At 40.9% G+C, this 1,152,180-nt stretch overlaps 4 protein-coding genes and 2 long non-coding RNA genes across 14 annotated transcripts; 3 read left to right on the top strand and 3 right to left on the bottom strand.

The window, feature by feature from the left end:
- Positions 1–70,890: 70,890 nt before the first annotated feature.
- Positions 70,891–85,251, bottom strand: LOC149321395 (uncharacterized). The gene is made up of 3 exons (XR_016277907.1): positions 85,059–85,251; positions 75,494–75,686; positions 70,891–71,954 (listed from the first exon to the last, which is right to left on the bottom strand). It is a non-coding gene; the product is annotated as an uncharacterized LOC149321395 (long non-coding RNA).
- A 152,678-nt stretch (positions 85,252–237,929) lies between these two features.
- On the bottom strand, positions 237,930–295,188 carry LOC149321394 (uncharacterized). 3 transcript variants are annotated; one of them, XR_016277906.1, is made up of 3 exons: positions 295,128–295,188; positions 259,202–259,343; positions 237,930–238,009 (listed from the first exon to the last, which is right to left on the bottom strand). It is a non-coding gene; the product is annotated as an uncharacterized LOC149321394 (long non-coding RNA). The 3 variants fall into 3 exon arrangements; XR_016277904.1 differs by lacking the exon at positions 295,128–295,188 and adding an exon at positions 272,160–272,200; XR_016277905.1 differs by lacking the exons at positions 237,930–238,009; positions 295,128–295,188 and adding exons at positions 258,777–258,992; positions 272,160–272,200.
- Positions 295,189–336,379: 41,191 nt separating this feature from the next.
- On the top strand, positions 336,380–390,320 carry SLC6A6 (solute carrier family 6 member 6). The gene is made up of 15 exons (XM_089520978.1): positions 336,380–336,415; positions 341,336–341,401; positions 356,861–357,100; positions 357,471–357,605; positions 361,441–361,675; positions 365,205–365,337; positions 369,211–369,345; positions 370,709–370,812; positions 370,924–371,048; positions 377,677–377,789; positions 382,911–383,048; positions 384,380–384,482; positions 385,690–385,790; positions 387,723–387,893; positions 389,597–390,320. The coding sequence occupies exons 2-15, from the start codon at positions 341,347–341,349 to the stop codon at positions 389,735–389,737; spliced, it is 1,929 nt and encodes a 642-aa protein (XP_089377104.1). The 5' UTR covers positions 336,380–336,415; positions 341,336–341,346; the 3' UTR covers positions 389,738–390,320.
- Positions 390,321–406,588: 16,268 nt separating this feature from the next.
- GRIP2 (glutamate receptor interacting protein 2) lies at positions 406,589–984,530 on the bottom strand. Of its 5 annotated transcripts, none has more exons than XM_089520933.1 (24): positions 984,198–984,530; positions 524,920–525,000; positions 515,789–515,924; positions 513,244–513,389; positions 510,130–510,216; positions 509,770–509,845; positions 508,319–508,464; positions 483,043–483,190; positions 480,846–481,015; positions 479,608–479,733; positions 477,935–478,087; positions 476,222–476,408; positions 459,621–459,766; positions 456,608–456,688; positions 447,585–447,648; positions 445,314–445,459; positions 444,922–445,066; positions 436,600–436,739; positions 430,475–430,651; positions 425,280–425,436; positions 421,007–421,127; positions 418,494–418,733; positions 411,285–411,431; positions 406,589–408,902 (listed from the first exon to the last, which is right to left on the bottom strand). In XM_089520933.1, the coding sequence occupies exons 1-24, from the start codon at positions 984,253–984,255 to the stop codon at positions 408,705–408,707; spliced, it is 3,276 nt and encodes a 1,091-aa protein (XP_089377059.1). In that variant the 5' UTR covers positions 984,256–984,530; the 3' UTR covers positions 406,589–408,704. The 5 variants fall into 5 exon arrangements, with proteins under 5 accessions (XP_089377059.1, XP_089377049.1, XP_089377069.1 ...); XM_089520923.1 differs by lacking the exon at positions 984,198–984,530 and adding an exon at positions 709,766–709,919; XM_089520943.1 differs by lacking the exon at positions 984,198–984,530 and adding an exon at positions 589,172–589,269.
- Positions 984,531–1,033,262: 48,732 nt separating this feature from the next.
- CCDC174 (coiled-coil domain containing 174) lies at positions 1,033,263–1,049,232 on the top strand. 3 transcript variants are annotated; one of them, XM_089520901.1, is made up of 11 exons: positions 1,033,263–1,033,404; positions 1,035,927–1,036,031; positions 1,036,430–1,036,530; positions 1,037,487–1,037,545; positions 1,040,901–1,041,081; positions 1,042,785–1,042,880; positions 1,044,993–1,045,129; positions 1,046,248–1,046,342; positions 1,047,581–1,047,704; positions 1,048,216–1,048,365; positions 1,048,699–1,049,232. In XM_089520901.1, the coding sequence occupies exons 1-11, from the start codon at positions 1,033,363–1,033,365 to the stop codon at positions 1,049,025–1,049,027; spliced, it is 1,419 nt and encodes a 472-aa protein (XP_089377027.1). In that variant the 5' UTR covers positions 1,033,263–1,033,362; the 3' UTR covers positions 1,049,028–1,049,232. The 3 variants fall into 3 exon arrangements, with proteins under 3 accessions (XP_089377027.1, XP_089377019.1, XP_089377036.1); XM_089520893.1 differs by having other exon boundaries at positions 1,048,213–1,048,365; XM_089520910.1 differs by lacking the exon at positions 1,033,263–1,033,404 and adding an exon at positions 1,034,699–1,034,758 and having other exon boundaries at positions 1,048,213–1,048,365.
- A 9,117-nt stretch (positions 1,049,233–1,058,349) lies between these two features.
- Positions 1,058,350–1,145,193, top strand: FAM149C (family with sequence similarity 149 member C). The gene is made up of 15 exons (XM_089497260.1): positions 1,058,350–1,058,890; positions 1,060,099–1,060,209; positions 1,070,810–1,070,938; positions 1,071,979–1,072,093; positions 1,075,023–1,075,214; positions 1,081,409–1,081,561; positions 1,083,800–1,083,920; positions 1,085,129–1,085,251; positions 1,088,970–1,089,093; positions 1,091,297–1,091,513; positions 1,093,615–1,093,927; positions 1,098,084–1,098,191; positions 1,116,586–1,116,728; positions 1,138,224–1,138,268; positions 1,144,983–1,145,193. Exons 1-15 carry the CDS (start codon positions 1,058,350–1,058,352, stop codon positions 1,145,113–1,145,115), a joined length of 2,568 nt encoding a protein of 855 aa, XP_089353386.1. The 3' UTR covers positions 1,145,116–1,145,193.
- The last annotated feature ends 6,987 nt before the right edge of the window (positions 1,145,194–1,152,180 follow it).

Below are 1,152,180 nucleotides of genomic sequence, written 5' to 3'. Positions count from 1 at the left end.
TTTTGTAGCACCTTCAAGATTACGAGGAAAAAGTTTGTAGTACAAGGTTTTGCAGACTCTGTCTACTTCTTCAGATGTCTGCTTTACTCTCATTTACTGTAGCTCATTTGTGATTTCTGACTTTTTTTTAAAGAGTATAAAATCACTGTTAATGAGATGATCTTTATCCAGTCTGTTTTAGGTAAAAACCTAGAAGTTCCCAAGTTATGACTAGTGAATCTCTGCTGGGCCAGTGAGCTCTCTGGCATCGGTTGCACAACTAATTAAAGTTTGGTGTTTATTGTTATTTTCCACCAGCGTACCTCTTAAAACCATCTCCTCGCTTTTATTCATCCAATGTTCCAATAAATCACGTGATACCTGATCTAAAATGTAAATAATTCTCTTTTCAAATTGTAATATAGGTGTGTTTGATAATCTGTGAACAATTTAGAGGTCTGGATCTGAAGAAATGACGAGTGCCTAGCTTACAAAAACAGGATGCACCAGATGTATGGCAAAAAAATAAATCAGTTTTATTCTTACAGGTTAAAGATTCACAAATTAATGGCCCTGAATCAATCAGCTTTCATACAAGTCTTGTATATTTTGATGATGATCTCATGGGATGTGGGCTACAAATATGAATGTGAATCTTCCTGTCTGAAAACAACTCAGTTCACCAAGGATGAGGTTAAACAATATAAAGCTTCTTAAAGCCCTTACCAAATTCAACATACTCTGGAGTGTTACTCTAGTGGAAAGGTTTTAGTGCCATGCAAGATTTTACCCGCAAGATGGCAGTGTTACATAAAGTTGGCAAACAACAGACAATGCTCCTAGTTTGAGACTTGATTGGCTACACACTTGGATGGAATTGAAATGCATGATGAGGTCTGGCAAGTTGCAACTGATGTCTAATCTTCAAATATAGCTTTGGGATTTGCTTTGGACTGGGTCAGATGCGAGGGAAAGCTATGACGTGAAAAATGTGAAAGGAATCCAATTTCCACTCTATTGTGAAATCCTCTGTGGCAACTTGTGGCACACTTTCGCGTAATGGCATGGCTAATGTTCCATGGCCTTCCACGCATAAACACAACAAAATGGGATTGACATTTGCGCTCAGCAGTTCCAACCTGCTATCAAGGGAAATGGTAAAACATATTTTCAAGGAGGATGGTGGAAGGGGAAGGCAGTACATATCAACACATTTTCAAATAGCTTCCATGATATGCCATCATTAGGCTTAACGTTTTGGGGATGGGGTAGAGCAGGGTGGGAAGAAGGTTGTGGTTGTGGCATAGCTTTAACGTGGCACCAAACTACAGACCTCAGAACTCAACAGGATGCAGCCATGGCAGTTAAAGGGAATCACAGCACTATAACTGTGTCGTATGAAAGATCCCAGGTCATTCTGTGCTGTGATGTTGCTCATGTTTATTGATTTTATTGCTTTTTTTTTTAAAACTATTTTTTTATTTAAAAAAACCCATAGACTCCACAGGAGTGTTTGCCAACCTGCCTCTCCTTTTCCAGACTGTAAAACTAAGTTCATTGTTCAGAGGAACATGTTGACAATTTCCAGGCTACTCAAAGGTGCCATGGCGACAGCTATCCGGAGCATCTCCATCTTTCCTTGCTTCATTGCCCCATTGACATCTCACTTCCATTTTTGTCTGCTCTCCTTTTGTGACTGGCCTGTCAAAGGCCACAATGTTTCCTTTGGCTGCTTACCAACCCCAACCCCAGCATTCTCATCCCACTTTTTTTTAAAGTGATTTTTAAAATTTTTTTTAAAAAACCTCTTTAAACAAATATTTATATCCCATGCTTTATAATAAATTCCAGCAGGAATAAAACACACCAGCAACTAAACATCATAATCAGAAAAATGGATATGAAGTTAAAAAAAAAAGATGAACCAACAAATCGCTATTTTTTTAAAAAAAAAAAGTCTTGGGGTGGGAGAGGTGGATAACATAAAGTCATTCTTATCCTGGGAAGCGCTGTGCTTGTCTGTTGTTGTTGTTTGTATCTCTCAAGCACCAACTAGATACTACATTAAAGATGTCACATATAGGAATTTTTCTTCCTTTTTTGCTTGCAAGAAAATGTTCAGAGGCTTGAGGAGGTCTACCACATGTGATTTGAGAAGATGTATATGTTTTCCCTAGCAATCTCTTGCCAACACCTAAAATAAATTCATTGGCACCTGGGAAAATTTTTCATAGCCCCAAGCACAGTTTTATGGCTACCATGGACTGCCAAACAGACAAAAAGATCTGAGGACAAATCAAGCCACAATGATGAAACTGAGACTTTGGAAATATCATGAAATAACATGACTCCTATCTTGAGAGGACATAGCCCTTCACAATTTGGAATTACACTCCTGGGCTGAAAAAACATTATCCAAACCTGGGGTACAGGATTGCAGCTTCACAGAGAAGGAAGAGACAACTTACCTACATCACCTTGTTGATTTGCAAGGCTGCAAAGAACTGCTTGTCTTAACTGCAATTTATCTATATTTGAGGACCATGGAAAGCAAAGCTTCTGCACTTGTAGTTTGTGCAATGCATACACAGCATTCATGCTTTAAGGCAAGGGTAGGTAAATGTGGTTTTCTTAATTTTGCTAGACTCATTTTGGTGGTCTATGCTGGCAAGGTTTGCTGGGATTTGGTGCCCAACCTCAAGGGCTGTATTTCACTCACCCCTGCTTTAATAGGCAGGTTTTCCCAAGATTACTGAGGTCAAGTTCCACCTTATTTATACTGTTTTTCTCCCTTGGTTCCCTCCTTGTGCTCTGTTGGCAATATGTTCTTGTAGTAGAATAACTGACAAATTGACCCTGGAGTTGGCATCTTCGCCTGAATGGATCGTAAGTTGATTTCCTCATTCTTTGCAAAGAAGAGATGTTGCTAATTAATGGGATTTGCAAGACTGGGCCAAGGACAAAAAGTCCTTAGTGCAGTCCTACTGCTGTGCCCCATATACATGGATAGACTCTCTGTGTATTAAGGCCTGCTTTCTTTCAACTGTTACTTTCCATTTTGGTTTCTCATTCAAAAACTTTGTATGGGATGAACTCCAGATCTGGATAAAGTCCACAGCCTCTTGTAGGGTCTAAACTTCATGTGCCTCTGTCAACTAATTTAAATACACACTAAATTTAAATTCTTTCATAGCTGCCCTTTCGGGTTTCTCATCTTTTTCTGATTTCATTACTGCATTCTCCATTATGATAATATTACATTTCACATATGAAAATTGGGACACATGTGGCCAAGCAACACTAGAGTGTAGTCAAGATGGTGAGCCTACTGGGAACAGCAAGACTCCACCCCCCTCCTCACCCTTTTTTCTTGCTGAGTTAATTGAGGGGAAACTACTTTTGCACTTTGAATTCAGTTTGCAGCAATTAAGCTGAGGACAAAGGAAGAAAGTGGGAGGACAAGAGAGAAACTGGGTCATTTTAAAAGCAGCTGTAAAACTGAGACAGCAGGGGATGAATAGCAGCTGTCCCTGCTAAACTGGGACATTTGAAGGTTATGTGATCTTTGATATAGGAGACCCCAAAGAATCATATCCCAAAAAGGGCCTTTGGGGAGATCAGTCCTTAAGGGTAGGGATGGAGGGTATTGTTCATGTTAATGCAAGTATCAGATGGACTTTTACAATCTGTCTACATGTTCAGAAAGCTTGCATCACATAGCCATCCTAGAATTGTCCCGTTGCAGCATAATAGGAAAATGCACCTTTGACTACATTCTGTATAAAACAATCACAGCCACAAACCACCACCACCACCACCCCTTTCATGAAGAATGCCAGCATGTCAGGTGAAAGCAAGACTAGAGTCCTTCTACTGGATATGCTAGCTTGCCAAGGGCAAAGATACTTCAATGAATAAAAAACTGGAGAGCAATCAATATACACATTTTCCCTGCCTGCATTCTGAAGTAGTGCCATCCTAGGAGAGGATATTATTTGCAATATTATCTCCATCCAATGTAGACTAATGCTTAAACAATTCTTCTCCTCCTGTAACATTGGCTCCCTTTACAGGTTTTTTCTACTAAGGATTTTTTGGATGCAAGCTTATAATCAAGGATAAAACACTTTTTTTATTACTTCTGTTGTACAATAATCTATAAAGAGAGCTCTCAAGAATGCATGGAAGAGTGCCCTCTGACTCACTGAAAGCACCATTTTATGGATCTCATGGTTGTGGGTCAATTGAGAATGGACACCATGTTTCCGGTGGCTTGGGTTGTTTCTCATTTCCAGAAGCCTGCATGGTTTTCCCTGGTTCAAAGCAGGAAGGCCAGCCAACCAAAGGTAGTCTGGTTGGCCACCAGGGGTGGACTCCTGGCCCTGGTAAGCAGCTCCTCAGCACCATACAAAGAATCAATATGTTTCTATAGTTGTTCCTACCCATCTTGCCTCATTTTTTTTTTTTGGTACAATAGGCCCTTCCCATCAGCAGAGGTTTGGTTCCCCCCATCCCCTGTAGATGGGAAAAAGCATGGGAGCTCAAATCCATATCCATCAATGGGTGGTGACATGCATGTGCTGCATCCAGGCACATTCCACCATTGGCTAATATAGGGTGGGGTGATGTCCAGGAGCTCCAATCTGCAGGTGGCTAGCTCACCAATACAACGGGATGATTGTTTAATGATTGTTTCATTAATGCTATCTATACCACTAATATCAAATATCACAACTTTGGGTAGTTCTGACATGGATGGAGGTTACAGCCAGTTTGGGGTAGACATCCCATGCTCCCATCATGTACAGGGTGAGGGACGCCTTTAAGGAACCTTGTGGGTGTAGGCAACTAGGTCACACCCAACTCAGTGGCAAATCACTCTTAAGTAGCAAGAGAAGCACATAGCGGCTTCGGACTAAGTGGATTCCGGCATCTGTCATTCCAGAGCTAGCCAGCAGGTAAACTGAGTGAATGGGTTTTCACTGGCTAGCAGGTGGGTCAGCCAATGCCTGAATCCAAGCCAGTTCACCTGTAACCTATGAAGGTGTAGCCTTTTCCATTCTTACAAAATGTTGTTTGTGCTCATTCGTGCTAATTATGAAGCCCCACACTAGTCACTGGGTTCACAAAGACTATTATGAACATTACAGATTGGTAATAATCCCAAATGAAATACAATTTTAAAAAACAAATTTTATGTTTAGAGACTTTTTTTCGACTGTGGTTTTATAGAACATCTCTTCCCAGTAAATTGAGGGGAAGAAAATCCTGAGCCCATGAACTTATGAAAGCAGGAGAGAGAGAAGTGCTCCAGGTTCAGAAATTCCAGCTCCATCTCTAATTATTGTCACTCCTGATCTACATGGCTAGATAAGCACAATTGTTGAACACTATGGTAAAATTATCTCAGTTCCAAAAAAAGGAGCTCCTTCCTTCTGCCAAATCCTGCAGGCTTAATATCTTTGTTCCTAAGTTCAGACTTGATTGCCAATTCCTAACGGCTCAGAAAAGAATGTCCTACTTAGTTCCCATTTAAAAACTGTTCTTCAGCACTAGCCTGAACTTTGAATGCACCTGTAAAGGCGCCACTTGCCTGTGTTGCTGCTGGAAACGGCACAAATTGAGCCAAGGAGAGAGAAACAAGATTCCAAATTAAAGGCTTCATTTCAGCAAATGAAGGACAACCAGTTTCTTTATTCCAGCATGAAAGGAGGCACTTGTAGGGGTTTTGTTGGTGCATTATCAGTCCAAATTCTATTACCAGAAATTCCAAAGTCTGTTATTTGTTTTCTGTAATTCAGGTTGCAAGTTTTCAGCTTGTAACTTCTTAAGGAACTAAGTGGGCATTCTGTTTTTAAGAGGATAGTTTAGGGATGAGCAACATCCTCTAAGTCTTGGACTGCACCTCAGATTAGCCTTTTCCACAACAGCCAATGGTAAGGGATAATAGTAGTCCAATAATACCCAGAAAGCCACATGCTTACTACAGCTGTAATAAATGGTGGTAGAAGAAGGGAACCACATGAGCTGTTATATTAATCAAATAAAAATGGAAGAGACTGAAGTTCTATAAGTGAGAGAGGTGGCAAAAAACAGAGGAGCACCACTGATATTTTTGCATTCGTTGGCCACGCATCACTTCTAGAATGTTGTTACAGTGCGCCCTTCCCTTATGTGGGGGATCCATTCCGGACCCACCCACCCCCTGCATAAGAGAAAAAATGCGTATGTCCAAGTCCCATTAGAAGTAATGGGGCTTGTGCACGCAGCACAGTGTGGAGTGCGCACCATGGGTGCCCCCCCATTACTTCTTCCTGGTGCTTCGAGGCTTCTTCTGGTGCGTAAGCCACACCGCATATAATGCGGGCACACTTCAAGACAACTTTAGCTTATGGCAACCCTATGAATGACACATCTCCATGTCATCCTGTTATCAACAGCTCTGTTCAGATCTTACCAGTTCAGGGCTGTGGCTTCCATGATTGAGTCTATCCACCGGTAATGATGTCTTCCTCTTTTCCTGCTGCCTTTAGCCTTACCAAGCATTATTATCTTTTCTCATGAGCACTGTCTTATGATATGGCCAAAGTATGACAGTCTCAGTTTAGTCATCTTGGCTTCTAGAAAGATTTCAGGCTTGATTTGTGGACCATCTATTTGTCTTTCTAGCAGTCCATGGCAACTGCAGAAATTTTCTTCAGCGCCACATTTCAAACAAATTTTCTTCCTAACAGCTTTCTTCACTGTTCAGCTTTGACAACCATACATAGAAATAATACAATGGCATGGGCAATCCTAACTTTAATAGTCAATTATATATCTTTACGCTTCAGGAACTTGTCTAGTTCTTTTATAGCTGCCCTTCCAGCTCCTAGACTTCTTCTGATTTCTTAACTACAGTCTCCCTTTTGATTAGTGAGTGAGTCAAGCTAGGGAAAATCTTGAACTATTTCAGTGTCTTCTTCATCTACTTCAAAGTTATGAAAATCATTGGTGGCCATTAACTTTGTTTTCTTGATGTTCAACTGTAAACGTGCCTTTGCATTTTGTTCCTTGACTTTCTTCAATAGTTATTCCAATTCCTTGCTATTTTCTTTTAGTGTCATTAGCAACATCGAGTTTGAGTTTGAATGTGTGTGTGTGTGTGTGTGTGTGTGTGTGTGTGTACCTTCAAGTTGCCTGTTAACAAACAAACAAACTGGGGGCTGTGAGGAAATTTTTAACTTTAATCCCTCTTCATTTGGGGAATTTCCCTTGTTACCAGATATGAAAACCATTTCATACAAAAGCAGTGCTGGCCCTAATGTTGGGTATAATGAGCTGTCCACCTTAAGACACTGATTGTTAGTTTTTAATTTAGTATTAATAATTTCTGCCAGGAAGCTACAGAAGCAATTTTGAGATTTCTTGCTGAGAAAATAGCCAAAAGAATGTACTATGTAGCTGTGGGAGCTGAAGGCAGGTGTCTTTTGCTGCATTGCCTCAGGCAGTCAATTACTTTGGCCAGACATGTGTTATGGACTCTGATCTCTTCAGCCCACTCTTAGGCATATAGTTGCCCCCCCGTAACAAAAAAATGTTGCGGCTCTTTCTACAGAATGTGAGACAACAGGAATACTGTTGCTGGGTCCTCTTTGATGGTCTATGGGTTTATAGTCTTTAATTGTTGGCTTCAGCTAGATGAGATCAAGGTTATTGACATATCTGTTCTTTGATCTCTACACTGAGCTTTCTCCTGGTCTTGTTGACCTATAAAGGTATCTTCAGGTCATGTTTACATTGTTATCTCAAAAATACCCAGCTGAACCATGGTAACCCTTCCACATGCCTTGCTGTAATTGCTAGCAAATCCTGGAAACCAACAAGGCCTAAATAGAAATAACAACATGCTAGATTTCTAAGAAACAACTCCATGTTTTGATTACAGCTTTACCTTCTTCTCTCTCCCCATTTTAGTAAATATGCACATTTCATCCATGATATCTTTAATAATTACCCTATTAAACAGACTTATCTCTTTTTCTGTTTTCCCCCTCCCCAACCCCACCCCTCACCTCCCAAAACTCTCAGTCTCCTTCTGGCTCCATATGAACTATGTGAAGAGGTCAGGAGCTAACCTTGGAAAATGTTGCTCTTTTCTCTCTCTAATTGCATTTTCATCGAGAAGATCATTTGTAGATGCACTACGGCCTTGTTCTGCCAGTGCTAGGGTTGCCAGATCTCCAGGCCTAAGCTTGAGTTTCCAGTTTTTGTGGTTCATCTCCAGGCAGGGGATGAGAAGAGTGCAAACCCTCCAGGTTTGGTGGTCTTAGCTCCTGGCAAGAGGAAATACAACTAGCAACACCATGCTACAATTTGTGAGGCTTAATCGACTTGTTGCTGCAACTTGGAAAGACTCTTCAGTGTGTGTGAGAAAGAGAGTTTGTGTGTTCTTGGATGACCAGCTGTGAGCAATTGCGGTTGGTACTTAATGTGTAACACTTGGTATGCATTAAGTACCAAACACAATTGTTCACAGCTGGTCATTCAAGAACACGCACTCTCTCTCACTTTGTCTCACACACACTGTGTGTGAGGGCTGTCCCTAGGTCTCAGGTCTTGGTCCAGAAACCTCAAGGCCTGGAATGATCCCAAACTGGCATCTCTAGTCAGCGCCATACGCTTTGGTACATTTTCCTCCCTCCTCTCCCTGAAATAATTTCCTTTCTCTTCACTGCACTTAAGGGCACCAATTAGCAACAGTCTTGGCAACAATTGACAATAACTAGGGTTCCCATTTAACTCAGATATGAAAGTAAGGGGCTGGACAGATTGGGAGAAAGGCAAGCCCATAGCTAGGCCTTTAGGAGCCCTGGGGCAGAAAGTACATTCGGGGGTAGGGTTGCCATAACCCGGTTGCAACCGGGTATTCCCGGTTTTGGCTGCGCCTGCCCGGTCATGGCACGGGTGCAGCCAAAAACCGGGAAAAGCCCGTTTGCAGCGGGGTTGCTGAGCAACCCTGGGGCCTCGCTGCCCTCCTCCTCCTCCCCCGCGCATGGTCGCGCGGAGGAAAAGGAGGGCAGCGAGGCCTGAGGCGGAGGAGGCTGCAGGGAGGCGGCGCCTCTTGGGCGCAGCCGCGCCAACCTCCCCGCCTCCCTGCAGCCTCCTCCCTCCTTCCTGGCCTCCGTAGGGGCCAAGAAGGAGGCGAAGCCCCGGCCATCGCCGCCGGCCTCCTCCCCTCCTTCCTGGTCCCTGCGGGGGCCAGGAACGAGGCAAGGCCGGGGCGATCGCCGCCGGCCTCCTCCCCTCCTTCCTGGTCCCTGCGGGGGCCTAGAAGGAGGCGAGGCCGGGGCGATCGCCGCCGGCCTCCTCCCCTCCTTCCTGGTCCCTGCGGGGGCCAAGAAGGAGGCGAGGCCGGGGCGATCGCCGCCGGCCTCCTCCCCTCCTTCCTGGTCTCTGCGGGGGCCAAGAAGGAGGCGAGGCCGGGGCGATCGCCGCTGGCCTCCTCCCCTCCTTCCTGGTCCCTGAGGGGGCCAAGAAGGAGGCAAGGCCCCGATCCTGGCCTCCGATCGCGGCGGGGCCCAGGCGGGGAGGGAAAGCCTCCTTAAGTGGAGGCTTTCCCTTGCCGCTTGGCCTCCGCTCCCCGCCGCGATCGCAGTAAAATGTAGGACAGAATTTTCAAATGTAGGACACACTTTTGTGTGTCCTACATTTGAAATTTTTGTCCTACATTTTTCCCGGTTTCGAGGTCCGGCACTATGGCAACCCTATTCGGGGGCCCTATATTTTTTCATACACTCCCGAATCCTCCTGTGCACTGCCATCTTGGTGCACTGCCGTTTACATGGGGCATGTGTTAATGATGTGGCTCGTGCACCATGTCCAAATGACACGTTGCACAAAGGACGCCACAGCACCACTTCAGGGTGTTTATGGTTCCCCTGTTGCAGCGGACAAAGGAGCCATATTTCTTTGGGGGGCCCTTTGGGTGGGGGCCCCAGGGCAGTGCCCCGGTTGCCCCAGCCTAGCTACAGACCTGGAGTAAGGGGCAGCAAGACACTTCTCTTTTCTGCTCCAGATGGAGACTGAGGCAACCAAATGAGGACTAAAAAGAACCCACTCCCCAACGGGTTCTTTTTAGGCAACGCACAGGGTGCCACTGGCACGCTCCTGTGCCATGATCACATCTGTGCGGCGCAGTGCTATTTGGGCACTGTGCCGTGCGGATGTCATCATGGCATGGCCCGTATGGACTGGTGCGCCCCATAATGGCGGCCAGCGTGCACGGTAGGGTTGCTGAGCATGTAAACGCTCAGCCCCTGTGCACTCCTAGTTTGGGCTCAGACCGGCACAAAGCACCCATCTGTACAGGCCCTCAGTCCAGCCCAAAACAGTATGTTGTTTGAGGTAAAGCAACTCATCTTAACCCCTTTACAGGAAAAGAGATTCCACCACAACATTAGGAAGAACTTCATGATGGTAAGAGTTGTTCAACAGTGGAATACTTTGCCTTGGAGAGTGGTGGAATCTCCTTCTTTGGAGGTTTTTAAACAAAGGGAGGATGTCCATCTGCCAGAGGTGCTTTGATTGTGTGTTCCTGAATGGCAGGAGGTTGGATTGGATGGCCCTCGTGGTCTCTTCTAACTCTAGGGATTTTATCACAGGGGTTTAAACTGTCATTATCCCATGAAAGTCACATGATCTGTAGATTTTCATTCAATATCACAATTAAAGGTCTTATCCCGGCAATAACCAGGTAATAACCAGCAACAAATAATTCACGGGGAAATCCCATGAATGATTTGTTGCTGGTTATTACCTGGCTATTCCTGGAATAAGTCCTCTTTAATCGTGATGTGTGTGAAAATCTTCCCGCAATCATGCAGCTTTCCCAGGCTAATGACAGTTCAAACCCCCAATTTCCCCCCTGATTTCCCCCTGTGTGATAAACTCCTATGATTCTGTGATTTTGCACTCATGTCAAGGTGTATAGCACCCAAAGTCAGATAAATTATTTTGGCACATGAGGTGGAGAAATCTCACAATAGTATGCTATTCAAGAACAAATACTGTAATGCCTTTTCATGATATTCTAGATCTGTTGCCTGAGCTGGCTTTCTCACTTTGCACAATAGCTTCACCGATCTTACTGAAATGGCATTTTAATGTTCAGATCTTGATTAAACAGGAATACCTTTTTAGCATGAAGTGCTACTAAAGTCAGTCTTTCTCTTAATGATGGAGAGGGCTAGCTCAAGAGAACTGAGGTACACATACCCTTCACCCTGCTGCTATTAAAGAGTATGATACCAGGACTAGTAAAATTATCTTGGTACTGGAAGCAAACAATCTTCCAAGCACTTCTCTCCCTTCCATATATTAAAAATTCAATAATTTTAAAATAATCCCAAATTCATTTTATTTTCTTAATACCTCAAGACAGCTACCTGAGGCAGCTACCTCACAGTCTCATGTTAGAGCTAGCCCTGATGAAGGTTAAGATAAGGGATGACACTCATTCTCATCATAGGAATGGCATATGTTCCAGATCATTTGACTACAGCTAAGAGCATTCTTTATGTCAAACCTTCTCCTTTGTGTCTTTTTTGAAAAAACACTAGAAGCATGCCTATGCTGTTGGAATTCATCCAGTATATACAATGCTGAAAAATAATGGACAGTATCTATAATAATGTGGGTTTTGGTGATAAGGTATCAGTTCGTGGGAAGGGGATTAAGAAATGATTCTTGCAATGCGTGGTTGGGTTGATAGTTCTGCTATCTATGGCCCAGGCCTTCTAAATGGCAAAACAGGACGGTGCCATTTAGCCTCTTTGGCTGATATTCAGTTTGTCAATAAACAAAGTCCAACACCAATCCTTTTATCTAGTTTTAGATTAGACTTCTCTTTGACATTGCCCCAAAATAGTTGTGACTTGTTTCCCTCTCTTGCATTGGCAATAAAAGATTATTGATAACCACTCAAACAGTGTGATAATGAAATACACAGAAATCACAAGATCTTGAATGGATCAGCATTTAATACATAATGGCATCATTTAAGACTATCTTTCCCTTGCTCAGTTCAGGGAATTATCAAGCCAAAGGCATTAGGATGCACTGAGTCCTGTGTGGGTACAACTGTAGGTATCAACAGAAGCCCTGATTGTACCAGGCTAGTCCTGGCATAGAGAGCTTATATGCCCAGGCTTTCTTTCCTCTCAAGATGAGGACCTTGGGTGTGTGCGCACGTGTGTGTAGACAAGATCAAGCAATGTAGTTCTACTGATGACTCCTCTTGTTATAACCAATAGAGAATTACTATAGACTCAGATCATAGAGAAGCAAGTCTCAATCCACATACAGCTGTATTGTTATGTATTATGTATATGTATTATGCTATTATTTCATAGATTATACACCATGGGCAGGTTTACTTTATTTTATTGCCATGTAAATCTACAGTGCTAGATAAATAAAGCATAATAATAATAATAATAGCCAAAAATGTATTAGGTACAAGTATGGATCAAGATATTTTACTGCCCGAGACAATGCCTCCCATTCCACGTACAAAGGTTGAGTGGGCAGGCAGTTTAACTGACAACTCTGAGGACTGGACAGCATCCTGTACTGTCCATTGAGACTGCAGGCCCGCTTTTGGGATGGGGTGGGGTGGGATGCAGGTCAGGCTACATGACACATAGATCTAGCCTCTAATATCTTGTTGCTGCCTCCCAGCATTTGTTACCCCTTATTTTCCTGGACTGGAAGGACATCCCTGACTGAATGGTACATATAGCTGCATATACACAGGACAAACTACATTAAACTGTCTTTGGCATGGCAATGTGAGGATAAAATGGGAGCAGCTCACGTGCACAGCCCTGAGCTCCTTGAGAGCTGATCAGGATACAGATGTGATGAGTCAGTCATGATTCATACATATTATGTGGGTTGTGGGGGGGGGGGGGGCATTGGAACTGCATCAGCATTCTGTTATTATGGAAAATGTGAAGCAGTACTAGTTGTTGCTGTGATTGCTGTTGTTATTAGTGTGTGATTATTTAATATTTCTAGAGTACCTATATAAATGAGAGACAGTGTGGAGTAGTGGTTTGACTACTAGACTAGAAAGGGGGAAACCAGGGTTCAAATCCCTGTTTGGCTATGAAAACCCACCGGGTGACCTTGGGCAAGCCCCTAAACTGATGCAAAGGCAAACTCCCTCTGAAGAAATCTTGCCAATAAATCCCAGTGGTAGCATCAGTTTAGGGTCACATAAATCAGAAATTACTAGAAGGCACACAACAACAACAACAACCTATATTAACAGTACATAAAATAAAGCCCTTGCCCACTGGGTTATAACATAAGTAACATAAAAGATATAGTAAAATGAGAAATGAAAGCATTCTCTCTCTCTCTCTCTCTTTAATGCACAGTAGTGAATAGGAGTTTAGGAAAATTTGGATATATCCTGCCACTGCTGACCTAGGTATATTTATCTGCAACTCCATGGGCAGGGAGGACTATGATACAGCAGTCCGTAGATATTTGATGTTGCTTCCATTTTTTAAAGGCTTCCATTATGCCTCTTCCCTACCAGCCCCCTTTGTTCATTTAATGGAGGTTAAGGAAACAAACATCTACTGGATGTTTGTCTGTTCAGTTGAGTAATGTCTGCTCTGACTGGGGGTATCTCTCCAGCATCTCAGACACAGTTTTTTCAATCACCTCCTATCTGACCCATTTAACTGATGCCAGGGCATGAACTGGGGAGTGTTTGCAAGCCAGGTAAGTGCTGCACTTTTTAATCCTTTGTACTGTGCAACATGATGTTGGCCACAGCATTCTGCAACCATGTATCTACTCAGTCCTCTTCTATACAGCTTCTGTTCTGGGATGACATCAAACAAGAATGTTTCTTGGGGACCCAACACAGGCTTCAAGGATGAAACAGGGAGGCTAACTGTTATTTTTAAAAATGACAGTTCAAATGCTGTATTAAAAGCCAGTTTTATCCCATTGTGAAATCCTAAAATGGCAAGTAAAGAGAATGATCTTCAACTTCATAACAGCAACACAGATTGGAATTAGTAGCTGTTAGATCAAATTGCTCAGATTTTCTGGCTGAAAAGCTCAATTTCAACACAGCATGTCACACATGTTCCTTTTTAGCAATACATTTATTCCCTACCACAAGCCCAGGAGTTCCAGATTTAGATATGGTGGGGGGTGGGATTGGTGTATTTTGTAGCTCACATATTATTAAAACCCCTGGAATTGTTTTACATTTCTCCCCCTCACTTTTCCCACTCCTCCTCGAAGAAGTGAGCCTATGTATGGCATTTTAAGACCTTCTTGGAATCCATGGTTACAAACAACTTATTTCAGAAGAGTGAGTCATTCCAGCATAACGTGATATATCCAAGTCCTACCCCACAGCATCATCTGCTGACATGTGAAACAGATGCCAGCGTTGTTCTACACTCACTAAGGTTTTATGAGGTCCAAGTAGTTTACAAAACACTCTCAATGGGAAGCATCCAGGCCTTAACTGGATTCTCCTCCTTCTCACTTAAGCCCATTTTCTTGCCCTCTTCCTCTAGTTCCAAACCACACTACTGACCAAGAAGGGAATGCAAGTGGAGAGCATATGGAAGATATTACTCCTGTTGTCTTCCTTGTCATGGTTTGTATGCTCAAAGTGGGCTGGTAGGTTGAGACACAAGGGGCCCTTTCACATTATAGAACAATTATAGAACTGCTATGTCTGTATCCTGTAGAATCCTGGGATTTGTAGTTTGGGGAAGCACTAGAGTTCTGGCTGAGAATTCTAAATTCTAAACTATATATCTCAAGTATGAAGATGAAGGCTTTCATGGCCGACATCCATAGTTTTTTGTGGGTTTTTCGGGCTATGTGGCCATGTTCTAGCAAAGTTTCTTCCTGATGTTTCTCCAGCAACTGTGGTTGGCATGCCAGCCACAGTTGCTGGCAAAACGTCAGGAAGAAACTCTGCTAGAACATGGCCACATAACCCGAAAAACCCACAAAAAACTATATATATCTCAAGATTTGATAGATTGTTGCCAAGCCTGTTAAAGTGGAATCGTAGTGCTATAACTGCATAGTGTAAAAGGTTCTCTTGGGATTGGGTCCAAGACGGGCAGAGGGAACCCTGCTGGCATTCTGGGCTTGCAAAATATACAATTATTTTGGCTCCTAGAGGGTAGACCAGCGATGGATGCTGGGGACTGCAATTGGTATTGTGTGTTGATGAAAAAATAAAGGGAAATGTTATCCTTATATAACCTTGTGTCTTCCAGGTAATATTGGATTATAACTCCAACCATCCTTGCACAGTCTGGATTCCAGCAAAAGCTTGGTGTCAAATGTTGCCAACCTTGGTTTAGGGCCTGGTATTTAGGCATCTCCACAGGCAGTTTTAGGCACCCCAACAATAGGTCCTGTGAGCAAACATTTCTCAAGTGAAAGCAACATTACAGGGTAATGATGTTTCAAGATTTTTTTAAAAAAAATATTGGGGCAGGTATTTTATAATAATATATAGGTTTGTTTGTTAGTTTGTTTTTTTAAAGAAAGATTTGTATTTAAGCTAGAGGGGTAATCATGATACAAAATGCAGTCTCTAAACAGGCAGTTTGTACAGCTGTTCATTTGTGTGGTATTTACTCCTATATTAAATTACTTTTACCCAAAGGGGATTGCCATCTGTCCCCATGTTATGCTGAGCTAACCTAGAGCTACTGCCTTATAGATTCTTCTCCATCTCTAGTGTCTGTCTTCTTAGAGGCATATATGCACTATCTGAATTGTATTTGTTTTAAAGACATTTCTACCCCGTCTTTCATTATAATGGTGCCTTACAACATTTTATAAACAATTGTTTCAATCTTGTTGCTGTGGTGTGCCTTCAAGTCATTTCTCATTTATGGCAACCGTTATGGGTTTTTCTTGGCAAGATTTGTTCAGAGGAACTTTGCCATTGCCTTCCCTTGAGACTGAGAGAGTGTGACTTGTCCAGGGTCACCCAGCAGGTTTCCATGACCAACCAAGGATTTGAATCCTGGTCTCCAGAGTCATAGACCATTGCTCAAATTATTACACCACACTGGCTATTATTTAGACATTACAAGAACATTTAAAAATGACATTGGCACCATAATACACATGTAAAACAGCAGTCAAACTAACAGGGCCATTTACAACCCTATAGTTAGATTGTGCAACATCTAGCAGTTAAATATGGCAAGAAATCAAGGATTGCTCCCTCCTACTACTTTTTAATGTTAATCACTTACTTAGTACAGCTGAGCAACAATAGTGGGGTGAGTGCATGGGAGTTCTTGTTCATCTGGTTCAAGCCCAAGATCTGTGCAAAATCTTCTGACAACTTGCATGGATTATCTTGATCCCCACTTTATAGCAGCAGTGGTCAAAGTGTGGTCCATGGACTGCATGCAACCCTTGGGTCCCCTAAATATATCCCCTGATACCCTCTGATACCTCCCCAAAGCAATTTCATGCCAGTTTTTAGATATTGTATATACTCATGTATAAGTCTAGAGATTTTAGCCAAAAATTGACCCAAAAACCCAGAGTTGATTTATCTATAGGTCAATGTAAGTACTGCTGTTTAACTCTTATTTAAAGTTCCTTTAGGTTATGTGTGTAAGTTTAAATGAAACATAAATGAATTTCATGTTTAGATTTGGGTCCCATCCACAAGATATCTCATTATGTATACAGAAAGATTTCAGAATTATTATTATTAATAATAATAATAATAATAATAATAGGATTTATTTATATGCCGCCCAATCACTGGGAATTCGGGCGGCTTACAACAGAGGGGATAATAGACGGTTCCCTGCCCTCAGGCTTACAATCTAAAAAGACATGACACAAAAGGAGAAGGGAATGGTTAGGGGAGGAGGGATCAGGTCCAGCATTCTTCTCTCTGTCTGAGGCCTGGACCAAGGCAGATGGACTGGAGGGAGGACTCTTCTTCTTAATCAAATTAAAAAAAACAAAACTAGCCCCAAACATTTCAGATAAGGGAGACTCAACCTGTATTTGCTGTTACATACAGAACTGTAGGTGCAAACATCCCATTAGGTTTGCTCCTTCCATGTGGGTACAAAATAGCCGTGACAGGCAGAGAAAGGAAAATAAATTTAAGCAGACCATTTGAATAATCAGTGTTATGGTGGGATCTCTGAGTTCTTTCAATTCCATGAAAGCACTTTTGCACACACACACACACCATGATGCTATTACTGTAAAAAAAAAAAAAAATCCTCTGTGCCCTGAAAAATGTAGCCAGTAGTGTTTATTAGGTCCTATGTCAGTTAAGCAGTGAATTTACCCAAGGACTTAGTGCAAATTTTAAAGGCCCAATCCAAGGTTGTGAACCCTATCTCCAAAACAGGTTCATAACCTTTTAAATTTTAATTAGAAACAGGAATGGATTCACTATGCCATTGACATGGGAGGCCATCAGCCACCAATGAATGTAGCAGTGCTGCATTCTGAATCCTGGATGCTCAACATGAAGTGACTTGAGATACTCCCTCTTTAATGCTCTGTTGCTTCTCCCATTAACATTCATTCCCAGAGGATGTTTGTCAAATAGCATAAGTTCTCATTAACTAATATGTGCATCTGCATAATTTCATCTTGGAGGTTTCCTCATTTGTACTCTGCTCAGTAGGTGATCAGTGCCATTTCCTTAGTAGCTGCCCGTATCATTGTTCAAATGTGCACAGAGGTGGCTGAGTAGTCACACATACATCTAGAAGACCCAGAATGTGGTTTCCAGGGCTTAACAACTGCCCATAGGCTATTGGCTGCTGATATACGTGGAAGGGAGAAGGAACTGCTTTCCCTACGCCCCCAAATCCTGCCCAAGTAGAGATTCTGTGGGTGTCCTTTATCTGGATTTCATCAAAGCATTTGATAAGGTCCCCTATGGTATTTTGATTAGCAAACTGACTAAATATAGAATAGATGGAAGCAATATCAGATGGATCCATAATTGGTTGGGAAAACATGCTCAAAGAGTTATCATCCATGGCTGTGATTCAACTGGAAGAAAGTCTCAAGTGGAATTCTGCACTTGGGACTGATGCTCTTTGATATTTTTTACCTATGATTTAGATGATGGGGTGGAGAGAATCCTTATCAGATTTGTAGAGAATACAAAACTAGAGGGATATCTAACACATTGAAAGATAAGGAGAGAATTCAAAAGAACCTTGAAAAATTAGAAAACTGGGGTGAAGTTAATAACATGAAATTCAACAGAGACAAATGCAAAATTCTGCATTTAGCCACAAAACCCAAGAACAAATATGAGGGATACTTGCTTCAGCAGTACCGCATGTGAAAAGGACCTTGGGACTATTGTTGATCATAAGTTGACCTTATTGGCTAAGCTAACATAAGAAGTGATACATGGGCTTGGTTATAAATACAGGAGGCAGTGGAAGGAGTGGGCAAACTAGATGTGGAGATGGCAGGCTAGAGATCAGGAGAACTAAGGGCTCAAAGAATATATCACTTTAAAATGACTCAAAGCCTGTTGCCTGAAGGAAGGCACATCAAGAGCATCATTGGACCAGAGCTGGCTATTTAGGCTATTTCTGCATCGCCTCCCAGTCTACAAGCGCTTCTGAGCTAATGAACAAATAGAAGCGTTAAAAGTCTCAGAGACATGTCATTTTAGAGACAATGCCCAATTCTGAACAATTATTTTCAAAAATGTTTAACCACATTTCTAACCTTCTTAATGATATTATGTGGACCATATTAAAAAAAATTGCTAGAATGTAGTTGACAGTGCTTTCCCCAAGTAAGGGAATCCATGTCTGTCTACCCTGACAAGAGGGACAGTATCTCTCCTCTGTGGTTAGTTATTGTAAGGGTAGGTTTAGTCTTGTCAATCAGACTTTATAGAAAAGCAAGGCCTCAGTTATCTTATTATAATTATTATTATAATTATTATTAACCTTTATTTATAAAGCGCTGTAAATTTACACAGCGCTGTACATACAATCTTTTTAATTGGACGGTTCCCTGCCCTCAGGCTTACAATCTAAAAAGACACGACACAAAGGGAGTGGTGGCGAGGAAGGGGCCTTTCTAGTAGGGTAATACATATAAAATACATAGCAATACAGGAAATGATTCAATAAAACAGACAACAAAAGAACATCAAATAGCAAGTGACAGTTATGCAATGCCTGGGAATGCTGCCCTGAAAAGGATGGTCTTCAACTCCGTTTTGAAGATGGTTAAAGAAGTGATGGCCCTTGCTCGTGGGGGAAGAAGGTTCCAGGAGTGAGGGGCAGCAAGTGAAAAGGGACGAATCCGAGATGGGGCAGAGGAAATCCTGGGCTGGGACAGCAGACCTTGACTACCAGAACAGAGGGCCCTGGTGGGAAGGTGAGGAGAAAGAAGGTCTGATAAGTAAGGAGGGGCCAGCCCATGGAGGGCTTTAAACGTCGACAGTAGGAGCTTATACTGAATGCGGAAAGGGAGGGGGAGCCAGTGAAGGGATGCCAACACGGGAGAGATATGGTCAGAGCGGTGGGCGGATGTGATAATGCGTGCAGCTGAATGCTGGATAGAGATTAAAGGACGGAGGTGAGAAAGAGGAAGCCCAGCCAGGAGGACGTTACAGTAATCCAGTTGTGAGACCACTAGGGCATGGACCAGGATCTTGGCAGTAGAGGCGGAAAGATACGGTCGGATTTTGGCAATATTGTACAAAAAGAATCTACAAGCCTTGGCTGTGGTCTGGATCTGAGGGATACACGACAGAGAAGAATCAAAGATAAAACCAAGACTGCAGGCTTGCTGAACTGGTTGAATAGAAATGTTGTCCACAGAGACAGAAAAGGAGTGTTGAAGGGTGGGCTTAGGAGGAAAGACAAGAAGCTCCATCTTGGACATGTTGTGCTTCAAACGCTGATGGCGCATCCACTGCGAGACAGCTGTGAGGCAAGACGAGACTTGCTGTTCAAGCCTTGGAGAAAGGTCGGGGGTGGAAAGATACAACTGGGTGTCATCGGCATACAGATGGTAGGAAAAGCCAAAAGAGCTAATGAGTTTACCTAAGGACAGTGTGTAGAGAGAAAGCAGAAGGGGACCCAGAACAGAGCCCTGGGGAACGCCAACAGATAAAGGGATAGGAGATGAAGTCTGACCACTTCATCTGAAGATTCTCCAGTGTGAGTTTATGGTCAACTTCCAGTCACCTTCACCATAGAGCCATGTAGAGTCTGTAGGAGAACCTACAGATGCCTACAGAGACCTTTTCCCCCCATATGCGAGCAAATTATACTGCAGTTACTGGACATAAGGATATGGAGGTCCAGCTGTACAGATAAAAACAGCAAGTTATAACCAAACACACATGTCACACACACACAACATCTGGTTTTCCCCTTATGGGACAGGACCTCAACTCTTATCTCAAGGCCCTAGTGCTAGCTAGTGAAAAAGGGATTGTAATGGGCAAGTGAGACCAAGGTAACCAGCAATGCACTTCTGGCCCCACATATGCAGTGTTGGTTGCATCATGTACCCACAGTGGGGGGCATGCTTTTAGACTGGCAAGCACTTTCATCTTCCATAGTGTGACCTTGAAGGACTGATCTAGTCTTTAGCAATAATACTTTGCAGGCATTTTGATCGCAAGGAGAGAGCAATTATCAATGGAATTGAATTAAAGTGTTATTGATTTGTCCATTGCCTACAGTTCATTGAAAATCTGCCCTCAGCACAGCATGATCTTGCTTGGCTCAGCGCTTACACTTGGCTCTGTGCTTATTGTATTCTCATGGAGCCTGCAATACAGTCTTGTTCATGCTAGTCGCGTCATCTTCCTTTGTTCATGCTTTGCTTTGTGTTTCCCCAAATGGGATCAGAGTGGTAGGGTAGACATCCAACTGTCCATCACTTCAAACCTCAGCCCTTATTTTCATAATGTGATTACACTATATTTCATGCAAACATTTCCAACTTGAAATGAAACACAGGGCTGACAAAGAGAAGATGACATTAATAAATAAATAAAGAGTCAAGTGCCAATTGTGCTTGATTTTGCCTAGCGTCCTGCGTGACAGCTAATTTGCAGCTTTTTGTTTTTATTTATTTGTTTGTTTCTTTAGGCTGTTAGGAAAGGTTGTCAGGAAAAATGTCGGGGTCCAAGTATTTGAATGTTTAAACTTGTAACAAGAACAATTTCAGGAAAAGATATGTGGGACAGGGATCAGAGCTTGGTCAAGTTTCTTTTGAGCACCACAGCTTCCAGAATTTCTTTGTCTGTGCAGACACTGCCCATTCTGATGGGGGATTCTGGGAGTTGTTATCCCAAAAGGTAACTTTTCAAGGCTATGGGAAAAACACAGGTGTGCCATCAACCATAGTAAACTCACGTCTCGATATTTCCCACCCAACGATGTAATGTCTGGTAAAACATATCCAATCTACTGATGTCATTTGGTCAAGGGTAGGCAAGATGGCGTGTTCCACTTGTTTTGACTTCAGCAGCATGTGATAAACTGGTATGTTGGCCCTTGTGACACTATGAGATTGCACAAGCTTCAAGAGAACATTTCTCAGAAGTAGTACCATTATCTCTTGTGTCAAGTATACACAACTCCAGATTTATGCACTTGTGGAGAAAGACAGACCCCTTTTCAAAACTTTTTAAAACTCCTTTAAAAACAAGCCGTGCGTTTCTCCCAAATGATACTTTGTATCATTAGTATTAGTAGTACATAGATGATGATGATGATGATGATGATGATGATGATGATGATGATGAATTGTGCTGTTTCTAAGCTGCTTTGTAATGTTTTAATGACATATTTTAAATTGTTTTAGGGTTGCTAATAGTTTGACACTATTGTAATGTAATCTTTTGTATTTTTAACTATGGGTGCATCTACACTGTAGAAATACTGCAGTTTGAAACCACTTTAAGTGCTATCGCCACATCCTATGGAATTCTGGGATTGGTAGTTTTACAAGGTCTTTTGCCTTTTCTGCCAAAGAGTTCTAGTGCCTCACAAAACTACAAATCCTAGGATTCTGTGGGCTGGAGCCACAGCAGTTAAAGTAGTGTTAAACTGCATTATTTCTACAATGTAGATGCACACTATGTTGTATTAATTTGTTGTATGTTTTAATTTGTAAGCCGTTTTGAGAAAAAGTTTCTGGTATGATGACAATGATCTCCACCACCACCACCATCATCATTATCATCAGTACCAGGAAAGATTCTAGAGGAGGTCATTAAACAAAGAGTCTGTAACCATTTAGAAAGAAATACCATAATTGAGAAAAGTCAACATGGGTTTCTCAAAAACAAGTCATACCAAACTAAACTTATCTCATTTTTTAATTAAAATTACCAGTTTCATAGTTTGGCTCAAGTGGTTAAGACACTGACTCTGTTGACTGCAAGACTGGCAGGCTGGCTGTTCGAGGCCTGGGTGCTGCATGATGGAGTGAGCGCCTGTCATTAGTCCCAGCTTCTGCCAACCTAGCAATTCAAAAGCATGAAAATGCAAGTAGATACGTAAATAGGTACCACGTCTCAGTGGGAAGGTAACAGTGTTCAGTGAAGTCATGGTGGCCACATGACCACCAGACAAGTCCTCAGACAACACTGGCTCTTCAGCTTAGAAACGAAGATGAGCACCCCCCCTACTGCTGATTATGACTAGACATTCATGTCAAAGGACAACCTTTACCTTTCCATGAAGGGAATGTTGTGGATGTAGCATATCTGGATTTCGGTAAGGACTTCAATAAAGTCCTCCATGATAATCTGGCAAGCAAGCTAGTAAAATGTGAGCTAAACAAAGCAAATATTAGGTGGATTAGTAATTGGCTGAACGGCCAAACCCAAAGGGTGCTCAGCACTGGCTCCTCTTCATCCTAAAGAAAAGTGACCAGTGGGGTGCCATAGGGCCCACTGGTCTTGGGCCCAGTGTTATTCAATATCTTTAGCAATGACTTGGATGAAGGAACAGAGGGCATGCTTATCAAATTTGCAGATGAGACCAAATTAGGAGGAGTAGCTATTACCCCAGAGGACAGGATCAAAATTCAAGATGACCATAATAGATTAGAAAGCTGTTCCCAACCCAACAAAATGAATTTCAACATGGAGAAATGTAAGCTACTACACATTGGCGGGTTACATACCTCCAAGAAGCGGCACTCTCCCGCCGCCGCCGCTTGCAGCGTCCGGGAGCTGCAGCTGCCACACCACGCGTCTCCCGGACGCTCCGAGGAAGGAGCGCTGAAATCGTGCTCCTTCCAGGGCTGGAGAAAAGGCGCACTATGCGCCGTGGCATGGCCTCAATACGTCACAACCGCGCTGCCTCATGTGGAGGTGGCGCGGTCGTGATGTAATCATGGTGGCAGCCGTGTGGAACGGCCGCTGCCATTTTGTGCACGCAGAGCACATACTAGGGTTAGGAGGGTGCGGAAGCACCGCCCCTTCCTAACCCTAGTACGCGCTCGTTGCGTACTTTCTGGCGGTCTGTAACCCGCCATAGAGAGGGAGAAAAAATGAAATGCACAGATATATGAAATGGCCCAGTTCCATCAGGGGCTAGCCTGAAGAAAGAGGCTCCTCCCTCCCTGTCATCTTTCGGCCTCTGAGGGAGAGAGTAGGCTGGCCCAGTTCCATCAGGGGCTGGCCTGAAGAAAGAGGCTCCTCCCTCCCTAACTGTCATCTTTCGGCCTCTGAGGGAGAGAGAAGGCTGGCCCAGTTCCATCAGGGGCTGGCCTGAAGAAAGAGGCTCCTCCCTCCCTAACTGACATCTTTCGGCCTCTGAGGGAGAGAGTAGGCTGGCCCAGTTCCATCAGGGGCTAGCCTGAAGAAAGAGGCTCCTCCCTGCCTAACTGTCATCTTTCAGCCTGTAGGGGAGAGAGTAGGCTGGCCCAGTTCCATCGGGGCTAGCCTGAAGATAGAGGCTCCTCCCTCCTTAACTGTCATCTTTCGGCCTGTAAGGGAGAAAATAGGCTGGCCCAGTTCCATCGGGGCTAGCCTGAAGATAGAGGCCCATCCCTCCATAACTGTCATCTTTTGGCCTCTGAGGGAGAGAGTAGGCTGGCCCAGCGTCATCAGGGGCTAGCCTGAAGAAAGAGGCCCCTCTCTCCATAATTGTCATCCTTCAGCCTGTGAGGGAGAGAATAGGCTGGCCCAGCTCCATCAGGGCTAGCCTGAAGAAGAAGAGCCCTCCCTCCGGTCCATCTGCTTTGGTCCAGGCCTCAGAGGGAGAGAAGAATACTGGACCTGATTCCCTCCCCGCCTCACCATTCCCTTCTCCTATTGTGTTGTGTCTTTTAGATTGTAAGCCTGAGGGCAGGGAACCGTCTATTATCCCCTCTGTTGTAAACTGCTCGGATTCCCAGTGATTGGGCGGTATATAAATAAAACTTATTATTATTATTATTATTATTATTATTATTATTATTATAATATAGGATGGGGGACACCTGGCTTAACAAGATGACATGTGAAAGGGATCTAGGAGTCCTAGTAGACCACAAGTTGAACATGAGTCAACAGTGTGATGCTGCAGCTAAAAAAAGGCAATTCTAGGCTGCATCAATAGAATCATAGTATCTAGATTGAGGGAAGTAATAGTGCCACTGCATTTTGCTTTGGTCAGGCCTCATCTGGAATACTGTGTCCATTTCTGGGCATCACAATTCAGAAAGGATGTCGAGAAGCTGGAGCATGTCCAGAGGAGGATAAACAAAATAGTGAAGGGTCTAGAAACCATGCCCTGTGAGGAGAGACTTAATGAGCTGTATATGTTTAGCCCTAGAGAAGAGAAGATTAAAAGGTGATATGATCACAATGTTTAAGTATTTGAAGGGGTGTCATTTTGTGGAATTTATTTATTTATTTATTTATTTATTTATTTGATTTCTATCCCGCTTTTCTCCCCAAAACAGACCCAAGGAGGCTCACAAATAAAAATGGATGGATCAAGCTTCTGATACTCCAGAGACTAGGACACAGAGCAATGAGTGCCAACTACAGGAAGATATTCCACCTCAACATTAGGAGGAACTTCCTGAAAATAAGAAGCTGTTTCACAGTGGAACACACTCCTTTGGAGAGTTGTGGAGTCTTCTTCTCTGGAGACTTTTAAACAGAGGTTGGATGGCCATCTGTTGGGGATGCTTTGATTGTGAGTTCCTGCAGGCAGGGGGTTGGACCTGATGACCCTTGTGGTCTCTTCCAACTCTGTTCTATGATTCTATGATCATAATCTTTATTTATATCGCCACTTTTATTATTATTCATAAGAAAACTCTGCAAAACAATTATCTGAGATTCCCTTGACATCTAGAGGGTCCTGTCTGCAATTAGTACAGTCAGCCCTCCACATCCACAGATTTTTTATCCATTAATTCAAGCATGACTTGAAAATATTTTTAATATATATAAATTTCAAAAATCAAACCTTGATTTTGATATTTTATATAAGGGACGCCATTTTACTATGGCATTGTGCTTAATTGAACATTCATGGATTTTGGTATCCACAAAGGGTCCTGGAACCAAACCCCAGAGAATACCAAGGTACTGTACTTTACCCACTGTACTTTACTTTTAGACAAAGATGGGATTCATTTGATATTTGGGGCTCTATGTTGCATTTCTTTTATTAGGTAAATCATTTTCAACACCAACTCTTCATATGATTCCATATTCTCCAGCATTGCAGATATGGCTGGGGAAGTCCTGATTAAACCTGTGTTATTCCACTTTTTCAGATGCTTTTAATCGAGATAATCTGAATTGGGAGAGGGGGATAATGCCATCACCTTTGCTAATCAAAGTTCTAAATGCTTCAGTTTTTGCAGCCCTGGCCCCACTACAACACTATTCACCTCCTTGTCATAAAGGTTTCCAGCTTTCATTATTTCAGATGTGATAGGCTGAGGAATAGATTATCCTGTTTCCCATCATATTTTACAGACCCTGTACAAGGGAGTAACCACACATATATTTCATAATCAGGAATGGATGGAAAGGAGACACCTGGGTGTCACTGATATTTCAAATGACACTGTATACCCCATGCCCCAATGGGAACCTGTCCAGTAGCACTGAGTGTACTGAACATGAGCTCAAACCGAACAGAATCCTGCGGGATGCAGGCAGGAAAGATATTGAGAGGTCCCAAACCAACATCCTCTGGAATGCTCCTGCCACAAATGAGAGGAGCCAAGTCAAGCAGTCTGGAGAAACTTTGTTATGTCTCTTCCACACATCATCTCAATATCAGCGTGGGAGTGCATCTCTGAAGAATTGGGGGGAAGGATATAATTTCTCCCACTTATTGATAAAAGTCCTTTCAGACTACATAATTCCACTTAATGATCACGGAAACATCCTATGGAACCCAGGTGTTTGTACTTTGATAATCACTAGAGTTCTTTGACAAGAATTCTAAACACTCCTCTTGAAACTACCAATCCCAGGATTCTAGGATATTTCCCTGGCAATTGAAATGGGACCTTAATATTATAACTGTGTGATCTGAAAGGGTCCTAAGCAAATTTCACCCTTCCACTAGACGTGTTTGGTGTAGCTCCACATTAGAGTCCAAGATAAAATATCCATTAGTAGAGCCCCAAATATCAAATGAATCCCATCTTTGTCTAAAAGTAAAGTACAGTGGGTAAAGTACAGTACCTTGGTATTCTCTGGGGTTTGGTTCCAGGACCCTTTGTGGATACCAAAATCCATGAATGTTCAATTAAGCACAATGCCATAGTAAAATGGCGTCCCTTATATAAAATATCAAAATCAAGGTTTGATTTTTGAAATTTATATATATTAAAAATATTTTCAAGTCATGCTTGAATCGATGGATAAAAAATCTGTGGATGTGGAGGGCTGACTGTACTAATTGCAGAACAGGACCCTCTAGATGTCAAGGGAATCTCAGATAATTGTTTTGCAGAGTTTTCTTATGAATAATAATAAAAGTGGGGATATAAATAAAGATTATGATCATAGAATCGTAGAACAGAGTTGGAAGAGACCACAAGGGTCATCAGGTAGGATTAATCATTAGTAGGATTTCAGTGGAGCAATGTCTCTCAGGTAAAGCAATTGTGAGAACAAAGAATAGTGAGACTATGGGGTCAGAGAAACAGAAAGCCATCCATTGTAGATCCTTCCCTTGGTAGTTCAGATATATTTTCAAAAATGAGATTGGTTAATATAGAAATCTATCGTGCAGGACTGTAACCATTAAAAACATTCCTGTCCCAATTCTGTCAATGTCCACTTTTGCATTTTTGAGAAATATTTTTCTCCTACAGGGGAGAGAAGCACCCAGCAGAGGGAGGCATAGCAATATTTGTTTGAACCAGCAATATTTTGCCTGATTAATGAGTTACCTTTTAACAAAGGAATGAAATATTTGGGTATGCTGATCCTACTACGACAGGATGTGGTTCTCCAGTATTCAGTTGGTAAAACTGTTAAAAATTGGTTTCTAGTGACATGCAGACAGCAAGCAGTTCCCAGGAGTTATTGGTATGGTTGACTACAAATGCAGTGCATGACCACAGACATTGTTTGTGTGAAATCCTATGATGCAATTCCAGTGCTGATTCTAAGCAAGCCTTCCTAGGTCTAATCTGCACTGCAGAAATAATGCAGTTTGACACTGCCTTAACTGCCATGGCCCCATGGTGTGGAATTTTGAGATTCATAGTTTTGAAAGATATTTAGCCTTCTCTGTCAGAAAGCTCTGGTGCCACAACAAACTACAGATCCCAGAACTCCATAGCATGCAGCCATGACAGTTAAAGTGGTGTCAAATTGCATTATTTCTGTTGTGCAGACCAGGCCCTAGGTAGATCGCCTGGGAACCATCTCTAGGCCACTCTGAACTCTCTGCATGACTAGTGCAGTAAACAAAGAAATAAAGGCAACTCCAGTCCTGATAAAGGATTTTTTTGGTCTTTAGTCATATGGCTTCTGTGACCTACCTAGAAGCCACATGAAGCTCATGATACTCTTGGTGTTAAATGTTAGAAGATGCAGTTGAGAAAGCTGTCATAGTGAGTTGTTCCGATTTTAGCACTATTATTTCTCTTCAACTGCAATGGGAATATCCTATGGCAGTGATGGTGAACCTCTGGCATGCGTGCCAGAGGTGGCACTCAGAGCCCTCTCTGCGGGCACATATTCTGTCACCCTAGCACAGAGTTTGCCAGAGTTTCTTACTAGAAAGCCAGAGGGATGTGGCACTTTGCAATAAATAAGTGGGGTCTAGGTTGCACTTTGGGCACTCGGTCTGTAAAAGGTTCACCATCACTGTCCTATGGAATGCTACGATTTACAGTTTGAGTGTTGGACTACAACTCTGGACACCAGGTTTGAATCCTTGCTCAGCCATGAAAACCCACTGTGTGAAATTGAGCAAGTCCCACTCTCTCAGCCTCAGAGGTAGGCAAAGACAAACTCCTTTTGAACAAATCTTGCCAAGAAAACCCTATGACAGGGTTGCCTTAGGGTTGCCATATATTGGAAATGACTTGAAGGCAAGCAATAACAACAAAATTTAAAATTCTCAGCCAGAGAGCTCTAGTACTTAAGCAAACTACAAACCCCCGGATTTCATAGAATGAAGCCATGACAGTTAAGGTGGAATCACTGCCTTATAATTGTGTAAGTGGAAAGGGCACAAAATGTAAAGAGACACAACTCTTCAAATGCGCAATAGGAACTCGCCGGGAAGCTATGTCCAAATATGGTTCTACAAGGTGAGTCTCATTGTTTTTGGAGACTTCCATTTCTCTTTTGCATGTAATTTGTTAACCACCACAACAATAAAGGAGTGTGAATCAGACACCTCTGGACAGTGTGAAGTAATCCCGAGTGTATCAAACTAGTAGGAGAAGGAGAAGGAGAAGCAGCAGCAAAAGTATTTGGAATCCTAAAACAAAAGGCCCTTAGTCTTGGAGCTGTGCATACTTTCTGTCCCAGGCAATAGGATTTAGGGCCAGAGACTACAAGCTAGTGGTCCCTGAAATGCAGCAGGACCAGCTTAGCTTGTTATGAAGAAATCAAAGTCATGCACATTTACCAGCTAAAGATATAGTGTTGTGCTGCCCACATCTCTATTTGTTCCATCCAAAGGATTTTGGGAGGTGTCCCAGAACGGCACTGATAACTGCTTTGCTCCCACATGTTTCACTTACAATGATGCAGGACTTGTTGTGATACAAGTCTCTGCTTACATGGGAACAGCTACAACAAGGAGAGGACAAGATGCAGCGAGGGCAGATTTGAGCAGCTCCAAACTAGCTCTCCTCGGCCTCTTCCCAAAGCCACCACCAGTTCTGAGTGCCCATGGTGCACACACACACGGCTCTTTCACATGACATTTTGATCTCTGTCTCTGCGCCATTGATTTCTCTGCCCCTTTTCATTCTTTTCCTTTACAAATCAGACAATTTGATCTGCTTGAGGGAACCTTTTGACAAAGCCCCCCCCCCCCCCCTGTAACAAGCTCCCACAGGGAGCAGCTGGGTAGGTACATGAAGCATGGAAAGACATGCCTCATTCCTTTCAAACAAAGCCATGAAACTGAAGGTAACTGGCTTGGTACAAGAAGTTCAGAAAGCACTTGGCACTGGTCTGCACATTCTGTCTCTCCTCCTTAGTTCTCCTCCTCCTCCAACCCATTCTGTCCTCCTTCCTGGTCAAATACGTTATCCATTCCTCTCTGCAAGGGGAGGTGTGATGAAGGAGGTTAACTCTCTGAAAAGCTCATGCAGTGGGGGTGTTGACTGCTTTGGGTGAGTTGTGCCAAGCCCAAGACAAATAGTCCGGATATCTAAAGCTCTGGGAAAGGTGTCCAATGAAGGGGTTTAGACACAGTGAAGCTGCCCTGTCTGGCTGAACTATGTCTATAATTGAGTGTCTGTGCCAAAGAAGAGGTCTACAAGTAACCTGCTGGGAGGAAAGTAGGAAGACTCCCATCTGTTCTCATGTTTTTAACCATGTATGGATATTCCTTACAGGGCCTAAATACCCTAAAGACACCAGATTGTATCTGATCTTGGAAGTAAAGTAGGGTCAGCCTTGCTTAGTACTTGGATAGGAGACTAATACCAGGTGTTGTGGGCTATATTTCAGGGGCAGGAACTGGCAAAGCACCTCTGAGCATTTCTTGCCTAGGAAAATCTTATGAAATTCATTAGGTCACCATGAGTTGATAGGCAACTTGAAGGCGAATGCGCGCACACACACACATGCTTATTCCTTACAAATTCTGCTTATTTCTGTATATTATGAAGCATTACAAAATAATATGCACAACTTATACTATGAACTTATACAGCCTTTGTGTAGTTCAGCAAGACTAAGGACCTTGGAGAAGGCCTTTGACTCTTGCTACACAATGTGTCTTCTGTCTAAGGAGTATATCACATGGGGCTTTGTGGGGATTTTTGGAACTCAGATTTGGGGTGACTGCGGGTCCATAATGAGAATTCACATTATAACATGAATGTGTTATCAGATGAGATTCCTTTCTATGGGTGCTCCTTCCGTTGAACTTCCGCAGTGATTCCAAAGTGACCCCTTATTTTGATAAAATCGGAAAAAAAGTGAATTTCACTTCAAATTGGTCTGGTGTGAAAGATCACTCTGATGTTGCCCCCCTTGGCCCCCTGCTCCTGCTCCTCGATCCGCTCCTCCTCCTTCATGCCATCTCCTCCTCTCTGCCACCTGTGACCTATCCCATCATCCCCTGCCTTCTCCTGCATCTGAACCCTGGCCCCAGTGACCCCCCTGTGACCTATCCCATCATCCCCTGCCTTTTCCTGCATCCGAATCCTGGCCCCAGTAACCCCCTGCAACCTATCCCATCATCCCTTGCCTTCTCCTGCCTCCAAATCCTGGCTCCAGTGACCCCCTGTGACCTATCCCATCACCCCCTGGCTTCTCCTGCATCTGAATCCTGGCCCCAGTGACCCCCTGTGACTTATCCCATCATCCCCTGACTGCTCCTTCAGTCCAATGAAGGATAACAGCTAAGGAGGGGGCAGGGAAGGAGGACAGCGTCCAGACCCCCACTGAGCATGCGCAAGGGTCCCAATTTGAATAGTTGAATGTGCATGGTATGCAACGGTGTGGTAATACAATATGCACTCACTCCGCTTTGCATGAATCTGCATCACGTGACTTGCCTTGGATTCGATTCCACCTCGATTCGGAAGGGCAACAGAAGGGCAACCAGGTGTGATAAAACATTCACATTACAACATGAATTTGCATAGCTGAAGCTCAGATCCGGGGTGACTTCAAAATATATTCCCATGACAACTACCCAATGGTAAGTCTATGGAAATATACTCCCATGACAACTACCCATTGGTACGCCTATGGAAATGTAGGGCCCTTTCACACTACACAATTATAGCACTATAATTCCACTTTAATGGCCAAAGCAACATCCTATGGAGAAGTATTCACAGTTCTCAGCCAGAGAACTCTGGGGCTTCACCAAATTACAAGATCCAGGACTCCATAGGATGAAGCCATGGTGTTTAAAGTGTTTTACTTGTTTGGTGCCCAGTGGCCCCTAAAATGGCACCCTGAAGTGAAACAAAGAGAGAGAGAGAGAGAGAGAGAGATGTTTCCCCCCTTAACAATCATAGGGAGCCAGGAAGAAGGTACTGCTTTTAAGGTGGTAGTTTCATAATAATAATAAAAAAATGAAAAGAAAAGAAAAGAAAAGGAAAAAGCAAAAGGACATATATATCCCCAAAGAGGTCAGAAGAAAGTTAAATCTGCACATGCTGTCAAAACTGTAAATACAAATTACTGCTATGATTTAAACAGAAATTCTGTGCAGTACCTGCCACAATAATTCGGTAATGGTGTGACTATAGTCCATGGTCAGACTATATCTGTGCCTGCTTTGTCTGGGGCCTGGGTGGTCTCTACTGTTGATAGGCCACTTCAGGTTTTTATGCTGTCCCTTCCTATGGTTTCTTATATTTAAATGGCACTTGGTCTTAACAGCACTCTCAGCTAAGGACACTTTGAACTATTGGACTATCCTCTGGATCATAGACACATGGCTGCCCCAATTGCACTTTTCTTGAAGTATAGAACCAATTTGGTATTTTGGTTTGAATGTTGGACTAGGACACTGAGAGAACAAGGTTCGAATTCTGGCTCAGCCATGTAAACCCGCTAGGTGACCTTGGGCAAGTCACACTCTCTCAGCCTCAGAAGATGGCAATAGCAACCTCCCTCTGAAGAAACTGGCCAAGGAAACCCCTTGATAGGTTTGCCGTAAGTCAGAAACGACTTGAAGGCACACAACAGCGACAATAATAATAACAACCTCACAAAATGTCATTTTTCAGCTCTCAGAAAAACTCAGTTTGCAGCAACTGAAGTAAGCCAAGGACAAAGGGAGAAAGTGGGAAGTAGAGGGAAAAACTGGAACATTTTAAAATCAGATGGTGAAGCAGGATGGCAGAAGATTAATCAAAATTGTCCCTGACAAATTGGGACAGTTGGATGGTATGGTATCAGTGGGCCTGACCCTGCTCCCCACACATGTATCCACCAAATGGTTGGTGGAGGCATTTTGTGAACATCCCCAGTGAACAAGCAAAAAAGATGCTTTTTATTGGTTACTAAGAACAAAAGTACTAAGTTGTTTATCACATGGAGGTTTTTGCAGCTTTTTGTAGCTCTGATCCGAAGCCACTGCGGGTCCACTGATGCAAATTCATGCGATAACATGCTGTATTATCACATGTGATTGCTTTCTATGGGGGCTCATTCTGTGGTGCTTCCGCAGTGATTCCAATCTGACTCCTCATTTTGATGAATTTGGTAACAAGAGAATTCACAGAAATTGCTTCCAAGCTCACTTCGATTTCATTCCGAATTGGTCTAGTATGGAATGCAACTTTGCTTCCGTACACCCCCCCAAACTTCCAAAGAGGCAAATTTCCCATGATGCTGCACTGCAATTTTGCCCCAATTGGTTCCATTGCTCGGAAGGGTAGCTGACAGGCATGGAGGGAATGAAACTGGAGGCTGGGGGAGAGATGGGAGCAATTTAGGGGGCCATCAGAGGCTGGGGGGAGCAACAAACTCTAGTTCCCAGAATTCCATAGACTCGAGCCAACAACAAACTCTAACTCCCACAATTCCATAGAACTGAGCCAGGACAGTTAAAGTGGAGTTAAACCATTTTATCTCCCCAGTGCGGATGCAACCTAAGAGAAGGCTACTGTTACAAAGGGAAGGAGAGCATGGAGAATAATTATAATAATTATAATAAAAATTATTTTTAACATTAATAATAATAATAATAAGTGATTAGTTTGGTGAGGCACCAGAGCTCTCTAACAGAGAAGGCTCAATGTCTCACAACACTACAGTTCCCAGAATTCCATAGCACTGAGCCAGGACAGTTAAAGTGGAGTTAAACTGGATTATCTCCCAAGTGTGGATGCAACCTAAGAGAAGGCAACTGTTACAAAGAGAAGGAGAGTGGATTGGATTCAGGGAGGTGGTATTTTAGGGAGCAGGGAGAATAAGGGAAACCGGATCATTTCTGCATTCCTCCAAAATGGGTCTCCTTCAGATCCAAAGGATTTACTTCCAAGTAAATCTGCAGCTTCTACACTGATTATTTTGCAGTGAAAGAAAATTTTTATTAATTATTATTATTTTTATAATTCAATAATAATAATAATAATAATAATAATAATAATAAATGGATGGGGGCTCTGAAATGGAGGATAGATATAGATGTAGCTGAAATAGATGAGGAGAATGACAGGAGAATAGATGTAGATGAGGCTGAAATGGATGGGGGCTCTGATACGGAGGACCCGTTTGAATTTGGCTGCCAGGGATAGGAAAATAGAAGGGGGGAAGAAACATGAAGCAGTCATTCACATGAGGCTGTCATTCACGTGAAAGTGGAATTAAGCTCCCTTCTTAACCCTGGAAGTGCAAAGGTTCAGGATGCATTCAGACCCCCACTGAGCATGCACAAGGATCCCAATTCGAATCGTTGAATCCGCTTGGTATGCACCGGTGTGGTAATACAATTTGCAGTAACTCTGCTTTGCGTGAATCCACATCATGTGAATTGCCTTGGATTTCATCCCCCCTCGATTCGGAAGGGCAACGGAAGGGCAGCCAGGTGTCATAAGACATGTGCATTATAACGTGAATTTGCATAGCTGAACCAGGAGTCACCCCAGATCAGAGCTTCAAAAACCTCCATGTGATAAACACCCAACCCAAGTCCCTCATAAATGTATAAACTGCTCTATGCTTGACTCAGCATTTAGCACAGCTGGTTTGGTGTGATGTTCAGATGAAAGCCAAGCTGGCAGCGGCTTTCTTTGCAGTTCCCACGAGCCCAAATGGGCAAGAGGGTCTCCGAAATAAGCACAGCCATGCCTTGCTGTCCAGATATTGCTCCATCCTAGAGAAAGGATTTGCAAGTTAAACTTCAGATTAGAAATCAGTCAAAGGCAGAACCCATCCATCCCTTTTGTGCCAGCTGCCGAGTGTGCTACAGCTGCCCACACAACAGATGGCCCCCTGGGAGACTAGAGTGACAGTTGGTGAAGCACGTACACTGTGCCTTTAAGGGGACCAGGATGAAACTTTATGTAACTGCGTGGGTTGATTAGAGCTCTTCCGCTGCCCATGCCAGCCAGTAATGAGAGAGAGAATGATGAGAATATCTGTAAGACACCAATCTGTTGCTGTTTAGGAGATAAATGCTCACATGCATTAGCTCAGATCTAGCAAAATATTATGGAAGGGTAGTGGTTACCTGGGCAACAAAATTTTTCAGGAAAACCATGGCAAGCTTGTTCTGCTGTCAGCACATGGCACACAGAGGCACACATAGGAGCTGTTGAGGAATAGCAGGCCCAGAGAGACCTAGATGCTTAGCCTGCAAAATGGCTATGCAAAGTATCAGGTAAGAGGATGCCAACTATGAAGGAAGATCAAGGAGGAAAGTGAAAAGGCAGGCTTATTGCTGAACATAAATAAAACAAAAATAATGACCATAGAGGATCTACACAAATTCAGCCCAGGGAATGAGGAAATAGAAATAATAAAAGAGGTCTCATATCTTGGATCAAACATTGATCAGAACAGGGACTGCAGTCAAGAAATCAAAAGACTAGGAATGAGGAGGGCAGCAATGAAAGAACTAGAAAAGATCCTAAAGAGTAAAGATAGAAAGTTAGAATCGTATAAGCCATTGTATTCCCTACTAACATGTATGGATGTGAGAACTGAGCAGTTAAGAAAGCGGATAGGAAGGGAATCAATTCATTTGAGATGTGGTGCTGGAGAAGAGTGCTGAGGATACCATGGACAGCCAAAAAGACAAACAAGTGGGTCCTAGAACAAATCACGCCTGAACTCTCCCTGGAAGCCAAGAGGATTAAACTGAGACTATTGTACTTTGGCCACATCATGAGAAGGCACAACTCATGAATCCCATTGTGGAGGGTGACTAAAATGGTGAAGGGTCTGGAAACCATGTCCCATGAGGAACGACTTAGGGAGCTGGGGATGTTTAGCCTGGAGAAAATAAGTTTAAGAGGTGATATGATAGCCCTGTTTAAATATTTGAAGGGATGTCATATTGAGGAGGGAGCAAGCTTGTTTTCTGATGCTCCAGAGAACAGGACCCGGAGCAATGGATGCAAGCTCTAGGAAAAAAGATTCCACCTCAACATTAGGTCTGGAAACCATGTCCCATGAGGAACGACTTAGGGAGCTGGGGATGTTTAGCCTGGAGAAAATAAGTTTAAGAGGTGATATGATAGCCCTGTTTAAATATTTGAAGGGATGTCATATTGAGGAGGGAGCAAGCTTGTTTTCTGATGCTCCAGAGAACAGGACCCGGAGCAATGGATGCAAGCTCTAGGAAAAAAGATTCCACCTCAACATTAGGAGGAACTTCCTGAAAGTAAGGGCTGTTCCACAGTGGAACACACTCCCTTGGAGTGTGGTGGAGTTTCCTTCTTTGGAGGTCTTTAAGCAGAGGTTGGATGGCCATATGTTAGGGATGCTTTGATTGAAATTTCCTGCATGGCAGGGGGTCGGGCTGGATGGCCCTTGTGGTCTCTTCCAACTCTACGATTCTATGAAGGGAGGGAAATAATCCTGGAAATAAATAAAATAAACTTGTTGAAAAAGACAATAATATTGGGAAAGGTGGAGGAAAGTAGAAAGGGAGGAAGACTACATACTAGCTGGATGGAATCTATTACGAAGGTCACAGGTGTCAATTTACATGCAGAGCACTGGAGGGTTGCGAGTCTTTTGGAGATGTCTCATCCAAGGATTGCCATGAGTCGAGATCAACTCAAAAGCAGTTAACAACAAAGAAGATGCCTCCTGTTGGGCTGCCTCTTTTTTGGCTAAAGAATATGTCAACATGAGTTTCCTTTTGGGTGAACTACTTTCTGCCAAGCCCCACTAAACAGCACCATTTTTTAACTATGTTGCATTTCTTTTATTAGGTAAATCATTTTCAACACCAACTCCTCATATGATTCCATATTCTCCAGCATTGCAGATATGGCTGGGGAAGTCCTGATTAAACCTGTGTTATTCCACTTTTTCAGATGCTTTTAATCGAGATAATCTGAATTGGGAGAGGGGGATAATGCCATCACCTTTGCTAATCAAAGTTCTAAATGCTTCAGTTTTTGCAGCCCTGGCCCCACTACAACACTATTCACCTCCTTGTCATAAAGGTTTCCAGCTTTCATTATGTCAGATGTGATAGGCTGAGGAATAGATTATCCTGTTTCCCATCATATTTTACAGACCCTGTACAAGGGAGTAACCACACATATATTTCATAATCAGGAATGGATGGAAAGGAGACACCTGGGTGTCACTGATATTTCAAATGACACTGTATACCCCATGCCCCAATGGGAACCTGTCCAGTAGCACTGAGTGTACTGAACATGAGCTCAAACCGAACAGAATCCTGCGGGATGCAGGCAGGAAAGATATTGAGAGGTCCCAAACCAACATCCTCTGGAATGCTCCTGCCACAAATGAGAGGAGCCAAGTCAAGCAGTCTGGAGAAACTTTGTTATGTCTCTTCCACACATCATCTCAATATCAGCGTGGGAGTGCATCTCTGAAGAATTGGGGGGAAGGATATAATTTCTCCCACTTATTGATAAAAGTCATTTCAGACTACATAATTCCACTTAATGATCACGGAAACATCCTATGGAACCCAGGTGTTTGTACTTTGATAATCACTAGAGTTCTTTGACAAGAATTCTAAGCACTCCTCTTGAAACTACCAATCCCAGGATTCTAGGATATTTCCCTGGCAATTGAAATGGGACCTTAATATTATAACTGTGTGATCTGAAAGAGTCCTAAGCAAATGTTACCCTTCCACTAGACGTGTTTGGTGTAGCTCCACATTAGAGTCCAAGATAAAATATCCATTAGTAGAGCCCCAAATATCAAATGAATCCCATCTTTGTCTAAAAGTAAAGTACAGTGGGTAAAGTACAGTACCTTGGTATTCTCTGGGGTTTGGTTCCAGGACCCTTTGTGGATACCAAAATCCATGAATGTTCAATTAAGCACAATGCCATAGTAAAATGGCGTCCCTTATATAAAATATCAAAATCAAGGTTTGATTTTTGAAATTTATATATATAAAAAATATTTTCAAGTCATGCTTGAATTAATGGATAAAAAAATCTGTGGATGTGGAGGGCTGACTGTACTAATTGCAGAACAAACCTTCCTCAGCAAGGACCAGTTGGAAAGCTGGAATTCAATACTGACTGATTGGAGTCCATTCTCCCTCCTTTAAAACTAGTTCTTTTCGCTAGCTGTCATGGGCTTTCTGCCACTAACATCAGCTGAAACATCAGCTGAAAATGAACTGAATTGAGAGGAAAAGATGTGTCCTTTACTATATAAAAGTGTACCCACTACCTGTTGTCAAACCAAAAATGAGAAAAACTGTATGATCTGAAATAAATACCAAACACACTACAGGTTGAATCTCCCTTATCCAGAATTCTAATATCCAAAACATTCCAAAATCTAAAATTGTCCACATTGGTGGCTGAGATAGTGACACCTTTGCTTACTGGTGCTTCAATATATACAAACTTTGTTTCATGCACAAAATTATAAAAAATACTGTGTATAAAATTACCTTCAGGCTATGTGTATAAGGTGTATATACAATAAATTTTCTGTTTAGATTTGGGTCCCATTTCAAAGATATCTCATTTTATGTATATGCAAATATTCCAAAATCTGAAAAATTCTGAAATCCAAAATACATCTGATCCTAAGCATTTTGGATAAGGGAAACTCAGCCTGTATTCCACAGGAGGCAGGTCCATTATCATCCAACAGATAATGGAGATTCATCAGGTTGCTTTTCAGGTCAAATTGCACCATCATTGTGCCATAGTTGTTTGGTGCAATGGGTCAGGATCTACCTTCTGTGGGTTGGAAGGCTCTGTTCATAGAAGGAACCTCCTGTATATTTTTCCTCTACACCAGAGCTCAACCCATTAGGTAAGTTACCTTGATCACCAGCATCTTCAGGAGACTGGAGGAGCTGTCATAGAAAAGAACTGAATGGGTACCAAGGATGTAGCTATGGGGTGGTGGGGATGGTGATGGCATTGACTCTCCCAAATAAGAATTCCACCCCCCAAATGAATTTTTTTCTTCAGTCTCCAAATTTCTGGCATTACAGAGAGTGAGATACTGAAAATGATTCACACCTAGAATATTTGCTGCATTTGCATTCCTTTGGTAACTTTGCCTGTTCATTTTCATTGGATACTTACACTGTGTTTCTAACCACTCAACTGAAGTTTTAAGTTACTGCAATGCTAGAAATTTGAGGACCTAAGGAAAATTCCAAGGGGGGGGGGGGAGGGCATAATTCTTATTTGGGAAAGCCAATCCCCTCATTTTGCACCCCAATAGCAACACCACTATTGGATACTCTTCTTCTGCCAGTCTAATGGCACATGCTTTTGAATTCAGTCCAGTTTTTGTTCCATTGCCACTGCTGGGATTTAAAAACAAAACAAAATTCCATATGCAATAATCAGCTGTGTGGAAGGAGGATAATATTTTGCTGCCACACAAGCCATGGGATAAAACATAAAACAGAAACTTTGTCTCGCTTCAGGTATTTACATGCTTTATTTACTTAAAATGCTCTGTTAAAACATTCATGGTCCTAATGCATTCAGTAAGTGCTTGAGCTACACTGTGCATATTTTTCAATTGGGACCATGTGTGTGCGTGCGTGTGTGCGCGCAGATTTCAGATCTTCCAAGGTCCTGTGGATGTTGCTGAAATCTAATAGGACACGAAGAGATCTTAGGAAAATTATGGTACATGGTTACCTTCTCTAAAGGGTAGTGAGGGTCTCATTTTCTTAAACTCCTCCTGGAATCAACACCTATTTGCTGATGATAATCAGGAAGGATACTTGAGTTACCAACCAGCTGCCTTCAGTAGATCTGTTTTGATCTATTGACGTTCCTTTCCATGGACACCCCCTCCATGGTCGTGCCCTCTCACAGGCTGCTATTTTGCAAAACTGCTGGATATTTCAAGCACCTTGGAAATGCAATCTACCTCACTTTGGATCTGCTGATTGCCAGCCACGTGATGATTATGCTGCCATTTGCTGTAATGTTATATTACCAAGCAGTTGCTTAATGAAGGGTGAGAGGGAGGGAGAATGTAGGACTGACTCAGGGCCGACAGCTGCTTTGCAGTTTGTAAATCTGGAATGTAATCTGAGGATTGGAGGGAATCAGGAGCTGCAGCCCAGCACCAGAAAATTTGTAGCAGATGGCCTCATTCACATGTGCATGCATATGAACATACTACTCAGCATTTGCTTACTCAGCATTTGCCACTGAATGTATGAACTGCCTTTGATGAAAAATATTGTAACTGAAGAGATGTACAAGTAGGGTGCAGACTTTTTAAAAATGGAAACAGCACACACCAGATAAATCCATGCTCTTCTTTACTCCAGGGTGTCTACCTCACTAAATAATTAGAACATTTTGAGCCCACTTTAATTGCCATGGAGATATTCTGAGGAATCTTGAGATTTGTAATTTGGTAAGGCAATTTGGTTTCTCTCAAAACTACAAATCCTTGGCTTTCACAGGATAGCATCATGGTAGCTGAAGTGATGATAAAGTGGTATAAAAATGTTGTAATGGGGTAAGTGTGAAAGAAACCTAAATAGTTTCAAGCAATCAAGTTGTTAAAAAACTGCATTTGTACTGGGAGCAAATAATATATAGGGACAATAGGCTGGCTATATGTCCCTAATTTCTAGAGAAGAATTTTCTGTTGAAATTTCCAGGTCCAGTTTAAATCTAAAGAACCTAAAGAGAGCAGCCATCTCGAAGTTGTTCATGAATGTGTAGCATTAGGACAACAGGACTCCAGGTTATGTGCAATTTTCAATCACTATCCATATATCAGGACTTTATTTGAGACATTTTGGCTCAGTACAGACCGCCAGGACGTGACGTCCTGTTGGTGATAGCAGTGCTTGGCAGCACGTGTGTGTGTATGATGTGTGGATGCACAGGAAGCGACGTCAAAGTGATGCAGCCCTTACGACATCCCAAAAAGGAGCCGCAGCATTGCCGTAAAGTTTGGTTGCTATGGCAAAACTGCAGGCCAAAAACGGGCACCTACAAACTGCCCTTTCAGGGTGGTCTGTACTGCACCTGAGTTTGTGCAAAAATGAACATTTCTTTGTACAGAAATTGTTTTCTCTGCAAAAGCAGTATTTGCAAATTCTTGCATAAAAAATTACTTGCTAAGTTGTGTTTTCTGCACTCACCCCATGTTTTCTGCACATAAAATAGAGTATTTGTACAATTAATGTAAATTTATGCAGTGTTTTAAGGGGCACAAATTCATGTTTCCTGTGTAGAAAGCAGTATTTAGCACAGGAGTCAGTATGTTTTTGTACAAAATATACCTCCTGTTCGACGATTTAGGTTTTTCTGCCCCAAATTTGTTTTCTGTGCAGAAAAACTATGCATTATTTGTACAAATTAATTTTCCCAGATGAAGTCCTGAAATACAAAGTGGCCTCAAAGCTATTCTCCACTTCTTTAGTGAAATGTCTTGCATGTTGGTATACTCCCTTTTTGGTCAAGAATGTAAATATGGAGAAGTATTCTTCACATACCTCAGGAGAGCTGGAGAATATGTCCTGTCAGTCTAATCTGACTGAACTGCATTGCCCATCAACCTTGCTGGTCTGGGCCATGGTGAGATAAGAAGGGACTAATGGGAGTAATAGCCCATTAACTTCTTGGCAGCTAAAGGTTCTCCATCCCTGATCTAGGAGACAGAGGACCTGTTGCACATTACATTGCATGCCCTTCCCTACCCAGATGAATACTGTGACACGGAGAAGGGAACTGTGGTCCCAGAGAATGTGCAACTTGCAAGGAGTTTGCTCCTTCTATCACCTTGCCCAATCAGTGGTGCGGTGAACATTTGCCCTAACGTCATTTATGCTGGAACTGCAAAAATGAAGGGAAAATGCTAGCCTGGTGGCTCTCTATCTTTGGTCCTCCAGATGGTTTGAATTTCAACTCCCAGAAGACCCAGACAGCATGGCCAACCATCAGGGATTGGGGAAGTTGAAGCTCAAAACAGCTGTAGGACTAAAGGTGGAGAACAAGTGCTCTAGTCTCTGCCACCAGCTAGAGGCACAAAGGCTATTGTGTTGCACCACTTCTTTTATTTTTTATTTTTTAATTTTTATTGATAAAAAACACATAAAATTCAACACATACACATACACATGATTACATATATTACATATTCACATACACTTAATTATCTACCTACAATTATACATCCATACATACAAAAAGAAAAAAAATTATGTAATGTTCTATTTATTCCTTAAATTGAAGTTCTCATATTGCTCTGTCTTACATAAACAGCTACTAACCTTTCTCTATCTTATCTTTTCTTGTCTTTTCTTTCCTATATCTTCTCTTCTTAAATTTCTTTTCTTTCTCTACTTTCTCTATTTACCTATCTTCTTCTTCATCTTGCTAACTCTAACTCTATTTTCCTGTTACACATGCATAACCATTCTTGGCACTCATTCAAATTGTCTAGAGTTTGACTTCCTATTTTTCCCTCCGATACATCAATAAATATTGGATACTTGTACTTTCTTATAATAGTAGAAGGATCCCATAAGAGTTGTCTCTAAATATAATATATAGATTATTTATCTTTGAGAATCGCAATCCTTCCCCAGTAAGTGTTGAAAAAATTTATTAGTTTTCCCCAATCTTCTAAGAAACTGTCTTCTAAATTATTTCTTAGCAATTGAGTAAGTTTATCCATTTCCATCCCTTCATAAAGTTTTATTAACCAATCGTCTTTTGTTGGAATATTGTCACTTTTCCATGTTTAAGCAAGACAAATGCGAGCCACTGTAACCATATAGAATAGTACTTTGCCATATTTTCTTTCTAGTGTCTCATCAAACATTCCTAGTAGGTAAAATTCTGGTTTAAGTTGGATTCTTTCCTCTAAAATACCACCAATTGTGTCATTAATCATCTTCCAATATTCTTTGACCAGATTGCAGGACCACCAACAATGATAAAAAGAACGATATTCCCTTTTACATTTCCAGCATGTTGGATTACTGTTTTTAAACATTTTGGAAATCTTGTCTGGCGATAGATAAAATAATTTGTAAAAATTTTCCCTTAAACCTTGAGAGACCGTATATTTGTAGCCCTTCGACCAGACCTTTTCCCATTGATCAAGTTGTATAGGATGGCCAATATTCCTTGCCCAAGATAGCATTTGGTCTTTTATATAGTTATCTTCCGTGTCTAGTTCAAGTAGGATTTTGTAAATTTTACCAATTAATTTGTTTTCTTCTTTCATAAGTATTTTCCCCAGGTCACATTTATCTTCTTTCAAATCGAAACCGTATATTCTTAGATCCATTTTATATCTTTCAGTTATTTGCCTGTAGGTAAAGCATCCTATATCCCATCCCAATTCAGTAAGATGTTCTTTAGTTTTCAGTTCTATCTTGCCATTTTTAACCTCCAGTATATGATCATATGTGTACCATGATTTGGGCTTGGCCATTTCCTTCCTATAAAAGGCCTCCAATGGTGAGACCCAACCTCTCATTTTTGATAAGCTTCTTTTTTTGTATTTGTCCCATACTTTAATCAGTGGTTTTCTAATAGCATGATTATAGAAATTTCTCTTTTGTTTATCCTTTTCGTAAGCCAGATATGCGTGCCATCCTAGATTTATCCCATCTCCTTCTAATTCTAAAAGTTCTTCGTTTTTTAAGGAAACCCAATCCTTCATCCACCAAAAACAACATGCTTCGAAGTAGAGTTTTAGATTTGGGAGCCCTAATCCTCCTCTGTTCCGAGTATCATGCAGTGTTTTTAATTTCACCCTTGCTTTTCTACTTCTCCAAATAAAACAGGCTATACAGTGGGTCCTCGCCTTACGCGGGGATCCGTTCTGGATCCCGCCGCGTAAGGCGAATTCCGCCTATGCTCAAGCCCCATTGTAAACAATGGGGCTCGTGCATGGCGGAGCGGCGGCGTGCGGGGTGCAACGGGCGCGCGCGCCCATTCAATTGAATGGGACGCGCCGCCCCTTCCGCCCTGTGTGCGCCCCGCGGCTTGAGGACGTATGCTCAAGCCGCATAAGGCGCGCCCGCGTATGATGCAGGCGCGCTGTATCTCTATGCCATTCCTTGAAATCTTTATCCGAATGAATAATTGGGATCATCTGAAAAAGAAAAAGTAAGCATGGGAGAATATTCATTTTGATCAGGAAAATTCTACCTAGTATGGACAAATTTAATTTATTCCACTTCATTAGGTCGTCCCTGATCCCACTCCAAGCTTTTTTGTAGTTATTCTCATATAGTTCTGTAGATTTCTTGGTTAGAAAAATTCCTAAATACTTTACTTTCTTGCTTATTTTCATACCTGATTTTCCTTCTAATTCTATGTCTTCGGTAACTCTTAAATTTTTTGTTAGGATGGACGATTTACTTTTATTAATTTTACACCCTGTTGCCTTGCCAAATATTTCCAAGTGTTCTAATACTTTCTCAATATTTTCTTTAGGGTTTTCCATCATAATGACAACGTCATCAGCAAACTCTCTGATTTCAAAATTATGTTTCTTTACCCTAATTCCCTTAATTTCATCATCCATTTTTATTTTCTTTATTAGGAGATCCATTATTAATAAAAATAATAGAGGAGAGAGCGGGCATCCTTGACGGGTTCCTCTCTGGATTTTTACACAATTTGTCATCTCAAAGTTGATTCTTATTTTTGCACTTTGTTTGTTATAAATTTTTGTCATCCAATTATAGAAATTTGTACCAACATCAATTTTTAAAAATATATCTAATAAAGTGTCCCAATTCACCGAATCAAAGGCTTTTTCGAAGTCCAAAAATAATAGCCCTAGCTTTTTATCATGGTGTCTTTCAAAATATTCTAAGATATCAATTATTAGTCTCGAATTATCTTTCATGTGTCTATTGGGCAAAAAGCCTCTTTGATCTTTATCAATCCAATTAATCAGACATTTTTTCAATCGGTTAGCCAATATGTTGGTGAATAATTTATAATCAACATTCAGAAGAGAAATTGGTCTATAATTAGAGGGGTCTTGAGTATCTTTACCTTCTTTTGGAATTAATATTATCTCCACCTCTTTCCAAGAGGGAGGTAAATCACCCGTCAATATATCATTCATTGTCTGATGTAATGGGTTGATTAAATCTTCCACAAAGGTTTTGTAGAATGTTGCTGTCAGGCCATCGTTACCCGGAGCTTTCCCAACTTGACGTTGTTTGATCGCCTATCTAATCTCTGATTGGGATATTTGTTGGTTCAAAATTGATCGTTGTTCATCTGAGAACTGCCCCATTTGAGTTTTCTCCAAGAGATTCTTTCCATTGTCTTCTTGAATTGTCTGTTTTGAGTATAAGTTTCCAAAGAATTTTTGGAATTCTTCTTTAATGTCTTTTTGGCTAGTAAGTATTGTATCCCCTTTTTTATTTTGTTAATTGTTCTCCTCTCCTTCTCCTTCCTCACCTTGTAGGATAGCCATTTCCGTACTTTATTTGCATGTTCGAATTGTTTTTGCTTTATTAACTTTAATTTGTTGCTAATTTCTGTCAATGCCTCCAATTCTAATTGTTTTTTTAACAATTTTATTTCATTTTGTATTTCTTTATTCTTCAAATTTTTAGATAAATTTTCTTCTTTCTCTTTGAGTAACTTATTAAGATAAGTCATTTTTTCTTTTTTCCTCTTTTGTAAAATTATATTTTGTTGGGTGATATAGCCTGGCTGGTTTCCTTATTTGAGTTTTCTTTAAAATACAATTGGATAGTCTCCTTTGCTTTTTTAACTACCTCTTTATCTTTGAATAGTTCTTCATTCAAATGCCAACTATATGATTTTTTTGGTTCTTTTAACGTTATTGTCATCGGGTTATGGTCTGAAATCTCTCTAGTCAAGATCTCCATATTTTCCATATATTTGGTTAGGTTTTTTGATATCAAAATTAGGTCTATTCTTGACAACGACTCATGTCTGTCTGAGTAAAACGTGTAACCTTTTTTGTCATTATAACAATATCTCCAAGTGTCTATCAAAGAGAAATTATCTTTTAAATCGAAGAAGGCTTTCGGTAGTTTGCCCTGATTGGATTTGATTTTCTTCTCTGATTTTCTATCTTTTTTGGGGTCTATGACACCATTGAAGTCTCCTAATGCAATTATGTTGTCATAATCGTATTCAAATAGTTTTCCCTGTAGTTTTTTGAAAAATTTTCCTTTCTTGTCTTGGGGACCATAGATTCCTATTATTAATATTTTCTCGGGAATTACAATCAACAGCAAAAATGCTGAATTACATTCAGTGACCAGTTTGGGCCATTCTTGCTTAACACTGGTTCATGATTTGAGTGGGTGCACTGGCTGGGAGAGTATAACAACAACATATTAATAATATGTTGCACCACTTCTAAGCAAGAATACCAGCCAGGGAAGATCAGCTTGTCCTAGCTGGATAGAATTGCCTCAACACATTCTTCTGCCATTGTCAAGCTGATCCTCTTTACTCTACCTATTCCCTCCACTTCCATTCCCTTCTGAGCCCCATCTTTTGTGTTTGTTAAGTCTGCAGACTATGGTCTCATTGTTTGGATAGATGAAAATTGCTTTGGGAGGCAATAATTATCTGGAAAATGGTACAGAAACATAAACAACACTCATCCACCCCCTTACTCTCCTGCCCAGACCTGCTCAGGTCTTGGTGGATGCCCAAATGAAGTCAGAAATGGAGTTTAATAATGTGCAATCACCTTGCCACCCTTAGTTGTGTGTTCCATTTCACCAGAGAGACTAGTGGAACAAGCCTTTTTATTTCTGGAATCAGCAAGACAGATAGTGCTGTTTTCACTCTGCACTAGATTATCTGTCTGCCTCTCTGTCTCACTGCTTCCATGCCAAATCATGCATGTCTGCATAAATTTATTTTGATTGCATAATGGATTTGCTTGTCAAATGTTGGGATAAGGAAAATGGGGAGATGTGTGACTATTGTGTGTGAGGTGGGGTGGGGAGGACAATGATTGCATGGTGCACAAGATTTCCTCACTCTCCCTGAGCACTGGAATGCTTGGTGTGCACTAATGCTGAAAGCAACTGGAACATACAAAAGTCTCCCTCTTTTTAAATGCAAGACAACAATCTTTGGATGCCAACTGCTGCTCCAAATGACAGAGCAGGATAACTAACCAGAAAATGAATTGTGAGCATCCAGCATGCATAGATGATCACAGAGACTGAGAGAGAGAGAGAGATAAAGAGAGACATCACGTGAACTGCAAATGAAAGGTCACTCCTGTCATCTAGGTGGAAAAAATTAAGCACAAAAAGGCTGTTTAGCTGTTCTCCAGAGAAATCTCTAAATGCAGCAGGTTTCATCTTCCATTTATGTCCTTTCTGCAAACTGTTGCATCTTTTCTATTCCCTTTCAAGTGCCTTTCTGTTAGGATAGAAGCAGCACATATATTATTAGTTTTCTTCTTGTCAGGCATTGACTATAGTTTACAGAATAACCCAAAGGGTGCCTTTCTACAGTTCTGTCTGGAGGAATCCTGGGACCTGTAGTCCAAAACTGGTAACTTTCCTAAGATCTGATATACCTGATATTCTAATATTATGCACTCTTCCCTCCACATTTGTGGCATTGACTATTGAAGATTTGATTTTATTAATATGTTGTCTCTAGGAATATCTAGGTCCTCCAACACAACTCTATAGTCCACTTTAACCAAAAGTCACATTGAAGGTCTTAGAGATTCCTAGAGAGAACACTCCACTAGGCATTTGTAGCTCCTCCAGGGCAATTCTATGGTCAATGTCTAGCAGATATTGACCACAGAGTTGCACTGGAGAACCTGGAGATTCCTAGAGGGGTGTTCTCTCAGGTAAAAACATAGTGTTTTTGTTATTTGTGGTTTTTCCACATTCATGAGGGTCCTGTGCCCCCAACCCCAGAGAATGTGGAGGGATGTGTGTACTTGCTCTGCCTCAGGAAGTGGATTATAATCCATAGATCCTTATGCTGAAATAAATCTGTTAAAAGTATAAAACACATTCTTGTTTTATTAGGTTGAACTATATTTACTGACAAAAAAGCTAGACCAGATGAACCTCTGCTACAGATGAATGTTCATCTTACAGAGACACAGCGAGATGCTCCATTGACTTTTTTGCCCTCAGCAACTGCACCTGCAAACATCCTGTGAACCACTCTGCTGTGGTTTCAATTGAATAGAGATTTCCCTCAAAGCAAAATGTCAATTGAACAACATCACAGCATGCATTTTCAGCAATCGATTGTGCCAAAATGACCAACTGCCACCTTTTTGTCTTTGTTAGAGGGAGAGGTAATAAATTAGGCATGTTGCTCACTTTGGAAAAATCAAAGGCACAGGAAATCTGGTACAATAAAGGTATACACTGTTACAGCCAAAGGTGAGCCTCTTATCCCTTGTGCAAATATAGAGCTTATTTACTTTCATTTCCCAGTCTGAGCCAAACTTGAAGCACTAGTGATTTAGGTGGATATTTGTTTGGTTTTGCTTTGCTTTTCTGTCTGAAGCTGAAGCAGGAACTTGTTTCACAACGGGCTTTGTAAACATTTTGAGATTCACAAGCATGATTAAGTTATACATTTCAGCTTACATAATTCTGTATAAATGATTTTCTCATAGTCTACTATAATTGCCACCCCAACACTCACAGAGGGAGACACACAATCCTCCAAGTCTTCTTCTATGAGTGCATCTACACAGTAGAAATAATGCAGTTTGACATTGTTTTAAGTGCTGTAGTTCCATCCTATGGATTAGTAGTTATACAAGGTCTTTAGTTTTCTCTGCCTAAGAGTGCTGCTGCCTCACAAACTACAAATCCCAGGGTTCTGTAGGATTTTGCCATGACAGTTAAAGTGGTATCAAACTATATTATTTCTCCAGTGCAGAGACACTCTTTGAGTTTCAGGAAAACGTGGAGCAGTCCAGATGGAATACTGGGAACTGAATTTATTGACAAAGAACTCTGAAAGCAGGCCCAGACCTAAGGATTAGGTCAGGGGTGGTCACAGATATTTAATTCTCTGAAGCAAGGACAAGATGGCACCTATTGCCCAGTCTACATACAGAAGCAGACAGGACTGGCAATATTTTTTTCTTGAACAATGCTGGTGCATTGGGTTCTCAACTAAACCTGAGGGAATGGACTAGTTGGAGGGGCATCTTATGGGGAAGAGAACCAGCAGATGAATAGTCTGAGAGTTTAGGAGAAACAATGGAAGACTTCAGGTAGAAGAGCTGGAACTCTGCCCATCCTACCCTAACCAATGGTTGCTGCCTAAGGTGATGCCTTCACTTGGGGTGGCATACTGTTGGTGTCTTACACATGCATATGTTCTCTTACACAAACAGGTAGACGTTTTTGCTGCTGCCTAATGACCATATTCAGTTGAAGGTTACAAAAACAGTATTATGCATGTGATGCCATTTTGCATAGTTGTTCATTAAATGTTGCATATTGTGCATTGATTGCATGATTGTGCATACTTTTGCACAATGTGTATTGGATGCGCAATGTCACAATGCTGTAACAAGGTGGTGTACTACAATGCAGGGATAACGTCATGAGTGTAAAGTAATGCTACATTTCCTTGATGTAGGATCTCAGCCATACTCGTAGGGCTAGCTTTGGGGACTGTCAGTAGAAATGTAGCTGGAATTACATTCAACAGCAAAAATGCTGAATTACATTCAGTGACCAGTTTGGGCCATTCTTGCTTAACACTGGTTCATGATTCGAGTGGGTGCACTGGCTGGGAGAGTATAACAACAACAACAACAACAACACTTATTTATTTATATCCTGCTCTTCAGCCAAGGCTATCAAAGTGGCTTACAGTGCCACAAAGTAATTTATCCAAGCTCTGAACCCTAACTGCATATGCTCAAAAAATTCCTTGCTCTGTCATTAGAGAAGGAAGTGACAATAATAACTACCAATATTGTTTTGTTCTTATACAAATATATGATTATAGAATATTCGTACAGTTCTGATAACTGTAGCTAGAAAAGGATACTGAAGGATACTTGTTCAAGGACCGTGACCTGTAAATCCCTTTTTGTATGTCCAGGAAGGTTGACATGTTCTGAAACTAGTTTTTACATATTGCCATTTCTACCCTCAGATTTGTGTCCATTAATCCTTTTATGCAGAGGGAGGCATTCCTGGCATAGGATAGCATATATCACATTGGAGCAAGTGCAATTAAATGCATCTCCCATGCTGTGGTGTGGTGTTATTGTTCCCAGAGTAAATATGAGGACAAGGTTGGCGTTACTAGGGTTGGTTTCACTCCAGTGTGCTCACTCACATTATCACCTCAAGGCAGGCAGCCACTCTAGGGGAGACAACATGCGGAGGGAGCAGGAGGAGAGGGGGCAGTGGAAGGAGAAGCAGCAGCAGGCAGGGCTGAACACTCACCATCTACCTCCTGACTGCCTAGCCACCATCTGCATCCCACCCAAGCACATACCCAGCCACCCCCATCTGCCCATAGCCACCTCTGCCATCTGCCTGCTGCAGTTACTTACAGGGATGGGTGCTACTGTCACATAGCAGCCCCTTCCACCTCCACTACCCCACCCTCAATTGGACCCAGCTCACTACCACTACCATCTCCTGTTTGAGCTTCTTTGGTGCCTTGGACTCTCTTGTCTGAGATCAAGACAGTCCAAGCCAGTGGAGAAGTGTGAATAGGATACAGTGGTGGCAGCTGGCCAAGTGGGAAAGGGAGGTGAATGCAGGGACGTAGCCCCACCGTTCTTGGGGTCCGGACCCCCCCTTCCATTAGAAAAATGAATGGTGCATGCTGCTGCGCTGCTGCACCCAAGCCCCAATATGATGGTGGCACTTAGTCTGGACCCCCCCCCCTTCCTAAAATCCTGGCTACGTCCCTGGTGAATGTAGCAGGAAGGAGAGGAATCAGTGGCATCACTGCTGCCACAACTGGCACTCCCTTTTCCCACTCAGCCAGCAGCCCTGCCAGACCCGGAACGGGTTGCTGGGTGGTGGCAGCAGCCCACTCCCACCAGCAGCCACCAGCAGGCAAATGGCCCAACCAGGCATCACTCCACCTCTGAGGTGTCACCCAGTGTGATCTGCACCCCCATAATGATGCCCCTGTTGTAAGTGAGCAGTTGTTGAAGATTTGGAGGCTGTCTGTTGACCAATAAAGGCCTGTCTCCCAGAGCTTGTGTTAATATGAACCTGTGTTCATTTGTTTTGAAAGGCTGGATCCAAACGTTGAGCTCACTGCAGTTACTGAGTTGTATCAGTGTATAAAAATGTTAGACATTTTAAATTGTCCCAAACAACCCCAAAACTAGACCAAGTTATCCACTAGATTCCACCAATTTCAATGTACTCATGTAGTGTCTGCTGTAGGGAACTTTCAGGGTTGTTGTCAGAATAATTCCACTAGCTGTTTAACTCCAAACCTTGAAATGGATGACTTCTCAATAATGTATCTGGCTTCTCTCCTTACTTGCTGTTATTTCATGTGAGTAACCAAAATAGGATCCAGCTCATACAATCCCCTTGGCATCAGCATCCTCATTTTATTACCTCCACTTACATTATATAATTCCTTATATAGCTAAATTGCACAACCCAATGACAAATAACTTGAGTTCATAGTTCTACAAAGTTGTAGAATGAAAAAACCTAGATAGTCAGTGGATAATATCCCAGTTCAAGAATGTCAACTGTTATTTGAACAAAGAAAAGTATGGAGGCATCTGAATGCCACTTGCTGGGCTCACATCAATCTCCTGGACTTCTCAGAGGCACCTGGCTGGCCACCTTGGAACAGAATGGTAGCTTATTCGGCCTTTATTTTCTTCCAGCATGATTATTCTTATATTCTTTAGCCTTTTCTAATAGACAGCCAATCTACTTTTGCAGCTGATTTCCACATCTTAGCCACTTCTATCTAAGGCGTGGGACAAAAAGGGTGGACTCACGGTGCCTGTTTTTCCGCCGGAGAGAAGCCACAGCTGCCAAACTGCATGGCTTACCGCTGGCAGAAAAAGAACCTGCAAAAAGCGGATTCTTGTACAGCCATGGTCGCAGTGTAACAAGTGCGCCACTGGCACACTGGTTATGTAAGCACCACGTGGCGCTGTGCGGATGCCATACACCGCTTATGTAACAATGGCAGCGCCCATGTATACAAGGTGTGGCCATTGTTACGCACTTGTCATGTGCTAGGGTTGCGGGGTGTGGGGTTGCTCTGCCCCCAGGCAACCCAAGCACGTGACGAGGGCATCGCAAAGGACCTGTATGTACCACGCCTCAGTGTGCACTAACATTCTGAAGCTGTTATCATTTCCAAGAAAGGGAGATGATAATAATAATAATAATAATAATAATAATAATAATAATATTTATATCCCACCTCTTCCGATTGAGGATCGAGGCGGGTAACAACAAAGAAAATACAATCTACAACAATAAAAACAACAAGCCCCACAAAATCCCAGCCCAACCCTCCCTCCCAACTATAAAATTAAACAATAAAAATGATTAAAAAGTACAATACATCAAAGTTAAAAACAAATCACAAATAAGAAAAATAATAAAAGGGAGATTCAATTGGTCCTGGGCATTATTAATCTGGGAAGGCCTGCCGAAAGAGAAAGGTTTTTGTTGCCTTTTTGAAAGCCTTGGGTGAGGATAATTGGCAAATCTCTTCCGGCAGGTCATTCCAAGTTTTTGGAGCAGTGACACAGAAGGACCTCTGGGAGGTCACCGCCAGTCTGGTCTTTATAGATTGTAAGAGGTTTTTCCTGGAGGATCAGAGTGTATCGGAAGGACTGTATGGGAAGAGGCGTTCCTTCAAGTAGACTGAACCCAGGCCATGTAGGGCTTTATAGGTGATTACCAACACCTTGTACTGTGCCTGGAAGCTAATAGGCAGCCAATATAATGATTTTAAAATTGGTGTAATATGGTCGAAGTTGGATTTTCCGGCAACCATGGCTGCCATGTTTTGTATCAATTGGAGCTTCCGGATGTGGCACAAAGGTTGCTCCATGCAGAGTGCATTGCAGAAATCAAGACGAGAGGTTACTAGAGCATGTACGACCGTTTCTAGGTCCCGCTGCTCCAGGTAGGGGCGCAACTGGCGTATCAGCCGAAGCTGATAGCAGGCAGTCCTGGCTGTCGCATCGATCTGAGAAGACAGTTGAAGCGACAAATACAGGAGCACCCCTAAGCTGCAGACGCAGTCTTTCAGGGGAAGTGTAACCCCATCTTGAACTGGTGAATTTATCTCCCTACCCGGATTGAGGTTACCTATCACGAGTACCTCTGTTTTATTTGGATTCAGCTTAAGTCTTTTTTCCCTCATCCAATCCATTACCAATTTCAGGCAGTCATTTAGGGGGGAAATGCCCTCCTTGGTCACTGAAATAGTCCGAGACATAGAGAAATATTTGAGGGAGATGCTGTGGATGAATGAATATATGAATATACGGCATCCCAATCTGACAAAGAATATTCTAGTTACTCTACATTTGATTTGACTGATTGGATTTATACCCCACATTATTTAGCAGTGCCTCAAAACAAGCTACAGAAACAAGTCTTTATACAAGCTATTATATAAATGCTTGTTTTTAACTTGAAATCTAAGACATTCTCAGAATTTGCATGTCTGAAGACCCCTTTTTAGTGGGAGTGATATTTTTGGCTAGTAATATTAATTCCTTTTAAAAACAAAATAGGGAAAAAAAGAATTCTCTATTGAACATTGGAATGCATGAATATTTTTTCAAATGACAAATATTACGGCAGCATCCCTTCTGAAAACTGAGTTTTAATGTTATTTGACAAAGGAAATTCTTGCTACTTGAAATTCCATCATTTTTGTTGCTTTACATTTGGGGCAGGGGAGGAGCCTAGGCTTATTCAACATGCTGTTGCATTAGAACTCCCACCGGCCCTAACCAGCAAAGTCAGTAGTGAGGGATGATGAGAGTTACAAGCCCCAAATATTTGGAGGCCCAAATGTTGCCCATCTCTGCTTTATAGGGACTTACTTAGGGTAAAACATCTTCCGGTAGGACACTAGTGTGCCACTTAGCTGCTTCTTATTTATCCCCTGGCAAAGTTACTACATTACTCAGTGGTGGTGGCACTTATAGGCACTTGTGTGTGAAAGATGGCATTTACATTTGCCTCAAATCCCACAGTTTAGAATTTCTGTAGATCAATATCATCGGAATCATATTGGTGACATGTCTTTTTATGGTTGTTGTGCAAGGAGCAGACTGGTGTGATGCTGTGTGTCACACATTGTGACAGCGTCACAGTGCTCCTCTGGTACTGTGTCTAAATGACGCAGCACCAAAGGAGCACCAAAAAGCCATAGTGCCGGTGGCTATGGTGCCCTTTCTGTGACGCAGAAAAGAGCCACTTTTTGTGGCTCCTTTTTGTGCCACGGAAAGGTGAGATCTGGTTGCCACGGCCCCAATCTGGTGCTAAAAGGGACAGCTGCAGTCCACCCCTTAGGAGCGGTCTGTGCAGCCCCAAAGTTAACAAGCACTGCCTGATCCACCATGAACCAGAAGAGCAGGGGTTTTTGTCTTTACCTTGTAAATATGGGTTTTCAGTATTCACTTCATGATGAATATGGAAGTCTAATAAAGGTAAGAGTGAAGGTAAAATAAGAAGTTGTAATTCAAGATGCTTCCATTTCCTTAACTATATAAGAGCCCAGTCCAGGGCCTGAATGTAGCATTTTTTTGGGCAGCTGCCAGGGACTGGCACCCCAAGAAAGCTCTCAGCTCAGCTCTGAGTCTTAATTTAAGAAAAATTAGTCCAGAACAAATTCTGAGAACTGCCATTTTAATTTCTCACTGGTTCAACTCATGGATTCCACACACAAGACTGTTTGGTGGCTGGAAACTGGCCGCTTCCAACTTCTGCTCTTCTTAACTAAAGCTTATGTTTACTGAAGCATGATGATGAGCAATGAACAACTGTATGATCTTTGTCCAAGGCTGATACAAGATGTTTGCTTTAATCTGAAGGAATCCAAACACAGGATAGCTCTGGGGCCTAGAAACACAAAGTTTTGCCTATCCTGGCATGGAAAATGAAGAGCAAAGAATTCAAACAGTGCCTTTGTACAAGGGCAGCCAAAACCTTTCTGTTGCTCTGAAACCAGCTTCAGCTGTGAGCTGCCTGGAAGTTCATTCAGGACTTTGGGTATCCAGAAACTAATGTTGTTACCAAATTATCATGTTCTTTCCCTCACCCTCAACCCGTTTTTGAAGAAACAATTATTTTCTGTATGGAAGCAACAAGCACTGCTGTTTCAGGGCAAAACCTACCCTGTTTTTTCAGAAGCTTTCCATCAGGACAACCAAGAAACGTGATGCGGCAGGTTTAACTATTCTGCTAGTTAAGTTATCACAACATTTGTAGCCAGATTTAAGGCCCTTGCTTATATTGTCAGGGATGATGGGAGTTGTAGCTCTTCACCTCCGGCTCTAACTCACCACCTTGTTATGCAGCAGAGCTGACCAGCTTTGGTCAGTGGTTAATGCTTTTCTTCAAAGCAGCAGAGTTTCAGAGAATAGGCTGAAGACCCTGACAAACTCTCCAAGCCTTCTCACTCTTCTTCCTCAGATGTCTCTAAACTTCTCCAGGATTCTGCTGGCTCTTGTATCTTCACTCAAGACACCAGACAACTCAGTAGTCTTATATAAAAGATCTACTTTATTCTACTACATACAAATACTATATGCCCTACAAATCACAATCTCTACAATCTCCAATACTCCACAATATCTCCAAACTACTCCAACTACCCAACCAAAAACATTGGCAAACATTGCAATTATTATAGCCATTGTTAATCACCACCCCACTAGTCAGTTTCCACCCAGTGGGTGTGTACACTCATTTTGATTGGTTCACATAGTTCAACCCACACTTAAGACCGACCCAAGTATTTCATCATTTTACCTTGTACACTTAATGAATCTCAGGTGTTTCCAACTGTACATTCTATAATTCTGTCCTTGACTTTCAAGACTTCTAAATTACATTAGCTTTTTCACTTGTGTAGCTTCTTAATTGCTCTTGCTTAGTCATTGTGACTTTCACGTACATATTTTATTTCTATTACTGTATGTCCCATGTTGCATTTTCCTTAACATATATATGTCAGGATTAGAGTCCCTCAGAATTCCTGTCATGCTTGCTATGTGCCTGCTTTGCTTTGTTTCACTGGATGATGGGTTATGTCATACCTTTGGTGTTGCAGGGTGGAAAGGATGGTATTTGAAGTTGATTGACAAGCAGATGTGAAGGGGAGGTAACAGGCATTGGAAGTTGCCAAGGTCAGTCCTGTGGGAATGCTAGTACAGTTGCCTCTCCTTTCTTATGGACTTGATCATTAATGGAGGGGCAAACTCTGTTATCCTCAATGGGGCATGCCCCTGTGGTGTGCACTCCCCTGTGTGCTCATTGGGAGCATCCCATTCAAACCTATGGGGCTTGAATATGTGCGTGACTCCATTTTTGCAAGGGGGGACGGCAGAACAGATCCCCTGCAAAAACAACTGTTCAAAGAGAGAACAGAGTGGGGGATGATCTTGGGGTAAGGATATTTTGGCATGGAAGCATATGGGATTTGAATGCACAAAAAGGTTTAAATTATTCCATGCTTTGATATACTGTGTAACAAAAAATTGCTTTGGTTCTAACATCATCATCATCATAACTGTGAACTACTTTATTTTCTGAATAATGTTTTCCTAATTTTTCGCACTGAGGCTTGCATTTGTGAAATAAAGACAGCATGATAGTATAGCTCTACTAACTGTGGATGCCACGTAACCTATACATGTCCCAAACTTAGAGCTAAAGATTAAGGTAAAGGTTTCTCCTTTGACAAGATTGTCTAGTCATATCTGACTGCAGGGGGCAGTATTCATCTCCGCTACTAAGCCAAAGAGCCAATGGCGGGTTACACACCGCCATATAGTACGTATTGTATACGTACTAGGGTTAGGAAGGGGCAGTGCTTCCGCACCCCCCTAACCCTAGTACGTATACAATACGTACAAGATGGCGGCGCCCCTTCCACATGGGCGCCGCCATCTTTACGTACTGGATGCATAGCGTCCAGACGTGTCGCGGCGCCTATGACGTCGCGAATGCGCCAACGGCACCTCGCGACATCATAGAGGCGCCGCAAAAAGAAGCTCCGAAATGGAGCTTCTTTTTTGCTCCGCGCGGGAGCCGCGCGGTTTAGCTGCTACGGCTCCCTCGCGGAGCAAATGGCGCTGGCGGGGGAACGCTGCAAAGCGGCGGTTTGTATCCCGCCAGTGTTTCCAAATATGACTCTGTGATCATGTGGCCAGCATAGCTGCACAGAATGCTGTTACCTTCCCACCAAAGTGGTACCTATTTATTTACTTGCACTATTACATGCATTGAAACTGCTAGGATGGCAGAAGTTTGGACTAGTGAAAGGAGCTCACTCCATCATGAGGCACTTGGGTCTCAAACCCAAGTCAGCTTCTTAACTGCTAATCTACCACATCCCTACTCTCAGAGCTACTCGTGGTAAGTCTTAATATTCACAAATGAGATAAAGGCCCAAAAACAGATTGGCCAAATTACATGGTTTCCCACTGCAGTTGGGGAGTTGGGGCATAGCGTTTAGATGTTGCACTCTCCGAATGCAGCCAGTAACTGCACTGACACTGTGCCATCACTGAAGAACCAGGCCTATTTGATGTTCTTTTGTTGTCTGTTTTATTTGAATCATTTCCTATATTGCTATGCATTTTATATGTATTATCCTACTAGAGAGGCAGGCTAGCTCCAACAGGCCTCCCTGGAAGAAGTTAACCCATCCATTAAGAAGCCAAGCCTTCCTTCCAGTCCATCTCCCCTGATCCAGGCCTCGGAGGTAGAGAAGAACTGCTGGCCCTCATCCCCTTCCCCACCACCACTTCTCCTTTTGTGTCGTGTCTTTTTAGATTGTAAGCCTGAGGGCAGGAAACCATCGAATTAAAAAGACTGTATGTACAGTGCTGTGTAAATTTACAGCGCTTTATAAATAAAGGTTAATAATAATAATAATAATAATAATAATAATAATAGGAGTGGGAAGAATCTTTTCCTTCCCATGGCGTGGTTCAGGACTGCAGTGCCAGCCCAAATTGGGGTCAGGAGTGTGTGGTTGCCCCGATGCAAATGGCCCATCTATTTTGGGCCAAAGCTAACCAAACTTCACCCTGACATCAGATTCAGGTTTGATAGCACAATCCTCTCTTCTCTTCCTTTCTTTGTAGCTAAGTATCTAGTAACATACAAGAGACAGGATTAAAACTGATTTAAACTTCCATGAATGGTCCTCTGAGAAAAATGCCTTTCCATTTGATCCATCTTCTGTGTAATACAGACACATAAAAGCCCAATGCAAGAAACATCAAACAGGATTATGATGCTAAATGGATTTTTCATTCTGCCAACTTTTTTGTATTTGTTTTCTTCTGAAAAGTTGGGGAAAATAGATTATGAAATATTTTATTTTAGAATGATGAGCAAAACATTTAATCCACAGTGTAGATATCTCTGTGCCTGGCATTTACATTTCCAGAATAATTTATAGGCACACTCTGGATATAAGTTTGGAAATGAACTTTAAAATATTTCAGAATACAGCATATCTTCAGGTATTAAAACCAAGAAGGCAGCCTGGGACCTTGCCAAGCACAGTCCCTTTCCAGCATGAAGGCATCACAGCGCCTCAGAGTGTTCTTGCTTTTTGCGTGCTTCAAATTCCTGCATCTTCTGCAGCATATGAAATAATCTGGTCTATGTCTGGAAGTACACCAAGTCATGACTGACATATAAAGCAGTGGATAAGCTTGTCAAACTGTCACTTCATATGTCCTGATAGCAATACTCCAAGAAATAGGACTGATTAAACAAAGCTTCATGAAGGAAAATTAGTCCTCAGTGAATCTAAATTCCCTCCTTTCCCCTCATCTCCCCCCCCACCCACCCAAAATGGTTGGTTTCTGCTTGTCTTTGACACTCTAGAGGGGACTAAGGCTCCATCTGCACTGCTGAAATAATCTGGTTTGACACTGTTTTAACTGCTGTGGCTCCATGCTATGGAGTTCAGGGAACTGTAGTTTATTGTGACACTGTAGTTTGTTGTGGTTCACCTCACAATGACCATCTCTTAAAGCATTTTAAAGAGATACAGGCAAATGCCACAATGTTTCTGTCAAAATACAGGTGTCACCTGGTATGGTTTACACACCCTGCACCCCCTAGTGATGCCACTGCTACTAGCTAGAGCTTTAGAGAAGAAGACGGGAGGCTCAAACTATTCTTTTGTAAATGGGCAGTGGGGGAACCCATAAAAGAAACAAACCAGAAATTCTTCTAGTGTCATTTGACCACAAGTCCAGACATGTAGGTAAATGATTGGACAATTAATGTGTATATTATTATTATTATTATTATTATTATTATTATTATTATTTTCTTACAGCAACAGGTTAAAATGCTACACACTATCAGTTAAAAACACATAACATCAGTTAACATCAGTTAAAATACAAAAAAAACCCCAACAGTTAAAACACATAACATCAGTTTAAAATACATATTAAAATAATCAGTCCATATACCAAAGACATGACAAGAATGCCTTTTTCTTCAATGCATAAAGATGAAGCAAGTTTAAACAACTCTTGTAATAATGTGCATGACTGGATAATCTCCGCATATACTTTCAAATACATTTATTTGTTGTTTATTTATTGATGACATGTATATGCCACCTCTGAACAGAAAGCCTTCAGAGTGGCTTCTAGTCAATTTAAAAATAAATAGTGGCCAATAATCCCCTCTCCTTTCCAAATTCAGCCAACATGACTTATTAAAGTGTTTATATTATTTATATGGGACTCGTTGCTCAGAGGTATAAGGGCTTCTGTGTGCCAGCCTGACAAGATGAATAGAGAAGAATGCTATCTTCTTGCTGCATGCATTCAGGATATCACTGACAACTTGCCGAAACTCATCAAGAGCACAGATCAGTATTATTTTCTTCTTATTCATGTGAGAACCACTGACATGGCCAAGAAGATATCTGAGCAGATCACCTCTGACTATGAAGCTTGGGCAGGAGGCTGAAGGAGTTTGAGGCAAAGGTGGTATTCTTGTCAATTGTGCTGGTGAGGGATAAAGGACTACATAGGGATTGGAAGGCACTAAAAGAGTAATTAATGCAATTTTAGGCTGCATCAATAAAAGTATAGTGTCTCAATCAAGAGAAACATCATTGAAGCATGCTGTGATCATTGGCAGAATGGTCCTCCTAAGTAGGTTGAGGAGTCAGTTATGACTGTGGGAATATTGTCAAAATTGTGACTAAGCAGTGGTCATGAATACAAAACAGTTGCCTAACTATACCTATTTTGGATTCACAATCACTATGTAGTCACGATTTTGACAATATTGCCACAATCATAACTCACCCCTCAACCAGGCATTAGCTGCACGAGGAAAAGGAGGCCTATTCTGATCAGAGCTGAATGATGTTTCCCTCAGCTTTGGGGGAGTGGGATCGAGGCCTTAGTTAAGTACTGTATACACTGATACAGGACCCTGGCCCATGCTTCAACTTGGTACTAGAATGACAGTAACATAGAAGCCAATCGAGTTTCTAAGCCTAGAGTCTAAGGAGAAAGTATCCCATAACATAGATACATAAGCATGTAAATAAGTAGGTACATGAGCATTTGTGGCCCTGTACATGATAGTACATGATAGATATCATGCACATGATATCTTTGTGAATGAAAGATTAGTAATTATAGCTCATAACATTTGATGAATTTGTCTAATAATTTTTAAAAGCCATTTAATCCTAAAGACTATTGCTATATCACATGGAAATGGAATCTATAAGAGAAGAAACATAAACACTGGGAAGAACTGTAGCAGGCTTCAAGGTCAGACAGTCCATGAGGACAAGTTTGTAGGGGAAGGAGTTTAATGGAGCAGCAGCATTATCATTTCAAGTCTATAAAAGCTAGAGATAGAGAGAAGGAAGACTCACCTCCTCCAATGTTTCTCACCATGTTTCTCAGTCTCCACGTGATCAGGAGGTATAGTCATGGGATTTGAACAATACATCTGGAATAGAACGGAATTAATTTCAGAATCAGAGAGCAGCTACAGCTGAGAGCTATATCAACAGCCAGTATGCTCCATTATGTATGTTTCATAATACTGGATTCTTAACAGGATGAATTTGGTTAGGAATCTTGAAATATTCTACCCTTTTTTTTTTTTTTATCAGTGAGTGAACAAGCAAGAAAACCAGCCTATTTATAGCACAGTGCATACTGTAAATCAGTTCAGGCTTTGTAGTTGACAGGAACTCTATAAAATGTCAGTCTTTTTATTTACTATCTGCCACTGCCAGCTGGGCACAGAAATCTATGTCAAGGCAAGAATCCTCCTCCCGTGGTAGGATCAAAGGGAGATGCTCTGCTATAAATATGATGGCACATTTTCACATTTGTCATGACAAATACAGAATGGTTGTCAAGATGTTGGAATGTTTGCTTGGGTTCCTTCCCAATGACATAACCAAGACATATTACTGTTTCACTGTAGAGTTGCTAATTTGATTCTTTTGTATGTATGTGCATGTATGTATGTATGTATGTATGTATGTATGTATTCTTTTACTGGGCTTTAGTGGATTTTATTGGGGGTCTTTTGAATTAATAATGGCTTTTAGTCAAATATAATAAACAATTGACTGACAGAGGAGGGATCATGAGTCATGATGGGCAAAAGTTGCTAACACAGTCAGTCTACATGGGTGAGATTTTGGGGGATCTGTACGGAAATCGGATGGGTGTCAACAGCTTGGGTTGCTACTGTCCCCCCCCCCCCCCCCAACACCATCTCTAGTGTCCCAAATACATACTTTCTCTGAAGACGCCAGCTCGAAAGGGGTCAGGAAGAAAATCTTCTAGAACATGGCTCAATTAAGTGGGCATGGCATTTTTCCTCCTCACAAAAGTAATGATGATGCTATTACAGAATTTCTGATCATAGTTTTTAAAATATCAATGAAGAGCAACCTATCCTAAAGGTATTACTGAGAATGACCTGAAACAACTTCCTTGGGTTATAAGAACTTTTAAATGATGATGATGGTGATGATGAAGATAAGATTAGTTTGGCATGATTTACTTTTGTGAAACTCATGCTGTAATGACAACATTTCTTTTTAAGTTTGTGCAGACTGACTGTTTAATGATCTGTTCTAGAAACTTTCCTGATATCAATGCCAAGCTGACTGGTAGGTCATTGCTTGGGTCTCCCCCCCCCCACCCCCCCATATAGAGCTAGTAGGGATGTCATGCAGATGGAGTCAGCTTGTTTTCTGCTGCTCCAGAGACTAGAATGAGAATAAATATATTCGAATTACAAGAAAAAAAATTCTACCTACACATTGAGAAGAATGTCTTAACTGTAATAACTGTGCAATAGTGGAATGGACTGCCTTGGTAGGTGGGGGACTCTCCTTTGGAGTTCTTTAAAAAGAGGTTGGATGGGCATCTCTCAGGAGGGCTTTAGTTGTGTATGCCTACATAGTAGGGAGTTGGGCCTAGGTGGCTTTGGCAGTCCCTTCTAACTCCTTCTGAGGCCCAGTACATACCTGTGAAAAAGGGTGGGCTGATGGCGAGTTGATTCCCTCCGGAAGGACACCGCAGCCACCAAAACATGTGGCGTCCCTCTGGAGTAAAAAGAACCCGGTTCTTCCGGGTTCTTTTTGTTGCATTGTGTACATCACGAGCTGCACAGCATCCATGTGGCAGCAGCCATATGGAGAGGACACCGGCATGATGATGATGCCTGTATGTACTACGGTTAGGGAGCGTGTGGTTGCTGTGCGCTCCCTAACCCTAGTACCAGCGGCAGCACGCCGCTTTAGGCCAATGTGTACCGGGCCTATGATTCCATGAACTTGGTTGTGCTCTTATTTGCTGGTGAACTCTGTACATGAAAGAAACCCACTCCCTTGAACACAATACAAACTGGTCTGAATTCATCCTCAGAAGCAGCCCATCAATCTTGATGGGAAACAGGCCACACCTTCGTGTAGAATTTAGATGCTGAGAGGATGTATGGCATCTGAAGTGAAGAAAACTGTTCTGTCCCTGTTGCCCAGAGGCGGAAAACAAATTGTCCGGTCACGGCCTGGAGACGGTTCCAGTGTCTTTAGCATTCTGTTCCTGAGGAGACAGAAATGGGATTTGTTCTCAGTTGCAATCTGATTGGAGCACTTTAGAAAGCTAAATATAAATTGCACCTGTCAATGTCATTGGCAGATATTGCTGTTTCACTTGAATGCCTTCTTTGATCGCCTTATTTTGCAAAGAGTCCCAACCCCACCTCTGGCTGCCCATAGCCTGACTGTGTGCGTGCCAAGGTGCTAGACATTTAACCCTCAGCCCTAGTGGGGTGTGTGAAATTGACCAGTACACAGAGGCCAATGAAAAGTACAGGGAGACTTAATGGAGTTACAGATCCACAAGAAAATGGGATTAAATTATTAGGAGTGACAGCTAAGAAAAATCGTGCCTGTCTCTGTTTAATCTTCCATGTAGGATAATGTAACTAAGATAAGGGCACAGAATAGTTGGGGAGTGCAGGTAAAAGAAGCAGACTGTTCTCATTTTACTTTGGACAATGTGTGAGCAACAACCTAAAAAAACTGTGTGTGAAATTTAGCACTATGATCTGTGAGATAAGCTCATTTTCAGCTTCAGCATTACTCGTTCAATATTGAACATACCCATATCTTGCAAATATATGATTTTATATAGCTGCTGTTTAGACATGGGGTCTCTTTTAAAAGGATTCTATTTAATGACCTTCTGACTTAATGGAATATTTCTCATTTTCAGCTTTTTCTAAAAACTGTAATATCCATCCTTTCCTATTCATATGCTAGAAGATTATTGCTTTTTACATTACTTTCCCCCCTATTGTTTCTTCTGCTATTGTATTTCTGCTGAGTTTGTTGCTTTTTACAGTTATTATTGTTTTTGCAATAGTATATAGGAGTCTACATGTTGTAGTCTACAATCCCTTTTCATTGGCTATCAGTTGTGGCTGTTACATAATTAGGATTTTACTTTAACTTGCATGGTTTGTAGGAAGTCTGGGGCTTGTAGTTTGGGGAATTCTCTGGCTAAGAATTCTAAATGCCCTGGGCTAAACTGCAATTCCCAGGATTCTATACAATGGAGCCATGACAGTTGAAGTGGAATCATAGTGCTATAATTGTGTGGTGTGAAAGGTTCTCTGGAGAACCCAACATCCTGCTGCTTGTTATTATATTAAATTCTAAGCCATTTTAAAATTGATCTCACATTATTTTAAAATCAATTATATAAATAATCCAGCAAAGCATGTCTAAACTAGAAAGAATTTGTTTTGTTTTGTTTTAAAAAACTTACTTGCAAATGTTGTGGCTATGAGAGTTATCTTTGCATTGGTAAGTGATATGTTGCCTTTGCCTTTGCCATTGGTAAGTGATATACATGATCTGGTTAGTTCTCATATCATTCACATAACTACATTCTAGAGATAGTTCACTTAATTGCAAATACCACACTGGTAGAAGAAAAACCACATTTTCCTAATACTAGAATACTAAAACACTGCTGCTTGAGTGATTAGAAGAAGTGATGTGGTGGAAGAAGGTTCTTCTGACACCCTGCTCACTAAATAAAAAATAAGTTCTATAAACCAATGGCTGTACCTGAAGACCTATGTTATCTACAGCGCCCCTGTTATGCCTGCATTGTAAAGGCTTGAGAAGTGTAGCCTCTGAAATCAACAAGGGAGACTTTTATATTCTAGTTTTTGGGTTACAGCCCAGCAAAAAGAAAAAAAGAAAAGAAAAAGAAAAGAAAAAGTTTCACTGAAAGGAATGGATTGTGTTTGTCTCATTTAAAGCTTCTTCTAATTCCTTCCATTCATGACTTCATAGTGGGGGAAGGAATGGGATGAGTTGGGCTTGGTATCAGAAACTCTATCTATGGAAAGAGACCTGTGACCAGTGACCATGGTGTGTATGCACTAACTGCTGCACATCACACACATGTAAAATACACATGCCGAGATTGTCTGCCTCCGGTGTCTGCACTCTGTAAGGTGAAGGATGCCTCTACACTGTAGAAATAAATAGAAATAGTTTTACAAGATCTTTAGCCTTCTCTACCAAAGAGTGCTGATGCCTCACAAAACCACAAATTCCAGGATTCTGTAGGATGGAGTTGTGGCAGTGAAGGTGGTGTCAAACTGGATTATTTCTACAGTGTAGATATACCCTAAGTTGCATTTGGGTGCAATATGAATAGGCACGCAGGGATTATGTCTCCTGAGTGAATAAACATGTCATTTCTTCAGATGGTTTGAGCATAAACCTTGTCTACCATTCTCAAATCATCATAGCTGCTGTCCATGGTTAGACCTCTTGAGGTCTCCCTTGAAGTCTTGAATGCCAGAGTGGGCCAAAAGTGGATCTATTAAATTAGGGTACTAAAATGGGGGGGTAAGAAGTAGATTTTCTAATGGAAGGACATATGAATCAGTATTGATCACAAATTCTTGCATTGAGAATATGATCAGATGCAACCTGTTTCTTAGGTTTTAATGAATGTTTCTTTCCTTGTAACTATTATGCACCTGGCTCCTGTTGGTAGAGTTCAGATTTATCCTTCTTTGTGGTTTTTTAATTATCCTACAAACCTGACGTTTCCACACCCATCCCTTAAAGAGGCCAGAAAGGTTATTTTGAGGCAAAGTAGATCCCTATGTGGAGAGGTCCATAGTTAAATGAGATATGTCTGTATAGCCATACAAGATAAATCAATATCTCCTTTGAGAGAAACTGGTTTGATAGTCCTAATGTCCATTATAAATCATTTCATTGTCTAACAAGTTATTTCACTTCCTTAATGTTCACATCTTTCAAATACTTAAGGATGTTTTCCAAATCACTTCATAATCCCTTTTATGGGTTCAGCAACATACCCTGGATTCAACACACTAGAGAGATTATAAGATTTAGCACACATACAATATGTTCTCTGTTTGTTTTTTGTGGGTTTATCAGGCTATGTGGCCATGTTCTGGAAGACTTTATTCCTGACATTTCGCCAGCATCTGTGGCTGGCATCTAACCAGTGCCACCAATCTGCCCTGTACATTCATTTGGACAAATGCTAGAAAGCTAATTGTTTCTGTGAACAAATGTTATGTGTTAGTTGTTTGATTAGTTTTATTTGATTAATCAAAGGTCAGATCTGCAATCTTGGAAGTTCCCATTTCTTAAAAACTATGGACTCGGGATTCCTGTTAGAACTGCAAGTTGATACAGAAATGTATGGCTTAAGAAATAAGCAAATACGCAATAAAGACCAATGTGGATCTTAGCATATTCAGAAAGTATTTCTGCCCAAAGTTGGCCAGCTGCATGCAATTGCCACGAACGCTAAGAATAATGGTGCTGTGTCCAGCTTAGGTTTGACCAGTAGCATATCTTTTATAAAACAATTTAATTGATTAACCATTGCCAGTAGATGGCACTTGTCTCTTAACAGAAGCAGGGAACAGAGCTAGTTTTGCATATATGAGACACAGACCAATGAGCTTTCCATTCACATTCTTATACGCTTCTCTTTGCACTAGTCCAAATGGGTTCACCACCTCTTGCATTTTCTATTTTTATTGTGACCTGTCCATAACATACCCTTTGAATCCAACTAGCCTCCCCAAGTGATCTGCCTTCTTCTACTGTAAGACAGATATCAGCTCTTAATACTTCTGTGACTAGCCTGCTTCCTTCTTGATGTTAAAAAAAGGATTCTGAGAGATCAGCTAATACTCTATCCAATTTAACAAGAGGATTTAATGACCCAGTTTTATTACTTACCGGCTGGCCTGACTACTGGATCTGAAAACTGTGTCAAAACCCATGACTAACTCAGATGGAAATAGATTGAAACAAGACACTCATGCTTTTAAAGCACTTCTCTCTGTGTGTATAAATCCCTTGTCCCACTTAATTATATTCATATGTGGCATCTTCCTTCCTTCCTTAAAGTTATTCATTATGCTTAGTTCTTAGGATTGTTGTTGTTGTGTACCTTCACTTCATTTCTGACCTATGGTGACCCTAACGTGAACCTATCATAGGGTTTTCTTGGCAAATTTCTTCAGAGGGGGTTTGCCACTGCCTCCCTCTGAGGCCGAGAGAGTGTGACTTGCCCAAGGTCACCCAGTGGGTTTACATGGCTAAGCCGGGATTCAAATCTTGATCGCTAGAGTCATAATCCAATGCTCAAACTGCTACACCATTCATTTAAAGGACCTAGTATCCACACATAAATTCAAATAATGTCTACTCTAATGGTTTGATTACTTCTGTCCTCTACTTTCAAAATTTTAAAACTCTGAAATTTTAATAGTGTATTTTCCCCTCTATGACCATTTTGAACTCCTGTGGCATAGGACTAATTGACTTTAGCAGTGCATTGCAGTCTTTCTCAGCCTGGCATGATCTACAGATGCTGGACTATAAATCCCATTATTCCCAGGTTTTGTGCTTATCCTTTCTGCAGATGATGGTAGTTGTAATCCAACATATTTGAAAGCCAATGGGAGACTCCTCCCTGTGGCTTTTACATACCAGTTTTCTGCATGCAGGAAGTTATTTTATGTAGGAGAATGTTAAGTAACACAATCTAGAGATGAAAAGACTATTTGGAAATATTCAAAAAAATGGTTGAAAAATGAGTGTCGGGAAACTGTCATAAATCAGAATAGTGCAATAGTGCAATAGTGTCATCATGAATCCTAATTGGTGAGAATTGTGTAGAACTGTGAAGAAACCCATTTTTCAACATATTCTGGACAAAAATTGCAGGTAATTTTCTATAGAAAGTTTGTTTTATGTAGAGAAATGATGATTTCTGTGCAGGAAACTTATCCTCTGGGCAAAAGGTGCATTTTTGTGTACAAAATAAGTCCCAAACTGTGAATAGTATTACATGACTTTCTCATAGCAAGGAGAGAAAAAAAGTGAAGTTATTGCTTTCTGCCTGCAAATGCAAAACTTATGAAGATTTACATCCCTAATAAAATTCCTTTCTTGCACTCTGGAGTGGCTGCATTGGGTCCCATACCCAAGCACAGATGACAGACAGACAGATAGAATGGTGGTAGGCATAAAATTACTTTTCTGAACATAGCAGTTGTGGCAATTGTGGCAGACATTGCACTTTGCATGATTAAGTCTGCAGAATCTCTCTTGAGAATGCTTGTCTAGTAATTCTCTAGAACTGTCATCTTATTCTTTATTAGACAATGCGGTAAATATGATTTACAGAATCTGAAAGATTGTTCACAGAATTCTAATTTCTGAATTCCTGCCCCTACCACAAAAATGCAGTCATAAACCAATTACAAGTGAAACTTCATTAATTTTCCTCTTTCCAATTTCACGCAGCAAGTTTTCCATCTCTCGTTATTATTTTAGAAGAAAGACACATTTGCAAATCTGTAAGTGAAAAACACAAAACATTAATTAATTTGGCAATTTTACTGATGCATCGAGCAACTTAAAAATAGATAATTGCTAGAATTTTCCCCTAGAACAAAACATTAATAGAGGTTGAGATCATATATCTATCAAAGTTATACTCTTCTTATTCCAAAGAACTCCAAAGAATTTACATTTATGTGGTGGTCTCATTTGTCACATTTCAACCATTTTGAGTAATTTGTCCAAGGCTACCCCACTGAGTTTCATAGCTAAGCCTGGATTTCAAAACAGATATAAGAGCCAGTATGGCATAGTGGTTTGAGTGTTGGACTACAACTCTGGTGACCAGGGTTCAAATCTGTGTTGAGCCATGAAAAGCCCCTGGGTGACCTTGGGCAAGTCACACTCTCTCAGTCTCAGAGGACTGCCTCACTTGGACTTGCTCTCACACCTGGCCAGGCAAGAGAGCAAGGCAGCAGAAAGGATGGGAGTGGGTAGTTCAGCTACTGCCGCCACTGCTCAGTAGCCTTTTCCAGGTCTGGCTTAGTGGGATGCTGGCGGGTAGGAGGGCAAGACAGTAGGAAGGAAGGGAGAATGGGGCAGTCCACTGTTACTGCTGTCCAACAGCCTTTTCTGGGTCTGGTTGGGCAGGTGGCTGGCTGGGTGGGAGGGTGAGGCAGGGTGAGGGCAGGGCAGTCCGTTGCCACTACCACCCAGCACCCCTTTCCGTTAATTACCACACTGGGGACACCAACCCTAGTGATGCCATTGACATTACATTATAGTGGACAACTCTATTTAGTTCCGATTTAACTTGTAGGTTGGGGACAATACCACACTACACTGTTCACAGAATCATAGAGGTGGAACAGACCACAAGGGCCATCCAGTCCAACCCTCTGCCATGCAGGAACTCACAATCAAAGCACCCCTGACAGATGGCCACCTAGTCTCTGTTTAAAAATCTCCAAAGAAGGAGACTTCACCACTCTCTGAGGGAGTGTGTTGCACCGTCGAACAGCTCTTACAGTTAGGAGGTTCTTCCTAATGTTGAGATGGAATCTGTTACTGCACTATTATTCCACTTTTACAGTTTTTTGTATGTTTTTCAGGCTATGTGGCCCAACCCCCCCCAAAAAATACCCATTGGTGCTGGCCGTGAAAGCCCTCCACTTCACATATTTCACTTTTATTGCTATGGTTGGCTCCTGTGGAATCCTGGGATTTTGCAGTTTAGGAAGGGACATTTACCATTCTCAGCTGGAGAGCTCTTAGGCATCTCAAAACTACAAACCCCAGAATGCCACAGGAGGCAGCCATAGCAGTAAAAGTAGAAAAATAGTGCTATGAGCATAAACTTCTTGCTAAACTCCTCTACACATCGCATGGGGAAATCTGAAAGAGCTGCTGTCACTGTTTTCATAGTGACCCGTAAATAAGTTGACCTGTGATTTAGGGGTCAATTTTTGGGCATAAATGCAACATGGGACATGCAGTTATAGAAATAAAATAAAATATGTATGTGAGAATCAGAATGACTAAGCATGAACAATTAAGAAATCACACAGGTGTAAAGGATGATATAATTTAGAAGTCTTGGGAGCCAAGGACAAAATTAAGGAATGTACATTGGTAACACCTGAGACTTGTTACATGTACAAGGTGATCAGATGATGTTCATGGGTTGGACTTGAGTATGGGATGAACAAAAGTCAACCAATCATTGTGAATGTACACACGCACTGGGTGGTAATTGTCTAGTGGGTGGTAACAAACATTTGCTATAATAATTGCCAGTTTTGCTAATGTAACTTGTGGGTAGTTGTGGAGTATTGGTAGAGTGTAGAGATATTGTGGATTGTTGGGCATATAGAGATAGTAACTGTATATAGTAGAATAAAGTAGATCTTTTATCTAAGACTAATGAGTTGTGTTGGTGTCTTGAGTGAAGATACAAGAACCAGCAGAATCCTGATGGTGTTTGGAGACATCTGAAGAAGAAGAGTGAGAAGGCTTGGAGAAGATTGTCAGGGTCTTCAGCCTATTCTCAGAAAACTCTGCTGCTTTGGGAGAAAGCATTAATCACTGGCCAAAGCTGGTCAGCTCAGCTTCATTAACAAGGTGGTGAGTTACAGCCTGAGGTGTAGAGCAACAACTCCCATCATCCCTGACATATATGTTATGTTAAAGTTAAAGATGTTAAGGTTCAAGTTATGTTAATGTTAAACAGTTAAAGAAGTTCAAGTTAAAAAGTAATGTTCCTGGAAATTATTTCTTTAACAGAAAATTTGGTACCAGAGACAGTAAGAGGAAGTATAGGGAGAGGTTTCCACACATAGAGACACACACACACAAACACACCAGTAAAGTTCAACATGTTTCATCAAAGTTTTAATTCAAAACCAAAAATATGCATGTGTGAAGTGAAACAACCAGGTCAGGTAAGCCTTGCATAAGTAAATTAAAATATTCTGACCCTCCTAGAGAACCACTTGAACATTTCTACCAAAATGAGTTGTTGTGCGCCTTTACGTCATTTCCAACTTAAATAATAATAATAAAAACTTTTATTTATATCCTGCCTCTCTGTCCATGATAATCGAGACAGTTTACAGATTAAAAGTACATACAAACCCCATATCCCAACAGTTCTCACCTTTCCTTAAAACATCAAATTAAGCAATTAACTATTAAAACCATACACTTATGGTGATCCTAGGTGAAGACCCTATCATGGGGTTTTCCATGATAGAGGAAAGCAAAGGCAAACTCCCTCTGAACAAATCTTGCCAAGAAAACTTCCATGATAGGTCTGCCTTAGGATCACCCTTAATTCAGAAATGACTTGAAGGCACAGAACAAAACAAACACACATGCATGTAATGCATTTAACGTGATTTCTGACCCCTGTCTGACTCTGAAGGAAGCTCACTGACTTGGCCATCTGCCCCACATGTTCTGTTGCTCACAGCATGGAGGCCCAGCAACAACTTTCCCACAATCTACGGGTGATCCTTGATGGGCCATTTGGGAATAATATCCCTTTGCATTAGTCTTTGCATCTTCTGTAAATTAACCTTGTGAAATTATGACCATAATGTTATGAACAAACAGATCACCAGTTCTTGGAAAGAGCTATTCCAGAATACTATATTTAAACTCCTCTCTGGGTTATTTTTGACACACCAAGGGGAAAAAAAAATCCAGGCCCACTTCCAAGGTACTTTCTTTTCCAGACCAGATGTTTCCTCACTTCATATATTCATTATGCATTTGGAGAGCAGAACTTGGAAAGCTACTTCTAAAAAGTAATGTATTAATAGCTATATTTCCAGGTCCAGGTACTAATTAGTCAACAAATAAAAAGAGATCCAGATGGGGCTGCAGGTTGATCAATGGCCTGTAGCTCTCAGGAGAGTGCGGTTCAAGGCTATGTTCTCCTGTGATGTCCTAGAGTGTTTTCAGCTTTCACCTGGATTTTTCTAAAACAGAAATAAACAGGCAAACAGGTTAATTGAGGAATAGTCCAATCCATTTCTTGCAGTGTAGATTTCCCATCTGTGCACCAACATTTCACAGATAAAAAATAGAACATGTGGCCAAGCAACTTGAGAGTGTGGTCAAGATGGCAAAAGTTATTAGTGATGAAAAACACAGAAACTAGAAAAGGCTACAATAGTTTGATTTTGCCTGAGCCTAAGGGGAAGAACAAGATTCTGCACCTTTCTCTCCTCTTCCCACTCACTCACGCAAAGTGCTTTTGCATACTGAACTCAGTTTGCAGCAACTAACGTAGGAGAAAGGGGAAAAGGAGGAAGAGAAGAAGGAGAGAGAAACTGAAACATGGGATGACAGAGGCTCAATTGGGACTATCTCTGCCAGTTGGAGGGCTTGGTGCTATCTTTTGTTGCAGTACACTTCAATCTTCCTGGGTGTTCTCTCTCTGACCTCAGCACCAGTAGCGTCACTTGGGGAGTGCAGGGGGTGCGGATCACACCGAGTGACACCACTGAAGGGGGGTGACACCCTGTTAGTGCCCCCACCTCACTGCTGCACGCCATGGTGCATGACGGGGGAAACAGGGCCCAGCACCCCTGTCCCTGCCCTGCAAAGCTTTACTTTAGAGTAAAGCCATGGGGGACAAGGGAGAGGGTCTGGAAACCCCCGTCCCTGCCCCACGCCACTTTACTCTGAAGCAAAGCCATGTTGCATTACTGATGGTATTTTACCTGGTTGTAATCCCACCTCAATCTGCAGGGAGAGGTGGGAAATATAAAATAATAATAATAATAATAATAATAATAATAATAATAATGTGGGGCAGGGAGTTGGGAGCAAGCCCTTTTTGCTCTGTCCCAAAGCCCTGGTGTGGGACACCACTGCTCAGCACAGCAGTCCTTGAACAAAAAAACAAAAAACAAAAAAAAAAAACAAAAAAAAAAAAACTACAAGGGAAGATAGGAAAGAGAAATACCTGAATTAGGATATATTCATAAACCCCAATCCATCAACCATGGGTTGGACAAAGACAATGGTTCTTCATGGGCATACTTTCACTACATGCATCTGAGGAAGTAGACCAAGTCTACAAAAGATCATGCTACAGCATCTTTTGCACAGTTAGTCTCAAAGGTGCTACAAAATCCCTTTGTATACTGATATTCTAGACTACATGGCTATGTCTCTGACATGCTCTTAAAAGTAATTAAAATGGTTGTCCCTCACTGTTTTTCCCCCATACTCATCAGAATGCTGGTCAGTGGTACAAAACACACACTATTCCTATCCATCTGTTGTTATCTTACCACCCACACCAGACCATGAGGCACATCATGAGCCACTTCTTCCTTCAAGTCACCTTTTAGTTAGACTGCAACCTTGGAATTGTAAAAGTAATTAAAAGTTACATTTACACCACAGAAGAGTGAAATTATCTCTCATTAAGCTATTATTAACATGTGATAGTTTATCACATGGAGGGTGTGAAGACACACCCAACTAAAGGTGGTGGCAGGTTTGGATGTGCAACGCTGGTACCCTGGTGGAATCAAACTCTTTTATCCAAAAAGGCTCAGAAGCTGAATGTAAAGTTCAAAAAGGGGGAAGTTTAATTTAAAGAACAAAAATAAAGAGTTTTCTCCTCCCCAGCTCTAGATAAAAGATACTTTACAAACTTTCAGCAATCTTCAGGGTGTCATCTCTCTGGGTCTGATCTTGGTTTGATCTCCTCTCTCAATGGAGCTGGTGCAGGGTCTTTCAGCTCCTGATCTCTTTGTCTTCTTTGATGCTGGTAACTAAAATGGCTAACATGTAAGAAATGCCCTTTCCGGCTGCCTGGGCCTGTTTGCCACCAAAAGACAGCTCCCTGCCTGCTCACAGCAAAGACTGCTCCAAACGAGAAAGCCTTTAGCAAAAAACAGAGCATGCTGGGAAAGGGCAAACCAAACCTGGAAAAATGCAGGGGATCCTACAGCTCCTCCCAGAACTAATACGATGAATTTTCCTACACTAAAATATTCTATGGCCTGAACCAACACGAAAGAAAATACAGGGGGAGATTGAAATAGTCCTGGCAGGACATCACAGAGGGCGAATTTGTAAAATCCTGTGCAGAAACGGGATTTTAAAATCTGGGTGTTGTTTGTCAGATGCATTGGCATGAAAGATAAATAATGCAAAAATAATCCAAAGGGAAAACTCCTTTGTACTTTTGGAATTTAGCAAAAGTAAAAAGGAGCTGGTTTTGACGACTTTGCGTTTGAGTTATTTTTGCGTTGTTTCTCTTTCATGTAAATGTCGTCTGAAAAACATCCAGCAAATGCGGGGGTTTTCAATTTTATGTTTGGGTTAAACCTGAATGTCTGAAAAACAACCCGCAAATGTGCATTGTTTTCAGTTTAAATTTAGTTTCTGTGTGATAAACTCCAGTTATTCTTTTTTTAAAAAAAATTAGGGAAAGGGATTGGTTATGGATTACTAGTTATTTGTAACTGGTTACCTCCAAGCATTAGTGGAGCTAATAACTATTATGCCCAAATTTACAGTGATCATGACTGGAGTAGATTCTTTGAATCAGTGAGTTTACCTAGAGTCAGATCTTGCACCTTTTCAGAGTTCAGCAGTCCAGTCTTCTGTGCTCTTCAGACATTTATTATTCAGTAACAAATGAAGTTTATGGCTACACTTCTGCAAAGGAGAACTGTCCTCATCTACAGTCTCCATCCTGTTGTAACCCATATCCCACCCTCTAGTTTCACAAGCTTTCCACTTTCCAGTTTATAACATACCCACCTAGGACCCATTTTGGGCCCATCCATCCAGGCCTACTTTACTAACTTTCATTCTGCAAAAAGTTGGCTTAAGAAAAATACTCTAACACACATCTGTGCATATTTGATCCAGGCAGTATCTCCAGCTAGAGCCATCAACATTCATTTTGATCAGTGACTATAGTTCTCATTAGTTTTCATGTAATGTTATATATGTATATCAAACTATGATATATATTGATGTGCATACATTGAGCATAACTCAAACTCAAATATCTATTTATTACATAGACAACACAGAGATACGTTTACAAAGTTAAGACAGATTCTACTGGATTCTAACACTTGGGCTACACCCACACTGCAGAAATAATCCAATTTGACATTACTTTAACTGCAATAGCTCAGTGTATTGGAATTCTGGGAAGTGGAGCTCTGGTACCACAATAAACTACACTTCCCGCAATTCCATTGCATTGAGCCTTGGCAGCTAAAATGGTGCCAAACTATATTATGTCTGCAGTGCAGATGCAGCCTAAATGTTGATTCCCCTGTAACAGTTGACTCAGTGGGTCTATTCCAGTTGAGAATAACCAATAGGATTTTAGCTAATGTGTGTTAATGGTTAAATAAGCAAAGGATCCCAAGGAATTCATTGTAGTGCATTGTGGCTCATGCATTAATACATTTTGTGTGATGATCCACCCTCACAGCTGGGTATAAAACTGGGAAGCTTTCTGAATCTTTCTCACCTGAATTTTCCTGCTATCTCACACCATCAGTTTGCCCAGCTTAATGCCAAGAAACAGGACAGGCCAAAGATACATTTCTGCTTGAAGGAAAGCTCCTCCTTTCCCCCCAAATCCAGGTGTTCAGTACTCCAAGGCCAAGCAAGCAATTTGAGCATCTGAAGCAGAAAATCTCACCAGTGCTTCCCTCTCCTTCCTGGGCAGTAAAAAGGAAACCATCATAAATTAAATGACTTCATAATTTGTTGCTTTTTCATGACATCTGTTGCCTGAGGTAGAATTGTCATTCTGCCTAATTATAAGAATGTCCCTGCTAATTAAAAACAAATGAACACCCAAACCCAAACCCAAGGCAACCTTGCAATTTCTCTGTCAGGCTGAACTGGCATGGGAAAAAACACTGAGATCATTCCAGGCCCCTGGGATTTCTTCTAGTGATGTTGATCCGCTAGAGGGGGAAGATTAAGGTATAAATTGGTCAGTACCAGATCCTGTCTGATCTTGGAAGCTAAGCAGGATCAGCCCTAGTTGGCACTTGGATGGAGGCCACCAACAAATAACAGGTGCTATAGGCTATGGAGATTATCACACTGCCCTTTCCCATTCTTCCCTCCCTACCTAGGAATGGGATAAAAATGTTTAAGTATGGATTTTATTGCACACTTCCGTGCCTAGGCCAGAGACATCCTGTACCCAATCATGGCATCCCATGCCTGATCTGGATGTCTCCTGCACTTTTTGAAAGAACTGGATCTTCCTGTTCTTTTCAAAGTATGGGAGAAGTCTGGATCAGGTATGGGATGCCATGTTCGGATACGGGATACCTTTCGCCTAGGCACAGAGGCGTGCAATAAAATCTGTGCTTAAAAGTTTTCATCCTATGCCTAGGTTGGGAGGGAAGGGCAGAAAAGGGCAGTGTGATAATCTCCTAAATTTCCAAGGAAGGAATGTGCCATATGTTGACAGGTGACTTGAAGGCACATACACACACACATACATTCTTCTTTATTAGGGACGAAACACTGGACATCAGAAGGCCTCTCACAAACCAGCTGTTTGTTGTTGCAGACCCCTCAGTCTTGGAAACAACTGTGGCTAGAAACACACTTACTAAAAAAAAAATCCCGAAAGTACCTATTTTTTAAAAAAGGAAAAAAAAATTAAAGAACTTCTAAAACAAAGTTCACAGCTCCCTTACTGCCTGTGCTGTACTTTCCCTTGACTGTGAAAATTGGCATGTGCCTCTGGAAGCAGTTATATTGAGGTAGACTCTTTGCTCCAGTCCCTAATGACTCACAGCAACAAACACACTCTCCCAAGAGTTTTTTTTTTTAAATTCAAACACTCACCCACTCAAAATGGCTACCCAGGAACTGCTCTCCTTCTCCTCCCTGCTAGCAGAGCAGGATCTACAGTTTGCAAAATTGAGTTGATTTGTTGTTGCAACTTACGAAGATTCTACAGGGACTGTGCATATTTAGTTAGCTTCCTCCTTCCCTCCCAGTTTTTGTGGTGCCAGGGGGATCACCTTCTGCTCTGCTCTGCAGCCACCTTATAGCTAGAAGTAAATAGGCTAGATTATATGTTCCTTAGTAGGTGAGAAGCAATAATCACTTTATTTCACTTTTATCTAGGAACATCATCTTTAGTTAAGACTTTTGTCTTGACTTTCAAACAGGAAAACACATCTCTCTCTCTCTCTCTCTCTCTGTGTGTGTGTGTGTGTGTGTGTGTGAAAGACAAGCTGTGAGCAACAATGGCTGTTATTTAATCCATAATGCTTCGTGGCATCACCAGGGGCCTAGGTCCCTAGGTCTCAGGTTTGGGCTTGGAAACCTTACGCCAGAAACAATCCTGAACTGGCAATTCTGTCCTCTACTAACATGAGACAGCCAACAGCTTATCTTCTTCCTGGCTTCAAATTCTTTCCCATCTATTGGATAACCCAGAATCTGCCACCAGTTCCCAGCCTAACCTACCTCACAGGCTTTTTGTGAGAATAAAATGGAATCACTCCCTTCGTATGCTCTGTAAAGGATACAATTGTAATCAGAGAATGAACAAATAACACTACATTGTCATAGTCAGGTAATTACCTCTCCTATTTTTAAAACAATGTCATCTGTATTGACATTTCAGACCATCCCAACTCTAAACTGCTAATCCGAGCCTCTTCTCTTCCCCTTATCCTCACACAACCACCATCAGCATTACAGACAGTCGAATATGACAGTGGAAACTGTGTGATTAATTTGTACCTCCACCCAGAGGGTGGTGAGGAGTCAAGGAAGCAGCTATCCCTAGTTTGGGCTTTTGTTTTGGACATCCTTTCTAGAACAGACACAATGCAGCTTCCTTTGCATTCTGCCAAACTTGGAAGTTAGAGCAGAAGGTGAATTAGCCAAGTGACACCAAGTTCATGAATTGTTTTCTTCAACATCCATTTTGGCTTCATATCAATTTATGAGCATATCTGGGTCTTTAAAGAGGGCAGGAGTAGTTGCCTGATCTTCAAGGAATAGAGCAGACTCTACAAACTTATTCAGATCAGGAAGGGAACAGGAATATTCTTTTTCAACATGGCCATTTTACACAGTCATTTTTAACTGGGGAAAACACTGGTTTATTCTACTGTTACTTTGCAACAGTACAACCAGCCTTTCAAACAGTCTGCAAACTGAGTTCAAAGTGCAAAACTAGTTTTTTATTTTATTTTATTCCTATTATACCCACTTTTCTCCCAGCATGGGACCCATGCACTCAGTTCACTCAGCAGGGGGGAGAGGGCCCCCCAGAATCTTACTCTTACCAGCAGACTCAGGCAAAAGCAAATTGCTGCCGCCTTTCCTTCCTTGTCTGTTCTTCCTGTTTAATAACTTTTGCCATCTTGACCACACTCTGCTATTGTATGGCCATACATGTCCCAGTTTTCTTTCCTGTGAAATGTTGGAGGGTATGGAATCCTGATGTGTCTCAACATATACTGAAGCTTTTTAAAAACTGGACTGAAGTAGGACCTACTGAATGACAATCTGGATAGTGTAGCTGAATGATAATTTTAACACAGAAATTCACATCAAGTCATACACTATCAGCACACATTGTTGTGTGCCTTCAAGTTGTTTCTGACTTATGGCAACTCGAAGGCGAACCTTTCATTGACTTTCCTTGACAGGATTTGTTCAGCAGAAGTTTGCCATTGCTTTCCTCTGAGGCTGAGAGAATGTCACTTGCCCAAGGTCACCCAGAAGGTTTCATGGCTAAGCTGGGAATTGAACCCTGGTCTGCAGAATCAAAATCCAGCATTCAGCACTCTGCCATACTGGCTCTTCACATTAGTACTAGTTAATAATAAATGATACATAACCTTACAATTTCATTACTTTAGTGGGTTGGGCTGGAGAGATGCTGGAAAACAGACAATGCACTTTGAGGCCTGTGGTAAAATATGCCATGCATTAAATAAAGGAGAGGGAGGAATGAGACATCCCATTTAAATTCTCTGAATATATTTATGCAGACAGGAGCCTAAATATCCCGAAGGCACCAGATCTTGCCTGATCTTGGAAGCTAAGCAGGGTCAGTCCTGGTTATACTCAGACGAGAGACTGTCAATGAATACCAGGTATTTTAGGGTATATTTCAGAAGAAGAGTGCTTCTGAATGCATTCTGAGGCCAGGTATTTGTCATTAGCACCAAAACCTGAGTAGAAGGTTAGCAACAGCAGTACTTTTACATAGAATCATAGAGTTGGAGGAAATCTCAAAGGCCATCAAGACCAATCCAACATGGAAGCTTACTTTCATTTTTTGTCATTTCAGCAGCCTAATTTTGTTCAAAAAGATCGTTTTGTTGTTGCCTGTTAAACAATCAAGAATCAGAAGCCCTGCTGCTCTACTGCAAAACAGCTAGAAATCTATCAGTAGATCAGCATATGCCTTCTGCTCTAAGAGTGGAAGTAACTAGTTGAAATAATTAGTTAATGGAGTCTCTTTCACATTGCCATTGTAGCACTTCAGTGGCTATAGCTTGGGCAATTTACATTTTCTTAGCCTCAAGGGATGGCAATGGCAAAACCCCTCTGAAGAAACTTGCCAAGAAAACCCAATGATAGGTTCACCTTAGAGTCACTGGCCCTTATCACATGTGAAATTTGAACTAAAATCCAGAGCCAATCCGAAGTGAAGGGGAAGCAGAGTCAATTCGAATCCAAGGCAATTCACGTGATGAATCATCACATGTAAAGAATGAAATTGTGGTCATTCTTGAGCCAAAGCAGAGTGAGTGCACATTAAATTACCACACCATGTAGATTCACCAATGCAGATTGGGACCCTTGCACATACTCAGTGGGGGTCTGAATGCATCGTGAACCTTTGCACTTCTGGGGTGAAGAAGGGGGCCACTTCCTAGTTCTACTTTCACGTGAATGCTAGCGTCACTTGAATGATGGCTTCACATTTCTTCTTCCCTTCTATTTTCCCATCCCTGGCAGCCAAATCCAAACGGGTCCTCCATGTCAGAGCCCACATCCATTTCAGCCACATCTACAACTATCCTCCTGTCTTTCTCCTCATCCATTTCAGCCACATCTACATCTATCCTCCGTGTCAGAGCCCACATCCATTTATTATTATTATTAATTTTTTTTCACTGCAAAATAATCAGTGTAAAAGCTGCAGCTTTACTTGAAAGTAAATCCTTTGGGTCTGAAGGAGACCCATTTTGGAGGAGTGCAGAAATGATCCAGTTTCCCTTATTCTCCATGCTCCATGCTCCCTAAAGTACCACCTCCCTCCACTCTCCTTCCCTTTGTAATAGTTGCCTTCTCTTAGGTTGCATCCGCACTGGGGAAATAATCCGGTTTGACTCCACTGTAATTGTCCTGGCTCAGTACTATGGAATTCTGGGAACTGTAGTGTTGTGAGACATTGGCGGGGTACAAACCGCCGCCGCCGGTAGATCCGTGGGGGAGCCGGAGCCTTCAGACGGCGCGGCTCCCGCGCGGACCGAAAAAGAAGCTCCAAAATGGAGCTTCTTTTTCAGTCGCGTTTGTGACGTAGCGAGGCGCCAGGGGCGCACTCGCTACGTCATAAAGGCTGCGACACGTACGGACGCTCAGCGTCTGATACGTAAAGATGGCGGCGCCCATGTGGAAGGGGTGCCGCCATCTTGTACGTATAGGATACGTACTAGGGTTAGGGGGGTGCGGAAGCACCGCCCCTTCCTAACCCTAGTACGTATCCTATACGTACTATATGGCGGTATGTATCCCGCCATTGAGACTTCTCTGCCAGAGAGCTCTGGTGCCTCAGCAAACTAATAAATTATTATTATTATTATTATTATTATTATTATTATTATTATTATGCAGTGCCTTGTTCTCCTTTGGATACCCTGCCTTAGTCTTGAGGAGAGGCAGGAAATAAATTATTATTATTATTAAAGAAATATTATGCAGCCTCTGTTTTTGAAGGATTACCGGAAGCAAATGGAGCAAAACTGCAGTGCTGCATCATGAGAAATTTGCCACCTTGGAGGTTTGGGGTGTGTGTGTATGTACCAGGACAGAAGCAAAGTTGCATTCCACACCAGACCAATTCGGATTGAAATCGAAGTGGGCTTGGAAACAATTTTTTTGAATTCACTTGTTACCGAATTCAGGAGTCACTTTGGATTGACTGTGGATCTGGCTCAGAAGTACTCCCCATAGAAAGCAATCATGTCTGATAATACATCATGTTTTAACGTGAATTCACATGGTTGGACCAGGAGTGACTCCGGATTGGAGCTGCAAAACCTGTCATCTGATAAGGGCCACTGTAAATTGGAAACAACTTGAAGACACACAACAACAACAACAACGGTGACAATAACAACTCACTTCTACTACCATGGCTGGAATTTGTAGTTTGGTGAGACACTAGAGCAGAGAATTCTAATACTTCACTAAATATCTCATAGAGTTTGGCTTGCCAAATGGTGGGGGAGAACATGATGGTATAAGTGCTTGTTTGTGCTGAGCCTGTTGAATAAAAAAGCTGGATTTTAAAGTAACTAAGGCCCAGTACACACAGGCGCTTTGTGGCATGGCGGTGGTGATTTTAGGGTTCAGGAGCATGCAGCAACCGCACGCTCCCAAAGCCTAATACGTACGGATGCTGGCATCATGGCGGCCTCCTATCCATAATGGGGGTCGCCATGATACCGCTGCCACCATACAGCGGCCAGGCATCTCTGGCAGGAAGTGGTGTCATGGCGGCACCCCTTCCTGCTTCCAGCATCACAAAAAAGTAGCTGCTTTAGGTGGCTCTTTTTTTGTGGTGTGTCTGTGCTGCAGCATGGGGATGCTGGAGCACAGACATGGGCAAAAATGGGCGGCACGGAGCCGTCCATCTGTACTGCCTCAAAAATAACTAAACAGTAACTTTTGAGAACTGGGAAAGCAAAGAGTTACTTTTGAGCTGAAACTGTATGAGTGCTTGACATTATAACTGTAACTAATTACCCTTTAAAATGAACTTTCCAAGCTCTGATGCTTTTCATCAATGACTTAATCCAGTGTTCCATCCTCACCCTTAAATACTAATGAAAGCATTATGTTCCTCATTTGATCCTGTATCGAGATGATGGAGATGATGCCGACATCCTATTTGGAACTTTAGGGAATGAAAAAGATTTTTAATTAAGGAAGAGGGGAATCTTCCACACTGGGTGAATGACACCAAAGAAAATGGTCTAACCTGATTGTAGCCCTATTCTTCAACTTCCTTTGCATCATGTGGGAGCTTCTATCATACTCTATGTGCTTACAGGAATACATGCCAGGAGGACTGCACTTAACTTCCATGATTGGAAAATGAAGTGTGTTCAAGCTGTGCAGCAGCAATCCAGTTTAATAATCTCAAAAGTGGAGCATTACTGTTCATTTCTTTTTCTCTCTCTCTCTCTGCAGTAATGAGTAGAGGATTCAGGCAGAAGCCCACTCCACGCAAAGCTGACAGCCGCCTCAAGCTTCACCCAGAGATCATCCAAGGTTATTGTCAACATGGCTCTCATCATCACCATCTGCTTTGCCTTCCCAAGCAATCAGTAACTGTAATGAGAACTAAACAAGCTCCCTGATTCAGAGGGGATATCAGGCCAAAGGTAGAGGGAGTTTCTACTTTCACAGGTAAGATCATGAGGAAATAGAGCAGTGATGCTATGAGAACATATGGATGGCCATGCACCCTATTCCTTTGAAGGGCTGCTTCATCCAAGAGCATTTTAAAGAAAATTAAAGGAGATCAGACTGTCAGAAGGGAGAGCAGGAGCCATGAAGTCTGGGAGTGCTTCTTGACCCGTCACTTCAGATGAGGAATCAGGTGAATGTGATGGTCAAGAGCGCCTGTCATCAGCTTCGGCTGATACGCCAGCTGCGCCCTTTCCTGGAACAGGGTGACCTTGAAACTGTAGTACATGCGCTGGTAACCTCAAGACTTGATTTTTGCAATGCGCTCTACATGGGGCTACCCTTGTGCCTAGTCTGGAAACTCCAGTTGGTACAGAATATGGCAGCCAGGTTGGTCACAGGAACAGCAAGGAGTGACCATATAACACCAATACTGAAGTCACTCCACTGGCTACCTATCAGTTTCTGGGCACAATACAAGGTGTTGGTTATCACTTTTAAAGCCCTACATGGCTTGGGCCCAACCTATCTAAGGGATCGCCTGCTTCCATACAATCTGCCCTGTACCCTCAGGTCCTCTGGGAGGAATTTACTACAACCCTTAAAGACCAGGCTGATGGCGACCTCCCAGAGGACATTTTCTGCAACCGCTCCCAATTTATGGAATGGTCTGCCGGATGAGATCCGTCACGTTAACAATCTAGAGAACTTAAAAAAATCCATTAAGACGGATCTCTTCCAGCAGGCCTTCCCGGAATAAAACACTCGGCCACAGACAAGACTTCCCATCTAGTGACTCTACCCATGAAGATTTTTTGGTTTTTTGTTTGGATTAGTTGGTTTTTAATTTTATACTGTTTAATCTTGTTTTAAGGTGGGGTACTGTGTATATATAGTTGTATTTTAACTTGCTGTACGCCGCTTTGATTGCTTGGCAAAAAGCGGGATAGAAACAAAAATCTTATTATTTTATTATAAAAATTATATTTATTTATTTATTTATTTATTTATTATTACTACTCATCAACAGGGAGCACTTGTACAGCAGACAGCATTTATGTCACCTTTCATAGACATTCCCACTTTGGTGTGATGTATTGCATTTCTTGAGCTCCTTGCCCTGATAAAACCAGGTTTACACAGGCTTCTTCACTGCTCACTCACTATATCTAAGCAGAAACAGTAGACTTGACCTCCGTTGCTAGTTATACAAGTATTTGTTGATGATGTTGTGTGTTTTCAAGTTGTTTCTGACTTATGGTGACCCTAAGGCTAAAGCTATGGTGACCATATCATGGGATTTTCTTGACAAGATTTGCTTTTGACTTCCTCTGAGGCTGAGAAAGTGTGACTTGCCCAAGGTCACCCAATGGGTTTCCATGGCTGGGTGGGATTTGAACCTTGGGTTCTAAAGTTGTAGTCCAATGCTCAAACTACTACACTGTGCTAGATCTTAAGCTGAAAAACTTCCTGTACATGCCAATGTATTGAGTTTATTCCCTCAGTTTGTTATCTCTCTCTCTGTTTCTCCTTCACTTCTTTGTTATTCACACCACGGAACTGCATATTTCTGGCAACCTCATCACTTACACGTACAGGCACCCTTCCCTTGTCCCTGCACCCATCAGCACCTTTCAGCCAGGCAGAGACTTCTCCTCCCACCACTGGGGGGGGGGAGTTGGCATCCCTGTTCCTCTCCCCCTTTTCTTCTCTCTTTCCTCTTTTGTCCCCAGTGGTGGCTGTTCAGCTGGGGGAGAGGTGGCACCTTCTCGACCGTGTGGGCTGTTGATGATATGAATGCATTCAAAACCCATTAAAGGCATGGAGAGTTTTGTCCCAAGTCTATTTGGGTCTATTTGCATTGTTATTCACACAGCTGACGATGCAAATCTTTTACAAAAACACGGGGAAAAGCCTGATATTAATTATCCTGGGGTAAGTAGGGTTTTTGGCAGCCCCGCCCCCCAAACTTAATCAAGTGCATTTGGGATGTGTGTAAACAACAAAGATTGATCCTAAATTCATCCTGGATTATTTTCATCGTGTGACTAACTCCTTAGCTATTAAACCAGGGACAAATCTTTTCCCAGTCAGGAAATAATCCAGAATGAAAATATATTTCATTATCCATTCCATACCTTCAGAACTGGGCAAGCTTCAAACTCAAACAAGTGAAATAAACAGAAATGGAAGCTGGGGAGGACCCTCTGTTAATGTCAAAATACTGAGGCTTGGCCCTGATTTTTTTTTTTTTTTTTTGGGGGGGGAGAGTCAGGATAATGTGATGATACCAAAAGTGAACTTTTTTACTTTGACATCAGCCCCAGATTTCACATGAACAGAAGAGGGTTTCTGTTTTGCCTGACTAAAGTCAGGTTAGATGGTAAACTTACTGTCCATTCCCCTGTGTTCTCAAAGCTCTTGTTTCTTCAGATCTGGACTCTGACTTGGATGCACTTGATATGTTTAGCACAACTCCTGTTGCTTAGAAATCCGTGGGTAAAATGAGAGAGGCAAACAGCCGTGAGCTAATATCCAGATGATGGACAGCACCTTCGTTTCAGAGTCACAGCTCATTAAGGGACTATTAAAACTGCTGAGAAAGAGGAAACATTAGAATGCAATGTGGACCAGCCCACTTTTTGCCTGACAGTGCTGGAAGACATGCCCCTGCAACCTTATCTGCCTCAAATGTTGTTTGGCAACACTGTTTTGGAGACTATTAGAGGACCATTCTTGTCCATGTGCTTCTAGCAAACCCCAGCTGCAGTGGAGGCCTTGATGGCTGAATGCTTTCCAAATTGTCCATTTCACTCCTAGCAAAGATAGCTTTCCATGAAAACCATATGCTTGTTTGTGTACTGAGATCCCTGGAAGTAAGAACAACATGTAAATCAGAAGATACGCAAGCTCCTTGACTCATTCTCCTAGACCTGGCTAACTAGGGGAATTGCAAAATACCCTTGGCAATGAAGTAGAACATTGCCAAGGCTGAGGAGGAACAGGTGTTATCAGCAGGAAATAAGAGTCCTGATATGAGGGGGAAAGAGGCATGGAGAGACAGAGCTGTCCCAGTACTTTTTGCTGCCTGGAGAAAAACATAAGCAGGCACCCTTCTCTAGTTCATGTACAAAAGCTGATTGGACTACCAGTTGAATTTTGTCTTAATGCTAGGAATGATATAAGGTGCTCCACCACACCTGGGTACAGCACAATAGTTTAAAGAATTCAAGACAAGCCATGAGATATTACCCAAAAGAAGGGAGGATCCCCACCAACTGCTTTTTAAAATGATGGGGAATTGTTTAGCTCAAGGAAGCTTAGGAGAGGTTGGATAACTTGAGGATAGCTCCCACCAGTACTAACTGAGGAGGAGTCCAGATTTTGGTGAATAATAAGATTTTTATTTAGAAATATGCAAGAGTGTAATCAAATACACAACAGTAATTCAAACCAATACACCATTTCAGTAACCAAACCAGAGTTATGGAGATTGGATAGTCTAGTTATAGGCATGTAGAAAGGGTAATACAAGCACGTCCACGCCATATGCAGGCTCGCCATATGCGGACTTGACATCACGTGGATGGTGAGCCTTCGTTAAGTGAATGGTGAGCGCATCCACAGCACCGCCATTGAAAATAACGGGACTTGAGGTCCCACAGTATTTTTTTATGCATGGGGAGGGGGGGTCCGGAATGGATCCCCCACATAAATCAAGGGTCCACTGTATTCACCTGTCCTGGAAAGGTGACCATGGAAAGAGGGTTGTGGCTCAGATGGGGTCTGAGGGAGACACAGTGAGTAGAAGGCTCTCTCTGCCCACACTGTACTTGAGCATAAGTTCGGGACTGATATTTATATCTAAGATTCTAGCCTCTAGGAATATGCTGTCTTGTTCTGCAACAAAGGCATGATGGTCTTTCTAGGAATCAACAATGTAATTCCAGAATGGTTCATGGTTTTAACTTCAAAGTAATATAAACAGCAATTGGATTTGTGACAATCCAGGGATAGCTGGATAGGGAAGTTGGTGGGAAACATGGCAGGGAGTAGGTAGGAAATGTTGTCTTGCTGCATCTGCACCTAAACTGCAGAAACAATGCAGTTTGATTCACTTTAATGACCACAGCTCAGTGCTATTAAATTCTGGGAACTGTCGTTTGTTGTGACACCCGAGCCTTCTGACAGTGAAGGCTACATGTCTCACAAAACTACAATTCCTAGAATTCCATAGCATTGAGCCATGACAGTTAAAGTGATGTCAAACTGGATTATTTCTGCAGTGTGGATGCAGCCTGCCTTCACCTTTTGTTTTAAGGCTATGCGGAGAGCCTGTGAGGAGGACAAATCCATTCAGCTTCTCTTGGTATCACCTGGGTCTTCACATGTCTTTGTTTTCAGTTCCCCTGATGTTAGTCACTGGGACCTCTTAAGAACATTCTTGGCTTCAGATATGAAAATAAGGAGATCCCAAATATAATGTGGGGTATGTCAGGTTTGCTAGCAATGATGCACACACCTTTGTCCTCCAAGGGAAAGGAATAATAATAATAATAATAATAATAATAATAATAATAATAATATATTTATGTTTCCCCGCCTCTCCCGATGGATCGAAGTGGGGTTACAGACTATTAAAACAATTACATAAAAACTCTATAAAAAGATTACAACAATATAACATCTATTAATATGACAGTCACATGACATGCATAACCGGGGTAAGGCAGAGAGTCGTTGGCAACAAACGCATGTATCTTCTCTGGAAACTCCCTGTGTATGTCCAGGGAACTCAGGAGGAGCAGCTGGAGTAGCACCACTGCTGTTCCTTGGCATCTACCATCTGAGGTAGTTGCCTCACTCTGCCCAGTGACATGGTTTCCAACTTCTTCTGACATAAGAGGTTTAATTTAACTGCCCAGAGAGAACATAGGCACAAACGGGATGACTTTGTCCAGAACATGAAGCCAAATGGGTTAGTATAGCCAAACAGTTCCTGCTGTTCAAAGTGATGCAGCAGTGGGAAAATTACATTTTAAATACATTTCTCAGAATCTTCCAGCCAGTTCAATCACTGGACATCCTGGCTGAGGGATTCTGGGGGTTGTAGTTCAAAAATGAGACATTTCAAGGTTCTGCAGAATAGTACTACTTTCACACTGTAGCCCTAACTTACCTCTGTCTCTAAGAATTAAGACCAATTAATAATTAACTTTCTTATTACTTTAATTCCATTTTAGCTAAAAAAAACCAAACCCTCCCAAAGTGATGTACAAAATCTGGCATGTTTAAAACCACTAAGAAAATCATCAAAACAAATTAGTTAAAAAAATTTAATGTAGTGGTGACTTTCCAGCTCTTAATGTCTCCAAATGCTTTCTCCTACCTCTGCCTCTCTCCGCCTTTCTTTTAGCTGATAATTGGTATATCAGCTAGCATCCACAGATCATTCTGCAGTGACATGATGGAGATCCCTAGGCAAACAGATGATGTAGATTGCCTCACACATGCCATAGGATCATTAAAAAGGTAAAGGCTTCCCCTTGACATGCATGTCTAGTAACCAACTGTAGGAGGCAGTACTCACCACCGGTACAAACCAGAGAGCCATAATTGCCAAAGACTATTCTGTGGGTCATGTGGAAAGCATGACTGCACAGAATACTGTTACCTTCCCACCAAAGTAGTATCTATTTATGTACTTGCACTTTTACATGCTTTTGAACTGCTAGGTTGGCAGAAGCTGGGACCAGTGATAAGAACTCATCATGCAGTACTTGGGCCTCGAACTGCCAACCTTCCAATAATTAGAATTGGCATCTTAACCAGTAAGCATTCCTATAGGATCATTACAGTGCTCAAATATTATTGGGATTTTGAAGTACAATCGAAGCAACAGGGGATTCAAGGGATCTGCTGACAGATACATACGTCTTAGAGAATCATTGTGTAGTATCGTGGCCGCAGTGTTGAACTCAGGAGATTCCATTCAAATCTCCACCTGACCATAAAACTTAATGGGTGATGCTGGTCAGTCACTCATTTTAGCCTAACACTCCTTACAGGATTGTTTAGAAGAGCAATTCTCAAATTTTGTTGCTCCAGTGGTTTTGAACTTCATCTCCGAGAATCCCCCCCCCCCCCATCATTAGCCATGCTAGAAGCAGGGATGCAAAATCAAAGGTTGAAAAATATTGATTTAGAAGGTAAAATAGGAAAGTTATGTGCAGTCCTCTAAACAACTAGCAAAGAAGATTGGGATAAAAATAAAATACAATTCAGCAATCACAAACAACTTTGGTATTAGTTCAAGACTATGAAACTCATGTAAGGAAATAGACAACTTGCTTTAGCTAAGATGGACAATTGTAAACTTTAGAATCCAGCCTGGCTGTAGAAATCTTGTCAGGGCTCTACAGCAAATTCTGTCGTGTGTTATGCAATCACAGCTATCCAGTTTCCCTCTCATTAGTCCCAAAATATTTCTGCCCTTTTCTTGTTGTTCTGCCCCCCGCTCTCATCTCATACACCCCTAGCTTGTGCTTAGCAAGCGGTTCTTACAATGTTCTATTTGTTATCCAAAATAAACACCGCGTGCTGCTGCTTTATTGCCAACAGAGGTTGATGGGTTTGGTCCAGCACTCAAAAGTGACCCTGGAATAACCACTAATTGTGCAGCATTTATGGGCATGATGATTCAAGGAGAATAGTCAGAATAGACAAGCTGGCTTGAATGCTTTCTTTCATTCTTTCTCTTTCTTAATTCATGGCTTGCCCAGCAATAGGCAGTGAGAGGACCAAGTAAACATCCTTGGTCTGTGCGGTAGGAGATGAAAACAGGAGAGGTTATGCATTGACAGTCGGCCTCCCCCCAGCATGTTAGAACAAAGTGCTTATAAACTGGAGGAGGGTGGGTTGGGGGAGGAAATCAAGCAGAACAAAATGGTCAGCTGGCTAACCCTTTGATATTACAGAGATGCCCGGTTCCAAGTAATTACGGGCACCATGGTGATGCTCTTTGTGGGAAGGAACGACAAACTTTCAAGTTGAGCAGGAATCATTATCAGTGCCAAAAAATCCAGCTTGCAAAGCCCAGTGAGTGGGTGTACCTACCAGCCCTTGTTGTTCCCATATTTAAAATAGGTGGTTTCTGTCTACTCAGTGGAGCAGGGGGTGGGTGGAGATCAGTTAGGTGGAGACCTTGCTGCTGCAATTCTGTATGGAAAGAAATATGGCTAGAAGCAGGGAAGGGTGGGCATCAGCTCTCTTGGCAAGGGAAAGCTATGTTTCTCAGTGCACCTGTTAATGTGGATATGGAAAGGGACTTGACTCTGACATCAAGGAAAAGGGATTGACCTTCCCAGCTGTTGGCTCTGGGGGCTGCATCAATCACTTGCCACCTTTCATCTATTCTGAACATGCTAACAATACTATACATGCAGATACTGACTCAGGTTTAGGCGGATGCCAATATACCCAGTTGTGGGTGCTGCAGACACAGCAAGGGATAACCGGAGGAGGATAGGCACAAAAACAAAATTGCAATCCTATTTGTATGCTGACAGCTTGCATTTGACACCTGTGCTTGTCTGATTCCTTTTAATTTCAAAACAGAAACCTCTGGATCTGCCAAGGGTTTCTGAACAATTTACACCCTAGTAACAAAAGCTATTGTTCAGAGAACTGCTGGATCACCTTGTTCTGTTTTATTTTTGGAGGCTGTTGTACATCCATGCGTTTCTACACTAGCTCCTTGCCCCTAGAAATGCCATCCTTAGCAAATTGTTGTTTTTAGACAATTCAGATGAGACTTTCACACTGTGGCTTTCCACCATATGTTTGCTGTCCTTTAATTCATTCTTTCTTGTTTCTCAGAGTTAAGTTGTCACTAGGGTAGAGGGGATACAATGCATTTTCAGTATCAGCTTGGCAAGTGCTGTTGAAGCTTTTCAGGACAAATATACTATTAATTAAAAACTTCCTGTTTATAGGTCCTGCCCATTTTCTCGTTTCCTACTGATTATGGCTAAGGAATTGGTAATGATGATCAGCCTCTTAATTGTCCCTTGTAATTGCCCTAACACTACAAAAGTAGTGTTGGTTGTGATTTACTTACAAATACACATAGCCTCTGTTCTTGGTCTTGAGGAAAGGCTATTGTTGGATTATAGACCCTCCTATATTATTCTGTCTGGAACCCCCCTCCCTTTTAAAAAATTTTTACTTCTCTTTCATTGCAGAAAACCAGTGCTGTGCTGTGGAGACAACCCATGAAATAATTTTTCACCAATAAGTGATTATTAAGCACCAGGCCTTGAGAAAACTACTTTTTCTATGTACTGCAGCTTCCAAAATCATTAAAATAAGGTTTTTCGTGGTTTTTTTGGGCTTCACATTAAAATAAGGATTCTGGGAATTTTAGTGCAGCAGTATAGCTTTCCAAAGATCTGAACTAAACCCATCTTATTAAAATCCTTACTAAACTTTCACAGGAGTAGGTGGCAGGATTCCTGTGAATGTAGAAAAATCACAAATATAGGCCTACTTTTAATTATTTTTTTAATTGTTTACCTGAGAGAACACTTCTCTAGGTATTTGTAGATCCTCCATCACAATTCTAGGGAATTGTGCTGGTGGACTTACATTGAATCACACTGGAAGACCCACAAATTCTTATTTGCATATAGGGCAGGAGTGGAGGCAGGGGCAAATACATTAATCCATGAATAACCAGGTTCCATGAATTCTTAACTGGTAAATGTGGAGGGACAACTGTAGTTTAATCATCTCAGGACTGTGCTACAGAGTTGGCATCACAGTCTTCATGTTTAAGCCTGCTCAGGAGGAGAGGCTTCACACACACACACAACTTAAATAGTTATAGAAATTATCAATGCTTTGCTCAAGATGAGGCTTTACATTTGGTATGAATTCTGTTGCTACTGTGGAAATTCATGTACATTTTTTCACCTCTACAATTTTCTTTCTACACTAATTTCTTGGCTACTTAATATGGCATGGAAAAGATCAACATTGCACAACACAGTGAACACTCACAACCCAGCACTGGTTCTTCACTACCAATGCTGTGTAGGCTTGAATCTTGAACTTTTGTAGATTTATCTTTTGTGTAGTTATATTACCGTCACAGTAAGACCATTTATTAAAAGGTGTTGATAACCGTGGCAGAATGTCTTGTTGAAAATTTATCCTTAAAACCTATGGCATGTTTGAATACAAGAAATTTTTGAATTTCAGCTTTTCTATTTTACTTGTATCTAAGAGCTTAATTTGTTATTTGATTATGAAATAAAAAAACTTTGCTTAACATAGTGGAAAAAAGGAAGATTCAGATGTGGATAGATCCGCCCAATACTCCACATGGTTTTAAGTCAGTTTAATCCCTTTGATTACAGTGGAGCTAAACAAGCTTAAATCTGAGTTCCTCAGCTTAACTGGATTGTTGGTTAACCAGGAAAGAAACAGATGTGTTGGCAAAAGCATCTTGTCAACATATTCTTTCTAAGCGAAGAGAAAAATTATCTAATACAGATTCCACAGAAGCGTGACATGAATTTGAATTTAAGTACTTTTTGTGGTTTGAGTTTTGTTATATGTTTGCCAACACAATTGTAAGAATTTTTATTTGTTCAGGAAGTATAGAAACATGTTAAAGTGTATGATGTAACTGAGTAAATATATGGTTAATTCGATAGTGCAGGGATAGGAATTGTGCAGCCCTACAACTGTGCAGAGATTGTGTTGGACTACAACTCCCACCAGCTCTAGGCAGTCAAAAATAAGGAACTTTGGGTATTGCAGTTCAGTGCACCTGAGGGCTTGCATGATCCCCACCCTGTCTTTGGTGTATGGAGGTGTTTCTGTCAATTAACATTGAACTTGATCTCGTGGAAGGTCTTCGGATCTCCATAAGCATCAGCATTTCTATAGCTTGAGGGCACTGAAGAAAATTTAAATGTGAACAAATGTCCTAGTTCAAGCTGTTGCAGCAGGATTGGGGTGGGGAAGCATTTTACAGGGGGGAGAGAGGATGACCCTGGCCATGGAACAAACACATCTACTAAAATTCACCACCACCCTGTCTTCCAAAATCTGACTTGTGTCTTTAGGTCTGATTCATATTTTAGTCTCAACTGGTGTAACCCAATGAAATCAATGATTGAATGGAAGGTCAGCACTTATGTTAATCCCTTTCATTTTATGAGTGTACACTAATTGGGACTACTAATAGGATTATTTTTTTAAGGAATGTATCTAACATCAATTTGTTGTTAGGATTTGCTCTCTCCAATGTATGGTGACTCTATCATAACATTTATTCCGATGAGATTTGTTATCCTCTTAGACTGAGAGTGTGTGAACTGACTGTGGTCAAGGATGTTACTAAGGGTTTGAAGGGAGTACAGTCCACACCAGGTGACAGCCAAGGGGGGTGTCTGACACCACTGCTCCCCAAACATCTGCCTTTTGGCAGGGATGAACTGTGGTATTTGCTTGCACCCCTTTAAAATGCTGAAGCTCAGCAGAAGAGATGGTATGAGTGGGTTAGCCTCAGTGGGAGAAGGAAGGAGAAATCTCAGGGTTTTTTTTTTTAAAAAATGTAAAATTTAATTTTTTTAAAAAAATTAGCATTTTTAAATTTTATTTTTAAAAATCTTTTAAAATTTTCTTTTAAAACATCACATTTTATCAGATTTTCACTTTAACCATATGAAACTATGTACATGTAAAGACATTTAAGCTGTGCACATGATATTGTAATTTAAAGGTTTAATTTTAATTTTGCTAGTTGTTTATGTCTCTACTATTGCCCTTATATTCAGTGATACACAGGAATCACAAGTAACATTTATGGTAACATTAGTTCAAAAAATATTACTAGGGATTCTGTATGGTGTGTTATGGTGTGTGTGTGTGTCAATGATTAGGGGAGTGACACCAGGAGTTACTGCACCGGGTGATGCCAACCCTAGTGATGCCACTGCCCATGGTCACCCAGTGAATTTCCATGGCTGAGCTGGGATTCAAACCCTGGCCTCCTGAGTGTTGGACTTAAACACTCAAACCACTACACCACGCTTGCTCTCTCTAACATTGAGATCTGGAAGATTATTTCTGCAGTGGTGGCTATTGGCTCCCATGGCAGTGGAGTAGTGATTCCATTCCAGATTTTAGTCCAAACTTTAAAGGAGCTGTACAAAATTGTAGATCTATTTTTGGAAAAGGGTTCAGTACTTTGGACCACTTCTTTAAAGTATGAACAAAAAATTGGAGCAGAATTACCACTATATTGATAAAGATACTACCCTGTTTGATTTGTGAATGATTTTCCAGTTGTCAATCCCACTGATGCAGCATTCCCATAAATCCCCTGAGAAAGTATAGTTCCTTTCCTTTTGAATTATTAGCTCATTATAAAGAATCAGAAATAATATTTTTTTTAAAAAAAAATCTTAGTTTTGGTTGCCTGCAAGCACAGGCTGGAAGGAGTCCAGTCATTTCCATGTGTCTCCTACAGAGTGTACCATTGCTACAATGCAACGTCTTTGGGGAATAATAACACTTGATTAATGGTGTTCGGTGTGGTGGAAGGAAAAATAATTAGAAAATGTTTTGTAAGCACCCCATGAATATAATCCGTGGGCAGAAAAATTCAAACAACCTGTCGGCATCAGCAATATCACAAGATGACTCACGAGCTGATGAGATAAAGGGAAGGGAAGATTGTGCCAGGGTTGGATAATGCTGCCAGAATTAAATGATCGTTGCACTTTGTTAATAAACATCATTTTCACAGCTGAATTGCTTGAGCTTTGGACTCATCAGAAAAGAAGAGTTAAGGGGATCATTCTATGGCCTTTCTAAGCAAGGGGAGGAGCATGGTTTAATGGAACTGCACATGATTTATGTGCAAAAGCTCACAGGTTCAGTTCCCAGCGTCTGCTTGAAAGTGACCAGCTGCTGGTTTGTGTAGACATCCCTTTCAACTGTCCCAGTTTGGCAAGGATAGTCCTCTGGCATCCAATTTTTTTAGGTGCCCAGTTTCTTTCTCCTCTTCCCACCTACCTCTTTGTGCTCAGCTTACTTCAATTGCTGCATACTGAATTCAAAGCTTAAAAGTAGTTTGCACACAGTTAACTCAGTTGGGGGAGAAGAGGGGAAGGAATGGAACGGAATGGAATCTTGCTCTTCCCTCTGGGCTCTGGCAAAAGCAAACTGCTGCAATCTCTCCTAGCTTGTGTGTTCTTCCTCATTAATAATTGATCACACAGTTATGTTGCTTGGTCACGTGTTATTGTTTTCATCCCTGAAATACTGGAGTGTGTGTGCACAGCAGTCTCTAATTACAGCTCTCATTTTCAATGACCATGGTGGCATTGGATCAGGGGAGCTATACTCCAGCAATTTTGGGGACTGCTGCATTGGGGATTAAGGATGAGTTAGATAGATAGATGACTGTTCTGATCCAATATAAGGTGGCTAACCATTGTATCGTACAGTTCGTACATAGAATCCAAATAAAGATTGGAAGAGTTGCTCTTTGAGGGATAAGGCTTTCTTTGTAGTCCTTTTGGCATTTAACTTTGTCCTGATCACTGCAGACATGGTCCATGTTTCAGATGTAATCTGTGGATGGTCCCTGGGATGCTATATGATTTTGGGAACAATCCTGCACCTTGCAAAAAGTTACATTTTAGGCAACAGATAGCAAACTCTCCCAGTTAGCAAAATGCTGTCCAAAATAAAAAGGAAAAGGAAAGGTTAATGGGGAAATGGAATACTTTCATTCTCCTCCACACAGAGTATCCATACATTTATTAGACTGTGGAGGAAAAAAACCAACACTAAGATATTGTATTTGATATTGCAATTTTTACCTGTATACCGCTATGATCAACACGGAATAGCGGTTTATAAATAAAACTTTAAAAAAAAGATAGTGAACTTTAAGGACAGATCTTTTAATGTAGGAGGAAGTGGTGGTGGGGGCTTCCTTCTGAGAAGGGTGGTAAACCTGTTCTTTTTTAAGCCCAAAATGCAAAAGACCTGTTGAGTATGGAGATTACAATCTTGAATAGCTCCTTTGAAGATTATATTAAAACTCGGAATGAATTTATCACCCCATTGACATGGAAGCCACCGGTTGGTTGGCAGAAAAATGATTAACCAGCAGAATCTGTACATCAATGCTGTGAGCACTTCTTGGTTGTGATACCACTGTTGACAAACAGCAGACTTTTAAAGTGCAGGCTGATGCCAATTTGAGATTATTTTTCAAAACTCTGCTTTCTACCTGGTAGACAGGCTGACCCTCCCCTCCCTCTCCTCTCTTGCAGTGGTAAAAGCACGTTTCCACACAGAAAGCTGTCAGAATCCCTTATCTCATGAACTGCTTCTGTGGTTCTGGGCTGTGCTCTATATCCATCAATCTATGCACACTTAGTCAGTTTATAGATTATAACCCCCCCCCCCCACACACACACACATGCTACATCTAGACACATGCATGCACATGCACCTATCAACCTACCCTGGGTGAAGCTATCCTCCTGCATTGTACTGGATGAAAAAAAGGATATTGTGTCACATGTTTGGGTATCTGCTAGTGATATTTTTTCAGTAAGAAAAAAAATCTGGCACTTCTTTGAAAGAGTGTCTACAATGATTGTCATTTGCAGCTAGAAAAGCTGTTAGAAACATTAAAACTGTGCTACAATAAATGGTTGTGTCTCCTACCTTGCAGAGAAGCTCTAAGATGAGGGCAGAGCTTCAAAATAATGATACTGTAGTTATTTTTGATTTAATTCCTGCCCCTCATAACAAAGGCATACTTGTATTACTTTATGGTCATAAAGTAATGAGGTCTAATTTCATTCAGTCTGTAGTGTGATTTGTAAGCTTTCTTACTTTTACAGTTAAGTTTGGCCTAAATTGGTGGTGGTGGTGGGGAATTCCATGTACGAACTGTGCAATTTATGTTGCAAATGCTGGCTCATGCCACACATCCTGTGGTGAGGAGGTGAATGGAATGACAGCTTGTTGCATTTACATTTAAAAAACCACCAATTTAGTTAATTTAATAAAAAATAAAGTAAAGAATTACTTTCTTTTTTTTTTTTTAAGTAACACTAGCTGTAAATAACCATGGAAGTGAGAGCTTGGAACTACAATGGTGACTAATTGATTTTCAAAAAAGTAATTTCCAAACTCTGGGTAAGGATCAGCAACTAGGGGCATTTGGACCAAATCTCCCCCTTCTGCCCTGTAGTTGGGGGGAAGCTGTGGCAATGTAGTTTTGTCATAATCCAGCCTATGTATTGAGAGGGCCTTTGCCTGCCACCATCCATCCCTTGGCTTTAAGTAATTTTCCCAAAGGATTATGACATAGCCTTCAACTGTCTAAAGTTGCCAGGAACGGTTCCAACTAATCCTCTTATCGTTTCACTTTGTCAACTGCTTTAAAAATGGTCCCAATTTCTTTCTTCACCCCCCACCTTTGTCCTTACTTCAATTGCTGCAAACCAAATCAAAGTGCAAAACTAGCTTGTTCTCAATTAACTCAGCTGAAAGGAAAGGAGGGGCAGAATTTTGCCCTTCCCTTTAGATTTTGGCAAAAGCAAACTGCTGCACCTCTCTTAATTATGAGCTCTTCCTAATTAATAACTTTTGTCATCTTGAATGCACTGTTTCTGCTAGGCCACACGTGTCCCAGTTTTCATCTGTGAAATGTTGGAGAGTATGCTAAGAACTGTATGAGGGGCCACACAGCTAAGAGTTTGGACTTTTGTTGAGCTTACCATAGCTCATCTATGCCATGAGCCACAGCGAGTGGTATTTTTCCACTCACTCTCCCTCCACCTACCCCTCCCTGGTCACAGTAACAATATGGCTTACTTTAATCTCACCCCAGAGCTTTCTGAATCAGCTCTCCCTGAGCCTTCACTGATAGGCCGTTCTTTTTATACTTGTTCTCTGGAGCTTAGCATTGCAATGAAGCAGAGCACTGGTGTTAGTTTTCTCACTGGGAGGAACTCCGTGAGTGGGCACACCAGTCGGTCCAGGGAGCAGGCTGACATCATACCATTTAGCAGGCTGCCAAAGCATTCTCAGGCACGGTAACTTTCCTTTCGTCAACAACGTTGGTTGCCAGAGCAAGAAAACAAACTGCCTGAGCTGAAAGATGCAAAGGGATGGGAGCGGGGAACAATTGTGTAACCAGCCAAGGTCTTGGCAAGCGAGATTAGTTAAGCTCTATCAACAAGAGGGCCTTCTGCTCAGGGAGGCAAAGAAACACTTAGCTAAAGGGAGGTAAAAAAGGATCTCACTCTCTAGCCCTTTTGGCACTTGAATTTTCTCCTAATTGCTGTATACATGCTCCATATTCCTGATGAAATCTGTGCCTGAGGTCACTGGAGTCACTGCTATGTGATTTGTGGTGACCTACTCAGAGCTTAGAAAAGTAACTTGTTTGGCAACATGGCAACTGGCTAGTTACTGTATGCATGATCCATATTTCAAATTTCATGTAATAAATGTACACCTGGGCCCCTTGGTATAACTACTTTGGGTTTGTGGGAACCAACACAGAGCTCAGAAAAGTTACTTTTTGGACAATTCCCAGAATCCCCAGCCAGCATGAACTCAGGACTAACCACTCTTGTAAGTAGCTCCTCATTCTAGAGGGACTGCAGTATGAAAAAAAAGGTGTGGAGCAGAGAAGACAAATTGATTATAGACCTGAAATTTTGGTGCCACCTTAAATCTTTAGCATTTATTCTATTTATATTCCATAGGCATAACACAAGTTCCAAGGGTTTCTTGGAGGAAGGTTTTATGTCAGGAGTAGAAAACATTTGACTCTTCAGAGGTTTTGGACATTAGCCTCCAGCATCAACAATGGTGTGGGATGATACTGTAGTTCAATGGTCCCAAAATTTTGATTCTCCAGATGTTTTGGACTTCAGCTCCCAGAATTCCTGGCTGTTGACCAAACTTGCTAGGACTTTTGGGAGTTAAGTCAAGAACAGCTGGTGGACCAAGGTTGGTGGACCAAAGTTTGGGAATCACCGCTGTAGTCCAGAACATGTGGAGGGTCAAAACCCTGTCCCATCCCTGTTTCTTCCAGCAGGCCTACCCAATCAATTTCTTATGGCATGCCTACCCAGTCCATTTTGAATCATGACTTTTAATTGTTATATTTTAAAGAATTATTATATGAGTGTATTTTAATGGTTTCATAGTACAGTCGTTCCTTCCGATTCATGGGGGATCCATTCCGGACTGCCCTGAAAATCTGAAAACTCACGAATATTGATGTCCCATGTATTTCAATATCTGTGCATGCCTTGGGTGCACACGCCATTTTGTTCCCTCCCTGCTCGTCATCCGTGAAGAGCGAGGTCATGGATCCCAAGGCCGCAAAAAGGAGGGACAACTGTATTATATTTTAACTCTTGGTTTTATGTGTTTTCATTTTTAATTTTGTATTTTATATTTTAATTTTGTGTTTTATATTTTAACCTGTTGTACCCCCCACCTCGAAACTTGAGGAGAGACAGAAAAGAAATACTGCAAAATTTATTTATTTATTTATTTATTTATTTATTTATTTATTTCTGTTTGGGTGGGTGGGTGGGTGGGTGGAAGTGGTGGGAAATGGGTTTTCAATGTGATGCACCAGCTAGCAAGACTTCCAGCCATAAAATACTGGAACAAGACACATGGTTCCCACTGACCACAGTACTAAGTTATACTCTGCCTTACACAAGTCCCATTGATTTCACTGTGGTTGAAATACACTTGACTTGGTCTGGAATAACCCATAGTGTTGCATTGTTAAAAAACAAAGTTAGATCCAGCCCTTTAAATCTCTCTCTCCCCCACTCAGTCTCTGAGTGAGTGCGTCAGGCCTGCCTAAAATTGCCAGTTGTCAATTTATGAGGCATGAATTACTTTCTGGGCCATCTCCCTCAGTATTTCTGTGCATTCCATGTTCACCCATTAAATGGGGTACCATTCTACATGCCCTGATGTTGTAGGGAGAACCAAAGACATTAAGTCCCTGGCCCAGGATATCTCTCTCTCTCTCTCTCTCTCTGTGTGTGTGTGTGTGTGTGTGTATGTGTGTGTCATAATGAGGGGATTGCCCCCCGGCTAAAAGAATGTTCTGTTCCCAATGAAATTTCCCTTCACTCCACAAATTTCTAGCATTGCAGAAAGTGAGACAAGGGAGGAAAAAAAATTCATACCTAGCACTCTTATATTTGTTGTGTTCATATTCCCTTAGTAACTGGCCTGGCCCGTCTCTTTGGATACCTAAAGTCCATTTCTAAATGTGGCAGAATTCAAAGCCATGGCTGTGTTAGTTTGGATCAGTATGCAATGAGATATTGTAGCACCTTTGAGACCTTAAGTGAGAGAAAGAAAGTTCTAGCTTAAGCTTTCGTAGACACATAGACTGTAGATAAAGTATTTCATCTGATGAAGGAGACTTAAGCTTATGCTACAACCTTCCTTCTCTCAGTTTGTCTCAAAGGTACTACAATATCCCTCTATTTCTAAATGCCCAGCTGAAATTTACATTATCACAATACCAGAAATTTGGGGAATGAAGGAAAGTTTCAGTTGCCAGGGCAGAATTCTTTTTGTGGGTCACAATGCCTTTGTTTTGCCTCATTCCCTAGCTATACCTCTGAGTCCTCCCTCCCCTTTTTTTCCTGGACATTTTTAAAAAGCTGCTTTCACAATTAGCTTTGCTCATTATTCAGGTTGGGAGCAAGTTCTCTTGTTTTTTGTGGGAGTTTTTGGGCAATGTGGCCATGTTCTGGAAGAGTTTATTCCTGACGTTTCACCAGTATCTGTGGGATCTTCAGAGAATGATAGCATGAAAGTGAGTGGGGTATATATACTGTGTGATCCTTGGTTGAGAGGAAGTGATTTACATGTTAATCTGTGTGTTGGCCTGTTGTTGAATGGCAAGGCCTCAAAGTGTCTATTTAATTAATGATCCATTGTCAACTGGGAAATCTCCCCGACCCTGGGTGGTTGTCATTTGCCCTTGCTGGGTCTTGATTTTGGTGTTTTTCAGGACTGGTAGCCAAACTTTGTTTATTTGAAGGGTTTCTTCTTTCCTGTTAAAGTTGTCCAGGTGTTTGTGGCGTTCAGTGGCTTCCCTTTGCATTCTGACCTGATAGCTGTTGGCACGGTCCAGAATTTCAGTGTTTTCAAATAGCATTTTTTGTCCAGGATGGTTTATAATGTGTTCTGCTACTGCTAATTTTCATGGCTGACCCAGTCTGCAGTGTCTCTCATGTTCCTTGATTCGTGTTTGAACACCTAGACAACTTCAACAGGAAAGAAGAAACAATGGATCATTAATTAAATAGACACCTTGAGGCCTTGCCATTCAACAACAGGCCAACACATGGAATAAACTCTTCCAGAATATGGCCACATAGCCCAAAAAACCCACAAAAAACTATAAATGCTGTGCATGAAAACCTTTGACTTCACAGTCTCTCAGTTAGTTTGCTGATCTTTTATTTGATTTCACTTATTTTTTCTTCCATATATTTGGATACCATGCCTCTTTTGAAAGATCTGTAGGTTTAGAACCAATGAAAGGGTTGTCAGCTAAGCATTAGCAGTCACTTTCTAATGGTTGGTGATGGTCCCTCCAAATAGGATGCATTCTGCTTTGTATGTGGGAGGGGGGAGGATATTTAAACAGGAGACTATGAACTACAACCTATGTAATCCTTTTCCAACTAACAACCCACCATGCAGGGGCTTCCTCAGACCTTCTTATTGCAGTGGCTAATTGTGCAATTTGAGCTTGACACCATTGAGTGATGTGTCATACATCTTGATAGCCAAAAATCCCTAAGGTTCTGAAACATTCATTGTTTAAACATGGACAGAGGTACAGGAAATGTCTTTCGAAGGTTTCTACTTGATGAAATCTTGCCAGATCTTAGTACAGAATGTAGGAGCCCAGAGTCCTAGACACAAGACTCTCCAGCGTCGTGGACACAGCCTTGCTTCCGAGGCCACAGAAACAAAACACACCAAAACAAACAACACAAAAGTGTAATGATTTGATATCACCATTTTTGGAACCAGTAGTCATGTCTCACTGTTTCTTAACTTCTGCCCTATTTAGGATTCTGAAGCATTTGTATTTTATAAAAACAGGGAATACTTGACTATATTTATATCACTTCCTGAAAAGCTTGAACAGAACTCAGCTTCCTCAAATTGGTTTTATATGTTCCTTCCTTTCTTCTTTTCTTTTTAAAGATATCTGTCTTGATAACGTACGCTGGAGAATCAAAAACAGGAAGAGAGTTTTGCATGAGAACTCTAGGGAAGAATAATAAAGCATTTAAAAAATCTATGCTCATATTCTACATCAGCTACTTATTACTTATGCATGCAAACCTAAGTAATATGTCCTGGCCCGATACCCCCACTCAGCCCACCTGAACATCCAGCATCGGCACTGGGCAAAAGATGTCACTTTGGCTGGTGACTGGAGCACAAGAAGGAGGCTGTTTCCAGCCCCATCCCACCTGTGAGCAACCTTCTGAGAAGAAATTGTGGAAAGGGTCCTGCTTATGATTACTTCAGCCTTTTACTATTTTGATTTATTCACTGTCTAGGTAGAATTTATGTATTTCTTCCATGGTCATTATTTTTGTTTTCTTCATGTTCAGCATTAAGCCTCTCTTTGCACTTTCATCTTTGACCTTCCTTAGTAATTGTTCTGAGTAATTGTTCCAAGAGGACACTATTTTACACAAAATATGAATGTGTTAATTTATATGGGTAGAGGCAAATTTACACAAGTAAATTAGATACATTACATATCATATTCTCAGTGTAGTGGAAAAAACTTGACTTGCACACCTGCTCAGTCCCCATTTCAGGTGCTGTTGATGGGCAACAATAAGGCATTCCAAATGCATCAGGACTGGATGGCTATTTAAAAAGAAGATTCTTCCAAACTGGCCAATCCTTCAAACAGAATACTAACTTATCTCAAGTATGACACATGGCCTCTGTTAATTACAGAGCAATACAATAAAACACAATGATTTCTTGATGGGCCTTGATGTAACTCAATTCTTCTGCAGGTCAAACCAGATGATAGTTTTAAGGTGCTCCCTCAAGTGGTAAAAGATGACTGTATGTCATAGCACATATTTTCCCTCACCTTTGTATTGTGCATTTTGTATTTTGTATTTTGACTTGCCATTGGAGGGTAACAATTAGTGTAAACTGCCAATCAAATTGATAAGCCATTGTAGAAGGGGAAACAGTTTAAACACTATGCATCCCCCTTCATGCCAAATTTAAAGCTGGGAGGGTGGTTAAAGATTACTTTATTCACATAAAGAGTTGCCAAAGGTAATTCAGTGTCTTGGATGGTTTTCAGCATGCCATGGAGGGCAATGTGAACACAACTGCCCTTTTCCCCATTCACATTCTCTTACAATCGGTGCTGTTAACAGGACAGCTAAAAATGAAGAAATCATCAAACTTACAGACTTCTCTGATTGCCAGTGCAAGGTTTGTTCCATCACAGGCCCATATTGGATTGCTCACACTGAAATGTATAACTCATTTTTCTAAATGTACACATTTCAAATGTATGCATTTTTCTCCCATTGACTAATGCATGTTTGTGTACATTTTTGGAATGTACATTATTAATGTGCATTTTCCAAACACATTTATTAAATATTTCAAATTTCTGGTGTAAGATCTGGATCATTGTTGTTGCTGTGTGCCTTCAAGTTGTTTCTGACTTATGGCAACCCTAAAGCAAACCTACCACAGGGTTTTCTTGGCAAGATTTGTTCAGGAGAGTTTGCCATTGCCTTCCCCTGAGGGTGAAAGTATGTGACTTGTCCCAGGTCACCCAGTGGATTTCATAACTGAGCAGGAAATCAAATCCTGGTCTCCAGAGAAGTCCAACACTCAAAATATTATTCCATGCTGACTCTTAAAATTTGGATCACAAGTTCCTAAATTTGTGGATTTCCAATTGCAAACTACATGCCAGGTTATATTCAGTTCTGATTGTATATTAGGTCAGACTGTATAATGTTCGTTGAAGGCAACAAAATTCTCTGCTATTCCTTGGATAGCACAGCCCAGTTACAGAACATGTACACAAAATAGTTTACACATAAATCAGAACTAGAGAGTCAATTACTTGATAAAAATCTAAGGCATGCAGGAATTTCCAAATGTAGGCTGTAATATGCACATGTCAACCCCACATGAATATATGGGGACAGTGGGAATAATGTACTGTTCCACAGAGTGGGAAAGACTAGTAACATCCAAACTGGAATAGTGTCACAGAGACAGGTAATAGGGAAAGCTAGAGGAAATCATAGGCACAGAGAAAAAGGAATTGCTGGCTGTTTTTCTACATCCATTCATTGTTTATTTCTGCTTACCTTATCTCTCCTTTAGCAACTAGTTCACCCCTTCTCCAACCTTGGCCACAATGAAGCCTCTGAAGGAGATAAAAGATGAGTGAAAGGGCAGGCAAGAGTGACTTCTGCTCCAGTTGGAACTACTGAGTGAAGGCTTCACAAATACCTGTTGAAAGAGTAGCTAAAATCCCCTTAATCAGAGGTGGGAATCATGCAGTCTTCCAACATTCTTCACCACTGGCTATGCTGGCAGGGCATACAGTATTTGCAGTTCAACCACTATCTGGAGTGCTACATGATTTCCATCCCCATCCTAGATGGAGCAGATAAGAAGGGTATACTTGCTATCATAGATTGATTTTCCTAAACAACAGGGGCACATAGTTTAAAAAATCTAAGGCCTAGATCCACAGGACACAAATCTGCATATACTAATGCATATATATATTATAGATGTAGGAATAAATGCCCGACCAAAGGATATAGATCTGGGGCCATGACCTGTATACACACAGGCAGAGGCAATAATATTTGAAAGGGACACCTCCGGAGCTCAAAGAATGTCACTCAGGATGTCTTGATGCTGAAACTAAGCATGACAAGCCTCCACAAGGCCTGAGAAAAATGAACAAGACTATTGTTACCACATTTAGTTTGGCTGTGTGATGTTGAGTCAGTCAGTAGCATGCTGGGCAATTTGAACCATCCAGAATTGTCTTGATTCTGTCAGGAGAGAGTGGCTGGCAACATATTTTCTGTGCTAACAAACTTACTGAACCACAAGAGGTCCGTCAACTTGTTCCAGTGACCTGAACCCAGCTTCCACCCTTTGTTGTTGTTTGCATGTGGTTTCTTTAGCATTCAGGCTTGTTGAAAGCCTTATTGTTTGTTCATTGGCTTGGCTCCAATGTTCCTGTCAGTGAAAATCCATGCAATTTTCCTTTTGGAGGAAAAAAGGGGGGAAGACAACCTTTATGCATTTTACCTCCTCCCTTCCACCCTCCATGGTCTCATGAATAACTGCTCTAGAGAACTGGGTTGGCTCAGCCCTAGCGTCTTGGAGAGTAAGGCAACTATACTGGGCAGCAGTGCTGGGAGGCAATGATGACACTTGTTTACCTGTTCCTTTTTATTCTCTCCCCAAACCCCTGTCTTGAAGAACTGGATTACATGGACTTCCACCAGCCCTTCCCCAAGCTAGCTATAAGGTGCTGCTCTTTTGCCAGTGTCACAAATTGGCTTCTGTGGGCCAGATCTCTTCCAGAAATATGATCCATTTGGTTTGAGGAAGAGAGCTTCTGGATCCAAATCATAGTACTGAAATATCGTTTTCTTGGATCTTAGAAAATTAAACAAAAGAAAATAAATGTTCAATTACTCTAGCAGTTAGAGTCCATTAGGCTTTGCAGTTTCACTAGAATGCCAGAAAAGTGTGCCATCCTCAATAGGTAGTTATTAAGTCTGGTGTCTACAAACAGCCTCAAGCTATTTCTTCTCTCTTTTTTTCCCGAGGAAATATTTACTTTTTGGCAGTTCCTATAAATAGATCTGGTGCATGGCCATGGGCAGTAATATAAAAGGGCTGATCCAATTTCACAGAAAGTAGCAAAAGAGCAAGGGGTGAAATTTAATATATTCTGCAAGGATAGGCTATATATAGAGCACACCTTTCTGCATGAAAATTATCATTTGCATTTAATATGTTGAAATCTAAGCATATTTCAAACCAGGAATCAAATTCCAGTAGCACTGTGCAATGTACTCCAATCACTGGGCACCTGGCTCTCTGGCCCATTCTTTTCATTTGGGTAATGGAAAACCATTGAATGAACATAGTGTTTTCCCCTGGATCTTATAAATTAAGTACTTTTGATTGTATTTAATATCCCATCCTTGCTCCAAAGAAAGCACACACCTTTTCATCTTTACCACATCTTCACAACAATCCTGTGAAGTAGAGTGAGTTGAGAAAGTGTGACCCAGGCTTACACAGTGAACTCAATATCTCAGGGGGAGTCAAATCTGGATGTCCCAAGTCCCAGTTCAATACTATAACCCCTACATATGTCACATAGAATCTCTGCTTCCTTGTAGAAATCTTAGACGAGTAATAAAAAGGCAGAAGGGCCAGAATATTGAAAAAACATACAATCTATGTGACAGGGCTGAAGTCTTTCCCTAAAATGAAAATCCCAGGATTCTACAAGATAGAACCATGGTAGTTAAAGTGGAATCATAGTTCTATAATTGTGTAATGTGGCTCCTTACTTCAGTACTGCTGATGGGATAGTGTTACCATTATACCTGAGGGAAGCAAAGCATGGTCATCTGGCACCAACAGCTCTTATCATTTAGTACCTACTGCCTTAGGTCCAAAACTTACTGCAGAAATAATCCAGTTTGAGACTGCTTTAACTGCCTTGGCTCATTGCTAAGGAATTCTGGGAACTGTATTTTATTGTGGCACCAGAGCTCTCTGAAAGAGAAGGCCAAATGTTTTACAAAACTACAGTTACCAGAATTCCCCACCACTGAGTCAGGGCAGTTAAAGCGGCCTCAAACTGGATTATTTCTGTGGTGTGTCTTGGACTTTGGGCAGCTATCTAATTCTGCCTAATGGTTGGACCTGTTCAACAATTAGAGGCAATGGCTATAGCTTTCCGTTCCTTTTTCTATATTATATTTTAGTGATATTTTACTATGGTATCTATGGGATTGAAACTGTTTTTCTTTTTTGCCAGTGTAGACAAGCCCTCTGTCTGTACCAATGTTGTTGTTATGGTAAGCCCACAGAAGGCTTTGACAGGTATTAGGCCCTATCATACTACTTGCCCTGGAATCTAAGTGGCTTCTGCATTGATCTGTTGATCAACCTGTAATTTTTCATGATTCCAAGGCTTGATAGAAATATGCAAGAAAAAATTGTCTAACTTCCCATCCCTAAACTTGTTTCTGGATGGAGGAAACTGATCAGCTAAGGCTGTCAGACTGAAAACTAGAGACAACCCATTTCAATGGTTGTGTAGAAGAGGAAATTTGAGCAGAAGTAGTATCATGCAACTAGGTAACAAGCAACACCTACTGAAATACTCTCTTCTACACAACTGTTAGAGTCATCTCCAGTTTTCAATCTAGCAATGCTATTAGCTACCAATGGGAGACTCATGCTGTTACAACACCTACAACATCTAGACTTCTTGAACTGGGATGGGCTTGAATCCAACTTGAATCATAAAGTTAAGTTCACTGGGGGAATTCCACTGACGTGATACTGTAATGTGTTTTGCCCCTGGGCAAGTGAACTTACATTTCACCTAGAAAGTCTTCCCACATGATTGAGTGACAGCCAAAACCAATAAAAAAGAGATTAACATTAATTGCCTAGGTGTCATTACTTGTTTTCTCTCTGTGCTAACTATCTTCAAGTTGTCTTCAATGTATGGCTACCCTATGAATAAGGTATCTCCAAGACACCTTGTCTTTGGCCCAGTACACACGGGCCAAAAGTGGTGTGGCGCCACCGATACTAGGGTTCGGAAGTGCGTAGCAACCGCATGCTTCCAAACCCTAGTATGTATGGATTCCAGCATCATGGCGGCCTCCCATCCATATGGGGGCCACCATGATGCCACCGCCGTACAGTGACCAGATGTTGCTAGCAGGAAGTGGCATCGTGGTGGTGGCTCTTTCTGCTTCCGGCATCGCAAAAAAAGAAGCCACTCTACGCAGCTCTTTTTTTGTGGTGCATCTGTGCTGGGGGATGCATGGGGATGCTGCAGCACAGACATGGGGCAAAGATGGGAGGCACAGAGCCATCCATCTGTACTGCCCCTTAATTAGCCCTGTTGTGGGTCTGCAGACTCAGGGCTGTGGCTTCTTTAACTGGGTTTATCCACCTGTAATGCAGTCTCTGTTATTCTTTGTTTCCATGCATGATCTCTCTCTCTCTCCCTCTTTTTTACACACACACACCCACACACCCACACACACAGAGCTTAGACTGAATATTTTGTTTGGGTTATATATAAAGGATTGCCTGCATATTTTGCATGTGGATGGTAGCATAGTTAGAGTGTGTGTGTGTTTTTTTTTTCAAAATGAAAGATCCAATATTACTACATTCCCACTTTCACAAAGCCAATACCATCACCTCCCTTGATGACAGTCCCATTTGTGATCTAAAGACATCTCTTCCTCAAGAGCTAATTTGTTGACTCCATGACTGAAAGGTGAAGTCTCCCCACCCCCTTTCCTTTTCCTTCCCTAGCCTGACTTTTATAATATCTTGCCTGATAAAGAACTCTAAAGAGCTTTAAGCCCTACAAGCATCTGTGACCTTTTTGGCTGTCCTCAGAAAGGTATTTTTACAATATGGCTTTTGGCATTTTTCTTATAGTCAACATGGCCACCTCTGCTATCAGTTGAAACAAAAATGAATAACAAAGAACCATCTGCCTTGTGTTATGTTGGATTACTAACCCATTTGACCAGCTTTCTCTCCATTCTGATCTGCACTTGCTCTCCAGGATCTCAGATGGAGATCTTCTCTAGAACTTCCATTGCTATCTTTAATAGGACATAATGCTCAATAAACCTGGGGCTTTGCTCCTATTAAATGGTGTTGGATAAATCTTTCTGTTTAACTTTCTTCCACAGTCATTAAAAAAATGTAATCTCAATTTATTTTGTTTGAATTTATGAAGAAATTTGCAAAATTTGGTACCTTTTTGTAAAAAAGGAAGGGAATAGTAATAAATGTTGGGATATTTTACCATTTGTGTTGGACCTGTAAAAACCACTTCTGGTTAAAAATTAGTGCAATGACACTGAAGATTCTCAAAAGAGAAATTATATTTAGACCTGAACTGTTTCTCTGAAGTATAATAGATTTGGAAAATAAGATCGAGAGAGAATGTAGAGTTTTAATATATTATATGAAAACAGCAGTAAGTTGGAGATATGCGAAATACTGGGAAAATAATAAGGCTTCAAATACTGTAGAATGGATGGAAAAAATAATGAATTTGGCTGAGATAAATAAGTTGACAGACTTATTAAAAGAAGACTCTATAAAAACTTATTTAAAAAACTGGCAACCTTTTACAGACTATCTAAATAAGAAGAGGGACATTGTAATTATAGCATTCAATATACAGAAAGAAAATGTTCTCTGTATTATAAATAAAGATAGTAAAAAGATGTAGTTTAGAAAGGAGGAGAATTATGTTTAAGTTAATTTACTGTAGCCAGGGAAGAGTGGGAAATCAATTTGAATTGATGTGGAGATATAAACAAGGTATTGTTTATTGTCTTTCTTTGTTTCTTTTCTTGTGTGGTTGCTGTTTTTTGTAATTTAAGTATCAAGTAGAATATGATGCCTCAGAGTGTGGTAGACACTCCTTCTTTGGAAGTGTTCAAACAGAGGCTGGATGGCCGTCTGCCAGGAGTGCTTTGATTGTATTTTTCATGCATGGCAGCATGGGGTTGGACTGGATGTCCCTTGTAGTCTCTTTCAGTTTCAGAATTCTATGATGGTGGACACGGTGGACAGCTTTGTGGCACTCCGGCGGCATGATGTTTATACGCCGCATGCTGCAGGTGCACTGCAAAGCTGCTGTAGCTGTGGAAAAATGGCTTTTTGCCAGCTCAAAAAGGATGCTTCTTTTTGTGCCAGCAAACAGCCAGATCAGGACTGCAGCGTGTGGATGCCATGGCCCCAATCTGGTGATCAAAAGGGCAGTGTCAAGCCAACCCTTCAGGGGCATCTGTTTCGGCCCTATGTAACTTTTCCCATGTATGGCTCAACTCCCCAGACCTAATGGAAATGTCATTTACCTGTCCTGCAGTCATCAGCAGAATGGACCTCCTTCTCCTCATGCAGCTGAAGCCCATTTAAGTGTTGAGTATGGCAACTCTTGCATGCTGAGACTCTGAAGCACTTTAAGTGCATGTTTGTAGTAACTTCCTGGTTTTTGTTTCTCATGCTTTGCTGAAAATTATGCTTCTGAAATTTACCAATAACCTAACATAAAGTAGGTTCAGGTTGAGGAGTTAAAACTGTGGCAATAGTGTCACAATGATGACTAAATAGCAATCATGAATATGAAACCATTACCTAGATTTACTGATCCATGACTGTTTCGTATTCGTGATCACTACTAAGTCATGATTTTGGCTATTGTCATGATTGTAACTCCCCACCCTACCCCCTGTTTACCAGGCATCAACTACATGGGGACAAGGAGGTCTATTCCACTAGTGGTTGGAGTTCCTCCATCAGGTTTGGAGAAGATTGAGCCAGGAAAGGTTACTTAGGTAAATAGCTGATACAAGATTCCAACCAAGGAGTCTCTCAGAGGGGAAGAAAAGAGGCCATAGGGGTCAAATCCTCACTCAGTGATAGAAACACAACTTGGGCTAGTCATGCTTTCTCATCCTCAGAGGAAAGCAATGGCAAACCCCCTCTGAACAAATCTTGCCAAGAGAATCCCATGATGGGTTTGCCTTAGTCTTACTCTAAGTTGCCTCAGGGTTACCATAAGTTTGAAATGACTTGCAGGCACACAGCAACAACAAGCCTTAATTCAGTACCACAAACATGAGGACTCACAGCCAGACATTTCAGAGCGAAGCTACATGTACTTCTGTCTGGATATACAAATCTACTCACTCCTCTTTCTCTTACATTCCAATCTGTTAGTATCATTTGCTCTCAGATCTGGCTTTTTAAAGTCTCAAGCTCTAATTCCATCACATTTATGAAGACAACTGTAAATTTTTGATAATTTGGTCTTTTTTTAAAACAACAACAACACAAAACCCCAAATAAACAAATTTTTCACTCATCCACAGTTGTGAAGTAGAATAAACAGCAAATGATATGACTGAGGGGGAGTCTACACTGGCTGAAAGGCCAGAGCCAGTCTGGAGCCTTATGTTCCTGATTGGCCCCAGGTGGTGGCCACATGCATTGGCCAAATCAAGTGCAAAGCACAGTGGTGTCCACACAGGCCAGCTGGGCTGACATTAGCTCCTCTGCGGGTTGTTCCCACTTAAGATTTGAAACGATTTAAAATACAACGTTTTTAATAAAATCGATTCAAAATAACACTGTTCTTATCCCGCTATCCGAATCGCTTTGTTCATCGTTCCCATCTGTTTGTTTAAATCGAAGTTTTTACCTGCAAGCATTCCTACTTGGCATGAAATCGGTGTTTAAATAAAGCGATTCTTCTCCTCCATACCTTATTTGGAGCTGTCAATCAATAGTACGTCAGAATGACGTAACGTTAATCTGGAATATTTGGAAGCGATTTATCTTTTGGCATCGTTTCCATTTCATTGACAGCCAGGGAGAATCCCTTCAGAGAGCACAGAGATCAATGAAGGAGGCTTCTGGCAAAAAGCGAAGCTCTTTCCAGAGGAACTATGGGATAGGTTTTGGAGGGCAGCATCCTGTCTCCCAAGACAGCCAGGGAGAATCCCTTCAGAGAGCACAGAGATCAATGAAGGAGGCTGCTGGCAAAAAGCGAAGCTCTTTCCAGAGGAACTATGGGATAGGTTTTGGAGGGCAGCATCCTGTCTCCCAAGACAGCCAGGGAGAATCCCTTCAGAGAGCACAGAGATCAATGAAGGAGGCTGCTGGAAAAGCAGGGAGGGAGCACTCTTCCCAAAGATTCTCTTTCCAGGGTTGGAGGAGAAGGCAGATTCCATTTGAGAAATGGAGGGAGAAAGGCTCTATCCCCCCCCCCCCCAATTGATCAGAGCCCTTCCTTGCCTGGGCGAGATCAGATGCCTCCTCGCGAGGAGCTTTCCCTTCCCTGTCTGGGTGAGATCAGATGCCTCCTCGCGAGGAGCCTTCCCTTCCCTGTCTGGGCGAGATCAGTGCCCAAGCGGGCAGGGAATGCCTCTTTGAGAGGAGCCTTCCCTTCCTGCCTCTCCTCCGTTAGAAATGGGCTCTCCCCACACAGAGGGGAGGTTGCAATCCACCGGGGGAAGCCTTGTACTCCTTTGGCAGATGCAGACGCTTGAGCAGCCGGGACTTCAGGCGCTTAAAGCGCTGAAGAGATTAAGCGCCTGTAAACCATTAAAATAAAAAATAAAAATAATCCTTATCTCTTATTGAAAGACCACAGCGGACAAAGGGGTGAGGGAAGCAAAAATGGCGACAGCCAGATGGATGGGGACAGAAAGGGCAACTCCCCCAAGGACAGCCCCATCGCACTCCGCTCCTCCCATTCATCTAACGCAATTTCAAAGGCTGTCGTTCCTATTTAAATGCTCCGGTTCCTAAATCGAATCAATGGAAAAACGTAGGTCAGACCCTAGTGTTTTTTTAACACGCGTTAACTGAGGAAAACTCGAATCAAAATTTTATTCCGCTCTACAATTCGATTTGTAGTGGAGACGATTGCGGGTTGCTCTAGAACCGTTCTAGGTTTAAATCGGATCCTAATAGGAACGCCACTCCTTGGATTCGATTCAGAACGCGGGGTTTCACCTAGTGAGAATAACCCCTTAGTCTGCACTGCTCAGCACAGGGAAAGGGGATGGTATGGTTATTGTTGTGTGGACAACTGGCTTGATCCCAATTGGGCCCAATCCAGCTGTCCACATGCCCCAAATGCTCACCCCAGAGTTTCGGGGAAGCACCAGAATTTCCCCTGACTTTGCTTACTCTGAAGGAAAGTTGGATTAACAGGGGAAACCCACAGTATTTCCCTGGAAAGAGCCATGTGTTCTGGGGGCAGACTGCAGCAGCTTTGCAGTGAGTTCGGGTTCTTTTTTTTACCAGTGTAGACAAGCCCTGAGCTCCCAGTTACAGAGACTCATAATGAGAGTATTAGAAATAGCAACCTTACCATGTCTATACTCAGTACAGTAGTTGTTAGTTTGTATGTCTCCCTAAAAGTTTAGACATAGCATGTATCTATATCATTTCCTGTTTGTCAGTTTAGCCACATTCTCTTTCTGCATCAGTCAGTCTGCAGTTAGTCTAAGTTTTGCTTCCATTTTTTAGTCTGTAAATTGTCTCCTCCGCCCATGTCTGAAGAATTTATGTTATAGAGCTTCTCACCATGCAACGTTATTAAACCTTTAGTATTTCTAGGTAAGCCTACTTCATTTGTTTTACCAAAAAATGCTAAAGCCTGCTTTCTTTCTCTGCTAGACTCTGTGTGTGTCTGTCTCTCTGTGTGTGTGTAAAATGGTGGTGTGGGATTGGTTGTTGCTCACCTTCTACTAATTACTTTGCTTGTCAGATACTACCCTACAATATCTCACATTCCCTGACAGTGGGATGCTAATAGTTAAACAGTAAAATATTCCAGTTATATTATAATAGTTTCAATGGTAGACATTCTGAAGCAATGTTGGCTGGAGACCAGTAATGTGCATATGTTAAAAAGAGAACACAGTGTTTTAGTCTGTAGGAATGGCAGCTTGTTCCTTCCTTCTTTCTTACTGTTTTCTTAGAGCAGAAGATTCAGGAGACGACAAATGCAACAATGGTACAGACCACGGAAAAGGTGCGGTCCACAGCCGCCCCTTTTTTTGCCGGGTTGGAGGCAGGGCAACCTCACCGGCAGCCCCTGCAGCCCCAACTCTGCACTTTTCCAGGCCATGGAGAAGCAGCAAAATGCCACTTCTCTGTGGCTTGGAAAGAAGTGTCCATGGGGCTTCATACCCCCAGACACCCCGACAGGCGTGGCAAAAAGGAGAAAGGGACTGCTTGGTCCCTTTGTCCTTTGCATCGCTGGCGCAGCCATGTAAATCCCCACCACCAAACTACTTTACCAGCTAGCAGCCACACCAAGGCATAGAACTCCATTCAGCAGGTGATTAGGAGGCAGAGGGTAAGGTTTCCAGCCCCCTCCCACAAGCATATAGGTAACATCAGCCTCAACAGATGGGCACTAAACACCGGCCTGGGGGCAGAGTGGGGCATGGTGACCGCATGCTAGCTGCCCCGACTCCACCCCCACAAAACCCACTTGACCAGATGGCAGGTGGTGTCACACATTTTCAGCATAATGTGTACATGCACTGTGGCAAAGAAGCAGCAAAAAACTGCAGTGGCTAGGGTGGTGCAAAAAGGACCCACTTTTTGCAGCTGCTTTTTGCACCATGGAAAGGCCAGATCGGGACTACAGCTTGTGTTTGCTGCAGTTCTGATCCGGCGAAGAAAGGGGTGGCTGCAGGCTGCTCCAGTGGGGTGGTCTGTTGAGCCCCTATGTGCACAATGTAGTATGTAGGTCATTGTTTTAAAGGACAATCTGATTGCCTGGAAGCACCCAAGAACACAAGTCTCCTGTTCAGAAAACAAACAAACAAACAAACAAACAATATCATGGGCATCTTTAAGGATCCATTAGACAGGATGACTAAACTGAACAGGTTTTATCTCTGTGTTTTGATTTCATAAATTAAATATTATAGAATATTTCCTTCTACAACACACAGCCCACAGCTCATAAGTCACATGCAGGTCCCTGCATTGTTTCTGTGGCATTGTTAGAACTGTCCATGATACTGATCTTTTTTTCCTGAACAGAAGACTTATGTTTTTGGGAGCTTCCAGGCTATGCAATTGTCCTTTAAAACAATGGCTCACATGTGTATGGCCCATATATGCCTCACATTGGAGCCCTGGTGCCGCAGTGGCTGAATGCCAGGACTGCAGCCACAGCGTTGTGAGTTCAAAGCTGCGGGACTCAAGGCTGACTCAGCCTCCCAGCCTTTTGTAGGTTGGTAAAATGAGTACCCAGCTTGTTGGGGGCAATTGGCTAACACATTGTAAACTGCTTAGAGAACGCTTAGTTCACTATGACGCAGTATAGAAATGTAAAGTGCTATTGCTATTGCTGTTGCTATTGCATTAATCAAAAATTGGTTTGCTTGTTTGTTTGTTTTAAAAAATCTGAAGTGGATTTTTTTTTCCACTTTCAATTTGGCTAAAGAGGGTGATGCAGCCCCTGGACCTACCAGACTTGCCTAGACCTGTTGCACAGCCTTTGCAAATCTTGGTTCCCTAGATACTATTGGACTACAATTCTCATTACTCCCAGCCAGTATGGCTGATGGTAAAGGATGCCAAATGTTCCAGTCCAAGATCAGTAAACTCAAGGGCAGAAAAGGCTGATTTGTTATCAGAGGTGGCATATTTGCATCATAGGTTTGCAAAGCAAGATTGCAACATGAGCCCCTGAAAACTGCATAGTATTCTTATGTGTGATCTCAGATGCTAGCCAGTAAACATTCTTGGGCTGTTCCTTCTTGCCCTGTAAATCTTAGAAGGTTATAGCAAGGGGGCAAAAACGTCCCCCGATGTGTTCTAACGAGCACGAGCGCGGGTGTGCACGGACCGTGATGGGAACCAGAATGCTAGTTTACCGCACGGTGGAACACTGCCGCTGCCGCTGGGCGTTCCCATCGGGTTCCCGATGTGTTCCAGGAGGCGCCATTTCTGGGAACAGTTTCAAAAGCGTTCCCAGAAATGGCGCCTCCTGGAACACATCGGGAACCCGATGGGAATGCCCGGCGGCAGCGGCAGCGTTCCACCGTGCGGTAAACTAGCGTTCTGGTTCCCATCACGGTCCGTGCGCGCCCGCGCTCGTGCTCGTTAGAACATATCGGGGGACGTTTTTGCCCCCTTGCGATAACTTTCTAAGAGTGCACACTTTAGAATATGTCTAGCACCACTCACAAGGCTTTATATTATAGAGTAATATAGGTGGGACTTGTTCAGAAACATAAAACTTTTCACCAGTTTTCCATCAGGTAATTCCTAGACTGCATCTAGTGCCTGTACAGACTGGAGCGTGGACTGGACTGAAGCGTGGCTTCCGGACTCTTAGGATGCATGCATTATTTAAACAGCATACCTCCAAAGTGGCCCAAAGCAGCTTTATTTTGGTCTGTCTGTATGGGGGCCTCTACACTGCAGAATTGATACAGTTTGACACCACTTCATCCGCCATGGCTCAATGCTATGGAATTCTGGGATTTGTAGTTTTGTAAGATATTTAGCCTCCTCTATCAGAGTGTTCTGGTACCACAACAAACTACAAATCCCAGGATTCCACAGGATGGAGCCATGGCACTTTTTGTGTGAAAAGAAGGTGGAGGAATATGTTGATAATGCACATTGTTGAGTTTTCTTAGGATTCAACTGGAAACCCCCCCGCCCAATAATGTTGACCTCCCTTCTTTTGTATGGTTTATAGTAAGGGATGGATAAAATTAAATGATAAAAGAAAACTTCTGATTTGTTTTAAAAGATGCATTTATTTGCTTACAGAATATATATGAGTATTGTCATTTTTATGTCATTCAAATGGTATTAAGCCAATTATGTAATCAGTATACATTAGAGCCTAAAGTAAATTACGGGCAGCTACTAGGCCAATAAAGTAGCCATTTAACCACACTCTTAACTCAAGGAGGCTCCCTTGCTGGATTTCCTATGAGAGGCAGTCCCTGACCATGCTTTTGCTGCCTGACAGGAGCTGGCTTGGTTAATATTTTATATCTGTATCTGGGATGATAATATATATCAGCTTTGAAAAGCAGACCAACATGATTATCTCTTTATTACAGATGGGTACATGAAGTAAGAGTGAGAGATAGAGGCTTGCTGAAGTCCATCTAATGAGTTTGTGGCTGGAATAAAGTGGGAACTGCCAACACTCTCTAAGCCACCACAAGTCAACAGCACTCATATCTGATATTTCCAGAGCAAAGCTGGCTTTCTGTTATCTCTTCCTGTTACTGTGAAAAATATTACTTTTATGTATCCCAAAATCTTAGGCAGAACTACTTTTAGGCCAATTTGTTTGATCAGATGTCTTGGACTATCTATACAAGAACTGGGTTCACTCCTTCATCTTAACTTACACAAACACACACACACACACAATTTCCCCTTCAGTCCTTTTGTGTTCATCTTAACCTTGGGGCAGTCTTTTATTGGTACATTTCAACCTGAGACTTTTATTTGGCTCAGTCAGAACAGGACTGGGGCTGGCCAAGACATTTTGCCACCTGGGGTGATGAATCAAATGATGCCCCTGCCCAGAGCTTGGAAATGTTGTTTATTGGACATTTAACTCCTAGAATCCTCAGAGTGGACAAGACACATAACCTCTATCCAGTATCTTGGTTCCTCACCTTGCAATATCTCTGCTGCCTAGAGGTGGTCACATCACCCTAACATTAGGGTAAAAAATGAAGAGGACTTACGTAAGATATCATACATCCTTTGAATAGCGTCTCGTTAGCAAAGCATTTTCTTACATTTAGCATAAGTCCTCTAAAGATCCTCTCTAAGCTTATTCAATTGCTCAAGTCTTATTTGTATCTGAGCGCAAAAGAATTGCTTGGTGCTCCATCTTAGATCAAACCCTGGAATTTGTCCTATGCTGGGGTAGTCTACATACTTACTTTGTCACTGGAATCTAAATCAAAGGCTGAGAGAAAACAGAAAGTGTCAGAGAAATCTGTTATCACAGTTACATACACTGTGCCCTTGAGCAACCTGACTGATTTGCTTCCTTTCTCCCATATATTCCACCTTCTGCCTGTGACTCAGCAGGTCTCTATGAAAACAGCCTAAGCCTCCAGAATGACTTTTCTGCAAAATGACCCCAGACGTATCATTGTATTGTCTGGAAAGAGCAAATGTGATCCTTTCAGTCAGGATCCCAACATAGCTTACAAATAGTTTTAAACTAAGGAATATCCCAAGCTTCAGTCCCTATTCCCCACCCTTATTGTTATTGTTGTGTGCTTTCAAGTTGTTTCTGATATCTGGTCATCCTATCATGGGGTTTTCTTGGCAGGATTTGTTCAGAGGAGGTTTGTCATTGCCTTCCCTGAGTTGAGAGCATGTGACTTGCCCAAGGTCACCCAGTGGATTTCATGGCCGAGTGTGGAATCGAACTCTGGTCCCCAGAGTCATACTTCAACACTCAAACCACTACAATTTGTATCTATCGGATAGAAGCATCTCATGGTCTTGATATGGCATTGCTTCTTGGTTTATACTGAGAAGCCATTTTAAAATTCCCGCCAAGAGCTAGCCAAAACAAAAACAAAAACAACAAAACAAAGCAAAGCAAAGTAAAGCAAAACAAAACAAAACAAAAAATCAGCTGTGTGGTACAATATATTACTATAGCTATAACTGAGCATTGTAAAATTATGTATAGGTTGAATCTCTCTTATCTGGAATTCTGAAATCCAAAATGCTCCAAAGTCCAAAACTATTTTGGATAGTTGGGTAGTTGAGATAGTGCCACTTTCGCTTTTTGGTGGTTCAGTATTTTGTTGTTGTTGTGTCTTCAAGTTTTTTCCAACTTGGCAAGATTTGTCAGAGGAGGTTTGCAATTGTCTTCCTCTGAGGGTGAGAGAGTGTGACTTGCCCAAGGTCACCCAGTGGGTTTTATGCCCAAGTTTGGAATTGAACCCAGGATCTCCATAGTCATAGTCGAACTCTCAAACCACTGTGCCACACTGGCTCTCATGGTTCAGTATACACAGTGAAAATAGTCTCCAAACCCCCTAGAGGGCCTCTGAGGACAGACGATATTGACTTGTTCACCCCTGGGGACTACCAAAAAGCCCTGGGTGCTGCACTTTGCCCACCCCTGTTTCAACTGGTTGCAGTATAAAGTAGTGCTATGATGTGCTGTTTATAATGTGTAGCAAGTGCTTTTTGCATTTTGAATTGTTTTAAAGTAAATTTGTAACTGGCTCGATTGTTTAATGTTTTTAAACATTTGCACCTAATATTGTTTTTGGCTATTTTGTTTTAACCTATATTGTAAGCTTGGGTTGCCAGCATGAAAATGGAGATCCTTTCTGACCCTTTAATAGCTGTGCAGAAGAGAGAATTTCAGCAGGTCTTTCTCATCACACAGCCAGCTAACAAGCAATGATTGCTGAAATTTTCTCTTCTCCACAACCATGAAAGGAACAGGAAGAATCTCTGGCTTTCAGGCTGACAACCCTAAGCTGCTTAGAGTTCCATTTTGAGAGAGAGAGGTGGGATAAAAAAATCAAACAAACAAATAATTAGAAATAAATGTGTGATGTGTTAAAGAATAGTCAGGCAGCCTGCATCAGAGTTCAGAAGAAACTTTTCCCCCTTTGCTTTTACCACTCCCTTTCAGCGTGTTGTATAAAAATAAAATAAAAGAATAATCAAATATGAACTATATTGCAATCATTAACCAGCATTATGTGACCTTTGATATGATCCTGTTTAGATATCATTCTTGTTGGTTCCAGGCAATAGGTGTGCTCATATCTACCCCCCTCTCCCCAACTCTTCTGTTATCTTTGCCTGAAGAGTTTTGTGAGGCTTAAAAATCCTGGATTCTTTGCAAGCTGACTAACAAACTCTGGGTACAATCCAGCAAAGATTACTCATAAATTTGTTCTATCCTTGTGAGAGTACTTCATGGACTTAGGGGAGACCGACTAAAATCAACATGTTAGTCACAACTAATGTATGTGCTATTGTGAGAGGCATAAGAAAAGGCTAGAAATCCAATATTAATCTGTTGTAGCAAACACAACAGTCTAGTAGAACCTTTTAAACTTTGTTGTTGTTAACTACCACCAACTTAAGTCAACTTCAACCTATAGTGACCTATGAATGAGAGACCTCCAAGTCCCCTGCACCATCAACCTCCTTGCTCAGGTCTTGCAGATTTGGGGCTGTTGCTTTCTTGATTGACTCTATCCACCTGCAATGCAATCTCCCTCTTTTCCTGTCTGGGCATTGACAGGGGAAGCGTGACCTTGTTGGTGCTTTTGGACATCTCAGAGGCTTTCAATACCATTGACCATGGTATCCTTCTGGAACGCCTGAGGGAGTTGGTATCGGGGACACTACGCTCCAGTGGTTCCATTCCTACCTCTCGGGCAGATTCCAGATGGTGCAGTTGGGGGACACTTGCTCCTCTAAGAGGGAACTAACATCTGGGGTCCCTCAGGGAGCTATTTTGTCCCCCACTTTGTTCAACATTTACATGAAACCACTGGAGAGATCATCCGGAGACACGGGGCGCGGTGTTATCAGTACGCCGATGACACCCAAATATGCTTCTCTGTGCCTCTGACTGCTGCAGTGTCTAAGGATGGCATCTCTTCTCTGAATGCCTGCCTGGAGTCGGTAATGGGCTGGATGAGGGAAAACAAATTCAGCCTGAATCCAGAGAAAATGGAAGTACTGGTGATAGGTTCCCCAGGCCCGGGGAAGGAAATTTATCCACCTGTCCTGAATGGGGTCGCACTTCCCCTGAAAGACGAAGCTCACAGCTTAGGAGTACTTCTGGACTCATCCCTGCTGTTGACATCTCAAGTAGATGCGACGGTCAGAAGTGCTTGCTATCAGCTTTGATTGATACGCCAACTATGACCCTATCTCAGCCAAAGGGACCTTGAAACCGTGGTACATGCTCTGGTAACCTCTCGCTTAGATTTCTGTAATGCGCTCTACATGGGGCTACCCTTATACCAAGCCCAGAAGCTTCAACAAAACATGGCAGCCAGACTGGTCACTGGCACATCCAGGTTTGACCACATAACACCTATTCTGAAAAATCTTCACTGGCTGCCCATTCGCTTCTGAGCGCAATACAAGGTGTTGGTTATTACTTATAAAGCCCTACATGGCTTGGGCCTGAGTTACTTGAGGGATTGCATCTCCCCATACAATCCACCCCGCACACTCAGAACATCCGGGAAGAATCTGTTGGAGATTCCATCTTCCAAATATGTCTCCACATCCCAGATGGCCTTTTCAGTGGCGGCCCCACAGATTTGGAACAGTCTCCCCGAGGAGCTTCATCTCATGATCCCCCTAGAAACATTTAAAAAGAGGCTTAAAACCTTTCTTTTTTTGCCAAGCCTTCCCCCCCCCCCCCGAGGAATGAAGTTGAGCGCTCTTGATGCCATCGATTCTCTGCCTTACCCTATGAATGATTGTGTTTTATATAACTGTATTACTTGTTTTTATCTATTTTTATGAGATGTTTGCAATAGTTTTATAGTCTGTAAACCGTTTTGATCTATGGAAAAATGGTATACAAATAAAATTATTATTATTATTATTATTATTATTATTATTACTGCCTTCAGCAGCATTAGTGTCTTTTCTAGTGAGTCATGTCTTTCATGATATGGTCAAAGTAGAACAGCCTCAGTTTAGTCATCTTCTGGACTTCTAGGATTAGTTCAGGCATGATTTGCTCTGGGACCCACTTATTTATCTCTTTAGCACTATGGTATGTGCAGAACTCTTCTCCAGCACCACATCTTAAAATGAGTTGATGCTGTTCCTTCCACTTTCATCACTGTCCAGCTTTCACAGCCATACATAAAAACTGGAAATATGATGAGCTGGACAGTCCTGACTTTAAGATTCAATTATATATCTTAACACTTCAGGATTGTGTCTAATTCCTTCCTAGCTACTCTTCCAAATCTCACGATCTTCTTTTGATTTCTTGACTGCAATTTCCATTCTGATTAATTGAATTTATTTATGACTGAGCCAAGGTATGGAAAATCTTGAATTATTTCAATGCCTTCATCATCTGTTTTAATGTTATGTAAGTCATCTGTGGTCATTTTTGTTTTCTTAATGTTCAACTGTAAACCTGTCTTTGCACACCTTTAATATTTTCTGTAATCCTTCCAGGTATTTGTTATTTTCTGCTAGTGGTATGCTGTCATTTTTGTATCTTAAATTGTTGATGTTCCTTCCTCTAATTTTCACGCCTCCTTCCTTTGAGTCTGATCCTGCTCCGTACATAATATTTTTGGTATACAAGTTAAACAGATAGACCCCCTTGCCAACTGGAGACCATTCCATTTATCTGTATTCTATCCTCATAGTAGCCTCTTGTCTTGAATACAGGTTATGATTCAGGACAATCAGATGTTGTGGCACCGCCATGACTTTAAGAGTGAACCATAGTTTTTCATGATCTGTACAGTCAAAGGCTTTGCTATAATCTAAAGCACAGGCTGATTTTCTTTTGAAATTCTTTGGTGCACTCCTTTTGTGAAATCTGGCATTTTTTGCTCCATCTATGATAAAAATCCTTGTTGTAGAATTTTGAGCATCACTTTGCTCACATGGGAAATTAATGCAATGGTCCTTGTGACGGAGTCACTGGGCAGACTTGGTTTCCTGACAGCCAATCAAGGTTTGGGCTGACTGTGAGGGAGGGGCCTCAGGGGAAGGAATAGATACAAAAGGCAGGAGTGAGTGACTGTGAGTTCAGTTGAGGGGCAGTTTAAGAGAACTGAAAAGAGTTGAAGAAAATTGAATTGAGGGAAGGTTTGAGTTCAGGGGAGGTTCTTGAGTAAGGGGCGAAACAGATGGCCAGGAAAAAAGCGGCTTGAAGCTGTCTTTTCTGAAGCTGCATTGAAACCCTACCAACCACACCACCTGCTCCTAAGGTGGCTGGAGTGTGCATGTCATGATGCATGGTGTGGCTTCAAACTGTGCCACTGGGTACTTTTTTTTACTGTTCCCCCACCATCCCTGTGAATTGCCAGCGACTGCCATCCCATCGCATAGCTGTCCCTGTTCATCTGCATACAGTTGTTGTGCAGTGCTTCACCAAGACAGGGCATCAGAGCAGAGGTGTGCCCATGCAGATGCTGGCAAGCTACAATCATGCCCCCCTTCACCCCATGCCCCCTCTTTGGCTGCCTGTTTTGTGTATGTTGTACTTGACTCCATGAGAGGATGTCACAGTTTCTCTTTTGGGCACTGCCACCCTCACCACTTGGGCATGGCAGCTCTGTCCCTTTTAAATGTGCTCCTGCGATGGGGCATTTACATGTACAATTAGAGTTAGTATTTGGAAAGGGCACCACTTAGAGCTGCCCTGGTGTAAGTGCATTTATACGTACATGTAAAGGTGTGCACTTTTCAGGAAGAAGTGGAAAAAGTTTTAGGGAGAGGGTCAGATAGGGAATCTGACTGGGCCTAGAGAAAGTCAGAGAGGTATTCTGACAAGGCAGCAGAGAAACTGGAGAAAGAGGCAAAGGGTCTCAATACAGTCATCAAAGAATACTGACTGGGAGGGAAAGTGTATTGGTGATTGTAAAGAGGAAACTGGGAAATGCCTGCAACTGTTATATTAACAATACCATGTTTTAACTATTCTACCTGAGGTACATTCTTGCTAAATGTTATTCAATAAAGTTAAAGTGTATTTGTTATAACAGAAGCCTCTGCCTGAGTGAAGTCTAAACCATATAGGCACAAACAAGCATGATACCTAAGATGTTAACCTTAAAAGAGGGGGACACTTGGGACCCTAGCCCTTATACATTTAGGGAAAATGTATGAAGGGTGTATGCTGGGCAGGTGTCATTGATGAGGGGCCTTCTATAAGAGAGAGGTAAAACGTAACCTCAAGGCATAGAAAGGAGATCATGCCACAGTCCTGTAGCCTTTTGGGGGGACTGGAATGTATATTGAGCATCTATCATCCATTGTCCCCCCCCTCCATATTTGTTGACAAATATTAATAAGAACTAAAATAAATTCTCTTTCTGTAGATTGAAGCAGCTCTATTGGTATGCCATCTGTTCTTCATGATTTTTTTCCCTCCTAAGTGCACTGAGTTCACCTTCCATTTCCTTTTTTAAACTGGAGGTTTTTCTATGTATCATTCTTATTTGAATTAATCTGTCATCTTTTCATTTCTTTTATATAGTTTTTCCATGTATTGTTTCCATCTTCCTTTTATTTCTAGTTGGTCATACAATGTGCTCCCTTACTGGTTTAAATTTCCCTTTGATTTCTTGGATCTTGTAGAACAGGTATCCTTTTCTTTGTTTTTTGTTGTCATCTTCTCTTTCTCTGCATTGATTATTCTAGTAGTTTTCTTTGGCCCTACACACAAGTCACTGAACAGTTGATTCAGTATTCATCCTCTGTCACATTTTGCTTATCATTTGTCCTTAACTATTTGAAGAGTATTGACTTCCATCCATTGAGATTTCTCCTCCTTTTTGGCTATTGATGGCCTTTTCCCCTGACAAAGTTGATCTGATTTTTGGTCAATTAAGCTTAATAGTTCAAATATATTTTTCACATTACCTTTAAATTCTGTGTTGATGTTCTTTAGGTTGTGTATTGGCAAGATGGTTCATTTAAAAATTAACACTTTTATTTGGATTTTCCTGGATTGCAACTTACTTTATCAGTTAACCTGGAGTGTTGCCTCATTAGTCAGATATTTGCATACATGACTGGGCAGGAAGAAGATATAGGGAAACTGAAATATTACAGGTGGAAATGCATCCTTATCTTAATGGTGGTCCTTAACATACAGTAGTTGTTGTGGGAGGTAGCACAGACATCTAAATACAGATGTGCCAATGAAGACATGGATGCATGTTCTGAAACACCTTTGTCTAATTCAAATTACAAGTTGCAGAGTTTAATCTCTTGATGAATTCTTGTGGGTAATCAGTGTGATTGTAATCAGTGAGGCCAGAGGAAACAAAAATGTGAAATTTTACAATGATTTTGATGGATCCCTTCAAAAAATGGCTAAGAATGGGTTTACCCTAGTAGAATTTGCTTGTTGGTTAGCATAGCTAAACTGATGTGTTGTGTGTCTAGTTGAACAGAAATGGCATGTGTGTGCATCATGACCAACAGTGCATTCTTATGCATATATTCACAGAAATAAACCCTATTGCATTAAAAAAAATGGTATACTCCCAGAAAAGTGTGTGTAGCTTTGCAGCTTTTACTGCAGGGACATAGTCAGGATTTTGGGAAGGGGGGGAGGGGTCCAGACTAAGTGCCTCTGTTATAATGGGGCTTGGGTGTGGCGGCGTGGTGGCACACACCATTCATAGTATCTAACAGAAGGGAGGTTTGGACTCCACGGACCCCTCCTCTTTGGCTATGTTCCTGTTTGCTGCATTTGTCGCTTCCAGTGAAACTCCTGACAAGTGACTTCTGTTGAATTGCACCCATTGTCCTCATTGCTCTGTTTGCACTGTTTCGTTTTTAATTAGTATACAGGCATACATATTTGTATGTCAGACTGCAGTCTTTGTGTCTCCGTCTTGTTTTTGGTTGCTAACCTTTATTTACTGATTGAAAAGGAGATAAGTGTTTTGGCAAATGGTAAGAAAGAAGCCTGTTGTCAGGGCCAGGAGCCAGCCACTTAATCAATCAACTTTTTAAATAAGTTTCTTTTTTAAAAAAGAAACCCACAAGAATGTTTTCCCCCTGGAGCTGGGTGGGGTGGTGCAAAAGTATAATTAAATCTCATGTTAGTTTGATATAGTCATTAACTAGCTCCCAGTGACCCTGGATGCTCTGTGGCTTAGAAATCCTTTTCTGCATGTTCCCTTACCTCTCTCCCCAATCCCTGCATGTTTTCCTTTTTTGGTCATAAAATTCCAACCATTGTCAGAATTACTGTGTGTCCATTTCAGGGCTTACATTATGATATAGCAAAGGAGATAGTCTGTCCGTTCTGATAAACTGTTATAGGAAGATGATGTGTGCAGTAACAGCTCTGGGTTATCAGCACAATATCAAGAGTAGTTGGCATTCAGGGACAAATCTTTGGCCTCATGCAGCACTGTGCCCATATCATACAGGACATGTCTACATGGTCCAATTAAACTAGTTTCCCCCTGCCCTCATCATGACTTCTTTACATGTTGTTGTTGTTGTTGTTGTTGTTAGCTGCCTTTGAGTCTGTCTCAACTCATGGTGACCCTGTGAATGAGACCTCTTCAAACCCTCCTATTATCTACCTTTCTGTTCAAATCCCGTAGGCTCAGGCCCGTGGTCTCCCTTACTGAGTCTATCCTGGCATGCTTTGATTGTGAGTTCATGCATGGCAGGGGATTGGACTGGATGGCCCTTTTGGTCTCTTCCAACTCTGTGATTCTATGATTGTATGAACACCAACCAGGAGAGTGCTGCAGTTATAATTCCCAAATACCCCAATCTGCAGCTCCTCGGAAACCCATATGCACCCTTCAATGACCATAAATAGGAATCCCCAAAGATGCAAAGTTCCACTTATAAGCTCATAAAAATTAAGCAGGATGCTAATCTGTTTCTTCATAATTTCTGTTATTTCACAGTACATATAAGACAGTACATATAAGAGCAATCCTGCTGGATCAGACCAGAGGCCTATTTTCTCTATCATTCTGTTGCCACGGTGCCCATGTGAAATGCACGAGGGCAACCGTGTTTTCCCATTCATGTTTCCTAGCAACAGGTATTGAGAGGCATATTGCCTCTGATTCTGGAGGTGACATATAATCAGCCTGACATATAACAACTGATAGTCTTATCCTCCCTGATTTTTTTTCTAATCCCTTTCCAAACTGAGGGCATTATGTATGTTGCAGGTACATAAAATATTTTTGTAGTAATTTTAGGCATCCAGCCCCCATCAAGTGTAATCTGTAATGGTTCTAATCCTCGCATAATGTCAGAAGATCCTGGTACATATATTTTAAACCCTGGAACGATGGTACACAGAAATGCCAACATGCCAGTTAGCGTTCGTTCATGGTGGACATAAATATTTGGATCTCAAGACTAAAGCTTCCATTTTGGCCCTTTGTTAATGCCTCCAAAAATCTGAGGAACATGCTGTCTGTGTGTGTGGTGTGTGTGCTTATGTACACACTGGTACACTGGAAAAGAATATCTTTATTTAAAACTTGAAATATAATGACAGCTGGCAGCCTGTTTAGTGAGTACATTTCTGGAAGGTGGAGAATGGGGTATTTTGTCTTTGCTGCTCATCATAAAAGGTTTATTCAAGCTTTCACTGTTTTTGCATATCTTGTTGTTGTTGTTTTTATTGTTTGCCTTCAAGTCATTTCTGACTTATGGCGATCCTAAGGCAACCCTATCAGTGTTTTTTTTTTGTTTGTTTGTTTTTTGGTCAACATTAGTTCAGAGGAAGTTTGACATTGCCTTTCCCTTTCCAAAGAATGGACAAAGACAACAGTTCACATAACCACTGTGCACACATCATCCCTCCTGGGAAATAGTCCCTCACGTTCCTACACTCATAAAGTATCCCTGCTGCCCCTTACCCTCATTGGAAAGAACCAGAGACTTCCACCATCTCCCAAAAGGGATGGTTCCCATATGTTTTACTTGGCATAAACTTTTCTGGACTTCAGCCCACTCACATATGATAAATTCAGCCCACTCACATCTGATAAATCTGATAAATTCAGAAGATTTACAGCAAATAAAACTCACCCTTCTTTGATGTGTCACAATGCACAGTTCCCTTAGAAGTGAAAAGCCACAGAAATATGGGAGGGGTCCCATAAATTCTCACAGTTGGCCATGCTGACTAAGGGTAAGGGGAATTGCAGACCATCAACATCTGAAAACATATGAAAAGCCATATCTGGGCTAGCTCACATTGACATCACTGTATATCAAATCTCCCCAAAACAAACAGGGGCAAAATATAGACAAGGATTTCCATGTGCAGTGTCTACAGAAATGGTTGGTCAGTAAAGATTATTAAAGCAAATGAATTTTGTTGCTGGCCCAAAATAATGACCCATAAGGATGGCTTTATATGACATTAACATAAACAGTGGCAGATCCTTCCTCTAATTATTTTATGGCTTGTCAACATCCTTCCAGCCAGCATCAGTGTGCAAAGTTTCAGTTTAAGACATTTCCTATATGAATCTAACACAGGATGCATTTCAGCTATACTGCTGCAGAAGTGTTTAATGCAGATCCTGCTGTAATAAATTCTGCATTGCCTAATCCTTTTTATGTGAGTGCACTGTTCCTGGTTCAGTATTTTCAATTTACTACTAATGGATTTTTATTAATGATCAGGAGATCAATAAAAAAGGTGGGTGAACTAAGTACATTGTCTTAGTGCTAACACATTGGAAAGTGGAGGGCATATAACCAGTGCTCAAGAAGCACTGATACAAATGGATGTGGGAGTTGGGCATATAAATGAAGACCTGTTGAAAAGATGCAAGCTAAGATGTCTGACAAGAAATAAAGCAGTATAACATAAAGCACTGTTCAGAGACAGCTTAAAATGTTGATGTTAGAGGATAGAGTAATTCCAGAGACAAAAGACCCACTAGTAATCATGCAGGCCTAAATGTAATTGTTAGTCCCAACTAGGGTAATCCCACTGAATCAAAGGACTGTACATAAATGGTGACATACCAGGTTTCCATTGCATACCCTCCAACTTCCAAGATTTAGTAGGGACAGTCCCAATTAATCCTCTTCCATAGGGCTGTACAGATGGACAGTATGCAGCTGCCTCTTTACTGGGTGGATCAGGACCATGGTAACTTCATGGCGCGGCCCTGATCTGGCCTGTGGAGAGCGCAAAAAGGCTTCTTTTTGTGCTCTCCAAGAGGCATCATAACCGCAGTGGCTTTATGAAGCCCCTTCTTTATCACCTTCAGCGCTGCATCATGGAATTATTTGATAGTGCCCAGTCCCTCTCCAATTAGGCCTTTGCTTTTTCATCCTAAACATTTCCCAGTTTGGAGTGGGGGAAAATAAAGGGCTCTATGCATTATAAGATTCCCCCCCCCCCAGGGTAAATCCAAATCAGCAAATGAGCCACATAAGACCTTAGCACACATTTAGCCCACATAGCTTCAGCTACAGCAAATTACCTCCCTTATAGCAAACATAGGACCCGAACAGACAGGCCAAAATAAAGCTGCTTCAGGTCACTTTGAAGATATGCCATTTAAATGGCACGCACATCTTACGAGTACAGAAGCTGCACCAAAGTTGCGCTCCAGTCCTTAAGACTGGAGCGTGGCTTTGACATGGCTTCTGGCCTCTTGGGATGCAGGCATCATTTAAACAGCATACCTCCAAAGTGACCTGAAGCAGCTTTATTTTGGCCTGTCTATTCGGGCCCTTGGTTAGGGAAGGAGAGACTTTACGCCCTCTTACAATGTTTGAAAGTTATTGCAAGGCCTCCACCCAGGTCCCTAAAGGTATTGTGGGAAGACTCTACAATTGCCTTATAGAGGAAACTTATGGTAATGGGCTGGCATATAAAATATGATGGGAATTAGATCTGAAAATATCAATTGGAAGAAGATTTGGAGTCTCCCCCATTTAAATCAAGATCTACCCAGCTTAGAGAGTGTTCCCTGAAATTATTGTATAAATGGTACCTCACCCCTGTGCAACTGGCTAGATTTTCTAAACAATCGACTGCAAAATGTTGGACAGGCTGTAATTGCAAAGAAACATATATTCATATGTGGTAACATTGTGAGAAAGTTACACAGTTTTGGTCAAATGTTTTATCTATTATTTCTGAGATCACTCTTCAAGAGATAGCTCCCTGCCCGTGTCTTTTATTACTCTGTCTATTTCTGGGAGAGAACAAAGACTTGAAAAATAAATCATAGAATCATAGAAAAAAATCATTGATTTGTTTTCTCCTGGCCATCACAAGAATTGAAATAGCCAAGAACTGGAAGATGGGCAGTTTAACAATGGGCAACTGGTGGCTTAGACTATGGCACAGTTTACTCTCAAGCCTTGGTAAAGAAGGCGGCAGTGGCCAGTGTGCATTGCCTTGCCCTTCCACTACTCCAGACAGTTTGCTGCAGCTGTTTGAGGCTTTGGAAGGGAGATGTGTGTGCACACTAGTCCCCCCCCCCCAATTATTTGCAAATTTTCATATTCATGAGGGTCCTCCGCCCCTAAGCCCCGCAAAACTGGAGGGATGACTGTACTTCTAAAGGGATCTGTGCCTAGTACTTCCAAAAGGATCCCCAGGGACCTGGCTGCTGCATGTCCAGATTGACCATTCTGACCCAGATGGACAAATGGCAGTGTGGCCTTGTCTAATAAGCTTCCTTTCATGAGAGGCAGAGGGGAGAAAAGCTGCAGCTGCTGAACTTCTCCCTCCTGCAGAACCCTGTCCTCATTTGTCTCTAGTCACCCTTTGTATAGCAGACTAGTGACTAAGCTAATCTGTTTAAAGACATCAAATTGCTGGGTCCCTGATAATATGATAGATTTAAAGTGGAAACAAAGTCTACTTTGGCTACATGGATTATAAACAAATGGTTTTATTATGCCTTGTCTGCTGGTTTGCTGATAGTGTTCTTCATAACAATCTTGATTAAATAAGTTACTTTTAAAAGCTACCAGAATTAGTGCTATGTGCAAATGGCTTCTTGTATTGCCATCGCTATTTGTGGTCAGAAGAATTGTGGGGGAGAGGAAGTTCTCTAACTAGTAGTTCAGCCGTGGCCTACTAGCAGTTCTGCTTTCTTCCTCCTCTGCTAGTTGTGGTTGTTATTGCTGTGCTTCTTTTTCTGCAGAAGAGTCAGCACCATCAGTCCAGCTTGACAACCATTTTGCTTTCACTTCAGTTTCCTGGATGTGTTGCAGGGTATTGGAGAGAGAGACAATCGAAGTCAAGTCCCACCCTGCTGCCAAAAGCAGAAAATATTCAGAGCAAATTCTGTGAAGTGGCCTTTGGGTAGTGACAGAAATCCCAGGAATTTCCTCCTCAAATTTGCTTCTGAGAAATTTGGGTTCTGCTCCAATAGAAAGAAAAGAAAAAAAGGAACAAAAGTAAACACCTTTAATTCATGGCAGAGGTGCAATGAGAAAAGAGTTCTAGCTTCTTTGTCACTGTTTCTTTCTGTCACATACAGAGGAAGAAGAAAGCTTCCATACTACCAAAATCAGCCAGCTGAATGCAGCCGGGGATGTGTGATGGTTGGCTGGTGGCATTGGCAGCCTTTTCCTGTGCAATAAAATCCATTTTCCCACCTTCTGGCCCGATCCCGTCCCGTGCCTGGATCGGCAGAAAAGTCAGTGCTAAGAAAGCCCTATGATAAGGTCACCATAAGTAAAAAATGATTTGGAGGCACACAACAACAAAATATCAGCTGACTGTTATGGGTTCTACAAAATAATGTGTGGAATTGTCGCTGATGGATGGTGCTAAGAAATCCTTAGTTTCCTCTTCTATAGGGCTGGCCCAAGACCTTTCACTACCCAAGGAAAAGGACAAGATGGCTTTGATTCCATATACAAAAGCTGACTGGGTTGGTAGTTTCATCTTTTGCCATCCCTGGAAACGGGATGGTGTTCTCTCTGCGTGAAGGCAGCAGGCTAGTTCAGTGGATGTGCAGCAGGCTCTGATATACTTCCCTCTCATCTGACATCTTGTTGCTCCTTCCTGGCACTTGCAACCTGAGGCTATTGCCTCACTCTGCCAAATGGCAGGGCCAGCCCTGGTTTTCTCCCTGCCATATTATAATTCCCAGATCTCCCTTGAGAGAGAGAATGAACATTAAATATTTTAAGTCTGTAATACAGATAGGCCTTCTTAGGGGGCTGCTCCTAGACTCAGTAACTCTCAGCTGAGCATGGTTAGGTTGGCCCCCCTCTCATTTTCTGTCTGTCACTGTTTAGATATTTTTGTATTCTGGCAAATGGTATACAAATTGACCTGTTGTTAAAGGGGAGGGGGTTAACAGCCTGTATTGGCTGTATCTTTTAACGCATGTTTAAATATATTTTCATTGTTTTGGCTTGTAAATTATAGTTTAATTTAGGTTTTCTTAATCCTCCATGTAAGAGCAAGTAGCTTCCTTGAGTGCCTATTTATGATGGAAATATGGCTTTTAATTTTATCAATAAAACTTGGGGACAAAAATTAAACTAGGAGCACAATCTCTCAGTGTGTAGAATCTCATTTTTACAGGGAAATTACACTTGACAGCTCATAAAGTTGAGCATGATGAGCATTATATAGTAGTTGTTATCACTGGCAACATCAGTGCAAATTACCAATTGACTGTGCAAGCCAACACATGTCTGCTCAGCTGTTAGGCCCACTACGTTCAGTGAAACCCATTCCCAGGTAAGTGTAAGTGAGAACATAAATAGAGCCCTGACAGATCAGGCCAGAGAACTATCTAATCTAGAAATCTGTTTCCCACAGTAGTCTGTGGGAAGCCTTCAAAGGATAAGAGGGTAGGAGGGCAATGTTGTTATTCATCACTAACTGACATTTAGAGGTACAAGGCCTCTCATCCTGGAAATAGGATTCTGCTTGTGTGTAACTATGTGGATCAAAAAAAATTGTGTCACTTCTACTGGTTTACATAGAAATCTCACTTAGCTTAACATAATAGTTTCCAGAAACAGTTTTCTGAGATGTAGAGAGATCTTGTAGCACCTTTGAGACTAACTGAAAGAAAGAAGTTGACAGCATGGGCTTTCATAGTCTTCTTCCTTAGAGTTTTCTACAGACCAATCTGGCTATGTCTTTGAGTTTTCTGAGACGTAAAGTGAATGGCCCATACATGAAACACGGTTGTAGGGCTGTTGGTTTTGTCATTTACTTTTGAAAAAATAAAATGACTGTGGTGTAAATTCTGCCACCATTGTTTGACATGTGCGTATTGCTCTCTCATATCAAGGAAACAGGCCTGAAATAATCCTTTGATGCTTGGATTCTATCCTGAGTTGGGATTTCTTCAGCCATCCATGTCTGAGAGAAGAAAGGCATGGGAAGTGTTGAAATCTGCATAGATACATAACAGAAGCCAACAAAATCCAGAAAGTCTGGAAAGAATCCTTCAGGATAGATGGCTGGATGAACAGATGGCTATGCTGCTTAAAGACAAGCTCTTCTTCTGCATCCTAATCCAGGATTGTACTAAGGGTTTCAGTTTCAAATAGCTGTCTTTAGATTTCTATGTTTTGATATACTGGCTTTCATTTATTTCCCTGGTTCCTCTTCTTTATGAGCAATTCAAAGACAAGCCTGACAGCAGCTCACACCTCAGATATTGAGATGTTCTTCAAAGATGTAAGGGGCAAAAAAGGATATCAATCCTTCACTGTGCTGGAGGCCACTAGGTGTGTGAAGTGGACATTGCACAAAGTGAGGATGGTATTCCCGGACTGAGGTGAGCATCTCACATACTTATTCCCTCAAAAGCTCAGAACCTGCTGAAAGGTTTTGGATATGTTCTGGAAATACTCCAAGAGAAGTAGATTTCAGTTGTTTATATCCAGAATGAGTAGTAAAACCATGCCTTCTAACTATCTGGATTTAGCAGGAACAGTCCCAATTAATTTTCTATCCTTGCTTTGAAGCAGCATCCTTCAAAGACTTGCACAAAGCTTGGGAAATCTGGAGTGTATGGAGAAGCTCATCCCCTTGGCTGTGTTGGCTCTATCTCCAAGGTATACCCAGACCTGGCAGGAAATCTGAAGGAAAAGACCTTAGGCAGGAGCAAGGAGGAAGGGGAGGCCAGGCTGACAGTTCTAGTGGTAGTCCCAGCAGCTGAGAGAAGGAGATAGCAAGGAAGAAGGAATTAGCAAAGAAGAGTCACAAGTGCAAGAGGCCGCAGAGAGCATTCTGGAGGTATAAGGAGTCTAGCAGCCCTTCAACATCTGATGAATATCCATTCTCCAAGTATGAGCTGAGTGGTGAAGAGGGAGACTATTAGAGATTGGCACAGCTTGTCCCAGCAATGCTAGCTTGGGTATTCAAAAGAAGGGGTGTGTGTGTTATGCCCAGATTTTAGGGGCAACCTGTTCAACCTGAGAGCGTGTAGTGGAAATCTCCTTCCCAGTAAACTTATCAACAGCAGGGCTGACACAGACAAAGAGACACCAAATTTGGTTTTAGACACTATACATGTAACATTTATTGAAATACACAGACATAGACAAATACAAGTACCAAGAGAGCTCTCACACACACCATTCACACAATACTCACACACACAGAAGGCACTTCACTGAAGCCGTTGATCAGTCGTCTTCATGAAGGCGTGGGAGCTCTGTTGCCGCGGGTCCAGAGCACACCTTTGATCTAGAAAACTCTCTCTTTTAAGGCTTTACCACGTCCTCCATCCTGCTGTCTTTACGTGAGGACCTCTTCCTTTGACGCTGGCCAACACTTCAAATCGAACAGTTCTTTGCAGTCTCTTCCTTATCAGTCTTTGTTCCTATCCAGGCTGTTCGTACAGTCCTGGATATCTTCTTCTTTATGGATAAGCAGCTACATCCAAGGTTTTGGACACGCCATCTATCGTCACATCAGCAGTTCTCAAAAAATCCTCACCTCATTTGCCAGGCAGCTTTCCCCATCATGCACTGCACCTTCTCCATTTCGTTTGCTCCAGTAGTGCCTTTCATACACATTCATACATTTCCTTACGGGGCGTGTGACTGAAAGACCAAAAGACTCTTGTGGCAGCACACGACCTGGAAAAAACGGATTTTATCGCACAGCAAATTATCCTCAAAATGGCTCCTTTCTGTTCCATGGCACCAAGCCATCCCCATTCGGTGCTGAGGGGCGCCATTTTGCTTGGTCAGAAAACTTCCGACCTGAACATTAAATGCTCCTCAACACTGAATGGGGACAGCTTGGCACCGCAGAATGGAACAGGGCCATTTTGAGGACAATTTGCTGTGCGATAAAATCAGTTTTTCCTGGTCGTGCACGGCCCCGAGAGTTTCCTTCCCAATCCCATAATGGGGAAAATAATGTGTGCGATAAGCTTCTCATACTCTAGAGGACTAACATGGCTGTATCTTAACTCACTTTAAGCTGCCTTGGTTGCCATCTCAGGAGAAAGGTGGGGTGTAATCAAATAAATAAACAAATAAAATATTGAGGATTCTCCCAGAGATATATATGACCCATAAAATAAGGGAGCACAATGTAGTTGGATATTATGTGGATGTGTTTGGCCTACTAACACCTGAGATGCAGGAAGGATGTAAGGAGCACCTTTTCAAAAGAGACACGAAGGAACAGAAGCCCAAGGCCAGCCACTCATTTGGTTAAAATTATACACTATCTCTATGGAGTAGTCTGAGCTGCATGCTCCAAAAGAAGCTGGCACTTCATGAACCAATTAATGTGGCCAAAGTAGTAGCAGGGGAAACAGTGAGCATTGAGGATGATGAAATCTTCTATAGAAGAACCTCACAGTGAAAAAGCCAGGTGGGACCTTCTCAATGACACTCTATGGTCATTGTGGACCTGTCTGTCTGTCTGTCCTAAAATCGCTGCTCTAATCTGGCAAAGGAGACTTTAGGAAAGGTATTGCAAGGTAGGTTTTCTGACAATACAATCATGGTAAGTCCCAGAATTTATGTATATACTTACATTGCAAGTTTAAACATAACTGAAACAGTTTTCCGTCAGGCTTCTGCATTCCATTTATCATCCCACAGGATTCTATGGATTTGGACAATCTTACATCCTGGCACAATAGATGGGAAGGGGATCAGGTTTTTTGATCACATTATGATTACATGAATGAGACACAGTAAAATGTGATACTAATTTCTCATAGCTGTTCTCTGGCATGCTGCCCATTCTGGCCCACCAAACATCTTGGTTATGCAACTTGACAAGAATCACCTGTCATCCTGCAATGAACTGGATTTGATTGAGGCTGCCAAAAGAGACCCGGGTACATTACAGGCATGCTTACTGGAAATGACTATATTACAGTGAGATCTTCTGCAACATTGATCTTGGGCAATCAATCTAGTGGGTAATGTAGCCATATGGAAGGTCACCACATCTGAGTTTGTGCAATTGGTGAAGAGTGATTCAGCAATTGGATATTTCCTTTTGTTTGATCAGACATGTAGTGCAGTCACTAGACTGGGGCAGAATTCATGGTTGTATGCCATCAGATATGAACCTGGGTTGTGATTGCAGTTGTATTAGGTTTGGCAGAAAGAGGTTGCCATCCTCCTCCTCTTCTGCCAGTGTGGCATGGGGTCAGATCTGGTTTGGGGCTGGATCTGGCTGGCAAGGACTGTGTGTTCCCATCCTCCCTCTTTTAAAACTATTTAATAAATTATCTTATTAGTTTAGAACTAATTTAAAAATGTTTAAAAAAATACAGATAAAAGAACATACGTATACACATCTAGTATAAAACCCCCAAAACAAACAATGTTAATTTATATGTAACACTTCTTTGAGGGAGATCACAGCATGGATGGCATTTTCAGGCTACCTTCCAATCTTATTGGTCCTATATCTGCTTAACATCAGGAAAAAGATGAGAAGGAAATAGAGCAGCAGACATATTTGGATGATGCACCTTCACCCTCTATCATCACAGAGAGACTTTTTCCACATTATGAAACCACATTGTACACCAGCAGTAGAAACCATGCAGCTCTCCATATGCTGTAGAACTGTAACTCCCAGAAACCTCAGCCAGTATAACTAATCATGAGGGATGCTGGGACTTGCCATCCACCAGCACCTAGTAGGCTTCATGATTCCTACCCCCACTTTACATTGTGAAGTGCTTCCCTGAGTAGGAGTAGAGCAGTGCCATAAGATGTAATTTCCCTCTGTATGATCTCAGGACACATCTGATGCCTTTGCAGTATCAGTTTTATTTACATATAAAGAGGCACAGCAGTTGGTCTCAAATAGATTCCAGTTACTAATCCTGTTTCAGATTTCCAGAGAACAACTACCTTCCAAACTCTGGTCCAGATCAACACTTTTAAGCTTTGTGACCATCATAAAATACCAGGTACTTTAGGGTATATTTCAGAGAAAGGAACTGGCAAAACCATCTCTTGAGGATTCCTTACCTAAGAAAACGCCATGAAATTTATGGCATTTCCATAAGCCAACAGGGGACTTGAATGCACATACATCTGTCACACTTACACATACCCTGCCCAAAGTAAAATTGCAACAATAATGTTTCTTGACTTCTCCTTCTCCCTGAAGGATGTCACCTTCCAAAGGCAGAGGGTAGATTTTAGCCATCAAGGGCCCCATTCTCAATTGGGAATTGGCCCTGAGGCTGGGTGGAACCAGGTCGAATTCGGTAAGCTGGTACTGAATCTCCCCAGAAAGACGTTCCCACTACTCTTTACCTTGATCAATGCAATTTGCCCCACTGAAGCTCACATTTGGAGTAGCGCTTTAAAATGGAGCCTCCTTTGTTGTCAATCAAATTCACTTCTGCTTTTGTCAAAGATGATGTGTCCTACAACCACTGGCCAATGCAATGGGTGCTTTCTCCCCACCTTAAAAAAAAACTGGTGGGAACATTCGCAAATTCTGTCAACTTGTCAAGGTGTATGTGCATGTGTTATGTGTCTTTGGGTCATTTCAGATTCCCTCCTCTTTGCATCCTCTTGCTTTCCCTCCTTTCCCATCCCAGAATTCCATCTCTCCTTCTCTCTTCCTTTGCATCCTCTTGCTTTCCCTCCTTTTCTCATCCCAGAATGCCATCTCTCCTTCTCTTTTCCTTTGCATCCTCTTGCTTTCCCTCCTTTTCCCATCCCAGAATACCATCTCTTTCTCTCTTCCTTTGCATCCTCTTGCTTTCCCTCTTTTTCCCATCCTTGAATGCCATCTCTCCTCCTCTTTTCCTTTGCATTCTCTTGCTTTCCCTCCTTTTCCCATCCCAGAATGCCACCTCTCATTCTCTTTTCCTTTGCATCCTCTTGCTTTCCCTCCTTTTCTCATCCCAGAATGCCACCTCTCATTCTCTTTTCCTTTGCATCCTCTTGCTCTCCCTCCTTTCCCCACACATATGTAGCACAAGCATTCACACACTGTATCAATTTGCCAAATTTGAAAGAGAAACATATGTAGCACAAGCATCTGCATATTCTGTCACACAAACACACACACAATTTTTTTTTAAATGCCACTTGCAAAATGACCAGTGTGAGAGGGGAGGCATGTTCTGCCCACTCTCCACCCACTAACCTTTATCCCTCCCCCTGAACTTGACCCGATCATGACCGGGGCCAAATTCACATTTGACGGCACCCTGGAAGAAGCGGGTTTTCTCAAAAGAAACAGGGGAAAAAAACGCTTTCAGAATACCCACTAGAGGGGGATTTGCCCCAGATCAGGTGTGCAAAACCCCAATCCTGGTGTGTAAAAACCGGCGCCAGTGGTAACTTCCCACTTTTAATCTGGTTTGGAATTCAAGCTAAAAGGTAGTCTGAATGGCCCCAAGGACAACTAACAACACTGTTTGGGTGACGAGCCATGTTTTTATAGAATGCAAATAGCTGGAGATGGAGGCCTCATTCACACTGGTGGCATTGCTCTGGAACGAACTGGTCAAATTCGGGGGGCTCCCTCCCGAATCTCTCCAGAAGCAAGTGCTGACTACCAATCAGGGGCATTTTAACACGAATGCCCTCTTGGAGAATTCGGGTTTAAGGTGAAGGTGCCTGGCTGTCAATCAAAGTTAGTTCCGCGATGGTCATAGGTGACGTTTCCAGCACTGATAGGGGCATCAGAAATGTGCTTTCTACCCCTCCCTTTTTTTAAAGGACCAGGCACCACTTGTCAAATTTAAAAACCTCTGGGGTGTGTGTGTGTTGTGGGCATTTGGGTCAGTGTTGTAGATTATGATCTGCCCTTGGCCCCATTTTCAACCCCAAAATGAAAGCTAGTGCCATCTCTGTAGCCTATATCCTACTCCCTTGGCACCCCAGAATGCCTCATACACAAGTAACAACAACAACAACAACAACAACATTAATTCCTCACCTCGGAATGCCAGAAAAGGATGCATTTTTTTTTTTTTTTTGGCTTTCCCTAGGCTACCCCTGAATTCCTTAGAGACAGTAGCAAAAGCTGTATCAATTTGCCAATTTGCCTAATTGGAAAGAGAAGCATTACATTCGATTTCTAACATTCATTCGCTTTGCAGCAGTCATTCCAAAGGAAAAAATAGGCTACCCCTGAAGACAGTAGCAACAGCTGTATCAATTTGCCAAGTTGCAACATTACATTCGAATTCTAAGGGGCCATTCATTCTCATTGCCATTCATTCTCATTGCAGCAGTCATTCCAAATATGCCCATTTTTTGCCAAAAATAATTAAAAAAAAAAAAAATCCAAAGGAAAAAGGTCTCTGCTGGATAGCAGAGGCTTCCCTTGCTGTAGTGCCCTGACTTGCCCTGAATTGACCCTTGCTCCTGCTCACGATCTATCTATATATCTATATATCTCTATGGCCTGTTACAGACAGCCAAAATAAAGCTGCTTCGAGTCACAGTGGAGGTATGGTATTTCAATGATGCATGCGTCCTGAATCCAGAAGTCGCACCAAAGTCACGCTCCAGCCTGGAGCGTGGCTTTGGTGCGGCTTCTGGACTCTTAGGACACATGCATCATTGAAATACCATACCTCCACTGTGACTCGAAGCAGCTTTATTTTGGCTGTCTGTAACAGGCCTATATATCTTTACCTACAAACATGCACATTTTTTGCCAAAAATAATTTCAAAAAATAAAAATCAAAGGGAAATGGTCCCTGATGGATAGCAGAAGCTTGGCCTCTTCTGCCCCCCCCCCCCGACCTGCCCTGAATTGACCTCATCAGTCACCCTCTTTTTGCCTCCTGTCACCCTTTGCCTCCAGATTCCCCTTTTTTCTTCAGCTCTTTCCTCCTCCTCCTTCTCCCCCTCCCCTCTGATGAGGGGAGGGAATGCTCTGATCTCTGCCCTCCCTCAGACCTTAATCCCTCCCAGAATTTGCCCCGATCATGATTGAGGGCAAGTTCATATTTCGTGGAACCCGGGTCTTTTGAGAAAAGACGGATTTTAGCCCAATTCTGGTAAGGGGCATTTCCTTGTGCAAACCTCGACATGGATTGTGACAGACTCGGGCCCAATATGAACTTCACGTGGAAGAATCTATTTCAAAACCAGTGTAAAAGGTAATGTGAATGGCCCCGGAGTCACAGCTGAAAGCTCTGTCTCTTGCTGCAAACATACTAATTTGCATGTCTGCAAAGGCCAATGCATGGATTCTAACTCAATTCTTCATTCTCTGGATGCAGTCCTTCTCAGTCCTGGGTGAATTCAGTGTATACATGGTTGGTTATCTGAACAGTGCAAATGTTCTGGGTTTTTGAAATCATTTACTTCCTAATAGTTGTCCAGTGGTAACCCATTCACAGCAATCAAAGCAGCTGAACTCCATTATTTGTTTCTCTCTTCTGTAAACTTCACTAGCTCTTTCTTTCTTTCTTTCTTTCTTTCTTTCTTTCTTTCTTTCTTTCTCTCTCTCTCTCTCTTCTACAGTACAAGATATCTTACAGATATTTTGTGGTCTTAAAAAAAAAAAAAGAAAACCTCTATGAGGAGCAGGCCTTCTCTGTCCTGAATTTTAGAGATCTAAATAATTGTATTAGAGACTCCAGGTCTCCTTATTTTTTCCAATACAATATACAGGGGATCAGACTGAGTGACTCCAAAAAGGTCAAAGACCCAGCTGGAAAGAATTCCTTCAAAAAGCTAGGCCCAATGATTTTTATTTTGTTTTGTTTTCACAATTTTCTGTGGGATTTGTTTCATAGAAAGAATTCACTTCAGGGCAGATAAGAGGATTTATAGTAGAACACTCTAGTATAGAGTAAGTCTAGGATCTTGGAAGCTCTCAGTTCAAATATTGCCTTAGGCATTAATTCACTAGTTGACTTTACGAAGACATTATCTTGGCTTCAGCCTCATGAACACCCACCTACAATAACAGTGACCTACTTTCTTACAGAATAGGAATAAGATCTGCTGAGCTCATGCTCCAAAGTGAAGCACTTCTGAAGATTCAGAAATGCTGAATATTATGGGGATGGACTGCTTCTGACTTCCCAATGGATTTCCATAGATGAGGGATACATGCTGTGCAGCAGTCCGACAACTATTTTGGGAATCTGGATTGTAATCCAGATCTTGTGCTTGCATTATTTCAGAGGAAGAGAACAGGTTTTCCCCACCCCCTTCAAACATATGCCTGTTCAAGTCTAACACCAGGATGCCTACTTCTCATTTAGAGAGTGGGGAAGTAATGCATTACAGTTGTTCTTTGTAACTTGTAACCAGAGATAAGAATTAGCCAGGTAAAATCAGTTGTTACCTATTAAATTGGAAATTTTCTAATGAAAATGGCCAACTTAATTAAATTTATTTTTAAATTTTGCCTAAGGTGGAATTTCAGGACTAACTTAATTCCAGAAGCAAGTTATTAATTAGTTAAATCAGACATAGTGCTAAAGTCTGTCCTCTTACAGTGGAATGACCTGCTGAGAGCATTTAAAACACATCTCTTCTGGCAGACCTACCCTGTCCATTTTAAATCATTACTTTTTAATTAGTATATTTTAAAGAATGCATTATATGAGTGTATTTTAATGATTTTATAGTATTATATTTTAACTGTTAGGTTTAGGAGTTTGCTTTTTTAATTGTGTTTTGTATTTTAACATTCTGTACCCTGCCTTGAGGACAGGCAGGAAAGAAATACATTTATTATTATTATTATTATTATTATTATTATTATTACAATTGCAGATGTTTCTTTATCCAGTGTCTAGTTCTTTTCGACTTTTATAAAATTTCTTGTTTTTTGTTAGTCCCTCATGGTTGGGGACTTAAAACATTTAGGTTGCAAGATCCAGACCATTTATTATAGTTCATGATTAGAGTACAATAGTGAATTGCAGGGTTAAAAGATTTTAAACCAACAGGTAATAAGGGCTACTTGGGAAAAGGTTGCCTTCTTTACATCCAGATGTTCCCCCAGTGGTTTATATCAGAAGCCCCTTATCTGTAATGCTGCCATTAGGGACAATGAGTCCTGTTGTCCCAAATGGCAGTGTGGCCACATGCACACACTGCCACTGGGGGCAACAGAGGCTGTCCCTAATGGCGGCATGGCCATGTGCACGTGCTGCCAGTAAAATCCTGAATAATGGAGTGGCCATGTGCCACCATCATGGAAAACAGATCTCAAGCATCCGCAAATTTTGGTATCTGCAAGGGGTTCCAGAACAGAACTCCTGTGGATACTGAGGGCTAACTAATGTAATAGTTAATTTCCGCCTTCTAAATATAATTGATTTAGATTTGTCTTAGCATGTTAACTGATCACATTAGTCACTCTCTAGTCATTTGCCCCTCTCTGCTTGTTACTTCTCTCTCTCTCTCTCTCTCTCGCACACACACACACACACACACACACACACACACACACACACACTTATTTCTCATTACACTTATTTCAAAGGTAATTACACTAATTATGTGTGTGCAACAAGTAGCATTGTTGCCTCACAGGTTACTTTTGGGTGAAATACTTTGAAAGGATTTTTCTGGGCAAGTTGAATAGCAATTTTCAAGTTTTGTAATAATCTCTTATCAATATTAGATGCTGAAATCTTTGGAAGAGCCCCTGCATTCATTTGCAGCCCCTCAGAGCCACATTTGCTGAAAACGCAAGAGAAGACCTTCTCAATGAATGGTTCCAGGCTATGGAATTCCTTTGAAAGGGACACTGAACCTGTCCCTTCCCTGTTGTTTTATTTCAGCTGAAAGGTTTATTATTATTATTATTATTATTATTATTATTATTCAAGCAGGTCTTTGGGATCTGGAAAGGGACATTTGAACTAGACAGTGTTATACTAAAAAAAAACCTGCTGTGCTTTTAAACAGCTCTTAATCCAAATGTTTGGTTTTTTTAATATTACAATTCATTTAATTTTGTTTTCAGTGCTAGCAAGCCACCTTGAGAACCAGTTTGAGGAGAAAGGCAGGATACAAATAAAATAAAATAAAAGTAAAGTAAAGTAAAGTTAGCCCTGCATAAAAGTAAAATATATTAAAAGATATAGCCGTATTAGTCTGGAAAATCAGTATGCAAAGGGATCTTGTAGCACCTTTCAGTCTAGCTGAAAGAGAAGTTGGTAGCATGAGCTTTCATAGATTTGAGTCTAAAATAAAATAAAATAAAATAAAATAATAAATTTTATTTGTATACCGCTTTTCCATAGATCAACTTCCTCAGGTGCATGAAGGTGCACTAATTAAGTGAAAGCATTAATAAGATTAAAATATCCCAATTGTATTTCTCTTCTCTTGCAACATGAGCTTGAAATGTACTATATACAATATATTTTTCACAGAATCATAGAATCATAAAGTTGGAAGAGACCACACGGGCCATCCAGTCTAACCCCCTGCCATGCCATGTATTTTTGTCTACATATGGTTGAATGGAAAGTGAAGTTGGGAGAAAAAGGTCTTATTTGAGTGGACTCTTCTAGCACTGCCCCTTTCCCATCCACTGGTAAACAACTAAGAAATTACATTCCAGAGGCCAACAGTAAACACTAAACTGACTAATGTCCAATTCCAGCGTCTCTAAGCAACATCATAATATAAAGTTACAAACCACTTGCCCACAAGTGTTCCATCTCAGCTATTTCCTCTGATACTACTGTTGACATTTTCCACCATGCCTTTCATGTTTCAAGCCAGCCTCTCGCCCTGCATTATGTTTACAATCCCTGCAGAAGAGATCATGAAAGATGAACAAGACAAAGCTGTTCTTCAAACATCTGCAGTTTTGTTTGCCATTTTGTTACCTGAGGCAAATGGCAAGATGGTACATACCCAGATTTTGATTCTATACAAGGGAGTCTTGATTTACATCAGGTTTGCACTCCTGGACTTTCAGTGTCAGTTGAGACTGACATAAATGGGGGAGCTAGTTCCATTAGGAATGCATACCGATGGACATGAGAAGCCACAAAGTTGCACTCAACCTACCAGCAACTTTAAAACATCAGCACTTACATTTCGCAGGCTAAATATAAACCTTCTTTCCAAATGATAGGACTTCATTTGTTCACTTCCCCTAACCTCTTCCATCCATACGGAAAATTCCAGTGTCTTCTTCTCCCTCATCCCCCCTTCCAAACACGCAAAGGAAACCCCTTCCTCCAGCAATGGCAAGATTTCAGTTTCTTCTTCTACCTCATTCCTCCCCTTCCTTCAAACAACAGCGATATTCAAGTGTCTCTCCCCCTTCCCCTAAGCAGGCAAAAGAAATCCTTTCCTTCCAGGAACATCAAGATTGTAGTTGCTTTCTTCCATTTGCGTTGTGGGTGAGATTTTCATTATAGTCGGCCCTCTGTATCCATGGATTCTTTATCCATGGGTTCAACCATCCATGGTTTGGAAATATTAAAGAAAACATACATAAATTCCAAAAAGTAAGCCTTGATCTTGCCATTTTATATAATGGACAAAATTTTACTATGCCATTGTATTTAATGGGACTTGGGCATCCATGCATTTGGGTATCCACAAGGTGTCCTGGAACCAAACTAAAGGCCCACTGTATTTTGTTTCTTTCTGGAGAAACACTGTGAATTTGAAATGTTGTAAGCTGAGGAAATGCTGATTGAGACTCACCTGTATACAGCAGTGAACTAGATTGCCATGTGAAGTAGAATCTTACTTTGACATTAAACTCTAATATAGGGAAAGCAGCAAGCTAATTCAAGGAAAGCAAAACAGATTATGCTGCACATATAACTGTCCTACCGAATGTGGAGTAGAAGGGGTTTATGGTTGGTCTGCCCGTCACCATCAGCTACCAGAGGTAGTTGGTTCACTTTGGTTAATGACAGGGCCAGTCATGGAATTAAATACAGTGTGTTTTCTCCAGAGCTTTTGAAAAGAAACTGGGGAACATAAGGCAACCAATGTTGTTACCTGCAAAAGCTTTCTTCCCCATATGTGTTCTGAGGCAGAAAGCAAAAGTACCAGGATTCAGACCACAGCTGAAGTGCTACAAAGTGTTCTGAAAGTAGTCTCTATCTTTTACTCTTAGGCTGCACTTTCACTGCAGAATTAATATAGCTTGACACTGCTTTAACTGCCATGGCTCAATGCTGTAGAATTCTAGGATTTGTAATTTTGTAAGATAGTTAGCCTGCTCTATCAGAGAGTTCTGGTGCCACAACAAACTACAAATCCCAGGATTCCATAGGATGGAAACATTATAATTAAAGTGGTATCAAACTGCATTCATTCTTCTGGGTGGCAGCAGACTTAATTGTGCTTGTTCATTGGTGCAGGAAAGGTGTGCTCTACATACTCAGAGTTTCATTATGACAAAATCTTGCCTCAAATCTGTTTCTTTTAATGAAGCTGCTGACTGTCTTAAATTAGAGCAGATCTGGTACTGACAGCTAGATTTTGGTCAAATCCAAGGCCTCTTAGTCCCTTTAAATTCTTCTGGTTGTGTGATTATCCAAATCAGTTGGGGGATGAGTGGGATATAATTGTAATGTAAAGCCTACTGGAGCATTTACAGTGAACTAGATTTGCTTATTTTATAAATTCCTAGTTCTGTCCACTCCACTTTCTCTGCAGAGTCTTCAGTGGATTCTGTCATACCCAGGTTCAGCAACTGGCTTGAGAGAGGTCTGATCAAGGTATGCACTGATGGTCTACCAAGCTTACCTAGGACAGAATCCAATGGATAATAATAATAATAATAATAATAATAATAATAATGTGAAGTAGAAATTTTATTGTTAAAAGCTAAAAGCCATCACAATATAAAATATATCCAACCAATAAATACAAAAACAGAGTTTAAAAAAAGCATAAAAATCACCAAAAACAACATGGTAAAGTTAATAAAAGAGATCCATCAACAAAAGGCCAATAATACATCATAGATGATAAAATAATATAACCATAAAACTAGACTGGAACTAGCCATCATTCCCATCAAGAAAGCTAATTCTAATCTTGCTAGCAGCTAAACCAAATTTTGCTACCATAGAAGTAACAAATGCATTGTTGCCAGCCAAAAGGACACAAGTCTGCTGAAAGCAAGATCTACCGGAAAGGGATTTCAAAATACAATCAAGAAACCTTTGTCTCTAGGAGATATATACAGAGGGCAATGTAGACGGTAATGTTCTATATTCTCCACTTCCCCAGTTTTGCAGATACATAGTCTTAAATGTACAGGAGTATTGTTATATCTGCCCGTCAAATAGGCAGAAGGCATACATTGGAATCTTAGAGCAGTAAATGCTTTTCTAACAGGGGCCAAAGTAAGATTAATAAAGTAATACTCTAACCCAAATGAAGTCTTGTACAATAGGTACCAAAGAGAAAAAGAAGAACTTGAAAGTGAAAGAAGATCGGCCCATTTTTTATTTCTATTTCCCACCTCTCCCTATGGATCGAGGCAGGATCACATCAATATCGAGAATACAAATTGCAAAGTGCACAACAGATTAAAACAGATTTAGACCCTACTAAAGTACACTTACTGAATCACAGTAATTTACCAATGGATATTATTAGATGGGGAAAAGGACGTCCTTGTCCTGTCCTTATGGCACGATCATGAAAAGATTTTCATACAACATTGTGCTTATCCTGTCAGTGTCCCATCATTGAACTGCAATTGACCCCAATTGTGCAAAAGATTTTCATAAGATGTTGCATTTATTCTGTCATTGTCCTGTTATTGAAGTGGAATTATCCTGTCATTTTGTATTAACAGGAGTTCAAGTTAATATAATTCCACTTCCATGACAGGATAACCGCGAAATCTATGAAGTGCTTTCACGTGATTGCAATACGGATGGGATAAGAATGGCACAGTGATCCCAACCCTGTGCTGTTCCTTCCCTGTCTGATAATCTCCATTGTGTTGTCTCAGCATTCAGCAGGTAATTCAGTGGGTGTTATTTAGTTGGGCACTACCAACAGGATTCAGGACCTTCTCTCTCCTCCTCCCCCTCACCACATCTCCCTGTGTCTGTATGTTCAGGAGATAGGCATTGGTAAGGAGTGCCAGGGAGGGGATGGGGTGGCAGCACTGAAAGAAACACAGCTACAGCTGCCTGGTACTTCATTAGCCTAATATAGTGAAGAAGGAAATGCCAGGCAAAAATGATGGTGTTATTATCTTCTTTATCATCAGTACTTCTGAGTCCCAGCTGCTGTGCTGAGAGAGGCAGGATCCAGAAATGCTAGAGATAATGAAAAATGGAGAATGTTCAGCTGCTTCACCCAATTCCTCTTTTTATAGCATTAGGCCATTAAAAAAAGACATGAATTTGAAGAGGGACCAGGATCATCTGTGGTTAGGGTTGCCATAATTGTCCACTTTTACCAGGGACAAAATGTGGAACAAATTCAAGACCAAACTGTAGGACAACTGCAGGACAAAACTCAGCCCAAAATGTAGGACATTGAAGAAAAATGGTGGACCTTAAATGTCCTACATTTTGAGCTGAGTTTTGTCCTGCAGTTGCCCTACAGTTTGGTCTTGAATTTGTCCTACATTTTGTCCCTGGTAAAAGTGGACAATTATGGCAGCCCTATCTGTGGTGGACATTACAGAACTTGTGAGCACTCCCTGCCACTGGGTATTAACACCAAGCCTGCCAGAGCATACCCTCAACTGTCCTAATTTGACAGGGAAAGTCTCAGTTAATCCTCTGTCAGATCACTTTTCCAGCTGTATTTACATAACGTGTCCCATATTTCTCTTTCCTCTTTGGTCCTCAGCTTACCTCAGTTGCTGCAAATTGAGTTAAATGTGTAAAAGTTGTTTGCACTCAATTAAGTCAGCAGGGGAGATAGGAGAGGAGAGGATCTTGCTCTTCCCAGTAGGCTCAGACAAAAGCAAGTGGCTGCAGCCTCTCCTAGGTCAAGTGTTCTTCCACATTAATATTTCTTTCCAGTCTGTATCACACTCAGTTTACTTGGCCACACAGTTTTCATCTGTGAAATGTTGAAGGATATACCTATGGTGAATTGTACCTTAAACCCATATATATATATATATATATATATATGGAGGAAGGGAAGGGAATGCAGCATGGGACCAAGAAATTTGGGATATATATATATATATGGTAGCTGTACATAAACAAGCAGGTAATTGATGCTATATTATGGAAATGTGCCTGTATACATTATTCTCGTTTTCAGGTTTTACAGATTATATTTCCCAACAGACATTAAAGAACAGTGAAGCATGTTATTGGCTGTGAGGAATTTTACAGGAACTCAACACTGGGGAAGACTCATATCTTAGTTCCCACACAGTCTTCAATTCTCCATAGTAACCAAGGGGTCCTCCCCCCCCCCTCCCGCTGGCCTTATTCCAGGAACTCACTTAGCTGTATGGTTAATCTTGCAGACTGAATACATATGCCTTAAGATTTTGGAGAGGGGAATAAAAGAATTCTGCTTAAGTAATCATTGTGCCGAGCCCTGCTACCTACACGTTAACTGCTTCAGAGTTCTGATTTGTGAAGCAAAGGAGACTGAAAAGTACAAAATCTAGTTTTGGCAAAAGGTGTCTGCCCAGGAACACATGATAAAGTGGAGAAACAAGCCTATCTGTGAGGCCTTCCTTCTTTTTTATCATATAGGATTTCCTTGACCTTGGCATGTTAGCTGTGCCAAAGAAACATTTCTGCTCCTAATTAAGTGAAAGCATTAATTTTAATTTTAATTAGGGCAACAGGGTTATAGAAAAAAAATACCCCTGGGCCTCTTCAGTGCTTTCCATAAACACTTCGGTCTAAACATTGCAACTAACTGACCAACTGTACTTGTTGAAGAGATGTGATGGAAGGAGGTTGGTTGGTGAAGTTCTGATTTTTCCTGAATGGCAGGACTTTTGACATATTTATTGCTCATAAGCATGCTAGCTCCCAAGTGTGGGATTAATCCATTGAGAGAGTACCGTACATGAAATTCAAAATGAGAGTATCTGAGCCTTGCCTGGAAAGAGGACTGGGTTGTTGTTTTTTACATTGTTCTCCCACCAATCATTTTTTGAAGCTAGAATTTTGTGAGAAGAGAAAATCAAGTTTATGTGTTCATTTATCATTTGGTTCTGCCTTCCCTTTCCCCCCCAGGGTTAAGATGCAAGGTGAATTCCAACATAATTTAAAATATTCCAATAAATTATACACATCAAAATACAATTTAATGCATTTATATCATCAAAACACCAATTAAACAATTTAAAAAACACAGTGATGATTAAGAAGCAGTGAAATACAGTGTAACTCATCAATTTTAAAGATCCAGACAATAACAGGCAAGTAGCTCCTGAAGACTTGCCTGAATAGAAAAGCTTTTGCCTCCTGGCAATAGAACAAGGAGTGGGATTGCCTAACCATTTTTGGAAGGGAGTTCCATAATTTGGGAGTAAACATCAATGAAGGACTCAGTGAAAGAAGCCATGTCAAGACCTATTTGCAGGACCTGAGCAGGGCAGTTGATGAGGCCTCTCATTCATAGGGCCACCCCAAATAGAAGTTTAGAAGTTGACTTGATGGTAATTAAAAACAAAACAACATCTGCGCCTTCTTTGTTTTACAGTTGGTCCTCTGTATCCACAGATTCTTTGTCTACAAATTCAACCCTCCACAGTTTGAAAATATTTTTTTTAATTCCAAAAAGCAAATCTTGATTTTGCCGCTTGATATAAGAGATACCATTTTTAATAACCCATTGCATATAATGGGATTTGAGCATGCATGGAGGGGAACCTGGAACCAAACCAAAGTGAATACCAAGGGCCCACTCTATTATATTGCTGATTCTTTGATGGTTTTATTATTTTAGTTCAGGGGTGGGGATACTGTGCTAGAAATTGTGTGACTGAAGGAATATTTTATTTGTCATGGGAGCCTTAATTTTGCCTCCCCGTAACTACACCCCTGATCAGCCCTAACCAGTGTAGGATGGTTGAGGGGTTGCCAAAAGTTAATTTCCAGCAACACATGAAGAGCTGCAAGCTGCCTATCCTTGGTTTAGAATCAAGCCTGTTCCAATCACATTTAAAGTAAATTATGTGTATGTGTGTATGTGATTCTTTGATCAACTACTAGACTGTGCATGGAGAATATGCTAAACAGCAAAAGAGGCTCACCTTCCTACAGTCTGTTCTCTCAGAAATCTTTTCCTTCACTTTTTGAAATGTGAGAGGTACTCATGTTATATAGTCATAGCAGTCTGATACTGTTTTAAATGCTATGGCCTCCTCCTATGTCATCTTTCCAGGTACTTATACTTTAATGATGTACAGTACTTCGTGGAATTCTCTGTAGAGAACTCCTTACCCTCCAAGTGTCCAGATTTAGCAGGGACAGTCCAGTCTCTGTCATCCCACCTTTTCATCTGTTTTTAAAGATGTCCCACTTCTCTCCTCTGCTCCTAATTCATCCTTTGCTCTGAGCTTATTTCAGTTGCTCCAAACTGATATCAAAATGCACTCAGATAACTCACTAGGGAGAAGAGACAAGGAGAGGTCCGAGTCTTGCCCTTCCCAGTAGGTTCAAAGAAAAGAGACTGCTACTTTTAGTTCATGTGTTCCTTCTCAATAATTTTTGTCACCTTACCTCTTCTAGTTGATGTGCTCTTCTTCATCCATAACATTTGCTATCTTGACCAAACTCATGCTGCATGGCCACATGTGGCTCAGTTTTCATCTGTGAAATGTTAGAGGTTATAGAGCTCTAATACTGTGATTCAGGGAGCAGGGGCATCACTAGTGGGTGTGTGGGGGGGTGTAGAGCACACCAGGTGACATACTAACGGGGGGGGGGGTAACACCATTGCTTCCCAAACATCTGCCTTTAGGCAGAAACAGGTTGAGGTGTTCATCTGCATCCCTTTAAAATGTTGAAGACATGGCATGAATGGGGCAAGGCTCAGTGGGAAGAGAAATAAGAGGGCCTCTTTTTTAAAAATTAAATTGTAACTTTTTAAAATAAAGTTTACTATAGTTAAAAAAACAGTAGCACACGTCACACATTTTTTAAAAAAATAACATACCTACCTACTTACATACAAATAATCTATTTATCTATTTCATAATGGTAGCTAAATTTATTTGGGGGCACTGCTCATTGAATGGAGAGAAATTTACTTCTGAATAGGCAAGCAAAATGTGCTCTATGCTCCATAGCACAGCTTTCTATCAAGCTCCAATAGAGCTATTTCATTGAATTTAGCAAGCAACCCATGAACAGCCAATGATTTCAAGCTAATCTTTCAGATTAGCTGTGTTTGCATGTACAAAAACTGAATGAATAGCTGGCACTATAGGGCTCCAGGCCAATGCCCTGACACATGTAGAAATATGGTGTAAGGGTAGGACAGTTCTGCTCTATTTGCCCTTGAAACAAAATGCCTCTCTAAAAATCAGGCCTCTCTGAGCTGCATCACAAGCATGCTGGTCCAGTTACAGTTTCAAGGGATATTCAAGCATCACTACTTTTCCTAGAATATGAGTGGATGGGGTTTGTGTGTGTGTCTGTGTCAAAATTGGAGCCTGGGGAAAAATACATTTTGGACTACAACTCTTATAATTTCTAGAGTATCATGACCACTTGGGGATTCTGGAACTTCTGATTCATTTTTTCCCCTTTTTCTCAGAACAAAACAGATTGAAAAACAGTAACTTTAATGGTTAATTACTGTTACCAGCCTAAATTTGGGGCATTCTTGTTCTGTGCATCACTTTTCCTTTAATGAAATGCTCATCTAAAAATCTATTTGTCTGGCTATACCCCTTCTGAGTCCCATTTCACACAAAATCCTGCAGCTTCATTCCTTGAAAGATTTGCTTATTTTTTTTATGTGGAACTAAATAAAGAGAAGCATAATTTTTCAGGAGCAGCATGTCCCTGCCTCACCTGGCAGGCTGCAGTCTACCTCGCCAAGGCATTGCTGGACACATGGATATGGTAGGAGGCGTCCTCCGCAGCTCTCTAAAGTCAAGCCTCTGCAATCTGCAAGGGGCACTTGGTGTACGGGTGTGATAGTCATCAAGTTGAATTAAAAAGACTGCAGTGTAAATTTGGCATACTTCAGATTGCCCTGTCCTTGAGTTTAAAAATAGCCTCAGTCCAACTCACTCCATCAAAACCCTCCTCTACAGGCAGCTGACTCTGAAGTGAAATTGTAGGTGATTTTGAAGGAGAAAACATGGGGACACAACAACCTTCAGCAAATGCACTGGTATCTTGACGGAGGTCCACAAAGAGACCTTGTAGCACCTTTGAGACTAGCTGAAAGAAAGAAATTGGCAGCATGGCCTTTCGTACACTTCAGTCTACTTCCTAAAGTTACTTTTTTGGAACCCAACTTCCAGAATTCCCCAAGGGTCAAGGAGCTGGGACAGTCTGACAGTTGAGACCAAAAACATAATTTTTTCAAGCTGTGCTTGTATATCAGTCTGTCTGGATTTTAACTGTCATGGGAAATTATCATATGCCAAATCTGCACCAGGATAGACACAGATTGTAACAGTCACCGACAGATCTTATCACACTGCCTTGTGTCCAGGCAGTAGGCAGCCTGAATCTAATCTGGGCTTCTTCCTGCAACTTTTCATGAACAAGATTTTCCTGTTCATGAAAAGCTTCAGGAGAATCGTGGGTTGGATATGAGCTGCCTGCTGCCCAGGCATGGGGCAGTGCAATACGATCCATCAGTGATGGTTACAACCTGCATTTATCCTGGCACGGATTTGGCATGCGGATTTGGCAATGGTGACTCTCTGCAAAGGATTCTGAAACAATCTCTAATTCCGTAAGAGATCACTTTTGAATAGAAACTGAAAGAATGTTCACAGTTATTCATTCCCAGGTTTTTTTAAAAATGGACTTTCAGATAGATGGCAAGCCAGTGACAGTTTTGTGCCATTTTCAATGAGTATTTGAATGTCCTGAAGTATTGCAGAGAAATAATTATGTGGAGAAAAACATGTCGGGGTTTTGTGCAAAAACCCCCCAACACACCCCACACCTTACTTTCTGTGCAGAAAATGGCTTCCTGTGCAGAAAACAAAGCATAAAAAAACTACCATAATTATCCTTCTTTCCCTGCAGTGGTGAAATAGTCAAGGATTTATATCCTTGCTCTCATAAAAGTTTAGTTTCCAGAACAAGGGAATAAATAAATCTCAAAACTGTTTAAGACAATGGTGCAAACATGCCCATTGTTTGTCCTGCCTTGAGTAAGCAATTTTCTTCTCTGCTGTACTTTTGCTACTTGAAAATCCATATTTATAATCATATCAGAATTCTCATAATACTAAACATATTATGGGTGGTATCCAGCTGATGGCACACTGAGGCATAAGTTAACTCTATGCCTGCATATTTCTATTTTTTACTCACTGCAAAAACTGGTAGAGTCAGCTCTCCGCATCCACGGATTCTGCATCAACCATAGCTTGAACCATCCACAGCTTGAAAATATTCACACACACACACACACACACACACACACAGAGAGAGAGAGAGAGAGAGAGAGAGAGAGAGAGTTCCAAAAAGCAAACCTTGTTTTTGCCATTTTATATAAGGGACACCATTTTACTGTACCATTGCATATAAATGGCTTGAGCCTCAACAGATTTTTGTATTTACAGAGATATGTGTATTCGGTCCTGGAAGCAAACCACAGCGGATACCAAGGGCTCACTGTATTCCCTTCCTCCCTCTACAGTGACCAAAGCCCTTTCCCCAGACCTACCATACAGTCACTGAGTCCCCCCATCCATTTGTACTTAGAGGAGAATGGGAACAGATTGCAGGTGCACTTGGTTATGTCTCCATAGTCAGATGCAAAGCTGTTACATCAGCTACTGAGACCTCTGGAGGGCCCCAGTGGACCTCAGCAGATTATGCTGTCATTTTGCATCTGGCTACAGGAACATAACTAGATACTTCTGCAACACCTTTGCTCTCCTCCCGGTGTAAATGGCCATAGGTCAGGGTCTACAATGGCTCTACAGTAGATCTAGAAGGTATTAAGTGGCTCAGTGTAGTTAGTTCCACATATAAAACTCTGGGATGCTGAGCCTTGCAGGATTGCAGCCTATGTTTGGTAGTGCTTTAGGTAGCATTTTTAATTTACTGCATTTACTTTTCCATTCATTTCACCCATTCCTATGGGTATTATATTCTTGTTTAGAGGTGGCTAGAAAGGAACTTGTTAAAGCTCACATCATAGTCCCTCTCCCAGACAGTGGAATCCCAATGCTGTCAGTTAAATACTATTTTCCTTTTTATCCTTAATAGATTTTATCTGGGAAGAAAAAAGAAGGAAGATGCTAATGTTAAGTTGAAGCTTTCACTGTGCAGTTGCTCTGCTTTGTTCACAGAATTTTACAGGAACTCCGGACATCACCTGTGAATTGTCCTCATGTCTTGTTGGTGGGCTTCCCATAGCCATATGGTTGGCCACTTTGGGAACAGAATGTTGAGCTAGATAAAATCTTAGTCTGAGCCAGCAGGAGTCTTTTGAAGCTCCTGTTCATAGTCTATTAATTGGTATCCCTCCCGTGTTTCTCCACTGCAGCTGCTTTTTTTTTATTACTGGAAGAATATCTCTTAAGAAACAAAGAAGGCATAGCTTCATAGTGCCTTTCCATTGGTAAGGCTCCACTATCTGGGAGTACCTGGAAGAAGAGGTGGGAAAGCACAGAAGTTACAAGTGGAATATTCCATAAATGAGGCAGAATTATTATACCTTACATGTCCAATCTAAAAGCATTGCATGAATCTCAGAGCTTGGGATATTAGGTTTGAAAATGTATTTGATAATGGTTAAATCTTAGAAACTGGGAAAATAGTTCACTAGTATAAATGTGCTAGTCAGAAGCCAAGGAAATAATCAATGAAGGATGCAGAAAGATGTTATCAGTGGCCAAAAAGAAAGAGAAGAAACAATGGATAAGTGATGAAATGCCTCAAGCAGTTAAGGAAAGAGGAGAAGCAAAAGAAAAGGGAGACAGGAACAAAACCAGAACCATGATGGTAACTGTTCAATGACTAGTGTGTAAGGATAAAGAGGACTGCTATAACAATCAATGCAGAGAAACAGAAGACAAAAACAAAAAAGGAAGGATGAGAGACCTCTTCCACAAAATAAGTTCAAAACAGGGATGCTCTATGATCAGATGAGGCACATATTACAAGATCAAGAAGAAATAAAAAGACATTGGATACAATAAACAGAAGAGCTATATAAAAGAGATGAATGACACATGGAATGAAGAACCATATGAAGATGAACCCCAAATTCTAGAAAGCAAGGTGGAAGTTGATATGAGATATTAGGAAGAATAAATCACCAGGAACAGATGCTATTCCAATTGAACTGATACAGTCCACACAGATAGAATCAATTCTAGTGTTCAGGAATGCTCATGTTTATTATCTGTCAAATGTAATTTCCCCATAAAAATGAGATTCTATGCACATACAGAACATGTTCCTAGTTTAAGTCTAATTTTTATCCACAAAGTTTTATTGGTTAAATTAAAAGTCATATTTTTATCATAAAAAGGCACTCAAGGAAGCTACTTGCTCTTAAATGGAAAATTAAAAATGCCTAAATTAAGCTAAATTAAGAATTGCTACAATCCACACAGACAAATAATTAAAATATGCCAGGAAATATAGAAAACAAAATTATGGCCAGCAGACTGGCCATGATCAAGATACATTCCCATCCACAAAAAAAGGGGCACAGAAGTCTGCAGCAACAATGCTGTGGACAGTATCTGGGATATTGGGTTGATTGGACTATGAAACAAGAATACTAAAACCCAGTGTAATGCAGAATGTCATTATATATAAGAAAAGGTATAAGAATGAGTGGACTGAAGCCCTGTCTGCTTGGACCAAATGCAACAGCCTACCCCTGTTCCCTCAGCATGGAGATAGGACAATGCATGGCCCAAGGCCCAGTTCTGATATGAACAGACTGGATGATGGCTTGCCTACTCAGCACCAGAAAGAGGTTTTAGCCTTTTTACCAAGGGTTTTTTAAAGCCTCTGTTTGCTCCAGATCTTCCCGGAAGATCTAGAGCCTCCCTTCTGAAGCCAGACAGCTGACTGCATGTGTATACTGTATGTTTGCTGATGCCAGTCATTTGCTCCTTGGTCAAGATGAGGCACCTGATCATGTGGCCATTGCTGGATGCATCATTCTGACCTCAGAGTGAAGCAACCCATGGTGAGAGCAGACGTGAACATGCCAGGCAGTTCAACATGATCCACATGCATACAGTCAGCTGCCCAGCTTCAGAATGCAATGGAGGATGGTTGAAGCAGCTTCCCAGACAGATACTCTGGGCTGCACAGTGCTTGTGCAGACAGGGCCACAGTCTAAAAAAAAAATTAATAACATGTTTATCTTAGTATTGCATCCACCAGCGGGGGGAAAACTTCTAGTTTCAGATATGTCTGCCAATATCCAACATCTGGAAGACACATATATCTGAAATTAGAAACTGAATCTGCAAGTAAGATACCCAGAGGCCACTAAGCTATCTGTGTATTTGAATCCCAGCTCTTATTTTCCTTGCAACAACCTTGTCAGATAGGCTAGGCTGGTACAAGGTCACCTAGTGAGATTCATGGTGAAGCAGAGTCTTAATCTCAAGTCTTCTGGCTTGTGTCCAGCAATAGGTCAGTTTATTGTATCAGCTCTCCTGTTTGATCAGCCTGTCTCCCATTTATTCATCAACTCTTCTTTTTAACCACAGTAGCCATTCCATTATGATGTGTTATATCAGTTCATTCTGCTTTGCATGAACATACTCTTCTTTTCTGTCTGTTAAACTTCTCCAGATCACAGTGGATGATCATTACTTTTATTTTATTTATTTCTTTTTTGTGGAGAGGATGACTAATTTTCCCCATTATACACCCCCACACCTGTTAAGTTATGCCCAGTCTTGTAAACAAGCCTCTAGAGTACTCAAGGGAACAAGATACTTCATAATGCACTGACATTTCTGTTGCATTCAGCCTGTGATCGCATGAGACTACTGGATTCCTGGAATTAATGGCCAGAATCCTGTGTGGGAGATACATAAGCATAAGCATCATAGTTACAGTAACTATGCAGTGAATCCTGGCCTGACTCCCCAAATTCCTGTTTACCAGGAAACAACTGAAGGGTTAGGAGCATCATCTAGCTGCTTTGTGATTGACAGAAGATCAGGCCCCTGTTGCTCACAGCAGTTGCTGCCCTGTAAGTGAGGACTGGGAGACTTTCACAGTTTCTATGTAGCCTCTAAAAAGGGGGTTATGTAGGGATCATAAAAATGTAACAGTCATGAGTGCATAACTCGAAGCTACATATTCATAATTGACATAGAGAACTGGGGAAAAGGTGGGTTATAAATAAATAAATATAATATATACAGTGGGCCCTCCAGGATAGGCTATGGATACCAAAATCCATGGATGCTCAAGTCCCATTATATACAGTGGGGTTGTGAAATAGTGTCTCTTATATAAAATTGCAAAATCAAGGTTTTTTTGTATTTTTAAAAAATATTTTCAATCTGTGGATGGTTGAATCTATGGATGCAGAATCCATTGATATGGAGGGCTGTCCGTATATATAAGTATATAGAGGAGTTCAGCCAACTATACTACCTAGATTTGTTATGTAATGGGATTTTTAGATGATGATGATGACGACGACGATTGAGGAATAGAGGACCTGCTTCTGCATCTCTTTTTCATGCCAGTACAGTTTGAACTGCATCAGTTCATAAATGTGTTGGAGCATATGTGTATATTTTTTCAGCATATATTCACATATATTCCCACAAATATAGTTACATCTCTCATTCTACAGACTAAAAAGAAATTCATGCATGAAACTGGAATCCTTATGTAACCAGAATGGCTCCACCTATATGCAAGGAGGTAAATATAGAAGATAGAGCGCCCTCCCTCCATAACTGTCATCTTTCGGCCGGTGAGGGACAGAATAGGCTGGCCCAGTTCCACCAGAGCTAGCCTGAAGAAGAAGAGCCCTCCCTCCGGTCCATCTGCCTTGGTCCAGGCCTCAGACAAAGAGAAGAATGCTGGACCTGATCCCCTCCCCTCCTCACCATTCCCTTCTCCTTTTGTGTCGTGTATTTTAGATTGTAAGCCTGAGGGCAGGGAACCGTCTATTATCCCCTCTGTTGTAAACCGCTCGGATTCCCAGTGATTGGGCGGTATATAAAAAAACCCTATTATTATTATTATTATTATTATTAAATATTAGCAAACTTAGAGGGTGTCAAAAGTTTGCTGAACTGTTTTTTGGTTGTTGTTTTTAAATCCCCTTTAAGAAATGTACAAAAAGTCCAACTGGGACTGAGCATGCTGCTAGGAGATAGGGAAATAGCAAAATAGAATGGATAATGGCAAGGAAGGTGGCATAGTTCACCAGAACCATGAACAGAAACACTCCATGCAGTGTTTTGTTGCAGTTTCCATTAACTGTTCATAATGTTTATTAATTCCCAGAGAAAGGCAGCACACACTATCCTATTTGACCATTGTCTCCAGTCTTCAGATTGCAAGAGAAAAGGCAGCTTGCCTCTTCTCTGATAGCAGTGCACAAGGTCTTATGACAATCCTCTAAAGCAGGGGTAGGCAACCTTTTTGAGCTGGGGGCCGGGTTGGTGTCCCCAAAACAACAGGGGGGGGGGAGCAAAAAAAATTATAAATAATTAAATAATTAAATAATATAGGACAACATTTTCAAATGTAGGACACATTTTTAAAAAATGGAGGACATGCAAAAAAAATTGATGATTTTTAAAAAATGTTAATATAAATGCATGTTTCTTAGGCATGATCAAAATGGAGGACATTTGGGCATTATTCCTAGAGAGATGGCAGAAATGGACTTCCCTTTCTGGCCAACCCCCCCTCCCCCCATTCCAAACAGCACATTTCAGCACTGAACATGGCTTTACTTAACATGGCAATCTCTTGCATATTTCAGAGGCTTATTGCATAACCAAACTCTTTGGGTTTCACACTGAACATGGGTTCACATGGCTATGCATATTTAACATGTCAAGGTGGTCTCACAAGAAGTGATTTGCCCTCAGGTTCAAATGTACTTCTCAGAAGTGTGTACTTGGTCAAGGGACTGTGGTTTTTCTTCACTGTGCATGAGTTTGTAAAAATCACAGCAACTTACATTGGCCGCGCCTCTGAAGCTGGCTCATATCAATATCACCATCACCATCCTCCTCCTGCTCCTGGTCTTCTTCTTCCTCCTCCTCCTCTTCCTCCGCCTTCCTCCCTCCTCCTCCTCCTCTTTCCTTCTTCATTCTCCCCGCGCGCCTGCGCGAGAGGCCCAAGGCCCCACGCGCCTGCACACAGGGCCTTTGCCCCCCCCTTGCCCACCACCAAAGGCCCCGCGCACTTCTGCGAGAGGCCAAAGGCCCCATGGGGCCTTTGGCGGCGGCAATCGGCAGCAGCACCAAGCAGGGGCTGGTCCCAATGCCTCGGCGGTCTGCATGCGGTCCGCGGGCCATAGGTTGCTGACCCCTGCTCTAAAGGTAGCATAATTTATTACAAATTATTAGACTGTTCCAATAGGAATTCTCACTTTATTAGAAGTTGACTCTTTCCAAACCACTAAACTAAAATTTGAGATTCACAGAAGCTCTTTAGTTGCTTTTAAAAGGTGTTTGAGGAAGAGGGAGAATGAGATTCAGAAAACTTTGCCCTTTACAGCATGTGAATAAAAGGGCCATCATAATTCCTGCACCCCATTCAGTCCTCAAACCCTGGGGGAAACAGTTTTGAGTGCATTATAAATACTTCCATGATTTCAAGAAACACATTTATTAAGGAAACCAAGTCCCACCATACCCTAGGACTATCATTCTTGTTGACTCATTGAGAAAGCCAGGAATATAAATCTAGTTTTAGTTTCTCCACACATACCATGAACAAATGTGATCTACAATCCTGTCTTTATTTTTTCCTCAAGGATATCGTCTTCATGAAACTCCAGTTGAAACATTGGTGATAATTTTAAGGCACTTTATACAAAAAGTGTCTGGGGGCTTCCAGGTAAGACATTAATAAATGTGTTTCTTGAAATCATGGAAGTATTTGTAATGCACTCAAAACTGTTTGCCCCAGGGTTTGAGGACTGAATGGGGGTGCAGGAATTATGATGGCCCTTTTATTCACATGCTGTGAAGGGGAAAGTTTTCTGAATGTTTTGCTTGGTATATGTAAAACACACAGTGCAAGTGTATGAGAACAGTTTGTCTGGGGGCTTCCAGGTAAGACATTAAAAACTGAATCATCCTGCCTTCTTCACAGAATCTTATGAGGATCCAAATGACAATCACCTTTTTGTAATCCTTGTGTTTTCCCCCCACCTCTTCTTACATGTTTTAGTCCTCTCCATGGAAAATAACAATAACAATAATAATAATAATAATAATAATAGGATTTATTTATATATCGCCCAATCACTGGGAATCCGAGCAGTTTACAACAGAGGGGATAATAGACGGTTCCCTGCCCTCAGGCTTACAATCTAAAAGACACGACACAAAAGGAAAAAGGAATGGTGAGGGGAGGGGATCAGGTCCAGCATTCTTCTCTCCCTCTGAGGCCTGGACCAAGGCAGATGGACCGGAGGGAAGGCTCTGCTTCTTCCAAGCAGGCCATGTGGAGCTAGCCTGCCTCTCTCTCCCTCAAGATGGAGGCTGAAGGGAGGGCTTGTCTTCTTCCAGGCAGCACATCTGATAGTCCTGATAAGATTCTGATAGATTGTTAACATTTCATCCATTAAGGATTTAACTGGAAGTACTTGCAAGACCTCTGTCATGTGCTAAGGTGCCCTAATTAGTTCTGGGTACATCTTGTAATGTCCCCACCTAACATGAGGCTCTTATGGCTATGGAACTACATAGGTCATGCCATCTAATGTCTGCAAAAAGATAATGGGAGTCACCCTGCCAAAGAGAAGTAACAAGGATGTATCAGAACTGTCTGATGGACAAACATGAATGTAACAAATAATCTGGGATGCCTCATGGACGTAAGCAGGGCCTGGTTGGGCCTGGCTGCCCTGTCCCACCTGGAGGTCTTCCACAATGGAAGAAAACTTTGCTCCCATCACCATTGCTGATATAAGATTCAGTTGCCAGTCTGGTCAGCTTCTGTAAGCAGAATGAAGGAAATAGAAGTGTGAACCCAGCCTTAAATTGCTATTTCAGCATCATGGCCAGCATCCTGTTAATGATGTATGCATGCATTAAGTGCAGCTTACACAAATATAAGTCTTGATCTGCTCTTTCTTTTTTTTTTTTTTTTGGTCATTTGTTTGTCTTTTTGACCATCCATGGAACCCTCAGCACTCTTCTCTAGTACCACATCTCAAATGAATTGATTATCTTCCTATCTTGCTTCTTAACTGCCCAGCTCTCACATCCAGACATGGTAACAGGAAATACCATGGCTTGTATGATTCTAACTTTTGTGCTCAGTTATATATCTTTGCATTTTAGGATCTTTTCAGTTCTTTCATAGCTGCACTCCCCATTCTTAATCTTTTTCTGATTTCCTGGCTGCAGTCCCTGTTCCTGTCAATGTTTGATCCCAGGTATGAGAATTCTTTTACTATTTCTATTTCATCATTGTCTGGGTTGAATTTGTGTAGATTCTTTGTGGTCATTATTTTGTTTTCTTTGTAACAGTAAGCCTGTCTTTGCACTTTCTTCCTTGAGCTTTCTCAGTAGTAATTCCAGGTCTATGAGGTTTTCTGCTAGTATTATGGTGTCATCTGTGTATCTTAGATTGTTAACATTTCATCCTCCTATTTTCACTCCTCCTTCATCTGTGTCCAAGCCTGCCTTTCTTGCAATATGTTCTGTATATAAGTTCAACAGGTAGGGTGATAAGATGTAGTCTCATCTGACCCCTTTGCCAATTGGGAACCATTCTGTTTCTCCATATTCTGTTCTGACAATAGCCTCTTGTCCTGAGTACAGATTCCTTATCAGGACTATCAGATGTGTTGGCACTCTCATGTCTTTAAGGGTGTTCCATAGCCTTTCATGCTCTATGCAGTCAAAGGCCTTACTATAGTCTATAAAGTAAATGCTGATTTTCTTCTGGAATTCCTTGGTGCACTTCATTAGCCATCATATGTTTGCAATGTGCCTCTTCCTTTCCTGAACCCTGTTTGGACCTCTGCAATTTCTCTCTCCATGTATGGTTGGAGTCTATGTTACAGAATTTTGAGCACAATTGTTATTGTGTGGGAGTTTAGTGCTGTGGTCCTATGGTTGTGCAGTCTCTTGTGTCTCCTTTTTTTGTGGATAGGGATGTATATTGATTGTTTCCAATCGGTTGGCCATCATTTGGTAGTACATTGATCTCTAATTGTTTACTTTTGGAAATGCATCATTATTAGAAAATCTGTATTAGTCCAACCATGTTTTCAAACTACAAACAATGGTTGCAGAGAAGAAGAATCTGTTTTGCAATTAATTTACTAGATAGAAAGATGATAGACAGACAGATACAGGCAGATTTATTTGTGTCTAAATATATTTACCTAAATCCTGTTGTTACTCTCAACTAAAGCAGTACCTTTGAAACAGTTGGATTTACCTATATGTTGACTCACCATTCAGCAGTTGATTCTGTGGTTCTGTGCCAGCTGGAACTAACCAACAGGATTCCAGACTTTGTCCAGAGGCTCAAAGAACTAAAAAAAAAACAAAGAGCAGTGTAACATTTCATATATGTGAAATTCCTTTAGTGGGCAGTTGACAATATTTCTAGCTTAATTCAATGAGAAAACATTAAAATGGCAATTTTTGTACAGACCTAGTATTATAATGCCTTTTGCTGATCTTTATGACCCATACTGATTTGTGAAATAGTGCTTAAATGAAAGAGTATTATAACAGCATCATTTTTAAAAATTTTTAGACACCCCCCCCCCCATTTGTGTCTGTTGGTTTTCTTATTTCCTTTCAGCAACAATTTTATTTTATTTTCTGATTTTATCTCCCTTATGACCAATATTTTTAAAACAGGGTGGCATCCTGTTAGTGAATTAGAACAGTGTCATTTGGACTTCTATCACAGTTCACTTTTTTTGATTATTGCACCATATCACTGTAAAATTCCACCCACCCACACAACATCCGCTTTGTAAGCAGTGCGGCCCCACCAGCACAATCATTTCTGTATTGTTGGAGAGCAATGGCATGAGCAGGGATGGGCTCAGCTATTTTCATCTGTCTGGATGTGCTGCAAGGATGTTATCTGCAGGGATGTCCTGAGGACACCTGGAAGTCCCTGCAAATGTAGGTTGTAACTTCTCAATAAATAACTTCTCCAAACAAATTAAATAATTGAATTATAAATGAACAAGTCAGGCATGACTGTTTAGCAACTTTCCTGCCCACATAGTAGTATTATACTCTCTAGAGTTGATGGAACATACTGGAAAACACACAAAGAAAAGCCCAAGGGCACCAGTTGTGTGCAAAGTCCATTGAAATTCCTCCTAACATTTATGGAGAAAGAACAAAGACCAAGGCACAGTGGGAGTTGTCCATCCAGAAGTGACCAACTAAATCTGAGATCTAGCTTCTTGGACTGTTTCTTGCTTGCTTTTACTTTCCTTAATTACCTCCATGGCTTACTAATATTGCCTTATTCCTTCAGAAAGGATTAGTCAGTGGTGTTAAGTGTGGATCTAATGAAGATCTTCAAAGACAAAAAAAAAGTCTGAAGAACAACTGTGTCTTTGTGGTAGAATGCAAGCTGTGTGTGCTAATGTGTCATTGGTGTAGCTATGAGGGACTGAAAAAATGAGGACATTGCCCCCAAATAATAGCCCTGGCTTCCAAATGAAATTATCATTTATTCTCCAAATTTCTATGATCACATCAAGACAGACATTGAAAATGTGTTCATATTCCCTTAGCCACGTAGCCTTTTTCTTTTCTTAGGGTCCCTACACGGTATTTCTAAGTGCTCGACTGATATTTTAAGTTACAGTCGGCCCTCCACATTTGTGGGTTTAACATCTGTGGATTCAATTATTTGCATGTTTGTTCAGAGAGACATGGATATAAAAGATAAGAAGGGGGGGGGGGTTCTTTCCTTCTATTACATCCAGCATCTCCACATGCTTATCAGCCACAGGAGAAAGAGTCAGGGAGGGTGAGTGGGCTGGCGGGGGGGAAAGACAGGGAAGGCAAGCAGATGGAGAAAGAGGCTGGTAAAATGTGGGCTGGTGGGTAGAGAAAGAAGCAGGGAAGGCTAGTAAACACTCCAAGGGACCATGGCAGTGGTAGTGGTGGTGCCCCATCTCCCCTCCCCAGCCTCCCACCAACCCCAAGGGTCCTGCCAAGCAAGAAGGATGCCACAGAGATTCAAGTTTTTTCTACTTTCACAGGGGTTCTGTCCTCCCCCCCCCCCCCGGCCCCATGAATGTGGAGGGTCGCCTGCACTGTAAAGCTAGAAATGTGGGGACTTATGGGGGGGGGGGAATCATTGATGGAGAAGAGGCTTATTTGAGGGGACAAGACCTTCATTTCTCTTTCCCCTGTAACTATATTCCTGTACCCAACAGCCCTTTGCTTTGTGGCTGATACCCTGAAAGTGATATCATCTGGCAAGGTATAAGTGATTAATAAAGAAGATAATGATTTCTACAATATTGGGTTTCCTAAACACTATTCCCACTCTTCTCCCCTCCCACCCCTCCTCCTCCTCCTACACCATTTCACTGAATATGGGGGTGAGGGACCCACACACACTTCAAATTACAAGGGATTGCTCTGGTTGTTTGATTTCTCCATTGGCTGCCATTTTCCTCTGAAACTCTGACTTTGATGTGCTTTGCTGGGAATAAATTCATGCACGCCTGTCGCAGGGAGCACTGATCTAATAGAAAAAGTGGCACCAGAGGATCCTTTTAAGCTCGGCAGCTTCTCAGGTTTCTCACCCAATTGCAAAGGAGGCGTCACTTTCTTATCTGTTAAAGAAAAATCTTAACAACAGCAACTGCACATATAAATAATGGTGTCAACAACTGCCAGCTAAATGTGTCAGTGACATTCCCCTTCTGAGAACTGTTCAGTCTTTATTTCCCCATGATGCAGTTTACTGTTGGCTTCTCCTGTCTCAGAAAAATGAAGGTAGTTATGAGACAGAAAATATTCCCTCAACCATAACATAACAACTGTGTTATAAAAATATAACAAGCTCTCACAAAAACTGAGAAGGGCCTTCAGATTTCAGCTGGGTTGTTGTCAGCTGCCCTCAAGTAAATTCTGACTCATGGTGACCCTGTGGATCAGACATATCAAAGTTTCCCTATCTTCTACTGCTCTGCTCGGGTCCTGCAGGTCCATGCCTGTAACCCCCCTCACTGAGTCCATCCATCTGGTCTGTGGTCTTCCCCTCCATCTTCTACCCTTTACCTTTCCTAGCATTATTGTTTTTTCTAGTGATCCATGCTTTCTCATTATGTGACCAAAGCCTCAACTTGATCATCTTGACTTTGAAGGAGAGCTCTGGTCTGATCTGTTCAAGAACCCATTTGTTTGTTTTCTTGGCTGTCCACGGTATCCTAAGTACTCTTCTCCAGCACCAAATCTTGAATGAGTTGATTTTCTTTCTGTCTGCTTCCTTCACTGTCTAGCTCTAATATCTCAGCTGAGTTAAATTAGGGTACATTATTACCACCCCTCTCAAGCTTAGTCTCCCCTTGCCTGCCCAAGTCTAATTTTCTTCCTTAAGAAGCTATAAATGTAATGAATGCTCTTCAAGAAGTATTACATACTAGTTTGTTATGGCAAAGGGAAGGCAGTCAACTCATTTGAAATATAGTGCTGGAGGAGAGAGTGCAACAGTGAGCAGTAAATGGGTCCTACAGGATTTGATTCTCAACAACAAATCATGCCAAGAAAACCCCATTATAGATTTACGTTAGGCTTGCCTTATGTTGGAAATGACTTGAAGGCACACAACGGCAACAACAACACAAAACAGCAAAACAAGACCAAATTCTCATTAGAAGAAAAGATGACTAAACTGAGGATGCTGTACTTTGGCAACATCATGACTGAATTTGCAGGATGTGAGCAGGGCTGTTGATGACAGGGTGTCATGGAGGTCTCTCATTCAGAGGGTCACTCTAGGTCAAAACCAACTTGATGGTAATTAGAACAACACAAAACTACAAAGAGATGTATGGTGCATGGATCATTATAGCATGACTTTTTATAGTCACACAGCCTACTTCCTCCATGCATTTGGGGAAGTTGGCTATGTGTCCATAAAGGCACATGCTGTAATAAGTCACTTAGCCTTAAAGTTGCCATCTGATTAATAGGAGTCTCTATTATGAGTTCCATAAGTGAGACAAATAGGAAGTCCTGCCACTGAAATGTCCCTTCAGTTGCTATCTGTCTCATTTCAGATGCCAGGGCACTTAAAGGACAATCTAACTTTTTTACTTCAGTGCATGGGTGTGTGTTTGTATGTGTTGATGTGTGAACAGACATTTCTTGAGATACTTGAGCCTCAAGCCATGTAGAATTTTGAAGGTCAACGTCAACACATTTAAATTTTTTTTAAAAAAAATAGATATATAATAAACTATCCCTCCTAATCCTCCTCCCCCCCCCCCTTCATCAGCATTCATTTGCAGTCTGCCTTTTTTCCAGAACTGGGACTCAAGATAGCTTCCAGAAATCAAAACTAATACATATAAAAACATGTACAAAGATGTAAGTAAAACATAGGCAACATTGTTCAAATACAATGAAACTATCCATAGAATTGAAACCATTTAAAATAAATTTGCCATAAGAACAAATGATACAGGTCAGAATAAACTATTAAATGCCCTTGCAGTCAGTTTCTAAAAGCCTGTTGGAACAGTCAGTTTTTCATTTGCCATACTAGCCTCCTTAGGGCTACAGTTCCATAACCCAGAAGACCCGCTCTCCTGTTCCTACCAGATGTTCCTGTGAAGGTGATGGGACTGAGTGAAGGGCTTCCCCCAAGGAGCCACATAAGGAGATACAGCCCTCAAGATAGTTTGGACTTAGGCTGTAGAGGGCATTTCTAATTGCTGTGAAAATCACTGATACCGCCTCTTCAGATGATTTATGCATAGAAAATGAACCCACATGAGATGGCATTATTGTACTTTCTGTAGGAGAGGGAACCCACCAATAACCATGGTGCAGGCTGTTTCTAGACTGCTGCCTCCCAGCCCCTTTAATTGTTTCACCTGCAAAAATCTCTGAAGGGGGTCAGTGTCCTGTCCACTGTTGCTCAAGAGCATTAACAAAATAAAATATGAGACAGAAGGCCTGCTCAAGTCTTTGCCTGCCAATGGAAGGACAGCAAGAAAGGGGCCATTTTGGCTTCTCTAGGAAGAGCCTAGAAATGAGGAGGTCCTCATCCCGACCAGCAATGTCTGTGTTGGAACTGAGAGTGCTCTCCTGAATATTTCAGGGCATAGACAGGGTCATATGGGAAATGTGATCTGTCAGATAGCCTGGGCCTAAACTGTATAGGCCTTTATAGCTCACAACTTTATAGTTTTATAGCTGTAGCTTTGTAGCTTACTTTGAATTGTGCCCAGAAAAAGAATGGAGTCATTGGCGCTGTTGTAGCAGGGGAACTGTATGGTCTCTGTACCTTGAACCAGTTAACACCCTGGATGCAGCTGAAGTTTCCAAACACTCATCAGACCCATATCTAGACTGTTATTGTAATGGGATTTATCTAAGATTTGTGCCAGCATGACCAGATCAGGCATCTTAAGGAAAAGATACAGTTGGTACATTCGAATATGAAAAAGGACTACTGGACACTGTAGAAGCCTGGGCCTCCAGGCTCAAGGCTGAGACCAGGAGAATAGCCAGACTACAAATCTACACCTTCACGTGGAATGTAACCCAGTTCAAAACAGACTGAATCACCATACCTTGATCTACCTTTTAAATGACCAGGAGCACCTTTGTCTTGTCTGGATTAAGGTTTGATTTGTTCACTCTCATCCAATCCATTACTGATGCCACACATTTGTTTATGGCCAAAACAGCTTTCTTGGAGAAAGGTAGAAAGAAGAAATAGTTCAACCTGTGTGTCATCAGCATACTGGTTGTACCCTAACTGGATAACCTCACCCAGCTGTTTCATGTAGATGTTGAGTAGCATGGGGGACAGAACAGAGCCCTGAGGGACCCCACAGGTAAATGGCTAAGGAGCCAAATAAGAATTTCAAAGCAGTTCCTTCTGGTTTTACCCACTCAAGAAGAAATGGAACCATTGCCATATTCCAGTCCCTCATATCTGGGTATCTAATTTGCATATCAGGCAAATTATAATTGTGCATATCATTAATTTGCATTTTGCTTATGCATTAATCATTGCACTTTTTCTACCATTATGTATCAACCTCAGTACTAGTACCAAGCTAAGAGCTCTTTTTCTTCTTCTTTTCTCCCCTAGCTGGCATGAAGAAAGGAAGGCTTCCAAGCATCACCACACAACACAAGGCCATCTCTGCTTGCCTCCTTTCCTTTCCTGCATTCTGGGCCTGTTGGGTGAATGGGGAGGGAATGGAAAAATAGGTGGCAATGCTATTCCTGTGCAATAGCAACTGGAGCCTGCGGGACATGATGCAGCTCCCACTAGTGCCAGTCTTATTGCATGGTTTCCTGCTTCATCACCACTGCCATATATTTAAAACTGCCCATTGACAATTGAGAAATCCAGGATTTATTCCTTCAATTGACCTATCTCGCCAGGACATTTTTAAATCCCTTCAGTGCAGTTTTTCCAGGTTTTCCGGAACAAATGGCAGCCCTAAGTCATATCCCACTGAGGTGACGCAGGACTTTATCACACCAGGCTCATAAGGTGCCACAATAATGCTAGTCTAGGAAACCCAATCACACTGGGTTGGAGACAGTTATTATCGCACAGCTCCTCAAAATTGCTATGGTGCTGCTCCTGTTCCAGCCTCTGCCTTCTGTCCACTGGCCTCTATCATCCAGCCACCCTTTCCCTTAACCCCTTCCTAGCATGCCTTTGAGTCTATTTTTTATTTTTATATGTAATTGCATGATTGTGGCGATCTGTTAAGTAAAAAATAAAGAAAAGAAAAGAAATTGGAGAAAATAAGAAAAACAGCCTGCTTGGGAATAGTGGTGGGAAGAGGAAGAAAGGAGTAGAATCACACCAACTTAGACCACTTGGGATCTGGGAGTCCAAGTAGACCACAAGCTGAACATGAGTGAACAGTGTGATGCGACAGCTAAAAAGGCCAATGCAATTTTAGGCTGCATCAGTAAAAGTATCGTATCTAGATCAAGGGAAGTAATAGTGCCACTCTATTCTGCTTTGGTCAGGCCCCACCTGGAATATTGTGTCCAGTTCTGGGCGCCACAATTCAAAAAGGATGTTGAAAAACTGGAACGTGTCCAAAGGAGGGCAAATAAAATGGTGAAAAGTCTAGAAACCATGTCCTATGAGGAACAACTTAAGGAGCTGGGGATGTTTAGCCTGGAGAAGAGAAGGTTAAGAGGTGATATGATAGCCCTGTTTAAATACTTGAAGGGTTGCCATACGGAGGAGGGAGCTGACTTGTTTTCACTTGCTCCAGAGACTAGGACCTGGAACAATGGATGCAAGCTATAAGAAAAGAGATTCCACCTCAACATTAGGAGGAACTTCCTGACAGTAAGGGCTGTCCGACAGTGGAACACACTCCCTTGGAGTGTAGTGGAATCTCCTTCTTTGGAGGTCTTTAAACAGAGGCTAGATGGCCATCTGTCAGGGATGATTTGATTTGGATTTCCTGCATGGCAGGGGGTTGGACTAGATGGCCCTTGCGGTCTCTTCCAATTCTATGATTCTATGATTCTATGACCATGTGACTGCCCCCATATTGAAACTGCTTCAGCAGGGACTTACTGCATGTGCATCAACAGTGGAAAAGCAACACGATTGGGAGAAATTGATGGGTTTTGACCATCAATAAGAAGAAGCATTCCAGCAACTGATAGATCATGGTGATCTGGACTTCTTTTCAAGCCTAGTGTTATAAAGTCCTCAGTTCTTCTACTGTGGCTGATAGTATGGAAAATATTGAAAGTACTGAAAGCTGTCAAGAGGTGCAGAAGAACCAACAGGGACCAGTGTAGGTAATCTACCAAGGCAACCTAAGCTGACTCTGTCCCATAGCCAGACATGAAACCAGATGGAAATGGGTCAAAATAATCCCTTTCACCCAGGAACCCCTGGAGCTGGTGATGGCGTGGAATAATGTTTCTTTCCTGATAATGCTTTTTTCCAGATTAGATGTAGTTAAAATGTCTAGTTGATCAGTTTTGTTGGACTGCTGCAGTTTAATTGACTGCATTTGGAAAGAAGCATTATACCTTTACACAATTACAGCTAGACACAAATCTATATACATTTTTTCTCCTCTCCATGGTCTTCAGGGCAAATGTAATTTCATAGGCATGATTCAATAGCAAAGCTACTGGTGGTAGGAAGATTTTCACTGTGCTCAGTGTCCTTGGTTTCACATTTCTGTCCTTAGATAAGCAGCAGCCATTAGCTATCCTGTATGCTGCAAATAAAGTGTGATGTAAGAAATAAGCTTATTATTTGACTGGCAGCAGTGCCCTCCCTTTTAGTTTAAAAGAGTGCATTTAAACAAAATAAGATCTTAATCTCCATTTACCCATAAAACACTTTGTATTGAAAAAGATTTTTTAAATGTCCTGTCAGGCGGTGTATTGTTTATATTATGTAATCCCTGTCAACACTTTAATCGATTGATCAATCAATCAGTCAATCAGTAGCAAGGTTGGAAGCCTGATAATGTATCTTGCTCCTGCATTATCTGTGCAAGAAATATTGGCTCTCTTGCAAGATGAGGATTAGGATTGCAAATGGAGTTGTTCTCACACTGACATGATTATAAACCTGAACGGGACCTTTTCTCCTGCATAATCAGATTGCTGGATTAATTTGTGGTGCAATTCTATGTGTTTTTATTTAAAAATAAATTTCATTGATTTCAGTGAAGCTTACTTTAAAATGAATGGGTGCACAATTGCAGCTTTACAGAATAGTCCTGTAAATGCTTGCTCAGAATCAAGCCTGCTGCCATGCTGCAGAATTAAAGCAGTTTGACACTGCTTTAATTGCTATGGCTCAATGGTGTGGAATTCTGGGATTTGTAGCTTTTGTAGCACCAGAGCTTTCTGACAGCGAAGGCTAAATATCTCACAAAACTACAAATCCGAGAATTCCATAGCTTTGAGCCCTGGCACTTAAAGTGGAGTTAAACTGCTTTAATTCTGCAGTGTGGATGCAGTTCAAGTCTCATGGATTCAGTAAGCTTTACTCCTAGATAAGTGTTTGCAGGATTCAACCATGTGGGAGCTACAGAAAGGGTCTTGGGGTGCATCTACACTGTAGAAATAATGCTGTCTGACACCATTTTAACAGTCATGTCTCCACCTTACAAAATCCTGGGAGCTGTAGTTTTGTGAAGCACCAGCACTCTTTGGAAGAAAAGGCTGGCAAATAATGCAATTTAACTGCTGTAGCGTCATCCTATCGAATCCTGGGACTTGTAGTTTTACAAGGTCTACAGTGATAAAAAAAGCCAATGGAAAACAATACATGGAAGAACTATCTTAAAGAGATTAAAGGATGACAGATATATTCAAAGAAGAACTTTGTGAAGATGAACCCACAATTTTAGAAAGTGAAGCTGCACTCAAGGGAATTGGGAAAAATAAATCACCAGGAACTGATGGCATAGCAATATAGCTATTTAAACCTACAGAGATAAATTCCACTCAAATTCTAACTAAAATCTGCCAACAAACATGGAAAACAAACTAGTGGCCCACAGGCTGGAAATGCTCAATATGCATTCCAGTTTCCCAAAAAGGGGACACCAGGGATTACAGTAATCACAAAGGCATTATATTAATCTCCAGTGCAAGCAAAACGATACTCAAAATTCTACAACAAAGACTTTTACCATCTATGGAATGAGAAATGCCAGATATTCAAGCTGCGTTCAGAAAAGAAAGGGGCATAAGGGACCATATTGCAAACATATATTAGATAATAGAGTGCACCAAAGAATTTTTTTTAAAAAAAAAAATCAAACTGCCTTATAGATTGTAGCAAAGCTTTTGATTCTGTATGTCATGAAAAACTATGGATCACTCTTAAAGAATGAGAGTACCACAACAATCTTTATTGTCCTGGTGTGTAGCTTATACACAGGACAAGAGGCCACTGTCAAGTCAGAATACAGAGAATATTTTGTCATTGGCAAGGGGGCCAGGCAAGGCTGCATTTTATCACCCTATTTGATTTATCCACTAAACGTTCCATACAAAAAGATGGATTAGACTTGGAAGGAAGAGAAGTAAAAACTGGAGGAAGAAACACCAAGAGATTTAGATGACATCATTCTACTCGCAGAACAATAGCAAAGACTTGGAATGAAAGAAAGGCAGGGAAGCAATTACAAAGGTAGGGTTACGGTTTATTTATTTTTTACTGGCACAATTGTATTTACAAAGTTCAATAAAACTGAATTTTTCACTGTGTTTCTTTTCTGGCAATTATTATTCATTTCATCTCATGATCATTATGGAAAATAATTTTGTTGTAGGGAGGAGTGGAGTGTTAAAAAATGATCTGCATCAATTTTCATCTCGTACTAGGTATGCCACTGTTCAGCCTTTCAAAAAGGAACCAGATCTCCTCATACAAGCTTGATGAGCAAATCAAGCTCTTCAGGGGAAGTCTTTCTCCTGGTCCTATGACAGGAGTATGTCAAGCGGAAGTATAGAAGAAACACCTTTCTCAGTGGCCATTGCCACCCTCTAGAACTCCCTAACAAAGGATGCTGGGCTTGCTTCATCCATCTTGTCTTTCTGCAATTACCTTTTCAACCTGGAAGGACCTTGACAACTGATCTTACTTGTTGCAGAAGGGAATTTTATGGATGGATGCCGTATTCTCCTTCTCCTTCTTCTTTGTCTTCATCTTCTTTGTCTTGTTGTTAAAAAACTTATTGCTGTGTTTTAAATTGTTTTGAAAGGTTTTGTTTTGTTTTTGTTTCATTTATTCACTTTATATAAAATCAACTCATTTGAGCTATGGTGCTGGAGAACAGTGCTGAGGATACCGTGGACAGCTAAAAAGACAAACAAATGGATCCTAGAACAGATCAGACCAAACATCTCCCTGGAAGCAAAGATAGGCGGGATACAAACTGCCATATAGTACGTATTGTATACGTACTAGGGTTAGGAAGGGGCGGTGCTTCCGCACCCCCCTAACCCTAGTACGTATACAATACGTACAAGATGGCGGCGCCCCTTCCACATGGGTGCCGCCATCTTTACGTACTGGACGCATAGCGTCCAGACGTGTCGCGGCACCTATGACGTCGCGAATGCGCCAGTGGCGCCTTGCGACGTCATAGAGGCGCCACAAAAAGAAGCTCCGAAATGGTGCCAGCGGGGGAACGCCGCAAAGCGGCGGTTTGTATCCCGCCATAATGTCTGTTGTACTTTGACCACATCATGAGAAGGTGTGACTCACTCATTAGAAAAGACAATAATGCTAAGAAAGGTTGAAGACAGTAGAAAGAAAGGAAGACTGCATATCAGATAGCTGGACACAATCAAGGAGGTCATGGGCCTGAATTGACAAGACTTAAACAGAGCAGTGGATGATTGGGGGCTGGGAGATGTCTCACCCACAGGGTCACCATGAATTGGAGCCTGCTCAAGGGCAGTTAACAACAAATTTGTACTAATTCAAGAGAAGTCAAAGGCTTTCATGGCCAGCATCCATAGTTTTTGTGGGTTTTTCGGGCTATGTGGCCATATTGTAGAAGAGTTTATTCTTGACGTTTTGCCAGCATCTGTGACTGGCATCTTTAGAAGATGCCAGCCACAGATGCTGGTGAAATGTCAGGAATAAACTCTTCTACATCATGGCCACATAGCCCGAAAAACCCACAAAAAACTAATTCAAGAGACTTTATCAAACCAGGGTCTTAAGGTGCTACAATCTCATTAGTCTAGCAAATGCAAAATTACTGGACTGGGGACAATTACTATCACACAGCTCTTCAAAAGTGTGATGCTGCTGCTTCTGTTCCAGCCTCTGCCTTCCTCACACTCCTTGCGTCCCTGCCCTAATCCCTTCCCAGCAGGCTTTTTGCACTGTGTTTATTTTCATTTTCATTTATTTTTAGTGCAATTGCACGATCACAGCAATCTATAAGGTAAAAAAGAAAATGAAAAGATATTGGAAAAAAAAGAAAAGAACAATAACAGACGGGGAGAGGGAGGGAGCAGAATCGTGCCCACTCAGCCCATGTGACTGCCAGTGTATCAGAACTGCTTTAAAGGAACTTATCACACTCACTCAGCAGTGAAAAAGCAGTGTGATTGCGGGGCATTGATGAGTTTTGCCTATCCATAAAAAGTCCAGCAGCAGATGAACACCAGACCAGCTACTGAAAAGACATAGCATTGTGTGACAGATACTGCTATCCTGTTCTTTTTCCACCTTTTAAGCCCGGTGTGATAAAGTCCATTGTAAATTGTGGCACCCCTTCTTGTGGATGATTCCTGTTTGTGACAGAAAAATACAATATAAATCGAAACTCAATAAAGTATAGCACAGCTCTCTTAAACACTTGGTGTTCTAGTTCCAACCTTTTCATTATACAGCTCCCAATTAGATATGCCTCTTGTTGCTTTCCTTTAGTGTCTCCTCCCACTTTCCTTTCAAACTCCAGATTTGTTTTGTGTTGCCCTGCAAGGTTTTGCCCTTTGGTCTGCAATGCTGCCTTGAGAGGCTGCCTGCTTCACCCAGGAACATAGTCTAATCTCTCTTTTTTGGCAGCTGCCACAGTCAGATGCCTGACCCTCACATGGAGGCTGAGTCCTTGTAATATGGGATTATACCCAGCCAGCTCACGTGCTCCCAGGAGCTGGAGACACATTGGCAGAAGAAACACAGACAGTTGCTGGGAGGCAAGTGCTGAGGGCAGAACAGCACTAACCTTTTACCCCTTGCAAATAGCCTCTCTTGTGTTAGATTTTAAAAGCTGATCTCCCCCCCCCCCGACTGTTTTCAACCATGCATTATCTCTATTAATATGCCTTATGCTGCTTTGTGCCCACTGAGATAAATGAAATAGTTGCTGTAGTTCATAAAGAATAACACACACAAAGAATAACACACACACACACACACACACACACACACACACACACACACCAGCCCAGCTTATCCATCATATAATTTTCCTTGCCTGTATCACTCAGGGCTTCCAGTAATCAGGGCCTGGCACTCAGTTTCAGGATCTGAACTATCTCGCCCAGCCCTCAATGGAAGGGGGAAGAATCTCAAGGTGGGGGCACTTCCTTGAAAATTATGTATTTGTACACACATTTATACATACTTGTTAGAGTTGTTTTGTTTGTTTGTTTGTTTGTTTGTTTGTAAAAAATGAATGATACACTTTCAGCAACTGTCGTTGATATGTAATGTATCATGCTCAATGACATCACTAGGCCCCCATCCCATGTAATGTCACCAGGGACCATTCTTTGGTCACAGGTTTTGGCCATGAAATCTCAAGGCTGGAGATGGAACTAAATGTGGCAACTCTAGACTACTGTTCCCATTCTCATGTATATAATAAGGAAAAAGCTGTAATGGTTCCAGGTTCCAGGATATATATTCTGGATGATGGCTACCCTCTAGTTGTTAGAACTGTCACTAGTGCAACAGCATCCCATTCATTGTGATTTCAGGACCAAGACTGTAAACTCGGGATGAAACCTTGTAATGTCACAGCTGTGGGTACCACGTGTGAATGGGTAGATTTGGGTGCCAAGGCTTTGAAATAATCTCACATAGAAAAAGTCTAATCTTCCCCTCCAGTAGTGCCACTCTCCTTGAGATATTCCTAATTGGCTAGGGAAGCAGGGTAGCTCCTGAATTCAGACAGTACTCTAAAACTGGAAATCTTTCCAGTGAGTACACATTATGCTTCCCTTCTTCCACACACAAATTTATATATTTATGCAGTGCTTGGTGCTGTTTACCTAAGACTGAGAGACTTGTTTTCTAGATGGGTGAGCAAGTATGCAGCTGTGTGCTTCATTGCTGAACTGTGGTGAGTGTTTCACTCGGTGCCTCTCTTTTCACTGGTTGGACTTTAATAATTTTATGAGAGAAATAGAGATGTTTGTTCAAGAAGGGGAAATTGGTATGCATGTGGGGGAAACACCAGTGAAGAAATCCTACTGAGAAACACAAGTAGCATAATGCATCCTGGGATTTTGAGAGAAAGCCATTAGCTGAACATGTTTAAGGGAAAGGAGATCATAGTACAGTGGACTCTTTGTATACATGGGGGATCCATTTTGGACCCCCCCTCCCCATGGCAAAAAATGCAGGATCTTAAGTCCTGGCCATTTCAATTGCTGCACACTCCTTCGTGCGGCACAGCACAAGTACCATTGTAACACCCAGGGCTTGCCATCTGCATGAGCTTACAGCTGCGGAAGCCAAGCTTGCATATGGGGCAGATATGCTGTATCCAGTGATACTGTGTGTGGAGATGTTTGTCACACATTTGAAAAGCACAAGCAGGGCCATAATGGCAGCTTGGGACTTTTGTACCACTTCTACTATGAAAGCACATTTATTCCTCTATGACATATGGAATTTGCACAAATGGGGTTAACCAATTCACCTTTTCGTGCTGATGAAGTAGACAGTGGGGTTTATATAGGCTTCTGGAGAAGGCATCAAAGATAGGTCTGTAGTTATGATTTCCACAAATATCACAAACAATTGGTTGGTTTCCTTGGGGTGAGGCTGGGAGTCTGGAAACACTGTAGGCCCATTCAAATAGTTTGTGGCTGCCTGGAAACAGCAGTCTGAAAATAGAACATTGTGGAATGGGGAACAGAATGTTGTGGGATTGTAAAACCAAAGAGTTCTGTTGACTTAAAGGGTTATTTTTTGGTTGTTTTTTTATCGTTGCCAACATTTCTGGTGTGGCAAGACTTTAAAAAAGACTTTCTCCAGAATTAAGTAAAGTACCAACACCACTGATGATGACATTAGTGTTGGTTAATGTTATCGCTAGATATTTGTACTGTAGTTATATCAGCAGAAAATAATCTGCTTCAGATTCTTTTCTACATTTTCTCTAAAGTAGCTACCTGTGCCAAGAAAGGGGGGAAACATGCAGAAGGTATCCAATTATCTGAAGATGTGATGAGTGGCCTTACCACCGTGATAAGAAAAGTAGGGCAGGGGAGCTTGCAGCAACTGTTTTTCTTCTTCATAACAGAAAAAAAAAATGAAAGGGGAAACAAAAAGCCTACTACAGCATTTTGACTTGCAAGGTTTGAATTCCCACTCAGTCATGGAAACCCACTGGATGTCCTTGGCCAAGTCACACACTCTCAACTTCAGATGAAAGCAATTACAACCCCCCTCAAAAGAAATCTTCCCAAGATACCTCTGTGATATTCTCACCTTAGAGTTGCCATAACCCTAAGAGAAAACTTGAACATATAACAATAACAAAACCCTATGACATATGGTTTGTGTAGCACAACCAATGTGTAACTCTATATGTGGACATTTATGCTGCCCTTGGTAGCCAAATGGAACTGATTTGTTCACATTGGACCAAGAGAACTATTTGCTTATTTAGGACTATTAGAGACAATATCTAGAGAAGGTATGGTGACCAGATAGCAAGTGAAGGCAGTAGTCCTCGCCACCAAATCAATTGTAGAAAGACACGGAAGACGTGATGATGAAGTTGTATCTGGCAATGAGCCACAGTCTGCAACATTCATGGGGGGGGGGGGTAAATGCACACTCAAAACCACAAATACCAGTCAAATGGGCTATTAAAGAAATATGTACAGTTGGTGGGAAACAGAAGTTTAATTGGAAAGCTTATGAACCAAGTATGGTTGCATCTACACTGCAGAATTAATGCTGTTTGATACTACTTAAACTGCCATGGCTAAATGCTATGGAATTCTGGGATTTGTAATTTTGTGAGATATTTAGCTTTCTCTGTCAGAGAGCTCTGGTGCCATGATGAACTACAAACTCCAGGATTTCATAGGATGGAGTCATGTCAGTTAAAACAGTGTTAAACTGCATTAATTCAGTGTGACAGCAGCCCTAGGGTCTCTTTCACAATGCACAATTATAGCACTTTTTTAAAAGCCCTTCAGCTGCTAAGACTGCATCCAGTGCAATCCTGGGATTTGTAGCTGCTCCATGCCCATCTGTGCTTTCAGGCCTATGTGATGCTGCAGGGATGCAGGCAAAGTTGTTTGTTGTTGGCTTGTGCTGTAACGTCAGCCCAAGCCTTATAGGGCTTTAGAGGTAACAACCAACACTTTGTACCTTGCAGAGAAACTAATCAGCAGCTATTATTGTATGTTGTCAAAAGCATAGGTCAGTAAACAGTTGGCATCCCTAAGTAATTTATTATTTTTTAACATTCAGAAAATGTGAAGGAAACAAAGAGAGAAGGAGAAAAGCCATGGCCGGCAAAAAGAAGGAGGTAGGAGATTAAATCTCAAGACAGTCCAGGTATACCTCAATTTATGAAATAGATTGTTTCTGGGCATGACTTCTGTAACAGGGAACATGGTACCAGAGGCAGAAATAACAAGAATATGGATAGATTGCTGCACCATAAAAAACAGAAGAGCAGTTCATTTTGTTTCAGCAAACTTTTTATTCAAAACTGACAACAATGAAAGACTGACTGTGACTCTGGAGACCAGTGTTTGAATCACTACTCAGCCATAGAAACCCACTGGTTGGCCTTGGGCAAGTCACACTCTTTCAGTCTCAGAGGAAGAGAAAAGCAAACCCTCTCTGAACCAATCTTGCAAGTGAGATTATAACCTATGGCTATTGTAACCTATGGCCATAGGTTACAATGGCTCATACAATTTACAAAAATCCCAGAATTCCATAATATTGAGCCATGAATTCTACAGTGTTGATATAGCCCTAGAGAGTTTTCCAGCTATCAGGAGACTATGACAGAGATCCTATATTGGCACTGTGTAGTGGAGTACATATTGACTCAGTGCACAACTGAATGCATATAACTCATACTTGTATGTGTTTCTCATGTGCTTCTGCATACACAAGGGCACTGCATACAAAATTCCACTTCTGTGGCATTAAATTGAAGATGGACATTCAATATATGTCCTTCCACATCTATAGGAGAACCTGTCTGTGTGCAAGCCTTCTAGTCACCTGTCAACCTATGGCAATCCCATGAATTTCATAGGGTTTTCTTAGGCAAGGGATATCCACAGTGGTTTGCCATTGCCTTCCTCTGAAATACATTATTTGGCAGTCCCCCTTGCAAGTACAAACAAGGTCTATTCTTGCTTCTTATTGTTGCTGTTGTCCTTTCCATAGAATCATAGAGCTGGAAGAGACCACAAGGGCCATCCAGTCCAACCCCCTGCCATGCAGAAACTCAATCAAAACATCCTCGACAGATGGCCATCCAGCCTCTGTTTAAAGACGTTAAAGAAAGAGACTCCATCACTCTCTGAGGGTGCCATTTTGCTCAGTCGGAAGACTTCCAACCTGGACATTTAACGCTCCTCAGCACTGAATGGGGACAGCTTGGTACTGTGGAATGGAATGGGGCCATTTTGAGGATGATTTGCTGTGCAATAAAATCCACTTTTTCCCAGTTGCGCGTGGCCCCGAGAGTCCCCATCCAGTTCCCATAATGGGGAAAATAATGTGTGTGATAAGGTTCAATGTCTCATTCAGCCAGGTGTTGCCCATCCTATATCTATGCATTTCATTTTTATCTTTCTTTTACACTAAGTGCAGTACCTGACATTTCTCCGTGTTAAATTTCATTTTGTTAGCTTTGGCTCAGCTTCCTAGTCTATTCAGGTCATTTTGAATTTTGATCCTGTCCTCTGGAGTATTAGCTGTTCCTCCTAATTTGGTGTCATCTGCAAATTTGATAAGTATGGCCCCAATTTTGTCCTCCAAGTCATTGATAAAGATGTTGAACAGTACTGGGCCCAGGACAGAGCCCTGTGGGATCCCACTGGTCACTTCTCTCCAGGATGAAAGGGAACCATTGTTGAGCACTCTTTACAAAAATGTCCAAATTATGGTGACCTTAAAGAGACTCTTTCATGGGGTTTTCTTGGCAAATTTTTCTCAGAGCAGGTTTGTTTTTGCCTTTATCTGAAGCTGAGAGAGTGTGACCTGCCCAAGGTCACCCAGTGAGTTTCTGTGTTTAGATGCATGTAAAAACAGGAATCCAGCCTGGAATCAAGAATGGCAAAGTGATTTGAGTGGACTAGGACACTGGGGAACCAGGGTTCGGATCCTAGCTCAACCTTGTAAGCCCACTGGGTGACCTTGGACAAGTTACACTCTCTCAGCCTCAGAGGATGGCAATGAAAAACCTTTCTCATGAAATTTGCCAAGAAAACCGCATCATAGGTTTGCCTTAAGGTTGCTTTAAGTCAGAAATGACTTGAAGGCACACAACAAGAGCAAACTGGTGAATTCAGCCAGTTGTCCAAGAGCAGTTGTAAGAGGTCTGCTACTTCTTCTTTATCATAAACAATGAATTTCTCCCAAATTGCAGTGCCATGAATTTTTTTCCCTTCTTCTAGCTTTTCTAGACAAAACAGAGCAGTTGCTCTCAAGTGGACAGACACAATAGCATTCTTAAATCCATATTATTGATATAGTAATTTATGGGCTATAACAATGTCAGTCAGAGAACACATTTGAGTTAGATTGGACCAGAGCTGATAGATGACTGAGAACAGAAAGTGGCAGAGTAACACCAATGCAATCTACTAACAGAGTGCTGTGGAAGTGTCATTGTGCTGGAATGAAGTGAGCGTCAATGTGGAAATCAGACCAAATGAATCCCACAAAATATAATGGCTCACAGACAAGAGCCTAGAAATGTTTTCAGTTCTGCGATAGCTGTTGGGAGGAAACACATTATTATGTGCTTCCTCCCCCTGCATTTCTGTGATTTGCAAAAATTCAGGGGCAGTGCTGGAGATTTTCATTTTCTTTGAATTAGAGAGCCCTGGCAAGAGCATTCTTGTCATATTTCTGCTTTGTACCAACAGGGACAGAATATTAAAAGGAAATAGGTCCTCTTTTGGCAAGCAACAAATCTGCTGATGTGGCATTAGATATGTTATATTTATTCATATATTTATTTATTTCATTTGAATGCCGCCTTTCTCCCAGAAGGGACCCATAGAGTCAAAAACCGTAAACTGCAGAGTCAAAAATAATAGTTGTAGTCCATAGAATCATAGGGTGGACCATTCTAAGAATTTATAGTCTCCTTTGCATCTTTCTGACTTCCTCAACTACCTTGAAGTGAAAATTACAAGCCTAATGCTATGAAAAGGCTTTTTTTTTTTTTGGCCACAAAGATAATGAATAAGACAGAAATAAGTTGTTATTGTGTGCCTTCAAGTCATTTCTGACTTATGACTTATTTGCAACTCAATTAGGTAATAACTTTCATAGGATCATAGAGTTGTAAAAGACCACTAAGACCATGCAGTCCAACATCTTCTTCTTCTTCTTCTGTGCCTTCAAGTCGTTTCCGACTTTTGGCATCCCTAAGACAAACCTATCCTGGGTTTTTTTGGCAAGATTTGTTCAGAGGAGGTTTGCCATTGCCTTCACCTGAGGTTGAGAGCCTGTGACTTGGTCAAGATCACCCAGTGGGTTTTTCTTGAGAGTATTCCTTTGCACTGCTGCAACAGGTGGTTATCCTCACTACTTAAGTTGTATATTTATACAGTTCCTTGGTGAAAGCTGCTATACTGTTCCAAACAGTTTGAGCATGCTGCTATGTTGGCATAGGCATCTTATTTATAAGTCTATGACCTTCAGTATGATTTATTTTGAGAGCCAGTTAACTCAGCTGTGGGGAGAAGGGAGGAAGGGGCAAGATCTTCCCTTGCCCATAGGGTCAGGCAAAAGCAAACTGCTACTGTCTCTCCTAGATTGTCCATTCTTCCTTATGAGTAACTTTTGCGACTCTGGAGACCTGGATTCAAAATCCAAGCACTCCTGAGTCAAGATGGCAAAAGTTACTCATAAGGAAGAACGGACAAGCTAGGAGAAACTGTAGCAGTTTGCTTTTGCCTGACCCTATGGGCAAGGGAAGATCTTGCCCCTTCCTCCCTTCTCTCCACAGCAGAGTTAACTGAGTGCAATCTACAATAAAACTGAAGGCTTTCATGGCCAGCATCCATAGTTTTTTTGTGGGTTTTTTGGGCTATGCAGCCTAGAAGTGTTCTAGAAGAGTTTATTCCTGATGTTTCACCAGCATCTGTGGCTGGCATCCTCTCTGAAGATGCCAGCCACAGATGCTGGTGAAGCGTCAGGAATGAACTCTTCTAGTACTCTTCTAGGCCTCATAGCCTGAAAAACCCACAAAAAACTGAATGCAATCTACTTTTGCATTTTGACCTCAATTTGTAGCGATTGAAGTAAGCCGAGGACCATGGGAAAGGAGGAGAGTGAAACTGGGGCATTTTAGACGGGACATTTTAAAATAATGGATAACAGAGGATTAATTGGGACTTCCCCTGTCAGTTCAGGACATCTGGAAGGTATGTGATTCCAGTATGGCAACTAATCTCCAATACCCTTTTTCTAGAGACGCTGCAATGTTGTAGCAGGCTGCTTCTAGAATTATGTATTATCATTCTTCTTCTTCTTGGCTTTACTTTGCGAACGAAGATTCAGGAAGGACTCATCCGTTCTTTCTACAAGCGCGATGATGACGTTGGATGTATCCTTTGAGCCTATGCAATGGATTTTTCTGGTGGAGCGCAGTGTGCACAGAACTGGCCTCACCCTTTAAACCAGAGGTTCGACTGCTGAGGCCTTGGCAAGCATGGATGGTGGCAGCAAGGTCCTTGGGTCGTAGGTTTGATTAGAGTTTCCTTCTCTTAGATGGTTGACCTTACAGGGTTAGACGAGCACCATCTGCCCAGGTTTGGGATTAGAGTTTTCCTTCTCCTAGGATGGTTGCCATAAGGCTAGAGAGCCCATCCTGCCCTTTGGCGCTCTTGGTCAGACCCTTCGGTTGTGACCTGTCTGGCATGGGAGGCCCTGCCGGTGGCTATTATATCACCACCAGCATAGCTCACAATTTCATTAGGGTACACAAGCCTCTCCCCCACACAGTCAGAGCATAGCTGGAGGGGAATAGGAATGTATATCAGCAAACGTTCTTTTTTGCCATTACCTATGCATTCCAATTATGGCAAATAGCTCATATGGTAAGCCAGAAGGCTTTGCTAGTTGTTTTGGAAATAATTAAGCCTGATGTATAAATCTTCTTTTCCCCTTTTTTGTTTGGAACCAAATTTTATCAATGAAATACTTAAGAGTGTATCTATTCTGTCGAACTAATCCAGCCTGACACTATTTTAACTGCCATCGCTCTCTCCTACCTAATCATGGGGATTGGTAATTTTGTGAAGCACCATCACTTTTGGGCAGAGAGGGTTAAAGAGCTTGTAAAACTACAAATCCCAGGAGTCCACTGGATGGAGCGACAGCTCTTAAAGTGGTGTCAAACTGCGCTGTTTCCACAGTGTCGATGCATCCTTAGCCACGCAAATGTGAGCAGCCAGGCTTGGGTAGGATAATGAAATCTCAAGAGTTGGAAGGGAAAGATAGGTTTTATCAGTCCAACAGCTTTCTGAGGTAAGAGTGAATTCTGTGAAGGTTCCTTTTTTACCGGTTTAACAAAATGAGGGGTCACTTCAGAAACACTGCTGAAGCACCTCACAAGGAGCTCCCATAGAAATCAATGGCATCTGATAACACATTCATTTTACGACATAAAACTGTATCATTGGAAGTGCACTCATGTCGGAAATGAGCTGGAACTGGGCCAGAAAACCACCCAAAAGCTCTGTGTGATATACTCCATAGACATCCTTGGAGTGAGCAACATCCACTTCCAATTATTCCTGTAATTTTTATTTGAACTCTGTATATGCTCTGATTCTAGTTTCTCTATACTTCAGGCCTTTGGGTCACTAATCCTCATATCTAGGTCACAGTATTACAGAGCTGGAAGGGATCCCAAGGGCCATCTAATCCAACATCTGCCAGGGCAGGAATCCAATGTAAAGCATTTCTGAGAATTGGCCATCCAACCCCCGCACTTTCCATTGAGGGAGTGACTACCACTCTCCAAGGCAGTCCTCCAAGTGATTTAAGTGTGCATAATATAGGCAGAAGAAGAATGTATTGTACATTAATTTGTTATGCGTAAGCCTTTAGTTCCTGAAAAATATCAAACATCCTTTTTGCTTCTGTAATTATAGTGATTGCCTGATCAATTATCAGAGAAAAAGTTTTTCACTGGGACAGTTCTCAGCCAAAGTATGACAGAAGCAAAAGGAAAATGTTCAAATGATATAGAGGCTTCATATTAACAAGGAACACAAATCTAGAAGTCCCTTTTTCCTTTTTTTGAATTCTTTGTGTATTTTCTTTCATTTTTACTTAGAATATGTGGGACTTCTCCCAGAAAGAGGGAAATACACTACATCTTTTACTATTTGTTAACTAGACAAGGGAAGAGGTCTGCACTTTCCCCAAACCTTTGCTTCTTCATCAGCTACGTAGTTATGGGAGAGGTGTGATTCTATCTTTCATCTTTCTGTCATATCTCCCTCTACTTACCTTTTCCCCCAGTGCTAAACATTGTACGCTGTCTTCATAAGTGAGCTGCTCCAGACTTTTGGTTAACCTTGTCTGCACGTTTTCAATCTCTGGAACATCCTTTTAAGGTACAGTACTCAGGGGCTCATTCACATGACACGGTTAAAGCACAATATTTCTACTTCAGTTGTCATGGCTGCATCCTGGGATCTGTAGTTTGGTCAGGCACTAAATGCCCCTTCCTCAACTGCCAATCCCAGAATTCCATAGGATGAGACCATGGCAATTAAAGTGGAATAATACTGCTATAATTGTGCTGGGTGAATGGGCCCCAGAATACTACCGAGTATTTCAGTCATGGTTCCCTCTTGGATGTGTATAATAGCAGTATGCATTGGTGTTTGTTTTTTAAAACCCTTTTCTAATTATGCCCATCTTCGATGCTGCAGAAAATGTGGCCACCTCAGTATCTCCCCCCCCCCCCAAAAAAAAAAAAAACCCTCTAGGTTTGGTATGAGGCATATCTATACTTCACAGGAGATATTCATGTTTTGCATTTTCTTTTGAGAGTGGATGTGATCCTGTATCTTCTAGCATATCTCCACAACTTTTGCTTTTAATGTAAATAGAGTGTCGAACCATTGTGATGTGGTAGTTTGAGTGCTGGACTATGGCCTCTAGAGACCAAGGTTTGAATCCCAATTCAGCCATGAAACCCACCGGTCAAGTCGCATGTTGTCAACCTCAGCGGAAGGCAGTGGCAAACCACCTCTGAACAAATCTGAACAAACCCACAATAGGTTCACCTTAGAGTTGCCATACGTTGCAAGTGATTTGAAGACACACAACAGTAGCAGCAACAGACGTAGTTATATTTGGAAGTGTTATGGATAATTTTCTACTCACGCGTAGGATTTTACATATTGTTTCCTTTGCTTGACATATTAATTGTATTTATTCATTTTTGGAAAAATTTACTCAAGTCTGTGTATTTTATTTGTTATTTTGCCATTTCTTTCAAAATGGCAAAACTGCCTCAAATGACAGTTGTTATTTTAAAATATTTTATTTTGTGCTTTCATTGTTTTGTAAAAAGGTACTTGCAAGTACCGGTAGGTGAAATTACTAACTTGCCTCCCATTGTTAAGCCCTTGGTGGTGTTGGTGTTTGCTGCCCTTGAATTGACCCTGACTCATGGTAACCCTGTGGGGGAGACATCTCCAAGCCCCCCCCCCTCTCTTCAAGGTCTCTGCTCAGGTCCTGCCGGTTTATGGCTGCAGATGTGTTACACAAAAGCTTGTTGTGACGGTGACAAAGTGGCACCGCCCCAAACCTCTTTATTTCTTTTTAAAACCCTTTTACTCCTTTGCCACCTTTTGTCACAGCTGCCACCCATCTGTGACGAAGTCCTATTTCCCCCCAAAACTACTCTAGGCCGCTTAATACCAAAATATTTTCCTCAAAGTTGGTAGCGTGTAACTGTATCTTTGAAAGCACTCCAAACAGTCATTTACTGAAACAACGTTATAAGTTTATTTGCAGGTTAACTTAAATACAGTATCACTTGTTGTGTGGGATGTTGTTCACATTTGATACGCTGTTAGTCTACTTTATTTGTTACACTGTGTTAAGTTTGTGGTTTCTTGTCCTCATACTTGTTTGTTACAGTAACCCAAAAACATTCAAAAATCTTTATTATGATCTTGTTTCTTACACCTTTATTAACTGTTTGTGCTTCATTTTTCACTGTCTACTTTTCTCCTCAGAGACTGACACTTCACTTCCCCAGGACACTTAATGGAGTTTATCACACTATCGAGACCCCATGAGATAACAGGAGTTAAACATGATTTAAAGCAAAGAAAACCTGGAAATCCCTGAAGTTTATCACACAACATCGCAGTTAACGTGAAATAATGTGAAGTTAAACTGCAGTTAAAGTGGAGAAAAAGGGCAGCTTTTTACCTTCGGAACATCCTGAAAGTAAAATGCTGCTGCTTTTCTCCACTTTAACTGCGCCTTAAGTTCGCGTTATTTCATTTTAGAAGCGATTTGGTGTGATAAACTCCCCTAATTTGCAAGTTTTGTTTAAATTTGAATGTACTTTAAATCACATTTAACTCCCATTTTCCCGAGGGATCTCACTAGTTGGGTGTTTTTAAAAACTCCTCAGGTTGTACTAAAACTGCAACTTTTTGTCCCTAACCAACAACAACAACTACCACTATATCCTCTCTCCTACTCTATTTATACATAATCCTAACTCCACTGTCATTGGCTGACACTTGACTCATCCTGATTGGATGTTGCCAGGGCTTCTCTCTGCCTGCACAAATCTGCCTTATCTCCATACTTATGCTACAAGAAGCTTGCTAGTTTTTAAGGTTCTAAGCCAGTCCTAAAGTGGGACTCAAGTAAAAACAGTAAACTTACAATGTTTACAATAAAATTTAAAAACAATTAAAATCACCCCATAAAACATTAAAAAACAGCCAATACAAAATAAAACATTTCCAATAAAGAAGCTCTCCTACTTATACATGTAAAGCCTGCTTAAACCAAAATGTCTTTATTTTTTGGTGGGTTTTTGGGCTATGTGGCCATGTTCTAGAAGAGTTAGGCATAAACTCTTCTAGAACATGGCAACATAGCCTGAAAGACTCACAAAAAAACCTATGGATGCTGGCCATGAAAGCCTTTGACTTCACGTTAAAAATGTCTTTGCCTGTTGGTGAAAAGAAAGGAAGCCAGAGGGTGGGGGCAGCCACTGAGAAGGGTCAGTCTCATGTCCTTGCCAAGCACTTCTGAAAATCTTGCCATTTCTTGCAGATTCGTATGGGGAGATACATGAAAACTTTCAGATAGTCTGGACTTAAGCTGAATAGAGCTTTATAGGTCAAGCCCAAAACTTTGAATTGTTCCAAAAACAAACCGGTAGCCAGTGCCACTGGATTTTGTGCAACAGTCATATTTGAGAAACCATGAAAGAGCATCAAATCATTACTTATTAAGCTTCTTGTTATTACATTTTAAATGCCAGGGATGAGGAGAAATGTTTATGGGATTTTCTGCGTCCAGGACCAAGTTAACTTAGCTGGTTTTTGACATTATACCCTTAGGACTGCTTGGGTGTGTATATGAGGTGTGTAGTGCCTTTCATTGTAAAAACTTTTGGTCTGGCCTTGTTAAGAAATTATGGGACTCCTTGCTGTTTTTATTATATAAGGACGGATAGGGAAGAAACAGCCAGAAGAGTGCAGCTACAGAAAGCATGCAGACTATTCAGACCAACATTTAGCACCTTAAACATGAAGCTAAGGAAGCTTAGACTAGACAAAGGTTTGAGCAATAGAGTTAAAAGTTGCCAGAAGTGAGAATTATTTTTTATTTCCTTTCCAAGGTCCACATGACAGCTCATTGCAAGTAGAGAAAAACAGAGGTGATGTCCTGCTTTGTAGAAACAGAATGGAATGATGTCAGATTCCAAGGTCCAATTTGCTTTAGGACACCTGTGTCATAAACAGCCTTAAAACCAACAGTGAAAGGTGAGTTCAGTTTGCAGTTTGTTTTATATCCCTGGTGTGGTTGGTCTCAGTGTGCTGATTTGCCCTAGACCTGCATACCATCTCTTCCCTGCTAACAGAGGTCAAGTACATTGTGCTATGTGACAACAGCTTCAAAGTGTTCTCACTTTTCATCTAAAATCTTTCAGGGTAAGATGATATGAGCTTAACAGTGACTGGTTGTTCTGCTTCAGACAGTAGGGCCTGAATCTGTGGACTCCAATTACAAGAAAGAAGACTCTGCCAAAACAGCAGGAAGAAGAAGGATTTCCTGAGGATAAGAGATGTTCAACAGTCGAATAGACTATCTTGAAGATGGTGAACTTTCATTCATTGGAGACTTGTATAACAGTATATCCCACCTGTCAGGGATGCTTAAGCTGTGGATTCCTGCAGTGACAGAGGGTCGGACTGGATGATCTTTGTGTAGGAATGTAAAAACACTTCGTAATGTCTTATCCTCAGTTAGAAAGGTTGTCTCCAGACATGGAGTATTAGACAGTATGTGTAGGTGTGCCTTCACGTCACCTGTCAACTTATGGCAACCTCTTGAATTTCAAAGGGTTTTCTCAGGCAAGGAATAATCAGATATAGTTTTGCCCATTCCGTCCTCTGAAATATCTCTTATATCACCTGGTTTTCATTAGTGGTCTCCCATCCAAGTATTAATCAAGCTAATCCTGCTTAGGTTCCATGATCAGACAGGATTTGGTGCCCTTAAGGTATTTAGTCTTTGATAGATGTGTGTGTAATTCAAGCCTTCATAAAATGTTCTTTGTTTGAAACCCAACTTGGTTTTTTTTTTACAGAAAACAGCATTTTTTGTCCAAACATACTTTTTTCTGTGCAAAGTTTTTTTTAAAAATAAAATAAACGAATGTGTCTCAAAAAGGGGTCTTTAAGTTCAAAATGCAGAAGAAGTCTCATAATCTTCTGACAGGGAGAAAACTTCTGAAATCATTCCTTTTTGCATCCAAAACTGAATTAGATGAAGGTTTATATTCTACTCTCAAGGTCTCTCTCAGTTCTCTTATTCTATAAGAAATATTCCCAGAGATAGACATATAGAAAACCAATTGAGCGGTAAACGTGGAAGACAATTCTCTAAATGATTTTTTTAAAAAAAAATCATTAAATCTCATCTTGTATTTGTACTTTTCTTTCCTTCAGGTGTAAATTGCTACTCTAGCTAAAACACAACCCAGAAAGAAATAATTATGCTACTGATATGAACATTTCAAAAATATAACTATGGCATATAATTCTGCCACAAATCACAATTTTTTTGTTATTATTGTGTATCTTCAAGTTGTTTCTGAGTTACGTTAACCCTAAAGTGAACCTATCACAGGGTTTACTTGGCAAGATTCAGTCAGTTGTGGTTTGACTTTGCCTTCCTCTGAGACTGAGAGTATGACTTGCCCAAAGTCATTCAGCAAATTTCCATGATCCAACTCTTAAGACACTTGATAGGCAAGATATTACCACTCACCCTTCTTCTGATAAATCATCAGAGATAACAATGAGAATTGCCCCAGATGTTGATGTTCTTCTGAGCTGGAAGAGTGAGCAGTGTGGCCAGAGAATCTGTGACCAGAGTTAACCTCAGAAATGCCAAAATCCATTTTACAAATGAGGAGGCTCCACTGTGCTTTGCCCACCCTTCATCCTCACCACTTGGGGTGGAGGTATGGGGCAGACAAAGCCATCTTCATTGAAACACTAGTTGAAGGAGAAATCTTCCCGCTATTACCACACTAGAGATTTGGTATCATTGCGACTTTCCACAGCTAGAAAAAAATTATGTGCAACAAAATCAGCTCTCTGTCTGAAATATTGTCTGTCTGGGGAAAGATGGAGGAGCATTCCTCCTTCTGGCTGTTCAGTCAGTTAGAGTAGGAGTGGATAGCCACAAAGGCCCTCACTGGCAACACATGCACATATTTGTTGTTGTTGTTGAAAGCCCTCTAGTATTGAAAAAGGGGGGCTATTTAAACCCCTAATCATGAGATGACTCATTAGAAAAGACAATTGTACTTGGCAAAGTGGGAGGCAGAAGGAGAAAAGAAAGACCATATTACAAGTGGATATGCAATCAAGGAAGCCACAGCCCTGTGTTTGCAAGATCTTAACAGGGCTGTTAAGAAAATAATGTCTTGGGGGTCTCTTATTCATAGAATTCCCATAAGTCAAAGTCAAATTGTTGACAAGTAACAACAACAAGCAATTGCCTTAAAATGGAGGCTAATGCTTCCTGCATGCTTCTGATGCACAGTTCTATATTTTGGGTCTGAAACATTTTTCAGGAATTGGGGGAATGGGTCTGGGGGCCAGTTGGGGCCTTGACAGGCTGCACAATTCCCCAATCAGCTCTAAAAAGAGATTTTTTCACATATCTCTGAAGTGCTGTTTTCGTAGATCAACTGACTACACTTGAGTACTGTGCGGAAGTGAAGTTAGAAAAGACAAAGTTTCAACTCCTGTGGAGTGCAGAGAGAAGAGTGAGTTCTAAACACTTCCTATCACTGTGGATAGGAGTAATGTTGTCATAGTTCTGAACAGTAAATCTCAGGGATATAACAGCATGTGTCTCAAGAACATACAGTACATAACTCAGTTAATCTGTGTGAATATTTCTTTTTTTTTTTTTCCTTTCTTTTTTTAAAGGAAAGCAAGGAATCTTGTGGCACTTTTAAGACTAATTAATTTTAGTATGAGCATTTGTGGAATGATCTTGGAAAGTTCATCTTAAGATGAAAGTAAAACCCAAAGTGGATTCATTTTCTTTACATGGGGGTGGGGAAAGATAAAACTAGATGGGGAGAAGGTTCAAACATCTCCCCACATTTATTTGCACTGGTCATGGATGGGGCCCTCTAGTATAAATAAACAAAATAGGGGATATGACAGTGTGTGATATAGGTTTAGCATATTATGTTGCTTGATCCTGAGGCTGTACCACTAACAACATGTTATCAGCTGGCCTATAATATGTTCCATGTAGGATAAAATTGTCAGGTCCTCTTCTGGTAACAGAGCTAACAGCTGGAACTCAAGTGTCATCAGCTCAAACTGTTGTAGCACCAGCAATATCTCTTCTGCTTCTATTAATCCAAGAGTCTTCTAGTCCAGTGCTTCTCTGGCTATTTGACATGGGCAGACAGCAAACCCCCCCCCCCCCCCAACGTACTAGGGGCTGGCACCATTTTTGGGCCCATTGATTACAACTCTTCTCCTGGAAACTCACCAGGGACTAGCAGCCAATGGCTCAGGGACTAGCACCAGTCCCGGGACCACCACTGACAAGCACTGGAATGGTCTACTCTCCCCCAAGTCAATTCTAGAAGCTGTAGCCCAAAAACGTAGCTTTCCCAGCTTTGAAAAAAATTACCATGGACCAATCTGCACATTCTACTCCTCTACCCCACTTAGAAAGTTACGTTAGTGTAGGAGATAATCACAGTTCTGCTTACCATGGGGATGGCATAGGGTATGACCCTACGACATAAAAATCATATTGCATTTGCTATTGCTGGCTGACTCAGGAAGAGCAGGGCCTCATTCATAACAGGTGGCACACAGTAATCACAACCACGTCTGATTAATATGTTACAGCAGATGGCAGAAGAAGTACACATTGCCTCAAAGACATGGAGTTCCCAACCCTGTGTTCTTCTCCTATCCCAAGAACATTTAAAGGTTTGGTGGGACACTTTGCAAAGATGAATTGATAGGTAATGAAGGGGTGGTTAAATATTTCCTCACCTATTAATCTCTTCTACAGATCTGAAATTGAAATTCCTCCCTTGGGGGAGAGGGACAGCCTAGAGATGCTCTACTCCTTCCTTCCTACAAATTCTGCTCATGCATCACTCCAGGGTCCTTGGACACATGTTGTTGGGCTTCATTGTAAGATAGCATTTGCCATGCCACCTATGACTCATAGGAGTTGCATCAGCACACCATCTTTGCCTTGGTATGGCAACATAGGTAGGCAGTTATGGGTGCACAAAATATGGCCTGTGGACCACTTGTGGCCTAGCAAAGGATTTCAAGCAGCCTACAAGGATGTGGAATTACCTAAAGGCTCCTTCGCCACACGGCTTTCTCCCAAGGAGAGAGTGGAGGAGTAGGAAGGGCAAACATTCACTCTTCAAGGCTTCTCTGCTGCCTGGCTTTCTCCCAAGGAGAGGACCCAGCAATGGCAGAGGAAGAAAGGCAAATGTTTGCCTCTCAAGGCTCCTCTGCCATATGGCTTTCTCTTAAGGAGAGGACCAGATGGCAGAGGAGGCGGAAGGGTGAACATTTGCCCCTCAAGGCTCCTTCACCACCAGATTTCTCCTGAGGAGATGGCCAGGATGCAGAGGAGGAGGGAGGGTGAACATTCACCTCTCGAAATTCCTCCTCTGCCTGACTTTCTCCCAAGAGAGAAAGTCCAGGTGGCGGAGGAGAAGGAAGGGCAAATGTTTGCCCCTTAAGGCTCTTTCACCACCTGGCTTTCTTCTGGGAAAGAGAAAGGCAGTGTAGGCAAAGGAAGGATGAATGCTCACCCCTGAAGGCTCCTCTTGAAGAGAGGGCTGGGTGGTGGAGCCTCCTCCACTACTCACCCCTCAAGAAAGGAACAAAGTAAATAAAGAAAGAAGAGGAGAGGAGAGGAGAGGAGAGGAAAGCAATGAACATTTGGAAGATATTTTGAAACCATTGATTTCGAATGTGATTATGAAGTACAATAAACTGATTACTGACGAGAAGTGTAATGCGTCCCATTAACCAAATGTTGTAAACAGTAAGAAAATCTTAAAACCTTAATAGTGTATTAAAACTTGTACTGCTTAGCAAAGTAATTTTTAACATTAATGTGATTTTGTGATAAATAAGAATCTTAAGTAATAAGTGGAATTAATTGATGTTAATTTAAATTTCTCTTTTTTATAATATAGTTTGTTTACAAAATATGGTAATGCTTAATTATATCTTTACTTGGAAAGTGAGTCACTAAAAATCTATCTACAGCCCAAAGAATTTAGCCTATTTTAATTTTGGCCCCTCCCCAAAGCCAGGTTGTGCAGATCTAGTCTATATGACCCAATTTTTTAGGTTCCCCAACCCCCACAGACCACATCCAGCCATTTTTCTGAAACCAAAATGGGCTGGGTGGTAATTTCAATTTTTGGAAAATTGTGATTTCCAGCCATTTTCATGTGTGATAACAAGAAACAATTAAAAGGAAAGTCATGCTCCCTAGAGACTTCTGGAGGCATTTCTGACTGCATTCCTTTTATGTGATGGGAAGTCAGCCAGGGAGCTCTGGAAGTCCTATCAAATCCTTAGGCTGTATGGCCCTTATCACACATGAACCTGGAACTCCAACCCGGAGCCTTTCTGAAGTGAGAGGGAAGCAGAGTCACTTCGAATCCAAGTCAATTCACATGATTAATTATCACATGTGAGGGACAAAATTGTGCTCATTACTGAGGCAAAGTGGAGCGAGTGCAAAATAAATTACCACACTAGACAGATTCAATGATTCGAACTGGCATCTTTGTGCATGCTCAGTGGGGCTCTGGACACTGTCATCCTTCCCTGCTTCCTCTGTTTGTCCCCTCCTTAGTACCAGGATGCAGGAGGCCAGTAGGAGCAGGATCGGGGTGATGGAGGAGGATACAGGAGCAGGATGCAGGGGGTCACTGGGGGCGAGATCAGGGTGAATGAAGAGGAGGAAGATGCAGGAGCAGGACACAGGGGGTCACTGGGGGTGAGATCAGGGTGAACGAAGAGGAGGAAGATGCAGGAGCAGGACACAGGGGGTCACTGGGGGCGAGACTGGGGAAATGGAGGAGGAGGAGGATGCAGGAGCAGAACGCAAGGGGCCACTGGGGGCAAGATCAGGGTGATGGAGGAGGATAACAATGCAGGAGCAGGACGAAAGGGGCCAGGGGGGTGGATTGGGGTGAATGAGGAGGAGGAGGATGAAGGTGCAGGACGCAGGGGGCCAAGGGGGTGACGAGATCGGGGTGATCTTCCACACCAGAGCAATTCAGATTGAAATTGAAGTGAGCTTGGAAACACTTTTTGTGAATTCGCTTGTTACCGAATTCACCATCAGGAGTCACTTTGGATTGACTTTGGATCTGACTCAAAACTGCTTCCCATAGAAAGGAATCACGTGTGATAATACATCACGTTTTAACATGAATTCGCATGGTTGGACCAGGAGTGACTCTGGATTGGAGCTGCAAAACCTGTCGTCTGATAAGGGCCTATGTGTTGTGAGTCACCCAGTTTCCACCATTCACTGCAACATGCCATGACATCTTTGCAACACAATGCATCTATTAAAGTGTGAGCAGCTGTAAAACAATTTTATAAGGACTACTCCTTTTGACCCTTGTGTAGCTCATCTTTGCATCTTCAAGTGAGCTGTTGTTGTCCTGGAAGAACTGAGAGTTGCTGCACCTACAGTCTCATACTTTTCATTTTCCCATCTGCTGTGGGTCAAACAGAACATAAGCTTTCAATACACCTTTTTGAAACAAGCTCTCCTCATTTGGTTTGCAATGTTCTGAACATGCAACTGCTACTATACATAATCAGAGTACATGATCCCCATTACAAGTATGGTGTTTTCCCTATAAGTATCAAAATAACAGCAGTAATATACTGCAGAGAGCATGGAGCAGAAGAACTCGACACTTTACTGCCATGATTATGCTAACAGTACAAACATATATATGCTTACTCAAAAGTAATTCTCCCTGTGTTTAGTGAATCTTACTTCCAGGAAAGCATACTTAGGTTGAGCATACTTACTAGGCAATGCAGTCCGTTGAATTCAGTGGAGTTTGCTTCTGAGCAGATATGTATGGAATTGTTCTGTGAATCTCACAAGGCCCTAAGCATCATCCCATGTCACTTAGGGAAAACTGAGGGCAAAATACGTTGGGTGCAGTCTCTGACAACAAAGCTCAAACTAGGTTTCAGGCTTATGTGGAAAACATGGAACAATTATTCATAAGTACACAGCTGCACCTATTTGAATTAAAGCAAATAATACTATTGTGCCCAGGGACCAACTTCTGTCACACCTACTCCTGTTACAGTCTTTGTAGATGCATTGTCTTGGGCACCAGACAATGTGTAAAAACTCTAGCAATCTGGATCTCAATGATGAATAATGCATTCATCATTGTTTGGGTATTATATTTTTGCTGCTGCTTCTTCTTTCTGTTCCTCTTCCTCTTCTCTGCCTCAACCTCTCCTTTTCTCCCTGCCTCTTCCTTCTTTGGTCTCTTGATCCAGGAATAAAAGTAGCCACGGCTTTTATTGCTATTATTGTTATGTGTCTTATGGTGACCCTAAAGCAAATCTATCATGGGGTTTTCTTAGCAAGATATGTTCAGAGGAAGTTGCCATTGCCTTCCCCTGAGGCTGAGAGCATGTGACTAGCCAAAGTCATGGTTTCATGGCTGAGCAGGTAAAACCCCGGTCTCCAGAGTTGCAATCAAAGACTCAAACCACCATACCACTCTGGCTCTTCATCCATGATAGCTCTTCAAATTTCAGAGGAGGTGTCACTCTGAGTATCAGCTGGAGTGTAAGTGTGTTGCAAAAGAGCAGGAATCAGTGTTGCCTTGTCAGAAGCATTTAAAGGGGATGGGAGCCCCCGCCAAATGTTGAAATTCAACCCTCAACTTTCCTGACAATTGGATATACTGACTAAGGATGCTGGGATTTGCAATTCAAACAGTAGCAATCTACTGTGATGGACTGCACTGTTTGCACTCCTGCTTCAGAGCATGAGCTCTAGTTTACAGTCTGAGAAGCAGCTGCACCGAAGCAAGTTCTGCTTTTCAGCCTAGAAAGCTGTTTTGTGGAACTGAGCTCTGCTTTGCAGTCTGTGAAGCTGTTGCATTGGACTTATCTATTCCATAACAGATATGTACAGAACTGAGCTGGGCTTTGTATACTTAAATGCTGCTTTACAGAAGCATACACCTAAGCAGATGTGTGTAGAATTGAGCTGTGCTTTGTATCCTTGGGGCTCATTCCCATTTAAATTTAAATCAGTTTGCGATTCACCTTCGCTCCGTGCCATTGAATTGGTTCCAAAAGGTCTGTAGTTCCCACTATGAAAGCAGATTTTTTTCATTACTCCCTTGTAATTGCTTCCTTTTTTTGGCATGACTGTCATTCCCACTAGTTTGTGGGAAGAAGGGAAGGTTGGAAGAACCAGGCACCCCCCACCCCAAAATGGAAGACCGTCCAAAAAATGTATATAAAGAAGACATCCCCAAATCAAAAACCCAAAACACTGCTAGCAATGTCAATGCATGCCTCTTGGTCATGCTCAAAATGGAGGACCTTCCAGAGGGATATATGGAGGATGGTCCCAAATCATAGCCCAAAACACTGCTAGGAATGTCAATGCATGCCTCTTGATCCTGCTAAAAATGGAGGACCTTCCAATAAATATATGGAGGACGTCCCCAAATTAAAAAAAAACCAAATCACTCCTAGGAATGTCAAACTTCTCTAAGTGATGCTCAGAATGCAGGACATTCAGGGGAGGACCTAATACATGGGAGGGACAGGTGGTGTCCTCCCAGTCTCACAGGACTTAAAGGGCATGAGTGTTTGAGGTGATGCCCTCTCAGCCTTGAAGGATTTGGAGGACATGGGGGGCTTGAAGTGGTGCCCCCATATAGAACTCTCCCCTGGGATGCATGGATGCATGGGTATCATGGAGGACACTCCCATCGTCATCATCTGAGGCTGAGAGAGTGTGACTAGCCCAAGGTCATCCACATTATATAGTTCATCTGGGATTCAAACACTAGTCTTCAGAGTCCCAGTCCAACATTCAAATTGGTGCACCATACTGCCTTGGAAGGATCACGCCCTCTTTTTCAACCCAGCAGCCTGGGCTCTAATTGAAAGTAAAGGCTGGGAAGCTGTGAAGGAGGAGGAGGGAGGGAAAGAATCGCTCCCTCTTTCCCCCCACCCCAGCAGCCCCACAATAGCCCTGAGTGAGTCAAGCACACCATTTCCCCTTTGAGCAGCCCAGCTTGGGAACTCACTCTCTCTCTCTCTCTCTCTCTCTCTCTCTATATATATATATATATAAAATGACAGAATATGCGATCCCTTGGTTTTGCAAGGTACTTACCTCGCTGAGCTGCAGTCGGCCTGATCTCTTGGCATTACTTGGCCTAGTAATTGTATGTAGGTGCAAATACAATGGATCACATATTCTGTCTTTTTTTTATAACAAGAAAATATATGATCATGCGCCCGTATGTCACACCAGAAGCACAAAGGCAGCACTGAGGGGGGTGGGGGGAGAATGGCTGATTTCCCAAAAACTGAGGAGGGATGGTAAACACCCGTCTACTAGCCCCTCTGTCATAGTCCCTCCCCTCCAGAATGATGCGATTCAGATCCCTTGTTCCCACTTGTTGAACACGCTTTGGAACTGATTCTTTTCAAAAGAATCGGCAAGGAATTAGTGGCAGGAAAGAGCAGTTTTTTTGCGTTTGCCTCACTTCATCATGATTGAAGCTGATCTCAGTAGGATCGAAACCGATTTCAAGTGGGAATGAGGCACATATAACCCGATCTGCAATTCGCTTTAAATCATAGTGGAAATGAGCCATTGCTGGGAAAATGTCTAAACTGATAAGACATACATCTGGCCCTGCCTACTTTATTTGTGACCTTAGCCGCATCTGATCCTCTGCTTCTGGAATGCACAGCAATATAAATCTGATAATCTGTCTGTACTTCAGTCCTCATTTCAGTGCTTTCATGAGGAATGAAACCTGTAGGGAAAAGTAAACCATAGTTAAAAAATGAGGGGAAGATGAGGGAAATAAACAAAAGTTCTTTGTGTCTATGGGCAGTCATAAAATCAGTTCCTGGAAGCAGGCAGTGAATGCATTTTATGAAACCCTTGCGGAATGCGAGTGTGGTTTTGAGGCAATGGACAATTCAAAACACTACATCCGGCAACAGGGCTTCTCTTAAAAAGCAGTGACCTTTAGGCCACACTCCTCAATCAGTACTGCTAGAGATATATCCCCATGGACTAACCCCCTAAAGCATGTGGTTTGAGGATTGCATTCTCAGCCTCATTATGTAGGTAAAGAACTGCGCATGGGAATGTGACATCTCAACTGGTTACCAAGGAGACCATCTGAGCCAAATATCTGTGGGCTCTCCAGCTTGGCAAGGTTCTTAATTTCTGAGTCAGCCTTGAACAAAACATTTCCACATTTGTAAGGCATTAAAGATGCACAAATAATAGCTGTCAACTCTTTCACTGATGCAGAAAGGATCTTTCAGTTACCTTTGCAGGGAAGTTTTGTATCAGGATCCTCCCTGCTCCCAGTAGTTATGATGTTTTATATGATCCAAGGGACTGACTTTAGTCCCATGTAGATCTAGTGGAGAAACAGCTTGATCTATGGAAGAGCAGAGCATTTCAGACATTGTTTGCTACATCTTTTTAACTTCTTTGTTATTATCTTTATCCCTACCACCACAAGCTGGTGGTTCTCAAATCTTCCACAGGGAAAACAGTGGTCAGCCAGGAATACATCTTGAGGAATTAGCAGAGCAGAAATCCAAAGAACTGTGGCTGCCAGATGTGTTGCAACCAATATGATAGTAGGTTTCAAAAGAAAGGAATGGATTAGGAAAAGTCAGGGTTAAGTGAATCACTGCATCAGCAATTCACCAGCCAGGGATAGCCCTAACATTAGGTTGTGTGAGACAATAGATGCTGGTGGCAATCTCTCTCTCTCTCTCTCTCTCTCTCTCTCTCTCTCTCTCTCTGTGTGTGTGTGTGTGTGTGTGTGTGTGAGCAAGATTTTGGAGGAGAAAACTTTGTGCCATAAGGCCTGTCTGGAGCCAGGCATGTTCTTAAGAGGTCATTATGACCTTTCGAACACTAGGTGAATTTCCCATGGAAAAAGTACCTTGACCCAAAAACATGTGAAGGACCCAGATAATACCAAGACAAAAACCAAATGGGTTTGCTGATTGCTCCGTTCTCCTCAGCAGACTTTCCACATATCCGCTTGCACTGGAGACAAAGGAAGTCCCATTGCACTAAAGCAAGTAAGACCATTTCTTCTACCTGCCATCTGCTGTTTTCTCAGCCAACTTCCCTATCAACCTATCTTGGGGTTGTCCGACATCCAATCACTGTTTTGTTAGTCTGAAGTTAAGACTATCAGCCAAGATTGCTCTTTTTGTCAATTCAATGAGAAAGCACTCAAATTCTTTGTACTTCATGTGGGAACATTAAGTCTCCCTTGCAGCTAGGATATCAAGTAAAAATATCAGCTCCAGTTTTAGCCTCATGTGTGCACAAAGAGCTTCTTCCATTTACTGTGTTGCCCACTGATACCATGTGATCCACTCCCCACTTTCCAGGGATTCCTCTTCTGGGCTGGTAAATATTACCCCCTTTATAACTCTAAGCCTCCACTGTCCAATTTCTATACCTCTATTTTGGCTAGCTCGGCTTGTTTCTGTTTTAATTGCTATTGTGCACTTGGTTGCACTCTTGCATATTTCTGAACAAAAACCTTCTTTATTCGCCAAACCTGTAGTCCTGCCGCAGTTAGTACTGGTATACATAGGTGAAAATGAAACTTAAGTCACCCAGCCTCTCGCAAGCCTCCTTGAGCTAAGCAATTCCCCCAGCATTTAAGGAGATGATGACACAATTGGTGGGGACCCCCAGTCCCCCCATCCTTTTGGATAACAAGCAATCTGCTTTCAGATGCAGTGGATGATTCTCTCGTCTTTATTACTGGTTCCTTCAAGTGAATTCCAGCTTATGTCAACCCTATCATAAGGTTTTCTTTCCAAAGGGAATGTTTGCCATTGCCTTTCTCTAAAGCTGAGTGAGTGTGACTATTCCAAAGTCAGCTAGTGTGTTTCCATAGCTAAGGGGTCCCCTTGAGTCCTAGCCCAACCCTCAGACCACTACACCTGTCTCATTACCAGTAGAAAAATTCAGCTGCACTGGTACATGGAATGAGTGGGAGTGAAATCTTGTTCTAGGCCTCAGGCAGCAAAAGATGCCATGGGTTTCTCTTTAAATCAGGCAGGACATCATTAGACCACTTGCCTGTCCAGCTCTATATATTTTCAGCTCAGTAGTCTATTCTGCCAAGACTTGGAAGTGAAAATGATGAAGAAAAAGTTACATATATTGGTTGCTGATTCTTTCTTTTCAGTGCACAGCTGACAGACTGTTTCAATGTTTTAGTGCAGGGGTGGGAACCATGCAGCCTTCTAGAAATTCATGAACTGCAACTCTCAGCACTTCTTGTCAGCATAGGCAAAGGTGAGGAATGCTGGGAGTGCAGTTCACAAGCATCTGGAAGACTCCATAACTCCTACCACTGTTTTAATGCTTCCCCACAAAAACAGTCAGCCCACAACAAAACTAAACTGATGAACAGACTGTTCTAGCGTAGCCTTTCTCCTGGCATCCTAGTTCTTCGGAGTTTATCAAAATTAATTTTTTGACTCCAAGTCCCAGAATTCCAGAATTTATTGAAATCCAACTGTAGGCATTTTGAAATTTGTTATCCCCCAAAAGGAATGTTTCCAAACTCTGAACTTTATATGTTTTTGAATATCTTTCAGCCTTGGAACCATTCTATAGTAGAAGCTTTTGCTGAATGAAAATGATGGTTAAGTGCAGAATGTATAGTGTTGCTAGATTTTCAAATTAATAATAGAGAACAGTCAAAATTCATTTTTTAAAAGTTATTTTCATACCAGAAACAACATTAAATCACAATAACAACCAAAACAGGCAAATAAAAGACTTTACATACATATATTGCATATAACATAACCTAATAACTTCCTTCTATCAAAAATGAGTCATTTGTTTACTGTTACAGTCCTTCTGTACATCTCTATAAAAATTGTTTATGTACTATCCCTGGAATTTATACTCCTGTCCTTTCTATTCTGTTCCATTTATTAAACTAATCATCAGCAGTATAATGCTTCATTTTTATTGGTATATCTTATTTTTTTCCTGCCTGTTTCTCAACCATAATAATTGTGAATTGTTGAATCTATTCTTTAAAACTTGACATTACAAGATTCCCCCATTTTCTTTCCCATAGGGATATTACACATTTCTAGTCATCTTCATAATGTTTCAAAGTCTTATCACTAAGGAGGGTCATTAGCTTGTTCATTTCCAACATATCAAATAATTTTAAAAGTCACTTTTCTATCATTGGTACTTCATTATTTTTCCAGTTCCTAGCATAAATTGTTCTAGCAACTGTAGTCATGTATAATAAAATTTCTCCATACTTCTCTATTTCTCTACTCTATCTAGCATATTTAGTAAACAGAATTCTGGCCTCAATGGGGCGCCCATTGATGTCCATTGAAAATTCATGACATGCAGGGTTGACAATCAGGAAGTAGCTATTAACAAGTGTGTGTTCTTCTACCTAAAGAACAAATGAAAGTGGTTTCAGTTAACTTAGCCATGTGTTTCTCTGTAAAATGAACACATTGTTCACATTAACACATTACATAATGCACACATTTCTGTCTTTATAAAAGGCCCACACTCTAGAATACAGGCTGCTGCTGCTGGCATCTTGTTCTGGAGATGATGATGATGATGATGATGATGATGATGATGATGATGATGATGATGTTTATTCATATTTCTTGCCTCTCCCAAGGATTGAGGCTGGATTACATCAATAAAATAATGCAATTATACAAATACAATTGATAAAATGTTAATACTGAATTTACCACATTCCTATTCTCTAAAAAAACAGTTAATCAGTAGCAATAATCATAATCGAGAGTGGAACATCATCATAAGCTTTTATATGGAGTCAGATGGATAAACCCGCCGGAAGAGATCTATTTTGAATGCCTTCTTAAAGGCCTCTAAGGTATTGATGAGATGGATCTCTTCCGGCGGGTTTATCCATCTGACTCCATTTGGAACTGCAGCTGTAAACACCCTATGGGAAGTTGTCATTAACCTAGTATTATGATGTTCCAATAAGTGCTTCCCTGATGTTCTGAGAGTGAAGGGCAGATTGTGTAGGGAGAGGCATTCCTGCAAGTAACTCAGGCCCAAGCCATGTAGGGCTTTAAAAGTAATAACCAACACCTTGTATTGTGCCTGGAAGCTAATTGGCAGCTAGTGAAGAGATTTTAGCACTGGTGTTATATGGTGGTGACCAATCAGGCTGCCACATTTTGGACCAATTGAAGCTTCCAAACTTGGTACAAGGGTAGCCCCAAGTAGAGCGCATTGCAGAAATCTAAACGAGAGATTACCAGTGCAAGTACTGCTGCATCAAGGTCCTTTTGGTCCAGGTATGGATGCAGTTGGCGTATCAACCAAAGCTGATACCAAGCACTCCTGGCCATCTATATAAAAGAGAAAAAACTTTCCAAATTTCCAATGAGAGCCATCCCTTATAATAAGAATCATAGAATCATAGAATCGTAGAGTTGGAAGAGACCACAAGGGCCATCCAGTCCAACACCCTGCCATGCAAGAACGCACAATCAAAGCATACCCGACAGATGGCCATCCAGCCTCTGCTTAAATACCTCCAAGAAAGGAGACTCCACCACTCTCTGAGGGAGTATGTTTCACTGTTGAACAGCTCTTAGTGTTAGGAGATTTTTCCTAATGTTCAGGTGGAATCTCTTTTCCTGTAGTTTGAATCCACTGTTCCATGTCCTATTCTCTGGAGCAGCAGAAAACAAGCTTGCTCTATCTTCAAAATGACACCCCTTGAAATACCTAAACAGGGCCATCATATCACCTTTTAACTGTCTAGTCTCCAGGCTAAACATAGCAAGCTCCCTAAGTCTCCCTTCATAAGATTTGCACATCCTTCACCCTTTTGGTCACCCTGCTCTGGACACATTCCAGCTTCTCAACATCCTTTTTGAATTGTGGTGCCCAGAACTAGACACAGGATTATTCCAGGTGAGGCCTGACCAAAGCAGAATAGAGTGGCACTATTACTTCCTTTGCTCTAGACATTGTACTTTTATTGAATCAGCCTAAAATTGCATTGGCCTTTTTATCTGCTGCATCGCACTGTTGACTCATGTTCAACTTGTGGTCTACTTGGACTCCTAGATCCCTTTCACATGTATTCTTGTCCAGCCAGGTGTCCCCCATCCTATATCTATGCATTTTGTTTTTCCGCCCTAAGTGCAGTACCTTACATTTCTCTATATTGAATTTCATTTCATTAGCTTTGGCCCAGCTTTGTAGTCTATTCAGGTCATTTTGAATTTTGATCCTGTCCTCTGGAGTACAGTGCGCCCACATTATACACGGTCATGCTTTACTCGGTCTTGAGCGTATGTGCTCAAGCTGCGGGGTGTGCGCGGGGCGCAAGGGGCAGTGCATCCCATTGAAATGAATGGGCGCCCACACCCATGGTGCCCCGTGCGCTGCTGCGCCTCCGTGCACGAGCCCTATTGTTTTTAATGGGGCTTGAGCATAGGCGGAATTCGCCTTACACGGTGGGGGAGGTCCAGAACGGATCCCCCGTGTAAGGCAAGGGCCAACTGTATTAGCTCCTCCCCCTAATTTGGTGTCATCTGCAAATCTGATAAGTATACCTCCAATTCTGTCATCCAAGTCATTGATAAAGATGTTGAATAGCACTGGGCCCAGGATAGAGCCCTGTGGGACCCCACTGGTCACTTCTCTCTAGGATGAAAAGGAGCCATCGCTGAGCACCCTTTGGGTTTGGCCAGTCAACCAATTACAAATCCATGTAACAGTTGCCTTGTCTAGCCCACATTTTACAAGCTTGTTTGCAAGAATGTCATGGGGAACCTTGTCAAAGACCTTACTGAAATCAAGATATACTATATCCACAGCATTCCCTTCATCTATGAAGCTGGTAATTTTATCAAAAAAAAGAGATCAGATTAGTCTGGCATTACTTGCTGATAATGGACAATCTTTCTGATCCTCAAGTATGGAACACCCCTTTTAATAAAAGGCTTCTGCCTGTTTGATAAGGGACAGACTTCCTGCTACTGTAGGAAACCACTGTATCACAATAAGTATTTAACGATAATTCTCCCTGTAGTGGAGGATGACACCCCTCAAGTGGGGCATATGAAAGCCAACAGGGAAATATCTCCTCTCTCTCTCTCTCTGTGTGTGTGTGTGTGTGTGTGTGTTTGGGTGCATTGTAGGCCAGCCACAATGTAAAAAAATAAATAAATGAAAAAGAGCACTGGTAGGAAAATGAACTGGCAGCTTTTCCTCATATGCTAACCAGTGGCAGCTATTCCACCAGTTTTTCTTGTGAGTGGTCCTTATAACTGTAACCTTAAGAACAAGCACTAGAGTTTGCTTATTTCCCCTCCCTTCCAATCACCTATACTTTTTTGTGTAATGTATTTTATATTATAACCTTCAAAGCAGAAACTACTACTGCTGCTGCTACTACTACTACTTCAACAGCAAGCTGCTTTAGGAATCTTTCTGGTTTAAAAACGGAATAGAAATGCAGTCAGTCAATCCACTCAGTCAGTCAAACAAAGGTATTTTCTTTTCCCTCTTTTTTTTTAAAAAAATTAATCTTCCATTCTTTTATCGCTTATTCTTTTATAGCCAGCTTCATTTTAGTCATTAGTCTCATTTATCCCTGTGCCATTTAATGGTATACTTACGGTGCATGCTTTCTTTTATTATTATTTTTAAAATTCTCATTGTTAGTTGCTGGGGAGAGGTGGAAATGCTTTGTGGAGATTCTTTTTGTTTTCTGAAAAGCAGGAAATAAATGGCTCCTGCATCTGTAGATAACGCGACATCTCTGTAGCAACATCTCTTAATAGTAAATGCCTCCCACAAAAAAAAACAAACCACCCTATCTTTTCAGCAGTGCACTATGATCATTGCGGAATAGCGGTCTATAAATAAAACTTATTATTATTATCATTATCATTATCATTATCATTATCATTATCATTATCATTCCCAGCAGCCATTTCTGTGTTGCTGGAGAAAAAGGGGGATGCAGAGATGCACCCAACTCTTTTTCTGTAGCTGGACACTCTGTGACAAGCACCTGCATATCCCTGTCTTGCAGGATAGTAGGCAGATGGGTGGGGATGTGTCCAACTATAGGAAGAGAGATAGAGACATCGCTGTTCTTCTGTCTGCTTTCTGAAAACACCAAAATTGCTGTTTTGTTTTGTTTTAGGGGGAAGGGGCTGCATTACAGAATTTTTTTCGGGGGGGGACTTTAAGTGAATTGTGATGTTGAAAGGAAGATTTACAACATCATAATTACTGAACAGGAAGCCACCAAATACTTTGAATTATATAGTGATCAAATGCAGAATTAGAATTACACAAGTTTAACAAATAAAATAATGAACAGAGATTTGAACCTATAGATTTTTTTCTCTCTCTCAAAATCTAGCCCTCCATTCACAACATGGTTTTCTAGCAATACATCTTCCATAGTCCTTTGCATGAATAATCGTTTGCTTACTTTGGAATTTGATGCTGAAAAATTCATCACATTAGAGCTGAGCAGAATGGGCCTTTGCCAACCAAACAGTGTCTAAGCATCTTTGACTGTTCCACAGGTAATGGACGAGGTGACCTTGTTTCTTCAGTTTCTATCCATTCTTTTCCACTGACCGGAAGGCCACTTCAATTTTGATGACACATTTCTACCAGGTCACATGATGGGAATGAAAGATGGGCTTTATGGAGACAAGTAACATGGAAACTATTCTATCCAGTGTACTTCCACGTGCATTTTTATTAATAGAATGCTACAAGGGCAAAGAGAAAGTCAGTTGCCGACCTCTGTCAATCCAGCTGAAACATCAACTTTCTTCAACTTCTTTCCAGCATCAGAATCTCAGAGTAGGTTTATTGACCATCACAGTAGTTTAAATGTAATGCATTAAAGTTATAGGCAATGCAGCAAAGAATAACTGGAGTCAGGCACCAAAGATTCTCACAGATGTACAACTATAAGTGACTACACTTGTAAGGTATCTGACTAGGACAAAGGAAGTAAAATGTTTCAGTTGCTAAAAGGAAGCAACAAGCAGGGGCTCAAGAGCAACTCTAAAAGCCCATTTTAGCTGCTCCATTTTTTTCAGCATCACATTTCAAAGTAAGCAAAAAACTCCCCTGCAAAGGGCTATGGAAGATGTATTGCTAGAAAGCCAGGATGTGAGCGGAGGGCTGGATTTTGAGAGGAAAAATCTGTAGGTTCAAATCTCTGCTTGTTCATTATGATATTTGTTAAGTTTGTATCCTACCAAAAATATAAAAGTGTCAAAAAAGTAGTTAACAGTAAAATACAAAATGAAAACAAAACCTTGATTAAAACATGATACAACCCCCCCCCAACAACTGAAAAAGCAGAAAAGCAAAAGACATACTCTGCACCCATCCAGTTAAATTCCCATCAACAGAATATCAGTTTATATGCTAGAGGCCTGCCCTAATAAAAGGCTTCTGCCTGTCAATGAAAGGACAACAGAGGGACAGAGAAGAAGCCCTTTCCTGTGTCCATATCAGAAATGATTATGAAATTCATGGGGCCAAGAGGAGGGCCTCCCCCCGCAAAAGCCTAAAGCCTGGCAGGCTTAGATGTTAGCATACCCTCCTTAAGCTCAACAACGTCCTGCACCAGGAGGTCACCCAGTGTGGGTAGGGATGCCATATCCCGCCTGCAGGCGGGGCAATCCCGCTTTTGGGGGTCCTGGCGTGGTCCCAATCCGGTTTAATTCCAAAAGCGGGGTTTGCCCCGCCCGCGGCCACCCTCCTCCTCCTCCTCCGCGTGCCCTCCTAATGGCCGCGGCTGCTCATGCAGCCGGCGGTCACCCACTTCCCCCTCCTCCTCCTCTGTCTCCTCCTCCTCCTCCGCCCTCGCGCGCTGCTTCAGAATGGCCGTGCGCGGCCACTCATGCAGCCAGTGGGCCCTCTGCCTCCTCCTCCTCTTCCACCCCCGCCCCCGTGCGCTCCTTTTGCATGGCTGTGCGCGGCTGCTCATGGGGCCTGGCTGGCCACCCACCTCCTCCTCTGCCTCCTCCTCTGCCTCCTCCTCCTCCACGTCCGGCCGGTGGAAGTGCGCAATTGGCTCGCTTGCGTGGCTGGGCCCTGGCCGCGCGCCAGCCTCCAAAGGGAGCTGGTCCCCTTAAGGAGGCGGAGGCTCAGCAGAGGAGGAGGAGGAGGAGGCAGAGCAGACTCTGGGCCAGAGGGAGGGGAAAGGGCTCTGGCGCCAAATACAAAGAGAAAAAGGAGCAGGAGCAGCAGGAGAAGGGGAGGTGAGTGGCCATTTCAGGTCTCCCTTTTTTATTTATTTATTCAGGGCAAGCCTGTTTAAGAGAGTCGGTGTGGTGCAGTAGTTTGAATGTATTTTTTAATTATTTTTGGTTAATTTTTATTGTTATTAATATCCAAGTTTCCCTTGTTTTTTATTTTATTTTTTGCTATTTTTATTGTTATTAATATCCAAGTTTCCCTTTTTTATTTTATTTTTTGCTATTTTTATTATTATTATTTGGCCAGAAAGGGAAGTACGTTTCTGCCATCTGTCTAGGAAAAATGCCAAAATGTCCTCCATTTTGATCATGCCTAAGAAACATGTGTTTATATTAACATTTTTTAAAAATCATCAATTTTTTTGCATGTCCTCCATTTTTTAAAAACACTTCCTACATTTGAAAATGTTGTCCTACATTTGTTTACATTTGTCCTACATTTGTCCTGGTTGGGAGGTCCTGACTTATGGCAACCCTAAGTGTGGAGGGCAGGACTTTGGGGCAGAGCCAAAAGGGCCCACTCCCAACTCCCTGCCCCGTGTGGAAAAATTAAGGAAAAAACATTTTTGTCTGCGTTTTTTTGGAATCATGCTAAATAAAATATTCCATAACTGATTTTCTTCCTTTTTTAAAATTTTTCTTGTTTTTTTCTGCAAGATGGAAAAAAGCAGGGGAAAAACAAGAGAAAATTGTTTTAGTATGACTCAGGAAAAACATGGATAATTTTTTTTTCTAATTTTTTCTCAGGCCTTCACAGCTCTCTACTTCAGAGTAAAGCCACGTGGGACAGAGACTGTTCCGTGGTATGTGGCAGGGAGGTGGGGGCACTCCACTGGATGTCACCCCCCTTCTGTGGTGTCTCCTCCCATTAGTGGCATCACTTGGTGTGGCCTGAACCCCCCCACACTGCCTAAGATAACCTGATTAAAGTGCAATTTCTCGAACAGCTTGGCTTTGAGTCACCTGGGGGTTTATTGTTCATAATCAGCACTTTGAATTTTGTCCAGAAACTGGCTGGTAGCCAGTGAAGCTGTTATATCTACAGAGGTCACATATCTAGACTCAGCATCCAACTGTTGTTTCTGAATAGTTTTGAAAGGCAACCCAATGTAGAATCAATATGGCCAGGTCAGACTCCAGGGATGGTACTGTTGGTGCACTAACATCAGGTGGACAAACACATCTCTGTCCACCACCTACATCTGGACATACAGGTTTAGGACGAACAGCAACAGTATATCCAGTTTGTGAACCTAAATCTTCAAGAGGAGTATGACCCAATCCACTTCAGTCTGAATTCCTGTTCACCGATTTGCCTTATGACTCACCAGGAGAACCTCTGTCTTGTCTGAATGAAGCTTCAGTTTGCTTGTCATCACCCTGTCTATTATGTATTTTATTTACTTCATTTATATACTACATTTCTCTGATATTGGGACCTAAGGTAGCTTCCAGAAATAAATGTAAAATATTTATAAACATAATAAACATGATGGTGTTATAAATGTAAATTTAATTTTTTTAAAAATCCTCACGTTAAACAGTATAAAACCATTTAAAAGCCATACAAAAGTTAAAACAAAACACACATCTAAATAAAAACCTTCTCTGCTTAACCATTAAAAGCCTGCTTAAACAAAAATGTTTTTGCCTGCTGGTGAAAGAAAAGCAAAGAAGAGGCCAGCGTTGTGGACAAAAATTCCAGAGAGTGCAAGCAGCCATTAAGACTCTCTCGGGTATCCTCACCAAGAAAGCCTGTGATGGTGGTGGGCCAAGAGAAAGCCTTTCCTTGAAGATCTTAGCATTCTGGCAGGTTCTTCTGAGGAAATGCTGTCTTTCAGATAGTCTGGACCTAACCCAGGATGAACTGGTAGCCAGCAAAGCTGTTTTAACAAGGGAGTTGTATGCTCCCTATAACTTGGCACTGATTTACAATTAGAAAAGCTTCCTTGGTACTGAAATGGAAAAGAGAGAGAAAGAAGTGGCTGTCATCTGTATACTTGTGATACTGAACCCCACAATTAAATTCACAGTTATGTTCAGCAAGTCATTCCTTCTCCTTCTTACAGGGCTGTTGTTAGGATAAAATAAGACAGCCCTGTGTGTTCAGTCCTGGGGAGAAAGGTAGGGTACACATATGACAAAATATAGAAGGACGTGGATGCTAAGTTGGTCTTCCAATTATTTAACAGTGAGGGGGAAAGAAGCCCAATATGACCATGATCTTAGCCATAACCCCAATGTGGCATATACTGCTGGCCAGGCTTCCCTGAATATGCATGTTCAGTATAATTGTGTATATGAGATCTGCACCATGAAGTGTAGTGCCTCTACATGTATGTCACTGTGTTCGGCGGTGCCCTTTTGCAAACAATGTTGAACACACAATCAGTTAAGGCAGAGGGACCAGCAGGCACAACCACCTAGGTCTAATTGGGAAAGGATATCAATTTTGTCTGGAATAATCTGTCTTTGAGAAACTTACCCTTTGAATATATATGCCACATACAGTCATCCCTATCCTAATATTTGGGAAAGGCAATTTTTACCTCCAGCTCTCAAAATCCCTTAGTGACCATACTGACTGGAGGATTCTGAGAAGTTGTAACCCTGCAGACTAATTTGCCTCAGTTCTGTACCCATCCTTCCCTTGTGCTTTTGTGTTTATTTGCTTACTGCTACAGGTCTGCAGTTATTTCCCTTCCTTGACTTGTTTAATGTTCTCTAGTCTTCAGGCACCTCCCACCAAGTGCTTACAGACTGTCTCAAATACCCACACCCACACAATGTAGAAGTACTGGGAATGTTCTTTGTTCATTGGTTGCTTGTTTTTTATTTGTCTGCACTTGGAGTGTTATCTAGAGAAGCTTAATTACACATCCCCCAAAACTGCTTTTTTTCTCCTTCTTTATACTTCTAAGAATCAACCTACAAATGCATGCTCTTTGAGATCACTGTGTAGACAGGTTATTTTCTCCAGTTGCTCTTTTAATTTGTTTTCATTCCCTTGCTCATTCTTGGAATATAGGTATCTTAGGATGTGATTAAAAGGTGCAACTCAGCCAGTCTTTGTAAAATGCTATATAATTTCTGCACTGAACCCTGCTTTCTGACTATACTTAGGGCGCGTTCCCACTGTGAATGACAGATCTGAATCGCAGCATTCTGGAGGGGAGGGACTAATGGCAGAGGGGTGTTTACCATCCTTCCTCAGTGTTTGGTAGATCCACCATTTTCTGCCCCTCTCAGCGCTGCCTTTGTGCTTGTGGTGTGACCTATGGGTGCATGGTTTTGTTTTTGTTTTTAAATAAAATTGATAGAAGATTTGACTCATTGATTTTGCAACTACTTGCAATCAGTGAGGCAAGTAGTTGCAAAACCAATGAATCAAATCTTCTATCAATTTATTTTAAATATATGTAGAGAGAGTTCCCAAGCCGGGCTGCTCGAGCTGCCGCTTACGTCACTGATGGCGCACAGATGATTGACATGCATTTTGAAGTGGCACAAACTAGTGGGGATGACAATCATGCCAAAAAAGAAGCAATTACAAGGGGATAATGAAAAGATCTACTTTCATAGTGGGAACGATGGACCTTTTCGAATCGATTTACCAACATGGAGCAAAGGTGAATCCCAAACCAGTTTAAATGTAAGTGGGAATGAGCCCTTAGTATTGTTAGCATGACAGAGTAATACAAAACCTCAGTCCCTATCTTGTTCCGAGAAGGAAGCTGATATGTTATTGGGTGACAGAACAATGTAACAGTCTGGTAAAGATATTTTTTACAGAGCCACTGTGCTGGATCAGATGTGTTTGCTCACACACATGTCTGTCAATGCTGAGTCCATGTAGGAGAGGGCTGCTCAGCCAGTGTCCTCTTGGTGGGGTGGAAAAAGACCCACGTAATTGTCTCCATCAATATGGTTTTGACATTCAGTGTAGGAAAGGGACTGCCATTATTTTGCAAATGTATTGTAGTTCCAACTTATGGCAACTTTAAGACAACCCTATCATGGGGTTTTCTTGGCAAAATTTCAGAGGAGGTTTGCCATTGCCTTCCTCTGAGGCTGAGAGCACATGACTTGCCCAAGGTCACCCAGTGGGTTTTATGGCCAAGCTGGGAATCGAACCCTGGTCTCCAGATTTGTAGTCCAGCACTCAAGCCACTACATCACACTACAATCTCACTGAATTCCAATGTATTCAGTGAAATTTTTACTTCTAAGTAAACAGGTATTGGATTGGACTGAAAGAGCACAGATCATTGGTTCTGCAGTGTTGATCTGTTCACTCCATCTCTCTTACAGTCAATGTAGCCATTCCCACATTTATTACAGGCCCCTTTCGATATATTAATGTATATATATGTATATATAATACATATAATAATTGTAGTATTATATGATTCCACTTCAACTGCCATGGCAGCATCCTTTGGAAACCAAGGAGTTGTAATTTAGGGAGGGGCATTTAGAACTCTCAGCCAGAATGTTCTAGTACCACACGAAACTATAGACCTGAGGATTCAATATGCAGCCACGGCTGTTACATTGAAATCATAGTGTTATAACTATGCATTGTGAAAGTACCCCAAGACATAAAATTACTTGGATCCCCATTCCTGGAGCGTTGAATTAGTGGAACTTGATGGCACAAGGTGTTTGACAGTGGGACAGACTGCTTTGGAAAACAGTGGATTCATGCAGATTAGAGGCTTCTAAGGAAAGTTTGGATACCCATCTATAGACAGTTTCCTGCCTCATTTGGCAGCTCAACCAAATTATCTTTATGATAATTTCTAACTCTATGATTCTGTTATAAAATAAAATTAGAGGGATATGTTCCTTATAATGGGTTTAGGGTGGGCATATACCTGAGTTGTCTTTTACGTATTATTATAGTTTAATCACAAACCATGATGCAGCCAATCCTTAATGGGGTCTTTTAATCAGATGTTTTTGAGATTATTAGTACAGTTTATGCCTATATTTCAATGCAGATAATCAGTCACTAATATAGAGGAAATCCACAAACACTTGGACAACTTCAGCAGGAAAGAAGAAACTCTTAAAGTAAACAAAGTTTGGCTACCAGTCCTGCAAAATAGCAAAATCAGCACTCAGCAAATGCAAATGAGAAACCATCCAGGGCCAGGAGCTTTCCCAGCAGACAATGATCACCAATTAGCAGGCACTAATTCTCTTTTGCATATCCTCCCACTCTGAGGCCAACAACAGAACAATACACAGATTAACATGGGAATCACTCCTCCTTACACAGGGTAACACAGTATATATATATATATATATATATATATATATATATATATATACCGACTCTCTTCCAGGTCAGCACACTCTGAAGATACCAGCCACAGATGCTCGTGAGACATCAGGAATAAACTCTTCTAGAACATGGCCACATAGCCCAAAAAACCACAAAAAAGTACATTTACCCTATACCATCAGAGGGATGTTACAAAAGGCTTCAGTTTAGTGTCTCTTAGAAAGGAGTTCTAGAGCCTGGGAGCAGCCACCAAAAAGGCCCTCTTGCATATTCTTACTGAATGGCAAAGTAAAGTCCAAGGATGAAACTCTTGAATCACAGAATCATAGAGTTGGAAGAGACCACAAAGGCCATCCAGTCCAACTCCCTGCCATGCAGGAACACATAATCAAAGCACCCTCAACAGATGGCCATCCCTCTGTTTACAAACCTCCAAAAAAAGTGACTCAATCACACTCCAAAGGAGCTCTAACTGTCAGGAAGTTCCCCCTAATGTTTAGGTGGAATTTCTTTTCCTGGAGCTTGCTTCCATTCTTCTGTCTCCTGGAGCAGCAGAAAACAAGCTTGCTCCATCCTCAATGTCATACCCCTTCAAAAGAAAACATTGGCAATGGAATAAGGTAAGTGTGGCTTGGGGGTGTTGAATCATCTTTGAGAGATCTCAATCAAGGTTCAACAAACATGTGTCAACTACACTTTAGGGAGGCAGGGATCTGCTGCTGCCCAGATATTGATCTACATTTCTTTTCATCCATCCTCCCTGATGGCTGGATATGCTGGCTGACAAGAGTCTGAATTCAATAACATCTGGAAGGTGACCTGTTTCCGACTTTTGCGTTAGAGACAGGGAAGCCTGTCCTAGAACTGGTGTGAGTTGCATGTGTTCACAGTCATGACTTCTCCAGTTCTGTACTTCTGTATGTTAGATGGAATAGTGCATTTCAGCCATAACAGTGACACCAACTCCAGTTCTATAAACTCATTCTTATCAATGCTTGTGTCTTTTAGCCTTCTGTGGGAAATTCTTACCAGTAGAGCAATTGTGTGTCTACATTTCTAATTAAAGCTAGCTTATAACAGCTTAATGCTTAAAGATCCTAACAGAAGAGCATATGGTATTGTGGTTCTATGAGGTAGATAGCAACAAACATGCCAGTATTTTCAAAAAACTAACATTGTCACCACTTTGGAGGAAGCCATGATTTGGTAGACTACAAAGTGCTTGGAATGTAGATGATTCCTGAAAACTATGACCCATTCTCCTTGCCATTAAACTGAGGTTGAATAAAAGGAATGCATATAGTTCTAAATTTATATGTCAACAACAAAGTACTCAAGAGCTCAGTTTCTTCATAAAAGGCACATATGAATTTGGTTAAAAGGATCTGAGCACAACATTTGAGTTCAAAATTAATATATTTCTTTGTGTCTTAGTTGTTGCAGAGAGAAAAAAACCACATTATTTACTGGTATATGGTCTCCTGGGCAAAGCTAGCAAGAGGGCAGGGGGTGGGTGGGTGGTTGGTTAGAGAAATAGTGCCACTTGTAAATACCAGGTCTATCACCCACCATCACTCCTGTCAGTGAAGACATTATGCTTCTTCCATGCTGAGCCTCCTGGATCTCCCTATATGGTCACAGATCTCCTTATATGGTATGACTAATTTCCCACACTAAGGGCGCCATCTTGGCTACATGCCTTAAACATTCCTTTTCATATTAACTTAATATCAGAAATGAGGGGGGTGGAGGGAGGCTAGACCTTGGGGTAGCATGTTGTTGTTGTTGTTGCTATTTGCATTGCCATGTAATGACGTGACAATGTCATTACCATTCGGTGTGCATCACTGCACAACTCACATCAGTGTGTGATGTACATCATTCTACATATCTATGCACAATGTGCACCAATGTATACTGAACACTGAAGCACACCACAGTCCAATGCACATCTCTATGCAATACACATCACTGCACAATGCACATCAATGTGCAGTTCACACTGGTGCACATTCTGCATTGATATGCTCACTGATGCACATTACATGCCAATATGCACTGGGCACTGATGTTCATTGAACACCAATGTGTGTTATGCACCAATGAGCATTGGGGACTTTGTTAGTTTTGCTATGAAATAACGTAACACCAGCCCTCTGCTGGTTATGGACATTATGCAACTGCGTAATTCGATCACTGAAGCTGTAAGTCTACTTATAAAGATGTAAGGCCCTAATAGGATTATGGTGATGATTTGCATTTTTAAATTCACATGAAATTTCAACATTTGAATTTGGGATGTTCATTTGTGTGTTTCAGACTGTGTAAAATTTCACAGATTTTTCTGAGAAACAACCAGTTACCAAAGCCCAAGATTGATATTTACATCAGTCTGTTATCAAGGACCCAGTCTATCAGATTGTTCTGTTCAAGCCCATACAAAATGGCTCAGAAACCTACAAACAAGCATAGCTTATCTCTGTTACTTGACTCAGTAGGCTGGGTTTGCATTGACGTTAATAGAATAATGCACGAGAACAGAACATGCCCCAAGGTTCTTGGAGGCGTGCATCCATAAGAGTTTATTTCGGTCTTTTATAGCCAAAACCAAGATACTTCCACATGGGAGGAGAAAATGTTATTTTTCTGGGGGTAGCAAGACAACTGTAAATAGATTCACTTCCAGATGCAGTTTCAGATGCATTTGAGGTTGCGGTTGTTGTTTAGTCATTCTTACACAAATTGACAGCTGTGAGCAGTTCAAACCCCGCAGGCCAATTCACATATTAAACAATCACTGAATGAGCATTACACTGCCGGAGGCATCTGACTCTTTGGTTTAGCCACCAAGGGTTTTAACTAATAAGATCCAGTGATTACAAGCCTGTAGTTCACAGGCAATGAGGTCAAACACTTTAACATTACAACTACCTATAATAACAGAACAGAGAACATATCTGGGGGAGCTGTGTGGGTCATACAGCAAAATACAATAACATTCAAATCCACAAAACAGCAATGCATATGTTGGGCCAGCCAAAAATTTACAAAATATATCATGTAAGTGTTTGAAGTTTTGCTGGCTTGTTCATCAGGCAGAGCTGTTAAAAATAATTTGTGTGTGTATGTGTTCAAGTTATCTGTTGACTTATGGCAACCCTATGAATTTCACAGGACTTTCTTAGGCAAGAAACACTCACAGCTGGTTGTGCCAGTTCCTTCCTCTGAAATACACCCTATAGCACTAGTATTCATTGGCAGTCTCCCATCCAAGTACTAACCAGGACCGACCCTGCTTAGTTTCCAATATCAGACAGGATCTGGTGCCTTTGGAGTATTTATATGGGGAGAAGCATGTTAGAGTCACAGTCCTACATTCTGTTATCAGTTAAGACATTCTGGAGGCATATCAATACAGGTGGAGGCTACTCCTCTCTAGTCTTTGGCCACGTGGGCTCTGGGAGACAAAGAGTTGTAAAAAACAGGCAATAAAATTTCAGCTCCTTTAGTTACAGGAACAGTCCTATGAGGAGCAGGCTAGGGAGCTGGCTATGACTAGTCAGGAGACGAGACGTTTAAAGGGTGACATGATAATCATGTTTAAATATTTGAAAAGGTGTCATATGTAAGATGGAACAAGCTTGTTTTTTTGCTGCTCCAGAGTCTAGGACACTGAGCAATAATAATAATAATAATAATAATAATACTTTTATTTCTATCCCACTTATTTGTAAGAACAATCAAAGCAGCTTCCAACAATTAAAATAGTACAAATATAATACAGATAATAATAATAATAATAATAATAATAATAATAATAATACAAATATATATAGACCCCTCCCCCTTAAAAAAGAAATAAATCCTCCTAAGATTAAAATTCCAAACATTAAAATTAACCCAATTATATTACAATAATAGAATAGTGCAATGGCAGTGGCAGTGGGCAGAATCATCACGGCCTGGATTACACAGATACACAAATGCACCAAGTACGGGGAATCTATGTGTGGCTGGGGGCTATTCTGGGAAGGTCTGCTGGAAGAGATCCATCTTGACCACGTTTTTAAAGCTATCTAGGTTGGTTATTTGATGGATCTCAGTATTATTATTATTATTATTATTATTATTATTATTATTATTTATGGTATTTATACCCCGCCCTTCAGCCCTAATGGCTATCAGAGCGGCTTACAATTATTATTTTTGATTGGATGGTTCCCTGCCCTCAGGCTTACAATCTAAAAATCTCATCCGGCAGGCTGTTCCATAGAGTGGGAGCAACAGCGGTGAAAGTCCTCTGGGAGGTCGCCATCAGTTTAGTTCTCACAGGTTGCAATAGATTCCTCCCAGGGGATCTGAGTGTATGGGGTGGATTATATGGAAGCAGGCAATTCCTTAGATAGGTTCGGCCCAAGCCATGTAGGGCTTTAAAGGTGATAACCAACACCTTGTACTGTGGCCGGAAACTAATAGGCAGCCAGTGGAGTGACTTCAATATTGGTGTAATATGGTCACTCCTAGTTGTTCCTGTAATCAACCTGGCTGCCATATTCTGTGCCAGTTGAATTTTGCAGACTAGGCACAAGGGTAGCCCGATGTAGAGTGCATTGCAAAAATCAAGGCTTGAGGTTACCAGTGCGTGTATTACAGTTTCAAGGTCACCTGGTTCCAGGAAAAGACACAGCTGGCATATCAGCCGAAGCTGATAACAGGAGCTCTTGACTGTTGCATTCACTTGATTTCTCATATGAAGCGAGGGATCAAGAAGCACCCCCAGACTGTGAACACAGTTCTTCAGGGGGAGCGTGAACCTCTCTAGGACTGGAGGTTGCAACCCAATACCTGGTTTGGGGGCCCCTACCATAAGTACCTTCGTTTCTTCTAGATTCAACTTGAGCTTGTTTTCCCTCACTCAGTCCATTACTGCCTCAAGGCATGATTGAGGGGAGAAATACCATCTGTCGTCATCACTGATAACCGAGACATGGGGAAATATATTTGGGTGTCATTAGCGTACTGATAACATCCCGCCCCATGTCTACGTATGATTTCTCCCAGCAGCTTCATATAAATGTTAAATAGCATTGGGGACAGGATGGCGCCCTGAGGGACGCCACAATTGAGCTTCATTTTTGAAGAGTGACTGTCCCCGAGCATCACCCTCTGGAATCTGCCCGAGAGGAAGGAACAGAATCACTGCAATGCAGCACTTCCAATTCCTAACTCTATCAGGCATTCCAAGAGGAGGTCATGGTCTATTGTATCAAATGCTGCTGAGAGGTCTAATAGCACCAACAGGGTCATGCTTCCTCTGTCGATGCCTAGATGAAGGTCATCAGTTAAGGCGACCATGTCAGTCTCCACCTCATATAAAGAGATTCCACCTCAACATTAGGAGGAACTTCCTGACAGTAAGAGCTGTTCGACAGTGGAATACACTCCCTCGGAGTGTGGTGGAGTCTCCTTCTTTCGAAGTCTTTAAACAGAGGCTGGATAGCCATTTGTTAGGAATACTTTGATTGTGAGTTCCTGCATGGCATGGGGTTGGACTTGATGGCCCTTGTGGTCTCTTCCCATTTGAGGATTCTATGCTTAGATTTCATAATTCTTCTGTCTCCCAGAGCCCCCACAGCCAAAGAGAAGAGTGGCCTCTGCCTTGATATCCCTCCAGACCATCTTAACTGACAACAACAAAACCAACATCTTGATAAATTGCAGGCCTCTAACTCTAACATCATCATTTCTCCTTCTTCTCCTTTATGATTTTATAACACCTCTGTCTGATGAAGAAGACAGTGCAGCTTCAACAGCTTGTGTGATGTATTTTTTACATTTTTTGGTTGGTCCAATATAGGTTTGCTATTTTATAGATTTTAGAAGTTACATATGTTTGTAGTGTTTCATTTTGGATTATCTCACTTAGGGCTTTCATGAACAAAGATATTCAAAGGGGCTTTGCTGTGCCTCCTGCACAGCACTAACAAGTGTTAGCCATGGTGCCACTGTCATTGTGTCTGAGAGATCTTCCGCCAGTGTCACACACACCCCTCACTACCATTGCTACCCAGTAGCTATTTGGCACATCTAGTCTGGCTCCTCAGCAAAAGCCATTGTGACATAGGAGACACTACTAGCAGCACTACTACCATCAGAATAGCCTCTCGCCTCACAGGAGGACACAATTCTAGCACCACAAAAGGTAGTGCCATTGCTGGGACATGATATTATGAGCTATCAAAAAAGTTTGTTTTCATTCTGAAATTACTGTTAAAAGTGTTATGCTTCTGAAAAAATATTGATCTTTGCTACTTCTGGTAAATAGTGGCCCAGTACATACTGCCAATAAGTGGCGTACCAGGGCCGGTTCTAGAGTTAGGGACAGCGCAGCAACCAGACGGTCCCTAACCCTAGAATGTAATGGCGGCGCCCCGTGTACATGGGCACAGCCATTGTTATGTAAGCGCCACGCGGCGTACGCATTTTGCCACGCAGCGCTTACATAATGAGTGTGACAGTGGTGCACTTGTTACGCCACCCCTGCAGCTTTAAAAGAACCCGCTTTTCATGGGTTCTTTTTTTGCCGGAGGGAAGATGCACGGTTTGGCGGCTGCAGCTTCCCTCTGGAAGAAAAACAGGCGCCGGCAGGCCGCCCTTTTCAGGTAGTCTGTACTGTACCAGTAACACCCTTTTTGGAACTCTTAACAAGTTTGTTAAGGACTCTGTAATGTTTTGTTCATTAATCACAGGAGTAGTCTACAATTGTTTTATTTATTTATTGTTCTTCTGAAAGTGGCAGAAAACATTAGGTAAATTCTTTTTAAAACTTTGTGGGGCAACATTGCAAAATAATTAATCACACTCAGTATACAATGTGGCTGAGGACTTTCTGGGAACTGTAGTCCAAAAAATGTGACATTTCCAAGTGTAGGCAAGTGCTGTGCATGGTGACTGACTTCATTTATCATTCAGTGGCAGTATGATACAAAATACCAGTTGATGGGATCATTCATACTTCACAATTATTGTGTTATGTTTCCCTTGGACTACCAGAGCAATATCCGATGGAATCCTGGGATTTACAGTTTACAGAAGGGTTTTTAGAATTCCCAGTGCTTCACCAAACTATATGACCTAGGATTCCACTGGATGCAATAATGGCTATAGTGGAATCATAGCTTGTGGTGTGAATGTGCCCAGTATGACAAGACTGATGTTGGAGATGAAATGAACAACTTCTCTTTCAATGTATTCTGGGAACACACCAAGATGAATGATGACAACCTGTGAGAATTTAAGACAGGGGTTCCCAACCTTGACCTACCAGATGTTGTTTGTTTCCAAAATCCCACCTGACCACAGGTGGGTCAGGTGGGACTCCTGTGAAGTCTATTAACATCTGGGACCCAGTTTTGGAATCCACTGGTCTAAATTCATGTGATACATTCTAGTTTTGGGATGCAGGGTGGCAGCAGAGAGTGGCTTTAGATTTGGAATATTAAAATTCACTAAATTGGATTGATAAATGTAACAAACACACGAGTGTTGCATTGTGCTGGGCTGTATTCTGTTATAACAGATTTATTATGGTTCAAGATTTCATGGAATAGAGTTCACTTTAGGAGATCTATAATCTGTTATCCCCAATGAGAAGCTTAAATGTATACAGTGGGCCTTGGTATCTGCAGAGGTTTGGTTCCAGGACCCCCATAGATACCAAAATCCCTTATATAAACATATAAATAGTGCTCCTGATATCAATGTTTCCTTTTTGAAATTTTTATTTGAATACTTTCAAGCCATGGATGGTTGAATCTGTAGATGCAGAATCCATGGATATAGAGGGTCAATTGTACAAGATAAAACACTGTAGCTATTCACAACACCAGGTGAGATAAAACAACCATCCTAGTATTGCTTTTGGTAATTAAACATCTGTATCTGAAGATAAACACGTATTTCCATTCAAGCCCGTAGAAACAGAAACAATTCTCTGAATTCTAGAGACTGATATCTTCCTTTGGATTTAACAGTGACTTTCTGGGCACTGGCACAGCAGTGTGTTCTGGGAGGCAGAAATACTTCTCCCACTGGGTTTAAAATGTTGACATTTTTTGATGTCAGTTGGATGTCAGTTAGACCAACAAGAATTTTGTGAAGCATGACTGTTGGGAAACAATGCCTTTCCATTCAGCACGGAGAAAATAAAGGACTGATTATAGGACAGAACCCAGGGGGTGTGTCCTCAGAATATGTGATTCTGACTCAGCCATATGAAGAATGAGCCAAACAGGCCTTATGAAATGGGCAATCCTCTGGAAAAATCTGCAGCATTTCCTGAACAGCAGCTGCGATAGACTCCTGCAGCTTTATCACAGCACAAACAATAATGAAGATTCTAGTGGCATCTTAAAAACTAACAAGTTTTCATTTAGCATACACTTTCATGGACTCTAGAACATTGCCTTAGGTGGCAGCTAATTCACATGCATGCTTGAGTGGGTGAGTAAATCAAAATGCACAATGAAGAGGAGTAACAGTGGCTGTTAACAAGCAGTGGTGTACAGTGGCATAGTATATTTAACATCACGCTGGTTCTGAAGGACTAACTACACATACAACGCTGCATCTGCACTCACTTCTCTGATCTGAATAGAGACCACTGCCTATAGATAGGGGAGGTTTAAACCTTTTCCCCATAGCTACTTTACCCCCTGGATTTCTCCCCTGTACATGCATGGGTTAAAACAACAACAAAACCCAAAACACTTATGTTGTTGCTAAGTGATGGGTTGGGGAATGAATTTGGGATGGGCACAGCATTTGTGGAGGAAAGTTTTATATGGTGGTGTTGTATAGATTCAAGTCATTTCTGACTTATGGTGACCCTAAGGCAAACCGATCACAGGGTTTCCTTGACAAGATTTGTTGAGAAGAGGTTTGTATTTGCCTTCCTCTGAGGGTAAGAGACTGTGACTTGCCCAAAGTCATTCAGTGGATTTCCATAGCTGAGTTGAGATTCAAACCCTGGTCTCCAGAGTCATAGTCCAATACTCAAATTACTACACACTGCTGACTTTCAGAAATTTACATATCTTCCAACATTTTACAAATAAAAGCCAGGACACATGGGGCCAAGCAACATCAGAGTGTGATCTGCATGGCAAAAGTTATAAAAGAGGAACAGCACACAAAAACTAGGTGAGGCTGCTGTAGTTTGCCTTTGCCTGTGTCTACAGGAAATGGCAAAATTTCACCCACCCTACCCCACCCTTCTTAGTTTTTGAGTGTAAATTTCTTTTTCATTTTGGCCTCAGTTTGCAGCAACTGAAGAAACTGGGACATTTTAAAAGCAGCTGGAAAAGTGAGAGTATGAAGGATTGATTGGGACTGTCCCTGCTAAACCAGGACAGTTGCAGAGAATGGATTTAAACTTCCCTTTCATCATGTGCAATACTCCCAACCTGGATAAGAGGCCTGTGCACGTCCTTCTAAGTAATAAAGAAAGAGAATCACAGTTACACACTATATATCTTACAATGTGTGTTGTTTTGGTCTGAGGAAAAACTTTGTTTCTGATCAAACAGGTTCTACAAAAGCCTGTGCAGTAATAAATGTATTAGTCTTTAAGATGCCATGACTTTTTATTGTCTCCACCTGTTAGCACCCTATGGATTTCTACTAAATGATGTCACATTTTAGAACTAATGCTGTTTAACCTTTCAAAGGTAAAGGGGAAGTGGAAGAAAGCGCCTCCATTCCTCATAAAGTTATTCCCAGTCCACTTAAGATGAGCTTTAAATGAGGCCATAAAGCGAAAGCTAGAATGTAAAAGGAGAATTTCTTGAATGGACAATCTGGATAAGACCCTTAAGTCAGTTAGTTAGTAAGGCCTGTTTGCACCTTCACTCAGTGCAGGACCCAGTCATAATATGAGGGTTGCTTGGTACTTCTACAAGGGATATGCCAGATGCTGTGATGCAGTGTCTCATCTCTGTGCATCTGGGGAGGATAGAGGGGTCATAACTATGATCCCCAGGTGCCGAGAACAATCTGTTTATTCAACTTTCTTAGAAAGCTTCATGTTTTCAGATTGGCAGGACATTTTGTTTTTCCATCTCAAGGAATAAAGCAAAAACAATGTCACATGTTGGGCTTCCTCCTCTTTCAGCTTCTCTGCTGTGAAGCACAGAAAGGGAGAAAGTCATATACTGTAAAAAGAGCCATTGCATTTGCTTGCTTTGTTATGCTTTGTTACGCTGGATATCAGTGGCTGGGGAGTACAAGTGGGAGAGTGCTGTTACATTTATGTCTGCTGGTGATTTTCAGCAGGCAAGAGTGCAACTGGATAGACACCGTATGAACAGGGGTTCACCACAATTCAAATAGGATGTGGAGAAACTGGAGCATGTCCAAAGGAGGGCAACTAAAATGGTGAAGGTTCTGGAAGCCATGTCCTACGAAGAACGCCTTAGGGAGCTGGGTATGTTTAGCCTGGAGAAGAGAAGGTTAAGAGGTGATCTGATAGCCCTGTTTAAATATTTGAAGGGATGTCATATTGAGAAGGGAACAAGCTTATTTTCTGCTGCCCCAGAGAATAGGACCTGGATTCAAACTACAGGGTTGGACTGGATGGCCCTCATGGTCTCTTCCAACTCTATGATTCTATGATTATCCAGTAGCACTTCTTTTATATTTATATTCTACAGTGAAGCCCTAAGGTTTTTTTCCAGATTAGGAGTTTGCACTCCTGATCCATATGTGAAAACTAAGGCAGAGGATATTAGGTAATACACAAAAAGGTAGAATTCTAGATTCTAATACTTATGTGCTTTCTAACATACCAATTCTAGAAAGAGCTTGGTGTGAATATACTACGTGATTTATTACATTTCCACTGAAGAAGCTCAAAGCGGGGGGAAACATGGTTGCCCATTTTAGCACTACAACCTATCTGTGAAGTAGGCCAGGCTGTAAGATGACTAGCCCGTGTTCATCAAATGGGCTTCATAGGTTAGGGAAAAGGCCTTCTCTAGCCAATTCTGTCCTATGCCCAGTATATCATCCTGTTCAGGACTGGCCCCAAACACTTTACTGCTTGAAGTAAAGGACATGATCACACACTTGATACAAGCAAGAAGTCAACTGGAATGCCCATTAATCTTTATCAATTGGCAACGGGACAATATCTTTCACCACCCTTGAGTACAATGGGATAGTTAAGGGCTGCAGAGCAGACCTCTGCCTGATCCCCATCCCTCAGCATCTGCAACCAAAAATAGCTGCCTTGCTCTGCTCAATGACAGGGCCAATCCTGCATCTTCCTCAATAATACACTTGCAATACCCTATCACCACATACTGTTGGTTTCAAACCAGGGGAATTAGTTTTCTCCAGGTAGTAGCTGGCCTGAAATTCTCTGATGCTACAAATACTAGTAGCCAAAAGACATTTTGTACAAGAGACATTCCTATATGATAAAAATATGAATGGCTATTAAGTGGTAGCTGCATTTGTCTTTTTATGTGGATCTTAAATTGCAGGATGAGAACAGAGGATACTAGGGAGTGGTGTAGAGTATTATCCTTACTCTAGGCCTTGTACTGTTCAACATTTTAATAAATAACATGGCTCTGCAAATGACACAAAATTGGGAGGGATGGTTTTTGTTAAATAGGAAAGTGTCAAGTTTCAAAATTATCTTGACAGGATGAAACACAAAGCCAAAAGTCCATGAGATGAAATTTACCTGAGACCAATGTAAGGAGCTGCATTTAGGCATCACAAAATCAAAATGCAATGGTATTGGATGAGGGGCATTTGGATTAGCAGCAGGGCCTGAGAACAGGATTTAGGTATAGCGCTGGATCACAAGTAGACAGTGTGATACTGTTGGTAGAAATGTGTATTAGAAGCAATATCCAGATTACATTCTGTTTTGCACTGATCTGACTGCGTATAGAGTAGGAAGGGCCATACCAGCCAACCAATTTGGGGAAGACAATTTTTTTTAACACACACAGACACACACACTCAAATGGCCAGTAGTGCCTTCCAAAACTTCTGGATTCTAGAGTCTCAAGACTGTATCTAGTGCTGAACTGTACAGTTTAAGCATGATTTTAACTATTGGGAGCATGTGGAGATGAGGGTGACTAGAGTGGTGGTGGAGATGGAAACCAACCTATGAGAACAGATTGGAAAAGCTAGTTATGATCAACCTAGAGAAGAGAAGGACCAAAACCAATGAGTGGAAAGTGCAGGGAAGCAGACTCCAGCTAATTAAACATTAGGAAACACTATCTAACAGTAATGAGCTGTTGGCTGGAAAGGAATGAAAGCATGTGGCAGCCAGTGGGGGAAGACACTGTGAAACTTTTCATTTTCTGTCCCCACAACAAGCACATTGGCAAACTCAACAATTTCCACCAACTGCTTCAGTGCAATCTGGTGTGAACTGGTTGAATGACACTCCGGGTTCTCATTGTGCAAAAAGGCAATAAATGCCTCTCTTTCAATGACTAAGTACATATACTGGCATAATGGGAGGTTGCCACAACATGCTTACACTTCTGCTATGCCATAGATCACCCTGTCTAAACTTTATACCCCAATGGGGGAAATAATCCAATAGAAAATCTGGACTCTGGAATGTCAATAATATTTGCTAAACAGTGTTTAGTCTGAAACATGGGAGCAAGTGTATACCAAGAGTGCTGGTTCATTGTTTTATTTGTTATTGAGCTAGGAAAAGAAAGAGAAAACTGCTGTTGCTTGACAATAAACATTGCTTTCTGTGTACCTATCTGCCTCTTGCTCTTGTCCAGTTTGCATATCTTTAAATGAGGATTTAAATGAAATAAACCCATAAGTTGCCATCAAGAGCCAACGTGATCTAATGGTTTGAGCATTGGCCTACTACTGGGGAACAGGGTTGGAAACTCTGCTTGGGCATGGAAACCAATAGTGCAACCTTGGGCAAGTTGCATTCCCTCAAGCTCAGCAGAAGGTGAAAGGCAAATCCCCTCTGATCTAAAATGGCCAAGAAAACCTCATGATAAATTTACCTTAAGTCAGAAATTAAGGCACACAACAACAGCAACAACAAACACACTGGTGAACATAAATGCACAGAAAATATTCAACTTTTACACAAGTCTCTATACTCCTGTGACTACTTTTTCAGTGATGAATTTCCTCATAGTTGGCAATATGTGAGTAGTCACCCTATGCAGAAGTGCTGGTATCTGTTCAGGCAGTAGGCTAAACCTGGCAATGAGATCTTTGGGAATAAAATGATATCAGTTCTGCTGCTGATATTTCTGGGTTTGGTTCTGACATGTCTTTGCCATGAATTGGAAACAAATTGAAGGTACACAACAACAACAACAACAACAAAGTTGATATACACTTGTTGTAGATAGTAAAGCAATAGGGCAATAGAGCAATTAGGATTCACAGATCTCAAGGCCTTCTTCTCCAGTCATCAGGTCAAAAGGGAGGAATCTAAAGGAGAGAGTACTGCCCTGAAAAAAGCTTGTGTGTCTGTAAATGTTCTCCATTGTTAGAGACTTATTTGAGTCATATATTCTGAGTAGCTGTGGTTGCAGTTTAATGTATATTCAGGTCTATCCCTTGTAACATCACAAGTGGCTGCCTCCTGTGACATCACCAGGAATGATCCCCTGATCTGAGAATTTGGCCCTAATATCTCATGGCCTGGGATGGAATTAGCATGGCAACCCTAGCCCTACTGCTTTTTGCAAGTCAAAATGAAGGAAAATAGTAAATACCCACCCAGGTCACATTATTAGGCACAAAGCTGGTTTACAGAGATAATTTTTTTAAATGCTTCTGCAGTTTGAAGTCAAGTTTTCCTACATGGCCAAACACTGGGTTTATTCCATAAGGCATTCCTGGCTTACGTAGCATCTACAAAATGTTCAAGCAAATGCCAAGTTCTTCTGCCCTGCTTACTAGATGTTTATCTTTCACTGAAGTTGGGAGGGTATCATGATCTGTTAGCAGTAACAACAGCAGTTGACCAATCCTACTTCCAATAAAAGAACTGTAACACTGTTTACAAATCTGGGTAGGTTTCAGAATCATATGTTGCATAAACCATTTCCTGATGATATGAGACCCATTTTTCATTCTCTCTGTTGTTTCGAGACAGCCTGGCAGATTTCTGTGCTTCTCGTCCTTCTAATAAGATGGCTCCTTTCATAAAACAAGGGAAGGCTGGTTCAAATACTTGTATGGAAACTGATTATGCGCCACACATATGTACCCTCCAACATTTCACAAATGAAAAGCAGAATACATGTGGATAAGCAAGCGTATGGTCAAAATGGAAGACGTTATTAATGAGAAAGAGCACACAAGCTAGGAGAGGCTGCAGCAGTTTGCTGTTCTCTGAGCCTCCTGGGAAGGGCAAGATTCTCTCACTTTCCTCTCCTCTCCCTCCTGCAGAGTTAACAGAGTGTAACATGAAAACTGTGGATTAAATATTATTCTGTAATTACTATAATATAAAAATGGCAAATTTGTGCCCATGTTATAGCCAAACATTTCCCCCTATCTAATTGCCTTTCCCTTCATTTAGTAGTTTGGTGAAGTATTTCTTATGTGACATTGAGCATACAGCCAGTATATCGTGTGCAAGTTTATTTCATTTCATGTGAGTTCTGGCTTGTGTTTACACTTTGCACATGATGAACCCGCCTGCAGAAATGGCTTAAGGGCACAGTGGAACACAGTGGCCAAGGGTGTGTCTAGACATTATGATTGATGTATTTCTGAGATCTCAAGATAACTTTTACTATTCTTTAGGCAGATGCATAAGGTTGTAGCAATTTCTGCTACACAGTAAAAAAAAATCAAACCCAAGAAAGCTGTTATTGTCTCTCTGTCCCACAAAGACAAGGCAACACCACAGCTTGATACTGAACAAACAGTGTTACTTAATGAATAAAACTCTAGCATGGATTCCAGCAATCTAGACAGTTTGGCTGCACTGTCTAACCAGGCATTATTTGTGGTTGTGCATGATTTCCTCTTGGCTCAATCTTTCACTTTATGCGAGCCTTTGGAACACTAGAACGCTGTGTGTGTGTGTGTGTGTGTGTGTGTGTGTGTGTGTGTGTGACAGAGAGAGAGAGAGAGAGAGAGAGACTCTGTATCAGCCCAACAAATTTTGCTTCCTTAAGTCAAATAACAAATGGTTCTCTCTTCACCCCTAGGTAAACATGTAGACTGCCCTCAGCTGCTTTGGTCCCTGAAGCAGCGGATTCTACAAACTTCTCTCCTTAGCTCTCAAAGAACACATGAAGCAATTAACTATCTGATGCTCTTTTATGAATCTGATACTTTATTTATTTATTTATTTATTTATTTATTTATTTATTTATGATCCCATCTTTCTCCTGGTACAGTATCCAAGGTGGCTGTATATCTGATCCCTTTTGATTTTGGGAGCTAAGAAGATTTGGGCATGGTTAATGCTTAGAGAATACTAGGGAACTCCACACAAGGCTAAGAAACAATATGCATGTGGAACTACATTACACTGACTCATATTCCACTCCCTGAATTATTGAAAACCTCTGAGTCTGCCTTCTGTGGCCATTCTCTGCTTCAAGGTTAGCCTGTAGGACCTGGCTAACCCCCAAAACTTGAGGCACAATGATGACATCAGTGCCAAAATCCATGGAGGTCCTCCATGAATCTCAGTGCTTCTGTAACCACTGTGCATCTGGTTGGACAACTGGGTGGGGAGTTACCAGATGATTCTCCTATCTTGCCTGCTCACCTTGAAGCATGGACTGCCCATGTGAAGTGGCTTCAGGACTTTACAGTAAGTCAGGAGAAAGGCTTTGGGCACTGCATGGAGAGGAAAGGGATAACAACTTCCACAGTGTGCCAAAAAGTACATCCACATGCAAAAGGGATCCCTACCTGAATTCCAGCCATTGGTTGCTGCTATTAACAAGTAGTGAGTACAACCAAATGAGACTATTGTAAAACCATCCTGAATCATTTCTAGAATTTTAAGGACGAGTTTCCTTATAATATCATCTTCTATAGGTGGCACTATCAAATATCCCCCAAGCAATTTTCCTGTCTTTTTTTCTATCTCTCTTCCCATCTCCAACCCCAAAAAACTGTTAAGGAGAGGGAAACAGTATAGCTGCACATAGCTGTATTTAAATGGTTAGTTCTAGGAAGCCTTCCTCTGGAAGTATCCCATAGTTATAGATTATTAGCAAATCAGCCAGAGACCCTCCTGATCAGTTTTCAGTTGCCATTGGATAGGCCTATGCAGTTTGGCTCATAATATCCCAAGGAAGTCCCTAAACTGAAAAGGGTTTCCGCTGTTTCCTGTCTGGTAACTCTGCAGCCTTCACAATGACGTCGTCCCAACTTTCACAGTATATCCAACAGCGATTCTTCCATGGCATAAAGAAAAATAGCATTTTGAGCCAGATCTTCTCATGCTCCAACTCTCTTTATCTGTGACAGACAGACAATTTTAGATGGCCTGGTGTAGTTCACCTCGGAGCCTGCCTCACAACATTGGTGTTTATAATAGAAAGTGAGCTTTAGTTATGGCTATGGAGAGATTAGCACCATTCCCTGATGAAATACTGCACCTTAAAAAACAAAACAAAAACCCACCAAGCCAAGAGAATTCCACATCCTGCTCCTGGGCCACACAGTAAGCCAAGCTGAAAGTTCCCAAGAGCAACATGTGCAGCTGTCATTGGGCCACAGGGATTCCCTACCAATCTCTTTTTTACGAAATGGCCTCTTCCTCTGCCAAGGGAGTGTGTATGCAATAAAACATTTTTGTATGGTGATGCTATAAAGATCCCTTTGGGCTCCATGTGACAATGACAAATTGTACTTAATGTGTCTGTCTGCTGAGGCTCTCTTTAACACACCTGCTTGCAGATATATTTGATTTCAGGACCCCCAACCTCTTGCCTCAGTGTAGAGTAACAAGGGCTGCCAGATACCAAATCAGGAACTTGGGTTGCTGGATGTTGCTTAAGAACATTGTGCCTGGGGCAAAAAACTAGGGAAGGGATTGCTTATGATGAAAGCTCATTCATGCTTGGTGTGGCCCCTTGAAGTTGCTGTAGAGGTTGTGGTGAGTGAAAAACACCTCCATTGTGAAGAAGAAGCACATATCTCCACTTGGGGCCACCAAGGATGCATGCCCCAGAGAGACACCCAGCAAGGGGGCACATTAGAGTCCTTAATGTAATGTTCATTATGACTCTTTAAAACTGTATTTGTTATTTATTTTAAATGTATGTTTCATACATTTAAAATAAATAATAAATAATTTGCAGTGGCTAAGGTAAGTTAGACTGCATCTCCATTGCTCAATGCTATGGAATTCTGGGGTTTGTAGTTTTGTGAGATATTTAGCTTTCTAAATAATTCTGGTGCCACAACAAATTACAAATCATAGGCCTAGGACAGATTGCCAAGAAATGGTGGCCTGCCGGCAGCCTAGTTTCCTTCGCAGGGAGGGTGCAGCCCCCCAATTGGTGCACCGTCACTGCGGAAGAAAAAGAACCTGGAAAAACCGGGTTCTTTTTCCAGTGCTGCAATGATGTCACGAGACACCGTGCAGACACTGCACGGTGCTTACATAACAATGGTGGCACCCATGTACACAGGGCACAATCATTGGTATGCTGCCGCACCATGCTAGGGTTAGCCTAGAATTGGCACCGGTACGGCACAAAAGGCCAATGTGTGCCGCAGCATACGTAGGATGGACAGAGAATTGTAGTATCAAACTGCACTATTTCTGCAGTGCAGATGCAGCCGAGTACATATATGGAAACTATATAACAAGTCAAACTAGGTAAATACTGACACATACACATGCCCCAAATGCCTAAAACCCAAAATAAAAATCTAGGGACACTATAAACCAACAGGAATTATAGGAGTAAACACATACAGGCCTAAATTCTGTTGTTAGTCCTAACCAAAGTAAATCCACCAAACCAATGAGATTTGCTTACATGTTGACTCACCATTCCACAAGTGGTTGAATGAGTTTGCTCGGAACTAAGAGGATGCCAAACACAGATTCCAGAGGCATCTTTGTCTGAGTCTCTTGCAGTGAAAACTGTAAGTCCTGTGACATCTTGAAGACAAATAAACTGTATGTCATAAGTTTTCATGGAGGTAGTCCACTTCATCAGATACATGAAATCTTATCCCTAGTTGACAGATTTATATATAGGCAATTGGAGGGAGTAGGATTGTAAACAGAGAGGTCATAGGGAAGTTAAAAGCAGAAAGTACATACAAGAGATAGTTATCTTAACACTGACAGCTCTTTTGTGATGGCATAGTCATCTTTTCACTGATGAGGTGATTTATGCATACATTGTGCTTAATAAAACTTTAATTTTGTTAAACTAAAGCAACTGTTCCCTACACACAGGCAGGTAGTCAGAGAGAGAGAGAGAGAGAGAGAGTCAAAGCCACAAAGACATGTCAGAACCAAAACGAGAAAAATCATCAGCAGAACTGATATCATTTTATTCTCAAATACCTCATCACCAGATTTAGCCTACTGCCTGAACAGATGAATGACACATGAGTAGGGTGGCTACTCACACTTTGCCAACTATGAGGAAATTCATCCCTGAAAGAGTGGTCATGGGAGCATAGAGACCTGCAAAAAAATTCAATATTTTCTGTGCATTTAAGTTTACCTATGTGTTTGCTGGTGTTGTTGTGTGCCTTCACATCATTTCTGACTTATGGGAATCAGAAGATGAACTTATTATGGGATTTTCATGGCCACGTTTCTTCAGAGGGGGTTTGTCTTTGCCATTCTCTGAGGCTGAAAGAGTGTGACTTTCCATGGCTGAGCTGGGATTCAAATCCTGGTATCCCAAAGTGTCAGTTTAACATTCACACCACTACATTGGCTCTTTAAGTTATATGTATATGTTTAGAAATCTTAATAAATAGATCCATTAGCATATCTAATAAAGAAGGTCACCCAGTTACTCACTTGTTTTCATGAAAAAACTTCAGGGATTATTTTCCCAGTTTATAAATCTTATCTTCAAAGTTGTGGTTTGACTGGGGCACCTTTGGAATAGAAGACCATTTTCTGTGAAGCAAAGCATGCATGGTCACCATATGTCAGAGTCTGAACCTCTTTAGTGATGTATTGCATCATGTGTGGACCCTTCTGAAGCTGAACTGAATGAACAGGGAAGAACAACATCAGGACCACTTTTGTAAGTGATTTCTATAAGCATGTTTTCTTTCATAAGTATTTCCTTTTATTGCATGCAAAACTGAGCCCACAGCTCAGTGGAAACTTTCCATTAGATGCCCTAGCCACTAAAAGTTGAGAGATTGAGGCATGCCCCTCCACTAAAAGAAGACTGATACCTAACAGATCTAGCTTTTACACTTTTCCCAAAAAGGGCTAACACCCTGGGAAACTCTTATTTCCTACATTTTGGGGCTACTGTTGCCCAGACTCAATTTTTTGAGCATGCTTCCTCTAATGACCACTTGGCTGCTGGAGTGTCTTTTCTGCCTGCCTAAACAATAGGAGATTGAGAGGCAATGGCCCCAACTAACCCTAATCCATCACATTTAGGTCTTTTCTAGTTTTCTGACCTCCTCTTCCTCCTCTTGATGACTTTACTTTTTATATAAAGTATAAAAAGGGGGCTGAGGTGGCTGACAAAGAGTGAAACATGAAGTCATACCAAATGCATCTGAGGAAGTAGATTGAAGTCTATGAAAGGTTATGCTGCCAATTTCTTTCTTTCAGTCAATCTCAAAGGTGCTACAAGATCTCTCTATATACTGATTCTACATTCGAGAATAATACATTTAATAGTATTAAAACATAAGACAGGAGTGGTCTCTGAGTATCTTCAGCCAATGCATTTATTAAAGCATTCCCACCACCCTCTTTAGAATTATTTTCCTAAGGAATGTTTTGCCCTTCTGCAAAATTTGGTGTTTCTTGTAAACCTGCTGAAATCTTATTTTATTCAAGGGTGGTCGATAGTTCACGAAGAGCGATGAGAGGCTCAGCCTGAAATGGTGGAACCTCCCTCTGCTCTGTCTGCAAGTTGCCATTTTGATTTGCGTGTGGATGGTACCATTTTAGCTAAATGGGTTAGCACTTGGTGAATAAGCTTGGTATCAGCATATGTCACAAGAGATGGCTTGGAAGAAAGACAAAACATTTAGCTTTTCAAAAACATATTCAGTCAGCCCTCCACATTTGCGGCTTTGACTTTTACCATTTTGATTATTTGTTGATTTGATTAACATGTTCTCTCTAAGAACCCCTCCAGAGAATTTCTGTTTGAATTTGACCATAGAGTTGCACTGGACAATCTAGAGATTATTAGAGAAAACACCTCTCTAGGCATGTATAGATCCTTCAGCATGATTCTAGCAACAGCAATAGCATTTACATTTCTATAATGTTTAATAGTGAACTCTCTCAGTGGTTTACAATGTGTAAGCCAATTGCCCCCAACAGGCTGGGTACGTGTTTTACCAACCTACAAAGGGATGGAAGGCTGTGTCAAGCTTGGAGCCCTGGGATCGAACTCACAACCTTGTGGCTGCAGTACCAGCATTTAACCATTTAACCAGGGCTCCTGCAGTGAATTCTATGATTCTGTGGTTACTTTTTGGCAAATGTTGGCCACAGAGTTTCACTGGAGAACCTAGAGATTCCTAGAGAGGTGGTCTCTCAGATATTTGTGGTTTTTCCACTTTCACGGGGGCCCTGTGACCCTAACTCCAATGACTGTAGGGGGCCTACAGTACACACCTTTTAGAAAAAGGCCCCCTTTTTGCATTAAAAATTAAGCAAATAGCCAGACCTCCTTCTTTCAACTGTATCTTTATATCTGCATGTATAAGAACAGAATTATATTCATTTTAAATTTATCCACCACTCTGTGGTTTATGTTTTAATCTTACCAAAGATAATTTAGTCACAGGATACCTCTCTCAGTATCTCTTTCATCTCAGCATGGAAAGTACTCTTACAATGGATTCCTTAGCTAGGAGATTTTTAAAGTGAAGGTGACTGAAATGTATTTTCTAGAAACAATTTTGGATAAAATCCAGTGTGAACTGGCTTCTAATCCATAGTGGACAATTTAGGCAATCAACATTTATAGGCTTCTTTCCTTTCTTGTCATTAAGCCTACTAGGGGCCTTGTTCTTCTGGAGCAACAGGAAATAAGACCTAAGAAAGCTAGACTGACTTAGGGTAACAGTTGAGAAGCTGAAGCAGTGGTAGGCAATAAAGTCATAGTGACCATTTGTGTGGAAGTGGACTGAATTGGAAGTGGCATCCTGGCCCAAGGAAGTTGGTCTGACATCAGTGTAACTGGGGGATTGAAGGAGCTTGCTTCATGTGAAATATCTGGCAGAAGTCTTGCAACTATTCCCAGAAGGAATGAGTCCAAGTTGGACTCAGTGAAGACTCTTAGTCATCATGAGCTCAGTAAGAAGATCAGTCATCATGAAACTGGTGAGGAGGGGAATTTCTCAGTTACCTCATCCTCAAAACACATTCCACACATAGCACTTCATTCGAAGACTGTCTATCCCCATGCTCTAACACCAGTTGGAGGTTGGAGAACAATTTGAAGTGATATTAGGGTAGGTACTGAGTCTTAAAAAGCTCCTACCCAGTGTATGTTGAATAAGATTGGCAAAGAACTAAGACAACAATGTCCATGCAGTGTAGGCCCAGGGACACCTGAATTTGAAGCTGTGTCAGAAGGGATGTGACAACACTTTGGTTGAAGGGACATGATAACACCTTTTTTTGTTTATATTTTCTGTTACTGCATTCTTTCGCTGTTTCCTTGTTTATATTTTCTGTTACTGCATCCTTTATATCTGTATGCACAAGAACAGAATTATATTCATTTTAAATTTATCTATCACTGAGTGGTTTTTGCTTTAATCTTACCAAAGGTTATTTAGTCACATGATACCTATCTCAGTATCTCTTTCATCTCAGCACAGAAGGTACTCTTACAACCTGATTCTTTAGCTAGATGATTTCTAAAATGAAGGTAACTGAAATGTATTTTCTAGAAACAATTGTGGATCACATCTACCTGTGACCATTAAAGTTATGATCTGTACTTTCACTGACCACAGTGTATCCCTTGAGCCTAAGCTCAGTAGGACTTACATTGATTAGGCCCTCCAGATCACTGGACTACTACCAAGGTGTTAATGGACACCAGATGAGTCAGAGCCTCAGAAGCTGTGTGTTGTTGATGGGTCTCAAATCAGCGGGATTTTGAATCAGATAGGTTATGTCAAGGTGGAATCGCTATCCCAGTGAGCCCTGAAAGACTAGGCTTTTTATCTTTATCTTTTATCTTTTTAGACTACTTTTTCTTCTTTGGTGGTGGTGACCTGAAGCTGACATCTTAATCTTTTCCTTATGAATGGATAGTTAATAGGAGGAGATTAAGATGAAGGTGAGCATTTTCTATGAATCTGCTGGACCTGACCTCTGCCATATATGTGCTCCAAGGTACAGTAACTGTTGCTCCTGAACCTGTTGGTACTCATGTGGATGGTACTAAGGAGGTGAGTATGGAAATAAGTACTGATGTTTTATGTGACTGATGATCTCAATACTTTGGAGAAAGATGGGGTTTTACATACAGAGACAAAAAGGCCAGTTCTTTGCTATCTTGTCAGCAATCGGGAAAGAAGCATACAAACCATAATGCAAAGGTCCTGTATCATAACATTCTTGCCAATAACATAAGACTATGTTTGTTGGACCCCTGTTGAAGTTTTACAAACATGTACATTCCCTTATTCATGCAATTGTCCTTTTTCTGGCCATTGCATAACTTTTGTATTCAGTTCACATTCATATTTTTGAAATTTTTCAGCATTTTATTTCTCCTCCCTCTATTTCTGTTAGAACAGTTGGGATTTAGATAGTAAAGGATTTCCTGCATGTTAAATTCTTCTGTTTTTCTTACCTACATCTACTCATTTGCTCTTTTTATCCACTGAAATGAATGGACATAAAATACTTTTTGTATATCCAAGTAACTAGACCATGTGACCTGGGAAAGATCATCATATAAAGACTCCCTTCTTCTCAGTCTCATTACTCTTTCAATTTCCGATTTCTTCCTCTCCTCACCTTCAGATATGCTTTGCTTCTTCATCAACAAGATAGTGAGTTAAAGACTGAAGCTCTACTTTTTTTACCTAATCATTTCATTAGCTAGTTAGGATATAGACTCCCCATGTATAGGTAAATGTAAAAAGCTATTAGTAATCCTTTTCTGAATCTGAAACTGCCTGCCTTGTTTATTTTGAGTCAGTTTCAGTTAAGGAGAAGTAATGAAAGACTGAGGCCTGCTCCTCTGCTGCTCTGCTAAAAGAAGGCTCCTTTTCATCCTGGAGAGAAGTGACCAGTGGGGTCCCACAGGGCTCTGTCCTGGGCCCAGTGTTATTCAACATCTTTATCAATGACTTGGAGGACAAAATTAGGGGCATAATTATCAAATCTGCAGATGACACCAAATTAGGAGGAGTAGCGAATACCCCAGAGGACAGGATCAAGATTCAAAATGACCTGAACAGACTAGAAAACTGGGCCAAAGCTAACAAAATGAATTTCAACACGGAGAAATGTAAGGTACTGCACTTAGGGCAGAAAAATGAAATGGACAGATATAGGATGAGGGACACCTGGCTGAACAAGACTACATGTGAAAGGGATCTAGGAGGCCAAGTAGACTATAAGTTGAACATGAGTCAACAGTGCGATGCGGCAGCTAATAAGGCCAATGCGATTTTAGGCTGCATCAATAGAAGTATAGTGTCTAGATCAAGGGAAGTAATAGTGCCACTCTATTCTGCCTTGGTCAGGCCCCACCTGGAATACTGGGTCCAGTTCTGGGCACCACAATTTAAAAAGGACATTGAGAAACTAGAGCATGTCCAAAGGAGGGCGACTAAACTGGTTAAGGGTCTGGAAACCATGTCCTATGAGGAACGACTCAGAGAGCTGGGGATGTTTAGCCTGGAGAAAAGAAGGTTAAGAGGTGATATGATAGCCCTATTTAAATATTTGAAGGGATGTCATATTGAGGAGGGAGCAAGCTTGTTTTCTGCTGCTCCAGAGAACAGGACCCGCAACAATGGATGCAAGCTGCAGGAAAAGGGATTCCGCCTCAACATTAGGAGGAACTTCCTGACAGTAAGGGCTATTCGACAGTGGAACAAACTCCCCGGAGTGTAGTGGACTCTCCTTCCTTGGAGGTCTTTAAGCAGAGGCTGGATGGCCATCTGTCGGGGATGCTTTGATTTGGATTTCCTGCATGGCAGGGGGTTGGACTGGATGGCCCTTGCGGTCTCTTCCAACTCTACGATTCTATGATTCTATGATTCTATAAGGCTGATTTCTAACAGTTTTAGCTTTTAGACTTTTCCCCCAAACAGCTGATACCTTGGGAAACTCTTAAATTCCAGCATACATAAGTAGAGGTCTGCAAGTGTAACCACTGCATATGTACCCATGCATTCTTGGAAAATGCATAACTACACACAAGTGCCTTTCCTGTACCCTTTGATTCAACGAGCCTGAGGAGGCAACTACTTCAAATTCCTCATTGCACAATGGGGCAAGAAGCAAGTACATTAGAAGATATGCCATCAGATGTATAATGTTTGTATTTGGTGGAAGGATAGTAGTCCAACCACTGCCTAATTACATGTGTGTAACTTTATGCTATGCAAGCATGATGTAGGATCTTGGCTGATGGGTCCTTCAATGTGGTGAAGCAAACATTCGGAGTGCCCATGAAACTAGCTTGCCTCTATGATGGAAATAAGAATAAATAAATATCCTTGCTTTAGCCCATTTCCATTACCTTTGAAGCTAAGAGGGTCACATAAAGCTAATCGAATGCTTCAGATGTCCTTTGATTCTCACATGCCTATCTTCAGGGTATTTGTGTTAACATATACTGTAGATCAGAAAAGAAACTTCTGATGAGAAACAAACAATTTCCGTTATTATTTGAAATGCTGATTACATTCCTTGTTTGAAGAAACTAAATCACAGATGTAAGCAGCACTAAGGTTCCTGTCAATTAGACACCGTATCCATTAAACCTGCTTTCCCCTCTAATAAACAAATCAGTCAGTACCTGGGACAATCTAGAAATGTTGTTATATGGCAGGGACAAGAAGGGGTGCTTTGAACTAGTAGGATGTTCTTTGCTCTAGACTGTTTGATCTGCAATTGTTTATGAAAAAAGGCGGACTCTGAAATTCCCTGGTTGTCTCACTTTCAATCTCTCTCCCGAAGTGAGTACCTTCTTTCTGCAGAAGTAAACTGGTTTTCCCCTTGTTCTCCTTGCTTCTGCTAATCTTGGATCCTTTGCTGGGCAGTGAATCATTTTCACATGACAACTTCCACAATCATCATCATCATCAATAACACATATTTCTCTCAATAATGAAGCTGAAGGCTGCTAACAGCATGTTTAAAATAATATAGATTAAAACTATGACAAAATTCAATAAAAGTGCAAGTATAAAAGTTATTACTATTTATAAAATATTAAACAATAAAAACATTACAATTAATTGAAACACTATGCACAGACATTAAAAACAGTTTTAAAAAGCCTGATGGCATAAAGATGATTTATGTGAAGTCCAAGGCTTTCACAGCTGGCATCCATATTTTTTGTGGGTTTTTCAGGCTATGGGGCGGTGTTCTGGACAAGTTTATTTCTGACATTTCACCAGCATCTGTGGCTAGCATCTTCACAGAAAGGCCACATAGCCTGAAAAACCCACAAAAAACTAAAGATGTTTTAACTTGCTGACAGAAGGCGAACAAGGATGGGCCCATGCTGGTCTCCATAGGGAGGGAGTTCCAAAGTCTGGGAGCAGCCACCAAGAAGGCCCTCTCCCAGATGAGCTTGAGAAGGTGGTGGGACAGAGAGAAGGGCCTCCCCAGATGATTTTAGGGCTCTGAAGGGCTCATAAAGGGAAAAACAATCTTTCAAATTGTCTGGATGTAAGCTCCATTTAAAAAATCACACCTGTTTTTCTTTTAACACCAGGAACTTTCCACTGTCTCTTCTAATAATTATTAGAATACTGGTAGCATAGAGTCAAGTGGATTGAGACTCTCTTGGGTCTAAGCCAAGGGTTTGAATAATTCAAGACAAAACAGATATCCCTGGGGGGAAAGTGTGGGTGTGGGAGATTTATTTGGGTAAAACAGAAGACAGCATAAAACCAGGCATAAAAACATATACACAAAGATAGTAAAAAACATGCCATCTCAGAAGAAGGCAACAATTATAATCATGACAAAATAGTAACCAGGTTAATAGTTCCATGGTAATTCATGCTTGGCAAGTTTGTCTTAGAGTGATCTCCACTCTCTTGCATCCCCCATTTCATGCCATTGCCAAGTAAATAGGGAAAATTACAGAAAAGCTTTACATGTCACTACCTGATTTAGTTTTGTTTTGCCAAATAATAGTGGGGAGGTTATTCCACATAGTCATCAGGACAAGTATGCAAGATGCTGAGAAAGTTTGTAAAATTCCATTGCTGTACTTTGCTTTTCTCCCCGCCTCTTGTAATTTGGCAGAATCATCCAGCGTTCATCTAAATCACGGTCGGATCAGTTTTCATTACCCAAGGGCATGATCCAGCCTAAATTATACATTTTAAATTCTTTGATTTTGATGAAAGTTAAGCATATCCTTATTTTCTTGACTGTAATCAAGGTGATTTGTAATCCAAATTTATTTTTTTTACTTTGGCTTGATTATGTAGTAAAACATTTTCATTCCCATGGACATTATACATATGTGGCAGTTTCTTTGAGTGAAAGTTCTGGAGGTTGCTCTCAGTCTTGTTTGCCCACAGCTCCCCCAAAAATATGAGAACCAAATGTTGTTAAACTACATCTCTCATCATCCCTTGCATTAACCATGCTGGCTGAAGCAGATGGGAATTAGAGTCAAAGAACATCTTGAGGGCCACAGATTTTGCAGCTTGGCTCCAGGAATTGATGTGGTTATGAGATACATGTTAGGTGAATTTTAAAAGTTCCTAGGTCTGAGATACAAGGGAATAAACAAAGCCATTAAAATCCATTTCTGAAATATAATTGGCTTTCTACTTGGACAAGGGGTAAGAGATAGGAACAGAAGCTAAAATCAACAGATTAGACTTTGCCAGGTAGATAATAATGGCGTGTGGTCTCCTATAATCAACAAGAGGCATACATATGAGGAAGATGAAAAGGTTCACAAGGGGTTACTTATAGAATGTAACTTTTGATATTGTTCTCCCAAACCACATTTGTTTCTGTCATTCTGTATGACTGTGTCTTTAAGTCATCTGATCATGAATCATAGTCAAAAAGGATAAGAGGAACATTATGTTCCTGCTTTTTTGTCAGGAAATGTTTATACCTTAACTATGAAAATAAAATATAGAACTGCATGGTAAGATTGATCACTGGCTGAATGTGTAATTGTATTTTTTAGGATGGCAAGTGATGGAATGAAGGTTCCATGTCAGGGATCCCTGGCTTAGTGAAGCCTCAGAAAACTGGCTTCTCATAGACTACTCATAAACCTAACATTTATGACATCATAATGAATAGCTGTATGTATCTTCATGTTGCATGTTGACTTATGTTGACCCAATGAAGGAAGAAGTAGTTAGCCTTTGTTTACCTTTGAACTTAGCCAATAGCACCTGGTATTCCCTAGAGGTTTCCATTCAGAGCACTAAACAGGCCTGACCTTGCTTATCTGAGATCAGATAGGATCAGGGGGATTTTCACACTACACAACTATGATTACACTTCAGTTGCCATGGCAACATCCTATGGAATCTTGGGATTTGTAGTTTGTAGTCTGGCTGAGATTCTAAATGCCACTTCCTTAACTGCAAAACCCAGGATTCCATAAGATGCAACCATGGCAGTTAAAGTGTGATGATGGCACTATAACTGTGTAGTGTGAAAAGCCCCGTGGTGTCTTCTCTTCTGTTCTCTTTTCTTTACTGAAAATGAATGATTTTGACAAGCTGTAATGTTTAGACAAGTGTGAGCACATTGGTAAAAGGTCTGGAAACCAAACCCTGTGATGAATGGCCTAGGGAGCTGGGTATATTTACCTTGCAGAAGAGAACACTGAGAGGTGATATGGCAGCCATCTGAAAGGATATCATGTACAAGATGGAGAAAGCTTGTTTTCTGCTGTTCCAGAGACTAAGGTTTAATTTGCACTGCAGAAATAATGCAGTTTGACACTGCTTTAACTGTCATGGCTCAGTACTATGGAATACTGGGATTTATAGTTTGCTGTGGCACCAGAGATCCCTGACAGCGAAGGCTAAACAACTCAGAAAGCTACAGATCCCAGAATTTCATAGCATTGAGCCATGGCAGTTAAAGAGGTGTCAAACTGCATTATTTCTGCAGTGCAGATTAGACCTTGATTGTGAACCAATGGGTTCAAATTAGAAGAAGAAAAATTCCATCTAAAATTAGGAAGAACCTCCTGGCAATAAGAGCTATCTAACACTGGAGTGCCTTGGAGAGCAGTGAACTCTCCTTCTCTGGAGGTCTTTAAGCAGAGATTGAATGGCTATTTTTCAGGAGTGCATCAGTTGTATATTCCTAAATGAACGGGGCTGGATTAGATAGCCCCTGTGGTTCCTTAGAACGCCAAGATTATCTGATCCTGTGTTTTTTTGTGAAAGCAAAATGCTTCATCTGAAGATTCATGGGGAGGAAACAGCAAACAGACAGAGAACTGGGATGTTGATTAAAAGAAAATATTTCCATGCAGTTTTGTTTTTGAATTCAGTAAATATTGCATTAAATTCTTTGCAACCACTTTCCTTAATTATAGACTGGGAGCCCAGTTTCCTTCTTCAAGACCATGAAAACCTTTGTGATACACCTTCATACATCCTGCAGGAGACCACTGTACAGTAGATAATCTGCAGAAGAATAACTATTAAATGGCTAACTTATCCCACACTGGATATGTGTCACTGGTGCCAAAAATTCAGGAGAGAGTAAGGACTCTGCTGAAGAACCAACTACTCCATTGCTTAACAGATCTCCCAAACACGTTAGCTAATCTGAATTTTGTATGTTTTATGTGGGAGAGTGGGTGGGGATCTTACAGGATCATTTTCAGTGAAATCACCATACATGCTGAGACAAGTTCTTTAGGGAAGAGTTATGGTTGTTGGCATGAGTCATGGATCTATGTGACTCCACACATGGACCTGACACTGTGCACACTGACCTGGAAAGATGTAGCTTGGCAATTCAAAGCAAGGAGAAGCCATCATTAGATAAATACCTTTTGGGGGCCCTAGATTTTGGCCTTTTTGTTCCCCTGTTTTGTAGCAAATGAGTGAGTTTTGTCTTCCTCCACATGCATGTAGAGCCCATTGGACTGCAGAAATCTCTCAATTTTCTGGCTCTGACTGATGAAATAAGAGGTTAATCTGGGCTACAAACTCAAGCATTATCTCTCTTATCTTGCCATTCCATTAGTACAGGCATCTTGATTTTTAAAAGGCCAAGCGGTTATAGCGTGGTGTAGTGGTCTGAGTGCTGGATTACAACTCTGGAGACCAAGTTTTGATTCCCTGCTCAGCTATGAAACTCAGTGGGTGACCTTCGGTGAGTCCCAAACTCTCAGCCTCAGCAATGTCAAACTTTCTCTGAAGCAATCTTGCCAAGAAAACTCCATGATAGATAGGTTCATCTTACGGTCGCCATTCGTTGGAAATGACTTGAAGGTACACAACAACAAGACGGTATGAAGGAAAGGAGGACAACACTTTTCCCCTTCCGCATCCTGTTTTCTTCTTCAGAGCCCAAGGTGGCTTACGTATGGTTCTAAGGTGCCCCCCCCAACCAGGCAATTTACAGGACCAAACCTGCTTAGCCTAAATTATAAGAGTCTGTGCTGGGAAGTGATGAGTGCATCAGTGGCAAGCACAGTCTTGTGACTCACCCTGGATTTCTTGCGCTGCACGCAAGTGCTAAGAATGGAATGTGCCAACACTGATCCTTTTGTGACAGTAGCACACAACATGCTGTTACACCACTACCAGGTGTCAGTTTTTTGTTACACACACACACACACACACACACACACACGCGTATATAATTTATTCTTCCCAGCTACAAAATGTATAGCTTTCAGTCCTACGAGGTACCTACATGCAGGCAAGCATCAATGTACAAAATAATAAGTACTTGCACAGCACCTCTGAATATCCACCAAGCATTCCTTTGGGAATGAAAAATGGATTCTGTTTAAAATGATGCAAGTATAGGACATGATGCCTCTGAGATGTGCAGAATTGCCTTTCTGGTGGGAAGCAGTTAAAACAACAGCAACACCCTGACATGCACAAAATGCATCATTTAAAGAATAAGGCTATAACAGCTAACCTCCAGTGTCACCTTCCTTTCCATGTTGACTTTCAATTGTTCTTTTCTGGCACTGAGTTACAAAAGAAGAAATTCTACCTAGGTTATTGACTCGGCTAGATTGGCTAGCAATGGTATACACACAAACACATGTATCCATAAGAATAATTATGCCATCACCACCCTCGAATTATGGCATACGGAGTAGGAAACGATTATATAAATTGCATTCATTTTATATTTGTAGTTGCCTGGAAGAGCTGCCCTTTTGAATGATGCCTTAGTTTCCATAGCAACCAATGTTCTTGAAGAGAGAAGATGGAGGGGGAGGGCTAGGAAAGCGCCGAGATGCGAGGAAGGGGACATATATGTGGCCAAAAAGGAAAAGAAAAAAAGACACATAGCACCTTATGTTGTCACATTCAAATTGTGACAACATAATTTGATCCTGTGAACATTGTACTGCAAATGCCTGTGTTTCCCTTAACCCCCCTGGATCTCAAGGATGAGGCTATTTTGTTTCCAAATTCAGCTAATAATGATCTAGGAGGTGTTACACAAAATCTGGGAGAAAGAAAAGAATATATATTAAAATGTGAATGCACTCCTCATTTTTGAATTCTAGTCTTCTTTCAAAGAGCTCAACCAAGCATATATGGGGAAAGTTCATTCCTCTCCCTGCTTTCCCCCATTTTCTAGCTTCAGACTCCTTCCCAAAGGAGATTTTTTTGCAGCAGTGTAGTGGGTTAGACAGGGAGTGAATGAGGCTGCTTTGTCTAAATTATCCAATAGATTTTGCGCCTTACTCAGAACTTGAATTTAGATCCTTCCTATTCCTCTCCTCAATTTATGGGAAATTGAGGTTGTTTTCTGAAGAGAGTTTGGAAGGCACAGTTGACAAAAATGGTTAATTCCTTTCCCAAATGAGCTGTAATTGGGTTACATTATGATTATAGCAAGGAATATCTGCACTCTGTTTGTAGTATTGTCACTGCTAGGTAAGTTTATAATTAGAGGGTGTGAGTAAATAAACCATGTCATAATCCACAGATCAGTCAATTTTAATTTACCTGTCCAACTGAGGAATTGGCAAATTGTTCAATGCCCAGAGAATGCTGGTTATTGGCTTATTGGTTACTGAATGTTGGTCATCTGATGATGATGATGATGATGATGATGATGATGATGATGAGTAGTAAAATGGTGTCCCTTATATAAAATGGCAAACTCATGGTTTGCTTCTTGGAATTTATATATTTTAAAAATATTTTTAATTCGTGAATGCTTGAATCCATGGATAACAAATCTGAGGATACAGAGGGCTGATTATACCGAACACCTGATCAAAACAGACATCAATTTAAAAGGACAAATATGACACATACATATTAAAACAACTCACACTGAAAATGCAACATTTAAAATTAACAATTTAAAAATCACCTGGATAGGCCTAACGGAAGAGACTTCTAAAATGAGTAAACAAATAAACAGGTTTGCCTGATTAAAATGCTACAGTCCCTCTTATGAATGGGTAAACCAGAAAGGTCACAAAGGCACACATGGAAAGATGCCCAAGAGGAAGGGGACCTCTGACACATTGAGAGTGCTAGCCAATGACTGACATGAAAAGAAAGTCATATTTCAGATTGATTTATAATGAACAAGAATGAAAGAGATTTTAGCTGAATAATAAAAGTCATTTAGCAATGTTTGTTGTTGTTGTTGTGGTGGTGGTGGTGGTGTGCCTTCAAGTTATTTCTGAGTTATGCTGACCCTAAAGTGAACTTATCACAGGGTTTTCTGAGACTGAGAGAGTGTGATTCACCCAATGTCACCTAGTTGGTTTCCATGGCTGAGTGAGAAACTGAACCCTGATCTCCAGAGTCGTAGTCCAATGCTCAATCCACTATACCACATTGTCTCTCAGCTGTTTTATCAATTACTTTAAAGTGTAGTAGGTTTTCCTTCAGTAGTGGTCTTCAAGTGGAAGCTTCATAGACAGAGCTTGGGTGATCTTTAGATTTCCTGTACTGAACGTTGGGGGGCAGGTGTAGACTTCCACAATATGGTCTACAGGGAGCCTTTCCAACTTCATGAGTCCATGAAGAAGGCACAGTTGAATGCTGTTAGTGAAGAACCATAGGTAATGAGTTAACATAAGGAAGTTCATGGGAGGAACATTTCCCGTTGTCTCTTCCCTTAACAATCCCAGTTTCTCAATTCAGAAAGTTGCCTCCAACTTCCTGGGAGGCTTTCAGGGACCCAAATGGCTACAAGAGGAGGAGGGGAGAGGATGGCAATTAAAGTGGTGTCAAACTGCATTAATTCTACAGTGTAGCAGCAGCCACAGAGTTCAAGGTGACTTACTTGAAGTAAGTGTGTATAGGACTGCTTCTTATTTTAGAAGCCAACCCTCTTTTTCTGGTTCATGCCATCTTCTGCCTTATGGAAAGTGAACAGATTCAGTACATAGGCATTCTGATAACAAACAGGACTAAGGAAAGAAAGTAAAGGTTTGTTGTAAGAGCACTAGAAAGGAAAGGAAAACTCTCTAAGGGGGCCAAATTAACTCTGGACTAAGCTAGTTTCAGTTTTGGGAGAAGTGGAAGACTAAGCAGGTGAGAAAAGAAGAGGAGGAAGGATGCCTCAGATGATCAGTTTACTCCTCAGATTCTTTAAAATAGGTGGATAAGAGATTAGGAGACTTTGGGTCACTGAAAACTACTTAACCCTATCACTTAACCCTCCCAAAGATGGCTTTAATGTTCTAAGTGGTGAGCATTTTTGCATTTCTAGCACTGGCCATGTAAGCCTTCAATACAGTGGAGTGTTTGGGCAGGATCCAGCATTGTACTTCCATTGATGGAACTACTTCTGATTGCAGAACTGGAAGGTGGTTGATTCACCCCTTTTCTCTGCACCCCTCTCCATGCCCATAGTTAGTCCTGCTTTATAGGGAAAGGAGACCTTCTGGCATAGGGTTCTGAAGAACCACAGAGGACTGCAAGAGGAAAGGAAAATACATTCAGTCATACTAACAAACATATGTTAGTGTGATGTTGGATATAGGACCTTCATTTGCTGCTGTGCACATTTACTTATCAACATTGCACAAAAGTGTCATTCTCTACGTGTGTTTGTTTGGTTCAGGATGAGTCATGTTCTAGCCTGAGTAGAGAAACTAATACCTCTATGAGATATTCAAACACATGACTAGGAAGCTGGAAACCCCCCACAGTGTGACTATTTGAGCTAGAAGCTGAAAACAAACTTTCCTAATAGAAACAGTTGAGCTCATTAGGTGGTTATCTCCAGAAGAAGTACTCCCTAGGGCTCCAGTAAATCAATGTTTAATGAATTCTTGCTGGAATGATAGATGCCTATTACATGCCTGGATATTTTGCAATGTGAATTATCTGCAATGTGGTGACATTATTTTTAGGTAGGGCCATGGGATTTGAATTTATACAGCACACGGTCTGTGATGGATGCTAGATGGAACACAGAGCCTGGCTTCAGTGACAAAGCTTGGACACACTTGAAAAGAGAGAATTGAATGTGCTACAAATTTGATTATGGGGGAACTCTGGCACATAAATATTGAGCTGAGGCCAAAATGAAAAATGTTAACATAGCAACATGTATGTTCTATGAGAAAATATTGCACAAAAGTTTTTCTATGTGTCTGGAGTTGTATGTGTCTGCTTTCTTCATATACTAGCCAAGGCCAAGGTCTTATGCAATGATGAGTTTCTGGTTGCCATTGTAGTAACTGTTTCAGGTGATGTTTTGGTGTCCATTTCTGGTCAGGGAACAGATCTGTACCCACCTCCAGCCAGCCTTTAAGCTGTTCTATTGCACTGTTGGAAATTGGGGGTTCTGATTTAACATGGGGCTATTGGATACCTCCTCACAAAAGTGTGTAAAAAATACAAGTGCGGGCACAATATCAAATGCTCCATCCCAAAGTGTCATCTGATTATGGAGCATATGGCACTGCTTTTGCAAACCAAAGAGAGGCAAACAGGTAGAAGGGCTGTACAGCAGGCCCTTAGTACCCACTGGGGTTAGGTTCCAGGGCCCCCTCATGGATACCAAAATCCATGGATGCTCAAGTCTCATTATATACAATGGCATAGTAAAATGTTGTCCCTTATATAAAAGGCAAAATTGTTTTTGGTATTAATTTTTCCCCCCAAGCCTTGGATGGCTGAATTCATGGATGCAGAATCTGGGGATATGGAGGTAATAGCTACAACATAGGATATTCCTATATTCACACAACTTGTATAATAATAAATAATTCCTCCTTATGCTGACTTGGTATTAGTGCCCTTGTAAAAATTGATGTTGGTATTCTTGTAAAAATTATTTAAACATTTCCATTCATACAAAAGTACAAGTACACCCCACCACAAATTAAATAAATCATGCCAAACAACATTTATAATCTTATAGATGTATACCAGTATTGTTTATGTATATATTTACATAGAAAGTCTTATTATCAATTTGTAATCAGTGGGTCCTTTTTTAAAAACCAGCAACACTGTGCCCAAATTCTGGTATAGTCCAATGATTTTAATCAAACTTGGAAGGGTGAGATAGGAACATCTTCTGAAGTTTACACTGGAATTATCATTTTTTGGTAGAATCCTAAAAAATATGATGTACGAAGTTTGTTTATTGGATTTATACCCCATTTTTCTTCTAGGATGGGATCCTGGGTGGCTCCTAGTCCTTGTAGATCATAGAGTCATAGGGCTTTATCCTTACAGGCTGCTAAAACCGCTCAATTGCATTGGTGTATGGAACACAAACATACTGGTTTTTGCGATAGCCATTTCCACATAGCTCTTCAAAAGTGCCATGGTGCTGCTATAGTCCTGGGTCCTGTCCTCTGTATGCCAGTCTTCATAACCCTGCCATATGCCTTTCCCAGCATTCTGTTTGGTCTGCCCCCCCCCCCCCCCCCGATTAAGTAAAAGAAAAGAAATTGAAAAAAATAAAAGAAAAACAACTTGGGAATAGTGAGGAGGGGGGGCCAGAATCATACCCACCCACACCATGTGACTGCCTACATATCAGAAGTGCAGCAGGAAAAACTTATCACAGGTGTATCAACACCATAAAAGCAACGGGATTGGGAAGTATCAATGAGTGCTCCAGGAACAAATTGAAGATGAAGCAGCTACATGACAGACACAGAATCTTGTGATAAGGTACTTTCACAGACAGTACAATCCTGCTGTAAATTTGCTTTGGCAGCCTTATGTGATAAAATTCATAGACTCAGACAGTTCAAAGGGATTGCAAGGGCTATTCAGTCCAACCCCTTACCATACAAGTAATCCCTGCCATGCAGGGATATTCTTGAAAAAGAGTTGGCTACCCAACTTCTGTCTGAAGACCTCCAGAAAAGCAGAGTCTACCATCCTCTGAGGCTATCAACTCCACTCTCAAACAGTTCTTACAGACCTAATATTTAAGTAGAATCTCTTTTCTTGTAATTTGAACCCACTGCTTCATGTTCCAGTCTCTGGAACCAAAGGGAAAAAATCCCATTCCTTTTTCTACATGGTATCTCTTTAGGAATTTTAAAATGGCTATCATACCACCCTCTCCTCTTGTCTTTTTCCAGCTAAGCATACCCAACTCCCTGAGTCTTTCCTCTTATGGCTTGGTTTCCTGACTTTTTATCATCTTGGTCCTCTGGACACCTTTCAATTTGTCAGTATCCTTCTGAACTTTGGTCAGACCTGCCAGGGGAGGTCTGACCAAAGTGGAATAGAGTGGTAATATTACTTCCATCAGTCTGGACACTATACCACTGTTGATGCAGCCTAGAATCTCACTGACCTTTTTGGCCATTGCAACATGGAGGAGGCAGGGCTCTATGGAAAGGCACATGCACAGAGTCTTCAGTTTGACATCTGGCATCTCTAATGTTGAAAAGTTTAAGTGGTGGTTGATATAAAATACCTGAGAACCTGAAGATCCACTATCAGTTGGAACAGACACAGTTCCAGACCAGATGGACAAATAGTCTGGATTGATAGAAGTGGCTATCCTATATACTGAGGCTTGACATAAGCAAGTGGCATCATCATAAGCCAGCTACCAGGGTCCATCTGCCCTGAGACTATTTTTAAAAAACATTTTGTTGGCAGTTGGCACTTTGATCAGCTCCATGAATCAAGCAGTGTAATTTTAAAATCTCACTAAAACCCAGAGTGATCTATATTAAAAGAACTGTGGGAAATTAATTGTCATGCCATGTCTCTTGTTGCTTCTGTCATGACTCACCATGATAGGAAAAAAGTGTGAAAAAAGATCCCAGAGGATGTCTTGCTGGAAGCTGGCTTTGTATCTACTTCTTCCTTAATGTCTGACTTCTAGCACAAGGATGAGGGTTGGAGGTCTCCAGATGTTGATGACCTGATATTCCACATCATGGATGCTTCATCGGTGTCTAAAACTTAACATGGCTAAGATAGAACTACTCATCTTTCTTCCAAAACCTAATTTATAATATACATTTTATATTAATAATGTTCCCATTCATCCTGTGAACGAAGCACATAGCCTTGGCTTTATTTTTGCTTCTTTGTCCTTCAGCCCTCAGATACAGACTGTAGCCATATAATATTGTTAAAATTAGACTTTTTCTATCAGATTCTTCTGCTCATGCCCTAGTTTTCTCCCACCTTGACTACTGCAATCTTCTTTTGATGGGGCTCCCATTGTCCCAACTTAGTCCTCTGATTTCCTTTCAGCATTCTGCTGCTAAGCTTATCTTTTTAGCTTGTCACTTGGTTCATTTCACCCCACTTCTGGCATCTCTTCACTGGCTACCCATTCCTTTTAGGATTCAGTACAAGCTGCTTCTCTTAATGTTTAAAGTTTTACACAACATAGCTCCCTCTTATCTGTCAGTCCTTATGTCATCTCACCATCCTATTCAAGATTTGCGGTCCAGGAGTTCAGGGTTTCTTACCCAGCCAAGAGTTTCTTCTTCCTTGCCTTGGTTTTGTCCTTTTTCACTTGCTGCACCGTTCTCCTGGAACTGCCTCTCTGAACATCTGCAGACTATCTTTTCCCTTGCTAGTTTTAAATCCGAATTAAATACTTCCTTGTTCTCTAAAGCATTTGGACCTGTATTTTAATATTGTTTAATATTTGTATATTTGTTAATATGTATTAGCTGTTTTTCAGTTTGTATTTTAACTGCATAACTTGCTTAATATTGTATAGTTTATATTTTAATGTCTTTTAGATTGTATGCTATTGGTAGGTTATATGCTGGTTTGATGATGCCGATAAAGTGCTATGCAAATTTATGGTGCTATATAAATAAATATCATCATCATCATCATCATCATCATCATCATCATCATCATCATCATCATCATCTGCCAGTGTGAAGAAGGTGAGAAACTGGGGAAATTTGATAGCCACAAACCAGCTATCTTATGGTGCTATATTCAGAGAGCTTTATCACATGGAGCAGTTTGCAGCTTTTTACAGCTCTGATCCGAAGCCACTGCGGGTCCAACGATGCGAATTCATGTGATAATGTGATGTATTATCACATGCGATTGCTTTCTATCGGGGGGGTCGTTCCGAGGTGCATCAACAATGAATCCGAAGTGACTCATCATTTTGGTGAATTCGGTAACAAGCGGATTCACAAAAATTGCTTCTAAGCTCACTTCGATTTCACTCTGAATTGGTCTGGTGTGGAATACAACTTTGCTTCCGTCCCAGTACACCCCCCAAACCCCCAAGGTCCCACATTTCCCATGATGCTGCCCTGCAATTTTGCCCCATTTGCTTCTGGTGCTCGGAAGGGTAGATTTAGATGTAGATGACCGGGATGGAGGGAATGAAACAGGAGGCTGGAGGGAGAGATGGGCACAAGGGAGGGGGCCTTCGGAGGTTGAGTGGAGCAACAAACTCCAATTCCCAGAATTCCATAGTACTGAGCCAGGACAGTGAATGTGGAGTCAAACTGGATTATTTCCCCAGTGTGGATGCAACCTAAGAGAAGGCAACTGTTACAAAGGGAAGGAGAATGGATTAGATTCAGGGAGGTGGTATTTTAGGGAGCATGGAGAATAAAAGAAAACGGATCATTTCTGCATTATTCCAAAATGGGTCTCCTTCAGATCCAAAGGATTTACTTCCAAGTAAACCTGCAGCTTCTATACTGATTATTTTGCAGTGAAAGAAATTTTTAATAATAATAATAATAATAATAATAATAATAATAATAATACCTTAATAATCATCATCATAAATGGATGGGGGCTCTGACACGGAGGATAGATGTAGATGTGGCTGAAATAGATGAGGAGAATGACAGGAGGATAGATGTAGCTGAAATGGATGAGGAGAATGACAGGAGGATAGATGTAGATGTAGCTGAAATGGATGAGGAAAATGACAGGAGGATAGATGTAGATGTAGCGGAAATGGATGAGGAGAATGACAGGAGGATAGATGTACATGTAGCTGAAATGGATGAGGAGAATGACAGGAGGATAGATGTACATGTAGCTGAACTGGATGAGGAGAATGACAGGAGGATAGATGTAGATGGAGCTGAAATACATGAGGAGAATGACAGGAGGATAGACGTACATGTGGCTGAAATGATTGGGGGCTCTGACATGGAGGACCCATTTGAATTTGGCTGCCCGGGATGGGAAAATAGAAGGGAGGAAGAGACGTGAAGCCATCATTTATGTGAGGCTAGCATTCACGTGAAAGTGGAACCAGGAAGTGGCCCCCTTCTTCACCCTGGAAGTGCAAAGGTTCACGATGCGTTCAGAGCCCCACTGAGCATGCACAAGGGCTCCAATTCGAATCATTGAATCCTCATGGTATGTACTGGTGTGGTAAGTCAATGTGCACTCACTCCACTTTGACTCAGGAATCACCACAATTTCATTCTTCACGTGTGATAATTCATCAAGTGAATTGCCTTGGATTCGAAGTGACTCTACTTCCCCTTCAATGCGAATGGTGTCTGGATTTGAGTTCCTGTCTCATGTGTGATAAGTGCCATGGTTATCAGGAGGAAACAAATTCTAAGGTGGCTTGGTGCTTGCAACCTCTTCCCACAGGGCCCTGGTATTGTCTGGAGTACGTATAAGAAACTTTGAGAAGAGGAAGTGTGGGAAAGAGATGGCCAGAGAGCTTCCTTTGGACAGTCTATAGCAAACATTCCAAGGCAGCCTGCAGAAGGGAGGGCCAACAGCACACAATTATCTTTTTTCTTTCTTTCCAAGAAAGCACCCTTGCCTGGAGATTTCTCCCCTCATCCTTGAGGCTTGGCCTTGGAAGCTGAGAATCCTACTCCCAGGGACCCTGGAACTGCTTTTGAGATGGGATGGGGGCTCAGCATTGGCAGGCAAGTTATTCCTAATGTTGCCTACTTGCAAGTACTTGCAGGAGGAGGGCAAATTGATTTTCTTGTCAAATCCTCTTAAATATGAAGACTCTTACAAGCACAGTGTGTACTTAGAAGTACCATCTATGTGTTCAGTGTAGTTTACTCCCACGTAAATGTGCCTAGGATAGATTGCAGATGGGCTTTATTATTCCTGGGAGGGCACAGGTATGATACCATATAGACTCGACTATAAGTTGACTTCATGTATAAATCAAGGGCAGGTTTTGGGACCAAAATTAGGGATTTTGATATGACCCATGGATGAATCAAGGGGTAAACTTAGGGTCTCAGCATCCTTCCTCCTCCTCCGCAGCCCAGCTGCCGCCTCAGGAGACTGTAGAACAGGGAAAGAGGCTTCAGGGGCAAGAACTTGCTCTGTCTCCTCCTCCACAGCCCACCTAACCCTTTGGGAGACAGTGGACTGGGGAATTTACCATATTGATGCTTGAATAAGTTGACCCAGGTTTTTTTTTGGGGGGGGTCAATATTTTTTGCAATTTTATTCTGATTTATACATGAGTATATATCGTATTTGTGTTAATATTTCTTAATGCTTGACAATTTAGTACACTCCTGGCTGACAATTCCTGAAGAAGCTCAGCTGCACAGTACTCTTGTGTTGTTTTGTCAGACCATCCTCCACTTGCCTTCCTGTTCAAGGGTCCATGTTACCTATCTTTGGCCAGGCTAGGTGGGGGTAATGAAAGTGGAATCGAAAGACCACACATTCCTCAGTTCTGATCTAAGATTTGATTTCAGTGTGCTTAAGACAAGGAATTGCCTTCATTCAATGGATCCCTCCTTTCATATTTGTTTTTGGCATCACTCGAGATTAGAGAGACCATTCTTGAACAGGGTCTTGGGAAGAAATGCCATAGGTAGCCTGAGTGCAAGTGCTAGGCCACTCAGCCAAGACAAACTGGCAAAGCCCCTTTATAGTTTAAGAGAATCACCTGCTGATTTACTGTCCAGCTGACAAAGTTTACTGCCCTTTGCTCTGCTTTGAACATTTTCATGAATGCTACTTATTTAGCCCTTATTCCCACCAAACTCTTACTAACCTCATGTCACCATTTGCGTCACTCTGCACAATTTGTTCATATGATTTCCACTTCAGAGTTCCCTAAGAGGATTGCTTGACTAAAGAGGCAACCAGTCTGTATTTGATACACAAATAGCCATGTTCATTAGCAAATAACACACTGTGAGGCAAATTGTGGTGGTGAATGGGGGGTGGGGGAACCAACAGTGAGGAAAGCCAATAGATTTGCAACTAAATCGGATAGACTTGGACATTTTCCTTGGTATGAAAGTCGTTCTGTAAAGCTCAGGGAAGCTGTCTAGCAGCCTGAGCTCCTGTAATTCCAGGATTCCAATCCCAGCTCTGACATTAACGCCACGTAATCCTCTGGCTCTGACATTAAGGGCAAACCTTCAGCTGGCACAGGTTGGCACAGCTCCACTGACATCAATGGAGCTATGCTGAGACTCCAGCTCAGCTAAACAACACACTCAGCTTAAATGTGTTCATTCAGTAAGTCCTGCTGGACACAGTGTCCCACAAAGCTCCACTGGAGACAGTAGGACTTACTCTTCTGAGAAGAGGATTGCATAGGACTACAAGGTAAAAGAAAATGAACATAAAAATATCAAAGTCAAAATTCCTCCTTTTTCTAGGCCTCTACTTGGAACAACACTGCAGCAATTCTCTGAACTACTTTGGGGAATTATTATTATGCACCAATTCAAGAAGAAACCAGGCAGGTTATTTTAGCAAATGAAGCTGAAATCCCACCAGTACTTATCCCCTTTCCAATCAATATATAAATATTGATATTGACTATTATAAATTATATATTTTATATTATATATATTATTTTATATTATATAGAACTATATATTTAACAATTTTGCACCCTTTCATTACATCCAAAATTTGTTGTCTGAGCTAGCTGTCTCACTTTGCTTAGTGCATACTATACAACTGTCCCAATTTGGCAGGGACTGTCCTGATTAATCACCTGTCATCCCATTAAAGGCACCAGATCCTGTCTGATCTTGGAAGCTAGGCAGGGTCAGCCCTGTTTAATACTCGGATGGGAGACTGCTAATGAATATCAAGTGCTGTAGGCTATATTTCAAAGACAGGAACTGGCAAAATCACCTCTGAGTATTATTTGTCTAAGAAAACCTTATGAAATTCATGGGGCCACCATACATTGACAGGCGACTGGGAAGAGCACATGCACTCACACTCTCTGTCATACAAACATCCCCCCCTTTTCAGCTACTTTTTAAAGGTTCCAGTTTATTTTTCCTTCCTCTATCCCCTTTGTTCTCAGTTTATTTCAATTGCTGCAAACTGAGGGGCTGTGCAGATAGCCCCAAAGGGTCGGCCTCCAACTACCTCTTTTACAGCCAGATCAAGGTCATGGCAACCGCATGCCATCGCCCTGATCTGGCCTTTCTAGGGTGCAAAAAAGGCTGCAAAAAGTGGCTCCTTTTTGCACCCTAGGAAGGATGTGATGGCTGCGCCGCTGCAACTTTACGGGGCTCCTTCGGTACTGCATCGTGCAGACAGAGGAGCACCATGATGTCGCATGCTGTGTAGTGCGGCGTGGCACACGGCATCACGCCACCATGGGGACGGAGCTGGGGCATGTGTCATATGGATGCTACACCCTAACTCTGCCCCCAACTTGGCCTTTGAGGCCAGCCTGCACAGGGCCACAGTCACAAGTATAAAAGTAGTTTGCACTCAATTCAGCCAGGAAAGGGAGAGGATAAATCTTTCCCTTCCCAGTAGGCTCAGGCAAAAGTAAACTGCTGCAGTGTCTCCCAGTTTGTGAGTTCTTTCTCATTAGTAACTTCCATCTTGATGACACTTGGATGTTGTTTGGCCACATGTGGCTTGTTTTTACATCTGTGAAATGTTGGGGGGTATAAAATAGTCATGTCATCTGTTGAAAGTCTTAGGGAAAGGTGAGGTTAGCCCGGTGAGATGTTGGAGGGTATGCTGGTGGCAGGGCTTGCTCTGCTCATAATGTCTCAACAGGTCTGCTGTTGTGAATCTTCTATTCACATTATGCCTCTACCTTGACACAGACTGGTGACTGTGTAGGTGTAGGTAAGTTTTCCATCCTAAACAGACTGTCCCTAGTCTGAGATATTGTGATAATAATTGTTGCATATGTAATTGTTGTTTATTGTTTTGATCTGATAATTGTAGTTCAAAATGTTTGTTTGTACAGGGTTGAGTACCCCTTATCCAGAAATCTGAAATACAAAACCCTTCAAAACCTGAAAGGTTTTGCCACCAGCTGCCCACTTCTGCCTTCAAGGTAGCAGCTGAAGCATTGCTGCTCATTCATATCTCTGATCCTGAGTCCCTTTCCAGCCTCACATCTCAAACACAACACATGTAGTGAACAAACAAAATGTAAGATTGGAAAGAGGCTGAGGAATTTTGAAATGGCAGGAAGTGTGGATTTATGCCTAGCACTACGCTTGGATTCACACCATTTCACAGATCTCCAGTCTCTCTCCAGCCTGGCATTTCTCTCCAGCCTCGCAAATACAGTACATATTACAATACTTGGGTTGTGTATTGTGTCTCATGCATATGCAAATACAAGTATTCTAAAATCAGGGGGGGAAATCCAAAATACTAAACACTCCTGCTTTCAGGCATTTTGGATAAGGGATAATTGATCTTTAATTGTTGTTTTTGGAATAGAAGGGTAGAATATAAATATGACATGACCTTGTAGAGTTGTAAAAAATACTGAAATAAGCAAAGCATTTTGAAATCTTTGTAACAGTTATATAGGTTCTAAGTATCACTGGCCTTTACTGATAAGTGTCAGTATTGTTAGCTGATTTTTGTAAGCTGTATTTTTAAAGCTGTGTTTTGTTTTAGCTCATCTCGTCAGCCACTGTAGGTCCTGTGCTGGTAATTAATTAATTAATTAATTAATTATGTCTCCTCTTTTTATGAGACCTTTGGTAGTCCTACTGATGGGAAGATAAACTAGCATTTTGTGGCTGAATCTGTTTGAAAGAATTGTGGGTAGAGTGTCTGAAATATCAACAGCAATTTTAAAAAATCAATACAAAGCTATTTCTCCTCACACACACACCCATCCTCTTTCCCCCTTGCCAAACTGTTGATTTGGCAAGGAATTAAAACAGCTGAATATCTATGGCAGGACATCAAGAGAGAAATTTTAACAGACGTCTAAGTACGTTGCATAATGCTCCAAACCTTAACTTACTGACTGTGTGGTACTAAACAACAATCAGATGGGATCTCTTTAACTTCAGAAAATAAGAACCAGCTGGGGAAAAGGAAAAGGAGGGAGGAGAAGGAAGCTGCAGCCACAAGCATTTTAATTTCCATATGGATTGTATATCTCCATTGTGCTGTATTTCCTGCTATATTGACATAATTCAGAGCCTTATGCTCCTTTCATATTTTTGTTATCTCACTTCATAGGACATGTTCCTCTTTTGTGTTACTTCCACAGAACTTTAATCTGTCAAGGTTAGTGAAACATTTTCAGTAGTGCAAAACAGAGGCCCATCTGGACACTTGCACACATGGAATTGATGATCTCCTATTCTCTAAAAAGAGTCAAGCTGGATCAGCACAAAGGCCTATCTATTCCAGTGTTCTGTTTGCACAGAGGTTACCCAGTTGCCTAGGGAAGGCTCACCAGATGAACTGTGTTAGATTCAAGCCAGAATCCTGTTAGTGATGTAAGTACACATGATTTTAGGTTATGGGTCCCAATGTCCTTTTTGGATATTGTGGGAGAAGAAGAATATTTGTTGTCATTCATTTCCTGGCTAAATAACACATTAGTGTGACTTTGCACAGTTTTCTACCAGTATTCATATATCCCAAAGTGTTCCAGCATTTATTCTGTGCAGAAATCTACACATGGATATTTCTATGCAAAAAGCGGGGGGTGGGGGTTGCATTGAAAACACTGCTGAAGACATGTTTTCTGCACAAAATTTTACATTTTTTGCAAGTGTATTTTTGTGTAGAATAACTCTAACACTTTGGGATATGTGAATACAGAGGAACCCTGCACAGAAATATTTTTTCCTTCCTGTTAGTAGAAAACTATGGAAATTATTCATTCTTTTATGTAAGGATGAAATAGTTGAAGATTTATATCCCTTTGTGTGTACGTGTGCATGTGCCTTCAAATAGCCTGTCAACTTACGGTGACCCCATGAATTTCATAGGGTTTTCTTAGGCCGAAGTGGTTTTGTCAGTTCCTTCCTTTGAAATATAGCTGACCTGCTTAGCTTCTAAGATCATAAAGGAGCGGGTGCTTTAGGGTATTCAGGCCTACTACTTGCATAATGTCCACATGCAGCAGCAACAATTTTCAAGCACTTGGAGCATGCCACCATAGCCACTTCATTTGTGCCCGAGGTTACTGAAATGCATAGTGGTTGGTGGGATGTTGGGGAGTTTATGTATATTTATAACTTTATGTTTTATTGTCTGTGTCTTTGACTGTACATGTTTGATGTTCCAACATAGTTCGGAAGATTTACTTCTTTGGATAGTGTGTCTTAGAATAACTCACCCAGCATGGACAGAAGCTGGCTGTGGAATACTAGGCTCTACAGTACAAAAATTAAAAACTCTAAACTGAGGGCAGAATACTTTCTGCAGTAGAATGCATAGGGAAACTCCAGTTATTCATTTCCATCTGTTCTTCTTCACTAAATTGTCCTTCATGAAGGAGTTGTGCAAGGTTTCAAATCTAGCCAGAGATCACACTTCCACTCCCTTTCTAGTCTGCACTTTAATTAAGCCTTCATCTTTTTGCTGTGATCAGGTTTCTTTACAGGTCCCCGCTTTTATGCATAAGACTAGCATTCATTCTAAGGATTAATGCCTTCTTCAGCCCTTGTCAAGGTCACGGCAATGCTGTTTATAGGATGATGAAAACTGTAACCTCATACACTGGAATAAGGATAGGGTTGCCAGCTTGGGGGAGATGTTTTGCACTGAGAGGACCTAAGTCAACAGAAAGGAGGAAATTTAAAGGCTTAGTTATTGGCTGGGTTACCCTACTCCCATCCCTGCCATCCCATCCCAAACCATACAGTCTTTATGTTTAGTCTTTAAAGGGTTAATGGTTAATTTTTAAAAAATTCTAAATGTTCAAGTCAGTTATGTTACATAGCTCAGCATATTTAAGTCAGCAGCTTTTTATATCTACTTACCCTCCAACTGTCCCTGTTTGGTAGCAACAGTCCTGATTAATCCTCTGTTCTCCCACTTTTCCAGTTGATTTTAAAATGTCCCTGTTTCTTTCTTCATCCTCAGTTTCCTTCTTCCTCCACAGATTACTTCAGTTGCTGCAAACTGAGGTGAAAACACAAAAAGTAGATTTCACTTAGCTCTGTGGGGAAGATGAGAGAGATAGTAGAATCTTGCCCTTCCCAATAGGCTCAAGCAAAAGCAAACTGCTGCAGCCTCTCGTAGCTTGGGCATGCCTCCTCATTAATAACCTTTCCATCTTGAGCACAAACTGATGTTGTTTGGCCACAGGTGTCCTAGGTTTCATTTATGAATTATTGGAGGGTATGTATCTAACTCTTTCCCAGTAACCATGGGCAATGCTCACACACAATCAGAAGCTTGATTGAGTTCAGTGGGACCAAATAACAGGTAAATGTATATAAGATTGTAGCAGACCAGGTGAGGGCAAACTGTATGGGATATGGGAGCAAATTTTCACTATTCCCGCACCCCCCAGACCACACTGGTCAGTCAGAGGCCCACCTGAAGTGATGCTCACCTTGAATCCCATTGTGAAAGAAAGGTGGGATATGAATCCTTGACATAAATAATCTATGCTTCCTCTTTCAGTTAGTTTACAGCTGATTTTAAAAGTTGGGGATTTACAGAAGTGGGAAAGGAGGCACAAGCAGCTATAGTAGAACTGGTTAAAGCAGAATCCCATTTCCCCAACTAAAGCTTAATTCCATTGTTTACTGCAGACAGAGTGCTGCAACCCCACACCAAAAATTAGTGTTTTTCCTGCCCTCCTTCACCATCCTCCCCCCTCCCCCAAAAAAAGTTCAGCTAAAAAGAGGCCAAGGAGAAAAGGAGAGGGGCAGGTGTAAAAAGACACTTGTAAAAGCAACTTCTTTGCTAGAGGCTTTGGCAGGATACAGACCGCCCCTTTCCCCTACAGATCAGGGCCTGAGCTGCCACAGTGGCAGCCCCGGAGGCCCTGAGCAGCTTTCCCGTGGCCTGGAAAAGGGTGTCCTTGGGGCTTCATGCCCCAAGGACACCCCGACAGCGGAGGGGAAAGAGAGGAAGGGGCCGCTTGGCCCCTTTCTCTTTTGTGTCGCTGGCGCAGCCATATAAAGGCTGTGCCAGTGACACAAGCGGTGGAAGGAGCTCCATTTTGGAGCTCCTTCCGGTGCTGCTGAAAGGGCGCCACAAGCACCCTGCAGTGGCACCAAGACATAAGAGCCATGCCGCACTGTTTGGACGTGACACAGCCGTTACGTCAAAATGGCAGCGCCCATGTAGACAGGGCACCGCCATATTGATGTCCTGGTGACGTAGTAGGGTTGCGGGGCGTATATAAGCAATGTCCCGAGGCAACCCTAGTACGTCGCCAGGACGTACTTAAAGGCCCGTCTACACAGGGCCAGTGTTAACTGTGGAGTGCCTATAATCTCCTACTATTTTCAGTTAAGGTGTAAGTCTCCTGTCAACTGGCAAAGATATGAAAATAATAACAGTCGTCCTCTTGATATGATTTTATAGCAAGGCAGAGAATAAGAATCATTCCCCTTTAAATGTCCATACTCTCCGGTACCTGCAGAAGCAAACACAAACATAAAAATCTAAGTGTACTGTACCTTTCAGAGACAGTAGTACTCAAAGGCATCTGGGACATTTGTTGGGAACTTAAAAGCACCTTCATTAAACAGTGAAACTAAAGAACTGAAAGTAGTAATAGTTTTGTGGACAAGGGTGCACTGTACTCTCTAGTAACAGCTTAATGGAAAAGCTGTTTTCAAACCCTAGGGCCCATTCACACAATGTAGTTATAGTTTTATGATTCCCCTTTAACTACTATGATACAGTCTTGTGGAATGCTGAGATTTGCAGTTTTAGAGAGGAGCATTCAGCACTCTCAGCCATAGTGCTCTACTGCCTTGTCAAATGACAAACCCCAGGATTCCATAGGATGAAGCCATCTGTTGTTAAACTGGTATAAAAGCACTATAACAGCATAGTGTGATTGGGCCCTAGGATGTTGTGTAATGAATAGTAGACACCAATAGCCTCAAGGCCTTCCAGTATGCAAAGCGTGCTGGAAGAGGTTTGATAGCATGGCAACTATTCTTCTGACCCCTCCAACTATAGGTCCCAGGGTAAATTCTGAACATTGGAAGCATCATCTACAAATCTCTTTCCAGCCTCATTTGTTAAGTCATTAAAAAAGCAGCTGTTTTGTACAATAAAAGTGTATATCATAAAGCACATGCACCTACTTAATACACAAGGAGTTGGGCATGGTTAAGAACTGACACAAAGAGATTGGCATGCCTAAGAACTATTTCCTTGGGCATGCATTCAGCTTAATGGCCTCTTTGGCTGAAACAAAATTGTTCAACTGGCTTTACACTATTCATGGGAAAATAAATTTTTGGATTGCAGCCTTCACAATCCACATGTCAATCACCATGCTAGTGGGGGATTCTGGGAGTTAAAATCTCCTCTCCAAATGTCCAGGCTGTATAGAATGTTATGGATATTCATAGAATCATAGAGTTGGAAGAGACCGCACGGGCCATCCAGTCCAACCCTCTGCCATGCAGGAAATCCAATCAAAGCATCCCCAATAGATGGCCATCCAGCCTCTGCTTAAAGACCTCTAAGGAAGGAGACTCCACTACACTCCGAGGGAGTGTGTTCCACTGTCGAACAGCCCTTACTGTCAGGAAGTTCCTCCTAATGTTGAGGTGGAATCTCTTTTCCAGTAGCTTGCATCCATTGTTCCGGGTCCTGTTCTCTGGAGCAGCAGAAAACAAGCTTGCTCCCTCCTCAATATGACATCCTTTCAAATATTTAAACAGGGCTATCATATCACCTCTTAACCTTCTCTTCACCAGGTTAAACATCGCCAGCTCCCTGAGTCGTTCCTCATAGGGCAAGGTTTCCAGACCTTTCACCATTTTAGTCGCCCTCCTTTGGACACGCTCCAGTTTCTCAATGTCCTTTTTGAATTGTGGTGCCCAGAACTGGACACAATATTCCAGGTGGGGATAAATCTACTTTCTAAATGAGTAATGGGGAAACTGGGGGATCTAGAAGGCAGAGCAATTGGGAATGTGCAGCAGGAGAGTCTTGAGACATGAAGTTTTTGGGAGGTGCTTACCCCTCACTGAAGTTTATATCCAGACTTTATCCCATATGTGATCCAAGGTGGCGTATAGCAAAAGAAAACAAAATACAACTAAAATCTATTTGATAGAAAGTTTGGGGTTGCTTTTTTTCAGTTTAAATAAGCAATTCTGTTAAAACCACTAAATTAAAACAGTTTTAAAAACACATTAAAACATAGTACAGTATCATCCAAAATCCACGAGGCCAGAAAGATAAAGGGCTCACCCACATGAATACACTTGTATAACACCTGAACTGAGGACCACAACTACAACATCTTGACCAAAGGCAGGGCTATAACTAACATCAACATTTTCTCTCTCTCCTGTATCATTTTTAACACTTTTACCTGATGAAAATGCCAGCAGAGCTTCAAAAGATTGCAACATGGGTAGAATGTGTTCTTTGGTTGGTCCAATAAAGGTATCACTGTCTTGTGGATTTTGGATAATACTGTACTTTGCTTATATAGCCAACATGGCTTACATTTGGATATATTAAAGCATAGTAAAAGGGATAAAAGCATGGCAGACCCCATTAAACATACCATCTGCCAAGGTATGTTAAGAGCCAAAGGCCTATCTAAACACCAAGACCTTTGCCTGGTGGCAGAAACAGAGCATAAAGAGCCAACTGAACCTCATGTGAAAAGGGGTTTCACAACTTGGGAGCAGTCACCAAGAAGGATCTCTCCCATGTCCTCCATAAACAGACTCTCGATTCGGGAAAGGCAGCAAGAAAGCTTTCCCTAGAAGTGCTTAAAACTCAGGCAGGCTCACAGAGAGTTTGTTGGCTAGAAGTAGGCACATGTAAGCACACTTAGATCTTGAATAAGAGGCCTTACAGCTAATCTCAAGTCTGAAAGTTCTCTACATTACTGAAATTCAACTCTTCAGAACAAATTCTACCCTCGGATTGGTAGGTGTATTGACTCCAGCATCCATCAAAGTGACAAGTAAATGTTCCCTGTGAACTCTGGAGAACCAAACAATAAGTCATGTGGGAGAAGCAGATTGTCATGTTTCTCCGTTCTTGCTTTGGCAATGGTTATATTCATGCTTATGACTAGGAGATTCAATTACTGTAATTCTGTATTGGCTGGCATCCCTAATAAGACGGCAGAAACTCCAGATGGTACAAAATGTTGCTGGTGGTAGGCTTTCAGAGAGGAAAGAATACTGCCACTCATCATGTGTGCATGAGGGCAAAAATGGTGGGCAGGAACATTTTCCCTGACAATGTTAGATTGCATACAAATTTCAGAAGCGCTCATCTAATGTATTTCACAAAATTAACATTTTCAAGCATTGCAATACTGCTTGAATATTAACTTCATTCCTAAATTAATTCTGTTCATTTTAAAGAGGCCAAGGTAAAAGAAAATCGGCAAAATCAATCAGATAACTGGAACATCATTAATGAAGTAATGTTTTAAAATATGCTAAAAATTTGCATACATAACACAGAGGTAAGGCTGGCCCAAGATACTGAATTCCAAGTTACTGAACACCTACACTGTAGAAATAATGCAATTTGACACCACTTTAACTGCCATGGCTCCATCCTACAGAATCCTTAGATTTGTAGTTTGGGGACGCGTGAGCACTTTTGAGCAGAGAAGGCTAAAGACCTTGTAAAACTACAAAATCCCAGGATTCCATAGGTTGGAGCTACGGCACTTAAAGTGGTGTGAAACTGCATTATCTCTACAGTGTATATGCACCTCTGGAGGACATTCCTTCTACAAAATCTAACAGGACCAAATGTTCTTTTCCCCAAGAAACAGGTGATGGAATGGGATTCTCCATTCTTCTGGGAGACTGCAGGCTGTCTCAGTGAGTGCAAGTGAAGCTCAGTCCATCAACATCTTGTTTCTTTCTTCAGTCACCCAGAGGACCTTTTCCATCGCAGCTCCGAAGCTATGGAATGACCTGCCGAAGGAGATCCGTGACATTTCTACTCTTACAGCCTTTAAGAAGGCTCTTAAAACGGATCTCTTCCAGCAGGCCTTCCCTACCTAGTTCTACTCCCCATTTACTGTGACTTATGTCACTCTGTCCACCAATTCTTCTCTTAAATTTAATGAGAAGAATTAAATTAAAATTAATTAAAATAAAATCCTTGCCTCAAGAAGAAGAGCCCTCCCTCCATGACATCATCATCAGACCTGGGAGGGAGTGAAAAAGAGAGGCCCAACTTCCATCAGGCCTAACTGTGAATGTACTCACTTCGCTCTCTGTAATTTTATTGTATTTTATTTATTTATTGTATTTTATTTTATTATCTTTATTTTTACTGTTGTAACCCGCCTGGATTCCTTGTGATTGGGCGGGCTATAAATAAATCATCATTATTATTATTATTATTATTATTATTATTATTATTATTCTCCCAGCATCTGCCACTAGAGGCAACCATCTGCCTAACAGTACAAGCAGCCTGCAACACAATTCACTTGTTGCTCAACAGTATACAGGTGTGTTCAAATAATACTTGTAGAATGGATGCCCATATTGGAGACCCAGTGTGGTGCAATGGTTTGAACCTTGCATTATGACTCTAGGGACCAAATTTCAAATCCTGGCTTGGCCATGAAAACCTACTGGGTAACCTTGGGCAAGTCACATTTTCTCAGCCTCAGAGGTTGGAAATGGCAAATCCACCCAGAAGATACTTGCCACAACCCCCCCCCCCCCCGCCCCCCATGATATATATAGTGGCCTTAGCGTCACTATAAGTCATGAACGACCTGAAGGCACACAACAACAACATTGCAGAATTTGAAACATGCTAGTTTGGGTACTGAAAAAAAGAGTTAGACAAATGTTTGAACAAGTTTCCAAGTTTTGATTTTATCCCAGGAACATGGCCAGGCCACTGAGAGGAAGCAAGCTCTTGCTTAACATGGGTTCTCTTTCTTCTTTTCTTTCTTTTAGAAAAACAAGTAAGCAAAAAAAAAGCAAATCCTTGGCCACCTTGGTATTTAAAGCTATTATTTCAAATTCTTGGAATATGTCCTTGAAACTTATGAAAATTGCTGGGCTGAACATTTAATATTCTGGGAAGGAATTATGTATCCCAAAATAGTGATATGCATATTTCCTGTGAAGTATTCAGAATTGGCCCAAATGACCATTTGGTAAAATGAGCCTTCACTAATGAGTCCCATTCTTTGGACTAGGAACGTCCTGAGTTTTTTTTATTCTTCTTGGGAAGGACTTCAGCATGTATTTCTCTCTCTCTCTCTCTCTCTTTATTTCTCTCTTCCACATCTCCCTTCCCCTTTCTGTTTCTTGCAGCATTGGCTTTCCTCCTCCCACAAAGCAACTGTAAAAATCACATTCAAATGCTGGGTTCCTCGGTCCCTACCCCCACCCTCCTTTGTCACAATCTACTGTGACCTGTGAGCACGTGTGCTTCCCAAAAGAGAATGAGGAGAGAAAAAAATTGTCAATGTTAGTTATAGCCCTGCCTTTGGTCAAGATGTTGTACTTGTTACACTTGGCAGAAACATTGCAAGATGTGAAAAATGTGCTTGTTATTCTAAAACAGACCGGTCCATAGCTGATAGAGATTCCATGAGGGAAGGATTCAGTGTAATACACTTCTTGTGTCATACCGAGGTGGGAATTGGGCAATCTTCCAGATGTTGTTGGACTACAACCCCCAGTCTTCTCCCTCACTGGAGGCCATGCAGGGTAGGGCTGCTGGGAGTTTCAGCTAAACATCTGGAGGGCCACATGATTCCCACTCCTTGGGTGATAAATGCCTTGTGTATCTTGTGCATCATAAGGCCAAACGTTTTGCTAGAGTATGGAACCAACCCAACATATTTAGATGCCTGAGCAAAGAATAAAAATCTCCTACAGTAGCTATTCCATATATAATATCAGATGGTTGACACTGGTGATAGTTTACATAATGGGAGTGTAATGAAGTTGTTGTTGTTGTTGTTGTTGTTGTTGTATGCCTACAAGTTATTTCCAACTTATGGCAACCCTAAGGCAAACCTATCACACGGTTTTCTTGGAAAGTTTTTTCAAAGGGGATTTGGCATTCCCATCCTATTAGGCTGAGGGGTTGTTCCCACTTAAGATTTGAAACGATTTAAAATACAACGTTTTTAATAAAATCGATTCAAAATAACACTGTTCTTATCCCGCTATCCAAATCGCTTTGTTCATCGTTCCCATCTGGTTATTTAAATCGAAGTTTTTACCTGCAAGCGTTCCTACTTGGCATGAAATCGGTGTTTAAATAAAGCGATTCTTCTCCTCCATACCTTATTTGGAGCTGTCAATCAATAGTACGTCAGAATGACGTAACGTTAATCCGGAATATTTGGAAGCGATTTATCTTTTGGCATCGTTTCCATTTCATTGACTGTTTGTGAATTTAGCGAATTTAGGAAAGCGAATTTAGGAAACCCAAGCTCTTTCCAGAGGAACTATGGGATAGGTTTTGCATGACAGCATCCCCTCTTCATGTCTCCCAAAAGACAGCCAGGGAGAATCCCTTCAGAGAGCACAGAGATCAATGGGGGAGGCTTCTGGCAAAGCGAAGCTCTTTCCAGAGGAACTATGGGAGAATCCCTTCAGAGAGCCCAGAGATCAATGAAGGAGGCTGCTGGAAAAGCAGGGAGGGAGCACTCTTCCCAAAGATTCTCTTTCCAGGGTTGGAGGAGAAGGCAGATTCCATTTGAGAAAGGGAGAGAGAAAGGCTCTATCCACCCCCCACCCCCCACCCCCATTGATTAGAGCCCTTCCCTGCCTGGGCGAGATCAGATGTCTCCTCGCGAGGAGCCATCCCTTCCCTGCCTCTCCTCCGTTAGAAATGGGCTCTCCCCACACAGAGGGGAGGTTGCAATCCACCGGGGAAAGCCTTGAGCAGCCGGGACTTCAGGTGTTTAAAGCGCTGAAGAGATTAAGCGCCTGTAAACCATTAAAATAAAAAATAAAAATAATCCTTATCTCTTATTGAAAGACCACAGCGGACAAAGGGGTGAGGGAAGCAAAAATGCCGACAGCCAGACGGATGGGGACAGAAAGGGCAACTCCCCCAAGGACAGCCCCATCGCACTCCGCTCCTCCCATTCATCTAACGCAATTTCAAAGGCTGTCGTTCCTATTTAAATGCTCCGGTTCCTAAATCAAATCAGTGGAAAAACGTAGGTCGGACCCTAGTGTTTTTTTAACACGCGTTAAATGAGGAAAACTCGATTCAAAATTTTATTCCGCTCTACAATTCGATTTGTAGTGGGGACGATTGCGGGTTGCTCTAGAACCGTTCTAGGTTTAAATCGGATCCTAATAGGAACGCCACTCCTTGGATTCGATTCAGAACGCGGGGTTTCACCTAGTGAGAACAACCCCTGAGAGAGGGTGACTTACCCAAGTTCACCCAGTAGGTTTCGGACCCTGGTCTCCAGGGTTCTAGTCTAATGCTCAAACCATGAGGGCTCTGGGGTAAATTATTGCTCTGCCCATAAAGCTAATCCAAAACATTTGCAACCTGGAAGCCTGCTGCTGCAGTGGTTAGTCAACTATAGTGGGGATTGGGGGAAAAACTGGTTCAATTCCTTATTCAGCCATGAAATCACTGTATGGCCTTGCTCCAGTCAATCTCTCTTATATGGACCTACCTTACAGGGTGGTTGTGAGGAGAATGAAGGAACTGAGAAGAAAAGGGCACCTCAGTACAGGAGGCAGAAAAGCACTCAGGCACCTCAGCTCATTGCTATGAGTAAAGACAGAATAAAATACATATTAAATAGCTATCTGCTGTCAGTCCATACTCTGCTGCCTCTCCTTTTCTAGGGACAGAGACATCCCTGCCTGTTAAGTCCTCAGATGGAGGCCACAGTGACTTTTGCCTGACTAAGGAGACAAAAGACCTGAATGTGAATATTTTTCTTCAAATCTATTGGCCTCCATGCCCATTGAGAGCATCCTGTGGGTGGGCACATAGTGTAACAATGAAAGGACATTGTGTGCTGTGGCTGTACTTAAAGAAAAATAGAAGATCAGCATGAGATACCTCAGTGTTTAGAAATCTGGCCCAAACTCTCCAAATGAATAACAATAATAGTTCCTTGTAATTAGCTTCCATTTATAGCATCAGACTGTAAGAAAGAATTAAATTCCAAGCTCTCTGGTCAGGATCCCCAGTGGAGGTAAACTGGCAGAGCTCCATCTGCTTTGTGGAAATTATGTTGATTTACACCATTGGAGGCTCCAGCTCCCACTTCTCTCTCTGTGTGTGTGTGTGTGTGTGTGTACATGTGTGTATATCCAATCACACCAAGAAAAGGCAGAGCTTCTTAGGTAGGGTGGGGGAAGCTGTAGCTATTTAATGAGAATAGTACCAGTACCCCACAGAGTATGAGAGCAATCTGACTAATTGAAACGACAGGGAAGTGTAAGTAGGACATTACACTTCATAATTACCTGTGTTGGAAATCAGCTGAGAGACCATTGTCGTGGTGGTTGTGTGCCATCAAGAATTCTCTTGGAGACCTCAAAGGCATCCATCTTTCCCTATGTATTGATCCTCACCATTTATTCAGAAACATGTGTTAAATAGATAGCCTGGTTTATTTTTTAACTGATTTAACCTGATATCACATGCTAGTTCAAGTATTGTAAAGTACAGTAAATCTCATGTACTGAAATCTTACTTTGAAATCTCACTTCAGTCATACATTGGCCCCTTGAATACATGGGCTTTGACTTTGTGAATTTAATTGTTCATTGATTGTCATACTCCGTATTATTCAATGGCAGTGATGTAGACTAGCATGCTTCCATGTTCATTTAATAATGTGGGGCATGATTATCTGCATTTTTTCGCATTCATGGAGTGGTTGCTGAAATGAACCCTCACGGATCCAAAGGGCCAATTGTACTTACATATTATTACTTATTTAGCACTGACTTCTTCAGAAACAAGCTTAGAGTCATTTGCTACAGTCTGAAGTAAACCTTTGGGTTCAAATGATTTATCTAGTTTGTACATGCCCAGGCTTTTAACTGTTCTAACTTGATTTAATGTGTTGGCTAGCTTAATATGGTTTAGAATGTAACTGTTTTTAATGCTTGGTATTTTAAATTTCATAAAATTGTTTAAATTGATTTGTATGTTTCTGAGAGAATGAGAGACAGAGAGACAAAGAGAGAGAGATATTGTTAAGATTTCAAGCCATCTTGGTATGGGTATTGGTATGCATGCCAAAGCTTAGCAAAGTTACTTTTTAGAGAGCAAATTTGCTAGTCAGCATGGTCAATGACCATAATGGCTGGGAGATTCTGGGCATTGTAGTCTAGAAAAATATAGAAGTTTTATACTGGTCAAAGACCGAATAAATTTTTATTACATTAAATATAGAAGTTTATGTGTGTGCATATGTATGTGTATGTGCATGGTTTAACTAATTGCTGCCTGGAACAGAAGCTTTCATTTTAAGTAGATTAGTAGGTAAAAATGAAGACAATTCACAGAGATAAGTAGGAATAAAACTGTGTCATTTAAAGTTCTGTGTAAATCAATGATGCATTCATGAGAAAATCAACCATCACAGACCAGCTTCCCTGAAAAACAGACTTCCTAGCACCACTACAGTGAACAGTCACAGAGATATGCATTGTGTACTCTAATGGATAAGAACACAAGAAGAACTTGCATGGATGAGACCAGTGGTCTTCCTAGTTTAATGTTGTTAAACAGGAGTTGCAATGACATCTCCTCTCCTGAGAAGCTGCTATAGAGGGGCATACTAACTCTGCACCTATAGCCATTGTTGCGAATTGCCTTGATAGCCATACCTTCCATTGCACTTTTAGTTCATGCTGTGATTTTGGAGTCCAGGCCCTTGCACACATCCTTGAAATACTCTATGCCAGACCTATGACTCCTCATGCCATTGTGGAAATGGCAGAATGAAAAGTACAAAGTATGCAAACCACAGCTTTATGAAGAGATCTCCTACACTAAGGGCTCTTGTGAACCACCATTTGTGCACCTCCATTGTACCTCTCTGAAAACACACCCAGTCTCAATGGCTGGCTTCCCATTGAGAAGGTTCTCTGCTGGAAAAAATCAACTGGATGCCACCAAAACAGGATATCTTCTTTGCTTTCCCTGTCACACTGAACATCAACAGGCAAATGACCCAAAACAGTGATGGAAAAAATACAGCACTGTGGTTGCAACAAAGATGAAGCAGAAGCCAAGCGTCAGCATTTAAGAAACCAAGCAACTGCACTGTTCTGTTTCCATGTATTGTTTCACTTCTTTGTATTCAGCCCTGTTCTGTTTTACAAAACAGACCAACTGAGAAGTGTTTGAACTATGTACCAAGAATAATATTCATTGTATGTTGAACTCCCTGCTTCAAAATGTCTAGATTGGAAATGATTTGTAGAGTAGCTAAATATCATTCAGTTGTAGTTACTGGTCACAAGAACTTGATGAGAGATAAAGGATGAAAATAATTCTTCTTACATAACATTATTTCACTATGGGCTAGTGTGGCTAACCATTGACTTAGGTAATTGTAGGACTGTGCACCTGAACTCAAGGATGTCAGAAGTGCTCTCAGTATGAGACAAGCCAAATCGTTAGAGACTGTCCTCTGATTTCTGGAGATCCTTTTCTTAGTGTCCATGGGGCACAACTCCACAATGGTAGGCATTCTCAAATTCAGACAATATATATGCTCATCTTCTTCTACTGTCAAAATCTTTCAATGCAGACAGTATCTTGAAAAATATAAAGACTTATGCCACAGATACCAAGGTTACACCACAAAATGCCCTTGTTACAAGGGGGAAATAATTAATGTTATTCTCACCATCGCACTGCCTTTCTGCTGATGGTAGTGGTTGGTTGGGCCTCCCATGTCAGAGAGGGTGAGGAACTAGACTAAACGTGTCATACAGCTACTGGGCAGCAGCAGCTACTGGGGACACTGGCAGAGGATCTCTCAGAGATATCAGTAATGACACCATAGCTAACATTTGTTAGCACTGTGCAGAAGGAAGCACAGGAAAACCCTTTTGAATGTCTTTTACACTGGAAAATGTATGATGAGACAGTCCAAAATGAAATAAGAGAGAATGCCAGAAGATGATACTTCCAGGTCAGAAGGCACTCAACAAGCTATTGGGAAACATCAGAGGACAATATTAGTAGTGGTGTGGCTAATGGCACAGCTGATCTCAAGCCAAAAGGACGTTCAGCTGTTGATGTGCTCAGAGGTGAAAGGAAAGTCCGATGCTGTACAACACATACTATAGGAACACGGAATGTTAGAAGCATGAATCAGGGAAAGCTAGACATAGTAAAACAAGAAACGGTATATATATGAAGATGAACAACGGCCTGAGAGGCAGGAGACTCCGCCCTCCGTAACTGCCATCCGCCGGCCTGAGAGGAAGGGGACTCCGCCCTCCATAACTGCCATCCGCCGGCCTGAGAGGAAGGGGACTCCGCCCTCCATAACTGCCATCCGCCGGCCGGAGAGGCAGGAGACTCCGCCCTCCATAACTGCCATCCGCCGGCCTGAGAGACAGGAGACTCTGCCCTCCATAACTGCCATCCGCCGGCCTGAGAGGCAGGAGACTCTGTCCTCCATAACTGCTATCCGCCGGCCTGAGAAGCAGGAGACTCCGCCCTCCATAACTGCCATCCGCCGGCCTGAGAGACAGGAAACTCCGCCCTCCATAACTGCCATCCACCAACCTGAGTGGAAGGAGACTCCGCCCTCCATACCTGCCATCCGCCGGCCTAAGAGGAAGGGGACTCTGCCCTCCATGCCTGCTATCCACCGACCTGAGAGGCAGGAGACTCTGCCCTCCATAACTGCCATCTGCTGGCCTGAGAGGCAGGAGACTCCGCCCTTCGTAACTGCCATCCGCCGGCCTGAGAGGCAGGAGATTCCGCCCTCCATAATTGCCATCCACTGGCCTGAGAGGCAGGAGACTCCGCCCTCCATAACTGCCATCCGCTGGCCTGAGAGGCAGGAGACTCCGCCCTCCGTAACTGCCATCCGCCGGCCTGAGAGGAAGGAGACTCCGCCCTCCATAACTGCCATCCGCCGGCCTGAGAGGAAGGGGACTCCGCCCTCCATAACTGCCATCTGCCGGCCTGAGAGGAAGGGGACTCTGCCCTCCATAACTGCCATCCACCAACCTGAGTGGAAGGAGACTCCGCCCTCCATACCTGCCATCCGCCGGCCTAAGAGGAAGGGGACTCTGCCCTCCATGCCTGCTATCCACCGACCTGAGAGGCAGGAGACTCTGCCCTCCATAACTGCCATCTGCTGGCCTGAGAGGCAGGAGACTCCGCCCTTCGTAACTGCCATCCGCCGGCCTGAGAGGCAGGAGATTCCGCCCTCCATAATTGCCATCCACTGGCCTGAGAGGCAGGAGACTCCGCCCTCCATAACTGCCATCCGCTGGCCTGAGAGGCAGGAGACTCCGCCCTCCGTAACTGCCATCCGCCGGCCTGAGAGGAAGGAGACTCCGCCCTCCATAACTGCCATCCGCCGGCCTGAGAGGAAGGGGACTCCGCCCTCCATAACTGCCATCCGCCGGCCTGAGAGGAAGGAAACTCCGCCCTCCATAACTGCCATCCGCCGGCCTGAGAGGAAGGAGACTCCGCCCTCCATAACTGCCATCCGCCGGCCTGAGAGGAAGGAGACTCCGCCCTCCATAACTGCCATCCGCCGGCCTGAGAGGAAGGGGACTCCGCCCTCCATAACTGCCATCTGCCGGCCTGAGAGGAAGGGGACTCTGCCCTCCATAACTGCCATCCACCAACCTGAGTGGAAGGAGACTCCGCCCTCCATACCTGCCATCCGCCGGCCTAAGAGGAAGGGGACTCTGCCCTCCATGCCTGCTATCCACCGACCTGAGAGGCAGGAGACTCTGCCCTCCATAACTGCCATCTGCTGGCCTGAGAGGCAGGAGACTCCGCCCTTCGTAACTGCCATCCGCCGGCCTGAGAGGCAGGAGATTCCGCCCTCCATAATTGCCATCCACTGGCCTGAGAGGCAGGAGACTCCGCCCTCCATAACTGCCATCCGCTGGCCTGAGAGGCAGGAGACTCCGCCCTCCGTAACTGCCATCCGCCGGCCTGAGAGGAAAGAGACTCCGCCCTCCATAACTGCCATCCGCCGGCCTGAGAGGAAGGGGACTCCGCCCTCCATAACTGCCATCCGCCGGCCTGAGAGGAAGGAAACTCCGCCCTCCATAACTGCCATCCGCCGGCCTGAGAGGAAGGAGACTCCGCCCTCCATAACTGCCATCCGCCGGCCTGAGAGGAAGGAGACTCCGCCCTCCATAACTGCCATCCGCCGGCCTGAGAGGAAGGGGACTCCGCCCTCCATAACTGCCATCTGCCGGCCTGAGAGGAAGGGGACTCTGCCCTCCATAACTGCCATCCGCCAACCTGAGTGGAAGGAGACTCCGCCCTCCATAACTGCCATCCGCCGGCCTGAGAGGAAGGGGACTCTGCCCTCCATAACTGCCATCCACCGACCTGAGAGGCAGGAGACTCTGCCCTCCATAACTGCCATCCACCGACCTGAGTGGAAGGAGACTCCGCCCTCTGTAACTGCCATCCGCCGGCCTGAGTGGAAGGAGACTCCGCCCTCCATAACTGCCATCCACTGGCCTGAGAGGAAGGGGACTCCGCCCTCCATAACTGCCATCCACTGGCCTGAGAGGCAGGAGACTCCGCCTTCCACAACTGCCATCCACTGGCCTGAGTGGAAGGAGACTCTGCCCTCCATAACTGCCATCCACTGGCCTGAGAGGAAGGGGACTCCGCCCTCCATAACTGCCATCCACTGGCCTGAGAGGCAGGAGACTCCGCCCTCCACAACTGCCATCCGCCGGCCTGAGTGGAAGGAGACTCCACCCTCCATAACTGCCATCCACTGGCCTGAGAGGCAGGAGACTCCGCCCTCCACAACTGCCATCCGCCGGCCTGAGAGGAAGGAGACTCCGCCCTCCATAACTGCCAGCCACCGGCCTGAGTGGAAGGAGACTCCGCCCTCCATAACTGCCATCCGCCGGCCTGAGTGGAAGGAGACTCCGCCCTCCATAACTGCCATCCACTGGCCTGAGAGGCAGGAGACTCCGCCCTCCACAACTGCCATCCGCCGGCCTGAGAGGAAGGAGACTCCGCCCTCCATAACTGCCATCCTCCGGCCTGAGAGGGAGTTCACCAGGCAGGTCCAGCTCCATCAGGGCTAGCCTGGAAGAAGGAAGAGCCCTCCCTCCAATCCATCTGCCTTGGTCCAGGCCTCAGAGGGAGAGAAGAACCACTGGACCTCATCCCCTTTCCCTCCACCATTTCCTTCTCCTTTTGTTTCGTGTCTTTTAGATTGTAAGCCTGAGGGCAGGGAACTGTCTGATTAAAAATAATAATTGTAAGCCACCCTGAGAGCCATTAGGGATGAAGGGCAGGGTATAAATACCTAAATAAATAAATAAATAAATAATGAACTAATGTGTACAGGAATGGGATATTTTGAGTCAGATAATTACACACGGTTAATCAAAGGCTATAACACAAAGTCTGGCTGAATAATATCAGTAAGTCCTCAGGGAAAGCCCATCAATATAACCTTAATCCAAGTTTATGCTTCAACTACAGAGGCAGAAGAAGAAGAAATTGAAAGATTCTACATGGAAGAGAAATTGTTCACAAACCAAAATAGAATTTCTTGTCAATCATAGGCAATTGGAATGCAAAAGTGGGAAACTGAGCGGAATCAAAGACTGTAGGGGAGTTTGGCATTAAGATCAGGAAATGAAGCAGGAGACTGACTGGCTTCTTAAACCTGGGAGTCTTTGCCCCTAATAGTGGGAAGTGGTTGTTAGATAACAAGAGCAGCTTAACCACAGCGACAAACTAGACAACTGCCCAAAGTGCCAAGATTCCAGGGATTCTGGCCTCAGCTATGCAAAAGTCTTGGCAAAAAAAGTAATTGACTGCGTGTACTAAATTAGGCACAGAGAAGCAGCTTAATAGTTTGTCAATATAGGACAATATCCCAGCATTCCAGAGTGCTGAGAGTCTTCACTAGAAGCCCTTGGGCCCATTTATATTAACAGTTATAGCACAATGGCCCCATTCCCACTGGCCTATGACATGGATCAGGATGCGAATCATGGGTGCATCATTTCCATTTGAGTGTGCATTCGACCTGCATTGCTCCGATATAGTTCCCATTGGGATTCGAACCTGAATTGAATTATCCTGAAAAATCCTAATTTTAGGTCGATAAACCAGTTTAAAAAAATAGTGGCTTTTTAGCGAATTTTCCTGTGTCTCCGGAGTCTGATTCGGAGCAAATGAATGGGAACGAAAGGGTGTCTGATTTGGGAACCTGGAGATGGGAGGAGCAGCGCTCAAGGGGCTGGCCTGGGGGTGTCACCCTCTTTGTGCTCTTTCTGCATCGCTGGCGCCATTTTCTTCCGTTCGCATAGCCTTTCCGCCAGTGGATTGGGAAGCCAGGTAAGGAGATCGCACTACATTGAGCTCCAAATGCAGTAAACACATTACTCCCCCTAAAACCTCCCCTCTGCTCCACATTCATAGACCAACGTGTGAGGAGACCCATTGAACACCATTTTTAACTATTATTATTTTTTCTTTTTTGCCCCTGCCTGAGCACCTGAGCAACAGATGGGCTTTGCAGTACATGCCTGCATGATCACCCCCAAGACAGCCCAGGGAGCAATGGGGAAGGCAAAGGGATTTGGGGGGATTAGAGGCTCCTTCTCTCTTTCCCAGAGGAACTATGGGAAGACACAGAAGAGCCTGGACACCAAGGGATTTGAGGGGAATAGAGGCTCCTCTTCTCTCTTTCCTAGAGGGAGTCTGGGGAGACACAGAAGAGCCTCAGATGGAAGGGGTTTAGGACGAATAGAGGTTCCTTCTCTCTTTCCTACAGGGAGTCTGGGGAGACACAGAAGAGGCTGGACACCAAAGGATTGAGGGCAAAGAGAGGCTTCTTCTCTCTTTCCTAGAGGGAGGCTGGGGAGACACAGAAGAGGCTGGACGCCAGGGGATTGGGGGCAAAGAGAGGCTCCTCTTCTCTCTTTCCCAGAGGAACTATGGGAAGACACAGAAGAGCCTGGGACCCAAAGGGATTTGGGGTGAATAGAGGCTCCCTTTTCCCTTTCCCGGAGGGGAAAAGCGCCTAAGCAGCTGATTGGCTGTGACGTCAAGCGCTTAAGGGCTTGATTGACAGCTGCTTTTTTAAAAAAGGGAACAGGGAGCAAAATAACCCACTTCAAATTACCACAGGGAAAATACCAATGGGAACGAAAAAGGGGTAAAAAAAACCCAGGTCTGTTTGCACCCGTTTTTAATGGGAACAATGCGTCAGATTTGAGTCAGAATCTGAGTCAGAATCGCAGCGAAATAAGCCGCTTTTTTTGCCCCGTGGGAATGGGGCCTTTGATTCCACTTTATCTACCACTGCTCCAGCATATGGAATCTTGGGGTTTGTAGTTTAGGGAGGTGTACTTAACATTCTCATCCACAGCACTCTAATGGCACAACAGGCTATAAGCCTCAGGATTCCATAGGATGTAACTATGGCCATTAAAACAGAATAATAGCACACAGAGAATAATAGTATGAATAGGTGTTACCCTCAATGCAGACATGTCTGGAGAGGACATCAATCTTCTGCTTGATTAAGGGGAATATTTAGATTTAATTCACATAAAGAAAGATACAGAATGCTTCCCCCGAGCAGGAATAAACTCTTCTAGAACATGGCCGCATAGCCCAAAAAACCCACAAAAAATTATGGGTGCAGGCCGTGAAAGCCTTCGACCTCACAGATACAGAATAACCGAGGTAACTCAGTCTTGAGGAATCTATCCCAGCTTTCCTGGGTCTCAAAGTACACAGAACTCCAGAATCAGGTTTTCAAATGAAAATTAGAGGTGTTACAAACCACCGCTTTGCGGCTGTCTGCCGACGCTGCTCTTTGCTCTGCGAGGGAGTCGCAGCATACAAACCGTGCGACTCCCTCGCGGAGCAAAAAAGAAGCTCCAAAATGGAGCTTCTTCCTGCGGCGCCATTATGACGTTGCGAGGCGCCCATGGTGCACCCACGCCGTCATAACCGCCCCGACCCGTCTGGACGCTATGCGTCCAAGACGTAAACATGGCGGTGGCCGTGTGGAACGGCCGCTGCCATTTGTCACGGACTGAGTGCGTGATAGGGAAAGGGGCGTCTAGAAGAGACACCCCTTTTTTAAAATGGGATGTCCTGAGGACGTCCGAAATGGCGGTCTATAACCCGCCTTAGTTTTATTTAAAAGGGGAAATAAACACATTCACTTCAGCAGACAAACATGCACACGCACACACACGCACACACAAGGACTAGAGAAATCAAAGGTAGGAGGTTGGAATAGATGTAAGGTATCACTAAGGTGATAATTATCTATGTGGATCTTAAGTCCAATCAAAATGAACTAGAGGACTCAGTCACTCCCGTGACAAGTGGGAATGCCGAGTGATCAAGGTGCTAGTCAAGCAAACCAATGGAGTTTCTGCCTACTACTGGACTGAGCTGAAAAGTCCCAATATTTATACCAAAAATACGTCTTGTGGGAAAATTCCAAAGTGTTGAAAAGACCAATTGGTCTTTAAGTTACTTTGAAATGGGTTTGAAGTTCTTTGAAATGGGTTTGAAGTCACTTTGAAATGGTTTTCCAGGGTGGCAACATTGAAGTGTGAATGAATGGCAATAGACACACACTTCCAGGCAGGGAGGATTAGCACACAGGATCATTGGTGCATTGTTTATCTTACATCAGCCCATTGTGCTGTGATCCTGAGGTCTCCTCACCTTTTCAAGAATCTTTGGCATCACTCAGTCAAACTGGGCCCCCTATGCAACTCTGCTAGCCTATGTGCGAAAGCTATTCTCTAGTCATAGTGTCCACATTTTTTTGGTTGTGGAAGGGTCACCCAGTCTATGTTTTATCGCATTTCTGATATCAAAAGAGGAGGGATATGTGGAGGCACTCATGGCCCCTAATATGGGCCCCTGGTTAGAAATGCCTACTGGTCTCAAATGTGGGTGGAAACTGAACTAATAATTGCTGTGGTTTTCAGTTATTCCTACATTATTTGGGAAAGTGTTGTCCAGCATGCTTAACTCTAGCACCAAAATAGGTTCAGCCCTTTAGATAGTTCAGACTGCAATCCAGAGCAGATTCCTATGTGGCAAGAACTGGGGATACATTGCCTTTGTGGTTCTTTCCAACTCCTGACTGCAATTCACTGTCTCATTCACATGAAATCCACCAGCCAACCCTGGAAACTTTCCCAAGTTCTTCTGAACATCATCATTTTAAATCTGTATGTTGCCAACTGGCTACATCCCTGATGCTAGTGGGAATGTTGTCATTATTTGCCATCAAATTGACCTTGACTTCTGGTGACCTTTCAAAAGCTCTGGTCATCTGATCATTGTAGATGAGAATAACCCTTGTAAATCCAAGATGAAAATTGGCTATGAGAGGGAGATGGGAGCATCAAATAATGAACCTACATTTTTTAAAATCAGTATATAATTCAGATAACTTCTCACATTGAGAAATGAATGTAACATCCTGACTATCTATTCCCATTCTAATGATTTATAATGCTAGTGCAGAAGGGCAAAGAAATCAGCTTCTAATTTGCTACATGGATTGGGAGATATTTGGAGTAAAAAGCTATCTGTAATCACATGCCATTGCTCATCCCCTCACTGTCATATCACCACATGATTTGTGTTAGTGGTCACAGGATGAAGAGACAGCGGTGGTGGCTTACATGTTGACTTTGAAACTACACGGCAGGTGTCACAACATAGATGGGTTGAAAGAATACTTTTGAGAACCATGCAACTTGTTTACTGACATCAGTACAACTATACAAGTGAAAAAAAGCATGTTTCAATCAATGGTTGGCATCCTGTTGATTAGTCCAAAGTAGAGTAGAACCATTCAATCAATTGTTGATTAGAATGTCAACATGTAGGTAAGTCCCACTGAACAAATGGGTCTACTTTAGTCAGGTATAACAACAAGATTTAGGCCAGAGCATGGCAAATGTTATGTTTTGGAGAAGAACTCACAGGATCCCTCAGCCATGCTGATTGATGGATTTTTAGAACAGTAGTCAAAAGAAGTATGAAGTTCCTGTTTAATGCACAATGTGATCCAAGATTTCCTTTCACTCTAGTCTAGAGGTTTTAGGGTAGGGTCTATGAGGTCTTCTCAAGTCACTTCCAGTTTTGAAAATGGTGGAGGGAAAGGGGATGAGGTCCAGTGGTTCTTCTCTCCCTCTGAGGCCTGGACCAAGGCAGATGGACTGGAGGGAGGGCTCTCTTTCTTCAGGCTAGCCCTGGTGGAGCTGGGCCTTCCTGTTCACTCCCTCACAAAGTTGTCTTTCGTATCTTAGAAAGTGAAATACACAACACTCTGATCTCAAACAATCCAATTATGTCAAATCTTCCATGTGGATTCCTGCATTCACATCTCTGCTGTATTGCCCATGACTTATCCTTTTCATGTTGAAAAGCAATCAAGTTGTGTTGAAAAGCAAATCCACTGTAACAGCACTCAGCACCAAGGGGGATTTCCTCCATCAGCAGAAAAAGTTGAAAAGGCAGCAGTTTGTACTATCCACTTACGGGTTGTTCCCACTTAAGATTTGAAACGATTTAAAATACAACGTTTTTAATAAAATCGATTCAAAATAACACTGTTCTTATCCCGCCATCCGAATCGCTTTGTTCATCGTTCCCATCTGTTTGTTTAAATCGAAGTTTTTACCTGCAAGCGTTCCTACTTGGCATGAAATCGGTGTTTAAATAAAGCGATTCTTCTCCTCCATACCTTATTTGGAGCTGTCAATCAATAGTACGTCAGAATGACGTAACGTTAATCCGGAATATTTGGAAGCGATTTATCTTTTGGCATCGTTTCCATTTCATTGACAGCCAGGGAGAATCCCTTCAGAGAGCACAGAGATCAATGAAGGAGGCTGCTGGCAAAAAGCGAAGCTCTTTCCAGAGGAACTATGGGATAGGTTTTGGAGGGCAGCATCCCCTCTTCATGTCTCCCAAGACAGCCAGGGAGAATCCCTTCAGAGAGCACAGAGATCAATGAAGGAGGCTGCTGGAAAAGCAGGGAGGGAGCACTCTTCCCAAAGATTCTCTTTCCAGGGTTGGAGGAGAAGGCAGATTCCATTTGAAAAATGGAGGGAGAAAGGCTCTATCCCCCCCCCCCCCCCATTGATCAGAGCCCTTCCTTGCCTGGGCGAGATCAGAGCCCAAGCGGGCAGGGAATACCTCTTTGAGAGGAGCCTTCCCTTCCTGCCTCTCCTCCGTTAGAAATGGGCTCTCCCCACACAGAGGGGAGGTTGCAATCCACTGGCAGATGCAGGCGCTTGAGCAGCCGGGACTTCAGGCCGTTTCTCCTTCCCTCCCCGCCTTCCCAAACCGAAGGCATCGCTGCCTTGGGTCTGAGATGGCAAGGAGGGAAGGAGAAGTTGGCACGGGCTGTTTCTCCTTCCCTCCCCGCCTTCCCAAACCGAAGGCATCGCTGCCTTGGGTCTGAGATGGCAAGGAGGGAAGGAGAAGTTGGCACGGGCCAATTCTCTTTCCCTCCCCGCCTTCCCAAACCGAAGGCATCGCTGCCTTGGGTCTGAGATGGCAAGGAGGGAAGGAGAAGTTGGCTCGGGCCATTTCTCTTTCCCTCCTTGCCTTCCCAAACTGAAGGCATCGCTGCCTTGGGTCTGAGATGGCAAGGAGGGAAGGAGAAGTTGGCTCGGGCCATTTCTCTTTCCCTCCTTGCCTTCCCAAACCGAAGGCATCGCTGCCTTGGGTCTGAGATGGCAAGGAGGGAAGGAGAAGAGTCATAATCCAGCACTCAAACCCCTTTCAACACGCTGGCGATTACTATGCTATGAGAAAGAGAGAGAGAGAGAGAGAGACATGCAGACAGACTAATTAGATAGGTACATTGGCTAGACAGAGAGATAGACTGGATAATTAGATAGATAGATAGATAGATAGATAGATAGATAGATAGATGTATATGGGTAGATAAATACATACATGGTTGGACAAACAGAGAGACAGACAGGATACATAGAGATGGATGGATAAATAGAGAGATTTAAACACTGGCTAAATAGACTGAAATAGAATAGAATGGACTGTCTTGGGAGCCATGAAGCAGGGATTTCCTGCGAAAACCATCCCATAGTTCCTCTGGAAAGAGCTTCGGTTCCCTAAATTCGCTTTGTACTCCCCATGGGGAGAGACAGCCCGCTTGGGCTCTGATCTCACCCAGGCAGGGAAGGGAAGGCTCCTCGCTTAAAGCGCTGAAGAGATTAAGCGCCTGTAAACCATTAAAATAAAAAATAAAAATAATCCTTATCTCTTATTGAAAGACTACAGCGGACAAAGGGGTGAGGGAAGCAAAAATGGCGACAGCCAGACGGATGGGGACAGAAAGGGTAACTCCCCCAAGGACAGCCCCATCGCACTCCGCTCCTCCCATTCATCTAACGCAATTTCAAAGGCTGTCGTTCCTATTTAAATGCTCCGGTTCCTAAATCGAATCAATGGAAAAACGTAGGTCAGACCCTAGTGTTTTTTTAACACGTGTTAAATGAGGAAAACTCGAATCAAAATTTTATTCCGCTCTACAATTCGATTTGTAGTGGAGACGATTGCGGGTTGCTCTAGAACCGTTCTAGGTTTAAATCGGATCCTAATAGGAACGCCACTCCTTGGATTCGATTCAGAACGCGGGGTTTCACCTAGTGAGAACAACCCCTTAGAATGATCTTTCCCATCCTTGCACTTTCTGATATTTCAGACTGCAGTTCCTATCATCCCTAGGCAGCCTAATCAATAGACAGAAATGATGATGGGATTTTTAGTTTTAAACAGTTTGGATTGCAACCTTCATCCACTCCAGCTAGTCAGCCTAACTGATGGGCAGGAATGCTGGTTAATTATAGTTTAAGAATATTGGGAGGAGAGCAGCAGGATCAGGAAGGTTAATTAGAGTGTAGGTGCATACACTACAAATGTGTAACAGGGTTACACCAGTTTAATTCCCTTAAAAGAGGAATTAAAAGAGACATAAAAATTATAGTTTGGTGAGAGTACCACATCCACAAAAAACGAGACACAAAATACTGCGGCAACTATGGCAAAGATGAGATTGCTGCCAAAGTCTGGAGAGACTGGAGAAAAGCTAACAAGATGTTTGTTACTCTCGTTCTTAAATAAAGCCAACATTGAGTGAACACTGTGTGCTCATGATCTGAAATCACTATGCTTAATTATGATCGCTTCAAAAAAAGAGAGAGAGATGAAAATGGTTAGCAATGTGCCCCCAAGCTATTGTTGCAATACTGGTTTAAAAAAACCTGAGATTCTATTATTTCAGTTTGTTCTTGGCTTACTGTAATACAGGGTTGCACAAGATGCGGCCCAGGGGCTGAATGTGGCCCGCCAAAGGATTTCTGGAGGCCCAGGGCTTCACTGTCAGGGGGAGGCGGATGTCCTGGCTCCCAGAGTCCTTGCCCAATCGCATGGGGCTTTGGAGGATGGGAGCAATGGACTCTTCCCCCCGAATTTGCCTCTGCTTCCCAGGGGAGCTTTTGCTGGGGGCAGGCTTACAGCTCCTCTCACCCCATTGGCCAGGCAGGCCCAGAGGGAGGAGCTTTTTGCAGGCAAGCAGCGGAGACAGCCGGGAGGGCAGAGAGAGAGAGCGAGAGAGCAGACAGCAAGAAAGCTAGTGATCACGAGAGAGCCTTGGGCCCTTCTTCTGGTGAGTGAGGAGGAAGACGGGAGAAAGAGAGGAGGACGCCCGACCACCGTGTTGTCCTCTTCCTCCTCTGCTGAGTTGTTCGCTTTTGAGTGGCCTAGGGGTTTTGCCTTCGAGTGGCAAGGCTGCCCGCCTGGCAAAACCCCAAGGCCACTCAAAAGTGAACGACTCGGCAGAGGAGGAGGAGGACAACATGGTGGTTGGGCATCCTCCTCTCTTTCTCCCGTCCTCCCCCCCTCCTCCACACAAGGCTTCCTGCCCAGCAATGGGGGAAAGAGACAAAAGAGAATGGGGGAAAGAGACAAGGATGTCTGCCTACCGCGTTGCTTTCCTCCTCCTCTGCTGAGTCATTCACCTTCAAGCAGCAAGGCTGCCCACCTGGCAAAACCCCCAGGCCACTCAAAGGTGAACGACTTGGCAGAGGAGGAGGAGGACAACAAGGTGGGTGGGTATCCTTGTCTCTTTCTCCCATCCTCCTCCTCTTCTTCTGGAAGGAAGGAAGGAAGGAAGGAAGGAAGGAAGGAAGGAAGGAAGGAAGAATCAAGGTAGTGAAGAAATGGAGAAGAAAAGAAAGAAAGGAGGGAGGGTAGGAAGAAGAAAAGAAATAAAAAAGAAAGAAGGGAGGGAGGGAAAGAAAGAAAGAAATGAGGGAGGGCCTGAGGAAGGGGATGCCTTGCCCCTTGGTAGGGTGACTAGACTTTCCCTCCTTTTCCCAGACATGTCCCCCATCTTAGCCTTCCTGTCCAGGAGGATGAATTCCATAATGTTTGCTATTTTGAGCATGACTAAGATGTATGGATTTGGATTTTGCTTCCAGCTTTTAGTTGGTCATACCCTCCCCATTTTTTAAATGTCCTACATTTCACCTAAAATTGTTGGTGGCTCAAACAACCTTAGCCAATCTTAATTTCGGCCCCTACCTCCTTCCAAGTTGGGCACCCCTGCTGTAATATATTGAATGAATTTATGAAAGTCTCATAGGTTACCCTAGAGTTTTTCGAGCATAACAGAGACAGAGGCTGTTTTCATGTTTTCACAAGGGTTCGCAAGTTGTGGTGAACTCACAACTTCCTTTCTTGCCCTGACATTTGGCTGCCAATGTGTCAGCATGATTTGTTTACACTGACACTCAAGTACTATTTTGAGAGCTGCTCTGAAAACATCCAAGAGGATAGGTTTGGGTCCAAAGGCATGTCCTTGGCTTCAGATTTGAAAACTTGCCAAAAAATGGAAAAATTGAAAAAGGAAGACCTGCATGCATGAACACACACAGAGAGAGACAGGATTCAAAGATATAGCTGTGTTAGTCTGTAGAATCAGTACATAGAAAGATCTTATAGCACGTTTGAGACTAAGGGGCTAAACAGACTGCCTCGATAGAGTGGCTTGCTGCGGCCTCTTTCACCACCAGATTGAGGCTGTGGCAACCACATGCCATGGCCCCAATCTGGTGCTTTATTGGCCCAAAAAAGGCTGGCAAAATGCTGCTCCTTTTTAGAGCAGCAAAAAGCCACCCTTTCCGCAGTTTCTTTGGTGCAGCGCATCTAAACGCTGCCTGGTTGGGCAGGTGTTGTGATGCCGCCATCAGGATGGAGTTGGGGTATGTGGCATGCATTTGCTATGCCCCCACTCCATCCCAATGCCAGCGTTTATTGCTGGTCTATTTAGCCCCTAACTGAAAGGAAGAAATTGACAGCATGAGACAACACAGACAGAGGTAACAGTTTTATATCACTAGCAGCAAAATGCTGCATCACAGGGTTAGTTTACATTCATCATCTAAATCAGGTGCCTTCAGTAACTGCATTCTAGGGAGTACTGGGTTTCCCCAGAAGCTTTTCAGGCATTTCACAATTAGAAGAGCAGTAATCGCAGATAAACTTCCCTGAATGTAATTTTGGAGATTACCAATAAGCTCCTGTAGTAAGTCAAGAACTCTCTCAGAATGCTCAAAAATTCACTTTCAGTTCAAACTAAGCCATGGGGAGACTTACAAAGGAAAAGAAAAAACACCTTCAAGAGTAAAATGATCTCTCCAGAGACGGGGTAAGCAATGTGTAATCTGTGGGCTGCATGTGGCCCTCACAGTGTCCATACAGCCATGCACTTTTTTCATTTACTCTGTAAAGTCTTGGGGGGGGGGGGTGATTGGTAATTTTTGCTGCTTTTTCTCCCTTCCCTTGGACTGTCCTAGGACCATGTTAAGGAGGAGTTTTCAAAACTGGAAGTGTCTTGGGAATCAATTCTGACACCCTCCTGAATTCTGCATGACTTCTGTGCTGTTGCCAAGTTGTGCTTGTAAAGCTGATAGTGTGTGTGTGTGTGTGTGTGTGTATATGTGTGTGTGTGTGTGTGTGTGTGTGTATATATATATATATATATATATATATATATATATATAGACAGACACACACACACATTCAAAAGGGATCTCAGTTGTGTACAATCATTTTCCAGCACAACAAAACCTGTTATACACAGAGACAGAATCAAATTTCGTTCTAACCTGAATCTGCCAACAAATATGGAAAACAATGCAGTGGCCAACAGATTGGAAGCAATCAATATATTGGAAGCAATCAATATTTTAATAAAAGCCCCCCTCATGGGCCTAAAAAAGGCCACGAGCCCTGAAAATGTTATAAAGTGCCTAGTTGTCCACTGAGAAGGTACAATTGGCCCTTGAGGAGCAAAAAATCAGTGATGCAGACAGTGGGTCGAAGTGAAAGAACAAATGTTGTCCTCTGATGTTCCAATGATAAGTGAAGCCCAGAGATGTGGAAGTTGTCCACCCTTACTTGGGATTTTATCACCCAGGGCTCCATCTACACTGTAGAATTAATGAAGTGTGATGCTGCTTTAACTGCCACAGCTTAATGCTATAGAATTCTGGGATTTGTAGTTTTGTGAGACATTTAACCTTCTCTGTCAGAGAGCTCTGGTGCCATAACAAACTACAAATCCCAGGATTCCATAGAATGGAGCCATGACAAGCTGCATTCCTATAAAGTTGTATTTCCAGTAGATTGAGCTCACTTCCACAGACTGGTGAAAAGGCCAAGTCATCAGGGGCCTTAACATTGGTGTTTACCAGAGAATTTTTTGAGGAGGAGGCCCACAGTCCTGTTTCAGTCATTACCAAAGACCTTGCAGTATGGAAGCCGAGGGATCTGCTGCAGTCACCTGCAACTCTTGTGGGATGTTTGTCTTCTTGCCTACAGATGTGGAGAACTTCACATGCACCAAGTGCAAGTTGGTAGCACTCTTGGAGGAGAAAGTGAAGCAGCTAGAGTCCAGATTAGCTACACTTCAGCATATTAGGGAACAAGAGGATTTCCTGGACACAACAAAACTAACGATCTTGGATGAGTACCATGCAGAGGAAGATGCTAGGGCGGAGGAGGTCACTTGCCATACACAGGAGGCAGACAGCTGGAGGAATGTCACCAGAGAAGTAGGCCAAGAAAGGATTGTTCAGGGAGCTTGCAGCTAGAGAATCGATTCGAAGCTCTTTCCCTTATCAAGGAGGATGAAGAAGAGCAGCATGGACAGACTTCAGGGACAGAGCATGGGAGCCTGAGAGTTCCACCCGAGGGAACAGTTGCTGCTAAGCCTCAGAGGAGGCATGTGGTCATAGTGGGGGACTCCTTGCTGAGGGGTACAGAAGCAGTGATTTGTAGGCCTGACAAGATGTCTCAAGAGGTGTGTTGTCTCCCCGGGACAAAGATCCATGATGTGACAGAGAGGCTGACAAGACTGGTCAAGCCTACTGACCAATACCCCTTCCTTTTGGTCCACATGGGAACCAATGATACTGCAAGACACAGCCTTCAGAACATCAAAAGGGATTATGAGGCGCTTGGTAGGAAGCTGAAAGGAATGGATGTACAGGTTGTCATCTCGTCTCTTCTGCCAGTTGAAAGGCACGGTCCAGGAAGGGAGAGGAAAATAGCGGATATGAACAACTGGCTTCGCAGATGGTGCCTCCGAGAACGATTTGGATTCTTTGATCATGGGCTGCGGTTCCATGAAGAGGGACTTCTTGCAATGGACGGGTTGCATCTCACGCCAGTTGGAAGAAATATTTTTGCCAACAGTCTCAAGAACTTGATCAGGAGGGCTTTAAACTGAGTTCCGAGGGGAAGGGAGACAATATTAAGGAAGGCGAAAAGGATGGCGAAAATAGTCAAACTGACACAGAGGAAACAAGACAAATAGTGCAAGGACCCAACAGTGGGAGGCAAAAAAACTTGCACAGGCAGCAAGTAAAAGGGACCCATGGTCTCCGATGTCTCTACACTAATGCACAGAGCATGGGAAATAAGCAAGATGAACTTGAACTCCTAGTACAACAAAGCAAATATGATATAATAGGCATCACCGAAACCTGGTGGAATGAGTCTCATAATTGGAATGTGGAAATAGAGGGGTATAACCTTTTTAAGAGAAATAGGCCAAACAGGAAAGGAGGAGGAATAGCACTATATGTCAGAGATATTTACACCAGTGAAGAGATCCAGGACATCAGTCATGGAAGCCAGGTGGAGAACATTTGGATACAAATTAAAGGGGAGGGAAACAACAAGTATGTTATGGTGGGAGTCTACTACAGACCTCCAAGTCAGACTGAGGAATTGGATGATGCCTTTCTAGAACAGATGACCACACACTCAGAAAGGAGAGATGTAGTAGTGATGGGCGACTTCAACTACCCTGATATTTGCTGGAAGTCAAACTCAGCAAAATCCTCAAGGTCTAGCAAATTCCTCACTTGCCTGGAAGACAATTTCATGGTCCAAAAGGTGGAAGAGGCAACAAGGGGGTCAGCTATTTTAGATCTGATCCTAACCAACAAGGATGACTTGGTTAATGGGGTGCAAGTGGTGGGATCATTAGGTGGAAGTGACCATGTTCTCCTGGAGTTTATAATACAGTGGAAAGGAGAAGTCAGGCAGAGTCAGACACACATTCTAGACTTTAGGAGAGTGAATTTCAGTAAACTTAGAGAAGTATTGAGGGCGATCCCGTGGTCAGAAATATTAAAAGATAAAGGAGTTCAGGACGGATGGGACTTTCTCAAAAGGGAGATACTGAAGGCACAATTTCAAACAGTTCCAGTGAGAAAGAAAAATGGGAGGTGTCTCAAGAAACCAGGATGGATGACTAAGGAACTTTCAACTGAGCTAAGTTTGAAACGGAAGATGTATAAGAAATGGAAAAAGGGGGAAATCACGAAAAAGGAATTCAAAGAAATAGCAGGCATTTGTAGGGGTAAAGTCAGAAAAGCTAAAGCACAGAATGAACTCAGACTTGCTAGAGAGGTTAAGAACAACAAAAAGGGCTTTTTTGGATATGTCCGCAGCAAAAGTAAGAAGAAGGAAATGGTAGGGCCACTGCGTCGAGAGGATGGCAAAATGTTAACAGGGGACAGAGAAAAGGCAGAATTACTCAACACCTGCTTTCCCTCAGTCTTCTCAGAAAAGGAAAAGGGTGCTCAACCTGAGGATAATGGAGCAGAGGACAGAATAGGAGAATTTCAGCACAGAATAAGCAAAGAGATAGTAGAGGAATACCTTGTGAATATAAATGAATTTAAGTCTCCAGGACCAGATGAACTACATCCAAGGGTATTAAAAGAACTGGCAAATGTAATATCGGAGCCATTGGCAATAATCTGTGAAAACTCCTGGAAAACAGGAGAAATCCCAGCAGACTGGAGGAGGACAAACGTTGTCTCCATCTTCAAAAAGGGGAAAAAAGAGGAACAATTACCGTCCAGTTAGTCTGACATCTATACCAGGAAAGATTCTAGAGCAGATAATTAAACAAAAAGTCTGCGAACATCTAGATGGCAATTCCATAATCACAAAAAGTCAACATGGGTTTCAGAGAAACAAGTCATGCCAGACAAATCTAATCTCTTTCTTTGATAAAATTACCAGTTTGGTAGATGAAGGGAATGCTGTGGATATAGTATATCTTGATTTCAGTAAGGCCTTTGACAAGGTTTCCCATGACATTCTTGCAAACAAGCTTGTAAAATGTGGACTAGACAAGGTAACTGTTACAAGGATTTGTAAATGGTTGACCGGCCGAACCCAAAGGGCAGGATCAAGATTCAATATGACCTGAATAGACTAGAAAGCTGGGCCAAAGCTAACAAAATGAAATTCAACACAGAGAAATGTAAGGTATTTCACTTAGGGCGGAAAAATAAAATGCACAGATATAGGATGGGTGACACCTGGCTGAATGAAACTACGTGTGAAAGGGATCTAGGAGTCCAAGTAGACCACAAGTTGAACATGACTGAACAATGTGATGCGGCAGCTAAAAAGGCCAATGCAATTTTAGGCTGCATCAATAAAAGTATAGTATCTAGATCAAGAGAAGTAGTAGTGCCACTGTATTCTGCTCTGGTCAGGCCCCACCTGGAATATTGTGTCCAGTTCTGGGCACCACAATTCAGAAAGGAAATTGAGAAACTGGAGTGTGTCCAAAGGAGGGCGACTAAAATGGTGAAGGGTCTGGAAACCATGTCTATGAGGAACGACTTAGGGAGCTGGGGATGTTTAGCTTGGAAAAAAGAAGGTTAAGAGGTGATATGATAGCCCTGTTTAAATATTTGAAGGGATGTCATGTTGAGGAGGGAGCAAGCTTATTTTCTGCTGCTCCAGAGAACAGAACACGGAACAATGGATGCAAGCCCCAGGAAAAGAGATTCCACCTCAACATTAGGAGGAACTTCCTGACAGTAAGGGCTGTTTGACAGTGGAACGCATTCCCTCGGAGGGTGATAGAGTCTCCTTCCTTGGAGGTCTTTAAACAGAGGCTGGATGGCCATCTGTCGGGGATGCTTTGATTTGGATTTCCTGCATGGCAGGGGGTTGGACTGGATGGCCCTTGTGGTCTCTTCCAACTCTACGATTCTATGATTCTATGATTAATTTTGCAGTGTGGCAGCAACCTAAGAGACCATTTCCTTTAACTACAAAGTACATGGCAGGAGCCAGTTTATGGCACACATTTTTTTCTTTGTTATGGGAACTGGAAACGCACTCTCGGGGCCCCACGTGACCGGGGAAAATGGATTTTATTGCACAGCAAACCATCTTCAAAACAGCCCCATTTTGTCCCTCAGCACCAAAGCCATCTCCATTCAGTGCTGAGGAGCATTAAATGTTCTGGTCGGAAGTCTTCCAACTGAGGAAAATAGCGCCTCTCAGCACTGAATGGGGACAGCTTGGCACTGGGGGATGGATGGGGTCCTTTTGAGGATGATTTGCTGTGCAATAAAATCCTTTTTTCCCCAGTCTCACGCAGCCCTGAGCGTCGCCTTCCAGTTCCCATAATGGGGGGGGGGGGAGGTGTGTGATAAACTTCAGTGCCAATCCAGCTGAAATATCACAAAGGGAGCTGCAGAAGTGTGTGTGTGGGGGGGAGATAAAAACTCCTGTAAGATCCCCAAAACAGCCTGATGAGGACTGAGCATGCTTAGCAGCTAGAATAATAGCATCTTAAAGTTGAAAGGGTCTGCAAAGGCCACCTAGTCCATTACATTGGCTTTGGGGCTGCTGCATTATACTATTGGTTCACATTACAGAGCTACAGAGCATGGAATTTGTTGGAAAAGACACTGAGAAAATGGAGGAAGTTGAAGCTGGAAGTGGAGGGAGTGGGAGAAAGAGGAAGAGAATAAAATCAGTTGGAAGCGGTTGGTAAAACAGGGGGCATGACCACAGCAGGGCACAAAGTAGCTTCAAGACACCACTGATCAGTAACCAAATGAGAAGAGAGACTAGCTGAGGCAGAACACAAAGAAGCCCAGTGGGCATAAGGAAGAAAATGAAAGGTGGATGGGAGAGCTTTGAAAGTTACTTTTAAAAAATAAGTTACAGTTGCACTGTCAAGGATCCCAAAGGTAAGTAGTTAGTGTTACATTTATAGATTTCAAAATTTCTCAAGTACCACTAAAATAGTTACTTTCAAATCATTTTTCAAACCGATAATATAAAAGTCAGAACTATAATACAAAAACAGATGGTAAAAGAATTTGGATGTGTGCAATACACTTGAGAACAATAATTTAGAATGCAAGTGCCCAAATATTGACTTTTATTAACCTCTTGGTGTTCAGAGGTAACCTAGAATGGAACAGAATATCCAAGCCAGTGCCAACTTCTGAGCAAGCCAAAGCAATCAAATTTACCATCAAACAGACTAAATGGAAGAAATTACAAACTTCACCAGAAACCACATTTTGATATCTGTTGTGCATAAAAATTCCATACCTCTTCACAGAGGAATCTTTTCACAAAGGAAAAATGGGACAAATATGGCCAAGTAACATCAGCATTTGGTCAAGAAAGAAAAAGTTATTAATAAGGAAAGACACACACAATAGAAGAGACTGCAGAGGTTTGCTTTTGTCTGAATCTTCTGGGAAGGACAAGGTTCTTCTACCTTGTCTCTTCTCCTGGTGAGTTAACTTTTGCTCTTTGAACTCAGTTTTCAGCAACTGAAGCAAGCTGAGGACAGAGGGGGAAGTGAAAGGAAAGAGGCTACAACATTTTAAAAGCAGCTGAAAAGGGGGCTCGAAAAGGATTGTCTCTGCCAAATTGGGACAGTTGGAAGGTATAAAATTACATATAGCAGAAAACCACTTAAACCGAAACTGAAACTCAAATTTCTCAGGAGAAGCATTGCACCTTCAGAGCTTTATGTAATAAACTAATATAGAGCATTTAGGGTCAGTTCCTGGGTGGGAAGAAACTCTGATACCACCCCCACCCCCCAAATTCTGCATGACTTCTGTACTGTTGCCAAGTTGTGCTTGTAAAGTTGATAGTATTTTTTAATATTTAAAAAAAAATATTTACATTCAAAAGGGATCTCAGTTGATTACAATCATTTTCCAGTACAACAAAAGCTGTTATACACAGAGACAGAATCAAGTTTAATTCTAACTTGAATCTGCTAGCAAATATGGTAAACAATGCAGCGGCCTACAGACTGGAAGCAATCAGTATATATTCCCATCCTCACAAAGGAGACATAAAAGACTGCAGTAATTACAGGACCATTGCATTAATTTCCCACGCAAGCAAAATTATGTTCAAAATTCTGAAGCATAGATTCCACTCATATATGGAGAGAGAACTGCCAGATGTCTGAGGGGGGGGGGGGGGGGTCATGAAAGGAAGAGGCACTAGAGATCACATCGCAAACACACGATGGATAATGGAATGAGCCAAAGAATTCCAGAAGAAAATCTGCATGTGCTTTATTGATTACAGCAAAACCGTTGACTACATAGATCATGAAAAGCTATGGCTTGCTTTTAGAGGAACGGGAGTGCCACTACATTTGATTGTCCTGGTGCATAACCTGTACTCTTGACAGGAAGTAAGAGGAAGACATATCCTAGTTCCACCTGTATGAAACTTTGTGTCCCTCTTACCCCTATTCCACCTTTTCAGCTCTTGCATTGCTTCCCACATGGACACACTGCCATTTACTGGTTGGTAGAGAGGGAAGCAGTGAAACAACCTGCTATATTCTATTAGCTGAACACAAAGCAACAGACAACAGAGAGTGTCATTGTTCTACATCCATCTATGGGAATGGTGTGCATTGCCACCCACTCCCATTTTCCACCAGCCAGTAAAGGATCATGTTGGTGTTGCTGTAGCAACTTCAGAGCAGGCTTGGGGAGGGAGAGTTGGTTCTTGCATGGTTGCTAGGTAATTCTGACCTCTGCAAAAACCAAGAAAATGATTTAGCCAGGCATAAACTGGACTTAGACCTTTGTAAGTCACTAACAGAATGCTAGCTATAGACCTTCACTGTGGGATTTTATCTAAGAAAAAATGACATAAATTCATACAATGAGTATGAAGCATATTTTTAAAATGACTCATTTTTTGCATGAAGTTCATTTTTTGTGAATTAGTAGCCAAACAACCTGTAGAAATTGGGGATGGGAAGGAAGAATACTGCCTTTTTTTCTTTGTTTTGCTTTAACTCTGTGCAAACAGTATAGTCAACAAACATAAAGTCACCAAACTCATTTTTAGATTCCCTTCATCTTGAGGCCTAAGGTATCACCCCTAGGCTGCCTCTGAGTACACTTTTATGTATGACAGACCCTTCTGCCATTTATACTGAACCACAATGATCCAGTGCATGCAGAGATAGAAATGGATCTGGTAAATCAAGATTTGCCTTCTTGATCAATTATGGACTCAACAGATCATCTTGGGCAACTCACTGTTTCTTGGCCTCAGTTTCCTATCTGTAAAATGGGCATGCTAAGGATATATAACAGAGCACTAAAGTCAGAATCATCCAGGCAATAATATTCCCCATCACCATGTACAGATGCAAGAGCTGGACACTGAAGAAAGCATACAGAATGAAAGTAAATACATTTGAGATGTGGTGCTGGAGAAGAGTGCTAAGGATACTATGGACAGCCAAAAAGTCAGACAAATGGGTTCTTGAACAGATCAAACCAGAATTCTCCTTGGAAGCCAAGATGATCAAACTGAGGCTGTCATACTTTGGCCACAAAATGAGAAGGCATGAATCACTAGAAAAAGAAATGCTAGGTGGAAGAAGGCAGGGAAGACCTCAGGCAAGATGGATGGACTCAGTCAGGGGGGTCACGGGCATGCGTTTGCAGGGACTGAACAGAACAGTGGAGGATAGGGAGTCTTGGAGGTACCTCATCCACAGGATCCCCGTGAGTCAGGGTTGACTTGAGGGCAGCTAATAACAACAAAAAGATATACCTTGTAAAGTTGTTCAGTGAAGGTCACTAAAATCAGGATTGTAAATCACCTTGCTGCTAAGTGTGCTACATATATCCCTAATGCAAAGAGATATTGTACACGGAGTGGGAACATAGAGATCGGTACTCTTGAAAAGAAGTAATTGAGAGATTTGACCTATGTTTTAATAATACATGAAACAGCCTGATGTTATTACTAATGCTATGTGTATTGCTACTGTGCAATCAGCATTAAATATATTTGTCTGCTTTTTCATATATCCTTTTTAATGGGCCAAAGACTTTCCAGTGCTTTCTTTCAAAGAGTGGGCATTCTGGCAAGATTAGATTGTAAGGCTTTACTCTGGGAAATGTAAAGCTCCATAAAGTGAAAGTGAACAAAGTAAAATGTTTATCTTCCATACAGCACTTATGAAATAATGAAGCAATAACAACTGTATTCATCATATGACTAATAGGTTGGGTGTTATTTTGCAGCATTATCAGGATGAATGTTGAAATATTAAAGGAAGGAAAGAGTGCAAAAAGAAAGAGAAAGAAAGAAAGAAAGAAAGAAAGAGAAAAGGCCAGCAGTACTTTCAGAATACAGTTATATTTGAGCGCACGCGCACGTGTTTTCTGTGCCTTCAAGTTGTTTCTGACTTATGGTGACCCTAAGGTGAACTTATCATGGGGTTTTCTGGCAAGGTTTTTCAGAGAAGGTTTGCCATTGCCTTCCTCACAGGCTGGGAGAGTGTGACTATCCCAGTGTTGCTCAGTGGGTTTTGTGGCCAAACAGGGAATCAAACCCTGGTCTCCAACCTGGAAAATCCTGTGTTAGGAAGCCATGGATCCTGCCTCACCCCGGCTTGCCAAGGATGAAACACAATATAATATGTTTCAGGTGATGGATCAGTTGTCCATTAGTTCCCATTGGTCTCTACTCCCGTACAAACAAACACCGACAAAAATCCATTCTCCACTTTGTATAAGAGTATGGACAACATGTATTGACTCACAGATATTCATAAGCCACAATCAGGGAAGCAAGCTGCAAGCTGAATTTTATTCATACACTGATTCATCTTACCGTCTGTAGCAGAAAAACAGCCCCATCTGTGAACTGTTGATGATTATGAAGAGAAATAGAATGTTTGCTGTAGGATTCTGCATGGGAGAGGGAAGGAACTCTAATGTTTCCTGTCCCTGTGTATCAACATGGGTGTTTTCAGTCACAAGGCTCTTTGCAATACTGTATTAGCCTACTGTTTTCAGCAGGAGAGGAAGCAGGCTAAGGAGGGAACCAGTGGCTCTTCAGATACCATGGGCCTAGAATTACATTGGCTCCAGATAGAGTGGCCAGTGGAGATGATGAGGGTTGTGGTCCCATGACATCTTGAGGGCCACAGGTTCCTGATTCCTAGTTTATAGCATCAGGGGCAGGGGTGACTTACCATGCAGAAAGAGCTTGTGGAACTTTGGTCAGGAGCTTGAAGACTGATGGCAAAATGGGGACGTATGTGTCCAAGCAGCATTAGAGTGTGGTCAAGTTGGCAAAAGTGATTAATGAGGCTGCAACAATTTGCTTTCGCCTGACCCTACTGGGGAAGGCAAGACTCGGTTACTTGAGTGCAAACAACATTTGCTCTTTGAATTTACTTTGCTGTGATTATAGTGACTTGAGAACAAAGGAGGAAAGTGGGAAGAGGAGGAGAAAAAATTGGGTCCTTTTGAAAGCAGCTGAAAAAGTGGGATGACAAAGGATTAATCAGGACTGTCTCTGCCACTTTGGGTCCCTTCTGGGAGAAAGGCGGCATACAAATGAAGCAAATAAATAAATACCAAATCAGAACAGCTGGAACGGAAATGATGGGCTGAGTTGTTATACAATATAGTCCATACTCCTGACTACCTCTCCAGCAACCTTTTCCCCAAGCCATTTTGCTCACTGTGGTGACATCCAAGATGACATTCTTTTTCTTTCTATGCCCAAAAGCCAAAGACATTTGGCAGATGAAACTTTCTTGAACCCTGGTGGCAGAATTATTTGTACTTAAATAAAATAAAATTAAAAATTAGTCTTTTAAAATTTTCTTTAAAAACATCACAGTTTACCAACTTTCTATTTTAACTGCATGAAACTATGAACACATAAATACATTTAGGTTGTGGATATAATACTGTAATTTAAAGGTATAATTTTAATTTTGATAGTTGTTTATGTCACAACTATTACCATTGCATTCAGTGAAATATGAAAAATTTGCTTTAGGAATAACAATAGTACAAAAAACATAACTAAGGATTCTGGATGGTGTGGTATGGGAGGAGGTTAGGGAGGTGAAGCTATGAGTTACCGCACTGGTGACACCAATCCTAGTGATGCCACTGAGCATACTCACTCTTCCCTGAGCTATTTTGAGAAGTTGTATGCTTTAGCCCCCGCCCCAATATTTCCATAAACTTTTATGTTCCTGTGCTCACCCTTCCCTCAGCTGAGTCTGCTGATACCTCCCTGTTGGGTATGATTAGTTTAATGCTGGTTATATAAACTAATGTGCTTGGAAAACTGGATGAAATGTAGAGTAAATGATTATGGTTCTATGTCTATCTGTCTGTTTACTTACCCATCTGCAGACCTAGCAGAAGGAGAGAAAGCTGGATGGTAGCAGAAGTGGCGGTGGTGATAAAACTGCTATAAACAAGATTACAATAGGACAATTTCAAAAAGTGGCACTACCTGAAACATGCCATGTTATCTAACACTACCTCACTGATTCCTAGCTTTTTGAATAGACACTAAATGACAGTTACTCCAAAACTCCAGTCAAAAACACCTGATAGACTGTGAAATCACAATGATCAACAGCATCACCATCAGCATCTTTTTAATTGTAAGACACAAGGATTCTAGCTATGAGATTATACAAAAGATAAAAACAGTAAATGCCATATATAGTGTAAAACAATAGCTCCACACAAGAACAAATCATAGGCATAATCACTGGATCAATATTTAAAAATCAACCAATTACATTTCATCCAGTAGTTGGGAGAGCAAAAATAGGCCAATCTGGGGCTAAAAAGTTGGCACTGTAGTGGCCAGAAAGGCATCACTGGGGAGAATATTCCATAGATGTGGGGCCACAGCTGCAGAAGCTTTCTTACTTGCCATCACCCTATGATCATCTTTCAGAGGAAGTATTTGGAGGATCACCTAAAATGTCAATTCATAAATCTGACAGACAGATTTGTGTAAAGTTTCGCAAGGCTTATTGGTCATGTTAGCCTCGAGAAACAAGTCCACTGTTGGACTCAGCTTAACTGTCTATAGTGTCTTACCCCACTGTGGCATAAGCTATGTTGAAGAACTTTCCAAAACACATTTTAAATTGCCTGAAGATAAATCTATCCTACAGAAGTAATAGGTTTACTGAAATCAAATTATGGTGCCCATCTGGGGGAGAAAACACAAGTCATCCAAATAATAAACAATTATTCAGTTGCTTGTGTCAACATGTAATCATTGTATGCCCTCTGTCCTCTTCTCTGTTCCAGGAAACCTTCATAAAGCTGAATAATTGAGCTGATTTAGTAGCGCAAAGAAACAGGTATGCACTTGCCTTCTTGGGCAATAAACTATCCAGGACAAAAACACCTTAATCTGCCATTGAAACAAGCATATGGAACATTGTTTACAGAAGCCAACAGAGTGCAAGGTTATGATAAGTGGATAAACATGGTTGGCACTCAGAAGAGAAGCACTGAGAGATTGTGCAAACTATAAAACCTGGTGAAATAATCCGGTATACAGTACAGAGGGGGAAAGGAGCAAGCTGTCTCAGTCGATGCACCAGACCAGACCAGGTGATACAAACACTGTTGTCCAGAGATCCAGTGCTGAGTTCAAAAAAGTTACTTTCTTGGACCATACCCCCTAGAAACCACTAGTCCACATGGCTGGTTGTGGGTTTATGGGAGTTGTAATCCAAAAAAATAACTTTTCCAAACTTGGATACTGAGAGGTCTAAAAGCAAGAGTAGATCCCTTGGCTCTTTATTGCTGATGGCTTTGTATCAAATCAGGGGAAGGGTGGCCTTGCCAGTTACTAAGGAAGGTATGAGCTCCAGCAACCCTACTGCTCCACAGCCCTTACACACATACAGAACATACCTGTTTCCCTTGTGTGAATAAGCACATTATGAGTTTACGACTGGCAGGTTAGGCCTTTCCCAGGCCCTAAGATTTGGGGACCAGGCTTGAGTCCCTTGTGATGTCATATGAGGAGGACACTATTGATTCATTCAGTATCATAGCTGAGGCATCAACCACAATTGCACAGAATATGCTATCCAATTTTATTTTATTTTTTACAGATTGCATAGTACGTGGGACTGGCTGCAAGATTCAAGACGCTATGGAGAAACTGTCCTTTAATAGGTCCCTGTTTCTATTTGTAAAGCTTTGTCACTTCACCTGGTTAGAGTAGCAGCCTTTTGAATTATGCTTAGTGACTGAGTCAGTCTGATGTTATAGTGTCCCACATGGCCCAAAGCAATATTAGGTTGGGACAGTGGGAGAAATCAGACCCAGCCCCCTGGATTTGCTCAGTGTGCTGTCCAGGGAAAAAATGTATGGAGTGGAATTCTTACTGCAAGAGTGGACCCTTTCCTGTGTGTGCAAGCCTCGGTGGGCTTACCTGGTGACATTACTAGTTACAGACAAAAGCAATGCTGTGATCAGGAGTTGGCAGCTGCCATTTTAATTTCACATAATATCTCTGATATAATGTTGCAGTGGATGGCACTGTGACAGATTCTAATGAGTGCCTGTTGTCTGTACCTATTGAGAGATTCAAAACTTTATTTATTTTTTACAAGGGGGAGAGAGGTAAGTATCTATGGTGGGCTTGGTCGGGTTGTTGAGGTCTTGGTAGCTACCTAAGATGCCACATGCTAATGCTTACTGGGCCTGTAATCACATTTTGGTTTCTCAATGCACTTATTGGTTTCAGGGGTCCTTTCACATGGTGAAAGGTGCCACTTTGGTGATTATAGTGCCACTTTAACTACCATGGAAAGGATCTGCAGTTTAGGGACAGGCATTCAAACTTCTCAGCCAGAGAACTGTAGTGCCTCACCAGACAACCAGGATTCCATAAGATGTTGGGATGGCAGTTAAAGTGGAATATATAGAAGCTATAATTGTGTGGTGTGAAAGGGCCCACATCAAATTAGTTACAGTGATTTGGAGGATTTGGATCCACCACAGAAAAATATATACCAGTAGTCCCTTATATGTTCAATAATCAGAGCTGATCCTTCCATTAAGCAGAGTGAGGCAGCTGACTCAAGTGACAGATACCAGGACACAGTAGAGTGCTGGAAGACAGAGCTGTATGAAAGAAACAGGGCCTGCCCTACATACCCTAAGCTAGTCTGCTCCCCCAGGATGCAGTTAGTCCTGTTGCCAAGCAATTTTCAACTACCAGTTTAGTTGGCTTCCATACTAGGTGGGTATGGCACCATTTTGTCTTTTGTGTCTGGCCATCTTTGACAATGAGAGTAATAGTAACATGTTCCAAAATGTCAAGGGCTTGCAGATGAAAATTATAAGGCACTGTGTATATTAAAAACTGCTACCAAAGTTTTACAGTAATAAGGCTCAGGTTTTCCTGGAACAACCCTTCTTGGCCCTCCATCTTGGTCCTTGAACACAGAGTATGAGGCCACAGAAATCACTCATTAGTGACCAGGTATTAAAAGACTCTTGTTCCATTTGCTTTCATGATAAGCCATATAAGAAGCCCCTTCCTTAATCACTGTTTGAAGCAGCTATATATACATTTCTTTCCTTTGAACACCCTTTTGAATCAATATATCCCAGCTACCTGAAGCGTTCATGTTGTTTGGTCTGTCAACATTGACCTGCTTTCAGCAAGGACCAGGTGCTTCTCTCAGCAACACAACACTTTTGTCAATACAGTCTCGCCAGCGGCTCAGGCAACTATCTCCCTAGAGCCTTACATAACTTGAATCTTCCAAACAGTCTACCCAAAGTTGCCTGGTAGAGCTTAACACCTATCTTGTCTCCTGGGATCAATCTTTCTAGGAACACTGACAGGAGGATCAAAATCCTGCTAAAAGTAGCAGACATGGGCAACAGACCTTATAAAGTCTGGACATGTTTTCTGGACAAAGCTGAGATGGAAGTTTCCACATGAGAAATTTTGATTTGTGCTGATCACTTTGTAGGTGCAATAGAGCAAGAAAAGCAGGTTTACTTTCTAGAAGTAGAAAATTGTGCTCTTTTTTTTTTGGGGGGGGGGGGAAAGTGAAATATGATTGAAAGGAAAGAACATACAGGTAAAAAATAAGACAGGGGCCACAATCTACTGGAAACTTATCCTGTCCAAAGAAAAACACAGCACTCATTCATTTCAGTAGGATTTCTGCTGGTGTTTTTTTTTTAATGCTTTCCAAGGGTGCTAGAAGTGTGAGTGACTGGGCACATTTTGCATTTGTCCCTGAGCTAATGAGAAAATTTTATCTATTCCCAAACATGACAGTAGCTAATGGCTGTGAAGCATTTTCAGAACTTTCCTATGGATTTTTCCATTCTGTGTTCCATTTATGAATTAGTCTTTTTAACCAACAGAGCATTTTCAAGCTTTGAGTCTTTTACTTTGTGCTTGCATGTTATCTAATGCAATACTAGAAAGTGATGGTCCGAAAAGTACTATGGTCCTTCTCATTGATTATAGTCTGTGTTTTCATTCATCCACATGGCATATATACCAAGACAGTTTCGCTACTAGAAAAGAAAATGGGTTGATGACCAAGTCTGGGGCCAACACAGTATATCAGTATATTGTCAAAGTAACTGATATTGCCTAAAAATTGGGGTGGGGGACTTATGCACAATGCAAATACAGATATATATTTGCTTAGGCATAGGCCCTGGTGAACACATTGTGACCTTTGAATAAACATGCTTAGGCTGCACTTCCACTGCAGAAATAATGCTTTTTGACACAATTTTAACTGTGATGGCTCAATGCTATAGAATTCTGAGATTTGTAGTTCTGTGAGATATTTAGCCGTCTCTGTCAGAGAAGGCTGGTGTCAGAATGATCTACAAATCTCAGAGTCCCCTAGCATTGAGCCATGACAGTAAGAGTGCTGTCAAACTGCATTATTTCTGCAGTGCAGATGCAGCCTTAGAACTGAGCTGTAAGAATCAAAGTGCAGGGAACTGCTTTATATCTAGTCAAACTATTTGTCTATCTATAGCCAGGAACAAGAAAAGAAGAGGCACTAGGGACCACATTGCAAACATACAATGGCTAATGGAGCATACAAAGGAATTCCAGAAAAAATCAGCATGTACTTTATAGACTATAGCAAAGCATTTGTCAGCATAGATCATGAAAAGCTATGTAATGCTGTTATGGTCATGAGTGTGCCATGATAATCCTGAAGAGAAATCTGTATTTAGGACAAGAGGCTACTTTTAGAACAGAATATGGAGGAACAGAATGGCTCCCAGTTGGCAAGAGGGTTGGGCAAGGCTGCATTCTGTCACCCTATTTGTTCCATGTATATACTGAAAATACCGTAAGAGCAGGTTTAGACAAAGAAGGAGTGAAGATAGGAGGAAGGAACATCAAAAATGTAAGAAATGTGGCTAACATCATACTACTAGCAGAAAACATCACATATTTGGAAAAATTACTAAGAAAGGTCAAAGAAGAAAGTGCAAAGGATATGGACCATAAAGAAAAGAAAAATAATGACTATGGAGGAACTACATAAATTCAACCTGGACAATAAAAAAAAAATCAAAACAGTTAAAGAGTTCCCACACCTTGATCAAGCATTGATCAGAATGGAGACTGCAGTCAAGAAATCAGAAGAAGACTAGTAATACGAAGGGCAGCTATGAAAGAACTAGACAAGATCTTAAGGAGTAAAGATACACAAGAGCTCAAGCAGATGGGGCAGCAGGAGTGGCCAGAGGCTGCTCCTGCCCCAATTGCCCCGGGACCGCTGTGATCCTGAAGGTGCCTGTTGTCGCAGTAAGAAACTGCTCCAGTAAGAAACTCATCCAAGCCACAGTATTCCCCATCACCATGAGAGTTGGATGGTGAAAAAAGTGAATAAGAAGAAAATCAAATCATTTGAGATCTAGTGCTGGAGAAGGCAATGGCAAACCTCCTCTAAACATCTCTTGCCAAGAAAACCCCAGATAGGTTTATCCCACATAGGTCACTGTAAGTTGGAAATGACTTGAAGGCATACATCAATATCAGCAACAGCTGAAGAGAGTGCTGAAAATACCATGAACAGCCAAAAGGATAAACACAATGGGTCCTTGAACAAATCAAACCTAAAATCATCCTGGAAGCCAAATGGATTAAATTGAGAGTCTTGTATTTTGCCCACATTATGACACGGCATGACACATTAGAAAAGATGATAATGCTAGGAAAGGTAGAGGGCCGTAGAAAGGTAGGAAGGCTGCATGCCAGTGGATAGACTCAATTGGAGAGATCACAGGCCTGAATGTACAGGACCTAAGCAGAGTATTGGAGGACAGGAGGTCTTGGCGAGGTCTCATCTACAGGGTTACCATTGGTTGGAATTGACTTGACGGCAGTTAATGAAAACAAGAACTCAGTTTTGGCTGGCAGAAGTTTTTCCACATCCTCTCTGAATGTATCTCTTTTATCTGAGGATGTCAGGATTTGAACCTGGGACCAAAAGCATCTGAGGAAGTAGAGTGAAGCCTACGAAAGGTCATGCTGCCAAATTCTTTCTTTCAGTTAGTCTCAAAGGTGCTACAAGATCTCTCTACATTCTGATTCTGCAGACTAACATGGCTATATCTTTGAATTTGCATTCACAGCGTGTGCTCTGCCCCATGATTCTGATGTTTCTGTGCTTTTCTATCACCTGACCCTCTTGAGCAAAGATGGTTAATCTCTAGTTTTTTTTTCCAGTTTCATGACATTCAAATAAAAATTGTTCTTCAAACTAATAATAATAATAATAATCTTTATTTATATACCGCTCTTCCGGAATGATCAAAGCGGTTCACAGGATCATTAAAAAACATACATCATAAAAACACATATCACAACATATCTATACAGTCAAATATCAGTAAAAGCCAAACAGCATATAAAAACAGACACATACATGGAATCTATTGATCGTAGTTAGCCATGTCTGTCAGAGGAAACTTTCTCTATAAAGAGTCTGGAGGATATGCTAACCGGAAGAGGTGGGTCTTTAAAGCCTTTTTAAAGGCATCCAATGTGGAATTCATCCGAAGCTCTTCTGGAAGTTTGTTCCAGTATATTGGTGCAGCCGATGTAAATGCTCTCTGGTGAGTTGCTGCCAATCTCACCTTAGGATGTACTAGTAAATTTTCCCCTGATGTTCTGAGAGTGCGGGACGGACTATATGGAGAGAGGCGTTCCCTCAAGTAACTCAGGCCCAAGCCATATAGGGCTTTATAGGTCATAACCAACACTTTGTATTGAGCCTGTAAGCTAATAGGCAGCCAGTGTAAAGATCTTAGTACCGGTGTTATATGATCTGACCTGGAGGTTCCAGTGACCAATCTGGCTGCCGCGTTTTGAACTAGCTGAAGCTTCCGAACCTGGTACAAAGGTAACCCCAAGTAGAGCGCATTACAGAAGTCCAAACGAGAGGTTACCAGTGCATGTACTACAGTTTCAAGGTCCTTTCGGTCCAGACAGGGACGCAGTTGGCGTATCAGCCGAAGCTGGTACCAAGCACTCCTGGCCATCGCATCCACTTGAGATGATAACTGCAGAGATGAATCCAGGAGTATTCCCAAACTGCGTACTTTGTCCTTTAGGGGAAGTGTGACCCCGTCCAGGACTGGATGGCAAATTTCCCTGTCTGGGCTTGGGGTACCTATCATGAGTACCTCTGTTTTCTCTGGATTCAGCTTGAGTTTGTTTTCCCTCATCCAGCCTATTACTGACTCCAAGCAGGTGTCCAGAGGAAAGGTGCCATCCTTAGTCTATTATTCTTTTTGTACCCAAGTGTAAAACTAAATAGTGAATCAGCTGCAAGGAGGCAAAGATTTGTACCTCTTCAGTAAATAAGTAAAGGCAACCACTTCTTCTGTAGCTTCTTTTGTTGTGCAGATGCAGTTATTTATGAAATAACATAACAATACCCAAACACATTCACATGGAATCAGAACAGCCATCTCATTCTTTTCTCCTTTTCATGCTTTAAAGGGGAAAAAAAGATAGAGAATTAATTTATGCCCAAGTGCAAGCATGTGTTTATGAGAATAAAAATATGTGCTAAGTGGCTTTTGAATTAAAAATGGAATTTTCATTGGTTACATGATACAATTCATAATAAAAATATTTTTTTTCCTTTCGCTTTTTTAAACCAGAAGGCTAATTGATGTTTCAGCATACTATTAGGCAGCCATATCAATTTTTTTTAAAGAGTTACAAGGGGATGGGTGACATTCATCCAGGGAAACTGGCTTCTGTCTGTAATGCTGAACTAGATGTGTGGGTGGGTGAAACAGCAAGTAAGAATATCACAAACAAATGCAACAATTATATGTCATTCTCCTGGACTGGGTTGGTCACTAGTCTGGTGTTAAGGACTAGCAGGAATCACCATTGGTATGGTGGATTTGTGGTTGTTAGGCAGAAGAATCCATACAATAATGAAAGAAAAAGCCAAAAGTAAGCCTTCTACTTTGCTGAGGTGGCTAGGCAGCTCATGCCCATAGTGTTGAATAAGAATGTCAGGCAAAGATACAGCAGTTTGAAAACTTAAAGGAACAGATAGTGAAACATGTAAGAAAATCCATTTTATTCTCCCACCCCTCTACCTCCAGCAATGTTTTTTTTTAAAAAAGCTAAGGCCCGTTACAAATAGACATAAAGTACAGACTGGGTCCGTATTAGGATTGGAAAGGGGCATCACTTCCGGACGCCCCTAACCCTAATACGGACCGAGTCTGTACAAAATGACGGCGCCCGTTCCACACGGGGGCTGCTATGTTTACATAGCGGACGCACTGCGCCTGCACGTCACGCAGCACATATGATGCTGCGAGTGCACCATTGGCGCCTAGCGGCATCATATCCACGCCGCAAAGAGAAGCACCATTTTGGCACTTCTTATTTGCAGCACGGAGGAGCCCCGCAGTTTGGACGCTGGGGCTCCTCCGCGCTGCAAATGAAGGTGGTGGCAGGCCGCCCCTTCTGGGTGGTCTGTAACGCGCCTAAGTTATAGAACTACAGAAAATTACTCACATGGACAGTGTGGTTATATGTGCCTTCACGTCACCTGTCAATGGCAATACCATAAATTTCATAGGGGTTTCATGGACTACAACCCTCCCAAAACGCCAGGGATTTTAGTCCAAAAAGTGACTTTCTGGCCTACTAAATTCTGAGGGATAGTATCCCTCCTAAACAAAATGCAAACTGTAGTATCCTTATGTGGTAGCCACAAGTTTGTTGAGAATATGTAGTGAGGTGCAGAGAGCAGAGGGAGGGCCAGTATGGGGACCAATCTTAAAGTTGCTTGATTTTCGTGACAGTCTAGCATTTCAAACATATACTTTGGGAAAGCTTGCATAATATGAAAAAAGATATCCAGTGCATATCTGGTTTCATATGCTAGTAGTACTATGATGGATACAACTTATAAGTTAAGGTCTTATAAGATGTGAACAAGGTTTATCTCATATTGACAAAAGGCCTAGTAAACATGACAGGCACACCCAGCCATTAAGTTATTTGAGCCTTGGATGTACATGGCTCTCTGGATCCAATCCATGCGCTGAGCTTCTGTAACTTAAGATCTGGGCTTTCCAGATTCTCATACTACTTAAAAGCACAGTGAGAAAGCCAAAACAAGCACACAGGTATGACCTCAGAGCACTCTGAGCCATGTTCTGTGGGTTTTACTTGACTAATAGCTTTATAACCTATGCACATCATTCTGACATCCAGGTCTTCCTTTTCATCATTCTCTCATTTGCCATTATTGTTTATATATTAAACATGAATTTGTTCAGTATTTTGTGTGCACATCATCAGCATAACACTGAGGATTTAAGAATGATTGTATTAAAAAAACCTGTTTGCAATATATGGGCGAAAATAATGTGAATAACAAAAAATACATTTAAACTCTGCAGTTTTATTGTTCTGTGCCTTCAGTCAACTGGAATTCATGACCATATCCTAGGCCTTGTTCCCACTATGTTTTAAACCGGATCGTGATTCCAAATGATTCAGTTTAAACCACCATGGTTCTCAATTCGAATTGCTGAAGCGATTCAGAAAGGGGGGCCATGTTTTTTGCCCATTTAACCTGTGTCAAAAAGACACTGGTAAAATGGGGTGTGTTTTGGGCTGAATCGATTTATTTCCAAATAAATCGACTCAGCCCAAGTGGGAACTAGGCAGATTTGAATCTGCCTCCCGGTGCAAGTGGGAATCAGGGAGGCGGATTCAATTCTGCTCCTTGTGATGAGGGGCAGCTGCAATGGCTCTAGCCAACTGGCCTCTAAAAGTGTCCCTTGCCCCTCCGTACCTGCTGGCCAGTCTGCTTCCTCAGCCTCCTTCCTGTGCGATCTCCTTCCCAGAGTCCCTGGCTTCTGTGTGACTCTCCTTCTTTACGAGCCTTTCTGCTGCAATGGAACCCTGTGCAAACAGAGTGGGAACCATGTCGGGACCAAAACTGAATGAAGAATTCAGACCTGGAACCGGACTATAAGGTAAGTGGGAATTTTTCCTGGCAAGATTTATTCAGAGAAGGTTTGCCATTGCCTTCCTCTAAGGCTGAGGAAGTCTGGCTCTGGTTGACAAAAGGCCTAGTAAACATGACAGCATGGTGTAGTGGTTAGAGCACTGGACCATGACTCTGGAGACCAGATTTTGAATCACTACTTGGCTATGAAAACCCACTGGGTGATCTTGGGTAAGTCTCACTCTCTCAGCTTCAGAAGAAGGCAAAAGCAAAACCCAAATGAACAAATCTTACCAATAAAACCCCCTAAGAACCTGTGGCTGAGGAATCACTATAAGCTGGAAATGACTTGAAGGCACACAACAAAAACAAGGCTGAGAGAGTATGACTTACCCAAGATCAACCAGTAGATTTAGAATCATAGAGTTGGAAGAGACCCCAAGGGCCATCCAGTCTAACCCCCTGCCATGCAGGAATACCCAATTAAAGCACTCGGCAGATGGCCATCCCAGCCTCTCTTTAAAAACCTCCAAAGAAGGAAACTCACCACACTCCAAAGCAGTGTATTCCACTGTTGAACACATTTTACTATCAGGAAGGTGAAATCTCTTTTCCTGTAGCTTGAATCCTGTAGTTTACATTGCTGGGTGGGGATTTGCATCCTGGTTTCTCAGAGTTTTAATCTACCGCTCTAACTACTACATCATGCTGGCTCAGCAATTTTACTGAAATAAAATTGATGAGTTCATGAGCTCACATAGCTGCAGATTGTAGGAAGAGTGAAAGATGGATAGGGAAAAGATGAATAAGGAAGAAAATCACAGAGGTTTATAAAGTGCATAAGGAGCAGAAAATGGATAGATACTCTTCCCCCGCTTTCCCCCATAATAGCAGAGACCTTTGATACTTGGGAATCAGTATATTTTCATATGTCATCTTATCAAATATAAAGCTTTTAATACTTCCTTCAGAGGTCATGATCTCCTGATCAAACAGCTGGCTGTGTAGAATTCTGACCACAGAGCAGAGTCAACCAATCTAGTTCTCTCCCTCTCTGTTATGAAATCCTCCCTCCTCATACACAATGCTGACTTCCGCTTCAGAGTCCTGTGATTAGTTTCATAACCCAGAGGGTAGAGATGACTGCTGTGACCTTGAATTCATGGGAAATGCAGGGAAATTAGGAAAAAGGAGGATGGAGAGCTGTGAAAGGAATTAATGAAAACCTAGCATCATGCTTCCAAAAAGTAATTTCTCACCAGATATTTCTCTGAACCGCAGGTGTTTGCAGACATAGCAAAAATGCTCCCAGACCCTTTTGTAAAGCTACTCTGCCTGTGCCTAAAGTTTTTTTTTAAATGGGGAAAGATGGAGGATTCATTTCAAACACACACACCCAATAAATTCTAACTCAGCAACAACCATTTATCTAGTTTTTATAGAAGCACATATCCTTGAAAAGGTATCTCAAGATGCATTAGCATTGCCACTTCAATGCTGGTACACTCCCATATTCATTAGGATACAGTGTGGCTATTTCTAATTGGCAGTTGTATTTTTCAAGGGCAGTATCCTGCATTCTCGCTCATTTAATGCACAGCAACAGGATATTTATCCTACCTTTCTTTTAAGCATGGTGCAGAAAGAACAGCAGTACTGTAATTCAACCCACAATGAAGCAGGAGCTGCAACAGTCTTCTACAGTAAAGTTGACATATTCCAGTATCTGAACATAATTCTAATTAAGCCAAATATTCTAATTTGCTTTCCAATTATGCAAATGTAGGCACATTGCTTTTTGCATTCTCCCACTATATTTCAAATTTCAAGCCATTTTTAACAGTTACAACTGGTCTGAGAGAACCAGCATAGAGTAATGCTTAAAATGCTGGATTTGGAACAGGAAGACCCAGGTTTAGATCTCTGCTTGGTCAGGGAATTAACCATGTGACAATGGGTCTCCTCTACCTCTCAACCAACTTTATAAGATTGCTATGGGGATTAACAGGGATAGGGAAACTATGTAAAATGGACATGCACATTCCTAGTGCAGTGTAGATAAAAGAACAATGAATTATTAATATTTTCTCACGAACAGACACTTCCACAGCTATTCTCATCATATTTATTTATTTATTATTTGCTATCATTTTTTTTTACTGGTGATAGAAAGGTACACATTGATGAAAATATCACAGGAGGCCACTGTGATCTGATTCACAGGACAGTTTGCAAAAGAAAGGAAGGACAAGCAGCGAGGATACAAGGGAGGCACAGTTTGATTTTATTCACAGCTATATCATATATATTTTATCCCAAACAGTTTGTTTTAACTATCTTTCACCTACTGGATTTCTCCTCAAAATGTACATGCTAAGCAGCTTATTTATGCTATCCTTCCACCCAATTGTTGTTTGTTAATGCTAGTTAAGGTAATAATAAATGTTTGTACTTTTTACATTTCCATTCTCTCTCACCTCACTACTTCCTATTTTTATATATTTCATTTATATGCTACCCTTCTCCCAGAATGAGACCCAAGGTGGTTTCCAAAAATAGTAAATTAAAAAAGTTTCCACTAAAATTTAATGTTACATTAAAATAAAATTTTAATTGTTCTAAAATAAAATTTAAAAACAATTAAAATCACCTCATAATTACATCTCCCCACTTCAAACACGGACAGTCAGCCCTCTGTGTCCACAGAGCTGCAGCCACTGATTCAACTAACTAACTAAATAAAGCTTAATAATGTTTAAGTGTAGATATACTTGGGTAGACAAGGGTAGATACTAGCATGCAAAAGGATTCTGTAGTACCTTTGAGACTAACTCTGAGAAAGAAGTTGTAGCCTCTTTGCCTCTTTGGATGAACTCTCTACACTTCTGAACTCTTCCAAACCTGCAACCTGTCCTCTTGATCCAATTCCTACTGGTCTTCTAATCTCTATAGCTCCCTCCTTTCTGCCCTCGCTTCTCCATATCTTCAATCTCTCTCTCTCTACAGGCTCCTTCCCGTCGGACTTCAAACATGCTCTCATTTCCCCAATTCTGAAAAAACCTTCTCTTGACCCCTCCTCTTTGTCTAGCTATCGTCCGATTTCTCTTCTTCCCTTTCTTTCTAAGGTTTTGGAACGGGTTGTTTATTCGCGCTGTCTTGAGTTTCTTGAAACCAACTCCATCCTTGATCCCTTTCAGTCTGGTTTCCACCCAAGGCATTCCACAGAGACAGCTCTCACTAAGATCTCGAATGACCTTTTACAGGCCAAGGCTAATGGCCTTTACTCTGTTCTCATTCTTCTCGATTTGTCTGCAGCCTTCGACACTGTTGATCACTGTCTCCTAATTGACATACTCTCTGACTTTGGGTTCTCAGACTCTGTTCTCGACTGGTTTAGATCTTACTTGTCTGGCAGATCTTTTGCAGTAGTTGCAGGGGGTCAGACTTCTTCTCCTGTTCCCTTATCTGTTGGAGTTCCCCAGGGCTCTGTTCTGGGTCCCCTTCTGTTTTCTCTCTACACACTGTCCTTAGGAAAACTCATCAGCTCTTTTGGTTTTTCCTACCATCTGTATGCCGATGACACCCAGCTGTATCTTTCTGCCCCTGACCTTTCTCCAAGGCTTGAACAGCAAGTCTCGTCTTGCCTCACAGCTGTCTCGCAGTGGATGCGCCATCGGCGTTTGAAGCTCAACATGTCCAAGACGGAGCTTCTTGTCTTTCCTCCTAAGCCCACCCTTCAACACTCCTTTTCTGTCTCTGTGGACAACATTTCTATTCAAGCAGTCCAGCAAGCCCGCAGTCTTGGTTTTATCTTTGACTCTTCTCTGTCGTGTATCCCTCAGATCCAGACCACAGCCAAGGCTTGTAGATTCTTTTTGTACAATATTGCCAAAATCCAACCATATCTCTCCGCCTCTACTGCCAAGATCCTGGTCCATGCCCTAGTGATCTCACAACTGGATTACTGTAACGTCCTCCTGGCTGGGCTTCCTCTTTCTCACCTCCATCCTTTAATCTCTGTCCAGCATTCAGCTGCATGCATTATCACTTCCACCCATCGCTCTGACCACATCTCTCCTGTGTTGGCATCCCTTCACTGGCTCCCTCTCCCTTTCCGCATTCAGTATAAGCTCCTGCTGTCGACATTCAAAGCCCTCCATGGACTGGCCCCTCCTTACTTATCAGACCTTCTTTCTCCTCACCTTCCCACCAGGGCCCTCTGTTCTGGTAGTCAAGGGTTCCTGTCTCAGCCCAGGATTTCCTCTGCCCCATCCTGGATTCGCCCCTTTTCACTTGCTGCCCCTCACTCCTGGAACCTTCTTCCCCCACAAGCAAGAGCCATCACTTCTTTAACCAGCTTCAAAACGGAGTTGAAAACCATCCTGTTCAGAGAAGCCTTCCCAGGCATTGCATAATTGTCGCTTACTATCTGATGTTCTTTTGTTGCCTGTTTTTTGATCCATTTCCTGTATTGCTATGTATTGTATATGTATTATCCTACTTGAGAGTATGTATTTTCCCTGGAAAATGATTAACCTTCCATTTTGAAGCCAAGCCCTCCCTCCAGTCTATCTGCCTTGGTCCAGGCCTCGGAGGTAGAGAGGAACTGCTGGACCTCTTACCCTTTCCCTCCACCACTCCCTTCTCCTTCTGTGTCATGTCTTTTTAGATTGTAAGCCCGTGGGCAGGGAACCGTCTAACTAAAAAGATTGCATGTACAGCGCTGTGTAAATTTACAGCGCTTCATAAATAAAGGTTAATAATAATAATAATAATAGCATAAGCTTTCACAGACTAGGTCTCCTTCCTCAGATGTAGAAGACTAGGGTCTCAAGCAGATGGCCCAATAAAGCAGGTCATGGCTGTTACTGCACCATTTGCATCATGGTTGTGGTGATGGCATGCACCCAGTCCCGGTGTCTTCAATCCAGCCGGCAAAAGGAGCAGGCCTTTTCCGCTCCTTTTGTGGGTAGGTTTAGGCCACCTTGGGCGGCCCCGGCATAACTTCCACGTGGTTTGGGGACATGTGTCATCTAAACCCTACGCTCCCAATTCAGCCCAACATCATACATTTAAGCCATCTGTTTCAGGTCTAAGTCTACAAATTGCTATAACTTTTTTCATACAGGGCCAGTATAGACAGGCCAAAATAAAGCTGCTTTGGAAGTGTGCTGTTTAAATGATGCATGCCTCCTTTGCCCCTCGCCCCTCATCATGCCAGCCTCTTGTTTCTTTCACTATGCCACTGCCCTTCTCCTTACTTCCCTCATTTGCTTTTCTATTCCTTTTCTCCTACTATCTCCCTTGCCTCATCTGGCACTCCCCTCCAGTAGACACCTCCCTTGTTTCTTGCATTCTGCTGCCCCCACTGCTTGTTCTCCTGTCTCTCTTGTTCACTCCCTTGCCCCACACCTGTATGGTAAGCCATTCCATTGTTTCCTGCATTTCGCTGCTCACACTGCTTACTCTTCCATCTCTCCTACTCACCCTCTTGCCCCCTCATAGTGCACACCTCCTTGCTTCTTGCACTCTGGTGGCATACTTAGAATCCAGGAAAAAACCAGCTATCCAAGAAGTATGGCAACCCTGCTGTACAGAATCACGGAAAGGGAAATGCTTTGCCTGACTGTCTGGAAGCCATAGCCAGTGTTCTCTAGATGACACCCATTCCTTTGGAAATAGCTCCTTATGATTTCAGATGCATTTAGGGTGGCAATCCATGGGTACAAAAATACTTTGCAAAGAAGATTCTATGGATCATCTATCCAAGCAGGTGTGAGAGCATTGTTGTCTCCATTTAAAAGAGAAGAGTACAACAGGCTTCTTCTTCTTCTTCTTCTTCTTCTTATTATTATTATTATTATTATTATTATTATTATATCAATCTTTCTTTACAGTACTTTAACAAATATTCTCCATATCCTTTCAACAACAAAAAAGCTATAATTTCAGTTTCTTCATATCTTGAGTAAATAATACTTTGAGCAAATTCCCATTATTCAATATATAATTAATTTTTATAGCTATAACATTTCTATAATTATCTTTACAAGACCTTACTAGGAAAAAAGCAACTCTACTTCCCTCTTGTTCATCATTAAATTCTTTATACAAAATTTGTTATCTCCACGTCACTCCATTATTTTCTTATCTGGATGTGTCAATAACCCATGTACATTCTACCTCTGAATTATTAAGCTCCAATTCAGTATATGTGAATACATTTAAAGGCCACATCAGCAATTTAAACAAAACATTCTAAGTATTTATAAAGTCATTAGCCTCATATTGGTAATCTTGTAAGCCCATGTTTGGTAACAACAGTAGCCTAAAATATGAGATCTTTCACCTTCTCTTTCCAGTATTTTACTATTGGGAGACATAATAGGCTCTTTTTGATGGCTGTATCTGCAATCTGTACCTATGGACATTCATCAGGAATTTGAAACCTAGAAAATTGTTTTATAGACGTTCAGATCTATCTTGCTCCATTTAGGTCAGTGTTCCCTCTGTTGATCAGAGGTAACAATAGGTCAAACCTAGTTGGAAAGACCAGGGTTGAGACTGAGACCTTTCTTGTGAAAGGCAGGTTATGTTCCATAAAACTACAGACCTTATCCTACTAAATGAATCACACATGGGGAAAGAGGGAAGGAAGGAAAGAAAGAAAGAGGAATGAATGGTCTGTGTTGATATCCTGCTTTCAGCAGGTTTGCCAATGAATTTATGTATATGATTTCCCTTCTTCCCTATTTTGTCCTCACAACAACCCTGTGTGGTAGATTAGGCTGACATAAAGTGACTGGTTCAAAAGCCACTAGTAAAATTAATGGCTCATTGGGAACTTGATCCTGGATCTCTCCAACACTCCAACTACAGTACCACAGTGACATTAGAAATGTTGGTCTGTAACTTTGTGACACCTTAAATACTAATTTGTTAGAGGGTAACAAATTATCCTGCCTAGTAGCTAAGACTAAACTGAGGCTGTTGTACTTGGGACATAGCATGAAAAGACAGGACTCATTAGAGGAGACAATAATGCTTGATTCAGTAACAGGCAGTAGGAAAGGTGGAAGACTGCATTACAGGCAGCCCCAGCCCAGAGTCTGGAAGTCCTGAGCAGGGCTGTTGATGGCAGGAAGACTTGGAGGTATCTCATTTATAGGATTGCCATAAACTGACGTTGACTAGATTGCAATTAAACAACGCAAAAGCTGTTGTGGGCCAGAGCCCACTTTGTCAGATCCATGAAGTATTATCCTTAATTTGAAGATGTAGATGTGTGGTTATAGACAGAAGTAGCCCTGGCTGGCAGGGAGGGAAGAGTGGGAGGAAGAGAGAAGGGAATGAAATGGAATGGAAAAAAGGGAGTGGAAGGGAGCGACAGAATTACAAACAGAAGACAAAAGGCACAGCTATGTGTGAAATTACTATGCAGAACATCATCTTTATCAAGTTGAATTCAATATGTACCTTTGATTACCACAACGTATTGCCTCCAGCTAACATCTCTGTTCTTACAATCTAAAATAATTAACACACTAGGCAAGCTTCCAAACCAGCCTACATCTTTATGATGACCTATAAACAACTGCAGTTTGGAGTAAACAATGAAATCGACAGCTTCAAATAGTGCTTTTGGGGGGGGGGGTCAGTCTGCATTCATCCATGAAAACATTGCCTCCCTCAAATCAATTAACTGGAAATTCCTAAGTGTAAGAGCCCCCTCCTTTGCCTGGACCTAGGATTTCAGAATGATTAGTGACCCACTCTCCACATCTAGTTGCCCTAAAATGGCCTTGTGAAGAACATTCCTGTGGTGCAAAAACTTTAATCCAGTTGAAAGTCTTTTCATACAGACCACTTCCTTTGTGGTAACAGGGTAGGTCAACACCTCAACTGACTCCCTAGCAATGTAACCCCTGCCATAAAGTGCTCTTTTGTTTAGGGTTACCAGATCTTTCCTAGATAAGAGCTCACCACATTCCACACATACCCTTCTTCTTAGAGAAAATCCAAGAAGTGGCCCCCTGCCCAGAGTTAATCTTCTACCTTATTTATTTATAACCCACCTTTTGACCCCACTCCCAATTCTCATGGTGGTTTATGTCAGCAGTGCACAGACTTCTAGGCTTTGTTGTTGTTGTTAACTGCCTTCACGGCAACCTCAACTCATGGCTACACTGTGAATGAGACACCTCCAAGGCACCCTATCCTCAACAGCTCTGCTCAGCCCCTGCATAGTCAGGGCATGCCTGTTATACCCAGCTTGAAGGATGACTCGGAGGACTCAGAGGATGAGCCAGAGCCTCTGAGCCTGAGCATGCAATTGGGGAGCCTGAGGCCGGCCCTAATTCTGCTGTAGCAGTCTGTGGCCTCTCCAGAAGTTCAACAGCCAAGTCTGCCTGGGGCCGAGGCTGTGGACACAGAGGAGGATCAAGAGACTGTGTCTACCTTCAGGGAGCGTCCAGCCGAAAGAGAAGGCCTTTACATGTAGGGTTGCCATAGCTGAGGACCTCCAAACCGGGACAAATGTAGGACAAGGTTCAAAAATGTAGGACCTTTTTTTTTTAATTCCCTGGCCAGGAAATTAAAAAAAAAAAAAGGTCCTACATTTTTGAACCTTGTCCTCCTCCTCCTTCCCGGCTTGGGAGGAAGCCTTGGGCTGCTCCCAGGCCGGGAAGGAGTGTGGGGGCCGCCTGTCATCACAGCCATCGCTGCGGTGGCAAGTGGCCTCCTCCTCGGCCTCGCAGAGGCCTTGGAGGACCCCACAGCCGGAGCTCCGACCGCGGAGCCTCTTCCAAGGCCTCCAAAGGGGCCTGGGGAGAGCTTCTCCCAAGCCCCAGCCTCCAGGCCCTCGCTGGGAGGGGGGTGTCCCGGGGGCGGGGCCAAACCGGGGCAGGACCGTGTGGACCCGCCCCAAACCGGGAAAGTCCCGCCCCCAGGCGGGATATGGCAAGCCTATTTACATGTAACTGAGGCTTTATCAGAAATGACTTGGCAATCACACACACCTGAATGCCTGCTGTCTGCCTATTTAGGCAAATGGAGCATGTATGTCTGGCTGCTAGTGATTATCTGACCTTTTTGGAGGAAAGACTGTGTCTCTGGCTCCCTTGACTTTTTAGATCAAAACCTTGCTTCTTAGACTGCTGACCTATCTTGATTATCTGGAACCCTTGCCTTTGGACTGCCTTATCAACCTGCCTATCTGATACCTCGAATCTTGGACTGTTTGACAACTCTTTTGATAATGCCTCTTCTGATACAGCCTTTAAACTCAAAGAATGTATTGCTTGCATTGACTCTGCTACCTGAGAGTTTGTTTGTTTGTTTGGGAACTAGGCTGGCCTTATCAGCCATTTGGCTGCTTTCCTGGACAATGCCCTCTGTGATTACATCTATCCATCTAGTATGTGGTCTTCCATTCTTCCTGCTGCCTTCTTCCTTTCATAGCCTTATCATATTTTCTAGCAAGTCATGCCTTCTCATGCAGTCTTCTTCTCTGAAGGCTTTTCAAGAGAGGCTGGATGGCTATCTTTTGGGGTGCTTTGTGTCTTCCTGCATGGTAGAATGGGGTTGGACTGGATTAACCTTTAGATCTCTTCCAACTCTATGATTCTATGAAATGTTTCATGATTTGCGCTTCCCCCTGCCCTTGGCATGGAGTTATATCACAGTGAAGCACCTTCTATGCCATTCTGTGTATGAGTATCTATGCAAAAGGAACTTCTGAGCATCTTACACTGTGGACTCTTATCACATGGAAGGCAAGCGTCATGAAAATGTGATTAAAATGTGGTAATAGCATGATTGGGGGAAGATTATCACACCCCCGCACTCTTCTCCCGTTCATGTCCCGTGCACAAACTGTAATGGACACGTCATTGTATAATAACAAACTCTTGTTATTATCCAAAGATGCATCCATCACAGTTTACGCATGGGACACGAATAGAAGCGTGCAGGGGTGTGATAATCTTCCCCCCAATCACGCTATTACCATGTTTTAATCACATTTTCATCACATTTGCCCCCTCCGTGTGATAGCATCCACAGAGTAGCTAGTTGTTACCCAGGCTGAGACCTGGTTAACTGTAACCATCTAACATTATTATAAGGTTCCTTTTCTTTCTGTCCTTCATCTGGAGTTTTCTGATTTATGTTTTAAAAATAGTTGCCATATTTGTTTATGATAAATTGTTCCTGTGTTAAGTCAAGAGGCTTTCCTGGCTTACAGGGTTAACATTTTAGTTTATGGTTGGTTGATTTCCAATGCAATTAAAAATGGATTCTAACCTGATTGTGATGTAAATTTACAGAGATCTATTATGATTTTAATTAACTGAAGAAAATGACACACACAATATTCTGCAGATCAGAATCTATACCCCTCCCCCCTTTTAGGTGCATTCATTTGGCAAATGCTAGTACAATACTTACATTTAGCATGTATAAGATAGGTTTTTAAAGTATGCGTAACCTCTCTGGGATGAGAATAATTACTTCTAACTTATCCTAGTGGGATTTAAAGCTTCAAATGTGAACTAGGTAACAATGGTTCAAAGCACATTTTACTGTACTCTCCCTCATTTGAAACAGTGTGTTCATGAACATTAACTTTTAGAATTCAGAGACATTAATTTTTAGGATTAAGGCTTAACAATGTACCTTGAAGCTCGTATTATCATCTCGGAAGGACTCTTCTGAAGACTTTTGTTTAATAAAACAAAGACTACTAGTATCCACTTTTGTGTCATACAAGGATGATGATGATTATTTTAGTCCGTTCCAAGCAGTGTTTATATATTCCTGATTCCAAAACATCTGTGTTTCCTATTACGCATTTGGTGCCTAAAGTTGTCTGATTTTCTTTTACTACTTATGGTGGATTCAACAAAAGAAGAAAAGACCTGAACAAAAACAGTAATAGTCAATGTTTTGCATGAAGAGAGCAGGACACACATAAGGGTCATTTCTGCTCTATTTGCCTCAGGATAAAGAGATTTTCATGCTACAGTTCCTGGGAGCAACATTTCACTAGTATGGGAAGCATGGTGGCCTTGTCAAAATGTCAAAAGTTAAAATGCAAGTCAAAGGATCAGAGAAAATTGTGTCCCTTTCCATTACTAGAAAAAGTCCCTCTAAGATAGCTTTGCAATATACTTCTAGACTCTTCCATTACATTGGATGTGGATATCTCCAGGCCAACACATATGAAGAAGGACCATGGTGGTGGTATCAGGGACAACAAATCTGCGGTGATCATGAAGACAGGAATCATAAGCCATGGCACAAAACTCAACACAGAATTGAAAAGCAAATGAAGGGAAAACCATAACGGAAGAATAAAAGAAAAACAAAAGATATAGGAACACACCAGTTTAGGAAAATCAGGTTGCTCATGCAAAATCCATCTGGAACAGGAAGCCTTCTTATATGCTCTCCTCTCCAAAATGCAGTGGCTAGCCAGGGCAAACAATGCTATACCTGGGTTTCACAGAATCACAGAGCTGGAACCCTCTGTTTAATGCACAATCTCCAGGCAGTGATTCTCAAACTCTGGCCTTCCAAGTGTTTGGGACTTCAACTCCCAGAATCTGGCTTCTGGGAGCTGAAGTCCAAAACATCTGGAGGACTGAAGTTTGGGAGTCACTGAGCTAGAGCATCCCCAGCAGAATTTATGGTACTTCCCTGAGATCACAGCAGCCACTCACAGAATTGGCCTCTGCTCCCACCTCCTTCAACATGAGCACTGGGCTCATCCCTCAAGGTGTTTTAAAAAGTATTTTCATTCTTCTGTCTATTTGAAGAAGTGAGAACCAGCATGGTGCAGTTGTTGGAGTGATGCACTAGGATTTTGGGAGACTAGGATTTGAATCCCTGCTCAGCCAAGGAAGTCCACTGGGTGACCTTGGGCAAGTCACACTTTCTCAGCCTTATGGCAAACCTCCTCTGAAGAAATCTTGCTGCCACCATCACCCAGACCCCATATGATAGGGTTGCCATAAGTTAGACCTGAAGACCCCAAACAACAAAGCTATTTCCACTTTTATTTTGCTGCTGGTTTTTATTTGTTTTTATATTGATTTTATGTTTTACTACTGGCTTGATCTTATGCTTATATTACACTGTCAATGGGTACAGTTTTATTGTTGTATGCCATTTGTTCAATGCAGGGGTGAGCAATTTCAGTGGGTCAAGGGACCAACTGCTAAAATGCCATTCTTTTGATGTTAAACAGTGCAACAAGGCCCTATAAACTTGAACCACTACTCCTGGAGCCCTTCCTTCAATTCACCCTTCTTTGCTAAAAAGTGCACTGTGGAGAAATTATCAGGAGCAGAAAAAATAGCTGTGAGGGGCCACATGTGGTATTGCATTAGTTGAATCTCTTGTATACTGCCAAGGGAACTCTGGTTATGGTGCAATCTAAAAATTTAGAATAGTGGTTCTCAATGTGGTTTGCTAGCAAAGGGAGAACTAGTGGTTCTCAAACTATGGGGTGGGACCCCTTGAGAGTGTGTGTGTGTGTGCAAGACTTGCTCAAGTGAGAACCTGAAGGCCCTGCTTCCTCCTCTTCGATAACTTTTTATGTGTAAAATTTACATGTGTTGAGTTGTATTATTGAATTTACTTAAACAACACTTCTAAAATGAACAATATTATTTACTTATAAAATTTTAAAATATGAATATACATGACTGTTCAAATAAAAGTACACTAAACAAAATCTTTTTATTCATGTAGTATGTGAAAGGGGGGGGGGCGATGTCTGTGTGTAGATGTAAAGGGAGGTTCCAAGGGTAAAAAGTTTGAGTACCACTGCACTAAACCAGCACTTAAACTGTGGGCGCATCCTGACTGGTTAAAAAGACCCAGGTTTTGCTCCTGTTCTGTCAGCTTTTTGCAAATCCAGACAATTTTTTTTATCCTAGAATATTTTCTGTCAGCTCTTAGTGTGATCTGAGACTTTTTATAACAAATCTTCAGGTTGGTTTATTTTAATCCAATGTAAAATTGGAAAGAGTGAGAACAACATCTGACACGTTTCAGTCATTCTTGATGCATCGTAATAGTACCACAGTCCCATCCTGCAGCTTGCGAAGTACAGTAACAGTTGTACCTGCCATGAAGCCCAATTGAACAAGCATGGTGCAGAGAGCCAGTGTGGTGTAGTGCTAGGACTATGTCTCTGGCAACCATGGTTTGAATCCATGCTTGGCCATGAAAGTCCACTGAATCACCTTGGACAAGTCGTACTTTCTCAGCTTCAGAGGAAAACAAGAGCAACGTTACTCTGAACAAACCTTACCAAGGAAACCCTGTGTTAAGAGTCGCAACAACAAAAATGCTAATTATTTTCAGGAACTCTTGTCTGCAACAGTTTTTCAAGGAAAGGACTGAATGAGATTTAAGCACAACTGCTGAGGAAAGCATCGGTACCTCAGCATTTTCAGAGATTCAGCGGATGTTGTCAAGTTCAACTTTCTCTGCCAAGTTCCTTGCAGGGAAACCACAAACATGGTTTTGTGTTTTTTCCTCTTACAGAAAGTTGCTTCATCAGTTCTGTGTTGCAAAGTTTTATCACAGAGGAATTGCATCTCTCTGCCTTTTCTAAGACATCACATTCACCTGCAGATGTGATTTATGCTCTTCAAATCATTCTAACACCCCATTGTTGTGTGCTTTCAAGTCATTTCTGACTGGAAGCAACCCTAAGGCAAACTTGCCACAGGGTTTTCTTGGCAGAATTTGTTGTTTTCTAGTTTTCCCCTGAGGCTGAGAGTGTGTGACTTGCCCTTGGTAACACAGAAGATTTCCATGGCTAAAATCCTGGTCTCCCAGTGTCTTTGTCTAGCCTTTTGCATATGCTCCCATCCCACACTTCTTTGAAACATCTGTGAGTTTACTTATCCTCCAGTATTCTTCCTCCAGTCAGAGCAGTGCTTCAACCTCATAACAATCCTGTGAGATAGGATGAGAGATGTTACCTTTGCCTAAAACAAAGCAAATATAATGGCTGACCAGGAATCTGAAGTTGAGTGTCCCTCAACCACATCCAAGTCTAGTACTCCTTTTAATTTCACAAGATTGGTGAAATGGCAGGCCACACATCACCAATATTAAGGGAAGCACCTTAAGATGTGTTAAGCCCACACTAAAGAAAAACTAAAAGTGAAAGGAGCAAATGTTTGTTTGCAAATGTCATGTGCATCCCACAGTTAAGATGCATCAGGGGCCCTTATTGCCTGCTGCTCCTGCTTCACTGCACCAGATGGCAAACCTGAGGGGAGTATCCACAACACAATTTAATACCAGTAACTGCCATGGCTTATAACCCAAATTCCAAATTCAGAAGGATTTGGAATTCTCTGCAAAAAGTGATAGTCTACCCCCTGCAACTATAACCACTACAGAATTAGGTTTTAGTCCTCAGTCCCCCTCTTTTCAGAGTGCCTTCCCAATAGTTCACCAAACTACAAATCCCAGGGTTCCATAGGGTAGAGCCATTGCAGTTCAAGTAGTCTCAGAGCTGGTAAGATTGTGCAGTAATATTTGTGACGTGTGACACCATTTCCTCTCCCCCGAGATCCGTATATCCAGGAGTAGCCATCTTGGTAGCTATGTTGGCAATGTAGCAAAGTACAAGAACATCCTATTTTGTGGATACGAAGCAGTGATACCTTTACTGGACCATTCAAAGTGCACAAAATCCATGCTGCAAGCCTTTGAAATTCCACTGGCTTTTCATCAGGCAAAGGTGTTAAAAATCATGCAACAGCAGAAAAAATTAGGGTGATGTTAGGTCACAGGCCTGCATTTTGTCAAGATGTTGCAGCTGTCCTCCCTTCAGGTAGTATGGCTGTAACTAACATTCAGACAGGCAGCCCTCCCCCCTCCTCATGTGGCTACTACTCCAGGAAGTAAAATTTAAGTTCCATTAGCAACTCAAAAAGATACTTCTCTACAGAGCCAAGCTGTCTCCCTCCTTTGTGAAGCTCCTTTGTTATGCAGAGAGCACTGAATGTCAAAAGAAGCCCTCCATGCTTTTGTATGAGGAAACATATTTTAGGGGCTGCTTTGGTAAAACTTCCAGGTCCTTGTTGGCTTCTACTAGTACTGTGTTGTCTGGCTATCTTATTAGTTTGCTAAGGTTCTTTCCCCAGATCCTCACTCCTTCTTCCTCTAAGCCTCCAGTGGGAACAATATGTTCTGTATACAGGTGGACTAAAGACAATGATGCTGGGGTTGGTATGGGCAGTAGAAAGAGGAAGACCAGACTTGATCAGGAAGGGCACTGACCTCAGCCTAGAGGGCCTGAGCAGCGCAGTGGAGGACAGGCAATCTTGGAGAGGTCTCACCCACAGGGTCGCCATGAGCTGAAGTCACAGCTAATAACAACAACACGTCTGGTAAAACATGGATGGGTGTGACAGAAAGGAAGAACTAATGGGAAGGGAAGCTTTAATAAGAGAAGCCCTGAGCAAAGGAGAGAGCCAGTGTGGCCTAGTGGTTTCCTTGGAAAGGAAGAGGAGAACTTCTGGCTATCCTGAATCCTGCTCAGAAAGGGAGGAGAGTTTGGGGTCCCTCATAGGACCTCCATAGAAATGGAGGGCAGGCCCTGGAAAAGGAGGAGGAGCAGGCCCAGCTCTGGCGCCCCTGAGTCCTGCACAAAATGGAGGAGGACATTGTGGAGCCCCTCCTGGGCAGAAGGCTTGAAATGTGTGTGTAGGTCCTGGAAAAGCAGGAGAGCCTCCTCTGGGCATCCTGAGTGCCAGTCAGAATGGAGGAGAGCTTGGGCTCCCTCATAGGCAGGAGGCTCGGAATGGGGGACAGGTCTTGGAGAGGGAGGAGGCCAAGGAAGGGGTCCTCTTTCCCCTCCTGCTCCTGGCCGACGACGCCGGGGAGGTCTGGCTGCCTCTCCTCTCCTCTGCTCTGCTCTCCTCTCCAGAGGCGGGGGCTTTAGGCTGGAAGCGGGATGCCGTCCAGGCAGCTGTTCCTTCCCAGCCCTCCTGCCTGCCGCTGCTGCTGCTGCTGCTTCTGGTGTGGTGCCTGGCAGTGGCAGCAGAGCCCCCTTTGGGCCGCCGGCCAGCCCAGCCCAGCCCATCCCTCTGGCCCTCCATCCATCCATCCATCCCTGCCTCCTCCTCCTCCTCCTCCTCCTCCGTGCGCCCCTCCTCCTCCTCCGGGCTCCCTCCTCCCTCCCTCCCTCCCTCCCTGGGGCTCCGAGGCCGAGCTGGTGTTTTTCCACTCAGCAGGATGGGCGATGCTGAGCGCTCCCTCCTCAGACGAGAGACACGAGAGGTCAGGAAGAAAGCGCTTATAAATTACCCTTTCCTCCTCCCCGCTACTCTCCTGCGCAGCCAGCCCCGCCAGCCACCCAGACCCAGACCCAGACCCAGCAGCAGCAGCAGCCGCAGGAGCCACCAGCGCCAGCCCGGGCCCTGATTCCTCCTCAGCCCCTGGCCAGCACGCGCCTCCAGACCCCCGACGACCACGACCAGCAGCACAGGCAGCAGCAGCAGCAGCAGCAGCAGCAGCTGGAGGGGACCCTGCCACAGGTACCGCCCGCCGCCCTCTCGGCGCAAGGCAGGCTGGCCGGACACCGGCAGAGCAGAGCAGAGCAGAGCAGCCCCTGGGCCCTGGTCCCCTGGACGGAGGGACGAGGAGGGCAGCCAGAAGGGGCTCCGCGCCCTTGGCCACCCCAGCAAGGAGCCTGCCTGCCTGCCTGCCTTTCTCTTGCCTTCGGCCCTTGCCTTCTCCTTCCTCCCTTACTTCCATCTTTCCTTCCTTTCCATTTCTTTGCTTCCTCCCGCGCTTTCCCCCATTCTTTTCTCTTTCCTTTCTTCTTCCTTCCTTCCTTCTCTTTCTCTTTCTCTGTTTTCTCCCTCCCTTTTCTCCTTCCTTCTTTCTGCCTTTCTTTTCTCCCTTCCTCCTTCTTTCCTCCCTCCCATTTTCTTTCCTTCTTTTTCTCCCTTCCTTTTCTCCTTCCTTCCTTCTGTCTTTTCCCTCTCTTCCTCCATTTCTCTTTCTTTACTTCCTCTCTCCCTCCCTTTTCCCCTTCCTTCCTTCTGTCTTTCCTTTCTTCCTTCTTTCCTTCCTTTTCTCCCTTTCTCTTTCTTTCTTTCCTCCCTCTCTTTTCTTCCTTCCTTGACCCGAGGTGGCGGTCCTCCTCCTCCTCCTCCTCTTCCTCCCGGACCTGTCCTCCATTTCCCCCTTCTCTCTCCCGGAGGAATGCCAGAGTTCTCTTCGGAGCGAGGCTTTAAGAAGCATGGATGTGCATTTCTAGCCGTGTTGGGGGGAGTTTCCATCTGTAGCTTTTCTCTCCGGGGGGGATTCCAAAATGTCCTCCATTCGGAGGAGGCTGAGAAGCCAGCACTTCCATTTCTAGGAGTCTGTCTCGCATTGCTTTGGGGATGTCTTTAACGTTGGCTCAAGGCTGCTATGGAATTCTGGGAGGTGGAGTATGTTGTGGGGTCCAGAGCGGAGCCCTCCGCTCTGGACCCCACTACATACTCCAGCTCCCAGAATTCCATAGCAGCCTTGAGCCAGACAAAGAGTTAAAGCGGTGCCATACCGGGTTATTTCTCCAGTGTGGATGCAGCCCCGGTTTTTCCTCAGCCAGAGCTCCTTCCCCCCTCCTTTTCCTTTCTCTTTCATTTCCCCCATCTTTTGTTGCTCTCTTGTGTGGAGAGAGAGAGAGAGAGCATGGCGGTTGTCCTTTTGTCTTGGGAGGAAAGGTGGCCCTTGGGGGTGGCTTGGGGGGTCCCCAGAAGAGGCCCTCTTTCCCTTGGGGTGAAGGACTACTGTCTAAATGACCTTGACAAGAAACAGGGAGGTGGGGTTCGCCCACATTGTAACCTCGGCTTCTATTGTGTGCCTTTGTATTCTGTGGGAGCATGTGCTGGCCTTGCTCCCCCCACCTCTTTCTTCCCTCCTCCCTGCAATGTGAGGCTAAACACACACACACACACACACACACGCACAAAGACACGTGTCAGCACGTGACTCTCTGTCCCCCAAACCAGCCAGATAAGACGAACGCCAACCCCGGGCTCCATCCCTGGCGTGGCTCTTCTTAACCAGATTGCCTCGCTTTCTGGACTCTTTGGCTATTTGTTTGTTTGTTTATTTATTTATTTTTCGTGATAGAATCGTAGAGTTGGAAGAGACCGCAAGGGCCAGCCAGACCAACCCCATTCTGCCATGCAGGAACTCCCAATCAAAGCATCCCCAGCCTCTGTTTGAACACCTCCAAAGAAGGAGGCTCCACCATTTTGTCAGGGAAAGGACCCTGTGTGGAGGGTGCGCTTGGACACTTTCGCTGATCTACAGCGCTATATAAATAAAGCATCATCATCATAATAATAATCTCCTGGGCCCTTCAATGACCCCCACTTTGTTTCTTCTCGCTTCTCTTTGCTATGATTTTCGGAGCCAGCCATGAACATTCATCTGCGTGTCATCGTTTAACAAAAGGGAAGCGTGCAGACTTCTTCTTTTTTCTTTTTTGAGGCTGGCACTCTCTGAATGGCCATATAAGACCATGCGGAGGAAGCCGCTTTGCACGCCTCTTAAAGATCAGCAGATGGCCAGCTGGGGGATCTAATCTTCTCTTTGTGCCATTGCATGGACTGGAGAATAACGGGAACCTTACCTGGGAGACCTAGCTAGCCTGATTTTTAACTAAAGCTTAATACAGACCTGCACTACGTGACAGTAAGAAGGGGCCAAAATTTAAAATAAGTTAACTTTTTCAGGCCACAGATAGGTTTTAATTAAATATTAATTAATTGATTAATTATTAATATCGATTCAGTCCTCCTCCTCTGCCTGGCCCTTCCTTCAAGAGAAAGCCGAGCAGCAGAGGAGCATTGCTAGTGTTCACCCATCCTCATCCTCCACCTGGCCTTCTCCTCCGGTGAAAGCCAAGCAGCAGAGGAGCCTTGTATGGCAAGTATTTGCCAGTCCTTTGTCTCCTCCCTCCACTGTCTGGTCTCCTCAGGAGAAAGCTGGATGGTGGAGGAGCCTTATTTGGCAAGCATTTGCCCATCTTCCTTTGCTGCCTGGTCTTCTGAGTGGCAGAGGAGCCTTGAAGTCTTTCTGCATCCTTGTAGGCCACCCAAAGTGCTTTGGTGGGCTGCATGCGACCCCCGGGCCGTAGGTTGTGCAGGCCTGGCTTAATACAAACTCAACTGAGATTTATTTGTTTATTTATTTATTTCTGGGACCTCTCATTTTTGTTCCAGCCTAATGCCACACCGCCCTGTCTTTCAAACCGAAATTAGTTCCAGGCCATTATTCTTCTGAGTGCTGTTTTAAGTGCTCTGGAAATAATTGGAGGGCATAAAAAGCCCAGGTGTATCTGTAAGTCACTTGAAATGGCGAATCTTCCTGTTGCTCTTGCCATGGTAGAGAAAGAGCTTCTCCCCCCACCCCCCAGCCTCCCACGCCTCCTTTTTTCTCTTTACTGAGTAATGTTTTTTTTATTTATCCCTATCAGGAAAGGTATTAAGAAACTGTGCCAAGAAAAGCCAGTTGTGCTTTCATGTGCTATTTTGGTTCCCTGTACTTTTTGTCTCAGTGCGTCAAACTGTCTCAAGTGTTAGTCTGGCAGTATTAAACAGCTTTGTTCCAAGAGCTATGCAATGGGCTGTCTGATTCTGGAGTTGCTGCTGGCTAAGATTTTGTAGTTCTGGTTTTTCTCCTAGGTTTTTTTTAATTACATAAGAGTTGTTTGTTTGTTTTTAAATGTGGGGTCATTCATGCCTCATAGTTGAGGGAGAACCCCCCCTCCCCGAAATACTACGAAAGAGCCTAGGCCAAGCCTCTGTGTCCTTGGCAAATGCAAGTGCGTATTTGCAGTTGGGTGAATATAAATCATTTCTCTGGCAGGATTTTGGATTCAGAGAAGTCTGATGGAAACATTTTCCTGAAAGACTTGGCTTGTAAGTCAGTGTCTTAGAATAGAATATGGAAACGGATATTTCCCATCCATTTGGTGTAAGCTGGTCATCTGCTGTAATAACGGTGACAGTAGCTGAAGTCTCATGCTAAAAGTGAATGAATGGTGTACAGAAAAGGAAATGAATATTAGCAGCAAAAGTCTCACCCTGCTTGTTTTGCATTTTAGTATTTTCTTTCACCTAGTCAGTCCCTACTTTCTTTTTAAGAAATCCATGGCTCTGTTTTGCTTTGCAAGCCCCCCCCCCTCCAATCACCTTAAATTCTTTCTCACAAGAGCTTCTGCCTTTCATTTTCCTTTCCCACTTTCTTTGGCAGTAATCTTCTTACAGCACTGCCACCCCAGCCATGAATGACATAACTTTTATCCACCATTGAAAGCAGGTCTGATCTATAGCATCCTATCCTGCAGGGGGCAGTATGTGAGATAGGACAAAGAATATATGGAGAGAAGATAGAATAATACAGTGTTGCTTTAGTCATGAGCCATACAGAAATGTAGATATAACTAGTAAGTGGACCCTAGTTATACGCTGGGCTTTGGTTCCAAGATCCCCCGTGGGTAACAAAATCCGTGGATGCTCAAGTCCCATTAAATATAATGACATAGCAAAATGGTGTCCCTTATAAAAAATGAAAAATCAAGGTTGGATATTTGAAATTTATACTTTTTTTGAACATTTTCAAACAGTGGATGTTTGAATCCGTGTATAAAAAATCCGTGTATAAAAAATCCGTGTATAAGAAGGGCCAACTGTATAAGAAGACATTTGCATTGGGCAGAACTTGTCCTGTTGTTTTAAAGTACTGTGTAAAGAATATTAACAGTATAGATTGCTAGCAATACTGTATTATGAAATGAACTAAAGCCAGGAAATGTTATTCCATAAAATAAGCAGTTTTGATTGTAAACTGCTTTACCAGAGACAAATTTAGGTGTAAAAGTGGAACAACCCAACTAAGGCTAATTTACAGTGGGGTGATATCACCTAGATATTAATGTTTCTTTGGAATACTTAAGATATGTAGGCTTATTTTTTTCTTCCTCTTTTCTTATGGGAGAAGGGGTGTGGTCTGGGATAGAAGAGCGCAACAACTGAAGACAGACAGAACTGACTGGAATATTGAAAATGAGATATTCGTATATGAGAATCTTGTTTCAGTGAGGCCCGGATGAGATTTAATTCTTGATATGGTTGTTATTACGGTGATGTTTTGCCAGAATACCAGTGGCATCTCAGAAACAGGCCACTAAAAGTTAAGGGGCAAACTTTGTATTACAGGGGAGATTACAGAGATTGGATCTCCTGGTATTTTCATTTTTAATGAAATGCAGCCATGTAGGATTGATAGTCTGACAAATGGAGCAGTTGCAGATGTCTGTCTATTCAGCCACAGTGACAACAGCAGTCTTCAGTCAAAAATCACGTATTGCTTGCTTTTGTTTAGCATGTAGGGGATGAAATGTTGGCTACTGGAACAGGTAGTAATAGGCTTCTTATTTTGCCTCCCAAGATTTTCCTCCTTCTGTATGAAGCTTTGAAAACTATTCCCACAACCAAGTAGAGCCTCCAAACCAGAGTGCCACGATAGCCTTTGTTTCATGTTTATATGTGGGCAGCCAGGTTGTGGTATGGGTGCCACAAGTAGCACTAGCCATGGTTGTTCTTTGCTGGATGGAAGCCAGAAGGTTGTTCTGTTTGTGAAATGGAGCCATAGTGTACTTTTACAGGTTGGGTTTCCCTTATCTGAAATGCCTGGGACCAGAAGTGTTTGGATTTTGGAACGTTTGCATATACATAATGTGGTGGAGTAGTGGTTCGAGTGTTGGACCACGGTTCTAGTTCCTGCTTAGCCCCAAAACTCACTGGGTTACCTTGATACGTTGCATGCTTGGCAATGGCAAACCTCCTCTGAACAAATCTTGCGAAGAAAAATCCCATAAGTTTGCCTTAGGGTTGCCATAAATCGGAAATGAAACAACAATGAGATACCTTGGAGATGAGACCCCAGTCTAAATATGAAATTTATTTTTGTTTTGTATACAACTTATGCACATAGCCTGAAGGTATTTCTAAACTAGTTTTCTATATGGAATGGTTGGACTGATTGGTCATCCTTCATATTCAGGACCATATTATTCCATTATCTGAAAATCCTGAAAATCAAATAGGACATTTTAAAATGTGTTTTCCCCACTCTAATAGTGTAAATAACTATAACTGGTATAAAGTAACTGATCTACAGGAAAATAAAGATGAGGTATATATTGGGATTATTTTTATAGAAAACAAGAGGTTATGAGGTCTGTGTTGAATTTATTAAAGCATAAAATTAGAGCATCTCAGTAAAGAAAGATATTTTTCCATTACACTGTGCTGAAAAGTGGCTAGAGTTGTTTTGGGAAATGCCTCTAAATGAATATGAAAGTGATACGTTATTCTGTGGAAGTGATCCAAAATGCTGCCACTGTTTGATAAATGGCAATTCAACTGTGGCTCACATAGCTCAGTTATGAAGTTGTGTGATAAAGATCCTTTGGCTGTCTCACTAGCTTGGCATGTACAGCATTACTGTGGGTCAGCTTTGGAGGATTTAGAAATTTCATGTATTCAGTGCATGCCAGATAGTGCAGAATCTTGTTGCATGTATACAGGGTTGGTTGCATAGGAGACATTTTTTGAAAATGATGAAGATGACTGAGATAGTTTTATTAACTTGCAATATAAACCCAACAAATCTATAATAGTATCGATACTCTCCACTGTCACACAGCCCCATTTTTAACCCACACCCAGGAACTGCAGAAAAAGGACTAGCAGTAGAAGAAACAGATAAAAAAGGAGAGAAAGCTGGGAATGAAAGTGAGGCAGGTTTCAGGAGATATGGAGGATAGATAAAGACAAATGCCATTAAAATCAGTGCTAGTGTCATGCCTCATAAATCCTATTAGAACCTCCACTGCTAGTTCCAAATGTTAATCTGCACCCTGTTTTCACTACACATACATTTCCCCATTATATGCTTGCTTGTATCAAGGAGAAAGGGGCTACTAAAGGAAATCTAGTCAATAAACTCCAGTAACAATTCCTTACTTCACAAGGATCACCAGATCAAGGTAGTGTAAAGTTGTCATACTGATAACTGTATCGATATTAACTTTGTAATTAGACAAATGACCGTAAAGACACTAATTCTCCCCACCATGCCATCCCATGCACTGCTTCACTAGAGCCAACAGGAAAGGTTTCCATCACAAAAATTGGATGCGGATGGTAGGTCAGTGGGTAAGATATTGGGTAACCTGTAAAGAAGACCTCATGCCAGATGGATAGAGTCAGTTGGGGAGGACACATGCTTGAGCCTACAGGACCTAAGCAGAGAAGCAGAGGATAAGGGGATTGAAGATGTCACATTCACAGGGTTGCCATGAGTTGAGGTCAACTCGAAGGCAGCTAACAACAACAACAACCTGTAAAGAAAGAGAAAGATTACTTCCCTCCCTCCATGCTTAAATGAAGCTCACCCTCCCCCCCCCCAAAAAAAAAAAAGATAATGTTCCATAGGACATAGCTCTATCCTTCTGAACTGTTTACTGTCAGAAAAAAAAAAGAGAGACTGGATTTGGGAAATCTCTGACAGTCTGGGTGTGCAAAGCAAATTATCCCTTCCCCTAGTATCAGTGCAGAACAACACTTGGGGCTCCTGCTTCAGGCAAAGAACAGTGCTTTTGTGACATCAGCATTAGTACACCAACCCATGCCCTCAAATCAGGTTAACATTCTCTGCACACTTAGGAATGGAGTGAAGAAGTCTGAGATAACAATGGCTGCTGATGTCACTAAGGCGTTCCCTTCCATCCTGCACCCAGTAATTCAACAGGGATGAGCCACAGTGAAGAAAGGGAAAGAGGCAGGTACATGAGGTAAGGATAAAGATAAGGCAGGGGACAGAGGTTAAAGGCCTTGATGCCAATGGACAGAGAGAGAGAGAGAGAGAGGAAGGAACAGGAAACTGGCTGTGAGAGGAGAGGACTCACTCACCCACGTTAATCATCTCATATTTATATAGCCACCTTTGGAGATAACAGGCTCAGCATTTAGACTAATGCTTAAATGAAACAGGAACTAGGGGAAGAGAACATTCTTTTGCACAGGTGGTGATCATAAATGTAAGGCCTCAATAGTTAGAAATATTCAGAGTGCTACTCTGCTCTTGGAGGGTGGAAGTGGAGAAGATTCCTTCTACCCTTGAATTTTCTTACCCCCCTGCCCCACTGGAAAGCTAATCAGGATTGTAATAGCCTTTTTGCTCACTGTCCCAGGTTTATTTATGAAAGCTGTGAACATTCGCTGCAGGCAGGATGCCTTTTGCCATGCATTAGGTTGTGGGGATTTAACCATTTGGAGTTTGGAGGTGAGAAATCACCCCTCCAATTAATGAGAGGTAGGGGCTTTGGAGGGCTCCAGGAGCTGCAAATTTGGGTCTGCACTTTCCTTGCCTCACATTAGATCATGGGCTGCACTTTGCTTGCCTCACATTAAATCATAGATGATACTTGATATCATAAGAGTCAAATATTAAACACTTTCAAAACTTTTCCTTCATATATATATATGTGTGTGTGTGTGTATGTATGCATACATGTTAAACATTTTCAAATAACTACAGCAAACGAGACAGCTAGTGTTACTTCTTTAAAACTCATGATCTAATTTCTATATAAGAGAGCAGTACATTTAGGCACATTTAGGCAGCCTGCACCCGCCCCTTTGAGCGCTGGATTGGGGCCAGGGCAGCCTCACCGCCAGCCCTGCAGTCCCAATCCACCGTTTTCCCACACATTTTGCCGCTTCTCTTTGGCCTGGAAAAGGGGTGTCCTTGTGCCTTAGACGACAATGGCACCCCGGCCCCTTTCTTCTCTGCATCGCTGGCGCGGCCATTTGGTTGCCACGCCAATGATGCAGGAGCACAAAAAGAGCTCCATTTCGGGGCTCCTTTCTGTGCCACTGGCAGGCTGCCGTAAGCTGCTTGGAGCGGCACAGACACATCATGTGCATGCCACGCCATTTGGATGCGGCACATATGTGATGCCATCATTACGTGTGCCATGTGGAGGGCGCCATGTAACGATGGCGCCTCCACATGTACTAGGGTTAGGGAGTGTGTGGTTGGTGGGCGCTCCCTAACCTAGTGTCACCGGGAACATGCTGCTTTATGGCAGTGTGTACCGGCCCTTACCCTTTTATTTACCCTCTCAACCACCTTCACTGGTTAATCCAGTGCTACTCAAAGTGGTTGGCCCTGCATTGGTGCTGGGCCCTGTGCCATTGGCTGCTGAGCTCTGATGAGTTTCCCGAAAAGAAAGAACATATTGTAGCTAGTTGGTACAAACGTGGTGTTGGACACTGGCACTTCAGGACATGGGGATACTAGTTACCCACACCAGATAGCCTGAGAAACACTATCTCAGACTAAGAGTTTTAATTTGGCCAAGGCACCTCAGCATCATGTGAGCTGTGATCTGAACCACTTTCATATTTCTGTACCCAAGACTCAATTCACTGACCCAGATGACTAGTGGAAATGAAAACTTATCATGAAATGGAGGGGCTTACTAATTCTACCAGGACCCTCTGGCTACATATAAGTTGCCTTAGTGCAGCAGCATAGCTCTCACATATGTTAGCCAGTTATTGGTTAAATGGGCCCTAGGTGACAGAAGCAAATATCTTTGCCTTCCCACAGTAGATTATGCAACACAGTAGTAATACTCATAATATAGCCCCCCCCCCCCCCCAGGTTTCTGGTGCATTTATGTTTGGGTCAACCTCATTCTTCTCCTATTGTGTTCTAGCTCTGGATTCAAGCTCAAGTATGCTTACATGATTTCTTATAACGGAATGAAAATTTTGCCTTGTGGCAGGTTTAGGCTTGTTCACATATAGTCTAATGCAGTCTTTTGTGTCTTCTCTCCCCCCACCCCCCTTCAGTCCACTGTGCTTTTGCATTCAAGCAAAGTTAGCTTGTCTCACTCTAGGAATTGTTTGTTTAAATCTAGCTGGCTTTGTAGACACATTTTGCCTAAGCCTGAAACTACTGCTTGCTTTGTAGAAGTGCCGTGTCTGTGTGTTCTGTCTGTGCTGTAAACAAGACTGTAAGCAATGTTTTCTCTAATTTTGAGAATAGGATATTGTAACATGGTAGATGAACTACATTTCTGGTGTTTTGCCTTGCTTTGCAATGCGTTTTCATATGCACAAATGGGATACAAATATAATAAATGCAATAAAATATGGATTCGAATGTGAGTTTCTACATCACATTCTACATTATTACTATTGTATAATGTATGAAACAGTTCTACTGTTCACTGGATACAATGCACATGTGTTCATTTCCTTTTGTGGCGTAAGATTATTGATGGTAGGTTCTTTACCCACTCAGGTGGAGCGTGAAGTATCTAAGTGCTCTGAGGTTTTGTTTATTTGAACCAGGGTTGGGCAGTTGCAACAGCTCTGGAGGCTATTTTTCTATCCTGGGACACTGAGGGCTGCACACAAATGTCCCCCTCTCAATGAAAACAAGACAAAATTGGAAGTCTACTTTTGGTTTTGAAAGATGGAGATTAAACAATGCAGGGAGGCCATGGATCCTGTTTAAAAGGTGAGTTGCAACCCCTGAAGTCTTCTAAGAAGGGACAATTCACCCTTTGGTACCAGACAAAAAAGGTGCTCTGTGGAATAAAAAAGGAGCCTCGGGAGCTGCATGCACTTTGCCCACTCCTGGTATATTACTGTCGATTAGCATACCATTCTTAAGGATCACATAAACATTTCTATGTAATATTTGAAGAAATGAAGTATTTGAAAAACAATACTAACAATATTAAAAATATCTCAAATTAACGTACTATTCTTAAGTATCAAATAAACATTTCTATGTAATATTTGAAGAAATGAAGTACTTCAGCTTTAAAGACAGGAGATAAACATTAACTTACTTTTTTTGCTTATGGAAAGAGGTTGACTTGTTTAATTCCATGGAAGTTACTGCTTCATGTCCACTACTGGTCAGCTAAAGTGTACCATGATTGACTCTCTCTGTCTCTGCTTTCTTAGATGTTTTCTAGGGGGTTCTTCTTTGGTATAGGTTTCACAGAATTTATAGATTAATAATTCCACAAAGGTGAGATAGCTTAGTGAACAAGATAAAAGTTATATTGGATCTTTGTAATCCTAATTTGATTATTTTTTTTTAAAAAAATCACTTTTATTGTTATTTTAGTTTTATCATCATCACCACACCACTACCATTTTTATGTTATGATAATTACAGTTGCTTCAGTAGTTGAATTAAATATTTCAAAAGTTGTTCTGAGAACTTAAAGACCTTACAATATTTTTTACTCAAAGGTCATAGGCCCTTTGGAATGATAAGAATAATACCAACCATTTTTGCCGCATAGTTTTTATAAATACCTACAGAATGAGAAGCCAAACTTAGCTGCCTCCTTTATGACAGAAAAATGCATCAAAACTATTCCAGCTCTTTTAGTTTTAGGTATTCCTCCAAGTTTTATAGAATGTTTCTAGCTGTAAACCGATGAAGTGAATTTAGAATTGCTCTACAGTTTCAGAAAAAATATATATCTTTCTGTATACAGGCAAAAAGGAAGTGTATTTTGGTTTCATGCAGCTACTAGCAATCAGAAGTTTCACCCTGGGTTATACAGCAAATTGCATACTTTTTAACTGGATGCCCTCTCTGGAAGATTCAAATCCAGTGAAAACTTGCTTTATAGCAAATTAACTGTAGCAAGAATTTGGATCAACTCAGTTTACTGACTTATATCCTCCCCTAGTAAACATGAAAGAGCTATTTAACTTTCTGAATAAAATACCCAAAAGCTTAACTCTTAATTTTTGGTCCCAAAGATTAGGTCCAATTGAATGGAACTTTAAAAAGTGCCAGTTTACTGGGATACCATTGATTCACTGGATCTATATTGCTTAGGAGTAACAATTGGATTTAAACTGACAAAAACTTGTTTTCATCTTGACATCTAGGACAGAAAATACCAGTTTTAATTATCTCCCTTTTCCCTCATCATTTGCACTACAACACAAGTTCCCAGTTTCACAGACAGAAATCAGTTCTGCTTGCTATGCCACCTGTTGTAATATTGTGATGGTAGCAGCAATTCCAGATCGGATCCAGGATGAGATACCTGTAACCTTAATCCTTGACAGTTTTTGGAGCAGAATGAAGTACTACAGTACCGTAAAGCATGTAACAATCCCCCAGATTCCAAATCCCAACTTTCAGCTGCAGCCATACCCTACTAACATGGCCTCAGTGATGGAGGGAAGGAAAAGGATATGGAGAGGCCCTATCTTGGATCCACATTGGCAATCCAAGCTAGTTGAGGAAAAAATCCTCATGCATAATACTCTGGGCTGTGTGATCAACATAGGAGTGGATTAGGGATGGGTTATTGATAATTTAAATTGCTTATGGATCAGACCAGAAGCTAGTGATTGGATTTTGGAACAACCAAGGATATTGTAATAGAATTCTGTTAGAACTGCAGAATTACTTTGAAGAGGCTTTTTGAAAGAAGTTTATCACATGATACAGTAGGCTTCAGTCTCTGATCCTGATCTGTAACCCTTTCAGACTTGAGCCATCTTCCTGTCTTCTTCCTTTAGAATTTGCAATAGAGGAGGCATAGATGCAGGAGGACATTTGCCCTCTAGGGACTAACTGGGAAGTCAAGAACCACTGCAGATGTTTCTTATTTAACCAAACTGGGTTCCTGGCAAGAACAGTTTGTACAACCCTATTTTTGCCTCCCTATTTAGTAGCTTATATCTAATTTAAGGGAGGATCAAAGCATGGGGCAAAAGCCAGCATTATAGCTTAGTGTCAGAGTACATACTTTATATCCAGAAACTGGCTTCAAGTCTGGTCCTTGGCACCTCTAGTTTAAAAAAAACTAAGCACAAGGTGACACAAAAGATAAGGCCTCAGTCTGAAACCCTGAGGAGCCACTGCCACTCAGATAATACTGGGTTAAATGGACAAACTGACCTGGTATAAGGCAGCTTCCCTGGCATAAGACAGTTCTTAAGCTGATTTCCAGCTTTTCTTTATCAAGCTTGAATATTCAGAGTCCCTGCTATAGGCCACGATGGACCTTTCAGTTCTAGAAAAGGGCAGGTAAACAACAGGAATCCTACAAAGATCCATAACCAAAGTGATGGAAAGGGATTAAAAGTGTTTGTACATCTGGTTAGAATGGTGTTGAAACTTTTATTTTTATCTTATGTGTTACTTTGTAATCTGCTGACTTCTGAGGCAGTCCGCCAAATTTAGTGCTGGCACAGTTCGTTAAATGTTCAAGTGGAAAATAAGAGAAAAACTGTTGCCTGATAAAAAGAGCCTATGCTATCTCAAGTTTCTTTTCTTTCTTTTTTTAAAAAATGGCCTACTTATAATCAACAGGATTGTGTTCATTTTTTTTTCTCCATGAGTATCTTATTTTTTTCCATTTTTGTTTTGTTTTATTTTATTTTATTTTTTTCTTTTTCTGAAACAGGAAGAGAAAATCCATTCTGGAGAGACTCTTCTTCATGTAAGTGTTATTTATGCTCATTAATGAAAATAGCAAAATATTAGAAGTGCAGTCTGAATCTACAGAATACAACTGCTCAGTAGCTGCTCATAGAAAGAGGCTAGCAGAAAATACAGTAATGATAAACACTCAGTATCTGGTTATCGCTTGGTTTTTATTATATTATTATTACTGTTATTATTAGTAGTAATACCATAATGATTATGGTGTGGATATCCACTTCCTCTTGCAACAGCCTCACCTTGCTGATAAAGAGAGGATGATCTGTGATCAGCTAAGTGTGCATAGCAACTCCATGCTGGTTCAGTGCTTTGCTTTGCATAAGGTCTAAACAACTTTGTGAAGCAGGGTTCTTGTTATTTCCATTTTACTGAATTAGGTGTGAGAAAGAGTAGCTTGCCCAGTTTAGTCATGACTGCATAATAATATTAATGATAAGGAAGGAAGCAACTGATTACCAAGTTTCATACAAGCAAGCAGGTAAGTGCTGTTGTTTCTATTTTAGAAATAGGCAACGAAGAATGCAGTTCTGTGCCCATTTATCTCAGAGTATCCTTTGCTGAATCCTTGGGGAATTATTCCTGAGTAGTCTAGGACTGTGCTGTAAGGCTGAAATCCTAAATACACTTACTAGACAGTAAGTCCTATTGAACTCGGTGGGACTTATTTTCTGAGTAAACAGTTTTAGGATTGTGCTATAAGCCAGTAGTTCAAGGTTATAGAATATAGCAAGAGCTAATAATAGATTTCTCTGCCGGTAGTTCTGTGCTAAGATATGCTTTGTTTTTCTTGGATTCTAATATATAATCCAAGTTACTACAGTAGTTCTAAAGTATGTATTTGTTTGTGGGAGAGAGAGAGGTTTGGAGAGAGAATAGCCTCAGACAGACATTTTAGGCTCTTTCCATGATTCCTTGCATTGGTTGTTAATGGCTTCCCAGCCACTCATAAACCCCATCAATAGATCAGTTTGCTGATCTGTGCATCCCAGTAGAGCTTGAGGTCTGGCAAGCTATTGATGTACATGGTAGGGGATTGGCTCTCTAGTGTTTAACCACAAGACTGTGCTAGAGAGCCAGTTCCAGTACCTATGAAGTGATTCATGCTGTATTTGCATTTGTTTAGAACAAATGTAGCACCAGGGCACATTTATTTATTTATTTTCTAAAGTTATATCCCCTCACTCTTAAGCTGAAAAAGGTCCTAGGCAGGTTTACAGATCATAGTAAAATCAAGGCAGTTGGGCTTATGGTCCAGTCCAACAGACACAACTAGAAGAGAGAGAAGTGAGTGGGGAAAGTCATGATTTACACCTTGTTCATAGATCTGGCTGATTGAAAAGAGCTCCTTTAGATAAACTGATAGGTTGAATGAGCCAACCTGACGTACACACACTTTGATGGGCAAGTATAACAGTGACATATTACAAAGTGCTTTTGGCATTCCTTTCATTTTTATAACAATTTTGCTACTCAGCTTGGAGGACTACTGTTTGGTAAACAAGACCAGAGACCCACTGGGTACAGGGATTTTGTGACCCAGTTCTTAAAATCTTAGCCTCTGTTCTTGAAAACTCATTACATGTGAGGGTTCGGCAAAGCCAGTACTCCATTTAGGTTTAAAAGTATTATTTTGATAAACAGCAGAGATTAAAGTCTGACATTATTTTTTGTATAAAGTCCATTTCATGATACATTTTTTGCTTGCCTAACTTAATGTCAAGCCCAGGAATATTATCATTGAACAAATATTAAAATTTTAAAAACCTTTTAAGAAACCATAATTATTGAATTGGTTGATATGTATTGAACAAATGTGGTAATAAATATCTTCTTGATCTTGTGGAGCTGATATATTAGCTGAGCTTTTAGAATAATAGATGCTTCACTTTATAATAATTTATATAGAGCTATTTGTACAGATGAATTTCTTTGTACACTTACCTTTCCTTTGAACCATGTCCTTATTTTGAATTTTAAACTACCAGGATATTCAGCTTCAGATTTCAACATAATATACAAAGCAACCCAACTCATGAGCATTATTGCCATCACTTAAGTCAGCCTGGTAAATCTTTATCTTCTCAAAACGCTAAAAGTGATAGCAATGATTGCAGTGACAACTCTTTGGTGGATAAAGATGTTTTCTCCTCACCCCATACTTGACCACCCAAGCCACATCCATGCTAAAATGAAAGTGGAAAGGCATACACAGACTAGGCAGGCATGCATTCATTCTAGAGCAGTGGTTCCCAAATTTTTTTTTCCTCCAGGTGTTTTGGACTTAAACTCCCAGAAGCCCCAGCCAATTTGACCAACAATCAGGAATTCTTCGACTTGATGTCCAAAACAACTGGAGGACCAAAGTTTGGGAACCATTGTTCTAGAGCAATAGTGTGTACAACATTTTGTGAGAAGGAAGAGGGAGGCTCTCACACAAGTCCCTGATCATTATCAGACTAGCTGCTACCACTGAACAGTGGAGGAATGAGAGTGCACACTCTCCTTAAGTCCAGCTCCAATGGAGGAATGAGAGTGAATGCTCTCCTTAAGTCCAGCTGTTTTGTCAGCAGATGCTGTGTGATGGTCTGCAAAGCAGATGAGTACCTAGAGAAAGGCTTTCTGTCCCTCAATTCTAGCTCCCTGTTGAGAACCAGTGGTCTACAGCACCTGTCATGGATCCCACATGGAAAATCAGTGGGACCCGATGAATTCCATATATAGCACCACATAGTCTATCTGTATATTGAAATATTGATATCCATTCATCCATCTGTCCATTTCTTTATTTGAATCCTGCCTTTCTCCGAGATTAGGACTCAGGGCAGTTTACAAAAAGGCAGAAAATATAATAAAAGCACATATACTTTAGACACACAAAATTAAGATTAAAACATAAACATAATTAAAACCATTTAAAATCTTACTTTAAAACAAAGAATACGGCATCATAAAAAGCCTTTTTGTTAAAAACCAATTCCAATGGCTTGCTGGAAAGAAGGGTCTTTATAAAAACTATTTACATTAAAAAGGATCTCAGTTACATGCAATAATGTCAGTATAAAAAAAGCAGGAAAATAAAACTGCAGAAGGAGGAAAAATAACAACATTAGTCATATGTTTCTATAAAAGCTAACCAAATGTCCAAATATAAGGCCATTTGTCAATTTCATCTATACAGCCAGACTTCCCCAACTGTAGGTATGCCATCCGAGAATTTGAGCATCCGCAGATGGCCCCATCCCATTCACCTCAGTGGTGAGATGGCCATGCCACCATTAAAAACAACGGGACTTGAGGTCCTGCCATTTTTGGCATCTGGCGGGGTCGGGTCTGTAATGGAACCCCTTTGGATATGAAAGGCCAACTGTACATCATTCTTCCTAAAGTTGCAAGCATTGTTAGGTCTTCTATCCATTGGATGACAGGTGACGAAAAATCATCTTTCAAGTAATGAAGTATTAATCTTTTAGCAGCCAGAAGGGCATGAATAAGCCACTTTTGTTGGCCATTTATTAATTTTCAAGAAACAGGTAAATAATTCAAAGGAACATGAATGCCTCTGAATATAAAAGAACTTTGCAAAACTGAATTGGAAAAGTTTACCACATAGAGGAGGACAACATAGAAGGAGCCCTCCTAACTTTCCTTAAGAGAGTGTTCCAAGGTGTGGGGTTAGCCACAGAGAAGACCTTCTTCTCCATTTCCACCAATAACCTGTGAAGGCGGTAGGACAGAGAGAAGTGTCTCCCCTGCAGATCTTAAACCTTGGGCAGGCTCATATGGGAAGATAAAGTCTTTCAATTTATGCATATACATTGGAGAGGTGGAATAGTTACTGCAGTCAAGAGACAGGTTTTGTAAACAATTTGTATGTGAAATATGGAAAGATCTTGTAAACAACTTGCATAAGAAATATATGAAAAATCTAATCAAATTAATTCTGTTCGCATTTTAATGCAAACCAGTCAGAACTGTACATAGGAAATATATAAAATCAAAATTAAATTAGTTTGCTTGCAATTTTTTTGCCAATTGGCCAGATTCAAACTTCGCTAAGTAATACATAAAACAGAACACAATTATCTTTTTATTTTCACACTTCTCTGAATTTTACAACGTTGATTCTCAGATCAAAATGTGCACATATATATATGTTAGTGGAAATACCTACAAAATTGCGTACATTAGGAGAAATGTGTACATTTATGAAACAAGACATAAAAAGATGCCATCTCTTCATGCCTGCTTCCCATGGATGTACAAACTGGGAAAAATGCAGGGCAAACATTATACCCATCAACTGCCTTTTGTGAAATGCAGGAATAAAACTGGAAGTGATGATACTCCTTGTATAAAAGTTCATCTTTGATGTACACATTTCTTTCTCTTCTCTTTAATATATGTGACTCGTCACTTTGGTACCTTTTGACTTCTGCAGCATGAATTTTTTTAATGGTCTTAAATGAGCTCCAGAGAGTTGAACAGCTATATTGCTACATACCAGGCCTGTTAAAATGACTGTTTTGTACAGTTAGTTGGGGTTCTGAATTCTTACTCAGTTCCTAGTTGTTGTTGTTGTTCTTTTTAAAGATAAACTAAAAACCTGTTTGACAATATTAATTTTGAGGAAGCAGTGTGCAGCCCTCCTAAAGGACTTTTTGAAAGAGCATGGATCTGGGTGCTTTAGATGAAATTGAATGGTAATGGGATTGGCTTTATCAGGGTTGTATCTCTGGATACAGCAAAGCATGCACATTATTTTGAAGTTGGTTATTGCATAGAATGGAACCCTTTGCAGGGGGGAGTGGATCGCTTACTGCCACCATCAGTCTCATTTGTAATTATAATGCTAAGAAGGAGCCATCTTACTGTGATCATTTTGCGACAAATACTACCATCATTCATTACTTTCTATCAGCGCCTCACCCTATGGAGGAACCAGCACTGCCCATCCACATTGAGGAGGGGACAGACGTTCCAACTGGTGAGTGCAGCTAAGGTGGGATGCTTGCGAAATTGGTGGAGGGCGGGAAGGCATGTTGGTACATGGAGCTTTGTGCTGCATTTGTGTTTATTCATACATCTTACAAATGATATCCAGAAACATTTAAAATATTTTTTTCTTCCTAATATGTGGTATGTTGGCAATGCCATCTCTCTTGAGTGGTAGAAAAGTTGTACCATCAGCAGACATCCATTATGGTGCAGCTACACACTAAGCTGCCCAATGTATACAGAGAAAAGCTTGAAAAAGTCTGGGAGCAGATGGATTAAAGCTATCAGATTATCCCAGCTAGCATGACTTTACCTGCTGTATGAGTCTGGGACTCGAGAGCCCAAAACAATGACTTTTCCAAGCTCTGATCCAGAGTTGCTTGCTCTCATAATTTTATTGCCAGTCTAATGACTGTAGACATTTTTCCAGTTATTCAGGGTTAAAAAGAATGGGCACAGTGCAGAAAAATATAGACATCTTGGCCCATGGATGTGAATGAGATTGAGGAGTACCGAATTTTGTCTGGATGACACACATTATTTTGAAAACATTCTTATAGAGTTGTTGTTTCCTTTAAGTATAAGGAAACCACAATCTACTCTTCTTTGTTTTCTGACTATTGAAATCTCACACAGGTGTAGCAAAAGTTAATGAGAAAAGGTTGTTCACCTATCGCAGGAATTTGGTTCAGAAGACCCCATTCCACGCACTCATGAATGTTTGTAGATTGCTTCAATGCTGCAGGGTGCACCTGAGTTAATAATCAATCAATTAATTAATTATTTCCAGAGTTTGTATATTGCCTTTCTCCTCAATGAGATTCAAGATGGGTTACAATATTTTAAAAAGATAAAGCTAAAACATTGATTACAAAGTTAAAAATTAATTAAATAATACCAACAAGAGTTTACCTTACCCTCTGTGAGGTATTTTTTGTATATACCTTAATATGCCCAGAGAGTCCCTTCTCTTTCACACAAAATGCGCAGATGGGAAGTGGCACATCTACCCACTGCATGAAGTTACAGAGGCCCAAAGGAAATGGGCCAAATAAAATGGCTGCTGGCTGCTCCGGGAGTGTGTAAATGATGCATGCCCCCGGAGTGGCTGGAAGCCATCTGAGGCCACCTTAGTGATCCTTGGGCCACTGGAAAGAGGAGTGGACAAAGTCTGCTCTTTGCCAGTGGTCTGTTTAGGACTGTGGCGGCAGCAAACTCTGAGAGCAGTCTTTGCAGTCTCAGGCTACTCAGGGCTAGATTGGGACTGGAGCAGCCAGAGGCCTCTCCAAGCCGCCGATCTGTTTGACTTCATAGATAAAAGGTACCCCATAGATACAAGGTACATGATGAAATGAGAAGGCTTAAAATAAAAGGAGCCTCTGAAGTGGACAGTTGTCATTTGGAATTCACTGCTGTTTATCCTCGAAGTTGATTTCCTAATGTTTTTCTTCTTCTTTGTGATTTACTCAACATAAGCAGTAGCCACAGTTCTGATGACATGTGCTGCTAACCAATTAGAAGCTACTTCCCTATGGCAAGATTTTCTGTGATTTAGATATACTATATTGTGAAGATTAGGAGCCTGTACTCGCCATGCCTGATCCATATTTATATGATGATAGCTGGAATCCTGTAGGTTAGTCCCAAGTAAGGTAGACTTTTTAATTTGTTGCTGAATGGGGAGTCAACATATAGGTAAATCTTCAATGGCTCTATATTAGTCAGGACTTACAATATGATTTGGACTCTTGTTCACCCTCCTCAGACAGGATTGTGTAGCTGTTCTTTACACTAGAACAGCTTGTCCAGTTTAGGGTTGCTCCATATTAAATATTAATGCATTTCCACATTAAACAGGTTACTTGGGTGACCCACTACTTTGTTCACCCAGATCTTCTATTTTTGTTGTTGTTTACTTGTTTGTTTTGATGCTCAGAAGACAGTTTAGACAGATTCTTCACAGATTTGCATCTACAGTGTTGTTTCTGCTGGAGCATTTTATAGGGCCATAGCACTACATATAATAACATAGTTAACACTGTAGTGATCCAGCCACTGTTTGAATGGGGTTAAGGTTTGCAAATTAAGAGAGAAAACAGGGGTAGAGATTCTAAATTTCTGGAAATTCTGAAATTTGGGGGGAAATGTTTATGTTTAAAGAAAATTCCAAAATTCATTTTTTCCTATTTTCAGTTTTTCCCAATTTTTCTACGAAGAAGCTCCCCCCCAAAAAAAACCCAACCACTGAATCTTTCTAGTTTTTACCCAGTTTCACATTTCTAAACAGATGGGATGGGGTTCTAAAAGCTTGTATGTGCCTTATTGTAATGGTAACACTCACATCCCAATTCTTCAGTTGCTCTCACCCAACCCATAAATGCAGAAAAGGAGCCATACGGGCAGAAAAAAGTTCATAAAAATTGATCTTACTTAACCCATCAGTGCAGAAAAAGAGCAGGAAAATAATTGGGTCTTGCTGCAGAATTACCTTGACCCAGTAAATTCCACTGGTAGGATATGCAAAGCAGCAGCATTCAACCTTTTCAAAATCAAATACAATGGTTGAGTATTATGTACTTTAACCTACAACTAGTGTATTGTACAACATTCACTTGAGAACAACAAAAAGGATTAAAAAACCTTGACATTTGCTTGATTACTTTGTACTGAGAGTAGTGGTGCATCAAGAGGTGAGAATGCCTTTAGTCAGTCAGTCAATCAGTTCCTCTTTGCTTATTTCTCGGAAATTTTTTGCTTGTGTAGTTATTTGACAAGCAGAAAGTGAGTGCAGAGACTAATGTGCAGGACAAATACTAAATATCATTAGACATGTGATAAAAAAATGAGAGCAGCAAAATGTACAAATGAGATGAATTTCTTTGAAAGTAACCTTAGAACATAACATTAGATTCAAATGGGTGTCATATGATGCATAGTCAGCTTAATAATAGCATGAGGGGTTTTCATTCTTGTTTCCCATAATAATTATAGCATTCAATTTATAAATCATTTTATAAGTATTTTTCATTTGATTAATTGTACAACTTCAAAAATCTTCCAAGTCTTTTTTAATGCACAATAAAGAGTGTACCCTTCTATTTCCTCAAATTTCTTAAATGTTCTTCTCCCTGGTCACTAATTTATATCACTTACTCTGATGTTTTTTATCTGAAACTATCTGTAATTTAGTTCTTTTGTAAAGACTATAGAATAATATCTTGTTAATACATTCAGGATGAAACTCTATTGTTTAATTCTAAATTTTCATTAACAGTATCCTTGACTTTCTTAAAAGCAACAACCAAATTCACCAAAACTGATCTTCTGCCTCATCCTCTGGTCCCTATTGTTTTACCTTCATTTCTTACACTACAAATGATCTGTAAAGAAATACACATTTAACATCATACAGTCAGCCCTTCTTATACACGGATTTTTTATACATGGATTCAAGCATACACGGTTTGAAAATGTTCCAAAAAAGTATAAATTTACCTTGATTTTCCATTTTTTATAAGGGACACCATTTTGCTATGTCATTATATTTAATGGGACTTGAGCATACACGGATTTTGTTATACATGGGAGATCTTGGAACCAAACCCCAGCGTATAACAAGGGTCCACTGTAGTTACAGATTTTAATCTTAATTCTAGTGATTTATAAAAGATCTTGCCATGGCAAATGCCCATATCCCTATAGCTCCCCCCCTCTTTTTTTTTTTTTTTTTTTTTGGAGCTATGAACATGCAAATATTTTCCACTTGATTTAATTTTATTTTCCTGCAGAAGCAAAAGAACAGAAATCCATAATGCAAATTGTACTATATATACTAAACATTGAGTGAGCACAATTGTTGATGTCTCCGAATTAATTGTATGGTTCTGCATGCTTCTGGAGTGTGAAATGCCTGCATGCAATTAACACAAACTAATGATAAACCACAGTATATGAATTATTATCTGAAATTACTTGGCATTTGTAGAAAATATAAGAAATTGAAGCAATCTACTTCCCTTCCCTTCCCTTCAAGATAAATTTTACTGGCAAGTATATCTCAAGTTGAAAGTGTATGATAGGTCTTGTGTTGTTGCAAGTGCTGAGCATGGTAAGAAGAAACTGGTTGTATATTTGCTTGTTTTGAGAGAAGTATTTTATTTTTCTACGTCAGCAGAGATATTAAGGCATTTTTAAAATCTATGAAATGTAGTTTTCCCTCTGTCTGAATGTCAAAGGTTTGTTGGAGATAGCATACAGAAAATCATTTTTCTGATTTAAAACTAATCTAAAATCACACAGTCTTCAGGAAAGACAATAAGAATTATACACAGGGAGAATTTCCTTTTCATAGCTGAATCAAGGTGATCTAAAGTCACTGCTACTGAATGACTGGTATTTGGTGACTGATGTGTCTTAAACTTCTGAATCAGTGGTGCCTACAAGGTGGTTCAGATGTTGGAATTGTCCAGTAGATCAGTAGGCCTATCAAAATGTGTTATTATTACTGATATATTTTTAACTGTAAAGAGAAGAACTGTTTTCCAGCCTCGTGCATACAGTGATACATACATATAAATATAAACTTACATACAAGGCATTGCCCTTTCCCCCTCCAATCTCCTATTGCAGCTGTCCTTCCTTTCCAGTGGCACTGTCTACTCCTGCTCTCTTCCTCACTCTTGCATGTAGCTCCCCTGCTACTCATCTTCTGTCTCCTTTGGTGTTAAATAGTACTTTCCACCCTTGGCCAGGCTTTCTCTTTGTCTACAATAAAACTATTAAGGTATGTTTTTAGGAGCTCTTTTGATTGGGGAGAAGAACCTGTGATGGAGTGCAGTGACCATGTCAGGAAGGAGGACATACTTAACAAGAAGTTTCTTTTTTGGTTTACACTTCCAGAATATTCCAGCCATGGGCATACTGGCTTGTGGATTGTGGAAATTGTAGTCTACAAGAGTAACATTTCTATTTGTGAAAGAGTTCATCTGCTCACTTGGGATAATTGTTAAATATATCCTATATACTTGAGTGGTTAATTATACCAGTGACTTAGAACTTTACTCGGAGCACATCTGTGGCACAGAAATGGATAATTAGTTAGGTATAATTTTTTCTCTGTTACAATTTGATAAATACTGAATGTTTGGAGAAAAAGAGGAAAATAATAATAATAATAATACGTTTTATTTATAAACCGCTATTCCAATTAGATCATAGCGGTCTACAAAAAAAGATCAATACACAGAGCAACACAAGGGGAAAAAAAAGAAAAACGACACAGAGTCCTCTCATAGGAATGCATAACTGGAGATTTATTTGGAAAAGGTTTAACTTTTAACACCATGTGAAAACCATCTAAATGAGTGAGCATAGATAGATACACTCTCTTTATCTCAGCAGTATTTCCACACACCAGTTCAGTAACTAAGAGTTATAAAACTCTTCGCTAATTTAAGTTGGTTATCATGATGCTGTTGCTGGTAGGGATGGGAGGCAGTTGATGAGATGAGGAAATAAGAGGGGAAATGGCCTCAAGCAAAGTGATTTTAGGTCACATGCCATCCCAAAGGTCAACTTGTGAATGCTACTGATTTAAAACTACAGTGCAACTGCAGCCACTTTATCTGCTCCCAGACTTAGTATGGAAACATGAAACTGTGGATAACAGTGACCTGATTGAAATGAATGGCTTCCTGAGGAAGTTGCCTATACATTCGTGCAGGAGGACCTAGAAATTCCTAGTGAGAACACTTCTTTAGGCATTTCTAGGTCCTCTAGCATGACTCTGGTCAACATCATCTGGAAGCATTCCATAGAATTGCACTAGAACATGTTTTTTTCAGACATGGGTAAGTGAAACCATAGGTATTGGTCCCATAAATATAGGGGTTGTGCTATATTCAGAACTGGGACAGGAATGTAGCTGGTTAAACTACAAAGAAAAATTCAGACATTTGGATCATGGGTTTTAGAGGGCAAAGAGCTGCCTGTCATTTGGGACTTTTCTATCTATGTTTTGACAGGCAGCCTTCAATGAGTGGGAAAGAAAGAATACAAAGGCTGGACGAGTCACTGAATCAAACTGTTCAGTACCTATTCTGAAGTACATAAACAAAAAACTTATATTTGTTATATTTTAACACAAGCACTACAAATTTTATACCATTCTGTGTGCTGTTTTGTAATTTTTTTGATAATGGATTGCCTCTTTCTGGGTGGTGTTTACATGGCCATTCCAGCTGTATTTTGGTGTATTGGATCTTTGATGCAGTGGAATCTCTTTCCCACCATATTATATTCTGATGTTCCTTAGAGGAATTAGTGTTATCCGTAAAGCCCACTGTATAGTTGTTAGCAATGCCTGAATTGCCCTTCTGCATCAACTCACTGTGAAGGCAGAGCAATATCAGCACAGAGTAGCATTTGTTCACACTGTTCCTCCTATTTGTTGTATGAATTACACTTTTTCACTTGCATTTCTGTTGCACAGTAGAATAACACTTTTGGATCTGGAGTGATGATGTAGTCAAAGGAGCAGTACACCAAGGGAAAAACTGCAGGAAGATGGTGATCCTTTCTGGATTATTGTCAATCGTTAGGCTTTTAGTTAGCTCACCCACCAAGGGTGTTAATTGAGAGCAGAAGATGGTTTGTTATGAACAAAAACATCCTTTTACTGGACCATTTCTCAATTACCAATACATACAGCAATATATAACAGTGACTACTCTTGTCATCTGTAGACATTTGGCATCATTGTTTTGCTAGCCATTATTTAGCTTATGGAAGTAATGCAAGTCTTGTGTCTCAAAAAGTGTTGTTGTGGCTCTATACAGCAGTAAAAAGAAAGCCAAAGATTAAGAAATGGTCTGGATATTGATATTATTGCAACATCTGACAGCAGGTGTCTTCCAAGCACTCATGCTTCATAAAATCCATCAAGGCGGAAAACACAGAAGGTTACAGAATGCAAAAGTGATTTATGTAGTGAATTTGATTCCAATTAATACAATTACCATTTCTCATGAATACTTCATATGGATCTTATAGTGGCTTGTAAAGGTGTGGCTACACTTGTGGAGAGCACAATTTTATATGAGATATACCCATATTTGGACATACAATAATATATTGGACAATCATATCTTGGCTTAATATATCAAGATACTCCATGCATAAGTTGTTGACTTGTACATGGTGTGCCTTCACTTTTCTCTTTGTGAGAGCTAGAATTGAACTAGAAAGTTTCTAATTAAATGTGGTTGTTTTTGTTGTCCCAAAAGGGAAAGTGCTTATTCTGGAACAAGCCAGGGTTTATACTATAGTTTGAGATCCTCAGTTCTTTTTGAAGCCTTGCCCTTCTTACCTTAATAATTTTAAATAAAGAAGAGACCCTCTATCAGTATGTGCAGCTTGTCTCTTTTTTTTTTTTTTAAAAAAACCAAAAACAAATCTTAAAGGTCTTTATGGAATATGTGAGGCCAAAAGAGATGCTAAATTCTCATCAATCCAATCAGAAGAGGCTTCTCTTCTTTCTGACAGATCTGTCACCTTGACTTCAGTCCCTCCTTATGTAGCATAAAAAGAAAATGTATACTTCCTTTGTTTAACTGATTTTACATGTAGCGTAAATTCTGTTATTTCACTGCTTTGAATTTTTTGTATATAAACAGTCTAATAATAATTGAAAATAAATATGAAAAACATAAGATGCAGAATTTTACATTTTATTATAGCAAATATGCCTATGGCCCTAGTTTCTATGCGGGTTCCCTTGCAGTGTAATAATGTATAGCAGAGGTGGCTAGAGTGCTTCCCAGCCCCTTTTTGTGACTCCCAGGTGTTTCTCCAACAGCAAACAAAAGTTTTAATTTTTAAAATCATTTCCAGTTGTTAAAAAAGGGTGTCTCTTGGTTCTAAATTGGCCAGAAGAAATAAGAAAACTTGGAGAAAATGTTTCCACACCTCATTGAGGACATTTTGGGGCAAAAAATATTTGGGTGGGTGGGTTCCCTCCAAAGTCTCCTGGAGGGCTAATGTGACGTGCCTGCCTAGTCTTTGGCGATTGCCCACTCCTGATTTGTACCAAGAATACTATAGATAAATACAGAAGAAGTGAACGATTACAGTTTTGCTATTCCTTCATGTAAAGCTGGGGTTTGTATGCATACAAAGACCTGGGAAACTGTAGTGAGCAACTTTTCTTCTCTAGGAGTGGCAAAACTCAGCTTCACTTTGCAGTGTGAGCCACTTCAGAGCAGCCCATGGTGAAAAATAAAACTGAAGACAAAATAAAGCAGAAGTCAATATAAAATGGAATGTGGCAGTCTGGTAAGAAAGTGCTTTGAGAAAAGCAAGATAAGAAAAACAGGGAGACATTTTCAAAACACAAGATTTATCTGTTTATTATATACCAGGAAAGAATACATCCTTCAAAAATGTGTTAACTTGCACAGACTTTTAACACATTTTAAGTTTTTAAGATTAAAGCTGTGGCTCCCAAAAGGAGGAGCAGTAAATTACTGGCAGAGTTCTTCAACCATGCCCATCCTGATTCTTATGCATGTTTTAAGCCAGTACTACTTAAAGTAAGGGACCCTGTGCTGTTGTTCGGCCACAGGCTGTCACCTACTGTTGCAAGTCAAACCCCCAGGTAAGAAACAGTTGTAGCCAATGGGGACAAGTTTGATACTGGTCCCTGGCACATTAGGAAAAAAGGAACTGCTAGTCTCTCCACCCCCACCCCCGCCCCAGCAGATAACCTGAACATGTTGTTGTTTAATTTCACTACTCCACAATATTGTCATCAGAATACTGATCACATATGGAAATAATCCTTAATTATTTGAACAAGTCTCAGACTCATTCATCCATTGTAGCCATTTTGAAAGAAGCCTGCTTATCTAAACTATTGCTTACTGGAGCAAATCAATGTTAAATTGGTTTATGATGTTGGATTATTTTAAAAGATAGTTAAACACAGTTTAGGGTTTAGGCATAACATTTAAGTTCTAGTTAATTGAAAATGGAAAGGAATGTTTCGATGCTCATGAGAATGACCTCTGCAGATAGTGTAGAGTTATATCCAAACAGCAACAAGACTTTGGTTGTCTCTATCTTCAGCTACATTGATGACTGATAGCATGAGTCTTCCAGATGAAAGTCTCAACCTTCAAGCTTTTGGATCATGCAGACTGCACCAACAATTCTCCAAAAGTTCTTAATTCATTACTATATTCATTTCAGTACCAATCCAAACATCCTGAGGATTTAATATAGTCATGGATAACCAACACTGGGCAAAATCAAGATTGTGTGTTTGTTATAGCAAGCCAGCTGGATACTGAAATTCTTTATGAAATGGAAGACTACTGAATGATAATGGGAAATTATTGAGTAGAAGGAATCTGTGACATTTCACGTGGACATGGTTTTTCCTTATATAGGACTTGCCTTGTGTCAGCAAATTAGCTCAGTAGCAGACCAGAACTCAATTTGAATTATTGTCAGCACAATTTCCCATTTAACCAAACATTTTATGGAAATGAATAGAGGCTGGAAGTAAAGGCAATGTCTTATAACTAATCATTTGTGTTTGGAGAGACTAGCACCCTGTTTGTCCGGGCTTGAATATGCTGGAGACAGCCCACAGTCCTAGACCCAGAGCAGCACTAACCCCCCATATTATCATTCTGATGCTGGGTAGCTGTTCACATATGTACCCTGTTTTGCTGCTTGGTTTGGCCATCACCACTGCCTGGTGTCACTCACTCGGAGGTCAGAATGAGACTCTCTGTGACTACAGACCAAGCGACACACAGCAGTGTGGATGTAGCAGGCAGCAGAATGGGACATGATTTAATGCCATGCATTGGAATGAAGGACTCCAGATCTTCTGGGAAGATCTGGAGCGAACAAGGACTTATTTTAGTTTATTTTAAGAGGTTTATACTCTGGGTTTGGCACTGAACAGCCTGCTATCATTCAAACTGTTTGCATCAAACTCAGGAATTGAGTGTCATTCACACTTCCTGCCAAGAGGACCCTGGGAGGCTGGTTTATTTGGGCCATGCAGATAGTGCCAAAGAGGGCCAAAGTCATAGTGGATTCTGCAATAATTCCTCTGTGTATTATCAGTGAAAATCCCAAACAGCTGCTCTAGCACTTACTTTGACTCCCACTAGTGTGTGTGTGAGCAGGTGCATGCATATGTAAAAGAAAGCAAGCTCACAATAGAATTTGGCCTTCACCCCCCTCTCCCTCTTTTTTTGGGAAGGCTGCACTCGCTTTGGCTTTTTGCTATAAATGGTAGCTTTGGCTCATTGTTAAGAACTATTTTAAATGTTTGGGACCAAGCCATTTTTTCCTTCATAAAAAGAAAGCAGACATGTGTCTCCTAGAATCTGGCATGCTCTTGAGAAGTAGGACTACCGAGTCATTTCATTCTCTGAGAATTTGTTATTTTTGACAATAGAATTTCTGTCTTTGGGATACTTTGTTCCCTGTTAACTGATATTAAAATAGCTCTAGCTCTAACATGTAGAACACCTTCCAAATATATATTGGGTTGTTGATTGTTATCTCTTTAAAGACTGTATAGTTTCACTCAGGAATAATAGAACAGGAAATTAAGCACAAATACTGTTAATCCTCATGACAATGCCTTTCATTAGACAAACACTGTTTTCTTGGAATTTCCCTCAATACTATAGTGCTTTGGACTACGTCCTTTTCATCTTCTCTGGCATTTCCTGTAATTGGTAACAACTATGGGTGGGTGATAAAGTATGAGATCTGAGGGCAATACAATGCAGTATTTTAAGTATCTTTTAATGCCATAAGCTAGAATTATTATACTGTTCATTGTGAATGTTACACAAGTGATTTACAGTAGAAGCTACAAAAACACTTATACGAACAGCAAGGTTCTCAGAACTCGGCACATGAAAGCAGAAATTGCTCTAAGTCTTCAGAGCAGTGATATCAAAAAAACCACACAACTAGCTCAAGTTAATTTCTCTTGTTATAAGCCCTGCCAAGTTGCAATTTTGGAATCTCTTTCAAACGTTTGCTGCTTGATGAAAGGCGCTCACATTGTTCACCTTGAGCCAAACAGATACCCGTATTTTCCGGCGTATAAGACGACTGGGCGTATAAGACGACCCCCAGCTTTTCCAGTTAAAATATAGAGTTTGGGATATACTCGCCATATAAGACTACCCCTCTTCCAACACACACCAAATAAAAATCTAAAAAATCAGATTTGATTTCAATATGGCAGTTCGAATTCAGATGCTTATGACATGCAGGTGCTTAGCAGGAAAACTTGCTGTATGCAAAGCCTGCTTGGATTGGTCAGCTCTGCCTGCCCAGCCCTGCCTGTCTCCAAGATTTTATTATACTGTACTTTGTACAGCGCCTCCCTTCCTGCTTTCATATGGTCACCACATACGGAGGGGATGCGGCCGTGGCCATTTTGAGCTCCCCCCACCATATGCGGTGACCGCAGATTCTCCAGTCCAGCTCAGAGGTTTCAGCACCCGCCCTATAAGACGACACCCGGCGTATAAGATGACCCCCGACTTTTGAGAAGATTTTCCTGGGTTAAAAAGTAGTCTTATATATCAGAAAATACAGTAACTTCTTCTCTGTTATTCAAAAAGAAAACCACTGAGATGATATGAAATTACTTCTACTTTTAATCAAGGTCCAGCTAACCTTGTTAACATTAATTTTTTAATGTGGCACTCACTATGAGGTTGCTTTTTAAAAAAGCAACAACACAGACTTAGCTCAGTAAATTTCTGGTAAATTTCTGACATGGTTTAGTAACCAGCCATTATATGTGCTTGCTTATTATACATACTTAAGGAAAAATGTATTTTCTTCATTGTCTGTCCCTAAGTCATTGCCTGTCTCAAAAGACAGGAAAAAGGTAGAGAATATATCTCACTTATATATTTATAGTACTTTGGAGAAGGGAGAAGAGATCTTATTTAAATATCGTGCTCAGCAGGGAACAACCTGCGGTCCAAAACACACTGCAGAAATAATCCACTTAGAGACTACTTTAACTGCACTGGCTCAGTGCTTAGGAATCCTGGGAATTGTAGTTTATTGTGGCACCATAGCTCTCTGACAGAGAAGGCTAAATGTCTCGCAAAGACTACAGTTCTCAGAATTCTCTAGCATCGAGCCTGGGCAGTCTCAAACTGAATTATTTCTGCAGTATAATTTGGACTTGTGTGACTTAGCACATGGCTCTATGTATAAAAAACACTTAGTCCCCTATTGCTATACATGCAGTATTGGCAGATCAGCACAGTGCTCACCTAGTCTACACAGTTATGGCATGTTAATACTGAACATGCAGGCATCATATCTTGGGATTATTCCCTTATGTAACCAAAAGCATGATCTATCACATACTATGGCATTTCAGCTTTCTTTAATTAAAAAAAAGAAAAGAAAATGAAAACAACAGTGCCCATATTTGAAAGCAGCCTTTCTTGAGGAGTTACACGTTTGCTATTTTCCAACCCCACTGCCGCTGTAGCTATAATTAACAGTATGTAAACATGTGTTGGATAAAATTCATTGTCTATTATGCCATCCTGCCAGTTCTATTTGTAGGATATTAAACCCACCTCGGCTAAACTTCTTGGTGTTTCTGGATACTTACTTTTAAGATATCTTTTAGCAGTGTTTACCATAACTTTTCAGTTTCTCTGACGAAGACACTGAAATGCTAAGGGAAGTCCACAATTAATTTGTCCCAGATCTGGCTCGACTAACCTGTATGGTTTATGGAAAGGTTTTAATCTGTGTGGGTACATTGATGCATATCTCTCTTATAATCATGTTCCACTTGCACATTTCCTGCTGCTCTAATGTCAACCCTAGTTTCAGGTCATTGCTGTACAAGCTAAATCTGTTTAGAGATCAGAAAGCAGCAAATGGATTCCAGTGCAATAATAACAAGCACATTTTTTAAGCAAAACAAACACAAACCAAATAGAAAATGTTGAAGAATGTGATAAAAGTCTTGCTGTGCCTAAGTGAAAAAACAGAAATATTTTATTAACAAAACACACTATAATGAAAGATTGTGCGTTTTTGTTTGTTTTAAGGAAGGTATTAATTTCTTTTGTCCTCACTTAGGCTTAAGTGTTTACCAGCTGAGCCACTTTTTATCTATGTTCTGTTATAAATATTCTCAATTTTAAATTATTGCCCCCACCCAGGCTTCTGCCATATATGATGAGACTATTTGTGTGTGCCAATCCCATCATGGAATCATTGTGTAAATTGAAAAATAATGGCACATCCAAGCAACTTTGATCCCCATTTTATGAGAAAGGAAATATAAAGCCAGTTCAGTCATTTGTATATAACCTTCCATGTGCACAACCTCATGCAAAATCTCTTGGTGTTTGGAGAAAATTATAGTGTCCAACGTAAAAAGGGAGAGGAAAGAACTGGCAAAACCACCTCTGATAATTCCTTGCCTTAAAAAGCCCTATGAAGTCTATGGAATCATTATAAGTCAACAAGTGACTTGAAGAGATAATATGGAACAGCACAACTCTGCAACAATGAGCATAAGCTCTGTGTATCTTCCCTCAGCAATGTATAGGCATACCTCCACCACAATACAAATGGTATACCTCCCACTGCTACATTTTATAGATCTGAGCATACTGGGACATGAAAAGATCTCAGGATAAAATCTTGCACATGTTGATCTTGCCTTCCCCTTTTATTTAGCATTTCCAATATACATAAAAGAACGTTTTTTCCATACAAAGTCAATCTGTACTTTATTTGTTTTATACATAGCATGTTTGATTGAGGGTAGTGTTTATAAGCTAAGGTGACTTGTGGGCTGGCTTTTGATTTGTGCAAAGCAAGTTCTGTCACCAGCTATTTCCTTAACTAATAAGTTATTGCTATGTCAAAGAATGTGACTTTATTATGCATCAGAGTGACTCAGACAAATTTATTTTGGAATTGAAGTGAAATACTGAAGTGGCAATTAAATATGCCACTTGAAATGGTTGAGGTGGGGGTGTATGTCCAGATGCAACTGAACAGAATTTTTTAAAAATAAAATACAATTACTGAAGGAGAAAAACAAACCCTGCTATTTAAGGCCTTATTGCTCATTGGGATAAAGCATTATGTTGGAGAAAATCAATTTTAATAGAAGCTTCTTGATAATTCTCTTGGTAAAGCTTACAAAGAATGAAAAAGTTCTGGGCAAAAGGCAGGGTTAAAATGGACATTGGGACAGGAATATGATGAATTAATAAAGAACCAGTTTTCAACAGTAGCCACCTCCCATTTACAAGGTATATTGTGATGATGTAAAATTCTGGTCACAAAGTCCTAAAAGTATCTGCTAGATATCTATAAACAGAAGTTGATCCCAGTTGATAATCTGTTTGAAAGCATAGAATTTATACACTAGAATGTTAAAGGGATACACAGCATAGAGATGTATTCTAGGCATTTCCTACCTTTGCTGGCACCGTTTCTTCACAACACACACTGCTTTCTTCCTGCCTCCTTTAAAACTCCTTACAGCTTTTGTGCCCCTCATTCCTGATACACTACTCCAGCTCTCTCAACTCTGTCAACCCATCTGCTCCTGTCACCTAATCCTTACCTATCCTGCACCTGCATCCTCCAAGACAGTGAAGATACCTAATGGGAGATTGAGCCCAAGACCCTTTTTGTTCTACAGATTATGTGACAGGTAGATTAGAGAGTGAGAAAGACCAAAGGATAGAATCCACAGTAGATCAAGTGCTTAACTTTCACATCTCTTCCATCCAGGAAAGAGGACCCACTAGGCCTCTCCTCTGTTGTAGTTCCTGGTGCCCTGAAAAGAAAGTGTCACAATACATAGCAATGTTATATTCCACTTGTTTTTAACCCTCCCCAAGCACTACTGATGTTTAGCATCTTAGGTGAGAATCATGTGGCCTTCCAGGTGTTAATGGATTGTAGCATCCATAGTCCAAAATTGCCTATGTCAAGGAAAGCTTGGTGTTGTGGTCCAGGCGTATATGAAACACTGCATGATTCTCATCCTAACAATGGAATAATGAATAAGAACATACTGACTCACTTTTCAGTATGTTGAGGAACTTGGAATGCTAAACATAAATTTTGAAAATGCCCCTGTAAGTGTTAAAGAGAAAGAGGTATTGGTATATTTTTACCCATCTATGAATAAAAAATGACTAACCTTATTAGCTTCATCTTTCCTGTGCATGTTTATTTCCATGCTGCCTTGAAAAAGCAAATCATTTTGAAAGATAGTTTGGTTATCATTTTTGCATACTTGCTTGTTAAGGTGGTTCCTAAGCAGCGTTACCCGTTGAGGAAGACTTATCGAACATCCTTTTTATAAAACCTATATTGTAATTACATTTCTTTGTAGAAAACAAAAACATGGCAACAAAGGAGAAACTCCAGTGTTTGAAAGATTTCCACAAGGACATTCTTAAACCTTCCCCTGGCAAGAGCCCTGGGACACGGCCTGAGGATGAGGCAGAAGGGAAGCCTCCACAACGTGAAAAGTGGGCCAGCAAGATTGACTTTCTCTTGTCTGTGGCTGGAGGATTTATTGGATTAGGCAACGTCTGGCGATTTCCGTATCTCTGCTATAAAAATGGCGGAGGTGAGTATTTTTGCAGCAATTTTGTGTAAGGGGGGATGTTAGAGAGAATTTTAGGGAAGATATATGGAAAGGTAGTACTTTTCTGAATATGAGTAGGATCAAGATTTTAAAACGATTTGCCTTGTAATTCTACAGACTCTTATCTGAGAATAAGACCCATAGAACTCTATGGGAAATGATTATGCATAGATGAATATATAGAATTGTACTGTTAAAAAGCAGTGAAGTAATAGATAAAGTACAATTCGGTGACTTGCTTTTTTTTTTTTAAAAAAAGGGAATGATGTTAGTTTGTTTTGTATCAGTGACAAGTAAGTTTGTTGTGTCATGCAGTCTTTCTCATTTCCCTTGTGTCTGTGTTCTCTTACAGGTGCATTTCTCATACCTTATTTCATTTTTCTGTTTGGGGGAGGTCTTCCTGTGTTTTTCCTGGAGGTGGCACTTGGACAATACACCTCTGAAGGCGGAATTACATGCTGGGAAAAGATCTGCCCTATTTTCACCGGTTGGTTATTTACTTGCTACTTTCTTTATACAGTTAGGACCAAATTATCTCTCAGATTCTGGGGACTATAAAAAGGAGGGGCTGAGGCAGTGCAGTTAGAGTACACTTGGTTCTCAGTGACTGGGTCACTGGGGCAGGAAAACCATTCTATCCTCAATTCCATTGGTGTCCCTGGTGTACATGCCTTGAGTATCACCCATTTAAGTGAAGGGTTAACCTACACTTTTGCGGTGGGAAAAAAGGAAAAGCTGGGGGAACCTGTTTATTATTTCTGATAGGTACAGTCACCCCTCCTAACGTGCGGATCTGGGATCCACGCCCTTGAATACTCATGGAGGGGCGACCTCCGTTGTTTCCAACACGCCCTGTACGCGCTCACGGGCACGGGCCCCTTTCAAGTCTGTGGGGCTTGGATATGCGCGAGCCTCCATTTTCATGGGGAGGTGTGTATCCAGAATGGATGCCCCGCGATAATGGAGGGCCAACTGTATTTTATAGTGGAGTGCATGGGTCAATGAGCTACCTTGATTCTGAATGGATTTTGGAATCAATTTTCTTTTCTATGCATGATTAGACCAGTAATACAACAAAATTCTGGAGAGTTCCTTGGTTTCATCAACTTCACTGCCCCGTTTTATTCTTTTATGCCTCTGTTTAGTGAAATGTTTATTGGTGTGAAGTCACATCTCTGAATTACTGTTTTTAATATAAACCAAATATTCTCAACAACATACTAAACATGCTTTGTCAGTTCAGTCCTACACAGTCTTCCTTTGCAGTCCAACAAGGAGAGGCAGGCCTTATTTAAAATGGATTCCTGCATGTAGAGAGTCATTGTACTCTGTAGTTTACAGATTGATGAAAAGCCTCTACTACTTTGACACATGTAAGAGGAGGGAAATGGTAAGAAAAAGGATGTCTTAGTATTTAAAGTTAGGGTTCAGAATAGTTCAGAACAAGAAGCCAAAACAATGATTTGTTCATCTCAGTTACTCCTCCTTGATATGGTGAGAGTCAGGCTCTGGTAAGTGAGATGAGTCCAAATATGGAATACAAGAATACAAGAAAATGTGAACTACCTGTGACTCTACCTGCTTCCTTCATCTCAGAGATGGAGAGAGGAAGTAGAGGCATGGAGGGCTTCTCTTTCTGCTTGAAGGTGCTTGAAGCTGGGAGTGCCCTTTGGTGCAAAGGCAGCGTGAACTAACCCATGTGTCCCTCCATTCAAGTCTTGTCCCTATCTCTAAGGTAAAGTCTGAGCTTGGACTTCCCTATTCAAGCACCTGTTGGGCAGAGGAACTCTGAAGTGTTGGAGGACAGAGGATCATTTTTTGTCTTTTTCCCTGGCACCAAGCTTTTAGAGTCCGATCTCATCGTACATTTGACACACAGCACAAAATCAGAAACAATGATGCCCAGTAAGGGGGGGAGGGGTCATGGAAAGGATCCTGATGACAATTTAGGATTGTGTAGCCAGTAAAGCCAAACAAAGTGTGTCAAATTCTATTGTGTATGCTGGTATGCCAAGTCTGTGCGTGTGTGCATGTACACTGGATGTATAGTACATATTTACATACTATGAATATATATTTACATAGCAACAGAGAAAGAGAAAGAAGGAGTCTCAGTAGTGAAAAATAGAAGATCCTGATAGAATTTAAGCTTGTGCTACTCTTTTGTCCAGCCACCCTCCTAAACAGAAGGAGCTCTCTGGATTATCTTCTCTTAAATTTGCTGTTTTTGATGAATATGAATAGTTCCTGACACATCCTTGCTGGGAAGTATTTCACACCAGGAAAATATGGCAGGACTGCCATGATCCAAGACAGCTCAGTGGTTGTTTAGACGCTGGTACATTCACAGGTCATTAAATTGCTCCAGGACAGTTTAGTGTTTTGTAAGCGGATTGCCAGATTAGACCAGTTTTTTGTCTCCCAAAATACTTACTTGGAAGCAAGTTTCCTTCAGACCAATAGGACTTTGTGCCAAGTGAATGAGGCCAGGATTGGGATGATAACTAAAACTCTGTGCCAGTGTGCACTTTGTTAGTGATTTTGAGCAATGCCCGTATCAGCCTGTGACCCTGTGTTTGAAAACCCAGCAGAGCAGTATTTTTTTTTTAATCATCAAGCACTGATAACCGAGTTAAACATTGATCTTATTTTACAAATAGCAGGCATGGGACCTTTGAAAAACAAGAGAGAATAAGAGGGAGAGATGCGTGCACAATTACAGTTTTCTCTTTGTTGACTTTCTCCAGTAAACGTTTGACCTTCATGCCATCCTCAACACAAACACTTGGCATTTTCACTGAGCATGTTCTTGTTAATGTCGCTGTCGCAACCACTACTGTTTGTGGAGCAAAGGCTGTAGTCCTAGAAAGATTTAACAGTCTGCAGCCCTACAGACACTTCAGTGGGAATAAATCTCACTAAATTCTATATTCTTACATCTGACTTTAAGTGAACAGAATATATGTAAATAGTATGCAATTATAAGGCTGCAGTTGGATACACACTTACTTGGGTGTGAGGCCTTTTGGATTCAGTGAGACTTTTTTCTAAAGGGCAGTCACAGAGATGAGAGGGAACAGGTTTGGGGCAGGATCAAGTCTAATGGTTTTAAGTTATAGGATGATAGATTTTGATTGGGTATTAGAAGGAACCTCTTGATAGCAGTTTGACAGTGGAACCAATTACCTATAGAGGTGGTGGGGCCTCCTTCTCTGGACCCCTTCAGAATGAAGCTAGACAGCTGCCTTCTTGGGATGCTCTAGCTGGATTTCTGGCATAGAATGGGGTGGGTGGGTTGGACTCAATGGCCTATGAAGCCACTTCCAACTCTGATTCTATAATTCTATGTTTCTATGAGTAATCACATGTAGAATTGTGCTAAGGCTGCAGATCTACCATGCTATCTTGAGGTTAAGCCCCACTGAATTCATTGACATGTACACCTAGGTAAACGTGCACAGGATTGTACTCTCAGAGGCATAGGTGGCATAATCTGATTATTAATTACATTTCAGTCAAATCTGTACGTTTTGTTGACTTCCATTCACTGTATAATTGTCATGCTATATTAGGCCAAAGGTCTATAGTCCATTATCTGCCTCTGACAGTAAAAATGTCTCACAGGAGCCCATCTGCAGGGCTTGATTAAGATAACTACCTCTTGTGATTGAACTTCCACACTGCTATAAGCAGAAAGGGGAGGGAAAAAACCTTTCCTCTGTTTTGTAGCCCAAGAGAGTGGATATGTTCAACATACAAAAGCAGGAAGCAAAGAGCTACTTTGATTGCACACTTTAATTGGTGGTCTCTTCCTGTGGTGAGATTTTTAAAAAAAATTTTTTTCCTCTGGACAGTAGAATTACCCCTTTTTCAAGAATCACATCTCAAATGGCTTTCCATGGACCTCTGATTGCAAAAGCAATCAGAGGTGACACAAAGGGAATAGTCATTTCAGAAGGATATTCAGAGACACTGCATTGCATGAAGATGGGAATCCTGTCCTCTTTTGCAACCCCCGCATATTTGAACAAAGCTTTAAAACTGATGTGCAACACCTGAAGAATGCTTTAGAAGAGAATATAGAACCTCTGGTCCCACCAGCTATTTTGGACACCGGCTTCTATTGGCCCCAGTTTGGGTAGATATCCCAGATTTTATGGGAGCTGTAATCCATCAACATTTGGACAGCCAGAGATTCCCTACTCGTGCTGCAGATATATATGTTCCTAAACTAGCAAGTTTACATGTTCATCTATAATATATGGATAGTCTTATTTATGTCTATTGTTTCTTACGTTCTGTCTTTCTCCCCTTTCCAATAGGAATAGGTTATGCTTCCATAGTGATTGTGTCACTTCTGAATGTGTATTACATCGTCATCCTGGCTTGGGGACTGTACTATCTGTTCCATTCTTTTACAAGTGTCCTGCCTTGGGCTTACTGTCATCAAAAGTGGAACACAGAAAACTGTGTGGAAGACATTGTCCGGAAGAACAAAACAGTCTTGATGTCACTGAATACCACTAATTTCACATCTCCTGTCACAGAGTTTTGGGAGTAAGCAAGTTTAACTATATTTGTTCTGTTATTATATTTGATCCCTTTCCCCCCTTAATGTTCTGTAAAAAAAAAATGCATAAAAAGCACGACTATCTGAAATTATGAAGGGAAGTATGACACACTGCTCAGTCCCATAGGGCCTCAGAACTGACAAATAGCAGAGAAAATGTGCCTAATCCCTCTCAAGACAGACAGTTGATATTTAGCTGCATTGATGGTGTGATAGAAGCAATGAGAACTGACTGTTTAGCCTCACTCTTGTTGTTTTTATGGTTATCTTAACTGGCATTGGTGATAGGGCTAATTGTGTAGACCTGTTGGGTTTTCACTAGCTATTTGTCCTATTCACAGGAGCAATGAGTGAATACTGCTACTATGATTGCACTTTAGCCTTATTCAGATGAAATCCTCATGTACAGAATCAATCCATAGGGCGGCATACCTCATTTTAAGAAGCCTATAGACAAGTTAGAACAAGTTCAGAGATGGGCAATGAGGATGATAAGAGCTATGGAGAAAAAAAGTATGAGGAAAGATTGAAGGAGCTGAGCATGTTCAGTTTGGTGAAAAGATGACTGAGGGGTGACATAGGTGTGGGACAGACATGCAGGGAAACTCATGCATATGCCTACCATGAACCCATTATGTATGTTCAAAGGCACCCTCTAGTCAATACTGTCCAAGTCATGAGCCTCAGGTACAAAGTCAGTTGATACGTCTGTGAAACAGGGCACATCTACATGCAGGCAACACTCAAAAAATAGGAAGGCTCCCTATAGGGAGGGGAATAGGTACTCACCAGACCATCCCAAACACACTCATTTCTGCTACTGCCCCAGCATGGCTCTACATTGCCTATGATGGAGGCAGTCCAGATTCCCTCATTGAGAGGAACATAGTGACTGCAGCAATGGCTTTCCCCTTAAACTCATTGAGCTCTGAGATTTTTCTGTTTATTTTGTTGGGCAGATTGGATTTAAAGCCCCTTCACATCTTTCCCTTTTCCTTTTTTACCACTATATGCCCCTAAGTTTTCCCCTCAGCTTACATGCTGGCCATACCAAGATCCATAAGTTTGGCTCCAAAACCTGTCTTCAATCTATACATGAGGTTGACTTATATGCAAGTATATACTTGTATGTTTGGAAAATGAATCCTGGGAGCTGTGCTGAAATTTGTAACCCAAGAGCCAAAGTTGGATCATTAGAGCAGATGTACTTTGAATTATACATATAGCACACACTCTCACCCCCAGAAAACCCTGTCATAGGGTTGCCTTCGGGACACCATAAGGCAAAAACAACTTGAAGGCACACAACAACAACATAATCCATCTAGCATGAGCTAGATGAGAAGGTGAAGCCTGTACTACAATACTGTTAAATATGCTATTAGCTATACAGATACTGTACTCAGTTTTCAGGCAGAAAAAATGTAGACGGCATGATCATTTGGAATGCCTGACACATATAGGAACAGTGTGTGTGTGTGTGTGGGGGGGGGGGGAGATTGGTTAATTTATGCTGGAAGGGCAACAAAAGATTTTGCATTTCACATTAATAGAAAACTTTCAGTAACTGTGTAACTATACTATGTGTATTAACAAATCAAAGTAAACTGCATAGTACTGAAAGCTAGCTAATAAGTTGCACCATTCGTTCATCCTATTTGATTTAACCAAGCTACCTTGCAAATAGGTAAACTTCTTTTGTCGTGTTTTAACTGAGTTTGGTGCAATGGAGACAGCTGCTTCATTTCATGAATGAAACAATCAATATGTTCTTCTGTTAGTGTTTGAGTTGTGAAACCCAGGTGGGATGTATCCATTTAGCCTTATCAATAGTGACTGATAACTAAAGGAAAGGTGGCTTTATTGAAACATGCTTAAGTGACAGCCTTTTCATTAACAATACAACTGATTATACATTAGAGGCTGTCATTATTGCTCATTTGAGTTAATGGCCTGGGTAATTCTCATGCTTGTTTGAGAAGCAGTCATAGGGGATAAGCATATCTGGCTTTATTTCCACAGACTTAGCTCTTGGGATTACATCACATGCTTGCTTCAGTTTCTTAGTTGTAAAGATTTGATTTCATAGTATATGGCTGCAAATGTAATACTGAAAGTGTAAGAAGCAGAGGACAGTTACCAATAAACAAGAGCTTTTATTGTTCTCTGCCACCTAAAGCTTACAAGTGCTTAGGAATCAGCAGACATAATTCGTTCAAAATCCAGGGAAGCTCATCACATGTTTCAGATATGTAACACAGAATAAAACTTTCTTTTAAAAAACCTACTTCAGGCTCATGTGGCCTTAAAGGCTACCATCAATTGAGCAAAATAACTTCACATTTTCTCTTCTTGAGTGAGATCCTTGGGCAAAGTGAGCTTATTGTTTATTGCCACTCAGCTGTTCATCTTAAGATGGAATACTGTTCAGAAGTTGCACAATGCCTCTAATTCTGTGTTACTAAAATTGAAGATTGCACATCATGTTGCTTAGATAGAAACACTTCAGTCCCTCTATTAATTACATAAATTACAGTAGTGAAATTAATTTTTACATAGCTGTATAAAAAACTATGTAAGGTTTCAACTGGAATGGACTTGGACTGGAGTAGTCTTGAGTAGTATAAGAGTCATTGGGACTCTCACCACTAGACTGCAATTCCAGTGGGTAATACACTTTGTATAATAGATTCTAAAATAAAACAACAATCATATCTATTTTAGGCCACTTAGAATATGTTGTCCATGCCACATGTTAATCTATGGCAAGCAGTGAGACCTGAGTCTTAAAGGAATCCTATTTTGGAAGAAAGGCAGGATATTAACCCCCTAAATAAATGAAAGGAGAAGTTTGTTTCATAATAATGATATTACCCTACAGAAACCAGTTAGGACTGTAGTAAGACACTATGAGCATTTGAACCTTCTTTGCATTTTAAAGCACTGGCAGTGGATTTCAACCTTCCATCCAGATAAGAACAGCAGTGACAGCCATGTGAAGACAAAAGTTCAGGAATTGCCCATTTCAGGTAGTGTGGCCCTGAGAACTTCATTTCAAAACCTCTGGAGTTAGGCCTTGCAGGAATGGAAGAAAGCATCAATTCAAGACTCCCAGAGTAAAGAGAAGGATTTTAACAAATCAAGAGTTAACATTCTCAGCTTTTGGGCAGACTCTCAGTTTAAAGTCACATTATTCAATGTATATTTATTTTAAAAAAAACCTTTTCAGTGTTTTAATTTTTACTATAACACCAGATTTACATGTATAAATATAAGAATAATATATAACAAAGTTGCATTTAGTCCATTCATTGATTAGGCAATGCTATATAAACTTTAAAAAGAACTGAATGACATAATTTACCATTGTTGTTCTTTGGAAGAGTACTTCTTGAGGAACAACTGATTAAACTCTGAAGATGCCAGCCACAGATGCTGGTGAAACCCACAAAAAACAACTGATTAAACTGTTTCATTGTTATCTTTGTCTCTTGTATTTCTTTTTGCTCTTTTCAGGCACAATGTATTGAGCTTGTCTTCAGGAATTGATGAGCCTGGTGTGGTAAAATGGGACCTGGCTCTTTGCCTCCTCCTCATTTGGGTTATATGTTTCTTTTGCATTTGGAAAGGTGTGAAGTCCACAGGGAAAGTAAGTGTTCATTGTTTCTTTTATAGTGATTAAGTTTGTCTTAAATATCATATCTAACCAGATTAAAGACCATTATTTTCAATCTATCAATAATTTTGCAAATTATAAAATAAACAATTTAATAGCTATTTAAAATAAACAATTCATCCAGCATTTTGACAGGATGCATCAACTGCCAAATGGTGGCAGAGTTGTACTATAGAGCTAAAATGGTGTTCAGTTATCTCTAGTTCTTTTAAAACAGAAAGTTCAGAAACTAATTAACTAAAATTACAGAATAATATTCTTAGCAAGCCCCAAAACAATTTTAAACTTTTCAACTTACTTCTTGTTTATTTAAGTATTAGATATTTACTACTTGGTTTCTTATATGAATTCTCGAGCTCATCCCATTGCAAACCTGAGAAAAAAATTCACAGAGAGATGAAGAAAAATCTGGCTTCTGTGTTTTACTTGCTTTTCCAACTTCACAGTTATCGAAATGTGGGTCAACTGTGCTGAACTGTGGATTCCATATCCTGCTTTTTTAAAATGTATTACTGAGAAGAATTATTTGATTGGTTGTCAGCAGGATCAATATACTTCTGCAAGATCAAACTTTATCCAGTGGTAATATTTAGATATTACCAAATGTTTCTTAATTTTAAACATATATATAAGAACAAAGTACAACAATTCCATGTCCCTTGCTCATTAATTTGATGTGTGGTAATCAAGGTTATTCTAAATATACAAAGGTGCTTTGAGTCTCTGGCCATCATTTCATTCTATGTTATAAAACGACCCTCTTCCCCCCCCCCCCAAAAAAAAAAAAAACAGGCAGGGGATTTGCTTTATTTATAAGCCACCTTTGCAGAGTTTTGGAGGGAAAAGTTTAGACTACTTACTAAACAACTCTGACAGTCCTCATACAAAAGAGCTGTGGGACTCATAGCCCCAAAATGGTCCCCCCTCCCCCCCAGAATTTCATGATATGTAACTTAAAGAAGCAGGTTTCATATTGCAGTGTTAGTGCTGGTTTTGCATATTTCTTATACATTAATGTCTATCAACATAATATGCTGGATACAATTGAAATACAGTGTGCCCGCGTTATACATGGCTTTGAGCATACATGCTCAAGCTGCATGGGGCGCAAGCGGCGGCGCGTCCCATTCAGATGAATGGGGTGCATGCCCGTGGCATGCGCACACCACCACGCCACTACGCTGCCACGCGCACAACAAGCATAGGCGGAATTCGCCTTACGTGGGGGGAGGGTCCAGAATGGATCCCTCGCGTAAGGCAAGGGTCCACTGTAATTTCTCAGTAACAATTGGGAGTCAAAATCTGATTATGTTTTGAAGTGAAATATGGTAACAGATAAGGCTACAGTCCTATATAGGTTTACCTGGGAGTAGTATTCACTGAACATTTTGGGGCTTACTTCTGAGTAGACATACATAAAGCTGTACTATAAGAACAGGATAGAAGCCAGTTATGTGTTCCAGTATTCAACTCTGCCATAAGTGGGATTTTCCTCTTTTCCGTCTCCCATGCAGTCAAAAACTTTCACACAGTTTGCTGGAACATGTATTTATTGCTCATGGAAATTGCAAGAGGGAGGGAAGACAAATTCTGGACAAAGCTGTGGGATTCAAGAGATAAAACGCACTGTTCCTAGTTGTGGTGTTTACCATGAGCTTCTGCTTAGTAGCAATTACAAATTAATAGCATGTCAACATATTTTATATGTTGTACTTGTATGTCTTTATTTTCATGTTGAAAAATAATAAATCCAGGAGTTAAATAAAAAAAAAAACAGGATGGAAGATCTGGGAGGTTGGGGTTGGGGTGGGGATTCAAGAGAAATTTCTAGACTATCTTTTATGTTAACAGTCTGAAAATGAGAACACCTGTCTGATTTTCCTAAAGAAGGGCAGGAAATTACACAAAAAGGCTGGTGTGGTTACATATTCTGCCTTTAGAGAGCTGAGTGGCTACAGGAGTTGTTATGGTACAGCAAGCTTTGATATCTGCCTGTTAATCTCCCGAGGTTTGCTTGAAAGGCAAGAAGATGTATCTCAAGAGCTTTTATCTAGCTAAACAAATTTCATGGAAACAAAACTGTATTAAACAAAGAAGCAGAACTGTAATTACCAGGTGGCATCATCTGAACCTATTAGGAGAAGAAAGGAAATAAATAAATAAATAAAGCCCAAGCAGAATTTGGCAAGCTACCGCAGATTCCCAAAAGGCATGCACATGCTCAGCTTGTTGGAACATACATCCAGAAAAAGATAATGGATACAGTCCTGCTTGATTAATCTTGTATGATTTCTGCTTGTACAAACTGATTTATATTTGGCCTTCTCCTTTTTATTTCAAGGCGTTCATGCGCAGTTTCTCTCCTTCCATTTTTTGTTTGTTTGTTTGTTCTGGAGACAACATGATACATTCTAAAGAAACAGACCTTATTCAACAGATTACTGATGTCTGAATGGAGTACACTACCAGACATCAGTTCTAGTCTGCAGTGAATTTTTGTTTACTCACCTCTGTGCCACAATAGCTGTTTTGGGTGTTATGCCTGATGAGGAAATGCAACATGTGCTAGAGACAAGGGACCATGAAAAATGCCCCACCTCCACCTCCAATCCCAACCATCCTGCAATGAGCAGGACATTCAGAAAAGGGTGTTTACATATGTTGCTTTAACAGAAGTAGAAGCATTCACACAGTCTGACATCCTGGTTTATCAGGGCTCTTGATCACATGGAGACTTTTAATTGGATTCTAGCGAATACATATGGAACCCTCTCTTCCCTTCAGACTTCCCCACTGAACATGAGAAGATAGGAGAGCCAGCTTCTACAAGATTGTTGGATGTAGCTAAAGCAGACTGCTGCACCTGTGATACATTTTATCTTCAGGTTATGTCTGAACAGGGCTTCGGTGAAGTTGTTGTGTGAATTTACACCCCTTCACTACATTAAATTAAGAATGTTCGGAGTAGAAACACTAATTGCAGTAAACTAGCCTTTGACTGAATTCTCTACCTGCCCTGTGATGCTGAAATGGAGGGCAGCCAATACCATTGTCAGTTCCCAGTGGGAGTAAGTGACAATCAAGCAGTTTCTCAGCAAAAGGATTCAAAAGAAATGCCATGTGGATTCTTAACTAGATTTTAGTTAAACACTTTTATCTCTAAATGTAACTGGGAAGCTTACAATCGGGGCCAAATTAATGTCTTCCACACCTTGGTAGAAGCAGGGATAGGAAACACTCAATTCCTTTACAGCTTTATTATTCCAGTTTCCACTGGTGTTTTCACACATGACACTTTAACTAATTTATAACTGTGTATTGTTTGGGCTCATGCTGTGGAAATTGTTAGTAAAGAACAGAAATCAAACCGGAATGCCCTGTCTGCCTGCATGCCTTTAGCCCTCCTCCATTATATTGGAGGTCTTTATGGTATCTTTCATGTTGATGTCTGGCATATTAGGCTTTGGTACATCCTAGTTTTATCTTCTTCATGTGGATATTAATTTTCACACAACTGACAAGATCTCCATTGAGAAAGTGTGCAAGGAAGAATGACCCTTTATACAAACAAATGGTTTGCAACAATGAGAAAAATATGGAGGAATGTGAGGATTGTAAAGGGACATATGCTCAAAACTATACTGAGCAGAAAATAATTCATTGAAAGAAGAGATAACCTACTACCTCAAGCATGATGGTGCCAGTGCACTGGATATTTAACACGAAAAGCAAATAGGGTTAGGAGAATTAAATAGGGGTGTAACCTCAAAGTCCAGGTTTATACAAATTAAAGCCTGGCTTTTTATTACCAAAAGCAGTAATCTCCTCCTTTTGTTGTATTATTAGGTTGTGTACATAACAGCAACTTTTCCATTCGTCATGCTTATTGTACTATTAATTCGTGGTGTCACTTTACCTGGAGCTGCAGAAGGCATCAAATTTTATCTTTACCCTGACATCACTCGTCTGTCAGATCCACAGGTAGGTTACTAGATACTGGAAGTGCTTCCTGTATTTTAGAACAAAATGTGAGGTGGATATTAGGATGATTGTACAATAGATTTTCTCATAATTTTAAGCAATCACAACATAATTGAAGATGAAATTTCCCCCTTCTGTATCTTGTGAAAAAGGTTATTGCTGTTAATGTGTTAATGCATTTTCCATGTATGTATATCTTTTTATATCAGAAGGATTCTGTGGCTTGTAGACTCTGTCCAAATATAGCATCTCAGCTTTTTTGTTGGTAATAGGATGTGGACAAGGTAAGGGAGATAATTTTTGCATCAGTCTTTAGTTCTTAAAGGCAACAAAGTTATGGAGCAGCAAGGAGAACGGTAAGAAGCATCTGTGAGTATTTGTAACTGTCCATGTTATGTGGACACCCTTGGGGAGGGCAGTTAAGGACTGTAAAATGAAATAGGGGGGAAATGATCTTTGTTGAAACTTCATTTCATACAAATGCTTGAAATTTGGAAAATGTGCAATGTCCAGCAAAAAAACAGTGAATGTACTGTGTAAGATACAAGAGCATAAAATGATTGTGGTATAAGCAAAAAAAGTAAGACAGTATATATTATAAGGCAGATGGAAATGTTGTTGTGTAAAATCCAGCATGAATGGAGTGCAGCACTGAGCCTAAGGGTGTTCTAAAAAGCTACTGCTTTTCTCCCGTTCACAATCTTCAATATTTTTTTTTCCTATCGATCTAAGGGATTGGCAGCTGTGGCTATTTGCATGTTGCTAGATGGCAACTTCCAGCAGCCCTAGCCAGTATAGCCAATGGCAAAAGATTATGGACACTGCAGTCTAACAAAATCTGACGTGCCACAGTTGTATACCCTTGGTCTATGCAGATGTACATACCCTTGATCTAAGCAGATGTGGTTATACGTATGGTTATATAGCCGTAGCACAGTACAAGACTGACTGGGAGGAGACTAGTGTAACCTACTGTTCTCCCTCTCTCCCTTCTTCCTTTTTTAAATGAAATCTTGGATCCTTAAGCTGCTAAACTGAATCTAACATTATCTTGCATATATATGACTATGCTGGTGTCTACAAATTGGTTATGTATCAAACTGTGACTTTTCATATGCAATTCTCTGTTGTTTATGTTGACCATGTTTTTCACAATGTTGTAATCTGACACTGATGCAGGGTAAAGCAGCAGGGTGGTGTTTTAGTAATTGCTAAAAGTGTTCTAATATTATTTTGAAAATATTTTGATGTTATGTCAGGTGAGGTGGGGAAATGCTTGTGGGGTTATATCAGCAGTAGAAGATAGCCAGAGCTGGTGCTGGATGTCATGTTCTAACCATGCCTTCTTTCATGTTATCTTTAGGTCTGGATAGATGCTGGCACACAGATCTTCTTTTCCTATGCAATCTGCTTAGGTGCAATGACTTCCTTGGGGAGCTACAATAAATACAAATACAACTGCTATAGGCAAGTGTCCTACCAAAGGGGTTTAGTGTGTTAGCTTATTGATGTGTAGGGAACCGTGGGGGTCAATTTTTTTCTTCAATTAACTTCCTCCATGACATATGTGTGACTTAGGGACTGTTTGCTGCTGGGATGCCTGAACAGTGGTACCAGTTTTGTGTCTGGCTTCGCAATTTTTTCCGTCCTGGGCTTCATGGCACAAGAGCAAGGGGTGGACATTGCTGATGTGGCAGAGTCAGGTACGATGGTGTTGGTGGCAGTGATGGTGGGCACTGCCACCCAGTGTGTGAGCAAAGTACTACAAACTAAATCAGTCCAAAAAAAGAGAGAGATTTTGACAATTTTAAAAATTGCTCAGTACTACAGGAAACAAAAGTCTAATTTATTCAGTGAGCATTGATAGTTTGACTTACAAATTTTCAAAGTGTTCTGAAATATAAAATGGACTTGAATTTGAAAGTAACAGTCAAAACCTGAATCAAAAATATGTAAAATGTGAACAGATATCACCCCTTGTGGTTACTCTCCTCTTGCTTCAGTCAAAATCCTTGTAGATATGGTTTCTGGAACCTTTGTAGACCCACCATGTGACATAATAGCTGTGCTAGAAAATGCCTGCTTCCCCCCTCCCTTTTTTGCAGCAATCTGTAATAAGGCTGTTTAGAAACTGGGGTGGGGTGCTGGAGAGAGAGAGAAAGAGAGAGATCGGATTCCCAGTCATACCCTTGAAAACCCTGTTCATGTGGGAGAGTCTTCAAACCAGCTGGCCCGTCATTCTACACTGAACTGTATGCATGTGCCTGACGCCATGTGCCACACATTTATATTTTTAGGCAACAGAGTGACAGATACAGGCATTTTTTTTTCTTTTATTACCCTTAAATATTTAAATAGTTCTGAGCTTCATGTGGGCTGAAAGGATAGTGGCCGAGATCTTACATTGCTGACATAGGGGCTATAAAATGAGCAGCATGTAGCTGCCAGCTTTTGCCCCAGATCGGTGCCACAGCAACCACACATAGCAGCACCAATCTGCTCCCTGGAGGGAGAAAAAAGCCGCCCGAAGCAGCTCTCTGGAAGGGGTGTCATAAGCGCTGCACCGCAGTATGCTGCCCCTTCCGTGCTGTGCCATTCAGGTGCTGTGCCACAGTGGTGTCATCATGGCGTGCGCCATCTAAATGGGCGCACGCCAAAATGGCACCATGGTCAAGCGTGCGGACGCTACCCCATGGCTCCAACCACAGGATGCTACGCCGTGACTCCAACCACAGGCCCATAGTTATGGATGCATACCTAAGTATTATCTCCTCACCTGACCCCCAAACCTGGAGTACGGCAGGATGACATTCCCAGACCCCCTCCAGCCAGTGATCTGCAGTGTGACAAGGAGGTGCTTCTGCCTGTTGTACTGGAGAATAATGGTGAGAGGGGGCTGGAAATGTCTTCCAGCTGTACCCAGATTGTTGTTAGAACAGTATTTAGGGGGCATTTACCATTATGGTAATAGTGTGACAATCTTGAAAATATCTTGAAAATATAATATAACTTTATAGGGAGCAGTTACAGATCCCTGACTCTAGATTATGGATATGAAACTGCAATATGGGATGCCAACCAATATAATAATTATTTAATTATTTATATCCTGCCTCTCCCTTCCGGGATCTAGGTGGGTAGCAACAATCCAATAAAAACAGATATACAGACAATAATAAAAATTTCCCTAATTCCCTTAACCCTTCCTCTTCCTGCTAAAATACATAATCCTTCTGCTAAAAATACACAATCTCCTAGCCCTATTACTTTTGAACAAACCATACAAGCCATTTAGTAGGTCTTCTTTATATCACTTGAGCAAACTCCAAGTTGTCATTTTTGCCTTTGTAGGACAGATGTGCTAGATATACTAGCAGCTCAGTTTATTGCAGTTTATGTGGATGTATTGAAATCTAAGACTGGCTGTCAGCAATTTTGGGAAGTAATTGAAACAAATGATAGCATTTGTTGGAAGATTAATGGAAGATTAATGCTGGGCAAAACTGTAATGCTCCAAGATACACGTTATTTCCTTGCAGACTTGAGAAAGTCTTAAGGGCATATCCACATACTACACAAATATAGGCCACTTAATATCACTGACTGACATGGTGGCTTCCTATGGAGTCATGGGATTTGTAGTTTTATGAGGTGCTTTGAATTTCAGGGAAGTGAACTTGAGAATTCTACAAATCCTAGAATTACATAGGAGCGAAACATAGCCATTAAATTGGTATAAAACCACTTCATAATTATGTAGTATGAATATACCCTAGGACAGCTTGCAAAGAATTATAAAGCAGCATTGAGCATGAAATCATGAAAATGCTGTGGCCTAGTTTTAATGTACACCTAAAGTTGTAAATTAAGGGCATTCAGGTGAGTGTTCTGCAGGGAAAGTGAGCACTGTAGTTTTCATTGGAGTTTAGGAATGGCCACAGAAATGGCCCTTTTCACTACAAATCTCAGAACCCCTAGCCAACAAAAAGTAATGCTTCCAAGTTCAAATTCCATTCTATAAAGCTATATTCCCCATATTCAGTAGGTTGTCTTTTCTTCCTACAGTGCCATTTTAATAATGTTAAGCAATGTCAGTGAAGATTTTGTATTTTTGCTCCAATTCCATCTTTGTTCTCCCTCTCTTTTAATATAAATTTATAGGTTAGGGCACAGTTTTGGGGACAGGAAGAAAAATGGGAGAGCTGGGAGTAGCTGCTAACATAATTTAATATCTTGGTGTATAAATTTGCACATTTAGAATCCAAATTATTATGGATACAAGCCAATACAGAGTAAAGTTTCACTTAACCTCTTTATTCCAATATGCTTATGCATGTTTAAGACTATAATCAAATGCACTCTTCCCCAAGAGTAAGCCACAGAAAACATACTAAGATATACTTCTGTGCATGATTGCATTGTACCTAATCCTGGTGTAGAAAGGCAGAACTGAATCTGTGTTTTGCTTGCCTTATCCAGTCATCCAATTGAGGGCAGGGTTTTGTTTTGTTTTTTAAAAGGTTACAAAGCCCAATCATAACTATGGCCCGGTACACACTGCCAGGAAGCAGTGTCCTGGCAGTGATAGTACGGCTCAGGACTGCACACCAACTGCACGGTCCTGAGCCCTACTATGTGCAGGTGGCGCCAAAATTGTGCAGCACTGCCCACACTGCGGCGTGAGAGGAAGCGCCATCATAGGGCTGTGTTGCAGCCCTTATGACAGCGCAAAAAAGGAGCCACGCTAGGCAGTTCCTTTTTTGCTGCGCAGTGGTACTGCGCCGTTTGGTTGCTGCGGTAATGCAGCCACCCATCTGTCTCAGCCCTATATTAAGTCAGATGTCACTCGTTAGAGTAGCAGCAAATATATTGGTTTAAGTAGTGTCATAAATAAATAAATAATGAGATAGTTGGCCTGATTGAATCCATCAGCTCTTGGGGAGAGAATGATAGACAGTGGACCATTTGAGACACAAATCCAAGACATCAGTATTTTATTTTGGCTCTGACTCTGTATTGTATGCATAAAATAGTTATAGCTTTAAGAAGGATGTTGTGTTTTTGTTTGTTTTTTTGTTTTTTTGAAAGCTACTCTTTTCATGAACTTGTTTGGGATTGAAAAAGAAACAATGGGACTAAATTCAGTTCTCTCTTTCCCTTTCTGAAGAACTGATTAGTGAGATTTTCACTTTTTAAAAGAGTTCTGCCCATGCCACCCCAGAAAAGGGAGTAATGTGCATAAGACTCATTTTCACAGGTGGTCAGTTTTGTCATTGACATAATTTTAAATAGGCATAACATTAGCTGGGGCGTGCCAACGTAAAGTTGTATCTCATTTCCATTGAATTTACTAGAACATGATGGTTCTGAATCATGTAATTCCTGTTAATTTTAATGAGGTTATCAGTGATAAAGCTTTTTTTTGGGCCAAAGCACATGTATTTAGGAGTGGGGTGTTAGATGCTTGTACAGTTTTTTGTACCTCTCTAGTTTTTAAAATGGAATCATAGAGTTGGAAGAGACCACAAGGGCCATCCAGTCCAACCCCCTGCCATGCAGGAAATCCAAATCAAAGCATCCCCGACAGATGGCCATCCAGCCTCTGTTTGAAGACCTCTAAGGAAGGACACTCCACCATTCTCAGAGGGAGTGTGTTCCACTGTCGAACAGCCCTTACTGTCAGGAAGTTCCTCCTAATGTTGAGGTGGAATCTCTTTTCCTGTAGCTTGCTTCCATTGCTCCGGGTCCTAGTCTCTGGAGCAGCAGAAAACAAGCTTGCTCCCTCCTCAATATGACATCCCTTCAAATATTTGAACAGGGCTATCATATCACCTCTTAACCTTCTCTTCTCCAGGCTAAACATTCCCAGCTCCCTAAGTTGCTCCTCATAGGGCATGGTTTCCAGACCTTTCACCATTTTAGTCACTCTCCTTTGGACACATTCCAGTTTCTCAATGTCCTTTTTGAATTGTGGTGCCCAGAACTGGACACAGTATTCCAGGTGGGGCCTGACCAAAGCAGAATAGAGTGGCACTATTACTTCCCTTGATCTAGACACTATACTTCTATTGATGCGGCCTAAAATCGCATTGGCCTTATTAGCTGCCGCATTGCACTGTAGACTCATGTTCAACTTATCGTCTACTTGGACTCCTAGATTCCTTTCACATGTAGTCTTGTTCAGCCAGGTGTCCCCATCCTATATCTGTGCATTTCATTTTTCCGCTCTAAGTGCAGTACCTTACATTTCTCCCTGTTGAATTTCATTTTGTTAGCTTTGGCCCAGTTTTCTAGTCTGTTCAGGTCATTTTGAATCTTGATCCTGTCCTCTGGGGTATTAGCTACTCCTCTTAATTTGGTGTCATCTGCAAATTTGATAAGTATGCCCCCAATTTTGTCCTCCAAGTCACTGATAAAGATGTTGAATAGCACTGGGCCCAGGACAGAGCCCTGTGGGACCCCACTGGTCACTTCTCTCCAGGATGAAAAGGAGCCATTGTTGAGCACCCTTTGGGTTCAGCCAGTCAACCAATTACAAATCCATGTAACAGTTACCTTGTCTAGCCCACATTTTACAAGCTTGTTTGCAAGAATATCATGGGGAACTTTGTCAAAGGCCTTACTGAAATCAAGATATACTATATCCACAGCATTCCCTTCATTTATTCAGCATTCCCTTCATTTATTCCCTTCATTACTTCAAGCTAGTAATTTTATCAAAAAAAGAGATCAGGTTTGTCTGGCATGACTTCTTTCTTTGAAACCTGTGTTGACTTTTTGTGATTATGGCATTGCTTTCTTCACAAAAAGTCAACACGGGTTTCAGAGAAAGAAGTCATGCAGACAAACCTGATCTCTTTTTTGTGGAATGGTAAATGAAAGGTAGCAGAAGCAATGAGTGATCAAGTGCTAATATGCAGAGAATATTCTTCTGCTGTACTGAGACAGAAAAAAATCCCCAGCAACCAAAAGGGTGTTCTAATCTGGCACTGGAACTTTCTAACACTTGAAACTATTTTATACAAGCAAAGGCTTGCATGGGCAGTGTTGATGCAACATTTCCCCTTTACATTCAAAAATTGCAGAGGTGGCACTGATATAAAAAAGAATTATCTCCTTGCAATGTATTAATGTTTTGCACTGTAGAAATGAACTTGGTTTTGATGTTTAGTTGGGCATCCTCAAGATAATCTGTCAGTGACTTTGTCATTAATCTGAACTAGGAGATGTTAGCCTTGTTTCAGTCAACATGTTTTCAGAATTAATGGACAAGGGGCTGTTATTTTGTACTGCAAATGCATGTTCTTTAGTGACGATGTTAAACAACTGCAAATGAATGTATTACAGCCATTAACTGGGGTAAGCCATTAACTTGATGCAGTCACAATCCTAACAGGAAAGGGCCAGTGACTGACCATTCATACAATCATTTTGTTTTAGTGGAAATTTCTTTTTTTGCAGTCTGCAAATATTATTTTGTTGGCACTACTAGAACTACAGAGGTTTACAGCAGCACAAAATGTAGCCTGCTGAGTGCAAATCCAACCCCTAGAATGGATGGGCTTGTTCTGGAGCCCAGCAGCCTACACCACTGAATTTTGGGTCTCATCTCTCTGGCTGTTTGGGGGGGGGGGGTTAGTGTTTGTTTTGGGGCTTGGGAACAACCCCAAAACAACATCAGATAAGCCCACAAATTGGTTTTTCACATTGAAAATGTGTTATATTTTTCAGCCCCAAATCCGGGTGCTGTAAAAACTTGGGGTTCTGTGTGTCAGGGCCTTTGAACAGTTTGTGGAAGTACTGAGGGCAGTCTCCATACAGCCCTTGGTCCACCCCCTTTCCCACTTCTGCCCTAGAACTAACTTGTGGTTTTTGCTTGTCCATGTGTTGTTTGCTAAGTCTTTTAAAATCTAAGAGGAAATTAGAGCATGATTTCCTCTCTGTTCTTAAAGGCAACAGGAAATAGTCATTCTGTAATTCCATCTCAATTACTCCGAAAGCCACTGTTGTATCATATTCTCTTTCTGAACCATGTCTGTAGAGTTGGACCCATTCTTGGCATGCTTGTTGCAGATGGTGAGGGTGTCAATGGATAACCAATGGCTTTTGGGTTTGATAATTGAAGTTCCTGTTTTAATCATGCATGCTTCTTTGTCAGATAAAGGATCCGAATGAATTCCATTCTGGAATCTTCAGTTGGGTTTGGGTTTATCTGAATGGAACCAAGCATCCATATCGGGAGGAGAGGGGTCTTGTGTTGAAGAATGAATGGCTTATTTACTGCATCTTCTCCCTTTGCCCCTTTCCTTTTTTCTCTTTTTATTCCTCTAGGTCCGGGCTTGGCCTTTATTGCCTATCCAAAAGCTGTGTCTATGATGCCACTCCCAACTTTTTGGGCTATCCTTTTTTTTATTATGCTTCTGTTGCTTGGCCTGGACAGCCAGGTGAGTAACCATAGCACAAACATAGAAGCGTGTAATAAAGACCTGTACTTAAACTGGTAGTTATTTCTGCTCCAGGGAAAATATATCATAAAGGTTCCAGACAAACAATCCAAAAAGGTTGCTTCTCTTTCTAGCCTGGCAGGAATGTTCTTTGTTGTCTACTTTCTGCCATAGAGATCCATGGAATTTTATAGGCAGTTTAAATATCTCCTGTTGATCAGGAGGATACAGTATGTTTGGTAACTTATGTGCACATTTGCTTAAAAAAGCAAGAGAAGCAAAATGTAACAATCCTTGTTTACACGGGGTGTACCACAATGATGTCCCTCATGTGCTGCGCCCAAACAGCTCTGCGTACAAGGGACGTCATAATGCTGCACCACGGTGGTTATGGTGTCCCTTCTATGGCACAAAAAGAAATCCAAGATGGGGAAGAATCTGTAGGGGGAAATGTCAAAAGCCCAAGTGGAGCCTGCTAAGCTGATGTTGCTCGCTCTTCTTCTTAATCAGCCCTTTGCAATTCAATTATTGTTTTATTTAACCAGTGTATTTTGAGATACGCTAATCAGTGTCACCATATGCACTGTTTTACAGTATATGAAGGAGCTAATTAAGTTATTCAGCAACTTTGTGTCTAATTAAAAGAGATACAAGGCCACCCTTTGGAGTTTGTTTTTTGAGGGGCTAAACACTCTTGCATGTGTCGCCTTTCAATTTTCTAAGTTCTTTCAGAGTTCAACATAATTGAAAACTAGGCCATACCTCCCAAATCCAGTGGAAAATTTGATTTCAGCATAGCTGGACTAATTGTGCAGTGCATATTGTTGTAATTCCCTCCAGAACTGAGACGATGCTTCCACTCCACCAAGACCTCTTTACATGACACAAACATATCTGTTAATAATTTCTAGACAAATGCTAAATTGCATAGTTTTGCTGTGGTTTGGTGGGTTTTTTTAGATGGCTTTAGATTTTATACTAACAAGCCCCTGTTTATTCTTCAGGAAAGTGGCTTTAATGTTAAATAAATCTACTTGACAGGGGCAGAAAGTTTACTGAATTCAAAACCTCTCACGAGTTGAGATTAGTGGAGTTTTCCCTCTGGTTGTTACTCACTTGATCTCTTAAATTGGCAAAGCATTCCATTTGTTCTAAATGGCTCTTTAGTGCTTAATCTTTGAACTCCAGTGAGCGACTTTTAATCACTTCCAAATTGAATGTTAAAACATGCTCAGAGCTGTGGTTCTGCAACCAAGTACTTATGTAAATTGAAGGTTGCCTGGTAATTTTAAGTCATTTCTCACTGTGTAGAATAATTAAAACTAATTGGAGTTCTTAATGTTTTGTTTGCTTTTGGATAGCTGTCAAGCAGGATTTTGGAATGCTAGAGCAGTTTAGGAGCAAACTGGACTACATATTACATTGTAACAGAAAGAAGAAAAACAGAATACTTTTATATAAGTGTTAAGGAAGTAAGGATTTTAATCAAGTACCTTAAAGGTTAGCCATACAGAGCTAGGTACTTGTATGGTTCTTAATAATTAAACATCAAACAAATATTACAGTCAGCCATCTGTATCCACAATTTTTTTTATCCATGGATTCAAGCATTCATGGCTTGAAAATAGTGTATGTACATACATACATACATATATATATATATATATATATATATATTAAAAAGCAAGCCTTGATTTTGCCATTTTAAATAAGGGCCACCATTTTACTATGCCATTGCATTTAATGGCATTTCAGCATCCACAGATTTTGCTATCCATGGGTGGGGTGGGAGGGAGGTTCCTGGAACCAAACCCCAGAAGATACCAAGGGCCCATTGTATGTGTCTTAAAGTCCATGTTCAGTAAACTAAGAGGATAATGTATAAGGATGGAATACTGCTAATATATAGAAGCATTTCACATATATTTAGATGTCACACTTGATGATTTACAACAGAATGTGTTCATCAATGGCCTGGGGAAAAACTGCTTCTCAGGAGATTCAAAACTGGTTTCCTCAAGTGATGGGTAGTTTGTGATGGCTTTTTCAAATACACAGGTCATTACTTGACCTAGTAGTCTGCATGTCCTAAAGTGATGTATGAATATGGATAGATAAATAATGCCAGGTACCATCGATTAACTAGTAAAAATGGTTGACATGTGAACCTTTAATGGATGAAAGTTATATCTTACTATTATGAACTATCCATGAATCTTAGAAAAATAGCAACACTAGGTCTTGTGGCTTTATTGCAATACTTTGCATTGCTGTATCATAGTTTTGTGGAATTTTAGGTTTTCAGGCTGTAACCCAAATATAATTATAGTGCCCTTCAATATGTATTAATAAAATAAATAAAATTTATATATTTATTATATTTATATATTTATTATATTTATAACCTATCCCATTACTGAATTTAGAAGGTGTCTCAACAATGAGAATAAAAGCATATTTAAAACTGATCAATAAAAAAGCATACAGAGTTCACGATCCTGTATGATCTAGTGTAGCACACTATTTCCACATGCGGAACATTACAGTCTTACCATTCCTGAACTTCTAGATCTGCCATAGAGTCACTGCAGCACTCTCCCGATCATTTCATGCCTGACGAGAGCTGTGGTGATTGTAGAAGCATCTGGCTATGTTCCTGTAGCCTGAAGTAAAATACCTACATCATTGCTGAGTTTCACTGAAAGTGCTCAGCAGATGATGTAATCAATTTATGAAGTTTATTGCACCGGGGATAAAACATTCCCCGATGCGTTACAATATGCACGCGTGGGGGCGCACACGGAGTGTGATGGGAACCCGATGGGACCCAGAACGCTAGTTTACTGCACGGCAGAACGCTGCCGCTGCCGCCGAGCATTCCCATCGGGTTCCAGGGGATGCCATTTCTGGGGACGGTTTCAAAGCGTGCCCAGAAATGGTGTCCCCTGGAATCCAATGGGAACCCGATGGGAACGCTCGGTGGCAGTAGGGGCATTCTGCCGTGCAGTAAACTAGCGTTCTGGGCCCCATCTGATTCCCATCACACTCCATGCGCGCTCCCGCACGTGCATGTTGTAACGCATCGGGGAACGTTTTATCCTCGGTGCGATAAACTTCTATATCTGGTTGATGGGGTATAGCCAAACACTTGATCTCTCAGTGCTTTCACCAGGCAAGAAATGGCTGGAAAGTGGGGGAGGGACTGCAACTACTCTATGATAGATCTAGAGTGGCTTTGGTTGGTGTGGAGATAAAAAGGGAATACAAATCTAAGGATTGACCAAAAAAACACACACACAAGTATAAGATTGACTTACAGTTACGTATACCATTTACAGAATACCAAGCAGAAATAGGAAAGACGATAAAACAAATTGGAACAGATAGGAAAGTTTTCACTTGGTGAAATGACATAGGTAGGTGTCAGGAGACCCTTTCTAAGAAAAGCATGCCATAAACTAAATACCAGAGTATAAAAACTCTTTCCTAAGATTTATTTATTTAAAGTATTTTGGTATTGCCTCCCAGACCACAAGGACTTCCAAGGCAATGAACAAATAAAAACCAATTAAAACAGAACAAAGATAAAAACATTTTAAAACACATTAAATACTCCTTAAAAACTCCTAAAAGCAGTCTAAAAACAATCCTAAAATCCAGATTTGAAACAGTTAAAATAGCAATTGCAAACACTCAGTGTCTTGAAGAACAGCACTGTTTTGGCTGACCAAGAAAGGGCACAACTGGCTGTCAGCTGAAGCTGGGAAAAGGCACTCATGGCCACCGCAGTAACTTGGTTTTCCAGGTTAGGTCCAAGAGCACTTCAAGCTACAAATCTGATCTTACAGTGGGAGAGCAACCTCATCCAGAAAAGACTGTGATCTCATTCCCAGGGTGGTTTTCCTACTGACCAGCAGTACTTCTGTCTTATCTGGATTGAGCCTGAGTCTATTCACATGCAACAGCCCTTTACTGTATCCAAACAGTGATTTAACACTTTATGTGATGGAGGCTTTATAGAATGAGTAAAGCTAAGAAAACCCTCAGAATAAAATACATCTGGAGATAGGAGTCCTTCAACTACCCTGCTTTCAAACCTTGCAGGTAAATAAAAGTCAGTATCAGCCCTTAAAAGCTGGTACAGGATCACAGGCCACAATTAAGCCAATTACTTTGTAACCAGTCCAGTTAAGAGTCCTGAAGCTGTATTCTGAACTGAGGTTTCTGGGCCTTCTTCAGAAGCTTCCCCTCCTATAATGCTGCAATATTTCATCAGCAATCATAATTAAAATACTAAAAATAAAATAAAAAATATAAAAGCATAAAAAAAAAAACACAGGTAGCTTTTCCCTTGGCTTCTTTTTACGTAGTTTGTGCAAATAAATTGCCTTAAAAATTAAGTTATATCCTCAGTGATTATTCTCCTTGGTGTTTATAGAAAAATGCAGGAATGGGATGATTAATGTGCATCAGGTTTTTTTAAGCCCTTTTGATAGTTTACAGTGAGATGAATCAATTTTACAAAAGGATGCGTATCTGCAGTCCTGAGATTTCCCTGATCTTAACATCTTACCTTGGTTCACAGTACTTGATCCATGGGTGTTTATTTGATCTACATCACAGCTCAAAGGTTGAATATATATAGAATGTATATACAATGTGTTTCCAGTCCTTTACCAGTCCAGTAAAATCTCTCAATCCCACTTACTAGGTAGCAACTGCTGCAGTTGATGGAGGTCTGTTCTCTTGTCAATTGGAAAACAGTTGACTGATGATGCCATCTCTGTTGCAAGGGGGAATTGTGACATGGTCACTGATTCTGCCTGTCACACCAGATATTGCTCATGGGTGGGGGTGTAAACAGCAGCCAGCTATTTCCTGAGCAATAAGGCAACAGATTCTTGTAGAAGGAGGAAATCAGCCAGCTTCCTGAGAGCATGGTCCAAACTGAACGTCACCTACATGCTGTAACTTTGACTGGCTGAAATGTTAAGCAAGTTAGTGAATTTGATTTCACTAAAAGTGCCAACATGGTTGTCAAGGGGTACTTTTTATAAAAGAATGAAACACATACAGTATGTGGCACTTGTTCAAGGTGGATTTCTTTTTGTTCTTCTCCAGTTTGTTGAAGTTGAAGGACAGATCACATCTTTAGTTGATCTGTACCCATCCTTCCTAAGGAAGGGTTACCGACGGGAAATCTTCATCGCTATAATATGTTTCCTCAGCTATCTTCTGGGACTATCTATGGTGACTGAAGTAAGTGAATCCATCTGGTGCCTTCTCTCTCTCTCTCTCTCTCTCTCTCTCCCTCCCCCCCATCCATTTGACTTCATAGAATGGATTTATGTCAACATGTTTGTGTTGTAGTGCTGACATTACTCCTTTCTATGAAATCAAATGGTACAATATGAGAGGAAAGGGACTGTAGCTCGGTGGCAGAAGGTCCCAGATTCTCAGTTCTTCACATCCCTGGGACTGCATACTCAGTACAGAAATAATCTATGTTGATATCACTTTAACTAATGTGGCTCAATGCTGTGGAATTCTAGGAACTGTAGTTCGTTGTGGCACCAGAACTCTGACAGAGAAGGCCAAATGTCTCACAAAACTACAAATCAGAAAATACCATAGCATTGTGCTATGGCAGGTAAAGTTGTGTCAACATGGATTATTTCTGCAATGCAGATGCGGCCTAGGTGACTTTAAAATCTTGTTTTCCTTGAGACTTTTGAGAGTCACTGCAGCCAGACAGAAAGGACAGTAATAGGCTAGATAGGCAGATATTCTGACAGTCTAAATGGCAGGTCCTAAGAGAACTGCTCAGTGCTAGTTTATATAAAAATAACAGAGAGCCCCTTTGTAGAGGCATATTTTTGTACCTACAGGGTGCCAAAGTGGTCCATGTCAATTTAAGCTCTGTATTATTGACCTTTTAATGCAGCACTGCATTTCCCTAAGGCTGTTTTAACACCAGAGGTACCTGTGACACAGAATTTTTGTAGCAGAGATTGTTTTCTGTCAAGTTGTAGATCTAGTGGAAAGAGTTGGAAGTAAAGCAAGTGGGAAGTAATATTTTGGTAATGGAATCTTCTAAAAGATGGTAGAAAACTGGGGTAAAATGTTTGCAGGAAAGAAAGGAAAAGATGTGTACCCATCGATTAGGAAGCTCCTTGGTGAGCCATACTTACAGTTTTAATTTCATTGTTGCAATTTCTGTTGAAGACCAGTTGTTTTCTTCTTCTATAAATGCCCATCCTAAAATACTATATTTTGGGAAGCAAGTACATCCTAAAAGTATTTAGCACTGGACTTGATTAAGCTGGGTAGCTTAATTTTGGTCAATCACCATCTCTTTCAAAATGCCCTTTCTGTTAGAAATAAGTGCAGATTCAGGAGGGGACCTGGTGCCCTTAGAACTTCCAGGTGCTGATTGGCAGCAGTATTTGTGGATGGGTAATCTTCTGCAAAGTGATTCATAGATGTGAAGGATAGTAATCAAAGTCAACTTGCTTTTCACACTTGTTATGTTTGTCAGTCATATATTAATAATACTCCTGTTTTTCCCCACTTATGTCCTTCTTTTCTAGGGTGGCATGTATGTGTTTCAACTCTTTGACTACTATGCAGCTAGTGGTGTATGCCTTTTGTGGGTCGCATTCTTTGAATGCATTGCTGTAGCCTGGGTTTATGGTGAGTAAGACCCCCCCGCCAAGTTATGACCTCTTCCCTTCTCTACAAGTACAATAAAACAACAACAACTGCAGAGCCTTGGAAAATGAGAACCCTGCAGACTAGGCTAGACACAAGGCTGTTTTTAGAAGCAATGGCGAAAAACGCACACAAAAGAGAGAGAAATCTAATGTTTTTAAGTAGTGAAGAGTGATTTTTTCTTCATTAGAGGTAGAGTTAGGTGCCATCCTGAGAATATGGAGTAATAATTGTCCATTTCACATCCAGGGTGGAGAATGGAGTGCAACTGGATGGGTAGTGAATTTCAAGGGGGCAATGGTAACAGTTGAAAGATACCCTCTCTTTCTGCAATTTTTCTGATAACATTGAATAGTTGTGAAAAATTTCACATCTATATGTTCATTTGAGTATAGAAGGATATTTTTTTGGCCTGTGTTAACATAGAGCTGGATCAAAGTTTCACACAAAGGGAGGTGGTGCTATGTTTGCCTTCACTGGCTGTCAGTGCAGCCAGATCTGATTAGCTGTGTGATATCACACTGAGTGTTTATTGTTTTCACGTCTGATTTCCTGCATTTCACAGTGAAGGACAAAGAAGAAGACCTTTTTAAAGGTTAAAAAAATCCCACTGGTGGAAAAGGTTAAAGGAACCATGCAAAAAGCCCAGTACAAAAAAAATGAAACATAGGGATTTTGTAAGATGCCTTACACCCTCCTCAGAGAAACACTTTTCATCTCAAAAATTGGTTATAAAACTAGTTGTAAGGTTAGATCTGAAGCAGGGATTACATCCAAACTAATAGTTTGTTTATGGGCTGCGGTGGCTCATATGGGATGTGGTGGTTCAAGTGGTTAAGACACTGACTCTGTTAATTGCAAGATAGGCAGGCTGGCAGTTTGAGCCCTGGGTGCCACATGATGGGGTGAGCTCCCATCACTAGTCCCAGCTTCTGCCAACCTAGCAGTTTGAAAGCATTCAAGTGCAAATAGATAAATAGATACCACTCTGGTGGGACGGTAAACAGTGTTCTGTGCAATCATGCTGGCCACATGATCACAGAGTAGTCTCTGACAACACCGGCTCTTCGGCTTAGTAATGTAGATGAGCATTGCCCTCTGTGGTCAGACACGATTTGACAACCTTGTCAGCGGGGAATACCTTTACCTTACCTTAATAGTTTGTTCTCCTCTTGTGCTTGAACTTCAGGCGCTGACAAATTTTATGATGCCATTGAAGATATGATTGGTTACAGGCCTGGTCCCTGGATGAAATGGAGCTGGATTGTAATTACACCAATTCTCTGTGTGGTGAGTATTGAAACTTTGGACCTGAAGAGACAGGCCAAAATAAAGCTGCTTTGTGATCTCTTTGGAGGTATGCTGTTTAAATGACACATGCATCTTAAGAGGCCAGAAGCTGCTCCAAAGCTGTGTTCCAGTCCTTAGGACAGGAGCGTGGCTTTGGCGTGGCTTCAGGCCTCTTAGGACGCTTGCATCATTTAAATAGCATACCTCCAAAGAGACTTGAAACAGCTTTATTTTGGCCTATCTGTTCAGGCCCATATTGGCTAAAATGTGGTTAAGCATCTTTCCATACATTGCAGCAAAAGGCAGGATACATATTTCTGAAAAAAATCTTTTTCACTTTCTTTGTTTTGTCATTGGAGATCTGTAAGCAGTTAAAATCCATAGGATGCTATTACAGTACCAGCATTTTAAGGTGAACTACAAATGTGCATACTTACTGAGAGACAAACCACACTAAACACAATAGTTCTGAGTAAGCATGCATTAGAGTAAATGGCCTGTTACACAACACAGCACTGCGTTTTGGGTAGGTGAAAACAAATCAGCAGTGTTATGAATATATAAAGGCTAAACTCTTCTGAATATCCTAAGTGTTTACACTGGCTACAAAAATAACACCTTTTTAAAAACTTGGATGGAAAAATGATCTGGAGAATAAAATTGGAAAAAGTTATGTACTGTTTACAACAGAATTCTTTAGAGAGCTCTAGGCTCACACAGTAAAGAAATGATGCTGCACTGTATGGATATGTACATGCTCATCTGTGGCAGTATAGCTCCAGGGACACAGAAATTGGTAAGAGGCAGATGCTTACAGAAACAGAAAGAATGTAATGGTTGTAGTCTGTTCAGTCATAGGCCTCCAACAAAGATGGCAGTTTGCTCAGTTGTAAAACTTCTGCATAAGGAGGTGCAGAAAACAGTGACTCAGACTTTTAAAAAGGAGGGGGGAGTTGGCATCCTGTTAGGCAGTTGCATCTTTGTAAATTAACTTACAGTCATAGAAAGTTAAATAGTTTCATTACACAGCATTTGTATTTTCAGGAGGGGAACAGAAATATAGCTGTATACTTGTGACCATTCTGCAAGCAGAGCTACCGTAGTGTCATTGGGGACATATTGTGCATATTGGAGCATCTTGCACAATGCCTTGTCATGAAGCGGGGCCTCTCTGTGTGCAATGGGACACTATGCAGGATGCCCTGATACAAACTGTCACAGTTTACTAAAAGGGTTGTATATAATGACTGAGACATAGATACATCATTATAAAGTTACTTAGCCTCTTATGCCAGTTCCTAAGCATATATTTTTCAACATAGGGATAAGGAGGCAAAAATTTGTCAGAAGCTGAAATGCTGGTTAAATTAGCTGCTGCTAAGTGTGTACTTGGTAACATATGCTACCATGTATGTATTACTGCAAAAGAGGTGCCTCCTTGTACAACAGCTCTTGCCATGGATTGACAACAACAGCCAAAGGACCTATGGGTGTAGCTCACACTCCTTCCACTTATCCACTGAGAAAGAGCAGTTGGGTGCATCCTGGCTCCTCTTGCACGCTGGGAGAAGTGGCAGCGTTACAATGGGGACAGAGGCTCTTCTTTCTTCCCCCGATGTACAAGGGCAACCAGACCATGCCCAGGTGCACCCCCTTAGTGAATCTGGCTGGGACCATGGAGCTGCATCAGCAATGTCTTTGGCTCTTGGTTCACCCACCGGGAAGAAATAGGGAAGAAGGAACCATTGCTGCCACCAATCCAGACACTGAGGCAACTATGCTAGTGGAGGCTTAACGCCCTGCCATCATGCTTATTAGATTTTGGCCACTATCATCTTCAGTTTCTTTTTGCCTCTGTAAATCTATGCAGAAATTCACAACTCTTACAACATGTCTTGAATCTACCTCTTCTTGTTTTCTTTATTGGCACAGGGGTGCTTTATCTTTTCTTTGGCCAAGTATACACCACTGACCTACAACAAAGTGTACATCTATCCTGATTGGGCAATCGGCCTGGGCTGGATTCTTGCCCTTTCTTCTATGATCTGCATCCCACTTGTTATGGTTGTCCGCATTATACAGTCAGATGGCTCTCTCATTGAGGTAAATACTATGAAGTATGGAAACCAGTAAAATCAAACATTGCCCTGCACAGGTGACTTTCACTGCAGCTGTCTTCCTGGTCTCCTTTTCACTGCTTTGCTATATACCTAGAGGTTCTTCTAGTATACACCACCAGAAATCTTGTACTTGTAACAGTGATTTCATAGTCATTCATTTCATCATAGGTGGCCATTGCATAAGCACTTATATGTTTCCCATAATGTTCCTCAGTGCCTAAAACTGGGTGTAGTTGAGTTTCTTTGTTTAAAAAAACCAAGTTCAGTGTAGTTAATCAAAATGTTTGTCATTTAGTAATATTTAAATTTTAGAGAAGAGTGCTAGTGCATATTAAGTCTACTAGTTGGAAAGCTACTATAAGTTAGAGATCCTTGTGAGCAAACACAAGTTGGTTTCAGATCAGCAGATTTTTTAGCAAACATTGCAAACTACATGGGTATAAAACCATCTACCCCCAAGTGCGTCTTTGCAGATCTGTACCTCCTTGGAACTAAATATCCAGGGAGATATCTCTTAATTTTCCTCCATATATTTGAATGCTTGTTGAGCAGCTGTAGCAAGTCAGTTTAGGTGATGCTTAGAGGTTGAAAATGTTAGTTTGTGACTACAGTTCCCAGTTGTAAATTAACTTACAGTCATAGACCCCCCCCCGGCCCTTGGTACGTGTACCAACATCTGTGGATATTCAAATCCTATTAAGCACAATGACATAGTAAAATGATGCCCTTTGTATAAAATGGAAAAATCAAGGTTTGCCTTTGGGAATGTATATATTTTTAAAAATATTTTCAAGCTGTGGATGTTTGAATCAGTAGATAAAGAATCTGTGGATACGGAGAGCTGATTAGCTGGAATTTAGCAGCTACCTCTGATCCTGGAATTAGTCTATATCCCATCATGACTGGTAACCAGTGAAAACTTTATCCTCCACAAATTTTTATAATCTCCATTTAAAGCTTCCCCAGACTAATGGGCATTGCCACAACTTGAGATAGTGAATTCTTTGGTGTAATTATGCTATTTATAAAGTGCTATTCATTCATTTATTTATTCATTCATTCATTCAGTTTTTATACCTTGCTCTTCCAAGAGTAGCTTACAAATTGTTAATTACGCAGTTCCCTACCCTCAGGCTTACAATCTAAAAAATACATGACACAAAAGGAGAAGGGAATGGCATTGGGGAAGGGGTTCAAATCCAGTGGTTCTTCTATGGTGGAGCTTTGCCAGTCCCTTTTTCTCCCTTTGTGGCCAGGATGATGGCAGTTGGAATGGAGGGAGGGTCCTTCTTCTGTTTCTGGGGTAGGCATGATAGAGCTTTGCCTAGCCTTACTTCATTTTATCTGTCATTATTCTCCTGTATTTCAGCTTCACTGGGTGGCCAAAGTCCTAATTTACTTGTACCACAGATTACTATAGAAGTGTTCCAGAATTGATAAGATTTACGTAGAAACATTCCAATATATGTGATCCCTTTTTGGACAGTTCCTCACATGGAATCTGCTTCTATCACAACTGTGACACAAGAATTTTTCATGTTTGCTGTGACCATGAGATCTTTCTCTTGACTAGTTACTACTTAGTCTAAATATGATTTAAATTAGGATTATTTTCCCCAATATGATGTACAAGTTCAAAACTATTGTGTGTTTTGTTCTAATTTTCATGTATCCTTTTCTCCTTAGAGGGTGAAGGCTGTGGCTGCCCCTCGTGAGATAAGTGAGTGGGGCAGAGAAACAGAGATTGTTACTCCATTCTGCCCTTCTAGTGTGGCCAACGGTGATCTCATCAAGCCAACTCATATCATCGTGGAGACAATGATGTGAGCTCTCTCTCTCTATGAGAGGAACCGCCTGCTTTAAAACTGCCGTTTACTAACCATAGAAATCTCTCATAGGACCAGGTTTACAGAGCTTTATATTTGCACTAGGATTTATTTTTATTTCTCACAGAGAACGTTATTTTTTGTGTGTGTTTTGGTTTTTATTTTTTAATACTTTGTAAAGTAAATCACAGCAGATGCCTCTCACTCTAATTAAGAGGCAGAGCTATCATATCAAATTAGGCACACTGCAGGAATTTATATTTTTCCCCACACAACATATCTAACTAACTCCTACTCATAACACCACCTTACCACTTGAGTTGATTTTTCTCACCAGCAGTATAATACAGGCCACAGTCCTATATGTACACTTACTTGAGAATCTGCCCCTGAACCCAATGGGACTTACTTCTGAGTAAAAAGGTGTAGGATTCCACAGACACATGCATATATGAATATATGCATGTACAAGTTTCAGATTTCTTTAGGTGCTGGTGTGGTTGGGAACAGGGTAAAATAAAAACTTTAAAAAGCAACTCTCTCATTGGAGAAATTTGCTTTTTTAAAAAAAAGAAAAAGAAAAATGTATATATTATTAGAAGAAACTGGTTTTCAAAGGTATAGCACTATTTTCCTCTGGTTGAAATGAGGAGAATTTAAACAGGAAAGGGTACATGCTTTTTTGTTTGCTATGATCTGTGTATGGATCTATTTGTGTGTATAATTGGAAAAGCTGCAATATGGGTTAGGGATTGGGAGCAGTTAGGAACCAAGGGAACAATGCAAGCAACAGCCATCTCTAGAGAACAGTTCTTACACAAACAACATGTAAAAATGTGGCAGAATCGTTCTGGCTTGTGAGATATGTAGCCAGGTAAGATCTGCTCAAGGGAGGCTCTGCTTCTTCTAACATCAAAGGACTTCTCTCCTTAGTCATTCAACTAGATTTTGTATCTGATACCACAACACTGGCATCTTGTTAGTAATATGCACAAGCATAAGTCTATTTTATGCTTGTGTATGTTTTTTTTCCTGGTCAATGTAGAAGTTAGTATTCTCTTTCTCCACAACATCCAAAGCCCCACCAGGACTCACAGCAGAGCTATGATAGCCCCATCCCCATGGTCGTTCTGTTATCGCTGTAGAACAGAGGGAATCAGAGAAGTGTCTGGCTATGGGAACATAGCCAGAAGCAGACCAATTACATGACCCACTGAAGATCTCAGTGGAAGGTATGCTCCGTCTGCATCTGATTATGGCAACAAAGGCAGATGGTTCTCTGATCCCCTTCTGCTTTTCACCAGCAATGGGGATTATCACAGTGCAATTGTGAATCCTGGGCAGAATTCTCACACTACATGTAGGATCTTTGCTGACAAGTGTATATGTAGACGTCTGAAAAAGCCCTGAGTACAGCTGGCTTACTCACAGAAGGGTTTCTCTGCGAAATCAGCATATCCCTGAACCCTTCTTACCGTATGCAGAGACATGAGAGTGACTTGAGTCAAGAACATAATGTGGGAATTGGCTTATTTGTAAAAGGCTGTATTTGAGAAATTAACTGGTTTTCACTTGATTTTCTTTGAATTTTAGGCTGGGGTCAAAGAGTAGGTAGATACTGCAAAAGTGATGTATAATTCAAAGTTCTGTTTTAAATCACAAATTTGCCAAAATTTATCATTTATCAGGACACAAAAAGGAGTGTTGGGCCTGTACCGTAAAAGTCAGTTAAGTCAGATATTGATCAAAACCGACACAGAAAAAGAAGCTGTTAAAGACAAAGTGCTGAAGGACAACACGTGAGAGACAAGGAGTATAGAAACATAGATTGCAGTCTTCACAGGCATAAGCAGAGCCATCATTTCCTGATTAATACTGAGATGAGGAAGTGCAAGGAGTTGAAGTAAGCTACAAAGGCATTTTGGTTTGGATGAGGCACGAAACACCTGGACAAGATTTTCATCAATAGTCTAAATTTTAAAAGCTTTCCCACTTCTAAATAATAATTTTCTTCTGGAAAATTTAAATTTGGACAACCTGTGTTTTCTTTTTTATTATCCTCAATTTTCTATGTTGGATAAAGGCTTTAGCCTTTCATATGGGCATTGATCTTGGGATATGCTTCCCCCCATTTAAGTGAGTATTGGCACCAAATGAACATGGTCAGGATTATAAACCAGAAGTGGAAGCAAAGCCTTTATCTGTGCTATTACTCCCTGGTTAACCTGTCAGTGACAGATACTGTAGTTTAAACTGGAACCAAACCAGTATTTGAAAACATTCCTAAATGTATTTTAAGAAACCAACAATTACTTTAATAAATAACATGTCTTCTATGCTTTCAGTGGCCACTGCATGTTAGTTACATACAAGCTTGCTAAATTATGTTAGTTTTTACATAGCATGGAAATAATGTTAAATAAAAAGGACCAAAGCACAGCTATTTGCAAGTGTCTTGTATACAGATACATACATTTATATAGTGAGTGGAGTCTGTGATATATTTTATGTGAAGGAATTAAACTTTCAATATACACCAGTGGCAGAGATCAGGGTGCTTTCTTTTTCCACTAACCAACCAACTGTGAGCTCAAAATCAAACACTTCCAAGATGATGATTATCATCAAATCCCAGCCCAGTAGCAAATCTTGCTGAATTATGGCTAATGAAAAGGTTAACTCTGGATAAGTAAGGAACTCAAGGAAAGCTACTGTTTTCCATTAATTTTGTGAGGTGTGGAGGGCATCTGTAATCCAAACTCTTAATGCATTCTGAAGCAGGGCTCCAGTTTAAGTTAATGAAGCATAGCCAAATCAGACTTGGCAATCATTCATACGACTGAGATGCAACAAAGTCAGTTCAGAAGCTGATATTAACTGTTAATTTCCCTAACTTCCTCAGTGCATTTTGCACTAAAGATGCTGCAATATTTTGTTGAATGAAGAAAGGAATTAAAGAATCTAAGAACAGCTGCTAAGCCAAATGCAAATGTCAATCCAGCTTTTCCCAGTCTTGTCCATCCTGGCTGTGAATGATGAGAGCTGTATTCTACCAAATCTAGAATGTACCAGGGTAGGAAAGGCTGCTCCAAGTAAACAGTATGGGAAGATAAACAAACCAGAGACTCAGTCCTGTACCTTTAGAGCTCCAGCTAAGAAAGCAGTGCCCAAGTAGGACCAGCCCTATTGTTAGGCAGAGTGAGGCAGCCAAATCAGGTGACAGATACCAGGGGCAGTAACAACAAACACACAACCATTACACTTTGTAGGAGGACAGAGCTGTACATGCTGCAGAGCCTGTCCTGCGCCCCCTAAATTAGTCTGCTGTCTTCTGCTGCAAAGGAGGATGATAACCCATCTTCATAGATGAAATATAATCCAGCTGCCAATCCATTTCACTTCTGTAAGTAAAATGAGATGGGTGCCATGTTGCCTCAGACAGCTCATTTTAAAGTTAAGTTGTGCCATTAGAATCTGTTGCTTCCATGCTGAAGTGAAAGGGTGTTGTGGTCATGTACATAGTGATCTTGAGAAGTATTCTGGCTAGTTAGCTTAATGTGTGTGGGGTGGGGGCGGGGGTGTAAAGCCTGGATCCCCTTGTCATTTAACATGAGCCCCTGTCAGTCATCCCTAGGTTTTTCTTGTTTGTTTTAACAAGCACACATTCACATCACAAAATATCTGAAAAATAGAATGTGGTAACTCTTGAATGTCTACAGAAGATTCTGCCAAATTAAAGGGCAATGGGTGGGGGTGGGTTTGTGGGGGGTAGGTTGGGGTGGGATGGGAAAACTGTAAACAACTGTTTGTATTTTCTACTTATTTATGATTGCAAAGAGACTGATTTTTTTTCTAATTTACTTTGTAGAAATTTGTGGCCTATTTTATCTGTCATTTGTAACTAAGAAGTTAAATATTCAGTATTGTGACTAACTGTTGGTGAAATGGTTTGGGTATGGGGAGATGTTGTTTGGGGGGATATGAGAGAGTTGTAGTAACCTAAATGTTTATTCAAAGAAATAATTGCATGTCCAAAAAGAGTGGGGTGATGGGGAGAGAATGTGAACATAATTTTAATGGTTTGTGGTTTCAGAAAAGTGGCATGTTCCCTAAACTGTGTTCTGCATTTGGTTGAAATCAAATAATGTTAAGAAAGCAACTGGGAACAAATGCTGATGTCCATTGAAAATCATTTGGGCATACATATATCCTTAGCCAGCATTTTCAGATCTAGCTCTGACAGAAGCAGTTTACATTGTTTTACAGAAATTTATATCCTTCTCTTAATCAAATTTCAAAAAATGTCAACATTCATTCATTCTTAGCCGTGGTCTCACTGCATCATCAATTACAAGTATATATATTATTTAGAATTATATATATTATTTCTTGTCACAAGAAATCTTTGTTCTTGAATCTAGTCCAAACAAATCCACAAGTCAGAATACAAACTGAGAGAACGGTTTCCTATTTGAACCGGAACAGCTAAGCTGCTTTCAGTGCAGACCTGCAGAAATGGATAAAGAATAGATAGCTCCCAGACAGGTAGTCTGTCAACACTGATGGAAGAAAATTGGGAGCATGATTTGCTTATAGAGTAATATTTTTAGTTTTGGTTTACATGGGGAAGCTAGTCATGTTTGCCTCGAACATGAACATTACATTCAGCATTGGCCTGCATAGCATAGTATTTGTACTCCCAAAATTTAATCAAGAAAAAAATTTAAAGCAGCAAGAGAAATGCTTTGTCTTGCATTGCCTTTCCATTTGCTAGTCAAAAGGATACTGAACAGGTATCCAGTTCTCTTGCTTTACTTGGGAAAACATTAATTCATAGGTTTGAATTAAGACCCATTTTCCTTCTACCTAATTTAAGCATGCGGCTGCTACTGGCTATAGATTATAAACCACAGCGGATTTCCATGTGGCTGATGAAACTGTATTTAGCAGAAGATCACACATTTCAAAGACAATCACATTCTAACTAAAGAATAATAGTGATCAACCCAGGATCAAAAGTAGGTTTTCTTCTCTATGAGAGAAAGTAGAAGAAAAAATCTTTTGAAACTATGGAAACTCAATTACCTTGCATTACTTGATTTTCCCAGGAATCATATACTGTAGTCCCATAAAATAAAGACTGGGCTAATCATCCCTTATGAGATACCAAATCCAGACACCACCACCCCCATCAGTTGGCCAAATATGCAGTTCAGACAGTGTCTAAATCTTCTTAAATTTGTCCAGAGTACAGCCTTGGGCAGAATTCAGAGCATAGTATGTAGGATTAAGGATCACTGACCACCTGTGGACAACAAGGGTTTGAATGCCACTAGGACATGACCTCAGTAGTCGTATATTGATCTGTTGCATCTGGAGTACTAATCCTTTGGCAGGAGGCAAGAAATTGTACAACCACATATCTGGTTTACACTTATTTTTTGTGTTTTCCACCTGCCTCTGTTGAACTCCCCTATTCCCCTTTAAAAACAACTACTGATAGCTTAGTCTGCAATTCAGTTAAGCCAAAGTATTGTGACTTCAGCTACTTCTGCCTCACTAAGTCCAGTGGCACTAAATCTGCACAAATCCAGACCTTGTAGCACAATAGAGATGCAAAGCAGACCTTTGTACTTTATGGAACAGGAGGAGTAAAAAAAGCATACCCATGTGACATGCATATTTTCTTTGTAAGAAAATAAAACATGACCATTCACTGTAAATGGCTCCACTTTAAAAATGGAAATTCTGCAGACACAATGCTATCTATCTATTTACAGCTAGATCTGAAAATAAACAAGTTTTATTTTAAAAATCAGAACAAACATGTAGCATCTTTCTAGAACAGAATGTGGCAAAGCAAAACCCATTCTCTCCCTTTTCCTAAAAGCATATATGTTTACATTTCCCATTTCCAAAATATACAGACCTCTATCTCCTTAGTAGAGGCTTGATTCAAAGATGCTGCCCATCACACAGACCTGCTCTGAAACATACATACTTGCAAGTAAGACACACCAAGTTAAGTGGGGTGTGCTTTCTAGTATATATGTTTAGGATTGCAGCCTGAATCTTGTTTATCTGGGGATGGAGACTAAGGAACCAAATGAAAGTCTGAGATAGTTCATCAATCTCTCTCTCCCCCATCCACCCCCAGGCAAGGCAGTACAATGCTCTGATAGCTTCACTGTTGTAATAAAACACTGTTGTGTTGCTGTATTGTGCTGTTGCAGTTGTGAAAGGAATGCAATTCCAGGAGCTTTGTGGTTGTAAAATAAGACAGAGAACCTCTTTATTCTACTGAAAACATTGTTGAGCAGTTTTGAATTTTTATTTAAATTCATACTTGTGACTACTGACTGTAACAGGTAGCCACATGGGTTTTAGAAGATTTTAAAAGGATTTGTCCTTTTAAAATTAATTTTTAAAATAATTTTTTAAAAAAATACATTTTAAACCGGTTTATCATCCTTACTGTTCCAAAATGGAATATTTGTATAGGAATAAGAATTTGGAGTGAACTTAAGCCCTGAAAATTAGGTTTTTTGTGTGTATACAGTAATTGTTTGTACTTTGCAGTTTTATCTGTTTTGCTTTTTAGATAAAGAAAATGTATATTTTAAGTCATCTTTTTGCTTTTTTAGATGAGTTTGTAATCATCGCAAACAAAAAAATAAAAAAATGTTTCCTTTATAAAGTCAACAAATCTTTGTCATGTCTTACCTGTTGTACCTTCATTTAAACATCATATACATGACTAAAGAAAAGCTTTGGCTCCCTTCCATAGTGTCACTGATGAATTTCCATAATTTACAGATTAGATGTTTGCCTCACTTCTTCTCTTTAACAAGATAAGTCCCCTTGCTCCCAACTTGCTCACCTGTTATAATGTGGCCCTGTTTTTAAAACCAAGGCCCAGAAATCTTGGATGGAAGCATAACCCCAAGTTACAGATCTGTAAGTGATCTGTGTTCGTAAACAGTATGTAGTCATTGTCATGGCACTATTGCCACTTTATCAGGTTGGGGGGAGGGGATCAAGCCAAGTTACACAAATGTAGTATCATCACCATGGTCCTAACTATAGTCTGTAGAGTTCAGCAAAACATTCATCCAAGTATGTGTGCGCATGATAGGAATATAGGAAGAATCTTGTTAGTATCATAGAGTTGGAAGAGACCATCGGGCCATCCAGTCCAACTCCCTGTCCTGCAGAAACACTAATCAAAGAACCCCCAACAAATGGTCATCTGGCCTCTGTTTAAAGACCTCCAAAGAAGGAGATTCCATCAGACTCTAAGGCAGCATATTTCAACAGCTCTGACTGTTGGGAAGTTCCTCCTGAGATTTAGATGGAATCTCTTTTCCTGTACTTTGAATCCATTGCTCCTTGATCTAGTCTCTGGAACCATGGAAAACAAGCTTCTTCCCTCTTCAGTATGACATCCCTTCAAAAACATGACCGACATGCCCCCTCTTAACTTTCTTTTGATCAGGGTCCCTAAGCTCCCCCATGGCTCCCAGATCTTTCACCATTTTGGTTGACCTCTAGACATGCTCCATCTTATCAACATCCTTGAATTGAGATGGACACAGTATTCCAGTTGAGGCATCATCAAAGCAGAATAGAGTGGTACTATCACTTCCCTCAATCTAGACACTATATTTTTATTGCTGCAAGCTAGAATTGCATTTACTTTCTTGGCTGCTGCATCACACTGCTAACTTATTTCCTGTTCATTCTTGTGGTTTTCTAGGACTCCTAGATCCCTTTCACATGAACTGTTGTCCAGCCAGGTATCTCCCATTTGATATGGCTGCATTTCATTTTTTTCTGCCTAGGTGTAGGACCTTACATTTCTCTCTCTTGAAATTCATCTTTTTAGCTTTAACCCAGCCCTCTAATCTGTTAAGGTCATTTTGAATTTTAAACATGTCTTCTGGGTAATTAGCAACCCCTCCCAGTTTGGTATCGTATGCAAATTTAATCAGTCTGTTAGACTAAACATCTAATCTAATGCAGAATATTTTGCACAGTTAGCAACCAGATACTGTACCTGTTGGGTAACTCACAAGTAAGGTGGGAGGCCATAGTGTTTACCTGTTTAGTGTTCATCAGAAGGTTTTTGAGATCAGGGCCTAGGCCTTCCTGAAGTTGGGGAACTTCAGACCTTGGCCTTCTCTCCACTGGCCAGAGTATCCTGACCCCACAACTACTTTGACCTGCCCCGATTACCTAAGCCTCTGTTTCTGTACCACAGCATCTATTTGCACTGACATCCCACTAGACTGCCCAGTGTGTCTGCTGCCACCATGGGCTGCTTGCTTCTAATATCAGAACAAGGTACCCAATGATGAAGCCTCACCCTGGCTTTAGAACAAGTGACACACAGCTGCAGAGGACACACCGTGGCCCAACAGGATGTCCGTGAAGAGAGCTACTGTACTGCAGAAACATGGAAGATCTAGAAAAACGAGCAAATTATTTTAATTAATTTTGACCTTGTTATGCCTCAGTTCTGATGTAAGTTGTGCCAGGTGTCATTTGGACTGCCTACACCAGAACTGGGGTTTGAAGCCATGCATTGTCTGGACAGGATAATGCCAGAATTGGAGGGATGGTGTTTTTGGCCCATGCAGACAAGGCCATTATTGGGGAAATAGAATATTTGCATCCATTTCAGTCTAGTTTGAGACCAAGCCGTGTAAGTCATAACCAGCACTTTGAATTGTGCCCAGAAACGAACCGGTAGCCAGTGAAGCAGTTTCAATAAGGGAGTTATATGGTCCCTATAACTGGCCAGAGTCAGCATTCTGGCAGTGGCGTTTTGTACACGCTAATGCAAAATTCAGCAGTTAAGACTTCTGACCATACAGAACAATGGTCTTAAAGGATTAACATTGGCTGCCAATATGCTTCTGATCTAAATTGAGATGGTGATGACAATACTTCATGTCCTAAATGGCTTGGGACCTCAACACCTGAAGAGCACCTCTACCTGTATACACCTGCCTGAGACAAGTGTGTTGGAGGATCCATCCTCTGTATCACACCAGAAAGAAAGGTGGTGAGGTACATTGTGGGAGGACATGGAAGAGGGCCTTATCTGCTGCAGCACCCCACTAATAATAATAATAATAATAATAATAATAATAATATTTTATTTCTATCCTGCTTTTCCATGGTGATCAAAGCGGCGTACAGTATGCAATTAAAATACAGACATGTCAATAAAACGATTTAAAATATCATATTAAAAAAAACTTAATAAATAAATAAATAAAACCCTAAAAACTAATTACACAGCCAGCTGAGTTGAAAGTCCGAGAAAATAGCCAAGGTCATAACAAATGGGGGGAGGGTGTATAATATCACATCTCATGGGGGGAAAGCTTGGTGAAAAAAATAGGTCTTAGGGTTCTTTTGAAGAGATCCAGGGAAGTGGTGGAACGGAGCTTATCAGGAAGGTTATTCCACATTTTTGGGGCCGAGATGGAAAAGGCCCTTTGCGAGGTCGCCGCATAATGCGCAGTTGGGACCTTCAGCAATTTCTTCCCGACAGATCTGAGTGTGCAGGGCGGATTATATGGGGAGAGGCGGTCCTCCAAGTACCCTGGGCCCAAGCCATTTAGGGCTTTGTAGGTAATTACCAACACCTTGTATTGCGCCCGGAAGCTAATAGGCAGCCAATGAAGATCTTTCAAAATTGGTGTTATATGGTCAGCCCTGGAGCATCCAGCGACCAGCCTCGCTGCCATGTTCTGCACTAATTGAAGCTTCCAATTTTGGTACAAGGGTTGCCCCATGTAGAGTGCATTACAGAAATCCAATCGAGAGGTTACCAGAGCGTGTACTACAGTTTCAAGGTCCCTTCGGTCCAGGTAGGGTCGCAGCTGGCGTATCAGCCAAAGCTGGTAACAAGCGCTTCTGACCATCGCACCCACCTGAGATGTCAGTTGGAGCGATGAGTCCAGAAGCACTCCCAGACTGCGAACAAAGTCCTTCAGGGGAAGCGTGACCCCGTTCAGGACAGGTGGAGAAATTACAGTACCCAGGCCTGGGGAGCCTATCACTAGTACTTCCGTTTTCTCTGGATTCAAGCTGAGTCTGTTTTTCCTCATCCAGCCCATTACCAACTCCAAGCAGGCATTTAGAGAGAAGCCATCCCTATTCACTGCATCAGTCGGAGACACAGAGAAGCAGATCTGGGTGTCATCAGCATACTGATAACACTGCGCCCCGTGTCTCCGGATGATCTCGCCCAGCGGTTTCATATAAATGTTAAATAGCATGGGGGACAGAATAGCTCCTTGAGGGACACCAGATGTCAGTTCCCTCTTATCGGAGCAGACGTCCCCCAGCTGCACCATATGGAATCTACCTGAGAGGTAGGAACGGAACCACTGGAGCGCAGTGTTCCCGATACCTAACTCCCTCAGGCGTTCCAGAAGGATACCATGGTTGATGGTATCGAAAGCCGCTGAGATGTCCAAAAGCACTAACAGGGACATGCTTCCCCTGTCCATGCCCAGACGGAGATCATCGACCATGGCAGTCTCAACTCCATAGCCCGCCCGGAAGCCAGTTTGAAATGGGTCTAGAAAATCCGTTTCATCCAAGATCGCTTGAAGCTGGAAGGCAACTGCTCTCTCGATCACCTTTCCCAAAAAAGGCAGCAGCGACACAGGCCGATAGTTGTTATGTATCAGGGGGTCTAAGGAGGGCTTTTTTAGCAGAGGTTTAACAACTGCTACTTTCAGGCTAGATGGAAGCCGCCCCTCGCTAAGAGATGTATTTATTATGCGGTGCAACATAGATGCTACCTCAGTTCCCCCCTGAGCTGCCAGCCATGAGGGGCAGGGATCGAGAGAGCATGTTGTCTTCCTAACACTTCGAAGAATCTTGTCCACTTCCTCGGTACTCACAGACTCAAAACGATCCAGTTTAACAGAGTCCACGGAAGCTCTGGACACCTCTCTTATAGGTTCTGAAGACGTACTGGCCCTTATCCGAGAGATTTTATCCGCGAAGAAGTTGTTAAATTCGTCACAGCAGGCTTTAGATGGCTGTAAAATAGGGTTCAGGGCGGGGGCAGTTGAGTCAGCTCCCTCACTACCCTGAACAGCTCTGCCGGACACGACTCCGCGGACACAATACGTGCAGCATAAAACGAATGTTTAGCTGCACTTATTGCCACTCCGTAAGCATTCAAATGAGACTCAAGGAGTGCCTTGTCGGCTAAGTGCTGGTGTCTTCGCCAGTTGCGCTCTAGTCATTGCACAGCCCGCTTCCTTTCCCTGAGATCTTCCGTATACCAGGGTTGCTTGTTAGAAGCAGGCCGGAAAGGATGCTTGGGAGCGATACTGAGTATAGCCCTGGAGAGATCTTTATCCCAGATGTTAGTCAGGGCGTCAACAGAATCGCCATCAGTTCCAACCATATACCCCTCTAGAGCTTCTTGGAACCTTTTGGGTTCCATCAGTCTTTGAGGGTGGACCATCCTAATAGGTCCTCCACTCCTGGGAGGGATTTGGGTAGATGCCTTGAGTCTAGCCTCGACCAGGAAATGGTCCGTCCATGATGTTAGCTATTTCTGCCCACGGAGTGTCCATGTCCGTACTAAAGACATCGATAGTATTACCAGCACAATGCGTGGGCCCTGAGACCAATTGGGACAGGCCCATGGCAGTCTCCCCTTAGAGGCCCAATTGGCACCAGTGCTAATGCCATTCTTGTGCCAAATCAAAAGGCTTTTTGCTAGAGCCTTTCAGGCTCATTGAGGTAATCTAAATTTGCAAGTGTCATTGGTTTTACATTCTTTTAAATTGTTTAAACTGATTTTAAGCTTTGTTTTAACTTGTCAGATTTTTTAGTACTTGTGTGTGAGAGAAAGTGTATTTGCCTTCAAGTCACCAGGCAACTTAAGGTGACCTCATGAATGTGAAGTTGAAGGCTTTCATGGCTGGCATCCATAGTTTTTTGTGGGTTTTTCAGGCCATGTGGCCATGTTCTAGAAGAGTTTCTTCCTGACATTTTGGCAGCATCTCTTCTAGAACATGGCCACATAGCCTGAAAAACCCACAAAAAGACCTCATGAATGTCATAGGGCAGTGATGGCAAACCTATGGCACGAGTGCCAGAGGTGGCACTCAGAGCCCTCTCTGTGGGCACATGTTGCATTGGCCCAGCACAGAGTTTGCAAGAGTTTGCTACTAAAAAGCCAGAGGGATATGGCACTTTGCAATACATAAGTGGGTTTTGGGTTGCAGTTTGGGCACTCGGCCCATAAAAGGTTCACCATCACTGTCATAGGGTTTTCTTAGGCAAGAAATCCTCAGAACCTGAAATATGGCTTACAGCACCTGGGATTCATTGGCAATCCCCCATCCAAGTATTAACCAGGACTGACCCTGCTTAGCTTACAAGATTTGATGGGATCTGGTGCCTTTGGGGTATTTAGGACATTTGCTCTACTTTACTTATTCTTTATGGTTTCAAATTGGTGTAAGCTCTTCATAATTCTTTATTGCATGCTTAAATGCAAGATCCTAAAATACAGGGTAAGATACAAATATTTAAACAGGCCCACACTTCTTGCACATGGAGTTGAAGAGAATTTAAAAAGCATTTTTTAAGGTTTGGGGAGTAATAAATACCTTTAAAATCAAGTGGATGCCTGTCTCTGGAGTCTTGCCCAAGAATCTTGCAGAGTAGTGGATAATATAGGCACAAGCAATTTAAATCCTTCCATTAAAATGTGGAATTCCATCCTGGCCTGTGGCAAAATTACAGCCAAGGTCATGAAAATGCCTTTCCTATCTCCGGTATCACAATAGTCTTCCTGCTGACATAGCAGGTCCCTGAGTGGTACTGCCTCTATTTGTGTGTGTGTGGGGGGGGGGGGATAAATAACTTCTGCAAACATTCTATAACACAATATGCTTTTACCATTGGGCACACATCTCAATCTTGATCTTTTATGGACAGTGCCCACCAATGCTTGCCAATTCACCTTGCCAAGCGCTGAAACTGCTTGCCATACGTTAGCTTTGACAAGGACTTACACAATTGTTTCAACAGACAAAGAGAGGCCATGTCAAACTTCTAAAGTTCTTTGCCCTGTTAAAAATTCCTGCAGAAAAAAAGGACCAAAGATCACAGATAAAAGTGTTGTTTGCTGGAAAGAAAAATCTTCCCTGTTGAACATTAACCAGGAGAAGGGAGGCAGTGGGGAGAGAAGAGGAAATGTGCGCTTTCAGCTGCATCACTATTTTTCAGCTACATTGGTACCATTTTATGGAAAACAAAAAAGTCTTGTGGCATTTTTGGAGTTTAACAGGTTTTGTTTGGCCTAAGCTTTCATGGCATGTTGCCCACTCCGGCAAATTCATGGCTAATAAAACAGGCTCAAGTTCACAAAAGCTTCTGCTCAGTGAAACATGATAGTCTTAAAGGTGCCATGAAATTCTTTCTTGGTTTTATTGCAACTGATTAATATGGCTGCCTGCCCCTCTGGAAATCATTTCACCAGATTCCTCCACAGTGTGGAGCATTTCTCCAACTGTTTATCAGAGTGGTGGCAGAATTTGTTTTTACAGAGTTTTAAAATGCTACTTTTTGGACTGCAATTTCCAGAATCCCCTACTCATCATGGTCAGGGGGTTTATTTGCTGGGAAATTAGAACTATAGTTTCTCCTCCATGAAAAGTAACATGTCTACCTGCTTTTCTTTTATTAACTGCAGCAGCACTCTGTTGGTACCATGACCACCATTTTCATCTGAAACAGTGCCCTGGATTTAGTGTCATTGTGAGATGTGCAGGCTGCTACAAAGTAGACAATATTCAGATATTCAGTATTGAACTGCACTTCACAAAAAGTAGCCAGCTCCTTAAGACACTTTATCACAGTTATTTGTTGTTTGCCTTCAAGTCGTTCCTGACTTATGGTGACCCTAAGGTGAACCTATCATGGTTTTGTTTTTGTTTTTTGCAAGATTTGTTCAGAGGGTTTTACCATTGCCATCCTCTGAGGCTGAGAGAGTGTGACTTACCCAAGGTCACCTAGTGGGTTTCATGGCCAAGCCAGGATTCAAACCCTGGTCTCCCAGTGTCCTCAAGCCATCACACCATGGTGGCCCTCCATCACACTTAAAGTATGATGTGTTTTTCCTGGTCTTGTTGATATAATTCAGTCAAACTTTATATTATGTCCCTTAATTGCTTTGGCTACGTCTCCCTTCAATTATTAATGCTGTCCAATTTCTTCTTAGATTTTCATCTCCTGAGTAAAACACTGTATTTGTCTGACTCAAAATGTCCTATTCCTGCCTGCTTTAGTTAGTTCACCCTAATGTATTGTTTATGTTTCATTTCTTATTTTGCAACGTGTAGTCTCCCTTGATTTATGCTTATCGCATCCCATGTTCCTATAATAAGTGTTGTGTAGCTTCAGACTTTGCTTTCACCTCTGAGCATGTCAACAGTCCTTTTGGATTGGGTCCAGTTGCATCATTAGCCACAGTTCTACTCATACTTGTCCTCGGCTGTTCCCTAGAAATTCATTGAGTCCCTTCTGACCTGGTAGTCTCATCTTCTGGCAATCTCGTTTCATTTTAAAATGTCTCATCATAGGGTTTTCAAGGTAGAAGACTTCAGGATGGTTTCCCATTGCCTTCTTCTGTGTAGCACTAACAAATGTTAGCTATGGTGTCACTGCCATCGTCTCTGAGAGGTCTTACACCAGTGTCACCCTCCATTAACTGCTGCTGCCCAGTAGCTGTTTGGCACATTTAGTCTGGCTCCTCAGCAAAAGCCTGTCTGACATGCAAGACCCTATCAGCAGCACTGCTATTGGCAGCATAGCCTCTTGCTTCACAGGAATATGCAGTCCCGCCACTACAGAAAGGTAGAAATCCCCCTCCCCTCCTCTCAAGGCTTGAAGTAGGATACAGCATATTAAAATACAAAACACAACATAGAAAACTGTTTTATAGTTCAACAATTCATCTAACTGACTCAGTCTTGTCTACACTCTACTAGTTCTCTGTACTTTAAGAAATGAGTATTTCCCACTCTTACTCAGAAGTGTGAAGAAATGAACCTGGGAGTTTTTCCATCCAAGGTATGCACCCTACCACTGAGCTATGGCCCAATATGTTTGAGGCCAGCCTGCTTACAGAACTGTGATCAGCTTCCTCTTCTTAGATCTGCATCCAATGCAGGTGAGCCACAGCCCGCTTGCTAGAATGCTATCAGTGAGCACTATTACTAAAATGTAATACTGTGAGCCCATTCCCCCAAATTGTGTGAGCAATAGATAGCTGTTCGACAGTGGAACACACTTCCTAGGAATGTAGTGGAGTTGCCCTCCTTGGAGGTCTTCAAACGGAGGCTGGATGGCCATCTGTCGGGGATGCTTTGATCTGGATTTCCTGCATGGCAGGGGGTTGGACTGGATGGCCCTTGTGTTCTCTTCCAACTCTATGATTCTGTGATTCTATGGTTGTGTTTTTACACTTTCATCATGTTGCAACCCAAATAATGAACTGACTACTTTGTCTTCACTACCCTTGTTTCTGAGTGACTGGCCCTTTTTATTCTTCCTGCATGCTCAGCTAATGTCTCCTAAGCCTGGATTCCTTGGGTTGATTAGTTTTGATTCTAAAGTAGAGGTGGGTAATTGTGGTTCTCCAGAGGTTTTTAGCCTACAAGTCCCATCAACCCTAAACAGCACAGTCCAAGGTAAAGGATTATGAAAACTGCAGCCCAAAAACTGGAGAACCACAGAACCAACTGTCTACAGCACTGCTCTAACACAGTTGGTGATGCCCATAGAAGAATAGATCATAAAAGAGACAGAAGTGTCACTAAATGAACAGCCCATGATGTACCCTTGCTGCATAGACCAAGAGGGCATGTGTCACTCGTTCACATTATCAGATGCATTGGCTTTGTGGAGTCAAAACAGAATTGAGGATGTATTCTTCACTAAGGTTCTTCTTGAAGGAAGTAACAACTAATGTTAGCAATGTTCTTCTCAGTGTGAGAAAAATCTTCAAAAACAGTTACAGGTTTTGAAGCCTATTCACAATTCCAGACTAATTCTGGCCAAACTCTGCACAGTAAATGGCGTTTTCTGTGCAGGAACAGCATTTTCCATGGAGAAAATTATATTCCTTTGGAAATACTATTTTCTGAGCATGAATGCTATTCCTCATGTAGAAAATGTTATTTCCTGGGCAGAAAGTGTTGCACAAAACAATCATGTGTGATATTTGCTCAGAGTAAGTCCTGAACTGTGAAGATTCTTGGCAGTCCAAGATTCCTCTTGTCAAGGCTTATCAACACTCAACAATTTCCTAATTATTTTTGAATATTCTTTCCACCCCTAGTCAGAATGAACAGAATAAGCTAGCCAACTGGGAGAAAGAGGAGGACTCCAGGAGCAGCATCAGATCAAAGCAATATACTTCTAATTAAATTTCAGTGGCCAAGTTCAGCATGTGTTTAAGGCTCAAATTCTAAACACACTTACTTGGAAGTAAGACATATTAAATTCAGTAAGCGTTTTTTCCAAGTAAACATGCAAAGGTTTGTCTATAAATTTTATACTACTCAAATCAATGCAGTTTTCAAAAGCGCTATCATCTGGAGATCATTTCTTGGCACTGGGCAAACACAACTTTACTCTCAGCTAGCACAAATCCAAGTGCTAGAGACATACTATCATTCTGACTCCAACTTCTTGAAGAAAACAAAAGCCTTGTTCATTTTGTTTTTATTTAATTTTTAAAAAATTCTAAGTAATCGCAATACCATTTAAATACATAGATTTACAAATATGTCCAAAACAGGACTAAAATATTCTTTGAATATTGTGCTTTCATAGATACATAAGAAAATTAGCATAGAAAAATACTTTACAAGGAATACACTCTAATATATGGATAAAAATACACATTTAAGTAATGCATTTCATTTTCATATCATTCAAAATGCATAGGAAGGGATACAAGGACCATTTTTAAAGCCTTATTAAAAGTTTTCATTAAAAACCTATTTGAAGCCATGTTGAGCTTCTGCCATTTTGAGAATATTGCATATAAAACCCCCTTTTTCTGCTCAACTGTCAATGCTCTGCAGCTTCTTTTATGGCACGTTATCTAGGTTATGGCAGCAATGGTATGGAATATTGCATACTTTGAGAAGAGAGAATGGCTACAGCTAGAGACAGCCCAATGGGACTCCATGCACATCTTAAGGAAATCACTGATACTTTGATAAGGCCCAGGAAGGGAAACAGCAAAAGAAAAAGAAAGAAAGAAAGAAAGAAAGAAAGAAAAGATGCAATCATAGCTTGGCTTGAACTCAGACTTGGCAATCAGCCCTGAATCAACACTGATCTAATGGAGGAGGTTCCCAATTGTACCAAAACGTGGCATCTTAATAATGTATCAAATAAAATATTTAAAAAATACAACACAAGAGAAGAGCCAGTGTCCCAGATCAGGGACTTATTAAAGTTCCCAGGGAAGGGTCAATCAAATAATCATCACAATAAAGTGCTATTTCAGAAGCCCCAGCACAAGCAATTGGACTGGCCAGAGACATTTGCAAGTCCTGACATTTTTACCAGGTGAAAGAAGGAGATTACAGCCTAGGTTGCAATCCAACTCATTTGCTGTAGGCAGATGATTGCACAAATGTGTGTGTATCACACCCATGATCACTACAAGGGGCTTTGGTCAGGGAGGCAAATGTAGGGCTGAGGGGTCACAAAGACATTGTGCTCACAAGCCATGGACGAGAAGGTAACTACTGAAAACAGAGGGCTACTACTATGGCTGTTTACAAAAGGCTGCCAAACAGTATCATCATCAGTGATTAAGAAAATGTACACATTTGTACTTGCACTAAAACGGCCCACAGAGGGTGCACTTGGAGACACAACATCAATCTAGCTGAGGATGTCTCATGCTAAACAGTGACAAAGGGATACAAGGTTTCCCCCCTTCCCATGTTCCACAAAAAATTAGGGACAGGGCAAAGAGCTGGATGCAGCCCACACATGAGAAGCAACCAGGGAGAGAGTGAGCTTTCTGGTGCCCTATATCAGCGCACAGATTGACTGGTTTCTCAGGATAGCTCATGTCCTGTAAGTTGTGCTCTATAATAAGTGTTTTCTAAAACACAGTTGATGAAGACAAATTCAGTGTTGAATTCAAACAGTGGTGAAAGTGTTGCTGCTGTATTCCTCAAATGTGGCTCAAGGTGTGACAAAAAGAGAAAAGAGCTACATGTCTGAGTGCCATCTTCTGTGAGGATGTACTCAGTTTTTTGTAATAAAGAAAAATCGGTGAGTGAAATCTGCTCACATTGTTAAGGGAGTTTGGCATGGCACAGTGATCTGCAAGACACTGGGAGAACTGTGGATGGGGAGAGTCAAGGTTCTTGCAGTGGTTTAAGAAAAGGGTGTGGGATAGTGCAGGGGAGGTTTTCACAGAAACAAGGGACTCTTTTTAAAGATTTCACTGTACATGATTTAACAAAGCAAACAACAAAAATAGCACCATGTATCCAAGCCCTTCAGACTGGGGCAAAGAGGTGGCCTGTGGCCTATCACCCCATGTGCCAGAGAAGCTCATAGCATGAGCAAAGGATGTTCTCTCACAGGTGGGATGCCCTGGGTTCAACTTTCTTGCTGTCAGACCGCCAGTCCACCTTTTGTGTTAAACCCAAGGCAAAGCTGTTCCATCAGACTCAGCTTGGACCATCAAGGCCAAAATTGCCAGGCTTCAAGAGATTACTAACTAGAAACCCATTTCTTCATGGCAAGTTACGTCACATAGAGTACGCACAAATATCAGTGCAAAAGAAAACAGGGGAGGGAAAACACAACAGACACCCAATAATCCCGTTTGCCCCTCCCAGGCCCTCAAAGACAGCTGACACCAAATCCACCCATCATCAGAGTGTCTGTGTATTGGCCTTCACCTCCACACCCAGGGACTGCTGTCCTGGCAAATCTCTGTGGTCATCTAACCGGGCATTGGCCATGAAGGCCAGGGGATTCCGGCTGATCACCAGGTCCAGTTTGTCTCCTGCTTCAGATATCAAAGGAACAGCCAAGCAACAATCCAAGTCTCTTGTTCGGATGCGGTTTACCTAAAGGATGGGAGAAGATTCAAGATAGGTTCAAGAAAAAACAGAGAAACAGTGGTCCTGCTCAAGCATGAATTAAACCTCATTTGAATCCATGCTTATGCAGGGAAGTGCTTAGCTTTGATACCCCCATATTGCCACTTTCCTTACACTGAAAAGTAACCTGTCTGATGACAAGATCCTGTATAAATAGAGTGTCTCCCCATGAACACAGACACTGGAAAAATGACAGTTTTGCTTGCTTGGGAGACTCTCCATGTGATCACCGATTTCTCCTGAAACGTACTACTTTAAACAAGAAGAAAGTTATGTTGGAGGAGGAGAGGGTGCCTAGTGCTCTCCTTTTTTGTGTGTTGATGCAAACTGAGTAAGGTCTGGACAGGACTAAAGAGGAGAGGGCAAGTGCGAAACTGGAAAAACAATTCTTTCATTGCTTTATTGGCTTGTAAAGTAATCTTATGTCAAGGTCAAACATTTAACAGATTGCACTACAAGACTTCTTCTACACCATATAAAACCCAATCAAACTGAATTGCACTGTGCTATTGTGGAATGATATAGAATGCATTCCTAGAACCATTACGTTCCTGCCCCACTTGTGCAATTGCAAGAAACATCATACTGAATGATATCCTTTTTCTGGGACACTTCTGATGGGAATCTAACATTAAGTCAGTAAGAGTGAACTTTTGAAATCTCAGCTGGCAAATGAGATCTAACTGAAGTTTGCAGAAAGCACAGATGAAATGATTAGGGCTACAGCATCTAGACACCACAAGGGGTTATTTTATATTCTAAATGCCTAAGTGGGAGAGGCAGGTTTTTGTCTTTGCTTTTGGAAAGACAATGGACAGATCCCAGAAGACCAGATGCCCCAGGGATCAAGCCAGATACCTTGCATATCTAAGAGCTTACCTGTTAGATTGCTTCAAACTTTACTTATCCAGAAGAGTCACCCTTATTCCAAGATACTAGTTTTTTTGACACCAGGATCTGGACTAGGACTTTCTAAGTCCAAGTAATCCATTATTTTCCCTGTTATTTAAAAAGACCCTTCCAATCACCCTTGACTCATACACATACTCCTCTAAATAGCAAAACTGACAGGCACTGAATCAGGCCACTGGGTCATCTAGTTCTCGGGGGTCTGCACTGACTGGCAACGACCCTCAGGAGTCTTTCTCACCTCTAGCCAGACACTCATATTTGGATGTATTTGACTGCAACTCCGAACATCGTCAATGTTCAGTAAGGGTAATGGGAGCAGAAGTCCAACACATCAGGACGGCCCTAGATTGGAGAAGGCTCCCTTAGATCACCAGAGTAGTTGACAGTCCACAGAAAACACTTTTGTGCGCGTGCTGGAGGCAACATTCCCAGCATTCAGCAGAAACAGGGCTGCCAGCCAAACTAATTCTTTTGTTTTCTCTCTTTCCCTCCCTCCCTATCATTTTTTTTTAAAAAAAATCTTTTTGCTGCTCTTTCTCTGGAGACCAAAGTCCCATATGAAAAGTAATGTAATGTAACAATGTATATGCTTGAGAACAATGGTAACTTATTGATGTCACAAGTAATATTAACTGTATATACTCATGTACAAGTCGACCTCATGTATAAGTTATAAGTTCAGGGAAGCTTTTAGAGCCAAAATCATGGGTTTTGATATGACCCGTGGACCTCTGGTATAACCTGTGGGTCTGTGGACCTCTCCTGACCACCTAACACCACTTACCTAGTGCTAGTGGAGGTTTTAACATCAGATTGGCTTGGAAAGGGAATGGGTGTTTGTTTGATGGGGAGAGGAGGAGGAGGTGGAGGAGGAGGAGGAGGAAAGGCAACATCAGATTGAGAAGGGAATCACCTTATTCCCCTCCCCCCCTCCACTCCTGCCTGGCAGCTCTTTCAAAAATCACTGGCAAGGCACATGGAGTGGTGCTTCTTCCATGACCTTTCTAAGTATTACTGCATTGACCTGTATATAAACTCTCATAGGATTTTAGGGACAATTTTTGGGCATAAATTTCTTGATTTAGAGTCGAGTATATACAGTAGGTACTTGTGCAAGTTACTTTTAAGGAACATTCAGAGGCACTTTAGAGGCATTTCAGTTTTTCCTGTTTTAAAAAACAAAACAGTGGCTTCCCAAGCTCTGCCCTAGTCTGACATATCAGGTGAGCTGCAGGTTGGTATTCGTCCATCTCCTCTGTTCTTACATCTGATCCACTTGTCTCTCTCATTGCAGACAGGCTAGATTCCCTCCCCCCCCCCCCCCACACACACACAGTTGGTTACAAAAATGTATAAGTGGAAGATTCTCCACAGAATGAACAAGTTTACTACAATCCCTTGCATTCTCTTTTTACTAGAATCTGTTGTTTTTATTACCTGAAGGACTCTGTCATAGGGCTTGAGTCCACAATGATCAGCTGGTCCATCTGGACGGATCATATTCACGTAGACGCCCTTTTCCAGCAAGCCATCTGAGACACTAAATCCAAAGTCTTCAGTCTCTGGATCCTTGTAAAGGGTCATCTATAGGAAAAGATATGTCTAAGGAATGGTACGGAAAGACTTCGTGGGGCAGGCTGCATGCACAGAATAAGGATCTACCAAGGATCTCATAGTAAATTTTCAATAACTTGAGCAAATGAAGTTTGAAGGATGCCCACTGTGTTCCACTGTCATACTTGTCAAACTAATTCCTGAAGAGACAGGGATTCAAATCTTTGTTCAACTATGATATTGAAGGAGCACACTAGCTCTCAGCCTGCCCTCATTTCAAGCCTACTGCTAATACAAAACAGGGGACAAGGACACAACACAAGCCATTTTGAGCTACAAGGAAGAAAAGGCAGGATTCAAAAGCAACAAGCAAATGAAAAACAGTTTAGGAAGTATTGCAGTAGGAATTTATTTTTCATTGTTTGTATCAGTCATATATACAGTATATTTCCCACAATTAGCAAGTGATCAAGCAACCTTTGGTCCTGTGCAAGGAGAAAAGGGAGATGCAAATCAAATCAAATCAAATCAAAAGGTTAGCAACTAAAAGGTTCTACTCATCATCACTGTGAATAATATTATGAATACATGAAAGACTATTTATAGTACTCAGATGAGATGATGGGTACAGCATGATCTGTGTTTTGTAAGTCTTTTTGAAGCTATGTGACAACTTGATCAGGCTCATGAGGCCCAAGGGCTAACTTTTCCTCTGGAAGACAAACTCAACTGCTGCTGAATTTGCTTCTGTGATAACAAAAATGACCCTCCTTTTTAAAATCTGAAGACAAGACACCTAAAATTGTGTGCACCTTAGCTAATAGCATTCTGGACACTTCCTGGAAGTACTGTTTTCATCAGAAGCAAGGCACACAGGGTGCACATGCCTTATTTACAAGGCTAATAGCACTGTGGGATGACTTTCCAGAGTCACCAGGGAAACAAGGCACACACAAGACCAGTGGTTACTAACCTTTTCTATGCCTCACAGCCTTAGACAATGTTTGATTAATGTACACACCCCCTACAAAAATAATACCACATTTGAAGATGGAGAAGTCCAATTTCTAATTTTTGAACCACAAATAGAACCACATACAATACGGTGGGTGAGCAAATTGAACTTTAAAAAAAGCTTTTAATACAGTGCAAAAAATGTAAATCTAAATTGAGCAATTGGATTCTTTTATTCAGAAAAAACGAGTGATGATTCATCACTGAACGACACAAGCTACTCTTTTTTGCACCCCCTGAAATCCCATCTCACACCCGCTGGGGTATGTGGACAGCCCAGGCTGGGAACACCTGCACAACATGTATATGTGTGATGGGAAAAAAGAAGTAAAAAAAAGGAAGGCCTTGGGGTGGGTCAAGGGGGTGGCTACAAAAGCGAATGGAGGCTGGAAGTGACCCACATGCGGCCAATTTCTGAACTGAACAGCTCAAGCTTGAGTACTGAATTGAAGAATCATTAAGCGCCAAAGCTGTTCCAGCAGGGCCATTTCACAGAAAATGTGTACAACCCCTGAGAGCTTGCTAAATACCGTATGCATTTACCTACCTAGCTCCAGCTGATTATTATGACTATTTCAAAAGAGCACCATTTATTAGCCAGAGAAAACTGAAAAGACCTCTGGCTCTGTGACCAGCTTTTTCTCATTAGCATGCAATGGGATAATCTTGGGCCTTTCAGCTTCCTTTCTCTCAATGGTTTGCAAAAAGGAGGTTTCTAGTGTCAAAACCTGGCATCTTTAGATGTGCCAAAACAAAGCCTTGGGGAGGCTCTGAACAGCTTCAGTTTAACCATATGTTGATCAGAACCATCTTTTCATCCCTCCTGTGTTACTGGCTGTCTAGTAGGTCTCTCAGTTTGAACCCAGTCCATGTGCTAAATCCAGTCCTCATCTACAAACAAACAGAAATAAAAAAAGTCTCCAGTGACACATGGGTGTGTGTGTTATCCATTAGCTAGAATATGCCATGGAAGCCTAAAGAGGCAAAAAACAAAGAGTCAAGCAGCCAGAAATTTAAGATATTGCTATATGCAATTTATTACAAAAATAGGCAGAATTGACAGTACTGAGATTGAACCTCAAAACCTCCAAACCCAGTATAGATGGAACACCGTGACAAAACAATAGGGATAAGGTGAAACTATTCTGTTGAGCAAGGAAAAACTCTTTTAGAAATAGAGATGAATAACTTTTCAGAGCAAGCAGACAGACTTTAATTTTTTTTAAAAAAAATCTTGGTTTGGGTAGGTCCCCCCCTGTCTCCCTAACACACACACACAATGGCATGTAGAAGATGGAACAAACTTGTTCCCCACTGCTAAGACATGAAACATTGGGGTCAAATTACAAAGAAAGAGATTCCACCTAAACATTAGGAAGCACATTTTTTTACTGTTTGATAGTGGCATAGACTCCCTCAGAGAGTGGTGGACTCTCCTTCTTTGGAGGTTTTTAAGAAAAAGATGGAGTGCTATATAGTCTGTCCTCGCCTTACGCGGGGGATCCGTTCCGGATCCCACCGCGTAAGGCAAATTCTGCCTATGTTTGAGCCCCATTGGAAACAATGGGGCTCATGCGCGGCGGTGCGGGAGCGCGTGGGGCGCAACAGGCACGCGCGCCCATTCAATTGAATGGGACGTGCCACCCCTTCTGCCCCGCAGCTTGAGCGCGTATGCTCAAGGCCGCGTATGGCGTGCCCGCATATGGCGCGGGCGCGCTGTAGTTGTATATTCCTACATGGAGGGGGGGGGTGAATGGCCCTTGTATGCCATTCCAACTCTATGATTATATGAAGATGATACTATTATTGTGTGATTTTAGCACTGTGGGTTTATATTTGAAAAAAGCTGCAGCCATCAAGATCAAAAAGTCAATTGTACCTTCCTCATACAGCTTTTCAGGGGTTTCTGCATGGTGCTTTTCTTCATTAAATAAACCAGTCAATAAGCTGATAGCAACAGAAACCAAACAAGGAGAGAGATGTTTATATATTCTGGGTTCCTATGTGTACTGAATAGTGGGTGTGAGCCAGCCTTTCTGTCAAATATGAGCTCCTTTTTACAATAACTCAGGATAACAAAGTTAAATTATGCTTGTAACATAATTTCATTCTTTTGGAATGTAAATGGAACTGTTTTACGTACTCTTATGAAGCTAAGTGCATACTTTATAAAAGAACTTGGCAAAGTTACTCTTTTGTACTCCAGCTCCCAGAATTCTCCAGCCAGCATGCCCCAAAAGTAACTTTCTCAAGCTCTGCAATAAAACCCATTTTGCCCCATATGCCTAAGCATCCACCAAATATATCTATGAAAGCTCATGCTGCCACTTCCATTTTAAATAACTCTCAGAGGTGCTACAACATCTGTCTACATGCCTAATCACCAGTTTAGCTTAGTTCCTGAACAAATTGGAGTGCTAAAAGTGAGAGTGCAGGTGATCTCAGACTACTGACTATGTTGGCTAGGGCTGATGGGAACTGCATTCAAAGCACATCATGAGGGCCACACATTGCCCTATCCTCTGCCAGGGAAATACCTAAAAGTGGTAGTGAGGCACCTCCCTTTGGTATCTATCACCCCCAGCGCCCAGAAGTAGAAATGTTCGGAAGGGATTTCTCCTTTTCCTCCCTGCTTTCATTTCTTGGCTGCTGAGAGGGGGAAATTGTACTGGAAAGCAACAGTAAGGAGGAGGAGGAAGGCCAGGTGTTTGGCTGTGAGCCTTGGGAGGTGCTGAACCTCTCTGACCCCTGCTGCTGACCAATATCACAAGTTGAAAGGCAGCAAGTTTGTGAACTAATTCATCTAACTCTGGGAAGCAAAATCAATATCATTATGCAAAAGGTCATTTGGTCAGACACAGTGTACACACAGCACTAAGCCACATATTTTTGTTGCAAACCAGTGATACTGTAGCTGTAGACCAGCTTGGCCGAAATTCAGGAGGAATTAAACAGCTTTCCCAAGAAATATCCCCAGAAATTTCTCAGGGGAAAATGTGGAAGACAGGTGCATAGAGGGGAAAAATACTATGGATTACCTGTGGTGGAACTTCATCCTTTGTGGGGAGCATGACTTTACTTGGCTACTTAAATATCAAAGCACAAAATATTGCAAGGCAGAGTTTTGATGGGTATATGTCTCATCTTTCCTTGCTTCTTATGGATACATGGCAAGAATCAGGGGGATGCTCTATCTGGCAGAGCACATTTGTATCCTTTAATCATGTATGAGTGTGAAAACATTCAGTGTTGCAGTAGCATGAGGCTGCCCTTTGAAAAGACTTTTTGCTTGAAACCTGGTGACTCAACACTCACCTTGAGGTTTCCATATTACAAAACCTTGTCTGACTATTAGGCTATCTGGCTAAGTAATGTTGGTAAATGATGGCTCTTGAAGGATTCAGACAGGAGTCTTTCCTCATCCCAAATGGAAGTGCTAGGGACTGAAACTTGTGTGTGGAAAGTATGTGCTCTATCAATGAGCTATAGTCCTTTTGTTGTTGTTGTGTGCCTTCAAGTAATTTTAGACTTATGGCGACCCTGTCACAGGGTTTTTGAGGCAAGATTTATTCTCATAGGTTTTGCCTTCCTCTAAGGCTCAGAGTGTGATTTGCCCATGATCACCCAGTGGGTTTCCGTGGTCGAATGGGGATTTGAACCTGGTCTCTAGAATCCTAATCCAACACTCAAACCACTATGCCATGCTGGCTCTCTTAGTTCTTTTTCCTTGTTGTCACAACTCAAAAAGGATGTTGATAAGCTGAAGCGTGTCTAGAAGAGGATAAAATAGTGAAGGTCTGGAAACCATGCCTTATGAGGGGAGACTTAGGGAGCTGGGTATATTTAGCTGGAGAAGAGACTGTTAAGAGGTGATATGATAGCCCTGTTTAAGTATACGAAGAGGTGTCATGTTCCCTTAGGATGAAAGTTAAGGGATATGCTTAGCATATATTTAGAAGAAGTGCTCCCTCAAATGGTGAAAGATGTCTGTTTGTCATAGCCTGGGCATTGTTTTCTAATTGGCCATTGGATTGTAAACATTGTCTTATTTTACAAATCTGATTGTTCAGGTTCAATGAGAAAAGTGTTAATTACAGGGATTGGACATCTGCTTTGACCCCCAGATTCTCATGTATAGGCTTCTGGAGCGCTCAGGGAACATGGGGATAAGACACAGCTGGGAATTGTGTATTCCTCCAAGTATTGTTGAACTACAAATTCCAATTAGCCCTAGGCAGCATACCCAATGGTGAAGAAGACTGGGAGTTACATTCCATCAGGATCTAGAGATCTGCAAGATACCCACCCTTCTAAATAAAGAAAACATGAAAATAGACTGAGGAAGGAGGAGGAGTAGGGAAGGTGATTTGCATGTGTGGTGTAATTATGTGGGAAAACACAATAAAATAAAATTGGCTTTTCAATCAGGCCAAATCTTTTCAGCTCCTGCTAGAAATAAACTGTAAATCTTTGGCAGGCCTTGCTTCCATATGCACTGCTAATGAAGTAGAATAATTCTTTTTTCCTTTAATTTGTGGATGTTGTCCAATAACCTTTTCTTTTCAATATATTGTCAAGGGTTTATTTTTTTAGAGAACATAAAGTTGAGAATAAATCCCCTAAAGAGCACAAGATAGCACTACCATATGCAGTATGCATTCTGGGAAAATGGGGAGGTAAAAGAAAAGCAAATCTGGGCCCTGGATATTAGGGGTGTTTTCTTACATCTGTTCTCAGTAATAGTGACTGAAAGGTCATGGGAATGCTAGTTGTACAAACCCATCCACCCTACCCAACATAAAAATCAAGGAAGTGATTTTAGGGTAGCATAATAAATGAGCAAGTTTAACATTAATCTTACCTTTAAGACTCTAGAAGTGGGAGGTTGTTTAGTTTTTCAGTAATCCCTCTTAACCTGACTCCAGAATGAACCCTCTGTCATTTAAATAGTGAGTGTTTGATTTTTAACTAAAAGTCTGAAATGCTTCCAGCCACCTAAAGCCTTTTAGGAGAGGCAGAAGTAGCATTCTTCTGTACGGGAGGTTAATGGACTGCATGCCATTGCTACTAGGTGAGATTAGATATTCCTGATAACTGCATAGAATTTGTATGCTGCATCTCAGGGTTTCACAAGTCTTTCAGAAGTTCTGGTAAATAATAAAAAGAAGGCACACTCATGGGTCCTTTGTTTTCATCCTTCCCCCTTGCCCACCCCCAATAAGATAAAATTTGGGTTGTCCTTTGAAGACCCTGAGGAGGTCACCATGCTATCTGTGAAATTCTCCTTCTGTGTGTTCATTGCTCATTAAAAAAAATGATTTGTGGGTATGCACTCACTTATTCGCAGACATACGTATGCCCAGTCCTGAGTCATATTCAGAATTTGGGAATATTACTTTTATGGACTATGACTATGAGTTGACATGAAGGAATGTCATGTAGATGATAGAGTGAATTTGTTTTCTGCTGCTCCAGAGACTGCAGCACAAACCAGTGGAATCAAATTACAAGAAGAGATTATACCTAAACATTAGGAAGAACTTCTTTATTGTAAGAGCTGTTCAATAGCAGAATAGACTGACTCAGAAAGTGGTAAACTCAGAGTCTTTAAGCAGAGGTTGGATGGTCATCTCAGAATCCTCCCACCCAGTTTTCCCAGCTCTGCATAGAACTGCCAGGCTCCTTTTTCATGCAAGCCTCTGTGACTGAGCTATGGCTTATGCCAGTCATGCTAGATGTATGTAAGTGCACTACAAGGTTGTTGTGGGAAGACATTAATCCCCTAAATATGGAGGCTTCTGTAGTCATGTGCTTAAACATTTCTCCCAGACAATTTAGAGCGTAACTGCTGGCATATGTATCTTCTGAAACTGTTTCCCTCCAATTCTTACAAAACCCCTTCAAATCGTGTGAGAGTCATCCTACCAAAAATTTTACTTCAGGGCTTGGCAACTTGTGGCCCCCCAGATATTCTCAGATTGCAACTCCTAACAGCCTAGCTGGCATCACCCAAGATGTGGGATGATGGGGGCTGAAAGAGACCCATTCATTTAAAAAGTATTCCAAGCATATACAAACCTTGTGCAGTTCAAGAGGGGTGGGGGACATGATTTCCTGGATCTCTTCCTTCATTATCTTAATATCCATGTTCCTGTCATTCTTCTTGGTGGGAGTGCCATTGCTGTTCCCTTGACCATCACTTGAGCTTTTGGAATTCCCTTTCCTTGGTGGGCTCAGTCCTGATTGGTTAACAGAGTTTATGAGCAGCTTGCCCCCATCAAGGCCCAGATTGTGTACACTCCCAGTCATGATGGATGCCTACACAGAAAAGACAGACAATAATAGCAACAACAACAAATAGAAGAGTAAGGCCCAACACAACAACAACAACAACAAGCAACAAGCATTTTGAAGCTGGTATTTGTACTTGACATGATAAAGTGTCACCAACAGCAAAGCCATGGAAAGGGCACCAGAACTGGGGAGGAGGCAGATTCTTCTTTACAAGATTTCATGGGCTGGGTGACATGAGGGCACATGGCCACATGTGCCAATTTACTATCCCTCGCTGAAGTACCAAATGAAGACCTATCTTCCTGAATGGTATCAGGGTATGCATCCATCTACTAGCTTCTGGGCACAGTACAAGGTGTTGGTTATCACCTATAAAGCCCTACATGGCCTGGGTCCAGTCTACTCCTCCCATACAATCCTTCCTGTACACTCTGATCCTCTGGGAAAAACCTCTTACAATCTAGAAAGACTATACTGGTGGTGACCTCCTGGAGGTCCTTCTCTGTCACCGCTCCAAAAACTTGGAATGACCTGCCAGAAGAGATTTGCCAATTATCCTCACCAGAGGCTTTCAAAAAGGCGACAAAAACCTTTCTCTTCCAGCAAGCCTTCCCCAGTTGATAATGTCCAGAACTAACTGAATCCCCCTCCTTTTATTATTTTTCTTATTTGTGGTTTGTTTATTAATTTTGTCGTATTGTTATGTATTTTTTAACCATGTGTTATTGTTTAATTTTATACTTGGGAGGGAGGGTTGGGCCGGGGTCTTGTGGGGCTTGTTGTTTTTATTGTTGTATATTGTATAAACTTTGCTGTTACCCGCCTCGATCCTCAAAATGGAAGAGGCGGGATATAAATAAATATTTTATTTATTATTATTATTATTATCTACCATTATGGCATCCCCAGCTACAGCACCAAATGAAGATTTTCCACCTGGAACTTCATCTGGGGGACTTGGCTTTGGTGCTCCCTTCTGTTTCCTACATGGTGAAAAGGAAGGAAGAACAAAGCACTACCACCCAGTACTTGCAAATGGTGGCGGAGATCACAGGCAACTTTGCTTCTCTTCCCTCTTTTCCTTGTCAAGAAAGGGAAAGAGGTGGGCAGCCTGGAAGAGGTAATGCTCAGTGTCTCCAGCTGGTGAGATGGAGTCCATGGATGCCCTTCTCACTAGCCTCTTGGGACAGGAGTTGTGGGAGGGGGCAGGGTTTGTCCAGAAATGCCTGCTGGCCAGATGATGACACTGCAAGCTGGTCTAGGCCCATGAGCCAGGGATTTGTTTCTCCACCCTTACATCTCTCTTTCTCCCATCCAATTCCAATGCTGTATTGTGATAGAATGAGATGGTAGCCCCTGTCCACACTCTTGTAAATTACTTGAATCACCTCTCTTTTTCAAAAACAAAAAAAGAGCAGAAACAGAAAAACACAAGCTGGCAAAACAAATAGATTCAGAAAGATAACAGTGTTCATTTGCTCATTTTTGCTATGGGACTCTGTTTGCTATGAGATGCTGTTGAATTGCGTTTTCTCCTCAGCCTCAGATCTTTTGGCCACACACCATAGTTTGCATGAAACTGGTCCACATTGTCACAGTATTGTTGCAAGGAAGATGAACTCACTATGCAAAGGGGAACTCTCTTTGGGTCAGATTCTGATGTGACTTTGACTACTGAAAGCAGCTAGAATGCAAATTAATTTTCTGCAAGGCAGCAGATGAAACTCCCAATTTCTGCCTGAAGTGATGTCTGTAGAGAGTTCTCAGCAGGAGCAGCAGCAGTTATTTCAAAAATGAAGAACTTTACAAGGAATGGCAGCATAACTTTTTAATTTAGATTTTGGGGGGAACATGTACAATCTGCCTGTGTACTTCTTTTTGTATTCTTCTGTTATCCAGTAAGTTTGTACATCCGTGAAAAAGAATGCACACTATAGATCTCTAGTGATGTTCGAAAGGAAAGGCACATTATTAAGACAGCCCTATCCTAAGGACTAATTGTGGCTATTGATGTAAGGGGAAATGTAAAATGTCATGTAGATACAACCTTTGGCCTCTCTTCAATCACAACCACAGAAGCAAAGCTGAAAAAGTGTCAGAGGCAGCATAACTATATATCAGTTCCTTGGGAACACAAGCACTCATGGCTTGCTTGTGGGCTTCCCAAAGGCAACTGGTGTGGGAAAGGTTTGTTCTGAGCCATCATATATTTTTTCTTACATTCAAATGGGAAAACTTACTAGAAGTGGTAGCAACAGAACAGCTCAGCCACCTCTCTTTTCACAAAATTAATTTACCTCAATTTCCCTCAAAAGTTCAGACTGGCCGCATGTTTCCAAGTCCTCCAAAGCTTCTCCAAAAACACGCCAAAAATTATCCTCATGTGCGGTCTCAAGGCCATTTTGGCGGTTGGGATATCTGTTGTAACGTAGGAACCAAAGATTGTCAGCACTCTTCTGGAGCAGGACGGAAGCCGTAAGGCTACAGCAAGTGGCTCACCAGTAAAAGCAGAGACTTGGCAGAGTCTTCATATACAAAAGCAAACAATATGAACTTTTCAGGCAAGAAAGAGAGTCCATATACAAAACCTCCATGCACTTTCACTAACGGGGCAAAAGTCCTTCAAAAGGAAGAATTAAACTGGTGCAGTAATGTCAAGTTCAAAAGGGTAAATAAAAAGTGCCTGTAGGAAGATTGTACGTTTAGGAAGACGTTTTGGTGAAATAGAGAAGTAAAAGAAAAAAAAGGATGCATTATGGGTAAACCAGGAGCCTCAGAGACTGTTAGTACAAAGGCGGATGGGACAGAGTTCAGATCTGAGACACAGAACACCTGAGAAAAGAGAGAAAAACACAGAGGGTAACAGACATGGTGAGAGAATGATAAATACATTAGGTCTCCATGGGAGTCTATAATGTAAAAAAAGATGTATATAAAAATGATTTTTCCCTAGACTAGGCAAGCAATTATACAATCTAGACAATTACATACAGAGGACTGAACAGGACCTATATGCAGTCTGTATAGCATTTAGCGTTTACATTTCTGTACCGCTTCATAGTGAACTAAAGCACTCTCTAAGCGGTTTACAACATGTAAGCTAATTGCCCCCAACAATTTGGGTACTCATTTTACCCGAGCTATGAAAGGATGGAAGGCTGAGTGGACCTTGGAACCCTTTGAGAGTGAACTCACAACATTGTGGCTGCAGTACTGGCATTTAACCACTGCGCCATCAGGGCTCCTTATGTATATCCCATCTCTTATTTTCATGGGTTGCCCTTTCAATATGTCTGGTTTTGATTTAGTTGTCGGTCCCTTCTCCTTATATGAGATGGGGAAAACATCTCTCCTGAAGGAGTGAAAAGTACTAGACTTGGTAATATCCACCCCTTTGTTGCTAAGTAGCAGGCAAATCTTTTCCTTCTTTCCTTAGATACTGTTTCATATTTCCTACATTCGGTCATACCAGTGGGACCAATATACAGAATCCAGGAGAGGGATATGCAGTCAGAATCAGACTTGATTACTCAATGTCTTGAGTTTAAATGGTTGGCTTCATATATGGAGAGCACATGGACTTAGTTACCACCCGAGTGGCATTCTCTAGTGCATTATAGAAGTGAATAGCTATCATTTTTTTATGTGGGGAGAAAGTGAAGCTCTGCTAGAAGGACACTGCAGTGGGGAAGATAAAATCTGTCCTTCATCCTGAATTTAGGGTACCTGGCCCTTGTTGACAGGAAGGCTATACAGTGGTGGAATGTGCTCCGTTGCATGCACACAACTTATCTTTCTGATTTGGCCTTTTATAAATCTTATGTTTTGCTAGCACTTTGCATATCAGCAAAACCTGCTTCACATTTCCATGGGGGGGGGGGCTACTCCCTTGGATGTTTTGGTATCACTTCTTAGATCTCTTCAGGGTAAACAGCAATTAAAGATGAACTCTAGTCATATGAAATGGTTTTGGAAACTCATGCCAAGGAAAATGATTTTTGTTTTAATGGGTCAACACTACAAAAAATTGTGACACAAACAGAGGGAATGTTGAGTCAAAGGTTGGGTTTTTAATTCTATTTTATGCAATTATTCTTCCATCATTACCTCCTTTTCTTCCTTTGCACCATGATTGCTTTTTGTTATCAGGCCTGTAGACCAATAGGGCCATTGCTGGCATATCAGAATTCTAACTGTCTAGCTGACAAGCTGTAGCACATCAGATGGCCAATACGTAAAGCGAAGACACTATGGTGAAACAAACTTGCAAGTCCTGTGGCTGGGCTGCTTTAGTCAGGTTGCTGAGTCATAGAAGACAGAACTATGACAAGCATAGGGGACATTTCCAGATAAAGAATCCCTGAGGTATCAGGGGAAAACTGATTCCAAATATCTGACACAGTGGCATTCTTAGTGTTGGTGTTACCCGGTGCAGATGCCAGGGAGGCAATGGCAGCCTGCCCTGCCCTGCCCCTCCGCCACCTGCAGAGACCAGCCACAAGCAAACCAAAGCATTGGGGAAGAGAAGGGGAAGGCAAGCATGTGCTCACCCCCGTCCCCTTCTCTGTTGTCCGAGAGAGACAAGGCAGCAGGGAAGGGATGGGTGCCAGCAGCAGCACCACCTCATGCCCCCACAGGGGAGGAGTGCTCAAGTGGGTGTCACTCCTCCTCTCAGGTATCACTTGGTGCTGTCTGGACCCCTAGCAACCCCATAGTGATGTCACTGATCTGACAACTTGTTGCCTGTTCCAACCCCTACTAGACCTAACTAGAAAATACAGAATGCCAGCCCAAATGGCATGGTCTAAAGCTTAATGAATATGGGATTCCTTTTCAGTTCAACAAAAGTATAGACAAACTTGAATGCTTTCAGGAGAAATTCCTTTGGGTTTGCTCAAGGAGATATCTAGACCCAAAAATCTTTTTGCAAATTTGGAAGTTGAAGCTGAATTAAATTTGGCTTAAAAGAAGAATATATCTGTTCTGTGTTGCAAAATAAAACCTATTTTTCAAGTACAGTGGGCCCTCCTTATCCACTGACTTGCCATCTGCAGATTTGAATATCCGCGGATGGCAAGCCCTTATTTTATCCAATGGCAGCACGAACAGAGCCATGTCGTCATTGAGGACAGAAGTCTTTCCCCTCCCCCTCTCCTCCCTCCTTACCTGCTTTCTTCCTTCCGCTCTACCCCAGCTTGGCTTGGGGGCAGATTCTGGCTCCCAGTTAGCCAGGGTGGGGCCGGGGCTGGTTTTGAGTCTCGGAGCCACTGTCCCCAGACCCAGCACCCACGACGGAGCCTCTGGGCCACGAGACCCAAGCTCCAGCCCTGGCCCCAGCTCCGTCAGGGACTTAATCATCCAAGGATTTTGTATCCACCGGGGGAGGGTCCAAAATGGACCCCCTGCAGATATTGAGGGCCCACTGTATCATTCAAATACACAAGCCAGGGGCTGGATAGCATCACCTGCAAAGAACATCATGCTTCACCTTTGGAAGACAAATCCTCTGGCTGGATAGAACATTCATTTGTTGTTTTGTGCCTTCAAGTCACCTCTTAGAAGAATCCTAGAATGACGCTATCACAGGGTTTTCTTGCCAAGATTTGTTCAGAGGAAGTTTGCCTTTCCCTTCCACTGATGCTGAGAGAGTATAACTTGCCCAAGGTCAGCTTGTGGGTCTCCATGGCCAAACAGGAATTCAAACTAAGGGTCCAGGGTCCTAGTCCAACACCCACAATAATTAACCCCATTTGCTGTTTTATAATCCAGTTCTAACATCTTGCCAGTGTAAAAGGAGGGGCAGAATAGAAGGCAAAATGTTGCCTCTGCATTCAGTGCACATGTTAGGAGAGGGATGAGAATCAAGTGGTCTTCCAGATGTTGTTGAACTGCAGCTTCCTGCAGTGCTAGACTCCACAAGTGAAGTTCAAAATCTGTAGGGTCACATAATTCCCACCTCCTTTATTGGGAGGGGAATGTCAGAGAGTTTCATAGATGTGTCACTCTGTTGAAGTACTGTAGATAGCAATAAACACAAAATCATGAAAACCCATGTTTCTTTACTGAAAAACAAATAGATTTTGCTTGATTTCAAGAGAACTTAGACATTATGTGGCATATTCCCTCTCACTAAATTACTGCTTCCATAAAACTCCCTAGACATTAGTTCCTAAAACATTTGCTTTGAAATGCCCATATGTGATGCTTTTGCAAAGACAGTCACCCTTTGATGATTACAAGTTGCCTTACAAGTTGCATACTTTACAGTTGCGTTTCTTCCCCTTGATGTAAATTTTGCACAGTAGTGTACGCACCATGGAATTTCATTAAAGCTTCATGTAAGCATTTTGCGTCAACAAGGAAATGAACCAATTGCATATTGATGCTGGTAGTTATAAAATACAGTGGCTATTGAATAGCTAGTAATGAAAAGAAGAAGCATTTCTCATTGCCTGTCAAAAATTGCCATCATAAATGAGACATGCGTGCATGCCCCTTTCTCTTGCTATCATTAAGAATGGATGTTCAGTTCCATCCCTTCTTCTCATTTTTCTTTCAAGCTCGACATACCTGCTGGGCTTCTCCCAGTCATCCTCACTGAAACTGCCATCCATAAAGGGGTAACTCTTCCTGGGATCCCCAGGAGGGGTGCTGCTCTTCTGTCTGCTGGATCTCCACTCATGCGGATGAAGAGCAATACCAACAGCCTGAGGTAAGTATGTACCTACTGAGATTGGAGGGAGAGGAAGATAGATAGGAAGGAGATGATTGCTTTTGGTTTTAGAAAGCCATATATCTATATCTAGAAGGAGAAATATAATCTGATGGTCAGTCTGAAGGTTACGTCATGTGATTGGGAAACACAGGCCCAGAAATAATCCAGTTTGACACCACTTTAACTACCCTGGCTCAATGCTAGGGAATTCTGGGAACCATAGTTTTGTCTTCTCTGTCAGAGACTTTTGGTGTGACAACAAACTACAATTCCCAGGATTCCCTAGCATTGAGGCAGGTCAGTTAAAGTGGTTTCAAACTGGTTTATTCCTGCAGTGTGCTTTGGACCAAAGACTGCTAATGCAATACAGAGAAACCTATTTTCAGTATCAAGGTTTACTGTTGCACTATTGGATAATTTTAATTGTGTGCCACAATGAGAACTTCTATTGGATCAAAAGAGAAGGAAAGGAAGGAAAGAAGAAAGAAAGAAAGAAAGAAAGAAAGAAAGAAAGAAAGAAAGAAAGAATGGAGAGAAACAGAAAGAGACAAACACAACAAGGGTATCCCCATCAGTTCATACTTTAAAAGGAGGAAAGGAAAGAAAATAAAGGAAGGAAGGAATGGAGAGAAACAGAAAGAGACAAGACAACAAGGATTTCCCCATCTGTTCATACTTTAAAAGGAGAAAATATTACTTCTCTTTTGGTTTACAAACTGGATTAAGAGAGATAAAATCTTCAAAAGTACATACTAATTTACAGATGGATTTTTCATTACCGCTAGATTAAACTAAAACAGAACTGTACAGGTTTACTTGTTTTTCTCACAACAATAACATTTATTTATAATGCCCTTTCCACCAAAGGGCAGTACATGAGAACATATACAATCAAAACAAAGATAAAACATCACACTATAAAATGCTGAATACTAAAGTCCTAAAATGATATCTAATATGCTAAAAACAAAAACAAACAAAATCCTCATCAATTGCTACCCATCTTGGCCACTTTAGGCATGCTCAGCAACTTAATCTGCCGAATCAAAGAGGAAGGTCTTCAACCATTTAGAAAAGCAGATCAAAATGGAAAGGACTTAACTACAAGAGTGTTCCTATATAGACTTTAACTTTCTGTGACTGGGGCTGTTTCTGCTATTGTGCTTTCTTATGCACTCCCCCTTATTCCTGTCTCCCTGTCCTATGCCCTACCCAGCATGCCTTTCAGTTTTTTTATAATGCAATTTTGGAGTTATTCTAATGCAATTTAACTTAAAAAGAAAACAAATTAGGGGGGAAAAACCCCCAAAGGGAATCCGGCTGTTTGGGTATAGCAAGGGGGAGGAGAAGAGTCTGACACCACGTGACTGCAAATATTGCAACAGCCATGGCAGTCACATTTCACACCTGAAGACTAATGGGACAGCAACACAGCTGGGAGCTTATTGATGTATTTCTCCTGTCAGTGAAAAGGGATGCCCTAACCGTGCTTGGGAGACACAGCAGCTAAGGGCTGGATGTAATATCACATCATAAGTATCACTTATTTTACAACTATAATTGCAGTTTAAAAACTGAGTGATAATCTCTTCTAACTTATGTCTTCTCCAGCAGCTGGGTAGAGTCTGAAAAGACTAAATAAGGTGAGTTTTGCAAAACAAAGCAGGAAAGCAAAGGTTAATTTAGAAGACAAGAACAGATGGGTGAATTTATTATGTTGACTAAGGCCTGTTACAGACAGGCCATAAAAAAGCTGCTTCGAGTCACTTTGGAGGTATGGTATTTCAATGATGCATGCGTCCTAAGAGTCCAAAAACTGCACCAAAGCTGCACTGCAGTCCTTAGGACTGGAGTGTGCCTTTGGTGCGGCTTTTGGAATCTTAGGACGCATGCATCATTGAAATACCTTACCTCCAAAGTGACTCGAAGCAGCTTTATTTTGGCCTGTCTGTAACAGGCCAAAATGTTTTCAGATATCAGGAGAACTGAAAAAGTACATTTTAAAGGCATATGGTGTGCTTTTTAAAAATGCATTGTCACTGCTTCAGAGTGTTACTTCAAGGTTACACCTCTCTCTGCACCCCCTCTTATTGATATCAGTTTGATATTAAAGGGATGTTTTAGACAGGTAGCCAAGGTGACACCCCAATGCAGAAAATCAGCCATGCCATATACCATATTTGGAGATCCTGTTGGCTCAGTATGGGGAAAACCTCGGCACCTAGCCAAGATAGATCAATTAAGATCAGAATCTGCATAATCCCTTCACTGATAGGAGTGATGGTGGGTGATAGACTTTGGGCTTACACATCAACAGAAGTCCAAGACTACTTCCCTCTGGGGGTGAGACTTCTTTGTCAAGGGACATTCATGGTGATTGTCTAGCCATTTGCAGACTTCCAGTTCTTTTCTTCCCTCCTGGGAACTTCATTTTAATCCCGAAACTGCCCTGGGATATGTTTTGGCCTATGAATATACCTGCTCAGGCACTACCAATTTGGTCTTGTTTTGAGGTCAGACAGACACTCTGTCTGTATCTCACCTGACTCCTCAACAATCACTGTCCAACCCAGATCCACAAGCAATGCACTGAGCCACTTTGCTCTCACAGGACCCCTCAAGTGGAACCTCTGCTTCTGGAATCAAGTACAGTATCACCCTTTGCAATTCTTAAAAATCACTATCTGCTACCACTTTTTATATCACTAATTCCTATATGTGCGAGTGTGTGTTTTTATGTGAAAGTTGATTTCCCTTTTGCTCTTGTAAATAAAACTACACTTGGACCTTGCATTCTGGAGCTGTGTTTTTTGGAAATGGTATACACAGGCTTAGCCCCTGCTTTTAGTTGCCCAAAGCCTTCTCAGTAGCTTTAAATGTGCTAATAAAACTGCCCCTATTAAATATTGGTTGTGGGTGCCCTCTGGGACACTGACATTTTGGGTAACAAGAGGAATAATCACTCCTGTCACCAGCTTTAAATGACAGCACTACTGCCACATATAAAAGAAACGAAACATGTCTTCAAATTTTCATCCCTACAGTAAACCTATCATGGGGTTTTCTTGATGAGATTTGTTCTGAGGGGGTTTGTCTTTGCCTTTCTCTGAGGCTGAGAGAATGTGACTTGCCAAGCATCATCCATTCACACCCTGGTCTCCAGTGTCAAAGTCCAACACTCAAACCACTATATCATGCTAGTTCTCATAACTGAACTAGAAAATTGCAGTTAAAGAAAATAAAACACAGTGATGTGAGAAAACAGCAATATCTCATTTTTGGTCAACCATTTCAGATACTGTGAATGTGGTATGTCTTTGAACTCTCTCTCTCTCTCTCTTAGATCTTTTAAGCAATGTAGTGGTTCTAGCTAGTATATCATTACAATTACTGTATACATTTATGACAGGTATCCATGTTATCTCACCCACAGAGAAGAATAGTGAACACAGTGTTTTGGGGGACATACTTTTATTTACTGCTATTATTCATTGCAGCTGTACCTCTCAATCTTGCCACCTTCTGAAAGCCTGAAGTCTCTATAGATAGGCATTCCCTTTACTCAAGTGGAAAATCTCAAGTGGCAATTACTGGATGGAAATTGTGGTTTTCTAACCCATCTCTTGAGGCAAGCATGGGTGGAACACTTTTTATCTTAGAATGTGCATTTGGGGGAAAAGCTTTGAGCAGTACATCAATATCCTGTGGGGGCCTTATTTATGAGTGATTCTTTGTAGTTTTGAGGATATGACTTTTTAAAAGATAAGTTTATGTGGCAACTTCCCCTCCTGTCTTTTGTCTGTCCTGAAATCTACTTCTGACATGTTTTACAGGGTGATATCAAAGTTTGGTAAAGTTATTTTTGGCATGCTGGCAGGTGTATTCTGGGAATTATGGCAAGGGGGAGGGATTTGGGGTCCACGTTACCTATAGGATCACTTTCTTCTGTATACTCCACCCTGTGCATTCAGAATCTCTGGGGGATATCCACTTCAGTCAGCCAAAATAGCCTGACTGTTACCCATTTTATTCAGCTGCCCCAAGACTGTGCAATGACCTCAATCTCTTCCCCAGATTATTTTTAAATTATGAATTTTAAAATATTGATCGATTGTAATATATATTGGTTTATATACTCTTTTAATTGTTGTTGTTCCTTACCTCGATCCATAGGTAGAGGCAGGTAGTAGTAATGCTGTTATAATAATAATATTTTCCCAAGCTCTCAGTGATATTTAGTATTGAGAGTGAATGACAACACTCTGTCCACTTTTCCCTCACTAGGAATAATCTTACAAACCTTTCATGATATATCATTTTAGCATTATTTTTTCTAAATAAACATAAGAGCCAAACAATTGATATTCCAACAGTTTCATCATTCAAGCTTTTCTTTTCTGCCCCCCCCCCCCCTTCTATCTCTGACGTATCTGTTTGGAACTGAAGCAAACAGAATTGTACTTCAGAAGTGGCTACACCACTGATCAATACAAAGGCATTATGAGGCTGGCTGTCTTATTCACAATAATAACCTCCAACACGGAATGTGTCTTTAACAGTGCAGATGCATTTTGAGCTGACGTTTTTACTGAATGACTCCATTCAACCAGTCTGTACTATCTCTTAAGTCAGCACTGATATTATTATTATTATTATTATTATTATTATTATTATTATTATTATTACTATTATTAATTAAAAAAAGAAAGAAACCCACCCCTGGCAACTGCTGGCTCCTGTTCAATATATCAAACACATATTGCCAAACCATTAATTGGTAAACCACCCTGAAAATGCTACTCAGAGGGCATGACAGAAGTCAGTTAAAAGCACACATTCTGATTACTTTTTCTGACTACTTAATTATTATTTTTTATTTTAGTACACTTTATCCCTTCAGAAATGAATGTATGGATTGATCCTTGGCAATTGACAACAGAGTCAAAAGGGTCAATTTTATTCTCTCAGGATTCAGTTCAGATGAAAGGAACTTCCTCCTCACTGTGTTCCAGGTATTCACCTAATAAAGAAACAGGAAGTGCCAACTCACCCTGGCTTCCATAACCCGCATCGATGCCAGAACCATCCCAGGATTCCATAGCACTGTCCACACTAGGGATGGTGGTGGAATAGATCTCGGAGAGTTTACTAGTTTTCTGAGAATCAGTCAAGTCATCTTCTGGGTCACTCACTTCATTCATACTTCCAGATTTTTTTGGATAAATCCCTGGAGACCAGACAGACACATATATCATCAAAAAGTGTTACTGAGACATATTTCCAAATATTGTAACTGGCTCACCTGCTCTTTATATTATGTATTTTTATAGCCAGCAGCTAACAGTGGGTAAGTTTCAGAAGCTGCAGAAAATATAGGATTTTTCCTTAGCACTCTGACAAAGGCAGTGTACTCTTCCTCCTCCTTCATCCTGTAGCTGCCTTGGGTCCCATCTTGGGAGGAAGGCAACATATAAATGCAATAATTAATTAAATACATTTTTTGGGCCATACAACCTTCACGCTGAGCCATTCATAACTGAAACAAAGATCAAGGACAATAGATTTCTAGGCAATGAAACGAACAAATCATTTCTCCTGCCAGCAGGCGATCGTAAGTGCATTTGCTTGCAAATACATTTCACTAAAATCAATTAGAGACTTATTTCCAAGAAAATGGTTTTCAGATTTAGTGGTAGGGAAGCGATTTATTCTTCACTGAATGCTTAAATCGTCATCATCTAGACAATTTTCTCTTTGACCTTACAACATCTCCTGAGATAAAGACTGTTCTTGAAAGAAAGGAAGGGGAAAAAACCCTCCTTAAAGTACCAAAAATTAGGATGGATGAAATTGCTTATGATGATTAATTCAAAATGACTATGGAATTCCAATTTTGATCCTTCAGGCTTGGAATGATAAATGGGCATTAACCTTCACCCTGCCATAACCATTTCACGTCAAATGTTTCTTGCAGAGAGGGCTCCAGAGCTTATCTGAGGAAAAGAAACTTTGCTCAGAATTCTCACCAAACCATGCCAAAGAGATTCCTCCTGTGAATGGCTTAAGCTGTTTCTTGAATAGACACAAGCAGCTGAGCTATGAGTGCAGATCACCACTGGAATGTAAGAGTGATTTGATGAAAGGAAAGTGATTCCCCAATCTAGCTGTGTTCGGTGTGCAAAATACATTACAGCTTTTGGAGAAAAAGAGGAAGAGTGCACCGAGCTTTGAGTGGAACGCTAGAGTTCAAGCACTGCTCAAACAAATAAAGCCATGGGTGTGCTACTTGCCAGAAGTGCTATGCACCAGTATTCATCTTGTACATTTGTAAATAAATACATCCCAGGTTTCTAGTGATCTCTCCAGCACTAGTCCTGAAATTATCAGGGAGAGTGTAACTATGTGTTTTTCACTGCTGAACATATATTGCCTGCAGCTCTCAGATTTCTAGACACAGTTATTTTCACTATACCTTCTATGTCCTGTAAAAACTAATGCCTTACTCTCCTGCTGCCTTCATTATACAGTTGATTCAGCTGTTACCCCCTTGGCCCGTCACTGACCACTAATGAGGAGTTCCCATAGAATCATAAGATTGGAAGCAACTGGCCATAATTTAAGATTTAGTTGGCATGGTTATCCATGGTATGAGAAAGTTAAGACACATGCTGAATTTAGAAATCATGGTATTAGAAAGACTCTCCTATGAGTTTGGTATAAGTACAAACTTGTATCTTGAACAAGACAGCTGGAACTTTAAATGAAGAGGGATGATTATTATGGAAGGCAAAGATCTTAATCTTAATTGTTGTATGCAATTTAAGGACAGATTTAATGAAGACAAGAGAAATGCAGCCATAGATTTAGAAAAATGAGTTTTATTTAAAGTTGTGTAAAGATGATGACCACGTAATTAAAAAAGTATATAAATGGCTTCTGAAATTAGAGACAAAAGATTAGTCTGTTAATAGGTATGTGATAAAGTGGGTCCAAAATTTGGGGCATAATGTTCATATGGATATACAGTCCGCCCTTCCCTATTGTTGGATATTATGGATAAAGAATTGGAGAGTAAATATGGATTAAGTCTTCAATATATACTGACAAGCAGCAAGTTAAAGCCATCAATTGTTCCGGAATGCCATTATCAATTTCCCAGGAAGACCATCAGGTACAAAATAGCACCTAGCACGCATCGAGGCTACGATCTCAGATATAAATATCAGTCCCAAACCTAGTCTGGTTGCCCTCAAACACCATCTGAGTCACACTCAGACGAGGTCTGACTAAAACAGAATGGAGTGGTACTTTTACTTTCCTTGATGCAGATACACTATATTCCAGTTGAGATAACCTAAAATTACATTGTCATGACATCACACTCATTGTCATGACATCACACTCTTAACACATGTTTACCCTGTGGCCTAGTAAGCCCCCTGGATTATTTTCACATGTATTGTTGTCAAGGCAGCTATACAGCTGAGTATTTCATTTTTCCGGCCTAAATGTAGTACCTTACATTTATCTCTGTTGAAATTAGTTTTGTTAATTTTGGCCCAGCCCCCTAAACTATTAAGATCATTTTGAAACTTGATTTTCTGGATTTTCAGATCCTCCTCCTAATTTGGTATCAGCTATGAATTTGACAATCATGCCTGCTATTCATTCACCCAAATACTTTATAAAGCAGGGGTCGGCAACCTACAGCCCGCAGGCCGGATCCGGCCCGCGGGCACTGTAGGAGCGGCCCCAGGCCGACCCTGCCTCCGATTGCCGCTGCCGGCACGCTTCTTCCCCGGCCCTCTGGGCCGGCCTCTGCCTTCCCTGAGGGGCGGGGAAAGCGCTGGGGACGCCGGCGCTAGCCTTTCCCCGCCCCTCAGAGCCGGCCTCTGCCTTCCCTGAGGGGCGGGGAAAGCGCTGGGGCCGCCGGCGCTCGCCTTTCCCCGCCCCTCAGAGCCGGCCTCTGCCTTCCCTGAGGGGCGGGGAAAGCGCTGGGGCCGCCGGCGCTCGCCTTTCCCCGCCCCTCAGAGCCGGCCTCTGCCTTCCATGAGGGGCGGGGAAAGTGCTGGGGACGCCGGCGCTAGCCTTTCCCCGCCCCTCAGAGCCGGCCTCTGCCTGCCCTGAGGGGCGGGGAAAGCGCTGGGGCCGCTGGCGCACGCCTTCCCCCCCGCCCTGTGGGGAAGCCTTGGCCCTCCCAGAGGGCAGGGAGAGGCAGTGGGGCCGCGGGCCTGGGGAGAGGGAGGCGGGGGTCTGCAGGGGAAGAGGAGGAGGGAGGAAGGAAGGAGCACGAGGAAGAGGGAAGTAAGGAGGAAGAAGGAGGAGGGAGGGAGGAAGGAGGAAGAAGAAGAGGTGGAAGAAGCAGGAAGGAAAGAGCAGGAGGAGGGAGGGAGGGAGGAGGAAGGAAGGAGCAGGAGGAGGAGGAGGAAGAAGACATGCAGTTCTCAGCTTCAGACAGTGTGACTTTCCAAAGTGCATTTCTGTGTATTTTCTGTGCTTTCAGTACTAAAAGATCTGCTTTTACAATGAGAGTGGTAGTGATGATGATGATGATATGTCAGTTTCGGAGACATGCAGTCTTTCTGAAGCTGAGACAGTGTGACTTTGCAAAGTGCATTTCTGTGTATTTTCTGTGCTTTCAGTACTAAAAGATCAGCTTTTACAATGAGAGTGGTAGTGATGATGATGATGATATGTCAGTTTCGGAGACATGCAGTCTTTCTGAAGCTGAGACAGTGTGACTTTCCAAAGTGCATTTCTGTGTATTTTCTGTGCTTTCAGTGCTAAAAGGTCTGCTTTTACAATGAGAGTGGTAGTGATGATGATGATGATATGTCAGTTTGAGACATGCAGTCTTTCTGAAGCTGAGACAGTGTGACTTTGCAAAGTGCATTTCTGTGTATTTTCAGTGCTTTTAATGCTAAAAGGTCTGCTTTAACAATGATAGTGGTTTCGGCCGTCCCTTCGGCCGAAAGGGCCCCTTGGAGCCCGTTCAGCCGAAGGAAGGGGCCGAGGAGGAGAGGGCAGGCACACGCCTCCTCCTCCCCGCGGGGCTTTGGCAGCCCTGAGGTGTCCTTCAGAGGACACTTGAGGCCTGGCATAGCCCCGAGGACAGGAGCAGGGACCGCGCGCCTGTTGTTCTTGCCCCTCACAGGCCCTTACTGGTTCTCTGGGAGGCAGCTGGGGGCCAAGGAAGGGCAGGAGGAGCAGGCGCGCGCCTGTCACCCCCTCTCCCAATCCCCCCCCCACTTCTAGCTGTCTCTCAGACAGCTGGAGGTCGGGAAAGGGAGCAGAGAAAGCCCCGCCCCACAGGATGGAAGCTCCGCCCCGGCATGTGGCCCCGCCCCAGAGGGCGGAAGCTCCGCCCCGGCATGTGGCCCCGCCCCAGAGGATGGAAGCTCCACCCCTGGCATGCGGCCCCGCCCCCGGAGGGTGGAAGCTCCCCCCACTTCGGCCCCCCAGTTGTCTGAGGGACAGCAACCCGGCCCCCGGCTCAAAAAGGTTGCCTACCCCTGTTATAAAGACAATGAACAACAGATCCCTGTGGCATCCCATAGCTGTGAAGAAGAAGAGGCATTCGCTTCTGGACCTCCGGTGTACTCAATGGATCTCCAAGTAGATGACAGCTCCTCCTTTTCCCTAGCCACGAAATTTCAGTTAAGTAATGACCAGGATCTCCCTTCCCACTGATAGCCCCTTGGTACTATCAGATTGGGGATGAACACAAGGTTGAATGCTGACAGAGATCGACACTTTGCCAGCAATCAAACAGAATGTTGGCTCTGATTTCACTATAGCTAGGAAGGAAAGATAAAGGCCTAAATACCATAAAGGTAACAGATATAATCTGATACTGGAACCTAGAAGGGTCAGCTTTAGTTAGTGCTTGGATGGGAGACTGCCAATGAATATCAGGTGCTGTAGGCTATATTTCAGAGGGAGGAACTGGCAAAACCACCTCTGAGGATTCCTTCCCTAGGAAAATCCGATGAAATTCATGAGGTCACCATAAATTGACAGGGGACCTGAAGGCCCACACACATAGGAAGGAAAGCAGGATGGATTGTGACAGGAACATCCTTTGCACTAAATGAGTGAGTGTGGTAAGAAAATAGATGAGGTTTAAATCTAATAATCCTTCTCAAACAGGAAAATTAAGTGGCATTTTAGTGTGATCCCACCCATGTCTGAGATTGGATAATGAAGAATCAATGATTGCACAGATATTCTGCCAGTTGCCCTCATTAAAGCAAAGAACTAAGGAACAGAATCCTATTTCTCAATTTTATATCTGAAGTTCAGTCAGGACTTGAAAATGAACTTCACTGCTTTCAAGACATTGGCTGAGATCCTTAGTCTGGCAAGGGCAGTCGCTGTTGCTTCAGAATTTCAAAAGCAAAGATTGCAGCAGAGCCAACGAGTTTGATGTGTGATGTTTGACTGACAGGTGGCTGGCAGCAGAGGATGCCTATTAAGTTGTTCTCCAATTGGCTTTTCAGCAGTTCTTTTAGACATTTAGTGCTGCATCAAAAGGGAGCTGATTGAAGGGAAGCATTAAGGAAGGAGAGAAATGCAGAAAGAAGTAAAAAGAACTTTCCACATTGGCAGTACTGAAAATCCTCTTTAAGTTACAGGACTGAAAGATTTTGTTGTTGTTGCTCAAAAGAGAGAAACAGTTCAGAATCAAGTCAGCTCCTCGCATCAGAATTTCAAGTGAGTGCTTTAGCTCACACCTGCCAGTGAGTCACCTGCGGATCTTTTTGTCTTTCCTTTCTTCTTGTTTGAAAGATATCTCCAGAGGAAACAGACATATTTTCCATAAATGGACCAGTCCTACATGATGTTTGCATTCACAGAATTGGCAATTTTAATATGGTAGAAAGAGAATGAAATTTGCCCATGTGTTGCTTGAATTCAGTTTTAAGTGGGCCAAAAAACAGGTCAGGGCAATGCACAAAATGTTAAAAAATACATATAAATATGAACAATAAAGCAAAAACATGAAGAAAACTCAAATCATAATAAAATGTAGCTACCCATTTGTGACCACATTTAAAAAGGGGTTTCTTCAGCACAGTCTATCCTGCCACATTGATCTGTACTCTAGTTGGGGCACAGTGCCAAATGCAACAAACAGATTTCAGAGGGTAGGGAGTAATAAGATGGAGGACTTACTTTCAGTTTGCTTCTTGATCTTCAGAGTCACAGTCTCTCCAGCCATTTGGAGAAGATGAATGGCTTCACTCAGTGGCTTCCCCTTAAGGCTTACATTATTAATAGCTAATATCCGATCTCCAACGTGGATGGCTCCCGTTCTAAAAGGCAAGTCAAGAAAACTAGCTATTGAGCATGTCATAGTTAATTTCATTTAAAAATCAAATACCTGTCCAAAATAAAACTATTTCACCAGTAATTAAAGACACTCGTATTCAGTGAGCCAATGTAATGTAATGAGTTAAATTTAATTCTGTTTTAACAGTTGATCTTGTTTGGAGTTTTTACTGCATTCTTCTTTTATTCTCTGAGCCATCATGAGTCCTATTTTTGGAATAAAGAGAAGTTATAAATCCAATAAATAAACAAACAAACAAATAAATAAATGTGACATGACACAATCTAGAGCACAGTGGTCACCAGAAATTAAGTATCAAAATAAACATACAACTACATGTACTTTAGCAGCTATTCATTCCTACTGAATGATACACTATGGGAATAGAAGCTCTGTGTGTGCTTCCAAATGCCCTTCTCCTATCAAGCAAATACAATAACTCACAAGTATGGGCCCACCATTTTCAAAGAAAACAAGAACTGGTCCTACAAAGCTCTTTCTAGACACATTCTCTGCCCTACACAGACACAAACTGAAAAGTTCAAATATACAAAAGACTCATATGTACATGGAAACATCAGTGGGATTCTGGGACACTTCTTTGCTCTCCCTGTCCTTGGGTTTAATTTGTCCCTTGTTGTTGTTGTGTACCTTTAAATCATTTCTGACTTATGGTGAGGCTAACACAACCGTATCATGGGGTTTCCTTGGCAAGAGTTGTTCAGAGGGCCTTGCCCTGCCATTTAATCTGACTGGGGTAGATGGAAATCAAATAGGTGGCCACAGTCAATGTTGTTGAGGATGCCTGAAAACAAAAATGACACCGGTTGCCACAGCTAATCAGATGAAGTGGCAGAGAGGTCAAACAAGAGGACAAAAAGTGACGTCAAAAAAGACAGAACAACAACAACAAAGTAGCAACTGGGTGCCAACTATAAAGGTGTCAAGTAGCAGGAACATAAATAAAATAAATGCCCAGTGACAGTCAAACCTTTTTCTTCTCACTGCTTTGGCTGCACTGAATACATTAATTCTGAAGTGATACTGAAGTTACAGAATATGTGGTACAGCCCTGTATACAACCAAGAAAACATACTCATCTCCATGAATATTTATTTCATTATTTTATTGAAAAAATTAACATCTTATTCTCTATCCAAGGATCTCAGAATGGTGTATAATAATGAACTTAAGTACCACAAAACATATAGTGCAATAACTGTACCAAGATTTTTCCTTCAAGCAGTGGTCCATTCAAGTTAATGGGGTTCTGTTTAATTTGTGTAAGGCAGAATTTAGCAATTTAGTAAATGGAACTAATGAACTACTATGGAGCAGTGCATTTATATGGCCCCTGAAAGTCTGTGGCCTTGGGAACTCAGCGATGAAGGTTGCTTCTTGTATAATCTAAGGAAATGCCAGAGTTTCCAAGTTCTCTCATGCGGCACATGGTTGGAGCCCAAGGAATGGCTCAGCTGTGGGCTGTGTGCCAATGGCTACACAGATGAATCATGTCACATCTTCTATTTATATCCCAGTTATGCTATTCAGCTAGCTACAGCTGGAGCAGATACTCAGGTCTATGCATGCAATGAACTGCAATGCCAAGTGGGGGTGGGAATGGTTGAACACTTAAGAGCTTTTATTCATTTTATTTATTCATTATGTTTATGTTTTGCCTTTGGTGTATTTGTCATCCACTGACTTTCATAGCCAAGTAGGAATCTGGACCCGGGTCTCTACAGGCTCAGCCCATCACTCAAACAACAGTGCTAGGAATTAGCAAAGGGTGCCCTGAGGGCTGCAATTGGCAATTGGCTCCACAGACAATTGCAATTTTTAAAGCTTTTTATTATTTATTTCTAAACTTGTATAACAAATTACCAACAATGTTGTAGTCACAGAATGTACAGGTAGGTGATTGCTATTGTTCATGAGTTGACTGACTTATGGGGACCCTATGAATGAGAGACCTCCAAGTCACCCTATCATCAACTGCCCTACTCAGGTCTTGCAGACTCAGGGTTGTGGCTTCTTTTGCTGAATGTATCAACCTGTAATGTGGACTTCCTCCTTTCTTATTACCTCCCACTTAAGCAAGCATTATTGTCTTATCCAGAAAACATATCCAGGGGTAGCCATGTTGGTGAAGATACTGTACCAGAGAGAACTAATGGACTGGGACTTTACTATTTCAAGTTTCTACCATGAACAAAGGTAAAACTATATTTTTCATTTAATTTGGGACTACATGGGCATGTTTTACCTTAAGGGCACCTAAAAGTTTCTCTGATGCAAAAGCATGGAGGCTTCCTGAGAAATTCAGTGTTTTCTTCCTAACAAAGGGGCTTGTAGCCTCACAAAGGATTCAAGACAAACTGCATCTCAAAGGCAAAAGTTTTTGTCTTCCTAATGAAATTTAAAGTTTATTTCCTGGATTGAACCTCCCAGTACCCAAGTGGCCAGAAGGAGGAGGGCCTACCTGCATGAATAATAATAATAATAATAATAATAATAAACTGTTTATTTATAGCCCGCTTTTCCTGGGAGATCAAAGCGGGTTACAACAAAGTACTACACAATGTACAAATTTACAAATAGTATCCACATAAAAATCCATATCAATACATCAAATTATTAAAAACAAGATAAAAATATGATTTCAGGCATTTAAAAAACACATTTTATTTTTCTTTAAAATCCATTTGGTGAAATTTTCTTCAGCACACCGTTCCAATGGAATAATTTATTCCACCTTGTAAGTACTGATTCCATGTTTTAAAAAAATCCAGTTTGATTGAACGATCAAATTTTAACTGTATCCAAGCTGGCTTTAAGTCACTTTTGAATGAGAAATTGTGGTATGTGTAAAACCTTTTTGATACAGATGAACTGAGACATATTATTTTAAACTACAAACTACTAGAGTTTGCATGTCAACATCAAACCCATTAACCCTCCCTCCCTTTAAAATTTTTATTGATTTTATTTACAAGGAACCTGACCAGAGGCCTATTCACACCACACAATGAATACCCTTCTATGCCATCTGTATTGAGGAGAACAACCACAACATCTTTTTTTTTAATCAAATGCAGGCCTATGACTAACATTGTCATTTTTCCCCTTCTTTCTCCTGTATCTTTAACATCTTTGCCTGATGAAGAAGCAAGTAGAGTTGGTTGGCTCAATAAAGATATCACTGTCTTATCCAGTGAGTCTTGTCATCTCAAGTTAAGTCCAAAGTACAACAGCCCCAGTTAGTCATCTTAGCATCTAAAAGCCTGCTTTGCTCTAGCATCCATCTATTTATCTTTTAAGGGGTCCACAATATCCTTAGCTGACACGAAGAGGATCAACTCCTCCAACCACCATCTTGAGGGGGAGAGAGGCCAGGCCTGGAAGACAAAGAGCCCTCCTCCAACCACCATCTTGAGGGGGAGAGAGGCCAGGCCTGAAGAAAAAGAGCCCTCCTCCAACCACCATCTTGAGGGGGAGAGAGGCCAGGCCTGGAAGACAAAGAGCCTTCCTCCAACTACCATCTTGAGGGGGAGAGAGGCCAGGCCTGGAAGATAAAGAGCCCTCCTCCAACCACCATCTTGAGGGGGAGAGAGGCCTGGCCTGAAGAAAAAGAGCCCTCCTCCAACCACCATCTTGAGGGGGAGAGAGGCCTGGCCTGGAGGAAAAAGAGCCCTCCTCCAACCACCATCTTGAGGGGGAGAGAGGCCTGGCCTGGAAGACAAAGAGCCCTCCTCCAACCACCATCTTGAGGGGGAGAGAGGCCTGGCCTGGAAGACAAAGAGCCCTCCTCCAACCACCATCTTGAGGGGGAGAGAGGCCTGGCCTGGAAGACAAAGAGCCCTCCTCCAACCACCATCTTGAGGGGGAGAGAGGCCTGGCCTGGAGGAAAAAGAGCCCTCCTCCAACCACCATCTTGAGGGGGAGAGAGGCCTGGCCTGGAAGAAAAAGAGCCCTCCTCCAACCACCATCTTGAGGGGGAGAGAGGCCTGGCCTGGAGGAAAAAGAGCCCTCCTCCAACCACCATCTTGAGGGGGAGAGAGGCCTGGCCTGAAAGACAAAGAGCCCTCCTCCAACCACCATCTTGAGGGGGAGAGAGGCCTGGCCTGGAAGACAAAGAGCCCTCCTCCAACCACCATCTTGAGGGGGAGAGAGGCCTGGCCTGGAAGACAAAGAGCCCTCCTCCAACCACCATCTTGAGGGGGAGAGAGGCCTGGCCTGGAAGACAAAGAGCCCTCCTCCAACCACCATCTTGAGGGGGAGAGAGGCCTGGCCTGGAAGACAAAGAGCCCTCCTCCAACCACCATCTTGAGGGGGAGAGAGGCCTGGCCTGGAAGAAAAAGAGCCTTCCTCCAACCACCATCTTGAGGGGGAGAGAGGCCTGGCCTGGAAGACAAAGAGCCCTCCTCCAACCACCATCTTGAGGGGGAGAGAGGCCTGGCCTGGAAGACAAAGAGCCCTCCTCCAACCACCATCTTGAGGGGGAGAGAGGCCTGGCCTGGAAGACAAAGAGCCCTCCTCCAACCACCATCTTGAGGGGGAGAGAGGCCTGGCCTGGAAGACAAAGAGCCCTCCTCCAACCACCATCTTGAGGGGGAGAGAGGCCTGGCCTGGAAGACAAAGAGCCCTCCTCCAACCACCATCTTGAGGGGGAGAGAGGCCTGGCCTGGAAGACAAAGAGCCCTCCTCCAACCACCATCTTGAGGGGGAGAGAGGCCTGGCCTGGAAGACAAAGAGCCCTCCTCCAACCACCATCTTGAGGGGGAGAGAGGCCTGGCCTGGAAGACAAAGAGCCCTCCTCCAACCACCATCTTGAGGGGGAGAGAGGCCTGGCCTGGAGGACAAAGAGCCCTCCTCCAATCACCATCTTGAGGGGGAGAGAGGCCTGGCCTGGAAGACAAAGAGCCCTCCTCCAACCACCATCTTGAGGGGGAGAGAGGCCTGGCCTGGAGGACAAAGAGCCCTCCTCCAACCACCATCTTGAGGGGGAGAGAGGCCTGGCCTGGAGGACAAAGAGCCCTCCTCCAATCACCATCTTGAGGGGGAGAGAGGCCTGGCCTGGAAGACAAAGAGCCCTCCTCCAACCACCATCTTGAGGGGGAGAGAGGCCTGGCCTGGAAGACAAAGAGCCCTCCTCCAACCACCATCTTGAGGGGGAGAGAGGCCTGGCCTGGAAGACAAAGAGCCTTCCTCCAACCACCATCTTAAGGGGGAGAGAGGCCTTGCAATTTTTTGTATTGTGTTGCAATTTTACTGTACACCGCTATGATCATTGCGGAATAGCGGTCTATAAATAAAAATTATTATTATTATTATTATTATTATTATTATTATTATTATTATCTTATTTGAAATATCCTCCAACATTTCAAATAAGTTGATCCTCTTCGTGTCAGCTGTCTTCACTATCTGACTTTCACAGCCATACCTGGAAAGTGGAAATGCTGCCACAGTACAGTTAAGTATAATTAAACAATATTAAGACCAAGAGAAACTTGCCCACTTTTGCACAGTAGAGGCTGTTTTATTGATCCTGGAGGCTTCCAGGGGTACCCGTTTTGCACTGGAGGGGTGGCTCTTCAACACTCCCCAGATGTAAAATGACATTAATAAAAAGTGAGGGGAAAGAAACCAGAATTGGACCAGAAACTGCTTCCAGTTTCCATTTGTTTTGAATTTTATTTTATTTTTATTTTTTAAAAAAATGGTCCTGGTGTGGCCTGTTTAAGGTTCCTACTGGCCAAAAATTAGCTCCTGGAACTTCTGGAGTTGCCCACCCCTTTACTACCCTAAGTCACACAACTGAGAAAAATGTTGTTTGGTCACAACTAGCTTCCTTGCCATACCCATGGTCTGCACAGGATAACAATAATACAAAATGGTTCCCCTTTCCATACTAATTCTGCTATTTTAGTTACCAAGTATGATGGAACTAGGTATGAGCTGCCATTCAGGCTCATTTTATCTTTTCATCAAAAAAACCACATTTTTGTTCTCTGTTTCCTTTCCACATTCTTTTGTACGTATATTGCTTTTGCTTATAACTTTCACAGACAAAAGAATGCTATCTATTTTCGGATACAGAAAACAGTCTTTCATGCCAATCTTTCAAATCATGCTTGTTGGAATTTTATTCAAATAAAATAAAAATCAACTCAATTTAGGGGGTGGCTTTTTTCTTTCTTCTTCTTTTCTTTATCTGTTTGATTCATTACATTGATTCCCCAGCTATCCAGCAGAGGTCACTACAGTATTAGTCAAAAAAATGAAGCAGGAGGAGGAAGGGGAAAGAAGAAGAACAACAGCGGGAGCAGGACTCAAATGTTTTGGTTAGGTATTTTTCCAGTGATATCCTAGCAAAGGTGAAAAACCTCCTGAAATATTGATTTTTGAGGGGGAGACACTCATATCACTAGGAGGAGGTGGGAGATACATACCCTTGACAGGGTAGCTGCAGGCTAAAGGATGATGTAGCATCCTTCTAACAGGCATTCTTAGTAGCGATAAGGGGAGACGTCAGTTGCCATGTTGCATCTAGCCATATTTATTTTCCCCAAGGAATATCCTTGGGGTGATACTGCATCAGTATTTTGGCAAAGGACTGCCATAGGGTTGCATGGTAATATTGTTTTTTTTAATTTAAAGCAGTGGTTCCCAACGTGTGGATCGGGACCCCTTTGGAGGTCGAATGACCCTTTCATGGGGGTCACCCAAGACCATTGGAAAACATCTATTTAATTACAGTTATGAAGTAGCAATGAAAATAATTTCATGGGTTTGGGTCACCACAACATGAGGGGTCACGGCATTAGGAAGGTTGGGAACCACTGATTTAAAGCATGTGAACAAACTCTCAGCCATCTTGACAAGTAAGCACACCCATTTCTTGAAAGTGGGATGATACCCAAGTCCCATCACCAATATTCTCCTTCCAAGGGAATAAATGGCCTTACAGTGGAGTGGGGACAGGTTGCTTAACAGGGAATTTCTGCAACACAGCCTTGCTAATGGGTTTCCTGGGATAGTTAGTAAGGGGCACTGTAGACACTGAAAGACAATGGAAGATTATTTCAACATCTATGGCCCTCTCGCAGCAGCAGGGATCATGGACCTCAGGTAGGATGATTCTGATAGGGCTAGGATGACATTAATTTCTACATCCAACCCCTATCACTCCTACAAAGGTTCATAGAGACTGCACGTTTCTCCCTCTGAAATGTATGGAACCAAAATTTATTAGTAACTTTTATCTTGAGAAAATGGAAGAACTCTTCCCCTGCCCCATGTGGAAAAGAAAGCCACTCTGCAAAATTTCTTCTCAAATTCCACAATGCCATTTATGCACAGCAGTCATGACAGTTATTTTACCAGCTATGGAGCTGGTATTTGTGCTCCAAGCATGGCAGGTGATCATGAATCCTAAGCTCTTTTTTGCAGTGACATCAAGACACTGGGACATCTTGCTAAAATAGGTTTGTCTGACCCTACTGCAGCTTGCCCTTAGGTAAGCAACAAAATCCTTTCCCTATCAGCAGATGTTTAAAGATAACAGTTTTATAAATCCAATTTTTACTGTTACTATGGGCCTGCGATGATTAATTTTTTTTCATTATAGATTTAGTATAGTGCTGGCTTTCATTATACTTTAGTTATTATTTTAAAATCTTGCAGCTGTGTTTGCCAGTTTGGATAAATACTGCTGCTATTGTTGTTTTTAAAGGAATAAGAATGTTGCATCTAAATTAATTCATAAATAAGTAAGTTGGTCGAAGCATTTATGTGGCTTAATTTAAAATAATAATAATAATAATAATAATAATAATAATAATAATAATAATAATAATAGAGCTTCTTGCTTTTAACAGCTTTAAACTTGCTCGATAGAATGAATACTATACCCAAAGGAAGCCTCTTATTTTCCACAAGGACCATAAGACTGCACCATGACAGCTTAGAAAATGTGACTTTCTTTTAAGATTGAGTGCAGTCTGTTTGCACACAAGAAAATGGTTGTGCAGGAAATGCTATTTCTCTCTTTTGCATGTGCCATAAAATTCAATGGGATGCAGGCAGGAGAATTTCCTAGTGGTTGATATATGTGATATCACCTTGGACCTCTGCCCAGTAGAATGCAAACTGAAACACACCTTTCTGCCAGCCCTCGTTTTGTCAAGCCTGAAATAACGATTGGGTCAAAAGGCTCCTCTGTCCCTGAAATAGTTATCCCCAGGGGTCCGCCATATCTTTTCAACTCCACTGTGTAGATGATAGCACCAGTTGTTTCTTGTTCATCTGTTACAAGAAAAGAAGATGCTGAATAGCAATTATAGAAATCATTCAGGCAAGCATTTAAACTCAGAATGTTTCCCAACCTTTAAGCCTTTGAAGCTCCTTGTAGGAACAATTCTGGGCATTGCATGTGAACACATGGATGCATTAATAAAGTGCACAATGCTTCTCCGTTTCTTTGCTAGCCTTATTACTATTGGAGAATATTATTAATGTAGCATGAGAACAGCTTAGTTCAAGGTTTTTGTACCAGAATTATCTTCATCCTTCCTGATCTTCAATTTGACAAGTTCTTCACACTGCTTTAAAATCTGCACCGCATCCTCCATTGAGCAATTATCGAGTCGGATATTATCAATGGCTAGCAGCTTGTCTCCAGGCTCTAAGGTGCCAGTCCTAGGTAGAAAGAAGAAACAATTGTGTGTTTAACACAGTCCAGAGTAGGGGAAATTGTTCTTTTCAAGGGTTTCTGTAGTACTGATGGCAGTATGATACTAAAGGGACATTTGTCTGGGATAATACAAGGTAAGGAATATATGTGTGGGGGGGAAAAACCCAACTCTTTTTTAAAGCCTGAGAATATATGACATTTTCAGTGAATATTTTCTATATTTCAGGATAAGTATCTTAAACAATTGAGAAAATTGTAGAATTTCACATTACATAATGACCTCAATAAGAAGTACATGGGAAGTATAGTAATGCTGACAATCTATTTTAGGAATTAAGTTCTAATCTGCCCCCATACTCAGATGCTATTATTGGGTACTGGCTGCCCTGCACACTAGTCGTACATGATCCAAACATAGGGAAGTTGTCTAATGACAGCTGATTCTAAAGTTCAATGATCTGTTTTTCACATGATATTACTGCCTGTACTAGAATCAGAGACATAGCAGTGTTAGCCTGGAATATCAGTATGTAAAGGGATCTTGTAGCACCTTTGAGAATCAGTGAAATCAGCTGTAGCATTAGCTTTCACAGACTTGAATCTGAGTAAGCAGACATGGACCACAAACAGACAGGCCAAATGAAGTGGCTCTGGGCCACTTTGGAGGTGTGTTATTTAAATGACACACACATCCCATGAGGTCAGAAGCTGCATTGAGGCTGCACTCTTAGGACCTGTACATCATTTAAACAGCACACCTCCAAAGTGCCCTGACGCTGCTTCATTTGGCTTGTCCATTTGTGCTCTAAGTCTATGCTACAACTTCTTTTATTTGGTCTCAAAGGTGCTACAAGATCCCTTTGCATACTGTACTGGAATCAATTAATCTTAAGGATTCCACATTCTTCCAAAATACTCATGGTGATCCAATGAGATGTTCTTCAACAAAGGAGGCATGGCATACTTTGCCATTCAAGGAATCAAGCTAAGATTGCTACATAAATATTGTGCACAGAAGAATATACAAACATCTGAAACATCTGAACTATGCCTCTTGGGAGGCATAGTTTTTCAATCTTGCCTTCTGGGAAAGGGCAGTTGTTCAGCAATAGACTACATACTTTGCATCCAGATGGACCTGGATTCTACCCCAGAATCTCTATCTGAAAAGAATTCAGATGGTAGATCTGGGAAAGTCTCCTGTTTGACAGTTTGAAGATATATTGCTGGTAATAAAGCTGGGTGAGGTAGATCAATGGTCTAACCCACCATACGGCAGCTTCATATGTGCTTTGGGTTGTCAAAATAGGAATCAAAGACACTTGAAATTCATGATGTGCAGGGTTCAAAGTGAAGAATTGGATACAATCTACCTGCACCATATACAGGCTTGCCATCCGCGGACTTGAGCTCATGTGGACAACAAGCCCCAGCGGACAAAATGGTATAGGTGCTGCAGGCGTGCATGCACCACCGTGCACAGGAGCACACCGCCATAGGAATCTGTAGGATTCCAGACTAGGCAGTTTTTCCCATACGCAAGGGGGTCCGGAATGGATCCCCTGCATATAAGAAGGGCCCGCTATATTGGCAAGAATATGTTCTATCTAAGAAGTGAATAAAAGTATGGATTTCAGTTAGATGAGTCATGCATTCCTGGTAAAATTAACATACTACCCACATTTTCCAAACATAAGCTACTGCTAGTTAGTTCATGATGCATTCCATGAAAATCCACACACATACACCCCTTTTGCCATGCATCAACTATCCTATATCCATTCTAGTCATATAAAAAAAAATGCTTGACAACTATAATTAAACTTCAAAATAACTTGGATCTCAAATTTGGTTAGATTTACGGAATGTGTGTTTCTTTAATTACTTCCACACCCCAAAATATGGAATTTTTGGCATCTTGTTCTGGCATCTTACAAGGGATGCATCTTGTAAAAGGGACACCTGACAATTCTATACAGAGTAGCTAAGTTGACCCAACTCACTTTCATTTTTTTTCAAAATGGAAGGGGTGGGATGAACAGCAGTTGTAAAATTTCCACAGGTCAATTTTTGTTTATTTAACATGAAGATTAATATGTAGGAAAGTAGGAAATTAAACCCTTCACTCACCTGTGTGCTACACTCCCCTTCTTGATATCAGAGATAATTAAAGGCTCTCCAGACTTTCTGCTTGCTGTTTTGAGAGAGAGAAGTGCAGTCAAAACTCAATCCATGAGTCTACGCTCCATAGGACCATCTTTAGGACTGCACTATATATACATTACAAAGCAGGAAGCATAATGTTATGCCTGTCTACAAGATCTATGAATGGTTAGCTTAAAAATTTATGGGGCATAGTCATGTCTAGACACTGGAGGCATTGTACCCAGGAGCACATTTGTGCAACTGTTACCTTCAAATGAACATTACATTGTGGTCTTTAAGGTGTTGTGGGATGTGTTTTTTTCCCCCCTGAGACAGACCTATATGGCTATCTACTAAACCTAATCGTGGTTAATCCTAACCCATTTAATTTTACACTGAATGGTGCATGCTAAGAGAAATTGGATGTTTCTGAGGTTGAAGAGTCAGGGTGACTGAACCTGGAAGGACAGATTGTTAAAATCTGGTGTGCTTTAGATCACCTACAGCTGACTCTTAGCAAAAAGATGTGACCCTTTCCCAGCATTTACAAAGCCTAAATTACTGAAAGTTTCTATTAGGGAGACATTTGATAATCTCATTGTTGTTCTTAAGAATGATCACTATAACTATCCTAAATAATCTAAAGGAGTGTGTTAGACTTTTGTTTTTTTCATTACATTTTAATGTGTTTTAAATTGTCATAATTTAGAGTGCTTTTAATAGAACAGCTAATTTTATTTTTTTGAAACTTTAGTATCAAATAGGTTTTAGCTTTACTTTGCTTTTAATCTGATGTGAGCTGGCTTGGGTCCCATACTGGGAGGCAGGATATTAAACAAACAAACAAACAAACAAACAAACAGGGTTATCAAGTCAAGAGCATCTGAGACCCTGAGATTTCAAGACCAAAAGCTGAGACCTAGGTATAGCCCATGGTAACATCACAGGGGACAGCAACTTATAAAGTAATTAGCCTTAGTGCGTTAAGTATCAACAATAGTTGTCACTCAAAGAAAAAAAAATCAGAAAAATGTAATAAATGAGAAAATAATGAGGTTGACCTAGAAATGATGGGCAGGTGGCAGCTGCTCCTAAGAAGCCTGCCAATAGCAGAGCAGAGCAGAAACACAACCAATTTTTCAAAGCAGCACTTTCATCCACCTCTCTTTCAACTATAGAAATGATCGCTGCATTGGGTATCCCATTTACTACCCTTGGGGAGAAAAAAAAAACACAAAGGAAGATACCATCATAGGAGAAAATAAGAAGCCTCTAAAGAGGATTTATCTATGATAACAATTTGAATTACCCCTTTCAAATAGGCTTAATGATATTTAATTTAGATGTAATAACATAGATTTAGAATGCTGTTTTGCATACTAATAATTAGTTTCAAGATCAAACCTCAACTAAACTGTAACAACAATCCAATTTACTTTAAAGTGGCCACATAAAATTGGAATGGTTTACAAAAAAAAAAAAATACCCTAAGCTTAATAATTTTTTTTAAAAGGGTTATTTTTCTCTAGGAAAAGCTGAATAAAAATCAGTCCAGTATGATACTGTCTGTTTTGCAATGCTTCTCCCCAAATGCCAAAGATACAAACTAATTTGGAGAAGGAGGACTGTTCAGTAGTCAATTAGTATTCAATTAACCCTAATAGATCTTATTAGCCAAATTAAATTCTCATTGGCAAGCAACTGTCTTTGCTGTTCACTCAAGTTTGCTTCCAGCTGGCCTTCACTTAATACAACCTTGAAATGTAGATGGTTTGCCTTGCTTTCAATGCATCAAAGCCATTCTATGCTCAGACTAATACCTTGCCACTCATATTAGGGGCTTATGGGTGATCATCATTCTGCCCTACCAAAGGTTTTGTTGTGACTACTTGAATAAGTAATACTGGTGGAAAGGACATAACAGAAGATTCCTCATAGGCTATTGCAGTGAGTGGGAAGGCCATTTTGTTTATCTCTGGACTCTCTAGGGGCAGCACAGGTTACCAAAACAATAACAAAAACAACTACAAGAGGAAGAGGCCTGAAGTTTACCTTTCTAGTAATTTTGCAAGTTTGGTATTTTTGGGCTTTTTGATGTTAAATATTACAGGGTCCCCTGTGACTTTTTACAATGGTGAATCACTGCTTCTTTTTGCTACAGAAAGTGGACTCTTAGGGGGCCATAAAAACAACATAGGGGATTAGATACAGGCTGCATTTTGCTCATCCCTGTGGACAAACGAGCCATGGGGAACTTGCCAGAATGTACAGATTTTAGGATTATTTACCTGATAAACAACTGGAAATGAAAAAAAAATCTTCTTAAGAAGACAGGGTAGTTATTTAAAAGCAACTCAGTAATCACAAGTAAACAAAGTGTGCAACAGCTATATAACACTATAATGATACCAGTAAAACACAAAAACAAAAAACAAACAGAACTCCAGTCAATGGTTGCATAGGTTGCAACTTCCAACCTAGTGGGTTGTACTATGGTTTCCCCTCCTCATTTCTCCTTAATGCCATAACTTCACTTCCTCCTGAATGCCTCCTGTACAGTGTTATTAAAGGTAAAGGTAAAGGTTTCCCCTTGACATGAATGCCTAGTGCTTATCTCCATTACTAAGCGGAAGAGCCAGTTTTGTCCAAAGATGACTTGTCATGTGGCCAGCATGACTGCACATAACGCTGATACCTTCCCACTGAAGTGGTACTTATTTATCTATTTGCATTTGCATGCTTTCAAATTGCTAAGTTGGCAGAAGCTGGCACTAGTGACAGGAGCTTACTCCATCCCGTGGCACCTGGGCCTTGAACTGCCAACCTTCCAATCATCAGAATTGGTGTAGGGCATCCCAAACCTGCCCTGTAGGCAGAAGGCAAAGAACAGAATTAGGAAAGGAGTATAGTGAATTATTCACATGGAGAATAAAAAAAAAAAAGAATAAAGCTCTATGGATTATGCTCTGTTTGTGACTGCTGGCATTCTTCCTCCAATGTAACGTAGGCTTATATCATGCTCACCTATTGGCTGAAGTGGGCGAGGAGGTCATTACAGTTCTAATCATAAACATCATCATCCAATGTTCTCCTTCTTTGCCTTGTGAACCCACTCATATGACACAATCACATCCTAACTTTCCCTTTTTTGTTATTGTGTCAGCCCCAACTCATGGAGGCTCTATAGATGAGACATCTCCAAGCTCCCCTATCTTCCACTGTTCTGCTTAGGTCCTGAAAATCCAGTCCGGTGACATCCCTGATTGAGTCTATTCATCTGGTGTGCGGCCTATCTCACTTTTACTGTCCTCCACCTTTCCAAGAATTAGTGAGTCATGCTTCCTGATGTTGTGGCCAAAATATGAAAGCCTCAGTTTTGTCATTTTGGCTTCCAGAGGGATTGCTGCTTTGATCTGTTCAAGTACCTATTAGTTTTTCTTTTTGTCTTCTCCAGCATCACATCTTGAGTTGATTCTTTTCCTATCCATTTTCTTTACTATTCAGCTGTCACTATCACTTGCTCACTCTCTCATCTGCCACACTGTTAGTCTGCCCCTTCGTAGTCTGTGCCCCTTGCCACTGCTTGCTTTCTCCACATAGGTAGTTGAACATCATATTCTAGCTGCACACCGAGTCTCCTAGAGCAACCTATATAAAATGGCTGCATTTGAGGACTCCTCAGACCCAGGCACTTGGAGCATCGCTGGCCTCAAAGGACATGTTTTTCCTGAATAGCAGAAGCAAGAACCCTCCAAAGTACAGGAATGAGAATGGTGTAATTCATCACTTCTGTGAGTGAAGCTGTGTTCTTCCATACCATAGATGGGATGGTTTATAGTTTAGAGTCCTTTCGCATTACAGAGATGTATTATGATTATTCTTTAACTCCTATGGTTGCATCTTATGGAATCTTGGGGTTTCTAGTTTGGTGAGGCACTAGAACTTTGAGGCAGATAATCATAAGTACCCCTCCCTAGGCTTCAAATCCCAGATTTCCATAGGATGGAGCCATGGCAGTTAAAGTAAAGACTCTTCGCCGCCGCCGCGGCGTTTTTCTGGGGGCCGGGGCCGGTGGGAGTGGCCCCTACAAAAGCTGGCCCGCCGGCTCCCCCTGAAGAGGACGCCGCCACCGCCCCTTTCCATCTGGGCTGGGCGGCCCAGAGGACTCTTCGCCGCCGCCGCGGCGTTTTTCTGGGGGGCGGGGCCGGTGGGAGCAGCCCCTACAAAAGCCGGCCCGCCGGCTCCCCCTGAAGAGGACGCCGCCGCTGCCCCTTTCCACCTGGGCTGGGCGGCCCAGAGGACTCTTCGCCGCCGCCGCGGCGTTTTTCCGGAGGACGGACCCCCTGTTGAGCTTTTTGTCCACGCCTCTATACCATCAGGGCGGAGAGCCAAGGACTGTCGCCTGATCCCGCCGTCGTGGACTCTCCAGAGGGAGGGAGACAGAGGGTGGGATGTAGTTAGTTTCTTTTGTTAGGGGTCGGTTGGGACATGGGTTGTAATGTATTTATTGTAATTTTGATTGCCTTATTACTAGCTTGAATAAGGATGGATTTATAGTTGTATAATAGTACATGGGTTTTTAAGCTGTTGTATTTTGTATTGTGATGTATTTTACTTTGTTGTAAACCGCCGTGATCATTGGAACGGCGGTATATAAATAAAATTTCATTTCATTTCATTTTGCTATAATTATGTAGTGGAAAGGGACCCTTGGCTTCTCATCCATGGAAGCTACAGAAAAGTAGCATTTTACACATATGTTTATATCCATTCAGGAAGAAAATTATTCTTTGCAGGTGTGAAAATCTGAAAAAAATGAATAAGAGGGCACAGGGAGTTATATTTGATTTATGATACAAGGCTATTCTCCACAATATGAAGTAAATCCAACTTCGTACTAATAGGATTTTTGCTTGCTCTACATGTAACTAAATATTCAATGGGATTAACTCTCAGATTAAAGCAAATTCTATTGGAACCTTTTGTTTTCTGACTCCCATTGAAGACACAATAGAATATTTCTATATTGTTGTTATTGCCATTTCTGATTTATGGTGACCCTAAGGTGATCCTAGCACAGGGTTTTCTTGACAACATTTGTTCAGAGGGGGGTTGCTTTTGCCTTCTCTGAAGGTGGGAGAATGTGGCATGTTCAAGATAACTCAGTGAGTTTCCATTGCTGACTGGGGATTTGAACCATGGTCTTCAGAATCATAGTCCCATACTCAAACCACTGCACTATACCAACTACATTAAAGTTCTTTAAATCATGATATTTCTACAGATTAATAAATAGCCATTTTAGAATGTAAACAGGTCTCAGACCAACCCACACATCCAAGGGGCACTCCTCTTTTGCTGTTACTAAAATAGATAATAAGGAAGAGCTTGACTTTACAAATAAATGCACTAACTGGTTTCACAGGTCTTTTGGATATCATATGCTTGTGTACTGTCCACCATAGCTCCAATCACATTGCTTAAACACAAATGGCATTTAAAAATTATTCAAGCATACCAACTCTTGGGAAACCTAAAAGAAGAAAGGATCTGAACTCAAAATGTTCTTTGTTTCTTGTTATAGCAAAACAGCAAGACGTAAGATGGCTGATGCGCTTATTTACTGTTCCTGATTTACATGAGGCTCTGCAATCTCTGCAGGAACCAGGCTACCTCTGGTTTATGGCATGATGGATGAAATGTCTCAAAACACATGTCCGTTTTGTGTTTTTAATAGGATGCATAATGACTTGGATTGGGAAATTATTCCCCTCAGAGGAGTTTAAGCACATAACTCACACGCACCAGTGATTCCACCAGTTATAAAACACCTTCTACTATTGATTGAGACAAAGCAACATTTGGGAAATGTGTAATTAAAAAGAGTGTAATACTGCTATAAAGCCACATCTTAGAAAAGAAGTACTCATAACAGCTGAAAGAATGATTAAAAAAAGAGAGAGGAAGAACCCAAGGCTAGTGGCAGGGAGCACAGAAGAGCAGTCTGAGTTACAAGACAAAATTTCAGACAGTATAAAAGTGTTCCCACTGTTAACAATAACTTTCTATTAATTTAAGAAACAGATTATAAATTAAAATGTTATCCTAGCAGGTTATTGATGTCAGGCTGTACCTATTTGTTCTCCAAATCTTTATATTCTCAGTCAAGATACAGAACAGACCAAATCATTCACTTATTTCTGAATGGAGAAAATGTTTAGGAGTCAGATTACTTTTCATCTAGTACCAATTTGTAGGTGCTGAAAGCCTCTCCAATCCCAATTAGTATGAGATTCTAAACAGTGTTGCTAGTTCAAGACATATCTTCTCAGCCCTTGACACTCCCGATTCCCCCCTGCCAAAACAACAACAAAGCTTCTTCATTTCAGCAGTTTTATTTAGGGAAAGTTTTTTCTTCTTTTTTGTGCCATTAAATAATTGGGTACCAAAGAATCCCACTTTGGTTATTATGGCTGAACATGGTATACATGTTTATAAGAAGCACAGGGTATTGCCCACTCACTCTGGTCCCCTATAGTTCCTGGGTCTGTCTTTCCAGTTCCCAGTCTGGCCAGGTTGAATGGCACATTCTTTCTGTCTTCATCTGAATGTGGATGAAATTGTTCACAAAATAACTGGTTCTGTTCACAAAATAACTGTGTTTCCAATTGTATGTGTGAGAGAAGTCTCACATTCAGGTGAACACAAATGGAAGCCCACTTCAAATCTCCTTTCAGAACATAGAGAGAGTTGGAACTGTTACATGTCAGGACTGACATGTGCAGGAACGTTCGGCAGAGCTGTGATGAAACATAGTTCCATGTCTCTTATATACATCTATATACCTTGTTTAGGCACTTGCCTGTCAACTATATCTCACTCAGAGAGATTGTTGATCCCTATTAACTCATCTACCCTTGAAGTAGAATAGACCACATGAAGAAAAAGCTAAAAATTACCAAATAAAAGTTTTATGACATCAAAAGTAGAACTAATGAATTGACTGTGGCCCTCTGAAAAATTCAAATCTTTTTCTATTGTGAACATGTTGAGTTTTAATGACCATTGGACAGAATTATGACCTTTAATGATTACTGAACGAATAAATAGCCCTCTGAAGCAATTGCTGGAAAAGCTCCAAGAACAAAAGCTTAGGCCCGTTACAGATGGGCTCTTGAGGCGCCCCCATCACATGCTAGGGGTTGGCCGGGGACCTAGCGTCCACACCGGCCTTACCCCTAGCACATGACAGGGGCGTAATAATGGCGGCGCCCTATACACACAGGTGCCACCATTATTACGTTCCAGACGCATAGCGTCCACACATCACGCGGCGCTTATGACATCGTGAGTGCGCCATTGGCGCCTCGTGGCATCATAACTGTGCCGCGGGAATAAGCACTATTTTGGGGCTTCTTTTTTGCTCTGCGCAAGAGCCGCGCGGTTTGGCTGCTGCGGCTCCCTCACGGAGTAACCAGCAGCGCTGGCAGACCGCCGCTTTTAGGCGGTCTGTAACATGCCTTAATTATCTTTTTTTTATCTAGACATATGTCAGTCTAACCAGTTACCATTTCCCTAAAGTGAGAAGGTGCCTATACTCATACCTTATCTCAAAATATAATTATTGACTCTCTTCACTGTGAAATACAATACATAATTTTCCCAGCTGCAGATACCTGTTCCATCAAATATACTAAGAGCATCCTCAGCAGCCATAGTGATGATCCCTATGTAGACCAAGCAGTATCATCCACACATGAGAGGGAGGTATCAGTATGTAGAAATGTAAATATTGAAGAGTGTGTGGGGGGGGGGGGGGACCTTAGGGAGGAAAAAACATAAAAGCACACCAAAGGAGACTCAATGTGCTCAGCCACCATAAATTGCTGATTGATTGTTGCTGGATGACATAAAAATAGAGAGCAGGAAGAAAGCAACGAAGAAATGTGGAGGAGGACACAGCTTGCTGACTGGGATACTGAGCAGAAATAATCCATGCTGCCACATTTTGTTGGAAATCCCACTGATAGTACATTGTATCCATGAAGCAGATCAACATTTAGCATATTCTCTGTAGTTATACTTTCATACAATTTCTTCTTCTATGCTTACAATAGTTATGTCCATATTCTCAAGAATTAGATACATGTGGTTCAGTTTTAAAGTCAGCCAAACAACAGTGATATATATCCATTCAGTATTTTTTCTGTACACACAATCCAGAATTTGAATTCCAAATAAGATGGTCAGTAAATGACCAGCTAGGAGATCACTGATATCACTCTTACTAAGACACACACTTTGATTAGTTGAGAAGTGTAGTCTGAATACAAAATAGCTGAATTCGTTGGATTTATTGACATTATGGAAAAGCCAGTTTATAAATAAAGATCCTGACAGTGTCATACTGGATATGGAGCTGGTTTGAGAATACTGTGTGTATATGTGGGTTGTGGGCAGGGGGAAGGATGGAAACTAAGGTTTATGTACATTATTATGTACAATAGCAGAAATTGGCAAAGAAAGAATCCTCCCCAAGTCTTGTATTTCAGACTTAAATGTGCTTTACAACAGGGTGCAGGATGTAATTTCTAGCCAATTCCACAAATGCTTCTGGTGCTTAGAGATTTCATTCAAAAAGGGAATATGGGTGAGGGAACACAGAGTTTGAGTTGCCAGCTTGGAAACAACCTCTATTGAAACTCCACAGGGATTGTTTGAGCATCTTGGGAAGTCCCTCTCTTTGATCCTTTTTAACAAATCAACACTGCTTGTAGCCAAGAAAAGTAAAGGTCTTCCTCAACCTGACATCACCAATGAATAGCTTGGCTTTAACATGCTCTGTTAAGAATGGGAAGCACTGAATGTGCACTTCTGATCTCCTTAATTTGAATGTGCATCTTACATTAGTCAGTGATGATCAGATGTAGAGAATTTTGCTAGAGTATTACTCCATTATGGAAAAAAAAGAGAAAAGAACGAAAAAGGTCAGACCTAGCAATACTTACAGCTGATGGTAATCCCAAGCTCCACTCCTCTTTTCTTGGGTAGCTTCACATGAAAGGTACCACTGCTGGGAATAACAGATTCTGTAGAACAAAGCAATCTGTTAGGTGACATGACTCATAGAGAGGGGATAAAGTTGTACATTATTGCTTTGTTGGCTTGTATTCTGCATAAGGGCTAAGTGCTATTTCATACATGCCAATGCTCACATAAAGATTATGAGGGCAGGGCTATTATGTCTTGTGAGCCTCTCCCATTTCTTGGCTTTGGCACATGCAAACCTCCATGCCAACACTGTGTACTACTAGGGGTAGCTGCCAGTCACCACACAAGAGGGCTAATCCACACAGGAGACTGCCAGAACATTAACAGTTGCAGGCAGTCCCTGTTAGCAGTCCTCTAAATTCCCATTTATTATAATTAGCTATAATTAAAACAAGAATGGAAATCATTACTCTATTAGTCAGATGCAGCCCATGGAAGGTCCCTACACAAAACCTCTTCTGCTGCTCTTTCCAGTCAATAATTGGAGAAAGCAATACATTTAAGCTTTCAATACTCTGCATGGAACTGAGCTGAGCTTTGCAGGCAGGAAAGCTATTGTACTGAGTCATTCCCTGAGCTGACAAGCACAGATATGCTTTATAAGCTTCATAGGGAAATCTCCAAATTGTTAAAAGATACACCTAGCCTTCTATCCAGCTCCATCTTAACTCTACTTCTCAATCCTGTTTCTGCCCTCCCTCCCATGCCCTTAACTCCACTCATTGTTGGAAAGTATCCCCCCAAATTCTTCCCAAATTGGAGGTTATCTCCCTGGCTGAAAAAAGATGCTTCCTTCCAGAGTTAAAATAAACAATCTCAGCAGTCAAAATGTTGCTTGTATTCTGAGTGTAAAGCAGGGGTAGGCCCGGCAAGGCCTTGGGACCAGCACCAGCCCGGTCCTGCCGCCGAGGCCTTTGGCGTCTTGTGCGAGGGGCATGGTGGGGCAATTGTCTATAGAAGCCTTAGAAACATGCATTTATCTTAACATTTTTTTAAAAATCAGCAAATGTTTTCGCGTGTCCTCCATTTTTTATTTTAAAAAGTGCCCTCCATTTGAAAATTTTGTCCTACATTTGTCCCGGTTTATTTATTTATTTAATTTTTTAAAAATTATTTAATTTTTTATTTTTTTGGCTTCGGCCCCCCCAGTTGTCTGAGGGACAGCAACCCGGCCCCCAGCTCAAAAGGGTTGCCTACCCCTGGTCTAAAGAATGAACTAATCCAATTTATTCCCTTTTAAGAAAGTAGAAATACTTTCATTGCAAAGCCTGGAATGACCTGCTGGAGGAGATGCGCCATATAACATCTTTGGAGGCCTTTAAAAAGGCAATAAAAACAGATCTCTTCTGGCAGGCATTCCCAAACTGACCTCCTCGGAATGTTTACTCTCCAGCTGGGAATTGTTGTTTTTAATGCTATTTAAGGTGGTAGAGAGATATGGAATTGGATTTTACATGCTTTGCTATGTTTTTACTTGTGGTTTGTTGTGTTCTATTTTTATTGTTCTTATCTTTGTTGTTACCCGCTTCAATCCAATACAGAGAGAGGCGGGATATAAATAAATATTATTATTATTAGTCAGATATGCCTAATGACTGTAATTTACATTTATAATTATAGTTGGCATTGTTTTGCACATATTTCCATTTACTACATTAGTGAAGGTATGTATATGACATCTTTGAATTAGCTGCACATATTTGAATGCTTGGGATAGTTTCATATCAATATTCGTAGCAAAAATCCCATAGGTTACTTCAACTTTGAAAGAAACTGCTGTGGGCAAGTGATATTTCACCTTGAAAAACAATAAAACTGAGAGAGAGAAAAAACAGGTGCTTGAGATGCTAAACCTAGCAAAGTTTGCATGTTGTCCAGCATCAAAATGAGGTTTCTGACCATTATTTGTTGATAGCAGCACGCAGAGAGTGGTGAACAATTGAGAGAATGTGGCTGATGGAAGAGTAGTTTGACAAGCTGCAAGTGCCAGGTAAGATGGTTGAGATGACGTGTCAATGAGTTAAAGCTTTATTATACTGGATACATTCATTTTGTGGTTATGAGTAGATTTCCAATACCTTCTCTACCAAATCAAACTGCTCAATATTGCATGTTGTCCTTGGGAGAAGCGGGAAATATATGAGTTTATTATTATTAATAATAAAAATGCTGTCACTCTTTTATTGCCCAGTGCAAAGGTTGACGAGTCATCTAGAAAAAGGGAGATCTGGAAATCCTCATAGCCCCAATGGCCCATCTCCATCTCACACCCTAATTCACCTCACAATGAGGATAAAATGGGAGATGTGAGGAAGAAATACCACATATGTCATCATGGGCTTTTGGGAGAAAAGCTACAGTGAAAAAATAAGAAACAAACAAGCAAACAAAATCCTGCATTGCTATGATAGAAAAAAGTACAGTACATCAAAACAGTTCTCACTGCCACGTTCCAGTGCTACTCTGACTCAGAACTCCAAACACTGAACCAGAAGCCTTCCGTAAAAGCACAGAAGAGCTGGCTTGTACTATCTAGCATATAATCTCTTTTTAGTTATCAATACTCTTAGATTAAAGTTTTTCCCTCAGTCTTTCATCTGATAATACAGGGACTCTGGAAATTTACAAGGACAAAGCAAATACTACTAGCCTATACCCTTCAATGTAGTTGCATGAGAGCTGCCCCACTGCTGGTGGCATGTTTGGGGCTTTTACTAGATGGTTCTAAAGTGTACAAGGAAGTGATGATGAAAAGTCTCTGAATGTAGTTTGTAGATCCAGTTACCCAGAAACAACTGAAATCAACGCTTCTTGTTCCTGGTCTAAAGTTTCAGATCCAGCTCAATTGTCACCAGCTGCTACGAATTGCCTTAAATTCACAGAATTAAGGGGTTTATTTTAAAGAAAATGAAATCCTTAAAGAGGCAAAAAGTGGAGTTTGAGATTATTTCAAAATAATCATTTCCATACCTGCCACATCAAATTCAATCTCCAGCACAACCTTGTTAGTAAGGGCTGCATCCCTCAAGAGCTGGTTGGCTTCTTCCATGGTCCCATCCTCTGTTGCAATGCTGTTGATAGAAAGTACTCTGTCTCCAACTTGTAAAAGCCCGCACCTGCAGTCCAGAGTAGTGGAAGTGGATGGAACAGGTCAGGAAAGTGAGATGTGCACAGACAAAGAAGTTCATTTTTCAAAGAGGTCATCCAGAGAAGCAATGGGAAACAGAGGTTAAGAGTATACAGCTCAATATTAACAGAGGTATTTGTCTACCCCCATCTTAATGTACCCTATGGAAGTTTCAGATCTGTTCTGAAAACCAGAAACAACTCCATAGAAAATTGGAAACAGGGAATAGAAAATTCCACTCTCAAGAAAATATATTTCTGCCACCCACAGAAAGCTCCATTGTGATTAAGATCAATGGGAGATGTATAAAACTGAAATTTGCTCTTGGCTGAAAAACATATTAAATGCTAAACATTCTCATGAAATGTGCCTGAACCTACTGATGTCGTGACCAATGATACTGTATCTATGAACTTCTCTGATTAGTATAGAGGTAATATCACTAGATTCAACTCAGTGGGATGAGTTCAGTGGCTCAGCCAATTGGATAATCATTTATCTCTTACAATTTAATAATAATAATAATAAAATTTATTTATATACCGCTATTCCATGGATCATAGCGGTTTACAGCATAATAAAAACAATTTAAAAACACAATATACAATAAAATAGCAAGATAAAAACAACAGTACAGTTACAAGGCTGACAGGATGGAAAAAAAACGTCACATTCAGGGGGAGAAAAATAACACCAACGTTCATGGGGGGAATGCCTGACGAAAAAGGTAAGTCTTCAAGTTTTTCTTGAAAACATCAAGGGAAGTGGACATGCGGAGCTCATTAGGGAGTGCGTTCCAGAGTCTCGGGGCTGAGACAGAATAAGCCCTCCTCGTGACAGCGTAGCGGACATCTGGAACCATCAACAGATGTCTTTCTCCTGATCTAAGAGTGCGGGGCGGACTATATGGGGAGAGGCGGTCCTCCAAGTACCCTGGGCCCAAGCCATATAGGGCTTTATAGGTGATAACCAACACCTTGTATTCGGCCCGGAAGCGAATAGGCAGCCAATGGAGATCTTCAGAACAGGTGTTATATGGCTGGCCCTGGAACAACCAGTGACCAGCCTTGCTGCCATATTCTGCACTAACTGAAGCTTCCGAGATTGGTACAAGGGTTGCCCCATGTAAAGCGCATTACAGAAATCTAGTTGAGAGGTTACCAGAGCATGTACAACGGTTTCAAGGTCCCCCCCGGTCCAAGAAGGGTCGCAGTTGGCGTATCAGCCAAAGCTGATAACAGGTGCTCCTAACCGTCGCATCCACCTGAGATGTAAGGTGGAGCGACGAGTCAAGGAGCACCCCCAAACTGCGAACCGAGTCCTTCACAGGGAGCGTGACCCCATTCAGGACAGGTGGAAAAACTTTCTTACCTGGACCAGGAGAACCTATCACCAGTACTTCCGTTTTCTCTGGATTCACACTGAGTCTGGATTCACACTGAGTCTATTTCCCTTCTTGAAGCCAGTTACACATGAGAGTGCTGCTTAACAGTGCTTCAAAGCCAATATTCTTGCAAGCCATGCTCCCAATATAACCTTGACATTGCAACTAGAACTGCCTTGTAAGGTGCACAGTTACAACAGAAGCCCAAGTAAGGGGTGGGGTAAAAGGCCAGATGGAAAGCAAAGAGGAGCCAAATTTCAGGTGGCGATCCTACCAATACAACCAACGAGGCTAAGGGTATGTTTCCATGAATGGGTGCATTCTCATAGTCCAAACAGAGTCTAAGGGGTAGAGCTGGATGCAGTGAAGATATATTCTGGACAATCTAGCAGGAGAGGAATGGTTGATACAGCTGTGATAGTAGGGGCATGGAGGGTGTGTGTGTGTGTGAAAGAGGGAATCAAAATGAAGGAAAAACAAACATGGGATGGTGGGGAAGTGAGCTTTTCCATCCCAATAAGTTACACTTCTAGGCTGTAAGCAGGCTGAGTGAGGAGAGTTCAATTGGATTTTGGTCTTTATTTTATATGTAAAGGAGTTGCATATATCTAACATTTGGTCTGCTAGTTAAGGATTTTGAAGACTCAATACGGCAAGAAATACAGTAACTTATTTCTTACATGTCTTTCCTCAAAGACGCCCTTACACTGTATGGACATTGTAACAAATACACAAAATACAACATTTTCTGCAGAAACTATTATCATTCTGCCAGCAAATCAGCTGAGGGACAATAAGGGCTAAACAGAAAGTGGTTGTTAGGGTTGCCAATTAACTTGGAGAAAAGTGCTGTGGTTGTAAATTTCCTTGTTTATTTGTCTGTTATAAGAAAGTTGCCAGTGCACCAAAGGCCTTTCTCCCTTGGCTGTTTCAGCTGAACCCCTCAATTTATGTACTGATAGCCATCAAAACTTCAAAGGTTCTGCTCTTGGACCAAGAAAACACTATTAGGTGCCACTTCTGGACCCACAAAGCATTTTCGGAATGTAGCTGTGGGTTTTGCTTACTAAAGCAAGTGGCCCCAACACCTGATAGTACTCCAAAGGGAATGTGAACAAATGAGGAAGACTATCTGTAAGTAGACTTCAGTTTCTTTGGAATCATGGGAACAATAGGAATCCTTTGTATAAGCTGGTCTCAAACTGTTTCAGGCTTGCATTGTTATTGGCTTGTGAATCCTCTTTCAGAAACCAACAGGCAATTTTGGTGGATTCTGGAAGTAATTTCAATCCCACAAAATCTCCTGTTGGCCTATTGTGGGCCACTGACATTCAGGGGAAAGGTGGCAACCAGATGTTGGAAAGAAACACTTCTGGTCATTTTCCAAATCAAAGCAAGATAGGCAATGGATATACATCCTGTTTTAGAGGTGAACCATGCTTCCTGGAGGCTTCTCAGCCTGCAGTTCTCATCTAAAGCATAGTATGCACCTTGCAGTTTGTTTGAGTGAGAAAATGTGATTTGTGTGGTGAAAAAGTCAAGTGCTGCATAAGGCTCACATGTTGTCTGTCTATCCCATTCTATCACGTATCAATGGCATACTGCAAGGAAATTACTCCACACAGACCGAGGATCCTATGTATTCATCAGTAGAGGGGCAGCACCTAACCTTCTTCTCTTTTGTAAATTTCTTCCTAGTTATTATTTTGAATAGCTGGGGAGGTATTTGAAAAATTGCAGGAGCTGCTTTTCAGTCAATTTGAGTAGTTTCTGAAGTATCCCTACTGGAGTGGGAAGTAGCCACTGTATTAACTGCTCTTTTTATAACCACTCAGTGCAGCTTTGAGGCAATATTGTCTAACCATCTTTGGATCACTGATCAGGAGGAAGAAAGCTGGTACATTATATGGCTCTGCCCAGAAAAATGAAAGTGAAACGGTATACACATTAGAAAGTTTTAAAATGTTGAGTCAAAAGCATTTTTTCTTATGAATAAATTGAACTGAGCTAACAAGATGTTTCATTCTAATATATTGCAGGTTTGTATGATTTCTCTCTAAATAAATACATGGCTGCAGGATACTATTAGTAACTACATCTTTTAAAAAATCAACATACAGAGACATGGTGTAAGAACTCACAACCCATTTTTCTTTCTGGCTTAGACTTACATGGTCTCTGTCTATTCTGTTGTTAAACTCATGGAAAGCGAAAGGCTCCCACAAAATACTTTTCCATGGCCCAAGAAATGTGAGATGAGTCCTATTCCTTCTCTTCCCCTGTGATATCTACTTCAGCAAAATTAATGTAAATGATGAATATGCATAAAATGCTTGCCATAAGTACAGTGTCAATCTGAAAGCATAAGTCCAAGAAATATTGCAAAATTGTAAAACACAGCAGATCAGTCTGTCCAATTTTAATTTTTCTTTAGCCTTCATGTACCAGGCTTAAAAAAGAAAAAAAAAACCACCTTGAATTAAGGTGGACTATTTCTGATGCTAGTGAGAATGCATCAGAATTTAAATTCATTGAGGGTTAGCAGTAGCATTACCCTTTGGGTTATGGATAGCAGTGGTTACTCATCCCATTAAACTATCATTGCAAGGATAATTGTACTAAACCAGCGATGTCCAAACTCTGGCCCTCCAGGTGTTTTGGGACTTCAGCTCCTAGAAGCCTCAGCCACCTTGGCCAATAGTCTGGGATGCTGGGCGCTGAAGTCCAAAACACCTGGAGGGCCAGAGTTTGAACATCGCTGTACTAAACCCTTGGTCTCGGACATCAGACCCTTCAACACATGGAAATCTCTTATCAGTCCAGCAAACCACCCTTAATGTAAGATCTGGTACAGATTCACAGCATGAGAGATTCTCATCCTGTCATTTGCAACTTAACCTTCATATGATCTCCATTCTGATCACTTATTTCATGGTGACTGGTGGCTGCCATGTCTAGAGTGTGGTGAATCTCTTCTGGATTGTATTCCAGCATTTTAAAAAGCTATCCAAAGTGCTGAACATGTTTTGGGAATAAGATTCCAGGGTAGACTCCCTGCATTCCTGCCATGGAAGCCACCAGCTTCCACTGCTTTATGTTCTACTTGATAATGGAATAGGAATAATAGATAATGGTAAAGATCCCACCACTAGATAATGTGAATGGGACAGGACACGTCTGTCTACAACTTGACTTATTTCAGTGGGGCAAGCAGAGCAGGCAACAGATAGACAAGAAGAGTCCTGCTGGCAACAGCTTCGTCCCGCATTCTCTTCCCACAAGCCCTTTCCCAGATGCTTTGAGTTCTTATGTAAATGAACAAGAGGGATATCTGAGGCCTCTGGCTATATCACTCCAGCTGCAAACATGAAAACTGTGTATATATCTCATTTTTAAAACTATACAAATAGTACATTTCTCTGCAAATGACATGCAGCTGCATCTCCCCCCACCATGATTTGCTGGAACATCTGGCTTCTTAGTTCTTTTCATTTTTCCCTTTGACTGCTCAAGACTATTTACCTCTACTGTCTAAGCCCCTTTTCTCCCATGAACTATACTTTCCCATTATGAATAAAAAAACAGCTGTGATTGGATGGCAAAATGATAAACAAGAAAATGTTTCAGCAGTTCTTCTCTGGCCATTCATGTATTTGGACTCATAGTCACGGGAGCAGCTTTTCACCTAAAGTAACAAACCCATAAAATTTTGGGGAGGGAAATATGTAGCTGCACATGTCACCCAGATTAGGTCTCACTTGTAAGTTTGGACAGTTTCAAGCAACCTCCAACTGGAGCAAGAAACCACAGGTATGCCCCCTTTTTTGAGAAGAACCAGTCACAAGGTCTTTCCAACTGGACACCAGATGGGAAACAATTAATTTCTAGTCAGTGAAAACAAAATGTTGAGTCTCTTCCCTCTGCTAACAGAAAGGCACATTAAATTAGTTCTCTAAGCACAGCCTGATGAGAATCACTGACCTGAAATGAAATATCCTCAAGGGAAAAGGAATCAAATGGCCTTTTGTTTGGGGTCTCTCTGGTCATGCTGTTACAGCAACCACAGCAGCTTTCCTAGCTCTGTGATCATCTTCAACCTACCTCTGGCAGTTTACATTGTGACCTATCATACTTAATTTTGGGGGGAGGGGGGCATAGTGGCAAAAGAAATAAGAAAATAATACTCTTAAGATGTTACAAAAACAAAACAGAAAACTTACTTAGACTCACTTTCATTTAATATCATTACTTTCTTTGCTGAACTAAGTGCTGCTTTCTGAGTCCATTTATGAAATCATTTCAATGCAGAGATGAAGGGGAAGAGGTCAGCATACATTTAAATGAGATTCTAGCACATTTGCTATATGTGCTACTAGGCTGGGCAAGTACAAGGCCATCTACACTTGCCAGAATTCTGTCCCTGGATTCCCCCCAAATATGCCCATTACTTTGCTCTCTTTCCCCAGAGATAGTGGGTGGCCACCTTCCCATATGGTTCCCATTCATCATCCAGTGTCACTACTGATTTCAGAATGAGAGCCCAAGCCACACCATGAATGCTGCCTGCCTTGTTCTGACTTCAGAACAACTCACACTCGCAGTGATGGCACTGGGTGATGAACAGTGATTGTGAGTGAAAAGACAGCTGCACATTATCACTGAAAACCCACTGAAAACCTGCAGCAAAAGCTCAAATTTTAAAATGCGAGCAGGAAGCCCCAAATCGGGTACAGATGTCATAGACAGATTCTGGACCCAATTCGGGGTTTTGACTCCATGTTGTGTAATCAGGATGCAGAGAGCCTGGTGGGGAGTTGGGGTTAAACATCCATGTAGACAAGGCCTACCAGAGGTCTGGGGTATGCACACAAGCATACTCACTGGATAATCATATTCCTATCACAGTTTTTAAAATTAATTATACTTTTCCTTTCTCCTATTCTGTTCAGGTTGCTCTAGGTCAGAGGTGGGCAAAATGCACCCCACAGCCTCTTCTGTGGCCCTCAAGACTTCCCATGGGTCAATTCCTTTCAGTTTAAAAAACTTGCTCTACAATGCCTCCGAAATACCACCAAGGAGATTTGGAGGACATTTCACTACGTTTGGGGGCCCCCAGGGGTAAAAAAAATACACTCTTCCCTCCATTTTCACAGTCTTTGGACTCGCGTCCCTTGCTTATGCATGAGGGACAAACAGAGGGAGAATGAATGGGGGCACCCCATGTGCCTATGTTCAAGCCAATGGGGCTTGAATATATGTGAAACTCTATTTTCGCAAGGGGGTCCAGAATGAATCCCCCACAAAAAAAGGGGGTGACTGTATATCAATTTTTGTATTTTTCCAGAAACATTGTTTAATCCCAAAATGTCCTCTAGGGGGTCACTGGGCACATTTCCACTATATTTGGGGGGGGGGGTGTCACAGGGCATATTTCCACTATATTTTTAGCCCCATTGGCCAGTAGTCTGTCTAGTGTAATTGACACCTGGGGTAGATCATTTTAACACCCCAACAAGGAGGAATCAACCTGTCAGTCATGGTCCCTTGAAGAGCTGTAGGTTTCCATAATCTCATTCATACTTTGGAAATCAGTAAATGGAGAGATCTTGTAGCACCTCCACATCTTGCCTTGTTTATTTGTTTTTTCACTTGATATGATGGGTGCTATAGTTTGAGGAATGCTTACAATGCATCTTACAATTCATCTGTTCCTTTCACCATAGGCTAGTCCCATTGCAAAACTAGTTCTGCCAGTTCATCTCCATGCAGAAAGAACAGTTTCCTATGCCTTTGTGCACTAACAACCATAGTTAAAACTGGACCTGCAACTTCATTTTCATACACAAAGGATTTGTAATTTGAATTGACATCCTCAGATACCAATGGCATATATATGTCTGTGCCTGGCTTCCACTCCGCCAAATGCATCTGAGGAAGTAGGCTGAAGTCTACGTAAGCTCATGCTGCCAATTTCTTTCTTCCAGTTACTCTCAAAGGTGCTACAAGATTTCTCCACGTACTGATTCTACAGACTAACATGGCTATATCTTTGAATACTTTGGAAATGTTAATATTGAGCATCAGAGGCCACTCATTCGCCATATTCCAGATCATTCTACTATGTTGGTTGGTTCTTTTCTCTCCATTATTAACAATTGGCTTATTTACCTTTCCCAAGTTGGACAGTTCAAAGAAAATATACAAACACACACACATCACAGTTGACTGTGGGAGGGGAAAAATAATGGCACAGTTGTTAAAGAAAATTCAAATACTTGTCAAGGCAAGTTTTATAGTTGTTTCATCATCTGGTTTGGAACAATGGATAGGACTGATTGAGTTTACTCAAAAGAAGTCTCATATGTTTGGGCACAGTCAGCTTGGAAAAGGACTACAACACCCAGAATTCTCCAGCCAGCATGGTCAAAGAGCATAGTGGCTGGGTGATGCTGGGAGCTGTTGATCAGGTGTAGTTCATTTTCAGATAATTATGGTTAGGACTGCAACACTAAGCTGTATATGCACTTTCCTGGGCAAACATATACAACTAAAGAAGAAAGTTAGAATCATATATGCCACTGTATTCCCCATTCCCATTTATGGATACAAGAGCTGGACAGTTAAAAAGGAAGATGAGAGGAAAATTAATTAATTTGAGATGCAGTGCTGGAGAAGAGTCCTGAGCCATGAACAGCCAAAAAGACAAACAAATGGGTTCCAGAACAGATTGAGCCTGATGTTTTCCTGGAAGCCAAGATGATTAAACTGAGGCTGTTGCACTTTGGCCATGTCATGAGAAGGCGTGAATAATTGGAAAAAACAATAATGCTAGGAAAGGTGGAAGGAAGCAGTTGTGTCACGAGGGTTTATGTCACCTCGTGCAGTAATGCATGGTGTGACCCTCCCATCCTTAGGATTGTTTTTTGTACTAATGTTACTCATAAATCATAATTCCTATATATCACTGAATGTATTGGTAATTGTTGTGACATAAAGAAACAGCAAAGTTAAAACTATACCTGTAAGTGACAATATCATATGCACTGCTTAAATGTATTTACATACACACAGCTTCATATAGTTAAAGTGAAAAATTTGGTAAAATGTGATTTTTTTAAAATAAAAATTTAAAAGAATAAAATTTTAATTAAAACATATTTTAAAAAATTAAAAATTTAAAATTCAAATTTAAAAGGAACCTGGGGCCTTTCCTTTCTCCTCCCACTGAGCCTCACCCCACGCATACCATCTCATCAGTGTTTTAAAGGAATGTGCTTGAATGCCACAGCCTAAAAGCAGAAGTTTGGGGAGCAGTGGTGTCACCCCAGCTTAGGGTGTTACCTGGTGCTGTCTGCACTCCTCACATACACTAGACCTAGAAGGAAGTACAAAGAGAGGAAGGCTACATGCTCGATGGATGGACTGAATTTGCAGGGCCTAAGGAGAGCAGTGGAGGATATGGGGTTTTGGAGATGTCTCATCCACAGGGTCACCATGAATCAAGGTTGACTTGAAGGTGGTTTACAACAACTACAATGCTGCAGTGAATAAAATTAGCATCTTCCCCCATGGAACACAGTCAAGGTGACTAGATGTCTTCCTTTTCCAGGACATGTCTTGATGAATCAAGATGCATATGATCAAGTGGTACAAAACTGCCCATTTCTTTTCTTTTGTTTTCTTTCTCTTTTTTTATTATTATTAAAATACTCTTTACAATATATATATACAATAAATATGTATGTATATATATTGTTTTCTTTCACTTTTTAAACTAACGTTTTAATCAGTGGACAGTAAATCAGAATCAAAAGTGGGGGCCCTCTCCTTCTTTCAAGGTTGGAGAGCAGGGAACAGATGTCAAATAGCTCATTTACTATTGGAGAACAGGAGGAAACTGGGCAGTCCCTATATTTTAGAGAGCTAGAGGAAATTTTGGGTTTTGGACTAGTAAAACTGGATAGTTTTGCTTAGTGACTAGAGGGGATGAAATCTCACAGAACATCTCAGCAACATTTTTTTTTGTCTTCAGATAGCATAAAATAATTTCCCTCCAGTATAGGGTTCCTGCAGCAACTGCTTAGCTACATTCAATGTAGCCATTCAGTCCCATAAGAAGTGCCAGAAAAAGCAAAGGCCTGTTGGCTTTAAGAAAACTTCCAAAATCTCTCCTTGTGTCAAATTGTTATTAGACTGTGGCCAATGTGGTCAAGTGAACTCCGGAGCCCTATTCAGGTGGGCAAGAGGGCTGACTGAAGAGGAGCTCTGACTTAATGTTGAATACATGGGGCACTTCCACACTACACAAGTATACTGCAATTATTCCACATTAGATATCATGGTTGTATTCTATGGAATCCTGGGATTTGTAGTTTGGTGTGGCACTAGGGGAGCTCTTGGCTAAGAATTCCAAATGCCCCCCCCAATTGCCAATCCCAGGATTCCATAGGATGCAGCCTATGTCACAACTGCATAATGTGGGAGGGCCCCTGCTGTCTTAAACAGACTGTCCATAATTTTATTTGCCACAGAGAGTATTCCTCTTCTCTCTGGAAAGTTCAGAGCAAGGGAAGGAATCAGGGGATTGTCTGCACTGAACTGAACTTTGGAGATGCTCCAAGTGCTTCAGAAGGTCTATATGAATGCCAGGATGACATCTTGTCCCTTTCCACAGCTCAAGAGAATGAGTGGGGCTCATCTGTGTGCCCTGTGCTTTGGAGGAATTCCAAGCATCTCAGAATCACTGCATGAAACAGATGAGCCACAGCTCTCATCTTGAGACTGAAGCTGAAGAGGTGGAAGGGCCATCACACATCTTAATGCTGCAATCCAGAAGTTCTCAGAGCACCTCTGAAGTTCAGTGTGCCTCAAAGAAGACTATAGCTCTGACTGTACTGAAGAACCAAATACAGTTGGCATTTGGGGACTCCTGGATGGTCTTGTAAGACACCTTCTGGTGTCCCCTTTAATATTGGAGAGGAGAGAATTAAGAACTAGCGTTCTGATACAGAAACACATGTACAGTATCAGGAATGAGCAGGATTGTTTACCCTGGGACATGAAAACACAGCTGACCTTCATTTGTGTGCTCTGGGTATTTGTGTTGGGCAACACAAAGACTCAATCTCGATTCTGTTTCAGGACTGCTTTTTTTTAGCTTTGCCATGAATAGTGTATCATATAATGGCCAGAGTTTAAACCAAAAAGCACTTGCTGCTTCATAGAAAGGGGAGTAGTTGCTTGCCTAGCCTAAAATATTTGTTCTTTAAAAGCAAAACAAAACAAACAAACAAACAAACAAAAATGGGATAGAATCTCCCAGGGGAATTTGGAGAAATGCTTTATAAAATGTGGGTAACAAATCAAGTGCTTTCAGATACTATGAATTCAACACAGAGCAGGTTTGCTACTGATGGCAGTGGTAGAGATTTAATGTATGTCATAAACCCAGCATAGATTAAATCCCCACCATTGCCATCAGTAGTACAGGTGCTCTGTCTTGAATTCACAGTATCAGAAAACACTTGATTAGCTACTCATATTGTATAAAGCATTTCTGGTGTAGTGGTTTGAGCATAGGACTAGGACTCTGGAGATCATGGTTTTATTCCACACTTGGCCATGGAAACCTGTTGGGTGATCTTGGCCGAGTCACACCCTCTCGACTCTAGAAAAACCTGTGATAGGTTCACCATGGCAAGTACAACACGTTTATGACATGCAGAAGTACAGGAAGAAACTGCAAATAAAAGCTTTGTGCATTATGCACTGGTGATCTCTGCATAACACTATGTCTGCTTTGCTTTGTTAGAAGGAAAAATAATAATAACAGAATATACAATATTCATAGTTTGAGTAGCTCAGAATAATTTAAAATGGAACTGCATTTGGGACACCCTGAAAGAAAACATATACTTTTCTCATTTAGCAAAAGACTGCTGATGAAGCAGGCTCTTGTCTTCCTCCTCCCTCTGTTGAAATGGTGCTGTTTATAAAGATTTTCCTCTCCTCACACTGACCATGCATGAATAGCGACTGCTGGAACACGCTCTCCACACATGTGAATAAAACTGGGTCAACAGATTTGTCTCCACAGGCACCAATGCACCCAGTGCTTGTGTGTGTAATGGTGCTGAACTGGAGACCACAATCAAGTTTGCCATGTGAAGCAAAGGTGAAGACAGAAAACTGGCCTTTGTAGATTTTGGCTTTTAGAGGCAGATGAGTGCAACAGCAAAACAGGTTTTTTAAGAGCATATGTCTGTGTGCCTTAATACAGAGCTTTCTCACCAATTTATTTGTCAGGGAATATGGTGAGAGAAATAGATCCACAGAGACTGTCAGAGGGACAGGGAAGCACAGAGAATTTGGAAGGGTGTGTTACCTTTTTTTCCTGTTCATCTCCAAAATCCCATGATGTCTGGGAGAATTTTGGGAGTTGTAATCCAGAAAAGAAATTCTAGTTAGGCTGTTTGGACTGCAAAATATGGACATATGAAATTAAATATCCCTGAGAGAGGTATTTAAACAATTTACCTAACTAATATATCTAAGCTCCAAAGGTGATTTAGGAAGAAAACAAATTGGATTAAATCTAATTTTAATTTTGTCTTTAATCTCGTATTAGCCAGTGTCCATTGATACAAGTTCTCTACTCTACCTTATTTGAATTTGCACAGAGGGGAAATCATTAATAAAACTGTGCATTTGAAGTGTGTGGAGTCTTGTAAAGTTTTATCTATCTGCTTAGCTACCTATTTGCAATCTTCACTCCTGGCTTTGTATAAAAATATTTTTAATATGGCAAACAGTGAAACAGAAAAGTAAAACAGTATAAGCAACCAAGATGATACGTATCTATAAAATTCAGGAAAATTGTCAGAAAAATATTTTAAACTACTCCTTAACAGTAGCAACAGTCATCCATGCTTCATTTATACTGTGTCTCCACTACAGTAACACATAGTATGTGGAGCATGGTTGTTATTAACCACTCTTGAGTCTTGACACATGGTGACCCTGTGGATGTGACATCTCCATGACTCCCTAACCTCCACTGCTCTGCTTAGTTCTTGTAAATTCATACCTGTGACCTCCTTAATGGAGTCCATCCTTCTAGCATATGACCTTCCTCTCTTTTTACTTCCCTCTAACTTTCCTAACATTATTGTTTTTTCCAGTGAGTTGTGCCATCTCATAATGTGACCAAAGTACGGCAGCCTCAGCTTAGTCATCTTGGCTTCTAGGGGTATTTCTAGCTTGACCTATCCATAGAATCTTTAGCAGTCTTCTCTAGCACCACGTCTCATAGAATCATAGAATTATAGAGTTGGAAGAGACCACAAGGGCCATCCAGTCCAACCCCCTGCCATGCAGGAACACAGAATCAAAGCACTCCCAACAGATGGCCATCCAGCCTCTGCTTAAAGACCTCCAAAAAGAAGAATCCACCACACTCCAAGGGAGTGTGTGCCACTGCTGAACAGCTCTTACTGTCAGGAGGTTATTCCTAATGTTGAGATGGAATCTCAAATGAATTGATTTTATTCCTATCCACTTCCTTAACTGTCCAGCTGTCATATCCATACATGATAATGGGGAATACAATGGCTTGTATGATTCTAGCTTTCATACTCAATTGTACATCTTTGCTCTTCAGGATCTTCTCTAGTTCTTTCATAGCTGCCCACCACATTCTTAATCTTCTTGTGATTTCTTGACTGCAGTCCCCACTTTCTTTTTTTTAACTTTTTATTTTTTTTTAAAAAAAAGACAAAAAACCAAAACATACAATACAATTCATATACATATACAGTATACAATAAGATTACTTACTAAACATTGGACATTACATACACTCATACCTAACTAAGACAACAGGTTTAAAAGTTATGACTTCCAACCTACAGACAGTATTAAAATTCACTTGCTATTTGATGTTCTTTTGTTGCCTGTTTTATTGAATCATTTCCTGTATTGCTATGTATTTTATATGTATTATCCTACCAGAGAGGCAGGCTAACTCCAACAGGCCTCCCTGGAAGAAGTTTACCCATCCATTAAGAAGCCAAGCCCTCCCTCCAGTCCATCTGCCTTGGTCCAGGCCTTGGAGGTAGAGAGGAACTGCTGGTGCTCATCCCCTTCCCCTCCACCACTCCCTTCTCCTTTTGTGTCGTGTCTTTTTAGATTGTAAGCCTGAGGGCAGGGAACCGTCCAATTAAAAAGATTGTATGTACAGCGCTGTGTAAATTAACAGCGCTTTATAAATAAAGGTTAATAATAATCATAATGGGGCTCCTGATGAGGAGAACCCTGAACAGATCAAAATCTTCACAGTTTGGAACTTATTCTGTGTAAAATTTGCACATTTTTTTGTATGGGTAATAGCATTTCCTATGAAGAAAAATATTATAATTCTAAATATTATGTTAAATAATACTGTAATTACTAGAATATAAAATATATTGTCATTTGCTCCACAGAAAATGCTGTTTTCTGCACAAAAATACCATGTACAAATTTTGCACATAATAACTCCTGGAATACAAATATTCTTTGAAAACTGCACACAACACACCAGCCATATATTGTGTGCTTAATTATCCCATAGACAAGCAGGAGAACCCGGTGATTTATTGAGCTGTCAGTAGGCTGTCAAATATAGTTAATCATAAGGTGCAGAGCCCCCACATAAACCTAATAGATTACACAATATGCATAAACTATATATATATCAAGACAATATGCTGAATTAAGTGAGCAGGACATGGGGTGTAAATTGGAGAACTTAGTGTTATACTTAGTGTTAGACCCCAATTTTTAAATTAAAAAAATAAATAAATCTTTTACAGCCAAGAACAGCACAAAAATAGCTGGATCCAGGTTAAATTATTTCAGTGAGGTCACCTTGAATTCAATGTGAAAACTTAATAATGATGAAACAATTCTCTAGTGTTTTCAGTGGAACCAAGGTGTAGCCAATGTACTCTGTTAGCAACCCATCACTCCTCATAATCAAGAGTGAAGAGAGAAAAATGAACATGCAAGCCTAAAATCCTATAGAGCAGGCACGGAATGGAGGAACATGTGATTCACTTTATTGAGGCATGCCCATGCAGCAACACATTGCTCTTGTGTAGGACTTGGCAAGCACACCTGAGAAATCAGGCAGATTCCAAGATCTTTGAGATTACAATCTTAGTTTATAACAATGAAGTGGTCAAATGAATTCTACAAAGGAACGACCTAAAATATCACTTGCTTCACCTGCAAACTGCCTGTGGCACAATGACCACAACTGAACAAAGCAATGATCATTCATTTCAATTTTCTTATTACTGCTGAAAAAAGATTGACAGTGCTTTGTTATTATTGTGTGCTTTCAAGTCATTTCCGACTTATGGTGACTCTAAAGTGGCCCTATCAGGGGATTTTCTTGGCATGATTTGTTCAGAGGGGGTTTGCCTTTCCTTCCCTCCAAGGATGATGGAAAGTGGCTTGCCCAAGTTCATGCAATGCGTTTCTGTGGCCGAGTGCAGATTTGAACCCTTGTCTCCAGAGTTGTAACCCAATACTCAAACCACTACACCATGCCTGTTCCCAAAGATTATCCAAGAAAAATACAGACAACAAGTTAAAGCATAGAAAATGCTCCTCATAATTATTACTTTTTTAAAGAGACACCAGATCACATCATAATAGCCCATTTACATTTCACAGAATCATAGAACCATAGAGTTGGAAGAGACCGCAAGTGCCATCCAGTCCAACCCCCTGCCATGCAGGAAATCCAAATCAAAGCATCCCCGACAGATGGCCATCCAGCCTCTGTTTGAAGACCTCCAGGGAAGGAGACTCCACTACACTCCGGAGGAGTGTGTTCCACTGTTGAACAGCCCTTACTGTCAGGAAGTTCTTCCTAATGTTGAGGTGGAATCTCTTTTCCTTCAGCTTGCATCCATTGTTCCGGGTCCTGTTCTCTGGAGCAGCAGAAAACAAGCTTGCTCCCTCCTCAATATGACTTCCTTTCAAATATTTAAACAGGGCTATCATATCACCTCTTAACCTTCTCTTCTCCAGGCTAAACATCCCCAGCTCCCTAAGTCGTTCCTCATAGGGTATGGTTTCCAGACCTTTCACCATTTTAGTCGCCCTCCTTTGGACACGCTCCAGTTTCTCAACATCCTTTTTAAATTGTGGTGCCCAGAACTGGACACAGTATTCCAGGTGGGGCCTGACCAAAGCAGAATACAGTGGCACTATTACTTCTCTTGATTTAGACACTATACTTTTATTATTATGTTTACACAACAGCACAATAGGTTTCTCTTTCCAATATACATTCTAAATTCCAACCAACCCTTTTCACTGTCTATCAAGTGTATCCATTTGGTAATGAACCTGCATTAATCTAACACTTGAAAGCAAAATTCTTCTCATGCAGGATATAGGTAATGTTTTTTCAAACTGCATCTAACATTACTGTAGATATTCTCATTTATTTAAACATGCATGTGTGTACATACACACAAAAGCGCAGACACAGAAAGCACTCTTTTCCCAAAGATAAAGGCTTCCTGCTGTGTTTAAGAAAACTGATCCTGTATCAGAGTAGTTACATCTTAAGCCATAAAGCAGAGCTTCCTTGGGTTAACTGAGGTGCAGGTCCACCAAGAACATTACAGCATAATGTTAATTGACCATGATAATTTCATGGGAGACTGCTTTTGGTTGTTAAAGTCTGAAATGCAACACAAAGATGACGAAAACCCGGATAGAATTCCCTCACCCCCACCCCATTATGACATTCAGCATAACAAAGCAAAGTAGCAAGCTATGTTAAAACAGAACATAAATAGGTAGTCCCTTTGATAAATATTCTGTGTCAGGCATGCGTTTCCTATTAATACTCCCTTGATGGATGCACAAGTACAAAGTCAGGAACAATTAGAATTCAGAAGAAGGTAATAAAGAAGTGACCTCTCTGTGGGGGGAGACACCTCTATTAACAAAAGAGAACACTATCAACATCCGTTGAAACCCAAGAGCAAGGTCTCTAACCTTTCTGCTGGGCTGTCAGGCTCAATAAATCGGATAAGAGGTGGAGAAGAGAGTGTTTCAGTAGCAAAGATACCCCCCTGCAGCTGTAGTCCAAAGCCATTCAAAGGATCTCCTCTTAGAATCACTTCTGTTGTTTCCGTGTGAACAATCTGTCCTCCAGGACCTATGGTACTAGAAGCCAATGACACTGGAACAAGAGAGATAGTTACATTAAAACAATACTTATCCATCCAGAACTCATGAAACAGTATTTGCAATGGTGCATCCTTTTCATTACATGATACATGTATGCAAGTCAGTGGATAACTCGTTGCTGTGGTTATAGTGTCCTCTAAAAACAACTTCTTTTAGAAAGATCACAAAGAACAGAAAGGAACAGGATGCAATGAAGAAAGACAAACCCAAAATAAAATGGTCTTCATCACTAGGCAGGTGTTCCCATTCCAGTGCTTTTTCACAATTTGCTGGAAGTGGAATTAAGACTTAAAATGGGTATACTGTGTAGGGATTTGTTGTTGTTGTTATTGTTGTCAACTGACATAAAGCAGGCCTCAACCTATGGTGATCCTGTGAATCTTGTGAATGAGAGACCTGCATGGCACCCTGCTATTAACAGCTCTGCTCAGGTCTTGCAAACGCAGGGCTATAGTTTCCCTGAAGGAATCCATTTATCTGCTATGCAGTCTTTTTCTTTTTTCCCTAACTACCTTCCATTTTACCAAGCATTATCTTTTTTCCTAACATGTCATGTTGTCTCATGCAATGTCCAAAGTATGATAACTTGAGTTTACTCATTTTGGCTTCTGGTTTAGGTTTCATTTCTCCCAGTCCCACTTTTCTGGCATTGTGTGGGGATATTACCCAGCATTTAAAAGTCCAGCATTTAGAAGAGTGCTATATTAACTAGCAACACAATTCCCCTTGGCCAGGATCAATCAAAAGTAAGTTCTATTCAGGAAATATCTTTTTAGTTACTTATTTCCTCTCAATTTTTTCTTGGTTAAAATAGTGAAATAGTGCTATTTTAAAAATATGAAACAATGAAAGAAAATCTGTACCTAAAGACTTTCTGCTCCATTTACAGGAAGCTAACTGACAAACATTGGCCACTTACAAAAAGAGTGAAATTATTCAGTAATCCCTCAGTTTTGGTCAGTTGGAGCCAGTAAAATAGCTTGAACCAGCAAAAAGGAAGTGTTTAATTTGAAACTGCAGGAACCCTTGAAATGCTATAAAAGCAGGTTTCCAGTCCATTGTAAGAGTGGAGTTGTTAGTCCAATTTACCAATCTTTATTATTTCACTGTCCCCTATTTTGGCCACAAATCAGGTCCTGGGGGGAAAAACATGAGGGGGATGTAAAAAAGGAAACCCACTGGAAGTCAGATTTTTGGAAACGGTGACCTCCACCTTGTTTTAAAGCTTGAGGGGGAAAGAAGAGATGACAAGGAGAAGTTCCTGGTTTCTAGATGGGTTTTTTGGGGGAGCAGGGGGCAGAATGAAAGGCCACGGGATGTGCTAGAGATCCCAGTTGCACATGTTACAAATCAAAGAAGGACTGATAGCTTGCTCATTCTCTTTTTTGTGACCAAGTGAAACATGAACAAAGAGACAGGAAATCTGAAAGCAATTAGAGAGAGAGCACAAGTAATCCTGGGAAATTGCTAACAGGACACATCTATCCACCTTCCCCCAGAAGTGCTTGCAAATCTTACATGAGCTTTTGTGCTCTTTCTTCCTCTGTCTTCGCCTCATCATGGTGGCCCGTGGGCTCATGGCATGATTGCTCCGAGGTAGAGTATTGGAATTCTGGCAGGCAAACCCTGATGTATTCAGTGTGGGAGATGCAAAGTTGGCAGCTACAAGAGCTGGACAAAATACAGGAACCAGGTTTAGTGCTGAGAATGAACCTGCCTTGTCAGCACTGTTAGGATGAACTTTGAAACCATGCATATACTGTATATTCTTATCATTAACAACATACAACCATTTATATACCACATCCCTGTACATCAGAATAAATCACCAATTGATAATTGTTTTCCCAGCCCCAAAGAACCTGAAAACGCATCATATCTAAAAACCTTCCCATATTGCCTATGCTGTATACTTGCATATTATTATTATTATTATTATTATTATTATTAACCTTTATTTATAAAGCACTGTAAATTTATTGATTTACATAATTACAAGAACCCGCCAAATTCCTGCCAAAAGGAGTTTTCTCAAAGCTTTCATAGTAAAGAGTTCCCTAAGCTCTCCTGACTCACATTATTCAATGAAGGAATTTAGTTAAAGATTGTGCTCCTACACCGCATACCACTGTCAACCAATTCACTCTGTGTGCAATGGAAGTGACATAGACCTAATTAGGGATGCCATAATCTTGTTCCCCATATCCAGGCATCTAACTGGCATCTAATGCAAATTTGGATGAAAATTATTAATATATATTCCGATTATGCAAATTCAACACAGAATTACTGCAGTTTTTCTACCATTATGTTTCACCCTCAGTACTATTACCAAACTAAGTGCTCTTTTTTTCTTTCATCCCCTAGCTCAGTGATGGTGAACCTTTTACAGACCAAGTGCCCAAACTGCAACCCAGACCCCACTTATTTATTGCAAAGTGCCACATCCCTCTGGCTTTCTAGTAACAAACTCTGGCAAACTCTGTGCTAGGGCTACAGCATGTGTGCCCACAGAGAGGGCTCTGAGTGCCACCTCTGGCATGCATGCCATAGGTTCGCCATCACTGCCCTAGCTGGTGTGAAGAAAAGGAGGTTTCCAACCAATCCCAGAGTGTAAAGGGACTTCTTTTACTCTCCCAAGGCTGTTTGAAAGCAAAGTTCCACCTTACTGCCTAGTCGTATGCTCAAGCAGCCAACACAATCACCACACAACACTTTATTGCCACTGTCACTTTTTAATTTATCCATAGGTCTGTGAGGAAGGAGAAATCTGGAATTTACTGCTTCAGCTGGTCCAGGCAGCCAGGGCATTTTTTTAGTCCCTTTAATATATGATTTTCCAGGTTTTCAGAGACAAATGGCAACCTAGACCTAATCCAATGGCTAAAATTAAAATCTATATTCAATGGACAAGCAGAAAAGAGGCAGATATCCAAGGAATACTGAGCATAGGTTACAAGGGCAGGGAAGTAGCAGAAAGGTGAAGCACTGGGATGCTTGAGGGAAGGCTAAGTTAGAAGTTAGTGCTTCTTCAGGAGAAGGTGTCACGAACAGCTTGACATGTGCCTGGCCCAATAGAACAGCCACACTAAAGCAGCTTCTGTCACTCAAGCAATGACCTCCCAGTGTTCCTTTCCAAGAATGCAAATGATGGCTGTGCAGATCAACAATAGAAAAATGTTTTGCCTTACATTTGCAATAATCCTGGCTGGATGCCTGGTTCCAGGTAGGTGTCTTGCAGTGTCCTGGATGGTGGGTGTGGCAATAGCTGACACAGGGATCCCAGCAATGGTGGTGATCACTCTTTTGCACTTTGACTTTAGTCATCATAATACAGAAAGGAGAAGATAAATATAATGTCAAATATTTTATTTATTTACCCACCTTTCTCCCTGCAAGGTCCACATCTCTCTCTCTCAGTCTCCCTCTGTGTAACTATATTTATATATGAGAGGCAAAGTAAGCTTGCTATTATTTACAAAAAAGGTTATAAGATCACACCTGAGTTACACAGGCAGCCCCAGGGCCTTTACTTGTTTGCTAGAATAAAAGGATATGTCACCTCCTCAAACCTTGCTTTTTAGCCATGCAGTCCTGCCAACCTGGGTTCTAGAAAGAATAGATGTTATATCAGCATATAGATCAGGCAGGGATTCCACTTTAGAGTTCAAGACCTTTTTCTGTGTGTGAGTGCACTCATCCATTCACATTCACTGGGGTTAAGGGCACAGGACCTCTGTGAATGTGGAAAAACTGCAAATAACAAAGCCACTATATTTTTACCTGAGAGAATACCTATCTAGGAATCTCTAGGTCCTCCAGTGCAACACTGTGGTCAACATCTGCCAGACACTGACAACAGAATTATGCTGGAGGAGCTACAAATGCCTAGTGCAGTGTTCTTTCTAGTGATCTCTAGGTCCTTCAGTGCAAATGTTGGTTAAAGTTGACCATATTGTTGCACTGGAGGACCCTAGATGTTCTTAGAGAGAACATATTAATCAAATGCATGAATAATCAAAGCTGCAAAGGTCAAAGCTGCAAATGTGGAGTGACGAGTGTATATGCAACCCAACTCCTTGTTCTGAAAGTTTTACATGGAATCAAACTCCAGTGGATACCAAGGGCTAACTGTTTTTCTTCATTTTTTAGAGGATGCCGGCCTTCCAGCTGGCACCATATTATAAGAGACATAACCTCATATGTGAGAAAGAAGGGAAATGCCTCTTCTAAAACATTATCTGCCACCCACAGTTTTCATTAAGTACATGAACTAAAAACTATATTTGTTATTTGTTTTGTTGTTGTGTGTCTTCCAGTCATGGCAACCCTAAGGTGAGCCTATAACAGACGATCCTATCATGAACATGCCTGTGTCAGACCAGCTCCTTGAGGAAGCAGATGTTGGAGACCATTCTGGCACACACACCTGTGTCTGGAGGCTTGAGGGGAAGTCTACTCTGGTGAGCAGGTAGTATCTCCAGCTTGACATTTTCTGATGTTGCAGCTAAGAGCTGGGTGGCCTCTAACAAGGAACAGTGCTCTGTGCTAGTGCCATCAATAGAAAGGATGTGATCTCCAATGTGCAAGGCCCCACATCTGCAAGAAAAACACACACCAATGTCAGCAGAGAAGGCACTTGTCTGTGACTCTTACTACAAGAGTCCAAAATCCAACAGATTCATCCTGTACCCACACCTAACAACTGGTGGCACTGTATCAGGATTCATCCTGTATCCACACCTAACAACTGGTGGCATTGTATCAATCTACTTCTGCCAGGGTTTATTTATTTGTTTGTTTGTTACTATTGGTTGAATTCAACAGATGAGAAAAATTTAAAAGCCAGACATTCAATCTTGATTTGGTTGAAAATACAGAAATCACAGTGAAGGCAAGTGTGTGCATATGAATTTATTACATATTTTGCTAAGGAATGCTGCTAGATTGTAAATTTTATTTTGTTCTGACAAACTTTCTTAAGTTATATTACTTTCAATAAAAGTATTCTTTGAAGTTTTTTTGGGGTGTGTGTGTGTGAAAACACTCATTGACCCCTCTCAACTCGCAAAATGCCAGAAAAAATCTAAGAGATGTCTTTCTTATAAGTATCCAGGACAATAAATAACCCTAATATCATTCTCACTAGCTTTTACTCTTTGCCATCTCTGGCACTTGCATGAGGGAGAGAGAGGAGGGTTGGTATGATCCAGCAGGAAAAATGGACAAATATAACCTTTAAAAGAAAGATGAAAAAAAGCAAAAATGCAGTGCAATGATGCACATTGGTACTAAAAATGGTACTAAAACGAGGAGGACCCTTCTGCTAAAGTAGCATATACCTATGCAACCACATTCATTCAGAACTCAAATAGTGAAAAGGTATGATATTTAGATTGAGGAAGGAGTGATCTTCACACAATCTGCCCTGAAAGAAAAGCAACAACAAAAAAGAAGAAAACTGGAAAATAAGTGAGAAAAGGAAAAATTTGAATGCTATAATAATAATAATAATAATAAAGTATTATTATTTATTTTATTAAAAATAATTAAACAAAGAAAATTTGAATGCTATAATAATAAAGGAGGGTGGTGGCTTCTATATAGTCAGGACCATTGGGTTTGAGCCTGAGATATAAAGGGACAATCCAAGGTGCTCAACCCAATCACCAAAATAGTTCCAGCACCTTGGACAGCTACATTAAAATTCAGATTGCCCCATTGATATGGAGGACATCTGCAACCAGTGCCACTATGCTCTTAAGAAAAGAGTTCTGGAAACTGTACAAGAAATGAACTGTGCATTCACCTGCATACAAAAGAAAAATACAATCTGTTTAAGAAGAAATCTGACAATAAGGCATACTTGTGTCACCTTTTGCCAGCAAGTCATCACTCTGTCAATGAGCTGGAACTCTAAACGTATGTTCATATTGCAAATTCAACAGGATCTAATTAATCTCTGACAAACAAAATTTAGTTATTCTTGACCATAAGGCATGCTAAATTCCTTTCTAACAGCATGGTCAGAAGCTTGCTGCAAGGTCCAGTATTTGTCTTATATTAGTTTTCAAAGTGCTTGAAATAACACTTTCCATGCTTGAAAGAACACTGTCCTACATCCATTTGTCTGCAAAGGAATCTTGGGAGCACTTCTCATGAAACCCTGCAGTGTAGAGATATATACTCGGGATACATTCATTTTACACTCACTTGGTCTGTTGGGTCTTGTTATTGCTCTGATTGAACTGAAAATGCTTTTCAACACAAACACGTGTTTGTAGATTGCAAGGAAACATTGGTATGGAACTGGCAAGCTCTTTTTCAGGGAAATCTTCCATGATTCATTTTCTTATCAAGGAATCCTAATAAATTTTCAGGGGGGAAATTTTGAAAACTACCGCTTGAGCATTTTGGCTATAGAGACTATGGTGGCTATCCCTTGCTTAGGATTTATCACCAGTGTGGAGTACAGCTTACATTGGTGTACTGCCAACTTCTACATACCCCTCTGAAACAACCTTATGGTTTTAGAAAAGGGAAAGTGGGGATGAGATAAATTTCAGTAATGTGAAAAAGGAAAGAACATAAACCTTGAAGTTCATCAACACCATTTAGCTTCATACCTGTCTACTACGCTGGCTGGCTTGATCTTGTCAATGACTATGACCTGCTTATTCCGATGTGTGTTCGTTGCTAGTGTGATTCCTAGTGCAGAGCCAGGTGTCTTTGCAATTTCCACTAGCAAAGGGCCTGAAGCATTGGCAACTGTATCTATAAAAGAAAAAGGCATTTAAAGTTGCTTCTACCCAAATCCTCTCAACCAGGATACCAACTGGGATGGAAAAGGGCAAGGAGTGATTGTCTACAGGATGCTTGACTTGTACCATAGGTAGTATTCTTTTTAGTGCATCTCTGAGTCCAGGTCATATACATTTTTTCCTTTCTTCTTCTACTTTCTTTTGGCAGATGTGCTCCCCAAAGTGGGGAAATATGCCTGTTTCCCCATAGTGCATGACTTTCCACACTTGCATATCTTTTATTTTGTATGATTGTTTTGTGACTGGTCATTAGAAAGCAAATGCAGGCTTAAATTGCAAGTCTCACTGCTGAGAAATATGTTTCTGAGGAAATCCTGTTGCAGGAAAAAAACAGGTTAATAATGAGGAATGCATACTTCACAGACATCTACCTCCTCCTTGATGAAGTGTGTGTTCTTTAAGGGGCCCTGGGGCTGAATCTGCCTTTCTCTCTCTATGGTTTCTTGGCAGGTCTACTCAGGCCAGGAGAACTGGATGAATATGCGGCTCTGGGTAGTTGCTGGAATTGTTCCTCAGAAGGGCCCAATTAACTGCTTGCTGATTTAGGATGCTCATCCATCCACCTATGTTGGATACAGCTGCAGATTGGACTGCAGGTTCATTAAAGTTGACAGGTAACTCCCTAACATCATGTTTTCCAGGTTTGTATCTGGCTCTGTTCTTGTGGTCATATATCTGACATTCACCTTCATCCCAGTTTTAACATCATACAGTGCGCTGCAGAGACAAAGAGCAATAAAACGTATGAAGATATATAACCACCAAGACATGCTCTGTTTGGAGATCGACTTCTCCTTTATATATGCCCTGGTGCTTAGCACTGCATATACCCAATGGAGTATGTCTGGCAAATGTGCTCATATAATGAACTGTGAAGAGGTCATTCAGTTTTGAATCCTTGGCCCTCATTGCTTCACCCATAACAAAAGGAAGGAAGGAAAGCTATTTAATTATTCCTAGATGGAAGGTAAAATAAATAAATACCTCATCTCATTTTATATATTAATATTCAAACATTATTCTATTCACACCATCAGTGACAATCTACAAATATCCCATTTGCTTAGTTTCAAGCATCTAATTTGTTATTTTAAAAATATAGCTAAAACTAAACAGCTCAGAAATGGCGCCAGACCACAACCATGCAATGACTTTTAATTTGAGTTATCCACCTGTTCAGATTTAGGAAAATGATCTCATATTGGTCTGCAAATGAGGTGCAAAGCTTGATGAATATTTGTGTTCTTTTGATCTAGTAAGCACAACTCTGCTTCTAGGCAATTTACCCTAGTTAACACAACAACAGATAGGAATAACAGTATTTTCAGAATTCATTTAAGGAAGTGTAACTAGCTAAGGTGTAAACTCACATTCAACTAAGGGATTGTAAATGTAATTGAACCAGTAATTACATTCAGAATCAAGGGTACTTTTCTATATCGGTCATGATAATTACAAAATTACAACAAAGTTATATATATATATATATATATATATATAGTATATTTTATGTTCCTAAAATAACAGAGTAGAAATCAATCTGGAAAGGGTTCTAATATTGCGTGTATCAATTTTTCTGATAATTTCTAAAAAAAAAATCTGAAAAAAGAGAGGAAAAGGACTCATGAATTGAACATTTCTAGAAATTTTACATCTTTAGTACATTTTACATCTCTCTGAAGCATATATATGACTGTCACCTGTTTCTAACTTTTTTTGAAAAAAATCTATTTTATATAGCTATGGGAACCTCACTGCTAAGCAATTTATTGCTTTTATATTTTAAAACGTTTGTTATTTTCACATGCACAATGGGTAGCTGTTCTCCTCCAAACTTAAAAAAGGTTACTTTTTTGGACTGCAACTCCTTAAATCCCTCAGCCACTGGCTATGCTGACTGAGAGATTATGGGAGTTGTAGTCCAAAAGCACACCCTCCAGCTCCGGTTTGAGAGTAGTTGTAAGCTCAGGAGTATGATTAGAGCCGTGGTCAAGCCCAGTCCTACAATGTCCAGAAAGAAGGGAATGCTATCGTCCCTGTTTTCAAAATTATTTCTGATCAGAAAAAAACTTAATGACTTGGACACATCTCCCTCATCCCAAACACAAATCAGCATAACTCATGGCCAACACTACACCTGAGGTGGAAATGCATCCAAGTAGTGCATGTTTTAAAATTAAAATACAGATGAAGGGATGTCATATTGAGGAGGGAGCAAGCTTGTTTTCTGCTGCTCCAGAGACTAGGACCCGGAGCAATGGATGCAAGCTGCAGGAAAAGAGATTCCACCTCAACATTAGGAGGAACTTCCTGACAGTAAGGGCTGTTCGACAGTGGAACAAACTCCCTCGAAGTGTAGTGGAGTCTCCTTCCTTAGAGGTCTTCAAACAGAGGCTGGATGGCCATCTGTCGGGGATGCTTTGATTGTGATTTCCTGCATGGCAGGGGGTTGGACTGGATGGCCCTTGTGGTCTCTTCCAACTCTACGATTCTATGATTCTATACTTGGCTCTGGTCAGTTTCAAATATCTTCCATTAATCCTTAATGATATGAAGATTGGGGATATAAAGGACTATACTCTGGGTAGCAAATACTTTTCTTATCAAGAAACATAAAACCTCCTCTCAGTAAGTCAGGAACAGGGGGACTAATGGAGTAGCTGGGAGAGAAAAAATCTTATCACCATAGAGCTTGCAATTAGGACCTTCAGTCTGCTCTAGATGTGCAGAGTGTCATAGCAACATATTTCATTACTTCAAAGAAAAAGCTGATGGAATCAGTTCAAGGAAATCCTGCATCCCTTGTTTTGTCATGAGCAAGGTTTTTCACTTTTCCTTCCTGATACTGATCTATGATCCAACCCCCTCTATTGACTATAGACCATCTCTGTTTCCTCCTGGTACTTGGCCTTGGTACTTTATGATCCATTTTATGATAATGTTTGTGTGTGTGTGTTTTCTTAACACAATCCCAGAGTTATGCTAACTCTGTCATTTTAAACTCCATGTTTTTTTTTTAAAAAAAACCAAAACAACAACAACTCACAACCCAGTTATTTTGGAATAGCAAAGGGGAAGGGGAGAGGCAGAGACAGTGACACCACATGATCAGACAATCCTGGAACTGCAACAGGATGATTTACTGCACTTGATAACTAGTGCAATTAGGATTGATGGGTGTTCCTCAACAATGGCAAGGTGAAAGACAAGAAGAGACAGAGTTGTGTGATAAGTATTGCCAAAGGCAATTATTACTGAACTTTTATGGCAATTTAAAAGCCATGTGTGATAAAGTCTTAAGGGTTTCAGCACAGAGAGGAAAAAAGGCACATTTAGGTTTTCTTACTGCAGGTAACTCATACAGGTAGCACATACACACAGCTCTGAGCATACTTACCCTCATTAGAAATAATTTTGTTGTGCTGCTCTCTAATGCACTTTACAATGATAGTTTTGCAAAGCACACACATTGCATAAATTGCTTTTGAATTGTTATTTCTAAGATATTCATTCAGTACTTATTATCCCCCAAAATCACAATTCAGTAACTACTATCGTATTATTCTAGACAATTTACAGGATCGGACTTTTACTTAGGCGTTTGGCTACATCTTTCCACAAGGAGCTGCTCAGCTTATGTTTTCTTGAACAATGTGTATACAGTTGGTACTCCACTGTTTTCGGGGAACTGAAACTGCAGGAAAAATAGAAACGAGGGACTATTTTGTTTTGCACAATCTGCATTTTCTGGACTAATATGCAGATATGAACACAGTAATTTGGACTGTGTACTTCTGACTTTTACAGTGCAATTCTTGGCTCAAAAATACTTTAAAAATGCTACATATGAAAATATACTTAAATTTTAAGCATTTTTTTAGTCCCCAAGCATACGAAAATAAGACAGAATGGACTAATAGCTGAATACATGCAAACTTGTCAGAAGCCAGTAATAAACTGACTTGTCCATTGCACTCGGACAGATCAGGGTCCAGACACCATGTGTTGGGTTAAAAGATGGCTACAATTTTTAATGCTTATACAGGGACCATAAATCAATCTTAAATGTCATCATAAAGCCATCATGAATGCCATCATAATTCAATCATAAGATATAAACAACTAAATCATAATTGGGTCATAAATCAATCATAATGCCATTGTAAGTCAATCATACAGCATACACTAAATCCATTATAAAATAGGTGATAAATCAATCAAATTACAAGCATAATTAATCATTACAGGCATAAATCAAACTTAAGCATGTATATAAATCAGTCATAAAATAGTTCTAAATAAATCATTATCCTATCATAAATCAATCATCTGCCCTCATAAATCAATCACTGTCATGATAATTTGCTGAATATGGCTAAACTAACTGTAAACTTGGTTGTCAGGAAGACAGAGCCCATCAAGAATGCAAGTCAAAGGCTTCCTCCATTCGAGCTCCTTCTGAGACTGCCTGTTGACATTCATCTTGTGCTCAATGACCCCTTCAGGTACCCCAAGTTGTGACAAAGCTGCACATGTTTCTAGCTTATGCTGCACCTAAGAAAGTAGATAAGGAATGAACACAGGAACAGGCAGCACCTGCCAAGCAGCACCAGAATTATCAAGACAAGACACCACAGCTAAGTGTCATCCAAGATACAAATATACCATATGTGGCAAGAGTACATGTACAACATATCCAATACCCCCAGGGAGGGCAAAAAACCCATGCCCCGATAACACTGGAAAATTCCCTCCCAGCCCCAAAGGTGACTAGCTGAAGTCTGAGGATATCGTAACAACAAAATTAAGGTGGGTGGGATGGGTCACGTCCATGGCCTGGATCCAACTGGTCTGAGCCATGGGTGCCAGCCTATATTTAAGGTCTGGAAGTCCCCCTCCAAATTGCATGAGACTTCTCCATGATTTGGGTTTGGATTTTGCCCAGATCTCCCTTTAACCCTTGTGAGGGCCACAGGTCTCTCAAGACATGTCTCCATGTCATCTGAGTAATTGCTTGGAGAGGCAAGCAGCAACACAGCGGTGCTGGCCCCAGTCTCAGCCTGGTGCAATCTGGACCTCTCTGTGAGGCGTCCGGGTGGCTCTTCCTGCAGGAAAGTCACATTTGTTCAACATTCAACAGTTTTAGGGTTTTAGGGTGATGAGAAAATGTAGACTTCTTACCTTGCCACCAGCACAACACATGTTGTGAATGCTGTATGACATCTGGTCACATGAGTGACATGGATCCCTGCTCCCCATAATCTGCAATGCTGCCCCATTCTCTTTGCCAGTGGTTCACCATTTTTGTGCTAGTCTTTTGAACAAATCCTATAGTTTCTCACTCAAGGGCCACAGTACGGTACATATATTTGTAATGTAATTATTATTATTTTTTTAAAAAAAGGATCTCCCACCACATAGGCAAGACTATAAACCCCTCAGCCCCAGCCCACCCTACAATTTCACTGCAGAAAGATATTATCTTCCAACACGTAACTCTGTAAACAAATATAGACCTTTGGGGGTGGGGGGTTGGGGGTTGGAAAGGATCCAAATTCAAAATGTTACAAGATATTTGTTTTAATGTGCCAAACAAACAAGAGGCATGCTAATTCAATGAAGGCTTATAATGTTTAGCTCACAGTGAGAACCTAAATGAAGGAAATGCAAAATATTAACTTTTGGAGGAAAAGAACAGAAAAAGATGCATCTACCAAAAGGCATCAGATGCTTCACTCTGATGGAATATCCAGACTATCTGGCAATTATTATTATTATTATTATTATTATTATTATTATTATTATTATTATTATTATTAACCTTTATTTATGAAGTGCTGTAAATTTACACAGCGCTGTACATACAATCTTTTTAATTAGACGGTTCCCTGCCCTTAGGCTTACAATCTAAAAAGACATGACACAAAAGGAGAAGGGAGTGGTGGAGGGAAAGGGTAAGAGGTTCAGCAGTTCCTCTCTACCTCCGAGGCCTGGACCAAGGCAGGTGGACTGGAGGGAGAGCTTGGCTTCATAATGGATGGTTAATCTTCTTCCAGGGAAAATACATACTCTCAAGTAGGATAATACATATACAGTACATAGCAATACAGGAAATGGTTCAATAAACAGGCACCAAAAGAACATCAAATAGTAAGCGACAATTATGCAATGCCTGGGAAGGCTTCTCTGAACAGGATGGTTTTCAACTCCGTTTTGAAGCTGGTTAAAGAAGTGATGGCTCTTGCTTGTGGGGGAAGAAGGTTCCAGGAGTGAGGGGCAGCAAGTGAAAAGGGGCGAATCCAGGATGGGGCAGAGGAAATCCTGGGCTGAGACAGGAACCCTTGACTACCAGAACGGAGGGCCCGGGTGAGAAGAAAGAAGGTCTGATAAGTAAGGAGGGGCCAGTCCATGGAGGGCTTTAAATGTCGACAGCAGGAGCTTATACTGAATGCGGAAAGGGAGGGGGAGCCAGTGAAGGGATGCCAACAAAGGAGAGATGTGGTCAGAGCAGTGGGCGGATGTGATAATGCGTGCAGCTGAATGCTGGACAGAGATTAAAGGACGGAGGTGAGAAAGAGGAAGCCCAGCCAGGAGGACATTACAGTAATCAAGTCGTGAGATCACTAGGGCATGGACCAAGATCTTGGCAGTAGAGGCAGAGAGATATGGTCGGATTTTGGCAATATTGTATAAAAAGAATCTACAAGCCTTGGCTGTGGTCTGGATCTGAGGGATACATGACAGAGAAGAATCAAAGATAAAACCAAAACTGTGGGCTTGCTGGACTGGTTGAATAGAAATGTTGTCCACAGAGACAGAAAAGGAGTGTTGAAGGGTGGACTTAGGAGGAAAGACAAGAAGCTCCGTCTTGGACATGTTGAGCTTCAAACGCCGATGGTGCATCCACTGCGAGACAGCTGTGAGACAAGACGAGACTTGCTGTTCAAGCCTTGGAGAAAGGTCAGGGGCGGAAAGATACAACTGGGTGTCATCGGCATACAGATGGTAGGAAAAGCCAAAAGAGCTAATGAGTTTACCTAAGGACAGTGTGTAGAGAGAAAACAGAAGGGAACCCAGAACAGAGCCCTGGGGAACTCCAACAGATAAGGGAACAGGAGAAGAAGTCTGACCACCTGCAACTACTGCAAAAGATCTGCCAGACAAGTAAGATCTAAACCAGTCAAGGACAGAGTCTGAGAACCCAAGGTCAGAGAGTATGTCAATTAGGAGACAGTGATTAACGGTGTCAAAGGCTGCAGGCAAATTGAGAGGGATGAGAACGGAGTAAAGACCTTTAGCCTTGGCAATGCCCATGTTAACTGAGTTACACTACCAAGAGCCAGGTACATCAGACACCACATGCTGCTGACATCAGGTAAAATTATTAGGATTTGTTGTTTGTCTGGCTCTGACTTCCACGGGAAATGCCAAAGAGAGATCACCCATCCACATTTCCACTAAGGGCAGTACTAGATGTGACATACCTACTGTTCCATATCCCTTCCTCCTGTTCACATCTAGCCTTGTTCACTGAAGATTCCATAGTTCAATCGAAGAATCTGTACTTTGCACATAGAAGGTCCACAAGCCATGCTTTGACATCTCCAGTCAGAAAAAGCACAGAGTGTATATATACACACATACACACACACACACACACACACACAATATACTGGGCTTGATGGATCAAGAACCTGATTCCATATGATTAGGTCCAAATATCTGCATAATCTTTAGTATAAGACAATACCAACAATACAGAGAGGTTGAATCAAGGAAGGATGGAGCCTCAGACAGACCAAAAGAAAACCAGGAGAAACCAGGACAAAGCCAGGAAAAGTCACAAGGCCGACACATTGTACTGATAACTGTATGGATTTGTCAGAACAAAGCTTAACATATTATAAATATGATTCTAACTGACAGAATGTAGTCAACTGGTTTCAGATGCAGGAATTTAAGTGGTGGCTCAGTGAAATACAGTACTGTGACTACCAAGGGCAAGACATCTGTTACAGCTGAGCTAAGAGAGCAAAAAGGGCAGAGATATACAACTATTGGGAGGGGGGAGTCACACATAGCAGCAGCTTTTATAATTCATGTAGAATTGATCAATAAAGGAAGCTTGGCCCTGAAAGCCTAATAATGTCTTGCACAATTGTATTGACTACCCAGTAAGAATTGCAAAACGCTTTACAAGCAATGAATTTGGCCTCTCAGCATTATTAGGAGGGCAGGGGGCTGCCTGCAATTCACCAACAGGAAAACTAACAGATGAACTGGTTCAGCAGAAAATATACTAGGGAGGGAGCAGCACAGATGAGTCTAAAGGAGATCAAACAGGCCTCACCAGAAATATCCTCTTTCCCACAAAATGCATCCTATATTCAGCAGGAATAAAATTGACAATTTGGGAACTGGGGGGAAAATTGATTTGACTTTCCCTTAGCAACAACCACTTGCTGATTTCTAACATAGTTTACACTTCAAAGGACACCTGGGAAGAACAATGTCAGTTCTCTGAGGGAGGGGGAAATGAACTGCATGTGCCTCCAATGTGGCATCACAAGTACCATTCATAAAGATGCCATCAGACATGAAGGGGGTGTCTGATGTTCCAGCAATGCCACTGATGTAGCTTTGTGACTATTATTTTTCTCACAATACAAACTCTGTTTTATGACTAAAAAATACACACAAAGGAACTGCAGCCAGTCACTGTTCCTTAAGCGTATCTATATGATATATGTGTTCACAAGACGTGCATTTGAAATGCTTGCATCTGACATATTAAAATTTATAACATATAAAGCATCCCTGAGATGTGGCTCCATTGACTGGTTTAGCTTCCTTCGACAGAGACACAATCGCTCTGGTGGGATTTGATTATCTATTGGTGTCTTTAAGAGTTGTGTCTCCAAGCACTCAACTGTTGAAGACCTACTTGAATAAAAAGCTCTTGGCCTGCTGACAAAAGGACAATAGAAAGGGTGCCAGTCTAGCCCCCCCCCCCCCCCCAGGAAAGGATTTCCATAGCCTGGAAGAAATCACATAGGTGGAGATGATGATGATGATGATGATGATGATGATGATGATGATGATGAGTGTGGAAGAGAAGCCTCTGAAGGTGGTGGCTCCAAGAGAAGGATCTCACCTGCGGATCTCAAACCCATGCCTGCTTTTGTGGGAGAATATGGTCTTTCAGATATTGTAGACCCGATCACTCACTCTCACTCTCTCTCTCTCTCTCTCTCTCTCTCTGTGTGTGTCTGTGTGTGTGTGTGTGTGTGTGTGTGAGAGAGAGAGAGAGAGAGAGAGAGTACACACAGAGATATACTATATATAGCACAACACCCCCCATAAGCCTCCAGTGACACTCTTTCAAAGGTAGGTGCTGTGTCCTGGTAGGTTTTACTGCTTGGAGAAGAGGATGAGCATCTTAATACATCACATATATAATTCTTCACCACATGCACCTAACATGCAATGCTTGCTACTCACAAGCCAATTTCTGTCTCTCATCACCAAGCTCCCTGCAGAAAGGATACTGCAAGGCTTTGCATCTTTCATATTAGATTGAGTCACTCCACAAAATTGCTTGAGACAACAAGCTGCTCTTCCTTGCTTCTCAAAAGGCCAAGGTAGATGTGACAGTGGCAAATATTGCTACTAACATATAGAAAGCACGTTCATGGTGTGTGCTATATGGGGAAATCCTCCCTCAGCTTACTTCTCTAAAACTTTTCTAACATTAGATGCTTTTGTCTCAACCAGGCTCACTTGGGGTACAGAAACTTCAGCTGAGAAAAATGGTGGGATGGAATGGAGGTGTCACCTATGATGAGATAAGTGGGGGGAGGGTTCAGATTACTTTATCTACATCCCCTTTTTGCTTCTTAGACTATAAGCAGTGACAACTGAAATTTTCCTTCAGCTTGTAGTGGGAGAAAAAACAATATCACCTTCCTCTTCCTCTGCTTCCTCTCCTCCTCCTCCTCTTCCCATCACCAACAACCCCACTGCTGCCACCCAGCCTCTAATTTAAATGCTACATGCAAAGGGAACAGCATGGTGCTTTCATTTTTTGAAAAGGAGAGTGATGCTTCCATGCTTCAAGATAAATAAGGGACATCTATGATCCCACCACTGACACAAAATTCTTTACACACATATGACGAACTTCAAGGTTCCCTGTCTGCAAAATATTGATATGTCCCCTTCTCAGTCAGGTGTAGGAAGGATTATTTAGTTACTTAAACCTTTGGGTGTTTTTAGATCCAAGACACATGTGGCACAGTTCTCATTTTAATTCTCAAACTAAACCCTGGGATGCCTTTAAGGTGTGGATTAATAGTGATCATCTGAGTGACTGATTTGAAACTAAGTACTTAATTTGTGCCCAGTGAGGGGTGAATGGGCAGAAAGTACTGCAGACCAGCAAATATTCATCTGTGAGAAATACTGGAAAAATCAGGCAAAAAGGAAATGGGAAGGATGGCATTGTAGAAGTCTCACTTAAACCAGATCATAAACTTGCTCCAGACCCTGCTTGACATATAACAGGCAGCTATAGCACCTGAACGCCACAACACCAACTGCATATCAAAATCCTTAAGGTTCTCCATTAAATCTGTAAAACAGACAAAGTTTTCTTTTCTAATGTTAACACACCACATACCCCTCTCGCTGAATATGGGGTTTCATATTTTCATATTTGATATCTAGTGTCAGGCATATTTTAAGGGGTCACAGTGACCTTTGGAACACTAGAAAGTTTCACATGGGAAAGGCACACTGGCCCAAAGGCATGCGGAATACTTAGATGTTACTAAAATAAAAAGTAAATGGGTTTGCGGATTACTACAATCTCCCCCAGGATTTCCTCATATCCTCTGGCAGTGGGGACTGAGCAAGTCCCACCACAAAGCAGTTAAAGACCATATCTCCTCCCCACCCTAGGCTGTGATCCTATTCACCCTGTTACCCCAAAGATCACCCCTCCTTGTAGGGTCCCTTGATTCAGTATAAACCTGATATTAAAGGGGTTGTCAAATGACTTGGAGCTTGGAGGATGCTCCAGTGCAGAGGAAGCCACTTTGACCACATAAGGAAATCTGGAACCATGTAAGGAGATCCTTTAAAGCCAGATTGGGAGCTCCTGGCCTGTAGCTCAGGGGAATCTGCCAATGATCAAAATCTGCATAAGCCCATCGTCGATGGAAACAATTGTGAGTACAATATCTGTGTTAGCAAGAAAACAGAAGTTGAAGAACTTCTTCCTCCAGGAGAGATACATCTTTGTCTAGGGAAATCTGCATGGATGATTGGATGGTTCTCAGCTTCCTTCCTCATTGTCCCACCTGGAAAATTTATTCAAGTCCTGAAATTGCCCCAGGATAGGATTAACCCTATATATGTGCCCACTCAGGCAGTCCCAATTCGGTCTCAGTTGAAGTCAGACACACATCCTGTCCATATCTCCCTTGACTCTTTGGCACACACAGGCCACCCACAATCCTAAGGCTGCATGCTGAGTCCAGTACAGTATTGCCCTCTGCTATCAGCTGGCACCTTTATATTGTTAGTTCTTGAATGTGTGTGTGAATGAGTGCTCTTGTGTGAATGGTGGGTTTTTTATTTTCTAAATAAAAATCACTTGGAACTTCCATTCTGGAGTTCTTACTTTTGGAACTGTTATACACAGGTCTGACTCTGGCTTTAGTAACCCAAAGCCCTCTCACAGCCATCATTTGAGCTAATTAAACCCCCCTGTTTGAATATTGATGGTGGCTGCCCTCTTGGGGCCTTTACATTTTGGGTAACCTTTCTGTCTGACAATCCAGAATATTGTCTCAAATCCAATCAATGTTTTGTCACTGCAGAATTAAAGGCATCAACCAATGTGGTCCTTTTGTCAATTCCATGGGAAACCCATTAGATCTTTGTTACAATGCAGGATAACACCAAATACTCCTTGAGGGTGCAGAACAGGATATAATATCCACTCCATACATAGCCAATTCGCTGCTACAGACTGAGGCTCTGTTCTATAGTTCAGAGTTTCACTCTCTGTATAGTTCTCATTGTCTGTATAAGCCACTCTCCATCTTCCATACAACCCTCTCTTCGGGACTGGTAATTATCAACCCTTCTAATTCCAATTCCTCACTATTGAGCTTTTCAAACTTTTCCTGTTAGCCTTGTTAGAGTCTTAGATTGTACATCTTAGGCAGGCTTTTAATTTTTGGTCTAATTTTTGTATACTCAGTATGTACAGCACTGTGCAAATTTACATTGCTTTATAAATAATGTTTAATAATAATAATAATAATTCTATGATTCTTAAAGTTTCATTGTATTTGTGTGTGTGAATGCATCTGTGCAAATTTATAAATAAAACTCTTTTATTCATTGAAACTGGAATCACTCTGCAGTTAGTACTGGTTTATATAGGTGGAAAGACCTTTTAAGTTACCCCTCTTTAAAGGCCTCCTTTTGAGTTAATAATTCCCCCCCAAAGTACCAAGAAGATGCTGACACTGAGGTGGGGACCCCAAGTCTCCCCCACCCTTTTGCATAAAAGTAAGGAGCCATTTCCTATCACTTCCCTAGAACCTCCAGGTGAGGAAACGTCTGTGGAAATCCCAGGTGTTGTTCCTGTACAAACTGATTTTATTTTGAAGCTCCATATACACAGCAGAGCTATATAAAAAAGATGATAAAATGAATGACCCTTGGAATGAAGAACCATATGAAGATGAACTTCAAATTCGAGGAAGTGAAGTGGAAGCTGCACTAAGAAATTGGGAAGAATAAATCAGGAACGTATGATAGTCCAATTGAATTGCTATAATCCATGCAGACAGAATCAACTGAAGTGTTAACTAAAACATGTCAGCAAATACGGAAAACAAAATGATGGCCAACAGACTGGAAACAATCAATATATATTCCCATACTCAAAAGAGGAAACACAAAATACCGCAGTAACAATAGGACCACAGCATTAATTTCCCAAGCAAGCAAATTTATGCTTAACATTCTGCAACATAGACTCCAATGATATATATATAGAGAAATCCAGATGCTCAAGAGGGGTTCAAGTAAGGAAGAGGCACTAGGGACCACACTGCAAATATACAATTGGTAGTGGAGTGCATCAAAGAATTTCAGATGAAAATCATCATGTGCTTTATAGACTATAGACCCAACCAACGCTCCCAGGAGCCAGATTATCTCAGCTCCTTTTTAATTCGGTCTAAAGGACCACAGCATGGCTTTAGTATAGCTTCAGGCCACTTTGAACACCACACATCCAAAGTGGCCAAAAATACCTTTATTTGGTCCATCTGTTCCGGGCCTATAGTATTTGCATATTTTCTGAACACAAGTTATGTAGAAAGTCATGCACAAAATGCAAAGCTTTTGACTGCATAGACATGAAAAATGATGGAATGCTCCTAAAGAAAAAGAAGTGACATTACATTTGATAGTCCTGAAGAGAAATCTGTACTTAAGAAAAGAGACTACTGTTAGAACAGAATATGGAAAAACAGACTTGCTTCCAAATAGCACACTCGATTTGTTTAATCTATATGCAGAAAATATTATATGAAGAGCAAGTTTAGACTCAGAAGAAGGAGGAATGAAGATAGATGAAAGGAACATCAACAATCTAAGATATGCAGATGACACCAAACTACTAGTGGAAAACTTCACAGGCTTGGAACAATTACTAAAAAAAGGTCAAAGATGAAAATGTAAATTATGAACGCTGAAAATAAAGAAAAGAAAAATAATGACTAAGGAGGATCTTCATAAATTCAATCTACCTAACTCAGAAATAGAAATTGTCAAAGTTTTCCTATACACAATGTGGCTTTTATTTGGGCCGCGTGTTTTAGTTATGTTTTAAACATCTGTATGTTTTTATATTAATTTTATACTGTTTTAAATAGATAGTTTAATTGTTATTTAAAAATTTATTGTAAAGTTTTAAAAATGCTTTTATATTGTGAGTTGCCTTAGGTCCCTTTCTGGGAGAAAGGTGGCAGAGATATGATATGATATGAATAATCTCTATTTCAGAAAGAGACTGGATGCAAACCCATGAATATGTACTCATAATCAAACCAAAAAGAACTGAAAACTGTTAATACTAACTGATACTTTTTGTTACCTATTGAGAGAGACCCTCTCTCTTCCATTCAGACAGCACCAAGAATTCTTGTCCTTCACGTGGGATTGCAGAAAAGAAGAGGAATTTCTCCCCACTGTTATCCCACACAGAAAACTTAAGGAATAACAGTGTCATAAGGATGTACTACATGTTGGCTGACACAAAGCAGTGAACAAAACAGATGAAATATCTGTGCCTACAAGGCAGAAGGGGAAGAAAATATTCACTCTGCTGTGCTTTACTGCAATAAGCCAGTTTACATCAGTGTCAACCAACCATATTCGGCAAGCATGAATTAGACTGATGTCACTGAAAGCCTATTTCTATGTCAGTTACTTGCAAGCTGTGAACCTCCTTTATTCATTTCTGCCAATGTGTATCTATTCTATTTGTACATGTTCGTTATTTTCCCAACTCCAGGTATTGTAGGAGGGACCACCTCAGAGCACCTTTGAATTTCAAATATGGAAAGAGGATAGGCAGAACAAAGCCTTCAGGTACCATAAGTTGTGATCCAATTTTTCCAGCTTCCTTTAAAAAAAATACAGAAGAGGCATAAGTGTAATAAATAAATAAATAAATAAATTTAATGTTCAATGATGGATTCTAGTAGTAGAATGAATTTTGCAGTTGATTTAACATCACAGTGCAGGTGAACTCAAAAACTCCACAAAAAACTATGGATTCTGGCCATGAAAGCCTTCAACTTCACATTCATATAGAATTCTTATAAAAGCATGCAGCTGTAGCAAGTGAAAAACAAAAGGATATGACGTACAAAAAAAATCACCAGCTAGGTGCATCACACATGTTCTTTGTATCTTATTTCTGTTTTCTAGCTATTATCCCTATTTGAATAACATGTCAAGATATTTTGGAACATGGCTCAGATTGTTTTATGCACATTTAACATACATAACTCAAAATACTAAGAACTTAGAACATTTTCCATGTCTAAGCAAATTGTTTTCGTCAATATGGCTCTACATAGTTTGTGCCTTATGATTTTCCCCTTTATCCAGAGTTTCACCCTTTATCTACAGGCAGGAATACAACTATAGAAGCTGATCTACATCATTCATTTAGTGATTTGTATGAAATTGTGGCAGGAAAATCTGTATTACTTTAATAAGGAATATAATATTTTCTTTGCATACACAAGTTTTATGGGGTGACCAGGACTTAAAGGGCTAAAGGTATAATATGCAAATGACAACTCCAAATTGAGAGAAAAAGAGGAGTGTTGCGTCTTCTCAACACTTGGGTAAAGAGGATTTCTGGGTCTTAGGTTTAGTCCAGACAAACCACTCATAATGCTGGGCACGTTGTATTGCCGATGATTAAATGCTGTGAATCATGCCAACAAGACTTCAGGGAAAACTCATCAATTTAACCTTAAGCCAAGTTTATGCTCCAATGACAGTGACAGGCAAAGAAGCAATGGAAATATTCTTTTGCTAGAGTCCAGGAGGAAACTGATCACACACCAAAACAGGACTTCTTGTTAATCACAGGTGATTGGGAGGCAAAATTAGGAAAGAGAGCAGAATTCAAAGATTGTCAGAAAATTTGGCCTAGGCTTAAGAAATGAAGGAGGAGAAGTGACTAAATGAATTTTGTGAGGCCAACAGTTTGTTCATCACATACACATTCTTCAAGCAACACAAGAAACAACTGTATATGTGGAAATCACCTGATGGCCAATACAGAAATAAAATAGACAACATATTTAGAAACAGAAGACAGAGAAGCTCAATTATCTCTATCAAAAAATAAATAAATACCAGGAGCAGATTGTGGCACCGACCTTCAATTGCTGATACCAAAAATTAAAGTAAAGCTAAAGAATATTAACTCAAGCATCATGCCAAAATACAACTTGAAGAACATTCCTGTAGAATTTACAGATAAGTAAAAAATAGATTTGCACTATTAAGCCTAATACTGTTAAGCCTAATTGATCAGGAACCAAAACAACAACAACAACAAGAAACTCTGGACTGAAGCTATGAACATTGTCAAGGAGGAATGCAAAAATACACAATTTGTAGCCAAAAAGACAGTAAAGCCTCACCGGATGACAGATGAAGTTAAGGACAAATGAGAAGCAGAAGCAAAAGTTGACTGAAATAGTCAGACCCATGAATGCAACTGTTCAATGACTTGAATATAGGGGGACAAGGAGAGACAGCTTTGGTCAACTTGGTGGATGACTTAATCAGGGAACTAGACGGGGGAACGTGTCCTTGTTGGTCTTGCTAGACCTCTCAGCAGCTTTCACTACCATTGAACATGGTATCCTTCTGAGCCGCCTTTCTGGGAGTGGGGCTTGGGGGTACTTGATATGCAGGTCTTTCTGGTCTTTCCTGAAGGGGCAGACCAAGAAGGTGGGGCGGGAGGTCTGTGGAGTCCCACAGGGTTCTGTATTGTCCCCCCTTTTTATTTAACATCTACATGAAACTGCTGGAAGATGTTAGCAAGAAATTTGGGGTGCCCTGTCACCAATATGTAGATGACAACCAGCTTTATCTCTCTTTTCCATCTGACTCCAAGGAAGCTGTCTCTGTACTGAACCAGTGTTTGCTGTCAGTAATGGACTAGATTGAAACTCAATCCAGACAAGGTCAGTCAGAAGGTAGATTGGGGTGGAAATACACCCTGTGTCCCCTAGTTTCTGGAGCATTTTAGGCACCATGGAGGGTTTTTTTAATGCAAAATTTTATACATAATGAAGAAAAATAGTGACTTATTTGTCAATAATTACAAGAAGAGTGGGCAAGAAATCAAGAAAAAACCTGGAAACATAGTCAAATCCACAAACATCTTTAATGGGTAGAATTTCTATACTATAAATGTGCGTGCTTCCTAAAATCATTTTATTATTTCAGAACTTCCCAATAATCACAAACAATGTAATACTTAGACAATGAAAGAAGGACATACTTAAATTTATATGGGCTAACAAAAAATCAAGAATAAAATGGAGCTCATTAATGGATCGTAAGGAAAGAGGAGGTCTATCCGTACCCGATCTTAAGCAATATTACCATGCTTGCTGTGTAGATTGGGTCTGGGATTGGATATGTTTGGAAAATTACCATTTATTAAATTTAGAGGGATTTAACTTGGCATATGGGTGGCATCCATACTTATGGTATGGAAAGGTGGCCCAGAATAAGATATTCAACAATCACATAATTAGGAAAGCATTACTGAGAGTATGGAAAATTTACAAAGAAAAAAATTTATAGAACTATTCCAGATTGGGTATCCCCAGACGAGGCGCTGCTAAAAAGAATCTGCTTAGAAGGTAGAGGCTGGCTAAGATATAAAGAAAGTCTAAAAACTGAAAACGGGAAAAAGACAATTAAAACAAAAGAAGAACTAGAAGGAAAAGGAATCAAACTACAATGGTTCTCTTACTATCAATTGGCTGACAGATACAAAGTGGACAATAAACAACCAGGTTTTCGTATAGATGAGACAGAATTAGATGAAATCATTCTTAAAGGAAAGAGAAAAGGGCTTATCACAAAATTATATAAATTATGCCTCAAACTAAGTCTGGAAAAATGGGAAAGGGCCTGGGGAAAAGATTTAAATGTATGGATATATAAAAAAACCTAATAAAGATGATTCACAGATGGTACTTAACTCCATCCAGACTGAGCAAAATATACAAGAATAGTAAGGGATTATGTTGGAGATGTAATGAAAATGTCGGCTCTTTTTACCACATGTGGTGGACATGCCCTAAAGTTAAAAAATTCTGGAGAGAGATTTACAAGGTCATACAAGAGATATTTCAAACTGAATTTAATTTTGAACCCAAATTGTTTCTGTTAAACATGGTAGATAGTAAAGAAGTGAGACGGAACTTAAAACCATTTTGTATTTAATAACAATGGCAAGGATTTCACTAACCCATTTTTGGAGGAATTCAGAAGTGCTTACTGTGGATACATGGTTATATAAGACTCTAGAAACAGTGGGAATGGACAAAATTACAATGGCATTAAGAGACAAAGCTGATGATGTAAATCAGATTTGGGACCCACTCTTGAAGTATTGCAAAGACAGATGGATAACTTAAGCAGATTTCTCAGTTAAATTTTATTTCTTTATGTGTTTTGTTTAATAAGCATTATTATTATTATTATTATTTATATAGTGCTGTAGATTTGCACAGCGCTGTACATAAAACAATAAATATATAAGCATAAGCCTGCCTATGGCGTACAATCTAAGAAATAAAAGGATAATACATATAAAATACATAGAAATATAGGTAATGGTTCAATAAAACAGGCAACAAAAGAACATCAAATAGCAAAAGATAATCATGCAATGCCTGGGAATGCTTCTCTGAACAGGATGGTCTTCAACTCTGTTTTGAAGTTGGATAGAGAAGTGATGGCCTTTGCTTGTGGGGGAAGAAGGTTCCAGGAGTGAGGGGCAGCGAGTGAAAAGGGACGAATCCGAGATGGGGCAGAGGAAATCCTGGGCTGGGACAACAGACCTTGACTACCAGAACAGAGGGCCCTAGTGGGAAGGTGAGGAGAGAGAAGGTCTGATAAATAAGGAGGGGCCAGTCCATGGAGGGCTTTAAATGTCGACAGCAGAAGCTTATACTGAATACGGAAAGGGAGGGGGAGCCAGTGAAGGGATGCCAACAAAGGAGAGATGTGGTCAGAGTGGAGGGCGGATGTGATAATGCATGCAGCTGAATGCTGGACAGAAATTAAAGGATGGAGGTGAGAAAGAGGAAGCCCAGCCAGGAAGACGTTACAGTAATCGTGAGACCACTACGGCATGGACCAGGATCTTGGCAGTAGAGGTGGAGAGATATGGTCGGATTTTGGCAATATAATATAATAGCGGTTAACGGGCAGAGATTTAAGAATTGACAGTAGATTAATGTGTAATCTTTTGCATTACAAAGAAAATATATATACACACACATAAGTGTTATGAAGGAGATGTAGCTGAATGTAGTTTTTGTTTTGATAGAGGAATATATATGATCAGCTGTTAAGATGATATTTACTGCAAATAACTATTTGGGGGAGGGGGCGGGGGAACTTATAACAAAGAGGATGTTAAAGCAAATTTTCTTTATTTGTATATACTGTAAATTTTCAATAAAGGTTATTTTTTTAAAAATGCAAAATTTGCTTTTGACCCCTGTAGAGCCTCCAAACATAGTAGATATGCCCTCCAAATCCATTAGAGTTCATTTGGGAACATTCTAGAGCAAACACACACACACACTTTTTTTATCCCTGGGGTCGCTGAGGGCCACAAGAAGAGCCTTGCAAGCCCATGGGCTACACTTTGTCCACCTTGCCACAAAGAATTCATTAAGGAAGATAAGATAAAATAGTTGCAGAATGCCTTTTGAAAGCCTATGGAAAACCACAACAAAGACAACTATAGACTTATACTGTGATGTTCTACCCCAGACGTTGGAATCATTCAGATGGTAGTCTACAAGTTGAAATAACTGCATATCCCAGCAGTCCTGTATCCAGCATTGCCACTAGTGAAGAACAGTGTGCCAGCAGCATTTGCATGGCTGTATAATTCCCATCACATCCTATACTCTAAATTCATTCTACAATTATTTCTTTATCCAGAATTGGGTTTAAGCTAACTTTACTGAGTTCTCAAATATATCCATGTTGTATCTCCTGAGATCTGTGAGATAAAGCCCACCTGGCCTCCAAAATCTCCACATTTGCTAGGCTTGCATTATGTTTCACGGAAATCAATTACACACTAAGCCAAGTGCAGATTTCATGCATGTAAATAGCTAAAAGGAGTACAACTGTGTAATTTTCTCAGTCTTGAATTAGTGGTGGAAATGTATACAAATGTGTGAATGTTACAGAAACAGCCAATCATTTTAATGTTAAGAAATACACATGAAGCAAAAGCATTGCAACCTGATATGAACCAAGGACAAAATAAAAATGCAGATGAGATTTTGTAGAAACACAAAACACTGAAGCTGAAAGATTATCTAAGAGATTCTTATTCTAGTGCAGAACTACTGTGGTATCAAGAATTAGTATATTGATATATTCAGGGTGAAATAACATGTGATACATTGCTGGTATCAGTGTATGTTATAAAGACTGAATAACACACTAAGTCTCTCCACTCCGCCCCACCCCACATCATGAAGCTTTAAAAATGCAAACGTTATCAGCTAGAAGGTCTGATGGTTGGTCAATTAAAAAGCAACACAACTTGGGAAAAAGGGAAGAGAGGTTTGGGTCTTTCCGTCCTAGGTAGAGTCATAGGGAAAATCCCTCTTCTTTTCTGACACCAAGGATTTTTATAAGCAAGTCTTGGTTTCAGTAAAGGAGTCTTCTTAGCACCAAAGAGAGGGTTAATGGAAGCTGCAGTCCAATAACTTCTACAGGGATGCATAATTCCTACCCATGTGTCAACTTATCCCTTTTTGCATGCGCTGATCTGAATTATCAACCCCCCTTTCAACCCCAGCTGACAGAATTGAAGTTTTTTAAAACCTCCACTTTTGGAACAAAGACATCTTACAAGTAAGGGTCAAGTGTAGTTTTTAGTCTTACTTGGCAGGATAATACAGCATCTCTGTGAAAAGTTTCAGCTCACTTAATTGCAACTAATGTATTTTTTGTTGTTGTTGTCTGCCTTAAAGTCATTGTTGACTTATGGAAACCCCAAGGCACCCTATCACAGGGTTTTCTTGGCAAGGTTTCTTCAGAGGGGGTTTGCCATTGCCATCCTCTGAGGCTGAGAGTGTGACATGCCTAAGGTCACCAGTGTGTTTACATAACCAAGCCGGGATTCAAACCCAGGTCTTCAGAGTTATAGTCCAATGCTCAAACCACTACACAATGCTGGCTCTGTTATGACTATTTTCTTTCCCTCAAATTTGGAGCTGGAAATCATTGCTGGTTGCAGTTGTTCCCCTTACAAGTCATAGAGAGCTTTCCCAATCACCACATCTCTCTCTCTCTCTCCCTCATACACACACATGCAATTTTGTTTTACATCTTTAACTGTTTCTGATTTAGAAAGACAGCTCTACAGTCTCATAACACACTGAAATAAAAGCCTGTTTTCATTTACTAATTTGGTGGAAAATCAGAAATCTAATCGGCTGCCATTAGTCCTTCCTTGACTCCAGAGTTCAACCATGGCGATGTGCTTCACAGGCTTGGCATAGGTGGGGGTGGAGAAGGCTTTAAAAATAGGCAGTCCAGTCTGTTGCTCCCGTGAGGCATTATCCTCTGCAACAGTTCAATGAGCTTCTACAGCCAAACACAGCTTTGGACGCAGCGGTAACCATAAAACTCATCAGCTGTACATTCTGTTCAGTATTTTCCAGCATGAATGGTTCTAAACTCCTCCCTAGAAAACTACCATTCTCCCACACAAATCTTGTGAAATTCAGTGCCTGGAAGAGATTTTGTGCCTCAGAATGCCACAGGCTGTGTTCTCCAACCACTGCCAATGAACTATAATACATAAAGAAATGAAGTTCTTCCCTGTCAGTCTGAGGATACCATAGGCTGTCGTCTGCTCATGAAGTAGAAGAGAAAAGCAAGTTCTCCCTCTTTCCTTGGGCATTGGAATGAAGGACTCTAGCTCTCCAAACATATTTAGTCTATCTAGTGCAGCTCAGTGTTTCCATCTGATTATGTACCAGCTCTGGCTACAGAGAAGCTTCTGAACTAGGTTAAATGTATTAGTATTATTTTACAGGGATGCAAAAATTTACTTATTTTGTTCTTGTATGTAAGAATGAATAATTGCAATGCTCCTGCAGCCCTCCACCCCACTCTGTGACAATGTGAAAGTTTCTGTGCATTTTTCAGGCATGATTCTTACATCAGGACTTTGCTGGGAAAAACTGGCCTGTGCAAACCTGGTTTTCCTGAGCATGAAACATGGTTCCAGGCAGAAAAATGTGTTTTCTGTGTACAAAGCAACTTTATTGCTATTGACATGGGAAAGCACGTTTTCTGCACAGAAAAACTGCAAATGAATGGTTCTAAATTCCTCCCTAGAAATTATTTGCACAGTTTAAACAAATTTTGCACAAACACATGGATTCTTGAGCAGAAAAGCTGTGTGTGGCTTTTATGCACATTACTTTGATACAGGAATCGTATTATAAATTTTTATACAAAAACCATAGTATTTTGTTCAAATTACACTGTGGAAAGATATTGATTTATATTTTTTTGCACAAAATATACTTTCCTATATAGGAAAAGTGCACGCATTTTTGAATAAACAAATGTTTATGTAAAGAAGCATCTGGCTGGTTTTTTTTTTCCATAAGTGAGCTATCTCAAGTGTTAAAATGATACCCATTTTTAATTGAGGATGCAAATATTAATGAGCATTCTTCACACACATATCTGAGAAGCTGTATAAAAGGCATATGGAATGAGAAATAGAGTGATGGAGTACAATGCTTCTCAACTTTTGGCCACCCAGATATTTTGGACTTCACCTCCACATAACACAACCAATAAACATGACTGTGAGAGCTGTAACTCAGCAACATCTGGGGAGCTAAAGTTGAGAACCACTGGTGTGATGGATATACCAGGATTTGTGCAATGCACATTAAACTCTCAATTCATCCATGAAACTAACTGGGTAACTTTGGGCAAATCTCCTCCTCTCAACTTGATCAATGTCACAAAATTCCTTTCTGGAAGTTCTGAAAGTAAAAAGCTGCCTTTTTATCCCCTTTTCTTTCACTTTATTTTCACATTATTTCACTTTGGCAGTAACGTTGTGTGATAAACTTCCCGCATTTCAGGTTTTTTCTAATTTAATTCTAATTTAAACCGTTCTGTTCTAGTGTGATAAGGTCCTACTTTATTGCCACAGACTGTTGGGTAGATTTGGGGAAGGGAACCAAGGTGAGATTAAAGATTATCAGAATGGAAATTATAGTCAGATCTCAGCAAAGCAGGACCTTTGCTGAAAGGATGGAGAAGAAGGATCGTATTTTTAAAAGTATTACAATGGAAGAACCAACAAGCTATAGCAACAGATTGAATATGAGGCACAAAGGCCGTGATGTGTGTTCCTAGTTATCTCTGGTCTCTAAGGTGGAGTAGTAAATTATTACTGCAGTCATTTAGAGATGAACCTCTGTTCTTCCCACTTGAAAAACCTTGAGATTAGTTTTACAAAGACACGGAACTACAGCAGAGGTTCCCTGTTCCCAAGCTGTTTCTTTCACAGCAATGTAAGTCTCAGCAGATTACCTGATAGGAAGAGATAAATGAAGTAGAATACTGTTTCAGCCTAATGTCACTCTGAAAGCAAACTCAACATACATTGAGGAATATGATCTGAATGAAGTCATCTACAGATGAACCAACTATCTTGGCATAATGGGTGAAGCAAAGGAGAGCAAACTTCAAAATCAGGGGCAGAAGCTTAGCTCTTTCTATCTGGAATATTTTGCAGGCACATGTCATGCTCTTTCCTCTACTCCAAAATAATAATAATAATAATAATAATAATAATAATAATAATAATAGTAGTAGTAGTAGTTTTGGCCAAAGCCTCATTTTCTATTTTTTCTATCAATCAATTTTCTATCATTTTTTTCTATGAATGGGGGCTTTTAGCCATGAGTAGCTGCACAATACGTTTTTCTTTGTTTAACTGTACCATGTTTCTTCATGGTGCAGGGAAAGGCTCAACTGATTTATTTTCCCCTTGATGAAATACAATGGTAGAAATCTTTACAGTCAACATCTGTCCCAATCTTTAATTATGCTAAAGAAGCCACCACTTCTTCCACATGTATATTCAGCTCCAGGTCCATAAGCCTTCTTCACAAAGTCCTATACCTGTCTAGATAATATGGCCCACTGCCCCACTGTTCTTATACCAACAGCTGTAACATTTGCACCAAAGAACTCGGCTGCAGCACTACCACTATATATCCCTTTGCGCTGCTAAAATCGACTGGCATGACATATCTTACGCACCGTTATTTCTTGCCAAGGCAGCAAAGTGGTGCATGAAACTTGGAAAGTAAGGTTTACACATTTCACTGGATGTTCACAAGATTTTGTATCCAGCCATAGCACTTGATCCAATGGGAATATTTATTACATAAATCCAGCAGAGCATGGTTAGACACCATTACCCAACCATTTTTTAATCCACAATTAATCTTATCTAACTACTTGTCAGGAATGGAGTCTCAATAATGGAGAATTTACACAAACTTTTGTATGTACAGATTATATTATATGCAACACATATTCTTGGGAATTCATTTTCCTTGGAAGACAAAGGAGAGATACGGCAGCCAGAGCAGATGCCTGATAGCCAACCGAGTCTTCCTTCAGGTCCATAGGATTCACAGCTGGAAGAGGAGTTGGATGAAAGACCTCAAATATCCCAAGAAAGGCAAAGACTTCAGTGTTTGCACAAACCCTTCCTTGCAGACAGAGCAAAAGACTATGCACACAGAGTTGTGAAACACTCTCTGGAAATTACTGTCTCAATTATGGGTGTGGCTGAGCTGGCTGGCTTTATAAACTGGGAGCTTCTTTCAGTTAAATTATTGGAAGCTAACTTTCAGTTCACCTCTCATCCTGACTTGGATACTGTGAGCACCTCAGACTGTTTATTGACTCTGCTACTTCAACCGTTTGGACTCTGTCCTGATTTACACCTTCTGACCCTGGATTGTTTGACACTGGATACCTCTTGTTGCTATGACTTCTGAACTCTGGGCACTCTAAATTCAGAGAGAGATTGTGAAGTATGAGAACAGTCATACTGCAAATAAACATCAGTTCAGTGATTCCTCCATATTAGATATGCTTTGTTTTCCAGGTGAGAGTTCATACTAAAAGCTCTTACCCATTATAGTGACATCATATTCTATCTGGAAGAGTGCCTCCTGGTTGCACTGACGTAGGATGTTTAATGCATCAGCATGACTCACACTGTGAAGAGGAATCCCATCAACGCTCAAAAGCCTGTCTCCAACTTTCAGAGAGCCTTCCCTGTGGGCAGAAAATTTGGCATGCAGAACTCCTCAACATATAAAGAACCAGAACATTTTCTTGCATGAAAACTTATAAGAATTCTCAAGTTTCCTTTATATGCTCTGCAGTGTTGGAGACTATTTGGCCCATCAAATATTTTGGACTATAAGGTCCATACCTCATTACCACTGGTTACAGTAGATAACTCTTCTAGGAACTGAAGTCCAAAGGGCCAAAGAGTCACTATTTCTGCTATATTAGGATGGCTCCTAAGTTTCTACAATTGCCACTATACTGGACCTGATATATGCAAACACTTACATGGCTCTTATAATTTAGGTTACTAGCAAGGTAGGTTATAAATCATGCAAACAACACTTGGTCCATTGAGAGATTTACTGCTTGCACGGTGTCTAAAAATATCATGAAGCCAAACTTTTGGATATCTGCATATATCAGGACCAGCAAGGGAGTTGCACCATCCTCAGTACTGTGGAATAAAATGGAAAAGCAGACTGAACATTCTTAAAATAAAATAAAATAAAATCACATATATAGTAGTAAATGTAATGAAAAGAGAATAGAATAGAAGAGTCAAGTGTACAGCTGTTGACATGGCACAGTTCTCCAGAGCAGAAGTGACCCTTTAATGCAGTGAGTCCCAAACTCTAATCTTCCAGTTGTTTTGGACTTTAGCTCTCAGAATCCCTAATCATTGACCAAGATAGCTGAAGCTTCTGGACATCTAGAGTTTGGAAATCAATCCTTTAATGTTTCCAACTTTCCACATGCAAGGAATCTTTTGCATGGATTATTTTCAAAATGTGATATGTATGTGTATGGAAGCAGAACTGCATTGAGTTCTGCCATATATCCAAATATATCCACAACTTTAGATCAGCTCTCTTAGTAGGAGACACTATAATATTTTGCAATATGACACAGTGATAAGGGAGGCACAAACTTCTAGATATTTCTCACTCTCAGTCATACAATAAAAGTTATCAACTGCATGCTTTCATTATAGCATACATCCAGCTGTCTGCAAATCTCAAAAACTGACTGCACAAAATAGCAGCAAATACACCACCTCAATCTTTGCATTTGGTCTGAAACTATTCTCTCTGTCCCAGAAGACCAATATTCAAGTCACAATATAGGAACTTCTTACACAAGAGTCATGTAAATTTTAAGAGAAAGTTATATCAAAACACTAAATTTAGGTACACAATTGAAATGCAAACCTATGAAGAATTCCTTATTGCAGGTTTGTTGAATGTCATTTGTTTCAGTTTTACAAGTGTAGCACAATGCAAACTTTACCTGTCTGCAGGACCACCTGGCCTAACATATGTCAGTACTAAGGGCCTGGATTTATGCCAGTCTTCATGGGCCCCTCCTGTAAAATAACATGGAAAAAGTCAGGTACAAAGTAAATATATAGATATGAGAAATCAGTATTACCAGAAGAAATCAGTATCTTTTTCTTCCTCCCAACCCTCCCTCCAACAGATAGCTATTCGAAATGGCACGGAAGTAAATATGTTCCATTCATTTTTCAGTGTTTGAAGGTTCTTCACGTATTAATTCAGAATTTTGCTATCTACAATACACTAAGCTTTATTCTTTCCACTTACACAACAAAATGATTTTTCCTGATCAATGACTTTAAAAGATACTGACCTCGTAGTACAAATCCAAAACTGTTGCCTTCTTTATACAGAGTCACATCTATGGTCTTTGGAATGATACCAGCACTATTTTCTGGGGCTATAGATAATAAAGGAGTGAATTAATATCACAAATTGACACACTCTTCTTTTTGCAGCTCATTATCTGAAAAATAGTTGACTTCCTCATACAAATCTTGTAATATGAAGGAATGTTGAACAAGAATTCAGACTGGCAACCTCCCTCCTTTCTTTTATGGGTGAGATATATATATATATATATATCAATATATCAATTTATTCAATGATTCTATTCTAAAGAATAGAATGGTTGCTTTAAATATGAGTTTATTTAATGATTCCATTAAAAACAGAGCTGAATCTATTGATAGTCCTTCTGGTGATTTATGCTTCTTATTTATGCAGGTGATTTAGATTTTTTGTTGTTGTTGTTGTTGGCTTGGGTAGCCTAAGACTTCCTTACACAATTGTTCCCGTGGGTTGTGCAACAGTCCATGCCATTCCTGGCCTGCCACCACTAGTTTGAACACCACAATTCCCTCACAATCACACTGTTGGCTCTCAGCAGGATCTTGGCCCCTTTCCTATATATTGTACCAACTCCATATTCATAAATACACAGCACTATATTAAAGGATTGGCCTTTCTCTCTAAGCTTCAAAGCAGACTTTAGCTGACAGAAGCTGCTATTTCTTTCAAGAATGTTTACTTTATTCTTAGATATTTTAGTAATAAGCCAGCTGGCAACTACAGATGGATAAATCCAAATCCTTGCAGCTGAAAGGATAGTTTTTGATTGTGATCATTAAGTAGAAAGAATGATCAAGTGTAAAATAATCCTAGAGGAAATGTGATTTCATTCATAGTTAATTTAGTAATTTCAAATGCTTAAGAAAGCAAAGTAAAAAAAAGAAAGAAAAGAAAAGAACTTAGACAGAGAATTATCAGTAAATGGACATTTACTACATATACTTGGTTTTTCCCTCAGTGCAGTTTTTTTCCATGCCATAACTTGCTAGTCTCCCTGACATAATACCATCTGAACAATGGCTACAATATTAATTGATTAATCAGTTAAACAATTAACAAAATGTTTGATTAATGGAAAATGTACCAATTAAATTAAGCAGAAGAGGTATTGGCTTAAATCCAACTGTTAATCCAAACCATGACAGACTCATCATAGTAATGGATCTTATACAGATATTGACTGAGTACCCATTGATTCAGTGAGTCTGCTCTGACAGGAAATAAAAATTAAGGATTTAGGTCATTTTGTTTAACTCCCACCAGAAGAAGAATTTTGTACAGAATAAATCTTGGAAATTGAATGTTTTTGAAGACTTTTTTTCAGAGGAAAGAAAATTGCTAAAAGTATTTGATGCTTCCTTTGAGAAGAAACTTAGTGATGAGCTCGTATTCGTAACAGACAGAGAGACATACATTTTTCTTTAGCAATTCTTACTATCCACCAATCAAAATAAATGTTCTTTTTTAAATATTTTGAAATATTGCACAGCACATGGCTATTTTGTATAGGAAGGTAGATGATGATGATGATGATGATGATGATGATGATGATGATGATGATGATGATGATGAATGACAAAATAACAAAGTTTCACAGCTTTCACTGGAAATAAATAAAATCTATCCAAGGGAAAATGTGAGAAAATTAGGTGACACATCTGGACTCAGTACTGCAGCTGAAGAAGTGGGTTTATAGCTATGAAAGCCCACGTGAAAAACAAACAGTTAGTGTTAAAGGTGCTGCTACATTTCATTCCTTTACTTCCTTCCCTTCATTCTTCCTTTTTTACTTATTTTACTTACTGCTTGAAATTCAGTACCTTATGGTTCAAGCTTTTAGGTTAAGATAAATTTTATCAACAGATGTGACTCTGATTAGTCCTTTGGTGCAAATATTGATAGACATAGAACATGAGTGAGTGAATGGGGCTTCCATGCACGGAAAAAGTTATATTCATGGAAGGGGAGCCAATTTGGATCACTCCAGTTTAAAGAATCTCAGATGTGTCTGGAGAAGATGCTTGTTACTCAGGTCCTGTTTTGGAGGTCTAGGACACTGGGAACAAAGATTATGGACCAGTAGTGAAAGAGATATGGTGACTTTAAGTCATGAGCAGAGCCCTTCAGTTTGTCTGCCATGGTTAAAAGAATTGGATTTGCTTTCATAGCCTTGCTTGCTCACAATTTGTTAAAGAGTGCTGCTGCTACAATGATGGTGCATGTAGTAGTGTGTTATTTGCTAAGACCGTTGCTCACATTCCCTTGTGATTGACAAGCAAGTGGGAAGGGAATTGATCTAAAGATTCAAGGTAAGTCTTGAGAATAGGTAGTGTGAGAGCAGAAGGAGGGGGGTTCATGGGAAAATGGAAAAGGAGATTGTTTGGGTTTCATAACAAATGAAATTGCACTGAAATTATGAATGGGTGTATGCTTGAATTATGCTTTGCTAACATTGGTTCTTTAGTCCTGACAAAACACATCTACCACAGTGTTTTCTGAATTAACACTGAAAGATTGGGATTCTGCACTAGACAATTTCTGTTCATGACACTTTTATCATAGGTTCTTCTAGGCAAGATTTGTTCAAAATAGGGTTGTTACTGGCCTTCCTCTAAGGCTTAGCGAGTCTGACCTATAGCAGATTTCCATGATTGAGCATGGATTTGAATTCTGGTACGTCAGTCCTGGTCCAACAGTCAAATCTCTACACCATGCTGACTTTTACCAGCTTTACCTAACCATTAATCTGTTTTAACCATTAGATCCCATTTTCTCTGAAATTAATTGATTACTTTTGTTTTCATGGACCTGATTCCCTGTTTATCTGCTATGATTTCAATAAATCTTTAAATAAAATGCACCCATGAATAGCCTCAAGTTATCTCTGGCTGCACCTTCTTAGGAAGTGGGGGTGAACAAAGCATCCAGTTTTCACTACTGCCAGTCAGAGAAGATGGATTACTAGATGGATCAATGATAAAATACAACTTTGTATGAAAGAAGAGAGGAGGATAGGCAACCAGGTTCATTGTCAAACACTATTGGACTCTAACAACAAAAACAGCATTGTACTAACCAGCCAGTGGTAGCTCATATTCTACTTCTAATACTACTCTTTCTCCAACATTCTTCAATAGGCTTATTATTTCATCATGGCGCAATTTGGTCAGGTTAATCCCATTCACTGACTTGATGTAGTCACCAACATTTAGCTGATCACTCCTGTAATATACAGAATAAAATATCTCTGTTAGTGCTTTCCAGAGTATCTTGCACATTACACGTTATCTGGTATTATGACCTTACCAGCTATTTGCATCTACCTATAACTGAACAATGTGTAGTTGAGCAATTGAGCAATGCCAGAATGTATCTGTTAACCAAACACTCCTATCAGAAATTTAAGAAAAGGCTATGCACATGTAGAGAAGCAAAGAGTGGGAGATATAATGAATATCTGTTTCAGTAGAAGCAATGAAGTTAAATCAGACTTCAAGGTCAAGGGAAGCATCAACAAGCCTTTTGATTCTATGTGAAAAATTTCTTGATACTGTCCTTCCTCAGTCTGGCACTTTGCAGATATTTTGGATTACTACTTCCATCACCCCTAATCACTGACCATGCTAGCTGGGGACTGATGAATTGCAATCTCAAAATTTGGATGATACCAAGGTAGGAAAACGGTGTTGTTATTTTTACTTTGACATATGAAAAAAAAAAAAAAGGGGGGGGGGAGTATATCCCAACAATTATTGTCCAGTTAGTCTGACAGCAACATCAGAAAAGATTCTAGAGCAGATCATTAAATAGTTAGTCTGTTAATATTTAGAAAGCAATTCCATAATCACAAAAAGTCAACATGGGTTTCAGAGAAACAAGTCATGACAGACTAATCTGATCTCCTTTTTTGATAAAATTACCAGCTTGGTAGACAAAGGGAATGGTGTAGATATAACATATCTGGAATTCAGTAAGGCCTTTGACAAGGTCCCCTATGATCTTCTTGCAAACAAGCTAGTAAAATGTGGGCTAGACAATGCAACTGTTAGGTGGATTTGTAATTGGCTGACTGGCCGAACCCAAAGGGTGCTCAAAAATGGCTCCTTTTCATCCTGGAGATAAGTGACCAGTGGGGTCCCACAGGGCTCTGTCCTGGGCCCAGTGCTATTCAACATCTTTATGAATGACTCGGATGAAGGAATAGAGGGCATACCTATCAAATTTGCAGATGACACCAAATTAGGAGGAGTAGCTAATTCTCCAGAGGACAGGATCAAAATTCAAAATGACTTTAATAGATTAGAAAGCTGGGCCAAAACTAACAAATTAATTTCAACAGGGAGAAATGTAAGATACTGCAGTTAGGTAGAAAAAATGAAATGCATAAATATAGGAAGGGGTACACCAGGCTTAATGAAACTACGTGTAAAAGGGATCTAGGAGTCCTAGTAGAGCACAAGTTGAACATGCGTTAACAGGGTGACGCTGCAGCTTAAAAGGCCAATGCGATTCTAGACTGCATCATCCCTGTTGTTTCCCTCCCCTTTCATTTTTAGCCAAATGCTCTCCACCTGATTTCCAGAATATAAGTCCTGGATCTCTTCACAGGTCTGAACACTTCACATATAGTGCTATTTCTCGTCCTGGTTTGGTCTATTTTTCTTTAAAAGGTTATACCCCTCTAACTACATTTCATTCATGAGACTCATCCCACCAGGTTTCAGTGATGCCTACTATATCATATTTCCTTTGTTGTGCTAGGAGTTCAAGTTCATCCTGTTTATTTCCCATGGTTTGAGCATTAATGTAGACACATCCAAGACCGTGGGTCCTCCCCACTTACTGTGTAAGGTTTTTTTGCCTCTCACTGTTGAATCCTTGCACTGTTTGCCTTGTTCCCTCTATAACAGTTTGGCAATTAATAATAAGTTTATTTATAAACCGCTTTCCCGCAATGATCAAAGCGGTGTACAGATAGAAATTGCAATGACAAAATATAAAGTGCAGACTAAAAATTGCAATTAAATAAAACTTCAATAAAAACATTACAATTATACAAATTAAAACCATTACATCAAATCCAAGCTAGCTGAGTGCAGTCGATAGTACAGTACAGATAGGGGGGAGTCACATGATATCAAGGAACATTGTGGAAGGCTTGGCAGAACAAGAAGCTCTTGAGTCTCTTTTTAAAGAGATCCAGGGAGGTGGTGGAGCGGAGCTCATCGGGAAGGATGTTCCAGATCCTAGGGGCCTCCAGACTTTGATGAACTCTTGCCTTCCAAAATACCATCACATTCCCCCATATAACTCAGTTTGAAACACTCCTAATCAACATTTTGAGACTATTGGTAAAAACATTCCAGTCAATTGGCATGAGGTGAAAACTAGTCCTCTTTCATGGAACCACAGCCAAATCATTCTTGGTGACACCATCTGCGAAGCCAGTTGTTTATATCCACTGTTTTCCTCTCCCTTCCTGGACCATGCCCTTCAACTGGGAGCAGAGATGAGATGACAACCTGTGCATCCATCTCTTTCAGATTCCTTCCTCCAATTTGTTATACCCAGCAATCCTATCCTAGCCTGTAATTTTGTCCTGTTTCATGTGATGGTTTTACCTTGCTGCCAGCCCTCCTGGTCTCAGGTTGGAGACTCTTGGTTTTCCATCTTTGTCCGTGCCACCTGATATAGTCAGTCCTAGGGTGCTTCCCTCTTTTTTAATAAGTTCCACAATGGTGACTCCTCTGAATTCCTCTGGAGATAGAAAGTGAGAACAAGTCAATTGAGTGTTCAATTCAGCAGACATAAGTCAAACCAGGAGAAGTGAAAGACAAAATGGTGCCCCCTCCTTCCAAATTCAGAAGCCTTCTTGAATGCCAGTTGAATACTGCCAATGGGATCACAATGGCATTCCATGGTTCATCTTAAATGCTTATTCACATATACTAGAATAGATTATATGAGGTAAATCATCTGTTGAGAGAGGGAAATGAACAGGGACAAGCAACTGCAAAGAGGACTCTGCATTGTGTTCTCAGGGACCTTGAAAGGATGTCCGCCCCCCCTACACACACACAGGGATCTCCACCTGTCAAACAATTTAACATACCTTTTCCCCAAATATCCCCAGCATTGTTTAAAAGGCATGGAGATAATTTGGTCATGTTTTTGGGCTCTCTTGGGCCATTTCTGATCCAGAAGAGGCCTTTGAAAAAACAGGAAATAAACCAATGTGAACTAAAATTCACTTCCTGGTGTGTATGTGTTTTAAATCTACTCTTGAACACGAAAGAGTTCAAGGGAGCCTAAAACATGACAAAACTGCCTGCATGCTCCTTATGGGCACTGGGGGGATCTTGGGTAAAAATACTTCCCTATTTTGTATAATATTTATTTATTTATTTATTTATTTATTTATTTATTTGCTGTATTTATACTCCACTCTTCAGCCAGAATGTTAATTAGATATTTCCCTGCCCTTAGACTTGCAATCCAAAAAGACATGACACAAAAGGGAAGGAAATGGCAGTGGAGAAGGGGATTAAGTCCAGCAGTTCTTCTCTCCCTCTAAGTTCTGGACCATGGCAGATGGACTGGATTTAAGATTCTTCTTCTTCCTTTAGGCCAGGTCTGATGGAGCTGGCTGACCTTTCCCTCCCTTTGAGGCTGGATGATGTCGGATGGCAAAGAGGGAGGGCTCTTCTTTCTTTAGGCCAGACCTGATGGAGCTATCTGGCCTTTCTCTCCCTCTGAGAAAATTGGAGGAGGGAGTTACTCAGGGACCCTGGAGGGTTTGGAAATGTGGTATCGACTCCTGATTTAGAATGTTTGGGTGTCAATAGTGATTGGCTGAGTGACTGAGCAGTAGAGAATGGAACTGGGAGTTTGGCAACTGGAGAGTAGAGCAGTAGAGAGCATAAATTCAATATTGGTTCATTATTTTTGAATTTAGATTGTCAAGGTGGAAGTAATTAGGTATATCTAGGATAGGATAGGTAGGAATATATGTATACATAACATAGCACAAGCAAAAAAAAATCACAAACCTATATTGTAATCAGATGCTTATGAACACAAAGTGAACTTACTTCTTATGAATTATATCTCCAATAAAATTGTTTTGTCTCATACCCAAGCACTTCTTCATTGGCTATGGTAGAAGTACAGTCATATATGTAGTATATGTGGTGGTAGCACATACGTACCATCCAATATTTCACAAATGAAAACACAGACATGTGCAGCCAAACAACATTTTTCATAAGTGCAGTCCAATGTTGCAGTGTGGTCAATGTGATAGTGTGGTCAAGATGGCAAAAGAAATTAATGATGAAGAACACACAAGCTACAAGAAACTGTGATTCCTGCTCAGCCATGAAACCCACTGGGAGACCTTGGGAAAGTCACATGCTCTCAGCCTCAGCAAAAGGCAATGGCAGACCTCCTCTTAACAGATCTTGCCAAGAAGCCTCATGATAGGTTTGCCTTAGGGTCCCCATAAGTTGGAAACCACCTAAAGGGATACAATGCACAAACACACACAAGAGGCTGCAGCAGTGTGCTTTGCCCAAGTCTGCTAGAAAGAGCAAGATTTTATGTCCTTTCTTTCTTCTCTCCCCTGCTGATTTAATTGAGTGCAAACTGCTTTTGGCATTTTGAAGTCAGTTCACGCAACTAAAGTAAACTGAGGACAAAGGCGAGAGTAGGAAGAGGAGGAGAGAAATTGGGACATTTTAAAAGCAGTTGAAACAGTGGAACAACAGAGGATTAATTGGGACTCTCCCTGCCAAATTGTCCAGTGGTTACTACAATCCTTGTCTGCTTTCCTGTGGATTGGAATGTATATTGAGTATTTCCAATCTGTGCACCATTCTTTTGTTTTCCATATTTGTTGACATTTTAGTCAGAACTAGTGTATTTTATCTCTGTAACCTGAAACAGATCTATTGGCATACCATCTGTTTCTGGTGATTTGTTTCTCTCATATGCTTTAACTACAGCTTCCACTTCACTTTCTAAAATTGTAGGTTCGTCTTCAAATGGTTCTTCTCTGAATGAATCTGTCATACTTTCATCTCTTTTACATAGTTCTTTGCCATGTTGTTTCAATTGGCTTTTTATTTCTAATTGGTCACGTAATGTTATCCCTTACTGGTTGTAGAGCATCCCTACTCTTGGTTTAAATTTCCATTTGATTTCTTGGATCTAATGAGATATGTCTTCTTCTTTATTTTTTGTTTTTATCTTCTATGTCAGTGATGGCAAACCTTTTCAAGGCCCTGTGCCCAAAATATTTTTTTTCCAGCACTGGGTTGTACCTGGTGCCCAGCGCAGGCAGGACTTCTGAGGCACGGCTTCCACCCTCCAGGGGGAAGGGCTTCTGGGTCGGGACTTTCCCCCCTGCCCTTCCCCTGGCCTCCAGCTTAAAGACAGTTAGAAGCTGGGGAAGGTCTGGGAGGTGGGGTGATGGGCATGCACTGGTTGCTCCTCCTCCCCCTGCCTTTCTCCCTGCTCCCAGCTGTCCCTCTGAAGGAAGCTGGGAGCCGGGAAAGGTCCCTGGGGAGGAGGAGAAATCAGCGTGTGCCATTCGTCCTCATTCCAGACTATTTCCTGCTGCCCCAGCTGTCCCTTCTGAGGCAGCTGGGGACCAGGAGAAGGCAGGGAGGAGGAGCCACAGATGCTCCTGTGGCTCCTTTTCCCCAGCACTATTTTCCAGCTTCCAGCTGTCTTGGAGAAGTGGCAAGGAGGAGGAGAAATGGGTGCACATGCATCTGTTCCTCCTTCCCCCTGACCCATGCTAGCAAAATGGCGTTGTGTGGCACGCGTCCCATAGGTTCGCCATCACGGTTCTATGTCTTCATTGATTATTATAATAACTCTGAACTGCTGTATTCAAGGTTCTGACTCTATTTGTTACCTTTGCCTTTTGTTTCTCTCCTACCTGGAGATGTCAAGGATTGAATCAAGGGCCTCTGCATTGTAAAGCATGTTCTCTACCAGCACCCTTTGATTTAAAAAGAAATCTGTAGGTTCTGTCTCATGGAAGTCATATGAGAAATGGGAAATGGGACAGCCTACTACTTCCTTTCTTAATCTAAAATGCATGTTCCTTGAAAGTCCACAACTCATCCAAGCCAGCTACCAAGAGATGCAGCTAAAAGACTACTGGCTGTTTATTTTATGTATAAAGCTGGCATTTTAGGAAGAGAGCCCTATCGGGGGGGGGGGGGGGGAGGGACCCTAGACATAATGTAACTCTTGACTAAGCCATCAGATGGCACAGCTACTCATGGTAGGATCACATCACTCCATTTTGTGCAGTGTTAGCAATACTGCAGATTTCCACTGGTAATCCTGATCAATAATCAGTTACCTCAGCTATGGCCAGGATCCAAATGAACCTGGCACAATTCACTGTTTTAGATCCTGACTACATTCAAAACTTCCTTATCCTTATAGGTAATGTTTTCCATTTCGTGTGAAATATCTGCATCATTAACTACTAGCTTGAAAGAGAAAGCCAGAATTCTTTGATTGAAACCACCAAAGAAATATTCTTTTCTGTATGTCAGTTGGTAAATCAGGCCTCATCAAGCAGACCCTGTTGTTCAGCATAAATGGAGAATAATGTGATATTTCCAGCATCCATTTAGAAAACATTCATTCACAGCTGAACTTCTGTTTAATATTGCAAGTATGCCTTCTAATTTTTTTAGTGTTCTCAAATATTTGAACTATTTTAACAGACAGCAAAGTACAGTAACTTTTCAGTCTACTGGCCCAGAATTTCAGTAAGTGCCAGACATTTCCTCACCATTCCCTGCTGTTCTAAATTGAATGCCATCTGGCACAATCTTACAAATTTCCTCTTGAAAAATTCAAAGAAATGACAAATAAACACTGATGTTGCTACAATGGAATGTTATTACATCTTAAATGAGAGTTAACAATTGGTTTTTGACAATTGCTTAATGAGACCACCCAGAGCATAAGTGCCCATCAAACAGGGGTAGAATTCAGAAACATAGCCATATGAAGAAAGAGATCTTGTAGCACCTTTGAAACTAATTGTGCAAAAGATATTGTAGCCTAAGCTTCTGTAGACTTGGACTGCTTCCTCAGATGCATGGAGTAGACCAAGTCTATGAAAGCTTATACTACAACTTCTTTCACACAGTTAGTCTCAAAGGTGTTACAAGATCCCTTTGCATATTGTCCGTCATACTCTTATATTTCCCACCACCGCTGAGTATATGTACAATGGAGAGATTACTTTAGTTCCCTGGTAATACCAATGAGTATATATCTGTTACTTTCTTAATGTGTGAGAACCTGAAAGATCATCTCCTCCTATGTAATCCTACACTAAATCTAACCTGTCCCACCACCCCATAAGTTTGGACCAGTGGGTACACATACAGAGCTTTCTCTGCAGCAATATCCCAACTGTGGAACTCACTCCTGACAGAAGTCACACTGGCTCCATCTCCAATATTATTATGGCCAACCCTTGGAATTCTAAGTATTTTGGGCAATCTAGTGGGCAAGCTTCATCAGCTTTACCAATGACCAGCTCTGGATGAGATGACAACTGCTACATTTTGTGTTTGTGCTTGTTAATATTGATCAACACAATCACCAAGATTTTGCACTCTCTTTGGGGTTGCTGCTAGAAGGACTGCCATGATGAAGGCTTGCCACAGTATACTACCAGCCACACGATTCCCACCCATGATTTAGGTGCATGAAGACATTTCCTCTTCTTTGAGGTGGGCTTTTCTAACCCATGATAATCGATTAGCCCAGCTAACTCAAGCCCAGCTAGGGAGAATCTTTACTGGCATACAGTATGTAAGCCGCTTACAAGTATGACATTCTCTCATGCAGCACTACAATGTAGAAAGTTATTTTGGTGGTCTTTATGTGGAAACCATAATGTCTCACCTGCCCTTTAAGCACAAGAGGCACATAAAGCACGTTTAAGAGCAGAAAGGTGGTAAAAATATACAAATGTTTGTCAGAAAACTGAGTTCAAGTTATTTCACTAGAAGTAATTGGTTATTTTATCCTGTTCTATTTATTTCACTAAGTTTATTAAGAAAATTCCTAAGAAAGAGGAAAACTGGTATAGAGATACATCTGCAAAGAATTAGCTGTGACTGTAAATAAAGGATAAACTACAAAAAGTAGGCATTTTATTTTTTACAGTCTAAAAAGTAGTCATAAGATTTTGAAAAATGAAATATATTCATTGCCAGTTTTAAACCACCTACAGATTTATTTATTTAATTTCACTGCTATCACATATTTCCACTAAGAAGACTTAACTCAGGAGAACCAACAAGCATCACTAAACACAAAATAAAACCACTTCAGAATAACAACAGGCATCAAAAGGACTTAACAGGCCAGATTGAAAAAAATGTGTTTTCACACACATCCTAAAACCAGCAAAAATCAGAACTGAGGGGAGTGAATTCCACTGTTTGAGAGAAACAGAGAAGAAAACTTGCTATCTGAGGGATCACCTGTCTCATATGAACCTCTTCGGATGTTAAGTTTTTCTTTTTTAAAAGGATCTTTTGAGGATACCACTAAGCTTATTGCATGTATTATTAAACTGGCCTACCTCGATCTGGTTTAAAAGTTAATTCGGGCAGCACCCTGATCTTATCACATGCTTTTTACCACCGAGATTGCTGCCCAAATACAGACCAGGTCCATCCCCGCTTGCAGAGCTGCTCCAGCAGCCATTTTCTTAAATCGGAAAACTCCCAGATTCAAAAAGAGCCAGAAGGAGCAGCTCTGCAAGTGGAGATGGCCCTGGGATGTATTCGGGAGACAATTTCGATGGTAAAAAGTGTGTGATAAGATCAAGATGCTACCTGAATTAAGCTTTAAACCAGATAGAGGTACGTCAGTTTAATAATACATGCCATAAGCTTAAAAGATCCTTTTAAAAAACAAAAACTTAACATCCAGAGAGGTTCGTATGAAACAGGTGATCCCTCAGATAGCAAGATGCTCTCAACTCATTAAGGGCTTTAAATGTTACAACCAACACCTTGAAATAGGCTGGCCCAGAAAACAATGGACAGATAGCACAGGTCTTTTCGGTACTAGAAACACTGCATCAGTTAGTACCTTAGCTGCTATATTTTAGTTGCAATGCTTCTGAACACACTTCAAGGGCAACCTCACATGGAGCACACTTCATGAGACAAGATGCAATGTAACCAAGGCATGGATAATTATTGCAAAATCAGGTAGGCTTGGGAAAAGTCATGGCTGATGCACTCCAGGGACAGTACAGAATCAAGGAGTACTCTCAGATTAAGAATTCAAACCTTCAGGAGCAGAATAGCTACTTCCAAACAGGCTAAATCTCAATCTCTATTAGGGTCAGTGTCAGTCATCTACTAGGGAATACAAAGTAGATTGAATCTAAAATTCCAGCAGAGACCCCAACTGAAATAGACCCAGCTAATCATTATTACCCAGAAATGTCTGGAGTAACCAGCTCCATCAACTTCTCAGTCACTTTAGTCAATAATGATAAATTGAGGAGTGGCTTATAGCTGATAACTCCCAGGGTCAAGGACAAGTGGATTTTATAAAGATCTCATTACTGCCTTGTCTAAGCAGGAGGGGTGGTCCTTCTCATAAAGAGGCATTAATCACCTCCTTTTACCACAGCATCAGTCCCACACTGGCATACTTGCTTAGCAGGGAAAGGATTTTTTAAAAGTAAAGGACACTGAGCATACAAACAGAAAAGATTCTCACACAACAGGATAAGCGTGTACCATCAACATGTCTTGCCTCAATGGCAGAGTCTAGATCAAGGCAAATCAGAGCAATTTTGTCGCAAGACACATAGAAATCACAAGCCACTGCTTTGGCACTCACGTCCTATCATGGTGATGAAGTAGGTCTTATAGTGTTGTAAAAAGCACTACAAGTTTACCTGTGTGGATGTGATGGTGGCAGAGAAGTACGGTTTCTTCACAGGTCTCACTTCTACAATCTAGGTTGTCACCTGATTTCTAACTCATATACAGTGGCATCACTAGGTTTGGCCAGTGCAGTAACTCATGGTGTCATCCCTCCATTGACCTCCTCTCATAAAACACCATACAGAATCCTTAGTAATGTTTTTGTACTAATGTTACTTCTAAATCATATTTCCCATATGTTGCTGAATGTAATGGCAACAATTGTGACATAAACAACTAGCAAAATTAAAATAATGTATCATATGCACAGCCTGAATATATTTACATGTACACACTTTCATGTAGTTAAAATGAAAATTTGGTAAGATTTGGTTTTTATTTTTTAAAAGAATATTTTTAAAAAAACTTTAAAAAACCTGGTATCTCTCCTTTCCCCTCCCATCGAGCCTTGCCCCACTCACACCATCTTGTCAGTGTTTTTCAGGGACACAGCTGAAAGCCACAGCCTGTCAGCAGCTGTTTTGGGAACAGTGGTGTTAAACATCCCCCCCCCCCCCCTTAGGGTGTCATCTGTGACACCCACAGCCTTCTAATAAAGCCCCTGCATATGCAATTGGATTTGCCCTAAATTGTGATCCAACTGTGTTTTAACCAACATCCCTTTTATTTCGTTGATCTGAGGGCTACCATGAGGTGGAAACACTTAGTGTCAACTGCCTAGATCATTTCCATATTTGTCATATCAGCCAGGGCTTCAGCTGAAATCCCACAAGATGAAGACAGTATGACCAATAGCTTACTATGTATAAGTACAGCGCTTAAAGTTACAATGATGATGATGATGGTGATGATTATGATGATGAAGGTCACTCTCATCACTTAACATCTTTTGTACTTTTCAACAGCTATTAAATCTTCCCATATATACTTAATATTCTAGATCACAGTTTGCCTGGCTGGGGAAAGTGTAGGCCACACATGGCCCCAAACTCTACTTTTGTGCTCCCATGCCATTTTTTCAATGCTATTTTCAGGCATCAATTGTCCCTCCCCCCCCAATTGTGCCCCCAAACTCCCAAATATACAAAAATGTGCAAAAACGCCCTACATACCTCTAACCTGACACCCAAACCTGACAGCCACCACCACTTCCTGGCCAAAACAACATCACTTCCAATCACCTATTTGGTGGGAGATGGACAAAAAAGAAACTATTCTGATTCTCAGGAGGAGGTGGCTTGTGGGAGGGAAGCTGTCCCCTGGCACCTGTACAATTGTTGTGTCCTGATTTAACACTAAGAATAGACTTGCAGGACTGGTAGGTGTTTTATCAGCATCTGCTAGTAGATATCAGGATGATCTGCAGTAGATTGGCAAATACATTTGAAAATAATATATTGTATTGGCAAAGATATGGTGTTTAACAACAGCAGCAACAAAAATGCCTTGCATACCATCACTGTGCTTCTATAATGCTAAATGCTAAAATAATAAATGCTTGTAGATTTTTTTATGGGAGGATTGTGACCTCAGTTCCATTCTCAGACTCAAAACAAATTCCAAATTTTGGGTGCAGCAATAATTCTAAAATGTGTTTTTGGCACCAAGTTCCAGACTGTGGATCTCTGGATTCTAGTACAAAGAAGGGAGGGGGGAGGCTAAATCCTGAGCACCTAATGTCTGCTAACTCTGTTGCATGCAGAGTATAAAACAAAACAACTAACTGTCTGAACATGCATGTTACCAAAGTGAGTTGAACAGATATACATGGATAAGAGAATACCTACAATTACCTGGAATACTTTGCCTTCTTGAGACCAAAGCTGTGTCCAGTCCACCTGAGTCTTTGCTCCCTTTCGAATAAGGCCCATCATCTATGAGAGGAAGGAAACAAACTAAGAATTCATGGTTTCTAAAACAAATACTTACTTCCCTGCTATTCGTAACACACTTCCTTCAACCATCCTCTATTATCTTGCAGCTAGTAAACTATTCTGTGGCTAAAGGCATGAAAATAATATCATTGTGATGACTTATAAACCAGACACAGTAGCAGCTAGGTCAGGGCTGGAGAAATGTATGGCTTTTTACATGCTTCTAGATTGCAACTTCCATCAGCTCTAAACCACCAAAGGTGAGGGATGATGGGAGCTGCAATCTAATATCAGTTCTGATCTGGATCTTCTCATATTACATTACAGACTGCCCTCATCACCTCAGAAATAGCCTTGTCCTTGGTCTGTGTTTCATGGGGTCACTGGCAGATCAATGTGCATTAGAACCATTCAAACTCTATTTATGCTTGTGGCTGTAGAGGTGGTGAGGATGTTGGTGAACATGTAAGCCTCGCTTGTAAACATCACCAAACACCCAACAGTGTAGTGCACCCTTTGCATGTAGAGTGTGAAAGTCTGAAGAAAAATGCTTCTGTAATGGTTTTGTGGTTTTGTTTTGTTTTGTTTTTGTTTTGGCTTAATATAGTTCTGAAGCTGCCATGACTAGAAGGATTCCTGATCACAGGAGTTCTGTAGCTTGTTTTGGATGAATGTGGTTACAGAGTCCTCACAGACCTCTGGGATACTGCCTGGTATAGCAGGATATTCTGGGATGGGGTTCTCATGAATGCCAATGTCCCCATCACCCATTTCTCCATGCAAGTGGAGAGGCAATTGCCTGAATAGGGCTTTAATGTCACAGCAAAGTGGTGGTAATGCATACTGAAGATTTCATTAAGCGTAAAGCTAAACTTTCCCAAGATCTGTAGCACTTCTCCTACACACACACACCCAGAACAGCAGCTTTAAGAGCCCAATCGGATTTATTTTTCAACAGATAACCCTTTAAGGGTGAGAGAACATAATTCCCATAAGTCTTAAGCATGCCATAATACTTGTGAAGAAACCCCTGGTCTCTGGAAATGGAATAATACATCAGGATACCAACAGAGCACTAAATCACCATACTTGAATTCAATCACCTATTCCCTCGCATCCTTTTATTTCAAAGTCACCTCTCCCTGCTGCAGCTTGAAGTAGCATATAATAAAAATGAAGAGGGCATACAGGGTGGGTTGAAACAGTATTTGAAAGAACATCCTTTTAAAATCCAAACGGTACAATTAAATGTAAGTTTCATTTCTTATATGTCTTTCCCCCCTATTTATTTGCTAGGAAATAAGAATTCCCAAATCACTTTCCCCCACATTTATTTTCTGCATCAAATCACAGAAACCTCAGGACCGATAGAGAAAAAAATATTTTTAAGGAAACCCATGGGTGCAATAGTTATAATGCACCTGGCTGTGGCTCAATAGAGTGGCTATAATTTACTACACACAAGGAGTTTCTCTCAGTGCCCCAAACAGACTCCTTTCCGAATGGTACTAGCACTGCAGCACCCACTGGAAATGTGTTCCCCACAGGAAACAGATACCATGTTTAGGAAATCAGCACAGTCATCAGAATGCAGAATGTGGTGGGCAGATTCTTAGATGGGCATAGAGATTCAGGTTTCATACTAATGTAAGCATTTATTTAACTACTGTCTTCACTGATTTCAATACAGTATTTTTATGAAGTGCAAGTACAGTCTCCTGCAAACTGGTACCCTCCAGATATGTTCAACCTCAAATGGGTGAAGATTGTGGGACTTGTAGTGCAATCCCTCTGGAGGGTACAAGGCAGGGTGACCGGATGTCCTGACTACAAAGGAGGGCAAGGCACTGCAAAATGTAGGACATTCAGAAAAAATGTAGTACATGACTAAAAGCTATACACACTCAGATCAATGTAAATTCATGCTTTTTAGTCATGCTCAAAATGGAGGAAATTTTGAAATTCCTCCTGGTCAGGATGTGTCCTGGAAAAGGAGGGCATCTGGTCATCCTGGTACAAGGCTGGGAAAGAGGCACTATTGACTATAATGGCCAACCTGCATGTTATAGAAGACATGCAGTTGTGCATTGCTTTAATGTTTGATTAAAGTAGGGGTGGGAATCCTGCAGCCCTGTGGGAGGAATACAGTGATGTCCTAGGGACACTTGCATTATCCCCCACCAAAGGCCCTGGCACTCCACCACCTTACAGTGTGGCAATGCCTCTTGAGAAGATGCAGCAAGATGTTTTGGTGGAAAAGAGAGAAAAAACAACCAGGCCGTTTGCTTCCCCTGAGTTTTGGAGGGATTGAAAATCAAGGCACTGTTGTCCCCTGGGCTTTGGAGCATACCATTTCTGGCTTAAAGAGTCCCCTCCCAAAACAGAAATTAGCAGCATATTTTTTAAACAAACAAATGAATAACGTGCTTCTAAGAACTACAGCTATAAAGTATAATCCCAAGTAGCACCCTTTGTCACACTGGATGGGATAGCTCTTGTAAAATGGCAGATGCTATGAGACGCATATGTGGCAACTGCAAAAACACATTCCGTGGGCTTTGGAGCCATTGTTATTTGTATCCATACACAAACTTAATCAGTCATCTAAAACTCATATGGTGTAACTGACTTGATTTTTTTTTTTAAGCAGGTGATGGTAACAACAAGAATAGCTCATTTCTAGTATGAAGATGATCTGCCAAAGTTGAGGCTCAATCATGCTTCAACAGGACTTTTCCCAAGCTCTTTACAACAATACAGAGTACTGCTGTCTTGGGTACAGGCAAAATAAAAAAAATGTTATAGTTTATTTTTGCATTAGATTAGAGCAGTGAGGTCAAGTTAGCGTATATCTGGCCAACCGTAGATGAAGGTGAGTTTTGGGTAATTAAAAAAAAACAGTCAGAAGTGGCATATATACCTTTGCTGTAGGACAGAGAAGTGTATGTTGCCATCAGAGGCCCAAAGCTCATAGTCCAGAAGGGAGGACTATGATACAGAGAGCCACAGAAGTCAGCTGCAAGAATTATGTGGATGGCCCAGAAACACCATCTGCCACATGGTTTGGCAGCCCCTTTGCAAGCACCTAGAGAGAGTGTTGAAATCTGCTTTCGGTAACCTCAGAGCAACACTTTGACACTACATCTTCAAAATCAGCAGCACCCTGCCTCAGAAGTGCAATTGATGTTGGCAAGTAAGCAAGCTTGACAGCAGAGCTAGCTGTCTTTCCAAAACACTACATACAGTAAGTCATAGAGAGCTTCAGTGGCCTGAGCCAGCAAGAAAAACAATCCATATACAACAACCACAATTAGCCATGCAAAATGGATGCTGGTCAACAAAATCTTCTGGCATCTCACTGACAGTTCAGATGGCCAAATAATTAGTATGAAGCCTCTCCCCAATCCCCCAAGTTGTCTTCTCCCCAACATAGTGTATTATGCTAAAGCATTTGTTTTTGCTCATTATCTGACTGAAACATTTGAGCAGTCAAGGAAGGAGCCTGTTGAAGTGTGAACTGGCATTTGCTGGCATTCTGTTTTCCTGCTGTGCATCTTTTCTTCATTTTTGGCTGACTTCCTGCTTTGTCAATTAGGTTTACTTTGTTAGAGATCACTTTCCCATTCCCTTCAACTCTGTCTTCAGTGAAGACTCTGAGATTGCGTGCTTGGCATTATCCCACAACAGGTCATCCTGGGGGCTTCATTAGACCAACCACCCCTTGCTTACTATCTTACTAGAATTTGGTAACTGGAAGTGTAGGAAATAAAATTACGACATACACCCTCCACAGAAAGGTATTATGTAGCTCATAAATTATATCTACAATTGGTGCTGTCAGAGAGTCCCAAGCCACACAATAAGTTCACTTTCTTGACACCACTATGCAGCCTTCCAATGGCTGTCTAAGCACCAAGCTAAATTGAAAGCCCATTGATCACTACCCATATTTACAAGCCTCCAACTTCCACTCCAAACATGCTACCAAAATTATTATTTATAGCATCTTTCCATCTCCTATTGCACTCTGTAACTACACCACATAACTGCTAACATACCTATAGCTTTTTTTATTGACACCATCATTGAGGAAATTGACTGAAATACACAAAGGCTCTTGCAAAAATAAATCACTTGGTCTAAAAGGTGATGCTACATTCTTTGTCTCCTCTTTCCTTCCTGACCTTCACAGAACTACAATATCCATTACTCCTTGGCTAGGCACACAGAAAAAATTCTTACCCTGAGACAAACTATGGGTCCATTAAGTCCAGTATTACCAACTCGCAATGGCAGCAGCTTTTCACAGTTTCAGGCAGGATTCTTTTCTAGTCATACTTGGAGGATTCCATGGAATTCCCTGGAGATTTCCAATCTGACCTCAGTTAACCATCCCCTCAGTTAACCAGGTCCAAAACAACGTAGTTCCCAAAATCAGACCAAGAGCATTAGCACCCCAGCCCTTTTCATGCTACAGTCCTGCAAGCCAACATAAAATGGCAAAATGCCAATTTTAGAGCAGCAATCACCTCACTTCTTCCATTTACGGAACAGGGGGTGCTTCTGGCATTGCACTCTCTTCCCGTCCTCTCTTTCAACCCCTTCCTCCCTCCCCCAGCATGCCTTTAGGGTTTTTTCCCCAACCTTTTTCGTGCAATTACAGAGCTCTGCAGCCCTGATTTAAGCTTTTAAAAATTATATTTAAAATTCTAAGGCTGCAGATCTCTGAAATTGCATAAAAAACAGGGATTAAAAAAAACACGGAGGGGGAAGAGGGAAAGGGAGGAGCAGGGGACAGTGACACCACATGACTCCAAATTGCGTAAATGCCCCAGGAATGGCTTTTCACACCTATGGCATTGCATGATTGCCTGTTCATTTCCCCTGTAAATGAAAAGGGATCACTGATTCTGCTTCCTTCCCGTGGGAATCGTAGTTTAAAAGCTGTGTGTGATAATGTTGGAAGTCAGGTTTGTCTGGCATGTAAATGAGTTCTAGAAATATTCATCTAGTTGTACAAGGCCTGGGCTGGTTTCTCATGTACAAACCTTCCTAGGTATTTGATGCTGTGAAGTAAATGTGGCACAAAACAGTGTTTAAATAGTGCCCTTATACAGGCCGTCCTTCTCTTACGTGAGGATCTGATCTGGACCCCTCCCCCAGTGTAAGGAGAAAACTGCATATGCTCACACCCCACTGAAAACAATGGGGTGCGTGCATGCGGCTCAGCACAGCACACACACCATTCATTAAATTATATTGCAGCTTCATCATAACCTGAAAGCCGTGTAAGGGAAACTTGCATATGGTGCGGTCTGATTGTATTTATTAGATCCAGAGCAGAGGTGGCAAACTGCCAGGGGATGAAAGCCACACTGGCCCTACCTATGACTTTGGAGGGTTTCATCCACCATATCTCTCTATGCCCCACCTTCATGCCCACTGGGGCATGGGGTGGCAATTTTGTCACATACTCAATGAGTCATTCTAGGCCAGGATGGGCAAGTATGGCGGGGGGAGGCAAAATTTTCACCATATCTCCACAGGCTGCACCATTACATCTTAGGCTCAGCAGAAGTGATGTCACCCCCAAAACCCTTTTAAACATTGTTTGAAGGGGGAGTTGGTGTGTGTGTGTGTGTGGGGGGGGTGCTCCAGAGAAATGGAGAAATGGGGGGGGGGGTTGGCCAGTTTTGGTGCATAAGTCATCCCCAAAATTGTAGGATTTTTAAAAAAGAAACTGAAACATTGGGGACTTTGATGATTGCCAGTGGGGTGTGCAGCCCATGGGTTAGACTTTTCCTACGCTTGTTCTAGTCATAGGAGATGACTTTTTTTTAAAATGGGAAGTCAACTGGAGTCAATTTCCTATTTTTTAAAAAACTTCTCCCACATTTAAAATATCCAAAAGGGGCAATGTGACAAAACTGGTGTGGGGTCATTTCTCTGTGTGTTGTGTGTGTCTGTAAGCATGGAATATATAAATAATTTGAGGAGTGTTGCAGAGGAGACCTGGAAGATTCAAAATGGTTTTGGAGAGTCATGTGGCCACACTTTCCTTCTAGCCCCAGGAAACTCATGACATGGAACTCATTGTCTGAGGAAGCCTGTGCTCCTATGCAGACAATTTCCTCATATAAACTCATGCAAACTGTAGATTCATAAACTTCTCATTCACTCATAAACTGTTCATGCAAACTATAGGCTGTAAACTCATGGGAAATAATAGTACTTCTTTCATGAAAAAAATCACAGCTTGTGGGTAAAACACACACTTAAGCAGATGGTTGGTTTGCTCCCTTCAGCTGCTGTTCTGTCTTCAGGAAGAAAGAGCCACCCAGGGTTGGCTCACTGAAAAGCCTTCAATTGTTACAAGTACTTTTGCTCCTCAGTTCCAGTCTCAAGTGCTCATCATCTGAATATTTCCTAGCAGCTTTGTGAAAAAAACCTACTTACACAAAGTTAAGTGTTTGGAAGAAGAACAGTTTTGTATGTGATAAAAGAAGACAACCTAGCCCCTTCTCTACCCTTGTACAATGAATGGTCTCATGACAGATCAGATGAGGCACATTTGATGAGTTCCTCAAATGTGCATCCTCTCACTGAATGAAATTGTAGACTGTATCAAGAAATCCAACCACACATTTGATGCTAAAATACTGATGTACCCCTCCTGGAGATATATAGAAATTCATCTGACAGAGTTAATATAAAGTGTTCAAAAGAACCTCAAAAGGGAAGAGAAACTGCATTATTTAAGTAAGTGTTTCAAGTTCATGACAGTATAAAAACAGATTGAATCCTTCAGTGTTAACAGGTTTAAAAGAAAAGACAGACAGAAAGAAGGAAGAATGCAAAGATCTTCAAATTTGTTTAACACATCAGCCCATGCCGTATGTCTTTCTTGACAGCACCAGTTGCTGAAGCTCTGTTCTGAGCCAGTGATGTGTTATTACACATGCCCCATTTCCAAGTGGTGAGAAATCCCTGGAGCAGCACCTAACAGGGATTGGTTTCTTTTGAAAGAAACTGGAGACATTTGGTCACTTTGTAATACAGTGGGCCCTTGATATCCACTGGGATTTGGTTTCATGGATTCCATGGATACCAAAATCCATGGATGCTCAAATCTCGTTATATACAGTAGGGTAGTAAAACTGTGTCCTTTATATAAAATAGAATCAACATTGCCATATAACAACATAATCTAACATTACTATAATCCAAGTCTATGCACCAACCACAGTGACAGAGGAAGTACAATTGAGAGATTGTAAAATGGAGTCCAGGATGAAAGTGAAAACACACCAAAACAGGATTTCTTGTTAAGCAACGAAGATTCTCTTTTCTGTTTCCTTGTAGGAAAATTTTCATGATGTGTCCAAAATAAGACAGTCCTTGTTTAATCATTGTGGCTTCCAGGGAGAGTTCAGACTTGATTTGTTGTGGGTGTGCATGTGACCTCAAGTCATCTGTTGAATTATGGCAACCCAATGAATTTCATAAGGTTTTGTTAGGTAAGAAATACTCAAGAGGTAGCTTTGCGAGTTTCTTCCTTTGAAATATAGCCCACAGCACACTACCACTATTTGAATTTCCTAATCATCTTTCTTGAATTTATGTAAATCCTCCATGGTCATGATTTTTATTTCCATAATGTTGAGCAGTAAACCTGCCTTTGTACTTTCCTCTTTGATTTTCTTGAGTAATTGTTCAAAATCTTTGTTATTTTCTGCTAGTAGTATGGTGTCATCTTTGTATCTTAAATTGTTGACATTTCTTCCTCCAAATTTTATGCCTCCTTCCTCTGAGTTTAAACCTGCTATGTATATGATATTTCCTGCACACAAGTTGAACAAATACAGCAATAGAATGCAGCCTTGGCTGTCCCCCTTTCTGACTGGGAACCATCCTGTTTCTCCATGTTCTGTTTTAATGGTAGCCTCTTGTCCTGGGTACAGATTACACACCAGGACAATCTGGACAATCAAATGTTGTGGCACACATATTTCTTTAAGAACAATCCATAGCTTTTCATGATCTATGCAGTCAAAGGCTTTATTGTAGCCTCTGATGATTTCTACTGGTTTTTTAAAATTCTTCGGTGCACTCCATTATCCAATGTATATTTGCAATGTGATCCCTAGTGCTTCTTCCTTTCCTGAACCCAGTTTGCATCTCTGCGGTTTCTTGCTCCATCTATGGTAGAAATTTTTGCTGTAGAATTTAAGCATGACTTTGCTTTCATGTGAATTACTGCAATGGACCTGCAGTTACTGCTATATTTTGCATCTCCTTTTTTTGAGGATAGGGATGAATACACACTCACTCACTCACTCACTCACACACACACACACAATCAAGCCTGAACTCTCCCTAAAAGTCACGATGACTTCGGACACATTATGAGACGGCATGACTCACTAGAAAAGACAATAATGCTTGATAAAGTAGGAGGCAGTAGGAAAAGAGGAAGACCACTTTATAGATGAATAGACTCAATCAGGGAAGCCATGGATCTGATAGGATGACTTGGAGATCTCCCATTTATAGGGTCATCATAAATGGAAGTCAACTTAACTGTAGTTAATAACAATCAAACTACTATTACATGGAATTGAGAAAAAAGGCCAGCATCCATACCATACCTATTGAAGTAAACATCTGCAAGATGCCCTTCTCAGACAGCCACTGAGTGTCTGTAAACCCAGCTCTGAAAGAACTCAGTAACAGCCTGGATGGACAAATGTCCATGCTGTAGCCCTCATTTTTACAGCAATAGCAATAGCAAGTACATTTCTATACCGCTTATCAGTGCACTTAAGCACTCTCTAAGTAGTTTATAATGTGTAAACTAATTGCCCCCAACAAGCTGGGTACTCATTTCAGTGACCTATAGAAGGATGCAAGGCTGGTGGGCCCTGGAGCCCTGCCTGTGAATGGCTGCAGTACTGAAATTTAACCACTGTGCCACCAGGGCTGTTCGGTGTATTTTTCTAAGTACTTTGTCCCATCCTCAAGTTGCATAAGCTAAAAAATATCTGTAAGAACAAAATTAGGTGTTCTTCTCCTACCGTTAAAACTGTAGTGTCTAAGTCAATACATATACAACCTTTAGGGCCCATAAAATGTAACATAAACTGATGTCCTTGCACATTGCAGTTATAGTATTATGATTCTGCTTTAATTGTTATGGTAACAGCTTATGGAATCCCAGAATATTAGGGAAGATATTGAGAGTGCTCTACTGCCTTAACAAATGAAAGACCCCAGGGTTCCAGAGGATGCAGCCATGGCAGTTAAAGTGAAATCATACTGTTGTAATTGTGCAGTGTGAAATGGACCCTGGACATACTAACTAGACCTTTCAAAGTAGTCTCCCTGGTCAACTGGTGCTTCAGCACCTGAAAGTGCCAGCTTGTCTACATGATTAAAATACTCTTTAGAATCAAATAGACTGTGATCTGGCCACATGGTATTTGGAGGAATTTGGGATTTTTACACCTCTCCCCAAAAACTACCTAAACTCAGCTGATTCATGGTTTTTACTGGAGTATCTGTGAGTATGTATCTGCAAGGATGCTCATTATCAAGCATGTAGCTGTCAGTCTGTTTCACCTGGATTTACATGGCTGCACATTTTTGGTAAGGGGAGTTGAAACAGATGCAGATTTGCATAGGAAAGTGAAGACAATTAGGCATCAATGTAAATATGTGAAAATCCTCCACAAACTGCATAATACACATAAGTGTAGACTAGCCATGAATACCATTGCAGAGGCATCATAATGGCAGTGAGGTAAAGTGTCTTTGTCACCATTAGCCTCACATATGAATCCTCTCACCATTTGCACTGAAGCTGTCAACCCAGTTGTTTCAGCATATCAATCATCTCAGAATACTAAGGAAACAATGAGGGAGATTGAGGTCCATCCCCAGTCATTAAATTCATTGGTCAATCATGGGCTAGCACCTATCTTACAAGGAAAATGTTGGGATTAACAGGTAGGTTGAAGGTTATGCTACCAGAAACCTGTATTCTGAAGCATATATTTGCAATCTCAGTGGGCAAAGAAGAACCAAAGCTTTACTACCTCAGTGAGAATGAAACTGGAGAAGCACAAAGGTAAGGTGAGAACAGAAACAACACTTTGGCAGCATCAGCTATAAAGGATTATTTATAGTGCAGACCTAGGAAAATTAACATCTGATGAACTAAGGAGATAGTAGGAGTAATATCCAGCAGTTGGACAACTAAAGGATTGTATTTAAGTACACCCATCCCCCATGGATGTCCTTTACCAAGTACTGAAATTGACTGCTTTTAGGAAAAGTCTCCCAGTTTAAGAGAGAAGGAGAGAAGAATAGAGAACAGCAACCTATTTTAGAAGGTTGTTGCAAGAACAAAGACCATAAAGCACTTTGGAAATCCAGAGTGCTAGAGAAATGGTCAATAGCACATGCACTACACCACATCTTTTCAACCCCTCTTTTCTTTATGGGTGCAAAAACAATTTTATACACAGCAGTTAAGTCCCTAGACAAATCACTCAGGCAGCAAGTGACCATTCAAGAAAAACCAATGAGGCCAAAAAGAAAAAAGAAAAAGCGACAGCTCATAACAATTCACTTCTCTCATTGAGCAGAAATGGTTTTCAGTGCTATCTGAAAGAGAGAGTTGTGGTGTCTGTGCAGCTGCAATTGGCAAACCAAATAGCATATTTGATTCAATAATAAGTCAAATTAAGTAGTTTGCTGCTTTCCTTTTGTATGCCTTGACATCTTCCCCCCCATTGTGTGGTTCAAAAAAGGGGCAATTTGCTGCTTTGACATCTTCTTTAGAAAGAATGTATTACCAGTGGTTCCAGTGTCCAAAGCTGCAAGACAGAGCTAATTCTCTTCCTTCATCCTATGTATGGGTTTTAATGTCATGATTTTCACAGGAGCTTCTAACAAACATTTCTCAGGGTCTAAGTCAGACTGAATCAGGCATATTCTACTACAGGCATCATTTGTTATATGTGTACTGGCAATGCCACAAAGAAAAATGTATAAGTGCCACTATTTCTAGATACTTCATCTCCCTTTGCCTTCTCAGTAATGTCAGCAAGAGGGCTTTTCATTAATCTATACAATAATTTCAAGTGTGTCCATCTGTCAGGTTGTACAAACCTTCCTTTCCTAAATATCTCCAGCTCCCTAAACCATTTCTTACCGTAAGTGATGATAATTCAGGCTGCCTATAAGAAAAATAAGTACAAAAAGCTAATATTTTGATTAGAACAAAGAACTACTAACATTAACCCCCCCAAAAAACCCCACCCTGTTTCATGGGCAATGCCCAACAACTGATATATAAACTTTTAAAAATGAATAAATAAGCAACCAGTCAAAATGTTTTGCAGCCAACAAGTTGTTCTGAGGAGTGAGTAAGCCTAACCTAGAAGGTTCACTGTTGAGAGTCAGAGAACCACATGATACACATTGGTCTCTGAGGGGTAAACAGGATTTACTTACTTATTATCACCAGAATTCTAGATCGGCTACTTAGATGTTTATCACACTATACTCTTATAGTGCTACTATTCCAGTTTGACTGCTCTAGCTGCCTCCTGTTGCATTCTGGGATTTGCAGTTTTAAGGAGGGGTATTTAGAATTCTCAGGCAGAGAAGTTCTCTGCCTGAGAATTCTAAATACCCCTCCTTAAAACTGCCAATCCCAGAATGCAACAGGAGGCAGCTAGAGCAGTCAAAATGGAATAGTAGCACTAAAAGAGTATAGTGTGATAAACATCTTAGTTATGTTTGCCTAAGTACAGTGAGCCCTTTGTATCTGCTGGGGTTTGGTTGTAGCATACTCTCTGGATACCAAAATTCATGGGTTGCTCAAGTCCCAATATATACAGCGGTATATGAAAATGGTGTCCCTCATATAAAGTGGCAAAAATCAAGGTTTCCTTTGTGGGATTTTTGGGGGGAATATTTTCAAGCCATGGATGGTTGAATCCATAGTTACAGAATCCGTGGATATGGAGAGTTGACTGTAAGTACTGTAACATCTCCTGGCCAGACCCTCCTAGTTTACCTTAGGAGACAGCTGCCAGATCAGGCAAAGCAGGTTTGTCCAGCTTCCAGGTGAGGGCACAAAGAAGATGATGGACGTTATCAGACAAGGGAAATTGGAAGTATAATCCAATGCCAATCCGAACGCAATCATGGGGTTTAACATTATTGCATGATAGACTACCACGTGCAATTTTGGGCAATGGGAAGTCAGTACAAACGCAATAATGGGGTTTCACGTTATTGCATGAGAGGTGATCATACGCAATTTCGGGCAATGGCAAGCTATTTTCAGGCAATGGGAAGTCAGTTCGAATGCAATTTGAATTCAAGTAAATTCGCTGAACTAGGGAATTCACGTGAATGTGTTCTGGCCCCACTTTCTATTCATTCAAAATTAAGAGAAATGCCTCCCATATGATAAACTCTGATGTTTCCACCTCCCTCCCACCAGCAAGTGAGGCTGCAACAATGACTTGTCACAGGGCTCCTGCTTCTGATTGTCACAGTCTTGCTTGCTGGCATGAAGAAGTTGAAAATGTGACCTTCTTTGTGTGCTGATTGGAAACTGAAGAGACCTGCTTTGCCTGATCTGGAAACTGGCTCTTATGATGGGGTGGGGTGACATTTAGACTACATAGTCTTATTGAACACAGAGCAGTTATAGATCCATAAGTCTAGGTTACAAACGTGTAACTGCAATACTGAACAGCAGACAATATTTCTTAGCCACCTTTCAAGATCATGGTTTCCTCAAAGGGGATTCCAACCCCAGCACAATCAACACTGACAGATTTTAAAAGCAGTTTAAATTTAAATAATTTTAAACATTAAATAATGTTAGCCAAGCAAATAAGAGCCAGTGTGATGTAGTGGTTTAAGTGCTGGACTAGGGCTCTGGGAAACCAAAGTTAAAATCCCTATTCAGTTATGGAAACCACTGGGTGACCTTGGGGAAATCACAATCTCTCAGACACACTGTGGGGGTAATTTAAGCTTCCTAAGGCTTTAGCCTTTCTTAAAGAAACAAAAATATTTTAATGTCAAAAAATGTCAAAGCCAAGCCTGTTAGGGTCTAGTTTTAAATTAGCAGAGTAGCAGAAACTTGTTTTTGTCTAACTATGCTTCCCTAAGAACTGAGACTGACTCCAAAAACAACATGTAGACTGTAGTTTAAAACAAAAGTTTATTAATAGCTTTAATCTATATTTACACAGAAGCTACATCCTAATCTAGCTAGTGAATAGTTCAGGTAAAAAGAAATCTTTATCTCATCATCTTTCCAAAGAAAGTTGAGAGAGCAGGAAGATGGAGGACAAACAGTTCAGTTGAAAATATTTTGAGAGAATGTCAGTTAGTCCCAAAGGGGGAGTGACCTAAGTCACACGGTTAGTTTGAATGAGAGAGAGAGAGAGAGAGAGAGAGAGAGAGAGAGGAGAGTTTGCATACAGAAATTCCCTATCTATCTAAGGATGGGAAAGAAAATGCAAAAATCTTCCAAAACACACATTCTTAGCTACAGAAGAAAGAACAACAAACCCCTTTCTGAATGAACCTTGCTCAAGAGAAACCTATAGAGGATCACCATGTCAGACAATGTTAGCAACAACAAAATAAGCAAATAACAAAATAGTAGAATATAGAACTTGGAAAAGTTATCTTTTAGGACTATAGCTCTCAGAATTTCCAGATATGGCCACTATGTACAGTGAGCATATTGAAGTCTGTGGCAAATCCTCTTCAGCCACAAAGCAGCCCTACATTGCACTGCAGGCCAAGCAACATCATCCAACAGGATCGATTGAGAATTTAATCTAACTTTTTTTTGTTTTAGAATTTAATCTAAATTTCTAGTTATATGCCAGTCTTTGGAAACCCACTGAGCTGTCTTGGCTGGTCTCAACACAATGCACTAAGGGAGAGCAAGAGGGAAGCTAACATTCTTACTATTAAGCCTTTGGGGGAAAGAAACCTTCTGTTTTGCCTACTTATCAGGCCAATAATTGGGAGGGCATAAGCTCATTTTGGGATGACACTAACTTGGCATTTCCCTCTCTGACTATCAAAATATCACTTCAGGTGGTGGTAACGGTGGCAAAAGAGGTAGCACAGCAGCAGCAACAACACCAGCGCAGCTGAGCACACCTGAGGCGGCATCTGGAGCTTTGGGGCAGTGGAGGCTACAAAAACTCTTCCCACCAATCTCCCAAAGCGGTAGTAATGGTGGCGAACAAGGTAGCGCAGCAGCAACACCAGCACACCTGAGCACACCTGAGGCAGCATCCAGAGCTTCGGGGCATCGTAGGCTACAAAAACGCCTCCCATTCCTCTGCCAAAGTGATGATAACAGTGGCAAAGGAGGTAGCGCAGCAGCAGCAACAACACCAGCGCAGCTGAGCACACCTGGGGCATGGTCCGGAGCTTTGGGGCATTGGAGACTACAAAACCACCTCCCACCCATCCCCCAAAGTGGCAGTAAGAGTGGCAAAGGAGGTAGCGCAGCAGCAGCAACACCAGCACAGCTGAGCACACCTGAGACAGCATCCAGAGCTTCGGGGAAGCGGAGGCTACAAAAACACCTCCCATCCATCCACCAAAGCAGCGATAATGGCAGCAAAGGAGGTAACGCAGCAGCAGCAACAACACCAGTGCAACTGAGCACAGCTGAGATGGCGTCCAGGGCTTCGGGGCAGTGGAGACTACAAAAACGCTTCCCACCCATCCCCCAAAGCACCGGTAATGGCAGCAAGGGAGGTAGTGCAGCAGCAGCAACAACACCAGTGCAGCTGAGCACACCTGAGGCGGCATCTGGAGCTTCGGGGCGGCGGAGGCTACAAAAACGCTTCCCACCCATCCCCCAAAGCACTGGTAATGGCAGCAAGGGAGGTAGTGCAGCAGCAGCAACAACACTAGTGCAGCTGAGCACACCTGAGATGGCATCCGGAGCTTCAGGAAGGCAGAGGTTAGAAAAATGCCTCCCATCCATCCACCAAAGCAGTGATAATGGCAGCAAAGGAGGTAGCGCAGCAGCAACAACAACACCAGAGCAGCTGAGCACACCTGAGGCATCATCTGGAGCTTTGGGGTGGCGGAGGCTACAAAAACGCCTCCAACCCATCCCCCGAAGTGGCGGTAACAGTGGCATGGGAGGTAGCACAGCAGCAGCAACTACACCAGCACAGCTGAGAACACCTGAGGCATTGTCCAGAGCTTCGGGGCAACAGAGGCTACAAAAATGCCTCCCACTCATCCCCCAAAGTGGCGGTAACGGCAGCAAAGGAGGTAGCGCAGCAGCAGCAACAACACCAGCATAGCTGAGCATACCTGAGGCGGCGTCCGGAGCTTCAGGGTGGTGGAGACTATAAAAACACCTACCATCTATCACCCAAAGTGACAGCAGCAGCGGCAAACGTAGCAGTGAGACAGCGAGAATAACACTTGTGTAGCGGTGTGCCATCACAATTAAGAGGAGATAAAGACAATAGTGCAACAGCTGCATCCTTTTATTGACTTCTGGTCGTGATGGCAAGATGTGGGGAAGTGTCAGGTGACTATCTCACACTCCATTCCCAACACTGCTTAAGTACTGAGACCGATTGGTCTAGGTATGGCTACTCACACTGGCGAAGTTGGGGGCTTGAAGAAGGCCCACTGAGGCTTCTCCTCTTATTGATTCACCTCCTTTGGTGGTGTAGCAATAGGGAGAAGCTTTGAGCCACAGAACAGCCAGGTGGTGATTGGGCACTCTGTATAGGAACCAGCCTTGACAACAACTTTTTGGAGATAAGAAAGTAATAAAGAAAAAGAAGCATTGTGTTATACAGGTACAAAGAGAGTCCTAAACTAGAAGACCTTTTGCTGGAAAACAATTAAAAGACAAGACTCAGGCAATAGGAATACTGTAAGGAAATATTAATTGTTAGATAACTATAGGTAAGAGAAACTATGTTATAAAACAGAAGAGATAGAAAATGCAAACTAGGTACAAAACTTTGTTTCAGACTCAAACAATGGCAAATTCCAGAAGAGAATTAATGGACTCAACTAACAACCAGACAGACATCAGCTCAATTATACTTCAGGAACTGAGGGAGTTTAAGAAAAACTTTAAGAAAGAAATAAGAGAGGAACTTAAGGATATGAGGAATGAAATACAACAAGACATGCACAAAGAAGTATAATAGCGGGGGAAATAGATAAAATAAACAAAGAAATTGAAGTTGTCAAAACAGATGTAGATGGAATTGTAAGTAAGACAATGAGTTTAGAAAACAAAACAGACATGCTAGAAACAAGATTAAGACAAAATGAACAGAACACTTTATTGCAAGAAACTAGATATAGGGGGAAATGCATTAAGTTAAGAAGAGTCCCTGAAGCTGTAAACAAAAAACTTTATGAAAAGATTATTCCACCTTTAGCTAAATATGTTGAGATAGCAGGGGACTATTTGGACTCAGAAATAGAAAAAATGTTCAGAATAAACTCAAAGATAGCAAGGGAAAGGAAGTTACCCAGAGACATTGTTATATGCTTCATTAATGTAAGAATAAAAGAGGAATTGTTACAACAAAACTATAAGAAAAAATTAATTATAGAGGATAGCATAACTGAGGTATATAAAGATCTCCCAGCTCAAGTATTAAAGAGAAGACAAGAATATAAATTTTTGAGTAATATATTACCAAGGAGGGGCATAAACTATAAATGGGAAAAAACAGAGGGCATTTCCTTAACATATAAGCAAAAGAGATATACAGTGGACCCTTGTTATATGCTGGGGTTTGGTTCCAAGATCCCCCGTGTATAACAAAATCTGCGTGTGCTCAAGTCCCATTACATAGCAAAATGGTGTCCCTTATAAAAAATTGAAAATCAAGGTAAATTTATACTTTTTTGGAACATTTTCAAACCGTCTATGCTTAAATCTGTGTATAAAAAATCCGTGTATAAGAAGGGCCGACTGTAATATCAACACAGTAAGAAAGCCAGAGACTTTTATGAAAAAGTGAACATTGAAGAGAAAACAGGAGAAAAAGGAAATCAACAGAGAACAGATCCTCCAAACGAAATAGAAGAAAGTTCAAATATAAGAGACCCAACCAAAAAAGAGTTACAGTGAATCAGAGTGGGAAATAGATTATAATTAGTAATATTTTAAAAAGAGATACAAGAAAGGATGTCTATTAAGTTAGGTGCCTGGAATATGAAGGGTCTAAACTCAGAACAGAAAAGGAAACAATTTTTTCATTTTTTGGGGAAAAAATGCTTTTGATATAATTTGTCTATAGGAGACCAAAATTAGGGGAAATGACATAAAATATATAAGGAACCCTCAACTAGGGAATTTATTTTACGCCAGTACAAATAAGAAAAAGAGAGGGGTGGCAATTTTTGTTACTAAGAGATGTGAAGCCAAATTAATAAACAAAGATAATGAAGGAAGATTTGTGGCAATAGAAATAACTTTACAAGGGGAAAAATAATTATAGCTAATATATACGCCCCACTGGAAAAGAAAAAGGAATTTTTCCAATATTTGAATCAGGAACTGTCGGTCTATAGTAAAAATAAAGTAATTTTAACAGGAGACTTTAATGGAGTGATTAAACCATTAAGAAATAGGAAATCAAACAAAAAGATTAAAAAAAACAAGGAAGGCTTTCAGTAAGCTGTCTGGAAATGTTCGAGGAACAAGATTTAAAAGATGTGTGGACAAAACTATATGGTAGCAAAAATGGTTTCACATTTTCAGAATGCCATCAATTGTTATCTAGAATGGATTTAATTTTAGTGTCGAGAAAGTTAATTACAAGAATCCAAAAAATGGAAATTGCACCTAGAACATAGTCCAATCACAATTTAATAGAATTATATGTTCAAAGATTTAACAGAGATGGATATGAATAGAAATTAAAAGATGAGCTATTAGATGATGAGGTCTTTGTAAATAAAGTGAAAAAAGAATTAAAGTTCTTATTTAAAGAAAATTGTACTCCAGACTTATCTATGAAAACAGTATGGGACACCAGTAGAGTAGTGACAAGAGGTCTATTTTTACAAAGAGCTACCAAAATTAAGAAAATTAAGAAGGAAAAACAGGATCAGATCATAAATCAAATTAAAAGGAAGGAAGAGGAGCTAAAACAAAAACCAAACAACACTAAAAATTTCTAATTAGCTTAAACTTCTACAAAAACAACTAAAAATAGACATGACAGAAGAAATTGCATCTAGGTTAAAAAAAACAAACAAAGCAGAAATAGTTCAAAAACTCCAGTAAAGTTGGGCGTTGGTTGGCTAATAAAATAAATAAGGGGGGGGGGGGGAGACAGTGAAATAAAATATAAAGATGGAATAACCAATAAACAAGAATGTTTGGGAATATTAAAAATATCTATTATCAACAATCAGCTCAACTGAGAATTAATGGTAATAAATCAGAAGAATTTAAAATTTCTAAAGGTACAAGACAGGGGTGTCCCCTGTCACCGTTACTTTTTATCATAGTATTGGAAGTATTAAATAATACAATAAGAAACAATAAAAAATAGAGGAAATAAAATAGAAGGGCAAGAAAAAAAGGTATTGGCCTTTGCAGATGATATGGTAGCAATATTGGAAGACTCTGTTACAAGTACAGAAGATTTACTGAAAGAATTGAAAGAGTTTGGGAAATACTCAGGTTTTAAAATGAATAAAGAAAAAACTTGGATCTTAACAAAAAATATGTCATCAAAAGAAGAAGGAATATTAGATAAAAATCAGGATGTAAAATAGCGGGGGGGGGGGGGGGGATCAAATACCTGGGTATTTGGTTAACAAATAACAACACAGACCTTTTTGAAAACAATTATAAAAAAACCTGGAAGGAAATACAAGGAAACTTAATAAAATGGAATAAGTTAAATCTATCAATTTTAGGGAGGATATCAGTTGTGAAAATGGCCCTACTTCCAAAAATCATTTTTCTATTTGCCAACCTACCAGTTTTGATAACAGAAGAAATAATGAAAGAATGGACAAAAGAAATAAAAATATATATATGGAAGGACAGAAAGCCGAGAATAAAATACGAGACATTGTAAGACAGTAAGGAGAGAGGGGGGTCATGCCTTGCCAGACTTAAAATTATATTCATGGGCATGTTGTCTTATCTGGATACAGGAATGGATTAAACTAGAAAATACTGGAGTATTAAATCTAGAAGGGGTGGGAATGAGATACTGCTGGCATGCCTATCTCTGATATAATAAGCAATCAATAAAGACTTTTATAATTATGCCATTAGGAAACGCTCCTGAAGACATGGTTAAAAATAAACAAAAATTCTATAATAAAATACCTCTCTGGCTCTCGACGCAAGAGGCATTTTTTGACAGATGGAATGATAATCCAAAGTGGCTAACACACAAAGAACTAACAAAGATGGACAAAAATGGCAACATTCAAATAAAACAAAGAGAGGAGTTAATAAAGGAAGCTAGAAACATACACTGGTTTGCATATACACAAATTAAAAGGAAATATATGGAAGACATTAAGAAAGAAGGGTTAGAAAAAAACTCTAAATGAACTAGATGAACTATGGTGGAAACCAGATAGGAAAAAAATATCAAAAATATATAAAATATTATTGACTAGAAACATGGAAAAAGAAACTATCAAGGAAAGCATGATAAAGTGGCCAAGGGATGTTGGTCATGTAATTCCATATGAAGATTGGCAGAAAGCATGAGAAAAAAAACACAAATAAGTTTACAGCTTCATAAGATCTCAAGGAAAATCATAGGAAAATAGCTAACAGGTGGCATTTAACACCGATAAAACTAAAGAGAATTTATAAACTACATAATCAAAAATGTTGGTGTTGTAGTAGTGATGCAGGCTCTATATTTCATATGTGGCGGACATGTTCAAAAATAAAAACTGGACTGAGATACATAAGCAAATTCAAACTACATTTAAAATTCAATTTGAAATGGTTCCTGAGTTATACTTGCTAAATATAACTTCAATCATGAAGAAAAGGATGAAAGAAAACATTGGAGAGTAATCTTATATCTTATAACATCAGCTAGAATAATGATAGCGAAAAATTGGAAAAATAAAGAAACTCCATCTATCAAAGAATGGGCAATAAAGGTACAAGAACTAAGAGAAATGGACAGATTAACATATTTGATTAACAATAAACCAAAAATAAACTAGAAGATGAATGGTTGCCAATTCTACAATTGTGGCATGATATATTTGGAATTAATAATGAATTATTGAATTACTAAGGATTAAGGACTATGGAATTTAGAAAGATATATAGAAGTGGAAAAGAATTTATATAGAGATGTAAGGAAGCTTTAATAATACAACAAAATAGAAGGATAAGATTGTTTATATTTGTTTCCAGGTGGTTAGATCTAATTTAATTTGTAAATGAAGGAAAATAGATGATTAGCTAAGACACTAATAACAAAAAAAACCACAAACCTGTATAATACTATATATTGAAGATGGAGTCAATCTACTGTAACATACTCAAACAATGTACCCTTTTTGTGTGTATGTTTACTTAAACATCAATTTAAAAAATCACTTCTAAAGTTGGCACTAAAAAGCTGCAGCCGGATATTTTTTAACAAAGCCTGAATTTACTACAGTAAGTCCAGAGCAGATAAATAAGGAAATCCATTAATACCTGGGGGAAGAGAAAAAGTTTTTCCTTACCAAATAAAGTCAGGTAAGTTCATTTAGAAAACACTTTTCTTCCAGAATAATTGCTTGTTGTAGGTTTTAAAAGTTACATCAATCCAGGGAGCCACACAAGAAAGTGCTTCAGAAGGATATATAATTATTGCTATATTTTAACGCAAGAAAACCCCTTTTGCTTAAATGGATGCTCAAACAATTAGAAGCAAGCATGAATTGAGTCACATTTGTCTAAAGTATTAACACAGAAGCTCTTGTTACTCTGTTGCTTAAATTTACAAGAAAAATTGTTGGAAGAGAGGTAAAATAAGAATGTCATCTTGTGGGGGTAAATACAAGATATACCCAAACTCACCTCAGAATTTCAGCCTTTTGAAAACAAAACTGCCATACCAACATTTCCAACAACCAGCTTGTTCTACTGCAGTGGTTCTCAACCTTCCTAGTACCACGACCCTTTAATACAGTTCCTCATGTTGTGGTGACCTCCAATTTCACATGAAATTTATTCACAAAATAAGACAATATCATCCTAACATGTTGATCAAACTGTCTTGCTTCTAGGCAAAGTCCTATATGGCATAAGTCAAAACTATCTGAAACACCATATCACCCTCTATGAGCCTGCCTCAGTCTTAAAATCCTCAGTGTAGGGCTTGCTCTCAGACTCATCACCATTGCAGGTATGTTTAGTGAGGACATGAGGGAGCACCTCAATGGCTGCTCCCAGGCTGTGGAATTTCCTCCCATGAGAGGCTAGGATACTCCCCCTCTCCTTTTAATATAAACAGCCATCTGATGGCTAATTATCTTTAAATGGGAGGGCTATACTGTGCTTGTTTTTATTGCTATGTTTTTAAATTATTTTATACAGCTTTAACTCAGTGGTTGTTTTAATATGAGTACAGTGGGTCCTCGCCTTACGCGGGGATCCGTTCCGGATCCCTCCGCGTAAGGCAAATTCCGCCTATGCTCAAGCCCCATTGTAAACAATGGGGCTCATGCACGGCGGCGCAGCGGTGCGCGGGGCGCAACGGGTGCGTGCACCCATTCAATTGAATGGGACGTGCCACCCCTTCCACCCTGCATGCGTCCCGCGGCTTGAGCGCTTATGCTCAAGCCGCGTATGACATGGGCGCGCTGTACATGTAATTGTATTTTCAGGATTTTAGCTGTATTTTCCCTTTAATCTTATTGAAAGTTGCTTTAAGTCCTCCATCAGGAGAAAGTAGGATATTAGATCAATCAGGAAATTGTATGTTTTGGCCATCAGAAGGATACCTGTCAGAAAGCAATGTTTTACGTTTGACTTTGGGACAGTTTTCAAGGATATCCTTCATAAGCCACAGTGTAGTAGTCAATCAACAGAATTATCAAACCCCATGTGACAATGACAAAGAGGTGAAGCTGGAGTATCTGCTGCAACTAACAGATAGCAGACCTGACTCTGCTCGGTGTCTGATGATCCAGGAACACTCTCAGACAAACACTCTTTTTTGTCATATATCCAGCCACTGGGAACAGATAATTTCAGTATCTGTACTTCTATTTCATATTTCTCTTTCTCTTCTTCACATACACAGGTATGCATGTAAATGTCTGTTATGTGTTTGTTGTTTATCAGCTACATTTCCCAAGCCATTGGCAGTAACAGGATCTTCAGGGAATCCCACTAGCTGGAATAAAAATCACCCAGCACCACCTCTTAGAATTCCTGAGCTAGATATGTTTGGATAGATGGATAGCTGATCTTAAACTTAAAACATCACAATACAAAGGAAAAAGTACATACTGTTAGCACCCCTTGCATATCTTGCACTGCATTTTAGGGCCCTCATATTTCCTCTCTCATATCTGGAGGTGGCATGCTTTTGAGAGATCAGTGACCTTTCAGGAACAACCGAGTCAGGTTCCCAAGAGAAAAGGAGCAAGATCTGAGGCATGCTCACATCCAGGTAATGAGACAATCAGATCTAAATGGGTGAATTAAGGGTTCCTTCCTTCCCCAAGAAAGCTGCATTTGCTCTTGCAATGTGAGACAAAGGATCTCCTTACACCCAAAGCAGTAAGCCAACCTCTCTGCCTGCCCCCTGTTGTGTTCCCAGCCAAACTTTTCCACCCATCCATCCTGGGGATATCTTGATTCAATCACTGTTTTTGTCACACTAAAGTTAAAGCCATCAATGAGTCCAGAATCCCATTTCAATTTCTGGTAAAGGACATCCAGCCATTATTACCTAACAAGATAGCACATTTCCTGGGGCTATATTACAGGTTATAAATATTGGTTCCAAAGCCTTGTCTCTGTGCACACACTTGGCATACACCTCTGCACTCTATGTATGTTCTCTGTCACCCTCAGACCTCCCAGTCAGAGTCACTCCACTCCAGCTTTCCATGGACTACTCATTGGACAGGTAATTATAAAAGGTAAAGGTATTACCCGTTCACAAGGTTGTCAAATCTTGTTTGACCATAGGGGGTGGTGCTCATTTCCATTACTAAGCCAAAGAGCCTGCGTTGTCAGAGACTACTCTGTGATCATGTGGGCAGCATGATTGCATAGAACGTTGTTTACCTTTCCACCGGAGTGGTACCGAACTGCTAGCTTGGCAGAAGCTGAGACTAGTGATGGGAGCTCACCTCATCATGTGACACTCGGGCCTCGAACTGCCAACCTCCTTAACCACTTGAGCCACCCATCCCATAGGTTTACAATATAGGGGGTTAATTATAACTCCCCTGCAAATCCCTAAAACTCTGCTATCCCTTTCCATATTTCCATTTTGGTTAGCTCTGAATGCTGTGTCTGTGTGAATCACTATCATGTGAATATGATATTTTTAAAATGAAACTCTCTTAATTCATCCCAGACCTGGAATTCTTCTCAGTTACTACTGACATACACTGGTACAAATGGTCCTAAAGGTTACCCAAGCTTCTTGCAAACTGTTTTCTCCAACAATTAAAATAGTACTGTCATATTTGGTGGGGATCCCCCAGTCCCCCACTTTTATTTGGGTAACAAGACATAAGTAATCAGCAGTACTGATCAAGTCTATGGGAGTTTGATTTTACTCTTCCAGGAAGGATAATGTTGGAGGATGGAAACATATCAATTTTTATCCTAATGTTTTTCATTGTTTCTTATTTTATTACATTACATTTACTTTTTAATTAATGAATTATCCCATGGAGACTGATCTGTTGAGATAAGATAGAAAGTGGTAACATTTATCAAAAACAAAATTTAAGAGCATATTTGACCAGTGATCACAGAGAGCAGTACAAAAGGAACATAGTCCAGGTAGTTATAACTCATCAAAGTTATACACGAATATTCAAGGACAGCATGCAACAATCTGAAAACTCATCTAGTTATCTGATAATGGTGTGTTTTCAAATTTCAGAAAGGTCATCATCTGGACGCAGCATTGGAACCAGTGTCCCTACACTCAAAAGAGTTCAGTGACTACACACAGCAAGAATTTTAGTTCCTTCTATCTGTGTTTCATAGATAGCTGAACAAACCATTCAACTATGTTGAAAGAGAAGAGGAAAAAAAACTACTACACAAGCAGTCTCAGATACGTGAACACAAATATTCAAGGACAGCATGCAACAATCTGAAAACTCATCTAGTTATCTGATAATGGTGTGTCTCTCATCAGAACTTTACTCCTTTGTCATTTTCTTTCCCTTCTCCTGAATATGAAGGTGAAAGCTCATGTGAGACTATTACCAGAAATCCCTGACACTTCTCAAGTAATCTCCCATCAAGACTGTGTTATTTAGGCAGGCCTCCCGATACAAGGGGTAGTCACCTGATGGTGCAAAACACTCTCTTAATGACAGTTGTGACCCTGTGGATGTCAGCTGAACATTTATCTTTCCTCACTGCTCTTTCCCCATTACATGCAGCAGCACAGCTTCAGGTTTCCTTCTCTGCCTCATCCAAATGCCATTATCCATTTTCTCAAAGCCTCTGCTAAGGCATGCAAGTTTCATAACCACCTGCTGCTTTATTCATGAGAATGAAACCTGTAAGGTACACAGCCGCCTTCTGTTCAGCTAAGAGCTCCATTCTTTGTTCACTTGAAACCTCTTTTGTGAGTTTTTCAAAAAGAATATTGACTTTTGGCCACATTTAGATTTGATATAAGTAACCATTTGTAGTGATAAATTATGGAAGAACTCTAGAAATCAGAGAAATGTGGTTAGTGATGGGACTAACATGGTTGAAAAAGTGAAAAAGGAGCAAAAATCTCTCTCAGACTCTCATTTATACTCATATATGCTCACTTTTCCAGAAGCATGTCAAGACAGACTGGCACTGGAGAGACAGAGATTGCTTAACGTCTGAGGACAAAAACTTGAAAATGTGTTCATTGGAATAGAAAGCAAAGTTGGTCAGATGGAACAGAGGAGCCTGGAGCAGAGGAGCCTGGATGGAGCCAATTCCCATTGCCCTCAGCTGATGTGATGGTGGTAGTGGTTGTTGTTTCCCACATATGGCAAATCTACGATGACCCCATAATGAGGTTTTCCTGACAAGCTGCATCAGATGGGCCTTGCCATTGATATCCTCGGTGGCTGAGAGTATGACTTGCCCAAGGTCACCCAGCGGGTTTACATGGCTGAATGGGGATTCAAAACCTGGTCTCCAGAGTCATAGTTCAACATTCAAACCACTTGGACTACTAATGCATGTGTGTCAGGTTTCATTTATTTTAAATATTTTATAAGAAATAAAAATTTACCAAAGCACCTCAACAGTATTAGCAAAATAGGGTCAAACACAAACACATGCAACAGTCTAATAAAACTACCTTTAACCTGATCTCAGGACAGGGACTGAAATCATGTGGACATCCAGATGTTGGAGGACTGTAATTCCCAACTTCTCCCCATCTCTACCTCTAATGGCTGGGGCTGGGACTCCCTGTTTTACATATCTGGAAGCCTATGTGGTTCTCATCCATGAATCTCAATTTAAAAATGAGTCCTGCTGGGTTAGAACAAAGGCAAAACCTCCAACATTTCACATATGAAAACTGGGACATGTGTGACCACACAATATCAGAATGTGGTAAAGATGCCAAAGTTATTAATGAGGAAGAACACAAACTTGGTGAGGCTGTCACAGCTTACTTTTGTCTAAGCTTACTAGGAAGGGTAAGATTCCACCCCATCTTTTCCTCTCCCCCCTCCCCCCCTTGAGGTAATTGAATGGAAAATGTTTTTGTACTCTGAACTCAGTTTGCAGTAACTGAAGTAAGCTGAGGGGGGAAGTGTAAAAGTGGAAATTAGACAGAGAAATGTTTTTTTTAAAAGCAGCTGAAAAAGTGGGACAATAGAGAATTCATCAGGATAGTCCTTGCCAAATTGGGACAGTTGGAGGATATGCAAAGACCTATCTAGTGAATATCAGAAAGAGAGGTCTTTCCATATCCTACATAAGATTGTCAGCTGGGGAGCATTCCAGGCCCTGAGATGCCCATTGCTGATGTACCTAAGCAGGATACCACTGTGCAAAGGGATCTTGTAGATCTTTGAGACTGTGTGAAATAAGTTGAAGCATAAGGTTTTGTAGATGGGGTCAACATAAGATGTTGTAGCATAAGCTTTTTGTAGGTCTACTTCTTCAGATGCATCAGGTCTACAAAAGCTCATGCTACAACTTCTTTCACACAGTTAGCTTCAAAGATGCTCCATTATTCCTTTTTGTATACTCATATTCCAGACTAACATTGACTATATGTCTCTGAATTAAGCTGGATACACTAACTATCACTTACAGTTGCTCAGAGCATGTAAGTATGCAGCAAATGAAGGAGATTATCACATGTGACTATTCCCGATGGGATAAATGCATGTTTAACCATCAGTGATGGCACTTACTGCATTCCCCCATGGTCAAGCCATAGCAGCCTGTATGAAACCCATAGCTTTTTGAGCTTATCCAGTAGCTTTTCAAGAACAGGATTTCCTCATTTTTGAAAAGCTGCAGGTTGCATATGGGCTGCCTATGGCCAATCATAAAGGAAAGTGGTAAGATCCATCACTGATGGTTAAATGTACATCTATCCCATCTAGAATAGTCACATGCGATAATCTCCAAAGTCATCTGAGAACAAAAGAGGAAAATGGAAACAGGAGGAAGAAAGAGGGTCATTTTAAAAGCAGCTGAAAAAGTGGGGAAACAGAGGATTAATTCTGACTGTCCTTGAAAGCTAGTGGGTATGCAACAAAGCTGTCCACAAAGCAGGGCCTGAAGGGAGGTGCAGGACACATAAGGAGAAATAAGCAAATCATTAAAACAGAAAGCATAGAAAAGTGATGATAGTGAAATAGTCATTTAAAAAAAAATAAGGGAGAGATGGAGGAACATTAAGGGTTTATTTCTCCGGTCTCCCCGAGGAGCTCCATCTTGTGACCTCCCTGGTAACATTTAAAAAGAGGCTCAAAACCTTCCTCTTCTGTCAAGCCTTCCCCCCTGTAAAATGAAGCTGTGTATTCCCGTTCCCATCGATTCTCTGCATTACCCTGTTGAATGACTGTGTTCAGATTTTGTATAATTTGTATTAGTGGATTTTATCTATTTTTATGAGATGTTTTTAATGGTTTTTATATGGTCTGTAAACCGCTTTGATCTATGGAAAAGTGGTATACAAATAAAATTTATTATTATTACATTATTATTATTTAGAGAGTGGGGAAGGTAAATCATTAGTTGGATGCAAAGCAGCACTACAGGGACTCTAACATCTTGAATAGAATTTGGGATTGTCCAATGCTAGGGGCAGTTACCTATCATTAGCAAATCAGTCATCAAATGCGGGAAACAAATGTCACAAATTGGAATGGAAGGCAACTTTATTTATTTTATTGCACTTGTATTCAGCCTTTCTCCGAAAATGGGATCCAAGCTTTATCTCTGCAGACCCAAGTAGACTAGTGTTTGGTTGCAGCTTTCATTGGTCCACCAGCCATGACCTTTTCTTGACATGGATAACTTTGCTACAGGAGCCCACTAGACTACTGCCATGCATTCTATGCATCTAGTACAACATGCAACAGCTAGACTGCTGACCAGAACACCATACAGTAACCATATGGGACTTGTACTAGATGTCACCCTTTGGTCCAAATTAATGATGCTAGTGATAAAAAGTCTTGAATGTCCTGGGCTTGCAATATCTGAAGGAACATCTCTCCCTATGTACACCTGTCTGAGAATTGAGATCCGCCGGAGGTCTCCTCCTCCATGTCCCACCAGTGAGGCCAGTACACTGTTGGAGGATATGGGAGAGGGCCATCTTTGCTGTTGTGAATCTGTTGTGGAATGCCCATACCTTGTGGGCTCATTGAATGCTGATGTTTGTATCATCCTCATACCAACTAAAATTATGTCTTTTCACTAATGTCTCTGAGGGCTAATTGATTTTATTCAAATCTGCACTTGTTATTGTTTAAAATGTTTAATTCGTTTAAAATGTTTAGTCTTTTAAAATTATTTTTATTGTTTATAAATTGTTTTAAACTGTTAAAATTTATTTTATGCTCCCCTAAGAACCCCAGATAAAGGGTGAAACATAAATAAATAAATAAATAAATAAATAAATAAATAAATAAATAAATCAGATACTGATTTCCAAGTCCATTATTTAGATTATTTTACATGTACAGACTGTTTTCTGTTTCCAGTCCATATATCTTACAGCAGGCCGAATAAAGTAAAGAGTGACCATGAAAGCACTCAAAGAGCAAATGGAAGTTATGCAGTGGTGAAAAAGAAAATCAACACAAGTCAATTGGTGCTTTCCTATTTTGATTCCAGGAAGGGTAGGGAAGGTGAGAATATTCAAAAACATTTGAGAAATAGTTAATAAGCATATTTCAAGAGTGGAGAAAACCAATGGAGAAGTATCCTGGTCTGATGAGAATCTTCACAAATCAAGACTTATTCTACGCAAAATCTGCATATGGTTATTTTCTATCCAGAAAACAGCATTTTTCCACGCATTCTGTTCTATGTAGAATGTGCATCCCATTTCTTTATTTCTCCCCACAACATAAGTCTTGAACTATAAACAGTCTTAGTTTCAAAAGTTTTTCTTACAGTTAGAGGAAAATTGCTAAAAATTATCTGTTGCTTCCATCAGGAAGAAAATTAGTGAATAATTGCATTCCAAAATGGGGTGGGAATCATGCAGCTCTCCTGATCTTGTTAGAGTGTGATTCTCTGCAGCTCTAGACAGCATTTTCAAGGGTGAAAAACAACTGGGAGCTGGAGTTCATCAATGAGTGGAAGGCCATAGTGTCCCTACCCTGCTATAAGAGGAAGGTAATGAGCAATATCTCAAGCCTTGTAAAGACAAATTGGACATTTTAAGAATAAAAGTGTGGGGGTTTCAGGAATGTAGATTTCAAAGTCATTCTCCAGCCATCCAGTATCTCAGAGACTTAAATAATGCTACAGATATATTCCAGAATGCAGATTTTAGAGTACATTATTGCCTTGAAGTGCAGGGATCCCACTGAGCTGCCAGTCCCACTTATATAGCCAACATAGCCATTGGACTACATAATGCAGTTGTCACAAGCAGTTACTAAGTTCCACACAAAACAGACTATAAAAATAGATTTCTTTCTTTCTTTTTTTAAAAAGAGCACAGATGAAGACAAATGGGGGGGAGGGATTACTTTGTGAGAAAAGGACTGGCAACAGTCTATCACATCTGATATGGGAGGGGAAAGTTGTTTCATACTGATATTTTTCAAAGTTGGGTCCACCTGCATTCTCCACCCAATCCTTCAGTCCACATATGTTTAGCTATCTCTCATTCTCAAAGGAAGGCAATGGCAAATCTCCTCTGAATAAACCCAGAATAAGTCCCCCATAACATGAAATCCATTTGAAGGCATGTAACAACAACAACAACCTCCCACATCTTCATTACTTCAACCGAAATGAGTCTGAGAAAAAGCATTGGTGCAAATAAAGAGTATTAATTCCAGTCTGAGTCTCAAACTAGCAGTCAAGAAGATAGATCAAAACTTTGTTGCTTCTCTTGAGCAAGAACAGAACAACATGATGAAACTCCAGATTCTCAGCATACATACATGAGAGTATCTTCATAAGGAAGCACCAGTGTTGTATAGTGGTTTGAGCATTGGACTATGGCTCTGGAGACCAGGGTCCAGTCCCCACCCAGCCATGGAAAACCACTGGATGACATTAAGCAAGTCACACTTTCTCTTCTTCAGAGGAAGCCACTGGCAAAACCCTCTGAACAAATCGTGCCAAGAAAACACCATGATACTGTAACCTTGGGGGGCTACAAGGGTAGGAAATGACTTGAATGACCCATGGCGGTTGGAAATGACTTGAAGGAAAACATCAACAAATCATCGTAAGTCAATTGTGGCCTGTTTTTCTCAATCAGGCTTTGTGTCTGCTGACCCCTCAACCCAGTTCTCTACAAGGCCATCCTGAATCACAAATGACCTCAATTTGTTATTCTGCTTCTGTTAGTCTTAACTTTTGGTCTTCCAAATATTTTGGACTTCAGGTCCCTGAAAGCCCTACCCAGCAATGGCTAATGATAAGGGATTTGGGTAGAAGTTCAAAACAAGATCAAAGTTTGAAAACATAGGCAGAGGTTTTATCTCAACCCCATGTAACATACATGAAGGCTTCATCAGCCTACCCCATCAATCACATTCTCCTGCTCAAGGCTATCTTTCTATACATCTTTCAGCAGGCATAAATTCAAAATAGATTAAACCATATTTAAATTATAATCATTTTTAAAGAAGTTGTCCATGTTAAAATTAATTGTAAGTTAAGGGCTCCAAATGTACATTCAATTGTGCATTGGCATTCTATTTTTTTTGTTAATGGCATTGACATACAAAGATTATGAGACTTTTTGTCCTGTTAGGTGTGAAAATACTCTCAAATGGCAACTGTTTTTTGAGGTACTTCATTCTCACACAAAATCAATGGGATGTTAAGAGCATTTAATGCAATGCCAGATTGGTGTCTAACTGATCAAATCTTCAGGCTGCTGGAGTTCTACCTGCTGCAAAAATTAAGGTGGTTTTTTCTTCCAAGGCTTTGAATTCTTAACTCAATGAGGCCTAACCTTTCCCTCCCTCAGTTTGTTAAGATCTATATTTTTATACACTCTGCCTTCCACCCATTGTGAAATTGAAAACAAAATGTCTAGCTTTTCCTTTTAAATTTCCCACTTTCTCGTGGATGCTAAAAAAATAACAGCCTTCCAGGAGTTACCACTAGTGCTTCTATATTTTAGTGCTTGGCAAGCCCTTTGACCTTGTTCAAAATCAAACCTTTGGCAATGTGTACTAACTACACAACTCAGCATGTTCACCATGCCCCGTCTAAGTTAAAGGTTATATGGGAAGCAAATACAAAACAAGCATTAAGTCAAATGGAATACAGAATAATCGCTTCCACAAGAAAAAGTCAGAATTTCTCTAAACCAAGCATTCAAACACAACAACCCCTTTCTCTCTCATGCAGATCCTGAGTCAAAGGCAGCTTATGAAGGTCACATATAATAAAAGCAGAAGGAATCCCTTTGTTGCAGAGTAAAGGGAGACAACCTCAATGTGGTTCAGCTCCCACCCTGCCTTTGTAAAATTTGTTAGTATGTTAGATCAAGTATAGGAATAGGGAATATTCATTTTTATTTGTACCTTGAAGAAGGGTTGGAGGACACTGGGAAACAGAAACTAACTACATCTGGATTGCACTGTCTTCTTCATATGCATTGTGGAAGAAATACATCATACTTTCCTGCCCCACCCAGAACTCAGAGGTACTGTTATTATTTACAACTAATTAGTTACTTATAACTAGTTTTTTACTTTATATTATTAAGTTTACAACTTTAGTTACTTATAATGAATTTCTTTCTCATGTAGTTACAATATCACTGTTTTATGTTGCAGTTGTTAAACAGGCTAACATTTCCAATATCACTTCCATTTTAGTTACTTTTATAGTTCTAGGGGGCTGCCTTCATTAAATGGTAGAGCAAGACTATCACAAAGTTCATGTGCTGGTTTGTGCTGTTGGCTCATAAGTACTATTTAGTTATTATCAATGCATGGTATCACTATGGAATGAGGCAAGAGCCCTAGCACTCATCCTTCTGTCCTTGGTTTCATCCATCAATCATCACTATGCTATGCCTGGAGAGCAATGAGTCTAAAGTAAAGAGTCCATGTGAGTTAGAGTCTTGATTTTGCAGGCTTCTGACTCATGTTTAGAGCCTCCACATACAGTGGAGGATCTCTGCTTCAGATTATCACACTCCACAAGTCAAGATCAACAGAAGTAGGGGGGATGGCAAGGTTAATATGCTGTCCCTATGCAAGACCACATGCATATTAAAGCCTGGGTGTTCAGGCAATGAAAAAATGAGCAAAAGGAAGGTATGCTCTATACCCTACATTTACAAACCAGGTTTAAAGGGCCTCATTTGCACTCAAACCAATTTAACCCCTGAGTGTATTCAGGGTGAAGCAGGGTGAACTGGCACAAGCCCTCCAAATACAGTTAATTTGAAAACGGTTCTTTTTGTGCGACTTTTCAAAAGATGCTGGTTGCCGCAAATGTGAACATTCTGTCAATCACATTTGGGGCAACCAGAAGGGAGGGGCAAGGGGCAGAGGGTGGACAAAGGGTGAAACATACATACCTCAAAGGTCTTGCCAAACCTCCCCCTTTTCGCCCTCTCGGTGCTCATGGCGGTCCCTTGGAGCTCTTTCTGATTTCAAATTTCCCACACTGTCAAAGTGGTCCCTTTAAATCACTGTGCAGCTGTTTTCCACTTCTGCCGGTGAATTGGTTCCCTTTTCCCTGTGAGGCAGTGGTCAGGGAAGTTGGGGAGGAGGTTACTTGGGGGGGGGGGGGAATGTTGTGGCATTTTTTTTAAAGTGTTGACAGCTCCTGTGCACTGTCACAGTTGTGGGGAAAACTCCCCTGGCATGCATTAATTCATGGGTGCAGTTTTTCCCCATGGCACCCATGAATCAGTGCATGCCAGGATAGTTTCCCCCCACTGTGCCCATGACTCCCCGTCCCTGTGAATCCATGCAAGTGTGACAGTGCAAAGGGGTTGTCAAAGGTTTTTAAAAACAAACAAACAAACAAAAAAACACACGGTGCACTGTGCATCCCCAAGGACCCTCCCAACTTCCCAAACCTTTGCCCCCAAAAGGGAACCAATTCATCAGCAGAAGCAGAAAACAGCTGCATGGTGATTTAAAGGGACCACTCTGACAGCATGGGAAATTTGAAATCAGAAAGAGCACCACAGAACTGCTGTGAGTGCTGAAAGGGGAGAAAAGGGGTGGTTTTGCAAGACCTTTGGGACAGGTATGCTCCACCCCTCTGCCCAATGCCCCTCCCCCCAGGTGCCGGCTCCAATTACCTTTCAAATGTGAACTTTTACTTGAACACTGATAGATTTTATCATAGTGTGAACATCGCTTCGGTTTCAAATAGCTTCATCAATTCAAAACAATCCAGTTAAAAACCGGTTTATCCCTAAGTGTGAATGAGCCCTAAATATTTTAGGCACTTTTAAAAAAGGAGGATGGTCTGTAATGCAGTTATTTTAAAAATTGCAGCTGTAAGGATAAATAATGTGACTGGACTCTCTCCAACTGTAATCGGTTACTTTTAAAAAATAACTTCCAGCCTCTGATTTTAGTAGATATTTCTGTGAGAGAGTAACAACTGAATATGACACATGTGTAAAATCCAAGGTGCTGAACAGAGTGATCAAGTTCTGTCATATGCATCAAAAAATAAATGACATCATTTATTTTTGGAGTGCAGAGAAAGTATAACTCTATCAGGATAATAGTCACAAAAAAAACAGAAAGTCATATTATCAATCAAAGAAGTTAAATTACCAATTTTGGCACAACATTTTCAATCACTTTTTGTTTTATATCTAACAGAAGCCTAAATAAGGGTTGATCCAACCAAGCGATTATAAAGAAATACACTCAAAAGCAGAACACAGAATGTTATAATAAAAAGCAAGTATCCAGCTGAAGGAGCACAAGCAATATAGTAAGTAACATTCAAGGCCCAAAGTATCTTATCAGGGAACCTCTCTCTAGATACTACAGGAGATATTAATCAGTGGAATAAATAGCCATAAACCCAAGAGATTAAAGGAATGTATTTTTCTATTAAGAGATAACAGACCATATTCTACATCGCCTACTTAGTTATGAATGTGTAACTAAGTAGTGTCTCCTGGCCCAAGTCCCTCCCTCAAATGTACTTTACCAGGCAGCAGCCATAGCCATCTGTACACTTGGCGATCAGGGTGTAGGAAGGTGATCTTTCCACGTACATACTGTGCCAGTGAACAGGGCTGCAAAATAGTCGCAATTTCTTCTTGCAGCCTTGCTCACTGGCAGGAGATGGGAGGTGGAAATATCCTTCTCCTGCGCCCTGATAGCCAGCTGAACAGGCCTCTGTCTCTTGGTGTGGCTGCTGTCTGGTAAATTAGGTTTGGGAGGACATTTGTGACATGGTAATAGTGCCATGATCATCAATATATGGGGTTAGTGAATATGAAGCAGTTATGGATTCATAACTCTAGGTTACAAATCTGTAACTGGAATACAAAATGTCAGCCATACTTAGAATTATAGAATCATAGAATCATAGAGTTGTAAGAGACTGCAAGGGCCATCCAGTCCAACCCCCTGCCATGCAGGGAATCACAATCAAAGCATCCCCGACAGATGGCCATCCAGCCTCTGTTTAAAGACCTCTAAGGAAGGAGACTCCACTACACTCGGAGGGAGTGTGTTCCACTGTTGAACAGCCCTCACTGTCAGGAAGTTCCTCCTAATGTTGGGGTGAAATCACTTTTCCTGGAGCTTGCATCCATTGTTCTGGATCCTAGTCTCTGGAGCAGCAGAAAACAAACTTGCTCCCTCCTCAACATGACATCCCTTCAAATATTTAAATAGGGCTATCATATCATCTCTTAACCTTCTCTTCTCCAGGCTAAACATCCCCAACTCCCTAAGTCGTTCCTCATAGGGCAAGGTTTCCAGACCTTTCACCATTTTAGTCGCCCTTCTTTGGATACATTCCAGTTTTTCCAGTTTGTAGTATTACATATCGAGTTTCCCTCATCTAGAATTGTGAAATCCAAAATACTCCAAAATCCAAAATTGTCCACATGGGTGGCTGAAATAGTAACACTTTGGTTTCTGATGGTTCAGTGTACACAAATATTGCTTCATGCACAAAATTATTAAAAATATTTTGAATAAAATTACCTCTAGGCTATGTGTATAAAGTGTATATGAAACATAAACTTCATGTTTAGACTTGGGTCCCTTCTCCAAGTTATCTCATTATGTATAGGGTAATATTTCAAAATCCCCAAAACTTAGCAATCCAAAACATTTCTGGTCCCAAACATTTCGAATGAGGGAAACTCAACCTGTATTGATTTCTTACTTCATACCAGGGGCAACCAGATAACTCTTTCATTTAGTATTTGTATATAGCATGTATAGGCAAAAGTATGGTTAGAAATATTTGTTTATTGAATGTTTGGCAGTATGGGCCAAACTAAAATTCGAATATTTTCAGAACATTTCCCAGAATGGGATACACACGGATATCTGCTCTTCCAAAATAATTTTTCTCTTTTTTGTTGTTATGTGCCTTCATGTCATTTCCGACATATGGTGGCCCTAAGGTAACTCTATCATGGGGGTTTCTTGGCAAGATTTATTCAGAGGGGGTTTGCCACTGCCTTTCTCTGAAGGTGTGAGGGTGCGACTTGCCCAACAACATCACCCAATGAATTTCCATGGCTGAGTGAGGATTCAAACATGTTCTCCCAGTGTCCTAGACCAGCACTCAAATCCCGGCCTCATGCTGGCTTTTCTCCTCTCATCTATTCTCTCCTGCCCCCCCCCCCCAAATAATAAGGATTTAAGGCGCCTTACATGATCTGGAGGGGGGAAAGGAAAAATAAATGTAGCAAAAATCTATCTGAGGACCAAGTGGGAAGAAGAGAGAACTGGGACATTTTGAAAGCAGCTGAAAAACTTGGATGACAGAGAATTAATTGGGACTGTCCCTGCCAAACTGGGACAGTTAGGGGATATGCAGAACTATAACAGTGGAATGTGAAAGGGCCCTTGGCTTGGCCTTCAGATGATTCAGTGGATGCTAGTTAAGAAACATGAAGTAGGCCTGTTTTTCTTGTAATTAATAGTCATCCCCCATAACAAAACTTAGTGATCATCACTTTAATTTACTCCACTATGTCCCAGGAGAGTTTCAAGTGCATGCATGTACTGTCTTGTAAGCTATCGTGTCTTGTCTTGGGCTTTTAAATGAACTAAGAGAGCAGCGATGATTCACCCATTGCTAGGGAAGTCTTTGAAGCAGATGCCTGTAGATTCCACTTTTAAATGTCATGTTAGCAAATACTTACCTACAAAGGTTTAAAAAATGGTAAGCAGTTTCTTTTTCTGTGTTACTCCCAAGTAATGTTAGCCCAATCAATGTGGTGACAACTGTGTGATTTAAGTGGGACAGAGCAGTAGAATCTAATTTCTATGAGAAACGTGCAGCTATGAAGGTGCAACTAAAGTTCATCAAACTCCTAGGTGATGGTAGCTGAAATGCTTGAATAATATGAGGCTCATCTCACCTTTTTTAAAAAAAAAACATAGTAAAGAAAAAAAGACATCGAAATCATAGCAGGGAGCTTTTTGCTATACTCCGGTAGAACTTCTAAGTGTAAGTGTGCTGCTGGCATAATGTAAGTGCTCCCTAGAGAATCTATAAAAGCGTTAACTTCTGTTATGAATATATTATATGCTGTGAGGCTTAACTAAGCGTGGAAAACCAGTCTCAAAGAAATGAGAATCCCTCAATTCACATCAAAAGATTAACTCCTGAACAAGGAAGAAGCCCTTATTCTACTGTGGCTTTTAAAGTCTTCCAATTGCGATATCAATTTAGCACTATTAGGCCTTCACAGCACATAATGGTCTGATGTCGACACATGGTTAGACCAAGATGCCTGTCTTAGAATTAGTTAACACACTGAATATTCCACTCTGAACAAAAGGGATTTTTGTTTCTCAGAGCTTCATCCAGACCTTTTCCACATGTGCACGTGTGCATGCACATGCATTCAGAGGGCACCTGAAGAAATTAGAGAAGCTGAATGCCCAGTTCTCACAAGGGAACTCTGCTCCTGGCTTTCTTTGCTTCAAGCCAAAGATCCATCCAGGGGAGCCTATGCTAAGGATGGGTGAGACTTTTAATTATGTTTTGATCAAAAATTACCATCATGGCTTAAATGTGAATATTTTAGGCTGTGATTCACTTTAGGAGAAAGGCAGGATATAAATCCAATCAATCAATCAATCAATCAATTGTGTGGCAGAAGGGTGCTTGAAAGTGGTGGGCTGTGCTTTTATTTTCTCTATTATGTTTTAAACATGTTTTAAGTTTTTTAACTACATGGTTTTTAAATAGAATTGTTTAATTGTTCTTTAACTTTTGTAAAATAAGGTTTTGCCTGATTTTTTTTCTTTTTAAATTACTGTCAGCTGTTTTGGGTCCCATGCCAGGGGAAAAGTAGGTTTTTATATCTTGCTTCTTGTCCTGAAACTCTGGTCTGCTTTACTTATCCTTCAATATACATTGAACGGTCCTAAAACAGAGATAGAAACTGATTAAAATCAAGTATGTTGTCAATTGATTTGGAAATTTCTGAAAGAAAGGAGACAATATTGTCTGGCATTCTGTTCAGCAGTTACAAAATCAAAAACTGAACTTACACTATCCTATTTCACATTCACATTTACAGTCATGGACAACCAAATGTCAGTTGAAAATCCTACCTTCACAGCCTGGCACTACTTCCTCCAAAGTGTTTCTGAGGCATTGCAGATTGGAGTACTGGGAAACAACATCTACAGAGTATTCCCAGTCACGGAGCACCTTGTAACAGTTGTTCCAGGACCCCAAAAGGTCTCTCTAGCTGCCTCTTCTCCAGGGACCCTGTGTCCAAAAACATACACTGTGGATGTCATTTCCCAGTGCTCCAATCTCCAGCACCTTAGAAACATTTCAGCTGGGATGCTTCCAGGCAATGAAGGTAGGTTGGAGAGGAATGGTCATTCATGAATACTTTTTTCTGCTAAGTTTCTTGTCTCTGTGCCTTATCACCAGCTTTGAGACTATAAAACTTTTCAGTTGTAATCCTACACACACTTACGTGATAGTAATGAGAATGTAATAAGGTCCATTGAATTCAACAGGATTTATTCATGGAGAGCCAGCATGATGTAGTGTTTTGAACACTGGACTAGAACTCTGGAGACCAAGGTTCAAATCCCCATTTGGCCACAAAAACCTACTGGGTGGATTTGAGCAAGTCACTCTCTCTCAGCCTAAGAGGAAGGCAAGGCTGCAAACCTTAAATTTCAGAGGGAGTGTCCCATCAAGCACAGGTTAAATCCATATTCCATGACCTGCATTTTAACTGACCAGGAGCACCTCTGTCTTGTCTGGATTAAGTTTCAATTTATTTCTCCTCATCCAGTCTATTACTGACATCAGTCAATGGTATAGAACAGAAAGAACTTCCTTGGAATGAGATGGAAAGGAGAGATAGGCACTGAACCCCCAAACTCTGGATGCCCTCTCCCAGTGGTAGAAGGGTTGAAGACATTCCTCTTTGAGTCACTGGATTAAGCGGCTGAGTTGTAGTTGATTTTGCTGAGATGGATAGTGGCTGGTGGGATGTTGGGAATTTTAAGTATATTTATGGTGTTATGTTTTATTGTCTCTGTCTTTGACTGCATGTGTTTGATGTTCTAACCTTTGGTGGAATGTTAGTTATAAATAAATGTTATTAGATATGTCTGTACTTGTTAAAAATCAACCCTTGATGTACCATGATTAAGAACATGTAAATGCACGTTTCACTTGCACATTTTATGTACTTCCTGTGGAAACCATCAAGGTAAACTGATGCTTCTTGCAGCATGGTGATTTAAAAGGACCATTACTAAAGGATGAAACCAAGGAACAGGTAGATCACTTGAGATGAAGAAATAGTCTGACAGTGGTTAGTACCAGACAGTGGGACTGAGTATGCAGAGGCACAGGTGAGCAGGGTGAATTTATGAGCCTAGTAAAAACAGTGCTTTAAGAATCCAACATCTGAAAAACTTATCTTGGTGCTATGACACATCAGAGTATGGTGTTGAACATCAGAGTATCAGTAAAGGCCCTCTCATGAGTTCCCACTTTCTTAATATTCAGGGGGAAGGGTTAAAAAAAGAGCTGTGGTGGAAGTCCTTAATGACCAGGTCATATCAACAGAGGAAGTCCTTAAAGTTGTCTGGTTTGAAGCCATTTAGGGCTTTAAAGACAAAAATCACCTTGATTTGGGTTTGCAGATTATCTGAGAGATAGCAATGTTGTTTTAAGACTGAGGTGAGCCCTTTACACATAGCTCATTGAGTTTCTTAATTGTCATATTTTGTGCTACTCACTATTTGTGAACAGCCTAAAAGGCCAGTATCACAGTGATCCAAATGGGATGTTGTCAGAGTATAAATTATTGTGGCCAAACAGCTGTGGTGTCCTCTGGCTAGGGCTTGCTGGTGCATGAGCTCTAGCTAGCATCCTTCATCTTTCGTGTGGGATTTCAACCACATCTGAAAGAGGCCCAATAACTGCTAGCAGCATTGTTGTCTTCTCATTACACACACACACACACACACACACACACACACACACACACTTATAAAACTAGTGATGCTAAGAGCAATAAGAAAAGTTTCATGGCTGTGGCCCACCATCCCTACCAGGACCCCTGTCCATTATCTTACCCCTCTACTTTAAACTTCACCTTGAGTTTTCTGTTTAGGGGCCCTAAAGTGTCTACCATTATGCATCCATCCTTTGTAGGTTGGGATTTGTGTGTGTGTGTGAGGGAGAAATATTCTCACATGGTACAAGTTAAACAATAAGAACAATTTATTGAACAAAAGGTTGTTTCAAACATCAAGCATAAATTCTGGGTCACTGTTTATTGCAAAGTTACAAGTGGTGTCTACTTTAATCCTTCCTGAATGCTCACCTTCATCCCACCTTCCTTCAACTCAGACATTCTACTACTAACACCTTCATCAAATTACTGTTGAAGCCAAATCACACTCCAAAACCTCACCATTAAACAACAAACTTTCTATTTTTCCCTTCAGCTCCTTTATTCTTAAAATTCTGATTGTTGTGAATTGACTGGTTACACACACTGGACAAGCCCTCTGCTTTGCTGTCCATCACCATGGTCATCCCAAAGAAATTTATTTCATTGATGGCACAGAAATGTTTTGATGTGTCAATAGAAGGGAGAGCAAGGATGAGGCCATGCTGACCTGTCTAAGGATGGGGTTCCAAAGTCTGGGAGTAACCACCAAGAAGGCCCTCTCCCTCGTTCCCACCAACCAGGCTTGAGGGGATGGTGGGAGAGATTGAAGGGCCTCTCCTTAGAGCTTTTTATGGACCTTCAAATAAGCCATATTTCCCTCAAAAAATGCCTCAAAGACCAAATATCACGGAGCATTTTCCTATGAACATTTGAAAGCAGACAGGCTACCTAACTACGGTCATACATGTGTAGATACTATGCATTTGAAAATGGGGATGCATCGGATGGTTGGAAAACATACTTTTTTGGAAGCTAGTTCTCTGAATCCTCCAGCCAGCGGTTATGCTAGCTAGTGGATTCTGGAAGCTGGAGTCCAAAGAAGTATATTTTCCAAGGTCTTGATAGGGCCTGTTGCCATGATCCTGTTTTCCTCGATACAACCATTCATCAATCTGAATCATGTTGTAAGAAGAGGATTATAGCTTCTGATCTTTCAGCCTGTGACTTGGCTCCTTCCTTCATTTCCATGACTGAAAATGACAACAGACCTACTCAAATGCATACTCTCTTCCAACTTTGTCTTTGCAGACTACTTTGATGACTGATGTCTTGGCACTTCCAGAATATGAAGTAGCTTAGAGAGTGCAATCTCACAGTTCAAACTTCAGCTCCAATGCAGTTTCAGAGGCATTAAAATGTTATGAGAGTATTAATAAGCCTACAAATTAATTTCTGGGCTCAAGGAAACAAACCACTCTTCATTTACAAAGCTGTTGTACAGTGGTCTCTCCACATTCAGTGGAGTTAGGGGTGAAGGATCTCTGTGAATGTGGAAAAACCACAGATAAAAAGACCACTATTCTTTTACCTAAGGAGCTTATCCCATGGGTTTTGCCACCTAATTTGCTACCCAAATACACCCTAGGTCCATCCCCGCTTCCAGAACCGCCCCTCCTGGCTCTTTTCAGATCCGGGACTTTTCTGTCTTGAGAAAATGGTTGGCAGAGCACTCCTGGAAGCAAGGATGGACCCGGGCTGTATTTGGGTAGGAAAAAAAGTCAGGTAATATCAAGATGCTGCTCAAATTAAGGTTTAAACCAGATAGAGGTAAACCAAATTAAAATGTCATGAGGTAAGCTTCTAGAATACCTCTCTGGGAATCTCCAATGCTCCACCACCACCCTTCCTGCATTAGCCCAAATCTTTGGGTCCAGAGGTTAATCACAGAATCATGCTGGAGGACCTATGAAACATCTGCCAGAGGTTAATCACAGATTCATGCTGGAGGACCTATGAATGCCTAGAGAAGTGTTTTCTCGATAACTTCTAGGTTCTCCAGCACAACTCTAAGGTCAACTTCCAGCAGAATTGTGCCAGAGGACTTAAGAGATTCATTAGAGAGAACATATTAATAAAAACCACAGAAAATCAAATCTGCAAAAGTCAAAGCTGCAAATGTGGAGACCAACTGCATTTACTCCAGGAACAGAGGGCAATCCAGAATCCAAACTGGAACACCCAATGGTAGTTCTGGCAACATGTCAGCATGGAATACCCTGAGAGAAGCAGGAAGCAGTCCTCCTTTAGTGTAAAAGAAACAGGCTATAGCTTTAGCACTGCTAAATGCTAAAATTAGTGGTTAACCCATTTTTCTATACAGTAAACAATTAATTCTTACAATATTCACTTTAGGGGGACTTTAGTAAAGGAAAAAAGAGCAGCACTGTCTGTATAAGTAGCGTGCAGTAAAGGGATGCTAACTATGATCCATTTTGTTGTTGTTATTGTGTGCCTTCAAGTTGTTTCTATGCCTGAGAGCGGATTTGAATTCTGGTCTCCAGGTTCCTAGTCCCATGCACCATGCTGGCTCAATTTAGAAGCATGAAAACCTTGCAAGGAAAAAAGATAGATAGATAATTAAGGTACAAGTTGCAAGACTGGATGCAAAAATACAGCCTTGATAGACTCCCTTAATAGCAGGAATAGTTTTATTTATTTATTTGTATCCTGCTCTTTTCCCAGAACTGGGACTCAGAGCAGCGACTCAGAGTGTTGGTTAGGCTACATCTCACTTGTACTGAAATAGAACTGTTGAAAACAATAACTGTAGAGTTATAAAATTGTAAAATATATTTGCCTCAATTTCATTTGATGCAAGGCAACCAAATATGGAAAACGGTAAAATAACAATGGGAAGTAGCTGAAACATATTTAAATTTAAATATGAAACCGATGAATACAGTTATAGTCAGCATCAACAGAAGAAGAGCATCTAGATCAAGGGAAACTGTAGTACCACTCTCTTCTGTTTTGTCCAGTTTTGAGCACCATAGTTTTAAGAACAATAAGACAAGCTGGAACATGTCCAGTAGGTGGCCAACATGTGAAAGGGCCTGACAACAAAGTCCTATGAAAAATGGTTGAGGGAGATCGGTATGTTCAGCCTAAAAAAGGCTGGCATATGATATGATAGCTATCTTTAAATATTTGAAAAAGTGCTACAGGAAAAATGGCGTAAACTTGTTTGTTGCTTCTCCTGAAGACAGTGCCCAAATCAATAGATTCACATTGAAAGAAAAGGCATTCTGATTTAATATTAGGAAGAACATTCTCATGCTAAGAGCTGTTCAACAGTGGAGCAGACTACTGTTCCACTGGTGGTGGTGGACTCTTCTTTGCTGGAGGTCTTTCAACAGAGGCTGGATGGCCATCTGTCAGGGATGCTTTAGCAATGGACTCATCTCTTTGAAGTAGATAACAGTTGGGCTTCTTCCAATTGTAAACTTCCTGGTTTCTATGAAATATGTTACAAGGGGGCAACATGATATGGGCAGAAAGAGGGCATGGTATGGGCAAACCCTCATAGCCTATACAAGGCAGCACAAACCATCTGCCGGAGTACAGGAATCCATGGAAGTCCTGAAAAACAAACCACCACCTTACATGATCAGACCACTAAGAATTGTAAAACAATCTTGTCACATACAAGAAGAAATATGAAACATGCTTGCACAGCCAGCATGATATACGGAAATTTATTTCAAAACCATTTCTCCCACAGGTATTGTCAAGACAGATAACAAATAAAGAAAGTGCTATTGACAAGACAACGAGACACTGGCAACAGTCATAAGATGGAGGGGGAACCTGGGAAAGTAAAAGGGCGTTGTTTCTGATGCTAAAAGGATGCTGGCAAGCCTCCTAGGAATCATAGAATAATAGTTGGAAGAGACTGCACGGGCCACCCAGTCCAACCTCCTGCCATGCAGGAAATCCAAATCAAAGCATCCCTGACATATGGCCATCCAGCCTCTGTTTAAAGACCTCTAAGGAAGGAGACTCCACTACTCTCCGAGGGAGTGTGTTCCACTGTCGGACAGCCCTTACTGTCAGGAAGTTCTTCCTAATGTTGAGGTGGAATCTCAGCTCCTGGAGCTTGCTTCCATTGTTCCATGTTCTAGTCTCTAGCACAGCAAAAAACAAGCTTGTTCCCTCCTCAATATGACATCCCTTCAAATATTTAAACAGTGCTATCATATCACCTCTTAACCTTCTCTTCTCCAGGCTGAACATCCCCAGCTCCCTTAGTCGTTCCTCATAGAGCATGGCTTCCAGACCCTTCACCATTTTAGTCGCTCTCCTTTGGACATGCTCCTTCCCTAAATTGGACTGCCACGGCTCAAACTAAACTCTCTCTGTTTTCCATCTCCCTAATGTTTGAAGGCAGAAGGACCAAGGTAAGGCTTCAGAAGATTTTCTTTGCTAACAGGTAGGATTAATGTGGAAGATTACGTTCCCTTTTAAACCAACTGAAACAGCTGAGATCCATTAACTACAATATTGGAGTTTACTGGAGAACAGACAGTGGAGTTTGGACACTGGGCTTTCTCCTCAGATACAGTTCATACTGGTCTTAAGAAAGCTCTGGAGCTGAGGTTGATCTGAAATGATTCTGTAATTTACCATCCCTGATGTATCATTTCTAAGAGCCATCCTTGCTTTTCTTCTGGAACATGGCATGTGTTCTCCTTAATGTCAGAAGTGCTGGATACTATATGGGATTGGAGCCCTGTCCCTTGCCACAGAGTGATAACATCGCTACCATGTAATGAGCGGGGGAGGACACACACACACACAATCTTTGAAATAAAATGTCAAGTTTTGATTAATTTATTGGATGTGTGGTCATCCAAGAATGTGACCTTTACATTTTGGACTGATTCCAGGGAAGGCATTGGTAGGCATATCCATTGCAAATTAATTTCCAGATGATACAATGTGCTACCCATGCAAAACTGAACATTCCTATGACTGAAAAAATATAGGTCAATGTGATCGGTGATTTTTGATTTCTGCACTGTAAAGGCTTCTGCCATGGTGCTCAAGTTCCACCATTTTATAAGTACAAAATAGCCAAGGTCAAAGTAGCAGAAATGGGAAAGGCTGAATCCATCTCTCTTTCCCCTTCCCATTCTTGTTTTCTACCTCCTTTCGTATAGTTTCATCTCTTGAAGTGGTTAGAAAGACACTGAGTATGGATAAGCAAAAGTTGCTCCTAATATTGGGCTATAGTCGTAGAAGATACATTTATGCATCCTGTTTTAAACAGCTTTCAAACCACTCTATCATGACTTCCCCCCAAAATGTGTTGCAAATTCTGGGTTTATTTTTTTAGGGTGCTGAGGAATGATAGAAATGGTTACACCCTTGAAAGAATTAATTGTCATAGTCCCTCAGTTGAGCTATGTGTTTAAAGATGTAGCATAAACATGCCCTGTGTGTTTTACGAGAGGCATGGAAATCTGGATAATAAAGGAAATTTAAGGGGTGTGTGTGTACATGAGAAAGATTGGGGGGAGCTTTATTGAAGTACATATTTTGTAACAATACTTCAGTTGCACGTCTTTTATTCATGTGAGGAATATGTTGGAAAAGAGAAAGGGAATAGAAAGGCCCCAAATGTCATAGGCATAGATTTATTACATGATGTTATCTCACCAAGTCTCCAGTATTGTGTCTCTGTGTAAATCATGTCCTCAGAAGGTCCATCAGCAGCTAGGTAATAACAAAACAGATCGAAAATAGATTTCCAGCTGCCAAAAGCAACATTCTTCCAAGAAACTGAAAAAAAACCCTGTCCTCTTTGATTTTTGAATTTAGTTCAGCTATGCCTATGGTTCTTGTTATTATCCACCTTTCCTATTACAAAGTTCATTGAATGTTGATAGTCAAGATGTCCACACACCCTGGCTACTTTTCTTTTAACTACTGAGGCATGTGTAGTATGCAGATCTTTAAAATTATGTATGCAAGGCCAAATCTTCAACTGATATGAACATCCAGATGCAACAACCAGTATGTATTGCTGGTTACTGATAAGGTGCCATTAGAGTAGACACACAAAGCTGTTTTTCAGAGTGAGGTTATCAATCCTGGACAGCATATATCATAATAAGTGAGAAAAAGGCATTCTCGGAGTATAATCTGACCACCTTATTTAATAACAGGCATGGATGGGAGACAGCCAATGAATACCAAGTGCTGTAGGCTATATATCAGAGGAAGGAATTAGCAAAACCACCTCTGAGTATTCCTTGGCTAAGAACATCCTATGACATTCATGGGGCCTCCATAAATTGGCAAGGAACATGAAGGGGCATGCACACACATGAGTGAATTAGCAAACAGAGCAGGGGATAGAAGGGAGATTATCATCCTTGCTTTCATTCATTTCCTTACTTTTCCACTCAAGGAAATAGCCTAGCCGTACTTGTTACATCTGACTCTACAAGCAGCTGATCTCAAATTAAAACCATGTTCATCTTCAGTTTGGATTCAATGTGGTTGCCATTTCCAGAGGCTGGCCAAAACCTGGTGGTGGTTCCTACACAGCCCCCTTGCTTCTGCTCTAATCAGGTCCAACCCCTTGCCATACAGAAATACACAACCAACAGATGGCCATCCAACCTTTGTTTAAAAACCTCCAAAGAAGGAGGCTCCACTACACTCCAAGGCAGTGTGTTCTACTGTCGAGCAACTCTTGCTGTTATTCCTAATGTTGAGGTGGAATCTCTTTTCCTTACTTTTCACTGGGTCTTAATCCCCATGTCTTTTAAGAGTTTTATTTGCCCAAACTATGGCCTGTTACAGACTGCCAAAATAAAGCTGCTTCGGGTCTCTTTGGAGATATGCTATTTAAATGATGCATGGATCCTAAGAGTCCGAAGGTCGCACCAAAGCCACACTCCATTCCTAAGCACTGGAGTGCAGCTTTGGTGCAGCTTCCAGATTCTTATGACCCATGCATCATTTAAATAGCATATCTCCAAAGAGACCTGAAGCAGCTTTATTTTGGCAGTCTGTAACAGGCCTATGTCAGTTATGTGTGAAACTTTGGTTAAAGTGGAGAATCCAGAAAGAAATGAACAACATGCCCATACTTTGACTACCTGAATGGAATGAGGAAAAGTATTTTCTGGACTCCTGCTACAAGAGCCACAAGTGTTGGCTCTTGGGGGTGGGCAGGTTATGCTATTTACCTGCCTAATATGAGACACAGTTTTGTATTGGGAGACCTCACAGGGTCCTCCTTCCAAATATTAAGTCTTCAAATGTCTTGGAAGTGGTGGAAATGCTGGAGAAATATAGAACTATACTTGCAAAAAACAACTATGCCCCTACAGAGGGCAGCAGAAGTAGGCACTGAAATTATTTTACCCTTGTGTTTCCCTTTTTTCTGAACTATTGCTTTCTTATAGACTGATATGCTCAGTGTGATTCCATTTCCTTGCCCTTCCTTATTTAGCAGGTTTTGTCCTAGTCGTGAATTTAGTAGACCCAGTTTTCACTATTGGTCAGAAATCTGTTTTCCTTAATAATTGCTGTTGCTTCACTTAAGACACTCTTTAATACAGATTCCAAACATCCAGCTTCTACACAACGCCAAAAGGAAATTCAATGTCTACCTCCACCACCATCCCTCCTGCATTAGCCCAAATCTTTGGGTACTGCAAGAAAAGAAACAGCTCTTCATTATGCGTATTATGTGGCAGTGAAGTTACTTTGCCATTCCTATCTTATCCTTGACATGTCACCTAGCAGAATTATTCCAAGTGGCAAGATACCTGTTGGAATCAGACTCTAACAGACTAGCAATGGACTCCTTGGTTGCCAGCTGTAACAAATGTGCTAGGCACTTTTTGGAGAAAAGTCACTCATATTCATTCAGAATGTGATGCTGTAGTTATTACGGGGTCTGGGGAACTGTCCAGTGTACCATCTGTTTAAATTCCAGTTGTCACAGCCTAATGTTCAGACTAGATGCTTGAATCAGTTTGTCTCACAAATGTAAACTTGATACTTATCCATCTTGATTGATGAGATCTAGTAGAGGTGGAAGATGAAGTCCAGGAAGAGGTGCCTACAGCCTTCAAGGAAGCTGTTGTGTGTCCTCTTCCTGCACCCAGAGATATGTGATAACTACTGTCATTGTTAGTACCCCCTTGGGGACAATGGGCTTGAGTATATGGTAGATGGGCCACTTCAGATGTTTTTGGAAGAAACAGATTATCTGGACCCATTTAAGTCTGGTTTCAGGGGAACATATAGTAATGAAACATCTTATTGGTCCTGATCAATGACCTACTGAACTGGACCAGCTTTTCAGGATTTAAGTAGGAGGCACTATGTTATGGTGTTTCTATCAGTTCTAGAGAATTGTATTGAGGGAGACAGCCCAATGGCTGTTAAACTGGAGGGTGCCACAGGTATCTGCCCTACCCCCCCCCCCCCCAATACTGTTTAATATATATATAAAGCTGCTTGGTGAGGTCATTGGAAGTTTTGGGAGAGCTACTTTTCCTTGTCACTGGAGCCAAGCAGGGATATGTGGGTGCTAGACCAGTGCCTGGATGCTGTAATGGGGAGTAAATGAAAAATTGAATGATGGTAAGATGAAAGCTGTATAGTTTGGTGGTTTCCAAATCCAAGAACTAGGGAAACAGCCTGTTCTGAATGCGTTTCTACACCTCTAAAGAAGCAAGAACATAGCCCATATATTTCTAGATCCATCTATGTTCCCTGGAGGTTAAAATGCGCTCTGTGGCATGTAGTGCTTGGGACCATTGGCAATGGCCTTTTGGGGAGAGAGACAATCTGACCAGAGTAGCTGATAAAACTATGACTTCTCAGTTGGACGATTGCAGTGTGCTGTCCATGGAGCTGTTCTTTTAGACAATTTGGATAGATTTCTGACTGAAACGTCTAAAAAAATTACGTAAAACCAATTTTAAAGAAATTACATCAGCTGCCAAGACAATTTAGGTGTGAACTGAAGGTTCTGGTGATAATATTTAAAGCCCTTAAACAACTTGGAATGTCAATAACTGATGGACACTGAAGACTCTGGGAGTCCCCACCCCTCCCTTCAAAGAAAGCTTTTCCATCTCTGACACAAGAGCTTACCCATGGAAATATGAATTCAAGAAGGGAGGAGGCAGGGAGAAGACAAACCTGTGAACTGTAGACACCACAGACTCTTTAATAATTCAGTACATTTGCCCACATCACTGCAGCCTCATGAAACATGATATCAAATAAATCTGCTATGATCTAATTGCCTATTATAGCTAAGCCTGGAAAACAACCAACCACCACAGCACAACTTTTAGAAGAGATCAGAAGTTTAATGGAACAGCCCCAGCCCATGCTATACAAGTAGCATCCAAACAAGATGTATGAGTCTGATGTAACCTAAGTTTCCTCTCCCTCTGGGCCAGCCTGCTACATGCTGGTATCCCTCAGATATATCATACTGAAGCTCCCATAGACTCAGGCAACAGAGGGTTGTCTGAGTTGATGGGAACGATGGGAGGAGATATCCATCACATCTGGAGTGGTCAAACTGGGAATGTCTCCTTTATGTTTGGCTTTGCTCAAAGTCATTTATTATTGAAGGCTTTAGGTGTGGAAGATACCAAGTATCTTTTGCAAATAGAATGACATCGTTGTCACCTCGCTTGCACCCTTCTCTGAACTCACAAGTGAAGCACTATGCCAACTGCCAGGCATGATTAACCGTGCTCATCTCTTCACATCTTGACAAGGCAAATGGCTTTCATGAGACCATTTCAGGGACCCAAATAGGCAAGGCAAATTAACAGTGATTAAAAAAATTGTATTCCAGTTTTTCATCATTCCCAGGTGTGGGGGACTAATTTGCTACATGGCAATTTTCATTCTTTTCTTTCTGAAAGACCACATCTGCCAAATATGTTGGCATCTACCACAGCTATAAATTTTGAGTGAAGGCTGAGCTCCTAACTGTAGATTTCTAAGGTTAAAAAAAAAAAAAAGGGGGGGGGGAGGCTTTTATCTATATCTCCAGCTCAAAAGAAACTTTAAAAAACCCTTCATCTTCAAGCATATAATTACTAGGACCTTGAACAATGTGTTATACACACATACATGTTTCACAAACACAGCTTGTACAGAATGAAACTCTATTCTTATAAAGCTGGGGGTGGAGTTAATGCATCTTGACAGGAAGTTCTGGCATTCACTCTATATTACACATATATTTTAGGCAGCAAATTCTGTTCCTACTCAATAAACATAATGGATTCTTGAGTGAAAGAGACGGTGCATCCCAACAGACAAAAGAGAGGTTTATTCTTGGGGAGCCTCCAGTTTAGTACCCTAAAACAAGAATCGTGAGGACATGTGAAATAACCCTTTCTGACAGCTCCCAACTGTGTTCCCAAAAATAATAACATCAACAAATAAAATAAATCATGGGAGGCACTACCGTGTACCTATGTAAAATCAAACAGCCCCTCAAAACAAGTCTATAGTTTGCCAAATTTATAAAGTAAAATGACCAGAAATAATGTTGGATTAAAGAATCCCAACATCCTTTGCTGGCCATGCTTTTTTCATTATTCTAATCTCAGCTTGAACAACTGAGCAAGTGCTAATATATGACTAGGCTGCGGAGTGAGGTGATGTTTGTGGTGGCTGCCTCTGGCTGGTCTTGTTGAACTCCCCAGCTGCTTCTCTCTGTTGGAGGATGAAGCTATGCATGTCACACAAGCATGCCTTGGCTCCCTGAACTGCCTCAGGTGTGGTGGTGGACATTCAGAGCCAGTGTTCAGGTAAGAGCCAACTGCCCAGTCAGTTCAGCTTCTGCATGTGGACTGGGGAAAGGAAGCCATCTTCTTTTCAGGCAGAAGCAAAAAAAGTACAGTCGGCTTCCCACATTTGCGGCTTTGACTTTTGCAGATTTGATTATTCATAGCTTTGATTAATATGTTCTCTCTAGGAATCACAAGGTCCTCCAGTTCAATTCCCTGGTCAACGGCCACCAGAAGTTGCACTGGAGGACCTAGAGATTCCTAGAGAGAACACTTCTCTAAGCGTTTGCAGGTCCTCCATTCTATGGTCAGCTTCTGGCAGATGTTGACCATTCAGTTGTACTGGAGAACCTAGATATTTATACAGAGGTGTTCTCTCAGCTAAAAATATAGTGTTTTTTTTTTAATTTGTGGTTTTTCCCATGGGGATCCTGCATCCCTAAACCCAGCAAATGTGGAGGGCTCACTATAGGTGTCTTCTTTCAGCTGAGATAATGCAATCTTGTTCCACATGTTGGATAGACCAACAGTATTTCACTTCCTTGGGGCCTTGAAGACTGCCCTCCTGTTACATCATTAAGGAACCATTGTTACTTCCTGAGCCATGAAGCAATTTTACTTTAAAAGGGACATACGATAGTCACAATGCTCCAAACTGAGATAAGATGGCCATTACAGAATTTCATAATGCTATGGGTCTCCACTATATAATGTCCTAACGTTATCATACTTAATTGTAATCTTTACGGATTAAGAAATTACAGTCATCCCTCCATATTTGCGGCTTTGATATTTGCGGATTTGATTATTCACGGATTTCATTCACGGAGTTCTCTCTAGGACTGTCTAGGTCCTCCAGTGCAACTCTGTGGTCAACTTTAACTAAAAGTTGCGCTGAAAGACTATTTGTAGCTACTCCAGTGCCATTCTATGGTCAGTGTATGTTGGGCATTGACCATAGAGTTGCACTGGAGGACCTAGAGATTCCTAGAGATGTGTCCTCTCAGGTAAAAACAGTGTATTTGTTATTTGCAGTTTTTCCATATTCACGGGGGTCTTGTTCCCCAACCCTAGCGAATATGGAGGGACAACTGTACAGTCGGTCCTCCTTATCGACTTTTTATCCATGGATTCAACCATCCATGGCTTGAAAATACTTTAAAATATGTATAAATTCCAAATAGCAAATCTTAATTTTGCCATTTTATATAAAGGACACCATTTTGCTAAGCCACTGTATTTAATGGGACATAAGCATCCATGGATTTTGGTATCCACAGGGGATCCTGGAAACAAACTCCAGTGGATACTAAGGGCCCACTGTACTAAAATGTCCTTCAACATCAGGGGTGGTCTTTTTTTTAATGGTTTACAAAGAAGACAAACCATGGAACTTATCCAGACTGGCCAAATATATCAGGAGATCTTTTTAAATTATTCCTGTAATTGTCGATTTTGTTTCATAGATGAAGACAATGTATTGGTAATTCCAGGTTGTTTGAGGCACCCCCGGATTCTCCCCCCCTCCCCCCCACTATCTGGCTATCTGACACCCAATGTGATGTAGTGACTTGATGGACTATGACTCTGGAGAACAAGGTTTGAATCCTGGCTCATCCATGGAAACCCACTCACTGACTTTTAGCAAATTATACTGTCCCAGTCTCAGAGGAAGAAAAAAAAAAACCCTTTAAACAAATTCTGCCAAGAAAATCCCATGATAGCTCCGCCTAAGGGTCACCATAAGTCAGTAACAACACGAAGGCACATAACAACTACAATAAAGTCTGCCAGCCTTCTCCTTTTCATCCCTTTTATCTCTCTCCTGCACATTTAAAGTTGGATCTGTGTCTCTCTGTGTGTGCAAACACCCACATGTGCCTGCACAAGCAGGGGAGAGGAAAGCCAAATGGCGGAAGAGATCGACCAACCTCTCTCCACTGTTTTGAGAACTGTGCTATAGACAGCAGGGAGGAGAGAGGCAATAGAAAGAAGAAAAGGGAATGGGGAAAGAGGTTGTCAGGATGCCCTGTTAGATTTATGGTGCCAGGAGACTCTCTTGTTGTTTCCTGGTATTGGGGATCTCATTCAGCACAATAGTGAGGAAGAGTACATCATGATTTTTTTTAAAATGGAGTATGTGGATGAAGAAATGGGAACAAGTGGCCCTAGGTGACATAAAATGTAGCTGATTGGATCAGCACTAGCTGCCAGTTTGGACAAGTCCATATTGATGCAAAAAAATGCACAAATAACAAAACAATTTTTTAAAAGGAACATGGGAATAAAGCTACTATTAGTCCATCTGCTCCAATATTGGATTAATTTGTAGTTAGAGATCTAAAGAATATTAAACAAAATTCAAATTGTTAACCAAGAAGTAGTTACTCAACCTATGGGAAACCCTTCTGAGAAAATCTGGATGTAGCAAGAACTTCTTTGTACAAAACAGGATTGTACAGGAAAATTGGTGTTGTGTAGAAAAATGGGATTCTCTACATAGGAAAAGTTGGGTTTCTAATGAAAAGTTTCCATGTGGCATTTTGTGCAGAATAAATCCTGACCTGTGAACAGTTTTCAAAAACTGTAATTTTTGAGCATTGTCTTGTGTGAGAGAATTGTTTAAGAATTGCTTGCCTTACGCATTCCTGCTGGCATGAACAAATGATTTCAAAGATTTATGCCCCTTCATAGAATAGCTCAGAGCCACTAGCTCTCCAGGTTTTCAGACAGAATGATTTCTAGCCCTGCTTGGAGGTGCCAGGGATTCAACCTGGGACCTTCTCTATGCAAAACATGCACTTTGCAGCTGAGGTACCTCCTTTCTCTTCAAAATTTAATTTTTATTTTTACATGAAATTTTTTTTTAAAAAACTGGGAGATTACTAAGGGAAGACCATTTTCTTTTAAATCACAACATAAGCACCACATGGGGCTCCCTGAATAGCAAAGAAGAACACCATAGCTAAGAACACTTTTTGGCCATTATCCGCCTCAAATGGCAGGATCACTTGAAGAAAAGCATGAACACATGACTGTTGTGTGTGGACAAAGCAAACTTTACCATTAGGCAGAATAAAACACTCACCTGAGCCATCTGGTGTGTAATGCCAAGTTAGGTCAGACAACTGTTATTTGATTATTATTATTATTATTATTATTATTTGTCAATTGTATTTTTAGTCTCAAGGGAGACGAACTTATGGGATGTTCTCCTCCCAACATATCATAGATTAAAAACAGAACATGTATATGGCCAAGCAACATCATAGTGTGGGTAAGATGTCAAAAGTTATAAATGAGGAAGAACACACAACCTAAAGAAGACTGCAGCAGTTTGCTTTTGCCTGAGCCTATTGGAAAGAGCAAAATTCTGCTCTCTCTCCTCCCCTCCACTCTGCTGGGTTTTGATTGAGCACAGATGGCTTTTTTTTTTAAACCTTGAGCTCAGTTTGCATCAATTGAAGTAAGCTGGGGACAAAGTTATGATCAGCTGAAATAGTAGGACAAGAGAGGATTGAGACTATCCTTGCAAAATTGGGACAGTTGGAGTGTATGTGGTTACCAAAATAATGTTACTGGCCACATTAGGAAGTAAAATAAGATAGTTCTTTATGTATAAAACAATGAAAAACAGCGAGTGCTGCCAAACTGTACAATCTAAAATATATATACAGGGAAGGGAAGGATACACACACACACACACACAATTTAATGGTACAGCAAATTATCCAGATAAAATACCAAGCTTTCTTTCAGTAATCCCTTTCCCCTCTGGCTGAGGCCAACTTCTTTTTAATAATAATAATAATAATAATAATAATAATAATAATAGAAGTGAAACCACTGAATCCACTTTCTAAATAGACAATTTCTAAATAGGCAATTATATAAGGAGCCCTGGTGGCATAGCAGTTAAATGCTAGCACTACAGCCACAAGGGCTCCAAGGTCCATTCAGCACTCGATCCTTTCGTAGGTCGGTAAAATGAGTACCCAGCTTGTAGAGGCCATTGGCTTACTCATTGTTAACCACTTTGGGAGTGCTAGTTCATTGATAAGCAGTACAGGAATGTACTTGCTATTGCAATTGCTTAACCAATGTTGTTGTTTTTTGTTGTTGTTATTTAAAGGGGGAGTTTAAAACCTAGGAAAGTTTAAGGGCTATACACCTTGAGGAACCTCAGGGAAATTCACTCACAAATTTGTTCCACCAATTGTTTTCAGTATTATTCCCATTTCACAAGACAACAGCTATGAAGTACTATAATACTTTAAAGCTTTATAGGTAACAGTTTGCTCTTGCATTTTATGGTCAAGCCCACAATCCTCATTGGTATCTCTAAGATTGGAAAAATGCATAAGTGCCTGCAGGAGCTACAAAATTATTCATGACTTTTCCAATGTAGATGTTATCATTAGACTGGCAAGAGAAAACCCATTCCTTCCCATTTTGTTACATATCAAAATGAGCAAACATAGCAATGCTTTATCGTCACTGAAACTGCATTGCCTACAAGGCCGAATTCAAAAGAAGTAACAGCCAAATACAGTATTTAAAAGTGTACTTTTCTTCACAGAAAGTAAAATGAAAAGGACTTAAGTGAGATGATGAACTGTGTCATTTGCAACTGAACTGCTGGCCCTGACAAAACAGCCCCATTAGTCATGAAAAGTATGGTCAGCAGGGTTAATGATGATGAACTTTGTATAAGATCTTCATTAGATGTTTGATTTAGCAAATGGTGTATTTGTTGTTGTTGTGCACCTTCAAATCATTTCAGACTTATGGTGACCCTTATGGCAAACCTATCATGGGTTTTTCTTGGCATTTTCCTTCAGAAGGGTTTACCATAACCATCCTCTGAGGTTGAGAGAATGACTTGTCCAAGCTGGGATTTGACACTTGGTTTCCAGAGTCATAGTCCAACGCTCAAACACACTCATTTTGAAAACAGACTAAGGAGAAGAGACCCAGAGACCTTGCATATTCAGAAGAATGAGGAAAATACCTACCATTTTCTTTTGAAAACTGGGCAAAAATGAAGTCAGGCGTTTCACATTGGCTGACCTGAATTGTCCCAATGATAAGCATTGATAACATTATGAGAAAGGGTCTTGTCACACCTTTGAGGCTAACTGAAAGAAAGGAGCTGGTAGCATAAGCTTTCATAGACTTGTACTTACTTCCTCAGATGCATCTGAGGAGGTAGTTGTAAGTCTATGAAAGCTCATGCTACCAGCCACAAAACTCCTTTGCATAATGATTTTCCAGACTAACATAACTGTGTCTTTGGATGTTTAAAGCATTATAGATCTGCATTACTCCCAGAATCTGCCTAAGAGATGATGCAGCCAAAGGTGGAATAATGAAAAGTACCTGTCTTGCAGATACCTAAAGCAAGTTGCCATGTTGGCAGAAAAACTGGATAAAAGAACTCAATTCAATAACTTATTTTGATTTCCAAGGCACAAAATCATGTAAGTACTTTCCCTACTTCTTAGTAGTAAAAGTATAACAGTACATTGACCATCACTGCCCACGATATCCTCAAATCAGTTGCCTTAGGCTGCTGCCTCATTTTAACCAATAGTAGAATTGGATTGGGGCTTTTACTCCATCTGAAGGGCCACATCATTCTCTTGCCTGTTGTAACACTTGAAAACACTTCTAAACAGCAGCTGGTAATTTCCACAGGATGCCAAAGTGGAGCAGACACTTTACCGCAAAAGGAAAAAAAGAGGAAATGGATCAGGAGAGTAGTGGCTTTTTCAGTGTCCCTCTGCATGCCACTGCAGTAATTCAGTTCACTTCCCGAGGGGAGACAGTCGTGAAAGCATGCCTTTTGCCAATGGATTTTACCCTTTCAGCAAAAGGCACACTTTGATGACTGTCCCCCATTTGGAAGAGAACAGAAGTGCTATGACATCCCGTGGAGCAGCACGAAGAAAGCCGATACTCTCCCAATCCATATCTCCTTTCCTTTCCCATGTGGTAAAGTCCTAAGAGTTACTAGCTTCTCTGATCTCACAGTAGAGATAAGATTTGAACCATGGAGTCCTTATTTCACAGTTCTATTTGTCAGCCAGGAGTGGTCCACCCCAGGACTGCTTATTCTCCAGGATTTCTTTTCAAATGCGATCTAGCAGTAAACATTTGTTTTCTTTTAGGATATATGGTATGTGAGAAATCATGGTGCTTTCCAAAGTTTACTTCTATTTGTAGCAAAGCATGGGCCACAAAAATTGTTGTATGCATGGATGCCCCCATGGTTAGGCCACAACTTTGGTTCATTGGCTTCCAAGAGCCCTATTAAAAACCAGAAGCACTTATTATCAAATGAAGGAAAGACAGAATTGACCAAGAATGCCACTTTGCAAGGAAATGTTTGCAACTGGGTGGCTGGAGGACAGAGGACCCACTAATGGTCTTCTTCAGGAATCTACAAACAGTGGGGATCAACTTCTGTGTGTTGACACAAGTGCATACATTTACACCTAGAGAATGGGGAATTGGTATCTACAGAGGCATGGGGAAAGTGATAATGGCAGCTGTGACAACAAGGTGTGATGAAAAAATGTGGACAATAGGAAATGACTTCCCCTGAGTTAACATCATGACTACAGTGAAGCTGAAATTTATCAAAAAATGTTCTTTGGAGACAATTTCTGAAAATCTTGTTTTTATTAGCTCCATGACAAGAAAAGAAACATTGTAATATGTTGCTGCTAAAGGTGAAACATATCTTGAAGAAATCTGGGTGGAACTTCTCTTCCGCAGGGGGGAAAAATGATGAAACAATTTCCCCATAAACACACCCCTGCAATTTCTCTGCCCACAAATAAAGTGGAAATTTTTAAGAGCCCATTTGTGCACAGTGCTACAAATCCAAATACCAGCTTTTATAATTCAGAAGCAATCATCTCATCCTTAAATACAGGTGAGTGCTTTTGTTCTAGGAAACAGAATCTACGGAGAAGAATAATGCTTTTTGCAAGAGGATGGAAGCACTGATGAATTTAACAAGGGTGCAATTTAGGAGAAGAATTATTTGAGGGTGTTCCAGTTTTTCTTACTGCAAACAAGGAGTCTATCAAAATTGCACAGGTGTATGAAGAGGGAAAGCCTCCAACGTCTAACCTCAGCCATTAACCTCTGTGAATGGTATCCCAGGCACTTTCCACTTTAGGGCCATCGCAGTAAAACCGACTTTTACTATAACAACAATGATTCTACTAGCGAGGGAGGTGGAGAATGTGTAACGTTTTACTAGTGGTGTTCTACTAGTGCTAATACTGCTTCCTTACAATGGTAGAAAGGCCAGGAGGGAAGAAAACAGTATACCTCTGACTAAAGGGCTACAAGTGCTCTCTCGTTTGTCAAATGAGGTGCCTATACATCCAAAGTAGTTTCAAAAAGTAGTTACTGTATATACTCATCTATAAGTCTAGAAATTTTAGTCCAAAAATTGACCCCAAAAACTTAGGTCGACTTATCCACAGGTCAATGTAAATACTATTCTTTAATTCTCATTAAAAAGAAAACCATCTTCTGATTAAACGCAAGAGTGCAATCTGTCCTGGAAGCACTGACTTCCCACTACTCTCTCTTCCATCCAGCCTCTAGTGCAGTGGTTCCCAACCTGTGGGTCGGGACCCCTTTGGGGGTCGAATGACTCTTTCATGCGGGTCGCCTAAGACCATTAGAAAACACTTATTTAATTACAGTTATGAAATAGCAACAAAAATAATTTCATGGGTTTGGGTCACCAAAACATGAAGAACTGTATTAAAGGGTCATGGCATTAGGAAGGTTGGGAACCACTGCTCTAGTGTGAGCCAAAACAGTTATGCCTGCCATAATTTTGTAGGTTGTTTGGCATTGTTTTCCTTTGCTTCATCATTTAGGTCCTTTTTTGCATGAACCTAAGTTTTACCCTCAACTTATCCATGGGTCATATCAAAATCCATAATTTTGCCCCCAAAACCTGCCCTCGACTTATACATGAGGTCGACTTATAGTCGAGTATATACAGTACCTCCCATTGTTTTGATGTGATTGGTCCATTGCAGGATTAGCTGTAATTCAGCCTGTAATACAGCCTGGTCATAATCCTAGTTGTTTCCTACTCAATGAAGTAGGTGTCTCTACCAGCTAGGGATTCTACTTGATTCCTGACAAAACATTGCATGTCAGAAGAGCCAGAGACATTCACAAAAAATGTACAATGACCCATTTTAGTAAAATATTGGGAATGAAATATAAATTAACGCAGCTCTACCCATTAAAACATCAACAAGAGGATTCACAAAATGAACAGGAAGATCATCACACAATTTTTTTAAAAAAATGCAATTATTATGTATTAATTCTTATGCTTATCCATGAACATATCCATGAACATCCCTCCTGATTAAACTGTGCAGTTGGAGAAAGATGTAATGTTCCAAGTTAATATTACATGGAGTCTATGGGGGGATACAGATGGGGAGAAAGGAGCGTCAAGACGCCACCCCTTCCTGCCCCACCCAGAAGCCGCAGCAACCAAGCAGTGCGGCCTCCAGGAGCCCTAAAAAGAGCTCGCTCTCGGCAGGTTCTTAGGGTGCACGCACAGTGCTATTGGTGCCAAACCTTGTCAAAAAACCCCAATGATACTTTTGTCATAGGGTCACCATAAGTCACGAACAACTTGACATGTGACAACAACAAATGTTTTGAGAACTCAGGATTTGTTCTGTTATAATTAGTAGACTAAATTCCTTCACACACAAAAAGGCATATCTAAGACATTCCTACATGTGAGAATACACATGGCTAGAAAGTGGGAAAATGTAGATTACTAATAGACATGGCTGTTGTCAAGATTCCACATGTCCTGCTACATATATTATAGGAAATGACACAGAAATGGCTCTAGGTGAGAAACAATTTCAGCGTTACCTTTCACTATCCACTTAAAATATTACCAAATCCTTTGTATGTTTACTCAAAATTAAGTTGCACTAACCTCAAATATACTTATTCCTAAATAAGTGAGTGCAGGACTGCAGCCACAGTAGGAGAGAAGCTTTGAATGACAAATCGCACAGAGTATTGCTGATTTGCAAGATCCTGGGAGCTACTTCATCACAATGAGGAATTACTAGCCCAAGAGGTAACAAGTAATTAGTTCCCTGTCTCCAGTTCACCATCTTAACCTATTGCAAAGTTAACTGTCTTTAAAATGTTCTGTGGCCACCTCTATTAAAACTCACTGCATTTTTCCCTAGTACAATGTTCCTTTTTATCAGCCTCTAGCAGGATTTTATGAATTTTGTACAGAGCAACCCACTGTAACATTTGCTCCATTCATTATTGCTTCTCTCCTTGTCAGCCATTAGGAGACACTTGTACAAATTGTGCCACATTTGACCAGTCAGGTGTGCATCCTTGCCCTTGCTGCTATTGCTGAGTGGGAAAACAAATTCCAAAATGAAAGAGATAACTGGGTAGGAGCAATATTTCACTGGGTAGTTGCAATGGGTGGGAATTCTAAAGAGGAGATTGTACATGCATTGATTTTTGAGATGTGTGTGTTGAAATTTGGCTTACTGCAGACGGAGTGAAGGGGAGAGCAGAGTAGGAAGGAAGAAGGATGGTGGAATTTTTTTATCCCAAACATTAAGGAGACAACACTGAAAAGTCAGTTTTCTGTTTTCTGGGGTAATAACATTAACACTCAAAATCCAAATGTGTATGTGTCTTAAAATCCTTGTCACACAAAAGCATGAAGAAGATACTAGAGCAGCTTTAAATCCAGATATTCTGTCATCACATAAACATCTGGTTTTAGCAACCAAAGTATGGTCACAGTGGTGGATGACATTTTTTCACAGTATCCCTCCTGTCCATTTGCATCTGTAGGTACTTTTCTTGCCAGCTGGGCCTTGATACCAAAAATGCATTTGATTCAGGTAAATGTTGCTGGGAGATAATCATGAGAATGGTTCTGTACTGCCCGCCCATATAGCCTGATCTGCGTGTGAGAATTAAACCCCTAAACACAGCAGCATTTTAGTTCAATTTACATGCAGAAGTCCCCAGTTTCAGTTTCTGACATCCCCAGTTTAAAGAATCTGGACAATGTTATAGCAGGGGATGAGAAAGACCTCTATGTGAGCTACTGGACAGCCACTGCTAATTACAACAGTGGTAGGTGGGCTTTCTCTATTACCAATGGGGTTTCCCTATTACCACCACTATCAACTCATTTTATCTGCAGTTCGGTTCAGACCTGGGACACAAGTTCACTTACCACCAAGATTATCATGGCTTCAAGGAGGAACAGGGGAAAGACACATTAAATACCACTGTACTTTTAATTCCACATCAGTTTTCAATGTCCAGTACACTCTCATCAGTTTTTACCACTCCAGACCAGGCATGCACTCATACATCCACCCAGTTGAAAGCTATATTTAAAGTACAAAAATTCTATCGCTCCATCTTTCTCCAAAAGCACAATTCACTTTGCAAATGCTTTGTATTAACATTCACAGTAGGTGTGTGGTGGTGGTGGTGGGATGCAACATGTTTAAATTAGAGGAAATATGTAAAAACCTAATTTTACAACTGGTGTTGCCGGGCCAGGGGGGGGGGGGGGATTAGTAGAAATCCACAGGAGGTAGAAAGTAAGGTTTTAAAAACAGTATTATTTCATATGTGTATTTTTGTTCTTACATCATGAAACTCAAGTTAGCAAACTTGAAGAATAGCTAGAAAATCTGCTTGTGTACTGACTACAACTCGCCAAGATCTGCATAGTTTCAGCTCAGTAGCTGCACCATCAAACAGAATGGTGGAAATTCTAGAAAGAAACTACTTTTCTCTCTTTCCTCAGGTATGTGCTAATTGACTTTGGGATAAGGACCACAGAAACAACATCAGTGGGTTGAGGGAAATCTGTGCTAGAAGTGGGATTCTGCACAAAATCCTCTGAGTTCTCCTAGATATCTGATGTGAAGCAGGAATCTGTTACCATGTTCAGCATCATATTCCAGTCTGCTGGCCAGATGTTTTGGACTTCAAGTCCTATCAGCCCAAGCCAGCATATTCAAAAGCTGTGAATACTGGGAGTTGTAGTCCAAAAAGCATGAAGCTTGGGGAATGCTGTTGGATGTAACAATAGCAAAACTAATAGAATGCTGTCACACTGGCCTGACAAAATATACAAAATAGGCAAAGTGGTCTTTTTTCTATTAGACCTAAAGTTCCTATTTGCATTAAAGACATGCATGAGTTACAGTGAATGTCTCATATTTGACTTGCATTAACATCAAGATTTCAGTGAAGACAATCCCATGTCAATTTGGTGTGTATTTAGTGAACATTGAACAAAATGTTGAATGGAAGCAGCTGCATTAATATTAGCATTCACCAGACATTCCAAGGCAATATATACATTTTTATCTAACACGTTTAAAAAAACCCTTACAATTATTTTGCAGTGCAATACAAACTTTTAAATTAAATATTTTCAGGTATTCATTAAGTTCACCTGGGGCTGTCAGCATACATGTGTGAATATCGACACTGATGAACAGACAAAAAGCTTAGAATGAACTTATTTTATGTACTCATGTATACGTCTAGAATTTTTATTCAAAAAATTGAACCAAAAAACCTGGGTTGACCTATCCACAGGTCAAAGTAAATATTGTATTTTAACTCTTGCCAAAGAAAGAAAGAAAAGAAAAGAAAAGAAAAGAAAAGAAAAGAAAAGAAAAGAAGAACCATCCCTTCTCACTGTAGTGTGGCAAAAGGCAAGAACTTAGTCCATCCTGGGAGAACCTAAAAGAAGCACTGACTCCCTCTACTCTCTCCACCATGGCACTGCTTCTGGCTTTTTCTTCTGGCAGGAAAATGGTGGCAGTAGTTTCCTCCTTGTCCATCTATTCTTTAGGGTGAGCACAACATTTATGCCTGCCAGAATTTTGTAAGTTCTTTGGCATGTTTCCTTTACTTCATCCTTTACATCCTTTGTTACATGCACCTACGTTTTACTCCTGAATTATCCCTGGACCATATGAAAATCCATTATTATTGCCCCCAAACCTGCCTTCCACCTATACAGTCGAGTATATATGGTATTTCCTCCCTAAAGTAGAATCTGTAGAATGTAAAGTTTTCAAACATTTATATTACACCAGTTGGTCCTTTCAAAACATCTTTCAGTGGCATTGACAGGTCCATCAGTATCAACACTTGTCACAAAAGCCATGCTAGCTAGTACTGTATCTCTCTCACTTCATATGAGCCGAACTTGAAAGGCACAGTGTGCTCTTACAAATAGAATAGCTGACCTGAAGCATGGATAAGGAGGGAGTGTAGAGGAAGATAAATTAGTCTTGTATGTCCAAAATTCAATTTTCAAATATATGAAATAGGATTAAGAGGGTAGAAGTGGAAAACTTCCTCGTTTATTCAAATCAGATTAGAAACATGGGTTAAGACCAGTTTACATTTTTCAAGGTTATACCAGAGTCTTGTTGCATCTTACAAATATGCCAGTTTATTATGGCATACACTTTTGTAGAGTGCAGAATACTTCAGATCCATAAAGTATTATGCTTAGTTCTAGATTAAACAAACAGATGCACCGACAGACACAGGTGAGTAGATAAAGACAAAACTGAGAATACCGAATGAAGTAGGTTCCATTCCAAAAAAGCTTTTATTATGATAACCTTGTTAGTATTCAAGGCGTCACAATATTTTTTGTTGCTTTTCCAACATGAGTGAACATAACTGACGCTAAAGAGAGGTGTTCCTTTGGATAGACCACTTTCTCAAAGTGGATAAGTTTTTAAAATGGGAGTGCCTGAGTCAGAGAAAGTGAAATTTCCATGTGTGACATTTGAAAAGAAAGAGTGCAACCCTACCACCCAGTAGCATTCAAAAGGCAAACTTAAGCATGGATATGCTTTATCAGCATAGGTTCCCTCTTATTATTAGGTTCCTGTGCAATCTATTCACTCTGGAAAACAATAAGAGAAAACATACTTTAGCTCCTTTTTCTGTGTGTGGGGGGAGAGAGGGAAAGAGAGAGAGAGAGAGAGAGAGAGAGAGAGAGAGAGAGAGATGGAGGCATAAATGATGGCTTATTTTGGAAAGTAAACTATCCGAGTAGCTTAGGAGGGCCCCCCTCTCAGATTCCAGCTGTACACATTAGATCTACCTGTTTGTATCCCTTTCATCTGCAGTGAGCAAAACAGCTCTTACTATTCATACCAATTTATAAGTGGACTGGAATCATGAATATGTTCACTTATATTAGACTACACCATCACTGCACACCAGACTTAGCAATCCATCTATATTTAGCATGCTCTTTTACTCCTCACACACTATTCCCTGCCCTTTCAATGAAAAAAAATGTCTTTATAGTAAAAGGGAAAATACAAATTATACAGAGCTACACACAAAGCCTCCATAAATCATATAAGCTACCAAAAAAAAAAAAAAAAAGACTTTAAAGAGGTGCTCGGTGTACAAGCCCTAGTTTCCAAGGTTACAAAGTCAAATTAATTACATGCAAGAGAACACTCATATACACAGCTGCTTAAACAAAAGCATGAAAGCTACAGCAGAAAATCAGAGTAGATTCTGAAAGATTTCTGTTACCGATGGACATTGTCTTTGTAAAAAGCCGAAGTTTGAAGGACCAAGTGGTCCTTGGAAAAAAAGAAGATTAAAATAAAACATAAAGAAAAGCGAGGTAAAGATAGGAGTCTCACTCACCAAAATCGGACTGCAAATCCTTTTTCAGCCCACAAAGCATGTCTGCTATTATCTATCAAAGCATTCAGCTAAATTGCAAGAGGCACTCCTCTCTTTGCCTTGGCTGGCACTGGAATCACATTACAGCAGTCTTGCTCTCAGGCTGTCTCCCACCAGAGCATGGGGTTACACCGCACAAACAGAGAGGCTCCTCCACTTAAAGGGAACAAAGTCCTATTGACTCCACTGGATTGACATCCAACAAATGCCACCCTTTCATAAGATTTTTTTTTAAAAAAAAGAACTCTCAGTCCAGATGTGAATGCTCAGAGGAATTGAAAGGCAAATAAGAGAAGTAAAACAAAATATAAATGAATAAAGGATAAGGTGCAAAAGGCTCTTGAGCTGATCTTTCAGAAATATCAAGACATCTCTCAAATGTCTGCCAGGAGGAGGAAGAACAGACCAAGATTTCTCAGCAGAGGCATGAAAAAAGGATCAGCTGGTTAGAAACAAAGCAGCGCTGGACTCAAACTGAACATGCTGGTGCACTGGCCTGGGCAGTGATTGCGGAGTGGACGCTTCACTCCCAGCTTTATTCTAACTTCAACCATGCTAGAAGAGAGAAGCTATCACCCTGCATGGGTGGCAGTGTGCTCATCTTTCAGACAGAGCCTTTTGTTGCTTATTTGCCCAGGAAATCCAGAACAATCCTCAAAAGGCTGGATTTCAATCTTTTGGCTTAGAGCCATACAACCAAAAGGTTCCTCCCCCTTTGCTCAAACCAGCAAGCACAAGTTGAAAGGCAGCAGAGAGCGTTCTTAAAAAAGAAAGAAAGCAGGCAGCAAGACTTCAGAGTGTGAGAAAAGAAGACTGCAAGTGCTGCAGTACTGCTCAACACTCTTCCGCTTCTCACTGCCACACACACACCTTTGTCCATTGACTATATGGCCTCCAGCACCTTTCAAGGCAAAGTCAAGCTGCTGCCAAAGCATTACACTACATTTTCCAACTAAACACAGAGCCAGAGCACAGGAGCACCACACAACAGATCCACAGCCTGCAGCCTGCTGATAAGGCAATTTGACCCTTTGCTTGAAAGCAAACTAGCCAGCCCTACACATGTAGCATTTTCACAGCCTAGCTTATGTCCCATGAAGTCAGCAAGTTAAGGATTTGTTTTTCTTTTTTAGCACTTTACTCACAAAAGCACCAAAATTCTGACCAGGTACGCTAAATGCAAACAACAGAAAGGGGGAGAAATGCCTGTGCGGTTGCTGAATAGCTACCATCAGATACTGCAGTGCTGAACTAGCAGAGTATCCATGATGCATCATTATAGAACTCCAATACCACTTTAAATGCTATAGTTCCACCCTATAAAATCCTGGGACTGGTAGTTTGGTGAGGGAACTTAGATTTCTCTACTTCATGCCAGCCTCCAAAGGTGCAAATAGACTAAGGCTTGCATGCTGGAACATCAGAACCATGCAAGATTCTGCAGATAGTGGACGTCCTGAGCATCGTTCTGCTCTAAAAGCCCATGAACTGTCACGATTTAACATCGACATTGCTGCTCTTAGTGAAGTTCATCTCCTTGAGGAAGGCAGCCTTAAAGAACACGGTGCCGGCTACACACTCTACTGTTCTGGCAAACCCAAAACTGAAAAACATATTTCAGGTGTAGGCTTTATGATCAAAAACTCCATTGCCTCCAAACTCAAAACCTTGCCAACAGGACACTCTGATCGCATTATCTCCCTACGCCTCCTACATGTTGTTCTCTTCAGTATATATGCTCCAACTATGTAAGCCGACCCTGTGGAGAAGGGCAGATTCTACTCAGACCTATGCCACCTTATACAAAAAGTCCTTGCAGAAGTAGGCTTGCCATATCCCGCCTGGGTGTGGGACTTTCCCGATTTGGGGCGGGTCCGCATGGTCCCGCCCTGGTTTGCCCCCGCCCCCAGGCAGGATATGCCAAGCTGAGGGAGGCTTTCCCTTGCCGCTTGGGCTTCGCTCCCCACCGCAATCGCGGCGAGGCCCAGGTCCCAGGCGGCAAGGGAAAGCCTCCCTCAGAGGAGGATCCCCTCGCCGCCTGGGCTCTGCTCCCTGCCGCAATCGCAGCGAGGCCCGGGACCCAGGCGGCGAGGGAAAGCCTCCCTCAGAGGAGGATTCCCTCGCCGCCTGGGCTCCGCTCCCCGTCGCGATCGCAGAGAGGCCCGGGGCCCAGGCGGCGAGGGAAAGCCTCCCTCAGAGGAGGATTCCCTCGCCGCCTGGGCTCCGCTCCCCACCACGATCGCAGTGAGGCCCGGGGCCTGGCGGCAAGGGAAAGCCTCCCCTCAGCGAGGCTCCTATTCAAATGTAGGACACACCAAAAATGTGTCCTACATTTGAAAATTTTGTCCTACATTTTCCCGGTTTGGAGGTCCGGACGTATGGCAACCCTATGCAGAAGTCAAAATCATTATCCTTGGTGACTTCAATGCCAGAGTAGGAAAGAACTTCGAAGCCTGGAAAGGTGTTTTAGGCAAGCATGGTATTAGAAACTGTAATGATAACAGACGCCTCCTGCTAGAGTTTTGTGCAGAACAGCAGCTGACTATTACAAACACCATCCTTCAGCAGAAAGATAGCTTGAAGACAATCTGGATGCATCCCCGATCCAAACACTGGCACCTCATTGACTATATCCTAGTGCGCCAGAGAAATATTCGCGAAGTCTGTCATACCCAGTGATGCCCAATGCAGAATATCAAACAGATCATCGCCTCGTAAGATGTAAACTAAATCTTCATTTTAAGTTTCAACGTAAGAGGGGTGGCATCCTAAAGAGGAGAGTCCAAGTCAACAATCTTCAACAAGCTGCTGTGAAAGACAACTTCCAGGCAAATTTGCAAACAAAACTTGAAGACCATCCTGTAGCCAGAGAGATATAGACAATATCATATGCATAACAAGATTAGACTCCGAAGAAGAAGGAGTGAAGACTGGTAAAAGGAACATTAACCATCTAAGATATGCAGATGACATTATACTACTAGCAAAAACCATCACAGACTTGGAACGATCACTAAGGAAAATTAAAGTACAAAGGCAGGCTTACCGCAGAACATAAAGAAAACAAAAAATAATGACCATTGGAGCATCTATATTAAGTCAGCCTAGATAATGAGGAAATCAACAAAGTGGAAGAGTTTCTGTACCTTGGATCAAACATTGATAAGAACAGGGATTGCAGTCAGGAAATAAGAGGAAGACTAGGAATAGGAAAGGCAACCATAAAAGAACTAGACAAGAACCTAAAGTGTAAAGATATACACTAAATTTAGAATCATCCAAGCCATTGTATTCCCTATCACTAAGTAGGAGTGCAAGAGCTAGACAGTAAAGAAAGCCGACAGAAAGACAATAAAATGTGGTGCTGGAAAAGAATGCTAACCGTACTGTGGACATCCAGAAAGATAAACAAATGGGTCCTTTGATCAGATGAAGCCTGAACTCTCCCTGGAAGCAAAGATGACAAAACTGAGGTTGTTGTATTTTGGCCATATCACGAGAAGGCATGGCTCATTAAAAAGATGATAATACTAGGGAAGAGAGAAAGCAACAGAAACAGAGGAAGACCACAGGCCAAATGGATAGACTCAATGAAGGAGTCTATCTTGCCTAAACCTACACAATCTAAACAGAGCAGTGGAGGACAGGGGGTCTTGGAGATGTCTCATGCACAGGGGTCCAAAACACACTGCAGAAATAATCCACTTTGAGACCACTTTAACTGCCCCAGCTCAATGCTAGGGAATCCTGGAAATTGTAGTTTATTGTGGCACCAGACCTCTCTGAGGGAGAAAACTATATGCTTCACAACACTACAGTTCCCAGAAGTCCCTAGCATTGAGCCAGGGCAGTTAAAGCAGTCTCAAACTGGATTATTTCTGCTGTGTTTTGGATCAGGGTTTCCATAAGTCAAAGTCAACTCGAGGGTAGCTAATAACTCAGTTGCTAGTTCAGTCCAGAGAGAGAGAGAATGAATGCTGGAGATGTCAGAAGCTACATTTGCCTGGGATAAGAATAAAGTCTATTTCATTTTTAATTAGGTAAGAAAATGTTAAGTTAGGAGAGAGTGGAAGGAAGGATAAACTCCCTATGTTTGACATTCTATTATTTGTTTCTATTTCCAATTTTTAGTTTTGAGCTTTAAAGTTGTCTGCAATAACTGTTGGCCAGAAAGAATTCTACAAGCAAGTCCTGCTTTGTGAGATGCCTGGAAATCTGGGAGACTGTATATGTGCTGGGATATTTATAAAATATTTAATACTGTTGCTAGTTTTATGGTCTTAGAAAAGTTCTGAAGTCCGCCCTTCTCATATGCAAAGGATTCCAGAACCACCACCACCCCTGTGTGGAGCGAGCACCATTTTGTCCCTTGCCAAATTCTGTTGGATTACAACTCCCAACATTACTTACTGTAATGCTGGCTACAACTCCTGAAATTGCACTCCAGCATCTAGAAGACCAGGTTATTCTCCCTAGAAATATCAGTTGTTGCAGGGCCCTTTCATGTTTTGGACTGTCACCTAATCTGGGGCTGATAGTTAGTCTAATCCAACATGACAACGACAAACTTTTCCACCCAAGTGTCATCAGTTTAAGGAACTACAAACAGTTGGCATTTTCCACAAAATATTCTACTGCATTTCACTGGTGGAACATAATGGTTATGCCAAACAGGAAGAAGGAAGACTCTCTTTTCCTCTCACCCTATAAAATATCTCTTCAATATCTATCCATTGGAAAGATGAGCTGTTTACCAAAGAAAAATACAGCATTGGCTGCTGGCTGGCTGGCTCCATTATGGCTGCCATATGAGATAATCTCTGCTTGCTGGCTTCACCAATAACACCAAGGACACAAATGCTTCACATATTCACTATAGCCTTAATCTTTGTTATTACATAGTTGTGATGTAAAGGAAACAAATGCTGAAATGTGTGAATACACATCAATGACATTCAAACTGTAGTGTGGCACATGAGGAGGAGAGTTGACAATGCTAAAGGAGGCCACTAAGATAGCATTATTTTATGTATTTATTTGTATTATTAGTTATTATTTATTTAAACTGATTTTGTATTGCTTCCCAGCCCACAAGGGCTCCAGAGGGGATGAAGAAATGAAAACCAATTAAAACTGATTATAAGATTTTAGCCTCAATTTTAGCAGAAAGATTCAAGACTTTCTCTAAGACTCCCTTGTTTTCCACAGTTCTGCTTAATTCCTGTAAACTCATAGCCAATAATCTCCTTAACAGAGTCTATCCATCTAGCATGCAGCCTTCCTCTCTTTCTACTTCCCTTCACTTTTCCTATTATTACTGTTTTTCCAGTGAGTTGTACCTTCTCATGATATGGGCAAAGTACAACAGCCTCAGTTTGATCACCTTGGCTTTCAGAGATATTTCTGGCTTGATGTAGTGTAGGACCGATTTGTTTGTCTTTTTGGCAGTCCATGAAATCCTTAACACTCTTATCCAGCACCACGTCTCACATGTATTAATTTTCTTCCTATCCACTTTCTTTACTGTTCCACTCTCACATCCATACATGGTAATAGGGAATACAATGGCTTGTATGATCTAACTTTCACGCTCATTTGTGTATCTTTACATTTTAGGATCTTTTCTAGTTCTTCCATAGCTGTCCTTGCCATTCTTAGTCTTCTTATGATTTCTTGACTGCAGTCTCCACTCTGATCAATGTTTGATCCCAGAAATGAAAACTCTTTTACTCTTTGTATTTCCTCATTGTCTAGATTGAATTTGTATGCATTCCCCAAAGATAAAAACATTTTAAAACACATTAAAATACTCTTTTAAAACTCCTAAAAGCAGTCTTAAAAACAATCTTAGAATCCAGTTTACAAACAGTTAAAACAGAAGTTTAAAAAATTGAATGCCATGTGAACAGTAATGTTTTGGCTGCCTGCCAGAAGCTTTAAAAAGATGGAACAAGCCTAACTTCCTTGGGTAGGGAGTTCCACAGTTGATGTATTGCTACAGAGAAAACCCTGTTACATGTACTCACCCATCTAACTTCATGAGGTGTTGAGACATGCAACAAACAGGGCCTCCACTGAAGATCTTAACTTTCTGGCAGGCTCTTATGGAAGAAGGCAGTCTTTCCATTATTTTGGCACCAAGTCATTTAGGGTTTTGTAGGTCAAAACCAGCTTGACATAGACCTACAGCTTGGATTTTGCACCTCATTATGCTGGGGCTCATTTTCAAAAGTGTTTCCTCCTTGGGAATTGCAAGCTTGAGGTTTTTGTATTTTTTTTTTTAATAACACAAAACTTTCCTAATCAATGTGCCCAAATGCATGCTAATGAATTAGACATAGTGAACTAAAAATAAAACTGGAAAGAACCCTTGGAAAGGAATAACGAAGTCACTGGGTTAAATGACTGGCAATTAACTAGGTTTAACTTTCATTTTTAAAGACATTGTCCCTCTCCCCTGGCAAAAATAAAGTATGTATCTGTATTGAACTGTTGCATAGCATAAACTCAACATTATTAAAAGCAAGGGCTGAAATCATGTGGCCCTACAGATGTTGTTGCATTGTAACCTCCAGCATTCTTCACCACTGGCAAAAGTGGTAGGCAGTCAGTGTGGTATAGTGGTTGGAGTGTTGGGTCCTCAGGGCCCATTCCCACTACCAAAATTATAGTGCTCTGATTCTACTTCAACTATCATGCTTCTGTACCATGGGATTCTGGGACTAGCAGCTTAGAATTCTGAACCAGAGAGCTCCTCCAGTGTCCCACCAGCCTACAAACTACAGGATTTTGTAGGCTGGAACCACAGTGGTTAAAGTGGAATCACATAAAACTGGGTAGTGTGGATGCATCCCAGGATTCCAGGGTTCAAATCCCTATTCAACCTTGGAAATCACTGGATGACCATGGGCAAATCACACTCTCAGCCTCAAAGGAAATAAAACAGCTTCATTTATATACCACTTCATACTGAAATAGCAGTGTCTAAGCAATTTACAACTGTGGCAAACTCCTTCTGATCAAATCATGCAAAAATATCCTGTGATAGGTTTCCTTTAGAGTTGTCACAGGTTAGAAATGACTTAAAAGCACAATGGAGGCCAGGGCTACTGGCTCCAGCAATCCAGTAACATCTGGAGGACTGCATGATCCCTACAACTTGTTCAAAGAAAAAAAGTTCTGGAAATGAAAAGGAATGAGCAAGATCAAGGCCATAAACAGGGTATCAGAAGACTTTTCCCATCTCAACATAGCACATTTTTGATCTCTTAATGAATCAAGAAAACACTACAAATGGCATGCTGACGAGAAAATAGATTAAATGATAACATAGTGTTCCTATCACTTCCTCATTTATTACTTGTGTAGAAAAACAGTCTTGTCTGCCTGCAATTATGCATCCTAATAGACAGTGCACAATACACTATGGCCATCATATGAACACTGCTTTAAATTATTTCACATGATGGCAAATGTATGGTGAGCTGTTTACACACTAGAACTCACCACATAATTCAGGCTGTGTTACTAGAGGCTTTTTTGCCATGTGTGACCATGTGTGTGTGTGTGTGTGTGTGTGTGTGTGTGTATTTTGAAGTGAATGTCTTATCTCAATGATTGATGAGGCACTGCACACAGATGGGTCAATACCCATTTGCAACCATTACCTTATGTTAAAGAGACCTGCAAGTGAGGGGCACAAATATTTGCCAACTATAACGCATAAGGGGCGGGGGGAGTATGTGTGTTTGTGTATGTATGTGTGGAGGGGGAATCTGATAATTTAGACAGACAGTGAAGTTAGCTACAGTATTGTAATTTATGCACAGGAACAGTTCCACCTTGAGACAAAGTCATTTGCTTTGGGTTCAAATACCCTGAGTACTTTAGAAAGCTAAAATTAGCAAAACAAAAGGGAACAGAGTAATTTTATTCTGTAATTTCTTGGATGCGGGGGACATGACAGGATTTTTTTTACTGCGCTAATTAGTAACAGAATTGAGTTTGCCATTAGTAGCTCTTCACAATACACAGTATGATCCAAGAAGAAACATAGTGTGAGCGTGGAAGATTTTCAGAAAACAAATAAAACTGGAAACTGCCAACTTCACATGGATAAATCGTACTATTTCCAAATGATAACAAAGCTGATTATATCATTAGTGGTCTCCTTTTTCATTCACTCCCCTCTTCTGAAGCTTCATATTTGCATTAAAGAGTCTCAGTGCATCACAGTTCTAAAAGAAAACCAAGTAAACTGAAAATATAGGTATTTAAAATAAACTATGCGAACAGTTTCTGTAGTCAAGTTCCATAAAAATGACCAGAGTTGGTCTGTGTAGCAATTTAGTATTTACATGATGCATGGCTATTCAACTATTATCTCGTGGTCATCACTAACTTAGGCTAGCTATCAACAGAAAGATGACAACTTATCCCAACCAAACAGGAAAACGAGAAGAGAATCATACAAAGAATGATATGTATGTGTGTCTTGTAGTTGATTAATATTATGCATGATACATGTCTTCACACTTATGTTCCAGCTACACTCATTATAGTAAAATGGAGAAAGAGGTAAGTGCCTCTCTTGCCCCAACCATCTATACTAATCCCAGAGAACATTACAGCACGTGTATGATTTTACCATGGATGCAGTTGTACCATGGATACTATGTAGGGCTTTGTACTTCTCCCCTGCCCCCAAGGGCATCACTATGTATGGACTGCACTAAATGATGCCTCAGAGTGGGGTAAACATGGGTGGGGTGTTTGCTCCTGAGACCCACCTGGCTGGCCCCCTCTGCCAGTCAAGATCTCTCTGCTATCCATTGGTTATGGCTGCTGGTGATGGTTCCTGCTGCCCAAAAGCTCCGTCTGGGTCTGGTGGTGCTGCTGACTGAGGGGTAAAAGGCTGCTGGTTGGCGTCACTAAGTTTGGTGTCACCCATTACAGTAACACATGGTGTCACTCACCTCATTGACCTCCTCCCATACCAAACCTTAATAATGTTTTTGTAGTAATCTTACTCATAAATCATAATTCCCATATTTCACTGAATGGAATGGCAATAGCTGTGACATAAACAAATAGAAACATTAAAATTATACCTTTATACTACAATACCATATGCACAGCCTAAATGCATTTACTTATACATAGTTTCATGTGGGTGAAATGAAAATTTGGTCAAAATAGGATATGATATGATATAATATAATATAATATAATATAATATAATATAATATAATATAAATTTAAAACCTGGGGCCTTTCCTTTCTCATCCCACTGAGCCTCACCCCACTCACACCATCTCTTCAGCATTTTAAAGGGACAGAGGCAAATGCCACAGCCTGTTTCTGCTGAAAGGCAGATGTTTGATGAGCAATGGTGTCACCCCCCAGGGTGTCACTTGGTGTGGTCCACACACCTCACACATCCCTGGTGATGCCACTGGCCTACCCACACCAGCAGTTGCTGGTGGGAAAGGGCTGACTTCCGGGTCTGCTTGCAAGGTGAAAAACAAGTCGCTTCCCTCTCCTGCATGCCCACCAGCCATGCCAGACCCAGAATAAGGTGTTGAGAGACAGCAGCAACCTAGGCTGCCTTCTGGGTCTAGCAGTCTGTAGGTTGGGTGGAAATCAAGTCACCTACCTCCCCTGCTCACCCAGCAGCTCCATCAGACCAAGAAAAAGGTGCTGGTGACATCAGCAGTCCATCCCTGCCAGCAGATACATTGCTGAAGCTAACTGGTCTTAATATAGTCAAGAAAACCCCTTGATAGACGTGTGATGAAAATGTACTAAAAATTAATTTCCCTGACAGACAACAGCATCTAGAGGTCACAGCTAAGCTCAGCTGGACACCCGCAATCTGAAGTTTTCAGTGAAAACTAGAAGAAGACACATCATGTGGGCACAGTGGGCCCTTTTTATTCACCGGGGTTTGGTTCCAGGACCCTCTGTGGATACCAAAATCTATGGATGCTCAAAATCCATCATATACGATGGTGTAGTAAAATGGTGTCCCTTATACAAAAAGGCAAAAATTAAAATTCATTTTGGGGATTTTTTAAAAATTTCCAGTGGTGGATGGTTGAATCTGTGGATGCAGAATCCATGGATCTGGAAGGCTGACTGAAGATGTATGGATTTAATAGATTATGATAATGAGACCTCTAAAATATCCATAGCAGAATTGAGTTATCAGCTAAATTAGGCTAATGGCCCCTTCATATGGGTGTGTAAGTACAGGTCACCTGTTGACTTATGGCGACCCTATGAATTTCATAGGGTTTTCTTAGGCCAGGAATACATAAAGAGGTGGTTTTGCCACTTCCTTCCTCTGAAATATAGCCTATACCACCTGATATTTCTTGGTGGTCTCTCATCCAAGTACTAAGCAGGGTTGACCTTGCTTAGTTTCCAAAATCAGACAATATTTGGTGCTTTTAGAGTATTTAGGCCTATGCAGAATGATTCCACTTAATGGCTGTATCATATGGATTTCTGGGGTTCATAGTTTGGAGAGGCACTAGAGGTCTCAGGATGAGAATTCTGAATCCCCTTCCCTAAACTCCAAATCCCCGAATTCTTTAGGATGTTGCCAATTGGCAATTAAAAGGAAATCACAGAATTGTAACTATGGTGTGAAAGGATCCCAATTAATATGCTACACTCACTTTCAATCATCCAGAGTCACAGGCAATTTAGAGGAATCCACACTGGAGTCTAGTCATTACATTAAGTGTTTCTGAGCCTTTCTTTGCATCATAAGTCATGGCATAAATAGTTTGGTGGGGGCAGGCTTTCCAGCGTCACCTCTGAGAGTGCCAGAGGTGTTGTGACCACAAGAAGATGACAAGGAATGACACAACCATCCTGGATTGCATTTGGATGTGTGGGTTTGTAATAAATGTACACATTTGGAGGAATATCTTTCCTTCAGATCAAGCACTCTATATAGAGAGGCAAAGGACTTCTCTAGGTATCTTTCCATAAAGATGGGATTCCTCTAGGCATCCTTAAAAGCTAATTCATCATCAATAATTGGCACTGCAAGATAAATGGACCTTTCCAACAAGCAATTATAGCCCTTACTTCAGAGACAGAAGCTGCCAGAGCACAAAAAGAGGGAAGAATATTCTTGTGCAGATTCCAACCGCGCCCCCTCCATAGCCTTCCTCATTAACATTCCATCTTCCTCAGAATTGGAATCCAAGGAGAATTACCATACAGGTTTGGCTAGACAATATTTTAACAAACAGCAACATTCATCTTTGGCCTAAAGTAACAGCAATACTGGCAATGTCTGTAGCTATAGGCCTCCCTACCCCCACCCCCCCAACATCAGTCAGGAACTCCAGATACTATAGGATAGCTGTATGATTAATGGGAGTGGGAGTGGTGGCAAAGTGACCCTCTGTCTGACATGAGCTTCTTTGAAGCTCCAGGATTATGCATTTTACATGCACAGCGGCCATTCCTAATCAGACTGGAATGCGAGCCAAGATAACAGGCCAATGTTCATTACCAAGAAGTACAGGACAGCAAGTGGAAGATTAGATTTATTATTATTATTTTCCTCTAAAGGCATCACAAGACCTGAGAGAGTTAAAAGACAGGAATCTTCACCAAGGACGTAAGGGCAATTACCTAGAAGAGAGAACTTCTTTCTTTGCTAAACTACCTTGAAAAGTCAAGGAGGTGAACAGAGAGGTGAGTAAGGTTTGAGATGCCCACAACTGCTATTGACTGCTTTATCCCCCATCCCACCCCAGCCCCACTTGCAGAGGAGGGATGGATGCATGGCAGGGAAGTAGACAGGATGGCCCTTGTGATCCCTTTCCAACTCCAAGATTCTATGAGGAATATAGAAAAAATATGATTATACCAGACCCCATTGTGTGGAACACACCACTAACTACAACAGGAAATGGCTATGGAAAGCAGTTCAGTTAGGCTATCTCTCCCTCTCCCCCCCCCCCTTTCCTTTTCTTAAGCTCCTCTCTTTCAGCAGGCCTATCCAGATTATTTATAAATTGTGAATTTTAAATTATGAATTTTGAATATGGATTGATAGTTTTAATATGCTCTTTTAAATTATTTGCTCTTTTAAACTGATGCTGTGTGCTTTAACTGATGTATGTTTTTAAGTGCTGATTTATGTTCTACACTCTTCCCTCCACATTTGTGGCTCTGACTTTTGCAGATTTGATTATTCAAAGATTTTATTAATCAGTTCTCTCTTGGAATATCTAGTTCCTCCAGTGCAATTCTATGGTCAACTTTAACCAAACTGGAAGACCTAGAGATTCTTAGAGAACTGTTCTCTCAGGTAAGAACATAATGTTTTCCCACATTCGCAGGGGTCCTGTGTATATTCATCTTTTGCTTGATCCATAGGGAGAGGAAGGTAAGAAATAATAATAATAATAATAATAATAATAATAATAATAATAATAATGATAATGATAATTCTCTTATAAGAACCTTGAAGAGTTACTTTTTGGAAAGCCAATTTCCAGAATCCCACAGCCAGCATGGCTATGAAGATTTTGGCAACCACAGTTTGGAGAGTCAGCATGGTATAGCAGTTTGAGCATTGGACTATGGCTCTGGAGACCAAGGTTCAAATCCCCAATTGGCTATGGAAACCCAGTGGGTGGCCTCAGGTAAGTAACATTCTCCCAGTCTCAGAGAAGGGCAAAGGTAAATCCCCTCTGAGCAAATTTTGACAAGAAAACCCTGTGATAAGTTCTTCTTAGGGTCACCATAAGTTGGAAATGAGTTGATGGTACACAGCAACCACCAAGATTTTTAAAAAATGTTTCCAAGCTGTGCCTGAAACTCATATATACCATTTCTACCAACCATCATCCTATTGCTCCCACTTTTCCTTGCTGTCCCCTTAAAAAAAATCCACCCTTTTGTTTTATGACACTGTATCAACAGCTATGTAGTGTAAAAAAAAAATGAGTAATGAATGAAAGAAAATGGAACATATTGTCTACAGTAATCTCACTTAGTAGCTCATCGCATGAACTTTAAAAATGGCTCAAAAATGGCTGGGTCCGGGATGTGGGATGGAGGCAGGGATTATCATATGATAAATTGCCACCTAATCACGGCTCACCATCAGCCCGAGTCCAGCCTCACTCTGCCAGCTTCCGGGAAGCCGGGAGGCTTCTGATTTCTAAAAGTGCTGGAGGATCGCAGCTCGGACCCGGCTTGGACCTGGGCTCATGATGGGCAGCGATTAGGTGGCGATTTAGTCTGTGAGAATCCCTGCCTCCATCCCACATCCCAGCTCCAGTCCAGGAGGCTTGAGCCAGTTTTAAAGTTCATGCAATAAGATCCTTATTCACCTCTTGAAAAATCTGTGTAATCGCAGATCTATTACACCAAACCTGTTGAGTACTTGAGGAAGATCCAGAAATAAATAACAAACCAATCCATTGTAAAGTTGAAGGCTTTCATGGCCGGCATCCATAGTTTTTTGTAGATGCTAGAACATGGCCACATAGCCCGAAAAACCCACAAAAACCCAATCCATATTTGCCAATACCTTCATGAAACTGACAAAAGTTGGTACAGCGTGTTCAGGACATCCTTCTCGATGACTGCAGAGATGCATTCAATATAAAACGGAGAACATCAACTAGATTGTGTGTGCCAAATTTAATTCTATGGCTGAGAACATTTGCCTCACTATTCCTATGAAGAGGACAGTGTTGGACATAGTCCAAGACTTAGGTTCACCTTCCTGTTCAGCCACCAAGCTCATTGGGTAGCTATGAGCAGTCATTTCCAAAGAAGTGTTCCAAATAAATACCTTTGACATGAGTGGAGGAACCAGGGTTGTCCCTCTCTACTAGCCACACTTTGTCTGTGTGAAGGAAAGAGTCTTACACATAGATTAATGTATGTGTGTAGAGCTTCTTCACGCGGAAGCGTTTCTGGAAGGGCTCCTTTTCACTTTTACTAAATGTATGGCTGGCTGGGAGGGGGACAGTATTACTTCTGCTGGTGCAGAAGTTACCTGTGTGCAGGCACCCCTTTTACTTTTTAAATGAACCCTCCCCACTTCTCTCTCAGTCTGATTGTCCTCTTGGGGACCTGGGAACATGAAATAGGAAACCATATTAATGTCCCTCTGAGCATTTTTCTTGTTGCTGTGCACCCTCAAGTTGACTTTCATTTATGGTGACCCTAGCATAAGGTTTTCCTGGGGGGATATATTCAGAGGAGATTTTTAAAACTGTCTTCCTTTTACCATGCTCATTTTGCAGGAAGTCAAAGTTACAAATGTGAAATATTGAAATAACATTTTTTAAATAAAAAATCTCACAAACACAACAATCTTTGTCCATTACTGAAAGGTATTGCCTGTGTTAGCAAATAATTTAGTAAAAAACGAAAGGCCAATGGTCTTGGTAACACAATACCTGAACATGATTCCAAGGACGGACTAGTCCATAATCTTTTCTTTTTGTATTTCAGGTATTGTCCTAGTGCCACAGTCTTCTCAGCAACATGTTGCCAAGCCAAATGGAAAACTAAGTGAGTAGGTCATCACTCTTAATAGGTGTCACACAGTTTCTTTTCAATGAGTAATAGTGTAACAATGCATTAACAAGAAATGAAACACCATGTTAACACTAATTTGCATAGTATTATACCATGATGCTTTGCTTCCCTGTTCTCCTTTGAAAGTGTCCTGACCTGCATACAAATCAAGATAAAATTTAATTGCTGGGGTATTCAAGAGAAGCATTGCATTTCTGCTTAATAAGACTTCATTTTTATGCTAGCATTATCAGACACCTTTTCTCCAAGGTGCTATATATGAACTACTTCAAATGCAAACATCTTTTCCCAGGGCTTAATTTTAATAGCATTGCAACAGGATACATTTTTTAAAAAAAAGCTGATGGCACCCTCTCTCTCTCTCTCTCTTTGCAAAGAGAAAGTAAAAAATTAATGTGTACATCCTAATTCAGCAGCAATAACCTAGTCATAAGCCAGCAGCAATAATCACACACACACAAGCAGCATGGAGAGTTTCCATGACACATCACCTTACGGCACAAAGCAAACACTAATTTCCCTGGAAAAACTGCATGAACCAGACAAAACAGAACAAAGGCTTGAGTGAGAAAACCACAGGAAAAGAGTAGGGGAAAAAAAAAAGGGGGGGGGGGGAAGCAAGCACGAGGCAAATCTGAAACTGAGAAGGCTTTTCCCAACCATTACCAAGTCATATTATCTACCATTGCTGTCCAAGGGAAAAACACACCTCCTTTATCTTGGAAAAGTTGCAGGGGAGGGGAAGCTCGTTGACAGGAGAGGCTAGTAAGAGACATACCTCATTATGCCAAGAAGGACCATCATTACCTGACTAGATACAGCGTATTATCATTTCTCTCTGTCTCAATTTTAATTAAGGTACAAAACGTATGTCCCTTTGCAGAAAAGGATGTACCTAAGCATGATCTGAATTGGTAAGGAATCACCACTTCCAGTGAGCCCCATCTGCCATCCATTATTTCTTTCTGTTTCTCTTCATTTCCAACCTATGATGGACCTATTACAGGATTTCTTAGGAGGTGGGTTGCCATTGCCTTCCTCTGAGGTTGAAAGAGTGTGATTTGGCCAAAGTTACTCAGTGGGTTTCCATGACTGAGTGGGAATTCAGATCCTAATCTTCTGGAGACATGAGCAGGGATTTGAACCCTAGCCTCCAGACTCATAGTCCAATGCTCAAACCACTACACCATGTTGGCGCTCTACTCTGCTATATTGTCATACAGAGCAGGAATTCCTGCTCATAGTGCAACACACAAACCACCACACCACTCATTATGCCCCAGCATGCATTTTTTATGCCCAAGCATAAGTCTGTTTAAAAAAATTATGGGGTGGTGGAGGAAGGAAATTGTTGGCACTGCCAGGCAATGAGGATTTTTGCCCCACTTGTTAGCTTGAGCACCTCCAACCACAGAGGGCAGAATGGGCTGAGTGGAAAAATACTTTTTCTCTGAATTTTTTCAAGGGAAGTTCAAATGAACAATACATCAGTGAATGGTTTTCAAGGCATATTTTCAAGGAGAATTTTGTCCAGCAATAAAGATGGCTCTTTTAAAATGTTTTCTTTGCTGAAAATGAATGGAATGGCCGGTAGCCATTTCCAATAGTCAACAGTTAATCATAATGGACGTATTATGCTAGGTGTATAGGGAAAATTCAGCTCAGTACTGAAAATATGTATGTTAGGTTTTTAATAACTGTGTGAGGAAGAACCAGTAGAGGCAGCCAATCACAGTTCATGGAATGCTGAAGGGGTGGGCGCTATGGGATGAAATTATAATAATCTGAGGCTTGACTGTTAAATAGTCAGATAGGGCCAAGTTGGAAATAATGATAGGATCAGGTAGAAATAAAGACAAGAATAAGACCAGTTAAGAAATGGGAATAAAAAACATCTGAACACAATTTCTGTGAACTGGGAGTGAGGAAAGATGTCAGGGAGAACTATTACTTTCTTTGAAACTACAGTGGCTGCTTAGTATCTGCTGGAGTTTGGTTCCAGAATGCCCTGTGGATACCAAAATTCATGGATGCTCAAGTCCTATTAATACAATGGCATAGTAAAATGGTGTCCTTTATATAAAATGGCAAAAATCAAGGTTAGCTTTTTAGAATTTATACATTTTTTGAATATTTTCAAGCTGTGGATGCTTGAATCCATGGATGCAGAGGACCAACTGTACAGTGTTTTAGTGTATGGAATAGAACCTGCATAATGCTAAATGGTGATTTTATTCATTATACAACAAATCTTTACTGTTTTTGTCTTTTACATCTCTGTCTGAATTTTTAAATTTAATAATTAGCAAGGAAAATCAGTCATGCTTTATCACACTGAGCCCAATGACATACACATCCACTTGTTGAGTACAGTAGATACCTTGAGGCCTGAGTACCAGATCCAGGGAGGGATCTTAAGGGTACAAAACAAGGTGAATGATAGGAGACCGAGGGGTCAACCTTGATGGGCATATAATTGCAGTAACCCTATTTTACATTAACAACTGTAGATTGTCTAAGGCAGGGATGGAAAACCTGCACCCCCAGATTTCATTGAGCATCTTCTTCACCCCCAATATGGTTATGTTTATGAGTATGGATGCTACAGAACCTGTGAATGTTTTGTGAGATCATGCAAAAGCTTTCAAGCAGAACATAAAAAGTTGTTAACCCTGATTTTGTTTTAAGCCAACTAACTTTTTCACCTCCCTAATGCTTCCTTGCCTCTTCAGCCAACACAACATGAAGTAAACAAAACAAAGCCAAGCCAGCAGAGGAGCTGGGAAAGTGCAAGCACAGCTTGACTAACATACATGTTCAGCAGGTTCAGACATTTCCTTCTGATGACAGGGGGGCATGGGGACAGTGCCCAATTGATTAACTGACTAAATGTTGCTATCCAAAATATAATAACTTTTAAAGTCCTGTTTCCTATGCACTTCTCAGCCACTTATTAATATAACCCAAACTCTAGGCAGACTAATTTTTGCCTTTTAGAAATAATAAAGTCTGTCATTGGGTTGTCTTGGCAAAATTAATTTGCATGAAGCTTGCAGATGTCTTCTACTGCTGAGAGAGTGTGAGTTGTCCAAGGTCACCTATTGGGTTTCCATGGCTGAGTGGGAATTCAAACCCTGAACATCCAGGGACACAGTCCATCACTCTTTATTAAAGGCTTTAATGTGTAATAATTTACTGAAGATAACATATGGAATAATCCAGATAACTAACAAACAAAAGAAAATTAGGAATACTTATGATATCATGTTGTCCTGTAAATCTTTAGTAGCAATGGTTCCATTATGAACAGTTTCCTGTGATGTGGGACACTAAACTTCATTTAGGTTCAAACTAAATGATTATATTTGTCAAAGAATAAACAGACAACATGCACATCTACCTGTGACTTTGAACCTTCTTCCTTTTTTGTTCTTAATTCTGGTCATTATCTATCTGCACACATTTCACCTACAATACACACAGATCTTGGCAGGGTGCTTTGAAAAAAGTAACTCATTATCCTTGTTAAAAGCTTCCCCAAAGCTGTTAGTCAATACTGCAGTTTTAAAATAACTCCATCGTACTCCTCCTAAGTTGTTAACAATTTGATCTTAGTTAATTACAAACCCCACATTTTAATGCTGCAAACCACTAGCATGTGATACAAAATTGACTCTTTCCCCCCTCCCCATCTCATCATCACTTCAGCACCCACAACAGCATATGAAACAAAAGCATATGCCATCACTTGAGCCATTTATTACTCCTTCCCTACAATTTAGTGAGGCCCCACCTGATCATCATCAAAGTAATTAAAAGTTATACATTACACTACAAAAAGGGTAAAGTAAGTTAATAATCATAATGTATTGTAATTACAGCTTTGTTGTCTGAGAAAGGCATAACGTAAATAACTAGTTATTTGTGATTAATTACTCCAGCTGAATACACTATCTTAAGTTAACCTGTGGTCCGCAGACCTCCCGGGGGGGGGGGGGGGCTATGATGTCCTCATAGTGGATCCACAAAAGCATGAAGGCTTCACCGCGCCCCTCCCCAGAGTGGTTACATGAAAGGAGCTAAGGCAAAGATTGGTTGGCTGGCTGGGCTTGAGCATTGCCATTCAATCTGTTCCAGCCACAAACTGGTGGGAAGAAGCAGGAGAAGTCTTCTCTCCCAATCTGGCACCTCTGAAGAAAGGTTTAAAGGAGGGTATAACTGTTAACGGTTCAGTGTTTAGGTTATTATTAGTATTAATTTATTTTGAGTTTTAAATATTGAGTTAAGTCTTGCAGCAATAAAATATATTCAAACGGGGTCCCTGGTAAAGAAAATGATAAGAATCACTGTGTAAGACCAATCAAAACATTATAAGTCCCCCACTTTTGAACGGACAATGGTTTTTTGTTTGTTGCACAGAGAACTCTTCAGAAGCAATATATTTGTAGGAGTAAGTGGAAATAAATGGGAGCAACCCCAAGTTTATCTCCCCGCATGTTAAATGAGCACAGAGAGGGAGATAATATGAACCCCATCTGTGTCTATGGCTACATCATGTATTGATGCGATACTAATGAAATGGCTTGGTTGGCCTTAAAAGATGACAATTATTGTATTTATTATATAATGGATGGTATATAGTCCATATAGTGACAGACAATGTCTCTGGAAGATCAGGACAAGTTAACCTAGGCTACCACATCTTCGCTGTCTTAAATAACTTGCTGTTTTTTTGGTTATTAAAAAAATGAAAAATGTCCAATGGTGTTATCTGCACTGCTTGTAGCTAGTCACAAGGGGTTACATTAAGCTTTTGCTGTTGTAATGAGATAAACAAAGGTTTAAAAGAGACAATAGAGTATGCACAGTTTAGGCTAGCTCAATGGATACAAAGCCTCTGCAAAATGAAAGCAATATTTTCAACTAAGAAATTGTAAAGAGACAAATATGGACATTTTAGGTTGTTATCTTTTCAGCTCTAATTGAAAGTAACCAATCTTCCAGCAGGTTGGTGAAGGTTTTACTGGCCAAATGTTTTCCATTTTCTTTCATCTTCATGCTATAAAGACTGCAGGGCAGTTTATGAAGCTTTTGCAGTCTGGACCTGGGCCTCAGACTCTCTCCAAAAAGTCACAATGACATGACCACATTGTTGCTCATGCATAAAAATGGGTGTTCTAAAATAGTTTCAGCTCTCTGTTTAAAAAAGTGTGTGTGTGTGGGGGGGGGGGAGGTAGAGTCAATATGCAACAAATTAGGCATAACCTCTCACTTTAAAAGGTACCTAACAGAAACAGAATGTTTTTGTTCCAGAAAGACAGTATAAGCACTTCTCCCCCAAAGTGCTTGCATCTCCATTTCTTTTCCTTAAGAGATTGGTGGGCAATCTTACAAGGCCTCCATCTCCCATGTTTGTCTCTCTCTCTTGAGGTTCCAGTAGCTTAACCAGCATGGTGATCAATCAGGACTTGCAATTTTATTCCAAAATTATTGAAGAGCCAGGAGATACTGGTCTAGACATCCCCCAATGCATCTTTGTTAAGATGCAAATGGAGAATGCAGGATCAGTTAAAAGAGATGACTTGATAGTCAGCAAGAAGAGAACCTGCACCTCTCTCCTGCCCTAGAGTGGGAAACTGTGACCCTCCAGATGCTGCTGGATTGCTGAACTGCAGTTTTCATGCTCCCTTACTATTGTTGATGCTGGCTATCACTCCTGGGGTTTTCAGTCCAAAAACACCTGAAGTGTCATAGCTGCCCATCTTTGCAACAGATCTTTAATTTGAACCCGTAATGTTCTTCTTATGCCATAACTGCTTCTTAAGAAGAGGAGAGGAGAGGAGGAAAAAGCATCCATTACCTAGGGTATGGGGAAAGCACAGCTGCATGGAATGCCTAGTTTAGCCTTTATTGCTTAGCATCTTCAGTGTTGAAACACAAAACTGTTAAAGGAACAAAGGTAAAATAAGATACTGAATGTGTATAGAAGAAAGAGAGCAGGCTTCAGGGGAAAGGAAAGCATAATCTCTGGTATCAGATACCGGAAGGGTCTAGCTCACCCATAAAGTTTTGACAGACGCGTGTATCCCCCCCACACACACACACGCACGCATTTTGTCTACACTTGCAAAAATGGGAGACAAATTTAACTTGACCTAGGTCTTCTTTTTTAAAATTGCAACAGGCGAGGCAATCAGTACATCTGTCAGGCAGGCTCAAGATTGCAGAGTCTCAATAACAGACTCACAGGTTTTTACTGGAAAGCTTGAACACTGTCCAATGCACAAGATTTCATTACTGCTGAAAGAATCCCGTCATTTCCATTAATAAACACACATGCGTGCGCGCGCACACACACACACAACATGCAGTGCCTAGATAGTGAAATGTGAGATGCTCTCTATTTCTATCCATGAAAACTTTTTTCACTTAATAATAATAATAATAATAATAAATCCTTTGAGTACAGTGTGAAGAAATGCTACCTTCACAAATGGATGAGCTTGGCTGAAACTGGCTTAGACTGTTTCAGCCAGATCCTATTTTCACATAGGTTGAAAAGGGTAGTAACTTCACACTCATGGAATAAGCAACAAAAAGGAAATGAGAAAGCTGCTCTTAATTTGGGCATGGCGATAATGACATCATTCACTTCATTATACAATATGCTCAATTTTGAAGGAACTACTACATTGACTTACATTCAGCCAGGGTTTTTTGTGTTACTCCAGATACTGGTGGACTGCAACTCCAGTCAGCCTCACCTTGGATACTGGCTAGAATTGATGGGAGCTCTAATTTAACATTATTAAATATAATAGTATTTATTACCCCAGTGGATCAAGGTAGGGAACAACAACAGATCAACAAATATACAAAACCAGTTAAAACATACATCAATTTAAATGAATAAATAAGACACACAGTAAAAAAATCCACACTTTAAAATTCACCATTTAAAATACACAATTTAAAAATAATCTGGATAAGTCTACGGAAGAGACTGGCCTTTAATGTTGTTTTAAATTTGGAAGGCCTCATTTTGCCTGTCCCCACTTTAAGCTCCCTCTACAAACAACATGGCAACAAGATATGTACCTCCCCAGAAATATATAGGTGAAAAGTTGTGCACTATGGTAAACACTGGCAGTAGAAGTACAACTTTCAGATTCTATTCACCTGCCAAAGCAGATACATGTAATACTTTGGCTCACAGTATAAAAGACTTTACTGTTTTCTTGTGTTAGAAGGGACATATCTGACATGACAGCAGCAGTCACCCCACAATTACAAACAGAGCTCGGAAAAATGCTTTTTCTGCACAATGACTCCAGAATCCCTAAGCCATCCTGGTCACCAGGTAGATTGGTCGGGATATTCTGGGAGCTGTATTCCAAAATCATAACTTTTGCCAGCTCTGATTATTAAAGCCCGCAAGAGCCAAGCACCAAGCTGGTGAAACTAAGTTTCTACTTAATTTTCAAGCTGAAAATTGTGAGTGTTTACGCATGCCTGAAGCTATAGACTTAGAGATATAACAGGGTTGGCTCCTCTAGCTCCTCTTCATTAGCACCAACAGAGATCCAAACACACAGCAGGCTTCTGCCCCTGACCAGACAATCTCCTGCTTGGAAGTACTGCCTGGAGTCACTCACCCAGGCCCTCCCTTCAGTTACCATAGCAACCCAATACCAATGTAATCTGTGTTTACATGGCACAGCTGATTTATGTCACCCCATCTGAGGCATCAAGACAAAGATACTTTCCTTTAAAGTGGAGCTTTCTTCCAGTGCTTGTCCTCCTACCACCTCTTCCCACCACAAAGATCTTTCAAATTATGGGAGCAACTTCAAGAGGACGTAAATCACCTTTCAGCTGACTCAGACAGAATGGTTCTGCACTTCTGTTTAGAATCATGATCACCAGAGCTTGTAAAAACGGGGTTTTTTTTGGTACTTGTTAACTGCCCTAGAGTCTTCCCTGATTCATAGCGACCATGTGAATGAGACATCTCCAAGATGCCCAGGTCCTGCAAATTCATACTTGTGACCTCTTTAACTGAGTCCACCCATCTAGCATGTCATCTTCCTCTTCTTCTATATCACTCCATATTTCCTAGCATCATTATCTTTTCCAATGAGTCATTCTTTCTCATGAAGTGGCCAAAATATGACAACCTCAACTTTATCACCTTGGCTTCCAGGGAGATTTCAAGCTTGATATATTCAAAGACCCTTTGTCTGTGTTTTTGGCTGTTCACAGTATCTTTAGGACTCTTCTATACCTCTCCAAATCCCGAAGCCAGGATGGTCAGTGACTATGACAACTCAGGAAATTTCAGGGACTGTTGTCTCTAAAAGTATTTTCCCACATCTGAAATCACTACTTCTCAACCCTCTCTTTTGGCAATGTGGCACAGGAAACCTGTCCAGATTTGCCAGCAGAGGAATGCTAAAGTTCTCTCTCAACATCTAGGAAAATTCAATGATTGATAACCTGACAATTTAGGGACTGTGTTATAGCTATCTAATGATAAAATTAAAAGAAAAGAAAGCTCCAGCAGCCAGAAACAAGGAAGCTGGGGTTGATACCCTGCCAGATAATGAGAAATAAATGTTGCACAGTGTCACAAATTGTGCTTCCTTATACAATCTGAGCCTTTGCTTCCAATTTCCTGGTTATGTGGAGCCTAAGTAAATATGAGGTCAAATTCTCATCCTAAATTGGCAAACATTTGATCATTTAATACTTATTTGTTCCATGTGGTTAGCTGGAATGCAGTCAACTCAACCCATCACTATTTTTCCAGCAGAGAGGCAAACATCTCTCTCTCTCTCTCTCTCTCTCACTCTCTCTCTCATTCTGAAGTATTTAATTCAGATTTGCTAAGATCAGAAGTTACAAACTTTTCACTCTGTGCACATCTGGAATCCAATATTGATATCTCACTTACAAGGCTGCTGTACCATTGCAAGTTGGTAGAAATATTTCTATCATGATCTTTAATATACTACATTCTCAAGGAAGCCTGAATTACATGGACCTTTCTTGAGGAAGAGAAGGATAAGGCTTGCACCACTTCTACTGCTAATGAGTGTACAATCTCTAGTTTTCTCAGTTTTGATATCCATAACTGGCTTATATTATATTCATTCACATGGAAATAGCAAAGGTAAAAAGGACACCTAGGCATTAGGATAGGCATTTTTCTTGTCAAAGTCAGTAACACACTTAGCCATCTGTATTGAGAGTTCTATGACAGTGAAACTATAAGAGTAGAATCACAGAATCATAAAGTTGGAAGAGACCACAAGGGCCACCCAGTCCAACCCCATTCTGCCATGCAGGAATTCTCAGTCAAAGCATCCCTGACAGATGGTCATCCAGCCTCTGTTTAAAGATCTCTAAGGAAGGAGACTCCACCACACTCCAAGAACCTTTACTGATCTTTTACTACTGAGATTCAGTACTCACTCCCAACAACCTGGCATGCCATTCAGAGGTGCTTGTTAACCTGCTACTGCATCTCATCCTTTTGCCTGGGAAATGAGAGAAGTAAGTAGTTATTCAGATGACCACAATTCCTGTTTATTTCTACAGAAAGCTCTAGGGAAAGGTGCAATCAGCAACAAACACACTTTAGTTTTTTGCTTTCAGGTTTGGGTGAAAGAAAGGAAACAATACAACACAGGGAGAACATCCATTTGATCCTATCATAATCAAGCAAGTCCTCTGAACAGCAGGATTTATGGCCTTAGTTTAGCTCTATTTCAGCTTACCTAGAATAGGCAACATGTCAAAGACTGAAACATGATTAACTGCTCCACAATAAAATTGCTTCAGAATGGGCAGCTGTTTCTACAACGGACAATTCAGAAAAGTTCAGATTTGTTTGGATCCGTCCTAGGGCTGTCAGCATAATGTTCACTTGCATATTTGATATTTGTATATATAGAAGTGTGGAACTGAGGAAAATGTAGTTAATTTTGAAGATCTGTTTAACAACAGATAGATAAAAATATAAAAGACTAATACATTTTGTTTGGGAAAGGGAACTAAAGCTGATACAGCTACTGCATCCATGTGACAATGGAGCAGTTAGAAAGGTAGCCACCAAGTATCAGCAAAAAAAAATAAAAGTAAAAAGACTAGCACATATACAGCCCATATGCCTATTTTGAAAGGAATATGTTTGCACAAAAGGAGTGCTTAAATGCCTTTAGTGAGAAGGCAACAAGAGCTTAACTCATGCCTCTTCAGATCTTAACAAATTAGTATTTCAATAGTAATAGTAATTCAGTGGAGAAAAGAACCCATTCCTCCATCTATCCTGATTTGGCAGGGACAGTCCTGACTGATCAATTGTTGTCTCACTTTTCACCAGCTTTTAAAATGTTCCAGTTTCTCTCTCCTCTTCCCACTTTCTCCCTTTATCCTTGATTTACTTTCATTGGTGCAAACTGAGTTCAAAGTGCAAAAATAAGTTTGTATTCAATTAACTCAGCAGGAGAGAGAGGAGAGGAGGGTCCCAGTAGAATTAAGCAAAAGCAAACTGCTCTAGCCTTTCCTAGTTTGTGCGTTCTTCCTCATTAATAATGTCTGACATCTTGACCATACTCTGATATTGCTCAGATGCATCTGTCCCAGTTTTCATCCATTGAATGCTGGAAGATATGAGAACTTCCTGACAGCAAGAACTGTCAGTGAAATGGCCTGCCTTGGAGGCTGGTGGACACTTCTTCACTGGAAGCATTGAAACAGAGACTGGATGGCTATCGCTCAGCACTGCTTTAGGAAGTAGGAAGTTGGAGTAGATGACCATTTGTACCCCTTCCCTCTCTGAGTCTACTCTGTTCATCCTTTAATGATTGGTCAGATTTCAACATTTGGAAGGATTGAGGGTCCTAAACCCTGTTCTGCAACTTAGGGAGCAGCAACCAAGAAGGCCCTCTTGTGGATTCCCCACTGAGGAAGAGAGGCTTCTCCAACAAATCTTGACATCAGGATAAAGTAAAATGGAGCCAAGCTGTTCATAGTGTGAGGAGCTTAAGACCATCATTTCTGAGTTTTCTCAGAATTAAGCTAAAAGCTAGCCTACTTGCCTCCATATGAGAGCAATCTGCTCCTGGAAACTAGTTGGGGGAACCAGCTGGAATAGGAAGTGTTCCTGTTATTGACTTATGGCAATGCTAAGATCAACCTATCACTTCATTTTGTTGGCAAGATTCTTTAGAGGAGATTTTGCCATTGCCATTCTGAGGCTGAGAGACTGTGACTTGCCCAAGGTCACCCAGTGAGTTTCCATGGCTGAGCAGGGATTCACTCCCTGGTCTCCAGAATCATAGTCCAATGCTCTGATCTCTACAACATGCTGGCATACAGGGCTATCTCTTCTCTTTCTAGGAGGAGAGTGGAACAGGTATAAGATAGTAAAAAACCCAAACTGTTAGGCCAACATCTCCTCCGCACTTCCTTCCTCAAAATTAAGCTTAATTTGAGCTTAAACAGACCAGGCTCCTGCACTGTATTTCCATCAGCTTCAAAGAGAGACACTGAAAGCTTCTTGAGAGGAGAGAGAAGTTTGACAGCTCCTGGGGCTTTCCCCTCCTTGCCCCCCATTAAGCATTTCAGCTTCACAAAGGATTCCCTCTGCAGGAGAGTTGAACACTAAAGCAGGTTATATTTGAGAGTGCAAAATCAAGAGGGGGTAAGCTAGAGTGAGCGTGGGGGGAACCAAGCAGACAGCTGATTAGCAGACTTGCATTTATGACAGTTTAATAATAGAGCTGTCACAATAGGAGAGATTTACTAATTGCAGAGTCTTTTCCTTTCAGGTTCCCATCACATTACCATTTAAATCCCTAGGCAACTCTTTCTAAACACCTCCTTTTTACAAAATGAAGAAAGAGAGGGAGAGAAAGTACCTAGGATTCTTATTCATCTTTTTTCATATATATATATATATATATATATAGAGAGAGAGAGAGAGAGAGAGAGAGAGAGAGAGAACAGAATGCATATCAGCACAAACTTACAATGAAATTAGACTTTTATTGTTTGTGTAAATAAGGAGTGGGAACAACCAAGAACCATATGGAGGAGGAAATATCAGGTGACTGTGACTTGTGTTAAATTTTTGGTCGGTTAATTCAAGCTGTAGCATTCCAGCAATAAGGCATACCAGGCACTAGCCCTAAGTGGTCCCAGCAAAAGTTCAAGAAAGCTTGGATTCTGACTTACATTTCACAGAAAGATTGGTCAGGCTGTTCAAGTCCTACAACAAAGGGTTCTTGTGAAAATCAAATCAGAGAGGAGAGCCATATAAATTGTCTTAAGCACCTTGGGGGAAAGTCTAGATATACATGTAACAAATATCATCACTGTCATCTATTTCGCCTCCTAGAGAAGACTTTAGCTCTCAACAGAAGCACTCAGTCAGTCACAATGTAACTGTAAGAAACTACAGAAAAGTAGATTCAGTGGGCTCTCCACATTCACTGGGGTTAGAGGCACAGGATTCCCATGAAAGTGGAAAAACCACAAAGAAAAAAACAGTACTTATTTTTACTTGAGAGAACACATATCTAGTAATATCTCGGTCCTCTGGCACAATTCTATAGTCAGCATTCACCAGAAGTGGACCATAGAATTGTGTTGGAGAACCTACAAATGGCTAGAATATTGTTTTATCTAGGAATCTCTAGGTCTTCCATCACAACTCTATGGTCAGCTACCTATTCTGCTGGTAGCTGACCATAGAGTTGTGATGGAAGACCTAGAGATTCCTAAATAAAACAATATTCTAGCCATTTGTAGGTTCTCCAACACAATTCTATGGTCCACTTCTGCTAGACCATCCTAGAGATTCCTCAAGAGAACATATTATTCAAATCTGTGAATAAGCAAATCCACAAAAGTCAAAGCCGCAAATGTGGAGGGCTGGCTGCATAATGTAAGATTTTTAAGAAAAGGCTCTTACCATGGCATCTAAAAACAACAGATTGAGACTTTCCCCTAGCCACCAGGAAGCACAAGCCCTCTTTGGATTATGTGTTTTCAGCAGGCCTTTTCTAGAAACTGTCATCAAGACCAAAGTGGCAAATCTATACTTGCAATCATGAAATATAAGTTTTTTTTATTTTTGTTTTAAAAACAGAGGTGTTTGTGACATTGGACTGAATAATTTACAAGCAGTTCTATGCTTATACAGAACTGCAGCTCAGGAGATTATCACACAGCTAAATAAAGTTTACCACTGCTGAATTCAATCTTCATTTGGGCTGCATGCTGGTGTTATTGCATGGCTTTTCTCCTCAAAATTGTCATCTGGGAACAGCTTAGCTCCAATGCTGGTCCCTGAACTCACTTTGGTGGCCATTTTTCAAAGTCTTAAAGTCTGACTTTGCATCTTCAAACTTCTTATCCCTGTTTCTCATACAAAATGTACATGCCACCCACATTTCTCCATCCCTGAAATAATGTTGCAGCTAGGTATTGTATACACGCTTACTTCATGCTCATGTACTATTAAACTTGTTCGCAAATATGTCCTCCCTCTTTGCAGATTTACTGTGTCATCTATGACATGCAATCAGACATTATACTAGGTGAAGGATTGACAATTTTGTGGGAAGAGGTCTAGAAGGCAGCTTAAGTGCCACACATGATCCTTCCCCAAGCTAGAAGATTTCCATACCTTGCACAATCACTGGTAAAACATCTTTCAAACGTCCCTCAAATGTGGAGGAAGCGTGTGTGTCTGAACGCCTGGTACACTTCCTCAATTGTTATGGAATCATCGCTCCCTCTAGCATCTCTGAATTGTCTCAAGGGGAGCAGATATCTTATGAATGGAAGCTTTGCATTCAAAGGACATCCACTCCCCTTGAGATGTTTCAGGGATGCTAGAGCGGGCGATGATTCCATGATGATTGACAAAGTGTGCCAGGCATTCAGACACACATTCATCCTCCATGTTTGAGGGATGTTTCAGAGACATTTTACCAGCGATTGTGCAAGGTATGGAATTCTTCTCTAAATCCCTCTAGAATGTTCTCAACCACAGTTTCCATTAGATCCAGTGAACAATGGAAACAGATTATGGACAATGTAACTCAAAACATGTGGTAACTTCAAAATCCCTCTTAGGGGAGGTTTTGGACATAAATAGAATACCTGAGTAAGAAAAGTACTAACTGAAGAAAACCAACTGAACCAAGAGTTGCATTAATGCCACTGTCAGAATATCGTAGAGCAAATAAATCATCTAAAGAGTTATAATGGAACCAAATTTTAGCAAAAAGAGCATTTAGGAAACAAATAATAATCTTGTGAGACTTTATAAAGGCTAGCAAGTTTTATTTGGTACAGGTTTTTCAAGGTTTCAGACCACTTTATCAGATACATCTTAAGAAGTTTGAAATTATAAGTAAAATTAGAAGGGTATTAGAAGTTGTGGTGTGAATCAAATGTTGAAGTTTCTGAATCATCTGATCATCCCAGAGCTAAACACATATCTAGTCTGCCATTGCCTATTATGCCTCAGCCACAAAAGACATGCATTGCAAGACATCTCTCATTGGCATGTAGAAAATACCTTCTTTTCCTCCTATTTTATATAAATTAGGTATTAGTAAAACCAAAACAATCTTACCTCTCTCTCTCAGCTTTGAAAGAAAGCTTCACACCAAAAGCAATGTAGCCCAAATTTCAAGATTAATACTGTTTAAATGCTGTCTGCTTAAATGATGAGGGGGATTAAGATAAGTTTTTTTAAACTGGAAGAGGTAGAAATATTGAACACTTTAATTAACTTCTACCCAACAACCTAACTCTCAGATTTTCAGTTCAATGGCAAAAATAAGATTCTTTAGCCAGACACTTTCTCTTATGAAAGTGGATTAACAGTCCAGCTTTAAACAGGTTCAGTTCCCAAGATGCTATTAAACCCTACTTTCCTCCTCTCTCTCAGCTCCTACGTTCTAAATAGATTAGCACCCAGCTGATCAAAAACTGAGTAATTATAGCAAAGCAAGAAGGTTAATGGCAAGATACAGCCACTGTCACCTCATTAGAAGAAGAAATCTGAAATGTTCATCTGTTTATTATGGCTGATTAGCACCAATGCACCAGAGACCACTTTGACAAACTGTCAGCTAGATTAGTTGTAGCAGCAGTTATCTACCCACTCCAAGCATCCAAACTGAGGCCTTCACAACAGAAGTGGAGCAAACTTAGCATCAATTCTTTTATAGGCAAGTCTACAATGGGGAGGGGGGGAGAGAGATATATATTTTTGTGCAGGAAATTGGATGCCTTGGGCGGGATACAGACTGCCCCTTTGGGGCGGCCTGCACCCGCCCCTTTCCCCGACGGATAAGGGCCTGAGCTGCCACAGTGGCAGCCCTAGAGGCCCCGATACGCCGCTTTTCCAGGCCTCGGGGAAGCGGCAAAATGCTGCTTCCCCGCGGCCTGGAAAGGGGTGTCCTTGGCGCTTCATGCCCCAAGGACACCCCGACAGCAGTGGGGAAAGAGAGAAAGGGGCCGCTCAACCCTTTTCTCTTTTGTATCGCTGGTGCAGCCATGTAAAGGCTGTGCCAGCGATGCGCAGCACGGAAGGAGCTCCGTTTCGGAGCTCCTTCCAGCACCACTGAAAGGGCTCCACAAGCATCCTGTAGCGGCGCCAGGACGTAACGGCCACGCTGCACCGTTTGAACGCAATGTGGCCATTACATCAAAATGGCAGTGCCCATGTAGACAGGGCATCACCATTTTGATGTCCTGGCGACTTACTAGGGTTGTGGGGTGTATATAAGCAACGCCCCGAGGCAACCCTAGTACATCGCCAGGATATGCTAAAAGGCCTATCTGTACAGGGCCACACTTTCCTTCTTTTAATCCATCTAGACCAGATGTTTTCAGACATGTCTTCTGCTAATCAAAAGGAAAAGAAGACACTACTAACACCAACTATTGCTAATACTGATGAGTTTTAATGACAAATTGACTCAAGGGGGCATGCAGTAGACATCAAGCTCCGAGGAAGCATATGAACAAGAAATCTGTTTTAAATTATGATCAACAATTCAAGATCACCATCTGTCAACATGTAAATTTGTTGGATATGCATAAACTTAAACAATGATTAAGACCAAGTTCAGCTTTCCCACTGAAACTGCTTGTACTTCACTAGAGATGTTAACTATTTGTAGTTTTAAACATCATTCACAGAATGTACATTATTTCCTTGTCAGCTATTTCCTCCAGATACTTACAACTACCTGTGCAGAATGCAGAGTTCATATCATTATGCCTCAGCTAAAATTTTCAGAGGATAAGGAAATGTTAGAGTATGAGCCACACTGCTTGTCCTGCCCCCTGTAAGCCGATTGTTCCCAGCATTTTCTTAATTTTGTTAAGACTTCAACTCCTACAAGCCCCAGCCAGCATGATCAGTGGTATTCTGTGATATCATGGGTGCTGTAGTTCAACATCTCAGGGATCTACAAGTTGGGAACTACTGCTCTTAGCTATTCTACTGACTTCAGGGTCAGCAGTGGGAAAACCACTTTATTGCCAGTGCTGAATTAAGATTCAAGAACTAGTCCAGTTTTTATACATGGAATGGTGGGGGTAGGGGCATTTTGTTCCTCCTCTCAGTCAGTAAATGCCTTCTGCTGGTTCTGCATTTGTCCAACACTGCTCCTATGCAACATGGTTTAATGTGACTGCACAGCAGACTCAAAACATTCAGACCATTGACCTAATCCAATCTGTCAGTGCTCTTGAGTCCAACCTGAACACTTCCTGCTGCTGTATCCTCTAACACACACACACACACACACACACACACACAACACACAATCCTTCCCTTCCTTATTCCATCCTTATCTCTGGTTTTTCATTGATCTGCACATTGATGAAATGCAACCTGGGCTTTTTCCTGACCTGCTCATCCTTTCCAGGCAACCTAGAGAGGATGCTGGCATCCCTGACATTCCAAGCTTGTACCCTGAAACTCGCTGCTTGTATCTGGGGTGCGTGGTCCAAAGCACCAAAACTTTCCTGGCTCCATGTGTTAGGCTCTTTCATTTTCTCCTTACATTCCCACTCGTACCCTCCATTCTAGTAGTCAAAGTCTGCTGTCCCAGCCTAGGATCTTCACTGCCCCATCCCAGATTCGTCCCTTCTCACTTGCTGCCCCTCACTCCTGGAATCTTCTTTCCCCACAAAAAGGGGTCATCACTTCTTTGACCACTTTTAAATCTGAGTTGAAGATTATCCTGTTCAGGGAACTGTTCCCAGGCACTGTGTGATTATCTATCTGATATTATTACTTATTCTTTTATACATATTTTGTAGATTTTACGCCATTGGCAGGTTTCATTTTTATTGATTTGATCCTTTGTATGTACAGTGCCGTGTACATTTACAGTGCTATAGAAATAATAATAATAATAATAATAAAATCATTTTGTTTCGTAGAATCATAGAATTGTAGAGTTGGAAGAGACCATACAGGCCATCCAGTCCAACCCCTTACCATGCAGGAATTCACAATCAAAGGAACCCTGACAGATGACCACCCAGCCTCTGTTTAAAAACCTCCAAAGAAGGAGACTCCACCACTCTCCGAGGGAGTCTGTTGCACTGTTGAACAGCCCTTACTGTCAGGAAGTTCCTCCTAATGTTGAGGTGGAATCTCTTTTCCTGTAGCTTGCATCCATTGCTCCGGGTCCTAGTCTCTGGAGCAGCAGAAAACAAGCTTGCTCCCTCCTCAATATGACTTCCCTTCAAATATTTAAACAGGGCTATCATATCACCTCTTAATCTTCTCTTCTCCAGGCTAAACATACCTAGTTCCCTAAATTGCTCCTCATAGGGCATGGTTTCCAGACCCTTCACGATTTTATTCACCCTCCTTTGTACATGCTCCAGCTTGTCAACATCCTTTCTGAATTGTGGTGCCCAGAATTGGACACAGTATTCCAGATGAGACCTGACCAAAGCAGAATAGAGTGGCAGTATTACTTCCTTTGATCTGGACACTATACTTCTATTGATACAGCCTAGAATCACATTGGCCTTTTTAGCTGCAGCATCACACTGTTGACTCATATTCAAATCTTTGGAACATGCCTTTTGGCAAAACTGTAACAATATTTCTGCAAATATGTTTTTAGTTCAGTTTTTGTTGCTTTCATTCTATTAAGACTGAGGCAAAACAGTTATTTCCTTTTCTCAACAGAAGCTGTGACTCCCCACTCTTTTGTCTGCATTTGTTTATCACCATCCTCTGTACCATACTGGTGGTGATTGTTCTCTTCAGCTTTTCTTTCCGTATCTCTAACCACCCTGCCTCCTATAGCTGTAATGGATGAGCTTTCTTCAACCTATTTGCAATTTTTGTGTTCTTAGTTCTTGTCTTTGGTCTACTGGCATTGGCCATCACCCACCTGCTGACATTCAATTATGGATTGTTGTTGGGTTTTGTTTCCTATTCTTTATCTTTCCCTCTTTCTTTTCTAGTGTTTTTGCTTATCAATTTCCTCTTAGTTATCTACTTATTCTGAAGTTTCATTTAACTAAAAGTGATAATTTCAGGGTTTTTCTTTTTTGTTCCTTCTCAGTTTCTTTTCCCATTCCATTGTCTGCTGCTGGCATTAATTTCCTCTTTTTATTCTCCTACGAATTTGGCTAGATCTTTAGTCTGTTTTTCAATTTCATATTTCTACTACTGATAAGGTCCATCACTTTCAGCTTCTTAATTTAATATGCGATCTTTTCTTTCTGTTGACACTACTTATTTTTCAGTTCTTTTTCTCCTTCCCTCTCCTTTTTTATCTGACTTGGATTATATTGCAGTTCTTTGCTGGCTAGCTTGCCCTTATCTTATGTCTCTTATTTCTGTCTTTCATTCCTTTTCTCATCTTACTGTTACAGGCTGAAGTAGTGACCCTATTCTTCTTTGCTTCTCTATCTTCATTGATTTCTTTAGACCTCTTGTATTCATTCAGAGTTGTACTATTGCCTTTACATTTTGGGCCTCTCATCTGTTATGCTCTCACTTGATTTACTTTTCATGTCCCACTTAGATATTTTACTCTCCACGCTTGTTAAACAGTGAGTTCTATGACATGTTTTAATTTCTTTGCTCCATTTTGTATGTTTTGTTTGTTGAGGATCAAACTCTTTAGTCCATTCCAGGATTTAAGAAACACCTTAAAGTCTATGTGGTTCAGTTAGTATACACTTGATCTTATTATTAGATTTTTCATTAATCATAATTTCTGTTAAATTATAGCCTTACTTGCAGGACCATATTAAAAACTATGCATACCTGCAAAACTAAGGGTCATAAGAATTTTTAAAAACATGGTCTTAATAGGAATTTGATATTCTAAATAAAATAACTACTTCAGATTTGTTCCATCATGTACACTTTTTTCACAACTTTCTATGTTGTAATATGTAACTGAATTAAATGACCCTGCAAAGAATTAAGAGCATAAGAAAGGGGTTAAAGCAGTGGTTCTCAAACTTTTTACTCCTGTGACACCATTTGCATCTATATGCAGATGTTGCACCACCTCCTGCTGGATACAGTATATGAATACAAATACTTTGTTTACTGTGCATATTGTTCTAACTCACCCACTGTCTTAATATTGAGCTCTCATGCACTCCACCTCTCTTCATTTCCTTCACCTCCCAGCAGCTCAGTCTGGGGTGATTGCTTTGTCTCAAGGGTTTTCCACGGAGCCCATGCTGCTGGGTGGGCAGTAGTATAGATTGTCAAAAAGCCACCCAGCAAACTTCCCAGTTTGAGGCACACAGAGGAGGCTGTAAGGCCTTTTCAGCAGTCTTCTCTTCCTCTTCCCTTCTCCCCCAAGCCAGGTAGAGCTGGCTGTGGCATGCCTCAAGCTGAATTGCTCTTGGACAATCCACTCCCTCACCACATTCCCTGGTGGCCCAATCTGGAGCAATCACTCTTTCTGGATGGGGCAATCACTCTTTCCATGCTGCTGGGTTATTTTGCACACTAACATTTTTTAGGCCTTTAAATGCTAGAAGGTACCAGTTCTGATGAATTTCAGTATTTCTATCTGTATAAGCCAGTGCCTTATCATAGAATCATAGCGTTGGAAAAGACCACAAGGGCCATCCAGTCCAACCCCCCTGCCATGCAGGAAATCTCAATCAAAGTATACCCGACAGATGGCCATCCAGCCTCTGTTTAAACACCTCCAAGGAAGGAGACTCCACTACTCATGTATTACATGCTGCTGCCAATTATGGTGGACTATTCTGGATGTTCAGGAGCTTAGTGAGCCAAGTTCTGGCCCCTCACTCCTGGAACCTCCTTCCCCCATGAACATGGATCATCACTTCTTTAACCAGTTTCAAAACTGAGTTGAAGACCATCTTGTTCAGAGAAGTGTTTCCAGGCATTGCATGACTATTATTTGTTGTTTGACATTTTTAATTTGTTGCCTGCCTTAATTTATTGAACCCTTTCCTGTATTGTTATGTATTATTTATATGTATTATGCTAATTTCTTAGATTGTACGCAATGGGCAGGTTTACTGTTATCTATTTTATTGTTTGTATGTACAGCGCTTTGCAAATCTACAGTGCTACATAAATAAAGCATAATAATAATAATAATAATAATAATAATAATAATAATAGAGATCATACAGTGCACAGGCTCATTGGAACCTAAGTGATGCAAACAGCACATTCCTATTGAGAGACAGACTTACTGCCTTACTGCAAGTCTGCTGTTCCAGATGTATTGAAACAGTTTTGCTGCAAATGCAAGGTGGTTTGAAAGAGAAACAGCTCTCTCCTGGTGTCATTCATCCCACTTTCATTCTCTATGTGTTTTCCCAACATTTTCCCCTCCCAAAAGTCTGCAAGACCCATCTGACCAAAGACAACAGTGGAAAACAACAATGTGTGCAGTGTCTCAAGCTCAGAAAGCAAGCACCATGAGGACACTTAGCAACTAAACTGATAGACAAACTGAAACCTGTTTAGGACATAAGTAAATTCTGCTATAACAGATATTTTTACAGTGCCAACTGGCAATTACATGATTAGATGATAAATACTGTTTGAAGAACGCCTACTCTTAATTGGCTACAGCACGATTTCAGCATTCTCTGCATCTGTGATGTCAGATTCTCTGCATCCGATAACCCCACCTTCCCTCATTTTAGGCTGCCTCTGTACTGAAGAAAATATCCAGGTTGACACCACTTTAACTGCCATGGTTCAATGCTGTGGAATCTGGGAATTGTAGTTTGTTGAGGCACTAGAGCTCACTGACAGAGAGGGCTAAATGTCCCACAAAATTCCAGTTCCTAGAATTCCATATAATTGAGCCATGTCAGTTAAAGTGGTGCCAACCTGAATTATTTCTGCAGTGTGGATGTCGTCTTTGTCATCCAGTTCTGTGTGCCATGTGGGCTTGAGAAGTGAGAGACTGAAGGAAGGGGTGGGAGCATTTGCAAGCCAGAGGTGAGATTTTAAGCCAGGATATGAATGAGCAAGGGATGGGATTTTAACCTAGAACAGGAGTGAATGAGGGGAGAAAAATACGATTTTCTATAACATGGACTCTTTAAGGAACACATGTATCCTGTTATAACAGTACTTACTGTACATATACAGTATGTTATAGAAGACTGGCTAATCATATTACCAGTATAACTTCAACACTAAATACTGCATGTTAAGTATTAAGTAAATTATGGTTATGATTTGGTATCAACACAGAAAGTTCCCCCAGTTTTCCACAGTACAGTTAGTGCCCATTAATAAAATCAGAAAACTCAGTCTGCCACTTTAAAAAAATAGTCTTATCCAATGGGTGGGATTGGCATGCAAGTTCACATAGTATAAATACAGTTACTTTTTTCATTCAGTAGATATTCAGCAGCTGTTCAGTTTAATCCATAACACAGCTCTAGTTAAGTGCTAGGAGATCCCAGCAAATTAAAGAACTCAAAGAAGCTAAGGTAACTCTGCCCTCTCCTGACCAGTATGATTTAAAACAAAGAGGGCAGGGAGGAAAACTTTGTGAGTAAGGTAAGAGGGGAAGACATTTGTGTGGCATCCTAGTGAAGGATCATTAATTACTTTATGAGAAATCCTTCGACTTCACAGATATAATCCATTGCATCTTTAAAATTTGGTGTATGTAATAAGGATCAATTGCCATAGATCCCTAGGCATTCATGATACTATGAATGAAAGAAACCACATGGTTCTTGTTCCTAGAGTTAAAGCAATTTTTCATGGTTTAATAAAACAGCTTAACAGATTGACCAGGACCTCAGAATGGGTCTCTCCAGAAGCCTACAAAAGATAATGGGTTAAAGAGAAGTAAAGAAAAGAAAGAGCTTGACCATGCATGCATTTCTTCATTCCCTTCTGAAGGACATGCTACATTCCATGGAAGAATTCATCTCCAAGCTTAGAGGAAAATATATCTCACACATTTTTTTTAAAAAGTCTATTTTATATGTATACCATCAAGGAAAGAATGATACTGCACTGCAGTATTAAGATCTTTAAACAAATTCTTCCGTATCTATAAGTTTCTTTTTTCCTCCCTTGACATGAGAGAGAATGAGAATAGCTTTTATGCCTCATTTATTCACATCCCTAATGGGTGGGAGAGGGAATTCATTAAAAATATCTCTGGTCTCATAGCCTGCAAATAAAGTGCGATAAAACACCAAATGTTTTCCAACTGCAGTTCTACAGGAGCCACTAGGTAGCAGTGTTTACCTTCATGCTGAAAGAAAATTGGCCTATGGAGTACTTATTAAAATGGCTAATGCTATTATACTGGGGATTAGATTTATGCTAGCTTTTAAACCCACACACAGACATGCAGCAGGATCATTTAGCTTTGCTAAGGGAAAATGAACTCCTGGAAAGAGAGGGTTGAGAGGAGGAAGTAGAGTGCCTTTGGGTATGCATTATGCACATTAAATGAGGTGCAAAAGGGTCCGACCCCTAGGAGTTCTAGCTCAACTAGGTCACTGGGTAAAATTTTCAGAGCAGAGAGGAACTAAGAAGAAAAACCAATGGAAAAGAATAATGAGATGTTGGAAAAAATTCTCCAGCTCCACATTGTTTATGATGCTAGGTGGAAAAACATCATAAAGCCAGGCATTCACATTTAATCCTCTTATTTAGGATTACCTGGAAGATAAAAGGACAACTGTAATGATGGACAAACTCGGTGGGTTCTAAATTGCTTTGACTGAGTTTATCAGCTATGTCTCATTTGCCCTTCCAATATCAGTGTGTTTTGATGGGAACTCCAGACTGTGGCATGAAGCAACATGATGTGTACTGTGTCTGTCTCATACTGTTGTTGTTGTTGTTGTTATTGTGTGACTTCAATTTGTTACTGACTTATGGTGACCCTAAGGCAAACCTATCATGGGGTTTGCCATTGCCATCTTCTGAGGTTGATGTGACTTGTCCAGTGAGTTTCTATAGCCAAGTAGGGATCTGAACCCTGTTCTCCAGAGTTATAGTCCAATGCTCTAACCACTCATCACACTGGTTCTCTTTACAATAGAAGCATTCCCAAGTTTTGATGCCTAGATTTCTAAATTCAGATCCAAGACCGGGTTGGGATTTATGAATGGCCAGGGTAGAAAAGAAACCATTTGAGATTTTAGAGGTAACATTTCCCTGGATCCCCATTAGTCCCAACTAGAGTAAATCCATGGAATGTACAGAAATTTAAAGGGCATTAATGGTTGTGACAGATATAAAGAAACTCTGACTTGTGTTTAAGAGTGTGATAAGTTTGATCACAGAACTAAACTAAACACAGGAGCCTCCTGAAATACTTATGAGGTCCTGCTTTGGTGTTAGCTTCTGAGGAGAACTGTCACATACACATGTGCACCTACAGGCAGGTGAAAGACAGAAGACTCTCTGCCCTTGTTTTATTTCTTGGGAAAATATCCTGCTGAAGTCCTTTTTTGTTTTTATTGTAAAACCAGGCACCAGCTCTTTTCTAAGGAGAAAGCAGACACATCAGAGATACCTAAGCAGGAGCCTAGACCAAATCAGACATAGATAATAAGCAAAACTACATGGGTGCTATAGTATTGTTCAACAAATAAGAAAAATGCCAGTTGCTAGCATTGTGCACTTTCTAGCAGAATATGGAAAGGTTACATGGTGGTTGTTTTTTTAATTTTCCAAATTTTAACAGTAAGCATGGGATAAAATGTAGCTAACCTAGGAAGTGGCTAGTAGTTGCCTCATGCATATAGCACATAGCAAGTACGCTGAAGCTGCTCTGTGTGGATGAATAGATATGATAGACACAACTTGTGTCTGTATTCTTCAAAGGTTATCTTTTCAAGCTGAAATATGCAGGCTCTTGTCCCACTTATGCACTATTAATTTAGCCCATTTCTAAAGTAGATCATTTTATCTGCCAGAGTATTCAAGATAGGAAGCAGCTGTAACCTGTAAGCATCTCAAGTGAATCAAGACATACACTGCATAGTAAGCTAGTTTTCCTAGTTTGCAACCAGAAAGAGAGAGAGAGAGAGAGAGAGAGAGAGAGAGATTCATGCATACTGAAGACTTCCAGCTAAGAGAAGCTTGCTGTGAAACAGAAGCAAAGACATGAGAAATTCATGTTTCCACTCTAGTTAGCAGCTTGAATGTGAAAGACAAAATATAAATGTATTTTGAGAAAAAGTTATAGCTAGAGTGTGATTATTGGGTTCTTCCTTCCTGCCATCCCTTCAAGCACTGAAACGCACATGAAGGAATGAGGAGGAGGAGTTTCTTAATGTGTGACATGACAGATTCTATTTAAATAACTGGATTTCTTCTAGTGTAGGAAATTTCAGATTTGAAAGAAATATTAGCCTTCCAAACCCAGACATTCCACCCCCACTACCCTCCACCAAGTATTTCCCTTATGCTTAAGTATACAAAGGAAGGAGGGAAATCTAGCAGCACCTGTAAGACTAACTAATGTTTATTTTAGCAAGAGCTTTCATGGATATCCTTTTTATGCTGCAACAGATTAACACAGCTACTTCTTTTAAAACATATGCATATGAGATCTTGAAAATTCACATTCCTTTAGTTGCTATGTCTGGGATCCTGTAAGGCTATTTAAGTAAAGTTAGCTTCAAATATAGTTAAATTACTCCAAGCCTTTCAGAAGAGATTGGTTGATGGTTTTATTTATTTCAAAATCAAGAGTGCTTATCATTCTTGATGTAGACCACTTGAGTCATCTTTCTAACATCACTCTCAGAGGCTCCATGAAAGGAAGCACACCAGGGCACTAAAGAGAGAAGCATTACACTGATCTAAAAAACCATCAGAAGGATCACAGGCTTCTCTTGGGGATAAAAATGTGAAACAGTTCTCCCCCCCCCCCCCCAATTGAGAGCAACACATTGGGCATTTTCTGGATTTGGTCTCTTCTGATACTAGAGTTCTCACAAGCAATGCCCAAGCTCTGTGTGCAATATACAACTGCCTGATTACTGACCCTTAAATAGTTGCCTGAATCCTTTATATATAAATAAAAATAGCTTCATAAATTAGTACTATCTTAGCCCTCTCAAACTCAGTAACTGGTCAAATATAGCATTTTGTCTAATGGAGTTTGCCAGGGAAAAGGATGAGATCCAGATGGCCCAAAGATTTTGTCAGTGTTGCTTCTCTTTTCCATGGCTCTCCTTCCCATCTCTGCAGCACAGAACTATTCTGAACAGATGTGTGGCTTCCACTCTTTTCTAAATGCAGAAGACAAGATTTTCATAGATGCCAGTGTAGACATCCCCCCTGCCCTTACCAGAAGGCTTCTGCTTTATCAATTCTAATGGTCTATGGCAAAAATCTAAGGAGATGAATCATGCTGCAATTATTCATTTGTGGGGAAATGAAAAGACTGTTAACTAAAAGGCTCACTAACCAACATTTTGTATATGAAACCAAGAACATGCTTGATGGAGCCCTTTTCTTATTACTGTCAGATGGAACCATTTAGTTTGCAACAGCCTATGTGTCTCTATTTTTAAAAACCACTGAAATGGTGTCTACACCAAACTTGGCAACTCAAGTTAAGTGTTAACATTGTGTAAAATAACTACATGGCATCTTAAGTGTTCAAAACTAGCTGTGCATTAAACATGACACAGAGACGCTTTGGAATGGGGAGCAGAAGTCACTGCAAGACTACAGAAAAGAGACTGAGACTAAACTGGACCACTAAGGCTGCATCTACATTACAGAATTAATATAATTTGGCCTGGTACATACTGCCAATAAGCGGCATACCAGGGCCAATAATAGGGTTAGGGACCATGCGGCAACTACATGGTCCCTAACCCTACTATGTACTGGCGCCATTACAATGGTGGCATCTCATGTTGCTGCCATTGTGACGTAAGCACCACACGTTGTCCGCACAGTACCACATGTCGCTCATGTCACAAGTGCACAATGGCACACTCGTGACATCACTGCGGCACTGCAGAAAGAACCCAGAATTACCGGGTTCTTTTTGCTCCACAGTGATGGCATGCCGTTTGGAGTCTGCGCCGTCCTTGCAGAGCAAAAACAGGTGCTGGCAGACCGCCATTTCTCAGCAATCTGTCCCGGGCCTTTGTCACCACTTTAACAGCCATGGCTCCATCCTTGGAACATTGGGACTGGGCTTTTAAGATCTAAAGAGCAGATAATTGAATGCTGAGGAGAATGACCACTATCAAGTCACTGTAACAAAATTTTAGCAAGATATATTTTTAGGATAGCTACTTACCATCACTAAACAAAAAAATGTGCTGCCTGCAAAATGAGGGCAACTTTGCATAAATTCCTGTTCAGTAGTGGCAAGATTTTAAGCTGTCCAAACGCATCCTCGATTTTGAAGCATGAGTTTCTAGGGGTTCATTCCCACTATTGGGAATGACATGGGATTAAGAAATAATTCACTTCTATAATGGGAACTACGCATCAGCTTGAATTGAATCCGCAACCTGCTGTCAATGCGAATCAAACAGAAGCTTTGGTTTTTGAAAGCATTTCCCCAGTCACTTGGAACAGGAAGCCTTTCATTTGATTTTGGTACTACTGTCTGTGATTGCCTACTAAATAAACTGATTTAAAGTGTGGGGTTTCCCAAGATGATTTAAAATTAAACTATAATGAAATAAAATCACTGTATAATGAAGATTTTACAGTTAATTAATCTTAATCCTACATGAATTTTAATTAATACAGTAATATTTAACGCATTAAATATAAATTAATCTTTTAAAATAATTAGGTTTAAAGGGGTTTTTTCCCCTTAACACTAACTTTTATAATAATAATAATAATAATAATAATAATAATTTGTTTTATTTATATACCGCTATTCCAAAGATCATAGCGGTGAACAGCAAGTAAGCTAATTAGCAAGTAAGCTAATTTGCCCCCAACAGTCTGGGTACTCATTTTAGTGACCTTGGAAGGATGCAAACCTGAGTCGTGCTTGGGCCCTTTTGCTGGTCTTGAACTCGCAACCTTGTGGTTTTGAGTGAATGGCTACAGTACAGGCATTTAACCACTGCGCCACTAGGGCTCCTAATGAAATATAATTGGTATGCTTACATTAAAAACAAGCATTTGTCCATGTTTATATATTTTACCTGATTTACATCTATTTTGTCATTTTCAACTATGAAAAAATTCCACTCACCAGCCCAGAAAAAAATGGTCCTCAGCCCTACACAAGTTGCCCGCTCTTATAAATAAAAAGTGGCTTAAAACCCCAGAGAATTCCAGGAATCCTGTTTTCCTATATGAGTGGAATTCACAAACTAAGCCATTGGTGGGAAGAAATACAGAATAAAGTGCATTATGCCCACAAACCTCTGTGTTGTCTCTTGAATTGTGATAACTGTGATGAGTAATGCATTAGCCAACTTGTTACATTATCAGGATTACATAAATGCTCTATGCCATGACTCTCAAATAGTGGGCCTGCAGGTATGGGGAAAAGAAGAGTCTAGTTTGTAATTGTAGGATACACAATCATTTCTCTGAAAAGAGGCAAGCCTCTGTGTGTCCCAATCAAATGCTTCAGAGATCTGTTTCAGAATCAGTCTCACAAAGCTCAAGCATATCTCCTCTTCCTTCCTCTGCTGCAACATTCATAAACTTACTTTGGTGCAGGGAAAGTGGAGGTAAGAGCTTCCAAAGCTTCTTTTCCTGCAAGACATTGGGGCTAGAAGTTCCTGAATCTCCAGAGGGAAACCAATATCCTGGATTTCACTTGTGCTGAATACAAGATGTGGAAATACTCTTCCACAGAAATGGTACATGAGATGTCAGGGTTTCTGGAACTTGTGGGCACAATCCCTAGCAGGAAAGGACAGGCATGGCCTTTCTTTCCCTCCTTCTCTTTTGTAAATTTCTAAGTCCTTGAGCAGAGGAAAAGGGAAGTGGTAGAAGCTTGCACGACAGAATTGGGAGACCCAGGCTTGCTATGATCATCTCTAACCTTAGAAGAAGAGCCTTCCCTCCAGTCCATCTGCCTTGGTCCAGGACTCAGAGGGAGAGAAGAACTGCTGGACCTGATCCCTTTCTCCTCTTGCATCGTGTCTTTTTCTTCTCCTCTTGTGTCATGTCTTTTTAAATTGTGAGCCTGAGGGCAGGGAACTGTCTACTTAAAAATAATGATTGTGAGCCATTCTGCTAGCCTTTAGGGCCGAAGAGCAGGGAATAAATACAACAACAATAACATAATGATAATGATAATCTCTGATCCCAACTGAAAATATCCCAGCAAGGCTACTTGCTTATCCCACAACACCTTAGTGGACAGAGAACAGACTATTCGCTATACCTGAGCACAACACATGAAGCCAGAAAGTCTAGCAGGCCAGTACATGTCAGGTTCATTATACCTCTTTATTGACATCAGTTCACAACAAGAAGCTATTACTCTTTTGGATAAGATGAATAAGGATTTCTTTCTAAAATTATTTTGGTTTGAATTAATTTATTTTGCTTCAAATTCCCACATTCGTCTGGATGGAAAAATCTAAAGGTGAGGTAGCATGATAAATGCTTCCATTTCAAGTTCTACGAAAGCTTCTAGATCATGCTAACCATTGTATGTTTGAATGTTACATCATGATCTAGCTTGTCCATCTAGATGTTCCTTTCAATTGCACCAGAATTAGAATCTTCATTTCAAGCATATAGAAAAGATCTCAAGAAAGAAGCATTGGGCTCATCGACAGAGATTATCCTGTGTAAGACCACACATGGTTGTTGACCACACTTATTTTGGACAAAACCAGCAACCTTTTCATGGCTGCACCAGCAATTTTGCTTGCTTGCTTGATCCTAGGAAATAATTGTGCCTGTTATCTCTGCACATGCAATCACTTTTCTACATGCCCAAGGAGGAACTTCAGCTGCTTGCATGTAATGGAAACTGAACAGACAAGCCTTTTCGTTTTCCTGAGCAGAAGTATCATCTAGAGATCCAAGGCATATATTTAAGCACCACTGAAGCCTCCAGCATAACATTATCATTTTTGCCTCCACTCTTCAGCTGAAGAGATTCCCAGAGCAACTAGGAATCGCTTTTAGAAGCAGAACAAAATCACGAAGCTGCTCCTTTCTCTACCATTCACGTATGGTCAACATCGATGCACTGGGCATAGATATATGCAAATAGGGAAGAAAAACTATATTGCTGTGCATATAATCTTCCCATGAGATCATTTAACATAGAAAGAGAAATGGCAGGAGAGTAGCACCAATAGTGCCCCCTGCAAAAAATAGTTCCTTTTCTTTCCATATTCCTACAGACTGGCAGAGCACCTTTGTCATATGATGTACACATCCATTCTATTGTTTTAAAAAGAGGACAGCATGGATTATGTGTTTGGATGCCTTGAAATGAAACAGATGCAAGCCACCTGCCTACCCCCTCATTCTCTATTGAAAGCCATGCATAAAATGTTATTATTAATGAGTACAAATATGGAACAGGACAACAATACATAATAGACTGCAAATTCTGTGAATACTCTAGGATTGTAAGTACTCAAATGGAAAGTACTTTTATGTTATTCAAATGTATGTAGCATTTTCATCAAAGTTATCAAAGACCTACTCAAAGTTAGCCTGAGGCATGAAGTTCCCTCCATGTCTTTCTTTTCCCAGGAGGTTATAGGTGTTATCATTCTTCCTCTCTAAAGAGGGACAACTTTGGAACATAAGACACCCCTATGAAATTCATGCAGATTCTCTTCCAATCCACAATTTTCCAAGGACTTTCAGGGGATTAAAAATACATCATTATCTTGATTCAGGCACCTTTTCAACACATTTAAACAATCTAAACCATGCAAGAAAACAGTCATCTTAATGATGAATGGTTTATTTAACAATCAGACTCAGTTTTGATTTGCCAGAAAGTTTTACGCAGTCTAACTCTAAAATGCCATTTCCGCACCATTCTACCTTCCGGCAAGAAATTTCTTCCTTGGCTGGCCACACTCAGCCACATCAACATGTTTTTGATATGCTTTCTAACATTCAAATGCTAAGAATGCACACAGTGTGGGGGTGCCACATGCTGAAAAACACTCTGAGGCTAGTGATGCCGCAGTGAGACCTCCCAACCCTATCAAACATCTTTATTTCAGCAGGCAGCATTAGTTTGACATGAAGTGCACAGCAAGTTTTCTTTAAGAACATCAGGTAGATGAGATTTTTAAAATTTCATGTACATTTTCAGGAAAATGCAATCATCTTTGAGAACTTGCTACAGGATAAGAAATAATAAAATACATATATAATAGAAGACAAAAGGGGAGGAGAGGCAATGGAGGAGGTGATGTCTGTACACTACCTCACATAATCACTCACAGATCTGGGTTCACAATCAGACAATGCCAAAACATTTGGAATAATTCAGTAATTCAGATTCTTCTCATCTCTTTACTGTTAAATGCTGCCTTCTCATTTAAGGTCGGGTGTAGGCATTCTTCTGTCCAGCATTCTATATATGGTACTACAGGAATTCCTGCTCTGTAGGACAGTATAGCAGAATAGAGAGTCAGCATGGTGTAGTGGTATGAGTATTGGACTATGATTCTGAAGAACAGAGTTCAAATCCCCACTTGGCCATGGAAACCCACTGGGAAACATAGGGGCTATGCACACCAGCCATTATGGTTGGCCTGGGGGTGGAGTTGGGCCATGCTGTCCACATGACACATGTCCAGGGCAGTGTGACACCGTGCTCCACTCCACATGGTGCACAGTGTCATGGCGCTCCTCTGGCACTGCATCGACACAACACAGCACCAAAGGAGAATCTTAAAGTCACAGCACCATGGCCATCGCACCCTTTCCAGGGCACAAAAAGGAGCCCTGATCTGGCACAGCTGGAGAAAGCAGTAGGCCGCCTCTTAGGGGTGGTCTGCACAGCCTTATAGTTTAAGAAGCACTCCCCTCCACCTCTCCAGGGGTGAGCATCCCCCAGGGGGACTCAGTCAGAAAGCATGGTCTTGGAGCTTTGGATAAAGCCTGCATTAATTAACCAGTAAACAGCATACTGATGAGCAAATTATAGAGTACATAAATGCATACTTAGGTGAGTCATTTCCAACACTGGACAACCAAATGATGAAAGCCTGTAGAAAGAAGATAAATCCTTCATTTTAAAAAAATGAAAATTGATGGATTGCATATTGCTCAATATTATCTTGAACACATAACAATGCACACAAACACTTCTAATATATGGGAATCCCATCTCATGTGGAATCCCATCTTAAAAGGTGCTCCACAGCTTAGTGTCTACATCTGGCAAATAAACAGAGCAAAATGTCACCATTGCAAGGAACATTGCCAATTCTTTCATTTCATACTTTTCCCCATCACTGTGTCTAAATAACAAAAGAAAAAGTCTTGCTTGTTTTATAGTCAAGCTAATGTCAAAAACACAGCAGGACCAGCTAAAACATGGTGGGGTGATGGGTTGGAAGCAGGTAAGTATTGAGTGGCATTACTGCATGCGTGCGGAGGGTGCAGACCACACCAGGTGACACTCTACAGAGAGCTGGGCCAGCAACAAAGCCACAAGGGGTGAGCAGCTGGAGGGTGGGTCAGGCCACTGCCACCACCCACCTCTTAGGAATACTCCCCCTGCATTGGGTGTCACCAAGCCTGGTGACACCACTGAGTACTGTATAAGGTATTCAGAAATATTTCTAGCTGCAAGCAAAGCTAGAAATATGCCCAGCCACACATAAACATCCCTCCTTGACAATCACCACTTTCACCAACCATAAGCCTGAAAGTGCTGGCAGACTTAAGAGTAACTGTTTCTCTAGATCTCATTGAGATTGATGGGACTGAATATGCAATGCTAAATGCAGCCTTGGCATTGGTCCTGAAACCACTTCCATCAGAATAGTCTGCTAGCTTTCAAGTCATCACTCCACAGTAAGCAGTTTAGGAACTGGGATTTTAAGCAGCAAAATTAACAAATGTTATTACCTCATAATATGGTCCCAAGTCAAACCCATTGCTCTGAGAGTGGACTCTCGTTCATTAGTTGTACTTTTTAGGAAAGGCTAGGGACAACTGCTCCCACTCAATATTTCTTGAGACTACATGTGAACAATCCTTAGGCTCCCTATTATCTGTTTTAAGTTCCATTCCTGTCAACTTGAGCTATCAAAAATATAAGAACTTAGGCTGTTACTAGACATTGCTCTGTTCCAGTTTAGCTTGTCTGCCCACAAACTTTTGAACCTTGCTATGAATTTTACTCTCTCACTCCAACTTACTGGAGCCTAATGTAGCCTTCTCTCATCCACAAGACAACCAAATCTCAAGTTTCTGTGCTAGATAACACACTTCGCCATGCTTTTGCTTCTAAGCAGACAAATAATAGCTCATCCTCTCACCAATAAATTACAGCACTTACACACACCACTTCTCTTTCTGCCCATTTTTATGTGGAGAGAAGGGATACACACACAAATACTGTTCATTTACATCTATGAGCCCTGAAGATCCTTATGCTCATGAATGACATTCTTTCCTACAAACCTAATAAGCCCAAGTCACACATTCATGTAAATATGAATGACACAAAACAATAAGGCAGATGCATCACGACTTAATGATATGACACCAGGAGGAACCCACCATCATATTACTTGTAGCCTGCTCTCATGAACCCATGGTAGAAATTTAAAGGGAAAGCTCAAATGGTGTCATTAAAAGGTGTCTCATTACACCTCCAAATAAAAAGAAAGAGCTGATCAAGAGTGCCATTACCTCTGAGTGCCCTCCACCGGAGGAAGGTCTGCAGGAAGTGCATGCTCTTTTTTTTCAATCCCAAAGGAGGAAGCAACATTAGCTTGACCTGATACACTCCACTCCACACCACTTGGCTACTTCAGCATCTCCCAACTCAGTTTACCCTCCCCAAACTATGCAGTCTGGCTCCAGTGAAGTGCACCTGGTCTGATCAGCTAATCGCTGATGGAAAGACTGGAGCACTCCCCCTTCCCTCTTCCAACTCCCCAAACAAGCAATTAGCATGAATAATTACAGCTCTGATGCTAATACCCAACCAAGTTCGAGCAAGAAGGGGGACAGGCTATAATTAACTCTTTCTTAGAGATCAGTTAAGAAGGTTCTGAAATAGCACAGGTCAGTTTTGCTGCTCCTTTTCCCCAATGCCAAGGCAACTTTAAATATATATAAAAGAGGTCAAAATTAAGCAGTGTCTTGTTATGAAAAACAGGCACATGTGAATTAACAAAGGTCAAATCCATAGGTTTGGGGAAGGAGACAACTGTAAGGCAAACACATTCACTATGGCGTGTCTGATGAGATAATCATATATATATATATATATATGGAGTTGAAGAGTTGTACCTTGGAGCTTAAGGATATATTTACCAAGCAGATTTTTTTTTGAAAAATTGAACATTAACAGGATGTTTAAAAAAGTTTTGAATAGAAATATATTGTAATATAGGCTATTCTAGAATCCAGAAATCATTAAGCTTAAATCCTTTGAACTTTTGTTAGGGAAGTTCATGATTATATAGTAAACACTTACTAAAGGTCATGTTACAATCAGCCATGTGAAATACTTGATGTTTGTAAAAATTATTACTCTACTGACTCTACAGATAAAACAGCACACTGTACTTTACATAGAAGTATTGTTGTCACTTGCCCCAAAGCTTGTAGTCACTAACTTAGATAGACAGTCCCAGTTTGGAGAGCAGTATGACCATGGAAAGGCATGGAATCATAAGTATAAGGTAGATATATCCTTAGGAGGTAGTAGGAGACAGCCTGGGGCAGTAGAGATTGATGGACTGAGTCTAAGAGCTAACCATGTCAGATTAAAGAAACTGAGGGCCCACATCCATCCTAACCATTAAGAACAAGTGGCAATTTATAAAGTTAATATAGGATCCTAACTCCATAATGGCATAATAATACATACCCATATACACCAACTCCACAACACCCCAGACTCCAATCCACAGCATTCTTTGAGATGTAGAGTTATAGTAGTTTAAAGAACAGACACCTTGCATTTGTACGGCGTAGCGATCCTTGCACTCCATAGTACTTGACAACACAGATGTTACGTCCTTTAAGGCACTGCCTTGGTAAGGTGAAAATTAAGATGGCACTGTTATTGAATTAAGCTACAGACTGTTGTAGAAGTATCAACAGGTGCTATTTAATCATTCAGGGGTGAAGCAAATTGTTCCTGGCATTTTTTCCTACACACATTTAAAGGAATAGAGTCCTTTATGTCTAATAGGATGTGACTAAGTTACTTCATTGTCCATGTTGAACTTAACTCGGCCATATAATGGAATCATTACATGTATCACTAATGGGGCTATTAGTCTGTTACCACAGCAATATGTTTATACTTGTTAGACTGTTTTTGAGTTATTCTCCCAAGGAACCATGCATGTGTTCCTTAGTATAAAAGGGACTTATGAGTAATCTTACTTGAGCCTATGGTTGCTTTATCTTGTAAAATACCACTCTTTCAGTAACAGTAAAACAGTGCAGTTTGCTATTAGTGTTAAACTTTATTTTCTCTTCATAAAAAGCAATGACCACCATGATTTTGTACTATGGATCACTGATCTAACATGAGCATATCTGGTTACCTGAAATTGTATATTTTAGGATTTTCTCATCATCATTAGGAGTGTTTTTTTAATCTATTGAATTTTTTATAAGTCCCCAAGCATTATAACATTAATTTTTATGCAGCAAATTTTTTCAGCACAAATTTAATTTTATTTATGAAGCCAAAGGTACTCAGGGCAATCATGCAACATAATAAAGCAAATTAAAATTCAATAAAATATTTAGACACTAATTTGAGCACTTTCAAATTTATCTAAGTAGGTCTTCAGGATACTGTTCTACAGAACTGGTATTTTAAAACTCATCCTCATCTAAAGGAGGTTTGTGATCCCCCCCCCCCTTTAAAATTAGCAAAGAGATAAGTGTTCACCGTAATGTTGTATTTTAGCTGTTGGTTTTATGTTCTTTTTTGGGATTGTGTTTTGTACTTTGACATGTTGTGGCCCAACTCAAGCCTTCAGGAAAGGCAGAGAAAAATAATTGTTTGTTTAATTATGTCTTCTTCGTCATCATCATCTGCTTCTGCTTGTCTCTTGACAGAAACATTGATGAGTTGTTTTCCAAAGTTACCACAGTGGCAATTAACTACTTTTGGAGCCTTGCAAATAGACCTGTAACTTATTACTTTTAAAAAGTACAATATTTTCTACACTCTGTTTCTGAAGACCTATTAAATGGCTACACTATAGAATTAAAGCAGATTAATACCACTTTAACTGCCATGACTCTGCCCTACAGAATCCTGGGGTTCATAGTTTGGTGAGGCACCAGAGCTCTCTGACAAACCAGGCTGAATACCTCACGAAACTACAAATCCTAGGATTCCGTAGGATAGTGTTATGACAGTTAAAGTGATATCAAAGTGCTTTAATTCTGCAGTATGGCTATACCCTAAATCCAGTCCAACCACTCTCTGTAAATATCTTCGTCCATTTCAAATTAGGGAGATGGACCTAGCAGAAATACATAATGGTGCCATAATACACATTCCCAAGGGCCCAGATCCCTCTGGATTCTGAGTGTGCTTTAAGGCATTTTGAGCTGCAGCGTTTATACAGTACAAATTTCTACTGAAGCACAGGCCTAGAGGTCAGGCAATATGCCTGTAAGCATTCTTCTGAGATGAAGGAACTATTTGGAAGAAGTCAAGGGAACCACCCAGAGGATACCCCAAGGGAAAAGTTGCTGAGTTCACAGGCTTTTTGACATAGCCCAGAAGCCAACAGGAAGGAGGGAACAACAAAAGACAGGGATACCCTGCAGATACCAAGCCTAATGACTCGGTGATCTGAATCAAAGGTTGAAGGATATTCTTTTATTTATAGTGATTGTTCAGTAACAAGGAGTCTGCGGTAAACTTCACACACTGTACAAGCATAATAGCTGTGTGTGTGTGTGTGTGTGTGTGGTCAGATCCAGTTCAACTTCACACACTGTACAAGCATAATAGCTCTGTGTGTGTGTGTGTGTGTGTGTGTGTGTGGTCAGATCCAGTTCAGTATAAAGTGTGCCTGGCTGAAATGAGGTTTCAGTAGTCATAATGGGAAAGTCATGCTGCACCACCTTCTAAAACCCTCCAAAGTTGGGGGTATGTTCTATGGAAAAGTTTCCAAGAGTCTTGCTGGGAAAATGAAAAGATTAGCCCAGACACACTGAGAACTGAGAAAGGGAACAGGTAAAATAGGAGGACTGAAAGAGGAGGTCATCCAAATTAGCCTTCTTGGACATCTTTCTGCCCTCGAAGATTTCAGTGTTTGAGTCCCTGAGCTGACCTATGCTCATTAGTCGCAGAAAGGGTTGCCAGATAGCAAACTAGGGAAGGTGCCTGTAACTTTAATGGCTATACAGAAGAGAGAATTTCAACAGCTGTTCCTTGGCACACAACCAAGTAATGAAGAAAACCTGCCAACGCTCCAGTTTCTTCACAGCTATTAAAGATACAGGAGTCCTCTCTGGCAACCCTAGCCTCACATGGAGAGAAGCACACCAAGGATCAAACCACAGCAGCTGCACATAATGCATTTAAACTTCACTTTTAAAACATGTTTTGCACTGTGGAACAGGGTCAGTGAAAATGGGGGAGGTTTTTTTTATCTAAATATAAAATCGTTCTGTATGTGGGAGTTTAAAAAGAAAATTCAATTGGCACCAACATAGGTGTTTTTAAAAACAAATACTACATGCAGAGAGGAGAGAGCAGATGTTTTTGTTAGAAACCAGATGAGGGTGCAGGTTTGGACCCCCCCCCATGTGCACTGGCCCTAAATGTGGCCCAGTGAACCTTAAAGGGGTTATTGACCAGGCAGGCCCAGCTCCACCAGGGCTAGCCTGGAAGAAGAGACTCCTCCCTCCATAATTGTCATCTTCCAGCCTATGAGGGAGTTGACCAGGCAGGTCCAGCTCCATCAGGGCTAGCCTGAAGAAAGAGACTCCTCCCTCCATAATTGTCATCCTCTGGCCTATGAGGGAGTTAACCAAGCAGGCCCAGCTCCATCAGGGATAGCCTGGAAGAAGAAACTCCTCCCTCCATAACTGTCATCCTCTGGCCTGCGAGGGAGATGGCCAGGCAGGCCCAGCTCCACCAGGGCTAGCCTGGAAGAAGAAACTCCTCCCTCCATAACTGCCACCCTCCGACCTGCGAGGGAGTTGACCAGGCAGATCCACCTCCTTCAGGGCTAGCCTGAAGAAGAAGAGCCCTCCCTCCAGTCCATATGCCTTGGTCCAGGCCTCAGAGGGAGAGAAGAATGCTGGACCTGATTCCCCCCCCCCCCCCATTCCCTTCTCCTTTTGTGTCATGTCTTTTTAGATTGTAAGCCTGAGGGGCAGGGAACCGTCTATTATCCCCTCTGTTGTAAGCCACCCGGATTCCCAGTGATTGGGCGGCATATAAATAAGTCCTATTATTATTATTATTATTATTATTCAAAATATTGATTCCTAGGACAAAGTGGGTTTGGTGCTGTGAGTAAATGGATTAAAATCCACCATGGATTCACAGCTTCACTTTCAAGGAAGCTACCAGTCATCACTCTTGAGCCTCTAAAGCTTATGTAGGGGCTGAACCGACTGCCCTTTTCAGCACTGGATCGGCCATGGCGCAAAAAGGAGCCACAAAAAAGGCTCCTTTTTGCACTGTGGAAAGGGCGCCATAGCCACCAGTGCAGTTGCTTTTCAGCACTCCTTTGGCACTGTGTCATCTGGACAGAGCGCCAGAGGAGTGCCATGACGCTGCCTGCCATGTAGTGGGGCATGCAGTGGTATGCCAGTATGGGGGAAGGGTCAGGGTGTGCGTTATGCAGACGGCATGTGCCCACTCTGTCCCAATGCTGGCCTTTATCACTGGTCTGTTGAGGCTGTCAGAGTATTAAAAACAAAACTTTAGGTCAGGAGTTCTCAAATGTTGGTCATCCAAATGATTTCTGATTCAACTATCAGATGTCCCAGCCAATATTATTATTATTATTATTATTATTATTATTATTTAGGTATTTATATCCCGCCCTTCAGCCCTAATGGCTCTCAGGGCGGCTTACAATATTATTTTTAATCAGACAGTTCCCTGCCCTCGGGCTTACAATCTAAAAGACACCAAACAAAAGGAGAAGGGAATGATGGAGGGAAATGACCAATATGACCAGTATGCATAAGAATTCTGGGAGCTGAAGTCCAAAGCATTTGGGGAACCAGTAGTAGAGAACCACTGCTTCAGCTGCATGCTGCATGTTTGAACTAGTGTGCAGTTTGACTCTTTTTTTATCTGGCAGCACATTATGAAAAGATGAAGGACATATTCCCAGTGTCCCCAAACACTACAAGATTGGTACTAGAACAGGCATTCCTTCATTACCACAATGTTAAATGGCTAATATTACAGAATATTATTATATCATATATTGCTGTAGGGGAGGCTAAACACCCAAAGGTACCAGATCCTGTCTGATCTTGGATACTAAGCCCTTGATTGTATTTGGATGGAGACTGCCAATGAATACCAATTGCGGTATACTATATTTCGGAGCAAGGAATTGGAAAAACCACCCCTGAGTATTCCTTGCCTAAGAAAACCCTATGAAATTCATGGGATCACCATAAGTTGACAGGTGACTTAAAGACACATATATGCATATTCTAGGTATTTGTAGCAGAAGAATGGAGCATAAATATACTGTTATCCGCTTATGTGAATGTTTTGTTATGCAGATTTGTTTCCAGTCACACTTGCAGTTCCTCAGAAATTGTGCTTATTCTGGAACAAGCAAAGCAAGAGGGGCTTTTCATAATGTCCTACATTTCTTGTTTTTTAAAGGACATGTTTTTAAGCTGCTTTGACTTTTATTGATGGTTTCATTATATTTTAACTTCTGTGTATTTTTTGCGATGTGATGTTTTGAGCTGTTATCTGTTTTAACTTTTGGAATCCACCTTCAATCTCAGTGCTGCAGGAAATATGAGATAAATATAACAAAAGAAACTAATAGCCAAAATATAATAACCAAATAATAACCATAAAAAGTGATTTACAGTTGTATGGATTATAACTGTATGGAGTGAAAGCTGTTACAGAACTATCAGAAACACAAAGAAAAGAGTGGTGGTCATATGATAACAACTCTTATCATTTGGAATAAAGTTTGGAAGAAAGGTGACAAACTTTCCTTTTTTTTAGGATGTCTAGGCATAAGACAGCCACGCTCAAAATACTCTGTACCATTTAATCTCTTGGTTATTAAATAAGGCAAGGTGACCACATCACAAAGCACTTGAGAGCAGAGCTGTCTGCCAGTTACTCCTAACTTTGTGGCATACTCTCTTTGTATCTAACTGGTTCCTTTGGAATGTCTAAGAAAGACAGAAAATAAGAGGCCTGGACAACTCCAGAAGGCTATGACACAAAGCCCAGATTCAGGGAACGAAGGCAAGAATGGATACTGAGAAGGGAACAGGAGACCCCTTTAAGAGCCTAGTTTCAGCTCTCCCCACTGCATTTCAAGAGCCTATGAAGTGCTCACAGGAAAGCTAGAGAACTGTGAATCTCAGCAGAAACAGGGGCTGCTATTATACCCCAGCACAGAGGGAAGAGGATTAAATAATTAATCACAATAACAACTGAGTGTATTAACAAGCCAGATCAAACTGCATGAAAGATGGAAGAAATCTTCCTATCCTCTCACCCCTCCCACCTCTCAGATATACTGACTCATTTAAATAATACAGTTATCAGGAGTCCAGAGGAGAAAATGCAAATAAAAAAGATAAACTGCATGCATATCATACATATATGCATGAAAATATTCCAGGGTAAGAAAGCCCCCTGAGAGCTATGGTATTTACTCTTAATGTGGATCACAGGGATGGAAAACTGCCAGGTGTTGGTGATACCATTGACAAGATGTAGGACCTATGTCCCCACCTTCTGATATTTTTTAATCTCCTCAATTTAAAAAAAACACCACGAACTTCCCCCTCACACCCCACTTGACTTCTGCTTTAGTTTCTGGTTGGAAATCAAAGCCTCTGCCATGCCTAAAACAACCCATGGCTTGGAGAGTATGGGGCATTTTTAGTAAAAAAAAAATGTTTTTTTTTTAAATAGATGGTGCTAGGGGCCCTTGCAGGCCTCAAAAACAGCAATGGGGACTCAACTGACTCACAGCCCACAATTGGCCATCCCTCTGCCATTGCACAGGATTCAATAAATTCCAGTTGTGAAAAGTTCTTGTTAGTGAGACTGCTGGTGATCTCTCATGTTGCAGCATCACCCCCCTCGACAATCAGCTTCTATCTCCATGAAGAGTTAGAGACAGCTCTTGAAGGATGTTTCTGTGTAAGAATGGCTTGAAAACTGAAGTCCTTCTGTAGGAGGGGAAACGAAGAAGACTGTGGATCTAAATCTACCTCACCTGTCTCAAAACAAACACACAAGACTCCTCACCACCACCACCACCACCACCACCAGAAACATGGGTGTTCATGTCAAAGTCACTAATGCAATGGGAGTCTTTAATCTTGTACATTTTAAATATATGTCAGCTTTGAGGATCAACAGATGTCCTGCTCTCTTGTCATATTTTCTGCATTACAGGAGGTGGTGAATCCTGACTTATACAACACATTTTCAAGACTGATCACTCTTCCCAAAAAGTTTCTCTAAAAACAAAACCTATTGGCTCAAATTCTAATAATAATTATATACTTCCCAGTTTTTTTTTGGGGGGGGGGGATTTCTTTTTAAGAGTTTTAAATTGACACATCCTGTTTTGCCTCATTGGTACTCTTACAAAATATCTTGGTAATTGTGGTATATGGTAGGAAACAGTAGCACATTGCTGTGTTCTCAGTCAGAGAGAGGTCCAGAAGTGGTGGCTAATCCCCAGAGCCTCTATAGAATCAGTTCCTAGGACACTGGAGGGGGGTCTTTTGAGGTTTCTCCAGCACCACATTTTTTTCCATGGACATACTAAAGCATGGTAACCAACACAGTAATTTAGAGAAGAAGAAAGTGGGAGGAGAGAGGAGGGGATTTGAGGAATATGTGTATAAATGAGGAAGCATAGTTTTGGGACCAACCCAGGTAACAGGATGAGGGGGACACATTTCCTCTGCTTTATAGGAAACTACTGTAAACTGAGTCAAGCCATTGGTCCACCTAAGTCAATACTGTCAACTTTCACTTGCAGCTATAAAGAGCTTCAGTCAGGCATATTTCCTACCTCATCCTGGAGATTCCTACTGGCCTCTGAGCCATATACTAAACAGGCTCAACCCTGCTTTTCTCCCAACTACCCACAGTACTTCCCTGTTCTACGCTGCCTCACTCAAAGGTCACTACTTGGGTCAGTGATGGGATCTTCCTTGGGTGGAGATATGCTGCAGCAGAAGATGAAAGACAAACTGAGGAAACTCCTGAGTTCAGAGATCACTGATCAGATATCCAGATCCCTCAGTCTGTGGGTCAAATGTGGACTTGCAGGCACTTCCCTACTTTGGGTTACTGTATCCCCTCTTTGTTTCCCAGTGACAAAAGTAATGGAAGTTCAGGAAGCAAAATCTGGATGCAGATGTCTCAACCCTCTGCCCTCCCCCCCACTACTTGATAACACTGTATCAAAAAGTTTGAATTTTAATTTGTAGTCTGTTGCCAAAATGCCAGTGTAGTTGTTGCCAAGTTACAGGTACAATATCTGTGCAACATCTCTGCCAGGAAATGAATATGTATGTGCATGTACTACATGGAAATTGCTGGTTGGATTGGGATCATGTCACAGGAAGGATGAATCCAGTGGCTGAAAGAAAATCGCAACCTCAAAAGAAAATTACAGAAATATAACCCGCAACTAACAATACATGCTGTACACTCCCAAAATGTGGGGAGCAATCAAACATAATGCAAAAAAATTCTCCCAGGCAGAGAGCTATATCTACAGATGGTTATCCTGCAGCTGAATAACAGCTATATTGACATGTAGATCTGGTGGGTGATGGTTGTCAGGGATGATGGGAGTTGTAGCTCTTCACCTCTGGCTCGAACTCACCACCTTGTTACGCACCGGCGCTGACCAGTTTTGGCCAGTGGTTAAAGCTTTGCTTCAAAAGCAGCAGAGTTACAGAGAATAGGCTGAAGACCCTGACAAACTCTCCAAGCCTTCTCACTCTTGCTTCCACAGAAGTCTTCACACTTCTTCAGGATCCAGCTGGCTCTTGTATCTTCACCCAAGACACCAGACAACTCAGTAGTCTTATATAAAAGATCTACTTTATTCTACTATATACAGCTCCAAAACTATCCAATACAACAATACTCCTCACTGCTACTACCCACAAAATACATTAGGATTCATAGCCATTATTATAGTCCTTGGATCATACCACCCACTCTTGTCAGTTTCCACCCAGTGGGCGTGTACATCTATTCTCATTGGTTCTCTTGTTTCTACCCAGAATTAATGATTTCATCATTTCAGCCTTGACCATTTAACAATTCTCAGGTGTGTTCAATTATCCACTTTACATTTCTGTCCTTGGCATTCAGGACTAGTTAATTGTATTATCTTTTACACCTGTGTGGCTCTTAATTTGCTTCTGCTGAGTCACCCTGACTCTCACATACAAGTTTTATTTCAATCACTGTATATCCCATGTTGCATTTTCCTTAACAATGGTTAGGTCAAGTACTTTTTTATGTCCCTCTTAAACAGGTATTTTTTTTGAGACAGTACTACTACTTTTTGTTAAACTGAGTACCCAGTGCCATAGTATTTTCAATTTCTATGTATGGAAGTTGGACTGAGAAGAATGCTGACAAGAAGAGAATCAGTTCATTTGAACTGTGATGCTGCAGGAGACCTCTATGGATACAATGCACTGCCAAAGAACAAATTAATGGGTCTTAGAGCAAATCATGCTTGCCGTCTTCTTCTTCTTTTTATGTTATTTTTTAAAATAATACTATACATCACATATAATAAATCTTTACCAAATATTACCATTATTACAACACATACTTTTCAACCCTCCTCCCCCTCTGATGGCTGTAACCAAGTAAATTAGTACTCACCACCCATTATGTGGAGTATTGTATTATTAGTTTCCTTAACTTTCTCGTACCTCTTTTCAGCTTTAACTTTCTCAATCCAGCAACCCCATTTATCCCATCAGAAAATTTCCTTTATTTGATCATTTTCTCTCCCTTAAACCTTAAACACTCAAATAAAATACATTCCTCAATATAATGCAACCAATTCTCCCTCCCCAACATTGTTTTTCCCCCCATTCCAATGCTCTCTTAACAGGTTTTTAATTACGTAATCTTCTGTTTTAGTCAATGTGAATCTTCTGAAATTCAGAGTTAAAAACAATTCTCCTTATGAAACTGGAGGTTTCTCCCCATCATTCTGTTAATCTCGTGTATAACTTCTAACTTCCACCAGATATGAAAATATGTTCCTTTTTGCCCACATCCATGCCAGTAATTTGGAGAAAGCTGGTGTTTTTTTTACATACCATTTGCTAATTAATTTTAGTTGTTTTTCTCTAACCTTTATATTTTTAATTTTAATTATTTGAGACATCCAAAATGTTAGGTCTTCAGTGTTTATCTTTAGCTCTTTCTCCCATATACCCTCCAATCCTTCTTTTATGCCAAATTGTTTCTCCTTGCTATCTTCTTGGAAGACAAAATGTCTAATGAAGCTATTGTACTTTGCACATATTATGAGATAACATGATTCATTAGAAAGGGCCATAATGCTTAGTAATGTTGAAGACAGTAGGAAAAGAGGAAGACTACATTACATGTGGATTAATCCAATGAAGGAAGCCATGACCCTGAGTATGCAAGACCTGAACAGGGTAGTTAACAACAGGGTGCATTGCCAGTCTCTAATTGAGAGGGATGCCATAAGGCATAGTTGACATGATGGCAGTTAACAACAAGTACCCAGAAATATCTCACTGGAACGCTAGATGGCTATCCAACTGTTGGTTATTTTGTACTATTATTTCTTTTGTCTTAGGCCTTGAGCAGATGGGGCAAAAGGAGTGGCAAGGGGCCATTCCAACCCTAATCGCTCTCTGTTCAGGGTGGGACCTCTGAGGCTGAATGTTACATGCTCAAGGTCACTCAGTGGATTGGCACTCATCCTTTGACTTTCCCCACCCAAAAGTCCTATGAAATACTCCAGACTTCAAAACTAATTCATTCTGTGGGAGGCATCTACTTATGGATTCTATCTTTGATCTCTGATTCCTAGAAGCCTTTTTGCCTCCTGATCTTAAAGAAATCTTAGTGAAACATGGTTTGAATTTGTGGCTGAGTTTTATTTATCTTCTTTTAAGATTAAATGACCAGAAGTCACAGTTTCAGTCAGAACTGTCCCTGCAATCCCAAATCTGAGATTTTAGCCAGAGAATCTTGATAGCTTATTCTATTTCATAAATTCTTGTTCTGGATCAGAGGTCCCTCTGGTTTTGAAGAGGTGTCACATGGAAGATGAAGCAAGCTTCTTTTTGTCTGCTCCAGGGGCAGGACCCAAGCAAATGGATTCAAATTACAGTAACTAAACATTAGGCAGAACTTTCTGATGATAAGAGCTCTATGACAGTGGAACATCTTGGCTCAATGGGTGGTGAATTCTCTTTTGTTGGAAATTTTAAAAGAGAGGTTGGATGGTCTAGGAGGTTTTTTTCTGTGGATTCCTGTACTGATCTCTTTCTAGATTTCTATGATTCTACGAGATGTTGTTTACTGCAACAGGATATTTTGATGTGAAGCTGTGGATTATACATTTACTAAATAAAATAAAATAATGTTTTAGGTGTTCTGTCATAAACACCAATCCTAACCAGACTGACTTGAATGTAAGCTATAATAGTATCAGTAGAGTAGATATTTTTAGGATACTGATATGAGTTTACAACCTGTTTTGTTTTTACTTTTCTGTACACAGCCTCCTCTACCAAATATCGAAATGAGGTCATATCCCTAATGGCAAATCTTTTACATTACAAACTCCCCCGCTTCTCTGATGCACTTTCAAGTCCCCCAATCTGTTTGAATAATTGGGGCTTTTGAGAGAGGGAAAGTGTGTGTGTGTGTTTGTGTGTACCTCCTAAGTCTTCACACAGCTGGCAGTCTGGAAAACTTTAGTACAGCAAGAGTTCAAATGAAGTGGAAATATGCTTCTCTTTGAAATCAGGGAATTAAGCTCCAAGAGAGACTCAGTGCAGCTAAATTAGTCCCCAAAGTGCTGGAGAATGAGCTGAAGACTTCAGCCTAAATAACAGCCAATGGTATGCATGGTAAATAGCATTTGATGTGTTGATTCTCAGGGATGGAAAAGTAAAAGACCATCCATACAAATGGGAAGTTTACTGCTCTTTTAAGGCTTTGAGACATGCATTCTTTCCTGATATAGCGAAAATGGCATCATGTTGGTGAAATACACTGACCTAAACACCTATACTTCAGCAGTTGTACTTTCTTAGTCACAGTGCAACAAAGATATGCTGTTCATGGCTGCACAAATAGAGCTGTGCAGGCAAAACAGTTGCACTTTCTAAGCCACTACGTAATTGCGTGTGTGTAAACTTCAGGTCACTTGTTGACTTATGGTGAGCCCATGAATTTTCATACGGTTTATGAGGCAAGGAATACTCAGAAGTGGTTTTGCCAACTCCTTCATCTGAAACATAGCCTACAACACCTGGTATTCCCTACTGCAGTTTAGATTTGTGCAACTATCTCTTTAGTCTATATCTTCTATAGATATAGGATGGGGGACACCTGGCTTAACAAGATTATGTGTGAAGGGATCTAGGAGTCCTAATAGGCCACAAGGTTAACATGAGTCAACAGTGTGATGAAGCAGCTAAAAAGGCCAATGCAATTCTAGACTACATCAATAGAAGTATAGTCTCTAGATCAAGGGAAGTAACAATGCTACTGTATTCGGCTTGGTCAGGCCTCTCCTGGGATACTGTGTCCAGTTCTGGACACTATGATTCAAAAAGGATGTTAAGAAGCTAGAGCATGTCCAGAGGAGGGTAACTAAAATGTTGAAGGGTCTGGAAACCATGTCCTATGAGGAGCGACTTAGGTAGCTGAGTATGTTTAGCCTAGAGAAGAAACAGTTAAGAGAGATGATACGATAGCCCTGTTTAAGTATTTGAAGGGGTGTCATATTGAGGAGGCTTTTTTCCTGCTGCTCCAGAGAATAGGACCTGGAACAATGAATGCAGACTACAGGAAAAGAGATTCCACCTCGACATTAGGAGGAACTTCCTGACAGTAAGAGCTGTTCAACAGTGGAGCACACTCCTTCAGAAGGTGGTGGAGTCCCCTTCTTTGGAGGTTTTTAGACAGAGACTGGATGGCCATCTGTGGGAGGTGCTTTGATTCTGTGTTCCTGCATGGCAGGGGGTTGGATTGAATGGCCCTTGTGGTCTCTTCCAACTCTATGATTTTGTGTTTAAAGCCTTTCTGTGTGGACCTGATCTGCTATGCTTGGCATACATTTCTGCTAAAAGAGTTGTTTGGTGTTTGTACTACTCAGTTATCATACATTAGTAGTACAAATGCAGAAATGTATTATGCACTCCCTCTCTGTTGGATGTACACTACTTCTCTAAAGGCTGCTCCTGTATACCTTACAACTGGCCCAAGTATTTCTTATCCTGCATCTCAGATTCTTTGTGAACCAACTGACTTTCCACTGCTGAATCAAACCAATTGATTGTGATCTGAATCATCTTCTTTTTTGGACTGTCAGCTCTGCCATTATGGTCAGCCACTTGCTGTCCTATCCTTTACACATACAGTCCTACATGGTAAATGACAGCTCCCCATTCCCATACATATATTCTACAACACACCTACGTCCAATGCCATTCTTTGTCAGTTTTCAATATAAATGTTTTCATGGTAGCTTATCCAATTTTTAAAATAGTTAATTATAAAACTGAAGAGCATAAAGGAAATTTTTTTCCATTTATATGATTTATATCCCAAAACTTTTCCCCAAAACTTGCACTCCTCAAATATTACAGCAGATATTAATACATCTTATCCAAACTTTAAGAGTTTTAAAAACCAAGCTTTTATGTTACATATATTAAGGCGCATTACAGACTGGCCAGAATGGGTGGTCTGCTGCTGCCGTCATTTGCAGCGCAAAGGAGCCCCAGCGTCCAAACTGCACGGCTCCTCCGCGCTGCAAATAAGAAGCCCCAAAATGGCGCTTCTCAAGGCACCAGTGGTGCACTCGCAGCATCATTTGTGCCACGTGACGTGCGGACGCAACGCCACTACGTCAAGATGGTGGCCCCCATGTGGAACGGGCGCCGCCATTTTGTACGGACTCGGTCCGTATTAGGGTTAGGGGCGTCCGGAAGGGACACCCCTTCTCAACCCTAATACGTACTGAGGCAACCCTATCATGCCACTTTGGCGTGTCTGTAACGCGCCATAGCCACTTTTTTAAGATACTAAAAACAAATTTTAGGGCAGAAAAATGAAATGCATAGATATGGGATGGGGGATACCTGGCTTAACAAGACTACATGTGAAAGGGATCAAGGAGTCCTAGTAGACCACATTGAACATGAGTCAACAGTGTGATGCAGTAGCTAAAAAGGCTAATGTGATTTTACGCTGTATCAATAGAAGTACAGTGTCTAGATCAAGGGAAGTAATAGCGCCAATGCAGCTTCCAGCATTCCTTACCATTGGCTGTGCTGGCCAGGGGTGCTGAGAATTGTACTCCAACAACATAATGCCTGAACCATCCCTAGACTTGCCTTATCTATCCAGGCTGCCTATTTAAGCTTCCAGGACAGGAGGGAATATGATAGGGGTTACTGTTCTTTCCAAAGTTCTGGTATTTTCCTTTTTTACTTTTTGTAGTGGTTTCTGCTTTGTCCTGTGGGTCCAACTTGCTCTTTGGTCCTACTGTACGGTTTGCTTCATAACCTTGCCTACTAGTTTTAAGGATCACAGTCTACCTCTGATTGCTTCTCATGGTTCAGATAGATTCTGATAGATTCTGCATTCTTCTCTGGCTTCATGTTTGTCCCCTGCCTCTCTGGGTAGGGACTCTAATGATTCTGTATGAGGGAATAGTGGTTGCTGTCTTTGAGCCTGTATAATGGAGTAGGCCAAGTGCATGCCTCAAAATCTTGGATTTCAGCTCCCAGAATTCCTCATTGTTGACTTTTCTGGCTGTGGCTGCTGGAATTTGCAGTATTTTGCATTTTGCTCACACCTGCATTAGTCAAAAATTGAGCTTGTGAATCTTGTGAATTTAGATAAAAGAGTACATGTATTGCGTGTGGCAGTAAAGATGTCCACTCAGATTTAACAAAAAAAAAAACTTATTGCAGAAAAAGAAAAGAGACTCAGCAGACTATTTTTGTAATATATATTAACATGGACTTGACTCATTGTGGTTTCTGACATCCCAACAAAGCAAAAACCAAGCACAGCTGGTTTGTGACAGTCCAGAACTGTAGAAGGAAATGGTAAAAACACCTCTGAGTATTCCTTGTCTAAGAAAATCCTAAAGAATTCATGGCGTCACCGTAAGTTGATCGGTAACTGATAGAAAAAGAGAGCAAGAGAGAGAGAAAGCAAGCAGAGCAAGCTTCAGGACTCTGGACAGAGGATCAGGCCTTGAGAGTCTTAGCTTTGTTTCAGGACCATGGCTAGAAACACATTACACCAGCAAAAGCAACTGGGCAAGAAACTCCTCTTGAGAGCTCCACTTCTACAGCTGCACTGTCCTAGAGAACTAGCTTCTTTTGAAAAATTTTCTGACTTATTACAGGTTTGGTGACTGGGTTTGAATACATGGTAGAATAATCTGAAGTCCATTCCTTGAAGCTGGAAGACAACAATACTTCTTCATCATTTAGCCAATGGCATTCTGGAACTAAGGCAGAGCACCCTATTTGGGAAGGACTAGGAAGTAGATTTGACTTTCTTTTCCCAAACTGGTTCTACTGCTGGGAAATCCTAGCCTGGCTCCTGGCCTGGGGTGATGGCACTTATGTCTCTTTCCTGGGCAGATACATTTCTTGTCTGTAGTGGACAACCTTTTGACCTGATTTTCAAAGCCAGGGATAGAAAGGAAAAGTACAGCAAAGAAAATAACCAAGCAGCGCAAGAATTTTTCTACAAAAGATCATAGTCTGTAAAAGTCACTTGGGGGGAATCTGTAGTTGCATTCTCAAAAGGAAACTTCCCCATGTTGTGAGATAAATCTAACAACCTATAATTCTCCTAGAAAGAGAAAGACAAGTGGTGATCAAGGGCCAATTGGGTGCTACTAGGGGACCTAATATTTGTTGATTTGCATCAGTCTGAGCAATGTTGACAAAGTGGGGTAGGGGTGGTCTTCTCTCCACACCTCCAGTCCCATTCGTCTTTTTGTCTGTGTCCTATAAGCCTCTGCTCTGGCTGTGTAATACCTCCCTGGACTCAAACTGAGCATCTGAGATCTTCCCACTTATCCCAATTCCTTTCTTACTATTCCTATTAATCTTACTGACATATATGACATATATTTTCTTTTGTGTGTCTGCCAGCACTGTAGCTCCACATGGGGCAAACCACATACTTTTAGAAACCAAACACAGAACCCTAACAGACGAATAGACAGGGAGAATGGAGAATGCCCATAGTGATTTCATTTTTAAATAGGCACTGAGTACATTCCATGTAAATCATTCAAATAAATGCTGATTTATGTGGTATTCCAAAAGTTGCTGGCTTCTCATAATTAATCTGTGAAACTAAGTTAAGAGCATAAAAAGTAGGGTAAAATAACCCTCGGGATCATTTGCAAAATCAAAAAGAAGAAAGTTCAGCACTAATGCTACAATTCTGGATTGAAATGAAATCCATCCTCAACCTGTCAACGCTCAAATGTGGGGCACAGAATTTGTAAATGCATGGTGCTAGACACAGAGACCGAAGAATGGGAAAATATTATGCTTTAAAGAGTGTGGTTAATTAAGCATGTGATCTGCACACATGAAAACTGATTTCATCCATTCAGTTCAGCACATTTTCTCATTTCACTTCACACCTAATATTAGGAATATAAAATATATATAACCCCTTTAAAAAAAATTTGGGGGGGAGAGAAGAATCTACGCTTAGTTAACAGACTGGTAACATTAACCATGTAGAAAACACACTGCTTCCCATTTTTCTGACAGCTGCAGAATTAGGGCAGTATAGAATCACAGCAACATTGCATGTTGTTGTTATGCACTGCGCATTGCATATTTGCAATTCTGCATTTCACACCATGGTTTCACATTGCAGATTACACAACAGCACCATTTGTTGACACGTGTTGTGCAAACTTGCTATTTTATATGGGGATTGCATAGTTCTGGCGCAGTGTATCTCTGTATGCAGGTGTTTATTCTACACTGAGGGGAGGTTGGATTGCAGCCATGGTCTGTTAACTAGGGGTTATAAAATAAAAATGGAAAACTTGGCACAGGAGGCAGAGATGGGATGAAATATCCAGTGGACTGCATGGCTGTCTGGATGCCTAGCACCTTGAACAAGAGCCACTCCTGTGGGAAAATCAGAATACAAAGCAACATTTTATTCTAGACTTCCCTCTGTGTCAGTATTATAAATGAAATGTTGGTATAATCATGATTTAAAGGTTAATAGTGAGTTAGTGTGTACAACCCTGCCTATAGTGTTCTCATGCAGGGGGCGGGGGGGGGGGGATAGTATTACAAGCATCATTTGAATACAGAATAACGGAAACATGATATATTTTTAAACACTGACACAAGCCTAAACTGATTTATCCAAATCTGAAGTGGCTGATTTATAATGTTTCACATCTGTGTCACTGAAGATGAATACTACCTTAAATGGTCAAGATTGCCAAGGACTAACACAGCTGAGGCTTTGCTGAATCCAAAACCTTCTCAGCCTAGCAGTGTTGGAAGTTATGTAGGACTGCCTCCCCCTTGGTGTTATCTTTGGGCTGGTAGATGTTTGGAGCAAGTGGAGCTCAGCTCCTTCCTTGCCCTGCCCCATCTTTACCTCTGCTTTTGCTCTTTTGCAAGTAGATCTCAACCAGGCAAACATGCCTGTTGACAAAAAAGGGTTTTGCTGATAAGAAAGGTTTGTGTCTAATCCAGACTCCCTCACAGATGGCACTTGTTTGAATTAGGAATTCACTGAACATAGGTTAATTACTGAATGAACTGTTAATTACTCACACAATTGTTGCTCTCTAAATTCTATAGAATCAGCAACCATCTCATTGAGAAAAAGATGAATATCAAATGGGCTTTATATATTTCAGTAGCTTGTTTTAAAATGTTTTTATAAACATATATCTGATTGTTCTTCACTTTACTTTACTTCCTGTCTTCATCAAGGTTTCTTTGGGTTCTTCTTAAATCCATCTGTTTCTTGCCAATTATTTCCAGTACAATAATAGAAAGGACAGAAAGCAAAACCAAAACAAAACCAAAGACAACTTAAATCCCACCATTCTCTTTCCTTTCCTAGTTGTACTTCTACCTGTATTCTCCATAATCTATTTTCATAAACATTTCATAACCTTGATCTCCCTCCTACATATATTTTTAAATCTGGTCTGCAAATTCCTCTTCTATTTGTATTATCCATTTACTGCAAACCAGCCTTTATCTAAACACCACCTTTTCTCCAGGAATGTCGTTATTCGTATCCAGTCTTTTTCAATCCTATCTCTCTTCTTATCTTCTATTACACATGAGAGTATATCGAGCTTTCTGATTTCATTTAATTTCCACAACCATTCATCTACCTGCAATTTCTCCCTTGATTTCCAGGGTTTAACTATAATCAGTCTCGCTAATGTGATCATATATAACAGAATCCTCCATAATCTACTCTCATCCTTTCTTTAAAAAAAAAAGTCATATTTAATAAATATATTTCCGGCTTCTTCTTATAACTTAATCCAAATATTTGTTGTATTATACTATGTATCTCGTCCCAGAATTCTTTCACCTTTTCACACTTCCACCACATATGTACCATTGATCCTTTTTCTTTTTCACACTTCCACCACATATGTACCATTGATCCTTTTTCTTTTTGACAATTCCAACATTTATCTGAGTCCATCTTTAACATTTTCTTTAATCTGGCAGGTGTATAATACCATCTATTACTTATCTTCAGAAAATTTTCCTTTAGGTCTTGACACTTAGTAAAAGATTTTGTTCTAATCCAAGTTTTTTCCCAAGCTTCTAATGGTATTTCGTGCCCAAAATCTTTTGCCCACTCTATCATATATTGCTTTATGGGTTCTTTCTCCAATTCTCTTTCTCTAAACAACTTAACAACAATATATGTTTATGAAAGTTTTATTTGTATATAGTGATTATGTAAAATTCAATAAAGATTATTTAAACCACAAAATGTTTTTAAATGCAATTATGTGATAGGAGCTCTTTTATGCAGTAAAACTCTCTGCTACAGTCATAGAGTGAATCTGCCCCAACCAAACTGGTGGATGGAGGAGTGCTCAAACAGCAGGCGCCTCTGCTGGTAATCTAGGTGCAGCTAGGGAATGCTCTCATGCCACCAAGCATTCCTTGCTTCCAGCTGGGGAAAACACTGCAACACACTGAAGTTGATTTCTTGGATAAAGAAATGATCAGATGATACAGGATGTATGGCATTGCCCCTCAACATCATCTGGTCTATGGAGAGCTTTGGAGAGAGACCCTCTAATCCTCACCCCAATATATAATATAATAATAATAAATCTTTATTTTTATACCACTTTTCCTTGGAGATCAAAGCGGTTCACAGGCGAATACAGATGTAAACACATCGTATTACACCATAATGTACAATAAAAACATTCCACTAAAAACCTCGTATAAAAACATCCTATAAAAACATATTGAAAACTCACAATCTCACATTTTACAATCTCATAATTACAAATTAACATCACAGATACTCATAACTTTGGAGGATGGTAGGGTAGGAGGATAATTATCTCTATGAAAGATCAGGGGGATATGCCAAGCGGAATAAGTGAGTCTTCAACGCTTTCTTAAAGGTTTCCAAGGAAGAACTGAGACGAATCTCCTGAGAGAGTCCATTCCAACATGCAGGAACAGTAGATGTAAATGCTCATTGGCGAGTTGCAGACAATCTCACCCTAGGATATTCCAATAGATATTTGCCTGTTGTTCTGAGTGTGCGGGGCGGATTATGTAGGGAGAGGTGCTCCCTCAAGTAACTCGGGCCCAAGCCATGTAGGGCTTTATAGGTGATAACCAACACTTTGTATTGAGCCCGGAAGCTAATTGGCAGCCAGTGAAGAGCTTTTAATACTGGGGTTATATGATCTGCTCTTGGGTCCCAGTGACTAATCTGGCTGCAGCATTTTGAACTAATTGAAGCTTCCGAACCTGGTACAAAGGTAGAGCGCATTACAGAAATCCAAGTGAGAGGTTACCAGTGCGTGTACTACTGTTTCAAGGTCCTTTCGGTCCAGACAGGGATGCAGCTGGCGTATCAGCCAAAGCTGGTACCAAGCACTCCTGACCATCGCATCTACTTGAGATGATAACTGTAGGGATGAGTCCAGAAGTACTCCCAAACTGTGAATGTTGTCCTTTAGGGGAAGTGTGACCCCGTCCAGGACTGGGTGGCAAATTTCCCTGCCTGGACATGGGGCACCTATCATGAGTACCTCTGTTTTCTCTGGATTCAACTTGAGTTTGTTTTCCCTCATCCAGCCCATTACTGACTCCAGAGGAGAGATGCCATCTTTAGTCACTGTGTCAGTCAGAGACATGGAGAGATAAATCTTGGTGTCATCAGCGTACTGATAACACCATGCTCCATGTCTTTGGATGATCTCTCCCAGCGGCTTCATGTAAATGTTAAACAGCATGGGGGACAGTATGGTGCCCTGAGGGACACCAGATGTTAGCTCTCTTTTACGAGAGCAGCAGTCCCCCAGCCTCACCATCTGGAATCTTCCCGAGAGGTAGGACCGGAGCCACTGGAGCGCAGTGCCGCCGATGCCTAACTCTCTCAGGTGTTCCAGAAGGATACCATGGTTGATGGTACTGAAGGCCACTGAGATGTCCAAGAGCACCAACAGGGCCACACTTCCCCCGTCGATACTCAGATGGAGATCATTGACTAAGGCGACCATGGCAGTCTCAACTCCGAATCCCACCCTAAAGCCAGTTTGAAATGGGTCCAGATAATCAGTTTCATCCAAGACAGCTTGGAACTGGAAGGCAACTGCCCTCTCAATCACCTTGCCCAAAAAAGGTAATAAAGAGACTGGTCTGTAGTTACTAATTTGTAGTTATTCCAGCAAGCCTTGGAGTGAAGAGCATAATATCTAAGAGCACACAGAGCTGGTGGTGCCTATGCCACTGAGACAATGATTTGCTCCAGGTATTAGACCAGACGTCAAAGCACCTTGCATCACTACTTAAAGTTCACATAAACCGCAAGCAGAATCACCACCCATTGGCATATGTCACCAGCTGCCACTAAGATGTTTCCATACCAGTGGCTCTTACAGAAAGAGCTCTGAATGTGACAACTCTGGTGGAATGAATGAAGAAAAAGCTACACCACTGCACCATTTTCTATCTCTTTAAGGTAATTCTTTACATTTTGAGAACTGACTTTACATGGCAGATTTTTGGAAGAACACACACACACACACACACTGAACATACACAGCACGTAGAAAGAAATCTCTTCCTCTGACTGAGGTGTTAGTGATTCATCCGCTCCTACAGGGCTAACCCAGATCTCTATGTTAATGCTGCAGTAAGCTTGTTGCCTCACCTCTCAGTTTGTATTCATTTGTAGCTTTAATGCTTACACATGTACTATGTTAATAATTTAAGGCTCTAGACCAATTCCCTTGTTCACTTGAGCGGACTTCATAAAATAAAGAAAAAGAAGAAGAGAGAACAGAGTTCAGGGTACATTACGTGAGGCAGTAAGTAAAATTCAAACAAGGTAATAGGGAACTATCTCTTTGTGTATATGTATGGATGTGTGTATTTTGTGGAAGTGAGAGAAAGACAGAAAAAGCACAAAAAAGCACTCCAAAAAAGTTCTATTGCATAATATTATTGATGACTCCTTTTAATTGACACATACATAATCACTGTATATATCAGTAGTACACATGTGACTTGGGTTAGAAAGTCAGTGCCTGAGTTCACCTGGGTTTCCTTACACTTTTAATTTCCCCTCTCTCTTTGTAACAGTGTGTCAGCTGGATTGTGTTAGATAATAATAATAATTAATAAATTGTAATAAAATATTTATTTATATCCCGCCTCTTCCATTTTGAGCAAAGTTTATACAATATACAACAATAAAAACAACAAGCCCCACAAGACCCCGGCTCAACCCTCCCTCCCAAGTATAAAATTAAAGAATAAAACATGGTTAAAAATACATAATAATATGACAAAATTAATAAACAAACCACGAATAAGAAAAATAATAAAAGGAGGGGGATTCAATTGGTTCTGGACATTATCAATCGGGGAAGGCCTGTCGGAAGAGAAAGGTTTCTGTCGCCTTTTTGAAAGCCCCGGGTGAGGATAATTGACAAATCTCTTCTGGCAGGTCATTCCAAGTTTTTGGAGTGGTGACAGAGAAGGACCTCCAGGAGGTCACCGCCAGTCTGGTCTTTCTAGACTGTAAGAGGTTTTTCCCGGAGGATCAGACTGTATTGGAAGGACTGTATGGGAGAAGGCATTCCTTCAAGTAGACCGGACCCAGGCCATGTAGGGCTTTATAGGTGATACCCAACACCTTGTACTGTGCCCGGAAGCTAATAGGCAGCCAATGTAATGATTCTGAAATAGGTGTAATATGGTCTAACTTGGATTTTCTGGTGACCAGTCTGGTTGCCATACTTTGTATCAATTGGTTGCCCCATGTAGAGTGCATTGCAGAAATCAAGACGAGAGGTTACTAGAGCATGTACGACCATTTCTAGGTCCCACTGTTCCAGGTAGGGGTGCAACTGGCATATCAGCCAAAGCTGATAACAGGCACTCCTGGCTGTTGCATCAATCTGAGAAGACAGTTGAAGCGACGAATCCAGGAGCACTCCTAAGCTGCGGACGCAGTCTTTCAGGGGAAGTGTGACCCCATCTAGAACTGGTGAACTTATCTCTACATCCGGATTGGGGTTACCTATCACGGGTACCTCCGTTTTATTTGGATTCAGCTTAAGTCTATTTTCTCTCATCCAATCCGTTACCGACTTCAGGCAGTCATTCAGGGGGGAGGTGCCCTCCTTGGTCACTGAAACAGTCCAAGACATAGAGAAATAAATTTGGGTGTCATCAGCGTACTGATAACACCCCGCTCCATGTCTCTGGATGATCTCACCCAGTGGCTTCATGTAAATGTTAAACAGCATGGGGGGACAGAATGGTACCCCAAGGGAAGCCAGATGTCAGCTCTCTCATAGAGGAGCAACTGCCCCCCAGCATCACCATCTGGAATCTGCCCAAGAGGTAGGAATGTAACCACTGCAAAGCAGAGCCAGCAATTCCCAATTCTCTCAGGCGTTCCAGAAGGATACCATGGTCTATGGTTTTGAAGGCCTGTTGTAGCCTAATATCAGATTTCTACAGCCCAGATGCTAGCAAGGACTTGATGGTGCATATAGTAGCACGTAATACAGTCTTCCATCTAGACAAGGACCAGATTCACAGCTGCTTAGTTTCTTCCATCATGCATCAGGGTGTGCTGTAGCTATTCTCTGCCTAGGTGTGAGGCCCTGGGTGCTGGGAATTGAGGGAGAAAAGAATCCCATACCTGGGAGTGTACAAGGTTGTCCTTTTGTCCTTAGTGGCAAGTGAAAGCTGCAGCAAGCAAGGTATTTGCACAAATACATCACCCACCTAAATAGAGCTCAGGTGATATTGTGACAGAGATGAATATCCACATGTGCTACTCCATTATTGATGCAAGTGGAAGGCTGGTCCCAGGTTGTGGTATTCCCACCTGCAAATTTCATTGGCCCCACCTCTCCTCTCCTTTTGCCAGCAGCCAAAGACCTTTTTAATTTAGGTAGATCTTTGGTTTATAATTCATGCTGTAGAAAATTCTATCAAGGATATTGTGCTGTTACCTTTTTTTTTACTATGTTTCAGTGTGTTTTAAATTGTTTTAACCTTGTGTTTTTAACTGAATTGTTATTTAACTCTTTTTAAAACTTTTGTACACCTAATTTTTTTAGATGTACTCTGTTTTTAATTGCTTGTAAGCCACCTTAGATTCTGTACAAGGGGAAAAGCAGGATATAAATTAAACAAATAAGGTTGTTTAGGCACATATCTTTTTCACTGGCCCACACTGAATGTTTGCAAACACTGTGCTGGATCATGGTTGTATCTTGGTGAATTGTGTGATTACCTTTTGTTGACATATGTTCCTTTGGTTTTTTCTCTTATCTGCATAGATTTAAGCTTTCGACACATATGTTCCCCTCTCACCCCATGTCTCTTGAAGGTATGTACATCCCATAAATTACAAGGATGGGATTTAAAGTATGCAGAGTTGAGAACATGTAAAGATTTGGATGGAGGGTAAGGAAGACTTCATTCTTTCTTGCATTGATTCACATTGGTTACCAAGTGATAAGGCACACTTTAAAAGAAATTGACTTTTAAGAAAGGAGAATCTATAGAAGATAGTGATAATGACCTTTGGGGGGGTGCATGTTTAATTTTAGAATCAGATGTCAAATATGCAGAAGTTGGGTAATAGCTACTCTTTCCTTCTTCCTTTTCTGCATTTTGCCTGAAAGCCAATTTCAGTTCAATTTAATCCTTGATCAAAGTAGCAAATTTGAGCATTAGATTAGTATTTCTATTTTTTTAAAACTGTCACTAAGAAATGTAAGTAATCCACATCAATATTAAATATCTGAGACAAAGCCAAGCAAACTCTTGATATTGGAAACTGTGGTTCTATTAACCCTCAGAGCAGAATGCACATTTATCTATGAGACATTGAGGCACAGCTCCATGGCTTTGTATACATTTAGGGACCCTGCTAAATATACATATGTATGCACAAACTAATGTTCTGCCATCTGAATGAAAATATCACCTCACTGCAAAGAATGTGATTTTTATGGAGACACTACCAGCATCTATGTCTTATAAGTGGGAAATGTGCTCACTTTATATATGACCCAAAACACAATACTCTTTTGAAATGCAATGGAGTTCTCCAGCCCTAAAATGTGTAAGAAAACTGTATATTAGGGGAACATGCACAAAAATGTGAATATATATGAAAATGAAATGCATTATTTCATTTTCAAAATGAAAAATACCTTGTAAATATGGGTATATTGGGGAAAAATGCATACAAAAATTGGTATAATCTGAAAAATCTGAACAAACTTTTATGTATTTTTTTGTAAAAAAAAATGCTATCCCTACAATAGAGCTGGTTGGATGAAGGGTGTATGTGTGTGTGATTCTTGTTCTTCTCAATGTTTTCATCTAAAGGCTTGAAAAAAATCACCAAATAAAGTCAAACAAGAAAGTGGTGAGGCAGGTTTAATGTAGAACATCACAAAAACAAAAATAATGACTGTGCAAGTTTTACATAAATTCAATCTAGATGATGAGGAAATTGAAACAATTCAAGATTTCCCGTACCTTGGATCAATCACTGATCAGAATGAAGATTGTAGTCAAGAAATCAGAAGACTGGGACTAGGAAGGGCAACTATGAAATAACCAGACAAGATCGTAAAATTCAAAGATATAAAAATGAAAACTAAAATCAGGAGTGTCCAAGCCATTGTATTTTCCATTACTACATAGGGATATGAGACCTAGACAGTGAAGATAGCTCATAGGAAGAAAGTCATTTCATTTGGAAAAGAATTCTGCTGACACCATGGATGGCAAAAAAGATGACCAAATACATGAGCAAATTGGAGCTGAACTTTCCCTAGAAGCCAAGGGGGCTCTTCAGACCACCCTCTTTTCAGCCAGATTGGGGCCACAGCAACCTCACTGGGGAAAAAGATTTTCCAGGTCATAAAAAGGAGCCACAAAAGCGGCTCTTTTTTGCACCCTGGAAAGGGCACCATAGTCATGGCGACGCAGCTATATGGCGCTCCTTTGGCACTGCGTCATATGGACGCAGCGCTGGAGAAGCACCATGATGCCACACACTGTGTGGAGCGGTGTGCAGTGTCATGGTGCCCTGGGGGCAGAGTCGGGGCGTGCATCATGTGGATGTGATGCCCCGACTTCGCCCCCAGGCCAGCCTTTCAGGCCGGTCTGTACAGGACCAAGATGACTAAATTGAGATTATCTACTTTGGCCACATCACGAGAAGACCTGTCTCACTAGAAAAGACAACAATACTAGGAAAGGTGGTGAGTGGTAGAAAGAGAGGAAGACTGCATACTAGATTGATAGGAGGCCATGCACCTGAACCTACAAGACTTGAGCAGTAGAGTCGAGGACAGATGAGCTTGGAGTTGTCTCATTCACAGTGTCACCATGAGTTGAAGTTGACTAGAAAGCAGTTAATAACAAATAGCATTCTCTAACAGCATCCTTTTACTATGGAGATTATCACACCTGGAAATCCTACCAGGACAGATGCGGGATTGAAAAGTCAAAACCAGGTATTATCACATGCAGTTGCAGCTGGGCAAGTGTAACCTGTATGCAGCCCAGACCCTGGCTACGCTTATCCAGTGGCTTTTCAAAAACTGGGGTCTGAACTGCATATGGGTTGCACTCGCCTGGCCACAGTTACATGAGATAACACCCAGTTTTGACTTTTCAATCCTGCATCTATCTCAGCGGTATTTCCAGGAGCAATAATCTCCAAAACTGTATTACTGTTCCGAAGTGAAAGTACTGTTGGAATAATCTGTGGGAGCTAGACCCTATTGCCCACTCTTTCACACAGTTGTTTTCCTCTTCATTTCCTCTGATTTTAAATACACATCATCCATGTGCAATGCACTACTTGCAATGAGATATGCACAGGAATGTTAAGAATGCTCTAGTTTCTGGGAATTTAAGTGAGACTTGCCATTTTGGCACTGAAAGCCCGCATCTCAGGGACTCCTCAACCCTCTTGAGAGATCTCATCTCCATCTGAAGATCTAGATGAAAAGTAGAGATGGGTGGGGATGTTGTGGTTTTTTTAATTTCCAGTTCTTCATGGACGTTTAGTCTCTTTTTCCCCAGTGAAGCAAAATATATAAACAATCCATTCAGTTGTTTACGAAGGTGCTACTATTTTTAACTCTAAGACAGCAGTTTAATACTGTTCTCTTCACTGAAACATGCAAAACAAAACACCCATACCCACACATGAAAGTGCACATACCGCCCCCCCCCCCCCGCCCCCACAGACCAAGCCCAAAAGGTGGTCATCCCATTATAGTTTGTATCAAAAATTACCTCTAGTTTTCTCATTTTTCACAGAAGGAAGAACTTGCATATGCAAGCTGAAGTGTGATTTTTTTTTTCTTTTGTGAAAATTATATTGAATATAGGCTACATATGGGTACTGGACCGATGGAGTCTTACTTGTCCCCTTTGCCAGCATGCACTCTTCCCATTCAACCACACTACTACCCTGTGAACAACTTTATACCAATTTTACGCCAACAGCTGCCAGGTGGTGCAGTGAGAGGAAGCATGCTAAGGAAATTCATCTGGAGATCTCCCTATGAATAATTGTGAAAGGTGCCCATATGTTTTAGTGGTGAATGACAATATATTCTTGTTATTATAGTACTGAAGAAGATAATCAGGATTAATTTGGTCATGGGTTTTATTTTAAAATCCTTTCTCCGCAGTCAGGAATCTTAAAGAGGAATTGTGGGGTGGGGGTGGGTGGGGGACATGGTTGCACTAGACAATGAATGAGATTTGGAACAGAAGGAGGGGGCTTGTCTTTCCTTTACCTACCCAGCATATCAGGAATAACAGAAAGTACACAAAGCAGCAGCACTGAAAAGCATAATGCTCAAAGTGTCTTCACTAGCATGGCAATGATCAATGACCCAGTTTAAGCCGTTCTCCCTTTACTGCCATTAGTTCAGGAGGGAGGTTGGGCAGCTCATATCAGAAGACTCTTGTGATGCTCTCATCTAAAGATTTTTATTTGGGATTTTGCAGACAGGAAACTGATTTCTGTACCACCTCAAGAGTTTCCTCAGGCTAACCCAACAGGCCAGTCTTAATTGTGTGGTTGTGGGGTGAGGCAGAAAATTCCACAAAGTAACAAAGTACTTTTGAACATAAGGATGTTTGTCTGCATTTCTCCTCCAAGAAACTACAATCTGCTTTCAGGCTGGAGACTTCTTAGAGAGCAAGAATACAAGTTTCAGAGACTTACCTGAGCCCTGGTTCCTGTCACTTTGAAAATAAAGTGGCACACTTGGGTGTAGGAGAAAAAATTTCACACAGGAACTATTGTTGTTATTCAAGGAATACTTGCCCAATCCCCTTTCCTGTACAAGGATTAAAAATGTGGGAGCTCTGTCTGCTTTTATATCTGGACACCCTAGTCTTCATATTTGTAATATTATCATTTGGAGGCCTCTTTATGCCATCTGGAGTTCAAAGCCTGCTCTTCTTCTGAATGAGTTTCAAGCTAACAAGCTAAACCAAAGCTCTGTATCAGGCACTAAGGCTTGCTATAAACAAGGGAAAGAAGCTGAACTTGTATCTTTCATGAAATCAATAATACCCAGCCTACACTAAGCCTGCTTGTAATAAAGCAATCCTTATTCTATAAAAGGTCTAAGTGTCTGTCTGTCTATCTATCTATCTATCTATCTATCTATCTATCTATCTTAGTCCTTCTTGCACCTTTATTTGATGGAGACTGATGTATACCCAGCTTTGAGGGTCATTTATATGTCTCACAGAGCTAACTGCATCTAAAGTGTCCAGTAAGGATTTTCAATCTATGAAAATATTTTACTAAGGTTTTATCAGGGGCCTAGTCCCAGTTATCAAAGTGAAGTACTCAGTACACTAGAAGCATACAAGAAGCAAATGAATTGAGCTGTAACGGCAGGAAAGATCAGTCCCTCTCCCAATACAGTCCTTCCTTCCTTCTCACAGTCTTCAGATGCACATTCCTCACTTACGTACGAGGGACAGAGGGAGAATGAATGGGGCGCATGCCTGTGGCATATGCCCCCATGCTTCCGTGCCTATATTCAAGCCAATGGGGCTTGAATATAGGCGAAACTTTATTTTCACAAGGGGGACCGGAACGGATCCCCTGTGAAAAAGGAGGGGCAACTGTACTTTTAAAGATTTGTGAAAGAACCTAATATTTTACATCCGACAGATAACAGCTTAGTGGCTGGGATGTATTGGTGAGGGATATAAATAGAAATGCCAAAAAGTCATTCACATTATTAATTGTTTTGAGACTTAGAACACAATTCTCTTATGATTTCTGACTGCCTCTTTTTGCAACCTTTCCACGTGGACATGTCCCTCTCCCCAAACTCTCTTCTCTCAGCCCATACCTCTGAGGAAACAACTTCCCACCAACTTGCAGTACCAAGCAATGCTGTGAAACAAATAGGGCAAAAAAATGGTCTGTCCCATGCCCTCCAAAACACAAGCCAACCCTCTTCAGAAAATGTTGCTCCAACCATGTTTTAAAATCTCATGTTAACACAAGTACACCTGCAATTAGCATTGGTAAACCTCTACGTTATTTCTCCTGGAATTGTTATCCCTGGAGGGGTTGGCAAATCTGCTCTCCTCCTCCCTTTCCCAATGCATAGCAAGCAGATGGTACAATGCAACCTAGTTTCTTTCTTCTCTGGCTACTAAAGGAAGGAAGACATTTAAACTGGAAATAAGTCCTTCTGTCTGACTTCCCATCTTTTAGACACCCTCTGTCAATAGGTCATGAGGTGCTGCATCCATCCTCCCCACCCTAGTCCCCAGTACCTTTATTCCGACGCCTGACCACCCCTAGCCGGCACTTCAGGGAAACAGCAAACATCTTCCCTGGATCGCTGTCTTTGACAGTGTCTGGCTCACATGGCTCTGAACGGCTTCTCCCTCAACACCTCTGTCTGACTCTGCGATGGGCTGCTGGCTTTAAATTAATTTATGATAACTGTGAAATAGAGTTGTGCTTCATGTCCTAGCAGAAGGAATGAGAGGGAGGGAGTGAGTGAGATGGGAAAGACTCTGGGAAGGAAGGATGGGACACAGTCCTTTCTTAGGAATTCTTCAGGACTGCATTTTGTTGTTATTTGAGCCACCCAGAAATGTGAATTTGTTACTCTACACTTGTACTTCCCTCTCTAAAAACAGTACACAGCCACAACCAGGCATACATTTTCCTAACATTCCAGGAATCCTCTAAGGTATTAATGTAAATCATTAGAAACTGTTGGGTTATTTTTATCCCTGGGGGTCTCCTTTTAGGAATAACCCTCAAAAGGATAACAAAGAGAAAATTCTCAGTTTTATAGTAAAGTTGTCAGCAAATATGAAAACAATGTGAAGTATAAAGGCAGGCACAGCTTTTTTTTTTTTGCATGAAATATTGAGGTAACACTTCACTCTTCTCCCACCTTCCTGTCTCTCTGCGTGGCCTCAGAAATGGCTTCACGTGCCAGATATGTTCACCACCACAGACCTATGGGATCATGAGATTTGCAATCTCAAAATATCTAGAGGGCCACAGCCAAAATCCAGCACAATGCAGACCTCTGGCCTAAAAGAGATAATTTATTTAAATGAACAGTTCAGTTTAGTCCCAATGAGTGGATGAGTGATTGTGATTAGAATAGTCAACAACCAGTGTATGATAACAAATGACTGTGCACTGGACCTACCTCCTTTCTTACAGACGAAAACAAGCAAGTAAAATATAACACTGAATTTGTATTTGAAGGCCAACTGGAGAACTAGTCGTACTTCTGGGAATTTGTTGAAAATTGGGACAAAGACATGGTAGCACCTGAAGCAAAAGAGGAAGGTATTGAATGAAGGAACAAAAGGGGGGAGATCTCAAAGGTGCATAAATAGCAATTTATTGCCCAGCATATTTCAAATTTTCTAACACTTAGGGGCTGTACATACAGCCCCTAATGGGCGGCGTTCTGCCGCCCCTTTTCTAGCTGGATCGAGGCTATGGCAACCTCATGCCACAGCCTCGATCACGCCTTTCGAGAGCTCAAAAAGGAGCCACAAAAAGCAGCTTCTTTTTGCACCCTCAAAAGGGAGCTATAGCTGCGTTGCCGCAGCTATACAGTGCTCCTTTGGTTCTTCTACACTCAGACTCTGCCCCCATGCCAGCCTTAATGGCTGGTGTGTACAGGACCAAAGATACACTGATTCAGTACATCCAAGGAGAAATCAGAACAATTACCCACATTTTCTCTTTACCTTCAATCTGGGTGGCCCCAACAACATTTGAGACTTATTTTGCAGTGCAGGAGCTTAAAACCAACATTATGCCAACAGACATCTGTTTGTTTAACAGCACCTTCTTCTTCCCTTCACATTCATGTTGCTCAATACCTACTTCTGGAATTTTTCTGGCCTTCCAGAGCAGATTGTAAGGATGTTCAGGGACTTGTTATCAGCTTCAGCTGATACGCCAGCTGCGTCCCTACCTTGACCGGAGGGACCTTGAAACTGTAGTACATGCCCTGGTAACCTCTCGTTTGGATTTCTGCAACGCGCTCTACATGGGGCAACCCTTGTACCACACTTGGAAGCTGCAACTTGTGCAGAATATGGCAGCCCGTCTGGTCACTGGCACTGCCAGGGCCAGTCATATAACACCAGTCCTTAAAGACCTACATTGGCTGCCTATTCGCTTCCGGGCGCAATACAAGGTGTTGGTTATTACCTATAAAGCCCTAAATGGCTTGGGCCCAGGGTATCTGGAGGACCGCCTCTCTCCGTACAATCCGCCCCGCACACTCAGATCATCAGGGCAGCTATTTTTAAGAGTTCCAGAGGGGAAATATAATTCCACCTCTAGGAGGGCCTTCTCCATCTCGGCCCCCAACCTCTGGAACTCGCTGCCCTTCGAGCTCCGCTCAGCCACCTCCCTAGCCCAATTTAGGAAGGGGCTAAAAACCTACTTATTCGAACTGGCCTACCCCTGACCAGAATACGTCCTCCCCCCCCCCTCCTTCGTCAGCATTGTTTCGCTGGCATGAAATTTTATTATTTTTATTGAACTGTTTTTAATTGATTTTGTATGGTTTCTTGTTGTAGTGTTGTATAGTTGTTGTTCACCGCCCTGATTCTAAGAAGGGCGGTATACAAATAAAATTTTTATTTATTTTATTATTATTATTCAGGAGGAATCATACTTCTCCAATTTCCACAAGTTAAATGACACCATTGGATTTTTTTTTGTTTACCATTGCAATATTTCAGTCCCTGATTGTTTTTGGCCTAGGGGTCCCAAGGCCAAGCCAGCATAGCCAGTGGTAAGGAATGCTGGGAGCTGCCATGCAAAAACATCTGGAACACTTTATGCCTCCCAACCCTGCCTCCATATGTCAGCATTCCATACAACAGGCATAATAACTGTAAACAACCTGTAGTATGCCAAACAACTCTATATACCAGCCACTTCCAGGGATGTGCAGCACTAGCATGAAAATGCTACATATGGCATATGTGCTAAAAGTTTTCAGAAGTCACATTCACCACTGCAGGAGTACCTATTTGCAGCCCCCCACCCACTTTTTTCTTTTTCTTTTTTCTTTTGCCACCACATGAAAGCACAACATTCCCTAAAACAGCCAAAGGCAAGCTTTACATGTTTGTTGTTGTGCCTTCAAATCATTTTTTATTTATGATGATCCTAAGGTGAATCTATCATGGGTTTTCTTGGCCAGATTCTTTCAGAGGGGGTGCCACTGCCGCCCCTTGACACTGAGAGCATGTGACTTGCCCAAGGTCACCCAGTGGGTTTCATGGCCAAACTGAGAATTGAACCCTGGTCTACAGAATCGTAACCCAACACTCAAACCACTATGCCACACTAGCCCCTTTAAAAGTTACCCTTTAAAAGACCCATGAAAGAGAGTATGCAAAGAAACCATTTGCACTGTCTTGTAGATTTAAGAAGAAAGAGACAGAATCCTGAATGAAAGCTCAGAATGCTTGTTCCTTTTTAAAAATGAAATAAACGTATTTATTTATTTATACTGATATCTTGTCTTCCTCCAAAAGTTGAGGCTCAAGGGAGATGAAACCAAGACTTATTTAAAAAAAAAGAGGTACAAGTAAAAGCACAAGATGTTAAAATAGTAAATAGCAACAACAATTAAACAAATTAGATTGTTGAACCATAGATTAAAAGCAATTTAAAATCATATTAATTAAAAAAAATTAGAGCATTCCTCCTGCATTACAAGTCCCCTTCCTTTCCTTTCATTAAAAGTCCTTTCCTCAGCTGCCAGTCCATGTTCTTAAGCAAATACCGATAGAAGAAAATCAGGCAGTAGGCTGGGCTTGCCTCTCTTAGTGCGGAGTTTCACAGTTTAGAACCAGCCTGCTGCAAAATATTGTGTTCTTTTCACCTGAGAGTCAATCTAGCATGTCTATTCTGTTTGTGCTCACCTCTCCACAACTCTCTGCCTGTAGCATCTTGCAGTCTGAACTGATAATCTGTGGTTGCTTCTGCCTCACAGCACAGGTTTGGATTGCATTAAGGTTGTGTGACAATTCAATTTCAGTTTGTTTCTGATATGATTTTGCCCAAACTTGCAATCTGCTTTATATTCAGGATGAAAGAACTTGGGATGTAAAAATTCAAACGTGGAAAAACCCAAAACTGACAGATTTGTCCCCTGTGACCCAGAACTTTGAGAACTTAAGTCCTTAAAAACCAGGGGGCTAAGATACTATCTACGTGATGTTATTATATACCCTCAAGTTGACCCTAACCTATGGTGACCCTATAATAGGATTTTCTTGATAAGTTTTATGCAAAGGAAGATTGCCACTGCCTTCCTCTTAAACTGAGAGAGTGTGACTTCCTGAAGATCACCAAGTGGATTTCAATGGCTGAGCAGAGATTCAGACCCTAGTCTCCTGGAGACCTAGTTCTGCACTCAAATTACTATACCATACTGCCTCTCTATAAACTTTTAATATAGCATAAATACATGCCTGTGTGATTATACTGGATTCATGGCCTTTAGTTCAGATGTTGTACAACCATCCATCCACATCCATCTTTATATGGCAGACATAACATCATCTCCCTCGTGCTGGGCGTTGTTGTTGTGTTCTTTCAAGTTATGGCAACCCTAAGGCGATCCTATCATGGAGTTTTCTTGGCAAGATTACACATTGCCTTCCCTTGAGGTTGAGAGCATGTAACTTCCCAAATTCACCCAGTGGGCTAAAAAATCAAACTTTGGTCTCTAGAGCTTCAGTCCAATACTTAAACCACACTGGCTACACCATGCTGGGCATACTTGTACCTAATAAATTTGCTTGGTACAAGTGGGAATAATTTTGTTTCAGCAACTAAAAGTTGCATGTACATTTGTATTTGGGATGGAAAAAATGTCATGTTTTAACACATTTGTCTGCCAAGGAAAGAAGCACTGATACTTTTTTCACTAGAATAGAATTCAGACATTGCTCTGTTAATCTGGAATATCAATACACAAAGGGATCTTGTAATACCTTTGAAATTGAGTGAAAGAAGTTACAGCAAGTCTATGAAAACCTATGCTATGATTTCTTTTGCTCAGTTATTCTCAAAAGTGCTATGAGACCCCTTTGCATACCAGTTTCCCCAATAGCTCAATTAGATGATATCACAGCTGCTTCCAGCTCAACAGCTCCAGGATTTAGTGACCATTTGGCTTTCTTCCAGCTTCCAACTACTTCAGGGAAGCTATCTTTTGAGCCCTATGAAGCACACTTTGTTCTTATTTTTAGATATGAAATGTGATACAACTAATGCTTGGATCTGTACTTCTCCTTTGAAAGGGTTGCAAGTGCCCTGGCTAAACTTGGCTCTTAAACAGAACTGTATAGAGGCAGCACTGGAAATCATATAAGCCATATTGTGGCCTCAAATAAAAGAAAGCAAATCTCAGATAATTATCCAATTAGACTCTTTGGAGCCAAAGAAATAATAATTCCACTAAAACCTCATGCTGTTTTCTGGGTCTGTACAGATAGGACAGAGTGAGATAAAACAAAAATTACAAAGTGCTTGGAAATTTCTTTGAAATCAAAATTAGCAGAGAAGTTATGATCTGTGAGAGTTCAGGGCCAGGATGAACTCAATGGTATAACTACCTGAACTATCAGTTTTTATTTCAAAATGTGCCTTATTATTTGTGGGGTCTAAATACCCAGGCATCCCCACCCCTCTGAGAACTGACTACTGAAATATGCTTCCAAATTCTATTGAATTGTTTGTTCTTCCATTCCCAGAACTCTTCTGTGTCATTCCTTCAGCTATGGCAATATAGGTCACCAATTTTCTGTGCTTGCAGGCCCACTTTTCAGCTAGGGATTGTGAACCCCTTGGGCACTGAAGTGTTTTTCTTTGGGGATTTTTCCCTCCAGGTGGCTCTTGTCCTTTAATGGTTGTGTAGAAGAGGGGTGTTGCATACATGACAATGGGCACTTAATGCAACTTCTATTTCTGCAAAACCATCAAAGAGACAAGAGCTCTGTCCCTTATTTCACCTGGCAATCCTACATCGTGCAGTGTTAAGTGAAGGCATGGTGTTAATAATAATAGGATTTATTTATATGCCGCCCAATCACTGGGAATCTGGGCGGCTTACAACAGAGGGGATAATAGACGGTTCCCTGCCCTCAGGCTTACAATCTAAAAAGACACAACACAAAAGGAGAAGGGAATGGAGGAGGGGATGGGGATCAGGTCCAGCATTCTTCTCTCCCTCTGAGGTCTGGACCAAGGCAGATGGACTGGAGGGAGGGCTCTTTTTCCTAACTGAGGCCGGGCCCGATGGTGTTGGGCCTATTCTTTCACTCCCTCCCAGGCCAGAAGATGACAGTTAGAAGGAGGGTTGCCATAATTCTTTACTAAAAACCAGAACAGGCCCAACACCATTGGGCCTGAAGATAGGGTTGCCATAATTCTTTACTAAAAACCAGGACAAAATGTAGGACAAAATTTAGACCAAAATATAGGACAATTGTAGGATAATATTTAGCCCAAAATGTAGGACATTTAAGAAAAATGGAGGACTTTAAATGTCCTGCAATTTTGGGATAAATTTTATCCTACAGTTGTCCTAAATGTTGGTCTAAATTTTGTCCTACATTTTGTCCTGGCCTATAGTACAGAATTATGGCAACCCTATCTTCAGGCCCGATGGCGTTGGGCCTGTTCTTTCACTCCCTCCCAGGCCAGAAGTTAGACATGAGTTAGACATGAGTTGAATGGTAATGGGTGACTTTAAATTTTCTCATAGGGCTTTACTGCCCTGTTCTTGACACAATCACATTTGTCAATGTGTGTCAACAGAATTATACCAGTTTGCATTACAGCCATCACCGTGCATCACGGTGCTTCCGTCCCCTGTGCCCTACCCAGCATGCCTTCTGGGGTTTTAAGTTTAAATTTAATTTATTTTCATTTTCACTTTTTTTGCAATTCTGGAGTTCTGCTATTGTGATTTAAGGGTATTTTTAAAAAGAAAAGAAAAGAAATAGAAAAATAATAAGGTAATCAGCCTGCTTGAGAATAGCGGGGAGGGGGGAAATCAGGGACAGGAGGAAAGGAGGGGACACTATCACCACTTGACTGCCAATATCGCAACAGCCCTGGCAATGATGTTTCACACCTGGTGCCTAGCACAATTGTGAGCTCATTGATGGGTGTACCCCCTCAATGAAAAGAGATACCCTAACTATGCTAGGGGAGCCACAGTAGCTATGGGTTGGAGACAACATCATGCAATAAGTATCACCAAAGTCATTTCCCCCCCCCCCCCTGTCTAATCACAGTTTAAAAGATGCTTGTAGTAATTGACATTAAGTGTCACAGAGAGAGTAGCACTCCAAAAGAACACGAGATGCTGCCCTTATGCAGAGTACTTTAACCCAATACTGGTTTCTTTTCTGACTGACAAGTGTTCTTAAAGGAGGGAGCTTACACTTACACCTGTGCACATACATACAGAGACCAATTTCCTTTTCAGCTGGAGCTACAAGGGTCTTCTGAATGCAAAGAATGAGCTCTGCTCCTGAGTGCCCTCATGTTTTTACTGCCTCTTATTTCTTTTTCCCACAATTTTGCCACCATACAAATAGTAATGAATTAGCCTTCAGAGCAGCCATGCTATCTTTCAATTGTTTCAATATATCCATTATAGCTTTCCTGTTTCCCAAGGCCATCTATCAATAGTGAACCTAAATGATCCTCTGTGGATTACAATGTTTAAAGGGCTGCTGTGAGGCACATACTGGACCAAGGCCTCACTCCCTAACACAAGGAGAAACCTTTAGAAAAGAAAACCAATAGATTTTTTTTAGAGGTTGGCAGTTTTAAATTTACAGCTTCTCTGTTGCTGCAATGTTATTTTTAAACATTTAAAACGTTTAAAGCCCTCCATGGGCTGGCCCCTTTTTACTTATCAGACCTTCTTTCTCCTCACCTTCCAACTAGGGCCCTCCGTTCTGGTAGTCAAGGTCTGCTGTCCCAGCCCAGGATTTCCTCTGCCCCATCTCGGATTTGCCCCTTTTCACTTGCTGCCCCTCACTCCTGGAACCTTCTTCCCCCGCGAACAAGAGCCATCACTTCTTTAACCAGCTTCAAAACGGAGCTGAAGACCATCTTGTTCAGAGAAGCATTCCCAGGCATTGCATAATTGTCACTTGCTATTTGATGCTCTTTTGTTGTCTTTTTATTGAATCATTTCTTGTATTGCTATGTATTTTATATGTATTATCCTACTAGAGAGGCCCCTTCACCACCACCACTCCCTTCTCCTTTTGTGTCGTGACTTTCTAGATTGTAAGCCTGAGGGCAGGGAACCGTCCAATTAAAAAGATTGCATGTGCAGCGCTGTGTAAATTTACAGAGCTTTATAAATAAAGGTTAATAATAATAATAATAATAATAATAATAATAATAATAATAATGTCTAATGGCTTTTAAGAAGACAATACAGAATGAAATATTTACATTTTACAAATTCACAATGCTTAGGTTTGTGATTTCTTACAATTACTGTTGAGACAGTGTGGCTTACAATATATATAGTAAAGAAATGCAGTTTCCTGTTTGCAGGTTCATGGTATCCTTTCATTTCTTTTCTAACATTATTAAAGAGGAGCAGGCTCTCATCTAAACTGAAGGTCACACTCAGGGTGTTGGGGAGCTTGCATGGCATGTCAAGCCAAGAATCTTTACTTGCCTATCAAAGCAGCTTGCCTTCCCTAGTTTGTTGCTGGATTTCTTCTTGGTTTCTTTCTTTGGTTTGTTGAGGAGGGACAAAAAAGGGAACTACTGACTGCCATATAACAATAAACCAACTGTAGAAGGAAGGTCTGTGGTTTATTCAACCTTTCTCATTGCAAATGCAAGTGATCAAACATCATATACCAGCATGATGTTTGCTCATGAGAGCCAGGGTCCTATGGACCCCTGCCATGTTGTTCAAATTTGTCTTATGTGTCTTGCAGCTTGGAAATATACTAGAAATTCAAACTCACTGCTACTTCCATGATTTGATATCATTTAAAAGATACATTAGCAGGAGCAACAGTTAAATAAAACTTTAACTCTGGGCCTAACCCGTATCATTTCAACCAAATCTGTATATCTTTCAACTTTATTATCTGGAGGAGGGGTTAGGAGCATGCAGGCCCTCCCTCTAAAAATGTTACTGCCCGCAGTTCCCACCATCCCTTGGCTTTGCTGGCAGGGGCTGCTGGGAGTTACAGAACAACAACATCTGGGTAGCCACACAGTTCCTTCCCCTGCTCCAGGGCAACCCGATGTAACTATATGTAGCACTACTGTTAATCTTTAACAGTTGTATAGGAAAACAGCTTTCGCTAAATGTAACTCCTACACACAGGAGCGTTGGTGATAAAACAAAACTTGATGAAGTGCAGTCTCCCATACAACCATTAAAAGCATAGACAGACAGCCAACACCTGTATCTTCTTGCTCTCTCTACCCTTCTCTTTATAGCAACTCTAAGTCAAGTAAATCATAGTAATTAGGGAGATTAGCAGACAGGGGACAGGAGTAAGTAAAGCCCATCCTTATCCCATCCATGACAGCGATCATGCAAAAGACATTCACACGTGACACACTGGTCCTTCCATAAACCTGTCAGTGAAGTGGAATTGCATCTAGGGGTTCTTCCGTTAATGCAAAATGAAGTGCAAGGATGGGACAATTTCACCTCACTGATGGGACAATGGTAGGATCAGCACAATGTCATATAAAAGTATTTTGTGCAATCACTGTCATTTGCCCTTCCCAGACAGGACAATGTCCAGATCAGCGCAATGTCCTATAAAAGCTGTTCCTGTGATCATGTGGGAAGGACAGGACAAGGACAAGAATGTCCCCTGTCTGATGATCTCCTATGATTCTGTAATGCAATCTGGAATATCTGCTATATTTAGTGGGTTGTTAGGTAAAACTGGAGGTAGTATAAACTACTACCAGGTTGAACAAGTAAGGTATAACAAAAATGAGTTGTCAAAGAGTCTTTTTGTTTCTTTTTTTATAGCTTCATGCACTGCTGCAATGGCCCTTTTTGTATAGGATTCTAGCACAGCAGTGCATCCTACTGCTGAATGTCTACAAAATAACACACTCATGTCCCATGTCCACACGCTGCCCCCTACCAATGAAAGTGGTAAAAATACACAGTATACCCATTGCTAGTGCCAAATAGAAGAGGCCTAAATACCTTGCTAGATCCTGTCTTATCTTGCGAGTCAGCCCTGCTTAGAATGTGGATGGGAAACCAGGTTCTGTTGGGCATATTTCAGAGAAAGGAAATGGCAGATCACCTCTGAATATTCCTTGGCTAAGGAAATCCTGTTCAATTTCTGAGGTTGAAATAAGTCAACAGGTGATCTGAAGACACAAGTCAAAGTGGCAAAAAATTGGTGAAATTGTGACATGATAATATAATTGCTATCTTTAAATATGAAGGGTTGTCACATGGAAGATGGAGTGAGTTTGTTTTCTGGTGCTCCGAAGCAACAAATTCAAATTCAATGGAACCAATCAATTCAGTGGAAAGGAGATTCCAATTAATCATGAGGAAGAACTTCCTAAGAACTGTTTGACAGGAGAACAGGCTATCCCAGAAGGGAGTTTCTTTTGAAGTGTGGGGTTCCTTCCAGCTCTATGGTTCCATGAAATGGTGGATGAAGATTCATTCTAAAATTGGAAGAATTCATCTTCCTTTTTAGAAGCTAAAGGATATAGACACTTAAGAATAAAAAAACCATAGAGTCCCAGAGGCATGTACTTTTAATTCCACATTAGATACCACCATTTTTTTCATTTACCAAAAACTGCAACAATCAGATAATGCACTATTAGGATATAATTGCTAGTGCTAAACCAGACCTTAGAAGCAATGTATTAAAAGTAATAACACCATGGAGAATACATTGCTTGTTGGCTAATGATGTTACCAAGGTCATTACTTTTAAAAATAAAATCTAATATGGTAACATAAAAAGTAATGTTTTAAAATGAGTAACCATAAACAGTTTTGAAAATAACATAAAAAAAGGAGCAAATTACTTTTAAAAAATAATATTCTAGCTCTGGACAAAACATAATCCGCCTTGCTGCTTTTCTTCAAGTGGCAACATTTGTTTAAAGCTGCATCAGTGTTTCTGTTTCATTTTCATCCCATGGCAAGTAGATGGAAAGTACATTTAAGAATAATGTCCTTAAGAGTAATTAAAACTGCATGTTCTTTCAATAATTTTTTTTTATTATTATTTCGCAGCACTTACTACACCCAGAAAGAGCCACTGTGGTGTAGTGGTTTGAGTGTTGGACTATAACTCTGGAGAGCAGTCATGAACATAAAAACTCACCAGGTGACCATGGCCAAATCACACTTTCTCAGCCCCAATGGACCCCCCCCCTGACAATGGACCCCCCCCCCTGAAAAAACTTGCCAAGAAACCCCTATGATAGCTTCACCTTAGGGATGCCATAAGTAAAAAATCACTTGGAGGCACACAAGAGCAACAATATGTGCAGCAGGTATAATGAAAACAAAATTAACATGTCCAGCTGTCCATCATGGTAGCTCCCAGATATCAGTGAGAACAAATTATCTACTATTCTTGCACTGCAACTGATGTGCACATATTTTCTGTTTTCTGGAAAAATCTGTTTTCCTTTCTGTTTCAAAATCACAACTCACTATTAAAAGTCATGAACATGAAATATAAATTTGGTCCCACTGCCCTCACAGGTATGAAATGTGCATCAGTAAGTACAGAGTAGCTCAGAGGCACACTAGGAACATGTTCTTCCTTGGGGTCTTCCCACAGGCAGCTGGTTGGCCACTGTGTGAATAGCACAGTGAAACAGAACTGGTCTTAGGTATGTATGAGTTTCATGTGTTTACAACTACAGTTCATTACTTTGTATCATATATAATCACCTTCTCTCCTAAGCCCTTCTCAAGATGTGGCAGACTGGCATTTTCACTCCAATAGGCCAGAGACGCTAACATTTGTTTGGACATATAACTATAATATTACCATAATTTCCTGGCAAGTAAGTGCAGACTGGCACTCAAATGCTCATGAACCAGCACAGGTCTAAGGAATAGCATTTGAGCAACACTGCCCCAAGCCATTGATTTTCAGCTGGAGGGTTTGGACATGTCACTGGACTGCAGTGGATTGTGGCATGAATGCAACCACACAAACACATAACAGGGTTTTTTATTTTAAAAAAAATTGGTCCAGCATATATGCCTATAGGCTAAATGTGGCTTGGAAGTGGCTGATGATTCCAATGGCAATGAGACGGTGAATCTACTCTATGTTTTAGTCCGTGTTTTAGTCCCTAGTTCCTTTATTGCTAAGTGCTGAATCAACCAAGGTGATCAGAAGTCTAGAAACCAAGCCGTATGAGGAATGACTTAAGGATCTGGTTATGTTTAGTTTGGAGTAGAGAAGACAGAGAGGTGACATGATAGCTATCTTTAAATATCTGCAGGATGTCATGTAGAAGATGAAGTGAACTTGTTTTCTGCTACTCCAGAGAACTGAACATAAACCAATGATTTCATAGAATCATAGAGTTGGAAGAGACCTCAAGGGCCATCCAGACCAAGCCCCTGCCATGCAGGAACATACAATCAAAGTAGTAGAGTGCATTGCAGAAGTCAAATCCTGGGGTTACCAGCACATGCACCACAGTTTCTATGCCCCTAACTTCCAGGAAAGAACACAGCTGGCGTATCAGCCAAAGCTGATAACAGGCGCTCCTGACTGTCGCATTTACCTGATTTGTCATCTGGAGTGATGGACCTAGGAGCACACACAGACTGCGAACACAGTCCTTTGAGGAGAGTGTGACCCAATCTAGGACTGGAGGTTGTGAAATCAATTCTGTAGCTACAAGCTCCCAGAACAATCCCTGGTTTCCCTACTTTGTGTGACATTTCTCCAATTGTCTCCCTCCGGTGTATAGGAACTGGCCTCCTCCTCCCCCGCTACCACCAATTCCCTCTCTGTGTTCTCCATCCAAGACCATCCATTCCATTTTCTCTAGGAAAACCTCTTGCTCCCTAATATGCTGAAGTGTAGATACCTGGGCCTCTAGCTGCTGGACCTTCTATTCCAACAGGGCTACCAACTTGCACTTGGTGCTGGTCAAGTTGCCCACATCATCCCACAATTGTTGCAGGTGACTGCATCAGCCCCCTCACTGCCCATATTGAGAAGTCTTAAGTAGTCAGTGAAACAGGACTCTGGGTTTCCCCCTCAAAAACTCTCCTGTTAAACACCCATGTAAAGCACCCCCTGTTGGATTTTCCTGTTCACCAAGCTCTAAAGAGACTGGGGCTATAGCTAGGATCAAGGCGGGTTACAACAGAAATCAAATACAATTTATATAAACAGGTTATCAAATATTCCCTTAATCCCCCAACCCTCCCCACTGCTCAATTAAAATAAATAAAACTACAAATTAAAGCAGAATAATAGTATAACACATTTTAAAATAACAGTGGGAGTGGGTACTTTTTTGAGCAGGCAGTATTCCTACTCTAATAGGAGATCAGTTTGGGAAGGCCTGCCGGAAGAGATCCATCTTAATAATTTTCTTAAAAGCGTCAAGAGATGCAATATGGAAGATCTCCTCTGGCAGGCCATTCCAAATTTTGGGGATTTTTTCATGAGGCTAGAAGGATAATAACCCCTAAATAGGGAAGCTGAAATATTGCCCGAGTAATTAGGTGCCAGTACTGCTTTATGTGATAGCTAAACAATTTTTGATACTGGCCAAATGGATTCAATGGTGGTATATAACATACAGTTGAAAGAACAAGCCTTGATGCTCTAGAGAGTATTTTGTCCCCTTTAACTGAGCTCTAAAAACACAATTTATTGCATACACATTACACACATTTTGCCCTATTTTGTATCTTTTCCCTAATGGTCCTCAAATTGCTTCAGTTCAATCATAATTTCTTGCAGTCACACTGAAAATCCTGAGGGCCAAGCTTGGCAAAAAAATTGAATTAGAAACTCTTACAAGGAACAAAATGCAATTTTTGGCTCGTTACTTTAAGTGTGTCCTAATAATGACCTTTCTCTCCGCCACCCCTACACAGAAAAGCATGACAACAACAAAACTTGATGAAATTTGGCAGAGATCTTTTAAACTAAACTCTAAAGGTGAATGACTGTGCCTACACTAAAACTGCAGAAATTCTGTAGCCTCGGGAAGTTACCACAGAATGACACACTAGGCATCTCATTCATAGTTACAGAAAGAGATGGCTTTGTACTACAATGAAATGGAACAGCAATTCAATAAAAAGAATATTAAAAGGCTATTTTGCAACAAGAACTATTTTCATTCATCATGGCCAGTATTTGAAATGTTTCCAACAGAGTGGAGGAAACTAATGACAAAAAAAGATGAATGCAGTCATTCATCACTATAAGAGAAATTCAATTGGATCATAATCAATATTCAGCAATATCTTTATAGGACGTTATTATTTGGACACTTATCTTCATTTAATACATGAATGAAACAGATTGTCTAAAACCCCATGGAGGCTGTCTGTAAGACTTGCCACATTTTTAATGCACCTCCCTTCACCTTGTCACAACCACCACCTATAGTTCCTCCATTTCCCCATTAAATGCTTTCAAAACATATAACAGACATCATCAATCTAAAGATGTCCAACGTTAACTAGAACATGTCTCTATTAATAGTATGACTCTTTCATCACTGTCCCTCTCCTCTCAGACAGACATTCTGAGTGTTATGGGGAAAAAATGAGAGAAATCTGCACGCATGTGTAGTTCCATTTCTGGATACTAAATAATCCAGATTATAAATGAACATGGGAACATCTCTTGACGTTCACAAGTAGAGAAGCAACAGTTCTTTCAGTTTTACAGATTTACAGAAGTCCTATCCAAAACTCTACAATAAAAATAGAGAAGTATAGGAAGAGGGATACATACATAGCCTCATTTCTTGTCATGCTCCTGACATAGAAAGCTAGAGTCTGATGCAGAGGGCCTCTTAAATGCATAGAGGCCATTCATCCAATTCTGAACATTACAAAACCAGGACAGGAACGTGATGAACCCCCAATCCACCCAACACCCATGTTCATTTAGAACACCTGAATAGGTATATGGATGAGCACACCAAAGCAGCTGCCACACTGCAGAACTAAAAAAGTCTGGTAGACTTTAACCTCCATGGCTCAATGCTATGGAATTCTGGGATTTGTAGGATGGTTTGGCACCAAAACTGACAAAGAAGACTAAATATCTCACAAAATTACCATGTGGCAGCAGCCTAAGTAACATCTGCATCAGGAACACATTGACACTGTCTGGGTAAGGCCCAGTTCTGAAGAACAAATTTGATATAATAAGAGTAGTTGTGGGCAGCATGTGGCCCTCCAGATGCTTTTGTGCTACAATGGCCACATTCCCACTGTGATTTAAAGTGAATTGCTGACTGGGTTGTATGACCGTCATTCCCATTTCAAATTGGTTCCGATCCTTCTGTGATCGGTTTTAATTGCAATGAAGTGAGGCAAATGCAAAAACCTCCGCTCTTTCCTGATACTAGTTCTCTGGTGGTTCTTTTGGGGGAAAACTGGATACCAAAGAACACTTGTTTAACAAGTGGGAATGACAGATCTGAATCAAATCATTCTAGAGGGGAGGGACTAATGGCAGAGGGGTGTTTACCATCCCTCCTCAGTTTTTGGTAGATCCACCATCCCCCCCCCCCCCCCGGGTCCCTCAGCGCTGCCTTTGTTCTCAAAAATTGCCTCCTCTGGGGCAGATGGGGAATGGAATGGAACAGAATGGGGACTTCCGGCGGTGTGTTAGTGTGCGGTAAAATGTGTCTCCCACCCATTCCGTTCCCTTCCCAGCCCCTTTTGTACTGTTCCATTTATGTGCCAGGAGCCCTGTGCAATAAACCTATTTGTGTGTTTTGTGGAGGCTTGCATTCACTGCCAACTCGTTTTGGAAGCTGAGGAAGGAGGCCTTCTACTCCAACGACTGAAAACAAATGACTTCCCAGGCTGTGGTCATGTCTCCCTCATGTATTACCCATAATAGCCTCCTGATTGTATTTTCCTCTTTGAGATTATATTAATAGAGCCATATGTTAGGCAAAACTCTGCCTGGGAATGATATTCAGTCACAGGATGGAAGGTGTTTACCTCACAAACAGATACTCATTACCTCACACACAAAGACACATATACACACACACGTATACTGCTGATACGATGAATGAAATGTTATTGAAGATAGCTCTATCTGCTATTGAAAGAACATTATTGAAACAGAAGAGTCAAGATAACTGAAAAATATTGTAGCTGAGTCACCCTCAATTCAGATTCTTCTATGAAAGAAAGGAGAGCTAGAAAACCAAAACCAACCAAAAAAAGAAATTTAAAGCAACTGGGATATGTGTATAACTTTGTCCATAACCATTCCCAGCACCTGTAGAAAGAACACTATTTTTAAAAATATTATTTCACCTTCAATAGGCATTCGCTAAGGCACTGGACAGACGGGCCCTACGGGGCGCCGTCGTTACATGCGAGGGGCGGCACTTTCAGACGCGACTTGCCCCTCGCATGTGACGAGGTTGTCGAAATGGCGGCGCCCCGTACATATGGGTGCCGCCATTTTGATGTGACGGACGCCTAGCGTCCGCACGTCTCAGCCCCTTTGTGACACCGTAAGTGCGCCATTGGCACCTTGCGGTGTCACAACTGCACTGCAGAAAGAACCCGCTTTTTGCGGGTTCTTTTTGCTGCGTAAGGGAGCCGTGCGGTTTTTTCGCTGCCTCGCGCAGCAAACCAGGGTGGCGGGAGACCACCCTTTTTGGGCGGTCTGTACCCCGCCTCAATACAGACAAAAGACTCTTATTACAAAAGCATTGGAAATTGAACATTCTTTTTTCCATGTGCTTTTAATCTTTATTCCCACATCCTAACCAAAGAAAGAACACGGAGAGTCGAAAAGTACTACACAAAGTGTGTGTATATGTGTATGTGTGTGTCTGTAAGTACCTTCAAGTTGCCTTGAAGGTGTATATCCCATGAATTTCACTGCATTTTCTGAGACAAAGAATACTCAGAAATGGATAAAAAAAGACTGCTGTTTTAGAAGGGTGAACAGATATATTAGCTCCAGCATGCTTTGTACTATACATACCTGATTAAGCTAACTGGACAAACATTTGTAGTCAAGGGGATAGATTGCCATTGTTTGCCTTCTGCTAGATTTATGGGCAGGCAACTGAATCAGCTGAAAGGGTGTAGCAGCCTTGAAGGGTACTTCAGGCCTAGAGGTTGCTTCAGACTCAAGAGGCATTTATCATAGATTCTCTCTGTAATTCAACTGATGAAGCAAAATTGTATAGAGAGTTCATCTTCACTTGTAAGTCTGGCAACACTTGGCAAACTCTGTGGGTCCCAAGGCAATTTTGTCCCAATAAATTGGAGATAGGAGACCCAACTATAGATTTGCATCTTCTCATCTGGCTTGATACTTCTACTGGACAACAAAGTGCACCAATATATCTAGCCAAGAGAAGGAGAGAGAGAGAGAGAGGACATTCTCAATACAGAAGAAGCCAGAGTACTATTACTATTACTTGAAGGAGGATTTGGGATTTGGGAATACTGTCCTATTGATGGCATTGTCCACTTATTTCAAGGTACTGTTTTCTCCCACAGGGAAACATGCACAGGGAAACATGGGTAAGTTGGGAGCAACATTTCCACATAAATAAATATATAATCTGGACATTTGGCAGCATATGAGGTGTGTGCCTATGAACCCATGGTCAGATTAAAACAATCTCAGTGGTGACCTCCTGCATTGTCGCAGTGACCATTCATTTTATTATCACTATTATAATATACTAGCCAGTTTGCTTTCTAGCCGGAACTTGGCATAGGCCCGTTACAGACCACCCAAAAGGGGCGGTCTCAGGCCGCTGCCGGTTGCAGCGTGGAGGAGCCGCAGCAGCCAAACCATGCAACTCCTCCGCGCTGCAAAAAAGAAGCGCGAAAATCGCGCTCCTTCCGGCAACCCGGAAGAGACGTCGCAAGTGCCGCGGTGCCCATCTGTATAGGGCACCGCTATCTTGACGTATCGGTTACACGCGAGGGGCAAGGCGCGTCCGGAAGCGCCGCCCCTCGTGCGTAATCGTGGCGCAAGGACGGCGTCTCTTAGGCCTGTCTGTAACGCGCCATAGTTACTTTTTTGGACTATAATATAATTACTGGCCGAGAGATTCAGGGAGCTGTATCCAAGCAGTAACATTTCCAAGCTTAGACTGTAGCACTCTCCTTGAAGAGGCCAAAGGTTGTAAAGGATGAAATGAAGCAGTTATCTGAACAGACTGTGCTCAGAGGTGAGTAAATGTACTCCATAGAGTATTTGTTATGGCATATTGGTTTTGGGTTGTGGCAAAGGTGGACAGATCAATTGACCATTTCATTTTTTAAAAAAAAAAAGTTAATTAAATACTTAAGCAGTCCCAGATATGAGCAAGTGTAATTTGTGACATCAACAGTTATGGATATGAACAACAGTAGCTCTTGTAAGTATAAGATCTACCTTGGATGCCTTTAAGAAGGCGTTGAAAACTCATCTCTTCCGGCTAGCATACCCTCCCGACTCTTTATAAAGAAATTATTCCCTAATAGAAGTTTACCTCAAGATGTTTAATTATGACAGAGTTTATGACTGTTTTTTTTTTCTGCATGGCAGGGGGTTGGACTGGATGGCCCTTGATGTCTCTTCCAGTTCTATGATTCTATGATTCTATGAAGATTGTATTGCCCATCAATGTAACAGTAGCAAGTATAGGTATCCTTGATTTGGTTTCTTTCCCATTTAGTATGAAGGAATGGGAAGGGGTAATGTGTTAATGTGAACCAGATTCATGTTCATAGTTGGTTAAAGAGCACTCTGTATTGGTTCATGTATTAACCAGAAACAATTTCAACAATTTATTTATTTACTTAACTGATATCCTGCCTTTTTCCAGTATGAGACCCAAGGTAGCTTACAGTATCACAATGGATATCAGGCATAAAACTTTGCATTAGATATTGCAAATTGACACTAATGAAAATGAAGCCTCTTCTACATGGTAGGCTCTATGCAGAAAGGGGGAGTATTTTCCCCCCTTCAGTATCTTGCCACGTTGCTTCCTTTTCCTAGCACACACTCAAACGTCTCAAAACAAAAAATACAGGAACTTATTCTGAGTTCTCTATGGTGAAGTGAAGCAAGTGGCTGCATTTTTCTCTAAGAAGAAATGCCTTTGAAAATCCCAGTTGGACAAAAAGCATTCCACCACAGGGTTCTATGTCACTCATTTGGTTTATTATCATGGCTCATAACGATGGCTTTTTTTATAGTTCTTGTGACATTTCCAGAGTTTTATGAACCATCTGTTCTGTCTCTGAAGATAAGTTCAGAGGTGAAGGGTTTTGAGATGTGGCTCAGTTAGGAGAGAACGGAAGTACTGTCTGATCTACCATTCTCTCTACGTGAGATTTTGAGAAAGCTTATAGGTGGATACCTGCTAGCATTCATTCATTCATTCATTCATTCATTCATTCATTCATTCATTCATCACTCAACCCTTTAATTTATACAGTGCCTTTCTCTCAATTTGGGAACCAAAGCTTTTTACTTTGGTGGGAGTGTCCATGTTCTCTTGGAGTTTGTTATAGAGTGGAAAGGGAAAGCCAAGCATAGTCTGGCACATATTCTAAACTTTAAGAAAGTTGATTTGATTAAACTTCGGGAAATATTAGTGGTGGTCCCATCGTCAGAAATACTAATAGAGAAGGGGGTTCATGAAGGATGGGATTTTATTAAAAGTGAGATACTGAAGGCATAATTCAAACAGTTCCAATGAAAAGAAAAATACTAAGATTTAAAAGGAAATGGGAAAAGACAGAATCTAACTCTGAGGGCCTGAGGTGATCCTACTCTTGAACAATAAATAAAGTTATTTGGCTTGGCACCTCTTTGAGAGTTGATGGAGTCAAAGGCCTATGATGTCCTGCTAGCCATGGAGGGATTAGACAGTCACGTTGTCATAGAATCATAGAATCGAATGGAAGGAGTCTTGTTTACTTTCTAGTTGGACCACCTCCTCCTCAGAAAATTTAGAGACAGAACAGATGATTGCCCAGGCTCTTCCTGAAGACCTTGGGAATTCTCAAAATTCCTTTAGGTGATTGGTTACATTATTGAACCACACCTGTCATTCAAAAATTTTATCTTCAGGTTGAGTTGAAATCTACTCTTATGTAACTAAATCCCATTAAATCTAGGGATAACACACAACAAGTACTTGCTCAGATTTCCATTGAATAGTACTTCAGCTGACCTGCATCAGGTATTTCAATGGTGCAATATCATGCTCTTTAGCTTTTGTGTCCAGACTAAAGATACCCATACATATTAACACAGTGCACCCACATCATACGCAGGCACTCTATATGTGGCTTTCAGCTTATGCTAAAGCTGTGCAACATAAAGGAAATGGCACGTGTGCTGCATGCACAAGCCCCATTATTTTCAATGGCTCGAGCATACATGGAACTTGCCTTACGCCGGTGGGGGGGGGGGGGGGGGAGGTCTGGAACAGACCAGAGCTGTTTTGGATTTCAGATTTTTACATTTTTTAAAAATAGTTGCATTCCTGTGTGTGTGTGTGTACACACATACACATAATGAGACAGCATGGAGATGGGACGCAAGTCTAAACACAATTCATTTATGTTTCATATACACCTTACACACATATAAATATTACACAGTATTTTTAATAAATTTGTGCATGAACCACCATAAAGCAATCTTGAGCCACCCATGAAACAAGTTTTGATTTTTGGAATTTTGCAAATTTTGGAATTCTAGATCAGGCAGACTCAACCTTTATTATAAAGTCTCAGAGATATTAAGAGCCATAGTGTCTATTGAGACTAATTGGTGAAGCTCTCTTTTCTGTTCCACCCACTCCCAGCAGAAATACTGAAGTTTAAAGGGATATGCACTGACTAACACAATGAGTTTATAGCAGCACCTTAACTTAAAGACCTTTCATCAAAGGCTACCAATAATTATTTTTAAGTCCTGTTTGTTTCTACCCGTAAAAGATAAATTGTGCTTATCCATAACTGAGGCAGCAGATACTAGAGTTTAATTTATTATTTCATTCATATTCATTCATTCATTCATTCATTGAATCATTCTATTTGGTCAATAAAAATAGTTCCCAGGTGACATACAAACTATTGCTTTAAAGTCCAAGTTTCAACAAAAAAGAAATTTGTTAAATCAAACCATAAAACAATGGTCAAAAGCGAAGTGTTTAAACAACTATTTAAAACAAAACAGTCTATTTTATAACAAAGACTCAGAAACTAAAACATTACAGTCACAAATCCATCAATACAGGCAGTCAAAAGGATCAAGGGCTATCCATTCCAAGGACCATCCATTCCAACTCCCTGCCATACAGGAATATGCAGTTCCTGTATGGTCATCCAGCCTCTGTTTAAAGACTTCCAAAGAAGGAGACTCCACCACACTCCAAAGAAGTGTGTTCCACTGTCGAACCAGGGACGTAGCCAAGGGGGGGGGGGTTCTTGGGGCCCAGACTCCCCCTTCCATTAAAAAATGAATGGTGTGTGCTGCTGCACCGCCACACCCAATCCCCATTATAATGGTGGCACTTAGTCTGCCCCCCCCCCCTTCCTAAAATCCTAGCTACGTCCCTGGTCGAACACAATACTTTGCCCAGGGCAAAGCAAGCATTCTGAAACCATGGTGCAGAAAATAAATGTTTCAAGTGTTTAAAAGGCCACCAAAGATTTTTTTTTTTTAAAAAAAACTTTTTCTCACATCAAGATGACAGAAAGTTGGGTGTCAGCTGAGTCTCCTCTGAGAAGGAGTTGAGAAGGCATTGCTGAAAAGACCCCCCCCCTTTTTTTTTTTTTTTTTAATTTGACCAACCTCCATATCTCAGTGTTCAGGGTCACATGGAGAAGAATCACACTTTATGAACTCTCAGGATACAGGTGGGTTCACATGGGAAGAGGCAATCCTTCAGATTGCAAGATGTCAAGCTGTAAAGGCCTTTGGAACTAGATTGCTAGCTGAATTTATTATTGACTGTGAAATTATACCATAGACTTCCTCAAGAAGAGATTGAGAATTAAAATGAACAGTGATTTAAAATGGATAGAATTTTCACCATGATTTTATATCTAGAATAGATATGAAAGCCTGGAGACACTGGGTGCATCTACACTGTAGAAACAATGCAGTTTAACACCACTTTAACTTCCATGATCTATCCTACAGAATCCTGGGATTTATCATTTTGTGAGGCACCAGCACTCTTTGGCAGAGAAAGCTAAAGACCTTATAAAACTACAGATCCAAGATTCCACAGGATGGAGCTACAGTGGTATCAAATTGCATTATTTCCACAGTGTAGATGTACCCACTGCTGCCTTCAGGGTCTCTCCCTTTGGGTTGTGAAACTTGGGCCCTGTCTGTACTATAGCATGGCATCCTAGAACATCCTACCTCCACAGTTGCCGTGACCCTCTTCCACTGCAATGTCCTCTGTTTTGAAGCAGGACAGCTGACCATATGCATGTCTGGCTGAACTACCCAGTGTGTTGATTGCTTGCTCTGAGGTCAGAACAAGGCACTCAGCAATAACCACATGGCTGGATGCCTCATTCTGACCTCAGAGCAAAGCAACTACCAGCACTGGTGGATTCATTGTTTTACAACCCAAAGGATGGAGGACATGTTTCCAATAGCTGTCTGACATCAGAATGGAGGGCTCCAGATCTTCTGGGAGTATCCAGAGCAAACAGGGACTTATCAAAATCCAAAGTAAGAGGGGTGAAACCTAGTTATGGTGCTGCCTTTTTGTTTGTTACAGTGGTCATAAAAAAGGTCAGCAAGACTCCAGACAACCCCTTTCAAAATGGGCCACAGAGACTATTCAGTTGCTTTATGATCTCGTGCACCAACCAGTTCAGCAGGTCCTAATGCTCACTCCACTAGAGTTATGGCCTCTTCTGCAGAGTTACTGCAGTGGGGAGGTCCATTACTACCTCTACACAAGGCTGCCACATGATCTCATCCTTCAACATTCTAGACCTGACTGTAGAGCCAGATCTTTTACACTCAGTTTGGAAAGACTGCTCTTTTTGATCTGACTCTCCATTCAATGGTAAATTTTACAGTCACCCATAAGGCATAGAGACCATGAAGAAGGAGAACAGGTTGCTTACCTATAGCTGTAGTTCTTCAAATGATCATCTGTGCCCTCTCACAAACCCAACCTACCTCCCCTCTTTCTGGGTCCTATTGAATTATTTTGGTGGACTAGGAAACTGAGGGACTGGTAACTTGGTGGGTTAGGACATGTGAGGTGTGGAGGAGGCAGTAGGGTTCCTGTCAAACTACTCAGCTCTAGAATATTCTTTTGGGGGTTCTACACAAGTGCAAAATCCCATTTGTGTGAGGGCACAGATGATCACTCGAAGAACTACAGTTACCAGTAAGCAACCTGTCCTTATATTTTACAAGGTTTATAATAATAATAATAATAATAATAATAATAATATTTATAGCCTGCCCAATCACGAAAAATGCAGGTGGTTTACAACAGTAACAAAAATACATAGCAATAATAGAATAAAAATAACACAACAATTTACAATAATAATAAATAGCAAGAAGAATGCATAGCAAATAACAACAATAATAGCAATAAGAACTGCATGACAATTAACATATCAAATCAATACAACTTAAATACATAGCAAATAACAATAACAAAAATCATAATAGCAATAAATAGCAAAAACTGACAATGTCTAGGGCAGGATACAGACTGCCCAAAAAGGGACAAACAGCAGATCAAAAAGAACCTGCAAAAAGCGGGTTCTTCTTGTGATGCCTTTGTGATGCCGCAAGGCACCAATGGCACATTTGCGGCATCACAAAGGCGCCAGGATGTACAGGGGACCGCCATTTTGATGCCCTCATCATGTGTGAGGGGCAAGTCGTGTCTGGAAGTGCCATGCCTCACACATAACGACAGCGCCCCATAGGGCCCGTCTGCACAGAGCCTAACTCTCTCCTGGCAGCAGGAATAGAATACAGTGCAAAATGCAAGATGACAATAACAACAGAGGACTGGTCCCTTATACTCCCTCAAGCATTAAGTAATAATAACAATAATAATAAGATTCCTCTCAGGCTGGAGCCATCTTCCAGAGGACTGGGAAGCCAGTGTTAAGTATGCCGCTCTCCTGCCATGCCCCCAAAACAGCTGGAACCCTGGGCAAGCTGGAGCAGTCTTCTCATTATATGTAAGTAAGCCTCATTGAAGAGCCAAGAGATATAGCTATCAAAGAATTGGATTAGGAACCTGAGAGACCAGGGTTCAAATCCCTTTCAGTCATGGAAATCCACTGGGTGACCTTGGGCAAGTCACAATCTTTTCCTTGGGGAAAGCAGGCAAACCTCCACTGAATAAGTCTTCAAAGAAACATGATGATAGGGTTCCTGTAAGTCTGAGTCGACTTGAAGGCACATAAGAGCAACAAGGTCTCATTGAACTGAATGGGCCATACAGGTGGGTAAGCATGTTACTGAAGATGGGATGCTATGATCTCCTGCATCTGTAGCAATAATAATCACTAATTCAGACTAGAATTTCCATTCACCTATAGACACATCCCAGCTCTAGGCTACTATTCATACAATAGCAAAGATCTAAGAAGGATCTTTTGGAAATGTTTAATACAGCAGGGAGAGCTTTGTTCTGGGAAACCGTAGCCACTGTCTTTAATACAACAAAAATGAAAAATATTTTTTTTTATTTTTCATTTGGAAGTGGCATTAACTAACTCTGTAGGATACAGATTGCAAGTTTCCATTAAGAAAAATTACAAGAGAAGAAATATTTTCAAAACAAAACCTGTATTTTCTTACAATGGAATCTAGTCAAACTCCTTATTTTTACTGCCGTGTCTCCCTCCTATTTAGAAGATGGCAATACTGCAGATGGGAGTTAGCTTTTAAATCCCTGAAATCTCTGGCATGTGCTAGCCTTCCGTTCTTGGAAAAAGACAAAGGCTACAGATGTAGAAGAAGTATGCCCATGAGGAAAAGAAAATAACCGAATGTTCAAATACCTCAAGGGGAATATCTAAAATGTCTGGGCTTTTGAAAGACTGTCAGGATTTCTTAAGGAAATGTTTTTCCCTTCCACTGGCCACCACAAGGGAAATCATTTTTGGAATGGAGAAAAATGCCAACATTTTCTGGTTCAATAGATAAGTTTACATTCTGTGCCACAAACACATAAATCCAACCCTTTAAAAAGAATTCACACAGACAAAAACTGTACAAAAGTACTACACATTTATGCCTGTATGAGCATATCTGCACTACACAGTTAGGGAAATTTAATACAGATTCTAATAGACATGGCTTTCTCCAGTTGAATCATGCACTTAGATGAGTCACTTAGACCATTCAGCTGATAACCTCTAGCATACTCCCATGATCTGTCTGTCTGTCTGTCTGTCTATCTAATATTTATGTTCTGCCCTGTATCATAGGATCACAGAACAGCATACAATAAAACCAATGTAATAAGCTTAGACAGTTTAAGACAAATTTGAACAATCCATATGTTCAGATTTGGATGAAACTAACTGGGATTTTGGATGAAATCAACTAGCCAAAGGCATTAGTAAAATGTCTATGGCTAGCACACGGTTCACAAGTTACAGGATGATAAACTGGACTTACAATCTCATAACTTCTCAGGATTCATGTTTATGCCATTAATAACCAAATATGCCACACCCAAGCCATTGATTGAGCCTGGAAGCACCTCAAAGTTTTTCTTCAGTGCTACAGATAAATGAAGTCTGCAGTACTCTCTCACCATGGAGTGCTGTGAGAGAAACAGTTGTGACAGGACCACAAGGGATCTCTTCAGCTGCCTGTTCTCGATATGCCCTGTGACTGGGAGACAGCTGCAGGTTCATTTTTCTAGTGCAGCAAATGCAGCACCTTAGTTTGGTTGAGGCCTGTCAAACTGAAACAGAAGGTGTCTGTGGAGTGGCATTGTCAGATGTAACTATGATGACAGAGCTCCATCACTGTAGTTATGTCTGATGATGCAGGATCTTGACATATGCTTTTACTTAGTGCTAGAAGGGAATCAGCATAACTACCAATTAAACTTCTAAGGGGATGCTATTCCACAACCGGGGCACCACTGCAGAGAAGGTCCTCTGCCATGTCCGCACACTGGACATTTTTCTCACTGGAGAGAAGTAGAGGAGACATTCTCCAGCAGACCTCAGTTCCTGGGCAGGCACATAAAGGGAGTGGCAATTGAGGCACCAAGTAGGTAAGGGCATTGAATGTCATCACAACACCTTAAATTCCAAACTCGCTTAGTCACCTGCTGATACAGATCATCATACAAGATACCTGTCTCACTATCTCTGATTGTTTTAATGATTTAAATGGCATTTTATTATTGTATGTGAGAATTATTATGTTATTGTTTTAGGAGGGAGGGGATAATTGGGATTTATTTTTAAACTGTATGTATTTTACTGTTGGAGAGACAAGATAAAAATAAATTTTTTTATTATTATTATTGTTATTGTTATTATTAAAATGTATTTGCAGCCATTGCAATTCTGATATGACTGGTATTAAATGATTCATATATGATGTTCCTGTCAACAATATAGCTACTGCATTTTGCAACAGCAGTAGTTTTTGAGTCATCTTTACAGGTAGTCCCATATAGACCATGTTGAAATAATCTAACTGGGAAGTTAGCATCATGTACACTGCTATAGCTAGTTTATGCCTGTCCAGGAAAAGTCATAGCTAGCAGATCAGTCAAAGCTGGTACCAAGTTCTCTGGGCCATGATGTTACCCAAAGAAATGCAGAGGTGAGGAAGACTGAGGGGTCCCCACCAACCATGTCTCTTTTAAAAGGTTTGGGAATTTAGCTACAAGAGGCTGGGAAACTTGAGGATCATTGCCACCTTTATATACCAATAGTAGTTGATAAGAACTCCACTGAACTCAGTAACACTGCTAAGTAATATTTGCTTTTCAGGCATAGGATTTATCTTTCTTTTAAAGGCTCCTTCCCCTTTCTGCTGCATTACTGGATGGTCAGAGGGACTCTAAACATAGCCCAAAGCTAGTCTCCTGTGCTATTCTTCATGCCAATAGACGAGATGATCTTATTTATAATTAAAACAAAAAGGCAACAGAACAGACGTTGACAGGAAAATGAAGGAATCTTGGTAGCATCCTGAGGCTGAGAATCCATCACTTCCCTCCAGTACCATGATGCCATCCAGATGCAGGAAAGGCGGAGGCTTTTCTTTTTATAAAATACAAACACACAAATTCTCCTATGCTGAGCAACATGGCTTTCACCTACCTAGCATTTCAGAATACGAGAAATAAGGAGTTCTTAGATAATATACTAAGGCTGAGCTGTCTTTACAACACTGTGTTCAGGTAATAGACTGTGAAGAGAGTAGCAAACATGGCTGAATTTTTGCTCATTTTTCCCCTATAAGAAAATAGTGGGAACAGCTGCAATAAAAACAACCATACTCCCTTCATTCTCCATTCACTGTAGGTTCTCAGGAACTTCAAGCAATTGGCACATTATAAAAGTAGCATTGTTATCACTCTTAATTGTCTATGCTTGGTCCCAGTGCTGTTTTCATGATAAGAACTGTGACTATCACATCAACACATTCAAAACATGATCTCTGAATGGCACGAGCAGCCCTGGTAGAAAACAGATAAAACTGGTACTGAAATTGCTGACCAAGAGGCACTGAAGTGGTGCACAAAAAAGTAAAGAGGGGATGGCCTTAAAGGAACATTACCGGCCCATCAAATGTCTCATTTCAGAACCAAGAACATTTGACACAGCCTCATAAAACAAAGGAATTTTCTTCTGATATGTTACAGCATTATATTCAACTTTAACTGTCATGACTGCATCCTATGGGATCCTTGGACATGTTGTTTGTTGAGGCAGTGCTTAAAATTCTAAGTACCCCTTCCTAAAATGCCTGTATGGAGTCAGCATGGTGTAGTGCTTTGAATGTTGAACTAGGTCTCTGAGAAACCAGGGGTAAAATCCCTGCTTGGCCATGGAAACCTGCTGGTAATTTTGGGCAAGTCCCACTCTATCAGCCTCAGTGGAAGGCAATGGCAAACCCCTCTGAAGAAATCTTGTTGCGAAAATCCTGTGATTAGTTTGCCTTAGGTCATAAGTCAGAAATGGCTGGAAGGCATACAGCAATAAAACTGCATATTCCAGATTCCATAGGATGGAATCATGGCTGTTAAATTAGAATCATAGTGCTGTGAAAGGGCCATAGGAGATACAATACCATGACACTTCTGGATTACATGACCCCCCCACCACCAAATCGTACAGAACAATTGTAATACCAGTTGAGTCTTCCTTATCCGAAATGCTTGGGACTAGAAGTGTTTTGGATTTTTGCAGGGATTTTGAAATACAGTAGTTGCATATACATAATGAGATATTTTGGAAATGAAATTCTAAGCATGAAATTCATTTATGTTTCATATACATGTTATATACATATTAATAATTTTGTACATGAAACAAAGTTTGCATACACTGAACTATAAGAAAAGCAAAGTTGCCACTATTTTAGCCATCACTATGAATAATTTTTAATTTCAGAGTATTTTGGATTTTGGATAACCTGTAGTATTCAAAAGATAGCCACGTTCATCTGTTTCAGCACAGAAGATATAAAAGAATCCTGTGGCACTTTTGAAAGTAATGGAGAAAAAGAAATATTTACAGTCCACACTTGACATTCACGGCTTTGGCATTTGTGAATTTGGTTATTTGCAGGTTTTCAAGGACTCTCCTGGCCCCTCCCATGCCTGGGACAGCCCGCTAGAGCTGTCCCAGGCATCGGAGAGAAGGTGGAAAGGGCTCACATGCTTATACACAAATTTTCCACATTCATGGGGGTCTTATTCCCTTAACACCTGTGAATGTGACCATGGTGTAAGCTTTCATGGACTCCAGTCTACTTGATCAGATACAAGAACCACTGTTATATCTGCTGGTCTCTCAAATAAAACAGAAACTATGATATTTCCTTATTTATGAAATGTAGCCAATTTTCCCTATCCCAGCATTATTTTTTTAATCACTCCCACACACAAATCTGAATAGTTTTGTTTAAATCCTTTTTGTTAGCTAGGGCTCCAGTACATGACCCATTATCTTGCCCACCTGGTGGGATGACTAGTATTAGTGCACAGATTAGTAAAGAATGAGGAACAGGAGTGAGAGGCCACCTGGGAGGGACACCATTTTGTTCACTCATGCAGACGACTTAGGATGGAAAAGACAACCAATTAAGATGAATGTTGTGATGTAAAGGTGGCACAGTTGGTGACTTATGGATAGTTGTTTACAGAATGATAGGCATGATTGTCAATGACAAGCAAACATAGGACAAAGGAAACCATCCTTTTTGCTAAGTCTTGATTTATAGCTCGAAGCAAAGCTATCAGCTTTTTTGTGATCAGGCACAACACAAAAAGACAAATGTGATATAAACAGAGGAAAGAACCAAGGCAAGGCATTAAATCTCATCTGTCAAAATGTAAAATCATTGCAAGGAGGGAACCTGCAAGTAAATATAAATTCTATTGAGAAAAGAGAGAAGAAAGAATTATCCAGAAGTTATCCATTTGACTTGCTTGCTTTTTTACAGTATATTTTCTCATTCTTATGTATCAACACTAAAAAATAGTAAATAGCTGCCAGTGGTGGGAGAGTGAGAATGAAATAGCCACAGGAGCTGTCTGTAGTTAAATTCCCATTTTCTCTTAATGGGAATAGGTCCACAGCACTCTTGTGGAGGAACAAGGTTGCACCCTATCACTGGCTTGGAGCTGGAGTGGGAGATACTTTTATTCAGTTTGCATGCTACACGGATATTTACACACTTTCTCCAAATTTGCAATTAAAAATTATTAAGGAAAATACTCATCAAAATGCAGATTATTTTAGGGAAAACAGCCATTACTTCCATCCATTAGATTTCTTTCACAACGCATGTCAAGGCTGTGAGATTGTGTGGAGATTGTTTCAACCATAGTTTGCAGTGACTGGAGAATTTCTCAGACTGATCACTTTTTCTTCCTGGCATCTTTTGGTCCAAAGTTTAATAAATCCTGTTGTTATGAATTGCAAGATCCAGTCACATAATATGGGGTTATCCCACATGCATTTGCCATTTCTTGCTGTTGCCCTCTTCTTTTCTTCACATCTTATCCAACCAAACTTTCTAAATATTCAAAAGTGCCTCCAGTAGTTTTCTTGGGACTTCATTAACTAAAGCATATATTCAATTAAAACTCAAGGAAAACAGAACAGTATGGTTCATCCAAAGCAACAAAATAAAAACAAGCACCAACTCTGGCAGCCTTTCCCAACCTGGTACAGTATTGCCCAATGTATCAGATTACAACTTTGATCACCTATACACAACATGCCAATCAGCATGATGGAAGTTGTAGACCAGCACATCTGAAAAGTGCCCAGGTAGGAAAGAATGCCAATAAACAAATAAAATGATGCCTGAAATGCAAACTGATAAATATATGACAACCAAGGAGTACTGGAAACAGGAAAACTCAGAGGTTGTGGGACTATTATAAGAACAAATGAAGAAGTCTTAAAGCAAAACAAACAATAAGTACCAAGGGGATCTGTGAAAGAAGAGAAAGAAATGGCAGAGATACTTAATAAATTTGCATCTCTGCTATGCAACAGATCATGGAGTTGCTGTACCAAAGTTATTTCTGCACTATCTATCTATCTATCTATCTATCTATCTATCTATCTATCTATCTATCTATCTATCTATCATCCATCCATTCATCCATCCATCCATCCATCCATCCTCACACATGTACAAGGATGAAATATATTGATCAGCTTGTTAGCTGAGTTTTACACTAGAGTCACATAGCCTCTGGGATTGTAAGAGAATTGGAAATGTCAAAGCATATGCTTCTGGAACCAGAATAGGGATGACTATGCATCAGATCACCTTCTTCCTTCCCAGTTTTCCTAAACCTGCTCTTGAACTATATGATAGCTGTCAAGAATCATAGCTCCACCAGCCCTGGTAAGGCTTATGTAAGATAGAGGTCAGAACATCTTGACTCACCCAAGGCAAAACTCAGGAGTAATTAACCACATAGGATGTTTATTGAATGGAACAGACTGAGAAGAAAGTAACTAAAGATAACAGACTGCTTGCAATGCTAAAGTCTATTTTTTTATCAGTAGCAGGTGCTGAGCATGTTGCAAGTTTTCTCCTGTTTTTCTATAGAAATTTACACTGGATTCAGCTAGAGAGCCTAACTAGTTTGGTATTTTCTTTTATTGCTAGAAATTGCTTTAAAAACAGCTTTAAAAAGGAGAAAGAAATCTAGGAGCAATTATACATATTGGTTTGACAAACTGATGGCTCATCAGAAAAGGCAATAAACACATCTTTGCATTTAATATGCAGGTTTCAAATACCATCAACTGCTAACAGTAAATCTCAAGTTTACATGAGGAAGGGGGGAGTTCAACCTTTACCTTCCTTTTGAAGAAGGGAACATTCAAAGGAAGGCCACTGCAGGGAAGGTAAAGGTTGAACTCCCCCCTTCCTTAAATGCATTTACTCTAGCTGGCATTGGCACTAAACAACAACATTCAGGGCATGGCGTGGTTTGCATTTTGTGAAGCCACCTCTACTGAAAATGCCTTGTTTCTCTCCTGGTTCAAACCATGGTCCAAATTATTATTATTATTATTATTATTATTATTAACCTTTATTTATGAAGCGCTGTAAATTTACACAGCGCTGTACATGCAATCTTTTTAGTTAGACGGATCCCTGCCCTCGGGCTTACAATCTAAAAAGACATGACACAGAAGGAGAAGGGAGTGGTGGAGGGAAAGGGTAAGAGGTCCAGCAGTTCCTCTCTACTTCCGAGGCCTGGACCAAGGCAGATGGACTGGAGGGAGGGCTTGGCTTCAAAATGGATGGTTAATCATTTTCCAGGGAAAATACATACTCTCAAGTAGGATAATACATATACAGTACATAGCAATACAGGAAATGGTTTGATAAACAGGCACCAAAAGAACATCAAATAGTAAGTGACAATTATGCAATGCCTGGGAAGGCTTCTCATCAATTGTTCCTGGCTTCTGAACTTTGGCCTGTCTCCTCACCTACTCACTTGGAAGTTGGAACTGGCCAAAGGAGCAGGAAACAAATAAACCAGAACACACTTTCTTTGTTCAACATACAACCTGTGGCTTACACAACAAGCTATGGCTAACACAAACTATGCTGTGGTGTGTCTGTTGCATGAGGCTGACTCCCCAAGGTCTCAGACTACTACTTCTTGGACTTGCCAGAGATTGATCTTGGACCTTCTGCACACAAGATTCATGTTCTACCAGTAAGCAATGGTAATTCTCCTAACATTTAAGAACACTGGAAAAGCCACAGTTTGGAAAATGGATTTGTCATTATTCTATTCCCCCTTCCCATTCACATGCTTAGCACACTTTGTTTCCTTGGTTATACAAACAGTATCTTTGTGCCCTCAGTGTGTAACATTTTGTCTTAACCTAATTTTTCTCTTTTTCTTAACTTTTTCCTCAAAATCATAGACATAGAGTTACACTGAGATTTTTCTGAGCAATGCTACTGAAGAAACTGACATTTATGTAGATGCCATGTTAATCTGCTGAAAACATTATCCTTCTGTATGTGTGGGTTTTTTTTGTAAAGTGTTATTTAAATGCTTGCAAGCTATTTGCCTGACAGATGCAGAAAAATCACCCCCTAGTATACAAACAATGGGGAAATGGTGTCTTATCTTTTCACACCAGAGGCTCTAGGCAGCAAAATATATTTTTGCATTGATTTGCATTTTATTTCCCAAAATCAGTTAGCTACAATAATTCTATTGCATGACTGCAAAAGCATGGATGATCCCCTTTTTCTTTCAATTATTCCATTGCTGTCTTTGCAATATTTTTTCTTTATCATTACTGTACCATAATCTTGGTGATAGTAGGGAGCATGAAATCATTCTTTCATTAACTTTTTAAAAAGCAGACACCTTTGTGACCTGTCCAGAGTTCTCCTTTGTTGCATGACACATGATTTGAAATGTCAGAATCATGAACTTGCAAATGAGCATGCTTAAATCACCATGCACAAATGATCCATGGATATGTTGGGTATGGATTGAAATGTGAACAGGGCCTTGTCTACATGGGTATTTTACCCCACATTTCTCCTGGGCTTCCTGCATCCTGTTTACATGATACAGAGCCAAACCCTGAATTGGTTCTCGACTGTTTTCATGATACCTGCACCCAATTCAGGGCTTCCTCTCCCTGGGCAGCTTTTAAATAAGTCACCTTTTGCTGTGTACAACCGTACATTGCCTATGTGTGTTTTCAGCTCTCTTCACAGAAATGGCAGCAGATGCTTTTTCACTTGTGGTCCCTGTGAGCTGCCCAGCATTGCCACTGCAAGTGTGAGTTCTTCTGAAGTTAGAATGAGGCACTCAGCATCAACAGCATGGCTGGATGCCTTGTTGTAACCTCAGCAATGGCAATGGCAATGACACTGCATGGGAAGGCAGCTGCCTGTTATTTGCTGCAGGAATCAAAAATCCATAGCAGGAAGAGAGCCAATAAGGATCAAATTCAGGGGGAATTCATAACCAGAATACCCAGAATGTTCTGACAAGTGTAATATCCAGAGCTTTAGAAGCTGTATATTTTGAAAGCATGCTATGGTCAGTCACCCATTCGTAAATTGTGAACTATGTCCAGAATACATATGGGTGCAACCAGGGTGCCCTGGACTAAATTCAATTGCTAATTCTAACAAGCATAGGTAAAGGTTAAAAGGTAAAGGTTTTCTCTTGACATGAATGTCTAGTCATAACTGACCATAGGGGGCAATACTCATCTCTGTTACTAAGCCAGAGAGCCAGCATTGTCAAAGACTGCTCTGTGGGTCATGTGGCCAGGATGACTGCACAGAACGCTGTTACCTTCCCACCGAAGTGATACCTATTTATTTGCTTACATTTGCTTGCTTTCGAACTGCTAGGTTGGCAGAAGCTGGGACTAGTGACGGGAGCTCACCCCATCATGTGGCACTTGGGCCTCAAACTGCCAGCCTTCCAACCTTACAATCATCAAATTGGCATCTTAACCACTAATCCACCAAATCCCTTATCTAGCAAGAATATATCCACAAAATCAACAGGAACTTGGAAAATCAATAATTATGTAAGCTATATTGATTCAATGGGTTTGCTTTACGTGGGACTAACTACTGAATCTAAACCAATGTATTTTTCAAAGGGCTTTTGTGGTAGAACTAATCATGCTAGCTGAAGATATTCTCTATTTGAAAAAGGCAAGCCCATCTAAGCCTAGTAACTAATAACTACAGAAGAAGGGAAATTAAGGTCTTTGAAATAACCTGCCAGCAATGAGCATCTGGCTCAGCTGGCACACAGGTCACCTGTCACAGCCTTCTGCACTATTTTTTATTTATATTATAATAAATACTTCCAAATTTACATTGACCCACATAAATTACCATATGATATGCAACTTGGTGCCAATCTGATTTCTCTTTTTAGGAAGGATTTTTTTCTCTCTTTTGGCAGTGCTATCCTAGCTGCAACATTTAGTTGATCAGTCAGACATAAGCTAGTTTACCAATATTTGATTAATTAAAAAAAATTCTGAATACAATTATTTCTAAAATTTATAGTTGGCAAGCACCAGCACAGAAGAGGCATTATATGAGAGAACTGAGAATGCCACTTGAAAGATACCTGCTACAAAACAACTGTACATTGCCTAAAACACAGAAACTACAGATTCTGCTTCAGAAAACAGTTCTCACCTTTGTGCAAAACTATGCAAATTTAGTAAATTATTTAATTGTTTGGACAAAAATCCAACTAAGGTTTCTTGAACTTGGTGACAAATATAGTAAATGGTAGAAATCACATTACAAATGGGTGTTATCATGTTTTACTTTCCTTGTTGCTAGATATTTCTCATAAGAAAGGAAGGCTATCACAATAAATAACACTATTCTGAAGTGATGCTGACTCACCATTTTGATCAATTTAATTAGCTGATGTGACCTTTTTGTACAATTCAATCTATTTACAACTTCATAACTGACCTAGTGTCACTTTGAAGCACTCTTGCTTGACAAGGACATTTCCTTTTGTATGTATTAATTAAAGCAATTAGGGAACCAGCATGGTGTAGTGTCTTGAGTGTTGGATTAGGACTCTAGGGGACCAGGGTTCAAATGCCTGCTCAGCCATGCAAACCCACTGGGTGACCTTAGGCAAGTCACATTCTCATAGCCTCAAAGGAAGGCAATAGCAGGGCTTCCATAAGTCAGAGTCAACTTAAAGTAAAATACTGCATATACTCATGTATGTCAAGAAATTTTGATGAAAAAAAATGGACCCCAAAAAACTGTGTCGACTTATCAATATATGTACTGTACTTTAGCTCTCATTTAAAAAGGAACAATTCACTAGTAAAAAACAAGAATATAATTTGTCCTGGAAGCACTAACCCCCCCTCTACTTTCGCATCCATCCAGCCTTTAGGGTAAGCACAAACAGTTATGCCTGCTGGAACTTTATAAGTTCTTTGGCAACATTTACCTTTGCTTCATCTTTTGTTGCATGCCCCTAGGTTTTACTCTCAACTTACCCTTATAAAAATCAAATCCCTTGATTTTTATCATGTCAGAATCCATACTTTTGGCCCCAAAACTTGCCTTTGAGTTATACCTGAGGTAGACTTATACAGTGCGCCCTTGCTTTACGCAGGGGATCCGTTCCGGACTACCCCATGTAAAGCAAATTCTGTGCATGCTCGAGCCCCATTTAAGTGAATGGGGCTCGTGCATGCGGTGGCATGGCGGCGTATGCCTCATTACTTCCAATGGGATGCGCCACCCCTTCCACCCCACGTGGCTTTCAATGTATGACACGGGAGCACTGTAGTTGAATATACAGTGGAGCTTTGCCTTACACAGGAATCCATTCCGGACACACACCCACGTAAGACACACCCACTTGTGCTTGTGGTGGCATGATGCGCACACACCATTCAATGGGTAACAGCACGGTTTCCGCATAAACCAGAAGCCGCATATGGTGCACCCACATATGGAGCGGGTGCGCTGTATACAGTAATAACAACAGCAAAGATTGACTGTGCTATAGTTGTCATCTGTCCATCTGTTAAGATATAGGAAGGCTACTGACATTCCTGATAGGCTTGTATTTATTTAAGGCTTTTGGTTAGATCCATCTTTTGGCTAGATCCATTTCAAACTGGTTTTAGGATAGGATATAGAGTTGAGATTGCCATAGTTGCCTTAGTCGATGATATCTGTCTGGGTATTGACAGGGGCAGTGTGACTCTGTTGGTGCTCTTGGACCTCTCAGTGGCCTTCGATACCATTGACCATGGTATCCTTCTGGAATGCTTGATAAGTTTGGGAATCGGGGGACTGCGTTGCAGTGGTTCTGGTCCTATTTCTCAGGCAGATTCCAGATGGTGATGCTTGTGGACAGTTGTTTGGCCAAGAGGAAGCTTAAATCGGGTGTTGTTCAATGTGCTATTCTGTCCCCAATGCTATTTAACATTTACATGAAGCTGCTGGGCGAAATAATCTGGAGACATGGGGTGGGGTGTTATCAGTACGCTGATGACACCCAAATATATTTCTCCATGCCGCAGACTGCTGCAGTGACTAAGGATGGCATCTCTCCTCTAAATCAATGTCTTAAGGTGATAAGACAGATAAGACAGAGGTACTTGCTGTGGGAACCCTGAATCCCAGTATGGAGATAAGTTCACCAATCCTGGATGGGGTCACACTTCCCCTAAAGGTCTGTGTTCATAGTCTGGGCGTGCTTCTGGACTCGTTGATTCAGTTGTCAGCTCAGATAGATGCGACGGCCAGGAGCACTTGTAATCAGCTTCGACTGATATGCCAACTATGACCCTATCTGGAGCCAGGAGACTTAGAATGCCAGCGGACCTTCCCAGAATGATAGACGGGCTTTCTCATTGTCCCATAATTGTGCTTCATAACTGTGGTTACTTTACTCATCCCACAATGCCTCATTTTAATGAGGGTTACTTTTAGATTGATTTTAGTATATTGATTGTATTTTATGAAGTTTTGGGTTTTTTTAAGTAGGGGTTAAGGAATTATGTTTAATTAATGCCACTGTGATATTTTATGGTTGTTATCCACCTCGATCCTTTGGGGAGAGGCGGACTTATTGGTTACTATAAATAACCAATAAGAACCTGACCCCTGTTTAGTGTGTTTGCAGTTATATTCTTACATAGCCAGCTCACTCAAAATATACAGACTTCATGCAGTGACAATTTTATACTTTTCATAACCAAAAGCCTAGAATAAATTCAACAGCTAGAGCAAGGATCCCCAATTGAGCCAAGAAAATGCAAGGGCCCAACAACCCAGAAGTGACTGTAATTCCCCTTCTGTATTTGAAAAATGAGAAAGGGTTGTTTTGTGTTTTGTTAAAAAGTGTGTGCAGCTCCCACAACCCATGGAAAGGAAAGGAAAAAAACGAGGTCCTCAGCAGTTGATGCTCAGGCTCAAGGGCAAGAAAGCATCCTGGGGGACTGGTAGGCCAATAGCAAACAGGCAAGTCAGTAATATAAAGGACACCCTACACTCACACCTGACTCCCAGAACATGTTGCTCAGACTGAAGGAAGCCAAGAAAAAATATGTCCACTTGTTGCACTAAGCTGGTCCCTTAGTGTGACTTGACTTTCCAGGCCAAGAGGATTATGAGCTGAGGATGGCTGTTCCACCTGATGCTGTCTGTAGATACTTTTCCTAGACCCTGCTTGTAAAGGGAATGAGAAAATTGTGTCTGATCTGATCTGTCGGACATCCAGTTCAAGCTGTGCCTTACCAGATGAATCCCCAACCCTATCAAAGGTTCTATCATCTATCTGCCACAGTTATTTTCCTGCAAAATGAAGGCAACCATATTGTCCAGTGTCAATATGGATATTGTGCAACAATGTGCACCAGATGTGTGTGTTTGTGCCTGCGTCTGAGTATGATAAGATGCCAGGGCCACAGATACCATCAGAGTTAATTAGGTAGATATACAGGAGATGGGGAAGATCTGAACAGAGACAGTCCCTGCTTTATGAAAAAGTTAAAATAAGCCCTTTATAGAATGGAACACAAAAGCATGTCATTAAATGTGAATGTTCAAAAGAGCAATGACCTACATATCAGGAGCAGCTGCAATTTCCTCTTTATTGTGACTCTTGCTGCATCTTGTCTAAGCCTCAAATGTCCTTGCTGAACAGAATAAGGAAACACTGTGGACAGTCCTGTTCACCAGGTTTCTTAGCTCTTTATATGGGAAAAAAGGTGGTTAGTGACATATCTTCACTTGTTATAATGAAAGAGGGTGCATTGTTGATGACATCTCAGCTTCTCACCAAAGCTAATTTTAAGGGCAATTGGAGGGACAGTCATAGGGTGCATCCTCACTAGAAATAATGAAATCTGACACCACTTTAACTGCCATGGTGCCATGCTACAGAATCTTACAGAATCCTGTGAGGTACCAGCACTTTTTGGCAGAGAAGTCTGAGGACCTTCACCCCTGGAAATTCCAAGGTTACATAGAAAGGAGCTATAGCATGTAAAGTCGAGCCAAACTGCATTATTCCTACAGTGTAGATCTACCCATAGACTCAGTAAAAACAAGCAATGAAAACAAGCCTCAGCACAATTAAAGATACACAGCTTCATAATTTGCAGCAGCTGAATGTCCTTTTAATTCCTGCTGGAATGAGGGAACTATACACATCTTTCTAAAATCAAAGAGAGAGAGAGAGACATTGGTGCCAACTCCAGAGGTAACACCAGAGAGGTAACACTTTAGAAAGATGTGTAGGTATGCATGAAGGCATAGAGACTGCAAACCAATACACACTTAAGTGAAAGAAAGTTTCACTCAGTGGGACTTCTGAGTTAACAAGTACAGTAGGGCCTTTTTATCCACTGGGGTTTGGTTCCAGGACCACCTGTGGATAACAAAATCCGTGGATGCTCAAGTCCCATTAAATACAATGGCATGGCAAAATGGTGTCCCTTATAAAATGGCAAAATCAAGGTTTGCTATTTGGAATTTATACTTTTTTGAATATTTTCAAGCTATGGATGCTTGAATCCGTGGATAAAAAAAATCTGTGGATAAGAAGGGCCAACTGTAAAGGATTGTGTTATGGGTCCATCATTCAGGAATATCAAGGGAATTAGGAACGAGTCATATGGCTATACCACTAGATAGCAAGCTCCCGGTTTTCATCTGACTTTTGCCTTCCTGTTTTTTCCTATCATGCTTTGAAGAGGCTATAAAGTTTTTTGAAATATTTTTTTTCTTTCACCACTGTGATCACCATCCCACTTCTTCATCTGCACCAAATACCTAAATAAGCACAGTTTTCATAAGTATTAACAGTCCTGAGCAAGGTTTACCCCATGACAACTATGACACAACTTAATTTTTCAAATGCCTTGTTGGGCACTGTAATGGATATCTCTTTCTTGGCAATCACTATGGAAAATCAACAGCCTTGCAGATGGTAATGCACACACTGACTTCTCATCAATCATGTGAGTAATAAGCAACTTTTCAAGAGGCCAGGAATGAACAGCTTTTATTCTGAAATCCTTCACTTATAAATATGGTTGACACACCAGATCAAGCAGAACAAAAGATAATTTTAAATTGAATGTCTATTCCATTAGGTTAGAGCTGCAATATTATGGTATTTGGGTTTTAGAATGATGGAAAAGGGGTTGCTTTAACCCTCATTCACATGATTTAATAAAATGCACTCAGTGGCTTTTGGGATATTTTCTGCTCCATAGAAACTCCAGACTATTTCAGAGAGCAATAATGCCTCACTTCCACATGAGTGTTTGTGGTTATAAAGTTTAGTCGACAATCCCTGACAGCCAGAGCCAGAGGATGCATGTTCATATGAGGCAGAACATTTAACAATAAAAATTATAATATTATACCAGTATATGGTAATGTATAATTTTATACTTATATTTTACCTTTTTAAATGTGTTAAATGTGTATCTTCTTGCATATTTACTTCTGCAGGAATTTTAAAAAGTTTACTTGTTCAGAAAGTTTAGTCACATAAATCTATTTTGTGTTCTATTGATCTAAGTAATGTGACAATTCACGTGGTGGCGATGAAATGCTTTGTGCTACCATTTTATCACAGTAAATTTGTTATTACAAATTAATGTACATTTGCTATTTATCAAGGAGTCAGAGTCAAATGTTTGGCATAGCAGCTCCACAGCCCTGCTTGCAAGCCAATTTCTCCACATGTAGTATATCATCCGCTGGTTGTCTTACCCATTGCTGACTGCAGGAATAGCAGTAGGAAGGTTGTAGTGATGCTCACTTTTCAAAGACTTTGTGCTTTACTTTTGTGTGGAACTCATGGGGTTGTTCAACAAATAAGTCAATACATCTTCATTATGTCTGTAAGCATTAGCATGGAAAAGCCCAAATCGAACAAAAACAGAAGTAGGCATGCTGTGCTTACATCAGTGTGTCTCAATGTAATTGTATAATTTATGTAATGATGATAATGACAGTGATGGCGGCACTGTTCAAAATGGACAAACATTTCAAGAAGAGAGCTGTATTAGTGCCCTTGAAAACTTGCTTGTATTCTACAACAGAACAGAAACTACATAAGGCTGAGCTTGGGAAAGTTATCATTTTGGACTACAAAATCTAGAATTCTCCCAGGTACCTGTGCCACTGACCATATTGGCAAAAGACTCCTGAGGAATCATGGTACAAAAAAGTATATTTCCCCAGTTGTAATCTGGAATCAACAATACTGTATCAGACATCTGTGCAGCCCCACATCCCTTCAGGAGACCTACTGTTAAGCAGCTTAGGGGTGGAGCAGATGAGCATGAAAGCGCGGCCAAAGGCTGCCCGGGATCACCCTGTGATTTGCTGGGAACCACAGAGACCATACAGCCTGGTCTCTTAGGTGGCCTCAGAGCAGCTTCCAGCCACTCCGGGACATGCATTATCTGCACCGCATGCTCACAAAGTGGCAAGAAGCTGCTCCTTTTGGCCCATCTGTTTCTGGCCAGAGTCTCCCAGCTTTCCCACAATGTGTGTCCACTACTTTATTGTTGCTTTAGGTTCACATCCAAGTACACAACTAGTGGGGTGATAGAGCAGTATTATTTACTTACAACAACAACAACAACAACAACACTTTTTTACAGTCCAAAGACTTAGCAAAGCATTCTCCACTTGTCTTATGTTCTCTCTTTGGGTGTCTGTGCAATTTGGGCCTAAAGGGTAAGTGAACATCCAATGGGCATGGAGGCGGGAGATGTACTTGAGGATGGACATATGGCTGTTTTCTTCAAGAGCTCTGAAAATCTTCATCCAGCTCTACAAGGATGTGTAGTTTAAGCTTCACTTTATTTTTAAGTAACACATAATCTTTTTCAGTCATTCAATGTATTAAAGCATCTTCAGTGCATATGTGTAATGGGGAAGATCTCTTGCCTTTGTGGCACAGCCTACTACCCAAGTGGCTGTATTGTATGATTGACTAAACACCTGAAAGAAGTTCCAGATAACATGAGGTGTTTAAGAAGAACGAGATGGAGAAGAATGGAAGGTAGTGCAGTCCATAACATTAGAGGTTTTCAAGGGAGAATAGGTGGTTTAATGGCCACCTGTCTGAGCTGTTCTGGTAACAGCCTCCCAACATCCCTCCTGTGACACATCCACCCACTTATCATATATTATTAATTGAGCATGCACTTACTAAACACAACTTATATTCAAATTTTGGATTTGACAAATAGAAATTAAATCAAATCAGAGCAAATCAGATCCAGTCAAACAACCCCCTCCAAACTGAATGTAAGCATTGCCTCTATCAATGGTCTTAATGGATGAAACAAAGCTAACCTTCTGTAGGAAAGCCACTCTACAGAAGCATCCACAGTTCCTGTCTATATGTATATAGCTCCTATCACACAGTAGACTCATTCATCCATTTTCCTTACCCCTGACACAGAACTTCAGGTTGCACAAGCCAATCGCGTGGTCCTGGGATCCCTGGCTTTCCAGATCGTCTTCCACCCCAAATTCCTCTTTACATCTCCTCCTCCTTCTTGAAGATCTTTTAACGATCTGGAAAACCTTGATAACTTTCTTCATTTGCCCACACCATCAAAAAGAGAGCAAGAGAAAGAAAGAGAGAGAGATCTACAAGTCTTCTGTAGTCCTACATTTCTAGTAAGCCTAGCTTCTTCTTTTCAAAAAACAAAAACAAAAAAAAAGACAGAACTACATTTTAAAAAAAAAGCCAGATCATTTAGTAACAACCAAGGCACTAGTGTGGCTGTCAAATGATTTTTAAAAGAATTAATTAATAAAATGGTTTTTAAAAAATTATTCTCCCTCTCAAAGGATATATGTGGAGAGAAAGAAAAGGAAAAAGGCAGGAAGCCACAAGCTGTGAGCAGACACAGCTCCTCACTGATAACTTCTGTGAGCAAAGAACTCAGAAGGGCAGCAGCTCATTTTACAAGGTTTCCAATTTCTCTTTTCAGTGCTGTATACATTCTGGCAGATTTCAGAAAGGCTCTCCAGGCAAAGAGTGTCAACACTGGTGCAGAAAGAGTGGTGATTCTTCTAAAGACAACATCAGTTTGAAGGCTTAGAAACAGCCAGTGCCTGCTACAGAACAAATGAGAATCTAAGAATGCATCCAAACAACCTCTTTGACCACAGTAATGCATCTGTCATTGTTTTTTTTTTTCTTACATGAAATATTTACTTCTGTTATTGTGTTTGGTGGCATATAAGTCAATTGGTCCTTTAGAAATGGATCACCTGCTGAGGAAAATGCCACCCTAAATTTGCAGTCATTTTGGGAAACTGCCAACCAAATTAACAGCAACGTTGGAAATACATTCCCCAAGCAACAGTCAGAACATTCTTAATACTAGGTCATGCAATTCAGTGTGATTTGAATCAGAGGTGCCATAAAATCACTGTTCAAGTTATGTGCACAAAAAGGTATCCTGCATACTGAAGCTATGGGTTCATGTGGACATTTCATAAGTCTTCCCAGATTTTAACCTGATCTGATGTACATGTAAACTATGGTAAGCCTGAGGGTCAGGGGGTCTTGACAAAGCTAATGCAAAGGGACACCTTGTCCTTCTACACTAAAAAAAGCATCTTTTTTTAAGCACATCAGCCTTTGGCCGCAATACCATCATGACCTAAACCAGATCGAGAAACACTGTGGTGCTTTTCTGGGTTGAATGGAGTACCCTAATTGCCCTTTCATAAGATCTTCTATGTGGATCCCCAGAAACAAATAACAAAAATAAAAACTGTGGAAGGAAGCAATATGTATTTGTCTGTTCTGATCACCCAGACTATACAACTGAATGGAAGCAAAAGGAGCCATCTGACTCTCTGGAGAGCTTGCAAGTTAACATAACAGGAGGCTAGATTCAGCTTGAGTGGTACAAATCACTCCTCATGTTGATGCTTAAGAAAGAAAGAAAAACAGATAAGAGTGCCCAACAAGATGACTCAACTCCAAAGTGGCATAGACATGCCCACTCATTAATCAAAGACTGTGTATCATCAGACTCACTGCAACAGCAACTAGGTCAGAATTGGCCAGGCTCCTGGACCTTGGTAAGTATATAGATGTATACACCACACTCCAAATCTCTTCAGCAAAGGTTCTAGTTTGGTTTGCCAAAAAAAGGGGGGGCGGGGAAAGAAAAAACTGTTAAAATGGATACGGGCATACCTTTAGATACCTGGGTCCTAAATCATATTTGCATGTAAAAACAACCACCAACCCCCTGGGCCATAAATACCACAGCTACAGAGGCTAAAATTCCTTCTTTTATACCATCAGGCAACGTTTCTTTCCCCAGCCCTGATGTATAGAATTTTCTTTTGGGCAAGTGACTATAATCCTTCATAAATTCCGCAGCAATAAGATTTACGAGTGCAATTCCATTTTATTTTGATGGTTAATTCTAATGTTACTCTTGCCTTTCTGTCGACATAATTAACAATGAGGCTAATAATGACGAGCCAATGTAATAGTTACTTTATCAGCTTCTGGCTTCATTACTCAAGAGCTGACATAATCAATTCATGTTGCTGCTAGCTAGTCCTGATCACCAACAGCATTTTCTTCATGTTGGGGAAAAAAAAACTAGCCTGGAGAGATGCAGGGTAACAGGCAAATGCCTGGGGGAACATTTCTGTCTTTAATAACATTACTATAATGCTGGCACAGCCCCAGACCTGTTCTAAAGAAACTTCATATACCTCTGAGGGGGTTACAAATATTTGTGAGCTTTCAAGTGAGTCTCTTTAGCATTTTTGAACATGGCATCATTTCTTTGCTTCTAGACATGTGAAGGATGCGCACCTTCCATGTTTTCTGATTTGAGAGAGACAGGCCCAATTAATCCTCTGTTGTCCTACTTTTTCAGTTGCTTTTACAGTGTCCCAGTTTCTTCTCTTCTCCTCCCACTTTCCTCCTCATCTTACTTTAAATTGCTGCAGAATTTGTTCAAATTGCAAAAGTAGTTTGCACTCTGTTAACTCAGCTGGGGGCAGAGGAGAGGACAGAGTGAAATCTTGCCCCTCCCAGTTTGCTCAGGCAAAAGTAAACTGCTACAGCCTCTCTGGTGTGTTCTTCCTCATTAATAACTTTTGTCATCTTGACCATACTCCAATGTTGCTTGGTCATGTGTCCAGCTTTCAACTGTGAGATGTTGGAGAATACTGGGTTGACACCAGTTTTTGTGTGTGTGGCTCCCAGGTCAGTGGGCCTTGGAATGGCAATGAAAAAAGCAACTGTTCTTTTTCTGTGTCAATTATTTTTTATGACTGTCCCAAAGAGTATGATCTCACTGGTTGGAATCTGTTTGCTTTTCTCCACATGTCTGCACATTTCTTTTGTCATGAATGAGCTGACAAAACGATACAGGCAGACAGAAAATCCCGATTTAGATACCCGGCTGCTAACTATTTCCTTCTTACCTGTCAAGATTCCCATAACAGAATATGGAATATTGTATATAATGTATAAGTCTAGAAATTTTAGTCAAAAATTAGTAAAAAAAACAACCCCAGGTCACCTGCTGGAAGGCAAGAGTGTAATCTATCCTGGATGCTGATCCTCCCACTTACCCACCCATTTTCTCATCCATCCAGCCTTTCATATGAGCACAAGCAGTTATGCCTGCTGAAATTTGTACCTTCTTTGGCATCATTTTCCTTTGTGTCAACATTTATGTCCTTTGTTGATTTATCTGCGGGTTATATCAATCCATAATTTTGCCCCCCAAATCCTTAATCCCCCCCCCGACTTACACATGAAGTCAGCTTATAGCCAAATGTATACAATAGGGGTATATATACCAAGTAAAAAGTAATTCTTTCTACTGGTATCTGATGAGAGAAGAGGTTCAACTTCTAAGCTATCACCTGTTCAACATTACACAGAGTGGTTTACAGTATACTTGATGGTATGACCCAATTTAAAAAGCAAGCATGCTGCAGTCTCAGATAAAAGTTATTATCATGAACAAACCATATCCTATTTGTTGGTAGGGAACTGGAAATCTAGATTACTTTCACTATATCGGTGTAGCCTAGTGGCTAGGAGAGGCTAAAATAAGAGTCACAACACCCCCTATTTAAATTTCACCTGAAATCAATAGCTGTGAGGAAATTATATTACTGCACTATCTTATGGGAAGTTGGAAGTTTAATGGACAAGATCTAGAAAGTGGTTTGGCATTCTAAAATACTCTATAAGTATATTTCTGAATACTGAGAGCAATAGGCAAGCAAAACAGCATTTTAGGATCATCAGACATCCACTTAGCTATCACTCTGTCACTCATGGTTTATTTGATCTTGTCTTGCTTTAAATATATATATACTCAAGGCAGTAAACCAAAGGAACTATAACAATGCAAAGTAATAAACCTGTGCTTTAGAAATTACAACCAAAGTAAAGGAACAATAAAAATCAATACCATCAATATTTAAAACAAACCAGCAGCAGTCAGAATTTAAGAAACAACACCTTGAAAAGTAAGCACTAGCCACCACAGAAAATATCCTGTCTCTTGTATTCCTCCGTCAGTAGTAGGGAAACATGGCATTTCATTACATCTGCAGAATTTAATTAGATGGCCTAACATACTGTTGCCATATGATAAATGTTAAATATTAGTGTAAGTGGCAGGGTGTTTGTGTACAGACTGACACCCACATGCTGCCATTCATGTTGTATATATTCTTTAGTGAAGAGAGTAGCCTATTGAAAGAGCACATGATTTGCGAGCAAAAGAACCTGTGTGAAACTCTGAAGAGCCATTGCCAGTCAGTGTAGACAATACTGGGCTGGATAGCCCAGTGGTATAGCCCACAGGCTGCTTATAATGCACCTGCATATATTTTGGGGGCTTTGCTTTACTGAAACAATTCCTGATTTTCTTTAATCAGAGACCAGAACAGACTTCCAAAATAGATTTGTTTTTCTAAACCTATTGCATGCAGTCCATTAAAACACTTCACAGATTCCTGTCCTGGATGTTCTAGAGGCCTGTCTTGAACAGATCTCCTGCAACAGAATTAAGGCACTGCATGTTTCCTGATTTAGGTGTATGATTCATGCTCAGCTTGTGTCTGCTAATTCCACTGATATAATAATGTTACCAGGCCACAGCTGTAGGTTGTATAATGAATGGCTGAAAGTAACTGTGCAGTTCCCAGCTTTAAAAAAAATTAACGCACACATGATGAGATAGGTAGATAGGTAAACAGAGCAAGAGCAAGTGAGAGAGATGCTCTTGCAGATTTTTTCATTGAGACTGACTGGGTGGATGAACAGATAAAGTAAAAGAAGCTAGATCTGTGCATCTTAGGCTATTTTACATGGAGGACTGGCATTTATCTCCAGTGTTCTAGCAACTGGAACTACAGTATATTTGTGCTCTTGGGCTACAACTGTTTCACTCTTTCCTAGAAACTCACTGGCAGCCAGTGAAACATAGAACAGCACTGGTTGATGGACCACCCCTTTGAGCAGCACTACACTAGAGCATCTTCCATGTCCCTGCTATAATGCATGAAGCACCCCTTAGTCATGGTAGTCATCCTGCCTTCCCTGTAGAAGAGAACAGATAGCTGTCTTTCACCTTAGATGTTCAATCAGTTTCAGAGATTGCTAATTCTGCCTTCTAGCATCTGTATTAAGACCATTTCTCTTTCTGATCTTTCATGTCCATGTTCCCAAAGTGGTGCCTTCCAGGCAACTCCAACTGACAACTCTCCATGCTGATTGGGGATGATAGGGATTGTCCAATAACTAAAGGCCACTGGGTGGGGAAAGATAACCCATGTTTTATCTAAAACTTTTCATGGAGTAAGTCCATTCTCATTCAATAATACATAGTTCATTGCTGGTTTTAGGTATGCTGCAACCTCATCTATGTGAATATCTTGAGGGGATATCTGAAAATATTTGTCAGATCTCAATTGTTCAGCTATACAAGAAAAAGCAGAGAAAAATCTGGATAGCTAACAATGACATGTGTTCAGAATGGCAATTCCATAGCATCCCCCCCCCTCACCTGTAAAATCCCAACCATGAAGCTAAATTTGTCATATCTCCTTTGAATTATTATTTTTAAAAGCAAACCGCTCACATATCATGTTGCTCTCAATTTATCTTGTTTGTTTGGGGGTTAAATTATAAGGGAACACCACTGACAAGAAACCATTATGTGAGTCAGCACATTATAGGCTAGACTCTTGCCTGTCAAGGCAGGGAGCTAATTATTATTATTGAACTAAAACTTTATAACTCCCTTCTATTTTCCTAACAGATTTTCTAAGTTTACTAAAAGGGCATCAGTACTCCTCTAAAAATATTTGTGTGTTGGATATCAGTCTATATTAGGGAGTAATGTCTAGTAGATTTGAGTAAAAACCTTTCTAATGTTTGAAGGATACTACATAAATGTCCTGCACTTCCTCTACAATTCTGAATTCTGGGATATTCTTGAATCTGCTGAGTGAATAAATACCCAGGATGGCTTTGGTGTCTCAATGACACATAGCAATAGCCGGTGGATTCATATCAGTGGGACTCAGGGTTTTAGTATGAATTTCAGTGGAGCTATCCATAGTACTGGATCTATTTGGGAACTGGGATTCTTTCATAATGGATTCACTGTGTCCCACTCTACTATGGAATATTTGATGGAACTATTGAAGTCCATAGTAGAAGGGCAGCCACACAAAGATCAGTTCCTTACTAGCTGCAATTCTCCCTCTATCCTCTTCCATAAGGCACTACCTCCAACTTTCCTTTGAGAAGGACAACAGGAGAGAGAAGCAGGTAGGCAGAACCTACCTCTGATGTTTGCTTCAGCGTCACTGTCCCTCCCTTTTCTCTCTAGGCTCTCTGTCATCAACCCTCCTGTGTGGTGGACCCTTATTATTATTATTATTATTATTATTATTATTATTATTATTATTAACCTTTATTTATAAAGTGCTGTAAATTTACAAAGCGCTGTACATACAATCTTTTAATTAGGCGGTTCCCTGCCCTCAGGCTTACAATCTAAAAAGACACGACACAAAAGGAGAAGGGAGTGGTGGAGGGGAAGGGGATGAGGGCCAGCAGTTCTTCTCTACCTCCGAGGCCTGGACCAAGGCAGATGGACTGGAGGGAGGGCTTGGCTTCTTAATGGATGGGTAAACTTCTTCCAGGGAGGACTGTTGGAGTTAGCTTGCCTCTCTGGTAGGATAATACATATAAAATACATAGCAATATAGGAAATGATTCAATAAAACAGGCAACAAAAGAACATCAAAAAGCAAATGAATTTTAATACCATCTGTAGGTTTCCATTAACAAATCTTTATTTTATTTTAAGTGACCTTATCTTAAAAGCCAGTATATAAAAATCTGTAATAAATAATAAATAAGTAGAATTGTGGAGAGTGGTTCCACCAGAACATGCAAGTGTCCATTATCCCATGAGGCAATTCTTCTCTAACAAACAAAAGTTTTCCTTTTCAGCATATCTTCTAAGAATGATCACTAAACAGAGCAACCAGAGATTGCTCCCAGAATCCATTAAAATGAAACCACTGCAGACTTCTAATCATGACAAATTCCTATTTATTAAACTATACTGTGTCAATGATATATATGGACAGGTAATATGCTTCCTCTCATTCCATTTATCCTCACAAAATCCCTGTAAATTAAGTTTGGCTGAAAGGTACTGACTGTCCCATGGTTGCTTCATGACTACAGAGGGATCTCCTTAAAGTCTCTCATTCTATCTATCACACTATACTGACTATCTTAGATCAGTGCTTAATATATAAATTCTATCAAGGCTGAAACATAGTAATAGAAGAACAATGAAGCAATTAATATGTTTCATTTTTATAAAATAAGAATTTGCATAATTCATATTGTATGCAGATTAGGAAATGGAATATGACAACCATATAAATTCCCTGACTTCAGTTTATAAGGTTCACTGGGTGGGGGCCACAGGAAACAGGTAAAAAGATCTGAAGAAATGGGGAAGCAACTAGGGGATAAACCAGTTTCTCTGATAATACATTGCCAAATTTATACTTTGTGGATTAAAAACACCCATTTAAATGGCTCAAGTTAGAACAGGGACCATTTCATTTATTAGCAGAAATATTTGTTATAAAAAAGTGAACACAAATTGATAATACAATTAAATAAAAACAGCAGATGCCCCCTGCAGCATAACAACCTCCGCGTAGAAGAGTCATATTACACACAAAAAAATTGATATTCAAGTTCAACACTATAATCAGTTTCTGCAAAGGAAGTCTAACCACCCACATATCTGTAGCACTGTAGACTTCAGATCAAAGGATACACAATCAAGAGAACAGGCACCAAAAACAGCTTCATAGCAAATAGCTGTAGATGACTCAATAAAGGGATGATAGAAATTCAACTTAACACTGCCTCTTGTGCTCCTGTAATTTCTTTACTCCAGGATTATCAGAATGCAATGCAGTAATTCTATTAAGTGTTTCTTCCTATGAATAAACCCAATGGGAGATTAGTTCCTTAAAAAGCTGGTCGTTTCATATCAGAAAAACATGAAATATGAAGCCACAAATCAACACTTTGATTATTTCAGATTCCCCAGTTTTCTCCTTCCACCAGAGTACATTAGTTAATTAACCTTTTTTGCTCAACAGTCTTACCATATGACAATAGAAAGCCAAAACGGGGCAGTACAAAAGCAGCTTTCTTCTTACCACACTGAGTAATACTTGGGGGGGGGGGGGGAGCGATGCCAACTGCTCACTCCATCTTCTACATGACATCCTTTCAGATGGCTATCATATGACCTCTCAATCATGTCTTCCCCAAGCTAAACATACCCATTTCCCTAAGTCATTCTTCCCAGGGCTTGGTATCCAGACTGTTTCCCATCTTGGTCACCCTTTTATGGATACATTCCAGCCGTCAATATCTTTCTTGGACTGTTGTGCCCAGAACTAGACGAAGGGGAGAAACAGACCACCCCAAAGGGGCAGCTTGAAAGTGCCCCTGAGACAGCTAGATTGGGGCTGTGGCAAATGCATGGTGTGGCCCCAATCCATCTTTTTGCACCAGCAAAAAGCTGGCTTTTCTGCCCCACTGTGACTTTCAGGTGCTCTGGCAGTGTGCGGCATCTAAATGCCATACCATCGGAGCACTCGGAAGCTGGCAGCCAGGCGGCATGAAGCCAGCTTCCAGGCATCTTGAGGGCATGCGTTGTGCATATGCCACTCACCCAAGCCGGCTGGTAGCTGGCTTTTTATGCTGGCTTTTTATGCCGGCTTTTTATGTTCAGGGTCAAAGTATTCCAAGTGAGCTCTAACAAAAGCAGAATAGAGAGGACTATTCTTTTTCTCGATCTAGATGCTGTACTCCTGTTGATGCAGCATAGAATTGTTGCATGAAAATTGCTGAATTATGTTCAGCCTGTGGTCTATTAAGACACCTAGATACTTTTTACATGTACTGCTTTCAAGCCAGGTGTCACCCATTCTATATTTGCACATTTCATCTTTTCCTGCCTAAATGCAATATCTTTCTTTTCCCCCTGTTGAATCCCAATTCTGTTTCCTGAGGTACTGGCTATCCTGCCTAATTTGATATTATCTGTACATTTGATAAGCATGCCCTCCATTCTGTTCTCCAAGTCATATATAAAGAAGCTGAACAACACTGGTCTTAGAAGAGTATCCTGTGGCACTCCAATAGTCATTTCTCTTTTGGATAAAGAGGAACCATTGGTGAGACTCTGGGTTTGGTCATTCAGCCTGTTACAAATTCATCTAACAGTACCATTGCCTAGCAGACATTTTACCACCTTGTCTGCCAGAACATAATGGGGTGGGGATTGTAAAAATCCTTACTGAGATCAAGCTATACCATATCCACAGTATTCCGCTGATCTGCCAAACTTGTAACTCTATCAGAGAAAGAAAGACTGAATTACTTGTTTTAGGCATGTTTTGTTTTAGAATAAACATGCTGACTCTTAGCTGTAAGGATCTCCCTGTGTAAGTTATTGAAGGATGAGATTTCTGGTTGCTGGAACTCTGTTGCCAAAGTGTTTGCAGGACCAGGCCCGAGCTATATATAGCAATTTAACAGTTATATTGACCTCTCCACTCTTGCCACAGTAACGCAGTCTTCTTTGTTGTCTGTAGCTACTCTGCATTTTGCCTTGTGAGCTTGCTTTGTTTAGACCTGGTCTGCCTCCTGCCCCTTGGACTCCTGAAACTCTTCGATGCTGTATTTAAACCAGGTCAGACTTTTGACTCTGTGTCTTGCCTCTAGCTCCTTGGACTCTGCCTTGATGTGTTTAGACCTAGTCTGCTCCTTGACTCTGCCTATTGACTTTGGCTCATAGAACTCTTAGAATTCGCCTTACCGTGTTTATACCTGGGCTGTTTCCTGACCTACCTTCTGCCACTGGCCCATTAGACTCTCTAAAGCTCACCACTCATGGCCCCTTCAGCCCACCTTGAACCTTGATATTAGTAACCACAGCATTCCATTCTAAGTGATCATAGATAAACTATTTAATTATTTGTTCTAAAACTTTTACTAGTATTGACATCAAACTAATTGGTCAGTAGTTGCTCGGGTCTTTTTTTTTCCTCCTTTGTGAATGGGGACAGCAATCACTTTTCTCCAGTCTGCTGGGGCCTCTCTTGTCCTCCAAGAATTATCAAATATTGATGTTTATCACACTATACTCTTATAGTGCTACTATTCCACTTTGACTGCTCTAGCTGCCTCCTGTTGCATTCTGGGATTTGCAGTTTTAAGGAGGGGTATTTAGAATTCTCAGGCAGAGTTCTCTGCCTGAGAATTCTAAATACCCCTCCTTAAAACTGCAAATCCCAGAATGCAACAGGAGGCAGCTAGAGCAGTCAAAGTGGAATAGTAGCACTATAAGAGTATAGTGTGATAAACATCAAATATTGTTAAATTATTTGTAATTACTCGAGATCCCAAGAAGCAGGGTAAAATATAAATATTTTAACAACAACATACCTTTATTGGTCAGCTTTTGGATAGTCTCCAGGACAGACTTGGGTTGCCACCTACATCTCCTGATCTCTTTCATCAACTTATCTTTCCTTCTGTATCTGTCCAGCTGTATCTTTGCCTGCTGCCTCTTTCCTCTGATTCCTCCCTGACTTCCTCCAAGGGACATTTAAGAGACCCAGGACTGTGGGATGTGACCACCTTTCTCATTACTACCTCAGAGTGAATGTAGGTAGGGCTGGTGAATACTTGGTGCTAGTGTGTAAGGAATTCAGTGGGCATCCACACATGAAACCAGCAATCCATAACTGGAAGTGACAAAGCTGTGCTGCCAAGCCCTACAGGATTTTATTAAAATTCCTAAAGTTAAATATGATCCAGGTCGTTACACTACACTTATTTTGATGTGGAATGCTTCCTGCTATGAAATATTCTTCAAAAATCTAATCAACTAATTCATTGACATCCAACATGACAATCATTCTTCCTCATCTGATTGAAATAACAATGGTCTGGAAATTAAGAATGGCTATTATTAGCATGAATAATCTGAAAGAGTAATTACAGTGTGAAACTATATAAAAGATATCATGCATTTCCAAACAATTGATCTCTTAGAAATTCATGGCCCAGTTTTGTAAAAATGCTTCTCCTTTGTGATAAAACCCAAAATTATTTTCCAGAATTTACTTTCCTTTTGGGTTATTTTCTCTTCACTTCCCATTAATTAACACACTGCCTGAATGGCCAAAGCCATGTCTTGGAGCTGAGATATTGCCTGTTCACCACAGTAGAAACACTGCATTGCTATTAATGTTTTTAAGACAGAACCCTCAAAAATGAATTTAGCAGCTTAGTGCCAATGATTAGAAGCCTTGCTCTGCTCTCTAGGTTTGGAGTTGATGGGATTTTTTTTAAGACTCAGAAGGAGATGAGGCTGCAAAACAAGATCACAGACTCTAAAGCTTTCAGATTATGACTTCCACAACATCTTTCCCCTTTTAAAAGACAATCAAAGCAGCAGTAACCTTATTAAGAGAAGAAAATAAAGATGAAATAACTGGGCTAACTGTGCTCCACTTTAAACTAGTACAACATCTTGTTTAGCAGCATGTTTGACACAACTCAAGGAAATTGTATGCGTGGTGGTGGGGGTGTTATGTGCTATCTGTGGCAGCCTCTGTCCTGAGTAGTAAAGGCACCTCACACTGAAATTTCAGGGTGTGCTGCTCAATTTTTTCAGATCACAAGCACACACACACACACACACACACACACATTTAGTGCCAGGATAAAGCGCAATAGTGTAAAAATAATAGTATTGATCTAGCTGGTATTACTGTTAATTCCTTCCCAATTTTAAGTTGAAAGAGATATCCTTGAAAGTGAGGACAGAATTATACCCATAAACATGATTATGTTCCTTAGCATGAGTTAGCCTCCCTTATATAAATTATATCTGTTAAACCATAAAACCAATTTTTTTTTAAATTGAACCATACTCAGAAGTTCAGAGATCTAGACTACAGCAAAGTCCTATGTGTGGCAGCATTTTAGCCTATGTCCATTATATTTTGCCCAAAATAGAGAAAAGGAACATGACCAGTCCTGGATATCCACACTAGACTGACCTCAACAAAAGAGATGAACCAGTTACCCCAGACACTTCCCTGGTTTCAAGTCTAATTCCTTGGACTGAGCACAGTTCCAAAGAAGAGACTGCTGTCCCCACAAAAGGGAGGCTATTCTACCCCCTCTGTTCCACCCAAGTCTTCCCATTTGGAGACCTTGAAGAATATCGCAGAGGCCCTGAAATGGGCCTGTTACATTCCAAAACGGGGGCGCACATGGAACAGGATAGGGCTAGGAATGCATCTTACTGCACAAGGTAATGCCACCGCTGCCACCGAGCATTCTACTCGCGTCCTACATCCGTTCCAGAGGGCGCGATTTCTGAGAACTGTTCCAAAGTGTTCTCAGAAATTGTGCCCTCTGGAAAGGATGTAGGACGCGATTGGAATGCCCAGCAGCAGCGGCGGCCTTCCTTTGTGCAGTAAGATGCGTTCCTAGCCCCATCCCATTCCGTGCATGCCCTTGTGCGTCGCCGTTTTGGAATGCAATGGGCCCGTTTCAGGGCCTGTGCGATAAACTTCTTTGTCAAGCTTGGAGAAGCTTGGAGAAGTTATTTTCACTGACTGGTGTTTGCACTGAAGCACCAGTGAGGATATGTTCTGAATTTAAAAAATCTTTCATTCTATGAGCATTGTTTAAATGTCGATGTTACATACTTTTGTAAGCTATCTTGGAATCTGTTTTGAACAAGAGACGGTATAGAAGTAAATGATGATCTAATATCAAAAGGACACAGTTTGTTCAATGTCACAAACCTTGCCATTGTCTTTTTCTTGAGAATTTGATACAGATACGCATATTGATCATCCTTCATGTGCTCATTCCATGGAGGAGTGCTGTGAAGCAGGGGGAAAGCAGCAAGGGCCATCCCAATCTAAATTTATTCATTCACTGTAAAATATCTCATTAGTTTTGATAGCTCTACACTTGGCACTAGTTCATTTCAAGGTGCTAGTTTTAAACTGCCAGATGATTCCATTCCTAAACATACTCAAAATGCCACAAATTCTGCTGCAGTTGGTGGGACATATGTCTGAGTAAATATACTATGGATTGTAGGGCACTAGACCTCTAAAGACTTTTGTATCCAAGCTCTGGGCATTTGAAACAGACAACTCTGACAGATGTCAGCTTTGCTTTGAAGATTCAGCACAGCTCTGCCTCAGGTTCTATTTGTCTGACTGTGGACCTCAAGGGTAATATCACTGATTTAATGTCAACAAGGCATAGGAATTCATGATGAGGCAGTCTTCTGGCTTGCTTTAAAAATTCACAATAGCTGGGAGTCAGAATAGCACCCAAAGAAACAAAGGGGGTGTACATTTCACAGAAGGTTCACTCAGTTCTCTTCCCCCTTACATTCTTCACCACATTTTGCTATCACTAATGCTGTTCACCAAAGACAGACTCTTGTCAGTATAAAAGCATCTGATAGAGACAATTTCAGTATAATTTTGATTAGAATTAGGATCTGATCTCTGTGTCCAGCAAAACACACAATACTGCTCTTTTAGTAGTGTACCACTTCAGAATGTACATTAGAGATTATGTTCCAAAACACATTGCAGAAATAATCCAGTTTGAGAATGCTTTAATTGCCCTGGCTCAATGCTAGTAATTTCTGGGAACTGTAGTTTTGTGAGACATTGAGCCTTTTATGTCAGAGAGCTCTGGGCCACAATAAATTACAATTCCCAGGATTCTCTAGCACTAAGCCAGGGCAGATAAAATGGTCTTAAAATGGATTATTTCTGCAGTGCGTTCTGGACCTACGTTAGCAAGATCTAAAATTTAGAGATCACAGAACTGAGTTTTGCTTTATGGAAAAGCAAATGAAAACTATCTGTAGCAGAGCCAGCCAGAGAATTCAATGTTAACAATGTGGTGAATTCACTCTGGGTTATATTCCATATTTCAAAAGAAGTCTATCCAAGCAACTAAACGTGTTTTGGAATAGGATTCAACACAATGGATAATATTTTTAAATGCAAGGATTAAACCCAAAGCAGATTCACAGCAACCCTAACATAAAAGCCACAAATTATTCTTGTAGAAAATTCACAGGTTGGTAGGAATAGGGGAAGAACAAGCTTGGTTTGTTTTACAACAAGATGATGTAATGTGTGCTTTCCAGACTAATGACAAATACTTAGGCCCAGGACAGATGGGCTAAAAGAAGCATCTTCTGGCTACTTTGAAGGCATGATGCTCAAACATCCCACACCTCCAAAGAGGCCCGAAGCTGCACCCTGGTCCTTTGGACCAGAGCAAAAAGGAGCCAGAATAATCCAGGTCCTAGTGGCATGGCTTGCATCCTGCCCACTTTCAGAGAGGGCCATGCAGTCACCTGCAGGCCCGATCTGCTCATGGCCAGAGCGGACTCAGAGCACTCTTTCTCACCTGTCTGCTCCAGTCCTTTGTTAGGAATGGCCTCCCCACCCCCTCCCCACAAGATCTGACAGAAATGTCATTCACCCGTAATCCTGATCACCAGCAGAATGGACACTTTCTTCCAATGCAGCTGCTAAAGTGTAAACCTGGTAAGTGGGGGGAGGGGGGATTACAATCATGGTAATAGTGTCATAATCATTACTTGGTAGCAAGTGTGAATACAAAACAGCTGATACAGGATTTTGGCCAATATGTAGATTAATGTCATTCATTTCCTTGGATTTACTTGGATTTTGTGATGAAATTTCAGCTCAGAAATTCCACACCAAAATGCATATATTGGGGAAAGATAAATGCAGAATGGATATGGTAAGGAATGGTGCACATGAAATTACACACATTTTCATTTGATGTTATTTTTAAATTTGCTTTTGCAGAAATGGGACAGAATGAACTTACAAGTGAATACATATCAACATGCCAACACAGAGTGAGTCCGAGCTGATTTGTCCATTCCTACTTTTCTGTGACAAAAAGTCAGGTGTGGTTTGTTTCAGGATTTTTCTCAACTCAGTTCAAAGAACTCAAGTTAGTATGATTGTAGGGTGTGTTTTTCCCCTTTAAAAACAGTTGGTAATAATGTGGCAATGCTTGTCTGTCAGTGTGGATGATCAATGTCAGCAAGGACCTCTTTATGTGTGAAATGCCTCAATGTGTGAAGCTCAGGACCATTGCCTCCCATCACTTGCCTCAAAGGGCCTACTTCCTTATCTCAGACTGACTCAAATACAAGCTGAGTTATTTTTTAGGAAAGTCAGAAGCTTGGAAACTAAATCCTTTTCTGCTATTTATCTCTGTCAGCTTCACTTCCATCAAACACCCTCTTCCCTTGCCCAGGCCTTTCCTATCCATTAGCAACAGCTGAAGGGAAATGGGGGGAGGGAGAATTTTGTTTGCAACTGCAGTAACTCATGGGTCACCAAGCACATTGCAGTAACTCATGGGTCACCAGTATACCAGGATACCATATGACAGGAGGAGGAAGCCTTCCTCTCTGCATCCCCTACCTATGGGGTTGGTGGGGAAATGAATTTAGAGGTCATGAAGAGCTAAGACAAAGTTGGGGGCTCTTCCTCATCCCATATTCAACCAAAACCAGAAGAGATTTTGGGGTTTTTGGAAGGCTTTTGTCATTCACAGTTTGAACCTGGCTCAGGAAAACTCTGCAAAGCGCTGTATAAATCTCATGGTGCTCTATAAATAAATGGAATGATAATAATAATAACAACAGCAGCAGGAGCTTTCTCTGTCCTTTCTGCAATACTTTCTTTTCTCTTATGCTTCCATTACTCCTTTCATTGCTTCAATGAAATTGTAGCCAGTTTATTGAAGACTTGCTCAGTAAAGTCATGAAAGTAAGCAAATATGTTTCACTTTATATAATTGAAAGATGGTCTCTAATTGCTGAATATGTGGATAATTTTGACAACTGGATCATAGAGACTCCTTGAAATGTGCCATTTTGGGCTGGCCTTGATGACTGGCTTGAACTTTGCTAGCTTTCTTTATCTGTTTACCACAGCAAATGGAAATTGCACTGAAAGCAACAGAGAGACAGAAACTAATGGGTATTAACCATCCATTGTTGCTGTTTAATTGCCATCAGGCTAGCTTTGACTTATTGCAACTCTATGAGTAAGAGACCTCTTAGATAACCTTTTATTAAAAGCCCTGCTCAGCTCTTGCAAACTCAGGGCAAATGTGACTTCCTTCAGTGAGACTATGCACATATAATGTGCATTACATGTGCACAGATTCTAAGGAAGTGAGTGGCACCTTCCTCTTTCCCTGATGCTTTCCACCTTACCAAGAACAATCATCTTTTCTAAAGAGTCATGTTGTCTCATGATATATGACATGGCTAATTGACTTCCCATAAAATGCATCAACATTCAGTATCCTGTAAACAAAAATAATGGACACAGAGAAACAAGTAGAAATGTCCTATGGGCTCAGTACTATGAGAACTATGAAGAAAAAAATGTAGCATTTGAAAAGGAGGCTAAATAATCCCAAGGAAGTTATTTCAGTTTAAATGAAGTCCAAATAATGAAAGCTGCTCTTGTTGTTAATTTCACTGAACCAAAGTACGTGTTAGAAATGGTATGTCCTAATGTGGGGATCAGAAATGGTGTAGTATGTGGATTGCACAGTTGCATAACATCCATATCCAATAGAAGACTAATATTATGTCACAGCTGGCAAAGAACTCAATGTGTATCAGTGCACAATGTAATTCCTTAACATATAGCTCCTGCATCCAGATTTTATCATTCTCTAAATGCTCACCACCTAGTAACTCTGGAAAACATGTGGAGTGAGATCCCCATATCTGTAGCAGTCACCTAAGTATTTTTGAGCAAGTGCTTTCGAAGTATTATGGGCAGCAGGACAGATGCCGAACCAAGTCATTGAAAATATTTCAAGAATTCCATGATGCAGGAAGTTTGGTAAATTCTCTCCCACAGAGGGTAAGATGATACACTGTTAAAAGTGGAGACTGGAAAAGTAACTCATCTGGACCCTATTGTAGGAAATGGAAGTTTTGACATGTTTCTCATGAAAAACAGAATTTAGTTTACAATAGATTGATTGAGATGCACGGCCAGGGCACTGATCTTGTAAGTGAGCTCTCTTTCTCTTCTATTCATTTGTCATGGAGTCAGACTCAATTTTCAAGGGAGGGACATGTTGTATCTTCAGATGGAGAAGCAAAACTTTATTGAATTTCTTTTACTGCCTTTGCCCTAATCAGCTTATGACCAGGTGCATACATTTGTGCCTACAGTAATTTTTCCCTCCATCTACATAGGCTTTTCCTTTATATCATTCATTCTCAAATGTTAGTCCTCCAAGTGTTCTGAACTCCAGGTCTCAGAAGCCTTGTCTCTTGTTCGCTTCTCCATTATGCATTGACCCATATTTGTCCAGTCCTTGTCTCAACCTTGCCTAAATACCAGGATATTATTGTACTGTGTTTTCCTACAATCAAAAGGTATGCTGTCTTTGAAAGAGGATTCCTGACATTAACCTCAAGGTATCTTTTGGCATTTAATCTTGAAACAGGACTGTGCTATAGAACAGCTGCTGCTAAAGCCATGCAAGGCATCATCAAAAATCTAATGAAGAGCTTTCTTGCCTGTCTGATCTTCAAGCAGTTAGAGAAAGTTGCCTGGCAGACATGGTCCTCTGGAGTGATCTTAAACCCAGCCAGCACGGTGTTTTTTCATTACCTAGACTTTGCTCCTAACTGTACAAAACTTTTTTCAGCTCCCCTTCAGGTCTGTTATAACAAATACATCCTGAGAAGTGATGGCCCTCATTCTGCTTGATAGTTACAAATCATGATATTATCAGGCTACTAGTGTTGAACAACAGGAAATAATAAACAGGTAATGCATTAAACAATTTCTGCTATTTTTGCTTCCCCTTCTTATTTCCAAAGTTGGGCCCCCAGATGTTTTTGAACTACAGCTCCGATCATGCCAGACAAGATGGCTAATAGTGAGAGATTTAAGACTGGGAACCATCATTCTATATTAAAACAGATAATTTTGATATTGTATGGACAGAGCCATGGAACCCTTGCATGCCACACAAAAAGGCCTTTTTTAATGTACTCAGCTATTGCAATTGGTCTGTTTGACTATCTGAAAAGGGTGATCTTGGAAAGAATTGCACAGGTTCACAGTTTGCTCCTGAATGTTTGATAAGATCCCCTTATATCAGACTGCATCAAGCCATGCCCTATCATCCATCATAATTTTACAAACACATGTGTTTTGTGGGGAAGCTGCTGGGTACCTTCTTTTCCATGATTCTGCTTTGCTTTTCAAAACTAAGAGATGGAATTTTTCATTTTAAATAATTTGCTTAAATAAAGATTGGGGTGAGCTGGTATTCCTTAAATAAAGATGTGTAACAATGATGGGGAAATTGTTTTCATGGTGAAGTGTCCACTTTTTTTAAAAAAAAAAAGCATGCTCGCTCTTTCACACACACACACACACACACACACACACACACAGAGGGGGGGGGAGGGAGGAGCAGAACCACATCTATTAACTGTCCCCTCTAACACCAGGAAAGCTTTGCCCAGGTAAGGAAGTAAACTGAAAATGTGACTGGCCATCTTCTTAGTGGTACACTAAGATATAATAGCTTGAATGAAACTGTTTGAGAATGACTACTAGCAGCGATTGCTGCATATTATTCCCATTTTTATAGGTACCAAGTTGACCAATGAGGGAAAAGAATGCTGGACTAGATAAATGCTTGATCATATTAAGCATTACTTCTTATACTCCCAAGCAATTTTCTCCCCCGCCCATGTTTCAAGGGCCAGTGTCAGGGGCCAGCACCATATTTGTGTTCACCAGCTGAAAACTCTCCAGTGGCCAGCAGCTGATAAACTGCCAGTCTGTTAGTCTATGGACCGCCAGTTTAAGTAGTGCTGCTTTAGAGATAAAGGTAGGATTTTTAGGTTGAGATCTAGTAACTTTGTGAGAGATATGACCAGAGCTGGAACAAACTGTGTGCAGCTGCACAGGTTGTGGCTCATCAAGTCAAGTTCAGCCATTGATCATGTATTATGGCCTGAGGGGTGCTTCACATCCCACTCCCACCCTGACTTTGCAGTGTGGAGCAAGTGGCAAAGTTATAATGCTTATCAAACTTCTGCTGAGGCAGCATACCTTTCTAAAATGCCATGTTTAGCTTGGTGGGCCTGGAGGTTTTGCAGGCTGTTCTGCTTTTAAAGTCAAGGTGTTAGGACATGACAGAATGTGTTTATGTGTTCAGAGAGGTAGAATATGTGATAGAGACGGGAAAATGGGCAGAAATTTGGACGTTTCTTATTTTGCTGAAAAAGCGAAATTTTAAACTTTATTAATTGAATTAAGCTGGATTTTCTATTTGTTGTTTTTGTTGTGCTGTCATGTTTTAATGGTTTGTGTTTTTAACTGTTCTCTTTTTTCTTTTCTTTTTTTGATAGTTTAATCACTGTTTAACTTTTCTACTTTGTGACTTTTTAATGTATATGGCTCCAAAATGCTGCAGTCTAGAATGCTGACTGGGGCCCAGTCACAGGGAGCATAAAACTCCCTTCTTGAAACTGATACACTTGCTAGTGGTTCATTTCCAGGCACAATTCAAAGTGCTGGTCATGACCTATAAAGCTTTGTATAGCACAGGTCCAGACTACTGGACAGATTATATCTCCCTATGTGAACCAGCCACAGCCTTAGGATTCTCAATCAATCAATCAATGTACACACACAGAAATAAATGCCATAATTTTAAATAGAATTGTATAGCTTTTGGCAGGGGACTTGGCTAGACAGGTGCTGACTGTTGATAAGCATCCCCAAGGCCTATGATTCCTCAGGGTCTCCCTACTTCAGATTCATTATCTGATCCATAACCTAAACTGGACAGTGCTTCAAAGGGAGAGCCTGCAGCGTAAATTGGCAAACATGTAGGAGCACAATTGGAATGCAATAAAAGCACATGCATTCACACAAATGTGTGGGTGGGTGGGTGGAGAGAGAAAGAAAGAGTCTGATACCTATATCAGTAACTGTTTTGTGATGGTGACATTGATTTTGTCAGACTATGACATTAGCCTGAATCCAACAGGTTATTCCAACCCGAATAAACTGATTAAATCAACTTCTCTGTGGCATGTCAACACCTATGTAAATCCAACTGATTCAATGGGTTTACTGTACTTGGAATTACCAACAGGATTAACACCTTCATCTATAATGTAGATGGTCCATGTGCTGCTGACATTTCTAAATAAGCCTCAAGCCATTAATGTCAATCTTGAAAAAAATGGCAGATGGAATTCTATATTCTTCAATTCTCTGGTCAGCTATAGGGATAAAAAGATATTTGACTGAGACAGAAGTTATTCCTCATTCAAAATTACAGATTTACAGGGAACAGTAACATCAAATGAATATTTAATATTTTTGTATATCCATGTGTGAAATATTTAAGTAATAAGGTCTGTCAGGAAGAATGGAAGCCATAAGCTAATTGCATCTCTCGGGTACTGTGAAGCGCAAGGTTCAGACAAGCGCCTCCGATACTTCAAGCATGTGATTATGTCATGATTATAATAACCTCCTGAGGAATTGGGGTGTTGCCAACAAGAAGGTTCCTACCATCTTGGCCTGTTTTACAGATTGTATCACTTGGCAACACAATCATCTTTCATTAGGGCAGTCACAATAGCCAGTTGCAGCACAGAACTCTCCACATAGCTGTGAGAGGAGAAAGGGACTTCCATCAGTGCAGTCCCTCACTGCTTGGCAATGATTTATAACAATTTGGAGAAAGGAACGAAAAATAGATATAACCAGAAAGCAACTGGAACCCCCCAAAATGGACAGGCTTTCTTTCCCTCTTTTTATTTTTGCAATATTGTCCGGGATCTGCAGAGAAGAGAAGAGACCACTGGATAAACATTTTACACATCTGAACAGTAACATGTAGTCAGATCCTAAGAAGAGAAGTTCCACAGGTCCATCCAAAGGACAAACTATACATCTTTATAGCCCCCTGTCATTCACACAGCAGCCTGTGCTGTACCACATTGTAAGAGCTTCTAGCCTTGAATTACTTAGTACATTGTACCACATTGTAAGAGCTTCTAGCCTTGAATTACTTAGTACATTGTGCCCTGTATCAGTCTGATTTGGGGATGATTTACATTCAAATAAAAACCCAATAAAAGCAAGTACATCTACTAAAATGACAATAAAACAGCAGAATGACACATGCAGTTAAAACACCATCCAGCATTTCTAAATAAAAAACATGGATGAACAAAAATAGGTAGTACTCAAATAAGATAATAGAAAGATGAGTTGTGCATTCTTGCACAAATAATGTACACTTGTCAGACAGCTGTTACAGAATGTACAATAGAATACAAGGTCTCTAAAGGCTGTTTATAACTCACCCACCCACCTATTCCAAAGGAGGTCATACCAACAGAGCTCTCTGAGGCATGGAGGCAGTATTCCATATACAAACAGTGATGGGGTGAAGTTAGCCTTCTGTCTATTTGCCCAGATACATGCACTATCCATATGACAGTATCAGAAGCATCCATGACAATAAGGTGCTTGTAGGGGACACTATGCCAGCACAGAGTTTGTCAGATGATTGCAGAAAGAAGCTTTTAAGTGCTATTGCTTCCATATAAAATACTGTACCATCTATAGTTCTTCAGGGCTGTGCTGATTATCATTTGAGCTGATACTATCATTTCAAATAACCCCACAATGCAAGTCCTAAACATATTGACTTACTTTGTGAGTATACATGCTTTCGAGTAAATAAATTTTAGAAGCTGACTTATACTGATTGATATCATTGACCCATCTAGTTCAGTACTATCAACACCAAAGGTGGGCAACTTGTGGTCTGCCATGTATTGTTAGACTACGACTTCCAACATTCTTCATAACCAACTGTGCTGGTATGGGCTAATGGGAGTTGAAATCCAACAGCATCTGGAGAAAGTGGTTCTCCAGGGTTTCCCACAAGAATTTTCCCCAGCCCTGTCTAAAGACACTGGGACCTGAACCCCAGACCTTCTTCATGAAAAACATATACCCGGTATCATGGAAGCTCTGACTAAATCAACAAATTTTAGTGCAAGGCAAAGTAGATCAAAGTGTGTCCAACTTAACAAATACACACACACCGGGGGGGGGGGGGACGGACGGAATTTACCATTTTCTAAACTAATGTGCCTTCTAAAAATGGCTAGAAAGCTTTTCACAAATGATCAGTACTGTTTTATATTGTCCCCCGAGTGAAGAAGAATAAAAACTATGTCAAAAGAAAAAGAAACAAAAATAAAACTATGGTGGGTTACAGACCGCCAAAAAGCGCCGCTCTGCCGCCGCCGCCGGTTGCTGCGTCCGGGAACCGCAGCAGCCAAACCGCACGGTTCCCAGACGCAGCGAAGAAGAAGCGTCAAAATGGCACTTCTTCTTGCGCCCCGGATGGGATGCCACGAGGTGCTACTCGCGCACTCACGGCGTCACATCCGGGGTGCGACATGCAGACGCTATGCATCTGATACGTCAAAATGGCGGCGCTCGTGTGTATAGGGCGCCACCATTATTACGCCCCCATCATGTGCTAGGGGTGAGGCTGGCATGGACTCTAGGTCCTCGGCCAACCCCTAGCACATGACGGGGGCGCTGCAAAGGCCCATTTGTAAAGGGCCAAAGACTCAGGGCTTTCCCTACCTACCATTTGGCAGAGCGAGGTGAAGATGCTCTTTCCTGGCCTCCTTAATTAATCTGCTGCCTCCAATATGAAGGACACTATCCCATTACCAGAGCTTTGAAAAATTACGTTTGAGCTTTAGATCAGTGTTAGTATCCAAAAATATTTCACTCTTACATACGATTTCATAAAATAAAATTGGGCTTTTGAAAGAGTGGATAAATTAAACCATAACACTTCTCCCATTTACCTCCACAATTAGTAGCTGTTACAAACTTTTATCGAGAATTTAAGGCCCTGTCTTGCACATTGCTCAGTCACTCCTGTAACATGTTTAGAGCCCATGAAGTTACAAAGAGCACAAATGTTACACATGGCTGCTAGTTACAGCAGATATCCTTCTGTTAACAGAACTGGATCTTGGGTCCACTATTCTTTTGCTAGCACAATGAAGAGTAAATCTCAACCTTAAAACTGACACACGTGTGCCTGGGAGTAAGTTCAACTGAACTGAACCAAGCTTGCTAGAACATGCTGGAGATGTAGCTAGGTTAGAATAGCTCCCTCATTAACTTTCCTATTTTAGAATAGAGTTTCTATAATAAAGACTTAGTTGGCTCTCTAAGCCATAGGTGTCTTTGCTCCTTAGTCAGAACCTTTGTACCACTGCACTGCACTAACTCTAACAATTCAGTAGTAAAGAAATGTGGCCTTTAAAGGACTTATGTGGAAGACAGTCATGTTAGAGCTTGAAAAATATGAAATATAAAATAGGTACGATGGAATTCTGAATAAGCACAACTCATTTCACCAAAAAAGTCAGCCTTACAGATCTCTTTTATCACAGGATCAGCAAGATCCAAAGGCCATTTTTTCCCTAGTTCTATTTTTTCAATATTCCTCCCTCACCCACCCTAAAGAAACTGTGGGAGGGGAAAATCCCCTCTGAAATTACAGTGTGCTGCCTGCTACCAGCTCCTGCTTTATCAGCTAAAATGCAAATACTTCTAAACTTCATATGCTATGAAAAATTGGGATGAAATGAAATTCTTTTTACACTTCAGATAGAGAGCAGCCTCAGCAACAAAGCAGGTCACACTCCACCTACATATGATGTACTGACCTCCAGGCACTTACAAACCACCACAACAAAGCAGTGAAAGCAGCTCAGCTTTTGTCTCTTTGGTCAGATTTGACATGACATTTTCAAATTCAGACTCAGAATATTACAGACATTGGCCTCATAAAAGGGATCTCCAAAACAAATTTGCATGTAGGCCATTGCCCGTTACAAGCTGTTGCCAGAAAGTCCAATTAGTCAGGAGAAATATCACAAAGTATTAAAGCCACAAGGGGCACAGATGAGTCAGAAGCTGCAGATGACTCTAGCAGCAGATTCTTTCAGCACACACACAGACAACAAAATCACCAGGGGAAAGAAAGAATTTGAATCCAGTTGGCTTCATTCCATTATTTACAAGTAGAGTATCACCCGATATGGAAGCTGTGCTTAGCAATGGAGAAATCAGAGTAAGGAGAGTTAGTAGGAAACCTGCTGCTATGTTTACACTAAAAAGCTGTGGGGGGGGGGAGACGTATATTGATTACAGTTATGTTAAAAGGGGATGCTTAGTTTAATTACATGGATTCTAACTTGGCATTTATATTTATGTTGTATTGCTACTCTAAAAATCTTACCAATCTCTGGCAGAAATCAGAACACCAACAGCTGTCAACTCATGTCTCTGTGTCTTTAGGTCAGGACCAAGGAATTGTGCCCCAAGTCTCACTTTATTTTATTTTAGATACTAACACAAAGGAAGTGATGCATCAAATACTGCACACTCTGCTCTGAAAAACAAATATACACAGGTAGGGAACGAACCCAATGAGGGTACTTTTAACCACAGGAAAAAGCACATTGAATCTTTCTTAAAAGGACAAATAATAATGCACTACCACATTACTGTTAACAAGAAGTGTAATTCAAAGAAATGTAGCACACACATTTAACTAAAATGTCAGAAAATTATAGACATCCTTTGCCAAACTTACATTTGTGTTGTGAAATTCAGTCCCTTCAGTATTTTCAGTCCCAAATGCATCCAGTCTTTCTCTCATCCAGCCCCATTGCTCCCATTAACATCTATATGTATGTGATATGCAATCAATCCAGCAATCTCCTTCATCATTTCTTGTATCACCAGCTATCAGAATAGTTCCAGTTTTGCATTTTTTATTTTTGTTTTGGCTTTTTAAAATATTCATTTATTTATTTAGGCTTTTTCACATCTCCTAGATATTCCGAGATGTTTACAGGAAAAATTCATGTGCTTTTCTTCCATTCTTAGTAGCCCCTAAACAATTGATTTTAAAAAAATAAATGCAAGAATGGTGTAATGCTTTGAACATTGGACTACGGCCCTGGAAACCAGGATTCAATTTCCAGCTTGGCCACAAAACTCACTGGGTAACCTTGGGCAAGTCACACTCTCTCAGCCTCAGAGTGAGATAAAAATAAATGCCCCTCCCTCCTTAACTGTCATCTTGGCCTCAGAGGGAGTGATCAGGCAAACCCAGCAACATCAGGGACTGCCTGAAGGAAGAGGCCCCTCCCTCCTTAACTGTCATCTTGGCCTCAGAGGGAGCGATCAGGCAAACCCAGCAACATCAGGGACTGCCTGAAGGATGAGACTTCTCCCTCCTTTAACTGTCACCTTGTATTTTGTATAGTATTACAATTTTTACTGTACACCACTAGGATCATCGCGGAATAGCCGTCTATAAATAAAACTTATTATTATTATTATTATTATTATTATTATTATTAAGAAATCAAAGCCTCACCTTGAGCCTAGGTAATAACTGACTCCCTCCTTATTCATTGCCACTTATATAAAGCATTAGGAAATTTTATTTATTTATTTATTTATTTATTTATTTAATTTAATTTAATTTTATTTTATTTTATTGTGAAACACTTTCTTATTCCAACACTGTGGTTTTGATTTTTGAGGAAGTGGGCAATAGTTTGCTCTCATTTTGCTCAAGTATTTGTAGTATTCTTTGAAGTGTGTCACCAATCAACTTTTCCATTCCTTTTAATTCTGAAATGTTTTTCTCAGGAGCAGCCACTGTAGCAACAAAAAACAGTAGTTGGAGAGCATTTGGCACAAAACTCAGATTCAGTCAGTTGAACCCATGATTTTTTTGGTCCACTTTAAACCTTTTACATATTTGTCTATAAGCAAACTAGAATGGTGTAATGCTTTGAACATTGGACTACGGCCCTGGAAACCAGGATTCAATTTCCAGCTTGGCCACAAAACTCACTGGGTAACCTTGGGCAAGTCACACTCTCTCAGCCTCAGAGTGAGATAAGCAGAAATCTCTTCTGATCAAATCTTGTCAGGAAAGCCCAATGATAGGTTCACTTTAGGGTCACCATAAGTCAGTAATGACTTGAAGGCACACAGTAATAAAAACAAAAGCAATTTAACACATGACATTCAGAGCCCAATTCTTCCCTTGATTTCTCTATTACTAGCAGATCTTCACAGGTCAACCACCTTTCTTTTGTATAAAATTTTCTCTTAAAAAAGCTTCTATAGGAGAACACCAAAGACTAGAGGTAACCTCTATGGAATCTAGTTTTATATTTATCCCATATCTTCAATAAAAATCATTTCACATAATGGCTGTTAAAATTCAAGTCTAATTTTTTTATAAGATGAATAAGCATGTAATCTAGAGTTTAGATATGTACCTAGTTGCAAGAGCCTTTCATTTGACAAAGTTATCAACCAAACAACATTGATGAATTTCTATATGCTTCATTTTACATTTATTTTCATGTTTCACACTGTGTGCCCACACCTCAACTGACTTAACCACTTGACTAGGTTTCATTTCAGCATGCTGTGTGTGATCTACTCCATCCTGTGTTCCACCTGTAGGAAGAGTAGGAATGGCCCTGCTTGCTTGCATTTTGATTTGCTTTCACATTCCAATAAGTGCTTCCCTACTAGCTTTTAGGTGCCCTTGTTTATTACCTGCTAAATCCAACTAGTGGCAGAAAAGGAAGATACTGGTGCCTAATACCATAATCTGTAGCAGTCTCACCCATCTTGGGACCCCTTCATTCTATTAAATTTTAGGGCTCTGATTCCACTTTAAATGCCACAGTTCTATCCTGTGGAATCACGGGATTTGTAGTTTAGGAAGAACATTTAGAATTATTACTCAGAAAACTTTAGTGCCTCACCAGTCTACAGATCCTAGGATTTCATAAGTAATGATAAATAAAGTGGAATCATAGAACTATAATTGTGTAACATGAAAAGGCCCCTTATGTCCTACCACTCTCATCAGCCTGATATACCAGTAGATGAGAACAACCTACTTCCCTCTTTGTTTTCCTATACAGAAAATGACAGAGGTAACTTCCTCACCCGAACCTTATCACAAATACACCATTGTCTGTTGCAACAGGAAGACGTATGGCTGTAGAAGAGAATTGAGGAGCAGTTTAACTGCTGTTTTCCCAGATGTTTTTCTGCCTGCTTCCTCTTCTAAGATAAAACATATTCAAGTAGTCCATTAATTATCTCTGAAATAGTTCATCATATTCTAATGTTCAACAATTAAGGCAGTCAAAGGAGCAAATGGCACTTAGACATTAATACATTTTAATGATTCAACGTGTAATGTTTTGAACTTTTTAAAATGGTGTAACTGGTTTTTTAAATTTGTATTTCCATTTTAATGCTTTTGTATTGTTTTTAACTTGTACTATTTTAAATTTAGCGTTAGTCATCCCTATATCAGCAGAAAGGAATAATAATAATAATAATAATAATAACAATAGGAACAACAACAAGAACAACCTAACACTGAGCACTGAATAGCAATTTTATTACCTGACCTGCTTCCTAGTTACCACCATAACACTGCCCTGTCTATGTGCTGCTCTAAACAGTATGTTTTAGAGTACGTTTTAGAGGGGAGAATGGCAAAAGAATATTTGGTGGTCAATTTTCTGGTGTTTACCGAGAATGGGGCAGATAGACTAAGGTATGAAGGGGCCTGCATGTGAGAAAAAAAGTTGAGTGCATTGTAAAGCATTTTACCACTTGGGAAATTTGAGAACTAATAAGGACCTGGGAGGAGGATGGAATTCTCCTCTAGTGACGTAAAGAATATTCACAAATTTTCTCATGTTTTTTAAAAAGATTCTTGACATACCATGACACCATGTTGTTGTTGTTTTGTTTTGCTTTGGGTTTTGTTGGTTTGTTTTTAAAAAGCCAACCACTGCTAAGGTTACCATCTTTCGGATGGAAAAATAAGCATACATTTATACTGACTGACTTCTTCAGACCACCAATCACTGCGATGACTCTCATTTTAAATTCCTAATAAGCTCAGGGCATTTCTAAGAGGAACATCTAGTCCTCATTTGAGTCACTCTGAGAGACAAAAAAGACCATCCTTGCAGCTGGGTACATCTCAGCAATGTCAGTGAGGTGTCTTTCCTTCTTCCATGGGAGATGGGAGAGGATGGCACAACCAGTGACAAGAACGGCAGTGGTGGCTCTGTCCTAGATGGAAGCTGGTGAGTCAACCAGTAACCTCCATGGGACTGTGGCTGACTGCTTTGGGGGCCTCCCTCACCCTGCTTTAACCTGGCATATATCATTGCTTGCTTCCTTCAATTCAGACTTGAAAGGAAAACCCAAACATTTAATAAATCCACACAGATCTTAAGCAACAATCAGGATAGTCCATCCTATCCTGCCCTGGTCTTACCCTGGGTCACCTGCACCATGGACTTGCTACCACTGCATGCCCTATACCTGTGTCTGCCATTGCATCTACTAAGAAGACCCCCATCACAGCCTGCAAAGGCAGAAGGGGGGAGCTGCCCACATAGCCAGGTGCCCCCATTGGACATCAAAGCCTGCAATGGGGGTCTTCTCAGCAGATGCAACACTGGAGGCAGGTGTGGGGCATCTGGGGCTGTCAAGTCTTCCTGCTGACATCTCAGAGTTTTCTAGAAAGTATGTGGCAAACAGCTGGTCTTTTTAGAAGGCCCCTTTGGACTGGGAGTGAACCAGGTCCACCAGGTCAATGACTGGTCTGCCTGATCCTGGCCCAGGGCTAGTGGCCTGTGTCATCCAAACAGGACAGCATGAAGCCAGGGGGAGCAAGGGCCTGTGCATACAGGCTTGCAGTCATAAATTTTAGCTTTGTAAAAGAGAACATGCCTAGGTAACTGAGGATGAGAATATTAGCTATGAAAAAGAGAACATGTCCTGGAAAAGGAAACACTGCAAAATTTTTCAGTCTCCTCTTTCATCATCAACAGCAAAAGCAAAAGCATGTGAGAGGACCTCTTCATCAATTTTTCATAAGGGAAGTGAACAATGGGGAAAACGTGCCCCAAAGTAATGCAATCTTGCCCACTGGGGATAAAATATTTGATTATTTTTTTTCATTTTACTTGGATGAAATTTCTATCCTTTCCTCTCCACCTTTATATGTTTGCAAAGATGGCTGATAATTTGATCTTTCAGAGCTATAATTAGTTCTGATCTATTTGGAGGAGATGCTTTTTCTTTCAAAAAATACTAATATGCACAGCGAAGAGCAGCTGAGCATCTGCAAAAACACACTTACGCACAGAAGAAAAGAAAACGCTTGATTCTACCTGCAGCCCTAGGCTCAATTGCTCTCATGAAATATAGGCCAACTGGCTCCCCCAGCACTTTTTCTCAAGAGGTTCGGATAGCTAATTCAGCCATTTAATTAATGCACTCTTTACACATCAAAGCAAAACTGTCTGTGTGTATTTTTGGAAGAAGGATGGAAAAAGATCTAAATATTAAAAGACCCCATGGGAGGAAACATCTGAGCAATGTCATTTCCAGGCAAAGGATCAGGATGACCACTTTAGATCATGATGACAGGACAGGCAGGGCTCTTCCACAGACACACTTCTTGATGCTACAGTACTAAATAAGCCAACGTCTGTGCAAAACACACTAACATTCCTGACTCTTAGGTTCATGATGACTTCAGCCAAAGTATATTGTACTCTGCCAATTTGCCACATCCTCTTTCTATAGCCCCAAGGGTTAGAGAGGGTGACTGCAAAGGTCAGGAGAATTGTTTTCCAGCTCAGATGGAAATCTAGGCAAGAAAAGATTTCCCAGCTGGCCTCAAAAGGAGGTGATGGTGACAGAGGGAAAATGTCACCTAACTGGGAATCCCAATGAGGTTTGTGATCTGTGGCCATCTTGATTCTACTCTACTCAAACATCTGTCAATATTAATAGCCAGTGTTTAGGAAAAGTGGGGAGTGCAATCCAAAAAACATCTGGAGGATCACACACTGCCCATCACCATCATATCCAAAGAAGAAGGGGGTGTGATTCCAAAGTTAGTTTTCTGCGGGAAATTGTTCTAAAAGATACCTATTAAAGCAACACAAAATGTGCTTTCTCTCACCTTTTCTCTTGGGTTTTCTCTCACTCCTGAGTTAGACCCATTAAATCAACTGTTGAGTGATGAATCAGCATGTAGGACAATCCCACTGATTCAACATATCTACACTAGTTCATTCATAAGATGCAAAATCCCATTCACCATTGTTCTCCTCCCTTAAGTAGATCTAGATCTGCATCATCATATAGAACATCAGGTCTAGGACTGAACAAAAACACTTGCCCTTCCATTAACAGCCTTTTTTGTTTACAGAAGCATTTCAAACAACAGCTTGATATCTGTGTTAATTCAGACTAGGGTATGTTGTTTGTCTATAGATTTATAGTTTTAAAATTATTTTAATGGGATAAATTGTCTATTTATTATGTTTTATATTTTGTGATTTTTAGATTGTATACCATTGGCAAGTTTTATATGGTTTGGATCACTCTGTAAAGTGCTGTGCAAAACTTACAGTGTTATATAAATAAACACTAAAAATAATAATGACAGTCTATGAAAATGGGGGAAATTTAGCAAGGAAAAGCTGTTGGGGCACAATTTGGAGGGATAGTGATAAAAATCACTGGAACGCACAAACAAATAATTATTGGTTTTACCTATTCAAACTACAGAAATCTTAATTATAGAATGGAAATAAAGCAAATCTTCAATAAAACACAGTTAAGACTGCAGACAAAGTATAAGATCCTAAATTAATGGTTTTAAAAATTTTTTTGGGGGGGGGGCTACAGACTCCATTGATAATCTGATTTAAGCTATGGGTGCCTTCTCCAGATTAAATGGATTTAAACACAGTTTTCAAGAAAAATGGAAAATCAGGAAATGAAAGGGGAATAAACAATTTTTCTGCACCATTCTCAGCCTCCCTAGAGCCCCTTCAGGTTCAGAACCTCTATCCTAAATGTTGAGTAGCAAAGATAAACAAGTTAACCTCAAAGATGAAACAATATTGACCATTACTGAGCAGAAATGTACAGAAAACCAAAAAATTGGTGAAGAGTTTGTTTAGTTTTTCTGCCACATTTTCATTTTGCCATTATGCTGTTGACTTGTCACCTTGTGCACGAAGCCCCTGGCTGGCTATGAATGACTGTTTGAAAGAGAAAGGCCATTTCACACTGTCAGGAAGCAATTTTGGAGCAACAACACAACTGCCGAGAAACAATTAAACATCACCCTTCAAGTCTGACATTTGGCATCTGTTCCAGTGTTTGCTGAGACCTCCTATGATTTCAGTTAATATGCACAATGTAAAATGATTCAGCCTTCAGATGAGAAGATCCTGGAGCAAACAAGTCCACATTGATGTCGTGGAGAAAAGATATGAAAACATGTACAAGAGGGTTTTTCCTTTCCTTCTTTTTGACACTAACAGTCACAGCACAATCCTTGTGCATGTTTATCCAGCTCAGTTCAATAGGGCTAACTCTCAATTGAGCACACATCCACAGTGTGTCATCCCTTTATTTCATTCAAGAGAGGCATGGGTGGCAGGCACTTGGAACAATCAGCTACCACTTCAATCCAATTTTCTTTCCTAAGCCTTGGGATAGCAGGCATGACAAAACAGAACACAGCCAAACCCCAAAGTAAATGGCAGAGTTGACATGTTGCAACGATTTTGTGTAGTCTTGCATTTCACTGAAGGACACACACACATACACACACTTGTGCCTCACAGAAACAGGCTCCTTTTTGACATGAGATGACCAGAAAGCTAGAGATGACTGGAAATAGTTTTGCGGCGGCCAGGCTGGAGATGAAGGCTGAGATACCAGTTCGCCAGTTTCACAACATAATATTATGCAGGCAAAGCTACACTGCAGAACTATGGCACATCTGAATAAGAAATTATTTATTTAGGACATAAGGCACAGGGACAGAGAACACACACACACACACACACATTTCCTGCAGCTAAAGAAGCATCCTGTGCTAAGCCACTGGGACACAGCTGTGTGTTGCTTCCCCACCAGCCAGTAGCCCCCACTCCCAAAGCTCCTGCTAATGCCATACCATAAAACAACAGTGCACTCAAAACAAACCCATTAATTTTTGCAGGAGACCAAAGCACACCCAAGGGGCTTTTCTATGGTGGTATAAGGAACATGGGTGCTTCAGAATGCATGGATTCCTAATGATCCAAGCCCATTATTCGCACTATTTGCCTGCAGCTAGGAAATTATTGTTTTGTCAATGGAAATGGATTGTCTATGCCCTTTCGGTGGCACAGAGATTCATGCTGCAGCATTAAAAAGACAAATGCTCACCTTCAGTCAAATGGGCTAAGGATGTGACAACCTTTTCACTATTTGAACATATACTGTGTGGACATTAACTCTGCATGGAGACCTACTTATATATTTGGCTCTCTCCTTTAAGCATAGATTTCTGTAAGCAGCTGCCCCCAGTTTATTATCAGTTTATTTCTTCCTTTATATTAATTTATCGCTTCATATAATTTCTTTTTTCCTTGATTTTCTTTCAACTAATTAAAGAGCATGATATTTTTTTTTTTTTACTCAGTGCATTAGATAAAAAGGATCAAGTTTGCCTTACTGCTTTTGACACAGTGCTCTTTAAACAAACAGGAGACTTTTGCCCAGTGAATAGCAGCTGTGGGGTGAAAGAGGAAGCCAAACTGGAGAAGCCTAGGGACACAGCCTTTTGCTCCTTCTGTGATCATGATCTTATCCCCTGCTGCCAGCTACTATTTGCTAACACAAACCAAGGCCACAAGGTTTAATGGAGGAATTTAGGTCTAAGAATATACAGATTATGATTTTAAACAAGTTTCATTGCTGTTGCTTCAAAGCTCAGAAAGCGATTTCTGAAAACTAATTAGTTAGAGACAGTTATACTGCAGTTAAGAAGTTGCAACAGAATTTGTTGCCATTATTGTTACAATTTTCAAAAAGTATCTCTTCCCTATTTCTCAGGAGTCAATTGGTAGTTCTTAGGTAGTTTTTAAAAGTTTACTAGCTACTGGCCTGTACTTCAAAATCTGTCCTGCTTGTTGTTGTTTCAATACCCACAACAGCAAGAGTCAGTAGCACAAGGCAGCCCTGGAATTGTGTTCCTCTCCCACCTTTTAATGAGGCCCACTTCCATAACTGTAAAAGTAACTAAAAAGTTACCAGGAACAACCTGACTTGACAAGTCCCAGATCTTTTGCTAGTATGTATCCACACATAATTAAAGATAATGCCATTAAGGATAATGCAATTGGGTGGTGTTTACCTTGACCTTGTCCATGAAACAGCACAACAAAAAGCAAGACACTAGACAGGGATGAGAACAAAAAGTGTACAGTTTCTCCCTGGGGTTCCTAGGTGATGTCCTGGGATGAATGAAACATCATCTGGTTCTTTAAAACAAAACCTAGAACTACTAAAGGTACAAATATTACAGTCTTCAGCAACATTTCTCTTACAAGGCTTAGTCCTAAGTTACAGTGATCATGTAAAATATTCCTTCATTGTTGAGCAAAGGAATTAGATGCAACTAATTAGTTACTTATAGGTGCTCTCAGAGTGGCCCTTTTGATAGCAGCCTGAAAGGAAAGGAGTTTTGATTGGCAGTATTCTTTGAATGTTAGTCTTATATCACTAAAAATAGAACAACTAACTCAGCAGTATGTCTCAACAGTAGAGTGGGCCATTGGTATCAACTGGGATTTGGTTCCCGGACCCCCATTGGATATCAGAATCTGTGGGTGCTCAAGTCCCATTTTATTCAATGGCACAATAAAATGGTATCCCTTATATAAAATGGCAACATCAAGGTTTGCTTTTTTGGAATTTATATATTTTAAAAATATTTTCAAGTCACGAATGGTTGAAACTGTGGATACAGAATCCATGAATATGGAGGGCCCACTGTATAGTAAACCAGGCATAGGCCTAACTGGCAGCACAATGTGTATCCAGAATTAAGACTTGTTTAGTTCAGTTAGACTCTTTCACATTATTTAGGATTGCAAAGTGAAAGTGATTAAAAAACAAAACAAAAAAAGCTTAGCTCTCTTCTACTTAAATGTATGATTCAGTTTACATACATCCAGCTAATTCAATTAAAAACAAATTCCAATGTGGATCCCAAGGGATAGCTGGGAAAAGCTTTTTATCTTCAGTCAGAAATTTGCATTGCTGGGGGAAAATGTGTTTGTGGCTCATCAACATGCACAGAAAAAGATACACAGCCTTGGTGCACAGCTGATGCTATCTTAAATCTCCTCAGAGGTACAGAGCTTTTTTAAAAAAGAAAGGCCATGATCTGAGTCCCAGAAAGCTGACGGAGATGCTCTGGTGAAAAGGTGATCAGGATCTACTAGTTGATCACCACTGGATTTGCAGTAGATCTCCAAGGGTTTAAGAGGGCTTAAATGAGAAAGTAATATTATCTACTAGGGCTCCCTGGGCTTGTCCTAATTGCACACACACACCGTCAGCTTCTCTGGGTTTTACTTGAAAGGAAATGGTTTTGCGAACAAATACTTTCTAGCACAGTAATGGTGCTCTTTCTAGCACATTATCTCTTCTACATTAAACTCTCTGGGTGTGCCTCCAAGTCACCTATTGACTTATGGTGATTCCCATGAATTTAGTAGGGTTTTCTTAGGGAAGAAATGCTCAGATGTGGCTTGCCATTGACTTCCTCTGACATATAGCCTACAGCACCTGGTATTACCTGACAGCTTCACAACCAAGTATTAACCAGGCCTGACCCTGCTTAGCTTCCAAAAATAGACAAGATTTGGTGCTCTCAAGGTATTTAGGCCTCACATCAAACTATATTATCCTGTTGCAGAGGAGTACCTTCACCCAGAAACATTGCAGGGATAAGTAATATTTTGTGATTTCATGGTGAGCATCCTGTTAGTGATATATGTAGGCTTGTTGAACTATGCATGCAGAGTGATTTTTAAATTCATAAGAAAACAATTAAGGCATAGCATGCGTCCATGTGGCAAGCAACTTAATTTAATCAGAGTGGGAGATTTAAAGAGAGAAGAAAGGGATAAATATGGGATTGTTGATTTGCTCCACTGAGTGAACGAATGACATGCAAAATACAGAGTTGGCAGATTCTGATCATGGGCTGATATAAAACCACGTAACATTTTAAAGGGACCTTTCTCAACCTTTCTGCTCTAAAGGAACCTTTGAAATAATTTTCAAGTTTCAGGGAAGCCTTGCATTAAAATTATTGTATCATCACCTCAAAATAATGCTATCCCCCCCCCCCCCCAAGTTATGATCTCTTACGGAACCACTAGCAACCTCTCACAGCACCCTGAGAATGCAGGGAATCCCGGATGATAATAATAACTTTATTACGGCCAATTGGCCAGCACGGGAATCCCGGATGAAAATCCTAAGGTATATTTCATTATAAGGTTGAGCTTCCCTTATCCTAAATGCTTGGCACCAGAAGTGTTTTGCATTTCAGATTTTTTCAGATTTTTAATATTTGCATGTACATGATGAGAAGTCTTGGAGATGTGACACAAGCCTAAATGTGAAATTCATTTATGTTTCATATACATCCCTTATATACATCCCTGAAGGTTATTTTATACATATTTTTTTATATTTTTGTGCATGAAATAAAGCCTGTGTACACTGAACCATCAGAAATCAAAAGTGTCACTGTCTCACCCACCCATGTAGATAATTTTGAATTTTGGAGTATTTTGGATTTTGGAATTCCCGATGAAGGTTACTCAACCTGTAATTTCTTACTTTGAGAAGTAACTTTAAAACATTTTAGCATAGATTTATCAAATCAGATGGTTGCCTCTATCTAAACATTAAAAGTCCATACTTCCTTTTCAGGTTCAATTTACCTCATTTGCACTTTTAAATGTGTACTGTGAACTGCGAAATGCCAACTACAGACCAGTCAATCGGAAATAAAGATACTTTTGAAGAAAAAAACCCCTCCAATCACTTGGTACACTTAAATCATTATTTTAAATAAGAGGTAGAGAGAGAAAAAAATCTATAATAGCTGATGACTATGTAAAAACACTGGCTGATAGCATTATGGGACCATCTGAAATCTGGTTATAATTAAGTGGGAGCATATAAAAATAACAAGAAAAATAACATGGAAATAACAGAGTTTAAAGGCTGCTAATGAATTGCCTAGAAGGAATTTTAAAACAAAAGAAATATCAGACTTGCAAATAGTCTATGTTGGTTGTGAAACCCTAATTAGGCCACAGAAGGGTGCAAAGCCGCAAGCCATGTGAAGCTTATTTTATCCTTTTAACTCTGTCCACAGTCCCACTCTGAAGTGTGTCCCTCCCTGCTCCAGATCTATGAGAAGGTGTCAAGGTTTCTATGTGACTATATTACTAAATTACTCCTAATTGCTTGCTTCCAGCTTGTGGCCACTGACAGAGGGAGGGGATTGGGTCTGATTGAGCCTCTAAGTCAATGTTCATTTGAGATGTGAAAAAGAAAAGCCCGTGGAATCTTTGTTGCCGCAAGGTCTCGGGAACTTACAATAATATTCATCCAAAGAATAACCTTTAGAACAAAAATGTCTGAAGAAAGTAGCCATCAGGCACTGTTCATGAGGAAGGGATGACATGCAAAATCTACCAGGTAAGAAGAAATCATGTTTAATGGAATGGAGTGGCTAACATCTCTAGAGCATGGGACATTACTTTTAAACTTAAGTAATTACAATTATAGTTTCAAGACCCCAGTAACAGTTGGTTATTATAATTCGAACATTTAAATAATCCCTCACTTCCCTACTTCTCAAAAGCAAATATGGCTCCTTTTAAATTAGCAAAGGTATACCTTTGTTGAGAGAACAACATACTATAAGCATTACAAATTCTGTGCAATGTCTTTTCTAATGATTTGGCAGAGGTGTGAGATGGGGATGGGGAGGATTTATTTAAGTTTCTGGTGCCCTCGCCAAAAGAAATTCTATTTGATCATCATCTAAACAGAACCTTTTTGTAATTCATATATTATCATGCCATATAGCAAGATTAGGCAGTTGGGCAACTATACAATGTTTGCCCTCATGGGACTCACCAGCATATCTGTGGTGTACCAGATGTGATCAGATAATCAGAATGGAGATTGTAGAAGACTAGAAATGGGAGGGCAGCTATGAAAGAACTAGACAAGATCCTAAAGAGAAACGAGTAAAGATATACAGCTGAGCAACAAAATTAGAATTCCCCAAGCCATTGTATTCCCCATCACCATGTATGGCTATTAGAGCTGGACTGTGAAGACAATGGATAAAAAGAAAATCAACTTATTTTAGATGTGGTGCTGGAGAAGAGTGCTGAGGATACCATGGATAGCCAAAAAGAAACAAATGGGTCCTTGAACAGATCAAGCCTGAAATCTCCCTGGAAGCCAAGATGATCAAACTGAGGCTGTTGCAAATTATGAGAAGGCATGACTCCTTTAAAAAGACAATAATGCTAGGAAAGGTGGAGGGAAGCAGAAAGAGAGGAAAACCAGATGATAGATGGGTATTCTATTAGGGAGGTCATCCAAAGGTCTGAATTTACAGGGCCTAAGCAGAGCAGTGGAAGACAGGGAGTACTGGAGATGTCAAATCCAAAGGTTCACCATGAGTCAGGGCTAACTTGAATGTGGTTATTAACAACAATAAAACAGATGTGACATTGCACCACTTCCATTTTCTACTTTAACTGGCTTTTGGCTATGTTCAGAGGTTGCGGGAGTGGGAAATGTTCCACTCATGGCTGATTTAGATATATTTGTGGTGATTTTCAGGCCAAAATCACATAAAAATTATATTATATATAAGCCTATTTTTAAACTTGGGGTTTCTTCAAGCCAGAGGACTTTATGTTTCTCAATCTGTCACCTTCCAAATATGCTGGGCAGCTAATCTCATAATCCCCAGATACTGTGGTCCATCAGAATGATAGGAGCTGTATTTCAACAAATCTGAGGGGCGCCAGGTTGGATAAAGAAATGAAAAGTCTGCCTCCAGGTGATCCTCCAAAGCATGTGCACAGTTGCTCTCTTCTCCCCCTCTTCATTCATCTGCAAAAAATTGCTGATGAAATCAGGACTGGTCAGCTGGGTCAGTCATACCAAATAGCTAACAGCATGAGGCTAAGCCTAAAACCACAACATTTCTCCTTGAAGGGATTGATTTGCTTCACGCTTCAGTGATGTTAGGAGGGCAGAAGAAGATATATTTTTCTGTTTATGACTGTAGAAATTTGCTTTCTGTGGGCAAAGGTGATTAAAGGATACACATTCCAGTAAATTAGTTTAATGGAAGTATTAATTCCATAATACCCATGGTATTGACAGAAATATATCTAAAGTTACAATGTTTTCCCTCTGTTGTGCTATAAATATGATGACAATTGGCTATATAGCCTGTTTGTGTGCAGCTAACACATAAATGCTTCATGTTGATCAAAATGCCTTGGGTTCTATCAATACCAACAGGGTTTATGTGCACCCTTGGGCATTCCTATTGATGTCTGACACCATCTGGCAAGCAGATCATTGACTTTGTTAAATCAACTTGGGGATTGTGTGGAATGTTCACCACCATGATTTTTGAAAGGCAACTGAGCTGAACATGAATCTTCCAGCTGTGGATTTCTGCAGGCAATCAAGCTGAACATGAATCTTTCAGGAAACCAGTGAATTGTCTATCTTATGGCTACCATATTTTGAAAAGCAAAAAAAGAGGACACATTGATTCGCTACTTTAAACCACTGATTGTTTTGTCAGTGTTCACATGGAATTGGAATTGGTGGGTAGGGAATAAAGCAACAGTGGCCATTTTAAAAATCTCCTGACAATTTAAAAATCCACCTAGTCAGAAATTTTAGCTCTGAAAAAGAGCACAGCCTAGAAAAGGAGGATGTATGGTAACTGTGATGTATTTCATGCCCCTGCCACATTGCCTTAGACTCTACCCACTCTTCTACATGCCACTTATCATTCCACTTGAATAATGTTTTGGTTTTGTAAGGCTACTTCACCATCTGTGTCCTACACAACCTCCTCCTTTGCTTTGCCCAGGCCTCCAGTTTAAATCCTGAAATGAGATAATTTTAAATTCACAGTAACCTCTATTTGAAAGACTCAGACTTTGTTCAAACAAATTGTAAATGAGAGGGTGATGTTGTTCCTGGATTTTATCTTTTCAGAAAGCAGATGAGAGAATTACATGGTTAAATTATTGCCTAAGGGAGTTTAAGAGAGAGAAAATCTAACAATGGGGAGACGAACTGGACATAACTCTTCTCCTTGATATTTATTATGGAGGAAGGACTTGGATGAGAAATATGAATGAGATAATAATAATAATAATAATAATAATAATAATTTGTTTTATTTATATACCGCTATTCCAAAGATCATAGCGGTGAACAGCAAGTAAGCTAATTAGCAAGTAAGCTAATTTGCCCCCAACAGTCTGCCAACAATTTGCCCCTAACAATTACTTCAATAAGGTGATTCCTACCTCTGTGTGCTGTGGATGAGAGTAAACCCCATCCTATTTGTGAAATATAAATTTGCTCTCCCTCTCTCTCACTTATTTCAACCCACCCAGCTAAATGTAACAAATAGTTGACTGATTCTGGCAAAATGAGGGAATGCCCTGGAATCAACACAAGGTTTAAAGTTTTCTTTAATGACCTACCAAGTGAGAAAATGGAGATACAAAAACAGCTGTAATTTTCACCATCCTGCCCTCACTGCTGGTGCAATTATGTTATATTTTGCCCATTGGGTAAAGTTACATTATTGCTATACACATCAACAATACAGCCTTCTGACTTTTATACTGCATTTTATGTTATGGCTATTATTTGTATGTTTGGGCTACCCTCTGGGTACACTTATCATACTACTATTATTTGTGTAGTTAGTTACCTCCTCCTAGGGGCACAGTTACCCTGCCAGCAATATTTAAATTGTTTTCCACTGTATAATTCTGTTGGAGATGTTAAAGGAACAATTGTAGTTGTATCACAGAATCAGCAGGAAGTAATAGCATTGCAATTTAACACAAGCGAAATTATCCCACGGAGGTTCTTCTTCTCTATGAGGAGTATGGTGGAGAAAATTCAAACGTGTGAGCAAACATTATGCCATTCCATTTCTCTGCCTGGTATGCTGTTACTGTACCAGAAGTATTTTCAGGGGTACCTGTGTTGGCCATACACCAACAGGGGAATCCTACCCAATTCAGTGTTTTCTCCCTAAGAAAGGGGCCTAGAGTTTCACAAAGGACAGAGACACCCTAAATCCTAAGATCAGTTACTTTACTGCAAATAATGGGGTTTAAATTATACTGCCCTTTGTCTCAGTCCCCATATGGCCAGAAAGGAGAAATGGCCTCTACCTGCACTGATATCCTACCATACCAACTGAACCACAATAGAAATAACATCTGATACAAAATTTAGGCCTGTGACTCCAACATCATCACATTTCCTCTCCTATACGTTTTCTTAACATCCTTTGCCTGATGAAGAAGTCAGTGGAGCTTCGAAAGGTTGCATGAAGGTTTTTTTGTGCATTTTGGTTGGCCAAGAAAGGTACCATTATTTTGCAGGTTTTGTCTACAGTCCTCCCTCCATATGTTTTATCTACAGTTCTCCCTCCATATTTGCAGAGGTTAAGGGAATGAGACCCCCGTGAATATGAAAAAATTGTGAATAACTCCACCCCCCACTCAGAAGCCAGTAAAAGGAAAGGGTGAGCAGTGGAAGAGGAGCAGGGGTGCACACTCCTTTTTTCCCACCTCCCTGTCCTTTTAATTGGTTCCCTGACCCTTCTCCTCCCTAATCTTTTCCCTGGGAAGCCCAAGGGGATGATGGTGAGGAGAACACAAGAGGTATCTTGGCCCCTCTGAGACCCTTTGCCTCCCCAGTCTTTTCCATGGGCAGCCGAAGGAGAGGATTGAGGACAAGAAGGCAAGAGGTGCCTTGGCCCGTCTGAAACCCTTTACCTGCCCATCCTTTCTATGGGTTGCCCAAGAAGAGGATTGGGGAGGAGATGGTAAGAGGTGCCCAGTCCCCTCTGAAACCCTTTGCCTCCTCATCTTTTCCCTGGGAAACCCAAGGAGAGGATCGGGGAGGAGAAGGTTCTTGAGGGCGGCAAGGCACCTCCTGCCTTCACCTCCCCGATCTCTTCCTGGGCTGCCCAAGGAAATATTGGGCAGGGAAAGGGAAGAGGAATGCCCACATTAGTGGCCTTGACCTTGCGAATAGAGTTTGATAGGGGTTTACCTTGGCAACCATGTCTGGCAAGCATGGTGTTGACTTTTTTTGGTTCAGTATGGGTATGTATGAGATGAGTTATGTATGAGATAGTGTATTGGTTTGATATTGGACTGCAGCTCTGGAGACTAGAGTTTGATTTCCAGCTCAGTCACGAAACCCACTGGTGACCAAATCCCACCTTCTCAGCCTCAGAGGATGGCAATGGCAAACCTCTTCTGAGCAAAATCTTACCATGAAAACCCCAGAACAGGTTTGCCTTCTGATTGCCATAAGATGGAAAGAACTTGAAGGCAACAATAACAGTATATGCATGTATGCACATATCCATATATTTGATTATTCAAAGAGACGCCTCAGTTTCAGAAGCCCTGAGAGCCTTTCGACATTCAAAATGTCAGCACCATGCTTGCTGGATGTGGATTCCAAGGTAAATTCCTTCCAGATCCTTTCTGCCATGAGCTTTGCCCGCCTCCCTATCACGGGCCAAGAGCTGCAGGACTAGGACCTGGAAGAAGAGTCCAATGAGATGGCTGAGGAAGGGACCCAGGCAAGGCTTCCAAACAGGGAACAGCCTCTCTGCAGAAGAGCTTCAACCAGTTCATCCTGTGGAATTACAGCCTCAGCCAGCAGGACAATAGCAAGACTCATCTGCTGATGAAACAGAGGATACAGCTGGGATCTTAAGTCCTCAATCAAGGAGGGCGGATGAAAGGATCCAACAAAAGATAGAGGTAACATGCTCAGCCAGGCTGCAGGCTAAGCAACAAACAAGCAAGCTCTGATTAGGCTGTTTAAGGGCTGAGTTTGCTTAAGGAGAACTCATCTGTTTCCTGGCCAGCATGCCTGTTACCTGTCCCTGACTCCTGCATTTCCTATTTTGGAACTCCTGGCTTCTTTGACCCTCACACTGTGTTGATCTTGATTCCTGTTACCTCCCTTGACTCACACTGCTTGGCCTACACCTTTCTCTTAATGGACTTTCTCTCACAGACAATGGCGGGATACAGACCGCCGCTTTGCGGCGGTCTCCCGCCGGCGCCATTTGCTCCGCGAGGGAGCCGCAGCAGCCAAACCGCGCGGCTCCCACGCGGAGCAAAAAAGAAGCTCCATTTCGGAGCTTCTTTTTGCGGCGCCTTTATGACGTTGCGAGGCGCCTGGCGCGGACTCGCGACGTCATAGGCGCCGCGACACGTACGGACGCTCAGCGTCCGATACGTCAACATGGCGGCCCCCATGTGGAAGGGGCGCCGCCATGTTGTACGTATTCTATACGTACTAGGGTTAGGGGGGTGCGGAAGCACCGCCCCTTCCTAACCCTAGTACGTATAGAAGACGTACTATATGGCGGTCTGTATCCCGCCAATGATGCCTTTTTATCTGCTGGTAATTAGCTGCCTCTGCCTGTATTATCAGTCAGAGGTTCCCTCCCAGCCAGCCTGTGTGGATGTTTTGTGAACCAGGGCACTCCCACCTATACATACACTGAACATTAAAAACATATTTTTTTAAAAAATGGTGACATCACACTTGCCAGACCGAAGTAACCACCCACCAACCTCTCCCACCCTCCATCCCACCCTTGATCCCACCCCAATCCTGATTTGGGCACAAGGCATATGTTTTAAAAGTCAGCTTTTCCTAGAAACTTCAGAATAAAAAGAGTAGTTTTATAAATCATATTAAAGCTCTCAGGTGGCTGAAATAAAGCCTTCACTTTGAAACCGGAGAAAGGCTTTGTATCCAAACAAGACCAGGATCACAGTGAGGATGAATTATTTTGCAGGAGTGTTTTCAGTCTTGGACGCTCTCTCTCTCTCTTCACACTCATTTACATACACATGCACATAGACTTCAACCAACCATATTATCAGTGATCAGGTCCACTAAGCTTATTTGAAAGACCTCTGGTCATTTATAGGCTTATCTACCATTTGAATACTGGCTGCCCTACATTTGTAGTCCAAACTGGTGCAACTGGGATACATTTTATTGGTAAATCTGGAAATGACATCTAAAACCATGATCCATAATATCTATTAAACAACCTTTGCCATCTTGCCTTTTGTCTCCCTCTCCACCCAGCTTCTTTTACTATTTTGTTTCTCACCCAGTTTTTAAAAAATGTTCTCTGTCTTAAAAGAGTTTTTGGGGTGGAAATCTTCATTTGATTCTCACATGAAAAAAAAAATTCAAAAAGTTTCTCTTCTCTGGGTTTCATTATGAAAGTGTTTGCAAATTTTTGATGATTTTTCATTTTGCCACCCCACCACCCAAATAGCTCATTTGTAGGGAAATTTCTTTTTCATGTTTTTGCAAACAAAAGTCCCAAAATGAGAACATTCTTGGCTATTCTCTTGACAGAGTGTCTTTGGCCTGTTACAGACTGCCAAAAAAAAGCTGCTTCGAGTCTCTTTGGAGGTATAATGTTTAAATGATGCATGAATCCTAAGAATCCAGAAGCTGCACCAAAGCTGCACTCCAGTGCTTAGGAATGCAGTGTAGACTTTGAAGATCTTCTTACTTCTGAGCCATGAATCTCAGTCAGTGATAGTTTTTTGTGGGTTTTTCAGGCTATGTGGCCATGTTCTAGAAGATTTTCTTCCTGACGTTTCACCAGCATCAGTGGCTGGCATCTTCAGAGAATGCTTGCCTGGAAAAAGGTGGGTATATATATACTGTGTGAGCCTGGGAATGCAGGAGTGATTTGCATGTGTATTGTTCTGTGCTGATGGCTGGCCACAGCCTGGGAGGCTAATGCAAAAGAAGATTAATGTCTGCTAATTGGTGATCAATTATCTGCTGGGAAAGCCCCTGACTCTGAATGGTTTCCCATGTGCATTTGCTGAGTCCTTATTTTGCTATTCCTCAGGACTGGTAGCCAAATTTTGTTCACTTTAAGGGTTTCTTCTTTCCAGTTGAAATTATCCAGATGTTATGGATTTCAATGGCTTCCCTGTGCATGGTCCAGAATTTCAGTGTTTTCAAACAGTATTTTGTGCCCAGGATGGTTTGTGGCATGTTCTGCTACTGATGATTTTTCTGGCTGACCCGGTCTGCAATGTCTCTCATGTTCCTTGATTCTTGTTTGTACACTGCATTTAGTGTTCCCTATGTGGACTTGTCTACAGCTGCATGGTATGCAGTAAACTCCTGTGGCTGTGAGAGGGTCTCTCTGGTCCTTGGCTGAGCAAAGCATTTGCTGGATTTTCTTCATCGGTTTGTAAACCATTTGAAGATTGTGCTTCCTCACCACTTTGCCTATTCTGTCTGTGACTCCTTTGATGTATGGTAAAAATACCTTCCCTTTGGGTGGCTTCTTGTCTTCACTTCTCTGGGTTTTCCTGGGCCTGGCAGCCTTTCTGATGTTTGAGCTGGAATAACCATTAGCCTGTAGAGCCCAGTCCAGGTGCTTCAGTTCATCTTCCAAGAAGTGGGGTTCACTTCAGTCAGTGATGTTGGGCCAGTCACTATCTTGACTGATCTACTTCACAGGACTGCTATGAGGATGAAGCAGTGGGAACGATGTATGCTGCCTTTGGCTCACTTGAGGAAACGTGAGGTTTTAAGTGTAACTAATCAAATAATACACACATTTTGACATTAAAAAAGCTGTGTAAGTGTTCTCTAAAAGTTTTACCTCCATCATATTATTAATAGATAGTCCTCCTATATTTTTTTTTTTCAAAAAATGTTCCTTTAAGTGTAAACGTTTTCTACACATTTGTTTTTAGAGGGGAAGAGATAAAAAATAAAGCAAGCCTCCAGCTCTCTGGTAGCTTTGTCTAATCTTGACCTGACATTTTAATGTTCACTCACTACTAACCAAGAAGCAATTCCTTTTTTACCCTGTTAAGACAGCAAAAGACATCGAGCTCCAGGCTACAATAAATACCTTACAAATATATAAAGTTCTTCCCTGTCTCTCCTATCATGACATATGCATTGTGCTTATGCTATGTCACATCAAAATTATCCTGTTATATCATTTTTTCTCTCTACACCATAATTAGCTTGACATTTCAAAACTGTGCCTTGTTCATGCACAAGCAAAAAACTGTAATTTCAACAATAAGAAAAGTAATTACAAAGATTATATGAAAAAAGGGGGGGGGGGATCTAGATTGGTTTATTTTCTAAATTCCAGCATCTGAAATCAAGAGTTCAAATTCCTGTAATGAGGTCAAGTAAGAGAAAAATCTGGCTTTGATTTTTCTATATATATTTTTCCAAAATACAGATGACATTTCATGCTTTATTTCCCTCCTGAAAGAGGAATCCTTCAGTTTGATGCAAAATCAATACTTGCAGCAGATACAAAAGCACAGTGTCCTATAGGGCTTTAGGAACTTGACACTGCAAATACTGATTTCTGTACACCTAAAACTTTCTACTGAATTCATTTTGGTGGAACCAAAAGTGATTAGCTATCCAGATTACATAGAATTTGTTTTTATTTGTTTTTTTTAAATTAAATTAAATTTATATCCTGCCTTTCTCCTGGTACAGGCATAGAATTCAGAGGCAAGAGTGTATCAGATCTTTACACTTAAGCCAATAACCAACATCTTTTTCTCTCCCCCACCTCTCTTTTTGTTTCTTTTGCAGTGTCTTGTTCCCGGTCATTATCTGTTGCACTGTGCATGTGAAGTGCAAGTGAGAGATCAGTACGATGGACAGAGTACAAGAGACTGGGTGCAGTTAAATACTGGGAAAGTTAATAGAAGAAGCAGCCCTGAGGCCCACAGCAGTTTTGAAGAGAAAGCACTTCGATATAAGGATGCTGAGAAGGAAGCAATCTTGGAGTTTTGGTGAGTCAGAGCTCCTCTTGATAGCTGTCAGCCATTCCTTACTCCAGTACCTTAGATGTCATAGAATCATACAGAATTATCACATTAGCGAGATCCCGTAGGAAAATGGGAGTTAAATGCGATTTAAAGTACATTCGAATTTAAATGAAACTTGCAAATTCCAGGAGTTTATCACACTAGGAGACTGCCCAAGTGAAATAAAGCAAAGTTAATCTGAATGCAAAGCAGAGAAAAACAGCAGCTTTTTTACTTTCGCGTTGTTCTGAAAGTAAAAAGCTGCTGTTTTTTTCTGCTTTCTGTTCGGATTAACTTCACATTATTTTACTTTAACTGTGACGTCGTGTGATAAACTTTGGGCATTTCCAGGTTTTCTTTGCTTTAAATCTCATTTAACTCCCATTTTCCCATGGAATCTCTCTAGTGTGATCAACTCCATAGAATGAGAAGGGACCACATACATTATTGAGTCCAACCCTCTGCTCAGTGCAGCATCTCCAGCTACAACATTCCAGACTCTTTTTGAACATGACCAGAGAAAAAGGCTCCACCTCTTCTCAGGTAATTGGTTCCATTGCCAAACCAATCTTACTGTCAAGATGTTTCTTATAATCTTGAATCAAAATCTACCTCCTTGTAACTTCAAAGCATTGGATCTGGTTCCACCCTCTGGGGCAGCAGAGAACAAGCCTTCACTCTCCTCTCTGTGACAGCCCTTGAATCATGTCACTCCTCAGTCTTCTCTTCACCAGGCTGAACATGCCCAATTCCCCCAACCTTCCTTCATAGATTTTTTCCCCATACCTTGTATCACCCTTGTTGCCCTTCTTTGAATCTGCTCCAGCCTCCAAAGATGTTACACTTTTCCAGGATATTTTTTGAGAGAAAAGTTGGTTCTTACTGTTGGCCACTTTCCTGGAGCAGCTGCCTTTGTTTCCCCAGAAATCCTGTAAGCAGTGCAAAACCTGAGGCTTTCAAGTGAAAACACCATCCACAGGTTAATAACAACCAAAAGGACTTCGGCTGCAGGTAGTGGAACTTACATGTGCATTGCATAAATTTCAAATGGCCCTTCTGTTTTACCACCTGCAAATGCTGCAAGGAAAGCAAAGAAAACATTTCTTCTTAGCTGTAGCCTATATACTTACATTTGCTCTGTACCAGTCACCACTTGTGGTCATCCGCAAGATGTGTTTGGACTGCATTTCTCCATAAGCCAGAGCTTTTGGCAGTGCTGGCTTGGCCAAATGGGAGATGTAGATTAGAACTATCTGGAGGGCAACTGTTTCCCACTCTTGCTCTGTATTTTAAATTAATTTTTGTTCTGCTTTACAAAGTAATATTTCCAAAGCTACTGGTAAATTTGCTAGGATCTACACCTTTCCAAAGCTCACTTTGCTTTGCTCTACAATTGTCTCATTGCTGAACAAATCTAAAAGCTGGGCCTCATAATTAACCCTTCTCAGCGCAATATATTTACTTGCCAGTAAAACTTCTTGTTACATTATACAGAAAGTTTCTTGTTGTCAGCCCAATTCATGGTATGTTCAGTTTATATAACCACAATAATATGTCTTAGCATTTGGATAAACGCTTCCTTTCTTCTTCTTTGTAAACTATTAATTGTGGTCTTTTACATTTCCAGATATATTTAACTATTAGTTTCTGCTATTTATTTATTTTTAAATGTAACTATCTATAGTTGAGGGACTGATGCCATTTTCACTGCTAAATTTCTACCAAGGAAAGCCAGCATTAGCTTGTTAATTATGAAGCTTTTAAAAATAATGGCTTGTAATCATAATGAAATAAATCATTCATGTTCTTCATCAGCATTATCTGGCTTATCTTTCTAGACACAGAGTTTAATTTGGCTTCTGCCTGTTTAGCTTTTTATCTATATTTATTCTCATTATATTAGTTTTATCTTTATTAATATTTACACACTGATAAATCTGTATTCTTTTACAATCTTACCTAATTCTTTTAGAGATTGCTTTGGGGCAAAAGATGATTAACACAGTGCCATCTATATGGAAGGCAATGGTAGCCTTATATTTTTTTAAATTTTTTATTGGTAAAAAAACCACATAAAATTCATACATATACATACACATGATTACATATTCACATACACATAATTATCTACCTACAATTATACAACCGTACATACAAAAAAAGAGATTATGTAATGTTCTATTTATTCCTTAAATTGAAGTTCTCATATTACTCTGTCTTAAGTAAACAGCTACTAACATTTCTCTATCTTGTCTATTCTTTCCTATATCTTCTCTTCTTAAATTTCTTTTCTTTCTCTACTTTATCTATTTACCTATCTTCTTCTTCATCTTCTTCTTCATCTAACTCTAACTCTATTTTCCTGTTACACATGCACAACCATTCCTGGCACTCATTCAAATTGTCTACAGTTTGACTTCCTATTTTTCCCTCCGATACATCAATAAATATTGGATACTTGTACTTTCTTATAATAGTAGAAGGATCCCATAAGAGTTGTCTCTAAATATAATATATAGATTATTTATCTTTGAGAATCGCAATCCTTCCCCAATAAGTGTTGAAAAAATTTATTAGTTTTCCCCAATCTTCTAAAAACCTGTCTTCTAAATTATTTCTTAGCAACTGAGTAAGTTTATCCATTTCCATCCCTTCATAAAGTTTTATTAACCAATCGTCTTTTGTTGGAATATTGTCGCTTTTCCATGTTTAAGCAAGACAAATGCGAGCCATTGTAACCATATAGAATAGTACTTTGCCATATTTTCTTTCTAGTGTCTCATCAAACATTCCTAGTAGGTAAAATTCTGGTTTAAGTTGGATTCTTTCCTCTAAAATACCACCAATTGTGTCATTAATCATCTTCCAATAATCTTTGACCAGATTGCAGGACCACCAACAATGATAAAAAGAACGATATTCCCTTTTACATTTCCAGCATGTTGGATTACTGTTTTTAAACATTTTGGAAATCTTGTCTGGCGATAGATAAAATAATTTGTAAAAATTTTCCCTTAAACCTTGAGAGACCGTATATTTGTAGCCCGTCGACCAGACCTTTTCCCATTGATCAAGTTGTATAGGATGGCCAATATTCCTTGCCCAAGATAGCATTTGGTCTTTTATATAGTTATCTTCCGTGTCTAGTTCAAGTAGGATTTTGTAAATTTTACCAATTAATTTGTTTTCTTCTTTCATAAGTATTTTCCCCAGGTCACATTTATCTTCTTTCAAATCAAAACCGTATATTCTTAGATCCATTTTATATCTTTCAGTTATTTGCCTGTAGGTAAACCATCCTATATCCCATCCCAATTCAGTAAGATGTTCTTTAGTTTTCAGTTCTATCTTGCCATTTTTAACCTCCAGTATATGATCATATGTGTACCATGATTTGGGCTTGGCCATTTCCTTCCTATAAAAAGCCTCCAATGGTGAGACCCAACCTCTCATTTTTGATAAGCTTCTTTTTTTGTATTTGTCCCATACTTTAATCAGTGGTTTTCTAATAGCATGATTATAGAAATTTCTCTTTTGTTTATCCTTTTCGTAAGCCAGATATGCGTGCCATCCTAGATTTATCCCATCTCCTTCTAATTCTAAAAGTTCTTCATTTTTTAAGGAAACCCAATCCTTCATCCACCAAAAACAACATACTTCGAAGTAGAGTTTTAGACTTGGGAGCCCTAATCCTCCTCTGTTCCGTGTATCATGCAGTGTTTTTAATTTCACCCTTGCTTTTCTACCTCTCCAAATAAAACAGGCTATATCTCTATGCCATTCCTTGAAATCTTTATCCGAATGAATAATTGGGATCATCTGAAAAAGAAAAAGTAAGCGTGGGAGAATATTCATTTTGATCAGGGAAATTCTACCTAGTATGGACAAATTTAATTTATTCCACTTCATTAGGTCGTCCCTGATCCCACTCCAAGCTTTTTTATAGTTATTCTCATATAGTTCTGTAGATTTCTTGGTTAGAAAGATTCCTAAGTACTTTACCTTCTTGCTTATTTTCATACCTGATTTTCCTTCTAATTCTATGTCTTCGGTAACTCTTAAATTTTTTGTTATGATGGATGATTTACTTTTATTAATTTTACACCCTGTTGCCTTGCCAAATATTTCTAAATGTTCTAATACTTTCTCAATATTTTCTTTAGAGTTTTCCATCATAATGACTACGTCGTCAGCAAACGCTCTGATTTTAAAATTATGTTTCTTTACCCTAATTCCCTTAATTTCATCATCCATTTTTATTTTCTTTATTAGGAGATCCATTATTAATAAAAATAATAGAGGAGAGAGTGGGCATCCTTGACGGGTTCCTCTCTGGATTTTTACACAATTTGTCGTCTCAAAGTTGATTATTATTTTTGCACTTTGTTTCTTATAAATTTTTGTCATCCAATTATAAAAATTTGTACCAACATCAATTTTTTTAATATATCTAATAAAATGTCCCAATTCACCGAATCAAAGGCTTTTTCAAACTCCAAAAATAATAGTCCTAGCTTTTTATCATTGTGTCTTTCAAAATATTCTAAGATATCAATTATTAGTCTCGAATTATCTTTCATGTGTCTATTGGGCAAAAAGCGTCTTTGATCTTTATCAATCCAATTAATCAGACATTTTTTCAATCGGTTAGCCAATATGTTGGTGAATAATTTGTAATCAACTTTCAGAAGAGAAATTGGTCTATAATTAGAGGGATCTTGAGTGTCTTTACCTTCTTTCGGAATTAATATTATCTCCGCCTCTTTCCAAGAGGGAGGTAAGTCACCCGTCAATATATCATTCATTGTCTGATGTAATGGGTTGATTAAATCTTCCACAAAGGTTTTGTAGAATGTTGCTGTCAGGCCATCGTTACCCGAATCTTTCCCAACTTGACGTTGTTTGATCGCCTATCTAATCTCTGATTGGGATATTTGTTGGTTCAGAATTGATCGTTGTTCATCTGGGAACTTCCCCATTTGAGTTTTCTCAAAGAGATTCTTTCCTTTGTCTTCTTGAATTGTCTGTTTTGAGTATAAGTTTCCAAAGAATTTTTGGAATTCTTCTTTAATGTCTTTTTGGCTAGTAAGTATTGTATCCCCTTTTTTATTTTGTTAATTGTTCTCCTCTCCTTCTCCTTCCTCACCTTGTAGGATAGCCATTTCCGTACTTTATTTGCATGTTCGAATTGTTTTTGCTTTATTAACTTTAATTTGTTGCTAATTTCTGTCAATGCCTCCAATTCTAATTGTTTTTTTAACAATTTTATTTCATTTTGTATTTCTTTATTCTTCAGATTTTTAGATAAATTTTCTTCTTTCTCTTTGAGTAACTTATTAAGATAAGTCATTTTTTCTTTTTTCCTCTTTTGTAAAATTACATTTTGTTGGGTAAAGAAGCCCTTCAGAACAGCCTTGCCTGCATCCCATACTATAGCCTGACTGGTTTCCTTATCTAAGTTTTCTTTAAAATACAATTGGATAGTCTCCTTTGCTTTTTTAACTACCTCTTTATCTTTGAATAGTTCTTCATTCAAATGCCAATTATATGATTTTTTTGGTTCTTTTAACGTTATTGTCATCGGGTTATGGTCTGAAATCTCTCTAGTCAAAATCTCCATATTTTCCATATCTTTGGTTAGGTTTTTTGATATCAAAATTAGGTCTATTCTTGACAACAACTCATGTCTGTCTGAGTAAAATGTGTAACCTTTTTTGTCATTATAAAAATATCTCCAAGTATCTGTCAAAGAGAAATTATCTTTTAAATCGAAGAAGGCTTTCAGTAGTTTGCCCTGATTGGATTTGATTTTCTTCTCTGATTTTCTATCTTTTTTGGGGTCTATGACACCACTGAAGTCTCCTAATGCAATTATGTTGTGATAATCGTATTCAAATAGTTTTCCCTGTAGTTTTTTGAAAAATTTTCCTTTCTTATCTTGGGGACCATAGATTCCTATTATTAATATCTTCCCCACTCCCCAATTAACCTCTCCTCCTAGGTAGCCTTATATTTTAAAATAGATGCCTGGTTTATAGTGGTGTCCTCTCTTACTTGTTTTAAAGATTCATGTTCTACCTTCTGATCAAAGTAACTTAGAAATGATTAAAATACAGTTGTCCCTCCATTTGTGTGGACTTCGAATCTGCATCCACCATTTACTCGTGAGGGGCAAATGGAGGGACTTAAAATGGGGCGTGGACCTGTGGAGCACACCTGCGGATGCTTATGGAGGTGCACTACCATTCAAGCGAATAGGGCTTGAATATTGGCAGATTTCTTTTTTTCGTGTGGGGGTGGGGGTGGGGGGGTGGGGAAACGCATCCCCTTCAAAAACGGAAGGGTGAATGTAGTGAAAACTAGCAGTCCTTTTTCCTCTGGCTAAATGCACAGGCCTCTGTTCTCTTTCTTGCTACTCTAAGCCCTGTTCATCCTGTTTGTAAATATAGGTGTGGAGATTTTACACGGGTTCGTGGCTAACCACCTTTCAGTCCACAAAATTAGAAGAAGTGGCATATGTGGAAGGAGCTTCTGGACCAATGGCCAAGTACCCATCTAGTTGCCAGTGAGTCAAACTAGGAAGACGGGGAAGCATATATAAGCATACATCTGGATGGGTGAAAACCTCCATTGTTATGTACACTTCCCATCTGAGCTGAATTACCAAGGATGCAACTGCTCCCTTAGGATTCTCAGGGGAAAGCCCACCTGAACTGGGGGAATTAATGGTGCTGTAAGCCAGATGGAAGAGTTGTTTTAATAAATGAGCAATGTTTCCCTATTTTCCTCACTCAAATCATTCCCTCCTTGGTGAAGTCAATCTCAGCCTTTTTGGAGGAGGAAACATGGGAAGTGCCAGTGAAGAATTCAAACTGCCATCAGTTCAGCACTGAAATAATGCCAGAGGAAATGAATGGCTTGTGATATTACAACAAAACGAGGTATCACTCAGCCTGGCAGAACAATGTATGGCTCCTCTAGCAATATACAGTGTATAGAAAGAGCTTTGGGATTCAAAGCAATTTCACTATAGATTGTTAAAGGGCATATATTTTTTTATCAGTAAGAAAAATTCTTTATTGCTTTATTGCTCAATCAAAAGTATGTACTGTTTAACCACCATTTTTTCCACAAGCTTTTCTCTCATCTCTCTTGAATGAATCCTTAGGCTGCTCTTTCTCTCTGCTTAACACAGAGTCTGGAAAAGTTACTTTTTAATACTACAACTCACATGACAGCTAGCACAGGTCATCAGCCACACTGTCTGGGCGATTTTCAACACTGTAGCCCCAAAATGTAACTTTTCCAGGCTATGGTGTGCTTATTCCCCATCCCCTAAGACTGTCTGTGGCAGTGGTCAACTGCAGCGAATATCTCAATTGATATGTAAGTCTGAGGGTAAGCTAAGCACAAGGTAGGGGCCCTTTCACATTACACAGTTAAAGCATTATTATTCTATTTTAATGGCCATGGCTGTGTCCTATAGAATCCTGGGATTTGTAGCTTGGTAAGGGACAAGAGAAACTGTCTGGCTGAGATGTCTAAATGTCCCCCCATGAATCAAAAACCCAAGGATTGCACAGGATCTTGACTTGGCAATTAAAGTGGAATTACTGTACTATACTGTAACTGAGTAGTATGAAAGGGCCACTATTCCCTCCCCTGCAGCAATAGCAAATAGTAATAGTGCATTAAGATTTATAATCAATGCAAATGGCAACCTATAAAGAACCTGGGAATGGGAACAAAGAGAAGGAAATACCCTTCAGCTCACATCTTTCTGTAACCCTATCACCGTTGCATCCTGAATGGACTCAGTTCCCATGATTTCAGAAGCTAAGCTTGGCTGTATTACTTGGATTGGCCCATTTAGCCCAGTATTGTCATCTCTGATTGTCAGTGGTTTTCCAGGGGTATAGGCAGGAGTCTCTCTAGCCTTATCTGGAGATCCCAGGGTTCCCTGCGGCTACTAACCTGGCCCAATACTGCTTAACTTCTGAGTTCAGAGTTGTTTAGTGGTGCATAGGTGATGTGATGGAGATATGTCCAGAAGTCTCAAGCAACATATTACTATGCCAAATAGGAAATTGTCTTATGCCAAGTCATCTGGCTCATCTAGCAGAGCATTGTCCATAATGACTGCCAGCAGTGGCTTTCCAGAGCTTCAGACAGATGCTCTTTCTTAGCTAGGCAATGTCAGGTTTCGGGATTGACACCATTTGCATCTAAAGCATGCGCTCTGCTACAGCCATACAAACCACTCTGGTGGTGCTTTTCACTTTGCCTGGAATTTTTTGAAAGCTATTCTTCTTGGTTGCCTTCCAGCAATTACTGACTCAGTTCAGAAAGTTACATTTCAAATCCTCCTTCTGAGTCATTGGGGTTATAAAACACTTCAGAAATACATTTGCTGAGAGTGAATGGATACAGTAGAAAGAATTATGATTCTCTTTGATTAATTGCCCATCCCGGTCTCCCACCCCCATGATTGAAAGCCAGTGTTTCTATTGCCAGCCTGTAGGACTCAGTCCTAGGGAACAGATTGGAAATTAAAGCCAATGACTTGAAATTTTACAAGTGCTGGGGAATAAGGAATCTGGCAAATATATCACTGTTTCAGAATCAAACAACCCAAAGCTCTGTTTTGCAGTGGCCTTAAGTTAAAGTAGTTGGTGTAAATACCCTAAAGGCACCAGATCTTGGAAACTAAGCAGGGTCAACCCTAGTTATTACTCAGATGGCTAATGAATACCTGGCACTGTAGGCTGTATTCCAGAGGAAGGAACTGGCAAACCACCTCTGAATATTCCATGCCTAAGAAACCCCTATGAAGTTAATAGGGTCAGCATAAGTCGATAGGTAACTTGAAGGTATACAAACACATAAAATTAAGTGATAGCCACTATGTTTCACAGGGTCGTGATGTTTTGGAATAAGGGACAATACTTTAAAGAAGTGGCCCTGACACATTGAAAACATTGCAAGGATGCAAACCAGATGGTTAGCATTAAGCTGTATGCAGCTGAGCACACATGGAGCTGATGCATGAGCTGGGATGGAGGAATCCATCTGACTCCCTTGCAACAGAATTCACATTTTTTTCAAGTAGAAGTTCGCATTGTCCTATTTCTGTATCAGTTTGTTAGTGTGTTTTTTAAAAGCTGTCACAAGAAATGGTCTTGGAAAAACAAAAAAATTGTACATAGTTTAATCTATCTATCTATCTATCTATCTATCTATCTATCTATCTATCTATCTATTTCCTGCCTTCCTTCTTTCTTCATTTTAGGAAGGATATAGACAAGTTGGAGCAGGATTGTTGTTGTTGTTGTTGTTGTCATGTTTATGTTTATTTTATAGAATGCCATAGGCTTTACACAGCACTTTTCAAAGCAAAACAATCAAAAACAGATAAAATCCTGTCTATGGCATACAATTTCACAAACAACAAGGAGATATAAAATTAATAAAATAAGATTAATAAAGATTAATTAAATAAGAATAATGAAGGTTAAGAGAAAGGTAAGGATTACAAGAGCTATGGAGGACAATGTATCTGAGGAGAGTTTGAAGCAGTTGACTATGTTCAGTTTGGTGAAGAGAATACTAAGTGAAGAAGATCACACTCTTTAAATACCTCAAGGGCTGTCACAGAGAAGAGGGTGCATTCTTGTTCTCTGCTGCCCCAGTGGGTAGGAGCAGGTCAAATGGTTTAAGTTACAGGATAGATTTCAACTCCATGTTACAATAAACTTCTTGACAGTAAGAGCAGTTTAACAATTGAACAAATTACTTAATGAAGTGGTAGGGTCTCTTTCTCTGTCTTCAAAAAGAGGCTACACAGCTACCTGTTGTGGATACTCTGGATTTCCTCTGTTGAATAGGGGTTGGAATCAATGCCCATGAGGTTTTTAGTTGCTGATTAAACAACTGCATAAAAAATTGGAAAATAGTGAAAATCAAAGAATGATTATGGTCTGCAACATGTAATCATTTGGGGAATATAAATATGATTGGTTTATATTAAACTGTGAATACAATTAATTTTTCCCATCTCTAAGTCAGACCTGGCCATCAGCCATGCTGGCTGGGGGCTTCTTGAGAGTGTACTTAATCCCCCTGCAAGATCTAGAATGACAGTTGTGTGGTTGTGCCCCACTACTCCATGCAAGTCTGTCTCAAGCCAAGAATACTGAGGCATAACCACAGGACTGTCATACTAGACCTTAGAAAAAGATTTTTAAGTACACTCCCCAGATGCCCCCATCCTCCATGACTACTAAATTCTTAGAGCTGTAGTCCACAAGAGTAACTTTTCTAAGTACTGGGCATGGCATAATATTGGCCCAAAATTATGATGGAAATAAACTTTTTTTTCTTTTCAAAAAAATCTAAGTATGACTACTGTAGTGAAAACTTCTACTATATTTTCTAAATTCTAATTTAATTAAAAGGGGGAAATAATCTTTTTATTTTTTTAAAAAAGGAAGAAAATTTCAAGAAATTTCTTGCAAACAGAATATTGTGGTTTTATGGTTACCTTAGTTATGAGGTGGTTGAAGATTGTGTCTGTGTGGTTCCTGCCATTCATTGTTCTGTTCTGTTGTGGTCTGTAGTCCCCACAACTTACTCCCCAATAGTTAAAGCATAGGGTAAGACACCAGTAATGACTGTTTCAGGGAGTGAGGGCAGACACAGAGGCTGAAGGGCAATATAGAGAAGTATAACAAAAATGGAGATGGGGCTGAGTATTCTCTACCACTTTGCTATGATGATATATCATAAAAAAGTGCACAAAATAAATGCAATGTTCGGGGCGGAAAGAAGAAAATCTTTCACAGGAAGGAAAGCTTTCAAGACATTAGAAACAAAATGGTAGCAAAACAGTGAAAGATACTGCAGGGAAGATGAGCAAGCTTGATAGGGAATCTGGCAGGCTGAGAAAGGAGTGGGTATGCAGGGTAAAAAATGGAGTAGAGAGACTGGTACACTGGAAATCTAGGAAGCCACAGAAAGACCAGTGGCCATACGCTGCCTATGTCAGGACCTTGACTTGTCTATTATTGGTAAGCCAAAAGGAACAAACTGAATATACAGTGGCCTATTTCTTCTGTTCTATTTGCACAGAAGACAGCTAGAGACCTAAAACAGTCTGCCCCAGAGAACACAAGAACAACACTTGCACTAACACCTGCTCATATTTCCTCCAACTGGTACTCAAAGGCACAGAGCCTTTGATACTGGGGTTAATATAGAACCTTCTTGAGCAATACCCCTGAATGTTTATTGAGTTTTCTGCTTAAGCAATCCAAGTAGATGGCTATCACTTGGCTTTTAAATGAATTTAAAGTATAAAGTATTATACCGTAGAGAAGCGCTGATACTATAAGAGTATCAAGATGTTTGCTTGTGGCTATAAATAATGGTTAAAAGCAACCTGTGGAAATCTTAGTCTTTTTTAAAAAAATGCAGTCCATAATAATGTATTAAGCATCTACTTGTGCATTGACTCTTCTGACCCTTATAAATCAAACCACAATAGATAGTGACAGATGTATCAGGAAACCTCAACTCTAAGGATTTGAAAAAGATAACATGCTGTCTAACAAATGATTCCCCTTCAAAAAAAACTGTAGTTACTTGAAGAGTCAGTATGGTGTAGTGGTTCGTGCATTGAATTACGACTCTGAAGACTAGTGTTTGAATATTCACTCAGCCATAGAAACTCAATGGGTGACCTTAGGTAAATCAGACTCTCTCAGCATCAGAGAGAGGCAATGGCAACCTAGCTCTGAACCAGTCTTGCCATTAAAATACAATGATGGGTCACCATAAGACAGAAACAAGTTGAAAGCACACACAGCAGCAGCAGCAACAACAACAACAGTAACTGTATGAATGAGAGACCTCATTGTGATGAGCTGCCGTGTTCTTGTTTTGCAACTGTAGGATGAATGGATTGAATGAATCAATCCAGCTAAGGTGTGATCTTCCTCTTTTGTGAGTATTATAGACTCATTTTCCAGCATTATCTCATGCTTCAGTGTGGACTGTTTTAACATCAGGTGTTTGATGTAAAAATTTGATGTACTGTGTTCTTCTGCACAGTCAGGGACGTAGCCAGGATTTTAGGAAGGGGGGGTCCAGACTAAGTGCCACCATTATAATGGGGCTTGGGTGCAGCGGCGCAGCAGCACACACCATTCATTTTTCTAATGGGGGGGTCCGGACCCCAGGATCCCGCCCCCCCGGCTACGTCCCTGGCACAGTACTAGGAAGAATGAGTTAAAGTGCCACTGCTGTTGTCTCTGAGAGATCCTGCTCCAGAAACCAAACCACAATGGTTGCTGGCAGCTGTTTGTCACACATAATCTGGCCCCTCAGCAAAACCTCATCTGACTTGGGAAACCCTACTACTAATAATGCTACTGTCAGCATAGCCTCTTACCTCAAGGGAGCACATGATCCCACTATCACAGAAAGGCAGTGCCAAGGTAATAGGTGAGAGGGTAAAGTTTTTGAGGCATGAGATCTCAGAGGGCTGCAGCCACACAGGGAACAACAGAATCATAGAAAATTAGAATCAGAAGGGGTCACAAGGGCCATCTCATCCAACCCTCTGACAGAATACCCAACTAAGGCACTCCTCAAATATGCCCATCCAACCTCTGTTTAAAGGCCTCCAAAGATTTCACCACCCTCTGAAGCAGTTTATTACACTACAGAATAGTTTTTACAGTAAAGAGGTTCTTCATAATGTTTAGGTTGTATCTCTTTTTATGTAATTTGAATCAATTGGTTCTTGTTCTAGTCTCTGGAGCAACAGAAAACAAGGTCCCTCCATCTTCTATATAGCATGCCCTCAAATATTTGAAACTAGCTATCATGTTATCTCTCAGTCTTCTCTTCTCCATGTTGAACATATTCAAATTCCCAAATTATTCTTCACAGGGCTTGGTTTCAAACCCTTGATCTTCTTGGTAATCCTGGACAAATTTTGAATCCTAATCCTGTCCTCTAAAGTATTCATTATAAGCTTTCAACTTAGAGTTATCTGCAAAGTTAATAAGCATTCTTTCTCTTCCATCGTAAACAATTTATAAAGATGTTGAACAATATCACATCCAAGACAGAATCCTGATTTACCCCAATAATCACTTCTCTCCAGGATGAAGAACAATCATTTGTGAACTCTCTCTGAGTTCAGTCTGTCAGCCAATTACAGATCCACTTCACTGAAGCACTGTCTAGTCCACAGTTCACCACCTCATTTTCAAGAATATCATAGCAGACATTCTCAAAAGCCTTACTGAAATCAAGGTAGAGTACATCCATAGCACTCTACTGACCAAAAAAAGAGAGATAAGATTAGTTTGGTATGACTTCTTTTTGAGAAACCCATACTAGCTCTTAGTAATCAAACCATTCCTTTCTCAGTGTGCACAGACAGATTGCTTAGTTATCTGTTCTAGAATCCTTCCAGGATTCAAAATGACTGGTTGTAGTTGCTCAGGTCCACCTTTTCCTCTTTCTGAAGATGAAAACAACATTTGCACTCCTCCTCTAGAGTGGCACTAAACCAGTCCCAGTGCCACCCTGCTGTATTGGACTATGATCCCAACATGGCATCAGTGATCACTGGTGCCTCTGATGTCAGTAGGGTAGTGAATCCACTCTGAAGTATAGTCTAAACTTTAAGGGAGCTTTTTAAAAAGATGAACTTATACTAAGGATATGTGTGTGTGTACATATGTGCCTTCAAGTCCCCTGTTGATTTATAGTGACCCCATGAATTTCATAGGGTTTTCTTAGGAAAGGAATCTTCAGAGGTGGTTTTGCCAGTTCCTTCAGTAAGGGACCCCCAGGTTTAACTAAACAAATATATGAGAATTGTTGTTTGTTAACTGACTAGGACTGTTTATGACTATGATTTAGGGAAAGACTAGATGATGATTTGAGGTCCCAAAGAAAGTTAGAATTCAGCTATTGTAAAGACTAAGTTTCAGATTTTGCAATTCTTGCATAAGATTTTGTTTGAGAACACACTGCTTCTCTATCTGGCTAAACATCTTGAACATAAACGTTAGAGGTTTTCCTGTTTCATAAATAAGGTCATAATGAACTAGTTCTGCAGTTATAAAATATGATTCCAAGAATATAAACATGCTTGCTAATGCCATAGAATAAAGATTGGGAAATGTAACCAGGGGGAGGGAGAAATGGGAGTCTGGGGTTTCCTGTTTGTATTTGTCTATAAAACAGATGTGAAAGCGATGCTAGATGCTCTCTTTGCATCCCAGGATGGTGGAAGCCTGGTACTGTAAATACATTTTTGTGCCTTCTGAATTTTCAGCTGGTCTAGTGGTTATTCTGGGCCTGGTTTCTACTTCACTTCCTCTGAAATATATCCTACAGCACCTGGCATTCATTGACAGTTCCCCATCCAAGTACTAACCAGAGCTGACCCTGCATAACTTCCAAGTTCAGACACTATCTGGGGCATTTAGAGTATTTAGGTCTATACAGAGGATAGGGTTGAGTGACTTGGACAGCTCCTTTAAATTTCAGACTAAATTCCAGAGTCAGCAGAATCACTAGGGTTGGTGTCACCCAGTGGTGGGGGCGAACTGCCTTGCCCTCCCCTCCTCACCTGCCCAGACACCATTGCAGCCCTCCAGCTTCTGAGTCTGGCACAGTGGCAACCATCACACTGGACTCGGAAGGCAGACCCCCCCCCCGGTGTACCACCCCACTAGGTGAAACCCCACTCTGGGGTATCACTTGATGCAGTTCACACACCTCTAGTGACGCCACTGCCCAGAGTGGACTCATCACCCTCCACTGCGAATTTAGCAGAGAGCAACAAGAATAAGGGGAACAAGAAACTGGCAGGGTGCAGGGTATAAATTTAGTATGAAATGAGAAAGGGAGAAAATATATGTAAGAATATTAGCAAGAGTGCTTTGCGAAAGATGTGAACAGGTGGGTGAGCAGGGCGATATTCTATTTTAGACCTTCTGTATCACGAAATCCTACATCAGGGGTTGGCAACCTGCGGCCCACGGGCCGGATCCGGCCCACCAAGGCTTTCCTGCCAGCCCCTGCGCAGTCCTGCCGCCGATTGCCACCGATTTCCCCCATTTTTGCGCCGCTCCGGCCGCCATTTTGAAAAACAAAATGGCGGCACCCATCTAGGAGGCCCGGTGCAGCCCCTGGAGCACTCCAACAGGGCTCCAGGGGCTGCAGTGGGCCTGCAGCAGACTCCACCTCGCCCTCCGCCCTCCTCCTCCTCCTCCTCCCTAAGAGCAGGGAAAGGAGGAGAGGCAGAAGGAGTGCAGAGCCAGGGAGAAAGGGAGCCAGAGCGGCAGCTGCAGCCACAGCCACAGCGAGAGGTTGGTAAGGTTCATTGGGGGAGGGGGTGAGCTGAAGTAAAAACAGTTGAAGGAAAAAAAATTGAAAAAAGTAAAAAAAGTTGACACAGTGTGCATGCTTGCTGCAGTTTATTTTCAATTGCATTTTAGTAATTTCCTTGCTTGTAACTTTATTAGTATTATTATTACTACTACTACTTGCCCTAGGTGTTCTTTCTGCAAAATGCCCTCTCAATGAGAAAGAGGAGGAGGAGGAGGATGAGAAAGAGGGGGAGGAGGTGAAAAGGTGAATCATTTCAGGTCTGCCTTGGGTTTTTTCCATTAATTTTTAAAAATATATAACACTTATTTTTGTTTTTTTATTTCATTATTTTTATTATAGCTTTTTATTTCATTTCATTATTTTTATTATTTATGAAGGTGAGACAGTGTGACTTTCCAAAGTGCTGTAACAAAGTTCTGCTGTAACAATGATAGTGGTGGTGGTGGTGATGATGATGATGATGATGATGCTTCAGTGGAAGCTCCACCCCCAGTGTGTGGCTCCGCCCCTGGAGGGTGGAAGCTCCACCCTGTCATGTGGCTCTGCCCCTGGAAGGTGGAAGCTCCACCCCCGGCTCGTGGCTCTGCCCCTTGAGGGTGGAAGCTCCACCCCCCAGCTTCGGCCCCCCAGTTGTCTGAGGGACAGCAACCTGGCCCCCGACTCAAAAAGGTTGCCTACCCCTGTCCTACATGATTTGAGGAATCTGAGTCATGGTGCTTCCAGAGCCAATGTCTGTACTTAACATTAGGAAAACTGAACTATGGAATTCCCTACTATAAGGAATTTAGCAATATCTAATGAGGGGTTATATATCAGTAGAACATAATCAGAAATTGTTGGCTGGTTATATCTAGCCCCTACTTCACCTGCTGCTATCTTGTGACTGGCTTCACCCTACATTGAAAGTGAAGACCTTTTCCTACAGTGATTCAGGCTAGTGGTCTATCTAACTCAGAAACAGCACCCAGCAGCCAATGGTGAGAAATGCTGGGGAGTGCAGTTCAACAACTTTGGGAGGGTCACACCATTCCTATTTCTAGTCTCAATTATTATTTTCTGCAGTAACTGGGAAGGAAGGTGTTCTCCAGACTGGAAAAAAAATTTTTCCCAGCTCCACCAAATAATGCTACAGGTTGAACATGGAACCTCCTGCATGCAAAATATGTGCTCTCTACCCCATAGCTATTGCCCTTCTGCAAGTTCAAAGTTTCAAGTGAACATCTGAGGCCTTAAGTAGAGAAAAATCGCATCTTTCTGCATCGCTGGACTGTCCCAGTGAAACACCACAAAACTAAATTGGCAGTGAGAATTGCGTCTGCACCTCTCTTAACAAATGAAAATGTTTTTTGGCAAACTTATTTATTGAAAAGTGGGAGATGGGTGATGTTTGTCATTATTGTTTCATTTAAACTACATTTAGAACATTAGGTCCTTGTTGTTGTTTACTCAGCAAGGTATGATTACACAATTGCTCAGATAAGAGCTAGGTGGAGGGAGGAAGAGCACAGCAAGGAGAGAGAAAGGAGGGGGAATGGCATTTATTTTCTGCAGAAACTCATTAAGGTTTCACTTGCATCCCTTGAAGCAGCCCTAAAACATAAACATAATGCAATATATGTAGCATAGAAAAATCCTGAGAGGAAAATGGGTTGGATATGATCCAGTGAAAGTTCTGCATTGACTCAGCTAGAGTGGGAGGGGGAGACCATTTACCTTCTACAGGGCTATTACTTCCCTACCACTATTGTGTACTGTATATGATGGTATCCTTAAATCAGCATTTCAGCTAGTGTCCATCACCAGAATCCTTACTGTTGATTTCCTACAGCAGCAGCCATTTATTCAGCTAAGGATGCAATTCAAAACAGGCAGCAAACCATAAGTTTTACCAAGCAAAGAAATCATATTTTGAAAGTTAAGTGTAAACAGCTGTACAGGTATACAGACTGACAGTACACTTGTACTCAAGCCCTACATGTGTTGAATGTAATGTGTGAACACCCCTTCTCTCTTCCAAGTGTCTGCGTCATGACCCCATTTCCCAGAGAACTGAACCCCTGGTCTACAGTCCGGCCAGAGAGAGGAGAAGGAGAGGAGCTGCTTGGCAGCCATTTTGAGACCGTGTGCTCGAGACCGTGTGCTCGTTGCTGAAGGGGCGGAGCTTCTGTGAGTCACATCTGTGACTCACAAGGGGGCGGAGCTAGCAGACTAGCTTTATATACCAACTTCCAGAGCCTTCCAGAACAGTCCGGCCAGAGAGAGGAGAAGGAGAGGAGCTGCTTGGCAGCCATTTTGAGACCGTGTGCTCGGGACCGTGTGCTCGTTGCTGAAGGGGCGGAGCTTCTGTGAGTCACATCTGTGAGTCACAAGGGGACGGAGCTAGCAGACTAGCTTTATATACCAACTTCCAGAGCCTTCCAGAACAGTCCGGCCAGAGAGAGGAGAAGGAGAGGAGCTGCTTGCCAGCCATTTTGAGACCGTGTGCTCGAGACCGTGTGCTCGTTGCTGAAGGGGCGGAGCTTCTGTGAGTCACATCTGTGAGTCACAAGGGGGCGGAGCTAGCAGACTAGCTTTATATACCAACTTCCAGAGCCTTCCAGAACAGTCCGGCCAGAGAGAGGAGAAGGAGAGGAGCTGCTTGCCAGCCATTTTGAGACCGTGTGCTCGAGACCGTGTGCTCGTTGCTGAAGGGGCGGAGCTTCTGTGAGTCACATCTGTGAGTCACAAGGGGGCGGAGCTAGCAGACTAGCTTTATATACCAACTTCCAGAGCCTTCCAGAACAGTCCGACCAGAGAGAGGAGAAGGAGAGGAGCTGCTTGGCAGCCATTTTGACCGTGTACTCGAGACCGTGTGCTCGTTGTGCTGAAGGGGCGGAGCTTCTGTGAGTCACCTTTAAAGAAGTATTCCCAGTAGATTGACTATTATATTTATTACTAAAGACTTTGCAGTATGGACAACGAGGGATCTGCCGCAGTCACCTGCAACTCTTGTGGGATGTTTCTCTTCTTGCCTACAGAAGTGGAGAACTTCACATGCACCAAGTGCAAGTTGGTAGCACTCTTGGAGGAGAAAGTGCAGCAGCTGGAGTCCAGAGTAGCTACACTTCAGCATATTAGGGAACAAGAGGATTTCCTGGACTCAATAGAACTAACCATCTTGGATGAGTACCACGCAGAGGAAGATGCTAGGGTGGAAGAGGTCACTTGCCAAACAGAGGAGGCAGACAGCTGGAGGAATGTCACAAAGAGAAGTAAGCCAAGAAGGAATTGTTCGGGGAGCTTGCAGCTAGAGAATCGATTCAAAGCTCTTTCCCTTATCAAGGAGGATGAAGAAGAGCAGCATGGACAGACTTCTGGGACAGAGCAGGGGAGCCTGAGAGTCCCACCCGAGGGAACAGTCGCTGCTAAGCCTCGGAGGAGGCGTGTGGTCGTAGCGGGGGACTCCTTGCTGAGGGGTACAGAAGCAGTGATTTGTAGGCCTGACAAGATGTCTCGAGAGGTGTGTTGTCTTCCAGGTGCAAAGATCCGTGATGTGACAGAGAGGCTGACAAGACTGGTCAAGCCTACTGACCAATACCCCTTCCTTTTGGTCCACGTGGGAACTAATGATACTGCAAGACACAGCATTCAGAACATCAAAAGGGATTACGAGGCGCTTGGTAGGAAGCTGAAAGGAATGGATGTACAGGTTGTCATCTCGTCTCTTCTGCCAGTTGAAGGGCATGGTCCAGGAAGGGAGAGGAAAATAGCAGATGTGAACAACTGGCTTCGCAGATGGTGCCGCCGAGAAGGATTTGGATTCTTCGATCATGGCCTGCGGTTCCATGAGGAGGGACGTCTTGCAACAGACGGGTTGCATCTCACGCCAGTTGGAAGAAATGTTTTTGCCAACAGTCTCAAGAACTTGATCAGGAGAGCTTTAAACTGAGTTCCGAGGGGAAGGGAGACAATATTAAGGAAGGCGAAAGGGATGGCGAAAATAGTCAAACTGACATAGAGGAAACAAGGCAAACAGTGCAAGGACCCAGCAGTGGGAGGCAAAAAAACTTGCACAGGCAGCAAGTAAAAGGGAACCATGGTCTGCGATGTCTCTACACTAATGCACAGAGCATGGGAAATAAGCAACATGAACTCGAACTCCTAGTACAACAAAGCAAATATGATATAATAGGCATCACTGAAACCTGGTGGGATGAGTCTCATGATTGGAATGTGGAAATAGAGGGGTATAACCTTATTAAGAGAAACAGGCCAAACAGGAAAGGAGGAGGAATAGCACTATATGTCAGAGATATTTACACCAGTGAAGAGATCCTGGACATCAATCATGGAAGCCAGGTGGAGAGCATCTGGATAAGAATCAAAGGGGAGGGAAACAACAAGGGTGTTACGGTGGGAGTCTACTACAGACCCCCAAGTCAGACTGAGGAATTGGATGATATCTTTCTAGAACAGATGACCACACAGTCAGAAAAGAGAGATGTCGTAGTGATGGGCGACTTCAACTATCCTGATATTTGCTGGAAGTCAAACTCAGCAAAATCCTCAAGGTCTAGCAAATTCCTCAGTTGCCTGGAAGACAATTTCATGGTCCAAAAGGTGGAAGAGGCAACAAGGGGATCAGCTATTTTAGATCTGATCCTAACCAACAAGGATGACTTGGTTAATGGGGTGCAAGTGGTGGGATCCTTAGGTGGAAGCGACCATGTTCTCCTGGAGTTTGTTATACAATGGAGAGGAGAAGCCAGGCAGAGTCAGACACGCATCCTAGACTTTAGGAGAGCGGATTTCAGTAAACTTAGAGAAGTATTGAGGGCGATTCCATGGTCAGAAATACTAAAAGATAAAGGAGTTCAGGACGGATGGGACTTTCTCAAAAGGGAGATACTGAAGGCACAATTTCAAACAGTTCCAGTGAGAAAGAAAAACGGGAGGTGTCTCAAGAAACCAGGATGGATGACTAAGGAACTTTCAACCGAGCTAAGTTTGAAACGGAACATGTATAAGAAATGGAAAAAGGGGGAAATCACGAAAAAGGAATTCAAAGAAATAGCAGGCATGTGTAGGGGTAAAGTCAGAAAAGCTAAAGCGCAGAATGAACTCAGGCTTGCTAGAGAGGTTAAGAACAATAAAAAGGGCTTTTTTGGATATGTCCGCAGCAAGAGGAAGAAGAAGGAAACGGTAGGGCCACTGCGTGGAGAAGATGGCAAAATGCTAACAGGAGATAGAGAAAAGGCAGAATTACTCAACACCTTCTTTGCCTCAGTCTTCTCAGAAAAGGCAAAGGTTGCTCAACCTGAGGATAATGGAGCAGAGGACAGAATAGGGGAATTTCAGCACAGAATAAGTAAAGAGATAGTAGAGGAACACCTTGTTAATCTAAATGAATTTAAGTCTCCGGGACCAGATGAACTCCATCCAAGGGTATTAAAAGAACTGGCAAAAGTAATGTCGGAGCCATTGGCAATCATATTTGAAAACTCCTGGAGAACAGGAGAGATCCCAGCAGACTGGAGGAGGGCAAACGTTGTCCCCATCTTCAAAAAGGGGAAAAAAGAGGATCCCAACAATTATCGTCCAGTTAGTCTGACATCAGTTCTAGGAAAGATTCTGGAGCAGATCATTAAACAGAGAGTTTGTGAACATCTAGAAGGCAATGCCATAATCACAAAAAGTCAACATGGGTTTCAGAGAAACAAGTCATGCCAGACAAATCTAATCTCTTTCTTTGACAAAATTACCAGCTTGGTAGATGAAGGGAATGCTGTGGATATAGTATATCTTGATTTCAGTAAGGCCTTTGACAAGGTTTCCCATGACATTCTTGCAAACAAGCTTGTAAAATGTGGGCTAGACAAAGGAACTGTTAATTGGATCTGTAATTGGTTGACCGGCCAAAGCCAAAGGGTGCTCAACAATGGCTCCTTTTCATCCTGGAGAGAAGTGACCAGTGGGGTCCCACAGGGCTCTGTCCTGGGCCCAGTGCTATTCACCATCTTTATCAATGACCTGGATGACAGAATTGGGAGCATACTTATCAAATTTGCAGATGACACCAAATTAGGGGGAATAGCTAATACCCCAGAGGACAGGATCAAGATTCAAAATGACCTGAATAGAGTAGAAAGCTGGGCCAAAGCTAACAAAATGAAATTCAACACAGAGAAATGTAAGGTATTGCACTTAGGGCGGAAAAATAAAATGCACAGATATAGGATGGGTGACACCTGGCTGAATGAAACTACGTGTGAAAGGGATCTTGGAGTCCAAGTAGACCACAAGTTGAACATGAGTGAACAGTGTGATGCGGCAGCTAAAAAGGCCAATGCTATTTTAGGCTGCATCAATAGAAGTATAGTGTCTAGATCAAGAGAAGTAATAGTGCCACTGTATTCTGCTTTGGTCAGGCCCCACCTAGAATATTGTGTCCAGTTCTGGGCGCCACAATTCAAAAAGGACATTGAGAAACTGGAGCGTGTCCAAAGGAGGGCGACAAAAATGGTGAAGGGTCTGGAGACCATGCCCTATGAGGAACGACTTAGGGAGCTGGGGATGTTTAGCCTGGAGAAAAGAAGGTTAAGAGGTGATATGATAGCCCTGTTTAAATATTTGAAAGGATGTCATATTGAGGAGGGAGCAAGCTTGTTTTCTCCTGCTCCAGAGAACTGGACCCGGAACAATGGATGCAAGCTACAGGAAAAGAGATTCCACCTCAACATAAGGAAGAACTTCCTGACAGTAAGGGCTGTCCGACAGTGGAATGCACTCCCTCGGAGTGTAGTGGAGTCTCCTTCCTTGGAGATCTTTAAGCAGAAGCTAGATGGCCATCTGCTGGGGATGCTTTGATTTGGATTTCCTGCATGGTAGGGGGTTGGACTGGATGGCCCTTGTGGTCTCTTCCAACTCTATGATTCTATGATTCTATGAACCCATGGCCAAGTTATCACTGTAGTCAAGCAACCTATGAAGTACCTTTAAAATGGCCAAGCACAAGCTTTGTCAAGAAGTGTTCTTTTAAAATACCCCTGATAGCCTTTTCCCCATCAGAACTTTCACCCAATTGTGTCTTAGAAGCATGGCTTTCATGACATTTTGTTAGCCAGCCTCAACACAATCATGCAACCAAAAGTCCAAGGAAAGCTCCTACGCACCCCGGGAGCCATAACCTGAGCTTTTGTACAACCTCACCCTGAGGTTGCCAAATGTCACTGTCTCCTCATGTTCCCATGTGGAAATTTATAACACTCTCAACAGTACTTTCTTTCTTTCTTTTTTTACTGTGGGTAGACATTCTGTGAATCAGTTCAGAATCTGCCTTGGCTTCCATTCCCTGTGATCCATCTCTTGCTCTTTCTGGTATCTAAACAACATGTCAAAGACCAGAGTTTTTTTCTCCTCAGAGTTGCCACCTTGCTGCCTTGTATATTCAGATAGACATGTTGCCTTACATATCCAGAGTTTCACCACCTGTGTAAAAAACCACCCATTCCTGCAGGTTAGGGTGACCATATGTCATAACCGCAAAAGATGAGAAGACACCGCAAAATGTAGGACATCCAAGAAAAATTTAGGACATTAATAATTAAAAGCTAAAAAGACTAATATAAATATACATTCATTTCATATGGTTTATTTACAATTATATTACCTATATACTGTATTTTATCATGTATTCAACCATATTTTTCTGATGAACTTATCTTTGTTAAAATGCCTTGTTGTCTTGCAATATATTTATACAACTCTGAGCAAAACAAATGCTTAAAATTGTACTTTACTAGCAACAAACCCTTGACTGAATCCTCATTTAAATTATTACTTTCATTTGTTTTTCCATTTGTTCCCTCATCCCTTCTGCTTCTTCCTTGACCCAAACCACACACTTTCAACCCCATCCCTTCCCCTGAAGCCACTGATCCAAGCTGGAATGGCAGCCTCCTCCCAGCCATGTGGCCTGAAATAAGCTTCTGGGCTGATGGGAAAGGGAGCAGGAACTTCTTGCCCCTTCCAACCAACCCACCAATGGGAAGGCTGGAAGTCTCATGCTTTCTGGTGGCCAAACCAATCTGAGGCCACATACGGCTCCCAGTGCATGCTGGCAGTTGTAGTCTCGCCCAGGCAGAAGCCACAGCAACCTATGACCATCCCCCGCTCCAGCAGCAAATTGGCTGGCCTGGTGAGTTGGGCAGCCACATGTGCAGTGGATGAGGCACTGCATAAAAGAATACACTGAGATCACCATATGGAGGAGGAAAGGTCACAACTTTATTAAATACAGCTGACAGGTGGGATTGGCCAAAGGTATGGGTCAGGATCTGACATCGACCAACCCGACTGTTGATAGATGAACTCCGTTACCCGGTCATGGCCGGGCCTCAGGATGACAAAAGGAGGGTAACCGGATATTCACATGTTTGCGTCTTGGCCCCTTGTCATCAGGGGATGCTGATGAGGAGTTGCCCCCGCAATGGCAACTCTTTCACAATCCCAGCACCTCTGGGCCCCCATGGGACTCCCGATCCTGTGCTCTGCAGCACCGGAAGCCACGCCCACCAGATCCATGACCCATGCTACCGCTACAAGAGGCTGCCCCCACCAGGGGGCCGCCTTTTGCCAATCCCTACTGAAAGCTGAAAACATCCCAAACATTGGCCTCACACCCACAATCCTCATGGCTTCCCAGTGCAAGAGGCCAAACTTGGAGGAACATAGCCAGCAAATGCCTTGGACTTCCACCAGCCCATTCTTTTTATGGTGTCCACAAGTAGGCCGCATCCCGCTGAAATAGTGCAGCCCTGATATGGAATAGGTGTCCTCCAAACTCCTCTGCTGGCAGCCCAACATGTCACAAGGCCAGTCTAATTGTTGTCACCAGTGGAGTTCCATCTTCATGGAGAATGGGCGCTTTGGTCAAGAGGTGGGATGTAAGGTACCTACGCAACAGGGCAAAGCCAGCAGCCGTGAAGCCTGATGGTGGATCCTTTCCCCAACTGGTCACACTTGGATCTGTGAAGAACTAACAACACAGCATTTCCAACAAAAGAGACATCTTCCCACCTTAGTCCCCTCCAAGCCCAGTCTTTGTTTGGCATGTTTGTAGCCCACTCAGACCCAAAGTATCTTTTAATGACTCCTGACTTCACCCCTCCAAATTGAAAAGAGGCAGTTGGTTGAGAACCAAGCCAAAGAACTCAAAAACCAGGAAAAGAAATCCCCATGTACATTAAACAAAAGGGGAACTGGCAAGAACATCAGCAGAGAAAAGCTCCAAACAGCAATAGACAGCACAGTTTAAACATCCATGTAAACTAAAACTTAGTCAATGAAATCCAGGAGCTCAGACGATCTGCTTCTGTCTCTGCCTCTGAGATCCGCCGGAATGACATCCTCCATCAGCTCTCCACAGCCCTTTGCAGCAGCCAGGGAAGTAATAAATCCCTTGAGCTAGAGGCACATGGTGACACAAGGACATAGTCTATGGCTCAAAATAGAGGATGTTTTGCAATTCCTCCTGGACCCCCAAACATAAAGCTGAAATGTAGGGCATGTCCAGGAAAAAGAGGACCTCTAATAACCCTGTGAAGAGTCCCTGGGATCCTGAATTTTTGTCATAATGGGAAGGGTCCCTCTTCCACTTCAGTGTTTTGTAGTTTAGAATTTAACAGAATCTGTAAAATGAATTGGAAAAAGAAGAAAAATGAACCCATTCAGATGGGATCTGTTGAATATAAGCATCTCCTGCAGTTCTTAGAAGCACCACTGTTAAAAGCTCTGTGAGCAGAAAACATTATTACAAGGCAGTAAAGAAAAGAGGTAATGGTGGATGCCCAAAATGCCATGTGGTGCACATTAGCTGTATGAATCACAGGTTGTATGAAACACAGTTTCATACTTGCAAAACATCTAAGAAAACCCAGCCTTCTATTTCCTATCTACAAAGCAACTTTGAAAAGATTGGTTTCAGGAAGGAGGTGGGTTGCTTTTTCTAACATACTTTTTCTAATTCTTTTTTAATCCACTGCATGATTTGCATAATACTCAAATAATCTGCATGATAAGCAAATGATGTGCCTGGATTTGGGGAACTAGAATATGGCAGGCCTAATTAAAAGCAATTATTCAGTTGGGAAGCCACATGCTTGTTCTACTGCCAAACTTCAGAAAGAAACGGTAAGATTGAATTCCACACTGCATCCGGTATTCATCACTGCTTAGCTTATTTACTAATCTAAATTGCATCAGTTTCCTTCCTGGAATATTTTTCTCTCAGTATTTTGCTTGGGGCTTTAACGCCATCTGCTGAAGTCTACAATCCATGCAAACAGTGTTCTCAAACCAGATCAGTTGTGAGTGATGATGGAGCCTCTAGGAATTTGTGTAAGCTGAGAGAGATGCAACATTGTTATGCAGAGAGACTGGCACAGTGCTCTCTTCCATTTCTTCTAGGCAGAATTCACAGGCTCTTGACTATAGGGATGGGAAATAAATTTACTGTGCTTGAGTTTCTGTAAAGAAAAAATCCATTTCATAACTCCTGAGACTAACAAATGAACAGATTGTCTCTTGCTCCAGAAATCCACCCATTTCCAAGGAATCTTACATATTTCAGCAGAAATGATGTGCACAGAACCATTCATAAATCTGAAAACTGTGCATAGGTAGAAATGTATGTATATGAAAAATGCACACTAACACACTTTAGTCATTAAAAGATATACATACAAACATACACATTAGGCTGGGGTATTCTGGAGTTGTAGTCCAGAAAAGTAACCTTTCCATACTCTGATGAGGATCTTTTTATCTCCTGCCTTCCAGTTGGGACAATTTTGTTCAATGAAAGATTCTCTTCTTCTTTAATCTTGGTATTCTGAATGTTATCTGATATTTCAGCTCTCTGCCATGCTGTTTTTTCTGGGATTATGAAGTCAATTTAGCTACCATGAGCACTATTATATTAAAGAAAAGCAGGGTAAGTTTTTCCTTTGCTTGAAAGCATCTTCTCCTTGCAAGCTTGTTCAGCCCAAGTCCACTTTAAAGCTGAAAAACCCTAAGTGTTGAAAGCAAGACCCTTGAAGTTATTCAACAGGTAGTACCTAAAGAGCAGACTGAACAGGTAGATAGGTTACCTGGTCATACTCACCATGATGGTAAGAATTTTTAGTTCTATTACAACAATTATTTCAAAAGTTTTATTTATACATATAAATTAGCATATGCAAATATTATGCAAATCTATATTGTATTTTTAATGGTGTATATCCTGTTGTCTGTATTGGATAAGTAGGAGACAGTGTCCAGAGAGAAAGCCTTCTATGTTGTGGTGTCACAATTCTAGAATGATCTCCCTGGGGAGGTTTATCTGGCTGATATCTTGTCTTGTATCAGGCAAAGACTTTCAAGACTTGTTCTAGGAAAACTAGGTTTGTTCCTAGTTATTTTTCATCTCTGCGGTTATTTTTAAATACTTGTGGTCTAATGTTTTATCTTCATTCACTAACTTATTGTTTATGGCATTTTTAATATGTTTCTGCCCTGGGAGATAGAAGAGCAGATCCTAAATATTCTATACAGATAAAAACCTTTGTCTTTCTTGGAAAATAAAAAGGGAGAAATATGGGCTACTATTGGGGTGGATTCCTTGCCCTTGACTTTATATTTCTAAATTCTATACAATTATAACACTATATTGCACTTTAACTGTCATGGCAACATCCTATGGAATCCTGGGATATGTAGTTTGGTGAGACTCTAGAGCTCTCTGGCTGAGAATTCTGAATTCCTTTCCTTGAACTGCAAATCCTATGATTCCATAGGATGTTGCCATATCACGTTACAGTGGAATCATAGCATTGTAACTGGGAAGTGAAAAAGGACCTAGGAGTCCTATCAATACCTGGAGGGTTATTATGCTATAGGGAGCTGGTTGAGTGCTGGACTAGGACTCTGGGAGACAAGGTTTCAAATCCCCACTCTGAAACCTATCTGTTGACCATGGGAAAGTCACACTCTCTCAGCCTCTGTGGAAGACAATGGCAAATAATGCCAACAGAACCCTATGGGAGATCAATATAAGTCAGAGTCAACTTGAAGATACAGTCTTCCCTCCCCATACACGAAGGTTCCAGATTTCCCCCCCCCCCCCCATGTAGGGGGAAACTGCTTATGCTCAAGTCCCATTAATTGTTATGGCAGCATGCTCCCACACATTGTGGAGCACACGCCATTTTCCCCCTGGCCGCCAGCAGACTGCTAACGCTCAAAGCAGCATATGCAAAGTCTGCGTAAGGCAAGGGCAGACTGTACATAAAAACACCAACATGGAGTACATAGCAACAATGTGTTTTTATATTACCAGAATGTATAAATCAATCCCAATAATATATTTCCTTCCTTTCATTTTTTGGGGGAGGGGGGGACATCTGCAGAAGAGGCCAATAAATGGTGAAGCACATAAGCTTTCATGGTAGGAGAGGGGAGTAAACGACTCAAATGTAGTGTTCCTCTCATCCCTTTTTTGTCTGGGTTCCTGTTCATTTGACATGAGTATGACAAGTAAAGCTTTTCCCAGAATGCAGAAACTGAGATGAAGGGGGGGGGGGGAGGGGAAGCATCATTTGGCATGCAGTTTAATTGAAGGCATAAAAAGTTCATCTTCCCCAACTCCAATTTCACCTCACTCCTCCAGCTCAGCAAACCTAGATGCACATCACAGAGAGAGATGATTCCTTTTGGGGTTCCCACATCTTGAGTCCAGGCCTGATTTTTAAAAAACATGCACACTCTTGACATCTTCTAACTACATATTTTCTGAACTGTGATTCTTAAATGCTAGCAGGGGGAACGGAAAAGCACATGAATGTCAAAGTAACCATAACAATGTGTAATGAATATAGAGGATATTTTTGCCCTTAGGACTTTTTAGCTGAGCAAGGGAAAACTATTTGTAGCCTTCACTGATGATTCACCAAAGTCAACCAATCATCTTCTTTCACTCTCCATCATCTGGAGGCTTTATTTTCCACCATATCTACAGCACACAGTTGGAAATGGAACAAACCACCCATACAGAGAGGTGCTCAGGAATCAAGTTATGGTGCTTTTCCTTTCCTTTCCTTTCCTTTCCTTTCCTTTCCTTTCCTTTCCTTTCCTTTCCTTTACTTCTTTTTTTAAAAAAAGAATTGAATATCAGTCACAATTTCCCCTGCTGGGCAATCTCCACTGATTTATGAGCAATATTAAAGTCATTAATTTCTTCAGAGCATCTCCAGATGGCCTCTCTTGACAAAACCACCACTGCCTTTTGCCACTTTTACTGCTGTTGCTGCTGTTGCTTTTCAAAGCCAACGTGACTGGCACTTCAGGGTAAAGTTCAGACTCATTCCGTAATCATACTGTTTTTGTTGAAAGGTTTATAATCTGGCAAGCAAGACATTCAAGAGGCTTAGACGAGGAAAAAGCTGCTGACAGCGAGGCATGCAAAGAGTCACTCATAAATGGCATCTTAAAAAAGGCTGTAATCAACAAGACGCACATGGCACCAGCAGTCAGATTAAACAAGTATGCTTTGCTAAAGTGATTTGAAGTGCTGCGATGTAGGCATGAAAATAAGGCAGACAAATAAAATCCAGTTTAAAAGAGAGAGAAAGGAAGGGGGAGAGGGAGAGAGGCTCATCAAGTCACCTATCAAGAAAGCACCTACAGTGAATGCTTCAAAAAATCAAGTTGTTCACATCCATTAATCTAGTGTCTCAGTATGGTATAACAGGGTTCTGTACTCACCAATCCTCAGCTGTCAAGCCACAGAAGTTGACAGCTCACAAAAATATTCTTATTAGCTCATGTGTAAACTACTTTGCTAGTCAAATACCTCAAACACATTGAAAATCTGCAATTTATTTTTCCTTGGTTTTTAATTATTAAAACACAAACCAAAAAGTATCAGATGTGTGACATCACATTTGCAAATTCTTCCAAATAGAGACATGCGGGCAGAATCTTATATTAAATTCCAAAACCTTAGGCATTTAATGCAGTGATACTCAAATTAATGGTCCAATGCTAATCCCTGAGCCCCTGACTGCCACTCCCTGGCAAGTTTCTAGGAGGGAAACAACTGTAGCCAGTGGGCATTATAATTGTGCCAGTCCTCGACACATTAGGAAAAAAATTATACTTGTCAGCCCCCAGCATCAGATAGTTTGGGATGCACTGATTTAATATATCTTTCCAAAGATCAATATGGGAAGCTAGAATGTGAAACTCATCTGGGATTCTTCTTGTGTATGAACTAAATGAGTACCATGTTAAATAAAAGCTGTCATAATGTTTGTACTCATTTCTTAAAGAGTGCACATATGAAGTAAACAGTAAGAGGTATGGATCACATTTGTCTTGCCACTGTGAAACAAGCAAGACGTTTTGATTTTTCATGTTTTGTGTAATAAACAGTCTTGCTACTAGGCAACCAAAACAATTCAGTCCTTACTCAAGAAAGACTCACTAGAATCTGTAAGCAGAGAATTTGTGATTTCATCAGTGCAAGGTTTCCTTCCCTCCACCAGTAACAGATCATAGCTATTCTACAATCCTACTGTGTTCACCACTGTCACAGTGGCCAGTTCATTCCTTAGTAGCCAATTTTCTGGTGAGGTCACTCTTTAGATGCCAGCAAGCAGCCTGTCATCTGGATGGTAGGCAAACCCTTCCCAGCCTGGTAGTACCTCCCAGAGCTTATCATAACCTTAGCCCAGAGGTGAACAAAAGGGTGGGCTCTATGGCTTCATATGACTCACAAGTCTGGTTTTATGGGCCTTATTCTCTCTCAAGAATCAGGACAGGAATCAACTGAAGGTCATAGCAGATACTGGGCCCTCAACCACTACCTAAGGACCTGCTGACTAGTGTGTCTACTTTCAAGAACTTTAAGCAGGCATTTTAACTTTAAGCAGGCGACATGAATATGATTTTCAGTATCTCAGCCAGACCTTGAGATACCTTGAAGAAATCAGGAAGTAGAACCAGACTGCTCATGGTGAAGATATTTATTTACAGGTGATATGGAGATGCTATTTACAGAAGTAGGAACAAAACAGAGATCCAGGATGGAAGGACACACTCTCTTCCTCCTCAGTAGCTCAGACACACAGATCTAAACTAGAACTCTCTCAGTACTCACTAACAAACTGCAACTGAATTCTCCACAACTCTTCTCAATTCTAACCAGCTCTTCTCAGTCCACATGACAACAGACCACACTACTTTACATTAGTTACAGCCTTATATATAGTTGGCTGTTGCAACTGTCCAGTACATAATGTATTACATCATATTGCTGAAAACATGCTCCAGCACATAATGCATTACATCATAGAGTTGTTCTGGCCATCTAACAAATACAAACAAAAATCCATCAGTGATACCTTTATTGGCCAATCTCACATTTTCTGAATTTCAAAAAGATAAAAATAAAGGTTCAGATCCAAAAGTTACTATTTTGAAACTGGGAATCTTTCAGGAGTGCTGTAATTGTGTATTTCTGCATGGCAAGGGTCCTAGATGGTCCCTGTGGCCTCTTTCAGTGCTAAGATTATACAATTCTATAGAAACTGATTCTGATTAGATAATTGCGATCTAAATCTTTTCAAGGACATGCTTATTGTTAAACTGTGATTAATGATTAGTAATTAATATTTCATGTAATGTGTGTGATGATAATACACTATGGGAGAGTTCTATATCACCATTGTTCTGCGCAATTATGGCACTTGCCTATTTTTTAACATGATGACCTTATGAGACTTGTTACAGGATGTTCTAATTTGGTTGCCAACATTGGTGCCAGGAAAAATAACATGGAGTAAAATAGCATACAGCTAAAGTATAACATATAGAGCATTATATAAAATAATGCAAAAATCTTTGTGTATGAGAGAACATGTGTGTGTTACTGAGGGCCTAGTGAAAGCCAGCAGCATGGCATAATGGTCTTAGAGAACAGGGTTTGAATCCCCACTCAGCCATCGATATCCACTGGGTGACCTTGGGCAAGTCACACTGTCTCATCCTCAGAGGATGGCAATGGCAAACCCTCTCTGAAGAAACTTGCCAATAAAACCACATGATAGGCTCATCTTAGGGTGGCCATAAGTCAGAGGGCACATAAGAAGAAGATGAAGATGAATTTCAGGAAGAATGTCTACTCAATTAAAAACAAAGATACGGGGAGATTTGATTGTTAATAACCTAGTAGGTCAGTGATGGTGAACCTTTTAGAGGCCGAGTGCCCAAACAGTAACTCCAAACCCACTTTTTTATTGCAAAGTGCTATGTCTCTCTGGCTTTCTAATAACAAACTCTGAGAGACTCTGTGCTGGGGCGATGGCACATGTGCCCACAGAGAGGGCTCTGAGTGCCACCTCTGGCACGCTTGCCATAGGTTCGCCATCACTGTAGTAGGTGCATCAATGGAAGGAGGTAAAGCCAAGAGCTGAGTAACTCGGGGTTTTATTATTTATTTATTTATTTATTTATTTATTTATTTATTTATTTATTATTTAATATTATTTCCATGAACTTGATGGGAGGAGAGGATTGTTGACATAAACCAAGTATAGTCAGTGCCCTTGTTTTGATTGGACCAAGTATAACACCTGAAAGGCTGGCAGGAGGTTAGAAAGAGAAAAAATAAGCCAAGAAGAGACCGTTTTGCAGTCTCAACCGGGTAGATAGGCTGTAAAACAGCTTTCAAGCTATGGTGACCCTAACTGATAGTGCTCAGACATGCTGATGCAAATAGATACTGCTGGTAAGAGAAACAACTAGGCAGTGCTAAATGGATATGATTCCCATTCTGATACTAATGGGTGACCATTATAGATATTGATAACTATGTAACAGATGCTGCTAGATTTAGCAGTGCTCAAGGGTATTAACACTATCCCTTTTTAGAGATGTATAGTTCCTCAACAGATGAGCATTCTAAGCCTAAAGGCAGGGAATTGTCAAACTAATAATCTGTAAGCCACTCTGAAAGCTTTTGTGGTTGAAGAGCAGGGTTTAAATACTCTAAATAAATAATAATAATGAGATGGTATTTCTAAATGGATAAAAGGCTCAATTATATTGTTTAAGATGGCAGTGTTTCTCTAAGTGTTAATTATTAAGAAGCCTACTAATGAGTTAAGAGAGATAGGGGTTCAGGTCTTGTGAAAGTGTAACATTTGACTTGCCATATCTAGTAATGTAATGAACGTATGGTGCCTTCCATACAATGCAATGTAATGAAAGTAATGTGCCCAGATGTTGATATGTCTGTGTTTTTCCCAAAGGGGAGTGTACCTGCTTTTACAGTGGGCCCCTAGTATTAGCTGAGGTTTGGTTCCATGACCTCCCATGGCTACCAAAATCTGTGGATGCTCTTTTAATATAAAGTAACTGTGCAAATCCTGAGGCTCTCCAGATCATTCAACTGCAACTTCTAGGGTTCCACTTTATTGGCTATGCTAGTTTAGAACGGCTGAGTGCTGCTGATCTGCATGATTTCCACCCCATTATAAAATTATACATTCTCAATTTTACTTGTAGAAACCACATCAGGATTTTGTTTTTCAATTTTGTATAAGTTTGTACATCAACAGTATACTTTTTTAAAGATAAATTATGAATGAAGACAAAAAAGAAGTTTGATATGAAAATAGTTATTGCTTATATTTCATTTCCCCTAAGGGAAACAAGGGTTCCACCAACCTCTCAGTGGCTTCAAAACTTCCATACATTTTTGTTAACAATGGTCTTTTTACAAGGTCTTTTTAAGGCCTGTCTAGCTCACCTTTTCCTCCTCATCTAAGTGGATTTTTTTTAAAAAGCATCATCATATGAAGGATGGTGAATGAGAGCTGGAGAAACCCAAACTTTGGGTCTTTGGAGCTGTACAGATTGTTGGCATCCAGCTGCCTCTTCTTGCCCTGGAAGCAGACCACTGCAACCACATGCCATGGTCTGCACACGGAGCAAAAATAAGCCCCCAAAAGGGGCTCCTTTTTGTGCTGTAGAAGGGGTGTGATAAGTGCCGTGGCATGGCATTATGATGCCCCTTGTGCGCAGCACTGTTTGGGTGCTGCGCATAAGGGATGTCATAATGGAGCATGCTGTCTGGATGGGCATATGCCATAATGGCACCCCAGCAGAGAAATAAGGGCTTGGAGCATGTGAACACTCAGCCCTACCGTGCATGCAGGCCGGCATAAGCTGCCAGTCTGTTGAGCCCCTTAGTCTGCCACCATGTATCCACCATAAACCATGCATTACAGCTTAAACTGGGAAAGAATGAGATTCTGCCGTAGTGGAATCTACTGTAGATATGTGTGCCTGGCTACAACAAGCATAGGAAACAGCAGTTTTTGACCTGAAGTTTTTTATTTGCTTTTATAAGACAGTTCCCTTCTGTTTGGTTTTAGGTTATAAGAACCTTGGAGTAAGGGATCCATCACAATCCTTCTCTAAATATGGTGCTAATATGGCCATGAAACTCACTGGGTGAGAACTTGGGCTAGTCACATGCTCTCAGCCTCAGGGAAAGGCAATAGCAAAACTCCTCTGAACAAATCTTGTCAAGGAAACTCCATGATAGGCTCACCTTAGGGTTGCCATATGTGGGAAACAACTTGAACAACATCAACAGTGGTGAAAAGGATTTTGGCCTCCAACTGGTAAGATTTATTTGGTTCTGTGGCTGGACACTGAGTGGGGGTAGGAGGGAGCCTCCAGGGAAAAGAAAAACAAACTCTGCCAAACATAATCTGGCTGGTGTTAAAAATGGGTTAGACCTTTGGTGGTGTCACTATAGATTAGAGACGTATTAACATAAAATGCAAAAGTTCCTCTAGGGCTCACTCACAAAGAATTAAGTCATCAGGCATAAATGCAGGAGCAGGAAATCCACACCTTGGCATGCCCAATCATCCATCCCTTGAAGATGACTCTGAAGCCAGATAAATCTGTTCATTTGCCACTAAAGCAGATTTGATATTGGAGATCACAGGGGGTCTCCCAGCTTGTTATGCAACCTGTGAAGCCTGGGCTTAATTTGCTGTTACTTCATGTTTCCGGTTTCTTTCTTTTCCTGCTAATTATTGCTAAGAGACAATGTCCTTATGACAATGGAATTTATGTTGCAGGGAATTCTGAAATCTTTTCTTTTTCTTTCTCTTTCTTTTTTGCTTTTGAGATAAGAAGGGCTCACTGGGATGTAAGTCATGAATACCATACTCATTCCACAGTACATTGCTTTAAATCTCAATTCAGCCACTGATGGATTAGTGTGCTTTCACCTGCTACAAATATTTTCCATAAGGAAGAGTAGGTCAACACCACGAATGGGAATCATGCAGCTGTCCAGATGTAAATGGTCTGTGCCTCCTAGCAGTCCTCATCATTGGATCAACTGAATAGGGCTGGAGGGCCACAGTATTCCAATCCCTGGTCTACACAATGAGCACAATCAAAATAGTTGCATCGTACCACAGAGAACCAATCTCGCCACACTCGTGTGCTTAAAAGAAGGACACAAGGCTTTCAGAAGAAATTACAACAGCCAGGCATGGAAACCAGCCTATTTAAGAATAGAAAGGACTGAAAAGCAGGTGGCGTGGTTTATTCTTTCATATAGAACTTTGAAAAGTTATTTCTTTGACTATAACTCCCAGAATTCCCCAGACAGCAGGGCCACTGAGGGATTCTGGGAGTTGTTCAAAAACTTTCCCACATATTGAGACAATCGCCATACCTCAGCATTTGTGTGTTGTTCTGGCTGCTTCCTCCATTCACTAGGGATTAGCAAACCACACTGCAATGCTTGGTAGAAGCAGATTTTAAATTTATTTGAAATTAGCATTTTCATCTTCATGTGCTGTCAGAAATGAAATAGCCTTTCATGAAAGCTGAATAGGAAAACTTCCTGATCTGTTGTACAGCAGAATGTTTTGTGATATGATTGATTTGCTTTTGCTTTGATAGATATGTAAGAACTAAGCACCACTAGCAAGGACTAGCACACCAAATGAAGCACTATAGTATGGATACATAAGACAAGCAAATTTTAAGATTGTTTTGAAGAATGAAATAGCTTCAGCACTGGGGGAAGAGGAACAGTTATATTTCATTGAAAAAGAGGAAACGCATGACAAGAGATGAGGATAAGAAGGATATAATACTTAAATATTATTTGTATTTGCTGATTGATATAGAGAGGGGGGGAGGGAGGAAGAATGAGAGAGAGAAATGATCACTAGAAATGAAACAGAAGTGCCATGTATCTCTACAGAGTAGGAAAGACTATGATTGGGTGGTCTATGTACCTAGCCAAGTTGCTCTCTAGTTATTATCTGTTGATGGGCAACTTCAGAATCTCCCTTTTCCTTTTCACATGGTTCTTTCTTTAAACTGGATTTGAACCAGACAGGCCCTCAAACAAAGGATGCCTCAAAATAAGGTATGTTATTTGACAGCCCTTCAAACAAAAGACTGCCTCCTCCAACATAGGATACATAGGTGGGGTACAGACCGCCCAAAAAGGGCGGTCTGCCCGTGCCTTGTTTTGCTGCGCAAGGAAGCTGTAGTGGACAAACCACGCAGCTTCCTCAAGCAGCAAAAAGAACCCGCAAAAAGTGGGTTCTTTTTGCAGCACCATTGTGATGCCACAGTGCACCAATGGCACACTCACGATGTCACAATGGTGTCGCGACGTGTGGACGCTAAGTGTCCGTTGCATCAAAATGGCGGTGCCCATCTGTACAGGGCACCACCATTTTGACGTACGGAATACATGCTAGGGTTGCGGGGTGTCTGTAAGCGATGCCCCAAGGCAACCCTAGCACGTATTCCTTACATGCTAAAAGGCCCATCTGTACTGGGCCATAGTTACCTACCTCAATTGTTGTTGATCAAATGGCTGCCAGAGATATATTGTGTAGTCTGTATGCCAATTTCCAGAAAGTCCCAGAAGGGGGGAAATAACCTGTCTTTTCTAAGGATGTTTTCCAGGTATCCGCTTGTACACTGTGCAATTGGACAGAGCCATTTAATTTCCAAGTGAAAATGCCAAACAGCAAAGGCATGTGTGACAGTGAATAGTAGTAATTACAACAGAGCCATCAGGACATACGAAGTTAACCTAAGACAAACAAACAAACAAGTTTCATTTATATACCGCTTCATACCACCTAAGCAGTGTCTAAGGGGTTTACAAATGTAAGCTAGTTTGCCCCCAACAATCTGGGTACTCATTTTAGCGGAACAAAAAAGTCTAGGGGAAAAAAAGGGAACAATGATCATAAAATAGCAATTGTTTTATATTGCTATGGTCTATGTGCAAAGCCCAAAGATAAAATCAAAAGCTTCTGAAACAAATGAGTAAAGGAGCCAGTGCAGCCAATATGTACTAGACTTAAGAACTATAAATCCCAAAGAATAAATCAAATATTGGAGATGGCATACATATAAAATACAAATACAAATACAACTGAAGTTTTCAACACCTCCAAGGACATAAATAGGAGGGATAACATAGAAAGCCCATTATAAGTGCTAAAGTGATAAAATAGGACCAAACGTGTTTCAACAAAGAGTTTTCGTCAGTGGTCGGAATAGGCTGTTGTTACAGCATGGGAGATATATCAATATATGTGGATACACCCAGTGAAAGTAAGTAGTTAGTTGTCCAAGATGGACAGTAACCTGGATGTCCCACAGGTTATTCATCTTTTTTTATTAGATTTAAAGGGGGGGGGGGGTACAGACTGGGTACAGACTGGCAGAAAGGGGTGGCGAGACGCCGCCCCTTTCTGCCCCAGATGGAGGCCACATGAGACAAACGGTGCGGCCTCCGGGAGGCCTAAAAACCCGCTCCTGGCGGGTTCTTTTTACGCCACACACAGAGCACCATTAGCACACTTGCACGGGATCATGACATCCTTGTGGCATGGCACTGTTTGGGCATTGCGCTGTGCGGACATCATCATTGCACGCCCCATGTGGACGGGAGCACAGCAAGGTGGTGCCTGCATGCCGATAGTAGGGCTGGGCACGTATGGATGCCCAGTCCTACCTAACCCTAATTTCAGCCCCAAGCCAGTGCAAAATCTGTACCAGGCCAAAGTACAGTATTTACAGTTGCCTGACTTACATTTCTAGACAGATACATGAGTATATACAGTATAAACATCTATCAATCACCCATATGATTAATCATCTCCACCACACTCTGCACCCCTCAGTGATACAAACTCCAAACACTCTTCCCAGAAAGAAGATAATGGTAGAATCTGATTTTGTAAAGAATCAGCTCCTTTTGGGACAAATGAGGCTTAGAGGGAAAGGAAATGCTGGCAGATATCCTAGCCACTGTAGACCATTAGATCAGTTTAGAGGATGGAAAAGTGAAACACCCCTGGTCCTAGATGCAGGGGAAAAAAACTCATTTGTAGGTCCCTCTCACATCCATGACCCCAGTCGCCAGCTAGCTGGAGCTTGGCATCCCAAAGAGTCTGCACGCAAGGCACTGAGCACAGCAGGAGTGCATAGCTCCAAGCAAGAGATCTGCCACTTTCAATGTAAGTAGTAAGGGATCTATTAAATGATCATAGCCATAAGTCCTTGCATAACCAATGAACAAGAACAAATAGGAACAGATACAAACTTTTTCACTATTAGTTTGGGAGAAAGGGCTTCTCAGGAGGTTTGCAATAGAGGCTCTTGTACCAGAGGCAGTACTTGTCACTTTTTATAACTGTGAGATAACAGATAAATAACACGTGGGCTTCATTGGACATCTTACATCATTATACATGGATATCAGCAACTGCTTTACAGAGCAGCATTTTGCTGATTTATGATATATGGCATGTAAGACTGACCACAGCACAGAGGTACTATATATATATATATATATATATATATATATATATATATATAGCAAGAAATGGTACAAAGTTCTGCATATGGCGCTTTTGGTTAAAGGCTCTTAGATAATGAATCTGAGAAAGATATCCTGAGGAAATGCTTCCAGTCAGAGCGAACCAGTGGATAGCATATATATGTATACACACACCCCATTCCTTCCAACATTTCACAGATGAAAGATGGAACATGAAGGCTGCTATGATGGCAGCACCATTATGTACTAGGGTTCGGGAGCGTGCAGACGCTTTATAGTCCCGAGCCATTAAAGTGCCTGTTTGTACTGGGCCACTTTTATTGAGTTCTTTTTGGTGTGGAGGGAGGCCACACAGTTTGGCTGCTGTGGCGTCCTTCAGGAGCAAAAACGGGCGCCTCCACCAGACCGCCCTTTCAGGGCCCCTTAGTTTCAGAAGAATGACCAAACCAACTGAGAAGTTTCAGAGCAGTGGTCAAGATGCAAGACACCACAGTTCTCAAGCCTCATTTGTGAGGAGTGATGCTTGGTGTTATGTAACACAGCAGAATAAGAAGGCAGTGATGGGGGCAGAAAACATCACTCAATGCTTCAACTCCCTGCTCTTCAGCAAAAGAGCCAATGCAATTATTCCACTGCTTCAAAACCCTTTGCGCTCCTCCATTTATGTGTCAGATTTTATTACTTTAATTGTACTTTACTTTGCCCTTGGCAACACAGAGCACATCCCTCAGAACACAAACAACCCACTATTGTTTGTTGATTTCCCTCTGTTTAAGTTTTTATCACCCACACATAGTTTCATGATGAAAAGTCTCCCAAAATAACAGACTCCAGCAAAGCCAACTCCATGCTATCAAGCCATGTTAAGAAAATCCAATAATGGTTTGATCAGAAACCCAAGGAAAGGGAGACTTTAATTATTACAGTACTGAAGCAGAAATATTCCATTTAAAAACACAAAGCCACCGAAAACAACATTCACTTAAACTTTACATTTAACAGCCCAGTCATTATATATAGCTATATCTGTCTATCCCTTTAATTCTGCCCTCTGACACAAGTAGAAGGCCAGACTAAGGTGACTGGGGCTGGGGGCAATTCCCACCCTGCAAAAGTAGTGTGGTGTAGTGGTTTGAGAGTTTGACACTGACCAGGTTTCAAATCCCAACTTGGCCATGGAAATCCACTGGGTGACCCTGGGCAATTCACAAATCTCAGCTTCAGAAAACCCCATGAAATGCCTTAGGGTCACCATCAATCAAAAATGACTTGAAGGCACACAACAACTGCTACTACAACTAAGTGTAAAATAAAAAAAGAAAAAGAAACAAATAGAATAATCAATAACTAAAACACAAATTAGAATACATAGCAGCACAAAAATCCCAAAAATGGAACACATATTCAACCCTGAAACTTTGGTGAGATTGACACCTTGATTCCAAGGATTTTTATTCGTTTACAGTACTCAGGTTACACACAAAATATTGATAATCACAGAAGCACCAGGAAATTCCAGAAGTGACTGTGAAAGTAAAGAAAGCCAACTGCACCATTTTCTCTACCCAGCGAAAGGCTTGGTGCAGTGGAGCCAATTGAACCTTTGGTAATCCAGCCCTGTCCAAGGAATACAAACACTGACTTCTGACAAAATGAGTAAACTTGAGAAGTGTATTTCATATTGTGAAGTAAAAGTTCCCTCTAAATTTTTGCAGATCTCCTATTTCTTCTTTCCACTATGTGTTCCTGCATGGCAGGGGTTTGGACAGATGGCCCTTGTGGTCTCTTTCAATTCTATGATTTTATGATTCCATTCTTCAGGAATGGACGTTGAATCAGCATGTGTACAGCTTTCATCAGGTGTTCATTTCTGAATGGATAAAGGTGTCTGTGGGGCTGGCTACCTCAACTAAAGACCTCTGCCTAACTGCTGGAGAATCCTTTGGACTGCCTGCCAGGACTGAAGACTGACCTATACATGACTTGGGACCAGACTAGACTACCTCTATTTTTCAGCTGACATTTGAGTGAGCTCTCTCTCTCACACACACATACACACACACACACTCACACACACACACACATCTCTGGGACGCTGAGACTTCTAGTTTGCTTTCCATGGGCAAAACAGTGCAATTGTTCTGGAAGTGTATCATTCATTTATAGATGCAAAAAGGATGTGCATTGAATTAAACAGTTATTGGATGCTTTTTCTGACCCTCCCATTTGCACAGAGCTCTGGTTTTGGCCCATTGCTGTTCCTGGGAGTTCTTGAATTGAGTTTCTCAATGAACCTTTGCAATGTGATTTATTTCATTGGGGAAGTGTCACAGATAGTGAACTAAGCTGTCTAGTTCTCACTGGAACATTTCTGCCTCTGGTAACAGCTTGTGCCAAACAGATTATGGTAGCTCAGACAAATATGGGATTTAATATTTTGAAAAGAAATATAGATTTATTTTATGGGTTCATCATTAACAAGGAAATGCTTGGAATGCTAAAGCACAAATGATACTTTCAGTACTTCCCAATTCTCACTATAAAACCCTTATGCTCTATGAATGAGTTTTCAGCATTCAGAAATCCTGGCCAAACTTGCTCAGGGACCATATGCAGGATTGGTCTCTGGGATCAGTTCAAAAATGTTAAATTCTACACAATGAATGGTTTGTGTGCCACTATTTATTTATTTATTATTTTACAGAATGATTGTCTGCATCTCCCTGACAGCTTAATGGCTCCTCTTTGCCATTCAGGTGCCACATGGGCATTTTTAGGAGCCAGTGTTTTTCTGAAATGCAGGCACATAATCGTGCACTCTGTCTCCATATCAAGTGAGTATATATCTTGGGCAGCTGCAGTCATGCATATATCTGCTTTCTGATGCTTTCTTTCTCACAGAGCTGAGTTTAGAGAAATAGTTCCCAATACATTTAACAACTGCAGAGAACACTTTAATGGGCAATATACAATTCCTGGCCCTTCTAGCAGATGGTGCAGCATCTGTAACAAATTCCAGATATCTGCATGTATTAGATTGTCAATTGTTTGGATTCTCAAAGGAGCTAGATAGAGCTCACAGAGTGTATGGGATTTCAAGATTTAGATTATTCATTTTCAATTCCTTATATGAAGGAGAACACAATGCAACTAACATATTATGGGATTGTTGTTTTAAAGAAATGAAAGTATTAGCAGTTTAATTTGTGTTTATCTTGTTCCCTTTCACAGAATCATAGAATTGGAAGAGTCCACATGGGCTACCCAGTTCAAACCTCTGCCATGCAGAAATACAATATTAAAGCACTCCTGACAAATACCCATCCAGCCTCTATTTGAAAGCCTTCAAAGAACGAGACTCCACTACTCTCTGAGGCAGCATATTCCACTGTCGGACAGCTCTTACCATCAGCAAGTTCTTCCTAATGTTTAGGTGGAATCCCTTTTCTTTAGCTTGAATCCTTTTCTCTTTGTCCTAGTCTCTGAAGCAGCAGAAAAGAAGCTATCTCCATTCTTGGTATGACATCATTTCAAATATTTAAACATAGATGATATGTCACCTTTTAACCTTATCTTCTTCAGGCTAAACATACTGAGCTCTGTAATGGTAGAATTTAAAGATATAGCCATGTTAACCTATAGAATCAGTATGCAGAGAGATCTTGTGGCACCGTTGAGACTAAATGAAAGAAGTTGGCGCATGAGCTTTTGTAGACTTAAGTCTACTTCCCCAGATGCATTTGGTCCAAATGCATTCCTCCAAATGCATCAGTCTATAAAAAGCTCATGCTGCCAACTTCTTTCTTTCAATTAGTCTCAAAGGTACTACAAGATCTCTCTGTATACCAGCTCACTAAGTTATTCCTCATAAGGCATGGTGTCTAGACCTTTCACAATTTTAGTCACCATCCTCTGGAGACATTCCAGCTTGTCAAAACCCTTCTTGAATTGTGGTGCCCAGAAGTGGATACAGTATTCCAGGTGAGGTCTGACCAAAGCAGAATAACGTCTATTTTAATGAAACCTCATACCAAGAGGCCAAACCATTGCTAGAGGCACCATCTGTGAAGCCAGTTGTTCACCTCCACCATTCTTGTCTCCCTTCCTAGGCTGTGTCCTTCAACTGGAATAAGAGATAAAATGACAACCTGTGCATCAAAGTCCTTTAGCTTCTCACCCAGAGTTTTGTAATCCTTGTGATATCCTGAAGGCTATGCCTTGCACAGTCATTGCTTCCCAAATGGAAGGGATAACAGTCAACAGGCTTGACAGTTCTTGTCAGCCACTCTGTTACATCATGGATATTTGCCTCAAAAAGACAGCACACCTCTTGAGACATCCTGTCAAGCCCACAAATGACTGCTTCTGTTCCCCTCAGAAGGGAGTACCTACCACTACCACACATCTTCTCTTAGGATTAGCAGGTGTTATTCCGTGTGCTGAATCTGCCAAGGTCACCTGCACATTCTTTGAGGACTGACACTGTTGCTCATCATCATGATAAGGGACAGAGTTCTGAATCGATTCTGTAGCTCCAAATTCACAGAATGATCCTGGGTGCTTCTATTTCTATGTGTCACATTCTACCCTATATTTGGGAAACTGATCTTCTCCTCAGAGACTGAGAACTGATCACCCCCACAGAGACATCCCTGTGTGTTCCTCATCCTAGACTGTCTGCTTTGCTCTGTCCAAGAAAATCTGATGCTCCCTAATATACTGACGAGTAGATACATGGACCTCAAGCTGCTGGTGCTTCTCTTCCAATAGGGTAACCAATTTTCAGTTGTTGCAGTGAAGGTATCCACATTCTTCAGGAAGAACACAAACATATACCTGCTATTGCATGTGACTGCTGTAGCTCCCTCAACATCCATATTCAGTTGACACTGAAAATGACTAAAGAAACTGACTTTTTATAAGCAGGTTTATTGCTTTCATACATCCACATTGACTGACCATAACAAAGATCTGAAAGAACTGTATCACGTCACTCAGTCCTTTGAAAATTTAGAGCAAAGGACATGATTTGTATCGTTTTGGATCCTATTACTCTCTATCCCACTTCCACAACTTTATGCATATGCTTTATACTTGAGGTTTTAATATCGCTGTGTACTGCATTTGAAGAAGTGGATTTATATTCAAAAAAGCTTGTGCTAAAAAGAAAGAAGCCAGTTAATCTTAAAAGTGCTACAAATTTCCTTTCCTCGCCTCCAATTGCTCTTTTTTTATTCTGCAAGAGATATTTTATTACCATTATTAGTAGCTCCCATGAGATTTTAAAGTTCTATTTTACTTTAGGAAGCACTTACTATGATATCATTCTATGCGTAGCCTGATTTATTTAGGATATGATTCCCCGTTCTTTCTTTGGGTGGGAAAAATGCCCTAAAAGTATTAGTGCAAGTAGCCAAGAGAGTTAAATAGATTTCTCATATTTTTGCTTTTCAGATCTCTTCAAAATTGCACAGTGGCCTCTGCTTTAGTTTCAGCAGACTATCATGCTGCCCCATTCTACCCTTGCTTATTTGAAAGTTCTAAATAACAGGGTTTTCTCTGGGGCAACAACCCAACTGTGGACTCCCTACGCAAAGAAAATAGACTGAATCCATCTCTTTGAAGCATCTGACAGCCTGCTAAAACAGTACTGTTGCACATGGCCATAAAAATTTGAAATTGCTTTGTTTTAACTGTTATAAAATTAAATTTTGGGACTGTTTTAGACTATTTTGAAAATCTTTTAGACAGCAAGTTAATTTAATTTTTTTTTTTTAATCTGTGTACTGATTTAATCGTTTTAATTTGTTCATCACCTTGGGAATCCTTGTGGGCTGGGAGGTGAAACAGAAATAACTTAAATTAATAAAGGAAGACATTCTGCTGAATTTATTGGGACTTAATTCCAATACAAAATGTGTAAGATGATTTGTAGCCATATAGCACAATCCCATATATGTTTACACAGCAGAAAGCATCACTACACCCATTGGACTTTATTACCAGATTTAGGGGGCACTGTCTTACCATACGGAGAATGCTCCTCTATCTGAAAGGTTGACCAGTCCAAGTCCAGAGATAAAGAATTATAAGAAGGCATTCAGTCACATTTGCTCCATTACCGTTTTTCTGGCAGTGAATGGGCTAGAGAGAGTGAAATCCCCAATACTGCTAACATAGACACGTTGTTGTTGTTGTTGTTGTGTGCCTTCAAGTTGTTCCCTCCCTATAGTGGGGTTTTCTTGGCAAGATTTGTTCAGACGAGGTTCCCCTGAGGCTGAGAGCATGTGACTTGCTCAAGGTCCCACAGTGGGTATGATGACCAAGATAGGAATTGAATCCTGCTCTCTAGAGTCATAGTCTAGTGCTCAAACCATTGGACACACATAGAATCATAGAGGTGGAAGAGACCACAAGGGCCATCAGTGCAACCCCCTGCCATGCAGGAACTCTCAATCAAAGCACCCCTGACAGATGGCCATTGAGCCTCTGTTTAAAGACCTCTTAACAATAATAATGTAAGTCAATCTATCTTATTCAAGCTAGATTTGGACACAGATATTTCCTCTGGTCCTGTCAATCAAATAGCCCAAAAGAAATGTACAAGAAATGTTATAACCTACATTTTCGCAGCATTATTCTAGCACAATATCCCTCTGGTCCCAATTGGCCTCATTTGCACTACCTGGCTCCACCTCAAGATGGCAGCCATCCAACTACTGAAAAGGCTTGCCATCTTCTCTCTCTTCTCATGTTTGCCAAAAGCACTGCTGGATAGCCAAGACTGGGGATTGTACTTTGAATGGAAACAACTATGTTTGACCTTTGTAATTAAAGTACTGCTTCAAGAAAAGGCCTTCCAAATAGATAGTTTATGTGTTGAAGGTTCTTCCCAATAGAGCCGGAAAACACAGTGAAGGTTTATGACATACTCCAGTCGAGTAATGAATACATAAAAGTTATCTGAATATAATTGCAGCCGTCAAGAAGAATCAGAAGAGCATTTCATTCTTGCAACCATAGAATCAAAGAATCATAGAGTTGGAAGAGACCGCAAGGGCCATCCAGTTCAACCCCCTGCCATGTAGGAAATCTAAATAAAAGCATCCCCGACAGATGGCCATCCAGCCTGTGTTTAAAAACCTCCAAGGAAGGAGATTCCACTACACTCTGAGGGAGTGTGTTCCACTGTCAAACAGCCCTTACTGTGAGGAAGTTCCTCCTAATGTTGAGGTGGAATCTCTTTTCCTGTAGCTTGCATCCATCGTTCTGGGTCCTAGTCTCTGGAGCAGCAGAAAACAAGCTTGCTCCCTCCTCAATATGACATCCCTTCAAGTATTTAAACAGGGCTATCATATCACCTCTTAACCTTGTCTTCTCCAGGCGAAACATCACCAGCTCCCTAAGTCGTTCCTCATAGGGCATGGTTTCCAGACCCGTCACCATTTTGGTCGCCCTCCTTTGGACACGCTCCAGTTTCTCAACATCCTTTTTACATTGTGGTACCCAGAACTGGACACAATATTCCAGGTGGGGCCTGACCAAAGCAGAATAGAGTGACACTATTTATTTCCCTTGATCTAGATCAGGGGTAGGCAACGTTTTTGAGCCGGGGGCCAGGTTGCTGTCCCTCAGGTGACTGGGGGGCCAAAGCCGGGGGTGGAACTTCCACCCTCCGGGGGCGGGACCAAGTGCCAGGGGTGGAGCTTCCACCCTCTGGGGGCGGGACCAAGTGCCAGGGGTGGAGCTTCCACCCTCCGGGGGTGGAGCCACATGCCGGGGGCGATGCTTCCACCCTCTGGGGGCCAGGCCTCCTCCTATTTGCCAGCCCCTGACGGGGCCCCAGGCCTCGTCAGAGGCCGGCAAAAAAGCCGGCGGGGGCTACTCCTCCTAATTTGGTGTCATCTGCAAATTTGATAAGTATGCTCCCAATTCTGTCATCCAGGTCATTGATAAAGATGTTGAATAGCACTGGGCCCAGGACAGAGCCCTGTGGGACCCCACTGGTCACTTCTCTCCAGGATGAAAAGGAGCCATTGTTGAGCACCCTTTGGGTTCAGCCTGTCAACCAGTTACAAATCCATGTAACAGTTACGTTGTATAGCCCACATTTTACAAGCTTGTTTGCAAGAATATCATGGGGAACCCTGTCAAAAGCCTACTGAAATCAAGATATACTATATCCACAGCATTCACTTCATCTACAAAACTGGTAATTTTATCAAAGAAAGAGATTAGATTTGTCTGGCATGACTTTTTTCTCTGAAACCTGTGTTCACTTTTTGTGATTATGGCATTGCTTTCTAGATGTTCACAGACTCTTTGTTTAATGATCTGCTCTAGAATCTTTCCTGGTATTGATGTCAGACTAACTGGACGATAATTGTTGGGATCCTCCTTTTCCCCTTTTTGAAGATGTGAACAACCTTTGCCCTCCTCCAGTCTGCTGGGACTTCTCCTATTTTCCAGGAGTTCTCAAAGATTATTGCCAATGGCTCCAATATTACATTTGCCAGTTCTTTTAATACCTTTGGATATAGTTCGTCTGGTCCTGGAGATTTATATTCATTTAGATTAACCAGATATCCCTGTAGGATCTCTTTACTTATTCTGTGCTGAAATTCCCCTGTTCTGTCCTCTGCACCTTTATTTTCATTTCTAGAAGTCCAGAGTAAGCAACCCAGAGAGGCCTTTCCTTCCAGCATGTCTCCTGCATGCATGGATTTGCCATCATAGAGTTCTCTGAAGCCGGTTTGAAATGGGTCCAGATAATCGGTTTCATCCAAGACTGCTTGGAGTTGCCCAAAATTAGCTTGTCTTTGCCCGAAATTGCATGTGGTAGTCTATCACGCAATAATGTGATACCCCATGATTGTGTTCGGACTGACTTCCCATTGTCCGAAATTGCATGTGGTAGTCTATCACGCAATAACGTTAAACCTCATGATTGAGTTTGGATTGCCATTGGATTATACTTCCAATTTCCCTTGTCTGCCTAAGGAAACCCTGTGAAATTCATGGGATCGCCATGAGTCAACAGGTGACTTGAAAGCGCGCACGCACGCACGCACGCGCACACACACACACACACTGGGCTGGAAATTCCTGGCCATTAGAGTCCAGGGAAGGAATTTTGCCTGGCTCTAAGAAAGAGTGACCATGGGGAAAGGAAGCTGCTAGATATAGAGTGACACCACCAAAAAAAACCAATAAAATAGCACAATAGTAGCAAGATAAAATATGTGTTCTATGTGAATGCAACAGGGAATATATTAAGAGATTCCTGCCCCCAAGCATAGTGCTTTTAGGACAATGCACAGTACATCACCAGCAAAAGTCCAAGGCAAGACAAGAGGCAGTAATATTATTCTGCATTGTTTGTATTCCTTGCCACTGGGCAGACTCTGTGCACTGCTGGCAAAGGCTGGCTCTGAGTCCTCAGTGAAACACTACATAATAAGTCAATGCAAGTCAATGTTATCCTTGGGTCATTGGTTTCTGCCCAATTCAAACAATGACTGACTGGCTGACTCAGCTGCCCCTGCCTTTCTCTTTAATGTGCCTGCATGTAGTCATACATTGATCCTTCTCTTATTCACTGAAGGATAAGCAAAGCCCTTCCAAACTGTCAAGCCAATGCCAACTGAAATGCAGCAAAGCCATTTCTTGAGCAGAGCCCAGTGCCTATACAGTAAATCTGCTTCTTATAAACTTTCACTCACAGGCTAATCCTCACAGTCCGTCTTGCAGCATTAAATCAATGTCACACGTTGGCTCCATCAGATACAAAGGTGCAACTTGGTCAGTGTTGCTAAAATGGCAGCCTTGAAATCAACAGCATGCATAAGAAACGTAAATTGGCCAAGATTTGGGCAGGGAATTTGGCCATACATCTTCACTCTGACATCCCTAATAGGAATGGGCAGTTTTGGTTTGTAACTAAGGTGCAACAAAAAAGCAAAATAGGGTGAGCTGGAACTTTCTGCCTGGTTAGCATCTCAATGAGAGTCTGAGTAATGATTTCACTATTAAGTGAATTGAATGGAACGAAATGAGGCAGCACAATATATCTGCACTGTGTGCCAATGCTTACTTCTTCTCAGCAAAATCAAGGTGACCCATTACCCAAGCGTTTCAGGCCTTCTTCTACACCAGCATTCACTGCTGTGTTTCTTTCACTGCAGAGCTAATGAAAGACATTGTTGGACTAGAACTTTCATAGTCCCCCAATCAACGTGGCTAACATGCTGGGTTGGACTGGATGGCCCTTGTGGTCTCTTCCAACTCTATGATTCTATGATTCTAAAACAATCCACATTTAAAATTCATCTTCTAAAATTCACAACATAAAAAAAATAATCTGGCTAAACCTGCTGGAAGAGACTGAACTTTAACTCTCTTTTAAGTTTAGGATAGTAATATGAGCAGTGCATCTCAAGATTTTGGGTAGCAAACAGACCTGTTGCTTAGTAGAAAGAAAAATTTAGGGGTGGATGGAGGAGTCTTTTTCATCCATGTTCTCCATTCACTCTTAACATTCCATCTCATTTCCTCATATATCTTTGGATTTTAAAAAATACAGATTTGACTGTTATCTCAAAAATATGTATCTAAGCATATCATTTCTCAAAGTAGACATTTCTAAATTTACTTTAACCTAAAATAGTAATGTTTCTGTCCATTTTGATACTGCTATGTGAGTGAAGCTACCACAGAATTCCTGCACTGTGGATCATGATACTGTCTTGGTGCAGTGGTTTGAGCACTGGACTAGGACTTAGGCAGGCCAGAGTCTCTGCCATAAAAATCCACTGGGTGACCTTGCACAAGTCATACTCTCCCAGCCTTAGAAGAAAGCAATGGCAAACCTCTTCGGAATAAGCCTTGCCAAGAAAACCCTATGATGTGGTTGCCTTAAGTTTGAGTTGACTTGAATGCACATCACAAAAGAAACCTTTATTGGTCTTCTGGTAATTTGGAGAAAAATGAAATCTGAAGGATAATTATTGGTTTGATTCGGATTTTAGTCCAGGAGGAGTGGCTTGATCCATTTTGCTTTAAAAATGAAGCATACTCTTTCATACTCAACATAATCTTAGGAGCATCTCTAAATAAAATTCTCAAATACCAGAATCAATTGTCAATACCATATAACCTCACAGGTGCAGCAGGTTTGGATAGTAAGCCAAAAATCAGTAAAATTTGTTTGACTATAGATAACTGTGAAACAAAAGCAAAAGCAATGTTGCCCTCCATTATATAGTTTTCAGTTCTCTCAAATACAATAGGAAATGATGGGAACAGCCATCCATAAAAGAATTCAGATTTAGTGATTATTTGAGCAATTCTAGCTCTTAGAGAAACAGTCTTATGGCTAAAAAGATGAGTGGACACCCTCTCCTCAGATTTTAGATCAACAGTGAACCATTTCCAGAGGTGCAGAGGCCACATTCACCCTCTGCCCTCTGTGCCTAACTCAGCCTGGAAAAAAATCCCAATTTCCAAGTGGCTTCCTGCAGCGTCTAGGTGTGTATGGTGCCTACAAGTTGCTTCCAACTTATGGTGACCCTAAGCAGAAAATATTATGTGGTTTTCCTGGCAAATTTCATCAGGGGGATTTATTATTGCTAGTCTGAGGCTGAGAGGGTGTGCCTTGGATTTTTACCTGGAAGTCCCACCCCAGAAGGCAGAGGTCCTGCTCCCCAGAGGGCAGATGCCCCTCCCCAGAAGCCTTGCCCCCAGAGGGAGGAAGTCCCGCCCCTGGCACCCAGTGAAGAGATACCTTTGAGTTTGGGCACTCAGCTTCAAAAAGGTTCGCTATCACTGGGCTAGAATAACTCTCTATTTTCTATTTATTTATTTATTTATTTATTTATTTGAAATTATTAAATTATTTATTTTTTTGCTTCGGCCCCCCAGTTGTCCGAGGGACAGGAACCCGGCCCCCGGCTCAAAAAGGTTGCCTACCCCTGGTCTAGGGGCATGACTGGGCACCCCAACCCATTTTAAGCTTTGGAAAAGGCTTTATTCAAAAAGGCTGACACCTGAGGAGCTCTGGGTGGCTGCTTTCCCAGCTTCGTTTCAGACAATGTTCCCGCCACGGAGAGGGATACACGATCTTGGAAGTTTCCATGTGGAGGTTTTCCTGGTGATTCCCTATCTAAATTCAAAACCAGAGCTTGGGAAACCCAAAGAAGGGAAGGAGGTGTGTTGGAGGTGTGGCAAGGAGGGAAAGGACATGGATTAGCAGAGCCTACAGCCCCCAACACATACCCCCAATATATATAAAATTAATTTCCAAAAGGTTCTCTGTGGAGTGTGGTGCAACAATGTTTGAATCTGTGGTTGGTTGATTTTGGAGATCCTAAGCCCACAGATATGTCCAGCTGACTGTATTGCCTTTGCAAACCTTATGAAATTCATGAAGTCACTATAAGTCGATAGGTGATTTGAAGGTATGTATGTCTGCATGCACACACACAAACACACGTTACTTTTTGTGCAAATGCTCTCTGCTTGGATCCCACATACCAGATAAGATTCCTTTTTTAAGCTATTTAGGCGGGTTACAGACCGCCTATTTGGGGCGGGCTGTACCCGTCCCTTTCCCCGGTGTATTGGGGCCTCAGCTGAGGCCCTGATCCACTGCTTTTCAGGCTGCGGGGAAGCGGCAAAATGCCGCTTCCCCGCAGCCTGAAAAGGGGTGTCCTTGGGGCTTCAAGCCACAAGGACACCCCGCGGCGGCAGGGAGAAGGAGAAAGGGGCTGCTTGGCCCCTTTCTCCTTTGCTTCGCTGGGCGCAGCCGTCTGAAGGCTGCGCCCAGCGAGGTAAAGCGGTGCTGCAAACCAGGAAGGAGCTCCGAAACGGAGCTCCTTCCTGGTCCACGGAAAGGGCGCACTAAGCGCCCTGGCGCGGACCGACGTCACATCTGCACCGCCCCGTATAGAGGTGGTGCAGTCGTGACGTCGTTATGGCGGCCCCCTTGTGGAAGGGGAGCCGCCATTTTGTACGGACTCAGTCCGTACTAGGGTTAGGGGGGTGCGGAAGCACCGCACCTTCCTAACCCTAGTACGGACTGACTCCGTACTTTAATGGCAGTCTGTAACCCGCCATAGTGTCTCTGGACATAAGAGAGCACACCTTTAAAAACTAATTCAGTAACTTTATGTTATACAGTATTTGTGTAGTAACCTATAAGCATTAACTCATAACTGATTGATTAATTGATTGACTGAATAAATACACTACATTCTCAAATGTAAGTTGTTGCTGTTACTTGTGCTGCTGATTGCTTTCCTGCTACTATTCTGAGAGGTTAAAAACTTAAGATCAATAAGAGAATGGCATGGCATTTGAAAAATTACTACTAGAATGCCTCTAGCAAATTGTGTTACTTGTAACTCATGATTCTCAAGCGCTGGGATCTGTCTATATATCTAATGCAGAGGTGCAAAATTTTACAGTTCTCTGGTTGTTTACATTGCAACTAGTATTGGCTCTGCTGGCAAGGGTTATAGTTGAACAATATCAGTTGAACAGTATCTCTGGAGGGCAGCCTGATTCTGATCTCTACAGAATGAGCGTGATCAGAATATGTATATCTTATGACAGAGCAATCATAGTTCATCTGTCCACACTTTAAATGGTTAAGGATAGAAAGAAAGTCATTTAGCACAAGTGACAGAATGAGACATGGAAGCCAGAATCTTTAGAGAAAGAAAGGAGCAGGGGGTGGAGGTGGGAGGTGGCTTAGCTCATCCGTTAGTAAACATAGAATTTAGAAAATGTTTTTTTTTTAACAACTAGGTAGTCTAATAACATCTAAATGTGCTGCTTGATTCCCACACCTGCTGCAATGTATTTTTAAACCACTCTTTAAGTGCAATGTGTGCCTGTGTAGGTTTAAAATAAAACGCTATGAACAATACAGAATAACAACTTCAAAAACCTAGACCAAAACAGATAAATTTACCAGCTGAAATCTTTTTGGAGAATTAATCCAGTTTGGAGTATGGTAGTGTTGGTGGTGGCAGCAACAGGAACAAGTGTGTGGGCTCTGCATCCATGAAGGAACTAAGGTGGCACAAAAGAAGCTGGCTGCTCAGAACCAGCTGATTTCGTCTGCCTTTTTTCACCACTGCTGCACCACCCTGGAAAAAGTGCAACAACTAGGGCACACCACCAGGATTCCCTCCACCATCTAAATCCAATGTTACAGTCCATCCACTACCAAGATGGAACCCTCCTGCCTATATCATTCAATTCCATTGATAGAAGCCATCCTGCCAGGTGAATATCCCCACTAAATGTTGGCTGTAGATCACAATAAAGCTGGGGAGATCTGAGGAAATCAGTAAAATCAAAAAGCAGCCTTCCTTATTACAGTCTTGGTGAACAATTATTTTTACTAGTGATCTAGAGGCCAAGCATTTCTACACCAAGGATGAGGAAAGTTTGCCTTGTGTAACAAATGTACTCTCCAAATGCCCCCCCAAGGTGACATGGGAGGCAATTTTTGTCATGTTCTTGGCACCTTCATGGGCCCTTTAGGAGGGGCCTTTTTTTTTCTAACAGTAAGTGATGTGAGAGTTGACATATGGAGCATTTCTAGGAAATAAATAAATAAATAAATACTTGCATGGGGTATGTGTAGTGGTAGATATAGCTCTCCATATTGCATGGGGGGGGGGGGTTTAGGTGGTAGATAGTTGCTCATCTCATTCTGCACAGTATGTCCTACATTCAGCTCTACCACAACCACCATATTATTTTCAAATGCACACATTCTTCCATGAGTTCCAAGCAGTACATATAAGATTCCCAGACAGTTTCCTATGCAAGTACAGTACTGTCAATATACAGACTAACTCAGCTTCAACAAGGTTGCTGTATTACATGCTTTTAGACTATGGCCAGGGTCCAAAGGCGTGACTAAGAATATCTAAAAGGATTGGGGAGAAGGCCAACGGGATGGAGCACAACTCCTTTGTCCAAGACAACATAGGGATTTGTCCCCCTGCCCTGAGCAGCTTTACATGTGTGCCATAAGAAAGTGACAAGGATGCAAAGGATCTTAAACATCAGCAATCTTATTTTCTGTCCAGACATTTTCAGATTTGTCTTTCTCCTGGTTTTGCATTCCTCCCAGCAACATCTCCTGAGCTCGAAAGCTGGCAGGGATATAAACACATATATTCAGATTTGATGCTATTACAATGGCAGCGTGAAAGCTTTTACAGCATTAAACCTGCCCTGATGATCTCTTTATAGTGTTATAGGCAGCATTCACTTTAATGAAAGGATGCCAAAGCTATGTTATCAGGGTAATTCACATTTCCTCTTGCTTTCACAAGCACAGCATACAGACCACAAATGTTTATGTGTTTCAGTGGGAGGTTGTTTCTTAACACTTTAGATTAGATGCAAATGCAAATTTGGAAGGTGTGTTTGTGCAAGTGTATACCCTTGACCGAAATTGTAAAAGGTAGGAAAAGAGGAAGCAGCTGTCTTCCTGAACAGAACCTAAGCCTGGTTTCTCCAAATGTGGCAGGGGATGGGAGAGACATAATGAACATTGAGGGAAACCTCCTCCTTCAAGCATTGTTGACATTATTACTAGGCAGAGGAACAAATGTCCCTCACGGATATAGTAATTAATGCATAGTTAGTACCTATGCTATTTTGGCACAAGTGGCAAAACACATATACATACACAAGGCTGAAAAATGAACCTACAGGAAGTGTGCCACAGTCAATGGAGAAATGCATATGTTAAGAAACGCATGCAGCAAGTTTGCACAAATGTGCATATAGGAAATAAAAAAGTCTCCTAGCCCTATACAGAATTTGGGTGAAATGGGATGTTTGTGGAATTCTGAGAAGCAAACAAAAATCCAAAAGCTAGTTTTTCAATTCCCTAGTCCATATCACTCATTTAAATTTAGACATTAAAGCCTTTTTAAAGTGATATGTCACCTTGAAGGTATCAAACAATAATAGGATTTATAAGGGAAATCTTAATTGTTCAAAATCTTACAAAGGCATAGTCTGTGTCAATGTAATAAGAAGTCTATATACAGTATTACTGAGATTAACAACTTCAATAGCACCATAGTTATACAAGACAAGACAATATCTGAGAATGAATCACTTAAATCTGAGAATAAATAACTAAAATAACATTTTCAAGTCTAGAAAACTAAGTCTAGATATTTACATGGAGGCCTATGAACCATACATACTACATGGCTGCAAAGAGCACAGGAGTCATCTCTTTCTCCCAAGACAAAATCAATACCTTTCAAATAGAGCTGGTCCATCACTGAGACCTTTCCTGTCTTTGACAAATAATGCAGGTCTACCATTGTTTTTTTCCTATACCAGACATTCCTTATATGCCCTACCTCTATGTAATTCCTACAAGCCCAACCACTGTAAGTGAATAAAGAAATAAAGATGAGTAAACTAGGGACAGACTACAAATATAAGTCTTTGCTTATTTCACTTTTGCATGCAAGAACTGATTTCAAAACTCCTTTTGTTGAAAAATGTATTTAATTATTTAATTTAGAACCCATCTTTCCTCTAATACGGGATCCAAGGCAAGTCCCATGTTGATTTTGTGCAAAAGCCCCAATCATTTTGCAAAGAAACAGTGCCCTTTGCACAATACATTCTATTTTCTGCATTAAACACACACACACATGCACACTTTTTGTGCAAGAGTAGTGTGTGGAACCAAAGGGATGCCAATGTGGCTTAGTGTAAAGAATACTGCTGCCCCCCCCCTCCCACACACACACAAACAAAGGATTTTCCCACAAAAAGGCTTAATGTGCAAAAAAAAATCACAATTATAGTATCTTTTCCATTAGGAGGTGGTTCATTGTGGTTTTAAAAAACCCTTTCACTAATGATAAGAAACTTTGGAAGAATTCTTTACACCCACAACTTTCACTGGCATCTCCTTGGATTCACCCAATATTGAGAGACACGCCATAAAGATATTACCTTTTACCACTCACCCAGAGGTTTTGTAGTACAACTCCCAGGGTGACAATAAGCAGTAAGATCAGGCAATTCTTGCTGTTGTAGTCCAACAAAATAATTTCTCAAAGTTCTGCTCTCACCAATGCTGGCTTCACTCTCCCGTGTGCAAGCAGTGCTGCTACCTCCTTTTAGTGCCTACTCCCCCCGCCCCCCACTTAGTCCCTCAAAATGTAAAAGATTTGAGGGGGGTGTTGTAAGCTCACACTCAGTGGCAACTGGTGGCTCCCATGTCAGGGGGCAGTGAAGCTTCTCCAGGTTTTATTCAAAACCTTAAGGGATCAATAGAATCATGGAACCATAGATATGGAAGGGACCACAAGGGCCATGTAGTCCAACCCTTTAACATGCAGAAATATCGAACTAAAACGCTCTTGAAAGATGCCCATCCAACCTCTGTTTAAAACCTCCTAACATGGAGACTGTGCCACCCTTCAAGGCCATCTATTCCACTGTCAAAGAGTTCTTACAGTAAAAAAAAAAAAAAAAAAGAGGAGGGGGCTTCATAATGTTTAGGTGAAATGTCTCTTTTCTTGCAATTCAAATCCAAATTTCTTGGATGTTCTAGACTCTGGTGCAGCAGAAAACAAGCTCGCTCCATCTTCTACATGGCATCTCTTCAGATAACTAAAGATAGCTATCATAGTCAATTTTCAGTCTTCTCTTCTCCAAGCTAAACATATCCAATTCTCTAATTTATTCATCAGAAGGATTGCTTTCCAAAGTTTTGATCACCTTGGTTGCTATTCTCTGGACATTTTCAAGCTTGTCAATATCCTTGAACCATGGTACCCAGAAATGGACACAGCATTCTAGGTGAGTTCTGACTAATGCAGAGTAGAGTGGCACATCTACTTCCCTTGATCTGGATGCTATACTCCCATTGATACAAACCAGAATCCCATTGGTGTTTTTGTCTGTTGTGCCATACTGTTGACTCATGTTTAGCTTGTGGTTTCCTAAGATTCCTAGATTCACAGATACTGCTTTCGAGTTGGGTGCCATCCATCCCATATTTATGTATTTCATGCTAACACACTCATTCATTTTGTTAGTTTTGGCAGGTCAGCACCTTGGAAAGCTCCTTTAAATGCCAGGTGGATTCACTGCCCACTGCCATGGGAGCCTCAAGCCACCATTGGTTGCGCTTCACACGTTTTAAGACAGTTCAGGATGGGATGTATCATTCTTCTACCTTAGGCACCCATGCACACAAACCTTCTTAGCTGGAGGAGGCAGAGGCAGCAACAGTGGGGTAGATGGGCAAGCTGAGGAAGCACAACTTTCCTGAATTCCTGAAGAATATGAGGCCACAAACTGCCTTGCTCCCCCCCCCCCACCGCCCTTCTCCATAAGCTTACCTAGCATTTGCAAATGCCACCTGAAAGAACAGCCAACTTCCCTCCTTCTCTCCCACCTCCCTTCCTGTTGTGTGATCAATCTGGGCTGCCTTTTTAGTTCAGCAAAAAGCTTTCTAAGTAATTGACTCATCTGCTAGAGTAAAGTACACAAATACAGACATATATAGATAAGGAACAAACTGTCTTTTCTTATGTCACAGGATGCAAAATTCTCCTAATTCAGTCAGCAGTCTCTTTCTGTCTGTCTCATTTGCACTGCCAGTCGTTAGGATTAACTGAGGATGCATCAAGGTTCGCTGGTTCAAATAAATAACAACATCTTCATCCACCAACGAAAAATAGCAATTTTGTTTATAGGCCATTATTGGCTCCTGGGAGCTACTCTGGTTTTGCTATGGCATTTTTGCTGTCTTCCTTTGCTGTTACGGGTTTTTTTTGTTGTTGTTATTATTAGAGTTGGGGGTGGGAATGGGATATGGGTGGCCAGCTATGGTGGCGGATGCATATGTGATGGGAGCCCCAATTGAGATTGTGCGGGGCATGGGGAGGTATGGCGGTAGGAATGTGGATAGGTGTATAAATGGAAGGAGAGATCGATGTGTGATACCTATCTCTCCTTCCTTCCACTTTCCTAACCAAAGAGGCCTGAGGGTCAGCCCAGTCGTACCACAAACCCTGTTTCTGCTCCTATGCAACGCCAGGTCTATAAAAAATAAGACCCACATTGTGTATGACCTTTTGCAGGATAAAAACTGCGACCTGGCGTGCATTACTGAGACCTGGCTGGGGCCTGAGAGCGAGGCAGTGTGGGCCCAGGCCCTTCCAGCCGGGTACTCAGTTAAGGACCAGATCAGGTTAGGTGGGCGGGGGGGTGGTATTGCCTTGGTCCATAAAAACACCCTCTCCTTAACCAGGATCCCAGTCCGGAAAACAGATCACATCGGATGTATTTACCTGTCCCTGAAGGCTAGAGACAGTCTAGGGATTCTGTTGGTCTACCGGCCACCCCGTGCGCTAACAGACTCCCTGGCCGAGCTGACACAGCTGGTCTCGGAGCTGGTGTTGGAGTCCCCTAGGCTTCTTGTCCTGGGGGACCTCAACATCCCTTTCGAGGCCAGTGATATTCCAACAGGTGCAGCTCGGGAGTTCATGACTACCATGACAACCATGGGCCTGTCTCAATTAGTTTCAGGGCCAACACATTGTGCTGGTAATACTCTTGATGTGATCTTTAGTACGGATATGGAGGTTCCGTGGGTTGAGATCTCTAGTGTCTCTCCCTTGTCATGGACGGATCATTTCCTGGTTGAGGCTAGAATCAAGACTTCTACCATTAACCCCCCCGGGGGTGGCGGACCTATTAGGATGGTCCACCCTCGAAGGCTGATGGAACCCATAAGGTTCCAAGAAGCCCTAGAGGGATATACGACTGGCTCTGACGGCGATTCTGTTGATGCCCTAACCGACATCTGGGATACTAATCTCTCTAGGGCTATACACAGTATCGCTCCCAAGCGTCCTTTCCGGCCTGCTTCCAATAAACAACCCTGGTATACGGAAGATCTCAGGGAAAGGAAGCGGGTCGCGCAACGACTAGAGCACAAATGGCGAAGACATCAGCGCTTGTCTGACAGGACACTCCTTCGCTCTCATTTAAGAGCCTATGGAGTGGCAATACGTGCAGCAAAGAATTCTTTCTATGCTGCACGTATTGCGTCCGCAGAGTCGCGTCCGGCAGAGCTGTTCAGGGTTGTGAGGGAGCTAACTCGGCTTCCTCCCACCCTGAGCCCTATTTTGGAGTCATCTAAAGCCTGCTGTGACGTTTTTAACAACTTCTTTGCGGATAAAATCTCTCGGATAAGGGCTGATCTCGACGCCAGTACTTATGCAGATCATACAGGAGAGGTGTCCGAAGCATCCGTGGTCCCTGTTATACTGGATCACTTTGAGTTTGTTAGTACCGATGAAGTGGACAAGATCCTCCGAAGTGTTAGGAGGACGACTTGCTCTCTTGATCCCTGTCCCTCATGGCTGGCAGCTCAGGGGGGAGATGCGGTGCGACTTATGTTACACCGCATAATCAACACATCTCTAAGTGAGGGTCAGTTTCCAGCTAAATTAAAATCAGCAGTGGTTAAACCCCTGCTAAAGAAGCCCTCCTTAGACCCCCTGCTTTATAATAACTATAGACCCATCTCGCTGCTGCCTTTTTTGGGGAAGGTGATCGAGAGAGCAGTCGCCTTCCAGCTTCAGTCGATCTTGGATGACACCGATTTTCTGGACCCATTTCAAACCGGCTTCCGGGCTGGCTATGGAGTTGAGACTGCCATGGTTGCCTTAGTTGATGACCTCCGTCTGGGCATGGACAGGGGGAGCGTGTCCCTGTTAGTGCTTCTGGACATCTCAGCGGCCTTCGATACCATCGACCATGGTATCCTTCTGGGACGCCTGAGGGAGTTGGGAATTGGGGGCACTGCTTTGCAGTGGTTCCGTTCCTACCTCTCGGGCAGATCCCAGATGGTGGAGCTGGGGGACTGTCGCTCCGATAGGAGGGCCCTGACATCTGGTGTCCCTCAGGGAGCGATTTTGTCCCCTATGCTATTCAACATTTACATGAAGCCGCTGGGAGAGATCATCCGGAGACATGGGGCGCGGTGTTATCAGTACGCTGATGACACCCAGATAATTTTCTCTATGTCTCCGACTGATGCAGTAACTAAGGATGGCATCTCTCCTCTAGATGCCTGCTTGGCGTCGGTAATGGGCTGGATCAGGGAGAACAAACTCAGTGTGAATCCAGGGAAAACGGAAGTACTGGTGATAGGTTCTCCGGTTTCGGGTGGTGAGATCTGTCACCCGGTCCTGAATGGGGTCACGCTCCCCCTGAAGGACTCGGTGCGCAGCTTGGGAGTACTCCTTGATTCGTCACTCCAGCTAACTTCTCAGGTGGATGCAACGGTCAGGAGTGCTTGTTATCAGCTACGGCTGATACGCCAGCTGCGTCCCTACCTGGACCGAAAGGACCTTGAATCTGTTGTACATGCTTTGGTAACCTCTCGATTAGACTTCTGCAATGCGCTCTACATGGGGCAACCCTTGTACCAAACCCGGAAGCTGCAATTGGTGCAGAACATGGCAGCCAGACTGGTCGCTGGTAGCTCCAGGTCGGACCATATAACACCTATTTTAAAAGATCTTCATTGGCTGCCTATTTGCTTCTGAGCTCAATACAAGGTGTTGGTTTTGACCTATAAAGCCCTAAATGGCTTGGGCCCAGGGTACTTGGAGGACCGCCTCTCCCCACATAATCCGCCTCGCACGCTCAGAACTTCCGGGACCAAATTGTTGGAGGTCCCTAGGTCCAACTTGATGCGGACCTCACAGAGGGCTTTTACTACTGCTGCCCCTTCTCTCTGGAATAAGCTCCCTGCAGAGCTTCGCTCCGCCGCCTCATTAGCTGTCTTTAAGACACAGCTGAAAACATATCTATTTCAGCTGGCCTTCCCACCTTAGACTGTCTGTTTATTTTCCTGCTCTCCTTTTCCCTTTCGACCCTGGACCATTGTAAACTCCTTCTCTCTTCTCCTTGCCCCTGACATGTATATTTTATTGTCTTCCTGTTCCCGTTTTTGTACTAATGTTTTTAACTGTTATATTGTATTTTTAATCTTGTATTGGAATGTTTTAATAATTTTGTAAGCCGCCCTGATCATACCTATGGAAGGGCGGGGTAGAAAAATTTTTTATTATTATTATTATTATTATTATTATTCAAGCTCAATACTGGGCTGCATGCCATCAGCAGATCTTTGGGATCCTGAATGACTCATTTCTGATTTCCATGGGGAAAGATGTTTATTTCTCACAGCTTGTTGTTCAATCATAACTTTTATTTTCCATATCACTTCAGTTCAGTAAGCCATGCACGTTCTCCCACAACTGATCAATAGAGCTGCAGAAGTAGCTTACTTCACAATCACTTGACATTCAGAAGCCTCCAGTACTATGCAAAGTAGGCAAGGAACCCAGTGAAATGGGACTTGGGCTGAGCTGTCATTTTTCACCATGCCCCACAGAGGCTATGAGTTCACAAGGAAGCTGACTTCCATTCCCTGTGGGGAAAACTAGGGGGGGGGGGGGCGGTTTAAATCATCAGCTAAATAGGTAAAGAGAATCTGGCCAGAATCTAACTACCTTGTGCTAACCATTTTTCCATAGCCTTTCAATCTCCCTTTCTTTGCATTCTTTTTCCTTATTTATTTGCAACCTATGGGTCTCAATCCTATTAGTAATCCTTGTAAGAGTAGATCTGTTGAATCGACCGGCAATGGTGAGTCAATACTTAAGTAAATTCCATTGATTCAATGGGGCTAGTTTACTTGAGAGTTCATCTAGGATTCAGACCATGGTTTATTGACCATCCCATTCTCCTGAACTGGACTTCTTTGATGCTGGCTTCTCCTAGTTGTTGCCTTACCTTTGGAGCTGTCCACAGTTATCTCACCTGTTACATTTTTCTCTCTCTCCAAAATGGTTATTCTCATTCTGTCTTATGCTTTCTTCTATTAAGTGACACAAAGAAATCTTGCTGAAGATATTTATCTACATAAAACAAAATATAATATGGCACTGTCTGCCCAGACCATGCAGAGAACCTTTAGATTAGCAGCTGAATCTTAATGAATAGTGGTAACAGAACAGTGTTCTGAAGCCACAATCTAGTTTGGGGCATCCATGATGGATTGTGATGGCTACAACTGGGGAGGTCAGGAGGACTAGCCAGGAGGCTGCCTCTGCTACACAACTTAAAAATGTGCTGCCAGAGGCAATCACTCCATTCTGCCTAATGAAGGCAGAATGAAGCTGGCCCTGCTTACAAACCTATTTTGCTCACTCAATCCCTTAAATCCAATAGTTCATGAGAAAAAAGAAAATAAAGAAAAAAGTGGGGGGGAAAGGTGCATGGTGTAAACCTATATCACAGTAGGCCTCAACAAATGAAGCTTTCTTCAGTAGAGAATAACTATGTGCAAACAGGTGGATGACATACGAAGATCTGATACAGATCAAAATGAAATGAAACTGAAAACCCATGAACAATTATTGAAAGAAGGGTATAAATGCTCCTGGTTCACATACAGACAAATGAAAGAGAGTTTTATATTAGATGTAAAATCAACTAATATTGGAAAAGCAGATCTGGAACTACAAAAAAATGATAAAACCATTGGATTAGTAAATTTTACACAATGTTGTTAAAATTGGAAATGGAAGACGAATTAGTAAAATCTCATGATAAAATGGGCCCAAGATATTGGCCAATGTATAAATTTAGAACAACAAGAAAAAAACATGGTCAAAGAGAATAAAATATACTTTAAATTATAATTTGGATGAAAACTTTTATAAGATGCAGTTTTGTTGGCATCCCACCCCATATAAATTGGCCAAAACGAATAAAAACATGAAAAATATGTGCTGGAAATGCGAAAAAGAGGTGGACACATTTTATAACATTTGGTGGAAATGTAAACATAAAAAAACATACTGGAATAAAATTCACAATATAATGAAAAATATTTTTAAATTAATATGGATAAAGACCCCACAATATATTTATTAAGTATGATTTCAGATGAAAAACTGAAACAAAAACATGGCAGATTAATATTCTATATAACGACGGCTGCAAGACAAATGTATCCAAATGGAAAGACAAATCATCACCGAATATAAATGACTGTTTAATAAAATTATATGATTTAACAGAAATAGACAAACTAACACAAATAATTTTAAAAAGCTCATTAGAAAGCTTCAAGAGAGATTGAGAACCCTTGATTTGTTATTTAAAAAATGAATGGGGAAAGAACTGGGCTATAGGTTTGGAATGAAATATAAATGAAAAAGTCAACAGAAAAAGGAGTAAAGCTTCAAATTAGCTTTTTTATGTTCTATAATCATGTGGTCAAATTATTTTTTAATTATTTTTCTGAAGAATTGTTTATATTAACAGATATCAGAAGAACTTGAAAAGAAAAGGAAGAGGATATTTAATTATTGTCTTTTGTTTTATGTTTTATTTTTTCTTTATTTTATTTTTAAAATAAATTTTATTGATGCTTAAAACTCATACTAACAACAGTAACAATCATACAACATACAAATATACAATATACAATTTACATACGTACAAATTTCCAACAAATCAGCAACCACCAATTTAAGCAACCATTTCTTCACAACATTCCTCTACACTCTTCTTATCTACCACCTCTTCCCTTCTCCTCTTCTAAATCTTCTAAAACCTTCAATTCCTCCTTCCTATACCCTAGATTCCTTCCTTCCTTAACCTCCCTCCTACCTGCCCTAAGCTCACTAATCCATCCTTCTCCTAGCCTAACTCGCTCCAATGAGCTAACTCCCTAACAGTCACTTCTCTCCATCACTTACTCACACCTTCTTCGACATACTAAGACTTTCTTTCTTCCATCCTTTCACTCAACTTCCCTCCCTCTTCAATACTGGTTGCTTTACTCCTCTTACCTATGACTTTCTTTTAGGATTTCATTGTACCTCCACTTGCATTCTTCAAACTATAGCAAAATATAATAACTTGTGAAAATTGAACAATCTTGGTCCTGCTATTCCAAACTTATTTGGATCCATTGTCTCTTCCTCGATACCGGTAATGCATTTCAGTTAATATACACATATGAAGAAATAAATCTTTGAGATATGAGATCTATCCTATATCCCAAGTTTTCTCCAAGTATGATGACACTCTTTCCCATGTTTGATCAACCTCATTAATTGCCTCTCCTCTCAATATATGGGTTAATTTATCCATTTCCATAGCTTCGTACAAGCACAATAACCATTCTCTCCTGTTAGGAATTTCGTCTGATTTCCATTTACTAGCTAGTGAGATTCTTGCTAAAGTAATTGCATAATACAGGATTTTACCATACTTTCTCTCTTTACCTTTGCTCATCATATTCAGTAAATACATCTCTGGTGATTTTTGTAGTGTAATATTTAATATGTCTGATAATGTCTCATTTATCATATCCCAATATTTCTGAACTTCCTTGCAAGACCACCAGCAATGAAAAAAGGTGCCCTGTTCCCTTTTACACTTCCAGCAAGTAGGGGGATTACCTTTATACATTTTTGAATTTTTTTCCGGCGTTAGATACCAGCGTAGATACATTTTATAAAAATTTTCTTTCATCCTTTGTGAAGCCGAATATTTAGAGGTGTTACGCCTAACTTTCTCCCATTTTGTCAAATCTATATTGTGTCCGATATTTCTTGCCCAATTTATCATCATGTTTTATTTTTTCTATTTGTTTTTATTTAGTTTTTCTTTCTATGGTATGTCTTTACATGATGTCTAGATGTTGTTTTAATTATGTATAAATTTAATAAAGAATATTTTAAAAAAGAAAAAAATAAGTACATAAGGAGAATGAGCTACAGGCATAACCTCTATGCCCCTCTCTGCTGTAGAAGCTCCATTTATATCTTCTCTCTAGATCAATAAAGGAAGGTCAGGGCTGTTTGGAGCTGGAGGGAGTATTAGTAATGTACACAGAAACTATGGGGCTAACGTGTGGGGCCTCATACTCCCTATACACCTTCATGTAAACAACGACTGAATATGCATGCACATAGTGCTTTAGTCTCACCAACACCTCTTCCTAACTGACCCAGTCCTATTTCAAATTGGCCATGATGTAAAATAGACCACCTTCTCTTTCCTCTCAAGAATCCTCCTGTCCTACTTTTCTCAGTTTCTAGTGGATTTCTCCTGCCCCTTGGGCCTTGGAATTATTTTTTATTATTACTATTATTCCTTTTTTGCTTCTACATCCAAACTGTTTCCACTCTTCCCACTTCCTTTTTGTCAACTTTTCCACCTCTTATCTCAGCCTTCAAATGCTCCTAGTCCATTCAGTCGTATGTCTCTGAAGATAGCTGAAAATGCCTCCATGCAAGTCTTGCTTCCAACATTCCTTTCATCTTCAGTTAACTCAATGTACTCCTGCTAAATCCTATTACTTGGATGGGAAACCACCAAGGAATGCCAGATATTGTAGGTGTAGGCAGTATTTCAGAAGAAGGAACTCTCAAAATCACTTCAGAGGACTCTTTGCCTAAGAAAACCCTATGAAATTCATGGTGATGCCATAGACCAATAGGCCTGAAGGTACATACACATACGTCCACCTTACTAATGGCAACACATTATATCCCTCCCTCTTAGACCTCCAGCTTAAGATCGTCTACTCCAGGCTACCTGTTGCATGGTGGCAGCATGTGTTAAGATGTTTCATCTCCATCTTCTCCTTCCTCATGGAAGGTATTCTTCTATATTTTAGCAATTATTTAGTGGTGATACAAAGGCACTCTGAACACAAGAGGCACTTAATTATTCTTTTTCTTTTTTTAATGTTCGACCTCACATCTGAGCCCTGACAGTGAAAACATGCTTCAAAGCTGCATTCTGGTGAGCTTCCCTTGCTTCACATTAAGCTCTGGCCTTGATCCAAATCCTACCAAGATAGAAGGGTTTATTTGGATCAGGCCTTGTATTTGTTTTACATCTTGTCTCTCCCACAGGACAGATTAATGCAGGTTTTAAAGATCCCAGTGCTTAGGACAGAAAAAGAACATGCTCCAAAAACATGAGAATTTGATTATACTGGAGCCTTAGCTTGTTTTATCTCAATGACTCACACTATTAATTCTCTGCCACAAAAATTAGATTTTGGGTGGCCAAGACCACCAAGTCTCTAACATTAGCCTTTTGCAAAACCATCATATCAGCCCTCCTCTTGGGCTTCTGGCTTGGGTCTTTGAAAGCTATTAAGATTTCATGTTATTTATCTGTCTGGTCATCCTTTCTGGGCAAAAGGTGCAAAGAGTTCATGGATCTGAGCTGGTGCAGCTGACTTACTAGTGAATTCCTTATGCAATTAAATGCTGCAAAAGCCTTAGCAAGTGGGAGGATTTGTTGCTAGGCTACTGAACTGAGAGCCCTTTACTTGAGGGACAGATGATTAAAAGATCAAGTCAAGGCCTCTGTTAAAATTCAGCACCTTTGTTTGTACAGTCTGCTCCCACCCCAAACAATGGTGGTCTGGCTGAATGTTTTCACATGACTTTTTGCAAGCTACAGTGAATTCTGGTGTTTTAAATTGTATAAATTAAAAACAGTGGGAAATCTGAATGAGATGAAAGAAGAAAAACAGGTTAAGATTAAGTCATAGGTGGAACAACTTTACAAGCCACCTACAAGCACAGCTAGAAGCATATGACTCTTCAGTTATAATTTCCTTTCTATGCTGTTTCAGAGTGCTGAGTTACAGCATACATGGGTTCCCAGTATGGAACAGTATACAATAAAATCTACTGGTAAATTCCTCCTCCCTCCCTCCCCTTTTGTTCAAACATAGGCCAGCAGAAACACTGTTCTTTTCAAATGGTTTCATTCACCTGGAGAAATGTATCACCTTTTCTCATAGGTGAGGTTGAATTTGGGGTGGAGGGTGTAGCACAGCAGATGTATTCACTTTGTGATTGTGCAAGTGGTGTTCTGCAAGTGTGACCCTTTCACGTGTAGTTGAGGATTTTTGAAGACTGTGTTGCTGTTTTTCACTGCATTAAAGATATGTTTTTCACTGGGATTGCAGAAACTGGCCACATGCATTCCCCATTGCATAATGGAACAACAAGTAAGTCTGTTGGGCAATACACAGTTAGCTGAGCAATGTTGATATTCAGCTGACAGGTTGACCATCACAACCACTATGTAATTACATGAGTGTGGAATGGATTTATACTAGACAAATGGAATGTGGTATAGTGTGGAAATCAAGGGCACAGCCACATTAATCTGGATCAGTATGCAAAAAGGATCTTGTAGCCAAGGTGGCGCAATGCTTAAATGCTTGTACTGCAGCCACACACTCCCAAACCGCAAGGTTGCGAGTTCAATACCAGCCAAGGACTCAAGCTCGACTCAGGCTTGCATCCTTCTGAGGTCACTAAAATTATTACCCAGTTTGTTGGCACAGAAATATACTTGCTATTGCAATTGTTATTGGTGTTGTAGCACCTCTGAGACTAACTGACAAAAAGAGGTTGGTGTATATCTAGAAATGGATATATGCTAATAATAATTCTTTAAAAGTATTTTTGATCTTTTCTTATGACTCTATGATTGTAAGATACCCTTTTGGGGGACAAAACACACACACACACACACATATTGGATCTACGCATGCACGGGATTATACAGTTTTACACTATCACATTTCCTAATTTTGCAATGAAATTTGCAAATCGAAGACACAAAGCAGAGAACAACAGGTGAAAATGTGAGCAAAATGTACCCCAGTAGTAGAAGTTGTTCACAAAAAATGCATAAACAAAAGTCTGTATAGAAATCTGCATAATAGGAAAAATTATGCATGAAGTATGTTTGAATTTGGGAGCAGACTAAGCAAGATGGCAAACTGTGGAAGAAGAAATATAGAACGTAAAAGCTAAAAAAATGGGGATCTGAGCAGAACTAAAATTGACAGATTCATTCATTCCTACATGCAACATGAACACACAGGGCTCTTCAGCAGACATCGCAATCTGAGAAGAAACCCCTGAAGAAACAAACCTTGAACATCAGAGTTGTAGTGGATATAGTGCCTAGGACAGTAGATGTCTTGAATGTCTGTCAAATTTCTGGCACATGCTTAATAGGCAGGCACTTCATATATTTTGAAATGTGCTTTCAGTTTCACCAAAGCACAATCATCAGTAGAGAGCATTAACTTAGAGATATCAGACAAGCACAACATATTGTCCATGCTTCTCTAAAGAATTACACCTTTCCACAGGAAGCCTTAATGTATCTTGCTCTGCCATGATGGCTAGATTACTGTTATGTAGTGAGGTTAGTATTACTAAAGTGATTGGATTTTTAAAAAAGGCATTAATTTCTAAACATTACCTTGTTGGCCCAGGATGTAAGCCAGATAGCATAGTAAAGTCTGAAAAGCACATTAAGAAGGAAATGGAAGGCCAGCTATTAGGAAGGTGAAGGAAAAAAGAAGAAACAATGTTTCTGGAGCATAATAGGTTTAATGTAGGGTGGTTTCATATTAAGAGCAGGTACATATTTAAGAAATTAATAGTAGGGACATACAGTTGACCTTCCTTATCCACAGATTTTTTTATCCACAGATTCAAGCATCCATGGCTTGAAAATATTCCAAAAAAGTATAAATTCCAAATAGCAAACCTTGATTTTCCATTTTGTACATGGGACACAATTTTGCTCTGCCTTTATATTTAATGGGACTTGAGCATCCATGGATTTTGTTATCCACGGGGGATCTTGGAACCAAACCCCAGTAGATAACAAATGCCCACTGTATTTCTATGTTTAATTTTGATTCAGTCTTGGCTCATATTCTTTAGAGGTTTTAAGGAGGACAGGGTGGGACCATTTTTAGTACATATAGCAATTCTACTAGGTATCTATCACCCAGTTCTACTTCCACAATTCTATTAGGCATCTTCCCACTAATATGGGAAGAAAAATGATGATCTACCCAGTGCTGTCACTAGGATTGGTGTCACCCCAGTGCAGTAAACTCATCTTGTCACCCTGAGGCAGGCAACAATTCCAGGGTATTGTGAAATGAGTATCCCTTTTAAAAATATGGAGTCTGATTTAATAAATATAATGTCCTATCACACAGAGCAATGATGCCCAAAGTAGTGGTCCACCAAGTGCTATCAGTCTACAGTCCATCAGTTTTTGCCCCCACACCACATTATTTTAACTCCAGTATCACTTGTGTCCCATATACAAGTTACCATTTTGGCTGGGATGGAGAAAACAGAAGGCCTTTGGGCATTCTGTTGGGGGAGTAAAGGCCAGAGGAGGACTGGGGTGGAAATTGGACCTCAGCCCTCAAGCAGTTGCCCACCTCTTCATATATCTCCACTGTTTGAAACAGACTATCTTACTTGACTGTGTGTGTAGGTACATTAGAAAAAATCATATATGATTTGAAATAGCTATGTTTGCTTTAACCAGAGTATACATGTTCACTCCTTTGACAAGGAAGGGCCCTTCTTTTTTACAGAAAGAGGTATGGATTCCTGGGGCTAGCAATACTACAGTACAGTATCTCTTTACTCCCAAATAGGCCGCTCTACTCAATTACCCTCAGTTCTGACAGTGAAGTTACGGTTAGCGATTAAAGCCCACACCTTTCCAATTGTTTTTTTCACCCCCCCTGATCTAGCAGCTCTTAACATAAGAGAAAGAAACCCAAAGGGGACAGTGCTTCCCCAGCATTAACTTTTGAGATACATAATACCAGAGCTGCCTCAACTGATAATTAGTGCAGGAAGTTATAGCTAACCTCTTATGGACTCCCCATGCCAGCTTTATACCTTGCTCTGGATGGAGCTAATAGTTAAGTATTATCACATCTCATGCAAATTTACTCAGAAGTAGGTCAAGTGATGTTGGAATAGAAATAAGGTAGATCCTATTGCATTAAATGGAGCTTACTCTCAAGCAAGAATTGGCTTGTCATGACTGTAATCACAAGCCTAAATAATTGCTCCACTTAAATGTGCTGAGCATCCAATAGATTCCATTGACTTCAATGATAGTAAATGTATATTCAGCACTTTTCAAAACCAAGCCATTTATTTTCATGCCAAGAATGGATTCAGGGGCATAAGGTCAAGCAGCAGATATCTATATATTTATAAACAGCTAATGCTATCACAGTCTATACTGTGCAATCTTAAAAATCCCAGATTAAAAGATATACTCTACTAACCTCTGTATGTGAGGGAATCTGTTGGTTGTGAAAAACAGAGCTCTCATGATGCATTTTGCATCTTTATATATGGCTGAAAACTAAATGTTCAAACTAGTATGTCTGGGGATCAGTTCCAAGTGAAATCATACTTCCCACCTCTGGATACCCAGAATGTCACATGCTACATAATGGCCAGAAATTAGTTTGTATATGCTTATTGTTTAGGGAATACTCAGTCATTTTTGGATCTATGAATTAGGTGCTCTGCAACTTGTTAACCTGTCTTCAGGACACCGGCAGACATTTTAAGAATCTAAAATAGACTGGACTGTGTCCCCTCCCACAGCCACCCTTCCTTCCCATTTGGCAAATGGACATCAAATTGGGTTGGCTCAGGGATGTAGCTAGGATTTTAGGAAGGGGGGGGGGTCCAGACTAAGTGCCACCATTATAATGGGGCTTGGGTGCAGCGGTGCAGCAGCACACACCATTCATTTTTCTAATGGAAGGGGGGGTCCGGACCCCAAGACCCCCCCCCCTTGGCTACGTCCCTGGTTGGCTTATCAACAGTACCATAGTTGTTTAGAACACTGAAAATAAGTGTGGTTGAATAAAAAACCCAATCTGGTTTACAACAAAAGAAGTTTAAGCCTGATGCAGGTCTGATATTTTTGATAGTTTAAAGAAGTTTAAACCTGCTATAGATTAATATTTTTGTTTAAAATAAAATAAATGATCTCCTACTGGAAGGCATTTGTCTCCGAGCATGTCTGTGGGCCTTCTCCTGAACTGCTTTGCTTGTTTCAAGAAGCTGTGAGACAAGAAGTTAATGGATTATGTCTAAAAAACTTGCTACCACTCACATGAAAGAGAAACCCAGAAATGGTCCTTCCCTGTATGGGTGTTCACATAATTTAGGGGATCCATCAGCCTTTACAGCAGTCTCCATTTTCATGTCAGACCTAATTGGGTGTATAGCTACCATTAACACCAAGAAAACTGGTGAGATATCACCATGCGTAACAGATATGGAAGAAAAAGGTCAAGATTGAACATGGGCAAATATTGGCAAGCAACAACCATTGTAATTTCATATACATTCCTTTTTGTTCAGTAAACTATAATAAAGAGTGTGTGCAGAAGTATGGTTTCTTGTTGTTTTTATTTGCCATCAAGTTGACTGACTTATGGTGACCCTGTGAATGAGAGACCTCTAAAATCCCCCATCATCAACTGCACTGCTCAGGTCTTGCAAAGTCAGGGCCTTGCTTCCTTTATTGCATCAATACACCTGTGGTGCAATGTCCCTCTTTTCCTACTGCCTTCAACTTTACCACGTTTTCTTATCTTTTCCAATAAGTAGTGTCACATATGTCCAAAATATGACAGTTTCATGAGTGCAGTAGACAGTATAACTAGAATATTCATCTCATACCTTCGGGTACATTTATGTTAGGGTAAATTAATACCAGAGTGTAGTGGTTTGATGGGTGGACTATGACTCTGGAGGCCAGCGTTTGAATTCTCACTCAGCCATGTAAACCCACTGGGTCACACTTTTTGCAGGCTCAAAGGAAAGCAAAGTCAAACCCCCTCTAAACAAACCTTGCCAAGTAAATCCTTTGATAGGTTCACCCTAGGGCTGCCATAAGTCAGTACAGTAGGCCCTTGGTAACCACTAAGGTTCCAGGATGTCTTGTGGATATTAAAATCCATGGATGTTTAAGTCCCATTAAATACAATGATAGTAAAATGGTGTTCCCTATATAAAATGGCAAAATCAAGGTTTGCTTTTTGGAATATATATATATATATATATATATATATATATATATATATATATCAAACCATGGATACTTGAATCCATGGGTAAAGAATTCATGGATATGGAGGGCCAACTGTTGTGACTCAATGGCACACAATAACAAAACTGTTGCCAGAAATTTTGAATGTTTTCCTTGGGATAACCAGAAAGCAGACTACTAAAATATATGTGGATTATAGGCTTTCTATCTACATATACATAAAATTGGAAATGACTTTTTAATGAACACAGAGTACAACTACAAAAGATTGCATTGTCAAATGGATAAAAGCTGCTTCTACCATATTCATAAATTCTTCTTGCAGTTCAAAGGGGAAGAGGAAAACAGAATAGCTCACATGCCACATCATGCTCTATGTAGACCATTATTTATTTAGCTACCAGGTTATGTGTGATATATTATTTATGTAACATGCATATTTATCAGATGAGGGGTTAAAAAGCCTGCTGTCTGCTTCAACCTGCCCATGCCAAAACTTCTCCCTTTCTTCTGTGACCCTGAAGAATTGGTGTGCATCAATAATAGCTCTCATGTTTTAGTCTCATACTATCCCTCAAAAGCCCCGAAGCTTAGGCAGAGAGCACACAGCCACATAGGTAGTTCTCAATGTTACAGCAAGTCAGTAGTTGGATCCTTTTTTTTTAATGTCCTAAGCAGCTATAGAACAATTTCATCTGACTCCTTGTATATGAATCTGGTATTCTCTTAATGGTTTGGTTCTATGCATTTGTATTCCAATTGTTATTTGTTTACAGCATTTTTATACCACCTTTCCATAAAATCTTTAAAGTGGTATACAATAAATTACAACAGTATTTGATACATGTTAATCATCTGTACTCTCTTTTGATGAACTCCAACATTTCAAAGCTTTCCCAATATTACTGAGTGTAGGGAACAATTAAAGTCTGCCAAGGATGGAGTTTTAAGAAATATCTGAATTTTGAAAGGACAGGAATAGTAATGAGCTGGACAAGGACCTACACTGTTGGCCATAGTTCATCCAGTTCAAGCCATGAAGGCTCACTCATACGATATCTGGCATTTAATTTCAAAACAAAAATCAACAGGGAACACCAAGAATACACAATGTACAGAAGGGACACTTTGATTTGCACAATGACTTCTGTTTGCTGAAGCTGTAGTGCCATTAAAGGAACAATAAAAAATTTTGGACACCTTTGGCAATGAAAGAGGAAGAAGTATTGATAAGGAAGGCAGGAGATCATGGAATCATGGGAGCAGGGGAGCAGTGAGTGGCCTGGAAATTCAAAATTTAATGATATCCTACAAGCAGACCATGGGGATGCCATCCTAATCAGAACCAGTCTATTAAATCATGTTGCCCTTAGACAGAGTGAAGTGGCTATCTCATTTGCTACACTGACTATTCTTTCTAAACCCACCTATTCCTGAGCACATCCCCTGTTGTATGTCACAAAGCTTAATTGTCTCCAAACTAGCCTGTAGCTTCAGCTGCACTGGAGATTGTTAATCCATCCACATTGCTGAAGCAGAGATCAAATCAAATTCCTGCCCTTTGCTTCAGGAGGTGACATGGCTTGTACTGGTCATGACATATTTGCATCTCCAAAATAGAATGCAGCATATAAGTCTTCTTCAACAACTAAGTTGTGGCAAAAAGGGCTTCTACATAAAGAATGGACTTTTCCAATGATATATACAATGGTCTAGGTAACAGAATTCTAGGGGTCAGGTTTTCTGTTGTTCAGGGTTAGAACACAGTGGGCCCTCAGTATCCACTGGAAAAAAATTTGGGGGGAGGAGATATTTTCAAGTTGTAGATGGTGGAATCTGTGGATCCAGAATCTATGGACATAGAGGGCCGACTGTACTGTTATATTGACAAAAATGCTGAAAGGCATAACTGTCTAGCACAGAGTTTTTCTCGCTATGACGTTCAAAATAGTACCAAAAGATTATTTTTTAAAAATCAATCTCTAGACATGAATTCCATTCACAAACCCAAGGCCCTTTCTTTCACAGGAACATGTACCACATGGTGTTATTGACAGTCCCATCATTGGTTTTGATTCTCCATGAAGGGAGCCATTCACTACTTGGGAAATTATCATTATCTCAAGAATGATTAGGGAAAAAGAGAAGAAAGATGGAGACAATGAAAGAAAGGACAAAGACAACAAAGCAAAAATTCTCCTTGGAGAACAATCTTTAAAATTATCACTAGGCTAAATTGTTTCAAATTAACCAAAAAACATTTTTATAATAACAAAAAAAAAATCAAAGTGATTTTCATACTGTTGAGTAAATAATCAATAAGAATGGACTGAGCATTCATGCAAAAATCCATTCCCTTCACAGGCCAAAAATAAAAAGCAATTTCTTTTGAATAATGTTCAAACACATTAAGTGAAATTCTAGGATTCCTTCCTAACTCAAAACTTCCTGGGCAGGGCACAAGATTGAGTAGGGAGACAAGTATGTGGATAGAGACTAGCTGCTTAACCACTTAGCCACTCAGTTGCCTTCCTCAAGCAGCTTCTTCACCCATGGGCAGAAAGACACAGGGTCTCCACTGTATCTCTACAGCTTTTATTCTACAAGTTAGAGCAATTACATGTACAAAAATAATCAGGCGGAGAGAAAACTGACATGTAAAGCCAAAGGTGACAACCTGCAACCCAAGGCCCTTTGCCTCATTTAAAAAGCTGTTTATGAGAGGTCAGACTGGAGCTCTGGAGAGCATCCTGAGCAAAGGGGAACAGAGGAACAAGAAAAGAGTATATGGCCTTATGTTCACTCTACTTGGGACCCATACTCTCTAGATGTGGGATCATCTTTGGAATCCTAGTAAGCACAGTACGGTCACAGATTCTCAACTTAGCTGTTGGGGTGGGGGAGCACAAATTCTTTTCTAATGTGCCAGGGACCAGTGTCACTGTTCTTATTGTTACTTGCCATCAAGTTGACTCAACTTATGGTGACTCAATGAACAAGTGAACTCCAAGATCCCTAGTCATCAACTGCCCTGCTTGTGTCTTGTAAACTCAGGTCTGTAGCTCAACCCATTTGTAATATGATCTCTTTTCCTCCTGCTTCCTAGTTTTCCAAGCATTATTGTCTTTTCCAGTTAGTCACATTGTCCCATGATATGTAAAAAGTATGAGAGCTCAGATTAGTCATCTTCACTTCTAGTCGGCCTCAGATGATTTGCTGAGATCCATTTATTTGCCTTTTTACCAGTCCGTGGTAACTGTAGAACTCTTCTCCAGCATCATATTCCAAATCCACTTATTCTCTTTCTGTCTTAAACCCTAAGCAGATGGGCAGAATAGCAAAAGCCGAGCTCATGCTATCCTGCCCCAGATCCTGACTTGCATCAGCCCCCAGACCAATATGTCAATGGATGGGTTTTTACATGCCCACCTTGCTGTGCCATAGAACTGCATGCCCTGTACCTGCCTCCACTGTTCTGTCCGCTGAGAAAAACCCTGTCACAACCCATAAGGGTGTAAATGGGGTGCCAGGCACTCCCAAATGACATCACAAAGGTCTTCTCAGAAGCAACAGTGATGGAGACAGGTATGGGGTGTGCAGGGCCGTCCTGTGTGCCAGCTGTCACCACAGAGTTTCTGGGAACTCTGTGGCAAACAGCCAGTCCTTTTAGACCTTGCTAAGGCACCTCTGGGCAGGTTTGGGCCAGATCTGCATGTCCCAGCCCAGGGCTAATGGCCTTCATTGTCTGGTCAGGATGGCACAAGGCTGGTGCAGCAGGTGCCTTTTGGGCCATGTGTACAGGCCTTCAGTGCATTGACTACAACACTTTCTTTCTTTTGTGGAAACTCAGTGCAGCCCAGTAACCAATGGCTTCATGTGGACCACCTCTTTGGCTCCACAGACCACCATTTTGGGCTGTACCGCAGTAGACAACCAATCTAGATTTGTAGATAAGAGACATTACTTGGTGGATGATTTTAAAAAGAGCAAGGCTGTAATTAATACCAACAATATTTGATTATCACAGCCCAATCCAGTAGCACTTTCCTTCAATCAATGGGGGATGTAATTCAACTGAGGTCAATTTATCTAAGCCTAGAGTATTTAAGCCCAGGTTTAACATTTTATAGGACATCAGAACTCTGCTTCTGTCTGCTTTTTCATTCTCCATCGAGGATATCCATAGTTGTTTCTGATGCAGTTTTATTACTTTGCAACAGTGATAGAAGATGGGGGATACCCAGTGGTAGCATGAAATAAGGTCACCAAGAGCCCAGCATACACTTTCTGAAAAACTGCATATTCCATTGTAATTTCCCCCATGCAGTTGTATGTGCTAGATACTGTTGTTATGTAACAGAGGACTGGGGTTCTGTTGCTACAAAGAACAACTTAAATATTTATCAAGAGCTTGTGGGCTAGAAGGGACCAATAGCCTACTGTGAATCATTTTATTTATTAATTTATTTGCTTGCTTGCTTCTCCAGTGCCAGCAAATTCCATATTTGAATTCAGAGTTCTTATTTTTAAATAAACTAATCATTGGAAGTATGACATATTTTTCAAATGGGATGTGACAAGGTCAATAGGCCTTCTAGGTGCTGATCCTGGCTGGGACAATGCACCCAGCCCTTTAAGAGTTCTCGTGACTGAATTCATTACAGACAGGAATATATCTTTAAACTGATTCTAGTATGGTTGGCCAAGAATCTCCAGTTACTTCTCTTTAGGGAAATAAACTTGACAAAATTTCAGTTGCATCCCTCCCATTTTCCCCATTTACCCTGCCCCCAATCATTTCATAGCAATAGGAATAACTTCTGGAATTTGAAATGATATCACCTCTCCACTTATCTCTCCTAATTTAGTGTTACCTCTTTTAAACCCTGTTGTTATTAATCTTCACTTGGTTTTAATGTCAGTTATTGCCACAGCATCTGAAAATATTTTTAAAACACTAAGTCTATCTCACTGCCAATTTCTTGTATTATGCCTTTTATTCCTGTACACTGTAGAAGAGTAAAATAATAGTTTCATACTCCCTTTCACAGCATTTGTTCCCTAAGCTTTTGATTACTTTTATTACTGCCTCCCCCACCCCTGCCTCCTGGTCTTTTTCCTCCAAGCTTTTCTGTACACTTTTAGTTCCTCCAAGAACAGAAATTATACCACACACCTAATCATTTCCTCTATACCTTTTTCATCTTCTCATAATTATTTGGTGCTGAAGTGATCAGAATGGAACAGAGCCACTGAGACCTGTTTATTTATTGGGACACTTCTCTATACCGCTTAAGGCTTTGAATTAAAAATTTCTTCTCAAGTAATTCTGTTCATAGCCTTGGAAGCCCCCACAGACACCCCCCAAACATTCACAACCAAAGAGATAAAGATAAACCATTTATTGTGCAAAAAACAGAAAGAAAAGAAAGAAAAAGAAAAGAAACAAAGCTTTCTCTTCCCTCAAATACTCAGCCATATTTCTAGTTTTTGCAAGCTTAGTATCAAGGGTTCTCCTCAATCAGTGAAAATGAGAAAGAGTCACACAGTTGCCTACACTCTCCTCTCCCCCTATGTCCTTTTAGGCACCAGTCCTGAATCCCCTTTGCAGTCCTTGACCTCCCCATGTAAAGCAGGCAGCTCTAAAGAAGACCTTGTTATAACAACCTGGAATTTGATACTTGAAGGACCACCTCTTACTAGTTATAATAATAATATTAGACATCAGGACTGAGGTTCATAGGAGGGGCCCTCCTCTGTGTCCCACCAGTGACAGCAATATCGTGGTGTGGGAGGACATAGGAAAGGGCCTTTGTGGAATACCATCACCTTAGAGGTCCAATTGACAACAACATTGGTTTGTTTTTGGCAGCAAGACAAAACCAGGGTGTTCTTTTAAATAAATAAATAAATAAATAAATAAAGCCTTGGGGGTTAAGTTTAAATGTCTATATATAACTGGCTATGGTGTAAGTAAAAGCTGCATACTATCACCCTATGTATTCAACTTGTATGCAGAAAATATCATACAAAGAGCAGGTTTAGACTCAGAAAGAGGAGTGAAGATAAGAGGATGAAACATCAACAATCTAAGATATGCAGATGACAACATAATACTAGCGGAAAATATCACTTGGAACAATTACTAAGGAAAGTTAAAAAAGTAAGTGCAAAGGCAGGCTTAATGCTGAACTTAAAGAACACACACACACAAAAACAACCACAGAGATCTACATAAATTCAACACAGACAATGAAGGAATTGAAATAGCTAAAGATTTCCTGTCCCTTGGGTCAAATATTCATGAGAACAGACACTGCGGTCAAAAAATCAGATGAAAACTAGGAATGGAGAGGGCAGCTATGAAAGACAAGTTTCATCTTGTCTTACCACTGTTTCTCAGTGGATGTGCCATTGGCGTTTGAAGACGGAGCTTCTTGTTTTTCCACCTATGTCCGCCCTGAAATACTCCTTTTCTGTTTCTGTTGACAACATCTCTATTTGACCGGTCCAGGAAGCCCACAGTCATGGTTTCATTTTTTATTCTTCTCTGTCGTATATCCCTCAGATTCAGGCCACAGCCAAGGCCTGTAGATTCTTTCTCTACAATATTGCTAAAATTTGTCCATTTCCCAAGACCACCCTATTAGTTTCCATGGCTGTTTGGGTATTCAGACCCCGATGTCCCAAAACTTATGATAATTCATGATTCATCATACAGGATGTACATGGCAATTTCAGGTCTCCCCAGGAAACACTGATGCATAATAAAACTCCCTAGGGACAAGTTTTCAAAGGTACTGTTCCAATCAATTCCATTGTTCTCCATAACACCTTAGGATAGGTATATAATTTTGAAAGGGCTGTGACATTTAGGTTTCCCACAAGATAATCACAGGGTCAATACTGCCCAAGCATTTTCTAACTTATTATGTTTATGCCCACATTATCCCTAAATGTCAGAGAACTACCAAGTAGAAATTGAGTAATTAAACAATGAATCAAAAGGTCCAACGAAGAGCTTACTAGAGTATGCAATCAGAGCCAGATTTCTCAAGTGATTCACTTCATCAACAAAGAGAACCCATCAACAAAAGTGTAACCACTATCTCATCACTCGGCTTCCATTTCCTTGATTGAAGGATTATCCAGTGGTGTAACACTGGCTACAATGGGTATCTAATACCAGCAGCATGCCAGAAATATATTTGAAGCAAGACAAAAATAAAACAACTATTAAAAAAAAACTCTAGTTGTGTTTCTGATGGGAACATTAAAAAGCAAAATACTGGGGCTCAACAGACCACCCTGAAAGGGCAGGCTGGAGGTGCCCAATTTTGCCCCTGAGGGATGCCGCAGCAGCCAAACTATGCGGCGTCCCTCCACATCAAAAAGAACCTGCTAAATGCGGGTTCTTTTTGGTTCCCATGGCTGACACCATGAGTGCTCCATTGGCACACAGTCATGCATCGATGACACAAGCACGGTGCTGTGATGTATGGATGCAGTGCTGCACTTGCATCATCATGGTGGCCCCTGTGTGAACAGGAGGCCGCCATGATGGCACCGCCGCCGTGCGCTAAGGCTCGGTAGTGTGCAGATACTCCGCACTCCTGAGCCTTAATTTTGGCCCTAGGCTGCCGCAGACCGGCAGCCTGTACTGGGCCACAGACAGATGCAAAGAATCAAGAGTACATAAAAAAGACAAAGTCAGAAAAAAAAAACATGTTGCAATAAGCAATCAGTAAAAAGGAAGCAACAAGAAAATAACGAGAAATGTTTCTATTGTGCTCATGATTAGAAGATTCCTTTTCAATCAGTTCAGAAAGGGAGCCCTCCCTCCATGATAATTGTCATCCTTCGGCCTGTGAGGGAGTGAACAGGCAGGCCCAGCTCCACCAGGGCTAGCCTGAAGAAATAACTGACATCACTCAGCCCATGAGGGAGTGAACAGGCAGGCCCAGCTCCATCAGGGCTAGCCTGAAGAAGAAGAGCCCTCCCTCCAGTCCACCTGCCTTGGTCCAGACCTCACAGGGAGATAATAATCATTGGACCTCATCTGCTTTCCCTTCTCCTTTTGTGTCGTGTCTTTTAGATTGTAAGCCTGAGGGCAGGGAACCATCTAATTAAAAATAATAATTGTAAGCCACTCTGATAGCCATTGGGGCTGAAGGGTGTGGTATAAATACCATCAATAAATAATAATAAATAATTAAGTCCAGCTCCTTCTAACCCAAGCCATATTAGGCCCATTCAAATGATGTGATCACACACAGAATATCTCACAGAGTGCATATGTAATAAATCAGGATACCTTCTGCCATAAATCAAACCGTAACTCATTTTTGCTCATTTCTGCCTCATTCCCAGGGACACCTCAGGTTGGGCAAAGGTTCAGGGCAAGGAGGGCGCAGGGCATGCTGTCCCCCCTTCCTCTCATGGGCCCTACCTGACCCCCAGCTGTCTGTCAGAGACAGCTGGAATCCAGTTCAGGGCAGGTGGAGGGGGAGGAGCAATGGCACGCACCCGTCACCCCCCCCCAACCTTTCTCAGCTTCTAGCTGTCTGTCAAAGTCAGTTGAAGATCAGGGAAAGGGTGGAGGGAGAAGCCCCGCCCTGGAAATCCCGCCTCCGGAGGGCAGAATTCCCAGCATGCAGCTCCATCCAGGGGAGCAGAAGCCCCGCCCCCGGCACGCAGACCTATAAAGGTTCGCCATCACTGCTCTAGCCCAAACTAGTGAAGATTTCACTTTTGGAAATTGAGCAAACAAAAAACACACACATACATAGAGAAGACGCAAAACAAGCGAGGCTGATTGATCACCAAGTTGCAAAGCATCCAGTGCTGCTATTTTGGCTACAAGGCACCAATTATTTTATTTTTCCAAAACCACACATTGCAAATATATATATATGCAAAAACAGTCAAATACACAAAAACTTCTCTGAGAACAGCATAATCAGCAACAAAAAGCCATCACTTCATGATGGCTGAGGGTGAGATTTTTCAATTTTCCTATTTAATGTAAAAGGATATATCAAGTAAGAATTGACATCTCCACTCTCTCTCACATACTCCATTCATTTTATTTTTTTATGTTTTTAGCCCTTCTTATACACGAATTTCTTATACTCAGATTCAAGCATATACAGTTTGAAAATATTCAAAACAGTATAAATTTCAAATATCAAGCCTTGATTTTCCATTTTTTATATGGAACACCATTTTGTTATGTCATTATATTTAATGGGACTTGAGCATACAGGGATTTTGTTATCCACGGGGGATCTTGGAACCAAAACCCAGCGTATAACAAGGGTCCATTGTAGTATTCTGCACTTTCACATCATCTTTCTTCCAATATCTCACAAAAGGAGATATCATATATCCAATAAAGGCAAAAAACAACTGGGAAATTGTGCTGTTTTGAGTCCCATTTGGAAGAAAAACAGGCTGTAAATAAATATATAAATCAAATACAATAAATCAAATATGCACAGGTTTTTATCTGGTCCTTTCTTGAAATATGTTTCTCTCCCTCCCCACCTTCCTTCCTCTCCTTCTCGTTTGCACACTGATGTGTGTCATATACAGACTCATGCAACATTTCAGAAAGTGATTTTCACCCATTTCTACTGAGTCTTTTTTATTATTCAGGATTTTTATTATTCAGGAGCTCTCTGATAGAAAAGACTGAGGCAGGTTACAGACTGCCATTTAGTACGTAATGAATACGTACTAGGGTTAGGAAGGGGCGGTGCTTCCACACACCCCTAACCCTAGTACGTATTCTGTACGTACAATATGGCGGCGGCTGTTCCACACGGCCGCCGCCATATTTACGTATCGGACGCTGTGTGTCTGCACGTGTCGCGGCGTCTATGACGTCGCGAGTCCACCCCTGGCGCCTCGCGACGTCATAGAGGCGCCGCTTAAAGAAGCTCCATTTTGGAGCTTCTTTTTTGCTCCATAATGGAGCCGTGCGGTTTGGCTGCAGCGGCTCCCTTACGGAGCAAACAGTGGCGGCGGCAGATCGCTGCAAAGCGGCAGTTTATAACCTGCCTCAATATCTCAGAAAAGTACAAATCCCAGCATTCCACAATGTTGAGCCATGGCAGTTCAAGCAGTGTCAAACTATATTAATTTTAGGCTATATTTACACTGCAGAATTAATATATTTTGACAGTGCTTGAACTGCCATGGCTCAACACTATGGAATGCTGGGATTTGTAGTTTTGTGACCTATTTAGACTTTTCTATCAGAGAGCTCTGGTGCCACAACAATCTACAAATCCCAGGATTCCATAGGATGGAGCAATGGCAGTTCAAGCAGTGTCAAAATAGATTAATTTTGCAGTGTAGATGTAGCCTTAATGCTAACATTTCACTTTCTCTCATTTGATCTCTATTGAATCTGTGTCCTGGAAACAATAGCTATGCTTACTTGGTGGAGGCAATCTTTACTACAGTACTTCCAAGACACCAGAAATGCACAGGCAAGGACAGATACAATTCAGTTCATAAAATATTGGCTCAATTTACACCAATTTGGGCAATGGGAAAAAAAAGTCTTTGGAAATACTTCAGGATGAAGAAAGTGTCATATAGATCTCCAGAATAAAATCAAGTGGTATAGGAATAAAACCTGGCATTTCCAAATACTTTTTTTTCCATTTGGAAGTATGCTGAGTTAAATCAAAAGGCCTCAATTTCCTTAGTGATCAAAAGAAACATAGTCCAGATGTTGACTGACCTTTATGCCAGTTCCAACCTCAAGGATGTGAAACCAAGACAGTGTTCAATCTTGACTACCCTGTCTTACAAATATCCAACATATGTTCAAGTAAGAACCCAGAACTCTGTTTCAAAAACTGTTTTTTTAGGTATTTCATAATTTAATATTTTGCTTTTCTCCACATATGAAACTCAAGGCAGCTCACAACAGAGATTAAAAGAAAATTCCATCTAGCATGTTTTCATGCACTTTGATCTGCAGTGAACTTACAACCATCCCAGGGAATCAAGGAAACAACTAAATATTCTTGCTTATTAAAGCATATCCAGGGGTAGCTGTGTTGGCCATACAGAAAAATATCCAAAACACTGATAGTTTTGCTAATAGGATTTAATTTTTACTTCTTGAAATTTTATCTCCCAGAGGTCCAAGGAGGAGTAATGGCCTCTACTTACATGGATATCCCTCCGTACCATCTTAACTAAGAACAACTATAACAACATCTTCATAAAATGTAGGCATAGGACTCCAATATCGTCATTTTTATTTCTTTCTAGTGTGTGATTGTTAACATTTTTGCCTGATGAAGAGGCCAGTGGAGCTTCAAAAGCTTGCATCAAGCATTTTGTGCATTTTAGTTGGTCAATAAAGCTATCACTTTTTGTAGATTTTGTTATTGTACTTTGCCTATTAAAGGATTAGAATGCAACCCCTTCCTTTGCCATCTTCTAACCTGCCCTTTAGATTAGATAGTCCAGTATAAACCCTATACATTTCAAGGAGAAAATGGATGCATTATCTTATCTCTCATTCATGGGATCACCATATGTCAAAGCAGATTTGATGGCAAATAAGAAACACATTTTTAAAAATCCTGCTGGGGTGTGCTCCTGGCAAATTGATAAAATTTATTGATCTCATTAGGTGTATATATTCTATGATGCTATATATCTTTGTTCTGCTTTTCTAAACATAGCAAAGAACCAATTATTAAGCATTTGCTTAAAAATAAAAGATATGGTTAAGCAAAGCAGAGATCAAGAATTGGACTCTATTTTACAGTTTTCCATTACCCAAAACTCTCCTAGTAATAAAGAAATGCATAATAAAAGTGAAGTATCCCACTTTTCAGGTGATTAATGATCCACTTTGGAAACATGTTCATTATTTACTTTACATAACAGTAAGATGGGATGAAATTTGATTCACCTTCATTGAAAACCATCAGTTTTAACAGCTGTCATTCCAGAAACATTATGATAGTACAACAATAAGCAGGGATGCTGAGATGTAAGTCCCACCAGTTTTAGTGAGCTTTACTCCTTAGTAAATGTGTTTAGGATTGTAGGTAATAACTGGAGTGGTTAGTAGAAGGCGATCCAGCCTCATTTATTCAAATGCCCTGCAGCAAGTGGGGATAAACAGTCCAAGTAAATAATTTTGCCAGTAAAACTCATTCTGATAACAGTATTTTGCATAAGCCTTATTAAAGAAGCATGCCATTTTAAGAATGTTCATTTCCACAACATAGCAATCTTTTTCTACATAGATGTTCTGCAGTTTTTAAATGTTTCTCCATTTTCATATAAATACATTTTCCTCCTCACACACAAAAGAGGCAGATGTCTGATAGACTTCCACAACAGTTTCCTCCTATAGTCTTGGAGTACTATTGAACTATCAATGGCTTTAGGCTTATAACTATCGCTAGATCTGCCAGTATCTAAGTAGTGGCTATAGAGCTGGGGGTGGGTTGGGGTGGGGCAATCATAGCTAGTCAGTTTTCCTGTGCCTTAGACAACCTTCTAGAAAAGCAAGGCAGATCTACAATATTAACACTCTGGATCTACTCAAAGGATATCAGCAATATTCATTACTGAATACAGGTTCCGGGAACAAATCTTTTACTATTCACCACATTTACTGTGATGATGCTTTCCAGACATAGAAATGTCTCAGCCACATTCCTTTTTTTTAATTCATTAAAACAGAACAATAATCAAATTCTACCATATATAAAGTTGTCAATTAAAATGTATCCAATCAATTGTTGTATCTATAACATTTTTGTACTTTCTATGATAACTGAGATTTCCCCAAAAACATACATACATAATTTTTCAGATTCACTAACTCTTATTTATATTGTGAAAAAGACCCTATAATACCACCAGTTAATTACAAATGTTTGTGTCACCATTTTAAATCAACAGATCTGATATTGCTACTATTCAAAAATTGTATTTTATCTTTCTTTTAATCATTATGTAATGCCACATCCCAAGGGGAGGCTAATCGGTGGATTAAGTTCCTTCCCCATGGCTTTCCTCTACATTTACAGTTCTTTCTAGATTAGAACATCTACTGATAACAAGACCTATAATTCCTTCTGGGAAAAACACCTTGGCCATGTGAGTACTGTTTTAAAAGGTCTTCACTAAGCTGGGCTCAATCGCAAAGTCCCTTAAAGGCCATTTTGAACAGATGGGAGTGTTTAAATTGGATCACTCAAGAGAGGCCTCATCAAACCTGATTTCACAAAATTAGGACCAATGGCTCATAGGCCCACTGTAAAGATGCAAAAGCAATGATGCATCAGAAAATGCGCTAGAAGGTTCACCCTGGTGGCAGGCTATCAATATTGGGAGGGGGGGTGTCATAATGAATAGGGAAAGCTGTATTGCTCTCTGAGGTCTGTAAAAATTAATAGTTTATATATATGTTTCATTTCTTACAATTACTGTAGAGATTTGTTTATGCATATATAATCATTTAAATATAAACAAAGAGCAATAATGTTCAATAACTGAGGTTCATATCATGGTGTTTTTTGGGGGGTGGAGGAGGGGAGTAGTGGTGATAATTAACAATGACCATTCTCAGTTCAGCTGAACAAGATATTAGCCTAAAGATAGAAAAAGTGAGTGGTAGGTTAAAACCGGGGCAAGTGAACAAACAATGAATGATGAATGCTTTGAAACAAAATTTCTCACCTCAGACCTAGGAAGCGTGGAACCTGGAGTGTTCTCCAGCCTTCAAGGCGACCCCATGGAAGCAGAAAATGTGCAGAATTAAACATAAATACTTTATATCTCACAAAACTAGCAACCATGTCCATTGGATTATTACTGATTTTTGCAAAGTGGGATTCAGAGGAAACTCCTAGACATATACTAAACACAAAGAGGAGGACTGTGATGGCAGAAAGATATTTCCCAGGCCCATAGCTAGGGGAGGGCAAGCGGGGCACTGCCCCAGGGCCCCCAGCCAAAGGGGGCCCCAAGGTAGGGTTGCCTAAAAAACATGCAGCATGTGCACCATCGCAGCCGCCAGGAGGAAGCCAGAGGGAGCTGCTGCTGGCTGCTGCACTTGGCTGGCCTGGGCTGGGGGAGAAATATGGCTGAGGCGCTGGTGGAGGCCCATAGTGCTGCCACCCTTCTGGCCTCGCTCCAGCCCAAGGAGGATGTGCTCTTGAAGGAAGAGGAAAGGAAGAGGAGGAGAGCCCCTTGGGGAGAGAGGGAGGGAGGGAGATGGCATCTCTTGAAGCCAAGCTCCAGCAACTCCTTCCTTTGTTGTTGTTGTTGTTGTTGTTGTGTGCCTTCAAGTCGCTTTGGACCAAGGCAACCCTATCCTGGGTTTTTCTTGGTCCTCCTCTCCTCCTCCTCTCCTTCTCCTCCTCCTTTCTTCTTCTTTTCCTCCTCCTTTCTCTTTCGCCTTCCTCCTCCTGATGCTCTCCTTCTCCTTTCTCCTCCTTTCCCCCTTTCTCCTTCTTTCCCCCCCTTCTCTTGTTCTTCTTCTTCCTCCTCCTCCTCCTCCCGGTGTGTGTGTGTGCTGGAGCGTGGAGGGCTTTCTGGGGCTTGCCTAGGGTGGGTGCCATTGGGCCCTGGCTAGAGGAGGCCCAGAGCCCTCCCGTCTGTAGGGGCCCTGCTCTTCTCCCCCCACCCCACTTTGCCCCAAGATGGCTCCCTCCAACAAGACCCCTGGGAGGCACTTCTCAAGGGTCGGGCACCTCCTGTGTTGTCATTTCATCATCAGGTGGTTTTAGTGGCAAGCTTTGCCATTGCCTTCCTCTGAGGCTGAGACAGTGTGACTTGGGTGTGTGCGAGTGTGTGTGTGTGTGTGCATGCGCCTTCAAGAGGTTTTCTTGGGAGGTTTGCTCAGAGAGGGTTTACCTTTGCCTTCTTCTGAGGCTGTGAGTGTGTGACTGTCTCAAAAGGTTTTCTTGGAATATTTGTTCAGAGGGGGTTTGCCTTCACCTTCCCTTGAGGCTGAGAGAGTGTGACTAGGCCAGTGGGGTTTTTTAATGCCCAAGCAAAGGATTGAACCCTGGGCCTCCTCCACCACTGCCTCCTGCTGCGCTTCCTGAGATGCATTTAACCTCAGAGGTGATCCAAAATCTCCATGTCTTTGAATTCAGTTTTATTATTATTTGAAAGAAAGAAGTTGGCAGCATGAGCTTTCCTAAAGCCTGCTTCCTCAGATGCATTTAGTCTCACAGGTGCAACAAGATCGCTATAACATAAGGATTTATATTAATGTGTTTTTTTTAAAAAAATGTTAATGTTTTTAGCTTTTAGTTGGTTATATTCTCCATTTTTATCAAATGCTCCACTTTTTGGGGTAAATTTTGTCCAACATTTGACTTACATTTTGGTCTAAATTTTGTCCTACAAATTTTGGGTTGGGCATTGTGATTTTATGATTTTCGTTTGATGTAACTGTTATGGATTATTTTATGGAACCCGCCTCAATCCCTAAGAGAGAGGTGGGATTATTATTATTATTATTATTATTATTATATTTTTCCTACATTTTCCCTGGTTTCGTAGTAGAGACTTATGGCAACCCTACCCCGAAGGAGCCGCATGAGCCACGTCATCGACACGCACCCCATATAAACAGTGGTGTGCCAAGATGACGCCCGCGGTGCGCAGTAGGACTCGGGACATTAAAAAACATAGGGGCCCCAAATGTACTTTCTACCCCAGGGTCCCTAAAGACCTAGCTACGGGCCTGATATTTCCCTCTCCCAGCCCCTGACAAATGTCCAGTTGTGTTTGTGAAAGAGAATTAGAAACAACTGTCTGTAAGCATGGAGAACTATTTTCCATGCATATCCAAATGGTGGTGGTGGTACATGTTCTAACAGAGGTAGCCCACTCAGACCCACAACATTATGTAGTCGTTTCTTCAGTGTATAGAAGGATAGTTGTGAAACATTAAAAGCCATTAAAAAAAAAACTCTGCCGTCTCCTAGAGTCACAGCATATAGGATCTCAAGCTGTTTAGAAATTTGTACATTTGTACTAAAATCTTGAATTTGGTCCAGTGACTAATAGGCTGCCGGTGCAGATCTCTAAGGACTGGTATAAAGTACTCTTTAATATATGCCCTCATTAACACTGGCCACCACATTCTGCACTAGCTGCATGTTTTGGACTGTATTCAACATAAGCACTGCATCCAACCAAAATGCTCCATAACTTTGGCCCAAGTGCTTCTGTACAGAAACTGAAGTGTTTTATCTGACAAGAGCTAGGAAAAGGCACCCCTAGCCACTGAAGTTGCTTGGGCTGCCAATGGAATCCATCAGCACCTCCAAGCTATATCCCAGCTCCTTATGGGAGAGGACAATCGCATCCAGAACAATAGCAATAGCAATAGAATTGACATTTCTATACCGCTTAACAGTGAACCCAGCACTCTCTAAGCAGTTTACAATCTGTAACCCAATTGTCCCCAATAAGCTGGGTACTCATTTTACCAACTCACGAAAGGATGAAAGGCTGAATCAGCCCTAGAGCCACAGTACCAGCATTTAACCATTGTGTCTCCAGGACAATGTTCCTGTTTCCTAGATCCAGGAATTACCAATGTATAGAACCTCCACCTTGTCAAGGTTTAGCTGCAGTTTCTTGGCCTTATCCAACCCATGACCACAATAGAGCAACCACCCAGATTCACGTGATCCAGGCAGTAAGGAGAAAGAGAGCTGGGTGTCAACAGCATAGAGACGACACTTCGCCTCTGAATTCCTGAGGAGCAGTGCTATAGAGCTGGAGTCATGCAGTCAGAGTGGGAAGCAATTCTGGGTGGAGTTGGAGCGAGTAGAAATAGGCTGACTCCTACTCTGGTTTCAAAATAAAAACTTGTAATATTTAATGCAAAGTTTGTTATATATTTACTTTCATGAGAATTTAGGAAGGTGTTCTTGTTCAGAAATTTTAATAAAATATATTTTTAAGTTCTATAAATCAAAATAGCCTTCTTTTTTGTGGGTTTTTCGGGCTATGTAGCCATGTTCTAGAAGAATTTATTCCTGACGTTTCTCCAGCATCTGTGGCTGACATCTTCTAAGAAGTAGAAAAAATAGCCTTCGACTGATGAAATGCCTTGTGCTATCATTTTTACTACATTTGTTATTACTAACTGATATATATTTGCCATCTATGAAGGAATCAGAGTTAGACTCAGAATGTAGAAAGATATATGAGTCACACCCTGCTGAGGTGTGTGCTCCCAACAGCTTCCAACAGATTCAAAGTAAAAGGCATTCAGTCACTTAGCTATTTTTACCCACAGCTTCTGTCATCCCCCTTCAGTATGGCCAAGGCTTAGGGATGTATCACCCAGGAACCAGCCACCAAATGTTCCCCAACAGCTGATATAAATGGTAAGTGGTAGTATAAGTGCTATGTTACTGTTATTGTGTGCCTTCAAGTTGTTTCTGACTTATGGTGACCCTATCACAGAGTTTTCTTGGCAATATTTGTTCAGAGTGAGTTTGCCTTTGCCTGCCTCTGGGGCTGAGAGAGTGTGATTTACCCAAAGTCACCCACTGGGTTTCCATGACTGAGCAGGGATTTGAACCCTGGTCTCCAGAGTGTTAGTCCAATACTCAGACTGTACTACATCATGCTGGGTCTCAAACTACTAAACCACGATGGTATAACAATCTTGACTCTCTCAAATCAACTGTGTGTGAAGGAGCAGAGGCAATAAAACACTCTGTTCCAAACCCCAAAACAAGAAAGCTGGTCCAGGAGGAAACTGTGGTTGATTGTATAGAAAACTGCTAAGAGAGCAAGATGCATTAACACAGCTGCACTCTTTCCCTCCCTATTCTGATACAGGTTATCCATCTCTGTAACCAAAGCCATTTCACTGCTAACACCAGAAGTGAAGCCAGATTGAAGGGGACCAAAATCAAAGCTTGCTCTTATCATTTTCTCCCAGCAGACAATTTTGGAGGAAGAGGAGCAGTCTAGACATGGTCTCACTTCTCTATTAACACATAGGGGCCATTCAGACTACGTTTTGTACCGAACTGTAACCCGGATTAAAAGTCGGAAGTTCCCATTGGCACCGGTTTAAACACATCAGAATTAGGGTCTTGCACACCCGATCCAGAGCAAATCCCCCTTAGAGCGTTTTGCCCTGAAAGTGGATTATTTCCCGTATCTTTTAGGAAAACCCATTTCTTCCCTGCTACCAGCAAATGGGAACTTGGCCCTGGTCATGATCAAGTCAAGTTCAGGGGAGGGCAGAGGGCAAAACGTGCCTCCCCTCTCGCAGGCAGCTTTTACTCTCTCTTTTTTTCGTAATTTTATTTTTGACAGATTATGCGAATGCTTGTTCTACAGGTGGATACATATTGATAGAATGTGTCTGCTTGTGCTACATTTCCCTTTCGTTTGCTTGCTGCCGACACAGCAGGTCACTTTGCTAGTGACATTTTTTTAAAAATTATTTTGTGTGTGTGTGTGTGTGACAGAATATGCGAATGCTTGTGTTTCCTTTTAAATTTGGCAAATTAATACAATGTGTGAATGCTTTTGCTACATATGTGTATGTATATGTAAAGCATTCTGGGGTGGCAATCGGAAGGAAACCAAAGAAAGAGGATGCAGAGATGGCATTCTGAGGTGAGGTATTATTATTATTATTATTATTATTATTATTATTGTGACAGATTATGTGCATGCTTTGGGCTGGAAGGGAAGGGAAGAGGCTGCCATGGGGGAGAGGCAAGGGCTTCGGAGGTGGCACTGGGCTTGAAGGGAAGGGTAGGGAAGAGGTTCCAAAGAGGAGGAAATGCTGGGCTGGAAGCGAAGGGGAGGCTAGAGGCCGGCATTCAGAGGGAAGGCTGTGGAAACCCATGACTTTGGGGGAGTCACACTCTCTCAGCCTCAAGGTAAAGGCAATGGCAAATCTCCTCGAAACCAATCTTGCCAAGAAAACCCCAGAATGGGGTCATTTTAGGGTTGCCATAATCTGTAATGACCCAAATACACACGACACACACACACACACCTGGAGGTTTTTAAATTTGACAAGTTGACAGAATATGCGTGCACTCCTGTCAATTTTTTTTAAAAAAAAAGGAGGGGGGAAAGAACCAATTCTGTTGGCCAGTGATTGTAGGATATGTCACCTTTGATGAAAGCAGAAGTGAATTTGATTGACAACAAAGGAGGCTCCATTTTAAAGTGGTACTGCAAATGTGAACGTCAGAGGGGCAAATTACATTGATCAAGGTAAAGGGTAGTGAGAACTTCTACCCGGGGAGATTCAGTATGGGGGCAACCGGAGCTGCCCAGTTCTGTCCAGGGCAAACGGGCTAGTGAGAATGGGGCCATAGATTCATTTTGCCAGTTCTTCTCATTTCAAAGGCATTTGAGGGCCAAATCAAAACTGCCTGTATAAATTTTCACTGAATACTTGCTTTGACTGAGACTGCAGTTGGCACTTTTCACTGCTACTATTTATCAAATACAGCTGTTACTATAATAGAAGCCATGACCTAGTAACCACAGTGCCTCATGAAAGCACATACATAACCATGTGTCACAAAAACTGCACTTGGAAAAGTTATTTTGCACTACATCTCCCAGATTAAACCAGTCAGCATCACCACCAGCTGTGCTAGTTGGAGAATTACAGAAGCTGTAGTTCTAAAAATGTAACTTTTCCAGAATCTAAACAAACTCCACAGTATTTTCAAAATGACAATAGCCTCATATCTTGGCTGACAAAATAATGCAGTATCAATCATGCGTCTTTCAAGCAACAGTGACATCTAGTGGGTCAAGATTAACATTCCCTGGTCCCCACTTTCTTAGAACTGATCTATATGCAAGCAAGTTAACACTCTCTTAAAAATCAGTCTAAAAATAAAGATGCCCACAGAGAGACCTGTTCTACAATTAAAACAACTCTAGGAAAATTATTTCATTACACTTTACAAGATTACACATTATTCAACCTGTTATGAACTGGTATGCTGTCTTTGTCACCTTCAGGAAAGGCAAGATGGGTTGGTTTGTCTTGGAAGTTTTCTTACCTCAGGATTTCTAACTTTTAATTCCTCATAAAGCAAAATTGTAAAGATTTCTAAATATTATGTAGAAATGGCTAGCCATATCTGTTCATTTAGGAATTAGTAGCCTGCTCCTTCCCTGTTTCCCACTGCAGAGAAGCGCAGTCATTCAACAATAAAACAAGCCAATCAATGTAGGATTGTGGGGATGGGAGCCCCAATATGACTATGACTAAGCTTACCAGGTCCAAGGTGAACAGATGTCCTCTTTTTCCAGGACTTGTACTATATTTCAACGTTCTGTCCAGGAAGATTTCCAAAATTAATCCATTTTGAACAAGACTAAGAGGCATGGATAGATCTTTATATGAGTGTTTTAGCTTTTATTCAATATTTGACATTATTCTTGAAATGTCCTACATTTTGTGGTGCCTTGTCTTCCTTTATGATTAGAGCATCTGGTCACCCTGAAAAGATCAAGACTATCCCAAGCCGTGAGATTTTCGGCTCAAAACCTGAGAATTAGAGTTGACTCCTTGTGCTGTGACAAGGTAGGTCCTGATGCTGTTAGAAGGTTGATGTCACAGGCCCTGAAAATGCCATTAAGCATGATAATAATAATAATAATAATAATAAGAAGAAGAAGAAGAAGAAGAAGTTTTATTTATATTGTCCCACCTCTCCCGATGGATCGAGGCGGGATTACAACAGAATTATACAAACACAATGATACTAATAACAGTTATTTAAAATCACAATATAAAACATATCTCATTTAAAAACAATTGGTACAATATAAAAATTTATCACAGCCTGAGGTAGACTCCTGATTGGGAGGTAGCAAACTTGTTGAATCTATAAAAGATCAGGAGGGTATGCTTGCCAGAAGAGGTATGTTTTCAGTGCCTTTTTGAAGGCGTCCAAGGTGGGAATGAGTCGAAGCTCTTCTGGAAGGTTGTTCCAAATCGTTGGGGCCCTAGCAAAGAATGCTCTCTGGCGAGTAGATGTTAATCTCACCTTGGGGTGTTCAAGTAGGTTCTTCCCAGGTGTTCTGAGAGTGCGGGGCAGATTATATCAGGAGATATGATACCTTAAGCACCAACCACAGTAGCCCAGAGTGAATCATTCAGGTAAAAAACACCAACTCCAATAAAGGAGGAAGATTAATTTATTTAGTGCTTTGATTTTTTTAATATGTAATAACTTTATTAGACCAACTAAAAAGACACAAATATTTTTTTCATGTAAGCTTTCAGAAACCAAGTTTCTTCATCAGGCAGGTAAAAGGAGTGAATGATTAAATTCACATAGACAATATGTTGTTTTCAAATGGTAGGGAGGTTGTTGTTGTTGTTGTTGTTGTTGTTGTGTGCAAGTCTTTTCTGATTTATGGCAGCCCTAAGGTGAGCCTATCATGGAGTTTTCTTGGCCAGTTTCTTCATAGGGGGTTTGCCATTACCTTCTCTTGAGGCTGAGAGCATGTGACTTGCCCAAGATCAACTAGTGGGTTTTATGACCTAGCTGGGAATTGAATCCTGGTCTCCAGATTTGTAATCCAACCCTATGCCATGCTGGCTCTCAAGGAAGGATATCCAGATGGCCAAGAGAAGCTCCGAAGGCCACACATCCAACAGTCCTAGGTTTACTAGGGACTATTGTTATGTGCCTTCATTGCCAACTTATGACAACCCTAACATGAAACTACCACAGGGTTTTCTTGGCCTTCCTCTGAGGCTGAGGGGTTGTCTAAATGATTAAAATACTCCTCATTTCAGTTGAATGGAATGTGATCCAGCCACATGTGATTTGTAGGAGTTTGGGCTTTTTGTGACATGAATGTGTACATGTGGAAAACTCCTTAAACTCGGCAGAAAAAGGCTTTGTGGTTTTTTCCAGAATATCCATGGAAATTCTCAGAAATGCACATTATCACACACGTGGCTGTCTATCTGCTCCACATAGATTCATGTGGCTGCACATTTTCAGCAGAGGGAGGGCAAAAATCAGAATAGATGTGAATTTTAGCAGGAAAGCTAAGACAATTAACCACTAGAACAAATGTTTAAAAATCCACAGCAATGTGCATAATACAGTCCTCCCTCCATTCTCGCAGTCTTCGGACTCACGTCCCTCACTTATGCACAAGAGACGAATGGAGGAAGAATGAACAAGTACAGCCCAACTGTAAAAAATCGGCAGATGTGATGTTTTTAAAGAAAATTCAAATAAAAATATATTTTAAAAAACTTATTTAAATTTTAAATTTTTATTTTAAAAATAAACGGAAGCCTTTCCTTTTCCCTCCCACTGAACCTTGCCCCACTCACAGCATCTCTTATGATGAGCTCCAGCATTTTAAAGGGAGGCAGGTGAACGCCACAACCCATTTTTGCCAAAAGGCAGATGTTTAGGGAGCTGTTGTATCAACCCTTTGGGGTGTCACCTGGTGTGGCCTGTACCCCCTACACTCCATAGTTATGTCCCTGCTTTCATCTCTGCTGTAGCAACTGCAAGTCACTCCCACAGACTCCATCCCTCATCTATAAATATAGCTTCAAAAATGAGGACCCACACACGCACTTCACTAGCACCTAAATCAATCTCATTTATGTCTGCCCCACCATCTCCCCCAAGATCAACGGTAAAGAATCTGCAGAACGTTGTCTTCTTGGACTGGGGAACTTATCTTTGCCTAATCTTTTTTCATAACATCCTGTTGCTTGATCAGTTTGAAACTTAAAGAAAAATACCTTAACATCTATATACCCCTTTACAGTGGACTCTTGTTATATGCTGGGGTTTGTTTCCAAGATTCCCTGTGGATAACAAAATCTGTGGATGCTCAAGTCCCATTAAATATAATGGCATAGCAAAATGGTGTCCCTTATGAAAAATGGAAAATCAAGTTTTGATATTTGAGATTTATACTTTTTTTGAACATTTTCAATCCGTGTATAAGTAGGGCCAACTGTATATCTCTTTGGCTGAATATATGGCTTTTTATGCACAATGTTGCCTAATACAGGATTTTTTGCAAGTGATTTCCCTTTCATACAATACTTTTTGGTATATATTTTTCATATTACACTTATTTTTGTGTGACCTTTCCCCTGAAATATGTGTTTTGATGAAATTTTGCTCAGAGAACTTAATTAAAAGTTGTGAGAAGTGCCAATGCCAAGAAATAGCCACATTCTGGTTCTTATATTGATTCCGGAAATGCAAATTTCATACCTTCCCTATCAAAAAGCAAACTGAGCAAAATTCTTCTTCCTCTCTAGCTGGCCTACAGCCTGTAGGCTGTGGGTGTTTACTCACAGCTCTTTAAACCTTATTTCCTTAAAGAATTATGTTCTAAAGCAACTGTACTGAGAATCCCCGAGTCTGACATGAAAAGCATGCCTTTGCACAAAAATCCAATAATTAATTTCCAAGCTACTGAAACATCTTTTCATAAATTTCATCCAATGTAATACTCAATCTTGCTTTCCATTAAATTTCCTGAGTGGTCAGGAAGTTGCTCACAAGCCGTGGCCTTCAGTTAATTACTGTCAAGAGTTGTCCTCCCCTGCTAGTTCAATATATTCACATAGAATCCAGCCCACAATATTTATGAGAAAGAAGAAACTACAATCCAAACAGTCTCAGAGTAGTTTTCTGCTTCTGGAAGCAAAACTCTGCTTGAATTTATTTTAGAGCCTTTGGTGAACATGACTTCAGAGCTGTTCCTGAACATCTGAAGGGGGAAGTGGGAACAGAAGAGTGTGGGTGTGGAAATATCTTAATATTAAGCTTCCCTAATAGAGTTACTGAATAGTCAAAGTATTGTAGTTGTTTGAATGCTGGACTACAACTCTGGAGATCAGGATTCAATTCCCTGCTCAGCCATGGAAACTTACTGGGTGTCCTTAGGCAAGTCACACATTCTCAGCCCTAGGTTCACCTTAGGGCCACCATAAGTCAAAAATGACTTGAAGGCACACAATTAAACCATTTCAAAACCAGTGGCAGCTGTGGTACTTGCTTCAATAGAATGCAGATTTTCAGCCACTTATCTATGGTGATTTCACCCCAGGGTGAGAGCTGAAGCAATTACAGCCACACACATACAAACAGCTGCCACACATCCTCCAGAAGGCAGTACAGTATGTGAAGTCCAGTACTGGATGCAAAGCTCTGCTGAGGCTGTGGCTTCTGGCAGAGTTTTATGAGTCCAGTGTTTCCATAAGCATCTATGGACCACTGGCAACAGATACAGGGGTCCCAGAAGACAAGCAGTAAACATTGCCCAAATAGAAGGCATTCCAGCTCAATGGCAAAGCAAAGTTTTGGGATTAAATCTTAAATATATGCAGACAAGTCAATTCCATACCTCTGATTACTGAAGAAGAGGGGAGAAAGGGAAAGGGACAATTAATGGGCCCACAAAAGGAGAATCAGGGAGTTTGGGCATTTAACATTGCTTCTGAAGACAGTGAGGAAACATTTTCTGGAGAGAATAGGAGAGAAACCTGTCTCAGAGTATGCTTTCCATAAACAAATGCCGTTTCATTCAAAAACAGGGGATTATTGCAGTTGTCATAGTCAGTGTCTTAACTGCTGAGCCATTGTGTTCCTTATTATTACTTATGATCCCCTAAAACTGGCAACCAAAAGCCAGCACTTGGAAGTAACTATTCACAAATAAGAAGTTACCCACAATTAGGTCTTCTTCTCCATACTAAAGTATAACTACATTGTATTGCCAATATAACTTCCCAAGGGATAGCTTCACTCGTTTGCAGTGTAACTATAGCACTTTTATAGTCACAGTGGTGAGCCTTTTCTCAGAGGTAGAGAAGGAATACCATATGGGTAAAAGGCTGGCTCATACTGTGCCTTGTACTCTCTTTTGGGGGCGAGGTGACAACCACTGTTGGGGCCACTGTATAACTCAAACTAATTACTCTTTAAAAGTAATTTCTGTGATAATTGCACATTCAGGTTTTTCTCTGTGATGTTCTATCAGAGCCATGGGACACATTCTCAAAATACTATGCATTCATACAGTGGCTCCACAAAATTATACCTTTGCTCTCACATTCTTCTGGAGGGAGTGATAAATATACTCAAACAATGTTAAGTCTACAGCAAACAATGTCTGTTCAAATTCTGGATTAATTCTAAGATTGGATTCAGAGGAACTATAGAATACTGAAGAAGGCAAACTGGAGAAAGAATACAAAAAAGTACAGCATCTCAGTCCTGCCAGACCCATCTTTAATTAACCTATTTGATTTCTGTTTTAGTTGAGGAAGTAGCAATTTAAGACAAAAAATAATAATAAAACATTTAGGTACAAAATTTCAGCTCACAGAGAAATTCTTAAATTCCCTGTGGCACAGAACAATTAACGTGGGAATAAGAATTTACTCATCTATGAACAGGCAAGGAAATCTGAGAAAAGAAAACTGTCTTCAAGCAATGAATATCTATCCCCACAAGGGCATGAACCCTTTCCATTTTCAAATGAGAGCATTTGATTTTGATTTTATCAAATGAAGTACATTGATTCTGCGGAGTCAACTAAAAGACGACTGAATTTTAACTGAAGTAACAACAGCATAAATGGATACTTATTTGCACATTATTTTAGATCTCAGGAGATACAGTAGTTGATTAAATGCAGTTTTCCCTGTTCTTCGTATCACACTATATTTCGCACCATCCTGGGAAATTACCAAAAACGTCAGTTACAAAGCAAGGGAACTCTTAGCCCAGGGCTAGGTGGAACATACGCCTGGCCTTCAGAAAATCCAAAGTTAAATAAGTGGGATCTCAGGATGTTGTTCAAAGATTTCCTCCACCTGAATCTCTAGGTTGTTTACTGCTAATCAGTGAAGGCCAGAGTACCGATTAACCATCCACATGTTGCAGGGCTGCTACATCTAGAGGATGGCATGATTGCAACCCTGGTACAGTATTAACAGCACCAAAGTCTAATGGCATGAGAGTAGAAGGCAGGAAAACCATTCCTGACCATTCTGATCCAATTAACCTTATTCCCCTTCAATTATCCACCTGTCTTGGTTCTTTTGTCTAATAACTGAGAGCCAATCTGCACTTTCAGAAAAAACACACAGCCCTCCCAGAAATCTGCTGCTTTAGTGGTGGCAATTTACACCTTAGAAGGCTTCCTCTTTCTTTGATCTTTAAAACAAACAAACAAACAAACAAACAAACAAAACCAAGTAACTTTAGAACTAGCATGTTGACAGAAGAACAGAATGAAATCCCTCTGCTTGGCACACTAATCTTCTGCAGGCAAGGAATATTTAACATGGAGGATTTGTTTTTTTCCTGGCACTTGCTATCCAAAGTGGTGCAGCCCTATAGGAACTTAGCATAAACCTTCCTTCTTAATGTGTTTGAGTAGGAATGTAAATGCACAGTTGAGGCAGTTTGATTTCACATTGACTGCTCTGCCACATCAATCCTGGGATTGTAGTTAGGTAAAGAACTGAGAACTGAACAGAGAATTCTAAAGATCTCCTCAAAGTACGAGGGATGTAGTGGCTCAAGTGGTTAAGACGTTGACTCTGTTGATTGCAAGATTGGCAGGTTGGCAGTTCAAGGCTCGGGTGCCGCATGATGGAGTAAGCTCCCATCACTTGTCCAAGCTTTTGCCATCCTAGAAATTCAAAAGCGTGCAAATACAAGTAGTAAATAGGTACCAATCCATTCTGTGCAGTCATGCTGGCCACATGATCACAGAGCAGTCTCTGACAATGCTGGCTCTTCAGCTTAGTAATGGAGATGAGTATCATTTGCACTAAATAGGATTAAACAGCACCCATTATAGTAGCAAGTCAACTTCCTATTATTAAATTTGTTATCAATAGATTTAAACAAGTGAGAGGGAGAACAGCTCTGACCAAACCTCTATGGATTCCCACAGATGTACCTGAAACTATCACCACCTTCAAAAGTGCTAGTATCTTTCTTTCAATTACACAACTAATTTCTAATACAAACCTTTACAAAGCAAATCTGATTTCTTAGTTGCTACTAAGGTCTTCTGCAGAAAACTGGTACAAGCAGAATTTGGATTCTTTGCCATGCCTCTGAGTAGTGGCTATATTTTACTTGTGAGATTTCCAGAAGATGTTGACACTATTTGTTGCTGGCTTGCTCTTCCAATTCTCACTCGGCCCAAGCTGGAATCATGGTGCTAAATCTTATCAAACACTCTTGCTGCCAAGGATGTACAGTATAATCCTCTGGCTCATTATGAGATAAGATCACAGGCCATATTTCTTGAGATCCATCAGGATTTCTGCAATAGCAGTGCCAATTTTCCAGGTCCCTTATTTTTACATTCCCTTTCCTTTATTCTTCCCCCTCCTTTACTCCTTCTACCTCCTCAAGACTACCCATAAAACCTCTATACTTGGAGGATTATCCATTTTTGGCACAAGCCGTGTGATTATGTTTGAAGGCTTTTCCAGGCTTGCCTGTGGGTGTTGTGATGAAAAATGCATAAGCGCAGTATTGGAAAAGCCTCCTGAAAATGGTACTTTTTATTAATGCAGTCTGTCATGATGCATATACTCTACTGAGAGGGGTTATAAACTGCTTCAGGTAGGGGAGCCATGACACATTCAAATCCCAAAATTACAAGGCAGGAACCGGACAGCACAGATTATTAGTACACACAATTTCTCTGATAATCCAAATTGGGGATTATCACTAAATACATAAAAGGAATCAGCACACTGTCTATCAAGATATGTTTGCATTACAATACAGTACCAAATGGAGAAATCCTAAGGGCCTCTAGCTCCGTTTGGCTTTATTCCTTTCCTTCTTACACCTTTGTGACAACAATTCTTTCTTTCTTATTTGTTGCCTGCTGAAGTAGGCAGAGAGCTGGAGTTGTACAAGGAGAATCTGAATTGAAATCCCATAGCCAGCCATTGGTGAAGGCTGAAGGGTTCCATGTCTGTGTGGTGGTTAATCTGTCCTGGGTTTTGTCCAACCTTTAAAGGAGCTATCCAGGGTGGTTTAGGGAAGCATCTTGGAGGGTGCCTTGAAAGACTGGGCTAAAATCCAGAATGGATTACCCACTCCTGTGGCATGGAAGCCACAAATTATCACTACAGTGCTATAGCCACTATCAGCCATGACACACACTGGCTAAGGGTCATCCAGTCACACCTTCTCCATCTAACAGTGTTGTGATGGGGATCAAATGTAATAAGGGTAGGATAATAAAGCATTAGATCCTATCTGAAACCCTTAAGGCACCAGATCCTGCCTGATCTTGGAATCTAGCAGGGTCAAGCCTGGTTAGAATTTGGATGGGAGACAAACAGTGAATACCAGGTGCTGTGGGCTATATTTTTCAGAGGAAGGAACTAGCAAAACTATATCTGAGTAATCCTTGCCTAAGAAAATGTATAAAATTCATGGGGTCACCATAAATCAACAGGGAATCATAGAACCATAGAGTTGGAAGAGACCACAATGGAATTTAAAATTTTGCACACATGCATGCATGTGCACACACACACGAAAGAAAAGCTGCACAACCCAGAACTATGAATTTTCAGGAACAAAGCTCTCTAGCAGAAGCAAGAGCAACAGTTCAGAAATGCCAGAACTGTATATCAGTCACGCTCAAAGCAGGATCTTCCACCTTGGGTCTTACACTGCATCACTGCTTCTTACCTTCTGAAGCAGGTTTCTGACCTGCCTTCCCTTGGATTCCTCTGGTCAACAATAGTATTCCCTACCCAGATCTTTTCTCTCTCCCTTCCCCTCTCCTCTCCATATACAGAGAAGAAGATGCTAAGCCCATGGTTTTCAAACTGTGGGGCAGGATCCTCAGGGGTGGCACAAGAGTTGTTCAAGAGATGTGTGAGGCTTGAAGGCCTTGAGCCTTCCCCTCATCTGCTTCCCAAACCTTTTCTGTCCTTTAGGGGAAGAGAAAGGCAAGGAGGAAAGAGAAAGAGGAGGAGAAATGCTATTTTGGTATAAAATATTAAAATCTGAATATACATAAATGTGTGAATGAAAATACACACACTAAAGAAATAAAATATTTTAATTCGTTTACTATGGAGTTTATCACACGGAGGTCCTTCTTTGTGCTAAACGTCATGCAAGCACCATGGGTGTGATCCCCCATGGTGCTACAGAAGTGTAATCACAGCTCCAGCTCCGTTCCCGTCATGCACTCGTAACCAGGGGAGCCTCCTGGAGCGCTTTTCTTATTAACAGGATAAATTGTTAATAAGAAAAGCGCTCCAGAAGGCTCCCTCGGTTATGATTGCATGACGAGAATGGAGCGGGAGCCGCGATTACACTTCCGTAGCACCATGAGGGATCACACCATGGCGCTTGTGTGACGTTTGGGGGGCACTTGCATGATGCTTAGCACATGGAAGGACCTCTATGTAATAAACTCCTATGTTGAACCAGGTTTGCAACATATGCATGCTGATGTAAAGGGGGTCATTTCAAAACCAGGTACAGCCCTCCAGAAGGATACTCAAGACCAGGCTGTAAAATCCTAGCAGTTGCTCCAGGCTCGTGTTGGAGCAACTTGTCCCTTATCTCAGTTGCAGGACTTTTAACCATGGTGCTAAATCCAAGTCAGAATCTCACAGTCACGACCAGCAGTACTGTGCAGCGTCCTAAATCTGCTCCAGTTCACCGGTCAGGTGCCTAATATTGCTTCTTGCTTGTGCTACCATCCCCACCATCATATCACTATAATGTTATTTTATTCATATTCCATATTTTCCACAGATCTAAGAATCAAGGTGGCATCCAAAAATAAAGGTCAGATAGCTTGCTGTGATGACAGAATTCCCAATGGAGTAGGGCAGCTTACCTAGAAAGAAAGGAAGACGTGCCTTCAAAAAGCAAGTGTTGCTTCTGTTTGCAATCCATTCCCCATTATCATGCCGTGACTCTGGCAGTTCCATCCAACAGGCTTTCTAGTTCATTTTGACAATATTCTAGGGCAAACATTACCTTCAAATAATCATTACTTTCAAATGCTTCCTGAGAGGAACACCCTGAAGAGCCTTCTGGGTTGACTGCCAGATGATTTGCCTCTTTACATTAATTTTGCTTGGCCAAGAATAAAAAAAGAGTTGGGGGCAGGGAAAGGAGCTTATACTGTCTGCAGAGGATTTAAACCAAATCTCTGCCTACTGCAGAGAGATTTCGTGGTTGCTTACTGTACCAAGTCAAAAACACACAGCAGTAGAGCCTCTGGCTAAAACCAGGAAAAGCTTGGCCTGGATTTCAAATGTCATCAGCAGGAAGAGTGTTTGCATTTATATTTTGGACTGCAACCAATTCAAGAGTTTCTTTTAAAAAATATTACAATTGAAGACAGAATACTTTGTTTAAAATGAATCATAAGGCACTGGCAAGTGGTGTATATGCATGTGCTCTAGTGAAGGCTGATCTCTAATATGCATCTTTGTTTGTTTGTCATGCAGAAAATTGACATGTTTAATATACTATCCTGAATACTTCCAACACATATTAACAACTCAGCCTGTTTTTCTGTAAGAAATCCAGAGACAGATGTGCTAGAGAAATAATCTTGGAGTCAATTGATTGTTTCATTTAATTTTTGCTGGATATTCAAAATAGAATCTGAGCTTCTCATTGGGTCTACAGTAGACTGGATGAACCTATGCAACATAATCCCAGGATATCTGGAATTAAGAGAAACACAGTCTAGAGCTTGAGTCCACCTACAAAAAAAATTATCCTGAAGTTCACTCACCACTGAGCCTTAGGTTGCAAAAATAGAGACAGGAATAGTGAAAGGCTCTTGGAAACCCATTGCAAAGGAAGTGTGGCTCCTAGGCCTTGCTGTGACTTTTCCCCAATAACCACTCTCTCAAACCAAGTCATTTAACCATCTTGAAGGTGGTTGTGCGATAAAGAGATCTACCCTCCCCTATTATCCATGGAGTAAACTGGTCTCACAACCCAGCCGCCATTTTGTAAAAACAACTCTTCTAAAACAGAGATGTTTGTACAACTAGTTTAAATTCTTAATTTCTTTTGGTTTTTTTTTTAAAAAAAGAACATACTAATTTACACGTTTGCTCCATCCAAATACTAGACTCACATTTGTCTTCATTCACAATTCAGTTGCCTGTAGTCACAGTTCCATTTTATATCAGGAAAATGCTGATATTCCATGCAGTCTATAGAATACCACTGAATGGGTGTCTACTTATACAAGGGGGAAATGCTAGTTCTTCAAATGCTATTGAGCTAGCTACAGTGTCTGCATCCCTAGCCACTAAAAAGACAATTATTATTATTATTAACCTTTATTTATAAAGCGCTGTAAATTTACACAGCACTGTACATACAATCTTTTTAATTAGACGGTTCCCTGCCCTCAGGCTTACAATCTAAGAAGACACGACACAAAAGGAGAAGGGAGTGGGGGTGGGGAAGGGACCTCTCTAGTAGCATAATACATATAAAGTACATGGCAATACAGGAAATGATTCAATAAAACAGGCAACAAAAGAACATCAAATAGCAAGTGACAATTATGCAATGCCTGGGAATGCTTCCCTGAACAGGATGGTCTTCAACTCCATATTGAAGCTGGTTAAAGAAGTGATGGCCCTTGCTCGCGGGGGAAGAAGGTTCCAGGAGTGAGGGGCAGTGAGTGAAAAAGGGCAAATCCGAGATGGGGCAGAGGAAATCCTGGGCTGTGACAGCAGGCCTTGACTACCAGAACGGAGGGCCCGAGTGGGAAGGTGAGGAGAAAGAAGGTCTGATAAGTAAGGAGGGGCCAGCCCATGGAGGGCTTTAAACGTTGACAGCAGGAGCTTATACTGAATGCGGAAAGGGAGAGGGAGCCAGTGAAGGGATGCCAACACAGGAGAGACATGGTCAGAGCGGTGGGCGGATGTGATAATGTATGCAGCTGAATGCTGGACAGAAATTAAAGGACAGAGGTGAGAGAGAGGAAGCCCAGCCAGGAGGACGTTACAGTAATCAAGTCGTGAGACCACTAGGGCATGGACCAGGATCTTGGCAGCGGAGGCGGAGAGATATGGTCGGATTTTGGCAATATTGTATAAAAAGAATCTACAAGCCTTGGCTGTGGTCTGGATCTGAGGGATACACGACAGAGAAGAGTCAAAGATAAAACCAAGACTGCGGGCTTGCTGGACTGGTTGAATAGAAATGTTGTCCACAGAGACAGAAAAGGAGTGTTGAAGGGTGGGCTTAGGAGGAAAGACAAGAAGCTCCGTCTTGGATATGTTGAGCTTCAAACGCCGATGGCGCATCCACTGCGAGACAGCTGTGAGACAAGACGAAACTTGCTGTTCAAGCCTTGGAGAAAGGACAAGCTTATATTTATGGAAGTTGGAGTTTAAAAATCTGTATAGGATCTACATTCTAGATAGGCACACCAGTTTGCTAAACACTGGGCTGAGTGAAGGTATGGCCAGCTCTAGGTTGCCCCATACTATACCTTCCCTGCTTTAACAGACATGATAGATATTACCTAAAATTTCCCAATGAGCTTATTTGGTAGAAGCCACCGGAAACCCAAGAACAAGAGTTACCACTGACTGGTATTTATCAAAGAACTCAAAGCAGGATCAGAGATGAATCAAATGAGGTAGTCACTAGATACAGGGAAAATATGTTTTGCCATGCAGGTATGTCTGACATACACTGATTTCACTACATTGATTTTTTGTGCAACTCCCCGCCCTGCCTCCCTGAATTTTTCTCCTTAAACCAAGAATGCCAGATTGTCCTCAGATTGTCCCAGTAGTTAGTCAGTGAACTCATTGTTTTAAACACACATATCTACCGTTTTTTCTTCTGTGATTTGTTCGGCCTTCTTTTAAAACCTTCCATAACAAGCTTTAAACCTTTCACACTTCCAGCTGATCCCAAAGTATCATTCCATTGCTGCTGAGATGACAAGATTTATGGAAGAGCCAAACTCTGTTTTCTTTATTGGTAAACACCAATGTTTAGAAGGGTTATTCCAACCAGTCCTATCATAATCAATCATAACAGTGGACTGTTTAGCACAGTCAAGAACACCAGACTGTCCTCTTAAAAACAGGCCCACATTTCTCTTGTTTTGTTACACTTGAAGAAGAAAGTCACTGAACTCATCTTAAGGAACACTGTGCAGAGGGAAAGCAATTAATTAAACTGTAAACAGAAAAGCTGTAGCTCACTTATCAGTAAGATCAGGATGAGATGCTGTTGTTTTTAAAGGAGATTGTTTGTGGTTGTTTGGGTTTTTGTTTAAAGGAGCTGTTGCTGTGATTTATTTATCAATCTAACAGGGTTGGGGGGGGGGGGGGATTGGCAGGTGTGCATGTACTATATTTTGACCAGCTGAAAAGGAGAGCAGGGTTCCTCTACCAATAAATGCTGCTCAAGAGATGTGAGTTTCAGCAGGTGCAAGTGCAGCTATTCTTACCCCCTCATAACCAATGTTCCCCTTCTGTTTTTGCCTCTTTTCATCCCTTCATTCATTTCCTGTCACTTCCCCAGGCAGGTCTATACAGTTATATTGAAAGACATCAGCCCTGTTCAGTTGCTCTAAGAGTAGATTGAAATAACATATAAAGACGGAGAGCAAACTATAGGCTCATATACACTTGCCAGAATACTCCGGGCCATCCCTGGAGTATTTTGACCTCAAATTCACAATGAATTCACCCCTTACCTTGGGTTCTCTTCACCCATGATGATGGGCAGTGTTCCTACGTTGTTCATCACCCGGTACTGCTGCTTCAGTCAAAACAAGGTGCCCAGCTATGCTATAAACTCTGGGTGCTTTGTTCTGGCATCAGAGTGACTCGTACCCACAGTGGTGGCACAGGACAATGAGCAGGGACCATGAATGAAAAGACATTCACCATTGTCACTGAACACTATCACCCCCAAAGCCCACAGCAAAGAGCTGTTTATTTGTGGATTAGGGGGAAGAACCCCAAATCAGGCACGAGCATTGTGAAAACAGTCTGGACCTAATTCAGGATTTTGGCTCTGTGTCATGTAAGCAGGATGCAGAAAGTCCAGGGGGACTTGGGGTAAATCACCCATGTAGACAAGGCCTACGACAAAAGGGACAAGCAAGTGCACTCCCCTTCCTTACATGCTCATTTTACATGATGTTAGAACATCTAACTAGTGTTGAAGAAATAAGCTGCTCCACTTTTTCCAATAAATCATATTTTGAAGGTATTCAGCAAAGTGAAAACTGGCAAGTTTGTTTAATGTGTTGCACTAAATGTTGATGTATTCTGTATTTCCACTTGTGGAATGATGTGGCTGGTATCCCCTCTTCTGTCCACCATGTGAGGACAAAAATGTATCTTTTGTGAATGCCATAACATCACTGGGTGCATTCCCAGGATCCTGCTTACTTTATTTTTGGATAACTACACTGGGGAACCTTTCATTGTGAAGTAAGGCACTCTCTAATTGAGAACAGCTATCATAAGTCTGAAGTATGCTTCAAAGAATGTGTCTGTGTCTGTTTGTCTGTGGCAGCTGTCACACATCAAGGGATCATGTTAGACACATTTTGTTTGTTGCGCAAGTTTTATTGATCAGTTCCATTTATAAAAGGAGAGCTCACTAGAAGCAAGGAAAAAAAAGAGGATCCAGCTATAATTCATTGGGACATTGTGCTCGACACTTCCAAATCTGAGAGGTGTGGTTTTGGTTGTCACCTAAGCAGTAGTATGTGATATGAAAAAGAGACAAAGGCGCATTCCAGACGCGCCAATAGTACGTGCTCGGCATGTACTAGGATTATGAAAGGGCATCCTTTCTGGACGCCCCAACCCTAGTATTTGCTGAACACGTACAAAATGACGCCCATTATTGGCGCCTTGCAGTGTCATTACCACGCCGCAAAAAGAACCCACTTTTTGCAGGTTTTTGCTGTGCCAAGGAATCGCGTGGTTTGTCTGCTGCAGTTCCGTGACGCACCAAACACCGGCACCGGCAGACCATCCTTTTGGGCGGTCTGTAAAGCGCCATAGTTTCAGGATGTTGAGACTTTTTAAACTATCCTGAGACAGAGGGTTTGTCTACACAGACCAAATAAAATGATCTCACCAAATCTTCACAGCTAGTAGTCCAAATGACATATGAAATGACTGGGTCTGAATAAGGTCCTTTCCAGCACCTCAGGGCTTTAATTTGGAGGCAGAAACGTGGGAATTTACTCCAGATCTGAGAACAAAATCCAGACATTGTGGGGGGGGTGGGGGTGGGATTGCACTCCATAGTGACATCAGTGTGTCACTGGAAGTGGGGGGAATTTTTGGTGGGCAGGACTGGTTGGGTACAGCAAGGCTGGTCTCTATCGCCATGTTTTTCTACATTCATTTTTCCTGTCTTTATTTTTCCCCACACACCCACACACCCTTGAAAGCAATGTGGGTTAAATAAGTGGTCTCTAACAAATCCCATTCAGTTGAATTAGATTTAGCCCACAGTGTGCTAAACATCAACACTTGCAAAATCAAACACTATTTTCTTATATACTAGCTTCAAGAAACCTACCCTTTATTTACATTGGGATGGGGAACTTGTAACCCTTCAGATATTATTGGACTGCAGCTTCCATCATCCCTAACCAATATGGCCTATTATGAGGAATAGTGGATGCTGCAGGCCAACAAGGGCCACTTATTTCCCACCCCTGGTTCAAAATGTAGTCTGTTCCTATTCCTACTATGTGTGAAAAGGATCTAGGAGTCCAAGTAGACCACGTGTTGAACATGAGTCAACAGTGTGATGCAGTACCTAAAAAGGCCAATGTGATTCTAGGCTACATCAATAGAAGTATAGTGGCTAGATCAAGAGAAGTACTAGTGCCACTGTATTCTGCTTTGGTCAGGCCTCACCTGGAATACTGTGTCCAGTTCTGGGTGCCATAATTCAAAAAGGACGTTGAAATGCTGGAGTGTGACTAAAGGTGGGTGACTAAAATGGTGAAAGGTCTGGAAACCATGCCCTATGAGGAGAGATTTGGGGAGCTAGGCATGTTTAGCCTGGAAAAGAGAAGGTTAAGAAGGATATGATAGCCCTATTTAACTACTTGAAGGGATGTCATATTGAAGATGGAGTAAGCTTGTTTTCTGCTGCTCCAGAAAATAGGACCCGGAACAGTGGATGCAAGCTACATGAAAAGAGATTCCACCTCAACATTAGGAAGAACTTCCTGACATTAAGACCTGTTCCACAGTGGAACACACTCCCTCGGAGAGTGGTGGGGTCTCCTTCTTTGGAGGTTTTTAAAGAGAGTCTGGATGGCCATCTGTTGGGGTTGCTTTGTGAGTTTCTGCATGGCAGGGGATTGGACTGGATTGCCCTTGTGGTGTCTTCCAACTTGATGATTCTATGATTCTATTAATGTAAGCCTTTCATTACAGCAGGCTATTTCCAGTGCACTGTTTTTTTAAAAAACACACATACACACACTCTCCAAAACATGACATTTCAAAATATCCAACATTCTCTGTGACTTTTCCTAAGGGTATGCCAGTCCACATTATTCCTAGGCTCATTCTAGCACATTTATTTATCAGGCACCAAAAGTGTAAGATAAAACAAAACACCCCTCACCATAGCATCTTGTAATCTATTTAGTTAAAATGTATATTTCCCACTCTGTATCCTTGGGCAAGGTAAACAGCATTATGTTCTGATCTCATGGTGCCACCCTGAACACACCCCATCTCATCTGATTTTGGAAGTGAAGGAGGGTTTGGTTCAGCATAGTTCATTCATGGATGGGAAACTGCTCAGGAATACCAGTGATCTCTGGGTAAGGCTAGGAAAGGATCCTACCTGAAACCTGGACACTGATGACAGTCCGAGTTGGCAATACTGGGCTAGATGGACCAATAGTATGAGTCAGTGTAAGGCAGTTATGTCTCTCGGTGCTTATTTCCTATTTTACAAACGGTAAGGTTCGTTCATTAAAGTGTGCCCCATGGGCCATATATGTCCCCCATTACCATTTTTGTGGTTGTGGACTTCCAGATTCAAAATAATTAGGAAAAATGCTCCAAAATGACTTCAAGTGATATGAATGGCATTTCCATGATATTTTGGAGCTTCCCTGGACCTCCCCACCAAGGTGAAAACCATTTTTGCTTAATTCACACACACACACACACACACACACACACACACACACACACACACAAACTAACAATGCTTCAAAATGACCCAAAGTGCCCCCTAGAGACTCAACAATATAGTAAAACTTCCCCTAGAGGACATCTGAGGGCATTGGGGGTGTGGAATTGATTTTCTTCACAGGGGTAGGTACATTGGGATCCTCCGCGTAAGGGAAGGGCGCACTGTATTTGCTACCCCCAGTTTGGAGACATAGGGAGGGAACCCAAGATCCTGCAAATGGAGGAGGAACTGCACATCTTACGTGGTGTGGCCCAGATGTTGTTGTTGGGATAGGAAAATGGCAGCCAGTGGGCAGGGAACAACTTACAAGACAGGGAGATGCAGGGCAACTGACAGATTGGGACCAATAACCTGATCAGCTCACCCAACAGCTGGGACAGTGGCTGTTGCCAGCCTGTCAACAGCCACCACCCCCCCCCATGCTGGACCCCAACCATCTCTTCCTGTGACACCCCCACCTAGATTACACCCTTCATAATAGATGGGGCCACAGTGGCAGTACTTCTACCACTTGGGACTGATGTTCAATAGAAGTGCTGAAAAGGTGCCCCTTTCCCCCACCCAAGCAACTTGAAGGCACACACAGGACTTCAATCTATATTCACTGTACATTGTTAAATTGTGACTTTCCACAAATCCATCCCAGAATTACACACCAAATATAGTACTACACCACTCGTACTATGAAAGAAATGTAATGTGAGGGAGGGGGATAGAAAGAGACTGAGAGAGAGAGAAAGAGAGAGAGAGTAATCAGAATTTATATTCAATAGCAAACATTGCATCTTTTTACAGATGAAAAGTGGGATATATGGCCAAGCAACCTCAGAGTGTGGTCAAGATGGCAAAATTTATTAATGAAAAAAAAATGCATAAGCTGTGAACAACTGTAGCAATTGGCTTTTTTATGAGCCTACTGGGAAGAGCATGATTCTGCCTCCTCCTCTAGCCCTGCTAAATTAACTGGGGGGAAATTATTTTAGCACTTTGAACTCAAGTAAGCTGAGGACAAAGGAAAAAGGTGGGAAAAGAGAGAGAAATCAGGACATTTAAAAAATAGAAAAAGTGAGATGACAGAGGAATAACCAGGACTGTCTCTGCCAAACTGAGACAGATGAAGGATTCACAATAGCTGGAATAGCTATTAATGTCAACCAAGAGCAAAAGGTAGCTCATAGGCCACATGTAGCCCTCCAAGACCCCAATATCCCAATTGTTCACTTTAAAATACTGCTTGTATGTGCTAGAAGGTGCTGGGGGTAATATTGCCACATTTCTGAACAGGAGCACAGTGTTGCCAGATACACTAAGGGGGCCTTATTGTACTGAAGATACCTTGAGTTCCTGTTCCAAAACAATACAAATTACATTGTGAAGAATCCAGCATTTTCCTCACCAGCATTAAACCTCCTGTCTCCTCATACAACCTGTATGCCGTTTGTTATATTCACCCACTACCCAATTAACACTCCCATTAAGACACCGGCACAGTACTAAACCTAAATACAATAGCTGCTGTGGTTCATGCTTCACGTAGTCTATAATGTTACAGACAAGCTAGGATATGACCACCATGCTCATCCAAAGGCATTTGGACTACTTCTTCAATGTCTAGAAAGGTCATGCTGAAGGTTAGGAGACTCCATTGTCCTGCATAATACACTAACAATTTGGCTGGCAAGGGCCCACTGGCCGTATGGGCCTCCATGTATTTCTTTACAGCATGCTTTTGCTGCACTTAGAAGTTCCAGGTGTTGTTTGCACTTTAATTTATTTTTATTGGGGGCTGAGAGACACCAACAGATGTTTCAGACAGTAGGCGATTTGGAAATTATAGAAAGCTCCCATTTAATACAAAGCACATCACCTGGAGTTTCTGACTATGCATGTTTAAAGAATAAAAAAAAAGCTGTCTTCCTGCATTTCTCAATGCATATTTTACCTTGTCTCTTTGTATGGCTATATCTCTGCAGGGAGCATCAGCTTGCCAAACTCTGACTTTATTAAAGGCTGCCTTGGAACATCTTATCTCAAACATTTACTTGGCCATTGACCCTTTGAAAGGAATGCAAGTCATTTGGTTGTTCATTCAAGTCTGAAATCTCTGCCACTGTGCTTGATAGAGTGGGATGGTTTGCTATGGAAAGTCTTTAGATCTCTCTGTGTATCTGAAACCTAAGCAAAAAAGTAAGAACTGACAGTTGCATCCGTGCTTTTACATTGGGATTTTTAAAGGGTCTCTCATCACTGAAGGCTCATGGCATTTCAGATTTTTACAATCTTTTGAGCTCTATCCTCCTCTCAACTGTGTTGGTCGCAGCTCTCAGAACATACAGTATCCACTTTTCACTTGCTTTTGTTTACTTAACTTCTATACCACACTAAAAACATTTCTGCTCTTTTGCAGTATTTAGTACTTGGTATATATTAAGTGACTGTAGATTTTAAGGCATACAGCAGGAGCCTGAAATATGGGTGTGTGTATGTGTGGTAGGGCTGAAACATAAAACAAAGATGTGTGCTTTAGGGAGATATGCATGTCTTAAAGTTTACCTTACATGTAAATGAAATGTAAATAGACCTGTATATTTGTAAGCTGCCTTGAGTCCCTGTACTGGGAGGAAGGTGAGATGATGATGATGATGATGATGATGATGATGATGATGATAATAATAATAATAATAATAATAATAATACGAGGAAACTGTTAGTGCAGGAAGTGGCTAACCTTTTCATTCCTGATTACTTTCTTTTTGCCCTTTGCAGGCATACCATAAAATCAAAACCTATTTCCTGAGGGGGGAGAAATCTGCTCCTGAGCAAAACACTGAAATTACGTGGAAAGACACACAAATTACAATTTAGAGTCTGTGGAGTAGAGGTCCATAGGGTGGATGTTCAAACATCCCCAAAGAGAGGCCTAAGGATGAACCAGATTAGCTAAATTAACATGTACACATTTTATGCCAAACAGAGACAAGTTTAGAATTTCTAGAATTAAATCTATTTTAAAAACAACAACACCCCATTGCTGTGTCTAGAAGATGTATGTGCATAACTAGTATGATAATAACTCAGATGGTAACTCTTGCTTTGTAGGGATATAATTTCTCATTAATTTCATTCTCAAAGGAAGAAACAAATAATTTTGGTAATCTTCTTCCAGCTGTGAAAAAACTGTTGAGAACTGCACAGTTTTCAATGGTTGTTTGCAATGCAGGACTTATTCTGCTCAGAATTCACAAATTGGGGGAGGGGGCTGTTGGCCAGAAAACAGCATGTTCTATACCAAAAATAGTATCTCCATACTGAGAGAAAGGTGGAGGTATAAATTAAATAAATAATATTTCTGCATAAATGAGACTTTCTGCTATTTTCTGTGTAGAGTATGCTGTAGTTGGGGATTTATTTTGTACAAAATTCTCACATTGTTATTTTACCCAGACAACTGCATATTATCTTCAGAAAAGAACATTTTCTGTGTAGGTATATTATTTTCTGCACAAACAAAAAAAAATCTGTTTTCTGTGCAAAATTAAAATCATGTGGAAATGTTGTTCAGAATAAGTCCCAAACTGCAAAGATTCTCATCAGTCCAGGATTCTTCTCATGAAGATTTGTCAGCATTTGAGAAACACATTTTGAATGATTTTTCAGTATTTTTGAACATTTGTTCCATCCCTATTTCTGGGCAACATCAAGAACCTGGTTCTCCTTCTTAAGGATTAGTCAACAGACCTTCAAAGAGAGGTCTCTTGTAAAATCAGACACATGCGTAGCCCTTTGGTTCACCAAATATCTCAGGGTCAAACTACCAAAGACATTGGAAATCTGTAATCTGACATCATGAAGTGTCAGAAGGTAGCACTCCTTCCATATCTTGGGCCACTACCAAAGAAACCATCTATGCCTGAAAAGTATACAGTTTTGTCCCTTAATAAGCAGTCCTGATGGCCGAAGAAGCAAGGATCTGGGGTCTCTGTTCTAGGGTCAGGCAGACTCTAGTAGCAAGGCTCCAATAATCTACAATGGAAGCAAGCAGGGTGACAGACAGCAGATAAATCAGGAGATTGTGATCTAGAGCCAAAGTCCCAGGTTCATACCACAAAAGTCAAGCTGGAGATCAAGAGAGATCAAAGTTCATATAATCAAAAGATTCCCTCTCACAATATTTGGCTCTATCCAGAACAAACTTCTCTGTCATCTCTTGATATAGATTACATTGGACACCAATTGCTTTTAGTAGTAATAGTTAATGCAGACTTTAAAAGTGTGGCCAACAATAATAAAAAATAAATAAAAACATGTGGTGTTTGATAGGCTGCTTGGAAAAACTGTGGACCATCTGATATCTGAAAATCTGCTGTGCAAGATGGAGATCAAAGCAAAGCTGGCATTAAACAGTAATTATCCTGTTCATTTCACAGCCAGCTAGCATATAAACATTGGTCTTTTCAGAATGTATGAATGTGATTGAAGTTGAAGATCTACTCACGTTAAGTAAAGAGAATGCAGGTTCAAAGGGCACCTTAAATGCAGGTATACACATTTAGCAAACATGGAGTGGGCGTGGAGGAAAAGAAGATTTGCAGGGAGCTCTGTTTGCTTTCAACAGTGATCAAAGACGTGAGGAAAGATGAAAAGCTGAGGAAATGGGGAGGGGGCAAGCAAGCACAAAGAACACGAATCAATAGAGCAGTTCCAATGGATATTCCTAGAGATGATTTATACTTTTAAAACTGGCTCAGATCAGCAGCCTGTTTGCTGGAGGCAACTTTCTGGTCAGTAGAGCAGCTGGCACTACTTCAGTCATGGTGCTGGACAGCTTCATCTTCAGAAGTCCACGCTTCCTTGCATGGCTTCTTAGAAGTGATGGAAACTGTGAGCCAATAGATGCAAAGCTATTGGCTGGTAGGCCGGACCTTAATGAAGATTTGGAAGGTCAAACGCTGGGGTATATAAGCCAGTGCCACAGTGCCTGAGTCTCAAGCAGCGGAGCAGTTGGTTCCCCTCACCAGGGTCCATAAGAATCTAAGATGGGAGCTACAAACTTGCAGAAGGTTGTTTCAGAATGGGAAGACATGACTTTGAATTTCCTTTTACAGCATATTTCCTTTGCCAGGAGGAGCTTACACTTGGCTTCATGAAGAGATACTTGTATTAGCAGTTTCCACACCACTCATCTGGAGCACTGACAAGTCACTGAGCATTTACATCACAACCAGTTGTTAACAGAATGAGTTGCTGTGGGAGTGGGCTTGAACTACAAGTTAATAAGTTACAGTGCGCCCTTGTTTTATGTGTATGCTCGAGCCCTACTGCAAGTAATGGGGCTTGTACTCGTGGCGGTGCGCAGCACTGATGGCACACACATGCCATGGGCATGTGGGCTATTGTATCTTCTGGCACATGGTGCTGGAAGAAGCGACACAGCTTTCAGTGTATGCTGAAAACAGTGTATAATGTGCCCACATATGGCATGGGCGCACTGTATATCCAAAGTAATATTTCCAAGTTCAGAGTTTTTAGTGTACATTCTTAACTAACCTAGGGTAATTTGCAAAGTAGTTGTCATTTTTTAAAAAATAACCTAGATATAAATCAATACATTTAAAATGAATAAAAATATATAGCAATTAATAACAGTAACGACACTTTATTTTTTAATAAAACAGCTAGAAATAAATGCAGCATTTTTGAGAAGAATACAAAACTAAGTGCTAGAACAAGAAAATGGAATGGGATGGAATCTCTACTCTGACAAATGCATTAACTCAGTAGTCACTAGTTACTGTCTTTGCTGGACTACCTCACAGGAAAAGTGTGAGAACAGAATAGTAGTAGGGCAGCCACATTCTCTCTTCTGAGTTCACTGTAGGAAAGGCAATACAGTAGCCCATCTTTTCCGGACTCTCCCATGAAAATGAAAAATCGTTAAGTATTCAAGCCCCATTGACATGAATGGCTGTGTGCTCCTGTGCCGAGCCCTGTGCGTTTGTCCCTCAGAGCTTGCCATTTGCAAAAGACAGAGGGACCTGAACGGCAAGACCACAAATACCAAGGGACAAGTGTATATAAATATAATTGCTGTATGTATTCTTGTACAAGTCTAGAAAATTCAGTCAAAAAACGATTCTCCCCTCAAACTAGATTGACTTGTCCACGAGTCAATGTAAGTACGGTACTTTAACTCTTATATATATATAAAACAGGAACCATCCCCTTCTCTGAGTAGAGCTTATATATATATAAAAGGAACCATCCCCTTCTCTGAGTAGAGCAGTGAAAGGGGAGAACTTAATCTGTCCTGGGAGAACCGAAAAGAGGCACTGACCCTTTCTACTGTCTTCAGTAGAAGGCATTGCTCCTGGCCTTTTTGAATGCTTGAGTATAAAAATGGTGGTAGTAGCAGCTCTTTGGCACTTCCCCTTAAAGGATGCAGAGAGGGATTGATCTTTGAAGGGTTTGAATAAGACATTTGTGTATATTTGTCAGCTTTTCTGGGTTAAAATCCGATAAAGTTATCTCATTAAAGCTAAAGACTATACTCACTACTAATTGTAATTCCCATTTTCTTTGTTTTGCTTTGTCACTCTTTTTGATGTGTGTGCATTTTCTTAGCCCTCCTGTCCCTGGTTGCCTCCCTCACATATCACACAACCACTGTTTACCATAGTTCCCTCCACCATCCAGCCTAGTGGGAGCACAACCAGTTATGCCTGCTGGGATTTTGTAAATTCTTTAGCATCATTTTCCTTTACTTCATCCTTTACAACCTTTGCTGTGTGTGTGTATGTGACAGAGAGAGATTTCACCCTACAAATCCATGCTGGTTGGCCTGACACCTGTATTATCCTTCATTCCAAATATTTCCATTCACAGTGGGTCCTCTAATACTTTAAATGCTTAGTAGGCCTCACACCGACTATCCTAGATATTTCTACCAACAATTCTTTTGCTGAAGCCAGTGAGAAGGATGTTTAGCTTTCTAGCTATTTATTCCAAGTTGCACTTCCAGCCTGGATCTCAGCATGTGGAGAGTTAGGGCCAAGAGCCGACTGCGTCTATGTCCTTCCCACATCTAATCACAGTTGAATAATACAAGGGCATCTAGGTGCTTTCAGTAAAGTGAGAGACAGAAGTTTAACAGCAGGCAGGCAAACACCATTTATTCAAATGAACATAAGCTTGATTTTATGTATTATATAGTGTCAGGATGATGTATGGTATGTCAAAGTGATCAGAATTTTTTTTAACTATGATTCATTGCCAGTCAATGGCCTTTCTCCAAACTGTTCCGCTTTTCAAGGTGATGAATCCCTAAACACAAAGGTATCACTCCAATTAAGTTTACAGAGAAATAGCTACAAGTTCAGTGGTTCAGGGCCCTGTCTGCATTGGCCAAATAAACCAGTCTCACCCCATCCACTTGGCAAGAAATCTAGGAAGTACATGGCTCAAACCCCAAGTCTAGTACATGTGGGTGGGACTTAGTGACACAATGTGGGTATTTCCATGTTGAATTTCTAGAACAGGAAGTTTGAAAGAATTAGCTTATAGCCAATGGTTTAGCAGAACCAGGGCTTTTGGGGGCCAAAGCTCCAAAACATTTTGATTAACAGGGACTGCCACTTTATCTGACACCACTTCCCTTGAAACCCTGTTTCTTTGGAGTTTATCTGTAAACTTTCACAGTAGCTGGAGGGCCACAAGACATTATTAGGAGATACTACTAGGAGCCCTTGTGGATCAGTAATTAAATGCCTGTACTGCAACCATTCATTCAGAAATCATAAGGTTGCAAGTTCAATCCCAGCCAAGAGGGCTCAAGCTCGACTCAGGCTTGCATCTTTCTGAGGTCATTAAATGAGTACCCAACTTGTTGGGAGAAATTAGCTTACACTTTGTAAACTGCTTAGGGAGTGCTTAAGTGCACTGATAAGCGGTATAGAAATGTACTTGCTATTTCTGTTGCTACTCATGCAAATTATGCAGGGGTAGCACCCTATTTATTCAATTTGTATGCAGAAACCATCATACACAGAGGAGGTTTTGACTTGGAGAAAGAAAGAGTGTAGATCAGTGCAAGGAATATCAAAAATCTAACATATGACACCATAATACTAGCAGAAAACAACAAAAACTTGGAACGACTGCTGGAGAAATCAAAGAAAAAGTGCAAAGGTGGGCTTACTGCTGAACATTAAGAAAACAAAAATAATGACCACAGAAGATTTACAAAAATTCAACCTAGATGACAAAGAAATCGAAATAGTTAAAGATTTCCCATACCTTGGATCAATCATTGATCAGAATGGAGACTGCAGTCAAGAAATTAGAAGAAGACTTGGATTGGGAAAGGTAGTTATAAAACAACTGGACAATATCCTTAAAGTACAAAAACATAACACTCCAAGCCAAGATTCTCCAAGCCATAGTATTTCCCATCACCATGTATGGATGTGAGAAGTGAATAGTGAAGAAAGATGAAAGAAAGAAAATCAACTCATCTGAAATACAGCAAACTTTGCTAACTTTAAGGGTTTCTTCTTTCCTGGTGAAGTTGTCTTGGTGCTTATGGATTACAGTGGCTTCCCTGTGCATTCTGACGTGATAGTTGTTGGCATGATCCAGAATTTCAGTGTTTTCAAACAGCATTTTATGTCCAGGATGGTTTATAACGTGTTCTGCTACTGATGATTTTTCTGTCTGCCCAGTCTGCAGTGTCTCTCATGTTCCTTGATTTGTGTTTGAGCACTGTGTTTGGTGGTCCCTATGTAGACCTGTCCGCAGCTGCATGATATGCAGTAAACTCCTGAAGCTGTGAGAGGGTCTCTTCTGTCCTCCGCTGAGTGTAGCATTTGCTAGATTGTCTTGGTCGGTTTGTAAACCATTTGGAGGTTGTGTTTCCTCACCACTTTCCCTATTCTGTCTGTGACTCCTCTGGGTGGATGGTTTGGTTTGTGGATGACCAGGACATCCAAGAATGGCAATGTTCCTTCCTTTTCTTTTTCCATAGTGAACTGGATGTTAGGGTGGATGTTGTTCAAATGGTTCAGTCAGATCTTCTTCTCTGTGGCTCCAAGTGAAAAGTGCCATCCACATATCAGAACCATGTTGTGGGCTTTTTTGATGCCGTTTCCAGGACTTTTACATTCCATGTAAAAGTTTGCTATCAGAGGGCTCAGAGGGCTTCCCATGGCTACCCCATCTCTCTGCTTGTAGAATTCACTGTCCCACTGGACATAACTTGTGATGAGGCAACGTTTGAACAGGGCTGTGATGTCTTCCAGAAAAATTTGTCAGATAAGTGCCATGGTGTCCATTATGGGGACTTTGGTGAACAAGGCGACCACATCAAAGCTGATTAATATGTCTCTGGGTTTAAGTTAGAGTCTATTGATTTTCTTATGAAGTGAGCTGAGTCTTTGATGTAGTGGGGGGAGGGGAGGGACAGGGTTGCTCTATATGGGTCTGTAATTGTGTGGCCAGAAACTGGGCCAAGTCATATGTGAGGGATGCAACGCACTCACTATGGGTCAGAGTGGAGTGGAATCCTTGTGGGTCTTGAGATGTCCATACAGTCCTGGTGGGAGAGCCTCAGCACCTTGGCTCTAACAACATTACTTTTCTTATCCTGCATGATTTTTTATCTTTGCCTGATAAAGAAGCTAATGGGATTTGAAAGCTAGCATAATCATTTCTACACATTCTGTTTGGCCTAATAAAGGTATAATCACAAACTGTACTTTCGATAATGCCAAGTATTTTGGCTGACTTGGTCTTGAGTGGACTAGACCAATTAGCATTACAAAATATAGCTCCATGTTGAGAAATGTACTCTCTCTCTCTCACACACACACACCACAGCCACCTGCATTTTGCATTCTTCTTGGGGGTGTTGCTATACGGACCATCATGATGATGGCTTGTACTTCAAAATTTACCACTACTGCCCCCAGAGCTTATAGTATGTCAAAAAACTTAGTCTTGTGATACACAATGCAGCTATCCAAGTTCTGGGACATGCCCATGGCATCTGCCATAAGTCTAAAAGCTTCCCTAAGAAATATGGTAGTTCCAAAGCACAGTCAAGCAAAAGGGAATGCTTCCCATCCAGTAAATGCAGATTGTAATGAATGGAGCTGATGGCAATTGACTGAGAGGGAGGCAACTCCTTCTCACAGCCCATGAAATTGCAGACTGCTATCAAAAGCTATTTCCTCCAATTCACAGTATTCCCTCCCTTTAACAATAGGCCTAGGAAAAGACGGAGGCATCTGTCATAACCAGATGGTTCTCACTGAAAATTGCTGCATGTATATGGATGTTTATAAAGAAAGACAACACAAGTAGAAAATGAAAAAAGCTCGCCTCACCCCTTCCTAAATGAATGAGAAACACTCAAAGCACTGATGAGACTGACAAGCTTCAAGCTTACACGAGGAAAAGAAAAGAAAACATAGATGGTGAGTAAAGATGCAGCTCACCCCTCCTGGTCCCTTCTCCCAAGTGATTCTTTGAAAACAAGGTTCCAAATGAAGACACAAACACACAAATAGCATTTTAACCTTCCCTTCTCTTTCTCTGTACTGTCAGCTCTTCCTGCTTTATTGAGATTATTTGTATGCCCTTTAATATTTTTTAATAAATGTAAAACTGATACAAATATTCCTGTTTTTTCTTTACTAATAACTGTTAGTATATTATTAAAACTGAATCCATCCTGAAGCAATTGGGGATATTTAGTATTGCCAGACTGAAAACCCAAGAGTGTGTTTGTTCTTTTAATGGTTGATGGAATTTCATCAGACATAATTGCTACTTTGCTTTCCCTTTTCTACACAACCCATTAAAGGTACAGGAGCACTCTCTAGTTTTTACTCGGAGTACCCTAGCACAATTCTCTCTGGGTGAGATTATAGGCATCACTAAGGGAGGGAGTCATGAGTGGCCCCCAACAGCTGTTGGGCAATGACACCATTGGTTAACTTGGCTAGGGTTATTGGGACTTGCAGTCCCACAATATCTGAAGGGCCACCTGACTCCTATCCCTGCTATAGTGATTCAGCTGATAGTTCAGGGCTCTCAAAATACCAGAATCATAGCCTGGTGGGACTGAACAGAGGCACACATGCAACTATAGTATTTGGGGCAAGGGCTGTTCTTGGCATGTTTTTTTTTTTTAATTAAAAAACCCTTAACAGTAAGATGAACCTGCCTAACTATTCAGACCTTTTAAGGGTTTGTTTTTTTGTTGTTGGTTTTTTGCCTTTGGTTCTCCTCCCTTGGAGGTGGGATGGCCAGCAAGAACTTCCTAGCCTTGGACCTTTGCACACCACACAACTATGGCACTAGGATCTCATTTCAAGAAATGGGAACCTGAGATTTGTCGTTTGGTAAGCCACTAGAGGAGATCTAGGGCCAGCCACATTACACCGGTGTTAAAAGATCTGCATTGGCTGCCGATTCGCTTCCGGGAGCAATATAAGGTGTTGGTGATGACCTATAAAGCCCTAAATGGCTTGGGCCCAGGATACCTGAAGGACCGCCTCTCCCCATACATTCCGTCCCGCACCCTCAGAACATCTGGGCAGCAACTACTTAGGGTCCCCGGGGCTAGGCTTGTCTCCACCACTAGGAAGACATTTTCCATCGCCGCCCCGGCCCTTTGGAATACGCTGCCCATAGAGCTCCGCTCGGCCACCTCCCTGGCCCAATTCAGGAGGGAGTTAAAGACCTTCCTTTTTAGCGTTGCATTCCCCGATTAAAGTCCAACGGGCCTCCCTCCTCTTCACTGGCAAGGGGATTGGTTAACTCGGGGCTTTTCTGTTTTTATTGAATTTTTATTGTACTGATGTTTTTATTGTATTGTTTTAATGTGTTGTTAACCGCCATGATCTGTTGGAAGGGCGGTATATAAATAAAAATTTTATTATTATTATTATTATCTAAATGCCCCTCCCTAAACTAAAAGAGAAAGAGGCCCAGCCTGGTGTATTGGTTTGAACATTGGACTATGATGCTGGAGAACAGAGTTTGATTCCCTGCTTAGCCATGGAAACACACTGGCTGCTAGAGTTGGTGGTTTTGTTGATGCCCTGGTTGATCTGTGGATAGAACTCACACAGTTGCTCCCAAGCATCCTTTACCTGGGTGCAGAGCATGGGCTCCTCGGTTTTCAGGGCAATGCAGTGATGGGTTAGATGACTAAAGCAGAAGTGGATGAATCTGACCAAGCACTGCAGCAGTGAGATCTATTACATCAGTTCAGTCTTGTCCAACACAGCTATTCTAGATAGTTAAGAGACCTATTATATCCTAGACCTCAGACTGCTGAGGAGAAGCCAGCAGAAAAACACTGTGATGAATTTGCTAAATATTTTATGGGACAGTCCCCTAGGCTTTTCGACATCTACATGAAACCACTGGGAGAGGTCATCTGGAGTTTTGGGGCTCGACATCATTAGTATGATGCCAAGGAGGCTATGGGAGCACTGAATCATTGTCTGGATGCAATAAAGGGAGAGGCAGATCTGGTTACAGTGCTTTGTGCCTGATTAGACTACTGTAATGCACTCTACATGGTGCTGCCCTTGAAAAGTATTCAGAGGCTGCAGCAAGTGCAAAATACAGCAGCCAGTCTGGTGTCAGGTGTGCACTTTAGAGACCATAAACACTGGTCTTCCAAGAACTGCACTTGCTTCCAATTTGCTTTTGAACTTAATTCAAGGTGCTGGTGCTGGCCCAAAAAGCCCTACGTGGTTTGGGGCCAAGATACCTGAAAGACTGCCTCCTCCCCTATCAGTCTGCCAGAAATTTGAGATCTTCAGAAGAGGCCTTGTTGCATGTCCCAGCACCTCATGGAGTTAGTTTGATGGGTGTTCATGACAGGGCTTTCTCTGTAGAACTGCCACAACTCTGGAAAGCCCTACCCAAGAAAGTTAGGCTGACCCCTTGTCTTCTAAGCTTCTAGTCATGAGCTGAAACAGTGCTGTTCCATGTGGCATTCAGTGTTTGAAATTGCTGTATTAACTATTTCAAAAGTGTATTCTAGAATTAAGGCTGCCACCCTACTCCCCGGGCAGGCAGTGTTGCTGCCGGGGCCCAGTGCCACGGAGGCCTGGCGCGCCCCAGCATGCCTTGCGGGGGTGCGCAGGCCTATGATTGGTCAGCTGAGAGGGGAAAGGGAGGGACTTCTGCCTCCTGAGCGACGCTCTAGAAGGCAGACAGTCCCTCTTGATAGTTGCCCCGGTCCTCCAGGGCAGCTGATTGACTGGCTGCTCCTGGGGGCGGAACAACTCCCCTCTCGGCCCCCACCTTTGGAAGAGGCCTATATAAAGGCCATGCGGCGTCCTTACTGGTGCCATTGCTGCTCAGCTCTCCCACCCGCCCTCCCTAGGGTGCGTGGCTTGCTGTCACAACTTTTGGGGTGGCAGCAGAGGTTCTGGATCTGGTAGGCATGGTCTATAAGCTTGCATAGCACCCGTATGGGAGCAATGAGGGCATACGTTGTGGTCATTGCGGGGGCCATAACATGACATCACTTCCCGGTGACTAGGGGCTTTAGTTTAATGCAATCTGCAGGTTGCATGGATACGAGAGGGCGTTATTTTAGCCCCTAGCTCATCCCGATGCCTTGCTTTTATGACATGCCATTTATCCTACAACGGCGGGTTGTAGGATGATCTAGAACTCATGCTTTTGGCCAACCCTACCTTTTTGCGGTTGCTTGCGTTAATAAAGTTGTGGCCTTTCCTCCACATGCAGCTCTGCGTATTATTGTAGCCATGCCCTCACATGCAATGTTTAGACTGCATTTAACAGTTTGTAACGAGCATTTAATGTGTTTAAAATGTTTTAATCTTTGTATTGTTTTAACTGGTTTTAATTTATTCATTGCTTCAAAACCCTTGTGGGCTGAGAGGAGATACAGAAATATGGCGTTTTAAATAAATTAATTAAAAAAAAATATCTAATGTGTAAAAGGTTCATAGTGAATACCAGCCTTCATAAGGGGAACTGGCCAACTGCCACATTTGTTAATCTCCTCATGCTGCCATTCCTCTTTTTTGTCTCTCTTTATTGATGAAAAATAATGAGCCAGTGTGATGTAGTCTGAGTGTTGGACTAGGACACTGAAGATAAGGGTTTGATTCCCCACTTGGAAATCCAATGGGTGACTTTGGGCAAACCACACTCTCTCAGCCACAGAAAGCTGCATGATAGGGCAACCTTAGGGCCACCATAAGTTGAAAACAACTTGAAGGCACACAACAACAACAACATGTGGTCCTCAATGGGACTGCCTCTGAATAAACAGGTATAGGATAATACTATTTGTTGCTATTTTTACTGTGGTAAATAACTTTGATTTCTTTTGGAAATCTATAAGATTTATTTTTATTTTTATCTTTTAAAGTAAAACTGGAGAAATTCATACCCTCTGAAGCATGAAACATTCAAATTTTGGAATGCAATCCTCAGCTCATATTTGCATACAAAAATGTGTAATTAAGGAATTGTATAGAAATATGAACAGACTGGGGAAATTGTATATTAAAGTGTGTAAATTAAAGGACGCAACTGAAAGTTTTAGCAATGTCTATAAAAGCCTTGACAGAGTGCCAGAGAAAGGAGACCATACATAATATTATCACTTCAGCTATAGAAAATTGTCATGGACCAAAATAGATTATTCCATCTATTCCAATGGAAAATAAGTTGACAACATTATATACCATGTCTGGAATTCTGCATGGGCTACTTAGTTATATCTGTACTGTATAACTAAGTAACATCAACCAACCTGACCTTCCAGTAACTTTACCAGGCATCATCCACAATGAAAGCAGGAGATCTGTTCTATAGTGGCCCCTTCCCTTATGTGGGGATCCATTCTGGAGCCCCCCGCCCCCATGTAAAGGGAATTCCACCTATGCTCGAGCCCCATTAGAATGAATGAGGTTCGTGCATGTGGCGGCACACAGTGGCATGCCATTATCCCTTCTGGCACGGGCGGAGCCTTCTTCCGGTGCAGTTTTCAGCGTATGCTAAAAGCTGCGCAAGTCACGCCTGCGTATAACGCAGGTGCGCTGTACTGGCATTCGGGGAGGGGTGGTGGTAGATAGGATTTTCACTCCCCTCCCTCCAGTGAGCAAGTCTATGACATGAAAGTGCAACGCAAGTCTTACTTCTGATTGTCACAGCCTGGGAATCATCCATTCACACTCCAATTACCAGTTGAACAAATCTCCTCTCAATGCGACAAATAACATTGGGAGTGGGCAGTGCCATGATTGTGACAACATAGGAATCAGTTACACAGGTATAACTCCAGATTACACATCCATAATTGTGATACTTAATTAAGTCAACAGTTTTAAGTTACAGTCCTACACAGTTTTTTCAGGAACTTAATGGGGTTTACTTTCAATAGACATGTATAGGAAAGTGCTATTGATGGTTATTTACTTTTCTAAGAAAAAATAAAATAAAAGAAAGACATCATTTATATTGACTTAAATGGGAATGTGACAATTGTGTGTACCACAGACCTCAGGATTACATTTTCAGTATGGGGGAGGGGGATTCATTTAGCCCTATTAAGGGAGAAGATACTTAGAAAGAATTTCCATTTTTGCCTTTTCTGTTCTCTGTGAGTAGAACAAAAACATTTTTACAGCTACAACTTTGATCATAGAATGTAATAGAATGGATAACCTTTAATGAAACACACAGTTACAAGCTGAAACTTGAACTGAAAAAAACAAAAAAACCCACAACTATTTATGATCTTGCTTTGTGCTAGGACTAATTCTATAGCACTGAAACCAGATTTCTAGGCACATGAAAAACTGAAGAGGATACATTCAAGATATTTCTGTATGATAGAAACAATTCACAACAGATCACAGGGTCATCTATAAGGCAGTACTAGCACCAAGTTCTGCCCTTAAAGGTATCTGTTTTTTAATGGAAGGGGGAAAATGAAGCAAAGAAGGTTTTGTATGATGTGGCAGCTAAAAAAGCCAATGCAATTCTAGGCAGCATCAATAGTATAGCGTCTAGATCAAGGGAAATAATTTTCCAAACTCACTTAGAATACTGTGTTCAGTTCTGGGCATCACAATTCAAGGCTATTGACAAACTGGAACATGTCCAGAGGAGAGTGACCAAAGTGGTAAAGGTTCTGGAAACCATGCCCTATGAGGAGTGACTTAGGAAGCTGGGTTATGTTGGAGCCTGGAGAAGTGACAGTTAAGAGGTGACTTGATAGCCATGTTTAAAAATTTGAAAGGATGCCATATGGAAGATGGAGCAAGCTTGTTTTCTGCTACTCCGAAGAGTAGGACACAAAGCAATGGGCGCAACCGACTGGAAAAGAGATTCCATCCAAACATTGGGAAAATGTCTTGACGTTAAGAGCTGTTCAGCAGTAGGACCCACTTCCTTGGTGTTTGATGCAGTCTCCTCCTTTGGAAGTTTTTAAACAGAGGCTTGGTGGCCATCTGTCAGTACTGCTTTGATTGCGCATGACAGGGGGTTGGTCTGGGTGGAGTATGCCCAACATCCTCATTTGCCAGGAAGACCTCTTGCAGCCTGGGCCCAGAGGCATTTTGGAAAATCAGACTGCTGGACACAACTATAGATCTATATTCCAGAGCTCATAAACTCTTACTGAATTAAGAATAGAAAGAAAGTGGAGGTGGTTATACCATTGCATGGTCAAACAGGGGAGCTCAAATGAAGGAGAGAAGGAAAAAAGTGAGGAAAAAGAGCACATGCGCTAGAGGAAGGGTTAGAAAGAGAGGAGCATGGGAGAGCTTAGAGTTTAGGTAGAGAAAATGACAAGGGGACAGACAGTGCCAGTTGGGGCAGGAAGGATACAAATCACTGTAAAATTGGTGAATTTCAAAGAAAATAATCATGATATACAGAATCCTGCATTACAAAAAGGTTATTTTTAGCTTGTTCACTCCTGCTGCAAGAGAGAAATACTGGAGCTCAAGTAAGGCAAATGCAGCCATGGGAGAGAAAAGGGTAGAGAGTAGTGAGTGGTGGGAAGGGAATGAGAGGGATGGGTGAGCCACAGGCAAAATGCAAGTGCTCTGATGACACTTGCAGCAGCTGAAAACAGAATAGCAAACAAATAGCATTTACATTTCTATACTGCTTAATAATGAACCCAGCACTTTCTAAGTCATTAACAATCTGTACGCCAATTACCCCCAACAAGCTGGATGCTGATTTTACTGATCTATGAAAAATGGAAGGCAGAGTCAACCTTGGAGCCCTGGGATTGAACTCATGGCATTTAACCACTGTGCCACTACGCTCCTGGGGCAATCAGCCTTCTGTGGCCTTAGCACATGGAGGTGGAGGAGGAGCACCATCACCAACTCCACTGCCTAGGTAAGCAGCTCTCTCAATTCTTAGCCAAGCCCTCTGCCTCCAAGAGCAGCACCAGACCATCTTCTGGGTGGTCTGGATTTAAGAACTCATGAGTAGGAGTCCTACATAATGCATTCATTTCATACCCTTCCAAAGGAAGGGACTGACTGGGACACTCATTGTCAAAGAGTTTCAAGCCAAATGTTGCCCACAATGTAATTGTGTTCCCAAGTACAATGCATACTTTTTTCTCTCTTTATCAGCCCATTCATAGGGCAGGAACAAACAGGCTGCCATTAAGAGGACCACTGATGTAGGGGGGAAAGTCTATACATTCTTCACTAGCCCATCCCATGGTTTGTGGAAGTTACTTTTTTGGGAGGAGGACTAAAGACAGCATGTCCACTGTGAGTTAATAGTCCAAACTTGTCCAGGTTCTGGCCCAAGCTTGATTTGGTTTGTATGCTACCAAATAGTGGAAACCAATTTCTTTAACATAGTAAATGGCACTACATTACGACCATGAAGTTTCAAAGATGTAATCACTAATCTGTCCACATAATGCTGTGGATGATCATGCTGTTTGCTTTACAAATACTAAAGAGGAGATTTTTGTGATTTCCACTGTTAGGATGATGCAACAATCCTCTCACATGTATTCTGTTCACTTTTAAGATTAATGACAGCCATGCACCATGGGTCATTAGTCAGTGTGACAAGCCCCAGCAAGGTTTGGGTAGCCTGCCATCCTTGATAAATCTCGGTGATGTCTCATTGTCTCCCACTGGCACAGTCTGTTACTGAGCTGCAGATAGGTATTTGGGAGACCTTTCACTCCATCTTGCCATCTTCCTTGATGATTACAGAAGAGATAACAGTAAAGAGAACATTTTAACTGCTTTGTGATGACTGGCATTGCTCTAAGCGATGCTTTGCTGTACTCAGGATTCTGTCAACATAAAATGTGAGGCTGGGGTTTGGCAGACATGTGCAAAACTTGCAAGAATTCCATTCTGTTCTTCCATTTCAAACTTGCTTTCTTTTTTAAAAAAACAACTCCTGGTTTGAATTGTTATGGGTTCTCTTTGTGCATCAATCTGTTTGATCAATTTACCATATGGTATAAGTTGCATTAAATCATGGAGTCTTTTTGCAGGGGACTGGGGCCAGAGCAGCCTCACCAGCAGACCTGCAGCCCCAATCTACCATTTTTCCAGGCCGTGGTGTGGAAAAGGGATGTCTTTGGGGCTTCATGCCCCCAGACACCCCAGGAGCTGTGTGGTTGTTATGGGAACGATCCACTCCCAAAAAGGAGCTTCGTTTCGGAGCTCCTTTCCACACTGTTTGAAAGGTGCAATAAGCGCCCTTCAGCGGCGTGGAGATGTCATATGCATGCCGTGCTGTTTGGATGCGGTGCATGTGTGATGTGTGGCCGGGGCTGTGCAATCATGGCGCCCCCCACATGTACTAGGGTTAGGGAGCATGCGGTTGGTGTGTGCTCCCTAACCCTAGTATTGGCATGAGTACACCACTTTAAGGCAGTCTGTACTGCGCCATAGAACACTGACAAGTGTTATCATCCTCAGTAAGAAAGGACATCTCAACACATTGAGACATCTCATTAAGAAAATAGTCAAACATAGTAAGCCTGTTTGCCTGCTTATTACTGTGGGGAGTAAACATGAGGGAGGCAGAAGAATGTCATCACCTCCATCACCCCCAGGAAAGAGCTCTGTAGCCTGCCTGATTGCCTGCCAACTGTTCTGCATCTCTCCTGTACACTGCTGCCTGCTTCAAACACCTTCACTTCCTGCAGAACCAGGCCCCAGGTACTCAGCCAGCTACTGGCTAATAATCCAGATGATCCCCCATCCCCTTTTGCAAAGGGATAAAACCTGGGTAGGCCCATTGCTGCTGGGGCTGCCTCCAAAGGAGGAAACACCAAAAGGGGTTCACCCTTTTGTGGGAACCACTTTTAAGGGTGGAGTGAGGGTGAGGGCCAGTCCCTTTGATTGGTATGGGAACTTGACAGGGGGACTATGTCCCTGGTTGGTCTACTAGAACTCTCAATGGCTTTCAATACATAGACTATGGCCCAGTACAGACTGTCGGTTTGCGGTGGCCTGGGACCAATTCTAGGGTTTTGGAGTGTACAGCATCCGCACGCTCTGGAACCCTAATACGGGATGGCGGCGCCATCTTTAGGCACCGCTGTCCAGATGGCACACGTATCGATGATGTCACGTGTGTGCCACATCCATACAGTGTGCCACACACATGACATCAGCGCAATGCATCGCCAGAAGGAGTCCATTTTTGGAGCTCCTTTTTCCTACGGATTGTTGCCATGACCGTGCGGTTGCCACAGCAATGATCCGGAGAAGAAAGGGCCAACCTCGGGCTGCCTCTTCCTTCCAGTCTGTACTGGGACTATGGTATCCTTCTGCACCGACTCTGGTTCCTATCTTTCTTGGAGGAATTCTTAAAAGAATCACACTGCCTACCAATATGCTTCTGGCAAGGACGTAGCCAAGGGGGGGGGGGTTCTTGGGGTCCGGACCCCCCCCCCTTCCATGAGAAAAATGAATGGTGTGTGCTGCTGCGCCGCCGCACTCAAGCCCCATTATAATGGTGGCACTTAGTCTGGACCCCCCCCCCTTCCTAAAATCCTAGCTACGTCCTTGCTTCTGGACTGAATTCAATGTGCTTTTCAAGCTATAAACAGCTTGGGACCTTGATATTCAAGGGGTCTTACATATGCCTGTCTGAAGACTGAGATTGGCTAGGTCCACTTCTGTGTCCTACCAGTGAGGTCAGTCTACTTGGGAAAGGGCCATCTCAGTTGTGCCATCCCAACTGTGAAATATTAGCCTCACTGGCACCAACACTAGTTTCATTTAGGCAACAAGTAAAAACATGGATATTTAGTAATGTCTTTGGGTCTCAAAATCTGTCTCATTTTATTTCAAAAATTTACCTCAAAATGCTAATGCACATGGTTTTAAAATGTTAACCTTTTAAACCTGTTTTTAACTTGTCAATTGTATTTAATATGATTGTAGTCAATGTTTTGTTTTTTATTTAAATTGTTTTAATTTGTCTACAGTGATTTTACTTGTACATCACCCTGAGATCTCTTAATACAGAACAGGAGGAAAATATTATATAAATAATTTTTTAAAAGTCCATTTTACTCCATTCATCTATTTTATTTCATTTACTTAATAGATGTTGAGATGCGATACTCTTCCACTTTACTTCATTTGAATCAATCCCACCCCCAGTATCACACCCCATTTCCCTTTGAACCATCCACCAATTGGTGAACACACAAGTGAGATCTTTTCTGTAGAGGTAACATACTCCAGCCCTACACTCCATTCCCCCCTCTGCCCCATGTTAAAATTTAAGCCAAGTAACTGTCAAAGATGAATCAACCACTTCTCCTAAAATAAAGTTACACTATCAGCAAGTGAATCAAAGCAACCCTTTGATTTTCTCTACTCAGTCTCAATTTTCCTAAAAACATTTGTCAGGTAAGTATCAATTTTGGGGCATTTGACAAGTTCTTAAATTCAATACATTATGGAGGAACCAGAATGAACTCTGAGGAATCGTTTCTTATGAGCCAAACTGAGCAACCCTTCCTCAATGTTTTTCCCCATAATAGCTAAAGACAGAGCCAGCATGGTGTAGTGGTTTGAGTGTTGGACTGCGACTCTGGAGACCAGGATTCAATTCTCCGCTCAACCATGAAACACACTGGGTGACCTTGGGCAAGTCGCATGCTCTCAGCTTCAGTGAAGGCAAGAGCCAAACCCACTCTCAACAAATCATATAAAAAAACAAGATAGGGTCACCTTAGGGTCACCATAAGTCAGAAATGACTTGAAGGCACACAACAACAAAAAATAACTAAAGAGCATAGAGATCTTAGAAAATGTAAAGTGTTCCAGCAAGGAAAAAAGCTGATTCTGTTAAACTTCTGCCTGCGATCTAATAGTTACACAAAGAGGATTGTAAAAGAAAACAATGGGCCTTTGGTATCCACTGGGGTTTGGTTCCAGGACCCCCTGTGGATACCAAAATCTGAGTATGTTCAAATCCCATTAAAAACAATGACATAGTGAAATGGTGTCCCTTATACAAAACAGCAAAATCAAAGTTTGCTTTTTGGAATTGATATCTTTTCAGAATATTTTCAAGCCATGGATGAGAAACTGGAGCGTGTCCAAAGGAGGGTAACGAAAATGGTGAAGGGTCTGGAAACCATGCCCTATGAGGAATGACTTAGGGAGCTGGGGATGGAGAAGAGAAAGTTAAGAGGTGATATGATAGCCCTGTTTAAATATTTGAAGGGATGTCATATTGAGGAGGGAGCAAGCTTGCTTTCTGCTGCTCCAGAGACTAGAACATGGAAAAATGGATGGAACCTTCAGGAAAAGAGATTCCATCTCAACATTGGAAAGAACTTCCTGACAGTAAGAGCTGTTCAACAGTGCAAAACACCTCCGCGGAGAGTGGTGGGACCTCCTTCCTTAAAGGTCTTTAAACAGAGGCTGGATGGCCATCTGCTGGGTATGCTTTGAGAGTTCCTGAATGGCAGTGGGCTGGACTGGATGGCCCTTGTGCTCTCTTCCAAGTCTAAAATTCTATGATTCTGTGAATCAGTGAATAAATAATCCGTGGATATGGAGGGACAACTCTATAAATTCTTCACCCCAAAGGAGCGGGGGAGGGGGAAACAGTATGAGGGAATACTGCTAGGCAATCTTAGGGATCCACTACAGTCTGACAGTGGTTATATTTGCATTTACATTACAAGGTACACACACATCTCAGGCCTGGAGACCTGTGATGGTAATGGATACTAATTCCCATCAGCCCTAAACAAAGATGAGACTGCATCCAACCAAGCATCATCATCTTCTCCGTTCTCCTGATAAAGTGAGGCCATTTAAATGGACTGGTCACAGTGTTCTTCATCCTTCTGCAAGGACTTTTCCTGGTTTTGGGATGAGTCCGTGAGCACTCAGTGCCATTTTAAGGCACTATTGCTTTCTTTGACTGGGGAAGGGATTAGTGCTCCTAGTGGTTTTCTACATCCCAGGGCAGGGCCACAGGCTTTGGGAATGGAGGGTCCATCAACTCCATGCTCTCTAATCACTCAGTAGAAAGAAAGGAATACCCATTGCATCATGTTGGTTGTCCCTTACTTTTGTAAATTATGAGCACACTTTCATTTTTTTTTAAAAAAAAAATCACTTTAAAAAAACCAAATCTCAGAGAGAAAACTCTTTAGAAAGCTCCAGGATATTCATGAAATGTTACATTTTGTACTTGGGTCCATCACAGATAAGCAGTCCTTTCCCTTGCAAATTAATAAGTGCTGCTTAGAATCTAACTCAGTTGAGAAGAGAAGAATTCTATCAGCTAATCTAATTTGACCTCTTCTTGCTGGAATTTCATTAGGTGCTACTGCACTGATGACTCACTAACAAGCCTCTGCTGTATTGGGAGCCTGACTGTCTCACTCCAACATGCAGCATGGCACTCCTTAGTCACTGCACCTGCAAATCAACTTCAGCAGCACTTACAGAGCTGAGAAAATTAAAGCCTCCATAGCAGAAAACTCAGGGTATTTGTGTTAGGGAAGCCCAGTATCTCACCCTTTGATAAAGGATCTGTCATTCTTAGTACTCTTCCTGCTCTCTCAGGGCCAGGCCCAAACATTTTGCTGCTTGAAGCACAGAACAAAATGGTAGCCCTTTCTATTCCATGTACTAAGCTGACCTTGCTGAATTTCAATTTTAAGGTGAAGAAGAAAGGTGATATTCATTTTTAAAAAACTGAAAGGCTGTCACAGGAAAGATGGAACAAGCTTGTTTTTTGCTGCTCCAGGTGTAATTGCTGAGCCAGTGGATTCAAATTTCAAGAATGGAGATTCAAACTCCTTGATGATAAGAGCTGTTTGATGGCAAGGTAGACTATCTTGGAAGGATTCTCCTTCATAGAAAGTTCTTGAAGAGAGTTGGATGGCCATCTGTCAGGGATCCAGCTTGAGTGTTCGAGTAGGACCCAACGCAAGCAAGATTTAAATCCCTGCTCAGCCATGGAAATTCAGTAGGTAACTCTGAACAAGTCACACTCTTTCAGCCTTAAAGGAAAGCAATGGCAAATCTCTTCTGAATAATTTTTGCCAAGAAAACTATGAAAGTCACCATAAATCAGAATCGAGTTGAAGGCACATAAGAACACTACAACATGCATAGCATTGGACTAAATGACCATTGGCGCCACTTGCAACTCTATAGCCTTATGATTATGTGATCATAAATATGTAATTGTTCTCATACTAAACAGCACTCTTGTTCTTAGTGTAGGCTCTCAGCATTGCAATCTGTGATGAATAACATGATGTCAGCCCTCTCCCATTCCATGCACGAAAGTTGAATGGACTGACCGTTGAACCTTACCTGAATTACGTGTTCTTCACCTCAGATTGCAAGGCTGAGGGTCTACACTAAGAACAAGGGTGCTATTTAGTATGAGAACAACCATCTGTGTATTGTTCAACACATCTAGAGCAGCAAATTAAGCTTAGGGGGCACAGGGCATGGCCCACAATTATTTCCTCCAAGACTTTACTATTGATTCCCAGTATTTACATGATTGCCACTTACTGTACCCTCTTCTAGAACTTGTTGCTTTTGTCCTCCAAAATATTTTGTGCTCTTTATGAATGAGTAGAGGAACACACAAGCATTAATTGCTTTTCATACATATATGATCTTTTGTTAACTATATACAGATTTAAGATTGTTTATTAACTAGAAAACAGTTTGAACAAGAAGAGGGGGAAAGGGAGGGAGACAAAAATTGCCCAGCCAATAAGGCAGCAAATACACAGATGAGCAAAAAGCAGTGTTAAGTACAGTACCCACAGATCTGTAGGTCAGAAATTGTAGATCCTGTATTGAAACACAGCTGAACCTCAGACCACCTGTGGATTCTTAATGATCCATAGTCACATCTTGATAAATTCATATATAGTATGCAAAGACTGCATGGGATTTTATGGTGAATGAACAAGACCACAAAACCTCTTCCTCTTCCTCCCTCCCTCCCAAAAACTTTCCAGCAAGATTTTTATTGCATTACATTGGATTTTCTCTGCAAACATTTGCCTCATCAAAATTTACATCCCTATTCTGAACTCATGTTCTGATCTTAATTCTCAGCCTCCCACAACAGCAGATACAATTTGTTGTTGTCGTTACATACCCTGTAGTTAACTCCAATTTATGCGACCCTATCATAGGCTTTTCTCAGCAAACTTTATTCAGTTTGCCATTGCCTTCTCTGAGTCTGAGAGAATGTGACTTGCCCAAGTGTGTTTCCACAGCTAAGTGGAGATTTAGATCCTGGTCTCCCAAAGTCCTAATCCAATAGTCAAACCACTGCACCATACTGGGTCTCACTGATAAAATTAGCATCTTTAATAACAAGCAACCTCAATACACAGATGAACATCCATCTTAGGCCTAACTTGACTGAAACATGGGAGAAAAGGTTCCAAAACAGGGCCAGAAAAGGTTGGTGTGAGAACCTCTGGGGAAACCTCAGTTGTATATGAGCAAGAGGGACTGCACACTGTTGTGACACAGAATTAGGACATGAGAACTGGGGAGCCAGATGTAAGAGTGCTGTCCAAAAATACCGTGGCTTAAAGAAATAAGTGGTAATAGAGTAACACAACACATAACTGCAAAGGACCGTGACTTTAAAGCAAATCTACCATTATACATATTTGGAGTTGAGAACAAGTGGAGAAAGTACAGCCCAAATGGTACATGTGTCATCCATCTTCAAATCTCAAAAACAGCTTAAGTGCTGATAGAAATGTACTTGCTATTGCTACGTACAAAACTGCAGAAAAACTCTAGGATTACATAGGCAGTTAAAATGGTGTCAAATTGCATTATTTCTGCAGTGCAGACACAGTCATAAAAATGTATACTTCTGCTATATGGACTAATGAACAGCATAGAAAAATGCAACCATCATGGGTTAGCTTAACTTAAATCCATTAGGAAATTCATTGACAACATTGAGATGCTAACATTAAAAGTTTATCATTTACATATTTAGGTCCACAAAGTAACCCATGTGGAATGAGCAGTCTTTCACACATATATTTTTAAATTTTTATTTTTAAAATTTCCGTTAAGTACTGAGGTTACCTTATATTATTTAGTAAATGCACCGGGAGAGGGAGGTGATCTGAAGAATAATAGAGTTCTATATATTGCTGAGTGTATTACATCACTAGTTTCTACCTTGCCAAGTAGAAATGGCACAGGTTCACTTGGGAGTGAGGTCACTGACAATTTTTTTTTCTAATCCAATTTAGTTTGTTTACAGTATGTACATAAATTTAATTACCTGGAAACATATGGCAAAACAACCATGAAGTGTGACACTGCTAGTCCCTTCCCTGCTGTAGAACTGTCTGTATTGAGATGTTCACAGAGAGTACCTGTTTTGTTTGTCCTTCCTCCCATCCCAAGCAAAGGAATGGAAAAGAATCACACTGGGTTGCTTTGATTGTGAGTTCCTGCAAGACAGGATGGGGTTGGACTGCATGGCCCTTGGGGTCTCTTCCAACTTTATAATTCTATGATTCTATGGTGTCAAGATTTTTAATTAATGTATCCGCTTTGTGCCTTCTAAAGGTCACTGTAAGACAAAATATACAGAAATCTGCACATTTGTGAGTCTTGCAGAAAATTTCAAAGAAATAAAATATGCACAACACCATGAGTACATTTTAGAAATGTAAGGAGTTAAAAGGTGTGCAACTGAGCAGTACACACAAGTTCAGTTAAGACAGTGGCAAAATGTGTACAAAGATTCATACACTAAAAATACATGCAAAAATTTATACATAAAATGTTTAAAATTCAGAGAAAAATCATACAGAATTTCCTTACTCAGAAGAAACAACAAAGGCTAGCAAGCTGATACAAATCATGGAATAGAGAAGAATGCAGGTGGGATATGGAGAAATGCAACATGATTGAAACAGGGAGTGTTTCACACCCCTACCTCCTGCACCTTTCCTTGGGCTGCCTCACACATTTGACCATGATGAATATACCTGGTTCCCTGCCAAGTGTACTCTGCATAGCCTAGCATGGTTTAATGCTTTATAACTTGTTCAGTCACTCTAAGTTTCCTATGCGGTGGCCCTAGGGCATTCCTTCAGGATCCAATGTTATCATTAGTGGTATGAGTTCATTCAAACACTCCTGGGCAATTTTCTTTCCGTCATCCTGCTATTTTTCAATAGAAAGTAAGGCTTTTGCTGTTTCAACCTTAACCAATGACTCTTTCACAGCATGCCTCCACCCACAAAGAACTAAGCACAAACTCAAACAAATACTTTTAATTAACAGCCACCACATACAGTTTCCAGCAGTTATCTCTTGTACAGTCCTTTCCAGATAAGAGTATAGTTTGATCCACTCTTTCGTGAACGTCATATAAAATATGTCCATAATTCAATTTATGCTAACACCCTGAGGTTTCTTTCTGTTCTTCTAATGAATAATGTGAAGCAGAAATTAGGAACAATAATATGCCATATATATTTATGTCCTGAATGCCTAATCAGCTTTTTCACTTTGGCAGTGCTTACACTGGACCACAGAACAGTCTCCCTAAAATTCCTAGAAACAGTGAAGTTACAATTTAACAGACATAACAAGCAGAGAGAGAATTTTGCAGAATATTATAAAATGGACACTAAATGCTCATTGCAATGCGTTATGGTTGTTGTTGTGTTGTGTTGTGCTGTTCAAGGTGGACATATCACAAGGTTTTCTTGGCAGGAGTAGTTCAGAAGAGATTTGTCTTTGCCTTCGTCTGAGGCTGAGAGAGTGCGGCTTGTCCAATGTCATCCAATGAGTTTCCATGGCTGAGCAGCGATTCGAACCCTGGTCTCCAGAGTTGTAATCCAGTGCTCTAACCACTATACATTGCAATGCAGTTGTTCCTTCTAAACAGCCATATGAAATAACTGGAAGAGATTAAGGATATTCATCAAATGAAAATACATGCCACACAAAATTATTTGTTTTTAGAGGTCCTCACCAAATCAGAATACTTCCTTGTACAATGGTCTTTAGGGAATCACCCTCAAATGATTGCTTACATAATAGTTTTTAGTGATCATCTCCAAATAGGAGAAGCTACAAATAGTAACTGAAGGCTTACATACTGGCTTTTGAAAACCATCTCAAATGCATGGGTACAAAATGTCCTGGAATTGTTTACATGTTTACAAAAGGTGTCCTTTCCTGACCACTCTGTGGGAATGGCCACTTCTTCTGAATGGTCATTAGAAATAACAATATTTTGTTTCTTCAGGTATGATGGGTGGTATGCAAATAGGCATCCAGTATATCAGGAGGGTATCAGGCGGCCTATCCATGCTGTGGAGAAAGTATGTCTACACAAAGCATGCAATAGCTGTACTGTATCACTTCTAGCTCTCTTGAAAATAACTCTCCCCTTCCATACACTGAGCATTATTAGCATCAAAGAAAATACAGAAAGGAATACACAGGGATATTTGACCATGAATGCATTGGGTCAAATATCCCTGTGTATTCAAGGCTCTGTGCAGAAAACAGCACCAGGTATAACAAGGAACCCATTCATACTACATAATTATAGTGCCATTATTCCACTTTAACTGTCATAGTTTCTTCCCTTAACATAATGGGACTGGTAGTTTAGGGAGTGGCATTTTGAATTTTCAGGTAGAGAACTCCAGTGTCTCACAAAACTACAAATCCCAGGACTCCATAGGATGGAACCTATGGCAATTAAAGTGGAATAATAGCACTATGATTGTGCAGTGTGAATGGGCCCCAGTTCAGTTGGTTGGGGTCTCTCTCTCACCAAGTATCATATATACTTGATTATAAGTTGACCTCATATATAAGTCGAGGGCAGGTTTTGGGTCCAAATTTATGGATTTTGATACGACACCTGGATAAGTCAAGGGTAAAGCTTAGGGGCATGTAAGAAAGGATGTAAAGGGTGAAGCAAAGGAAAACGATGCCAAAGAACTTACAAAATTCCAGTAGGCATAAGCATTTGTCTTCACACTAAGGGATGGATGGATGGATGGATGGATGGATAAGAGAGGACAGACTATACTTTTGCCTTTCACCAGGGAATGGTTCCTTTTTTAAATGAGAGTTAAAGTACAATACTGTATTTTCTGGCATATAATGTCAGGGATGATGGGAGTTGTTGCTCTTCACCTCTGGCTCGAACTCACCACCTTGTTACGCACCGGCGCTGACCAGCTTTGGCCAGTGGTTAAAGCTTTGCTCTAAAGCAGCAGAGTTACAGAGAATAGGCTGAAGACCCTGACAAACTCTCCAAGCCTTCTCACTCTTGCTTCCACAGAAGTCTTCACACTTCTTCAGGATCCAGCTGGCTCTTGTATCTTCACTCAAGACACCAGACAACTCAGTAGTCTTATATAAAAGATCTACTTTATTCTACTATATACAGCACCAAAACTATCCAACACAACTCCACACTACTCCAATACTACCCACAAAATACATTGGGATTCATAGCCATTATTATAGTCATTGCAAAATACCACCCACTGTTGTCTGTTTCCACCCAGTGGGCGTGTACATCCACTCTCATTGGTTCTCTTGGTTCAACCCACAATTAATGATTTCATCATTTCACCTTGTCCACTTAACAATTCTCAGGTGTGTTCAATTATCCACTTTACATTTCTGTCCTTGGCATTTAGGACTTGTTAATTCCATTACCTTTTACACCTGTGTGACTTCTAATTGCTTCTGCTGAGTCATCCTGACTCTCACATACATGTTTTATTTCTTTGACTGTATATCCCATGTTGCATTTTCCTTAACATATAAGACTACTTTTTAACCTAGGAAAATCTTCTCAAAAGTTGGGGGTTGTCTTATACACTGGGTGCCATCTTATAGGGCAGGTGCTGAAACTTCTGAGCTGGATTAAAGAATCTGTGGTCACTGCATATGGTGGGGGGAGCTCAAAAACGGCCACAGCCACATCCCCACTGTATGCGGCGACCGTATGAAAGCAGCAAGGGTGGTGCTGTACAAGTACAGTAGAAGAAAATCCACTCACCAGGATATGTGGAAAGAAGTGTCTTAATGCAGTCCCACGACTAGATGAGGGGGCACTTCACCGGGAAGGTGTAAGTGAAGGGCGGAACAAGCTGCAGGCATCCAGGATGCCTGAGGTATGGGGAAAAAGCCATGTTTGCACTACCGCTCTGATAGTCTTGGAGACAGGGAGGGCTGGGCAGACAGGGAGAGCTGACCAATCCAAGCAGGCTTTGTATACAACAAGTGTTCCTGCTAAGTACCTGCATGTCATAAGCATTTGAATTAAAATTGCCATATTAAAATCAAATCTGATGTTTTTTTAATTTTTATTTGGTGTACATTGGAAGAGGGGTAGTCTTATACAGTGAGTATATCTCAAACTCTATATTTTAACAGGAAAAGTTGGGGGTCATCTTATACACCCAGTCGTCTTATACACCGGAAAATACAGTACTCACATTGCCCTGTGGATAAGATGACTTGGGTTTTGGGGGTCAATTTTTTTACAAAAATTTCTAGACCTATACATTAATATATACAGTATTTAGCTGAAGCCTAACTATAAATCCACATGATAGAAACATCCTTTGCTTATTGAAAATTAAGTTTCTTGGAATATACATATCACTAGAAACCACACTAGAGGAAGAGTCAGTCTCCTATTGTGTTACTTCAGCCAGATACTTTTTTTTACACAGGAAAAGAAGTTGGAGAACTAAAGGTAATAAAGTTCAAAAACTCTATCCCAAGAGGAAGAGTTTTGCCTATTTTGGGAGACTGTTCAGTTTACCTATTCAGATTAGTGGATAATGATGATTTATCCCAGCCGACTGGAATGCATTTAATCACAAAAGCATTTATGGCTGCACCTACTTGAATTGTTCACATGCTGCACCAAAATCACATTACTATTGATTTTGGAATTACCTTTCAATTACAAGAACCTGCAATAAAGTTAACTGCATGAATTTTCAAGTGTTATTATGCTTCTCTTGTGATTTCAATTATTGAACAAATGCCGCAGTGGAAGCATTAAACTTTGAAGCCACCACCACACTGACTGTAATACTAATGCTGCTGTTCTTTTCTGCCATTCTCATCCTACTAGTTTTGCCACGCTGTGCGTCCTGGAGGACATAGTTTACAAAAAATGTCACCTTAAGCAGAATTCATCATGGGAATGTCAAAATTGGTCACAAAGGTGAGTTATCATAGCAACCAACAACAAACACTCTGTGAGATGGGGAAATACTTCTTTCCTTTCCAGGAACCTACTTGCTTGGATGGCGTTTCTCTGAAGCAGTTATACCATGCTTCCAAAAGGGAAGTCTCATGAGACTCTTCCTGGAGATCTAAAAAAAGAACATGCAAAACATTCACATGCAGAAAATAATTTTTTTAAAAAAGAACATGTGTCTACACACAAAGAGAAAGAAGATGTACACAGCAGTGTCATTATGACTTTAAATGGAAATTACAAGATAAATTCTCCATTCCCTTTCACTATTTTTTAAAAAATAAGTTGTCATTTTTTATAAATTCAGAGGCACATGCAGAGATTTGGTAACTAAAAACCATGTGCACATTCATATGCCAGGATGATTTTTATTGGTTTATTTTTGAGCTTTGGAAAAAGGCACTTCTTTCAGGATTCAATAAGTAGCTCCTAAAAGGTTGGGATTAGAGAGAGAGAAAGAAAGAAAGAAAGAGAGAGAGAGAGAGAGAGAGAGAGAGAGAGAGAGAGAGAGAGAGAGACTATTCTCAGTGTGCTACAAAATATGCTTGCCAAATATCAGTATCATTGTCCAACCCCACCCCCAAAATTTATTACATTATGTTTCACACTGTAGTGTGGATTCTCACAGGTCAATTAGTGCTGTGAATGGCAGTTCAGACTGCAGCAAACCCCCTTTTCCTTGCCATGTAACTTTAATGTTAATTCACAGTCACATAACAGCATTTTAATGTTTGCTTTTATTGTGGTGTAATGGTTGTACACATATTCATGTAACCTTCCTGCAGAATGTGTTTGTGATCCCCCCCCCCCACACACACACAAGAATAAATAATTTGAATAGAAATATTTGAAAGGAAAGGAGGTGTTATCAGTTTCAGCTGACATGCCAGTTGTGCCCTTTCCTGGAATAGAGAGACCTTGAAAGTGTAGTACATGCACTGGTAATCTCACAACTCAATTTTTGCAATGCGCTCTACCTTGTGCCTCCTCCAGAAACTCCAACTGGTACAGAATATGGAAGCCAGGCTGGTCACCAGAACAACTAGGAGTGACCACATAACACCGATTCTGAAATCACTCCACTGGCTGCCTATTGGTTTCCGGGCACACCTTTAAACCTCTACATGCCCTGGGTCCCCTATCTAAGGGATCACCTATTTCCATACAATCTGCCCCACACACTCTGGGAGGAATTTATTGCAGCCTTTAAAGCCCAAATTAATTAGAACCTCCCATAAGACATTTTCTGCAACCGCTCCCAGCTTGTGGAATGGCCTGCTGGACAAGATCTATGTCATAGTGAAACCGGGTCTTATAGGGTCAAAGCACCAGGACTTTCTGATCAACGGAACTGATAATCTGTCACTCACATCAGGCTTCCTCTGGCCTTACCTGCCATTCACACAATAGCTAAGGGCAAATGTTTTTCCCCGGCAGCAAGGTAACCAAGTGAGAGGTCTCTGTTAATACTGAAAGTATTTATGAGGTGATTTGGCCTTGCAATAAAACCTAATAGCTTTTCAGAAGACCTGCTTTGGGCAGAAACAAAAACTGATAGAATTGGCTTGGTGATATGGATCAACATAATTACCTGGATACACGGATAATCAATGTCAGTGGGGAGGTGAATCCATTCCAGGTTCTAGTCTGAAACAGCTATGCAAGGTGCTACTTATTTGGAGGACAAGGTTCAGGGCTTTGAATATTGATTTTAAAGCTCACATTTCCACAAGCACAGAAGCCACCAGCCATTATTGACTGACTCTCATGATGAAAAATTACACTCCAATAGGTACCACAACATCATTGTCTCATTGGACATACACTCAGCCCTCCTCATAGGCAGACTTGCCTTCTGCAGCTTTGGGCTTATGCAGAAGGCAAGCCCCATTAGAAGTAATGAGGCGCCTACCCGCACCATATGCCCTGTGCGTCACCACATGTATGCACCTAATTCTTTCCTATGGGGCTTGAGCATATGCTATTTTTCCCATACGGAGGGGAGTCCAGAACGGATCCCCCGCGTATAGAGAGGATGGACTGTATTGACAAATGAACACACGTGGCTGTACCTGAATTAAAATGTAGGCTACATTACCTCCCTCACTTGCTTCCCAAATATTAGTTTGTAGAGTATGTGGACTTCTCCCCCCTTTTTGGCTGGCAAACAGTGGTGGCCAATTGCCCATAAAGCTGTTGCTTTCAAGTAATAGGCCTTGGGAGCGAAAGCAGCTGCCAGACTTTTTAAAGGATAATGAGGAATAACTCTGTTTTTTAAAGAAGTATTAAGATGGACTAATCAGAGATAAAATGAGATTTTATCCATTCATTCACTTAAAATATTTCTGTCCCACCCTGTATCATAAAGATGATTTCAGGGCAGCAAACTGGGAAAATCAAGACTAACTATAGTAAAACAATTTAAAACCATAAAATAATTTAAATAAATTATATATTAAATGCATTCACATGTTTAAACAGGTTTAAAGGATGGAACAGTTTAGAAACCCTGTACATGCCATCTGAAGTAAATCAGTGAGGCCCAGAGACTTTAAGGAATAGGCATGTTTTTATCTGGCACGTATATGAACCCAGCATTGGCATACTGGACCTCCAAAGGGAGAGCATTCCACAGCTGGGGTGCCATAATAGATGAGAATATCTTCTCCCATGTCCTCAGACAGTGTACTGACCTTACTGGTGGGGCATAGAGGAAGGCCTCCTTTAGTCTTTGAGGAGACACACACAGAATCCTTCAATCAGCAAGTCCCAAAAGGCATGGGAAATCTGCGGAGTTATAATACAAAAAATAACTTCACCAAGTTCTGGACTTTTTAAGGGGGGTTGGGGGTGGGCAAAAGAAGGCCAACTACTTCCAATACCTTTTCAATTTAGAATACAATTCTGCCCTTCAGTAGGAGCACCTGACATAAAAATGATTTGGCATAAGAACCGAAGGATTTTTTGTGTGTTACATGCTCATTTTGCTACTGCCTTAACTCGCCTATTAAATTTTCCATTAGAGAGACCCAGCAGCCTCAAACAGTTCAACCCTTCTGCCATATCCTCTTCGTTCCTAATTATAATACAGCATATCTGAAGTTAAGACCTGGAACTATTAACGTCTTGCCCATTTATCATTCTTGAGCAGGCTTGGAGCTAGTCTTGGCTTGAGGCAGAAAGGTTACCAAAAGACTTCTAGCACAATGTGAGCATATGTAATAATGTTAATTTATTGGAGTAGGAAATTCACCATCATTTCTAGATCAAACCACAGGGATTATTAAAGTCACATTAGACGGCAATGAAAATCTTGTAAAGCTCTTCTTGGCAATTTTCTCCATTGGCAAAACTAGCTCAAAAACGTTAGCCTTGGCTGATCTGCCAAATGGTACAATGCATAAATGAAGTACCTGCTGTTAAAATGGAGTGCCTGCCAGGAATTCATGAACACACACACACAAATCACAACCACACATGAAAGCAATATAAAACATTCTGAAGACTATTCTTAGGATGTTGGCACATTCCCTTTTATTTTTACTTTTCAGGAGCAAAGTGGTAATAATTATTTGCACTTTTTAAATGTGAAGGGCAGCTTCTCTTCTGTCAGTATGATACAGTTATATCTAATTCTGCAAGGTGAAATATCAGGCAAACTGTTTGGCAAAGTAAGGCAAACAACTCAGATAGCAGTTGTTTGGGGTGACAGTAACCCTGTTAAGAGTTCCTCCTGAACCTTCCCTCCTGGCTATTTCCCTACTGAGGACAGAGCACTACAGCTATACTATCTGTCCTTAACCCCCTAAACTAGCTCGCTGTCTCCACTGAGATAGAGATAATCATTGCCAATGCAAAAGAAAGCTTCATGGACTTGAAAGAGAGCGCAACATCCTGCCCTTCACTTCAGGTAGCAATAACTGGGTCAGCCTTAGGGAAAATCACTGCTAATGGCAATACAAAGCAAACACAGTCTCTGATGCCTGGATATATTTTCTAGATTTGCTTTCCAGATTTGAGGATAGTGCAAGGGGAAAAATAAACCTCAAGAGAATTAAAATATAACATACTGAACATATAATTACAACAGGGGAATTCTAAATAAGAGGGAAGTAAGGACTAGAAATTAACTATTTGAGATTTTTACCAACAAAGGTAAAACTATTTTTTAAAAAAGTGAGACTGCATTTGGCTTGTTTCACCTAAACAGCATTAAAAAGTTTCCCAGATGCTACAACACAGATTTCTTGAGAAGTCCCATGTTCTCTGCCAAAGGAGGGGGCTGGTAGCCCCAGACAGGAGAGAAACAATATGCATCTCAAAAGTCTAATTCCTGGAGTTTACTCTTTGTCTCCCAGGGCCCATATGGCCAAGGAGGAGTAATGGCCTCTACTTGCATCCATAACCCTCCCTACCATCTTAACTGAGAACAACTATACCAACATCTTGATCAAATGTAGGCATATGACTCCAATAGGGTTGCCATAAGTCTGGACCTCCTAACCAGGACAAATGTAGGACAACTTTTTCAAATTTAGGGCACAGTTTTTAAAAATGGAGGACACACGGAAAAAATTGATGGTTTTTAAAAAATGTTAATATAAATGCATGTTTTTTAGGCATGATCAAAATGGAGGACATTTGGGCATTATTCCTAGACAGATGACAGAAATGTACTTTCCCTTTCTGGCCACCCCCCCCCCCTCCCCCCATTCCAAACAGCACATTTGGGCATTGAACATGGCTTTACTTAACATGGCAATCTCTTGCATATTTCAGAGGCTTATTTGATAACCAAACTCTTTGGGTTTCACACTGAACATGCTATGCATACTGAATATGTCAAGGTGGTTTAACAAGAAGTGGGTTTGCCCTTGGATTCAACTGTACTTCTCAGAAGTGTGTACTTGGTCAAGGGACTTTGGTTTTTCTTCACTGCGCATGAGTTTGTAAAAATCAGAGCAACTTACATTGGTCGTGCCTCAGGAGCTGGCTCATTTCATTATCATCATCATCACTATCCTCTTCCTCCTCCTCCTCCTCTTCTTCCTCCTTGTCCTTCCTCCCTCCTTCCTTCCTCCCTCTTCCTCCTTCCTTCAACCCCCTCCCTCCCTCCTCCCTCCTTCCTCCCTCCTCCTCCTTCCTTCTTCCCTCCTTCCTCCCTCCTCCTCCTCCTCTGCCTCCCTGGCCCAAGCAGAGGAGGAGGCAGAGGTGCCTGCCTGGCTTGGCGCTCCCTGCCCACGCGCGTGCCAAGGCAGCAGGCAGGCAGCCACCCACCTCCGCCTCAGCCTCCTCCGCCTCCTGGGCCCAAGCCAAGCACCTAGCGCGGAGGCGCGCGAGGCGGAGGAGGCGGAGGAGGCGGTGGGTGGCTGCCTGCCTGCTGCCTTGGCGCACATGCGGGTGGGGAGCGCCAAGCCAGGCAGGCACCTCTGCCTCCTCCTCTGCTTGGCGTGGCCTGCAACGGAGGAGGAGGAGAAGGAGGTGCGCCTCCTGCGCGCACCCGCGCCCTCCTCCCCACCTCCCTGCCACCCTCCCCCACCTCATTTCAGGCCAGGAAGTGCACTGCCTCCTCCTTCGCTTCCTCCACCCGGCCACCCGGCCTGGAACGGAGGAGGAGGTGGGTGGCGTGGCTGCGCAGGGAGGCAGGGGAAGGTGGGTTGGCACCGTGCGGGCCCCGGGCTGGGGGCCAAACCGTACCGGGACCGGGAGGAGGCCCCCAAAAACGGGTTTGTCCCGGGGGCCGCCGGGTTATGGCATCCCTAGACTCCAACAACATTATTTTTTCTTCGTCTTGTTTAATTGTTAATACCTTTGGCTGATGAAGAAGCCAGTGGAGCTTCAAAAGCCTGCATCATGTGTTTTGTGCATTTTGGTTGGCCAATAAAGATATCACTGTTTCATGGATTTTGGATAGTATTATACAATCTCTGATGACTGCCTCATTCTCTGACTTTAGTGCCTTTGTGGAAGGCAGAAATATAGCAGTTGCAGCTATCCTTGCCATAGAAAGTAGTGATCTGGTTGGTTTCCATCAAGCTGCTGTTACCAGCACTTTTTTCTAACCACTGGAAAACAAGATGTATGTATAGGACAGAAAGATTTTGAAATGACCTTCCTGAATTCTCAAATGAAAGGGAAGAGGAGATGACACATAAATCATGACATCTGCCTCCTATGCCCAAACTTAAGATCACAACTGGAAGAATAGCAGGTACTGGATTCCTTACATGTCCACTATTTTAATACCAATGCAAAATACAGGTTTACCCCTTATCTAAAATGTTTGGGACTAGAAGTGTTTGGGATTTCAGACTTGTTTTTAATATTTGCATATACATAATGAGATATCTTGGAAATGGGACTATCTAAGCCTAAAACATGAAATTCATTTATGTTTCATATGTACCTTATATACACAGCCTGAAGATAATTTTATGCACAATTTTAAATATTTTTTTTCATGAAACAAAGTTGGTGTACATTAAACCATCAGAATACAAAGGTGTCACTATCTCTGGCACCAATGAAAAATGGTTTGTAGCATTTTGGATTTCATATTTTCAGATAAGGGTCAACCTGCATTTGTTGCAGGTGCTTCAAATTTTATAATATTTTTTCTTTTGCTTCATCAGACTGCAATGGCAGACTGGCATCAGAGCACATCTGCATGTACAAAGAGACAGGCACTCATTCTAAAGAAATTAACCAGCCCTTGTGGTCAACAGCAACAAATCTGCGACTGGATATGAACAGCTGCAATCTACTTACTGTAGATGTTGTACATGTAACATTTTATTTGCTTGTTTGATCGTCTAAAGAACTGACTTAAACACAATATAATTCAAATAAATAATATATAAATATAAACCAAGGGGAAAAATAAACTTCAAGAGAATTAAAATATAATATACGGAACATATAATTACAATTATATTCAACAGTAGTCAGAACAATTTGATCTGAAAGATGTTTGGACTAAACTGTACGATCAAACACCGGGATATACATTTTTCTCGGACCAATATAACTCTGCCTCCCACATAGATATGTTTCTAATTACCAACACCCTAGAGAAAATGTTGGATAGTATGAGTATACTACCGAAAACGGAATCGGATCACAAACTGATACTACTAGAATTAAAAATAAAGAAAAACAATTATAATTGGAGACTAAATGACAATATCCTAGCTGATGACACATTCCTAGAAGAGCTAAAATCACAAGTAAAATTGTTCTTCCAAGATAATTGTAAAGCTGAGACAAAAAACAAAGTAATATGGGATACTTCCAAAGCATTTGTTCAAGGCCTTTTAATACGACGTGGAGCATACTTGAAAAAATTAAGAAATGAAAAACAGGAAAAAAACGGAGGAGAAAATACAGCAAAAAGAACAAGAGCTAATGAAAGATCCAACCTCAAAGAAGATAAAAACACAATTGCAAGTATTATGGAAACAATTAAAAACTGATTTAACAAGAGAAGTGGGGAGAAATATGAAGTTGGCCAAACAAAAAAGGTTTGAAAACGCTAACAAAAATGGAAAATGGCTAGCACAAAGGTTGAAACAAAATCGGAAAAGAAATCAAATTGAAAAAATCTGTGTGAATAAGGAAGTTATAACAACAGAAGAAGGAATAAAACAGGAATTTGTTCACTTTTATGCAAATCTATATAGGAAAAACCCAACCTCAGAAGGAATGGAAAGCCTTATACGAGAAAATATTAACAAACAAAAATGGGAAGAAATACTGAAACAAATACAAGACAGGTTAAACGAGGAGTTCACGGAAGACAAGATAAGGAAAGCTATAAGAAGTTTGAAATTGAATAAATCACCAGGACCGGATGGGTTCACTGCGCTATACTATAAAAAACTAGAGGATGTATTGATAACTCCCTTAAGGAACACGATGAACAAGATAGAGGTGGAAGGCATTCCAGATTCTTGGACGGTAAATGATATAACATTAATCCCAAAAGAGGATAAGGATAATACCTGTGTGGAGAATTACAGACCAATTTCTCTGCTTAACGTAGACTATAAAATCTTTGCACATATTTTGGCAGATCGGTTGAAAAGAGTGTTAGTATCCCAAATAGATCAAGACCAAACTGGTTTTTTGCCTGCAAGACATCTAAAGCAAAACATTAGAACGGTGGTGAATCTAATTGAGTTTTTTGAAAAGAATATTCAAAGGAAATTCGGAATGTTCTTTATAGATGCATATAAGGCCTCTGACAGCTTAAACTGGGATTATATGTTAAGAACTCTACAAAATCTTGGTGTTGGGGATAGATATCTTAGTTGGATAAAAAGTATATACAGTGGTACCCCGGGTTACGAAATTAATTCGTTCCGCCGCCGCTTTCGTAACCCGGAAACTTTCGCTAGCCGAAAAGCCCATAGGCGCTAATAGCGAAAGCCGCGATTTCGTGCGAAATCGCGCCGAAAAGCACCAAAAATTTTCTTCGTAACCCAGAATAACCTTCGTAACCCGGAACTATTTAATTGAATGGATTTTTTTCGTAACCCGGAAATTTCGTAAGGCGGCGCATTCGTATCCCGGGGTACCACTGTACTCCATCCAAAAAGCGAGGCTATTAATTAATGGTGAGAGATCTCAACAATTTGATATACAAAGAGGAACAAGACAGGGATGTCTGTTATCCCCGCTGTTATTTATAACTGTAATGGAAGATCTGAATAATAGAATTAGGAAAGACCCTGAAATTTCAGGTGTGAAAATTAAGAAATATGAGTTTAAGTTGAAAGCTTACGCTGATGACCTAGTGGTATTTCTGGAAAATCCTAACTCTTGTATACGTAAAGTAATTGAGGTAATTGAAAACTTTGGTATAGCTTCGGGTCTTAAAATAAATGTGCAAAAGTCTGTGATAATAACAAAAAATCTATCTCTTAAAGAAGAGAATGAATTACAAGCATCCACGAACTATAAGGTAGTAAAAAAGACTAAATATTTAGGTATATGGATATCTAATAGAAACATTGAGCTGTTTGAAAACAACTATAACCATGTATGGAAAAAAATAAAACAGGATCTTCTGAAATGGTCAAAACTAAACCTTTCTTTGTCCGGAAGAATTGCCGCCATTAAAATGTCTGTCTTACCCAAGCTCAACTATCTGTTTACTAACATCCCAATAATATCTAATCTGAAAAAACTAGAAGAATGGAATAAAGAAATAAGGAAATTCGTGTGGGCAGGAAGAAAGCCACGTGTTAAATGGAAAACTCTAATTGACACTAACACGAATGGAGGATTTGATCTACCAGACTTACAACTATATTTTGAAGCATATTGCTTATCCTGGGTGAGGGAATGGATAAACCTGACTGATGAGAAACTGCTTGCCATAGAAGGCTTTAACAACCGTTACGGTTGGCATGCCTATCTATGGTATGATAAACATAAGATAAATAGGGAGTTTGAACATCACTTTGTGCGGAAATCGATCTTAATGGTGTGGCTCAAGGTGAAACACCTTTTCTATATGAAAATACCAGGTTGGGTCTCACCTCACGAAGCTTTTTGTAATAGGACACAGATTTCCAGCGGGTTGCAGTATGAAGATTTATTATTAAAAGATAACTTGAATAATTATAAGCTTAGAAGCCTGGAAGACATTAAAAAAATGGATATTCAAAAACATTGGTTTCTCTATCACCAATTGACAGAAAGATTCAAAAATGATGTAGCTGCAGAAAAATTTGACATTAATAATACAGGTCTTGCGGAAAGAGCAAAAGAAAATAACGTCCAAATTCTATAAAATTCTACTACAAAGAAAGGTTGAACAAAACGAAATAAAAGAATCCGTGATACAATGGTCCAGAGATCTAGGAAAGACAATTGAATTGAAAAGCTGGCAATATGCCAGGGAAAGGACACAAAAATTTACGGCGTGCCAGAATCTGCACGAAGACTACAAAAAAATGGAATTACGGTGGCATCTGACACCAGCAAGGCTTGCAAAAATTCATTAACTGGACCAATGTTTCACAAAAAGGTAGGCCAGGATGGATAACTGATTAAAGTAGTGTGGGACTGTGACACCTGAGCCTGTTGCTTTGCTGAACCCATTAACTGCTTCATTTTGTGGAAACCAACAAGGCTGCCAAAAAGAGTTCTCTTCTTAAGAGGATGGTCTACAGCAGCCTCCCCCAATTTCATGGCCTCTAGTTCTGTCAGACTACAACTCCTAGGAGTCTTCATCAAGTTTATTACAGTCCATAAACCAGATAAACATACATAAGGATTAAGTTACAAAATGGATTACAGTACATTGAGAATGACATATAACAGTCTTAGCATATAATAAAGCAATTAAAATCGTATCAGAATATTGACATGGATGACTTTAACTTCTACATGTAAGTAAAAAAACCCAACAACATTGTTACAGTTTTTGTGATGGAGAATTCTTTTCAAGAAAGTAAGATAACAACTACTGAGCCACAAACTCAGCAGGGAACATGAAAAAGCAGAAAGGAGATCTTGGTGGTAGGGACTTCTGGGAGTTGTAATCCAAAAAAGGGACTAGATTATACAATGTGCCCATGTCATACGCTCAAAGCCGCACCAGAAGAAGCCTCGGCACACTCCAGAAGGGGGTAGGCATGAGCCCCATTATTTTCAATGGGCTTGAGCATACGCGGAATTCCCCTTATGCAAGGGGGTCAGGAACAGATCCCCCATATAAGAGAAGCGCCCACAGTAGAAGGCTGTTCTATAGACCCCAAACCTGTCTAAACAGGATGTATTTGGACACATTTGATCACATTAAATCACTTTACATGAGAAAACAATGTATGCAAGTTTATAAAAAATTTATTTTATCCAAGGCTTTGGGGTGGTTTTATCACTGAGTTAAAAATGCAGACTAAATGTAAAGACTGTATATAAATCATCAGTATCATAACCTAGGGGAGTTTCACAACTGAAGATCACTCCCAACTTGCCTATATAGTCTCCCATATCAGAGAGGGGATTATGTATATACACGTACAAATATACATAAATACATACATAAATGCCCACATCTGTTCCTGTCTATATAATGCTTGTTGGGGAATATGAAATGGAGGGTTCAATTGTATCAATGTTCTTTTGGCAGGCTTCCCAGAGAGAATTGGTTGACCACTTTGTGAAGAGAATGTTAAACTAAATAGATTTTGCTCTGAACTATATAGATATTTTAATGGTGTCTGAATCACTTCAGAGAAGGCTGAAGTGAAACAAAACCACTGGTACAGAACAAAATTTATTTGTGTTCTAGGGGCATAGCAAATATTCTACAGCCAAAGGGGAAAAAAGCCACCTCTCTACTCTGTTTTAATAGGCCCACAGACCAAGGAATGGATCCCTGGGTGGGTGCATGCCTTTATCCCATGGCCAGGACAAAAGTGTGGTCAAAGACAGAAGTTTATATGGAGCATCTTGGAAAGTTAGGCAATGCAGGCAAGCTCTTCCTTCCTCCAAGAAGTAACAAAACCAGAGAATGTAGCAAGATGCACTCCACCAACACTAATTTCTCACAGTAAGATCTGATTATCTTCTCATCTACTGAGATGCTAGGGCTGGGCTAGGGTGAATAGTTCAGTGCAGTCTCTTTATATTACTTGTCTATGCTAAATTCAAAATAATTATTTCATGCTTGTTTTGGGACTATGCCCAGCTTTCTACACACAATACAGGTACCCATGACAACAGTAAGGGTCATACTCCTTAAGTAGGATCCAGCATATTTCTCTTACATTCTGTTTTTGTATGGCCATACCCTTTATGAGTTTTTTCCACCCCTCTCAAGTCCCAGCCAAGGGAATTAAAAGTAAAATGGTTTCCCAATGCAGATTTATAACTAGAGAGAAAGGGGAGTAGTTAGGTTGATTGCTTTTGTGAACACAGCCCTTGATGTCACTAGAAGAAGACCATGCTGGGCTGCACATGATCAGCAATGTTTTCTTGGTTGGAGAGCTTCCTGTTTGTCTTCACTTCATATTGCTTGCTGTGGAGTTCCTGTCTAGGTAAGAAAGACTGTCTAAAAATTAATTTTGAACTCATAACAGCTTGGTTCTAGTCAGCCATGTATTTGGAGATTAAAATAACAAAATGCCTCTGACAATATTTCTCTGTACCTAACTGAGTGGGCACATTCAATAGATGTTTTGGTGGCATGGTTCTTTTTAAAAATATTCTACATATACTACTCTCATATTCTGTTTAGGTTAGAGAAATAATGGCATTTTTTCATCTGAAAGGCAGATGATCGGCACATCAGAGCAAGGATTCCAAGGATAATGGTGATTACAATGATATTTTTGAAAAATATCTATTTATTAAAATATGTATAGAAATTGAGGAAGGGCTGCTAGCACTTGTTTGTCATTCCCCCTTCCCCTTTGCCTCAGTCTTGGCCATTCTCTGCTACTTACCATCCTTTTTATTTAATAAGATCTGTTTAACCAGCAATCATTTAAAATTCTGCCATCCTAAGTTTGTTTTCCTGAAGTGTGGTGATATGATAGGAAAGAAAAAGACTGAAAAGGTTACAACTGAAAACATATAAAAAGTCACAATTAAAACTATATTAAACTATTAATATTAACCATACAGAAACATATTATCTAAAGGAGATTTTGAAAAGTTTAACAACACAATTTAAAATAATATCACTTTATAGCCCTTTCCTTAGAAGGCTTCAGTTCTAAAAGCCCACCTGAATAATATTTTAAAAAAAGTATTTACCTACAGATGGACAGACAGCAAGCAAGGAACTGTTCTAGCCTCTCTTGGTAGGGAATTCCAAAGTCTGGAGCAGCCACTGAGTAGGCCTTATCTTGTGTTCCTTCCAATTATGCCTCTGAAGGTGTAGTAGATATTTTAGATCAATGGGATTTATGTAAGCATTAATTTAATAACCCTCATTCATCTCATAATCAATTGGATTGAGTCTTAACCCTTTTAATATATTAGGTGACAAAAATTGGGACTTAATCTTGCCTACATCCACACAGTCATTTCCATTCTACTAGATCTTATCAGCCAAGGTGAATAAGGGTCAAATCTATATGGAATGAAATGGATTAATTCTGGAGTCTTGTCCACATCATCTGGCCACAACAGCTGGATCTGATCTCTGAAAATTTGATCAGATTATGTACTGCACATTTCCCTAGATGCTGCAATAACTGAAATATCAATACAGAAAAATTAATAAAGATTGACTATGCATCCTCTAAAACAGTGATTGCCAAAATGGGCAGTATGCCCCCCTGGGGGCAATGGAAGGATCCGGGGGGGAGTGGTGAGATAGAAATGGGGCAGCAGGGAGGCAGTGAAGGAAAAAGGGTGGCAGGAGGCCTTCAGTCAAATTATTGGTGTGCAGAAAATACAAGGGGAACCAGTGGTCTTTAGGAGTATCATGGGGGTGAGGATTACATTGATCTTCTTTTCAAGGTCCCTAGAAAACCACAACACAGCCTAGCTGATCATTTTGTGTGGTGGTGTCTCCTGCTCTTTGCCTACCCATGTGAGTTCACACCCCTACTGGTGTCTTTTGCTAGTAGTTGTAGTTGGGAAACTTGTGCAAGGCTTGGACACAGGGCTTTACTTTGGACATGCTGAAGCAATGAATGGTGGAGGAGAAATAGCAGCAATGAGGAGCTTTCGAATTTGGGACCCTGCTTAAGCTTTGTGAGATTTTCTGGGACTTGACTAGCAGGTTAGAGTTGCAGTGCTGCTTCTGCTTTCTTTCATCAGACAGGCTGACAGAAAAGGAAGCAGAAAAAAACTTTTTTTGTAGGAGAGTGTGGGTAAGACATGTCTCTGGAGAAGGAGTATATGTGCTTAATTCTTGGAAAGAGTCCTTTGTTCTGGAGCAGCTTCTATAATTAAAATATCTCCCTTTCTGCCCCACACCAATCTCTACTCCAGAGCATGTGGCCTCAGTAAACCTCCTACACATACAGTGGTTGCACCTTGTTTGCTCCAATGAAGGATTGAGAGTCCCTCCTCTCTAGGGAAAAGCTTCTCTTTTGCACCTGGTCACCCTGGGAGCAGCAACTAAACAGCTGCCTGAGCAGCAACCAAGAGGCCTCTTGTCCGCACTGACCTTTGCTAAAAGGATGGCATAGGTGAGAGTCTTCTCAGTCGCTGCTCAGTTGCTGCTGCCAGGATGACAGGGCCCAAAGGGAGCAGTGACTAAGGTGCTAGTCAAACAGCAACCAAGAAGCTGAAAGGTTGGCAAAAGCAAAAAGCATCCTGGTCACTGCTGCTTGGTTGCTGCTCGCAAGGTGACTGGATGCAAAGAGAGCAGCAACTAATATTGGTTGTTTTGAATTTGCAGTAGAAAAGGTAAAGGTTTTCCCTTGACAAAATTGTTCAGTCAAGTCCAACTGTAGGGGGCAGTGCTCATTTCCATTACTAAGCCAAAGGAGCCAGTATTAGTCAAAGATGATTCCATGGTCATATGGCCAACATGACTACATGAAAAACAGCAAACTTACTATCAAAAAATCTGTGCTGGGTGGGGTGCCAGGGTTAGCGCCCAAAAAGAAAGGGGGCAGTAGCCAAAAAGGTTTGGGGACCACTGCTCTAAAATGTCTGGTTCCAGCCTCAAATGTAGCCATTTCAAATTGTTTATATAATTCTGGCAATGGTACCATGAATTAGCAATAAATCAACATGTGTTTAATCTCTTTAGAAACACTTTCAATCACAGCTAAAGGAGCTTGGGACTGCAATCTTCTCTATACTTTCCAGGGAATAAGCCCTATTAAACTCAGTGGAACCTGTTTCTGAGAAGAAATGTGAAGGGTTGCACCACTACACACTGAAAACTTAGCTACAATAAAGTAATAAAATAAAGTAAGGCAGCAGCCAAAGATAAACAAACAAAAATGTAGAAGACTCAGCAGTCAATCAAAAAGCCAGCTGGATGAGCTGTGCCTTACAGCTCTTTCTAGAGGACAACAAATTATGGAGTTATTAGTGCATGAACAGTATTAACTGGCTACACAAATTGTTTCTAAAATCCAGCCACCCCATTCCTTCTTCTGTCAACTTATCATTTTGTCCTGGGTCCCTTTCCAGTCCCTAAGACAGTCTATCACATACACACTTATCCTATTCCATCTGCTAGAATCCCCGTCTTTCTCTGAGGGACCATCACATTTCATCTAAAGCAAGATTTTGAAAAGTATTTCAGACATAGGCTCATGCAAAGCATTCAAAGGATTCCAACAGAAGCACAAAAAAAAAAAAAGAATAAAACCTCCCAAACCTCAAAAGACTTATCAAGTATTCTCAAGAGTAAAGGGGAAGAAATAAGACATGAAAAATTAGAGAAACCAAAGAGTAGAACCAGTTGCCAGTGCAATTAACTGGAAAGCCGCGGGGAGCAGAAAAATTCTAAATAAGTTGGAGATCTTGTTCAGGATAATACCAGCTTTTGATTTCAGACATACTTGAGCAGGGAGCTATGAGACACATCTAGGGTGGGGCAGGAGTTAAAAGCTACTGTGGACCAGCAGTAGAACCCTAGTGGGTCATGAGAGAAGACTGGGAGAACCTGGCAGATATTTGTCCTGTCTCCAGGACCAGATGAACTACATCCAAGAGTATTAAAAGAACAGGCAAATGTAATATCTGAGCCATTGGCAATAATCTTTGAAAACTCCTGGAGAACAGGAGAAGTCCCAGCAGACTGGAGGAAGGAAATTGTTGTCCCCACCTTCAAAAAGGGGAAAAAAGAGGATCCCAACAATTATCATCCAGTTAGTCTGACATCAGTACCAGGAAAGATTCTAGAGCAGATCATTAAACAGAGAGTCTGTGAACATCTAGAAAGCAATGCCATAATCACAGAAAGTCAACATGGGTTTCAGAGAAAGAAGTCATGCCAGACAAATCTGATATCTTTCCTTGATAAAATTACCAGGTTGGTAGATGAAGGGAATGCTGTGTATATATGGTATATCTTGATTTCAGTAAGGCCTTTGACGAGGTTTCCCATGACATTCTTGCAAACAAGTTTGTAAAATGTGGGTTAGACAAGGTAACTGTTACATGGATTTGTAACTGGTTGACTGGCCAAAGCCAAAGGGTGCTCAACAATGGCTCCTTTTCATCCTGGAGAGAAGTGACCAGTGGGGTTCCACAGGGGTCTGCCCTGGGCCCAGTGTTATTCAACATCTTTATCAATAACCTGGATGACAGTATTGGGAGCATAGTTATCAAATTTGCAGATGACACCAAATTAGGAGGAATAGCTAATACCCCAGAGGACCGGATCAAAATTCAAAATGACCTGAATAGACTTGAAAACTGGGCCAAAGTTAACAAAATGAAATTCAACATGGAGAAATGTAAGGTACTGCACTTAGAGCGGAAAAATGAAATGTACAGATATAGGATGGGGGACACCTGGCTGAATGAAACTACATGTGAAAGGGATCTTGGAGTCCAAGTAGACTACAAGTTGAATATGAATCAACAGTGTGATGCGGCAGCTAAAAAGGCCAATGCAATTTTAGGCTGCCTCAATAAAAGTATAGTATCTAGATCAAGAGAAGTAATAGTGCCACTTTATTCTGCTTTGGTCAGGCCCCACCTGAAATATTGTGTCGAGTTCTGGGCACCACAATTCAAAAAGGACATTGAGAAACTGGAGCGTGTGCAAAGGAGGGCGACTAAAACGGTGAAGGGTCTGGAAACCATGTCCTATGAGGAACGACTTAGGGAGCTGGGGATGTTTAGCCTGGAGAAGAGAAGGTTAAGAGGTGATATGATAGCCCTGTTTAAATATTTGAAGGGATGTCATATTGAGGAGGGAGCAAGCTTGTTTTCTGCTGCTCCAGAGAACAGGACCCGGAACAATGGATGCAAGCTACAGGAAAAGAGATTCCACCTCAACATTAGGAGGAACTTCCTGACAGTAAGGGCTGTTCGACAGTGGAACACACTCCCTCGGAGTGTGGTGGAGTCTCCTTCTTTTGAGGTCTTTAAGCAGAGGCTGGATGGCCATCTGTCAGGGATTCTTTGATTGAGAGATGGCAGGGGGTTGGACTGGATGGCCCTTGTGGTCTCTTCCAACTCTATTATTCTATGATTCTATGAGTCTGAAGATGACATCAACAGCAAAAAGCCTTGGCTGAACTACTTCTGAAAGATATTGACATTTTCAGTTGATACTTCTCATTAATGCTAGAAAAGTTTTAAAGATCCTTTAGATCTTTTTTAAAAAATGACCACTTGACACTCCTGCTCTTTGGCCTCTGGCTTGGAATACTTAAATTAATTCCTGATCCACTTGCAGCAACTTATTCATCTTCTTGCCAACATCATTTCTCAAAGTCTTAGGATGAAACAGAACCAAATGTCAAACATTTAAAGTCCATTTGCTATTTCAATCCTACTACTACTAATATGGGACATGGTGGCTCAAGCAGTTAAGATGCTGACTCTGTCATTGCAAAGATCAGCAGGGTGGCAGTTCGAAGCCCAAATGTCATGTGATGGGGTGAGCTCCCATCACTAGTCCCATCTTCTGCCAACCTAGCAGTTCGAAAGCATGTACAAGTGCAAGTAGATAAATAGGTACCACTCCGGTGGGAAGGCAAACAGTGCTTTGTGCAGTCATGCTGGCCACTTGACCATGAAGTCATCTTTGACAATGCTGGATCTTCAGCTTAGTAACAGAATTGAGCACCGCCCCCTATGGTCGGACACAATTTGACAAGCTTGTCAAAGGGGAATATCTTTACCTTTTACTACTAATATAGTAAAATACTGGGTCAAATTCAAATGCAATCAAATTGAATAATAATAATAATAGAATGAAAATGACTTTAGCTCATATTCTTTTGGTAATGTTTCGCACAGTACTTTTTCAAGGAATGGGAAGTCGTTTCAGAAGGAGTAACAAGTCAGTCTTCATTCTGCAGTACAGGAGTATGGCTAACCAAGACAGCTGGAAGAGGTAAAAAATCAAACCTGCTTTACATCTGCTCCACTTGTAGCTGCTTCAGGTTATACAGGAGAAATCCAAATTTCCCAACAGAAGAAACTGGGATAGCTTCTGCACAACTCAGAGCAAATGTAGAAGAATCAGCCATAAAACCAGAAACAGATTCACTATTTACCACTATTGAGTATACTCCATTGCACTTAAGTTTGCTCAGTACTTAAGTACTGGGTATACAACCGTGACACAGGGCCTTTACACAGTACACAAGTAAACAATGATAGTACTATGATTCCAGTGGCAACATCCTATGGAATTCTGGGGTTTGTAATATGGCCAGAGAAACCAGAGGAATTCTCAGTTCCCATCTCTCAACTGCAAATCTCAGTTAAAGTTGAATCATACTGCTAAAATAATGTGGAAGGGACCCACAAAAAGGTGCTCTACAGAGCTATATGAAATAACTCCTTGTGCTATTGACTGCTTTCTTGGCCCATTTTTTTTTCACGTTGCTGAATTTTACAAGGCATTTCTTCTACCACCAGCACTCTCCCCCTCCAACTAATAGATAATCCTTTGGGAAATTACAGAATGTCCCCACAATATTTAAATTTTCTTCACATTTTGGCCTTGGCATTGGACAGACAGTGATGACATTCCAGAGACAGATTAGCACAAGAGAGCACAAAGCTGAGTGCCATTCTCCCAAGCCTTAAAGCTAAGCAGCACCTTTGCCACTTCTCTCCTCTGCCTTGTCTTCCTTTTCCATCACCTAACCTCACAAAATAATTACATTCCCCAGGGAGGGAGTGACAGACGCTACTTGATTGGTTCTGCGACCTCTATGGGGAGCAAAATTAAAAACCAGAGGCATCAACCATAATAGGAGGAAGGCATCCTTCATGGCTAAGTTTCTGCTTGAAGGTTAAACGGCTGTGCTGGAAATTCTAATTTCAGTTCAGAAACTAGGAAGTCTACATGCAGCAATGAGCCACAACCTTTCTGCTTCCAGCCTGCCAGGCCAATGCAGATGCCCTTTAATGCAACCAACAGAATTATTACAGTTTCTTGCTTAAGGACATGGAATTCCACACTCCATTAATCTGCACACACAGTGGTCTATCCAGACTTCTATGTAAGTGACAAATACATGTTTTTCACTATAGTGGTTTAGAAATAGAGTTGCAAAGGTATAATTGCTGACCAATGTAAAATCTAGCAAGATTCTCCACATCCTTACCATTTATAAAACACATTTCAAGTTTTCTAAGTGCTTCACATGTTCTACCTCAGAAGTATGTACAGAAGTCTTGTACATGAATCTGGTATTCATAACCTCATATTTTAGGAGTTGAGGGACATGAGAAGCCACCCCACCCCTGGATAAATTCACATCTTAGATTTAAATTAATATCTCCTTTATACCCTTAGCCTTTATACAACACCAACTATAAGTTTTTATATAATCCTTAATAATTTCTCTGTCCTACACACTAAACTTAAAATGTCACCCTCATGTGTGAAGTACTAGTCTTTCACCACTCACTAGATCACTGAGAGTGATGATTTTCCTACTACAGAAGGGCCAACCCAAGTTGCCTTCCTTCAAGCCAAGTATAGCTGCTGACTGGACTGGCAGTTAAAGCTCACCTTAATATTGCCAATTTGACAGGGTTCCTCACCACACACAGCTGCAACCTCCAAAAGAGGAGAATGGCCAGGGGGTCCAGGAGATAAAGAGGTAAAACTTTGTTTATTTAAGAATTTCATATGTTTCTTTCCTGATGGGCATGAATAAAAGATTTTTGAACTTCTCTGGTGACCTTTGGCATTTCAGGACTTTTTTGCAAAAAGTTTCATGAATGCTGTTTTTTTATACAAAATACACTGTTTCCCGGACAGAAACTATGCTTTTGCACAAATAAAACCTTTGCAAAAATGTTTTGAAATGTCCTCTGTTCATGCAAGGAAGGGACATTACCTTCTTACAAAGTTCTACTTCTATCTGGAACATCCTGAATCCAACTTTACCTCTCCAAAAGATTTCCACCTCCCACTTAGAAAAACAGTTTGGGGAGCTACAGAGAAGGTGGGAGAGCCCCATTCCATGAACTCTATTCCTTTCACAGAAGACATTTAGGATTTATGTCAATGTATTGATACAGACTTAAGGCTTAGGCCCGTTACAGACCACCCAAAAGGGGCGGTCTCGGGCCGCTGCCGGTTGCAGCGCGGAGGAGTCGCAGCAGCCAAACCGTGCGACTCCTCCGTGCTGCAAAGAAGGAGCGCGAAAATCGTGCTCCTTCCGGCAACCCGGAAGAGACGCCTCAAGTGCCAAAGCGCGCACTCGCGGTATCACTTCTGGGCCGCGACGTGCAAACGCAGAGCGTCCGCTACGTCAAAATGACGGTGGCCGTGTGGAATGGCCGCCGCCATTTGTTACGGATTCTGTCTGTAATAGGGTAAGGGGTGTCTGGAAGAGACGGCCCGTTTTCAAAATAGGACATCCTAAGGACGTCCCTTATGGCGGTGTGTAACGCGCCTAAGAGACTTTTTTGAAATCACTGTTGCTCCACTTGTTTGCCTGTGGCTGCATCCATTTAATTGCTCCCTGCATGGTAGCTTGCATGCCTGCTATATAATGTAGCAGAGGAAGTGTACTGTAATCCACCAATCTCATACTAAAATAAAACAATAAAACAAATGCATCTGATGAAGAAGACTCAAGTCTACAAAACCTCATGCTACCAACTTCTTTCTTTCAGTTAGGTGTGGTACAGACCGTGCAAAAGTGCCATGCTGGTGCCATTTTTAGGGTTTGGCGGCTGCGGCTTCCCTCCAGATGAAATTAGGCTGCCGGCAGGCTGCCCTTTTCAGGCAGTTTGTCCTGGGCCTAAGTCTCAAAAGTACTACAGGATCCCCTTGCATACTAAAATAAAACTGTTGGCCATGAAAAGTGTAATAAGACTCATCCCCTGCCTCATTCCCACCCCTTATTTTTATATTGAAACAGACTAACACAGCTATCTCTTTGGAAACTGCAGCAGGATGAGAGAAAGCTGGAATAATGGAATGGGCTGTACTATTTACAGACTCGATTAAGAGAATACAAGTCTAAGTGTTTCCTTATGCTATCAGAGATCACTAGTGGCAATAAATGAGAGTCCCTTCATTTATCAGGGCCTTCTCTTCAGCTAACAAAGGGTTAACTGTGGGAGGGGGGTACTGTACTGGATGAGGAGAATTACATCACTGTTGGTGTGAGGACAACCATCCATTTGGCCACTGGAGGCGAACCTTCTGGATGGCTGCTGAGAAGTTCAGACAGTCAAAGCCTGATGGAAAGAATAAGGCTGAGTGGCAGCCAGGCTTGGGAGTATGATATGATTATAAGTTTGTAGTAAAGGTAAAGGTATTCTCCATTGACAAGGTTCTCAAGTCGTGTCCAACCACAGGGGGCAGTGCTCATCTCTGTTACTAAGCTGAAGAGCCAGTGTTGTCAGAGATGACTACGTGGATATGTGGCCAACATGACTGCACAGAACACTGTTTACCTTCCCACCCAAGTGGTACCTATTTATCTTGCATTTGCATGCTGTCGAGCTGCTAGGTTGGTAGAAGCTGGGACTAGTGATGGGAGCTCACCCTGTCACGCAGCACCTGGACCCCAAACTACCAACCTGCTGACCTTGTAATACACAGAATCAACATCTTAACCACTTGAGCCACCTCATAACTGATACTTTAAGTTTGTGCCTGGAGGACTACTTCTCCTCTATATTGTTTTGATCTTTTATGTTCTTTAGAATAAGCCGTTTCCTTAAGTACTGCCTCTTTATACTCCTTTTCACGGCCTTAGCTCAGCTGGTGCCCCAATGGTTGTCAATTACCAGTAGCTGTCTCAGCAATGTCCCAATGCATTGCTGGGGGGGGGCATAACTGGTTAATCATTGGGTGGTGGCAGCAAGTTGTGTTTGGGGATCAAAGGTGGTCTCAAGGGGCCCCATCCAGCTCAGCAGGAGTGGAGTGGGACCATAGAAAACCTTCCCATAGTGGGAACGGGTTCCTCTGCTTCTGTCTTACTCCCTGGTAGGGAATTTAAGACAGAGTAGGAAGCAGAGAAAACCTTTACATGGTGGCAGCAGTTTTCAGACCTAAGAGGTGTATGTGGCTTTGAGAACCAAAGTTTGTGGTCTCCTATCTATCTATCTATCTATCTATCTATCTATCTATCTATCATCTATCTCTATGCCTGCTCTGAGGCAGGATTGGGGAGATTGTGTGTGCTTGCAGTGTGTGCTGTTTCTGTCTCTTCACCCGCAGTGGTTTGGCAGGGAAACTTTCTGTATTTCTTGGCTCTGTTACTCCCAAACTGTCACTGAAAAGGCTTATTTGTTCCATTTCCGTGTTCACTTGCAACTTTAAAAGCCAAATCCCAAATTCACACTGAATCATCTATTTTTAAATGCATTTGCTTTTAGTATATCGATTTCTAAATGTACTTTCTATCATTTTAAAATGCATTTTAATACGTTTAATACATTTTAAAATGATAGCAAGTTTATTAAATGTATTTAAAAGTCATTTTAAAAGGTATTATGCCTCAGAATGTAAATGTAAGAATGTACCATGATATATTGCTTGAGGCAAGAATTGCACTGCATTGTTTGATGAAATGCAAAATTTGACAGGTAAGCATATTTCCACCCACATAGTTGACCAGTAAGGATGCCAGGTGTCCCTTATAAGGATGTAATTCTCCAGTACATTTCTTCTCAACAGTAGCAAAGAGTAATTTCAGCAATTTTCTTCCTGCTAGAAGAAAGTCTTCAATACCCATGAAATTTCCTAAGGCTATTCGCAATGTAGGACTTATTCTGCACAAAATTCATATATGGTTGTTTTGCACAGAAAGCAGCATTTTCTGCATGAAATGTTAATTCCTGGACAGAAGATTGGTTTTTTGTGCAGAAAATGATGTTTTCTCTGCAAACCAACCATATGTAAATTTTATGTACAACAAATCCCCAATTAAAACTTTTTTTCTGCATAGAAAACATTTTCTGCACAGGGATTAATATTTCTGCATTGAAATATAATCTTTCACACAAAATATGTTGTTTCCTATACTGAACAATGGCATGCGAATTTTGCACAGAATATGTCCTGAACTACAAAGATTCTTGTTAGTCCAGGACTCTTTTCATCTGGGTCAATACTCAAAAGGTATATTTTTGGAACTTTTAAAAAATATTGTTGAATATTTTTCCATCCCTAGCCCCTTATTATAAGGAAGGCCCCTTGTTTGAGGTCCAGAAAGCATTTTCCTTATTGGAGTAGGAGATGTTTCTTATTATAAGGGATGTCCCCTGTTTCAGGGTTAGAAAATTTTTTCTTTCATATTATCCGAGAAGATGCCAAAAAAATCCTATCTTGGTGTGTGTGTGATAGAAATGTATGCACTAGGTAACTTATGAATGTGGACAATGGGTTAATTTTACAGAGACATACATGACTCAATTAACTGAAATCAATATTATATTTTAATTTGGAGTTTAAGTACAACACAAACTTATTAAGAGTTATTTTCTATTTGTCAATCCTGCATGTCATGAATTTTGACTGTCCCTTATTGCTATTTTGAAAACCTAGCTACACAGTTCAGGTCAGTTTATATGAAAATAGTCAAAGATCAAGTTTTGCTAGATTTCTATTTCTTCAGTTTATATAGGAATAGAAAAGCTCAAGTCTTGCAAGCATTTCTACTTTTGAAGATTAGAAATATTTGTGTGTTATTTGCTATTTTTTTATTGGTAGGAAATTTGTTTTTTGTTTGCATGGGGGATGGCATTCCAAAATAGTAACTGTCACCAACTCTTTCTGAACTTGTACAGTCCATCCTTTCACCTTGGTCTTTTAAATAAAGGCCCTTTCAACAATAAGAAACAGATGAAGTAAGCACAGGATATCTCCCTACATAACCTACCAAAGCTTTAAGATCTTTGGGGAAGACGTGTCTCTCAGTTTTACTGTCAGACATGTTTGATAGGTACAAGATGGGAGCTTTTAAATTGTTCAAGATTTTTCATATTTGGGCTGAATCAGAACAGAAACTGTAGACAAAAAATCAGAAGAACACTAGGACTAGGGCAGCTATGAAGGAACTAAACAATAACCTGAAGTGTACAGATATATCATTAAACATAAAAGTTAGCATTGATCATACCACCATATATTCCATTTCTGTGTATGGTTGTGAAAGCTGGACAGTGAAAACAACTGAGGGTGAAAAAAAAATCAGCTAATTTGAGATGTATCTCTAGAAGCAAAGATGACTAAACTGAGGTGGTCATATTTGGGTATATCATGAGAAGAAAGGACTCACTAGAAAAAAAATGCTCGGTAAAATTGAAGGCAGCAGGAAAAGAGGAAGACCGCATGCCAGATGGATAGATTCAGTCAAAGAAGCTACAGCCATGAATCTGCAAGAGCTGAGGATAGGGTTACTTGGTGGTCTCTCTTTGATAGGGATTAAAGTCGACTTGAGGGCACTTAACAGCAACAACTCCCACTCTGGAACTCCCTCCACTGCCAAGTGAAAACTGTCCTATTCCAACAGGCTTTTAAGAATTGACTGCAATGGACTTTCAATAGTGTGTTGTGGTTGATTTTTAATGTCCTGTCTTTCAAGTTTTTTTATATTATGTCATTTAATTTTATAGATTGTTTAACTGCCTTTTAAAATAATTTGTATGTCTAAGGCTTTCACTGCCGGCATCCATAGTTTTTTTGTGGGTTTTTTGGGCTATGTGGCCATGTTCTAGAAGAGTTTCTTCCTGACATCTCACCCCCATCTGTGGCTGGAATCTTCAGAGAATGCTTGCCTGGAAAAGAGTTGGGTATATATATATACACTGTGTCACCTTGGGAAAGGTGGAGTGATTTGCATGTATATTGTTTTGTGTGTGTGTGTGTGTGTGTGTGTGTGTGTATACCCAACTCTTTTCTAGTCAAGCATTCTCTGAAGATGTCAGCCACAGATGTTGGCGAAACGTCAGGAAGAAACTCTTCTAGAACATGGCCACATAGCCCGAAAAACCCACAAAAAACTATAATTTGTATGTCTATTTCATTGATGTTCTGCATGCTTTCCATTTATTCTGGTTTTAATATTTAAGCTGCCTTACAGATAAAAACACATTATAAACGAATAATAGAAGAAGAGCAGGAATAGGAGTCATAGGAGTAGTGTGGCAACAAGAAAGACATATTCACAAGCAAAACCTAACAGACCATAAAAGCAGAACCAAGCCATTGGAATTAAATAACACATCCACCAGTAAGCCCAGATAAAGACAAACCAATAGTAAAAGAAAGTCTCAGGCAGGTCTCACCTGGAAGAGAGTCCCATAATCGGGGCATAGTCACATAAAATAACGCCAATACAACAATGCAATTCATAAGTATTTTCTATCATGCAAACTGCAAGGCTAACTGTAAAATGGTAATCATGCTATACAGAAGTGTTTGGAATGCAGTCCTGGGTGATGGGCCCCCTCAATGTCTATTAATTCCACAAAGTAAATACCTTGCAGTCATGAAGAAAGGCAGTGACCACAGAGCATATAACAAAATCAAAAGTAAGATAACATCCCCTTGAACAACATCAACATCCCCACTGCATTCAAGGATATAAAAAAAGTTGCAAGAGAGAAAAGAGGTTTATGTTTGGGGAAAAAATTAAGATGTTGTCTTACAGAAGACTTTATTAGTGAGAGATCAGAGCAATTTTTGTGATCAACAACAGAGCAGTGTGACTAAGTACATTTCATAGTCTACCAAGCATCAAAATGGGAAACTGCCTCCTGCACAGACTTTCTATAGTGAGGAACGTAAAGCAGACAGTCTTTACACTTAATGGAATGAAAATTGCATCTGAAGCTCAATTGCTTTGCGTGCTCACTTGCTCATTTACTTACCTGTCTGTCTGTCTATCTGCACATGTGTGTGTGTACACTTGTGCACCCATCTTCTGGATGATTATCCATTGCCCTGTTACAATTCTTTCTTACTTATCTGTAAAATCCTTGAACCATTCCTAACTCCTTGCAATAGCATGAACATATTCAATTGTTCTATGAATTTGGTTTGCCTTCCAAAGCAAAATCTCATATAAACAGTGTCTTAGAGAAATTGGGCTTTCTTTAAGTTACTATGATTGCTCATTTTACATTTAAAGAAAATAAGGCCTGAGTTTAAACTTTACTAGATGATAACATCTTTTAACTCAAATGGCCTTTTCCCCCTGACCCTAGATGTGTAGGACCTGGCTACAGTTACTCAGTGTTTTGAAGTTTTGCTTGTTTGTTTGTTGCACTCTAGGCTTCTTTTTGGCACAGAGATATGTTTGTAATTTTTTTTCAGTTGAATTAAGGTATTTAAAATACATTCCAGCCAGGCCATGGCCTTCTGAGCTATGACATATATTTCCATGGTCACAGCATGGCTCCCAAAGTAGGCATTACTTTGACAGTGTTTATTATGTCAGAAATTAATCAGTCGATCAATCATGTCTTTATCACAGAGCAATAAAGCCATTTTACAACATGACATCCCCCCCACCCCCATATCCAGATTTCTAGTATAATTCACTGACATTAGAAAGACACTGCAGACAAAAAAAGGTTGAGTAATCTCTGGCCTAGTGGGTAAGATATGGCACTTGGAAAATTACTTTTAAAAAGTAATTTATCTGAACTATGGAAACAAGCTCCTCAGTAGCTACCATTACAATACAGTCCTTTTAAGAACAGTAATAGGTCCTTTGTAAGTATGCAAAATTTAAGCAGTTCTTCTTTAGTTCTTTTTTTTTAAAAAAAATCAGTCCTCAACAACTCACTGGGCTGAGTTAGAAAGCAAAGCTAAACTATGTGTTCACTTCTTAGTCATTGCTTATACTGTCATTCCTGTGACTATATAAGTAACAAAAATATAATAGCCATTTGGGAGGGATACTAGTGACCACCATACTACCGCCCTCCTCACTTATTACTTTTGTGAAATTGAAAAGGGAGATGCTGGGATCTCAGCAGCCAGGGAACTGGTCAACACTGGTATAAAAACTGAGGCTGCAGAAAAGAGAGGGAGAAGTAGTCAGAGTAGCTTATCACTCTGCATTTTAAACCGACTGCGACCTCCCAGGCTGGAGCTGGGATGGGGATGGATGCGGGAATTATTGCACTCTAAATCACAGCCAAACCACCGGCCACCATCAGCCTGGGTCCCAGCAGGGTCTCTGCTAGCACTTTGTAGAAGCCAGAAAGCTTTCCAAATTCTAAAAATTGCCTAGATCCAGGCTGATGGTGGCTGGCGATTTGGCAGCAATTTAGTGTGTGACAATCCCCGCCTTCATCCCATGTCCCATCTCCAGCCTGGGAGGCTGCAGCCAGTTTAAAATGCTGAGCAATAAGCTCCATGGTGTGGTGGACGTTTCCTGCTCTAAAGCAGTTCTAAAGAGCTGGGGAGACTCCTCTCTGAACTAGATGTGCCCCGCCTGCCATTTCTGTAAATCATCTTCAGGACAGTCAGGAAAGAAGTTAATTCTATCATTGCTGAGAAACAGCTAGAGGCCCTGTCTTTCTACTCCAGCTGTCATGAGTGGTTATGTGAGGCCTGATTCTGCACAAATTCAACCTTCTTCACAGGCTTGACATCAGGAGACTTGAGAACAGGGGAGAACTTGATGCTGCCCTGACGTCATCTCTTCCTGGCAGCCAATCTTGATCCTTTCAGGGGAGAGCTTGGAAGTCCTAATCACTATGCTGACCTTGTGACTAACTGAAGGGTGAGAATGCTAGACTTCTGGAACTGTGTAATGCTTTGGGACCATTAAATACTTGTAGAGTAGAATTCTTGGTCATGCCTTATTGGTAATCTGTGCAGACTAAGGGCTATGATGTCCAACTCTCCATGGCAGGGGTGGTAGGATAAAAAAACATAACTTAGTTACACCTTAGTTGCTGCAAAAATTAATTCATTCCAAATAATATTTGTAGTTGTACTACTGAGCTCTGGAAAGCTTTTTGACTTTTCCATGCCCACAGTAACCTAATCTTTCTTCCCCAGCAATATAAATGTTCTTCCCAAATGTCAATCCACAGGTGAAAAATAGAGAACCTTTCAAAACATTTTAAGGTTTGGAATCCCAACAACAATTTAATATGAACAACTGCTTCTTTGGCTACTATTGTGTTTCTCGTTATAGAGATGTTTATAATCCTTACCGTATCCATCATTACATGACTTCTATAATACTGTATTACCATTTCACTGACAGAGAATCATTCTACAATTGAGACTAAGAGGCATAACTTTTCTAATTCCACCTGACTTGGGCATTCATGACTCTATGAATTCATACGATTCAGTCCAGCTACCCATTGATGCATCAATGCTTCTTTTTCTTTTTTTTCTTTTCTTTCTCTTACACAGTTGTGTATGCTCCTGTTATGTTCCAAGTTTTAAGGCAGATATCACAACTTGTTCTAGCAGGTCTTCCTCTATAGTGAAGGGTAGTAATTCAGTGACAGAGAACAAATTTTGGTCCATAGTTTAATGCCCACAATTTTCTGTAGGGCTGTGAAATATTCTTGCCTGACTGTGGACATTACTAAACAGATCAACTATCTGTCTCAGTCTGAGGTCAGCTTTCAAAGACGATTCCAACTACTGTCATCATTAACACATTAACACTCCATCTGCCTTTTATTACCCTCTTAAAAGTGGATATCTTTATTACCCTCTTAAAGACCACAGAAGATATATTTATTTAAAGAACTACCAAGTGATCAGGCACTGAAATTTCAGTGGAAACTTCAGCTCAGTTCTTCCAAATGGTGAAAAGACCTGGATGGAGCTGCAAGACTTACCGTAGATCCCACGAACTCTCAGTCTCACTCAAGTTTTCAGTCAGAGGAAGACAGGATTCCCTCGCTTATGTACCCTGTCTCTTGCAACTGAGACCTCAGGGTAAACCTGTTTCTCTTAGTAGCCCTGAAATATTTCCAGTTTCCAGTATAGCTTTCCCCCTCCACCAATTAAGTACTCCTTGAAGATATTTAGACCTGTTTTCTCTTTGCTGCCATTTTCTACCCAGCTTGAATGTGGTCCATCTACATCTGGCCCATCTCCAAATCATTTCCCCCAGTGCAAATATCTGCCAAGAGTTGCCCACTTTTTTGATACTTTGTTCAACCATCTAGCCACCCACCTACCCCCCCCCCGCAACCTTCAGACATTTGGTTGTTGTGATCAGCTGTTCAAGCTTGACCCTAATTTCGTTCACTAACACAATCATGCCCTAGAAAATCTGTTTCTGGCATCTGCTCCTCATCCTTTGATGAACAACAAAGCAAGGAACCTTTTATCTGCTCTTATTTTTCACAAAAGCCAATGTCTCTCTATTCTGTCAAAGTGGCCTCTTGAACCAATTCTTTCAAAGGATGCTCACTTCCATTCATTTTCTTTTCTTCTATTTTCCCCTTGAGGGATGTATGTATGTCAATACAGCACAATGCATTGGGAGCCACTGGATTCATTCATCTAGTAGTCATTTCCATAATCCATACACAGTCTCAGTGTACACTTACTAGGGATGTGCACCAACCTAGATTCAGTGTGAAACCCAATGTGGAGACTCAGAAACAGTCTAGTTTAGCAATGGCAAGTTCAGAGGCCCAAATACAGGTCTTCTGGAAACCAAAATCTTTTTACATCCTACTATCTTTAATTAAAAATTAGCTGATAGCCTCAAACTTTATTCTATAAATTAGAACTGGTTTTAAGGCTTATAAAGAGAAGTATACAAGCCCAATGTAACATGAAACAAATAAGCAGAAGAATTGCATAGGTACCAGCATTTTTAGTTGCATTATGGCATCTACTTATCTCTGCTTAGTTCCATGTTAGAAAAAGAAGGGCTGTGAACAGCTCCTTGTTTCCACTAATGCCTTGATAGAAATATATTTCTTTCTCTTTGTCTTCCATCCATGCCCTTGGGCTCAATATTCTCAAAACATAACACATGTCACAGGACCAAACTCAAGGAGTGTGGCTTTAATCCTTGTGAGTGTTTGCATTTATTTCCTTGGCAGCAATTTAGCAGCTCGTCTGCAGATGGCACTTTTTTCTCTGATAAAATATTCCCATTTAAAAAAAACACCAAGGAAGCTTGTTAGAAAGAATGCAAACAGAGCGTGAAACTGTCATCAGGGACTATTAATGTCTTCTTAATGCATGAGTTGAACTGGAAACACATCGACTGAAGAAGGAGGGTAGGGGTGTTACTGCAGGCGTGCAGCTGCCTCTCCCTGTCCTCTTCTCCACCCCACAGCCTGTGGGGTTGACAATCCTATAAACTTCCCTCCATCCTTTGGTACCTTTGAAGAGGTCCAATGATACAATAAGTGACATTAAGTGACCAAAAGGCTTTTGACTGAAATGTCTATTGTTTCTTTTTTTCACTTGCACTTCCATTTTATAAAGCAGGGACTCTGAAAGCCAAAATTGTATAGTGAGTAGAGTGTTGGACTGGGTCTTCATAGATCAAGGTTCAAGTCCCCCTGAATGATAGAACTCAGTGATTGTGGCATGCCATGCTTTCTCTGTCTGACCTACCCCACAAGACCCTGTAGGTCATGAATATTGCCTTGTGCTCAGGGTAAATAAGGTGTCATCTTGGTGTAATCAACATATAACAAAGGATGTATCTGCTAGCACAGGGAACCTGTTCATATGCAATAAATTTGAGTACATTGGATTTGTCCTCAAATGTTTAAGGATGTACTCTTAGTATTAGTCTTCTCTAATTCATGAACTAATCAGGGTTGGGCCTGTTTAATAAGGGATATCAGGGGACTCAAAGTTAGACTAGCAATGTAAACCCAGTCAGAGTTGACAGTGGCTAGACAGATCAAGAGCCTGACTCAGTGTAAGGAATTTCCTATGTTTGCTATTGTTACAGGCCAGTTAATTTTTATGCTGCCAACTCCTTTACTTGTTCACATTTAAACAGAGGCTGGATGGCCATCTGTCAGGGATGCTTTGATTTGGATTTCCTGCATGGCAGGGGGTTGGACTGGATGGCCTTACTGGTCTCTTCCAACTCTACGATTCTATGATTCACATAACATTAAAGCACAGAATTTAACCTAATAAGAGCTAATATAAGCATATCTCTCTCTCTCTCTCTCTCTCTCTCTGTGTGTGTGTGTGTGTGTGTGTGTGTGATTGAAAGAGAGAAAGAGCTTGGCAGCATAAAACTGGCTACAACACAGGTCAATTTGGGAAGCATGCCATATACTCTGGAATGTAAACAACAGATAAGAAACACACATTTGTATTCTAGTGAGTGAAGGCACTAGTAGATTCTGGGGAATAAATAAACAATGAAAGTTACCTTAGTTAATACGGGTATATTAGATGAGTACTGACTCCTAGCGTATCACAGGTGGGGTTATGGAAAGATGTTTGTTTTCACTGGAAAAGAGATGGTATACAATGTATTTCTAGTGTACAACTCAGTTGTGAGCTAGTTACATTTTCCCCAATACTGCTACTGGTCAACAGACAAGCTGAGTGGGCATACGGTGAGGATAAAAGAGGCTGAGATAAAATCCAAATCAGGCTGCTTTCAGCATGTCTCCAGAATGGACAGACGTTATCTACTGTAACCTTCCTGATAAACAAAAGACTGATAACTGCGCTGATATACTGCCCTAATGTGATGATTCACACTGGTGCTGGTAAGGTTATAAGAATAGATATACTTAAATAATTAGAAATGCTCTTAAGATACCACAAGGAGAATAACTATACTATACCTGTATAGTTACAAATGTCTATTAGAGCAATGTAACTCTTCAAAGAGATGGCTTAACATAACCCCATTATTTCCATGGCTATATGGAGTTTTTAACTCATATCTCTTCAATACAAGTACAAGACCCTCTGCTCTGGCTTACAGGGCAGGCCTACGTTTGCTAAGTTCTTGGCAGAGTAATGAAACCAGTGCCAGGAAATTAGAAATCTAAGTTCGTTAACTCAGACTTTTGGTCCATCTATCCCAGCATTGTTCACAGCGATTCCCCAAGGTTTCATACAGGTGTTCTTCCAGTTTACCTAGAGAAGCCAAAGACTGAACCTAGGGATCTTCTTCATACAAAGCAGGCTCTCTGCCACTGAACTATGGTCCATAATTGCATCATGAGATCAGCAAAGGAGTTCCAAAGCCTAAAGGACTCTCTCTATGCAAATATAATCAGGAGAAACTAAATATATTGGAATGCGTGCTGGAAACCAATGACTCTTAGCATAGATTTCCCAGCACTACTGAAACAAATTTACTTTTCCATAACATAATTTAATTCAATGCAACTAGCCAGGGAAATTTATAATTGCACATAATATTCAGACGCTCCAGAAATGTCCACAAAGGAGGTTTCTTCGCAGTTTAATAAAATTATCTTTCTAACACACCTTTACTTGCATTAACACCCACATTCCCAAAGAGGTAGACTTTTTAAGCAAGGCACATCATTTGCTCAATGAGGCATCAACTCCTCCTTCCCTATTCTCATTCTGAAGTGTGTTTGCTTTTCCTGGAGCAGAAAGAGGGGGGCAAATTTGTATGTTGGTCATGGCTGATTACTTTCCATGGACTGACAATATGGGTAATCATCACCACTGTTGCCATCTCCCTCTCTGTCTCTCTCTGGAAGAGCAGCCTTTGTGACAGCAGCATGCTGACCAGAAAGGGGAGCTTTCCAGTCACACGGCTTGAACACATAGGATCCATCAAGGTCTGCCTGGTAACCACTTGGGTCTATTTTCAGTATCAGATAAAAATTCCTTCCACCACCATTTGCCCAGGCATCCCTGATTGTTTTAAACCTGATTCTAAAGGTTTATCTGGATTTTGGTTCTTTTTTATGCAACTCTGTGAGCTTATAATTTTACTGCTTTGATTCAGTAATTTCATTGTATTTGATTCTTAAACTGCACAAAATCCTAAGGGTCCCCTTACTGAAATGTGGTTTATAAATTATATTAAAAATAAAATCTCAGCTCTAGACTCTCTCATCTCTCTTTTCCCACCTATCTCATGAGGCCAACAAAGAATAGCAGCCAAGCATGAATGCCAAGCATTTCAGCTTCTCTGTAGTCCCATCTGCGGGATGCAGCATACAACTGTGACCATAGCTGCATGTGTGATATGTAGGAGAGCTACATTTAATCCCCAGTATCAGCTGCTCTTGAGGTACCATGTTCTCACAGGAGCCTGCAAGCCCAGGAATACATGGGAGCTCAAGGACATTTCCTACAGATGCATTTTCCCCCTTTCCAAAATGGTTTCCCCAGTTCAGAGATCCTTCCTGTACAAGAACCTCAGATGCTAAAGCAGTGTCAAAGAGCTACAGTGATTTCCCTGGTCTTCAGTTCTTCTTGCTTAGGGAAGATGGTGTTTCATGATAATCCTCTCCAGACCATCTTCTCCAGAAAGATGTGTGCTTAAGTTCTACTTGACCTATGCCATCTAACCAGAACTTGGAATAAGTACTTTTGGGGACTATAATTCTAAGAATCCTCCAGCCAATATGGTCAAGGTATCCCCCCTCCCAAGATCTGTTCCTAATGAAAATGAGATAGACAAGAAAAGAATAACATCCCTTTGTTTTTTTCATTTATTGCCTCTCCCTCCCTCCCTCTCTCTAATACTAATACATCTCAAGAAACCTGAGCTGAGGCTTCCTATAGTAAAAGAGACATGAAAGCTTGGTAATTTCTTGAAAGGGCATTGTTGCTTCAATACCTGTATCCTAGGTCCAATACACACTGCAGAAATAATCCAGTTTGAGACTGCTTTAACTTGGTGCTAGGGAATTATGGGAACTACAGTTTATTGTGACACCAGAGCTCTCTGACAGAAGGCTAAATGTCTCACAAAACTACAGTTCCCAGAATTCCCTAGCATTGAGCCAGGGCAGTTAATGCTGTCTCAAACTGGATTATTTCTGCAGTGTGTTTTGGACCATAGTGTCTCAAAGACAGGACATCTCCTATTGTTTTGGGAGTGTTGCTCAATGGAAGGCAATGGCTCAGTGCTCTTACCTGATCTTACCTGAAATACTCAGTTCTTTCCCAAGTAGAATTAAAAAAAAAAGAACCTGCCCTTTTCATGTTTATTCCTCAGTTAGACTTGTTTCTGCTTTGTCATAGATTGTTAGTTTTTAATATGTGATTTTTTAAAATGCTTGGCCAACAGTGCTTGCAAGGCAATTGACATTTCTCATTTTGATCAGAATGCTCAGAGTACACTAGCTTCAGGTCATGATTTTCAGAAGTCATCCTCCGTCACACAGCTGCAGACTGACTGAGTCAGGAAAAGAGCACCACTGATATTTTGGGATGATTAAAAGTGTACCGGTTTGGTGAGCATTAAACAACTTAGCTCAAATTAACTTGCAGCTCTGACTACATGTGTATTTCTAATTGGAAGCTTTTAGTTCCTGTGAAATTTTCTGTACAAAATGAAATGCAAACACACAGTTCCCAGATAATGAATTACGAGCTCTTAGCAGGGAATTTTTGCAAGCAAATCTTGCAGCATATGTGAAGTCGAAGGCATTATCTTCCAGGATTCACATTTTATATAAATGGTTCAAGTGGCAAAATATGGTGTAACACTTGAGACAAATTCTCAGTAACATGCATACAGAAATAAGGGTTACCCCCTTTGCATTCAATATATTCCCAAAATATCATTGTCATCTAAAAGATGTGTGGTAGAGCCTTCCTACTGCCAAAATCTTTAGGTCTCATTGGAAAAAAAAAGTAATCTTGGCCACTAGCTTATTACATAGTGTCATCATTAACTACATGAAGAGGAAGTAAGAAATACACCTGTAATACCGTCCTATACATATCTACTTAGACGTAAGCAGCATTGAATTACAGATTTAACTGTCCTAGCACTAGTATAGACTGTGAAACAAAATCAGATTAAATATGTACAGAAGCCACCATGCATTAGTAGTACCATCCACTTCTGAAAGTCACAGCAAGCAATAACACATGGCATTCACTCACTTTTCACAACAGACATACTTTATCACAAAACGCCATAATCTGAGATAATAAGGGTAGAAAATAGTACAGCAAAATCTTCCTTTTCCCTACCAGATGATGATAATGATGATGATGATGCAAAATTAACATGGGGTTAAGGAGCTTTTTCCCTTGGTAGAAGCAAACTAAGAAAGGAGGCACCCTAGCACAGATGCCAGTAAAGACAATCAGAATCAGTAGCTACCACAAGCACTTGCAGTTCTCTTGTTCTAGGAGCCTTAGTGGCACAGTGGTTAAATGCCTGTACTGCAGCCATTCACTCACAAACCATAAGGTTGCGAGTTCAATCCCAGCAAAAGGGTTCAAGCTCGACTCAGGCTTGCATCCTTCCAAGGTCTCCAAAATGAGTACCAGATTGTTGGGGGCAATTAGCTTACATTTTGTAAACCACATAGGAGTGCTTAAGTGCACTGATAAGCGGTATAGAAATGTACTTGCTATTGCTATTCTCTGAACATTTATTTTATTTAGAGGCCTGTTAATCTCTGCAAAGGCAGCTTGTTCCATCATGTGAAACAAAAATCCACAGGCACATGGATTTTTCTGCAAACCCCCAGCACATGCTTTTCAGTTCTGGAGCAAAACAAACATGCTTCATATTGCCTGTCCGTAAAACAAAATATTGTCTAGCCATTCCTAATTGCTTGGTGTTTTTTTCCCCCTCTAAGAGTGTCCTTCTGATTTAGTGACCTCACCAAGCCCCTGAGGAAACTACTGAGGAAACTGAGGAAACATGGGTCTTTTCAGTCTTATAAACCAAGGACCCAAAACAGACAGGCAAAATGATGTGGCCTCAGGCAGTGTTGGGTGCATGGCATTTGGATGACACATGCCCCAAACACAGCCTGAAGCTGTGCATCTAGAAGCTGCACTGATGCTACACCAAGCAAGAAGAACCAGACCAAAAAGGAGCAGATGGAACCCACTCTTTCTAGTGGACCAGTTCAGGATTGTGGACTGGTCCCGTGCAGTCGCCTCAGTCCTGATGCGATCAGGGCTGGAGCGGTTCCAGCACAGTCCTTTTGGCCTGTCTGTTTCAGGCCATGATTACTTTATTCTTTCCATTTGAGAAAACATAATTTAAAATTCTCTTAATAAACATTGGTTTATTACATCATTCTTGATACCTATTTTACTTCTCACTCGTGGCTGTTTGAGCCCTGGGGGAAGGTGCCACTACTGCCCTGCTTCTGGTACACATCTTCACACAAGAACTAAACGAGGCAGTAAAATGCTCCCTATCATGACAATATAAAAAGCTGGCAATCCCTGGTGTTGTTTTCTTTTTAATACAGATTTGAAAATACACTGCATAACTTTCAGTTATAGGCTTAGTACTGACCTGTGTTTCTTATTGAGAATGTCAGGCCAGAATTTATCTTTTTTGTTTTAAATGATCTCCAGTTCTAGGTGAATGAAAAATAAAACTGAAGTGGTTCTTGAGAACAAACACTTCATCCCTAGAACAGACATATCCCCAAACAAATCTCTGGAATCTGGGGGCCTACAGACACAGACAATGCTGACTAATGGCTGGTGTAATACTGCTTTTTATTAGCTGCTATAAACTGGCAATACAGTTCTACATCTGCCAAGGCTGTAATCAGCTTGATTTCTGCCATTTTACAATGAGGCATTGTCATACCTTAGTAATTCTCTATTTTCCATAAAAGGCACAGGAAATACCCCCCCCCCTCAACATGTCTCTATAGAAAAAGTGTCAAAGAAAGGCAGAGCCTTTTAATTGGTCAAAGTATTATTCTCCTGTGATTCTGGAACATTTTTGTGCCTACATCCTACATCTGCCTTTACATCCAGGCTCTCTGCTGAAAGGCAGGAGTTGTAGCTTGTTACCACTGAGTCACATTTCCTTTTCTTTGACTACAACTCCACTCAGCATGGCCACTAACCATTTGTCCAAACCATTTGTCCTTGCCTTACTACCTCTGCAGCTGATCTTCTGTTTTCCATTAATATTGAGAATCCAGCTTCACTATTTGGATAATTTGACTTGCAGGTGTTTATCCTACCACTCCAATTGCCACAACAGGATTTTGTGCTGCTTTCTGTGTTTTTGTGTACATGTGCACTTCCTGCTGCCATATGTGTTCATTCTCAAACTTGCCAAATGAGCAAAGTGGCCAGGAATGTGCAACCACATGCTTCTGTGGTGAAGCAAAAATGGAAAGGGAAAAAAATTGTCAATATAAGACATTAATTTTCAGAGTGCCATGGGCCTAACGCAAGAGCACTGAGCTGCTGCACTTTTTACCTGGCAGAGATCTCATGCCAGGTGGGGACACAGAGGCCTTACATTCACTGTTTTCCAGTAAGGTACCCAGAAGACACATCCATTGCCTGCAACTTTAATCAGTTTGTTTGCTGGCTTTATTTATTTACTTATTGCATGTTTAGAAGATTCCCCCCCACCCCAAAAATTAGTGCATTTTAGTCTCCCAGATTTCTCTGGATAATGTACAATATATTTTTAAAAATTCAATTTACAAACAATAAAATAATGTCTAAGGAATTCACATAATAATAATAATAATAATAGGTTATTTATATTTTTTCGCCTCTCCTAGATGTACCAAGGAGAGATTACAGTCCACTAAAATACATACATCAATACTTAAAATGCATATAAAAACACATCAATAAAATTAATAACAATTAATCATAAAAACTAACTCATTATCAAGTGGCAATGCAATAAAGTTATACAATGTTCAGAAGGTATTTCTTACATAAGGTCATGATTATGAGGGGATTCTACCCAGAAATAAGAGGAACCAACATCATCACACAGAGAATCAAAATGAGCTGTTAACTGTTCCATCTGGAACCATACAGCAGTTAACAGGGCAAAAAACTAAAATAAAAGAGCTGATGCTATCTGTCTGCAGAAAGGAGTCATGATGGGAAAAGTAGAAAAGCCCTCAAAATACTGGTCAAATGCAAGATGTATAAAGGGTTGGGTCCGACTTACTTAAGGGAACGCCTCTCCCTACACAATCCAACCCCTGCACTCTTAGAATATCAGGGAAGAAACTACTGGAATACACGAAAACCAGATTAGTTACAACTTCCCATAAAGCTTTCACAGCTGCAGCCCCTGAACTATGGGACAACTTGCCAGAAGAGATTACTACACTGGAAGCCTTTAAGAAGGCACTTAAGATGGATCTCTTCCAGCGGGCCTATCCATTTGATCCGCTATAGCTGATCCAAAAGGACACCCCCACTTCCAACTCAATAGTATGGGAACAGATGACAACTGGATATTTTAATGATTGGTAGCAGTATTGCTGACCATTTTATTTTTAGATAATATTGTATTTGCATTTTGTATTGTTGAATTTTTTGCTGTAATCCCACCTCGATCTGCAGGGAGAGGCAGGAAAAATAAATAAAATTTACTATTATTATTATTATTATTATTATTATTATTATTATTATAGTATCTTATGCTGGCTGCAGTAAACTTGCACAGCCATGGAAACTATTTTATTTATTTTTCTTTGCTTTTTTGTAGGCTGCTTTATCTCAAATGGTCCAGGAAGGATAATAGTATTTGTGAAGTCACATAAAGAGATGGATGCTCATACTGAATAAACAGGGGGAAATGCACTTATCACATTGCCTTGAAAGTTACAGGTACAGACTTGGGAATGCCATCTATCTCAAAGCATCATGAAATTGAAGGTTAGGTCATTCTTAAAACTAGAATTAGATCTACTGGACTTTACCATATGAGGCTAAAAAGTGTCTATAACAAGATAAAAACATATTTGGTCTGTACTTATCACACAAAACCGTGTCTGTCTTGCTGCCTTGCATTCCATTTGTTAGTGTAATGCATCTTTTCACGGCATCCTTTGACGGACAAAACCCACCAACAGGCTCTCATTTTTGTTGCCTTCATGCAATGTTGCTTCTGATGCAATTCCACTTCTCAGGCAGTTACATGGTATGAGGAGGTGTGATACTCCTCTTTCCTCTGTTCCTGCCTGCTGACCAACTGCACAGTTGTCCCCTGTTCATCCCAGCTGGTCTTGAGCACTGAGAAAAGAAGGAGGACCTTCCATCTCTGTTGGTGTTCAAGGACAGATAACATGAGCCCACACATGCTGCTATAAATCAACCAGTAGGTAAGGACATAGAACTAAATGCTGCAGCTAACCTGGCTGTTACTGCACACAGGAGTGGGTGCTTGTGAAAGGAGTACTAGAAAGAAGTACACATGGACACATATATATGGGGCATTTACTTCAGTCAGCCAGGACTACGTTGGCAGCTGTCAGCCAGATGACTTTTTCTTCAGCCACTCTCAAACTGTGGAAAGACCCATCAGAAGAGATTTGACAGCTGAGTATGCTGTCAAAATTTTAAACAGCATTAAAGACCAATTGCCTGTGCCAGGGCTATCCATATTATTTTTAAATGTAAACTTTAAATGATTAATTTTAACTGTGGATTGTTTTAATACATATGTGTTTTGTTTCTTCTTTTAATTTGATGTTTTTAGCTGATGCTGAGGTTTTAATTGAATTTGTGTATTTCTTGGTCTTTTGTTGTTCCCCACTTGGATCCATAGGGAGAGGTGCAGAAGAAATAACAACAATAATAACAACAACAACCCCCAGTTATGCACATGTATCTCATCAACAGGATTCCAGCCCCAATCTCCATCTTCCACATTAAGGTGAGATTTAAATTAATCTTCTATTGAAATAATATTCATGGTTTCTAAATATGCATCTCCATACAATATATAAACTTGCATGTGGGACTTTTATGAAATTCTGTTCTGTTCTGTCCTCCTCTGTGATGTATTTCATCTTTTACAACAATGTGTGAATAGCCATCTTACTGCCAACTCATTTGTACATCATTTTGCTGCATAGTGATTCCATCCTAATGAATCGGTATAATGAAGGGCTCACTCTGATAAGTTTGGGAGACTGGCTTTAGAAGCTGTCTGTCAAAAGGGAGTCTCCCTCCTCCTTCACTGAATCCAGAAAAGAAACGAAAGAAAGAACACTGCCCTCACTAGTTGGCTCTTAGCTTTTTGGCAGCTGGCTCTGGGAATGTCAGTTCTCTGGGGGACAGATTTTCAGAGAGAAGCCAACAGATCTGGCATATGCCCTTGGCCCTGTCCTATTGTGGTTTTGGCCTTCCAATGACCCCCAATGAAGCTGAGAAACAACAAAAACACAAATATTTTATATTTATATTATATATCACTGCCCTGCATGGTTATCATATTGTCTTAACCTTTCTCCCTTGGAGCTAAAAATGAAAAGAAACTGACTCAAGTGTTTAAATAGATCCCTTGTCTGCCTACTTGTAGGGAATTCATTTCTTAGCACAGTTGTCGATAATGCCTTTACGCTCAATTTTGCTCACTGATAAATAATAATAATAACAAATAATTTTTTTATTTCTATCCCGCTTTTTGCCAGGCAATCAAAGTGGCGTACAACAGGTTAAAATACATCCATATATACATAATACCCCCCCTTAAAACAAGATTAAACAATGTAAGATTTAAAACTACATATTAAAACCGACTAAGCTAAATAAAAGTCATCATGGGCAGAGTTCACTGGATGGGAAGTCTTATTTGTGGCCGAGCATTTTATTCCGGGAAGGCTTGCCGGAAGAGATCCTTCTTAATGGCCTTTTTAAAGCTCTCTAGATTGGTAATTTGACGGATCTCGTCCGGCAGGCCATTCCATAAGTTGGGAGCAGCTGCAGAGAATGTCCTCTGGGAGGTCGCCGTCAACATGGTCTTTAAGGGTTGTAGTAAATTCCTCCCAGAGGACCTGAGGGTACGGGGCGGATTATATGGAGGCAGGTGATCCCTTAGATAGGTTGGGCCCAAGCCACATAGGGCTTTAAAGGTGATAACCAACACATTGTACTGTGCCCGGAAACTGATAGGCAGCCAGTGGAGTGACTTCAATATTGGTGTTATATGGTCACTCCTTGCTGATTAAAGGTGCTCCCACAACCTGCTAGGATAATATGGTAAACTAGGGAGGGCTGAAACTGGCTGTATACTCATTTCTCTCCAGCAATGAAGACACCCACCCCTAATAAACTAGACGAGGTACTTATTACAGTGAAGAAATACTGTCATGGAAATTAAGGATTCAGTGCCTTAGTTGGATTACTTTAGCACCTCTACTATTGCATTTTTGTACCATGAGCAGTGCTAAAAAAATGTCTACCATTCTTCAAAATGTAAACTAGCCATCTACAGAGTTTTAGAATAAGTCCCCTCTGCCCTGGAGTTTTACACTGGATAACAAACTAAGCTGCACTGTTAAAGCACCATTTGTTCTTACCACCGAATGACCCATTACCTTTCCTCACTGCAATATTTCAGGCTACATAGACCATAAATCTGGTAAGTCAGAACAAGTGTTTGAGGATAATTTTCAAGATACTGACACCTTGGGTTCAGAAGCTAGACAGTAAAGACCAACAGTTGCAATACAGCTTGAAGAGTAAGAAATGTGGTACACCTGTGCTATGTACCAGAAATGACTATTAGACATTGCATATTAATTGTTTCTAGCACAAATTATCTTCTTTTTGTCAGGTTCCATTGTACACTTTGAATTTTGGGTGTTTGATGTTTTTCTCCCCAGCAGCACCGGGCATAAATTCTTTGGAAAATACCTTTGGGCTATACTTGCCAAACATATCAGAAAACACAATTTCCTAGGAGTTATAGATAGAATTTCATCTTTAATATGTTTACCCTTACAGCACTATTATAGTCTTCTGCAGTTGCAGCCAAGAGGCAATGGCTTTTCTAAGGCCAGACTATGGGCATTATTGCACATGCCTTATTCCGTCAATTTCCCCAATGAGATACGTGAGTGTTTAACTTCGAAGATGGGTCTTACTGCATTCTCCTGTATGAAGCCCGTATGCAACCCAAGCTTATTCCATGGCTTTTCAAGAACAGGATTTGGCCTTGAAAAGCTGTGGGATACGCCCGGATTGCATATGCACGTGTATCCTGCCAGGAAAACGATGGGATAAGGCACATGCGATAAGCGCCTAAGTTTTCCCTAGAGTCAGCAGCTTCACACATGTAAGTGAACTATTTTTATGGCAGAAAGGAGTGTTCATGCACTCTTGTGGTAACTGAGTAGCCAGTATTCTCACATGGTTTGGGTAATCCTTTCCTTGGAAAGATCTTGCAAATCATAGGCATATTTTATTTTGCCATTTAGGAGATTATTAGATGCCGGGGGGGGGGGGGGAGCTGGGAGTAAAAGGCATACTCCCAGCAAAGTTGTGTGATCGCAATGAAGATTTTCAAATACATCACACTTATCCAGGACTTAACCCATAAAGATCCAGGAATGCTCCAGCAACAAACCATTCATGGGGAAGTCCTGGGAATGGTTTGTTGCTGGAGCTTTCTTGGATCTTCATGGGTTAAGTCCTGGATAGGTGTGATGTCGTCTGAAAATCTTCAGCACAATCACATGACTTTGCTGGGAGTATGCCTTTTCTTCCCCAATTTTTCCCCATCTGATAATCTCCGTAGTCTCATTACAAGCCTAGTGAGGGAGCATGAGCATTGAAATGGAGGCTCATTTGTTTACCTATGGTAGGAACTAGGTCCAGTTCAAATTTTTCCTTATTATTTTCTCTACCCAAGCCTTGGAATAGCACACTCTCCCCATGACTTTTTAAAGGATGTTTAAGGGGCGGGAGTGAAATTAATGCTCTGAAAAGTATATTTGCTGTTTTGGAGAGGGAAGGGGACATTAGTCTCCTTCCCTTTTGAGAAGAAAAAAAAAGCAGAATCCTCTGAAAGGATTTGAAAACTTTGTTTGTTTTACCTAAGATAAGAGAAAAGAAGAGAATTCCTCCATAACGGCTGCCTCTTGCAGCAGTAGAATAAAACAGGACATTACAGTGACTTCTGCCACTGGGATGGATGGAGGACTCTTGCCATATGCCGACATGTTAGAATGTTTGTGAGAAGGAGAAAGGCAATTGTTTCTGTGCTGCTCTGTCTGGAATTTACCTTTAAAATTCCTTTCCCCCACCCAATTCTCATAACATTGCTCCTTCTGCTGAAAAGGTGAAGTGGTGAAAGAAACGAGGACAAAAGAGAAAAAGAAATGGAACCATACATGTCAAAGAAAATAAACAACCTAAGACCAGTTAACCAGAGAATTAACCAGAAATCATGGAAGTGGAATGAAAAGGTCTTTTGTTACTAAATGCACCTGAGCCTTGCACTCAAATTTTGCAGGGTTAAAGCACTGGGACCTCTGGACTGCAGGACTATGACAACATCTACCACCAGCACCATCCCAAATCCCCTTCGTCCGTAGTTAGAGGGGAAGTGGATTTGACAGTAACAATGTATTACTGTAAACTATCCCTATTGAAATCCAAAGCATTTTGGAATTATCTGGTCTTGAGTTGGCAAAACTCATTAGCTTATGAAGAAGAAAACTGCTAGGAAAAATTGTCAACAGAGGCCCTGTTGCTTGACACATCAGAAGGCTAAGCTGATGGTTACACAAAACAAGACATTCTCTGTAGTATCACTCTCATTGTGGTACTCTCTCACAAGGAAGATCAGGATGGCTCCATCCATTCTGATTTTCCAGCGGACAGTGAAGACTGTGATATTTGCATTAGCCTTTGGATCTTAAAATTAGAAGTGTCCAATGTGGTTGTTTTTAAACGTGTTTTAGAGTGATTTCCTTTTAATGCTGATTTAAAAGCTGTTTTTAGACTGTTTTAAAACCTAAAGAGTTTTAATTAGTTTTTATCTAAAACCAAAATAAAAATGAGGTTTTCTGAGGCAAGCAGTTATGATCATACACAATAATGTTTGTATACATTGGCTTTGGCAAAAGTTGAAGATTAAGAGCTCATATTGATTATGTGTGCATATTCACACATAACTTCATGTATTTAAAATATTTATAGGCCTTCCTTAGGTAAAACAGACAAATACCGAAGGCATCTTCCAACTCATCAGTATATAAACTATGGTCAATTTCAAAACAATAACACCAATAACATCTGGGAGCTGTGCTTCCCTAAAATGCATTACTATTTGCATAAGTATGCAAGAAACCAAGTTGTTGTTTGTATTTTAAACTGGAAACCCTGACTCTAAAACAATTTTCTGTTACCGATTGAATGGCTAATCAGTCAGATAGCAACACAGATGTAGCCTCAAAATGATAATGCATTTGAGTTTCTTGAACAGTAGATAAAAGATAATATTCCTTGTTTACTTCTTTTTTAAGGGACATGGTAGTTTGAGAGTAAAATGCAAGAAATGATTGAACTGGTTGCTTTGGCATATACTTTTAGGTTTCTGATTTGACATAAACAAATGCAAGAAGAGAAGACATGTATTATTTTCTACTGGCTCTAAAATAAAACTTAGCAGTTCAGTTTAACGTTCAGAATTCGGTCAGCACTTAGGGCAGTTTCACATATATTACATAAGAACACTCATCTTTGCCACCAGGGGAGCCACAGCCAATCCAGGTTCTTTGGTGAGTCCATTTTTCTTTTGCTTGTCACCTCTTAAAGTTTTCTACATTAAACTGTAATGTGTGTGATAAGCGTTAGCAAATTGGCTTGCTTTTCCAGGATGCCCACACTTTAACCATTTTTGAGATGGAAGCACACAGGTCCCTGTGTGAAAAAGTCCATATTATGAGTGCTGCCCTTATGCTTGCCTTGTTCATTCTCAGTATATCATGACTGAAGGTTTCTTGGGTTAACTAGCCAAAATCTTCTATTACGCCTGAACAAGGAAGCTATGATTACCAGGACTAGCATAAAATGGGATCTTAAAACAACTTCAAATCATGGTTTAAGATCCTAGCTTGTTTTGATTCTGATAACCATATTTTCCTAAAAGCTGTAATTAATCAATTAATCTAGAAAGTCATGGTGAATCAAGAAGGGTGGAAGAAACAGGCACTACAAGGACAGAACAACAGGCCCAAGGCTCAAACATTTCGCAGCTTAATTAGGTCAGATAATTACATCAATATTACTGCAAATGTATTGTGAAGCATTGAGGCAACATGTAGATTTAAGGCATTGCTACCCTCATTTTTCCTAATCCTGTTAAATAAATATAGATTTTAATTATTTGCATAATTTAGGTCTGATATAAAATATTATTCTTAACTGTATTAATAAACAACAACCATTTCATCAGCAATATATCGGTATAGTTGGAATATATGTTTTCCTTAATTTTCGTAGACAGTTCATCTAATAGAACCTCTCCAACCAGCCTCGTATGGATGAGAGTCATGCCTGTTCTCATCTGACTGTCAACAGAAATTTGGCTACAATTAACATGCAACAATTTATTTTCAGATTTGTGGAATATTTTCATCCAGATTTTTTTAAAAAAAAAAAATCTTAGACATATCCATAAAATATTACGAATAACGATGCCCTGATTAACAAGGAGTTATATATACATAATTTCATGGCAGCATTATAATGTCTCCATCATATTTGCTTGGTCCCTTTACTAGAAAAGTACAAAACAAATTATGCTGCAGAGACTTTTTCATACTGGTGCACATGCTGACTGGAGGACTCTGAGGATTGTAGTCCAAAAAGTAATCTTTCCATATGCTGGATGTGTCTTAAATACTCTAGGTTCATTTTTTTATCCATTGTGTGTGTGTGTGTGTGTGTGTGTGTGAGAGAGAGAGAGAGAGAGAGAGAGAGAGAGAGAGAGAGACGGGAAGAGGGGAGAGATTAATTTCATTTGATAATCTTAAGAAACGAATGTTGACGTTTGTCATGTTATCATTCTAGAATGGATTAATAAACTGTGAGTCCTACTTGCTGTGTCTCTGCCAATCTATTCACCACCTTTCCTCCTTCCTCTAAAGGGCTGGCATCCCATCTGGTAGCTCTGGCCAGATAGATCAATAGACACGAATGGTGCTGATTAATTTTTAAAGGGGATAACACTTCTTTTCCTTGCTTCAGTAAACAGCTTCATGCATAATATTTGCATTTGCTGCCAAGACTCTAAAAGATCCATCGAGAATACACTAATCAATTTTTACTTCTAATTAAATTGATGCTTGCAGCATATGGGAAGAAATACCGCTAGGAAGACAACACAGTGTATGAGGACCCCTGGAAACAAAATACAGGGGAAGGAAGATTCAGGAGGTATTGTCAAAAGAGGATAATTTATTCAGATCAACTGACTTGACTAAACACCGTCATTCATTTGCTCTCTACATGCACCCAACACATGGTTACCTACTGGTAAAGGTAGGAGGAAGATGCTCTTGCATCACATTTTAATCCAGACTCACTTAAATTCTCACCTTATGAACCAACACACACAATGAAACAGTTTCCTTCAATGTTCTCAGTTTTCAAAATGTTGTGGTATGTTCTCTTATTTTAAACTGCCTATATTAGAGGAAAGTGAGCATAAGGAAAAAAATGCATCTCAAGGGGAAATAATTTTCTTGGAGTTCTGGACCTCTGTCTCTGGACAGGTTTGGAGACAGAGCTTGGAAAAATTAGGGTTGGTTCGTTTGGTGTTACAACTCCCAGAATCTTCAAAGCCACAATTATAGTACTAAAAAATCCTAAACTTTCCAAGCTCTGGTTAGAGGAAAAGGCAGAAGTAGTGACAGAAAACTACTAATCAGATAAAAGCCTGTACCACACACTGCAGTTTTATTTTATTTTTTGAAAATCTTAAAACTACGTGTATGGCAATGTGTATGGCAACAGGCCAAATTTTAAGTGCATTGTTACATTTTAGAGTACATTTTTATATACAACTAGGGTTGCCAGAAGCCGGCTGGGGGCGGGACAATCCCGGGTTTTGACCACTAGGGGGCGTCCCTGCACGGTTTCCTCCTTGTCCCGGGTGGATGAGGTTACCTTTGCTGGCCCTTGCAGAGCTGCGCGCAGGGCTAATGAGGAGGACTTCCTCCTCCTCAGGCTGGGTCCTCCAGGCCTGAGCCTGTGAGGGCTGGCAGGGGGCGGGGCTGTTCCAGCCCCAGTCTGCCCCCATTGGCCAGCCAGACTCAGGAGGAGGAGTTCCTCCTCTGTTGGGCTGGGCTGCAGCCAGAGGGGAAAGGAAAGGGCCATTTCCTTTGCCCTTTTTTGGTGCCAGGGAGGAGGAGGAGGAGGAGGAGGATGAAGAGGAAGAGAAGGAGAAGGAGGAAGTACTGTATGTGTTTTTTAAACTGTATTTTTAAAGTGCATTTTTAAGCTGTATTTTTTAAACTGTATTTTTAAAGTGCATTTTAAAGTGCCTTTTCTGTGTATTTTTGATGCTTTTAATGCTAACAATTGTCCCTTGCTTCGACAAGGATAGTGTGGTGATGATGTGATTTGAGTCAGCTTCTGAAGTTGAGAGAGTGTCACCTTCCAAAGTGTGGTTTTGGTGTATTTTTTGTGCTTTTAATGCTAACAAGTCTCCCTTGTTGTGACAATGATGGTGATGATGATGATGGTGATGGTGATATTGATATCAGCAAGCCTCTCAGGCATGGCCAATGTTAGCTGCTCTGATTTTTACAAACTCATGTGCAGTGAAAAAAAATCAAAGTCCCTTGACTAAGTACACACTTCTGAGAAGTAGAGTTGGTGCAAGAAACCTGAAACGGCAAATCCACTTCTTGTGAAACCACCTTGACATGTTCAATATGCATAGCCATGTTAAACCATGCTAAGTGTTAAACTCAAGGGGTTTGATTATGGAATAAGCCTCTGAACTATGCAAGAGGCCATGTTAAGTAAAGCCACGGGAAGTGCCCAAATGTGCTGTTGTGTGTGTTTTGGAATGGAGGGGGGTGGTTTGGGCAGAAAAGGAAGTCCATTTCTGCCATCTGACTAGGAATAATGCCCAAATGTCCTCCATTTTGATCATGCCTAAGAAACATGCATTTATATTAACATTTTTAAAAAGCATCAATTTTTTCCGCATGTCCTCCATTTTTATAAAATGTGCCCTACATTTGAAAAGGTTGTCCTACATTTGCCCTACATTTGTCCTGGTTTGGAGGTCCTGACTTATGGCAACCCTATATACAATCCACCTACCACAAAACTAGATCCAATCCTGCAACTAGAAAATACTAAGCATTTCACTTGTTTTCATATAATTTTTTAGGAGAATTGTCTAACAAATACAGTATGAGTGATTCATTCAAGCCAGGGACAAAAATTATCAGATGTTTAAACTTCAATTTTCAATAACAAATATTCATAATATCTTGAACATTGCCCAAGTCAGAAGATGATGTTCGACAATTGCTACTGTTGACTGGGGCAAACACCTAATTGATCAAAAATATGAAACCAAAAGAATATTACAAAGGATCATGCTTAGGTGCTGGCAGTGATTGATATTGGGGCGGGGGGGGGGGGGAGAAGTGATTTGATTTTGTAGTACCCAAATATAGTTTTCCTTTTGTAAGACAAGGGAAGAGAAAAGAGGGATATCTTGGCAGGGAATTAGAAGCAATTGATCTTAGAGGTTCACATTATACCTAGGGCTCCGTTAAATACTAATATGGCAGCAAGCACTGTATTCAAAGAGAAGGCTTAGAGTAATTTATAATCTCCCTTGCACTCCTGAAGAACTGGCCAACAGTTTAAAATACAGCTCCATCCACACAACTCCACTTTAGGACTTCATAAAAACACTGAATGATAACAATCGTAAAAAAATGTGGAAACATATATTATAGACCCATAATAGGAGGTTTAGGTCTCTGTTTCACTTGGAACAGAGGTGAAGCTATAAATTAGAGAGGCATACTCCAGAATACTATCTCCTTGCCAGATTTCACTTTATATAACTAGAATAAATAACTGTTTGGACAGAAAACAGAACCGTTTACTTGTTTCAGGAGGAAATGGATGGCACAGAATAAAGCTATTGGAACAAAATCTTCTGTTTCTTAACTAGATTTTTTTTAAAGTCATGTACATTCACACTGTGTGATATGGTAGAGGTTTAAAGAAGTGCCAAAGCATTTCTATAATGTTCTTTTGGAAAGAAAATGAGCTTGAATATAGAAAGCTACCTTGAGCTGTCTTTAGTCCCGTTTTGGGGGAAAGTGGGATATAAAGAATTTTTAAAAATGGATTGAATTCAGTTACCTAAGCTCTGAAGGTCTCTTTCTTTCCACCTAGAACAGGGGTCGACAAAATTTGCCCCAAAGGGCTAGTTTTGGGGGAACCCCCCCCCGGGTTCAATTTTTTGTTTGTTTGTTTTGTTTGTAGTCAGGGTTAAATAAATAAATAAATAAAATTCAATTGCTCTAAGATCTCCAGGGTTGGGTATGAGACATTACCACTACGTTTTGGGACAACTTGGGTCAATTTAGGCCCAGGAGAAGTGTTTTTGAAATAGGAAATGAACAGGAAGTGACTTCATGGTGAAAATGCCTCCTAGAGAGATTTGGGGGCTAAGAACCTTCCTTTTTTGGTAGGTGCAAGTATGGTGGAAGGTGTGCATGTGTGTGTGCACATGCGCATTTGTGCATTCAAGTTGCCTGTCCACCCAATGACAACCCAATCAATTTCATGGGCTCTCTTAGGCAAGAAATGCTCAGAGGTCACTTTGCCAGTGCTTTCCTCTGAAATATAGCCTACAGCACCCACTCTTCTCCCATCCAAGTACTAAACAGGGCTGACCTTAACTTTCAAAATCGGACATGATCTGGGAGAGTGCCCCCCCCCAATTCATCTGGAGGGTGCTAATGTGCCCTCTCACCTTCAAAATTTGCCAAACTCAGATCTAAAATGTTCAAAGTTCAGGTAAAATCCTATAAAATGCCTCTGAATATGTCACTGGAGAACGTGAATGGGAGGGTAGGGAGGTACTAAAATACATACTGCCTGTAGGATTCTGATTTGGCCACTCTGAGAACAAAGTGCTAGACTAGCAAGGTTATGCCGCAAGGCAACAGTAATTAACTGGCTTGTAAAAAAAGAAAGAAAGAAAATAGTTTAAAACATTGGACATTTGTACCTGTAGCTACCCGAAAAGACACATCTCACAGAAGTGAAAGAGGCACTTGACAGAAGTTGCCAAAAATCTAAGGGGAATGTCTCAAGTACTGGAGAGATGAAGGGGTTGTTCACACTACGTTATAAACTAGTTTGCAAAGTGGTTAAAAAGGCGGTCGTTAACAGTTGTGCCAGTTTTTCCCAACCCGAATTCCAGAGAGGCAGTGAACCAGAGATTTCAGTGCATCTTTTCAAAAGAACCAGTCTTTTTTTAACCAGCTGCCAATGGGAACTTGCTGTCAATTCAATTCGGAGCACAGGAAGGGAGGTGTTAATGTGCAGGGAGTGGATCATGCCCACCCCTTTGCTCTCTCCCTGATAGCCAAAGCCAAAGTTAAAGTCAGGGAGGGGGTTCTACTGGGAACATGATTAGATGATGTACTTTTAAATAATAATAATAATAATAATAATAATAATAATAATAATAATAATAGACAGCTTATGCACATCTTTGCTATTGCATGGCCACAGTAGACAGCACCTTTAAATACTCATGTCATGGATGTTTATCACACTATACTCTTATAGTGCTACTATTCCACTTTGACTGCTCTAGCTGCCTCCTGTTGCATTCTGGTATTGGCAGTTTTAAAGAGGGGTATTTAGAATTCTAAATACCCCACCTTAAAACTGCAAATCCCAGAATGCAACAGGAGGCAGCTAGAGCAGTCAAAGTGGAATAGTAGCACTATAAGAGTATAGTGTGATAAACATCAAGGTAAGACAAAGGTGCGCAGGATTTGTTTCAATTTTTTTTTAAAAAAAATATCCATCAGTGGGGCTGGGGGTTAGGGGTCATTTTTTCCTCTTTTCCAAAAACCACAACAGACTCTGCTCCCAAGTTGGTGCAAACAAAGCTCTCACACATATTATATTGCATTTATACCCCACATTTAAACCTGTGGGCTGAGAGCATTCGCCTCTCCCCAAGGCTAACCTATCCCATGGTTTCTTGCTAAAGGTTGTTCTGAGGGGCTAGCCACTGCCATCCTCTCAGGCCGAGGGGGGGGGGGTTGCTCAAATAGTAGATGTGCATCATTTGATTGACAGTTTTAAAAAAACCTGAGAACAATCAAAATTTGGCTCCATTTTAAATCAATACAAATGGTAATGTGAACTTCAACAGGGTTAAATTGCCACAGAGAGATTCAATCAGAGTAAATGTAGTGGGAACTTTGATTTGGTATCTCCCCTCATCTGCTCGACAAAAAACACTAGTGTGAATGAGCCCGTAGATTTCCCTTTGCAATATTTAATCATGATTCTGACATCCCAGTACAGCCAGCATCTAGTCCTAGATACTTTGCCTAAAGCAATCAAACAGAGAACAAGTAATTATTAGGATCATAGTTCCTGGCTCTTTAAAAAAACCTCTAGTCATTTATGCAGCATTCATGGAAACCTAATTGTTAGAACAATTTATCCTATAATCAGTATAAAATCTTGCTGAAATTAATTCGGCTTTTTAAGAGTTGGGGCTGTAAGCAACAATCTACAGATACAGGTACTCTGGTTATTTTTATGGCTCTTTTAAGGCGGGTTACACACCGCCATTAAAGTATGTGTGGAGCGCGTACTAGGGTTAGGGAGGTGCGGTGCTTCTGCACCTCCCTAACCCTAATACGCGCTCTGCGCAGAAAAAATGACGGCAGCCGTTCCAGACGGCTGCCGCCATGAGGACGTCATGGCCGCGCCACCTCTATACGGGGCAGCGCGGACGTGACGTCCTCGCTCCGTGCCAGGGTGCCTAGTGCGCCCTTAGCGCGGACCAGGAAGGAGCTCCATTTCGGAGCTCCTTCCTGGTTTGCGGCACCGCGTTGCGTCGCTGGGCGCAGCCTTCAGACGGCTGCGCCCAGCTAAGCAAGGGAGAAAGGGGCCAAGCGGCCCCTTTCTCCTCCTCCCCGCCACCGCGGGGTGTCCTTGGGGCTTCAAGCCCCAAGGATACCCCTTTTCAGGCTGCGGGGAAGCGGCGTTTTGCCGCTTCCCCGCAGCCTGAAAAGCGGCGGATCGGGGCCTCAGCGGCTGCCATTCTGGCAGCTGAGGCCCCAATACACTGGGGAAAGGGGCGGGTACATCCCGCCCCAAATGGGCGGTCTGTAACCCGCCTCTCTCTCCATTTTGGATCTCTAGGGGTTGTTTTTTAACTGCATCAAATTTTTAAAAGCAGATTGTAGGTTTATTGCAAGGTAGCTGAAAGAGTTAGGAATTATTTTGCACTTCAGGACTTTAGAATTAGGAGCACCGAATTTTCCGGCATAGTTGCAGCATTTAATTAATCAGAGGAAGTAGACCAAGTATACATAAGCTTATGCTACAACTTCTTTCACTCAGTCTGAAAGGTGCTGAAAGATCCCTTTGATACTGATATTGCAGGCTAACACGGCTATGTCTCTGAATGTGATTATTTATTTTTTAAATATTTATATCTCACACTAAATGTGGAAAGAAGGGAAGGGAAAGACTGGTTAGTAATGAGATGGAGAACCACCAAGAAATACCAAGTGCTGTAGGCTATGTTTCAGAGGAAGGCACTAGCAAACCACCTCTAAGTATCCCTTGCCTAAGAAAACCCTAGCCAGTAAAATTCTCAGGTCCCCATAAGTTGACTTGAAGGCACATATACATATGGCATGTCAATTTCCAAGGCCTTTGGACACCAATTAATCTTTTAATCAACACAAGATAATGTACAGTGGGCCCTTTGTATCTGCTGGGGTTTGGTTCCAGAAATCCCTGTAGATACAAATCTGTGAATGCTCAAGTCCCATTAAATACAATGGCATAGTAAAATTGCCCCTTATATAAAATGGCAAAAACAAGGTTTGCATTTGGAATTTATATATTTTTTGAATATTTTCAAGCTGTGGATGCTTGAATCCATGGATAACAAATCCATGCATACTGAGGGTCAACTATACCTAGAAAGCAGTCATTTAGAGGCAAGAGAACACTTGACAATCATCAGGCATTGTACATGTCAGCAAGAAGACAGAATCTGAGGTACAGTTTGTTCCAAAAACAAATAGCAGAGAAAAAGGTTGAGGTTTATTTTTCTTCTCTGTTGAGTTTGAGAAGAGAAGTAAAGAGAATATAGGATAGCCCTGTTTAAATGTATGAAGGGATGTCATATTGTGGCTGGAGCAAGCTTGTTTTCTGCAGCTCCAGAAAACAAGACTCCGAACAGTGGATTCAAACTACTGGAAAAGAGATTCCACCTCAACATTAGAAAGAACTTCCTGATGATAAGAATTGTTCAACAGTGGAACACACTCCCTCGGAGAGTGGTGGAGTCTCCTTCTTTGGAGGCTTTTAAACAGAGGCTGGATGACCATCTGCCGAAGGTGCTTTGATTGTGCGTTCCTGCATGGCAGGGGGTTGGACTTGATGGCTCTTGTGGTCTCTTCCAACTCTATGAAGGTTATCGCATCAGTGCCTGAAACGTTTCTATTCTGTTCCGAAAACATTTCAAGATGTAACGTTATGGGAATGGATATTATCGCATTCGAAAATGTAAAGTGTTCCGAGAACGTAACGGGAACACAATTTACCGCATTTGTCCTTATAGGAAGCGTGATAAGTATGAGAACGTTTCAATATTTGCACATGCGTATTTGTAACAGTGTATTCTTGTTCATGAGTACCACATACACAGAACAAAAGGCTTTTACAGGGAGATATTTGTTCAAACACAACCTAATCTTTTTATATACAAGATACATATAGACACACACACACACACACACACACACGTATACACACATATAGTCCGCAATCTATATATACAAAAATTTATATATATATATATATATATATATATATATAAAATGCATATATATGTATATATTGTGTGTAATATATTTATATTATATATAATATATATTTTGTATATATTACATATTTAAAATATATATATTGTATATATATTGTATGTATACTTTTAGACACACACACACACACACACACACATATATATATATATATATAAAAATGTTATACATATACATAAACATAGGGTTGCCATCCCTGGGGCCTCCAAACTAGGAAAAATGTAGGACAATGTTTTAAAATGTAGGACTTTTTTTTAAAAAATTTCCTGGCCAGGAAATTTTAAAAAGAAGGTCCTACATTTTTAAACCTTGTCCAGGGGCAGGCTAGAGCTGGGGAGACAGCCTCTCTCAAGCCCCAGCCAGGCTTTGGAGGACTCTGCAGTCGAGGAGCCCCATCCAGGGCCAGGCTAGAGCTGGGGAGACAGCCTCTCTCAAGCTCCAGCCAGGCTTTGGAGGACTCTGCAGTCGAGGAGCCCCATCCAGGGCCAGGCTAGAGCTTGGGAAACAGAATGCAGGGAGGGAAGTCCTTTCAGCCAATCACAACAAGGCAGAACATGCGAACGGAAGTAAGAACGGATTACATTACCGCTCTGACATTTCTTGGACCGTTTTAAAAACGTTTCCACAAGCTTGGATCACTTTCTCATCTGTTCCCTCCGAGGAACACATATGGAACACTTTTAGGGGTATGTAGAACGCGATGGGAACCCGATGGGGACAAAAACGTGCGGTAAAGTTGAAAGTGTTCCGTACCAATCGGGTTCCAAAAATGTTCTCGGAACGCGATGCGATAAACTCCTATGATTCTTTGATCATAGCACATGCCAGCCAGACACATACAGTATCCAAATCTCTCAGAGCCATTAGTAATAGTAAGACATTACTATATGTCTTAATGTCTTTATGCATATCTTAAATATGTGGAATATCACCTCAAAGAAAGGGTGTGTGGAACAGAAGTGGCATCATTGACACAATATTAAAGCAGTAATCCACTCATTTCCAGTTGTTATGATTTGTTCATATGTAAGAAATTCTGCCAATAAAAAGCCATAAGAGTTTCAGGAGGCAAAAAGAAGACAACTAGTATACGTCTCCCCAGTCCCCCACCCCAAGAAATTAATATGGGTAGTTTTTTGTATAGAGTTATTTCACTGTATTCAGAAAACTGAAATAGCTGTGTAGGGTAACACAATGGTCATTAGGCCTTAGTAACATTTTTAATTCTGTGTTTAATAATTAAATGATGTAATAAAACAACCAGTGGCTATAACATAGCTGTCATATAATATGACAACTTGATATCATGGCTGTTTTGCCTAACTGAAACTGTGAATAGCTGTATAGTTCACAATTTGCTAAACAGAATCAACTCTTATTTTAGAACTGGCAATTCTAAAGTGGGTACATTTTCACACATTGCAGAAAATATACAAGATAGTGAAATCCTGAAAGGAATGAAAACAGAGGGTAGCAAAAGACAAGGTTCTTGCAAAAGTGTATTAGTGGGCCATAAAAATATCTCTAGACTTCAATTTGTGCAAAGGGGGGGCAGATAAAATAATGCTAATTTACATAGGCAATATTTTATCTAAATTAGTTATTAACATTCAGAATAAAGTTCTCAGGACCTTCTAAAGACCTCACTGCAAATATGAGCTCAGTCTGCTGCCAAGAGTCAAAACCATATTTTCCCATCTAGGTTCACCAAGATTTAGTCTTCCTAACAATGTCAAATAAAATAAAGTGTTTCTGTTTAATTAATCTACTCAAAATCTCACCAGGATTGCACTGTCGGGTCTTTACAGAAGGCTAATCTCAGCTCTCAGTGTCTTTATCATTATAAAGGCTGAATAAAAAGACCACAGCATGACAAAGCTGGTTGGGGCTTTGGTTTTGGTTAATGATAAGGACCATAAAGAGCATGGATTTTTGATTTTTCCTGCCAAACAATCATTGCCAGGGTTTCTCTTCTGAATATTGATGAGTCTCAGAGTTTCCTGGACTTGCTCAGTTGGAACCTTAATGTACAAAGTTATGCAATAGCTGAAGCGAAAAAGATTTTCTAATGCCTTTTCCTTTCCCTCATGTATAGGAATAAATCACATCAGGATTATGGATTAGACCATAATTCTCAAGCCACTTATCCTAAAACAGTCCCACTGAAATTAATGGATTTCTGGGATGGATTCTTAATGACCATGTGATGAGTTTGGGCTTTTTCTGTCAGATTACCAATTCTGAATATTAGCTAGCTACGCTTTCAACTGGTAAAATGCTTTCAAAACATTTACAGTTCAAAAATCAAATCTCTATATTAATTTATTATTCATTATTTTGTAATTTAAGCATGTAACTTGGCTCCAACAAAGGCTCAGTTTGTTTTACAGCTTCCCTTGTACCCACAAAGTGCTTTGGTGATATCCAGGATTTTAATTATTTTAATTTATTAATTAAAAAAGCATTTTTGGTTGTACAGAAATGCTTCAAAGTGGAGGTCTGGCCTCCAACTCCTTGATTCTTTACTCTCCTAGAAATAGCAAATCTTTTTAAGTGTACCTTTTTATGTTTTGGAAACTCTTGCACAAAGCTCCTTAAGCCTATTCATCTGAGCCAGACCAACTCTCTTAGAAGGAGCAACTATCTCTGAAAATTGTACCCAGTGATGATATATGATTTGATTTACTGTATATCTTGCCTTTTGCTGCAAACTGGGACTCAAGATAGCTACCCCTGAAAATGCCCTCTAATTGTAATGATTTGGGGGAGGGGACATGTACAGTAACTATTGGTTGAATGTCTAAGCAAGGCACGAATCCCTCCATGAATATTAAGAGTATCTGGTGCATTCTTCATAATCTTGATATAAATCTTTGCCAGCAGTTACTACTGTAAGACTGATTTTAATCAAACACCTTAATAATATCTGAACTGCAGATCAGAACTTCACTATTATCCAAGATTCATGCCATCAAGATATGACATGCCTTTCTGAAAACTTTTGAAGAGAGTAAAAGTACCCATTTTCAACACCTTTTACCTTACTAGATGCTTGGAAATTTGTATAGCACCAATCTGAAACCTTGCAAATTTATATTGTTCAGTAGGTAGAACACAGATGCCAAATTTGAGTATATTAGTTCAAAGTGTGTCATTTTAATAAGCAATGGAAGTTTGAGGCCTATAAATAGCAGAAACTGTTTTTCTTTTTTCTTTTTCTTTAATTAGGATTATTCAGGATTACTCATTTTGAATATGAGAATTTAAACTTGGTTTCTATATAGCCCAGAGTGGTGGCAGTTCTCCATAGGAGCTCAGAAAAGGATTGCATAGTTAAGTCAGGCATGTTTAAAATGCATCTGCTCACACACATAAACCCTTCATAACAAGATTGAAAATAGTTTTGTGAAATAAATGAGGAGACCATGTAATGCTTTACTTGGTATTATGAGTTAGGGACAGAGAAAGGCAGGGGCAGCCTGATGCATTTTGCTGCCTGAGACAAAGCACAGGATGGCACCTTTAATTCCACATTCCTAAACTGACTGCCAGTTGAACAGAAGCAACAAAATTGTACTGGCATCCTCCAACACACCAGCAATGGTAGACCCATTTAGGGAGCTAGGACAGATCATGCTCCTCAACAGCAACAGGAAGAAGGCGCCAGACAAAATGGCAACGGCCTGATATTACCTCCCTGCTAGCGCCTGAAGTGGCTGCCTCACTCTGCCTATTAGTTGGTCCAACCTTGGATTACATCTGAATCAGAGCAGTAAGACTTTTAAAACTATTGGGCCTAAATCCAATTCTTAAACCCAGAGCAGATCCATTGAATTAATTGCTGGTGGTTAAGTCAACATTTATATAAATCCTACTAACTGAATGTGCCTACTCTGGTTGCAAGTAATAATTACATTTTGTGTGTGTATGCCTTCAAGTCACCTGTCAACATATGGCAACCCCATGGATTTCAGAGGATTTTCTGGGGCAAGGAATACTCAGAGGTAAGTTTGCCAGTGCCTACCTCTACAGCACCTGGTATTCATTAGCAGTCTCTCATCCATATACTAAATCAAGCTGATCCTGCTTAGCATCCAAGATTAGATAGGATATAGTGCCTTTAGGGAGGGAATAGCACCATTTGCCTTCACGTTCAGGCAGCAAAATATCTTGGACCAGCACTAGATGTCACCAGATTTAAGAACTTGAAAATGCAGAGGAGAAGAAGGGGAGCATTGTAAGATTTTACCTGAAGGAACAGAGAGCTTAAGGCAGGCTCTGCTAAAGACAACAGTCCGTCTGCTACTCTCCTGCTGGGAACTAATGACTAGCCACAGCTGCTCTTGCCAGTGATGTTTATGGCACTTAGCATCTGAGATGGCAGATGGGGTGGCAAAGAACAGCAGCAGCAACAAAGCAAAATAAAATAAAATAAAAGGCAGCCCAACTTCCTATCCCTGTTCTAATGCTTGTTCACTCCCTCCCTCACTCCCTCCCTCTTGCTTTAATTATTTAAAAGCCATTAAAAAGCTGCTGTTTGTTGATGATCTGTCAATGCCTGCCTTTAGAGCTGTCCAACACATGGTCTCTGGCAAACACCAAATACTCAGGCAAAGAGCAGTGCCAATGGCTGCCCACAGAAGACAATCACAGTGAAGAAAGCATCTGGAGTTGCAGCCAGCAGGGAAGCTTGTCAAGGTGCAAACCCATTAAGTTAGCAAGAGAGCAGCCATTTGTTGGTTGTCAAGAGTGCCAACATAAAGAGAGAATGGAAGTGAATGGCTCTTTTAATATTTGTTTCTCTAATTACAGCCTGATTTTTTTCACAGAGCAAAAAAATTTTGGCATTCCTGTATGCCTTGGCTCTTCACTCTCCCTCCCCATAAATTTGGGAGAGGCTGAAAAATGACACACAGTCAGTAACCGAGAAAGAACATTATTGCCAGACAGTCAGAAATTGTATTTCTAAATACAGGCTGTTTCTGGCACAAGTTAATTGAGGGAAGGGAATGGGAGAAAATTTGAATGCTGTACTTTTCCATGAAAATAAAATTAATGATACAGCTGCACAAATAGTAAGCAATACAGCATACAAATAGCTCAGAACAGTAACTTGTATTTCATAAACTGAAGAAGTATAAGCAGTCCTATGCCCAAATAACTTGTCTCTTGTTACCTCTGGTGAGTCTGTGTGTATGTATCCTCAAGTCACCTGTCGACTTATGGTGACCCCATGAATTTCATAAGGTTTTCTCAAGCTAGGAATACTAAGAAGTAGTTTTGCCATGTCCTCTGAAATACAGTGGGCCCTCCACATCAGCTGCGGTTAGGGGCACAGGATCCCTGTAAAAGTAGAAAACCACAAATAAAAAGCCCCCCTTTTTTACCTGAGAGAACACCTATCTTGGAATCTAAGTCCTCAAACACATTTATAAACATCTGCCAGACATCGATCATAGAACTGCACTGGAGGACCTACAAATGCCTAGAGAGATGTTCTCTCTAGATCCTCCAGCATGACTTATGGCAGATGTTGACCATAAAGTTGCACTGGAGAACCTAGAGATTCCTGGAGAAAACATATTAATCAAATCTGTGAATAATCAAATCTACAAAAGTCAAAGCCGCAAATGTGGAGGCCTGACTGTATAGCCAACAGCACCTGGTATTTGTTTTCTCATAGAATCATAGAGTTGGAAGAGACCGCACGGGCCATCCAGTCCAACCCCCTGCCATGCAGGAAATCCAAATCAAAGCATCCCCGACAGATGGCCATCCAGCCTCTGTTTAAAGACCTCCAAGGAAGGAGACTCCACTACACTCCGAGGGAATGTGTTCCACTGTCAAACAGCCCTCTCTGTCAGGAAATTCCTCCTAATGTTGAGGTGGAATCTCTTTTCCTGTAGCTTGCATCCATTGTTCCGGGTTCTGTTCTCTGGAGCAGCAGAAAACAAGCTTGCTCCCTCCTCAACATGACATCCCTTCAAATACTTAAACAGGACTATCATATCACCTCTTAACCTTCTTTTCTCCAGGCTAAACATCCCCAGCTCCCTAAGTCGTTCCTCATAGGACATGGTTTCCAGACCCTTCACCATTTTTGTCGCCCTCCTTTGGACACGCTCCAGTTTCTCAAGGTCCTTTCTGAATTGTGGCGCCCAGAACTGGACACAATATTCCAGGTGGGGCCTGACCAAAGCAGAATACAGTGGCACTATTACTTCTCTTGATCTAGACACTATACTTTTATTGATGCAGCCTAAAATTGCATTGGCCTTTTTAGCTGCCGCATCACACTGTTCACTCATGTTCAACTTGTGGTCTACGTGGACTCCTAGATCCCTTTCACATGTAGTTTTATTCAGCCAGGTGTCCCCAATCCTATATTTGTGCATTTTATTTTTCCGCCCTAAGTGCAACACCTTACATTTCTCCGTGTTGAATTTCATTTTGTTAGCTTTGGCCCAGCTTTCTAGTCTATTCAGGTCATTTTGAATTTTGATCCTGTCCTCTGGGGTATCATCCAAGTACTAACCAGGGCTGCTTAGCTTCCAAGATCAAAGGGGACTTGGTGCCTTTAGAGTATTCAGGCCCCATTACATTGTTTTACCTGTTATCTTATTGTATGTTATATGCATTAATGACATGAGCCTAAGGCTCATTTAGGCCTCATCAAATATAACATTTAAGGAGAAGTCAATGAATTATCACAGTATTGTGACTTCCAGGTCTGTTTGATGATGTTGCTGCTTTTCATGATGTGCAAATCTGTAAATACTAATTGGGGTGGGGGCTCCTATGTAATAAGAAATTTGCTGAAATAGTTGGAAATGCTGTCATACCTCCAACCATTTAGGTTGATGGGTACTAAACACAGGGCCTTTTTTGGTAGCTCCACCCCTGCTATGTAACTCTTTCTTGAGAGAGATTAGGCTGGCAATGATATTACTTTATTAGGTAGTAAAGACTGTTTTGTTCCATTTGACTTTTAATACTTCCTGTTACTGTTTCAGCTTGCTTTCCAACATTAATTTTAATTATAGCTCTTTGTTATTTTGTTTATTCATGCCCTGTATTTATTATTTTATGAAATGACATTTTTAAATGGGCATTTTAACAGTTCATTTTGCCAGGGCCCTGTTCGGTAGAGAGTATGATTCATAAATATGTGAAATACAATGAATATTGTCACAGAATGGTGTCTGGGAGACATCTTGAGAAGATTTTTTTTAGGAAAGGAGCCAGTAAAACAGCTTGCACAGTGTGGGACTACAACCACAAGAGAGGCGTGCATGCTCCAAACCATTCAGTCTACAGGATTCACTGCCAACATTGGCCAGTCTAACATATTTGGATAGCACCAGGTTGGGAAAAGCTGTTAGAAGAATCCAGTTGCCTTACAGTATTAAGGCAAAAGCCATATTCAGGTTTTTAATATAAAGAAGCAAAGTAGCCCTGGCTTCCTCCAACATTGCTTTGTTCACATGAAAAGCAAGGAAAAGAGTTCATGTATGCATGGAGGCTCTCTATATGGTTTGCACCCGTGAATTTCCAGTGCTATTCGACTGGAAGCAGTAAAGCTAGTAAGGAACTCTTATTCCCTCTTTGTTTGTTTTTGTTCAACTATAAGGATTCCTGCATCTTGTGTATCAAGATCTGTCAAGAGCTTCCTGAATCTTTTACCACTGACCATATGAATCTTTTACCATTGACCATTTCAGAATTAGAATATCTTAGAAAAAATGCAATATGTGATTGGAGAACAGGTCTAGCCAATCATAGTTTGGCATCTTATAGGCCAATTATATATGGCTTACAGGCCAATTATTCATTCCATTCAACAAGAATATAAACATAATCTGCAGCAGTGTATCTCATTGTCTATTTCTGAGAAAGCCCCCAGTGCTGAAACTTAACATAGCAGCCACAAGTAGATTCTACAAATTGGACATCAACCAAACCAGTATGGAGCATTTGAATTCAGGATTCCAGCCAAGCCAGGTTATTCAATTCCATTAATGATCTTCACTAGTTTTCCATCCTTACCCCTCCAGAACTGACAACCCATGTTCAGTACCCCTTAAGATCTTTTTGTTATTAATTAAGATATTCATACCAGCGCTTACCGTGGGGTAAGCACTGGTAAAACGCCAGTAAATCATTTAGGAAGTGCATGTGTCTGAAAGCCTGATGCATCAGGGAATCGTCCCCTCACCTCCAGCGTTCCTGAATCATTCGGGAAGCAGCCATTTCTTATTAACAGAAACCTTAAGTTAATCGGAAATGGCTGCTCCCCGAACAATTCAGGGATGCTGGAGGTGAGGGGACGATTCCCTGACAGTTAGGAAGAGCATCAGGCTTTCAGATACACATGATTCCTAAACATTTTACTGGTGTTTTACTAGCACTTACCCCACACTAAGCTCTGGTATGAAAATCTGATATGTCTCCCTTTGTGTATACATACAGACATAAAAGGTTTTTTCTAAGTGTTTTGTAGATCTACAAACAAATGGGTTCCTCTCAGGCAAAGCTTATAGAAGATTACTTTTTTTTACTACAGTTTCCAGAATTTCTTACCCATTATAGCCAATGGTACATGTTGGCTGGGTAATTCTGGAAGATGTGACTGGAAAAAGCTCCCCCACCCCACCCCAAGTTCTGTTCTCAGCCTCTTGTAATGTTTCATCTGAATACAGATTGTGCTGCTTTGGCTACACAAGGATCTCCATTCAGAGAGGTTACTTTGCTATTAGTATATAGAATTTATTACAATCTGAATGTTGGAATCTCAGTAGCCCACTTCTCTAAGCTTCTATAGCTCAACAACAAGGTGCTGCTTCAGCAGTGCAATTACATTTGATGTATATATTCAGACACACATACAAAGCCTGAGGCTCTAGATCCTAGAACGTTCATATTTGACAGGAGCATAATCTTGCTAAAAACAGGCTGGCAGCAAATCTTGTTTTCTTAAAACAAAAGAAAGAAAGAAAGAAAGAAAGAGAAAAAAGAAGACATAAAAATATAAAATATTTTTTGCTTTGATCTTCATTCATTTTCCAGAAACCATTATTGATTTCTGAATTACAGGGTTGAAATAACCATTGTCTTTCATCACAGTTTAGTGGGAAGCATTTTCTAGACCATACATTCCCATTTTGTGGGGACAGGTATTAACGTTAATATATATTTTCTTGTACAGTCTGCTTTCAAAAAATGTTATTGGAAATAAAACAAATCCATGGGCTATAGAAACTATGGGATAGGTTCTCACAACTATTTTTTAAATTGTTGCATTGACTTTTACAATAGATTTGCATGTATGACCAAACTCACATGCAGACCCTGTGAATAATTAGATGGACCCAGTTTTGTATTCCCCAAAGTATGCACCAATTAATTTTTACAAATTGTAGAGATTTTAATGACAACTTTCTCTAAAAAGAAAAAAAATGGAAGAAAAAATAGGTTAATTGTCAAGTATTTTGGAAAGCAGTGATGGACATAAAACAAGGCATGTAAAAAGAAATATATTTAACTTAATTTGAACTGCTTGAAAACCACTCTGTTCCTGAAGCAAGATCTCACAGTTTGTTTTAGTTAGGATAATAAAAAGTAGGTCTCAACTTTATTCAACATTGTTATCAGTGACCTGGACGATGGAATAGAGAGCATGCTGTCAGTGTATGTAGAATTGGAGTTGAATTTTACTGCACTGAATATAATGGCTACTGGATGAGGCAACAATAGAAAGGTTGCAGCATGGTGACTGACATGAAGTTTTATCATCATACCATACAGGATATGCCCCAGCATGACACAGCTGACATGATGCAAGAGGTTGATGCAAGAGGACTATTGCAGACACCTGTGTGAGAAGATCATGCCAAGGATAAAATGTATTAATATGGGCCTGGCCTATGTTCAGTGTGGATTGCTGTTGTTAGTAAATGATTGGTTGGATAGTCATTGGTTTGTATGTAGTGCTCGTAGTAATGTTCTGTACACAGAACATGGAGACTGAATTATTATTGAGCACCTTGGTCAATTATAGGTGCTGACAGCACCACTGAGCCCAGCAGAGAAAACCACAGGTAGTGTGCAGCTGTGACACACACTTATCAAATTTGCAGATCACACAAAATTAGGAGGGGTTACTAGTAATTCAGAGGACAAGATCAGTTCTGTATCAGGAGCACTGTGGAAAATAAAAATGGCAACTGAACCCTGTGCTCTACATGGTGCTGCTGCCACCACCAGATGAGACTTGCTAGAGAGCACTTCTCCCATTGGCCCTACTCATCAAACTTGATAAATTTTTATTTGGTGTTCAAAGAACTGACAAGCAATATGAAAACTAAGGTACTACAGAGATCTTGACATTCACTTCTCCTTGTTAAGATGATTCAAAACATCCCAAAAGCTATTTCCCTACAATTAAACACCATAATTATCCGTGGTTTGAAGTTAAGGGAAAAACTTTAAATCACCTGAATCTTGGGAGATCCCTTTACAAGGCTGAACTGATCTATCAGGTGACTAATAGTATGGCACTTGTCAACAAATGTGTGTGTGTGTGGGGGATCATAATCCAAATATCTTAATGCTTGCAGTCAAAAACCCACCAAGGTTCATATGAGTTTCATATGCAGCAATAAAAAGGTTTAAAATACTTTGATCAGTGACAATAAAGCAATGTGACGGAAAATGTATATTATTTAATAGGGCAACCCTTAACAGTGTGAAGAATACATGACAGAAATTGTTTTGCAGCCTTCGAGAGACAGAGTGTGACTTCACAATATTATTGCTGCCCTTTGCTAGCCAGAAGGGAGACATCCAGTTGGCAGGGTCGGTGACATCTTCCACTTAATGCATGGACTTAATCACAGCCTGATGCATAAAAAAAACCTCCTTTGAACTTCACGGAGTGTGCCCTGGCCCCCTTCCTGCTTACATTCAGTGTGGTCAGAATGCAGAATACCTGGAGCTAAATGTGTAGGAGCAGAGTGTGTTAAGCTGAATGAATTCCCTAGTGGAAGGCAATGTTTTAAATGCTGTCATTGGAATCACTGAAGACAGCTCTGGCTACTGATCCAAAGCTGGTAATTACAAACTGCCAAAAACATGTAATATTAATGAAAGGAAAAGTCAGGCAAAATGGGAATCATCATAAAACCTACCATTTGAGGATGTTACATTTATCCGATTTGAATACCATCACCTTCAAGAGAAAGAAAAAAACAAGAACTGAAGAGATTGAAGAGTTTGAATGCAAGATAATGGGGGAGAGGGGGAGGGATATTATTCTTGAATTCTGAAAAGAAAAAGTTTCATGACTCTTCCTTTCCATAGAACATAGTGGGAACATCAACCAAAAAAGAAAAATAACTGGACAAAATGCAAGCTCTCTGAACAGAATCTCTTTTATTACAGGTTGTGATTCAACTGAATGAAAGACTAGTGAGGGGAAGACTCATCACTCTCTATAAGGACTAGAGCATTAGTGTAAAATGTAGTCCCTCTGGGTATTTTTCATCATAACCCTCAGGCAAGGCTGAGGCAAATTCTCATCTCACACATGCTGACATACAGTAAATCCAGAAAAGTGTTCCTTACTTCAGTTATTTCTACTGCTATAATACTGACCGTTTTGGAAGAAATTGAGGTGGAGGGCTGCTTTACAGAGGAATCTACAAATGAGCTTTCATATGGTAAGAGAGAAGAAGCCTGAAGATGTGTAGCAGCAGTTTTGGGAGTCACAGCCAAGGACAGCCAGGAAATCCATTACGTTTACTTCCACACACATGCCATTAAAAAAGAAAAACTTCAAGCAGCAGTTGGTGACTTCCAAGTCAGCGGTGTGATAAATCCACCCTGAACTACAAAGGAGACAAAATTTAACATCCTGAATAGCTTTGATAGCAACTCTGGACTAAAGCCCAGAGTAGATTCCCTCACCCACTGATATGAAACCCACCAGTCACAGCTCTTGTCAACCTCTTTCCATCCTAAATATGAATAACTTGGTAGGTTTTGGTAAATTCCTCAAAGAAATTTGCTGAAAGAAATTCTCCCCTCATCTGCTCTGGCCAAATTCAGTATATAGAGTTATTTCCTGTTTGAGGGGTGCCATGTTGTGTTTGTATGTCACACAGCTGTGAAATATTAACAGTCTCCCAGAAAAAGAATAAAACAGAAGAGGACAAAGAAGAGGAGGAAAAAAGAGAGGAGGAGGAAGAAGAATCAACAGCCCAATTTCAGTACCAGAGCTAGTCTGTAGAATCCCTGGTATTCTCTGATAGACTTTCACTCAACCTATATTGGGACAAAGGCAGGATTTAAATAAAATTGATAAATAAACAGCCCAACTGTGCTTAACTTCCAAAATTAGATGAGGTGAGTATTCAGGGTGACTGAGATGACATTTTGCAGCCCTGGACCTGTAAAGAGGAATTTTTAAAAAGGATAATTCTCATGCCAGATGGTGGATAGAAATCTGGGAATATCTTTTTCATTAAACATGATGTGCATAACTTCCAGGTAAATATGCAAAGAATGTCTCTCTACAGAAATAGATAGTGCCTTGGCACACACAGTGTTTGGTTTGGTTACAAAAGCCAGCCAAACCTAGTAGATTCCTTGTCAAATGTTTAAAATGTTTACTCCCATTTCTCTTCCCAATCATTTCTTCTCACAGTTTGTCCCATTGAAAACAATATTCTTCCTTTTATCCCAAAATATGTAATCATGGGGTGAGGCAACTGAAATAGGTGTGGTTTCCCATCCTTCTCTTTAGAATGAGAGGTTCTGAAGAGATAGGGATGGAGTCTCTTTGTAAAATAATCTGTATGTTTGTAGGTCCCTGTTACCGATATCTTGTCAACTGGGCTTCCAACGCATGAATTATTGTAAGGCCCAAATAGGCAGAGTTAGTATCAACACTAAACTTAAGCACACTTAAGTATTGGAATCTCAAGATGTGAATATGGGAGAACGAGCAGACTCTTAGTCTTTTAGGCTATTTATTATATGCACTTATAGATATGCAAACATACATTCTCTTGAAACAGAAGCTGCACCAAAGCTGTGCTCCAGTCCTTAGGACTGGAGTGTGGCTTTGGCATGGCTTCTCACCTCTTAGGACACATATATCATTTAAACAGCATACCTCCAAAGTGACCCGAAGCAGCTTTAGTTTGGCCTGTCTGTTCAGGCTCATAGACTTTTCAATGTCTAAGCATATTATGTTCATTACATGTTTTATGCTATACAGACACACTATTAAGGCTTTGATGTCTTCAATTTTGCACTATAAAACCCAGCTAGCAACTTACCCCAGATATGGACATTCTCCAGAAATACAGGAGGCATGTTATTGTAACTTCAGGACATGCATAAACAGGAGAACTAAATGTTAACAGATGAACAGATGAAAGCTACGAGCCTTTCTTCATACAACAATGTCCTTCCTCTGAAAACAATGTGTAATAGGCAGAAAATGACAACTTTTAAGCTTCTGGTTGCAACTCAGCTCTGAAGTATTCTCTGGGGTCTGAACCTCAGCAGCTCCCAAGTCTCCCAGGGTCTAGCAAATTCATCAGGAGAATGTGTTTTGGCATGGTGAAGAACACCAGAATCATAATACATATGCTCCATATCACATGTGTGTATGCAATTCTTTTACATACAGACATGTAAATGGAACACTCCATCATGCTGACCGTCCAAAAATATTGTATTGGATTGTTGGATAAACAGTGCCAATGAATTAAGTGGCACTCCATTTAATGTTACCCATAAAGTTTGCTGGGACTTCAGTGGGTCAGGGTGTGAATTTCTTAGTTCTGGGTTCTAAGAGCCAAGGACATTTTCCTGTAAACCCCAGCTGTTCTGTTTGAAGGACATATGATATCTTAGGCCAGGAATGGGAAACTTTTTCTAGCATAGCAGCTGAATTACAATTTAGGAAGTATTTTAAGAGCTGCATTCCAGGAATAAGTGGGGCTAAAGGACACAGGGCAGGGTGAAGCCAATGAAGGATGGACCATTATTATTTTATTTCATGGTAATTCTTATCAGTTTGGATAAAACACAGCATGACACCCTATGTATATACTCAGAAGTTAAACCTCACTACAACCATTTTCAGGTATGCAAAACACAGCCTAATACTGTGCATGTGTACCCAGGAGTAAACTGCAGTGCAACAATTCCCAATCTGCAAAGCACAACATAGTTTTAACAGCTACTTAGACTACAGAGCAGAGCTCAATCTTAGGTCAGAAAAGTTACTCCCCCCCCCCCCCCACCGCTACTCTTTTGACAAGTAAAATCCGTTTCACAGTGAATATTTTCCTTAAGGAGCACTCATTTCTGTACAAGTAGAGAAACTATGTACAGACTCCTGTTTATTTTATCAAAATTATAAAAACTACTTTGCATTTATAAGCTGTTTCTGAGTGCTTCCCGTGTTTGATGTCATTAATTATAACAACTTTTTAAGCTGAAACTGTGTCAGGTGAACATACACCTGCCTGAAGACTGGTCTTCTGAGAGAACCCTCCTCTTTATCCCTGTGATAGGAGTAACACTCTGTGCAAAGTCATGGGAGAGAGCCTTCTCTTCTGTGGTGCCCAATTGTGGAATGCCCACTCCCAGTGGCCTGACTAGCACAAACGCTGACTTCTTTCTGGTGTCAAGTTAAAAAAAATGGAGATTTAATGATTTTGCCCAAATTTGTACAGGTTTTAAACTATTTTCAATATGTTTCAACTATGAAGTTGTTTTAAGCTTTAATTCCTGAAATACCTGCTCCTTCAGTCTGTTTAAATAATCCCTCATTGTTTAACATTTAATTATTATTTATTAATGTACTAATTGTATAAAGGGTCAACCAAAAAAACAACAACAAGCAAGATCTTCTAACAATTATTAAAATAACAAATCAGTCACAATATGAAGAAGAAAGGTAGTGGGGAAAATTTTAAAAGTCCAAATAATGAGGGAATAATGTTAATGAGATCTGGGCATGGTTAAATCTTCATGTAGAATGTCTTTCCAGAATTCTTGATGTTCTCATGGAGGTTTTATCTGATGCGAATTATTGTTGTTTTAAATGGATATTATCTGTACACCACACCGAGGTCCTGTGATACAGGGTGGGATATAAATATTTTAATAAATACATCTGAATTTATCCCCAGACTCACATATTACAGACGTGGGGTTGAGTCTGAGAGAGAGAGAGAAGGTGGCAGAAGTTGCTTTGAATTGGAGACATCCCAATTCTGTTCAGCCTCTTAACCATAATACTCTTATATGTTACCAGAAGATTTTTTCATGAAGCAACTTCCAAGCATGTGTATCTGGAGCAAAATAAACACTTGTCATTTTAACACCATCATGATGTTCAGTCCACACCAAGATTATATGAGGGCCTGCCATTAGACAGAGCAAGATAGTTGTCTCAGGCCTCAGTTGCTGGGTAGTATGGAAATGGAGGTAGAAGCAGTCTCTCAACTGTCTTCTTTTCTTGGAAGGCAGAGGGGCAAAACAGACCACCAAAAAACGGCAGATTTGGGGCTGTCCCAGACCATCTGTTTTGCCCTAAAGATATTAGTGGACTGGGCAAAAAGGATATATGAACCCCACTTCCTGGAAGTTGATCAGAAGCACCTAAACTGGGCTCTACAGGCTAATGGTTATTTCAGCTCAGACATTAGAATGACTGCCAGACCCAGAAAAACCCAAAGAAGTTAAGACAAACAACCACCCAAAGGAAAGGTATTTTTACCATATATCAAAGGAATCACAGATAAAATAGGGAAACTGGTGAGGAAACACAACCTCCAAATGGTTCATAACCAACCAAGAATATCCAGCAAATGCTGCGCCCAGCAAAGCGAGAGACCCTCTCACAGCTGCAGGAGTTTACCACATACCACACAACTGCAGACAAGTCTACATAGGGACCAGAAAATGCAGTGTTCAAACACAAAACAAGGAACAGCCAGAAAAAATCAGCAGTAGCAGAAAACATTATAAACCATTCTGGGCATAAAATGCTGTTTGAAAAGCCATTGAAATCCACAAGCACCTGGACAATTTCAACAGGAAAGAAGAAAACCTAAAACTTAGCAAAGTTTGGCTACAAGCATTCTCTGAAGATGCCAGCCACAGATGCTGGTGAAATGTCAGGAATAAACTCTTCTAGAACATGCCCACATAGCCTGAAAAACCCACATAAAACTTTGGCTACCAGTCCTGAAAAACACTAAAATCAAGACCCAGCAAATGCAAATGAAAACCACCCAGGGTCAAGGCCTTTCCTAGCAGACAATGGATCTCTTAGTCCCGGTCCAGACAGGCCTATAGGGCACCCTCATCACGTGCTAGGGCTTGGCGAGGGCGCTGTGCCCACACATGCCTCAACCCTAGCACGTGACGAGGGTGCCAAAATGGCGGTGCCCTGTACAGATGGGCGCCACCATTTTGACGCGACAGACGCCTGATGTTGCGAATGTGCCATTGACACACTGCGGTGTCATTATGGTGCCGCAAAAATAACCCACTTTTCACAGGTTCTTTTTGCTTTGCGAGGAAGCCGTGCGGTTTGTCCGCTGCAGCTTCCTCGTGGAGTAAACCAGGGCGCCGGCAGACTGCCCTCTTTGGGCGCTCTGTACCGGGCCTAAATAAACAGGCACAAATCCTCTTTGCATATCCTCCCACCCTGAGGCCTTGCCATTCAACAACAGAACAATACACAGTATAATATGAAAATTACTCCTCCCAACCCAGGTCACACAGTATGTATGTACGTGTGTGTGTATGTGTATGTGTGTGTGTATAGGGTTGCCATAATTCTGGACCTCCAAACTGGGACAAATGTAGGACAAAAGTAGGACAAAATTTTCAAATGTAGGGCACATTTTTAAAAAATGGAGGACACGCAAAAAATTGATTATTTTTTAAAAATGTTAATATAAATGCATGTTTCTTAGGCATGATCAAAATGGAGGACATTTTGGCATTGTTCCTAGACAGATGGCAGAAATGTACTTCCCTTTCTGGCCAACCTTCCTTCCCCATTCCAAACAGCACATTTGGGCATTGAGGAGGAGGAAGAGTGGAAAAGGCAGAGGAGGAGGAAGAGGAGAAGAAGAAGAGGAGGAGGAAGAAGGGGAGGAAGAGGGGAAGAAGAGGAGGAGGAGGAGAAGAGATGGAGAAGAAGAAGAGGAGGAGGAAGATGAAGAAGAGGAGGAAAAGGAGGAAGAAGGAAGAGGAAGAAGGGGAGGAAGAAGAGGAGGAGGAGGAGGAGAGGAGGAAGAAGAAGAGGAGGAAAAAGATGAAGAAGAAGGGGAGGAAGAGGAGGAGAAAGAAGAAGGAGGAATAAATAATAATAATAATAATAAAATTTTTATTTATATACCGCCCTTCCATCAGATCAGGGCGGTTTACAACGGTTAAAATACAATAATGAACAATTAAAACATAGTACAATTACAAGACAAAAGGCCCCAGGATTAGCCAGTCCCATTGCCAGTGCGGCGGAGGAGGGCTTATAGGACCTTATTCAGGGAATGCGATCCGGAACAGAAAGGTCTTTAGGTCCCGTCTGAATTGGGCCAGGGAGGTAGCTGAGCGGAGCTCTATGGGCAGCGTGTTCCAAAGGGCTGGGGCGGCGATGGAAAAGGTCCTCCTGGTAGTGGAGACCAATCTCGCCCCGGGAACCCTAAGTAATTGCTGCCCAGATGTTCTGAGGGTGCGGGGCGGAATGTATGGGGAGAGGCGGTCCTTCAGGTATCCTGGGCCCAAGCCATTTAGGGCTTTATAGGTCATTACCAACACCTTATATTGCGCCCGGAAGCAGATGGGCAGCCAATGGAGATCTTTTAATACCGGTGTTATGTGGCTGGCCCTGGACGTGCCAGTGACCAGCCTGGCTGCCATATTCTGCACCATTTGAAGCTTCCGGGTTTGGTATAAGGGTTGCCCCATGTAGAGTACATTGCAGAAATCCAGTCTCGAGGTTACCAGGGCGTGTACCACAGTTTCAAGGTCCCTCTGGGCCAGGTATGGGCGCAGCTGGCGAATAAGCCGAAGCTGATGACAGGTGCTCTTGACCGTCGCATTCACCTGAGCAGTCAGGCGAAGGGACGAGTCAAGAAGCACCCCCAGACTGCGCACGGAGTCCTTCACAGGGAGCGTGACCCCGTTCAGGACAGGTGGAACCACCGCCATTCCTGGACCAGGGGAACCTATCACGAGTACCTCCGTTTTCTCTGGATTCAGCTTGAGTCGGTTTTCCCTCATCCAGCCCATTACTGACTCCAGACAGGCCAGGAGAGGAGAGACGCCATCCTCAGTCACTGCATCAGTCGGAGACATAGAGAAGATTATTTGGGTGTCATCAGCGTACTGATAACCCCGCGCCCCATGTCTCCGGATGATCTCTCCCAGCGGTTTCATGTAAATGTTAAATAGCATGGGAGACAGAATGGCTCCTTGAGGGACCCCAGTTTTAAGGGCCCTCTCGTCGGAGCACACGTCTCCCAGCTGCACCATCTGGGACCTCCCGGAGAGGTAGGACCGGAACCACTGGAGCGCAGTGCCCCCGATTCCCACCTCTGCCAGGCGCCCCAGAAGGATACCATGGTCTATGGTATCGAAAGCCACTGAGATGTCCAAGAGCACCAACAGGGACACGCTTCCCCTGTCAATGCCCAGACGGAGATCATCGACCAAGGCGACCATGGCCGTCTCAACCCCATAACCCGCCCGAAAGCCAGTTTGAAATGGGTCCAGATAATCCGTTTCATCCAAGACCCCCTGAAGCTGGATTGCAACCGCCCTCTCGATCACCTTCCCCAAAAATGGCAGCAGTGACACTGGCCGATAATTATTATACACCAGGGGGTCGAAGGGGAGGAAGAAGGGGAGGAAGAAAAGGAGGAGGACAGGAGGCAGAAGAAGAGGAGGAGGAGAAAGAGGAAAGGCTCTTTCCTCTGCCTGGCTGCCTCCGTCGCCAACAGAGGAAGCCAGGCAAGGGAATGGGGCCTCGCTGAAGCGAAACTCCAAACCCCTGCCTGGCTGCCTCCGTCGCCGTTTTGCCCCCACCCCCGGGATTCCCCCCCCCCCGCGATGGAGGCAGCCAGGCAGGGGTTTGGGGCTTCGCTTCAGCCATCCTCCAAGCCCCAGCCAAGCCTGGAGGACTCCGCGATCGCGGAGGAGCCCCCAGGGCATGGCTAGGGCTTGGGAGATAGCTGTCCTCCAAGCCCCAGCCAAGCCTGGAGGACTCCGCGATCGCGGAAGAGCCTACAGGGCATAGCTAGGGCTTGGGAGATAGCCGTCCTCCAAGCCCCAGCCAAGCCTGGAGGACTCGCTGGGGGGGAAGTCCTGGGGTGGGGCCAAACCGGGGCGGGACCGTGCGGACCCGCCCCAAATCGGGAAAGTCCCGCCCCCAGGCGGGATATGGGAAGCCTATGTGTGTGTGTGTGTATATATATATATACACACACACACACCACTCTCTTCAGCATTCCCTGAAGTAGATGCCAACCACAGATGCTGGCGAAACATCAGAAACAAACTTTTCTAGAACATGGCCACATAGCCTGAAAAACTCACACAAAAAAATATTCTATAGGATGTTGTCATGGCAGTTAATGTTGAATCATGGTACAATATTTATATCTTGAGAAAGAGCACCATGTAACTTGCCCTATGTGCCTTCAAGCTAGACTGCTGTCCTCGGGTGAAGTGGAAGAAGTTCTTCCATCCACAGAGTCCAAATTCACTATGAGTCCAATCACTACACACCATCTTTGTCTTTGCAACTCGCAGCAAAATAATCTGGGGCCATCCCAAATTATGTTAATGCAGGAAAAGTGCTGTATACAAAGCAGTTTTAAGGCAGACAGACAGAAAAGAGGCAGCACCTCCATATACATCTCCATATTGTGTGTTTTTTTAAAGTGGACACAACCCCACCCACGGGAGTCTGAGATTTACTCTTGCTGTCCTATCTCTTTGATGAATGAAACTTTCCGCTCAAGTATCAGTTTAGATTTTAAAGCCATTCTAATTCCACACCACACATTGCAGGAGTTGGTGGAGGTCAGAGCCTCTGTTTCAACATTTTTTTAAAAGCAGCTGCCAACATTATTAGTACAGTATTAGCAAAAAACAGCAGCCTATAAATTCTTAATCATCATATATAGGAAGATCTTTCTTTCCTAAAATTTACACACTGTATAAAATTAAGGGCTAGGATTTAGCAAATGATGAAGAAAGATAAATTATACAAGGCATCTAAAAAGGCTGCTCACCATTTCTACATTTAAACAATGGCTATCCATAATGGCTTGGGCCCAGGTTACTTGGAGGACCGCCTCTCCCCATATAGTCCACCCCACACACTCAGGTCATCTGGGAAGAATCTGTTGAGGATCGCGATAACGAGATATGTATCAACCTCACAAAGGGCCTTTTCTATTTCGGCCCCTGGGATCTGGAACACCCTTCCTGAGGAACTCCGCTCCGGCACCTCCCTGGATCTCTTTAAAAAGAGACTTAAGACCTTCCTGTTTCCCCGATGCTCCTTGATGATATATGACTCCCCCCTATATGTACAGCATTATCGAGCACATTTAGCTGGCCTGGATTTGATGTATGGGTTTGATGTATGGTTTTAATCTGTATTTTGAAATGTTTTTATTGAAGTTTTATTTATGTATTGCAATTTTTATCTTGTATTTTGTATTTGATATTGCAATTTTTACCTGTACACCGCTATGATCAACACGGAATAGCGGTTTATAAATAAAACTTATTATTATTATTATAAGATGGCTATCCATAAGACAATATGCTATGCCATTGATGGCCTTTTTAAATAAGTTGGAGCCAAGGAATTCTGCAAAGAAAACCAAACTCCAAGTGAAGTGTTTGCCAAAGGTATTACATTGAATAATTGCTGCTATTCATCAATTAATTCCTAAGGTGCAAGGAGATTGTAGAGAGGCTAAATGAATTATTTGTATTTGGCCTTTGTTGGGGATGATATTGGAAAGATGCCTATATCCAAACCATTGTTTGGGACATTTAAGAATTTATTTCAAACAACAATGACAAAGAATAAAGTTTATAGCTAATTAGCAGCTTACTAATGAACATGCCACCAGGGCCAAATGGCATTCAATCAAGCGTGTTTAAATTGTTCAAAATGTGAAATAATTGAACCTTTTCTTTAACGTACAAAATGCGCGACCCATCTTTCCCCCTTATCAGTGCTGCAGCAGCTGCACCGCACGACACCAATGTGCTGCAAAAAAGAAGCCACTCTAAGCGGCTTCTTTTTTGCAGTGTCATAAAGGGGAAAGGGCGCCACCATGATGTCACTTCTTGGAAGTGATGTCCAGATGCTGCATGGTGGCAACGTCATCATGGCGACCGCCATGTGTACAGGAGGCCGCCATGATGACAGAGTCCGGACGGACTAGGGTTCTGGAGTGTGCAGTCGGTGCGTGCTCCAGAACCCTAGAAACGTCACAGACACGCAGCTCCCTGCCAGTCTGTACCAGGCCTAAAATTCCTTACCAGAGGGTTAGAAAACATCCAGTTCCATGTGTTTGGATCCACAGAGAATCCAGGAAAGGCTTGATCTGTCTAATTGCTGCCTAGGTAAAATAACAGAAACTACTATTATAGCTAAAAACATACAAGAACTATCCTAATGATGACTCAGTAAGGCTTATGCAAAGGGAAGTCCTGCCTCACGAATACTTCAGAATTCTTTGAGAAAGTCAGCAAGTATGTACAGTAATGGAGCAATGCAACAGAATTTGGCCTTTTGAAAAGCGTTTGGCAAAAGTGTTTGCGAACATCGCCATGCATGCTGGAAATTGTCTAGCATATGTGCCCCCTAATTTCTTATAGTTTGTGCTCTCATGAACATCTTAATAGGACTACAGTCACTCACCACAGGAGACTTAAAGTGCATCTACACTAAAGAAATAATGCAATTTGACAGCACTTTAACAGCCATGGCCCCTATCTAACAGAATTCTTGAATTTGTAGTTTTTGTGAGGCACCAATACTCTTTTGGCAGAGAGGGCTAAATATCTTGTAAAACTACAAACTCCAGGATTCCTTAGCATGGAGCTACAGCACTTAAAGTGATGTCAAATGGAATTATTTCTACAGTGTGGATGCACCAAAAGCAAAAGAGAGTTGAGTACTTTGCCTACGCTGTTGAATGAACTACTGGCTATTTTGATCTGTACCAAGACAAAAGACTATGTGACTGTCTCCTCGATAACTCCACCATGAAATCTAGCAATCTCAAGCTTGACATAGATACTAAAGGAAACCTGAGTTTGAGCATCTCAAGTCTTCTTCTTCTTCTTCTTCTTCTTCTTCTTCTTCTTCTTCTTCTTCTTCTTCTTCTAGGAAATGGCTTGATTAATTTTAGTTAATTAAAATCTGTCTGTAGCTTACAGACACAATCTCCCCTAGGGCTATGACCGGAGGCAGATGTAGAAGATCCATTTCTTCACAGGACTGCAGTACACACACTACTTCCCTCTGAAGGGCCCAGAAATCTTCAGACAGGGAGACTTCCTACTGCGATACATGAGGAAAGAGAAGGAAATGCCATGTGAGCATAGAGGGATGGGGAGACCGTAAGATCAATGGGAAAAAAAGGAGGGGAGAAGTAGAAGGAAAGAGTAAAGGGGCAGGGACTAACAAGTTTCTAATCCAAGCAAAGCTAATACTTCATCTAGTCAGGGCATGTAACGGTAGGAATAAAGATAAAACTATCTCAGTGGAAAACAAGAGTGATAATGTTCTATGTGTGAATGATCATTTATTTATATAATGTATCCAGCCACCTTCTGAAAAGCATTTAAACAAGATAGAAAGATAGATAGAAAGTCAAAAATTCAAGCTATACATTGAACTGGAACAAAACAGAAACAATGACTTTTCATTAGACAACATGAGCTGAAGACTGCTTTTTAGCTCAAAATGAATGGAGTATGGCTTTAAAACACATCTAAACCCTCTTAGACAAGATAAATTTATGAAAGAGAAGCCTAACAATGGCTATTAGCCACAGTAGCTGAGTTGAACCTCTGCTTTCAGTGGCAGTCCCCATCTTCATAGTGGATGCTGGGAATACAGTCAGCCCTTCTTATACACTGATTTTTATACACGGGTTCAAGCATCCATGGTTTGAAAATGTTCAAAAAAAGTACAGTGGTACCTCGGGATACGAATTACCCAGGTTACGAAATTTTCAGGATACGAAAAAAATTAATTTAAAAAAACTGTTTCGGGTTAAGAAAGTTTTTTCGGGTTACGAAAAAACTTTTGGTGCTTTTCGGCGCGATTTCGCACCAAAAAGCGGCTTTTCCCCATTAGCGCCTATGGGGATTCGGCTTGCGAAAGCCTTTCGGGTTACGAAATTGACAGCGGAACGAATTAATTTCGTAACCCGAGGCACCACTGTATACAAAATTTACCTTGATTTTCCATTTTTTATAAGGGACACCATTTTGCTGTGTCGCTATATTTAATGGGACTTGAGCATACACAGATTTTGTTATACACGGGGGATCTTGGAACCAAATCCCAGCGTAAAACAAGGGTTTACTGTAAACAGTTTCTCTAGAAAAAATAGAACGTTTCTGGATTCTGTGCGGACATCTGTCTCACCACACATAGAAAGGCAGGGCCATATTAGATAAGCCCTTGGCCTGACCTTTGAAACTTAATTTTAAACTAGTATTTACTATGGGAAAATATTTACTGAATGAGAATGGTAACAAGTGTAACCAATACTTAGATTTCTCCCATGGAAATCAATGGGAGGCAAACTGCTTTATTGATTTATTTATGTAATTTAGTTTATACAATCTGCCTTTCTACCAGCATGGGATCCAAGGAGACTTACAAGACAAGTGAAATAAATTAGCTTTTAATGCACTGAACCGAAATTGAGCAATCTCATGATCCAAACCATAACATCCAACCAGTAGATCAGAAGAAGTGTGGCTTCTTGAGTAAATTTCTTCTTATTCAGGCCCTTCTTTTAGGAAATAATGTCCCACAATAAGCTTGCTAACAAAGCAGAGAAACTGTCCAGTCACTTATTTTTTCCTAACCACATTCTGCAGATATCATCGCAATCTTTGGCGGGTTACAGCCTGCACCTGCCCCTTTCCCCGCTGTATTGAGGCCTCAGCTGCCAGACCGGCAGCCTCCAAGGCCCCAATCCGCCGCTTTCCAGGCTGCAGGGAAGTGGCAAAAGGCCGCTTCCCCGCAGCCTGGAAAGGGGTGTCCTTGGGGCTTCAAGCCCCAAGGACACCCGATGGCAGCGGGGAGGAGGAGAAAGGGGCTGCTTGGCCTCTTTCTCCTCTGTGTCGCTGGGCGCAGCCATGTAAAGGCTGCACCCAGCGACGCAAATCCCAGAAGGAGCTCCGTTTCGGAGCTCCTTCTTGCACCACGGAAAGGGCGCTCTAGGCGTCCTCATGTGGCACAATGATGTCATGTCCGCGCCGCCTCGTTTGGAGGCGGTGCGGTCGTGACGTCGTAATGGCGGCAGCCGTATGGAATGGCCGCCACCATTTTGTGTGCGCTCCACGCGTGCTAGGGTTGGGAGCTCCTTTCTAACCCTAGTACACACGGAGTGCGGACTTTTAGGCCTGTCTGTAACCGGCCTTTGTTTCCTAGTTTTCTATCACTATGTTGTAACTAGTAAATGCATGAATAGAATGTAAATGCATGAATAGATGACATGTATCTATTCATGCATTTAAACTAAGTTTATGTTGCTAGGAATGAACCAATCATACAAAACATCTCCTTAGCCATGCACCTACAAACATACTTGTGCCTGCGTATGCATACACACACACACACACACACACACATACACACACACTTGGAAAAATACTCCCCAAATTGTATTCCATGTGTAATTTAATCAAGATAAACTGTTGTCTTCATTAAATATTCTCCATACAGCCAATCTATTGAGATAAGGCAACACATTATTTTAATCCATTAATTAATTGATTGATTGGTTAAAAGGAAGCCAAATAATTATTGGCTGACAGAGTTAGCAATAATGTGGTACTTTATAATATTCTGTTGAGTCTTCAGGGCAATGGATAAAATTCTCTCATTAAAGTTCATGAATAAACTAGAAGTCTGCTCCACCAAACGATTTAAGACAAAATATTGAGTTAAGATGAAATAAAACCTGGATGCGTAAAGAGAACAGCTATACTTCAAATTCATCCTAATATATTATTTGCTAATAATGGCCCTTCAACCATGGCCCTTCAGATGTTTCTGGCCTATAGATTCCCAGAGTTCTAGCCTGCTTAACTGGTAAGAGACAATGGGAATTGTATATCAGAACCATTTGGAGAGCCACATTTGCCCATCTCTCATCTACATTAAGTCACTGGAAGGTATCATGCAGAGGTTTGCGCTAAAGAGTCACCAATTTACAGATCATCCACAGTTCAATTGCAGTTTCATCTACAAGCCCCATAGAGGCGGTAGAAACTCTGGAAGTGGCTCTGAGACAAATGAGGAAACTTAGGCTTGTTACGGACTGCCAAAATAAAGCTGCTTTGGGTCTCTTTGGAGGTATGCTATTTAAATGATGCATGGGTCCTAAGAGTCTGGAGGGCGCGCCAAAGCCACACTCCATTCCTAAGCACTGGAATGCAACTTTGGTGCAGCTTCTGGATTCTTAGGGCACATGCATCATTTAAACAGCATACCTCCAAAGAGACCCGAAGCAGCTTTATTTTGGCAGTCTGTAACAGGCCTTAATGTAGACAAGATTCTGTGGTTGAGGAAACCTGGTGTTCTGAATAACAAGCCTGCCTTGGGTTGCACCCTCCATGAAGGATCATATGTACATGTAGTTTGGGGTACTACAGGGCAAGGTATTATCACTTGAGGCCATTGTTTCATTCAGGAGCAGGTAACCCCTTCTTTCACTGGAGAGAAAGTGACACAATGGAAGAAGACAAAGTACTGTTGACATGGAGACTCACCATAAGAACTCTAGAAAATCAGGGATCTTACTCAGACAGAAGTTTCCAGAGGAACCTTTCCTTTTCAGAAGAGGTACCTGTCTTTTTCAGATGTGTTGCTTCCCATGCATAGAAAGCAATGGCAGAGCTAGATGTTTTCCTGTTCCCATGTTGAACAGGGCATGGCGGGTACTACCTGAGCAGGGCTACCCTGGGCAAATATTGTTTATGGTATGTTCCCTTGCAAAATTTATATTTTACCCCACATGGCCCAGCATGGAAGTCTAGCAACTTCAGCCAAACATTTTCCCCAGCCACTTTTCCCTGTGTGGGACTCCCCCCTCCCACACCCCAATTGTCTTTTATTTCCCTTTTTCTTACCCCCATACATCATATGGCCTGAAGAGGGATCATTCCAGAAGTTTAAGGTAAGCCATTTTTATGGGATTATTGAAATTAGGCCAAAGACTAAATCAAACAAAGCTGAGGGCCACATATAGTCCTCAGGATCATAGAACCATTGAGTTGGAAGAGACCGCAAGGGCCATCCATTCCAACCCCCTGCCATGCAGGAAATCGCAAAGCATCCCCAACAGATGGCCATCCAGCCTCTGTTTAAAGACGTCTAAGGAAGGAGACTCCACTACACTCCGAGGGAGTGTGTTCCACTGTTGAACAGCCCTTACTGTCAGGAAGTTCCTCCGAATGTTGAGGTGGAATCTCTGTTCCTGGAGCTTGCTTCCATTGTCCCATGTTCTAGTCTCTGGCGCAGCAGAAAACAAGCTTGCTCCATCCTCAATACTTAAATACTTAATACTTCCATACTTAAAGAGGGCTATCATGTCACCCCTTAATCATCTCTTCTCCAGGCTAAACATCCCCAGCTCCCTAAGTCTTTCCTTATAAGGCATGGTTCCCAGGCCCTTCAACATTTTGGTGGCTCCTTTGGACATACTCCAATTTGTCAACATCCTTTCAGAACTGTGGTGCCCAGAACTGGACACAGTACTCTAGGTGAGGCCTGACGAATGCAGAATAGAGTGGCACTATTACTTCCCTTGATGTAGACACTATGGCGGGATACAGACAGGCCAAAAAGGGCGGTCTATCCACGCCTTGTTTTGCTGTGTGAGGAAGCCACAGTGGAAAAACCGCACGGTTCCCTCGCGCAGCAAAAGGAACCCTTAAAATGCGGGTTCTTCTTGCAGTGCCTTTGTGACCCTAAGCGTCCGTCGCATCAAAATGGCAGCGCCCATGTGTACAGGGTGCCGCCATTTTGACACCTCCGTCATGTGCTAGGGGTGAGGCCAGTAGGGGCGGTGCGCCCTCGGCCAACCCCCAGCACATGATGGGGGCGCCGCAAAGGCCTGTCTGAAGTGGGCCTATATTTCTATTGAAGGAAGGGGGAAGCAAGAAAGAAATTTGAGTTCTCCTATTATCTGATTTGTGGCCTTGCCTGTGGCAGATATATGTAATATTAATTAGTCTGCTTCTCCCATATACACACACACACATCTGTCTAACCATAAGGGAACTCTATGTGGGTTTACAGAGCTACATTTTAAATGGCACATTGTATCTATTTCCCAAATAAACAATCCAGTGCTTCCCAAATAAACACATGTAGGAAGGCAGAGATAATATATAATTCATGGCCCAGATTATCAGAGATAGGGCTAGCGACATATCCACTTTGTAATGTATATCACCCCAGAGAAGAACACACTTGGGAATTACCTTGACTACTTACATGAACATCAAATACATGTTATGAATTAGCATTGTATTTTGTTCAGAAAGACTAGTAACTAGTTAAATCATCAAGCCTGTCTGTTTTAGATTCTCATTTTAGAATAAGAAGTAGCAAGTACACAGCTAATTATTTTAAAATAAACAATTTAATTAATTTTAACATAGAATGTAATATTTGTTTTTGTAGATGTTTTACCTATCTATACTTCCATACCTTCAACACAAATATCTAACAAAAAGAAAACAGAACATACACAAGAGGCACAGTTGTCTACCACAGTTTCTTCAAATTAAGTCATTGTTCTGCTCCTTTTGCAGAATTTAGATTAAACCAGTAGTGGGGAGGGCAGGACATAATATGTATTGTAAGTTCCTTTTTTATGTCTTTAATTCACATTTTATTAAATTCAACCTTACATGAAAAGCAATTTATACCTGAACCATGTGTGGGCTGTTAATAAGATTCTCCTTAAAAATAATCCATCGTCCACTTAATTTCTCTTTAAATTCTTATTTCTTATTCTCCTTTGATTTCATGATGTGCAGCATGGTTTACATAGTTAAAAGTCACGTAAGCAGTGTATCTTATTAAAGTCTTAGCAGGGCTCTTTCATCTCACAAATCAATATAATCTCAGGGCTTCACTTGCTCACATGTACCAATGGAAACCTCGGCCCACAATCCTGACAATCAGACTAATGATATAGCCAATAAAATTCCAGTGTACCCTCCTACATCTGTTTCCTAGGTAACCATCGCGGAGCCACATAAATGGGATAGAAAGAAAGGAACAATGCAACAGCCACCTAATCCTACAATATCTCTTAAAGAACAGCTTTAACCTGCTACATCAACCCCCCCCCCCTTTTTTTTTCCCCCTCCCTTAGCTGATTCATGCAGAGAAAGTAAGTTATTCAGAAAGTTGTGAGAAGGCACTCCTCCTAATGCTGATCTTCTTACTGGAGTGGCAGGGAAAGGCTGTGTCATATAAAAATAAAGAAGTCTGGGAGGGGAGGCATGTATCCCAAGTAACACAGAAATACTTTTAAAGTAATTACATAAAAGTCCAATCATGCAGTTCCCAGCAGCTGAAGAAAGCTGGGAGAAGATAAATTCACTGCCATGCGTAAGGAAGACATCACTTGGAGGCATGTACAACAGCATGCTGCGATGTGCCCTGATGCTACCCACTTCACCAGAAAGTGTGGGCCAGTTGTCATGCATTATTTTTGCAATGATAGGCTGACAACTGAATATATGTGTGAAAACATCATGGCAGAAGTGCTAATTGTTGAGAGTTAGGATAGCTTAGCGGCCAAGAAACTGAGCTGTGAACTACTTTTTTAATTAATTAAAATAGTTAATTATAGTTACATTTACACTCCACCAATCTGCCAGTGAGCTCAAGGCATCAGGCATCGCTTTCCACATCTCCCCAATAATCCTCACATCAATGCTGTGAGGAAGATAAAGCTGAACAAGAGCCCAGCCTGAACTGATAAACTCCTTAGCTCAGTGGGACTTGAATCTGGATCTTCCAAGTCTTGAGACCATTATAATTGGCCTGTGTAGACAAACCCTTGGTCTAAACCCATCAAAGCACAGCTCAGCTCAGCTCAGTAGGAAGGGAAAGAAGTCAAGCAGGGCCAGCACCAGTTCCCCTAGGAAGGCTTTCTTCTTCCCACTTGCCATCCAGCAGCCATTCCACCTGCCCAAAGTATGGCAGAATATTAAGAAACTATGCTTGAACTTTCTTGTTGTCCTTTTCCCTCTTTACCTCCTTTTTCTTTAGGATCATACCTTTTTAAATGGTAAGCTTTAGGGGAGGAACTGTTCTTTTTGCCTGTTGTTGCTGCTGCTTCATAAACTTCTCTGAGAGTCCAGAAGCAGTGCAGAGTGTAAGTGACATAAATAAATATGTAATAATTTGTTAGTAGGTAGGTTTGCTGTTACTGCCAGTGTTCCAGCCATACTGCATTTACTAAGGCTGGTTAGCAAAGTTACAAAGCTTTGTTGGGAAACTGGTACTGGTGAACTGATAGTCATAAATATTGTGTCAGAAACATCCAACTACAGTAGCCTTATTCTGTCTTTGTTTAGTAGACAGTCTTGTTAGACAACAATCAAGTTTTTATCACAGATGCCCAATGATACCACATTATCATGAACTTACCTGGTAAAATTCTAGGATGTTAGCAGACATTTAAGCTAAATTATCATCAAATATTATCTATGTTTGCAAGGTGGACCTTTAGATCTAGTTCAAATAGCATTTTAGCTTGATCAGAAGTACATTACTGAACAAATGATTAATATTCAAGAGAAAATTATTGTTCAGTTCCTCTGCCATGCGCTCATATTGTGGTTTGAACCTACCACTTTAAAAACTTGCTGAAATGGAATATATAAAGATGGGCTAGAGAAGAAATTACATTACTATTTTGCAATGGACCAGCTGCCCATCAAATGACACCCCTCCCCCCATTTTACTACACCAATATGGTCCTACAAATTAAAACTAATAATAATAAGGTGAGCATCAATTTGAACACATTTTCTAAAATCAAGTACAACCATATCTTAGTTAACAAAGTCTGCTTCATATGAATATCAATCGTGGACACTTTTTTTCTGTTGGACATGCTTTTAGTTTATATAGCAACATGAAAAAAAATTGACTATAGTCTATCAGGAGTTTTATTATTATTATTATTATTATTATTATTATTGGTCACCAGACTGTTTTGTTTTCCAGAACATGGACTTTGAAAACTAAGAATTACATTCCATATACAACACTGATCTTACAATCTTAAGCACTCCTACTAGGTGAGTAAACTCTTCTGAATATAGTTTTCTGTGGGTTTTCCAGGCTATGTGGCAGTGTTCTGGAAGACTTTATTCCTGATGTTTCGCCTGTATCTGTCACTGGCATCTTTGGACAGTGGTGGCATGGAAGTGCATGGGGTATGGGGTATATACTTGTATGACCCTTGGTCTGAACCCTCTAAATACATTGTGACTTATTTAAGTGATCAAGATTGGGGTTCAAGGCCGCAGTCCTATGAACAATTTTATCTGGAAGGAAATCTCATTAAATGAAACGTGGCTTACTTTCAAGTAAATGTCAGAGGACAAGAAAGGGGTTGGCATATGCAAAATGGACTGGTTTTGGATGGCATAATGTACTTAAGTATTCAAACAAATACATTTAACTCCTTTAAACATGTGTCCAGTTGTGCTTGTAGTAGGACATATTCAGATGGTATGATGTATTTAAGTACTGAAACAAGTACATGTAACTCTTTTAAACATGTGTCCAACTGTGTTTGTAGTAGAATGTATTCTGCACAGAGACCTCACTCACAGCTGAACACATGTTGCTCTTTTGCCAATAATTTTTATAAGTCTTGTGGATCCAAGTCATGGACAGCTGAACTGAAATGTCATATTTTCTCAGTTGCACTGTGAAACAGGCAGGAGCAGATAACACACTCAAAACGAAAGGAAATTGGAAAGGAATATTAAGACTTTAAACTTTTAAAAAAGAACTTCTGCACAAAGCTACACTGGGAATTCACAATGGCATCATATTAGACATGATGTAGGAAGAGTTTCTGCATCCTAGCTAAATAAGGAACTGCAATATTGACAATCAGTTTCCTGTTTTCCCAGTGGAAAAGCACAATTCCAGACAATAGTATATAAAACCACAATTGTTTGGTGCTCCTTTGAGGAAAGAAGACATGTAAGGAAAAGAAAATTTTTTAGAAGAAGGATATCTCCAGCTTATTCAGTGTACCAGTTTATTATTTAAATATTAAACAATTTCATCTTGCCTTCCGGTTATCATAAGAGCCTCCAACTTAAGAACCTACTTCGCAGGAAAATCTCTCTCTTTTTTTGATATACCGGTCATTGATTGGAAGCAACCAGTATTGCTTGGCATATTTCTCCAGAGAATTAATTTTTTAAAAAGAATGATACCAAGACATGTAAAAACGTACAGTTTTTAAAAAGCTTGTTTCCCAGCAGCCCCCAATGAACCCTGCAATTCATTAGTCCAGCTTTCAATATGTCTCAAAGAGAGCAGCCAGTACAAAACCACGAGATCAAAGTTTCAGTAAAAGAAAGCCCTGCAAGAGCTTGTTCTACAGAGTACAATAATGTGATGTTCCCATTAAACCTATCATGTCCTCCGAGGCTGTGAAGTTCCAGAATCAATGAGCAAGTCAAACGACATCTGCCACATCTTTTACCAGATGCCAGATTGCCCCCACCTCCTCCTCCATCTCCTACAGTTCATGTTTCTAATGGTTAGAGCACCTCTGCTGCACATTTTCAAGCCTGTGAAAATGTCTGGCTATATTTTAAAACACACACACATCCAGTTCTATGGAATATACATGACACAGATAGCCAAGATGTTCATCACTCAGCAATGCCTGATGTGATAAAACCCAAAGGAAGCTGCTTCCTAGGAAATTCACTGTGGAGTGGGGGGAATGCAACACAAAATGCAAACATAAACAGTGAATGCAGCCGAGGAAGCTTCAGCAAACACCTCAAAACCTCCCACGTTCACATAAAACTAGAAAACGAGGAGTGTAGGTACTGCTGGTCTTCTCTGGTGCTGCATCTAGATCCCAGGAAGAACTCTGAGCAGAAATGAAATATTGAGGAGACTGCCTTCAAAGAGAAGCACTTCCACCGTCTCCTCTCCATGCACACATTCATACGCACACACACACAAACTGTCTGTTTAAAATGCACTGGACGCACTTGGGCTGTACTACCAAGTGGCTCAGAAATAATACAACAAGAAAGCCATTTTAGGATAGAATGAAACCTTGCAAGTACACATTTGTTTATCTTCTCACACGCAGTATCTAACGTGAACCACTGTGGATAGCAGAAAGCCTTGTCTCCATCCATTTCTAGCCCTAAGGAGTTTATCACACGAAGGAGATGGGGAGTGTATCCTGTGAATATCCCAGAAAAATCACCTAATTACGTGAAACGATTTCACACAACATTGTGCAAAACCCGCCAGTAAAGTGCTCACAAAGAAGCATTAATGACCATCTTTTTACTTTTGAGATTTCAGTGGCAGCACGTTTCTGATATCACTTTATTATTTGTGTGATTGTGGATGGTAATCGCGTGTGCAATTCCTCACCATTTTCGCTTTATTTGCGGGATGCTTTGAAGGCGCTTTAATCTCTCTTTAATGCCGAAATCAGCCCCCAGTGTGATAAACTCCTAAACATTGCACCAGTGGTTTTCTTGCCACCATTGCAGACCTTCACTTGGCATAACAACATTCTTGGGGCAAAAGCAGGACTTAAAAGGACTTATTGTGGCATCAAGAGTGGGACAGAGGACTTGCTGGGCCCCTCTTAGGCTGCATCCACACTGGAGGGATAACTTAGTTTGGCACCGCTTTAACTGCCCTGGCTGAAGGCTATGGAATTCTGGGAGTTGGAGTTGGTCGTGGGGCCACTGGCCACTGGCCCCACAACAAACTCCAACTCCCAGAATTCCATAGCCTTCAGCCAGGGCAGTTAAAGCGGTGCCAAACCAAGTTATCCCTCCAAGCAAGCAAGCAAGGCTTCTGCCACCTGGTGGGACATTGCCTCAAACTTTTTGGAGCTGCGGGTCTGGTGCTAACTGAACAGCTCCTCTCTTGGCAGAGCCAGGCGAGCATCCAGAAGGAAAGCGAACAGGGAAGCAGGGCAGCTTATTGCAGGACCATCATGAAATCTCACAAGAAACCTTCCTCCCCCTTAAATCTAATCCAACAGGAGCAACAACAACCCTAATCGCCAGCCCATAGAGCACAATAGAAGCCAGCCTTTCTCCAGTGCCTGATCCCTCCAAGCGAAACAACTGCATACCAATTAGATAGACACACACTCAATACATGGTGTGTGTGTGTGTGTGTGTGTGTGTGTGTGTGTGTGTAAATTTACTCATCCTCTCTTCCACATTTTGTTGCAGAAGGAGGACACACACACACACGCCCCTATCCGTCCCACATCTGGGAAAGCACCTCTTATAGGCTTATAAAGCTTGTTGGGGGGGGATTTTTTTATCCCGTTTGCAAAGGAGGCGACTTCTCTCCTTGCCCCCCCCCCCGCGACACGAAATCGTCCCAAGGCATCAATAAGGCATCAGTGGCACCAGTAACGCACAGCTGCCAGCAACCAGCCCCTGCAGGAGAAGGGGGGAGCAATGCAGCTTGGCACCTAACAGAGTACCATCTCCCAGAATGCCACAGCATGGGGCCGGGGCAGTTAGAGCATCATTTCCCAAGTGTGGATGCAGGGAGCACCAAGGGCCCCAAGAGCGAGTCCAAATGCCTCCCCTCTCTCCCTCTGCATCCTTGCCTCTGGATGCCTGCCTGCTCCTGGGTCTGCTCCGTCCTTACCGTCGTCGTCCTGCATCCTTTGGAGGCAGAGGCTCAGGTTCTTCCTCCATCCCGGCATCCCGGCTGGCTCCGACCCGGCGCCTCCAGGCCAAAGAAAGGGGGCCGGGGGCGGCGAGGCTCTGGCTGGGCAAGGCTAGCGGGCATGGAGGGGGACAGCGCCGGAGGAGGAGGAGGAGGGGAAGGGGGGCTGGAGAACCCTCGGGGCCACGGGGAAAGGACAAGGAGGGAGAGGAGGAGGGGGCTCAGGGGGGTGTTGCTTCTCTCCTTCTCCTTCTCCTCCTTCTCTAGTGCTCTCTTTCCCTGAAGAGATGTATTTCTTTCCTCCCTCCCTCCCTCCCTTCTCTCCTTCCCTCCTTCCTTAGGAGCTGTGCTTCCCAGCCTGCGTGCTTCTCCTGTCGGTGTCGGGGACCGTACTAACTCCGCCAGGAGGAGCCAGGGGAGAGAGAGCCCAAGCAGGCTCTGCCTCTCCGCTCCCCCAGGGGCTTCCCTAGCCTTCCAGTCAGCCCCCCTTTTCCTGCGGCCTCTCTACCTGCCTCCCTCCCTCCCTCCCTCCGGAAGGAGCCCGGGACGCCCTGCGGGGGCCAGGGAGAGAGCACAGGCCTCCCTCCTCAGGCTCCTCTCCTCCTCCTCTTCTTGCAGGCTTCCCACGCGGGTTTGGGGAGCATCCCTTCCCCGACCCCCGGGGCAAGGAAGAGGAGGGCAGGGGGCCCAGGCCTCTCCTGGGACTGAGGAAGGGAGGGAAGGCCTCCCCGCCTCCCTCACTGCCCCACCCGGCTTTAGGATGGCGAAGGGAGCAGCACACTGCCACCAGAGACGAGTCCCTCTTTCCCAAACTTTGCTCCTCGGTGTGTTTGGGAACTCCAACCCCCAGAAGCCTCGGCTACTTTAGCCCACAGTGAGGCATTCTGGGAGCTGAAGTCCAAAACACCTGGAAGACCAAGGCTATGTCCAGACTGGAGAAATAACCCGGTTTGGCACCGCTTTAACTCTTGCGTGGCTCAAGGCCACCCAAGAGCAAAAGCTCTTGCTCTTCCACCTTTGAGACGGACTGAAAGAGAGCAGTTGGGAGCATGAGCTTCCCTACTAGGCTTGAGCCTGCTTCCTCAGGTGGCATCTGAACACTGAAAGCCTGGATGCCTCTGAAAAAGGAGGTTCAAGTAGGCTTTAAGAAAGCTCACGCTCCCCATGTCTTTCTTTCAGGGAGCCTCCAGGTACGACAAGAAGATCCCTTTCCAGGCTGATTGTACAGATTCAGACGGCTAGGTCTTCGCATTCTCTTACATGATGGGAGAGAGCTTGTAGCACCTGGGAGACTAACTGAAAGGAGGAAATTGGCAGCATGAGTTTATTAAACAACTGGACGGCTCCCAGACTTTGGTCCTCCAGATGTTTTGTACTCCAGCTCCCAGAATTCCTGACTGCTGACCAAACTGACTGGGGCATCTGGGAATTGGAGTCCAAAACACCTGGAGGACCAAAGTCTGGGTACCACTGAAAAGAAGAGCCACCTCCCTACTTCAACCCTCTCTGTCTGTCTGTCTGTATGTCCCTCCCTCTGGCATGAAGGTCTTGTGGTGAAAGTGCATTTGGATCCCACCTTTCTCCCAGAATTGGGACCCAAAGCAGCTTACAGTCTAAAAACATCGGAGGGGGGTATGGCTGCTGGGCACGGTTCTGAGGGGGGATGGAGGGCGCCTTTTCAAGGACTGGCCGAGCAAAGCTGCCTGCCTTGTGTTTCCAATCCTCAGCACCCGAGGAAGGGTCTGCGCCTTTTGCTGGGTCTTTTTGGCGGGAGAGGTGCTCTGAGGGCGGATGGCTGGATGTGGGCTCTTTGCCACTTGATCCTGGCTTCTCTTTCCTGGCGCTTCCTTCAGCAGGAAAGAGAAGAGGGGGAAAGGGGAGGTTGTTGTTGTTGCTGTTGTTGTTGTGTGCCTTCAAGTCGTTTCCGACTTATGGCGACCCTAAGGTGAACCTACCCTGGGGTTTTCTTGGCAAGTTCCTTCAGAGGGGTGGGAGTTGCCATTGCCATCCGCTGAGGCTGAGAGAGTGTGACTTGACCAAAGGCACCCAGTGGGTCTCATGGCCGAGCTGGGAATGGAACCCTGGTCTCCAGAGTCATGGTCCAAGACTCCACCACATGATGCCGCCACAGAGCCTAGAATCACAGAGTTGGAAGAGACTACAAGGGCCATCCAGTCCAATGCCTCTGCCATGCAGGAACTCATAATCAAAGCATCATGTGCAAAAAACCAGGATTAAAAAGCTGGGGGTGGAGGGAACCTGCAAAAGCGGGTTGGTTTTCACACATGACGTTGTTAAACTGGTGTTTAACTTGAATGGAAAGTATACAAAAGCTGCTCCTTTTTACTTTCGGGATTTTCCAAAAGGAGCGGCTTTTGTCTACTCCCCGTTCAGGTTAATACCACTTTAACGATGATGTTGTGTGAAAATCAACTCGCTTTTGTGGGGTTGTTTTTCTGATTTAAACCCTCGTTTCTGTGTGGGATTTCCCCCATGTGATAAACTCCTTGGACTTGGCGTAGAATTCAGAGCTGGGCGTAGAAAGTGTTGTTACTATGTATGAGGGTTTCCAGTGTGCAAATCAGTCACACAGTAGGGAAACTTCCCCAAGGCATCTTGTTCTTATCTCCAGGTTGGAAGGAGGAACTCAGAGCATCCACAGGTGTCTGGTCTCCCTTGCCACAAAGGCAGCCCTGGTGGTGCAGTGGTTAAATGCCTGCACTGCAGCCACTCATTCACAAACCACAAGGTTGTGAGTTCAGTACCAGCCAGTGACACCAGGTTGACTCAGTCTGGCATCCTTCTACAGGTTGCTAAAATAAGTACCCAGTTTCTTGTGGGCAATTAGCTTACACTTTGTGTGTGTGTGTGTGTGTGTAACTATATTAAAGAGCCAGTGTCGCCTAGTGGTTTGAATGTTGGACTGCAACTCAAGATCAGGATTCAGTTTGCCAGTCGAACATGAAACTGGGTGACCTTGAGCAAATCACACTCTCTCAGATTCAGGAGAGAGCAATGCCAACCCCCCTGTGAAGAAATCAAAGATATACTCATGTTAATCTGTAGAATCATTATGTAGAGAGATCTTGTAACACCTTTAAGACTAACTAAAAGAAAGAAGTTGGCAGCATGAGCTTTCCTAGACTTAAGTCTACTTCCTCAGATGCAAAATCACCTTATCATTACCATAAGTCAAAAATGATTTGTAGGCACACAAGCACTTAAATACATTTTCTGTGAATGCCAGATTGAAAATTGGATATGGTCCCCCTACTTTTAATGGTTGGTGTTAAAGGCAACGAGGGGATCTTAAACAACAGGAATGACGTGGTTAATGGGGTGCAAGTGGTGGGGTGCTTAGGTGGATCATGTTCTCCTGGAGTTTGTTATGCAGTAGAAAACAGGGGCCAAGCATAGTCAGACATACATTCTATACTTTTGGAGAGCTGATTTCAGTAAACTTAGAAAAGTACTGGGGGTGATCCCTTGGTTGCAAATACTAAAAGAGAAGGGAGTTCAGGATGGATGGGAAATTCTGAAAAGGGAGATACTAAAGGTACAATTTCAAACAAGTTCCAACAAGGAGTTAAAATGAGAGGTGTCTCAAGAAACCAGGATGGATAATTAAAGAACTTTCAAGTGAGCTAAGTTTTAAATGGGAGATGTATAAGAAATGGAAAAGGGGAGAAATCACCAAAGGGGAATTCAAACAGTGAGCATGTACAGAAGGAAAGTCAGAAAAGCTAAAGCGCAGAATGAGCTCAGTCTGGCTAGAGAAGCTAACAATAAAAAGGGTTTTGGGGGTATGTCTGTAGCAAAAGGAAGAAGGAAATGGTAGGGCCACTGTGTGGAGAAGATGGAGAAATGCTAACAGGGGACAGAGAAAAGGCAGACTACTCAAGACCTTTTTGTCTTCTTAGAAAAGGAAAAGGTTGCTCAACCTGAGGGAAATGGAGCAGAGGATGCAGTAGGAAAAATTCATGTCTCCAGGACCAGATGAACAACATCCAAGGTTATATTAAAAACTGGCAGAAGTAATCCCAAAGCAGCTGGCAATAATCTCTTGAGAATTCCTGGAGAACAGAAGTCCCAGAAGTCTGGAGGAGGGCAAACGTCCCCATCTTCAAAAAGGGGAAAAAGAGGACCCAAACAATGACCACTCAGGTCTAAAACACACTGCAGAAATAATTCTTTTTGAGACTGTTTCAACTGTCCTGGCTCAGTGTTGGGGAATTCTGGGAACAACAGTTTTGTGGGACATTTAGCCTTCTCTGTCATAGAGCTCTGCTGCCACAATAAACTACAGTTCCCAGGATTCCGTAGCACTGAGGCAGGGCAGTTAAAGCAGTTTCAAACTGGATTATTTCTCAGTGTGTTTTGGTGCCCAGTTAGCCTGACATCAATACCAGGAAAGATTCTAGAACAGAGCATTAAACAGAGTCTGTAAGCATTTAAAAAGGAATGCCATAGTTGCAAAAAGTCAACATGGATATCTCAAAAATGAGTCATGCAGCAGGCCTCTCTCTCTCTCTATATATATATATATACACACACACACACACACACACACACACACACACACACACACGTTTGGTAGATGAAGGGAATGATGTGGATGTAGCATATCCTGATTTCAGTAAGGCTTTCAACAAAGTCTTCCATGATATTCTGGCAAACAAGCTAGTAAAATATGGGCTAGACAATTTCACTGTTAGGTGGATTTGTAATTGGTTGACTGGCAGAACCCAAAGGGTGCGCAGGAATGGCTCCTCTTGATCTTGGAGAGAAGTGACCAGTGGGATCCCACAGGGGTCTGTCCTGGGCCCAGTGCTATTCAACATCTTTATCAATTACTTGGATGAAGGCATAAAGGCCTTGTGAATTTCAACAGGAAAAAATGTAAAGTACTAGCAGAAAAAAATGAAATGCACAGATAAAGGATGGGGGACACTTGGCTTGACAACAGGGGAGTACAATAGAATGGCCTGGGGCAGGGATGGTTCCTTTGGGTGTCCCGGTCCATCTCCCATCAACAGCAAGGAGGCTGCTCTCTTCCTCAGCTCCTTTTTCCTTCCAATCTACTATTGGCCTGGCTAGGGGTGTGCCAGGCAGCCCACGGGTGGCAGCATGAGTTAGTGCACTGGGGTGACACCAACCCTAGTGACATTGCTGATGAAGTAATATGTTTCAATAGTCCTGTTCGTAGTGAAAGACTGACCTGTGTTTTTTTAAGGGACTAACACAAACTAACAACGTTAACAGCATTTTAACAAATTATAACATGAAAGTACAATTGATGACACTATTCATATTGGAACTGTTCCGTTCTTTTGCAAACTGAGGAATGGTGGTCTATAAAAAGCACTTCAGATTGTAAAGAAAAAGAATTGCTTAATTTAAAAAAGATGATAAGACAACATTGGTCTTTAATCATAATGAAAAAAGCACTTTGATACAAAAAAAAAATGCAGCACCAGTGCATTTAGAGCCTCAGTGCCAGTCAGCTGCCAAAAGCCTGCCAAAATAAAAAGGTTCTGGCAAAGGAGGCAAACCCAGCCTCCTTTGAAAGGGAGTTCAGTAGCCTGAGAGCAGCCACCAAGAAAGCCTTCTTTCCACTCATGGAAAGCTTTCCATTTGATATATTGTAATTTATGATCATCCCTTATCAAAAATGTATGTGAGCATAAGACTTTTTACTTTGTAAGCTTTCAAACATATTTTTTCTTCAGTACCTAGTTAAAAATAACAATATTCAGTAAGTAAAATGCTACCAGCTCTCACATATACAAACATAAACATGCTAAATTGCTGAATGTGCCCTAAAGTTGTGATCCTATTGGGTAACTAAAAGCATAACTACTCCATGTAGGCTGTGGAGGCAGCAGGAGGAGGGAAGGCTCATAGGCACAGCAGTGCTGAAGGAAGGAAGAGAAAGACATCCTAATTGGGAAAGGATCAGTGCAAATTGCAAGCAAACCAGTTTTCTTCCACGAAGTCCTCCTCAGAGCCAGGCATTCTGAGAAAGTTGGCGGGGGACAGCTGCCTAAGCTGTGGGTACAGGCAATTGTCCAAGCCAGCCCTCCCAGAGGACCTGGATCCAAGAAGCCACTAGAGAAATAGGCTGTTCAGAGCTGGCAGTCTTCCCCTCCAAACAACAGCAACTTTATCTTCCTTCGTTGCAGCTGTTGCTCAACTCTGCAAAACTTCAGCTAGTCACATAACACCAACTGGATTCAGGTTCTGAATCCTTCTCCATACTTCTTATGTTCAGGAGTGAATTTTCAGATACTGTATATAAAAACAGAATAACAACTAATATATAAAAAAGAAAATAAAGAGAATAAAGAAGGGGAAAAGACAGATATAAATATAGAGAAAGAAAAGGGAAAAAAGTAAGAAAGATAAAAATGATTTTCAATATACCTCTCTCATGCAAGAAAAAATATCACCCTCTGTATGTTATGAATATTACTTTTCCAAATTAAATCTTTAACAGTCAAAGATATAGTCCCTATCCAAAATTCATTCAATGTTAATATATGTTTATTACTAAATATTAGTAATATTTATCATCTATTATTATTAGTCTTCGCTTCAACTTCAACTAATCCACTACCTTTGTTTCACTTACTGATCAAATACTTCAAACTCACCAAACTACCCTCTCTCAATTTTTCTTTTGCCACTCTCTAGCCTAACATTGACTGTGTTACAAAAACAAGAAAAGGGAAAAAAGGTACTATGAGGCCCGGTACACACAGCGATAGTAGGGCTTGGGACTGCGCACCAACTGCATGGGCCTGAGCCCTACTATGTGCAGGTGGTGGAGTAATGGCAGCATCCCATCCACACGGGCGCCACTTTACGTAATGGATGCATAGCATCTGCACATCGTGGCGTGTCCATTACATAAAAAATGCTCCATTGGTTCACTCGCGACGTAACCAGGACAATGGGAAAAGAACACAAAAAATGGGGTTTTTTTAAACTCCGGAGGGATGTCACGCAGTCTAGCAGCTGCAGCATCCATCTGGAGTTGAAATGTGTGCTTGTGGACCGCCATTTTTGGGCGGTCTGTACTGCGCCTAACTTAGCTTAATATCTTCTTTATACAGCCACAGTCATGTTCATATCCCTTCTAGGCATCTAGAACCCAAACCAATAAAAACCTATCTTAATGAGCTTTGTAAATTATTTCCTAAATCAACAGACTTTGTTTTTTAACCTGATCCTTTACCTATCAGCCACAAATAATAAAATCCTTATTGAAATCTTAAATCCATGTCATATGACAAAACCCATAATAAGAAATTAAATCCAGAACAGCCAGCCTTCATTTCTCTCCATCCTGCTTAATTTTCACCCTAGGCATTTTATAAAATCTCTTCAATTGAATAATGTGGGCATTTTTCATTCCTTTACACAGTACCTGGTGAAAAAAACCTTTCTCCACAGAAAATGTTTTTAATCTGATCAACCCTCTCTTCTTTTTATTTGTTGTCAACTGGCCTTGAGTCGACCCTGACTCATAATGACCCTGTGGATGAGACATATCCAAGACTTCCTGTCCTCCATGGCTCTGCTTAGGTCCTGCAAATTCAGGTCCATGACCTCCCTAACTGAGTCTATCCATCTGATGTGTGGTCTTCCTCTCTTTTACCTTCCCTAGCATTATCATATTTTCTATGAGTCATGACTTCTGATGATGTGGCCAAAGTACAACCACCTGAGTTTCATCATCTTTGGCCTGAAACAGACAGGTCAAATAAACTACCTTCCAGGCGCATTAGTAGCATGTCATAGAAACACCCCCAAACCACCCAGAGGCCACAGCAAAACCCAGTTGCAAAAGGTGTGGCAAAAAGCCACTCTTTCCTGGCAACCCGTTTGGGACAGCAGCAGCCATCAGTCTGCTTGACCCCTTTGCTTCCATGGAGACTTCAGGCTTGGTCTTGTCAAGGACCCATTTGTTTGTCTTTCTGCTGTCCAAAGTATCCTCAGCACTTTTCTCCAGCACTAGATCACAGATGAGTTTATTTTCTTTCTGTCAGCTTTCTTCACTGCCCACTGTACATAGTAATGGGACATATAATGGCGTGAATGATTCTGATTTTAGTGCGCTGCTGTATAGCTTTATACAGCCCATTCTCCCCGACTGTGGGCTTCTTCTAACCCTGCTCTGTGTATGATATTTTTTGTGTACAAGTTGAACAGGAAGAGTGAAAGGATGCATCCTTGTCTGACCCCCTTAAGACCTCCTGGATTTCTCATCAGGACTATAAAATGTAGTGACACCCCCATGCCTTTAAGAGCACTCCATAGTTTTTTCATGGTCTATGCAATTAAGGGCTTTGCTATAGTCGTTAAAGCACATGCTGGTCTTCTTTTGGAATTCATTGGTGTGCTCCAGTAGCCATCATATGTTTGCAGTGTGGTCCCTAGTGTCTCTTCCTTTCCTGAACCCTACTTGAACCTCTGGGATTTCTCTCTCCATATATGATTGGAGTCTGTACTGTAGGATTTTGAGCATAATTTTGTATGTATATGATATTAATGTTGTAGTCTTATAATTGCTGCAGCCTTTTGTGTCTCCTGTTTTTTGTGTGGATTGGAATATATATTGATTGTTTCCAATTTCTTTATCCCTCCCTACCTCCCCTTCCCCCAGCCAAGGTCTCCCATTTTCTCCAAGCTCCATGCCATTCTTATTCACCTGCATTTCCCCCCAGGATCTACTACAAAACCATTGGTATTCCAACTTTGGAATTTTACTTCCACATTGCTTTGTCCTTTTCCCACAAATAATCTTATCTTTCCTTTTACTCACATATTCATTCATTTTTCTGACTCCAGTCTACAGCCTTAAAACTTAAAAATTAATTCTCCATTAACCATCCAATAATACAAAAGGCAGAACACTCACCCCAACATTGATTATTAAAGAAAGTGCCGACTTAGTAGGTCTTGTGAACAGCAGGGTGAGCTGATGAAATTAGTCCCTTGGTCCCCCAGACACATACTTCAGTCATGGTTGACTGTGACAGTCCCCACAACTTCAGTAAGGTTTTCAGACTCTTGTGGGTGATCTCCTTGGCCCCCTTTATCCCTTTATTCAGAACTCCCCTCCAAACCAGTGACAGTGCTGTTATTAGTCTGTCTCTAATAGAGTCCCATGGGAGGGATCTCAGTCAGCCATTAGCCATACCTGGAAGTTGCTGGTGTCATGTCTTTGTATGAGACAGCTAATGTCATTCTTTAGGTGAAAGACTTTTTTATTTGCCCAAGCCTTTAAATTCATCTGCTGAAAGCTAACAGAGTTTTTGTGACTAAGGCTGATTCCAGATTGGTGGTACCTCATGCACATAAATTTCTTCAGCTGCAAATGGCAAGTAGAATTCCACCAGACTTTCCTTAGTCTTGGTGGGAATGTGGCACATTTTCTATGTGTATATTATGTTTTATTCCATTAGTACCAGTGGATGTAACAACTTTCAATGCACAGGACAAAAAGAAGTCAAAATCATGTGAGCCTGCCACTTGAAAATATACATACACACGATTTATAAAAATACAATCCAAATAGCACTAAGTACTTATTTGTTAGCATGGTCTGATGGTCTGGCATTGTATGAAGATGGTCTGGCATTGTATGAAGATTAGCATGTGGCTGTTCATTACTGTCCATGCAATCTCAAGAAATAAATTGTTTTAGTGTTTGTTTTGAAGAATAGTCTGGAAATATTTGATTAAGAAAAACATTCCCAATTGCTAAAATCACTAGATGTTTTCCCCCTTTGTTTTAAATCTACCACTTTAGAACACTTTTTCATTTCCATTTTGCTAATTAAAAAAAAAAGTACTTCCAGAAAAACATTTTTACAGATAATGGCAGGTTTGAAGAAGAATCAGAGCTTGGAGGAGAGTTTTTGTTTGTTTGTTTGTTTGTTTGTTTGTTTGTTTTTGGACTAATAGTGCCACTGTATTCTGCTCTGGTCAGGCCCCACCTGACATATTGTGTCCAGTTCTGGGCACCACAATTTAAAAAGGAAGTTGAGAAACTGGAGCATGTCCAAAAGAGAGCAACTAAAATGGTGAAGGGTCTGGAAACCATGCCCTATGAGGAACGACTTAGGGAGCTGGGGATGTTTAGCCTGGAGAAGATAAGGTTAAGGGGTGATATGTTAGCCCTGTTTAAATACTTGAAGGGATGTCATATTGAGGAGGGAACAAGCTTCTTTTCTGCTGCTCCAGAGACTAGGACCCGGAACAATGGATGCAAGCTACAGGAAAAGAGATTCCACCTCAACATTAGGAGGAACTTTGTGACAGTAAAGGCTGTTCGACAGTGGAACAAACTCCCTTGGAGTGTAGTGGAGTCTCCTTCCTTAGAGGTCTTTAAACAGAGGCTGGATGGCCATCTGTCGGGGATGCTTTGATGGAGGGTTCCTGCATGGCAGGGGGTTGGACTGGATGGCCCTTGCGGTCTCTTCCAACTCTACGATTCTATGATTCTATAACTCCCACTATCCCTCAGCTAGCAAAAGAACATGTAGACACATGAAGCATCTTCATACAATGCCAGACCATCAGTCCACCTAGATTTTCTATTCTGACTGGTAACAGTGCTCTATGGCCTTTAAAAGTATTTTCTATTGCTTCCTCCACAACCATTTAACTGCAGAGGCTGAGGGTTGAAATCATGTGCTCTTCAAGTGAGCTGGGAACCCATGCAAACTATGTATCCAAAAACACCAAAAGATGTCATATTTATTTTTACTTTGCCTCTTATTCTTTGAAACCAGTGATAACATGATGAAAAATGAATGGTAAATATGGTGGTGGTTCCTTGAATGTCAGTCAATGTTTATATATTTACAGATTAAATTAATTGGATGACCTAGAACCTAAAGAAAGCTTCCATCACTTGATTGTTTTACAAGGTGAAGGGAAAAAAACCAGTTAAAACGGTCGATTTGGTTTTAAGCAAATAAGCATTTTTCAGCCATAACTGGGAGCCTGAAGTAAAACTGTCTATAGACAGAAGTGAAGCATGCATCATTGATTTTCATGGTCCAGACTGAAGAAAGAAACAGATACTGTTGTGAGAAGGATAAAAGATCATAAAAGATTCCTTCACTGAAAGTACTGGAAAATGGGTTTGCTTTACAGCATACAGAAGCAAATGAACAGTGCAAGTGTATATGTACCCACTCAAAAGTAAGTCCCATTGATTTCAGTGAAGCTAACTCCCAGATAAGTAGACACAGAACTGGACGTGGCATACAACTTGCAGTGAAGACCACAATTTTGTCACAGCGTCTTATCTGAACACACATAACACACACACACACACACACGAGCAAGACTGCAGAAATGTGTCATAGATTTACAGTTTTTACTTTTGATGGATGTTCACAAAGAGTTAATAAAATGTGCCTCTGGCAATGAAAATTCAGTATTTTGCCAAAGTCTTAACACAGGGATAACAAAGATTATTATTGTGCATGCTACAATATTCACGTTTTTCATTTCCTGGGGGCAAAGTCTCTTAGTCCTGGCTGTATCAATATGGCTGTGTGCCCACTGTAGTAATGATTACATTGTATGTAGTGGTAGATAACCTTTGTTGAGTTATGAACCAATCTCTCACTTTCATGACAGTAAAGAGCACTCTGTAGATTGCCTGAGTTTCGCTGCAGACACTTTTCTATCCAATTCACCTTTGACAGCTAAGGGAAAAAAATGCAGCTGGTTCACAACTAGGTATGTGCTACCATTACTTTCAGAAGGAACTGAGTGTTGATGAGGACACCACACGTGGACCCCCATACAGAAAATGGTGATGCAGTTATGCACAAGCTAAATAAATACTAAGGCCTCAGATTATTAGGAGCCCCTAAATATGCGTTATATGTGCAAAAATATACATTGGGGCCTCATGTGACTAGAGGCCTCCAGGCACCTGTATTTGGGACTTTTGTACATCAAGTCCCATCTGTTTGGAGGATAACACTAAAGGAGATTCTTGCAGCAGCCATGGCAGAACAAGCAGTGGTTCATCCTCCTCATCCTCATCCTTCTCTCTGTTTCCTTTCCCATCAACAGCCAACCAGACATATTCACAATACATGGAAGCTTAGACACTTCAGCATTGCCTGTGTCATTTATATGGCCTCTTATTTAATTTGTCTGATCTTGTAGAACTATTTTTACAAGTCAAATGAGTTCTTCAGACACAGCTTTGGGAGTTTGGGGGAGGGTATCATAAAGTAATAATGATCACCCAGAAATTATTATGGTATATTGATAAAATTTTGTCAGTGTCATCATTGGTCCCTAGGTGTGTGTTGTTGAAAATATCAGCTCATTGTGTTCTGTATTTTTGTTACAGGTTGTGCCAGAATTGACTAAAGCGTATGATGGAGAAGTCTGAGGATCACAGCATGATATAATTCCTGCATTTGAAGGGTAATAGTGCCCAGCATATTCATGATGAGATGGTGGTAGTTCATGGAAACAATTGCCCATCTTATGACACTATTGTGAAGTGAAAAAGCAATTTCCAAACTGGTCACATGTCCCTCGCAGATGAGCCAAGACCTGGAGGACCATCACTGATGAATGATGCAGCCACAGTGAAGAAAGTGGAGTGTTTAATCCTGGAAGACAAATGAGCAACCATCCAAATTATCATGAATGAAACTGGTCTCAGTTATGATAGTGATAGTGTGTGGAAAATTATTCATGATGAACTGCACACTGGGGTTCCACGTTTGCTAAACCCTTTCCAGAAACAAACATGGTTTGACCTTTCAAGACAGATATTGACACTGTTGGGACAGGATGAAGATGATTTTTTTGGTCATCTGGTAACCACTGATGAATCTTGGATCTATCAGTATGATTCAGAGACCAAAACCATGAGCATGGAGTGGAAGCATGCCAGTTCCCCTCCCCCAAAGAGGCAAAGGTGCAAAGGCCTGCAGGGAAGGTCATGCTCTCAGTTTTTTGTGACTGTTGTGGAGTCATTTTCACAGATTACCTTGCAAAGGGCCAAACCATCACTGACTCATACTACAGCAATCTTATGGACAAGTTGTGAGGTGCTCTGAAAAAGAAACACCATGGTATGCTCTCCAGAGGCATTCGACTCCTAGTTGACAATGCACTAGCTCAAGAAAACAAAAAGGTGATACCCTAAACCCAAAAACAACAGGTTTGAAAGCAAAAAAGTCTAGGGGAAAAAACTTTAAAAACACAGTAGTTATATTAAAACAAAAAGAAGCGGTGGAATGCAAGAAGAATTTAAAAAGATAAAATGTATACAATCCTGCAGACAGACTGACTTATACTGGTCTGTGTGCAAAGCCCAAATGCAAAAAAAGGGCTAGTGTATAACACTAGCCCCTTTTTTACATTTGGGCTTTGCACACAGACCAATATAAGTCAGTCTGTGTACAGGACTGTATACATTTTATCTTTTTTCATTCTTCTTGCAATGCACTAGCTCACTCATCCCAAATTGCAGTTAACAAAGCAAGGACGTGTGGCTTTGAGATATTGCAGAATCCACTTTTTTCTCCCGACCTCACACCAAGTGACTCTTTCTTGTTCCAAAAAATGAAAAGTCCATGATGTCATTCATAAGGTGGAAAAGTGGTTTAAGGAGCAATCTGCAGACTTCTACAATAACGCTATTCGGAGGGTCAAAAAAGGCTGGGGAAAATGTGTAAATCTAGATGGTGACTACATAGAGAAAAGTTAACAACTACAAACCAAAACAAACTTTCAGTTTTAAAGGTGATTGAAACTTTATAATACCTGCTCCTAGTTATACCATGCTGACTTTAACCATGAATTTCAAGTAGTTTTCATTGAGTGCTAACTCCAGTCTATGTTGACTTCTGCCAGTGGCATCATATTCAACATGTGCATAGCCCAAGGCATTGCTAAATTATCAACGCAGTCTAAATGAAAACTTCAGCTGCCGTAGGTTGGGTACTATAAACTGACTCTTGAACCACCGGATCTTTCAAATTCCAGCAAGATAAACATCTTCCCATTTAGAATGCACTCCAAATTCCAGTGTGCCTACTTGCCCCTCTCAGTATTAGGAACTTATCCAGATCAGTCAAGATGACTTAAGGAAGTAGAAGAGCTTCCCATTCTGTGCCATGTAGTTCGGCAGTTTCTTTCATCCCTCAGCTACTACACACTCTGAGCCAAGCAGATTTCTTAACTGATATCTAGATTTGGAAGGGAGAGATCTTTGTTCACCTTAAGAAACCCATCTCTAGGCACAAAAGTTTTAATACATATCATCCAGTTGCAAATACAGTTGTCCCTCCATATTCGCTACGGTTAGGGGAACAAGACCCCTGTGAATATGGAAAAACCGCAAATAACAAAAACACTGTTTTTACCTGAGAGGACACCTCTCTAGGAATCTCTAGGTCCTCCAGTGCAACTTTGTGGTCAATGTCCAACATACACTGACCATAGAATGACACTGGAGTAGCTACAAATGGTCTTTCAGTGCAACTTTTAGTTAAAGTTGACCACATAGTTGCACTGGAGGACTTAGACAGTCCTAGAGAGAACATATTAATGAAATCCATGAATAATCAAATCCGCAAATATCAAAGCCGCAAATATGGAGGGATGACTGTACTCCTTTTGTGGGCAAGTGACAGTTCATCTCCAAGCACCCTTGAATGAAACAAAAGGATTTAGACACATTATTCATCTAATTTTAGACCTGCTTTTGACATTGAAATAGTAGTAGATACTGTGAGGGGTGATCTTTGTCAGTAGAAGGTGGGGGCATGTGGCTCTGTTAGTTCTGGATTTCTCATTGGATTTTGATACCATCAACCATGGTACTGATCCTTCATTACTGATTCTGTGGAGTGGAAATGGGAGGCATGGTGCCTACACTTCTACCTGCAGGGTTCATTTGAGAAGGCAATAGCGTATAGGTGGACAGAATCAGCTTAACCACAGAACACCTTTGCTTCTTTTATTATTACCATTTATATGTATATTTGTAGTTTTCTTGCTGCCTTGAGAGGACTCAAGTCCAAACATACCACTTATAATATTTAAATAAATAAACAAATCATTGCTGTTGACATTGATGATGATAATGATGATGATTCCCTGATGATGATGATGATGATTTATAGAGTACCATCACTGGTACCTGATGCTGTACAAAAGCAATAAAACAGCTCTGCCCAAAGTCACACCCTAATACATATACATATATATATATATATTAGATTGTGCCATATCCAAGCTCTAGTTCAACATGTTCATAGTTGCAAATGACCCATTGAGTCATGTAGAAACCCCCTATGGGGGTTAAGTGATAAGGGTATTTGAAGAATCCCACTGTGTTTTTCCATGACTCAATAGGTCATTGCAACTATAAATATGTTGAACTACTCCTTGGATGTGGCAGGTGCATGGATAATGGCCAATAGACTGAACTGAATCCTAACAAGATGGAGGTGCCATGGGTAGATGGTTCTTGGATCTGGAAATCCCTTTTCTCCTCTTTTTGATATGGTTGCACTTCTTCTGAAAGAACAGATACCGTATATACTGGACTATAAGTCGAAAAATTTATGTCCCAAAATGGACTCCAAAATCATGGGTAGACTTATGGAAGGGTCAATGAGTTTATGCTTATAAATTTCCTGAAATAATAAGTGCCCACCTTCCTCTGTAGCCTTGTAACAGCTCCCTGGCACCCACTCTCCTCCTCTCTCCCTCTGTGTGTGTGTGTGTGTGTCTTTGTTTTCCCTCTCAGCCTTCCCGCACAGCCAAAACTAACAAGCTGCTGTTGAGTCAAAGGACACAAACACATTGTATGCCCTGGCTTGTCCCCCGTTTTGCCTGGAAATCCTGGGGTTGAAAGGCAAAGAGATAAGGTCTAATGGAAGTGTATCAGCTTATCTATTATTAGCAACGATTCAGTATTCATGTTGTGATGTTTTTATGTATATATATTTGTCTATTTTTATTGTTATTATTGTATTATTACTGTTTTTGTATGATATTGTAGTGTGTTTACAATGTATTTTTTGTAATATTTCAATAAAAATTAAAAAAAAAGGAAAGGCAAAGAGAGAGAAAGGTCTCTCCTCCTTTTTGGCAAGCCCTGATCCTTGGGGGTCCTTGGGGTGGAGAGCAGAGAAAGAGTGGGGTCTGTCCTCCTTTTTTGGCAAGCCCTGATCCTTGGGGGTCCTTGGGGTGAAAAGCAGTGGGGTCTGTCCTCCTTTTTTGTAAGGGGAAGTGTGTGTGTGTGTGTGTGTGCATGCCAAGGTTTGTTTCCCCTTTTCCATGCCGAGACTGATGCTTGGGAGATGTCCAGAGAGGGAGATATAGGGAGGGAAGTGGTGCTTTGTTCCCCCCTTTAGATCTTTTGTAACATTCTCCAGTGTTTGACCCTCGACTTATCCATGGGTCATATCAAAATCCATTATTTTGGATCCAAAAACTGCCCTCGACTTATACATAAGGTTTACTTATACATGAGTATATACAGTACACATTTCATGGGCATACCTAGGTCAAGGTTTATAATGAGAAATCCTATTAGTAAAAACTGAATGCCTTTAGCCAGCTTTAGTTGGTTCTCCAGCTGTGATCATTTCTGGACAGTGACTGATCACTCAGATCCCTGCTCTGGCAAATTCCCAGTAGATTACTTCACTGTATTGTACATGGGTAATTCATTGAAAATTAGTCAGAAAGCTTTGGCTGGTGCATGATATGGTTACTAGCATTTTTGATTATTATTATTATTATACCTACCCTGAAAAAAACTCATTGGCTGTGTATTTGCTTCTAGGCCTAGTCTAAGATGCTGGTGCTTACCTTTAGAGTCCTTAACAGCTTGGAACACAAATACTTGAAGAAACACTAATACTTAAAATATTACTTTTTCCCACATCATCTTACAAGTACTTTAAAATGTTCTGCCAAGGCCTTTCCTCAGGTGTCACTTTCGTCACAAGTAAATTGCACAATCACCATAGAAAGAGATTTGTCAGCAGTCTTTCTCAGTCCTATGCAAGCTTACCTGGCATCTGCATAAAGTATTCTTTTTAACAGCCTGCAAAAACATTCTTTTTTACACAAATATTTGGGCTGGTTGTAAGCCAACATTATGCAAACAGATATCCACTTACACAAGGGAACTCTTCATCCTCTACAAGCATTTTGCCCCCAATTTACTGAGTTCCCCAATTCAGAGTAGACTGGGTGGGACATCTAGAATTGCCCCCCTCCACTGACTGAAGCTGCTCTGACACTGAGAGTTAATTGGCTGAATGCTAATTGGCTATAACCAAAGGATTCCCTGTTTTATTCTTTCCTTAAGGCTCTTATTTGCTGCTTTGTAGTTTTTAAATCATATTATAATTGCCTATATAATATGATAGGACAAAGAGTGGTATACAAAAGTTTTAAATAAATATTGAATCTAAATATTTTGTTGCTGTGAATGTGAAGTGTGGGACTAGAGCCATATTTGATCACATTGGATGAAAAATGAGATACAAATGTAACTAGCAAATAAGGAAGTAAATTAACACTTGTGACTTTTTTTTTCCATTTTAGCTCTGGAGCCCCCCCCCCCCCCATTCCCATTCCCCAAAATAATATTTCCTTCATTTCTATTTAAGGAGGACAGAAGAATGAAAGGAATGTCTGCTGTTTGTGTCTCTGGGATTGCTTTCCCAAATTATCCTAGCCACTCACTTTTGCTGGCTATTCCTCATATGTGAGATATGTGTATAGCTGGCAGACTGGAAAGTAGGATGCTCAAGAAGAACTGACAGTGAAAGTTACTATGACTGACAGTTTCAAATTTGAAGATCTTTTCAGCAATCATTGCATACTACTCTCTCTCTCTCTCACACACACACACACACACACACCCTTAAAAACATCTTGTCTCTAAAATAGCAGTACCAATACCAATTGTAGCAGCATTGGTGGGAGTTTCCCTTTGACTGTGAATAGCAAAGCCTCCAAATCAAATTGGGACTATGGCTGGGGTACTATGGTCAGTATACACCTCTTTCCCCAACACATTGATGTTTTGTTTCATTGTCACACCATGTTTGACCAAATAGCATGAATGATTGTCATGTCCACTCTGGTCTTTAGTGGCATCATTTTGACTCAATTTCTGTCAACACCCATCATCTGAATTAATACACACTGCTAATGTGTATGCATTATTCACATCCACTTACAATAATTCAGAACACACCTTCATAATAAATAATAAAAGGATAGAAAATACAGTCAGAAATAGCATATAAAAATAGAAGGAGGCTCAGCAGGTAAAACAAGGTAATCAGATAACCATCACCATAGAATCATATAGTTCAAAGAGACCACAAGGTCCATGAAGTCCAACCCCCTGCCATGCAGGGACTCACAATCAAAGCACTCCCAACAGATGGGCATCTGGCCTCTGTTTAAAAACCTCCAAAGAATGAGACTCGACCACACTCTGAGGGAGTGTGTTCCACTGTGAAACAGCTGTTACTGTCAGGAAGTTCTTCCTAACATTTAAGTGGATTCTCTTTTTCTATAGTTTGTCTCCATTACTCTGTGTCCTAATCTCTAAAGCAACTGAAAGGCTTGCTCCATTTTCAACATGACATCCCTTCATATATTAAAACAGGGCTATCATATCACCTCTTAACTCTCTCTTCTCCAAGCTAAACCTACCCTGCTCCCTATGTTGCTCCTCAGAAGACATGGTTTCCAGACCCTTCAACATTTTGATCACTCCCCTCTGGACACCCTCCAGCTTCTCAACTTCATTTTTGAATTGTGGTGCCAAGACCTGGACATAGTATTCCAGGTGAGGCCTTACCAAAGCTGAATAAGGTGGTGCTATTACTTCCCCCAATCAGCCTTGAATCACATTGGTCTTTTAAGCTGCTGCATCACAGTGTTGATTCATGTTCAACCCAGTAAAACATTTAAAAAAACAAAAACCTTCACCCATGACCACCCATACATTGACTAGGAAGACCCTCTCTCTTGTCTCCACTGAGTCTCCACCAGCAGAAAAAGACACAGAAAGGCCTTTGTACCTGAATTCCCTGTAAGGATTTTAATGTTAATTTTGACTTATAAGAAGTACAAGTAAATAACAATACCATTTCTTTACAGCATGAAGGTAGTCAACAATACAAGTGGCAAACATGCTTCATCTTTGCGAAGAGAAATAGAAAATTAATATTGATATTGCTAAATACTATGATGTTTTGCACTTCAGAAAAAGCAGTATCAAAGGACACAGTCACAGCACCAGCAGGCTCTTTAATTTCAGTTGACCTGAGTAAATGAATAGATTAGTTCTAACTAACTAACAAGAATTAAATGATCTTGAAATTATCCCCTATAATCCTATTTTTTACATGTAATTTAATGTGCTGCTTATAAACATGCACACTCTCATTGAGATTGTTTTTTGTTACTTTTTGGATTCTGCTTCAGGGTTCACCCTAGGTACCTTCCCCCTTCCCTGCTGCTTTGGTTCTGGTGCTGTTGTCATACAACCACCTCAGTTCACTGTTAGAAGAAATGATGAGGCTGCTTGCATTTCCAAATATTTTATACCAGTAGCAGGAAGGAGAGGTAATTCTGCCACATGCAAATTGTCATGAAGGACAAATGCTACACTTCATGACATTTCCTTTCCTCTCTGTTCTGTTCTGTTTTAGGCTTTCCTAGAATCTTAGCCAAAAGTTAGGTGTCTGTGTTTCTTGGTCCAGAGCAAGTAAAATGAGGCCTCATATGCCAGGTGTGCCATAATGTCTATTAAAGGACAAAGGATAGTTACTTATTACATGGTTGCTATTCTAGAATTTTCCTTCTCTATTGTTGGTAGTGTCAGAGTATTCCATGTTTACCAACATTTGCTAAACCGGAGCTGGGTGAGGGTGAGTACAACCTACACCATAAATAAAAGATTCTGTTTGTTTAACTTAAACCTGGCCTTTTCCTTAACATGGGACTCAAAGTGGCTTAAAATAGATTAAAATGAAAATTCAGGTAAAATCTTTAATATAGTTGTATGTGAAGAATCTGGAAGTCACAGATTGCTAGTACAGATCCCACTTGTCATTATGGTGAATAAAACTCCAAGAATTGTGAACACTGTCTACAGTACAAGAACAAGAAAGAAAAACAGGACACACCGTGAGCACTCCACATTTGTAGATTTGGCTTTTGTGGATTGATTATTCATGGATTTGATAAATACATTCTCACTAGGAAACTCTAGGTCCTCCAACATGACTCAATGGTCAACTTCCACCAAAGGTTGCATGGGAGGACCTAGAGATTCCTATAGAGAATACTTCTCTGGACATTTGTAGGTCCTCCAATACAATTTTAGGTTCAATGTCCAGCAGATGTCCATAGGTTGCGCTGGAAGACCTAGAGATTCCTAGAGAGGTGCTCTCAGGCTTAAAAAATAGTGGTTTTTTATTTGCATTTTTTCCACTTTCATAAGGGTCCTATGCCCTTAACCCCAAATGAATGTGGAGGGCCCACTGTAGTTACAAAACATCCAAAATAGATGAAAAGGAAGTCTCAATGCCTTCACTTCATGGTGACAGAATTAGACAATTCTTAGTGGTGGAATGACAATAACCATGGAATAGGTCAAAACCAATGACACTGTCTGATTCTTAATTGTGTTCTAAACTACAGGAATGAAAACTCCTCCATATAGCCATCCAACACAGCCAATGATTAGATATTAGGTTTGAGAAGCGATTTGATAACATTCAATATTAGAAATTGGAAAAATGTTCCATTATCACCAGCACCATTAAATGAAATATTTAATTGGTTATCATTAATTCACTTATTATTTTAAAAGTTCATTTCTAGCAGACACCAAGATCTAAATCCCTACTATTGTGTAAACTAGAAAATACCAAGGGATTAAAAGGGATACATTGCAGCTGATGCCACATAATAATGTACAATGGAAACCAGAAGAAAATAATTAGAGGAGCAAAATTGGAAAAACACATATCCCACCCCATTTCCAGAAAGATAGGCCATGACGGGGAACTTTCAAGCCTGAAGTGCCTGACATTATGTAAGATGGTGGGCAACAACAGTGAGTTCAGGGACCAGTTTTCTGCCCTGGGACCCTATGGATGCCCCATGGGCTGCTAAAGGGGGAGGGGACCAAAAGAGCACAACACAAGTGGCTAAAGACTGCATCTGTTTGTTTTTTTAAATGGGTATTATTTTACGTTTAAACATAAACATTTGTTTCCTCTCCTCCCTGCTGAGTCAACTATGCAAAATGTGCTTTTCCACTTTGAATCCAGTTTGCAGCAATTGAAGTAAGCTGAGGACAAGGAGGGAAGTGACAGGTAGAGGGAAAAAATGGGACATTTTAAAAGCAGTAGAAAAGTGGGCCAACAGAAGAATAAATGGAACTGCCAAATTGGGACAGCTGGAGAGTATGGATACTGAATGCCCACTGAAAGATGAAGAAGAATTGACATAGTGGCTTTCCCCATGTTCATTTCCTGATGTAATTCATCTATTAGGCAGGTGACAGAAGGGACTGGGCCAGAAACTGTTAATAAATCTGTTGCTATCTTCTAGAGCATGTCTTTCTTTCTTCTATTATTCCTGGTCAGACACAGCATAACCTAGGGCACTCTATCCTTTGCTGTTTATCCACAACAGACAGGAGCAAGACACACCAGGTGTTGTGCCTCCCTCCCTACTAACATTCTAACATTTCTACCAGGACTGCTTTCAGGTTCCGCTACGGCTGCTGCATATTGATTTCTGATCTGTTGATAGAAACTCTGGTTCCTAATTCAATCTACTGATATGACTGACCATGTCACAGTCTAGTCCTGTGCAGTCTCCTATTCCAAGTCATCAGCACAGTGTTTGGAGCCCTAGTGGTTTCCACAATTACTTCATGCTATTAACATTTGCATGTAATTGTATAACACAAGAGACAACAGCTGTTCCTCTATTCATTTTGACCAGATCAATTTTGAGTTCCAAATCTTGGCAGTTAGTGTCTCAGTCATGGGTATACCACTGCAGAGGTGATGCAGTTGTCTTCCAGTGCTGATTTAGCTCAGATATATTCCACCACATATAGTGAAACCCTTTATAGGAGCACTCCATCCTTAAACATCCTTTGAAATAGTATGAGATGAATTACATTTAACATGAAAATCTGTAAAGTGGCTTTTGAACCAATGATTCTCAATCTCCTACAAAAGCAAAACAAAACAAAAGTCTAATTCTGAGACGTAAGAAAAACACATTCAGGTTCAGTCATTTTCCATTCCACTCCATTTTCACTTTCATTTCCATGTAAAATTTTACAGATACCAAATTTATTAGCAAGATTCAAGTTTGGATTGCTTTGTTGGAAAATTGATTTTTATGTGTGTGTGTGTGTACTTCCATCCCAGTACTCACAGGCACACACGCGCACACGCGCACACACAATTTGATGATGCTTATGTATAAAATGAAACCTGTCACTAGTTTTGTGTTCATCATTCAGAAGCTCTAAAGTCTAAATGGAGGATGAGGAAAGAAATTCAAACAAAAAAAAATGTGTATTTTATTCTTCAAGAAATAAGAAAAACTGCCTAGAAAATTAAATGGTTTATTATTATTACTATTATTATTATTATCCTACCTTTCCCCCAATATAGGGATTCAAGGCAGCTAACAACAAATTTAAAACAGTACAAGTTAAAAACAATACAAAAGCACCAAAATGTAAATATAATGTTTAAGAAAGAATTTTAAAAAGTTAAAAACATTACACATGTAAAGCTTAAAAGTATTAAAAGCACTATTCATACCTTAAAATCTAAATTACACAGCATTTAAAAGCCCAGTCCTCATTAGTTTGAAAAAGCCTGACGGCACAAAAATGTATTAACCTGCCACTGAATGGAGAGCAGGGATGGAGCCACCCTGGCCTCTCTCGGGAGGGAGTTCCAGAGCCTGGCAGCGACTACTGAGAAGGCTCTCTCTCTTGCTTCCACTAAATGATCCAGAGATAATATGGGGTAGAGAGTAGAGCTTCTCCAGGTGATCTTAGTGCTCTAATGGGCTTGTAAAGGGAGATGTGGTCCTTCAAATAACCTGGACCCAAGCCCAGAAACAGACCGGCAGCCAACGGAGCTGTTGTGTGCTCCCTGTAGCAAGCTCCAGTTAACAACCAGGCTGCAGATCTTTAGACCAACTAAAGTTTCTGAATAATTTTCAAAGGCAGTAGTCTAAATGAAATATAACCAAGGTGTGTACTATTGTTGCCAGATGTGACTACTCCAGGAATGGGTGAAGTTGGTGCATTAGTTTCAACTGTGCAAAGCACAGCACTGAATCCAGGAGTACCCCCAAACTACGAACTTGTTTTCAGGGGGAGTGTAACTCCATCTAACACAGGCTGAATTTCTGTTCCCAGATCTGTATTTTGATGGACCAAGAGCACCTCTGTATTGTCTCGATTAATCTTAAATTTGTTTTCCTCCATCCAATCCATTACAGTTGCCAAGCACCAGTTTAGCACAGGAACAACTCCTGTAGAATTAGGTGGAAAGGAGTGATAGAGCTGGTTATCATCAGCATACTGGTGACATCTTATTCTAAAACTTAACCCCAATGGCATGCATTAAATCCATTCTGCACTTGGCCAAACTGGCTATTTACTTTGTGAGGGTCTGTATACTGCTCTACAATTCTCAGTTCAAAAACAACACTTTGTTTCCAAATTGTATGACTGTTAATATTGGCTAATCAAATATTCACTGTTGATCTGATTCCTCATCTGCCACATAGGAATAGCTCTAAAACATTTTAAAGCTCTTTCTGTTATGAATGATTTGCAATGCAACATGTTCTCCATTAAATATACCACAATGTTGTGACTATTATCATTCTTGCTTCCCTTCTCTTAAAATATTATTACCATGTGGAACCCATAGAGTAATGTTCTTGATTGATGCAGTTACTTCAAAAGCACTTCTGGAGCTGACAGTATGCTTATCACCTTTACTGGTTAAGTAAATTCTGCTCCCAGTTTTTTTGCCTCTTTTTTGCTTGGTATAAGAGTAATCAACTTCCTGGAGCCTATTCTGCTATTCATTTACCTTGTGTTTGCATTACACCCTGCAATCCCAAACCCTGCTAGTGTTTCATCAACTTCCTATCATGTAGCCACAGCGACAGTGCAGTTGGAACTGCTATGGCTCATCTCCATGCTCATGTTGCATCAGCTTCCTCTGAGCCAGCATTTCCTCTTTAACCCATTGCATGCACCTTAGACATTTTACACAGCCTGGGGCAAAATCATACTGACATCTCCTGCTCATTCTGTAAACAAATGTTTTATTATAGAAACGCAGTGCTTATAAAAGAGTCACTTATTTTCTGATGAATAACCATAATGTTCATTGGAAATAATATTTGTTCACTGAAAGTTGCCAAAGTAATGACTTTCAGAATACTCCTTAACCTTTATGTGGTTGTTTACATGTTGCATTTTTGGGTTACACACTTAAAATGTTTAAGTGTACACTTAAATGTCTGAAGCATGAATGGGGCTAATACATGTATCACACTGTGTGCACATGTGTGGTAAATCCAGATTTGTCTCTGTATAATGTAAGGAATGACTATCTAAGATGAATCATGCTGAGCAGCTCACCTAGTAGGGCATTTGTTATTATCTGTAGTGGCAGGTGGTTCCATAGGTGATGAAATTTTCTATATGGAGTGTTTAAAGATAAATAAAACATCTTAGGCTAGATATCTGGAATGCCTAAAGTAGCAATTTGAACACTGAAATCGGACAAAGAGAACCAAAACCTTTTTGGCTGAGACAACCGAACATTAAAATGGCACCAGAGCATCTTGATTCTTCCTATGCTGAATTTGCTTGTGAGACAAAAAAAAAAGAATGAATGTTCCTCTAATAGTTTCCCTTCAATAGTTTGGATTACAGCTCCTACAGTTGCCTAACTTTGGCCATAATAATGGGGATGAGAATGTTGTAGCCAAAGTATCTGAATAGCCAAACGTTCTCAGCCTTAACTTGTATAAATGTAAGTCATATAACAGTAGGGCTGGCCCAAAACATTTTAATGCATGTGGTAAAGCAGGAAATAGTATCCCTACCTCTCAGAGACAGGATAGTATCCACGATCAGCTAAATTATTTTGGCACCCAAGGCAGAAAATCCCACAAAGGCCTCTCCAAATCCCTCATAGTAAGAAAACAATGGCCTGTTACAGACTGCCAAAATAAAGCTGCTTCGGGTCTCTCTGGAGGTATGCTGTTTAAATGATGCATGCATCCTAAGAATCCGGAAGCTGCACCAAAGCTGCACTCCAGTGCTTAGGAATGGAGTGTGGCTTTGGTGTGACCTCCGGACTCTTAGGACCCATGCATCATTTAAATAGCATATCTCCAAAGAGACCCGAAGCAGCTTTATTTTGGCAGTCTGTAACAGGCCAATAACAAATATAAGCATACCATAAGCATACCTAGGTCTTGGATAGAATCTGAATTATCAAGATTCCAAAACTCCACTCAGTTAACACATAACAAACTATGGAAGGGAGAGATAGCAGCAGCAGCAATATAAACAATGATTTGTTGCCCTTTCATGGCACCCAAAATCAAAGAAGGAAAACTATTTGATTCTGCCTAATGAAATCCTCTGAATCCTCTGACTGCTCTGAATTGTTGTCACAAGCATGATAACTGTACCCACTGCAGTGGTTCATAGGTGTTATTTGTAATCTGGCCACTTTTACTTGATCACTGGAGGGTGCTTGCCCTCTCAAAACCAGACCAGGAGTTCATAACTGGAGCCAAAGGTTAGGCTCAGTGACACTGACCATTCTTCTTCCCACATGCAAAACCCCAAGTCCAGCGTTCCTTCTGCCTAGGGGAGAGGGGTGGTTTGGTCTACAGCCAGCCCTCTGCATCTACGGATTTTTTATCCATGGATTCAAGCATCTATTTTTAAAATAGATAAATTCCAAATAGCAAACTTTGATTTTGCCATTTTATATAAGGGAACCATTTTGCTATTCCATTGTATTTAATGGGACTTGAACATCCACAGATTTTGTTATCCATGGGATATTCTGGAACCAAACCCCAGTAGATACCAAGGGCCCACTGTATTTAGGTTTTTTTAAAATGCAAAGTTAAACCCTGCCTGTGGCACTCTGAAAATAAAACTGCAAAATCAATTTATTTCTCACAATACAGTATAGCAATTTGAGAGAGAGGATAGGCTGAGGAGAAAAATGTTCTCATTAAAAAGCTGGATGTTTTGCTAAATGATTGCCACCCTGCTGAGCTGTGTGAACCGTGAATCTTTAACGATAGTCTTTTACTGCCATCTGTTGAAAGAATACCTATTCCAAGTAGGAAGATTAATCCATAGCATTATAGTGCTAGAAAGAAATCAAGAAAGAATATGCTCTCTATGCATTACTGGTCCAGGATTCCCAGAAACCTGAGTTGGGTGTTTCAGGGCTTCCAATCGTATAATCCAGGGATGATGGGTGCCTCAACTTTTTATTGATTGAGACTAATGCAGGCATACAGAAGTGATTGCAGAAAATCTAGTTTGAGGCAATGACCATTCTTAGGGGAGCAAGAATTTAATTCAAACTGGGTGTTTGAATTGAGTACCTGGAATTACTTGGCATCTTTGAGTTTTCAAAGAGTGGTTTTTACACATTCACTGAGGAATTTCTGTGTCTTTCAATATCAAGGATGATTCTCATGTTCTTGGTAGTGTGCAACTAGTTTTGCCAGTTTTGTTAATAGATTTCAACAGTACAGCAATAGCCAAAAATAGAGGCTATTAAGCCCTCCCCCCCTTTATCATTTCATCTCCCTGCTATGAAAAGCTTCATTTGCTTCATTTCAATATGTTGATTTAATGTTAAAATGACAGGACCAAGGCAAATAAAAACATCGACAACCAAGAATATTATAGCTTGACACTCTGCCATTCTTTCTCATAATTTTCCAGAAATTAATGGCTTCTCTTCTTGGGCTCTATTGTTTATTCCACACTAAATGGGACAAGGCATTAAGCAGAGGTAGAGAGCCTGTTACCCGCCAGACATTGGATCAAAATACCCATCATTTCTGAGCATTGGCAATGCTGGCTGGGGCAACTGGGAGGTGGAATTCAACATCTGCAGCCCAGCACATTCCTCTTCACAGTTCCTCATTACATCTAAATGCAAGAAATTGTGTTGAAAATTATGGTACATAAGAATAAGCCATTTATCCAGCTATTCCTCAGTCATAAATTTATTTATTTACCTGCCTATCTATCTATCTATCTATCTATCTATCTATCTATCTATCTATCTATCTATCTATCTTCCTATCATTCTCCTGGTGGAGGATCCAATGCAGCTCTGTACACACATACTGTTCACACATAAATACATGGTCTGTCTGAGCACTTAAAAATATATACAGACTATCCCCCAAACATGAGGAGACACAAATTCTAGTCCACACTACACCATGAAACTCTGTTTTTCATCTCTCTCTTTCTCTCTGTCTCTCCCCACAGGGTTTTTATTTTGATGAAAGAGAGGAGAAGAGGAGTAAAAGCAAAAAATAGAAGTTTAACTAATAAATAACACTCCATCACCTTTCACATGCAGAGAACAACAGTCTGTTTTTGGAGAGCCTCCTTTATTCACGGAGTCACACATGTATGTACATCCTACTGAAGTGCTGATTTAGTCTGTATTGTTCTTTTGTTACTGGTTTATTTCCAAGCACAATTCAAAATGGCCATTAAAGCTCTGCATGGCTTCAGACAGGGGTACCAGAAGGTGTGCTCACACCCACCCACCCACACCCCACTGTGATGCCCAAATATTCAGACCAGCAGAAGAGACCCTCTCCCAGGTGAGCAGGTACTTCAGTGACTGATGATTTTTCACTTGTGGTGCCCACTCTCTCCCCAGGGGAAGCTCACCTGATGCATCCTATCTTTTTAGTCCAAGCAAAGTAGTTGTTGTTATTTTTAAAATTCAAATTCCAGCTTTTAATTCCTGAGCTATAATATTATCTGTTGCTTCTGTTTTATTCTTGGTCATTTTAAAAGATTGTTGACTTTGGCTGCTTTTATTGTTGTGAAGTGCCCTCGAGTATTTATACTGAAAGGTGGCATAGAAATGAACAATAATATTAACACATTATCCATCTGTTCTTCGGTGGTTTCGGTGAGTGTTCACAGTAGGAATGCAACAGAGCAGTGCCAGAATGAGGTTGTTCCTAAAGATACCTCTTTAGCTCTTCTTGAGCATCATCTAATCACACATGGAGCTCTGGCCTGATTACTTATGCCAGCCCACCTCTTGTTCACTGAACAACAACTAAGCGAGTAATAAGCAAGAAAATGTGCCAAATCCATGGGTGTATCTATAGCAGTTGGTGTAGTTTGTTTCAGGGGTGGTTACTAATCCATTGCTAATCCTGTGCATGTCTACTTGGAAGTTACTCCAAGTACAATCAATAAAGTTTATTTTGGGTTCCAAGCTATGTGTGTGCCTGGGACTGTTCTGAGTGTTTTCTTTCTTCAAGTTTTAAAAGATCTGTATGTATGTCCTGATTTAAAACAAAACAAACACCAAAACCATGAAAGAACGTCCATTCTCAAAGCTCATCTGCACCAGCCAGAAAGTCTAGGCTCCTTCCAGTATATTCTGGCCCCAGAGCTGCCCCGGATTCCCCTTGTTATCGCCACACTCCGGAGTGACACTGGACAGATCACTACACATGCATCTCATTGTGTGGCATGGTGCCACAGGTGCTGATGTGAGTCACTCCCTCTGAGGTCAGAAAGGAAGTGCTCAGCATCAATCACATAGACGTGTGCTTCAGAGGGACCTCCGAGGGAGTAATTCATGCAAGCAGAGTGGCACCAGGTGCCACAGAAGGATGTATGTGTAAACTGTTGCCCACCATCGCTGCACAGTGCTCTAGATCTACTGGCAAAATCTGAAGAAAAGCTGAGTCTTTAAAATCTGATTTAATAATAATAATAATAATAATAATAATAATAATGTTATTTCTTACCCGCCTCTCCTCATGGCTCGAGGTGGGTTACAACATAGTTAAAACACAATAATAAAATACACATATTAAGCTGCATAAAATACACATATTAAGATCTACAAAATATTTATATTACAATACATAGAACAATAATTAAATATATATAGGTAGAGATAGGGCGGATTCAGTATGGAAGTGGCCATCCCTCATGAAGACAGTCCACACTCAAATCGGTGCTTTGGTCCTGTGTCATATAGACAGGTTACAATGGAGTATATCACACGGAGCTTTTTGGAGCTTTTTCAGCTCAGATCCAGGGTGACTGCAGGTCCAACAATGCGGATTCATGTCATAATGTGAATGTGTTTTCACATGCAATTCATTTCTATGGGAGCTCCTTTCGTGGCGCTTCCGCAGTGAATCCAAAGTGACTCCTCATTTTGGTGAATTTGGTACAAAAGTGAATTCACAGAATTCTCATTCAAGCTCACTTCGATTTCACTCCAAATTGGTCTGGTGTGGAATGCAACTTTGTTTCCCTCCCAGTAAACCCCCCCAAACCTCCAAAGAGGCAAATTTCCCATGATGCTGCGCTGCAATTTTGCCCAATTGCTTCCGTTGCTCGGAAGGGTAGATGACAGGGATGGAATGTAAAGGAGGCTGAGGAGAGAGATGGGAGGCTGGGGAGAGCAACAAACTCCAGCTCTCAGAATTCCATAGCCTTGAGCCAAGGACCCCACAACAAACTCCAACTCCCAGAATTCCATAGCACTGAGCCAGGACCGTGAAAGTGGAGTTAAACCGGAGGCAACTGTTACAAAGGGAAGGAGAGTGGATTGGATTCAGGGAGGTAGTATTTTAGGGAGCATGGAGAATAATTATAATAATTATAATTATTTTTATAATAATAATAATAATAATAATAATAATAATAGTAATTTATTGTTATTAGTTTGCTGAGGCACCAGAGCTCTCTGGCAGACATGGCCCAATGTCTCAGGACACTACAGTTCCCAGAATTCCATAGCACTGAGCCAGGACAGTGAAAGTGGAGTTAAACCGGATTATTTCCCAGTGCAGATGCAACCTAAGAGAAGGCAACTGTTACAAAGGGAAGGAGAGTGGATTGGATTCAGGGAGGTGATATTTTAGGGAGCATGGAGAATAAGGGAAACCGGATCATTTCTGCATTCTTCCAAAATGGGTCTCCTTTAGATCCAAAGGATTTACTTCCAAGTGAACCTGCAGCTTCTACACTGATTATTTTACAGTGAATAATAATAATGATGATTCCATAATAATAATAATAATAATAATAATAATAATAATAATAATAATAAATGGATGAGGGCTCTGACATGGAGGATAGATATAGATGTGGCTGAAATGGATGGGCGCTGGAGGACCCGTTTGAATTTGGCTGCTAGGGATGGGAAAATAGAAAGGAGTCATTCAAGTGAGGTTGTCATTCATGTGAAAGTGGAACCAGGCTCCCTTCTTCACCCCGGATGTGCAAAAGTTCAGAATGTGTTCAGACCCCTAGTGAGCATGCGCAAGGGTCCCAATTCGAATCAAGTTGAATCCGCATGGTATGTTCTGGTGTGGTAATACAATGTGCACTCACTCTGCTTTGCTTGAATCCGCATCACGTGACTTGCTTGGAATCGAACTGACTCCGCTTACCCCTCAATTCGGAAGGGTAACGGAAAGGCAACCAGGTGTGGTAAAACATCACATTTTAACGTGAATTCACATTGCTAGACAAGAGTGACTCTGAACCTGGTGTGCAAAAACATCACTTTTCGCATTGCTAGAACAGGAGTGACTGCAGATCTGAGCTGCAAACCCCCCACATGTGATAAGGGCCAATGAAGGCAGGAGGAGACTGGTGTAATTGGTCCATGAAGACATGCCCACAAGCAAGAATGTAAAACATATCTTAGATTAAATCCTTGTAGTGGGGAGTGGGGAGTGGCAGGGTGCCTACCTTCACCAGCCATCACACCCAAGCCTTACTGGGATGAAGGAGATGCTTGCAGACACAGGGACCACTACCATGGTGAGAAAGAAATATAGAAGGGGTTGGAGAATGCAGGGCAATGGCAGTAAGAAATAAAGAGGAAGATGGTGCTGGGAGGGACACTAAGATGCTAAAGGTTGTGAGCGGCGATGAGAGAGGGATGGCCAAAGATGGAAGTGGGGATTGGATACGGCCAGGAGACTGAGAACAGAGGGAAGAGAGTCCAAAGGAGGAACAAGGAAAGGTGAATTGGGTGAGACAGGAGGGAAGGCTGGCTGATGTGAGGAGATGTGAAGTAGATGCAGCCAAGGAGAGTAAAGGTGAAGAAAGACACAAAGGCCTGGAAGAGGGGCTAACATCAAGCCCTATTCAAAGAAGCCAAGGGAGGGAGAAAGCTTTAGCCTGTACTCATGAGGAGAGTGGAAAATACTGGGTGGTAGAGGTGGGCAGCCCTGGAGGGGCGGATGCTGCTGGAGAATTAAACAGACTAGATGCCGAAGGCACAAGGGATGAACCAGGTGGCAGTACAATGGGGGAAAATATCAGGCCCTTAGCAGTAGCAATACTTACATTCGTGAGCACCCCCAATGGCTGGACGTTAAGACATGGCTGGGTGGCTGAGGAAAGGTGGGAAACAAGAGGACAGACAGAAGGCAGAGAAAAAGATTTCTTGTACAAAGGTAAGGGTTGGAGTATCTGAAGGAAGAGCCACCCCAAACCAAATCTTTTTTGTGTTAGATATACCTGGTTGGATAGAACTTTAGTTACAGTTAGAGAGGTATAGGACTTTCCCTGTAAGCTGCCTGTCAGATGCTCCACTGTATGACAATAAAGCCCTCCCTTCAGCCACCATCTTGGGGGGAGAGAGGCAGGCTGGCTCCAACTGCCTGCCTGACAGAAGAAAAAGCCCTCCCTTCAGCCACCATCTTGGGGGGAGAGAGGCCTGTTATGTTTTATTTTGACTTTGTATTGTACTTCCTGTTGTACACCGCTTTGATCTAATTTGGAAAAGCGGTATATAAATAAACATTATTATTATTATTATTATTATTATTATTATTATTACCTATGATTCATTTTGATGGATTCTGTACTGTTTTAATCTCATAAGCCACTTTGAGTCCCAGTTTTGAGGAAAGGGTGGGTTATAAATAAATATAACAATATAATAATTCTCAAATGTGGGATAGCTTGGGGCTTCCTGGGGCCAAGAAAGGGGCCACAGTGGTGAAGAATGAGGGCACAATGGCTGGGGGTATGCCCCTGCCTCACCCACCCAAGAACTTATTCAGTTGGTTTGCAGAACATGAACAGTGATTACTTCAACAAGTATCCACACATCAAGCACAACTTTCAGATGTTTGTTGCACAACAATCCACCCAGACTCAAATGCAAACACATCTGAAAGACCTCCTGAAGATCTCATGTATACCTGATTCTACAAGGGTATTGGAAAGGGCAAAAGGCAACAACCCCAAGGCATTCCTAATATGTTTGAGAGGGTGGCAACCATAGCCAAGCGGCCTTGAGCTCAGTGGGCATTGATACTGATGCTGTGGATGTCTGGCTTGGCACAGGAAGCCATAGGCACACTAACTCCAGAGGAGGCAGGACAATATGAGAAGGAAGTAATTTTGACAACTGTCCTACTTTCTACGCATCCCGACATCTGCCCTCAAATCCTTATGATGTATTCCCACAATCCCATATACACTTTCTTGGGCGACTCACACACTTTCAGCCCCAGAAAACCCCATGGCCTAAGGGTTGTCATAAATCAGAAACAACTTGAAGGCATACAATAACAACAATTATAACAACAACACATTTTCCTGGGAGTCATTCTCAGTGAATTCAATAAGACTGCTTTATGAGCAGATAGACAGAAAGATAGATTAGAAAGAGAGAAGACTAGACTGGAAACGGTTTCCCAGAGGAGCATTTCGTCTGCTGCTCCCATACTATGGAATGCCCTGCTGGAAGGATTATGACATCTGAAAACACAGACTCCATTTAAAACAGCATTAAAGACATATCTCTTCCTACCCGGTCAATTTTAAATCATGAATTTTAATGTCTATATGACCTCTTATGAGTGTATGTTGGTGGTTTTATAGTGTTGTGTTTTAACTGTGGGTTTAAGTTTAATTGTGTTTTGTTTTTTAACATGCTGTACCAGTGTGGCATAGTGGTTTGAGTGTTGGATTACAACTCTGAAGCCCAGGGTTCACTTCCCATCTTGGTCATGAAACCCACTCAGTGACCTTGGGCATGTCACACTCTCTCAGCCTCAGAGGCAATGGCAAATCTCCTCTTAACAACTCTTGCCAAGAAAACCCCATGATAGGCTTGTCTTAGGGTCGCCATAAGTCATAAGCGACTTGAAGGCACACAGCAGCAGTAACCCCACCATGAGCCTTCAGGAGGGGCAGGAAATAAAATTGTTGTTGTGGTTGTTTTTGTTATTGTTGTTGTTTATAATTATTCCAGAACAGTATTTGCTAGGATCTTTGGAACTACCACTATCCCATCAAGCCATTCATTCCACTGAAAACATAAGAAGGGCCAGATCAAAGGATAATCAAGTCCAAGATTCTGTTCCAAGTCCAGGATGCCTGTGAGTAGACCTCTCTTTCAGCTGCTCAGAGACTACTTGGACATATAATTTCAGAAATACAGACTTTCCCAAATTTTCTCGTAATATAAAGGAGGACATTAGGTTTGTCCAACCGTACCACACCTCTAAATATCTTCTTCATGCCCTGTCACCTAGTTGCAGGCGCCAACAAAAAGAGCCAGGGAATAATGGCTTGTTCCTGCTATAGCAATATATGTACCCCCACTCTCTTGCTGCTGTGTGTACATGGCTTATTAGAGGTAAGCTGCTTGCCAGCACAGCACTGAAAGTAAATATTTTGTTATATTTCCACACTATTTTTCAGATTTTCCTTTATCCAGCACTGTTTTTAATAAGAGGGATTGCAATTAGCCCGAAGAGAGGGAGTCATTAAAACACGTCAACAAGCAGTCCCCATAGAGTAGGTAAATAATCAAAATCAGATAGAAGAAAACAGCATAATTAGTTTTAAATCATAAAATATAGTATTCCATTACTGAATAAATAATACCCAGTTCTCTGTAAATATGTCCAATGCTTGCCTGCATTCCCTTGCTTTCACAATTATAGCTTAGTGGTAAATATTTTTGCTTGAGTTACTCCTCTTTATTTAAATGAGTCTTAATTTCATGCAAATATGCCTAGGATTGAAGCTTCAGTCAGTTCTGCCACAGCCACTATATCCTAAATCCTGTTTCAGTCTAAAGGATTGGGTGAATCATATTTTCCTTTTCATCAAAGATAACACAGCAGTAATTAATACACTAGAAATAAATTCCATATTGGTTTTTTTTCATAATTCTCTTTTTAAGTAAACTAGAAAAAATAATTACAGGGCTTATTGAAATATATCAACATATTTAACAACATCAATGTTAGTAATGCAGCATTATCATAAATAACCCGCTCTCTCAAATCTGGGCAAAGTCACGCATCCTTTATTCCCACATTTTCAACATTTAAAATGTTGTTATTTGCAGACCACTTTTAGTGTATAAAGAAGCTAGACAGCAGTCAAACATTTCCACCATTTTGAAAGGGTGTTTTGAGCTCTAGTGCCAGCTGCCATCAGCTTACAGGTTTAAAAATAATTCAACTCAAACATAGTGGGATGTAAACAGAATAATTCTGTAGACAGTGCTAGTGGCATGTACAGTTTTGAGACATCAACCAGACGCTGTTGGAACATGTAGCAACTCAGTTTGAATGTTTTGAGAAACAAAAATAACCTCTTTGCCTGGAACAAAAATAAACTAGAATATGGCCATATAGCCCCCCCCAAACCCACAAAAAACTATGGATGCCAGCCATGAAAGCTTTCGACTTCACAAAAATAAACTCTGTAGGTGCTATTTCGGGGGGGGGGGGGGGAGAGGGGAGGGGAGGGTAATTCATCTGTGAAGGGGAAATACAAGGCAGCATATAAAATATGAATAAGAGGAGTAAGATCAGACTGCATGTGCATGTATGTGCCTTAAAGTTGCCAGATGACTTATGGTGACCCCATTAATTTTATTAGGTTTTCTTAGACATGGATTACTGAAATATAGTTTTGGCAGTCCCTTCCTTTGAAATAAGTTTGTTGTTGTGTGCCTTCAAGTCATTTCCAATTTATGGCAATCCTAAAGTGAACCTATAATTTGGCTTTCTTGCCAATATTTGTTCAGAGGAGGTTTACCATTGCCATCTTCTGAGGCTGAGAGTGTTTGAGTTGCCCAAGGTTACCCAGTGGGTTTCATGGCTGAGCTGGGATTCAAACCCTGGTATCCAGAGTCGTAGCCCAACACTCAAACCACTACACAACACTGCCTCTGTCCTCTGCAATATACCCCCGCTGTTTAAAAATCAGAGCACTGTACTTAAACACACTGACATAGCCTCTTTTTTGCTCGAATAGTAGTACTAGTTCTTCTCTATTCAAAACAACAGTTTCTAGAATAAGTATAACAACACAAAAATATTGTATGTGAATGTATTTTGATAATCTAAAACAGTATTTTGATAATTTAAAACAGCAGTCACAGCTTTGTTTAGATGTATAGCTAAAATGTGGTTTAGCATTATGGGAATGAGCCTTGCATCTGTTCAGAAACAAGCAAGATTACAGAAGCCTAGTCTCTGCTTAAACTAACTGAAGTGCAGTATTAAATCAGAAAAGAGATACAACTTTGATTAGTTTTAACCATGGTTTACTTAAGCAAGCTGATTTCAAACTATTAACCATGATTAAGATTAACCTCTAAAGTACGGCTCATTGAAAACAAAAGCAAAAAATTCTTCATCATGGACATGTCAGAGGAGACAGGAGGGAGGAAGCAAATAAAGCTAAGGACCAAGCACACACTAATGTTGCACCCAAAATGGCAAGCATCATTCACTCAGATGATTCCTATATGGTATGCAGGGGAAGAAACAGAATGGTCTTTGTAAAAGAGTTTGTTGTTGTTAGCTACTTTCGAGTCGACTCATGGCGACTCTGTAACTGAGACATCTCAAGCCCCCTATCTTCTACCTCCCTGCTCAGGTCCTGCAGGCTCAGGCCCATGGTCTCTCTGACTGAGTCTGTCTATCTGGCATGTGGTCTTCCCCTCTTTCTGCTTTCCTCCACCTTCCCCAGCATCATGGTCTTTTCTAATGAGTTGTGCCTTCTCATGATGTGGCCGAAGTATGAAAGCCTCAGTTTAGTCATTGGCTTCCAAGGAGAGTTCAGGTTTTATCTTTCTAGGCCCCATTTGATTGTCTTTTTAGCTGTCCATGGTATCCTCAGCACTCTTCTCCAGCACCACTTCTGAAATGAATTAATTTTCTTTCTATCTGCTTTCTTCACTGCTCAGCTCCAACAGCCACACATGGTAATATGGAATACAATGGCTAAAACAATTCTAACTTTAGTGTCCGGCTGCATATCTTTACACATTAGGATTTTGTCTATTTCTTTCATAGTTACTCTTCCATTCCTATCTTCTTCTGATTTCTTGACTGCAGTCTCCATTCTGATCAATCTAGGCTGAATTTATGTAAATCTTCTGTGCTGATTTTAAAAGAGACACTGTGTTATACTGTATTACCACACTATGGCAGAAAAAAATATTAAAACATCAGGTCCTTTGGTAGTAATTGGTGTGAAAATTTGGTAATTGGACAAAGCTGAAATGACATCTCTTGAAGAAATGCCTTCTAGATCTATTCTGCATAGGATTCTACAATTACATAGGAGCTGGACAGAGAGATTTTAAACTACATCATTGTGCATTTTAAACCTACTTATTTAAATTGTGCATAACAGTTATTTAATACAGTGTCTATTCTTCCACTATGAGCTCAGTATTTTAGTTTGGTTTCTGAACATAAATCTAGTACCATAACTTACCTTCCAAATGTACCTGTATTGGCTGCAAAGTAGTATTTGACTTGACCTGAAACAGTATCTTAATATCCTGTCGACTGACTTCATTTGGTGACAGGAAATTTACTAGAACTCTGCTCAGCAAAGATTTATGCAGGGTAGAAGTAGAAACCAATACACTGAATACCATTTTTGGCAGAAAAGCAGTAATTTTTAAATCTAGCTGTTGTTGTTTTTTTAACTCTTCAAACTGTTGTCTCACTAAATTGCTTGCCTATTATTGTCCACAGACACTGTCCATTTCATATTGCACTTCAGCCTGGAGTGTGGGCTTGCCAACGTCACCCCAGGAGAGAAGTCACTCCAGGCAAATTGCTGGTCCCATCATCAATGGATTTTGACAGGTCTTTGATAGTCACCAGACTGAGTGGAAGTAGCACATAAGATATAGTGGCAGTGATTTACACACATAATTCACAAAACTCGGCTAGTGCACTGCCATTCAGTAGCTCCATGCTGCACAATTAATATGTCTTCTTATCTTCCTTTGTCTGGTATTAGAAGGTTACAACTCATTCATATATTAAAGATAAGCAACAACAATGGGACAGTGTCTAGGTACAGTAACTTTTGTTTCTGTACCAATAGATGAGGGAGAAAACTGGGAGGAAATGAATCTAAGGCAGCATATTCCACTGTCAAGCTGCTCTTTCCTACCTTCAGGAAATTCTTCCTAATGTTTAGATGAAATCTCTTTTCCTGTACCTTGAATTCTGCATGGAAGGGGGTTGGACTGGATGGTCTTTATGGTGTATTTCAACTCTATGATTCTCTAACAGACTGCTCTATATTCTCCAAGGCTGAAAAAATCCCACTCTTATTCACAGTAGGTGAAAACCTCATTGCAAAGCATCAGTCAGGACCTAATTTTGCTGTCAGGATGGAGTAATTTCACATGTCCAGACCAAAAAGAAACAGATGGCTGAGAGTGGAAGAGAGGGAATAAAGAGCTCTAAGAGCAAATTGCAAGACTCTTTTCCACTATGCCTACAAAGTTTATCTTTAGAGGAAAGAGGAGCATACAATAGGGGAAATGCAGCACAGAATAAGTAAAAATGTAGTATAGGAATACCTTGTTAATCTAAATGAATTTGTCTCCAGGACTGGATGAACTATAACCAAGGGTATTAAAAGAACTGGCAAATGTAATCTTGGAGCCATCTTTGACAACTAAAGACCACTGGAAGTTTCTTCCAAAATGCTTCCATGGACACCCTTTTCTTTCACCAGTCTTTACATATGATTACCAAACCTGCCACTTAATTGGCCAAACTTATGGATCTTTATTTTTATTTTTATTATTTAAAAAAAGCATGCCAAGAGTAGCTAGTGAGACAGGCTTATCTGCTCTCCCTCTTTCGTGCTGATTTGCTGTTCACACATGCTCAGTAAGAGATTCTGGAAAGGAGCATCACTAGCAGGTGCAGGAGATGCATACCACACTGGGTGACATCATCAGAAGGGGTGACCCAAAAATAACTAGATAATTTTTTGTGCAGTCTAAGGAAACTCATGCCTCTCCAGCTGCTGTCTCAGGCCACACTGTTGGGGGGGGGGGGGCACTGATCCTCCCCCCTCCCTCCCCCCACTAAACAGGCTGGAGGAGGTAGTGGCAGTGGCTGCAGTTCTGGCCCCAGTCGGGGAAGCAATGGTGCAGCAGCACTGCTCTGGCATAAGCAAAGTGTGGGAGCGAGTGTGAGACAGATGGAGAAGAATGGAGGAGTGAGACCATGGAGGCAGGGTGAAGGGTAATCACACCTTCTGCCACTGTGTCTTGATCTATAAAACTTCATCCCTTGGTTGTGTGAGGATGATAAACATGACAACACGGATTGGCTTTGCTGTGCCACTGGTTTACAGGTGGACTATAACACCTAAAATCCCCAGCCAGATCTATTTTAACTTTTGTCAGGACTACAAATCCCAGAATCCCCCAGATTGATTCCCCCTTTCCACTTTCAACTTCTGGAAATCCTAGGCAGCATTTGGGTGGGGGGACATAATTCCCAGCTATTCATAGCCAGCCTCATTTTTGCTTTTATGGAGGTGACACCAAGATTTACTGCACTGGGTGACACCAACTCTAATTACGCCACTGATTCTGGAGACATCTGCTGTTTACCATACCTGTTGTATGAATGCACACACAGCTACAGTAAGATCAGCTAGAGTACAATCTCATTCTTTCCCAGTTCAAATTTTATTACATTGTTTACTGCAATCATGCTGCCACAACTTGAAACTAAAAGTCAATGTTTCTCCATCCTTCCTACATTCTTTCAGTGGTGATGTTAAAAAAAAAAACTAGACAGAGGGTAGGGAGGCTAAGGGGATGTAAAAAGGTTATTAAAAGGAGCTTAATTGTCAGAAGTGTTGTTAACTGAGGTATGTCTGTAACCCAAGTGGGATGTAACTAAGGACTTTATCACATGTAGCTCAAACAGCAGAATTTTAACAAGATAAAAGCATCCTTGATTGGTACTTATACCACAATGTTGTGTCCATCCTGTTGCTGCTTTGCATTCCATTGGTTACTGTAGTATACCATTTCACTGATGGGCAAAACTCATCAATCTCACTGCTATTCCATGACTGCCTTCATGCAAGAGGTCCCTTCCACTACAGTTCCACTTCTCAGGCAGTCATGTGGTATGAGTGGGTGTGAATCTGCTCCTCTCTCCCTTTCTCCTTTTCCCTGCACAATTTCCAAACAGGCTGTTTTCTAGTACAGACAGCTCTATGCCCTTTTCAATGGATTCGCTAGTTCAGTGAATTTACGTGAATTCAAATTGCGTTCGAACTGACTTGCCACTGCCCGAAATTGCGTGTGATCACCTCTCACGCAATAACGTGAAACCGCATGATTGCATTCGGACTGACTTCCCATTACCTGAAATTGCATGTGGTAGTCTATCACGCAATAACATTAAACCCCATGATTGCGTTTGGATTGCCATTGGATTATACTTCCAGTTTCCCTTGTCTGATAAACTCCTTTGAACCATATCCAGGAGGACACCCAGGCTGCAAACCTGTGTATTCAGGATGTGTGCCCCTCTGTCCAGCACAGGCTGAATCCCTATTCCCTGACCTGCTTTTCGTTGACCAGAAACACCTCTGTCTTCTCTGCATTAAGCTTCAGTTTGTTTACCCTCATCCAGTCCATTACTGATGACAGGCACTAGTTTAGAACTGAAATAGCTTCCTTGAACTGAGATAAAATGGAGCCATGGAGTTGGCTGTCATCTGCACACTGTAACAAAACATTGTTACAACATGGAGTTCTTTGACAAAAAAGAAATTTCAAGGGTTGGATCCTCGGGCTGCAAATCAATCTGATGAAACTGGTCATGACTGTAAGTTTTTGCTAGGAGCATGGAATGATTTCTGCAAGTACAGTTGGCCCTCCGTATCCACAGATTTTTATCCCCAGATTTAACTATCCATGGCTTGAAAATATGTTAAAAATATATACATTCCAAAAAGCATACCTTGATTTTGCCATTTTATATATGGGATACCATTTTACTATGCCATTTCATTTAATGAGACTTGAGCATCCACAGACTTTGTTATTTACAGGGGGTCCAAGAACCAATCCCCAGTAGATGAACAAGGGCACACTGTTCAAAATGTGGTGCACATGCCTAAGTTGAAAGAGAGTTCACCCCTCACCTCCTGGTTTTGGGGAGGGGATGGTGGGGAAATTTGGTGAGATTTGGATGCCACAAAAACAGGCTTGGAGATGTCATACCCTCTGATCCTGGTTTAAGCCCTCCAATGAATACCCAGCATTCACTACTTCCATTTTAGACATAGCCTTCACCCCATACTGTCAATACAGAGTCGTTCATAATCAGTTTTCAGATGCAAACCATGGGTTCATTTTCTTTCCTCCTTAAACACAGAAACCTTGCCCCCTCTCCCAAGATGGAAGGAGGAAATCTAGAAATGTCCTCTCTTCTGACCATATGTATGTGCTTTCAAGTCTCCTGTCTTAATCCAAGGCCCTTTTTCCCCACTGTGAGAATCTGGTTCATTCTCTGATGGTATACCATCAAGATGCAACTCACTAACCATTTTGTCCCCATGGCAACCTGCTGCTGGACTATTAACCTCTACTGAAGAGTTGTGCAAAATGCAAATGCTTGTGCAAAATGCAAATATTACATTCACATTCCCCGAATAGATTTACAGATCCATACTTTGCTCTTTGTATTACACATAAAATTATCAGCAGAAATTAAGCCAATGGCTTACTTATCAGTATACAATGAATATTTGTGTTTATGAATATATAAACAAAAATGTAAAAGGCATATGCATTTTTATACCCTTTCATTCCATTAAATCCCCTTCCGTCCCTTAAAGAAATGAAGTACCAGTCGACATGGCTTTCACAAATCTTAAATATTTGTTTCTCTTCCCTCCTCCGTCTCAAGAGAGAAGCAGCGTTGAACTAAGAGAGTGAGAGAGGCTTCCTATTTGGGTTTTTCCCCCCCTCTTAGAGATGGTATGACAAGTATTGTTCTCAAAATAGCATGCCTCGGGTCCATCAAATTATACTTTGCTAAAATTATTTTTTCAGCTGCCAGTTCCAAATCAGTGGTGTTTCCTCCGCCCACTCATACTTGGAGTCCTTTTCCCCCCACATAGCTCATCTTAAAATTAAGATGCTGATATGTTTCTGATAGTTTATCTCAAAATTCTTCTAAATCAAATACCTTTACATCTTGCTAACACTTTCCTAAATTAAATTTCCTTTCATGCATTCCAGAAAGCAGTAAAACACTTGTTTTTGTTTTTTTAAGATTGAACTGATATAAATACATCTCAGTTCTTTTCTACTAAAACAAAGAGTACGCTGGTATGAAGTACTGAATTAATTATTCCAAGGAGGTTCATGGTTATCAGCAACCTTAAATTAGAAACACTGGTTTGTGTAGCACTCACAAATCTTTAATAATAAATATAACACACAGCTGGAGATAGCAGCATTGAATATGAAAAAGCAATAACACTATTGTGCAAACCTACAGCAAATCTACGGTGCTCTATAAATAAAATTTAATACTACTACTACCACTACTACTATTGTTTCCCCTTTTCCAATTATAGTGGTTCATCCAATTACATTTTGTGCGCAGTGCAAACCTCCACATGCTTGCTCAGAAATAAGTCCCACTGAATTCAGTAGGACTTACAGTATTTTGAAAAGAAATATGTAACGCTGGGGTGAGTAACTTTGATTGTAGAGGATCCCACTGACTCCTCTTGAACCCACAAGGGATGGGACCATGCCTGCTGCCACCAGTATGCTCCTCAAGTTGCCAGCGTGGGACACTGAGCCAACACAAACCCACACTTTGGAATCAGTAATGACACCATGATGGCAGTTCCATGATTGAAATCAGTCTGGATGGAATTTATAGGCTGAACTCTCCCCTATTTGTCCCAATGCCACAGAATGAGGCATTCTGGATGTAGGAAATGCAGTGATATAGTGAAACCAGGGTTCACCAGGACAGAGCACCCAGATGTTTTGATTAGCAGCGATGAAGACATTGTCTGCCACCAATTTTGAATTTTCCTTGCAAAGTTGCTGATGCAAAAATGGTTTTCCCGCCAACAACAGATTGTTGTGAGCTAGCCCTGTTGTAATGCAAAGTATTTTGGAGTGAATGAGTCTTGAATGGACATTCTCTTTACAAAAAAACCACCTCCTGATGGAGATGGCAGCTGCTAGAACTGGTTTGTTGACACAGATAAATACAGCTGTTTGCATTTTTGCATTCTCTTGAGGTGAAAGCATGGCTATGGAGGCTCTTGTGATGAGGACTTGCAATTACGACCTTACCACTATATGTTGTTGTTGTTGTTGTTAACTGCCCTCAAATCAATCTCGACTCATGGTGATGAGACATCTCCAAGACTCCCTAACTTCTATTGCTCTGCTTAGGTCCTGTAACCACTGTGGAAATGGTTACATCACTGTGGAGATACTCCTGATTCCAATCATCCACAACTGTTTCAGGAAGGCTGTTCCAACATTTCATCCCTTGGATGGCAAAAATACTTTGATCAATTGCCTAGAGTTTTTACAAAGCTTAAAGGAAGCCTCCAGTACTTGTGTTAGGATCAGCTCTCCTTGATGAAATTGTATGTAAAGTGCTTGTCACTTCTTAAGACAGTAAGGATGAAAGCACTGAACTGCTATTCAGGGAAAGTCTTTGAAACTGTCTGTCACAGCACACTCCTTAGAGCAGAGAATCACAGACCAGCTGCAAAGCAAGGAGGGCAAGAGTGATTTCCATACTCTCCCGCTTGCTCATCAATGGCATAGGTATTCATTACTGCCTGTTGGTCTTTTCCCTACTAATTGGAGAAGGGAATGCCAGCAAAAGGTTATCCTCATGGCTTGAGCCCATAAATTATGCAATATCACAGTGTGAAATTGACTGACTGGTTGCACACCATATTTCAAAGGTGTCAAACCAAGGCTCCTGTCTCCTTTATTAGAATTACTCATACATACTTGAAATGATGGAAGTGTGAATCCGAGCAGCTGTGGGCTTTAAACCAAATTAGATTTTAAGTAACAAGAGATAGTATCCCATTAATTCCAGTCACATAAAATAGTTTTGGCACATTCCTCCAAAATGGCACCCACACCTTGGCCAGCACTAAGGTTAAAATCCCCATAGTTTAGGTGGGATGGTGGTCGAGGTAACATTTGCTCAAGGCTCTTCCTGGCTGATAACCCCATCTCTTAAACACACACCACCTCAGTTTATCAATAGACATATCAATGCCTATTATCAGAGTATTGTCCCCTTTCTCTAGTAATGAATCAATGTAAATCCAGAGTAAGCTAAAGTCACTACTAATAAAACCTCAAAGGTTGCCAAGCATACTGTAATTGTCAGGTATTGCAGAGCAGCTTGGTCTTCCTATCTTTTGAATCAGGCACAGAAATCACAAAGCTTTCTAGATGTTATTGGACTGGAACTTCCACTTGCCCTAACCAGCACATCCTAAGCTGAGGAGTGATGTAGTCCAACACATGGAGAGCTGCATATTACTCTTCTCTTTAAAAATTTTTTGACTCCAGTTCTTCATTTTGCCCAAGGAAGTTTACAAATAGCCAAGACACAAATGTTGTCATTTTTACTTGCTGGATAGCACAGTTAGCCAGGAGGCGGGATTCTGCATAGCACTGTGAACTTTCCAAAATATGCAGATGCATTTCTAATAATCTAATCATGTGTATCTCTAAACCTCATCCACCATCCAAGGTGGTCAATCCAGAGTCCTAGGCTGTTCAGCACAACAGAATTAATGCAGTTTGACATTGCTTTCACTGTCATGGCTCCATCCCATAGAATCCTGTGATTTATAGTTTGTTGTGACACCAGAGCTCTCTGTCAGAGAAGGCTAAATATTTCACAAACTACAAATCCCAGAATTCCCTAGCATTGACTTATAGCAGTTAAAGTAGTGTCAAACTGTATTAATTATGCAGTGAAGTTACAGCTGTAGGTAGAGAAATCTGAATTGTTGTATTACTAAGTAAACACATTAACAGCCATTAAGATCAGTAATACAGCTATCTGTCTAATCAATCTATCACTTCTCAAACCAGCAGGGACCCCAAGGCAATGTACAATGGATAAAATTATCTACAGTGTTAAATGCGTGATTTAAAACATTTAAAAGCAGACTAAAACAACCTTTTAAAGTAGTTTACAAATTACAGACAGTTAAAACAGCCAAGCAGCCAAACCTGGTTTGAGAAGAATGAAGGCAAGGTGAAACAACATAGTTATAGCTATCTGCTGGAAACTCAATAGGGGTTGTGTTGGCAAGGTGCTCCTACAGAGAAAGGCCTGTCACAACAACAGGGGGTCCACTGAGGATTTCAAATTTCAGGCAGCTCATCTGGGAGGAAGTAGTCTTTCAGCTGTCTTGGCCCAAGCCCTTAGGGATTTGTAAGTAAAAACCAGCACCCTGAAGTGAGCTCCAAAGCAAAATGGAAGCCAGTACAGGTATTGCAAGACTGGTGATTTAGGGTCTCTAAAGAGCATACACAACAGCAGTCTGCACTACCTGTTGCTTCTGAATATATTAAAGAGGAAGCCACACATAGAAGACATTAGAGTAGTCAAATCAGGAGGTAATTAGGACATGAACCAATATAGCTAGCCCTTTGTTGCCAACTACTTTCAAGTTGACTTCGACTCATGGCAACCCCATGAATGAGACACCTACGAGACCCCATGTCTTCAACCATTCAACTCTCAAGGCTGTGGCCTTCTTGAGTCTATCCATCTGGCGTGCAATCTTCCTCTTTTTCCACTGTCCCCATTTCCCTGCATTATTGTATTTTCTAGTGAGTCATGACCTCTCATGATCTGGTCAAAGTATGACAGCCTTAATTTAATCATCTTGGCTTCAGGGAGAGTTCAGGTATGATCTGATCTAGAGCACATTTGTCTTTTTGGCCATCAATGGTAGCTGCAGAACTCGTTTCCGGCACCACATCTCAAATGGGTTGATTTTCTTTCTATCAGTTTTTTCGCTGTCTTGCTCTTACATCCATATATGATGATCAGAAATACAATCCTAACTTTATGTTCAGTTTTATATCTTTGCACTTTAAAGTCTTGTTTGGTTCTCTCATAGCTGCCATTCCCAGTCCCAGTTTTCTTCTGATTTCTTGACTGCAATCTCCGTTCTGATGAATGACTGATGCAAGTTATGGGAAATCTTTATTCCAATTTCCTCATCTTCTAGATTGAATTTATGTAAGTCCTTCATGGTCATTATTTTTGTTTTCTTAATGTTCACCATTAATCTCTGCCTTAGCACTTTCTTCTTTGTCTTTCCTTTGTAACTGTTCTAAGTTTTTGTTGTTTTCTATTAATAGTAGGGTGTTGTCTATATACTGTTAATGTTTCTTCCTCCAATCTTCCTTTCTCTTTCCTCTCAATCTAAACCTGTTCTGCACATATTTTCTGCATACAAGTTGAACAAAAATGGCGATAGAGTGTAGCCTTGTCTGATCCACCTTTCCTATTGGAAACTATTCTGTTTCTACAGTTCTAACTGTAGTCTCCTAAACTGAAAACAGGTCAAATGTAATGGTATACCCATTTCTTTAAAAACAATCCATAGTTTTTTTGTGATCTATGCAGTCAAATGTTTTGCTGGAGTTTATAAAACACATTCTGATTGTCTTCTGGAATTCCCTGGTGCATTACATTATCCATCATGTTATCCAGATGATTTTTAAATTGTGAATTTTAAATGTGGATTGTTTAATATGTGTACATCTTATTTGTCCTTTTAAATTAATGTGTGTTTTAACTGATGTGGTATAACTGATGTTATTTGTCTGTAAATTGTTCCCCCCCCCCCCCCCCATATCCATGGGGAGAAGCAGGTAAGAAACAAATGTTGTTGCTATCTTTTCAATGTGGTCCTTAGTGCCTCTCCTTTTCCTGAGTCCAGCTTGCACCTCTGGAATTTTTCACTCCATATATGCTAAGAGTCTTTGCTGCAAAATTTTGAATATGACTAGCTCTTCACTCCATATAGAAGGGTGCAGCTGACCCAAACTAGGCAAAGGCACTCCTGTCCTGACCACAGCAGCCACTTGGCCTGCCAGAAGCAGCACTGAATTCCACATGAAGCTACAAACCTGATCTTTCAGAGGGAGTGCAACCCTGCCCAGAACTCTGGTTAAATGCTGGGGCTGTAGTCACAAGGTTGTGAGTTTGATCCCAGAGGCCTCCAAGTTTCATCCCTTTGTAGGACGGTAAAATGAGTACCATTGTTGTGGGCAGTTAGCTTACAGATTGTAAACTGCTTAGAGAGTGCTGAGTTCGCTATTAAGCAGTATAGAAATGCACATGCTTTGCTTTCCTACTGATCAACAAAACATCTAGGGGGCCAAAAGGTGTGGGAAGAGATTGCTCTGGCCACAATTGCTCTGGGACTGTGGCAACCAGACAGCCTGAACCCAAAGTGGGTTGCCGCTGTGGTCCCAAATGGGCCATCGGCAGGAGTAGATTAAACACAATCCTTTTGATGGTGGCTTTGGGCCACTTTGGTCGGCCTCAGAGTAGTTTCTGGCTGCGTTGGGGGCATGCGTCATCTAACCACCATGCCCCCGAAGTGGCCAGAAGCCACTCTACTTGGCCCATCTGTTTCAGGCCTAGCTTGTCTAGTCTGAGAAACTCAGTTTATTTATCTACATCCAATCCTTCACTGCCTCAGGACTTCTACTGATGCTCCATGGTAGTGGTCCCTAAACTGTGCTGTTTAAGGGATCTTGGACTTCAGCTCTCAGAATCCCAGACTATTGGCCAACATGGCTGAGGCTTCTGGGAGCTGAAGTCCACAATCTCTTAAGGAGCACAGTTTGGGGACCACTGCTCCATGGCAATAGTTTTAAGAGATGGAACCTGAGCCCAAAATCCTGGTTGGCCTTCCCCAGTGTAGAAGCTTAAAACTGGAGGGTATTGAGGATAATACTGAGGACAGCTAAACAGTATTTAATATTGTCATCTTCCAATCTCTGAGTGGCTATTTAGAGATCCCAGGACTTTGGCCCAAAGGTTTAGATCCAGCTTCCTATAGAGAGAGTGTCCAAAACTTATCTTTATAATTTCAGTTCAATGTAAAATTGAAGTTGCTAGGTTCCCACAGAACTGAAGAGGAATGCATTCCCAAGTAACTGAGCCAGCGTGGCGTGGGGTGCATCTACATCTACACTGTAGAAATAATGCATTACGATGCCACTTTAAGGGCTGTAGCTCCATCCTATGTCATCCTGGGATTTGTACTGCCACAATTTTATATAGTTCTTTTGAAGATTTATATCCTGCCTTTCTCCCACAGGGTCTTTCACCTTCGCTGCCAAACAACTGTAGAAATAATGCAGCCTGACACCACTTGTAGTGCGGCAGCTCCATCTTATGGAATCCTGGGATTTCTAGTTTAAACAAGGTCTGGTTTCCTCTGCCCCACAAAACTAGGAATCCCAGCATTCTGTAGGATGGCATCATGGCAGTTAAAGTAGTGTCAAACCTCCATGGTGCCATTGCGGTGGCCCACGACTCTGGAGAGACCAGGATTAGAAACCTGGCTCAGCCGTGGAACCTCGCTGAGTAACCTTGGGCAAGTCACACTCTCTCAGCCTCAGGGGAAGGCCATGGCAAACAACCTCTGAAGCAGTCTTGCCAAGAAACCCCTATGATAGGGTTGCCTTAGGGTTGCCATGAGTCAGAAAGAACCTGAAAGGCACGTAACACCAACACCACCAACAAATTAGCTTGTGTGGCTTTTATTTATTTTATTTCCTGGAGAGGGTGATAGAGTCTCCTTTCTTGGAGGTCTTTAAACAGAGGCTGGATGGCCATCTGTCAGGGATGCTTTGAATTGGATTTCCTGCATGGCAGGGGGTTGGACTGGATGGCCCATGCGGTCTCTTCCAACTCTACGATTCTATGATTCTATGAACAGTGTGTATTGTAACAGTGTGTATTGTAAAACAAGAACCACAGAGCTGGAAGAGACCATCCAAGGGCCATGCAGTCCAACCCCATTCAGGAAGAGACAATCCTGTGACAGATGATGTCCACTCAGCCTCTGTTTAAAGGCCTCCAAAAGAGGAGGCTTCACAACAGAAACAACGCCTGGAACATTCAACAGCTCTCTCCCTCTTTTTCTCTCTTTGAAACGCGCACGCGCACCAACGCTTGGCTCTCGCACGGCCCTCCCTCCCTTCCGCGCGCGCCTCCCCATTTGCTTTACGGCGCTGTCGTAATGCGCAGGCAGGCCAAGGAGGCGTTGTCGTAAATGTGCCGCAAAGCAGCTCTGTTTATCAAGGAGACTCCTAATCATTAGGTTTCTGATTGTCGGCTTAAGCAAGGGACGATGGACAGGAAAAAGAAGCCTTTGGACGTGACTGTGGCCTCGGTGAGTGGCGGAGCTCTCTCTCTCTCTCTCTCTCTCTCTCTGGCTGCATCCACACTGGAGAGATAACCCGGTTTGGCACCGCTTTAACTCTTGTGTGGCTCAAGGCTGCTATGGAACTCTGGGAGTTGGCTCCGCTCTGGGCCCACAACAAACTCCAACTCCCAGAATTCCATAGCAGCCTTGAGCCAGACAAGAGTTAAAGCGGTGCCAATCCGGGTTATCTCTCCAGTGTGGATGCAGCCTGGTCCAAAACACACTGCAGGAAACAACCCAGTTTGAGACTGCTTTAACTGCCCTGGCTCAGTGCTATGGGATCCTGGGAATTGTAGTTTTATTGTGGCATCAGAGCTCTCTCTCTCTCTCTCTCTCTCTCTCTGACAGAGGAGGCTCAATGACGAAACTACAGTTTCCAGAATTCCCTAGCATTGGGCCAGGGCAGTGAAAGCAAACTGGGTTGTTTCTGCAGTGTGCCTTGGACCATGGAAGAGGGCCACCCCTTCCTCTCTCTTGAGGAAAGTGGGATACACATTAATTAAACCAATGTTGAAAATGCATGTGGAAAGTGGCCCTCCTTGGCGTGGGCCTGGGCACACTGGGTCTTTTCAGACACTCTTGTAAAACGCAGCTAAAGCTTATTCTGAAGCATTTGGTGATTCAGATGAGCCCAAGTCTGTTTTGCTTAAGGAAGAAGAGTAATGCCAGCAGGCACCAGCTGCTAAGGACCTCTAGTGAAGCCTAGTGGAGGCAGCCTGGTTTGAGCCTTGGACTGGGACTCTGAGACCAGGGTTCGAAACTCCGCTTGGCCTTGAAGCCCACTGGGGGACCTTGGGCAAGTCACACTCTCTCAGCCTCCTCAGGGGAAAGCAGGGGCAAACCTCCTCTGAATATATCTTGCCAAGAAAACCCCAGGATAGGTTCGCCTCAGGGTTGCCATAAGTCGGAAACAACTTGAAGGCACACAACAACAACAACAGACATTCAAGGGGATGACCAATGATCACGTCATACTTCATCTTGCCAAGAAAACCCCAGGATAGGGTCACCTTAGGCCCTCTCCCTTTTCTCACCAAATGAGAAAATCGCAAAATGATGACAATTCCAGGGTCCTTTCCACAAGTTTTGATGGCCTTATAATTTTATGGCATTCCCCAGTACAGCCCTGTATTTTTTTTTAATAAAAGCTTCTATGGGTGGGAGGAAACGTAATAAATGTTGTGAAATATTTAGACAACTACAGATCAAGTCTCCCATCCCTAAAATGCTTGGAATCAGAAGTGTCTTGGATCTATATATTTGTGTGTGTACATAATGAGACCTCTTGGAGATGGGATCCAGGTCTAAACATAAAATTCATGTATGTTTCATATACACTTTATACACATAGGCTTAAAGTATTTTTATACAATGTTTTATATATATATATATATATATATATATATATATATATATAATTTTGTGCATGGAGCAAATTTGTGTACATTAAATCAATAGACAGGAAAGCTGTCACTATCTCAGCCACCCATGAAAAAAGATTTGGTTTTTGGAGTATTTCAGATTTAAGAATGCCAGATAAGGGAGACTCAGTCTGTATAGTACACTCTTCCCTCTACATTTGCAGCTTTGGCCTTTGCCAATTTTATTATCCATGAATTTGATTAATATGCTCTCTCTAGGAGTCTCTAGGTTCTCCAGAGAAATTCTGCTGGAAGTTGACCATAGAGTTTCACTGGAGGACCGTCCTAAAGTTTCCTAGAGAAAACACTTCTCTAGGCATTTGTAGTCCTGCAGCATGATTCTATGAGATTCTGGCAGCTGTTGACCACAGAGTTCTGCTGGAGCACTTAGAAATTCCTAGAGAGGTGTTCTCTCAGGTTAAAAAAGTACTGTTTATTAATTTGCATTTTGTTTTTCATTTTCACAGGGGTCCTGTGCCCCTAACCCCAGCGAATGTAGAGGGACAAGTGTACTTTGAGTGTTTTAACAAAAGCCTATCTATCTGAAGAACCCTAAGTTTAAGTTGTCTGCTGTAAATGTAGACAGATACTGGGCATATTAATTCAGCAAGAAGTTACTAGTCATTGTGAGAAGCAGACCTCTGTGTCAGAAATGATCCCACTTCATACGATCCAATTCTCTTCTCGCAGCCTCTTCAGTATGAAATATAATTATTATGTGGCTTGTTTTTTTAAAAATCTAAAAAAACCTGAGGATGCTTTAGTGCTTGATAAAATATCAAAGCCATTCTATCAGGGTTAGAGTTAGAAACAGTAATGTATTTTGTCACTGTTGCACTACATTCATTTTTTAAACCTAAAGTAAGATCAAGTTACGTCATGTATGTGTATGTTCAGTATGTATACTCAACACGTGTGTTTTTGTGCTGACCACCCAACAAGAATTTTATAAAGTTGTTAGTGCTGCTGTTGCACTATTTTTGTAAACTTGTGTTTCTCCACAGAGCTCCTTCAAAAGTTACTTATTCTGTGTTTTTTCTTAATCCTTTTTTGCGGCTCTTGTTCCAGCTGGTAGACTTGAAGGCTGAACTTTTCCGAAAACAGGAAGAATTCAAAAAAGAAAAACTTCTGAAAGATGCTGGAGCCCCTGTAAAACCAAAAGCAACTAGCAAGGTAAGAGTTTGTATGCAGTCTGATTCTATTACTGTACTGTGTGCTCGGTTCATTAGAAACTGAGTGTAGGATAGCGAACTATGTCTAAACCTAATGGCATTTTGATACATAAGATACCTTCTTCTGGAATAGCTATCAGAAATATTAGCTATGTCAAGAAATATAGTACTTTCAGGGCTATTGAGCTAAAAATGAATTGAATTTGAATGGTTGATATTGATATGTGTTAATTTGCCAGCTGGTACTTCATGCTTAAATAACATGCCCTATGCTTGGACTAATTTTTCTCCAACATAATAGTCACATGCTATAATTTTTAAGCACACTTTGCAGCCATTTTGATACCTAACTGAAGCTGAATTCTGGCTTTGTCCTTTGCTTTGAACTTGATCCTGTAGAAACCAAGCATTTGGACTAAGCAGAACAAAGGTGTTTCAGATCGAGCTGAGAAAGATGCTGAGCAGAAGATAGAAGAGCAGCAAACATTGGATAAATCAAGGTAACTGTTCAGTTTTGAGAAGGGCAAATTTCAAGTTTAATTGATATGATTAAAAATTAATGCAAAATAGAATTATATCCTTCAGAGCTGATGTAGTATAATGTGTTCTCAATTTCTTTGCTTTTTGTTTCTGAAATTGGTTTGAATATTTATAGTTTCAGAATGCATATGACTGTAAATTATAATTAGTACAATATTTATTATCATTATTATTATTGAATCTCAGGTTACAATGCAACTAATGTCAACTTCTAAATGTGTGATTTATCAGGCCAATTGCATTTAGCGATGAGACCTCAAACTCAGGTATATGTAATTGGAATAAACAGCAGTTTATTATGCTGATCAGGGTAACATTTGTGCTCACTCACTAAACTGAGTTTAGCAGGACTTGCTGTACTCAGAATGAGAGCCTTAATCCTTCACTCTGTAAAATAGAAATCTCATCAGCATTCCTGGCTTTGAGAATGGTCTGTGGCTTTGATTAGGAGTTTTTTGTTTCCTTGGAAAGCTTATACAGTCAAAGTTCCCTCCATCTGTTTTGCATGTGCAGTGATTCAAAGTGTGGATTGACTGCAAAAGGCTCTTGTAGCAACTTTGAGACTAAGAAAGAGTGAAGCTGGAAGCACGAGCTTTCGCAGACTTTAGTATACTTCCTCAGACACATGAAGGACGGTGTGTGAGTCCTGTCCTTTCCACAGATACAGCTTCAGAGACCCATCAGTGAAGCTGCCGCATTCTCTAGAGTCACTATTACCTTTCATAGTTGGAAACCCTTTTGATTTGCCTCCTTGTGGTCACTGAGAACAGGCTAGGCAGACCTGAAGAAGCATCACTGTCTACATGTGATGATCCTAAGAGATGGGCTATTTTCTCCTGATTCATAGAATCATAGAATTGATTCAGAATGGCAGAAAGATATATGAACTGAAATTCATATGATTTTGTCTTTTTAGACAGAAACTAGAAGAAAAAGCACAGCTCTATGAAAAGATGACCAAAGGAGACTTTCCAGGTGAATAAAACTTATTCTGGGGAACTGGTGTTAAATCTTGAAAAAGCTAATGCTTCAGCACTAAATATTCCTATTAGGAAGAAGGTTTTGCTGATTTGTTAGGTCTTATTTCTGAGTAAATATGCTTTTGGGGTGGTTTACAAGTACAGTGGGCCCTTACCTTATGCGGGGATCCATTCCAGCCCCCCCCCCCCACATAATGCACAAAACACCTATGCTCAAGCCCCATTGGATATAATGAGGCTCGTGCTCATGGTGCGGCCATGCGCGTGTGACATGGGTGTGCACACTATTCTCCCTTTTGCCATGCAGCTGCAGCATAAACTGAAAGCCGTGTATAGTATGCCCACATATGGCCTAGGCACACTGTATGTGATCTGACTGCTTTTGTTGCCCTGAAGTACAGTTGGCCATCCATTTTCATGGGGACCCGTTCTGCCCCCTGCAAAAATAGAGGCTCACACTTATTCAAGACCCATAGGCTTGAATGGGGTGTGGCCCCTGGTGAGTGACCCGGGCACATGCGCCATTACAAGTAGCGGAAGTCACCCCTCCTTGTAATGAGATCAGATCCGCGAGTTAGAAGGGGCGACTGTATTTCAAGGTCATCTCATTTTAGCAAACTGTATTTTCTTAGGAAATAGTTAAGCTTTTTCACAAAATGAAAGCTGCATTATAATAAGTATTCTGTACTTTGACAGTGCTCTAGCAAAATAGTTATTTTGAATTTGTTCTTCCTTTGACTTTGAACTTCAGGTTTGGATCAATATATTTTTCTTTTTGATTGATGTAAGAAGCAATCGCTGAAGAAGAAGCTTATGTAGAGGCAGGTGTGTTTGCAAGAACTGCCCTTATACTAGTAGCTCTATACCTGTTTCAGTTTTAATAAAGCACAGACGGCATAGCAGTTAACAGAATGTGCTGCAGTCATGGAAGGTCCTGAATCAAATCCAGGAGGCTGGAAATTCATTGGGTGCATTGGATGGCCATATTTCATCCTTTGAGTTGTGAAATTAGGATGGTGTGTGATTACTTCAGAGAATTACTGTAAGGATTATTGAAAGAGTGCATATGAGGGATGTGAACATTTGGGAATAGCACTGTATAAAATCTCAATATTGCTCCATAGTGTAGATGGTTCACAGGATATATTAGCATTGCCCCCCCCCCCCCCCCGATTTTACTTAGATTTCTTTCTATCTTTATTAATGGAGAAGTGCTAGTTTATTTGTGAGGAACACTTTCCAAGCTGAATATTGATGATGGAGCAAGCTTATTTTCTGCTGCTCCAGAGCAGACATAGAGCAGTAGATTCAGACTACAGGAAAAGAGATGTCAGCTCAACATTAGGAGGAACTTCCTGACAGTAAGACCTGTTCGACACTGGAACATACTCTCTCTGAGGATGGTAGAGTCTTCTTCTTTGGAGGTCTTTAAACAGAGGCTGGATAGCCATCTGTCAGGAGTGCTTTGATTGTGTATTCCTGTATGGCAGGGGTTGGACTGGACGGCCTTTGTGGTCTCTTCCAATTCTATGAAGTAAAATACTTTTGTTAATTTTAATTTTGAGATAGGGGACTCTTGCCAGTCAAGTACCATAAAGTTCATTATTCTGGTTTCTACCTGCTTTAACTGTTGCTTTAAAATATGCACACACAGACACACACTTTACTATTTATGTAACACAGGTTATGTACAGTCCGCTTGTGCCATACATGGACTTGCCATCCATGGACTTAAGCTCACTCAGAAGGCAAGCCTGGGAGGGACAAAATGGCTCATACCACCATTAAAATCAAGTGATTCTTGCGTTTTTTTCCATATGTGGGGGAGGGGTCCAAAACAAATTCCTCCATGTATAACAAGGACCCACTGTATGTCTGCATTTGTTTCAAAAGCTCAGAACGAATTCCACAGTACCTTCCATTGGTTGAAGGCACAGATCTTCCATCTCTGATGGAATATTACTAGGCAGCCAAAACTGGTTAGGACATAAACTGACATGAAAGAAAGCACTGATTTAGCTAAATGTGATAAAGTATTTTCAGTGTATTCTCTATTCCAAAGCCAAATGACATTTTCCACCAGCTTGACAACTGATTGCCACTGCAGGAAATACAATTTAAAAACTGGGATTTTATCTCCTCTATAGGAAAAGGGATGCTGAACAATTATTGTTTAAAGCACTGTCCTAGATTGAATTGACCTTATTTTTCTAAACGATCAGATTCTCTTTCTGCCAACTATTTTGTCCCTCAGGATACCACAAGCTGTTCAGAGGTTAAGCATGGCAGTTCATTCCCCTTCCTGTTGGTTTTCTCTTTTGAGTTCTTTTCTTTTTTTTCTTTTCTTTTTTCATTAATGTCTAGTCTGTCTGTATGCTTAGAGGTTTGAGTCAGCATGCTGATAAATACCTCTCTGTAGCTCCATTTGCTCTCTCACACTGTCAGCATTCATTTTCAGAAGAAATGCCATTGCATTTAATGTGCCGGGGGCAATAAAGAAAAGAGTAACAGTGTTTATGGACATTACATTGTGTGCCAGTTAATAGCAATTCAAATTGTACTATAGTTCTGTGAATCTACATGAGAGTGTTGAGGGAAAAAGTAATTCAGAAAATATTATTTAGACACTGTTGAGATGAAAGTTGCATCTAATTAAAAAATATTGCCTAATGAACCTTGATTCAAAACATGAGATATAACAACATATAAGTCTCTGGAAAAGATTCTGCTCTTATTTATGGCACGTGTCTTTCCCTTTTCCTGGAAGAGGTAGCTGAGGCAAAAACACAAGATGGGAAGGGTCTGGTTGCTATTGAAAACAGCAGCTCCAAACCTGTTCTCTTACCATTACCAGCCCTCTTCCTATAACATCTAGTGCATGAAGAATCATGACATGTTGCAAGCTTGCCTGTCCCAGCTGAACCTGATTGGCTCTAGATACAGAGAAATTCATAGCCTTGTCTGTGTTTTATAAATGTTGCATGAAAGGAAAAGGGGAAGAGATGTGAACTAATCTTGACAGCAGCTGTACATCTCCCATAACATCTCAGTCTGACCTCGAGGCATATCTGGTTGCTTGTAGCAATTAGGGAAAGAGTTACAAGATGTAGGGTGTAGGCGAGAAAAAGTTTCTGACTTTTCTTTTATGTACAACAAAACCGACAATTATGCTTAAAGCTGAAAAATGCCCCAAGATTACTTGAGTGGCTTTATTTACTGTACATTGTCATGTAGGGTAGTCAAGGACACTGTTGGCAGCAGTAGTGCTGATTGCTGCAATTTTACATTGACTCCTACCTCAGCTGGGTACTCTTGATGTCTGTTATTTAGAAATTGACTTTCTGTCGTAGATGAAGAAACTGAGGATTTGTACCTTGTGGATTTCACTCAGAAGATCATAGACAAACATCGAGAAGTACAAGAACTGTGTGCAAATGAAGCTGCTAGGCAGGCTGCAGAAAAGGACAAAGAGGAAGAAGAAAGAGTCTCAGAAGTAGAGATTCCACCTCCACAGGATCCCACTGAGGAATGGTACTGCAATAATACAATCTTTATTATGCAAACTTGTATAACCTAAATAACAGGGAGTAGAACTCAGAGATATAGCCATGTTAGTCTGAGATAGCCATATGCAAAGGGATTTTGTAGCACCTTTGAGACTGTGTGAAAGAATTTGGGGTATAAGCTTGCAAATATGAGTGGATTGAAGTGTTGCCAGGAAGAACCTTTATAGTCAGACTGTATCTGGTCATATAAAGTCAAAACTTGTGAGTATGGTGATGAGATGACACATGCAGTTTTAACTATGGTACAAGGGTGCACAGACATATGCATGCATGCAGCCTGTATTGAGAAACTTGCTATTTTGCAATGTCTAACTCTCTCATCAGGAAACATTCATGATGCTTGCCTTTTCACCAATAGAATATGCTTTTTCATGTTAAGGATAATTTGAATTATTGGCTTACATGTTTTAGGAGTTGCTCTTGATTCAATTTGCTGGTAATATTTTTCAAAACAACTAGCTAATGTGTGCAGGAGTCACATATCAGCCAGCTGGGATTCTGTGCAGTACTCTCCTGCTTGTTTCATACCAAACTTCTAAACTAACCAGACAATTACCTGTGTCATTAGTGCAATTCATGTTTTAAAAAAAGTTCCATATTTCTATAATTCTATAATTAGAATTCCCTTCAGTCTGTCTTAATGATGATTCCTTGATAATCCAAAACCACAATTGGTCTCTTGCTGGCTTTTCTTGAATTTTTCTAAAAATGATTCTTTTCAGAATGGTAAAAACATACATCTTATAAACCAAATAATTTGAGAACAACAAACAGTTCACAGCTTTTTTTTTGTACAGTCAGTTTTTGTACAGTCAATAATTGTAATAAGAATAAAAGTTTTGTAGGGAAAAATGAAAAACATCTAAACTTTGCTCTTAGATCTTGAAGAAAAATAAGAACAGAATTAATCAATGTGTGAACTGTGTATCCAACAGTAGGATCCCTTGGAAAAATATCAACTACAAAACATCCAATTCTGTGTCTTTAACAATCTTGTTTAAAAATAACTTAGTGGAAGCATAAGTTATTGGTTAATAATTAGCACCACATGCTGATACCACCAGCACTTTAGATAACTATGTCTCTGGAAAATAAATAATTGAAGCTCATTGTGAAGAATATTTTTTCACTATTAATGAGCAGCACCAACAGCTATTTATCTGGATCTTGAACAGTTTTTGGTAGAAGTAAGAAATGTCATTTAATTAAAAAATAACTTTCGCAGAAGTCCTGCTTGGCGTTTGTCTTCAGCTTTCATTAAAATAGCATAAGAAATGTAAAGGCTGTCACTAAATGAGTCTCAGTGTGATAGAAATATATTATTTCGCAATTTAATATTTGTGTGGGAACTCAATGGTACATTATTGTGCCAAGGAATCAGAAATTATTTAGTTCTCTACTATTGTAGATCTTTACTCGTTCTCTGTCTGATTTATAACAAAAGCAAATGGCTGTATCAGAATGAGTGTTTTAACATTTGATTAAATGAATGTTGAATACTGTTCCCTTTTTCTCTTTTAAAAAAAATGTCTCACAGTTGGTATTTAGGATGGGATAACTAACAGATTGGTCTGTATAAGCAATATTTACATATTTAATTTTATTTCTTGGTTTGATATAAATGAGAGCCTCTCTTCTTCATAAAGCTGATTGTACTTTTAATTTTAGGGTTGACTATGTGGATTCCCTAGGTCGATCTAGACGTTGTATGAAGAAAGATTTGCCACATCTACTTCAAATGGATAAAGAGCTCCAGGGGAAGAGGTGATGCTTATTTCTAAAGAAAATGGTTGCCCTTGTGGGTATAAGAGGGTGTTTTTAGGAGAGTGAAGCAGAGTGTTGGACCAACTGGAAGGAATGAACGTTTAGCCAGTTTTGACTGAATATGTACAGCTAGTCACAGTAGAGTTTGTTCAGTTTCCATGCTTAGTTCCCATGTGAAAGGGCCTGCAAAAGTTCTTGAAAAGTCTTGTAACATGGAGCTAAGAGGGCACTTGATTCTTCTTCAGATAATGCATTTTACTTAAGTACTGATGGTGGCTTAAGTAAAATCATCTATGTCAAAACTTTATTGGCTGAAATGGCTTTCATCTTGTTCTCATAAGTAATTTCTCATAAGTAAAATAAGTAACTTTGTAGTACAGGATGTCATCTTGGTGCAGATACTAGATTTTACATGCTGGCATTTTAAAAAGAAAAGAAAGTAATTTGTAAAAGAAGCAATCTTTCAACAGAGCGTACAAAATGGCTGCCCACACTTCATTTTGAAAATTGCCATTATGTCTTAAAACACACTTACACAAGAATGGGAGGAATATGCTGGCAAAATTTGAAAAGTTCAGTGTAGGGAAAAGGCTCTTAATGTATTATTTGCAGACCAATTAACTTAGCAATTTAGTGAAAGCTTGACAGTGCTCTAAGAAATGGCCCTTCTCTTGTAGAACTGAATTTTAATATATACTAATGAAGCCAGTAAACCCCCCCTCCAAATATCTTAGATGAATGAATTTTAAAGCTTTTTGACAAAAGTCAGGGACACAGTGTTCTGTTATGTAACACTTGATTTCTTTCCCAATCATTAAAGTTTGTAATAAGCCTGGCAAAATGGATGTTTTAGGTAAAATAGTCACAAGGAGTAGTACTTACATTTTTGTAAGCTAACAGGAGAAATAAAGCATTGTGAAATGTAAATGTATCATTCCCAGTAGATGATTGGCTAATTAATTTTTATTCTGTTCCATCTTCCCTTCCTATCAGAATATTGCTTTCAGCATAACCAATGTTTTAGAATAAAACATAATTCCGCTGTTTTTTTAAGCTTACTTACTCCTATTTTTCCACTGAAAAACTTCTTGTGAATAGTTTGTGTAATGAATAAAAAATGTTTTTTAGCCAGGGTTCTACAGTGTTGGCTTGGATGCTGTGATAACTTAGAGTTTGTGGAAAGCAAGTCTCTCCCTTCATTAACCCCTTGGGCCCCATCCCACTTTCTTCAGAAGGGACTTTTCTCCCTCAACAGGTTTTTTTATGGGCACAGATGGCTTCAGGTGAGAGGCCAGGATACAGAATTTTCCTTCCAGGAGCTTTTCCCATTGTCTGTAGTGTTCATGCCATTGTAATAGCTGAACTTAGCTACATCCAAAATGCTATCCAAATACTTTGTAACAACTATGTAAAATACTACAATATTGGGTACAACTCAAATACAATTCTGGTTCTCTCTAACATAATGTTCCTACTTTCAATGTCAGTTTGAAAGCATTTGAAAGAAGCATTACTGGTTGATGATAGTACACTCGTCCCTCTGTAGTCTTGTGATCATGTATGTTTTTGATTGGTTTCCAGACAAATGCTGGATTTAGAGAGGAATTATGAAATTATTTTGTTTTCTACATTTTGTTTTGTGTCTAAACTATCTCCTGACCTCACCCCATTTTCTAAATGGCAAAAAATCAAGTATTCTCTTAAGAGAAAGTAAGTATGGCATGAAGTGTGACCACCACAACCCTTTCAATTTATTTTAAAACCTTCTCTATGTATTTGTATTGGGGAGCGCTCAGGATAACCAGAAGTTTTGCATGTGTCTTCCTTATGCCCCATATCTAAGATCATATGAATGTGTTTTTACTATTCCAAACCCATATAAAACAGCTAAATCAAGAGACATGGTGGCTGCCTTGTGATTGCCTTGGTAGCTCAGCAGAAACATTGTAATGCTTTTCTGGTCAGATTGGTTTTCTAGGTGCTGGTCTTACACTGCTTTTATACTTTTAGTTGAAATAGCCTTTTCATGGTAGAATGGTTGTAGAGTTGTGGTTTTCTATCATTTATTACTTTCCAGCTCTTAAAGTGATGCTCTTTTCTGTTTCACTTAAGGCAAATGACTGAAGGGAAGACTTTGTTGTCTGAAGACATGAGAAGGGAGCTTCAACGTCAGGAATGGGAAAAAGAGGAAGAAGAAGCCCTAAGGAGACCAATGGGACCAATACACTATGAAGACATTCGAGAAAATGGTATGTAATCACAGTACAATACATAGATTTGCCTTTTGAAATGCAGTGCAGTTTTATTCCCAGTGCAGAAAAAGTTTCTTTTACATCATTGCCAAAGGTTATATTTTGAACTTTAATTCTCTCTTTCTGACACGGTGATCATGTCCATGTAGAGTTCCCAGTCTGCTGTAATAAAACATTGAGTTAATGGGGAAATAAATTGGGAAGCCAATTAATCTTATGTCCTGTGTCCTGTATCCCATTGTTTCCCATATTGAATCACAGCACAAATTCCAAGTCTTATCCCTAAGTATCCAGTAAAAGTGGTTTAAACTGTTGTGATGTAAGTGATAGTTACAAGTGTGATAGATTATTATATATTCTGGTTTACTGTAAAACCTATCTTTGTAGTTTTATAGTACTAAAATCAGAAAGCATCTTAGATTAATTTGGAAGAACAATATGAGAGATATGTCCTCCTCACTAATATATATACTTTGAGAAAAGCTGTAGTTCACTATCAAAACACAGTTTTTACATGCAGAATGCCTTAGATTCAGTTTCTGGCATGTCCAGGAGGGCAGAGAAAGATCCCTGTTCAAAATATAGGGAGCTGCTTCCAGATTGCGTAGACTAGAGGTAGTAAAATGTTGGCCCTGAAGCCCTTCCCACTCCCCTGAAGCTCCCTGAATTCCCCAAATTTCATTTTCTTGTTTTTGTGTGATTTTGAAGTGATTTTTGACTGAAAACCATGTCAGAACAACTCCAGGCACACTAAAAGAAACCCCTGCACCAAAGAACAAAAGGAAAAAACCAAACAAACCAACAAAAAAAAACCTCAAACCAAAGCCCCCAGACCCCCAATACCTCCTTCAGCTGTATCATGGCCTAAATGGTGACTGGAAATGACACAACCTTACTTCCAATCACCATTTTGGCTGAGATGCTGCTGGCAGAGTTCTGTTTGTGTGTATGTGTGTGTGGGTGTCCCATGGGACCCAGGCAGAATTTGTTTCCAACTCCTTCAATGCACCTCAATGTAGACAATACTGAGCCAGATAGGTGAGTGGTAGGATAGTGTGCAAGGCAGTGCCTTATGATTCTGTAGTTATAATTCATAGAGTATTTTTTTCCTTCAGAGGCCAGACAGCTTGGTGTTGGTTACTTTGCCTTTGCCCGTGATCAAGCTTTGAGGAAAAAACAAATGGAAACTTTAGAAATGCTAAGAGAACAGGTAAGATGTTAATCAGTCTAAATTTGTACCGAGAAATACTTTGCAATTGCAACTTCTCCTTAGATGTTGTCTAGACTGTCTTGAGATAGGGAACTAGTTGTGGGTGGGTGGGGTGGAATCCTCCCATCCTTCACAAGCTAGATCTCTTTGGCTGTGGTGATGTCATCAGCAATTTGTCTGAAGCACCAGGTAACAATGCTTCATCCTCTGCTTTGCTGTAATCTTGACCTCACCCCTCCTTCCTCTTCTCAATGCAACTTTATAGTCTCCTTGGTTTACCAAAGTATGATAATAAAATTTAAAAAATGTATAATGTTAGTGGCAAGTAAAACAAGTAATGACAATTTAGACTTCCCAGTAATCACTGGGATACAAATTCATCTTCTGTTGAGAAACCTCAGCTGGTCCAAAATGTTATGGCTAGACTGCTGACTGTGGATGTTTAGAGGGAAGATACACAATTCCCTTGTTGAAACAGCTTCACTGGTTACTGATCTGTTTTCAGGCACAATTCAAACTCCTGATTATGACCTAGAAAGACCTATATGGCTTAGATCCAAACTATCTACAACCCTGTCTCCCCATTTCAGCCTGCCTGAGTTCTTACAATCTTTGGGAGGGCTTTCTGTCCATCTCACCACCCTCCCAAGCTCATCTGGGGATGGCCTGCGAAAAAGCCTCAGTGGCTGTGCCTAGGCTATGGAACTCCCCCCTCCCTGGAGGTTCAATTGGCTCCCTCTGAGCCCTCTTTTTCTGGCAAACAAAGACCTTATTTAAACAAGACTTCAGTCTAACTGATATGGGTAAAGAAACATGTAATAGGTGTGCTGGTTTAATATGTAATATGTGTTTCATATTTTCATTTTTTAAATAGTTAGTGTCTTAAAGTTAGTGTTTTAATTGGATTATTGCTGTGGCTAGACTGTTTTAGCTGTTTTGTTTCAACTTAATTTATGTATTTCAGATTCTGTATTGTTACATTTTAGCTCTTTTCTAATTGCTATAGAATTTCTATAGGATTTTATAGTGTGTTTTACTTGTTTTAGTGTTATTTTGAAATGGCCTAAGGGCTAATCAATAAATATTTCTATATAACTTATATTGTGAGCTGCTTTTAGTCCCATTTTGGAAGAAAGGAGGGATATAAATCATAAAAATAAATCAAATTCTGTGTGATATAAGGAGTGAAACTTTGGAATAGCAACTGGAGTGAATTGCTCTTGTATGTACTTTCTAAGACTACAGACCAGAGAACAAAACGTGAACATTTAAAGGAGAAACGGAAGGCTGTTCTGGAGGCTAGGCTGTCCAAAATTAGAGCAAAGAAGCGACTAAGAGATGGCGACACAAAGGAAAATGGAGGTAATAGTTCTGTAGATACTTAAAATGTAAGAAACAGAAGATATACATTCCTATTAATAAAAATGAAATGTGGATAGAGACTCAGTTACATTGAACAGAACCAGAATGTGACTGTATCATATGCCAGATTGCACTTCATTTCCAGTGTTCAGAATCCAAAGTCATACTTTCAATCCAAAATTATTGAGTTGCAGGTTTTGAGATTTTGTTATTGATATTATTTTATATAAGTTAACAATAAAATGCATTACTTAGTCAACAGACTGGATAGTCAGCAAACAGTACACATCAATACCTTCATTATAGTCTTGCTAAGCAGCTACGATATCAGGGAAGGAGTATTATTTTTCTTGCTGTCTTAATCAAATTACTTTTGAGGGTCCTTAACATCCCCAGTAAAATGTAACGTACTCTGAGAAGATAATACTTGAGGCTTTGATCTTGTCTTAGTAATAGTTTGTCTTCATCTCATGCTGTGATTCAAGCACAATCTGTTTTTCTATTAAAGCAGAAGATGTTGTTGATCCAGTCCCAGCTGAGGCCAAGCCTGTTGAAGTGCCAAGGGTTTCTACAGAAAGTAGAAAGGTGGAAGTTGTCATTCAGGAAAGAAAAGATACTAAGCCTGGAGTACCCTATGTTCGAGAATGGGATAAAGGCAAAGGTAATAAACTTAGCGTGAGCATGTTGTGATAGCTCTTGCTTGAAATCCACAAGGACTTGATGAAAAATGATTGCTTACTGTAAGAATTTATTTCCACTTGTGGCTGTTCTCTGATGTTTCTGCTCTGACTCCTAGAGGCCACAATAAAAATGAATATGTATGCTAACAAATGCATGTTTCTAAAATTTGGATTACTCGAGTTCTGCCTTTGTCTTTGATTTGAGTCAAATATGAAGATGCAAACTTCATTTTAGGAGAACAGTGAAATATAAATCAATAATAATTACAACAATAACACAACTGAATTTGATCTCTCTTCCTTTCTACTAACAGAATTCACTTTTGGAATGTGGTCAAAAAAGCAGACAGAACTAAGGAATGAACGAGACCCAGAATTTGCACCACCTTCTGCTTACTTTGTGGGCCAGAAAAGAGCTTGTGACTTTAAAACCCAGAATTGGAACAAACCTGGATCTTCATATGAAACAATAGAACAAAATCTGACAAGAAACTTGCCATCCTCCTCAACAGAAACTCTCAACAATAACTCACAGAGCAATCAGTTCCAGCCCACACAGGCATATGAGAGCAGCCCGCAAAATCAAAAGCCAACTTACCAAAGTTTAGATGATATGCTGTCCTACTATAAACAAGTGACATGAGCCTTACATATGATATAAATCATACCAATAGTGTATAGATGAAGTAGAGAACTTTCTTTAGGGTTCTGACTACTTGCTCTCATTAAATGCTTGCCTTGCTCAGACGGATATAAAATGTCTTTGCTCTGAGATACTTTTAGTCTTACTGCAAAAACCATGCTACTTTTGTCAATGCTGCTATTAAAAGTTTCTGTTTTAAAGGTGATATTATGTTTCTGTCATTCTTGAAATGAGGTTCATTACCCTTGCTGTTTGTGTCACCATAAATACATTGGCCAAGATCTAAGTACCTGTATTAAGAACACCCAGTCTCTTGGACATGACCACTATTAATCCTTTGTTGGTATTTAATAATTTGGAAAGGAAAAATCCACACTGTCTGAGGGTGTTGCTTGGAAACACATTGCATCCATCCCCTTGTCCCTCAGGCAGAGCTTGTAAAAGTTAGAACTAGTGTATTAACATAATATTCAGGATTTGAACCCTGGTCTCTCAATGTCTAGTCCAACACTCAAACAACTATGCCATGCTGGCATCTGGGGACTATTAATTGAAATGTGTTAAAGAGTTTCTGTTTTCCTGCAGTTTGTTTAGCTAATCCTCCATGTTGGGTCTGGCTCCTTCCTCGTGCTTCACAGGCAGGGCTTCTAATCTGTCAACCATCCTTACCATTATAAGAGGGACAGCCATTCACATCTTCCCAATTCCGTCCTGCCTCAGCTTGACTCAGGATATGGCTTTTTGCACTCCTGTGACTTTGGCCTTGGGGACTAGTTTCTGAGAATTTATTTGGTTTGTTGGTCAGGAGACGTTGATTTGTATTGAGCTGTACCACCCCAACAGAGACAGTCTCACCTTTATAGAGATGGATCACAGTCCCAAGTTCTCCTCTAATGAGTCAGTAGTTGATTGTATGATGAAGAAAGTGCCTTTGGGGAACGCAGAAGGAACAAATCAATCCGCCCATACTGGGAGGCATGGCCCAGTCCCTGTTTGTACCATGGAGGCAATTGGAGAGCATGGCATCAATTTGAACTGCAGATCTGACCATGCTGGAGAGCTATCAGGTGTGGCTTGGGCCATGCTGGTAAGTGCTGGATGATCTCATTCACCTCCTACCTCAATGCTTATCAATAGTTAAGAGTTCCCCCATGAGATATGTAATTGGTTTTCCCCCATAGCCAGGTAGGCTGTGGGACTCAGGGTGTCAGTGTTGCAGCAAGTCTTAACTTAGTGGCATTTTAAAACTACAGAAAAAAGATCCAAGCTCATTAATGAAGAGTTCTCCAACTCTTGCAGGCCCTCCAGTGGCCCAAAGTGAAAAATATTCCTGAAAGCATCATGCCTCAGATTCTTTTGGTCTTCCTCTCAGGAGGGAAGCTGAGAATGTGTAAAGAGGACACCTTTGATGATTTCCCTCCCATCTCACTAAATGAAAAGATAAAGCCTCTTTCTGGTAGATGCAAAGTCTTCTGTCTCCCCAGAGATGGGGAAGAAGAGTTATCTCTGGATATGGGAAATTCTCGTCCTGAGCATGTTTTTCCCTGTTTGTTTGAATCTAAACAGTATTTTGTCCTTCTTTGAAAGATGGGAAAATCTTTTGGGTTGACTTCTATCAGCCACGTTTCTGATATTAATGTGGAAGAGGTTCCAGAAATCAGCGCTAAGGGTAAGCCAGAGCATTCAGTTGCACCTTTCCATGAAGTATTTGCAGATGTTATGGAAGGGGAATTGGCTCCTCCTGTTGTGGTAAGGGACAGCTCCAGATTGTATTTGTTGCCGGATGAAGTGATGACATTAAAGCTGCATCTTATCCATGCTTAAAGAGACCAGAGGTTGGTTAAGGGACTGGAAAAAAATATTGCACAGGTCTCATGAGTCTTCTGCTCTTGCCATCAGAGCTGCTTTGGTGACTCCTGGATTACCAGGGCCTCTGTTCATTAGACAAAAGATAGTGACTGCATTACTGCACACAGACTCATTCTCACAGCTGTTGTGCTTGTAATAAAAAATGGGAACTTAACTGTTTTCTAGGCAGCCAACACTGCACCTCATGAAGTTTCATGACCGGGGCAACTACCCTATCTTCCTGAATCCACCTCCCTGCCTTATGCCCTAACTAGCATGCCTTTAGCGCTTCTGTTTTGGTTCCTCTCCTTTTTTCTGTACATCTCTGGAGCTCTGCAGCCCCAAATTCATTTTTTAAAAGTAATTCTGTTTAGAAAAAGGTAATTATGGCACTTCAGAATAGTGAGGGGGAGTGGGGACGAGGGAACAGTGTTGAGTGCTCTTCTTGATCTCAAACAACAGCAATGACTGGAGAGCTATAGTGCCAAGAAAACTCCATGGTAGGCTCACCTTAAGGTCACCATAAGTCACATCTTACTGCTTTGGAGTTTATGTGTAGGAACTCATTTTGTTTCATAGGTCTAGAGTGAACTATGTCGATAAGGTTGATTTTAGCCTGCAAAGTTTTAGCAGGTCAGGGGACCTTTGGTCAAGAGTACATTTCTGCTCAAGAATTAATCCCCAAACACTCCCTAAACACTTGCTCTACTCCAGGGTTTTCCAAGCATGATTCCGCAAGTTGTCACTAGGAGTTCTCTGAGAGATTGGGATTGAAAAAAATTTTTTTAACTGTAAATATAATACTCTTATGCAGGAGTTCAGTGAAACCTGAAAAGTATGTCAAGGGTTCCCCCCACCCCAAATAAAATGTTTGAGAAATTATTATTATTATTATTATTATTATTATTATTATTATTATTGTGGTTGTGGTGGTGGTGGTGGTGGTGGTTGTATTCCACTTTTCCCCAAAGGAATCAAAGTGGATTCCAACATAATTAAAACATCAAACAATTAAAAATTACAATTCAAAAACCCCAAAATCCCAACCCTCCCCCAATCATAAAAACAGTGATCAACCCATGAAAAGAGATTAAACATCCACATTTAAAACTGTCCAATAGGAATACACTAAAAATTTTGGGCAGATTAGTGCAAGAGATGAGAGAAAGAGTTTCTTGAAGCCAACTCCATCCTCGATCCCTTTCAGTCTGGTTTCCGCCCAAGGCATTCCACAGAGACAGCTCTCACTAAGATCTCCAATGACCTTTTACAGGCCAAGGCTAATGGCCTTTACTCTGTTCTCATCCTTCTTGATCTGTCTGCAGCCTTTGACACCGTTGATCACTGTCTTCTAGTGGATATACTTTCTGACCTTGGGTTCTCAGACTCTGTTCTCGACTGGTTTCGATCTTATTTGTCTGGCAGATCTTTTGCAGTGGTCGCAGGAGGTCAGACTTCATCTCCTGTTCTCTTATCTGTTGGAGTTCCCCAGGGCTCTGTTCTGGGTCCCCTTCTGTTTTCTCTCTACACACTGTCCTTAGGTAAACTCATTAGCTCTTTTGGTTTTTCCTACCATCTGTATGCCGATGACACCCAATTGTATCTTTCCACCCCCGACCTTTCTCCAAGGCTTGAACAGCAAGTTTCATCATGTCTCACAGCTGTCTCGCAGTGGATGCGCCATCGGCGTTTGAAGCTCAACATGTCCAAGACAGAGCTTCTTGTCTTTCCTCCTAAGTCCACCCTTCAACACTCCTTTTCTGTCTCTGTGGACAACATTTCTATTCAACCAGTCCAGCAAGCCCGCAGTCTTGGTTTTATCTTTGATTCTTCTCTGTCATGTATCCCTCAGATCCAGACCACAGCCAAGGCTTGTAGATTCTTTTTATACAATATTGCCAAAATCCGACCATATCTCTCCGCCTCTACTGCCAAGATCCTGGTCCATGCCCTAGTGGTCTCACGACTCGATTACTGCAACATCCTCCTGGCTGGGCTTCCTCTTTCTCACCTCCGTCCTTTAATCTCTGTCCAGCATTTAGCTGCACGCATTATCACTTCCACCCACCGCGCTGACCACATCTCTCCTGTGTTGGCATCCCTTCACTGGCTCCCACTCCCTTTCCGTATTCAGTATAAGCTCCTGCTGTCAACATTTAAAGCCCTCCATGGGCTGGCCCCTCCCTACTTATCAGACCTTATTTCCCCTCACCTTCCCACTAGGGCCCTCCATTCTGGTAGTCAAGGTCTGCTGTCCCAGGCCAGGATTTCCTCTGCCCCATCTCGGATTCGCCCCTTTTCACTTGCTGCCCCTCACTACTGGAACCTTCTTCCCCCGCGAGCAAGAGCCATCACTTCCTTAACCAGCTTCAAAACGGAGCTGAAGACCATCCTGTTCAGAGAAGCGTTCCCAGGCATTGCATAATTGTCACTTGCTATTTGATGTTCTTTTGTTGTGTGTTTTATTGAATCATTTCCTGTATTGCTATGTATTTTATATGTATTATCTTACTAGACAGGCCCCTTCCCCACCACCACTCCCTTCTCCTTCTGTGTCATGTCTTTTTAGATTGTAAGCCTGAGGGCAGGGAACCGTCCAATTAAAAAGATTGTATGTACAGCGCTGTGTAAATTTACAGTGCTTTATAAATAAAGGTTAATAATAATAATAATAATAATAATAATAATAATAATAATAATAATAATAGAAAGGCTGTCCTTTGTGCATTTGTCCTAAAACTTACTAAAGTTACTGTCCAGTAGATGGCAGCAGATGGTTGACTAATGTTATGCACAAAGTGGGAATACAGTTTTATGTCTTTTGAGTTTTGACACCCATGTAAAGAGTAGCTGCATTCAGTTGATAAGAGCATCAGATGGAAAACAGTCATGAAATTGAAATTGATTTTTAAGACCTTCTTCTGTTTCATGTCCTGTAAGAAGAGAGAACACAGTCACAGAAGCTAGGAAGCTTCTATGTGAGGAAGCAATATTTTTCAATGGAATCTCGTATAGGATGGGGTAGGGATTCCTTTTGGTACAAATGGTTGTTGACCCTCATGAAAGTCATTTGAGGCCTGTGACTAGTGGTGGATGGAATCACCACTCCACACTCTGAAGAATAAGACTTTAGAGTAAGCTTGCACAGGATTGTAATGCTGCTACTGTGTCTGTCAACTATTTCTGAGAGTGGCTGGGAAGCAATCAGGTTTGAACTGATTGTTTGTTAGCTGATGTCAAGGTGCTTTGGAAATTAGGCTGCATGAAACTGGCCTATGAACTCTTGCAGCCCAGGGATTGCAGGTTGGTAACCCCTGGTCTATATTAACTGGTAGAAGCTCTTCAATGTTTCAGAGGTGGGTTTTATGCAAACTTTCCTGGAGGTGCTAGGGAATGAATATGGGACTGCCAAACTACAGCTGTCCCCCCCCCCCCCTCATAAAAAAACCCATCAGGGACAGGTTCTCTCATACCAGATCAGACCATAGCTTCAGTATTCACTGAAACAGCTGTATATGGATATGACACTTTCAATCTCCAGTGTGCAAAATAAATGCTTTACCACTGAATTGCAGCCCCTCACAATCTCCTGATATATCATTGCATGTTCGTTAGTATTCCTGTGTAAATTTCAGTTTTGCATAATCAATTTGAAGAATTGGGGGAAATTGCTTTTTAGAACTTCTCAGGCTTCAGCTGCTCCTTTTCAGCTGCTAAAGCCCTTCAGAGGTCTGACTGAATCTTCCAATGAACAAAGTTCTTTCCCTAAAGGATCCAAGTTAGAAGGTTCTCTCCTGTTATGACAGAAGAATGGTCAGTATCATATAGAACATGCCACATTGCCACAACTTCCATCTGCTAATGTTATGAAACATCATCTGTGGTGATAGTGAGTAATTCTACATCTTTTCCAATAAAAGCATCTTGATAATAGGTTTATATACTTTATCTTTTTTTTAAAAAAAATCACCCTAGTGCAGATATGGTTTGAGTGTGTGTGTGCATGTGCGTGAGCATGTATATTCAGACATCTTCCTTGTTATTTCCTAAGTGGAAGAAGAATCAATTAAATGTGCCTATCAGGTGCTGTGGACAATGGTTGTTGTCGATGGTATTTCTTATCTAAGAGATTTCCACCATCCAAACACATCAATGTTATCTCAGGATAACTAACTAATCCAGCAGTGTTTGTTGGGTTCTTGCAAGGTAGGGTAAACTGTGAAGTAGTAACTAACTCCAAGGTCACTCAGTGCTTTCCATGGCTGGGTGAGGATTTGAAATGGGGTCTCCCTAGCCCTTACCCAGTACTCTTTAATAATAATAATAATAATAATAATAATAATAATAATATGATTTATTTATAGTCCACCTTTTCTCAAGGAATCAAGGCGGGTTACAACATCTTGAAAACCATACATTGGAATAGAGTAAAATATCAGTTACCATTGAAACAAATTCCCCTCAACCCCCTAACCAAATTTAAAAAAAATGCAATCAAGGAAGTAGAGTAAATAAGAACATTTAACCGTTATATTCTACTCTTTAGAATGTTATAGCACAGTTATGTGTTAGGCTGAATAACAATAGGCTGCAATGTTTGGAACATGACTGCTGAAAATTGAGCTGAGCTGGTTTTGGATGATTGTTTTTATGATATTTGCAACACAGTGAATAATTCTAGTATTAGAAACAGATGCTTTATACTGAATCAAATCTCTAGTCCCTTTAGCTCAGTATTCCTAGCACTGACTGGCATCAGTTCTCCAGGGTTTCAGGCTGAAATGTTTATAACCCTATTTGAAGATGCCAGGGACTGAACCTGGAATCTGATGGGACTCTACCACTATTCTATGGTTCCACAACTTAACTCTTCACTTAAGGGGTGACTATTTCTAATAAAGGAGGGAGTGCTATCAACCCCTATAGAACACTTTCCTTCCAGAATAAAGTCATGAAGTCATTTTCAGGACCAAAAAAAAATATCCCCTCTGCCTCTGTCATCTGGAGAACATCTTTTTGAAACACTGATTCATAATGGGAGGTGCTGGCTTTTCTTGGTAGCATTTTGTATTGTATGAAGAAGGGAAGAATGAGAATGGAAATAGCAATGAATGACTTGAACAAAGGTAGGCCTGCACAAATGCAACAGTTCTCCCAAGCTGACTTATGTGAGGAAGCTGAACTTAATTTGTCATTCCTCGATATCAGCCCCTAGCCTGTCATAGAAAACTGAACTTACCCTATATACTCACGTACAAGTCGATGTCGTGTATAAGTCAAGGGAAGGTTTCAGGGTCAAAATCCTGGATTTTGGTATGACCTGTCAATAAGTCAAGGGTAAAACTTAGGGGGCTATAGAGAAGGATGGAAAGGGGGAAATACCACTTCCGTCCCTCCTCCTCCTTCTCTGGACCTTTCCCAACCGATTCCCAGGTGCTGGAGGAGAGGTTTTAACATCGGGTTGAGAAAGGATGCAAGTGGATTTAAATGGAGCATTGTTTCCATAGGAAGCAAGGTGGAGACAGAAGTAAGTGGTTTTAAATGGTTTTTCCATAGGAAGCAAGGTCTTGCAAAAGGGACCAGAGAAAAAAGCAAGTGGATTTAAATGGAAAGTTTTTCCAACAGGAAGCAAAGGCTTGCAAAATGGACTGGAGGGGGAAGGCATTGGTGATCAGACTTGCTTGCTTTAGGATCTTTCTAAGCACTACTGATGTATTGGCCCTTATATAAGTCTACTCAAAATTTTAGGGTCAATTTTGGGGCATACATTTCTTAACTAATAGTCGGCACATAAAACTTAGACTGGCAGTTTATTAGTTCCATCTGAAAGTTTACTTTGTAATTAAGAAAGTGCTTCAGTTGCCTTTTCTAATTAAATCAAAAGTAATTTATTCGTTACACTTGGAATGCCTAAGACGGTTTTTATACTTCTCATTGTTTAATGTAGGGACAATAAAAACAGGCATGGCTGCTTGTGCTGGGAAGTATGAATGCCCCCTAAATCTCATGTTATAATGCTCATAGTCTTTTCAATAATCTATGATGGTTCAATTTGCTTCTCATTCTTCAAACCTATTTAAAGAATATCAGAAGTAAATAAGTGTGAAACTCAGGAGTACTGGCTTACTAGAATTGGTCTCATAATCCATTAATGTACTATATAATAAATTTTAAGAAAGTAGAGGCTGATCCATATATGTCTATATACTCAATTTTAAGGAGGTAGAATAATGAGATGTAGTTTTCTTTCTCCTTCTGCATGTAAATCCCACTTTTCCACCACATTTTATTCTTTTTTTGCAGCTGGACCATTAATCTCATACTGCAGTCTCCAAATCATAATATAGAGCTCAGGTCTTATACATCTGTCATCTAAGGAAGACAATGCATAAACTTGCACAGATTTAATTTTCTAGTTAGTCCAATAAAATACATTGTATCTCTGCTGAAGCCCAATTATGATTTTAAATGAAGAAAGATCAAGGACAGTTTAACATGTGACAACAAACTGCACATTAATCAGTTTTATTTCATCATAATATCTTGTGGACTATAATCCACATCCTCAGATGCATGGAGTACAGCCTAATAGAACACAGAGAGTCATTTATACAAATGCAAATGGGGGGAAGAATGTGGAATAGATTAGAAATGCAAAACATGATTATGGCTGTGGAACAAAGGAAATTAAAAGGAGGAAGATAAATAGGGGTACACTAAGAAATTCCAGTCTCTCAACATAGGTTTAAACAGAGATGGTGACTTTTTAAGGACTCTAAAACTCTTGTAGAGCACAGTAATATGCTGATTTTTATTCAAGGATGTGTATATATCCTCTCTTCCATCTCCAAGAAAACTCACTTCTTGTTTTGTGACTATGTCTGACTATTTTTTCTAGTTCTGACCTCTACCAATTTAGCAGATAGACAAGATACAGATTTTTCTCTGCCACACATGTATTCATCTGTTCATCTATACTCAGATGTAAATGTGTCATCCTCCTTTGTCCTTTTAACTATGTTGTGGCTAAGACCAATGTAACTGTGCTGTTCACTTGGTTACCATGCCAGTCTCTTTTGCATTTCTGTTACATTCCACATCTCCCTCTCACATACAGTTGTGACTAACATCATCAATTTTTTGCTCCTTTATTATTATTAACACATTTGGCTGATGAAGAAGCCAGTAGAGATTTGAAAGCTTGCAATGTATATTTTATGCATTTTGGTAGGCCTAAAAATGGTATCACTGTTTTGTGTATTTTGTATGTTACTGTACTTTGCTATATGGCCAACATGGCTACCCCGGATATGTCACATACAATTGGTTATCTTTAAGATGCAACAAGAATCCTCTTTTTAATAGTGAAACAAACTTAACATGATTATCTCTCTGAAAAATCTTTTAAAGAATTGCAGAGATTTCTTTCAACATTCTTCTCCTTCTTTAGATCTCCTTGCATCAACTACAACCCATGAGTGACCACAAGGCTGACTCTAAGGGTGACCAAAAGAGTAACCCAAAGAGTGAACAAAAGGATAGCCCCAAAACTGAGCAAAAGGCTGAGCAAAAGGCTGAGCAAAAGGATGAACAAAAGGATGATACAAAGAAAAACCTTGATTATGAACACATTAAAGCCAAGGCACCAAGAATTTTGGCTGAGATGGTACATATGCTTCTCAGATGGCAGAAAATGGGCTTCCATGTGCCACGGGGTGTCAAGAATATATTTGAGTTCACATGGGATGAGCTCATGGTATCACCACAAAGGAAATCCTTCACTGGTTTATATTGTCCCATTGTCAAATTCCTTCCTTTCGATGAGGCTGACTTTTCTTCCACTGCTACTTCCAGAGCTCAAAAGGTGCCCCCCTCTGCCTCAATGCCAAAGGCCAATTATGTAACCCCTTCATTTGAAAATCAGCAGATGCTCCTCAAGTTCCAAAAACGATCGGTCCATCTCTTGACTGAATTACTGAAAGTGAAGATGAAGATAATGATTGATGCAGTTGCTGGTGAGATCACCTAAGTATGCTTGCTTATATATATGGGATATATGGAAATCCTGAACTGAAACAGGCATTTTGAGGTACAATGTAGAGAGGTATATTTTTCATTAAGTCTGTGGATCCTTTATGGAGGAGTTCAAAAGAGGGCAATACAGTATTATCATAATTCATATTGAGATCATCATTCCAGCAAACAGAGGAATAGCAATAGTCTGGCAGCTAAGAGAGCAACTACACTTTCCCACCCCAGCACCGATTATGAGTGAGGGCAAAATAATAAAGTAAATTTTGCCCTCACTCTGGACTGTCTTTTTTTTTTTTTTGCTTGCTCATTAATGTAATTATATAGTTACATCTGATTGGCTATTTGTATCTTGCCACAGCCATTGTACAATCACCGGCTGACTAGTATTACTGAAGGAAAGAGAAGAAGCCCCAAATAACCAACTAACTATTCAAAACAATGACACAGAAGCAGAACAAAGAGAAAGATTTGCAGAATCTTTTCCCCCAGAGAACATTTTACTGCAGTTCTCTAAAAGCCCATGGTACACCACAAAATGTTCAAATATAAACATTAGATATAATCTAAGTTATGGGGAAGCAAAGTGCAGCCTGGGAATCACTTGTAACCCCTGGACATAATTTTGCAGCCCCTGAAGATTCCTGCCCAGGCCCCCAAGACCCCCACCCCCATTTTTTTGGTGAGATTTTCAGGTGTTTTCCAAAACCAAAGAGCTGCCAAAGTGTGCGTCAAGCCCCACAACCACCCAAAAAAGAAAGAGCCAAAACATCTCTATTTTTGTTGGAGTCCTCCTCAAAAATGGTTACAGGAAGTAACTCAATGTCATTTCCAGTCACATTTTGGATAGGACTCAGATGAGAGCATATGAAAGAGATATGAAAGCAATGTCAGTGGGATCAGGCTTGTGAGGCTTGTGGGGACATCACAGGAGAGAAAATTGGCCTATATGCAATTGTTCACCTCTACACTTTGCTAGAGAATCTTTCTAACCCTGATTCTGAATTGGTTTCCCGTAATCCCTGCCCTTTGAGTATACTGACTAGGGCTGATTGGAGCCTAAAGTCACCAAGTTCCCTGCACAAAATCTGCACACATTTGCCATTTTACTCATGGTCACTGTTTATAAAACTACACCTTAATTATCATTGGATTATTACTATTTTTTTCAACCACCATATCTCTTTCCCAGGCCCCAGCAGTGAAGAGATTGCAAGGAAGCTTCTGGAAGCTGGTCAACAGCTATGCCCTAAAACGCAGGAAGAGGCAAGTGATTTCATGAACAAAGAACCAAGGAGGAAAGGTCAGCAAAGTAACAGTGCCATCAGATCTCTGTACTCTGTGACAGTAGCCTCCCTCTACACTAAGATCTACTGTCCTCTGCAGCTAGATGTGCTTTCATTTCTAGGTGATTTGCATGTACCAACGTGATCTGCATAAGCAGTAATGCAATTAATATAGTAGAAAGATTAGCTAGATGAAGGCCATGTATTGGTATATATGTGAAGGTGATAGAATGGATACTACTCATTTAAGACTGCAAGATGGGGAGATTCTTTTTTGAATTTGTGTGTCCACCTACCGTTTGGGAAGGTGCACCCTATAACCAAATACATATACATCAGTAGAGGGAGTCATGCCCTCCAGAAGTGTTGAAGTATGAATTTGCAGAACTCCTTAACTGTCAGAACAGAATGTGGAGAAACAGAATGGTTCCCAATTGGCAAAAGGGTCAGGCAAGGCTGCATCCTTTTGCCTTATCTGTTCAACTTTCATGCAGAAAATATCATACAAAGAGCAGGCTTGGACAAAGAAAAGGAGGAGCGAAGATAGGAAATAACATCAACAATCTAAGAAATGCAGATGACACCATACTACTAGCAGAAAACCTCACAGACTTGGAACAACTACTAAGGAAGATCAAGGAGGAAAGTGGAAAGGCAGGATTACTGCTAAACATAATGAAAAAATCATAATAACCATGGAAGATCTATACAAATTCACCCTAGATAAGGAGGAAACTGAAATAGTAAAAAAAGTGTCTGTACCTTGATCAAATTTTGATCAGAATGAGGATTTCTGTCAAGAAATCAGAAGACTAGGAATGGGGAGGGCAGCTATGAAAGTACTAGACAATATCCTAAAGCATAAAGGTATACAACTTAGGACCAAAACAGATGGCCACAAAGTGGCATCTTGATGATGACACTTTGGTTGCTGGATTAGGGCTGCAGGAACCGCACGCCATGGCCCCAATCTGCCATTTTTCCAGCCCAAAAAGAAGTGGCAAAATGCCAGTCCTTTTTGGGCTGGAAAAAAGCTGCCCTTTCTGCCACAGTGGTGGCTTTTCTCTGTTTGTGCAGCATGGCATGTGTAAACACTCTGATGCCACCTGATGTGTGGGCAGCGGCGTGGCATGACACCAGCTTGGGGGCGGTGTTGGGGTGTCTGGCATGCATACACCATGCCACCATGCCACCCTGAAGCCGGCTCTTTATGCCAGTCTGCTTTGCCACATTATATTAAAGTTACAGTTGTACAAACCATTTTATTCCTCATCACCACATCCAGTTATTAAAACTGGACAGTGAAGAAAATGGATAGGAAGAAAAGCAATTCATTTGAAATGTGGTGCTGGAGATGAATGCCGAGGATACCCCGGATGACCCAAAAGACAAACAAATGTGTTCTAGAATAGATCAAATCTGAAACCTCTGTGGAAGCCAAAATGATTAAGTTGAGCCTGTTATACTCTGGCCACATTATGAGAAGGCATGACTCATTGGAAAAGACAATAATGCTAGAGAAGTTGGAGGGATGTAAAAAAGAAGGAAGACTACATGCTAGATGGATGGACTGTATTAAGGAGGTCACAGGTATGAATTTGCAGGACCTATGCAGAGTAGTGGTGGACAGGAAATCTTGGAGATGTCTCATCCAGAAGGTCACTATGAGTCAGGATCAACTCAAAACCAGTTAACAAGTGGCCCTTGGTTCCTCTTCTGGCGATGGGGAGATTTGTTTACTTCTCTGTAATATTCTTGCCCAACTAGTAGTATAAGACCATGGTGGTGGAACTTCTGAAGAGGAGACGTAATACTTAAAAATATAAAACAGTATGAAAACACAGGAATACCAGTTACAAAGCTCCTTAAAGCAAAGCTTAAAGCAATCTGATAATGTATTAGTCAGCAGGTTAATATGTGAAGTTTTAAATAGATGTTGAAAGCTCAGGATTATTGAGACTTCCGGTGTGATGGTGCTGTGAGGAGGACGTGAGTTAGGAGGCTCCTGACTCTGCCCTCCGCAGCGACGGTGCTTGTTGGAACAGGGACACCACTTTTCCCGTTCATACCCTACTCCGTTAAGGAAGGGTAAACATTTCAGCTTGTTGGGGGCTCTTGGAAGAAGAGTGGGAGGGGGTAGGTTCATCCCCCCTCCACACTGCCAGAGCCGAAGAGTTGCTATCTCCCGCCGCTGCAGTCGCTCAGTATTGACGATGTCTGCAAAACCCACACCAATGTATTATTATTTTAAGAGAAGAGTCTAAGAAGAGAGATCTTGCATAAGTTGTGGTACTTACTGTGCCTTATTCCATGGATAAGAAGAGCTTTTGTTTGGACTAAGCCGGCATGAGTCTGTTACTTTGTGAAGATTTGCTATCTGTAGGAGCCTACAGTAGCAATTGATTAGCTGAGTAGCTGAACACAATCAAGTGAAGAAGATGTGGAGGAGACTGCCTTTATTCTCTTTTCCAGTGTTGTGGGTCTAATTTATTTGGAGGAATATAACTGGAAAATCTTGATACAGTGGTCCCCCGGGTTACGAAATTAATTCGTTCCGCTGCCCTTTTCGTAACCCGGAAGGCTTTCGCAAGCCGAATTGCCATAGGCGCTAATGGGGAAAAGCCGCGATTTGGTGCGAAATAGCGCCGAAAAGCACCAAAAGTTTTTTCGTAACCCGAAAAAACTTTCGTAAAGCGGAACAGTTTTTTTAAATAATTTTTTTTCGTAACCCGGGAATTTCGTAAGGCGGCGCATTCGTATCCCGGGGTACCACTGTATTTGGAAGCTTTTGAGGAGGACAGTTAGTTAAGAGGCTCTTATGTGCCCCAACTTGATACTTTTTAGCTTCCAAGTGGCTATTTCCTTTGCTGTGCTGCTGTTTTTACTTGTTCCTGCCTGATCCCGCAGTGCTCTACATAACTTTGTTACTTTGTGAAGATTTGCTATCTGCAGGAGCCTACAGAAGCAATTGATTAGCTGATTAGCTGAACACAATCAAGTGAAGAAGATGTGGAGGAGACTGCCTTTATTCTCTTTTCCAGTGTTGTGGGTCTAATTTATTTGGAGGATTATAACTTGACGTGCTTCCTGTGCTTCTCCTCTTGGACCTTTTGGATTATTTTTTTGCTCTTGGACACTTTATTTGAACTGGTATCAGGCTATTCTGAAGAGTATTTGAGATTTTCTCTCTGGTTGGAATAGAGCTGTGGATAGAGTTTTGGGATCCTAATACTCTTTTTTCTGGCTGAAGTAGAGTGAATGGAAACAAGAGAGTCTCTGCGTAAGAAGGGAAGTGTAAGATCGGGAATCTGATACTGATACTGTATTGTATTGATGAATTGACTTACTAAAAGTATCCTTCATTGGACAATTCATATCCTTTATATCCTTTCCAACTATATATACTTGCATTGTATTGTTAAAGGCAACACTTGACTGTGACTTAAATAATTTAAGAGTTTTTCTAACATAAGAGAAGAACAGTTCATGTGCTAGCTGATATTCGTTAAATGACTGTGATATTTGGCCCTTTTTTCAAGTTTTCTTAACAATTGATTAATATTTATGGGATTTAGAATATATATATATAGGATATATTTAGAGAACATTTGATTATATCAGCTGACTCCATTAACTATTTGAGCTTTGGAATAATGGACAGATTTTATTCCCTTTCTTTGAACTGATTAATAAGATGGAAGTTTGAATAACTCTAGTATTAACAACTTTTCATTGTTTATGAATATCTCTTTGCATTATTATTATAATTGTGTTTTGGAGGACATGGTTTGAATTTGACATGTTGCATTTACTTGGAAGTACATAGACACGATATTGTCCTTATTTTCTTTGATATAGAAGGAGGAAATTGCTATGATGGCAAATATGAAGAAAAATCACACTCAGGCACAAGCTCAAGCACCTATTCAGAGAAGAGGCTCTAGAGAGGATGGGGTTAGGACCACTGACCCTACCTTAATGGTGCTAGAAGAACTAAGGAAAATAAGAGCTGAGATGAAAGAACTTCGATCAGAATTGAAAGAGGATATTAAGGAATCAAACAAAGAGCTGAGAGATGAAATTAAGGAAATGAGAACAGAAATTAGGAAAGACATTAAGAAAGAACTAGACAGTGTTGTTAAGAGAATGGACAAAATGAATTCGGAGATAGTAAAAACGCAAAATGATGTGGAAAAGATTAAAGAAAGGACTGAAGCATTGGAGAAGACAACTGTGGGTGTGTGCCAAAAACAGGAACAGCAGCAACGAATGGATTTGAACCAGGAACTTAAATATAGAAATAAATGTGTTAAGGTGAGAGGTGTTCCAGAGAGACCAAATGAAGACCCTTTTGAACGACTATTACAACCCCCGGTGGATTTTCTAGGCTATTCTAGTGAAAGAATGGAGATGGAATTGGATAGGATTTTCAGAATCAACTCTGTGCAAGCTAAAGAAAAAAATTACCCCAGGGATATAATAATTTGTTGTACAAGAACAAGGGTAAGAGATCTGATTATCCAAAAGAGTTATGAATCTGACCTTATTATCGAAAACATAGAAGCTAAAGTCTACAAAGATATTCCACCATTTGTTATGCTGGCAAGACAGAAATACAGGAGCCTGACTATGATTCTGAGACACCTAAATTTAGAATACAGATGGGACAGACTGGAAGGCCTATCCTTCATTTATAGACAGAAGAGATTCAAGATTGACACACTAGAGAAAGCTAATGAGATGGAAGCAAGATTAAGAAGTGAAAACAAAGGTAAAAAAGATGCACCACAAAAGGAGAACTCTACAAACCTTAAGATTGATGGGATAGGAAATGAGAAGGATAAGGATAGCGTTGCTGAAGGCAAAGGATCTAAAGGAGAGAAGAATTTGGGAGAGTTTGAAGAATTCTATTAAGGTTACTTCTGAAACTAGTTGATTTCTACTTTGGAATTTTATATTTCATTGGAGGTGTGACGATTACAGTATTAATAAAGATAATAAGGGGTGGAAGGGGTGGAACATCCAAAACAATAAAAAAAAGAAGAAACAGCTATATAAAAAGAATTAACGTATACGGATAAGTACTCGAACCTGTATTGTAAGGTAAAGTGATTTGTAAAACTCAAATATGGTTAAAATTATCTCCTTGAATGTAAAGGGAATCAACTCTAAATTTAAAAGGAGTGTGGTATTTCATTATTTGGAAAAGCTGAAAGGTGACGTAATCTGTATCCAGGAAACCAGAATAAGAAAAAAAGAAGAAAGACTATTGAGAAACCCGAAACTGGGAGCTTGCTATAACTCCTCTTTAGACAAGAAAAAAAGGGGTGTGACGATCTTTGTAAATAGGAAGTGGGCATCCAAGGAGATCTTCAGGGACATTAATGGCTCTTATGTAGTGGTAGAGGTCAATGTTCCCAATTTAACTTTTCTGGCAGTAGGAATTTACGCTCCGAATGAAAACAGAGAGAAATTTTTTAATGAATTGCATAATGCGTTGTCTGAATGCCATTATAGTAGCTTACTTCTGATGGGTGATTTTAATGCTGTTGTTTCCCCGGAAATAGATAGGAAGTGTGAAGGTCCTAGAAGGATAAGAAAGAATCAAGGAAAACTCCCAAAATCCTTCTTTTGGTTATATGAGGACTATGGATTCCAAGATGTGTGGCGGTTCAAATATGACCATTCCAGAAGTTATACCTTTTACTCCGAGGTGCACAATTCTTTCTCTAGAATTGATATGTTCATGGGGACTAAGGAATTATTACCGTTTATAAAATCTATGGAGACTCGGGTAACGTCTTTTTCTGATCATAATTTAATTTGTATGGAACTTTTTGAACCAAGAAAAAATTTGCAATGGAGACTGCCACAAGATCTCTTGAATGATGAAGATGCAGTTAATAGCACAAAGGAAGCGTTGACATATTATTTTAAGGAAAGTGATACAGAAGGAATGAAAAAGAAAATCATTTGGGATTCCAGTAAAGCAGTAATCAGAGGGATTTTGATTAAGTTAAACTCCATTAAACGAAAAGAAATTAATCGCAAAAGGTCAAAACTCCAAGAAGAACTAGAGGACAGAGAGAAAGAATGGAAACAAAAGGGTGATAAAAAAACTGAAAGGGAGTATAGAAATTCTTAAACAAGAGTTAAAGTCATTGGATGTTAAGGAAATAAAAAAGAAAATGTTAATAGTAAAACAAAAAACTTTTGAACAGGGGAATAAAGCTGGGAAACTATTAGCAGCCCAATTGAAAAAACAGAAAGAGAGGAAGGTGATCTCATGTATCAACTATAATGGTAAAAAATACACTGAACAAAGTTAAAAGTTACTTCCAAAATTTATATAGCAATTCAGAAGAGAGCTATATTAATAGTAAGAGATTGCAAGACTTCTTGGATAATCAGACATCACTGTTCTTTATGGAAGAGGAAAACCTTAAAATAAACCACATGGTGACTACAGAAGAAGTATCTAGAGTTATCAAGAAATTGAAAATTAATAAATCCCCCGGACCTGATGGTCTCTTTGCTATATACTATAAAAAAATGGAGGAGGTGCTGGTTGGCCCTTTGAAAGATACTGTTAATGACATTTTAGTTAATGGCCTACCTGACACATGGAAAGATGCCTTGATTATATTAATCCCAAAAAATGTCAATATTAAAGAGGATATAAGCAACTTTAGGCCTATTTCATTGACCAACATGGACTATAAGATATATACAAGCATACTGGCTGATAGAATAAGGAGGACACTAGCTAACTATATCCATTAGGATCAATGTGGGTTTTTGCCCAATCGCCATGGAAAGGACAACCTAAGAATTGTGCTGAATATAATTGAGCATTGTGAAACTAATTGTAGTAAAAAGCTGGCTTTGTTATTGGTGGACCAAGAGAAGGCCTTTGATAGGATACACTGGAGCTTTCTGAAATAATTACTAAGACAGATGAATTTGGGCAACAATCTCTTAACATGGATATCTGCTATATATGGTCATCAAAGAGCGCAGCTCTCAGTTAATGGCGAGAAAACAGATTATTTTAACATCGAGCGTGGAACGAGACAGGGTTGCCCTTTGTCACCACTTCTGTTTATAGCAGCATTTGAAGTTCTAATGAACAATATTAGGTTCAACGATGACATCAAGGGAATATGTATTAGAAAACACTCTTTTAAAGCAAGAGCATTTGCGGACGATCTTATTTGTTTTTTAGAGGATCCAATCCATACTATGCCAGCTTTGAATAGCACAATGCAGACGTTTACGGAATTTTCAGGGCTAAAGGTCAATCAGAGCAAGTCGGAATTACTAACTAAAAACATGGATAAAACAGAACAATTAGAACTAAGCCAAATCTCAGGTTACAAAGTCGTTAGCAAGGCCAAGTATTTAGGAATTTATTTAACTACCAGGAACATTGATTTGTTCCAGAATAATTATGGAAAGCTATGGAAAGATGTAAAAAAAGATATGATAACGTGGTCGAAGTTACACCTCTCCTTTTTTGGGAGAATAGCGACCCTGAAGATGAATATCCTTCCTCGTTTTCTATATTTGTTTCAGAACCTCCCGGTGATTGCTGATAGAAAATATTTTGCCTTATGGCAAAAAGAGTTTTCTAAATTTCTTTGGGAGGGAAAGCAGGCTAGAGTAAGATGGATATTAACCGATGAAGTTCTTCGAGGAGGATGTGCGTTGCCTAATTTTGAGCTGTATTATTTTGCATCATGTTTATGCTGGATTGAAAACTGGGTCAAGTTACAGAATGAAAGGCTGATGGTTTTGGAATGTGTAGATCTGAGGTTTGGAATTCATGCCTACCTTTGGTATGACAAAGTTAAAGAACATAAGGGATTTAAACATCATTTTCTGAGGAATGCTCTTCTTTTTGTTTGGAATAAGGTTAAGGATATTTTCTATACTGGCTTACCACAATGGGTGTCTACTCAAGAAGCCCTCTTCAGAAGAACTAGAGATTATAAGAATCCATGGCTGACATATAAAGATCTGATTTTCTGGAGGCCTGATAATATTGTGTCATTGAAACAGAAGGAAGCTATCATTGTACATAGTCATGAAATTGACTGGTACTTGTATTTCCAACTTGCAGACAGATTTAGAGTAGACTTAAAGTTGAAAGGTTTCAATAAGGAAAATAATGAACTGGATAAGGTTCTGTTGGATAAAGGGAAGGGGCATCTCTCACAATATTACAAAATCTTAAAAGAGAGACAGTTGGAGGATGAAATTGTCAAACACTCGATGGTTAAGCGGTCACAGGACTTACAGAGACCTATTGATTTAGAACACTGGGAGGAGTCTTGGAAGGATACAAAAAGATTTACAGTTTGTCAAAACTACAAAGAGAATTATACTAAAATGCTTTTTAGATGGTATATGATGCCTGTAAAGATTAATAAAATCTATAAAACTGCAAGCAATGCTTGCTGGAAATGCGGGAAGCAGGAAGGTTCCTTTTTCCACTTTTGGTGGGACTGTGAGATGGCCAGAAAGTTTTGGGGGAATATATGGGGGAATGCTAATCATTCTTCAGGTAGATATACCATTGCATCCTCGTATTTTTTTTGTTAAATATGATTTGTACACTGGATGACATTGGGTCGAATTATTTATGCACAATATTGGAAGAGGAAGGAAATCCCTGTTGAAGATGTTTGGCTAGTTAAATTGAGAGAAGCTAAGGAAATGGATATGTTGACAGAGAGCTTGAGGAACAAAGATATGAAGATAGTAAATAAGAGATGGAAATGTTTGGATTTATATTGTGGGCTTAAGATATCATAGATAAGGCATGGCGTCTCAATATATTGATTGTTCTAGAAGAAGCTAGACTATAGGCCCTTATTACTCTGGGAGATTCCAACTGGAATTGAGTTATACTCAACTTCTATCCTAGGATAGATAGACAGGATAACAAAAGCTAAGAAATTCAAGCTGGATGTGGTGGAATATAGTATATGTTAAGATAGCTAAGTACCATAATGGTTGCTGGAAGTACTTGAAGAGAATTTTAAACGGTAATGAATAAGCATGTATGTTTAATTTATCCGTGCGTTGTTGTGTATTATGTTTGTATTTGTTCGGTATCCATATTTCTATATTGTATATATCATATTTTTGTGTAATAAAAAAAAACTACAAAAAAAAAAAAGAAAGAAAGAAAGAAAGAAAGAAAGAAAGAAAGCAAGCAAGCTCAGGATTATTAATGGCATAATGCACCACCGACTATTCCAGTGCTTGGGTGCCACCACATGAAAGGTCTGTTGCTTATATTACCATCTGATGGAACTCTGCAGGAGGCAGCATCAATAACAAGGCCTTACCTGAAAACTATAGTGCTATAATAAATCCCATCAATCTTTGGCATCATAGCCAATACAAATGTTGGGAGCTGCATGCAGGGCTGCATTTCCCCCTGGCGTGTTTAAACTAGGAAAACAATTGGCCAGGTAAATGGAAGTTATTTAAAGTCATTTAAACAGATTTCCGAGAAGCAGTGCTGTTTAAAAAACACATTTTTAAAAATTCCCCCCTTTTGTTAGGGGTCTTCAGTTTATTAAAGATATCATCACCCTGGGTTATAGGGTGTTGGTTTATAAAGCTTCTTCAAACTCTGCTTCCACTGAATAGCAAGCACTCAGGCTTTAATAGCACTAAAGGGAGATACCTTCATTATTGTGGGTGACAAAGTTTGATACAATTGTGCACACAGAAAAAAAGTAAAATTTCTGGGACCATGAAAAAAGAAAAAAAACTTCAAAGGCAACATATTTCACTGTGCTTGAGCTGCCTTTTTGAGAGAAGGGGATTTTTTTGTAAATACATGATTTCCAATTGAATTTGTTGTTGATTTTAGTTTTGATTTTTTTAAAAATGGTGTAATTGGATTGATTGTTTAATGGTTAGTAAATTTTTGTACAACATTATTTTTACTAGTTTGTTTCAATTTATATTGTAAGAAGTCTTGGGTCCCATAGTGGATAAAAGACGGGGAATTAATTATTTATTTAATGAAATGTAATGAAGTAACACACATGCCATCTGAAGAGCCCTTACCCTCACTATGAATGTTCAGTTCAGAGTCTGCCTGGTTTCACTACTGACTGTAATATGTCCTAATGGTCGGCAATAAAGGCTGAAGGTTTTACCAGGTCCTGTATATTGATTTTGTCCTGAGGCTCTTGTAACCTAAAGAAACAATGCAAACACTGCACAAAGACTGGACGCTTGCATACAATTTGGAAACCATTCTTAATGAAATCCTAATCAATATGTTTAGGAGTGCAGTAAACAGTATGAGGATATTATGATCTCAGCTTTCACAGATGGGGAAAAAATGATGTATAGCATAATTGAATGACTTGTCCAGGTCAAGAATTGAAGATCAGTAGTAAAATATCAACTTAAGGTGTGCCTGAATAAGTGACACCGAGGACCCTAATTTCTGTTTTTCTCCACCTATAATTAATTTCTGGCTATTCATGCCATATAATCCATAGTTCTCTCATAAAAAAAAACAACACACAAATATTTTGAGTTCAAAAGCAATGCCTTTTAACCCCTGGTTTCTATTTTATTGAACAGGACGTGGTATAGTTCCAACAATACCTGCGATTCAGATTTCTTCCACCACCCAGCTTATACAGCAAATGTCAGTTTCTTGTCTTTGCTTTTCATTATCACTAAAAGACAGCAAGCAGCAAAAGGGCACAGGTAAATTCAATTTCTTAGAAATTATGGATTGGAAAAAGGCAAAAATTCGGATGGAACATATTGTACCTTATACATGAGGGACATCATTTTGAGGCTTGAAGAAGGTACAAGAAGAAACTTCTAGTGGAGGTACAATGCCTCCTTTTGGATTTGGGGCTCATTTGTAATCCCTATGTGATTAGAGGTGCCTTTCATGAATTGGCAAGACAGGTGCATAGTGTTGTTCTAGTGGGTAGTACCAGGGTTGCCATGAGAGGAGCACCCCAGACCCTGAAATTTCAGGTCCAAAGCCTGAGAACTGGTGATGCCCCTACTGTTGCCTTTAAGCATGATGTGCTAAGCAACATGCATTAGTGATCATAATAAACATCAAGTTTAGGAAATGAAAAGAAAATCTGTTTTGAAATTTAAAAAAATCTTAAGTTTTCTGAGCTCTGAGTTGGACAAAAGGGAGAAAAAAACCACTCACCATTTGCCTGAAAGCATAGTGAAATCTCCTTCTTTGGCTGTTTTTAAGCAGAGGCTGGATGGCCATCTGTCAGGAGTGCTATGATTGTGTATTCCTGCATGGAAGGAGGTTGGACTGGTTGTCCCTCATTGTCTCTCTCAGCTCTATGATTCCATGATTTTATGCCCAGGACTGTTTTTAAAACTTTTGCAAGCACTGCTATTAATATCATCTGAGAGTTATAGTCTGACTCTCAGTAGTCCTTGGTTTGAACAGTTAACTGCACACCACCTGCTCCAAAGCAGCCTACAATGATAAGGTGTCAAAAACATACAGATGATGTTATATTCAAAGTAACATCCTCACCCTGAGTTTCTTCCTCCATGCCCATATGGACTATTTTATCAAGATCTTTTAGGTGTCTCTTTTCATCCTGTGAGCACATTGGGACAAGAAAAGGTGTTAGGTGACAGACAAGTAGCAAGTGAGTTGTGTCAGTCCCCCCTCCCCCCCAGTTCATTTATTGAGCTGATTTACTAACTGCCCTTGGGACAACTACCTTTCTTAACTTTCACTTCAAAATATTTTTTAGGTCTCCTTAGAGCAAAAGGTGGTGGTAGTTCTGTACAAGACAAAGAAAGTCAAGCAGATAAATTTGATCCATGCCCTCAAGCTAGGGAGAAGATCAGAGAAATTTGTCAACGTATGTAAGTATTTTCAAATGCTTAAGACAGAGGTCATCTCACACTTAATAAGAGGGCAGTATCACGGGCTACATTAGTACAGCAAAATCTTATTGCATTCACTCATGAGACGATACCTTACACTGAATCAGAATTCTGGTCCATCCAGCCCTGTATTTTATTCTCAGAATGACAAGGATTTGGGTATTTTGCTCACCTAAGCATCATTTTTGAAACCCATAGAAACTATCTGTAGCACATGCTTGCTATAATCCCATTTCATAAATGCAATCTCAATAAGTTATCTGTGGGAAGCAAGACATGAGTGCAGTTGTAGCGTCCTGCTTATGCTCCTTGGCAACAAATAGACTCAGTGGAACTGTAATTCCTCTGGTACAAGAGGTAATATATAGCTTTCTTCTCTGTCCATTACTCTAATCCTCTTTTAAAGCTGCCTAAATTGGCAGTCATCACTAGACCTTGTGGCAGTGAATTTCAGTTTGTGTGCTGTGCTGAAGAAATATTTTACTTTGAGCAGAAAACCGCAACATTTTGCTTCATATGGATCACCAAAGGTTCCCATATTATGACAATTGGAAACAAATATCTCCCTCTCCAGTATCAACACACCATGCACAGTTTTATATACCTCAGTCACTGCTGCCCTTACTTGCCTTTTCCCTAAGCAAACCAGCCCCTAAGCTAATCAGCTAATCAGCTTTTCCTCCTAGGGGAGTTGTAGTACACATAACACTTTTAAAGGTCCACAAGTATGTCACTGAATAGGGATGAACAAGTATTTAGTTTCAGTTTGCTTTTGATATGAATCTATCAAAATCCATAAATTTCTTCATATTTGAGATGGAAGGAACCCTACATGTATCCATGTGTATGCATGTAGATCTTTTGTTTGTTTGTTGTGTGCCTTCAAGTCATTTCTGACTTATGGTAGCCCTAAGACTAGGGTTTTCTTGTCAAGATTTATTCAGAGAAGATTTGCCATTGCCTTCCCCTGAGGCTGAGAGAATGTGACTTGCCCAAGGTCACTGAGTGGGTTTCATGGCTGAGCTGGGAATCAATCCCAGGTCTCCAGAGCCACAGTTTAACATTCAAACCACTACAGCACACTGGTCCTCATACGTCTAGGTAGGTATGTATAATAAATTAACATGAAAGAAACAAAAGTGGACAGATCTGTCTACCCCACGCTAAGGCCTTAAATGCTTAAATCTCTGGATTCAAATTGTTTTGAATTCAACCATGTTTGGGCCATTGAATTTTAGTGGCCATCTCTCCCTTCTGCCTCCCCCCCCCCCTCTCTCTCTCTCTCTCTCTTTTTTTTTTTTTTTTTTTTTTTTTTTTTGGGATGGCAGGCTCCTGATCTTTAAAAAGGTGCAAATAGGTCCTCTCCCTGGTCCTCTCCATGTCAGGAAGGACTACACCTATTGAGTATTGCCAGTACATTTTGGGGGAGACATTTTTGAAGATTTCACCAAAATTTCTCTGCATTTGGGATAGAAAGAACATAATGTTTTAAAACATCAAATGCAGGAGAAAGCAAAAATGTCAGATTTCCCCTATTCCACTGATCAGTGAGAGTGGTGACTTCCTTATAAATGAGGTTGTGATTTTTCTCTGGGATTTATCCTGGACTTCAAGGGAGTTATTGAAGGTGTAATAACAACAACAACAACAATAATAATAATAATTTATACCCCCCCCCCCCTCTCCAATGAGATTGAGGTGGCTTACAACATTAAAATGTAAATACAATTTTGCCTTATTCCCCCAAATAAATTCAGCACCATGGACTGCACTGGAAAAATGTGCCTATCCAGGCCAAGGCCTCTAAATGCTTAAAACGCTGGATTCAAATCCCTGTGTCTTCCACTGCCAGTCACTGAATATCAGTTGATGGTGAGCAAGCATGAGATACAGCTGTTACATCCATCTTGTTGGCTTCCCTGATACATTTGGGTGGTCGCTGTGGGAAACAGGGTGCTGTACAGACAGTTGATCTGATGACAATGAGTCCCTTTATGTTTTGTGAAGTGATCAAAATCCAGAAGCATGAACAACAAAAATTTAAAGTAACAAATAATACAGAGTTTGGAAAAGTTACTTTTTGGTTGAGAACTTCCACAACCCTTCACATAGTATAGCCACTGATGATGCTGACTGGAGGAATCTGGGGAGGAAAGTCCAAGTTCTGATTTATGTAAAGGAAGATGACTGAGAAGCTAGATACTGGAAAGTGGTAATAGATGTTATGTATGTTTCTTTCTTTCCCCTACTTTTCTTTGCACCAATATTCAAGCAAGGATTTCTTTCCAAAAACTATTGACTCCGCTTTCAAAACCTGGCATCATTATTACCTAAAAAACACCTCGGCCTAAGGGCAGTACCTTACATTTCTCTGTGTTGAAATTCATTTTATTGGTTTTGGCCCAGCTTTTTAATCAGTTAAGATCATTTTGAATTTTGATCATCTCCTCTGTGGTGATCGTAATACAAGGCAATATAAGGTTACCTAAATATAAAATTTAAGTTTTTTTATTCATCTAGAGTATTTATACCCCACTCTTAAGCCACACAAACTTTCAAAGCAACTTACAAACTGTTAATTTGACAATTCCCTGCCCTCAGGCTTACAGTTTCAGGGAAACTTTTATGGATGTACCTAGACATTGAAAACTAAGCATGCTGGTCTCCCAAGTGGTAACTATGCATTTGTAAATTAAATCATTTCTTATAGCCATGTAGAAGAAACAGCTGACCACCATGTGGTAGATTTCAAGCATCCAGAGCCCAAAAAATACTGTAAAAACAATGTAAATAAAAGCCAGCTTCCTGTGAATGATATCAATTTATCCTATCTACTGCAAATCCAGTTCTCTTTACTGATACCTTTATCAGATGCAAAATGACAATGCAATTTTTCCCTTCCTTCTAGAGAAGAAGAGAAAGCTGCAGCCATTGCAAAGGGCCATACAAGGCCCCTCATATTGAGAAATTATATTACTGTCCACAAGTCACCATCTCAGGCTTTGAAAAGAGGTTCGCTATCCCAAACAGCTGCTGAGTTCAGACGATCAAAGGGGAAGAAGATGTACTTTGCCCTTCCAGATGGAACAGTTATGATGTAGTATCCTAGTATTGCTGGGGAAAAGGCGGGTTGGTCATTTATTTATTTATTATTTATTTATTTATTAAGAGTATATACCCTACTCTTCAGCCAGAAAGGCTTCCAAGGTGGTTTGCCAATCATTAATTTGATACTTCCCTGCCCTCAGGCTTACAATCTAAATAAGACAAGACACATAAGGAAGTGGGAATGGCAATACGGAAAAAGATTGTGTCCAGCTGGGGCTGGCTGCTTTTCTGATCCTCAAAGGTCAGAAAAAGCTGGAATCCCTAGTAGTCAAGCATGATGGAGCTGTGCCTGGCTGCTCTTCATATATCAGCATATATCATAGAATTGTAGAGTTGGAAGAGGCTACAAGGACCATCCAGTACAACCCCCTGCCATGCAGGAACTCAGCATCTATTTAAAAACCTCCAAAGAATATAAAGGCTGAATGGCCATCTGTTGGGAGTGCTTTGATTATATATTCTGGCATGGCAGGGGTTGGCCCTTATGGTCTCTTCCTACTCTATGATTCTGTAGTTATATAAACAGCACTTGGAGTTGGGGGAACACAGTGAAGCTGCTAGAAACTTGCAAAGTTTTGGGAATGGGATCTGCCGCTGTCTTGTGGGATCACTACAGGCCCCTCTTAATCTGCTACTAAAGCATGGCTTCTTGCTCAGATATTTACAGTAAGCTTTACCAACATAGCCCCCCTCCCCGATGTGTGTTGTAGCATAAGCTTTCATAGACTTGGTCTACCAAGTCTACAAAAGCTTATGCTACAACTTCTTTGGATTCATAAACTGTATTACTACATCCAATAGTGGACTGATGTTTTAAGTTACTGCAATGCAAGAAATTTGGGTAATGAAGGAAAATTTCACCCCCCACCCACCCACCCTAGTATCCACATCCTGACTGAGTTTAAACCTGTTTGGAATCTATTCCTTGACAACTATTTGGCTATGGTTTACTTTCAGTGGTTTTACAGAAGCAAGTGGTTCGCTTGATCCTTCCACAACACTGGGAATTAAATATGAAGGGTTCAGTGTGAGATTTCATATCACTTCTGCTGTGCCAGTGACTCCATTTGTCAGTCTCTGCTTTCTAGCATGGTGTGTTAAACAGAAAGGCCTGATGAACTGTTTTTTAGAGAACTAATAGGAATGTGGTAAATTCAGTATTAGTATTTTATCAATTGTATTTGTATTATTGTATTATTTTATTGATGTAATCCTGCCTTGATCCTTGGGAGAGGCGGGAAATATAAATAAACATCATCATCATCATCATCATCATCATCATTATTATTATTATTATTATTATTATTATTATGAGACCTTTACAATCCCCTTTCTAACTCATCACTTTGGATAATAGAGTAATTTGCCATGGTGGTGCTGATGAAGATATCTGAGGGAAATAATCTCTCAGAGGTCAGCTGCTTAACAGACAGAGCCACACTCTGCTCCATTGGACAGACATTATTCAGCAGCTATATGGGTAAAGCTTCACCTCCAGCAAACTGCCAACGATTTGAATACAAAAGATACAATAGACACAAGGCCCCGGTATAATTACAGCGTGCTCGCGTCATACGCGAGCGCGCTCAAGCCGCGGCGCATGCACAGGGTAGCACGCCCATTGCACCCCACGCGCCACCACACTGCCCCACCACCGTGCACGAGTCCCATTGTTTCCAATGGGGCTTGAGCATAGGTGGAATTCGCCTTACGCGGAGGGATCCGGAACGGATCCCCGCGTAAGGCGAGGGCCGACTGTACTGCAAAACTTCAGTACATGGGTGAACATCCTGTGTTACACAAGTCAACTTTTCCTTCCTCCCCCTTCCCCCCTCAATATACTTGTGGAGGTAGGACCCTCCATAGCAGATTGGAGGGATACAAGGGGACACTAACTTTCTGAGGGGGTGGGATTGTATGCTACTGTGAGGCAAGAGGCTATTCTGATGGCAGCAGTGCTGCTGGTAGGGCCTCCCATGTCAGATAGACTTTTGCGGAGGAGACAGACTAAGTGTGCCAAACAGCTATTGGACAGCAGCAGTCACACAGGGTGACATTGCTGAAGGCCTCTCAGAAACAATGGCAGTAGCACCATAACTACCACTTGCTAGTACTTTGCAGAAGCAGGCATGGTAAACCTTTGAATATCTTTTACCATGAAAACCCTTTGATGAGATGAAACAAAATCAAACAAGAGATAGTGCCAGAAGATGACACTCCCAGGTCAGAAGACACTCAATGGTCTATTGATTTAGTCTGGAGGACAACTTTCAGAAGTACTGTGGCTAACAACACAACTGGACTCAAGCTAAAAGGAAGCTCAGATGTTGATGTGCCCAGAGGTAAAAGAAACGTCCCAAGCTGCACAACACATAGGATAGGCATGTGGAATGTGAGAAGCATGTTAGGTCTTGAAGCCATGCCCTACGAGGAGTGGCTTAGGGAGCTGAGAGTGTTTGGCCTAGAGAAGAGAAGGTGAAAAGGTGACATAGTAGCCATTTTTAAATATTTGAAAGGATGTCATATTTACGAATTGTTTTCTGCTGCTTCAGAAACTAGGACACAGAGCAATTGATTCAAACTACAGGAAAAGGGATTCCATGTAAACATTAGGAAGATCATCCTAATGTTAGGAGCTGTTCATCTGAAATATGCTGGAAAGTCATCTGCTAAAAGTGCTTTGATTGTGTATTCCTCCATGGCAGAGGGTTGGAATGGACGGCCCTTGAGCTGTCTTCCAACTCCATGGTTCTATAAGGAGGAATCAGGGGAAATTAGACATTGTAAAACAAGAAATGGAACATATAAACGTTGTATTGCAGTGTTAGCTAAAGTGGACAGGAATAGGATATTTTGAGTCGTATAATTATACAGTGTTTTACTCAGGAAAAAAAGAAATGGAGTTTCTAAGAAGAAATGGCATTAATAGTGAGAAGAGATGTAGCAAAAGCAATCAAAGTATATAATACACAGTCTGACTGAATCATATCAATAAGACTTTAGGGAAAACCCATCAGTATAAATATAATCCAAATTTATGTTACAAACACAAAGGCAAAAGAAGACCAAGTTGAAAGTGTCTATGTTAGAGTCCAGGATCAAAGTGATCACACATCAAAAGATAATATGTTGTTAATAATAAGCAGTTAGAACTCAAAATTAGGAAATAGAGCAGAACCAACATGGTAGGATAATTTGTCATTGGATCAAGAAATGAAGCAGGACAGCAATTGACTGAATTTTGAGAAGCCAAAAGTTCATCACAAACACATTCTTCAGACAACCAAAGTATTGTTCATCTTATGGCCAATATGAAAATCATCTTATGGCCAATATAGAAATCAGATAGACTACATAAACGGAAGCAGAAGCTGCAGAAGCTCCATTCTCTCTGCAATAACAAGACCAGGAGCAGATTGTGGCACAGACTATGAACTGCTAATATAAAAAATTAGAGTATATTCAAGGAAGAGCACTAAACCATTTGTGCCAAAATAAAACCTGGAGAATATCCCCATAGAATTTAAAGGTAATATATAAAAAAGGAGATTTGCATTATTAAGCCTAATGCTATTATGCTAAATTAATTGGGAGCCAAAAGAACTCTGGATTGAAGCCTGTGACATTGTTAGGGAAGAATGCAAAAAGATGCAATCTACAGCCAAAAAGAAAGAGAAGCCTCAATGGAGGACAGATTAAACTCTTAAAATGGCTGAGGACAGATAAGAAGCAAAAGTAAAAGGTGTCAGAAATAGGGTCAGAACCCTGAATACAATCGTTCAGTGACTTGTGAGTAGGGACAAAGAGAACCACTGTAATAACCAGCGTAGTCAAATGAAAGATGACCACAAAAAAGGAAAATCAAGAGACAAAATATGAACTAAGAATTAAAAGGGAAATTTAAACCAAAGTGGGAATGCTCTTTGACCAGCAAGATAACATAGTATATGACTAAGTAGAAATAAAAAGACAATAGAAACATACACTAAAGAGCAATATAAAAGAGATAAAAAGATGACAGATTCATTCAAGGAAGAACAATTTGAAGATGCACCTACAATTTTAGAAGTCAAGTGGAAGCTGACCTGAGAACACTTAGGTGAAATAAATCACCAGGAACAGATAGCATCCCAATATAGCTGCTTCAAGCTACAGAGACAGAATTTACTCTAGTTCTGACTAAAATCTGTCAACAAATATGAAAAACAAAAGAATGGCCCACAGATTAGAAATGCTCAATGTACATTCTAATCCCCAAGAGAGGAGACACTAGCAATTGCAGTAAACACAGGGCTATTGTATTAATCTCCCATGCAAGCAAAGTGGAGTGAGAAATGTTAGAAATCGAAGCTGGGATCAGGAAAGGAAGAGACACAAGGGATCATATTGCAAACATGCCTTGGAATACTGGAGTATACCAAATAAATTCAGAAGATAATCAGCCTGTGCTTTATAGTTTATAGCAAAACTTTTGATTGTTTAGATAATGAAACACTGTGGATTACTTTTAAAGAAATGGGTGTGCCACAACATTTGATTGTCCTGGTGTCTTGATGTTTGCTCTCACATTTACCCAGAACAATATGCTAGCATCAGGTCAGAATATGGAGAAATTGAATGGTTTCTAATTTGTTTGGGGATGATGCAAGGCTGCACAGATACCACCCTATCTGTTTAACTTGTACACTGAACATATCATATATAAACAAGGATTAGATGTGGAAGAAGGAGGTGTGAAAATTGCAGGAAGGAACAACAACAATTTAAGATATACAGATGACACCAGATTATCAGCAGAAAATAGCAAAAACATAGAATAATTACTGAAGAAAATCAGGGAAGAAAGTGCAAAGTCAGATTTACAGCTGAAATTAAAAAAAAATGACCACAGATTATTTATATAATTTAAAGTAGATGATGAAGACTTTGAAATAGTTCAAAATTTCCCATACCATGGCTCAAGCCTTGGAAAGGCATCTACAAAGGAACTAGACATGATCCTGAAGGAAATCTGTTCTGTTTAACTCTGCTGGTAGAAGGACACCATTAGCTATAACCCCATGTTTGTTTTTATTTGTGTGCATGGAAACCAAGCACCCTGGACAGAAGTGTAGGTTAATGTGTACCGTATTAGGTGCACATTATGGGAGCAGATTAATGTGATAATCTACGTACTCCTTCTTACATATCAGCTGAAGACAACATGTGGATAACTGGTATATTGAGCAAGAATTTGGTTGCTTTGGGTTGGTCCAGTAAATGTAGTCCCCAGACAATGGACTTGAACTTTGTTTTATGATTAACATGGCTAGTCCTACATATGTATTTGGTAGTTTTCAAATAAGTTCTTCACCCCCCCCCATCCCCCATGATCCCATATTCTACAGTGTTATAGTCCTGTCAGAGGATTGCACAACCATGTTTGACTCAGCTTTCACATGATAGATATGGGAGATCACATATGTGTTAGCTATTCAGGACCCACTTCCCATTCAGTTTTCCCAACATGTGAGTCCACTAGAAAGTTATCCAGATCAACAAAAGTGGACATTAGGAGAAGCTGTATAATGCACTTGTCTTATTGCTTGTTTTGTGAAATCATCAGATTCATGGATTAAGTCCAATGACACATAAGCAATCACAATGAAATTTTCTTTCTGCATCCTGCTTTGGAGCCTTCCAAGTCTCCTTCCCATGTGCTGTGTTCACAGCCACTTTTGTTGGCATACAGGAGATGACTGTGGGACTCCACAGTTTCACTAGCTTAGGGCTATCATTAGCACCTACTCCATGCTATCTTATCAAATTGAGATTGATGAGGCATTTGTGTATTTGTCTAGAAATAATAATAATAATAATAATAATAATAATAGAAGCAACTCAATTCCAGGTTTCCACAAAATGTACAGTCAACCCTCCTTATCCATGGGTTCTTTATCCACAGAATCAAGCATGCACAGTTTGACAACATTTAAAAATATATAAATTCTAAAAGCAAACCTTGATTTTGCCATTTTACATAAGGGACACAATTTTATTATCCAATTTTTAAAATGGAACTTGTACATCCTGGAACCAAACCCCAGTGGCTACCAAGGGCCCACTGTGTTCATGTCTCATGCATCCTGAATAAATAGCTAGATAAATGTCCTTTTAATGTGTGATATTCTTTAACCTGCTTCAAAGTTACCCATCAGGAAGTATTGCAGTGTTGCAGTTTCCCATATGCTGCTCAGGAAGAACAGTCACCCTTCTGTTTCAGGATGCTCCAGGTCGAGGACTTCTAGGTACCTTGGTGTCCCTGGGCCATTCATCCGTATCTTACTCCTTTAAATCCAGGTGTGTGGCACTAGTTGATTTAAATGTTTGGACTGTGATGGGACCAAGTACAGCAGATGACTTCTTGCTACGTTTGGGAAATGATGCTTAAGTTGAGACACAGCAGGAGATGTTATTACATTTAGAGAACAGCCCTATCTAGTTAGAACAAATGCTCATGGTATTTTGTTAGTAGTTGCATTAGATTACAGCAATCCTGACCTTAGGCAAACTCCCTTTAAGAATACAATATTATCACCCAGAGTATAAAGTTGTTCTTACAATACCTTTATGGGCTTCAGTAATTTCAGAAGGTTCAAAATTGTTGACACAAGGATTCAGTAACCTCAGGACTGTAAAGGTATTAATAAATACTTGCAGAAGTGTGTTTCCCTTTCTGACTGTCTTAATTATGTGAGAGAAGCATTATCTCAGTTTTACAGAAGAATAATCAGGAAACAGAGACAAAAAAGCTGAGATAACTGTCCAAGGTCATTTAGCTATTCATTGACACAGATAGGGAATTCAGGGGCTATGACCCCAATTAAATCCAATGTGCCTTATCATTTATAGTTGATTCTTAAAATAAAGTTGTCTAGATTCATTTAGTCTGCTGTTACTGGCCATTATATTATTATGATCCCTATCTATCATTCTTTTTATATGTGAGATAATTAATTACCCGGGTTCTCTGTCTTTAAAGTGTGTGATATTGGAAGCTGTTATTGCTGATGGTTAAAGCTTAACCCCATTGAGTGTAACTAATGGTTATGGTACATGATATGGCTAAGGGAGAAAAGGGGTCATTGGAGTGAACAGCATTTGAATGCATTTGGAAAAGTGACTGCATGAGACTGGGCACACAGCTTTGGAAGTTTAGAACCACAAAGGCTTTAGGTCCCTGAACCAAGTCTCTTCCAGTTATTTTTTAAATCCCTCTCACATGATAGCTGAACCCAGGCCCAGAGTTGTTCAATGAAAGGGATGGATGGACAGATAAAAAGAACATTTCTTCCCACAGAGCCATTAATAATGGGATTCGCTGCCACCAGATTTAGTGATAGCTGCCAACTTGAACAGTTTTAAAAGAGGTTTAGATAAATTTATGTAGGTTAAACTATCAATGGTATATATTCCCTCCAGTGTCAGAGAGAGCATACCTCTGCAGACGGCACAACCATTGCTAGGAGACTTGCGTCCAAAACTCACTGCAGAAGTAATCCAGTTTGAGACCGCTTTAACTGCCCTAGCTCAATGCTAGGGAATTCTGGGAACTGTAGTTTTGTGAGACATTGAGCCTTCTCTGTCAGAGAGTTCTGTTTCCACAATAAACTACAATTCCCAGAATTCCCTAACACTGAGCCAGGGCAGTTAAAGGAGTCTCAAACTGGATTATTTCTGCAGTGTGTTTTGGACCATGGCTAAGAGTATATCCACACTTCACAATCATAATAGTTTGATATCATTCTAACTTCCAAGGCTGTATCCTATTGAAATGAGGAATTTGTAGTTTCATGAGGTACTTATAATTCTTGCCAGAGGGCCTTCATACTATAATTCAGGGAAATGGACTGGATATTCTGAAGTATTTCACCAAACTATAAATCTCAGGATTTCAAACGATGGGCCTGCAACAGTTTAAAGATCTACCAAACTATGGGCACACTCAAGGTTATGGTTGGGGTTGTGCTCCTGTCCTGTTTGTGGGCTTTCCATATGAGTCTCATGGGCTACTGTGGGGAAAAGGATGCTAGGCCAGAAAGGCCTTTCGATTTGCTAATCTGTGAACATGCCTCAGCATCAGAAAAATAAATGCATTTTTGTGCAAATGTTCTTAACATCTTTTAAAAAAATATTTCTAGAACCCATTTGTTTGTTTGTTTTTAGCAGTCCACAGTATCTTCAGAACTTTTCTCCAGCACTTCCTAGTATCAACACTTCCCGCACTTGCTAGTGAGGAGGCTCTTTGGCACAAAATTGTGGCTCTCTTTGCACAGATTTAAAACAGACTGCTCCACATACTCAGACAATGTCTATACATATTAGGGTATCACAGCTTCATATGAATAGTTCAATCATAGTGGTTCAGGATATTAGATATCAAACCACTGATTTACTTTTACTATAGGTTTCCCAAGATTACTGTAATCACTAGAGTCAGAAATATAGATTATATATTAACTGTCACCAACTGCACTGTTAGGATTAAAAAAATTGTGATGAGGAGGGACTACTTCAACTGTGTTTCTCCTCACTTAGGTGCCAAATAGCACTTCTGATGAATCAAGAAGGAGGAAGTGTGAGAGATAAGGATGGCTTTCTAACCCATAATTGGAGCTGGTATTCCAAAAACCAGGTTCTGCAGTCAATAGAATTTCAGGTATGAAAAGAAAACCTTATTAATCATCACTACAATTGGATCAGGAAAGTTGCAAATACTTAAGTTTTGGAACAGTTGTCATTTGGATTAGGCTCAGTCCTACAGATGTCTCCTAAATTGTCTATTTCTAGCATAGAGAAATAATGGATGGCGAATCCATTTCATGATTTGTTACTGCTAATCTCCATTATCACATTTCACATCATCTAGCATTGACAGAAAGCATTACATCTTGCAGTGTGTTTGTGTGTGTGTGTGTCAGAGAGAGAGAGAGAGAGAACATACCACTGTAGTATGGTAGCTAGTGCCAATTGTTTTAATGGACAGAACCTCTAAGGACAAGATTCTACTGTTCAGGGCCTGGAAGTAATTAGACTGACTAGTTTCATGCTGCCTTGTAGGTGCTGAGGCAATGCTGCATTGGATGGGGAGAACATGTTCTTTGTACTACAGGCCAGCAGTTTATAGTGTTCAGTTGCTTTTCGAAAAAGTTAAATAAACGTTAACCAAAAATAACTGTTTTAGTTAGTTTTGGGAAATGGGAAAAGTTTAAAAACAATACAAGAATAAGAGCAGCTAACTGTAGTCCTCCATAGTAGAGTCAGCTATCATTATAGTTAGTTTTTTTAAAAATCTAATTACTTTTTAAAAATAACTCCCCAAGCTCTAGTACTTTTCCTCCTATTCTTTAGACAGGACTAAGGATAGGGATGGGGAGCCTGCCTTATTAAGATTGTTTTTAACCCTTTAGAATGAATGCTGAACAAGTTCCATTACCTATGAGCACTGACCAAAAACAAATTGTGAGCTTCCCTTGAAATGCAAATAGCATCTTCAAAGAAGTATTTATTTTATTTTATTTTGACAAGCAGTTAGGAAATAGATTAATTATTCTTTCCTCAGTTCCCTGCAATAATCCCGAGGTAGCATTGGCTTCCCTTTGGCCACTATTGACATAAAAAACAAAACCAGTGAATTGCATTCACACAATGAAATTCACATCTAGTGTAAACCACATGACTTCATGCAATCTCAAATGCCCTGTTTGTCCAAGGACTGAATTTGCTGTAGATGAAAAGCCACAAGTTCTCCTGCACAATTAATTATGAGAAGCCTATCCAATATGTGCCCTTTATTTAAAATATGAGTGTCACTGTATGATTTTAGCTTTTATGTAAAATCTGGATCTTCCTTTTTTCATCAATTAGATAAATGAGCAGCTGAAACTAAAGGTTCTTGGTCACAATTCCATGACACTCACTTTTACCTCCCTCAATGAAGCAATCAACATATCTTTGACAAGACCTGGATGTACTCATGGAGCCAAGCAGGTAAAAGACCATAGAACAGAAGTGATTTATGACATCAGGTATATCACATGAGTTTGACCTTCGGAGGAGCCAGTCTGGTACTGTGGTTTGAATGTTGGACACTAGCAGGCTAGGGTTTAAATCTCCGCTTGGCCATGAAAACCAGCTCAGTAACCTTGTAAGTCCCACTCTCAGCCTTAGAGGAAGACAAGGGCAAACCCCCTCTGAACAAATTCTGCCAAGAAAACTTTGGCCCGTTACAGACGGGCCTTTGTGGCACCCCCGTCAAGTGCTAGGGTTTGGCTGAGGACCTAGCGTCCATACTGGCCTCACCCCTAGCACATGACGGGGGCATAAAGATGGCGGCGCCCTATACACACGGGCACTGCCATCTTTACGTGCTGGACGCTTAGCGTCTGCATGTCGCACCCCGGATGTGATGCCGTGAGTGCGTGAGTAGCGCCTCGTGGCGTCCCATCCAGGGCGCAAGAAGAAGCACCATTTTGGCTCTTCTTCTTTGCTGCGTCTGGGAACAGCGCGGTTTGGCTGCTGCAGTTCCTGGACGCAGAAACCGGCAGCGGCGCGAGACTGCCCCTTCTGGGCGGTCTGTAACGTGCCTATGTGATTCAGAAATGTTCTGAATACACACAACAACATGACCTTCAGTAGCAGTTTGTTTTCTGATGCTTAACCATATTAACTTAAACACCAGTGATGTCTTCATCAATGACCTGACTCAAATAAAAATCTTAAAATATATCTAAAGAAAATTACTGTATATACTCATGTATATGTCTAGAAATGTAGGTCAAAAATTGACCCCAAAAAAACCCGAGTTGACTTATCCATGGGTCAATGTGGGTACTGTACTTTAACTTTCATTTTAAAAAGGAACCATCTTCTGGTGAAAGGCAAGAGTGTCATTTGCCCTGGAATCACTGAACCCCTTTATTTTCTCATCCATCCAGCCTTTGGTATGAGCACAAACAGTTATGCCAGATGGAATTTTGTAAGTTCTTTGGCATTGTTTTCCTTTGATTTGTCCTTTACATCATTTGTTAGATGCCCCTAAGTTTTCCCGTATATATTCAACTATACATCGACTTATATCGACTTATCCATGGGTCATAACAATATCCATAATTTTGGTCCCAAAACCTTGACTTATACATGAGGTTGACTTATAGTTGAGTATATACAGTATATTCCTTCTTCATTAGGGAAGCCCATCCAAAATAAATCTTTTAAAAAAAATAACCATAGGCTTCATTTTTGATTAAGCCTTAGGTTAACTCTAGACTCTTAGGTCCCTTTAACAGCACACAATTATAGTGCTATGATTCCATTTCAACTGCCATGGTTCCATCCTAATAAATTCTGGGAATTGTTGTTGCATGAGGTATTCAGAATACTCTGCCAGAGTTCTGGTGTCTCACCAAACTACAAGGCCCAGTATTGCAATGAATGGAACCATAGCAATTTAAGGTGTAATCAAAGTGTTACAGTACTTTAATTTTACCCTCACCTCCACCCCCGTGCGTGGGTCATGTCCGTGTCATTTGATCCTGAATCACTGAGTTGAACATCAGACATTATAGCAACAAGTCCTTTAATGAGTGTAGGCATCCCTGCAGCCAGAGTTTATGCTGATCATCAGGAAATGCAAGCTTTGCTATAAAAACTAGTAGTCAAACTATGCCTTTCTATATTTTTTAAAAAGAAAAGAAAATATATGTATAGCCTGTCTGACTCTTTCCAAATTGCTTCCCCAGAGTTCCATTGACCTTTGAAGAGTAGCCCCCAGGAACGACACAAACCAATGTTAAAGGCAACCTTCTTTCTTTAAGAGCCCATTTCCAAGTCTTTCACTCTCTCTCTAAATATTTATATTGTGGATGCACTTTTGTGGGTAGTCAGCCTTTGCATTAAAATGCTTTATTGCCCCATTGGCTGTCTTCATAGGCTGGCTGAATGACATATTTCTCAGCCACTTCATGTTAATTGGGCCATTTTTTAGATTAAGAATTCATTGTTGTCTCAACTGACATCTCCCCACAACTACTTCCATATCTTATATTCAGAATATCTATCTATCTATCTATCTATCTATCTATCTATCTATCTATCTATCTATCATTTTTTTAAAAATGTCACTTTCAAATATAAAACAGCAAAGGTTTTCTTCATGCTGCATGAGACTATGAGGCTTTGCACCTCCCTCCTTTTTTGTATTTACAGACAATTTTTGCAAAATATTCATGTAAGATTTTTGCACAAAAAGCTGGTTTTCTGCCAAATACAACAATTTTGCACAAAAGGTGTTTCATAAAACATATTTCTACACAAAATATAACCATTTTTGCTATTTGATGCCATGGGTTTTGTGCAAGAGAAAGGCGAGACATTAATAAAAGAAAGAAGGAATTTTTTTTAAAAAAGTAAAAGAAATATATCTGCTACTAAAATGGCCACTTGTCTTTGACAATTTTTTCAGTAGGGTATCTCAGTATGTTGAGACATCTTTTCCCAGCGAAGATGAGAGAATTTGTGAATATTCTTTACATCCCTAAAATATCTGTATATCTACATACAATAAAAAATGGAAGTTTTAAATTACTTTTGCTATAGATAAAGAAAACTGTTGGAGGTGGAGTTAAAAACTGAATCTGTACTGAAAATGAAATGCATGCAGGTAAAATGTGCTGCAGTGCAGGTGGGTAATCTGCAGGCCTCAATGTCTCTGGCAGGCTCACTTACTTAAAAAAAAAAAAAAACACTTTGAAGCACTTTCAAGCCACTTAAAGGTGAAAAGTGCTTTGATCCAGCTGGGTGGGGGAGAAGAGATTGCTCTGAAATGATGGATCTGGACATATCAGTTCTTTGAAAAGATGTTAGAAGGGAGGAAGGAAAGAGAGAGTGTGTTGATCTCTCTCTGGTAGATATGTGTGTGTGTGAAAGAGAAGGTGTGTGTGTATCTGGGAACAGGAGTTCCCAAAACAAGTAATATTTCCAAGCTGTATGTGTGCAGAAGAATGGAGCCAAGGATATTTCTGTGTATTTAGAAATAGGTAGAGGTCTTATTTATCACCTGATTCTACCTGATCTTTTTAACTCCTAAGGATTGAATAAGGATCTCTTTAGATATAGCCTGCATAAAATAGTGTAACTACTGAAATCTACAGTGAGCCATCAATAGACATTCCATTTATATTCCTTTCACAGCTAATCACATTAGTAGATTGTCTGTCTTCTGTCAATTTGTCTGAACTTTAGTTAAAGTCAAAGCTTGGGCCTGTCCACCAACTCATGTGGTTCTGAATTCTGACAGCTTACTGCTGTGATAGGCAGAAAGTCCAGAAAAGTTATATTCTGTTGTTGTACTGCAGAATGTTAGAATTCATTATCTGAAGTGCAACATTCTTAGTGGGGTTTTCTTAGTCACTGGAAAACTCATTATTCTGCCATGAAATGAATAAGTGGTGAATCTCTTTTCCACCCCTAGTTTGTTTTTACACATACACTTTGTGGTATCATAGCTAGGATGCATTCAGAATGTGAAGTTAATAAATAACAGCCCTGAAATAATATATGAAGGATGCTTTAAAATACTTGTAATCTGCTACATAAATGTTCACATGTTGCTATAAATGAGGTATGTATAGTAAACCAACAGTGTTGTAAATTTCCAAATACTGAAACTCAATTGTTCTGATTCCATTTCTCCTTTTATAATCCACAGATGCCTTTAAGAAACTCTGAAGGTGATGACAAGGAAGGACACTGGATCCGAAGCTTAACAGAACTTAGAAGAAGGTTTGAGAAAAGAGTGAAGCAATTTATAAATGGGGTTTTGATGATCTCAGGTATAGTCATTTTTGCTGGTTTTCTGGAATCAATATAATTTTATTTTTACTCTGAATCTCCAACAACCCCATTAATGTGCAAATGAATAATTTTACAAATTTGGCATATTTTATTCTTTATCCTTCTCCAATCCTGCCTACTCACCTTGAAGCAGAGAATGACCATGAGAGGTAGCTTTGGGGTTTTATCCACAACCATTTATGCACAATGATGTGGATGTTTACGCTATGCTGAGAAGATGTTGAGTTGAGGCCATGGTCTTTCAGATAGTCTGAACTCTAGCCAATAAATCAGTCATAAAAAATTATTAGTGCCTGTCTGGATTATATCAGTGACTATGTAATCCAGTGTTAACAATACAGATTCTTCTTGAGTGTTCCTGAACACACTAGCTTGCTATTTATCCTGCATCCTGTTGCCATCCAGGGAATGTTACACTCAGCTATGCATATTGATCAGGCACATGACTTATACACATGACTTCCCTATAGATTCAGTAGAAGTGGGAAGGCGAACATGCCTGTTGTTGACCACATCTTGCAATATATATTCTGACCTCATGAAAAATTGTCCAAGTGTACAAACCTCTTTCTTGCTGCTTGGGGCATGACAAACAGACATGGTGTTGCATCTCCTCATATATATTTGTATCTCTGTGTGTGAGAGAGGGGAAACCTTTATGTGGCTCTAATTTAGCTATATTAGACATCACACTTGGTGTCCCCCTGGATATGTTTTATTATTTTGTACAGTCTTAACTATATGTGCTTTTTTTTTTTGGAATTTTCTTTTGTAATCTACCTTGAGTCCCAGACTGGAAGAAAGGTGGGTGTATAAATAAAGAAATGGATGGATGGATGGATCATTGGGAGATTTGGGCCATTATCACATGAGACTTTTAAACTGCAATTAAAGTTGGAGAATAGTGTCATTAAAAATACTTCTTGTACAATGTCATCTCTGTCCCTGTGAAGCATTGGTAGAGCATCCCTTTTCACTGTCAGGGAAAATCTGTTAAGAAGCTCCCAACCACACAGTTGTACTCCATAGGTGCAAAACACCCCTTCCACTGCAATTCCAATATTGATAGTCACATGGTGTGTTTCCTTTCCCCTGCCCCCCCCCTGCTATTTCTAAGCAGGCTGTTTTCCTTTTTTTCCTTTCTTTTGAAATAAAATTGCATTAACTTAACTCTGGAACTGTGTCAAAAATAAAAAAACACTTAAAAAACAAGCTGGGTAGGACATAGGGCAGGAAGGCAGGATTAAAGAGAAGTGATGGAGAAGGGACTGTCAATGGCAAAAACAGCACTTTCATGCTATTGCAGAGATATGCTATATTTGAATGTTCCCAAACTGGTATGTTTCCGTTCTGTTTTAATAAAGTGATTACTGTGAGACTGAGGCCCATGTGATAATGTGCTTTAGAAGTTATAGTCCAACATATTTGGAGGACAATATGCTGGGGAAGAATGCCCAGGTCTTTCTTCACTGGCCTAAGATATTTCATTTTGCCACTTGGTCGGAAGCTGGGGTTGTAAAATACAATCAGAGATTGTGTTTTAAAGGTGTCATAACATGAAATATGTTCTTTCAGGGAAAGTGACAGGTTAGTGTTTTGTACAAATGTATGACTGGGGGAGGGGAAGGAGGGGTGAGATTGAATGAAGTTTTTAGATTATCATTTTTTGTTGTTTCATTATATTGTATGTAAAAAAAAAAAAAAGAATGCCCCCCCCCCCCCAAAAAAAAAAAATATCATGGGGGAAAAAACCCACAATGAAAGACATTCTTAGAGAGGGAATAGAGCTACCCTAGGGACATATATAGCCCTGACGTCGTTTTTGCATCTCTCAACACTGGTGTCCCAACTCCATGGATTATCCTTTTTCTGGCCTTCAAAAGGTGGATTACCTTTTCAAAAAGTTACAGGGACCCCTTGTGCTATTTCATCCTTTTAAAGCCTTTTTCCAAAGCCAGATGTGGACTTTGGCCAGAAAACTGGCTACCAGACCCACCAGAGTTCCACACATCTGTTCTAAAAGGACTGATAATTGAAATTAAAATCCATAATTTAATTTAAATAAATCACTAAGAAATAAATAAATAAATAAATAAATAATAAAATTAAAATGTACTGGTTTCTGTAACACAGTGTAATATCACAACATAATGAACAGTTCTTTTCCTGTTTATCTGGCAGGAATATGCTGTATAGACTACCCACTTGAATATTCTTCTGCCAAGCAAGTGAAGTTCATGGTGAGGGAATCACCCATTCATGCCTGGGGTAGAAAATTAAGAGATGAAACCCATGCCACAGTTTTAGAAGGAAAGGGGAAACCAGATGCCAGGGCACTTATTTCACGGTACATTACCACTTACCAGGCTTTCAAGGGGAAACAAAGGCCAGCTTCAAGGTTAGTATTCTTTACCTCTGCAGCAAAATGTCTAGAGTGAGCCCTAGGAAGGTGCAAACTAATTTATGGGGAAAATATTGATATTATTATTATTTCATAATATTTTTGTCAATAATTTTTTCAAGTTTTATGCCGTTTCAGGAATTTTTCAAGATTTGGATGCCACCACAGGAAAAGCATTCTTTAGTAGCCACCTGTCATGCCACATTTGGCAGAGGGACATAAAGAAGTGATTCCAATGATTATTTTGATTGGCATACAAAGTTAGATACCAGTAGTTTTTCTGCCAATCTGCAAATATCTTGTTAGGAAAAATAATTGAAATAGTCTGAAATAAGTACATTAGCCTAGGCAATATATTCATTTTAATAGCCAGTATTTTCCCCAGTAATTATAAATTTATATCATTCTATTTGTTCAGGTCTTTCCTAATATCTTCCCATAGCCTTGTATAATTATTCAAACAATTGTTGGTTCTTCATTAACAAATTAACTCCCAGGTGCTTCACTACTTTGACCATCTCAAATCCTGTCTTTTGGGTTAATATTTTCTGTTTTCCCCATGTTTTTAGTCAGTATTTTTGTATTTTCTGAGTTAATTTTAAGTCCTGCACATCTCCCAAAATCCTTAATTTTTTGTAACAATGGCCCAATTCCCTTTAATAGATTCTCCAAGAGTTTAACCAAGTCATCTGCAGCCTTTAGCTTAAATTCCTCTTTTCTAATTCTAATTTCTCATATTTATTTTTCTTTCCTTATCTCTATATTTAATATTTCTAAAGCTAATATAAATAATAAAGAAGAAAGAGGGCAAATTTGCCTTGTTCCTCTTCCAGTTTGTATCTCATCAGTAGTTTCCTCATTTATTACCAATTTTGTACCCTGGTTAGAGTAGATCAATTGAACCCACTTATAAAAAAATTCTTTATTCCTATTTCCTTTAACATATTTAATAGAAATGACAAATTCAAGGTACCAAATGCTTTTTCTGTGTGCAAAAATATTAATGTTCCTTTAATTTCATTATAATAGTTTAGATATTCAATTACATTTATAATTGTCCTAATATTATCTCTTATCTGTCTTCTTGGTAAAAACCCATTCTGATCCTTGTGAACATGCTCCTGTAGTACTGTTTTTAATCTGTTTGCTAATATTACCACAAATATTTTATAATTCACATTTAATAAAGCAATAGGTCTATAGTTTTTCATTGACACCAAGGGGCTGTACAGACCGCCCTGAAAGGGGGGCTGTAGCCGCCTGTCTTTGCCCCACACGGAGGCCGCACCAACCAAATGCTGCAGCCTCTGGGAGGCATAAAAAGACTTTTTTTTCTGGGACGTGCCCAGGGTGCTATTGGTGTCCTCGAGGACAACAATGACGTATGTGGGGTACGGAGGCTGTGCTGCACGTATGTCATCATGGCAGCCCCCATGTGGATGAGTGTGAGCCGTGATGATGCCAGGAGTGCGTGGTAAGGCTCGGGAGTGTGAGAACACTCCACATTCCTGAGCCCTATAACCGGTCCCATGACAGTGCTTTTTGCCCATCTGTATCGGGCCCAAGTCTCAATTTTCTTTTGGCACCAGTACAGTATTTGCTTCCTTCCAACTATTTGGGACTTGTTGGCTTTGTAAAATACTATTCATGACTAAATGAAGGGGTTTCACTACTTTTGTATGGAATTTCTTATAATATTCTGTTGGGAGAGCATCTGGTCCTGGGATTTTTCCCTTTGGGGAGAAAATCTTTCAAGCATCCCATCACTTTTCGATTTATTAACCTTTAACCAGCATTTTGAATGAAACATGGAATTAACTCGTAGCCATTACAGATGGAAAAGTTCAAGCAAGTTATAGTCACACTGACAACCTTGCTACTGCACTTTGGATCATTTTTGATGTTTCTGGACTGTTGGGAAAGGCAGCCTAACATATAATTCATTGCAGTAATCTGAATGTGAGGTTACCAGAGTATGGATAACGGTAGTGAAACTGCCTCTATTCAGTTAGAAATCTCTGCTTAGATTCAAGTCACAACTTGTATTCATCTGATAGTCCCTTTCTTTCTCTCCAATCCCATTGAGTGCTTCCCCTAGGGAACCAGTTACTTCACCTCAGGATGCAGTTCCTGTACCAGACACCTGGGCCTTGTCTACCGACTGTCCGAATGTGCTGCGCAGAATTTTGGCCAAAGAAAGTGACATTGTGGGTTGCAAGTGCGTGGTCAAAATTCCACTGATTACAGATGTGGAATTTGAAAAGTTTATCGCTGCTCCAAGAAACCCGCATCAAGTGCTTGTGATATGTATACTGTCACCTGAAAACCATTCCTACTCTCCTTTCTTTGAGTGGTCTGTAGAAAAGATTTATGTACAGATGCAGCATGGTCGTCCATCCCCTTGTGTTCAGGTGAGCTAAATTTTGGCACTTAACATATTGGTGTCCCTAAAGCAAGTGTATCCTTCTTGCTTTCTTACTTGTAACTCTTACAACATTGGGAAATTTTATTTCTTTCCTACTGAACATGTATAACTATCCAAGAGTAGCATAGTTATGTACCTGTGTTTGCATTGCATGAACACACTATCTGATGCAAATTTATTCTGCTAACGTCTTGTATATTTTTAAAATGTCTATTGCTAGATCATGTAGTTTATGAGAATGAGACAAACATGGAAACAATATGTGAACAGAAGCAGAATCTGGCTTTCTGGGGTTTTTTGTTTAGTTTTTCTGTTCCTCTAGAAATTTCCTAAAAGGCTTTAGTCTAAACACATTCAGTAAGAAATAAGCATCAATTTACACAACAGAACTTATTTCCATTGGAACTGATGACCTTGTTAGACATATGTAAGGTAAGTATTAAATACAACTGTCATTTATTTCTATCATTTATTTAGGACTGAAAAAATGGCTACATTTGGGGAGAGGGAACGCCTACCCCCTGTGTAAATCTAATTCTTGTTTACCTGTGTTTTATCTCCTTAAAGATATTATTGGTGTTCACAGTAGATTCTGGATTTAGGAGGCTCCCTTATAAAACACATAAGAACTGCCTGGCTAGATCAGGCCAAAACCCATCTTGTCTATCATTCAATTTTCAACAGTGTCCACTAACCTTGCTGTTGCCTTTACAATTTACAAGTATATATTGCCTCTGAATATGGAAACACAATGTGTAGCTGCCATAGCCAATAGCCAGTTGTTCTAATCTTCTATGATTTTCTCTAACCCTTTAAAATTTTTAAACATAACAAGGAAGCTTTGCATTTCTGTGACAGATATGGAGGGTGGTGGAGCACAGCACTAGCAGTTATACTTTTTAGAGGTTCTGATGGAAGGCAAGCAACTCTATTTTTCCACTGTTTTACTTCTTTCATGGCTGCTGTGCCCACAGCCTTTGTCTTCTGCCACTGCCTATGCTGGTGTAGTTATGCCACTGTAACGTACCAATAGGATTTGTCACACCTTTCATTTTTTACTCAGTTGCCACCCCTCAAGGCAGAGTCCCCCTTTTTTTCACAATAGTCAGGGCAAGCATCAGTTCCTCAGCCTTTCAGAATGGGATTTATGTATAATACCTGCTCCTCAGGGCAAGCTATTAAAAGTGAAAAGCTATGAAAAATAAACACAGAATGGAATGAAAAAAAAGTTGGATATTAGTTTTGAAAAATGGATGGAACTGGGAGACGGTGAAGATGCAAACAGGGGAAAAAACGGATGGAGGTGGAGCAGAGAAAGCCAAGGAGGGGGAAAGGATGGCAGAGGAGGAAGAGAAGAGAAAACTGCAGGGTGAGGAAGCATTGCTAAGGAAGATGGTGAGGGAAAGTAGAAGTAGAGAGGAAAAAAGGGACAGAAACAGGAGCCCTCGGTGAGGGATGGCAAAATCTAGCAGTAGAGAGCCCATTTCAATAGCAGTTCAAGGAACTCTGAAAACTGCCTGTCACTGTTCTAATTACAGTAACACTATGTTTCCAATTAGTTCTGGTTTGGTGTTATTTATAATGAAACTGTGGTCTTACACTTGCTATGCAGTTAGTGTACTTAGGCATTAAAAATCTTAAAACTGAGAAAGGAAATTATCACACCAGCCCCTTTCTCAGTGCAGTCACGCAATTAAATTTAAATGGGAACATGCTGCTTTGCAGGCAGCCACTACTACACCTCTTTTCATTCATACATTGGGGGCCCTTACCCCCATCGTGCTACCCTTCTGACCTCTCCTTTAACCCCACCTCCCTCCGTTATGGCCTACACATCATGCCTTTAGTTAGGTTTTTTTTTAAAAAAAAAATCAACATTTTTTTGCACAGTTCCGGAGCTCTGCAGCTGTTATTTAAGCTCAAGGTATGTTTCTATATCACCTCCAGGTGAGTCCACCAAAGCATATCAACAGAGGAAGGAGAGTTACTCATGAGCCCAGGTGCTGTTAGTATAAAACTGTGGTCGACAAAGTCCTTCCCATGGGCCACATGCAGCCCTTGTGACCCTCCCCAGAAGACCTCTCCACTCCTGGCCCCACCCAATAAAAATTATAAAATTTGGGGGGACAATTGTCAGGTAATTGTTTTGCCTCCAAAGGGGCCAAAGTTGCAGCATTTTCCTTACCCTAACCCTGCAAAGATCCTCCCCCCAACGTCCCCAAAACGCCAAAAAAGAGAGGAAAAAATAGGCCCAAAACTGGCCAAAATGGCAGCTGGAAGTGATAACTGATAACTTTGAGCATGCTGAAATTTGCTGGTGTGGTCCACCAGATGGATGCAGTGAGGAAAAAAGGCCCACACCCCATGTGCAGTTGCCTTCCCCTGGTTTGAAGGAAGCAATGTATGGCAAATCTCTCCTATGTGCTCTTGATATCTATGGGGAGCTGGTATAAGGGAGAGATTGGTGATAGGGATACTTTGGGAAAAGCTGATTATCAACATTCCCTCCCTTTATATTCAAGCAAGGACCTTTTTATTCAAGTAGGCCTTTAATAGCTAACTGGGTCTAGACAGATGTTTTAATGCATTTATTAAAGTGTTGTTTTAATTACTGTTTCTAATTAATGTATAATTAGATATATATTTATTTTTGTTTTATTACACATTTTAATACGACATAAGTCACCTTGGGTCCCAATCTTGGGAGAGAGGAAAGATCCTATAATAATAATAATAATAATAATAATAATAATAATAATAATATATTTCTATACCGCCCTTCTAGAAATCAGGGCGGTGTACAACAAGCAATCCATACAATCAAACATATTAAAATACATTAAAAACATTACAATAAAAACAAGCAAACTCATGCCAGCTCAACCAGCTGACGAAGGAGGGGAGAGAGAATATACTGGGGGGTAGAATCAGGGGTAGGCCCGCTCGAAAAGATATGTCTTCAACCCCTTCTTAAATTGGGCCAGGGAGGTGGCCGAGCAGAGCTCGGTGGGCAGCGAGTTCCAGAGGTTGGGGGCCGAGGTGGTAAAGGCCCTCCTGGTGGTAGTAACTAATCTGACCTCTGGAACTCTTAATAATTGCTGCCCAGTTGATCTGAGTGTGCGGGGCGGATTGTACGGAGAGAGGCGGTCCTCCAAGTACCCTGGGCCCAAGCCATTTAGGGCTTTATAGGTAATAACCAACACCTTGTATTGCGCCCGGAAGCGAATAGGCAGCCAATGAAGGTCTTTAAGCACAGGTGTTATGTGACTGGCCCTGGAAGTACCGGTGACCAGTCGTGCTGCCATATTCTGCACTAATTGCAGCTTCTGGGTATGGTATCCTAAATAAATATATAAATTTTCATTGGCTCTTTCTGCAACTATTGGAGCTAACATGTTGAAGAAGGATCTGTTGTAGGTTCTTCTAGCAGCCAGGGTTGTCATGGAGAGACTCTGAAATTTATCACACAGGCTCCAGGCACAGGACGAGAACAGGACAAAAGGGACCTGGAAGGGAAAGGAATGAGTGGGGGACGCATTTTACTACACACATGAAGTCCCTCACTTGTTCTGTTCCCTTCCCTTCTGTTCCCAATCCATCCCCAGAGGAGGAGACTTTTGAGAATTGTTTTGAACAGTTCTCAAAAATTGCCCCTTCTGGAACGGATTTGAAATGGATGGGGAACGGAACAGAACAAGTGAGGGACTTTGCATGCAGTAAAATGCGTCCCCCACTTGTTCCACACTCATTCCTGGCTCCTTCCGTTCTGTTCTCATCCTATGCCAGCAGCCCGTGGTACAATAAAGTTCTCTGGCTCTTCTGCCTAACACAGAGGTCTGGTTCAAAAGTTGTATTTTGACCTTGTATAGAGTCATGCTGGGCATGGTACATTTTGCAAACTCCATTCATGTTGGGCTCAGGACACACTCATTGTTGGAATGCAGATCTTGACAGATCTCAACTGAGGCAATGAGGAGTTTGCTGACAGAAGGATTCCCCATTCTTGCCCTATCTCCATTTCACCAACCTGCCTTTTTCTGGCCTCAGAAACATTTGATTATGTTTTCAATATTTGATTAATTAAAACAGAAACCTCCATGATTTTCCCAATATCCTGACAGAATTATGTTCTCCTTTTCCAGTGCAAACATGATCCTTTCCGCTTCCTTAGGTATGACCTAGAGAACCCTCTAAACAAAAAGCCCCCTCTTCTGGTGGAGAAACATGCTGTCGTTCCTGGAATGGTAGTGGTAAGCATCTGAACATGTTTCTTCTTGTACTTCTTCTTGGACTGCCAGTTGCTCTCTTTGTTTCAATGACATGATGAAAACTACCTTTATAATACTTTATGTAGAAAAGCACCAGAGGAGAGGTTTTGGGCACAGTGATCCATACACTTAAAGTCCCAGAATCCTCACAACCCAAGGGTGCAAATCATGTGACACTGGACTGCAGGTCCCAGCCTTCCTCACCATTGGTTATGCTACCTAGGGCTGTTGAGGAACCTACTTCAAGAATATCTTGGGGACTGCTCATTTACTACCCCAGCTGTGCCAGAAGTGCTGCAGGCTGAGCTGTGGCTGTTGCATTGGTACTGTTCACTTCTCTAGAGATGTGTGCTTAAGTGAATTCCTCCTGAGGCACAAACTGGAGATGACATTGACTGTGTGAAGTCAATAAACATGAATGTCTGTGGTTACAAATAGCGCTAGTAAGGAAAACTGAGCAGTCTCTTTTGGCCTATGGTGGTGGTCAGGGGAATAGGAACAAAACCTGTCAAAGGTCAAATTAGGTGAAGCTCACGTGGTGCCACTGGAGACATCTCTTGACATGCAGTTTATTTCTCCCCATTTGTTCCTCCCACTTGAAAAAACAGCAAAAAGGTTAATAAGAAGCCCCACCCATTTATTTCATTTATTTATTTCCAGAATGTATGTCCCAACTTTCTCCTGCAGTGGGACTCAAGGCGGGTCACAACATATAAAAAAATACAATGTTAAAACACTGAGTACAAAAATTAAAAAAACACTACCAACAATTAAAACATAGATAAAACCAGCCAAATTCAAAGCAATAATCATAAAACATTAAAACATTAAACATTAAAACTGCTTTCAAATAGAATCCAACCATCCAATACCTGCCTGAATAAAAATGTCTTCAGCTGCCAGCAGAAAGAGAGCAGAGAGGGGGACAACCTCACCTCGCGTGGCAGGGAGTTCCACAGTCTGGGAGTAGCCATGGAGAAGGTTCTCTCCCAAGTCCTCACCAACCACACTTGAGAAGGTGGTGGGACTGAGAGATAGCCCTCTCCTGCTGATCTCAGTGCTCGGGCTGGCTTGTATAGGGAGATACGGTCCTTCAGAATCCAAGCTGTTCAGGTCTTTAAAGGTCAAAAACAGCACCTTGAATTCTGCCCAGAAATGGACTGGTAGCCAGTGTAGCTGTTTAAGCAAGGGGATGACATGATCCCTGTAGCCAACCCTAGTCAACACTCTGGCCACAGCATTTTGCACCTACTGCAGTTTCCTAACAGTTTCCAAGGGCAGCCCCATGTAGAGTGCATTACAATGTAACCAATGCATGTGTCACCATAGCTAGATCTGGCATCTCAAGGAATGGGCGCAGCTGGCACACAAGTTTTAACTGTGCAAATGCACTCCTGGCCACTGCTGAGATTTGGGCATCCAGGCTCAGACTGGAGTCCAGGAGCACATCCAAGCTGCGAGCCTGAGATTTTGGCGGTGTGTGTGTGTGTGACCCCATGCAGCACAGGTAACATCCTTATTTTCTGATTTGCCTTATGACTAACCAGGAGTATCTCTGTCTTGTCTGGATTAAGCTTCAATTTGTTTACCCTCATCCAGTCCATTACTGACAGCAGACACTGGTTCAGTACAGAGACAGCTTCCTTGGAGTCAGATGGGAAGAAGAGATAGAGTTAGGTGTCATCTGCATACTGGTGACACTGCACCCCAAAACTCCGGATGACCTCTCTCAGTGGTTTCATGTAGATGTTGAATAACATGGGGGACAGAACAGATCCCTGAGGCCAAGGAGTCAAACAGGCATCCCCCAATACCACCTTCTGAGTCCTTCCCTCCAAGAAAGACTGGAACCATTGCATAACAGTGCCAAGTCCCATCCCAGAAAGGCGTTCCAGAAGAATACCATGGTTGATGGTATCAAAAGCTGCTCAGAGATCCAGCAGAACCAACAGGGACACACTCCTCCGGTCCAATTCTCTGTGTAGGTCATCCACCAAGGCAATCAGAGCTGTCTCTGTTCCATAACCAGGTCTGAAGCCAGATTCAAATGGATCTAGATAATCTGTTTCATCCAAGAATCCCTGGAGCTGGGAGGCCATGTCTCTGATGTATGCTTGTGTTCAGGTATCCACTGTCAGTTGTAAGCATCATCATCATTATCTTAAATTGTATTTCTTACTCACCTCTCTCCATTTCAAGAGGAGGTACAACGTAGATTAAAACACATAAAACACATTTTAACATAGATTAAAAGACATTTTAACTCATTGGTTAAAACACATAAACCAAGGACCCGTTAAAATCATTCAACATAACATTTAAAATATGCTGGTTTAAACTGTATTTAAAATTGACTGGGTATGCCTGCCAAAAGACATAGGTCTTTAATACTGTTTTTTAAATTTTATTTTTAAATGTTTAATTCAAACATTATAGTAAAATTTCTAAAATAGTCAACCTAGAGGACATGCAAAACTTTGTATTATTATTATTATTATTATTATTATTATTATTATTATTATTCATATTATCTAAATTATCTTCTAGTACAAATCTTCCACCCACCTACATCTTATTTCCACTTGCCTTACAATATTCTATAACTGGGAGCCATTCTTCTTCTATGACATCTATATCTTTATGGTTTATTTGAATAGTCAGTTTAGTCTTTAATATTGTTTTAAATTCAGATAGTGTATTCAGCTGTTGAATCTCTCCTAGCACGTTATTCCACAGTCTAGGAGCAGCAGAGCTCTTTGATAGAGATAGCTAAATATCTCACAAAACTACAAATATTAGAATTCCATACTATTGAGCCATGACAATTAAAGTAATGTCAAACTGCATTATTTCTGCAGTGCAGATACCACCTCTAGCTGCTTTGAAAAGGTTTTTTTTTTTGCTGTTGTTGTCACAACCAACTCCTCACTTAAACTTTCCTTTCCCATCACCTACATCCTGAGGCTGCTCTATTAAAGTTAAAATGAGGTTATTCTTAACAGCAGTTAATTAACCAGCCTAGTTAATTTCATAGAGGTGAAAGCACACTGATTAAAGAAAGCATGACATTACAGAGCTGTTCTTTTCTTTTTAAGCTAGCAAAGGAATCTCAGCTTCCATGCCAGGCTTTTAAAAAGCTCTCCCAGATAGGCTGTTATAATTAAATTTTACAAGTTGTTATATGGTATGCGGCTATTGTTCAAAAGCACCTACCAGATAAGGCCCCTGACATCAGTGGTGACACATCTCCTACCCATTTTGAATGTTTTAGTACTGTGTTTTTAGAGCAGATGCAGACAACGTCTTTGAAGCATAGAACCACATTCCCTTAGGGGAAAGTGCTACAGGATTAAGATAAAAGAATGTAAGATACATTAATGATCTGTCAGTAAGTCAGTCTGAATGTATGATCTAGGCTATGTTATTCCAAAATGCTTTAAATATGCAGAAAACAGTACATAAAATGAGACAAAAAGTAGGACTGGATTCCTTCAGTGGAATCCTGTAAAAGCCTAAGACAAGTTGTACTGCATCAGACCAAAGGCCTATTTGGAGCATTATTCTGTTCCCACAAGTGGCCAGAGAGATGCCAGTGGAAGGCCTATCAATAGGACATTAGCCACAGAGACAGAATCAACTTTATTTTTAACTAAAATCTGCCAACAAACATGAAAAATAACACAATGGTCCACCAACTGGAAATGATCAATATAGATTCCTTTCCCCACCAAAAAAAAAAAAAAAAAAGGAGAGATGAATGAGTGCAGCAACTACAGGACCACTCCATGAATTTCCCATGCAAGCAAAGTCATATAAGTTAAGTTATAACTTTATTACAGCCATTTGGCCAGCACAAGCAAAGTCATATTCAAAATTCTGCAGGAAAGACTGCTACCATATATGGAGCAAGACATTCCAGAGGTGTAAGCTGGGTTCAGGAAAGGAAGAGACACTAGGGACCACATTGCAAACATAGATGGATAATGGAGTGCGCAAAGGCATTCCAGAAGAAAATCAGCATGTGCTTCATAGCCTACAGCAAAGCCTTTGACTACATAGATCACTAAAAGCTATGGAGTGATCATGATTGTCCTGATGTGTAACCTATAATAACTACCATCAGAACAGAATATGGAGAAACAGAATGGTTCCCATTCGGAAAGAAGGCCAGACAAGGTTGTAATGTATCAACCTATCTATTCAACTTGTATGCAGAAAATATCCTATGCACAGCAGGTTTAGACATGGAATAAGAAGGGGTGAAGATTGGAGGAACATAAACAGGCCAAGATATGCAAATGATACCATTCTACTAGGCAACAACATCAAAGACCTGAAACAATTACTAAAGAAAGTCAGAGAGGAAAGTGCCAAGGCAGGCTTACTATTGAATATGAAGAAAACAAAAATACGTAATGACCACAGAGGAGTTACAGAAATTCAATCTAAACAATGAGAAAATTAAAATAGTTAAGAATTTCCCATACCTTGACTCAACTATTTATTAGAATAGGGATTGCAGTCAAGAAATCAGAAGACTAGGAATGGAAAGGGCAGCTATGAAAGAACATGACATGATATTGAAGTGCAAAGATATAAAACTGAACACTAAAGTTAGAATTGCCCAAGCCATTATATTTCCCATCACTATGTATAGATTGAGACCAGGACAATGAAGAAAACTGATGGAAAGAAAAACAAATAATTTGAGATGTGGTGGTGTAGAAGAGTGTTAAGGATATCATGGATGGCCAAAAAGAAAAATGTGTTCTAAAACAGATCAAACCCAAACTCTCCCTGGAAGCCAAGATAATTAAATTGAGGCAGACATACTTTGGACACATTGTGAGAGGGCAGGGCTCACTGAAAAGACAATAATGCTAGGAAAGATTGAGGACAGTAGAAAGAGAGGTAGCCCACAGACCAGATGGATAGACTCAATCAAGAAAACTATAGCCCTGAGCCTGCAGGACCTGAGCAGAGTGAGTAAGGACAGAGGGGTTGGGGGTATTTTATTCATAGAGTCACTATGAGTCAAAGTCAGCTCAAATTGAATTTGATGGAATCCCAGTTTTAAAAGATAGGAACATGGAGGCATCACAAGAAGTTCTTTTCTCTGTGTGCGTGCGCATGTGCACGCATGCATGCATTACAGAGAGAGACTGAAGTGGCATTCCCACTTGGCTTATAAGAGACAGAAAAAGTATGAAAACAGATCAGTTGATCAACAAGCCTTGGAATTCAGTTCACTGCTTGGAATTTCATGTTCTGTGCTGTAAATATACTGCTCTGTTTAATGGCTCACTCTCCCATCACCGTTATGTCTGGAATATGTTACTCTCATTTTGGGAGTCCTGGCACATAAGGAGATAAGTTTTTATTCAGGCTCATTCAGAAATGCCAAGTCACAGAATACCAAGACTCCTACTAAAATCTTTTTCTGTGTTCCACTGTAGCTATTTTATGAGTAAACCTCTCAACTGTGAAAGTGCAATATATGAGGTAGAGAAGTGCAGATCTTCTAACTGTTGTGATGCTGTTATTCCACCCATTTCCTTCAGTATTATAGAATCTATTGGCTGGTCTCGCACATTCTCCTAGTATAGGTTGTCTTATTGTTGTCACACACTTTGAAATAATGATAAATTTGTCTCTCATGTTATGGGGAAATGGGGGCAGGGAATGGAACTTCATGGAAGTGTGTCTGGCCCCAAAGAATGTTGATTCATCTTTGCAAGAGACTAATGCCTAAGGTTTTCCATACAGGAAGAAATAATAGACAAAAAGGTAATATATGGATGACTTTCAGTTGAACTTTTCTCTCTTCCTTGCTGTGGTCATACTGAATTTTCCTATTGGACTAAATAATGTGTTGTTTCCTGAATGCCTCAGCTTTTTTACAGATTTAAGTTTCCCTTTTTAGTGGTTCAGATCTTATTTATTTTTATTTTTTATTTATTATTTAATAATATTGAATTATTATTTAGAATAGATCTTAGTCTGTTGTAGTAAAAACAAAATGAAACAAATGTGTGTTCCTGCATGCACACATGCGTGTGCACACACACAGAGTGCTGTATCACCTGAAAGCCAAGGTGGGCAAAGGGTGACTCATGGATTGCATGTAGCTGCTCAATCTGGCATTCCCAACACACAACACTTTTTAAATTAAAAAAGAACTCTTTGTGTTCTCCTATGCAGGGGTAATTTCCCATGTTTCCACCTATTTTAGGACAGAGGAAAGTTTTCTCCAAACTGGATATTTTCCAAATTTGAAATATAAGCCAGCCACCCTCTGCCAGCTAATAAAGGTTAGGAGAAGGCAAAGCATGGCAAAATTGCCCCCTACAGCACACAAGGACTTTCCCAAGTGAAAAATAATTTTTAGGTGGTGTCAGATTGTGGGGTGCACATAGCCCTCTTCAGTCTAGGGGCTGGCGACTGTAACCTTCAAAGTCCTGAACATTTCTCAACCAAGTCTTAAAGACTAATACATTTATTATGGCACAAGCCTTCATGATTATAGTCCACTAAATTGAATCCATACAGTATTATAATGCATTTCTGTTCAATGTAGGTAAATCTGGTGCTTTCATTGTGAGTTTCTGAAGGGGCTGCCCCTTGTATCCCTTATTAATTTAGTTACCTCTGCACTGCATAAATAATCCTATTTGATACCACTTGGCTCAGTGCTATCAAATTCAAGGAAATGTACGTTTGTGCAGCATTTAGCCTGCTCTGTCAGAGACCACTGGTGCCACAACAAATTACAATTCCCAGAATTCTATAGCACTGAGCCAAGACTTAAAGCAGTGCCAAACTGGATCATTTCTGCAGTGCATATGCAGCTGGGGTAACTAGAAGTTCAGTAGCAAATGCCTCTGAAGAAATCAACCTTATCCATATCTACTTGGAGGTTAATGTGTTTATTTACAAGAAAGAATGCTTAGAACTCCAGCCATAATGTTTTTCTGTAACGTGTAAATAATTGAACAACACATAGAGGAATATGGATAGGTGCCAGGCAGAAACACGGGGTGTATGTTCCTTTTGAAGGCACCAATGACTATTTCCTGTAAACAAGATTTGTTTATATTAAGACACAGCTGAAGAATTGCTTATCCAAGAGTACTAGAATAAAAAAGGTAGTTATACTCTTACAAGTAAGCTTTAATATGAAGAAACATGCATGGAATGCCTACGTGGCCATTTTGCTATTCAGGCTGAGGGCAAAAATAGGATTGGGTTGTGACCCAGAAAATCAGTCATATGTAGGTCTTTTTAAAGAAGTCATCTTGTGACTATCATTAACATCAGCTGGAGCATGTTCCCTTCAAAGATTTCTCAGACATACCATTTATTTCTCGAGATTTGTTCCTCCCATTTGAAAGAACAGCAAAAGCATTTATAAGGAGCCCTGCCTGTGTTCCTGATTTAGGCTTGCATTGGGGTGTCCACTGTCAGCCGTAATACACGTACTGTTTCTCTTCCCATGAAAGAAATTGGTAGGCTTAATAGGTGTATATGAGGCTGCCTTGCTAAATATAGCAAAACTTCAGCATTTAGGGAATAACACATCATTTCACTAAATATTATTTATACAAATTACAAGATAGCCAAAATAGTGGGACCGAATGGAGTTTTGGATTTGGCATCCATTGAGTCCAGGCTGATTCAGATCTGATTCAAAACTGAAATTCAGTAGATAGATTTAAGGTTTTGTGCTACCTATCTTTGCGATAGGTTTGCCGATATGCATGCTGCTTTTCTTTACTGAGAAGTGCTCTAGCAGAGAGCAAGGGATTGAAAGAGAGACAGAAAGAGAAGAGAGGTTTCTTTCCCTTAATTCCCATAGTTATAGCACTTTTATACCACCTCAGTTGCCATGACTGCCTCTGATGGAATCCTGAGTTTTCTTGTTCAGTGAGACACTACTGCTTTCTGGCCAAGAATTATAAATACAAATTACACAAGAAAAATATAAAAAGAAAGAAGATCAAACACACTAAACGTAGATTGAGATAAGACCTATACCCATGAGAAGACAAAAGTGGGAGTCCAAAAGTGGAGGGAAGATAATGGGGTAATTCCAGTAGTACTCAAACAACATTAAGATAAATGTGTGTGTGCGTGTGTGCGTGCGTGCATTCACACAGGCATGCACATGTACACACACCTTCAAGTCACCTGTCAATGTTATGGGGATCCCATGAATTTCATATGATTTTCTTAGTCAAGGAATACCTAAAGGTGGTTTTGCCAGTTCCTTCCTCTGAAATATAGCCTATAGCAGTTGGTACTTATTGGTGGTCTCCTACTGAAATACTAACCAGAGCTGACCCTGCTTAGCTTCTATGATTAGATAAGATCAGGTGCCTTCATGGCATTTAGGCCTACTTCAACATATGTGTGCCTTCAGTTAGTTTCTGACTTGTGGAGACACTAAGGTGACCCAATCACAGGGTTTTCTGGGGCTGAAAGTGTGTCTTACCCAAGATCAGTGAGTTTCCATAGCCAAGGGGGGAATTGAACCCTGGTCTCCAGTGTTGTAGTAACAATGCTCTATCGACTACACTATGCTGGCCCTCTCAACATATGCACTCTTACTCAAATACACAGAGTGAGGAAGGAAAACACTAGATTGGACAAGACTCAGGAAAGAGATTAAAATTTTGTTAGTGGTAGAATGAAGTAAGGAGCAGCATGAGGTACAACACACACACACACACACATACTAAGGAACTTATTGCACACACTTTTGCCCCCAATCTGGGCACTGGCAGGGGACGTGTGTGGCTGAGTGAAAATGCATTTTATCACATGCCATACTTTCCTCAAGGCATCCTCATGTCATCGCTCGGTGCTAAGCCGTCCCTGATCAGGACTCAAGAGTGTGATTTTGTTCAGCCGGAAAGCTTCTGTCTTTCAAAATTCATGCACCTGAGCCCTGATCAGGGACTGCTGAGGGACAGGCAATGGCATGGGGACACTTTGAGGAAAGTATGGCATGCGATAAAATGTGTTTTCACTCGGCCATGCACGTTCCCTGCTCATGCCCAGATTGATGGCAAAAGTGTGTGTGATAAGCTCCTAAAATGTCACCAGATTCCATAAAGTGTATTCAATCATGTTTCTGCTGCTAACACAACTAACACAAGTATAAGAAATGAAGGATACTTTACTGGCACTTCCCTAAAGCATTGTGAATGTGGCATTTTTGTGAAATACTTCCCTCAACTTGGAAGCTAGAACTGTCAATGAGCAAAGTCCAGGTCTCTTCCTTGCCCTACCCAGCCCCTGGTGTTTTCCGTATATGGTGCTGTTTAGCAGTATTTTGAAGACACAGTATACTTTTCTTTGTTCTGTTAAAGGGGTCCGAAGCAATTGGGACCTGTCTACTAAAATATATAGCCCTTAGCACAGCATGTGCAATTATTCAAGATTAGAAGATTAGAAGATCTCATTTATCAGCATTCAGCAGTGAGAATAGGTAATTTATAGCCCAGTCCCAATCCATGTATATTTGGAAACAAATTCTATGGTATTCAGTAGGAGTTACTTCTAAGTAACGGTATGCCTTGGGCAGATTTTGTATTAATCAAAAATTGTTATTTACTTTAAAAACATCTACTTAGTTGTATTCTTCTGTACAGATAACACAAAAAGTTAACAATATCCTCTCCCTTTATCTAGTGTAGATACATCTTTTAAAGACCAGGAACCATTTTTAAACATTTTTTAATAAAAGAAGGAATGTTAATGTTCATGGGTTTTGAATACTAAATACTTTATGAAAGAAAGGTAGCTAGAAGATTAACTGATAATACATATAGATAAGGAAGAAAATGTTATGACATTTACATGTATGTCTTCAGTTTGCTGGATGGGAAGCCAAACTTTTTAGTGTGCCTTTTGTAAAAAAAGTATGGGAGGTCATATTCTAGTCTGATTTGTATGAGTGAATACTCTATTGAACAGTAAAGTCTGTAGTGTGTATAGATGGTGTGTAATAATAATAATAATAATAATAATAATAATAATAATAATAATAATACCCACAAGGCCAGAAAAAAGCAAACTGCATTAATGAACACAGATATCAATAATTAAAATCAATATTGTTGTCAGTTGCTGTCAAGTTGAATGAATGACTTTTATTTACAGAACATTGCCAGCTCATACAAACAGCAAAAATTAGCAATCACAGTTGTTCTTGAACAATGACAACCCATGAATGAGAGACCTCCAAGATGTCCTGTCATCAAAAGCCCTGCTCATATCCTGCAAACTCAGGGTTGTAGCTTGTTTGATTGAGTCTATCCACCTGTAATACTGTCTTTTCTTACTTTATCCCATTTTGCCAAGCATTATCATATTTTCTAACAAGTCATGTCATTTTAGAGAGCCAGCATGGTGTAGTGGTTTGAGCATTAGAGTACAACTCTGAAAACCAGGGTTTGAATCCCCATTCAGCCATTGAAACTCAAACCTTGGCAAATCACATTCTCTCAGTCTCAGAGGAAGGCAAAGGCATAGCCCCTCTGACCAAATCTTGCCAAAAAAATCCTGGGCTAGCTTTGCCTTAGAGTCACCATAAGTCAGAAATGACTTGAAGGCACACAACAGTAGCAATATATGAACTCATGATATGGTCAAAATACAATAGCTACAATTTGATCTGTCTTCTAGGGAGATTTCAGGGTTGATTTGGTCTAGGATCCATTTATTGGTCATTTTAGCACTCCATGGTATCTGTAGAACTCTTCTCTGGCACCACATTTCAAATGAGTCAGCTCTCTTCACTGTCCGGTTTTCACGATCACACATAAAAATCAGAAATATGATGGCATTCAGTGGTATTTGGTATATTTGTAGCAATAGCAAGTACATTTCTATATCACTTATACTTATGCACTCCCTAAGCGGTTTACAATATGTATGCTAATTCCCCCCAACAAGCTGGGTACTCATTTTAGTGACCTTGGAAGGATTCCAGATTGAGTCGACCCTGAACCCCTGCCTGGTATTGAACTCACAACCTTGTGGATTGTGAGTGAGTGGCTACAGTACAGGCATTTAAGCACTGTGCCACCAGGGCTCCATTTGTACACTTAATGATCTTATCTACTTCCTTCATAGCTGCCCTTTCCAAGTTTTCTTCTGATTTCCTTACTAAAATCTCCATTTTTATTCATGACAGAGCCAGGGTACATAAAATCTTTGACTATCTGAATGCCTTCATTATCTTCTTTAGAACTGTGTACATTATCTAGTCATTATTTTTGTTTTTTTAACATTCCAAGTGAACCTGCTTTTGCAATTTCTTCCATGACTTTCCTCAGTAGTCATTCCAAGTCTACTGTTTCTGCAAGTAGTAGGGTGCTGCATATCTTAAATTGTTGATATTCCTTCCTCCAATTTTCATTCCGCCTTCCTCCAAGTCTAACCAAGCCTTCCATAGGATACATTCAACATATAAATTAAACAATTAGGGTGATAAAATGTGGTTTTGTCTGACCTCCCCTTGCCAACAGAAGCTATCTTGTTTCTCCAAGTTGTGCCCTGCAAGTCCACACTGTAGGTGTTGTCCACATTATAGATTATGCATCAGGACAATCAAATGATATGGCACACCCACTTCTTTTAGAGTGATCTATAGTTTTTCATAATCTACCCAAAGAAAGGCTGTGCACCATTATCCATCATACGTTTGCTGTATGATTCCTAGCACCTATTATTTTTCTGAATGCAAGCTGGCATTTTTCTTTCCATATAAGATAAAAATAGGTAATATTCATAACATGATGGGTTCTCTTTGCTGCAGGACCACTTCTGGTCTGTTTGAATGTTTGGTTGGGAAGATGCTAGTATTCCTTGACACTGTTTTCCTTTGCTCCATCTTTTACATCCTTTGTTACATGCCCCTAAGTTTTACCCTTGATTTATCCATGGAGTATATCAAAATCCATACTTTTGGTCCTAAAACCTGCTCTTGACATTATTATTGTTGTTGTTGTTGTTGTTGTTGTTGTTGTTGTTGTTTATATTTCCCACCCTCTCTGCAAATCGAGCCAGGATTACATCAATAATAACACAATACATATAAGAATACAATCAATAAAATTACATTACTATTAATTCAATAAAATAGCTAAATTATCATCTAAAATTCATACACTCATAATCAGAATTGGAGTCTTTTCTTAAGAGCTCTTATAAAAGATCAGGTGGATAGGCCCACCAGAAGAGAGGTTGACTTACACATGAGTATATACGGTCATTCATATTGGAAGACAGTTATAAAACAAGCACTTATTCACTCAAGTGAACCTGCGCTTACTTTGCTAACTCTCTCTGGGGGAGAGGCTTGCGCACCCTAATGATGTTGTGAGCTATGCTGGCGGTGGTATAATAGCCACCGGCAGGGCCTCCCATGCCAGACAGGTCACAACCGAAGGGTCTGACCAAGAGCACCAAAGGGCAGGATGGGCTCTCTAGCCTTATGGCAACCATCCTAGGAGAAGGAAAACTCTAATCCCAAACCCGGGCAGATGGTGCTCGTCTAACCCTGTAAGGTCAACCATCTCAGAGAAGGAAACTCTAATCCAGGGGTAGGCAACCTGCGGCCCGGCAAGGCCTTGGGACTGGCCCCAGCCCGGTCCTGCCGCCAATTGCCGCCGGGGCCTTTGGCCTCTCGCACGCAGGGGCAAGGGGGGCAATTGTCTATAGACGCCTCAGAAACATGCATTTATATTAACATTTTTAAAAAAATCAGCAATTTTTTTTGCGTGTCCTCCACTTTTTTTAAAAAAGTGTCCACCATTTGAAAATGTTGTCCTACATTTGTCCCGGTTTATTTATTTATTTAATTTTTAAAATATTTATTTATTTATTTATTTGGCTTCGGCCCCCCCAGTTGTCTGAGGGACAGCAACCCGGCCCCCAGCTCAAAAAGGTTGCCTACCCCTGCTCTAATCAAACCTACGACCCGAGGACCTCGCTGCCACTGTCCATGCTTGTCAAGGCCTCAGCAGACGAACCTCTGGTTTAAAGGGTGAGGCCAGTTCTGTGCATGCTGTGCTCCACCAGAAAAATCCATTGCACAGGCTCGAAGGACACTCTCTGGTTCATATAAAAAAGTACATCTTTTTGTGGGAATTATGCATTCACAATAATCTGACTAGACTCACCAATTTCTCACTATAATAATGATGGAAATATCTGTCCAGCAATTTTGAAAAAGTTATACAGAAAATATCTTGAGGGAATTTATTACTTCCCATGTAAGGGTAACTTTTAAAAAATATATGTTTGCTTGTTTTTCTGTGAGGTGCAGTAAAAGAACTGGGGTTTTATTGCTTGCAGTTAGTCACCTATAGCATTTGAAGCTGTAGTCCACTAGAGGGAACTGCAGATGCTTTGAACTGGCAAAGCTGAAAAGAAAGGAGACTGCAACTTCCAGGCAGCCACAGAACTTTGGCTTCATAATCAACTCTTTGTTCCTTGAACGGAAGCAACACTAAATCATAGAAGGCAAGCATGTGTTTGCCAGCTACCATTTCCGATGATTGCTCTTACAGTTTCCGAATCCCCTCTGTCCCACCTCCCTGATCTCATATCCTTGCCACCCCACACCCTCCGCCCACATGCCTCATTCTCCCTGTCCTCCACCTTGTTTTCCTGAACATCTCCACCTACTTCTCCTGGCTGGTGTGCCTTGTTCTATGGCCCTCCACCCTTTGTCCCCACCTATTGCTTGTCTCTCCAGTCTCCAGCTCACTACTCAGCGGGTACATACACCTGTCCCACCCTGATCCACCCCTCCCAGCCCATGTAGTTCACCCAGCCTCTCCTTTGTCCTGAAATCCACACCCTTCCACTCTGAGTTCTCCACCCCCAAAAATCCCATTGTTGTAATTCTACTAATCTCTTCAGTTGTGTTACACATTTGACATACTGATCCTATCCTGTCCATCTTAATTCCAGGGATAGTTAACTTATAAATCATAGAATCATAGAATCACAGAGTTGGAAGAGACCACACGGGCCATCCAGTCCAACCCCCTGCCAAGCAGGAAATCCAAATCAAAGCATCCCCGACAGATGGCCATCCAGCCTCTGCTTAAAGACCTCCAAGGAAGAAGGCTCCACTACACTCCGAGGGAGTGTGTTCCACTGTCAAACAGCCCTTACGGTCATATGAGGTAAAATAAATGAAAGTGGATGTAGAATGAGCAAACAACATAGCACCAGGCTCCATCCTGACTTGCATGCATTCATTTTAATGCATGCAAAGACACCTGCACACATATGCACACACATATTTTGGGTCTCCCTGTGAGGCTGCATTTGACTCTCCTTTCTCCTATTTCTTAGCCTTTCCTGAACCTGAGCTGGGGATTGATGGAAAAGTTTTTGGCTTGCTGTTTCTGGAGAATGAATCACAGCATGCATAAGTCAGATGGGCAGGAGGCAGCAAAACTTTGCATTTTTTGTCCCCACAACAAGCAATTCAGAGAACCTGACAAAATTTAACAACAAGCCAGTTGAATAATACTGAGTGCACTTTCTGCACACATATGCTCATTTTACCCTACGTTGCCCCAGTGATGTAGGTTTGGTGTCACCCGATGCAGTACCTCATGGTGTCACCCCTTCATTGACCTCCTCCAATACCACACTATACATAGGGTTGCCATACGTCAGGACCTCCAAACCGGGACAAATGTAGGGCAAAATTTTCAAATGTAGGACATATTTTTTTTGTGTCCTACATTTGAATAGGAGCCCCGCTGAGGGGAGGCTTTCCCTCCCGGCCTGGGCCCTGACGTCGGCGGCAGCGGCAGCAGAGCCCAAGCAGGGAGGGAATCCTCCCCTCAGGGAGGCTTTCCCTCCTGGCCTAGGCCCCGGTCTTGTTGTGACGGCAGCGGCAGCAGAGCCCAAGCAGGGAGGGAATCCTCCTCTCAGGGAGGCTTTCCCTCCCGGCCTGGGCCCCGGCCTTGCTGCGACAGCGGTGGCAGCGGAGCCCAAGCAGGGAGGGAATCCTCCCCTCAGGGAGGCTTTCCTTCCCAGCCTGGGCCCCGGCCTTGCCTCGGCAGTGGCGGCGGCACCTAGGCGGGGAAGGAATCCTCCCCTCAGCATGGGGGTGGGGGAAATCCCGGGGGCGGGGGCAAACCGGGGCGGGACCGTGCGGCCCCGCCCCAAACTGGGAAAGTCCCGCCCCCAGGCGGGATATGGCAAGCCTAACTATACAGAATCCTTAGTAATGTTTTTGTACTAATGTTACTCATTAATTGTAATGCCTGTTTATCACTGAATGTAATGGTAATAGTTGTGACATAAACAACTAGCAAAATTAAAATTTTACATTTAAATTACAATATCATATGCACAGCTGAAATGCATTTACATATACATATACATAGTTCCATGTGGTAGAATTCAAAGATATAGCCATGTTAGTCTGTAGAATCATTATGTAAATAGACCTTGTAGCACCTTTGAGTTCTACAATAAAGAAGTTGGCAGCATGAGCTTTCATAGACTTCAGTCTACTTCCTCAGATGCATTTCAATTAGTTTCATGTGGTTAAAATGAAAATTTGGTAAAATATGATGTTTTTAAAGATTTTTTCAAATTAAAATTAAACAATTAAAAAAAATTAAAACCTGTGGCCTTACCCCTTCACCTTATCTTTTCAGCATTTTAAAGGGACACAGGTGAATACCACAACCATTTCTGCCAAAGGCAGATGTTTGAGGAGCAGTCTCAGCTGGTGCAGTCCACATTCCCTGTACTCCCTAATGACACCACTGCATTACCCTCTCCTATCCTATCCTTTGGCCTGGCTCTCTTCATCCCTGTTGTTGCATGTCCCTCTAAATTTTCCTTCAGGACTTACTCTCACTCTCAGATGCACTACCGAACTGTATGGTGCAGTACAGACTGCCTGAAAACAGTGGTCTGCTGGTGCCCATATTAAGTTATGGGAATGAAAAGAGAAAGGAATTAAGCAATAACAACCCTAACGAAATAACAGACATGCCGCAAAATAATTTATAAGTAACGGATGACGACAGAAAGAAAATGTTGTACACCCGTTTAAATAACCTAATCACGCTCTCAAAACAGAGGTATCTAGTGTACAGACATATTTACATCATTTTTAGTTTTGTCTTGTTTGTTGGTTGGTTGGTTAATGACGATTAAATGTATCACAATGTAAATATGTTTTATATGTTTTATATGTTTTATGTTTCTGTAAATTTTGTATGTCTTGTTAATCATAAATAAATAAAAAATTAAAAATAAAAATAAAAATGGAGGACACAACCAACTAGGAGTCAAAAACATTAATTATTTTTTAAAAAGGCACAGTAGAATTCAAAGATATGGAAATGTCATACCTGAGTCCTGACTGAATGATGCATCTGAGGAAACAGACTTGTCTAGGAAAGCTCAAGCTGCCTAGTTGCTGCTGCTCCGCTGGAGCTTGGAGGAGGCCTTGTCATAGCGGCCTCCTTTTTTGGGACCCAGCTGGCTGGCCGGGCCCCTCATGGATCTGCCATGGCCGGAGGAGGGCACGGCCGGAGCCCCGGCCATGCCGCCACCTCCAAAGCCATGCTGAGGCCGGAGGAGGCCACGGCCAGAGCCCCGACTGCGTCGCCGCCTCCAAAGCCTCGCCGAGGCCAGAGGAGGCTGCGGCCAGCGCCGCTTCCAATGGGGACAGGGCAAGCAGACCGGCAAAGCCTGGCCCCTGCCCAGGCTCCTGCACAGTGTGCTCGCCTTTTCCATTATAAAAGGAGAGGGAGGCTGGAGCTTTGTGTGGCTGTGCCTCTGGCCAGCCACGGATAGCCACCTGGGAAATTAGGGCAAGCCAATTCGGGACCGTGCAAAGCCCCAAAAACCTGGGATAGTCCTGGTTGTTCCCGGGATATGGCAACCCTAGTTGGGGTGTACTTTGATTGTGTCTTCCTGAATGGCAGGGTATCGGGCTGGATGGCCCTTTTGGTCTTTTCCAACTCTAGAATTGTATGAATATAAGAACTCTGTTCCTAACAACTTGATAGTTTTTTCTTCTGTAGAGCCAGCATGGTGCAGTGATTTGAGTGTTAGATTAAGACTCCAGGAAACTAGGGTTCAAATACATCTCAGCCATGGAATTCCCATGGGGCGGCCTTGGGCAAGTCACACTCTCAATTGCACATTTATTGATCTTGAACTTTAAAATAACTTAGGATGCTCCTTACTGGTGTCTTGGGTATTTGTTCAGAAGAAATCTTTTGAATCAGCCTGAGAATGGCAACTATAATACATAGCATCACACATTGTACAACATCTACATAGATTGTAGTCCTAAACATACATACATGGGAAACAGGCTCTCCCATTTTTGGTGGGACTTACATCTGCACTGATAAAAGCAAGGCCCTCCTGCATATAAATGACAACCCTCGTGTCAATAATTTTCTTAAATAACTAAAAATATAACAATTTTTTTTACAAAATAATGTGACTCTTTGCTTTGTGTTGATTATTTTGTGATAGGTCTGGTGAGAGAACCACTTTCCCAAACATACACAAGAAATGTTTTTTAAAATACATAGATTTGGGGCCTTTTAGTCTCTAATATAGTCAGCCCTCTATATCCATGCATTTTTTTATCCACAGATTCAACCATCCATGGTTTGAAAATATTTTAAAATATATAGATTCCAAAAAGCAAACCTTGATTTTTCCATTTCATATAAGGGACACCATTTTACTATGTCATTGTATGTAATGGGACTTGATCACCTACAAATTTTGTTATCCACAGCAGGTCCTGGAGCTAAACCCAAGCGGAGTCCAAAGTCTACTGAATATCCAAGAGTGAATTTCTGAATTTTCTTGCAACTGTATATATATTATAGAATGTAATATTCTGCTCTATGTATGTGTCCACCACAGACTTTACAGCTTTTAGTATAGAAACATACAACACACTTTTAAAAAAGCAGGAGGGAGTCCCTTTTTACTTTTGGGGAATAGCCTTGGCAATCAGCAAACATTGCTTACTTGAGGCAGAGCAACTCAAAGAGCTTTCAGGGGAGTTCAGTGGCCAAGCTAGAGGAACTGTCCCCTTTATGCTTCCCCCAAATGTGTGGTATTCCATTCAGCATCAGCAGTGTTAAGCGATGTGCAGGAAGAGTATGTGAATGAGTAGCTGTCAAATCCACTCATGTCTGGGTGAAAACATTTAAGATTCCTGTGCAAAACAGGAAAAGGAAGCCATTTGGTCCAAGCAGTCGAACTTGGTATTATTTTATTTATTTATTTCTATTTTTTTTATTTCAAAACAATTTTGTCCCCCTTCTTCCTGCCTGTTTGTCAACAGATGTATGCTGGAGGGAAGCTACTCTTTGGGAGCAATGTTTTCAACGGATACAGCTACAGCAAGAGGGATCTGCTGAAGCAGATCAACCAAGTTTGCCTTGAATGCAAGATGGGTCACTTCCTGCCACCGAGTTTCAAATTTAGGTAAAACAGGAAAAGCAGAGGGAGGAAGAGATGGGAGTGGGGAGAGAGGAGGCAATGTCATGCAGAGGTCTCTGTTTGCAATATAAACTGGAAAAGTCAGAGTACAAAATGTCCAAGGATGGGCTGTTATGGGGGGAAAAAGGTTGTCCTTAAAGTCATTGCTAACTACTATAGTTGAGTAGCATAGAGGAAAGCTTAAAAGGAAAATAAAACAGGGATGATTGGCATATTCATTCTTCCTTGCTGTGTTTCATGTTCCTAAATTTAGGACTGCAGATTTATGAAATATTTAATTTTTGGTTGCTTAATTGCCTACTTTATAGTCCATGTAAAATACTCTCAAAATCATATATTACCAATACCCATATAAATGGTTGTTTAGTAAATGATAGAAGGGAAAATATGACCAATATTTGTTTTCTAATACAGAAGAGCCAGAATGGCTATTAAACCCAAGTTTAAATCTCATCAGCATTTTTGGAAAGCTGAGATTTAAAAGATGCATTCACAACTGATTTCAGCTGAGCAGTGTCATCTTCCATCAACTTTGGTACTTACTGCCAGACGAAAATGTAATCTTTTTCATAAAGAAAGGCAAAAGATACTTCAAAGTCCATCATATTTTGCAAAGAGAAGAGGAAACTAGCTGCCCTGAAACTTTGTCCTCTACCAAATACAGTAATAATAATATTCAGGTATGACCTGGGCAGTAGAAAGAAACATTAGGCAGCACCATGTGAGAGTGCAGTTCAATAATTAGAGTTTATCCCATACTGCACAATTATATCAATTTGGTATAGGACCTATATTATATTATATTAATTATATTATACATGAAGAGAAATAAAGGGAGGGATATTATCTGTCTTCCACATAAGTCTCCACCACATGGTTCCAGACCTGAAACCAGAGGATACATCCTGGGGAAGAGAAGGTTAAGATGTGACATAATAAGCATGTTCAAATATTTGAAAAGGTGTCATACCTGCAGATCGAGCCAGCTTGTTTTCTGCTGCTCCAGAGTCTAGGACATTGAGCAATGGATTTAAACCACAGGAAAAGAGATTCCACCTCAACATTAGGAAGAACTTATTGATGGTAAGAGTTGTTCGACAGTGGAATGTGCTGTCTTGGAGTCTGATGGAAGTTTCTGAACAGAGGCTGGATGGCTGTCTGTCAGGAGTGCTTTTACTGTGGAGATTATTGTACTGCTGGAAAAAGCGTCTTACTGCTGCTGAATTCAAGCTTCATTCAGGCTGTACCCTGGTGTTATTGCATGGCTTTTCTCCCCAAAATTTCCATCTGGGTACAGCCCAGCTCCAATGCTGGTCCCTGAACTTGCTTCAGTGGCCATTTTTCAAAGTTGGAAAGACCCCAATTTTGAAAAATGGCCACTGAAGCGAATTTAGGGATCAGCATTGGAGCTGGACTGTACCTGGATGGCAGTTTTAGGGAGAAAAGCCATATGATAATACCAGAGTACAGCCCAAATGAAGCTTGAATTCGGCAGTGGTACTACCTTTTTTTCAGTGGTGTGACAATCTCCAATGTGTTCCTGTATGGCAGGGGATTGGACTGGATGAGCCTTGTGGTCTTTTCCAATATTATGATTCTATGATTTCTATTATTATCTTTGAGTCATTGACTGTAAAATTGGGAGGAGATCAGTCCTGATAAATGGGGCCAGAATGTGGATAAAATCCAGCTAATGAGGTAATATAGTAGCATAGTGCCAAAGGGAAAAGCCTCAAAGCACTTTTGGCAGGTAAGAAGCAAATGGGCCCAGTAGCTGCAGCAGGTGAAGGCATTCTCACTACAGATCACATCCAATAATGTGTGTGTATGTGCCTTCAAGTCAGATGTTAACCTATGGTGACACCATTAATTTCATAAGATTTTGTTAGGCGTGGAATACTCAGATGTGATTTTGCCAGTTCCTTCCTCTGAAATATAGCTCACAGTGCATGCTATTTGTTGGCAGTCTTCAATCCAAGTACTGACCAGAGCTGACTCTGTGTAGCTTCCAAGATGAGACATCTGGTGTCTTTAGGATATTTAGGCCACCCATAATAATACTAATATTAATCATTTTAAAAGTACCAATATTTATACTCTGCTTCCTTCTAAAACCGTGGCTCAGGGTGGCTTACAAATTCAAACAAGTACAAAACAGTTAAAAGATACAGTGGATCAGCACTGGAATTTAACTATCAATAACATTTTACTTCCTTCTAAAACTGTGGCTCAGGGTGGCTTACAAATTCAAACCAGTACAAAACAGTTAAAAGATACAGTGGATCAGCATTGGAATTTAACTATCAATAACATTTTAAAATTAATACCTACAATTGAAAATACTGTGTTAGAATGCGGTTAGAAAAACAATACAATTAATTATTACAATCAATATGACTTTTCCTACAGCACATATGACATGTAGGGAGTTTCTATTATATTATTTCCTATATTCCTCTCTGATTCTCCATATTTTATAGAGCTTTAATATGTGCATCCACAGTTTTTGAGCCCCTTTAACAAAGAGACACTAATTATCTGAGCATAGGTTACAGATATATATTTTCCATTGAAAAGATGTGGAACTTACATTTGGCAGTGAGACAATTATATGTTTGGTTGTTTGGTTATTGCTTCTCAGCCCATCAGATTCCTTGAAGCATTGCAGCAGGACATTAACTGAGGTTTTCAAATTCTGGGCAGGCTATTACTGCAGCAGGAGGAGGGGGTTGCCTTAATTCTGGCCCCAAAACCACACCTTGAAATGAGGTTAGAAGCAAATCTGAAGCCCATGTAGTCCGTATAGGACTAATGATATGTGGAAATCATCACACGCGACTTATCCTTGATGGGATAGACACATGTTTAACTGTCAATGATGGATCTTAACTCATTCTCCCATGGCCAGGTGCATGCATACACGGGAAACTCCCATTTTTGAAAAGCCACAGTTATAGAAAAGGCAAAACAGTTTTGGAAAATGATCCACGAGGAAATGAAAAAAATATTTAAATTTAGTGCACGCCCAGACCCAAAGATGTATCTTCTAAATATAATAGACAATAGTGAGATGGAAAGGGTGTATGGCAAATTGCTATTCTTAGTAATAACTGCTGTGAGGACTCTCTACACAAGACATTGGAAATCGCAAGAGATCCCATCAATAGACGAATGGAAAATTAAAATCTATGAGATGTATGAAATGGATAAACTAACTAGTCTTATGAAGAATGAATCAACACAAAATTTCCAAAAAGAGTGGAGTGCATGGATTTCCTATGTACAATTAGAAGGGAAACCTATTAGAAGTATAGCATTAAAGGAGTAGAAGGGGGTTAAGAAAGGGTTTGATTAAACTCAATCAGATTAATTGCACAACTGTGATAATTGAGGGGTGTAGTTGCTTTTGTGACTCATTACTGGAAGTACGTAAATGACACTGTAGATAGTTGATGAATGTATTATAGTTTATTAGAGATTGATATCTACATATGTATTTAATACTGAAGCCACAGTTAATATAACAGATGGGTTGACATAAAAATGCATAAGTTTCCTAAGTAATATAGTTAAAGCATAATAAGAGTATGTACAGATTTATAGAGTTTACTACGAAACTGGGGAATAGCTGAGGAAGTAGGGTTTGGGGTAGGAGGCATTAAGTTTTCATATTGTATATATCATTTTTTTCTTTTATATATGTATGCTTTATTTGATTGTGTATTGGAATTCTTAGGGTAAGATATTGCAAATTTAGGAATTACATAATAACTATGTTCTATCAGTTTTGAAAGCAGTGGTAATCATTGTGCATTGTGAAGTATATGGGGATGGGAGTTGCCTTTTTGAGGGGGTATAGGGTGGCTTGAGTGTTGGAATATGACTCTGGAGACCAGGGTTTGATTCCCAGCTTGGCCATGAAACCCACTGGGTGACTTTGGGCAAGTCATATACTCCCAGCCTCAGGGGAGGCAATGACAGACCTCCTCTGAACAAATCATGCCAAGAAAACCCCATGAGATGTTTGCCTTAGAATGGCTATAAGTCGGAAATGACTTGAAGGGACACAACACACATAGAACAAAGTTCCAGACATTTCAAAGTTTCTGAATGCAACAAGCACAATCCAGTGAAATTCTCATGGAAATAAAAATGGCTCATCTTTGGCGGTGTGAGCTCAACTCCATTGCCATCAGTAAAATTTAGCCATGACAAATTTGGGTGAGAGGGTACCCATAGATTCTAGGAACTGATCCATTCCCTGCTGGTAAAAAGATATCTCTGTGTGAACTGGAAAGATCAGGAAGCTCTTCCTGCGTCACTGTGGTTTGCTTATGATCTTACTATCATTCACTGTGGGCTAAAGTAAGATAAGAGGGGAAGCCAGCAAACACTGGTGTTCCTTGTTTACAAGTATTTATTCACTCTTATAATAATCTGAATCCAAAAGAAAAAGAAGTGGGATATGGTGCTTTCACTGTAGCCATTTCCCAAGGTCAGGAGAATGCTCTTGGCTTGTTTCATGGGTATTGTAGGTTCAAGATTTTATTTTGGATGTTGACATTTTTCATAAAATACACGCTGACCGATCTGATCCCATCTTCAAGGAAAATACTAATAAATATAGTCGGAAATCTCAGCCATATTCTACAGTCAAGTCTTGGCAATACTGTATTTATCAAGCTGCAGTTTTTTATATCAAATAAGATACCAGACAGTGAATTTTACATATATTATTTTAGGTTGTTACTATGTGCATTCAAAGTCATTTAATTAATTAATTAATTAATTAATTAATTAATCTTTATTAAATTTATATTAAAAATACAACATACAGAAATACAAAAATACATTAACACATAAATAATACTACATCGTTATACATAAAATTGTTCTTCCTGAGCATCTGCTATTTTGTTTCTTTAAATGAAAATATAAGGTTAGTTCAACTTGTTAATTTATTGCAACTTACTTGCAGATTTTTTGGTTTGTTATTTCTGAATTATGGTGACCCTAAGGCAAACCTATGACGGGAGGTTGTTGTCAAAAATTTGTTCAGAAGAGATTTGCCATTGCCTTCCTCTGAGGCTGAGAGTGTATGACTGTGCAATCTTGTAAAACAGAAGGAGATCTCTCGTGTAAGAATTCTGTATTAGTGTAGCACTTGCAATATAAATGCCACATGGGATACCCCTTCATTTTGTTATTTTGAAAATTTGTTCTGCACTGCTAACTGAAAGAAATCTAGATAAAGTTCGGCAAGGGCTTTGGGTTTTTAGTACAAGAGATCCTTTCTCACTTCTGCTTTGTAAGGCAGGCATACTTTCAACGTATCCACCTCGATTCATTTGCTCCAAAGGGGATCTACCCTTATACTTTGCTCACATAATTTATATGGAGAAGTACTTGGCCTCATAAGAAACTGCCATATCTGCTTCATTTGTTTCTACTCTGTTGACTTGTAATAATTATTTAGCCAAGTATGAGGGCTATAGGTTGCAATTGTTCTATTGGATCAGTGCCATGGAGCCAATCTAAGCAGATGCCTTGGAAGAAGACTGCAGAATGGAGAGCTGTGAGAGAAGACTGCATAGAAAGAAATTCTGAAGGAAGTCAAACAGTTTAAACCAGCGGTTCCCAACCTTTGTTGATCCGTGACCCCCATTGCGAGCTAAAGTCCCACCCGCAACCTCCCCCATTGGTTGGGAGGTGAGGAAGGGGTGGGACTTTCGACTACCTACAAGCCCCAGCGGGCTTTGCGGCCGGATGTCCCACCCCTTCCCGGCCTCCCAACCAGTCAGGGGGCCACTGGGGAAGAAGGGGCAGGACTTCCGGCTGCAAAGGCCACTGCGGCTTGCAGTCCCATCCTTGTCCCCTTCTCCTTGTGGGTGCCTGGCACCAGCGGGGAGAAGCAGAGGATGGGGAGGTGGCCCTGTCCCATTCGCCTTCTCCTTGTGGGTGCCTTTGCTGGCACCCGTGAGGAGAAGGGAAGGGGAAGAGGCGCCCCTGTCCCATTTACCTTCTCCTCGCGGGTACCTTCAATGGCACCCATGAGAAGGGGAGGGGAGGAGGTGGCCCTGTCCTTGTCCCCTTCTCCTCGCGGGTGCCTTCGATGGCACCCGCGAGGAGAAGGGAAGAGGAGGATGCGACCCCGTCCCCTTCTCCTTGTGGTTGCTGGCGCTAGCGCCAGCAACCGCAGAGAAAAAGGAAGGAGGGGGAGGTGGGGGGAATCCCAACCTGCTGACCCCCAAGAAAGGGTCGAGCGAACCCCAAAGGGTCACAGCCCCCAGGTTGGGACCCCTGGTTTAAATGATAACAACTACAACTATTACAACTGGTGAAGAAGAAACATGAATAAAGTAGGTTTGGCAACCATTTGAGAAAATGGCTATTGCCTATTGCCCTCTTCTCACTTGTGTAGACATTAATGAGGAAGAACTGGCAATACATGAGCAACAACACATGATGAGCAGGTCTTAAGTTTTAATCATGCCCAATGTCTTTTGGCAGTTAACATTTTGTTGATCTGAGGGTCCAAAATAACTCCAGAGATATGTGATCAGTCAAGAAGAAGGATACCATTTTATTTAAGTCAAATGATCATGTCCAGAAACTAAGAGGAGTGAGAATAAGGTCAACAAATTAATGCCCTTCTGAATTCCACGGAGTTAATGCTATTTGGGATTGTAAAGCTTGTGCTAAGTATGGTGATGGTCTCAGTCCAACTAGTGACTCACAGACATATGAAAACACAGCAGCTGTATTTCTCTCTGTACTTGCCACTGTGAACTGCCTGGGGCTGGGGGCAGGAAAACCGGCTGATGGCCTGTCAAATAGGATGCATTCGACATGGCAAAGGAATGCTAGAAAGTGGCAGAAAGGAAAGTCTGTTCATTGAAAGGTCAGCTAGAGAAATCTCTGGCACAGGCTTTCAGGAAGAGTTGAAGGTAGTTGAATTTGCGATGAGGAAGACAAGCTCAATAAATAAATAAATAAACACATTCTACATCCTGTCCTCTGCTTAGTCCGCTACATGTTCACAGTGAATAATCTGTATAGTATTTGTAACAATGTAAGTTGGAGGAGTGAGAGGAAGGCACACACCCAAGTTCTTTTTCAAAAGACAAATAGGGAAAACAAGTGCAAACCGCAACACAGTAAGGAGATAGGGAGTGGACTCTTGAGGTCACAGAAGCTCCTCTTTTTTGGCTGCAACTCCCAGAACTCCCTGCCCCAAAGTAACAGTTCTAAACTCTGGACCTTTCTGTGTCCTGTTTGGAGTTCCAAGTGGCTATCCGTGCCCTCTTCCAAAATATTCCATTTCATTCCTCAATCTCTCTCTCCACACACACTTCCAAAAGGATCTCTCTCTCTCTCTTCTCTCTCTCACCATCAAATCTTGGGGCTCTGCTTTTGGTGAAGAGGGATCCATACTCTGAGACTATATATGCATTTCTGACATGTAGGTGATGACAAGAGGTGTTCTGTTTTTTGTTTTGTTTTGTATTTTGAATAAAATATTTTTTATTGAAATTCACTTAAAACATGCAAAAAGAAAGAAAAATAAAAAACAATCACATGACACAATAAAGAAACACAAACAAAACAGTTTCCACAGTGACCCAAATAAAACCAAGACTAACAAAATTTCAGTCTTTCCCCTCCTCCACCCCATGACTTCCTGCACAACACACACACACACACACACACACACATTCATTTTTTACCATACAGAAAAGAATTACTACTTAAATATCAAAACCTATTCTAGTATCCTCTCCTTTTCTTGTCTTAAAATAATCTATGAAAGGCTGTCAGGTATTTAAGAATGTTTGTATTGAGTTTCTCTTTAACCAATTTGTAAATTCACCTGATACTTCTGCATCCATTTTTCAACATTTGTAGTTGTCTTCTGTTTCCAATATTTTGCTACTATAATCATATAACAAACTTATCGCTTGGCTTTTAAATTGGGTTTACCACTATCCGGCTTAAAGCTTAATTCGGGTGGCATCTTGATGTTATTAGAAGGTTTTTGCCACTAAATTTCCCACCCAAATACATCCTGGGTATATCCCCACTTCCAGGTGTGTTCCTCATGGCTCTTCTCAGATCTGGGAATTTTCTGGCTTAAAAAACTGGCTGCTGGAGCGCTCCTGGAAGCGGGGATGCCCCCTGGACTGGCCAGTTCTGTAATTTATGTGACACACGGGACATACTCTCTCCCTGTTCCAATTTGACAGGGACAGTCTCAATGAACTCTCTACCACCCCACTTTTCCAACTGCTTCTTCTTTATGATCTGTGTGACTCACACAAATGGGTTATCTGCACCTGCGCAGTGTACCATTTGGAAACTTCTAGAGCTGTTATTTAAGCATTTTTATGGTAGCCCTGCCCATTCCCTGTGTGCCTAAACACAGTTCCTTTTCTTCCATTGCAGCATCAGCATTGTAGGAACACTTTTTGGAGTGATTTATTGGATTTGGCTATGGATTTATGTTTTTCGATGAGCATTTTGACTTGGTGACTTGTGATCTTGTCTTTTTGGCTGACCTCAGACTCCCCTTATGATTCTTTGCCTTGTGTTTCAGGTTTGGCTTAACGATCATTAAGGCTTTATTGTGACTTCTAGTTCTTTCAAGAGTGTAATGTGTGTGTGGCTAAAATTCCCCAAAACGATAGTTGCTCCAAGTGCCTCCTTTGTCTTGGTGAGGGGCACAATGGAGCAGCATGGAGACTCTGTCAGGCCTTTACATTCCAGGTCCATTGGAACTGAGAAGTGATATTAATGCACTTCTTTAGGATGGCATTACTCAAGCAGCAGAGAATAGATTGTTGCATACTGCTTCAATGAGTTCCACCATTTCTCAGCCATCTGTTATACCTGGGGCCTCTTCCATACCTACAACGTTGTATGGGTGATTGGTCCATGTCACCAAAACTATCTTTGACAGAGGTCAGTTCTCTTCCATCAAAGTGCAGAGAGACCGCCAACAGGCCTGTTGTGAAGCCATATGTGGTTTGACCCCTCACACCAAGCTGAACCTTAGTTATTGAGGAGGATTTGGCTGCCAAATCTCATTAGATCACTCATAAGCAGTACAAGAGGAAGAAGAAATGGGGAAAGGACCATTGTTCTCAGACCTCAGAGTCTTCTTCTTATACAGTTGAACAATGTGGTACCATAGTTCAGATGGAGCCATTGCCTCTGATACGAATTGAATTTGAACATTCTCCGGAATGTACTGAAATACCTGTTTCATCACTGACTCCTGCAGGTTTCCCATACACAACAGAAACAGGAGCTTTCTCAGAAGGGGAAATTGCAGATTCTGCAAGGTTTCCTTCCCGGATTCTGACCCCACCAGGCTGAGGCTTCTCCGGCTTCACATCATCATCACGTGATTCCACATTTAGGCTAGTCAGGGAAGCCAAGTAAAGTTGCGCAACTACTCCAATTCTGTGCTGCTATCTCCATGAGACACATGGCATACATGTACACATCCCCCCCCTACATACACACACTTCAGTGACTTGTGCCAGTGCACCATTGCTCCATGGTTCAAGCTGACAAACGCCTTGCTTGGGTACTGCTCCAGCTGAGGCAACAGCATCAGATCCTGCAACTGAATATGGCATGCAGCATGAGAACTATTTGTCCTGATGCTCCTGGCCCTGAGGGTATGGGGACAAGCTCTGCAGCTTTTACTGCAGCATCTGGTTAAGAAAAGACAAGTCCAGGAATGCTGAAAAAAGAGAAAATTTTATTCTTGAAGAAAAGAATAGGCAAGGATTCTTGATTTTCTTTTCTAAACTAAAATCATCTCTCTCTCTCTCTCTCTCTCTCTCTCTTTAACATTATTCCAAGACCAGACTGACAGTGGTATCAGCAGCTTTCTTGAGAGGGGTCCCCTACCCAACATCTGTAGAGCTGCAACTTGGTTTCAGCCTTCAACATTATCTATAGACTAGACACAAAGTCTCAGGTGAAGGCTGTTTTGGGGAGAATTGTGCTCTTTTTCTGTGTGGCATATTACTCTCTTCTCTTATGGTTAGTAGCTTGTTAGGGGCTATCCAGACTGGCCATCTTGATGATGCATGCCCACCTCCACCCCCCTGATGCCCTAATGCCGCATGCCACTCCAGATGGTGTGTGGCATCATGATGCACCTTCAGCGCCGTGTCCAAAGCACCGAAGGGGCACCATACAGCTGCACCACCACGGCTATGGTGCTCTTTGGAGGGTTAAAAAAACCCTGCTTTTTGCAGCTCCTTTTTGCACCCTCCAGAGGCTGGATTGGGGCTGCGGTGTGAGGTTGCCGTGGCCTCGATCCGGCTGAAGAAGGGGTGGCTACATGTTGCCCCTTCAGGGCTGTATGTACAGTACCTTAGTCTCCCATTTGTGTGAGCCACAGAGACTTTAAAAAAGGAGAAGAGGCTGCTCACTTGTAACTGTAATTTTTCAAGTAGTCATCTGTGAACTCACACAACCCTGCCTATCCTCACCTTGTCATCTGCTTCTCCTTCAGAGCCTTGGTTGCTGCTTTGGCATCCATGGGTTTAGAGGGGAAGCATGCTAGTCAGGGCATGAGGAGTTGATAGTGCTACCACCAAAATGCTTACATAACAGATCTAGAAGGGTTTGGATGATGCACTGTTCAGATGTAGATAACCTATTTGAGTTCACAAATGATCACTTGATGAAATACAGTTACAGGTAAGCAACATGTCCTTTTAAAATGTCCTTATTTCTCTCTCCTCCTCCCACTTTACTTCTTTGGCCTTAACTTACTTCAGTTGCTGCAAACTGAGTTCAAAGTGCAAAAGTAGTTTGCACTCAAAAGAAATTAGCAGGGGGAGAGAAGAAGAAAGGAGAGGAAGCAACTGAGTTTTACTGTTCCTGGTAAGCTCAGACAATAGCAAATTGCTGCAACCTCTCCTAGCTTCTATTTTTCCTCTTCTTTTTCTTTTTGCCATTTTTTGCCCCCTTGAGCACATTTTGATGTTGTTTTGCCATGCACTTGCCAATTTTTATCTGCAAGATGTTGGAGTATCTGATGACATATCCCCATTGTTTAATTGTGGGCTGTAGCAAAACTTAGATATAGGTGTGGCTTTGGAGAATGTAGAAAGTTTGGTGTGCCTTTAGCTTTTTCCTCTCTTTATTTTCAAATACCCCCCTCCCCAAGGAGCCCCAGTGGTGCAGTGGTTAAATGCCTGTACTGCAGCCATTCACTCAAAACTATAAGGTTGCAAGTTCAAGCCCAGCTAAGGGGGATCAAGCTTGACTCAGGCTTGCATCCTTCCGAGGCCACTAAAATGAGTACCCAGATTGTTGGGGGCAATTAGCTTACAGTTGTAAACTGCTTAGACATTGTTAATTCAGTATGAAGCGGTATATAAATGAAGCTGTTTGTTTGTAATAGTTTGAAACCTGCATGAAATGAACTTTGTGGGCTGTAACCTTAAAACAAATTTGTTTATATCAGATGACAATGGGAGAAGAGGATGCCTCTTGAGTCTGCAAATGTCCACCCCTGTTGCATACATATTGACCCAATGGAAGTGATTGTCATAAGAGTCTTGCAAAGGAAGAAGTAATAGAAACAAAATCACCTTGTGAATAAGGCTTTAAATAAATAAATAAATAAAAAGAATGAAAAAACTGGAGATATCCAGTTTATGTTTCAGTTAGTGATGGATTATGGATTGCACATTTATTGTGTTGTAAGCCCCTGACTTTCTTCTGGTCTGCATAATCATCCGTAATAAATTATCAGGGAGCCAGTAGTTCCCATTCCTAAATTGCATTAATGCTTGTGCAGTCGGTCAACGTCTCTATCCATTGCTGTGAATAATTGAGTGTGGTGACATACACTGGAATTTTGCTAATACTTAAAATGCTTTTCGAATGAAGGCAAGTAATGGGAGAAGCAAGAGAACTGCCTGTAAATCATGTTCAGATCCCAAGACATTTGGGGCTTTGTTGTTGCCTTTTGGGGAGTTTTTAATGTACCTCTTGACATATATTATTTTTGCAGAGCTTCCCCTTTGTGTCATAGCATTTAACATAAAGACATTGGCAACAGTGTGAAGACAGAGTTTATTATCCCTCTGCCTCCCTCCTCCGGCCTAGAGAAAAATCTTCCATTTGATTCTATTGTATTGATGTTTCCTAATCATCCCATGTATGATGCAGTTAAAATATAACTCAGGAAAAAGGGCTAGATTGGGGTGGTAACTGCAAACAGGGCAGGAGCCATTTTTTTTCTTTCTGTGCCCACCTGGAAGGCCACAGCAGCACATTCCAGTGCACCCAAAGTGACATGATGCCACTTCTTACTGCTGTTTTGACCAGTTTGGAGACAATCCCCCCCCCTCTCTCTTTGTTTTGTGGATGTTTGGGGGATTAGGGGAGCAAACTGTTTTCTTTTTTGCATTTTTTAAAGTATTGGAGTGGTTTGGGGGGCAAAAAAGTGCTCCCAAATGAACCTGCTTTTTTATTGTGCAGATCTGGTGGCTTTCGTGAAGGTAGGGTCCCATGGGCTGCAGTTTGCATACCCCTGGACCAGAGCAATGTTTTGAAAATGCAGGTCCCATAATTCCTCATCATTGGCTGAGGACAAAGGGGAAAGGTGGAAGGAGAAGAGAGAAGCTTGGACATTTTAAAAGCAGTTGAAAAGGTAGGACAACAGTGTTACAAAAAGTCAAGACCAATTGGTTGAAAGCAAATTGGTATTTGATGGGAAGGAAGGTTAGTAGTGAATGTGAAAGAATGTGAAGGAAGGGCCTGAGACAAATCAGCCAAAAGCGGAGTGCCAGCACCAAAACTAGGGTTCCAGAGTGCACGGCAACTGCACGCTCCGGAATCCTAGTCTGTACGGGCAGCGGCATCATGGGCGCTGCCATGATGACAACGATGCCACTCAGTATCTTGTGTCACTGCGCGTTGCTTATATCATGAGTGTGCCAATGGCGCACTCGTGACATGTGCAACACGCCACAAAAAGAACCTGGAAGAACCAGGTTCTTTTTATTATGGAGGGACACTGCACAGTTTGGCGGCTGCGGCATCCTTCTGCAGTTAAAACAGGTAGCCGTAGCCTGCCACTTTGGGGCAGTCTGTACTGCTCCAAGGGTAACAGAGTAGAAAGTGAGAGAAAGTGAGATGGGAATAGATGGAGAAGAAGAGAATGTAGATTAGAGAGAGAGAGAAGGAGTAAAGGATGAGGAGGAGCTTAAGAGTAGTTATAGAGTGAGGAAAGAAGAGAACAAGAAGGGAAAGACTGGAGTTTGAGAAGAGGAGGGAAGGTTTAAGTTAGATTAGGTTAAGGAAGACAGTTTGGAAGAAGGAAAGGTAATGTAAAGTTATACAAGATAGAGTTGGATTAGAAATGTTATATAAACTGATTGGAAATGTAATAGATTAGTAGAATTGAAATTTGAGGGACCATCAATATTGATATGTAATATGAATTTATTCTGATATGAGTAGAACATATATACAAGGTTTCTATTATTATCTGTTCTAATATGTTGTTGTTATATAGTTGTATGTGTGTGATTAGTGTTTTATGTGTTAAAATGTTTAACAAAAAGAAAAAGAAAAAGAAAAAAAGGAAAAGTAGAAAAACAGAAGCTTAATCAGGGCTGTCCCTGCCAAATCGGGACAGTTGTTGGGTATGGGTGATGGTTCTGGATATAAGACTTATAATTAGTCTAAGTGTGAGTGGAACTTAAGTAAAGTGGTAGGATTGTAGCCCAAACATTTCCAGTATCGGTTGAATAAACAAGAGAGGGTTAATAGATTTTTTTCCCCTTTATGGCACTCATTTCCTTACCATGTAGCATTACTAAAGGTGGGGAAAAGCTTTTCAAGGAATTGTATTTGGCTCAGTTAGATTTCTAGCTTGCCTTATCCCCAGGGCCTGGGAAGACAATCACACTAAAATCACATTTCAGGTTTTAAGAAAAAAACTATGGCGACATGGAAATGCAATTTTAGAATGAAATCTCAAGGTGGAAAAGCATGTTATATGACTAAACGTTTAACAAAAACCCAGTGGTTGCCTTTTTAAGGTAACTTGAGGGAAAGGATTTGGAGTGAAGAATCTGTATGAGAGTGTGCATGTCCTGTTATTTATTGGAAACATTTTAATTTTCTCTTCAGTGGAAAAAGCCCCTCCCCCTCCGCCAACGGTTTGCAAAGATTGAGAGAGGTCCTGCTGTTAGGGTTGTGTTCTAAAAGTCACGATGCAAAAAAACAATGGCTTGGGATAAAAGGAAGTCAGATATGCCATCTCACTGACAAAGTTTTGGTGCATTTTTTTTATTGCCAGGAAAGTTGAAACGTGTTCCTTAAAGCTGTTCTATTTCTGTTTGATCTGAAGGGGCCAGGCTGGTCTCCTTTTCCTGAGAGGGGAGACAAAGGGTGCCATGAGCAAATGGCCTATGCTCCCCTGGCCAATGGAGGGAGACACAGTGTACTGGCCTTTAACTCTGCACTCTCTGGGCAGCTGGCACTAGGAGCTAAATGTTCTTTTTGTTATAAATACAACTAAATCATTATATTCACAGGTACATTTCAATGTCTAAGATGTTTTTAGCAGTTTGTAGCACTTTTATAACTGCAACCTGTTTGTGTTTTGGAAAGTAGTCCAGCTTATATTGCTTAATTTACTTCTCCACCCAATCATGCTTGAGAGATTGTAAGAGAACTTGGCTAATGTCAGAAAACTCTAAGCTGGCATTGCATTCAATCTTAAAGAGAGAGCTACAGGGAGACTTCATAATGGGCTTTGCTGATCACTTCATTAGGCAAAACAATCATCCCAGTTTGCTATAATGAAGTTTTCCCTGTTCATTTAACCCTTTCGAAATTAGTTTTCTTAGTAAAACTCTGCCTTTTTAAAAAATCTTAAGGTGAGGAGCAATGCAAAGACCAAGAACTGTAAAAGCAAAAACTTAAGTTCATGGACCCTAATTCAGACTTACTTGTTAAAGTTGTTCTGTTTTTATAGAACAATATTTTAACTATGTGATCCAAATGGAAAGTATAGTGGGTTCTTCCCACTGCTTATGTAAAGAACTGACCAATTAAGTTGAAGTCATTACCACAAATCCCATCATTCTAGTTTGCCTCCTGTTGGCATTTCATTTCAAGTCAGCATTTTTACACATATTGAGAGACTGCTGTTTTAATTTTCAGATTTTTAATGCACCATGACAGCCACAAGACATAATGAAACGCTAAGCCAGTCCTCAAGTCCTCATGCAAACAATGTCATTTTATCCTTATTCACATTTTATTTTGCATATTTGAACAGATGTTGCTTTCTTCTGTGTTAGGTATTGTTCATTGCTTTTGGTTGGTCCCATAGTAAGAGGTTAATTCTCTGTCTCTAGCAAGAAATTGTGAAACAAAGGTAATACTATATATTCTATAATGCATACATGTGTGTGTGTGTGTGTGCGCGCACACACACACACACACACACACACACACACACACACACACATATATATTGCAAAAAAGGAATCCTAGTAAGAGTAGGCCATATGGCCTCAAGGCACTTTGTAGCTGTTATAGCAAATCCTCCCCCACATCTGGCAGAAAAGAAAAAGGTGCAGTATCTTTCCTGGAAGCTTTCAGGACCAATGTTTCAGTACAAATATAAAATATACATAACATTGGCAAAAATAACATTTTAAATAATCCATTTTTCTAAAGTAGAAGAGGACTTTTGGCCACCTTCTTTCTTGCCAGTCCATGCAGGTGCTGAAAGGTCCTGTGCTGGAAAAAATGGTCCTTACACCCACTTAATATGTTACCATCCTGTTGTACACTCAGGTCACTACAATATAAATAAGAAAACAAATATGGAATGTGCAATCCTCTCTTTCTCTCCCTCACTCTTTCCCTTCCTCTCATATCTGCACTGCCTCTCCTTAGATGGGTCCTGTTGTTAAAACAACAGACAAAGTTACTATACTAGAGAAACCCAAACCTGAGTATATTTTTGTTTCAGTTTCTCTCTTAAAAACAAAGTTGTCAAGTCCAAAAGGCCATTTTCACACATACTTGCTTCTGTGCCCATACTCTCACTTAAATAAGCATCCAGTGAACTAGCCTTTACAAAAGGCATTTTCTTTTGTACATTAAGTCCTGGAGCTTCAGAGAAACATGGGTCACAGGAGTGAATTACTTTGCTGACCCTCTGGGATTTCTGCAGGTTCTTATCTAACCCAATTGTAATCTAAATCTTCCTTAGACTTTGTGCAGGGATAAGAAAAAAGAAATTAATGTTGTCTCTTTAGATCAAGATGCAATCCTTCTCCCTTAGTTTGGTAGACAACTTGCAACTACAAGAGCACAAGTTCAAAGGAAAACAAAAGCTATGGTGTAATCTTTTTCTTTTTAAAAGGGATGAAGTGAATATTGTTGTGAACACAGCTTCTGCTGTGTATGTATTTTTACTTCAGTGGGGTCTTAGCAGAGCCTTCTTATACAAGTGTAGGTATTTGCTAGGAAAGATATCTAGATCTTCCATTAACTAGTGTTGTAGTAGTAGTCTGCCTTAAATTCTTTCTGTCTTATGGTGACCCTATCATTGTGTTTTCTTGGCAAGATTTGTTCAGCATGGGCTTCTCATTGCTTTCATCTGAGGCAGAGAGAGTGTGACGTGCCCAAAGACCCTCAGTGGGTTTCCCTAGCTAAGCAGAGATTTGAATCCAGTGAGCCAAAAGCTTCTTGTACTTTATTCAGAATTCTTTAGAGGGAGAATTTGCCACCAGGGCTACACTAATGCTAGGTCAGTGAATGGTGAGACAGCTGCCATTCAGGACTTGATTCTGGATTAATGTGCTGACCCGCTATGTATTACAGAGACCTAGTTGGATGGGCAGAGCAGGGAAGGCATTAATCTCTCTCAGCTTTGCCCACCAGGATTCTCTGTGCTGGCAAGACCGGACACAGTGGAGAGGTAGAGTTGAAGATGAAATTGTCTGTTGGGATATTATCCCTCTGGCCAGGTGTCATATGCATCAGTCTACAAAGTTTGAGTGTGTTTATTTGATGGTGAGGGGACCAGGACAGATTAAAGATTCTGTTGGTGTACTGTCCACCAGCTTGCTGGGGTGGTGTTGGTGTCCCTGTGGCTTGTGATACTGAGGAACTTCAACATTCATGCCAAAATCACCCTGTCAGGAGTGACTCAGAACTTCATGTCGACCATGACAACCATGGCTCTGTACCAACTGGTACCTGGCTCCACTCATGCTGCTGGGTTACACTCTAGACCTTGTTTTCTGTACAGAATAGGATGGTGGCGATTTGGGAATGGAGGAGTTTTTTCCTGTTCCTTTTTCATGGACAGATCACTTCTAGGTCAGGTTTAGATTTACTGGAACCCAGAGCCACGGTAGCGGTATTAGGACCATTGAGATGGTCTGGCCCAGATGAATTATGCATCTGGGTAATTCCTAATGGTTCTTGAGGAGTTTTTCTGCTGCTTTGGCAAAGTCCTGTTTGATCTATGGAATGGCAAAATGACCAGGGCAGTGGACACAATCACTCCTAAGCATCCCTTCTCAGGGAGTGGAGCTAAACTAGTCCTCTGATTTTTTAAGGAACTGGAAACAATTAAATGAATGAGACTGAGATTAGAGAAATACTGGGAGAAACCTCTGACCCAAAACAGGCTAACATCTAACTGATGACTTATGGTATAGCAATAAGGGTGCTCAGAAATGTCATTTGTTCCAAAGAGCTGCATCCAGATTGCTAAATGTGACTGGCTACAAGGAGCATAGATCTCCCTTGTTGCAACAGCTCCACTGGCTGCCACTCCATTTCTGGGGACAATTCAACGTACTGGTGATACCCTATATGGCTTGGGTCCAGGCTATCTGAAGGATCTTATCTTTTTTTATGAGCTCAGTAGAACTTTAAAATCTCATGGAGAATCCCTTTTCTCCATCCCACCACCATCTCATGCTTATTTGGTAGGAACAAGGAAGAGGGCCTTCTCAGTGGCTGCTCTCTTAAACTTCCCTCCTTGCTTTCCTTCCATTGGTGAGTGAAAACACCAAGCTTTTGGAAAATGAATGGGATGGGCTTTTAATAATGTAATGTGCTTTTTAAATGATGTAATGTGTATGGCAGGGAGTTGGACTGAATGGTCCTTGTGGTCACTTCCAACTCTATGATGGACCTTGTGGTCTCTTCCAACGCTGTCATAGAATTCTATGATTCTATGTTTTATGGTCCATACAATCTTTTAATGAATTTTAATGTTTTATGTGCTAAATTGTTTAATTGCTTTTTTAGATAACTTTATATTTTACTTTATCAAATACATTTGTATAATTTTTAATCTGGGTTGTTTTAGGTATGTTGTTAGACCCCTTGAGTCCCATTGTTGGGAGGAAGATGAAATATAAATGAATAAAATAATAATAATAAGTAATACACATATAGTTGAAAGTGGTACCCAATTAAAATTGACCCAATGTGCATCATCATCATCATCATCATCATTATTATTATTATTATTATTATTATTATTATTATTATATACCACAGAATACTACAGAAATGGTGTCATCTATTGAATCTGGCAGTCCCTATTCACAATTATTTCCAGTTTAATTTTGATAAGGGGAGCCCTGCTGATTGAGACATATCTGTTTAGACTGGTGTTCCATTCCCTCCTTGACTAGTGAGATGCTTCTGAGCGGTCAGTAAGAATAATTGGAAGATAATAAATGGTGGACAGTGGCCAAAATTTTATTTTAGTCCTGACTAGAGTAGACCCTTTGAGTAAATTGGAATGGTATTTTCTCACCATTCAGCAGTTGATTCTGTCAGTCTATTCTTGAAAGGGCTGAAGTGACAGGATTCCAGCCAATGTGTCCCATTTTACAGAGACCTGTAGTCAGTTTGAAGGCTGTCCAGAGTGGAATCTGAAGCCCATCAGCATTGTGCACCTAGACAGGAGATTAAGCACATGGGTCACCTGGGCATAGTGTTCTTCACTATGGTGAGATGTATCCATAATTCTATATAAATTTTAACTGCTTACAGTTGGCTTTCTGTATCTATGGGTTCTGCATCCACAGATTCAACCATCCATGGCTTGAAAATATTTTGAGGAGAAATTTCCAAAAAGCAAACTTAGATTGCCTTTTTATATAAGGGACACCACTTTTCATAATGGGACTTGGTCTTCTATGGATTTTGGTATTCACAGTGGTTCCTGGAACCAAACCTCAGCAGAAACCAAGAGCCCACTGTATTGCTAGATTTGCATTTGATTTTATGCAAGCCCGTGTCCCCTTTTTGGACTATCCTTTTCAGGCTAAGGTAGTGTCTAAGTCTTTCACAAACCTTTACTGCCTTATTCTGCTTTTGTTGTTCAGCCACTGATTAACAGTGTCATTCTCCCTCTGGACTCAAACATTCCTTTTAGCTATCATGGGCAATAATTCCTGGGTGATATACCTGATGTCTTGGTGAGATTTGTGACAGAGCATTAATTTTAGACTGATGGTTTTCAAAGTGTGAGGCAGGCTGCCCTAGGAAAAAAAAAACACTGACATTTTATGAGGGAGGAGACAAATTTCTGACATTTCCCAGCCTAAGTTGTGTGTTACCTTACTCACCCAGTGGGAGGTGTAGGCACAAACAGCCCACATTCATCACCAGCTAATCAGTACATCATGACAGTCTCTTTCCTCCTTATTGTGTTGATAGAATCCTTGAATTTAAAAAAATTTATAGCTTGCATGCTATAAATCTATTTGTTTCTCAGAAGTTCTCTGCAGGTGGTAATGAATGTGGGCAAAATTATACCAAACTCATTGCAGATAGCTGTTCTACACCTCTTACCATTTTTCCAATTTGATACACAGAATTATAGTTTAGATTGTTATCTCATAGAATGAACTGGACTTAAATTTGCAGAATCAGAATCACAGGTTATTTTCAAACATGAGAATCCTTCTCCTAGGATTGCTACTCAGCTGCAGCTGACAAGAAGGACCTGTGACTCATCTTACCTTCTTTTAGAGTAGGGGGTTTACTGACCTTTCACCCTTTGCATATGACTCTGAAATGGTTTTAGCTGGAATAGTAAATTATAACTGCTTCTTACTGGATATCCTAGACAACTAAAAGCAGCAAGCAGAGAAGCTGCAAAACCAGAAACCCACTGAATCATAGAACCATAGAGTTGAAAGAGCTGACAAGGGCCATCCAGTCCAACCCCCCAGCCATGCAGGAACACAAAATCCAAATCACCCCCAACAGATGGCCATCCAGTCTCAGTTTAAGAATCTTGAAAGAAGGAGACTCCACCACCCTCTGAGGGAGTGTGTTCCATTATCAAACAGCTGTCAGAAAGTTCTTCCTAATGTTGAGGTGGAACCTCTTTTCCTCTAATTTGAATCCATTGCTCTGGGTCCTATTCTCTAGAGCAGCAGAAAACAAGCTTCCTCCATCATCAATATGACATCCCTTCAAATATTCATACAGCGCTATCACACCACTTCTTAACTTTCTCTTCTACAGGCTAAACATACCCCAGCTCCCTAAGTCTCTGCTCATAGGGCATGGTTTTCAAACCCTTCACCATTTTGGTCACCCTCCAGCTTGTCAACATCCTTTTTGAATTGTTATGAGTGCAACACACTGGTCCTTTCTTTTCTGGTCTCTCAGGATGTTAACCCCTCCTCCTAAGTTCATTCAGTCCCAGACAGGTAGTCCAAAGAGGATTCTATTGATCTGCAGATGGGATGGCATGCTTGATTAGTAGCCAGCATCCACATTTGTGGGTCACAAACTCAAGGGACATGCATTTACTACAGCATCCTGGCTAGATTGTTAGGATCAGGAAAATCTGGGTCATCGTCTACATTCAGCTGTAAGGCTGTCTGGGTGACCCTAGGTCAGTTTCAAACAACCATCCTAGTCCACCCCATGGGAGTAAAATAATAGGACAAGTATTTATACAACCTTGAACTCCTTGAAAGAAAGGTGGAATAAACCTATAATAAATTAACCAATAAATTTACTTCTGCTACTACTGGAAGTCTGATATGGAACTTGCAAGGAAGAATAATATTTCTGAGTGTTATGAAAGCAATCACATCCAGTAGATTTAATAAAATGGTTCTGGAAATACATATATTCATTTTACAAGAGGTCAACACTAATTTTCCGATAAATGGTAACAATGTGCTATCCTTCAAAAACTTTAATGTCCCTTTCCTGACATGGGTTCCAAGGTGATGGGATGAATAAATTACCTAGGAAGATTTTTGTAAATGATTTTTTATGGTTCCAGGTAAGCATATATCTACAACGTTGGTTGCTGCAATTGCAGTATGAATATCCAAGCAATTAAACTGTAAATAATGGGTGGAACAAAATAAAAATGCATGTTCTTTAATATAGGCTTTTGTTCATTTTTCCTCCTAGTCCCACTGCTGAATCTCCGACGACAACTTTTAAAGTCGTAGAAAGGTTGGTACATTTAAAATGTAGTATCTGGGGATTATGACAATATGGGATTATTAGTATCATAAAAATGGCTTTATATCAGGCCAGACTATTTGATCATCTCACCCAGTGATTCCCAATCTCAGGCCTTCCAGGTGTTTTGAACTTCAGCTCCCAGAACCCTCAGTGATCTTGGCCAATAGTCTGGGATTCTGGGAACTGAAGTCCAAAACACCTGGAAGGCCTGAGGTTGGGAATCACTGGGTGAGATGATCAAATAGTCCGACCTGATATAAAGCCATTTATAGTTTGGGAATCACAGATTCTATCCCAATGTTATCTACTCTGCCAAGGTCTTTCCAGAATTTCTGGATGAGGTTTTTACCATCATTTGCTACTTGTTAAGCTCTACTATCTCTCCTTGCATTACCTGCTACCTGAATCTAGGATATTCTGGCACTGGGAATGAAGAAATGTACAATTCACATGATTCCTACCACAAGAACAGGTAGACCTAGAGGTCTGGGTCTGGATGGTGTTGCATCCTTTTATGGTTCCTGGGAAGAAAATCAAGACCAAAGTTTAGATACCCAGAATAGTAGTTAAATTAAAAGGCAATAAAAGACAAGAACCCCCCCCCCCTTTTCTTTCTTTCTTTCTTTCTTTCTTTCTTTCTTTCTTTCTTTTTCTTTTCTTTTGCTGCTGCTGCTGCTTCTGCAGAAGGCAAAGAGTAGGAAAGCAGCATTAAGCTTTTAAAAAGCTATGGTGGTACAGAGAGAGAGAGAGAGAAGCAAACCAGAGTATAGAGGAGGAAGGTGAATGAGGAGGATAAAAGCAGAAAGATCATGAGGGGAGGCAAATGAGGAGAGACAATGACCTTATGCTTACTGTGAGTTTGCTATGATGAATGGAGGAAAGCAGGGAGACTCCTCTTTGGTATATCAAATACAAGCTGGAGAGCAGGTGTCTGGTGTTCTCAGGCCACAGTAGATGGCCGATTAGGCAGAAACATGGGATAATGGCTCTTTCTTTCCCTGCTTCATTCTCTCACATGGGAAATAGGTACTTTTCACAGAACAGGCTTGTATAAATATATCATTACACATACACACAAAACACACTATGCAGTACCTAGCTCAGGGGTAGGCAACCTGCGGCCCGCGGGCCGGATGCGGCCCGGCGAGGCCTTGGGACCGGCCCCAGCCCGGTCCTGCCACCGATTGCCGCCGGGGCCTTTGGCCTCTCGCGTGCAGGGGCAAGGGGGGCAATTGTCTATAGACACCTCAGAAACATGCATTTATATTAACATTTTTTAAAAAAATCAGCAATTTTTTTTGCGTGTCCTCCACTTTTTTAAAAAAAGTGTCCACAATTTGAAAATGTTGTCCTAAATTTGCCCCAGTTTATTTATTTATTTACATTTAAAAAAAAATATTTATTTATTTATTTATTTATTTATTTTTTGCTTCGGCCCCCCAGTTGTCTGAGGGACAGCAACCCGGCCCCCAGCTCAAAAAGGTTGCCTACCCCTGACCTAGCTCTTTGAAAGCACCTGGGGTAATCATCTGACAAGGGTGCTAACTGATTTCTGTTGTACTTACTCAGAGCCCTATTTTCAGGTTACAGGTGACGAATTTACACTTTCTGTTAGAAAATTAGTAGCCTGGTCAAATTTTAATGACTAACCATTATGTCAAGAGACATTGCCAATGATGTTTTCCTTAATATCTTATATTAAGTAACAGGTTATTAAAGTGAACATATTAGGACACTGTATGAATACTTATACAATGATGAGTACAGTTACCACATGAAGGACATCATTTGTGTTATTTCTTCACCAGCAGAGGCATTTGTAAGCTTGTAGGTTCCATAACCCTGTAGGATACTGATAGGTGTAGCAGGAACCAAGTTCAGAAAACTCTAACTTCAGTAGTAAAAATGCAGTAAATTTTTATCCAGTAACAACAGCTCCAAACCAGAGATGCTTATTGTCAGAACTTAACAGCAAGGGTTAACAATGCCCAATTGAATGACACACAATGGGCTCATTTCCCATTTGTTAAAACGAATAAATATATTTGCCCCTCTCTATTCCAATAGTACTACCTTTTGTTCTTACACCCAGGTTCTTCCCACAGGAACAATTTGAACATGCTTGAATCATACTTGCCAACTCCCCAATGTTATCACACCACATGTGGCTGAGATCACTACACTCATCTGTCCACATTCGCAGGGGTTAAGGGCACAGGACCTCCATGAATGTGGAAAAAATGCAAATAACAAAAACACTATGTTTTTACCTGACAGAACACCTCTCTAGAAATCTCTAGGTCCTCCAGTGCAACTCTGTGGTCAACATCTGCCACATATTGACCACATAATTGCACTGGAGGAGCTACAAATGCCCAGTGAAGTGTTCTCTGTAGGAATCTCTTGGTTCTTCAGTGTGACTTTTGTTTAAATTTGAGCATAGAGTTTCACTGGCGGACCTAGCTATTCCTAGAGAGAACATATTAATAAATCCGTGAATAATCAAATCTGCAAAAGTCATTGCTGCAAATGTGGAATTTCTCTGTGATAATTACAGAACTTAAACTTTCATACAGTGCGCCCTTGCCTTATGCGGGGGATCTATTCCAGACACCCCCCCCCCCGTAAGGCAAATAGCGTGTATGCTCGAGCCCCATTGAAAATAATGGGGCTTATGCACATGGCATGGCGCATGTGCCATTGTTTCAACGTAAGCTGAAAGCCGCGTAAGAGGCAACCGTGTATGACGCGGGGCACACTGTACTAATTTTTATATGGCAGGCAAGGTGCCTATGCAAATCTTGACAGATATTGATTGCCATTTTTGCTTTTCTAAAACAGATATACCAATCCAGGATGTTATTATAAACAACCTGCCAACTAGAATAGCAAGTTAATGGGCACATTTGACCATTCTGTACATTTTGATGCTTTACTATTTATCATCAGAAGATCCTGATAAGCTTGAGCTGTCATGATGTTATGAGCATTTTAATTTTTTCTAAATTGCCCCAATTTTACTCTGTGTAGCTATTTCACTTTAGCAACAATTCCACTTTATAATAGAAGAAGTTGACTGAGAGGCTGCAGAAAAATAATTCTAGATGACAAAATACGGGTGAGACTAGGAAGTCCTCATAAAAAGGAGGGAAGTGGAGGGAAGGAGAACACAGCAGCACCTTTAAAGCTAACTTTTTTAAAAAAAGAAATTCTAATGCAATATTTCATGTATAGAAATCCACTTCTTCACATGAGGTACAGAGTGATATCAAAGCCTCAGGTTAAAAAGCATATTTATACAGCTGGGGGACTAGAAGACAGAATGTAAGAGGATCAAAAAAGATGCAAATCATGTCCCTTGCCCTACATTTTCAAATGTCTGGGTGAGGTGATACAGCACTTTTATATCTTTACAGTGGTCAGTTACTGTGAAAGAGACTAGCACAGGTACTTCTTTGAAGTCTTCTAGGAAAACTGCAGTATCTAATTCACCCTAAAATCATTTTATACAGTTGCATTTCTGTACAACACTGGAGGCAATGACAGCACTCTGTGAACATGCAAGAGAGTTAATTGAGCATTCCTGTGATGTGGTGAATGGAGTACTGCACTAAGATTAGACTGACCCAGGTCCCCCCCCCCACCCCCGGTCAGTGGGTCTATGCTGGTGTATCACTGTCAGTTTGCATAAAATGTGAACAGGCTTCAAAGCCTAAACAACCTCACTCTCTTAATCTTAGACTAACTTGAATGGGGGGGGGGGGTGGCTTGCTAGTTTGTTTAAGATTTAGAAGGATGGACAGAAGCACATAACCCTGAATTTCTTGGAGGAAGCCAGGATAAAAATGCAGTGACTAAAAGAAAATTGATGCAGACAGTGGTTCAGTTGGGCAAATTTAGGCTCTGAACTCATACATCTTGTAGAAGGAGCACTCAACAAAGATGATAATATGTTCTGCTTCACTAAGTTCAAAATGTAGCAAGCCATCTTTGCTGCATTTGGAAGGTTTGTACTTATGAGGCTGAGTGTGACTCTGGACCTTTACCCCAAAACCTAGCCCCAGAAGTGACAGGCCATTGCACACATTTAATAATAAATGCATTCATGTGCAAAGGGATTTTGTAGCACCTTTGAGACTGAGAGAAAGACATAGATAGCATAGGCTTTGTAGACTTAAGTCAACTTCATCTGTCAGGGATGCTTTGATTGTGAGTTCCTGCATGGCAGAGGGTTGGACTGGATGGCCCTTGTGGTCTCTTCCAACTCTATGATTCTATGATCTGGTATGGAGGAAGTGCCTAGGAACAGACGTTTATAGCTATGAATAAGAAAGTTGTATGTGTGAATAGCAATAGAAATGAAAAACTTGTGGCTATAGTAATGAGGTGACAAGATCAGTTTTAATTATGGTCACTGGCAGGAGGAAAGGTGTTGCCTTTAGCCAAGGGTGCATAGGTAACCATATGAATGATGGTGGGAGTTATTGGAATATAGTGTGGTGCTGGTTGAGAACCAGAATAGAGATGAGAACAAGGAACATCACTGTGAAGTATCTCTGTGGGCAGCAGATACTGAGGACAGACAAGATAGGGAAAGCATCCAGATTTATGGATGTTTGTCAACATTCTTATGCATCTTGTGAGACAAGACAGAATGCTGACCACATCCAGAAGAGGCAGGGCAATGTTGTGTTTTAAGTCTATTATGTTATTTCATTTGGGAGGAACCACAGATTTTGTTTTAACCTATTTATATTGGTTTTACTTGTATGCTGCCCTAAGATCTTCTGATATGGTACAGAATAGCAATATTTTAATACATTTTAATAACATTAATCTTGAATTAAAGCATCTAAGGGCTGGGCACTGTTGAACTGCTGCAGTAAAAATAGACTTTGTTGAGCTAAATAGTTTGATTCAGACTAAGATAGCTCCCTCCATTGACATGCATTTAGAAACAGTGTAAGAAAAGGCTAGAAGAACAGATCTCCCATTTTCAGAAAAACCTGTGCATGCTACTCAGAAGTAAGTCCCATTAAGTTTAGTGGGATTGCCTCCCAGGTAAATATGTAAAGATACAGGCTAAATGTGCAGATTCGCCACTGAATTTGATGCTTTGTTTGAAGGGCCATGTACATTGTCTCACAAAATGTCAGATTATGCGTTCAAAATAAATTATGCAAATTAAATTTACATATATTTTCTTGGAATAATGCATTTTTATTTCAAGACTGGTTTTCAATTTCTTTCTTAAAATATGGCTGCTAGAAGGCTAGTAGGAAACAATAATATGAAGGCAATGGATCAGTTGGAGGCTGCTAAGCAGTGTAACTGTGGGATATTGTAGAGCTTTAGGGGAATAAATGTTTTTGTAAAACCTATTAATCTTAATAGACATCTAGGCCGCATTTTAAAAATTGTAACTAGTCCCAGCTTAAAAATTTCTATGACTAGCTGTGCCAGAAATTTGTTTGCTTTTTGTTTTGTTTTTTAAATTAAATCTAATATTCTCAGGATGCCAAATTATGTACTAGATCCCATGCTTATGTGGGTCAATAGATGTGACAAATATACAGAGTGCTATGTTGTTATTATTGTAACTTTTGCCACACCATACTACCTTGAATATATCCAGTCTTGTCTGATCTGAGGTCCTGTTTGGGAGGAAGGTGTGGTATAAATAAAATAAATCATTTTGGAAACTAAGCAGGGTTAGATCTGATTAGTATCTGGATAGGAGACTGCTAAGGAATACTTGGCAGCTCCAGGTAAAGCTAAGAAAGCATGCTTCCTGAAATCCCAGAGAAAGGACAGAGTTGACAATACTGGGCTAGATAACTAATGACTCAGTGTCAGGCAGATTTCTCTATCTAGGGCAGCCTTTCACAAGGTTGGTCTCATAATTTTAAATTCTCCCATCTGTCTTTTGTAATGAACAAACAAACTGGATTGCATTTTATTTGAATGAAACCTTTACACAGTGATTGGATGATCCCCCAAGGTCATGATGTCACCATCTACCTCTGTATTTCCTGGAAATTAGGGTCCTGAAGCTTATCAAACTTGTGGCCATAGTCAGTGGCATCACTAAGGTTGGTGTCACCCAGTGTGGTAACTCATGGTGTCACCCCCCACTGATCTCCTCCTATACCACATTATACAGAGTCCATAGTAATGCTTATGGTACTAATGTTATTCATAAACAATAATCCCCATGTATCTCTGAATGTAATGGTGATAGTTGTGACATAAACAACTAGCAAAATTAAAATTATACTTTTAAATTACAACATCATATATACAACCTAAATGTATTTAAATATACAGAGTTTCATGTGCTTAAAGTGAAAATTTGGTAAAATGTTATGTTTTAATGAAAATTTAAAACAAATTTTAATTTTTTTTGAAATTTGAAATTTGAAATTTTACTTCCCACTGAACCTCGTCCCACTGAACCCATCTATTCAGCATTTTAATGGGACATAGGTGAATGGCACAGCCTGTTTCTGCCCAAAAGCAGATGTTTGAGGAGCAGTAGTGTCACACATCATACACCTATAGTAATGCCACTGGCCATAGTGCACCTATTTCCACATAATGCAGCCTGTTGTGGCCATAGGTTACAAGCTCTTTCAGTATATTGTTTAAGCTTACCATACAGTCTGCTGTGAACCTTCTTCCTTAATTCTTCCTTGTATTTAGCCTGAATAATATGAAGATTAAGGAGTTCTTCTCGGAAGTGCAGCCTACTGTGCAGAGGAAGAAAAAGGTGGAGGCTAAGCGTGTCAGCAGTGCAAAGCATGTCAGCAGCGCAAGAAAGAAATCAAAGAAATAGGATAATGAAACTGGAAAGTGGTAGCTTCCTTTTCATCCCTCTGCCATTATGTGCATGCACACACACATACAAAAAAGATATTTGATGTACCCACAGATGTAGATACATATTCAGCAAGCAATTTTTATTCATTATAAAGCAAGATCCAAAAAGGTATCTATTTTGTTATGAATGATTTTGGTTTCTTTTCTCATAGAACCACTTCTGTCTCTAAAATATCTGAAAATTGGTTCCCCAGATAATCAGTGAACATCCCAGGAAAAATGACTTGCCTTGGACTTCTGGCTTTAGCTTCAGGACATTAAAATGGAAGGTGGGGATGGGGGTCAAGCAGATTCTCATTGGGAAAAGGTAATAGTGAGGAGACAGGTTGTGTGAGATGGCAAGGAAAGGAAGAGTTGAAAATAAGTGGATGGATCAAAATGTAAAGAGAAATGGCACTAATGCTTAGCCAGAAGGGAATTTAGGTACTGCCAGTTCAGTGGTATATAGAAAATGTTAAATAAATACATTACCTTTTTGGTCCCTTGTGCAAAATGAGATTAAAACAGCATAGTCAGACCAACTGAGATCTAGGAAACTGTGTTGTATTTGGAAATACAACACAAGATAGGAAGCCCAACACTTTAGGGCAGAGGGACCAATTCAACAGAATCAAGAGGTAAAGCTGTTCTTATATTCCATAAGATATGAAGTACCTGGAGATATGGAGTTGCTTTTTATTACTGCTCAACTTTCGCCAACAAACAAAACTAACATTCTAGGGAAAATGGCTCAGCCTCTCTGGTACATGTTTTTTTTTCTTTCTAGCTGCCCAGACAGTTCTTCCCCCGGCTGTCCCCCACCTATGACCATTCTGAGAGAGCACTCAAACATGTAGTACTACATCCCCTTCTCAATATTTATATGTTCAGAATCCAAATGCTGCTCTCACTGGTCTCCACCTGCATTACTCTCAGGACTATGTTGCAATGATGGAACACATTTACATACAAAATGAACAGTGTCAAATTTACTTTGCACCAACCTCCAAAGAGCTGCCTCTGCCTCCTTCTAGAAGCTACTGGCTAAAGGGTCCTGTGGAAACATGCAAAACCAAGAGATAAAATTGGCATGCAACCATGTTTATCTTGTTTTATTATAGTGATTTTCCAAGACTAATGTATGCCTCTCCCCATATTATATTAAAATCAATGTGTAAATGAGTGACTGGAGCTGACTTTCAGATACCAAAACTCCTGAAATAAACCATGAGATTTGTGGGTGAGATTAGGTTGAGCATATTTCAGCCTAAGGCCTAATTCATGCAACCTGTACCAATTCTTTCTTGGCATGAATGTGGCTTTCTAGTGAACCTAAAATACAGAGCAATTAGCTCTATGCACACTATTCCTGTATCATCTAGGTGGCCTTTCAACCTACAGCTTATCTTCATAAGAGTAAGGTATTTTTAGAAATTGCTATACTTTGTAATTTGCCAGGGGCTTTAAGCACAGAACCACAGGCAATCGAATAAAGAACAGTCAGATTTGTTTAGGGGGGAAAAGAAAAGAAATGCAGACATGTCAAAAAGAAGCATAAACTACATTGGTTTAGATGGTAAATTCTGTACATTAGTGGGAAATACTTAAAGCCTTGCCAAGGTTTTAAAATAGCTGTGGTTTAAATTATTCTGTGGTATAATAGTTTGTGAGCAAAGAATCCATGGGCCTAGAGATATCACTGTATTACACCTTTCATTTCCCATGGCCATTAGCCATATTGGGTGGGGCAGATGGGTACTAGAGTTCAACAGTATTTGAACAAGCAGAGGTCCCTCACCACTTGCATTAGACAGAGCACTGGGCTTGGCTGGGGAAACTCAGGCTCAAAACCAGTGGGAACCTTTGGGCCAGTAAACTGAGCCCTATATAACTACTGTAAAACAAATGCAGGAATATTAAAATCTGTAACTATGTACAAAAGTAGGGAGGAAATGTAAAAATGTGGGAAGAGCAGGAAGTTGTTGTTGCTCCTGTTGTATGTTTTCAAGTCTTTTCCAACTTATGGTGACACTAAGATGACCTATGATGGGCTTTTCTGGGGCTGAAAGTATGTGACTCACCCAAGATCACCTAGTAGATTTACATGGAGAAGCAGGAAACCAAACCCTTGTCTCCAGAGTTATGGTCCAATTCTAAAACCACTATACCACACTCACTCTCAGCAGGAAGTACACATGATTAATTGGGGGGGGGGGGGAAGGAAACTATTCACATAGAATTTAACACAGGCTATACTGAGTGTTCAGTTTCTATAGTTTTTTGTGGGGTTTTCAGGCTATGTGGCCATGTTCTAGAAGAGTTTCTTCCTGACGTTTCACCAGCATCTGTGGCTGGCATGCAACGTTTGGGTCACACAGTATACAGAAAACCCACACATACAAACCAATACCTGCACAAGAACTCCAACCATCACCCAGGACAAAAAGGAAGCACAATCAAAACACTGGTAGACTGAGCAAAACGCATCTGCAAACCCCACTTCTTGGAAGATGAACTGAAGCACTTGGACCAGGCTCTACAAGCTAATGGTTATTCCAGCTCAGACATCAGAAGGGCTGCCAGGCCCAGAAAAACCCAGAGAAGTGAAGACAAGCAGCCACCCAAAGGGAAGGTATTTTTACCATACGTCAAAGGAGTCACAGACAGAATAGGCAAAGTGGTGAGGAAGCACAACCTTCAAATGGTTTACAAACCAACAAAGAAAATCCAGCAAATGCTTCACTCAGCCAAGAACCAGAGAGACCCTCTCACAGTCGTGGGAGTTTACCGCATACCATGCAGCTGCGGACAAGTCTACATAGGGACCACCAAACGCAGTGTGCAAACAAGAATCAAGGAACATGAGAGACACTGCAGACTGGGCCAGCCAGAAAAATCAGCAGTAGCAGAACATGCCACAAACCATCCTGGGCATAAAATACTGTTTGAAAACACTGAAATTCTGGACCATGCCAACCACTACCATGTCAGGATGCACAGGGAAGCCATTGAAATCCACAAACACCTGGACAGTTTCAACAGAAAAGAGGAAACCTCTAAAGTAAACAAGATCTGGCTACCAGTCCTGGAAAAATAGCAAGATAAAGACTCAACAAATGCAAATGAGAAATCTCCCAGCAGACAACGAGCACTATCAAGCAGACACCAATCCTCTTTTGCAGACCCTCCCATCCTGAGGCCTGCCATTAGCAACAAAACAATACACATGCAAATCACTCCTTCCTTTCCAGGCAACACAATATATATACCCAAGGCCTTTCCAGGCAAGCATTCTCTGAAGATGCCAGCCACAGAGGCAAAACGTCAGGAAGAAACTCTTCTAGAACATGGCCACATAGCCTGAAAACCCCCCAAAAAACTATGGATGCCGGCCATGAAAGCCTTCAACTTCACATTGTTCAGTTTCTGTTCCACATCCTATCTCTCATTAACAATGTTGCCACATAGATCAAACAGCATGCAAGATGCTTGAGGGAGCATTAATGCCTTATGTGAAAATACCCTTAGATGTCACGGGTCTCCCATAGATTCAGTTACATCTGCTTGGAGAACAGAGTTTCATCTTGGTTTCTTAGGCCTGGTACAGACCACCCAAAAAGGGCGGTCTGCCGGTGCCTTGTTTTGTCCCGTGAGGAAACTGCAGTGGACAAACCGTGTGGCTTCCTCACAGAGCAAAAAGAACCTGCAAAAAGCGGGTTCTTTTTGTGGCACAATATTGATGCCACAGTGCGCCAATGGCACACTCGCAACATCAGTATTGTGCTGCAACTTGCAGACACTAAGCAGCCGTCACGTCAAAATGGTGGTGCCCATCTGTACAGGGCACCATCATTTTGACGTACGGAATACGTGCTAGGATTGCAGGGCGTCTGTAAACAATGCCCTGAGGCAACCCTAGCACGTCATCAAGACGTGCCACAAGGTCAGCAGAGACATATTGTGTATGCCTCAGACTAGTCAAAAAATTAGAAAGTTTAACTTGTTACCATGATAAAATGTTCTTTCATGTAGAATAAGTCATGACTTCATATCAACCACAAATTGATTTTTAGAACCCAACTGAAGTTTCAGATCATGAACTTACTTAGTATGAGGCATAAACACTGAGGTAGCCAGAAAGGAATAGGGAAGCTTTGGAGTTTTACTAATCCAGATGTTGCCAAGGAGATTGTTGCAATCTCTGACTAAAAAGCTCTATTTTAGCTTCTAAGAGAAATAGTGCATAATATCAGAATTATTTCAATATAAAACTTAGCAGGTAGGCACAGTCCTTTGGCCTTAAAGAAGCTATATTCAAAATAACATTTTTGAAAATAGCAATAGCAAGTACATTTCTATACCGCTTATCAGTGCACTTAAGCACTCCCTAAGTGGTTTACAAATTGTAAGCTAATTGCCCCCAACAATCTGGGTACTCATTTTAGTGACCTCAGAAGGATGCAAGCCTGAGTCGAGCTTGAGCCTTTTCGCTGTTATTGAACTCACAACCTTATGGTTTTGAGTGAGTGGCATTTAACCACCAGGGCTCCTTAAAAATTAGTGCCTTCAAAATTAATTTACACAAAAGGCATGTTCCTATAAGACTTACTCTATGATGTATATCTTTTCCATATACATTTTCTGCTGTATGTACTGAGTTTCTGAGGCTATAAAACAAAGCTCCATGTTCCTTTCATCAAAAACAGTCCCCCCGCCTTCTTTTCCCCTGTTTTGGTTTTGGTTCATCACCTTTCAATAAAGAAAGCAAGTGTTGGGTGTAATAGCTTCATAACAAAGTGTCCCCTAGAGGCTGCAATACATTAATACAGGTCTGGAAATTACCAGCGACATTTTATTAGGCATGTTATCAGTGTCTTTCCCATGCAGACTCATTCTCATTATCTAGAAGACGCTGCATGAGAAGAAAGGAAACATTTGAAGATCTTATTGTATCTGACAGCTGCTGCAAGAATCGTATATGCAAAAATGTGGAAAAATAAAGAAATCCCCTCAATAGATGATTGGCTGAAAAAATCTACAGAAATGATGGAACTGGATAGGTTAACAAACATCATAAGAGGAAATGAAGCTGAAAAAATAAACAATGATTGGAATAATTTTAAAATCTTTTGTGAAAAATATTGGTCATAAGTGCGGACATCTTAATGAAGCAAAGAGTCATAAAATATAAAGAAATTAAGAACTGAAAATGAGAAACCAAAAGGAATAGCAATTTTTATAAATTAGAAATGATGGGGGGGAATATATATATATATATATATATATATACACACACACACACACACACACACACACACACACATTATTATTATTATTATTTTCATTTTCAATACTTTCTTAAAGAATATCCTCCTCTGAGGGTCTTATTGATTTACGGCCGGTACATTAGATATTATATTTATTATTTTACACCCCAATTAATATAAGTTCACATATTGGTTAAGTCAGATTAATCAAATTGAACAATAGAAAAAAAATAAGCATTGGTCCACAGTGAATAACTATATACATATATATACAAAGATAATTTGTATATAAACTGAAACACAGGTCAAGTAATTTGAAGAAGCAGACGATGAGACTGCTATAGGTAAAGAAATTCTTTGGAGAAAAAGCTCAAATGACTGTCAAGTGAAAATACTATAGATGGGATAGGGGGAAGGAGGGGTTTCTCTTTTTATTAAATATTACACTTTTGTTGTCTGGGGAAAAAAAATAGAAGACGCTGCATGAATCTAACATAACTCATGTCATATGAGTTCTGTGCTAAAGAAATAAATTAGCAGGATGATGAGGTGGTGTATTTGATCACGAGGGAATAGGTAGATATTATTATTTGGGTTTCCCATCTTTTCCCTAAAGACACTGTCATTATGGACTCCTCAAATGCTCTATTGTATGAAGAGACACTTGCTACCAGCCAAACTGTCTTGCAGTAAAAGACATCTCCTCGGGGTCAGCTCCCTGTCCTTTTTCAGCTCAGCTAGCCAGAGCTCCTGAGGAGCTTAAAAGCAGTTGGGGCAATTTTTCTGATCTCCCAAAACATAACTTACATGACCGTCAAAAAGGCTCCAGTTCAAATTCATCAGTACTGACCTATGTGTTAAACTATTCAGGAAGAACCAAGTGTCTCTTCTTGCTCTTTTCTTCACAGTCAAAAGCTCTGTTCTTCAGTATAGTTGATGTGCTTTTAAGACACTTGTTTTATTGTTAAGCCTGAAGGATCTATACTGGAGGTATTTAATCATTAAAATACCACCATCAATTTCTTACCTGCCTCTCCATGTGGATTGAGGTGGGGAAAAATAGCAAATTAAACAAGTTAATAGAGCATATAAAGTCTATACATTTTAGAACAGTCAATGCATACTTTGAAATTGTGTGTAGAGAGATCTTGTAGGACCTTTGAGACTTAAGTCTACGAAAGCTCATGCTGCCAACTTCTTTCTTTAGCTAGGACTTTATCACACAGGGAAAATCGGGGCTTTAAAACAATGATTATCCCATGAAAATTGCACAATCATGACTAAGATTTTCACACACACTGCAGTAAAAGAGCCATTATCCCAGGAATAAACAGGCGATAAACAGCAACAAATAATTCACAGGATTTCCATGGGATTGATTTGTTGCTGTTTATTGCCTGGTTATTCATGGGGTAATGGCACTTTAATCACAATGGCGGTATCCAACCGGTGCAAAGCGCCAGCCTGAATACATACTAGGGTTGCCTCGGGGCGTCCTTTCCAGATGCCCCACAACCATAGTACGTTGTAATGGTGGTGCCCTTTCTACATGAGCGCCGCCATTACGACATCATGGCCGCACTGCAGCCAAACAACACGGATGTGACATCCTGTCGCCGCTGGAGGGCGCTTGTGGTTCCCTTTCAGTGGTGCCAGAAGGAGCTCTGTTTTGGAGCTCCTTTGGCCGCACGTATTGCTGGTGTGGCCTTTAAACAGCCACGCCAGCGATACAAAGAGAAAGGGACCGAGCAGCCCCTTTCTCCCTTTCCCTGCCG

This window comes from Sceloporus occidentalis, unplaced genomic scaffold, assembly GCF_023333645.1.
Source record: "Sceloporus occidentalis isolate IW3139 unplaced genomic scaffold, rSceOcc1.0.p SCAF_1, whole genome shotgun sequence".
NCBI lineage: Eukaryota > Metazoa > Chordata > Lepidosauria > Squamata > Phrynosomatidae > Sceloporus > Sceloporus occidentalis.
This window is presented reverse-complemented; position numbering and strand designations above follow the sequence as displayed.

What these genes read in the sequence shown, in the direction of transcription:
- SLC6A6 (XM_089520978.1), top strand. Translation starts at nt 341,347, where the DNA reads ATGGAGGAACCAGCACTGCCCATCCACATTGAGGAGGGGACAGACGTT. An exon ending in GGGGACAGACGTTCCAACTG is followed by an intron (nt 341,402 to 356,860) that starts GTGAGTGCAGCT and finishes ATTTCTTTGTAG; the next exon opens with AAAACAAAAACATGGCAACA. An exon ending in TGCTGTAGCCTGGGTTTATG is followed by an intron (nt 384,483 to 385,689) that starts GTGAGTAAGACC and finishes CTTGAACTTCAG; the next exon opens with GCGCTGACAAATTTTATGAT.
- GRIP2 (XM_089520923.1), bottom strand. Translation starts at nt 709,919, where the DNA reads ATGAAGAAAGTTATCAAGGTTTTCCAGATCGTTAAAAGATCTTCAAGA. An exon ending in AAGAAGGCAAAGTATTCCAG is followed by an intron (nt 515,925 to 524,919) that starts GTAATTGTAGGT and finishes TTCTATCTCCAG; the next exon opens with AGGAATTCAGAGGAGTCACC. An exon ending in GAAAGAGCACAAAAGCTCAT is followed by an intron (nt 476,409 to 477,934) that starts GTAAGATTTGCA and finishes CTCTTGTTCCAG; the next exon opens with TGTCATTGGCTTCTAGTACC.
- CCDC174 (XM_089520893.1), top strand. Translation starts at nt 1,033,363, where the DNA reads ATGGACAGGAAAAAGAAGCCTTTGGACGTGACTGTGGCCTCG. An exon ending in CAAACATTGGATAAATCAAG is followed by an intron (nt 1,036,531 to 1,037,486) that starts GTAACTGTTCAG and finishes TTGTCTTTTTAG; the next exon opens with ACAGAAACTAGAAGAAAAAG. An exon ending in TGAAGACATTCGAGAAAATG is followed by an intron (nt 1,045,130 to 1,046,247) that starts GTATGTAATCAC and finishes TTTTTCCTTCAG; the next exon opens with AGGCCAGACAGCTTGGTGTT.
- FAM149C (XM_089497260.1), top strand. Translation starts at nt 1,058,350, where the DNA reads ATGAGTGACCACAAGGCTGACTCTAAGGGTGACCAAAAGAGTAACCCA. An exon ending in GTACTCATGGAGCCAAGCAG is followed by an intron (nt 1,085,252 to 1,088,969) that starts GTAAAAGACCAT and finishes TATAATCCACAG; the next exon opens with ATGCCTTTAAGAAACTCTGA. An exon ending in TCGTTCCTGGAATGGTAGTG is followed by an intron (nt 1,098,192 to 1,116,585) that starts GTAAGCATCTGA and finishes GTTTGTCAACAG; the next exon opens with ATGTATGCTGGAGGGAAGCT.